The sequence below is a fragment of the Daphnia pulex genome, chromosome 2 (assembly GCF_021134715.1).
Source record: "Daphnia pulex isolate KAP4 chromosome 2, ASM2113471v1".
In the NCBI taxonomy this organism is placed as follows: Eukaryota; Metazoa; Arthropoda; class Branchiopoda; order Diplostraca; family Daphniidae; genus Daphnia; species Daphnia pulex.
This window is the reverse complement of record NC_060018.1, coordinates 3847299-4758593: the sequence shown is the minus strand read 5'-3', so window position 1 is coordinate 4758593 and position 911295 is coordinate 3847299. Positions and strand designations below refer to the sequence as shown.

The 911295-nt window shown below is 41.5% G+C and overlaps 136 protein-coding genes and 31 long non-coding RNA genes across 398 annotated transcripts; 84 read left to right on the top strand and 83 right to left on the bottom strand.

The window, feature by feature from the left end:
- Positions 1-4337: 4337 nt before the first annotated feature.
- LOC124210517 lies at positions 4338-30718 on the bottom strand. 2 transcript variants are annotated; one of them, XR_006881226.1, is made up of 4 exons: positions 30562-30718; positions 30274-30389; positions 29862-30074; positions 5279-5397 (listed from the first exon to the last, which is right to left on the bottom strand). It is a non-coding gene; the product is annotated as an uncharacterized LOC124210517 (long non-coding RNA). The 2 variants fall into 2 exon arrangements; XR_006881227.1 differs by lacking the exons at positions 5279-5397; positions 29862-30074 and adding an exon at positions 4338-5067 and having other exon boundaries at positions 30562-30714.
- A 1908-nt stretch (positions 30719-32626) lies between these two features.
- LOC124210506 (RING finger protein nhl-1-like) lies at positions 32627-37931 on the bottom strand. Of its 4 annotated transcripts, XM_046608613.1 has the most exons (12): positions 37794-37931; positions 36793-37037; positions 36368-36679; positions 36183-36302; positions 35894-36103; positions 35448-35806; positions 34895-35114; positions 34616-34715; positions 33896-34059; positions 33451-33564; positions 33192-33348; positions 32627-33129 (listed from the first exon to the last, which is right to left on the bottom strand). In XM_046608613.1, the coding sequence occupies exons 2-12, from the start codon at positions 37000-37002 to the stop codon at positions 32939-32941; spliced, it is 2157 nt and encodes a 718-aa protein (XP_046464569.1). In that variant the 5' UTR covers positions 37003-37037; positions 37794-37931; the 3' UTR covers positions 32627-32938. The 4 variants fall into 4 exon arrangements, with proteins under 4 accessions (XP_046464569.1, XP_046464565.1, XP_046464567.1 ...); XM_046608609.1 differs by having other exon boundaries at positions 33192-33564; XM_046608611.1 differs by lacking the exon at positions 37794-37931 and having other exon boundaries at positions 33415-33564; positions 36793-37761.
- An 82-nt stretch (positions 37932-38013) lies between these two features.
- On the bottom strand, positions 38014-41602 carry LOC124210510 (RNA-binding protein 45-like). 2 transcript variants are annotated; one of them, XM_046608618.1, is made up of 7 exons: positions 41315-41601; positions 40505-41118; positions 40236-40434; positions 39668-40154; positions 39442-39598; positions 39258-39371; positions 38014-39009 (listed from the first exon to the last, which is right to left on the bottom strand). In XM_046608618.1, the coding sequence occupies exons 1-6, from the start codon at positions 41517-41519 to the stop codon at positions 39258-39260; spliced, it is 1776 nt and encodes a 591-aa protein (XP_046464574.1). In that variant the 5' UTR covers positions 41520-41601; the 3' UTR covers positions 38014-39009. The 2 variants fall into 2 exon arrangements, with proteins under 2 accessions (XP_046464574.1, XP_046464576.1); XM_046608620.1 differs by having other exon boundaries at positions 38865-39099; positions 41315-41602.
- A 462-nt stretch (positions 41603-42064) lies between these two features.
- Positions 42065-44771, top strand: LOC124210513 (S-methyl-5'-thioadenosine phosphorylase-like). 2 transcript variants are annotated; one of them, XM_046608627.1, is made up of 7 exons: positions 42065-42195; positions 42274-42419; positions 42506-42673; positions 42803-43058; positions 43505-43592; positions 43663-43784; positions 43841-43994. In XM_046608627.1, the coding sequence occupies exons 1-7, from the start codon at positions 42181-42183 to the stop codon at positions 43868-43870; spliced, it is 825 nt and encodes a 274-aa protein (XP_046464583.1). In that variant the 5' UTR covers positions 42065-42180; the 3' UTR covers positions 43871-43994. The 2 variants fall into 2 exon arrangements, with proteins under 2 accessions (XP_046464583.1, XP_046464582.1); XM_046608626.1 differs by lacking the exon at positions 43841-43994 and adding an exon at positions 44531-44771 and having other exon boundaries at positions 42077-42195.
- Positions 43989-46004, bottom strand: LOC124210512 (V-type proton ATPase subunit C-like). Its single transcript, XM_046608625.1, has 9 exons — positions 45877-46004; positions 45516-45819; positions 45261-45447; positions 45088-45186; positions 44866-45027; positions 44708-44801; positions 44549-44646; positions 44357-44486; positions 43989-44284 (listed from the first exon to the last, which is right to left on the bottom strand). Exons 2-9 carry the CDS (start codon positions 45799-45801, stop codon positions 44183-44185), a joined length of 1158 nt encoding a protein of 385 aa, XP_046464581.1. The 5' UTR covers positions 45802-45819; positions 45877-46004; the 3' UTR covers positions 43989-44182.
- A 492-nt stretch (positions 46005-46496) lies between these two features.
- Positions 46497-50423, bottom strand: LOC124210505 (protein toll-like). Its single transcript, XM_046608608.1, has 3 exons — positions 47453-50423; positions 47277-47382; positions 46497-47204 (listed from the first exon to the last, which is right to left on the bottom strand). Exons 1-3 carry the CDS (start codon positions 50200-50202, stop codon positions 46776-46778), a joined length of 3285 nt encoding a protein of 1094 aa, XP_046464564.1. The 5' UTR covers positions 50203-50423; the 3' UTR covers positions 46497-46775.
- Positions 50424-51334: 911 nt separating this feature from the next.
- On the top strand, positions 51335-52302 carry LOC124210516 (histone deacetylase complex subunit SAP18-like). Its single transcript, XM_046608631.1, has 4 exons — positions 51335-51560; positions 51623-51729; positions 51818-51908; positions 52008-52302. Exons 1-4 carry the CDS (start codon positions 51477-51479, stop codon positions 52200-52202), a joined length of 477 nt encoding a protein of 158 aa, XP_046464587.1. The 5' UTR covers positions 51335-51476; the 3' UTR covers positions 52203-52302.
- On the bottom strand, positions 52285-54609 carry LOC124210509. Its single transcript, XM_046608617.1, has 5 exons — positions 53468-54609; positions 53323-53398; positions 53068-53259; positions 52735-53012; positions 52285-52673 (listed from the first exon to the last, which is right to left on the bottom strand). Exons 1-5 carry the CDS (start codon positions 54403-54405, stop codon positions 52325-52327), a joined length of 1833 nt encoding a protein of 610 aa, XP_046464573.1. The 5' UTR covers positions 54406-54609; the 3' UTR covers positions 52285-52324.
- Positions 54610-54746: 137 nt separating this feature from the next.
- On the top strand, positions 54747-57884 carry LOC124210515 (chloride intracellular channel exc-4-like). The gene is made up of 6 exons (XM_046608630.1): positions 54747-54939; positions 56439-56744; positions 56806-56980; positions 57050-57141; positions 57216-57263; positions 57325-57884. Exons 1-6 carry the CDS (start codon positions 54877-54879, stop codon positions 57400-57402), a joined length of 762 nt encoding a protein of 253 aa, XP_046464586.1. The 5' UTR covers positions 54747-54876; the 3' UTR covers positions 57403-57884.
- Positions 57885-58604: 720 nt separating this feature from the next.
- Positions 58605-61968, top strand: LOC124210508 (dnaJ homolog dnj-5-like). Of its 2 annotated transcripts, none has more exons than XM_046608615.1 (7): positions 58605-59003; positions 59274-60395; positions 60489-60520; positions 60587-60912; positions 60972-61315; positions 61376-61507; positions 61595-61968. In XM_046608615.1, exons 2-7 carry the CDS (start codon positions 59298-59300, stop codon positions 61697-61699), a joined length of 2037 nt encoding a protein of 678 aa, XP_046464571.1. In that variant the 5' UTR covers positions 58605-59003; positions 59274-59297; the 3' UTR covers positions 61700-61968. The 2 variants fall into 2 exon arrangements, with proteins under 2 accessions (XP_046464571.1, XP_046464572.1); XM_046608616.1 differs by lacking the exon at positions 58605-59003 and adding an exon at positions 59089-59174.
- A 503-nt stretch (positions 61969-62471) lies between these two features.
- On the top strand, positions 62472-63759 carry LOC124210514 (derlin-1-like). The gene is made up of 5 exons (XM_046608629.1): positions 62472-62740; positions 62806-63009; positions 63095-63243; positions 63301-63411; positions 63471-63759. The coding sequence occupies exons 1-5, from the start codon at positions 62588-62590 to the stop codon at positions 63616-63618; spliced, it is 765 nt and encodes a 254-aa protein (XP_046464585.1). The 5' UTR covers positions 62472-62587; the 3' UTR covers positions 63619-63759.
- Positions 63760-63761: 2 nt separating this feature from the next.
- On the bottom strand, positions 63762-66331 carry LOC124210511 (MPN domain-containing protein-like). Of its 4 annotated transcripts, none has more exons than XM_046608623.1 (9): positions 66193-66329; positions 65734-65895; positions 65515-65664; positions 65289-65435; positions 64993-65216; positions 64747-64916; positions 64432-64683; positions 64199-64368; positions 63762-64129 (listed from the first exon to the last, which is right to left on the bottom strand). In XM_046608623.1, the coding sequence occupies exons 2-9, from the start codon at positions 65884-65886 to the stop codon at positions 63863-63865; spliced, it is 1533 nt and encodes a 510-aa protein (XP_046464579.1). In that variant the 5' UTR covers positions 65887-65895; positions 66193-66329; the 3' UTR covers positions 63762-63862. The 4 variants fall into 4 exon arrangements, with proteins under 4 accessions (XP_046464579.1, XP_046464580.1, XP_046464577.1 ...); XM_046608624.1 differs by having other exon boundaries at positions 66099-66297; XM_046608621.1 differs by having other exon boundaries at positions 64199-64683; positions 66193-66331.
- A 20-nt stretch (positions 66332-66351) lies between these two features.
- LOC124210504 (cell division cycle protein 27 homolog) lies at positions 66352-70451 on the top strand. Its single transcript, XM_046608607.1, has 12 exons — positions 66352-66574; positions 66709-66784; positions 66846-66993; positions 67051-67491; positions 67582-67761; positions 67818-67944; positions 68019-68161; positions 68230-68676; positions 68744-69097; positions 69159-69480; positions 69545-69737; positions 69803-70451. Exons 1-12 carry the CDS (start codon positions 66551-66553, stop codon positions 69919-69921), a joined length of 2574 nt encoding a protein of 857 aa, XP_046464563.1. The 5' UTR covers positions 66352-66550; the 3' UTR covers positions 69922-70451.
- On the bottom strand, positions 70440-73638 carry LOC124210507 (conserved oligomeric Golgi complex subunit 4-like). Its single transcript, XM_046608614.1, has 13 exons — positions 73502-73638; positions 73239-73436; positions 72996-73173; positions 72735-72928; positions 72527-72680; positions 72300-72438; positions 72109-72226; positions 71792-72042; positions 71505-71733; positions 71169-71438; positions 70920-71105; positions 70571-70791; positions 70440-70511 (listed from the first exon to the last, which is right to left on the bottom strand). The coding sequence occupies exons 1-13, from the start codon at positions 73553-73555 to the stop codon at positions 70469-70471; spliced, it is 2235 nt and encodes a 744-aa protein (XP_046464570.1). The 5' UTR covers positions 73556-73638; the 3' UTR covers positions 70440-70468.
- A 97-nt stretch (positions 73639-73735) lies between these two features.
- LOC124210499 (dermonecrotic toxin SpeSicTox-betaIB1b-like) lies at positions 73736-80265 on the top strand. Of its 5 annotated transcripts, none has more exons than XM_046608600.1 (8): positions 73736-73945; positions 74017-74179; positions 74688-75412; positions 75488-75605; positions 75689-75869; positions 75995-76148; positions 76214-77360; positions 79204-80265. In XM_046608600.1, exons 7-8 carry the CDS (start codon positions 76462-76464, stop codon positions 79445-79447), a joined length of 1143 nt encoding a protein of 380 aa, XP_046464556.1. In that variant the 5' UTR covers positions 73736-73945; positions 74017-74179; positions 74688-75412; positions 75488-75605; positions 75689-75869; positions 75995-76148; positions 76214-76461; the 3' UTR covers positions 79448-80265. The 5 variants fall into 5 exon arrangements, with proteins under 5 accessions (XP_046464556.1, XP_046464555.1, XP_046464558.1 ...); XM_046608599.1 differs by having other exon boundaries at positions 73736-73950; XM_046608602.1 differs by lacking the exons at positions 73736-73945; positions 74017-74179 and adding an exon at positions 74421-74599 and having other exon boundaries at positions 76023-76148.
- LOC124210501 lies at positions 77365-77892 on the top strand. The gene is made up of 2 exons (XR_006881224.1): positions 77365-77536; positions 77634-77892. It is a non-coding gene; the product is annotated as an uncharacterized LOC124210501 (long non-coding RNA).
- Positions 80266-82064: 1799 nt separating the features above from the next.
- On the top strand, positions 82065-88221 carry LOC124210498 (activated Cdc42 kinase-like). Of its 6 annotated transcripts, none has more exons than XM_046608594.1 (16): positions 82065-82311; positions 82427-82539; positions 82606-82743; positions 82865-83065; positions 83128-83277; positions 83346-83494; positions 83558-83975; positions 84053-84165; positions 84247-84389; positions 84586-84722; positions 84787-85021; positions 85113-85486; positions 85553-85840; positions 86397-86627; positions 86707-87411; positions 87469-88221. In XM_046608594.1, exons 1-16 carry the CDS (start codon positions 82236-82238, stop codon positions 87730-87732), a joined length of 3735 nt encoding a protein of 1244 aa, XP_046464550.1. In that variant the 5' UTR covers positions 82065-82235; the 3' UTR covers positions 87733-88221. The 6 variants fall into 6 exon arrangements, with proteins under 6 accessions (XP_046464550.1, XP_046464547.1, XP_046464552.1 ...); XM_046608591.1 differs by having other exon boundaries at positions 84778-85021; XM_046608596.1 differs by having other exon boundaries at positions 82065-82358; positions 84778-85021.
- A 43-nt stretch (positions 88222-88264) lies between these two features.
- On the bottom strand, positions 88265-90162 carry LOC124210500 (cobalamin trafficking protein CblD-like). Of its 3 annotated transcripts, none has more exons than XM_046608605.1 (7): positions 90006-90162; positions 89705-89858; positions 89315-89644; positions 89111-89247; positions 88825-89044; positions 88634-88730; positions 88265-88528 (listed from the first exon to the last, which is right to left on the bottom strand). In XM_046608605.1, the coding sequence occupies exons 1-6, from the start codon at positions 90015-90017 to the stop codon at positions 88654-88656; spliced, it is 930 nt and encodes a 309-aa protein (XP_046464561.1). In that variant the 5' UTR covers positions 90018-90162; the 3' UTR covers positions 88265-88528; positions 88634-88653. The 3 variants fall into 3 exon arrangements, with proteins under 3 accessions (XP_046464561.1, XP_046464562.1, XP_046464560.1); XM_046608606.1 differs by having other exon boundaries at positions 88630-88730; positions 89315-89639; positions 89703-89858; positions 90006-90156; XM_046608604.1 differs by having other exon boundaries at positions 88630-88730; positions 90006-90155.
- A 12-nt stretch (positions 90163-90174) lies between these two features.
- On the top strand, positions 90175-91084 carry LOC124210502. The gene is made up of 3 exons (XR_006881225.1): positions 90175-90687; positions 90833-90966; positions 91042-91084. It is a non-coding gene; the product is annotated as an uncharacterized LOC124210502 (long non-coding RNA).
- A 267-nt stretch (positions 91085-91351) lies between these two features.
- Positions 91352-94878, top strand: LOC124210497. 3 transcript variants are annotated; one of them, XR_006881222.1, is made up of 9 exons: positions 91352-91404; positions 91469-91548; positions 91656-91819; positions 91917-92366; positions 92445-92594; positions 92800-93045; positions 93110-93255; positions 93401-93583; positions 93681-94878. It is a non-coding gene; the product is annotated as an uncharacterized LOC124210497 (long non-coding RNA). The 3 variants fall into 3 exon arrangements; XR_006881223.1 differs by having other exon boundaries at positions 91364-91404; positions 91476-91548; XR_006881221.1 differs by lacking the exon at positions 91352-91404 and having other exon boundaries at positions 91411-91548.
- A 237-nt stretch (positions 94879-95115) lies between these two features.
- On the bottom strand, positions 95116-96297 carry LOC124210496. The gene is made up of 2 exons (XR_006881220.1): positions 96166-96297; positions 95116-95358 (listed from the first exon to the last, which is right to left on the bottom strand). It is a non-coding gene; the product is annotated as an uncharacterized LOC124210496 (long non-coding RNA).
- Positions 96298-97943: 1646 nt separating this feature from the next.
- Positions 97944-99168, top strand: LOC124210494. The gene is made up of 2 exons (XR_006881219.1): positions 97944-98118; positions 98926-99168. It is a non-coding gene; the product is annotated as an uncharacterized LOC124210494 (long non-coding RNA).
- Positions 99169-99405: 237 nt separating this feature from the next.
- On the bottom strand, positions 99406-102852 carry LOC124210493. 3 transcript variants are annotated; one of them, XR_006881216.1, is made up of 8 exons: positions 102736-102852; positions 102465-102628; positions 101918-102367; positions 101690-101839; positions 101239-101484; positions 101029-101174; positions 100701-100883; positions 99406-100603 (listed from the first exon to the last, which is right to left on the bottom strand). It is a non-coding gene; the product is annotated as an uncharacterized LOC124210493 (long non-coding RNA). The 3 variants fall into 3 exon arrangements; XR_006881217.1 differs by having other exon boundaries at positions 102465-102812; XR_006881218.1 differs by having other exon boundaries at positions 100501-100559; positions 102465-102812.
- Positions 102853-103228: 376 nt separating this feature from the next.
- On the bottom strand, positions 103229-105441 carry LOC124210492. Its single transcript, XR_006881215.1, has 5 exons — positions 105185-105441; positions 104901-105119; positions 104740-104841; positions 104452-104683; positions 103229-103473 (listed from the first exon to the last, which is right to left on the bottom strand). It is a non-coding gene; the product is annotated as an uncharacterized LOC124210492 (long non-coding RNA).
- Positions 105442-105490: 49 nt separating this feature from the next.
- On the top strand, positions 105491-108207 carry LOC124210490. 2 transcript variants are annotated; one of them, XM_046608588.1, is made up of 4 exons: positions 105491-106121; positions 106186-106365; positions 106444-106640; positions 106729-108207. In XM_046608588.1, the coding sequence occupies exons 1-4, from the start codon at positions 105573-105575 to the stop codon at positions 108125-108127; spliced, it is 2325 nt and encodes a 774-aa protein (XP_046464544.1). In that variant the 5' UTR covers positions 105491-105572; the 3' UTR covers positions 108128-108207. The 2 variants fall into 2 exon arrangements, with proteins under 2 accessions (XP_046464544.1, XP_046464543.1); XM_046608587.1 differs by having other exon boundaries at positions 105492-106121; positions 106726-108207.
- LOC124210491 (SUZ domain-containing protein 1-like) lies at positions 108201-109574 on the bottom strand. Of its 2 annotated transcripts, none has more exons than XM_046608590.1 (6): positions 109331-109574; positions 109164-109267; positions 109038-109090; positions 108694-108898; positions 108542-108621; positions 108201-108468 (listed from the first exon to the last, which is right to left on the bottom strand). In XM_046608590.1, the coding sequence occupies exons 2-6, from the start codon at positions 109248-109250 to the stop codon at positions 108360-108362; spliced, it is 534 nt and encodes a 177-aa protein (XP_046464546.1). In that variant the 5' UTR covers positions 109251-109267; positions 109331-109574; the 3' UTR covers positions 108201-108359. The 2 variants fall into 2 exon arrangements, with proteins under 2 accessions (XP_046464546.1, XP_046464545.1); XM_046608589.1 differs by having other exon boundaries at positions 109364-109571.
- Positions 109575-109892: 318 nt separating this feature from the next.
- LOC124210484 (serine-rich adhesin for platelets-like) lies at positions 109893-141500 on the bottom strand. 4 transcript variants are annotated; one of them, XM_046608577.1, is made up of 13 exons: positions 141236-141500; positions 137060-137235; positions 122338-122529; positions 115363-115546; positions 113815-113997; positions 112902-113720; positions 112529-112829; positions 112340-112454; positions 111932-112242; positions 111002-111832; positions 110754-110929; positions 110422-110645; positions 109893-110341 (listed from the first exon to the last, which is right to left on the bottom strand). In XM_046608577.1, exons 2-13 carry the CDS (start codon positions 137110-137112, stop codon positions 110170-110172), a joined length of 3561 nt encoding a protein of 1186 aa, XP_046464533.1. In that variant the 5' UTR covers positions 137113-137235; positions 141236-141500; the 3' UTR covers positions 109893-110169. The 4 variants fall into 4 exon arrangements, with proteins under 4 accessions (XP_046464533.1, XP_046464531.1, XP_046464532.1 ...); XM_046608575.1 differs by lacking the exons at positions 137060-137235; positions 141236-141500 and adding an exon at positions 125158-126109; XM_046608576.1 differs by lacking the exons at positions 137060-137235; positions 141236-141500 and adding an exon at positions 122644-123111.
- On the top strand, positions 123279-124775 carry LOC124210489. Of its 2 annotated transcripts, none has more exons than XR_006881213.1 (3): positions 123279-123589; positions 123650-123705; positions 123766-124775. It is a non-coding gene; the product is annotated as an uncharacterized LOC124210489 (long non-coding RNA). The 2 variants fall into 2 exon arrangements; XR_006881212.1 differs by having other exon boundaries at positions 123640-123705.
- On the bottom strand, positions 127980-130659 carry LOC124210488. Its single transcript, XM_046608586.1, has 2 exons — positions 129758-130659; positions 127980-128257 (listed from the first exon to the last, which is right to left on the bottom strand). Exons 1-2 carry the CDS (start codon positions 130492-130494, stop codon positions 128170-128172), a joined length of 825 nt encoding a protein of 274 aa, XP_046464542.1. The 5' UTR covers positions 130495-130659; the 3' UTR covers positions 127980-128169.
- LOC124210486 (alpha,alpha-trehalose-phosphate synthase [UDP-forming]-like) lies at positions 139841-144438 on the top strand. Its single transcript, XM_046608584.1, has 9 exons — positions 139841-140117; positions 140214-140484; positions 140544-140711; positions 140774-140891; positions 141804-141997; positions 142090-142365; positions 142441-143092; positions 143169-143239; positions 143324-144438. The coding sequence occupies exons 1-9, from the start codon at positions 139975-139977 to the stop codon at positions 144041-144043; spliced, it is 2613 nt and encodes an 870-aa protein (XP_046464540.1). The 5' UTR covers positions 139841-139974; the 3' UTR covers positions 144044-144438.
- Positions 144439-144470: 32 nt separating this feature from the next.
- LOC124210485 (endothelin-converting enzyme 1-like) lies at positions 144471-157404 on the bottom strand. 5 transcript variants are annotated; one of them, XM_046608581.1, is made up of 24 exons: positions 157204-157404; positions 156330-156601; positions 154063-156235; positions 153764-153979; positions 152696-153673; positions 152496-152608; positions 151176-151430; positions 150979-151068; positions 150379-150608; positions 150093-150127; positions 149538-149697; positions 148748-148912; positions 147616-147770; positions 147373-147507; positions 147167-147263; positions 146986-147084; positions 146780-146857; positions 146570-146673; positions 146425-146486; positions 146267-146318; positions 146116-146183; positions 145890-146020; positions 145341-145517; positions 144471-145268 (listed from the first exon to the last, which is right to left on the bottom strand). In XM_046608581.1, exons 5-24 carry the CDS (start codon positions 153118-153120, stop codon positions 145092-145094), a joined length of 2808 nt encoding a protein of 935 aa, XP_046464537.1. In that variant the 5' UTR covers positions 153121-153673; positions 153764-153979; positions 154063-156235; positions 156330-156601; positions 157204-157404; the 3' UTR covers positions 144471-145091. The 5 variants fall into 5 exon arrangements, with proteins under 5 accessions (XP_046464537.1, XP_046464539.1, XP_046464538.1 ...); XM_046608583.1 differs by having other exon boundaries at positions 152696-153171; positions 153255-153673; positions 154063-157404; XM_046608582.1 differs by having other exon boundaries at positions 154063-156601; positions 156893-157404.
- A 563-nt stretch (positions 157405-157967) lies between these two features.
- LOC124210487 (ATP synthase subunit beta, mitochondrial) lies at positions 157968-160753 on the bottom strand. Its single transcript, XM_046608585.1, has 8 exons — positions 160534-160753; positions 160064-160270; positions 159861-159995; positions 159510-159671; positions 159269-159453; positions 158919-159200; positions 158468-158860; positions 157968-158402 (listed from the first exon to the last, which is right to left on the bottom strand). Exons 1-8 carry the CDS (start codon positions 160649-160651, stop codon positions 158283-158285), a joined length of 1602 nt encoding a protein of 533 aa, XP_046464541.1. The 5' UTR covers positions 160652-160753; the 3' UTR covers positions 157968-158282.
- Positions 160754-160959: 206 nt separating this feature from the next.
- LOC124210483 (lethal(2)neighbour of tid protein-like) lies at positions 160960-163110 on the top strand. Its single transcript, XM_046608574.1, has 8 exons — positions 160960-161071; positions 161268-161506; positions 161577-161824; positions 161887-162047; positions 162108-162228; positions 162299-162501; positions 162567-162758; positions 162831-163110. The coding sequence occupies exons 2-8, from the start codon at positions 161302-161304 to the stop codon at positions 162991-162993; spliced, it is 1293 nt and encodes a 430-aa protein (XP_046464530.1). The 5' UTR covers positions 160960-161071; positions 161268-161301; the 3' UTR covers positions 162994-163110.
- A 1352-nt stretch (positions 163111-164462) lies between these two features.
- Positions 164463-167896, top strand: LOC124210482. Its single transcript, XM_046608573.1, has 10 exons — positions 164463-165150; positions 165803-165851; positions 165931-166131; positions 166253-166320; positions 166441-166613; positions 166723-166824; positions 166904-166945; positions 167256-167305; positions 167393-167487; positions 167555-167896. Exons 1-10 carry the CDS (start codon positions 164817-164819, stop codon positions 167728-167730), a joined length of 1290 nt encoding a protein of 429 aa, XP_046464529.1. The 5' UTR covers positions 164463-164816; the 3' UTR covers positions 167731-167896.
- A 2147-nt stretch (positions 167897-170043) lies between these two features.
- LOC124210481 (short neuropeptide F-like) lies at positions 170044-171223 on the bottom strand. The gene is made up of 4 exons (XM_046608572.1): positions 171082-171223; positions 170812-170964; positions 170552-170681; positions 170044-170467 (listed from the first exon to the last, which is right to left on the bottom strand). The coding sequence occupies exons 2-4, from the start codon at positions 170960-170962 to the stop codon at positions 170401-170403; spliced, it is 348 nt and encodes a 115-aa protein (XP_046464528.1). The 5' UTR covers positions 170963-170964; positions 171082-171223; the 3' UTR covers positions 170044-170400.
- An 8664-nt stretch (positions 171224-179887) lies between these two features.
- Positions 179888-183423, bottom strand: LOC124210468 (mitochondrial proton/calcium exchanger protein-like). The gene is made up of 4 exons (XM_046608539.1): positions 182819-183423; positions 181341-182748; positions 180705-181234; positions 179888-180619 (listed from the first exon to the last, which is right to left on the bottom strand). Exons 1-4 carry the CDS (start codon positions 182858-182860, stop codon positions 180299-180301), a joined length of 2301 nt encoding a protein of 766 aa, XP_046464495.1. The 5' UTR covers positions 182861-183423; the 3' UTR covers positions 179888-180298.
- Positions 183424-183578: 155 nt separating this feature from the next.
- LOC124210480 lies at positions 183579-184117 on the top strand. The gene is made up of 2 exons (XR_006881207.1): positions 183579-183751; positions 183836-184117. It is a non-coding gene; the product is annotated as an uncharacterized LOC124210480 (long non-coding RNA).
- A 186-nt stretch (positions 184118-184303) lies between these two features.
- Positions 184304-186488, bottom strand: LOC124210478 (maternal protein exuperantia-like). Of its 2 annotated transcripts, none has more exons than XM_046608570.1 (6): positions 186337-186488; positions 185935-186182; positions 185219-185781; positions 185077-185160; positions 184651-185014; positions 184304-184593 (listed from the first exon to the last, which is right to left on the bottom strand). In XM_046608570.1, the coding sequence occupies exons 3-5, from the start codon at positions 185462-185464 to the stop codon at positions 184850-184852; spliced, it is 495 nt and encodes a 164-aa protein (XP_046464526.1). In that variant the 5' UTR covers positions 185465-185781; positions 185935-186182; positions 186337-186488; the 3' UTR covers positions 184304-184593; positions 184651-184849. The 2 variants fall into 2 exon arrangements, with proteins under 2 accessions (XP_046464526.1, XP_046464527.1); XM_046608571.1 differs by having other exon boundaries at positions 185219-185796; positions 186337-186474.
- Positions 186489-187236: 748 nt separating this feature from the next.
- LOC124210467 lies at positions 187237-195466 on the bottom strand. Of its 6 annotated transcripts, none has more exons than XM_046608535.1 (14): positions 195298-195466; positions 193285-194934; positions 193029-193185; positions 192746-192955; positions 192448-192678; positions 192079-192306; positions 190536-190658; positions 190268-190437; positions 190015-190180; positions 189493-189620; positions 189179-189420; positions 188555-189117; positions 188310-188490; positions 187237-188247 (listed from the first exon to the last, which is right to left on the bottom strand). In XM_046608535.1, the coding sequence occupies exons 1-14, from the start codon at positions 195321-195323 to the stop codon at positions 188006-188008; spliced, it is 4317 nt and encodes a 1438-aa protein (XP_046464491.1). In that variant the 5' UTR covers positions 195324-195466; the 3' UTR covers positions 187237-188005. The 6 variants fall into 6 exon arrangements, with proteins under 6 accessions (XP_046464491.1, XP_046464494.1, XP_046464490.1 ...); XM_046608538.1 differs by having other exon boundaries at positions 190045-190180; XM_046608534.1 differs by having other exon boundaries at positions 188555-189114; positions 190268-190440; positions 195298-195464.
- A 2131-nt stretch (positions 195467-197597) lies between these two features.
- Positions 197598-198684, top strand: LOC124210479. Its single transcript, XR_006881205.1, has 3 exons — positions 197598-198086; positions 198167-198261; positions 198329-198684. It is a non-coding gene; the product is annotated as an uncharacterized LOC124210479 (long non-coding RNA).
- A 1139-nt stretch (positions 198685-199823) lies between these two features.
- On the top strand, positions 199824-205395 carry LOC124210471 (PI-PLC X domain-containing protein 1-like). 2 transcript variants are annotated; one of them, XM_046608553.1, is made up of 8 exons: positions 199824-200497; positions 201018-201127; positions 203291-203696; positions 203761-203858; positions 203948-204004; positions 204071-204199; positions 204277-204533; positions 204594-205395. In XM_046608553.1, exons 2-8 carry the CDS (start codon positions 201037-201039, stop codon positions 205161-205163), a joined length of 1608 nt encoding a protein of 535 aa, XP_046464509.1. In that variant the 5' UTR covers positions 199824-200497; positions 201018-201036; the 3' UTR covers positions 205164-205395. The 2 variants fall into 2 exon arrangements, with proteins under 2 accessions (XP_046464509.1, XP_046464510.1); XM_046608554.1 differs by lacking the exons at positions 203291-203696; positions 203761-203858; positions 203948-204004; ... (1 more) ...; positions 204277-204533; positions 204594-205395 and adding exons at positions 201337-201899; positions 202037-202655; positions 202767-203090 and having other exon boundaries at positions 199865-200497.
- Positions 205396-207078: 1683 nt separating this feature from the next.
- LOC124210469 (aryl hydrocarbon receptor nuclear translocator homolog) lies at positions 207079-212342 on the bottom strand. Of its 13 annotated transcripts, none has more exons than XM_046608546.1 (11): positions 212058-212342; positions 210720-211071; positions 210575-210652; positions 210291-210451; positions 209903-210223; positions 209740-209832; positions 209134-209683; positions 208704-209048; positions 208566-208645; positions 208423-208500; positions 207079-208362 (listed from the first exon to the last, which is right to left on the bottom strand). In XM_046608546.1, exons 2-11 carry the CDS (start codon positions 210722-210724, stop codon positions 208133-208135), a joined length of 1941 nt encoding a protein of 646 aa, XP_046464502.1. In that variant the 5' UTR covers positions 210725-211071; positions 212058-212342; the 3' UTR covers positions 207079-208132. The 13 variants fall into 13 exon arrangements, with proteins under 13 accessions (XP_046464502.1, XP_046464503.1, XP_046464504.1 ...); XM_046608547.1 differs by having other exon boundaries at positions 210291-210448; XM_046608548.1 differs by having other exon boundaries at positions 210827-211071.
- Positions 212343-212529: 187 nt separating this feature from the next.
- LOC124210474 (NF-kappa-B inhibitor-like protein 1) lies at positions 212530-213862 on the top strand. The gene is made up of 2 exons (XM_046608565.1): positions 212530-212956; positions 213016-213862. Exons 1-2 carry the CDS (start codon positions 212647-212649, stop codon positions 213798-213800), a joined length of 1095 nt encoding a protein of 364 aa, XP_046464521.1. The 5' UTR covers positions 212530-212646; the 3' UTR covers positions 213801-213862.
- A 217-nt stretch (positions 213863-214079) lies between these two features.
- Positions 214080-218041, top strand: LOC124210476 (mitogen-activated protein kinase p38b-like). 3 transcript variants are annotated; one of them, XM_046608566.1, is made up of 10 exons: positions 214080-214566; positions 214636-214819; positions 214888-215034; positions 215103-215215; positions 215289-215372; positions 215448-215485; positions 215697-215776; positions 216941-217019; positions 217095-217268; positions 217488-218041. In XM_046608566.1, the coding sequence occupies exons 1-10, from the start codon at positions 214460-214462 to the stop codon at positions 217565-217567; spliced, it is 1086 nt and encodes a 361-aa protein (XP_046464522.1). In that variant the 5' UTR covers positions 214080-214459; the 3' UTR covers positions 217568-218041. The 3 variants fall into 3 exon arrangements, with proteins under 3 accessions (XP_046464522.1, XP_046464523.1, XP_046464524.1); XM_046608567.1 differs by lacking the exon at positions 215697-215776 and adding an exon at positions 216444-216523 and having other exon boundaries at positions 214139-214566; XM_046608568.1 differs by lacking the exon at positions 215697-215776 and adding an exon at positions 216126-216205 and having other exon boundaries at positions 214262-214566.
- A 164-nt stretch (positions 218042-218205) lies between these two features.
- Positions 218206-223096, top strand: LOC124210472 (hippocampus abundant transcript 1 protein-like). 8 transcript variants are annotated; one of them, XM_046608563.1, is made up of 14 exons: positions 218230-218713; positions 218785-219030; positions 219156-219474; positions 219608-219703; positions 219762-219824; positions 220423-220665; positions 220723-220941; positions 221021-221134; positions 221422-221506; positions 221579-221678; positions 221779-221887; positions 221955-222125; positions 222188-222311; positions 222427-223096. In XM_046608563.1, exons 3-14 carry the CDS (start codon positions 219364-219366, stop codon positions 222489-222491), a joined length of 1500 nt encoding a protein of 499 aa, XP_046464519.1. In that variant the 5' UTR covers positions 218230-218713; positions 218785-219030; positions 219156-219363; the 3' UTR covers positions 222492-223096. The 8 variants fall into 8 exon arrangements, with proteins under 8 accessions (XP_046464516.1, XP_046464518.1, XP_046464514.1 ...); XM_046608561.1 differs by having other exon boundaries at positions 218232-218713; positions 222394-222800; XM_046608557.1 differs by having other exon boundaries at positions 221422-221678; positions 222394-222800.
- A 145-nt stretch (positions 223097-223241) lies between these two features.
- Positions 223242-224984, top strand: LOC124210473 (probable G-protein coupled receptor). Its single transcript, XM_046608564.1, has 3 exons — positions 223242-224338; positions 224416-224515; positions 224611-224984. The coding sequence occupies exons 1-2, from the start codon at positions 223242-223244 to the stop codon at positions 224453-224455; spliced, it is 1137 nt and encodes a 378-aa protein (XP_046464520.1). The 3' UTR covers positions 224456-224515; positions 224611-224984.
- Positions 224507-225763, bottom strand: LOC124210477 (armadillo repeat-containing protein 7-like). Its single transcript, XM_046608569.1, has 3 exons — positions 225557-225763; positions 225184-225489; positions 224507-225117 (listed from the first exon to the last, which is right to left on the bottom strand). The coding sequence occupies exons 1-3, from the start codon at positions 225663-225665 to the stop codon at positions 224999-225001; spliced, it is 534 nt and encodes a 177-aa protein (XP_046464525.1). The 5' UTR covers positions 225666-225763; the 3' UTR covers positions 224507-224998.
- A 219-nt stretch (positions 225764-225982) lies between these two features.
- Positions 225983-227943, top strand: LOC124210466. The gene is made up of 8 exons (XR_006881200.1): positions 225983-226100; positions 226160-226353; positions 226415-226502; positions 226566-226670; positions 226738-227031; positions 227104-227230; positions 227292-227461; positions 227537-227943. It is a non-coding gene; the product is annotated as an uncharacterized LOC124210466 (long non-coding RNA).
- A 355-nt stretch (positions 227944-228298) lies between these two features.
- LOC124210464 (regulator of MON1-CCZ1 complex-like) lies at positions 228299-230946 on the top strand. Its single transcript, XM_046608531.1, has 5 exons — positions 228299-229579; positions 229646-230236; positions 230308-230447; positions 230517-230695; positions 230761-230946. The coding sequence occupies exons 1-5, from the start codon at positions 228506-228508 to the stop codon at positions 230829-230831; spliced, it is 2055 nt and encodes a 684-aa protein (XP_046464487.1). The 5' UTR covers positions 228299-228505; the 3' UTR covers positions 230832-230946.
- On the bottom strand, positions 230876-234495 carry LOC124210465 (E3 ubiquitin-protein ligase znrf2-like). The gene is made up of 6 exons (XM_046608532.1): positions 234439-234495; positions 234078-234355; positions 233051-233954; positions 231918-232013; positions 231747-231852; positions 230876-231652 (listed from the first exon to the last, which is right to left on the bottom strand). The coding sequence occupies exons 3-6, from the start codon at positions 233916-233918 to the stop codon at positions 231595-231597; spliced, it is 1128 nt and encodes a 375-aa protein (XP_046464488.1). The 5' UTR covers positions 233919-233954; positions 234078-234355; positions 234439-234495; the 3' UTR covers positions 230876-231594.
- Positions 234496-238619: 4124 nt separating this feature from the next.
- On the top strand, positions 238620-259566 carry LOC124210461 (nuclear hormone receptor E75-like). Of its 4 annotated transcripts, none has more exons than XM_046608521.1 (7): positions 238620-239599; positions 251727-251815; positions 253416-253560; positions 254677-254915; positions 255586-255804; positions 255885-256059; positions 256129-259566. In XM_046608521.1, the coding sequence occupies exons 1-7, from the start codon at positions 238882-238884 to the stop codon at positions 257850-257852; spliced, it is 3309 nt and encodes a 1102-aa protein (XP_046464477.1). In that variant the 5' UTR covers positions 238620-238881; the 3' UTR covers positions 257853-259566. The 4 variants fall into 4 exon arrangements, with proteins under 4 accessions (XP_046464477.1, XP_046464480.1, XP_046464479.1 ...); XM_046608524.1 differs by lacking the exon at positions 238620-239599 and adding an exon at positions 243574-244103; XM_046608523.1 differs by lacking the exon at positions 238620-239599 and adding an exon at positions 246139-246577.
- Positions 259567-259576: 10 nt separating this feature from the next.
- Positions 259577-265753, top strand: LOC124210462 (histone-lysine N-methyltransferase EZH2-like). Of its 5 annotated transcripts, XM_046608525.1 has the most exons (16): positions 260046-260395; positions 260759-261568; positions 262093-262234; positions 262306-262523; positions 262587-262978; positions 263039-263202; positions 263318-263344; positions 263436-263536; positions 263594-263795; positions 263856-264027; positions 264092-264299; positions 264377-264638; positions 264704-264874; positions 264937-265119; positions 265184-265349; positions 265416-265753. In XM_046608525.1, the coding sequence occupies exons 2-16, from the start codon at positions 260960-260962 to the stop codon at positions 265474-265476; spliced, it is 3078 nt and encodes a 1025-aa protein (XP_046464481.1). In that variant the 5' UTR covers positions 260046-260395; positions 260759-260959; the 3' UTR covers positions 265477-265753. The 5 variants fall into 5 exon arrangements, with proteins under 5 accessions (XP_046464482.1, XP_046464481.1, XP_046464483.1 ...); XM_046608526.1 differs by having other exon boundaries at positions 259577-261562; positions 262090-262234; XM_046608527.1 differs by lacking the exon at positions 263318-263344.
- A 471-nt stretch (positions 265754-266224) lies between these two features.
- Positions 266225-268541, top strand: LOC124210459 (endoplasmic reticulum-Golgi intermediate compartment protein 2-like). The gene is made up of 8 exons (XM_046608517.1): positions 266225-266437; positions 266501-266543; positions 266621-266776; positions 266838-267054; positions 267120-267370; positions 267433-267607; positions 267676-267782; positions 268323-268541. The coding sequence occupies exons 1-8, from the start codon at positions 266378-266380 to the stop codon at positions 268421-268423; spliced, it is 1110 nt and encodes a 369-aa protein (XP_046464473.1). The 5' UTR covers positions 266225-266377; the 3' UTR covers positions 268424-268541.
- Positions 268542-268669: 128 nt separating this feature from the next.
- LOC124210458 (serine/threonine-protein kinase SIK2-like) lies at positions 268670-277576 on the top strand. The gene is made up of 7 exons (XM_046608516.1): positions 268670-270313; positions 271872-271988; positions 272139-272202; positions 275061-275176; positions 275277-275447; positions 275592-275715; positions 275790-277576. Exons 1-7 carry the CDS (start codon positions 270140-270142, stop codon positions 277004-277006), a joined length of 1983 nt encoding a protein of 660 aa, XP_046464472.1. The 5' UTR covers positions 268670-270139; the 3' UTR covers positions 277007-277576.
- On the bottom strand, positions 277495-278403 carry LOC124210460 (39S ribosomal protein L41, mitochondrial-like). Of its 2 annotated transcripts, XM_046608520.1 has the most exons (4): positions 278369-278403; positions 278019-278256; positions 277849-277949; positions 277495-277787 (listed from the first exon to the last, which is right to left on the bottom strand). In XM_046608520.1, the coding sequence occupies exons 2-4, from the start codon at positions 278191-278193 to the stop codon at positions 277569-277571; spliced, it is 495 nt and encodes a 164-aa protein (XP_046464476.1). In that variant the 5' UTR covers positions 278194-278256; positions 278369-278403; the 3' UTR covers positions 277495-277568. The 2 variants fall into 2 exon arrangements, with proteins under 2 accessions (XP_046464476.1, XP_046464474.1); XM_046608518.1 differs by lacking the exon at positions 278369-278403 and having other exon boundaries at positions 278019-278262.
- Positions 278404-278696: 293 nt separating this feature from the next.
- On the top strand, positions 278697-282119 carry LOC124210450 (V-type proton ATPase catalytic subunit A). The gene is made up of 12 exons (XM_046608509.1): positions 278697-278910; positions 278984-279077; positions 279331-279443; positions 279513-279740; positions 279802-279996; positions 280062-280156; positions 280227-280498; positions 280575-280701; positions 280773-281021; positions 281089-281295; positions 281362-281551; positions 281616-282119. Exons 1-12 carry the CDS (start codon positions 278908-278910, stop codon positions 281706-281708), a joined length of 1866 nt encoding a protein of 621 aa, XP_046464465.1. The 5' UTR covers positions 278697-278907; the 3' UTR covers positions 281709-282119.
- A 3459-nt stretch (positions 282120-285578) lies between these two features.
- Positions 285579-287638, top strand: LOC124210452 (presenilin-1-like). Its single transcript, XM_046608510.1, has 7 exons — positions 285579-286104; positions 286168-286377; positions 286434-286654; positions 286727-286825; positions 286898-287149; positions 287209-287321; positions 287384-287638. Exons 1-7 carry the CDS (start codon positions 285809-285811, stop codon positions 287537-287539), a joined length of 1347 nt encoding a protein of 448 aa, XP_046464466.1. The 5' UTR covers positions 285579-285808; the 3' UTR covers positions 287540-287638.
- On the bottom strand, positions 287635-292202 carry LOC124210455. Its single transcript, XM_046608515.1, has 3 exons — positions 292009-292202; positions 291878-291946; positions 287635-287704 (listed from the first exon to the last, which is right to left on the bottom strand). Exons 1-3 carry the CDS (start codon positions 292160-292162, stop codon positions 287700-287702), a joined length of 228 nt encoding a protein of 75 aa, XP_046464471.1. The 5' UTR covers positions 292163-292202; the 3' UTR covers positions 287635-287699.
- Positions 292203-292335: 133 nt separating this feature from the next.
- Positions 292336-304409, top strand: LOC124210447 (thyroid receptor-interacting protein 11-like). Of its 2 annotated transcripts, XM_046608505.1 has the most exons (13): positions 292336-292504; positions 292691-292770; positions 292842-292931; positions 297724-297786; positions 298969-299044; positions 299110-299189; positions 299662-299841; positions 299914-301713; positions 301777-302350; positions 303639-303720; positions 303781-304012; positions 304072-304149; positions 304216-304409. In XM_046608505.1, exons 1-13 carry the CDS (start codon positions 292411-292413, stop codon positions 304324-304326), a joined length of 3540 nt encoding a protein of 1179 aa, XP_046464461.1. In that variant the 5' UTR covers positions 292336-292410; the 3' UTR covers positions 304327-304409. The 2 variants fall into 2 exon arrangements, with proteins under 2 accessions (XP_046464461.1, XP_046464462.1); XM_046608506.1 differs by lacking the exons at positions 292336-292504; positions 292691-292770; positions 292842-292931 and adding an exon at positions 295762-296243.
- Positions 292376-292844, bottom strand: LOC124210457. The gene is made up of 2 exons (XR_006881198.1): positions 292669-292844; positions 292376-292604 (listed from the first exon to the last, which is right to left on the bottom strand). It is a non-coding gene; the product is annotated as an uncharacterized LOC124210457 (long non-coding RNA).
- Positions 304410-304842: 433 nt separating the features above from the next.
- Positions 304843-307783, top strand: LOC124210449 (transcription factor TFIIIB component B'' homolog). Its single transcript, XM_046608508.1, has 6 exons — positions 304843-304923; positions 304988-305733; positions 305804-306086; positions 306151-306286; positions 306342-306539; positions 306604-307783. Exons 2-6 carry the CDS (start codon positions 305006-305008, stop codon positions 307677-307679), a joined length of 2421 nt encoding a protein of 806 aa, XP_046464464.1. The 5' UTR covers positions 304843-304923; positions 304988-305005; the 3' UTR covers positions 307680-307783.
- Positions 307784-307799: 16 nt separating this feature from the next.
- On the bottom strand, positions 307800-309913 carry LOC124210454 (RING finger and CHY zinc finger domain-containing protein 1-like). 2 transcript variants are annotated; one of them, XM_046608514.1, is made up of 8 exons: positions 309744-309913; positions 309375-309536; positions 309240-309306; positions 309079-309167; positions 308811-308993; positions 308655-308750; positions 308491-308590; positions 307800-308419 (listed from the first exon to the last, which is right to left on the bottom strand). In XM_046608514.1, exons 1-8 carry the CDS (start codon positions 309801-309803, stop codon positions 308391-308393), a joined length of 786 nt encoding a protein of 261 aa, XP_046464470.1. In that variant the 5' UTR covers positions 309804-309913; the 3' UTR covers positions 307800-308390. The 2 variants fall into 2 exon arrangements, with proteins under 2 accessions (XP_046464470.1, XP_046464469.1); XM_046608513.1 differs by having other exon boundaries at positions 307800-308422; positions 309744-309905.
- Positions 309914-310240: 327 nt separating this feature from the next.
- Positions 310241-357425, top strand: LOC124210453 (zwei Ig domain protein zig-8-like). 2 transcript variants are annotated; one of them, XM_046608511.1, is made up of 9 exons: positions 310241-310635; positions 319032-319123; positions 337285-337613; positions 350285-350574; positions 350695-350737; positions 350881-351041; positions 353473-353607; positions 355062-355275; positions 356237-357425. In XM_046608511.1, the coding sequence occupies exons 3-9, from the start codon at positions 337493-337495 to the stop codon at positions 356380-356382; spliced, it is 1110 nt and encodes a 369-aa protein (XP_046464467.1). In that variant the 5' UTR covers positions 310241-310635; positions 319032-319123; positions 337285-337492; the 3' UTR covers positions 356383-357425. The 2 variants fall into 2 exon arrangements, with proteins under 2 accessions (XP_046464467.1, XP_046464468.1); XM_046608512.1 differs by lacking the exons at positions 310241-310635; positions 319032-319123 and adding an exon at positions 319859-320393.
- LOC124210448 (protein KRI1 homolog) lies at positions 311073-314736 on the bottom strand. The gene is made up of 14 exons (XM_046608507.1): positions 314514-314736; positions 314353-314450; positions 313943-314290; positions 313722-313882; positions 313505-313661; positions 313225-313437; positions 313033-313168; positions 312863-312969; positions 312653-312789; positions 312454-312583; positions 312236-312396; positions 312067-312165; positions 311855-311989; positions 311073-311788 (listed from the first exon to the last, which is right to left on the bottom strand). Exons 1-14 carry the CDS (start codon positions 314623-314625, stop codon positions 311173-311175), a joined length of 2610 nt encoding a protein of 869 aa, XP_046464463.1. The 5' UTR covers positions 314626-314736; the 3' UTR covers positions 311073-311172.
- Positions 357426-361933: 4508 nt separating the features above from the next.
- Positions 361934-362562, bottom strand: LOC124210444. The gene is made up of 4 exons (XR_006881192.1): positions 362431-362562; positions 362292-362347; positions 362126-362210; positions 361934-362037 (listed from the first exon to the last, which is right to left on the bottom strand). It is a non-coding gene; the product is annotated as an uncharacterized LOC124210444 (long non-coding RNA).
- A 60-nt stretch (positions 362563-362622) lies between these two features.
- On the top strand, positions 362623-365232 carry LOC124210440. The gene is made up of 6 exons (XM_046608500.1): positions 362623-363352; positions 363424-363609; positions 363679-363756; positions 363818-364016; positions 364104-364275; positions 364339-365232. The coding sequence occupies exons 1-6, from the start codon at positions 362868-362870 to the stop codon at positions 364842-364844; spliced, it is 1626 nt and encodes a 541-aa protein (XP_046464456.1). The 5' UTR covers positions 362623-362867; the 3' UTR covers positions 364845-365232.
- On the bottom strand, positions 365162-367333 carry LOC124210445. 2 transcript variants are annotated; one of them, XR_006881193.1, is made up of 3 exons: positions 367200-367333; positions 366163-366516; positions 365162-366092 (listed from the first exon to the last, which is right to left on the bottom strand). It is a non-coding gene; the product is annotated as an uncharacterized LOC124210445 (long non-coding RNA). The 2 variants fall into 2 exon arrangements; XR_006881194.1 differs by lacking the exon at positions 367200-367333 and adding an exon at positions 366630-366762.
- LOC124210441 (secreted frizzled-related protein 5-like) lies at positions 366398-374730 on the top strand. 3 transcript variants are annotated; one of them, XM_046608502.1, is made up of 8 exons: positions 366398-366531; positions 370250-370412; positions 370913-371712; positions 371790-371971; positions 373149-373223; positions 373292-373578; positions 373694-373793; positions 373867-374730. In XM_046608502.1, exons 3-8 carry the CDS (start codon positions 371351-371353, stop codon positions 374052-374054), a joined length of 1194 nt encoding a protein of 397 aa, XP_046464458.1. In that variant the 5' UTR covers positions 366398-366531; positions 370250-370412; positions 370913-371350; the 3' UTR covers positions 374055-374730. The 3 variants fall into 3 exon arrangements, with proteins under 3 accessions (XP_046464458.1, XP_046464459.1, XP_046464457.1); XM_046608503.1 differs by lacking the exon at positions 366398-366531 and adding an exon at positions 367252-367388; XM_046608501.1 differs by lacking the exon at positions 366398-366531 and adding an exon at positions 367365-367503.
- A 105-nt stretch (positions 374731-374835) lies between these two features.
- Positions 374836-378575, top strand: LOC124210438 (cytosolic carboxypeptidase 6-like). 2 transcript variants are annotated; one of them, XM_046608498.1, is made up of 13 exons: positions 374836-374977; positions 375833-375922; positions 375990-376022; positions 376092-376216; positions 376284-376378; positions 376443-376659; positions 376720-376861; positions 376927-377041; positions 377120-377231; positions 377315-377406; positions 377477-377587; positions 377665-377777; positions 377853-378575. In XM_046608498.1, the coding sequence occupies exons 1-13, from the start codon at positions 374959-374961 to the stop codon at positions 378359-378361; spliced, it is 1773 nt and encodes a 590-aa protein (XP_046464454.1). In that variant the 5' UTR covers positions 374836-374958; the 3' UTR covers positions 378362-378575. The 2 variants fall into 2 exon arrangements, with proteins under 2 accessions (XP_046464454.1, XP_046464453.1); XM_046608497.1 differs by having other exon boundaries at positions 374843-375730.
- LOC124210442 (mitochondrial GTPase 1-like) lies at positions 378481-379909 on the bottom strand. Its single transcript, XM_046608504.1, has 5 exons — positions 379668-379909; positions 379347-379609; positions 378982-379288; positions 378721-378909; positions 378481-378656 (listed from the first exon to the last, which is right to left on the bottom strand). The coding sequence occupies exons 1-5, from the start codon at positions 379783-379785 to the stop codon at positions 378529-378531; spliced, it is 1005 nt and encodes a 334-aa protein (XP_046464460.1). The 5' UTR covers positions 379786-379909; the 3' UTR covers positions 378481-378528.
- A 7-nt stretch (positions 379910-379916) lies between these two features.
- On the top strand, positions 379917-382437 carry LOC124210439. The gene is made up of 6 exons (XM_046608499.1): positions 379917-380153; positions 380318-381056; positions 381131-381306; positions 381383-381772; positions 381875-381961; positions 382029-382437. The coding sequence occupies exons 1-6, from the start codon at positions 380025-380027 to the stop codon at positions 382305-382307; spliced, it is 1800 nt and encodes a 599-aa protein (XP_046464455.1). The 5' UTR covers positions 379917-380024; the 3' UTR covers positions 382308-382437.
- A 631-nt stretch (positions 382438-383068) lies between these two features.
- Positions 383069-389979, top strand: LOC124210446. The gene is made up of 17 exons (XR_006881195.1): positions 383069-383512; positions 383601-383830; positions 383901-384128; positions 384181-384349; positions 384453-384778; positions 384837-384963; positions 385398-385568; positions 385818-385830; positions 385916-386957; positions 387072-387792; positions 387862-387998; positions 388105-388423; positions 388523-388637; positions 388696-389283; positions 389365-389469; positions 389548-389723; positions 389871-389979. It is a non-coding gene; the product is annotated as an uncharacterized LOC124210446 (long non-coding RNA).
- Positions 389980-392382: 2403 nt separating this feature from the next.
- LOC124188348 lies at positions 392383-394985 on the bottom strand. 2 transcript variants are annotated; one of them, XR_006872317.1, is made up of 8 exons: positions 394766-394985; positions 394352-394684; positions 394125-394272; positions 393565-393982; positions 393362-393462; positions 393117-393287; positions 392739-392898; positions 392383-392580 (listed from the first exon to the last, which is right to left on the bottom strand). It is a non-coding gene; the product is annotated as an uncharacterized LOC124188348 (long non-coding RNA). The 2 variants fall into 2 exon arrangements; XR_006872316.1 differs by having other exon boundaries at positions 393370-393462.
- Positions 394986-395081: 96 nt separating this feature from the next.
- On the bottom strand, positions 395082-397935 carry LOC124188347. The gene is made up of 6 exons (XR_006872314.1): positions 397773-397935; positions 396700-397026; positions 395947-396597; positions 395751-395866; positions 395550-395691; positions 395082-395421 (listed from the first exon to the last, which is right to left on the bottom strand). It is a non-coding gene; the product is annotated as an uncharacterized LOC124188347 (long non-coding RNA).
- A 686-nt stretch (positions 397936-398621) lies between these two features.
- LOC124188341 (apolipoprotein D-like) lies at positions 398622-401308 on the bottom strand. Of its 2 annotated transcripts, XM_046580906.1 has the most exons (6): positions 401201-401308; positions 400895-401023; positions 399330-399400; positions 399127-399257; positions 398866-399065; positions 398622-398786 (listed from the first exon to the last, which is right to left on the bottom strand). In XM_046580906.1, the coding sequence occupies exons 2-6, from the start codon at positions 400899-400901 to the stop codon at positions 398641-398643; spliced, it is 555 nt and encodes a 184-aa protein (XP_046436862.1). In that variant the 5' UTR covers positions 400902-401023; positions 401201-401308; the 3' UTR covers positions 398622-398640. The 2 variants fall into 2 exon arrangements, with proteins under 2 accessions (XP_046436862.1, XP_046436861.1); XM_046580905.1 differs by having other exon boundaries at positions 399330-401023.
- A 286-nt stretch (positions 401309-401594) lies between these two features.
- On the top strand, positions 401595-403934 carry LOC124188327 (alpha-(1,3)-fucosyltransferase C-like). Its single transcript, XM_046580885.1, has 3 exons — positions 401595-401909; positions 401972-402600; positions 402658-403934. The coding sequence occupies exons 1-3, from the start codon at positions 401595-401597 to the stop codon at positions 403001-403003; spliced, it is 1290 nt and encodes a 429-aa protein (XP_046436841.1). The 3' UTR covers positions 403004-403934.
- On the bottom strand, positions 403596-413050 carry LOC124188314 (influenza virus NS1A-binding protein homolog). Of its 7 annotated transcripts, XM_046580863.1 has the most exons (17): positions 412976-413029; positions 412616-412853; positions 412319-412432; positions 408540-408716; positions 408254-408375; positions 407537-407721; positions 407133-407331; positions 406860-407048; positions 406631-406765; positions 406495-406550; positions 406245-406421; positions 406023-406180; positions 405712-405957; positions 405506-405631; positions 405263-405436; positions 405029-405199; positions 403596-404958 (listed from the first exon to the last, which is right to left on the bottom strand). In XM_046580863.1, exons 3-17 carry the CDS (start codon positions 412335-412337, stop codon positions 404732-404734), a joined length of 2361 nt encoding a protein of 786 aa, XP_046436819.1. In that variant the 5' UTR covers positions 412338-412432; positions 412616-412853; positions 412976-413029; the 3' UTR covers positions 403596-404731. The 7 variants fall into 7 exon arrangements, with proteins under 7 accessions (XP_046436819.1, XP_046436820.1, XP_046436818.1 ...); XM_046580864.1 differs by lacking the exon at positions 412616-412853 and having other exon boundaries at positions 412976-413050; XM_046580862.1 differs by having other exon boundaries at positions 412616-412999.
- Positions 413051-414207: 1157 nt separating this feature from the next.
- On the top strand, positions 414208-420535 carry LOC124188330. Its single transcript, XM_046580888.1, has 10 exons — positions 414208-414463; positions 414596-414757; positions 415466-415580; positions 415694-415776; positions 415917-416120; positions 416226-416412; positions 416544-416614; positions 416702-416864; positions 416940-417541; positions 419359-420535. The coding sequence occupies exons 1-9, from the start codon at positions 414280-414282 to the stop codon at positions 416983-416985; spliced, it is 1215 nt and encodes a 404-aa protein (XP_046436844.1). The 5' UTR covers positions 414208-414279; the 3' UTR covers positions 416986-417541; positions 419359-420535.
- Positions 420536-421147: 612 nt separating this feature from the next.
- Positions 421148-425787, top strand: LOC124188332. The gene is made up of 4 exons (XM_046580890.1): positions 421148-421933; positions 424481-424647; positions 424792-424899; positions 425295-425787. Exons 1-4 carry the CDS (start codon positions 421450-421452, stop codon positions 425697-425699), a joined length of 1164 nt encoding a protein of 387 aa, XP_046436846.1. The 5' UTR covers positions 421148-421449; the 3' UTR covers positions 425700-425787.
- Positions 425661-429271, bottom strand: LOC124188317 (probable peroxisomal acyl-coenzyme A oxidase 1). Its single transcript, XM_046580870.1, has 15 exons — positions 428901-429271; positions 428639-428795; positions 428264-428456; positions 428072-428181; positions 427992-428005; positions 427801-427920; positions 427605-427729; positions 427455-427532; positions 427307-427389; positions 427062-427224; positions 426895-426994; positions 426743-426833; positions 426539-426676; positions 426223-426475; positions 425661-426152 (listed from the first exon to the last, which is right to left on the bottom strand). Exons 1-15 carry the CDS (start codon positions 429025-429027, stop codon positions 425889-425891), a joined length of 2016 nt encoding a protein of 671 aa, XP_046436826.1. The 5' UTR covers positions 429028-429271; the 3' UTR covers positions 425661-425888.
- Positions 429272-429529: 258 nt separating this feature from the next.
- LOC124188318 (probable peroxisomal acyl-coenzyme A oxidase 1) lies at positions 429530-432991 on the bottom strand. Its single transcript, XM_046580871.1, has 15 exons — positions 432683-432991; positions 432410-432542; positions 432112-432301; positions 431937-432046; positions 431854-431867; positions 431672-431791; positions 431487-431611; positions 431340-431417; positions 431192-431274; positions 430964-431126; positions 430775-430874; positions 430617-430707; positions 430420-430557; positions 430103-430355; positions 429530-430037 (listed from the first exon to the last, which is right to left on the bottom strand). Exons 1-15 carry the CDS (start codon positions 432807-432809, stop codon positions 429774-429776), a joined length of 1989 nt encoding a protein of 662 aa, XP_046436827.1. The 5' UTR covers positions 432810-432991; the 3' UTR covers positions 429530-429773.
- A 147-nt stretch (positions 432992-433138) lies between these two features.
- LOC124188323 (alpha-protein kinase 1-like) lies at positions 433139-437097 on the bottom strand. Of its 4 annotated transcripts, none has more exons than XM_046580879.1 (11): positions 436893-437097; positions 435630-435726; positions 435451-435548; positions 435068-435392; positions 434946-435009; positions 434557-434871; positions 434304-434473; positions 434151-434241; positions 433912-434066; positions 433688-433832; positions 433139-433619 (listed from the first exon to the last, which is right to left on the bottom strand). In XM_046580879.1, exons 2-11 carry the CDS (start codon positions 435645-435647, stop codon positions 433453-433455), a joined length of 1548 nt encoding a protein of 515 aa, XP_046436835.1. In that variant the 5' UTR covers positions 435648-435726; positions 436893-437097; the 3' UTR covers positions 433139-433452. The 4 variants fall into 4 exon arrangements, 3 of the variants coding, with proteins under 3 accessions (XP_046436835.1, XP_046436837.1, XP_046436836.1); XM_046580881.1 differs by having other exon boundaries at positions 433921-434066; XM_046580880.1 differs by having other exon boundaries at positions 433921-434066; positions 435630-437097.
- A 616-nt stretch (positions 437098-437713) lies between these two features.
- On the bottom strand, positions 437714-446482 carry LOC124188304. 6 transcript variants are annotated; one of them, XM_046580847.1, is made up of 20 exons: positions 446211-446482; positions 445396-445443; positions 444291-444385; positions 444109-444228; positions 443895-444053; positions 443714-443810; positions 443614-443655; positions 443423-443539; positions 443264-443350; positions 441828-443194; positions 441171-441768; positions 440852-441108; positions 440012-440789; positions 439772-439945; positions 439507-439709; positions 439218-439447; positions 439005-439155; positions 438699-438913; positions 438399-438602; positions 437714-438320 (listed from the first exon to the last, which is right to left on the bottom strand). In XM_046580847.1, exons 2-20 carry the CDS (start codon positions 445430-445432, stop codon positions 437993-437995), a joined length of 5259 nt encoding a protein of 1752 aa, XP_046436803.1. In that variant the 5' UTR covers positions 445433-445443; positions 446211-446482; the 3' UTR covers positions 437714-437992. The 6 variants fall into 6 exon arrangements, with proteins under 6 accessions (XP_046436803.1, XP_046436802.1, XP_046436801.1 ...); XM_046580846.1 differs by having other exon boundaries at positions 443264-443362; positions 446211-446480; XM_046580845.1 differs by lacking the exon at positions 446211-446482 and adding an exon at positions 446149-446167 and having other exon boundaries at positions 440852-441109; positions 441169-441768; positions 443264-443362.
- A 504-nt stretch (positions 446483-446986) lies between these two features.
- LOC124188343 (coiled-coil-helix-coiled-coil-helix domain-containing protein 7-like) lies at positions 446987-454677 on the bottom strand. 13 transcript variants are annotated; one of them, XR_006872299.1, is made up of 8 exons: positions 454534-454677; positions 454367-454441; positions 454132-454280; positions 453666-453926; positions 452614-453021; positions 452099-452556; positions 449774-452031; positions 447614-447630 (listed from the first exon to the last, which is right to left on the bottom strand). XR_006872299.1 is itself a non-coding variant. In XM_046580908.1 (5 exons), the coding sequence occupies exons 2-5, from the start codon at positions 448012-448014 to the stop codon at positions 447114-447116; spliced, it is 378 nt and encodes a 125-aa protein (XP_046436864.1). In that variant the 5' UTR covers positions 448015-448088; positions 448175-448272; the 3' UTR covers positions 446987-447113. The 13 variants fall into 13 exon arrangements, 1 of the variants encoding a protein (XP_046436864.1); XR_006872298.1 differs by lacking the exon at positions 452614-453021 and having other exon boundaries at positions 452099-452158; XR_006872309.1 differs by having other exon boundaries at positions 452099-453021; positions 454417-454441.
- LOC124188321 lies at positions 448290-454641 on the top strand. 6 transcript variants are annotated; one of them, XM_046580875.1, is made up of 9 exons: positions 452582-452721; positions 452794-453012; positions 453081-453268; positions 453353-453494; positions 453574-453633; positions 453693-453780; positions 453841-454079; positions 454156-454394; positions 454460-454641. In XM_046580875.1, exons 1-9 carry the CDS (start codon positions 452680-452682, stop codon positions 454584-454586), a joined length of 1344 nt encoding a protein of 447 aa, XP_046436831.1. In that variant the 5' UTR covers positions 452582-452679; the 3' UTR covers positions 454587-454641. The 6 variants fall into 6 exon arrangements, 1 of the variants encoding a protein (XP_046436831.1); XR_006872288.1 differs by lacking the exons at positions 453081-453268; positions 453353-453494; positions 453574-453633; ... (2 more) ...; positions 454156-454394; positions 454460-454641 and adding exons at positions 448290-448854; positions 449024-449069; positions 450129-451213; positions 451285-451564; positions 451628-451752 and having other exon boundaries at positions 451824-452721; XR_006872284.1 differs by lacking the exons at positions 453081-453268; positions 453353-453494; positions 453574-453633; ... (2 more) ...; positions 454156-454394; positions 454460-454641 and adding exons at positions 448290-448854; positions 449024-449069; positions 449418-449503; positions 450129-451213; positions 451285-451564 and having other exon boundaries at positions 451628-452721.
- A 65-nt stretch (positions 454678-454742) lies between the features above and the next one.
- LOC124188335 (enoyl-CoA delta isomerase 2-like) lies at positions 454743-456563 on the top strand. Of its 3 annotated transcripts, none has more exons than XM_046580894.1 (6): positions 454743-454962; positions 455280-455398; positions 455464-455642; positions 455711-455831; positions 455927-456160; positions 456237-456563. In XM_046580894.1, the coding sequence occupies exons 2-6, from the start codon at positions 455282-455284 to the stop codon at positions 456390-456392; spliced, it is 807 nt and encodes a 268-aa protein (XP_046436850.1). In that variant the 5' UTR covers positions 454743-454962; positions 455280-455281; the 3' UTR covers positions 456393-456563. The 3 variants fall into 3 exon arrangements, with proteins under 3 accessions (XP_046436850.1, XP_046436851.1, XP_046436852.1); XM_046580895.1 differs by having other exon boundaries at positions 454757-454954; XM_046580896.1 differs by having other exon boundaries at positions 454787-454954; positions 455274-455398.
- Positions 456564-456591: 28 nt separating this feature from the next.
- LOC124188320 (SUMO-activating enzyme subunit 2-like) lies at positions 456592-459834 on the bottom strand. The gene is made up of 13 exons (XM_046580874.1): positions 459673-459834; positions 459284-459438; positions 458847-459202; positions 458524-458736; positions 458349-458461; positions 458105-458237; positions 458009-458032; positions 457855-457943; positions 457687-457788; positions 457445-457618; positions 457300-457382; positions 457093-457232; positions 456592-457021 (listed from the first exon to the last, which is right to left on the bottom strand). Exons 1-13 carry the CDS (start codon positions 459802-459804, stop codon positions 456846-456848), a joined length of 1890 nt encoding a protein of 629 aa, XP_046436830.1. The 5' UTR covers positions 459805-459834; the 3' UTR covers positions 456592-456845.
- Positions 459835-459960: 126 nt separating this feature from the next.
- Positions 459961-462813, bottom strand: LOC124188319. 2 transcript variants are annotated; one of them, XM_046580873.1, is made up of 4 exons: positions 462680-462813; positions 461072-462409; positions 460818-461002; positions 459961-460743 (listed from the first exon to the last, which is right to left on the bottom strand). In XM_046580873.1, exons 1-4 carry the CDS (start codon positions 462681-462683, stop codon positions 460366-460368), a joined length of 1905 nt encoding a protein of 634 aa, XP_046436829.1. In that variant the 5' UTR covers positions 462684-462813; the 3' UTR covers positions 459961-460365. The 2 variants fall into 2 exon arrangements, with proteins under 2 accessions (XP_046436829.1, XP_046436828.1); XM_046580872.1 differs by having other exon boundaries at positions 462715-462804.
- Positions 462814-462994: 181 nt separating this feature from the next.
- On the top strand, positions 462995-464245 carry LOC124188340 (MICOS complex subunit Mic19-like). The gene is made up of 5 exons (XM_046580904.1): positions 462995-463132; positions 463200-463304; positions 463369-463468; positions 463535-463800; positions 463925-464245. The coding sequence occupies exons 2-5, from the start codon at positions 463239-463241 to the stop codon at positions 464156-464158; spliced, it is 666 nt and encodes a 221-aa protein (XP_046436860.1). The 5' UTR covers positions 462995-463132; positions 463200-463238; the 3' UTR covers positions 464159-464245.
- Positions 464230-467796, bottom strand: LOC124188308 (lysine-specific demethylase RSBN1L-like). The gene is made up of 7 exons (XM_046580854.1): positions 467036-467796; positions 466777-466965; positions 466401-466709; positions 466152-466325; positions 465783-466089; positions 464617-465717; positions 464230-464545 (listed from the first exon to the last, which is right to left on the bottom strand). Exons 1-7 carry the CDS (start codon positions 467762-467764, stop codon positions 464394-464396), a joined length of 2961 nt encoding a protein of 986 aa, XP_046436810.1. The 5' UTR covers positions 467765-467796; the 3' UTR covers positions 464230-464393.
- A 660-nt stretch (positions 467797-468456) lies between these two features.
- Positions 468457-470948, top strand: LOC124188328. The gene is made up of 6 exons (XM_046580886.1): positions 468457-468685; positions 468856-468949; positions 469015-469211; positions 469273-469451; positions 469513-470047; positions 470116-470948. Exons 2-6 carry the CDS (start codon positions 468865-468867, stop codon positions 470404-470406), a joined length of 1287 nt encoding a protein of 428 aa, XP_046436842.1. The 5' UTR covers positions 468457-468685; positions 468856-468864; the 3' UTR covers positions 470407-470948.
- A 236-nt stretch (positions 470949-471184) lies between these two features.
- LOC124188334 lies at positions 471185-472880 on the top strand. The gene is made up of 6 exons (XM_046580892.1): positions 471185-471511; positions 471582-471704; positions 471775-471994; positions 472060-472189; positions 472265-472430; positions 472502-472880. The coding sequence occupies exons 1-6, from the start codon at positions 471409-471411 to the stop codon at positions 472714-472716; spliced, it is 957 nt and encodes a 318-aa protein (XP_046436848.1). The 5' UTR covers positions 471185-471408; the 3' UTR covers positions 472717-472880.
- Positions 472524-474084, bottom strand: LOC124188346. The gene is made up of 2 exons (XR_006872313.1): positions 473759-474084; positions 472524-473684 (listed from the first exon to the last, which is right to left on the bottom strand). It is a non-coding gene; the product is annotated as an uncharacterized LOC124188346 (long non-coding RNA).
- Positions 474085-474516: 432 nt separating this feature from the next.
- LOC124188333 lies at positions 474517-476971 on the top strand. The gene is made up of 7 exons (XM_046580891.1): positions 474517-474773; positions 474858-475108; positions 475197-475319; positions 475386-475602; positions 475673-475802; positions 475877-476039; positions 476106-476971. Exons 2-7 carry the CDS (start codon positions 475003-475005, stop codon positions 476348-476350), a joined length of 984 nt encoding a protein of 327 aa, XP_046436847.1. The 5' UTR covers positions 474517-474773; positions 474858-475002; the 3' UTR covers positions 476351-476971.
- Positions 476972-478146: 1175 nt separating this feature from the next.
- LOC124188322 lies at positions 478147-481982 on the top strand. Of its 3 annotated transcripts, none has more exons than XM_046580877.1 (7): positions 478147-478350; positions 478639-478767; positions 479480-479610; positions 479687-479886; positions 479960-480141; positions 480200-481043; positions 481583-481982. In XM_046580877.1, exons 2-7 carry the CDS (start codon positions 478733-478735, stop codon positions 481859-481861), a joined length of 1671 nt encoding a protein of 556 aa, XP_046436833.1. In that variant the 5' UTR covers positions 478147-478350; positions 478639-478732; the 3' UTR covers positions 481862-481982. The 3 variants fall into 3 exon arrangements, with proteins under 3 accessions (XP_046436833.1, XP_046436832.1, XP_046436834.1); XM_046580876.1 differs by having other exon boundaries at positions 478406-478767; XM_046580878.1 differs by lacking the exons at positions 478147-478350; positions 478639-478767 and adding an exon at positions 478843-479052.
- Positions 481983-483249: 1267 nt separating this feature from the next.
- LOC124188336 (twist-related protein-like) lies at positions 483250-484691 on the top strand. Its single transcript, XM_046580897.1, has 4 exons — positions 483250-483397; positions 483516-483774; positions 483832-484177; positions 484287-484691. Exons 2-4 carry the CDS (start codon positions 483622-483624, stop codon positions 484550-484552), a joined length of 765 nt encoding a protein of 254 aa, XP_046436853.1. The 5' UTR covers positions 483250-483397; positions 483516-483621; the 3' UTR covers positions 484553-484691.
- Positions 484680-489128, bottom strand: LOC124188306 (zinc finger protein 761-like). Its single transcript, XM_046580853.1, has 9 exons — positions 488219-489128; positions 487983-488145; positions 486384-487911; positions 486186-486317; positions 485902-486119; positions 485529-485828; positions 485272-485466; positions 485020-485200; positions 484680-484957 (listed from the first exon to the last, which is right to left on the bottom strand). The coding sequence occupies exons 1-9, from the start codon at positions 488395-488397 to the stop codon at positions 484764-484766; spliced, it is 3090 nt and encodes a 1029-aa protein (XP_046436809.1). The 5' UTR covers positions 488398-489128; the 3' UTR covers positions 484680-484763.
- On the top strand, positions 488818-491487 carry LOC124188325 (TBC1 domain family member 22B-like). Its single transcript, XM_046580883.1, has 10 exons — positions 488818-488926; positions 488996-489070; positions 489446-489582; positions 489645-489830; positions 489889-490022; positions 490090-490281; positions 490347-490470; positions 490536-490718; positions 490779-491002; positions 491069-491487. Exons 2-10 carry the CDS (start codon positions 489012-489014, stop codon positions 491210-491212), a joined length of 1383 nt encoding a protein of 460 aa, XP_046436839.1. The 5' UTR covers positions 488818-488926; positions 488996-489011; the 3' UTR covers positions 491213-491487.
- LOC124188338 (cyanocobalamin reductase / alkylcobalamin dealkylase-like) lies at positions 491389-492835 on the bottom strand. The gene is made up of 6 exons (XM_046580901.1): positions 492584-492835; positions 492298-492492; positions 492145-492232; positions 491995-492065; positions 491808-491930; positions 491389-491738 (listed from the first exon to the last, which is right to left on the bottom strand). Exons 1-6 carry the CDS (start codon positions 492659-492661, stop codon positions 491568-491570), a joined length of 726 nt encoding a protein of 241 aa, XP_046436857.1. The 5' UTR covers positions 492662-492835; the 3' UTR covers positions 491389-491567.
- A 61-nt stretch (positions 492836-492896) lies between these two features.
- LOC124188329 (peptide chain release factor 1-like, mitochondrial) lies at positions 492897-494625 on the top strand. The gene is made up of 6 exons (XM_046580887.1): positions 492897-493366; positions 493422-493504; positions 493563-493785; positions 493846-493994; positions 494066-494167; positions 494233-494625. Exons 1-6 carry the CDS (start codon positions 493009-493011, stop codon positions 494563-494565), a joined length of 1248 nt encoding a protein of 415 aa, XP_046436843.1. The 5' UTR covers positions 492897-493008; the 3' UTR covers positions 494566-494625.
- Positions 494598-496413, bottom strand: LOC124188331 (S-phase kinase-associated protein 2-like). The gene is made up of 5 exons (XM_046580889.1): positions 495669-496413; positions 495499-495601; positions 495130-495438; positions 494903-495065; positions 494598-494837 (listed from the first exon to the last, which is right to left on the bottom strand). The coding sequence occupies exons 1-5, from the start codon at positions 496182-496184 to the stop codon at positions 494654-494656; spliced, it is 1275 nt and encodes a 424-aa protein (XP_046436845.1). The 5' UTR covers positions 496185-496413; the 3' UTR covers positions 494598-494653.
- Positions 496414-497018: 605 nt separating this feature from the next.
- On the bottom strand, positions 497019-504434 carry LOC124188344 (ubiquitin-associated protein 1-like). Its single transcript, XM_046580909.1, is given in 11 exon segments — positions 497019-497875; positions 497956-498447; positions 498506-498624; positions 500340-500487; positions 501916-502071; positions 502139-502198; positions 502435-503163; positions 503228-503393; positions 503460-503606; positions 503712-503926; positions 503995-504434. Coding segments are annotated over 7 exon segments (1731 nt in total). The 5' UTR covers positions 502504-503163; positions 503228-503393; positions 503460-503606; positions 503712-503926; positions 503995-504434; the 3' UTR covers positions 497019-497188.
- On the top strand, positions 503492-505006 carry LOC124188345. Its single transcript, XR_006872312.1, has 2 exons — positions 503492-503633; positions 503698-505006. It is a non-coding gene; the product is annotated as an uncharacterized LOC124188345 (long non-coding RNA).
- LOC124188311 (wolframin-like) lies at positions 504872-508739 on the bottom strand. Its single transcript, XM_046580859.1, has 11 exons — positions 508301-508739; positions 508084-508237; positions 507905-508021; positions 507605-507827; positions 506619-507524; positions 506491-506562; positions 506268-506398; positions 506009-506204; positions 505799-505933; positions 505490-505726; positions 504872-505430 (listed from the first exon to the last, which is right to left on the bottom strand). Exons 1-11 carry the CDS (start codon positions 508419-508421, stop codon positions 505044-505046), a joined length of 2679 nt encoding a protein of 892 aa, XP_046436815.1. The 5' UTR covers positions 508422-508739; the 3' UTR covers positions 504872-505043.
- A 19-nt stretch (positions 508740-508758) lies between these two features.
- On the top strand, positions 508759-515445 carry LOC124188309 (cold shock domain-containing protein E1-like). 3 transcript variants are annotated; one of them, XM_046580855.1, is made up of 14 exons: positions 508759-508859; positions 509270-510603; positions 510674-510853; positions 510913-511097; positions 511166-511376; positions 511452-511684; positions 511788-512049; positions 512125-512274; positions 512335-512460; positions 512520-512770; positions 512834-513072; positions 513144-513359; positions 513417-513546; positions 513616-515445. In XM_046580855.1, exons 2-14 carry the CDS (start codon positions 510151-510153, stop codon positions 513821-513823), a joined length of 2844 nt encoding a protein of 947 aa, XP_046436811.1. In that variant the 5' UTR covers positions 508759-508859; positions 509270-510150; the 3' UTR covers positions 513824-515445. The 3 variants fall into 3 exon arrangements, with proteins under 3 accessions (XP_046436811.1, XP_046436812.1, XP_046436814.1); XM_046580856.1 differs by having other exon boundaries at positions 508842-509166; XM_046580858.1 differs by having other exon boundaries at positions 508842-509198.
- On the bottom strand, positions 515375-522173 carry LOC124188337 (outer dense fiber protein 3-like). 3 transcript variants are annotated; one of them, XM_046580898.1, is made up of 8 exons: positions 521820-522173; positions 520144-520320; positions 518078-518135; positions 517895-517965; positions 517435-517508; positions 517257-517359; positions 516695-516936; positions 515375-516454 (listed from the first exon to the last, which is right to left on the bottom strand). In XM_046580898.1, the coding sequence occupies exons 2-8, from the start codon at positions 520277-520279 to the stop codon at positions 516377-516379; spliced, it is 762 nt and encodes a 253-aa protein (XP_046436854.1). In that variant the 5' UTR covers positions 520280-520320; positions 521820-522173; the 3' UTR covers positions 515375-516376. The 3 variants fall into 3 exon arrangements, with proteins under 3 accessions (XP_046436854.1, XP_046436856.1, XP_046436855.1); XM_046580900.1 differs by having other exon boundaries at positions 516695-516828; XM_046580899.1 differs by lacking the exon at positions 521820-522173 and having other exon boundaries at positions 520144-520338.
- Positions 522174-525800: 3627 nt separating this feature from the next.
- On the bottom strand, positions 525801-529981 carry LOC124188312 (von Willebrand factor A domain-containing protein 5A-like). Its single transcript, XM_046580860.1, has 17 exons — positions 529615-529981; positions 529338-529538; positions 529121-529275; positions 528848-529029; positions 528662-528773; positions 528465-528572; positions 528248-528394; positions 528142-528174; positions 527956-528055; positions 527771-527883; positions 527643-527712; positions 527373-527516; positions 527127-527305; positions 526893-527059; positions 526732-526823; positions 526158-526670; positions 525801-526082 (listed from the first exon to the last, which is right to left on the bottom strand). The coding sequence occupies exons 2-17, from the start codon at positions 529516-529518 to the stop codon at positions 525877-525879; spliced, it is 2502 nt and encodes an 833-aa protein (XP_046436816.1). The 5' UTR covers positions 529519-529538; positions 529615-529981; the 3' UTR covers positions 525801-525876.
- A 235-nt stretch (positions 529982-530216) lies between these two features.
- Positions 530217-533960, bottom strand: LOC124188313 (von Willebrand factor A domain-containing protein 5A-like). The gene is made up of 16 exons (XM_046580861.1): positions 533683-533960; positions 533462-533616; positions 533202-533383; positions 533026-533137; positions 532856-532963; positions 532640-532786; positions 532551-532583; positions 532370-532469; positions 532187-532299; positions 532053-532122; positions 531840-531983; positions 531605-531783; positions 531357-531523; positions 531172-531263; positions 530679-531116; positions 530217-530602 (listed from the first exon to the last, which is right to left on the bottom strand). Exons 1-16 carry the CDS (start codon positions 533861-533863, stop codon positions 530385-530387), a joined length of 2439 nt encoding a protein of 812 aa, XP_046436817.1. The 5' UTR covers positions 533864-533960; the 3' UTR covers positions 530217-530384.
- A 229-nt stretch (positions 533961-534189) lies between these two features.
- On the bottom strand, positions 534190-536360 carry LOC124188339. Of its 2 annotated transcripts, none has more exons than XM_046580902.1 (6): positions 535594-536360; positions 535367-535473; positions 535179-535297; positions 535022-535100; positions 534910-534955; positions 534190-534843 (listed from the first exon to the last, which is right to left on the bottom strand). In XM_046580902.1, exons 1-6 carry the CDS (start codon positions 535754-535756, stop codon positions 534671-534673), a joined length of 687 nt encoding a protein of 228 aa, XP_046436858.1. In that variant the 5' UTR covers positions 535757-536360; the 3' UTR covers positions 534190-534670. The 2 variants fall into 2 exon arrangements, with proteins under 2 accessions (XP_046436858.1, XP_046436859.1); XM_046580903.1 differs by having other exon boundaries at positions 535179-535291.
- A 126-nt stretch (positions 536361-536486) lies between these two features.
- LOC124188316 (cyclic nucleotide-gated cation channel subunit A-like) lies at positions 536487-539878 on the bottom strand. The gene is made up of 10 exons (XM_046580869.1): positions 539660-539878; positions 539333-539527; positions 539060-539269; positions 538823-538985; positions 538682-538764; positions 538434-538616; positions 537790-538371; positions 537313-537718; positions 537026-537242; positions 536487-536864 (listed from the first exon to the last, which is right to left on the bottom strand). Exons 2-10 carry the CDS (start codon positions 539465-539467, stop codon positions 536705-536707), a joined length of 2139 nt encoding a protein of 712 aa, XP_046436825.1. The 5' UTR covers positions 539468-539527; positions 539660-539878; the 3' UTR covers positions 536487-536704.
- Positions 539879-540569: 691 nt separating this feature from the next.
- Positions 540570-541463, top strand: LOC124188342 (acyl carrier protein, mitochondrial-like). The gene is made up of 4 exons (XM_046580907.1): positions 540570-540806; positions 540963-541076; positions 541134-541221; positions 541301-541463. Exons 1-4 carry the CDS (start codon positions 540651-540653, stop codon positions 541390-541392), a joined length of 450 nt encoding a protein of 149 aa, XP_046436863.1. The 5' UTR covers positions 540570-540650; the 3' UTR covers positions 541393-541463.
- A 25-nt stretch (positions 541464-541488) lies between these two features.
- Positions 541489-543578, bottom strand: LOC124188326 (vacuolar fusion protein CCZ1 homolog). Its single transcript, XM_046580884.1, has 9 exons — positions 543401-543578; positions 543246-543343; positions 543082-543175; positions 542828-543022; positions 542587-542762; positions 542423-542515; positions 541947-542355; positions 541727-541883; positions 541489-541666 (listed from the first exon to the last, which is right to left on the bottom strand). The coding sequence occupies exons 1-9, from the start codon at positions 543482-543484 to the stop codon at positions 541611-541613; spliced, it is 1362 nt and encodes a 453-aa protein (XP_046436840.1). The 5' UTR covers positions 543485-543578; the 3' UTR covers positions 541489-541610.
- A 69-nt stretch (positions 543579-543647) lies between these two features.
- Positions 543648-545925, bottom strand: LOC124188324. The gene is made up of 4 exons (XM_046580882.1): positions 545101-545925; positions 544856-545042; positions 544517-544779; positions 543648-544456 (listed from the first exon to the last, which is right to left on the bottom strand). The coding sequence occupies exons 1-4, from the start codon at positions 545648-545650 to the stop codon at positions 543708-543710; spliced, it is 1749 nt and encodes a 582-aa protein (XP_046436838.1). The 5' UTR covers positions 545651-545925; the 3' UTR covers positions 543648-543707.
- Positions 545926-545950: 25 nt separating this feature from the next.
- Positions 545951-553312, top strand: LOC124188305 (E3 ubiquitin-protein ligase RBBP6-like). Of its 2 annotated transcripts, none has more exons than XM_046580851.1 (19): positions 545951-546067; positions 546211-546397; positions 546456-546546; positions 546694-546757; positions 547542-547637; positions 547718-547806; positions 547871-547979; positions 548048-548169; positions 548235-548404; positions 548469-548716; positions 548782-549097; positions 549162-549486; positions 549564-549668; positions 549739-549918; positions 550164-550328; positions 550404-551473; positions 551555-552387; positions 552467-552671; positions 552762-553312. In XM_046580851.1, exons 2-19 carry the CDS (start codon positions 546232-546234, stop codon positions 553037-553039), a joined length of 4632 nt encoding a protein of 1543 aa, XP_046436807.1. In that variant the 5' UTR covers positions 545951-546067; positions 546211-546231; the 3' UTR covers positions 553040-553312. The 2 variants fall into 2 exon arrangements, with proteins under 2 accessions (XP_046436807.1, XP_046436808.1); XM_046580852.1 differs by having other exon boundaries at positions 546008-546141.
- A 2196-nt stretch (positions 553313-555508) lies between these two features.
- LOC124188954 (protein sidekick-like) lies at positions 555509-570297 on the top strand. 4 transcript variants are annotated; one of them, XM_046581892.1, is made up of 33 exons: positions 555509-556135; positions 558717-558815; positions 559708-559884; positions 559974-560190; positions 560456-560632; positions 560721-560929; positions 561165-561315; positions 561425-561552; positions 561876-561977; positions 562374-562493; positions 562593-562748; positions 562851-562977; positions 563045-563526; positions 563606-563787; positions 563865-563991; positions 564073-564204; positions 564287-564472; positions 564541-564737; positions 564818-565027; positions 565108-565362; positions 565432-565663; positions 565739-566038; positions 566138-566534; positions 566611-566743; positions 566809-567046; positions 567117-567284; positions 567364-567682; positions 567756-568147; positions 568448-568468; positions 568691-568848; positions 568938-569103; positions 569196-569524; positions 569586-570297. In XM_046581892.1, exons 1-33 carry the CDS (start codon positions 556057-556059, stop codon positions 569826-569828), a joined length of 6609 nt encoding a protein of 2202 aa, XP_046437848.1. In that variant the 5' UTR covers positions 555509-556056; the 3' UTR covers positions 569829-570297. The 4 variants fall into 4 exon arrangements, with proteins under 4 accessions (XP_046437848.1, XP_046437850.1, XP_046437849.1 ...); XM_046581894.1 differs by lacking the exon at positions 561876-561977; XM_046581893.1 differs by lacking the exon at positions 568448-568468.
- Positions 570298-573210: 2913 nt separating this feature from the next.
- On the bottom strand, positions 573211-589876 carry LOC124188998 (tyrosine-protein phosphatase non-receptor type 9-like). Of its 4 annotated transcripts, none has more exons than XM_046581945.1 (15): positions 589763-589876; positions 583321-583554; positions 582643-582732; positions 582317-582457; positions 581209-581343; positions 580251-580580; positions 579572-579915; positions 579089-579482; positions 578763-578970; positions 578613-578678; positions 576861-578545; positions 574670-574840; positions 574106-574217; positions 573570-573806; positions 573211-573505 (listed from the first exon to the last, which is right to left on the bottom strand). In XM_046581945.1, exons 2-11 carry the CDS (start codon positions 583462-583464, stop codon positions 578379-578381), a joined length of 2019 nt encoding a protein of 672 aa, XP_046437901.1. In that variant the 5' UTR covers positions 583465-583554; positions 589763-589876; the 3' UTR covers positions 573211-573505; positions 573570-573806; positions 574106-574217; positions 574670-574840; positions 576861-578378. The 4 variants fall into 4 exon arrangements, with proteins under 4 accessions (XP_046437901.1, XP_046437898.1, XP_046437900.1 ...); XM_046581942.1 differs by lacking the exon at positions 589763-589876 and adding an exon at positions 587298-587441; XM_046581944.1 differs by lacking the exon at positions 589763-589876 and adding an exon at positions 586927-587125.
- LOC124189005 (peptidyl-prolyl cis-trans isomerase B-like) lies at positions 588979-589971 on the top strand. Its single transcript, XM_046581954.1, has 3 exons — positions 588979-589238; positions 589319-589711; positions 589784-589971. Exons 1-3 carry the CDS (start codon positions 589131-589133, stop codon positions 589916-589918), a joined length of 636 nt encoding a protein of 211 aa, XP_046437910.1. The 5' UTR covers positions 588979-589130; the 3' UTR covers positions 589919-589971.
- A 173-nt stretch (positions 589972-590144) lies between these two features.
- LOC124189001 (pentatricopeptide repeat-containing protein 2, mitochondrial-like) lies at positions 590145-591981 on the bottom strand. Its single transcript, XM_046581948.1, has 6 exons — positions 591807-591981; positions 591388-591625; positions 591026-591323; positions 590653-590961; positions 590473-590580; positions 590145-590407 (listed from the first exon to the last, which is right to left on the bottom strand). Exons 1-6 carry the CDS (start codon positions 591877-591879, stop codon positions 590216-590218), a joined length of 1218 nt encoding a protein of 405 aa, XP_046437904.1. The 5' UTR covers positions 591880-591981; the 3' UTR covers positions 590145-590215.
- A 243-nt stretch (positions 591982-592224) lies between these two features.
- LOC124188996 (A disintegrin and metalloproteinase with thrombospondin motifs 7-like) lies at positions 592225-619553 on the bottom strand. 2 transcript variants are annotated; one of them, XM_046581937.1, is made up of 24 exons: positions 618390-619553; positions 613964-614340; positions 602331-602526; positions 600860-601068; positions 599498-599587; positions 598834-598958; positions 598564-598607; positions 598327-598432; positions 597921-598212; positions 597737-597829; positions 596617-596826; positions 596390-596495; positions 596161-596288; positions 595789-596036; positions 595561-595678; positions 595353-595490; positions 595139-595257; positions 594679-594901; positions 594448-594594; positions 593780-594376; positions 593548-593676; positions 593299-593470; positions 593008-593202; positions 592225-592937 (listed from the first exon to the last, which is right to left on the bottom strand). In XM_046581937.1, exons 1-24 carry the CDS (start codon positions 618484-618486, stop codon positions 592798-592800), a joined length of 4299 nt encoding a protein of 1432 aa, XP_046437893.1. In that variant the 5' UTR covers positions 618487-619553; the 3' UTR covers positions 592225-592797. The 2 variants fall into 2 exon arrangements, with proteins under 2 accessions (XP_046437893.1, XP_046437894.1); XM_046581938.1 differs by lacking the exon at positions 618390-619553 and adding an exon at positions 616742-616849.
- Positions 619554-625279: 5726 nt separating this feature from the next.
- On the bottom strand, positions 625280-638266 carry LOC124189000 (homer protein homolog 2-like). Of its 2 annotated transcripts, none has more exons than XM_046581946.1 (8): positions 638086-638266; positions 633240-633396; positions 632440-632571; positions 631342-631603; positions 630901-631001; positions 630122-630342; positions 629686-630031; positions 625280-627756 (listed from the first exon to the last, which is right to left on the bottom strand). In XM_046581946.1, exons 1-8 carry the CDS (start codon positions 638088-638090, stop codon positions 627571-627573), a joined length of 1410 nt encoding a protein of 469 aa, XP_046437902.1. In that variant the 5' UTR covers positions 638091-638266; the 3' UTR covers positions 625280-627570. The 2 variants fall into 2 exon arrangements, with proteins under 2 accessions (XP_046437902.1, XP_046437903.1); XM_046581947.1 differs by having other exon boundaries at positions 625280-626276; positions 638086-638236.
- Positions 638267-638301: 35 nt separating this feature from the next.
- Positions 638302-639299, bottom strand: LOC124189003 (vesicle transport through interaction with t-SNAREs homolog 1B-like). Its single transcript, XM_046581952.1, has 2 exons — positions 638962-639299; positions 638302-638874 (listed from the first exon to the last, which is right to left on the bottom strand). The coding sequence occupies exons 1-2, from the start codon at positions 639183-639185 to the stop codon at positions 638412-638414; spliced, it is 687 nt and encodes a 228-aa protein (XP_046437908.1). The 5' UTR covers positions 639186-639299; the 3' UTR covers positions 638302-638411.
- Positions 639300-639390: 91 nt separating this feature from the next.
- Positions 639391-652804, bottom strand: LOC124189006. The gene is made up of 22 exons (XM_046581955.1): positions 652344-652804; positions 652055-652278; positions 651788-651987; positions 647996-648109; positions 647775-647908; positions 647404-647711; positions 646460-646959; positions 645789-646017; positions 645398-645719; positions 645202-645317; positions 644995-645134; positions 644807-644935; positions 644542-644741; positions 644361-644463; positions 644218-644296; positions 642958-642989; positions 641857-642034; positions 641404-641649; positions 641112-641236; positions 640579-640949; positions 640252-640411; positions 639391-639963 (listed from the first exon to the last, which is right to left on the bottom strand). Exons 1-22 carry the CDS (start codon positions 652505-652507, stop codon positions 639463-639465), a joined length of 4575 nt encoding a protein of 1524 aa, XP_046437911.1. The 5' UTR covers positions 652508-652804; the 3' UTR covers positions 639391-639462.
- On the top strand, positions 642714-643986 carry LOC124189004 (pre-mRNA-splicing factor SPF27-like). The gene is made up of 6 exons (XM_046581953.1): positions 642714-642774; positions 642845-643001; positions 643193-643285; positions 643354-643526; positions 643592-643702; positions 643764-643986. Exons 2-6 carry the CDS (start codon positions 642897-642899, stop codon positions 643927-643929), a joined length of 648 nt encoding a protein of 215 aa, XP_046437909.1. The 5' UTR covers positions 642714-642774; positions 642845-642896; the 3' UTR covers positions 643930-643986.
- Positions 652805-653377: 573 nt separating the features above from the next.
- On the bottom strand, positions 653378-657677 carry LOC124189002 (hemicentin-2-like). 2 transcript variants are annotated; one of them, XM_046581951.1, is made up of 7 exons: positions 657137-657677; positions 654904-655058; positions 654701-654762; positions 654573-654627; positions 654103-654196; positions 653801-654032; positions 653378-653733 (listed from the first exon to the last, which is right to left on the bottom strand). In XM_046581951.1, exons 1-7 carry the CDS (start codon positions 657228-657230, stop codon positions 653454-653456), a joined length of 972 nt encoding a protein of 323 aa, XP_046437907.1. In that variant the 5' UTR covers positions 657231-657677; the 3' UTR covers positions 653378-653453. The 2 variants fall into 2 exon arrangements, with proteins under 2 accessions (XP_046437907.1, XP_046437906.1); XM_046581950.1 differs by lacking the exon at positions 657137-657677 and adding an exon at positions 655193-655901.
- Positions 657678-657687: 10 nt separating this feature from the next.
- LOC124188997 (tetratricopeptide repeat protein 37-like) lies at positions 657688-662363 on the bottom strand. 3 transcript variants are annotated; one of them, XM_046581939.1, is made up of 7 exons: positions 662240-662363; positions 662081-662173; positions 661740-662011; positions 661469-661655; positions 660108-661404; positions 658854-660038; positions 657688-658783 (listed from the first exon to the last, which is right to left on the bottom strand). In XM_046581939.1, exons 2-7 carry the CDS (start codon positions 662165-662167, stop codon positions 657729-657731), a joined length of 4083 nt encoding a protein of 1360 aa, XP_046437895.1. In that variant the 5' UTR covers positions 662168-662173; positions 662240-662363; the 3' UTR covers positions 657688-657728. The 3 variants fall into 3 exon arrangements, with proteins under 3 accessions (XP_046437895.1, XP_046437896.1, XP_046437897.1); XM_046581940.1 differs by having other exon boundaries at positions 662296-662320; XM_046581941.1 differs by lacking the exons at positions 662081-662173; positions 662240-662363 and having other exon boundaries at positions 661469-661674; positions 661740-661936.
- A 4046-nt stretch (positions 662364-666409) lies between these two features.
- On the bottom strand, positions 666410-681200 carry LOC124189023. The gene is made up of 5 exons (XM_046581979.1): positions 680430-681200; positions 673101-674149; positions 672820-672932; positions 672405-672571; positions 666410-668788 (listed from the first exon to the last, which is right to left on the bottom strand). Exons 2-5 carry the CDS (start codon positions 674091-674093, stop codon positions 667284-667286), a joined length of 2778 nt encoding a protein of 925 aa, XP_046437935.1. The 5' UTR covers positions 674094-674149; positions 680430-681200; the 3' UTR covers positions 666410-667283.
- A 13764-nt stretch (positions 681201-694964) lies between these two features.
- On the top strand, positions 694965-698602 carry LOC124209040. Of its 9 annotated transcripts, none has more exons than XR_006880759.1 (7): positions 694965-696279; positions 696344-696480; positions 696550-696697; positions 696941-697100; positions 697431-697726; positions 697793-698399; positions 698471-698600. It is a non-coding gene; the product is annotated as an uncharacterized LOC124209040 (long non-coding RNA). The 9 variants fall into 9 exon arrangements; XR_006880755.1 differs by having other exon boundaries at positions 698466-698600; XR_006880754.1 differs by having other exon boundaries at positions 694968-696279; positions 697793-698225; positions 698290-698600.
- A 3279-nt stretch (positions 698603-701881) lies between these two features.
- LOC124188559 lies at positions 701882-702641 on the bottom strand. Its single transcript, XR_006872411.1, has 3 exons — positions 702481-702641; positions 702273-702412; positions 701882-702092 (listed from the first exon to the last, which is right to left on the bottom strand). It is a non-coding gene; the product is annotated as an uncharacterized LOC124188559 (long non-coding RNA).
- A 183-nt stretch (positions 702642-702824) lies between these two features.
- Positions 702825-703586, top strand: LOC124188558. 2 transcript variants are annotated; one of them, XR_006872410.1, is made up of 3 exons: positions 702825-703095; positions 703156-703305; positions 703368-703586. It is a non-coding gene; the product is annotated as an uncharacterized LOC124188558 (long non-coding RNA). The 2 variants fall into 2 exon arrangements; XR_006872409.1 differs by having other exon boundaries at positions 702836-703089.
- Positions 703587-703895: 309 nt separating this feature from the next.
- On the top strand, positions 703896-704474 carry LOC124188557. The gene is made up of 3 exons (XR_006872408.1): positions 703896-703921; positions 703990-704129; positions 704310-704474. It is a non-coding gene; the product is annotated as an uncharacterized LOC124188557 (long non-coding RNA).
- Positions 704475-707805: 3331 nt separating this feature from the next.
- On the bottom strand, positions 707806-711451 carry LOC124188556. 7 transcript variants are annotated; one of them, XR_006872405.1, is made up of 8 exons: positions 711179-711451; positions 710128-710323; positions 709927-710063; positions 709710-709857; positions 709307-709466; positions 708681-708976; positions 708182-708614; positions 707806-708117 (listed from the first exon to the last, which is right to left on the bottom strand). It is a non-coding gene; the product is annotated as an uncharacterized LOC124188556 (long non-coding RNA). The 7 variants fall into 7 exon arrangements; XR_006872404.1 differs by having other exon boundaries at positions 707809-707941; positions 708008-708117; positions 710128-711450; XR_006872406.1 differs by having other exon boundaries at positions 707809-707936; positions 708008-708117; positions 710128-711450.
- Positions 711452-712288: 837 nt separating this feature from the next.
- LOC124188555 (peptidyl-prolyl cis-trans isomerase-like 3) lies at positions 712289-713319 on the top strand. Its single transcript, XM_046581275.1, has 6 exons — positions 712289-712447; positions 712517-712552; positions 712615-712653; positions 712721-713001; positions 713070-713115; positions 713178-713319. The coding sequence occupies exons 1-6, from the start codon at positions 712445-712447 to the stop codon at positions 713256-713258; spliced, it is 486 nt and encodes a 161-aa protein (XP_046437231.1). The 5' UTR covers positions 712289-712444; the 3' UTR covers positions 713259-713319.
- LOC124188554 lies at positions 713317-717125 on the bottom strand. Of its 7 annotated transcripts, none has more exons than XM_046581267.1 (13): positions 716981-717125; positions 716655-716849; positions 716539-716603; positions 716395-716457; positions 715686-716146; positions 715111-715240; positions 714939-715040; positions 714645-714875; positions 714466-714567; positions 714264-714402; positions 713987-714201; positions 713780-713923; positions 713317-713717 (listed from the first exon to the last, which is right to left on the bottom strand). In XM_046581267.1, the coding sequence occupies exons 2-13, from the start codon at positions 716845-716847 to the stop codon at positions 713598-713600; spliced, it is 1965 nt and encodes a 654-aa protein (XP_046437223.1). In that variant the 5' UTR covers positions 716848-716849; positions 716981-717125; the 3' UTR covers positions 713317-713597. The 7 variants fall into 7 exon arrangements, with proteins under 7 accessions (XP_046437223.1, XP_046437225.1, XP_046437226.1 ...); XM_046581269.1 differs by having other exon boundaries at positions 716539-716591; XM_046581270.1 differs by having other exon boundaries at positions 716539-716591; positions 716655-716852; positions 716981-717098.
- A 1033-nt stretch (positions 717126-718158) lies between these two features.
- LOC124188553 lies at positions 718159-720152 on the top strand. The gene is made up of 3 exons (XM_046581266.1): positions 718159-718181; positions 718265-718483; positions 718547-720152. The coding sequence occupies exons 1-3, from the start codon at positions 718176-718178 to the stop codon at positions 720053-720055; spliced, it is 1734 nt and encodes a 577-aa protein (XP_046437222.1). The 5' UTR covers positions 718159-718175; the 3' UTR covers positions 720056-720152.
- A 3651-nt stretch (positions 720153-723803) lies between these two features.
- On the top strand, positions 723804-728566 carry LOC124188552 (carboxypeptidase D-like). Of its 3 annotated transcripts, none has more exons than XM_046581265.1 (9): positions 723805-724593; positions 724711-724844; positions 725716-725852; positions 725942-726129; positions 726343-726519; positions 726634-726752; positions 726936-727115; positions 727340-727432; positions 728177-728566. In XM_046581265.1, exons 1-9 carry the CDS (start codon positions 724284-724286, stop codon positions 728285-728287), a joined length of 1449 nt encoding a protein of 482 aa, XP_046437221.1. In that variant the 5' UTR covers positions 723805-724283; the 3' UTR covers positions 728288-728566. The 3 variants fall into 3 exon arrangements, with proteins under 3 accessions (XP_046437218.1, XP_046437221.1, XP_046437219.1); XM_046581263.1 differs by having other exon boundaries at positions 728153-728566; XM_046581262.1 differs by having other exon boundaries at positions 723804-724593; positions 727340-728566.
- Positions 728567-733726: 5160 nt separating this feature from the next.
- LOC124188550 lies at positions 733727-736477 on the top strand. 3 transcript variants are annotated; one of them, XM_046581260.1, is made up of 8 exons: positions 733727-734106; positions 734282-734409; positions 734640-734823; positions 734925-734976; positions 735060-735195; positions 735278-735458; positions 735552-735691; positions 735769-736477. In XM_046581260.1, exons 1-8 carry the CDS (start codon positions 734091-734093, stop codon positions 735973-735975), a joined length of 1044 nt encoding a protein of 347 aa, XP_046437216.1. In that variant the 5' UTR covers positions 733727-734090; the 3' UTR covers positions 735976-736477. The 3 variants fall into 3 exon arrangements, with proteins under 3 accessions (XP_046437216.1, XP_046437217.1, XP_046437215.1); XM_046581261.1 differs by having other exon boundaries at positions 733752-734106; positions 734279-734409; positions 735772-736477; XM_046581259.1 differs by having other exon boundaries at positions 733754-734106; positions 734279-734409.
- A 4704-nt stretch (positions 736478-741181) lies between these two features.
- On the bottom strand, positions 741182-745583 carry LOC124188548 (G-protein-signaling modulator 2-like). Of its 5 annotated transcripts, XM_046581253.1 has the most exons (14): positions 745465-745576; positions 745051-745382; positions 744767-744922; positions 744549-744684; positions 744334-744476; positions 744120-744243; positions 743814-743929; positions 743516-743682; positions 743282-743379; positions 742988-743191; positions 742623-742745; positions 742283-742436; positions 741936-742147; positions 741182-741833 (listed from the first exon to the last, which is right to left on the bottom strand). In XM_046581253.1, the coding sequence occupies exons 2-14, from the start codon at positions 745125-745127 to the stop codon at positions 741642-741644; spliced, it is 1902 nt and encodes a 633-aa protein (XP_046437209.1). In that variant the 5' UTR covers positions 745128-745382; positions 745465-745576; the 3' UTR covers positions 741182-741641. The 5 variants fall into 5 exon arrangements, with proteins under 5 accessions (XP_046437209.1, XP_046437213.1, XP_046437211.1 ...); XM_046581257.1 differs by lacking the exon at positions 742623-742745 and having other exon boundaries at positions 743030-743191; positions 745465-745583; XM_046581255.1 differs by lacking the exon at positions 742623-742745 and having other exon boundaries at positions 745465-745578.
- Positions 745584-745674: 91 nt separating this feature from the next.
- On the top strand, positions 745675-747847 carry LOC124188549 (ubiquinone biosynthesis protein COQ4 homolog, mitochondrial-like). Its single transcript, XM_046581258.1, has 7 exons — positions 745675-745969; positions 746045-746179; positions 746245-746341; positions 746404-746506; positions 746584-746713; positions 746802-746895; positions 747303-747847. The coding sequence occupies exons 1-7, from the start codon at positions 745873-745875 to the stop codon at positions 747457-747459; spliced, it is 813 nt and encodes a 270-aa protein (XP_046437214.1). The 5' UTR covers positions 745675-745872; the 3' UTR covers positions 747460-747847.
- A 12426-nt stretch (positions 747848-760273) lies between these two features.
- Positions 760274-762515, top strand: LOC124188546 (ERI1 exoribonuclease 2-like). Of its 5 annotated transcripts, none has more exons than XR_006872400.1 (6): positions 760278-760493; positions 760562-760881; positions 760943-761090; positions 761193-761345; positions 761452-762257; positions 762418-762515. XR_006872400.1 is itself a non-coding variant. In XM_046581243.1 (6 exons), exons 1-5 carry the CDS (start codon positions 760491-760493, stop codon positions 762097-762099), a joined length of 1272 nt encoding a protein of 423 aa, XP_046437199.1. In that variant the 5' UTR covers positions 760278-760490; the 3' UTR covers position 762100; positions 762164-762338. The 5 variants fall into 5 exon arrangements, 4 of the variants coding, with proteins under 4 accessions (XP_046437200.1, XP_046437199.1, XP_046437197.1 ...); XM_046581243.1 differs by lacking the exon at positions 762418-762515 and having other exon boundaries at positions 761452-762100; positions 762164-762338; XM_046581241.1 differs by lacking the exon at positions 762418-762515 and having other exon boundaries at positions 761452-762338.
- LOC124188547 (RAB6-interacting golgin-like) lies at positions 762450-765340 on the top strand. Of its 7 annotated transcripts, none has more exons than XM_046581247.1 (9): positions 762450-762609; positions 762672-762844; positions 762932-763251; positions 763327-763467; positions 763548-763752; positions 763823-764192; positions 764273-764376; positions 764587-764848; positions 764919-765340. In XM_046581247.1, exons 1-6 carry the CDS (start codon positions 762531-762533, stop codon positions 763853-763855), a joined length of 951 nt encoding a protein of 316 aa, XP_046437203.1. In that variant the 5' UTR covers positions 762450-762530; the 3' UTR covers positions 763856-764192; positions 764273-764376; positions 764587-764848; positions 764919-765340. The 7 variants fall into 7 exon arrangements, with proteins under 7 accessions (XP_046437203.1, XP_046437205.1, XP_046437202.1 ...); XM_046581249.1 differs by having other exon boundaries at positions 764451-764848; XM_046581246.1 differs by having other exon boundaries at positions 764446-764848.
- Positions 765341-766799: 1459 nt separating this feature from the next.
- LOC124188545 lies at positions 766800-768442 on the top strand. 3 transcript variants are annotated; one of them, XR_006872399.1, is made up of 6 exons: positions 766806-766916; positions 767409-767420; positions 767489-767505; positions 767585-767659; positions 767814-767919; positions 768256-768442. It is a non-coding gene; the product is annotated as an uncharacterized LOC124188545 (long non-coding RNA). The 3 variants fall into 3 exon arrangements; XR_006872398.1 differs by lacking the exon at positions 767409-767420; XR_006872397.1 differs by lacking the exons at positions 767409-767420; positions 767489-767505; positions 767585-767659 and having other exon boundaries at positions 766800-766916.
- A 454-nt stretch (positions 768443-768896) lies between these two features.
- Positions 768897-769574, top strand: LOC124188544. The gene is made up of 3 exons (XR_006872396.1): positions 768897-769029; positions 769094-769203; positions 769277-769574. It is a non-coding gene; the product is annotated as an uncharacterized LOC124188544 (long non-coding RNA).
- A 1807-nt stretch (positions 769575-771381) lies between these two features.
- LOC124188543 lies at positions 771382-772111 on the top strand. The gene is made up of 2 exons (XR_006872395.1): positions 771382-771567; positions 771629-772111. It is a non-coding gene; the product is annotated as an uncharacterized LOC124188543 (long non-coding RNA).
- Positions 772112-772801: 690 nt separating this feature from the next.
- Positions 772802-773321, bottom strand: LOC124188542. Its single transcript, XR_006872394.1, has 3 exons — positions 773292-773321; positions 773082-773221; positions 772802-772901 (listed from the first exon to the last, which is right to left on the bottom strand). It is a non-coding gene; the product is annotated as an uncharacterized LOC124188542 (long non-coding RNA).
- Positions 773322-773646: 325 nt separating this feature from the next.
- LOC124188540 lies at positions 773647-778433 on the bottom strand. Of its 8 annotated transcripts, XR_006872392.1 has the most exons (13): positions 778318-778433; positions 778041-778101; positions 777267-777444; positions 777037-777179; positions 776818-776874; positions 776484-776757; positions 776235-776410; positions 775889-776170; positions 775679-775808; positions 775434-775585; positions 774474-775163; positions 773917-774386; positions 773648-773854 (listed from the first exon to the last, which is right to left on the bottom strand). It is a non-coding gene; the product is annotated as an uncharacterized LOC124188540 (long non-coding RNA). The 8 variants fall into 8 exon arrangements; XR_006872388.1 differs by having other exon boundaries at positions 773647-773854; positions 775655-775808; positions 776818-777179; XR_006872386.1 differs by having other exon boundaries at positions 776818-777179.
- Positions 778434-779564: 1131 nt separating this feature from the next.
- On the bottom strand, positions 779565-782401 carry LOC124188535 (ileal sodium/bile acid cotransporter-like). 2 transcript variants are annotated; one of them, XM_046581236.1, is made up of 7 exons: positions 781913-782401; positions 781047-781840; positions 780841-780976; positions 780597-780768; positions 780320-780540; positions 779791-780254; positions 779565-779718 (listed from the first exon to the last, which is right to left on the bottom strand). In XM_046581236.1, the coding sequence occupies exons 2-6, from the start codon at positions 781586-781588 to the stop codon at positions 779820-779822; spliced, it is 1506 nt and encodes a 501-aa protein (XP_046437192.1). In that variant the 5' UTR covers positions 781589-781840; positions 781913-782401; the 3' UTR covers positions 779565-779718; positions 779791-779819. The 2 variants fall into 2 exon arrangements, with proteins under 2 accessions (XP_046437192.1, XP_046437191.1); XM_046581235.1 differs by having other exon boundaries at positions 779565-780254.
- A 1261-nt stretch (positions 782402-783662) lies between these two features.
- Positions 783663-785243, top strand: LOC124188537 (serine/threonine-protein kinase Nek1-like). The gene is made up of 2 exons (XM_046581237.1): positions 783663-784962; positions 785029-785243. Exons 1-2 carry the CDS (start codon positions 783663-783665, stop codon positions 785178-785180), a joined length of 1452 nt encoding a protein of 483 aa, XP_046437193.1. The 3' UTR covers positions 785181-785243.
- Positions 785244-785996: 753 nt separating this feature from the next.
- LOC124188538 (ubiquitin-conjugating enzyme E2 variant 2-like) lies at positions 785997-787192 on the bottom strand. Its single transcript, XM_046581238.1, has 4 exons — positions 787058-787192; positions 786569-786717; positions 786384-786509; positions 785997-786312 (listed from the first exon to the last, which is right to left on the bottom strand). Exons 1-4 carry the CDS (start codon positions 787083-787085, stop codon positions 786172-786174), a joined length of 444 nt encoding a protein of 147 aa, XP_046437194.1. The 5' UTR covers positions 787086-787192; the 3' UTR covers positions 785997-786171.
- A 54-nt stretch (positions 787193-787246) lies between these two features.
- LOC124188534 (diacylglycerol O-acyltransferase 1-like) lies at positions 787247-790099 on the bottom strand. Of its 2 annotated transcripts, none has more exons than XM_046581234.1 (12): positions 789960-790099; positions 789597-789839; positions 789406-789534; positions 789212-789309; positions 789069-789121; positions 788888-788996; positions 788684-788824; positions 788345-788601; positions 788231-788275; positions 787978-788156; positions 787765-787915; positions 787247-787710 (listed from the first exon to the last, which is right to left on the bottom strand). In XM_046581234.1, the coding sequence occupies exons 2-12, from the start codon at positions 789827-789829 to the stop codon at positions 787531-787533; spliced, it is 1575 nt and encodes a 524-aa protein (XP_046437190.1). In that variant the 5' UTR covers positions 789830-789839; positions 789960-790099; the 3' UTR covers positions 787247-787530. The 2 variants fall into 2 exon arrangements, with proteins under 2 accessions (XP_046437190.1, XP_046437189.1); XM_046581233.1 differs by having other exon boundaries at positions 789921-790061.
- On the top strand, positions 788689-790162 carry LOC124188539. Its single transcript, XR_006872385.1, has 3 exons — positions 788689-788814; positions 788910-789141; positions 789222-790162. It is a non-coding gene; the product is annotated as an uncharacterized LOC124188539 (long non-coding RNA).
- A 358-nt stretch (positions 790163-790520) lies between these two features.
- LOC124188533 (zinc finger protein 501-like) lies at positions 790521-794147 on the bottom strand. Of its 3 annotated transcripts, none has more exons than XM_046581230.1 (7): positions 793727-794147; positions 792536-793042; positions 792297-792465; positions 792088-792222; positions 791736-792017; positions 791502-791668; positions 790521-791434 (listed from the first exon to the last, which is right to left on the bottom strand). In XM_046581230.1, exons 2-7 carry the CDS (start codon positions 792850-792852, stop codon positions 790873-790875), a joined length of 1632 nt encoding a protein of 543 aa, XP_046437186.1. In that variant the 5' UTR covers positions 792853-793042; positions 793727-794147; the 3' UTR covers positions 790521-790872. The 3 variants fall into 3 exon arrangements, with proteins under 3 accessions (XP_046437186.1, XP_046437188.1, XP_046437187.1); XM_046581232.1 differs by having other exon boundaries at positions 792536-792826; XM_046581231.1 differs by having other exon boundaries at positions 792536-792874; positions 793727-794145.
- A 15-nt stretch (positions 794148-794162) lies between these two features.
- On the bottom strand, positions 794163-796898 carry LOC124188532 (threonylcarbamoyladenosine tRNA methylthiotransferase-like). Of its 5 annotated transcripts, none has more exons than XM_046581228.1 (10): positions 796772-796898; positions 796416-796685; positions 796282-796353; positions 796093-796221; positions 795932-796033; positions 795474-795868; positions 795269-795414; positions 795019-795199; positions 794799-794945; positions 794163-794734 (listed from the first exon to the last, which is right to left on the bottom strand). In XM_046581228.1, exons 2-10 carry the CDS (start codon positions 796633-796635, stop codon positions 794444-794446), a joined length of 1683 nt encoding a protein of 560 aa, XP_046437184.1. In that variant the 5' UTR covers positions 796636-796685; positions 796772-796898; the 3' UTR covers positions 794163-794443. The 5 variants fall into 5 exon arrangements, with proteins under 5 accessions (XP_046437184.1, XP_046437183.1, XP_046437181.1 ...); XM_046581227.1 differs by having other exon boundaries at positions 796416-796709; positions 796772-796883; XM_046581225.1 differs by having other exon boundaries at positions 796416-796656; positions 796772-796874.
- Positions 796899-797097: 199 nt separating this feature from the next.
- Positions 797098-803282, bottom strand: LOC124188531. 2 transcript variants are annotated; one of them, XM_046581223.1, is made up of 6 exons: positions 802863-803282; positions 801523-802299; positions 800099-800923; positions 799751-800034; positions 798882-798928; positions 797098-798815 (listed from the first exon to the last, which is right to left on the bottom strand). In XM_046581223.1, the coding sequence occupies exons 2-6, from the start codon at positions 802273-802275 to the stop codon at positions 797602-797604; spliced, it is 3123 nt and encodes a 1040-aa protein (XP_046437179.1). In that variant the 5' UTR covers positions 802276-802299; positions 802863-803282; the 3' UTR covers positions 797098-797601. The 2 variants fall into 2 exon arrangements, with proteins under 2 accessions (XP_046437179.1, XP_046437178.1); XM_046581222.1 differs by having other exon boundaries at positions 797098-798818; positions 802863-803279.
- Positions 803283-803849: 567 nt separating this feature from the next.
- On the top strand, positions 803850-805199 carry LOC124188527 (probable tRNA(His) guanylyltransferase). Of its 3 annotated transcripts, none has more exons than XM_046581217.1 (5): positions 803850-804076; positions 804177-804277; positions 804338-804518; positions 804575-804848; positions 804917-805199. In XM_046581217.1, exons 1-5 carry the CDS (start codon positions 804006-804008, stop codon positions 805163-805165), a joined length of 876 nt encoding a protein of 291 aa, XP_046437173.1. In that variant the 5' UTR covers positions 803850-804005; the 3' UTR covers positions 805166-805199. The 3 variants fall into 3 exon arrangements, with proteins under 3 accessions (XP_046437173.1, XP_046437171.1, XP_046437172.1); XM_046581215.1 differs by having other exon boundaries at positions 803860-804112; XM_046581216.1 differs by having other exon boundaries at positions 803861-804076; positions 804171-804277.
- LOC124188524 (V-type proton ATPase subunit d 1) lies at positions 805190-807542 on the bottom strand. Its single transcript, XM_046581213.1, has 6 exons — positions 806667-807542; positions 806431-806602; positions 806017-806353; positions 805775-805951; positions 805641-805718; positions 805190-805580 (listed from the first exon to the last, which is right to left on the bottom strand). The coding sequence occupies exons 1-6, from the start codon at positions 806785-806787 to the stop codon at positions 805419-805421; spliced, it is 1047 nt and encodes a 348-aa protein (XP_046437169.1). The 5' UTR covers positions 806788-807542; the 3' UTR covers positions 805190-805418.
- A 291-nt stretch (positions 807543-807833) lies between these two features.
- On the top strand, positions 807834-809849 carry LOC124188523 (adenosylhomocysteinase-like). Its single transcript, XM_046581212.1, has 8 exons — positions 807834-807979; positions 808050-808240; positions 808299-808451; positions 808518-808626; positions 808692-808771; positions 808836-809249; positions 809322-809516; positions 809586-809849. The coding sequence occupies exons 1-8, from the start codon at positions 807955-807957 to the stop codon at positions 809715-809717; spliced, it is 1299 nt and encodes a 432-aa protein (XP_046437168.1). The 5' UTR covers positions 807834-807954; the 3' UTR covers positions 809718-809849.
- Positions 809850-809939: 90 nt separating this feature from the next.
- On the top strand, positions 809940-810736 carry LOC124188530 (peptidyl-prolyl cis-trans isomerase FKBP2-like). Its single transcript, XM_046581221.1, has 3 exons — positions 809940-810223; positions 810284-810447; positions 810545-810736. Exons 1-3 carry the CDS (start codon positions 810048-810050, stop codon positions 810592-810594), a joined length of 390 nt encoding a protein of 129 aa, XP_046437177.1. The 5' UTR covers positions 809940-810047; the 3' UTR covers positions 810595-810736.
- Positions 810737-810816: 80 nt separating this feature from the next.
- Positions 810817-813717, top strand: LOC124188522 (chitooligosaccharidolytic beta-N-acetylglucosaminidase-like). 2 transcript variants are annotated; one of them, XM_046581210.1, is made up of 10 exons: positions 810817-810950; positions 811123-811242; positions 811308-811530; positions 811606-812236; positions 812300-812535; positions 812601-812741; positions 812819-813033; positions 813130-813280; positions 813352-813476; positions 813553-813717. In XM_046581210.1, exons 2-10 carry the CDS (start codon positions 811148-811150, stop codon positions 813629-813631), a joined length of 1896 nt encoding a protein of 631 aa, XP_046437166.1. In that variant the 5' UTR covers positions 810817-810950; positions 811123-811147; the 3' UTR covers positions 813632-813717. The 2 variants fall into 2 exon arrangements, with proteins under 2 accessions (XP_046437166.1, XP_046437167.1); XM_046581211.1 differs by having other exon boundaries at positions 810824-810950; positions 811139-811242.
- Positions 813718-813953: 236 nt separating this feature from the next.
- On the bottom strand, positions 813954-816281 carry LOC124188529 (putative hydroxypyruvate isomerase). The gene is made up of 6 exons (XM_046581220.1): positions 815073-816281; positions 814940-814988; positions 814762-814873; positions 814498-814676; positions 814318-814437; positions 813954-814250 (listed from the first exon to the last, which is right to left on the bottom strand). The coding sequence occupies exons 1-6, from the start codon at positions 815220-815222 to the stop codon at positions 814063-814065; spliced, it is 798 nt and encodes a 265-aa protein (XP_046437176.1). The 5' UTR covers positions 815223-816281; the 3' UTR covers positions 813954-814062.
- Positions 816282-816763: 482 nt separating this feature from the next.
- Positions 816764-820398, top strand: LOC124188521 (transient receptor potential channel pyrexia-like). The gene is made up of 4 exons (XM_046581209.1): positions 816764-817866; positions 817934-818530; positions 818594-819168; positions 819234-820398. The coding sequence occupies exons 1-4, from the start codon at positions 816764-816766 to the stop codon at positions 820124-820126; spliced, it is 3168 nt and encodes a 1055-aa protein (XP_046437165.1). The 3' UTR covers positions 820127-820398.
- Positions 820399-820580: 182 nt separating this feature from the next.
- LOC124188526 (short-chain dehydrogenase TIC 32 B, chloroplastic-like) lies at positions 820581-822093 on the top strand. Its single transcript, XM_046581214.1, has 6 exons — positions 820581-820850; positions 820910-821017; positions 821090-821263; positions 821327-821537; positions 821602-821803; positions 821868-822093. Exons 1-6 carry the CDS (start codon positions 820739-820741, stop codon positions 822069-822071), a joined length of 1011 nt encoding a protein of 336 aa, XP_046437170.1. The 5' UTR covers positions 820581-820738; the 3' UTR covers positions 822072-822093.
- A 51-nt stretch (positions 822094-822144) lies between these two features.
- On the bottom strand, positions 822145-823601 carry LOC124188528 (60S ribosomal protein L5-like). Its single transcript, XM_046581219.1, has 5 exons — positions 823462-823601; positions 823132-823317; positions 822921-823055; positions 822477-822857; positions 822145-822410 (listed from the first exon to the last, which is right to left on the bottom strand). Exons 1-5 carry the CDS (start codon positions 823462-823464, stop codon positions 822207-822209), a joined length of 909 nt encoding a protein of 302 aa, XP_046437175.1. The 5' UTR covers positions 823465-823601; the 3' UTR covers positions 822145-822206.
- A 172-nt stretch (positions 823602-823773) lies between these two features.
- On the top strand, positions 823774-826960 carry LOC124188520 (fatty acid amide hydrolase 1-like). Its single transcript, XM_046581208.1, has 15 exons — positions 823774-824022; positions 824112-824315; positions 824384-824440; positions 824516-824603; positions 824675-824810; positions 824883-825001; positions 825075-825162; positions 825223-825263; positions 825323-825453; positions 825529-825749; positions 825820-825862; positions 825921-826008; positions 826071-826244; positions 826326-826471; positions 826538-826960. Exons 1-15 carry the CDS (start codon positions 823909-823911, stop codon positions 826649-826651), a joined length of 1764 nt encoding a protein of 587 aa, XP_046437164.1. The 5' UTR covers positions 823774-823908; the 3' UTR covers positions 826652-826960.
- A 2559-nt stretch (positions 826961-829519) lies between these two features.
- LOC124188513 (SET and MYND domain-containing protein 4-like) lies at positions 829520-833097 on the top strand. Its single transcript, XM_046581197.1, has 8 exons — positions 829520-829797; positions 830137-830401; positions 830480-831065; positions 831458-831555; positions 831623-832031; positions 832111-832174; positions 832288-832331; positions 832404-833097. The coding sequence occupies exons 1-8, from the start codon at positions 829705-829707 to the stop codon at positions 832966-832968; spliced, it is 2124 nt and encodes a 707-aa protein (XP_046437153.1). The 5' UTR covers positions 829520-829704; the 3' UTR covers positions 832969-833097.
- LOC124188514 (formimidoyltransferase-cyclodeaminase-like) lies at positions 833004-836549 on the bottom strand. Its single transcript, XM_046581199.1, has 10 exons — positions 836147-836549; positions 835956-836042; positions 835696-835792; positions 835090-835142; positions 834829-834996; positions 834170-834666; positions 833936-834077; positions 833714-833875; positions 833418-833585; positions 833004-833301 (listed from the first exon to the last, which is right to left on the bottom strand). The coding sequence occupies exons 1-10, from the start codon at positions 836198-836200 to the stop codon at positions 833122-833124; spliced, it is 1608 nt and encodes a 535-aa protein (XP_046437155.1). The 5' UTR covers positions 836201-836549; the 3' UTR covers positions 833004-833121.
- Positions 836550-837904: 1355 nt separating this feature from the next.
- Positions 837905-898675, top strand: LOC124188508 (basement membrane-specific heparan sulfate proteoglycan core protein-like). 39 transcript variants are annotated; one of them, XM_046581156.1, is made up of 59 exons: positions 837905-838085; positions 838689-839356; positions 858342-858915; positions 858974-859136; positions 859208-859371; positions 859457-859603; positions 860509-860838; positions 861851-861964; positions 865686-865799; positions 866267-866413; positions 866890-867009; positions 867482-867592; positions 869801-870022; positions 872074-872205; positions 872738-872845; positions 873931-874062; positions 874236-874343; positions 875190-875297; positions 875370-875486; positions 875741-875857; positions 876514-876573; positions 876794-877021; positions 877164-877292; positions 877530-877667; positions 877733-877864; positions 877933-878049; positions 878118-878356; positions 878424-879236; positions 879328-879400; positions 879583-879708; positions 879786-879905; positions 880042-880152; positions 880359-880478; positions 880780-880896; positions 881017-881133; positions 881317-881430; positions 881666-881727; positions 882372-882512; positions 882581-882721; positions 882795-883138; positions 883207-883615; positions 883681-884001; positions 884057-884639; positions 885103-885450; positions 885867-886184; positions 886575-886714; positions 886775-888368; positions 888681-888844; positions 888911-889007; positions 889470-889742; positions 890559-890708; positions 891969-892137; positions 892211-892308; positions 892648-892775; positions 892847-893793; positions 893851-894557; positions 894687-894887; positions 894959-895322; positions 895509-898675. In XM_046581156.1, exons 2-59 carry the CDS (start codon positions 839273-839275, stop codon positions 895855-895857), a joined length of 13914 nt encoding a protein of 4637 aa, XP_046437112.1. In that variant the 5' UTR covers positions 837905-838085; positions 838689-839272; the 3' UTR covers positions 895858-898675. The 39 variants fall into 39 exon arrangements, with proteins under 39 accessions (XP_046437112.1, XP_046437125.1, XP_046437111.1 ...); XM_046581169.1 differs by having other exon boundaries at positions 892612-892775; positions 896497-898675; XM_046581155.1 differs by having other exon boundaries at positions 892612-892775.
- Positions 898676-902312: 3637 nt separating this feature from the next.
- LOC124188515 (PDF receptor-like) lies at positions 902313-909805 on the bottom strand. The gene is made up of 10 exons (XM_046581200.1): positions 908950-909805; positions 906611-906779; positions 906331-906453; positions 905489-905697; positions 904922-905025; positions 904554-904746; positions 904143-904363; positions 903900-904055; positions 903636-903819; positions 902313-903423 (listed from the first exon to the last, which is right to left on the bottom strand). Exons 2-10 carry the CDS (start codon positions 906657-906659, stop codon positions 903106-903108), a joined length of 1557 nt encoding a protein of 518 aa, XP_046437156.1. The 5' UTR covers positions 906660-906779; positions 908950-909805; the 3' UTR covers positions 902313-903105.
- Positions 909806-911295: the final 1490 nt, after the last annotated feature.

The window sequence follows — 911295 nt, the reverse complement described above, 5'->3', positions numbered from 1 at the left end:
ACTCCAATTTTGGGTTTGTTTCCTCCCTTTCATGATATGGTCCATGGAATATAAATAGACACACAGAGAGGCAAGAATATCTACGGACCACTCGGCCGGGACCTTTCTAATACAGAGACATACACATAAGCCCATGTGCTCTCTCCTTCTCATTCTATCCGTGTACTGTATATAGTCGTTCTATATTACGATAGATATAAGAAGCTAGAGCAATGCTGGGGTTTCCGTCCGTTCAAGCCGACGCCACCGCAACTCTCGGCGGCAGCAGCGCCGGCCCGAATTGTCCGTATACTATACACACACTCGCCGGCCCGTATATTAAATATAGAATTTAGTACGTATGTAGAAGCCGGAAATTTTCTTTTTCTTTTCCGTTGGCAGCCAGGCGTTGCCGTGATGGGTGTGCCCTTCTCCTTCTGTTTCGCTTTTATAGTCGTTGACCCCTGGATGGCAGCAGCAGAAGAAGACGAAGAAGAAAAGGAGCTAGTAGAGGCCCATCATTACAGCCGCCACTTTCATATTGAGCGAACATAAGCCCAAAGCTCGGCGTCCGTTTTTATTTATATAGATACTTACTGTATACATATATATACAGTGCTGGGGCTGTGTGTGCTGCTGGATCTATAGAGGACTATATAGGCCGGGCTTTTCAGACATCTCCGTGTGTATTGGTATAAAGAGAGAGAGAGATGGCGCCGGCGTTTATGTATGCAATCGAAAAGAGACGGACCCAAAAAAGAAGAAGAAGAAGCTGGGCATTCAACCTCTGACTGCTCAGAGAGAGGAGGAAATCCCGTGGATTATTGGCCGCCAACCATTTCGATAGGAGAAGAGCAAAGAAAAAGAAAGAAGATATTCCCAGACATCAATCAATGGCGGGTGTAGTACAAATATAGACGAGCGTCGCGATAAATATTAGACATGTCAAGCCAATCGATTGAAAGCTGCCGTCCAAAATCCCAGCCCGCCAGAACCTGCCCACACTCTCAACTAGATCGGGTGTCGATCCAGCTCAACTTCTCTCGGATCCTTAGATTCCAGCATTTGGACTCGGGACCCAATGGAATTCACCGGCAACCTCCCACTCCTACCCCCCCTTTTTTGGGAAAATATAACACGCGAGCGACGTTAATATGAAACACTCCTGACTGTGCTGCAGTAAGGAGCGCATTTCTGCATTTACCCGGGCATATTTACCTAGCCGACTGTTGGCCGGACTGTTTAGTCTCTATAGAGGATAAAAAGGAGCCCCCCTAACAGGGCGGGCTCTCGCCCAGCTATTTGAACGTGATCGATCTAGACACATCAAACATGGCGGAGGAGGACCCAGGGACGAGTGAGAAACGGACCAAACGGCCGCAAAGAGAAAAGCGCCTGGCACCGAGCGCATGAAATCAGCAGCAGAGGCCCAAAAATTGATCCCCCATGTTTTTCTCAACTCTCTACGTAGCTCAAAACTCAAAAGGCTTCTATCTATGTACTTGGGGGTAGGTGGCCAACAATGCCGGCGTTCGTCATCAATGGCCTGTTGTGTAGAGCTGCCGGCCGGCATTGATTTCCCATCAAAGGGAGAGAACTTGCGACGATAGCCGCTAGGTTCTCAGGCTAGTACCCAAAATCCAGCTGCTGGAAACTCTCCGCACCCAGGAGTGGCCTAGTGCCAAAGCAAAGAAATGTGACACACACAAGGAGGATCCCGATGACTCTGATGTGTCTCACACAAAACTCCCGACCCGTTTGTTTTCCCATTTCTGAGATTTATCATTGCTGCGACCCCCTCCGTTTTCTCTCTCTCTCGGCTGCGGCTGTTTGCTGCTGGTCGGCCGCCTCCGCCTTGTGTGCTCTACACACACACCCAACGCTTTGGCAGAGAGAGAGAGAGAGGCCTCTAAGCAACTCCCTGGGCATGGCGCAGGGATTACAGAATTCACCTCGCTCGACACGTTTTCAATTCGTCACCAATCCTCTTTGGATTTTTACCGAAAATAAAACCGAATTTCCCGCCTTCCCGACTATTTAAAAAAATAAGACTTTTCCGCCTTTGAAGCATCACCTACATATATATAACAATAACCCAGGAATTGATTTTCTTTATTCACCTAAATGCGTTTTGTCTCCGTGTTCTAAATTCAATTGGAAAATTGAAACATGGCGCAAAAGCACTTGACTAGTGTCGATGGAAAAAGAAGAGAAGAAGAAGAAGAACGACGAGTCCCAGGGCGTCCTGGGCGGATGAAAACGGGTCTTGGGAGATTCAGCAGCTCGATCTCTCCTTTAGCTGCTGTGCAACTCGATGACGGGCAAGTATAGTGGGAATGTGTGGTCGGTTGCTGGGGTGGGGTTTGGGGGCTGCTGCTGCCGCGGGATCATGCATCACGCTCCTTGCTCCCGACTGGCAGCAGATGATGGAGAGGGCAAGAGGGTCTACTTTACTTTGGCTGTCGCCTACTACCCCCCCACCGAAAAAGCGACCCCTCCTTTGTCATCAATCTGCTGCTGCTGCTGCTGCCTTCGTAGAAACGTATATTACATCAAGAAGAAGAAGGAACTTACTATTTCCCCCCTACTATAAGCAAAGTGCATTAGAAAAATGAATCGAGACCCATCCGCAGAGCGAGCTGCTCTGCTGGATCCAGTTGCGCTTGTCCAGCAGCCAGGACAAAAGAGCGACATGAACGAGGAAAGACAGTTGGTTGGAAATATCCAAAAACTTACAAGATCACGTCATCAGTCTCAGTTTTGATGCGACGTGAATAAGACAAAAAGAAAAAGGGAGAGAGAGAGAGCGTGTCGGATACATTAATTCAAACTGTCATCAAATTTGAGCCGACGAAATGATATTGAATGCGATCGATGTATAAATCACCCGCTTTCTTGTACCTAATACATACCCCCGCCCTTTCCTCCCCCCCACTCCCACACAGCCAGCGTCTCTCGGCGTCTCTCATTGTTATGGCCACGTCTGTTGAGATACGATACGATTTTTATTCCCCAACATTTACGTCTCCATTTGAACGTGAAATCATCAATCAAACAGTCGATAAATTTTGCGCCCCGGCACCAGCCCAAAGGGAAACTTTTACGACCGTATATATAGCACCAGTGCACAGTCGTGTAGGCCTATAAAAGGCAGAGAGCAAAAATCATATAAAAAGATAACGACATCAAAGCCCATCCAGCAGCCAGGAGCAACACAAGAGTTTCTTCCGTTCTCTTTGCTGTTGAGCGCATCTCTCTCTCTTCTCTCTTCTACACGATAATAATAATAATAGTAATATACACTATATATAGCGCACATCAAATGCGTATTATACACGGCCTTCCCCCCCAAAAGTCATTATAATCTGCCAATCAGTTCCGTGCCGGTTGCGTGTGTATAAGACGTCAGCACACAACTGCCTACGAACTGATAAATGAACAACCCAAAAATATTAAAAAAAAGGAGAAGAAATTGGAACGAAAAAGAAAAAAAGGGGGAAATATATAATGTGAAGCACCGGTTAAATTTGACGGATGAAGGCAAACAACTCTTTTATGTGATGGCGAACGCTCCCGCTATATACCGCTCACGAGGAAATATAGTATATATTCCGGCTGATAATAGAAAAGTTCAGCCGGTTCGCCATTTTCATTTTGTTACCCACCCAAAAAATAAATCGTTGAGCTGAATAAGGGAGAAAAAGGTTATGACTTGATTATGCTGCAGTAAGTGTGTTTTCCCTGGGCGCCCACACACTGTTTCGTGGCAGATTTTTTTTTCCCGGAGGAAAATTTCCATCCGAAAATTGTGCGGGGAACAAATACACAGGGGCCATAACTGGCTGGACTATAAGAAGGAGAACCAAAACAAAACAAAAAAAGAGATGCCATGGTAATGTATGTTATAAGGACCAACAGCTAAAAGAATTAGCCACTATAGAAAGCGATATAGCCGGTGCGGGAGTTATCGCGGGACTGCGGACGAGTGGGGGGACTCGGTTTTTTCCTTGGCCCGGCCTAACAGTCTAACGCTATATAGGGCTTAAGTCTATACACACACATACATACATGATCTACCTCCACATGAATCCACACGCACCCCGGCCAGCAACAGCAGCCACCCCTCCAAACAGAAAAAAAAGAATGCTTGCAGCTCTCAGAGTATGTACAGCCCATACAGACGGCCGAGAAACACGCCAAGGAGCTGCTGGGCGCCAGTATCGACCCGCTATGGAGTTTCTGGCATCACGCTCGGTCCCTCTCTATTCTTTCTCTGTGTAGTAATACATACAACTATTTTCTCTTTCTGTGTGTGTGTGTGTAGGCACACGGAGAGAATGGAGAAGGATATGGGTCGCAGTAATAGGCCTATTATTCCGTTATATTTTTGGGCTGCACCCGGCGCAAGAAATGACTGGTCGCTCGGCTCTGAATAACGATGGAGGTGTATGAGTCTATAACAAAGTGCGTACATTTGCGCTTACACAGCAGTAGCAGCAGCAGCAGCCGGGTCGTTATTATTCCTCTAACGAGGAGGTGTGGTGGCAGGTCCCTCTCGATCATAACATTTTCTAGTTTCACTTTGCTTGAAGTGTTTCAAGTTCAATATTTTTCAGTAATTTCAAAAATTTAATACCACAGACAAAGTGGTAAGGTACAAAACAAGCCTGACCTCAAGTCTTTCTGCAAATGAGTTATTCAATGAACCCTGACTCAGTCAACAAAAACGACAAGAGAAAACAGTTGCACAGTCAAACGCCTAGCTCAGGAATAAATCGTACACCGTACTGTGACACGATTTATAATCAACATCACCAGCAGATAGTCATCAAGGGAAGAATAAAGAAACATTTGTCCTACCTTTAAGCCTGGGAAATACGGCCAGGCAGGCATCCACAAGTGCTCCATTCGCAGAAAATAAGTCGAATCCACCAGGCGAGATAGGGAATGGGTCCGAGGTCCTCGTGAATACACCCACATTCACATGGGCAGACTGCAGACACGAGGACATTTCAAGAAAAGGGAAGAAGAGCTCAGTTAACTCGGCCGACATCGGTAGTTTCTCCAATCAAGAGTGATGCTGTTTATCTAAATGAAAAAAAATAAAAAAATGGGTTACGAACAAATATTGACAGAAACAACAAGTAATAAAGAAAAGTTGAAAATGACACAGTGGGTAAACCCTAATTGTTAATAAACAGAAGAATTTAAGGTTTCCAAAATACTATGAAGGTATGCAAGTCATGCCCCATTCAAATATCTAGCAGGTCACAGGTATAATAAAAGGTAACGAAAATCATTACCCAAGTGATGATGCTGAGATTGTTGTTGATGACACTTCCATCCCAGCACGAGCAAAACTTGCATATATAGTTTTGTTATGTTGTCTTCTCTGGTTGGCTTGCTTGGGCCTCAAATCTGCACAAAGGAAAAAAAGTTACTTAGTGCAGACAAACTGCCAGCATCGACAGCTATAAGGGCCTTACATGATGAATGCTATATAGTTAGGATCTTACATTTCACAAATTTGTAACACATTTCTCTTCCATGTAAGCTCCCATAATCATTGCATTTGTATTAGCTTCGTTTTATTTACCTGCCAAACAGCTTGGAGGCATAGAGAGCCACGACACCAGAGTTCACAAGACTGTCAAGAGTATCAAGACATCATATTTTTGTAATTTGATTTGTTGTGCCATTTGTCGTGCACCACGTATGTTTCCAAAGACGTGATTTTTCCCTTTTCTTTGTATGTTATACTTTATCGAAAGTCGAAACTGTGAAATGAAACGAATCCGAAAGCAGACGACACTATAATATTCTAAATTAGTTGTGATTAAAATATCGATACAAATTAAAAATCGACCCCTCGAAAACCGCTCCAAAAACGAAAAAAGGTATAGTTTGATTCATCCACGCTCGACATCCGCTGAACGGATTGGGTTTTATTTTAGTATCTAACAGTGCGTTCCACCAAGTTAGAAATTGAGCCCCCCCCCCCCCCTCCCAACAGTAGATAAAATAAAAAATGGTGCACGAAATCCCACCACAATGACAGCCCCCCTTGGAAGCCAATAAGGTGGAATCAGAATATCCTTCTCTAGCGTTTGGGCGGCAGCTGGCCCCACCTTGTATAGGAATGGAGGTTATATTACCTTTGACTGGTCCGTCATCAGACTTGTTTATAGAGATGGTCTCTGCTGTTGTACCGGTATACAGTCGATAATCAATAATTCAATAGTGTAGCTAGCTATAGTATAGACTGTGTGCTACTGCTGCTGCTGCTGTTGCTGATGCGTATATACAACATCAAACAACTACACGGCCAATGCGGGCGAGCCAAGAGGCTGCTGCTGCTGCTGCCACATATTGCTTGGCTGACTTGGATGACGGTTGTATCTATTTGTTGTTCACAAATATAATACACGACTTTCTTCATCGGGGCACAACACAAGTATATACAAACACAGAGAGAAAAAGAGAGAGAGCTCACCAGGAGCAATGATATACAAAAGTCACAAGTTTAAACTTTTGAACTTTGCGGGAGAGCTCCTCCTTATTCCGATGATTTGCCTGCCTGCGTTATTTCCTGGAACCTGAATTCATCTTACATATGTATATATATATATTAATAGTCTAAACGAATAACCTCAATTCATCCATCAATTCGTGGAACTTTCATTGGTTAGAATATGCAGTCCCCACACATCGGATGTTATTATTCCATCGGCAGCAGCAGCCCAAACCACCGTGTCCACATGCTATTGATAGACTTGCATTACATAACATAACGTCGAGCTATAAAGCTAAACGCTCGACTAACACGAAGTGAAAACACGCAGCGATAGAACAATAAATATTTATTAGCCTTGTCAGTTGTCAGTCAATATTCTCGACTGTACTCGTGTGTCTAGTCGTCATGTCCAATTGCCAGGCTATTTCTATACAGACGCCGGCCATCTATACAGCAGCTAGTCTATAGTCGATTGAGTTCCTATACTACCAAGGACCATCATCACCACCAGCCCTTTACACTATTCCATCTAAGCATTCAGTGTGTGTGTGTATATACACACACATTCATAGAGACATTCGAGTGAAGGCACTTGAATGTCTGTGAATGCAGAATAAAGGCCTGGCTATTCCTTTTGGGTCTTATTGAGTCGCCATCGTCGACGTCGTCTGGCGAGAGAGAGGATGAACTAATCGACTCGGCCAACCAATCATGACAAAAAGGATGGGTGGAATAGAAAGGCGGCAGGATAGTCGGTGATGAACGAAAGAGAGCAAAGAGAGAAGGGGGAGGGAAAGAGAGAAATTCGGCACGAGTTAATCGAATGAACCCGAAATGATGACGACCAACAGCAGTTGCCTCGTCGGCAGCAGCCAGCGGCCAGCAGCCGCTCCAGAGGCAATTGCCAAAAGAGTTATAAGGGAAAAGAAAAAAAGAAGAAATAGAAGAGCTAGGGGAGATGATGATGATGATGGTCCACCTTCTATATATATATATTAGACTTGGCCAAAAAGGTTAGGACGAATGACGATTCTGTATACACATACATAGTACAGAGTTTCGGCGGAAACCTGAGCGCAAGCTGCTGCTGGCCGAGAGAGAGAAAACACTGCAAACGATTTCCTATATGGCGACTACTTGGGTTACGAGCTAAAGCGGACCATTACGTTTGGCCCGAAGACGACGCGCGCGTCCATTAGCGTCGGCAATCAACGGAGCGGCCCTTCTGTTTACTCTCTCTGCTCTCTGCTGCTGCTCTCGTCGGTCCTTATATTTTCACCCGACGCTTTCATTTTCTCCGTCAAAAACGAACCGGGCTGTTGCTGCAACCCGCTCCATCGATCCTGCAGCAGTAGCCGAAACAAGGGGGGCGGCGGCCATGGTTTACTTTCTCTCACCTCATCTAACCGTTTTCACGGGTCTATATTATTCAAAGCGCATTTTTGACACAATCAATTATACAAACAGTCGAGAATCAAGCGGCAATTATTATTAGATTTCAGAGTCCGCATTCAATTTGATTGATTCACCCCCTTCCTGCGCAGGATTTAAATGATGTACCGTGACGCGCAAAGATGCGCATTTTTTCTTTCTTATTATTTCGACCTTTATTCTTTTTTTCTTTTCTTTTTTCTTTTCATTTAATAATAACTTTACTTGCATGGCGACCGCCTGTGTGTATATATATAGAAGGAAGGAACTCGTAACCTTCCCGCTGCTGCTGCTGTGAACGGTCGTCGTCGTCTCCCTCATCCAATTTCATCGCGGCCGGCCGGAGCGACGAGGCGGAGAACATTCCCGGGGAATTGATCCACTGATTGCTCCGCCGAGTTTGCTAAAGGGTGATGGAGAATATAACTCAGACAGGAGCAGGAGCAGGAGCAGCAGCAGAGAATTGAAGCCTGTTATTTTACTCATATGAAGTGTTATATATATAAAGGGGAGCAGCAGCAGTAGCAGCTCTGCAATGGCCCGTCTTGAACCCCATAGTGACCGCGCCCGGCCCCATCCAGTCCTTTGCACAGCATATTGATATTAGCCCCAGACGACTTGATAACCCCCCACCCCAAAAAAGTTTTTGTTTCTTTTCTTTTTTTTTGGTCTTTTTCCCCTTTTGGTCAGCAGCAGTTGTGATGGTCTAGCCCCATCTGGCGTCGTGTGATGATAGGGTGGCGTCCAACCGCCGGGCCGCCGGGCTCCATTTTCTCCTCCGCCCGCGCGCTCGGTTTTCTTTTTTCTTTTTCCCGACCCCGACAGGCCAACATGGAACACAGTAGACGGTCTGGCATCCGCCGGGGTCTGTAGCCAGTACGTGCACATCTATCCTTTATGCACTTGGTTGGGCCTGCTGCTGGTTTTGCATTGGACGTTGGCTGTGCCGACCGCGATCGATTGACGCCGCCGACGAACGAGCAAGCCGGGAGCGATGGCGTCTCTCTCTCGGATGTTGCTGGCAGCAGCAGCAGCCAGCCAGCCCGGCAGTCGTCCTAGTAGCGATACAGCAGCAGTTTGCAAAGTTCCCGCTGCACTGATGAGTGGCCAATCCAATAAAAGCATCTTCGCCATTAATGTGACTGGCCATCGCAACAGACTGGAGCAGCAGAGTCAAGCAGAGGCAAAGTTATAGTCGTTTAGACGTACATCTATATAGGCAGTAGTGTACATGTACGACGTATTGATTTGCGGCCAAGAATATCCAGTTGACGTGGGGGGGGGGAGAGAATTTCGTCCATTCAATGCACTTGCACGTCGGAGCGGCCAAGTGCTGTTCCACTTGAGCTAACTTTCTCACAATTGACTCTTCTTCGATCCCCTGCAGTGAAAACGATCAAAGTTGGCCGATAAAAAATCAATTTCAATTTCAAAGATTTCGATATCAATTATCTAGTCCCAATTATAGAATCTGCAATGAAAGACGTTTGATTATTAGCCCACCCAATTACGTCAATGCACATGGCATTGCGCCGTGTGTTTAAAAACCAAGTAAAGAAGGACCCTGATTCCGCATCAATAATTCATCGGGTTGTTCATTAATAAAAGAGCAGCTCAATTTTGAACAGGTAATCATTACAAATCGTGTGAATCAAGTGAGTTAGAGCTCAGCGAAAATATATTCTGAGAATCTCGGCCATCCATTTTTGACAAAACACTTTGAAACCTAAATGCGCCACATCATCATCTTATGGTGAATTAAATTCACCCAACTTTTAATAAAAAAGCATCGGCTTTGCGTACATCAAATTGACTTGGGGGCTACCGCTACCCTTTCAAAAAGCTTTGTCGAATATTTTGTTTGTTTTCCAGTTTTACATAGTAGGGTGGCAGTTATTTGGGTTTTTCTCCCCTGACGGCGATATGGAAAGACTTTGCCAGAGTCTCGTTGAATATGCCGTTGATTTCCCACCGCATCTTCTTCTTTAGTTGACACACACGGTAATCCACACAAGAAAAAGCTGCCGACCCGCCCCTCCGGCCTTTGCTAATATCCTCTGCTGGCCCCATGAATATCGGCGACCCGCCCCCATCTCTCTACAAAAGAAAATGGAGTACATAATACTCTCTGTGCTCACCCCAACAGGGCCAATGTTCTTCAATATCATTTTCCATTCTTTTCTTGATTTTATTTTCCATATCGCCCACCACCATATTCTGCCAATTCGATAGATAGACTTGCAATGCACACCCACACAGCCCATGGTGAACTGGTTTTTCTCCCCGCTGCTCTTCTGCGTCCCTCCATTCTATTTCGTCCTGCTCCTTTTCGTCCCTCACAACCGCACCACCCTCCTTTTCCAGCTGCTTTTATGTAAGCATCTGCGGTGGGTCCAAGTGGTGTGCACTTGTCAGCGACACCTGCAACCACTCTCATCATTCGATTAAACACGTCGGCCCCCCCCCTTTTCAACTCTTTTTTCCCTTTTTTCTCTCTATACACTTACAGCAATATACACACACACACACACACACACACGAAAACTGGAACTCATATGCTGCTGCATATTTATTCTATTCATTCTAGTTACACGAGCGACCGATGGGGTTGCATGTTTCTTCTAAATACATTATGGAACGTGCATATATATTTATTATAGACCTTGTTGTATGCACTGGCCAGCCTCATTCGATCCAGTCCATTGGTTAGAGTGGACGACGGAACAAGTTCCTGTAATTCGCCACCTGCTGCGAAAAACTCTCTTTCGATCGCCCGTGTTCCCGATAAAAGTGGATGTCCAGCACTTATATATAGATCTTTGTGTGTGTGTGCGTATATACATAGACACAATGGGGATGGTTGTTTTATATAGTAGCTCAGGGCCAATCGAGAAAGGGAAAAAATATATCATCTGAAATACATATAAGAATTTGAATAATATAAGGTCGCGTCGCTCATTAGTCGCTCTCATTCCTCCCCTCTCTCCACTTGGCATTAGTAACTTTTAAATAAGGCGAAATAGCCTGGGAAAAGAAAACAAAAATGATTGAAAGCTTATTATAGAGTATGCACCTAATAGGGCCGGGAGGTTATACAGTGTACTAATCCAACAATGACCCTCATTTGCATTTAATTTAATGGCGGATGACGCCGGCTTAGCGCGCCCTGGAGTGGTGTACTATACACCGGCAGAGGGAGAAAGAGCGCAGAGTATAATAAACAAACGTGTCGTTTTACCATTCAAATTGGATAATACACGTCAACTGCCTTCAAGTTAACATTATTAGAGACCAAACGTGTAATCTCCGGCAATTGCCTGGCGCCTAAATAATAAATTTTCCTTATTCGCAAAAAATTAATGGCCAATAAAATTTTTCTCAAGACCAATAAATGTGCTGATGGCGCATTTAGCCATTTCTAAAATTGATTTCATTTTGCCCTATAGGCTCGCTTTATATTTGGAAGCGAAAAAAACGACGTGAATGCAAATGAAAGCCAATCGCTTGATATGAGAAATTTTATAGATAACTTTTTGTTTTGTTTTACGACTCGCTTCTTCGTGATGGTTTGTGAGAAATGGGTGCCGACTATTTCCGGATGAACGGTTTCTTTTTGATCTGAATTAATCGCGAGTTAACTTGTATGTAAGACATTCGCTACATCACCGTCAATTGCCAAAGGAAAAGTAAAAAGCGTTATTGGGCAAGCAGCAATAAATGATTCCCGCGAAATAATATATATTATCGGCGGAGAAATGCGATACATTATATAGCCTGTACTGTTGTTTCTCAAATGTTTTCCAAGGAAATGTGTCTGCGCCGTCTTTTGCGTTGCCCCGCTAATAACCCATGAATAATTGGACTCTGATGCGCACGCCCAAATCAAAGTCTAAAGAAATCAGGCTTTTGATATTGCTGCTCACGAGACCCCCAAAAATCCCGCGCGCGCTAGGAAATAACAATAATCAAATCCGCCACATTTGAATAATGAGGAAAGAAAACGGTTCGCCATAGCCTCATCTTTCTCTGCAGCTGATAAATATATATAAGCCAATGCGATCATGCTGGCTGCTGCTGTTGTATATAGCGATAGCTGCTGCTGCTGCTGTGCACACAGTATTGACGAGAGGTACGGCCGGGAGTCACGTCGGCGCCTGATGCGTCTGCTGTGTGCTGGCCGTGGTGGTGGCGAAACAGCACAACGACGCGCCCCGCGTGATTCGATCGATTTTGTCTTTTCTTTGTTCACGAGGAAAAGCTGGTCGTCGTCGTCGTCGGCGGACTTGGCCGTCTCTCTCGGACTAGCAGCTCTCGGACGTGTAATAATAATGGCCGTGCTGGCCAGCAGCAGCACGTCCAAACACTTATTCCCCTCCGCTAAGACATTGAGACACTCTCGTTTGTTCCAGTTTGCACCTGTCGCTCTGTGTGTGTGTGCACACATCACTGCCGTCGGCTTCAGATTATCTCTCCGTATGGTCCCACCACCATCACGAATCAAAAACCCCCCAAAACCACCAAAAAATAAGGACCTGGCGACAACCGGGAATCAATTTCACGAGATAATGGTCTTTCTCGTGGTGTAACTTTTTCCCCCTACTCCATCCATCCACTCCCGCATCAACGATTCATCATCAGCCAGTGGCCAATCAGCGGCTCTCGTCATCAATGAACATCGCTGCTGCCTCGGCACACGTGTGCTACACACTGCCAAAGGTTTTCGATGCTCATCTCCCATCTCATTTCCTAATTCATATTTCGACCTTTTGGGGGAAATCATGACAGAAAATAATCGGGAGAAAGAGCAGCCCCAGAACGTGACTTGACCAAACTATTCAAACAAGAAAACCAAATCAAGATCGAACAAGAATCGACAAGAACTTTCTTCTAGTTTAATACCTTTTCTTTAAATTCCTAATAATAGTAATCCATAGGCGCTCAAATCGCCAGCGTTACACGCCATCCGTGATCAATATGTATCGCCCTATTTGACCGCGCCGCGTGGTCTATATATGAAAAGTTTGATAATATCAAGATCAAACAATTCGGCGAGTTCATTAAACCCACCGCTATACTCTACCCCCTCCAACCCAATGCTAAGTTAGAGCTCTCCATAGTCTAATATACAACGCGTTGCCTGCATTTCCTTGCAAATGGCAAGTTTCTTTTTTCTTTTTTCTCTTCTGTCTGTGTGTGTGTATGCGGCTGACGTGGCAGATATCCACTCTTGTTATTCAGCCGCAGCCAGCAGTCTCGTTAGCAACATATGGAGCCGTGTGTGCACAAGGCTGTTTCTTGATAGGGCCGTCGCCCATTTCGATCTGCCGTATACCTTGAGACCCAATAAAAAGCCCATAGCCGCCCGTCGCGACCGAGTTGCCGGTAATGCAGTAGACGTGTTCAGTCCTAGACTGTACACATATCAAATGTAGTAGGTTGCCGCTGCACATCTACAACAGACGCCAGGGTCCACCGGATGATCCGCCAAAGGGCGTCATCTTCAATCCATAACAATACATCAGAGACTTGAGAAAAGAAATGGGTTAGACTCGGAGTGTAGGTGCATGGCCGGGCCCTGTATTATAGATCTATTCCGCTGACGTGGCTTTTATAATACCTCTAACTATAGAGATAGCCGTGTTGCAGCTATATTCCCGCGTTACACGTTATACAGAGAGAGATGGGGGGAGAGAGAGAGATTTATGGCTGCTGGAATCATTTGGTATTCAAGGGCCAGCAGACGACGGGACAAGTCACATAATGTCTAGAGAGAGTCTCATGGAATAAGGGAGGTGCCAATAAGCCAGTCAACTGGCTGCCCTTCTGGTTTTCGACAGGATATGGCGAAATTGGCTAGTGGTGGTGGTGGTGGTGGTGGTGCGGCCAGGATATGGTAGACGTGATCCCCTGCTGGACCTGGGCGCGGGGGATCGACTGTGAGATGTGGCAACTGCATCCACCAGAGAGAGAGAGAATATCTTAGTAGAGTTGGCCAAGGAGTCTAATATATACTACCTAATACTCTGCAGGAAGGGAGAGCTGGCGGGGCAGGCCAGCAATTGACCATCACGTCAGATGCAGATGGTTATCTATCAGGCACCCGCCGGGAGCTGTGTATATTCTCAACTGTCGCTGGGCTGACTGCTGCTGCTGCTGCTGCTGCCACAGCGCAAGGGTAGAAACATTAGAGTGACCAAGTTTGGTCGCCCTTGTATGCAAATCAAATCGCTCTCCTTTCCTTTTTTCTTTCTTCCGTACAACTCCCTTGATACTTTTTCTCTCTCTCTCTCCTTTAGAGTGGAGAGCAAACAACCCCCCCACTCACGCCGGCGCGCCCACCTATATATGCGTATTATGCCGCTACCACCGACGCCGCCACCCGCCCGCCTAACAATCAAATTATGCTAATCGGCTCTAACGTGCGTCCAATTTTGTGTCAAAAACCCAACGTCAAATCGCATCAATTTATATCGTCAAAGCGCGGCGGCAGAGCGCGTCGAATAAATTTATTCGATGTCGAGCGGCGGCGGTGGCGCTGCTCGACAGGACCCAGTGGACCCACCCAACCAAACATTTCTCTCGATTCAGTCCCGCGCGTTACGCAACGATCCAAAGTCCCCCCCCCCTCATTCACGCTTTATTTACACACACCACTATCTTCTGGTGCCTCATGCAGAACATTCGTTTAGACGAAACACAAAAAAATCAAATCAAATAAAATAGAAAATCGAATGAAATAATTTAAAAAAAAATCAAAAAAAAAAGATCTTCTTTGCCAAATATTTGCGTTCGTCGTGCGGCTATTCCCCATACGACAAAATAAGAAAAAAAAACAAATAAGAAATTCAATCTGAAAAGCGGCGCGGACTTCGGATGGATGGATTTGTTTTTGCTCCTCTACAAATGCCGGGGAAAATCTGGTAAGGATAACTTTGCTCGGTGGATCTCTCGCGAGGGATATCATTCGTGAGTAGTAGTGCTGCTGTCTATGTGTGTGTGTTCTTTTCTGTTTTGTCTTCACTCGAACGAACGCGACTATGGATGGCACACAGACAAACACGTGCAATGCTTCCCCGGCGCATTATAGCCCGGGTCGCTTTTCCTTGTCTAAATCGCCCCCCGTTCCCCACCTCGTTTGATGCATTCCGTTGATTAGTGATTACATTATCGTCTCGGCGAATATATGTATACAACTACTCACTGTGTGCGACTGGCTCTTTCACTATCGTAAACATCTCCCATGTCGGATTTAAACATTCCCGGCAAATTTGCGTCTGCTTTGCGCCCTTTAGGGACTCCCGCAATGTTGCGGGGGCGCTTTTGGGTTAAGGAATTCAAATTAACCGCGCCCACACACACATCCATCCATCCATTTCCTATCGCGTTTCATTCTCGCGCCTCAAATTGGTTCTCGAAAGAATCATTTGCGCGATCCTCTCCTACATCAATTTCTATCGAAAGAAAAGAAAAGAGAAATTTCTTTTTTAAAAGATGGAAGGTCATGAATCAGCCACGTCTTATTATTTCCTCTGTTGTGTTTTTCTTTTTCTTTTCTTTTTTAACGATTGCGCAGCCCATCGCAAATCGCTGTGGGGCTTCACATCAACGAAACACGATTGCCATCAGCCAGATACATCCACACACAGCAGTCAATGCTGCTGCTGCGCATGTTCCACAGCTACTGTGTTTATAAATACATAAATGATTCGTTTTGACACAAAAGCCCTCCAGGCTGACACGAAAGGGGGGAGTTGGGTTGAATAAAAAAACCTCGAAAAAAACACAATTCCAAATTCAAACCATCGAAAAGTTCATCTGAATTTTCAGAAACGACGACTATACATGCCTAATACGTCATGCAAGAAAAATGTCGATATGAACCGAGAGTTCATGTATTTATAGGCAGACATCGTCTTATTTGATTCTTGATATAGTCTGTAATGCTATTGTGCGGAATGAATTAAGACAGAGGGGGGCGGGTCTAAACCTACTAATACAAGGAGCGTCCTATATGGTAGAGAGTAGACACTGCAAATAACCTGATACCGTCACATATGTTACTCGCTCACGGACACCCGCTGCTGCAGTTCCCATACGGATGTAATGCCAAGTCAAACAACAACTTTGAGGGGGGCGGGAAGCCCAAAAAATCATTGAAAAGAGAATAAAAAGAAAAAAGAAAAATAGAGAGTCTATCATAAACTGGGGAGTTTGCGCTCGGTATTATATTGGGTGGGTGTGTGCTGTGGGTGGGTTATATATACACTCCTCTTCTATCCCCCCCCCCTCTTTCGTATTACAGAGCGACACAACAACACCAACAACACACCAGCCGAGAGAGTCGGAATAAATAACAATCCACACACACACACACATATACCCAAACGAGAGAACAAAAAAACAAAACAATATGGCGTGTAATAATATAAGAAGACGTTTTTGGGACTTTTATCCCCGAGTCTTTAAAAAAAACAAAAAAAAACAAAACAAAAATGGACGGATGTAATAGCATCAAAAAGACTTTTCTATTAGACGGCCGGACTATAGCTAGAGACTGCTGAGCGTTCTCGATCAAAAGTTTACACACGAGTCAACACACCCACACACACACACACGCACTGGCACGTTTTCCCCCTCACTCCCGCTCCCGTATCTCTTCAATTTCCGTGTCATGTTAGCCCGGGCTGGACTACTTTTTTGTTTTGTTTTTGTTTTTGGGCATAGAAGAACCGCTTGAAAGTTTGATATCAAAGTAAAACGACACTGTTGTTGGACTGTGTGTACATCCTACTACACTTTGTCCGCCATCTATGGGCGCCTGGAGCGACAGTCTTCCGGTTTGCCGCCCGTCCCTGTCCGCTAATGTAACGGATGGAATATCTAATCCGTCAGATTTCCAACCTCCGTGTGTGTTTGTCTATCCATTTGCTTTCGTCGATAAATCTGGCGACGACTGTTTCTACAAATATATATACTACTTCCTCTTTTTCGTACATGTACAAGACTTCCTTCCTGTTTTTGGGCCCCCCTCCCCCCTGAAAAGCTCAGCTCCTCCTCGGGTTCTCGTCGTCGGGTTGCGAACATTTACATATTGCCGCAACACACACGACTGTCACCATCCGTCAAGATAAACGAACCATTTCCTTGGTTTTATACCAAGCCAAGCAGAGCACAGCCCGAAAAACTTTGTCTCCGTGTCTTTAACCGACCGAATTCGTCCGCAACGACACGTTTCCTCCTAGACTAGATATTTATTCCGGTCGGATCGCGCAGTTCAACAACCCTGCCCCAGAAGAAGAAGAAAAAGAAAAAGAGCGGGCGAAATCTGACTTTCAAATCTCTTCTCTTATTCTTTCTCTCTTTCTCTCTCTCCAGTAGAGATTGTCATAATAGTATTTGTAAGCTATGCCTCATTTCTCGCTAGTCGTTTTGCACGGGACCACCATCTACAACATGTCCGTCTATTATAATATGTATCGGTTCTCGGATTTCTTGTGCTAGACGCGGATGGCTGTTGGTAGGACTCTACTGTTATATAATATGGTATTGTTGTTATTTTCTTTTTTTTTGTGTCGTTCTATGCAGTTGGACTTTGTGTATTTGAAGGGTCTTACATTCAGTCCTTTTTTTACTTATTTTGATACTCTCTCTTTGTGCTCTGGATGTTGTAGACCCATTAATTCTTTATGCGCTATACATATATAGTCTGTTGTACTGTGCCCTATTCAAGCAACAAACCGGACAGAGTAGAGTCTATATATTTCTATCAGTCGAGATAATATCATCTCTTTTTCATCTCTTATTTATTTTTTAAAAGAGAATACTACATACAAAGAAGACCATGAAGACGGACGATCTGGGTCCTCTTCTCCTCTCTGTCCTCTGTCGTAATGAGTCATATGATTCCCGGACGCCATATATCAATCTCTCTCCGGCTAATCAGGATCATGTCAGATTCTATACGCTCCTCATACACTGCACCATCAGCAGGGTATAGGGTAGCTGGCAGTAGCATGTGTATACATGTGTGCACGCACTGCATTATTACTCTAATAACGGCAACTGATGAACGACGACGAGCACTGGACACACACACACACGCCGGAGAGAAAAAGGAAAAAAAAAGATGTCATTTATATGTTGAACCCCAATCACGTTCATTCCCCCCTTCCGTTGTCCCGGCTGCTTCTTCTTCTTCTTCTTGTTGGATCGACAAGAGTGGCGTTGTGCAGACTCTAATGGGCCTAAATTGACGCCCGGCCGTGAGCAACTATTATCAGAACTCTTCTCGGAATCGTCCCGTCGTTGAATCTTCTTCAACGTCTACCTATGTTACAGCCGGGACCTGTGTGCTGCTATAGTCGGAGAAATAGATGCGACCCATTTCCTCTCTCGCCCCGTTCGGTCCCAAATAGAAGGTCCCCCCCCCCCCCGCAAATTGATGTCGACGGATGTTGTTGACACACGAGCCCGCACTGTTAGCGGATACGTGGGGGCGTCTTTTCTTTTCCCGTCTACGTGTATACGTCCGACGGCCTGGAAATTCGATGACTACACGCCGCATATACATATACACATGCACGCATACAACTGTCGGGATTATGTGGACGTTATATTGGCCGTCAAAGCGCAGCCCAGCCAATAATTAAAAGTAACAAACAACAACATCAAATCCCCCCCACAACAACAACAACACACGCCCCATTTTTCTTATTCTCTGGGAGGAGACCAAGAGGGGGGAGAAATTGTACCGCAGTACCGCCCGCGTTCCATGGGGCGTCCAACGGCGTATCCTGTTATTTTTCCTTCCGCTCCCCAAAAAAAAACGAAATTGATACACAGCATCAAGCGAAAAGTTTTTCCATTTCTAATAGTCGGTGCTTGTGTTCGTTATGTAGGCCGAATACAAGAGAGAGAGTCAGAACTCAGCCAAATTGTAGAGATATTTATATGTGTGTGTGCGCACATGAATAATATCCGCCCGCAACCGGAGACTCGTCGACTTTTCTTTTTCTTTTTCTCTCGTTTTATTTCCTCTCTCACAAACTATTGGAAAGACAAGACGCGTGTTGTTGTTGTATTATTCGACCCCGATTTTGTCTTCTTCTCCCAACGCAGTCGGAATTCCAATTTCATCCGTTAAGGGGTGGAAATCCGTGAAAGTGGGGGAGAGAGAGAGAGAAAGAAAAAAGTCTCGCACGCACGTGCGGGACCCGAAAATATCAACAAACAAAAAGAAACACACCAAAAAAAAAGAAAAAAAAGTTTTCCCTTTGGCTACTTGTCGATATGCAAAACTCTTTTGAACGCCACACCGCGGGATAAAAAGACTCACGGTGGTAAATGTATTTGACCGGAAGTTTTATTCTTTTTCCACCCCAACTCTTCGCCGGATGAGATATCGGCTATTTCCTATCGGCTTTGAATACCTCGGGGTTATTTTTTACCATCAACTGAGCTTCTAACGCAAATCTGTACGCGTCGACGTCTTCCTGTGTGTCTAATCTTTCCACAGCCCGCAGACATTAGAACGTCAATTCAAAAACGTCCCCCCGCGTTTGGAAATCTCCATCGCCATCAACCGTCAGGCTCTTTGACCTTTTACGACGCGTCAAATGCTGCGGGACAAGACGAAAGATGAAGAGAAGCTGCTGGCGGTCCGAACAGCACCGACCGCAACTATTGAACCGCATCGTCAAGTCCGCCTTGGATGTACATCTACTAGAAATAAAGATCGCAAAACATTTATAACAATTCGTTAGATATCCCACCACTGACTGCTGCGTCTCCACTCGAAATAGCTCGTCTGGCGGTGTTTTTCGTGATGACGCAATCAGATTGTCGTCGATATCGAACGAGAGGCGCTGGCGGTTGCAAAGCAAATCGACACTCAAAGATTTGAATTTTAAATTTCTGTTGAAATCGTTTCCTTTTTTATCCGAGAAACTTGTAAGTTTATACCTTATCAAATCAAAAGGAATGAAATGAACGCCGGATAAACAGCAGTTATTTCGGAACCTTCATGTCTTTCTGAAATTCAAAGTGGCTCATTTCATAGTCAATTGCTTCAATTAGGAGAGGTATTATAGCGGCGTTTAGCGGGCGACTGATGGGCTTCCCAGACAACGATAACATCAAACCACACGGCTGTTGTTGTTGTTGTAACATACAAAGAAGATGAATAGAGCGACTCATCTATGATTGTCTATTATTATTTTATCCAAATGGATATGGTCTGCGGTGATTTGACCGCGGCTGTAAAAACAAATTCACCGAGTCGCATCTCTTATGCCATACGATCCGACTATAATTAACCTTCATTGTTTCTGCTGACGACATCAAGAGGTCATTTTTCACGCTCTTTTCTTTCGTGAACTGCATCCATCCGCATTCTAAAAATCCGTCGAGATCCAACGACCATTAAAAAACAACAACAGGCCCGAAACAATAATTTTAAAAAAGCTAAAATATAAAAATAGGTATCTCAAAAAAAGAACCGTGGAGAATTAGGGCCAGCATCTCATGCGGTCAGATTCTCAGGTGGCTAATCATCATTGGAAGACGGACTCGTACGGATGATTAGTTCATTAGAGCTCCGTGTGTGTGTGTGTGACGAGAGTGAGCTGTTCGTGCGTCGGACCAGTTTGATGAGTTCCCGCACACAGAAAACAAGAAAAGGAGGAAAATAAAAAAGGACCTTATATAATATGTTCTTTTTAAGCGCTAAAGGAAAAAGAGTCCTTTTATTTTTGGTGGGGGGGGGGGGAGGTCTCTTGTCTAGCTCTAGCGTGAGCCGCCGTATAGAACAGACACCATTTCCATCATCATCTCGTTTTTTTCGCTAGAGACGAGCGTGTGGCACCGCCACTCCACCCGGCCGGTTTCGGTCGCTGCTCTTTTGCTTAGACGAGTTCACCATGATGAATGGAAAGGGATCAGCGTGATGAATGAGCCCCGCCGCTCGGCCCACGACCCAATCAAAAGCAGCGCAGCGCCCAGCCCTGTCGAGCTGCTGCTCCTTCTCCCGCACAGCTCTTGAGTTGGCCGCCACTGCTTTGCACGCTCACGCCATGTGCCTGGAACGCCATAAATATATGTGCTGCCACACTGCTGAACTGCGCCCAACCGGGCAGCAGCAGCAGCAGCAGTGGCAACATTCATATTTTGATTAGAAATATTGTATAACATATACACATCCGAGTGTGTGTGTGTGTGTATAGTTATTATAACAGCATAGATGGGCTTATATTGTAAATATCAACATCTTTTATTGGAATAGATCAAAATATGGGAAATAACCGGATGGCGCTGGCCAGATCGGCAGAGATTAATCAACGGCCAGTTGCTGTGTCCAGTTGTAAGGTCATCGCTTACATATAAAATATCTCCGCAAGTTCAACTGATCAAAAAACGAACAAAAAAGAGGAGCCTGGAGGTTATAAGATGGAATATAAGTGAAAACGGTCGCTAGGGGGGTGCAACATCTATTATTCTCGGCCAGCGACAGCGCGGACAACTTTCAATTGCGTAGGGGGACGAACCCAACGGAAAATATGTTGTATAATATATTACAATCCTCAAAGCGGTCTTATAATATACACACACACACACATATGGACATTTTTCTCTCCCCCCTTTTCTTCTTGTGGCTCTGGCGGTTTTTGAACGATGGCGCGCAGCCCTGGATCGGATCTATATAGTCGCCAGCTTCTTTTGACATTCCTTCACGCCAATATACTCGACACACTTTGTGTGCACTGCCCTGGAGCAGAGGCTTATACATGCTCCGCCTTTTTATGTCGGGCGATCGATTGGAGCGATCGATAAAATTCAGAGAATAAGAAAGAAAAAGAAAAAGGCAAAAAAGTTCATCGTATCGAATCCCGCTAATGATTTCCCCGCTAAAAAATACGCGCGGCTGTGCTGGGCAGGGGCGCCGGATGAAAAGCCAAATGTCGTCGATCGATGTCGTCGTCGTCGTCGACCGAGAAGAAGTTTTCTGGTGCCCATTCCTCTGCGCGCGCGCACTTTGAATATTATTAGGAGACCCGCGCGCGCGGGTCTCATTGGCTTTTAATCCACACAAAAGACGCGCTGGATATGTGCGGAGGGGGGTATCATTTTCCCTACGTAATAATATGAGAACTGCTTCTGCTTGGATTCATATTACATTGGCTTCAGCAGCAGCAGCCCTTTTTTCCATCCGGCCCACATTCCTCCTCCTTCTTCTTCTCCCTCGGGGAGAGAATGCGCTCGACTAAAAGAATTTTCTGCACGCGGAGACACACAAGAGCATCTCTTTTTTTTCTTGAAAATAAAAAAGAATTAAAATAAAAGGCGCGGGCTATTCAAATCGACCCAACCCGAGTATGGATTTCTTCACGCAGTGCTGCATGTCTATGCAAGAGTATTGAACGATTTTTACTTCAGGGCGAAGAAGGGAGTAGGAGGTTGGACGAAAAAAGTTGCGCTGGCTTTTCTTTTTATTTCTCTTTCTCTCTCTTGCTGCAGCAGCAGCAGCAGCACTGGATTAGATTGAATCGATGTCCTCGACCGGTTGGGGCTTCGTTGAGGGAGCCGGCTGTATATTTTCCTTCTTCTTGTTGTTCATCTTCTTCTTCTTTCCCTTTTTTCTTTCTTATTTCGGGGTAGAGAAGCATGCATTTTCAGTCTGCCCAGCAGCCCCCAAGCAGTATACAGTGTGCACACTATATATATATAGAGAGAGAGAGGAGAGAGAGTCAGCAGAGCCCGGGCTGTTCCCTTATGGTCTTTCTCGATTGCTGCTGCTCGAGCTCTTTATCTCTCTGGCTTCCATGCCGGAGCAGTTCAGACTTCCAGCAAATTTCCGGCACCCAAAAATCCATCCAACATCCTTCCCCCCCATCTCCTCCTCCACTCAGTATGTGCCCTGTATATAGCCGCCAGCAAGACCTTTAAAAATAAAATAAAAAAACGAGTATTCCTATTCCTTATTTTCTTGTTGGAAAAATTCCCTTTTTTTTTGTTTCGTACAAACTTTGATTCGACAAAAATCGGATCGATCCACGCCAGTGTGTGTGTGTGATGCCCGGAGGTTTTAACCTTTTAGATTTCGGCAAACAAGATTTATCTGACTACATGTATAAATGGTACTGTACAGCCTGTGGGGTTTCAGTCAAATGTAATCATCCAATGAAAAAAAGGAAAAAAAGCACCGGAAACGTATTTTTTTGGGAGGGTGAGGGGGTTGGGAGGAAAATTTCCAGCATCCGCATAGTACATCTCTTGCGTCATCTATCGCGCCACCACTGACGTAATAACTAAATACGTGAAGCGCGTAACAGATTCAACTTCTTCTCTTTTCATGAGATAAAATATTGATTGAGCTCGTCGTCGAACCTCAGTGCGTAAACAGAATTGATGTCCTTCTTGCGTCATTGAAAAGATTTGCCCGTGAATAAATCAATTAATCAATCAAAAGAATATAAAAAATCCCAACACGGAGAGAGAGAGAGAGAGAGAGAGAGAGAGAGAGAGAGAGAACTTGTTCAGATTGGTCGCCAAGTGGCCGCTGAGTGGCCCCCTTTTCCGCCAGCAGTATAGACACACGCATTTAAGTAGCGTTGACAATGAGTGGGACCACGAAGAAACTGCGTTGGCCAGCGCTTTCCAACATGAGCGCACGGACGACATTGTAATGTAAAAGCGGAACGGATGTGCAGATCGCCCAGCAGCTAATTCTTCCATCTGATGCGCAGTTTCCCTGGAAATTCTATTCCCGTTGGATGCTGAACGCGGCGAAAATTGGACGTGTGCCCCCCCCTTCCCTCCCGATATATATTGTGTAACTTGTATAATGAACGATGAGCGGATGTGACGGGATATTCGCTTTGCGGTTCTCCATTTCAACTGCAATCGAAATTGCCGAATGTTTCGAGTCTTCCAGCAGTCGCTTTCGAACTCGAAAGTTTTCGGGCTACTACAACTACAACCGATGTCACGAAGTTTCCATGTCGGCGGGGGCCACCATTGTCTAATCTCGATCAACACTCACACAGCAGAAAAGAGCCGGGCCCGGCCCAGCTCTCCCAGCAACGAATGAACAGGGCCGTCCGACGATCGACTTGTAATACGCGCGCACGTCAAAGTGACTGAACAACCCAAAAAATAATGGAACAAGAATATAAAAAGAATCAAAGGCAATTCAGTCCGATAGACAAACAGAGAAAGAGAAAGATGTACCGACAGGATATCGTCTCTTCGTCATTGTCTCTCTTATCTTTTATATTGCCTTCATCTTTATATTATATCTGCACTCGGCGGCTGCATAGCGTCGGGCTCGCCTCTCTCTCTCTATATTGTCTCCGAGATTATGTTGAGCTATACAGCAGACGAGCGATGATCGAAAAGCGCAGCCCGCACCACACACAGATCATACCAAGACAAACATCCATTCTTCTCGTATTTCCGTTTTTTTATTTGTTTTCTCCCTTCTTCTTCTTTTCGTTTTTCAGGATTTTGTTTTTGGGTTATTCCGCCCCCACAACTGCATACAGGCGAAGCGTCTATACAGTATATCCACACGATGTCGTGATTTTTCATGCGCTTCGGCCGAATAATAAGAATCCGATCCATGAACAAAAAACGTTTTTTTCAGCGCGCCCAATTTTTGTTCTCGGAAATCAAAAAGTCACGATATTGTCGTCATCTCAGAGAAGAAACAGGAACATCAAGGCGCGGCTGTGGGAATTCGACAGAGATGGAACGTGTACAATTCTGATATCATACTACCATCTAAAGACAATCAGCGGCTGGTGGTTACACACAGAAAGAGAGAATAAGATTCCTCGCCATGAGCATTTCATCAATGGAAGAAGATCATGGCGGTGATTTTCTTTTTCCCTATCAAATACAAATAAAGTCGTCGGCTCTGGTCGCTGATGGCGTGTGACTCGATTCGTCTATGCGGAATTATATAGACGCAGTCCACCCACACGTAACAGACGCGTCATCTTGGCCGAGCTCCATTCGCGTTGTGCGAATCAGGATCCCCTTTTTTCTTTTCCTTGTGCGTCTGTCGACGCGCATTGATCGATCCCCCAGCAAAGATAGCACTACAGACACTCTAGTCCTTGTTAACTCAACAGAAGCTCATCACTTTCTTGTATTTATGATGATTATTATTAAACGTTGGTCACTCCCCGTGATTGGCTGGATGTTGTATTCGCGTCGAGATCCCGCGCTTCACGATAGGCTTCCATTTCCGGTTGGACATTATTTCAATCTGAAATGATAAGCGGAGCTCTACTGTGTGCGTCGGGATTGAAAGTCTGGCAATCAAAGCACGATCGATAATGTCTGGTTCATAATGATGTAGTAATTCCCGCTTTTAACTCCATGGGAATTCCTGGGTTTGCTGAACAATTCGATTATATAAAGCGGGGTGGGGGTGGGTGAATGCCAGAGACGCGATACGATCATCGGATGAGCTATCGGGATCGTGATAAAGTGAACAAAGGCGATGCAGCAGCAGAGCGGCCAGCCAAACGGAGAGGAAAGTCATCGTGACGACGCCGACGCATCGGAACCAAAATACTAAGCGGCGCCGGAAACTTATCGTCGGCCACAAAATGGGATAGAGATAGCGAGGAAAAAACGAAAAAAACGATCATGCGGCAAAAGAGTCTCGTGACGCAATTTAATAATGAATCGCATCGACGAAAAAGTCTGAAAAACGCGAGAGGCAAATAGACAACAACATTTCCATCTAACGGCAACCCGAACCGAACACAATTTCTAAAAAAATTGCCAAATATCAAATTTTTGGCGAATGATTTCGATCAAATTCAAGATTCTCGCACCAGAGAGCTGATACATGATACACGACACATGTATTCACGTCTTATTATTATTTTGATGATGATGATTATTTGTTGGCTGTCACTTAATAATCTTGAATGATTGGATCCCAAGCAAAGAACCCAAAGCAAGACCAAAGTCAACGGGTACGCAAGGAGGAGGAGGACTGTCACGTATAGGACACGACGGAGTTTGGAATTACCGTGAGATGACAACGGCATTAACTGGGCGACCCCTGGACGCGGTCAGTCTGGCGGCATATCGACCCGCCCCAAGAGAAGATTGCATTCGAGATTTATTCCCACTGGATATAATGTAAGACTTAAATATTTGTTAGGACACAAAGAGAGAGAGGGGGGGTCAAGTCCTTTTATTACGGGAAAGCGGCTGAATGTCACGCGATAGACGATGAAGCAAAAAAATAAAGTCCCTCCTTTGAAAATCAAGTCAGATGCTGTGCTGCTCCTGCTCCTGCTGCTGGGGGTCTATTATTACATCTAGGGAGAGAAGCCCAGGGTCTATCCAACAGTCTGCTACACAAAGTTCTATATTGCTATCATTATAAAAGACAAAGGCAGCCAGAAAGACGATCCTGGCTGCCCTCGCTCCTTCAAACGCACCGTGAATCCGACGGCTCCCGTTTACACATAAAGGGGACCCCCGAGCTATATAAGGTTACTCTCGTGATATTTGCACATACGGTACCCGGGCACCGGCAAAGCCCAAAAGTCTCTCTCAGCTGGATGGTGAGCGCTGCTGTGTGTGTGTGTGTGTCTTTGGCAGGCGAACAAAACAGGCGGAGGAGACACACACACGGTTTATGTATGTAACGACCGTATAAACAAATGAAAGCGACACACACCCACCCACCCATCCCATACAAAAATATCTATCGGCGCGGTAGATAGGGTTAGACACAAAGAAGAGAATTGAAGAAGATTCCATCATCTATCAAACGAGAAACTGCTGCTGCTGCTGCCGGCTAAAAAAGAGAGGAGCTGCACGCTGCAACGCTGGTCGTCTCTTGAGCGGTGTTTACGTATCAGCAACAGCCATCGGGTTATTTATACGTTCTTCTCCGGACGATCAAAGGGGGAAAATAACGGCAGTTGAATTTTTGGGGAAAAAAGGGGCAGGAATCATCGAGCACCATTTTTTTATCTTTCCCTTTTTCTTTTTATTGGTGGCTCCTACACACGACTGATGAGATGAACGGAGAAGAAAAAACAGCTGGTGGAGAGTAGTAGTACACTAAGAGGGGGGCTGCAGGGCTGCTATAGTACCACCGATGGTAAAATCAGCCAACAAACAGTTTTAAGAGGGGCCGCTTAACAACAAATGTTCCGGCAGTTAACCGGGTCTAACATCATTCATCGCGGCCAGGAGCCGATGCAGGAGATAGAAAGGTACATATAAAAAAGGATACGACGTCGAGACGTCTCTCACCACACCCGCTTTTCCCATTAAGAAGAACTGGGCGACAGGTTGAGGAGAGTCATCCATTCATTTTCCAATATCTTTTTCTCTCTCGACTTCCGCCACACCCCAAAAATTGCTCACATCCCCCGTTGTACAGACAAGGCTAATCTGTAAACTACAAAAATAGACGCCGAGCACAATTGCCATTCGATACTGGCGCATGTTGTTATTTGCATACACATACGATAAAAGGTTCTCTGGGTGAAGAAGACGTAGTGTATCTGCGTTGGATGCGTGTGTTACACCCGCATATGGGTTGTTATTGCAGTTGATCATACGGGATCATTCCATGTACACATCCATCCACAGTGCATACACAACAAATCGTCTCTTATATATGGTCTATAGTCCTGCTGAGAGAGAAATGCCGGCGCTCTTCGACGGATATAAATTTCATTCGAAGAAGGAAAAGAAAAACGAACGTACCAGCAACCAGCAACCAAAATATAAAAAAATATGCGCCAAAGGGAAACAGAAGACGAGGCGAAGCAATTTGATCACGCTCGCGCTGCCAGCGCTCTCCCGAATTATTCAAATGATATGTTATCGCGTGGAGGCCCATAAGTGAATATTTCAATCGCATTTCCCTATATATTTTTTTGTTATTATTATTTTTTTTTGTTTTTTTTTTTACTTTCGTCTCATCTTTCGCCGGGTTCTTTGCTCATTCTTTTTGATCCAGGTGCCGTTTACAGAGCCCATGCCAGACCATAAATTTTTCACGCGACGGCGACGAGTCGTGTCGGTTGGCAATAACTATAAAATAAGGAGCGCCCAACACACACACACACAACTTTTTTTTTTGTTTTGATTTCTTATTCATCCCGCCCCTTTTGTTTCCCCTTGCATAACCTCGCAGGATCACAGAACTCTCTCCCTCACGTCTCTCCTACTTAGACCAAATGTCTTTCGGGAGCGTTTTGCACATTATGTAGCGAAACAAATGGATGTCGCCCCCCTCCATTTTTTTATAATTTTATCCGAGCCGGAAATGTAATGCGAAAAGGAAACATTCATCATCCTGTTTTTATATAGGAAGAAACTTTCAAGTGCTTCTTTTTCCAGGGACTGTGAAATTATTCAAAGAAAAAAAAATCCTGATGAATATCTTGTACGAGACACTAATTCAGTTAACAACCATCTCCTTAAATCTGCATTATAAGCTCTCGTCGTGCAGGATTCGGGAGTCGTGAAGCGCAATAGGCATCCGGACAGGGCATTTGTATCAAAGAAGCGAATGCCATTTGATGTCGCAAAAAATAAAAAATGAGCATTTTTTTGAAAATGCCAAATCGGCAACTGATGTTTGGCTTGATTGAGGCCTTTTTCATCGTCGGAGCATGGGCGATTGGGGCGGTGAGAATCCCGAGTGTAGTGATGAGAGAGAGAGAAAAAAGAGGAGAGCGAAGTGGGGCGGAGGCAACCATGAACAAGACGATGGGTTGACTGGGTTGTGTCAAAAGATTTGCTCGTCTAGCACTTCTCTCCTAGTCTCTTTTTCCTGTCAAATGTTTAAAAAAGATCTTATTTCCCCCCACACACGCATCGTCTATGCGATTGAAATCTTTCGTCCATCTCAGCCAGTTTTGAAGCGCTTCAGTCATCGAGTGTGTTGAAATCTCAGACATTTTTATTTGATATAATCCCTCCCCCCTCTCTCTCTCTGAGTTTCTTTGGCTATTCACTTGAGACTCACGAGATATTCCCCTCTCCCGTTGAAATTTCTTCTCCCTAGACCCAAACAAACCGAGGACGGATCGACTCTTTTTAAAACACCAAACTAAATAAAAATAGATGAATACATCCCTTTATTGAGCGCTTGAAGACACTGGAATAGTGCCGCAAAGTAATCCGCATTGTTCCTCTCAGTTCATTATGACAAAGGGATACGGGCCACAAACAAAAAAGTCGACACAATCTAAAAATGCGGACGCGATTTTAGAAACAAAAACAATGCGCTAAATCAACCAGCGATTGGCGCAGCAAAAGGCCAGAATCGCACGCCATTGTTATTCCGTAGAAAATCCGGCACCTATTAATTGTTCTGACTGATGAAGCGCTTTTATAACAAACAGTTTCTCCCAAATGGAATAGCGCACATCTCGGCAACACGACATGAAAGCTGTTCGAGAGAAAAGCGACTTGCGCCGTTTTCATTTTGATCCATTTCGGGAATACATAAGATATAAATTTCCTTTTCGTTTCTCTATACCCCCCTCAACAAAGTGCGTACATTTGCGCTTGCACAGCAACAACAGCAACAGGAGCCGGGTCGTTATTATTCCTCTAACGAGGAGGGGCAGGTCCCTACTTGGTCAGAACATTTTCTAGTTTCACTTTGCTTGAAGTGTTTCAAGTTCAAATATTTTTCAATAATTTCAAATATCTAATACCACAGACAAAGTGGTGACGTACAAAACAAGCCTGATCTCAAGTTTTTCTGACAATGAGTTATTAAACGAATCCTGACTGAGTCAACAAAAACGACAAGAGAAAACAGTTGCACAGTCAAAACGCCTAGCTCAGGAATAATCGTACACCGTAATGTGACACGATTTATAATCAGCATCACCAGCAGATAGTCATCAAGGGAAGAATAGAGAATCATTTGTCCTACCTTTAAGCCTGGGAAATACGGCCAGGCATCCACAAGTGCTCCATTCGCAGAAAATAAGTCGAATCCACCAGGCGGGATAGGGAATTGGAGGTCCTCGTGAATACACCCACATTCATATGGGCGTACACGAGGACATTTCAAGAAAAGGGAAGAAGAGCTCCGTTAACTCGGCCGACATCGGTAGTTTCTCCAATCAAGAGGGATGCTGTTTATCTAAATGAAAAAAAATAAAAAATGGGTTACGAACAAATATTGACAGAAACAACAAGCAAAGAAAAGTTGAAAATGACACAAAGGGTAAACCCTAATTGTTAATAAACAGAAGAATTTAAGGTTTCCATGAAATACTCTGAAGGTATGCAAGTCATGCATCAGGTCATCAGGTATAATAAAAGGTAACGAAAATCATTACCCAAGTGATGATGCTGAGATTGTTGCTGATGACACTTCTATCCCAGCACGAGCAAAACTTGCATATAGTTTTGTTATGTTGGCTTCTGGTTGGCTTGCTTGGGCCTCAAATCTGCACTGTAAAGGAAAAAAGTTACATAGTGCAAACTGCAAACAAACTGCCAGCATCGACAGGGGCCTTACATGATGAATGCTATATAGTTAGGATCTTACATTTCACAAATTTGTAACACATTTCACTTCTATGTAAGCTCCCATGATCATCATTGGTATTCTTCATAGTTCATACCTGCCAAACAGCATGGAGGCGTGGAGACTGGAGAGCAGCGAGACCATAGTTCAAAAGACGATCACATTTTTGTAATTTGATCTGTTGACCCTCGTTTGATCTATGTTGTTTTCGTGCACGTGCACTTACGTTTCAAAAAAAAAAGGGATCGTTCTCTTTTTTTTTAAATTTTCGTCTTTTTTTCGAAAGTCAAAAGTCGAAACTCACACTGTGAAAAAAAACTAAAGCAGACGACACTAATCTTCTAATTAGTCGTGATTAAGATATCGATAGAAATTAAATATCGACCCCCTTAAAATTAAACCGCTCAAAAAACGAAAAAGGCGGTTTTTTACCCGCGCTTGACATCCGCTGAAGGAATCGGGTTTATTTTAGCATGTATAATAACTGTTCGTGTCATCAATTCATCATCATTTATTTATTCTGAACTCCCACCAATGTCGTTTTGGTTTTGAGGACTTTTTTTTTGCTTGTGGCTTATCTGCTTGTGGTTGGAATCTTTGAGCATTTTCTGTTTTGCTGCAAATCTTTCTCCCACCTCCTTTCACTTTTCCGTGCAACATAGTAGTAGACTCTGCAATATCAATTGGCCGCCACCTACACTCCCATCGATCCCGGCAAATATGAGTCTCTTTATTCGTCAAACCAGACGTCTCCGATGGGGCTATTCTTACTTAGATAAGATGTCGTCAGTTTCCCATTCTTGCTATTCGTGTAGTTAAAAAAAAATAAATAAAATATCCCCCCCCCCCAAGCTGAAAAGTCGATAAATATCAGCAAATGTCTAAACGAAAGAAACGTCAGTGACGTTGGGAGGGTTGCTGCGCCGCGCTGCACCGGGCTAACATGGCTCCTGATAACATTGGCTGTCGTTGGAAGCGCAGCAGTGCGATAAGGCAGCAGCACCAGGAGTCATCACACACAGTCAACGTGAATCGCTAGATTATTATTCAACCGGCCGCCAGAGTTTCGTGATTTCCCGCTTATCTGTTCCGCCTGGCGGGATTTTGACGACGAGCTTCAGGAGGGGTCGGCGGCGCTTTATTGCTCGATCCTGCACAGGAAAGGAGGGGAGGAGGACGGTCTAGAGGAAAGGAAGTGAGACTAAGTTATGAAGACCGGCGAGGCTCATTGTGCAACCCTCCCTTTTACATTGCATATTCAGCGGTATAAATAAAGTCGGGAGTCGGCGGAACTGGCAAGAGACCGGCGGGCACATCCACTCGAGTCTCCGGTACACACACACACAGCTCCTGTACCCCATAATGCGTAAGCACACAGAGTCCCATTCCTATACGTATATGTACTATGCCGGGCTTTCTCTCTCCACACGGTTACTATGCCTAGTGAGGGGGACGTGTATGAGAGTCCTACGATGTAGATAAGGATTGGGTCAATCCTACGAGAGAGATAGATTATCTGGTCCCGTTGCTAGGCGTTGCTTCCCGCCTCCTTGCTGCTTCTATGTGTGTGTACGATAATTCCAGTCCTCTGGCAGGCTCTAGGACGACACGTGACTCACGCTTCCCAGGAGAGACGTGGGTGGGTGGTGGTGTTACAAGAGAATGGGGACGAAAAACTGGCAAGAGAAAGAAGAAGTGAAAGATGAACTAGACTCTCCAGTTGCCTGACCCCATAGTACCAATCCTGCAACACATGTAATGGCCCCGACAAAAGGAAGAACCTCACCAATCAACAATTCTTCCATTGAACACACAGACATAGAAAAAAGGAAAAGAATCAAAGGCCATATAGGAGAAAGACGGAAGGAAAGTTAGAGACGACAGCAAAGAACGGGCAGAGACAAAGACTGGCAGAAAAGAATTGTGTGGTCTGCTCTAGTGTTGATGACGTCGGCTAGATATATTTTCTTTTCTCTCTCTTTCTTGGCTGAGTCCGATCCCCTCTAGTATTCTTTTAAAAACTAGTCGAAAGAGTAGTAGATGAAAGGCTGTGATTGCTTGGCTCAGATTTTTCTCTCGATCGATTGGCAGATCCATCCGTCTCTAAACGTTGCCATGGTTTGGGTTGAGCATCCTGTTAAAACGCCAATAAAATCACGAGCGAGAGTGAATTCAATTGTAATTTCATTTGAGCAGTACACTTCAGTACGTTCGTATACATTGGTTATGTAAAAAGGCAAGAAGCTGTTCAGGGATGGGTAGGGGGGGGGATGCGTAACGAGCCCTTTTACAAGGATGTGACATTGTAACGACTACATAAGAGCAGAAGGATTTTAAACTGGGGGGAGGGTTTGTGCTTCATTGAATCCTTGAATATTCCTCTATCCGCCGTTCCTTTGTGATCCTCTAACGAATTGAAGAGCTGCTCCCCTAGTACATAGTATAGGCGAGAGAAGTGGTCGCTTGGGAACCAATTAAAAGATCTGTATGCAGTGGTTCTTAAAATCGGTGGCAATGATATCCCTGTCTTTGGAAAGGGTCAGTCCGGAGATCCAATTAAATTGTCCCGGACCCGATCCTTTGCTCCCGAGAGAGCGAACGAAGTTGCCGTTGGGACGGAAAATTTGAATCCGCCCGTTGCCATTGTCGCCGACTAGAATGAACCCTGAAAGTAACAAGACAATAGAAGATAATTCAATTAAATTCAAAATTTAAAAGGAAACGAACCTTGGTCATCGACGACCAGACATTCCGGGTGTTGAAATTGACCCCGCTGAGTTCCCCGGAAACCGAAAACGACCAACAGTTCGCCATTGGAGCCAAATACTTTGATCCTGCAATTACCAAAATCGCAGACGGCTATTCGCGATCCATCCGGCGAGACCTTTAAAAAAATACACCAACCGCCAAACAAATGATTATAATATTTTTTCTGTTGAAAAATGTCAACCTCATTCAACTTCCGGTTGCGAAGCCAACCTCTTACCGCCACTCCAGTGGGCTCGCTGAATTCCCTTTTTTGGTAGAGCTTCCCACCGGGAAGGGTCATTGGCGAGACGACGCCCAATTCGCGGAAATAGACGCCATTTCGATCAAGAACCTTGTTACCAGAGCAGCAGCAGCAGCAGCAGCAGCACCATCGAAGCCCCATCGACATGAAAAAGGAAGACACAATCGTTAGATGGTGAAGGGAGGGGGTTTTGTCTCTCTCTCGGCTTTGGCTTAAGGCTTAGTTAGGTGTGTAGGACGGCTGCCGCAGTTGCTAGCCCAATCGATAAAATACTAGATTGCCTCTTATTTCTTTTTTTTCCTTTGTCGGTCTGAGAGGCACGCCCTTCTCCCCCCCCCCCTCCCTCTCGAAAATTCAACGCAAAATACATCAACTGAAATGGAATAGCAGCCAGAGCATGAAATGAAATTCAAATGCACACCTGGACTCGGTCGTTGCACGTGTCGCAGACGTAAATGTTTCCTTTGAAGTCGACGGCGATGCCTTCGGGTGAGCGGAAATGGCCCGGAGACGTCCCTTTGACACCGATCTGACGTACGTAGACACCCTCTTTGTTGAAGACTTGAATACAATTGAGCCACTTGTCTAGATCAGGTACAGAAGAAGAAGAAGAAAAGAGGATCAGAGCGGAAATGAGAAAACGACAAAAAAAGAAGAAAAAACAATGTCAATATAAGAATTCATTCAACAACAAAATAAATACGTGATTCGTTTAGACAACCGAAAATGGAGGAACGAATCACGTCACGCTTCATCAAGTCAGTTAACGAAATTGGTATACACAGCAGTCTCTCGTCTGGCTCAGACTTAATCCTGCTGATTCCTTCATATCCGGTCAATCTACTGCTGGGCTAGGCAGCAGCCAATCAACTATTGTTTTAATTTTCAATGCGATCATCATCAAAGCTATACGAGGTTCAAAAAAAGAACGACGACGACGTTTGATTGTTTCTCGAATCGCACCCCTCTTCAAATTGCGCTATCGCATCGCGGAGGAAGTTTCAATTAATTATCGGAGCTGCTCTTCTTGTTGGAAGAGCGGACGTCGGGACGTCGGCAAAAGATTCCCACCCTCTTTGTTCTTTGTGCCAGACGTCGTCGTCGTCGTTTTCATCAGCCGTTGCTCATTTGTGTCTCCTACCTGTGACGTAAATCTCTTCGGCCACCGTCGAGAAGGCTATGCCGAACGGGCAAAGAAAGGTCCCGCAATTAGCATTCGACGCAGACGTCGTTGTCGCTCCCTGAACAAAAGAAGAAAAAGAAATAAACGTAACTTTAGCCGTCAGGTCACGCCAAAGCGGAAGAAGAAAGTGATTAACAAAGAAAGAGAGCGACGACAGACATTACGAAATGAGATACATCTATTCTAAAAATAAATTTCACAAAGGAAAAGGTCATTAGTTATCGCGTTGACACTTACGTTAGTGAAGGTGTCAGCAGTGCCGCCACCTAGGCGATCGTTCGATCGATATGGACTTCCCAAGGATTTTACTATTTTGCCACTTTTATCGATGACGTAAACGCGATGGCTATCAGTGGCCGCCACATACGTTTCGCCTGTCCACGGAGAAACGGCCACACCGGCTGGGCGTTGTAAAAGTGTCGACGTGATGCGATGGCGCAGATGACCGGACAGCGACCTGAACAATCAAACATTCTACATTTATCTCGCTGTCATTTGAGACTATAATTATAACACATTGACGTGTCGACTGTGCCAGACCACCTTTTCTCTCCATCACACACACACACGTGTGGTTCGAAACGGGCCCACACTGTAGACACCCATAGACTTGGTGAATGATTTATTTCTACTTCCCCCCTATCCCGCATCCTGAAAACATCACTCACAGGGCTACAACTCCCGTTTTACGTCGCCTTGCTCCTCCTTTGCCCTTTCCACTTTTAGCTCTCAACTTTTCAGCCACAAACTCCATCCACGGTGCATATGCTGAGCGGGCGTGTCTAATTACCTATAATAGAGCGACCTCTCATCAGCCGTTGACAGAAATTCGGTGGGCTTTTTGGATTCGGTGGGTGAATCCAAGTGAGGAGGAGTCGGATGGACAGACTCGACGCCGGGCTCGACGAACAGCACTCGTCGGCTCTTTCGACGGCCGTGGGCCGATGACTCGTTGTGAATGGTCGAAGCGTGAAGTGCTGCAGCAGAAGCTGAGGATGAGGATGGGGCTGCGTTGCATGCGCCTACTCCACCGTCCATCTCGGTCGATTGACAAGTCAGCGACAGCTCTTCACTATCGAACATCAACCGGGTCGTGCCGCACTGCCGCGCCGTCTGCAGGATGGCTTCCGACCGCTTCAGCACGTTCGTCTACAATTTCAAGAGAAAAGGCATAACGTTGGCAATCGATGCATCGGCAGATATTTAAAAAAAAAATTCTTCTTTGATTTGACTCACTTCGGGTATTGGCTCCTCGTCAGAAGAGCCGATGGTCGGCGTTTGATCCAGAACTTGATCACAAAGCTGTTCGACTTGAGTGAACTTGGTCGCTTCGTTCTCGCTCCACGTTTTCAACTCGGCGAGCAATTGATCCTGCTTCTCCGATAATTGTTGCACTTGAATAGCGACGGTGGCTCGGATGTTGTTGCGGAGTTTCTTGCAGCGCACCTGGCAGACAAATTCAATTAACAATCGGGATCACCAAAGGAAGCAAATCAAATCAATGCGTCCCGATTGCGGAACTTACCCTAAACTCTTCTTTGATCATGGAGATGCGCTGCTTTTCGGCAAACAAGTCATCAATTACGTTTGACCAATCCTTTCTGAGTTCGGCAACGTGCAGTAGGTGGCAGCTCTTGCAAAAGAGCTGCAAATAGATAAAATAATTTAAAAATGAAAGCCAACCAACTGAATAATTCCCATTCAACTCACTTGATTACAGTGCGGACATGTTGAATCGTGCGGAGAGCTGCCATAGCAACGGACGCAAACAGCAGTGCTTGTTTTACTAGCCGTCCGGGATGAAGTGTCATCTCTCGACAGGTTGTCGCTTCCGCCATTAGCGGAGCCTGTTGTTGCAATCGACTCGAGGAAAGCCTGCAGGAGGATGTTGGTCGGCAAGGCACTGATGCCCTCCAACGGAAGAGTCACCTCGAGCCGACAGGTAGGGCAGCCGATGACTGTCGGTTTCTTGCGGGCGTAGATCTTCAGACAGGCCAAGCAGAAAGTGTGTTGACACGGCAACTACTTGTTCATAAAAGCAGAAAAACGAAACATGAAAGAGCATTTCTTTATCTTATCAGCTAGAGAGAATTTTACGACATTATTAACAACTTGAGAAGGAACAATAATTATACCATGGTTGGACGGATGAGTTGTTCCAGGCAAATGGCGCAACGGACCAAATCTTCCAACGATTGGCTGGCATGACGGGGATGCGGTTTCGAACGTTCTTTGGTCGGAAGCTTTTCTTCATTGAGGGTGCGAGAGCGACGAACGAATTTATTCAAGACGCCGCCACGATTTTTGTGTTTGGCCGCTTCTTTGTCGGTCACGACTAGAGGCATTCTGACGAAGCTGGGAGTCTTTTCCTTGGCGTTTTCTGGTTTGAACGCGCACAAATAGGGAATTAATTGTTACAGCAAGAGAATTAGACACTGGTACACACGGAACCCAACCACCATATAACGAAAACAGAGTAGGAAACACACCAACTCGAAGTAAATAATAGCGACTCACGACGAGAAAATCTAATTTATCTCATGCGAAGTCAGCTTGGGTAACATGCAGATAAGATGGATATCACGACGATCAAAAGGTCCCTTATCATTACCGTTTCACGTCGCTAAGGCGTACACCTGTCGGATGACCTCACGTCGTGCGTAGATTTATTACTTAAGAATGCGCAAGTATGTTGAGCAAGACCATCCAAATGTCAAACAAAAGTCTTCCGAATTAAAATTTCTTAACTAGCGGATTAAAAACACGTAGTACATAGAAAAAAAACCCCTTCCAAAGCCAATTAAGTGTGGTAATGTCTTGCGAATAGGAGCACAATGCTTTTAGACGTACAACTTACAAGCCTTAAAAGTTGGTTGCTTAGTCTCTCTAGTTTAGACGCTATTGTGTCGAAATGTGCAATGCATTTTTTAAAGCCTTGGAGATACTAAAGGAAGAAAAACATGTCGTGAACAAAAGGACAGTGCTAACTGTACGTTCATTCATACCGTCTGCAATTCTTAAACAATTGTCGATAGTCCTCCATTATTTAAAAAAAGAGGCGAAAACAAAGAAAATTAAAGAGTCAAAAACGAACATTTGACATCAAAAGCGATGACAAGTGATGCATTCAAGTTACCTGAAATGGGGTGGTCACGTGTCGTGGAGCGTTACGTAAATTTTTTGATCACAAAGTTTCACACAGCGTCACGTCGCGTCGTCCCGATATCTTCCCGTCGCGAACGAAGTCACCTCGTCACACGTGCCTCTTAGCATTACACAAGGACTGGGGGGAGGGGAGGGGGTGTCGGGAGGGCAGACAATCAATTGAAATATATTGGCGTCGATTGTATTGGTTGTTACTTGTAAACATTGTAAGTAGTGTATTCATCACCCGGGAAAAAAAAAGTATGAAAGAGAACGATATTATATCAACGATTCGTAAATAACGTTTCTTAATAAATTCCCCACACAAAAGAAAAGAGAAAAAAAATATTTGGGAGAGGGAAAAAAAAATTTCTAGTGAGAGTATCTGAATCAGACCAACGGAGTGCGGTAGCGATACCGCCAAATTCAATAATAATAATAATATTTTACATTTTCAATGAAAGGAAATGCGTTTTCTGTGTTCCGAGAACCACGAGATGAACGGACGGCATGTAACATCGAATACTTATTAGTTTTTCTGATTTTTTTTTGTTTTGAATCGCGAGTGTAGCTGCGTCTACTTAAAAACAACCGGCTTCGAGGAATAGCGAGAAAGAGCAGGAGAAGTGAAAAAAAAGGCTTTGGGCGTACACGGACACGCAATTACACACACACACACACACACACATATTGACAAACAAGCTGCGGCTACGAAATTATTTTAGATCAACTTTCAACTTCTTCTTTACCCTTCTGCTTTTACCCCCGTCCCGCTTTGAAAATTTCCCACTCGCAACGAGTCAATCAGGGAAGTACGAAGTGATGAGAAGGGGAACCGGGAGGAGCTCACAAAATAAACTACGACACAAAAATTATCTCCCATGCTAAGTCAAGGAAATTATTCGTTCCCAACTATCCCATTACGTGATCGAGGAAGGTTATCAGTATACTACGACCCGATCTCGCAAATTTGTTCGTCGTAAGGGGAACACAGGTCGGATCAACGCTAAAGAGCTTTCGCTGTTGGCAGAAATTCGTCCCATCGTATCAAAACAGTACAGTATTTTCTTTTATACTACGTTGATTCAGTTTTTTTTTTAACGGAAATTAATTCTAACGAGTGCAGTTGTTTGTTAACTAGAGTATAAGCCGCAGTCGTAGTCGGGTCGTCCAAGGTCCGTCAACACAACGGTCGGTCGGGGAGTTTGCTGGCATGAGGAAAACAAATGTCAATCGTGAAAACCAATCCAAACTTAGTGAACGGAAAACAAATACACAAATCAAGACTCCTTACTTTGCTGGTTTTAATCGTAATTTTTTTGAGCCAATTAAATAAAAAAATAAATAAAATAAAATAAAAAAAATAATAAAAAAATAAAAACCCAGCGTGGAAAATTTTGCTGATAGTAGTAAAGATAGTGTTTGCGCAGTGCAAAAGCAAAAGATGAAATCTTACCTATTGCTCTTCGATGCGGATTCGTTTACGGAGAGTATCGTTGTTGGTCGCGTTGGGAGGTTCGGCAGTCATCACTTTTAATCGGGAACCACAGACTTCTTGCCCGTGCAAAGTCTGTCATAAGCCATAAGCTTGCGTCATGCAGAGAATAAAATGAGACGAGCGACTAATTGCTTGTTTGTACCATTAACGCTCTGTCGGCGGAGTCCTTATCGGCATACTTGGCGTACCCACACGATCTGCCACCCAACATGTAGACGTCAATGAGGTGACCGAAACGGCCAAAAATATCCTTCAGTACATAGATCGGAGGCGGCGTAGGCTGGCAAACTATAAATAACCTAGATAAAGCACAAGGAAAAGAATGAATGCGTCATCCGTGTCATGACAACACAAAGAAGATAGGTTACCTCTCTCCAACAGGAGAATCCATTGGGGCTAGAGGCTGAGGAGTAGGAAGTTTGACAGAACAATAAGAAGGGTCATAGGTTTCACCCTGATAATTATTATTAGTTGGTGCCTGGTTAGGCGACAGTGGGATCCCTTGAGTAGACAGAGCTCCCAACATTTCCAAATGGCCCATCAATTCATTCCGCTCGTCTGTGCCGTTTACCGCATGTTTCGTTGGAGATTGGAGGAAACCTTGCCCTAATCCGGCAGCTTGGATCAACGACGTTGCCTGTGCAATCGTTTCGGCTAACGTAGCTAAATTATTGTGGAGTGCTGCTGTACGAGCAGCATTATTTGGCGCTATCAATCCGTGATAAGGCGCGCCAACTGGCGATGGATTCGTTGTAGGTACAGGCTGAACGTTATTTTCCATCCCTCCTTGTCCTTGCAGCCCAGATAAAAATGGTAACCTAGCACCAGATCCAACTGGGGTCAAGCAATTTACCCCTGTGGCAGATAAAGTGGAAAAAAGAGAAATGCATTTAAAAGACGTAAATAAAACATACGCATACACAATAGAAAGCTTACCTGCGTATTGAACGGAGGATTGAACTGTAGTTGTAGGAAGTGTACCTGATGAAGTACTACGAGTTGGTTCTGAACTGATGTAATCAAATTTAACGATTAATCTTTGTCCAGGTGGATATTCAAAGCCGTGAAGCTTTTCTTTCGCGTAAGACGCTGCTTGAGCATTATTGTACACGGCAGTGTACTGACACCTTCCTTGCTGTAAAATTAGAAAATACGTTTAGATTCAAAATGCGTTCAAATTTACTCAAATTCCCATCCGATTTTACCTGGCGATTCTTCGTTTCTCTCTTTTCACAATAATCCAAACCGGGAATAATATCAAACAATTTCCATAGTTGATCTTGATTTACAGATGAAGACGCGACTACAGCGAGGCGAGAAAACCCTTCAGTACTTGCAGCGGTATGATTTTCGTAGGGGAACACATCGTAGTTGCTCGTTGTTGAAGAAGCACTGCCAATATTGGACTGTGAGCTATCTGCGTGCATTGGCTTAGGGGGTCTGGGATCAGCAAACACGGGTTTGAATGATCGTTCACAACACTCAAAGGCTTTGGCAGTGTGTGAGACACGATGATACTTTACATACGCGAATCCTTTGCTTTCTTTGGTGTTTTTGTCTTTAACAATTGAAACATAGTCTATGTCACCAAACTGAGCAAAGTGATCTCTTAACTCTGAATCATTCATGGACTTGGGAACAACAACAAATAATCGCAACAATCTTTCTTCTTCATTTGAATCTCTTCTTGATCCTTGCTCACGACTGTGAGCAATCAAAACTTTTAGTGGCCTGGGATGGCATCCTATGCAGCGGCCATTCATTTCTTCCATTGCTGTTGCAGCTTCAGATGTCTTAGAAAATTTTATGTAAGCCACACCTAGATAAAAAAGAATGTGTGTGTCAACATGATGAATGAGAATTTCAAAACACATTAATAGCCCATATAGTAGATATTTTGAGGGCTGTTGTTTACAATTCTCTTATCATTCCGAGCACAAGCACAATAGTAGAGAGAAAGGCTATCTAGATAAGATAAAGTTCTCGGAAACGAATATTTAGAGAAAGTTGAATACCTTTGGGCTCCCCTGTTGTTCGATCCTTGACCATCCAAATTTCTTCAATAGTTCCGTATTTGTGAAAGGCTTCGCGAAAATCATCTTCTGTCACTGATTTACCACATACGATAAAAAGTCTTGAGTTTGGGGGTTCGTCTTGTTTGCTCTCTTTTAATGAAGGATGGGAATCTCGATCCAATACACTTGGCTTTCTATCAGCCATTTTTCACCCTTTACACTTTCTTCTTCTCTTCCCCAAAAGTTTTGGGAGTCTACGTCATCGATAAAGATTGCGGTCGTCTGCTATAACATACTAAACAACACCCTCGAAAGCGCCTATTTTCAAAACAAGGTACTGCACTAGCTGCTGTGACTGTGAGATGTGAGTCTGTCCTGATCGATATGAGATTCTGCATCTTTGATTTATATCTTGGATAGTTATCGCCGTAATATAATTTTTATTTCAGAGAATTAGTTTACGGGTTCCTTTCGTAAGCTGGATAAGAAAATTCAAGCTTATCACAGAAATGAAATTTTTATATTTTTCTGTTGTTCTCTCGCGTACAAATGAAACGTAGTGACGTAGTGTTCACAATTGTACGGGTTTATTTCATATTAAAACTTACAAATAAATCAAATTATTTAAGGCCATTTATAATTTATAATTTATAAATCTTTTCTATTTTCGATGAAGCCGCTGGCATCTTTCGGAGAAAATCAAAACTTCATTATCAATAAATTGTCATCGATTTAAATTTCGTCGACTGCTCCAGTCGATCTGCTCCAGTCCAGTCCCCCCAGTGTATCTCGTAATCTTCCCATCTTCTGCTGTGTCCATTCGAGATTACACGGATCACACACGTGGTTGCTTTCCCATTCTTAACATGTCAAAAGTGAAGGTGAGAAATGAAAATAATATTGAAGTAGTCACGAATTAAGGAGGAATTGTTTTGAATCTGTAATTACGATACACATAGATTGGTATCATCGGTGGGTCCGGTTTCTATTCATTGGATGCGTTGATTGATCCTGTTGAAAAGTCTGTGACTACTCCTTTCGGTGAACCTTCAGATAATCTCGTTTGCGGGAAAATTTCTGGGGTTGACTGTGTTGTATTAGCCAGGTGATGAACATAACATTTATTACCAATAAGTATTTAAAATAAATTGCTTCATGACTAACTGTGTAATTTTTGTAATTTTTTCTCAGACACAATCGTAAACATGGAATAATGCCCACCAATATCAATTACCGAGCCAATATTTGGGCATTGAAAGAAGAAGGATGTACCCATGTTATTGTTTCAACTGCCTGTGGCTCCTTGCAGGAAGAAATAGCTCCTGGTGATCTTGTAATTCTCGATCAATTCATAGACAGGTGAAACATAACAATTTATTTACAGCCTCCAGTAGCCTAACAGCTTCTTGTTAGGGCTTCTTTATTAAAGACTAATAAAATTCACCCTTTCTCTTAAAATCCAAATTCTTTTTTCCCCACAAAAAACAGAACTACTAAAAGAGCTCAAACATTTTATGATGGAACATGTGAAAAGCTGAGTGGTGTTTGTCATTTGCCAGTAGATGAACCCTTTTGTGGACTTACTCGCTCTTGCTTGAAACAAGCTGCAGAAGAATCCAACATACCTGTACACGCTACAGGTACTTGCATCACTATTGAAGGGCCAAGGTTCTCATCCAAGGCAGAAAGCTTTCTATTCAAATCTTGGGGTGGTCATGTAATAAACATGACAACTGTTCCAGAGGTAATTTTAGTTGAAACATTAAAAAATTCTTTATCATCCTAGGAAGTTCTTAAATTTATCCAAAGGGGCTGCCCATAAACGATGTCGCACATTTAAGGGAGGGAGGGGGTAGCGCGGCCACTTGTAACGGTTGAAGATGAAGGGGGGGCTACTTAGAAATTGGATGTCAGAACTTGCAGTATAGAAAACTAAATTATTTATGTAGAGAGAAATTTCAAAAGAAAAGAAAATTAAACTGTTTTAATATGGGAAAGGGGAAGGGTCTAAAAAATTACGTCGTTTTGTTGGGGGGGGGGGGGTAACTTATTTTTACTATCGTGACACGCAGGGGAATGGATGGGATAAAAAATAATGACAACAAATTACGTGACGTCGTCTATGGACAGCCCCGTGAAAATCTGTTGAAGTAATAATTTGTTTGTTTTTTTGGTTTGGTACTACTTTAGTGTGTTTTGGCTAAAGAAGCTGGGCTTTGCTATGCTGCCATAGCTATGGCTACTGATTACGACTGTTGGCATCCGCATAATGAAAAAGGTGGATATTTATTGCATCATCAAGTTTATTTATATATTTTTTTTTAACTTAAATTTGTTTTCGTTAACAGTCAATGTAGAGCTTGCATTGAAAACGTTCCGTGAAAATGTTGGAAAAGTTACTCAACTTTTGTGTGCTGCAGTTCCAATTATTGCGAAAGTCGACTGGTCTGTTACTATTCAGGAACTTAAGGTAAAGAGGTTAAACAAATTCGATAAGAAAAACTATACTTACATTTCCTTTTATAGGAAACGATTAAAAATAGCGTTATGGCTTGACTATTATTATCCGTCAATCCTCCATAACGTTTCTGCCATAACTGTGCAAAACTTAACGTAGAATTTTAATCAATGTTGTGTAATATGACAATAACCAACGGATTACATTGAGAACGTAAACGTTTTTCGGGATTTATTACTGGTTGACTATACACATGCACAACTGGAAACACCTTTATCAGTATAGAACACCATTTTTTAAAGGAGTGAAAGAGGAATGTTAGCTAAGACATAAATTCATCTGAAAAAGAAATCTGAAAAGAGAGAAAGCGCTAAATAACCTCCACTTTACAATTGGCTTAAGCAGATGGTTTAAATTTTTCCCGGTATATCTATCATGTCAATGTTTATTTTGTAGTAAACATACGGATAATATTCCGATTGACCGAAAACCAAACCGGGAATGTCGACGTTCTGTGAAATGAAAATAACCGAATAGAGTTTAATTACGATAAGATATTTTCAAAAAGCTGCTATTTTACTTACATCGTGAGCGCTTTGAAGGGCAGAGTTATCCAGGTGTATGTACAACTGGCTAAGCACTTCTCGTAAACGTTTAGTTGATTTCTTGTTAGGTTGCAATAGCATTGCTTGGAAGTTTACGGGTAGCCCATAACTAGAAAATAATTAATTATTCTAATTCTATTGGTCTATTGATAGGATTTCAATCAATTTTACCGGAGTACAGATTCAACGAAGACTCTAAGAGCTTTCACGTGAACCCAAGCCGTGAATCCCTCGCTAAAATTCACCTTCAACCACCTCACCAATGGGCCCTATTAAATGGTATTTTATTTTTAAATGTGTGATCTATTTCAACTAAATAAGTATACGCACGAATTGCTTCTTTTTATCAGTAGCCAGCTTGGTAATCTCGTTCTTTCCAGCGGCCAACTCTTCTTCGTTATAGGTAAAATCACGAACGACAAACCTTTAAATAAATAATAGCTTATGATAATTTATTTAATAATAAAACATACTTTTGTCTGAATTACTTATGTTCGCGAGCATGGTGTTTAAACTCATCTACAACTTTGCGGAAAAGAGTGACGGTAACCAGAGCATTTTCACCATCTTGGGTGACCAACTGCGATGAGCGTGGAACCACCATCGGGGTAAGTTTTTCATACTTGTCCCACCAATCTTGGATTGTTGCCCTATTCCCCATAGGTTTAACTTCTGTACCAATTGGTATGTTTTAAAACATTTTTCCTTACTTGGGGATAATGACCAATAGAGTAACTAGATACTCAGAATCCAGGACAAAGTGCTCCTTCTTTACCAATTCTCCAAGGTTACGAGTAACCAAACTTCCACTGATAACCGAAATGAAATCAGGAGGCAAATGTCAAATAGATGGTAGATCAGTAAAATTCTTAAGATTGCTTACACTTGTTTTTTCTCCAAGCTTTGCAAGTTGCCCTTCAAGTTATTGTATGCAGATGATTTGGATTTCAGATCTGTTTCAATCTGTCCTACTTGCTTGCTTATTATATCAGCAATGTTGCGAAGGGATTGTTTGATTGGATACTTGGCCATATCCCATTGAAATCTAGTTAGATAGGTTACCAAATCAACTAGAAAGGAAGAGTAAATGTTGTAAAACACTGCCACTAAGTACTATTCATTACTTAATAGTAAATACCTCCATTGGCAAGTAAGTTCTCAGCCAGCTTGTCTCTTTGATCTTCCAAAACTTCACCCAGATAGAGAGCAATTTTCCTACTTACTTGTTCAACATAGATATCAAGCTTACCCAAATCATCAGAGAGACCTACCAATTGATCAAGAGTGCCCACTTTCAAATCAGGAACAGCGAATTTCCAATTTGCAGACAAATTGTTTTGATGGTGAAGTACATCGTTCAATTTGTCAAAAGTTTGCTGGCAGGTTTTATCGCCAGGAGCGGAAATCAACCAAAATTCAGTCATCCTGATTTGTTGGTGGTACTGTACACGAAAAAGATTTAGAATTTAGAAGAATAACAGTCAAAACATCGCGGTTACCTCTTCACTTCTCTTCGTCAAGTCAGGAGACTGTCATGTGATCTAAGGTTTCCTACTTATAAAAAGGCCGGACCAAGTTTTGTCATACCAAGTTGGGCTGCGCTAAAATTTAGCTGCTTCTCGCAGCGCCACAAGCGGAATAGATTGAAATTCGAGATGGCTGTATTATTTATACATCTTATTTCTGGAAAAAAAATCTCTTGTATCGAACAATCTAAAGCTTTCTGTCATACTTTGAGTAAATGACTTGTGCAACCAAGTATGGATATAAAACATTTTAAATCGGATAATAGCTGGCGCTAAGGCTAAGGGTTTCAAGCGATTTTTTTCCCTTGACCGTTTCATTGCTGTCGGGCCTATTACACATGATTTTGTATCTTTCATTATTGGCTCATATTTTGATCGATTATTAGCCAGCTTTTTCTCATTTAACTGTTGAAGTATTTTAAAAAACAAACGAAAAGTTTTAACGAAAACTTATTCGTCATAGTCTTCAGGAACGATTTAAAAAAATAACAGTATGACAAATGCGGACAAGACGAGTAAAAAAAATGTGGGGTAAAAAAAGTATTGGTTTCTTTGTTAAATGACGATGATTTATAAAACAAAATTTTTCCGAATACACAACATACAAATCAATTTCAAAATGTCTTCATAGCAATTACACAATGCGAAAGAAAGCGCGATAGAAATACAAGTCACCAAAAAGAATTACAAACATTAGCCGCATTAATATTGTTTCCCATAGTGTGAGTTAGCGCTAAAAAGATGTTACATCTACGAACTTTGTACCAAATAAACTAGATTGCACTTCAAGACACGTTATAAGGCAAAACAAGCACATACATATATGCTTCATAAGCGACACATTCATATCCAAAAATTCAAACTCGATCGCCTCACTTCGGAGAATGAGGGAAAAAGGGGGCCGTTGAACTTGCTGAACTGGTCGGTGTCAGAGACATTTCGATATCAGGAGGCAACATCACATGTATCTTTTGTTTTTCACGATCAGTGAGAAATGGCAAGGATGGAAGATGATTGGGCTTAAGTCCGTTTGCTTGATCTTTGCCGACCGAGTCACTATGCTGGATAATCGCTTGCGTTATTCTTGAACCAGGCTCAATAGTGTTTTTCTTGTGGGGTAAGGCGTATCGTAGTCGCTCCATGAAAAACGGATCATCATATTTCAGATATGTGTTCAAGGAAAGGTAAGTTTGAAGCTCTGTATCCATTTTGTCTCTCGGAGGAAGTTCTCCTTTTACGATAACAATAAGTCGCATGCGTTTATCCTTAAGCACCTGTTGATAAGCAGTTCGGAATTCCAGCTGGAAAAAGTAAAACAAAAAATCATATTACAAAGATAAATTCTGATATTTAAACAATTCTGGTGTGTTTACCTTTCCCCAAAAACTGTCCAAGAAATTTTCGGTCAAGATTACAACCGTTCTTTTAGAAGAAGCCACCGAGCGAACAATTTGATCAGGAATCCATTCACCTGCCAACCTGTAATATTTATAATTTTGCGTTTAACGCATTGGGTTATTAATAAAACATAATGAAAAATTTTATTTACCAATCGCGATGATGAAGACAAAGTTGGTAATTGGGCAAACCAACTGGAGGTCGCTCCAGTTGGGCCACAAGCTCATCGACAAATTTCTCGTCATTGTGAGAGAAGCTGATAAAAGCGTCATAAATTCGATCGTCATTTTCTTCTTCTTCTTGAACAACGCACCATAAGCAAAATTGGTGGTTGTAAAGCCAGGCACGTATTACTCGTCGAGAACGGTAAAATATCGTGCATATACAAAATACCAGCAAAGCTAAAACTGGCATCGCTACAGTCAAATATTTCGACACGGCATTCAGCGAAGGGCATAATTTTTCAACAGACAATTCAGAAATAAATAGTCCGTTATCACACCTCATCTGGTTGAAATCTTCCACGCGTTTCCATGAACCATATATGAATTTCAGTAGCGCCAGGTTTGTACAGTCGCATCTCCAAGGGTTTCCACTTAAACTGTAAGTTAAATTGCGCGTTCCATTCCACGCATCAATAACTCCATTAGGAATCGAATTGAAATTGTTATAAGTAAGGTCTAGTCGATTGAGACTAGGGAAACGGAGGAGTAGATTTGGAGCCCAATTGAGAGTATCAAACACTGAAGACTCCATTCCGTTTCTGCTCAAGTCTAGCGTGGTCACATCTGTGCAACAGTTTAACGAGTTTGGGTTCACTTGTCCGATATTAATCGAATTGGACGAAAGATTCATTTGAACCTTGTAGCCGGCAAGTTGGGGTAAGCGAGTAGGGATTTCCTTTAGGTTCTTGTGTTGACAGTTAAACAACACTGTTCTATCCACTGGTCGTAGGTAACATTCGCAGGGCCAATTATTTTCAGGGTGTGCAGGGCAATTGCAAAGAAACTGAGAAGGATTAACTTCAGTAGGCGCGATGCCGGAAAGTGAGGCTGGCTGCTCACAGGTTAGCTTGGGTGCGATTATCTTCCAAGAATGCCTTACGGCCGGCATTGATCGGTTCATGTACTGTGCCATAAAGTATGCACCACAATCGCATAACAGGGGATTATCATCAAGAAACACTATCTTTTTCGCGATAGGATCTTCAGTTTTTCCATCATCCGATCGTCCGTCAACTTCTTCGGCCGATTGGAAATATACTTGTGTGATTTGATTGTTACGAAGATCCAAAATAAAGTCTCGTGTCGGAGATAATCTTGATATGTCGGAGATGGCAAAACTTGTCATTTGATTGTGGCTCAAGATGAGGCGAGTCAACGATTTCATCAAACCCCAGTCGGAATATAGATCAGCGATTTGGTTTTCAGACAGATCGATTAATTCTAATTTTAAGTTGTACTGTAGCGGAGATTGTCTCCAGCCGTCGAGAGGACTGACAAGACCTTCATCGAATTTCAGGCGATTGCGTGCTAAATTAATAGTAGTTAATTCTTTCAAATATTCCATGGCTGCTGGTTGAATAACTTCAATTTGATTATCTTCAAGATATAGGCTTTTCAAGGCTCGAATGCCTCGGAAAACGTTGGCTTCAATTAGAACAAGGGTATTTCCATTGAGCTTGAGAGTACTCAAAAGTCCCAAGTTACTAAACATATTATCCTCGATGCTTGAAATCGAATTCCACGACAAATCCAAATCGGTCAAATTGGTAAGTCCAATGAACCAATCTGAATGCAATCCATTTAGCTTATTTCGTGACAGATTAAGTTTGGCAAGTTTGGTTAAATTTGAAAAAGCATGTTTGTTGAAAGACGACTGGTTGAAGGAACAATAACTCAAATCTAGGACTATCAAAGACTCTAGATTTTCGAAGACACCACGATGAACAGTAGAGAGCTTGGTGTTTAATTGTAAAGATATCTTTTCCAGCATTTTGTTATTACGGAATACTCCTTCTGGCAGTACTTCTAGCGAGTTATTTCGCAAAAAAAGTTCAATCAATTGTGTGTTGAACTGGAAAGCATCCTTGTCCAAACTTGTTAGCTTATTATTACTCAGATCTAGATATTTTAAATTTGCCAGGGATTGTAGAACATCAGAAGGAAGTATATCAAGTTGATTGTTTTGGAGGTTCAATTGAAACAAGTTTGGGAGATTACTGAAGGCACCGATTTCTAATTGTTTTATTACATTTGAGCCCAATTGTAGGGAAATTAGTTGAGGAATATTTTTGAATATTTTGCCACTTATTTTTTGAAGTTTGTTACTGTCTAGCCAAAGTGTCTTCAAGTTTAATTGATCATCGAATAAATCATCTGGAAAATTTTCAAGTTGATTGTTCTGTAAATTTAGAATTTCAAGTTGTGGCATGTTCCGAAATGAATCATGATGAAGAGTTTGAACAGGAGAGCATGAACGAAGTGCAATTCTCTGAATGAAGCTGAGATTCATATGCCTCCCTAAGAATGTGGACAAACTATCCTTTGGAAGCGGACAGAAATTGAATTTCAGAAATGAAATATTGCTAGTTGGAATTCCTTTAACATATTTGTAAACAGATTCTGTGAGAAGGTTTGTTTCATCACATGAACACTGAATTTCAAATGAACTGTCACCATTGTCTTTAAGAGCTTTATAATCTGCTGAAATAGAACCCTCACCAACTGAACATTGTAAGTTGAAATCGCCATTTGTCTTCGGAAAGCATTGACATTCAGGATTTTCACGTTGAGAACATTTCCAAAAACTTTCTGGATGCTGGTCGATAGCAGCACTTAGTTCTTGACTGACAACAATGGTTTGAAAGAGAACACAACACAACACAAAACGGTAGGACATTTCTAAACTGTTACATACTTTTTCTTTAAGAGTAAACGTATTTCATTAGTCAACACTCAACAGGCGATACGAGATTCATGACCTTGACGTTTACAATGTGACGTTCCCATTTCCCGATTCTACGAACTTTCTAACATAGCAACATCACAAAGTGAGCAAAGGCCTGAGTTGGCAAGGGGGGTTGCAGTCTATTGTGATCATTGTTCGCGCCTGCCACCTATATTCTAGATTGTTTAGATTCTATTTACCCAGCATGAATCACAATGAACGTGAACGAAGTTTCACGATGTTTTCAGCCATAGATGTCTCTCTCTGATATCCGTAGATTGTGACATTACGTGATACCCCGATCAAACAGGCCTTGCAATGTATTTCCTTTCGTATTATGAATTTATTGCACGTAAACAGAGCCGAGGGAAAGTTAAAATGTGGTTAAGCTTTCACAACTCAGAACGAAATGAAAAACATAATTTTTAGACAACATATTTGCTTGAAAAGACTTCTCCGTTGATAGAATGCCATACGTTATTAATGTTAAAACATAGTTTTCTCTAATTAAAACATGATTAAAAGTTCCGATTGTGATTCGAATTCTGAATGATTAATCCTTAGTTTGAAATTAAAAATAAACACCAATCCAATCTTCTCTTCAATTAAATTGCAGCTAATTATTTGAAGTGGTTAGTATTTAGTACGCGTAGATGCGGACTATTACATTAAATAAGAAATGCGTAAGGCAAGGCCAGAGCAATAGATCCCTGGTCGGTTCACGGCTGTGTTGGCTTCCCCATCTCGATTTTAGGGTAAACGTAAGCCGATTTGGAAACTTTAAAAAGCGCCTCTAGTGAGTGTGTCAGCTACAACGTCCAGCTACTTTTGAGAGCCTAGATGGCTCTTTTTAAAGTTTCCACTTCACAATTCTGACAGGCCCCGCCCTAAAACCCCCTGAAAATCGGCTTACGTTTACCCTAAAATCGAGATGGGGAAGCCAACACAGCCGTGAACCGACCAGGGATCTATTGCTCTGGTAAGGCCGTAATTCATTTTCGATCGCTGGCCCGCCTGGCCGTCCCGCACTCCGCAGACATTATTCACATGATGGCAATGTGGCAAAATTACAAATTGCCACTATCAGCCGGTTGAGGCGCTGTCTCATCAGAAGTTGTTCGCGTCCATGAAACAGAATAATCTTGTTTCTCCCGGCTCTTCTAACTCAATCATTAAAACTATTCAAGAACCTTGTGAAAAGTAATTTGAAGTTAAAACCATACAGAATGGCTACGGGAACTGTAGAATCTGCTGTGGCCGTTCGAGTAGAAGAAAATAGAGAAACTGAAAAATCTGTTGACAGAGAAAAGGTAGACTAACATTTTTTGCATTTTCTAATCTAAAATATGACTGAACTGAGTTTTCTTTGCAGACATGCCCATTGTTACTTCGTGTTTTCTGTGCCATGGGAAGACACCATAGTCTTGGTGATTATGCAAGAGGTAGTGTGCCAGCAAGTGAGCTTCAAATTTATACATGGTAAGGAAATCCCAAGAAAAAGTGATATTTACGGCTAAAGTTATGTGTAATCGTAGAATTCATGAAATTTTGCATTTTGCATTTATAGGATGGATGCCACTCTTCAAGAAATTACTGGATTGGTGAGAGAAGTTAATTATGAAGCCAGACGCCGTGGAACACGCTTTTCCTTTGCTCAGGTACATTCTAGTTCATACAGTACTTTAAAGTAAAGAGGAACTGCTGTGTTTGTTTGTTAGTTCATCATTATACATCATTCTTTTCTTCTGTCTGCTTAGGTATTCCCCGACCGAAGCACACTAAGCATGTCTCGACGTGAAATAGGTTCCACAATCTCAGGAGAACGCGGGCCAGATGATATGAAGACCCTCAAACAGTGCCGTTTTACCATTGGAGACTATATTGACATCGCCATCACTCCACCCAGCAGAAATATGAATAATCAAAGCAACAGGAGATTCAGGCCATACTAACTTTTTTTTTGTTTATCGACACGGCATTCTTGTTTTTTTTTTCCAGCAATTTTTCCAAGTCATTTTCATAATTGACAGTAAAAAATTTTCACATAGAAAATGTATTTCTCAGTTGCATTTTTTTATGGAAGGCTAAACGCTGCATAAGAATCCCGTATTAAGTAATTAAGGGTTAAGTCATCCGAATGTTCCAGAATTGTCGCAATCAGTTCCTCTTGCTCTTGATGAGAATCAGACGGAATTGGAATTTCTTTTTGTGCTCCCAGTTTACATGTAAATTTATGATAGAATTCTAGCATTTGACAATTCATAGAAATGCCATATTGAAAGGACAGCCTTAGTTGGTGATGTGCGTCTTTCAAATTTCCAATTTCATCGAATAATTGCGACAGTTTAAAACATAATTGGGATCTGATCACATCTTTCGTTCCACTCACAGCAAAGGTTATAGAATTCAGTTGCAAAATTGATCTAGAAAATAACGTTTGGTTTTTAATAGTTACGCTTTATATTCATGAACTAATTATAATACCTATTGATGAGCTGGATAGCTTTCTTGTATTGCTTGAAATGTGCGCAGATTTGAGCATGAAGGTACAAGGTAAACAAATCTTCTTCTAGGGATGAATCAATCGCATCCAAAGCTTTCTGGTAGCTATTTGACAAAACGAGCGCCAGGATACGCTCGTGTAAAACAATAGTTTCAGATGGAGAAACAAGCTTGAAAACTGAAGAAAAAGGTTCCGATTTAGGTTGGAAGTGAGTCTCAGATGACAGCTTTTCATATTCTTCTGCGGCTTCTTGATATCGCTAAGATTTTTCGTTGGTAAGTTTTTTTAAATTCAAGATAATATTATATCGTTACTTGGTTTTTCAGAAAAATTCGAGCCAATTGGTATCTCAAGACTGATACTTCAGGAAGGCTGAATAATTTCATCTGTCCAAGAAGAAATCCAGGAAGTTCAGTATGAATGGAACATTGAAAAACTGGGCTTTTTAGTAATGATTCCTCTGCTATTTTCAATGCTTCAATTTCGAAATTGGTTTGATCCAAAACCTAAAGTTAAATAATTAAAAACTAGTAAATTTTTAGTTGGTTGCAGATACAGGTTTGACATACTTTAAATTGAGTGGCAGCGTAAGCCATCACGATTGAACAGGCTTGCGTTTGGGCTAATTCTCCTGCTCCAGCAAAACTACAATTCAAACGACAATTACTTTATTAATTTTGCACATTGAAAATCAGTATCATCAAGTAGCATTACTTTAAATACTTTAATGCAATGACTGGTTTCTTTAGTAAAGCAAATTTTGCTGCGTTGATTAGACACCTAGCGAAGTATAGATAACTATTCCTTTCGTTGAAATATTCTTCAATCTTCTCATCACTTGAAGGATTAGCTAAGTGAAGACTTGCATACATTTTAAAAATTTCAAAAATTTCAGACATTTTTGTGTTTTGTGGACTTTTGACTGCAAGTGCTTCAGACCAAGACAAGTTGGTACAGTAAAACATGGAAAGAAAAAGTCTTGAAAAATCACAAATGATTGAACAGTAACTTCCAGTAGATTGTAGTGACATTTCAAGTGGAGAAAGCAGAAATATGTGAGTAGAGTTTACATCTGGTGATTCATTCTTTAGGCTGCATTCTAAAATATCTAGAACGCTCTTAACCAGTTCAACAAACCTTAGATCAAGTTTGATTAAACAAGTGAGTATACAGCAGTACAGTAGAAGTGAAAGCTCATCTGACTTGAGCTTTTTACACTGAAGTAATTGATGCACCAAGCCAATAAATTTGTCAACAATTGAGTGTTGTTCTTGATAGTAGAATATTTGATGGTTGCAAAGCACTTTTTCAAAAGCCCCATTTCCAATCTGGACTGCTTTGACACCATTTTCTTCACAACATTGATAATTCAGCAGTGAATAAATAGCATTGGTAGTGCAACATAAAGTCAAAAAGGTATACTCTTTTTCATGTGGAAGTGCTAACAGCTTAGCCTGCAATTGAAAAAGCTCCTCGGAAACAGTTTTTCTAAGCAAATCATCTCCTGGCACGAAAGATGTTTGAAATTTGGATACTAAAACATTATTCTCCACCACACATTTCTCAAATAGTGAGTGAGTTGGTAAATCAGACAAAATTGTTATACACTTTCGGTAGTGGCCTTCTTCGTAATGTTTCGAAATTATATCCATTCCGTAATAAAACTACTTCAACTAAGACTAACTATTGCAATTACAAATCACAAAGAGAAATTCAGACGACGATTGTGTATTTCAAAATTGTAAACAGGACAAAGTTGCCAGCTGCCAGTGATAGCGTTATGATTCTAGCTTTTTACAACGGTATTTTAGAATAATCATTACAGTCGAAAAAAGTTTCTTGTGTAAAGAAGTACTTATTCTTATATTAATTAGGAGCACTCAAGTGACCAAAAATTAACAGTGAAAAATGTTGAAATATTCAAAAGGTAATCGATTCTTAAAGAAAACTCGATTACAAAATAATACAACATTGCCAGTTCTCTCTTTATGTATTCCTGTCAGGGCGTGAATAGAGTTGGACGTTAGAAAAAACCAGACGTCAGTTGCCCATTGCCCGTCGACCGTTTACTTATTTGTTGACAAGTCTGTTCATTCTCGACGCCCACATTTACCTTCATTAAAATGTCCGACAGCGCCAACGGGAATAGCCAAGGAGACATCCCCGAAATCGAGCTCATCATCAAAGTGAGTAATGGTGTAAACTGATTGAATGACGCGAATCTCACTGTATAGTAACCAAGTCGCGTCCCAAATAATTTCGGCATTAGGCCAGCAAGCTTCACGCCCAAATCGTGCAAACATTCCGTGATATGTTCTTGGGTGGATTTGCCTGCTATGTTACTGTCACAACAGCAATTTGTCAGGATTGTCTCCCAAAATTGTTGTGAATTTCGTCAAACAAGGAAAGAAGTTGTTCCCAACATTTGATAAGTCTTATTGTGTGCTAAACCTAAAACTCTTCTCTGACGTACGTGTTTTTTCGTTTGTCGAAGATTAGGCGAGTATTCTCTTATCATCCTTTTGGTTGGTGCCATAACATTTCGAAATGTTAGTTGGGCGCGTACAATGTTGTGTAGTAAAAGACGGTTCGTTTCTTACAAATATTTGCTGTAGGATCGTAAGCAGGGCCTCGGTATTACCGATATAAAGCCAGGAATTTACAACTGGCTCTCGACCTCTAGTCAAACTAGGTTTCCGGTACCTACAGCATTTCCCCTTTCCACTCCCCTGTGCCCTAAAGTAACAACAACAACATAGAGCCTGACGATGCATTTTGATCAGTAATTTTTCTGCAGCTTGAAAATAGGAACATTTCGGTACTAGTAAAGAAAATTTTTTACACCTGCCATGTGATGAGGGCTGTATAGAAGTAAAAAATAAAAGGAAACGGGACGCTTTGTGGATTGCATTGACGTTGTGTGTGTGTGATGCTGACCTCATAGAGGATGGCCTATTTTTACATATTCTTGCTGCCGTGGGCGCTGTTTGTTATGCAGTTCAACCAACCCTCGCATAGGCTTGACTGTTTGCTCATAAAATCAAAGTTTTGTTTGCTATGACAGTGTGTTTAGGACGTTAAAAAAGTTCTTCTAAAATTCACAAACCAAATTATTATTTAGTTGTTGATTTGTGTGGTTCTCATAGCAACTAATACCTTTGTTATATCTAACAGGGGTTGATTGCACTTAGCGAGTTCCGTAGACCCTAGTTTTTATTTTTCTGACCGATAACATTTACTTGTCAGTGGCATGTCTTTCCCCTCATGTGTCCTCATTTAATGAGTCCTGCGCTAAGTTAACACAGTATTACTTCTGTAGCTGACGAATCCCTATAATCGTCGTTCGCCTACTGTATATATCTGAATTCCTAGCATAAAATGTGCACTCGTCATTGTGATTCAGTACAGAACAAGAATTCTCTTCGTGACATTGCGTGGGTCAACTTTTTTAGTTGGCCAATTGCAGTGCGTCATGTTATCCGGAAGTAGCAGTCAAAGTGGAGGCGAGGCGCTATTCGTGGAATTTCCCGGGGTAGATGTAAATAGGAAACAAATACTCAAATAGAAATGAGAAATGTACACAAATAAGTGTGATATTGAAAGGTCCTGATGACGTCAACTGTCATTTCACTATTCATAAAGCCGTCCTACTGTACTAAATTTGTTTATTTATGACACCATACAGGCCTCCACAATAGACGGTCGCCGCAAAGGAGCTTGCTTGTTTTGCCAGGAATATTTCATGGACTTGTATTTACTGGCAGAACTTAAAACTATCAGCTTAAAAGTAACAACGGTTGATATGCTGAAGCCCCCACCCGACTTCCGAACCAACTTTGAAGCCACACCACCACCAATCTTGATAGATAACGGACTTGCTGTCCTTGAGAATGAGAAGATTGAACGACACATCATGAAAAATGTTCCAGGCGGTCACAATCTCTTTGTTCAAGATAAAGACGTAGCTACCCGTATTGAAAACGTTTACAGCGTAAGGTTTTACCCCTAATGTTGAAATCGATACAAATCAAATCAAATTTTGTGTTAAATAGAAATTCAAGTTGATGTTGCTGAAGAAAGAGGAAGCGTCGAAGAACGCCCTTTTGTCTCAATTGAGTAAAATTGATGAGCATTTGGGTAAGCGGGGGAACCGGTTCCTAACAGGAGACACTCTTTGTTGCTTTGATTGTGAATTAATGCCTCGTTTGCAACATATTCGAGTAGCAGGTTAGTAGAACATTGCACTGCTTGAAAATTTTTTTTACTGCTTGATGACATTGTTTATCGTATTATTAGGAAAGTACTTTATGGAGTTTGATATTCCAACGGACTTGGCTAATTTGTGGCGCTACATGCATCACATGTATCATTTGGATGCGTTCACCCAGGTACGTGATTTTTAAAAGGTTTCTCAACATTTCGTAATTTTTCATGAAATTTCATTTATTAATTTAAATTTCAGTCTTGTCCTGCCGACCAGGATATCATCAACCACTACAAGCTGCAACAGGTATGCTCCAAAAGTCTGTTCAATTGCAACTGGCTTAAAATATTATTGATTTGTTTCCTAGGGAACGAAAATGAAGAAACATGAGGAATTGGAGACACCGACTTACACTACGTCGATCCCTGATAACATCCGGCCGTGATTCTGAAAATGACGCAAACGTTTATGTTAGGCGAAACTAAACGATGGAAACCCTAAAAAAAAGAGTAAAAAATATGTGTCTATAACTTAATCTCTTTCATGGGACAAGTTAGATATGTATACCAACCAGTGTTTTCAAAACTACCAGATTTCACACTCTTCATGTGCCTTTATTTTCCTTAATCTTTATTTTTTGGGCCTTAATGTAGTTCTTCAAAAATATTAGATAAAACTCCGCTGGGATCTTTAATTCCAAATACTTTTTTTTTCATATTTGTTTGGGTTCTTATTTATTTTCTTGTTTTTTTTTTCCGTTTCATTCCTTCTGTAAGGTTGTTCTTCTGCTGAAAAGTCTCCAAATGTGGTACATGATTGTGTAACAAAACATTACAATACGCACTAACAAAGTCACCAATGCCTTTATAAAAAAAAAATACCACTTTCGCTGCGCTGAAAAGGATAAAAGTGTTCAGTTTCGTTCTACGTGAGTTTGTTATTTTGTATTTTTTGGTTTACTTTTTTCCCAGTCTCTTTATTGAAATTGGGGCTAAAGCAACATGTTTTATGGCATTCTTTTATACCTGCCATTATATACGCCATTAAACAATTCAAGAAATTCTATTTTTAATATTAGCGTATCGTTTATACGGTTACCAAAATGGCCCTATAGATATTTTGTGGCGTCCCGTCCTTATTGTAATAAAAGGCGTTACCTACTTCAGCTCTCTGTCAATACAGCCCTTAATTCCTAAATTATTAAAAATTCCTTAGAGGTTCGAAACTTCTACTATGCAATTGCTGATTCAACTCTATACTTGGCATATGTTAATCTACTATGGGTGCTTAATCAGGTTATTTAAAGAAATTAATTTTAAAATGTAATTTGAATTCGTTAAATATTTGCGTCATCTGATTCCTGATTGCCTTGCTTGAGAGTGTAAAAGCACACTTTCTTGTTTGTTTATTAAGGTCGCGGCATTGTTTTTGTTTAGGGGGGCGGGTAGGTGAGTCGGATAAGGCGTCTCTTGGTGATCGGGGGGCACCGGAGACCTGAGTTCGACTCTCCTGGTGAGCATAGTTGCTCCCATACCCGGGCACTACCACTACACATACAATACAGATCTCTTCCTACACAGGGCACTAGTTAGTAAAAATCGTACACAATGATGGTACTTCCATCCCCCTCCTTGGGGCTCCTTCCACACAATACAACACTTACACTGCTCACGCCATCGAACAAAAAACCATAGCAATCTACTATCGCCGGTGCGTAAGGTCATCTAGATTAGAAGACCAGTCTGTGAATAAAGCAGACGGCACCAAAAAATACCAATACCAATACCAATTGTTTTTGTTTACATAAATTTACATAAATTCGAATGAATTTACACTAGCCTTCCACCTCAAATTAAATGTTCACTTTAGGCATTTTTATAAATAACATCCGTTGATGGTGCTGCACTCAAAGAACTTGTCTTGTTGAAAATGACGTCAATACTTGCCCTCTAGGCAAATTTAATTAAAGAAGGAAAAAAAAATGCAGACAATCAAGTGCCCTTCTCTTCCTGGACCTCGTGTTTAAAACGAAAGACTAAATAAACGGTACGTAGTTTTTTGTATTGAAATTCAATGCAATAATAGATGTAATTTCTTTTTATATTAACCTCCAAATAATCACGTAGCTTATTGGATGATTTGTAGCCTACTGACAACAGCGCTAACCACCATAATGCAAAATTAGTCGAGTTTCGAGTAGACAACGCTTTCGATAAAGTAAACAAAAAAAGTTGGCATTGTTAGCAGTCAAGAACTAAATAAAAGAAAGGAATCCAAATGAGAAAAAATCAGTTAACTTTTGTTTGCTTATTTTAGGTCCTTTACATCAAGTCATCAACCATGTCTCATCAAAAGGATGAAAACCTGGAGTATGATTACGCGCAACCAGTGCAAGATTCTGACAGTTATGTTTATTACTCACCAGAATCTGCCTTCAATCATCCCTATGCTGCTGAAGGAACCCAAACTAATTACTCACATTATGGAAGTTATCAAAGCCCATTTCAGAAAGTGGATCATCAATATTCAGTCCCACGAAACATGTATACAAGTGACTTTGAATCAGGACCAAAAGGATATTCAAGAACTTTCAGTGGCAATGATTTATTGGCTGATAATACAGCAGCATCTGGAAGATGTTTAAGAAGATTCAATTCTGATATACCCTCTTACTGTGACTTTGGAACTTACAACCCATTTCAAGGTAGCCCCCTAGAAATTGCCAACTTGAGCCTTCTAGAAACTCGACCCGTGTTGGAAGAGCAAGTTCAACATATTACTGAACCAACATACGAGTCTGAACTGCTGCAGGAAGAACCTGCTGAAGTAGTTCAAAGTAAACGCACTTATAAAGATGTTCTCACTTTCGCAACAAGAAGTGAAAGCCCTGGCAATGTGAGTGAAGAGCTGTCCAAGAAATCAAAAGTGGAAAATGAAATTCGCAAAGAAACTTATAAAGAAAAGTTATTGAGTCCAAAACAAGAAACACCATCCAGTTTTACTAAAGCAACACCACCCCCAGTGAAACCTGGTTTAAACAATCACAGAAGCCAAGTCAATACTAACCAGAAGAGACCATTGAAAATAAACAACAATTTGGCATCTGGAAATAATACGAAAGGCAATGCCAAAAGCCCGAGCGAGAAAAATTGGCATTCTGTGAATGAATCGGTACGCAGTGTCCGGTCTCAAACAGATCTAGGTGGAATTAAAAAAAAGAACCGACCGTCTTTGATTGATAGTCCTTCTTTTGAGCTACCACCATCGGACGATGAATCCGTTACTCCAGTGGAAGTTCGCACGAAAGATCTAAAGAAGAATGAAAGGATTAAAATCAAAGTAAAAGAAAAGGACAGTGAAAAAACTAATCGACGCCAAACCAAAAGAAACCCACCTCCCAGCACCAGTGCAACACTTGCGCGTGCCTATTTCCCTAAGGTGGGTTTCTATCAATAAGGATATTCCTCCTACATTTGGCATTGCCTTCATTCATAAAATTCACAAATTCTTCTTTTACTTTTAAAATTACAGCTTGCTCGTTTCTGTGGATGGTTCTTCTTGTGGTAATATCCGTATTTATTTATATCTTGTTTGAATTTGATGTTAATTGACACCTCTCTTTTCATCAGGTTGTACAACTTGTGCGCTGACGTTATTCAGATGAGTTGCAATTTGATTTGGGTGGGACTTCAGCAATGCCGCACGGTTTTGTGGGAGAAAAGTTTCTTGGTCACTGAATGGATATCATTTCAGACACGGACTTGCCGTCAATATGTTACAACTAATTGGTTGCCGTCCATTCGTGAATTTTTCCGATTTTTTCAACGCAAATCAGCTGACGAAGGAAGCAGCACATTAGGTGGTTTAAATGCCAATATCCCTTTACCTGCTACCGGAGAAGAAGCTATGCATCGTTTATTGGCTTGCAAAGGAAGAGATCCATACAGCATCCTGGGTAATTGGATGTAGACTTCACATTTAATTGACATTTTCGCTATAGATTTTATTTCTCAGGTGTTCGACGAGATTGCTCCGACGAAGAGATTCGACGTTACTACAAGCGACAAGCTGTTTTAGTTCACCCAGATAAAAATCGACAACGGGGAGCTGAAGAGGCCTTCAAAATCTTAGCGCATGCCTTTGAATTGGTTGGTCAGCCAGAGCGACGCAGCCACTACGACCAATTAGTACAAGAAGCAGACGAGATGGAATCTGCTTGGGCCGAGCTCAACGAGCTACTCTCACGGTTGCATGCCAAAATGGACGAGGCCGCAAACACGATTCGGTGCACCAATTGTGCCAAGCGTCACAGAAGAGTGAAAACTAATCGGCCTTGCTATGCTGCTCGATATTGTCAGGTACATGTAAAGTGCGAAAATAAAAAATTTCCTTTTTTCATTCATTTTGTTTTTTAATAGGATTGCAAAATTCATCATTCCGCCCGCGAAGGGGACCTATGGGCTGAATCACGATACATGGGCTTTCGTTCTAAATACTACGCTTGCATGGAAGGTGCCGTTTATGATATCACAGAATGGGCAAATTGTCAGGTATTTTACTTCGTTTGTTCTATGTCTTGATTGTTGATTAAATTAGTATTAGGTCTTGTCTAAATGGAATAAATTTTTTAAATTTAGGCTGGACATCTTCGTCATTTGCAATCTAATTCTCATCGCGTTCAGTACCGTATAGTTCCCGGCCAAGGGCAACCGAGCAGTGGAGGTGGCCGTAAATCAAGTTGATTCTAATAAACGCCTTATTGTCTTCAAAATTATGACATTGATCATTTTTGTTGTTGTTGATTTCTATTGCTAAAGTGTCCTATCGGGTGATTTGTAACTAATACCTTTGGTGCCTTTTTTTTTCAAACAATTTTGCTTTGTCTGGTATTTGGAAATTTTCTTTTGTCGTAGAATCTCGTAACGAGGTCCCCCCCCCCCTCCCCAATGATTTGTTCCTTCCTTCCCAGTTTAATACACATGGTAACTTATCTGTGTTGCCATCAGATTAAGCATGTGTTGAGAATTTGTACAGTTTAATAAGGAAAGTTTTTGTCGACAACCCGGTATCATACGATTCCTTTGCGTGGTAAAATAGTTATTCTTCTTTTTTTCCCTTTAAAATTAATATGATTAGTTTTTATTCGACTCGTTGCAGGATGCATTTCGAATCTGGAATCTGTCTTCTACCACACATTTGCTTTCCTGCCTTTAGAAACACAAATTATGAGGAAAAACAGTCATACTCATAACGCTAATCGTTTTAAGGATTTTCTTTATCGTTGGTAGTGTATTAACTGTTTCGGTTCAACTGCGCCGAGCACTAAGGTCTTGGCGAATTAATTTTATTGAATAGAAATCAATAGTCCTATCATCATTCTAATTATACTAACCTTTTTTTTTTATTTTTATTTTATTCTTTTCCATTGGTGATTCATAGATGGCATTGGAGGGGATGACTGTGCGATTTGATTTTGGGTTTTGGCCTTGTTTTGTATTTATCCTCTAATGACACGTAAGTGTTCGTCTGCTTCGATTTGATCTTGACTTGAATTCGATTGAGATACACATTGTTCTTTGATACATTTCCTTTCAGATAATTTGGAAAAGTGGCTTGAAACCTTTTTAAAGATGAGTGAGCTAAGCAGCTGGTTCAAAAATTTGCCTATTTTCACAAGGCATTGGTTCGGACTAACTATTGCGTTGTCACTAGTTGGCAGATTTGCCATTTTGAGTCCAAAATATCTTATCTTGGATTACCATTCTATATTTGAATCATTCCATGTAATATGTTGTAGTTGAATATTTTAGAAAACATCATTCTTATTCTTAAATTGATTGTTCAATAGATATGGAGACCAGCAACAGCATTATTTTATTATCCAATAACACCAAAAACAGGATTTCACTTTCTCATCAACTTGTATTTCTTGTATAACTATTCTCTTCAACTTGAAACTGGACTGTTCAATGGGCGACAAGCTGACTACTTTTTCATGTTGCTATTCAACTGGATTTGCTGTGTCATAATTGGACTCCTAGCTGATTTTCCTGTAAGTATTTGGTTTCCTGATTCCGACTACATGTTGCTTCCTAAAAGACCTCATAATAACTACAATAACAATAATTTTTTTCTAGTATTTGATGGATCCAATGGTACTGAGTGTACTGTATGTTTGGTGTCAGCTAAATAAGGACACAATTGTCAATTTCTGGTTTGGAACACAGTTCAAGGCAATGTATCTTCCTTGGGTCTTGCTTGGATTTAACTTGATCATTGCTGGAGGGTAAAGAAACTGCAAATAATGTAATTTGTGATATACTAAATTCTTTTACTACAATAGTGGAGTCATGGAACTTGTTGGAATTGTCGTGGGACATTTATACTTTTTCCTCACGATGCAGTATCCTCAAGAATTTGGTGGTCCTTTGCTCTTAACTACTCCGCAATTCCTGTAACACGCCATTTTATTTATTTAACTTTAGCAAATATGTTAAATACTTCGTCTTTCAGATACAAATATTTTCCGAATCAACGAAGCGGAGTACAAGGATTCGGCGCGGCACCTCAACCTAGGGCTGAGTTTAGAGCAGCTGCACAGGATGCAGGTCCTCGACGCTATGACTGGGGACGTGGAAATGTTTTGGGTGGCCAAAACTAGCCTCACAATGGCCAAAATTAAACCCCGATTCTAATGTTTTGATGTGTTTATGTTAAAGAAACGATTATCGTCCCTCCTCCCATCAATTTCTGGAAAATGTATCCCTTTAATCTTAAGAGAAATTTAAATTTACTAAATTTGTCTCACTCTTTTATTCATATGTATTATTTGTACGCATGATTCCCAGATGGCTGGAATTTTGCAAAGAAAAACCTCGATTCATAGATTTCGCGATTTTCTTGTCTCACATACACGAGATTTCTTTTAGGTTGTTTTGGGGTTCAGGGTCTATAGGTTCTGCAGGAGATTTTACGTCGGTGAGATCTGTTTTCGTTTTCACTTTGGTCATGTTGCTGAGTGTGTCAACCAAATCGATAATCACATCATCTTCGCTTTGTAAGCTGGACTTCAAAGTCGCTTTCAACTTATCCAGAATCGTGAGTTCATCAGACCAGTTTTCGTCAAAATTTGTGCGGTCAGGAGAATCACGGTAAAATTTAAGGCAAGCTTCCTAATTTAGCAAAATGTTAAATAAAGATTGGTTGTAATGTCATTAGAGAACTAGTAAAGTTTGCCTTACCAATTTAGGGACTACGTCATCTTTGACGGTGGCGTCATACACAACGTTGTATTGCATGGCCATAGGACGTCCAAGTTCAAGTGGTCGAGATTCGGTAGGAGGAGACACCCAGTAGCACGTCAAGTGAGTGGTCGACGTTGATTGGCTAGGTTCCGCGTGATGGAACGGTGCTGAATAAAAAAGTAAAGTGAACAGGTAATGATAACATATAATAGTAAGGAATATTTCATTACATGAAATCATCGCTACGCAAGGTCGGTAACCTTGATCACCAGTTCCTTTGAGTTTTAATTGATACTCGAGTTGTGAATCAATATCTTGCACAGTTGGAGTGGGCGGTGATAAAGGGTGGCTATGATACCATCCTACCAAGCAAAGTCCAGCACTCTCTATTGATTGAGCGATTTTGATTTCGGTAGCTTGGCCTCGTTTATCATCAGTCGTAACTCGATTTAAACAAGGGAACGCTTGTTTAATCGTGAGTGCTAAAATGAATCACACAAATTATTGTGGGTATGTGTTTTCTAAACATATCAGTTAGCACTCACTGTTCGTGTTAATGTCCCATTGGCCTGCTAAATATCCAACAACTTCTGAACGCGTTAGAGAGCAATGAACGTCCATTACAACAAGAGCAGTCGTGTTTAACGATATTAGAAAAGGTTGAAGTTTCCCTATATTTGCGAACGATATGGCTTCAACTAACAAATTTGGATCCCTGGTAACGAAACGACAATAAGAAATAGAAACTAGAAACAAACTCCAAACTTAAAATAATTGTTTTGTCTACTTACTCGATACTTGTCCTGTTTCCTAGCGTTTCGTGCTTTATAATTTGTCGATCACCGACAGTTTGTTTCATACTCATTTGAATTACTGGTTCAGGTTCCAGCAGTACAGGCTCATTAGTGGACAAATTACAATCATCAGGAGTCGAGTTGTCGCTAACCTGTTCTAAACGTCGTTTACGCATCCATTGGTTTTTATATACATCCAAAGGCCTGCCACAATATCGTACCTACATCATTTAAAAATCTGAACTAAATTTACTGAACTTGATAACGAGAATTTAAACATATTTTATGCTTACTGATGACCAACCACAACCATATTTCTGTTCGGGATTAACAATTTTTTTGCAGCGCAAGGCCCACGCCGAGGGTGAACTAAAGACTTCTTGAACTTCAGCAGAAAAAATTTTTCCATCTGCCAGTAAGTCCCCATTAAATTTTTGTCCCTAAATAAATTCACATAGGGAATAGAAGTTTTAAACTTGGAAGATAAGAAATCTAAAAGAAATATCGTATAATGTTTACCATGTACTCTAGTGACATAGCACCTTCTTTTGGTTGAAGGATGTTATCTTCAAGTAACATTTGCAATGTGACTCCTCTACCAGTAAATCCACCAGCAGTTTTGGACTTTTTCTCATTCAGTTCTTCATCTTCATTGCCATCCATGTTATCCTGTAATTTTTGTCATAAAATTGTTATTCATTGGAATTTTAATAGCACAAAGTATTATTAATTAATTACCTCTCCTTCCATTTCAGGATCTAATGTTGCATTGTGGGTTTCAGACATGTTACATTGCTCATTTGTGTGTTCAACACTAACTGATGTGATCTTTTGTTGTTCTTGAGGATCTGCTTGATCACTAATACTTGAGTCTTCTGATGCTTCAATCATGCTTATGCCCTGTATTAAGAACACAGCTTTAATATTGCTAAACAAAAGGTTTACAACTAAAAAGAATTAAATTTGAAAAATATTTGTTTATTTGAAGTAGATTAATTGAAAAAAGGACTATTAGAAGAACTAAAAAACACTTAACTAAAAATTCATATTTTAGAATTACGCGCCTTTTTTATTAATTGTTATTAAAAAAACGTCTGATTTACCTATTCCAGTACCATAATTACAATTACAACCACGTTATTTCGAACAATCTAGGCCAAATGACAGTAGTTAATACATTGCAACACTTAAATTTACCTGAATAAATAACTTGTTGACAATTTCGAAAGCAAATTGTCCAAGTGCGGTTTAATAATAAGATTGATAAAACTGACCGTTGAAATGTCAAAAAATGTCAAAACTGAAGCATCACGATTTGAATCAATTCATCGAATATCGTAGATTGATCGATACTTAGTGAAGGCGATACAGCGATACTCGAAACGGTTTGGTTAAAAAGAGGAAGGGGCAAAAAAAACTTTGTGTTACATTAAAACGTAAGCTCCGACGGCAATTTGGTGGAATTATTTTGACTTAAATTGATTTCCGTCCATGGGAATTCAAACTTGATTGTATATCTTCATAGATTTCATATGTTAACTCATTACTAGTCAACATGTTGGTACAAGAACCTGTCCAGGTTAGTAACATGTTAATCAATGATGTTTAGTGATCTAAAAATTGCATATATTTAGGGTGTACAATGAAGGGGGTTTCTTTGTATGCCAGTTTTTGGTTCATTTTCAATAATGGTTAAATTTTTCTAAAATGCAGGCGGCTATCTGGCATTGTCTTAATCACTACAACTATTGGAATGCTACTTTTCTTGCTGAGAAACTTCAGGATGAAAGTATTATGTGTATACTTAATTTGTAAAGGTTATTTTTCCATAAATCTTATGTTTCTTTCAGTTAATAATGAGGAAAGCTTGTATCTTCTGGCCACTTGCTACTATCGGTCAGGAAAAGCGAATCAAGCAAGAAGTTTACTGCAATCAAAAGGAACTCAGTCGCCACAATGTCAATATCTGTTAGCCAAATGTTGTTTAGATCTGAATAAGTATGTGGTTATTCTCATTGAAAATAATTAAAATCTAAAGAATGTGTTTTTTTTTAGGCTTGCTGAAGCAGAAGGAACATTGATGGGTGGAAATATTTTCAAACAAAAATCTTTGGATGATGTTGTGACTGAATTTGGAGATGCTGCTGCTTTTGCCCTAGTTTTGTTGGGTCAAGTTTACATGCAGACAGAACGAAAGTTCAAAGCTATAGAAGTACTCAACAGAGCTCTTAAGCTTAATCCATTCCTGTGGGCTGCTTTTGAGCTTCTTTGTCGGCTTGGTGAAAAACCAGATGCAGAAGATGTCTTTCAGTTAGAGGGATTGGATAATTTCTCTCATTGTCATGGAACAAACCCAATAGCTTCATTGATCACTGCTCAGATCAATCAATCACATGATGCAACCACTAAAGTACATCCTCATGAACCAATGTCTGTTGACCAAATCTCCACTCCTATACTTCAAGTCCCTGCAGCTGATGTTATAGTAAACACAAGGTAAACATGGCATATTATTTAAAACACAAATTATTTTGAGATTTAATCACCATTTCTTTACACAACTTGTGTATTTTACTATATTTCTAGCACTCCCCTACCATGTGTGCCTCTTATTCATCACAATATACCTAATTTGACACCAGATGATCAAATGATTCCCTCTATACCGTTGACGAGTACCATGGCTCCAACACGTTCCAGAGCACGGTCGTTCCGGCTTCGATCAGTCTTTAAAGCCGGTCAAGCGCTGTCTCCCATGTCCCCCAAGTATAATTTAAGTTTCCATTCACTTGATGACACTTTATTTAATTTACGTAATTTAGTTTTGGCATCATACCTTTGGATATGTCTTCAGCAAGCGATGCTTCTCAAAGTTCGATGGTCTATTTGTGTCCCTCGCTAGCCCCACCGGTCTCTGAAACAAAAGAAGCAAAGATAATGCCTAAACGGGTATGATTTTTTTCCTTTTAAACAAATAATATAGAGTGTTTCATAATCTCTCCAAATGCTTATGCTGTTTTTAGTTGGGTGGTCGTCGTGAAGCAGCTAGCACTGCTCCAAGCGCGCCTTCACGTATGGGAGTTTTCTGCCAATCCGGAAATACAGCTACACCGACATTGTCTTCACCCCCAGCCGCTAACGTGAGGAGAAGTACACGACTTTACAGGTTTCAGTAACATTTGTGTATATATAAATTCGTATATTATTAATTAACGTATTCTATTTTGATCACAGTTCGAACAATTCCGTTAAGGAGAATAACAAAAGTAGCTCTCGTTTTGTTGTGCCCAAGTTGCCACTGAAGCGTAGCAAATCCAAACTTACTAAAGGTGATACCCCGGAAAGCGGATTAGCACCTATTAGCGATTTTCCAGAGCTAGTAGGAAAAATGGATAGAGAGGATGAGAAACAAGCTACCCTACCTACTCATTTAACTTCGGTGCAGACTCCACCATCAAATTTGATTCAAGAGGCAGTCCAAATGCAAAAGCAGTCAGCTGAAGGACTTATGTCTCTTCTTCGGATTGTAGGCAAAGCATTTTCACACCTGACTTCATATGAGTCTCGTCAAGCGATTGACACAATAGAATGGCTCTCCGCACGCCACAAAAGATCAAGCTGGGTCCTCTCTCTTATGGCTAAAGCTTACTTTGAACTGGCAGACTACAAGCAAGCTACTAGGTTAGTTTTACTTTTATCTTGTGTAACAGTTTGACAGGAAATTGACAGATATTTTTTAATTATTAAGGTTGTTTCAAGAAGTGCGTGAAATGGAGCCATATCGCACTGATCTGATGGAGTATTATAGTACTGCTCTCTGGCATCTGCAGCAAGAAGTGTCACTCTCGGCATTAGCACAAGACATGCTGGAACAAGACAAAATGTCAGCTGCGACTTGGTGTTGTGCCGGAAATTGCTTGGATTTGCAGAAAGATCGCGAACAAGCTCTAAAGTTTTTCCAACGAGCAATCCAAGTTGATCCTAAATTTGCTTATGCATACACTCTTTTGGGTCATCAGTATCTTGCCCTCGAAGAAACGGAGAAAGCCATGGATTGCTTTAAAAATGCTGTGAGAGTTGATCCTATTCATTATAACGGATGGTAAACCTTCTTTAACAAAGCAGCATTAATTGATTTGTTCTAACTTTTTGTTTGTGAAAAGGTACGGTATGGGAATAATTTACTACAAACAAGAGCGCTATTCGATGGCAGAATTTTACTTCAAGAAGGCACTGGATATCAATAAAAACAGTCCAGTGCTAAAATGCCACGTCGCCATTGTGGAACATGCGCTTCAAAGGACCGATAAGGCACTTCAAATGCTCAATTCAGCACTTCTAGTAGAAGAACGCAATCCCCTCTGCAAATTTCACCGTGCTTCTATTTACTTCGCCTGTGATCGACTCGATGAAGCATTGGCAGAATTGCACGAGTTAAAAGAAATTGCTCCGCGAGAAGCTCTCGTTTATTACCTTATGGGAAATGTATGACCAAACTAACGTCTTTTTAGTCTTTTTGTCGTATTTCATGTTACTCTTTGCTTCTTAGGTTTATAAGAAAAGAAACGAAACACATTTGGCGCTAACTTACTTTAGTTGGGCAAATGATTTGGATCCAAAAGGAGCAAGTGGAGCAAGACGTCACATCAAAGAGGTAATTGACCCCACTTCCTGTCTGAGCCTTGTTCCAGTAAGTGGAGTGTCTCAAGAACCACTTCAAGCCTCTATCAGCAACGATCAAGGTAACAATTAAAAAAAAAATCACTGCAGTTTTTCTGTTTTCAATGTTATCACAATTTTTACGCAGATGAGGGAAGCACCGTGGAAGGAGGCAATCACTCAGGAGCTAGTAACAATTTATCCAACGAGTCTCTGGAAATGCCCCCTTTGCCCACGATGGACAGCGGTGATGGTGATAATTTCTAATACAATTGAGTAGCTAGTTCTAATATGTTGATTTGTTTACTAGCATGTAAGCGTCAAATTGTCGAGCAGTGAAGTTCTAACAGAATTTAAGATTTTTTTTATTGCGGATTACAAGCTTGAACGAATAATATAGTTTAGAATCGCGATTGAAATTGTCTAATGGCCATTCAATGTAATATGAGCCTAACTTTGTTTTCCGCGTGAACACGGTACATTGGTTCAGAAACATGGATTCGATTCGAGCGGGTCACTTGCCAGCTTTGTTAAGTGTTTGACGTATTCAGTGTTTTTTTTCTTCTTTTTCTTATGCATACTCTCTTGGGATAAATAGTCTGAGCTTGCTCTAAGAAGTTAAATTGTTTCGGCTCGCCCAGCTTTAGGTTCTGTTACAAATAAGTTTGGAATCTTATTCGTTTTTCTCGCGCTTCTTTTTTCTGAACTCGTGTGCACGAACAAAATTATGGATACCACTATGTAAATTTGGAAACATTATTTAGCTCGAAATATAAAAGACGTTGTTCCAACTTCAACCATAACATTTATTGCTTTACAGCTTTAGGCGTTTTATTTCATCAGCACGAAAATCGGTCCTGAAACAGACAACACAGTTTATTTTAATTTCCCTTAGCTTGTCAATCACGTAAGTTACCTGAGCATCAAAATCTGTCGTACTTCTTGCGGTGTTAGTCTCCATGTTATTGAGCCGGCATTGGGGCCCCAATATTCAGCTAATTCTGTCAAATTCTCCAAGTTTAACAGGGTGACTATTTGCGTTAGTCGGGTGAGTCGATCGCGAATGGTCCATGTTGTTGCTGTGCTTAAGTAAGTTACTAATGCTCTTACTTCCTTGTCTAGCTGTAAGGCGCCTAACTAAAAGTTTGATTAAAACAGAAGCACCTTCAATAAGGCTTACAGAGTACATAAGTACGATAGTTTGTTTTAGCTTGAGTAGAACAAGTAAGATATTTACTTGCTTGTCTTTGCGTAGTGTAACTTACCCTGTTAAAATTGGTTTTCAAAATAACCTTCTCAAATTGTTGAGCCACTTGTGACGTAAGAGTTCCGATTAATGTTTGATAATTGTTCATGGTTAACGAATCCTTGAACCCACTCATGAATCCGTCTAAATGGAGATTGAGCTCTTGGATAAACGGATCCTGGGCTTCATAGCAGCTGAATTCCTCCTACTCGTATCAGCCATCCATTTAAAGTAAAATTAAAATTAAAACGAACTAAAAGTACTTTACCTCATCAATTACGTGGTTGACTGAAAGAAGCTGATCAACCCATGGTTTTATGCGTGGTTTAATAGCCGACGACTTCAGCTGCTCGTGACCAAAATCTAGTAACTGACGGAATTTGCTGATCGTTGATTTAAATCCAGTAAGACAGGACTTAATTTTTTCTTGATCACGATTTGTCATCGTACTTCCAAGATTTACTTGAATTTCCTGCGAAACATTTTTATCCAGTGTTTCAATGTACTCTATACTCGTCTCGATGTTATTGAGTGCTGTCTAAATAAAAGTAAAGAAATAAGAAACAGCATTCATATTACGCAGTACGAGTGATTAAGCCATTACCAAGAAATTAGCTTTAGTTTTTTCCGTATCAGATGATTGCAGTCTAATTGATCCTTGTTGGAGTGAGCTCTGTATGGCATTGTAAGCCTGTGTTAGATCCAAATAGCCAGATGGAAATCCCTGCTTACACTGCTGTTGAAATACCAAAGCATAGTCCTCTTCCAAAAGAGTGCAGGCATTATTAATAACAGCACAAATGCTGTCTACACTGCAGCTAGTGAGACTCCGCCTAAAACTCGATTGTGATTATGGTGAAAAAATGTACTTTACACTAAAAAATCTAATACCTAATGGATTTCTTGACTAAAAAGAAGACATCGTCTACTACACTAGACGTTAAAGAGCCTTCAACAGCAGTATCCATTGCAACGGCTTTTGAGACACTCTCTGAAAGAAAATACCGCTCCAACATAATGTAGTGGCCAAGAAGCTCTTGCACTGCACGATTAATCCCAATTTTACTTTGCAGAAGTTTTTCAAATTCATTCATTCGTAACTGTCGAGAATTTTCGTCAGGAATTCCAACTTCGAGATCACTCTATAGAAAGAAAAATGTGCAGATAAGCTACTACATTCAAGAACGCGAAAACAAAAAATCAAATACCGCTATTCTTCGGCGTAAAAAACGTAGGTAAAGCTCTGTTCGAGAACTGAGCAGAGTAAGTTCGGCGAGAACGGCATCCAATATCCGTGGATCACATTTCTCATGTAATACTTTTCCTCTATAAAAAAAAGAGAGTATTGAGTCACTAATTTAGTTAAATTTTGTAACTCATCAATAAGCAAGGTCACTACCCAGTCGATAATACTTCTGATACAAGACGGATTTGCTTGTCAAGCTGTCGAGAACGACGAAATTCTGTCAATATCTGGCCCGCTTGTTTGTCGCACTCCGGTTGTAAGTGTTCTACTACTTGAAGAAGACGTCCAGGACCTACGAAGTTTATGACATCAATACGAAGTTCTCATACAATTACATCAAACAGGGTTCCGCAAGTATTTTACATATAGAATTTTTATACCATAATAAGTTTCCACTAAAGGCTGGTGAATTTCAACAATACGGGCGACACTTTCCAACAGAACAGTTAGAGTGTCGGCAAAATAAACATTTGCTCTGATATTGTTGGAATCTCCGTCAGTTGGCCTCAGAGTTTTAGGCGTCTTATCTCTCAACTAGAAAATAAATGTGTTTAATACTCACTGGAAGAATCAGTAATTCGATCTTACCTGTCCAGCAAGATAATTTCCAAACTTTGAAATTCCTTCTTCATGCATATTAAGAAGTGGAAATATCTTAAAAAATCTCTCAACAGATGCAGCATCAGCATCTCTTACAGCTTCATCAAACTTTTGTTGAAGGACTCTGCAAAGCTGAGCTTGGGCTTCATGTAGCAGCACTAAAGAACTATCCACAGTTGGACCTGTTAAAATAATATATCACAAGTAAGCACCAAATCACAACAATAGCTACGGCATTCTTTTCTGTACCCTGAGCAACATCTCCAGCTGTTAACTTGAGAGTAGTTTCATCAATGGATAAAAATCTGTGTACATGAGCAGCAGCTTTTTCAAAGTCTTCACTTTTCATGGCTGATATCACACCTTCCCGACAAAGCTGCAAGTCTAGCAGATCATTCACTCTCTGTTGGCATTCAGAAACTCTCCCCTGTTAAGAGAAATCACTCAGCTGTGTAAATAATACAGTTTTGGAAGCATTCATTTTAAAATTACCTTGGCAATGTCAAGTTCTCTCACTTTGGCACTCACATTTTCTGCAAGAGTGCAAGTAAAATGAATCATTTCTGACAAGTGCTTTGCATCACTTTTAACAGTATTCAAGCGTGGAACCAGTAAGGATACATTTCTAAGTTTAGCTTCAATTTGACATTGCTGACTCAACAGTAAATCTAGCTTCTCTGTAACTTTAACCTAAGGAGACATGAGTGTGATTAATTTACAATGAAACTGCAGAATACTCTTTGCTGAGAAAATACCTCTTCCAAACTCAATCTTTTATACTCTTCTTGAATCTCAGACAGAGAGTTCATCGTTCACAATATTTCTTGACGACAGTTTAATTCTATAGTGTCCACGTCGACTTTGTTTGTTGTTTCTCATCGGAACGCCATCTATCCTTAAATTTTAACACTACATCTACATGTACACCACGAGTCCACGAGGTAGCGTTGGCCAATCGTTTGCAAAAAATTGGTAACTCCTGCCATGCTCCTGTTTATTCATTTAAAGAAGATTGAAAGCTATAAAATCAAATATTTTTTGTGTGGTGCATTTACAGATAACCAGCAGATAACATAGTCTACAATTTATTCCTGGCAATTCCATCTGATCGTGTGGTCTGAAACTGCTGCTGTTTCCCAAAATGTCGTCTCTTGCTGCACGTACCGGCTGTACGTTTCGTCACATGTAGAAATACTTCAGTACAGTAAAAGTTTATTTATTTGATGGCCTTTTTCTGATAATAAACAAGCTTTTATTTTTATATTAACAGTATGGTGAAGTTTGAGCTTCTTCTTCATTGCATTCCAATGCGTTGTACAGTGTGATTTGTTGGAGATGGCTGGTGAAGAACTGAAGATGTTCCTCTTGCAGGCTTGCTACCTTTACCGGTTGTAGCTTTTGTCACATGCAGAAGCACTTTAGAACAATTTAAGGTAATTAAGTTGACCAACTTTGTTACAGTAAGGCTACACATTAAATTTGTTGATGACTAGCTCTTTGCTTTATATCTGTTGACTTTTCAGTCAAAATGCTTGCCAACTGTTGATTCCTTTGTAATGTTAGCAAGATAATTCTTAGAGATTGCTTAGTTTAACTATTCTTCTGTTATTTTCTTATGTTACATGCAACTTTGTTTTCTGATAGTAGAGTTTTTTTCCCCCAAGTAGGATTAACAGCTTCTTGAGTTGAGCCTCTTTGTTTCTGACTTGCTGTTCAATGTGTTTTGTGTAGCCAGCTGGTGAACGGTGTCGTGAGCTGTTGCACGCAGACTATAGTGCTGGTTTCGTTCGTTCATTTAACTATGTACCGTTCAGTCGTTCGTTTATCGTAAGAAATCTGTCACTTGTCGCTAGGTGTGTAAATTTGAGTTGTGAATTAACTCTCCTTTTTTTATTATATGCCAGTTATTGGATAATTCTGTTCAAATTTTTTATTGTCTAGTAAACATTGCTTGCTGCTGTTGATTGTTGTCCTCAAGTACTTCACCACCGAGGTTCCAGAAAATTTCACTACAATTTTTGCTGCCCCGAGCTGCATCACCAAAGAGCCTGAGTACTACACCATGGCTTCCAAGTACTACACCACCAAGGCACCGAAGTTATATACGACTACGTATGCTGCCCTAACCTGCAACTGCCAAACCGTGACTCCCAAGTAATACTGTGCTTCAGTTACTACACCGAGGCTGCAACTTACACCACCAAAGCTGCTGAATACTTTAACGAAGCACCCAAGTACTACACCTTCAAGACTATAGAATATTACACCATAAGTTATGCTGTCTCGAGCTACTACACCGCAGCCCCTAAGTATTTTTCTGCTCCGAGCCCGAGTACTTCACCAAGGCCCTGGAGTACTACACTACCACTTACGTTGCCCCAGATCATTACACCACCGAATCACCTGAGTACTACACGACTACGTGTGCTGCCTCATCCTACTACACCGAGACTCCCAAGTGCCCGGAGCTACACAACCACAACGTAAGCGGTGGAGTACTTCGTAGCCCCAAATCACTACACAGCTACTCCTTCGTACTACGTTAAACTAAAATACTACAACGAGACTCCAGTCTACTACATCACAACCTACGCTACATCTAACTACTACACCGAAAAAATCGAATATTACACAACCACGTACGCTGCTCCAGTTTACTACACCAAGTAACTAAGTATTTTCCAAGCTTCTATGTTCCTGAATTTCACACTAACGAAAATCCGAATTATATATTGTCTTAGAAGGAGAGAGAAAGGCAATCGAAAATCAGTCGAATGATTATCTCCGACACAACAAATGCAGTGCACTATTTGTCATCAACTGCAATTTTCTTCGTATCATTAGTATATTAATCATTGGGTAAATATTTTGTTTTTTTCATAGAATTATGTAAAAATACCAGGTGTTATTGCATATTTATGTTCAGATTATTTATTTTCTAGTAAATTATGGCGTAATGCTGCTGTTGGATGTTGCATCGTTGATGGCTGGGTCAACAACTGGTGTAACGGTATCTTCTGGGTATGGCGGATATTAAATCACAACATTTCCTTCTTGTTACTGTTCTTCTTGTTACAATATCAACCAACGCATCTCTAGCTTACTACCGATTTGCAATCACGGGTAATATTTCTGTTTTCTCCATGGAATTATGAATCAACTCTCCCTTTTTCAATTATATGCTATATAATTATATTCTATATAATTATTTTTTAACTAAACTTAATTGTTGGAATTAAAAAAAAAAGATACACCAATGCACCTGACTCATCATAGGAAATGTGATATTATCCTGGGCTCCTGGCTAGTGATTGGCGAGCTGTTGAGAAAACCCATTGTCGTGTTTCGTGATTCGGGAAGTGGCGGAAATACAGGTGTATAACCTCGCACAAAGGACTATTGGTAATACACACAGCCGTGACGTCACATGCCCTTGAAAACAGATTCATTGTAACATTGTTTCATAGTTGTTAACGATTTCAGGAAAGTACATTCCAAGTTCCGGCATCGCCCTCTTTCGGTTTCGTTCAAAGTAGCTCATCCCTCTCTAGCAAAACAGTCGCGGGTAATATCAGTGTCTTATTCGAACCCCCCGAACAGAAACGTTACCGTGTGTTTGACATTAAACATTCAAAAACATGTTTTTCGTGATATGAGTTTTAAAGTAGGTACCTAAAGGCTTGAAACCTGCTTTTATTGTGTGGTATACAACAACATGAATCGTGTATTGTCATTCTTTGTATCGGTGCTTATTGTGATACCTGCCGTGATTGGGTATGGTAATGGGATGGCCTCACCCAAAGTTAGCGTGATCGCGCATATGATCAACACACCCAACGCTGTTCGTTGGGCATTGAACCAAGGTGCAAATGGAATCGAGATTGATTTGAAGTTTGAAGGTACTCGGCCCAGTGTATTTTACCATGGTTTTCCCTGCGATTGCACCTGCTTACTCCAGTTCTTAACAAATCGACATAACAGATGCGGCGCCCTAGGAGAAGGCTGCTCTGCTTCCACCAACGTGACAGAAATGACAAACTTCTTGGGAAGTTCTGAAATTATTTCATCTAAACTTGCATTGATTTATATCGACGCCAAACTTGACAAGTCGGTGCGAAATTACGCTGAAGCAGGAGCCAATGTCGTTCGATTGTTCAACGAGCAAGTTCTTGCACGAGGCTTTCGTGGCCAGATTCTTCTTGGATGTCTAACAATTTTATATTCAGATTACCTGCGAGGTGCTTTACGAGAAGCCGCCAGATCTAATTACACCGATCGCTATTTCTACACTATCGACAACGAAGGAGATCACGCCTTCAAAGTATTGGACGATTCACTTCAACTCGGGACAAATAATCTCGTCTACGCGACTGGAATCACCGCTTGTTTACCTGTCACTTTTCACGATGCCATTCAGTACAGCCTTGAGAAAAAGACGTATGCTGCTGTTGGCATTTGGACAATTGATCAAGAATATTCCATGAGAAGTTACCTGGATATTTGTGTCGACTTCATTTTGACTAACAGGCCCAAAAGAGCTGCTGAACTGATCGGCCTTGACAACATCCCGTTACCTGGTTCAGCTCTAAAGGCTAAATCGCGGGACAGGGTCATGATTTCGTAGGGTGTCCCTAAACTATGGACTTGGACAGTCCATTTTGGACTACTAAACTATGGACTTCGATCGAAAACTATGGACTTCACCAGATGGCGCTGCCTGTCAAAGTCCATATTTTAGAACCTGAACGCTCCACCAATGGCCATACTAAACTATGGACTTTTCCTGAAAAGTATGGACTTTATCCAAATTCAACGTAAAACATAAACTACGAATCGTTCTATCATTTTTTTTTTTATATATTTAACGTCCGTTCAATAAACTACAAGAAGCCACGAGCTTTCTAGAGCTGGCGGGACACTTACTTTTTTAAAGCAAAAATTTGTTTGGTTCATAGTTTTTTATTATAATAATAGTATCAAATGCCAGAACACTGCTTGGTAGAATTCCGTAGGCGGTAGGATATATTTTTGTAAAATATTCTATTTTTTTGTTAATTTCTTCTAAAGTATTATTTTTTATTAATTCGCTGTCTTGCTTTATCCGATCTATAAAACGGTTTAAATACAAGATGTTTTTCCGTGTTAATTAAAGGCCAAATCTCTTATATATCTTTAAGCTTCTATTTGCGAATTTAACTAATATTCCTTCCTCCTATATCCACATTACTCTCACTAAGTTTACCCGGTTCTAAAGATAAAATTGAAAATTCGGGTTGTCCAAGTAAAGCAAAGACTGCAAGAGAAGCATGAGCTACATATCTTTTTTGCTTAATTAATAGGTTTAAGCTTTCTATCAGATGATGAGCTATGCTTTTTATATCTTTGATTCATACTTAAGATCTCATTTTTTTAAATTAAATTTTGCTTTTATATAAAACAACGTATAGGGCAAGAACAGTCTTTAGAGACATAAGCGGTTCTGCAGCACATTTAAAATTAATTCCCTCTTTTGAGAAATGTGTTCATACTGTGTACCTAAAAGATCAATAGCTCCATTATTAACAAAACCACTACCATATCTTAAAAAAATAAAGGGATAAAAATAATGGGTATAATGGGTAATGCGAAAGCCAAAAAGAAAGCGGAAGTTGCGGATTATATGCCATCGCATTTGCGACAGCCTTGGCATTTTCATTTAATCCATCTGAATTGAGGTTTGATGGGTCACAAATGCGCTGCCATCTAATGAAATGCATTTCCGACGGCGCCATCATTCCTTTTCCAACCGAAGGACTCCGAACGCGTTCAAATTGGAGACCAAAGAAACGAATTTCCATTCCCCTCTTCTGTGTGTGTCGGATGCCCGACTTTGGATTTCATAAACTCCTTCCTAAAAAATTTCACGCTATGGTACAGTGCAACATTTGCAAAGAATATTTCCATCAGGAATGCGAGAACATACCCGAATCTGCCATCAAGTGCAAAAAAATGCCCTGATATTGCTCATCTTGCATTTAAACGTTAAATGACTTTGTTTTATTTCTTTTCTCAAATGTCAAATCAAGAATAATAAAACCTTTTTTGAAATGTTCAAAATGTACCTTGTAAATCGTGTATTAATATTCGCAATACACCATTCAGAATGAATTTGTGGTTTGCTTAAATTTAATTAAAAGATATATTCATATAACCGTTTAAAACTTAAGCGAAAATATTCGGATCTAAAAGCCAAGTTTATACATTTAAAGTCCATACTTTAGACGCCAAGTCCAGTGTTTCGGATATAACGCCATCTGATGGAGTCCATAGTTTCTGCAGGTTAAAGTCCATATTTTAGGTCCCTAAGTCCATAGTTTCGGACAGGCAGCGCCATCTGGGGAAGTCCATAGTTTTCGATCGAAGTCCATAGTTTAGTAGTCCAAAATGGACTGTCCAAGTCCATAGTTTAGGGACACCCGATTTCGTATGCACCTTTTTGGGAATGCGACTGCAGTTATTTTTATCGATTCATAGGTGGCGGTTGTGCTATAACGAAGATGGCTCCACCAAATCACGCGTGTGAGTGCTTTTATGTGGGTGCTTGGAGCTGTAGTGGTCAAACGATTAAGTGTCCCGATCTAAACGACCGTTTCTGCCAATCACCGGACACTTCAGAAGCCTCTTGTTTGTTTGGTGGTGGAGACTGTAACGGATACTTTTAGTTGTTGTTTTATTTTCTTCAGAACTGGCCAAATGTTGGTCGTAAGAAAGATTTCTCAGACATGAAATACTATTTAAAGTCCAAGTGTGTGGGACAAATGATCTTTTCATGTCCATGAAATAATTCAAAATAACCAACTTAGCATATACAACCACCCATGCAGACCTCGGGAAAACCCACGCACCGTCAGCAACACTCTGGACGAAGAAATTTGGGATAATGCATTTATGATTGTTCTTTTATGCTCACGCTACTCCAGTAAATATGCGTGAATAAAATAACACATAAAATTTTTTTTAAATAATTTATATTAAAAGTTGATCTGTTTTCATTTCCATTTTAACCCGCATGCACAGTATATGTATTCATAGGCAAATTAGGGACATAAAAAGGCGCATTTGTAATAAATTACATAAGGGTGAATGCTTATTAAAGCCGGCATGGATGATCAAATTACGGAAAAGGAAGGGTGGATCCATCGCTGATTAATATTTCAAAGCTCGTGTAGCGTTAAAACATCTCTGCAATGTAGAAAACTCGTCGATTGATCCTTTAAACTCTTGAAAAATGTACATTAATCTGGATATGGTATATCATGTTGTTGAATGATGGCCAGAAAAATCGCACAATATTTGGAAGGAAACTAAATTTCCAGGAACCTTCCTCCGCCTTTCGCCACAGGGCTCTATAATAAGTCAAAAAATTGCTTTGAAATTTAAGCCGAGTGCGTATGGGTGCAGTCACGCTCGTTCCTGCTCTCGACCGTCTCGCCACATATATACGGCTCATACAAATATACCGTTCAAGGCCACTGGCATGCTCCATTCACACAGCGAACCGAAAATCTTTGCTAATCAAACCCAAAACAATTTTTTTGAAAATACGCCAAGGCTTTTCACATCAGTCAGAATACTTGATTGTAATTTCAAATCAGATGTCTTTATACAACCAGCATGTTGTAGTGTTTGAAAGAAGAATGATGTATTGAAGCTAGCTAGAAGTTGTCTTGCGCCTATATAGTAAGCGGCATTCCAGTCGTTGGGGGTATATAGTGTGTCGTTTGTGTGAGTAATACGCGTGCACACAAATGAAATACCAGATACACGCACACACACGCAGCATAGACCGCAAAGAACGATTTTGCCCTCGAGGGATCTGTGTGTGTGTATAATGTGTCAAGCTATAAGAAAATGTTTATTTTTTTAAAAAAAGAAAAAAATAATAATAATAATAAAATGATGGAGGAAGGATCGTGAGAGTGCATTTGAGTGACCACACGCCGAGAATGATGCCTAATCTTTCTATTTCTTTGTTGAGACTGGCTGGCCTTTTTCTGCTACGCACGTAATCTAACGTAATAACCAGCCAGTCGGAACGCGCCGTCTTTCCAAGCCGTCGCCTATGGCCTCTCTTAAAATTAAATGATGCAGTTTTTATACTCCTTTGTGAAAATGCCGAACGTTGTCTTTTTACAATCAAACGAGAATTCACTGTATTCAAGTGGGTACTATGTAGCTTTAATATTTCGCTTGCACGAAAAAATCTTTTAAAAGATCTGGTATGACCTCACCGTTATTATTACCTAGTTCGTTCCTTGTATTTCCAACCCCATTGGATTGGTTTGTTAACAAAAATATATGCAAACCGAAATTTGCATGGGAAATTGCAGAGCGGCAATATGTTGGCCCACGATATATTTATAAACATGACTCTAGGCGAGTGATTAGGGACGCTTGAGGATTATCTTGTCGCGTTCCTTGAAGGCTAATGTGGATGTATCGAGGAAAAATATTTTGGGAAAAACAGGGCGTGGTTCCGTCAATAATATGCAGCGAAAAAGGAACCGGAGTTGTGATCCGACGATCAGCTTACCATTGCGGAAGCTCATCAAGTGTTGGCTTGCAGCTTGAACCAGATGGTGTCTACTTTCTGTTTTCAGAAAAAAAAAAAATCAAAATCTTACCTTCGACGTTTTCCCCTCTTCCTTTTGGCTTTTCCCCCTTTGGAAACCAGCTAAAATGTGGAAAGGCGATGACACGTTTCCGTAGCTCTAAAATTAGGTCTATTCCGGTATGCATATATGTAGTACTGACGTGAGCGACGAGGAAAGAGGGAAGAAGTCTGCTGGATGGTTATAGCTTTTGAAATAAGTCTTGTTTTCTCAGGCACGCCAATGGCCAAGTTCATGTCTATAATACACACACGACCTCCTTTGCTCCATTTCCCTCCCCCCCTTCGTGCTTTTAAGCAAAACGCTGGTATATACAACACCAGCTATTATTATAACGATGAACTAATTAAACGTTATTTAATGTGAGAAGGGTCATAACGCCTTGATCTTTACAGTTTAGCTACACACGTACACCATGAATGAACCAAAAGTATTTTTCAAAAACTGCTGCATTGTATTAATTAAAACTGTGGGAATGGAGCTTTGATCTACTTTGCAATCGAAATTCGGTTGCGAAAATAAAATTGTTATCGTTGTTATTAAGAATTTGAAAAATAAAAACATGTTTTTTGGGGGTATTTTCCTGGACATTTTTCTGATTGGGTGTCGTATATACTATGCCTCCCCTCCCCCCGGAAATTTGGGAAAGCTGGTATTGTACATGCAGACGGACGGGAGACCAAATTTTTAATAAGCTATGGGCTGTGGCCTTCGACTGACGTGTGTGTTTCTGTGAATGATGAATTTTTGTGAACGATGAAGAAGTAGTTAGAATTTCTCTTCATCAACTAAAGATTGTTCAGTGGCATTCTGTTTTCCATCCTACTTTTCGTATTAAATGCTCGAAACCAAGTGTCAAGCAGATTTTGGGACCAAATTCTATCAGGCTCATATTACCAAATCGTTCGTCAATGGTTTGTTATAACACTGTATTTTGAGAAACAACGATATATTTTTACATGTAAGACGAAGAATGAGTTTGTTTTATACAGTTAAACTCCTGATATGAGACTATTTTTATATTGACAGGTTTTGTCACAATGCCTCATTCTGCCATGTTAAAATCTGGACCCGGTCTTTATGAATTTCTGATAGAAGCAGAGCTACAGCAATATTATAGTACTATTAAAAATGATTTGAAGGTATGTTGTAGAATTATAACATTTTACTCTAAATCACACCACCAATTGCACTGCTATCACTTGAAGGTCAATAATGTGCATCAACTAAAATATGCTACCGATGAGGATTTTTTGCAAGTTGGTCTGTCAAGACCAGAAGTTCGGAGACTCAGGAAGATATTTCACAAGCACTGCCCACAAAATTACCTGTACAAATTCAAAAATGTAAGCATAAATCTTGAAAACAATGACTCATTAGCAAGTTTCGATAGCTACAAAAACATTACTTTGAATCAGAGATATACTTACAATACTGCCATTAAATTATTTCCCTGATTTCTTTTAGATTATCAAGGCCAAGAAAGAAGATGGGGCTTCAATGGCTATCCTCTTACCAGATGATGGAAGTAAAGACAGATCGTACCAGCTGAAGGTACCCAGCAAACACATAATTCCTGCAGAGGCAATTATTGTTAATAAAGAACTGGGTGTTGGAGAGTTCGGGATTGTTCAGCAAGGAGTGTGGACCAATGAAGATGGGGATAGAGTATGTTAAGTTTTTACAGTGAATCTTTAAGAAAAAAAAAGTTCACATGATTTATTTTTCAGATTCAAGTTGCGATCAAATGCCTTAGCAAAGAACGAATGCAAAATAATCCTATGGAGTTCCTTAAAGAAGCAGCTATAATGCATACTATTGATCATGAACATATAGTTCGACTGTACGGCGTTGTTTTGGATACAAATTCCCTAATGCTGGTAAGTAGCCCTCTACTGTAATGCAGCATCATTTTCCCGTCTAAATTCTACGGAATTCCATCTCTTAGGTAACAGAGTTGGCTCCACTACGTTCATTGTTGGAGTGTCTAAAAGAACCAGCCCTCAGACCAAGTTTTCCTGTGCCTTCTTTGTGCGATTTTTCTATTCAAATATGTGATGGAATGCAGTATTTGGAATCAAAGAGACTTATTCATAGGTATGTGACGTTTATTTAGGTTTAGTAATGACAGATTATTTTTAACTTCTTTGGCATCTTCAGGGACCTAGCTGCCAGAAATATTCTTGTGTTTACCAAGAATAAGATTAAAATTTCTGACTTTGGTCTCTCGCGGGCCCTTGGTGTAGGGAAAGACTATTATCAGACCAATTTCAACGTTAATCTGAAGTTGCCTATTGCTTGGTGTGCTCCGGAATGCATCAACTATTTGAAGTTTACTTCAGCGTCGGACGTCTGGGCATTTGGTGTTACTCTGTGGGAAATGTTCAGCTATGGCTTCCAGCCTTGGGCCGCTCTCACTGGTCAGCAAATTCTCGAAGCCATCGACGAACCAAACTATCAACGATTGGAACCTCCTGAATCGTGCCCAAAGGATTATTACAGCATCATGCTCAAATGTTGGCAGCATGAACCCCATAATCGACCCAGGTTCATTGATCTTATGAGCCTCCTTCCCGATGTAAGTTTGACAAGTTTGATACAGTAGCTGAGTGAATTGGGCTAACAATTGATTTGTCAATTGGTTTTCCTTTGTAGTGCAAACCAGAACAAGTCCAAGCCATCCAAGATAGCCTAGAGGATGTCTCGAAACCACGACGGGACCAACTGCAATTCAGAATCGGGGATGTTTTGACGGTGCTGGATAAAAAGTAAGTTCTCAGACAGGAAAGGGAATTTCTTTTGCTTTCAATGACACTTTGTGTTAATTTATCCGTCAATTACTTTTCAAGGCCTATGCCAGAAGTCGCCAATTCTTGGAAGGGCGTCCTCAACAACGGGAAAACGGGTTTGTTCAACCCTGCCCATACGGTTTCGTACTTGGGCAACATTTTGCCTTCAATCAAACCCCAATTTTCAAGAGGAGGTACTTACAGTATGGACAATTTCTTTGTTATAAATGCTGTTGTCGCTTTTTTTAACTTTCCTTTAAATCTAAAACTCACTAACCAAACCGATAATAATGAATAGTACATATTTTTTTCTATCCACATGACACCATTTATAACAAGCGTAGCCGCAGTTTTTATCGTGGAACCCAGATTACTAATTGGCTTTCATTAATTATGCAGATGGAAAGAATGCTTATTCATCCAAACGAAGACTAAGGACCGACATGATCAGTTCCCCACAAGGCGATCTGAAGCACACGGGTCACGTAGGATTAGACGGAGCATATTTTGGTGACGTCGCTTTCCTTGGGGATAAAGTATCTACATTTTTATCATTGGTATTTTATAAAGCAAAATTTAAATGTAATTTAGTATCACCAGTTACCGAAGCAAGTAGTCAGTCCCTACAAACCTCAAGATGATATCCAAAATGTGTCCAGCAATGGGAACAACCATGGGGGAACAGATGTGCCGTTAACGCCATCACCTGGCCCTGCGTCACCAATGTGTGGCCCTCCGTCAGCCTTTTCTATAAACAGTGCGTCATCAGATCTGTCTGATAGAGCGCCATTGCTTGCAAGGTTTGGTGATCGCGGAAGAGCCGGACCAGCAGCGGGTAATTTATTGATTGTGTACTTACACTAGTTCCTAGAAATTAATTTCCAATTTTTTTTTTTTTTTTTTTTTTTTTTTTTTTTTTTTTTAAGATCACAATTGGTCCGATACTGCCAGTGAAAAAGACGGTAATTCGGCACCTCCTACGCCTGGCTTCCTTGCTGTGGCTAACCAGAAAGCCTTGCAGGGCATTAATCAGGTCCCGGTTGACGCTTTTCCTGGACCACACGAATACCACGAGATCAGTGATGAAGAAGTAACTGATAGCCCGGGCTTCGACCTCGGTCCCAGTCTGATGGACGAAGTTTTGCGTGCGCTAGGTGGTGGTAGCGCTTCACACATGACCCACTCACCTTACACGGACAGACATTTTGATTGGAAAGAAGATCAAAGTAGTTTACCGGGTAGTCAACCGGAGAGTAAACGTGGGACACTTAGAGATACGTTGCGCAAAAAACAAGCCCACGTAATTACATCTTTGTAATCAATTCGCTGCAATTGACTAAAGTAGTTTTCGTGATTTTGATTGTAGGTCAAACCCATTTCAGCCTCTGATCAGAGGACCCTAGATCAAGCCATTGCCATGGCTAACGAGCTTGCTACACGTTCCATGCTGGAGTTGGATGCAAAATCTAGCAGCGCTTATGATGCTGTAGATCACTCTGTCTCAGGGCACATGGCAACTATGTCTTTGGATTCGCCCCGCACGCCTTCATCGCCAAGCAAGCGCAAGTTTTCCTTCAAATTTAGTGGGAAAACTAGCCCAAAACATGAGCGTCGCAATTTCGCTCAGGAAGCTGCATCTATCGCTGATCTTCAGGTATATTCATAGCCTCTGAAATTGTTTTCGTATTCTAGTATTTCAAATTAAGTTATAATAATTCATAATTGGTCATGTTTAACCAAAGTTTCTAGCTCAATAATTATTTTTAAACAAAGAACCGCGTTTAGTTGATACAATTTCGTCCCGTCAGATTATCGCTCACAACTAATCTATTTTTCAATTTAACTTTTCGTTTACTCTATTTGCCCGAAACGTATTTTATTTACATCTATTTTATTTATGTGTAGAATTCTGACTCTCGTGAATCATTTAGTCTACATAGATCATTTTCATTAGCTCTCTCTTCTGCCAACTCTTCTCTCGACGAAGAAGAATATCCAGAATTTACCCGCGAATTTTTGAGCGTTTAGATTTTTCTGTTCTTCACTTATTTTTGATTTATTTGATTTGTTTTTTATTACTACGTATTAGAAAAAAAGTAGCCAACTAAAATTTTTATTATTTCCTTTTTAACTTATTCTTATTTCTTTTTTTTTGTTTGCTTGTATTCTTTCGCCTTCTTCTATTTCGTTCTACTTCTTGCGTTTCACAGTCGATTTTAACGGAAGAATCCAAATCGGCATACAATATCCTGATTGAAAAACCGGTTGCGGATAGCCCTGTCATCAGCCAACATCTCCCTGCAGCTCCTACCCCTCCTAGCGAGCCGGAAGATTCTAATCCACTTCGAATGTTACGTTCCGGTGGGTTGACGGTTGTAAGACCTAAAATACGAGGAAACAAACATCACTCGCAATCATCACGAGATAGTCGTGAGTTAAAGGTAAATAAGCGTTGTTTTTTTTTTGTTTTTTTTCTTTACGAAGTAAATTTATTTAAAAGAACTTTGTTGTTTCCTCCAGGATACCATGGAAAGTATCGCGTTTGCAAGCCTCGCCCGGGTTGACCGTGGAAAATTAGGACCGCCTCCAGTTTCTCCAAAACCTCGTCTCAACAAACCGGCGCCTTTGGTAATTGAAAATTCCAATTTCAACAATTTCAACCATTACCGTCCTCCCGGATATGAAGAATCTATGGCGCAGCCAAGTAACTCTTGGCTACGTGAACAAGCGAGTGTGAAAGAAGAAGAGGGAGAAGATGGGGATAATAATCCTTTGCCTTTGCCTCCGCGTGATCGCACTCGTCCGACAGTCCCCACTAAGCCGAGACATCAACGAAAACATCCCCTTATTTATCCAACGAATTTACCCAATCCTAACCGATGGGGCGTGAGTAGTGAAGGGAATTCTAATCCGGATTCGCCATTATCCCCTCCGTTGACGGGTAACATGAGCCTACCACCGACAGAAGTAAACTTATCTTCATTGCCGCCTGCCAAACCTCCTAGAGCTGCGTGCAACCTAGATGACAGTTACGATAGTCAGATTGCCTCAGAATTGGAGGCACTTGATGATATGGAAGAAGAGACGAACCAATCAGTTACGTCATCGTCGTCCTTGTATCAAAGCAAGGATCATGTTTCATGTGAAGACTTGTTGGATTTTGCGTGCGACCGACCTAATTCTAAACGAACTCGTGGCCCTGCCCAAGGAACAGATTCCGATGAGGTAATTTACGGCCTTTTCTAGTGTAATACAATTTTAACATTTTTTTTCCTCGTTTAGGTTCGAATTATGCAAAAGGTTTTGGGAAAAGAGAAAACCTCGCCTGATGAATGCCTTTCAGCATTGGATGAAACCGAGTGGGATGTCCACAAAGCTATTAAATTGATAAAATTGTGTTCCTTACTGTCGATGACACATCCGCATTTGACGAGTCATAGCCGGCTTCTCAAAGAATCTCTCAATCATAATTGCTGGGATGTTGCACGGGCTGCTGCTCATCTAATTTCACAGGCAGCCAACAGAGAAGATTGCACTCGTGTTTAAGCACATATACAGCAGCTAGCCAGCACTTAATGCAGCTCTCATATTCCTACAATATCTCAATATTAACTTTTTGTTTAATTGGAAAATGGCCAAACATAATTCTTGTACATACATCTGTAGAAAAGTGTTTGGTGAGTTACCAGTACGCAAGCCCTAATGTACTCATTCGAGTGCCTTCAATCTTTAGTCGGTAATGGTTTCCTTCGTATTTCACAGTATACAATTTATACATCGCTCGCTTGGCCTAATAATTAAGATTGAATCTCTGTATTTCCTGCTTTTGCTTGGCTTTTCTAGTCTTTTCTCACGTATCATATGAACAGAGTTCTCTCAAAATCTTTTCTAGAGCCTCTCATTGGGATAGAAAATTCCTTCCCATGATTGATATTAAGTTCAGTGCATTTTCATGATCTGAATTCTGAAATATTAATTAATCCTTCGTTGCAGATAAGTAGAGGTAGACGATTGCCAATACACACGTTACTATGACTGCATTAGCCAATTCCTAATTAACTGTTTCAGAAGTCAGAACGAGGTTTTTTTTTCAATTGTTTGTTTCTCCAAGAGATGAATGTCGTAAAACAATAAGGAAGTAGAGGCGAATCATACAACAATATTCAATTCACTTCAACTTTGCAACAGATTATCAGCTACTAACGTGGTGACAGGAAAGCAATTAAACCGGTAAAGAAAGATGATCCTTTTTTTTTAACATAACTCATATTTTGCAGTTTAATGTCGCGTCGTCGTTCATCCTGTCGTCCGGCAATCAATCAGCTAGCCAATAAATTCTTGACTGGTAAGAAGTACAAGAAATAAATTAGATTGGAGTATGTTATAAGAAAAATTTTAATATCTTCCCCCACGTAAAAAAATATTGTTAATTTCGAAGATTACCTACACAGATTGCATTAATTTGACCTAATTTTTCAAACGATGACTACGAAGAACGTCTTGCAGCGCATCGCCGTCAAAAGGAGCATTGGTAAAAATACATCCTGAAAATATTAATCGTATTCTTGTTATTGTAAGAATTTTGATATGCATTCTCAAATTTTATCAAAATTAAAAAGGTCGTATGTTCAATCTTACCGACAAACGCATGAGTTCCCCATGTACCGTGACGAATGATTTTACAGCATCCGAGATCTTCTATGGAAAATCCTAAATGACGATAACGTTCATCTGTTTCGAACAACGTGGCATTCGTATAGCTTCCCAAATACGGTCGACCAGAAGAAGGATCGATAAAATCAGACCAATAGCCGTCATTCTGCAGTTGTTCGCAAATTTCTTTGGCAGCGTCGACAAACTAAACAAAAGTGTAAATTAATGAAACAAACTTAAATTGAAAATAAAAATTGCTAGAACAACGTACACAGGCGACGAGCTCTTCCCTTTCGTATTCTACAACTTCACTCCATGAGCTCATATCGCTTTTGGTTTTCTGAGCCAATGTTACTACAGTCAAGGGGCCGAATGTGACATCACGACTGGGGAAAAGATCAGCAAAATCTAAAGTAATCAAGCTGCAGTTTAGGCAAATTTTGCGGTTTTCAATGTGACAACTGTTTGTTTTTACCTTTTCGAACGAGTTTAGGACAGTCTTGAGCAACACATTCAAGGACATCTGATGGCTGAGGTAGGTCCAATAAAAGTTCTTCTATTTCTGTTGAATTAAGTTCATCAAGATCTTCTTGAGCTGACTGTTTTACAACTTGATACTGCCTCTCGTAATTAGTTAATGTGGAAAACAGTTCTGTATCCTGCCATGTCTTTTTTGTGCTTTGGACAGTAGCTGGTGATACAGAAGGAGAAATACGATGAGAAAATCCAACATTACCAGGCAAGGGCATTCTCAAATCTTTTGGACCTAGTAATCCTAAACTTGGATCTGGCCACACTGTTGTACCTATCATTAGAAAAAAAAATAGCTGCAATATCTGGAAGAAAAGATCAGCTTTAAACTTACCATCAGCATTTTCATCTAGAAGTACAATTGCATGTGGATGGCGTTTATCACCACTTCCTTGGGATGAAAAATGTTTCCCATGAGGCTGATGCAGAGCTTTGGCATAAGATTTCAAATCTTTTCCAGAGATGATGAAATAACGTCGGGACAGTAGCTTAAGAATTTTAAAAAATGTTTTTATTAATATGTGGAAAGGGCAGTGTATAAGTATAAGTAGCCATCCAACAAATTCTAGCATATAGCGATAAACTGAAGAAAAACCAATTGGTTTTAATCGTCAAAATCAAAGTTTTATACTTACTCTCGAAGCCATGTTGGTAATTAATTTGGTATGTGTAATTTTACTTTCGAAACAAACAAATTTTTTTGTACAAAATTGTTTTCGTTCAATAAGCACAACAATACGTAGCACAGCTGATAAAGTTTTTTTGCTTAACGCTTATTTTGGTGATTCACGCCATCTGTTAGTAGAAAAATAATCCGTTACATTTTCGTTAATAATTATTTGTCTGCTTTTTCGTATCAACTCGCCGAAATCTTTTATCGCCCAATTAATCACTAAAAATAATCTGTAGTATATGTTTAGTTCAATTTCAGACTTGAGTAATTGACTAATTGACTACTCTTTTAATCCCTTGCTGCGCGAGCGAGTTTTTCTTCAGGACCCGACCTTCTTTAAACATTTACGGTATCCTGTTGGTTCCGTTTTATAGGGAAGGGTTTACTCAAAGCAACCTATGTCATTTAACTGTTGCGATCCTCCAGACATTGCTCAATTTCAACTGTCATGTCAGTTCTCAATACTAGGGATTCGAAAAGGATGAGGCTTCGAAATGTGATGTTGCGTCTGGAGTTCTTACAAGGATTTTTTCAGTGTTTTCGTCTCTTCTAGAAGGAATAATACAGCACAATTAATTCCAATCATGGCATGCATTCTACGAGACCAATTAAAAGCTTCTGTTTTTTAAAGATATTTGTTAAAGGTGAGTAGGCAGAGTAGCTGCTGACTTGATTTCTCTTTGGTCTGATCAGAACCAGATATGTTGAATCTATGTGAAAAGGAAGTGGTCATGGTCAACTGATCATCAGTGAAGGTTCAAGTTCAAATCTTTTCTTTTTTTTTCATAGATTAACTTCATGTTGAGTTTCGTTAAACATAGCATTGGTAAGTGCTGGAATATAACTGTCCTTCAAACGGTTCGAAATGAAAGATTTATTCATTCACCGAAGAAACGAGTCAAATGACTCAAATGTCAAATGTGGTATTTTTAAAGTGACTAAAATTTAAGCCATTATCATTTATGATTTGATATTTATTTTGATATTGGTTTTTGTAGACCCATCCCCAGCAACGTCAACCTGCAGAAAGAAAAAGGCCGGTTTCTATGACCTTGACGCTCGAAGGTCACGGAGATCATTACGTAAAACGTGTCATGCAGTGGTAGAGGTTGGGTGAGACTGAGAAACGAGAATGACACGTGTTGCTTCATTATCAAAAAGGTACAATAGCCGCAAGTGTAAGCTATTTGGTATTCATTTTGATATTGGTTATTGTAGACCCATCCCCGGCAAAGTCACCTGCAGAAAGAAAGGCCAGTTTGCATTTCAATCGAAGGTCATGGATATCATTACGTAAAAGGTGTCAGGCATTGGTGTAGAGGTTGGGTGAGAACGGGACGTTTTGCTTCATTATCAAAAAGGTAAAATAGCCATTAGGCTTAAGAGGAGGGGTGAGAAAAAATTGTATAAAAGGCGAGAGAAAAGTTGACAGGGATCAGTCGAGTGAGCATCTCCGACACGGTAACAACTCCATATTTCGTCGTAATATCAGTTCGCAATCATGGGTAAATGTTCATTTTTATTTCGAGTCGTAAATCTATTCTATCTTGTTATTAGTTGTTGATACGACTAGTTACCTTCGAAAAATAATTTCCTATTGTTTATTGCATAGTTAATTATGGCATTGTGTTGCTGTTGGGTGTTGTATCGTTGATGTCGACCACGAGAGAAAATCTTTCAAAAGGAAAGAGAAAAGGCAACAGAAGTCCATCGAGTGAGCATCTCCGACCCGGCAACAACTGCATTCTTCGTCGTATTACCAGGTCGCAATCACGGGTAAAAAATCTGTATTTCTACATGGAATTTTGTATCAATTTCCATTTTTTCTATTTGATAATATGTCCGTTAATGTTGAATATTTAATATTGTCTAGTTAACTATGCCGTCATGCTGCTATTGGTTGTTGTATCGTCGATGTCTGGGTCGACCACTGGTGTACCGACGTCTCCTGGATAAGGCGGATACCAAACCGAAACGCCACCACCTTATTACTCAACAACATACGCAACGACCAGATACTACACCGAGGTTGCACTGTTGGGTTTACAGTTAAATCAAAACGGATCGAGATTATTACACCACAACTTGTGCTGCTCCTCGAGCTACACTACCAAAGCGCTAGAGTACTACACCGAGGCACCTACTGAGACTACGCAACTACGTATGCTGCCCCAACCTACGACACCGAGGCTCCAGCTTATTACATTACCAAAGCTGTCGAATTCTACACTGGATCGCCCAAGTACGACAGAAATCACCAACACGGCAGCCCCGAAGTTTCGAATAAACTTCGTTTCAAACAGTATAACGGCAAAGAGTGAAGGTGAGTTCTCTATTATTGTAATTTTGTGCAACTTGTACTAATGACTTGTTTTCCTTCCTTGTCTGTCTATCGAACAAGACAAATTCGACTGCAATCGCGTCGAATTCAATAGCAAAGATAACACATTCGTACGTGTACACCGCGCCGTTAAACTTGACATTGTCGGTCGGCAAGCCGCACTTGACGATGGCCGTACCATCACCTACGACAAGTGCTTTATTGTCACAGGTAAACAGTTTATGCCAAACGAAATTTGTCTTTAAAAGTCTCAATGATTACACCTTTTGAATGTTGAATAACTTTGATAATCTTCCTGCTCGATAGTGTCTTAAGAGCCTATTTAAACTGCTAACAATTTATTTCTGTGAATTAGTTCTACGAATAGAATTAGTTCTACGAATTCCTCTAAAAATGGCCTTTATTTTCTTGTTAGGTGTTAAACGAAAATCTTTTCCAATCCCTGAGCGGTGCCCTTAAAGATGCCCACGAGCACGTAGCGCTGTTCCGCAACATCGATGGCGGTAACATAGGTCGAGTTCTCCGTTCTCCTAAATATTTGAGCCAATGGACAACCGAGAAGGGGAAAGTGGAAAGTGTTAATGTGTTGCCCAAAGCCAATGTTGAGGGTGCAATTTTGGAAGATTACAAGGTCGCATTGACCTTGAACAATTGTCAAAAGGTAAACAGTTATTTCTGTACATGTTTTGGCGATGTTAATTAAAATCTAAAAATTATTTCACCAGATTTAAACTGACCATGTCGTCGCTGCATGTCGGTTGGGACGCAAACACGGATTTGTCTGTTGCTTTTGGTTTGGAAATAGAGGAGAGGAGATTTTGGTGGTTATCGAGTCAATACCGAGCTTGAAGCACGATCGAACGTTTGGTTGGTAAGAATCCTTGAACATTTTATTTCATATTAATTGTACTATTGTGACTACAACTTGACCAACATTGACTGCTCTGATGTTGTTGTTAGATAGTATATGAAGTTCTTGTTAAATTAGATTCTAATTATTGGGTTCGGACTTTTAGGCTGGAGATGTTACGTTCTTTTGTGATATCAAATTGGGTCGCTGTTGTGTGGAACATTATCACCATGCTGTTGTATCAGGGCGATTAGCTGGAGAGAACAATACTGGCAAAGAAACATGGATGAAAAACTGCAGTGCACTGTTACCAAGTGCATTCTTCGTCGTATTATCAGTACGCAATCGGGTAAATATTCTGTTTCACGGAGCTTGTATAAATTATTTGTTTTTTATCTGTTTGTGTAACATATTGAATATTAATGTTCAAATTATTTACCGCATAGTTGATTGTGATGTCGTGATGTTACCGTTTGCCGTATCGTGGAAGGCTGGGTCGATCACTGGTGTACCGATGTCTCCTGGGTATGGCGGATACCTAAGCACCACGCCGCCACCTTACTACACAACGACAACATTCGCAAGAACCGGTTACTACACCGAGGCACACAATTACTACACCACCAAGGCTCCAGAGTATTACACCGCAGCTGATGCTGCCCCGAGTTACATCATCAAACGTACTACACCGAGGCTCCAACTTATTACACCACCAAAGCGGCTGAATACTACACCGAGCCGCCCAAGTACTACACCAACAAGGCTCCAGAGTATTACACCACAACTTGTGCTTCCCCGAGCCGCTACACCGAAGCCCCGAAGTATTACTCTGCCCTAAGCTACACAACTACAACTGAGGCGACCAAGTACTACGCAGCCCCAAATTACTACACAGCGGCTGCTCCTTCGTACTACGTTGAATTGGAATACTACACCTAGGCTTCAGTTTACTACACCACAACCTACGCTACACCTAGATACTACACCGAGGCCCTTATGTACTACACTACCAAGGCACCTGAGTATTATAACACTACTTACGCTGCTCCGACCAACTACACCGAAGCTCCGAAGTATTACTCTATCCCGAGTTACAACACCACTAAGGCACCTGAATATTACACCACACCTTCCGCTTCTCCAACTTACTACAGGGACGTTCCTAAATATTATAACTATGTTCAGATTTGTCGGTCATATCTTAATAGTTACTAGTCACTGGGAATTGTTGAACTTTAATAGGGAAATCAATTTTTTTTTAACCTGGGTGATCATTGTGTACGACTTCTCTTGCCACCTAAAAGCCCTAAGACATTGCGACGTTTTCTTGTATTTTTTGGATCTTTCCTATTTCGCATGTTGGAGGTGACCTATTGCTCTAATCGCTCTGTATTCCGACATATTCTAGTGTTTGAAAAAACTTCATTTACAGGGCAAGTAACGAAAGAGACATACTGTGGTGTTTACTAAAAATTGTTGATGTTACCAGCTCTGTTTTTAACATTAATTGGTGTAACAAATGAGTTGCAGATAGTGTATGGTTTATCACATAAGTTTATTTGAAGGGTCTGGAGTTGATCAGTCTATTGCCTATAACTTATGTAAAACTTTAAAGTTGTAAAAAATATACAAATCTGAACTAAACATTTTTTTATTATATAACTTATAAGACACAGCAAACAAAAACATTAAAAGGAATTGCTTTATTGTCCCACCTCCACCCACAATTCCACCACATTTTACAATCACATACATATATACACCTAAGTTAACCCGTTGGCTGCCACGCCATACAACCCGTAGGTTGCTCTCTACTTACTCTACGCGCCACGTCTGAAGGATCCGTGACCAAAGTGGGACTTGCCATTGCTGACAAGTCCGGGCTGACACGGTGACAGGAGAATCCATCACCGCATCGACAAGGGGGAACTTGGTGCATTGCCAAACAGGCGCCTTTCGGCGCGGCCCATGCTAAGGAGCGGGGAGAACAAAGGCGTGGCAGACAACGGGTTAACTAACACAAACACAAACATATTACCAACAACAAATGATGATCCGCGCTGACACTTTGGAGATACCGGCGACGTTATGGTGTCCATCTTCTCGAAATTTCCTCTGCATTACCTGAATAAAGAGAAATTCAATTCTTAATTACTGACAGGCCAATAAAAGTTACATAAGAAACAATAATCAGGTTTTTTAGCTCAAAGATTTAAATATGCAATTTTTTAAAGTTTAAATCAAGCTTGCAATGTTGAGAACTGTTAACAGAACAAAGCTCACTTGCTAGTCTTTAAAAAAAAATTCCGGAAGTATACCGGAAGTAACCACAGCGCCTCAACCATTGAGCTGTCGTCAAAATAAACCACATATTCGTGATCCCCATGAAATTTGGGGTCGATTAGGTGTGATTTAAACGAAATCCAAAATTTGGCCAAAATCGAGAATTTTCCTGAACTATAGTTCAGGAAAATTTTCGAAACCGGAAGTACGAATACGTAAAAAACATAACATGAACTTTACCACAAATTTGACGAGGATCACGAATATGTGGTTCTTTCGTACGTCAGATGAATATTTACTAAACTACAGACTGAAATGAGTAAACCGGAAGTAGAAATAAAAAATCAAATATCGAAAACCTAACAAGTGAGCTTTGTTGGGGGAATAGTTATCGTTAGTTATCACTAAATTCTTCAACAAAATAACTGCCAATAAATGTTTAAAAAGATGTGCAAAGTAATGAAACTGACTGTTTTGACAGCTGCACATTTTCAAAAAGCCATCTAGCGTTAGAAATAAGAAACGTCCAAGTAAAACTTTGTTTGCGCGCAAAAAGGGCCTGATTTTGGAATTATTACACAGACACAGAGTTTAACGCAACTAGACTATTGGTAGATAACCTAAGAAAATAAGTCAATTGTCCGGTACCTGCCCATAATCCCGAGGTAAGTAACTGCAGGTGTGTAACAGCAAAGGGTAGCGACCACGGAAGTGTTCCAACTCGTCGGTGAAGTAAGACAAGTTGTAGCAGCAAAAGCAGTGAAGCTAGATGAGCGTACGTTTGGAAGATGAGGATGGAGCAGAACGTTGCTGGATGTCCCTCTTCCTTCATGGACAAAGGTCAGCATTGGCTTAAGGATCTAGTATGTGCTCTGTAAAAAAATGTATTGCATTAATGAAATGAAAATATAACAGTTAATAAAGCATTTCAATCTTTACCTATACTTAGAAGCACACTGAAGATTTTCATGATAAAAAACCGCAAAAATGGAAATCACAGCAACCAACAGCCTTACTCCTTAGGTTGAGGTAAGTTTCCTGATGCTAAAGAAAGTGTCATGAAGTATTGCAGTAGCGTAGTGATAGGTTATATTGATGCTTACCTTTATCATGAATGGTGCTGAATTTAGTAAGGCATTTGATGTGGTGTGGTTGGTGTGGTAGCAGTAATGGGGAAATACCTTGTCTCCACACATTTGTATTCCACGATATGTGTGCTTCACACATGAGATTCAGGCTTTTGACAACATGATGGGTCTGTTGGAGGGAATTAAGTGACTGAGCGCTAAGTCAACTTTTTGGAATGACTGACAGTTTATGCATCTAAAATTTGAAGAAATAAGTTGGTACAGTATAAAAATAAGGAAATTAGGTCAAGATAAACCTACATATGATACGAAGTTCAATTTGGTATATGAAATCACACGAATATAAGTATTAATTAGGGTCTAGCATCCAATTGTTTCGCCCATTTTGCCTCGTTTCACGATGTAACAACAACAAGGGCGACACTTGCGACATCTAGTAACCAGTTTTTAATTCTAAGTTGGTTGCACAGTCAAAGCTCATTATTTATTGGAGTTCTATTGTCGTGTTTGGAGTTCTACTGTCGAGCACTGGAGTTCTATTGTCGGGTATTTTAAATAAAATATTGGGGTTCTATACTTCTATTGACGGGTATTTTTAATAATATTGCAACCAACTTAGGATTCAAAACTCGTTACTAGATGTCGCTAGTGTCGCCTTTGTTGTTGTTACATCGTGAAACAAGGCAAAATGGGTGAAACAATTAGATGCTAATTAATACTTATATTCCTGTGATTTCATATACCAAATTGAACTTCGTATCATATGTAGGTTTATCTTGACCTAATTTCCTTATTTTTATGCTGTACTAACTTATTTCTTCAAATTTTAGATGCATACTGTCAGTCATTCCAAAAAGCTGACTTAGCGCTCAGTCACTTTCCCTCCAATAGACCCATCATGTTGTAAAAGCCTAAAACTCATGTGTGAAGCTCACATATCGTGGAATACAAATGTGTGGAGACAAGGTATTTCCCCATTACTGCTACAACACCAACCACACCACATCAAATGCCATAATCAATTCAGCACCATTCACCCATATGATAAAGGTAAGCATCAATATAACCTATCACCACGCTACTGCAATACTTCATGACACTTTCATTAGCATCAGGAAATTTACCTCAACCTAAGGAGTAAGGCTGTTGGTTGCTGTGATTCCATTTTTGCGGTTTTTAACATGAAAATCTCAGTGTGCTTCTTAGTATAGGTAAAGATTGAAATGCTTTATTAACTGTTATATTTTCAATTCATTAATGCAATACATTTTTTTACAGAGCATGTAATAGATCCTTAAGCCAATGCTGACCTTAGTCCATGAAGGAAGAGGGACATCCAGCAACGTTCTGCTCCATCCTTATCTTCCCGTCGTACACTCATCTAGCTTCACTGCTTTTGCTGCTACAACTTCACCGACGAGTGTCTTACTTCACCGACGAGTTGGAACACTTCAGTGGTCGCTACCCTTTGCTGATACACACCTACAGTTACTCACCACGGGATTATGCCCAGGTACCCGACAATTGACTTACTTTCGTAGATTATCTACTAATAATATAGTTGCGTAAAACTCTGTGTCTGTGTAATAATTCCAAAATCAGGCCCTTCTTGCGCGCAAACAAAGTTTTACTTGGAAGTTTCTTTTTTCTAACGCTAGATGGCTTTTTGAAAATGTGCAGCTGTCAAAACAGTCAGTTTCATTACTTTGCACATCTTTTTAAACATTTATTGGCAGTTATTTTGTTAAAATATTTAGTGATAACTAACGATAACTATTCCCCCAACAAAGCTCACTTGTTAGGTTTTCGATATTTGATTTTTTATTTCTACTTCCGGTTTACTCATTTCAGTCTGTAGTTTAGTAAATATTCATCTGACGTACGAAAGAACCACATATTCGTGATCCTCGTCAAATTTGTGGTAAAGTTCATGTTATGTTTTTTACGTATTCGTACTTCCGGTTTCGAAAATTTTCCTGAACTATAGTTCAGGAAAATTCTCGATTTTGGCCAAATTTTGGATTTCGTTTAAATCACACCTAATCGACCCCAAATTTCATGGGGATTACGAATATGTGGTTTATTTTGACGACAGCTCAATGGTTGAGGCGCTGTGGTTACTTCCGGTATACTTCCGGAATTTTTTTTTAAAGACTAGCAAGTGAGCTTTGTTCTGTTAACAGTTCTCAACATTGCAAGCTTGATTTAAACTTTAAAAAATTGCATATTTAAATCTTTGAGCTAAAAAACCTGATTATTGTTTCTTATGTAACTTTTATTGGCCTGTCAGTAATTAAGAATTGAATTTCTCTTTATTCAGGTAATGCAGAGGAAATTTCGAGAAGATGGACACCATAACGTCGCCGGTATCTCCAAAGTGTCAGCGCGGATCATCATTTGTTGTTGGTAATATGTTTGTGTTTGTGTTAGTTAACCCGTTGTCTGCCACGCCTTTGTTCTCCCCGCTCCTTAGCATGGGCCGCGCCGAAAGGCGCCTGTTTGGCAATGCACCAAGTTCCCCCTTGTCGATGCGGTGATGGATTCTCCTGTCACCGTGTCAGCCCGGACTTGTCAGCAATGGCAAGTCCCACTTTGGTCACGGATCCTTCAGACGTGGCGCGTAGAGTAAGTAGAGAGCAACCTACGGGTTGTATGGCGTGGCAGCCAACGGGTTAACTTAGGTGTATGTATGTATGTGATTGTAAAATGTGGTGGAATTGTGGGTGGAGGTGGGACAATAAAGCAATTCCTTTTAATGTTTTTGTTTGCTGTGTCTTATAAGTTATATAATAAAAAAATGTTTAGTTCAGATTTGTATATTTTTTACAACTTTAAAGTTTTACATAAGTTATAGGCAATAGACTGATCAACTCCAGACCCTTCAAATAAACTTATGTGATAAACCATACACTATCTGCAACTCATTTGTTACACCAATTAATGTTAAAAACAGAGCTGGTAACATCAACAATTTTTAGTAAACACCACAGTATGTCTCTTTCGTTACTTGCCCTGTAAATGAAGTTTTTTCAAACACTAGAATATGTCGGAATACAGAGCGATTAGAGCAATAGGTCACCTCCAACATGCGAAATAGGAAAGATCCAAAAAATACAAGAAAACGTCGCAATGTCTTAGGGCTTTTAGGTGGCAAGAGAAGTCGTACACAATGATCACCCAGGTTAAAAAAAAATTGATTTCCCTATTAAAGTTCAACAATTCCCAGTGACTAGTAACTATTAAGATATGACCGACAAATCTGAACATAGTTATAATATTTAGGAACGTCCCTGTAGTAAGTTGGAGAAGCGGAAGGTGTGGTGTAATATTCAGGTGCCTTAGTGGTGTTGTAACTCGGGATAGAGTAATACTTCGGAGCTTCGGTGTAGTTGGTCGGAGCAGCGTAAGTAGTGTTATAATACTCAGGTGCCTTGGTAGTGTAGTACATAAGGGCCTCGGTGTAGTATCTAGGTGTAGCGTAGGTTGTGGTGTAGTAAACTGAAGCCTAGGTGTAGTATTCCAATTCAACGTAGTACGAAGGAGCAGCCGCTGTGTAGTAATTTGGGGCTGCGTAGTACTTGGTCGCCTCAGTTGTAGTTGTGTAGCTTAGGGCAGAGTAATACTTCGGGGCTTCGGTGTAGCGGCTCGGGGAAGCACAAGTTGTGGTGTAATACTCTGGAGCCTTGTTGGTGTAGTACTTGGGCGGCTCGGTGTAGTATTCAGCCGCTTTGGTGGTGTAATAAGTTGGAGCCTCGGTGTAGTACGTTTGATGATGTAACTCGGGGCAGCATCAGCTGCGGTGTAATACTCTGGAGCCTTGGTGGTGTAGTAATTGTGTGCCTCGGTGTAGTAACCGGTTCTTGCGAATGTTGTCGTTGTGTAGTAAGGTGGCGGCGTGGTGCTTAGGTATCCGCCATACCCAGGAGACATCGGTACACCAGTGATCGACCCAGCCTTCCACGATACGGCAAACGGTAACATCACGACATCACAATCAACTATGCGGTAAATAATTTGAACATTAATATTCAATATGTTACACAAACAGATAAAAAACAAATAATTTATACAAGCTCCGTGAAACAGAATATTTACCCGATTGCGTACTGATAATACGACGAAGAATGCACTTGGTAACAGTGCACTGCAGTTTTTCATCCATGTTTCTTTGCCAGTATTGTTCTCTCCAGCTAATCGCCCTGATACAACAGCATGGTGATAATGTTCCACACAACAGCGACCCAATTTGATATCACAAAAGAACGTAACATCTCCAGCCTAAAAGTCCGAACCCAATAATTAGAATCTAATTTAACAAGAACTTCATATACTATCTAACAACAACATCAGAGCAGTCAATGTTGGTCAAGTTGTAGTCACAATAGTACAATTAATATGAAATAAAATGTTCAAGGATTCTTACCAACCAAACGTTCGATCGTGCTTCAAGCTCGGTATTGACTCGATAACCACCAAAATCTCCTCTCCTCTATTTCCAAACCAAAAGCAACAGACAAATCCGTGTTTGCGTCCCAACCGACATGCAGCGACGACATGGTCAGTTTAAATCTGGTGAAATAATTTTTAGATTTTAATTAACATCGCCAAAACATGTACAGAAATAACTGTTTACCTTTTGACAATTGTTCAAGGTCAATGCGACCTTGTAATCTTCCAAAATTGCACCCTCAACATTGGCTTTGGGCAACACATTAACACTTTCCACTTTCCCCTTCTCGGTTGTCCATTGGCTCAAATATTTAGGAGAACGGAGAACTCGACCTATGTTACCGCCATCGATGTTGCGGAACAGCGCTACGTGCTCGTGGGCATCTTTAAGGGCACCGCTCAGGGATTGGAAAAGATTTTCGTTTAACACCTAACAAGAAAATAAAGGCCATTTTTAGAGGAATTCGTAGAACTAATTCTATTCGTAGAACTAATTCACAGAAATAAATTGTTAGCAGTTTAAATAGGCTCTTAAGACACTATCGAGCAGGAAGATTATCAAAGTTATTCAACATTCAAAAGGTGTAATCATTGAGACTTTTAAAGACAAATTTCGTTTGGCATAAACTGTTTACCTGTGACAATAAAGCACTTGTCGTAGGTGATGGTACGGCCATCGTCAAGTGCGGCTTGCCGACCGACAATGTCAAGTTTAACGGCGCGGTGTACACGTACGAATGTGTTATCTTTGCTATTGAATTCGACGCGATTGCAGTCGAATTTGTCTTGTTCGATAGACAGACAAGGAAGGAAAACAAGTCATTAGTACATGTTGCACAAAATTACAATAATAGAGAACTCACCTTCACTCTTTGCCGTTATACTGTTTGAAACGAAGTTTATTCGAAACTTCGGGGCTGCCGTGTTGGTGATTTCTGTCGTACTTGGGCGATCCAGTGTAGAATTCGACAGCTTTGGTAATGTAATAAGCTGGAGCCTCGGTGTCGTAGGTTGGGGCAGCATACGTAGTTGCGTAGTCTCAGTAGGTGCCTCGGTGTAGTACTCTAGCGCTTTGGTAGTGTAGCTCGAGGAGCAGCACAAGTTGTGGTGTAATAATCTCGATCCGTTTTGATTTAACTGTAAACCCAACAGTGCAACCTCGGTGTAGTATCTGGTCGTTGCGTATGTTGTTGAGTAATAAGGTGGTGGCGTTTCGGTTTGGTATCCGCCTTATCCAGGAGACGTCGGTACACCAGTGGTCGACCCAGACATCGACGATACAACAACCAATAGCAGCATGACGGCATAGTTAACTAGACAATATTAAATATTCAACATTAACGGACATATTATCAAATAGAAAAAATGGAAATTGATACAAAATTCCATGTAGAAATACAGATTTTTTACCCGTGATTGCGACCTGGTAATACGACGAAGAATGCAGTTGTTGCCGGGTCGGAGATGCTCACTCGATGGACTTCTGTTGCCTTTTCTCTTTCCTTTTGAAAGATTTTCTCTCGTGGTCGACATCAACGATACAACACCCAACAGCAACACAATGCCATAATTAACTATGCAATAAACAATAGGAAATTATTTTTCGAAGGTAACTAGTCGTATCAACAACTAATAACAAGATAGAATAGATTTACGACTCGAAATAAAAATGAACATTTACCCATGATTGCGAACTGATATTACGACGAAATATGGAGTTGTTACCGTGTCGGAGATGCTCACCCGACTGATCCCTGTCAACTTTTCTCTCGCCTTTTATACAATTTTTTCTCACCCCTCCTCTTAAGCCTAATGGCTATTTTACCTTTTTGATAATGAAGCAAAACGTCCCGTTCTCACCCAACCTCTACACCAATGCCTGACACCTTTTACGTAATGATATCCATGACCTTCGATTGAAATGCAAACTGGCCTTTCTTTCTGCAGGTGACTTTGCCGGGGATGGGTCTACAATAACCAATATCAAAATGAATACCAAATAGCTTACACTTGCGGCTATTGTACCTTTTTGATAATGAAGCAACACGTGTCATTCTCGTTTCTCACCCAACCTCTACCACTGCATGACACGTTTTACGTAATGATCTCCGTGACCTTCGAGCGTCAAGGTCATAGAAACCGGCCTTTTTCTTTCTGCAGGTTACGTTGCTGGGGATGGGTCTACAAAAACCAATATCAAAATAAATATCAAATCATAAATGATAATGTCTTAAATTTTAGTCACTTTAAAAATACCACATTTGACATTTGAGTCATTTGACTCGTTTCTTCGGTGAATGAATAAATCTTCCATTTCGAACCGTTTGAAGGACAGTCGGTTTTTTTAAATATTCTACTGCAAACTTTTCTAAGTTTCAAACACATAATAATCCTTGCACCTGCGGTCGGAGAAGAAAATCTAAAAAAAGAAAAACGATAAAAAAAGGTAAATTATTTATATAAAAAAGTACAAATCAAAGCTTCTCATAAAACGGTTGAATAAAATCAATAAAATAAGAAATTAGACGCAATTGCAAAAGCTCGATAGACTGTCAGAGTTCGTCCGCTACGTTTACAACGCACAACTCAAAAATGAACTTAAATGATCCTAAGTATCCATCCAGGAGAAGCGGGGTGAATCGTATTTCCATAACTGATTTAGGGGTATCTAAAATGCAAATCAAATGATTGATTGACAATACCTGAACTCTAGAGCTATGGATTTTGTAACCGCAAATCAACAATGAGATCCTGCTAGCAGCTATTTAACATAAATGAATAACATTTACAGGAGCTACCCTTACCCTGTCTTTTACATTGACAGGTCTACCATCTTGAATAGTTGATTACCGCCAGAATCTATCGCGTGTCGTTTGATGCTGCATGAACAAAAGGGAAAACAAATTTCACCCTGTTACATATATGGATATACATGGAAAATTTTTGAAACCGGAAGTGCGCGTACGTAAAAAACAGAACATGAACTTTACCACAAATTTTACGAGGATCACGAATATGTGGTTCTTTTGTGCGTCAGATCAATATTTACTAAACTACTAACAGAAATGAGAAAACCGGAAGTAGAAAAAAAACACATTATTAAAAAATCTAACAATTGAGCTGTGTTGGTGGAATAGTTATCATCAGTTTTCACTAAAAAATTTCCACACAACAGCTGCCGATAAATGTTTAAAGAGATTTGAAAGTAACTTAAACTGACTATTTTGACAGCTGATAATTATCGAAAAGCCATCTAGCGTTAGAAAAAAGAAACGTCTAAGTAACACTTCTTTTGCGCGCAAGAAGGGCCTGATTTTGGAATTATTACACAGACAGAGAGTTTAACGCAAATAGATTACTAGTAGATAATCTACGAAATAAGTCAATTGTCCGGTACCTGGCCATAATCCCGTGGTGAGTGACTGCAGGTGTGTCACAGACTGAAGTGATCCAACTCGCCAGTGAAGCAAGAAAAGTTGTTAAGCAGCATAAGAAGCACTGAAGTAGTGAAGCTGGATGAGCGTAAGTCTTGAAGATAAGGATGGAGCAGAACGTTGGTGGAAGTCCCTATTCTGTCATGGACAAAATCAACCATTGGCTCAAGGATGTCCGTGGGGATCTTGCATGCTCTGTAAAACAAATGTATTACATAAATGAAAATATTAAAAAGCACATCAATCTTTACCTTTTCTAAGAAGCACACTGAAATGTTCATGATGAAAAACCGTAATAATGGAATTACAGCAACAAACTGCATTACTCTTCAGGTGGGATAAATTTCCTGACGCTAAAGAAAGTGTTATGAAGTATTGCAATAGTGTGGTGAAAGGTGATATTGATGCTTACCTTTATCTTATGGGTGATGATTTAGTAAGACATCTGACGTAGTGTGGTTGATGTGGTAGCAGTAATGGGAAAATACCTTATCTGCGCACATTTGCATTCCACTATATGTGTGCATCAAACATGAGTTTTAGGCTTTTGACAGCATGAGGATCTAATGGATGGAAAGTGACTGAGCGCTAAGTCAACTTGTTGGGATGGCTGACAGAAGCTATGCTGCATCTGAAATTTGAAGAAATAAGTTGGTATAATATGAAAATTAAGAAAGTAGGTCAAGATAAACCTACATAAGATACGAAGTTCAATTTGGTATTTGAAATCACAGGAATATAAGTATAATTAGCATGGCCATGATAATTAGCAACAATTTGTTTCGCCCATTTCGCCTCGATTCATGACATGGGGAACGTAGGAACACAAAGAAATCTTATGTTAGTTGCACAATCACAGTCGCAGCATACATGACATTGACATTACACGTCTAACACGAATGACGAATCGAAGATCGAAGATCGAACAGACAATCCGCCACCTGACAGTTACAATTTTTAGCCACCTAGTGACAAGCGACAGATTCTTTATCATACACCAAGGCTGACCAAGGAGTTCAAATGCGGAAATTCCCAAAGCAAGTTAGTATCCTTTGCCAGAAGCACTGCTTACCTGCTTGCTACCATGACTGATGAAACAGATAGTATAATTCATGGCAATCTTGTGAATAATGAAGGTTTTCAAAATGTCAGCAATTGTGATAAAGATAATGAAAGTCAGCAATTAGGAGAGAGTTGGTTTTCACCACCAATTACATCAACTCAAATAGTGTCATTTGATTTGATAAGTTCTGATGGAGATTTTTCACAAGATGAACTGCTCTTAGGCAATGAGAAGCATTCAGCAGATGGGACAATTTCATCGGATGAGATTATGCTATTCACAGATCCTGCTTACTTACTAGCTCTTTCACCTCTCTGTGACCAGACCAATGTTTCTGAAACTCCCCCTCCACAAGGGGAATCCCTAAATTGGGAAAACAGAAATGTTACAGATTATCTGTTTAATAGCAGTAATTTAATAACCGTTGAGTCTTCAAATAATATTTCAATCCAAACTATTAGAGCGCCTTCAAAAAGAATGTTCCTTCAAGAAAAAAGCAAGAAATCAGCTAAGATAAAGAAACCAAAAGTAGAAGGTTACAGTTGCAAGCTGAATGGAACAATGTATCAAGTATATAATTAATACTTTATTCTATAATTTTATGCCATCTTATATAACTGCTCTTTTATTACAGGTTTTTAGTAGGGATTTGGATGTACTTGAAGCCATTGAAAGAGGACTTAAAGTAATACAAGAGAAGATTCGTCAACAGGGAATGTGTAATGTGAGGCCTCTTTGTCTACAACTAAATCAAATTGAAACGATGATGGGTATTCTTGATAATGAACAGCTTGAACTAGGGATGCCTCTTGAGGTATGTGTTCTATCTCAATTACATACTATGCTTGTAGGTCAATTTTTCAAATTTCAAAGTTATAATCTTCTACTGAAGGTATGGAAGGAAATGATGGCACTTACCAAAGCTATGTTTAATGAAACTCTACATGAAGTTAATCTATGCAAAAAAAAAAGATTTGAACTTGAAACCTTCACTGATGAGTTGACCACTTCCTTTTCACATAGCTTCAACATATCTGGTTCTGAGCAGACCAAAGAGAAATCAAGTCAGCAGCCACTCACCTTTAACAAGTATCTTTACAAAAATAAGGCTTTAAACAGTCTCATAGAATGTATGCCATGATTGCAATTAATTTTGTTTTATTATTCCTTCTAGAAGAGATGAAAACACTGAAAAAATCCTTGTTAGAACTCCAGACGCAACAGCATCACATTTCGAATCCCAAGTATTGAGAAATGACATGACAGTTGAAATTGAGCAAGAAGAGAATGGTATCCAATTGTCTGGAGTATCGCAGCAGTTAAACGACACAATTACGCAAGAATCCGCTAATGAAATCCCCAAGAAGACGCCAACCCAAACAACTTTAAGAAAGCAACGATCATTGAGAAGCTTAAAGAAAAAATCCTCCAAGAAATCTTATGCACCCAATACAAGCGGAACATGTGAGGAAAGCCATAAATCAACTTTACCTCGAAAAAATGTTCTCCGAATGGATACCTCGACAGACGGTTTCCGGCGTCCTGATGAAGTTGATTTGAACCTTCCGTTAGCTGAAGATTCCATCCACGAAAGAAACCCTTTACAGACACTTGCAATGCCATCGACTGACACCACCATACCGATCAGCGGAAACTACTTGGAAATCTGTCGAAATTCCTTCAGTTCCACCCTCAATGCAAATGAATCGCTGTTATCTCAAAAAAAATTGCAGGTTAATGACTCACAATTGAATCCTGTTCGCGTCACCATCAGCAACGGTTTCAATTCATCACAGCAAATGGAAGAAATTGTTATCGCAGAGAACGTAAATGCTACCAACTACCAAGATGAATCCTTTATTGTTGAAGCCTCACAGAATTCGACGCTCTCTTTGTTCAGTGGAAACCGGAAATGTTTACCCAAAATAGTGATGATGAGTTTCAACCTGCATCCATTTGTCCTTAAAGGAGTTTTATCCCCTGGCAAAAATAACATGAAAATGAACATTAACAATCGCATATACATAGGATCTCTAACACCTGATGGGACAATTGAAATGAACGGTTTCAGTTTCCCGACAATAGGAAATTGGATAAAGTCCGTTGAAGGGAAAAGGTTTGGATGTTTAAGTCGTACAGTTCAGAAAACTTTGGAACTGCAGTACAATGGCAAACCTCTAGTAGAAGTGCTTGACGAAGGAGGGAAATTAAACAAATCACTTTTGAAGGACAACGTCGAAATTTCTCCGAGCAATTTCACTCAATATCCCACATTACAACCTCCAAAAGCAGATAGCAATCTTCCACCGAAAACAGCTCCAGTTATCCCTGTTCAAAACCCGCCTTCACATCCACAAACCACAGACGAAGTTGGCCAGAAAAACGCAAAATCGAATAATGATTTGAATACTAAAGAAGATCTGCAACTAGTTCCCGACGAGATGACACGTCACATCAAAACCATTTTTCTTCACGCTCCAGATGAGTATTTTCCCATTTGTCAGTGCGTTGAACAGTACTGGTGCGGTGCACAACCCTTTCCAAAACACCTTTTAGACGAAGTCGATTCTTGGTAGTTTAGTCGGTCTTAATCTATTTTCTTGTGAATTTTCGTTCGAAAATAAAATGCTGTTCAATAAACACATCGTATTGACTGATTAATAGCTCAGTAGTTGTACTGTACACGCACACGCCCCCCTCAAGAAAAAAAAAGGAAAAACAATTTGTGGAAAGAAAACAGAGTGGGAGAAATTATAGATTTAAAATTAAAGAAAAGGTGTCGCAGTTTAAGTAAAGCAAAAGGAAGTCTTAATTTTGTTGGTTGAAACCTCTTGTTCCGTCAGGACCCTTTGGCAGGCGGACGAGACAAGATTCCTCTGTTCGTAGATTTTCCATTCGATTTTGTAATTTACTTATACTAAAAAAAAAATAACATAATAAACTTACTAATTATATTCTGGTTGTTCTAAGTTAGAATTCCAGATACTTACCCAAGGTCTGGCAAAGGTATGTTGGCTGGAGCAGCTTCGCCTAGAATTCGTAGTCGTGCTTCAGCATACTCTGCTTCTTTCTACATTAAGAAATCATATCTTTAGTTAAACCCAATCACTTACAAATTCAATTTTAATAATAATGGAAATACCTGTTGGAGTGTTTTAACCAGGGGCTTGGGTTTAGCTTGGCCATTCGATGAAGCAAAAGCACCCTGTTGGTGAGCATGAGCTGATCCATTATGCTGAGGTCGCTTAAGAATTTTAATCTGAGGAGGCGGTCCAAGAACATTAGGTTTCACACTACCATCTCCATTGAACAAAAAGTGAGTTTGCTGTTGAATTTCATCAGGATTCCTAATCAAGACACAAATTGAAAATTAAAAGGCTGACTACACTCAAGAAGGAATTAAGGGAACTCAACACTAATGCAATTTCCCGAACTAAAATCTGTCATTACGAAAATGAATGGGATAATAAGTAAAATTTAGCATACCTCACTTCTTCTGGTATTCTGGTCTTCAAACTTTGAAGTTTTTTATCAAGAAGCTAAAATATGTAAAGATGACTTACTATTATGAATATGACGGTAGCAAAAGACTTCAAGAAATATTCGACTTACACCAGAATCAGCCATCTGTTCCCAATCATCAAGAATCTCACCATCAGACGGAGGGCTTTTCATTTGGAAAGAAGACATGTAGGCCATTCACTGTTTCGTTTAAACTGAAATGAGTAGTAGCAATTAATCACAATTGATACACGCCAACATTTTTTCGTCTCACGTACAGCATGTGTGCAGATTTTAAATGGTTAACCTACCTATAGAAACTGAATAAAAGTTTTTGCAGTTGATGAAGTTAATGAATCATAGTTCTTTAGATAGTCGGTTCGAAACGAACAAAACAAAGGGAAAACTGTAGATGGTAGAAATTATTCCTTTATCCCTGATCACCGACTCAGATTTCGACGACGGACATGTTCCATTGAAGAGCCATTTACTTTCTTAAATGTATACAGCTTTTGCTGTTGCCAGATTGAATCATTAGGCGTCTCTCGCATACGGTACTCAGGAATGCGCCAATGCGCCTTCGTGGAATGCCGAATGCAGCAGGCTAGCAGCTGATTGAACTGCAGATAGTATTTTGATAATTTCCCATTTACAGTTCTTTATATTTGATAAAAATCAAACAGTATTTTATACTATTTTATTTCACTATTTTTATTAAACCAAACGAAACGTCAGTTGGTTGTTAAGAATTCAAATTCATTCGATGTTAGTGTTAACACCTTTTCTCTGGGTAACACTGAATGTGATGTTTCCGAATTTCAGAAAATTTCAAAGAATAAATATTGGAACCAATTTAGATAATATATTTCTCCGTTAACAACAACAAAAGAATCATCCCAAGATATGGGTTCTCAAAAGCAGATTTTTTTTCCTTAATTATTTACATAAGGCCACACAAAAATCAAAAAAAGCATTTGAAAATGTAAAACCAACAACCCAGTGGGAAAAAAAAATTAGATAAAATTGAAACAAGCAAATTTCGACGGTAAAATAACGAGAAAAAAATCTATAATATCACGTTTCATAAAAAAAAAAAAAACTCATGATGTTTCTCTTTTTAGCGTGCTGCTGGTTTCTTAAGATTCATTCGCCAAGGTGAAATGATAACGCCCACTCCAGCTGATTCAGCGGGGCGAGGCGACGTAGACACTGGGTGATTACCTACCGACGACGAAACTGATGCGGCTTCCGCTTTCACCTCTTCAGAAGGATGGCTTCTATTTTGCGATCTTGACAATAAAACCACAAAAGATTGAGAGTTTATTACCGTGATGCCAAATTATTAATTAACATTTATAAGAAAACTAACTGTTTGACATCCTCAACTTCCTTCCGATCGGACGAAGTTGCTGTAGTTGTAGTGCGCTGTAGGAGTTGGCGCTTCCATGCCGGCATGGATTGTTGCCTCTTCTCCTCGAGCTCACGCTGACGCTGTTCCTCGGCTTCCTTTTTGGCCTTTTCAGCTGCTTTGCGAGCAAGCATCTGCCGCTTCCATTCGGGAATCACAGCTCCCGTTACGTCCTTGTCCGGTACCTTATTCAACAATCAAAAACATTTATAGATGCTACGACGTTTCTTTTCAAAAGAAAAAACAAAACAAAACAAACATAAGTATTCAAAAACATATTAAGGATAGAATACCTTCTCCAAAAAGTTGTCATATGTAAACTGTTTCTCAAACTCCTTGGCCTGAGTTTGTTCTTGCTGAACTTCCTCTTTGGCGCGTTCAACTCTTAGTTTCTTAATACCAACTACAGAGATATCTTTGCAGGTTTTAAGTTCAGCGATCAGATCAAGCTGAACGGGAATTACTTCGGCTGGAAACAAAAAATTGTCAACTTTTATAATAAATCTAAAATCAGGATGCAATGTATGTACACAGCAAATACCAATTGGGAGAGGAGCAGCAGCTCTCGATGGTGCCGATACGGTTTTCGCTAGTTTATTTTCAGTTTTGCGCAACTGGACACTCTGAAGGTCAAGAATGCTGATGGACGACAGAGGCTGCGATAGCGAATTCGTCGGTGCCAATGGTGCGTGATGTGGTTGCGACTGTTGTTGCTGATGATTGTTGACACTTTGAGTAGTTGTCAAAGGCTTGTGGTACGAAACATAAGAGTCATCTTCCGGAATGACCGGTAGCGGGGGTGGAGGAGGTGCTGACATAGACGCATTGCTGAGCAGTGCCACTACAGGACTTTTAGTCGTCTCATTATTGACTGCGGGAGCAATTGGCACGGTTTCATTGGTTTCCGCTTCTTCTTCCTCATTATCCGGCAGTGATTGGACTTCTTCATATACATTCTCTGTGTCGACGTCATTCAACTCTCCTTGGTCTAGTTCCACTCGTTTTTCTTCCTGTTCCTTGACGCTCTCAAACGCAGGCAGAGGCACTGAAGAATAGACGATTGGAGCAGGTGCGTGTCGCTGATTGTGCATGGGAGGAGGTCGGATGGACCTGTTTGACGGTTGAGCCATATTGATAGACTTCAGGTATTCCGACGGCTTGATCAACGTGTCAGTCTCGGATGGTGACGGAAATTTCGGAGGGATGAAGGGTAGGGCCATTTGCTTGCTCAGCAAGATGTGTTTGTTGCTACTTGGACCGCCGTTTACCGGATTGGCAGCCTGTTGCTGGTCGGCATGCAAACGCAAGGACTCCATTAGTGCGTCACCCATGTCCGCTGGTAGCGACATCGGCCGATTCAAGCAGGTATGACCTGTTTGTGTGACAAGTAGAGAACAAGATATATCAGACCTAGATTTCACTAAACTGGCATTTATCAAACAATTTCTTCGTCAACTCGTTGCATACTGACCTGATTCATTGCGGATGCCCTTCCTGGTGTTGCGAAGGAACGAGGGTTTCATCGTCGGGTCATCGGTGTTTCTTGTAGCGTAGAATTGCCTAGTGGCTTCGGCTAGAGTAAGGTTGATTGGACCTCCTACACTGCTGCTGTCGTCGTCGTTACTCCTATCGGAATCTTCAGCTCCCGAATCCGAAGTCAGTGACGAGGAGACGGAAGAACTTTCCACGTCGGCCAGATTTCCTTCTTCCCTCGAGTCCTCGGCTCGGAACGGCGGAGGAGGAGGAGGTGGTGGCGGCAGTGTGTTGCACGAACTCGGTTGCCTGTCCGAAACATGAAATCCCGTTGGAATTATTTAACATAAAAAAAAATGAAAATAAAAAAAAAAAAAAAAAAAAAAAACGGGAGGCAACACGGTACCGGTGTTCCATTCCCATCGACGGAGAAATGGCTGTACGGGTGAACGAATCGTCGGCTTGTCGACTATGAAAATGCGGCAAGTCATTGGAAACATCAGACGGCGATCCGCAAAATTCTGAAAAAGATAAAACCAAAGTTAATACAAACTAATGGACTGCGGTTAATGTAATTTTCAGGAGCGACACTTACCCGGAGGCGGAGGGATGGAAATGATGTCATCTTCATCCTCATCAGAAGACGTATCATTCCGTAGAGCGTTCGGATTTTCGTAAACGCTTCGAGCACTGGAATTCGGCACGGAGTAAATCTCCTCGTACTCATTTTCCGGTCCTCGAGCGGAAGATCTCGACGAGGAGGAAGATGAGGGAGAAGAAGAAGAAGAAGAGGAAGAGGAAGAGGAAGAAGAAGATGAGGAGGAGGAGGAAGAGGTCGGTGTTGACGGCGAAGACAATTCTGACGATGAAACCGAAGACGAGTGACTGCTGGATGCCTATAAAAATAAATCGTAAATGAAATCGAATAATCCCCTAGTTAATCACTAAAATGATGGGACAATACATACGTGGAACTCTTCCGATTGCGCAGATTGAATCAGATTGTTGTTATTGTCTTCGTCGTTTGTTAAACTGGCAGAATCCGAACCGTCGCATTCCGAGGAAGCTGACTCCGTCGTTGCCATTTTCGAGCTGCCAGAGTGAGACCGGCACGACTCGGAATCCTTCAAACCGCAGAAGCCGGCTCCAGCAAAGTTTGTTGGACGTTTTTTGTCGATTATTTCTTTGCCAGCGACAAACAGTTCCTTGACACGCGTGTAGACGATGGAATCTGGATCGTGCAGATAAAATGGTTTTTGCTGGGGGTCCGTATGTTGGTTCTCATGATGGTGATGATGATGAGTATGACGGTGGTGGTGGTGGTGACGATGGCCGGAGCTCAAATTTTGGTTTTTGCGGTTCTCCAGCTGGTCAGACGGATTGAGAAAGAAACTTGTCTGGTTGGGAATGGTTCTCGACAGTGCTGCCAAGTCAACCTCTTTGCGGGGGTGCAGATAGAAGGGCTTTCGGTTTTGTCCGGGTTCATCTTTCTTGGATTCGGTACGCTTCCTGTCGAGAGTCGGTTCGGATTCGGTGACGGGCGAGTGACAAGTCGAGCTGCTCGAATGCAGGCAATCGCAGCTGGGCGAACAAGAGAAATCCGCGTCATCTTCGTCCTCGACTTCCTCAGACACTTCGTCCAACGTGCTGCAATTGCTTTGAGCGGAACGCTGTTTGGAACAGATGCAGCTTTGCGATTGGCTGCTGCTCCCGTCGTCCGACTGCAGCATCATCAGATCCGATTCGTAGTCTGGGTCGGTTCCATTTTGGACCAGCAGAGTCAAGCACTGCAACGTGAAATCAATGTTTTAACATGTGAAAAATTTCAAATTTCATTCGAGGAACAACACAAACAACAGAGGAAACGTAACGTCGACCCACTTCGAGTTGTTCATTTTCGGCGGCATCGTTGAGCGGCGAACGGCCGAATTTATCCAGGGTGACTTTGGCCCCTTTGGCCAACAGCCAGCGCACGACGTCGACGTGTCCACGGCTGGCGGCGAAATGCAACGGCGTAGCTCCGTCACCGTCCTTGGAGTTGATGTCCACGGCTTTGGAAGAGACCTGCATGGTCACAGGAAAAAGTGTCGAATGATTCAATTGGTCATCGCAAATGTAATTAACAAATTAACAAACGGACGAACAGAACGAAACAAGTTGCCAACGTATTGACCGGCAGGTAATCGGGCCCAAACTGGCAAACGGAATCGTTCGATTGCACGACAGACCACACAATCTTAGCGATCGTAACGGGACATCATCAGCTGCTTGGCCGATCGAGGGCGGGAGAAAAGCACGGGAAGAATAACATGAAAACTCGCTAACTGGGGTAATATTAGGCGGGCGCCGTAACAGCTGGCTACGTTGGCGTTCCATCTGCTAGCACCAGTGATTCCTTCCTTTGCACGGCCTTACCCCTTCTTGTATACGAACACAACGGCCGGTGCTGGGGTAACACAATGGAAATAAACCTTAAGTATCATCTCCGCTTAGGGAAAATAGAAATTCAAAAAATACTCAAAGATCTGGTGGCCGACGTGCATAATGGCGAGTCTCCCGAAAAAGGCTCACGGATGACGAAGCACAGGCCATCGCCACTTAACGGATTTTTGACGAAGAATATCGGATGCTGGATGGGTTAAAATAGCTGCCATGGACGAATGAGCGCGCCTTTTTCGGTGGCTTTTTAAAAAACACCCATTAACACCATGTCGGGACAATGTTGCACGCGGCGACTAGGATTCACTTGATTGGGAAACGTAAACGCACAAATTCTCCACAAAATCCTGAATGACATTGGACAGACAATTTGACACCGGTTTGACTGTTGGTCTATTGCCCTTGCGGTGATTTGCGATATGATCGAAGCCATCAAAGCGACTAGTAGATCCGTTAGTCTATTTCTAGACTGATGGAGCTAGTGGCTATATTTTTATATTGATCGAGATGAGAAGGCATACACACGTTCGATAACATCGACATGTTATCAACGACATTGGACGAAAAGAAGAAGAAATAAACAGGTAACTATATAGTCATCGTCACGCATCACAACGCCGGTAGTTCTTTCTTCTCGAAATGTCATGTCGGATTGTCTTTTAATGGCTCCCTGAGGAGGAAATTGCCGCCGTGAGAACTGGCTCAACCCATCTGCCCTTTAGGGGAGAAAATCCACTCAAACTGAACGTCATCTCCAAACATAACTGTTGGGACTGCTGTGGCTGCAGGACTAGACATATTAGGCAATTACCGCACACACTCAAACGGTGGCATTTCTGGACTAAATCTCCCGTCACTCCCATCAGACAGACCTATTCTTTCCGCTTCATTTTGTATTCCGATCTAACGGACGGCTGATAGGAATAATGCCCATGATCGTTGGATTTGGCGATGGACTGAAACTTGGCACGTTTTAATCACAGTACTCACCATCCATTGAAGGCAGGACAGACAACCCATTTGGGCAGCGGCGTGAATAGGAGCCATTCCGTCTTGAGCGCGCATGTTCAACGAACCGCCGGCATCGGTAACCAAATACTTGAGCACATCCAGATGACCTTCTTGGGCCGCCAGGTACACTGGCGTCACGTCGTTTTCCATTTGCATGTCAGCACTGCCAAAAATAAAAACACAAAACAATATTAGACAAAATTAAAAGTAATTCGTGTAAGACATGAAAAAAAACAAAAAGAACAAGAATAAATCGAGTGAAAAAAATACACGGAAACGATCAAAATAAGGTCACGAAAAGGCCCAGTTAGGCTAACTCGCTCTTAGCATTAGCAATAATAACAACCGAAACGTAGTTCGATTAGATGTGTTGAATGATCAAATAGATAGCCACTTTTTATATTTGAAATGATAAGTAGGAAAAAAAACTGGTTTCCAAATGAAGAAATACAGGAAATAAAAATAAAAAATGGGGGCGCATCACTCAAGTCGATGCACCTTTACTCGGGGTGACGAGTAATTAGCCCAAAAGCAAAATTAAATTTAAGGGGTTTTGAACCGTGACTGGTTGCTAGAAGGAACCCAGGAAGCGCTCACTTATGTAACTTGGAATATGAAATGCAGGACGGCAGCTACTAAAGGAAAGAAATATTTCTAGGTGGTGTTGATCTTGTTCATGAAAAAGATGGCCTTTCTCTTGAAACTTTTCTTTTACCACCAGCTGACGTTGCATAACCCGAGACCATGAAAATGCACAATGGCACGAGACTGAGAGTCGATTGACAAAATAAACATCATAGTGGTTACAGCCTTACAGGCAATCTTGTTGTGAGTTCCCAGTCGAGGTCTGTGGCCTCGTCGGTCATCTCGGGAATTATTTATGATATCATCGCAGTAAACGCGTCATTTTTGGCTTCTGGCCTCGAATCAAAACGTCTAACGTGAAGAATACATCCTCCTTGTTTATCTTTTTGCAGCGTTTCTGTTTGCCAGTTAATTTCTTGTTTGCTTAGCCCCCCCTCCAAAAAGAATTCATTTCAGGAGGTCGCATCCGTAGTTTCTCCAGAAAATTGATTGGACAAAAAAATTTTCGAATGTGTTGCATTCAAACAAGTTCTACCAGGAGAAAACGACACGAAAACGTATGAAACAGGAAGTCGCTGGTAGTCTGTGACCTAAACTGTCTCTCCGACAGGACACAGGTATAACAAAAAAAACCTGCACCTTTACTCTGTGACATCAACAACTTGGAATCCGGAATGAGGGCAAAAGTCAATTGACAGATGACATATTTGAAAAGTGGGAACACGTCAAAATAGGATTCCAGTTCATCTCCTCCTTTGGTCAAATTTAGGATAATAAAATCGTCGACGATATATAAATGGAATGAACTGGTTAGATCTTCAGAATCAGTGATGTAATCACACCGATTTGATTGTTTGGCTGGGCTTCCTAGAAGAAAAGAAGTCGTAATCGGGGTCAAGTAAAAGAACCACCAATCTTAAATCCAGGAACTCAAATTATTTCCAAGCAAATGATAGACGCGAAATTATGATGACGGCCCTCTAGAGGCGTTTGTTATAATCGAAAAATAAAAATGCTAATAATATAAAAAAATAATATCAAATAATAACGAAGCCACATAATGGTCGACGCTGATCATTGCACGGAGGAGGACGAAGGGTTGAAGATGGAGAGCAGCCCCAATTAGGTCCATCGCTATTATCATTTAATTCTTAACTGAATTGGTGTGGACGTCAGTCACTACCAGATGTAATTGAATGAAAGAACGTGGAGGGCGTCGAAACAGAGTCAGAGATTTCATCATCATCAACTTTGTCCAGCATTACAAAAGCTTCTTTCCAAAGTTTTGAAATATTACATTGGAACACCTGGCTGTTGAAACTTGAAAGATAGGCTGTGCTGGAGAAAAAAAAACCATCAGCAGTTGCAATATTTTTTTGTTTTTCCAAATGTTTACATCAGCATGGCGGGAACTTTTAAAACGATTTGGTAATGGTTTGTCGCTCAACTTTTGTCAATAAAAGAGTTGTTTCCCCCTTTGTATATGCTGATGCTTCTGCATTGTTGGTGGTCATTGACCGGGTTGTCCAAACGACGGTTGATGATGGCCCAAAGGATGATGCTAAGTTGCGGATGTGCTTCCAAGGTGCACTTTAATGTCGACGAATTACCGGGAATTCCATGGTGAAGTCGATTAAAAAAAAAAAAAAAATTGGAAGAACAGATTGGACGTTCAGACAATTTCTTAGTTCAGTGATGTTGGTTGTGCTCCAGCAACGTGACAGTTTAAAACAACTAATAGCTAGCTAGCTACACGATTGATTTGCCCAATTGAATGCTGTCCTCGGGCTTTTTAAAATTTCGTTTCGCTCTACTATCCGTTGGCGACACGGACGGTCAGAGACGAGTAATAAGAGGTGGTCAAAGTGTTATACCCTGTTCAAAAAAAAAACCCGACACAATGGGCAAATAGTTTCGCGGCCGTGCGCTTCTCATCGCATGGAATCCGCCGAGTGGCTCTCCTCTTATTCGACTAATATGCCGTGTCGACGCTCACAAACTTTGTGTGCCGGCGAACAAAACTGAACAAAAGCTCTGGTATCATTCACCGTGACCGAGGCAAGGTGAACCCAGCTCAATGGACGTTAAGTTTCATTACATAACAAGCATAAAAAAAGAGGAAAAATCGAATAAAAACTACAGAAACATAATGTGCCTTCTGTGCTTTGGACGTTGACAAAATGGAACAACCAGGAGGCCAGCAAAATATCACGAATGAGATGATGCAACCTGTTGGGTGGGCTGGAGGACTGGAAGTGCATAGCATCCAACAACATGATGCGCCCTGGAATTAAGACGTTTTCTGCCTTGATATCCTACGACGAGTGTCGACCCAGAAAAATGACACAGTCATGTTTATTCTCACAGAAAACGACAATTGACGAGTTCCGGAGAACAATGGATAAAGACGGTGGGAATGTGGATCTTTATTTACCAGTTTCGCGGTGAGTTGCGCAGGGTAGACGACGAGGATCCACTGCACACTGAGCCCATCAACAGATCAAAATACCGGCTACGGTAATATTAGGCCTTTGGCGTCGTCGTCGTCCAATTCTTGCCCTCCTTCCTTTTTTAAAAAATTTTATAACCACCACATCTCAATCCGCCGACCGACTTCCCACACGTGAAGGTTAGGTTAAATGATCAATCAACTCGACACAAGAGTCTCTGTTCACGGTAACAAGGACAAAATCATTCAAGTCCGAAGGAAACGACGACACTTGTGACTGGTCAAAACAACCAAACAAACGTGTGTAAACCGAAATGCGACTAGTCCGCCGACTGTCGGCACGAACACTGAACGCATGAACCGGTGGAAGGCAAAGGCAAGCTTCTGGCTGCTGGCCCTGCCTCCAAACCGGAGCAACGGGAATTGTGGCTCCCTCTTCTTCTTCTTCTTCTTCTTCCTCCTTCTATTGCACCTTGCGGGTATTAAAAAGAGGGTTGCGGAGAAACATTTTTAAATGAGCGACAAAGCGGAACGTTCGTTTTTCTCAACTTTTGTGGTATATAGCCGCCCGTGAAACTTTTTCAGCGGAGAAAAGTAAAGCAAAAAAGGGAAAAAGATATTCATTCCTCCGTCACTTCGATATATATACTTTGGTTTGGCTGCAACATCCGCCAGGGAAATTGCGCACGCGGAACTACTTGGACTCTCATTGTTAGTTCACCATAATTTCCTTTCACGCCATTTTTTGTCGACATTCACCCGCCTTTTCCATGTCTCTGGGCCGTGTGGATTTTTCTTTGAAAATTGAAACGACAAAATAAACAAACAAAGTCCCACCCAAAAAAATGCAAATTCCCGCGATCTTTCGGTAAAGAAGCCATCAGATTTTGTCATCTGCTTCCTCGAGCATATCCCAAGCTAGACACATTCGAATGCGTCTGAATCGATTCGTTTTTTCTTTCGCCATTTGCGACCGAAAATGGCGAGAAAACAGTTCACACTTTTGGCTCCCAAGTTTGTTTCGTCCGCACTTTCTTGATTGATTGGCGTGTCGTATTGACCCCCGTTCGCGTTGCTCTGCTTTATTAAACTGTCGCCAAAAGCGCAGCAAGGGAGAGAGACAACTAATGTGTTAACTGTACAGTTTGAACACGGCCGAAACAAGAGTTGCGGAGCATGGCAGAAGTAAAGAATCGAAGAAATGGAGTGAAAAACATCTGCGACCGACCGTGAAGTCGTGAACAGACTGAATAGGTCTCTCTCTCGACTAGACACAAATGCCCTCTCGTATCAGTTGTTACCGTTCTGAACACGATTTTCGTCCGACTGAGATTTCATCTCACTTAAGCTGCTCCGGCGCTCACCACAATCTTCTCATTCTCTTTTACGCCATCTCCAAAGAATAAATATGCGATGAAAAACATGATGATGATTCACATTGGAAAAGAAAGAAAGAAAAATGGCACGAAACGAAGATGACGGGCCAAAGAAAAAAGAGATCACAACAATTCCAGAAAAGGTAGAAGCGGATGATTATGTTTGGGAACCTTCCGCCTCTTTTTTGCGGTGCGTTCCAAAACATCAACAAACGCAAGGCATAAAAGCGAGAGACAACAACAACAAAGGGGAAATAATAATATTCACTGACTGGCGCACACGCTCGCTTCTATCCACGTGAAAAAAAAAATAAGAATTCAACCAGCTGAGCCTTTGGGGTCTTAACTTTTCATGTATGGAAAAACGAACAGGTAAATCCAGTCGTAAAAAAGTCGAGTCGAGCCTTGCCGGCGGCTCCGTTTCGCAAAAAAACCACTTGCATTACTTAGCCAAAGATAAACGATGAGCAGAAACTCCCAAGAAGGCTAACACACACACACAGTGACAACGAATATCAACTCGTGTGAAATAAAAAAAAGGGGAAACGAAACGTTAAGCAAAAGGAGGGACAGAAGAAAATAAAGGAGCGAATGGAAAGAAGAAGAAACCGTTTCTGGATGATGGTCCAAAGTTCAATAGCCCTCTGTCTCTCGGCGTTAGCTGGTGGCGTGCGGGAGCTGCTAGCAAACAACAGGTGTCAGGCCGTGTCTGCTCGCTTTTGCCTTGATGGAACCGCACGAACGCACCGCATGAGAGAGTGGGGTATATAAAAAAATAGAGGGGGGGGGGGGGAGGGAGCTTTCGTCTTCCGTGAACTGACCCGAGTCGATGCCGTTATGTATGTAGAACAACTGATAGGTGCGCAGCATTACGTGCTGGAGCGGCAGCAACACGGTCCCGGCCAGCCAACCGACCGACCGGTGGCCCGTGGCGTTGGCTATATACCTCACTGTTGATGGTTACTCCAATTTGGCCACTGGCAGAGAGATTTCTCACTCTCAAGACACGGACAAAGAGAAAGAAGAATGGACAGCGAAACAATATAACGCAGTTGTCGACGTGACGTCACGGCAAGTATTTTTTTTTTTTCCTTTTTCCATATGACTCAACGCGAAAGTCTCAAAACTCTTCTGATTGGTCTTTGTTGTAACCCGTGGGATACGCCACTGATTTCGACGTCAAACCCCCCTGTTTTTTAAGCGTTACATTATTTAGATTGGGTTAATGAACTGATGGCTTTGGGATAATGTCGTGTCCGCCATAAACGGTCGTCACGCTCTCGCCGAAAATTTGAATTGCATATAAACGGAAGACCGCTTTTGGTGTGATACCGGGATATCTCGCCAAAATCGGACAGCCAAACAAACAAACAAAAAAATAACGTGATTTTATAATTACATTAAACATATACACCAGTTCAGGTTTGCATCAACGCTTCTTCACATTAATTAGGATGCCATTCAGGAACCATTCGTGGCCGAATTTTCTAAAATACGGATACGAGTGAGATTGATTGTGTCGTGAATGGCATCAAGTATTGATCAGGTTGCAAGACAATTGAGATTTGACGCCGGAAACTAGCCGAAGATCAACAACCGTATCACCGTTCAGCGCTTGTTTAGATCCTTCACTTAAAATATGTAGAGCGACTGGGCAAAGACATAAAAACAATTCTTTCTTCGACTTTCAGGCAAGGGCGTCCTGTTATTTTTGTGCGAACACTATAAACGACGGTCGAGACTACATTGTTAAAGGTCTGCACAGCCCCCCGTATATATCGAACAATAGTTCGCACGAACGGCCGGGAGTGTCTACTGGACCCTGAAGCCGAACGCTGGAATTTGTCCGGAATATACCGGAGCACAGCTTCAGACTTGAATCATCAAATGACAATGACGAAACGTAACAATCTAGCATCGTTATAAAAAAGCGACGGTGCTGTCACGAAGAGAATGTAATAATAACCGACAGATGCGGGAGATCTTAAAACGCGCCATTCATCGTCTCACCACTTTTCCTTGTCTCTCTTCTTCTTTTGAATAAAACCCGTAACGCCTCTTTTATTTGTGTTTTGACTCGGCAGGCTGGTCAAGTGACTGACGTTGACGGAAGCGAAAGCCTCGCCAAGACAATGTATTTATCCAGACTGTAAAAGAAACCGTAAATCTGATTCCCGGGCTTTTAAAAAAAAAATCGAGAAGGGGAAATCTGGACGCTTCCAGATGTCCGGTTCTTCCACCACCACCAACACCAACAAACCCCCCTCTAGAGAGAAAAATAGACTAGCTGGGCTTTCCCCTCTACTCGCCTACCCTATTTTCCCCTGGTTTTCCTGGAACGACTCACGCTCCAGTGGACTCGCACGGCACACCAGGAGAAGAGCAAACGCGCTCAGCGTTTTCTCCTCATTCCCACTGAGATGCGGAAGCGGACTCGCAACTCGCGTTACAAGTTTTCTAAATTTTTTTGTTGTCGCCGTTGTTGTTGTTGACGTCAACTTTTTTGGGACCAGAGCTAAAAAACAAACAAAACTACTCTCTTACCTGAAATCCAGAGTAGGTGACTCGATTAGCATTTTGACGCAATCTAGACAACCCCGAGCAGCGGCATAGTGAAGCGCTAACGTTCCAGTCTCCACGACGCCGGATGGCATCTCACCCGTTGCTGCTGCTGCGGCGACGGCGGCTTGGTCGGCTTCCGTCAACAGCCAACGTAAAACGTTCGTCCGGCCGTATCTGTAACCCAATGAATAAAAATAAATCCCATCAGTTATTGAAACGAAAAAACAAAACAAAATTGAACTAAAATGCAATGGAAATAGCCATGAAAAAATTATGTGGATCGGGGACCTATTTTCGTAGAAGTACACTTGGGTGCAAAGGTGGTCGTCAAAGCCCGTGTACGAACTGTACGCCGATTGATTGGGAATCGAAATCGTGCCGTTGTCGAACGACCTCGGCTTCGAAATACCCTGGGCGCTGTTGGGTCTCTTGGTGCTGCTTCGATTACTACTTTGGTTGGCTCCGACACTCCTAGAGGATCTGGTGGACGCTCGTCTCAATTTCTGTAGCCACACCATTTTCGGTGTTTGTCGAGGAAGTTAAATCTCTTGTTTGAGCAACGATTAAAAATTCAGTCCGGTTCACTTTGTATTCGCCGAGAATTCAATGCGCCGGAAGAAGAAGAAGAAAAAACAAGGACGCAGTCAGCCAACGATGGAGAAACACAAAAAGCTGGAAGATCGCACTGCTAATAATATCGACTGCATTGAGCCACTTGTTGTTGACTAATGAAGCTCGTATCGGCTTTCACGACCGCTTTTGAAGATGAAGACTCTCTCTTCTTCTTCTTCTTTTTTTTTTCCTCGTCCCTCCCGCTCCAATACTTCTTCGTTTGTTTCCTCCGCTCCCGCCTTACTACCCTACTACACTCTATAGGTAGTTTTGTTGTTGCGCTCTTGTTGTATTACCAGTCGTAATCTGGCAGCTTAGTAGGTGGGTCTTAGGCATTTTTTCGCGTTTTGTTCCCTCCTTCCTCCTTCCCATCAGATATTGGAAAGCTGTTGAGTTTGTTTAGTTGCTACAACTGCTTTTTCTGTCGTCCTACTTTCCCTTATTCAACTCCGTTCAGCAGCAGCGGCAGCAGCCGAGCTCGCCCACCGCGGGCTGGGCTGGATACAAGGATGGCCACAGCGCCGGAACGACGGGTGGCCTCAAGTACTCAACCTCCAACTGAAAAACTATACCTAAAGAAGCAGCGGGATATCGACGAGCCGGCATACAGAAACAAAAGGAGGTAAAAAATAACAAAATAAAGAAAAAACAAAATATGAGGAAATAAATTAGAGTAAAATAGGTAAACGTCCAGCAGAACGTCCAGCACTGCCGGGGGAAGGAATAAATAGGCAGCGGGTAACGTCCGAAACAGAAGGAAAAAGGAGAAATTACTAATTGGGATTTTTCTTCCAACAGCGATGCGTCTCTGCTCTTCATTGTTGTTTACGCTCAACCTTAATTTTTTCCCTCTTACTAATTCGTCTCACCTTACATTTTTTTCCTCCTTTTGGCACCTATTGATTATTGCCATGGATATACTAGTTTAGTCTCCCCCCAAATGGCAAGAGGAGCGTGACACTACGCTAATAACAAAAAAACGCAGAGGTTGTTGTATCTTTCCTATTGTTATCCAATTGCATTCAATTGTGGAATCGCACTCTCAGCTGACGGATCTAAAGCATCTGTTCCACCACCTTCGTCTAGCGCCAACTTTCCCCTGCAATAATGGATTCGTTACGATATTCAAGATGATGCGAGATGGACCAAGAGTCAGCATTTCACACAGAGCTCGAGCTGGGAAACGCTGCTCATGTGTCACAAGTCAATAATACTGTATTGATATGGCCAATCGTCGTGAAGAAAGTAAACGAAACAAGAGATGGTGGATTTCTCTCCTCTCTCTCTCTCTCTTTGCCCGGCATGATCACGATAAATCATCAAAAAAAGAATAGCACCGCTTCCTATGACAAAGTTCCGCGTTATTCGGCGTGATGGAAAGTTCTGGGGCTGGCGTTGTCGCTCTCCAATTCATCGGCCCGCACGGCAGGCACGGCTTATCGGTTGAGAAGACGTTACGCCACCATGGCAGCCAGCCCAGCATAACAACAAACAGGTCCCCAGGTGAAACGACCAGAGTGCCTTGGCTAAGATATAACAACCAGCCAGAGCCTAGACCACTTTCCCGTCCTTTTTTATTAAAAAAAAGATCATCTTTTATAGTTTTCAGGTATTTTCTGCAAAGGTAAAAAAAGGAAAACAAAAAGAACGGTTCCGATCCATCTCAGATTCGCCGTGCTCCACTTGTGTTTCAACAACGATTTGTTGTTGTTCCGCGATTTGATTTTCTTTAAGAGTGCCAGAGAGAACTTTCGGTCATCGAGCGTCGTTTTTCGCCATTCCACGTTACTTTTCGCGCAAAATGATTATGGCTATTAAAATACAAGCAATAAGCAAAGAGAAGGAAAGATGGGAGGGGGGGGGGAAACAGAAGGAAAGAAAAAAGGATTACGTGTCGTGTCAATGAAAACAAAAGGTACGGAAGACAGGTGGTCCCGCTTTCACCATATTTTGATATTTACGTTGGTTGGATAAACGCATCGTTTCGGTTATCAAATAGGGTGGGTGGGGAGGGGGGAGCGGTCTGGAGAGCGAGAGAGAGAGTCTATTTTGAAATGATATGTGAGGCACATCAATTCACGGATGGTTGTGCTTTCTCCAAAAAATTGCCAAACACAGAAACCAAATGCCTAAAACACACACGCACGCACACAACACAGCGGCAGGTTGAATGGAATGTAATGGATATACCTTTGATTAGGTACTTTAGTGATAATCAACGGTCCGTCCGAAGCGGGACCGTGGGAGCTGAAACGGTGACCCATTTCGTGTACACTACTGTGATGGTCATCAGACGAGCCGTTCCATGATTTGCAATCCGAAGAGCAGGACGGCGTCAGAGTGTGCGAGTGGCCATATTCGGGCGTTTCCGTCCACCGACTCGTGCTCCGTGAAACCTCACGCTGCCGACGGTTGTCCAGACAGCAGCTGAAGATGGCCAACATGTTGCAATCGCTGCCCGCCGCTGGCCGCTGTTTGGGATGGCCGTTCAGCTGATGGTATTGGAACGGACGCTGGCGAACGCTGGCCGTCGTGCTTTGACTACTGCTAGTAGTATCACTACTATCGCCCGTGTAAACGCTACTGCTGCTCCGGCTCGATTGGTTAGTGGTGGTGCCATCACTCCGGCTCCAGCAGCTACTACTCTCTCCGCTTTCACATGACGACAATGTCGAAGTCGTTTGGTGCTGGCTGCCGCCCAGCCTTTGATACTCCCGCCGCTGTTTCCACGATGGCACAGCGGGGAGAGCAGAGCGAGACGTGTCCGATGACATTTCGTCTCGATCCAGCGAGTCCAGCGACTTGGCCTGATGAAGCGATAATGAGCGGCCATTGCTGGAGCTGCTGAATGACGACGACGTCGACGACGAAATGCTCTCACTACGTCGCCTGCCCTTCATTGCCGAAACTTAGAAACGAACTTTGTTTTGTTTTTTTCGAAAAGGAGAGAGAGTGGTGATGGAAGATAGAACAGAATCTCAGTCGGTAGGTGAATCACTAATCAGTGAACTCGATTCACTTCCATTCAACTCACTTGCACATCAACGAGTGAAACAAACCAAACCCAAAAACGAATAACAAATGAATGGGGCCTCCTGAGGTGGAGCGGTCTTGACAGCTCGGACGACACTGAAACCATTGGCTATCGTTGCTCAAAAAAGATGGGGGACTCACGGTACATCGGACCCGTTGTACGGAAGTGACACACGGCAGGCCAGCATCAACCGCAGCTCAGGTTGGTATCCATGGCAAAGGCAACCCACACGCGCAATCCACACGCCGAAATGGACAGGAGGTAGCCGAACGCGGCGGAGAAAAAACAAAACAACAAAATATACAGTAAACCAACGAGGCTCGAGGAACTCACACACAAGGGCTGGCCGAAGATGTGGATTGAAGTACCGCTAGGTCGAGAGTTTAACAATTTATTCTGGATTTATTTCGTTTTTTCCCCGTACGGAATCATACAACGCCGGACTCGCATGCAAGCTCCCCCCAAACAGTTCTATGCAACAGCTGTCCATTAATCGCTAGCCCGTAACAGCCCGCACATAAGCGTCAATGGCATGCTTCTTCATTACTTTTTTTTCTTTTAAAACAACAAAAAATAAACCCTCTAAACATTGCGTGTTTTAAGCCATGCAGAGCAGCGCTCAGAGTGCCAGGGGAAATTCCAGTACGCATCCTCAAAAATCCCTTGCAGCTCTTTGGCTCACTTCAATGACCAAGAGATTGCATCGGAATGCAAGTGGAATAAAGAATAAGTCATGGCGAATCAAGTAGATTGCTAGACTAGACTGGGCAAGTGCTACAGACGGACGGCGATCTAATCACCAAGTGAATACTAATAGGCACCTTCGTTTCTCATTTTGATTCGGGTCTTCAAAAGAAAGAAAAAAAAAAACCCAAAAAAGAGATGACACATTTCGTCATGAAAATGTTCTGCTCATTAACAAGCTTCCAGTCTTCTTTTCTTTTCGGGACCATCTCTTTGCCTTCCTGTTGTTCAACTCCAGCGTCGCTTTCACTTATTTCAGGTTGACCGAGTCGTCCGGCCATGATTAGTCCTTCATTCTACCTCATTCTGTCACGTCTCATTGAACAGCGATAAGCGTGGCGAAATGAAAAAAAAACAGGTGACGAGCATTTCTTTCGTCGACGAGTTCCTTTTTGACCCACTAATGGCACCTTTTTTATTTCGCAATTCAGGCACACTGTTAACAAAGGTGGGAATGACCAAGTCTTGGCTCTCACTAGAGCAACAACTTCCTAATGGACGGGTGGGCGTGGCGCACAACAATTGGCCATTCGTGGTCAGCAATTCGCGTGCGATTTCTTCACGTTCACGACGATTAACAAGTGCAGAAGGAAAAAAAAACTCACGACAAATACCCAGAGGAAAATAATATTCCTTTTTTTTTTAAATAAGAATGTCATTACGGGGCGAAATACAATTGTGCGTTCCGCTATAAGATAACCTTGACTGGAGGAGCATGTTTCAATTTAGATTTTAATTAGTTGCGTTCGATGCCAGCCGACGCCTTAAATTGGTGCGCGGGGGGTGACGACGTGAGTTTCCGTCTCTCCCCCCATCGTCCAGCACTCGACAACTCTTCACGCACTCTCACGAATAGGCCGACCACATGGCGGTTCACGTTCGAATTTCCTTCTCTTACCGTTGCGGCCGAAAATTCAGAATACGAAATTGTCGTTGTCGCAAACGAAAAATAATAAAAAGAAATAATTAAAATAAGGACGAGGAAAACTGAACGACGAAAAACAAAACTCGAACCGTGGAGACAATTAGAGTTTCGATAACCAGATAAACAGGAAAGGAGAATTAGAATAAAAAGAAGAAGAAATAGAAAAAAAAAGGGAATAACAAAAGAGAATTCGGTCGCATTATCTCACGAAATTGGTGTGGCTTTCACTTGCCACAATTTGTAAATTGTTCGAGCGAGCTTTAGCTCGCGATGAGCAATTTGGATTGTTGGGGGAATGGAGTGAAGACATTGACTGTGTGCGACCTCTATATTTCAGCTGCTTCTCAGCAAACAAAAGAACAACAAAAACGGGGGATAGGTGAGAGATGGCGCTCAGGTGGGCGGACCTTTCCCTTAGACACATCAGAATTGGAAGCAAAAACAAACTGTGGATCTGGCTTAACGGAAAATGTGTAAGGTGATCCATGGTTCAAATGGCCTATTTGTTGTTGTTGTTCTGATCGCCTTTATTGGCGGGATTGGGTGAGCCACGGTCGAAATTGGATCTGCGGCTATCATTGTTGTATCTAGCAAAAAGATAGAAGGAAAGAGGAATTAGTGGGCCGTCAATAATCGGATGCTGCACCTAATTCAAGTTAAATAACATAATGATAACGGGAATGAAGTGGGCGGGATGGGTGGTTAGAAGACAGTCAATGTCTTCACTCCATTCCCCCAACAATCCAAATTGCTCATCGCGAGCTAAAGCTCGCTCGAACAATTTACAAATTGTCGGTAAATTCGTTCGACATTGACTGTGTCTTTAAAGCAAGATATAATCAGATATAATAAGATATAAGATAAGACCCCCTGATGGTCGACAGTTACCAACGCCTGAAAATTGGAGCTCGTGGGAGCCCTGCTGGACTGTGTAACATGGATGCGCCACCAAATCGGCATTTCGTCTAAAAAAGGCGTCAATACTCTTTCATACGAATAGTTGTCGGAGGGTTCCTTCCCACCGTGCTGCAGCTCTTGCTGGAACGAAAATTAACAAGGAAAAGCTAATACCTCCTTGACGCCAGACAACAGAGAGTTGTGGTTCCGTTGCTTACACCAACTGCTCCAAGCGACCTCAGCGGACTGGTATGCAGGGTGCGTATTCGATCGAATTGCTCCCAGTATGAGCTCGATAATTTCCTTCGGAAAGGTTCGTTCTTCCAGACAACTCCGGAGAACCACCGAGCGATAAAACAGATGGATTCGTTCCTGTCAATGGATGACCCTCCCCCAACGGGGAGATCAGCCTACTTGGATGGGAAGAGAAGGAGCGGAATTTCCGTTGCTAGCTCTATCAGGGACGAGAGGTCAGTGGTGTTGCTAGGGCAATCTCGGCTAGTTTCCTAGTCCTTATTCGTTTCATACTGCCCCCCTCCCTTCTTTAAAAAGGATGCATCCGACGCCCTGGACAAATCCGTCGTCGGGAAAAATGAGCGGACGGCCAGATGTAAAATCTGCCTTTGAAACCACCCAAGAAGGACTTCTACGAGCCTCTTGTAAACGTGCCGAAAGCGTAAATTGCTCTCTTGACCTGATCAGATGATCATCCGGTTTGGAATCTAAGGGGATCCGAAGAGCACGGAAGTGTGCTGGGGCACTGCTATACCCGTGCGCCAAGATTAAAATCTCATCCCAATAAAGTTCGAGGCGAAGGTCGTTCTTCCGCAGGAAGGTTACCACTCCCCTTACTAGTCTGGTGAACGCCCATCACATTGAGTTTAAAACGAAGGAGGGGGGGCACGAATTCGAAGAAAACGCCCCCATTTAAACTGAAGGAATTTCAAAAGGCCTTCAAAAATAGGAAAAAATTTGAGACCGACAAGTATGAGTCAATCAAGTTCAACTTGGTGAGCCAACCCGCTCCCAAATAATTGGACGGGATCACAAATAGAATTTAGTTGTAGATATGGGGCCACCGTTGACAAATTCCACCGATCGAAAGCCGGTCTTGACAATTTAACATAAAAACGCGCTATGCGTCCAAGAGAAAAAACCCATAAAAGGAAAGGAGACTAGATTGGACATACCGAGATCCTTTAAAATTGGAATAGCGACCGCCTGAAGATGAAGGGGGGTGGCTGAAATCGCGATTCGATTGGCGTTGATCATGACCACCTTTAGATCCGGGCGCGCGAGGGGCTCCCGCGTTTTCGAGAGCGTTCAGAGTTTTCACTTGCTCGACCAGGGCCTGGGTGAACTTCGGACCGAAGAGGTGTTCTCCACCCGTTGGCAGGACAGCTTTGTCGTCTAGCAGTCCAATATTCTGCGGGTAGATTTGGGCCAGAATGTTGCGGCGTCGCGCGTTCGTGATGTCGTGGTACACCACCGCCCAGAGCTTCAGAGCTGTTTTGACCGCCTTGGCGTCGGCTCGGGATTTCTTCTTTTTCTTGAGCCGACTTGCTAGAAACATGATGGGCTTGACTAAGTCAAGGATCTTGAAGGTTTGGTTCCTGTAGATTTTCTCGATTGGGTCGATGTTGACCTTGGCTGCCGAAGATGACTTAACTGCCTTCAGCCGGATGTAGAATGCATCATCTAGATTGGGGTTGATCAGCAGGTCGGCGTTCTTCTTTAGTTTGGGTCTAAAGGCCTCTCTAGCACTTTTCGCTCGAGTGTCATCTAAACCCGATACGACCCAGTCGGCCAAACTAGCTGACTTTTCACTTGAGAGACGAAATTTCTTTACGCCTCCTCTTCTTGATGAGTCGGAGCCTGAACTACTAGAATTTGAGCTAGAATCGCTTGACTGTTCGGGATCCGACATGATGTTTGCACAACGAGAGCGAAAAGAGATCTGATGTGTCTAAGGGAAAGGTCCGCCCACCTGAGCGCCATCTCTCACCTATCCCCCGTTTTTGTTGTTCTTTTGTTTGCTGAGAAGCAGCTGAAATATAGAGGTCGCACACAGTCAATGTCGAACGAATTTACCGACAATTTCCCTTTGGTTTTGGGTTTTTCAGTTTTTTTTTTTGGGCTACGTTTCTCGCTTTTTTTCAAAAACTCCGCCTTCGTCTTTTTTTTAGATTTTTCATTGCGATGTTCGGAATCACATTCGACTTGGCCGCGTATTACGGTGCTGCTTTTTTTCGCCTGCTGTCGGATTCTCGGAAGTCACTCAGCTGGATATCCGGCAATGTCATTAACACCGACCCGCTACCATCGTCAACGTCTTCCTCCTCGTCAACACGGGCGACAATAGTCGTCATGTCATTTCTCTCATCAACTCGCCATCGAAATTTCGTCGTTTTCATTGTCACGGAAATAGGACGGCCGTCGCCCCTGTCGTGACACTGTCATTTCGTTTCCCGATAAACGCCGGGACTCCGATCGCCGGGCGTATCGTCGATACGCCCACCACCACCACCACCCCACTTGATTCTATGCATCGATTGGAAAAACAGCACTGGATTGGTAACCTCAAAAGCACAAGACATTAGCCATCCACGCGGATGAGACATGTCCAAGATCCGATTATCAATCTCGAGAAATTACATCACTGGTTGACGCCCGACAACATTCAAAACGACAGCGAACCGGGAAAAAAAACAAAACAAAAAACACTCGGAGAATATTTCGTTTTGTTACAACTCACCGAAAGCGGTGCGTGAACCAGGTCCAGCAGTCCAGGTCAGTATTATCAGATGCAATCGCTGCTGCCAAAGTTATAACTCGAAGAGATTTCCAAGTGCGCGGATCTGCTTCCCACTGGTAACTGACACATAACAATCGGTCGTAGTCGAATTTGAGGTCTTCAGAGATACGGAATGCCAGAAGATTCTGACAGAGAAATACTTGACAAACTAGAAAAATAAAGAGAAATAAAAAGAAATATGATTTGTTTGTTTTTCTTTCGAATAATAAAACCGGACTCTGCAACAGCAAAATAAGGTCAGCAGGTATAATTTCAAACAGCGGGAAAAAAAAAACGTCCTTCGTGTTCGTGATTAGAAAAGAAAAGATTTAAAAAATAAACTAACAAATAGTAAGCCAAAGTTTTGTGTCGCGAAGCAGAAAAATACCGGAATAACTACTTAGAGAAATCATTTGCGAATTTATTTTATTGGAAAAAAATTCGTCGCAGTAGGTGCGGGGAACCCGCCAATGAAAAGGCCAAAATTGTTTTCGCCATTGGCGCCACATCAGCGGCTTGATTTAGAATAGATTGAGGCCTTTGCCTCAAAGTATTTGTCGCCCTTTGGCTCTGCCCAATACGAAATTGGCATGCCATTCCGTACCGCAGCTTCGATTTTTTTGTTGGTTGGTTCTAAAGTTATCCGAGCTACATCTTCAGGGTTGCGTGTTTTATATCAATAAACTTAAGGCCTTTGCCTTTCCAGCAACTGTTGATGGGCCGCCCTAAATAAGCAAAATAGGGGAATCATCTGCGTGTCCGGTGGCATTGGTTTTTACACATTCGACTCGAAAAGAAACGGTGGATTAGTCTCACCACCCTATTCAAAAATGTGAGATGATGATCAAAATATAGATACGTTGGATGATGGCGAGCATCTACTATTTTTTAAGAGCAAAGACAACACGAAAAAAGGTTTAGCTCGCCGATGCACGAATCCCGCGGGATGAGAGAAGTAACGCAAGTAAAAAACAAAAAATAGATACGTACAGTATAAAAATGTTGACAAGATACAATCAACTAGAAGCCGTCCTTTTTTCTCCGGTTCACTCATCATCATCTGAATTTACTCCGCGTTTTTTTTGTCTATGCAGGTAATAATTTCTTAAGATGATGAGTACACCCACGATCCACCGGCGGCCATTTCTATTATTTTTCCGGAAAAAAAAGAACAATCCAACTTTGTTTTTGGTGGGAGGAGGATATAGTAGGAAGACAATGTTAGTTCTTTTTTTCTTTAAATAAACGAGGTGAATCGCCTATTAATTTGAGACAATTTCCCGTATAAGATTCAGAGAGGAACACTGAGCATCCAAGATATGCCAGCATATGTGTATACCCGAGAACCGGACTAAGTATCAAAAGAGAAAGGCGAAGCACAAGATTACCATCGACCGACAGATGTGGATAATTGATGGATAGAAGATGAAATTTAGTGGAGCCGTTCTATCCATAAAACATTCCAAAGATTTATTAATATCACGATCCGTCCGTGTTTCGGATAGCCTATTTTGATGCTTGTTGGACAATGACGATTACGGCCAGCATGATATTTTTGCTAATCATCGGGATTAAGAGGCTCCCGCATTGTTCGATTTGTATTGCCACCTTCGCCATTAACATGACGGAAGAGTTCTGCCCCCGCTGCTTTTAACGCACCCAAAGCAGTGGTTTTTATGAGATCTTCATCGGCGTGATTTCCACCTCAAAACACGCTCTTTTTCTATTACTTCATTTATTTATTTATTTGAGAATTGATAGCGACGAAGAACCCAAATCTCCAGCTGTGTTCTTTCCCTGTGGGATTGGCCTCTGAAACCAACGTCGTTTACGCAACATCATCGAACGTATAGCGAGGAGAAACCGACCGACGTGGGGCTACGACGTGTTCGCCGCAGCGTTAAAGACTCGCACGACGACGGTGAAATGAATTTGTTTCTTCTTTTTCTCCCCCTCGCTCCCCTAAGATGCCTCTCTCTTTCAACACATTCCTTTCCCCCTCGAGTGGCAGAAGATTTGAAGAAACAACTTTCTCTTTACGTCGAATGTCATAGATCAGCGATTTCCCCATATGCTGCTGGCCAAGAAATTGCCCGAATTCGAACACATCGACATCGAGGAAGGAAAAAAGAATAAGCCGATATGAAGGAGCCGCTGGCCAGGTTCTTCTGAATTCCATTATTAGAGTGCGAGAGGGTTATTCCTTGCGCGCAAGAGTCTATAATAACCGACATGACAGGATCATGCTCGGCTGGGCCCCGCGTCGAGGGAGAAAGTAGAGACGGGCAATAATGCGCAGGGCCGGAATTGAAAACGCAGCCGAGGAGAAAGAAACGAAAAGAGTGTTCAAACAGCTGGCTGGCTCCTTTCTTTTCCCTTTTGAACCTGGCATTGGTGTGTGGTGCATAGGGCGACAGCCGTCAAATAGCTTCGAGCTTCATCGTAGAGACTCTCTCATAAATAACTAATAAGACGATCTCCCAGTGATCGGACAGCGCTTTCTTTCCCAACAACAACAATGGACTCTTTTGTTTTCCCAGGTGAAAATGCTGCACAGAGAATGATAATAAGTAGTGATCCTCCTCTGGCGTATCCCAAATTGTCAGGCATTCGTTTCGCACGGCTATAAATTGTGGGGGGACGATCTATTCGTTTTCACTTTGTCTAGCTGGAAACGGTAGACACACATGATTTGCATGGATATAACCAAGAGCGGAGATATCAAGGAAAAGTATTGAATAAAAGATGTCACAGAATAGCACGGAGATCAAAAGAAGACAATGTAATAAATTCCCCGGTCGCTGAACTAGTCTGCGGATACCACGTTGTTTACACCAGCCGAAAGAGATACTAGAAAATGTTGTTTGTGATTTGGCAAAGCAACGGAATAACTCTGGCGCGCTCGTATACCGCAAGAAAGTTGTTTTTGGCATTCGCTTTTAAAAAAAAAGGACATCAAATGTTACGACAAACGACGTCGTGAAACACCAACTTAAACCCTTACATGTCAGCTCTATTCCTCAAGCTGGAAGCTCAGAAATATATCACAACAATTTGGCCATTAAAAAAGAAAAAAAGGTCTAGTTCTTCTTTTTCTTTCTCTCTTTCTCTTCTGAAATTCCAACGATATATGTGTCTTTTTTTTTTCTTTCCACAAGGTTTAAATCGTTTGAAACAAACCGCAATCATCTTCGTGATGAATCGTTTCTGGACCGAAAAGCCGACAGCGGTCGTTTTTTTTGCCTCCTCGTAAGTGGCGGATGAGCGCTCGTTATATATCCTCCGCTGATTACACTAATTTCTGGCGTAAAAAAAGGGGAATTGAAAGCACTTCGCAGAAGAGCACAAAGAGGCCTGGATTTTGTAACAACAAAAAAAAGAGAACATTGTAGCAACTTTGATTTGTTTTTGTAGGAGAGATTCAAAGAAGAGTAAAATTTTTTAAGAGAGTTCCACAAAAGAGTCATTGTGCGATTTGTCACGAGCCCCAGCGCAAGGCTCCGTACTATTTCAATCCAACAGAATAAAAAAAGATGAAGCTCGATTAATACGTTTTGCCAAGGAGAAATAATGGGCCTGCATCTGGGGGCTTTTTGGTCGTCCCCTCCAGTAAATCGTCAATCGTTGCCATCTTCGTGTTTATTTCGTACGTTAACGGTCCGTTGCATTATTGCGCTGTGGAACGACATTCGACCCGTCCTAGTAACCTTAATCATAAGCAAATAACGCTGACGATCACGACAGAACCCTTCTGGGTAGGCGGTAGGCTTCTTCCCGCGAATAGCCGTTGCCGTTTGCCATTTACTTGAACCGCGCTATAAAAGGACAACGCGGATATGTTGCGATTTATCTACAATAACTTGCCGAGCATCCGCGTCAGATGGCCGTAAGTGATTTGTAAATTCATCAGTTGACCTACATGTCAAAAAATGGCGATGGAGTGACGCAAAACGAGGAAGTCCCCTTCCATATTTGTTAAATCAGTTCAGATGACGACTCATTTTTTTGGCATGAATTTTGATTTATCAAATGTGTTCATCGCCCATTGGTTTCCATCTCAAATCGCATCTCACACACAAAGGCGTTCGTCTTACTAACCCTCGCACGGATGTTGCCAACTCACTCAGCAGTCCGTGTTAGTCTGACAAAAGACACGATGAAGTCTCGAGGGCCCCGTTCGGCGAAAAACGTTTATGCAGTGTGTCAGATTTCACAAGATGATTTCGGTGGCAGCTTTCCCCCGCCAAAGTACCGCGTGTTCTCACCTATATTGAACACAATAGCGTTCCCACATAGTCATCGCTTCTGATATGCTGGAACGGATTCGTGTTCCAAAAACAGCCATCATCGGTACCCAAAATCACGGCATTCGTTGACCAAAAGAACGCGAACCACTGACAAATAACGACGAGCGTTGAACCAACCGCTTATTACGATATCAGAATACTGGTAAACACGTTAGCAACAACATAAACCGGCGTCGTACTTCGTTTCAAAGTGTAATTAGCTTTCTCGAATGCGGCGGAACGACTGATCGGACAGAACGGAAGGTAATTAAGGTACACCACTAATGGACTTCACGCTATTACGTAGAAGGAAAATGTAGGGAGATAAACAAATAGAGGCCAATCCTGTATCAATGGTACGTGGGATATTTAGCCATTTGTACGAATTAAAAAAAATGTATCTTCACCGACTAAGCAGAAGCCACAATATTGCTTTGTTTTTGGTTCACTAACGATTACGCTGGAGCCTACGTGCTGGTCATTGAGAACACGGGAAGTACAAGGCTTTGTGGGTTCATGGGAAATCTGTTATCACGAAAGAAGTAAAAATTGCCGAAGCGAATGCAATTAAAAAAGATTTTTTCACGCGATAACATTTGTAGACGACGATTCAAACGATTGAAATCGAATACATTCAACTTTTACTTGCGTAATGCAATTCCGATGACGCAGCCAGCCTCCTCAATATGCTAATAATTAAACGAATGTGGCATTTTCATTTATTCGGTGTTCCAGCGAGCTACATCAATACTTTCTGACTGATCGATTGTTAAAAACCCACTTCCCAATTTTTTTTTTCTTGTATTGCCTTCTAGCCTAGAGTGAGAAAGCTTGGGATCACCGAAAAAAATATTTATTGCCAACCACCATCCTGTCAGGATGCCGTCCTAACATGGATAAGAAAATGTTTCGTTCAGTAATCAATCATATCTATAAGGTGAAAGCAAAAAAAAAAATCCTGATATTCATCTCCCTTTTTACAACAAGCGAGGAAAATATAGAGTTCTATTTATATATCGATCCCCACATACGCTATCCCAAAAAAGGTGATCCTACGATTAGCTCGCTACGTCGCTACGTCTAATTCTGAGAATACTGCCGTATGAGCCACTTGAACTAGTTTTCCCCCAACAACTGTAATCAGTCGGCAGGTCTCTTTGAGTGCTCAATTAATAGAACAATTCGGAGAACATCCAGCCTTTGAAAAAAACAAAAACACCCTTTTCTATTTTCAGTCGTTTGGTGCAACCATTTGTAGTGATGATTTAAAAAAATAAAATAAAACAGAGCTGGAATAGTTCCAATCTTTATGTAGAACGCAATCTTTCGTCGGTTCAAAAAAAAACGGACGAAGATTATAAAGATAAACTAACTTTCACGAAAAGGACATTGAATAACCAAAATAAACTTACTTTGATTTGTAGAATAGTTGTGGTATTTTGGAGTGCATCGATTCCGTATTCATGCAGCGGAATTTAATAATAACATGCCATGGACACGGCCGCAAACCGTTCCTCTCTGCGCTGATTCTCTGCCGCCGATAAGCTGGAAGAACGACGAGAGCTCATTTCTTTCCATTTTTTCGTTTCTGTGTGGAAAAGTTAAGAATATATTACTGTGAGTTATGCATTGAGAAACGCGACGACGGAGACGAAATGATAACATTTCCATTTATTTTAGTTTGCATGTTTCATTCATCAATGATCGATTTGACGTCTTAGATAACGCTGAATAATGTCCCTTAAAACTTTTAAATTTTCACACTAAACGGACTTTGTTATGTAAATGACTACTTAGTAACCACCTACCCCAAGATGGGAATACTTGGCTACGTGATCATTTCACTTCTGAACTTTCCTGAATTTTAGCATTTCACGAAGACTAATCATTAACTAACAGTAAGTTAAGGCTGTTGGGAATGGAGAGAGAAATTGAAATGACCTCAGGAGAAAATAATCAATTACTTTCATTCGGAATAAAGGTTGAAAACGGCAGGTTATGCCTCGGGTTATGAATATGAAAGTGAAAAAGATGTTGAAAGCCTGTCTGAAAAACGAAAACTGCACTTCTTGCGCAATTCTTGGCAACCCATCCAGGAGCATTTATCACTACAAACATAATTTTCATTAATTAAAAAAATAACATGTGCCGCGGTAGTACATGTAATGATTTGTATCATCCAACCAAAGTCCAAATTGTTACAACAACCCGGTTGAACGTCTTGACAAAATTAGAAATCATATCCAGCTTATTTATCATGGCTCATGGCTGCGCGTCATCTCAAACCTGCCGCAATGCACAAAATTCCGCTTCAAACCGGAATCGAAGACTGGCGTCACATAGACTCTAGAAATTTCTGTTTCCGTGTGAGCGAAATGATAGAGAAAACAAAAGGAGGAGGCTGCTGGCAAGATAAGTGGTCAGAAAAGATCTCGTGCGAGAGGGCCATGGAGAGAACGAGGTGTCTGCGTGCTCTATAGTTCTCTCCCACAAATGACAAGGGTTCATGTTTATCGCCGTTCTTCTTCGTCTACCGTTTCTTGACCCCCCTTACAATGAAAGAAATAAGAGCAGCGACCTTGGTCCCGATTCTGCTCTTCCGAAGTCCACCGCTTGTTTTGATCCCCAATTGACAGCTAGTCGGTTCTTCTTTCTCCGTCTCTCCTTTGACTCCGTGCGCAAGTCAATTTTCCGACTGAATCTTAGTAAAAAAAATACCTGCAACTCTTGTTATGAGGGGAAAACAAAAGTGAAATCTCAATAGATTGAAGGACGACAACAAAGTGAATTCAGGTCACCTAGCACACGTTAGGTGTGGTATACAACTTGCTCCAGTGATTTCAACCACCGGAAGGAACGATTGTTTGGCCGTCATTCAGACTGGGATTATCTATCAAGTACAGTAACCAAAGAACTCAAAAGAAGGTCAGCTTCGTCAGCTCATGCTTTTTCCTGTACGTGACTGCTTATGGGAGATAAAAGAAACTTTAAGGAAAATGTGCAAAGGAGAAAATGGCAATTGGCAAACAAAATGGACTGAAGAAGAATAACTGACTAAAAAGACGAAAAAATTTAGTTACCTCTATTTGATATTTAATGTTGATGTCTGCTAATCATTAAAAGTTTATGTATCAAAAATTGAACTGTCACCTCTTTTCTTTTTCTTTCTTGACGTACGGTAGTATTAAAGGCAGCAAAGTACTTTCTCTTTTTTACAATCGCGTGTCCTTTGACCTCTTAAAGTTGACCTCAATCCTCCTGGCTACCAACTGGCTAGTTACCAATATTAAGGTTTATTGACACGAACCCGCGTGAATTTAAATAAGCGATTTCAAATGCACCCCGATCCAATTGAGTAACTGGGAATGTTACAATTGGGGAATGTAAAAATAGTTATTTAATTCAACACGCATAAAAAACAATGCATTTAAGTGGGGTTCAGATCTTGGGAACCAACAACAAAGGCTGGAAAAACCGACAGTGCCAGGTACGAAAGGCCTACACACTGATTGAGATGGTGCGATGTTTTGATACTGATCCTCCAATCGCATATGGAGGAAAAGTACAGGTCAGGTAGGTCATCTTGGGTTTTTCCTTCCCTGGGGGTATTGGAAAAACCCTCGATTACTACTGAGAGCGACAATATAAGGACAAGTCAACAAAGGTGAGCATCGACCTGATAATACCAGACTGTGCCATGGTACGCATAGGCCTACTCACCAAACAAACCAAGATTTTTTTTATTCCATCTTTATCTTCCTTTTTTTCTTCTTAGCGCTTTCTCCGAAGTAAAATTAAAGAAAATCCTCTGTGACCCTTGGACCAAATTCTACATGGCAACCGGGCGTCTCCAGATGACGGTTTTAGACGTTTGAGTAGAAATTCTGGCAATTTCTAGCGTCTCGAACGTTGTTATCACGATTGAATGAAATTTCTCAGCAATCTACAAAGATTGCCATTTGCCCCCCAAAAATCAAAAATTTTTAGTTTACCCAAAAATTTTAAAACGTTGATCGAATGTTGGCTATCTTTAGAAAAAGGAAGCACTACTCATAAAAAGAGAAGGAAGTTGGCGCTGATTGACCACCCCACCAATCGTTCTTGCCCTTATTCCCTTTAACCCTCAACATCTCTGACCAGTGCCCTCCCTCTTTAACCCCCCCCCCCCACTCCTTCCAGAAAACTCTTTAAATAGTCGGTGGATCTGTTGTACCGTCGACATTCTCCATCATCACTCCCAACATTCGATTTCCACCACAGTCGATCCTACAGTCGATCTAAATAACATTATAGTGAACGTCCACCGACAACCAACCAACATCATCAGATGTCATCGCACCAGAATGGCACGAACGGACTCGACGTTGGAACGGGAGAATCAGCCGGATCAGCTCCGTTGATTGTCGTTTCCAATCGGCTCCCATTTGTCCTTACACGTGACAAAATTGGAAAATTACGGCGATCACACAGGTACGTGGCTTTTCTTTTGTTTCGTAAGAATAAAATGGAAAAAAGAAAAAAACAAACGGTATAGTGTAAAAATTTGACTACTGCTTATTCCCTTAGTGCGGGCGGGTTAGTGACAGCATTGGGTCCGGTAGTGATGAAGTGTGGAGGGTTGTGGATAGGCTGGCCAGGATCGCATGACATGCGACCGCTGGATGAAATACCTGAGCCGGACACTCCGAATAGTGGGCTAAAATCACAGCAGGTGAAGGCAGTCTTAGTCCGTCAAGAATTGTTCGACTCATTCTATAACGGCTGCTGCAACGGAACCTTTTGGCCGCTATTCCATTCGATGCCTGATCGGGCCATCTTTAGCTCCGACACTTGGAAAGTAAATATAAAATCAAAGTGTTTCACCAAAAGCCCAGTATACCAATTATGTATGCACAGGCTTATCAAGAAGTCAACGAAGAATTTGCACTCAAGACTATCGACGCCTTGCGACAAGTTCACAGCCGTTTGTTAAAAGAATACCAAAACAACGAGGATGCCATGCCTATCCCAGTTGTCTGGATTCACGATTATCAACTTATGCTGGCCGCTGCCATGATTCGCCAGGTAAGGATCAAACTTTATTAGCTAATCGAGAGATTTCATCTAAAAATTATTCAAACGCAAAGGTGGCCATTGAAGAGAACCTCACTTGCAAACTTGGCTTCTTCCTCCACATTCCATTTCCATCGTGGGACATAATGAGACTCTTCCCCTGGGACGACCAGATTTTGGAAGGCATTCTAGGTACAGTAACTTTTACAAAATCGTGGTGTCTTTGTTATGGCGAAAACAGACCACGGTTGCTTAGTGACAATTATTTTGGCTAGTGTCACGACGAAACTTTCGTTATTGTTTAGGGAAAAGACAGCTGCTGGGTTACAAGTGGCAAAACACAATAGCAAAATGACTTTTCAACAAAATGTCAATTGGGGAAAACCGCAATTCAAAATAATATTCGATAAACAAAACAAGCCCTGAATTCTTTTGAAAACGTTGGGTAAAAATGTCGACTGCTACTTTGTGCAAAAATGAAATCTATGCTCGACCCTTGGCAAAAAAGCAAATAACACGTTAAATTAGTAACTTACTTCTCATGGATGGTTTTCCTTGCAAGCCTTAAAGATTTCCAGTTTTTCCTCGAGGTCACTTTTGTTGGTGAACGTTCACTTGAAAAAGAAATCGTTATTTTATGCATATCACTGGTTGAGGAAAATAGTACCACATGTTGCCATCGCGTGTTTTTATTTCAATGCACTAAAAAAAAAGTAACGGTGGATTGCAGCTTTGCAAAATTGGTTTTTCAACGCCAATGCTCGTGCCTCGTGGACAACTGGCCAAAAAACATTACTAACAATACCAGCAGGAAGACACCAAATAATGTGGTGTTCTGCTGCCTCACTTTGGCAATTAGCCGGCGTTGCAATTTTCCATAACTTTTTCAAAATACAGTATACACATAACATAATTTTTAAATTGCACCTTATCAGTGTTTTATAGGTGCTGATAGTTATTTTTCAAGAACGTAAACAAATAATACCGTTAAAAAAAATGATTATAGTTGTAAAAACATTTGGGCAATTCTACTCTCTCATGCTGTGTGCAAACTGAATGGGCCATTTCAAAATTGAAACATTTTTCTTTTTTTATTGCAAATAGCTTGTGACATGGTTGGCTTCCACATCGATGACTACTGCACCAATTTCATCGAATGTTGCCAACGCCGTTTGGGATGTCGGGTCGATCACGCCAATGGCAACGTGGAATACGACAATCGCACCGTTCACGTTCGGCCTCTTCCTATTGGAATTCCTTTCAATCATTTCCAGCAGCTGGCCTTTAAAGCACCTCGAGTAAGTATTGTCGCATTGGACAGCAGCAGATGTGCATTTCCTGCTTCAAACGATAACCAATGTGTCACTTGATATAAATGATAAAAAAAAAGGTGATGAAAGACGAACGAGTCGTGTTGGGAGTGGATCGACTCGACTACACAAAAGGATTGGTCCAACGCATCAAAGCGTTCGAAAGGCTGCTGGAGCGTCATCCGGAGCATTTGGAACGTGTCGTTCTGATGCAAATCGCCGTCCCGTCGCGCACGGACGTCAGGGAGTACAAAGCACTGAAAGAGGAGATTGATCAATTGGTTGGCCGCATTAATGGCCGTTTCTCCACCGCTGACTGGTCACCCATTCGATACATTTACGGCTGCATCTCGCAGGTACCTACTTGGGTCTCTTTTGTGATGTCGTTAACAAATTTGAGCTAACGGGATCGTTTCGGAAAATATTAACAGGACAACTTGGCCGCTTTTTATCGCGATTCGGCCGTTGCGTTGGTCACGCCGTTACGCGACGGAATGAATTTGGTGGCTAAAGAGTTTGTCGCCTGCCAAATTAACGAAACGGGTGTGTTGATCCTCTCGCCTTTCGCTGGAGCCGGTGGCACCATGCGTGAAGCTCTGCTGGTCAATCCCTACGAGGTGGATATGGTGTCGGAAATGATCCACAAGGCCTTGATTATGGACGTAGATGAACGGCAGCGTCGAATGAAACTTTTACGTTCACGCGAATCCTCCATGGATGTCGACTACTGGATGGCGAGCTTCTTGAAAGAAATGCAGCTAGTCGAGTGTGCCATTACGGGACCTCCTTCGTCGATCCCCGTCGACTACGGCTACCAATCTTATCTGACAGAATACATTGAAGATTCCACTAAACTCAATCTCCTTTTGGACTATGACGGAACATTAGCACCCATTGTTAGTCATCCGGATCTGGCGATAATGTCGACCGAGACCCGACGCGTTTTGACTCACCTTTCACAAATGCCGTCCGTTTCCGTCTGCGTCATGTCAGGGCGATCGCTCGACAATCTCCGCAAAATGGTGGCCATCGATGGAATCACCTATGCAGGCTCCCAAGGATTGGAAATCCTTCATCCTGATGGTATTGGCTAAATAAAAGAAAAAAGTCATTTTGTGATGGCAGAGTGTTGGAAACATATTTGTCTTTGTCTCTACAGGATCGCGCTTCATCCATCCAGTTCCCACGGACCATCAAATCCGATTGCAAAATCTTCTTCCGGCCCTAGAGGTTGGTGGTGTCCTTTGCAATTGATTTTTTCTGCTTCTTTCCATTAGTTTTGGTTGGTTGCCGATTAAAAATTCATTTGGTTAGATGGAAGTCTGCACTAATGGAGCCTGGGTGGAAAACAAGGGCGCCCTGTTAACATACCATTATCGAGCGGTGTCGTCTCCCGAGCGCCGCGACTCGCTGGTGCAGAGGGCCGTCCAGTTATTCCGCGAGCACGGATTCTATCCGCATCACACGCAGATGGCCATTGAAGCTCGTCCTCCCGTTCCGTGGGACAAAGGCCGGGCTTCTCTCTACATTATGCGAACCACGTACGGCGTCGACTGGCCACAACGGGTCGGTGGGCCGGAACGAGTTCGAATTCTCTACGCCGGTGACGACGACACCGACGAAGAAGTCATGGAGGCCTTGAGTGGCCTCGCCTGTACCTTCCGCGTGTCCAGGGTGCCCGTTTACAAGTCGGCAGCCAATTACCGACTGACCGATCCTGAAGCCGTCCAGTCGTTGCTACACTGGATCGAAGATAAGCTCGACCAACGAGCGGTGGTTCCATCTCCTTTGGTGGGATTCACTGCCAGCTTTCTCATCACCTGCATTCACGAATCGGAAAACGCCTCCTCTGACGAGGAGCAGACGGATCTCGTCGATACGACCCTCGTGAGCAAGCGGCGGCGGCGCAATTCCAGAAATTCGAATTTTGTTTTGAGCAAAGCCGCCGCTGCTGGACTACTTCGCAGCAGTAACAATTTCAAAGCTGCCTTGTGTCACCATTCTCAGGACTCCATCACTGTAATCGGACATTAGCCCTTGCGAGATTGTATCCCCTCCCCTCCTTTTTCTTAATACGTCGTTGACAACTGAACATCCATTTCAATTCAAGCCCAGTGTCAAACATTTTGGAAACTTCATTGTAGTTAAAATTAGTGCCATCACCGCGGAAAAAAAACAAAGGGCGCAATCTTTCATCACCCGTTACTCTTCCTGTCGACAACTACTTGGACGTTTCAACTCTTTTCCCACTATTTTCTTTACCCCGCATATTATTACAACTGCGACATTGATTGTTGTTTTTCGTATTTCTTCTTCGTAGACCTCCGAAAAGTTCCGACGATTGTCTTTTTCTTTTTGCTCATCGAATTCGTTATTTGCACCCTTGACACGCACATCTGAAATCTACAATATACCGTTTATAATTGAGAGTTTACGTTTCGTTTTGGTTTAAAGTCCGAGATATGTGAGACGGTTATTATATTTCACGAAATTCAAAAACTAAGAGGATAAAATACCATGACAGAGACAACTTGCGACTAATGCAATACTTAAACACATTTAGGGTTTTCGCTTTTAGAATTTCACCAAGAAACCAAACCAAACCAAAAAATAGACCGATAATGTCAGCCATGGAGTGACGAAGGAGAAATTGCGGCATTTCACGGTTTTAGAAATATAATTACACACTATATATTTTTTTATATGATAAAAATCAAACTAACATGAGGATTGCGAAGTATTAGAATTGAAGATTATAAAGAGAGCAAGAAGAAAATACTTGAGAGTAGCATGACACTTTGTGCGCATTGAAAACTTTCTGACTGGTTTGTCTTCCGAGACAAGAAAGTGACATTTGGGTGACCGACGTCGTATACATATGATTGAAAATATGTCGCATGATACAAAAAATTTGAACTTGATTTTAGTTGATTAGGATCGACTATACAGGAAAGAATGATAATAATCTATGATTTTCGACAACCATTTCTAGACCCGACAGACGAGCAAGAGTATTTAAAAATTAAAAAAAAAAAGCCTTTGTTCTGATGTCAACGACCTGGAAGGTTTGTGACTTGCGTCATTAGCTCCAGAGTTGGCACTTGTTGGCTGGATTCATCGGGCTGTCGAGTGGACAATTGAAAACTTGAGAGAAAGTAGGACTGTTCTGAAGGACGCCGTTTGCACGATATTTCCCCGGACTGTGAGCCTCTTTTGTGTACTTCTCGTAGCCGTCACCATTCAGCACCTCGCACCAGATCTATTGTAAATCCAGACACAAAAGACGGTATCAAATACAAAGTAGTGAGAAAAAGAAAGTCGCCGTAGAAACCTGTCCGTAAGTGATGAAAAAAAGCTGATCGTCGGTGTAGTTGACACCCGGCAGTCGATATTCTGGGCTGCGGATCTCTTCACCTCCAGACTTTGAATTTGATTTATAAGCGGTCCAGGCGTGGGCAAGTCCGCCGCTGTCGCAAACGTTTTCGCCTAATGTTCTGTTTCCGTCAATCTTTGACGACAGAAATTACCGGAATTTTATTCATATATAATGTGATGTGCTACTTTTCGTCATAAAAAGCCTCGTTTCCTTAATGACGCTCACGAAATCCAGTCAAACGCCAAGCATGCATTTCACGACACTCAAAATCTCGCTTGGAATCAAAAGTTAAATTAGTTGGGATGCTTTCAAGATAATCAAATAACTCGGGCCGGAAGCCCTTCCCTCCTAAATAAACGAAACTATTCCGTCACTTCCACCCGCCGCTTCCCGACTTGCGCAAACTCATCGACGTATATCAAGATCGCAGGCGCAATTTCAGACAACAAAGAAGAGTAGGAGCGATTGATCAGAATGCGTATACTGTATAGGGAGGACACTAACCGGTTTATCGATGTGGTCAATCGTGAAGGCGGCATACTGCTGGATGAAACAGTCAGCCCGCTGACTGAACTCGCGCATCAAGGACTCGCTCCACCATTGAGTCATGTTGCCATGTCGATCGTATCTCCGTCCTTTTCATTAAAAGCAACGAACAAGACAGAAATTCAATCAGATTTCAATCAGTCAGAAACTGCGACAGAGAGAGAGAGAGATTTGATGGACATACCGTTGACGTCGAATCCGTGAACAATTTCATGGCCGATCACGACGCCCAGATTGCCGTATGTCATATATCTTGGAATTGACAAGTGAATAAAGCTCATTATTACTTCATTAACAGGATATTAGTTGCTGCTGCGAATCGTGATGAAATTTACCTTGGTAGGTCTAGGTTGAAGAAAGGCTCGCGAAGGATTCCTAACGGGAAAACTAATTCGACGAAAACGAGACAAGAGAAAAAGGATTTGAGAAATGAGACGAGAAATGTGTGCGTGCGAATATTATTTCAAAAAAGGAGGGGGGAATCATTATTAACTGATCTCGTTGGTCGACGGATTGTGAAAGGCGTTGACGACCAGTGGTTGAACTAGCCATTCCCTGGAAATTTAATCAAGCACATTTTAGCAGCATAAGCAGTCAGACACAAAATGAAGGCTTGGCTATTGTTATACAATACGTACTTCTCTTCGGGCGGTGGCTGGAAGACTTTTTGAATTTCGCGCCAGACTTCGTGACGCCTTATGCGCATAACGTTGAAGAAAATGTGTCCATTGTCAATGTGCAGCTAAAGAAAAAAGGGCGATTTTCCAGTTTAAAGTAAAAATATGAAACAAAAGTCAATCAATCTGTTTCCTAGCTGCCATAATAATTTTCCAGGAATATGCCCATACCTCGTGATAATCGAGATCCAATTGAGTCAAGTTGAGAATTTTGTTAGGATAGCCAATCTTGGAGCCCATTGCCTCCAACTAGAAAAAACACGGGGACCGGAAAAGATTCATCATCACGCTCACTGCCTTCTCATTACCAGCGCTATCTCGTGGGATATTACAAAATGGCAAAAAAGCAGTCAATAATAAATTTGAAACTAGTTTACTTTCTCCAGCAGACGCAGCGTCATCTCCTCTTCGATCCACTTTTGGCGGGCGATGCTTGCGCCGAAAGCTTCTTTCAGTTCGTCGATCAGCTGCAATATCTACAGTTTGTTTAGCAAGCACTTTGAAGATCGAATACCAAACAACACACATTTTTTTTGTCTTTTCCAAATGAATAAATACCCAGGTATTCGTCCAATTTGAGGCCATTTTGGTTACGTAAAGATGTGCGGCTACTAATCCGAAACCTTCGTTCACCAGCGCGACGCACTGCTTCCACCTATAAGTCAAGCCAGCCAGACACATTAGGGACGATCATCATCGACTTCCGCATTTGGCTGAGAGCTCATTTGGGAATTTTTAAAAAAAGAAAGAAAAAAGATACGAACCTCGTGAGATAAATGCGCTCTTCACCCAAATTGGGCACGCTTTGTTTAAAGTTGGTCCACATTTTCTGGAAACGGGTGGTAATAAGAGGCATCGATTTGAAGACGAATCGCCATATCAAATAATTGGTTACGGTCCTTTTAAATTGTGAAATTACAAAAAAAGATAGAAACCAAATAAAAAGAAAAGAATTGTGAAAGTTACACGGTTGGGTATTGAGAAACTATTAACAACTACGCTGCTACCTGGTCGGTGTAGTGCTGAGAAGCGTGCTTAGCTCGGGTAGAAAATCACGACACTGCAGACTGACTGGCATGTCGGACAACAGGAGAGCCGACCGATCCTGCTCGTTTAATCCGGTGGCTCGGAGAAGTGTCTCCACGGCTGCTGTCCAGTTAATCTGTTTTTCACGAATCCAATCAGTAAGTTTCGCCTGGACATAACACGCACAGCTCTTCTTTCGCCTAGTCTGCCAGACGGGAAGCGGATTGCGACGAGACATATAAATTCGTCCCATAAACTCCTCTCTGATACACAGCCCATTGAATATTTTGTTGCAGCATGACATTTTCTCTGATCGCGTAAGCCTCAAAACTGGTCTTAAGAATTAGGTGGAGATGGAGCCAGCTCGTTGCAGTGTGTGTGTTTGTTAAAAAATAAAAATAAATAAAAAAGTCAAAAGAGTTCATCAAGCAGGTTTTGTCCAAGTTTTCTAAAGATAGCCACGAAGCGACGCGTCGGCGCCGGATCTTTGTAACTGTGCATGCTGCATAGTGTCGTTAACGACGAAGGAGGACGGTCGGTTCCGTGTACGGCTGACGCCGCTGGGTTCGCCTATACGGGCACTAATTAATGACAAAGTTACCGGATGGAAGAAAAATATGCGAGAAAATAAATCAATCAATAGAGATAAAGAAGGCAGGAATGAAGATAAGAATCAGCCGAGCCCAACGAAAAAGGTCGCCCTACTTGGCAAGGACGCAACCGCTTCTTTTACCCGAGTTAACTCCAGTATTCAATTCAGTTTCATCAAAATTGAAGGTGATTCAATCGAGAATTTCGTGTTGAGACATTTCCAGCCCAGAAAAAAAAAAAAGATTGGATACATTCACAAGGTGACGTCGAAAGCAGATCGATAAAAGAAAATTGAAATCAAGCATTCAATTTCCCTCTATGTTTACATATCTATAGATAAAGAGAGAGACACCAAGAATCAAATGTGAAAAATAAGCCAGGGTAGACAGCAGTCTCGACTGTCTGGCCAAAACTGTCACCCGAAACGAAACCACACGCTCTAAAAGTTGATCATACAACAACAAAGATTTCTGATAAGGGAAAAAAGGCAAACCCCGTCTGAACATTGTTTTGCTTATTTACCGCAGGAAATTGGGCATCCATGTCATGGAGGCTCAAGCGGTGATCGACGACGACGTCCTGATGAAAGGCGGAGTTCTCTAGATCTTCGCTGCTGGTGCCGGTGCGGTTCGAATCGCTCGTCGGATCTAACATGAAGTCACCATCGGCGCAGAAATTGCTGGAAATCTATAATCAAACCAAAACCAAAATTGACTCTCTCTTTCTCAAATAAAAGAGGGGAAACGAGAGAGGGAAACAAAAGACAGCGATATAAAAAAGAAATGAAATAAGAAGACAGCTGACGACATCGTAGAGTCGCATTTTCCGGACTCTTGGTTTACTACTACGATCATGGTGAGAATTTGGCTGGAACAGAAAAAGGCAAGGACCGAAAAAACAACACTCCTGCATCTAGTTATCTGCAAAGTTTTCGCTCTGTTATTCTATTCTTTTTGACTGCATAAACCCCGGTGTAAAATGAGAATGGAAAATGAGAGGGTAAGAAAAAAGGGGAAATAAAGAGGGGGAATTGAAGTTGCGCAAACAACGAACTCTCCGAGATAAAAAGAAGATCGATTCCACGATATGAATGTACATATTCAAATCCGTCATGCCAGAGAGACACGGACTGCAGCCTCGTCCTTTCAATGAAAACCCAAATCCCTCTTTATTTCCAAACTTTGAAGTTACAAACTATTCAAAAGTGGGATTATCGCGGCATCAAGTTCAAACATTGGAAATCTAGTCGGAATGCGACTAAAATAGATGACAACAATTGAATTAGACAAACAAGGAAAGGATAGAGAGTTACTTTGGCAAAGCGCGCCTCAAAGGCCAGCATATCGTCGAGTTCGTCAAGTGGCTCACGCCGACCGCCGCTCAGCAGAAGAATAGTCTCCTCCATGAGATTGCGATAGGAGCGGAGGCAGCGTGAATGTCTGGCCACCGTTTCGTTCTTGCTCACGTCATACCTAAAATTGTAGGTATATTACCTAAAATTTTTTATTGGCCGTCAGGCCGTTGTTGAGGCCGTCAGGCTGTTCTTGTGGCCGTCAGGCCCACTATGCCGTCAGGCTAGGTTAGGACCACTCTGTTGTCATATATAGCAAAGTGCTGTCAGGACCGCTTTGCTTATATATAGTAAAGCGGTCCCAACTCTCAACAGCTTTGCTATATATGACAGCAGAGTGGTCCCAACCTAGCCTGACGGCATAGCGGGCCTGAAGGCCTCAAGAACGGCCTAACGGCCTCAAGAACGGCCTGACGGCCTCAAGAACGGCCTAACGGCCTCAAGAACGGCCTGACGGCCTCAAGAACGGCCTAACGGCCTCAAGTATATTGATATGAATTCTTGCTCACGTCATACCAGTCTTTCTCCATCAGCGGTTCACCTTTGTAAAACTGTTCAAACACAAAGAGATTTAGAAGAATAAATTTAATTAAAAAAAAAAAAAAACTTTTGCGCAATCCCCCGACCGAGTCATAAGGGTGGGGGTACAACTTTTTCATAAACTCTTGCGGAAAATTCGTGCGAATGTACGTCGCACTATATTTGACAAGGACTAAAATAAATAGTGAAAACGAAAGTGGGACGACCCTGCACATAAATTTCTTTACGCACAGGGACTTTTAATATATACCTAATACTATACCTGGAGGATGTACTGGGACGAGTTTCGTTCGTCTTGCGTGACGTAAATGTCGACGAAACTGTGAACTTGGAGGGCGGCCAGGGTCCCGATCAGGTGCTCGAGTGACGCATGATCGTGCGGACGGTCGCCGGGCTCGAGCATCAGCAAAGGCCAAGCGCCTAATTCACCCGGCTGTAGAAAAGCAAACAGTGGCAAGTCCCTGACGTCGCCAAAATCCGCATCGTCCAAATCTGCCATCAGTCATCATCAGCCAGCCGGCAATGTTGACCATCCAGCGGAAAGTCGGAAAACAAGAAAGAGTCCATCATGCAGCCGGCACGACAAATACAAAACAGTACAACATCATAATACATAACATGCACATCACACAATTCATCATTTAACCAAATGCAAATGCCAGGAGGGACCCATGCAGCTTCCTTCACTCGACTTAGTTTCAAAGAAGTCAGTTTCACTGACTTGTCGCTCGCCTCAAACCAGCGACGAGGAACAAAAAAGAAGGAAGGATTGAAAATGGAATTCTTTTTCGGGAATGTCAAACGACAACTGATTGTTTGAAAGAAAGATAAGAGAAGAAAGGCGAGCTGAGGTTGGACTTACGCGGACTCATACACGAAGCGTAGAAATCTTTGATTTTCCGAACCGATCCGTTGACGTTAGCATCGCCATCGTGCGGCTGTTCCAACACTTCTGCACACACACACAAAGATTCAGACATGCAATCATCAAATCATAAAGCGGATCGTGAATTTTTTAAAAAGGACAATAATCCAAGGTTTGGATGGTTATCAACCGACTTCGAGTATTAAGTAGCATTTCGTCCTGCATTTCTTGTAGAGTTGAAAGCTGATTAGAGTCATCGGGAACGCTGTACGTTTCCAGGAAGCGGCCGCAAGAGAATCGGTAGAAATCGGTACAGGGATCAACCGACGGATCGAGACGGGCCAGAAGACGCGCTGCCGCTCTCACACAGGCCGGAGTCGTGCACAGCTCGCCCTGATGCTGGTCTTCCGGCAATGCGGCGCTCGCATCTTCATAATTGCCAAACAATCCTGCAGTTTTGAATTTTTCACAAATAAGAAAGGTTTCACTCAGTCACATGAAGGCATCAGTTTTATTTTTCAAAACAAAATATCAAAAGTCACAAAGTTTTACGATCAGAGATAAATATTTCAGCTCTAGATTTTTATTTGACTTGTTTCCGAGTCGCGATTTCTTTTGCTAATGCCAATGGAACCGACACGGTTCTAATGGCCCAACCTATACTCGCTTTGGCAAGGCTTCCTCGCAAACTGCGAGACGTGGGCCATAAATCAACAGCGATGCCCCGCTAAACAAGAAGTATAACGACTTCAAAAAGAAAAAGAAGATCCTCTTGCCCTCCCCCTATTCAACGGCTAAGCAGTCCAGTATATTCATACATGTATATATAGATAGTCAGAATTAGAGCTGGTCGTGCGTGCTCTATTGTTTGACTGGGCTAGGTTGCCAACTGAAGAGAGAGGGGGGAAAAAACACATGCGACATTTGTCGGGTTTTGCCCATTAGATTGAGACGTTGTTCCGAAGTTTGTCAACAACACGCTCGACGAGAAAACATACAAACGGGGAGGGGTAGGATATACATATCGCTTCTAACGGAATGAAAATTAACGACAAATAAATTGAAATCAACGACTAGTCGAACGGGTGCAACTTTGACGGGGAGTAATAGGTTAATGAATTATCGACTTTGGTTCAAACGAAAATCACAAGTGACGAGAGCGGAAGGCCTCTCGTCTTCATCGCAAACTGCCAAATAATGGCCCCGTTGTAATATACTGTATGGACAATGTCGGAGTCTGGAGTTTTGCAAGAGAGAGAGAGAAGCCGACAGAGCGAATGGGGCCGACACGACACCCCTGATCCCATTAGTCTGCTGGGCGGACAGTCAACTAGCTTATTTTGGAGTGCTTCGTTTCTTTATGCAATAGGTTGCAGAAGAAAGATCGGCTATAGGCAAACTGACAATTAGGTTACGCGTGCTCCAGTTATCACTTTGGCACGTCGTTCACGCCAATTGCGAATATTGGGCAACATTCAATTAGAAAAAAGGAAAAATAGTGTTTAGATAGTGACCATAAGGTTGCCAGAACCAGAAGACGGCAGATGCAACGATGATTGAGGTGATGACGGTGAACGGGATCCACCACCAACAGCGACTGCAGCTCCTACCGCGGTACTCCACGTACCTGTGCGGCAGTGCGGTAGATCATTAATGACACATGAATTTGAATTCAATGAATTAGCCAAAAGATGAGCCATTTTTTTGTTTTTACCTTTCGGGCATGGAGAAATGTTCTTCGTCGGTCCCGCTGTTGAGACTGGACGCGCTGGGCGGCGGTTGGCGTAAGAGTGAGATCCGCGAGCTTTGACTACGCACAACCGGTCGGTGACGGCCGACTTTGGAGAGTCCGACGAGTCCGTTGCGGGACGACGGAGCGGCGGAAGAGGCCTGCCGGACCTGCGGAGGCGAAGAAGCCGGCGACGATGAAGACATGTTGAACGTCCCCAGTGAGATGTGCGGCAACGAATGTTTGGCGGAATTGGTATTTAAAAACGGATCCGACTTGATTGAAGAACTGAAGGCATTCAGGTCGACGCAGCGGAGAGATGGAGACGGTGTTCTTTGTTGAGCTGTTGATTGTCCGGCGTGTATCGAGTTCAAATGAGATTCGTCCTCCATCGACTCGATGGATTGCATTCCTTACCACTGGCGGCGGATATTCGATCTGAAACTTGTCCGACAGGGCACCTTGTCACCCATCGACCAGTACCAATCAATTGGGCGACTATTTCGCGTGATTGGCAAAACACACATCCACACAGTTTTCTTACCCCGAAGTAGGCGGTGGGTAGCCAAGGACTAGACTGGCTCACGTGAAGCGACCTACTGCAGAGCCTGAGTCTCGGACGGAAAACCATGTCCCTCTTCGGTACAATCAACCAGCCCAGCAGCAAGCACATCACGCATGCTCTCAGCCGACCGGTCCCAGCAGCGCCAGAGCCAAGAAAGCCTCTCTAGCTGGGCTTCCGATGTCTTGATGGGCGAGAGATAGAGGCGTGTGTATAGCCAACGGGGTTGACAAAGAGCACGTTTGCTCCATATCAGGGTTCCTTATTCGTCACCATCGAGTGCTGTTGAACGCATCTTTTTATTTGTCTATCGTCCTTCTTCTTCTTTTATTTTTGCGGATGTCGGAAGCAGCTGCCGCCTTCGCTTTCCAACAGGAAGACCACCATCGACGGCGCCCCTTCTTCACGCGCCGGAGGTTCACGTACAGTGTTAAAAAGCCCCGGTGTTAAAAATATCTCCTTTATGATTACCATAATACTAATAAGGCCACCTTCTGTTCTCGTTCGTGGGTTCTTCTCGCCCAGGCCTTGTGTGATGGTCATGATTTCCTCCGACAGGTAAACAAACAAACACAACCGGGACATGCGGCGGCCGATGTGTGTGGGTGTTTGTCTATATTATGCCCTCTCAAGTGTCGCGTAACCCGACAGATGACGCCAACCGATGTGGAGGTAATAATGAAGATGCTGCTGCTGCTGTCCTGCAACTAAGAATAGATCAGCCGAAATTAATTAAGGCAGACAATGAGAGTCCATTGAAAAGGGGGCGAAAAAAACAAATTCTCATTACCTTCCGTTCGCCGGGTTGAATAAGATGGATTCGGTCGTGTTCCGGCCCAGTTTAAGGATGGCCGACTTTTAATTCAATCACGCTTAGTCGAGCGAGGCGAAGAAATTGTTTCAATAATGTACGACATCGTTGGCAGGCCCTATCTTGACGACTGGTCTTCCCCAGATGGATGTACTGCTGCTGCTGCTACCTCCCTCTTCTTCTTCTTCTTCCGACCATGTCGTTTCGTTCCGTCGAGTTATTTCAAAAGCGGCGTGACACCGCAGCTTCGCTACCCCCTCTTCGACGTGCGTGCATGAACCAAGATAAATCCTCCCGAGTCGAGATCCCTCAATACCCTCGTATATTTGGCTGGAAATTGCTGTCTTTTAAAACCATTTCGGCCCCATCTTCAGCGGTTTGGGGCTTGCCCTTTCTCGCTTTTATGAGAGGCAGCGGCAGCCAGCCTTTTCGTCCGGGTTTCTATTTACATATCGATTCTATATCGCGTCGCGTCCGGATTTCGATTTCGGTTTTACGATTCCAATGTAGACATAAAGTTGCTCCATCCGCCCACACGACGACTTAAGGGCGATCGATCACATTTACTGCGTGCTCACTCTTAAGAATCGGCGACAAAACGATTTGAAATTGGGCGCCCATGTTTGCATCAAATACAGTCGTAGTTGGAGAAAGATTTTGGAATAAAAGTTTAAGCGCCTATCGCGTATTTGAAAAGGACAGCGGTGAGTACAATCGTGTTTCCAGACACACGTTTGCGTCGTGAAGGCGCCTTCTACTATGCATGTCGGGAAGAATGAGATTGGTTTTTTCGTGCTAAATAACTGAGGGTTCCTACGACGAAATTAAAGACAACAGTTTTTTGTTTGTTTGGTTTTTTGGGCTTTTAAATAGAAAAACAAAAAAACAACAGCCAATAAGGCAGCGAATCAAAGAGAAGGAGAAATAAACAAATGAACTAATCTCATTGGAAGAAGGTGGTGCGTGATAAAGAGTTCATGGTTCGGTGTCTGCTGACGACATCAATTGAGGTCGTCACGATTCAATTCGGTCGCCTTCTAAACTTAGCGCAACAACTTCGGATTCAAAGAAAGTAAATGACCATTTTCGTTTGGCATTCAGCAAACATATTGGTAGTACTACGTGCGCCTCAGCTATTCATCCGGCAACGTAAACAACAAGAAGGCTAATACAAATATCAAGGGCAATAACGACCGAAAAAAAAAGAAAAACCCAGCATTAAAGATTGCTACTTTATGAAGGAGCCAAGGAGGGAAGACCTTGGCATCCTGAAAGAAAATGAAAAAGAAACTAATCAATAAATCAAAATCTACATTTTTTAAATCGTGTTCCGTTTGAATTATTAAAACTTTAAACCCGAGTTAGACTTTATAAAATCTCGCCAAGTTCCCCTACTACGTCCCATTACAGATTAATTGTCGGATGGACAGAGAATTAATATGGAAATTACCAGTTTAAAATTAGCGCATCTGCTGTCCTTCAGCATTTGCATGCATTAGGCTGTTGCGTGTGGGCGCTGATAATATTACTCGGTAAATTAATTACCCGAGATTTATTTTTATTGCTTGCTAACGTCCACGTGCTTTTAAAAAACTTGAAAAATGAAAAACAACTTCCTCCAAAAAACTAGTAGAAATTGCAAATTGTCACTTAACCACTTTAGGAATCGTACTCGAGTAAGGAATTAGTGATAAGTTGCGTTATTTTAATAAGAAAAGTAGGAACTAGACAATTACATAGACGACGAATTTCAGTATAAAATGTTTGCCTAATGTAGCTTTAATAATTCAATTCAAAAAATTAGGGACGGTTTTTTTTTAAATTGAGGGTTATGTGATTACCGCTGAACGACTGAGAATATTTTCCCATTAACTTCGTAAACAGCATAGACGAGAGAGCACTAACAGTGAGAATTCATTCACCTCGCAAGCCAAAATCGTTGATTATTTGTTACATCCGTCTTCCTTTCGGATGCGAGAGGAAACAGAAATAGAGCAAAACAAAAATCTCGTTTCGTACCCTCCCCGTTCTTCCGGCTCCGGTCCCAAGTTTCCTACTTCCGTTGTTGATTTTTTTCTTTTTCTTCTTACCATTTCGCTGGATTTGTTTGGATTCGTTCAACCCAGTTTCCCCTTTCCTGATCCTCGATTTTCTTTGCAACAAACAAAACAAAAAGAAACCAATAAAAGCCAAACAAAAGCTCAAATCATCAAACTCAAACACAGAAATAAGAAAGAAAACGTTACGAGTTGGTGGTGCCGCCGAAAGTCAAGTTTTTTCCCCCTTTTTCGTCTTGGAAACTTTGTTTTCTTTTTTGTTTTTTGTTATTTTCACACGCGCCACTGGAAGGAAAACTATATTTACAACGTCCGAATCACTGACGAGATTCGCTGTTGTTTCTCTTTAGTGTTTTATGGTTGCACACATGTGCTCTTTTTTCGACACAGAAGAGCAAATGACCGCTGTCAAAGTTGTTTTCCCTTTTGTTCCGCCGAGTCGGACACACACTTTTCACTCGCTAGAGCAAACACGATCCACGAAAGCGAAAGAAAAAACGAGCATAAATCGTTTAGGCAAGTGAAAACAAAAAGAAAAATAACTTTCACTTTAGAGATTAAACTTCTTTCCCCCTCTCCCCAAAATGCTCGGTCTCTACGACAACTAGTGAAGACGGTACAATAAAATAACAGCTGATGTGACATCCACCATGAACCTATTTGTTTGATGTTCTGATTTCCGGAAGACCTTCGTTTACTAGTGTATACTCTGGGAAACAGCCCAACAGTCGGTAAATATGATAGCAACGTACTGATACTTATAAAAGGATCGGAGATCTTCAACAACTTGACCAAATAAGATGAAAAAAAACCACGTGAGATCAGATCGAATTCGATATTCAGAGGTTCTCCAAATAGTGGCAAGCAGATAGATCGACTGATTGTGTTACAGCCTCTTTTTTTCCGAATTTCTTTAGGAACAGATCATCATAAACTATGGCACTCTTCAGTCAGTCGATCTGCTAGAGTGTGTAAACAATGTTACACTACTGCAAAACCAACGTACGCAGCTACAAGAAAAATCCTTTCAAAACATGGAAACATTTTAGGATGTCTGACTTACCCCAGCAACGGCTTCGTAGAACGGACAGGCCATATTATGGAATCATTAGTCTTCCGTACTATTAGGTTACGCTGATGTTTCGCAACAAAATATTGCCACCGTGACACCGTAGAATACGTAGTAGTCGTAAACCATGGAGAATTCATGTCAATAATAAGCATGATATAGTGATACACTGAACAGATGATACGGTTACTCGACAGAGGACGTTGTAGACGAAAAAATAAATAATGCGGTGGCAGCACTTGCTTCCGGGATCCAATGTTACATTGCACTGTTCACGTTCACGTTCCAATGTCCCATTCCACGTCTGAAGCTAAATATCAAAATCAGATATCACAGCACACCAGATTGAAGCATGTCTCTACACATTTTAGTATAATAATCAACTGATTAATATTTCTTACCGTTCCTTAGGGTTTCTATTTAAGTTTCTCTCGACATCTGACACTGTATATTTTCAAAGTCATCCCTACTTGCTATGTGCTAATTAAAAACCTAATCCCTTTTTTCCTCCTTATGAAATATGCTAGTAACAATATCGTACTTCATTAGATTTACCCGTCTCACCTTAGTTTATCGACTTAACATCAAAACGGGAACCATAATTGAAACGTATACCCTTCAGAAATAAATGGATGGGAAACTTTATTAGTTTATAAGCCCAGGGGACATTTTGTCCAATCTATTCATGCATAGCTAGTGTTAAATTGATGAGTAATCCAATGCCCAATTCACCTTCTATTTTATCCAACGACGAGACATTCGTTTTTGAAGAGTTATATTTCCACTAACTTTTGGGGACCATTTTTTTTTTGTTCATATGGATTCAGCACTGTCAAGTACGACCATACTGGAATTGGTGTTTGAATAAAAGAAAGAAGTTTAGATAAACGGTTTCCATCTTTACTTTGTACAAAGGAATCCGGAACATCTACACAACGCTATTAGAACTGCAGAGACGGTGGAACTCGCTCGTTAGACTGGATGTAACCATGTGGTGAAAGATTGACATGTATTTTCTTCATTTGCGACTTCCAAATCTACAGCTGAGGGATGGGTCTATTCCGTCAGGCGACTTATGCTTGCGATTCAGCAAGTTTCTCTGCCTTGGCAACAACTTCTTCGATCGGGCCAACCATGTAGAAGGCGGCCTCGGGCAGGTGATCGAGTTCACCGTTCAAGATCATCTTGAATCCCTGTTACGCCAATGAAGAAAATTAGCTCAATTCACGATCAGAAATCACAGCCATGATTCATTTACCTTGATGGTTTCGGCAATGGGGACCAACTTTCCGGCGTGACCAGTGAAAACCTCAGCGACTTGGAAGGGCTGAGACAAGAATCTCTGGATCTTACGGGCGCGGGCGACGGTCAATTTGTCGTCTTCAGACAACTCATCCATACCCAAAATAGCGATAATGTCCTGGAGTGACTTGTAATCCTGGAGGATCTTCTGGACACCACGAGCGGCGTTGTAGTGGACATCACCGATGATGTTGGGGTCCATCATACGGGAGGTGGAATCGAGGGGATCGACAGCGGGGTAAATACCCAACTCAGCAATGGCGCGGGACAACACAGTGGTGGCGTCCAAGTGAGCAAAGGTAGTGGCAGGGGCGGGATCAGTCAAATCGTCAGCAGGCACGTAGATAGCCTAGAAATAAAATAAAATGAGCATTCTGACCCAGCAAATTTAGGTTAGTTTCGATTACCTGCACTGAAGTAATGGAACCTTTCTTGGTGGTGGTAATTCGCTCCTGCATGGAACCCATGTCAGTGGCCAAAGTTGGCTGGTAACCGACAGCAGACGGGATACGACCCAACAAAGCAGACACCTCAGAACCAGCTTGTGTGAAACGGAAAATGTTGTCAATGAAGAGCAACACATCCTGGCCTTCCTGGTCACGGAAATATTCAGCGACAGTCAAACCAGTCAAAGCGACACGGGCGCGAGCGCCGGGGGGCTCGTTCATCTGACCGTACACCAAAGCTACCTGTAATTCAATGAAAAAAAAGGGTTAATATATACCTAAGGATATTACTCAACATTAGAAGTATTCACCTTGGAGGTCTTGTCCTTCAGGGAAATGACACCGGATTCAATCATCTCGTGGTAAAGATCGTTACCCTCGCGAGTACGTTCACCGACACCGGCAAACACGGAGTAACCACCATGGGCCTTAGCGACGTTGTTAATCAGTTCCATAATCAATACAGTTTTACCGACACCAGCACCACCGAAGAGACCTAGACGAGTTGAATGTTAACTTAAGCTCGAATTCTATTCTTAAATTTTAATTTACCAATTTTGCCTCCCTTGGCGTAAGGAGCAAGCAAGTCGACGACCTTGATACCAGTAATCAAAATTTCTTGGGCGACGTTCATCTCAACGAATTCAGGAGCCTCAGCGTGGATGGCAGCGAATTTATCGGTGACGATGGGACCCCTCTCATCGATGGGCTCACCTGTAAATCAACGAAGAAATAAGTTATTGAAAATAGCAATGTATGATACCATCCAGGAATTTGGAGCATGAATTACTCAAAAAATTATAGACAGCACCAGAATAATGTATCTCCAGAAAATTTCCAGAAAAATCACTAGGATTTTGACTGGGGTAAGCAAGGAGAAAATGTTCAAATGAGCACACTCACCAATAACATTCATGATACGACCAAGAGTTTCAGGTCCAACTGGGATCCTGATGGGTGATCCAGTGTCCAAAACAGGCTGGCCACGAATCAAACCCTCAGTACCGTCCATGGCAATGGTACGGACAGTGTTCTCACCTAATTAACAGAAACACATTTAAGGTTACAATGCACTACTAAATAGCAACGATAAAGAAAGATTATACCCAAATGCTGGGCAACCTCAAGAATCAGCCTTGGGCTACGGTTGGAGACTTCGAGGGCATTGAGGATGGGTGGGAGCTGATCTTCAAACTGGACATCGACGACGGCACCGATGACTGCGACAATCTTTCCGTTAGCAATAGCTGCAGCTGGAGCAGCAGCTTTGGCAGCAGCTCCGGCGCTCACCAGCTTTGAAGTGTAGAAGCTTCCTGTAAATTAATCCACACAGTTTTTAACAAGAAAAACATGATGTAAATGAAAAAATCTAGGAATTGAGAAATAAGAACAAATACTATACAGAACTTCAACCCTAGGCAACACCCTAGGAATGAATTAAGTAGATAAGGAATAAATTAAAATTCTCTACACATACACGAAGACATGGCGGCCATATTGGTGTCGTGCAGCGTTACGTGACGACCGGCCGGCACATAGTTTTTAAGTACATTTAATGAGGAAAATTAGCACTTACGTTTCGAGAGAAGAGCCGGCAGGACCTTGGATTGTCCATTCTGGATGTGGCTAAGAGAAACAGTCGGTTGGACTGTTCTCAAAATTCCCGAAGAAGCTCGAGCGACGGCGTTCAACATTGCTGCGATGGCTGGCGAAGACAGAGACAGAGGTTTTTGGGCAAGAAATACCTGGTCACATGACCAAGGGCCCTTCCGCCCCGTTGACAGATCGCTAACTAAATTTCCGCATTAAATCGCGGAAAAACTAAAAAATATAATAATTGTGATTTTCTCTATTGGCAATAACTTTTGTCATAGATTTTTGCAATTGTATGAGAAAAAAATATATTAAATAACAATCGAAAGCAAATTTGAAATATCGCTCACACAAACAAAAAAACTTTTTTGGCTTGGCGCTTGGGTAGAATCTTGAGCCTCTATGCATTACTAAAAATAGAATGGAAAGAAATAGATTTCTATTACAATGCAAATTGTATACGGAATGTACATAAATGTACCTGTTGTACTGCCTTGTACTAAACATTCCACATTAAATGGGTAATTTTTTTTTTTTTTTGGGTTATATATGTTGACACTTTAATTGGCCTTATGTTCTAAGCATTGTATATTTTTATTTTCTCAAGTTATAAAAAAAAGTTGGAATTGTAAAAAGATTTTTTGTCACATAGCTATGAGACGTTTCAGCTGAACTGTTTATAGAATTTATTTCTCAAGTTATTTTATTTTCCGTCAGACATCGTGCAGTCGCGCACTGAAACTCAAACAGTATGGCGCCTCCCGGTAAACGTCACCGTGCGCCAAGCACGAAAATTCAAGTGATTAAAGGAAGACTTTTAAAGTTTCAAGCGAAATATCTAACTACTGACTTTGCGAAACGATTAGTCCTTGATCCCAGTTTGCTATGGGTTTCCGCTATTCTTCTACTCGTCGGCGAGTTGTTTGTGAATGTTCTAGTCATTCAGCGAGTTCCATGTATGTAAACAGAAATTTGTAAAATATTAACTATAATAATAATATGTTGATACTTTCTTCTTTGATGCAGATACAGAGATAGATTGGATAGCTTATATGCAAGAAGTTGAAGGAGTAGTGAATGGAACATGGGACTACTCCAAACTGAAGGGGGATACAGGACCTCTAGTCTATCCAGCTGGATTTGTTTACATTTTTACTATCCTCTACTACATCACCAACTATGGAAGAAATATTAGATTTGCTCAGTACATATTTTGTGGATTTTATCTTGTGACTGTGGCCTTGGTCTTCAGGATCTACTCAAAGTCATGTAAAGTAAGTTATGGATATGTATGAAGTAAATCAGAATACCTCTACTATTTTGGTTTCTTTCACAGATCCCTCCGTACATGCTGATATTCATCTGCTGTACTTCATACAGGGTTCATTCTATCTATGTCCTAAGACTGTTCAATGACCCAGTTGCTATGATGTTCTTGTATTTATCAGTAAACCTATTCATGGATGGCTATTGGACATTGGGCAGTACATTTTTCAGGTATTTTAGACTAATGAACAGTTTTCATTATTGTATTTACATTTTGAAATTCCTTTATAGTCTGGCAGTTTCCATTAAAATGAATATTCTGCTATTTGCGCCAGCCTTATTGCTGGCGTACATTGCTTCTCAAGGATTCTACGGGACCATTAAGCAACTCAGTATATGTGCCGGAATTCAAGTATTTTCTACAGCATCCGCGTATTGTCGCTTTCGTCAAATTAAAGATTTTTCTGTTATTTATTTTTCAGCTTCTTTTAGGAGCCCCTTTTCTTTTAACCAATCCTGTTGCCTACATGGTTGGATCGTTCAATTTGGGACGCGTTTTCTTATTTGAATGGACGGTTAATTGGCGATTTCTTTCTGAAGAACTATTCGTCCATCCTGGCTTCCACATATCTCTTTTACTTCTTCACGTGGGACTTTTAGCCATTTTCGCAAAACCATGGTTCAGGTGATCTGCGAATAATTGTATATTTTATTCTGCATCTTTAAGTCAAATTTTTATTTCATATTCAGATACATGAAAAGCTTCGCCAAGTTGCAGCCAACTGGAGTGGGAATAGTGTCACAACTTCTTCTCTTGCCTCTGTTCACTGCCAATTTGATTGGAGTGGCGTTCAGCCGTTCGTTACATTACCAATTCTATGTCTGGTACTTTCACACTCTGCCTTATCTCCTCTGGTCGACCCCATACTCGATATGGCTCAGGTATTGTATAGCTGCTCGTTTGACTAGTCAGAGCTTTGCGCATTGCTTTCATTTCCCCATTTTACAATGCAGGTTATGTATCTTGGGCTTGATTGAAATGAGTTGGAACACTTTTCCGTCGACGAATGTGAGCAGTGCCATGTTGCACGTGTGCCACCTTCTGATTATTTACGGAATTTTCTCGAAACGTAACCCACCCAAGGACATGGATATCAACATTAATAAGAACAAATGATGATTTAATAAATCAACGGTTCACCTTTTGTTTTCCTTTTGAGTTTGAAGTGTGCTGCCCCTGCATGCTTGAGATAATTGTATTTGTGTGATCAATACAATATTTCTCGCTGCCAAATCCAAATTTTTCTCATACTGGATAACAAGCTTTAAAAAAAATTTATTGTTCATGTTCTAGATCTTTTCCATCAGATTACAAAAATAGGAGGCTTCCTGTAAAACTAAAAATCTAGTTTTTAATAAAAGATCAAAGCAGAGCATGAACCAGCGCACGGGACTAGTTTCCAATTTTAATGGCAATCTTTTCTCGCCGAGCCATTCGCATAAAATATGAGCTGCGACCTTACATGGTTTGGAAACGAGGACTTGTTCGACCGGTTTCAAACGTGATCTGTTTGGTAACATTAATCTCCTACCGCCTGCCTGTCAATCGATGAATTGGCTTGCTCTCGTCTATCCAGGAATTGAACAGCAACAAAATATGGCAAGCCAAACGGGAAGAAAAACTGGATGTGATGTGCCATCAGGCTTTGGGGGTCGATAATTTGATTTTGAAAATAGATTGCCCATATTTCGTTTAATCCTCCCTCACTTTTTGTTGATGGCCAAAAGAAGAACTAACATGGAAGTTTTGTGTCAAGTAGCCAAATAGATCGTCCAGTTTGTCCGTCAGTTGGCCATAAAAGTGTATTATTTACGTAACAATGTATATATTATGTGCATGTAACACGGAAAACATCAAAACGGTTACTTCGATGACGGTCCCGATTGTGTGCATCGCCATCTCTTTAAGGAGTCACGCGGTCATAACGAAAATCGGTCACCGTTTATTTCCCGAAACGATCGTGCTGCCATATTCTATTTTAGTATATTCTATTATAGTACGATCGTGTACACACGGTTTTCATTTCACATATTAGGAAATAGGCATTTGATTTGCGATGTTGTTTGCTCCTGCAAAATTCAACTTTGAGTCACTTCTTCATTTTGAATCTAACCGCCCATGTTTGTCACGGGACCACACACACCCCCACTTCGCTTGTTTGTCGTATGCTCCATTTTTGTTTGCGTATAATTGGCAAGTTGCTGAAGTGGATAGAACATGATAATAGGACATTGCGTCGTAAAATACTAAGAAACTCGTTTGTCGTCCAGGTGACAGTCGTTTCGTCACTATATTCCCCTTTGTTTTTGTTTTTTTAAGGATAGCGTGCACCGGTGGCCGTCAGAACAACAGAAGCTGGAAAAAGCGACGTGTCCGTGATAGCACGGAGAGGCTGGAAAAGTTGATATTCACATCGATTGCTTTTTAGCTTGCCCAGCACGGGAGACGGGGACTAGGTATGGGCTGTATATATGTACCCGGGAGTAGTCTCGACCCATTCGACCCCCTCTTTGAGTTCGCTCTCTCACGAGTAACTAGTGAGCCAGAGCAAGTATATAGCATGTATATAGGGAGCTCATAGGTAGCCCATCAGTTGTGCTTTCATTTCCGGCCAGTCAAGTCGCTTCTAACCGACACAGCTGTCAAAAAGTCCCGACTGACCCTTTTCTCTCTTTCTCCCACTATCCATCACATCACAACCCCCAAGTGGTGTTTCGCATGGTAGCACTAGTCCGATTCCGAGTTATATTATTACACCAAGTTAGGTTCGATGCGCCACATTGTTTAATGACGCCAACTCTCTCCTGGCCGGCCGCCGCTCTCCATGAAAAATCGGACCGCTATCGTCTGTAACACTGTGCACGCACTCGACGGTGGAGGTGCTTGAACGATAGCAAAAAGCTCGAGAGATTAAAGTAGACGTATACTACTTGGCGAAAATGTGCTGGTGGTTCCCTGTGGTCATTACAATTGTTTCCGCTCTGTGCGGATGTAGCCGGGCGGCTTTCCTTCTGGGCTACACGGCCGAATCGTGCGACGACCTCCGACCTCATCGGATCCCTTTCGCTCAAGATCTGATGGGCCAGTCGGGCGGATTCCAACCCGGTCTCGGCTCGAACGGTCTGCCCATTAATGCTCCCGGTTTCAATAGACCCAATCCGAACGGACCGGCTGCGGACGGTGTCAACATCCAGCCGGTTCTGATGACGACCGTGACTCCCTACAGGATTTTGACTGCAGATAGCCGCTACAAAAAAGGACGCGCTATTGAAGGTTTGTGAAATGTTGTTTCAGTTTGAACATATCGGATGAACAGCTAGAGTGCCCTATTTCAGAGTGGAAATGTAATGAGACATCCTTTTAATCAATTTAGCTTTTCTCTTGACATTATTCTTTTTCTTTGGTAACTTGAACTCGCTGGAAGGGGACGCATTAACAATATTGGTACCGCGTAATTCCTTAGAATCTCATCGACTATCGATCGGGGCGAATCTATTCAGCTGAGCTGATCTTTCACGTCATCTGATATATCTTTTGACGTTGAGCGCAACCACAGTATTGTATAAATAAGTCAAAGATCCAGTCTGGCGTTACCTTGGCTACGCGAGTTCAACACAAAGACGCAGCGCGCATTCATCGCGTGTGCTGTGTATGCTGGGCTTGCTGGATGGGACGTCATTGAATATGAATGATGTTTCGGAGCACCGATATAGTGGCGTCAGTATATAGACGACGCCAACTTTAGGTTAATTTTCTCTTTGTTTGAACAACAAAAAGTCCGTGAAACCTACCACAATTTATGCAACGACAATGTTTCTCCACGACTTTTTAACCAACAACATTTTTTTTTTATTGCGCTGAAAGTTTTTTGATTACGATGTTCGTTTTTATTTGTTTGTTTGCCGCTTTCGGGCTGTTGTTTTAGTGAGACTGGAGGGTCGTGAATATTTCGAAGCGTTCGTCATGGAGGCTAGGTTCGTAAAAACTTTGTTTTATCCCTTGTACGTATAATAGGAGTCGGATTAACATATGAATTGGCATGACAATTAACAGAGCACTCGGCGGAGGACCAACCAACAAGTTACCGCAAGCGGGTGTCGGTCGTTTCGTCGGAGCTCCGAAAACGGCCATGTTTCTGAGCTGTAGAGATCGGTCGTCGTCGGCCGTCGTCAACGCCCCCAATCCCGTCCGCATGAACAACTTGACATTCACCTGGGAAGCGCCATTCCAAGATGTCGGCGACATTTATTTCATGTAACACGAGATATACTAGCCTATACAATGTTTTTTTTTTTTCTCCTGGCTGATATACGTCATCATTGCGGGATTTCCCTCAATTTGGGTTTTCTTTTTGTCTGATTTGATGTTCACGCAGAGCCAGCGTCCTATTGGGCGATCGCTATTGGGTCTTCACGTCGGAGAGATTACTCAGCAATCCGTTTCGTGAGTGACATAACCCACTAATCGCTAAATAATAATTGTTCTATGTTATATAGTACCTTACTGGTAGTATCGAGACTCTCCCCTTTTTGTTTTCCCCTCTGATGGCCTTTGTTTTTATAGCGGGGGAGTTGGTGGGCTGCGGCATCCGGCGTACCTGCGTCAGACTCTGCGGCTATTACCAGTCGAGTCCAATTTGTTCGCTGGACGAAGCCGAATACGTTTTGATTATCGAGATCGACCCGTCGTTGCGCGAAGCTCAAATCACGATCGGCGGATTCATTCGGGATCCGCAGGTATCAAAATGAATTGCGACTTTTTATTCCTTCGCATATAGGATAACAAAGATGGGTTATCCACCATCAATCACGATTAACCTTTGAATTGCCTTGCGTATATTGGTAGACTTACGTCGCCTTCGGGATGGCTTACAGCGACTTTTCGTTAACGGACATGGACATGAGCGTCTGCATGTTGGACCGCGGTCGTGTCACCCTCGGTCACTACGTAATCATTATGACTATCGAATTATTACAATTTTGATTGCGCTATTGTTTCATCTATTTCTTATTTATTGTATTTGCAGTACGTCAAACAGGAGATTTTCCCTCCGTTCCCTCACGCTGGTGTAAGTCAAATTTGTTGTTGTTGTTGTTGTCCTTGTGCTGCTTGCTTACCGGTCCGACCCTTTTCTTGTCGGCAACGGCTACATCATTATTGTTATTATTATCATCGTCCTCTTGCGAAATGATTGCGTGACGAATAACCTCCCTCTGTGACACGATAGCCGCGCCATCAATCTCCATGACGTTATGGCAATGTTCTAACTACAAATTTATGATCAGAAACTGACTGGAATTGTTGTTGTTATTCGTTCAGACTACTGGTTCTTTCAAGGCAATGATTGATCCTCTTTTGTGACTCACAATTTTAAACAGATTATCGTCCCCGATTTGACGGATCTAGATAACAATCGATTATGGTGCAGGTAAGTTATCCTGGTGTACATCAGGGTTTAAACTAAAATCTATCTTTAAATCTATTTGAGATTTATAATGTGACATAACTTGTGTAGGTTTAGGCGGCCTCTACTACCTTACGGCCCGACCAGCATCAACCCCACCCGTTCCATGTATCATTACTACTTCAAAGGTCCCAAGAATGATTCAGGTATTAAATGTCATCGCTGTTGTTCTTTTGTACATTTTCACGTCTCATTATAAATGACTTTGATTAGGAATTTATTTACCGGAAAACATTTACAAGATGAACATTTCTCCGCGTCAGTACAACATCACGGAATTCTACACGGACGTACAAATCAGCAACAGAGCGTTTCTTCCGGTTGCCAGCAGGCATTTATTGGTCGTCATCTTTCTACTTTTAGTCGGACTTCATTCAAGAGCAACTTAATTACATTTTTCAAAAATTCCTATATCACAAAATTCACAATTCAAAACGATACTCATGATGTTACAGCATATATTTTTTGCCCTCCTTTTATTCAAGATACGCACCTGCACGATTTCTATTCAATGTTTGATTTTACCGCCAACTATTTAGTCAGCGGGAAAATACATTTAAAAAAAACGTTCGTCTTCAATTACATAATAATGGCGCGTTTTCATTTCAGTTTTTAAAGCCTCCCAAAAAGAAACGACGCAGAATCAAATCAACTGTTGAGAATTGGTAGCATGCCAATATGCCAATGAATGGCCGGGATATATCAATATAACGGAAGGAATCGAAATAATGCATGCCGTGAATCTCAACTTTCTGCTGTTCAGTTCAGATCAGAGTCCGGAATTCACCCCGAAGACGTTGATTGCGTCATTCATTTTGTTACCCAATTTTATTTTCAAATATTCTAGAGGTGAGAAATTTTCCCTAAGGAACGCCGAAAGGGTAAAAAAAATTAGAAAAAAAAAGTTTCGCCACATGTCATCTAGCGGTCAAATGTAGAACTGCATGGGAAAATTCCCTTTTCTTGCCCTAAAACGCGGAAATTTTCTTCGTTTACTCTAGAGTAAACAAACTAAGCTAAAGCGAGAATTAGTAGCTAGGCATGTTAGGTGTAAAATCAAGAAAGACGGACTATATGAGAATCAAGAATGTTGCTTAATGGTGTAGACGCGACGAGATGAACAACTTAAGAAAACTTTACATTTGGATCACGTAGCGCGTATTGCGTAGCAGTATTTTTCATTATTGAAACTCATGTTTAATTGGACTCTCGTACAAAAGTCTGCAATTATGTGCAATTACCGCAGCGCAGCAGTAATTGCGAATTAACGTACAACACACAAAGGCTGCAATTGTTGTACCGTTTACAAATAATATGGAGTACTAACTTTTAGAATCTAACGTTGGGACACAGCAGTTCCGTTACAGAACAGACTTGTTGTTTTAAGAAAAAAATAGAACCTTGGCCATATAAAGTTGCTGTAAAATTGTATGTAGAAGAAAATCGATAAAAGAAGAGGACGCATCAAGAAAGTAATTGACTTTTAGTACCTCGGACGGATAGTGGCATAGTGCTATCCTGTGTCAACCCATCATTCGAGACGAATGATACAAGCGAATAAATTCTGTAGTTACTTCATTAGTTACATTTTCAGTTGTATGCTGACCGAAAAATAGAATTCGGCTTATTTATTCCTTTCATTTGAAAAAAAATGTGTCTTATTTATCACGACGGGATCTGAAGGATCTCACGCTGATGCAAAAACCGGCAAAAACAATATGTTTGCTGTTGCATGATGTAATATAATTTTTTTTTCATAAATAAAAAAACAGTAAGCAATGTTCGATTACGACCTCCTTTATTGGAACGTTTACGATTGTTAATATTTATAGCACGCAATTTTCAATATTGTATTGTTCATTCTATATGGATATTTTCGCCTGATGTATAAAAAATAAAATAATATTGAATACGCTGAACGATTTCTATAATATTTGAATGCTCGTCCGGATTAAAATAGGCAGTCATGCAGTCATAGAGCTAAGATTACATTGATAAGGTTCGAATAGCGATGTATTGTCGATAGCGATTGGCCTATCTTCCCGAATGCTTTTTAATGGTAGAAAACAGAGAGAAATAGAAACTGAGCCATTTAAATAGATAGATAATACCGGTGTAGAGCATATCGACCAAATTTATACCGTTGCTGCAGTACTACTTGTATTCCTAGACCCCAGCCATTTCAACGCAATTTGCAATCAAGTCTTTCCTTTTTTAATATATTACGTATATTATATTCGTTCTTTTCGACAATGCTGTGCTGCTTGAAATTTATCAGTGGAACACTAGTATAAGAAAAGGTACCGTACGTATTCTTTTATTATATTTCCTTTAGAACGACGGTACATACTGTCGCACTTGTCACATAAAAAAGGCTGCGGGCATTTTCACCTAGTAATAAAGGACTGAGTCTGTCCTCATTTTGAATTAATGTTAAGTATGTAGAACTAATACTGTAGGAGACGGATAGTAAATGTCTATACGAATTTGGTGCAGAACATTCGTGTCATTCATTCGTATTGTAAAAAGCTGCTGCCCTTATCCATAGTCTCATCTATATTTGATCAGAAGTAATGGCTATAAACTGCAAAATTATAAGCCAAGCATGCGGGCTGCGTGCTGAACTCCTGATCCACTTACCAATATCCAATAGCACAAATGAAAATAGAGTGGTTAAATGAATAAAACGCAAGTAAGTGATGGCGTGTTTACATTGTTTGTTTTATTATTATTATTATTTTGTATTGGAAATCAAAACGGTCAAGTTAATAATTCTGCGCAATAATAGGGTGGTGACATCGAATAAATAAGATTTGATACGGGTTTTAGAATGCGATTCAGTTGTTCTTCGGTACCAAAAAGCACTCGTCAATCATATGATAAAATACAAAAGCATCCTGCATGGAAAGGAATTACATCTTGCGATCAGGTTTGACAATCGAGTTGATACCGTCTTCGTATGATGAATTTACTGTATTACATCATGCAATTAAAGAAGAAATTGATTTAACATGTATTTTGTTTTGCTCTTTGTGTTTTTTGTATAATCATCCACTTCTTCAGTCGTGCTGGCTGGCAGCACTAACGCGAGGGACGTCAGGATCGGCTCGTCGACCAAAACGGAGTCTTTCATGAATAACACAAGTCAAAATTAAATATTCAAAATGGACTTTATAATTATCGCTGAGGAAAAAAAGACGAGATGATTACCGGAGAGATGGCGAACGGTCAGACTTGCGTACGATTAAATGGCCACGACCTTCTGATTCCAATTTGTCGGCCAACATTTCACGCTGAAGCAATAATTCGTAGAGGCTTGGCTGCTCACCATTAAGACGATCTACATCGCGCAGCAAAATATACACATGGGCAGCAGCTTTTATAATTATCAATCGCTCAAAGTGGCATATCAATATACCATATACATCAAAAGAAAGTTGAGAAAGAAATGAATGCAACGAACTTTATACCTTCTGAATAATCTTCAAAGCCGCTGAGTAATGGGGTGGGAGATGCGCTAGCGATATTCTGCTGATTGTCTTGATGTATTATGAAGACCACAAAGGTCACTAGAAGAACGGTGCGTGTAGTCCAGCAGTTGATCCTTGGGCAAAGCTCCATTTCTTCAAAACATTTGACAAGACATTTGACATAAAAGAGCCGCAAAATATATAAGGTTGCTGATCGACACAAACTAATCTTACCGACTAATTGCCATATTTGGGATAAAAGAAACGAACCTGATATGTTTTAAATAGATGTACGGTTTGCTCGCCAGTAATGGAACTGATCAAATCCGTAGCTAAAGCAGATCTGAGCTTACTCTCTCAATCAACCGTAGTAGATATAGCGCGTCGCAGCGGCCCTATATACCAGCCAGCGGGAGCGGGCGCGAGCCAGCGCTGTGACGTGTGTTGCGTTGAGAGTTTTGAGACGCACATCGAGCGGGAGTGGGGGGCGCGCAAGTTCAGCCCCAAAAGCAGCTCTCAGCACGCCTGCTCATCTCCGATCGGGCAAGAATTCTATCTCCATTCCATTTGCCACTTCCGACAAATCCAACCTCTTCCCAACCGTTGGCAATGTCAATATAAAAGAAACAACTTGAACCAACAACAAAAATAAAAATAATAATATGTTTGGACGAACCATTTTTCGTTCTATTGTGGTTCGGTATAAGAAAGTGGAAAGTACTGTATTATTGTATAGTCCTTGAGACGGAAGTGCGGCAAGTCACCAGAAACTTTCCGGATGCGGGAATATATCATTTTAAAATATCGCACCCTATACAGCATGAAATGCCTCGAGTTTCTTTTATTTGAAATTTGAGAAACCCATCCAGTATAAAGTGTTTATTCGTTTGATGTCAGGCTTCCATTATTTGAGTCTTCTATATATAGGCTATCTCCCCGGTAACACAACGGTAATATGTCCAACTATACGTATAAAATTCATGCCAATGTTGTAACCGCATATGAAGCCACTTTTTATAGGTAGACTTTATACATGTAGTCACGCGGGAAAACTTTTATCCAATGCGGGTATTTTTCATAGTTATATGTACTTTATATCGCAATAATATAAGAGCAATGTCACACGGTCATTGTCAAAATTTCACTATAACAAGAACACAGGGAATAAACTAAACTATTATTCCAAACAAGCGAAATAAGATTATTATTTTAAGGAGTTACCATTTATATGGGCTGCAGCAGTAGCAGCACTCATGCAGTTCCGGTTTTAAGCTATTAGGCTATATACGGTCGTTTGCTTCCGACTGATTTTCGGAGTCGAATTCAATTGATGTTATTTCTTTAGGTTTATCAAGTATGGGGGGGGGGCATTATTTAAGAATGATATAATGACGTCATAACAAGTTTGTTGACGGAATACATCTATATTTTTATTGTTATGCGACACCCTATTTGTTATGGACACCTGCGACTAACGAGATATGGGCTAACTATATAGTTACCTTAGAAAAGAGTCTCCATTTCGGTTGATCGAAAATTGCTGGATACCAATTGGTCGCAACTAATGGATATACCGACTATTTGGCGCAAGAGACATTTGTGTGCTATGAGCCCACATGTTTCCGTTTCGTATTATTCGCTCGTTGGGAGGACAGGGCTCGTCGAGGCTCGTTTTTCTGATCCCCTGGGTGAGGTGCACTTCCACTCTCATTTAATAGGTATGAATATAGTACACATTTCAGACAGAGTCCACGGTTTTTACTTTTTACCTAATCGTTTCACATGAAAGTATTTATAAAAGCTAAAGCTCATTATCAGATGGAGCATACGGTAGGCTACCGTTTCTTCAATTCGTTACAATTAGTAGCTGTCCATATAGACGTATTTTAGTCTAAATGTTTCATTGACTTTTACACTGTCTGACTCAGTCGTCATCATTCGTACAGTGGGTTCAATTCTGGGAATTTCGACTTTATCGCGTTTTTGGAGTAGAAGATTATCTCACATTAATTAAATAGATCAAAATTTAATAAGCTATTAGCCTTTTTTTTTAGAAAATTATAATTGCAAATTTCTCTATTCCGAAGTAGATTTCTGCTTCTGGTTGATGAAAGAAGGGACAGCTTAACACTATCAAGGGTAGCGAAGCCTACACCGCAAGACAAAAACAATTAATTTGTGTTTGTATTTGCAGTATAATATTACTGCAAAAAAAATTTAATTTGAAACGGGCTTGAGGGAAATCACGGGGAAATCAAAAGGGCATATGCTTTATTTTAAGCGGTATAGCAAAAATAAAAGTCGCTTTGTTATTGAAACTAAACAAAGGTTAGGCCTACGCTATATGATATGCGATCGTCATGCTAATACAAAGAAAAACAAACAGTTCGAGCTCTTGTTTTGACTAAAAAATCATGTTTTCCATATATGAAATACTTTAATTGAATCTTAAAATAGATTACCTATGACGGAGCGACCTACAAGATTTCATGTGTTCTTTAAAGAAAACCTTGCAAACGTCAATCATACGCGGATTTATAGTCCCTTTGTCCCTTCAAAAGGTCGTTACGGCTGCTTTACTACAGCCACAGACTAAGAGTCTGTGCTACAGCCATCAAGAAAGCTGAAATAAACGAATGGGATTTCAGTCAACACATTTTGTATGATCTGGCCAATGCCAAGCTGATTGCTGCGAACCCCAATTTCCGGCGAACATAAGCCTTGTATAAACAGTAATTAAATGTCTTGCTTGTGAACCTCGCCAACTTTAGAAAATTTAATGAAAACAAAACAAGAATTAGATCACACATGCTGAAATTGTATTGTGTCAAGGCATTATACTTTAACCTATTAAGTTTCCCTAATGAATTTCATTTAACAGATTTTTTTCAACTTAAAAAAAATCCAATTTGCCACATCACATCTGGAATTCACTGGCGCGAGTCTATTATTCGACAGTCCCTTACTTCTCCGTAATTGAATTAAGCCATCGCAAGAGATTTTCTTTCGGACGGCGCAGCTCGAGCCAAAGTGACACAACGTTGGTGCATCTGCTGCATTGAGAACAGGCAGACACCATCGCCAAGGCATGAAATTGCTTTAAAGGATGTCTCATCCAGTGTATATTTTTCTTCAGTTGTTATGTTAGGCGATAGTTTTGGCAATCACTCTTCCCTATATGCGCTCATGGGCCTTGCCAGGCAATTGCAAATTATATTTTTTAGTTTTCTGAACCCAGTTTGCACTATAAAAGTTGAGTACAGAATTCGAAACACGCAAGAAGTTCATAATAGCTCTCACGTGATTTTTAATGTTTTAATAGTTATACGGCTATACGCTCATACCTACTACGCTTGACATGCTGCAAATTTAAATTCTTTTATTTCGCCATTAATTTCGAAATATTTATTGTAAAAGAGTCTACAAAAAATTGAAAACAATGTTTCAACAATTGAAACCGCAGATTCAAATGTAGAGGAATAGTATAGATACGCCTCTGAATCAAAATAAGTAAGTCCATCCTGCATGGTTTTACTCTTTTATGGTGATTTATTCCAGAGAAATGGTTAATACAGAAAAAAAAAACTTTGGACTTAAAGTTCAACACCGACAACTGCACTGCAACTGCATAGTATATGGCCATGCAGGCCTATAAATATATACAGTGAGCGCGCTCATCCACAGCTTATGCTAACGTTCATCGTTGATATACAGCAGCGTCGTAGGTATGAGCTACCGGCGCGTGTACTTAGCTCGCGAGCTGCGACACCGAGAAAGCAATCTTATAACCAAATCCAAATATCAGCCAAACTTTAATAACTTTCTGGTGTACGCGAGAGTTGAAACGACGGAATGTTGTTCTACGCACTGAAGGTACAGTGCAAAAAGGCTTATTGAATACTTAAACAGGCCTAGATCTAGGCCTTTATATACCATATAGAAGGATTATTAAAATCCAAACGAATTTATTCTTGTGATGAACGATAGTAAATCGTTGTAAATTCAATTTATCTTCGGCAATCGTGTTGACTGAATGAAAGAATCCAAAACTGTTAAAGGGTGAATTTTGGCATGAATAAAACAAACAATAAGGGATCACGCGGTCACGATGTGTACTGCGCGACCCTCTGACGTCATATAGTTGTATCCGATTACATCTGATTTAGCATAAACGCGTATTATAGATCTCGTGTACAGAAAAAATATATAGAACCCAGTTACAACTACCCCACTGAAACCGATCCCTTCTGAATTCCTGTCGGTTGCAATCAGTAGCCAAGCGGATTATGGCAGGAGAAACGATTAACAGCAGACCTATTGATTTTCTAGTAAATGTCAACAGTTTGGTAAAGTGATGGCCACCATTAGCGCGGAGTAGAACAGAGAAGAAGAAACTAAAGCCGAGACTAACGCCAAAGTAGGCGGATGGAGAAACAGTTAAACTCGTATCGAGGATTTAAAAATTCTAAATTTGAACCGCCGCCGCCGCGCAGTTTGTGTTTGCGATCCTTGATCAAATAAACATGTAATAAGAGAAAATATTAAGAACTTGATGGAATGCGTTCAGTTTCAGTATGTATCACCATTTTGTGGGGAAATAAACTATTCTGAATACGGTGTCCATTTTGATCAAACCTATATCGATCCGTAGTGCCAGCATAAGCTTTCGACCGACTACTATTTCGAAAACAAGATGGTCAATTCAACCGCGAATGAAAGAGTATTGACGGTTCATTCGTACATGCGTATATACACAACGGAGAAGCTGTATAGTATACACAGGCAATAGCCATCCGAATGGCTGACAACCATCAGGATTTTTTTTTTGCCTAGCCACAGCATACAGTGTCCATCTAAACTATATTCGTATATAAGCTGCAGGCGGCTGCCGGCTGTCGCCGCCGACAATAAGCACAGATAGTAAAAAGTTTGGATTGTGGTCCTATTCCAGCGTATACGACAAGGTACATGTATGGTGCACAATTCTAAATAAGTAAAATATAGGCCTGCACCTTCTCCTGCTGTACAGACGCTCTATACCATCGAAAACACAAAGCCGTATAAGTCCCCCCAACTCTTTTGTAAATTTAGTGTACTTCCTACTTGTTGTCAGTGGAAAGAAAGATGAAAGAAATTTGCAAGACTTTCCGAGACTTGGTGATGCAAAAGTTTAAAATGAATTGATGCATCAGTGACACTTAAATCAACTTTTTCTCCCGCTTTTCTTCATTCATTGATTGGTTACGCTTTCCAGCGTTAGCCTACGAACCTGATGCGCAATTGACTTGATGTGCTCACTGCTCAGAGAGGAGGAAAGCAATCAGATAACTCAACAGACTCTTTACTAGCGCTGACTTACTAGTGCTAGTGCTCCTAGAGTGCTGACTATTCGTGCGGTGTACTCGATGAATCACCCACTCGAGTTGACACTTAAGCTAAGTAAAAACAATTGTATCGACAGCGGACTGACTACTGGATTGGAAGCAACTTACATTTCTTTCCAATGCAAGGGGGTTATACAACAGTTTCTCGGAAACTCAAGTTCCGGGTTCCCGGAGGCTATAGTTTTAGAACGAGTTTTCGAAGTTCCGAACGCTGTACCGCATCGCCAGAATCTGCCAACACCTTTCCAAAGACGCGCATGCTGTTGGGGCAATAATTATCTGCCCGCATAGCAAGTAAACAGACCGCTTGTCGTCCAAGTGTAAACCCGATGGGACCGGACCAACCTTGAGAGTGACAAGCGCGCAATTCTATTCCGACGATTTGGCTGGCGATTGGCTATATACACACCCCAGTTCTACCGACTTTCCGCACCAATAAGCAATAAAACGTTACCAAACTTTAATCAGCATAAAAATAATTCGCCAATAATCTTTGTTTTTTTTTATTTTCCCGCCATCCGAATTTCCCGATAGCTCGTAAATGTAACAAGTTTACTACTCGCTGAAACTAACAACAATCAGTCTTGACTCCTCAAGTCAAGACCACTTCATCTTAGCAAGTGGCAGTTAGTGACAGCCAAGTGGCACAAGTCATTCAATTTGCTACTGCCAAATGAAGAGGTGCTGATGATATAATTTCTCTATGTAATAAAAGGAGCGGCTTATAATGTAGATTTCATTTGTAAATAAAAGAACGAGAATTTCTCGACATCCTTGACACATGCTGCACAAGCACCGTACCCTACGAACGCGGTGCCATCAAAATATCAAGTGCAGTTTGTTATCTCTTTAGCTCATTATTTCGCCACTGCGCCAGCTGTCCATTGTGCTAGTTTAATACGGTTTCTAACTGGCACTACAAAAGAAATAGACAATTAGTATAATCATTTCTCTAACTCGTCGACTGGATATTCCAAGTTCCAACGACATAAACAGTTGCGACGCATTAAAATGGCAACATATGCAGAACTTGCAGGAGGAAAAACAACAAATGGAATAATAGTGATAAATTATCGGACTTCAGAAACCATTACAGTAGCCTAAGTCTAAAATATTACCTCATATACCTAGTGTGAGTATGTACAATGTAACATACACGCGTACATGCACGATAATTTGTAGTAGACTGTATATTTTAAGGTCTGGGATCGATTCTCTAACTTTTTACGAGAGGTTATTACTTATTATTTCTTTTATTAAAATCATTCCTCCGGAAAATCTTGTCCAAAAATGTCATTTGTGACGTTCAGCGGGGAGAAACAGTGACGCGAATATAACAAGCAAGTCGGCTAGCAAACAATTTGAAAACTGATAGTATGTAATTATGTATGGCCTAGCTAGAACACGATAGCAAACAACCGAACAGCCTTCTGCTAATTAGATGACACACTGCAATGCGGTGAATGCAGGATATTGTTGACTGTGGACTGGCATAGAATTAGCAAAGGTCTTCATTAAGTCATTCGTGCTACATTTCTATTTCTAGACCTGCGTGAATTATAATAATATTTTGCAAAGATAAATCCTAAGTATACAGTCTATTGTCCTTTTTGTGCGCAATTTCTGATCCTGTTCCTACCTGATATATACTCTAGTCATGATGTGTTCATGTGTAAAAAGTACATAACCCCAAAACAAATGTTCGATGATTTATAGTTACCATAACAGCATACATTTCAACGTGCGCAATAAGAGATCTTGTTGGTGGAATATTGTTCGTCATCTCATTTTATGTATCCGCATCATTGTTTTAGATCGTTAACGGCTGTTGCGCACAGGCTCGTTGCAAATATTAGTCGCTCTGGTTGATCGCCGACTCAGTCAGTCCCTTATTAAGTGACCTTATAACAAGGCATCATGTTTTTGGCGTGACCGCATAACTTTTCGAGACCTTTCGGGTCTGCTGTTTTCATTTCCAGATGGGCATGACTACCCAATTAGCAGTGGACTGTGCAGATGTATGGGGGGTATGTACTCGATCAGGCGTCAAGACAATGACGGATGCGACTGCTGCTATCGTCGCGTGTTAACAGTCCTTTCACTCCGCAAGATGGGCTTCTGCACGTCTGCTTTCAAATGAATAAATCAATCAAGAATAACATAATCAAACCGTCGCTAAGGACTAGCAGAGTAGACAAACAAGTTATTCTGCGCAACTGGGAACGAATGTACTATTTCAACAAATGCCGCCCAACATTTTAAAAGATTAGAGGTTGCACGTGCGGAGGAAGATTTCCAAACTAAACTTACATGGGACGGAACAGCAGGCCACAGAGCACTGATCGATGTAGCGTGGGCAGTGGGGATAAAAGGGAAGAGATATAAATTGATGATTTAGCCGTAGCCATTCGTGCGAGGTGGAAGAAAAGATTGCGCTTTTGAGGCTAACATAATGGATTTGTCTCTGCTGATAGATGCAGCTGAGGGCTAGAGGTTATTCGCTCGAGAAAGTGTGTGAATGCACGGTTTGCTACTACAGAGTTTCGTACCAGTTGGCTGAGCTGCTGCGACAGGTATTGATCTAGCCCATCGCCTTCGGCATACGCACGCTTCCATTTTGACTGGCCCAAGATGTCCGGGCTCCCAATAGTGGCCGGTAACTCTCCCGACACCTCCACCTCGATTCATGTTTCAATATCCGGGTGGCAGATGGAAAAGAAAAATCACCGCGCCGTTTCCTTGGAATATTCGAAAGTTCCCTGCTAGCGCCCCACGGCTTCTTTCAACCCGCGAAATAAAGTAAAGCTGTATGGAATCAAAAGGTATAGAAATGAAGTTAGCGGTGTCAATCGAAAGGCAGTGGCTTGCATCATCCATTCACTTGTGACTCGTAGCGCAAATTGTTTTGGACATATTTTGATTAAAAATCTATTTTTGAAAAGACTTCTCGAAATTGATTAATATCACTGTATACTGTATGTACCCAGCTAGTGGACTCTAATAGAAATGACGACAATTGCAATTTATTATCAAAGTGGTATTAAATATTGCTAATAGTTTCTCAAGAGGTAAGCAAAGTATAAGACATTAGCTTAAAATATGCAATTATAAGTGAAGCTAACATAGCGTTTTGCATACGGTACGCATTTACGCAAAACTCTCGCTTGATTTTCATAAACATTTTCTGGGATAAAAACTCAGAATATAAAAATTGGCCAAACGCGCAGCTAAACAGCAACGATTTTACTTGGAAAATAAATAACACAATTTAAAGGTTATAAATGGAAAACATTGTTCGAGCTGTAAAAGTTTTGCATAAAATTCGCCACAGACTCCGTGAGAAAATCTAAATCAAATTTTATAATGTTCTTATTGTCCCTAAATTAATTAACTACAAAAAAGCATGTAAATGAAATTTAAGTTTTTCAAATTTACGATTTTGGTTTACCTCGTGACGGAAGAGGATATTTCGCAGTTTCCCGCAGTAGCAGTACGGTAACAGTAGTACAGTGTACGGCAGATCAGCTTGAATGATTGGATGCCATCTCTTGAACGAAAAAGAAAATTTTATTATCAGTTAACCCCAAATAAAAAAAACCCTGCTATTTCGAAACTCTGACGAAATGATGAATCAACAAAAGACTCCACGTATACACAAAAATGGAAGACACGTAATGATAATACGCAAAGAATTGACGATGCTAAACCTTTGCTTTATTTCCCATAATTTGGACTTATGCTGACGAACAGTTGCGCTCCAAATCACCGTTACAAAACAGTCCATTAAATCACTAAACAACGGTTCAAACGAAAGAATTTAACATTTTGTTTTGCCGTTACGATTTGTTACGAATTGCCCGTGGAATAACATCAAGCAAGCGCAAAAAAGGGAATTAGGGACACATGCCGCATCAAAATGCCGTAGTGGCGGCCAGTTACTGGGCGACACATAAAACAAATTTTTTTACATAAACCAGTTTGTAATGATAAAATTTACAAAAAAAAAAAAGAAAACATGTGGCGTTTTTCTGACATTGACATATAGAATTATGCCAATATCAACCCGAAATTGAACTAAAATGTATGTGAAGCCAGTCAGCACATCAAGCACTGCCTGATTGATTTCCAGAGGCTTTTTTCCTCTCCTCTTCAGTGTTGTTTTTATTATCCTCTTCAGTCATTTTGGGTTTCTTCACATCTTCATCCATGGGAATTTTCTCGACAGAAATTGCTTGTGGATCAACTCTAAGTGCGACGTTGACCGCAGCAGCCGCCGCGTGAGCTGCAGCTATTTTCGCCTGACCGAGAGCCTTTTCGACTTTCCCTTCCATTTCAAGAATTTCTTCTTTGTTAACCAAATTTAGGATTTCTGTCATTTGCTTCGAGCTCATCTGGATCTTTTCATCACTCAATAGTTCAATCACCTAGAAAAAAATTGAAAAATTAAAAAAACAAAAACAAACTGTGAAGTATTATGAAAGAAAATGGTATATCAAAATCAGCAAATACCTTCACGAGATCATCAACTTTGACGACTCCATCACAATCTTGATCAATCTGACCAAGGAGTTGGACAATTTGCTGAAGCTTCGCCGAATTCTCCACGGCCTGCAGTCTTCGGATAGAGGCAATTAATTCTTCAATAGAGACAATCTCTTCAACTTCAGCCACTTTTTCTCCACTATCATCCGTTTTGCGCTCGACTCTTCCTTCGAGACGATCGACTGTACCGTCAAGTTGATGGATCATGCGGTTAACAGAGAGGAAAAGGCGTCGGGCTGCCTTTGATTCCCGAAGAACCAAGCGTCTACGTTCTGGTGCCTGTTGGGTAGCAGAAGAATCCAAAAAGTCCTTCAATTCCTCAATATCTTCTTGATATTCAGCCATTTCTTCTTTGAGCTCTGTCAGTTCTTCTTTCTCAATTAAGAGTCGCTTGCGCTGGACACCGATGCTTTCGAGTGCGTTTTCCAAGGCGGCGACATCAGCTGAAGTCAATTGGTCATCAGTAGCCGAAGCTGGTGTCAACACCTTAGCTTTATCTAAATAAGGAAATTCGTTAATGTTAGTCAGATTTAAACTTTGATAAAAAATAATCATCACTTTGATCTATAATAATATTTGAAGGATAAATAATAACAAAATCACCTTGAATCACTGGAGCTAAATCTGCTAGCAACTCGGAGGCTGACGCTGGTGACAGAGCAGCTGGGACTGGAACTGGTTTGGCAATACTTTCTTTGCGCTCTTCTTCAATCATAGCTTCTTCTAATTTCACAGCCAGAATACGCGCTTCGTTGTCGATCTTACCACGACGTTGACTGATTGCGTCGCGTGTTTGCGCAACTACGGATTCTGGAAGAGAGGCAATTGTTGCCTTGAGCTGATCAGAGGTAACATCGCTATCCGGTAAGTAGAGTGCACGAGAGAGAAGCATTAATGAAGGAGGAACTTTTTCGTTCAAACTCAGATCAAGCCATTGGAGCAATTGAGACTTGAGACGGATTTCGCTAATTCCTAATGCTCTCATGCCGCGAGCTCGACAAGCTGCTTGTAGTTCACTGACGGTCAGAGAGTCGATGCCTTCCTTTTGAATCACTTTGTCGTCAGCCGCCAAGCTTCGAAGCCTCATCCTCAACTGAAAACGAAGAAGGCTGTTGGGTCCAAGTGTTGCGATCTCTAGCACACGACACAGAGCTAATAGTTGGGGCCGTGACAAAGAATCCAGAGTTATTTCATCTTCGAAGAGCTTAGAGAAACGCAGAATGTCTTCGTTGGACGCTTGCTGTCCCGAACTACGAATTTTGACACAAAATTCTGCAAACTCTTTAGCCGTGTAGCTCTGATGGCCACTTCCCACGGCTCGTTTTAAAGCCATTTCATCCAATGTTTGCTGTAAAAACTTGGCCATTTCCAGTTTAACCTTTAATGATGTCTTCATTTTTGCTTCTTTTTCATTGGCCGTTTGGAAAGTGGATGGCAACATATTGGGGAAAAGTTTCAGGAAGATGGGTAGAGTAAATTCCATAAAGGGAACGATAATGAAGACGGAGAAAGGCACTAGACGGAACACGTCGGCTGATGTTTTCACGAGTTGTTTCTTCTCCCTACGTGAAAGCGATTCTCCTCTCAATAAGCGCCAAAGAAGATTCCACGATATTTTTACATCGATAAATAGCAGACGAAAACCATGATAATAGTGTTTTAGTTCATCCATGATTCTTTTGCCAATAGATGGTTTCGCTACTGCAGTTGTCATCAATGGCTGGGTGGCAGTTGACTTCTTTTCTTGTTCTTTTTTCAGATCCTCTTTGAAAGCCAGGACTGACTCTTCAACCCTTGACGAGGGCTTGAGGGGGTCATTGTCCCATTTGGAATTTGTTGTCTGTAAGCTACGACATTGCACAACTAAAAAATCTGATTTAACGTTAACAAAATTCTTGTGGACACTGAATGGATATGCTCCCTTGTAAGCAACATTACTGTAGGGTAAGTGAAATCGTAGACTCTGTCCCATAGCACACTGGACACGGGGTAACCCATTGTGAGTGGTGGCCTGTAATAATTGTTTTTTTTTGTTAACTATCTAGTGGCTAGAAAAAAAAATTATTTAAAATTTGTGTTACTTGAAGGCCTCGAAGGAAACTGGAGGCACTCAGTATGAGCATTCCAGTAGGAATATTCGTCTTAGGCAATTTTATTTTTCTCTGACAATTTGGTGAATTGTGATTGTGAAAAAGACGGAACTCCAACAAAATTACACAAGTGACGAATATTTCATCATCAACTTCGTCTGCTAGTTTGTGGTTTCTGCAGCAGTGCCAAATAATAAAAGCGGAAAAAATCAAGTTATATAATAGAACAGCTGAACAGTAAATAACAACTGAAAATCTAACTTAAGTCCTAAAACTGATTTAATAATAACTCTTTTTTTTTCTTGGCTGTCCGCTGTTTGTGTAAATAAGGGGAAATTGAACATATTTTCCCCTGATTTTCCCTTGGTCTTGTAGCTTTCAGGGGGGGAGAGGCCTAATGTGCAGTGAGACTAAGGAAGAAGCAACCATTGGCTGAAGTCTGTGTCATAGAGTCCACCAGAGCCGTCCCTAGCTATACACTGCACTGTTGTAAAAAATAGTGGCCTGATCTACACTGCACAAATAACTCCGCCCACCATTCTCTTTTGTATATGCCGATCCCTTGCTGCGCGCGCGAGTTTCCCGATAGGAGTGGTCCAACAATTAGAAAATAGTTTTCCTCAAGTCTATATTTTGATTTTCCGATTTTCCCTTTATCCTTTATGGTAAAATTTATTGCACTCCGGAGCACTCTAGTGTCAAAAGAGGCTGTTGGTTTATATTACAGATGAATCTGTAATCAAGTACAACCATTTGAGGAAAATGGTTACTTGGTTAGAATAGATTTAAATCCTACAGTTCCTCATTGTTCACTTGCCAGCCTTATTGGCCTCTGCCTGAGAGGCAAGATTCAGAAAAATGTGGTGGAAAGGATCAAATTGGACATAGTTATTGCAGAGGGTAAACACAGCACAGAAGAAGAGAGTAAGTCCTAATACCATATTTAAATGTTCAAAAAAGCTTTCATAAAATATTCTTTTACTTTATAATAAACAAATCAACGATAAGGAAAGACTAAGAGTCGCCGCCGCCTAAGAGAATCTTAACTTAAAAGAAATGTTCAATAGTTGCATAAGAGATAAAGAATAAGAATTTTTTTGAGAAGAAAAAAAAATAAAAGACAATAAATTTCGTCAGAGTATTTTGTATTCCATTCCATGAGATCAACTCACAAGTATGAAAGGCACTGCAGAGACAATTTCATCGCACATATCGATTGATTTTAGTAGAAGACTAGAACAATTACCAAAAAGCTCCCTGGTATATTTATAAATTTTGCAAGTGTTATCTCTGGTTAGAAGAAAAGCATAACCAAAAGCGACAAGCAAGTTTGTTTCGTGAAAGACTTGTAAACTTAAAAAAAGATCAAAATTTCTCAAAAACGAGACAAGTTAAGTGAAAAACAAAAGGGAAGTGGGGCGGGAGGCAGTAAGTACTAAGTAATTTCAGGTGAGTCGAGAAGAGAGGGACTTTTAAAACTTCGGACAGGACCGCAGGAGTGCTGGGAATAACATCCATAATCACTTTGACAGGGTCGTTGTTGTTTTCCTCGGGCTCGATCTTGGACGCAGGCTGCTGCTTCTCCAAGTCCGTGGCGGTGCAAAGGGAACGAGTGCGGGGTGCTCGACGGCCGCTACCGCGTCGGACGGGCTTGTCTGGCTGCGCAAGGTGTTGATTCAGCAGCTTGATGACTTCCTCCACGTCGGCTTCATTCTTGCCTTTATGTTCTCTTTGATGACCTCGACCACACCGTCATCTTTCTTGTCCTGCAAAAGAAATTTCAATTATCCGGTTAAGAATTGAAAATAAGAAAGCAAACCCACCTTGAATGTTTCCGTAAGGCCTGCATAGGTGATGCCCGACTCAACGAGCATATGGCGGAGGAATCCAGCTCGCCGGCGAGGCTTGATACCTTGACGAAACATGTCAGCGAATACAGGTCTCCATTGAGCCTCCTAAGTCAATTCTTCTTTGATCTTCTTGACTTGTTCGAGCAAATGATCGCAACTGATGACGGTCTCCTTAAGTACCCCAGTGTTGATGCGGCCGCCATGCACCTTGCGAAGGATCTTGTGAAGTGCTTGATTGAGCACGTTGAACAGCGCTCTCCAAAGGTGTGTCGACTCCAAGGTGGTGATCAGCCAAAGCTTTAAGGACCATGCGATGTTCATCCTTCAAATCATGCACCTGTTTTCGATTGAAACGTTAGAAAATCTAACCAATTCACGTGTTACTATTTCATTTGTTACCTGTTGACGGAGCAGATCCCAGCCATTAACACATCCAAGCAAAATCTTGTTGACATCATCAAGAAGACGGTAACGTTCCAAAGCCTAAAACAAACTGAAAGTTAGAAACGAGTCTAAAAATAGAAACTAAATGGCGATATACCTGGAAGAGCTGAAGGATCTTGGAGTGGCGTGGTTCAAAGAAGACTAAGACAATTTTCTTGTCGGTGAAATTATCTTTTTGGAGCTTGATGAGCCACGAGGCGAAATCGTTGCAGGCGGCCACCTCGCTCTTGGACTTGAGCATTCTGTTGTTGCGGATCTCCTTGAGCATGCGGTAACGACCCGTGTCAACGATGCGAAGATTGTAGTTGCGAATTACATTCAGCGGTAGCTTGCCATACGGCATGACGTACTCGTTGAAATCGTGCCCTTCTGCTTTCTCTTACTGTGCCACGTAGAATGATCCCAGGTTGACCATCTCGTCGATGAGGCGTCGACCAGTAACGGTGGCTTCCCACATGACCACAGCAATGCTGTCATCGTGTTCAGGCATTGGCTGTGCTGGCTGAGTGGTGATCACAGCGGGGGGAGCATCAGATTCAACCTTGGCCTCTGGAGTTGGTGGCTGAATTACCACCTCTATGATGGTCTCCTCTATGATAGTCTCCCGGAAGATGAGGTCTGTTGTTCTTCACTGTTGTTGGTCATTTCTGTAATTTTATTCTGCAACACAAAATACTATCGATAAATCAAACAGCATTCAACAACAGTGTAGATGGTAAAAAAAAATGCGAGCAAAGAGAATATGAAGGCAGGCTTCAAGAACAGTTCCCCTTTTCTTTAACCAATGTGGTATTGAATTAGTTAATTAATTACCTGAGGATCTACCATTGATGGCCACTGGTTGATGGAACCAGTAACGGTGGCTTCCCACATGACCACAGCAATGCTGTCATCGTGTTCAGGCATTGGCTGGGCTAGCTGAGTGGTGATCACAGCGGGGGGAGCATCAGATTCAACCTTGGCCTCTGGAGTTGGTGGCTGAATTACCACCTCTATGATGGTCTCCCGGAAGATGAGGTCTGTTGTTCTTCACTGTTGTTGGTCATTTCTGTAATTTTATTCTGCAACACAAAACACTATCGATAAATCAAACAGCATTCAACAACAGTGTAGATGGTTAAAAAAAAATGCGAGCAAAGAGAATACGAAGGCAGGCTTCAAGAACAGTTCCCCTTTTCTTTAACCAATGTGGTATTGAATTAGTTAATTAATTACCTGAGGATCTACCATTGGATCTACCATTGTGTCTACCATTGTGTCTACCATTGTGGCCGCTGGTTGATGGAAGAAAATATTCATTTACTTTCGAATGAAGATTGAAGACTGCAATTTTGCAAATGGAAAACAGTAGAGTAGACGGAGTTGACTAGATAATAGGCTGTGTTTATATAGCACGGCCTTATAGCAATGCGTCAGAACTCAGAACCATCTAGCGGCAGTTTAATAAAACACGAAAACACAAATTCGAGTTTATAATTATGATTTCGTCGCAATATAAAAATCTAAATGCGACGGCTCCATGTAAAACCTTGTCTTGCACAAGATGATCATAATTTCCTAATTCTTTAACTCTAATAAGAAAAAAAACGTATAAGACATTAATGAAATAAACAACTTTCCTATCTCACTGAGAGGAACAACGCCATCTGTTGGTCTGGGTTGGGTTGGGTTGGGTCAGGAAACAGGTCTTTGGCGATAGAATCCCTATCGGGAAATTATTCTGCATGGTTTCGAGTTTCAGATTGTAATTTGTAGTGGCCGTAGTGGCGATTAAATTTCACGTCACCCGTATGATTTAGACGCTGATAGTTACAACCCGGAAAGACAAAAGTGGTCTGCATTATCTAAAAAATATAGTAGCTATCAGCTTACTTGGATTTTGATTAAGCTTGCAATAAATAAAAGACAAATAAAAAGATTACAAAATAAATGAATATGTGAGATCATGGGTTATTTTTAAATTCGACTTCGACTGTTATAAGGGAAGTCCGGGAGCGGTGCGGTTATTTATTTGGTCCATTGTTTTCCACTATTTTTTGGAGTAACGTGGTAGTAATTGACCAATTTTGCATGAAATCGCACCGAAATGATTGGATTGAAAAGTGTGAGGGGTCATTGAGTGGGGCGAACTTTGCTGTATTGGAGTTCCTTAAAAATGAAATACCATTTCACATTTCCGTTTTTAACAGCGTTTACATTTTTTTTAAAATTTATTGATAAAACAATCTATACCGGGAATGTGTGGGTGTGTCTTTTATGTGTGGGCAGGAAGAGAATAAAAGGGTAGAAGAAAAGAAAGTCATACGAAAAGGATCAAAGCATTTTTCAATAATAATAAACTGCGTGTCACACCTCAATATTACACATAGACACACAGCAATAGTCTATAATTTTAATTCTTCACTTAAATACAAAAAAATTGTTACCCTTTCCTTTTAATTATAATTTCTCACTTTATCTTGACAAGCTATTCGTCATTAGCACAAACAGTTTAATAACATTAAGATAACAATAATTTGTGTGGACAGAAAAGGGAAGGCATTCACGAAATCAAAGAAGCAGGAAACGCCTTTCTCACAAACGGAAATCTTTCCGTCATCTCATATTATACAATCAGATTTCGAATACGGTATACAAGATGGCGGCCATGATACTTCCTATAACTGTTCAATAATAGACATAGATTTAAGGCAGCAGTTTGAAAGAATGGGTATATGTGTGTGTGCATGTAACATTTACAGTGGCCAACTTCTGGCCATAATTGGCATCTAAGCCACAAGAGAAAGAGACGATTTTCCTTTATTTTGCTATCCAGTTAATTTCATCCAATCAGACCCAAGTGTTTAGTCCTGTGTGCGGAAGGACCGATCCATGGACTCAGGAATCACCTGTTGAATATATTGTGGTAGTTGTTGAGCAACGCTTCAACAACCAGGTTTTGTTGCATCATGTCCAACGCCAGGTTGTTGGAGACAGTTGCAGCCCACATCAGAGTCGGTCCAAAAACGATGGCCAAATTGGAGATGTGCATTCGGTTGTGCTCGCGGTATTCCGTGATTTTTAGCAAATGCTGCAACAGATACTGCAACGTGTCATAGTTCTCTGTCGGCAATGACTCGACGATATCTACGTTCATAAAAAATGAATTAGTTTATGAAATTAAAAAAACTTTATTCAAATTGACGTACCTCGATATCGACGTATTCGTTCCGGATTGGGTCCCTGATAATTGGTGGCCTGCAGGGCTTTCTCAAAAAGTGGGCAAGGAATAAGTGGTTCTTTAAGTTCGCGAAAAAAGAGCTTCAGGCAACCCGTCAATACATGAACGTCGTCTTCGATTTCCAAAATGGCCCAATTGTACTGATCCACCTATTTCCAACAAGAAAATCGTTATTCTCCATTCTTTCACAAGACAGTAAAAATGATTAATTACCTGACAACGAATCTTTTGAATTTGCGAGAGATTGCCGCTGGCTCGATAGATTCCATCCGCTTTCATGTTCTCCTGTTTGCTCTCAATCAGCTGGATCACTTGCTGTACAAATTTGGGCACCGTCGACCCGTCGAAGTGGCATAGGGCGGACAAATGGCAACCAAAAACAGGCTCATCCTTCCAGATGCCTTTCTTGACGAGCGAATCGACAGTTGGGCGGCGGACGAAGAATTTCCGCAGCTTGTCTCTCAAATTATCTTGTCTTTCTCGATTTGATCCTGGTGCAACCGCAGTCAAATCCTCCGTACTGCCAAGGAAAGGCACTTTGGTGGATTTGGTCCGTCCCAATTTGTTTTTCCTGCTGCCTTGCTTCATCAGACTGCTGCTATTGCTGAAGCTCACTGGCGAGTCGGGCGAAGGAGGACTTAAGTATTGTGTTAGCGAATCGTTGCGTTTGTGCCTCGATTCCACCGGTGAGAAACTCTTTTCCAACGACAATTTCTTGGGTTTCGAACCAATCGAAGGCGACGAATGTGGTGAAGTGTAGTGATGGGAGGTCTCTACTAATATCAGAATCGTCGGTTGAAAAGTGTCACATGAGAAACTCGATAAATATATTGCTACCTTTTGTCCCACAAGGCAATCGCTGAATGGCTCGTTTAATCTCATTGAACCATACGACAGCGTTGGTTTCATCCTCGTCTTGCAACAAGAGCTGGACGCCAAGGAGCGTCGACACTTGGAAAACGCCTTTGCGACTGGATTTGACGGCCGCCCACTCGATCGTCGCCCCGTTCAAATCCACGCATAATTCCGGCTTGTTGGTTCCTGTGGACGATCCAGCGGCTGTGGTAGACATTTTCGCCCTACATTGTCGCGTTAATGGAAATTGAATTGGAATAATAAAGTATTTAAAGAAGCACAATCTAATATATTACGAGGATTCTTTGAAGAGAAAAAGGAACAAATCCGTCAGGACCACCCAAGAGGAAGTCCAATTTTTACGGATTTTCTTGCCGTTCTCAGTCAGTTTGGTTTTGTGTAGAAAACCCTGTTGCAGAACTCGCTAATATATAAATGAAAGAATTAGTCAAATGATTCACATTTACTTTGAAAACATCAGCTAAAACAAGCAAATGACGTGATTAGTGGCAAATCAAAGCAAATTGGTGAATAAACAGAATAGGTGAAACACAAAAGCCAATGGAAAGCGCGGCCCCCAAATTCAAGTGCAATCAGTTGTGGTTTATTATTTGTTGGAAAAGCCAAAAAAAGCCAATTATTATTTTTTGTTTGATTGACTGCAGAACTTTACATTACCGTGGACGGTCTGGACCCAAACACAATTCCTCTCTATTTGCCTCCCCCAAACCCACAGAGCCCAAAACATTTAAAAATAACGGCAGTTCAACAACAAAAATTAAAGCGAAAAGGGAGAGGAAAGACGAGGGGAAACTTACGATATCAAGATTTTTCAGGTAATCACTTACGATGCTACCCCCTTGCAAATTTGGCCATTGTGGCTGAATATTGCGAGGTAGTGAGGCCGTCTTGGCCGGGGCTAATAACGTTACACGACTGGACTCTCCACTTACATTCTCGACTGCAATGTCCTCGACACAGCCACTAATTGATTCCAATTAAAGAAAAAGAAAAATAAAATAGAAAGGTATGACGTTAATGAATACAAGTCGTTTGTTCATTTTATTTTACCTGAAGTTAGTCAAGACCATTGATCGAGTTTTGCTGTTGCGATCGGCTTTCGACGTCCTTTGACGGACCATATCCCATTTGGATGTAGACACGGGGACGACTGTCATTTGTTCGTTCATTTTGGGACTGAGTTTACTGCCTTCCGGATAATAAACGCCTTGCTGAATACCCTGCTGTTTGTTCGATTGATTGATTGACGGTAGAAAAAAGGACGAGTGCAATTAAAATTCACAATCAATCATTAAATTGTAAAGAATTATTCAATTACCGGTTCACTCTCTGTTAACGTCAAAGCGGGAACGATTGTGACTTGAGGAAGGGACCACAGAGACTCGGTGCTATCCTCTTCGTAGAAATAGACGCGGCCCTCGTTGTCAAGTGAGGTGTACCACTGCAAATGACCCATTAAAATTGGTGAAAAAAGAAAATAAACGAGATTAATAATAGAATTCAATTTAGAAAACTCGTTTCTCTTAAATTATGCGCGGAAAAGAAAAGAGCCAAATTATTTGGTGGTTGTGGGTCAAATGCATCGATTGTTTTTCAGGACACCTGAGCTAGATCATTGGGATGAGATAGTCGATTTTGCAGAACAAGTGCGTCGTTCCAGGAAAACGCCTCAGAGGCATTGGCGCATGTGAGGACACGCTGCGGCTCCAGCGTCTGCGATTGGCTGTTGTGCAACAGGATGCGGGCAACGGGATTCTTTTCTCCTGTTACTTCTTCTTCGTTTCTTTCGACTGAAAGGAAAACACTTGACTTGCAGAGCCACTGGCAACGGGAACGACAGCGCCGCGTCGTCACGACGGTGGGCCTAGAATGTCGCTGATGCTGCCTAGATCTAGCGTCCTCTATTAACGGCGACACCGCATCATCTCCACCAAAGTTCCAAATATAGCCGAGGGCGTCTATCCGTGCTGGGTGTCGGTGGCTGGTGGCAGAAATCCATCTCGAAACATTGGGAGAAATGAATCCAAGTCTGTCGAGAAAATTTCAAATCTTCTTCAACCACTTGACAGCTGTCGGTGGCTTCAGAAATGCGGGGCAGATTCGTCTGACGGACAATAAGTCTCTTTCTCGTCTGCACCACCACTTCTGGCTGAACAATGACAAATTCCTCTTCGATTTCTCGACTAAAATCGGCAGCGCCAGGTGATTCAGAAGCGACTTGATCACGGCCAGGCGAAACGTGACGAGGAGGGTCCTCGATCGAGAAGATGCAGCGTTCACCCTTTGGAAGGTTTAAACTACTTGCAGTACTTAACTGGTTTGTCAACAAAATCAAACGTTGATCCCGTTCTTCGGTCAGGGCATTGGAATCGCGGAAACATGGGCAAAGTGAGCGTATCCAGGTTCTACTCATGTCATCGTAAACCCCGATGGATTAAATGATTTCACCCTTGATCAAATCTCGTACTCGCATCGAATGAGCAACAGTATCTTCACTGGCCGTTTGGTAACGGATGGAGCGCAGCAATTGAAGGACGGGGCGCGTCGGCTCTTTAACACAGGCAAACTCCTCGGCGAAAGTCCATTCTCCAAGAGAGTGAACCAAGACTAACTACACTTTTAATCGCTGCAATGGAGCCTTGACAAAAATCCAAACGAATTCTTTTTTTATCGGTAAACCACAAAATTCTAAACTTCCTTTTAAGGGTAAGAAAAATCGACATAAACCGGAATTCCTTTTGTGATAAGTTCATCCTGGCAAAATGTTCGTGTGGTCTGGTGATGTTGGGCTGCAAATTGGGTTCCATTGTCACCAGGAAACCCGCGAGAGAAACTTATAGAAAACCAAACGGAAAATATACCTTTGCTCCAGTATGGCTGTTGGTGTAGAAGACTTCGTCCGTGGACGGATCTACAGATTCAATCCATCCACGTGGCACGCTCAATAACGTGTGGTTTTTGGCATGGGCCTCCTTGATCGCCTCTGACACGAGACGTGATTGATGGTTCGTGGTGGACGAGTTATGAGAGTCGACACTACTCGACAATTGATCACCGTCATTGAATTTCTCTTCTTCGATGGAAATGCCCTACAATAACAACAAAAAGAAAACGTTATCCATCCAAAAAAAAAGAGAAAACGTACCAAAACAATAGCAAAGAAGAAAGGACAGATTTGGTTAATTTATGGATGAGATCCAGAAATAATTAAAGAAGAAAAAAAATCTCACTCGTGTGATGGGACTGGTTCCTATTCTTCTGGGTGGTTTCCAACTCTTGGCCCGATTCTCGCTATTTAAATAAAAAGGTCGCCCAGTTGTCTGATCCACATATTCGAACCAATTTTCAAACAGTTCTCGTCTTGGGCGTTGGCGCGGACCAGGAGAGTCAGGTGGAGGTTTCGTAAGACTACCCGTGTTGTTGTTGTTGTTGTGATTCATTTGCGATCTCGAATGATCGCTCTGGAATTTAATAATACAACAAATGTATTTTTTTTTTTAATAATTCCCAAATGAATTGAAATGTTACCTTGACTGAGGGAATGGAGTTAAGCGAGTCCTTGGAACTCAAAATGTCTTCACAGGACGAGGCGTAATTGGCTTCCAGTTCGCTACCCGACAAGTTCGACTCGGATCCACGCAACGTCTTGACTGCTTTCAAACTGATGGCGTCGTCGATTGAACTCTCGAGATCAACACTTGAACCCAATTGCTCTTGAGAACCTTTATCTTGTCCGTCCTTACAAATATATATGTAAAAATAAATGAACGTATTGAACTGAGGGTTAAACAAAGAGCCGTTAATTAAATACCTCCTTCTCATTGAAAAGCGGATTATTAAAACTCATGTTGATGCCGGATTCGTCGCTTTGAATGTCGTCCAACGTATCGACCATGGTCAACGGTCTCATCAAATTGACGTAATTATCCTTGACCTCCTTTTTAGAATTCGATTCAGAATTGCTCAATCTAAAAAGTGGGAAGGAAAGAAAGAAGTCAGGGTCATGTGGGATTTAAAAAAAAACTGTCAAATCTTGATCGTGACACGATTGCGTGATTATTTTATACTTTTGTATTGATATCTGTGGTTGTTGTTGTTTAGGAGTAGCTGTAGGTGTTGGAGGTTTGGCCGCTGGGAGTTTGGCGTTTTTTGGTGGCAATCTTGGCGGTGACGAGGAACTGGCGGACTGGCCCATAGCTCCAGCCGACCGTTCCATGGACTCGGATGATGAACGACGTGGCGGAGGAATAGGGTGGGGATAGGAGAGGGGCGTCTGAATCTGTTGAGCCAACTTCTCCAGAGATTCCGATAAGGCGCGATTGTGACTCACAAGAAAAGTGGACGGCGACTGCGGGGATGAGTTGTTGTTGTTGTTGGCTGTTGTTACACTGGGAGTAATTCCTTTCGACACAGCACTGCTACTACTATTATTATTGTTAATATGGGGCGATCCAGGAGAAGGAGCAGAAGATCGCAAGGGTATCACTCGAGAATAATTGTCCACTTTGGGCAGTCGAACTGGAGGCGACGCACTTGCATCTACGCCTTGATTGGGATTCTTTTTGGGTGGGAGCGCCGGCGCCTTATCAGCGTGGCTGTTCTTATCACTGGATCCACTATCGGTCTCATCGACATTACATTCACGTCGGCTAACTGTCGCCGTCGTCTTATCACGCAACACTCGTCCGAGACTCGATTGGTTTTCCTGCTGAACCGATAGACGTGGTGGCAGCGGCGGAGCGGCCAACAGTGACTGCATCGATCGTCGATGACGTTTGACAGAATTAATATTGGCCGTCTCCTCTTCTTTGACAGGATGGCGGCGGCCCATCAAATATACTGGAGGGGGAGGAGTCGACTCTTCAACAGCCCAAGATTTCCGCCTCTCCCACAAATCTTTGGATATGCGCGGCTTCTTGAATCTGTCTACCAGCGACTCGCTCTTCAACTGGCGGCCGATGCTGCTGCTGCTCCTGTTGTGTGGGCTATCGTCCACTCCGTACTTGTTGTTGTGGCTTCTTTCTTTGCCACTTCTTTTGTTTACATCGCCACTGGCTCCGCCTCCTCCTGGCATGTCTTTGATTTCGTTCTCCAAAAGCTCTAGGAACATGATGGCGTCCATAGAGGTAGATCGCTGTTTTCGAAGCTCGGAATTGGCAACTTGCCGGATGGACCATTTGCTGCCTCCACCGGAAGCAGACTTCATGTCAGGTTGCCGGGCAGTTATGGGCGAATGCAGGCAATCGTCACTGCGACTCGTCTCGTTTAAGTGGGCGATTGAAGAGGAAGTTGACGATGAAACGCCAATGTGACGTCGATTGGCATTGGATTTGTTGTGACCAGACGGATTGACGGCCATGTGGCCGGATTTCGAACCCAGAAACGATCCAGTGGTGGACGAAGGGGAGGACGGAATGGCTTTTTTGGCCTTGCTGATTCCATCTTCCTGTAAGTAGTTGGCTGGAGCGTAAAAGGGTTGACTCTTGTCCCCTGGCCTACGCACCTGCCACCAGTCCGTGTTGCTCTTTTCCAATAGAATCAGTCGTTCTCCCTCCCGCATAGACACTTCGTTCCCACCATCGTTACTACCGCTGTTGTTGGTACTTGAATTAGCCACTGGATAAGAGTAGCTGTAAAGGACTGTCACTGTGCTCTTCTTCCTCCAGCCTTGAGACTCCATGGGTGCCATCGGACCTGGCTCTCTGGCAGCACTGCACCTAGTGGTGATGAAACAACAAATAAAAATTTCTTAGCTCAGTGAGTAACATTGATGGCAATTGATGGCAACATGGAAACACAGACAACAGGACTGTCCAAAATTGCATCAACAAGGGGGGTTATTAAACATTCAAAATGATAAGCTTTATCTGGGAAATGCAAAGGGATAAACTGATTTCTCAAAAGGATAAACAAAAATAAGATTAAGCAAGCATTGTTTACAAAATGCTCGAAGAACATGGTCTTAATGTAACTCAAACAATGTCACAATTGACGTATGATAGTTGTTGAAACAAGCTAACTATGCTGCACGCTGCATTGTGACACTGTTGCACTTGATGGAACAAGTGGTGCAGTAATACCAGCGAATAGATTCCACACTGATCATGGTATTTCGACAAGGTGAATCCCACACATTGAATCAAAGAGCTCTAGCCAACTACTGACTATGCACAGTTTTCGTCTGAATAACAAAGCCACATCGTACAATACTACAGAGCGATGGCTGTGTGTGTGCAACAACCGTTGTTCCACATAACACCCGTTCAGTTAGGTGGTTTCTAGCGGCCATATGAACAGAATGGAAAAATGATAGGAGACTCACCTCTCTCATCATTGGATGCGGGCAGAAAAAAAACACATGCGCCAAAAACTGAGTAGAATAGTGCCTGATACGGGATTGAAGGGGGCGTGAATGAAAAGGGAAAAAGTTGGAAAAAATTCCCACCAAACACACGACAGAGCAGCGAAATAAACAACACATAAAGGAAATGTAGTGGAATGTGACTGCGTTTTCCAGTTGCCTCCCCTCTCAGTACAGACGATTAGACGAACCCCTGTGGGGTTTTTGGGGAGAGATCGGGTTAAGCAACTTGTTGCTTGAACACACCTCTTCTTTTGATATCACGCGCTATTTCTATGAAACTCTTTTATCGTTCCAAATAAATATTTAAAATGTTTCATCAAATAATACGCCCCTCAGCAGCACACTTGATACTTAATTTTTGTTTCAACGAAAGAAAAGAAACGGGTTTGACTGCAAACGAATTCAAATTTAGTGAAAAACGCAAGGGCAATTTAACGGGTTGGTGGTGATATGAATCTATCGAAACAGCTGACAAGGATGGTATCACGCCATATGGTCATTTTCGCTTTTGAAGAGACTCAAAATACGTATTAATAAAAGAGGAAGAAAAAAAATAAGCTAGTGGCGAGTTTTAGATCATTACTACTACGGCTATAACGGGTCTTTCTCGTCGCCAGGTCGATACGGAGCATGTGATGGATATAACGGAGCAAGTCATGTGACACACACTAGGCGAACAAAACACAACAACAACAGTAATGCTACTTGCAAACGTTATTTAGCACCAAAACAATTTCCTTTGAGGATGATGTCACTCCACTCGGCCATCACCAGGAAGAGAGAACAAAAACAACGGCTCGGATTATTGAGCCTTGTCCAAATTCTCCAAAATTCTTATTATAAAGAAAAATGTTTAAAAATACGAATTGATATGGGGAGCTCACAGAGAAAGTGACCAAAACAAGTCTTATATTATAACAATGGGTACGGGGCTCTCCCCTCGGCTCTCTTTTCAAGCCTTTCATACCTTCAGGAGCTTTTTTTTCTGTTTGTTAGTTACCTGGCGCTGCTACATTAGCGGGCGCGACGGATCGAGGTCATAGTCGCTTCGGGCTTCCATGAAGCACTGGCACACTGATGATATGCAAAGAGGCGATCGACAATTTTTCAACTCGTTGGAGACGGAGGTATTGATGATCTACTAATCAAGTAGAGTGCAAAGACGACGCCACAAGGAACAAAAAGTCCGAAAAAAAGTCTTTGTGGATTCGGTTCGTGTTCATTAGTACGTATGTCCTTAACTGCAACTCGGTTATAAAAAAAACCACACAGACACTAACTGTTAGGCAGCTTCACAGATGGACAAACACAACACGAATGAACTGGCTCCGTGTATGATCGCCGTATGCGAATGGAGCGGATGCATTATTGTCGACTAGAAAGAAATAGGTTGAGGAACCAGCTGACAGCTTCTGAAGGAACATAGATGTTTGTTTTTTTATCACTAGATGTCTCATCATCTAGCGAGAATAAAAACAACTAGGTTAAAAAAACATCGAAGCAATCAGAATAGAGCAAACCAATGACGCGTGTCGCGTACCCCACGCCATAGCAACCTCGCGGCGGCCATATTATGTGAAAATTCACTTTGGGCCAGTCTTGCAACGAGCGGCTCAAAGTTTGTGCGGCGCACCTCCCAAGCTCAAATTTTTGAATGGCACACAAGGGTACAACAGAGTACAACACACTCCACAGCTCAACTAAGTTTGACCGTGGGAGGTGCGCCGCAAAAAAAGTTTGAGCTGTGAATGCTCAATCTTCCGCTCAAACGTATCAGCCAATCGCAATCAGAAAGCGCGACCATGCCTCTCCCCCTCTCTACCGTGTTGCCTACAACCCTCTTTTGCCCTACGGGCCTAAATGGGGAACACGAAAAGGGTGATTTCGATGAAGGTCACGTCGTCCACCAAAAATGGAGTGGGGTGCGTTTTTAAGTGGGGGGGGGGGGGAGTTTATCTCAACTATGAAGAGAGATTACTTGGGGAAATAATAATTTTAAAAATAAAATAAAAATACTGTGAGAATCAGCGTGAAAAACTGATTCGATTAATATTGATTTCCACCCGATCCCTTATGATATGCAAAACCCTATTCTGTCATTTCACCAAGAGGTGTAAAATTTCAGCGCTAGATGTCATGGCAAAATAAGCAGTTCAATGAGAGTTTGAGCTGTGCGCCGCAGAGTTTGAGTGAACGGCAAGACTGCTTTGGGCGATGAGGAGTTCTTACGGGTTTTGGGCCTTAGATTTTATTCCTCTTGCGAAATGATTGCGTGACAAATGACCTCTCTCTGTGACACGATAGCCGCGCCATCAATCTCCATGACGATATGGCAATGTTCTAACTACAAATTTATGATCAGAAACTGACTGGAATTGTTGTTGTTATCCGTTCAGACTACTGGTTCTTTCAAGGCAATGATTGATCCTCTTTTGTGACTCACAATTTTAAACAGATTATCGTCCCCAATTTGACGGATCTGGATAACAATCGATTATGGTGCAGGTAAGTTATCCTGGTGTACAGGGTTTAACCTAAAATTTTTTAATCTATTTGAGATTTATAATGTGACGTAACTTGTGTAGGTTTAGGCGGCCTCTACTACCTTACGGCCCGACCAGCATCAACCCCACCCGTTCCATGTATCATTACTACTTCAAAGGTCCCAAGAATGATTCAGGTATTAAATGTCATCGCTGTTGTTCTTTTGTACATTTTCACGTCTCATTATAAATTACTGTGATTAGGAATTTATTTACCGGAAAACATTTACAAGATGAACATTTCTCCGCGTCAGTACAACATCACGGAATTCTACACGGACGTACAAATCAGCAACAGAGCGTTTCTTCCGGTTGCCAGCAGGCATTTATTGGTCGTCATCTTTCTACTTTTAGTCGGACTTCATTCAAGAGCAATTTAATTAGATTTTTCAAAAATTCCTATATCACAATTCAAAACGATACTCATGATGTTACAGCAAATATTGTTTTCCCTCCTTTTATTCAAGATACGCACCTGCACGATTTCTATTCAATGTTTGATTTTACCGCCAACTATTTAGTCAGCGGGAAAATACATTTAAAAAAACGTTCGTCTTCAATTACGTAATAATGGCGCGTTTTCATTTCATTTTGACTGTAAAAGCCTCCCAAAAAGAAACGACGCAGAATCAAATTACATGTATATAGTGTGTATGGTCAAAAATGATTACTCAACATGAGCCATCAGCTGTTCACCCCCATTTATTATTCTATTTAGAGCGAATCCTCCCGCAGGTGGATTCATCAGCCAATTGACAGGAGAAAGCTAAAAGAGTGAGCTGGGAAAGAGCCCCGAATGACAGCCGGAATTAGATCATGGTTATTCTGCTGTAATAGTCGAAAATTGACCTAGTCACTTCGGATGCCTCGCTGATGGCTTTTTCCCCTAGTGAGTATGTATACAGTGAACCAGACAATAGTTTAAAATGCTCTTAGCCTCAAAAACCCAATCCGCCCTAGATTCACACGTCTGAATTCCAGAGCTTCTTGCTGCTGCATATTCTTATAACCCGATGAAGAGAAAAAGGCGAGCAAGATCAACCGCACACGCACCCAATGCAGCAGCAAGCACAGCCTGGCTTTTCTGCCCCGTGCTCAGGTGTTTAGCTGCAGGGAAATCGGCGCGCAGATGCAGGTAATATTGTACTATACCCTTACAGATTGGTAGAATATGACGACGCAGACAACTTCTTCTTCAACTGTTGAGAATTGGTAGCATGCCAATATGCCAATGAATGGCCGGAATATAACGGAAGGAATCGAAATAATGCATGCCGTAAGTCTCAACTTTCTGCTGTTCAGTTCAGATCAGAGTCCGGAATTCACCCCGAGGACGTTGATTGCGTCATTCATTTTGTTACCCAATTTTATTTTACAATATTCTAGAGGTGAGAAATTTTCCCGGTAGATTTTCCCCCAAAATAAATTCCGATACTTATCAGACCATACCAGGTCACGGCGAAATTCTTTTAGCATTTGCTGTCGTCCATACGGGCTTCGGTCAAATCTTATCGGAAAAAACTTATCTCCTGTCTATGCACTAAAAACCTCCACACCAAACAACATGCACGAGAAAAGATGGACTGGCGTAGATGGAATTAAGAAGGTAGAGAGACCTGCAAAAGTGCTGGCCAATAGTTTTCTCCTTTTTCGTATTCCTCCTCCGAGTATATATCTATACCAGACAGCTACCAGCAGCAGGAGAACTATACAATGTTGAACCGTAGCTCTGGCTTCGTCAGTGCCGTGATTCGAGGAGCGGCAGACGGATCTCTCGCCAACCGGTGGTTTATATTTCTACACGGCATAAAAATTGCGCTTCTTTTAAATGGGCATCTGAGGAAATTAGAGAAGCAAGCATCATCTCTCATCTCCTTGATTACTTTGCGTAATGACGTTGTGTTGGCGTGTTCTAGTGCGCAGTGGGGGCGTGTAGGGGTGTGTTTGTTTCTTTTCGTCTTAAGCGCAGCCAACATCTCTTGAACAATTCAAGTGCAGAGCAGCTGTAATCTCTCTCTACGTCAAGGAGATAATTAGGAAACTTAGACAGAAAGAGACTGGCCGTCTTTTCGTTATCGCAGTCTCGGAGGAGGGCGGCTCTTTGCGCAGCCGCATCGACTCTCCTCACGGTTTGCGTGTCTTGTCTCGTCGGCCAAATTTACCCTCCATCGCCCCTACTATACTGACTCTGTTCCTTCTGCCGTTCAATACGACGGGTGTTGTGTGTGTGTGCGCTTCTCGTCGCAACAGTTCCACTTCCGAAAGGCGACCAGCAGCCAAACCCATCGAAGCGTTTATTTTTTTTGTTGTCTCCATCGATTTCTTCATCTCGGAAACTTCACAACCCGGAAGGGCAACCGTCACACTCGTCAAGTGAGTTTTAACTTTTTTAGTTTTCTTTTTCTTTTTTTTTAGAGCAGTCGATTTTCTGACGATTGAAGTTTTTCTTTTTCTTTTCCGTACATCGTTATATATACGCTTTGTTGATACTCTTATTCGGACTGGTTATGGCTATCGGGGTGATGGGAAGCTGCTGCTAAAAAGTCGTTGTGGTCTTGTTTTGTTGTGATGCGTCTCGAGTGCGCACGCTCCTTTTTGGATGGATGGATGGATGGGGAATACTATAGTACAACAGAGACGGAACGAATTTTATTGTTTCTGGAGTTATGAATTTCTTCTGTCCCATTTACTACCATATCAATCACATTCCAGTTGGGAGAACATTAAGAACCTTGTTTCCAACGGGATATTCTGTCAACCGAAAAGAGAATAAATAATAAGAAAAACCAACAAGGGCGTCACGCATTTCAGATCGATAATATCAGACCTACCCAATAGATCACCGACTTGAGCTTTAACTTGTTGTCTTTTGTTTTCTCCTTGGCTTTATAAGGAAAAAACATCCGTCGGAAATGTCCGAAAATCGGTCTGCATTGATTGCGTCTTTGCTGTTATTCGGCTGCGTCATATCGTCCGCCCTACCAGCAGCTCCAGGAGGAACAGGTATACATAACAAATGATTTCCTGCTATACTGGAAACTGCGTCACAGCACGGGTCCTATTCGCTTTTCTTTTGCGAGTTTTCCTAAATTCATTCCTTCTTTATTTTTTATGATTTTCTTCCTGATTTCTTTTTTGATTTTCTCATTTTTATGGTTTTTGGTTTCATTCGCTTTCCCATAACTCTAACCGATGGGCGCACAATAAATAAGGTGGTGGATATCGAACGCTCAAACAATCCCGAGCGTCATCTAATAGCAAAGCAAACATAATGCCAAATCTGTCGGTTGGGGTCGGCTCTTTGGCTCGGGTTGTTGACGGGCAAATCCAGGAGAGGCAACTCGAGATTTCCTGGTGGTCCATTGATGGAGGATATCAAGAGGGGGATCAAATAGTCCTCTACCAGTATGTTTCCGAGACATCTTTCTGCCAATCGATGGGCTCTGCGGTGATTGAGCAAACGACGATTGACGCCGAGATGGCCAACGCCTCCTGGGTCCGTCTCAACTCCAACATGCCTCATTGGGTAGCTGGAGATCTGATTGATGAGCGCTGTCAATATTATTGGGCGGCTTATGTCCGCCTGGACGGCCAAATTGTCGCTTGTAATTGCCTCCGAGCCCGTCCCAATTGGATGGCCGACCTCAAAGACACCGGGATTAGCGCCGCCAAATTGAGGGAGCTCTATTTGCCCGGCACTCACGATGCGGCCGCCTACGAACGATATGCCGGACTAAGCTCAGACCAAATTGATACCAAATATGCTATTACTCAGGCAAGTTTTATTATCCGTACTCCGTAGACGAATAATTAGTTGATGAATTTAAAAAAGGTCTCTCCGGCTGAAAACAATCGAAACTTTTGGCCAAAGACATTTTTAAATCATTTAAAAACTTATACGCCCCCACCCAGGATGAAGATCTCTTTCATCAGCTTTCGTTCGGTGTCCGTTATTTGGACATGAGAATCATTTTCTCGCCCAACCTACCCAACGGCGCGGATGTCCGTTTCTACACTCACCACGGATCCTACATTTTGCGCCCACTGGTCAACGACACGGCGCTCGTCCGTGAATTCATCAGCCGAACGGAGGAGATTGTCATTTTTGACATCCACGGCGTGGATAATTTGGACCAAGAACCGGGAGCCCACCAGGAACTGCAAGATCTCCTTTATCAGGAATTCGGCCAGTGGATGGCCCCGGCCGACATGACCTGGGAGGCGACTCTGAACGATTTCTGGTCATCGGGTAAACGATTGATCGTGACTTACAACGATCCCAATCATGTTGGCGCGCCGTACTTTTGGCCAGCCGTTAAACATCAGTGGGGCAACGTCAATACCGTGGAAGACTTGGAGTCTTATCTGACTGGCGTGATGGAAGACGCTGCTCAAGGGCAATTCGCCTGCAGGCAAATTCCAATTGCCAATTGCAGACCATGGTCTGCAATGTCGGAACTCACGCCCAACTCGCTCGACGTCATGACCGATCGGCTCGACGGTTTACGCAACGCAGCGGACCTCGTCAATCGTGTGATATATGATTTCATTCCCATTATTTATATATAACTGCCAATGATCAAATGGCAACTGGAACGTGTTATTATTATTCATCTCAAAATGTCTATTCGATAATATTCAGGTAACGTAACCAACTGGTTCCGTGATCGCTGGTCAGAGTTGGCCAACATTGTGTCGTTGGACTTCTTCTTGGGTGGGAACATCGTCGATTTGGCTATCGCCGAGAATCAGCGTCGCTACCCTTAATCAAGAAGAGTTCAGAGATTCAAATTCCTTATAGTGTCGACCCGTCGTGCCGCTTATCTTCCATTTTTATTATACACTACCACGACCGCAGCTCGTCGGGAAAGGTGGTGGTGGTTGACTTATTGCTGGTGTTTGCTTCAGATTTCCTTGACATTTTAACAAACAAAATAATAATAAAAAAAGAAATTGATACCAAAAATATTATTGACACGGGAATAAACCAAACAAACATGTGAACCGTAATGATAAGGTTACGGTGGTTGTTGCACGGATGACGCGCGTCCGTCAGATAAACGGCTTTACTGGGTTCGCGATTGACAGGTTGATCAACAGTATTGACGTGGTTATCAATTGGACGTCAACATATCTATGTGTGCTCTGCATGTAATTTTCTTTCAGAGGAATGCTGGACAAGTCCGCTCTATCCGCCCGCCGAGAGTCCCAGGGTATTCCTAACACTATCGCCGCTGGCCAAGAGTTTGCCCGGTGGTAACAGCCAGCAGAGGCAAATCGAACTCAACTGGCACGGCAATGGAGCGGCCTCTCAACCCGGCGACTGGATTGGTCTCTATGAGCACGACCCTACAAACAACCCGACGCTTCCGCTCCGCCAGATCGCTGTGGCAACAGGAAAGAACAGCGGCTACCACAAAACCGACGTTCAGTTCGGATTCCCCGCCGTCGACCGACATCTTTTCACTGGAGATTCGTCCTGCCTCGGCTTCTGGATCGGCTACGTCCGCAACGGAGTTACCGTCAGCAGTAATTGCATCAAACTTCGTCCTTCGTGGATGTGGCAAAATAGGTAATTTCGATTGGGTTTCAGTCATTTCCCGTTACTTCACACATTATGGTTACACTTGGGACAGGGAAAAACTCGGTTCTGTGCCTCTTTACCAACTATTCCTTCCGGGTACACACAATTCCGGAAGCTATCGTCCGTACAACGGCCATTCAAGCGATACAGGTATATAGGCCTAGCAGTTTTAATATCGATCAATTAGTTTTTTATGCTGGATTTTGAAAATGACCTCGTTTTCCATTTATTCCCTGGAGTTTTCATGCGATATCTAATCTGCCAAGATGAAGACATTTTCCACTCGCTATCCTACGGCAAGGAGCATTTTCTATTGAATTCAACCGACCTTATATAACAAAAATGTTGGCCTATTATAATAGGAATCCGATATCTCGATGTTCGTGTCGGCTATTACCCAGAAAGGGATGACAAATTTTGGTTGAATCACAACTACGCCCGAGTCAATCCTCTCCGTTTCCTAATTGAAGATTTGAAAAATTTCTTGGAAGGTTCTCGAATCTTTTAATAATTTCAAACCAACTCACTTAAAAATATCTAATCAGTTTTGGGTTATTTTCTGAAACAGTGACACGCGAAATCGTCATTCTCGATTTCCACCGTTTCCCAGTGGGCTTCAGTCAAAACACACTGCGCAACAGAGAAACTCACGACCGATTGGTTAAATTGTTGTCGGATAAGCTGGGCGATTACATGGTGCCGTCCAGCTTCGGCCCCATGACGACGATGAATGATCTGTGGGCAATCAATCGAACTCTTATCATTGTCTATGCGGATGATTGGACCCGCTCATCTCATCCTTTCCTTTGGCCATCCATTCCTCAGGTTCGTTTAATTTTATTTATTTCTGTTTAATTGTGAATAACATTTAGACTTTGCGCCCAGGAATGGGGTGACAAAAGAAACGTCGACGATCTCTACAGATATTTGTCGGTTATTGATCACAAGCGATTCGATTCCGATTACTTTTGGGCTGCCATGGCAGAATTGACTCCATCAACAATGGACGTTTTGTTTCGTCCTAATGACGGGCTCAGAAAATTGGCGGATAATGTGGCCAGGAACGTGACGACTTGGTATCGTGATCTCTGGTGGAAGACGACCAGTATCGCCGCTGTCGACTTTTTCCATTCTACCGATATCATCGACGTGGCTATCGACGCCAGTCTCAAACGTGCTCGTTGCTCCAGCGTAGTTCCCACTACCCTTTCGAGTGCCACGACAATCCAGCAAACGGCAGCGGAAGAACGGTCGACAGCAACCGATAGACGGAGATTTTATCTAGGGCCTCGTAACCTCGACTTTGCTGAATCGACTTCGGAAACGACCCCTATAAGTCTAGACACGACCAGTCCCTCACCGAGAATAACTGCACGCAGACGAAGGCCCAAGAATAACACGACAGCAATCGTAGCGCCAAATTTACCGGTTATTACCACTACGAATTTAAACTGAACATGCAATTATTTTAATCTATACCCCGGTGATGATGACTATATCGAACCCAGTTTTAAGCAAACCCACTACACGACACGTTTGATTGTATTTATTAGTGTTATTGCTTGTATTGTTTGTCATGATTTAGCTAATATTAATAACCGATTCAGGCTATTTTCTGTTCGTGTTGTTTCCGTACCTACAATTTTTAACACGCAAAAACTCGAATAAATCCACCAAATAAAATTTAGAACATGTTGCCAATTTCCTTAAGTGATGGGGTATATAAGGATGTGCATATCATTTGTAGGTGAAAACACTTTTTTAACCATTTAATTACAGATGTGACTGGCAGGATTGACAGTCAGTGCAAGGAGTGAAAAATTTGTCTTTGAAGGACATTTCTATTAAACTCAACAATATTAGAACACTTTAACTTATTGAAATCATAAATTAAAAATCACAGGAACAGTAATCAATCAGAAAACCATATACACATTCATTAACAATGCAAAAAGTCTTCGTACATTAAACCACCAAAACAATGACTCGGTTATCCATAAATAACAAATTTGAGATTTTATTGAATTATAATATAGACTCGGATGGTAAAATTTAGTTTCTAAGGGATGTCTTCGCCGGAAGCTCCGGAATCGTCAGGAGTACAGGTACAGCCCATCGCGACGCCAGTGGAGACAACATTTTCCATCAGTCCGGTAACAGTGTTGTTGAGATTGATTTCCAGCAGCGTCATAATTTGCTTGCAACTGCGGCCAGCGTTGCAATGCTTACACGATCCCCGGCAAACGATTTCGGTGTACTCGATGACAAAGTTTCCTAGGTGATGATCCATTTCCAACGTTCTATTTTCCACGCGGAAAGGACACAGAGTTTCCGAATGATTACCCAGGTCCTCGACTTCAGTGGAGATGGAAACAGTCGGAAACAGTTGAACTGCATCGACATTTCTTTGCGATGATTGCGCTCCTTGAATGCGGAGACTTTCGTTGTGCTGTACAGACTCCAACAACGGTATGGCAAAGCAGTAAGGTACCAAAACGCAAACAGTAGGCAAAAGAGCAATGCAAATGCTTAAAAACTTCATGATTGTTGGACTGGAACGAAACAGGGAGCGGCGAAACAAAAACTAAGTGGGATTAAGTGTCGTTCCCAATGAAGAAAACCGTTCTGATGGATCGACGGCTCGTACCGCATCTTATATATTCTTGAATCGGTTAGCAATCAAGCCTCCGAATGGAATGGAGCGAGCATGTAGGAAATCCGTGTCAGTGTAGCATAGGTGGAAGCGGAACGGGTCCCGCGAGTGAAAACTGTACAACAACCAAAGTGCGCGTCCATTCTTTTGGCAAACGGGAAAGTATGTACGCATGCCGCGCAGTCGGGCATTATTACATCCTATTTCAATTTCCCAGCTAAAAGACGTGATTTTGTACGTCATTCGGCATACGTAAGAAATTGTTAACCTATCTCATTTTCGCTAATCTTGGCTAGCATGTTCGTACAATGTGGTCGTTTATTTACCACGGGATTTCCTTTCAGCGTCTTAGATACGGGGACAAAATCCCACCAATCTCTTTCCAAAAACCACAAAAACCAGAATCGTTTTCAAAATTAGGATGGAGGAGTTGTAGAAGGATAACCAAAATTTCTACTGCTTTGCAAATCGCACCATTCTTTGACGTGTGATTCTTTATCCTGCAGGTGTGACAAATGGAAGCTAAAATGTCAGATGGGAATGTAGTCCACTGTTTACGTCAATACACTACGCCCGGATAACAAAACTGCGTAAAACGTTTTTTCGCGTTATTCCCTCCGAAGGACGCATTGCATATACAGTTGTGGTTTAGCCACCTCGTTAAGATTCGTTTGGTTTCGCCATGTAGGAAATTAAGAAAACAACACCGAGGAAAAGTCATAGACAACATCATTCATTCAAGTTCATAAAATATATAATTGCATGTTTCGAGTCTACGATATTACGACGGTACTAGATCAAGATTGTGCAGCTCACAATAGGAATGGGTTCACGTATTGTCTATCTGTTAAAAGAGACGGAGAGGGAAAATGGAGAAAGTAAAAAAAAAAATGGTTGAGGGTAGTACATGTGGTGGGTAGATAAGTGAAGTTAGGTATTTTGATCTTTACGAAAATGAAAAACAGAGAGGTGATATGATGGCATGATGTTTCGACGAGATCGTAAAACAAGCCAACTCAAACTTTTCTTCCCACTTTCACGACTTGACAGTTTTACAAATTACTGAGAAGAAATTAGGGTTATTGAGGGAGAAGGTGAGTGTGTAAACGGAACGCCACAGGTGACGATTGTCTCGACAAGAAGGAAGGTTATCCCATTCGCCTTCACATTCAAGAAGCTGCTCAATTTCAATCATGAGCACAAGGGGTTGGTTATCAATACGTGATGAAACAGAAAGAAAGAAAAAAGATTAACATTCATACATATTAAAAAAAAAACTTGCACTATTCCATTTAGAAATAAAAAAGCTACCAAACTAAATCAATTTTGAAAGAAAATTGACAAAACATGAAACAGCATTAATTCTCTCTTTAGAAAAGAAATGCAAATTGGATCGTGGTGGGCCAGCTCTTGAACTATAAAACATTCGGGTGCTGCTGATTTCTTATTGGTCAAGAATTTGAGACCCACTTACTGACGTTATTCGTTAAAATAAAGAACTGGAAAAGTAAAGCCCTTGTTTACAATGCTCAATGCATAATAAAACAAATTTAATTTTTAAAGAGGAAAAAAAAATGCACTCATATGGCATGCCGCTCCGATGCTGATGGGTGTGGGGAGGGACATATGGGTAAAAACAAATACGCTCGGAGTGCACGGCAACAGTTCTCAAGGATGGAGATGAATGACCTCAACAATACAACATGTAGTAGGAGCACAAAAGATGCAACTATTTTTTTAAGGGGGAGGGAGAGGGGGGAGGGGTTTAACGTTACTCAAAGTTTGACGAAAACATGTTCAGATCTTCGAAACCTGACGCACCAGAGTGATCCAACATCTGAAGCATGTCCGTCACTAATTCAGATCCTTGAGGAGGATGACTGGCCGATGATGTAGTTGGCACACCAACTCCACCACCTGCAACCCCTCCGCCAGTGGGACCTCCGTTATTCGGGCTAGATTCCGCGGGAGGAACTACGGGTGATTGCCAGTGCCAAAGTCCTGTTTAAATTACCATTTAATATAAGCTTTCAAAATAATTAACCAAATAAATCAATTTACCTGAACTTTGGTGGTATCCAGCTCGGCCAGTTGTTGCAGAGCTGCCTAGCTGCGTGTAAGTTGGACCAGAACTTCCTCCTGCCATTCATTATAAAATAACATTAAGAATAGTACAATATTTTTCATTTGTCAGGGGAAAATACCTGGAGATCTTGATGGGCTTATTCCTTCGTAAGCGGAGTAGCCACCCGGTGCAGTAGCGTGTGTTGACCAGGCAGTACTTCTAAGGAGAGAAATTGTTTAATAAGAACAAGACAAATTGAATGAAGCATCTATCATACCCTGCCGAGGCGGTAGGGCTTGGCGACTGTTTCGTACTGCTACCCGAGGGTATTCGGTTCAACACAGAATTGGATGAACCTTCGACAGACTGTGCTGACGCTGTTTCGTACTGTGACGAGGCAGCAGCTGAAGGATTATACATGGTCTGATTACTATTCGGGCGTCCTTGACCTTCAGACAGCGACTGTGCATGATAAACTTCACGTGCGCTTCGTCCGTAATCTTGGCTGGCGTGACCGTAGGCAGACACCAACCCACTACTTGTCGCCCCAACAGCTGTGGGATCGACTACTGTTCCTGAAACTTCTCCAGAAACAGTCGCATCACCAGTATGGTGCAAAGATCTAACAAGGAAAACAAACAAACAAACAAATTCAGTCTAGATGAACAGAAAAGAAAAATATCATAACTGAAAACAAGTGGACTTACTTGGCCGACGTATTGGTGCAGACGATATATTCAACTTCATCAGTGTACGGGTTCAAAAAAGCAAACGCAGATGTTCGAAGCCAGATCCAGTCACGCGACTTTGATCGGAATCGGTACATGACCGACATCACCTGGCCTTTCAGTTTGAGAACTTGCTCAAAACTTTCTTTCATATGGCTGACATCTTCCGGGTGGAATAAATCGAAGCAGATTTTGCCTAGCAGTTCAGGAGGAGAATAGCCGAGCAAATTGAGTGCACGCTGGTCAACAAAAGTGAATTTGCCATCAGCCGAATGACGTGAGATGAACTCTGCGGCGGAATTGGATCCAACTAGGTCAGAAGTATTTGGAGTAGAAGTGACCTGAAGGCGACCAATGGCCACTAGACAGCAGTGAGATCCAGAGTGAGAATCATCATCAACTCCTCGATCCATCGGTACGCCACTAGGCGGCCAATTTTTGATGTATCCTGTGCAATGAACGACGGCATAATGATGGCCATCGCGCGAGGGACCTAAGGCGGAACGTTGGCGTAGTCGATGTAGAGGGCCTGAAGATAAATGGTGTCAACAGAATTCACAAAGTTGTTCAACAATACACTACTACCTGGTGGTGATGTAAGAGGATCTGGTGACACTTGCCCCAACCTCATTCGGCAGATGAACCCTCGGCGCGAACCCATACATAACCGCATAGATGCTACGATTGAAATATAAATGAAGTGGTTAAAAAAAGAAATCAATGAAATTTCATGGTAAAAAATGTTTACATTGATGCCCCTCTTTTTTGACCGTTCCTGTTTTTAGGTCGAGAATACGACCGGCATTAGGAGGCTCCTGGGTAGACAGTTGCTCACGGACTTTCTCCACGTCGTCCGGATGCAAGTGGTCGTACAGACAAGAGCCGAACCAGTCACTTTGACCTTGGTGGAGGACTGGAGTCACACTATCGGAAACGTAAATCAAACGGCCAGTGTCACAAGCCGACACAAAAAGAAAGCCGTCGGCTGCTTCAAGAATCAAGTGCTTCAATTCTTGATCCGTGAGAAAGGAAGGTTTGTAGGTCCCATCGGCGCTTGTATTTCCCGTTCCTGTTGAACGAAAACAAGAAAGAAATGTAATGAACAAGTCCGTGATTGGCAATGTAGAAAATCAGACCTCGGAGAGCTTTCATGTGGGCTACAGCCATTCGAAGAATCGTCAGCTTGTCTGGTTTGCGGGCCAGTGCTGAACAAGTGGGCACCATATCAGACAGCTCCGTGATGTAAGCCGTCATTTTGTTGCGCCTTCGGCGCTCGATTTCGCAATGGTTCTCCCTACATAAAAAATAAAAGGGCGGCGGACAACATCTGCAGACTTTTCGACACTTACAAACTAATCGGACCCTTTCCTAATAGGAACAGACGTCTCACAATTGTGTACAACTAGGTGCTAATTCTTACCTGGCAAACCGCTCCTTGTCTTGCATATTGTCGTCCTCCATCCTGCCGAATTTGCTGGTACTTCCTTCGTCGTCCGAACTGATCAAAGTGAAGAAAATGAGAAAACGTTTAACACTCAAACATTTTTAAATAAGTAAAACACTACTGCATTAGATCACAGACAAAAGTTTGTGAATCACAAATGGGCAACACTCGCGCAAGTCGGATGCGGATGCCTTCAGTACTTCTATAAAGAATTCTTTAAATGTTGACCTCGAAGTTCGAACGCTTCTATCTCGAATCGTGACTGAATATTTGTACGGGAAGAGGCCGGTAGGAGGAGAATGTCTTTGTCTGATCTTTACTATTTAGGAAAATGGCTTTTTTTTCGGTTCCGGCTGAGCAACAACAATCGACTCTGATGGTGATCAATCTTCCTGTGTTGGGTAGTGGGTAGAATGTGCGCTAGAGGACTTACCCAAGAGAATCGGGTTGCCTTTTTTGCCGACAGTCTGATCCTGTGAGAAATACAAGCAAACAACAGAAGACATTACGTCAGTTCATTTTCATAAATTACCATCTAGCAAACGTGCGCACCATGGAACCAACCAGACAATAAAGAAGAAAAAAAAAGGGAGGTTGGACAACTTAATGAGCGGATGAACGCGGGATACTGGAATCCACGGGTGAAGAGTACGAAAACGTGAAAAGAATTTTCAAGTCTAAGTCTCATGGAAACGAGATAAAACTGACGGGAGAAGAGAGGAAATTTTGCCTCAGGCGATAGATCCATGCCCCAAGAAGACTGTTGACCCTCAGCAGCTGAAAGCAAGCTTTCCTTTTTCTCTCCCGCAACTAACGTTCAAGCTAACATTTTCCCACGCAACTGATAACTTAGAAATCGATAACATCGCAAATCATCCAACCCAGTTTATTAAAGCGGATATGAAAACAAAACCTTTTTTTTTGTACGAAACTATTTGTCCTTTGCATCAGCGAAAAGGAGACGTTTTATACACGATCTGAAACAAAGAAACAATCAGGGGAAGATAAGGGAAGCTGCTTTTGCTTTGTTGCCTAATGACATAATAGATGTGGGAATGAGGGGAAAAAGGTGCCTGACCTGCTGAATAAATTCTTTTGCACACTGAACTCTTGAACCCATTATAAAGAAATTAACTTGAGCTACATTAAACACAACTAGGGTTATTGCGGGAAACCCATCTGAGGTAGTAGTAAACACAATGTTACAGTATAATCATTTGATAATTGAAAAAATAAGAAAATTTAGATATGTTTCCTGTACACTAGTAAGAAAATCTCTATTCTGCTTTACATTCAATCACTTAAGTGGTTGGTTATAATGGTATAATGCACTTTAGCTTTTCCCCTGGCTTTACGCCCAATATAAAATTGGGTACATAGTAAAACATCTTAAGCGTGATAAAAACAGATTTTTAAGATATACAATTTCTTGATAACAAATAAACCTAAAGGCAATTACCAGACAGTTGATGAAGTCCTGCTAAATGGATGTCCATGAAGGAAAAAGGAACAAAGCTGTCAAAAATGTCCCTCAACCTTAGATTCCTCCCAATACTCCGAATTAGACCTTCTCCGATCAAGTCTTCACAGTTTAAACGTGTTGTACACAAACTATTTGTAGTTTTGCTTTATCTGTGCAAATAAACTTTAAAAATGTCAGTTTTCACTGCGTAGAGCTAGAAACCAACTTCTTCGCGTCACAATACGCCTAGCGCCATGTTTTCTCTGAACGTGGCAACATGGAATACGAAGAGGGAGAGAACTTTTTGATTCTTTTCCAAATCGAACTTTGGACCGGTAAAACTTTATTTTAAAAACTGATATAAATTTTTCAAAGTATCAAATTTCAATAAATATTTTTTTGTGATAGGTTCTGAAAAATTATTGGACTGTCAACGAAACTTTAATCCGCAACTTAACAAATGGCAACACTAACAAATAGCAGACGAATTAAAACAAAAATAAAAATGTAGAAAAGCTCGAGTTCCTTTACTTCCGTAATCTTTACATTGTAACTTAGACAACTTGGTTTTTATTTATGTTTTCCGATGTCATCGAAAACGAAGAAGCGGTTTGACAGGCTGATCAGTTGCGTTAAATCCAATAATGTTGAACAACTGAAACATTACGCAAGAAGAAGGAAGTATGCTAAACTCCACCTGGACGAGATAGGTGTCAACAAAAAAGGAGAAACATTGTTACATCTGGCGTGTCGACAAGGAAAACATGAGATTGTTGCGTTCTTGTTGGAAAATTCTCTTGGAGACCCAACTTCAATGGATTGCAAGGGCAACACACCACTTCACCTGGCATTGAAAGCTATCATGAAAATTGACGGGAGAAATGAATATTTAACTGGTAAGTTATTTTTCGAAATCTATAGTAAATAAAGAAACTAGTACATTCAAATATTTTAGCTTACAGGAAAATGATACTTGCTCATCTTAAAGAAATGGCTGTTTCATTAACACAACCTAATCTGGAAGGCCAAACTGCCAAAGATCTTTTGGATCTTGCTGATTCTGTCTATGAGTATCATTTAGGAGGAAATGAAAAAAAGACAGAGTTTTCTCAACAGAAAGATGAAAAAGAATGGCAGAAGAAACTTTCAGCAGAACTAGATGATGAATATGGAAGTCACTGGGGAAAATATGAAGAAGATTTTGTTCAAGAGGATGTAAATGAAACAGAATCTTATGACTCCTGGGCCAAAAGAATGATTGATGAGCATAAGAAAAAAATGTCATATCAAAAGTTTCATATTACACCACCATCCCCACCAAAATTGAAGCCATCCTGGTCTACGGAAGATCAACAGCAATTCTTGCGGGATGAAGAAATGCGGAATGAATTTCGAAAAAAGGCTAAAGCTACTCAAAAGCTTACTACATTCCTTACCAAACTTAGTTTGTTGATTCAAACTGAAGATCAAATTGAAATATCAGACCTCCCATTTAAGCCCACAGATGATGTTGAATCGATTGGACAACTTATATTGGCGCACGTCAAGGATTTGGTAGATCCTGACGCCAAGAGGAAGGCATTGCGCGAGCTGCAGCGACTTTGGCATCCAGATAAATTTTCTCAGAAATTTGGCGTGCGTTTAAAAGAAGAAATACGTGAAAATGTTATGAAAAAAGTTACTGAAATTTCTCAATATTTGAATGCATTTAACTGCGTTTCTACAGTCACTAACAAGTGAAAGTGACAAAATTCTTGTGCTGTGTAAATAAAAAAAAACATTAAATATTTTCCAGAAAGTAATATTTTAAAAACCATCAAATTCAATTTTTATTTTAACAAGCGTTCGAAGCACAGTAGATTAGATAAACCGGAATTCGGAGCCTTCGTTGAAAACCTGTTTCTTGTTTTTAGATTTTAATAGAAAGAAAAAACGAAATTTTCTTGAAAAACCCCGCAAGACAGTTTCCGAAGGTTTCAGCAACTTACCAAGTAACGCTTTGCTTAAACCGTGCAACGTTGTACGATTCCCCTATATTGTTCACCTAATCAATTCTTAATCATTTTTTTTTTCAATGATTAATGAAAAGGAAAACTAATGAATACGTGATATGAGACTTAAATCGAAAATTTAAACAATTATATGTACGGGTTATCTTGGAAAAGTAATGCGTTTATTATACCCACGGGAATAATTGATCGCAAAAAGTAGATATGGATTCTCAATATAACAGATGGAGCGATTAGTCGTCTGTTAATTGGCTGAGTAGAAGTTATAATTTCCTGTTCATTCTTGTGAGGTTTTGATTGTTTTGATTTCGCCTTTGTTCGATCAAACTCCTTGTTTCCTTTGTTTACTTCTGTTTTGATGTTTTTTTGAAAATCATAAAAAACAGCAAAATGAGAACAGGATTTTATAAGATTGATTTAAATAAAACAGAATGGGAAGTCCCAGACAGCTATCAAATGCTATCACCTGTAGGCTCAGGTGCTTATGGACAAGTGTGGTAAGATTTAAAGTTTAAACTATGTAACACTGATTATTTGTATTGTATAAATCTTTTTTGTATACCCAGCTCGGCAGTTGACTCAAGAACAGAGAACAAAGTAGCTATAAAAAAACTTGCTCGTCCTTTCCAATCTGCTATTCATGCCAAAAGAACATACAGAGAACTAAGGTTATTAAAACACATGAACCATGAGAATGTGATTGGACTCTTGGATGTCTTCACTCCTGCTTCATCACTGAGTGATTTTCAGGTAATTTCCATGTTTTCTGTCTTTTACAAGAGATTTGTGAATTTTTGAGCTATTATTTCACATGATAGGATGTTTACATGGTCACTCATTTGATGGGAGCTGACTTGAACAACATAGTAAAAACCCAAAAACTATCAGATGATCATGTTCAATTTTTGGTCTATCAAATCTTGCGTGGACTAAAGTACATTCACTCTGCTGGAATTATTCATAGAGTAGGATTCTTGACTAATGTAATTTCTAAATCAACACAAACTAATTCAATGATTTTGAACCACTGAAGGATTTAAAGCCTTCCAACATAGCAGTCAATGAAGACTGTGAACTCAAAATTTTAGATTTTGGTTTGGCTCGACCGACAGAAACCGAGATGACTGGTTACGTGGCGACACGCTGGTATCAATTTTTGCGAATTGCAATTTGTTTTTCAAATAGTGGTAATAATTGTGCGCATTTGATTTTCAATTAGGTACCGAGCTCCAGAGATTATGTTGAACTGGATGCGTTATTCTCAAACAGTTGATATTTGGTCCGTTGGATGCATCATGGCAGAGTAATAATAATAATATCAGTTTATTTTATTTATTTTATTATATAATTTTATTACACTTTATTTTATTTCATCCAGATTACTTACATCCAGAACACTTTTTCCAGGAACTGACCGTATCCTTTTAAAAAATACTAAATGATAAGTCGTAATTACATGTGTTAGTACCTAGTAAATATTCAAGAAGTTGAGGTAAGGAAAGATAATTGCACATTTGATGATTGCATGGATAGCTTAGTTATGATCAGGTTTGAAAATGCGTTTTTGAGCTTTTATTAAACCTTGACCCAACGTTCCCTTCTCCTCCTCTTCGCCGCACTATCATAGACATTCAACAACTGAACCTAATCATGGAACTTTTGGGTAAACCATCAGAAGAATTTATGGACAAAATCAGCAGTGATTCGGTAATTATTAGTTTCTTCCGGCTTCACACTCACGCTTATATTTTCCGCTTGATGTATGGGCTGCACGTAAATGTAACGTTTTTTCCTCTGTAGTTCGTAGTTTGCATAGTTGTAGTTTTTGTATTGCGTTCGTCTTTTGTAATGCGATAGTCTTTTCTAGTCCTCGCAAATGTGCGCTTCTGTTGTCATATCGTTGACATTAAGCTTGCCTTCAGTCGGCTTGAACTTCATCGCGTTTGGAATTTTTCTTCTGAAACTTCCTTACGTTTCTTTCACTATTGGGACTTGGTTTCTTTTCCCTATTATTTTCTGTTGACTTTTACCTATCCTTCTTGATTGGAACCCATAGACATCGATCAACTGATGCGTATCATGGCACTAACGGGGACGCCAAATGTTGAGCTGTTGGTTAAGCTGGGCAGTGAAGAGGTATCTCAGGTTCTATTACTCTGATAAATGTAATTCCCGAATTAACCTATTTTGCACCGAGTGAACTAATCTTACAGCTGCATGACCAGGGCACGTACAGAAAAAAATAGAATATCGGGGGAAGAGTTAGATAGCTTTTGATAAAGATGGCCATGTTTTGATCGGTGTGTGCATTAAGACATTGACGATCCTTATTTGACATTTCAAGAACACCTTGACTCACGCATTATTGAAATAGACATCGACCAGCTAACCCGCATCCTCTGGCTATGTGGCAAACCCGACGACGAGTTTCTTTCAAAAATCTCTAGTGAGGAAGTAAGTCGGCAAGCCATTTTCTACTCAGTCTTTTTCTTTTTTTTCTTTTTTTTTTCAATTTTATTTTCACGCCTTCTGCGTTACACGATGGGAATCTTCATTTCAGTGTGAATGCACTTAAATCTGTAAACCAGGTCGCTTGCTTGAAAGCATTAAAGGCGATTCCAAAATTTTTTAGCATTTCTTCTCCGGCCGTTTTAAGCTGTTAATGTGAATGAATGCTTTTCTAACGTATCAACATACGTATGATCCTCATTGTCGAATGTCGATACTTGCTTTTTGTTGTGCTAATTTACGTTCTTGATTAAGCTTTTGTTATTGCCAAGTCAAGACGTACATGTCGCTCATTTTTTCGCCAGTTTCTTTCTACGTGATAATTAGATTTCTTCAATTGTAAAATGTTTTATCCTGATACAGGCAAGAAACTACATCCGCTCACTTCCACCGATGAAAAGGAAAGATTTTAAACAAGTTTTCAAAGGCGCCAGCCCTTTAGGTAATCGTTTGTGGCGTGATCGTGTTATATCTCACGTTCTGATTTAAAATTTTGTTTGATCATTTCTTGAAATAGCGATTGATTTATTGGAGAAAACTCTTGAGCTTGATGCAGACAAGCGAATTAACGCCGAAGAAGCTTTGGCACATCCATATTTGGCTCAATACGCCGATCCAAGTGATGAGCCCACGTCCCATCCTTACGACCAGTCGTTTGAAGACATGGACCTCACAGTTGAAGAATGGAAAGGTATGGTTCATTTTTTAATGAAATCACTTTTGAAAAAACTTGGAACACTTTTGTCATCTATTAATGAAATGGCAGTAGTTCTTTAGTCCATGTAAAGTAAATTTGCAACATTAGAATAGTAATAGAAAAGGTCGTATTTAAATTTAAAAAATCTGCATATAGACAATTCAAGTTTGATGCGCTATCAATCTGTATTCATATGTGTCTTCTCTTGAACAGAACTCGTTTACAAGGAAGTCATAAGCTTTGTTGAATCGATGGCAGTCGCTGGTTCCTCAGAAGTGATCGGTACCGAGTGAAAATCTTCCTGAATCACGCTTTTGACCGTTTTTTTCTTAATTTTTATCGTGTTGCTTTAGATTTTAAAACTTTAATTGACTTGCTACCGCATTTGAAATTTGTTGACTCCTTTGAATCCTGTGCGCCTTTTATAACTAGCAATAAAATGTTAAGGGCGGTTTGTGAAGTGCTTAAAAATACCTTCGAACTGTGTGATGCTATTTGATGATAGACTGTAATCTGTATCCATCCGGTTAAAGATATTGCAAATGTTTATTTCCCTGAGACCCATCTGTTATTTCCCTCATGCCTTCCGTCGATAGTTTGTATTGGGGCTTCCTTCATATCCTTCATATATCCCAAACAATTCGAAAAAAAGCAAGTACTGGAAGCCGATGCAATAATCCGACTTTTAATTATTTGTAGTGTGTATGTGACTGCTGGGTCGACGTGTTGCCAGAAAAAAAAAAACAATAAACTTAGATTGCAACCCATCTATCAAACAGACATGCTTACCATCTTGTGCTCAGTCAAGATCATTTACACGGCAACATGTCATTGACGCAGTGAGAATATGACGTCACAGTTCACGCACTTGGAAGGCATCGTGGACAGTATAATCAATCGCCTACTGGAATCTAAACTGTAGCGCCAGTATTGTTTGAACTTCCAGCTGTGTTAGTTCGTCGTCTTTTTTTTTCGCCAAGGTCCTGTCTTACATACTTTGAAGTGCTCGTGCACTCAGTGTGATAGGAACATAGCGCAGAGATGGGCTGTTTGTCAGCGGGATACTGCATGTGGATGTCCCGGCGCCAATGATCTATCAAGATTGCGACCCTGTTGCTGAGGGGCATCTGTCTATTAATAGTTGAGTTGGGTCTGGCTGTCGGTATACAACGGCTTGGCTCCAAAAAATTCTTGCTACCATTCAGCTGATGGCTTGCGGCGGCAGTTGAGATTTCTCGTGTTGTTGGCAGTTCGTGCGGGAGCCGTTCAGTGACGTCCGTATGTGCGTCCGTATGGTGATTTTCTCTTACCATCTAACTTAACGTAGTTAAGTTTTTGTTTAACACGAAATGGATGTTATTGAAACCGTGGAATCTTCTGCTCCAGAAAGACAACAACAAACAACTGATAAGAAAAGTGAACGTCCTTACTCACTCATGGTAAATCTTCCGATCTTGTATTTCGTATTGCGATGTCAGTTTAATAATGCGATGTTAATTACTAATTCAAGTTGTGAAAATTCCTTGCACATTTTGGGCCAGCCCGGTTTCATCATCATTATTTCAAACGGTGGGCGAACGTGCCTTAATGCATTTAATTTATAAATTGCATTATATTGACGAGAGGTCATTCACTTCATTGTGCATATCCGATAACAAGCAGACCAAGCTGGAAGTGTCAGCATGTTTTCCTTTCTTTACGTGTCATTCTTGGGTGTCTCCATAAACGTGAACGGGTCTTCCATGCATGTCAAAAGGTGACATTTAAGAAAGGCCGCAAACAATTCTTTAATAACTGACAAAGAAATTACTTTTTCCGGTTCTTTTTGGTGGTTGGTCGGCCCTTACGTGCTATTATAATGTTTACAACAAACAAACATAGGAAAGAGAAAGAAAAATGGACTGGCAACGTTGTTGCCAAGGCTGAACAAGAACAAGACTGAGAGAATGGTCTAGCCTGTAGTTAGCAGCAGTTGCTTCATTCCAAAAAAGTTGGACTGTCATGGATTGTAGAGTTCCAATCTAAAAGGCCCCCTTTTTTGTTATTCTGTATAGTTTTAGTTACGTTGTCAATTATATGTCAGAGCTGGATGATTAAAATTGAGCGTAATCGTACTAAAATGCCCGGAAGGAGCTCAAAAAAAGTTTCTTCTATGCTCACAAGGGGCCGGAAAAACTTTTTCAAGGACGGCCTCATCACTGTAAGTTGCTATTGCTGTTTATCAATTCTCTCTTGAACAACTTGTGGCCCTGTCACCTTTAATTAAGATTTTGTTTCTGTTATTGACATATGTGTCTGGCTGGACTGTAACAAATGTTATGTTCTCTTTAAAGGGTTCTGGTATAGGGGAACCAAGTCTTTATCATGCATTGGTGGTCATCTTCCTGGAGTTTTTCGCTTGGGGTTTACTTACCACTCCAATGATCACAGTAAGTTAAAGTTCTTCCACCATTAAAAGGCTTTGTCTCATTTTCATCGTTTTCATAGGTTTTAAATGAAACTTTCCCTGATCACACATTTCTGATGAATGGACTAATTGTTGGAATCAAGGTATGCAAATTTCAAAATATATCAAGTGAAGCGCATTAAGCTAGTGCCTTTAAGTATTTTGCTCCACTTACCCCTTAACCTATATGGGAGAAAATAGTGAAAGCTTAGATTGAAGCTCTGGCAGGGAACACAACCCACTTAAGCCTTTTGCCTGAGGCCACTTTCTCTTGTTTTGTGTTTACTATCTCTAGCAAGTTTATATACCTGTCATCCTCTGAAAGTGTCTCTGCACATATGTATTCCTGTAGGCCACACATCTTAATGCAAAAAAAAAAAAAAAAAAATATTCAATCTTTTTTTTTTATTATTTTCACGAATCGTAGGTAAGGTTCGATAACATGTCGTGCACTCGTGCAGGCTGCTTGTAAATTTGTTTACTTCCTGATACGTGAAAGTTCTACCACGGAATTAGTTGACTCTGATTACCAAGCAGCTTTTTTCTAAGAAAACGCATTGAACTTGTCTTAAAGCAACTCGTGATTTGTTTTGCTGTGTTAATATTAAATTAATTCATAATAACATAATTAATTCTTAGCATATTTTATAGTGAAATTTATTTCCTTTTTCACTTCCAACTTCTTTTTTAAATTTAAAATAGGGATTGCTTTCCTTTCTAAGTGCACCACTTGTCGGTGCCTTGTCGGACGTATGGGGCAGAAAATTCTTCCTTGTCGTGACAGTGTTCTTCACTTGCGCTCCTATTCCTTTAATCCATATAAACACATGGTGGTACTTCGCCATGATTTCCATAAGTGGCGTATTTGCTGTAACGTTTTCCGTCGTATTTGCGTACGTGGCTGATGTCACCGATGAAAGCGAACGTAGTGCAGCATACGGACTGGTAAGTTTCATTATTCCGTATTAGGCAAACACTCATTTATAACTCTTTCCCTTTCAGGTGTCCGCAACATTTGCTGCGTCGTTGGTAACATCACCAGCATTGGGAGCTTATCTTGGCCGTGTATACAGCGAAACTTTAGTAGTAGCGATTGCAACTGCCGTTGCTCTTCTCGACGTATTTTTCATTTTAGTTGCTGTTCCCGAGTCATTGCCTGAGAAAGTTCGCCCCTCATCGTGGGGAGCACCAATTTCCTGGGAACAGGCGGATCCCTTTGCTGTACAGTTTTACCCTCTTTCTTAATTAAAGAGAAAAGAAATCAGGATTAAAAAAAAAAAAAAACATTTTCTTCCCTTAGGCATTGAAAAAAGTCGGCAAAGATAACACGATTTTGATGCTATGCGTCACTGTCTTTCTTTCTTATTTACCCGAAGCTGGCCAATACTCCTGTTTTTTCGTCTACCTGAAACTGGTGAGTTCTACTATGCTATGGAATTTATCTTATAGCATCATACTTGCTTGCGACGTGATGATGCATAGTTTTTCTCAAGACTGAAGTTTCCTATTCTATCGAGAGAAAGGAAGGTATTTGAGAAATTAAGAAATTGATAAATGGTTGAGGTCTCGAATTTATTTCACATCTATCGCATTGGGAAATGGAAATCAATATCGATCCTTTGTTTCAGAATTGTCTTAATCAATATTCTTTCATTTTAAATAAGAACATAACGACAAATTTTTTCTTTTTGACATTTACAGGTTATGGGATTCTCAGCTGAAGCTGTTGCAACCTTCATTGCCGTAGTAGGGGTACTGTCAGTTTTCGCCCAGACGGCAGTTCTTGGTTCGTTCTATATAATATTTCTATCAGTATTTATTTTTTTCCGTCGGTCTTACCTATTACTTGAACTTTCAGGACTGCTTATGAGAACTGTTGGAGCCAAAGCAACGATTTTAATTGGATTAGTTTTTGAGATGCTGCAGTTGGCTTGGTACGGCTTTGGTTCACAAATGTGGTAAGAAATTGATTTATTTTATCCTATTATTTTAGATTTACAGAAAGAAGACCATAAACTACTTTAAGTTGTTTATGTTAAATGAATGTTTTCTTGTTAGGATGATGTGGTCTGCTGGTGTTTTAGCTGCTATCTCGAGTATTTCGTATCCAGCTATTTCTGCGTTTGTGTCTATGCACGCGGATGCCGACAAGCAAGGGCTTGTGCAAGTAAGTTAAACCCTTTTGTCTCTTTCTCATTTCTGTCGGATGAAAACTTATTTTTTGTTTGTTTCAGGGAATGATCACAGGAGTTCGTGGTCTTTGTAACGGATTGGGTCCAGCCCTTTATGGACTCATTTTCTACCTCTTTAATGTCAATCTGAACGACAAGGATGCCGTTAAACTTTCGCATTCTGGTTCGCACACTAATGAAACGACACACATAGAAGATATTTCAGTGATTCGGGTTAGTTTACCAAAGAGTTTGTAATTGTATTTGTGCATTTATGCATTTGGAATCTTCAATAGGCTCTTCCTGGTCCACCCTTCGTATTTGGGTCGTTCTTAGTGGTTTGCGCTTTGTTAGTCGCCTTCTTCATCCCAGAAGGCCCACTGGGTTCAACATTGAAGTCAAATGCTCGGAGGTCATCAGGTTCGTTGATTCATATTTGACTTTGCGGAGCTTAGCTCGGCTCCACTTTTCTCTAAAGTTAACAGATGGGTTGCAATGTCAGGACCAACCGAAACACCTGTCGATGGAAATGTAGGAGGTCCAACATCAGTGCCGCTGATGCATCCATTGTCGTTGGAAGAGGAGATTGCGGCCTTGTAAATAGCACACACACATTATGACGAGAAGTTAAGCTAAATCGGGCTTACGCGATCTGAAAAGCTTCTCTTCTCTTTTTGTTATTTTGATGGCTTTCGCAGTTGTCCGGACGGTTGAATCTTGACAACTTTAATCGTTGATATGTATTTTGTTGCTGTCGAGTCAAATGTTGCGGAGTCGAGAAGCTTTAGCAGTTCGCGTTTAGCGCTTCTCTTGATTGAGTAAGATGTGCCGACTGTGACGGGTTTGGGGTAGCACCACATTATTTGATTCGATGTCCTAAAAATTGTGTAATAAATGCAATGCATGCGACTCATTGGCAAACCGGATTTCTATTACTGCCGACCAGTGTGTGCATGTATATAACGATATAATTGTGTAATTCGATGGATTTCACCGTGTAACTAAAAAAAAAAAATCATCATTTCCCCCTTAAACACAACAACAACATAAAAAAATGACGGAATACATTCTAATTGGATATTCATTCCTAACTCTTCGAATCTTTTACCCCCCCGGACGTTATATAGCTTGGTATCTTCCGCAAACCCAACTCGTCTATCGATCGAAGTATGTATATCTCGGTTAATAAAATTTATGTTCATTGCATATGTTTCTAATTGAAGATAGTTGCTAGGTACAGACCACCGACCATCAATATCTCTTTCAACATGCAGTTTAGACAGTATCTATGTGATAAGGAAGAACTACGGCGATGGTTCTAGACTGATGCGGAACACTTAAGTCTCCACGATGGCCTCCACCGACAGCTATTGGATGATTGGGTTTGCAATTATGTGTATAGTAACAATTATTGGTTGTATCGCTCACATTGCTATTCTCTTAGTAGTATTATCGATTCAAAATTTACGAAAAAATCCATCCAATTCGTTCATCGTTACACTTTCCCTAACTGGACTTTTGGCGACGTCAATTGTATTCCCTTCGGCCATCGTTATTTACGATGATGTGAAATCTGGTTCAAAAAAGTGGGTGGTAGCAGGTTCAAATTGTTCGAATGACCATACTGACGACATTCCTTGGGGTATGTGTACCGCCTTGCAGGTACTACATAATTTTTCAATTTACAATTCCGCTTGGTTGGTTTCTGCTATTGCAATTGAAAGAAACGTGTCCATCACTCGCCCATTTTATGCGGCTTCGGCATTAAAATATGCGTTGTTGAACGCAATCGTGACAGCGGGCAGCATACTTTTTGCTTTAATTCCAATTTTCCAATTACCTGATCAAACTTGTTATGCGCCATACGCCTATCGTTTTCAGGATCCAATTTTCCGTTGGTTGCAATTTTTGGCAGTCTATGTACTTCCAATCATTATTATCGTAGTAATGTATTTAAACATTTACCGAGTTGCACAGAATGTGCAAAGAACAATTCAGCCGACCCCTTCTCTGTTTCCTCCAATTAATGAAACGACTCCAAGAATATGGACTGTAAATCCAGTTGTCGTTTCGCAAACAGAATCAAGTATGGTCTCTAATAAGAAACGTAATAAAGCAATCAAGACGTTAGTGCTTACAATCGGTTCCTACATTGTACTGTGGTCGCCCTATTGGGTATTGAACGTGATCCCCATTGTTCATCACGAAGATTTTCTGTGTGACGCAGTTCCTGGGTACGTTACAAACAATGGCTCTATAACGGTGACGTGGCTTATGTATGCATCAATCAGCATTAATCCACTGTTATACGGTCTCTTGAATCGTGCCATCCGAATAGAAATCAAAGGCAAAATGCAAATGACAAAGCATTTTTTGTTTTGTAAGAATACGCAAACAGAATCAGCAAATCGAGAAGAGCATGGAGCTAATGCGGCAGAAAATTTCTGGTAAATTTTAATTTAATCCCTATAATTTATTAGTTATGTATTTACATTCACCCATTACACTTTGAAAAACTGTCTAGGGAGTTCTTGGAACGGACTAACAGTCCTCTTCCTGCTTGAAGTTAAACGTAGATCAGCTGAAGAGACGCGCCGAGAAATAAACGCATAGGCTACATGGATGTAGGTTTTATTTTAATCCTTTAAATTTCAATAATTTAGCGGTACCTTGATGAACAACACATTGCTGATTAATACTTGTGCACACGTATTTACAGACAACAATTTTTCTGGCTTCTACGACTTCTACTAGAATTTCTACATCATCACCAACTCGACAGGGATTTGGAAAAGTCATTGATTGTTCATAAACAACATAACCAGGCCCAGGTAACTGGGTGCCAAGAACAGCACTGACAAAGCCATTAAGCAAAACCCCATGAACTATAGCTTCCCCACCAAAATGAACTGAATTTAAGTCACCTGTCAACTTGGAAAAACTTTCCACATCTGCATAAGTTACTTTTTTAAGTTCTACTACTGTGGAGCCTTTCTGAATGAATGATTGAAGAAATCTTTTGTTTATCCCTTCAGCAAGATTCATCTTCATGTTGGTGCTCTTCTGGAGTATACACTTTATTCTCTTGATGAACATTTCCTTTCAAGTTAGCCTGAACTGATGCCAGATGACTCTTCTAAGAAAATGGTAGCCAAGTTCTTTATGTTTTGATTTTCACTATGTTTTAACAGTTGAATCTGGGCAATCAAGTCGGAAGTGGCAACATCTGTTGATAAACATAGATGAGAAATTAAAATCATAAAATGGTGTTACTTTTATTAGATCTTACTACCTGATGGAATTGCTGATGAAAGTAGAAAAATCAAAGTAGTAAGTCCGTGTTTCACTAAATCAGGGTTTTCAGACTTTACAAATTCTTTAATATGATTGAGTCCATTGTGTTTGAATATTATATCTTGGTTCAGGGGATCATTGGACAAATTACAAATACCCTTCAAACAGTATTCAACAAAGAATGGATTTCTGCTTTGCAGTCCGTTTAAGAACAATTCAATTATTTTGAGTTCTCTGATATAATCATAGTTCAAGGGATCATACGCAAAATTGGCCAAATTAGCTAAAACTTGTTCTTGGCTTTCTAAAATAATTGAAACAAATTATTTAGTAGTAATTTTTTAAAATTTGTTTTTAAAGATGAAACATACCAAGAGAATTCGATTGATAGAATTCATTAACCAACTCTTGAAGGAATTCGAAGCGATCTACTCCCTTTTTACCCGATTTTCGATAAAGTTGTTTACGAGTAGTAAACATTATCCCTGAGGGTAGTACTTGTACTACCAGAAGGCATTAAAGTAAATGCGGGTGTCTGGGTGTGTAGGAGGGGGAGGGATGTGGGGGGAGTGTACGGTGTTCTGGGCCAGGCTTCCAGAACCTTTAATTCAGAATCAGAATAAATTTATAGAAATCTAAACTACTGCATCGATTTTCTTCAAACTTTTTGTGTAAACTTACAGTAATTTATCTCAGCGGATAGGTAAGTTTCGATTCATTTGGTAATACTAAATTTTATTTCATTTTATGCGGATTTAGTCATTAGCTTTTTGTGACTTAGGACAACCACAAAAACCATTAGGTTGTCTGTTGACAGTCTGTTGATGTCTTGTTCAGTAAAAATAAATTTCGTCAACAGTTTTGTTATTGTTACAGGATATTGTTCCTCTTTTAGAGAAGTTCAGTGGAACAAAGGTATATTGGTGTGTGCTATTCCATTTAAGAAATGTACGTAAATTCATCAATTATGCTAGGCAATATTTTGGGATGAACAACTCACTGGCCCCATTGGTTTGGTGGCAGAATACAGTTTTCTTAAGGAACTAGATGTTGTAAAAATGTTCCAGTTAAAACCTGGGTGCTTGCCTTCCATATCTGTTAAAAATATACTGTTCATCACAAGACCTGAAGTTGAGCTGATGGATTGTATTGCCGATAACTTGCACAGGTATGAATAATCTACATATTTTAACTTTAAATAGTCAACAATAAGTTAATTTACATTTCAGCGAAGAAAGCCAAGGACATTCTGCTAGTAAGGAATATCAGTTAATTTTTATCTCCCGATGAAGTGCAGTATGTGAACAGCGGCTCAAGGTTGGTTAAAGTTACTTAAATCAGCGAAGAAGAAATTGTTGACAAAATTATTACTTCATTTAGGACAAAGGAGTGTATGGAACTCTTACTTCTATTGATGAACTGCCTGTTGATTTTTTCCCACTAGATAGTGATGTCATTTCAATGGAACTCGATAATGTTTTCAAGGTATTTATTTATGAGCCAAACTTTGAAAGGGATTGCTTGTCATCAATTTCTTCAAATTTATTCTCAGGATTTATATGTTGACAATGAAATCAGCTCCTTACACCAAATTGCTCATGGGTTAATGTCCCTCCAAAGTTTATATGGCATTTTCCCCAACGTTGTGGGTAAGGGGCGCCATGCCCGTAACGTATTCGAATTGATGACTCGAATGCGAGTGATATTGGGGTAGACTGTGATCCCCCCATATCTCCGTTGTTCGACACTCTTATGATCATTGATAGGACTGTATATTTGATAACTCCTGTTGTCACTCAGTTGACCTATGAGGGTCTTATCGACGAATTCTATGGAATAAAACATAGTAAGAAAGTATTGTTAGCTTCTGAGTAAAACAATTATTTTACTTGCATTTTGTGGTTTCATTGTTATTTAGATACAGTCAAGCTTCCAGGAGAAAATTTTCAAGCCTCATCACATGCGGGCCAGTCACCTCGCTCTGATGGTAGCTCTGTTAAATCTGTTGTTCTAAACTCGGCCGAAGAGCTTTACGCTGATTTGAGGTGAAATTTTGAATCAGACAAATTTTGATTCCGACAGTTTTAAAGTTATTTATTTTCGCAGGGACAAGAACTTTTCAGCCGTGGGTACTGCACTCAGTCGCAAAGCTAAAGCTATTTCAGCTCAGTAGCCTGGATAACGCCATTGTTGCATTTGGAGGTGTTAAGGTTTCTGCATTCGCACGCGATAGTGGAGAAATATTCCTAGACTCCTTCGATGATTCGGTAATCATGGTAAGTTTAAACTCAATAATATTTCTCCAGCAGTTTTTTTCATCGGGATTTTTTTTTCTTGTGTATTCTCTTTAGATCAACCCGGATATACCTGATGAAAGGGAGCTGAGGGAGTGGCTTAAAGACAATCAGTAAACAAATCCTTTTTTACTGACTGTCTGAAGATCTTAATTACTTGACGTCCTTAAACATCGACTGCAGCTAATTGCCTCCATCTTTTCGCGAATTGTTGCCTCCATCTGTTTCCCTGAATTGTTGCCTTGCCTCAAACTTTTTTCCTAAAATATGGCTTCGATCTTGTAACCTGAACTGTTGCCTCGATGTTGTACCCTGAACTGTTGCCTTTTTACCTCAGCCCTTGTGATGGAGAAATTGGACCACTGTCTGAGTTTAACTCAAGAATTTACATTGTTTATTATTTTATTTCGTAAATGATACAGAAAAAAAATCCAGGAAATTACAATAAACAAAATCTTACGAAATTCCTACATTTTAATTTTTGAAAATATAAGCAAAAGCTTTTAACTGATATCTTGCCCGTTAATACCCGAGGGCGAACCTGGAAGGGTCTTGTCTTTTTTTAAGAACATTGTTTTTGTAAAAATTTTGCCAAAACTGTGAAGGCTGGCAGACGCTCGAAATCAAGTATTGGCGCTTTGTTTACAAATATTTAAAAATAATGAATAATATTGAATGTGAGATTTGTTTTGTATAGCTATCAATTATGAGCTACACACATTTATTTTTAAATTAATTTAATAATTATTATTTAAATTATATTATTTTTTAAAGATAAATGAAATTATGCAAACTTGCACAACGAGGGGGGACTGACTTCATAATAGCCTAGCAGACGACATAATCGTGTTGTGATTTTTATCGTGAAATCGAAAGTTGGTGGGGAGAAATTGTAGATGAATTCGCAGTAGAAAAAGTTAATCATTCGATAGCCGGATTTTATATGTTGTGATATTTAAGGCCCAGTTATTTGTTCAAACATTTTCTTCAAATCCACGAGGTATATCAGAAAGTGAAAGAAGAAAAATGTCTCGCACCACAATCGAAACTACCGAAGCGAGTTTTTTACTCCAATTAAGTCAAACTGCAATTCACTTTGAACCTGTTACAAAAATCACAAATGTTTTCTACGATGAAGTGACTCGCCAGGTCTTCACAGTTCGATCCGGGGGAGCAACAGGAGTAAACGTCAAAGGCCCAAGGATGAAAAATCCTATAAATTTCCGAGTTGAAGATAAAGGAGCAGTACTTTCTATTAAATTCTCACCTGATCAACAGATCTTAGCAATTCAGAGAACTTCAAAATCAGTTGAATTTCAAAATTTTTCAAATCAAGTGCCTGATGGTGTAGAATACTCTCAACCCTGTAGAGGAAGTTCAACTGTTATTGTTGGATTTGTTTGGGTTTCAAACACAGACTTTATTCTGATAACTAATCAGGGAATAGAGCACTATCAAGTTGTGCCTGAAAAAAGATGCCTGAGAGCTGTGAAAAACCACAGTATTCAAAGCAACTGGTTTGTATATTGTCCCCTGTCTGGACTTTTATTGGTATCATCTGGCCCACTTGGTACTAGTCTTCAGCCCTATCTCTTCAAAAACCATCAGCTTCTACGTCTTACCAAATTTGAAGTCGACATTCCAAATCCTCCACAACCTGCACGTCTTTGCCTAGTCGAGAGAGACGTCACACCAACCATGCTTTACAATCAAATGGTAGTACTCGTCCTTAAGCATCCAATTAAACCAAATTCTACGGTCGGACGAGAGACCCCAGCATCAGGAAATTCGGAAATTGTCGTTTACACTTTGTGCAAAGACGCCCCTCCCCGGAAAACTCACGTACTTCAATTGGAAACCAGTGGCAAACTAGCTGTAAGCATCTTGGACAACTTGATTATTGTCCACCATCAAGCCTCTAAGACGTCATCCATTTTTGACATAAACTTGACGGGTGAATCAGACGGTCGAGTGATGACGTTGCATCCGTTCCTAGCATCCGTTACTATTCGCCCATACTTCCTCAACATCCCCGCTTCAGCCGCTATGCTGAACCACGAACCTTCTCAGATGAGTTGTGAGCTATATTCTCCAAACTGGGTAAATTCATTTGTGCTGTAAATATATGTACGTTTAATGTTTATTCGTTTGCTTTATTAAAAACAGGTATTTTTTCAATCCAACATCATTATCGACGCTCTATTAGGATGCCTTTGGAGTCTGGAACTAGTCCTAACTCCTTTGATTGATATGGTTGACAATCCTTGTGAATTGTTTGACTTCCTCCTGCAGAGAACGGAATCCAAATCGACTGTGATGGCACTCTTGAGTCGATTAATGTGCTATTCTCATTCAGTGGGAGCCGATGTGCCTGTCCTTGGCCGAGTATTCGATAAACTCAACGAAGCATACCGTAACCATTTGGACATTGAGATTCAGAGTCAGATCGCCATGCCAGCTGGTGCGTTTCAGTTGAGTACCGGATCTTCTTCACGACGACCCAATGTGGTTATTGACCAGACTGATGTCTACTCTCGTATCTTGTCACCCATGACGGAAAGCAAGCCAATGGATGAGACGCATGACCGTTTTATTGTGGCTGTCGTCAACGAGTACATTCGATCCCTCGTCCAATATCACATTCCAGTACAGCACTTTATTTATGAAGTACTCATCGAAGCTTTTGCACGTTTGGGACAGTTCTACCAGCTTCACCAGCTCTTCCAGTACCACGCAGTAGCTGATTCGAAACCTTTGGTATAAATACGCAAAATTGACTGTCATAATATAACCGCGGAAATACGCTTATTATATACGTTTCACTTCAGGCGTGCCTCCTGCTTTCGTTAGAAAGTGTATATCCAGCGGCGTATCAGCTCGCAGTCGACATGCTTAAGCGGATTTCAAATGCCAATGAAGAAATTGTAGAAATCCTGCTGTCCAAGAACAAAGTCCTGTCGGCATTAAGGTACTTTTGGCAGCCACATAAAGAGTTGTTTTGCCCTCAAGTCCATTAATGAACATTCATCTGCAACAGGTTCGCTCGGGATACAATTCCGGTTGAAAGCATATCAGCTCGCAAATTTCTCGAAGCGGCTCAAAACTCTCAGGATCCCTCCGTTTTTTATGGTGTCTACCAGTACTTTCAACAACGCAACCGGCGCGTTCGTGGAAGTTTAGCATTTTTGAAAGGAGAACACTGCGAAGTGTATATCCGTAAGTCGAAATCATTAGTTTAGTGTACTACAAGTATTTTTTTAAAGTTATTTTTCTTTTTATAGGTCATTTTAAGTTACTTTTCGGCGATGGTGATTGCAGTACTAGTCTAACCGATTCGCTATCAATGGGATAGCAAAGGAAAAAATAAAACACGTGACGGAGCCCATAGGACGAAACTGATAGCAAAGACTAGTTGTATTTTTCACGTCTCATTCTTTCATGTGATTATACATATATATATATATATATAGATTTTGAGTTCCATAGTTGCGAGGGACTCGGCGGCGATGGCAAAAGGATTTTTAGTATGTTTTAAGGAGAATCTATTGCACTCCAAAACAAGTACGTTAAATCAAATTATTCCTTTTGTTCTCTCGCTCATACTTAACATGTAAAGAGAAGGTCATTCTAAAAAGCTAATTGGGGGGGGGGAGGTGCATGGGACATTTTTAAAAACTATGACATAGCACGTTCGTCTTTCAGACTTTCAAAATTGCCCATGACAATAGGGGAATACAAATTTGGCAAATTTCCAATCGATTTTACGAGTCAAAGAAATTAAAGTAAGAATTGTAAGAGCGCGGAGAACAAAAGGAAGGCTGGTCGACGTTAAGTGTTGATCCCCGGAAAAAAATATTAGCCATTAAAAATCATTCATGCGTTAATTCACATACATTCACAGATTCACATTTGGTTATTGCGCTCAGCGGTGGCGCATTCCAGTGCAATTCTTTTTTTTTCTTCTTCTTCGTCGTGTACATTTAGAAAGGGAAATCACAGTCAGCCACCAAAAAAGAGAAAAACCAAAGAAGCTAATTCCATAGTCGACAACGTAAATATTTTTTTTGAAGCTTCCTCATTCAAAAAAGGGATTTAAAAATCCAAAGCCGAGACGTTCAATCAGATGGATGCTCGGGACAACTTCTGTTCACGTCAAACCACTGGTCGATGCAGCTAAGAAAATCGATAAAAGGACATTGGAGACGGAAAGGTAAACTCATGACGTGTTTTGTTGATATAGTTTGTAGTAGGTGAAAGACGAAAATACCTTTTGTGGTAAACGCAGAGGCAAGGTAGACGGGCTATGACGTGACCTTTGAGCAAGTCCTCCAAGCAGATGACGCACTCGCCTTTTTCGTCAGTCAGAATGTCCTCTGCAAATCAATCGGATATAATTAGCAGCAACCCCGGATAGCATGACTTTTAGTTGATCCAATACCGTTGTAATTCAATCTGGGCTTGGTCAGACACATGACGAGATGACACTCGATGTCGTCAGGCATCACAAACTTGGAGCAGACCGGGCATTTGATGCCTATGGATGAAACGGAAAGAGGGGGTTAATATTGAAGGATCGATTTGGATCCGATCCACGACATTGGGTTCAGTTAAAAAAGGGTAGAAGGACTCATGCCAAGTGTCTTTGCCAAAAGAGGAAAAGGGGGACGATAAAGAGAGAATTGGCCCTGGTGAACAAAACTGACCATGGACGACCCTCCTTGTTTGATGTCCTCTTGTGTGATGGCTGGGTCCATGGATATAAGCGTACGGAACAGGACTCGAAAGTGCCCTTGGCGTTCGATGTTGATGGTAGTCGGTGGATGGAAAACTTCCCGGTCCTACCATCAACATCCTGAGAGATTCTCTTCTATCAGAATAGTCGATATTGTTGTTGCGACCAACTAGGGGATTTATTGGACTGTTGATGTTAGCGGCGCTCGTCTCCTTAGCCATACACGACCCTATCACGATTCCCATTGGGCCTCTCATCCACACTTGCACCGTCGACTGAACATCCGCAGCATTCGAAATTGGTTAGCTGTCAAGACGCTGTTAGCAACGTCAAATACAAGCGAAGGAATCAACCCAACCTGGTCACTATGGAAACCCCCGAGTCACCTGTTAACGGCGCCGCCTTTGTCTGGCGCTCGCACGCAATCTTTCGGATGGATGAAAGGCGGAAACTAAGGGCACACTATCTAAATTACAACTGTCATCTCGGCAGGATGTAGTACTACTAACGGGATTAACGTGACAATATCAAATGTGCGGCTAGAGTGAATTCAGTTGCCTGAGAAAGCCGCAAACTATGCGATCAATGAACAGGTCCCTTGTGAGCTACGCAGTTGCGATACGATTTCTGAATAAAGTTGGAGACCCACAGGCACACGACGCAGGCGCATTTATCCATTGGCGTTCGTGCAAGATCGGGATTCCCATCCAAGACATTGACACACCCAAGAATTTGCTTCGCCAAAAACAAAATCTACCGTGACTTGCTTACATTCCAAGAACAACACGGAAAAATTTTGCAAGACTCATGAATACAAATGAAAAGAAACGAGAGATTACCATTAACTGCCCACATGTGACTGGGTAGTGAGTGAGTTACGTAGACGCGGCCTAATCCTAGTCCGTTAAGCGTGGCTTCGGCTAGGAACTCTTGGGCAGCGGCGAAGGTCAAATCTCGCACCGAAAAGGCTCCTGAATTGTCCCGTCGCTGATGATGACCACTGCTGCTTTCAGCAATAGTGGCAGATGAAGGATTGTTGGCGGAGCTGCTGGTTGAACGGCTTTCTCTGGAAGTGAGAAGTCTTGTCAGGGCCGCTCTAGGATTCGATAAGGACGAAGGTTCTTCCGTTTCATAATGAGAGCGACTAGGAGGATCCCCACCCTGATTTGTGGTGGATGACTGGTTAAGTAGAGCTGGATCAGGCATGTGGGAGAGAGATTGGGCTCTCTGACGGTCAGAAGAACTGGGTCCAGATGCTCTCCACAAATTGAAATTGCTAAGAAAGTGTCCCAAACCGGTATTGCTGCTGATACTGCTGCCAGTGCTGTCACTCTGCTGCCCTACTGCCACACCGGCACCACTGCTACCGATGCTGTAACTCCTGCTACTAGTAGTGGTTGGTATAGAACTGGGTCTGACTGGTTGATGTGCTGGTGTTTCAAGTGAGGAGCCCAGCCTGTCATGTGTAGCTGCAGTGTGTTGTCCATTGGTGTGACTGGATCGTTGTATGTCGACACTCGAAGTGTTGGTAGAGTATATGAAATTTTGGATTGAGCTTTCAGCTCTCTCCATGAAACTTCTCTCTTGCCTAGCTTGCCTGGAAGATTGCTCATAGTCAGACACCCTTTCAGCTCGTGAATAGATTTGTCTGGTTGGAGATGAGTCGTCACTCACTGGTGAAGCTGGAGTACTGGCCTTGCTACCCATCTTCTGCTAGACAAGTCGCTGTCGACAGCAATCCACCTGATCCACGAGGGCGAGGGCCGAAAAAAAGAAGAGAAAGATGGCGAACGTCATTATCATATACACATCGCACGTAACAAGGACATGAATTATAGAGGTAAGTAACACACCCAATTAACGTACCTGAATATGTACAAAATAAGATTTGGTGGATTAAAAAGAACGCAACATCTAAGAACAATGCCTTAGATTGCGTTATAGTCGATGTAGACGAGAGAGAGACGGCGGCAACGAAGGAACGAAGCTTTTCTTTGAGTTCTTTCGTTGATCTGTTTTGGTTGTCTACAGCGCTCGGCCATCGGGTGGCGTTGCGCCGAAACACACAATAGAAACACACAACAGTGTCTTGTGACGTCATAAAGAACAAGTCACGTTCTTCACGTTCAAAAATCCGGTTTAACCTAAAAACGATCAGTATCGTTCAAACTCAAGATTTTTTCACTGGGGAAAAACAGAAAATCTGGGGTGTTATTATCATTCCTACCGGTAAGGTTCTATCCGGTTGAAAGGAGAACAACGATCCCCCCAATTGCTGGAATGTAAGTTACGAACTTTCTAAAATCTATTGAATAGCTGCCGTAAGACGTAAACAACAACAACAACCCTCGATACAATTAAAAGGTAAACAAATGTGTTGTTGTGTATAGGAAACGGTTGTGACCTCCTTCCACTTGGTTTGGTCAGAAATCGTCACATACTTCGAATACTCCTACTCATTCTTCTCGACAAAAATAAACCATTTCGCTTGATTTTTCCCTAAACATTTGAGCCATCTCCTTTGAAAAAATCTGACGTGAATAATGTTTTATCTTTCTCCGGTCGAATTGAGTCTCCAAATGTTTTATTCATGTTTAAATCTTTCGAAAGTCGGTCATTTTCCTTTTCGAAAGTGAGTGACACCCCAATCGAAAGTGAAGTCATGTTTCTAAGTCTGCCGCTAGATGTCTCTTGGCGATTCATTTCATTTTCTAAACAACAAAAATGTCGTCGAGTTGGCAGTCGATCCAACTAAAAAAACCCAAACTGCTTAAAAACTCTCCATGGCCACTCGGAAACAGTAACACATTTTTATGCACGCACATCTGTATAGACCGGTTTTACCAGTTGTGGTGCATCACTCTCGGTCCAATAAAAAGTAATATAACGTATAGTATATATAACAAGTCGACAAGGACGACATGCCCGTTTACGGTGGAAATAAATAAAAGAGAGATGGTGTATCCTTGGGATGAGGTCATTGGATTGGCTTAGTATAATTATTACACTACCACCGAGAAATAAATGCAAGTAGCGTGAAAGAACGTGTTCACAAAGACGACCGTGGCAATCCATCCAAGGCAACATGTAGAGCTAGCTAGAGAGAGAGAACTGATGGAAGCATACAAACATCAAAGTTGTTAGAAAGCTATACGATCACGGAAGACGGAAACCTTGCAACAAGGCCAAACGGGTCCTAGTTGGGGGACATCCTTGAGATATTTGAACGCGGATCCTTTTTGTTTCTTTCCTCCTACCCTTTTGTGTGTGTATACATTTTTCACGACTATTGTCGGGAGGCCGTGATAAAACATTTAAACGAGCCCAGATTTGAGCCGTTTAGTATATGGTCACGGGTAATCGACCTTCACCTCAACACACACAGTAGTCACGAAATTTGTTTGGATATATACTTTCAATGGTTGTGAGCTGCTGTGTGTTTTCCGACATTCAGCAGAGCTCGTTTGGCCTTTTGTGCGCTCACAACCTTGAGTCGATCGATCCAATATCATCTGCCAGTCCCGCGGGAAAATGAGCAGGGCAATGTCTATACAGACGTTTCCAAGGTATACTAAAATGATAAGACTGTTTTTTTTTAAATACTTTTCCTTTGAAAAGTGAAAATTACATTTTTATTTTTATTTATATTTCATTCAGTTCGACTTACAAGTTCAACGTGTACGAATTTTCCATATATTTTATATTGGTTAGAATGAAAAAATAGTTTCGTACCGACCAACCCACACAGGACAAGTCGTCTGAGCAGTTCAAGGGCAGTCGGCCATGTTGGCGTGATTTTCTTTTCATGCGGCTGCTTTTATCTCAAGGTCAGTTGCCCGTTGCGCTCCCGATGCAGACAACATATTACATTCCGGGGGGATGATGACGACGACGACGACGGCGTTCATTTTTCACTCACGGCCAATTCACCGTCAGACATATTTTTTTGTTTTTTTGTTTTCGGCTGTAAAATGTCGACCGACACGAATTTTATCATTTCGCAGCCCTTGGAATCAGATTCAATTCTGTCCAGGTTATTTAACCCTCGTCCAAGGTTAATGTGTCTTTGCAGTTCCCGCTCACGAAATATTGTTCAACATGTTGTCCATATAATCAGACGATCCCCCTTGGCGTCAAGGACGTCTATCATTAGTTGAGGTACCCGTGAGGATTTGTCTGCCGTTCCTTTTTGGCATTGGCCGATCAATGACGCCAAGGTGACGGATATGAGCCAAAATAACTTGTCATCATCAAAAACTTGCGCTCGTCCGAGTCTTGCATGAAAGATAACGTGTAATTGTTTATTATCTGGGCGATTATTACGAGACAAAAGGAGACGAATAGAACAATTTTTGGGTGGTAAAATCTGGAGCAATGTCATTGACATTCGTCTACAAAAGAGCGCAGGATGTGCTGCAGGCACTTTTCTTTTTTCTCTTCCTAACATGTTTAAAAGTTGTGCTGATGTCAGTATACCATTTTATACCGGGACCGACCTTGGGAGACTATAGTCCCGCCTCCCGCCACTCTCGGGCGGGAGCTATTTGGCGTGCGGTATCAAAGCCAAGGCCAACAACTTCTTCTTTTCTGACTTCTTTTTTATTTTCCTTGTATTCCGCATCATCTAATATAAGAAAATCAAGTTTTCTCTATTGTTTTTTTATTTATTCTACCTTTTGAGAATGTTCATTTGACTTGCTGCAACACTTTGACAAAATTTATCGAGTACGACTGCTGTTGTTGCCGACCATATTCGGGAATTATTTCAAGGGCGGTTGAATTAATAGCCCGTAAAAAGTAACTACAAGAAAATGAGAGAGTTGACTGAACCGCCCTTTTTTTTTGCCTGTAGAAATGGCCACAGAGCTAAAACGAAAGCCATAATACCTGTTCAGGTGAATAAACTTACTCGACAGCGCAGGTGCGTGTTGGTGTGGAACGTTTAAATTTAGCGGGGCAAACAAAAAAATGGAGGCAATTTTATTTGTCAGGGTCTGGTTATTTATTTATTTTTTTTTTGCGTGGGAAATAATTTCAATTGGTTTTATTTATTTCATGGGGATATCATCAATTCCAGGAACATTTCAGGCTACGAAAACATTTCACTCTTCTTCTTATTAAAAATGTGTTGGTTGTTTATTTTGTTTTCGGCCATTTGCGGAATCGGATTTCAGAAAGAAAAATTGTAATGGTAAAGTTGTGTTGGAATATGTTTTTTAATGAGCTTCTTAATTTATTTATTCGTCAAGCGAAACTGTAAGTGAACCGAAAAAAAGAAACGATGACCTTTCGAACCGGAAAATCCTTTTATCAATTTAATATAAAATGTGCACCAACTACACCATCCAGTGGATTCATATAAAAATAAGACGAATGAAGAAGACCAAAGGTGAGTATGATTTTCCACAAAAGGTGAGAATAAAAGATAATGATTTCATCCAGCGTTAAAACGCCGGAAGAAAAACGACGTTATTAAATCGAGAGCTTTTATATAATACTACATAATATAGGGTTACACAATGTGGGCTCGATGATGGCGTAGGGAGAAAAAACAGAGGGGTGAGAGAGTGAAAGTGCCGTGGGGAGCAGATGGCGGATGGCGGAACACATGGATACCAGAAGCGGACACACCTTCCTTACCCGTAAGTTTTTGGTGTACACAGGAAGAAGGGAGGGGGGAATTGTCCGTTGACAATGACCTACTTTTGATTATTTCTTTACCCTAACGCATTTCTATGGGTTTTTTATGAGGTCATCTGATCCATCGCGCAGTTTTTGCGTGACCTACTTCAATGGCATTCATTCCGGAAAGAAGACAAATAAAATGGCGCGATCCTTGAGAAAATTTAAACGAGAATTTGACCGGACATAAAAGGAATTGAAAACAATATCATCCATTCCGCCAGCCACAAGGTTATTATTTGCCAACATTTCCTTGTATATATCTCTTGTGTGTCTTTATTCAGTTCCTCATTTGTCGGTCACGAATTCAGTTCCGGTATCCTTGCGTCAGTGCGGTTTTTATTCACGACACGCTGCGCCTTGTAGGGTTTTCCCACCCCCAAGCTAAGTTATACTCTATTAATTGAGTGTTAACCTTCCAAGTAGGTGGTAGTAACAAGGCTAACGTTGAATTATATTTTGATTATTCCAGAAGCGCGATCATCTTTTTTTAAATTTGGTCAACTGACGTGACGAATGGCGCCGATAGGTGGCCCTGAGGCGGTTCGCCCTTGAAAATCGTTGTGTGTGTAATCTATCGACAAACCAAAAAAGAAACTGAAAGTTTTGTTTCACACACACATAGGTGCACACACACACATAGAGAAGTGTGTCGGCGGAGGGGAAGTGTGTGTGTTGGTAACCTTCACTGTGAACGCCACACACACACACACAGTACACACCGAGCCAAAAAGGCCTTGAACATTGGGCTCTCCGGAATAAAGGGGGCGGGTTTTCTTTTCCCTCCCTCTCCAGTCCCAGTCCACCCTACTAGCCGACTGCACGGCCACACTCACTGTTCAGACGTTGCCCATCGTTCTTGACGTGCGTTTCTCACCTCTCTCTCTCTCTCACATTTATAACTCTGATTTAATTTCTCTCTCTGTTGCTCTATTCCGTTTGCGTAGATGACTCAGACTAGTTGTTATTTTACCTATTTAATAGTATAATGGCTGTCGAGACAACTGTGGCTGATAGTAGTGAAACAGTAGTGATGAACCGTGATCCAGTTGAAGGTAATTCTAGCAGTTCCAGTTGCAATAGTCTTAGTGAACAAGCCTCGCCGGATAGTTCCTGTGTCATGATGGATGAACAAATTCAAACGACGGATCAACAGGAGACTACCAACGGTGCTGCGATGGACACGCCACCGAGGAGACAGAGTAGTGTTATCCGACTCATCCGCCCGGAATTGTTGATGAAAGAAGAACACGTGTTGAGTGCGACCGACTTGTCTGCTCCCAGGATCGATGTCATTGTCAATCCGCACCAATTTCAACCGGAATTCCGGCCCATGATGATGCAGCAGCAGCAACGTCGTGCAGTTAAACGTCCATCGCTTCCGCACAATGGCAACGCTTCCGCCGTTGTCTCGTCGTCTACCAGCCCAGGTCCTTCGAGCCACACTCCGCCTCCACCTCAACAACCGGTACAACAACAACAACGTTCAAACAACAACAATATCGTCATGGGGCCACCTCCACCACCTCCGCCGGCTCTTCTATCTTCACCTCCGGCTGTTGCTCTTCCCAAAAATGGAGGTCCTGTAGCCAAATCGCCACCCACCGGCGGTCGCATCCGCAAATCCACTGCCGGCACCCATCGTCGTCATTTGGCATCATCGCTGGATCACGCCGAAGAGCCTTCCAGTTCCATTCCCGAAATTGGTAAGTCCTGTCAATGAGACTAATCCTCCCGAAAATCTAATTTTGTTCACCCAGTCTGGGGCGAAAAAAAAGAGGGGTTTTAATTGAATTACGTAAATGTCTGGATGTGACGAAACACGTAAGGACATTTTTTAACGTTTGCACTTGAACGACTTCCGTTGCCGTAGGCGGACGGCAGACCGTGAAACCCGTGATTGATTCCCGCGTGGCCTTGAGGTTCAAATAATGATTTGGGTCATGACCAGCAGTCCCCATATTGTATTGTGTGCATGTATTCCGGGAGTCTCTCTTTTGTGTTTCCGGAAGAAATCGTTGCTAGTCATTGTTCTTTTGAAATCGACGTCAATGATGGCCTTGGGCACCAACGAAAAAGATCAATAACTTTTCACCCGCCATTTATTCATTTTTTCAAAATGGCGAAATTTTTATTTAAATTTGGTCAAGGTCATTTCAAAGCTCTTCTTCTCCCTCCAATTAGCATAAAATGGTTTCCCTTTTTATTTTTTGGTTTAAATTTGAATATTCAAACTCATTTTATTTCAAATCGCCACGTGTATTCAAGCGAAAAGATTTCAGATCAGGAAATCCACTCAAGGGCATCGTTACCATATTTCTACTGGGCGGGAATAACAAGATGCGGGGCGTGACAAGGCCAGCAGTCTTGTAAATGTATATCCGTCGTTCGTTCGTTCCCAAGGATTTTTCATATCAAGTAATTGTAAAAATTTTCGTACCATCTTTTTTTATTTTTTCGATGTGACCCCCAAGGTCTTCTCCTACCGATGAGGCCGTGAGAAATCGTGAGTCTTCGTGACTGGCCAACGTCCAAACTTTTTTACCGTCAAGGCCAAGACACACGGGTCCGCTGCTGACAAAAAGAAGGTCAAGGCCAAATTGTTTTTCTTTCCCCCCCGTCTTTATAGGGGTTGGTGTGGGGGTGGGTGGGTAAATAGAAGGAAATATTATCAACGCCCCATCCGGAAGATTTCAAGGTTTTCTCTCGGTATCTGACGTCACACGTGTGCGCTTCCATAACGAATCATCTTCGGCCGATTTCCAAGGTGACTTGGCGCGAATCTCATCGATCCAAACCAACCAGTATCGATCCCGGCAACTTTTTTTCGTTTCTTTTGCTATTTCATTTTCAAGGTCGACAGCATCGCGCAGCTGCACACGGACGTCAACACCCCGTTCAAGGTCGCAATGTCAACCGTCCGATAGGGAGCGCGCATTATTCATTTGCCAGAGAGGGTGTACGGTAGACAGCGCCACCATACTTACGATTGAGGTCATACTTTTTTCGGGCAGACATTTTTCGCTCGAGTGAAAGCGCATTTTCTATTCTACATGTAATAATGTTACGTTTATATTTTTTCCTCCCCTACACTACGGGGGGGGGGAATTTTGACCTCAATATCCTTAAAATGTGTGTGTTGTCCTAAAAGCGAAAAAACGAGACTCTTATTTGAGGGTGGAATTGGGGTCATGACGAGAAAGTAGTTCACTATTTCCGAAAAAGATGTTAGATCATAGGCAGGAGAAAGCGAGTTCTACTTTCTCTTTCGGGGGAGGCCTATTTTTCTTCTGGGTATAACACACTTAAAAAAATAACATGAAGAGACATGTATTTTTTAGCGTTACCCGGATACCAGCAGACCGCAAAAAAGAGCGCGGGAGCCAGTGACCGGCTCCAAGGTTACCTACCTCTCTCTCTCTCTCTTTTCACGGAAATTTGGTGGTATTTATGGAGGCGAAGAAGAAGATTTTTATTACAAGGTCGATGTTCGCTCCGGTCGTTTACATAGTTCCTCCTCAGCACCTCCTCCCATCATAATAATTTTTTGAATAAATAAAAAGCCCGCCGGTTTTTGATTCAAAATGCGCTGCATTTATGCAAATCTTTCTGGTTGTCGAGGTCACACAGACAGCTGCTGCCAGAGCATTGCACCCACATCCCCCTTTTGTTACATCTCTCGAAATAATAACGAACCGTTTCAATTTTTACGGAACGAAGCGAATCGAAAGAAAAAAGGAAAAAAGTCATTTTTCCCAAACTGAACAGCTGTTGACCTTGACGAATTAGCTTCATTCGAGTTGTAGATTCGGCCGCTAGATGGCAGCGCAGCGCTGAACGATTTAAAAATACATCCAAGGTCACATTTTCTTTTCTTATTAAAAACGTCGAGTTGATGAACTTGCAACCTCCAATTGCATCAGTCGACGATTTGAGTCAATTAAATTATTTTTTTGGTAATCAATATGTAAATGAGATAGAGACTCTTGTGTGATCTATTTTCACTTTTTGGGCGATGCGAGCTGCCATCTGTGTGTGATGTCGATGATTAAGATGACCGATGCTCTCATTCGAGTCCGATGATCCTGCCGAAATGAGGACGTGTTGTTCGCTGGGCGAAAGAAGGAGAGCCTGAATTTTTGTAGATCAAAAGAGTCGCAAGCGAGAGAGAGAGCGTTGGCCTAATAATTAAATGAAAGCGACATCTTTGGGAGAAAACGTTTGGTTGGGCAGAAGAAGAAGTCCATTTAAAAAAAAAAGGGAAAATGAGGACAGAATGGAAAGGGGCGCGATTGTTTGTTTTTTCTTTTTCCTTTCCTTGTCTTGTTTGGTACAATATCCAATTTTTTACTTAAGCAATTTTAATCGCTCTCTCTTTCGTTTATTTATTTATTTTTTTTAAATAATTCTTAAACGGTGTTTGTTGCCTCACTAGGAAATCGTTTCAACCGCACAATCAATTTATCAATTAAGTATTTTTTTTTTATTTTTAATAAAGTGCGCAAAACGACTTCCGTTAATGAAACCTCATTAAGCCGACCGTGTACGAGAAGGGACAAGAGGGTTCGTTTTTCCACGATTGTGTGTGGAGTACATGGGTTTTTTATATGACCGAGTTTTCATTTTCAAATTTGGGAGAGAAAAAATAAAAATTTAGGATTTTTGCTTTAGGTTGCGGCCGCTAGAGCTGCGCTGCTTCAAGTACACATAGGGCTCCCCCATCGTCCGTCACATGGGCGAGAGAATTTCATCAACTCTCTTCGACCTAGTGACACGATTTTCCGTCTTTTCCATTTGGTTGTTTGGGGCCAACGAACTTGCACTTTCGATAGGCATGGTGGGTCCATTTTTTTCTCTGTTTTTGGCACGTTTCACTGCCTCTCTGGTCAAGGAATAACACCTTGCGATGAAAGTGTTTTCTAATTGTTTTATCGGATAATCTGAATCTTGCATCCACACACAATCGATTGCACTTTTTAAATTGTCGACAAATTTCGGTTGTTCTCAATTTCTCTCCTTTTCAAGGAGGGTTTCTCGCGTGAGAAAAACTTTTCCCTTCATATTGGAAAAAAAAAAAAAACTTTCTTTCTCTTTTCGATCAGGAAATTGGACTATGACTGTAATTATATTTGCGCTGGATGTTTGATGGATCGAGTCTTAAAAAAAAACCTGTCCGCCAAAAATGGAATTTTCGGGGACAATTATAATTGAGGTCGAGTGTGAATTTAATTCTTAGTGACTGCCTTTTGATTCTAAATGGGTGACAGAGATATTGTGTAAGGATTGGGTTTCGATTCTGCGGATTTCGGAGTAAAAGTGATGTTGATGACCGCTTGGCCCACAATCGGGGCTGTTAGTAGGTCACCGTGCTACTAGTCATTCTTTATAGTACTACAACAGTTGTAGTAGTAATAGTAGTAGTGGGGGGATATACATAGCACTAACCTACACCTTACCAAACCATACCTGTGTGTAGCCGCACAGAAGGGAGAGTTTATTTCTGAAGAAAAAAGAAAAAAGCAGAGCCGGGCGAAAGTTTTTTCGATATAAGAAAACGGGGAGGAGCGAATCTGAAGAGAAGAAGAGAGAAAAGCCGAAGGAGGACGGGCGAAAGTTTTTTTCTTTCTTTATTTTTATATTTTTTCCCCTCCGCTAGCTCCCGCGTTTGGACCTTCACATATTCAAAAGCGGTCCCGCGCGCGCATATCCACGCTGATACTAGGTCGCACCTCCTACTCTCTCGACTACTAGCCCTCCTCCCTAGTGTGGTGGTGTTTCTTTTTTCGGTGCAAGTGGAGAGCAAAGTGAAAATGAACGAAAGTCAGTCTTGAACCGTGCAGCACCCACTGTTGATCCAGCAGCCGATCGATCCGGCTCTCTTGATACAAATCTCTCTCGTGTTGTTGTTTCTACTTCACAAGTTTTCCTTCTTTTATCTTATGAACAAAAGTGTGTGTTTGCTCATATCCAATCGAGTAAACTGAGATCCCGCAAAGTCAAAAAAAGTGATTGAACGAAACAAGTTTGAAATTGAAAAAACAATTTTGAAATTCCTCGGTGAGTTTAAGGAGATGACGGTTGAGGATTATTTTACCGACGAACTGATTTATTCCGAAAGGATGTGCGTTGCCGATCGCAAAGAGATTCCATCCATGGCGTCGTCGAATGTCAACGACAGCGACACTGAATTATTGGGACGCGTCCTTGCAGGTAAAAAAACCAAAAACTTAAATTTTAAAAAATTGATTTAAAAGATGGAGGGAACAAGTCGCCATTTTATTGAAGGGAAATTTCCAAATAGCGAATCTTTTAAAATAAAAAAAGAAGAAGAAAAGCGATAGTGGACGAGATTGAAATAGGTAGCGCAAACACATAGAACTCTTGTGTGTGTGTATAGAGAGTAGGGGAGGGGAAAGGGGGGCGGCGTGAGTGACCGGGAATGAGGGCAGTGAACGACCGGGGCCGATGCCCCGGCGTCCTCGTTTCGCTCCCTCTTGCTGCCTCCCCCCCCCCCCTTCTTGTGCCAACTTTCATTTTTACCTCTGGCTTCTAACAAAAAGCAAAAACTTTTGTTCATTTATTTCCGAAAAATCCCGAAAAATGTCTCAAACTTGAAATGCGGACAGAGTTGATGATTTGAACTTGATTGCGTCACCAATCATTTTTTAAATTGAAAAAGAAACAACCAAATTTGAGATGACTCAAATCAGTCAAGGTCCTTATAGAATCTGAACGCCGAGATTAGGCAACTCTGAAAAAGAGCTGCGCGTGTAGGAGTTGGTGTGTGTGTGAGTGGGCACACATATCTTTCGTTTAAAAAACTCCTTGAAAAATTCAGTGCTATACACGCACAGCACACACACATATGTGTGGGGTGGTGGTGGGGGTTGCCATGACGACCCGCTCGAGTTCATCGCTCTGGCCTCGAAGAAAGTAGGTTAAGGCGAGTCTGAAATACACAGGCAACTCACGAAATCAAAATGAAGAAAAACGGATCCAGATGCCTGTTTGTTTTTTTGGCCTGTTGTGATTTGCACGAATCGGCATCTACGTGATTCCCGCCATCCCCTATTATTTTATCCCCTTTTTTCATTTGATTATTTGTGAATCGTGCTAGTCAAATATCTTCGATTGAATGAATGACATGGTAAATATGATCTAGAACATTTTGGGGTTTTTCGTCTGTGATGATTATGCATACGTAACTGTTCGATTGAGAGGTGCGTGTTGTGTGTGTTTGGAGATAGCGGCGGTTCGTGACCGACTTGGCGGCCACTGCTCTCGGGACTTTTGGAACACACAAACAGCACTGGATGAAAAAATAAAAAAAGACGCGACAGTGGAGAGGTTAGGTAGGTGGTGGTAGGGCGCCGATTGCGGTTGACGGTGTGACGTTTTTTTTTCTGAGGGAGTGAAAGTGGGTGGTGGTGGTGGTGTGTAGGGAGTGGATGAAGGCATAAAAGAGAGAGTGCAACGGACTAGTCTCCGTGCAGGGTGGATGACCTAGATTAATCTCTCTCCCCATCTTGCTGCTGCAGCCTGTCTTTTGTCTTTCATCCATCTTATTTTCTTTTGACACTCTCACTGGCCCACAATGGGGTTGGGCCAGCCGACGACAGATGGCGCTGCTGATGGGGCACTGGCAGGATCCCTGAAAATAGACAAATGTGAATGTGTAAATTATAAATAAATCACCCAAAAAGAAGAAGAACAAGAGGAGAAAATGAACGAATGTTGAGCACGCGACAAGGGCCGTTCGGGTTGCACACACACATGTTACGCGCGCGGTAAAATGATTCCTCCTCTTTTCAATTGCGCTTGCGCCAGCGCGATCCTTGGACGGCTTCGTCCTTGGCACGCTTTTTCGTTCAGCGTCGGTCGTTCAACCCCTGCGTCGTTCCAATTGTTTATTATTCACCCTGTTGGGTTTTGTCGACCAACTTTTCCCATCATTCATTAATCATCGCCCTAATTTTTAACAATGATTAACTTGATGATTCCCTAATAAGCTGAAACTAAAAGGTGCATGTCGTAATGTGGCCATAATCAGCTGAGATTAGTTGCACATGCAGCGGGAATTGGACTTTTGCACCTTTTGAGAAATAATAAAAAAATAAAATCAGCCCGGCGAATGAGGGTGGGGGGGATGTTGATTGGAACGCAGGCGCGCAAAGTGGGGGGAGGTGGTGGGGGTCCGGCGCCCACCGCCGACTTGTGTGCGTATATGCCACAGAGAGTTTAGTGAGTTGTAGAGTGCATTGGCCTGTGCGTTGAACGTCGTCGCAACTCACTTGCTCCTGTAATCTCGTGGGTGATAGAAGCACAGACGTAAATCAGCACAACAACAACCAATTAGCAATTAGTGTTCTGTGTGACAGTTGTGTGAAAAACATTTTTAATTCAATTTAAAAAAAAAAAAAACAGAAGAGAGAGAAAAAGTTTTGCGATGAAAGTGCAAAATCGTAATCCTGTCAAAAATGAGGTGACGGAGGAGAAAGGGAGAAAGTCTGCGGAGAAAGTCTTTAACACGACTCTACTGGTAGACGGCCGGCTGTTGGAAAGTGAACCGTCATCTCCGGTTTCTCTTTCACCTCTTCCCTTGCTGGCCACCGCTGCCACCACCACCATGGGCCAATTTTTCTGGTCCAGTCAACCGACACACTCTCACCTCATCTTCTCCGAAGGTATCATCGCTTAAACTCATTCCCGTTTTGTCCTACTTAACGGGAAAATCTTGAAAAAACATTTTCTCTGTCGAAATTTTACTTTTCATTTTTTATTTCAATCGGTCATCGAACTGAGGTGATTAAAAAGAGTCCTGATAAAGGAACGAAAAAGTGTGTCTGTGTCTGTGAGTTGCCAAACAGCTTTATTTTAAAGCTGCGACTCACAGATGTGGCCGTCAGTCGGTTGTTACCCAATCATATAGTCGGTATCAGTCGTGTGCATTTGTATTTTGCCCTATTTTTCACGGCCTCGGGGTGACTGCCCGCTCGTTCCCTGACGTCACTATCTGCGACAGCGCAATCTGCTTTTATTTATCATCATCTTACCGATCAGCGACACATTTTCGGTCTGTTCCTTTATTGGAACTGAAACACGCACAGAGTTTTGTCCAGTCCGTTTATTATGAATTCCAGATTCGGGCAAAACAGGCGATTGGATGAAAGTCTTTTTTTTTTTGGTTCCCTTTTATTATTTTGTCGGAACAAATAAATACAACTTATGTCAGGGCTGTTTGAGAGAGGGGTTCGATGTAGGTCACTTTCGCTATAAGCGCACTCGCCTGGTTCATCGAACTCTTGGCCACCCGATGACGTCAAAGCGACCCCCCAACCCCACTCTGTTTGGTTTGCCGATCTTTTTTCGCGAACCAGTTTATCGATCGACCGCTAGATGGCATCACTTCCCATTTCTAAAAAAGAATCCCCCCCAATGGGTGGGAACGTGCACGAGGTGAATGGACACATTTGTGTGTGACTGGGGAGTCTAGCCACCGCCTCCTCCTTTTTTTAAAAAAGAAACTGGGGGGAAAGGCGGAGCCAACTCACAGGGGTACTGGATCGATTCGGAGGTCGTCGCCCGACAAGTAGGTCACGGCCAGCTCCCTCCGGGGCAATGGTCTCCCCCCAAGTAGCGCACGAGGCTATCGCAGTGCACTGCACTCTCTCCTCTTTCCTTTTTTTTTCCAGCTTGGCTTCGACCGACCGACGAGAGGGGGGGATGAATTCTAAAAACAGGAATTTTTTTTTCCTTTTTCCTGTCTTGTGTTTTTGTCGGCCTCGTACGTACATAGGGGGGAGAATCTAGTTCAATCCTCCCCCTCAAACAAGGGAAAGTTACGTTAGGGTAACAACCGAAAATTTAGGGGCTCCTAAAAATATTCCAAATTCTTTTCGAGAGAAAGTTGTTGCAACCCCCCCACTTGTCTACGTAAAAATAACCCACACACATGGCAAATATAATTTCGTGCTAAAGAACTTTATCGATGACACGTTTATACACGTGTTTTTTCGGGGGAAAAAAAGGAAAACCGAAAGTTTTTCGTTCAAAATGTTCTTCGACTCGTATTGAACAAGGAGTCGTTTTAAGCAAAGCTTTTCCAGTGTGTTTGGGGGGGGGGGATTGTTTTTCCTTCTTTTCTGGATGTGTCAAAAGTCAGTAGTTCACTAGGTTCAAGGATAAAAGTAGAAATGTTTTGGGCAAGTTGTGATTAACAGGATTATTCCGGAACAGAGAGACTGAAAAAGCTGGGCCATGAGAAAAACTTTCTGGGGAGGATATAAGTCAAAATCAAAAACACAACAATTTTATCCGTCGAGGTCAGGCGGTCATTGGCCCATTCTTGTTAGTCCCCCCCAACCGTATCGATACCCTTTTTGTGTGTGTCTGTCCTCGATGAATATTCAAATAAGATAAGAAGTGAACGACATCTGACCGAGGCTAAAAGAAAGGGAAATAAGAAACAAAATAAATCCAAGTCAAAAGGAAATAAAAGAACAGTTTTGTTTGTTTGTCTGTTTTTTGAAGTAAAAAGTTGACAATAGAAATGGAAAAAAAGAAAAAAAAAAAGATGCGAACGACCGTGACTGAACTCGAGTGAACCAGGTAGTTGTGTGTGTGTGTGGAGTTTGCGGGACTTGAGCGCCGCCGCTGCCACCCGGCGGGAACGACCGCAATCAACCCCGCACACACACACACACACACACACACTAGCCCAAAAGTTATTTAGTATCAACTCTTTTTCTTTATTCTCCACTCTCTCGGCCATGCACGCGTTCTCGAAACCAAAAACCGTAAAACGTATTGTCCCAATGTTATACACTGCCTCCATTGAAAATGGATGTTTTCTTTCGGCACAGTACCGTTTCAGCTTTTGATTATTGCAAATAAGTTTAAATCCTACGATTTTTGCGATGATGCTACAAGTTGATTCAAAGATTAACTTCTATCAACTGTAAACCGAATTACAAAATAGCTTGTTTTCTGTAAATGAGTTTCAACTTACTCAGAGCAATTCATTTGGTCCGAGTTTGTTAATCATATCAAAGTAGATGAATCCAGAAAAATGAGAAGTTGATAGGTGGAAATGGTGGCAAGTTGGTGGATTGGTGTAAGTAGACTATGGAGATCAATAAAAAGTTGGTCAAAGACTTTCGGTCAGAGACTTGACCGGTAAAAAGAGAGTGCAACGTCCAAACGATGAAAGGGAAAAGCGCAGGTGTGTGTCGGTCACCCTCCCGGAGAAGAAAAAACCGTTACATGTACGACGGGATTTATCGTCCAGCTGCGGGAAAAAATATAAAGAATTTTCCCCAAAAAAAGTTTTGCTAACCAAGCCCGCCCCAAAGTCGTAAAGAAGAAAAAAACACCTTTCCTCTACCACCTAAAGAGTTGTGTGTGTGTGTGTATAATCATAACAACGGCCGGCAACGTGAGCAGAGGACGTTCGGCCAAGGTGGTGCGTTGACCTCCTTCTCCTTTCCTCTTAGTACACATTTCTTATAGAGATGTTGATTCTTGTTATCTGAATTGTTTTTTGGTTTGGTTTTTTCTTCTTTTATTTCTTCATTGGGTATTCCAAACGCCAAGTTGACAAAATCCGGGGAATAACGAAAGAACTGTCGCCAACGGTTGGTTTGTTTTAATTTGGTAGTGTCAACACACTCCCGAATTCAACTCCCGACAGAAGATAAAAGAAAACAATACGCAGACACTGGGGATGTAATTTATTTTTTACGGGAGCGTAACGCGCTACCAGGCAGATAACCCGTTACTTGTTGTTTTTCCCCTCATTTCTTGGAACAACAGCGAAAAGGCAAAGCAGTTACACATCTTAAATTTAGAAAAAAAGAAATATAAAAGATTTGATGGGAAATTATTGGCTAATACACAATTCCTTTGAATCCGGCCAATGACCAAGTGCAACAACCCCTTTTGGCTTCTAGTTGTTGTTGTTGACATTTGCTTCCATTCATCCGAAATTGTTTTGTTGTTTTTTAGTTCAATCAACCTGCTGATTAACCCTCCTGTGATTCTGTCGACCTTGATTTGAAACAAGGTCACGAGAACCCCCCCATTTAACTCTCGCTGGAAGCTCCTGGAAAGAAAAGACCAATGAACCCGATTCACCTTTTCTCATGGCCTTAATTTCGAACGAAACCATCAACGAGTTTGACATTTCCTACGTGATGGTACACACGAGCAGACGAAGAAGAAAAACATTTCAAGGCCAGAAAATGGGTTTTTTGTTGTGTTAAAAAAAAAGAGTCTTTTGGGTATCCGGAGAGTGAAGGACACACTAGTGGCCTCTTGTTTGATTTATCTCTTTTTTCTTCCTACCCATGGACAGCAGCTCCCTTTTACCTGTTCTCACGACTTTTTAGACAAGGCTCCTTCTTAAATGATAATCACGATTCGACTGCTGCTGCTGCTGCGTGCTGCGGCACAACTCCCCAAGTTCAACGCCCGGCACGCAGGAGCATTGGCACCGGCGGCTGAACGCCGAGTCTACCAGCCAGAGAGACTTAAAAAAACAAAAACCTTCTATTTCCTTTTATGAATTTTTATTAATTCAACTGCTGCGCACCTTGACATTGCAACAACGGAAACAAACTTTTTGAGTCAATTTTCCTTGAAATTGAAACTTGAATTTTTCAGACGACAAAATTTTTATTTTAATTCTTCTCTACCGTAAGTCGGAGAGAAATGGACGAAAAGCGCAAAGTCGGCGTCGTGAGCGTGAAGCAGTTCAAGGTAGATAACCTCTTGGAAACGGCGGCGGTTATAGAACCCACCTCCTCGTCGTTTCCTTATGGCCACCTCCTCCCTCCTCCTCCTGCTTCTTCTTCATTCCCTTTGGGCAAGTGGGGGGGGGCGACTTTAGGGGCCGGTACTTTCACTCTCATCTTTTAGTCGCTAGATGTTCGCCTCTGCGCACACACTACTACACTCTCCCCCCTCCCCAACAAGAAAAGAGAGGACCACTCTATTCGTATTAAGGTGGATTTTTGGAAACACTTTCTTTCAGTGTCTTGTTCATCGCCGTCGTGTGCGAAAGTGATCGAATTCGGTGCCTTTTTATATTTTGAATTTTGAAATTTTGACAAAAGGGAATTTGATTATTTTTTATCCAAACCAAAAATGAGAAGTGAAATTGTTGTGGGCGGTGAGAATGGCAAAGAGCCTACTGAACCTTCAGTTTTAATGTTGCAAAATATGGCGGTACATCATCATCATCATCAGGATCCTTGCTCGCGATCCGTCATCATCCATCCGCCGTCGCATCATCAAGTTGTTCAGCAACAAATGGTGAACGATGTCGTTCATCCGCCAGTTTCAACAATGTTTGCACCTCCTTTGCCCATTCAGAATGAGAGGAGAGAATTTCGTGAGCCTGAACTCGATATAGGTTCGTTTTTCTTAAATTTAAATTTAAATTGAATTCAGTAAATTGTGAAATGGAGGAAGTCATTCGTCGGACAAGGTCAGGGCGGATAAAAACCAGACAGTTTTTTCGTTATTTGAATGATTTTTGGCGGCCATGTTGACGTATTGAGTCGGTCAGTGACCGAATTGAAGGACTTTTTCTCCTTTTTTTTCCTTCTGCTAACAGCTGAGTCTCTTATTTTCCTTTTCGAATGAGCTCCTCCCACCAACCGGTTGGTGCTCCTCCCACTTCCACTCGATTTGAAGGTCAACCTGTGTGTGTGACGCACGAGACTTTCAATCGTTGCGCTCTTTAAAACCCAAACGGAATTTTCACTTGTTTGATTGTCTATTCACGCACAAAACAAATTGTAACGTTTCTTGTTTTAATTGGAAATTTTGCAGAATTTGACGGAACGACTGTCCTGTGCCGCGTTTGCGGAGATAAAGCTTCCGGCTTCCATTATGGCGTCCATTCGTGTGAAGGCTGCAAGGTAAGCAAAAATGTTTGGTTTAAAATCATTTGTAGATTAAGAGAGAAGAAAAAAAAATTTTAATTTGGGAAGTTGTTACCCAATCATCAAATCGGTCGTTCACCTGTGGGTCACTGTCACTTTCTGTGGATATTGGTAGTCTCGGTCCATCCGTTTGAAATTCTGCCGGCGGCTAAATTACCGTCTGCGCCTGGAAAAAAAAATAAAAATAGGCGGCGCTAGCGTCGCCGGCGCAGAGGTTAGTGGCCCGTAAAGCGACCGTTTCCCCGCACACACCGAAAAATAACCAAGCCGCCCGAAGCGGAACAACAAACAACTTCCCACCAACCAAAGCGCAACTTAATATTATTACGCATTTCTAGTCCCTTTTGCAATCCACAACATGACCACAATAGCCCCCGCCAATGTGTAATACCTAACGGAAACAAACAAAAGTTACCATTTTTATTTTATTTTATCGAGGAAAAAAGTCAACGAACTGCCGGCCAGATTTTTATTCAATTCTTTAAAAATCGGCGACATTCGATCCGACTATTGGAAATAGGTACACTCGCACATGTACATGTAGATCTATTTACCGACGCCCAGTAAAAGTTCATCATCACTCTCCAGTATCTCTTGCACACTTATCAATTTACATCAAACAGCTCGAGTGACCCAGAGTTTATCGAATCCTTTGACCTCATTTCTAATTTTCTGGGTGGGGGAAGAAAATAAAATAAAATAAAACCCTTTTTGTTAAAGGTCATTGACCGAAGTGACGAATTCACGTGGGGGTAGTAGTTGTACAGTAGTAGTAGTATGACCCACATAAAATAGGTTGTTGCTCATCCACGAGGCCTAAATGAAATTTGTTAACAACAACACGAGGGGGGCTGGCGATCCATTTTGTTGTTGGTATCCGTCCGTATACCAGAGAGTTTTGTACAGTGTGTGTAGAGCCTTCGCTCCGGGGCAAGGTGTGTGTGTGTGTGTGAGCAGCTGCTTACAGGTGAACGACCGCCAATGACCTGTCTCTTACCTTCATCTCGATACCCTCATTTCAATCAACCACCTTTTTGCTCTCAAATGAAACAACCGACAGTTGAGCAAGTTGTAAAATGTTGTTGAGTCATCAGGATCTAGTATACATTTTTCTGATTACAGGCCGAATGAAACTGAATAAAAAATGTAGGGGATTGTGAAACGAATTCGTCATTGGGAAAAATAAAACACACAATCCCAACAACTCTCGATTTCGGTGGTAGGTCGACGACCGCGTGTGCGCGCGCGTTCACGGGGTTCGGCGACCGTTAAGTAGGGCACGGCCACAGACGTTGCACGAGCTGGAAACGCGCTTCCAAGATGCTGATTGCGTCAACTGTGTGTGTGTGAATGACGAAGGGAGGGGAAGGGTGGGTTATTCCTCCCGCTTCTACACCAGTTTACTATACTATCGTAGTAGTTGTGTACTATATATTTTGAGCGAGTATGACCAATGCACAAATGGGAAGGGAAGTCCGGCTTCCGGTAGCCCCCTTTTTATATTTAATAGATTTGGTCGAGTTCATTCAACTTTCAAATGTTGACATGTTTCATCATTTGGTTTTTGATTTTCCAGGGTTTCTTCAGACGGAGCATTCAACAAAAGATCCAGTATCGGCCGTGCACCAAGAATCAGCAGTGCTCCATTCTGCGCATCAATCGCAATCGATGCCAATACTGTCGACTCAAAAAGTGCATCGCTGTCGGAATGAGCCGTGATGGTGAGTTGTTGTTCTTTCTCTTGTATATTATTTTCCATGTCAACTAAAGTGGGGGGGGGTCAAACGTTCAGCATCCAGGAGCTATATAGTAGGAGCCAAATCATAGGAGGTCAAATTGGTGATACACTAGCAAAGCTACAATATGGGTCTTTGACCTCATTGGGAGCGAACATTTTTCTCCCGAGTTCTCGATTGTGAAATGAACTCGTGGAAAACACATACCATTTCGTCAATACTTTGGTGTAGTAGTAATAGTAGAAGAGTACCGTTGGAAACTCCGCCTACTCCATCCTGGGTCCGAGCCGGGCCGGGGCTCAATCACCACCATCTCTTCGGTGTGTAGTGTATATCCATGGCCCCAGTGAACTAGATTCTCGTTAGTCGACTAGCTCACCTCCTACCAGCCGCACGTGTGTGTCTGTTGTTCTTGCGAGTTACTTTTTCTTGTACGTTTTCCTATCAAAAGAGAGAAAGGATTATTTTCTAAAAAGTGAATGATGTGTCAAGAGTATAACGTGGCGTCCAACACGGCCGTTTTAATGTCGGCACGTCCAATGACGTGGGCTCAAAGGCGCCAATGTCGAATGGATAACAATTCCGTTCAAGGTACTTTTTCTATTATTATTATTTCCCCATACACATTTCCGATTGCTTAGATTAGAAAAGACAATTTATCCACCTTTCATGGAATGGCCAAGGTTCCTAGTTGTGGGTGGAGAGTGTTGTTGTTGTTGTTGCTGCATCCTATTTGCGTTCTAGAGATAGTTGGAAATGGGCGCCAAGGTTTCTCAGCTTCGCGTAACGACCGCTACAAGTCCCCCCTGTCGTCTATTTCCTCCCCCACCGAACCCATAACCGAACCTTAGTTGATTGTCGAAGACCATCACGAAAGCACTTGTCCACCACACTGTTCGGTTGCTTCGAGTTTTATTTAATTGAATTAGTAGAGAAATAGGAAAGTGTTTTAAGGAATGAAAGATGGATCGTTGCGGAGAAGAAGAATGGCCAATTTTAAAAAGACTTTTAATTGCAGGCCCTGATAATAATGGTGTGAATTGAAAAGTGATTTTGTGTGTGTGGATTTAATTTAATTTATTTTATTTTTATTTGTTATAGCTGTTCGATTTGGTCGTGTACCGAAGCGGGAAAAGGCCAAGATTTTGGCGGCCATGCAGTCGGTGAACGCCAGACTGGCTGAGCGTTCGCTTCCGGCCGAATTTGCTGATGAAGTTCAGTTGATGCAATCTGTCGTCCGTGCCCACATGGAGACGTGCGATTTCACCCGCGAAAAAGTCCAAATTTTGATGGCCGATGCCCATCGCCAGCCCAACTACACGGCCTGCCCACCCACTTTGGTAAGTGTAGCCGATCTTTCATCATCGAATTTTGCATTGCATAAATGTCCTGCCCTTGATGCCAATTTCCTGACGGCCACTGTCTGACTAACCGGTGGGTGACGGATAAGGTGAAGGGAAGGGCGTTAAAAGTCCCGACCTTGGGTCGTGACCATGAGAGAATTTTTTCGAACGTTCTGTTCAAGGTTGGGCGGGCGGGAGCCATTTTTCTGTTTACCAACTCAAAGTTTCCAAAGTGATTGGGATATTTCGTCATAGACCTTGAAAAAGTAAAATTGTGTTGACGTCAACAACAATTTGAAATTCCAACTGTCCCGAGTGGGGTGAGTTGGAGGTTGAAATGGAAAAATTCACGCAACTTTGGCGTGAATGTTGACGAAGCGGAAAGACAAACGGGAAGGCACTGCAGCTGTATTATATACCAAGGTCAAACATATGCCGCGTGCCATGTTTGCCAGTGCTGGGCCATTTGTTTGTTTCCACCGAAAAAATAATAAAAAATGGCCGCTCTCCCCCCCTCAAGGACGAATCTTTTTCGACATCCCGATAATAATCCTCCGCGTGCGTGCGTGTGTGCGCAGCTGTTTTTGTCCGGGGGAATAAATATCATATAATTGCGTTTTTTCATGATTGGGTGTCTAACGGTTTTTTCTGTGTTGTTATTCCACAGGCTTGCCCGTTGAATCCGACGCCAGCGCCTTCCAACGGCCAACAGCAATTGCTGCAGGATTTCTCCGAGCGCTTCCTTCCGGCCATCCGCGATGTGGTGGAATTCGCCAAACGTTTGCCCGGCTTCACCCTATTGGCCGAAGACGATAAAGTCACGCTCTTGAAACCCGGAGTCTTTGAAGTACTTCTCGTTCGATTGGCCGCCATGTTTGACTCACAGGTAAATAAGAAGAAAACGAAAAGAAAATTCGACTGGGAAATGTTTGATATTCATTTTGATTTAAATTGTTTTCATTACAGAGCAACACCATGCTGTGCTTGAACGGCCAACTACTAAGAAGGGACGCCCTTCACAATTCGTCCAACGCCCGATTTTTAATGGATTCCATGTTTGAATTTGCCGAGAGACTCAACAGCCTGGCACTTAATGACTCTGAATTGGGTCTCTTTTGCGCCGTTGTCGTCATCGCTGCCGGTAAGTTTCTTTAAACTAAAATGTTAATTTGCGACATTGAATTAATGAGATGAAATTGAAATTCTTCAGATCGACCCGGATTGAGGAATGTGGAATTGGTGGAGCGGATGCAATCGAAATTGCGATCCGTCTTGGAGAATGTTTTGAATCAAGCCCATCCTGACAAGGCTGGACTCTTTTTGGAATTGTTGCGCAAGATTCCCGACCTGCGCACGCTCAACACCCTTCACTCTGAAAAATTGCTGGCCTTCAAGATGACTGAGCAACAACAACAACAGCAGCAACAACAACAACAACATTATAATCATCATGCGCAGCAGCAGACTCCTCCCCCGACTGCCAGTCCTTGGCACAATGACAGGGACAGCTACGACGAAGAAGGTGGCGCCAAGAGTCCGATGGGATCCGTGTCCAGCAGCGGCGCTGAATCGATTTGCTCCGGCGTCGAAGGCACCTCGTCGATGAGCGATTTGCCGCTATTGGCCGCTGTTGCCGGAAGCGCTGTGCCGCTCATGTCTGGCGGCTCACACCGACGCCGACTTCGCGGCCCGTCCGAGAACGGATCATCTTCCATGTCGAGCGACGGTGAAGAAATGGATTCCACCGGCCGTTCTCTGATGAGGATGGTTGAATCGCCTCCGCGGACCCACAGCGCTGGAGCCGGAAGCAATGCTGGCAGCAGCTGCCCTTATTCAAAGATGCGCAAATTGGATTCTCCGGATGATTCCGGAATCGAATCGGGTGTGGATCGCTACGAGAAAATGTCGACGGCTTCCCGGTCGACCAACACGTCCCTTTGCTCATCACCGCGCTCTTCACTGGAAGACAAAGTCAAGGAAGTGGATGAGATGCAACATCATCACCACCATCATCATCATCATGCGGCTCCATCGGCCGGTGGCCGTGTAGGCCAGTCGAGCGTCGACGACATGCCCGTCTTGAAGCGAGTCCTTCAGGCTCCGCCTCTTTTCGACACCAACTCTCTGATGGACGAGGCGTACAAACCGCACAAGAAATTCCGGGCTCTGACGCGTTGCGCCGGAAGCAAAGGCGAAGAATCGCCGATGCGAGTGCCGGCCGTTAGCTCGCCTCCTCGCAGCTCGCCGACCTCTTCCTCTTCATCGTCTACGTCGACCGTGAGCGTCTTGTCTGCGGCTCTCAGTTCCCCTCCGGGCACGTACTCTGCCCTGTGCAGTGCCTTGACGTCACCTCCGTCGACGTCGTCGTCTTCGTTGCTGGCGTCTTCGTTGTCTTCGGGCGTCGTCAGTTCGCTGACGTCGACCCACTCGACCCTGGCCCGTTCCCTGATGGAAGGTCCCAAAATGGTCAGCACCGAACAGCAGCGCCGCGCCGATCTCATCGTCGCCAACATTATGAAGGGCAACGTGACGGGCTCATCGCCCACACCTTCATCGTCCAGCCAAAACTATTGTCTGTCACCCCTTTCCAGCAGCAGCAGCAGCAGTAACGGACAACAACAACAACAAAGAACCGTTTTGACTTCCGGTCCACTTTACGCCGGCTCATCTTCGCCATCTAGCTGGAATTACCACCACCACCAGAGGTCGTCGCCAGTGTCTCCTCCACATCACCACTCTAGCCCAAGTCCCAGCAGCAGCCGAATTCCGCAACAACAACAACAACAGCAACAACAGCCGGAATCGGTTTCTTCAGTTGGAGGCGATTCACAACCGTTGAATTTGTCGCTCAAGTCGCCCTCGTCGTCGCCGGCCAGGCCAACGACGCCAGTCACGCAACACAACAACACTCACTATTTCCCCCTTCACGCCTAAAAATGATTGACGAAGAGTTTCTCTCACCGTACCTGTGGATTGTGTGTGTATGTGTGTGTGTGTGTGTGTGTTGGATGGGGTGAGGAGGAGGAGGCATGGGGGTGATGGGGCAACTATTAAGCGTAAGAGGATCCCATTTTTTGGTTGCATCGTCAGCCGTGTTTTTGATTCGATCCCTTTCAACAACTACAACAACAACAACAGCAGCAAACAACCAACACCCTTTAAAAAAAAAAATTCTTGTACAGAATAAGAAACTGTAAACTAGTTCTTCGTTATCACCAGCATCAGTGTCGATTATTCTACTCGGTCTTTATATAATTATCTATCCCCCCCCCCACACTCCCGACCGAATCTTATATATATATATATACATAGTATATACACTTGAGTTTGATGTTCTACATGATATGATCCATTTTCCTCGTTCAAATTGAAAGGAAAAACAAAAAAAAAACTCGAATCGCGGAATTTGCCTCGCTGTTAAACAGTCCCATTTCGAAATTGGCGCGCGCGCATTTCTTTTAAATTTTTCAAAAACTTTCTTTGCGGGAACATTATTTTTTCATTTGCTGTGTTTAGCCGGTGGCGTCCAAGACGCATTTTCTCTGTGCTGTATTTTTTATTTTGAATCCCGACAACAAGGAAAGAGAATGTTTGTTAAATTAAATCGCCCACTATTTCGACGAGGTTATTTCCTTCTTCGTAAAAATTTAGAGAGAAGCCCTCTATCAAGAAATTGTCCGTGTATCGTTTGTCGTCACACCTGCTCGACCTAAAAAAATTTGTTTAAAATATTTTCAATTTTTTTTTTCATTTAAAAATTAATTTCCCGTACAACTCCCGTACGAGCATGTGACGGTCGATCTCGACATGATTTTTTCTTTTTTCGTTTCATAATTTTAAATTTGTCCCCTTAAACAAACAAAAACAAAAAAAAAAAGAAAACAATTTCGTATGCTTTTGTGATTTTTACGACGGACAACCCATTTCCTGTGAACGACAGAGTGAGAGAGAGTGATGGAAGGGTTTGAAAACATTTGGGCAGGAGCTCCTTCCATGTTTACCGTGTGTGAGTGTGGCAATCGTATTGATGATTGTTTTATCCCAGTGGAAGACACACCTTTTTCTTCGTATGTTTTACACCCCCTATCTTTATATATATTATATATATATATATATATATATTATTACAACAAAAAAATCTAATAGTGTGTCAATTTTTGTGTTTCTGTCAACATTTCGGGGGTCTCTTTTTCGGATTGGTTGAGGGGAGGGCAAAAAAACAAAAACCGAGTGATGGATAAAACTTTTTTCTTTTGTCAAGTTTCCCTTTTTCTAAATTGTAACTTGTGTCCATGAGTTGCAATGCACTCGGAATTTCTGTACTTTTTTATTTCGGTTTTTGTGTTTTTCTGTGGGAATTATGGAAACAAAAGTGATTTTCTCTCTCTGTCGTTTACTTTCAAAATTCTGTTTTTCAATTGTTGCGTGTTTCGGTTTTCTATTTGCAAATTCTTTTTCTGTTGATCGAAAGAAATTGTCATCCTCCCTACCCTCCATATATAATTCTATAACGGAATGCCTGTGTAATGTGTGTGTATCTGCGGAAAAAATTTCAAAACTGTACGTGCCGTGTGTTCTCTAATGACCGGTTAATGTAGCGCATTTCACGTGCGCAATCTAGACATTACAATTATGCAAGAATGTCAAATCGAGTTTTTGTTTCATTTATTTTTATTTACAAAATGAATTCTATTATACACCCATCGTCGGTATACATTCCAACAAACGGTCAACGGTTATTTTCGAAATTTCAAAAATAAAAGTTTCAAATTTGACCGCTAGATGGCTGTCGTTGGAGCAACAACAACGATAAGGTACTTGGGTTTTCGTGACACACAAAATCAATCGCAATAAAAGGTGTTAATCGAAAGCCTCAACCAAAACAACCTTAACCCACATTGATCACTTTTGCACAACTAAATTTGTTTCCCGGTCCAAAAATCTCTCGATGGAATGGTACGAAAAAACTAGGACTCTATTGATGTACACGTAGGAGCAGCAGCACCTATTCAATGTCAAATAAAGTTATACATGTTACTATTCATTTGAAAAATTCCCCCCGATTACAAAAATAAAAACGGCACGTGTCTCGACTTTTCACCCCAGTTCCATCTGGGTAGTTAGTTACAACCAAACGGTCGTCCAGTCTGTACGGTTTAGAAAATCTTTCCTGGCCACCACCAGCTATATTATTTTTCCACTGGACTCGTGCGTTTTTGTTCAAGACCCGGTTATCTTATCTGACTAGAGAGAGTCAGTTAATAAACTACAAGCAAAAAGGCGCGGTAAAATAACTTGCAAGACGCACACAATCTACGGAGAGAGGAAATGCCAAAGGAAGGAAAACGGGCGGTGCAGCAGCAGCGGCCATTTCTCACGCTCACATCTTTGGAGAAACGCAACTCGTGTTGTTGAGAGATCCGTCTGCTGCCCAGGGTGACACGTCTACAACACACACACACCAAACGGCTGTGTGGGTAGGTTTTTGAAGGTCGTATAATAACTAACTCATTCTCCTACAACTCCCCAATTTCTCCGTATGTATCCTTTCTCTTCTTTCCACTCCTCCCCTTCCTTTTCCTTGAGGGGGTCGAAAATTACAACCCACCACCACCCGTACAACAGCAGCAGCCCAATCCCTAAGGCTTCTTTTAAAATATCTTTTCTTCCTTGGTTGGCGTGTGTATGTTGAAATGGCGTGCATAGTCGAAAAACGACTAGGGGGATAGAGTGTGTTATAAGAAACTTGTTGTCTATTCTACTTGTCGAGTTCTAATCTTGTGCCCGTCAACTTGTTGTGTTTTTTTTCGTTGCTCTTCATTTCTCCGTTTGGTCGCCAGGTTGTCGAGGTACATCGTCGAGTTGGCAAGTTTGTGAGCTGCTGCCAAGAATTTTTCAACGGCAAAAATGACAGTGTCGAAATTGTTTATTTCCTACACTTGAGCTTCACGAACAAAATTTATTTTGTTTTGTTTCAAAAAAGTGTCGGCCAAACGAAATTGTTTTGTTTTTCGTTGTTGTTGTTGTTGTTTGGCCGCATCATGGCGCCCCAAGAAGTGAAATTTATGGAGAATCGGTTGGGTGGTGTTGCACTGGTCATTGATGGATGCAAGTATCGAATCAATCGACGCTCAGGCAATACGGTTTATTGGCGGTGTTTCTATCGTTGGTGTCGGGCCAACGCCGTGGTGGAAGACGGAAAATTGAAATCGTCGTGCGGCAGTCACATTTGCTCGCAGCCGCACAACAACATCCAAAACGGCGGCGCCTCTGCCAAATCGGGACGCCACCGCCAGTCGTCGGATCATCAGCAGACGCCAACAGTCACTCAGCAGCAGACGGTTGCGGTTCATCAGCGACCGGCTACTTCTTCGTCTGTCCAGCCAGGCAGTCTCAGAGGAGCAGCTTCTCTCGCCTCAAAAATGGCCACGCGTGCAGCTCAAGGATCAACTACTCACACGTTAACACGAAATGCCAACAAGGGCAAAGTGGCACTCAGATCTCAGAAACCTCCGACCAACAATAACATGGTCATCCGAAGGAAATCCAAGGCCAATGAAGAGGATATCAAACCCACCAACGTTACAGTGCAACCGTCAACTACTACTGATTCGCCACAATGTGTTCCAGATTCGCCACCTAATAATCAGGTACGTTGATTGGAAAACGGTTTGATGTTTTGGTTGCTGATGGAATCATATTACCTATTTTTACATCATTAACGCGGGGCATTTTTTTCTTTTGGGAACAAAGAAATCCCGCGCTATTTCGTGGGAAATTTCTTTTTCACTTCCCTTTCGAAGCGGGGTTGCCATTTGAATTTTTGTTGTCAGACAAATAGTCATCCGGCTCTCGTTATTTTACGACAAAATGGTGTGATAACTAGTAATTTGGACGGAGATTGGTAATAAAGAATGTTCACCGACGATCTGTCGTTATTTCGGCCGTATATCGTTCACCGGAAAGTGGCAATGTTGTTCCAGCTGTCAACTATCTTCACGCGTGACAGTTGGGAAACAAGTGTTGACGAATCCCCCCATTTTATGTTATTTTATAATTGTTATTGATGGAAAACGTGACCACCGATACACCTGATTTTGCTATTCCCGTAACGTGATCTGGTTTCCTTAGACATCCGTTTCATACAAATTTAACATCTTGTTTATCTCCACAGAATGAAGCACCCAAGTACAAGATTTCGGCCGAATGGAAACGGCGTGTGAGATCCGAGTATATGCGAATTCGCCAGTCTCGGAGGTATAAACGAGCTGATGAGATTCGTGCTGTATGGTCCGAAAACAGAAAGAACGTTAATGGTATACATGGCATTTTCAAAGTTTGAGGTAGAACACATGTGTAATAAATCTTCCTTAATCCTTATACACAGAGAGGGTGGCTGCCAACCAAAAGAAATGGGAAGTGAGCAAAGCATTCTGGGCATGCAGCCAAGATTGGCCAGCGCACAGTCAGTGCATGAAGAAAGTCAAACCTGACCACTGCCTGGGTGTCAACACCGATCAGAAAGCAGTACCTGTTAAGATCATCAATGCAGTAGCACCTGTCCCCACCATGTATTCATGGGCTGGTCTCCAACAGAACTTTATGGTATGAAACTGAAATGTTCTTTTCCTATTGTTTTTATGGAAACTAGCATATACACATCTACAGGTGGAGGATGAAACAGTTCTACACAACATCCCTTACATGGGTGATGAAGTGTTGGACCAGGATGGTACGTTTATAGAAGAATTGATCAAGAACTACGATGGAAAAGTTCACGGAGATCGCGAAGGGGGCGTCATCGATGACGATATCTTTGTGGAACTAGTCACTGCCTTAGTCCCCTATTGTGATGAAGATGAAAGGTCTGATTTGGGTTCGAAATCCGTCAAAGCTGAGAAGCTGGACGAAGCAGCACGTGATGCCATGACAAGTATCAAAGACAAACCACCCAAGGACTCTGTCCAGCCCGTAGCGAAGGATCTACCCAACATCATTGCTTTTCAAGCAATCGCCTCTGTCTTCCTAGACAAAGGAACCCCAGAAGAATTGAGAGAAAGGTATATCCAGATAAACAAAAATACAAAGTAATGATAATAAAACAACATCTTTTCATACAGGTACATGGAATTGACGGAACGAGCTGATCCTGTCGCTCTGGGTAGCGAGTGCACTCCAAATATTGACGGCCCGAAGGCTCCCTCCGTCCAGAGGGAGCAAGCCATGCACTCATTTCACACCCTGTTTTGTCGCCGATGTTTTAAATACGACTGTTTTCTTCATCGTAAGTTTGCCTGCTTCGTTACAAGTAATATCCTTCATTAGATTTGAACGTTTCTTTACACGTTTTCTTTACTTAATTCTCACTCAACTTTCCGACGCTATCTTCTTCTCTAAAGAAACTCAAGGAGCGGTGCCTCGTCGAGGTAAATTGCTGTTTGTTTCACCACTTTTAGTTTGTCTTTTTTTTTTTAACTTGTCGTGAGAGAGAAATGACTGACCTGTTTTTAATTATAGGTCTACAATCATATCATCCTGGTCCCAACAGTCAAAAGAGAAAATGCAATGATCTCAAACTTCCCAAACAGCCTTGTGGGCCGCAATGCTACATGTACTTGGTAAGATACCGATCTTATACGTTTAACAGCAGTCTTTATTCAAATTCATTATTACAGGAAGGTCTGTTAGAGAGATTAGCACAAGCAGCGCAAGAAGGTGACGAAGCCGATGGGCAGCCTCTTAAAATCCGAAAAACGGTTTCGCTAGATTCGGGTAATGAAGCTTCATCCGAAGATAGCAACGACAGTAGCGTCAAAAATGGGAACGGGGATAACCAAAATCCGCCGGAATCTGTTAAAGACGACAAAGAAATCGAATGTAAAATTTAAAACGTGCTCTACTTGTGGCCGATGTTAACTGTTTTGTCGTTGTTTGCAGGTGCAATGGAGGTCGTCGTGGAAAGTCAGACTCCACCGGAATCTGTTGCTCCTAAAGTGAGCGAGCCCAGTAAAGATTCAACGCCACTCACGTCCAATGAAAATTCGAATAGTTCTTCGAGTTTGGTACCTGAACGCAAGAATAGCCTAAATGAAAAACCTGGACCTTCGAGGTATTACCGCATAAACAAATTCCAACTAAAGGAATATGCATTATTTGTTACACTCTACATGAAGGGAGAGCAAGTCCAATGAATCCGGTACCAGCACGCCCCTTGCGCAAGCTCCACCTGCCCATGAGTTGAATCCGTTAAAAGACATCGACCCCGACATGCAAACTGTGTGGACACCATCGGAACAAACTCTCTTCCGAGTAGTACATCCCATTTTCCTTAATAATTACTGTGCTATTGCGCAGACTATCCTCAGCAAGACTTGTAAACAGGTGGGTTGCATAGATAATTGAGTTACGAGTCATTGCTGGCAGTATAATACTTGATCGCATTTTTATTACTGTGCCAGGTGTATCGGTTTGCTCAACAAGAAGCCGCTGATCTGCCAACCCTGGAGACCGAGAAAGAAGCCACCCCACCGCGGAAGAAGAAAAAGAAACTACGACTCTGGTCCGTTCACTGCCGAAAGATCCAGCTAAAAAAAGATGCCTCATCGAATCACGTTCATAATTTTACGCCTTGCGATCACCCTGGCCAGCCTTGTGATTCCACCTGCCCTTGCGTTAATGCGCAAAATTTTTGTGAGAAATTCTGTCAGTGCAGTTCCGACTGTAAGTTTAAACATCTCTATTATCTATTAACGGTTTAATGACTAAGTACTAAATTTCTCTATCAGGTCAAAATCGATTTCCTGGTTGTCGATGCAAAGCTCAATGCAATACCAAACAGTGCCCCTGTTTCTTGGCCGTTCGCGAATGCGATCCTGATTTATGTGGGACATGCGGTGCGGATCATCATGATGTTTCCAAAATCACTTGCAAGAATGTCAGCGTTCAACGTGGATTACGTACGTCTGATCTAAGTGATTTAAATCGTTTTATTCTAAATCTGTGCTGTTGTGGTTTACAGGCAAGCATCTGCTTATGGCCCCTTCCGATGTTGCCGGTTGGGGAATATTTTTGAAAGAAACAGTACAGAAGAATGAATTCATTTCCGAATACTGTGGTGAAATAATCTCCCAGGACGAGGCTGATAGACGAGGAAAAGTTTACGACAAATATATGTGCTCCTTTTTGTTCAATCTTAACAATGGTGCGTAAGCTTCTGATGCCTCAATCTCTCGACCTTCACACTCATTTTGCTTGTCTCGTTTCAGACTTTGTGGTTGACGCCACCAGAAAGGGTAACAAGATTCGCTTTGCTAATCATTCGATCAACCCAAACTGTTATGCCAAAGTCATGATGGTGAACGGTGACCACAGAATCGGTATATTCGCTAAAAGGTTTATTCACTCTGGCGAAGAGCTGTTCTTTGATTACAGGTTAGAATTGCTTTGTTCATCAATAAGAATACGTGGTCTAAAACAATTTGTTTTCCTCGTTTTTAGATACGGCCCAACAGAGCAACTGAAATTTGTTGGCATTGAAAGAGAAGGGGAATTCCTGTAGAAATGTTGTTCGAGCAGTGCGTGGTTCTAAGCCTTTACGTGGTTCATCAGGTCCAGTACATTTTAGCTTATGAATAAAAAGGACCGCGACTAGATTAATTATAACTCTTTTTGTGCTTTTGTAAATCGTGGTGTTATATCATGCCTGTGTAATGTAGTGATTCGATTTTATCGTAAATAAGTTTAAAGTGAAGATTTCTTTTTCACGTTACTCGCGGCCGGTGCTTTAATCACCGACGAGCACTCTGGTTAATAAAAATAAACTATGTTCATAATCATTGTATTGATTTCCGAATTGTTTTTATTGGGTTGACACGAATTGACTAAGTCATTTTGTTGCGAGTTTGAAGAATTTTATTCTACGTTTCTGTTCGTATTATTTAATACCGTAGATCACATTTATCCCACCCTTCAAAATTATTATCAGTTGATAATTCCTCAAACGTAATAGAGCAGTTCCATTTTAGGCATTAAGTTAAGTTTATTTTTTACCCCAAATTTCATGGAAATATATGGTCGAATTATTAGTCAGCTCAAAAGCTGACGAGCTAGCTCGAAAGCTATCACTTTATGTCTTTATTCACTTATTTTCTGGGTAGTCCCGACTTCCGGAAAGAAATTTGAAGACAATGGTCGATTGCTACGCTAGATGGTTCTGGGGGGGGGGGGGCGCACTATAGACATCTAGTGAATGGCAACAGAAATTTAAACTCAAAACCGACTACCGGTGTGTTGATTATCCTCTGAATGTCTCTTATCGAGTATCGAGAACACAAATATTGAAACATATGTGTTCTACTCGGTTTAGTGTTTCTGTATCGTCCAGATATTCTGTGATGAAATTTACTAGATAAAAAAATTATTATAATTATTATACTCACTGATACATCACTTATTTTAAAATGCACCGACGAAGAAAAGACAAAATAAAGGCAGTAATCGAACTCGATGCATTCCCTAAGGTTGTTGACAAAAAGTTTGGCTAATCTTAAATCAGGTTTAAGTAATAATTTTATGAATATTAGGTTCCTGACACCTACAAGGAAAAAACCACATCAGGTGGAACCAGTATGTTGTCAACTTTGTACATTTTTATTTTAAATATTTTCTGATTTGTGTTTTCTTCTGTTTTGTGTTTTATTTAGTTTCCCTCATATGCATTTTCATCATCCTGTACTTGGTTTTTTCTGAAGTTAACGACTTTATACATTCCGGGGTGAAGTTTCATTTTGTTCCCGATGATGATCTTGACACCAGGATGGATTTAAATGTCGACATGACAGTAGCAATGCCTTGCAGATGTAAGATAAATTATTTTGTTTTCCCATGTTTAACTTTACTAAGGAATCTTCTTGTTATTAGATATTGGAGCAGATGTTTTAGATTCTACAGGGCAAAGTGTTGTTAGTTTTGGTCATCTCACAGAAGAAAATACCTGGTTCGAGTTAAGCCCCAGACAGAGGAACCATTTCGAGGCTGCTCAAAGGCTCAACAGCATTCTCAGAGATAAACCTCATGGGATCCAACAGCTGTTATGGAAATCTGGCTACCAAAATCTTTTTGGAGAAATGCCATCAAGGTTTGCAATTGAAAAGTTTCTGTTGGGTTGATGTTAAATTTCATAAACATTTTCTTAAAATGCAGAGAATTCGTGCCGAGCCAACCCTCTGACGCATGCCGGTTACACGGTACGCTACAGCTGACAAAGGTGGCTGGTAATTTTCACATAACAGCCGGTAAAGTTCTGCCTTTACCAATGCGCGCGCACGCCCACTTATCTCCAATGATGGACGACGAGCGATTTAATTATTCACACAGGATTGATAAATTTTCATTCGGACACAGTTCGACGTTAATACAGCCTCTTGAGGGTGATGAAGTCATCACCGACAAAGGTTTGGTTATTTTGCCGATTTTAAATGAATTCATTAAGACTCATATTCAATAATATATGCAGGAGCTATGTTATTCCAATATTTTGTTACCGCCGTGCCAACGGAAATCGAATCACTTGTTTCCGCTTCATCCGGAATTCATGGCTCAATGAAGACGTGGCAATATTCAGTTCGAAACCAATCGAGAATCATTGGCCATCAAAAAGGATCTCATGGGATTCCAGGGATTTATTTCAAGTAAAAAGATAAACGAAATCAATCTTCAACGACTGGGCTAAATAATGACTCTTGGATCATTTCATCAGATACGATGTGGCTCCACTAAGAGTCCGAGTTGTTCCAGACGCACCGCCTCTCTTGCGCTTTGTTCTCCGCCTTTGTGCCATCGTAGGAGGCGTGTATACGTCAGCAGGTAAACAAGCTCACGCTTTTACTCCCCTTTCAGTATGTCTTTGATGGCGAGAGATGACGAGCCAACTGAATTTGAAGAAGGGCCGTGCAGCAAGGTTCTTCGTTGCGCTCCTCGGTGGGCAACTATCCAAACTTGAGCCGTCTCGAAACGTACTGTGTATTCTTTGTTGCATTGACGTCAGAACGCCAATACGACTGATTGGTCAACGGGTTGCCTGCGCGTCACGACGCGTTTGACACACCAATAAAACTGTGCATGGGCTCCCTTTGTCGAAGACTTAATCGAAGATGCGTTGCGCTCTTTCGGTTCTTACACGTCAGCTCCTCGCCATGATGAAAAGCACGGCTCCCACTCGAAATCTGTCTCACGCACACACTCACCAGTACTCACATAAAGGGAGAATTTCTTGGGTCTCATCATTTCCCGCCCACTTTGCCCGTATCTATTCCACACCAGATCGATACACAGTCAGAAGAAATGAAAGGGCGGCGTTTTTTTAATCTCTTATTTTCGTCTTATTTTTCGTGCTCGTTTTTCTAGGTATTGTCCACAAGGTTATTCAAGGTGTTTACTGGTTGATTCGTTCCTGTTATGCTACTTGCAGTGGACGGGCTCAGAGCTACACTCAGGTTTCGTCATGATCTGCTTACACCTTGGAAGTCATCATCTATCAATATGTCTGTCCGTAACATTATGAAATATTCAGTCGCGTTATCTTTTTCTATGACCTACAGCATATACAGTTTGTATAAATTTTTACTTTACGTTGCACTCTGCAGGTTCACAAACATATTGAATAGGTAATTGCCTTTGCGTTTCACATATTTCGAATAAGGAAAATCGGTATGGGTTATGTAGGAGCTGACACACGTCGCAGAGTGGGCCAAAGGCGATATGAATCCTTTTCTTAGTGTTACGAGCGATTGCATATCCAACGAAAGACATGACGGATCGATGGCCAGCTGCTTTTCCTTTTGATTGGTGCGAAGAAATGAGTCGGGAGTAGTTCGTCGACAACATAGACCGACTTGCCAACTAATAAAAGAATGCTGCGCGCTCGAAGTTAATCGAATGTGATGGATGTGAGAGCTATAGGTAGAGTGTGGGTCCTCCGTTCAAAGCCGATTAGAACCATGTCGTTAGAACATCTTAGCTATACCTTTCCTTTTCCTCTACTTCCAATGGTTTTCTAGAGTAAATAGTCGATGGCGTTTTATAATATCGATGGGAACGGATGGGAGAAAACAGCCACAGTGGAAGGGAATGGCGTACATATCCAATCGATAAAAGCCGCAGCGGAGACGGTAACCGACGTCACGCGATTGACGTCATTGCTGACGCAAGCTCCCTTCCTCCCACTTCCACCCTCCCTTTTCGGTTTTCTTCTCTTCACAACAGGAGAGGAGGAGCATTCGTCTCTTCCACCATCCACCTGCCTTTTGGTGGGATGTCAACTCACAAATATCCCCGCTTCTCCTTTCTCGCTCCTGGCTCGCGGAAGCAAAGTCTAGAAAACACAGTCGACGCCTGTCAGTCGTCTTGAAAACATTGCCTCGCACAAGCCTGTCTGACATTCTCTTTGCCACCGTCTGTTGTTCTGTGACTTCCCGAGCGCGACCTGTCGGCTCATAATCTCTCGTCGTCGTCTTCGGGGGTTTCTTTTTTTTTCTTCTTCTCCCTTTCGAATTTTGGCGCCTTCTTTTCGAACGAACCGTGTAGTGCGCTTGTTTGTGTACGTGTGCCAGGAATGAAAAGGATCGTTCAGTCTGCACAGGCGATCATTGGATTCAGATGGAAGTTGAAGCAATTGTAGGAGCTGTTTACCATCATTTGGGGCCGATCGCTATCGCCTGCTATTGTTTTAATCCGACAGCGGAAAGTGTGGTTGACTTGCGGCCACTGGCCGCGATCGTCTCGCCTCTGTTTTCGTATTCATTTTCGTGACGGTTTTGTTCCATTTCTTTTCAAGAGTCCAGTGCTTCTAGCCTTTGCTCCAAACACATTGCTTGGCAACGGATCTCATTAGTGCATAGCGACTACAACGACTAGCCAAATACCTCGACAACAACAGCCCCGTAGCTTCCAACAAAAATATTGCGAAGAAAACGAAAAACAAGAAAACTGAAAGAAGAAGTAAAAATAAAAAAAACGAGGGGAAACTGCGACGAATGAGCCACAGAATCCACTTTCTAGTCTACAGGGACCAAGCGCTTGGAATGAGCTGACTGAAATTGTAGGTCTTGCACTGAGCTCTGCTGCAACAGATTGCAGGCAACACACATTCTACGGGTTCAATAGGCGTGTCTGGTCATATTGGTGACCTGATCTACTCGAACTTCGATGAAGGACGTATTAAGATGGTGAAGATGGAACAAGTAGGTAGATGTGGTAGCAATGGAAGCGACGGAGGAAGCGCGACCGGCAACAAAACAAATCATATCCGAGTGGGTTTCTACGACATCGAACGAACTATTGGACGAGGAAATTTCGCTGTTGTCAAACTGGCTAAGCATCGCATCACCAAAACAGAGGTAAGTCAAAGTGGACTCAGTTAGTAATCGATCGACGTGTTTTCCTAAGTCCTCACCCACTTTCCATGCGTTAGCAATGTTGTCCTACACTTTGGATAATATTTACGAATCAGAGACTGAAATGTTTTAAAGAAATGAAGTTAAAGCTGTTGTCATTTTCCCTGGAACTGGATACGTAGTTTATAGGACAAGTGCAATCTGCAAAAACACTATAGTATCTATCAACATCTTCAGAAACCAACCTAGTGGATGTAACAAATCGTTCTTGATGTATCGATGCGCAAGTCTCGTATAGATTTCAACCATGAGTTTCTGTAGGACTGTTTTACTTCCAAGTGGGTTGCTGAGGTGCACCATGGATATGACATTTGTTATTTTTACCTACACGGCTACATCTCTTGCGACATTTATTTTTATCTTTTTCCAAACTTTTTATTTCTGTTTTCCTTCTATTGGCTTTCCAGAATGTCCTTATGTCAATTTCCCCTAAATCACTTTTAATCAATTTTGTTCAGACTGGGAACCATTTAAATTTACTCTAGCTCGTAGTATTGCTTTGGTTGGCACCAATCACAAAATCTCACGAGGCGTGCAATCGAATGCATGTAGTACAACTATCGAGATTGATCTTTTTTTCTCAGGTTGGTTCAGGGAGACTGGGCAAGTTCAACACTATTACGACTCCTTTCAATAAGTTTCTCTCCATCTTAAGGTCGCACGTTCTTTGCGAACTGTCTTTCTTCGCTTGCATTTCCTTTGTTCCCTTTTTCTGTTTTTTAGTTTTGTTTAGTATAACGCGAACATGTCAGCTGAATGTTTCAAAATCGATAAAGTGACGAATGGCGGCTAGTTCGATCAGTTCGACCAGTTCCTGATAATAACCATAGAAAACTGAGATAATCTTTTTTTTTTATTTTTTTATTGGTAGCTATTGGACATTCTCCGAAGAGTTCGAATCAAATAGTATAGCGAATCTACAGTATTTCCTAAAAATTTCACCATCTCGATCAATTTGCTTGGGATGCCAATAAATCGATAAGAAGTTGAGCGGTAAAAGTCTCCTCGTATTGAAACCGAGAGCAGTTTTGAAAGGTCATCTCACAATTCTGATCAACCAAGTTCTAATGTAACCAGCATTATGCTGACGTCAAAAGAACAATGGTGGTAAACTATAACAAACTTCACACGGTACACGGACCCAAAAAAGTGTAATGACCTTTTCCTAAAATTCAATAGTTCATTGTAACTGTTTTCAAAGAAACACGAAAGAAAAAAATACCTACCGGAAGAAAAACTTGCCGTTGCCAAAATAGTCTAAAAAAAATCTTGAACGTTATTCTGCCAGGAATCAAAATAAAATATATAAATATAAAAAAGAAGCCAGCAAGTTTTTATTGTCTGGTGTGTATGACGAGGCACGGCGCCGCTTTTATGGGCTCGCTCACACAGAACGCGACTGTGACGCTATTGGCACTTTTTAGTGAAAACATCCGAGAGACATCATGATTGCGAACAGCTTGTTTTATACCCATTTGATTGCATGTTTAAATGTTTATAGGTGGCGATCAAGATTGTGGACAAGAGCCAATTGGACGAAAGCAACCTGCGTAAACTCTACCGTGAAGTCCAAATATTGAAAATGCTCCGACACGACAACATCATCCGCCTTTACCAGGTAATTTTTCCGCTCGCGGAGAACATAAAAATCCAATTGCCGCGTTCTTATCCTCACTCCATTGATAGTATAGAAAATCCAATAAAACATGACAACGGACACGCGTGATGAACCTTATTATTGATGTATTTTCTTTTTGGTTTAACATAGGTGATGGAGACGAATGATATGCTTTACCTGGTTTCCGAATACGCCAGACAGGGGGAAATATTCGGTAAGTCTTAAAAAATAATGCATTTAGGCTTCTATACTATGCGTGCGTGTTTATTTTCCCCGTGTGATTTTCTTCGTTATGTAACGTCCCGTCCCTAATGAAATGAGAAGATCGTGTCCGGGTCCGTCACGTCCGTCGTTTATTATCCACTAAAAACGATACTTTTTCAAGTTAGACCAATACCGATAGTTATAGTAGTTGATCTGCTTTTAATGATTAATGAATGTAATGCCACCGTCCGATAGATGTGGATGACGTTTGCGAAAAACCATTCTCCGACAGACTAAAGTTTGATTAATAACATTTCTGGGAAACTGATTTATTGCCGCGTTCGGGTGAACTGACGGGACTTCGATTGTCCCCTTTTGTGCGATTCTTTATTTGCCCATTATTATGGAGATTTCTGTTGTGTGAAAAAAAAAAAACAAGCAAAGAAAAAGGTCAAGGCACTCACGTCAGTGGTAGCCGAATGACGTCAAACGTTCCTCATGATTGTCCCGAATTTTCTGTTTGGAACTGATTGTTAAAAGGGACACGGCGCCCCAAAGTGGATAACCCAGTACCGTGATAACCCACTTATTGATCTGTTGACTTGACGAATTTGGACATTTTTCTTTTCCTGTGCTCTTTCCCCCTTTTTGAGGTTGTCACTTAAATAAGTACAGCAGTGACGTCGTTTAAATATGAGACCCGCGAGTTAAACTGACCTGACGAACACAGCATCGATTGAAACAACAACAGTTGAGTCCCCTCGTCCCATATACGTACCGGACAAATCTCCCATGTTTTTTCCTCGTCCTGCACGGGGAAGAGATTATTCTAATTGGACAGCGTCGCAGGATTTCTGACGTTGTGATACGCATCGCTACTTGGAGCAAGGAATGGATGAGGAATCCTTTGAAAGCGGAACTTTTGAATGACGTCAAACGAACACGTCAAACTTTGTTGGAGACGGTTTTAGAGCTCCCTGGCGTGTGTTGTGTCCCCAGTGCCTGATTCTTCTTGACCTCCTCGAATCTGAATCCATCCGTCGACTCAGTCGTAATCTCATATTGACATATTGTGCAACGAGGAAACGGAATTTGAGCCAGATTGCTGGATGCACGGCGGCGGTGCGGAGAGGCCGCGGTATAGAAAATCCAGTAAAGAGAGAAAGTCTGGATCCACCATGATGGATTTGAAGAGTGATTCAAAGCGGCCTTTGAACTATAAGACTGAATCTTTCATGAATTGATTTCGATCGACCTGAGGGAGAGACTTGAATCGCCGGGGCGGGAGTTGTAAATCACGATGCGAAACTTTTTTTGCTTGACGCTCCAATCTCCAGCTCGCTAGGATCTGGTGAGTGTGTATTCGGTGACATCGATCCGAACGTATTCTCCTGTCGTGAGTTGGATGCCTCCTACATGGAGTCCTTCCCACTCCACTGTGCCAGACATCCATAAATAAACGAGCCCTCGTTCCCTCGATTCGAAAACAAACATAACCATCCGGCGCAACGAGTGCGCCGCAGATGCGGACTGAATCGAATAAGAATCTACGCCAAAGACATGCCATATTATTATGCAGGAGATTCGTCACAATAGAGAATAATGGCTGTTGTTGACACAACTCTTTGAAATGTCAAAGCCTCATAAGAAATAGCAAATCTAATCAGCCGCACCGTCAAACTGTTCAATGGAAAGTGGAGCCAAACAGCGGCAGCAGATGAAAATGGCAAAAGTGATCATGACAGCCCTTTTTTCCAGGGTTTAGACATTGTTTTCTATTTGTTGTTTTTCTTATTTGCCATTTGCATTTACTTCTGAATGGTAGCCAGCACCTTTCCCTCTCAGTCTACAGTATTCCATTTGGCGTTTTTTAAAAGAAAGTGTTTCCTCCAATTCCCGTCTGTCCGCTTTAGCTTCTTATACTCTTAGCTGCCTGCGTTCCTCTCGTAATGAAACGGGGGGAAAAATTTTAGAAATAGACTCGCACACAAAAAGAGGCGAAATGAAAATACCAAACAGAGCCTTAGTGTAAAGGGATGTGTGTAGAGTGGGTTTCTTGGACGTTGTTCACGTTGAAGAGAGACTGCTGGGACGTGAGCACGTGACGTTTGACGTCATTAGCAGAGTAACGAGGCCCCCTTCGCTTCGATCATGAGCTGAGAATAGAGCTAGATAGATTTGACTTTTTCTCTCTCTATTTCTTATCTCATGGCATTTAACATTTTGGGCTTATTCGACACTTCCCCCGACCACTTATTCTAGTTGCGATTCTTTTTATTCCTTTTTTTTTTTTCACTTTTTAAAACCAATGGAAACGGGGTTTGCCATCCGTGACCGCCACCACACTCGAGTGCTGGATTTGATAAGGGTAAAGTCGTTGCATACCATAATACTAGTTGGGTCTGAACTTAGGCTGCAGAGCTGTAGGCGGGAGATAAAGGTCAGCCCCCCTTCAAGTTGTTTTACGTCATTGTACCAGAGTATGACGACGTCGCCGTCGGAAAACCCACCCTTACGAATAAGGCCACGAAAAGGTCAAAGACTAACTATATCACGTTATGACCAGCCAGTCTTTTGTGGGGTGTTTGTTAGAGCGCTACCGACATGTCTAGCCCAGACTAACTGTATACGGGCTTCAACCAACGTCATCCGCCCTCCTATTCGAGTGTATGTCTATTGACCAAAGATTTTATGCGTGGGCGATGCCGGATTCTCCTCCCGGACGGATGGATCTTTTCTCTTTTGATGATTCCCCCTTCGTACGTCAATGCAGCTGTTGTCATATTCTGAGGGACGTCATCATCGATGGCGCTTTGTTGAACTTTTGGCTTGACTGGATTCTATTTTTGGTGTGATTTCGTGCAATAGAATATATTGCGCGGCAAGGGCGAATGTCGGAAACCGTGGCGCGACGCAAATTCTGGCAGATCATTTCGGCTGTTGAATATTGCCACCAGCGGCGCATCGTACACAGAGATTTAAAAGTATGTCATTCGCTACTTTACTTTTGTTTGTTTTTTCCAATTGTTTAGAGTGGGGAAGATTTCTTCTATCTCTCTTTTTGTATTTATTTATTTTTTAAAGGCCGAGAACTTGTTGCTAGACGCACAGGGTAATGTCAAGATCGCCGACTTTGGGTTCAGCAATTTTTGGTCTTCAGAACATCATTTGGACACTTGGTGCGGATCGCCTCCCTACGCTGCTCCCGAAGTCTTCCTCGGTCAGAAATACACCGGTCCCGAAGTTGACATCTGGGTATGTAGTTCACTCAATTGAGCTTTTATGACATTTGTCATCCACATCGATCGCCGCCTTCTTATCCTTTTAAGTTTTTCCACTCCGAGCTTACAACTTATAATTGATTTTTGTTTGTTTTGTTGTCTTTGCCGGATTATTCAGAGCTTGGGCGTGGTGCTTTATGTTCTAGTCTGTGGAGCCTTGCCGTTCGACGGCGCCACTTTACAAGCGCTCCGCGATCGGGTCCTGTCTGGTCGATTCCGCATTCCCTATTTCCTCTCAGCAGGTGAGCCATCCATTATTGTCCCCTCGATGAATTTCATGAATGATTCAATAATGACTCAATTATTCAATGTATAGATTGTGAGTCGCTTATCCGGAAAATGCTGGTTGTCGATCCTGTCAAGCGCTGTGGTCTCCAGCAAGTCAAAAGGCATCGCTGGATGCTAATAGAAGCTCCAGCCATTCAGGAGGAGTCGGTGATCATGGAAGGTGCGACCGGAAATGAACCGGACGAAGCCGTCAACGAACAAATCTTGCGATTAATGCAATCCCTTGGCGTCGATCCGGTGAAAACGAAAGAGTCGGTACTTCACCAACGATACGATCACCACGCCGCCATCTATTATCTGCTGCTGGAACGGCGGATTCACTTGTCGGCGACGGGAGAGCTACCACAGTCATCCCAATCCAAACAAAGAAGATCAATCGTTGAGACGACAGCTACGGCGCCGGACCAGCCTGTTCTACCCGTTGCTGGTGCCAGCCGGCGCCCGCCCTTGTGGACGCACAGTCCACCTCTTCGGGATTCGGCGTGTGGCGACAGCGTCGATTCGGAACGAGGATCCGTAGGGGGATCACTGCTTTCACCATTGATGGAATCAACTCCACCCATCTCAGTCAAGACAGTCAAAAGCAACACCTATTCCGTTGATGAAGGAGTCGAGGATTGGTCTGAATCGGGCCAATCTCCCATGGGTAGCGCAGGTTCTACTTTTGAAACTCTAATCGGGGATGGATTGGCGGTTGAATCTCATCAACAGCCCAACGAACAGCAGCAGCAGCAAAGGCTTCAAGGTCTAGAGCTCCCTGCTTTATTTCATGAAGGGCGGCGAGCATCGGACGGACTAATGTGTCAACAAGCGGGAGCCGTGCAAATGCCTGCCAGCCCACGGCGAACAACTGCGCCGGAAGGGTCGTCTAGCGGAGGTGGTGTAATCATGCTCTCAGAGACTCACCGGGAGCATAAGGCTCTTTGTCTGCAGTTCAGTCGAGACGAAGGATCAAAACTGATTCATAAGCAGCAGCAACAGCAGACACAGCAACGGGCTAGACCAGTATTGCGCCAAGTCTCCTACAAATTAGCCCAGCAACAGCCAGTGCAACTGGGCACACCCGTTTCGGCTCAATGTCATCCTATAGCCGAAGCCGAAGGTAGTTTGGAAGTCTCTCCCGATCATGATCCGGATGATCCTAAAATGACGGCTATGATGATGAAAACCACCTCCGAGTTGGATGAATGGTGCCGATTGCCGTCATCCCTTGCGGCCTGCGATCTAAGCCCCACGCCACCGTAAATAATAAATATATTCATAGCAAAAGGGAAACAGAAAATCCAGGAAGGATTTTGTGTACACTGTACCTCTCCCCGAATCATAAATTTAATTAACTAGGCGAACAATCACATCATTATGCAACCAGAGTTGTGTAAAGGGAAAAAAAAAGAACTATCCTTTGTTATTCCAGCATCTCAAGTGTGAATCATCTTCCCTTACCCAATTCATAGTTATATCATTTGTCTGGTAGATACGATTCGTCCAAGATATGGAAACAATGAAAGACACTCATAATGGCGAGATGATAATGTGGTGTCGATGCACCTTTTTACCAAGAATTGCAATGCTGTTATACTGACGATACATGAACTAAGTCACAACCTAGTCAAGCAATAACCTTCGACAAGTCCTTTCCTATATCAAATGTGTTAGCGACGAACCCTCTCCCATAATATCACATATATTATATAACATGAATGTTGTCAACACCCTCTATCAAAAAGATATGGTTGGATATCTATGTTGCTCTATGTATTCAAACTGATCCACAAGTGAAAAATTAATGAGAAATAAAGACATTTATTCATACAATGTCACTTCTAATTGATGAAACTTTTTCTTTTGCTTCTTCAGGTGTGAGTCTCTCTGCAGCACTGGGTTCTAAAGACTGGTTGTCTGGTCCCAGCTTTCCCGCTTTAAAGTCTTCAGTTATTTTCTTCACATAAACTGCACCAAACAATTCTTCTGGAGTTAGAGGTGGTTGCACAATGTCACTCGTACGGTATGATACATAGGGCTTCAGCTGAAACAGGAAAATATGTATCAATTTGATAAATCAATTACTTTATGGCAACTATTTCTACCTTGAAGCCAGTCAAGTCAGGAACAATGATTTCGGGAATCAATTCTTTGATTTCCACAAAAGCAGACCCATTTTTGTATCCAATGGGTCTGACTCCATAAGCTGTAAGATATGATAAATTGTAAACCTACTGTGTCTTATTAAATGCTTTAGTTAACGATTTGGGCCTACTGTGAATCGGGACATCTGGATGAGGATTTTTTGCCTGTTTTGCTTTAAAATCCCTCGTTCCGCGTTTGTTGTAGATAGGAAATTTCTTAAAGTTGCGTTTTCCACAAGCGCAAGCTGTAGTTGAAATACCACGAACAAACTGCTTTCCGAATGCTGTAAGCATGTTTAACTCCATAATAATTTCACGTTTTTACGGGATTCGGTGTTTCAGTAAAGCCGCAAACAAAACAAAGCTCGTCTGCTAAGACAGAAATTCCCGATCTTATTTTAAGTTTAAAAATTCTTTTAACTTAAACTTAGTAAAACATAAAAAAATTTTAAGGAAGAAATAAAATTTAATATATAGTTACACGGTGAAATAAATAACAATCAAAATACTTATTTCATTTTCATCTAAGCAGGTTTCTAGTTTTTCGCTTGACTCGTTTGGGGCGGTTAAGTCGGAGAAAAATAGATAGGACAGGAATGGTCATGTCAAGATTTTACGCCACCTAACGATGAAAGGCGACATTTTACGATGAAATGCCAAAAGATGAAAGATCCTGTTTGTGACCGTAAATAAAGATTTTTCATATGTGAAAAATTTGAATTCGGTCTTTTTTTTAAATATTAAAATGTGTACCATTGGTCCACAACCCCTCAAAATAGTTTATAATCGACGACAGAAATAGATGATTCTATCCGTTAGGTGGCGTTGAAAAATTGTAGTGTCAAATTTCTTATTCAGAGCGGCTCTCTTTTTTCTCTAAAGTCATGTGACTGCTCACTCAGCTGACTCTGACACCCGTGATCCCGTGAAAGAGGCTTCAAAGTACGATTCATTCGTATAGCATCGTCTTGTCATCAGCTTCCTCGTTTTAAAGCTCACTTGAAATAAATCTTCTGCAAAATGGTAGGAAAATGTTTTATTTGTACGTTTGAAGGATCAACATTGAATGTAAATCTAAACGTTTACTATTATGTAGGCAGGTGCTATGGATAGAGCGTCGAAGTTGCCCAAACTTGAAGATGAAGAAAAGGAATCAAATTATGGATACGTTTATGCTGTTTCCGGCCCTGGTATGATCATTTTCATCTATGAATGTCTTTATTGCTTGCTAAGATGTCTCTAAAATACTGACAATCAGTAGTAGCAATTTGCCTTGCTGTAACAGAAGAGTTTCATAGTTATCTTGACATATTTTGTTTTCTCCAATTTTAACCAATTAGATGGATTTCTTGTTGATGAGTGTTACAAACCGAGATGTTATTATCTTATTTCTGGGGATTTCAGCGATCTAAATGTTCTTTAAACAATTTGGGGTTATTTCAGTCGTTACTGCCCAGAAGATGTCTGGATCAGCTATGTACGAGTTGGTGCGAGTTGGCTATTCTGAGCTTGTAGGAGAAATTATTCGTCTTGAAGGAGACATGGCTACCATCCAGGTCAGTTGTATCTTGTATCAAACTATATGTTCATGTACAATTATTAAACTCAAATGTTTTGGTCAATAGGTTTATGAAGAAACCTCTGGTGTCACAGTAGGAGACCCCGTACTAAGAACGGGTAAGCCCTTGTCTGTGGAACTCGGTCCTGGTATCATGGAATCTATCTTTGACGGCATCCAACGTCCCCTGAAAGACATCAACGAACTTACCCAAAGTATCTACATTCCCCGCGGTGTTAACACTCCTGCTTTGAGTGTCACTGCAGAATGGGATTTCAAGCCCGCCAACATTAGGGTAACTAAACGCAATCATATTACTGTTACTTTAGAAAAAATAAATATATTTACTCTGATAGATTGGAAGTCACGTGACTGGAGGCGATATCTACGGAACGGTTTTCGAAAATAGGATGGTTAAACATAAAATGATGCTCCCTCCTCGTGCTAGGGGTACTGTCACCTGGGTCGCTTCTCCTGGACACTACCGCGTCACTGATAAAATTTTGCAGATTGAATTTGATGGCGAAAAAACCGACTATACCATGTTGCAGGTAAGATCTGATTTTGATGTGCAGTCTTTAAACGAATTACTACAGATATTTTGTTCTTTAAATAGGTATGGCCTGTCCGTCAGCCGCGTCCAGTTGTTGAAAAGCTTCCGGCCAATTATCCTCTTTTGACTGGACAGCGTGTGTTGGATGCCCTTTTCCCGTAAATAATTGTTGTATTACTTTTTTTAAATTATTATTATTAATCCTAAGCAATTTTTGTCGTTGCGCAGTTGCGTTCAAGGCGGAACAACTGCAATTCCGGGCGCTTTCGGTTGTGGCAAAACTGTCATTTCGCAGTCATTGTCCAAGTACTCTAACTCAGACGTCATTATCTACGTCGGTTGCGGTGAGCGTGGTAACGAAATGTCTGAGGTGTTGCGAGACTTCCCTGAGCTGACCTGTGAGGTTGATGGCATTACTGAATCCATCATGAAGCGTACTTCCCTAGTAGCCAACACCTCAAATATGCCTGTCGCTGCTCGTGAAGCTTCCATCTACACTGGTAACATAATCTTTAACAACTACTTCTCATTATTCGTTATTTTTTAATGTTCTCTTTTGGAATTGTTATCCGTTAGGTATCACCTTGTCTGAATATTTCCGTGACATGGGTTACAACGTCTCCATGATGGCTGATTCTACATCTCGTTGGGCCGAGGCTCTTCGTGAGATTTCTGGTCGTCTCGCTGAGATGCCTGCTGACAGGTTTGTTTTGTTACTCATCATGTTGACATGACGTTGTGATCTGCAATGTATTTGTTGGTGTGATTTAACAGTGGTTATCCTGCATACTTGGGAGCTCGTTTGGCTTCCTTCTACGAGCGTGCTGGTCGTGTCAAATGCCAAGGTAGTCCTGAACGTGAGGGCTCTGTCTCCATTGTCGGTGCCGTGTCCCCTCCTGGTGGTGACTTTTCCGATCCCGTCACCTCCGCAACACTGGGTATCGTACAGGTGTTTTGGGGTCTTGACAAGAAATTGGCCCAGCGTAAACACTTTCCTTCCGTCAACTGGCTTATCTCATACAGGTAAATCTTTTGCTATAGAATGAATAGAATTCTTTTTTTTTAAATCATTGATATGAATCGTTTGCAGTAAGTACATGCGTGCTCTGGATGACCACTACGAACGTCATTTCCCCGAGTTTGTACCTCTTCGTACTAAGGTCAAGGAGATTCTGCAAGAAGAAGAAGATCTTTCCGAAATCGTGCAACTTGTCGGCAAAGCTTCTCTTGCCGAAACCGATAAGATCACTCTTGAAGTTGCGAAATTGCTAAAGGATGATTTCCTTCAGCAAAACGGGTACGGAAACTGTTTATTCGCTGATTAACTTCTTAGCACTATTTTAACCTGCAACTCTCTTTACAGATACTCTGCTTACGATCGTTTCTGTCCTTTCTACAAAACCGTGGGCATGCTCCGAAACATGGTGGGTTTCTACGACATGGCTAGACATGCTGTCGAGTCAACTGCCCAATCAGATAACAAGATCACATGGGGAACGATTCGCGAGTCCATGGGCAATATCCTATATCAACTTTCTTCAATGAAATTCAAGGTGGGTTCTATTTTCTCGAGTTCGGCAAAAATATTTTAAATGCTGTTTTCTAATCTTGAAATAGGATCCGGTCAAGGACGGAGAAGCCAAAATCAAGCAAGACTACGACGAACTGCACGAGCAAATGCAACAGGCCTTTAGGAATTTGGAAGACTAAATTAGCACCCTACAAGTTAGAGTTTTTTTTTTTTCCCATCAGCAGATTAAACAAATAACATCCGTAGCTCATTCTACGTTTCTTAAAAAGTTGTTTCGCAGCCAAGGCAGGTCTCTGTCATTAGTTGATTCTTTTTTATTTTATCTACTTGTTTTCCTGTGTGTGCGTGTATATGATTTATTTGAATTTTTTTCCTGGGTCCTGGAACACAATAATTCCATTTTGTCATATGAAAGAGCCATCACCCAAATCCCGAACATTGTCGTTGCAAAGCATAACAAATCTAGGAGATTAATGCATGGAACATTCCTGATGGACAATTTGCGTCTTTTTTTTGGATCAACGTGTTAGAGAAAGTAATTTCTCTCTATTCGTATTTCTATGGGTGTTCAATAAATCTGCGAAATTAGATAGCCTGGGACTTCCATAGCACAAAAGTATTAATACGTTACAATTAAATTTTATGATGTGAAAAGATGAATTGTAAAGCAAGTCTTAATAGCAGGAACTAGTTATAACTAAACTGTTCTGAACTACTAAAACTAACTTTACTTTACTTTTTTTTTTTTTTTTGTGTTTTATGTTTGATTTTTAATTAATTACCATAAGGTTCCCGTGTTTTTTAAAAAGAGATTTGTGTGCGCATTACCGAGAAATATTGTCATTCAACTGAAGTTGGACATATTTTTCTAATATCGCGCCACACAATTGGCTGTTGCTCATGAGACTTAGCAAACTCACTAAGCAACTGTGAGCACGGCAAACTCTATTAGCTCTGTAATCAGACAATCTAATTCCGCAATCTGCCCCAACTTTGCTAGTAAGGGGCCGTCTATATTTGTGGTTAAATTTTTTGCGAATAAGGACAGTTTCTAGCGTAGACTAGAGTTTGTAGTATGGATAGCCCCAATTTTGCTACGCATGTATCTTTTTGAGGCAAATGTGAGTCCCCTTTCGTGCTAAAATGGGGCCATTAGTTAATTAGCAATAAGCGCCTTCGCTTACTGCTGGTTTCATACTTGCTTAACGTATTGCAAAAGGCACCAGAATTTCTTTAAAATTTGGATTATCAGCTGAAAAATAAGGAATTACTGCAGAAAGAGGAATAAGTTGAACCTTTTTATGCTTAAAAATGAAAAACAAAAACAAAAAACGGTTACCTTCGAAATTGAAATTTTAAATCCGGAAATGTTTAGCAACAACTGTAAGGTCACTTTAGCCTTACGATAACAAAAATCAATTACATGCACTTTGCGCATCACGTTGTGAAACGTTGACTTTGCAGTGTGTGCAGCATACTAATCTATCGTGTTGAACTGGTATTTTTTTTTTTTTTAAGAAATGGGATCTAAACGGATAGTTCTACAAATACATGCGCATAGCTCCGTTACGTTTGCCTGGAACAAAGTGAAAACTCCTAAAGTTACAGGCGCTGAGACAAAAAAATACTCTGGAACTTAACGATCGAATGTCAATGTAGTGATGTACAGTAAAGTAAATGAATCTTTCAAGTGAACAGAAAGTTGAAGAATTTGAAAACAGATAAAAATCTTATCTTCACTTCTATTTGGCCAGAGATGAGTAATAATTAGATTTTTAAAAGTTGTTGTATTGGTTGACCATCGGTCATTGTTATTTTAGCATTTCAGGCAGAACAAAGCAGATCAGAATCAGAACCCTTGAAAATGTGCAATGCCTGCGCTGCGATGTGCACATGCTGTGGTTAGAATTTTTCCGAATTTACTTTTTTTAAGTAGACCCATTATTTTCTAATTGTATCTTTACACGAATTCGAATTTTTTATTCTACTCGATTAATTATGTTTCAGGAAAATTGACGAAATGGATTGTCATTGGTTTAATTATTTTCGTTGTGGTCTCGATCGTAACGTCTTGCATTGTTTTATTGGGTCCTGATGACGAAACTAGTCCGACTTCGCCAAGTCCTGCTGTTGCCATGGGTAATTTTTTTTTTAGAAATAATTTTTTTTTTATTATTTCAATTACGCTAATTCAAGTGTAATGCTTTAATTCACCTTCAATAGACTTACTACAGAATTCAATAATTTTCAAAGCAATTGGAACCAGTGCTAAGCCTATGTCGACCTGAATGTTTCTCATCAAACCAAGCTTTCAGATTTCAGCTTATGATGGTTATCTTGAATTTTAAAGACGTGTGCTATTTTATAATCCTCATGTGGATTTATGCACTTAATAATGATTGATAAAAAAGAACATCTTTTCTATTTGAAAAATACAAACATAATGCATTTCGAAAAAAAAATGTTACATGTTATACAGAGACTTTTGAAAATCTGTATTGTTTACGTCAACGAGAGTTACGAGACGGGAAACAGAAACGGAATATTATAAAACTCTAGATAAAGAGAGATGACCTAAGAAATGTACTTAAGTGATATAAATGCTACCCACGACAGTCTGTTAAAAGAGTGGATTAAATTACTGGATTTTGACGAATCAAACATTATAGTCAAATCAGTATGTAGCGCTAGGATATAGAACACGATACGCTTATCTTACTTTACGTTTCGAAATACTTTCCGGTTTGTCCCGCTGGTGTTCAACAACGGAGGTAATTTCCCGTCCGTAATTTTCTGCCATAGATTTTCTGACGAAAGAAAGCTAAAATGAAATTCTCTTTCAGACCTATGCATTTGAGACGCAAGCATTCGATTACATTTGTATACATGTACACATAACCTCAAATGACTTCAATTCCCAATGAACTACCGACAAAAGCTGAAAGGAAAAGAGAGAATTATTTCTTCATGCAATCTTATCGGTATCGTGCAATGTTGACCAGCCATAGATAAAAGTTCGTGCGTCAAAACGACTACTAAAAAAATATACATATATCCCTTCATATTCAATGCCATTTAGCCACCAAAATCGATATTGATTTAGTGTTCTAGGTGAAGTAGAATCTGGAGGAACGCATCGATAAGTCATAAATTCACAATGTGCCTAGCTTGCTGTGCGGCGTGCATGTGTTGCGGTGATTATTAATATCTATTTGAGTTTAATTTTTGTTACATTTTTAACGATCATTTTCTTTTATAGGAAAATTGACAAAATGGATTGTCATTGGCATAATTATTTTCTTTGTCGTTACCGCTGTTGTCGTCCCTTGTGTTCTTTTGTTGGGTCCAGATGACCCCGAGATTTCGTCGACGACCGTAAATCCGGTTGAAATCACTGAAAAAGCAGGTAAAGTTATAAAAATAGTTATTTTTTCTTATTTTTTTAATTTTTTAATCCAAGTGTAAGAATACGAAGAGAGTCTAATTATGTTTCTATGTTTTCAGAATTTTTCATAAAAGATTCCATCATATTTAAAGCTATTGAAAACAATATAAAATCCGCGTCACGGTAGATCTTCTAATATCAAGTTGACAATTGACAACGTGTTTTTCCCCGGCGGCTTATTCATTCGTTCTATTGACAAAACAAATATACGTATTGTGACAATTTATTATAGTTTTTTATTTGCGAGAAATACGAATCAGTAAATAATGCATTGATTTAATTGTGTTTGGAAAAAATACAGTAAAAAATACGTTAAAACTGTGATTGTGTTGACTGTTCCCGAAATGATCTCAAATTTGGCAATTGTTTTAATTAAAAAAGAATTCAATATTAATTATAAGGTAGGTTTGCAATTGGCATAAATGGTTAAAGTAGCAGGGGTAAAAAATCTCTCTTCATTTTCAATTACGGCGTTAAAAAAGCTCTAAATTTAATAATGTGATTGTTGCGTAATTTGTATCAGTGTGCGGAGTTCGAGATACTATGAAAGCGGAACCTTATTTATTTATTTAGTTTCTGCGGAACGATTCCGTAGAAATGTTTTATTTTAAGCTGCGTTGCCGCCTGCCGGATGCCGCCCACAGTCAGACAGTGTGTGTGTTTGAGCCTTTGAGGTTTGACAGCTAAAAGTTTGACACACGGCATAACTAAAGTTGCATTAGATTACTGCAATTGCTAAATAGTAAATACCAATAATAATATTTGGGTTTTGACTTCTCCCGGATATGGTTGTTTGATTTTCATCATCAAGCCTATAAAATTGATATTATTGGAATGTCTAGTCCACGTTCATCAACTTCGTCGAATCCACCAGAGAACGGAGCTTCTCTTATTCCCAATGAACGTGTGCCTTCTCGATCAAATACTAACCCTGCTTTACAAGAGCGACAGCAAATACCCAGAGAACTAAGCCGAAATCCAGTTGATCAAGATGAGCTTGAAGATGAAGAAGAGTTAAAATATGGAGCAGCCCATGTAATTAAACTCTTTGTCCCTGTTTCGCTATGCATGATGGTTGTGGTGGCCACAATAAGCTCAGTCACATACTACACGCAAAAAGGAATTTATTTGTGAGTATTGTGTTTCTCAAGTTTGTAAATGTATGTGTTAATTTTTCATTGGCATTTTTGTAGAGTTTATACACCATTCCATGAAGATAGTCCTGACACTGGAACCAAAGTGTGGAATGCTGTTGCTAATGCAGCCATTCTTTTGGGTGTCATTGTAGTGATGACAGTTTTTTTAATTATGTTGTATAAATATCGCTGCTATAAAATTATTCATGGATGGTTGATAATGTCCTCGCTGATGCTGCTGTTCATATTTGCATACCTTTACCTAGGGTAAGTGAAATTTTTAAACATAAATTTTGTATACTCAACATTTTGTTTTTTTTCAGTGAGGTTTTGAGAACATACAATATTCCATTAGACTATATTTCACTACTCTTCATCATGTGGAATTTCGGAGTTGTTGGAATGATTGCAATTCATTGGAAAGCCCCTCTTCAATTACAACAAGCCTACTTGATCTTTGTTGCTGCGCTCATGGCATTAGTTTTTATCAAATATCTCCCTGAATGGACTACATGGGTTGTTCTGGGTGTGATTTCCATTTGGGGTAAATCTTGGCATTTTCCCTTGAATTTCAAAGATACTGTTGATTCCATGTTTTATATGTTATTGTTTTCAGACTTGGTAGCAGTTCTCTCCCCTCGTGGACCTTTACGGATTTTGGTGGAGACGGCACAGTCTAGGAATGAGCCACTTTTCCCTGCTCTTATTTATTCTTGTATGAAGTTTTATATAGATATTCTTATAGAATGGATGAATTTCAATTCATTTTTCTATTTAACTTATTTAGCTACGGTCGCATACATGGCTGTAATGGCCACAGACCAGTCATCAACAAGCAATTCCACTAGCAATAATGAAACTGCTGCCAATGGACCAAGGAGCCCTACAGACGGTGGCTTCACACCCGCCTGGAGTCAGGAGGCCGAGCAGAGAACTGAAGCAAGAAGACACAGAGTTCAAGCCGCGGCCGCAGAGGCTCCTAGAGCTGCACCTCAACCCCAACCAGTTACAGAAGAAATTGATGATGATGAGGAAGAAAGTAAGTTTTAAATTCTGTTTAAAATGTGGATTTCAACTCAAAGTGTGATTTTATTATAGGAGGCATAAAGCTTGGATTAGGTGATTTTATTTTCTACAGCGTCTTGGTTGGAAAGGCCTCTTCATATGGAGATTGGAACACAACAATTGCCTGCTTTGTTGCAATCCTGATTGTAAGAGTTAATGTATAATTTTAACATGATTTATTTTGACCTTCTGAATTTTCCTATTCTAGGGATTGTGTCTGACTTTGCTGCTACTGGCAATCTTCCGTAAAGCCCTTCCTGCTTTGCCTATTTCTATTACATTTGGGCTGGTGTTCTATTTCGCCACAAGTAAACTTGTAGCCCCATTTGCTGATTCACTTACTGCCCAACAGGTTTTTATTTAATCACTTGTATTTAAGCCTAAGTTTTTTTTGTCCAACAAATTGAACTCAATTAATTGTAATGTTTTAACTAACATGAAAAATAAAAAGATCTTGAATAAGTTTTATTGTTGGTATTCATTTACTATTTCCATATTCTTTACAACAGTGAAATTTCCACAAACTAGTTGTTGGAAATGGAACTCTTGTTGGCGGTGTCGACCGTTCAACTTCCAAGATTGAGATAAGAGATGACACCTTTGTTGTTGCTAGTTCGTCCTTATATTTCACACTGCCGTATAATACAGCATTTTGGTATTTCAATAGTTGGTTTAGGGTTGAGTAGGGTAGGGAACAATAGATTGAATGGGAAGAGAGGGTAAAATCGGGGCCCTCTGTTGAGGTCCCTACAAATTACACAGAATTAACAGTAGCAATAATGTCGATCACTGTTGGGATGCAATAAATTCCCAACACACTCCCCAGTAGAGCCCGTTCAATTGGCTCGACATCCTGATCGACTTGATATCCGTTGGATTGGAGATCTGAAAATGCGGTTGAAGATGGATGGCCTGGATTAAGAGGAGCTGTTTCGTTGACTGGCTACGGATTCAGTTAATTGTCCATTCCATTTGATTCCGATTGAGAGTTGGCTGACTCTTTGGAAGTTTGCCACCAGGATCCCATACCGATTGGTGTGTGTTGGAATCTTCTTCAATGTCCTTTAACACAAGAATATTTTTTAGTAGATGTGAAACGATTTTGTTTGGTACCTGGGTTAACGAATAAGAGAACAGCAACTGGTTGATGAGATGTTCTTCTATACTTGGTAACCTTGAGATGCGTTTAGGAGCTGGTTTTACTGGCTCCAAGCGCTTCCGTTTCATTGAGTTTTGTTGATTGGCCAATTCCGGAAGAATTGCTGCTTGACTGCACGGCGATCTGAACTTCGGAATGATTTCTTGGTTGCTTTCTACGTTTGTTGAATTGACAAATGCAGCGGCTTCTTGAGGATTTTCTTTCGAAGCTTCCTGGATTTCTGGCGACGATGATAAATTTCCAGAAGAAGAGAAGTTGGTTTGTTTAAGTTGACTCGGAAAAGAGTTAAGTGTTTCCAGCGATGCAGCTGGCCTTCCCGAGGGGAAAAAAAGAAAGGTAGGAATATCCTTTTCTTTGGAGCCGGCTGGCGGAATCCTAATAATTGAATCTTTAGTTTTTAGACAATTGAATGTGTCAGGAACTTCTGCTTGATAAGTAGGAGTTTCTTGATGACTAAGAGAGTGAGGAGCTTCTGCCGGATTGGCTGGAGCTTTTTGAAGATTGAGAGTACCAGGAGCTTCTGCCGGAGTAGCTGGAGCTTCTAGAATAATGAGAGGACGAGGAGCTTCTGCCGGAGTAGCTGGAGCTTCTTGAATAATGAGTGTGCAAGCAGTTTTTTCGTTGCTAGAGGAGCTCAAGAGATTTTTGGACTCCACTGCATCTACACCATCTAAGTTTGCAAATTTGAGGTTAGTTGCTTTCAGCTCGTCTTCAAACCTTTTTTCGTCTTTGTTTCCACTGGATTTGACCGGAATATCTGAGATTGATAGCCCTTTTTTTGGTCGTTGTTGGAGACTGGCTGTTCCAGGCTCCTTTTCCATCGGGACTTCTTTTGACTGGGCTGATTTGACGTTTTGGTCGCTGTAGCAACTTTTCGCGTTCGATGATGGGATTTTTTCTGCTCCTTCCAGATTTGCTGAGTTTTCTAACTTTGAAACAAAGGAATTATTTTCTTTTATTTCGTTCCTTTCAAACCTTTTTTTGTCGGGATATCCGTCTGGCCCATCCGGAGAATCCGAGAGTGAGTCTCCTTTTTTCGGTGGGTGAGGGAGACTGGCCGTTCCAGTCTCTTTTTCTTCCGTCTGGATATTTTCTTTTGACTGGTATGAAGGGGTGTTTTGAAAACTACAGCTTGTTGTCGTAAGCGACGACACTTCTAGTGGAGTTGGGTTTGGCACTAATACTGCTGCAAATTGAGATGTTGAGAGGGTTTTGAGAATTGACTCTATTACTGGATTTGTTTGAGAAGCTGGCTCCTGAGAAGCTGTTGGTGATAAGTTGACATCTCCTGGAGCGACGGGCACTGAAAAGGCTGTTGAGATGGCTGCGATCACCTGACTGATTATGTCCCGATTGAGTTGTGCTTGGGTTGCTGCCTGGTTTGCTGCCTGGGTTGCTGCCTGATGTTGGAGAATTTGGAGCATTCTTTCTCTGTCCTTCTCCCATTCTTCGTCATCTGCTTCCTTTTCGAGTTTGTCTAACCATTCTCTTCGTTTTTTCTTTAAGATGTGAATTTTGGCGACAATAACATCGTCCATTGTTTGGTACATGGTGTCGATGTCTGCATTGATCTCTTCTTGGTCTTCGCCTTCTTTGTACATTTCAGCCTGGACCCTTTTTGAGAATATCTCATAAGTTTTGTAGAATCCATCTAGCTTTTTTTCTAATTTTTCGACTTCGATAAACGCTTCCAACGTCATTTCTGTTGATTTGTACGTTTCGACGAGGTTAATGATACGGGTGATATGCTTTTTAATTAAAGTTCTTGCGTAATTTGGAGCCATTGTGAGTTGGAGGTGGCTCCTAAGGAGCTGCTGAGAGTACGAAAAGAAGATAATTAGTTTAAATTAATGTTTTGATTAAGTTGATTAGCCTTTTTGTTTGTTGTTCTGCTCGGTCTTCGGAGATTCGTGGTGCCGAATTAAATTCTGCTGTCTTTTCCACTTTCTTTGAATTCCTTTATGTGAAGATATCTGCAAAAACTGAATGATTTTGGAGCTAGGGTAATTTTCTAGCTCCTTACAATCCCACAAACGGCATAATAACAATTTTTAGGAAAGAGAATTTAAAGAGTTTTTGCCGCAAGACGGCGGTTTCTAATTCCCAATTTTGTGCTCAGAGGGCGCTTTGTGCCTTCTCAGAAAAAGAGAAAGATTTCCCTTTAAGCAAACAAAAAATGCAAGAGCGTAAGAGCGCGAGATTTGTTTCGAAATGGCGGAAGGCCTTTGTAAATAGAGAGAGAGAAAAAAAATTCAAGTTTTAATCACCCTAAGGCGCACACGAGGCGAACGCGTTGAAAGGGTAGAGAATTTTCCCGCGTTTTTTCCAGTTTAAAGGGGAAACCGGCCTAGCCCCCCAAAAAAGAGAATATTTTTCTGTCGTATTTAGAGAGATCGTTGTGCCTTCTGAGACAGAGAGAGATTTACCCAAATGATTGAATAACAAACAATGCAAATTAATTCAAAAAATGAGAGAGATTTGTTTTCGGGAAATGGTCTAAGGCCATAGCAAAGAGAGCGATAATTTATTTAAGTCTTTTCACCCTGGGGCTCACACGAGGCGAACTCATTGAAGGGTTAGAGAAGTTCCCGCGTTTTCCCAATCTAAGAGGTAGGGAAGCAAGCCCCCCCAAAAAAAAATTCTTGAAAGGAAAGAGATTCCCGCGTTATCCCATTTTTAAAGAACGGGCAGTGAACCCAATCAGCTGAGATTCGTTTTTACAATGCCGGGAGGCGTATCAAGAGATAGAGAGGGAATTTAACCTAAGGCTCACACGAGGTGAACACGTTAAAGAGGTAGGGAAGTTCCCAAGTTTGCCCAATCTTAGATATTGGAAAGCAATATCCCCCCAAAAAAAAAAAAATTTGTTGAAAGGGAAGAGAGAATAATCAACTTAGGCGATGATAATTTACGTGACAAAAAAAGAAATCCCCCTTCAAAAATGATTTAGGAATCCTATTTTAATTTTAAGAAACTTTGAGGAAATATTTTAGCTTTAATTCAAGAGAGAGAAGAAAAATAATTTACTGTTTAGAGGGATCTATTTGCTTACTAGACCCCTGAGAACAAGTTAAACTCAGAGAGAGAGAAAAAGATTCTAATAAATGACTGACCTGCCATAATTAAACACAATTTTCTTTGATAAATGGCGGCAATGATTAAGCAAAAGGAGATAACGAGAGAAAGATTTGAGTGTGATAGAGCGAAACTAACTTAACACTGGTTGGAGAAAACTCCGGTTCGAAGGACCATGTTGGAAATGGAACTCTTGTTGGCGGTGTCGACCGTTCAACTTCCAAGATTGAGATAAGAGATGACACCTTTGTTGTTGCTAGTTCGTCCTTATATTTCACACTGCCGTATAATACAGCATTTTGGTATTTCAATAGTTGGTTTAGGGTTGAGTAGGGTAGGGAACAATAGATTGAATGGGAAGAGAGGGTAAAATCGGGGCCCTCTGTTGAGGTCCCTACAAATTACACAGAATTAACAGTAGCAATAATGTCGATCACTGTTGGGATGCAATAAATTCCCAACACTAGTGTTCATGAAGCAAAGCAGCTTCCTTGGCCATCTGATCCTCGTACTTCTTGATATTTCCAGGTGAGTTAACTGAAAATAGAAACCAAGATGAATAAAAATGCAAAAAAAAATTACAAAAATTTCAAGAATACTTTTGCCATTCAACCACACAAAGATTGGAAAGGTTGTAAGAACTCCAACAGCGTAGTATTTGTAGATCCAGCTCTTGCTCATATGATGTTTAAACGGGAACATGCCAATTTTGGCCGTTAAAGTGTAAGGATATTTCATCATACGTCCAGACATTTTGTTAGGTTGATGTATCTACAGATATTTATACAAAACAAGACTAATTTCAGTATTTAAAACAGTTTCAATGTAAAACACGGCTACTTACCGATGTGCTGCCGATTGATGGAGAGAGAACACCAATATGGCCGATTTTTAGGCAGTGACGAACTAAACATTATAAATTCTGCCAATAGGTGGCCTCTGGCAGACGACGTTTTTTGTAAATAGTTGAATAATATTTGTGAAAACTCTTTTAATAGAAAATGTCCTGGTTTGGAGGAGGATTGAGTAATTTACAAGGCAAAATTTCCTCTTTCACAGCTCAAGTTCTTAATGAAGTAGCAGAAAGCGTTCAAGGTAGGTGTTATATGTAAAAAATTCACAAACAAACACATGACACGTCATCAGGCGATACGTGGTTTATTTTTGTTTCAACAGCTCATTTCAAAATGTCATTCTGTAAGATTGCGTAATTATATGTGGTGTAAATTCTAAATTCAGTAAAATGAAAACTCAATAACCTTGTTATTTTTAACTATACAGGTGATGATGATCAAGAAAGTCCAGAACATGTAGAGGAAGTTGCTGGTGCTACAGAAGATATTTTACAATTTAAAAAACAGGTAAGAACTGATAATATTATTATAAAATTAATAACTTTAAATAACTTTATTATAAATTATATTATTTACAGAATGAAGACTTGATCGTGATCAATCGTGAACTTGAATCACAGCTCTCAACACTTTCAAGACAATACCGCAACTTACTCAGCTCTTCCAAGGTAAAACCTTACATCAACATCTATTTGGGAAAAACAGCAATTTTTTAATTCTATGCCGTCCTAGAAAATAAGAAACTTTATCCAATTATCTTTAACCACTGATTTCAGTGAGTCGGTTACAGTGTCACATTGAGCTTAATTACTCTGATAAACTGTGTGATATGCCTTATCAGTTTAAGCAGGCTGTAGTGGGCAAGGTGGGGTTGTTTGCTCAAGCCATTGATATAGCGCGACGCACATACTCACTCGTAGAAGGGAGCGTATTTTAATATTTTTTAATAAGGGGGGGGGGGGGCCTTGTGCTCTCCGTTTTGTTATCTTGGAACGATAAGCTAGGCCAACAGTTGGTCATATACTCCGATTGCTTACTTGGTCTTTCATACGTGATGCTGTTGACCTTTCTGTGACAGCAAGGGGAGAAGTCAGAAGTGGGCGAGGGGAATAAGTAGGGAAGAGAAAGTGGGGTGCACACTGCACAGGATTATTCTACCTGGTCTCCGCGCTGCCACAAGCCGCTGCTTCATTAATTCTCCTCGTTATCTGTCGCTCGTTACTGCTTCCTTTGGTCTCTTCACGACTATACGTATCGCATACGGATGGCTTATTTCATCGAACGTAGCCCCACCGTCGTCCCTTCCCCTTACTAGTTGCTACCAACCGTAAAAACTACTGCGCCAGACTTTACTAGGACTCTAATGAGTCCATCATCCGGTGCCGATCATACGAAAATCACCTTTAACCTCTTGAAGGATTTATGGTAGAGAAAACTGAAATCGGAAGCGGAAAAAATGGAAGTTATCCCACACATGCTCCGTCTTTCCCCCTAAATTTCTTCTTGAATTTCTGAAAATCAGGTGTTCTTATTGGCCAATCTGACCACGTACGTGGCTAATCGCTTACCTGATCAGGCTGCTCAACTACCTATTGTTATGATTAATTTAGCTTTCTTACTGTTTTAAAAGTCGGCTTTCCAAAAAAAAAAACAACAAATCTAACATAGCTGACAACCGAATCTTGTGTAGATCAAATTTTTTACGACTATGCGAGTCCGAGGACGGAAAAAAGTTTTTAAAAAGGGGGAGGTAGACGAAGAGGAAAACTAAAGAATAAAACAAATAATGAGCAAACGGGATGAAATGTGATTCTTGTCGTCCAGGAAATGGCCTTTGAAAAAACATGTTTGGAATATCAGACAGAGAGAGAGAGAGAAAAAGAAAAGACAAATAAAGGTACAGTTCCAACAGGATTCTTTTGTATCGCTTTCTTTCCGCAGGCTATTTGTGCGTCGACAAACTCTGATGCGCGTCGCATCAACAAACCGAACGCCATTCGTGAATGTTGTCGAATAGCAGGGGGAATGGATCAAATCACGGAGCTGAACTAACAATCCCGTCTCAATTTTAGTCTCGTAAAGTTTTCTTTTCCAGTTAATTTTGGGTGTAATATTAGAAATTGAGTCACAATCTTGGAAACAAGTGATATCAGCCTCACTGTTCTTTTTTTCAGTTTTTTTTTCTGTTCTTTTTTTGTCAAACATCTGTTGTTCGCACCTGGCCATCATTCATAAACAGAAACGGTCTGCAGATAGGCCAATAAGTTTGTCGTTCCTCCCAGTTTGAAATGATGGCGCCCTCATCTCTTGTTCTAAGAGAAAAGGCCGGGAGGGCGGATGTAGCAGCCATTACACGGACGTTTTGTCATGCAAATCTATACCGAGTGTGTGTGTGTTTTACCCGCTATCGTTCTCTCACACAAGTGGGCATATATCCGCCAGACGGAAAGTATCAACAGTGTGGTACGTGTGGCATGGAGGAGGGGAGAGAGGAGGTTTTTTTTTCTCCCCAACTGTTAAACGGGTAATATGATTATGCTTCAACTGTGTTCGGTTGGGTCAGGTGTTATTCTCTGAATCAATAGATGTAGGGGAGAGTGCCGGTAATGTTTCCTCCCTCGCCCTATGTTACACAAACGATCCTTAAATGGAGAACAGAGGGTGGAGGCCAGATATGCCAGCCAAAAGGAAGACAGAGAGAGAGAGAGAGAGAAAAAGGAAAGACTGTATATGGGAGAAAGAAAAGGACAATCGCGAGCGTGACAATATCCGTTTCCGTCGAACGATATAGAAGAAAGAAAAGGGACACATACGCGGACGGTGGAACACGAAATGTGCCGCTTGTTATTGGTACAACAGGGCTATTCACCTTTAGAGCTTTCCCTTCCCTACCAACCTTGGTACAGGTCATTCGGGGTCGTCTACGATTCCGGACATTACGTCTCAACTTCAACCGAATTCACGAGAAAATCAGAATGACAAATTTAACTGTAAGTTTTTTTTTTTCAGATAAGACATGGGGGTAGACCCTCGTTTGTAATCTGTTGACGGATAGCTGTTCTGAGATCCGCACGGTGGTCCTAAAAGGAAGAAGGTTGCTAAACAATGTAAAAGGCTTGTCCGTACAACGACAATAGCGTTTGAAAACCGGAAAAGACTGTCAGCGTTTTCCTCCAAGTCCAAGTTACTTTACTCTCGTACGTTCATAACTTTTCTATTTTTATCAATCCAGATTGTAACTGAAAACTGATTCGCGTAGTTATTGTTGGACAACGACAGGGGTAGTTCCTACAGTAGCTCGTCGTTCAATTTAATGGGACTCACCGAAAGTCTTAACTATTCTGTTCGTTTCGTGTTGCACCCCTTCGAATTTCAATTCATTTTCGGTAAGGTGGATTTCGGTTGATAATAATAAGAAAGGTCGCTAATAAGGGCCGGGATTTATTTTTCACGAGTCATTGAGGTTGAGAGGAAGTGCTTTCCAGTTGAAACAGGTGAATGCCAGTCAAAACTTCACCGGCCAATAGACCCTCTGCGGCAACGCGGCTTTTAATGAAGCGCAAGATATGATGATCTGCCCTGATGATCGTCCCGTGTGTTTGTTTCTTTTTTTCTTCGCTTAATTGGGAGGGGGTCGCATGGAGTGTTTAAAAAGCGAGTGCTCAGGTCGAATTTCCAACAGTCTTCGGCGTTCAGGCAAGCGAAGAACAAGTCGGGCCCGGCATTTCAAACAGGGAAGAAAGGCTGGCAGCATGGCGTCCTTAATACCGTGCGCGGTGGCCATTGGTCCAACTTGTTCGGGCACTTTGGCTTGCAAAGCTCGGGTGGGAGGAGCTAGATGACGGTCGAAAGTTGACGAGCTACGGTGACTTATCCGTGTTGGTCGACGCTCAAGTCGCTACACTTTTCAACGAGAGGGAGTTGAGTTCGGTCCTGGCTCTGAAGTCCTTTCCATTCCTCGGCAACTCCCACCAAGTAAAGTAAGTCCTCGTTATCATTTCAGGGAGAATTTTGTCGATTTTCGGCTAGACACTATTTCTATGTTTGTTTTGCTATCTTTAAATATCTGGAAATTGAAAACGGTTTGCGGTTACCGAACGCATTCCAATTCCGCTCAGATAAGACAGAAAGAAAAAAAAACGTTGTAGTATCTGCCGAGACCAAGCGCGGTTGACGGTTTCATCCGGTTGGTTTTCAGTATCTTGCTGAATAATTTCGTTTTTCCCCTTCATTTCTCTTTTGTGTATTTTTCTTTAAATCTTTTTTTTTAAGATAGACTTTATAAGGAAGATAGCAATGTGAAAGGGTGGTAGTTTTAATGGTCAGACAGAAATGCATCGTGTCAGCATAGCAAATATTGTCCGTCTAGTTCCGGGGTCGAAAACAATCTAGCGCGCTCCACATCATCGAATATTGGGTTGACGTGCAATCAGTATTCAACGGCACGTTATAGCATTTCCTCCTCTTTTTTTCTTTTTTAATTTATTTTGAAAATAGAAGGAAGTTCCCCCTCCCCCCACTCCATCCTTCACCTCCTCCGTCCTGTCGTCCTCTATGTACCCGTGTCAATATCCATTTCCTGCCTACGCTATTTTACTTCGAGATTTGCCGCTCAGTAAGAAATTCAACTTGATTCCGTGAAAAAGAATTTTTCTTTAATGTTATTAATTTAATACGCTTAAATAACAAAAGCCAGGATAATAAAAGGAAAGGTGGGTTTTTATTGACCAGGTGACCCCACCCTTGTAAAATTCTCAGGAGATATCCTCCGTTCTAGTTGACAAATGTTATTCGACCCGCCCTTCCTTTTTGAACATCTTTTTTTATTTTATTATTTCCATTTTCTTTTCTTTTTTGTTGTTGGTGGAAATTGAAAAGTTATGCAACATTAATATTGATATTGTTGAGGAATATAAAAATGTCGTAGGCCAAGTGCCAAGTGATTGTTCTAGTCAAACGGACCGGACCAATCCGGTTGGTTCCTCCTTCTTTCTAATGAGAGGCTAGCCTCTGTTGTTTGCTAACCGTGAGTCTAGTTCTACATATCTTAGCTCTTTTTTTTCCGCCTCCTTTTTTTTCTTGGCTATTCTACCCGTGTCAAAACCACGGGGTCAGAACCGGTAGGAACCCGGTGTGCCTTCGCACATAAATTTGCTCATTAAAACAACAAAAAGAGAGAGTAGATGAAGAGAAAAACCCAAATATAACAACCTAAAAGCAGAATGTATACTTTGGAAGTCAAGCAATATAACACAACCGGTATGTATCGGTTTAAAACCCAGTGCCCCCATTCGTCTCAATTTTGTTCTCTATTACTGGCTACAAACCTTTTGCCAATCAACAAACACGGAAGGATTTCGTAATAGCTCACTCTTTGACGAGGTCTGCATTCGTAATGAACTGTTGTTTAATGACCATTTTCTATTTTTATTATTATTATTTTCTTTTTCCTTTTCACAGGGCAATCATGAGACGAACGCCGGTGCTAGTATTGGTGGAGGACAAGATGATCATCATTCACACGTACTACGTTGTGTATGAGCAAATAGTTTTTAGTCACAAAATGTTGATGCATAGAAAAGAGATGTACTCAAAAACGGGAATGAAAAAATGGCGTGAAATCAGACGAGGGGTTGCTAAAGAACGTTCTCTTCTCACATCGCACCTGCGTGTCAGCTAGCCAGATAAAAAAAAACAACGAATGAATCAACAGAGAGTCTGGAAAAAAATGAAAAAGGGTGAACGAAGGAGAGAGCGAAAGGGACTGTAGTGAGAGTGGGGAGAGAGTAGGAACATGACGACCATACGTTTCTAGGACCAGCTGTCGACATGAAAGGCGGGAGTGGCGAGACGCTGGCCGCGAGTGAGTCTGCTTCTCTGCATATGCAGGTACCTGGTCAGGTGTGGACTCAGCTGCGTAGCCTAGATTACGCTGGCGAACGCACACAAACGCGGCCGCGCATAGAATGCAACTCACTCTCCGATGATTCACCGTTCGTCTATGCCATATTTCGTGTCGACGGATTGGAATGAAGGCAGCTTAGATTACTTGCCTGCTCGCCAGAACGATAGGAGATGTATACAAGCGATAAGTTTTTATCCTCGATTATAGCCGCCCGTAAAAAAAAAAATCCTGGCTCTAAGCTATTTTCGTGTTAGTTTTGACTGTAAACGTCATCACCTGCGCACTTGAAATGATTTCAAACGGGTACCTACTTGCTAGGACTCGGATGCGGGCTAGTTTATGATGCCAAAGCCGGTCTTGCACCTTATATTATTGGACTCCATACTCTAACCGTTACGCCTCAAACATTGAAACCTGTTTTCGTGTGTCCCTCTTTGTTTTTCCTTTTTACTTTTCCTTTACTTTTCTCTTTTTGTGTATTTTTGTGCTTAAAGAGAAAAAAAAATGAATCTGTTTTCGTTTTTACTTGTAACCAACGCCCAAGCTACCCACCCTTGTTCAAGCATAGACTTTAGACAACAGTGGGCCCCGAGTTTGATTGACATGCGAGCCGAGTAGGCTCAAACCCATTTTTGTTGAAAGTTTGGAAAAATAACCACCGACCTTGTTATAGGGTCGAAAAGCGAACCCCTCTACACCCTTAAACGTTTTTGACATTCGAGACAGGAAGGGAGAAGAACTTGAGAAGTTGAAAATAGAGAAAGCAATGCTGAAAACATGTCGTGTGTTCTTTATCGCAGGTGGTCGAGTCCAAATGGCAGAAGGACGTCCAACAATGGTTGAAATCGCAAGGTCTAGAATTACCTCCATTTCTCAGTAAGTTCAAATTTTATTCCCTTTGTTTGAACGAGATATTGACACTCTCCTCCATTTCTCACTAGGAGACGATCGAGTGAAATCCAGCGAATTGAATGGAACAGAATCTGGCCAAGATCTCACCTGTCGCGTTGAAGCCCACCAGGTAAATACGTCGACATATTATTAAGTTTTTCATCATCAGCACTATAGCTCGTATAAATTGTATTGCCACCCAGAGAGTCACTTATCGCAATTTACTAACTGACCTAAGAAAATAGAAGTCAATTTACTATGAAAGAATGGCCTTTGTAAATTCAGTTGTTTGATAAGTGACAAGGGCTCTTTTGTGTGTTGGTGTTGTTGGCCCCCTTGGCATTCGTCTATTTGTTCACTTTCCTTCAGACTTTCCTTATTCTCAAGTTGCCGAGTTCCTCCATGAGTTGTTCCTCCTCTCCTTTTTGGGTTTACTAAAGATAAGATAGGCAGCGGTTTTGTTGTTGTCATTCGCCCTCCCAACTCGGCACCTTTTGAAGCGTACCTAGCTACTCGATAAAACTTAACCTAAAAGGATCATCAAGCGTCATGAAACCTATTTATTTTTTACAGCCACAGTAAAAATTTATTTCGGATTACAGGCGTACACAAACCTTGTTCAGAAGGTGGCCGCGCTCGAAGAACAGCTAGTAGATTTGGACCAACAGCACCAATCAAATCTTGAAGTAGCTATCAACAGCCGAGATCAACTCAAAGAAGAAAATCGACAGCTACAATTGCAGTTGGTGCAATTGATGAACGACAGACAGCAAGAGCAACAGGTTGGTTTAACTGCGCTTCTAAACTGAGTCTCGCTGCAGAAATATGAATTCCTTTTATTCTTATCGGAATAGACTAAAAGTGGACCCCTCTTTCCAATCGACGAGGAATCAGAAGAATTGGATGGCGACCAAACTTTGGCCCCGAGGCCAACAACAGAAGATAACTTTAGGAGACTTGAAAGCGATCAGCAATTTTTCCGCCAACAAATCCTTCAATTTAAACAACAGTTTGAGTCTATGAGCGAAAAGCTAATAGGTTTTGAATTGATCCGATCACAAAACGATGAACTCGAGAAAGAGGTAGCTACTTTACGGAAAACCGGCTCTCAATGGGAATCGGATTACCAAGCGAATGAATCGCGTATGAACGAGGAGAATACAGATTTGAAAGCGAAATTGGAAGCTTTGCAGAATCAGAATCAGATCCTTTCTTCCATGACGTCGGTCCTGGATCGAGTCACAAATGAAAATCGCCTCCTCGAATCTAATCTTGAATCGGCCAATCAAACTCTCCAGGTCAAACTTGATCTTATTGAGCAGCTCAAAGCTGAATTGCTCACCCTAGAAGCCAATCAACAAACGAGTTCTACCGTTGACACCGTCCAGATCGAAGCCAGTACAGAACCCCATTTAAATTGGCTAGACATAGAGAAGCAGATTGATGAAAATCGCCTGCTTCAAGCGCAGTTGGAAGAACTGAAAGCTCATCATAGATCATCGGAGACGAAGCAAGTTGAAGACCTGAGAAATGAAAACCAAATTCTGGGAGAGCAAATAATCCAAGTTCGCGAAGCTCTCGACAGCTGTCGAATCAAGATGGAAGAAGTTGATGCGAGCCGACTGAAATCTGAGGCCGATTTAACCAAGAATCACGAAGAGCTTATGTTATGTAAGTCCGAGTTCGAGAGAACCCAAGAAGAAAAACACCTTCTGGAATCAAATGTCCAATCTTTAAACCAAGATCTTAATGTCCATAAAGAGAAAATTGACTATTTAACAGTCGAACGACAGAATTTGATTGAAGAGATGGAGAAATTGCAAACACTTCGGGAAACTGACAAAGTAGAGGCCAGCACCGAGACGCATTCCGATGAGCAGGAAATTCAAGAAATGACTAACGTAAACCTTCGACTTCAGGCCCAGTTGGAAGAATTACGTAATCAGCACGAATATGAAAATGGTTTACTAAGGAACGCAAATGAAGAACTCAAGAAAAATTTAGCTAAAAACGACGAGATGTTGCAGAAATCTCAGATCCAGTTAGAAGAAACCGAAGGGCGTCGCCTGAATTTGGAATCGGAATTAGGTCAACTTGAAAAAGAACTCGAAACGGCAAGGAAACAATCTGAAGAGCTATCGGATAGCAAAGCTCGTCAGGATGAAGCAGTGTCTCGGCTGCAACCTGAACTGGAAGAATATCGTCTAACACTGTCTGAAACTCGCGAACTCTGCAAGAAGGAAAGCCTTCGGAACGAGGAACTTGTCCAACTTGTCGAGTTGAAATCGAAAGAAGCGCAGGAATTGCTGGAAGAAGTAGAAATTCTCCGTTCACGCCATCTTGTACTGGAAGAAGAAAAGTCCAATACTTCCTGTTTGGAGGAGCGAATGATCGTTCTGACTCGAGAGACTGAGGCCAGTCGCCAAGAAATTATCCAATTAGGAGAGCAACTGGAAAAGACGCGTCGAGAGAGAGATGAGCTTAACAACCAAGTATCGGAAACCAAGACGGAGAAAGAGTTGCTAAGAGAGACCCTTCAAGCGTTTCAACAACAGAGAGAACAGCTTGTACAAACCGTCCAACAGAAACATCAAGAGGCCGTCAATTACCATGCTGAGACGCTGCGCTTGGCCAAGATTTGCGAGGAACTCCAGGTATTTCACAAATCATTTTTAGAAAGTTGAACCTTGAAACTAAATTCACATTTTCTCTTGCAGATGAGATTGAACGAGCAAAACGAGCTGGAACAGGAAACGGTTCGATTGAGATCAGAAATCGAAAATTTCAAATCCACTCTTGCCCAAAAACAATCGGAGATCGAGCGCTTGAGAAGTCACCTCCTAAGTGTCGAAGAGACCTACACCCAAGAATTGCTCAAAAGCCAAACGAAGGAAAGGACTCTCAAAGAGTCGCTCCAGGCGGCCGAAGAGCGGGCAACTGAGCAATGGCGATTAGGAGACCAAATCAACGTTTGGCAAGACAAATACCGGCAATGCCTGGCCGAAAAAGAAAGATCGGAAAAGGACAAAGCGCATCAAGAGAAATCGTTGGATCGCCTTCAACATGCCTTACAGCAGCTAACTCGAGAAAGGGAACGAGACATCGTTTTGGCGCAGAAAGAATTGGCGCAGAAATTGGCGCAAGCCGAGAGTCTGCAAAATGAAAAAGACAGCGAGATGACGATGCTTCGTCGGAAACTTTCCGAGGCCCAGTTGGGATTGGAAGCGGCTGGGCGATTAACCCAGCAGTTAGACAAGACAACAGCCGCCCTCACAGCTTCAAAGGACGAAGGTACATTGTTCACAATTTTTATATTGCCACCATTATTCCATATCGATTTGTTTAGAATTGCAAGTGCTTGTTTTTAGTTGCTCTTTGAGTTTTCCGTGCTCTTTTGTTTTTCGAATTATTTTTTAAGACACTGCTGATGGCTTCTGATACGGCCAAATATCAGCAGGTAATTCTGGGCAGTTATTATCCTTGGACTTGATTTAAAATACAAGGAAGAACCCAGACTGCCGGCTGGTATCAGGCCGTGAGAATGCCCACATCCCCACACACACCACATCCACCTGGCACTCGATGTTTGATTTATTTTATTTTGAGTTAATTTTTTAAATTTTTTGTTATTTTATATTATGTTTGACTTTTCTCCTACCTCCTCCCTAAACCATCAGCATCGTTTTCCTGCTTATTTTTCTTATGCACCGGTGAACTGGTTCTTTTGGTTTGCTTGCACAGTACTTGGGATCAAATGTCATTATTATTTTCTTTTAACTTAAAAAAAAAAACAGCGCAGGAGTCATTACAGTACGATTTGCCCATGTCAGTTCTGAGAAAAGATTTTTTGTTTTTTACAATTAAAAATACGTTTACTTGATCCATGGCTTTCGCCTGGAAATCTCATACGGTAATTTGGAGAAAATTGGGAAAATTCCTTATAGGAGTTTTGGTTATTCGTGCGCTTGCTCGAGTCTCTCCATCCATGGCCCAGTATCCAAATTGCTGTTTGGGGTGGCCAGGCGATCACCCCAGTAGCTACTAACCCCTAATCAACAAGTTCAATTCAATGCCCCATCCATCGTGGTTACTATCCGCTTCTTTTCTCGATGTTCTCTGGACGTCTACAACTCAGCTATCATCTTTATTCGAGCATGGCAAATCAAATGAACCAGTCATAACTAACCGTTACTCACCATCTTTACCTACCCCGAAAACCTGCCCTCCATTTCTTCAGATTTAGTGTTCACATAATTTCTGTGCCTTAAACCTGATGCATGTGTGCATCATGCTGCCCAATTCCTGCATCGTGGTAAGGCACGTTTCGATGAATTATATGCTCGATTTTGTTGTTTCCGTCCGTGAGTATTACATCAGGTACTGGTTGTATGTGCATGATACCAGTACCATTGTAACACTCTCAACGGTCAACATTTCTGTCAACATTTCTCTGCCGTCTTATTCTTAAGTTGTATGCAGTTTGTATTTATCCATTGCAGCGTAATATGGAAGTGTTTTATTATTAAGTGTGAGAACTATTATGTAACCGAATTTCTTCTCTGTGTTATGCGGAATCTAGTACGGACCAAAGAAACTGAACTAGTTGCCGTTCGCCGTCAGATGGAGGAGATGCGAAGTGGAACTGATAGCAAAGTTGACAGGTATTCCTTCTGTTTGTCAATAATTTATCATTTTTACTTAATAATAAACTTTGGCTATAGATCTCTGGTTAAAAACCTTTTGATGGGATATTTCTCTGCCCCCTCGGCCAAAAATCGTCTTGAAATTTTGCGGATCATTGCGACTGTTATGGATTTTTCTAACGAAGAGCGACGAAAATCTGGGGTCGAGGAATCTTCTTCCGGATTGAGCGGATGGGCTACTGGGTTGTTGAAAATGACTGCAAGATCAAGGACATCCTCTGGGAACTCTAGTACTGGGGATGCAGAAAAGGTATATATTTTAAGCTGTTTGTTATCGTTATGTCTACTATAATTCTATTTTTCGTTAAGTCATTGTCGGAAGCCTTCATTAGCTTTATGGAAACGGAATCAACACGTCCAAGCCCGCCCAAACTACCTGCTCAGAAGGTGTTTCACTATTACTTTCACACATATATTTTGAAAATAATAACGATTTAAATTATTCGTCATTAGGTTGATGGTTCTCCAGCTTCAACGAAATCAAATAGCAGTATGACCGAATTCCAGCCAGGTCGAAATGAGCCAACCATTCTAAGAGACGTGCTCCGCGATACGGAAACTTGAACATTCGTGGCCCAAAAATTAATATTTTTTGTACATTGTTTGCTGATGATAACGAAATATGATTAAATATTAAAGATTCCAATTAAACTTATTTTTTCATCTTCTTAACTCGAGTTCCAACAGCGAAGCCAACAAATCTTTAACACTAGGTGGCTTGGCGAAGATAGCCAAACAAGTAGAAGTATGAATAGGCTGATAGACTCACAAGCCAAATAAATAAAAACAGTCAGAATGCCTTTAAAGTTTAAACATGGATATTTACCACCTAGTGCAGATTTCCGCAAAATAAAAAAAAAACCACTTTTGGTCTGATTGATTTCCATTGCTAAAATTTAGGAAGCTGCGTCAGCTATTTATAGGCTTGCCATGAAGATAATTTTTTGTTGGATTCTTTCCTCAAAATGAGTGTAGGTAGGGTAGGAGAATGGCCCGTTCAACTGGGTACCGTTCAACAAATTGCGACGTCAAACGAGTCGTTTAATTTTTTGTCCATAGGTGGCAGTAAGAATAACGTAACGCCCATTTCGTTCCCATGTGCTGAGTTTAAGCCCTGATTGCAGAAGCATTTGGATTTGGTATCATTCGTACACGAACTCAGTAACTCACTATTGAGATTTGACATTGCAATTTTTCTGTATTAGTTACGAATTTGCTATTGCAGTTTTTATCGAGTAGCAAGATGAGAAGGGCAAGGCCAAAGATAGCCCCCAATTTGGTGTCGGCTGCCCGTTCGTCTAAAGTTCCCATAGCAAAGGTGGAGGCTGACAAATCAAACGAAGACGTCGTAGCACCAGCATCAAATATTACTACAAATTTAACCCAAGAGTCATCTATTCTTCCTAGTTTGGAACCAAATGGTGAAGCTACCCGTTCTGAAGAGTCTACCCTGATCATAACCTTTCCTCAGCCTGAACCGGTTATACTTCCCGAAGTCTTGGAAATAACACCTTCTTCTGTAGACAAAGAAAATGTACTCACTGTTGTTTCTGATGAGCTTTCTAGAGATAGTCAAGCCAGTTGTTCAGTTGAGCCTGGTGTACCTTCCTTTTCCCGTTACAAGTCAAAAAACAAAGTTCGACCAGTCATTAGCAATGCACCTCATCGTATAAGGACATTCTCTAGTGCTAGTGAATCTGAAGATGATGCAGTTAAGAGACAATCAAGAAGACCACTCTCTCCAGTAAAAAAATCACCGGCCAAAAAAGATAATGTTGACACAACATCTCCATTGCCACCCAAGTCATCTACAGAGAAGGGTAAAAGAGGCAAAAAGAAGTCTGATGAAAAAACCCCACTCGAGATCAAAAAGGCAATCATGAAGAGAAAGTTGGCCAGTGGTGATGTTGATCGTTCCAAGTTGACCATGTTTGACTTGATCTACTACAATCCAGATGATGGAGAGAGACCGTAAGTTCAAAAGAGCAAATAACACAACATGATTGCCACCATTTTAAAATAATTTTTGTTTTGTTGACAGTCCAAATTCTTCAGAGAAACCGCAGATGAGGCTTAAACCTTTTGAGGTCCAAGAAATTGCAAAGGAAAGCCAAGTTGCAAATGTCGAAAGTACCGGGAATGCGATCTTGGATGATCAGCTCGCAGAAGAGGATGAAATGAGGATGATTGAAGAAAATGCTGAAAAAGAAGGAGAAAAACAGTCTGAAGAGGAAGATGCGGAAGAAGAGGATGCCATGCCGATGCCAGTGCCGCAAGTTCGCCTGGGTCCCGATGGAGAGATTATATTAGACGAGAAAAGTTTGGTAATAGTGTATTATTTAGTTTGTAAGAAAAAATTGTATAATTAATCAGTCATTTTTTTTATAGGTAATTGATACCAGTGAAACTAAACGTAACAAAAGCCAACTGGCGAACGCTCCGATTATTGTTGAAAATAATTCCACTCTGGTGAATTATGGTTCATGGCGTAAGAGGCGACGTGCTGGCCGATGGAGCATTAAAGGTTGCAAAATTTAACTTGTAGAATTACTCAATTCCTAACATATTTTCTCTATTAGAAACTGCTCGCTTCTATCGAGCGCTAAATATGCTTGGAACAAATTTTTCATTAATGGAACAGCTTTTTCCCGGCCGTGACCGTGTTGATTTGAAGCGAAAGTTCAAGTCAGAAGAGAAAACGAATCCAACCTTGGTTGACAAAAATATATCGAAACAGATACCCTTTGACATAACTCAGTTTATGGATGAAGCATCAGGTAATTTTTTTTCTTGTTATTGCATTTATAATGTCTTCATCATTAAATGTATATTTACAAATAGAAGAGGATTCAAGCGGCGTTGAAAACGAAATCAAAGATAAATCAAGAAAAGATGCCAGTAAATCTAAGACCACTGGCAAAGAGTCAAAGGGGAAGGCAAAGGGCAACAATAAAAAAGAAAAGGCTTTGAACAAAACAGTGAGCGTCCAACAACCTATTCCAAATGAGTCTGATTCGGATGAAGTTTCGATTACATCTATAAGGTCCATTTATAAGAAAACATCAAACGAAGAATCGGAAGAAGAAATGGCACCCCCTACGAAAAAATGCCGGAAAGGGAAAGCCACCGAATCTCGAGTGTCTACAAGAGGTCGAAAGACGGCTACTGGATCACGAACGCAAAAGAAGAAAGTTCAGCCTATTGATTCTGACAACGAACAACCAGAAAGTCAAGAAAAAGATGCTGTGGAACAAGCAAATAGTTCGAAGAATGCTAACCCTGCTGCTCCAATTTCAAATAATCCACTCCACTGTAAGAAAACAGTGAGCATCCAAGAACCAAATCCGAATGAGTCTGATTCGGATGTAGTTTCAATTGAATCTATCAGGTCGGATAAGAAAACAACAAACGAAGAATCTGGAGAAGAGATAGCACCCCCTGCGAAAAAAGGCCGGAAGGGGAAAGCCACTGAATCTCGAGTGTCTACAAGAGCTCGAAAGACGGCTATTGGATCCCGATCTGGTAAAATAACGCGACGAAAGAATGTAAAGCCTCTTGATTATGACGACGAACAACCAGCAAACCCAACTGAGAATGATGCTTTGGAACCAGCAAATTGTTCGAAGGATGCTAACCCTACTGCTCCAAATTCAAATATTCCACTCGACAGTTTGCTGAATTCTCCCCTTGGACAAATTGGTTTAGAACAAGGTGGGTTAACCGTCGTTGAAGTTCCTGGAACTCCTAACCAGGCTCCATCTTTTCTAGTCCCTCCAGCTCTTGCAGAAGCCAATCCCGCGTTTGCTCAAGCTGAACCCGGTAGTTTAGTGTTGGTGGCAGAACCCAATCCCGGAGATCCTAATAATCAATTGGTACATGTATACCGTATAGCCGAACCGTTTGAACCGGTCTCCTAATAAGATCCCCTACGCATTTTGCCCAATCCTTCACTGTTAATTTTTTTTTTGTGTGTGCGTGTGTATGTTGTTGCCATCCAGAATTAAATAACGATCTAATTACTGCTTAAGGCCAGTGAATAAGGTAACAACGTATATTTATACAGAATTGTTATTTGAAAATGTTCAGAAGGTACATTCCACATAGAATTGAAGAGAAGTGCTTAATCAATTGTAATAATATGACATGTAAAATTACAAGAAACTCACAAGCTGCACAGAAGAATCTTCATAATTTCGGATATGAACTTTTCTGGCAGTGTCCATTTTCAAACTACTCGAGGAGTCATTTCTAAATGTTACCCATTGTTTTTGTCTGATGTTTTTTTTTACTCACTACGGTGCATTACAATATGACGGCAATTTAGCCACTGCAACGAGGTAAGGGCAACAAAACAGGTATCAAACATCAGCAGGATGGCTGACGGGGTACGAGTAACTTGAACGATAAGAAAAAAATTCACAAAACCTTTCGATCCAATTTCACGAACAGGCTCCAGATGCCTACCGCCGAATAAGGTGGAAGATTCACGGATGAAAATTTAAAAGCCTTTAAAATACAAACTCGACCATTTAGTAGATGGCCAATAAAATTATTGCATGTCAACAGAATAAAACCGCCGTCCAAGTAAATGACAAACAACATCCTATTCCCTTGATAATCATGGCCATTTATTCCGAGTTAGGAGATTGTTCTCTGACTGCTTAAAAAAAAAGAGAAAAAGTTGATTTGTGGTACGCAGTTCCTCTAGATTAATAAAATTATAATTACCAGGTCTATTAACAGGACCACCGCTTCTGCACGTATTGTACGATCCACATGGTGCATTTTGGCACTTCGCTCCAAGGGGATGCATTGGAACTTCAGAAAACTGCAAAAAAATTGTTAATTATAATAACATTTTAAAAACTCTTTAGTGCCGAGAAATGACTAACCTGATGGCAGTCGTTACATAAAATCGTGACAAAAAAATTTTGATATTCCACTGGCATTGGGGTTGAGGCAATTTCATCGTCTAAAATGCGCCAGTACTAGAATGGAAACACAATTGGTAACGTTATAATTCGTTTTATAAATTTAAATTTTAGTACCGATTCCATCGGCATCATTGAACGTTGACAAACTGGGCAGGCATAGTGACCACGATGAATAAATGAATTGAAACATGTTCGGTGAATCAGATGACCACATGATGGGATGTGTGAAGGAATTCTTGATGTATGAATATCCTCCAAACAAATTGGGCAATTTGTTCGGCTCATCTTTTCAACGCACTGTAACAGAGCAAAAATAACTAATTGAATGAACTAAAAACCAAAATAATTTATGTATAAATTAGAATCCCACAAAAATGCTTACTCTATGCTGATTTTCAAGTTTTTTTGGTAAGCACATATCACATGTTTGGCAGTGGAAAAACTTGTCCCTTCCTCCGACTCTACATATTCCTGAAAAAGTAAGATATAGGAGTTGTCACCAAAGATTAAATATAATTGGTTTTAAAATGTAATAATAATTACCACATCCTTCACAGTGATACTGCTTTTTATCTTCATCATCAATCAACTTGCACTTTCCACAAAAATACTGCAAAACAAAATCAAGGTTTCTTTATTTTGAAAAAAAAAAGAAAAGAAAAAAGTCTGATACTTTACCTGTCCAAAGAGGATACCACAATTGGAACAGTTTTGTTGAACTGGTTGTTTTGTTTCACACAATGAACACATAATTTCATCCACATTTTTTCGGTTAAGGGTGTGTTCCTCCTTCTCATCATGACAAAAACGGCAAGTATAAACTTTGTCACAGCATGGTGTCTACAAAACAAAATTATTGTTTAGTAAAATAATAAATAATTAAGTATTTAACTTCTCAATACAACTTTAAACAGGATTACTATAAAACCGCATTATCTTCACGAGGAGATATCATGGTCATTTTTCAGACATTGTGCCCACAGTTATTTCCCGACCAACTTGAGTTACAACATTACTTGGTTAAGAACAAAGTGTCGAACTACTTACCACTAATTTGCATTTTCGTTTATAATGTTCGCAACCGTATTCGACATTCTCCTCAGCCATTTTATCTCCTCCACCTATTCCAACGAGTCAGTATCTGGCAGTGTGTGTACACAGTGTAAAAGAAAACACGAGTTTCGGCCAGTTAGTGTACAGCGTGTAGGTTTGGGCTTAGCCTAGCGGCATGAACATGAACTATGTTGGGTCGACTTCTTTCCGAAAATTCCTAACTTCCCACGTTTGTCTTGTTTGTGCAGCAATTTATTTAAAAACTAATTTCCCAATGGAATCCAGAGTAACCAGCAAGTTAATTTTCATCCAATTTTCTCATCTCTAATCTTTAATTGGTTAATCACGAACTTAAATTTGTTGTGACGAGATGTCGCTAGCTCCCTTCCTTGTCCTTTCTAAAAGCGGTTCTTCAAAATCAAAACACTCGAATGTTGCCATACTGTTTTATACAGTCTATCGGAGTGCATGTTTTGAAATATTAATGGACTTAAGGCCGGGGACCGGGGTAAGGTAGGAGAAAAGGAGGAAAGGAGAAAATCGAAGAAATTTTTTTTTACGTTCAAATTGAGAAAAATATGCAAATGACCCTACCTATTGAAAGGGCAGCAAGGTCCTTGAAAAACTTAGTTGTTCTCGTGCGGCCCACGAGGTCGGATGCTCAACAATTTGGCAGTAGAATTTGAAAGTGTGTATAGCGCGACTGTGAACTCTGACTGAATAATTATTGCCATAATCATTTCCTGTGATTGTGAATTGTGAATCATCGATCTCGTAAGCAGTTGAAAAGAACATTGCCGAACAATTGGGGACAAAACACCATAATCGACCAAACCGCCGACCCTCAACATGATAACATCAAATCCCACGTGTGACCATTACGAAGGTAGGAAAAAACACTTAAACGACTTTTTTTGCGAGGTTGTGCATACTCTGGTAATTTAATTTTCTATGAAATGTACGAAAGATTGTAAGCCAATGTGACCTGTTGCACATAAATAGCTGCGACAATTGAAGATTTTTTACTTATTCACGAAAACTTTTTTTAATGTCGACCTTGTCATCCCCTTTTCCTTCTCTCGCATGGAGATTATAGTAGCATTGCAAATTTTTAAGATTTTGTTGGGTAAATTTGTTTAGAAGGCCTTCAATTTCAATTCATGTGCGTTTTTTTATTCGACGAGAAAGATAAGTGACCCACGTGTTACAGACCGTTGGCTGTAGGTTATCAGATGAGGAGCGCAGCGTCATTATCGATCAATTTATACTCTCATTTTCTTTCTTTGGAAGACATTTTTATTTGAACCCGCAACTTTCAAAGAATTGGAACACGAGTCTTTTTATTGATAGAACGTTCGAAATATCCACTCAATCAAACCAAATACAATTACTGACAAAATCTGACTCCCAAGTCCCAACCCCGTTAGTCTTTTGATTTTTTCAAATTTCCGAATATAATGGCATTCTTGAATTTCTTGGGGTTTCGGATGCCGTACGCTTTGAGGCGATCGTCAGTTATGTCAAAACCACGAATGGTGGCCGATTTCTTATTAGCTGTTGTTTCAGTTGCGTTTTTGTTTTTCTTCTTCTTTTTCTTCTGTTTCTTTCCTTCATTAACAGAAGACGATCCGGCCTTCTGATCCTCCTCTTGTGCCAACAATTTCTTAGCTTGTTTCTTCTTTTTTTTCTTTTTGGGAGAGTTTTCTGTGCAAGTGACCTCACTCTTCTTTCCAGTTGAATCGATTTCCATTTTAAAATCCTTGCTTGGTGAAACTGCTTTCTCAGGGATGACAGGAGGATTCGAAACCGTAGCTACCGCCATTTCCGACAAGTTCTTCTTCTTCTTTTTCTTCTTCTTTTTTTCAGGATTCTCGTTGCCTTTGACCAGTTCGGTAGCTAAAGGAATTTCATTTTCCACTTGAGGTTTTTCAGCTTTTAACTTCTTTGGTTTGGGCTGTTCATGTTCTGAAGCCACTGAAACATTTCCAGCATCGTCGGTATTGTCTTTCCTCCTCTTGTGTGCGACTTCATTAGTTTTCCTACGTGAAAAGAAAAAAGAGCTATTGAAGAAGAGCTCTCAGTTTCAAGTGAAAATGTGTACTTACTTGGAATGATTTGGTTCAGTTATCTGAGAAAAATCATTCACTTGGGTAAACGGTTCATCTTTTCCCTTGTTTTTCCTCTTCTTTTTCTTTGGCACTGTTTCCTCTTGGATTTCTTGATGATCAATTTCAGGATATCTGTGTGAATCATTATTATAATTATTTTTATTAAAAGGGCTCAACAAAAAACGTATTCTAAAATCATTTTAACTTACGGAATGGGTTGGGATTCAGGATCTTCGTCTTTGCCTTGATTCCTTCTCCGCTTTTTTCGATCTTTTTCTTGATCGGCTACCATTAATGCCTCTGAATTTCTAAAGAATCGCAATGCGTTTTTAGAAATCATTTCAATTGTTCAAAACTAAACGAGAAACTTCAACTTACTCGGCGAAAACCGAAGGTAGAACTCGTTTCTTTAAAGAAACGTTTTTCTTTTTCGTGATGTATGTATAATAGTCATTCATTTCTTCTCTTTCAGTTCTGTACTGTGACATTTTTTTCACAGAACACCACTGATTAAGTTCTTTTTCTCTTGCAACGAGGATCTAAATTGTAAATTAATTCGTTATAACTGAATGTTGCACAAGTTTTTTTTTGAATACCTCTTCTACATCCAAACCAAAATCATTTTCGACAACTGTCCTGTATTTGAATCGAACAGGTTGGTCACCGATTATATCCTCGTAGTCCAGTTTGTAATATTCTTCTAAATATTCTTCATAGTTTGGGTGCCTAGAAGCAAAGAAATATTTATTAGAAAGAAAGATAGCATGACATTAATTTGACTTGGATCAAACTTACTGTTCAGGATCAAACACTGGTTTCTTCGTTTCCAGCTTTTGGGCGAAAATTGATTTTTTCCGACCTCTGTTACGTCGCGTCATCTCGATCATTTCCTTTTTAGATTCTTCTCTAGCCTCCTCATAATCGCAGTCCATCTGAAATTTCCCCATGCCAAAAGAAAAATTAAATGTGCTGACTTTTCAAGTTATCCCTTCCAATGTAATCTACATTAAAATCTGGATCCTCGCAGTGTGGCCCGTCATAGTCGTTATCGTTATAGTGATCATTGCTGGTAGAAGGGCCTGCTTCTTGACCTTTATAGTCATCCCAATTTTCTATAATTTAAAACGAAATGATGAAATCGTGCTGATTGTTATTCAACTCAATTGTTGTAATACCATCATCGATTTCAGGGTCGTAAGGAAATTCTGGCTTTTGATTTTCATTGTCGACATGGTAATAATCTTGATTAAAAATCTCGCCCATTTTCCTATCGTATTGATCAGGATCAAAGTCACCTTCGAGATCGTCGTCCTAAAATGCGAAATAGTAATTACAATGGATTTTGTTTGGGTAAAATGTCCTCATACTTGAAAAGGGAGTGATGCATTGCCAGTGATATTCTTAAGCTGTTCAAGCTTCTCTTGGATTTCTTTCAGTTTGTACTTTTTTAGCATTTTGAGATCTTCCTTTTTTTCTTCTTTTTCGCGTTTTTTGCGATCCTTCACTTCATCTCTCTTAGCTTTTCGGCTTGTGTCAGGTTTTCTCATTGAATCGGCAATAGTTCGGGGATATCTTTTGATCTGTTGAAATAACATACAATTAATTATTTGATTTTGGTAATTAAAAAGAAAGATAGCAAGAACTCACAAACTCGGGGTCAGGTTCTTCAAATCGGAAATTATACTTGTGTTCGAATTCCATCTGTTGCTCTAAAGCCTTTTCGTCTTCACTCAGATCGGCCTCTGATTCGTGAACAACTTCCTCGTACGTAGGAATGTAGTTCTTGTCTTCTGAACACTTGTACCTTTAAATTTGAAATATTATAAGAATACTGTTTGGAACAAAATGGTTGAGTACTTTTTACCTTTTGTTGAGGAAAAAATCTTTTAAAAATGCTTCGTTTTCATCCAACTTGGGGTTTGACCAATATTCTTTAAGAGGCTCCAGTTGTTTTTTTGTCTCTTCATTGGTGATATCTTCTTTTCTACCTTTCAGCCATTCTTTGTATTCTTCTTCTTCTTTTTCCTTTAGTGATCAAATGGTGTTAATTACAACTAGTACCATAGGTTTGGTGACATCTATTACCTTTTGGATTTCACTTTTGGGGCGAACTGTGAGAAGGTCCTCACTCTCCGAATCAGAATCTTGTAGGGCAGCCTTGAAGCCTATTTTCAGTTCCTCTTGCTCCTGTTGGAAAGTTCGTGGAGGTGGAGGAGCATCCTCGTCATCACTCATTTTTCCACCTTTTTCAACCATGATTTTTCTTTCATAATCCCTCAGAGTGAAAGCTTCTTCTTTTGTTGACTTCTTCGGAAGTGCAGATTGAGCAGCTTTGTCAAAGAATTTTTTTTCTGCATTATAAATGCTGGGATCTTTCTTCTTCAGTGACGCCAAAGTTTGAAAAAACTGCTTCTCTACTTCTGAATCCCAGGCCTGTTGAATAAAATAATTATAAATTGAATTTTATGTGATGAAAGAAAATCAAAACAAATCACTTCTCCATCCTCATCTTCAGTTTCTGAAGTACTTGAACTGTCTGCATCTCCTGTAACCAACATTTTCATGGCGCTATTTTCTCCATATTTATCTTTCACTGCAAATTTTTAATTTGGTTAGGTAAATTAAAACATTAAAGTCTCTTATGAAGTTGACTGACATTTTTGATATTCTTCTTTCTCGCGCCAATGGTTGTATTTTTCGGCGTAGTTTGAATTGATTTTCAAATTCCCCTCTTCATCCGAGCTTGCCTCATCAAAGAGAGTAGCCATGTCAAGCTATTAATTTTAGAAGTTTTATTTTGAAATTAATTGCTAGCCACTAAATAAGTCGCAACTCGAATGCTCACAACCACGTGTAGGAAATACCACAATAATCTGTCGTCGTCTGCTAACTTTAAGAATCGATCAGTGAACAGTTTTTGCAATCGATTTTTTACTTGAAATTGAAAGTTGTAGTACATTCTGTACGAACATTTTCAAAAAGCCATATCAAATTATTTCTATTTAAGAAATAGAAAAAAATCTTTGATTCTTGTCATGGTCGTTCTTAAAAAATGATTGATGATTGCCTCAGTTTTAATTTTTAACGTCTTTACTTGCGTCGCATGTGTGTTGCACAGGTGGTCCACCTGGTACACGGTAGATGGTTGAGAATGACAGTTTACGTATTGAATTGAATGTCTTTTAATTATTTTAGAATACCCTTAAGGCCATTCGTTATTCAGTTTTTTTTTTTTATTTCGATTTTTTTTTTGTTTTTGGTTTTTTGAGGTATTATGTTTTTAGGATCATGTTACGGGATCTTTGTAAGGAACACTGTGTAAACTGTGAAGAAAAGTATTGATTAACTCTTTCGTTGATTAAGTTTCTCGAACAAATTCTTCAGATTCGGTAAAGGATGAAAGGCGATTTTTCTTTTTTAAATATCTCGTTTTCAGAAAAGGTAAAGTTCTTTGCAAGTATGTTGAAAGAAAGTGATAGGTTGGGTTTTTCGCGAGGTCATATCCCCCAAAGTAGTCGAATAGATGATGAATTGCCAAAATGAACGGTTCTTCTTTCGACGATACGCGTATATATAACCCCAACTAATGATAACTCGACGTGTTTGATGAATAGAGAGCAGCGCATCCTTATTCCGTGATGACGGATGATATCGAGATGAAGCGTATCTTAACCGCGCACCGCCCTGTGACGTTGAAGAAGAGACGAAAACGAGAGAATCCGATCCCGCTGCTATTATTTTAGACGTGTGCGGTGGATGTAAATCCTTGCATATGCGTGATTCAATAAGGGAAGGTATACGACGGTCTTTGTTCTTTTGACGGAGAACTTTGTTAGACGGTCGGTGGCTGTTGTTGGAGCAACCCAACTCCAACCAGTCGTACAATTATATTGGCCAATCGAATCATAACGTTTTATCTTTCTCTTTCAGGGCGGAAAGAGACAGATGGGATAGACTAATTAATATAATGGGATCTGATTCATCATCATCGAATATATGGGGATAAGGATTCCGACTCACCTCGCAGTCAGGGTGTGTCCCAGCGCCAACGAAATTTCGAAGGATTTCAATAGGGTCAGAACACGCGAGAATAGTATATTTCGTTTACATGCCACTCTACTATGTGTAAAGGCTTGTGTGTGTTTTTTTTTCCCCTTTCTGTCTCCCAGTTGCCCCCTATTTGCCTGATGAAATTGAAAGTGTAAATTGCAGAGCCAGTTGCGTCTAGCCTAGCGTGTAAGACGCTGCTTCCCTTTTTCCGTACTTGTGCAGGATCGATATCCGGTGTATAGGTTTATTCCGTGTTGTGTCAATAAGAAAAAAGGGCCAAGCTCTAACCCGATTCTGCTTTTATCTCTTATTCTTTTCATTCTTTATACTATATCTGCGTGATGGCCTACCTTCCGGGCGTAAGAATATACTACGTACATCATTTCTGGGAAGATAAGTAAAATTTCGTGTAAATAGGAGAAAGAACAAGCATAGTACGTAGTATGTATTTCTGTAAAAGATGTAAACGGAAGAGAAGAAAACGGAAGAATGTTGCTGATTGGGGTAGCAGGTGCCTAGCTGTATTCAGTACCATACTGTGTACGTGTTTTTTTTTCTTCTGTCTTATTTCTTTTCCTTGCACGTAAGAAACTTTACGGCCGCAATGATTGGATACTTCTTCCTCTCGTTCTCGCTTGCAGCCGTGCCACAATGGCCCACAGACACATCTTCTCTCATTCGGAGAATGGCCTTTTACCGGCTAAGGGGCGACGATCAACCACACATTTTGGGGGTATATTGTGTTTGGTGATACCCAGGGTGTGCCTGCGTGGGAAGAAAGGCGGAACCTAGCCATCAATCGAATGGCTGGAAGCTTGTGCGGAGTAGATGAGGGTTTCGGGGTTTCCCTTGCACGACCTCTTGATAGTTGATATCCTTTTTCTCTCTCTCGTCTTTTTCATTCCGGCGAGCGAACTTGGCATTCTCTTATGACAGTCGCCCGTTATTGTCCAGGCGATGAGACCATAGTGTTGTTAGGGGAAACCGCTATGATGTTACACCCAGAATAGAAGAAGAGAAAAACACTTGGCTTTTTATAGAGGACGACTATGACGAAGAAACTACTGCGTTGTGTTATTTCCCGTGTTGCGCGTTGGTTTGCTATTGAAAACCTTCCAGATAAGACTTGAGTTTCCTCATTTTTCACTTCACTCACACAAGAAAATTGATATAAAGTAAACAGCCAAAACGAACGACGCCGTATAATAAAGCCTGCGCCGAGTGGTAAGTGCCTCTGAGGCATCATTTTGGTGTGTATCAAGTGCGTTGTGCCTAGGCCAGAAAGACGGAAGGCGTAGGTTATCATTAAATGCATAATGATGTTTTGCTTAAGCCTGGGAGTCTAGACATATTGGAGGGTGTGTTAACTAAATAGCGCTAACCTCTTTTCGTTTGTTTGGAATTCTCTCTTTTCCTTGCAGTTTTTTTCGGGTATACAACAGAGCTCAATTTAATGAAGTCGTGCTGTAAGTTGGATGGCTCTAGTCGAGTTATACATATATTCTGGTACTCTTGCAGAAACTTGGTTTCAGCCTCGAGCTGTCCGTTCCTTGTTGTCTAAAGACCCATTAATTTGGCGTGTATTCGGTAAACAGCCATATTTTGATAACTACTGTGCCTCTTGTTAATTTTGGTGCGTGTATAAGTTCGCTCAATCGTAGCCAGTACTATTTCTCAACTCTATCCCCCAAATGTTAAATGGATTGCCACGTCGTCACCCGAAACTTTCCTAAAGCCAACTGAAGGGCAACTTCTCCTCTCTTAGGTAAAAAGAGTTTTCTAGTGTACATGTCAAAACTGTGTGTACACTGTAACTCGGAAAAGTTGTCGGTTTTCATCTTGTCCCACCTTTACGTTTGTTAGTAACCACCGGAAAGGAAACCAGACGATTCCTGCCCACGCGGTTTTCTTTTTTGTCTCATTATCCCCCATAAATCGTTGCCCTGGATATACGTACACCCACCTGCACTCACCACGCACTCGACCATTCATCTTCTCGATTTTATGGATTTTAGATTTAATTTATTTGGATGATCAGATTTTTACTCATTGCACTCATTTCCCGCGGATATTGACCCAGCGACTGGGAAATGCTTTTACTTTTCTCATTGGGACATCCGGAATTACGCGACTTTGTGACACCACTCACACGCCGACCTCGCAGAACTGCTGTGGGGAACAATTTGCGTCACGTAAAAGCCCATTAGTCAAAAAGGAGAAGAATAGAAATAGGAAATAACGAAAAATCCTGTAGGTGTTTTTTCTTGGTCCTTTATACGAAACATTCCATTGTGTGCATCGGTGCAACTAAGGGGTCTTGGAAGATGGAGGTCTAGAAGGATCGTTATTATTTGCAATCTCGTCACACACTTCGTCACTGTTGGTGGAAATGTTTTGATTGGAAAAGGTATCAAAGGAAAAATACAAGAATGGCGGAGAAATCCATTTAGATTCTAGGACTTTTGTAGCCTACGTATTATTTAAAAAAGGAACGAGAGGATACAGGAAAAAACAAGAAAAACTCTCATCATCGCGACCTTTTTCTGCCTGTTTGCATTTTTCATTTTTTCCTTTGTTTCACGCCTCATAAGATGGAAACAACTCCTATACGTGAAAGTGTTTTGAACGAGGATCAATATTTCACGCTTGTAAAATGGAGTAAAATGATTACGGAATGGAGGGATTCTATTCTCAGAGAAAGGGGCATACACTGGGCCTCTAACACTAACAAAGCCAAACTAACAAAAAAGCATAGAACTTTGACTTTTGTGCCTGCTCTATTGTATACGGTCGCCCTGCTGAAATCAACCGTTTAGCTGGCAGCAAGTTCTGCCGTTTTTATTCATTCGCCATTGATTTTGCGAGCGTATATCGTCGTCGTCTTTTCTCGCATTTCGCCTTGCGGTCGCAAATATTGACGTTTGGCTCACGTATGGCAAAGATAAAATAAGACCTTATTATTCTGCCTTCCGTCAGCTATCTATTGAGAAAGAGAAAATGTTGGAACTAAAATGACGAAAATATCTGTTGAATTATTCATCGGACGAGTAAAAGAGAAAATGTAGCAACGATATTTCCTATATTTAATTCGCTTTTTCTTTTTTTTTTTTTTTTCTTATTTCAGATCCGGTCCTTTTCGTTTTCGTTGGGGCCCAGGCACGTAAAGACGTTGACGACATTGACAAGGAGCAGTCGCTGATTTTGATTATTCAATCGGTAAGTGGTGCACGCGCATCCGGAATGGATTGATGGGGTATAGCGGGCTAGGTTCAGGGGTTCATGCATGTATGAAATTTGCATAGCCAACTAACCCGGAACGCCTTTTCGCCCTTTTCGCTTGATTTTACCAAATTGCGAAGAACTTTTGATTTTTGCATTTTTAAAAAGGGTGAATATTTGCCTGAAGTTTTCTCGACTTTTAAATTTTTCTTTACGCTTTATTTCTTGCGCTATTCATTTTGGGCCCTCTTCAAGTGAATCGGACCAAAAAAGGAAGTTGAAAGACGTGAGATTATAGACATCAATCATGCCTCGTTAAAGGATGATTAGGACGTTAGAATGTCCATTACTGCTAATGCCTAAGAAATTGAGCAATAATAACGTTGAAGTCTGGGCGGCCTGTTCACGACTTTGTCCGTACCCCTAAATCTCCTTTTCCAGTTGCTGATCGGATTAGTTGGTATCAAGAAATCATGCAAAGTGACTGCCTCTTCTTCTTCTTTTCTTTGCTTTCCGATCATCACTCTCCTTTCTCTTGAAATTTTATCGAGAAAAAACGTCTTTTCTCTTGTCTGAAACACAGAAAGTAGGTACACTATGTGTGTGACTTGTCTCGACTGTTGTTCTCTCAGGCGAAAGGCTTGTCGAAATCGGATCCGCCGCGCGCTTGCGCCGCCGCTCCTTTCGACTCTAGTCGGCAGTGGGACCCACGTATCGGGTTGGTTGTGAATCGGTTCATCACACGGAACAGTTGGGGTGGTTTGCGTGCCCTGTCGGAAGCTCTTGTCCCATTATTCTCGCGTCAGCGGCCGTGTTCAGAGTGTGTCTGCCGTCCGTGCACTCGTCTTTCATCTTCTACTTTCATACAGTACTGTCCAGTCAAATTGGAATTCCTGTCTCGTTTTTTATTTTTCTTCATTTTCGCAAAAGTTATTTATTTGCTAGTGTCGGCTTTATTCAGTGTACTGCACACGAGTGTAGACTTGAGTGACCCCCCATTTCGACTTTTGACAGTCGCCCATAAAAGAGAGAGCGGCCGTCGTCGTCGTCGTTTTTCCAGTGAATTTTTGTTTTGTTACCGGAATTCTTTACCGTTGGCCACACTATGTTCAGAGTGGCTATTACCACCCGACCCGGCTCATTATTGCAGTCATCCGCTTTGCTGTTGCTTGTCGTGTTTATGCCACTAGGCAGTCTTCTGGTTACTAACGGACAGCGCTGAAGAAGAAAAAAGGACACACAACACAAGGAAAAAGAAGAGAAAGAAGTAAGCAGCTTTGCCATGAAATCAGTTTACGTTTAGTAATGCCGCGAATTTGGAGCAGGTCGCTCGGGCAAATCCCTCGGCAAGATAATAATGATTTCTGGGCGGAATTGCGGACGCAGGCACGTCGTCTTAAATAGTTGATTGGGCGTAGAAAGTTGCTTGCCGCTGTTAAGACACACACAGCAATTGCGTATACGGAGAGGCTCTTTACTGCACACTCGTCGGCCGGCGAGTATTCCCTGCCCGATTAGATTGGGTCCATCTATATTTAGGGAAACCTGAAGGGAGAGAGAGAGAAGGCATTTACTGTTTTAGTATTTATATTGCGCTATACTCTCTCTATCCCTTTGTAGTGTGGTTAAATATAGAGAGACTCGAGGATTACCCTGAGACTTTCATCGTTGTCATTGATATGCCAAGCAGTGACTGGAGATTGGCTTTATAAGCAGACAAAAAAAAAAGAGATAAACCCTTATATCGGATCACCTGGCTTTTATTATTCCTTGTTGAGCATGTCACGACAACCACATCATGTCCGCATAGTTTATCGCTGCTATGCACTCTTTTGCTTTTTTCAACCGCTTTCTTCTTTCTTTACGCGATTTCCCAGGAAATGATGGGATGAATAATGTCATCATCTTCTCAACCTGGTCCACGTGCGTGCATTTTATTCTTTTCTTTTCGTTTTCGGCTGGGTTGAAAGGATTCTCTGATGTAGAAATTTTTTTTTTTTTAAACCTCAAAGATACTTTGTGAGTCTGTACGATGTCAATTCATTCGGGATCAAAAAGAGCTTGTTTGTTATTCATTCAAGGCGAATAGACACTCTTGTCTGGCCCCCAAAAAATCTCGCATAAATCTACATCAATCAATATATCTTCTCTTAGATTATGCGCTCCGAGATTTTTTTTTCTTTTTCATAGGCCTTGCATTATCACATGATTGCTTGAGGGAAAACTGTGAGATTCTTTTCCGGGAAAAATGGAAATATTGGAAACTGTGACAAAGAAAAAAAAACGAAAAATGTTCAAAAGAAGAAGAGCATAGTTTTGAAAAAGGAAAAGAATGAGGAAAAAGGTTAATGTTCATCAAGGATATAGTAGTGGATAAAGGAGGGTCTTGGTGATGTTGGACTGATGAGTCGATGGGGCCTTGGTTCTTTCATCATCAGTCTTGTGCTGTGTGTGTGTGTATATTAGGCGTTTCGACGAGTGTCAAGGGAAAGCGGGTGACTGATCCGTGAAAAGATCAGACAAACCCCGTCATCAAAGAAATTTTCGCTGTTTATGATGAGAGAGGGTGGAGTAGCAGCAATCTGCTACCCCTACCCCTCACCGACTTAATATCCCCAGTGTGTGTCTGTTTGTTCTTTGCCTTCATTTGGCTGTTTTTTCGGGCCCTGGCTGCTACAACTTGTGCAGATGTTTCCGCTTGATTGATTTCTTTTCTTATTTCGTCTTCTTCTCCTCGAGCGATATTATATATTTAATACTTCATGTCACATCTATATCTCGGCTCCTGTGGTCTGTGTGTTCGAGTTGTCTGGCAGAAGAAACTTGCCACCTGGTTGCACATCTCCTATATGTTTGGTCTGACTACATCAGCATTCTTTGAGTGAGTTTGAGAAAGCCTCTGGACAAACAGACTGGCATCGATGCGAGAGACACGGAGAGAGAAAGAGAGAGAGAGAGACAAACTTATTTTCCCGAAAAGAGAAAGAAAAAAAGGGTCGGAGCTCTCGTTAGACGACACCGCGTATATTTAGTTGTGGGGAAACGCAATACTACCCGAGTACTACGATGACTGTGCGCTCGCATGACCGAGCCGTCAGCTTCACTCCTTCAACTCTCTGTCCGACTGGTCTTTCTGGGTGGGACATGAAAGTCCTACACTTTCTCTCTATCCACCACCAATAGCACCAAAAGATGGACGGTGACTGTCGGAGCAACCCGAGTTTTCGGTAGTGCTGCCCAGTAGTTTCAAGAGAGATTTATATCTCGCGTTCACCCGGCCAACATCCATATACACCTTCACATTCTGTCGCCCCCCTCCCTTTTTCGCTTGCCCTTGATAGTAGTATTGAGCATACGCAGTGTATACACAGGACGTCTAATCCTCTTTGAAGCTGAGGAGACTTGATATATTTACGACTCTACACCACCACCACCACTATACGTAATGTGTGTAGAATGTAGATCTTGGTACTCTGTAACGGCTCTTTTTACTTTTCCCACCCCCACCCCACTTATATATACCCTGGGACTCTCTATCTCTCTATGCTGCGTTTGGGTTACACATACTCTGCTGCATCAGACACACTTTCTCCTAGTGACACACCCTTAACTTATTTTGGGTAACAGCAGTCAGTGTGGGCGTTTGAATGTCCATATTATATACAGTTATCCACGCGTGGCTGGGCATCCAGACAGCCGGCTTTGATTATGCCCGCCAATGTTGGTTTTATCAGCCAATCTTGCGGGTTGGGTCTTAGTCATCCAACGTCCTTTTCGCAACAGGGGGGTGCGTTTGAAGACCGAACCAAATGAAACATTTGGCGTCAGCAGCAATAGACGACTTTTACTTATAGGGGCCCACCAACTTTTCTTTACTTCTTGAACCCAAGTCACATTTTAGACTTTCTTTTGTTTTTACTTTTTACTACACCCAAAACCGTGGGATGCAGAGACTTAAATCCGCTGGATAGAAAAGAGAGATTACAATTCGAATAAAAAAGGAGTAGTTGCAGAGTGTACACGGCTGTCGTGGCTAGACATGGAGATCCCCCGACAAACCTTTATATACCCAAAGGCCTACGACGTAAAGTACCAACACAGACTATGTAGGAGGGTACACACTTATACCAAGGAAGGAAAGAATCTGAGAGCGACAAAGGGGGAGACCCAACACGTATTGATATCGATTGATGTAATGAAGTGAGGCAGGAGGATTATTATAATGGAGAGAAAAAAGGGGAAGTGAGGAAATATGACCGTGATGCGGTATCTTTTTGAAGTAGGCTTTGACTACATTTTTTGGGTTGTTGTTGTTTTTTGTTCTTTCCCCCCACAAACACTCCTCGAATGAATAGGCAAACAACAACACGAAAGTAGCACGAACAAAAAAAATATATGCACCAGGGAGTTGCGTGTTGTATAGGATGCCAGTTGATGTGGAAGGGAGACTCAAATACCAACAACAAAAAAGGGAATAAATAAATTTGAAAGAAAAAGTAGGGAAAGTGAACCTGATGGGATCGCATTTATCATCGTCTGTCGCCCTCCCCGTACGTACATAAAAGAATAGCGTAGTCTACGAAGCAGTTGGTCGCATTTCCATTCTATTCGCGCTTGTGTTTTCTGGGTTTTTCACGTCTCTTCTCATGACGATTCATCATCACACACGACTAAAGAAGAAATGTTTCGTTTGTTTTTGTTTGTTTTCTCTCGCCTTTGGTGAACGACGCCCAACAGCCCCACATGCATCAACATTTCTGATGTATGAATTGTGGCCTCTTTACTTATTACCGTCCTCACCAGTCCTGTTTTATTATTTGGTTATTTTCCCTCTCTCGCTGCTGATTGCTTTTTTCTTTTGCCTGCGGATGTTGTTTCTTTTTCTGTAGTGCTAAAACTCGGCGTAATTCAACAGGAAAAAAAAATATAAATTAGACGATATTAATGGCGAGGTTGCCTTAATATTACAGGGAATCTTTTATGGGAAAGGAAAGAGAAGTTCGGGATGGCCCACAACATGTGGAGGGCCGACGGAAGCCTTTCACGTGAATGGCACAACGATTCTTTCCCATTGAAATCCTCATTCTGGCTCGATTTTTGTAATGAAGTTGGGCTTACTCGCAGGCCACATACTAATAGGATCTTTGTTGTTAGACACTGCAAAATAGATGCCAGTGACGTTCGACTCCACGTGTAACAGCTCGCTTATTATTGCGCTGGTGTCGGTGCTCGCAATAAGCCCCGACCGATGTACTACTTTATACGCTATACATCAAATGACACCGCGGGGGTAAAAGTATTTTTATCTGACACTGTCGAGCCCTTGATATTATCTTCGCGGTCACTTGTGTGTATACGTACGACGTTGCAAGGATCAACGAGTTGCCGGGTCTTGCCAACCCTTAACTTTGAACTTTGAGGCAACTTTCTTGTACGTTCGATCGTCAGAAAATGACGCATATTCTAATTGTAAGCTCTCGAGCGTCGGCGCGGGCCGGACGATTCGTAATTTGCACGATGACAATCTACGAGATCCCGACCTGACTTCAATAACCCTGATACATGTCTCTTACTGGGAATTTGACGTCTGTCGTCCCTAAATATTGTTGTATATTCGCATTTGACTGTGTTTACCATTGTGCCCGGGCAGCAAACAAGACGATGGCTTGTTAGCGTGCAGCTCCAATGCTAATACGTAACATTTCCCATGGCTCATTTGCAAAAGCATTGCTCCCGATTGCTTGGGCTATTAGTTTGATGATGATAAGGAATCGTAGAAGAAAAGCCGACCAATCCCCGTACGGACATGTATAGAGAGAGGGAATATTGTTTAACAAATATCTTGCGCTGCCCGTCTATATTGACTACTACCAAGGAAACAAATATACGCGGGACACACGCACGACGAGAGAAAAAGAGAGGCAAAGATTATTTGTGAGACGCAGCAGCAGCAGTAGCCAAGTCGGATCGATTTACAATAGTCTCCAGTGCCGAGTGCTGCGGTCTCTAACGGCTGTTGTTTCTCGTGTGCAATTTGGCCGTCGACGATGGCCACGTCTCACGCGATTCTATACAGCAGTTTACGACATATGGGCCCCATGTTTGTTTGGCTTCTCTATTTTTGATAGACCATAGTAAATGAAGGTTTCCCTTTGATTTTTTGCGCAATTGATTCCCTGTCACGTTCTTATTGGTTTTGTCTTTTGTTTGCGCAATCTGCAATCCTATTAAAAGTTGGCATCGATCGAATTTTACGACGAAGCGACTAAACATCTTTTATTGTTGGAAAATGTAATGAATCCGGTTGGTATAGTAAGGTGTGGTTTTGAGCGTGGGTGCCGTTGTCGTCAATGATTCAAACTTCAATTTACATTTACGGTGGATGTCTATCCAGTACTTGGAAGCGCTTTGTGCAAATCCGTATTATTCAATCCAGCATGTAACTGTCTATCTACGCATAGCACACCAAGTCTTGTGCGTAGGACAGCATAGTGTATTGTGTACACATCAATTAAGGGGGGAAAAAAAGAAAAAAACGAATGTGGAAACTTCGATCATTCCTAATGCAAGACACACAATAAAATGGCGGTGCTGGCGTATTGTGTGCGGTGCTGTTTTTCGTCGAACTAGTTAATAGGAAAACCCAGTCAAGCGGATTTCATTTATCGACTTGGTTTCGCGTTCCTCTAATATTCAACCGATTCCCTGGGATCTTTCTTGAAAAAAAAAATCAAATTGAAATTTGTTCGCTCAAAAATTAGTGCCCTATTATTATGCCAGTTTTTTTATTAAAATTCACTTCCCCCCCCCCTTCTTACGTAGTATAAATATAATGCGTAGCTCGCAATCCTATTAGTGTTTGTTGAAGCCTACCACATCATCATTGTTGTGTGCGTGTGGGTTCTGTACTTCTTCAGAAACGCGAAGAAAAGGAAACTCTTTCTTGTGCAAAATTGAATTGTCCCATCCAACAGCGGAATGATGAGGGCCAAAGGATTTTCCTTTTTTTTTCCTGTTTTCTTCTACAACTTTTTTTTTCTTTCGCTCACTTCTACTTGATTCTATCAAGGCTATTAGTCGGAGCAACCCTGTAACGGACTAATGCAATAGTTGAAGAGTTTTGAGAGCTAGCGGTTGAATCTGAGTCTGCAGTGAAAACCAGTAGAGCAGATTATTGCGTGCTGGTGTGATTCAGTAGGTTTACTAGTAGCAGCAGCAGTCACTGGTGTAATAACTTTGCTGGAGCTATACACTACTTGCGCCTTTCAAAAAAGAAGAATGAAAAAACAAAAAAGAGTCTAGTAGCATCGCCGGCTGTAAGGGCGTTATTATTGCAGCCTCTCGTCCCGTGAATGCGCGTGAAGCTGTCATTGAATCACGCAACTTACATATGGTTTGGATCCAATATGGTTTGAAATGATGACTATGGGGCATCGTCACAGAAACAACAACAGCCTTTTACACTCGTGTATGGACAATGTAGTAATGGACGCAATCGGCGGGGGAAGGCCTTTTGATGGACGTCTCCTTTAAGTGCTAGACCGTGCCCGGCCTCCGTGTCTGCTCGCCATTGTCTGCTCAATTAAACCCACGCAGAAATGATTATATTCTCTCCATCGCGCCTCCTCCCACCCTAGATTGTTTGTTTTTTTGCCGTCGAATGAGTTTCTGCAATCAACTTTGTCTATTCTGAGAATCGTTTTGTCTAAATGTGATGTAATATAGTCACAACTGTGAGACAAGTTTCTTTGGTGACCGTCTGGAAAACGGCCGACCGGTGCGGCTGCAAATTTGAACAGGGAAAGTAAGTCCCAGGTTCCCCAAAGTGGTTCTCGGCCTACCCCAGGTCCCTCAACGGCCCCAACGCCTCAGTGGACCGTTGCTGGAAGGGACAGTCTGTCCCTCCCACCAACATGTCTGTCGTCGATTCACTTTTTTTTTCTTTTTGTAGTTTGGACCTTGTTATGAGGTCCCGTATGTAACGTGTCACTTATGGCTCGTCCGACCCGCCTCCCATTTTGCTTTTGCTGGTTCCTGCTGGACTTATATAGTCCAGTCTTATATACCGTCAGACCCTTCACTCGTGGACTATTGTCTCTCGAAAATGGTCCTCGTTAGATGCGACTCGAAACACAATACGAACGGGGTTCGTGTAAACTCGGGATAGTCCATGAACGGCAATCTCTTTGACGTCAACAAGTACCAACTTGCCAAAGGTCAAGTTACGCTGTTGCAAATTAAGTTCACATTTTCCCCGTTGATTGACAGTCAATGGAAGAGCAGGAAACTTGTCGATTGCGATGAAAAAGTTTATTTTTTAACCTGCGCGGCAGCAATCGAACGATCGACTTTACGGACTGCGTGTTGTTGGACACCTCCCCCGCGAGTTATTTTCGTACATTTCCCCCCTCTTTCATTTTTATTTTTCGATGTGTATCCTTTTTTGTGATAAGATGAGTCTGATTGATGATGATCCCCTCAGCACTGCGCCCAATGCTCAGAGGCGTGTGTGTGTGTGGCGCTCCACGGTCTGTCGCTCTCACGTCGACGACGTGAGTTGTCGCTATACACGGCGGGCGACGACGCGCGCGGTCAGCTCTTCTTTCCCACTCTCCAAACTGTTCCAGTTTCCTTATTTGCTGCTGCGCCGTATTCCACCCTCCGAGCTTCTTATGCCCAGCAAGTCCGTACTTTTTCGAGCTGCTTATGAAACTCTCTTGTTTCCACTCGGGTGACGACGCGGCGGACGCCATCAACTTCTCCCTGGGCGACAACGACGAGTTGTTGCTCATCTTTCTCCCGTTTCTTTTTTCTTGGGGGGGGGCGGTTTGGTGATTTTAGTTTCTTTTTCGGAGAATTTTTCTATAAAGTTTCCAGTTTCAGTCGACAGAGTTGTACAGAATCGACAGACAGGGTGTCGTCGCAACTCAAATGACATTTTCAACTCGAATGGTCGTTGCCATGGCATTTTGCTTGTCCTTCATCTATTGGCACCTTTTTTTTCTTTTTCGAGGAGTCAATCCGCAGCGGAGCAACGACTTTCATTTGGACAGCGAATCAGTTTAGCTGCTGCTTTTAATAGTTTCGGGCGTGTGGATAGGTGTGTGTGTATGTGCGTAGTTTTCAGGAGCTATTTCATTAAGAATTAATCGCGTATTTTTCGGGCGCCTCTGGCTTTATCGATTGGCACTACCAGAAAGCTCTTTCCCAATTTTTTTTTTTTTTTATTAGGATAAAACCCCCCTTTGCCAGCAGGTTGTTTCTCCTTCTTGTAGATTCAACAGTCTTCTTTTAAAGAAATAATAGGGGCACCCAAAATATAACTGCGCCACACACAAGAAAATGTCGAATTCAAGGTGCCCTTAAAGGTTGTGATGATATTTAATGCTAAACAAAATTTTCTCTTGGCGAAAAGCAGCACTCTACTACACACGAGCAAAAAGCCAAAAAAAGGTCCACTGAGATAAACAAACCAAAACAGACGAGGAAATTGGAAAGAACGAAAAAGGAGTCTAGAAGAGAGTCGGGAGATGAGAATGGCGAGAATAATGGTCTAATTATTTGGCGTGATATGTGATATTTAGAGTGGTAAACTTGTACCAATTAGCTGTCGAGGTCTTTAAAAGATATTTTAGGCTAGGCTTTACGTTCGTTGTTTTGGCGTATATTTTTATACATAAAGCTACAAGTCAGATACATAGGGTTTGGGGCCTGGCCACGGCTTCTCATTAAGTTATAGAGAAGACCTCCAACAAGAACCTTGTGAAATTTTTGGCGGTTGTGTTGTACCGTTACACAACCTTTTTATTTTCGTAGCAAGTGTAGAAATAGAATTTCATTAAATCTTAAAAATATAAAAAATCATTAATATATTCAAAAAAAAAAAAAATACGCGAAGCCATTGAGTAGATTAAAAAGCTAATTGTGTAAGGGTTTTGGCTATTCTTTTTGTGGATTTCTCTTTTTTTTTGTGGGTGAGTTTAATGAAAAAATCTATTGAATGATCCCTTTTTCATTGAATCTTTGATGGATCTTGACTGATGTTGGTTCACGTAAGAGATAGGCTGCAAGTCCCTAAATGATCCCTCTACGTGGGTAGGCCCATCCTGGGGAGATTGAATAAAGCCAGGCCGGTAAGACGAAGAACTAACGTGAAGAAAAAAAAAAAAATAAATAAAAAGAAGAAGAAAAAAATGAGATCAAGAAAGTAACGAGAACAAGAGATGACGTCTTTGGTCTCGATATCAAGGGCGAAAATCCCGAGGAAAATTTGGTCGTCGTCCGGAAGACTTGACGGATCGATCTCATGCTTACAAAGCCTAGATAGGAGGAAGAAGAACTGTCTTATAATGTGTGTACATATATATATATATATATATAACCGAAAAAAAACCAGTAGTCGTGTAGTCTACGCCAAAAAGGGATTGGGTATAGTACACTCGAGAAATAAAAGGAAAAAGAAAAAAGAGACAATACAACTCGTAATGTATACCATCCACACACACACAGCCAGTGGTGTATATAATATGGCAATGGGAGAAACTCTCGGTCACATATTATAGACAAGAGACGCATCCGTCAGCCAGCGGATGGCTGCGAAGACGAAAGAAAAAGTCTCTCGGCGTTCAGCAGCAGCAAGAGAAAAAGAGTCGACGCTGTGCCCAACACAAGTCAATATTGAGCTGATGTCTGAACAGAATGAGAAATCCCAAAGAGAACGGGGGTTGGGGAATGAATAACAGTAGGGTGGGGGGGGATATAGGCTTTTATAGGACCCTGAAAAGTTGATGTGGCTACGACGACTCTATAGAAGAAGAAGCAACTCTGTCAAAAAGTGAAATAGTTGTCAAAAGTGGCCACACTTCCGTGATGGGATAATCTGGCTTATGCGTGTCGTCTTTCCCTATTCGCGACTTTTCATCTTTTTTCCCTTCTCTTCGTTTTGTTTGAATTCACGACGACGTTGCGTGACACGCATTTCGTCTTTTTTTGTTGCGTTGTTCCCCATTTGGATTTCGCGCCGTTTTGACGGAGGGGGGACTTATTGGCTCCCACTTTCTGCTTTGGTGGGAACTCGTCATCTAATCGAATGAGAATTCATTTGTCAAAAGTCGAATTTTCGTGAAAAGAGGGAGGACTTGCAGCTGAGAGTTTGACATCTTTAATGGTGGTTGAAAATTGTCGGAAGTCGACCATTTTCATCATCCAATCGATTGTTATTTTCAGTTCCCAGATCTTTTGGCAAATCATTGCTTATCGACGGCGCCCGTTTATTTTTCGATGAAGCTGGAAACGCCCAGGAGTTTCTGTATCGACACACACAGTTCACGACCTGATAGTCGACCTATTAATGGATTCCGTTATCGGTTAGCAGCCCAAGAGAAAACAACATTAGGTAGCCTTCACATCCACATTTATTCCGTCCCCTTGATGTTGATGTTTCCCTGTGCTTTTGCGAGTGTGTCGGTGACATATTGTCATCATTCGTCATCGACGGGATAGCCTACAGCCAAAGCGAAGGGATATTTTCTCTGTCACAAGGCACACACGACACGATAATAGACTAACAGCGAGAGACCCCCCCTCTTTTTGCTCTCTCTCTCTGTACGATGAAGTCAAAATGCCTGCCACCGACACGCAGAATTCTATATGAAAGCCATCCAGCAGTTTTCCGGATGGTTCAAAAGAAAACAACCAATAGCAAATACGGAAAATGTCGTAAAAGAATCTCGTCCGAGTTCTGTACATAAATATCGATGTGCGGAGGGGGGGTTTCTCGTCGCCAGCGATGGATGTCTCTTTTCTTTCTCTCTGTGTGTGTGTGTGCGGATACAATAACTGGACACGTGCCCAGCCTCCTTTACCAGCACAACCGCCCCTGTATTTGACGTTGACGATGAAGAGTTGTCGTGCTCATCCAGATCCCTCTTTTCTTTCCCTTTTTCATTCCGTTTATTTATACTCCTCGTGGCTGCAATTCTTACATATTTATTCATCCACATTTATACGACGACGGGTTATATGCAGTGGTCACTCGAGTTGGCCAACATTCGGATAAGTAATCCATCCGACTCTGTTTGTTTTTGGTTTGGTTTTTTCCTTCTCCCCATGGCCGAGTTGGACCACTGCACTAGACGACGACAGATCATGACATGTTAGTTTTGCTTTTGTTGCCTTAATTCGGCAACCAGGGAGGGGGACACACACAAGTTCAAAAAAATAATAAAATAAAAATAAAAGCCGAGCAATAAACAACACGTATATAACGTGATCTAGAGTTTTCACATATAGGAGAAAAAAGCAAAGTTTTTTTTTTGTTTTTCTTTCTTGAATGAACTTTGCTGGGGTACAGACGCAGTACACATACCATCTGGACGTGTATATCCCCGTGTGTTTTGGATTTTTTGAAAGGAGACGCTACCAAATCCTCTCCGGGTCTTTTTTTAAATGCGTTTTCTCTGCGATTGCCAACGTTCCCCATCCACCCATATCTTGTACATACATGCGTATATAGAGTAAAGTTTGTTTTTGTCATCGTCTTATAGAGGTTGCATGTTCGGCCGGTGGAAACTCGGTCCGTCACGTTCCCAGTAATCCGCGGGCATTATTGAACAGATCGTGACGTTACTTCACATGTGAATCACAAAAACGATCGATTTTTTTTTTGAAGGTGTCTTTTTCTGTCTCGTATACACGACGGCTGCAATATTAACAACGTAATTGGTCAACTTGAAATGTTCACGGGCTTGTCTTTACAGCTAAGCAGGTTTGCCAATCTTTTTCAAATATTCAGATGGCGGGAGAGAAATGCCATCGTTTCCTTAACAATGGTTGCAAGTTTGAGTTTATAATTTTAGTAATAGTCGATGGGAAACTTTTTTTTAGTGGGGGAGGTAGCTGCGGCGATCTATAGTAGTACCACCTCCTGCTCTTTCGTGTGAATACATAGACAGAGATCTACGTGATCGACCACCCCCGGTCCGTCCATCAGCAGCTGGGACCATTAAGGTTAAATGGCCCCTGGAAATGGCCCACTCGCCCTCGCTATTCTCGCCCTCCTTCACTGGATGTTGATAACGTTTGTTGATCCAAACGAAGGTTTCCATTGCTGCCCGTGTGTACACACACACACACGGGCAGCAACACATCCAACAGGAGTGAGAGCGTGGCGATCGATGAGCGTAACAAAAACAGCCAGGCGTCTTGTATCGTGCCTTATCTATCCTCTCACTTCCACAGCTATAACTAGCGGGGCACACTCGATCCCCATGCCGGATTGAGAGGTAGTGAAGTAAAACCCAAGTGAAATTGATCTTTTCGTAGAACAGTATCCATTCTTCTTCTTCTTCTTGTGCGCTCTCTCCACTCTATTCTCCGTTGGCTCCTAAAGTACAAAGGGAGGGGGAGATGCAAACGATTACGACGACGACCAAATGTGTTGAAAATGAGGCAGAAGGAAAAACGATCAAATTTCCCAACGACAAATAAATTGAATCGGGTTCCATAAATCTGATGGCTCAGACTTTTAGATGCTGGGCTGGAAGAAAACAACCAAAAACAAAAAAATAGCCGGACGTGAGAGTGAAATCAAGTTTTATCGCCGTCATCATCGCGATGGCGTAACGCGCTCTTGACGAATGGACGATGGTCTATAGTGAATTAGCGATCTAAAAGAGTCGAGCCAAAGTTTGTTGTTGACGTACGAAAAAAGAGACGGGTCATATCTCTCAGAATCTTGTAGAATAACTTTTCTCCATTTTGAAGGAAATCCATTTTTGTCCGCGTAGGATATTTGCAATGCAGAGCTCATGCTCATACAGAGACGCGCTTTATCGGCATTCTTGCGCAACTCAAAGGAGAGAGGGCAAAGGCTAATAATGCAAAGTTAACGGAAACGACTCGTCGTTTCAATGTCCGTCAAAATTCAATGATGGCCCCTGGCGTCTCCCGGCCACACGCGCGCACCATACAAAAGATCATGCATGGATGCCCAACAGAGAGCATATAGATTTCTATATAAAGTTGAGATGGCGATATGATTATTTTCGTGCAGCACACACACACACAATGATGTTGCGATGTATCTAAAGAAGGGGGGATGATGAGATGTCGTTCTCGTTGACTTTCGACGAAGACGCACAGTTTGCACAGATCAGACAAGACGCTGCAGTCTGCTGCTGTCAATTATCTCTAGTGGGGCCTAGCCAGTTTGGTGAAAATGATAAGACGACGACGACGACGGTAAGAGACGGCGGAGCGCCAAGATTGTCAGGACCAGTAGCGTGTGAAGTCTTTTTCTACCTCCTTCACCGTCATCATCTTCTTCAGTGCCTTATTATTCTGGCGTTTTTATTTTTTTTCGTTTGACTGGTTGCTCAAATGTTTTTTTTTTTATTTTATTTTATTTTTTTGGCAGGATATAATTTATTTTTGATTAAATTTATTCCGGGAAGAGAGAGCTGAGAGATTAAGTTGGGTTATGTGCAATACTGGATGTTTGACTGGTTGGGATTGATATATCGTGAAAAGGTTACGAAATGGTGGGGACCAATCAGTCGTTTACTGTTCGTGAGTGACGTCGGACTTTGCTCGGTCCCCCACCCCCTCCCAACGGGAAACTGGGAGGAGAAAAAGGGAGGGTGGTGACGGACCATCACGGAAACAGGTGCTGTCAATTCCGGCTACTCTCTCTAATGTGACTGAGCTGCTCGGTGAACGTCTTTTACCTATCGACCAGAGTATCCGCCTCGTCTCTTATTTATGTACGAGTGACACACAAACTCTGTCTGGCGTTTCCTTTTCGGTCGGTTGTGTGCCCAAGTCGTTTGAAAGCAACTTCCATATACCCCCGTGTGTGTGTTTGTGTGGAGTAGACACCGTCGTCCACGCAGAACGCGGGAGTGTACGGCAAATAGTATTCTAAATGTATATATAAATAAACACACACACACAAGCCTACGTCCGTTGGCGTCCTTATATACCATCTGGCCAATCGATCCGCTCCGAACCGAACAGCCGGTTCTCTATTTCGTTTATTTTTCTCTCTCTCTCTGGCGTGCGCGTCTTGGTTATGTATGGGACAGCTTTCGCGTCCAGCGTGATGGTTCATTCTCTCCTTCTCCTTCTTCTTCTTTTATTCTTTTATTTTCTTGTAACTTGTATTTATTTTGGCGTAGGCATATACAACAACAACACCACCCTGGGTCCCTTTTTCTTTTCTTTATTATTCCGCCTGTAAATTATCTCCAGCGGATCGGATGGAGAAGCTATTACTGCGCCCAGTACCTTTAATAGAGATGCTCTTATTATTTATCCGGCGACAGCTTCGCCCAATTTTCTCTTGATGATGGTAATTTTGACTAACTGGATTTCTCTTGCGACTATCGAATGTATTACTGTGTGTAGATGCATTCATACATTTCTTTTCGCCCTCTTATCTTCTTTTCTCTTTCGCTCGGCTCTTTTTTTTTACGTCCGTGAATGATGGCGTTGCCAAATTTCCCGCTCTTGACAGCCAATGATGTGTGTGGTTTCAAATGGGCCTGATCGCCATTTTTCATAGGGGCCATGAATGACTGACTTGTAAGATATAGTCATATAGAGGCGTAGAGAGAGAAAGAGATTTTTGTTGCCACTGTCAGCCGATATCATTTTTTGTCAAGTTTGGCCTTTTCTTTCTTTTTTTTTTGTGGTTCTATCTGTTTTATTGATTGACGAATGGGAAATAAGGGGGAGTCTACATTTTGGCTGACTGTCACCACGTCAGCGCGCCTTGTATTTCGCTCCGACGAAACAGTCGGCCAGCAGGACGCGGGTGTTGATTCCGCTCTTGTTTTATTTATATATTACTAGTTGGAGTAGTGCACATTGTCCGTGTGTGGACTGTTGACTAGACTTTAGTAGACTACTCGAACTCGGGATCAGCAGACTCTTTCTCTGCTTAGCGCCAATTCACAATGGCGGGTGCTGGACAAACTGGACCGGCTGCTGCTGCTGCTGCTGTTCTATTCACGTAATTAATTGAAACGCGGATTACCTCTCAATATGTTTAGGTTCGTGCTCTTTCTAGCTCTCTCCTACTATTTGTCAAGTTTTCTTTGAAGTCGTCTCCTCGTTGTTATTGAAAACTTGGGAGAGGAGAAAGTCCTTTGAGCCGGCCACCAGGGAGCTGCTGCTGTGCCGGCTAGAATTTAGTTATGCGTCAGACAAATAAACAAAACTCAAGGCAGGGATTTTTTTTTTCTTCTTTTTTTCACCGTGAAATACCGTGAATCTTCTCGCGCGCGCGTCTGTCTGTGTGTGTGTGTACGTCTTGTTAATTCCGAAGACGGTCTCTCTTTGGCAAATTCAATCTGAAAACAAAAAAACGTGCAGCCAGCGAATTATTTAGACGACAGAGGAGCTCCCCGCCCTCGTGAAAGGCGTGCACAGATTTCTTTAATACAACACAATTTGGCCAAATTGAGCTCTCTCAAGAAAGATAACAAAACAAAAGATGACACGAAAAAGCTAATTGCCAGCTAACGGGTGGTACCTCCACCCGTGTAGAGTGTGTACAACTTGAATAGTGCCGGGCAGTCAACGCAAGAAAGTTGTTGCTAGTTACCTGGCGACGACACACGAGCTTGTCTTTCAATCTCCATTCGAAATTCCCGCCAGGAAAAAAAGATGAAAAAAGTGTCAGCGGGCTTACTGTATAGGCTCGTTACGTCATTCCACGTCAGTCGCACTAAGGATCCGAAAAACTGGTCCTGGTATTGATTGTGTAGACCGTCTGATTATTCGTTTCTTACTTTTGGGGGTTGAAAAGTTCACAAGGCTCAAAGTGCAGTTGGGTAAGAAAAGAAGCACCCCCCCCCCCTCCTACCTACTAGTCTCTATATAATACCTGATGGCAGCACATTTGTATAAGTGGCTTAATGCAGTAAGCATGCGTCTACTCTGGCAACGTGTGATGATGCTGATGTGCCTTGATGCGGTCCATCCTCAAAAGTTTTCTCTGATGGCTTAATTAACGAGCTGCGCATAGCTGCTACCGACCCGCGCGTCTTGACGATCCTGCTTTACCAGCTGTAAAATCGCTTCTTCTTTTTCGGGGTTGGATTTTACTTTCTTATTCCCGTCTCTATCCACTTTTGAATCCAACGCTGAGCTCCACGTGTCTGCCAACCTCCATATTTGAAAGGGGAGGGGGGCAACTTATACCGACGATGTCAAACTTTTCTTCCAGCTGCTCTATATAGATCGTTTCTATCCAATCAGCACGCGTAATCAAATTGATGATTTCGTCCTGATCCCTGCTGTGCTGTGTGTTGGTTCCTCGTCGGAAAGTTTCTTCTTCTTCTCCCCCTGTCAAAAGCTTTGATAATGTTCTAATAATAATATATCTCTAGTTACCTGCTAGGTCGTTGACTCGAAGACACGCAGCGCTTGTTAATAGTGTGTGCTGGGTGGGGAAAAACAAAAATTCCTTCCGGGAATCCCGCGTTCACGTTTCACCTGCTCCACACCCCCCGTCTGGCAAAAGTGGAATGCACGGGAGAGTCGTCGTCGTCGTCGTCGTAAGAGTTGTTTGGCAGAATGTTTGTTATTCGACCAGCTTTTATTTGAGCCGAGACGCGCGAGCCACGGTTTCCGATGTTGGGATTTTTCCCATTGATTACTTTCACCCGAGCGAATATCTTTCATATATAACATTCTCCAACTGCGCCTGCAGCCTCGTCTCCGGTGTCGGGGATTTATACCAAATTGCGACGACGACGACACCCGCCGTAAACAGAGTCGGAATTGCGGAAAAAAGACAAGAGAGAACAGAAACGTGAGGTCATCAAACGCCGGTCGTAAAAGAAAAAAAAAAAAGGCGACGACGGCCAAAATAAGACGATGGCAACAATTGGAAACGTTTGCAACCCTCCCGCGGGCTCGTTTTTCTTCCTATAGTCGCGGTGGCTATGAGGAATCTTAAGGTTTTGACGACCCTAGTCTGTTATAGTATAAAATCTCTGACCCCCCCAACTTGTCTCATTTTGTATAGAGCCAGAGAAAGTGCCTGGCTGGCTGTTTGTGCAAGTCGTGTCACGTGATTTATTGTGCGACTTGTCGCTGGCGAAAAATAACTTGTTTATTTAACACATAATTTCTCCTTTGTGATTTGGCAGGAGGATTTATTTGCAGCTGGCCGACTTGTGACAAAATACTCAACGCCGGCCGAGTTAGCTGTGTGCTGCGGTTCCACCCCCTTTTTTTTGTGTGTGTTGTTGCTCTTGTTGATTATACGTGGGTGTACATCATCCAAATAAGGCCGGCGAATAATTTATCGTCCAGAGTGCGACAGTGGACAAAACCAGACGTGAACTGCAGACTGAAATGATGCACTGCTACGTTAGGAGAATGATCTTATTCCGCCATCCGGCCGCAACTTTCATGCTCTATTCAGGACTCCTACTCGTATTTTTCAGCATTGCGAGGGCCAACTCCAGCCAATCAGGTAAGCGCCTCCTCTTTTGCAATTTCTTACCCCCTTTTTTGTGGGGGGTTGTTTGATGGGGTGACGTGTATAAATAACGTTCAGCTGTTGACATGGTAACGCGGATCACTAAAGTACGCATATCAATCTTGTCGATTTTGTCAATGGAATTCTGTTAACAAGTTTGAAAGGCGCATCAAAGCCAAGGTGAAAATAGGAAAAAAAAGCCGCGAACGGTTAATCAGGGTGTGTATAAAGAAATCCATTTTCCCAGCTGGCTCTATATTGTTGACGGACATTTTCTCTTTAGACTTGTTTAGATTTCTCTCTTTTATTGACTTGTTCCACTTTCATTTTGTTCCATCTGCAGCAGCTCTTCATCTAGTTTTTCAGAAATTCCCAGTAGTCCTCCCGTGGCAGACTCAAATTCTCTTTTTATTTTTGCCACGCCGACACGACGCCAGAATCAACAAAACGACTGACGGAATTTAAAAGAAAAGAAACAAACAAGAAAAAAACTGTTTGATCAGTGTCTTGGATTCTCTTTTCTTTTTTGTTTTGAAAGAGTGAGGGACGAACGCGAGTCACGGATATTAAGTGCATCAATACTGTAGGCAAACGAGATGAGTTGAGCGCCTCCCCCCCCCCCGTGTTGTGTTGTATTATGCGTTAGGCCAACCGCGTAGGAATGCATTAGGTTTATAACCTTAATGGATTCTCCCGACGAGACCCTGTGATAACACCGTCGGAAAACTATAGTGCCAAGTCGAGTTGATGGAAAACGTATACACACTGGAACGACTCGAGCTGATTGTTGGCGTTTCAGCCGGCCGTATGTAGCCGAAAAGGAGCCGGCGGCCCAGCGTTTGTCTTGGTAGTGACGTGTGTAAGTGGTTGGGTAAAGCCGCAACCCCGAACAGCTGTGTCGTAGTCAAAACACGAAGCGGGGCGCAGTGCAGAGAGAGAGAGCTATATACTCCCTTTCGAGCTGATCTTTGTGTGTGTGTGTCACACAGGCTCGTTTACATAACGCGTGGGGGTAGTCCCACACAAAGGTCATTGAAAAAAAAAGAGCCGACATGAAAAGCCCCATTCATTTCTTTTGTATTTTCTCCTATCCCAGCCGGATTTTCTCCTACGTATTTTGGGAATTTCATTTCGGCGATTCGCTTTCGTTATTCTATGCTAATTTTTTTATTAGCTTTCCCCTTTTTTTCCTGCACCGGTATAAAGAGAGAGAGAGATCTGCCCGGGATGAATGAAACAAGAAACAATGGGCCAAAGATTTTCAAGTGGAATTGCAAAGAGGATTAAACGCAAAAAAGAGCTGATCATGGCTTTTTCTTTTTGAAACTCTTAGCCGCATTGTTTGTTGCTTTAGGTTTATTTAACTCGCCTTTGCTCTACGCCGAATAAGTCGGCATTTAATTGCTGCTGTGGATACATTTCGCGTATTGCGACTGCTAATGAACTGTAATGAATGCCCTTCTCCACTCCCCGCTGCTGCTGCTGCTGGGCTGTCTACAAATTCTGGGCTCGCAGAGATTGATGACGAAGTCTACTATTTGGTTTCCAATATAATCTGGCGATAATGATGGAGTTTTCGGGAGCAGATATTTAGCGTGCAGCGATTTTCTTTGGCGGTTTGTTTTGACATTCAGGCAATGGGCGGGCTGCGGTTGCCATTATAGAAAATTCGCCCACGAATGAACTTGTGTAATTTTCAAGTCTGAAATAACTGACGGCGCCGAGTAGAAGACCAAGTCATCAGGAAATTCAAACGCAACGTCATTAGTCACGAAAGTGCTACGGGTCGCCAATAATGCACACACAAGTATATACGTATGTGCTGTATACGCTTTAGCTGCTGCTGCTGCCTGCATGTAGACTGCTGCTCGTCCTCACCACAATCCAGTTGGGCTAAGGCAGGCAGAACTGCACATCTAATATACTCCGGCGGAGAGGGGGGGGGGGGGGGGCGACATGACACGACATGACAGTGCGCTGAATTATCGATCAATGCGGCGGCGTCGTCGTTCCCTATACATTATTATGCTGAAATATTCCGCACTTTTTTGTTTTTTTGCGGGTTATGTTTTATTATTAATTTGATGGCTGGAATGTTTTATTTGAGGAACCAATCGTCTTCGCTGGCTATATACACATTGGTGTGGCATTTTATAGGACCCCTCCGTCGTATAACTCGTTTTTTTGTTCTTTTCCTTTTTTGATTGCGTTAAAAGTCGTAGAATCGTTAACTGCGTGCATCATCAGCAATCCAGCTCCCGGCCGTGTGTTGTCATAGAAATCACGAGGTCGTCAGAGCGACATTATCATCGTGTGTGTGTGTTTAATGGACTTTTTCTCCTTCGTTTTTTTGGCGACCGCAGCACACGATCGGAATGGCTCTACATTTTTATTTGCTCGTATCATTAACTCACGAACCAACAGCAAATTTTCTCGACTTGATCTTTTTTGGCTGGCCCTTTTTCTTTCTTTTTCGCTTTTATGATTTTCTTGTTTTGCCTTGTAATGACCAATGCGTCCTATAAAAATGGCGCCCTGGAATCAAGTCAAAAGCCCAGTCGACTGTGTTATTATTATTATTTTTTTGTTTCCCTCTCCACGCAATATTTTGATAGCATAGACTACACCATATATAGACTGCATGGGTCATTTGATGCTTGTGCAGATACATTATATCCAGCGGGAAGTAACTCTATACATGTATTACTCTCTGCGCCGTGTTTATAGTACGTACTACATTTATTGTTTCTTGATTGTACTGATTTAGTGGTGGTGGTGGTGGGGGGCTGCTTCTTTTTCCTGCGCTAGATTCTTCGTCGGGGTTCGTGTGTAGACTGTGGAGGGGAATTAGATGACTCCTCTGAGAATTGGCGACCGTGTTAGTGTGGAGAGACACGAGAGGAAAAACACAGCCATCGTAGTACCTTCTCTCTCTTGGTAGTTTTTTTTTCTTTTTAGCTTCTTCTTCTACACTATACATGAGTCGGTACTACTCTTCGGTCATTCTCTTTGGTCACTCGATCGCTTTCTACCTTCTATACGTGGGGGCACTCTTTTTATTTATTTGCTTTCCCCCCTCTGCTCTCGACAAAGTGCACCGCGACTTTGATGTCACACGAGATCTTCTTATTTTTTTGTGTTTTTTACTACATCCAGCCCCAAATTTTCTTTAGCTTATTTTTATTTTTTTCGGTATATAGAGGGGTTGATTCTATTTCTTTGACTGGTTGGGGCGAGCTCCCATTCTTTGGGAGTCGCTGCCCCCAATGGACTCATCTGGGCGCGTGCCACGCACTTATTATTACACACAGGCGGTCTTTTTTTTTGTCTCTCTTTCTTTCTTTGGGTTGACAAGTACATCAGCTATTAGTTTACTAGCCGAGTTTAGTGTGTAGTCGATAACTAAAGCGTGAATGGTCCTTCCCACCGAAATAAAAGATGATGCAGTAGTAGTATTGAACGTTCCGCTTCTTGTTCGGATGTCTGGTGGAAGAGCAACAAACACGACAGGGAAAAAAAGATGTCATCGTTTTGTTTGGTTGTGGAGAGGGTGGCCGTGTTTTACGCTGGACTGGCCATCTCATGTGTACAACCAGCATCCCCATGTTTTGACAAATGGATGGATGGCAGTGACCAAGCCTCTGCTGCTGCTGCTGCTGATGTCACATTTCCCCTTTTTGTCTCTTTGCCTCTTTATTAGCGTCTGATTTATATTTCTGTCGTGCCCTTTTACGGCTGCCCGGTTATGACTGCCGTGTCCGTCATCAGCATTCTTCGGAAAAAGGGAAAAGAAATAAAAGAAGGACTCTAGGAAAGAATAGACGGACCGGTTGACGCATAGAGAATGAACCAAGGCGAGTTATTAGTGAACCAGACAATGTCTGGCCTTGGGAGCGGAAGAAGCAAATGGAATACAGATGATGTTATACCGTGTAAGAATTGAGTGAGGTTTGTATACTACATATCGATGCTGCCCTCCTAGTCAATTCGGGTTGCCTTACCACCACTACCACCCGTGCACCGGTGAATAACTTTAGATAACACTTTCATCAAATGTCAAGGTGTCGGGACTGAGCTAGATATATGGCCGGGGGGACCTTAAGATATTTATAGAGCCCACGCCCCGTTGGCTTGGTATAGTCGATGAACGCAGCACCAGCTGGCCTCGCCCGTTGCCCAATTTCGCAGCAATAAAAAGAGACTCGTCGTATAACCGGTCGCACACAACATTCCTCTGCATTGCTTTTTTTCTTATGCAACTTTGACTGTGAATCAAGTCACGGCGAGAATCCACCCGCGATCGTTGGACTTTAAGTCATTTATTTTCTTATATGGTCCACTTGTCTCGACGTGAGTCTAAATGGATTGACTGCTGCGCTCATTATACACCCCGCACTGCAGGCCAATAGCTTCAATCAGGGTCTTGTAAAATCCAGGGGAATTTCGATTTTGTTTCTAATCTGTTTGTGTCTCTGAGTGACGGGTATTACCTCGACTATGTTTGCTAATAATACCCTTAGATGGTTTGGGAGGGGGGGGGGACTAGAGAGCCTCTGTGTTTTGACTGGGAAGCGAATGTCAAAGCAGCTTTTCCTTATCTACGCATTACGATCCTTATGCGCTGTCCACTAATGTGACATGTTACGTACATTTTACAACGATCCACATCCAGTCTGAGGTATATTGTAATTTCGACGACCAGCTTGACACGCTATCCCTTGTTTGTGAGTGGGTGGACTGGCCGGCTCCTGTCCGGCACCAATCTAAAAGCAAAAAAAGGAGGGGGATCTATTCCGGTGACTGTAATTCCTAGCAGCGTGCTCACATTCAAATATTCCCGGTTTTTTCTTTTTGTTTTTCTCCCTTTTTTCTCCCTGGGTTTACATGGGGGCAGTATCCCCTCAACGACCGGCTAGCGTGTTGCATGACATCAGATGGTAACAAGCCAGCGGGGGACTAGGTAGAAGTATATTGGATGTTTGGCGTACATCCACGGGCACGAATAATCAAGCGGATCGAATAAAAATAAATGGATCTTGAGGGGTGAATATGTGGGCGGTTGAGTCCCACACACTCTCCACGCCCTGACCCCCCGAGTGCTATATATACTATGAGGTGTAGTGTAGTGTACACATACAGTAAATGTGGCACAGAAAATTCCGAATGCCCCCACAGCTATATAGCGCCACTACCCTGCGATTAGGACTGCGTCAAGGTATATATACAACATCAAGTATGTAGCCTTTATACAGTATAAATATATTTATTGCGTCGGCGACCGCAACGGAACCCCCTCCCCACGCCCTATCAATTGATTGAAGAGGGCGGGAGCATCGCGCCACGGTCCGGGTGTTTTTCCACCAACCACACACACAGGGCCACAGTAAAAACCTTGGCCTTTTTTTTCTTCTCGACAGACAGATAACTATGTTTGAGGATCAGAAGAAAAGAAAAAAGAAAAACTAGTCCGTGTCAATAAATAATCCTTGCGTGTCGCTTGCGGACATTATCAAAATTAATTTGCTATTTTTTGTTTTGTTATCAGCTGGTTTCTCATTTTTATTTGTTTGATTTGTTCATGGACGGGTTGGCCTTGGATCTGATATGCGCCCATCATCAAATTACGCTAAAATTTCGCGAATGTCCCTCAATGGTTTTATTGTTTTATTTTTACGGCAGTTCGGGGGGTTGGCTGCCGAACATTGCGGATGTGCTGTTAACAATTTATAGGCTAACTGGATTAAGATTGACGTTACTTTGGTTAGATATAGTACTCTTGGTACAACTGCTGACGGTGATGAGACGTTACTCTGGCTGCGCACTCGCCGCCGTTTTGTGGTTCTTATCCCGGCGAATCTTGATCTACCGGAGTGCATAGAGGATGCGTTTCACAACACAGTAATCCTCCTACTCAGCACCACTTTCTTGTATATAGCTCTTTTTTTTTTGTTGTTGTTGTCGTTGACTGCTGTCGACTTGCGGAACGCTGTCCGCTAGCTCTCCATTTGTAATGCCCGGGCTCGCCTTTCTCTCTCATTTCGATTCTTATTCGTGCGGGCTGTCTAAACGTCCCCACAGTCTCCGCCTCGTGACGGTTGGCCCGGTCACGTCGCCCCAGCTCTTACTCTCTCTCTCTCTCTCCTGATAATGAATAGTATATGCAGTCTAGTATATCTAGTATATATACGCAGAGGAGTCTAGTCTCGCCCGCTGGAATTTACGGCGGAAGTGTGCAACCAGGCGGATGCGCGTCTATTTTTTTTCTTCCCCCTTTTTTCTGAGCTTCGTTGCGTTGCTTGTGCGTAATGATATCACCACTACGAGGAATACAGAATACGTGCTATAGGACGATCTCTCTGGTATATACTGTTGGCTCCCCTTTTTTATTTTGGTCTCTGCCTCAGTGAAATCTGTAGAGCAAAGAAGGTAATACGCTTCATTAACTTGAACTTTTGAGTTTTCTCTCGAGGGGAAATCTCGCCAAATTGAACACAGTTGGCGGAGACGTTGTTGTGTATAGAGAACAATAATCCTCGAATAAATTGCCCCCCTTTCGATCGCTGGTTGGTACGAATCGCCTCTTATTACGCCCAGGAAAAAAAGAATTTAAATTTTTTCCCCGTCGAAATTTGTCATTCAATTAACTTTTAACATTTTGTCAATTTTTTTTATTATCCCACGGCGGGACGTTTGATCTGCGTTGGAACTTAATTTTGGCTGGCGGGCTGCAAAAAACCAATGGTCCTCGTGAATAGATTTGATGAATATGCACGACTAATAAATGTGTAGATATACACGATGGCTCCCGGTAATTCGCTTAGATGCCGAGCAAACGACAGCGAAAAATAACAAAAAGAAACGGGGGTTATATATCGTTCTTCCCAAAAAAAAAACAAAGCAACGGCGAAAAGAACAGATAATCATAATAATGGTATTATGTGAAGACGATGAGAGAAGAAGAAATGGAGCCGGAGAAAAGAATAATAAAAAAATCCCCCCTTGAGTGGGTGGGTTGAAGGGGGGGTTAGACTATATATGTACCGTGACGCGTCGTTCATCATCTTAGGGAGGAGGGGGGCCTTTAGAAGAGCCTGTTGTGTAGACTTTGGAGAGACGATTGATGTTGCGTGAGTCGTTGGACGAATAATAAGGTCGAGCTGCTGCTGCTGCTCTCCCCATTTGACGCCCTCCTCTGATGACGGTGGACTCTCTTTCTCCCGCTCTCTGTTATTTAAGAATTCTCGGGAGAGAGAGTGAGAGAGAGGCAAGGAAAACAGAAAGAAGATTATTGGACAAAGCCGTGCGGCTTTTAAATGACGTCCCATCCGGCACTCTCTCTCTCTCTCTCCTCTATGCAGGACTTCCTTTCTCTCCCCTCTCCTACTTTTTGTTGCCTGGATGCTGTAATCACGGTACCAAATCAAGTTGATGGTCGTGGAAAGGCGCAATCAGGTTTTCACTCGTCGAAAAAAAAGAAAAAGAAAGAAAGAAAGAAAATAGCCCGGGCTCATCAGCTGGGCGCACCGGCGCCATCCATTCTCGTGAAAGTGTTGGAGTGACCTGAGGCACGCGACCAACACTTTTCCCGTCGTAGTTTTTCTCTTTTTTTATTTTCTTGGACACGATTTCATCGATTTCTTTTCAAGACAAAACAAGATTGGCTCTCCCCCGTGCGTCAAGGAGGAGCTATCTTGAAACGAGAAACACACACACACACATTGTGAGTGTCTCTCTCTATCGCCAATTTTTCATCCGAATTGAATAAATAATTTGTAAAAAGAAAAATCAAAGGAAATGTCAAACTGCTCGAGCTTTAGACTCTTTTTTTTCTGTCGACACGGCTGAGTTCTCCAGGGTGGCGCCAGGCCACACAGATATCGAACGCAGATATATATATATAAATTCGTCGAATGCATCGTGAAAGGGAAGCGACAGATATCCCCTCTTTCAGTCCAGCCATGCAATCATCTAATCATCCAGCCCACGTTATACCCCAAGAGAGAGAGAGGCTGCACGATGATGGAACGGTTTGGGTGATGATGACGGGCCGTCGTGATTCTCTCCCGCGATTATACTCACGAAACACGCTCGTCAAAAAAGGACGCAAAGGGAGGCAAATAGAGCGAGAGGGAAATGACGACGACCAACAAGACGACCAAATTTATCTAATCCAGGCCAATCGATATAGTATATATAATATATAAGAGATGCCAGATAACTTTCAATGGATGCAGCAGTCAGAGTCAGTCTGGGGTTGGTATAATATTAGGACATGGTAATGTATTAGCCGCATCACAAATGGACTTAAAAGTGCCCAATATAAAAGAGAAAAGCCCTGGCTTTGAATCACTATCACAGCAGGACTCTGGTGCAATGGAACAGAAGCGATTGAGGGCCGAATTTGAGCGGTTAGACAAGAGGGGAGGGAGGGAGAAATGACGAAGGGTTAGCCTCTGGGATGTTTAACCATCCGTGTAATAAACAAGGCCCTCGAAGAAAGCGATGGGCGAATCGATTCTCCCATTCGATCGAGGTCGATCAGAATATCACGAGACGATAACTTTCTGCCCGCACACAAAGTTGAGACTTTCACGAGCTTGTTTGTCTGGAAAAGTGGGATGTTAGTGGCTAGCCAGAGCTTTAGTATAGAGGATCCAACTTTGTTTCTGATTTCGGGCTGCGCTTTGGCAAAATGGAAACGAATAACAGCCCACACGGGAAATACGACCGTCGTAATCAAGTGCGACTTTTTGCAGAAAATGAGACCTAGAAACCCACATAATCGCGTGTATTAAGACGCTGTGGCGTTAATCGAAGAGAAAAAGTGGGGCAACTGCGAACGAAGGCCAACAAGGTCGAAAGATCTCACTAGTGAAACCGAGATCTGTGTGTATAGTATCTCATAGATATCTATGCGTTCGGAATTAGGAACAGCAGTATGTGTTATTTGATTCGCCGAGGTCTCCCCTCCCCAGGGTCTTCCTTCTTCTTTTGAACCCAAATGCTGATGCGCGCCTTCATTCCATCTTTGATATACTGCAAGCAGCTACGTGCCAACTATTTTGGGGGGCTTACATGTTACTAGTCCCGCTCACAAGTCATTCGGTCCATTATATATTATTTGAACGCATGTTCTTTTTTTCGAAACATAACCAGCAAGGGACACAAGTGTACACGTATCCCATCCCACATAGTAACCGATTTATTTCTCTGGACGGTGAAAATTCCGCAACGTAGTTTTTGTTTAAACAAAAATTGGTTGGAGAATATATTCATAGGGAAAAGCCATTCGTCACTTTAGGCCGGCATGTATTTGAGTGGTTTTTGTCTGCCGCCCTTTTTGTATTGTATAGCCTCTCCTATCCACTTTAGCTCCCCCCCCATTTTTTGTTTTCTCTATTACATAATGCACCGATTGATGTATGTTTGGCGTTAAAAAATACGACCTGAATGGGCCAAAACAAGATCTCGTTTGGTACTGAGCATTTGCAATCGCTCGAAATGTGCACAGAACCATTTTTGACGGCATGAAACATTTCATGTGTCTAGCCGTCTTTTGTCTTTTGCCTATAGCTCTGTTGTTGTATTATGGCTGAGGACGCGTGTTTCAGAATGAAATTTCTGGCTGCGTATGGAATTGACACCGCCAGCGTTTTAGCGAATGCTCGGCGTGAGAGAGAGAGAGAGAAACAATAACAAAAGTCTGGGAGAAAGAAGATATGAATACGAAATTGCCAAAAGACGGGCAGCGCAGTAAAAAGGCCGTCTCCTTTTCTTTTATTTTTCATCTATAGGAAAAGCCAACAGAAGGAGAGAAAAAAGCAAAATAGAGCGAGAAAGTGTGTGGCAGCGATCATTTCGGTGCCGGGGTATTATTACTATCAGCGGGGTGGACTGAATAATTCAGGACGGCTGGAGCCAAGTCAGCGCTGACTGGATCATTTTTTTTCGTGTTATTGAAATGCGCGGTCGACACCCTTCCTTTTCCAAAAGTATATTCCCTTACACCAGTCGTAAAAAGCTCAGCAACAGTAGCCTATATCTCTTTATCTGTGCCAAAGGTTTTCCCTTCAACCAAATCTCTTTCTCACCATATAGTATCATCTATGCTATTTTTTCTCCGGCTAGATTGCTTTATGTTATCTAGTATCGTCTACCGAATGGAGAGTGTGTCCTATGAACTTCCGGCCACGCTGGAAATGGTTATACTCGTGACTAGCTCTGAATACCAAATTCAACCCCGCAGTGGCTATACTACATGCAGTCACGGAAACTGGTTGACCTGTGCATCTTTTATTTCCGGGTCTATCGTTTTCCAATCAGCTACTCGCCAGTGTTGTAACACATCTCTTTCCGTTCGTTTGATATGCTGCAGCAGCAATCTCAATCGGGCGTTTCATTAATTCCTGGATATGTGTACTAGAGTCTCTCACTTTCATATATCTCCTTTGTTCTCCTCTTTGATTGGGAATTCGACGCTCGCGATGAGAATAGAAAGAGATTGGTAGGGGGGGGAGAAGCGGCTTGCGACGACAAAAATCAAGGTGAAATGAAGCGCAAGATGACGTCGTCTCTCTCTCTCTCTCTTTCGGCCGTCCATAACTGGGATCTATGTAGGCTTTTGCCCAGGACAAAAAAAAAGGGAGAATGCAATATAGGAGGACCCCCCAACCATTCTTTTTCTTCAAATCTTTTGATCTCTCAGACAGAGAGAGAGGGGGGGCCTTCTGTTGATTTCCTTGTTCGCCGACTAAGAACCGACTGTTGGCAGCAGTGCACGCAAGTAAAGCCTCTTGCAACAGCATCGGATTGACCAAGTTTTGTTTCTAAAAACAGCCAGACCTTATAAACCCCCCACCACTGTACCTCCTCCTCTCTCTTCCTGGGCGAACGATATTGATCTGCTTCAGATTTTATTTTGTGGATTGTACACGTACGCCCCACTCCCTTTCATTTATCTACACAAACTGCAAAACACTGTGTTTGTTTCGCCAGTACAGTGTACAGCCAAATGAGATCTACTTTGTACGTATAGACCCACATTACGCAGCAATGTGGTTAAAGGTCCTTAACCCTTCGTGACTCGAACCCAATTCTCAATTATTTAGTGTCACGCATCAGTGATTCAAACTTGAGCAACTGTTATATATATCTATATATGTCCGAAGAACTCTTAACCGAATTTTCTCTCCGAGTTTGAATGTAACCTTTTGATCTGACGGTTGTACCGGGTGGCAGAATCTGTGCAGAAAAGAAAAGGGATGAATGGAATGAAAGGAAGAATGTGACGGGATTCCTGTTTGAAAAAAAATTTGATCATGATGCACCGTGCCGTCTTTTGATGCCTACTGAAATATTTGCGCAGTCTCGAGCACGTCTCTGTCTGCCTTAACACGACATGCCACACACTTTGTGTTGTCTTCGTCCAGGATATGTGTAGGCTACAGGGCGGATGAAGTGGAGACACACTTGACAGACTCTCTCCTTTCTGGATAGGCTGGATTGACGGAAGGAAGGAAAACGAGCGAAGCCAAATAGTGTTTGTATGGATAGCAAGGTTTGGCGTTTCTATACTGTGTGTAGAAACCAGCAGAAAAAATAAATATAGCCATAATGAAACAAACCCCAAAAAGGATAGTGACGTCGTTGCGCCGACTTGGTTAATAGCGGCCAAAAAAAGATAGACGGACGGTCTGGACACTGGCGAAATATCATCCAATAATCCTATTGGCGATGTAGTAATGACAGCGAGCCGATGCCCGGCTTTCCTTTTTTCTCTCTCGGCGGCACAAATTCGTTAATTCGTCGACGATATCAGAGAAGAGCTGGTCGAATCTATACAAGGGGCCAAATAACGTGGATGGGGGAAAGTGCTGCTGTCCTATCTGTCCCGAGACAGCGCGCCAGCGACAGATGGCACGGGTCGGACGGATGAGCTGAGACACACAAGTTGTTTGTTTGACTCTTGTGTAGGAAGAGCATTCTAGCTGCAGAGTCTTGATTACTTTGTTTATTACGCCGTTTTCGGTATTATTATTATTATTATTATTTACACTGCTGCGTTGCTTGTAACCTGGTGGCATTTCAGTTTGCGACGAGTCAACATAATAACAAGGGCGGTCTATTTCTCTGCTAGGAGGGGGGAAAGGAAAAATAAAAAAGTGAAACAGCGCCAACTATTTCACTGGGATTCGCAGAATCCGCATTCTTTGATCTTTGCTCGGAGAAGGTCTCTCAAAAGGGTTGCCTCGATTTGTTTGCCCTCGGTGATTCGCTCCGGCAACCGAACGAGATGAAAGTGTAGACAGCAGCGTATAGACACACTCAAAATCCAGGGATATATAGCATCTAGAAAGCAGCGCACCCAATGAAAATCACAATTTCTCCGACTGCCGGTGAAGAAATAAAAAGTTGCGGGAGATGAAGAGATATGACTTTGTAATATTTGCACCAGCAGTTTGCTTGAATCTATTTCTCTGTGTGAATCCGAACCCGGGTCGAAATTGAATGCTTGGCTCGCAACAATTCCTTGATCCTAATATGCACAGACTGAAAGGGCCAGAATTGTTTCTATTATTGCGTCTATTGTATAAAACAAAAAATAAAAAATCTCGTTTCTTTTTTTTTCTTTTTTTTGTATCGGCGATCTTTTTTTCACGATACAGATAGCAGCTGGCGAGATGATAAGCAACGACAGCTGCGGGATCATGGCCGCGAGCAGGAACAGCAGGACGAGGAGTACGGAGACGATTCGTCTTCGGCGGCAGCAGCCGAACAGCAACGGATCCAGGCCCAAGAGATGGCCGCCTATCACAAGCGGTTGGCATCGCTGTCCTTGCCCGAAGCCCAGCGACTCACGCAGATCGACCTCAAGCATAGCGACAGCCATGTGACGGCCCAAGTTGGACATCCAGCTTACTTGAAATGCGCCGTCAGCAATCAGGGCGATCAGCTGGTGAGTCGAATAATCCCCCATTCCCTATATACAAACAATTGAACTATAAACAGGCCTGAACTTAAGCTGTCGTTCAATTCAAGCTGAACATGTGACGTATGTTTTTGATTAATTCGGCAGGTTTCCTGGGCTAGAAGACGAGATTGGCACATTCTAACTTCAGGTAGGATCTCTCTCTCGTTGGTTTTCATTCCTTTAAATTTTCTGAATTTTCATTCCCCTAAAAAAATAAGAAATAATCCAAGTAAAATGACGGGTGGCGATGGTTGGCTGGCTTTTCGTTTGTCCTCTTGTGCTCTCTCTCAGGTCGGCATGTGTTCACGGCAGACGAGCGCTTTCAGATTCTAAAGCCGGTCGAAGATCACGAACAATCGCTGCGTCCGACTCTGCACCAGCCCAATCTAACCGAGTGGATTCTGCAGATTCAATTCGTCCAGCAACGAGACGGCGGCTTCTACATTTGCCAAGTATTTCTTGCTTTCCCCTTTTTCTCTCTTTCGTCTAGCTGGCTCTCCAAAGAGGAGACTGCTATTTGCAATTAAACCCAAAAGCATTCTCCCCTTTGCACTGCATTGCAGTTTGCCCTTTTTTTTCCCCCTTCTTTCTAAAGCTCCTTTGCTCTTTTGGCCAAACTATAGTCTCTATACCGTACATATACGCTCCATCTGCTTTTCTTATTTCAGAGCCAGCAGCGTATAGATAGAGATATATCAATCCTGTTTTTGGTTGGTGGTGTTGTTTTGTTTTCCTTCATCTCTTATTCCCTCCTTCCTTTCAGTCAGATGAGAGGGAAACAAACGGAAACGTTGGTGAGGGGGGGGGGGGGGGGCGAACCAACGTGAAATGAGAATAAGTTGAGCCACTAGCCCGGGAATTTTTTTTTTTTTTTTCATTTTTGCTCCTTTTTTCACGAGCGGGTTATATGGTTTCTAAGAAGAGAGAAGAGGAGCCGTACCGTGGGGTTAGTATAGTATAGTAGAGGGGGACGCTTGTCGGAATGGATCGCTCAGTGGATTTTGCGTTTTTGGTTCACTTGCCTCCCTTTGGCTCCGCCATTATGTATTGTCGAGTACGGAGGTTATTTTATTTTGTTTTTGGGGGGCCCCGTTTTCTTTACGATCGAAACGTCCCGCCCTCGAAACCATTTTCACTCTTTACTACAATGTCGTATGAATAAGAGACAATGCTGCCATGGTTAAAACGGGACGGGAGTAAAAAACTGGAAAAAGAAAGAAAGAAAAAGAAAAGAGAAGAGGACATAACTTTGGGCCCCCCCCTCGCTTTCCCAGTCTATATCTTATTGCAAATAAGATTTTCACATCGAATTTATAACGGCTGGAGAGACTCTTCTCTCTTTCCTCTCTTCCGTCGCTGTTTCCGTTTCATTTCCCGCCGCCCAGAACTCGTCTAGATCCTCGAAGGGAAAAAATTGTGATGTATAAATTCAGTGAATCTCCTAACAGTAGAGAAGTATAGAAGCACTGTGCTCTATCCTGAAGGGTCCGACCATCTCTTTATATTATTTCTTCTCCTCCTTTTGGATCCATCGTCTTTCCATCTTCCCGTTTTTCTTTTCTATCCCACTGTCCATCGTCACTGCCGATGTTCGTATACGGCCGGGATAAGGCTGCCGGCCAGCCCCCAAAAAGAAAGAAGAAGACGTTGGAGTCTAGATATGGACAAACGTACAAATCATCCGTCCAGCCGCACCAAAAGGAGCTGGAGGGCAAGGACGGTCAAGGATAGCCATCGAAATAGCCTCGCCTATCGGCCTCCCACCACCACCACTAGCGAGGCCTAAAGATGCGCCTCAAAAGAATCACCCCCCGAAACATCATATTTTTTAAAAAAGGAGAGAAAAGTTCATTTCTGTTTCGCTGTGCTCCCATCAATAGAATATAGTCTTTCTCTCTCTCTATATTTATATTGCGGATAGATAGCAAGTATTGATCAAACCAGAGAGACGATGCACGGTCGAGTGAAGAAGACAATAGGAGACGGGCGGAACCACCAGATGCTATACAACAGAAGAACCCTACAAAATATATATTATGTATTTGCCAACAGTTTGATGACCTTAATATTGAGCTTTGAGTTTTCCTATGTAGCAGCCCGAAAAAGCCGCCCGTCCTGCCCAGGGTCTGTCTTATAGACGCTGCAAAAGTCAATAAATCAGTCAATACGTTGGGTCTGAAGTGCATCTTGGCATGCGACGAGCGTTGAAAGGTTAAGGAGCCCAAAGACGTGCAGGGAACGATACGACTTGACTCGTGTGTGTCTGGTGGTGGCGTAGTAGACGGTTACAACAAGAAAAAACCTCAGCAACAAGAAAAGATATGTCGCAGAGTCTTTTCTAGGCAAGAACATCAAGATTGTGACACGAGAGACAAATCCTCCTTCCGGCCGCCGGCCAAACCAGGGTCTATTCAATCATTTATTTTAGCTTGTTTCTTTCTGCTTTCTTCCTTCCTTCCAGGCTTTTGCCCATTCCGCATATTACGCTTAAACTTCTTCTACTTCTGATGAACATGAAAAGAAATTCTAACGGCACTACACACGGGCCGTTGATCTTGTCAGCCTACTCCTGATATGACGTGATTCATCCGTGTCTCTGATCCCTTCAGGGTTCTTCGTCCGACATTTTGCCGATGGACCAAAGAGATCACTGGCCATCGTTTGAATGAATATCAATCGAGATGAAACTGATTGGTCACGATTCTGACGCACTATATGACTCCAGAAACCCCTCAAGACTTAAGATTCTCGATATTTTCTAGATGTACAGGCACCACCCACCATCTTCTTTTGATATATTTTTGGATATTTCTAGCAGCTGCCGTTGCTCCAACGACAAGTAACAACTTTGTCTTTTTTTTTGTGTGTGTCTGATTTTTGCAGGTGCCGACAGACTTGGGTCTGGTATCACATCAAGTCCAACTGGAAGTGCTCGTTCCGGACGTGTTCATCCTGGGGCCAAAAGATCTCATCGTCGACCGCGGAACGACCCTCAGTCTTGTCTGCATCGTCGAAAATGTAAGAAAATGATTTTTCATTTTTCATTTTTTTTTTACGTTGTAATTTTTAAAGAAAATGAAAAAAGAACGGGCTCAAAAGATAATAACTAGATGTCTGGAGAGCCGAGTTCGTAGGCTCCCAATTCTGTTAGTGATTGAACAAGGAGAGCGGCGGCGGCGGAGGAGGAGGCGGCCGCATATATCCGCCTTAATGAGACATCACTTGTCTATGATGGTCGTCTCTCCTGATAGAACCTCAGTTCGTTTCATCCTCGAGGCTCTGCTCATATATCTACAGCCTCTTTTGAAGGATGCCTGCCTGACTCATCCCCCTTGTTATATATTCACGCAAATCTATATAGCCTTCTTACCCTTCTCCCCCTCTCTCTCTTGTTTGCGCAAATCGATGAAAGTGCAGAGCGCCTCTGCCTACTCCATTTTTCTTTTTTTTCTCTTTCGCCAACGGGGAGATAAGAAAATGTCGGATGATGAAAATGATCGTATAATATTGAGGACATTACATAGTGGGTGCCAGCTCGGTGCAGTTTTCCCTTTAATGACTATTTTCATTCGCACTCGCTAGCTACTCTATTCAACTTGGATTCTCTCTGTCCATAGCCCACAGCACTATTCGTAACACCTTATATTCCTCGGTGCCGGTTATTACTTTTTAGACGAAAACTTGCCACTCTGTGAACGGACTCGTTCTCTCTTTGCCCAGCACTTTTCTTTCTCTCTCTCTCGTTAAACGATGTGGGCGTGTGTGTGCCATTCGTCGTATTATAGATTAGGTTTGGATTTGACAGCAGGTTTTCACGACCACTCAATGGCACATCCACTTGGGTCATGATGCGACTGCTGATGTGCAGAAACTCGTGTTTTTTCTCTCTCTTAATCTCGAGTGGATATTGGAAGTCATTACCGACATATCACTTGCATGGCTGTCTCATAATTTGCGATGAATAAGTCGTGTTTCCCAGAAAGGAAACCTTGAATAAGCGCGGGGTAGAAAACCAACCGTCGTCTTCTCCGTGACTTGTTATAATTCTCAGCTCCTTTATTTGTGGCTTTGACGCCAGCAGCGTTTCCAAGTTGGACGTCACGTCAGCTTCTTATCCCACCACCACCAACGTGACGTCCATTGAATAAGAATAGGTCAAATAAAAGAAAAGTGAGAAAAAACTTGACAGATGGCAACTTTTCTTAGCTATTTCTTTTTCTGCCGACTGCCCGGTTGTGTGTGTTTGGTTTGGCTTCTCGGAAGGGAGAAGGGGGCATTTTGACGCATTCGCCAAGTTGGGTGGACAAATCTGATTGTCGTCGACTTTTCTTTCCCCCTTTTTTCTATATTTGTCCGATATTCACGCACGCAAACACTGCTGGCCAAAATCGTGTTTGTTTGCTGCTATACACACTTACACAGCAGAGTCCGAGATGGTCCAGTATGTAATTATATTTTTTATACTTGCACAGAGTCCGATTCCGCCGGATTACGTCTTTTGGTTCCATAACGACATGCTGTTGAACTACCAACCGAAACGTGCCGGAGTCAAAGTCGAAACGGACAAGGGGAGCCGGACGCACAGTAAGCTGGAGATCAAGGACGCCAACGAGTCGGATACGGGCAACTACACCTGTAGCACGTCCAGCGGCAAGCCCTACTCCATCTACGTCCAAGTTTTGGCCGGTATTGTATCAACTAAAAGTCCATTTCTTTTTGATTAGGCTAAGACTCTGGTAATTCTATCTGTCGAATAATGCTATGCGCTATCTATACTCTCGTAGAGCTATGTGTATAAGCTCTTTATGCGGCCATTCAACCGAGTGAAGCGTTACACAAATGAGCAACAAACGGAATACAAGAAGCAGTAATAAGCAGCAGTATAGCGGAATTGAACGAAAGTGAATTAGCCGCAGCGGCAGGGACCTAATAATGGGATTATATTCAAGGGCATTTCGTAGGTTTCTCCGAGAGCTTAAACTTTACTTGTCCTCTGCAATATAATAGGACCTTAGACGGGGTGGGGGGGAATCGAAGAGTAAAATCAGAGAACCATTACTATACGTTTTAAAAAAATGTTAAGTCCTTTGTAGTCGTTGTTCGTTCAGATTTCGCGGAATCGATAAGAAACCCAAGAGTGAGTCCAGGATATGAAGAAAGAATCGGATGTATAGTATGTGAAGAATGCTGAATGAAAAAATTGAAATTGAACATGCATCTGTCATTCCATTCCAGTCGCTTTCTTTCCCTGGAGAGGGTTGAGGTACCAGTCGAAAATCCAGACGTGCTGGGAAGCCCGTCTTTCCATTATTTCCAAGTTTTCGGGATCACTGTGTGTTGCCCAGCGCATGCGGTATACTCCCCCCACCCAAGTTTTTATCTGGCATAAATAGGTCTACATAGAAATCCGGTTTTATTACCCTTCATATCTCGAGGGGCAAGGCGGGAGAAGAAAGTTTGTTTCTAAACTCAAATCAAAATGTTTTTAGTAGGCCCACCAGACATTAATAACATTTCTTCGCTCTTTCTCTGCCTCTGCAGCAGCAGAGACGTTAAACTAATAAGTAAAACTGATCAATGCAATTTCGAGATGGCTGTAGAGAATGCACTACAGTAAGGAACTTTCCGGTCTGTGTGTAATTGACAGGTGACCAAGCGGCTGCCATGTCACGGAAGAACAGCGCCCAAGGACACATATTTCTCCCTGGATGTGGAACTGGCAGCCAACTGACTTTGGCTCACCTATTGGCCGCATTACATCTCTGTCTGGCGCTAATTCACGTCGGCAGATAATTCGATAATTAACGAGCGACGTCCGCAAAGAAGAAGAAGCGAAAATAAAGGGAAAAACAGCTTTTCTGTCTGCATCAATGAAACTATGTAAAATTAGAAAATACCTGCACTTGGCAAAAATGGACCATCTAATAGAAGAAGAAATGATGAGCATCATAAAAGAATCATACAGCATTGACCATCACCATCCAGTTGAAATTGAATTACCTAGTCGAAAGAAAAGGCTGTTGGGTTGATGAACGAATTCCATCTCCTATATTGACTCATCGTCAAACGAAGAAAATGATGAACTACCACGATAACAATTCCCAGCGTGATTTAAACTTTCCTTCTTCCCCTTCTTTTTTTTTCTTTTGTGTCGTCTGTGTGACTTATCCGCTGGCATCATCCAATTACAGCTCCGTTTCTCTTCGTCGCAACCAATGAACGTGCTCACTGGTCGAGCTCCAAGAGTCGTCATTCCCCCTGTGTTATATTACTCTATACATATTTGCAATTCTTTCCAGGTCGAAAACAAATAATGAAAACGGGAATTCACGCTATCATACATTTCTCACCGTGTGCGTGCATGTGAGTGTATACAATGAGTGTGTGCCTCTTGTGCGTGTACAACAACAACAACAACAAAAAACAAAAAAAAAAACCCCAAAAAATAACGACGTGTAAAACTAGCCTACATCGTACAATTAAAATCTCGGCTCATGTGTTTCTCTCTCTCTCACTCCCCAAGTTTGTTCGATTTCCCCAATCGGTTGATGAATGACGTTTGACAACAATTCGGGCCGCACTTTTTCTTTTTCATCCGAGTCGAATTTCAATCAGAATCAAATCTTTAGTATATAATATACATACCCCCCCCCTTTCCACCGAATCGATACCTTGCAACAGTGCATCATTCGTATTTACATACTTAATATATATATGTATGCATACCACATGTATTTACTGTGTTGAGTATATACTATAACTGAATGTGTTTTTTTGCTTTTTCTTTATGTTTTTTTTTCCACTCAAATCCTAAGAAAAGTTTTCAAACCACAACAGAAAAAGAAGAAAAAACATCAATCGGTTTCTTATTGAAGAATGGAGCGGCGAATACATGAACATTTTTCTATTGTATGTTACAGTATTTCTTTTAACGAAAGTTACTTTGATTTTGTAGCTGCGATTTCACTAAATGTTTTGTTGGAAAGAGAGAGAGAGCTAACTTAATAGGTTTTTCCACCCCCTATAAGAAGAAGGAATGGATGGCAGATTGGGAGGAGCAAATAGATGGTGAGCCGATTTCCTGCTGGGTTAGGCACGGACGAACTGCGACGTCAAGAGAATAAAGTGAAGGTAATCCCGGGCTATATGTATAGATCAGGTTGGCATATATCCTTCCACCTCTCAATTCCGACTAGCGCTCTGGCTGTCAAAGTCAATGTGTCTCTATATATATACTCCTCCCCCACTTTTTCTTACTTAATGTGTATACTGTTTGTAGAAAATGATCTTTGTTGTCGAGAGAAAAGGAGATCCACGGCCTGTAGATAAGTCCTGACGCAATCACGGAGCAGCTTCTCTCTCTCTAGCCTACACAGTGGCTTTGAGAGTAGTATTGAAACCTCGGTTGAAGGAGCTCAAACGGTAATATCTACGCCGCTCTCAATCCGAGCCTTGCCATAGCTCTCACTCGATTGATCCACCACCACAAGTCAGCTCACAAACACGGAACTCTGGAGTGGCAACATCGTTTGAGTTACCATGGCGCTTTCCTCCATTCTTGACTCAAAAATTGAGGTAATTTCTTTTTTATTTATTTGAATACCTTCCTTTTCCTTCCTGTAGATTGTTTGTTACATCTCCGTCGTTTTTTTCCCCCTCCCTGTTGCTTGTATTGTTATGCATCAGAATACGTAAAGGGTGTGCAGGTTTTTTTAACAAGAAACACAATATGCAATTTCTGGCAAGTCTACCGTGAAAATCCCGCAGCACGCTTCCTAATTATATCTGCCATATGGGAAAGAAGGAAACGTGGAAGTGGTTTTTGAATGTCTGGCGAATCGTTCCAATTTGACGCAGAAAGAAAACTTGAAAAAGTAGCTCGGAAAAAAGATAAATTACCTTTGAGAAAAGTCGGAAAAAAGATGGGTTTCTCACTCAGGCAAGCGCTCGTAGTTGACATGGAAACGTTCAATAAGATCGAGTTTCTCTGCCCCGTCAAACAACACGAAACCCCAAGGTTGTGGCGACGCGCCACAACAAAGTCAACATACGGACCCGACGTCTCAACTCTGCTGGATGTCTGTGAAATATTTCATGCCTTTGCGAATCCTCACAACTATTCGGCTAAACATGGAAGAGCTCTTGAGGCTCTTCTTCCTTTACCGCCTTTATTTGTGTGCGAGCGCGTAGCACGTGTACTCAATCTATGACGACTTTTTTCCTCCTGACTTTTTCCTACTTTTTTTTCCCCTCCCCCGACTGTCAAAACTACGATTGTATATATACATACAATGAAGTGGGAGAGACAAGAAATATCAGATTGATCGAATCAAGTATCGACCCGCTAGCAAAATCTTGCCGTCGATTTTCCCTTCTTTTTACTTGGCTTCTATTTACTCGCATTGTGATTTGCTTTCATTTTCTTTTTTCCTTTGTCGCGTATTCTGACTGAACCCTAGGCACTTCTCTTTTTCTCCGTTTCGTTTATTTTCCACACAGTATACTTTTTTTAATAAAAGGAGGAAAGAAAAAGTAACTCGGTGGCAAACTGCTGGTGGATCCTTGAGCATCTGCCGACGCGAGGTGTTGGGTCGATAATCTGACTATCGTATCGTTCAAACTATTTTTTATATTAAAAGAATAATGAGCAACACGCTTGAAACAAAATAAAGATGTAGTTGGTGCAATTCTTATCGTTGCCATGGATTCGGTCAGATTCACAGGCTACACAAGTAGCATTGCTGGATAACAGGCATTATATACGAAGCCGACCAACTAGCTGCGATTTGGTAACTTACCATGGTTGAATGCATTTCCAATTTATGTGTCCTTGTGTTTGTTGATGTCAATAGTCGTACACCGAATGATTCGAACGATTTTTTTTTCTTCTGGTAAATATTCGTTCTAGCATGTAATTAACTGGCTCCCAGCAACAGTCATATCTCCCGCAACCAGAGTCTCCAATCGCTTTCATTTGGAGCTATACAAAAGATCGCAGAATGAATCAAACCGAAAAGGGTCAAGAGGATCCAGACAAGAACAAGTCGCAATCTTTCCAGCAAGTTATTCCGAGTTCGAGTACTGTTCCCTGGTTTCCTTTTCCCGACCTGAAACACATTGCACCGTACTGAGCAGAGTCAATACCGACCGAAACGATGGAAAGCCGACTCATCTCCGACGGAATCATGACACAAGGCGCAAAATATTGAATTAAATAATGTGTTTCATTAGCTCACAGCAAAGACTGAAAGTGAAAATGGAAAGCGGGAATGACAGATTGATCATTTGATTGCGCTAGCACTTTTGTCACTGCGGGTAATTACATTTTATTATTAGAAATCCATCGGCGGTCCTTGCCAAGTATGTAAAGTAAAGTTCATATACTTAGTCAGCTAAGGCCTTCCGATGAACAAGAATGCAATCTAAAATTGGTGATCGTTCGTCTGAATATCTATACAGCAGCTAAAACTCGTCCCTTGTCTTTGCCGTACTCAACCACGTCAGCGGAAACGACAGCATTAACTCGATCAAGTTGGTCTATACAGCACGGAGACTGGTATATCAAAGTCATTTCATTTTCCTCTCAGAGGTTCTTCCTGCCAAACCGTTTCCTCCATTCCGGAAACGACTGGGAATAGCAGCAAAGGTCGGAAATTGATGAAGCTTCCGGCTTTACGGACCTTCAAACTTGATTCCTGTTTCTCTTCTTGAAAGAGAAACGAAAGCGTTCACAAGTCACGGTAATGTAATTAACCTTGGCGGACAGGTCCAAACGACATTCAACAAGACGGTCAGTTTGCTCCTGCGTGGATCTGATTCATCGTACGATAAAGGAGTTCGAACCACTTTGTTGGAGCAATCGAGAGGAAGGTGCCATAACCATATGTTCGTATCGATTTACAGCTCGGGTAATTATTTACACAGACAGTTGTTCATTCTTTGGGCCAGGTAATAATTGCACACACGAAGTGCCAGCTAGTAGAGGTAGCAGTCACCAGTGCTGTCAGTGACAGATGCAAACTATTTTTAAACTTAACTGACAATTTCCCTTATTGAATTGCGTCGAGATGATCCGAAAGTTATAAAGAGCAAAGTTTAAAATGAAAAGAAATCTTGTCAAGAGTCAGAGTGATAGCATTTTGGGACTGAGCAAAGAGGTGGAAACGTTTAGCTATCAAATTGCAATGCAAAGCTCATTTGTCAATAAATCTTACCGATTGCATAGCCCCGCGTGTTGCCTAAACCAATTTTCAGAACATTCGAAAACTTTACAGCTGCTGCCAGGTGCTGTCCAACTTTTCCATTACGATACCTTAGTTGATAATTGAAAGTTGAAACTTATTTCTTATTTTTTTTTTCTCCGGGGCTCAGCAACTTTTACCATAAAAATGTAGAAAACTCTGAATGATTCTTGCTACTGTTGCCTCGCCCTATATGTGACACGTTCTAATCTTCACGCACGGTAGAAACATTTCGATATCTATAAGATGAAACTTATTGGCAACGTATTTCAAAGTTGTTTTTTTTTCTGCTTCCACTATATCGAAACTTATTCCATTATATTCTTTAGCTCGTGTCGTGTACCAACTGTGAATGTACTAATAGATTTTTTGTGTTTTTCTGCGAATGACTAAGATACCAGTTCACATTCGGTGTTACATCAAGTTGGTTTCTGGCTCTTCGCTAAGTAAACGCTCAGTTTGTCGCCGCAGTTTTGCAACAATAGTTCTCAGAAGATGAAAGGTTGTTTGTGTATTTTCTTACTCCGGCATTCACTGAATATTTCGTCGTGCAATCTCCATGATAAATCAACTGCCTTGTACTTCCCACTTGGATTTTAAATTTTCCCAATACCAAATTGGGTCAGAACGGCACGTTAAGTGAAATGGTATTTAACTATTTACTTTATTAACATAATAAACTTAACCTAAGTTCAAATGTTAACAAATATCAAAGAAACTGACCAACATATACCAGTACTAAAACTAGTTTCTCAGATTTATAAGAAAAGAGGTAGTAATATGAGTTAGAACAAAGAGTTTTAAAAACTTGCCTTCCTGAAATCGTTTAGTTCGGTGAGTTCTGGAAGCGGGTTCAGGACTTGTTACGCTTCAGAATAATTAACAATTTTGATTTAATACCATCAAAGCAGCCCTAGATCTTCACATTACACCTATTAATTGCTTCCTGTGATTTTTACTTTTTTGGCAATTTTGAGAACAGTTATATTGGAGTAACAAACAGCTTACTCATATGTCTGTAACAAAATAGGATTTATGTGGTGTATGCACATTGCAAACTTTTCAAATGAGAAAATAAAGTATTATGAATGAAGGTAATAATATTAAGAGAACAGATTGTATGCACTTGTATTCAAAAAATCTTTGTATCAATAGAAAAAGGTTCAGTATCATTACTTCTTTCCTGATTTCTTGATACCTCCACCTCCTGCAATGTAAGAAAAACATGTCTTGTCAGAAGTTTGATGCAACTGGTAGAGCTAGAAGTACAGTTAAGAAATGAAATTTCTGCTTACCCAATGGTCCCTTAGCGGCCTTAGCAGCCAATTCTTTCAATGCCTTCTCCTCTTCCCTCCGTTTCTGCAGGACAGCCTTATCATCCTGAAGAAATTATGAATTTTCAAGTTAGTAAAAATATTAAAAAAAATACAAAGCACAATATAAAACTAATTTTCATTTTACATCATCAAGCTCTTTGTTGTCCTTCTTGGGGGCCTTTAAGGGTTTCTTTTTACCTCCTAGAAATGAATCAAAAATATTAATTTACAGACATAAAAACAAATTCCCAAGTTGCTCAGGTATTAAATAGAAACATTAGTACCTTCTCTTCCTGACATTGTATAGTTCTATTTGTTAATTGCGACACTGAAATGACAGCAAATCAAAAAATGTCGAATACGTATGTGTAAGACTTGTGCCCTTGCTTGTCGAATGTCGAGTTCTTCCCTCGAGGCTGTGGCGTAACATTGCTGCCATATTAACTCATAATAAATGTTAAAAGTAAAATGGTAATGCTTTTTACAATTTATGTTTGTTACTAAATAGAAATATTTTAAAACGAATATTTTTTATTTAAAAATTGATCTAAACTAAATTTTCTTTCTTAAAGAAAAAGAAAAAGATTTGGGTACATTGCAGTTTGGCAACATGCTATTCTAGTATTTTTGAAAAAAAAATTTCAGTCGTCAATTTTAACCGTTTTTACTTAAGCAGTTTTAAGTGAAAAGTAATAAGTAATAAGCTACAACCAGAAGAAAAATGCGTTTCATATACTTCTTTGCTTTTATTTTGTCGGCCTTTCATTTGTTTTGTTTGGCTTTAGTGCACGGCAAAAGAAATGCTGAATACTCAGACCATAAAGAAAATTTTAGATATTCTGCACTGAAAGACGAAAAACAATTACAAGAGGGCCAGCTTAATTACAATTTGGTGGTACGTGATTCACAAATGCCCCGGTATGGTTCGTGCTGGAAAAACGCCTTAAAAGAACTAGAAACGGGTTGCAAACACCTGACAGATGATTTGCAAAGATGGCTGGCTCTCCAGTTTACAAATTGTTTTTTAGAAAAAGCTGGGCAAACTACATACCCATGTGACAACAATGACGATATTAGTGTATGCCTAAGCCAGATGAATAATAACGGCTTCACAGCATTTACAAACTTCTTCACTCATACCCAGAGTATGTGTTACTTTCTCCAGACACAAGTATGGCAAGAAGAAACAGAGAATACAGTTGCTAAGTAGGTTTACAAATTTTTAAGGTTATCATTGATTTTAGTTGTATTTACTATCATTATCCTTTCTTTTATAGGTTGACAGACAATTCAATGAAAGTTGTTCAGACACTGGAGGACACTAATGAATTACAAGATGCAATTTTGGAAGCTCAACGAAAATCCCTTTCTCAACAAGAACGTCTTCTAGAAAGTAGCTCTCAACTGGGCATTGCTCTTGACATGTCTAAAGATAATGTTAAAGATATGCTTGAAGAATTCAGGTTGGCTTATGTACATTTTTTTCCTTTTCAATTGGTCCAAATCATAATGTTTTTATTTTTAATCAACAGGTCATCAACCAGTGAACAGAGAAATATGATATTTGAAGTCTTTGACAGACTTTCAAAACTCCAGAATCTTGTATTAGGGTACTGTGTTATTTAAAGAAAACTTTAGTAAACAAAATTTCTAAAACATATCTATTTTCAGAGAGGTGTCAGGATTTTATAGTCTAATATTCTATCCAACGGCTTTACTGACGGTTTATTTATTGACATCCACTTCTCGTACTGCTGCGGCCCGCTTCTGGCTATTCGTCCTTTTCGGTTGTAGTTTGGCGTTGGAACGATGTATTGTCCATTGGACCGTTACTGATGAAAACGGATATTTGCCAGCCGATGAAGCCTCCGTAAGTCTTAGATGTCCATAAGAGAAAAAAAAGACAAGAAACAAAAAATCATATTGGCTATTATTTTTATTCTCATTACTTTTATAGAAAGAAATGTATTGGAGAATATGGCTCGTTCGCAAGGCTGCCATGACATTTTGCGTTCTATTGCTGTCCTACTTCGCTTACAGCTTTCAGGACTATAACCTTATAAACAACACTCTGTTAATGCAAATTCAGCGGCAAAACATGGAGCTCAAAGGTTTTTTTGAAAGCATCGGTGAGCTGTGTTTAATTTATTATTGGAATTTTTCGCTAAAGTTTATAAACATGATCGATACAGGTGGAGTTGGGAATGCAAAAATGATGTCATCTGATGAGATAGACTTTGAAAAGAAGAAATTATCGCTCGATTTTGAAGACAGCTCTGATAGCGAATTCTCTTACGACTCCGAGGCAAGCGATGGTACTTACATACCATCGGAGGATGACGATGCATTCATTACAGCCAAATCACGGGCGTCCAGTGTGGTTCCCAGTCCAGACATCCTGCACGTTTCTTTTGATGAAATTAAAAAGGAGATCAAGCCCGAACGGTCTGCATCACGTTCTAGCCGAAGCAGCCGTTGCAACACACCAGCCATTCAGTCTGCTTATAATCTCCGAAGTCGCTCAAGTCTTCGACCTCTTAACACATCTGCTGTGAGCAATGACATGAACAATGAAAGTCCAGAGCTGTTTGGTCGAAAGGTGAAAGAGATGGAGCGCATCGCACGAAACAATGCTCGACAGATGATTAAGTCAGTAAAGAAAAATACTCCCTCCTATTTTTCCTCTGATGATGAGTAGCTGTTACTTTTATTTATATTTTTTCTTTATTCAAAATTCTAATTACTAATTAACTCACATCTGTACCTTAACATCAAAGTTGAAACAAGCTTAAGCTCATTTTTCGCTCACGTTTCCCACTTTGTTCTCGTGTAACTGATTAGCGGGGAGAGTGTGACCGCGTTCTCTTAATGGCGTGCTTATTTCAAATCTCTGCTTAACATATCCTTTAACTTTCAGCGCAAATTTCATTTCAAATTCAAAATAACACCACATATTTCGAAATTTATCACCACATATTTCGATATTTTTTTTATCGCCGTCGAAGAAGTCGCTCATTCAATGATAATTTATATATTATTGTACATATTGGCTTACATTCCACTAAAAATAAATTAAATCGTTTTTTATAATTGCTTGAATTGACAATTATCGCTTTCACAGAATGAATGGAGGCTACAATATAAAAAAAGGTTTGTTTCACATTGGCATCATAGATGAATTTAATGACTTGTAAATTTTTTTCAAGCTCATCACAGTTCACAGGGAAACTAAGAAGAATAACTAAATTGTCTTGGGAGTTGTGATGTTTGACTGCTGGACATGAAATCATCAAATCATGCATTTGTACACAAGGCAAACTTAGAAATTTCATCCAATCCATCTATCAAATTCCAGACCCAAGGCAATTCATCAACAGCATCAACATAATCTTCCAGGAAATCAAAGAAGGGGTTAACAATTTCACCAATGAAATGATCATAAACTAACAAGATGCAATTTCTGAAGTCAACATCTATAATGATATCCCATAATAGCAATCCAAATATCATAGAACGGAAAACAAAAACAAAAAGAGGCATGAGAGAATCATCAGCAGTTGAGGAAGAATGAAGAAATGTGAATTCCCAGATTGTCAGAATGAAAACCACTAAACTACGAAGTACACAGTGTCTGTAGTCAAAAGATAAAGTGAGGCTGAGGCTACACATAATAAAATTTAACCACCATATAACTAAGAAATGATGGTAATAAACCATACATTTATCATAAAATTCTGTAGTTGTGTCTTCCATTCGGGAACAATCAGGAAGTAATGTGAAAGTGCCAAAATTAATGCAGCTTGATACAATTAACTGCTGCCCAAGCACTGATAGTTTAGACAACAATTTGATGACAGAATCTGTTGGTGGTAGTTTGTTCATGCCTGAAGTGCAAGATCAGTTAGGATTTATTCCATGGAAATGACACTTCAACAGCTGCTGCAATCTAAAGATTGAAAACAGAAACCAGCAGCATAGAATATACCATGAAGATAGAACGGTAAAATACTATTTACCGTATTTTCAGAATCGAAAATTCCAACTGTATCATTGAAGTGCATCACAAGAATTAAGGACTGAAGCATACTGTGTTTTTTTTTCAACAAAACAGTGTTAATTTTAAAATTGCTGCCAGTAAATTTGGAGCGATTTGTGGCGTTTGATGCACTTTGCAGACGACAAAAGCAGACGAAACACACGATCAATTGTTTTTCTTTTTTGAGCTGAGAGGTAGCTGTTACCCAAGTTTAAATGTGCTGTACATATTTAGTCTTTAGTGGAAACTTGAGAATTTGAGCTTGACATTGTCTCGTGAAAAAGGACAGGGATCAACACTGTGGATCCGAATTTTCTCTGCTGACTTGATGGATCTAGAAAATATGATGGTAAGTACACGATAAAATATTCAGCCCACGTGATTCCCCTGTATTTTTGTAAATGACATCTAGCGATTATGTTTTGGAACTCTGCTGTTTGCCATTACCTAGAATGACGGAAATTCCTGTCTTTCTTGGCAATAGTTGTTTTCCCGAAATGCGAAAAAGAACGAAGCCAAGTTATTTGAAATGTTGTAAGCTGCTGAAAACAATAGTCATATTTTAGTGGTAAACATTCTTGTCGAAGTTTGTCTGCAGCCCCTCTTTCAAGCCTCAAATAACGTGAGGCAGACGTAGTCAACCAGATTTTCGCTTCCCAGTTCGAGGCTATTTGTTTTCGATATTTTGATAAAACTTGTGAAATGGTGAATTTAAAACTATAGGCGTTCTCCATTGCTGATACTCTCCAACTAAAATCAATGTCTTTTCGACTGAAAGAAAGAATTGTACCAGAAAATTGCCCTTCGTGAGAAACACTAGTTAAGCTGCTGCTTTTTTCAGTTGCCGTCTAAAAGGTCTGACGTTCCTTGATGAAAACCAGAAAACTCAACCAGACGATCGTGACCTATCGCTGGCGTTTTAAAGTGCCTGAGTGCTTCATGTCGCAATAAATATAGTAACACAAAATCTTGACTGCAGACTAAGTTGCACTGTGTGCTACTTGACTAGTTTCTCACCTGAACATCGTCGAGGTCACTTGCTGAATATTTTTTACCCAGAAGTTAACGTCGTCGTGCTTGTAATTTTCCAGCGGGGATTAATATTCCAGGAATTCTATCGATTTCCGATGTTGTAACTGAAATGCTGTTTAATACTTGGGATTGAAGATACGCTGCTTTCATTCCTGCAACCATCTGAAACGAAAAGTATTTGCCGCGAGCCTTTTAAAGTTCTTTTTTGGCTTTGGTGGCTGGCTTGTCTAAATGTAAATGCGACTGCTGGTCTCCGGAGACGACGCTTGGGGTATTCATCAATTCAAACGTAATAGTCTCCAGTTTTATTTCCATAACCCACCCTCATCCATAATTTATTTGAACCGTAATATCATTCCATTACTGTTACTTGAATTCTACAATCCGGTAGAACTCAATCAGACCCAAGAATCATTGTTGTCATTTCCGTGGAGCTATCCGTTCCGCTTTTATAAACTCGCATTTCAAACATTTTCAATAATAATAGCCATAGTTAACCTTGGATCGACTTCCTCTTGGCGAAACGTCAAAAGGTCGTGCACGAGCAACCTGAATTTTTATTTTTTCCCGTCAGCTTTCTTTTTATTTTCATGCCACCGGTAAAAAAGAGTGCTTATAAACGAATTCCCGTTCCCAGTATTTATCTTCAAGTAGGATTTTTTCTTTGCCGTCGCTTAAAATAATTCAGTGAGTGGTCTGTCATTTCCAGAGAAAGAAAAAGGGACTATGTACAATTGCTCTTCTTGATTTCACTTTGAAAAGGCTCCGCGAATGGCAGTCGGTCGGTCTATCAAAAGAGAGAGAGAGAGAAATGGCGCTCAGATAAACGCATCTTCCATACGAAGTTGGCGTTGACGTGCGAAATTCCTTCAAGACTTTTTTTGTTTTATCACACACGGTTTATTTTCTGTTGCTTCAATCCAAGCTTTCACCCTCTTATTTCTCTCCCCTTTCTGCCACCCAAGTTCAAGTTCCTGGGAATAGAAAGCCCATCTTTTTTTTATTTCTCTTATTTCCCATGTGCCGGGAGTTGGACCCAACAGGTACTTCAAAACTGTATGAATATCTGTGTACAAACATATTTACGTGTATACCTGTCCATCCCAATGTCGAAAAGTAATAAGCAACAAAGGGCAACACAAAAATCCGTTAGTTTTTGCGTCCATTGAATTTCATTCCGTACATCTACATATCGTTCGCCCTCGAGCTTTGTGAATTTTCCCAGCTTATATAGCACAGGCTGGCGTGCTTCAAGATCTTTCGTTCGATCGCCAGCAAAGTTTATAGGTGGACATTATTTTTTGGTTAGTTTGCCGGGACTCGGGTTAGTCAATAACTGACTAAAGCACTCCATTTTGGGGCCTTTCTTTTTCGCGGTTGAAGGTGTTGCACATTGAAATAGAATTTGGCCAAACCAGAGAATGAAAAGAGCTATCCAAAAGTGGGGGATTACCAAGATGTACGATCGTGAGTACTAATTCGAAATGGCTTGTTTCATTAAAGTGGGACACGTCATGTTCTCATTGAATCGTGCATTGTTAGACGAAGAAAAAACTCTGGTGCTTCTTCGAATTCGAGCTATAGAGCTCAGCTCCTTTTTGGTAATCATTGACGGGCACCGGCTCCGGCGGCCAGCAGCACATCCCATTTCGTTTCAGGATCCTCTTTTTTTGATGCCGCTAATGGAGAGACAAGAGCCACCGGCCAAAAAAAGAGGAGTAACTTTTCAGTCTTCCCAGTGACTGAAATAATGAGTGCCTCACATATATGGGATTGTGCGATCTATTTCCAGTCGTCTCCACCATCAATCGCTTCAACGTGAGCAGAATCTTTGAATTGATTTATTCAAACGGGCGGAGGGGGGTCGGCGAATGAGGCAAGACGCAATTTATGCGTTAAATGGCCATTCTTTACGCCGTTTTTAGCAGCTTCTTGTGGTTCGTATCAGTCAATGTCACTCTCACAACGACTACAACGATTTTATTGATAACAAAGATAAAAACTAATCTAATCTCCGAAAATTTCTTTTTATCCCAAGCGAAATGATCTTACGTAATTCTTACTGCAATTCTTCTGCGAACCCTTCTCAATGTTTGCTTGTTATCGAGTTTCCCATCAAATGTGTTACCTTGTTAAAGTTGCTGTAAACCCGATCCGTGTACTAGTGAAAGCCGATAGCACTAACAAGTGTTAACTGCTTTCAATTTCACGGGTGTGAACGAAAATGGTTTGCGGTTAAATGGATTTAGATTATCTTGCGATAATTACTAGACACATATGGAACCGCAACTTGAACAACCCTCCTGTGGGATTAAGCCTTGTGCTGATCCACCTGCAAGTACACCTACGCCCCCGTTATATCCCACCCACCTCTTGTTTAACTTTTTTGTTTCCTCGCAATTAGCTCTTTGATTACCCATGATAATTCATGGGCAAAGAATGATGAAGACACTTTATTCAATCCGACAGCTGCAGTAAAAGGAAACCAAAAATATTTCTGGAGATTCTTCTGGGAAGTCAAAGCGAGAACGCTCCTTTCATGTCACTATATTCAAAAGGGGAGTGTTTCATCTCTCCCTGCTGCTGGAGATCTGTGGCTTAACGATGTGTCAGGTCTTTTCTCGAGATATCTCAAGTCTCGTGGGCATGTTCGATGGTCCGTTTGACTTGCCAAAAAAAAGGCCACTGCTATCATTGTTTATGTACGTTTTTGGCCCTTGATCTGCTATCTCCCAAACTCTTTTTTCTTTCTTGGAGTTCACAGCAACAATGTCTGTGTACAGTAAAAAAATAAAGAATAAGGAAAAGAAAAATCCACGTGCTATCCGCCCGGCACTCTGCTGGGTGTACCGTCCTACTACTACACTCAATGGGAGGTCGAAACAATTAACACTTTGGCTCTAAAATCTTCATCTCTCTCTCTTTATACACAACTTACAATATATCTATAGCTCGGTTGTTTTGTGACCGGAACTAATTGCAAGATTCTACTACTATATTCTTTGTTTTCTGTTTTATTTTTTTTAAATTTCCAGGTCAGAGGTCGGCCCTTCATTTCCCTGCAAAGTGTAGAGGATTCGTTTTGACAAGGTGGAGCAAGCCTTTTTTGATCTCCACCAACATTTGTTTGTTTTAAAATAAAATAAAACGGATGAGAGAGCAAACTCGGTCATCCGTTCTTCCTCCAGTTGACACAAGGTAATAGCTCTGCTAACCCAAAAAGTTATCCCTAAAAGTTGACATTTTCTCTCTTTTGACAAAGAGGTTGAAAGATTATAACAGTGTGATAGATTTAGATAGAGGGGCCACCTGGGCAATTTAATTCGCGTTCCAATCTCCTGGTGAATAGGAGTGGTGCTATCCAGGTGGGGAGCCAACCATCAGCAACGTACACAGACATGCCCCTTTTTTTTAGTATATACAAGTCAGCTGTATATATCAAATAGAATGAAATGTTTGCCCAACAAGAAAGTCAGAGACTGCATGAGAGCGAGGGAGAGAGAGAGAGAATGAAAGGGGAAGGGAAAGAGAGAGAGAGAGAGGAAGGGGAAGAGAAGGGGAGGAGAGTTTCTCCGTGTGTCTCATCCGCTCAGGCTCCTCAAATGTCAGCTGCTCAGCTCATGACTGGCTCAGTTCCATTCCAGTCGGGGTCGCAGAAAGACACGATCTTCTCACGATCCTCCTTTCTTAAACACCAGCAGGAACTATTGCAGCGAGAGAGTCAGCCGTGATTGTTGCGCGATCCAGTTGGTGTGTTTCCTCTCATCGGCGCCAATCATCTAGAACTGATCTGCCCGTCCGTGGTGTGCCCCGCCTACTTGTGACTGTTTTCGGAAAACAAAGGAGCGCCCGTCTATGCCAACCCAAACAGACTGAGCACTGTTGTAGTCGTAGTAGTGAGCTCAACCGACATCGACGCCTGGATGGTAATTTCGACGCCGTTTCTCGTCCCGGCACTGTTGGATGCGGGACCATCGTCCGACTATCGCATTTGATTCTCCCAAACAACATTGTGCGGTCGCCAACTAACCAACGGACGGCTATTGCGACGTTGGACGGAAAATCCCCTGAATTTGGTTGTTGAAGCCTGAAACTCTCTCTCTCTCGGTCCGATTGTTGTTTGCAGTTGATTCGCGATGGCCAGTTGGTTGCCTGTGAGTTGTCTCCTGGTTTACGTCTTTGTCAGCAGTTGCCATGGCAACGGCTCATCATTGAGCAGCATCGGAGGCGTCATCGGCGGTGGCGGCGGAGGCGCTGGAGGTGACACTTTCTTTCCCGATTGGGGTGTGGGTGGTGGCCGGGCTGCTCAGCCTACCTGCCTGGACATTCCGCGCAACTTGTCCCTCTGTCACGGCATTCGTTATTCCAAAATGCGATTGCCCAATCTCCTGGATCACGACTCGATGGCCGAAGTCATCCAACAGGCGGCCTCATGGGTCCCACTTCTCAACGTCCGCTGCCATGCCGACACCCAGCTCTTCCTCTGCTCTCTCTTTAGGTAAAGCATCCATTTTAATTATTTTATCTCTTTGGCGCTGCTGATGTTGACTTTTTTCTCTTTTCGTCTCCAAACAGTCCCGTGTGTCTCGATCGTCCCATCTATCCCTGTCGGGGCCTCTGCGAGCGTGTTCGACAGGGCTGCGAAGGACGCATGAAGACTTACGGCTATCCGTGGCCAGATATGCTCCGATGCGACAAATTCCCGCTGGATAACGACATGTGCATCGGACCTCTCTCTTCTGGCTCTTCATCTGAAGGTATACGCATAATCAACCAGCTCCACCATTCATGTGAAGTCCTGAATTATATTACGAAGAGAAAATAGAACGGGCAAGGGGCGACGGACGGACGAGGGAAGGAAACTTTGGAGAGAAACAGAAACCTTTAGTTTAACTGTCGTTTGTCAGGTTTTTTTCCTTTTTTTCTTGACTGGCGTGGTGGGCCTATGTGTGTTGTGTATGTGTGTGCTTTAACGTGTCTGACAGCTCCCAGACGCCCCCTGCTGCTTCACCTGATAGGCGATCGCACGGATGCTGTCTGTCCCCAACACACAGCTCGTAAACATGACCCCGAAAACCTCAACATTTACTTTTTTTTTCGACTTTTGGTCCTAGCTAAGAGTTACAACGGGAAGGGTTCACTAAAGAATCCAGCTGGGCTGGCTTCTTTTCTCCCTTTTTTTCCAGTTCGAGTCGATGGTTTTTAGTTGGAACTTTTGGAACAAGCGCCACCGTGAGCTGCTGCTGCTGCTGTAGAGACTGATGAATTGAATGTATACTAGGGTGGGTAGCGCCCTAAAGCCAAGCTGCTAGTTCCCTCAAACTGGCCTGCCTGCCTTGGATTGTCTTATCTTTAAGTGACGCGTTACGTGACCCACCGAATAGTGTATAGTAAATCGATCCGTCACTTGTGTGTCTAAAAATCCCTTCCACCCAAGCGTCTTTCCATTACATTTCTCATTATGAAGAGGGGAGGAGCCAGGAGCCTGACCGTGTTGAACAAACAAAAGAGCTGATGATGTTGATGATTACACGAAACAGTTTTGTTATTATATCATTTTGCAGTGGGGGGAGGTGGCTGCTTCCAAAGAAAAACAAACAACAACAAAAGAATGAAACAGAAGAAGAAGAAGGGAGAGAAAAGTCTTCCTGTTAATATTCGTATGTGTGTGTGTGTTTGTTCACGTTTGGCCCTCTGGCTATCTAAATGCAAATGAAGGAGATCACGATGGCTTGGGCTGCTCCCAGTCTCGTTTGCATATTATCAACATACACGTCTATCTCTCTCTCTCTCTCTCTCGCTCGCTGGCTTTGTGTGTCTTGGCGCAGGAAATGTGTGTATAGCCTTGGTTCGTCTGCACAGGATGGAAAAAAGGTCAATACCTTTTCTTACCTCAGATTTTTCATTCTTTTTCTTGTGTTTTTCTTCTTACAGCAAGTGATTGCCAGGCCTGCGAAGAAGTCGATACTTATGAAAATATCATGGACAATTATTGCCGCGCAGATTTCGGTGAGTTCAAATTGATTTCCAGGTGGATGAAGAAATTTCAACAATTTTGATTTATTTATTCTTTCCAGTTGCGCGGACTAAACTTCGACGCGTTCGACGCAACAAAGTTAGCGGCAAGAAATCCAAAATGTTGAAAATGTCAACTGAAATGCGCGAGGAATGGCGCCGCAACCAACGCCCCAATCTCATTATGGAACTGGGCGACGACTGCTGCACCGATCACTTCAATACGGTAGCGCTAAGCCGGACAGCGGCAGGCGGAAGCAACGGAGGCGATCGTTTCCTGGTAATGGGCGTCCAGCGCAACGGCCAATTGGTTCCCACTCTCATCCTACCTTGGACAAAAAGATCCAAAGTGAGTACACATACCAGTGAAACAAGTTTCTTTAAGCATCAACAACAACGAAAAAAAAAAAAAAAAACAGGTTTCTTAATGCCACAATCTATTTTCTTGGTTCTAATTGAAATAGGCAATTCGGAGTGCGGTCAAAGCTTTCAAACAATTCAACTGCTCGGATCCTAAAGCCGTTTTCGCATCCGAGACGGCGCCTTCGATTATCGAGGGCAACGGTAAATCCGAGAAAAATCATATCGTCTTGAGACGAAAAGGCAACTAATCGATTTGACATTTGCGCAACAACAGATCGCCAGCGGAGGGGTAAGCAAATGCGCGAGAGGACAACTACCAGCACTACAACAACAACAACAGCAGCCCCGACGACAGTCTCGACGACTCGGAAAGGCCGGGGACAAGGACAGAGGAGCCGAAACAGAGCAGATAATCACCATCTTCAAGGACAATCGGTGCGCCATCAACACCAACTTCAATAAAGAAAAATAAAAAGACAGACGACGACGACGACACCAACACAAAAAGAAATCCGCCGATGGAAATCCTAGTCCCCAGCGCATTGTTTTAAGGCCAGACGTGTCCACCCATGCCCAGAAGAACGGAAAGAATCAGCTTTGATTAGAAAGAATCTCCAGGTATATTCCTCGGCCGCAGTAAAAAAAAAAAAAATTAAAAGAAACAAAATCGGAGAACGAGTAGAAGAAAAAAACAAACAAACACAAAAAAAAAAATAATAATTTCACACAAAGCAGCTTTCGAACTTTTTCTCTTTTTAAAGTATATATTCTCAGTAATTCCATGGCTTGTCCCTTTCCTTTTTTATTTTCTCATTCGCTGCGTATCGTTGCAACAGTATTGTTTGGAGGAAGTGAGAATCAATTGCGTTGGCGGCCCACCGTAAGAATTTTCATTTCACTGAAAATTCTTTGGCCACTTGCTTTATATTTCCCCCCTTTTTTTAAAGCACTGTTTGTTGAAGTGTGCGCTTTTTTTTGAAAATATCGTGAACGTCTCTTATTTTCAATTGGCTATGGACCGGTTGGGGAGGAATGAGAGAGTGTAAGAACTCCCGTGTTTCGTCTCTCAATCTCACCTTCCGAGTTGGATCATATCAAGCTAATATTCAAAATAAAAATTTTTTAAGTTCCCACACGATAAGGATCTTACCTTACGTTTCTCCTCCGGGCAACTTATGCGTTGCCATGCGAAGTAACAAGTTTATTTGCTGTTTGATGGGCGTCACCTAGGCAACCATCGGTTTACTTACTGCGGGCTTTCGTCACAAGACTAAGGCCTTAGCTTAAGTTGGTCGAAGGAAAAAGTGATTAGCTCTGCACTCCATATTTGCTCAAGTAGACTAAATTACCCAACAGTCGTTCAGTTATGGCTACTAATCGTGCAGGTAAGCTGTTCATATCGCTCACTGTATTTGTAGAGACTGTTATTAGTAGTGTCGACTCTCATGCTCGACGATCGGTCATAGTCCACTGGTAACGTAATGACCATGGCAAGTGAAAACCCATCTGGCTCCACCTGCAGTAAATAGTAGCACTACCTACCACTTGCACCCCACCACCACCTTCGAACCCATTGGTTTTATATGTGTGAATTGGAGCATATGCTGCGCTATTCACATGTAGCTGAGCCTATACTTATTTCTGTTTGCTGTAACACATCATCAACCAAAGGCCGGATATCATTTGGTCCTTACCTACCGGTTGATTGATAGCGTGCTCAAGGTATGAACAGGTAGAGTTCTATTGATTCTCATGTCTCGGAATACTGCCGCACTTAATCCCCACGGAAAAGAAATAAAAATACTGGAACCCATTTGGTCACCGGCGTCGCCTACGGCCCCTTGGAAAAACGTGATGGGGACCTCTTAAATCAACAGCGCACGTCAGCAAGAGAAGAAAAAAGAAATATAAAAATTTACCAAACTACGGCGCTTGATCCCCCCCTGGTCGTGATGTGTGGTATTATATCGGATGGCGTTCGATATTTCACGAAAGAGGGACAAAATACCAGTTCCGACAGTCCTTCTCAACACGTTCGAGTGGCGAGCACAACGTCATTTACCAGACAAGATTTGCCATGGCCGGATGTTTGCTCCCGTACGATCCGCTGGAACATACCAACATGTTCTCCAAAGCTGGTCTCGTTTAGTTCTCTTTGCACAGGCTTTCGATTTTTATATTTCTGTTTTATTTTTTAAAATTTTTGATTGTTTCGACCCCATCACGTTTCTCCCCTACAGAAAGCGAGGAGAGCGACGAGGAAGACGGAACCGGCAACGTGACGCGAATGGTAATGAGACCTCCAGGGCATTCCGGAAAAGCCAAGAAAGGTTTGCTTGGACATCATTCAATTACAAATTGAATAATACCAATTTCATTTTTTCGACAAAATTTAAGGTCATCTTTGCCTCGACGCTTCCTTTGAAACTGGCAAGTGTTTATATTTCTATTATATTCTTTAAGTTGTCGGCTTATCACGTTTTCATGACTTATTTTTAGGAAATCTCGGTAGGGTTGACTACATCAGCGAGTTTGAATACGACCTCTATGTTCGCTCAGATTCTTGCAATCCCCGTCACCGCTTTTGGTTCAATTTTACCATCGACAATGTTCGCCTTGATCAGGTAAGAAACCCGAGTTTTCTTGTACAATTTTGCACAGGTTAATTCCGACATCTTGACTCCATTTTAGAGGGTTATTTTGAACATCATCAACTTTAGCAGAGAATCCACATTACTTAGCGCTGGGTTGACTCCGCTAATCAAATCCATCACTCGACCCCATTGGTAACTAGAATTTGTAAAATTTGCGCAAGATTTTATTTGATTGCCCAAATGTTGTTCGATCAAGGGAAAGAATGCCGACAACGCAAGTTTTCTATCACCAATCTCCGCATCATGGCGACCGATACATCCTGAGTTTGGCCCTCAACTTTGACGTTGAAGAAGATGTTTATCAAGTTGCTCTGACTTATCCGTACTCTTTCTCTAAACTGCAATTCTATTTGGATTTGATTGACGAACATTTCCCATCCATTATCCACCGTGAAATCATCGGCCACACCATTGTAATTTATTTTCTAATCGATTAACCAACTTTAAAATTGATTTTATTACTGTTTTATCAGCAAAACCGGCCTGTTGATTTACTGACTATCACCAACCAAGCAACGGAAAGCGACGAGGAAACGAAACCTCTCCGGAAGAAAACTGTTTTTATTATTTGTCGTTCGCATCCGGGCGAATCTCCTGCATCGATTGTTTGTCAAGGTAAAGTAATTCAGACTATGTGCTTTGCTGAATTTATTTTAAGATCTCAAAATAATTATACGCAGGGCTGATTGATTTTCTCGTGAGTTCTGAACCTATCGCCAGAGCTCTCCGGGAATTTATTGAATTCAAAATCATTCCTATGATTAATCCAGACGGCGTGTTTAACGGCAACGAAAGGTATTATTACACTTATACCGCCACAGTTGTTAGAAGGATATAGTGATTCAGCATTTAAATTTTTTCTTAAACGGATAGATCATCGATGGTGGGCGCAGACTTAAATAGGGTCTGGAATGATTATTCAGAATACTTCCATCCGACCGTCAAAGCAGCAATGGATGCTATTCGACACTTGGACGAACAACCGGTATGCCTGGTCAATATTTACAAAATATATTCTATATTACTGTATATCTTTATAAACTAATTGTTATTGGCAAATCTAAAAAGGATTCAAATTTGGAATTCATTTTGGATTTACATGCTCATCATTCCTTATTGGGAACCTTTCTATACGGCAATTCCTACGACGACTTCCTGAGGTTCACTTTCTCATCCAACACTTTTCATTGTATTCAATCTATTGTTATTAACTTTAGACTTCCGTTAAAGGTTCGAGCGGCATTTGTTGTTTGGAAAAATTTATTCCCAGACGGTTGAGGATTTCTGCATGGGAAACTGCATGTACAATAAGGACAACTTAAAGTCTGGCACGGCACGGAGGTAGTTTTTTGTTGTTGGCAATCGCTACATGTCAGAATTTCTAACCTGGAAACTAACCACCTTTTTATTATTACCAGGTTTTTGAGTCACACAGTGAAGGAACATGTAAACGTCTACAGCTTTTTCATATCAATGATGGGTTTCCAATTACCTAATTCATCCGATATTCTTCTCTATGACGAAGAAGGATGTAAGAGATATTTGATTGATTATAATTATGAAATTGATAAATTCCAATTTAAAAAATCCTGTTTGGAACACACAGATCAGCGTGCTGGAAGAAATATGGCTAGGGCATTATTCGAATATTATAAAATTGTGGGTCACATTCCAGCCAGTTACATCCAGTCTCTTCATCCGGCGCCTGGCCGGAAGAAAACCAAGTATGAAGTTCAGTCTACCTACCGCAACTTTCGATCTGAAGGGAAGCAACACGCGAGCCGGATCGACGGGAAAGAGGGCGAGGAAGGAGATGGTTCAGCTTTCGCTTCTTATCGTCGAGCTAATCGATTGATTCTTGAAATTGAACCTTGTTTCACCCAAAATCCTTCCTTCCGACCTTTCTTACGCAAACCTGTCACAATTCAGGTTAAAGACTCGATGGATTCAAGATCGACAACTCCACTTTCCAACGGTCAGTCGTCGTCTAGCGGAGGGAACTCAGATCCGAAAGTACCATCCATTCCAAGTCTATCCGTAATCGATTTCAGTAGCTTGACAATGAGTCGGAAAGAACTGCGCCAACTTCATAGGCGAAATTCTCCTTCTATTTAGTTCACTATTTTGTAATTGATGATGCATAAGCTTTATAGGTAGCAGTAATGGAGACTTAGAGCTCTGTCTGTATTCGACTACCGGTTAAGAAATTTCATTCTATAAGAGATTAAGAACAATTACCAGCATTATATTCTAGTTTATTTGCCGTTCTAATGTATATCCCATCAGCTAACGTTAACCGGACTGTCTAATAAATCTTTATCTAGCAGGATTTTACCAAAATTTGTCGATCGGAATTCAGATAAAAATCTTTGCGCTGCACTTTTGAAGTCCGGATATTCTTTGTAGGTTCCTAAAAATTAGAAGTATGTATTTAAATAACCACGGTACTTTGATGGGGAAAAAAAAAACATTACCATCAACGTGTCGTATTTTTCTCCGCAAATTCCTTTGTACACACATGTAGAATAATAATTCAGTTACATTATCAGTAGGGGCTTCCAATCCTAGCGAATCCACGTAGCCAAATTCTTCATTTTTGTTCAACCAAAACAACAAGTAGTCCACTACCGATTCTTCACCAACAAGATGGTCTTTAAATGAGGCTATAGTAAAACAAAAAAATTGTTGTAATAAATTAAATTCGTGATATTTAGTGTGGACGTTTCAAAACCGACCACACGAAGCAAGACGCATTCCAACATCCATCGTCGCTATCCTTGGATTCATAATGCCAGGTGTGTCGAAAAGGTAAACAGCCGGGCTGTTACAAACGCGAATTCGTTCATGAACATTCTTAGTCAGACCAGCTTCGGGAGCTACTTGTAGTACACGTTTCTTTCTCATGTGGACTCCACGAAGAGCATTGATTAAAGATGATTTCCCAACGTTTGGTACTCCAAACACCATCAGGTTATAGTCAACAGCATCACTTCTATTATACCTTTCAGTTTCAGTAATAAGTTGAGCAGCTCTCTTAGTAACCTAAAAAAAGAACAATAATGCAAACAGAAAGGATTGAACATTGTAAATAAAAGTATACCTCTTTTAGTCCAGGACATGTATCTAGCTTTGAGTTAGTAAATATTATGTGCTGGATATTTTCTCTTTCCTTTAATGCAGACATTATAGTAGACTGATATTCTGAAGGTATTAAATCACATTTATTTAAGACTAAGATGTATGGTTTTGCGGCCACAAAGCTATGGGTAAGATTTGGATTTCTTCCAGAAATTGGTATTCTTGCATCATGGACTTCCAACACACAATCAACTAATTTCAATTTTGCCTCCATCTGTTTCATACCTGTAATGATTTATTCATTGATTAGGAAAATTATTTTAAATTTACAGGATTTTTTTACCTCGATTCATGTGTCCGGGAAACCATTGTGTAGATTTTTTTTCTGGAAAGACAAACTCATTTCGGAATTTCTTTTTTAATTCAGGCAAGATTGCTTGCCACCGTACAGAATTCTTCATTGAGTTAACTTTAAACGAAACAAATTTTGCTTTTCTTCTATTTTTCCGTATCGACAGCGTATATTTTGAAACATGTAATTATTTTGTTTATGTCGTCTGCTCAGCAAAAGCAGACAGCTCGATGTATGTATCGTGATCGTTCTATCGATGTGTGGAGTTGTGACCAATAGGAGAAAACCGTCAAAATAATTTGACGTGTCAACAAAACTTGTTAAGAGTTTTAAGTTCCAACTAGTCGAATGGGAAATGTTATGGGAAATGCTTCACAGCTTGAAAAAGACGTGGAAAATGAAGAATGGCTGAAAGATTTACAAGAAAATCGAATTCTTGATTTCAGTCGAAAAGTAACACACAGCCAATTTCTTAAGGTACATCATGCATTGCATTTCTACTTTATCGTTATACCATAGACTACGAAATTTTACCAAGACCTTGTAGTCTATGGTTATACGCTCTGTCAAGAGTAACAATATGTTGCTTCTTAAAAATATATATTTACAGAAAATTTTTTAACTTTGAATATTTTCTCTAGCACATTCAACAAGAATACACTGAAGCATCCCTCAGTGATTTGCCGTGGTCCATTTTGGAAAATGTGAACTTATACCAACATGTCAATGGATCCTTTAACAACATTAGCCATTTATCTACAAACTTAGCTCTCAGGATTCCTCATTTGACGCATTTAAATTTTTCTTACAATTCACTTACAGAAATTCCCTCCAGTATTGCCTTATTATTTCATCTAAAAGAATTACTTTTAAGAGAGAATCAATTAATTTGTCTTCCAGAAGAGATGTGCCTTTTACCAAAACTTGAAATGCTAGATGTTTCATTCAATCAACTTCAAAGTCTCCCTAAAGGAATTGGGAAGTTACAAAGACTATCCAAATTGAATGTTTCCCACAACTATTTAAGTTCAATCCCTAGCTCGTTGGGCCTTAATCCCAATTTGTTTGTGCTAGTTGCTAGTAACAACATGTGTACAAATCCACCACAAGATGTTTGTAACAATAGCGACCAGCTACTGATGTACTTGCGTGAACACGCACCCGAAGTACTAACATTTAGGCAGCTTAACCATTTCCCTCGAATCCGTTCAAATGTGGCCCGTTCCCAGTTAGATGACGATGTCCGAACACAAAACGTAGCTTCGTATGTTCAGACATTGACACAAACATCAAAACCAGCTAGCAGAGCCAAAACACCACTTCTGTTCCCTTCACATGGCACAAAATGCAGTCCAGATGATTTAAGAGACAAGATCATTGGTAAAGTTTTATTTTTGTTACAGACATACTTATAATTTATTTAGCGATTTCATGTAAATGTTTCTCATTTTTAGGACTTATCTACGGTACTGTTCTTGGAGATACCCTTGGTGTTGCTACCGAGTACCTGATGACTGATGAAATAAATTTTTATTATGGCGGTGGAAGACTGGATCACCATTCCATCGTGCAGGATGAACATCGCTCTCACTTTCCACGAGGGAAAACAACTTGCGTTTCTGAGTTTGCGGCAAGCCATTTCTCGTTGTTCTAAAATGTTAATTGGGCATCAAATTATAATTCCCATTTATGTTCTTTGTTTTTAGCTATTGATATTCGATTCCATTCTTCGCTGGTCGGGCGTTCTGGATGAGCTAGAGCTTGCTCGCCGTTTGATTGACTACTCATCTAAGGGCCTTAAAGATCTTAACAGCGAACCGTTAATCACTTCTAGTGTCGTGAACCGGCTGCTTTGCCAAGAGCGTTTCTCCATTGATCCTCACGCGGTAGCGAGCGAAACAGCTAAACTTTTTGATGAAGCCATCTGCGAAGATCTTCACGCTTTACCAATGGCCATCATGTCCGGTCTTCCCCAATTTTACAATCTTACAGAAGTTCAATCTAATGCTACTCGCGTCTGCCGCACAACCCATAATCACGAACGTGTTATTAAGTCGACGTCACTGCTGGCTTCGATTATAGCTTTGATATTACAGGTAAGTTCTCTCTTATGACTACATTTTTTTTTCAAATCTTTAATTCAGTTTATAGGAAATTGGATGGGTCTTTTCCAAGATTGTGATGACTTTTTTTGTTAGGGTTGTGAAATGGATAATATTAAAGAAGCTGTCACTAACCAGAATCTTGTAGAGAGTGAGATTTACCACAGTGGCAACTTAGCCTATGTAAGCCAATTTTGAATAATTTTTAAATGTCTATGCTTAACATGTACGTCACATAATATTTGAATAGGAGGAGAATAACGAAATGAAGGATGAACTTGCCCATGTTCTTAGTGCTGCCCTTCACTGTTTAGAAGAGAAAGAGCCGCACTTTGAGACAAAACTAACGAATATCCTCTTCCTTGGTGGACAGAGTCGTATTTATGGAGCTGTTTGTGGTGGTATATTGGGATGTCGTTCTGGATATGCTCACATGCCAGCCAGATGGCTTGAAGGGATGCATCCCTCCGTTACTGAATGGCTCAATGAGCGATTAAACCATCTATTAGACATGATGGGTCTTCCCTAGATGTGTGTATTTGAAATCTTTTCATATTTTGTCAAAAACATTTCCTTTTTGCTGTTTCATCTATATTTAAAGTTTGATTTTTTAAAATTTATGAAAGTATATTATCAATAAAAGGAACACATTATTTTAATTCCAAACACAATCCAACCATAGCTTAAGCAAATTTTAATTTCAAACTGACAAATTGTGCTAAAGTGTAGGAGAGTGTGACCCACAGATAAAGACCACAAGATGATGGCCACCAGATAAAGATCGCTGGCCTCTGATGGCGCGCCAGTACGTTCCCTACCACACGTTCCTTTATTTGGTTACATTTGGGATTTTCACTAGCCCGGTCGAATTTTAGCTGCATAACGATCAAGAAAGTTTAAAACCTAAATCCCAAACAACTTATCTTTTATCCTGTCTCTTGGTTTGTGACTTTTTTTCTGCATAAAAAGTCAACATAAAAAAAACAGTCTACCTGAACCGGAGCATTAATAAAGGTAAAAACACTAAAAAGGTGTGCTTAAGTGTTTTGTTGATCATAGAGATTCTATGAACTTGTCAGTCGATCTCGGATCTGGAACGGGTTTTTCTTTATTCAAGATTCCAACGCAATTTTATTTTTAATTTAGTAGTTAAGCCCTGACGGTTATAATGCTGAACAGTGAACATTTTATATTCACATCTTTTGCCGCTTTGGCTCTTATTAGCAGCTCTTAGCAATTGCAGGGATGCCAGATGCGGACGTTTTTATTGCAAAACTGAAAATGGCAATGTTGCGCTTTGCGCATTATTTTCAAGATGGCTGCTGACATTCTGACAGCCTTGGTGATCTAAGTCAACTCAACCTCAACTTATTCCCTGACATTATTAATCATTAAAAAAAAATTGATTCCAATGCGCTGTGCAGTGCAATTTATTGGAGACAGCTGGTGAAAGGTGTTACTCTTGTAAGCTTGCTACCTGTACCGGCTTTTGTCACATGCAGAAACACTTTAGAACAATTTAAAGTAATTAAGTTGATCAACTTTTTTACAGTATGCTTACACATTTACAACAAGTGACATCTTATTTTGTGCTTCTAAATAAGTGCTTTTGTGGAAAGTACTTGTAAAGAGTTGTAAACTTTTGTCGATGAAACAACAGAAATTCCCTTGCTTATTAAAAACTTGAAATGAAATTTTGATGATCTGTGATCATCTTGATTTCTTTTTCTCTAGGTTAGTGTACATTTCAAGTAAATCATTATTGGTATCTCTTTCTCATTTCAAATTTTTATTGAATCATTTATTTTTTTTTCTTTTGTAGGTTTCCATGGCCAGTTTTATGTTTGAGCTTTTTATGGTGTTGCTGTTTGGTTTACCTTGCAGTCATTTTCCAGTTGAGAGATGCGCTGAAATGGAGCTTGTGCAGGCTTGCAGTTGAACATCATACTTAGATGTGTCATTTGCCTATGTTGGTGTCCATGCAGTATATGCTTATTTTATCGGCAGACTTTTGTCACTATGTCGTCTATTGCTACCTGTACCGCCGTTGAGGTAATGCTTGATGTGCTTGTACAGTCTCATTTTTATTGACTTTTAGTTAATATCTCCGTTTTCATTTCAGTTGATTCGTTGGCCGCCGTTCCTTAGACTTGATCCACCGGTGAGATTAATAAGGCTTTTCATGTGAGATTTTCATATGAATTTCAAGAAGCTTTTAATCGATAAAAAAATGTGTTCAAGGTTTGTCGTTTGTGTGAAAAAAAAGTAACATACTAAATTGCTTTCGTTTCGAGATACATAAAATGGAACTGTGTGGAATCAATATGGTAGCAATGTGCCGAGCAAAGAAGTATTGCAATAACAATAAAAAAGTTGAAAATCCATTCATTTATCTTATCTAGTAGCTCGATTCATCATCATGAAAATGTGGATTAGACTGAACTTGCGTCTTGCCGCCACTAGATGGATATTCGTAGTCTGTCTTTTAGCAGCTGTCAGTCTAGGTCAATGACTGGAAGCCGTTGTTTACTTTTATAATGGACCAAATTAATATCCACAAAATATTTGAAGGTAAATCTGTAACTTTCATTATCTGTAGAAATTAAATTTAGGTATATGTAACATGTTCAAACTGACGCAGTGTTTACTAATTATTTTTTAATTACCATTGTAGAGTTCAACCTGCAGACGGGTCGGGCAGTTTGCATGTCCTTCACGCTTGAAGGTCGCGGGGAACCTTACGTAAAACTTTCAATGCGGTGGTGTAGAGGTTGGGTGAGAATCATTATCAAGCAGGTACAATAGCCGCAAGGCTCAGCCATTTGATATTCATTTTGATATTGGTTGTTGTAGACCCATCCCCCGCAACGTCTATCTGTAGAAGGAAAGGACAGTTTGCATTTCCTTTCTCGAAGGTCACGGAGATCATTTCGTAAAACGTGTCATGCGACGGCGGAGAGGTTGGGTTAGGACGACACGTGTTGTATCATTATCAAGCAGGTACAATAGCCGCAAGGCTTAAGATGTGGATCAGGATGAGAAAAAAATCGTATAAAAGGAGAGAGAAAAGGCGACAGAAGTTAGTCGAGTGAGCATCTCTGACCCGGCAACAACCGTATAGCGCACTGTCTGTCTATCACCAAGTGCCTCCTTCATCTCATCGTACAACCAATTCGCAATCATGGGTAAATATTCAATGTTTTTTATGGAGTTTTATATTGTTACTACTTTTTACTAGTTGTTAATATGCTAGTTAATATTGAATATAGACATATCAATAACGTGATAAGACAATCAATAATGAAATACCTATGCGCATTAAGCAGCGATGCCTTCAAGTTAGTGACATCGTGTCATTGTCACCATTTGTGAAAACCACGTGTTTTTTCTTTTTGTTTTATAATCCTTTATTTATGGTCTTAAAGTTCATTATAGTATTCTGTTAGTTAAACAATTAGACGAGCACAAATTCTAAATGGATCTTTCGTGGAAATGTTTCGTTAATTACAATAATCGAACAGTATCATTTCCTATGAATTTTGTTGAAGACCATACGTAAAACTGTCATTCGATGGTGTAGAGGTTGGGTGAGAATAACACGTGATGCATCATTATCAAGCAGGTACAATAGCCGCAAGGCTTGAGAGGTGAGGGTGAGGAAAAATCGTATATAAGGAGAGAGAAAAGGCGTTTGAAATCAGTTGAGTGAGCATCTCCGACACGGCAACAACTGCAGTGAACTACTTGTATCAACTGGCTTCTTCATCGCATTACCAGCTCGCAACAATTGGTAAACATTCTGGTTCTCTACATAGTTTTGTATTATTTAGTCTACTATTGACTATGGGTTATTTTGCCAGTTCCCAGTTGCTATTAAATATTAATGTTTAAATATCTAATTTTTCTATTTAACTATGGCGTCGTGCTGCTGTTGGATTTTGTATCGGTTTTGTATCGTTGATGGCTGGGTCGACCACTGGTGTACCGACGTTTCCTTCACTAACCCCATCACCAACTGGATTGTTCATCGTTTAACCAGTTCGCAGTTATGGGTAATATTATGTTGAGTGTTTATCAATCCTTTTTTCTATTTGTTAATATGCCGGTTATTGAATATTAATTTTTTTAATGGTTTAGTCAACTTTAATGTCGTGCTGCTGTCGGATGTTGTATCGTTGATGCCTGGGTCCACCACTAGTGTACCAATGTCTTTTGGGTATCAAAACCGGATACCAAACCGCGACTTGCCGACGCCCTACTACACAACAGCAGCATACGCTTCCAGCTGGTTATTACATCAAGGCGCCAGGGAATTACACCACAACTTATGATGCCCCGATCTACTACACCAACCCCCTGAATTACAGATATCCTTCAGTTGCTGCGAGCAGTAAGTGTGTGTTTCTTTTTTATTCTCTATCGGTATCAGACCTCCAGCATTTTGTTTTAGTTGGCATGGGGTGAAGCCAGAAATGGAAACAAATATGGGCCCAACGGTGTTGCTTTAATCATCTCGTGTCTCTACACACAATGTCTGAAATACTTGAATAATTTTATGTGAGTGTTTGAAGGAGTAGAAAGGGCAGGGAAAATATTTTGGCTTAGGAAAAAAAGTGCTTTCGACTTATTTTAAGGGAAGTTCTACATAACAAGGCATTTAAACATGTGTGGTTTTGTATTGGAATGTGTGTGGGTTATGGGCTGCCAAATCTTTTCCAAGAATTCTCGTGAATAGTATAAACCATGAAGCGTTGCTACTTCACTAGCACATGACTTTGTGTAATGACTATTGAGTTTTTACATGTTAAGTCATTTTTTTAATCATTCTCATTTTTCTAATGTCAATTGCTGTTTATAAAGTGAGATTTAAGACAAAACCATTTGGTGTTAATTTTGATATTGGTTGTTGACTTGTTGACATATTCCAAAGTGCAAAAAGGCTTTCACATTCGGAAGTCACGGAAATCATTACGTAAAACGTGTCATGTAGTGGTGTAGGGGTTGGGTAAGAATGGGGCGTGTTTCATAATTATCAAAGAGGTACAAAAACCGCAAGTCTTAAGAGTTGAGTTAGGGTAAGAAAAAGTCGTATAAAAGGAGAGAGAAGAGGCGATATAGATCAGTCGAGTGAGCATCCCCGACTTGGCAACATCTGCACTCTTCCAATTCGCAATGATAGGTAAATATAATTTTTTAAAACTAGTGTTTTGTGACAATTCAAATTTTTCCTATTTGTTGGTGTGTCACTTTTAATTGAATATTGATGTTGATATTTTCAATGTTCATTGTCTAGTTTACTGGTTTCGTGCTGCTTTTGAATGTTGCTGTCTTACTACACAACATACGTAACGACCTGTTGCTACAACGGACTTCCAACTACTACACCGAAAAGGCTGAATATTACACAAGGACGTATGCTACCCCAGTTTACTACACCGACGAACCTAAGCATTACTCTGCTCTGAGCTACGACAGAGGTTTCTGTTTACTACACCACCATCACCCCCGAGTGTTACGCTGCCCCCAACCGCTACACTGAAGCTCCGAAGTACTACACCATCGAAGGAAAACCAATTCGCATTCGAGTAAAAATTCATTTATACATCGAGTCGTGAATTAAGAGATTGATGAGTTTTAATTCGAAGTCTATTTTTGAACTGTTAATTGTTTATGGTGTTGTGCTGCGGTGGTGTTGCTGGGTGTTGTATCGTGATGGCTGGGTCGACCATGGGTGTACCGATGTCTTCTGGGTATGGTGGTTTTCAAGTACTAGCAGCTATTCAATAGTACACCACGTTGCTGCCTTACTACTTAACAACGTCTACATAGGCAACACCTACTTACTACACTGATGTTCGTAAATACAGCACATCCAAGGTTCCTAGAGTACTACACGAATATCTACGCTGCTGCGAGCTAATGCACGGAAGTATTCAGTCTACCCCGAGTTACATCAACAAAACGTCTGAATACTACACCGAGGATCTCAAATACTACACCACCAAAGCTACTAAGTATTAGATTACAACCTACGCTGTTCTATCTTACTATACTGATGCTTCGAAATATTATTCTGATCATAGGTATTACACCGAGGCTGCTGCTTATTAAACCACGAAAGCGGTGGAGTACCGAGGGGTCCAAGTACTACACTTCAACCTACTGCAGAGCAGTATTTGTCAACAACTGCCATAATGGTATGAAATGTTCGCAATCGTGGGTAAATATTAATTTTTAATTTGAATCGTGAATCAATGCATTCGTTTCAAACTGTTAATATGAATAGTTAGAATTGTAGATTAAAATTCACATTGTTTATCGTATAGCTAACTATGGTGTTGTGCTGTTGGGTTTTGCATCGTTGATGGCTGGGTCGACAACTGGTGTACCGATGTCTCCTGGGTATGGCGTACATTAAAGCACAATTTCCGTCTTGTTACTCAAAATCACCAACGCTGCTTAGTTTACTACACCAGGGCTCCAAAGTACTTCACCACCAAGGTTCCAGAATATTACAAGCTGAATCGCAGGAGAGAAAAGGTGAAATGATCAGTGAGTGATTATCTCCAACGCGGCAACAACAACTGCTGTGCACTATTTGTCATCAACTGCTTTATTCATCGTATCACAAGTGTGCAATCACGGGTAAATTATCTGTTTTCTACATGGAGTTGTGAATTAACTCTCCTTTTTTTATTATGTGCAAGTTATGAAATATTTATGTTCAAATTTTTTATTTTCTAGTATACAATGGTGTTTTGCTGCTATTGATTGTTGTCCTCAAGTACTACACCACCAAGGCACCGAAGTTATACACATCTACGTATGCTGCCCTAACCTGCTAAAACGGGACTCCAAAGTAATACTCTTCTTCAGTTATTACACCGAGGCTCCAACTTACTGTACCACCAAAGCAGCTGAATACTATACCGAAGCGCCTAAATTCTACACCTCCAAGGCTACAGAATATTTCACCATACCTTATGCTGCCTCGAGCTACTTCACCGTCCTAAAGTATTATTCAGCACCGAGCCTGAGTACCTTCACCAAGGCCCTGGAATACTACACTACCACCTACGTTGCTCCAGCTCACTAAACCGTGATTCCTAAGTACTACACCACTGAACCACCTGAGTACTAAACGACTACGTATGCTGCCTTGCCTCAACCTACTACACCGAGACTCCAAAGTATTACTCTGCATCAGTTACTACACCGAGGTTCCTACTTATTTTACTACCTGAGATGTTGAGCATTACGACGAAGTTTCAGTATTACTCTTCCCCGAGCTACACAATCACAACGGAGGCGGTGGTGTACTTCGTAGCCCCAAACCACTACACAGCTGCTCCTTCCTACTAAGTTGAACTAAACTACTACACCGAGACTCCTGTTTACTACGCCAGAACCTACGCTACATCTAACTACTTTTCCGAAGCTCCCAAGTACTACACCGAAAAGGTGGATTACACAACCACGTACGCTGCAGCAGTTTACTACAACAAGTAATCCAAATAATTTCCAAGCTTCTATCAAGGTTTCTTGAGTTTGGCACTAACGAAAATCCAAATTATTTATTGTCTTAGAAGGAGAGTGAAAGGCGAAAGAAATCAATCGAATGATAATCTCCGACCCAATAAATCCAGTGAACTATTTGTCACCCACTGCAATCATCAGTTCACATTCATTGGGTAAATATTTTGTTTTTACATAAAATTAAATGAAAATGTTAAATGATCTTGTATATTTATGAACAATTTTTTTTCTAGTAAATTATGCTGATATGTTGTTTTTGGTTGTTGCAACATTGATGGATGGGTAAATAATTAATGGTCCGATGGCTCCTGGATATGGCGGATATTAAAGCACAACACATCCAACTTGTTAATCAGTATCAACCAACGCATCTCCAGCTTACTTATTCATCACCAGTTTGCAATCACAGGTAAATATTCTGTTTTCTCTATGTAATTATGAATTAACTCTCCCTTTTTAATTGTGTCCTCATTATTGTATATTAATGTACAAATTATTTATTATAAAATTGTGCCGATCATTTAATATCCATTTATTTTTTTGTTATCTATTATAGAGTTCTACTATTTTGATTATTGTCATCAAATTCTTCACCAACCAAATTCTACTGGCCCAATCGTAATTCTCCCAGCAACAAATACTTCCTAAGTGCCCCAATATTACATCATCAATGGTAAAAATAAATAATGTTGAGATTATGTTTAGAATGAAAAAAGATAGATAGAATGAAAAAAGATAGAATGAAAAAAGATAGAATGAAAAAAGATAGAATGAAAAAAGATAGAATGAAAAAAGATAGAATGAAAAAAGATAGAATGAAAAAAGATAGAATGAAAAAAGATAGAATGAAAAAAGATAGAATGAAAAAAGATAGAATGAAAAAAGATAGAATGAAAAAAGATAGAATGAAAAAAGATAGAATGAAAAAAGATAGAATGAAAAAAGATAGAATGAAAAAAGATAGAATGAAAAAAGATAGAATGAAAAAAGATAGAATGAAAAAAGATAGAATGAAAAAAGATAGAATGAAAAAAGATAGAATGAAAAAAGATAGAATGAAAAAAGATAGAATGAAAAAAGATAGAATGAAAAAAGATAGAATGAAAAAAGATAGAATGAAAAAAGATAGAATGAAAAAAGATAGAATGAAAAAAGATAGAATGAAAAAAGATAGAATGAAAAAAGATAGAATGAAAAAAGATAGAATGAAAAAAGATAGAATGAAAAAAGATAGAATGAAAAAAGATAGAATGAAAAAAGATAGAATGAAAAAAGATAGAATGAAAAAAGATAGAATGAAAAAAGATAGAATGAAAAAAGATAGAATGAAAAAAGATAGAATGAAAAAAGATAGAATGAAAAAAGATAGAATGAAAAAAGATAGAATGAAAAAAGATAGAATGAAAAAAGATAGAATGAAAAAAGATAGAATGAAAAAAGATAGAATGAAAAAAGATAGAATGAAAAAAGATAGAATGAAAAAAGATAGAATGAAAAAAGATAGAATGAAAAAAGATAGAATGAAAAAAGATAGAATGAAAAAAGATAGAATGAAAAAAGATAGAATGAAAAAAGATAGAATGAAAAAAGATAGAATGAAAAAAGATAGAATGAAAAAAGATAGAATGAAAAAAGATAGAATGAAAAAAGATAGAATGAAAAAAGATAGAATGAAAAAAGATAGAATGAAAAAAGATAGAATGAAAAAAGATAGAATGAAAAAAGATAGAATGAAAAAAGATAGAATGAAAAAAGATAGAATGAAAAAAGATAGAATGAAAAAAGATAGAATGAAAAAAGATAGAATGAAAAAAGATAGAATGAAAAAAGATAGAATGAAAAAAGATAGAATGAAAAAAGATAGAATGAAAAAAGATAGAATGAAAAAAGATAGAATGAAAAAAGATAGAATGAAAAAAGATAGAATGAAAAAAGATAGAATGAAAAAAGATAGAATGAAAAAAGATAGAATGAAAAAAGATAGAATGAAAAAAGATAGAATGAAAAAAGATAGAATGAAAAAAGATAGAATGAAAAAAGATAGAATGAAAAAAGATAGAATGAAAAAAGATAGAATGAAAAAAGATAGAATGAAAAAAGATAGAATGAAAAAAGATAGAATGAAAAAAGATAGAATGAAAAAAGATAGAATGAAAAAAGATAGAATGAAAAAAGATAGAATGAAAAAAGATAGAATGAAAAAAGATAGAATGAAAAAAGATAGAATGAAAAAAGATAGAATGAAAAAAGATAGAATGAAAAAAGATAGAATGAAAAAAGATAGAATGAAAAAAGATAGAATGAAAAAAGATAGAATGAAAAAAGATAGAATGAAAAAAGATAGAATGAAAAAAGATAGAATGAAAAAAGATAGAATGAAAAAAGATAGAATGAAAAAAGATAGAATGAAAAAAGATAGAATGAAAAAAGATAGAATGAAAAAAGATAGAATGAAAAAAGATAGAATGAAAAAAGATAGAATGAAAAAAGATAGAATGAAAAAAGATAGAATGAAAAAAGATAGAATGAAAAAAGATAGAATGAAAAAAGATAGAATGAAAAAAGATAGAATGAAAAAAGATAGAATGAAAAAAGATAGAATGAAAAAAGATAGAATGAAAAAAGATAGAATGAAAAAAGATAGAATGAAAAAAGATAGAATGAAAAAAGATAGAATGAAAAAAGATAGAATGAAAAAAGATAGAATGAAAAAAGATAGAATGAAAAAAGATAGAATGAAAAAAGATAGAATGAAAAAAGATAGAATGAAAAAAGATAGAATGAAAAAAGATAGAATGAAAAAAGATAGAATGAAAAAAGATAGAATGAAAAAAGATAGAATGAAAAAAGATAGAATGAAAAAAGATAGAATGAAAAAAGATAGAATGAAAAAAGATAGAATGAAAAAAGATAGAATGAAAAAAATGAAAACAGAAAAGATAAGAATGAAAACAGAAAAGATAAGAATGAAAAGAATTTAAAAAGAACAACATATAGAAACATGAAAAAAGAAAGAGTGTTTTGTCATACTAAATTACGATATACAATGAGAATGAAATAGAATTGAGTCACGATTTGAAATAGTTAATTTATTCATATTTACTCATGATTGCGTACTGATTTGTACGAAGAAGAATACAGTTGGTGACGAGTAGTAGTAGTAAGCTGTGGCAGCGTATGTTGCAGTGTGGCACTTAATTCAGTGTTGAAATTGCAGTATTCGACCGCTGGTGGTGGTGTAATAAGTTGAAGCCTCGGTGCAGTTCCTAAAAATTTAAAGTAGGTATACGTTAATATTCAATAATTGGCATAATAACAAATAAAACAAAAATAAATTTTTGAAAATTTCTAAAACAAAGTAGGAGATAGCAAATATATAAAAAGACACGACGAACGAGAATAAAAATAAACCTGAAATAATTACCGTTTTATACGATGAAGAAGACAGTTGGTGACTAGTGGTGGTAGTAGGAATGGTAGTAGTAGTAAGGTGGGGCAGCGTACTTGCATTGTAGCACATGGACTCTTCGGTGAAGTATTCGACTGCTTTAGTAGTGTAATAAGTTGAAGCCTCGGTGCAGTGCCTAAAAATTAAAAATATATACGTCAATATTCAACAACTCGCATGATAACAATTTAAACAAAAAAAATTTTAATAATTTGCAAAAGAAAGTAGGAGATAGTAAAATATATAACATAGCAAATATAAGACATGACGATGCAATAAATTATACAGTAAACAATTCGCGAACGATAAACGAGAGAATTGAATCACGACTAAAAATAAACATGAAATAATTACCAATGATAAAGGTCCGATCCAATACGACGAAGAAGACCGTTGGTGACAAGTGGTGGTAGTAGTAGTAAGCTAGGGCAGCGTACGTTGCATGCTGGTAGCACATGGATGGACGCTTCGGTGAAGTATTCGACTGCTTTAGTGGTGTTATAAGTTGAAACCTCGGTGCAGTACCTGGACGCAAAATAGTAATTGGGAGCATCAGTATAGTAAGTTTTAGCAGCATAGGTTGTAATGTAATAAAATACTCTGTTACTTTGGTGGTGTAGTATTTGGGAGCCTCAGTGTAGTACTTGGGCGCTTTGGTGATACAACTTAGGGCAGAGTAATAGTTTGACGCTATAGTTGACTAAACAATAAAAATATTTACATTAATAATCGATAGCTAGCATATTAACAAATAGAAAAAAGAAGGATTGATAAAACTGTATGTAATAAACATAATATTTACCCATAACTGCGAATTGGTTAAACGATAAACTACTCCTTTTACGCAGAGTAATACTTCGGGGAGCCGGTGTAGTAGCTCGGGGGAGCGTAAGTTGTAGTGAAGTATTTGGGCGGTTTGGTGTTGCTGTAATTAGGGACCTTGGTGTAGTAGGCAGGGGCAGCATACGTAGTTTTGTAGTATTCCGGTGCCTTAGTGGTGTAGTATTCCGGCTCTTTGGGTGATGTAGCTCGGTGGAGAGAATACTTGGAAGCTCGGTGTAGTATCTCGGGGCACCATAAGTTTCGGTGTAATATTCTGAAGCATTAGTGGAGTAGTAACCAGTTGTTGCGTATGTTGTTGTTGTGTAGTAAGGCGGTGGCGTTGTGGTTTGGTATCCGCCATATCCAGGAGACATTGGTACACCAGTGGTCGACCCAGCCTTAAACGATACAAAAAACCAACCATCAGTAAAACCGCCATCTTTTCAATTAAACAATAAACATTTTAAAAATTAACTGATCACATCAACAATCAGAAATGAGAGAATATATTCACAACTCGAAATGAAAATTTATATTTACCCATGATTAGGAACCCATTTAATACGATGAAGAAGGCAGTTGGTGGACAAATAGTGCGTTGCAGTAGGTTGCAGTGTAGTACTTGGACGCTTCGGTGTAGTATTCAACCGCTTTGGTGGTGTACTAAGTTAGAGCCTCGGTTTAGTAGCTGTGAACAGAACAGTAATTTGAAGCATCAGTATGTAAGCTGGAAAAGCGTAGATTTTAGTGTAACGTAAAGGTTGTACCTTAGTGCTTTGGTGGTGTAGAACTTGGAAGACTCAGTGTAGTAAGCAGGCGCTTACGTGATGTAACTCCATCGGGGCAGAGTAATACTTCGGTGTAGTAGCTCATGGGCAGCGTAAGTTTTCGTGTTCTACCTTGGAGCCTTGGTGGTGTAGTACTTAGGAGCCTCAGTGTAGTAGGTAGTGATGCGTATGTTGACGTTAGTGTGGCGCATGGTTCTGTTCTTTCGCTGCTGTTACTTGGTATCCACCATTCCCAGGAAACATCAGTACATGGTCAACCCAGCCATCAACAATACAACACCCGACAGCAGCAGCAGCACGAGCCATGGTTAACTAGACAATATATTTAAACCTTAATTAACCAAAAATCAATAGTAGACTTAACAATACAAAACTCCATGTAGAGATACGGACCCATTGTTGAGAACTGGTAACGCGATGAAGAAGGCAGTTGGTGGAGGTAGTGCACTGCAGTTGTTGCCGTGTCGGTGATGCTCACCCAACTGATGTCTGTATCCTTTTCTCTCTCCTTTTATACGATTTTTTTCTCACCCTCACCTCTAAAGCCTTGCGGGTGTTGTACCTGCTTGATAATGATGAATCACATCCCTTTCTCACCCAACCTCTTCACCACTGCATGACACGTTCTACGTAATGATCTCCGTGACCTTCGAGTTTGAATTTTGCCTTTTGCAGGTTGACGTTGCTGGGGATGGGAACACAACAACAAATTCTTCCTTTTTTCTAATTGTAGTAAGTTGGAGCCTCGGTGTAGTAACTGAAGCAGAGTAGTACTTGAGTCTCGATATAGTAGGTTGGGGCAGCACACACAGTTGTGTAATACTCAGTTGCCTTGGGGGTGTAATAGATGAGAGCTCCGGTGTGGTGAGCTGGGGCAACGTAGGATGTAATGTGTAGTACTCCAGGACCTCGGTGAAGTACTCGGGCTCGGGGCAGAATAATACTTCGGGGCTGCGGTGTAGTAGCTCGAGGCAGCATAAGGTGTGGTGTAACATTCTGTAGCCTTGGAGGTGTAGTATTTGAAAACAACAATCAAGAACAGAACGACTCTATAGTTTATAATAAAGAATTATACAAAAAATTTATAAATAGTCTGTACAACAATATGCAATAATTGGCATATAATTAAGAAAGGGAGAGTTGATTCATAATTCCATGGAGAAAATAGAAAATTTACCCGTGATTGCAAAGTGATGATGAATAGGTAAGCTGGAGATATCGAGGAGCGTTGGTTCATGTACACCAGTTGTTGACCCAGCCATCGATGATTCAACATCCAACAGCAGCATGACGCCATAATTTAGTAGACAATAAATAATCTAAACATAAAAAGGAGAGTTAATTCACAATTCTATGTAAAAAAAAACTATATATTTACCCATGATTTCGAACTGGTGGTACGAAGAAGATTGCAGTTGGAGACAAATGGTGCACCGCATTTGTTGTTGCCGTGTTGGAGATAACATTCGACTGATTATTTTTCGCCTCTTTCTCCTTTTAAAAACGAGACAATAAATAATTTGGATTTTCTTTAGTGTTATTCTCAGGAGCACTGGAAGAAGCTTGGAGAATACTTGGGTTACTTGGTGTAGTAAACTGGAGCAGCGTACGTGGTTGTGTAATTTTCGCCCTTTTCGGTGTAGTACTTCGTCGCTGCGGCGTAGTATTCACTATTCAGCCGCTTTAGTGGTGTAGTAAGTATGAACCTCGGTGTAGTAACTGAAGCAGAGTAATACTTGGGAGTACGTAGACGTATACTACTCAGGTGATTCGGTGTTGTAGTAATTGGGAGCCACGATGAAGTGAGCTGGGGCAACGTAGGTTGTAGTGTAGTACGCCAGGGCCTTGGTGAAAGTACTCGGGTTCGGGGCAGAATAATACTTCGGTGCCGCCTTGTAGTAGCTCGAGGCAGCATAAGGCGTGGCGCTTCGGTATAGTATTCAGCAGCTTTGGTGGCATAGTAAGTTGGAGCCTCGGTGTAGTAACTGAAGCAGAATATTACTTTGGAGTCACGGTTTAGCAGGTTGGGGCAGCATACGTAGTCGTGTATAACTTCGGTGCCTTGGTGGTATAGAACTTGGAAGCCACGGTGTACTCGGTGTAGTACTCAGGCTCTTTGGAACTGCAGTTCGGGGCAGCATAAATTGCAGTGAAATTTTCTGGAACCTCGGTGGTGAAGTACTTGAGGACAACAATCAACAGCAGTATAACGCCATAGTTTAGGCCTAGTAGAAAATAAAAATTTGAACATAAATATTCAATAACTGGCATTTAATAAACAAAAGTTGAGTTAATTCACAACTCCATGCAGAAAACAGAAAATTTACCCGTGATTGTATACTGGTGATACAACGAAGAATGCAGTTGACGACAAATAGTGCAAAGCCAAATAGTTGCTGTCGTGTTGGAGATTATCACTCGACTGATTATTTCACCTTTTCTCTCCTGCGATTCAACTTGTAATACTCTGGAACATTGGTGGTGAAGTACTTTGGAGCCTTGGTGTAGTAAATTGAAGCAGCGTCGGTGATGTTGAGTAATAAGACGGATATGCTGTGCTTCAATATTCACCATAGCCAGGAGACATCGGTACACCAGTTGTTGACCCAGCCATCAACGGGCAACATCCAACAGCAGCATTACGCCATAATTTACTAGAAAATAAATAAACTGAACATAAATATGCAATAACACCTGGCACTTTAATTCAATTCTATGAAAAAACTGGCATATTAAATTGAGAAAAAAAAAATAGAAATTGATACAAAAATACAAGAAAAAGAATATTTACTTAAGATTACGAACTAATTACACAATGGAGAATGCAGTTAGTGACAAATAGTGCACAGCAAATGTTGCCGTGTTGGAGATGCTCACTCAACTGATTCCAAACGCCTTTCCTCTCTCCTTATATACGACTTTTCCTCACCCCGATTCACCTCTCAAGCCTTGCGGCTATTGTACCTGCTTGATAATGCCGCATCGCGTGAAATTCTAACCCCACCTCTACACCATCGCTGGACAGTTTTACGTATGACCTTCAACCAAAATCATAGGAAATGATACTGTTCGATTATTTTAATTAACGAAACATTTCCAAGAAAGTTCGAATGTTTACCTAACAGAATACTATAATTAACTAAAGACCTTAAATAAAGGAAGATGAAAGAAAAAACACGTGGTTTTCACAAATGGTGACAAGAAACGATGTCACTCACTTAAAGTTAAAGGCAACGCTTCTTAATGGGCATAGGTATTTCATTATTGACTGTCTTATCAAGTTATTGATGTGTCTATATTCAAATTAACTAGCAAATTAACAAATAGTAAAAAGTAGCATAATTACAAAACTCCATATAAAACAACAAATAAAAACTCCATAAAAACATTGAATATTTACCCATGATTGCGAATTGGTTGTACGATGAGGTGACGGAGGCACTTGGAGACGGACAGTTACGGACAGCTACGGTTGTTGCCGTGTCAGAGATGCTCACTCGACTAACTTCTGTCGCCTTTTCTCTCTCCTTTTATACGATTTTTTTCTCATCCTGATCCACATCTTAAGCCTTGCGGATATTGTACCTGCTTGATAATGATGCAAAACGTGTCGTCCTCACCCAACCTCTCCGCCGTCGCATGACACGTTTTACGAAATGATCTCCGTGACCTTCGAGAAAGGAAATGCAAACTGTCCTTTCCTTCTACAGATAGACGTTGCGGGGGATGGGTCTACAACAACCAATATCAAAATGAATATCAAATGGCTGAGCCTTGCGGCTATTGTACCTGCTTGATAATGATTCAACACGTCCAATTCTCACCCAACCTCTACACCACCGCATTGACAGTTTTACACACTTGATACGTTTTGCGTAATGTTCCCCGCGACCTTCAAACGTGAAGGACATGCAAACTGGCCCGTCTGCAGGTTGAACTCTACAATTAGAATTAACTGTGGGCTCTGGCTCTCCTCTCAGAGGCCCGGAAAGAACCTGGCGAAGCACAATTTAAAAAAAAAAAAAAAAAACGTATAAACGTATCCGACATTGACATGAATAATAGGTGAACTATAGTGGCAAAAACGGGCTATTAAACAAAGTGTGCTTCCCTTAGCAAAATACATTTTGTCATGGCAGAGGAAAATCAAAACTGAATTGTTTTAAGTTTACATTTTTACAATTTCAGTGTTTTTGGCTGTAACGGACGTCTTAATGATTATCATATAATGAGTCAATAAAATCAATTATTTTCCAAGACAAACAAGTTTATTTTTCTGCTTTAGAAGGACAGTTAGTCTGATCGATGGGTTTGAGAAGTGTTCTGTCTAATCCCAGCGTTTCTATGCGATGATGCACGAAATTGAGACCCATCGTAAAAGGAAACCGCTCTCGACTCAAGTACGAAAGAAATTCTGTGTTATGAAAAAAATAGCTAAATTTAATGGATACAATTGTTTAATAAAGACAATTGACAGAACAGAGCCAACATACGAAAGCTTATGTTTGGTCCAATTGGAAGACACAAGAAAACGATAGCGTAATTCTTGTAATCCGTTTCGATGATCCAAAAATTACCGTCGGTTGACATTGACTCGGTAACAAATGAAGTGGGATATGTAACCAGAAGTTTGGCTCCCAAGCCAGGATTAACAAAACGAGCGCTTCCTTGGATACGCTCATGTGCTTTTGAACTAATCATTCCGCTGCTGTAGTTAATTAAGACGTTAGGAATAAATGAGAAAGGAAAAATACCTTGTATTGAACCAAGAACTCACGACCTGAAGAACACCGTCTGTTTGCACTGAGTAACTCAATGAAACACAGATGTCGAACTCATCAATCACGTCGGGATAAGATTCAATTTCAAACCATACACCGGAATACTTATGAAGCGAACATGACATCTTGATTAATGGAAAAATGTAAATAATGATAACTTTATTATTTCATAGTACCTTTTGCATATCAAAGTCCTGCACTATATTGACATTTGGACAAACTACATCAAAAGCAATTTGTGCTTTTACTTTAGCACCAGACCAACTAAGCAAGCCGTACATGTAAAATACAACAATCACCAAACCTAAATATTGCCTCATTCTTGAAATTGAGTTGAATTAATCTATAAATATTCTAAAATGTTGTATAAACAAACAAGAACACGGTACATGTTGACGGGCGATGCTTCGAATAAAGACTGCCGTAACATGCATCACTTTTCTCTTTTTATGAATCCATTTATAAATAGGAAGCAGGGGTGAAATCGAAAGCTATCCGTCCGTTCGCCTTACATTCGATTGAAAATTTCCATATGAAATACAGAGAAATCGCTTGAATGTTGGTTAAATATCTTTTGTACAACTCAAAACGCAAAACGAGACGGTAAGTGACTAATGGATTTCTACAGGACAATTTCTCTCCGTTATATTGTTGACGAACAATGAAACCTGACCGCATTATAAAAGTACTTTACTGTATTGCAATATCGTCAGTACTCTCATTAAAGAAGAATGCGAGACAGGAAATCTATTCGTCTTTATTCACAGAATGAAACGGATGGGTGACGTTCAGGCCAGTGACGTTCAGGCCAGCGACGTTCAGGCCAACGACGTTCAGGCCAGTGACGTTCAGGCCAGCAATGTTCACGCCAGTAAGGTAAAACTACCCAGAAACACGATAACCCTCTCTTCTAAAAAAAAAAAGCAGCGAATTTTATTGAAATAGTACAAGTGATTTTTAATGTAAACTGGTGTAGTAGCCTAGTTGAGAAAGCGGCGGAAAATGTGTAAGAGGGGACTTAAGTTCGCGAAATTTGACTTAATACTTAATTTGACTCTGAAATATGTAGGGAAACCCAATCAAGTTTTAAAACCCAACTTCCAAATATAGGGATCGAAACACGCGAAAACATGGGGAAATAGTTGTTCTAGACTTCTAGCGACACTGGCCTGAAAGGATTTGGACATTCAGGCCTGAATGTCGCTGGCCTGAAGGGACCCTGAACGCCTAGACGCAAAACTCGTGTGTGATGGCAATTGCTGTATACAATCACGTATTTTACAGCCAACCGTTTGTGGCTTTCAGTAAGAATTATCGAGGTTTAACTTAAGTACGTAAACAGTAACTTGGGAAATCCTAAAAAGTTGAAGATGAAAATAACCTTTCAATGAGTAAGTGCATCACAACAAACACTCTTATCAAACTAATCGAGTAGTTCCACAAACAAGAAACTATTATACGTAAAAACGAAACTTAAATGCTAATCACCTACGTAATCGTGTAACTGTGACAAAGTAACAATGTGTCCTGATTTCCAGAGGCATCTCAACAGCATCCTATTGTGAGATTAGCTCTTCCTAATTCTCTTACCGTTATAATAACGCTTGGAGGAAAATACTTTCGTAATTTCATTGTTTGAAATACAAGTACAAATTTACGAAGACAATAAATGGAATCAAGACAAGCCGAAGGCACTTTTTCCAAGAGAGCAGGCTTTTATAATGGGGAAAACGAATCCTACTTGACATGATTGCTCCAAGGCACGTACTGATCCGGCCATATCAATCCAGGTGGTACACCACGAAAATTACGTGCAAATTATCCACTTCCGTCCTTATGGGCATACTCAATACTTTTCATGACCTGCAATCTACACGAGTAAAAAAAAATATTATCAGTCAAATTAGTTTGCAATATGTTGCGGAAGCAGCAATTTGACTGCTTCCGTGGTTGGAGAAAGAAGGAAGTGATATGCAGCTTAATGATCGGGACTTCCTTTTTTCACACGAGTATTCACCCCGCCTTCGATTGTGTCTGAAATACTCACAGGAATACGTGGCAGGTACGTGGCAGGCGCTCGAACCAGATGGTCCCTGCCCATTTCGTGCGCGCAACAGTTGTCTCTCAGTTAAAACTAATAAAACCTCGAGGGTCTTTTCTATGGTACACTGGTATGAAGCGTCAAGCTCGGTTGCTCCGAGCAGCCACCAGTAGAGGCTCAACTATCGGGGGAACAACCCGCATACCTTCTTATTATCTCGACTAGAATTTTCGCCGGCAACTTTAGTTTACACTCTGATAGTGAGCACAACAGACATGAAATACACCAAACAATCAAGGTGGAGTCCTTAAGAGTGCCAATCATCGAAGCAGTTCAACGCGTGCGAACGTGATACGAGAATTGTGGTCTACATCAATCAGAAAACTGTGCAGGAGTGAACATGTTTAACATTCAGCGTCGCCAACGCGCTTTGATCCTGGTGGGATTCATGTTAGTAGCGGGGCAATGCTACTTTGTCATGCGGAAGCACAACATCCGACAACTAGCAATGGAGGAAATGTTATTAACAGAATCCCCAACAACGATTAATTTCAGTGCAACGGAAGAATCTAAAGCTGTAACCGAGAAGGAAGCGGGATCCGAAAAATCAATGCCAATCTCGATTAAAGAATATTACCAACTGATGGACATTTATGCGCAGGCTACACTGACGGATATCGACCCACCATTCAAGAAGATCTTGTTTTGGAATGAAGTAAGGACATCTTTTAAAAAAAAATTTTAAATCCCGCAAATTGTTAAGAATTGTTTAACTAGGCATACGGGAGCAAAAAGTACGGAGTGGGAATCGGTAAGGATGCGTTACGTAAATCTGGGTGCCCCGTTTGGCAATGCGAGACAAGCGACGACCGTCATAACGTGGAAGAGTACGACGCCATAGTCTTTCATCTTCGCAGTTGGACGCAAAAAGACTTGCCGGAACGACGTTCGCCTCAGCAGCGCTACGTGTTCTGGAGTATTGAGTCTGCGGCGTGGAGATTCGTTGACACGAAACCAATGACCAACTATTTCAACTGGACCATGACTTACCGCTGGGACTCGGATCTTGTTAGTCCTTATGGTTACATCAAACCCACTGGAAAGGTTCCGCTTCATCCCAGTCACGAGCAAATGAAGGACTACTTAACCAGTCGTTCCGTGGTTAATTACGCGGAAGGAAAGACGAAAATGGCCGCTTGGTTCGTCTCCAACTGCGCGTCCAAAAGCAGAAGGATGGAGTTGGTCAAAGAGCTTCAAAAGTACATTGACGTCGACGTTTATGGTGACTGTGGGACGATGAAGTGTCCAAGGAAACGGGAAGAGGACTGTCGACAAATGGCGGCGAACAAATACAAGTTTTACTTGTCACTGGAAAACTCAATATGCCAGGACTACGTCACAGAAAAGTAAGATTTAAAATAAGGTTTTTAATAAAATTATCTACTATACGATTACCTTTTTAGATTTTTCGGGATGATGCATCACCCCATACTGCCGGTCGTCATCGGCTTCCACGACCACCACGAAAGAATAGCGCCAACGCATTCCTTCATCAACATGGCATACTTTGAGAGCGTTGAAAGGCTTGCAGAATATATGATTATGCTCGACAAAAACGACACGCTATACAATCAATATTTTTGGTGGAAGCCATACTTTGAAGTGCGCAACAGCCAGGAAGACTTCAACAAAGGCATGTGCCATTTATGCGCCGCACTCCACAATAGAACATTACCACCTAAAATCTACAAAGACATGACGAGCTGGTGGGACAAAAACGCGACATGTCAAACTCCCAACATCGTATGACTTGCACGAAATAAAGTAATGACGCGGCTAAAACACTCAAGTGGGCCCTTCACCGCTACTTGGATGTAATTTTACGTAATTTAAATTGATTGTGATTTACTGAATCTACGTCAAGCTCTTTACTTCGTAGCATTGAACCCATCTCCCTCCCATAAAAGGCTTTTCTTTTTCGTAAAAGGATGTTCTAACGGAAAAAAATTGGTTAAGACTGTAACGTTTCCTTTCATACAATGTATGCAAATGAACTGTAATCTACTGCAATACCTATACTTAACGGCGAACTCGAGACAGCAGATGGTGCCAGCTTTTCTTTGACCTTCTCAATACATGATGTGAAAGTGGTTTTCTGCGTTAAGCCAAAAGGTTTTCTGTTGGAAAATCGGCCTTGAATGTGTTGCGAAGCTATGTCTCCCGGCCATGTGAAGAACAATCTAAAAAAGAAACGGGTCTCTCAAAGCTTATTAGACATTTTTAGCACAATGCAAGCCAAAGGCAAAGATTGATCGACACAAATTTCACGTTTGATTAAGCATGCACTGTACTACAATACTACACGAATTAAAATCAATAATAACATATCGGTGAAAAGTTATCGATTTCAACGACAGCAGTGTGTATTCGGTTTACGTAATGGCCAGATGTGAGGTGTAGTGTATACTCGAATGGGAAGTGTTGATATTAAAACGGAGAAATCAAAAAGGAGGAGAAAAATGTGGAGGGGAAAACTTGCAGAGGGAGAAATGCAAATTAAATGAATGCGCCAGGACTCTCAAACAAATTCATCTGCGAGCACCGGAGTGTTTTGTTTAACTAGTTACTTAGTCGGCCAATTGAAATCTACATTTCTCCGTCGCGAGCTATCACAGTAAAGTGTACTCTAATTTAATGGCAATTTAAAGATGAAAACAAAACTTAAAGAGGAGAAAGAAAAGGGGAAGAAAAATTCCATTGCGTTATTTGAAGCGATTCTCGCTACTCAGACGAATTCCACGTTCAAAAAATTTTGGGCAAAACAATTCCAAAGTAGTTTCCAAGTGGGGAACGAAAGAAACAATTCCAACAAAATTTGTGTGAAAATGTTGCACCGAAATTTTTTTATTCTTATAACGAGGATAGAAACGCCTAACGAGAGACTATCAGTGTACATGTATAAATTTTCTTTTTTTTTCTCCCCCCATTTAAAACATAATTATACCGACCGCAATGATTCCTACCATCAGCAGACGACACTTCCTTGGACAATTTCTAGCAAACTGCTGAACTTTTCAACTGGCACTTATTTGTTTTATCATCAAAAATAGTAGTTTTTTTTTTGTAAATTTTTCGCTCTATAGTCTGTCGGAGAGTCGAGCTAACGAAGAATAATTCAGTTTTTTAAGTCTTTTTGTTTTTAATTACCCATTCTACTTCTATTTAGAATCCAATTTATGTTTTAGTAAGTGAGCAATGGTCCCCGGTGAGAAAGAGAAAAAAAAAATATTTCATTTAGTAATCCCCGTATCTCTTTTTTTTTTGTAAAGAATTTGATTTAAAAAAAAAAAAAAGTGTGTTCCTGCTTCGTATCTTACTTTTCCTTTTTACCTTTCCGACTGTAAAAATGAATCAAACAAAACCGGACCAAACCTGGGGGGTTGGAGGAGATTGATAGAATGTCGATTGCGGATTTTAGAACATCATTTTCCCCTCTCTCTTTTATCGGAATGGCTGTTCTTTCTCTCTTCGCTTCATTTAGGATGAATGCTCATCAGATTCACACCCGCTAGAATCAGCTTGACTGCCAGGGATTTTCTCTTCCATGTTTTCTTCATCGACGGGAGGCAAGGTGATTTGCGACTCTCTTCGGCTGAAAGCGCTAGCCTCTGACCGCGTGTCTTCAGCTGAGGTTCGGTTGACGAAAGTCGTCCACTCCATAGACTCGGAGTCAAGGTATTCAACACTATTTAAAAAGACTTTGCCTGTGCACACAAAATCAAATTTAAAATTAACAATCCGACTCACTACACCCACTGTGGTTGAAAAACAGACCTGAAAATCCACCAACAGCAAAGAGTTTGCCATCGATGACTGTTACGCTGATGTTGGCACGACATGAAGTCATGGACGGTCCAGGCGACCAAGAATTGGTCTCGAAATCAAATACTTCTGTCGTACACAGGGACTGGGTACCATCCGAGCCACCAACGACGTACAACTTGTCTGTAGAATAAAACATTATAACAGCAAGTTAAAAACGACATTGTCAGTTGATTGAAGACTCACTCTGGTAAAGGGTAACGCCACAGCCTCGACGAGCCGTGTTCATGGGTGGCAAAAAGTCCCACATTCCAGTTGCAGGATCGTAAACTTCTACAGTGTTCAAGCAGTTCCAAGCGTCACATCCACCCACGGCATACAGTTTGCCCAATCTGGTGGTCACGGCAGCTTGATACCGGCCTAAATAGAGAAATGAACATTGAAAGTGACTCGCAATTAAATGTTAACAGCCACACAAATCTTTCTCACCATAATTAAGAGGTTCAATTTCTGTCCATTTCCCTTCGACAGGGTCAAATATATTGCACTGTTTCATGCCACACTGGCCATTCCATCCGCCAATTACGTACACCTTTCCAGCGAGATCGCAGACAGCTATAAAAATAAAAACACAGCAGGGATTAATTGTGACAAATGATTTTGATGCCAAAATAAAATTTATATTGCGGACTTACCAACATTAGAGCGAGCCAACTCCAGAGGTGGCAAAGCCGTCCATTTTGAGTTGTCACTGCTGTAGACTTCTGCCGTAGCTAATTCAGTAGTTCCATTGCAACCGCCGACAGCATAGACTTTACCCTCGATGACGGCGATATCAAAACGGCCGCGGGCCTCACGCATGGACGGTAATTGGCTCCATCGGTTAAGAGAAGGATCGTAGAGTTCGACGGTCCTCAAGCATTCGCCACGATCGTAGCCACCTAAAAGCGTTTTTGTTTCGTTCTTTATAACGTCCGTCGACGTATAATCAAGTCGAATCAATTACCGCAAACGAAAAGGGCGTTGTTCAAATTGGCACATCCAACAGCGCAACGAGGAGTGCTCATGTGAGGAATGGCGCTGAGAGATTCGGTGGATCTTTCAACACTGGGTGGTCTAGACTGTCCAGGTGTCGACAGAGGGGTCAACATACCGTCGATATTGCTAAAAAAGAAAGAAAAACATCAATCAATCTGCTATCAAATGTATCCAATAAATCGCGCGGTACCTAGCGCCGTTGGGGGCGGCGTTAAGTCTCTGTAGAACAGAAAGATTGGTCATGCGACCATTGATGACCGTCAACGCCATGATGCTCTTCTCGCCCATCTGCGTGGCGGCCACTACGCGCCATTCCAACTCTTCCGGAATGGTTTCCGAACCAGTCGCCACTTCCGAAATATTGCGGCTACATAAAAAGCAAGGCGACACTTGTGTTAAAAGCAGAGACGACCAAATCAATATATATAACAATATCGAACCTGTAAAGAGAGTGTCGAGGACGGGACGGTTGCTGTGACGACCCCCTGCGTTTATTCTGCAATCGATACCAAACGATTAGATATTAAGTCGTCCCCCAAAAATAGAAACGACAAATCCGATGGGAAATGATCCAACCTTGCTGCCAGGCTGGGAAAGACGAAGAGACATCTTCTTATAATCCTGGACAATGTCCGAATCAATGACGTCGCCGCTCTCAATGTCGACACAATCGTGCAGGGAATTGTCCAAGTTCAAGTAAAGCAAATGCGTCTGTTGATACACAACACAAAGAGAGGATAAAAGGTGAAGGACTAACAAAGAAGAAAAGGGTAAAAAGAAAAAAAAAAGTTTGTCGGGTTAATACTTTAGCCGTCAACTGATCGACATTGAGCTGAGCCGGCTCCCAATTGCGATGGATCCATTCCAAAACTAAATTGCAAAGGATGGTGACATTGGCATCGCGTAGAGCCATTTCCTCCCGTGAAGAGGCTAGGACTTCCACCTGGACCAGAGGGAGGTTGCGCAAGGCTTTTGTGGTGGCCACGCTCGTGATCTGGTAGATACAAAAAGAAACGATACGGAATGGAGTCGAAGAAAAGGGGTTGTTTGACTTGCCGCAAGATTTTCAACAAGCTACCTCTTCCGCCAGATAGGCATCGACTCGAGCCGCCAATTCAGAGTTGCGCTGGATACCGGGCAGGGAACGGATCTCGATGGCCGTGGCAGGATCCAGGTTGTCGACCAAGTACTGGGCGCAGTAGTTGACAACTCGCTCCATCTTGAGCCTTACGGCCGCCACGTAGACCGCCTTGACCTGACTGGCCGCCACTTCCATTCTGGCATTGTAGGAAATCATACGGGTGGATTCAGAGGTAGGATCGGAAGTTGTGTGGACAGGATAGAGGATGTTACGAGAATTTGGATCAAGAGTGAGGGGGAGGAAGGAAGATTGGGTAGGTGGCGGGGGGGAGGTTTGTAAAGACGACGGCAAATGAATGTGGAACCGGCGCACAACTCGGCACGGAAGGCAGTGGCGCTTACTTTCCCGTGTAGGCGTAGTTGATGAGTTGCTCGAACGAATCCTTCTCAAAGCCGCCGTTGAGCTTGTAGGTGATGATGTTCTCCTCGCTGCACTTGCCGCCGTCGTCCGTCGAAAACAGCTCAAACAGGTAAGGGCTGCAGCACGCCAGAATCACCCGGTGAGCCGGAATCTCCCACGTCCCCACCTGATAATTCACCAGAAAAAGACTCTGTCAACTTCCATGTCGGATAACACGTGAAAAAGATGCCCATTTCACATTTATGCCAAGACTTTCGCCATCTAACGCTTCACTAGTTTGGCACCAGTCTCGTTGGACTCTTTCCCGACATCAAGATGGGCAATACGCCATTTCTCGTCTTTCTTATCGATTCCCCCGTCTCCACTTTAAACGAATTTGGAAAAAAACAAAAACAAATTGGGACCGACAAAACAAAACAGGAATGTAATTATTTGTAGACTTCTTTTTTGCAACGTCAGCAGACTTGACGGCGTCTAAAAACAGAACGTACGCGAAGCACTCAGGGTATACTACACACGCATCCAGACGGGCCAAAATGCAACAGAATGGAGAAATGGCATAGCTTTTGTTATGTAAACAAATGCATGATTCATCGGGAGCGATGGGTGTTGGAGCATATCAACACGCCGTGAGCGCCAAAAAAAAACCCAACATGAAACAATAATCGGATGATAAATAATGAAATGATAGCACATACCTGCAGAATGACGTCGCAAAACTGTCGATTCTTGCGCAGCTTGGAGAGGCCCTGCAACGTGCTCGAATTAAATTCGGCATCGGTAAAGATCATAGAAGGCGTCCGCTCCATGATCGAGTCATCTGATCCAGAAATTGGGAAAACCATTTTAAGTATCACTTGATATTGATCATGTAAATGAACGTCATCCACGTTCACTTATGACACGAACGTGGGCAATGGCGGCCTGCCGGCCACAATCATCACAAGGGAAGTAATAATGGTAAGGCTAATCATCGGAGTTTACCATCGGGCACCTCGTCGTCATCCGAGGATCGAGACGAGTGCTGATGTTTGTGATGAAGACTGGCGCCGTTCTTCTTCTCATCTCCGCCATTAACGTACAGGCGACGGCCGGGGATGTCCACCGGTGTTGCGTCGCCATTCGTCGCCGTGGCAGCACCCATAGCCATAGTCTCGATCTCTACAAAAGTCACGCAAAAAAAGTATTGAGAAAAATTTAAATAAAACAAAACAACACACACAAAATAAAAGAAACGAAACAATTCAATTCGCCATATTAAATCGATTACGACCCTGCCGCACGCAATGAACCCATTTTTATTATTATTATTCTATGCCGTTTTCTTTTTGTCACGCCATGAAAAAAGCAGTCTTGTTTTTTCGCCATCTGTAATCATATTAAAAGATAAAAGATAAAACCTTTCCGTTGACCTGAATTCGGGATTGTTTGCTACGACAAAAACAACATTCTAAATTACACGCGTAGACTACGTGACTGAACACGTTCTTACATGACTATGACGAGAGTACATGGCAACAAAACCGAGATACGGACGGGAAATCCGACGAATCCCTCATTCGGTTTTTGGTTTGTTTTTTTTACTATTTTTTTAAACCTTTCTCCACCCACACAGTTGTGTTGCATCATTGGGACGACGACGCCATTGTCGATCGAACATCCGACGTCAATCATTAAACGAGCTACAAGTTAGCAACAATTAAATGGAAAATCAACACAAAAAGCACTGGGAATCAAAACAAAGAGCAACTGTATAGAAAGTTGTTGTCAATGACATAGAAACACATCAACTAGTTCCTTTTATAAAAGATTATCTTATTTACCAAGGGTGGAATAAAAAAACAAATGAAATAATCGGGTTATTTCTTGGACACGATCCCAACTACTGACGAAACCTATGAAGTGACTGGCAACCGACTAAAATTCCACCCCCCGTAAACTTCCTTCTTATCCTTCTTTTACCCTCTACAAATGTCAACAACCAAAGAACCTTGGGGGGAGACTTTCTAGAAAATGGATAGGAAAAACCCCCATATGTAAAATTTATAAAAAAACAAAAAAGTTACGTACAAGATTTTTGTTTTTTACCTGAGGGCTGTAGGGAAGGGCAAAGTAGAAATTGAAACCGAAGAAAAAAAATAAAATAAACGGAGGCAGGAAGGGCAAAGAAACCAGGTCTCTAAGGTCACGCCAGGTGTCGGCCCACCAAAACGCGAAGGGACGCCGGAGACACTACTACCTGCACCCGGAGAACTTTCAACACTACCCACTTTTTTGTGTCTTGGGAAACGAGCGGCATCTATCTTTACAACAGTCGAGAAAGCGCACGCTCTCCTTCTCAATTATTGATCGACGCGTTTCGGAAACAGAACCCCCACCAACTCTCAAGGCGCTTGCGCAAACATTGCCATCACGTGCTCTACCGTTTGATCAATGACGTATTAAGACTTTCAACTCATCACGTCCCATGGTTTTTTGTTTTCATACGAGAACAAATCCCGGCCCCTATCTAAAGCGAAAAACATGGAACAAAGAACGACCGTCGTCTCCAGGACGGCAGAAATTCAGTGCACGAAACAAAAGAATTTTACGAGTCACTGGGATTCGTAAAATTTTTGTTTTCTTTCTGTTACAATAAATATTTTTACGAAGCGATAGGCTGGAAACCTAACGCGCCTGTGACAGGTAGTGAGGACAGGCGTTCTCACGCGTGATTTGCGCCTCACGTGACGGTATGGCAAGAGTTGCATCAGCACCACCCCGGATTTGAAATAGAGCCTACCGGAATAGTCAAGAGAAGCCAAAAGAAGTTGCACAACTGCAGTAAATCTATTAACGATGGTAACCAATGGCAACGATATTTGAGACATGATTAAATTAGCCAACATTCGCACGACAATGCTGTTTTGGATCCAAAATATCAGCTCCCCCTTTCTCCTTCAACCAACTCCCCCCCCCTCCCATTTCACGCTTCGTTTCATTAACTGTCGTACCATCTTGAACCCAAACAACTTCCGTCTAATCCATATGACAACCAATGCATCGCCAAGCGGTTTTTTCTCGTTTCAAGATGTAAGAAATAACAAACACAGTAGCAGATAAGTATTAGCGTTATCAAAGTTGTTTGCTAACACGGGATGTGTTTCCAATGCAAACTTGTGGCTAGAACTAGTTTCTCGGTATTCACATGCCGCCCGTCTATCGCCCTGTGCTAATTCGACTCAGCGTAAACTCGTGACTGGGAAAACATCAACACTATCGTATTCATTTTTTTCAGAATACTTAATTTGTTGTTGTTGTTTTCCCGTTCAATTTGTGTCGTAATAATTCGCTCATTCACTTGTCTTTCGAGGCCGTAAATTTGGATCAACGAGATCCCGGGTTCTAAAAATATGTTGTCACAGAATGCGCCGTTTGATACGTCCCGAAAAAGTGACGGCCGCACGCACACACCCCCCGTTCTCGCTGGAACTACTACTATGCTCATCTAAAAATACGAAGAGTTAAAAACAAACCAAACATCGTGTGTGCGCCGACCTTTTCAAACACAAAAAATACCCTACTCGAAACGAACGCCGGAGCTTCCGTCTTTTTTTGTTGCCCCCATGAAGGTTTATTTTTACTAGTAGTGTCCAAGTAGACTGGGCGATTTGAGCTCTTCTTCTCATCTGAAAAACTAAGACGCCAGAGCAACGAGTCAGAGAAATGACGAGCCAGAAAATGAGCGATAAACGATAGCCCAACTGGCAACCTACCAGAAAGATATTGTCACGACGAAGACACGGCTCGAATACGTTTTCCTTCTTCTCCATTATTATATCGCGTTATTTATACAACGATGGATATCCTTGAAAAATGTGAGAAGAACAGGAAAAATAAAAGGGACGGCCAAGTCAGGTGCCCCACGTAGACAGCAAAAGAGGTGCTTCAGGTAAATAGTTTGGCTGGAGGGGTACTAGGCGCCACTACAAAATTAAAAGGGGGGTTTATGAAAACAAAATGGCCCAGACTATAATTGCCTACAGCGCCAAGCCAAATAAAAATGTTAAAACAACGCTCGGGGGCAGGTCATTGAGCGAAATTCGACTGTAGCTTGTCGGTAAAAGACGTTCGCATTGGAATATCAGCCGATGGCTATCGTGAATTTCGACACCAAACGGTTTTTTTTTTGGCGAGTGTTATGCTCAAGTGCATCATAAAGTCTGGGACGATGGGTAACCAAAAAATCGGCTTCACGAGTTCAATGCTCCGACAGGAAAAACAAACAAACACCCCTCGGTTGGACTTAAAAATAATATAGGTCAAGGTACGAGTGCATCTTCAACAACCCCATAAATGACGTTCAAAACACAACGAACCCTCCTGTGTTGCCTAGCAACTCGAAAGATAACATTGCCCTTCCCAACTTCCTCCTAGAGTTATAAAAGATTCATTTGGGTTTTAGTCAGCTATCTATCTAGTTTCCACGACAATCTGAAGGTCGTTGTCATGGGCAAGTTTTTAAAAATTCGGCCCCTTAGGTAGTATACAAGAATTTCGAGCGTCTACGATCGATGGCCGAGTGTACCACGTAAACCCCACAAAGGAAACTTTTTAAAAAAATCGGCCCAACAACAGCAACGAAAAATGGAAACCAGTTTCTCATTGGTGAACGTGTCTAAAAAGTCACACACAGAGAAAGCTGATTTCAGACAAATGGAACTAAACCACAGTGCCATCCACCATTGTTATAAAAGTTGAAACACAAAATTGAAATTTGATACCTCTTCCTTCGAGTTTCATGTTGATGAATAAAATCAAAAACTACGAGTGAGGTGCAGAATGAGACGGCGATGGACGTGCTGGGAGGGATGAAAATAACAAAACTCAAAAGCTCTCTGTGGAAAGAAACAAGAACAAATATGTGTCAATGAATATGAATCAATGCATGGATGACAAGGAAATTGCAATACAAATGAGCACGAACAAAATGACACGTGAAAGATATCTAACTCGAGTAATTAAACAACCCTCCATTAAGTTTTAAAACAAAACTCTAAAGAAGAAAATATAAAAAAGACCTTAAAGAACGCTGAGGAGCTCTGTCTACGGACACGACTGCTGTCTGAAGAGAAGCGAGATACGGCTAGACCGGCTTTTTAAATAGACTTTTTCTTCGCTTGGGGATTTTGGGCAGAGACAAGCTGACACAAAAGAGCTGCACCAACACCCAGCAGAGCCCTCCCGTTTGAAAAGCAGCAACAACCACGTGGTGAAGCCGTAAGCCACGTGATTTCTTGATTAAATACGGTTATCTTTCTTTAAAAAAATTTATACAAGTTGTCTTAAAATATCTATTTGCCCTGCTTTCAAACACGTATGCACTAGGTGACGGAATATTCGGTATAAAATTGGAATTAGAATCAATGATGGAAACTCACCAAATGGCGAAGGCTGCTCGAACTAGGACAGATCTAGGAAGGGGAAAGGGGGAGCAGGGATGACGTGCCAGAAAATGTGTAAGAAGGGGGGGTCCGTAAATAGCCAACGCCATCTATGAGTCAAAACGTCAACTCGAAATGTTTTCATTTTTGTTTTATTTTGCGCGAAAATGTATCGATTACAAGATTTGCTTTCGGAACAACTTAACGCCGCTATATCGCTGGTAAAGCTTCTATTGACCAATAGGGTTTCTCAATTTGATTTTTGAAATAGCTTTGACATAATCTTGTTTAAAAAATGGTTCGGCAACCCCAGTGCATAGCTAGGATCTACAGCTAAAAATTGGTATTAAAATGCACTGTTGCAGAATCCCTTTAGATAACGAAACGTAAGCGCATTATGCTCAGTGTCATACTCATTTCACGATAACTTAAAAATGTAAACTTGAGCAATTGGTTGGTTAATGGTTATTTTACAGCTGACGACCAAATAATATTTTGAGGATTTCCTGTAATTGACAACATTTTTTAAAAAGAAAGCGAAGACGCAGTTAAGAACTAAAAGGATGTCGACACAGAAAGAATTTACTGAATGTTTGTGATGAAATTATGAGCCGCACGAAAGCGGATAAGTAGACGGGGAAAGCTAGACAATACCGGTTGCAATCAAAGTCGACAAGGTCATCCAGAGATCACCAAAATCTCTCACGTAGGGCTAAACTAAAACTAAGAAAAGCGTCAAGTTTGGCATAATTTCAGCTACCCAGAGGGGGGCCTCTGTCGATATTCTTGGAAGTAGAACTTTAGTCTTTGCATTTCTCGAAAATGTAGACAGGATTTATAAAAATTCTGCTGTTTTCAGTAAAACGTTCTAAATTCTAAACCGTCGTTCCTAAAGGTCACGGCTTCTTTTTGTTTAAAAAAATAATTACGTAATTGCAGCGAAATACAATCCTAATGGGAGTGGCATGGGAAATTCTGTAGAACAAAGGCTAAACAACACGAAAGGTTGAATTATTTTTTTTCCAATTAAAGAAACGATTCGGTGCGTAAACACACACGAATGCTTTGACGCAATTCGTTGTCCCGCAACATTTTCCTTGACTTTTCTGTCGGGCGGGCTTATAACATGAAGCAACTGCGAAATGCCCCTCCCGTATCTGATCTCAACTGACACACGCGTATATCTAACACTGATAACACGGTTTGATAATGAAAGGTCGTATATCCTAAATATCTTGTAGATGTGAAACGAGCACTGAAGCGCACAAGTTATATAGTGACAAAAGAATATTGTGACAAAGATGAAGTATTTTTACCTGTTGTTTTTGTTTGCTGCCTCGTTAGAAGTGAGTTTTGGATGCCCTCTGGAATGCAGTCAAGTGACATGTGCACAGAGTTTCAATCCATTTGATTGCCCATCAAACACTCTGTACTCCAACACTGCTGCACTATGCGGTTGTTGCCCAGGATGTGTCCGGCTTAAAGGTAGTACCTTTCAGGATCATGAATTTAACATATTATACCTCAAAATTGATTGAAAGTTCAAACTTACACTGCTTCATCCTTCATAAGAGTCACGGCTTTTTTAGACAGAAATTTTTCCTGATTTCATTGCAGGACCCAATGAAGTGTGTCAAAGTAACACCAACTTAACCTTTGATGTGACAAACTTTTACACGGTAAAGGGATCAATTATCCTGAATGTAACTGATGTTCCACCTGTTGTGGCATCTCAAGAATGTGCTCCAGGATTAACCTGTGACAACAGCCGATGTTCTAGTAAGTTGCTGATGTCATCCAAGCTCTGACGTAATCTGAAATTCATAAATAAAAAACATAATTGTAATTGAACATAAAAGACTGAATTAGAATTTCAAAATCCACAAAACTCAAAGAGCATAAATTGAAAAGTTAAAAAAAAGTGAGAACATAAAAATGCCCACAAGGAATATAAGCCCAACAAGTTTCTCCTTGTAGATTATTGTTATTATATTATTATATAGATATGTGGGGGTTTCCTCTATGGCCCGAAGAACACGTAAAGCGTAAGATTTAACAGCTGAACCGAAGCTATAATTAGGATTTCCTTTCTGGCTTGAAATGACAAACCGAATTTGGCGTGCGTTGTGTCGTGAAAACGTGCCGAGATCGGCTGTTCCCGACTCAGCGTGCAGCGCCATCGTCTATCCGTCTATTCGAAAGCACCGTCATTTCATTTCCTTGGGCGTTCACCGTTCTCTTCTCGCCTTGTAATTTTACCTTGTTATTTTATACACATCCGACCAAGAGATAAAATGCAGATCATTGAATGCCAACTCGTCTCCAATTTCCTCCACGCAACCCGAGAAAGCCAAAAGCTTTCCCTTTTTTAGTTTTCCCCCAATTCTTTCTCAAGTTTCAGAGCTGTCAATTAGAATCGGTCACGGCACCGTGTCATTTGTCACGAAACCTATTAATTCTCTATGTGTATAATTTATGCGCGCCAAGATTCCAAATACACGTGCACCACGCCAGACATCAGCAACTCGAAATGGTCGCCCGAATGCGATATCGACGGATCCCACAAGGCGTTGCAATGCAAATCCAACGGAGCTGATCCTCGGTAATACACTTAACGCATCTACTAAATCCTTTTGCACTCAATTAAATGACGTCAATCGCGTCTTTTTTTCCAAATCTATTTTTACGTCATATTACGGTGGTGGACTTGAACAGCTGCTTCTGCTACAGCAAGGAAGGCAAACGCATTTTTGGCTCCGACTGGAACACGAAGGAAAAGCGCGACAAAATGAAATGCCGTACGTATTTTTCTTCTTTTTTTTTAAAATCATTCCAGCCAGGGGAATTATAGAGACGGGCAGACACGAATGGCAGTGTGTCGCCCCCCTATAAACACTAGCCGTCTAATAATAACTCTTTTTTAATTATTACGCGACAGAATGCGCCAGACTGGTTGATAACCTCACCAAGAACCAGGAGAAGGACGGCTATAAAAACAACGACCTCACCTATCACTGCTCATCCAACGGCAATTTTGAGCCCCTACAGTGCAACCGTGGAATGTGTTACTGTGCCAACACGCAAACGGGCCAGCCCGTCTCATTCGTCGTCAACGCTCAAATGTGGAAAACGCTGCCCTGCTGTGAGTTGCTATCCAGAACCAAAACTATAAATGAGCTTTTCAATCATTTACGCCATGGACAAAGAAGATTCGATAAAACAACTAAACGTCTAAATTGTTGTATAGATAACGCGACCACCATGGGATTCGATTACCTCAAGATTTGCGACAGTCAAGCCAACGCATTGGCTCTAATCAAGAAAGAGATGCGCTACCACGGAGGTAATCCAATCACGCTGGCAGCCCCGCAATGCGACCCCGACGGATCCTTCTACGCTAAGCAGTGCGACGGCAACCAGTGCTACTGCCGCTCGTAATGAACTCATTTATTATTATAGTCTCTAGAGCTAGCTAGCTAGCTGCTTTTGTGTATCTACGCAACCAGCAATTACTGTCTACGGATAATTGGCAGGTTATTTATTTATTTTTGTTTTTGTTTAAAAGACGTGCAAACGAAAATATCGGGACTTACTCCACGCAGCTCAACACGGACCCGGAGGTGACGCAAGAATGCCGTAAGTACACTTTAAAAAAAAAAGGGTGGGGGGATTAAGATTTAAAGTAATAAATTTTAATTTTTTTAAAAACATTTTTCGGGGTAGTTTGCGCTCGTGACAAAGTGATTTTTCAGGATGCCAATAAAGCGCACGAATACATTTGCAACAGCGGAGGCGATTACGAGCCCATGCAAACGATCGGAGGCTCCGCCTTTTGCATGGATCGCGACGGTTTCATCACCTCTGAATACGTGCCAGTCGCAAACAAGTGAGAAATCGATCGATTGAAAAACACAATCAAGAAAATCTAAACTAAATTTTTCATTTCCCTTTTCATTTTCAGGTGCACTCTACCGTGCAAAAATGACGTCATGTGTCCGGTTCGCTAGGAGAAAACCTTGATTGCCCATAACAAAATATATGTAATAATAATTTACGCAGTTTGTATAACGTCACACACAAATCGAAACAATAAATCTTGAAAAATAAAAGTCCCTAAAAACAAACTCGTTTTGGTGACCTTCTTCTTCAACGAACCTTTTGGGTGCTGAAGAAAGAAGAAAACAACCCAAAAAATGAACACCAGTCGAGTGTGCTGCCCACCGCCGGCAAACTTTCATCTCTTTTTTTATTTTCTTACTATAGTGCGAGAGAAAAAGTGTTTGTGTGACGTGTCCCACACGTGCCGGGAATAAACAAACACACACACACGGCGACTCTGCTGTCGACTCTTTGAATAGTTTACCAATTCCATCCCAAATAGGAGCCCCCCCTGAAAAACTAAACACACTATTAAAATTGGTAGAAGAAGAAGAAAAGTCGTACATGGACAGTTCAGAGTGGATCAGACGATGCCAGAAGTAAGGAGCGTCCAACAAGTTCGTAGAGTTTTGATTTTGGGCTCTTCCAATTCGGGACATCCGGTTGAAAAGACAAACAACAACAGTAAGTCGGTAGTTTTTTATTCTTTTATTTGGCAATTCTAGCCGTACTCAATGTCGTCCCTCCTTCCTATCCCAAAAGTCATGATGGGTCCTCCTCCTAGCGATCCATAAAAGTATAATTAATAATACGGCGGTGGCGGTGGTGCCAGAGAGAGGTGCACATTTTCTTCTTCTTTTGGCAGCTCGCAAACACGCGCCACTTGTTGTAAAATCATTCAAGCGCATAACTCACGCCGAGTAGCCAGCAGTTTCGGTCGAGAAGGAGGGGGGAGGTTGGGTCGGGCGGAAGAAATAACAAGGAGAGAGTAAGAGACTCTGACTCGCAATTATACCTTCTTGGTTGGTGTGACGGTCGTTTGTTTGGAGCAGGGTGCCACCCACTCCCGGAGTTTTGTTTCACACACACGGGCAAAGTAAATAGAAGAAATTGTAAGTTTCTTCATAAAAGAAGAAGAAGGAACCATCAAGGCCATCATACACACTTTCTCTTGTGTGAGAAGAAATTTTTTAAAGAAAAAGTACGGCTCATTTATTTGATGAATTCGGTTCGTCAAAGCTTGGCTTCACTAATAAAAACCTCCCAAAAATGGAAAGAAGAAGCTGCTGCTGCTCAATAAAAAAACAAGAATATCAAACAATAGAAGCGACCGCCTTCATCTTTTGAGTATTTCTACCGAAAAAGAAGAAGAATTCCCCAATGATAACAAATAGAAAAATATAACCCCTATTATGTAATGATAATACGCTGGTGGGTAGGTTAGACAATGGGGTTATAACGCTTTATTTTGGTTGAATAGTACGAGCGGTAACAGTAGCCGGAGCTACGGGTTTATTGTCGTATGTATGGCAGGTAAATGGACACTCGACTACCCTCGGGCTAGCAGTGAATGTAATTATTTCTTCTATATATACGTGATTATCTATCCCAATAGGAATTTTGAAATGAAACGAGACCAACATAAATCCAAATTAAAAACAAACAAAAAATGAAAACAACGGGAAAAACAAAAATGTAGGGCGCGCTCTGTAAATAACAAACAAATTTAATAAAAACTAAAAAGAGAGAGCCACTAGAAATTTTCTTTTTCTCAAGACAGTCAAGAGACCAGCCGTAAGAAAAATATTTAGTTGAAACGACGACGGACAGAAAGAAAAAGAAAGAGAAAAAAAGGTTCATTTCCAATTCGAAACACGTCCCGAGTGAATGTCCACACACGACAGTCTTCATTTCGGGAGGCTATTTCTCATTGGTGCGGGATGCATAATGCATGTGGCGCAACAGCACGGCTCCATCCAAAGAGAATAACCATTCAACTTGGGAAGAATGAAAAAAAAATAAATAATAATCATCTGGTTGCGGTGCGTCCAGCGCAAGAGCCGATGTGTTTCCGAGCGCGCGCGCGCAACTTCTTACAGATGTTTTTTAAAAAACAACTTGGAATAATCAACAAGAAAAAAACCCCCCTAAAAATAGTATTCCCGTTATTTGGGGGGGTGAGATAGGTTATAGATAGATTGCCTATTATACTAAAGAAGAAAAAAGCCTCTATGCTCAATTGATGGCGGCCAGCGAGCGCGTGATAGCGGGCGCTAGTGGGCGTTGTAGTGTGTGTGTGTTTCCCCTCCGATAGTTGATGATGATTGAAACCCTTGAACACCTGACTCTCTCTCTCTCTCTATCTGTTCTGGCTTAATAGGTGTATTTTACCTCCTATATCGCACGCATAGAGGCAACGCTATTTCATGACTCACTCCAGCACAGATAGACTCAAAATGTCTTGTCTTCTATCTCTCTCAAAGTTATTTTTTGTTGGTTAGATGGCGGCGATAAATGGGACGACTAGTGAGTCCTTAAACGAGATAAAAATGCACCGACAAGCCCAAGTTGGAGAGCGTTCCGTCGCTTTGATAAAATATAAAAGTTAAGGAAAAAAGAAGACAAAAAGAAACCGGAATGTGAAACCAAAAGAGATTGGGGGACGAACTAGACGACGTGAGTGAACGAGTCAAAGAGCCCAGCTCTTAACAGGACACTAGCGAGAACAATGGTCAACATCTTCTCTTCTTGAAAAGGAACGGACACCAAATAAAATCTAAGCGCAGGCACACAAAAGGCGAAAATGCAACAACAACAACAACAACAACAACAACAGTGGTGGTGACCGCCAGGGGGAGGAGTGGCCGCCCCTTTCGGCTGCCGTAAACGTAAATGCGGCGCTGCATACAGAGCGGCAGCGGTGGCGGGCAATGGAAACCTCCAGCTGCGTGCCAGTTGTGAACCGTCCGCGATCGTCTCTCCCCGCACTTGTGTGTGTCTCTTCCCCTCATCCCCGTCCATGTATAACTTGGTTTCTTTTTCTTTTTCTCTTCTCAAACATTTCTGACTTTGGGACGACGGTCGGGAGTCTTTCTTGGTCCTTGGGCGGGGAAACATCAACCGACCACAAGCTCTCCCCCCTTTAGCAATAAAAAAACGACCGCGGGAGGGACCGTTCAAGCCCCGCATCGACTCGTTTCCGTTTTGTCGAGAGCTCTCGAGTTTCGTCGTCTTTTCTTGATTCGTTTTCGGCATTGTTGATCGGCAGCTCGTGAGGGAATGTCGTGCGGGACGGCTCCGAAACAACAGTAGCGCCAAAAAAAGAAGAAAAAGAAAACCAACAAAGTTTCGTGTGATGGCGTTTTGGATAGATGAGTGGCACCTGCCTCGAAATCATCATCGTCGCTACTTACGCCTGTCATAAGTCAAACAGGAAGAAGAACAAGTCAAGGCATTTCTTGATTGCCCAACTGACAGACAGACAAGTGCAGCGGGGGTTTTTGTTCCACATTTGATTCAAGTCATCCTTTACGGACAAGGTTTATTTGATTTGAAAAAATATAACCGGCAACTTGTTATCTTATTCCCGTCCGTCGGGTTGCACAAGTGAACTTTCCCGCGCGAAATCTCATTGACCACCCGAACGATATGCAAATCATCTAGGACCCAGAAATTTCTCCCAAAAATTATTTCGTCTAAAAGTGATTCAGCTTCCCTTTTTCGATCGACTTTCACTGGATTTTCTTTTGAAAATTCCCGAAAAAATTCCCCGAAATTATAAGAAAGCTTTTTTCCTTTTGAACTTTAAATTTGGGAAATTCGGTTGAGGCCCGAGTGAAGTGTCCCGTCATATCCCTGGAGAGACCCACCGGGATCATCCATCATCGCGTGAACTAGTGCGCGTCTTTCAAATCTTCTAAAGGCGGGATCAAATTTGAGGTGTGAGAGGAACGTTTTAAGTTTCTCTCTCAAAGAAATTCTTTATTTAAAAATATTATAAGAAATTCGTGAACTAGGGCTGAGAAATATCTCCCGAGTTCTTTTAAAAATAAAAAGAAGAAGCAGACAAATTAAACCGCTGGATATTTCAACCGGGTCGGCACCAACCAAGTCCCGACTCCCGACTAGTTTATATTTTTCCTTTCTTTTTTTAAAACAAGGCAACAACAGGAAGCCCCAGATAAAAATAAATTGCTCTGTTTTTTTCCCCCTTCTTCTCTCCCCCCCCCTCTCCAAACTACTACTCATCTTCACTTCTTGTTTCGACTTTTGTGTGTTAAAACACACGAACGAAAAAGGGAAGAAAATCAAATAGCACAAGAGGTGAAATTTCACGGCTTTGGAACTCACATGTCAGAGGACCCTAGTCGACTTTTGACGTTTGGTGTGTGGGAAAACTCATAAAATATATGGGCATCATCTCGTGTTGAATTGTCAAGTCAAACTGGTGGTGGACGAAAAATTCCAGCACCGTGACAGACGACTGACATTAAACTGTGCGTCTCTCAAGGTAGTGGAGATCGGGAGAAAAAAAAAAAGGGCGGCGAGTGAGAGTTGTAATATCGTCACATTCCTACGTGATTCGCAACAGCATGGAGCCGGCGGCAAGTAGTGGTATGAGCGGGATTCGTGGCACGCAGCGACCGCGTAGCTTGTGCGACAGTAAATTATTGTCCGTGACTCCTCACGGTCTGCATCACCATCACTCGGTGCAACAACAATCTAGCGGAGACCAGCAGCAGCAGCAGCAGCAGCAGCTAGTGGTCAAACGGCCACCTCCTCCGCTCCCGCTGAGCCCGCCCCGTGCTGAGCCGTCAAAGTACCGAGGATCGTGGCCCAGCATGATCTACTACGGAGGCGGCCACGATCAACTGCAACAAGACGCCGACGCTTTCGTCCGGTTAGAACAGCAGAAAAGAGCGCCGAGCATGGCGGGACTGATGAACACGACAGTGCCACAGCGATTGGTAGTCCGGCCGCCCAGTCTCAGGAACTCGGGACCCCGTCACACGCCCACCCGCAATTCCTTGCGTCACAGTCGGATGATTTGCCTCAGCCAACAACAACAAGGAAAAGGTTTAAGACACACACACATTTTCTTTTGCTTTACTTTTTCGGGCTTTTTAAAAAACTAACACGCAATAGTCGCCCGAGAAGTCACATCACAAAAACTAGGATACAGCTGATTCAGCACCTGGTGACGTGATCGGGCAGGTATGTCGTCGCCAAAAACAGTTTTTTTGGGTTGCAGCATTAACTGCGGGAGCAGCACAGTGTGTCGCTGCTGGCGGAAGGCCACTCTCTCTCGTCTACTCTCTAGCCTCGATACAAGTTATTTTATCGCACGAAGAAGAGAAAGAGCCTCAGCAAAGCCATTTCTTCACATCCATTTTTTTTCGACGTCGCTCTATCGCGTCTAGTGGGCGTGACACGCGTGGCGGGAATCCTCTCTCTCGCCGCATTTCAGGTGGAAAAAGAAAAAGGAAAAAGGGAGCCGTGCCAAAAAGAAACCGACAAAGAGGACAAGGGCCATTATACACAATAAAATGTGTCGTGACTTGCGGGGAATGGAAGAACCTTTCAAGAGAAGGGCATGTATAGAAAGGGAGGCGGGTTCCGTTCCGCAACACCAACCGCTTTTTACTTTTCTACTAAACTATTGCCTGTTGTTTTCACTGATCTGCTAACAAACAAATAACGACCTTATAACTCTGCCGCCTGTCGATTATGATACACAACACAAAAACAGGAATTTTATACTTATTGAGGCCAGCTCGGCAACTGATTGCTGCTGCAACTACAAAACTTTTTCCACCAACACTCAGATGTTTCCCAACCAGCGGAAACTGCATGTAATTGTCATAGAAAAGAGTCTCTTTGTGTCGTACAGAGATAACGAGTGATGACATTCTCTTTTTTTTTTTAAATCAAAATTGTTATTCTATAGAGACGTTGACACACAGGATGACAGGAAAATAAAACTCATCACGTGTTTGTACTCTGCGGTTTTACAACAAATTGCTATGTAGAGTCAGTGGTACTAGAATTAGTTTGGACTCTACGACTTTTCTGGGGGCCCCAATCAAAGTAGGGACCAAAAAATAAAAAGGGCTCGGACTTGCATGAGTAATTTCCGGCCTCGGTGTATACGTAATAAGCAACCATTCCTCCTTTCTCACCTGAGGGCACCAATCACTTACAAATAAAACACTGAATACATGAGACGAAAAATAGTCGAGGGGAGACTTATGAATTAAAGATCGACTGTTTGTGCTGTGTGCTTGATGGGCTACAAAAAAAAAGACCGATAAACTTGGGTTAATGGACCGGCAAACTCGTCATGGTCACGTCATAGGATAATTTCAGTGGGGGTCAGAGTGAAAACAAAAAAAAAACCCTTGAAAACAAAGAAAAATCAATTATATATACTCTGCGGGGTACAAATATATTCTCTGCTGAAAAACTATTGAATTCTCTCGCGATTATCTACCGGTCATAAAAATTTGATCACATGAAACGAATTCCATTACAATGTTTTGAAATCCTATATACATTCTATTGATCAATCACCAATTGAGGTGTGTAAAGGTAAATCTCACACAACACACACAAGGCCGGGAAAAACGTGGTTGTTTTGCATACGAGGTGAAAGTCTAGACAACTCTGCACTTACTTGTTGAGTGATGCGAATTCCAGATATTGGCAAGACGAGATTCCTTTTTTCGACTGTGCACAGGGCTGTAATCAGATCTAAATAATAACAGTGCACAGTTGTTTGATGTTTTACAAAGACAAAAACCACATGGCCAATTCCTGGCACGTGGCAAATCGCCGACTGCACACATGTAACGTTTAAACACTTTGTGTCTGACGAAAAGTCAGCTGTTCATCTGTTCTACACATTCCGTTGATGCCAAATATTTAGCTTTTGGCTACAATAATAATAAAAACGATCTTTGTTAAACTTTTCGAATTTTCAGGCAGACAAAATTTACATTTATCCCTTCAAACGATTTAAAATTTTATTATCTATTCCATTTTTGTTTATATTTTCGACATCCAAAAATAAAAACCTCGACAGATTTACCCGATGATATTAAGATCGGACTTTTTTCGATCCAATTATGGGCGAGTCGTCTCAAGGAAGGAAATTGCATCTGATTGGCCAGAATAACAACCGTCTTTATCTTGGGCTTCAATCTTGTGTTACTACTATATATAAATGCTTGGGTTTCCTCTCATATGAGTGTGTGACTGTGTGTGAATGTATTTGCCCGGTTTCACCTGACCTCGATGGGGACGACTGATAACGCTAGACGAAATAATGTTCGAGAAACTCACACGTCCGTTGAAAATGTTGGAAAAACGAAATCAAAAGGAATCTATAATAAACTTACTAAAGTTCAGCCAAGCTAAAAAGCATTTCAATCAAATAAAAAAAGAAATGTCCTCCCACTCGCGGACGTTCTGGGTGATTTGTGTGAGGATGACGTGAATTCACGTGAGAGGCAGCAATCATTCTCTCTTTTTGTTCCAGCACGAACGCGAGATGAGATAATCAAATAAAAGTTTTGGAAAACAACTCAAGTTAAAAATTAATATGAAACCTGTTTTTCTTTGTAGTGCCTCGCAAGTACTTGCCTCCAGTAATACATCACTATCGGATGGGTTCCACTCTGGTGGTGATACAAGTTCTACTGGGATCCGTTTTACTCGCATTGGGTTTTCACCTGCTACATTGGTCGCCTCAGCTTAACATCAGAGACATCCCTCATTGGAGCGGCATTCCGGTATATAATCAAATTTCGATTTTTTTAAATTCTTTTCTTTTTTTTTCAAGTTTGCATATCGAGACATCTCGAATTCTTGACTGATGTCTTCATCTTCTTTTTCTATGTACTCTTCTCGTCTACCCTCTGGAAAATATATGACAGGTGATGTTATCCGGCATCTTTGGCCTATTTCTCTTGTGTTGCTGCCGGAAGCAATATCCAGGGATGCGTGGCGGCTGTTGCGTTTTCGTCGTCAGAGTCCAATACATTGTAAGTCATTTGATATATTTCTTTCTCCTGAGCTGCAACACAGCAAATATTTTTTAAAGAAAAAAGGATATCAAGTGGAGTGGAAAATAAAAAAAAGAGAAAGTTGGCAGCTACAGAAATAATATGTTGAGAAAAAGAGGCAAAAAGATCTCCCGAAAGGGTTTTCCAGCACCGCAGGAGACTCTCAACCAACGCGCAGTTATATTATTACCTTCACATGACAGCTGTATGTTTTAGATTTCATGCTCAACCTTTCCCCCCCCCCCACCCAACTTGCGAAATCTACTTACTACCTCTTCAGTATAAGGCTACTACTTTCTACTACTGATTGGATGATACTTAACTTATTTGTGATTAGATGAAACAATTTTCGTTTTCTTTCCTTCTCTGGGTAGATATGCAACGCGTGTTTAGCCATGGTGGCGACGGCGGCCTGCGTCTGCGCCTGTGTTTTCGCCAGCGTTCACGTCTCCCAGCTCGTGACGATGGAATGTCAATCGCCAACGGTGAACGCCACTCTTCTCGTGGGAACTGCAGAGTTTCAACTCAATTCGACCTGCCTCTGCATAGGTGGTGAACGACAGGACGAAGTTTTCACATACGATCCGCTCTCTTGCTCCGAAGTGTTGCAGGTTCTACCCATTTACCTCACGGCCTCGGCCGTCACCAACGGTCTGGCTGTGTTGGTTTCTAGCTGGTACATCGTTCTCCTGTGGAGCAATCGGTTTGCATACACTTACGCTGGTCTCAAGCTCTCGGAATTCAATGCTAATACGGCCATGCCAAGTTTATATCAGTAAGAAAATAATTAGTACATTTTGTCATTTGCCCAAAACTTGTCAACTTGTTATACTCTTGAACTCAATAATAAATGTTTTCCATGCTAAACTGGCTATATATAACTATTAACTATATGATAATTCAAAGCTGGAAGGCACTTTGTGAAAACGTCCCCAAAGGCAACCTTAAATGGTAATCATAAGGCAAATTTATAGATTTGATTGCATTAAAGGTTTCAAATATTTTTCAAATGACTCTCGATGGACAGTTGACTTGTTCAACGGACTTTTTGAGGCTTCGTCGAAGAGCCTCTGATAAGCATTACCGTCCCAGCATCCAAGAACTGAACCAAGTGCTTCATCTCGAATATCAAAGGCATCAACAAGGTTCACGGCATAAGTCCGAATGGTACCGAGTAACTCCATGTACTTGGATTGAAGCTCGATCAACTGTTGCGCTTTAAGCTCTGCAAACTGTACCAATTAAGAAAAAAAAATCAATTTCAGTATAGGAAAATGTTTGACCTAAAAATGTTGATCTTACCATGAAAAAGTCTCCACTGCGCTCAACGAGCCAATAGATAAGGAGGAATTCGCATAATTCATTCAAAATTGAACGAACCGGTCCAGAGAACTTTCCTTCTCTTACACAACGTACGAAGCAGTCAGCAACAAGATAACGGGCATGAGCTTGCGCTGCTTTGATTAATTGAACCGCTGATTGATTCCACGCATCATGGAGTGCCTTGCCTTGTCGACTGTACCCTTCAAGCTCCTTCATAGCCAGATCTACATAACTAAATATGGAGAATTTGCTTACTCACTAATCTAATTTATGAACTTGAAAATTTTAGACTTACCCTGAAGCAACTCTCTGAAACAGGTTGATAATACTGTCTAGACCAAGATCACCAGGTTTGTTGTCTGGCAATTTAGTATCAATCAAATAGGCTACGCTTTTTCCTCCTGCATTATCCATGCGCGTTTTGATTAGATATCTACATTAACATACAAATACAAATCTTAACATGGCCCTTTTTATGTAATATTCACTTAGTATTTACCTGGCAACTTGCAACCACAAAACAGTATTTTCTCCTTCGTACGTTTCAGAAGCTGTCGCTACTCCATACAGTCGAGGAAAGCCGCTACACACTAGGGAAATTAGATTGATGAAACCTGGACGCTTTTTAAATTTCAATAAGCATTTGAATACCCATGTAGCCATGACCACCGCATGACTGGCGCAGGGTTTCTACAAAGTTTGCCGTTTCACTGGTCGAAAGCGCTTTCATGGCGCAGGACATGCCATGGAGCTGAGTGAATTTAAAAAAAAATCAGTACACTTGATAGGATATTCAATGATTAACTGGTGTAGCTTACATCAGGCAACATCTGCAAATCTCCTTTGCCGATATTTTCTGTGGCAACATGATACAAATTCCAGAGGTTTTCCGCAGCAAAATGGAATGCGAAACTTGCAGCCAGTGCAGGGAACAGCTTGTTTTGTTGCGCTTTGTAGTCAAGAATTTGCGGTTCGGGTTCCCTAAATTTAAAAGAAAAGATCTTTTTAGATAAGTTACTGTGACCCTATAACCTTTTGTTCGAAAACTATGAAAATTCCTTACCCTGGTTTCAACTCGGATTGATGACGAACACAGCTGTATCGTGTAGCTATTGTGACCGCTCTTCGCAGCACTGACGCCATATCCTAGCGTACAAGACACGAGCGATAATGAATTCTCCGTCTTTATATAATGAAATAAAGTTTGATACCTGGACGATGAAGACGCGGACGTAAACCATTGTAGCGTAACCAAGTTTGGTATTTTTCGGTTTGACATATGTCCCATCCTGTAAATAGTCAAAGTCTGTAAATATAATTGAACAAAATATTCGTATCACCTCCTAGGTCTTTAATAATACCTCAAGGACTTGCGAGTGTTTCATTAAGAGCTGATCACGCGGAATTCGGACTTGATCGAAACCAAGATATCCATTGTCATTTGAATTCAAGCCAAGTTTTGGACCAATTTCACCCACAGAAATTCCTTGGAAGACAGAGACCCAAAAGTTCAGTTTTCAATCATTATTTAGGTCGGTCCTAATTAAAATAGCTGACCTGGCAGTGGTTCGTGAGTATTTTCATCACGTAGCTGAACTAGAAATGGATGGATCCCTTCACATTTCCCCTTGGTATACAGTTGCGCCATTACGACAGCATAATTAGCTGTCTTTCCCACTAAAAACAACAATTCGTTTTACGAGTTATTTACATTGAATTAAAAATAGAAACTATTTTATTGCACATACATCCTCCTGGCCACCTATAAAAGAATAACTCGACATTAATTTTTACTGTGCTGCGTAAAATAAAATATTAATTTTGTCACCATTTATAGGCCGACAACGACGGGGTCTCGAGTACAAATTCCTTAGTATCTGGGTCATAAGTTGCTTTAGTTTCAAGCCCACGAAGAAACGTTCCATGGCCAAGTTCCGTCTGTAATCACAACGGGAGAAATGAAAAAAAGATAGTGTTAATACAGAGAAAAACAAAACGATTGCGATATCTGATTTCAAACCTGAGCGTATGTTCCTATTAATTCCAGATTGAGAGCCCGTGGCAGCCACTTTTGTTGTTGCTCAACACTTGCTTGGCCCATTAAGGCAGGCATGAACATAACAAAATGAAGGCCCAACGCGTTGCCTTCCTTGAGGATGACAGCTGCTGGACCAACACCAATATCGAGTGGTTTGCCGTTTTTTTGTCTCTCCCTAAATCACCATGTAGAAAATGTGTGGTGGAATATATCGAAAAAGGACATGGTTAGAAATTATATTGACCTAATACACATAAATTCAACTGGTACATGTTATCATTGTATGATCAACAGCAGTTGTCAATAACTTAATTTATATCACAAATAAAATAAAAATTGCTTCAAACATCTTAATACCTAAGAGTTTCATAATTCCCAACTGAAGGCACAGGTTTCCTCATTTTTTGTACAAGCAAGCAAGCTTTCTTTAGCTCTGCACCATATCTTTCATAATGGCTCAAATATTCAATCGGCACAGGATCCTTCAAGTCTGGATCAGACAATATGTACTGCACTACAGGAAATATAATATGATTAATAAAAAAAACCTCTGGGATGAAGTCAGTACAACATTGATTTTGTAATACTAAACAAGAAAATAATGAGATGAATTTCTTACCAAGTTCACGTCGGTATTTTGTTTTTTCTACACCTCCATCAATCAAATAAGTAATTTCGTCTTTGTCAAAATGACAAGATTGTCTTTCTCTTTTCAAATCGGGGTTTTCGTAAAGGGATACTGCCATTTTATATGAAGTGTAAGCAAATAGCTTAAAATATTGCCAAACAGACTATGGGAAGTATCACAAATTCAATCACACTTAAATAACTCGGGGTTCAACAGTTACTGAAAAACTGTTCAGTGCATGCGAACCTTATTAATGAGCGTGATAAAAGAAACGTATACATACACGCAGAGTTCACTTATTTAGGACTATCACTATTTACATCCAATTTGTAATCTGTCACTTTTGGAACTCTTGGACTCGCTATCAGCTGTGTTGCCGTTATGAAAATAGGTGAAGTAAATCACGCATATAGCCGCATTCCCTTAATAAATTTAAATTTTTAAATTTTCCTATTACAAACAAATATAAAATTTATACGTTTGGCCGTGACGCCTGTATTAACGATTGCTAGAACTTTTAGAGCATGGAAACCAAATATTCAAGTAAACTTGGACCCACATTTATTTACTTGCACTGAAAGTACCGATAACGACGCAAAAAATTATCATATCCTTATAAAAAAAAAAAACAAATAGCAAGGATTTATTATTTATCAGTGTTATTTGACACGCGTTTACATCCGAGTGTGCCATTACGCGATCCATTTACAAACTTATAATCAGTTTAATGGTTTATTACATAATGCTGTTGCTTTTCAAAAGCCACATAGATTTCTAGATGAATTTCCCAAAGAATTTCAACTACTTAATGAATTTAACTACTTAATAAAGATTAATTGAGCGTTTTCAGCGAATATAAATACTTCAAAGATTTGATTTCATCAAAGGTTTCAAATATTTTTCAAATGACTCTCGATGGACAGTTGACTTGTTCAACGGACTTTTTGAGGCTTCGTCGAAGAGCCTCTGATAAGCATTACCGTCCCAGCATCCAAGAACTGAACCAAGTGCTTCATCTCGAATATCAAAGGCATCAACAAGGTTCACGGCGTAAGTCCGAATGGTACCGAGTAACTCCATGTACTTGGATTGAAGTTCAGTCAGCTGTTGCGCATTAAGCTCTGCAAACTGATTATATTCAAACGTCAGTCATAGATACGCATATTCAAACAGCATAAAATTTGTGGACTTACCATAAAAAAGTCTCCACTGCGTTCTATGAGCCAATAGATAAGGAGGAGCTCACATAACTGGTTAAGAATTGAGCGGACCGGAGCGGAGAATTTCCCCTCTTTGATTGAGCGTGCAAAGCAGTCGGCCACAAAATAACGGGCATGTGCTTGCGCTGCTTTGATTAAATGTATCGACGAATGATTCCATGCGTCATGGGAAGCCATGCCTCGCCGACTGTAACCTTCAAGCTCCTTCATAGCCAGATCTACATGACTGTAACGCAAAAATGAATTAGTAACAAATTTAAATATTAAGTTTTGAAGTATAAAATACTAACCCTGCAGCAACTCTTTTAAAGAGATTGGTAATACTGTCGATGCTGAGATCAGCAATCTTGTTGCTCATAAGATTAGGATCGATCAAGTAAGCTACGCTTTGGCCACCGGATTTATCCATGCGCGTCTTGATTAAATATCTACGAAATTTTGTTTTAATAAATATGTGTTGTAAGGGGTTGTAAGGATATGAGCTTACTTGGCAACTTGTAACCATAGCACTGTATTTTCTCCTTCATAAGTTTCTGCAGCAGTCACCAAACTATATATCCGCGGAAAATTACTACAGACTAAATAACCAAAAATAATTTATAGATAAAGCCATTGTTAACTACAGTAATGTTTCAATTGTCTCACCCATGTAGCCATGACCTCCACACGACTGCCGTAGAACTTCTACAAAATTACTAGCCTCACTTGAACTGAGCGCTTTCAGCGCACAGGATAGTCCATGAAGCTATTCAAAGTGAAAAGAAAATTTATTAACTGGTAAATTAAAATTGTGTTGTTGTTGTTATCCCCCTATTTAGATTCTATGGAACATACATCAGGCATAAGATGAAGATCTCCTTTGCCAATACCATCTCTTGCGGTGTTGTACAAATCCCATACATAATTTGCAGCGAAATGAAATCCAAATGTCGCAGCAAGTGGAGGAAATAATTTGTTTTGTTGGGCAACATAATCAAGGATCTGTGGTTCAGGATCTCTAAATTAAGGAAATTGATATCCGTATTATAGTTAGTTAATTGATGACTCGTGCTTGGCGTATACCCTGGTTTAAGTTCGGACTGATGACGAACACAACTATATCGAGTGGCAATTGTCACTGCTTTTCGCAGTTGAACGGCGACATCCTAATTTCAGACAAGAAAGGAAATAATAAAATGATTCAATTAAATTATTTTTATTGAAATAGTACCCGGATAACGAGGACGCGAACGAAAACCATAGCTCCGTAGCCAAGTTTAGTACTAGCTGGTTTTACATAGGTTCCGTCCTTAAAAAAAAAAACAGATGTTACTGTCTTTCGTAATAATAATTGAATGGTGTGTTGGAAAATAATTACTTCAAGGACTTGCGAATGCTTCATGAGCAGATGATCACGAGGTATCCGCACTTTTTCAAAACCAAGATATCCATTGTTAACAGTATTGAAACCTAATTTGGGTCCGATTTCTCCGACACTGATTCCTGTATGGTCAATTATGGTTGAAGCAGATATTCAAATGAAAACAGTATTCAAAATTAGACCTGGCAATGGTTCGTGAGTTTCTTCATCTCTTAATTGCACCAAAAATGGATGGATTCCTTCGCACTTTCCACGCGTGAAAAGCTGCGCCATAACAATAGCATAATTTGTGGTTTGTCCTACTGCAATTGGAAAGTGAGATCAATCGAACGTCGAGCATTTGATAAAGAAAACTTATACACACATCCACCAGGCCACCTGCAACATAAAAATAGAAAGCTATTTTACTCCCTTCAGTATAATACATGTTAAAAATAGAACCAATACCATTTGTACGCTGTCAAAGACGGTGTTTCCAAAATAAATTCCTTGGTCGCTGGATCATACGTTGCTATAGTTTCAAGTCCGCGGAGGAAAGTTCCATGACCCATCTCTGTCTAAAATTCACGGGAAAGCAGCAAATCAATCAATTGGTCGATAGAAATGGAAAATGCGAAATTACTTGAGCATAAGTTCCAATCATCTGGAGACTAGTGGCTTTGGGAAGCCATTTTTCCTGTTGTTCAGGAGTGCACATGCTCATCAATGTGGGCAAAAACATGATGTAATGAAGAGCCAAAGGGTTGCCTTCTTTAAGCGCAATCGCGCCGGCACCGGTGCTTAAAAGCGCTACGGTGGAAACGTCCTTTGGCCTTGATAAGAAAGAAGGAATGATGTCAAGTTTGCAATAGAATCTCGTAATGATGAACCGCTTACTCTGCTTTTTGTATCGTGTTTGATTCGTAGTTAAAAAAACTTACCCATTTGACGGATCAGAGAGCTTTTTGAACAGCAGACAAGCCTTTCTTAGTTCAGCTGAATATTTGTCTGCGTGACTAAGATATTCAATAGGAATCGAATCTTTCAGGTCTTCATCGCTCACAATAAACTCCTCTGAAAAGAAAAACATTACATGTAGATTATAACAGTTTTATGAACATTTACGTAATATAGTAACCACTAAAATATGCGTACACTAGCTATAGAAATTTTAAGATTAATAAAGCAAAAATAAAAATGAAATTTTATTTCACCTAGATCTCGACGTTCTTGCGTTTTTTCTTTGCCTCCATCAATCAGATTAGTGATTTCTTCTTTATCAAATGAGCAACGGGAACGTTCTCTCTTTAAATCCAAATTTTCGTAAACAACGCCAACCATTTTCCACTTTTTTTTTAACTTTACTTTTTTAAAAACCTTTGCTCACTGCAATTTTCTATAGAAAAGAGTGATTGACTGGACAAGGCAGCGAACAAAATAATATAATACAGCCAGAAGCGATAAAATTGTTGACCAAACTTTCATGCACCACTCTGACGGTCTGAACTCTATCGGGATTGAAAATGTTTTTTTGGACTTTGCGCTTTCACTTCAGACTTTCACTCTCTCCTTGGTTGCCAGACTGCATTCGTCGAGTTTTCATTACTAAAAAAACTTGCTAATTTTAGACGGTTGGGAAACCGTAACTATAACGCATTCGTGGCCAAATATTTTGCATAAAAACAATATATTTGAACAGCAAACCCTTGAGAGAAATGACAAATTTACTAATTCATTTCAAGGCGCAGCCATTTTTCCAATTAGTAAGGTACACAAGGTGTTTAACGATTAACAGCGATTATCTCCAACTGTAACATTTTTTTTTATACTCAGCTCTCTCAAGTCCCTGTAATTTAAATTGTTCCGTAAAATCGTTGAAGGCAATATGTTTTTTTTTTTTTTTTTTTTTTTTCCGATCTGGGTTTTCTCAGATTTAGCGCTATTATTTTCCTGCATCGATCCTGTACTTTTGATCCATCGGGCTTTACTGAATCTTTCCAGGGAAACCGGTTTGGTCAAACATGTGTTGCTTGAATTGTTTCGCGATGTTCCTTCCGGCATGAACGTTGAAAGCTTGGTCAAAGCCTTTGGACCCAGGTGCTTCGGGTCCCTGATTGCGGAAGTAGCTAAACGAGCTGACCACACCGACATCTGTTACGAGGAAAAAAAGAGTGTCAAGTAAAATTTTGAAGTTAAGTTTTTATCTTCATAGTCAATACCATCCCTAAGACCGTCATCAAAGTTATTCTGAACTGGCGATTGAGGATCGTTGGAAGGGCCCTTGAAAAGTCCAAAGGATCGGAACGATGGATCTGTTTTTATCGGTGGATATGGGAATTGGTTTCCCATATTATGAATATCTTTCTTCATGAAAAAATGAATAAAGGTAATGAGAAATGGCTAAATAAATAGTTGTTAAATAAAATAAAAAATTACTACTTACGCCACCTACATTTGCTTTAAGACTTTTTTCCGGTACTCCAAAAGTGGAATGAAGGTTAGATTTTAATTTTCCTTTGATCGACGGTTTGCTGGACTTGTATAAGGGTTGTTGTTGTTGTTGTTGTTTTTGTTGTTGTTGGATTGGTGGTTTATGATCTGCTCGAAGATCATATGAAATAGTACTGTTAGTGTTGTGCGGGGAAAGACAAGTTATTCACATTAAATGGAAGTCGAGTTTACCCACTGCTTCGGCGATAATTTGATTTATGTTTAAAGGATGCGGAGACTTGTATGTATGCTTAGTAAGTGGCTTCCTTACAGGAGCATAATTCTAAGTAAAAACATAAAATAACTGAGGGGAACAAATGAAATCATGAAGAGCAAGAATTCAACCTGAGGAGGAGAGACCACTTGACCATAGAGCGGCTCTTGCATTTCAGGATTTTTCAATCTAAACCCTGTTAAGAAGCTGGGATCACTGTGATTGTCAACCACATCATTAGTGTCATTAGAGGCGGTCGAGTCAATGGTTTTGCTTTCTTTTTCCTCTTTGTTCGAGTTTCCTACGTAGAAATCGATTGTTACTTAACATTTAAATTTTATGTTACCGTGCAACAGGTATAAAAAAATTATTAAATTGAATTACCATTATTAAACGTGAATGGGTCAAAATTATCAGCTGTATCTTCAAAGATTGGGCCGTTAGAGCTGGTTGGTCTACTGGTCGACAGTTGGGAATACGAAGTGGTAATTGGTGATCCGATGGGTTGAGAAATCGGAATCCAGTCATTACTTGCCGCATTTACTGTAGGGGTAGCACGAACGTTAGTGGGTCCTTGGAATGGCACCGCACGAGTAAAAGCCGCTTGATTGGCTGTGGTTTGGGGAGAGTGCTGAGGGGTTGGATGGCTTTTTAATGGTTGAATAGGTGCCGGTTGGTGGGAATGAAAGGGCGAAGGCTCTATAATTTGAAATGAATTAGTATGTTGTACAATGGTTATCAATATAATCTAGAATATACGGAATAAAATTCACCTGATTTTCCGCCAAGAGAATTGCCAGTTTGGATAACAGGACTAGCAGGTCGTTTATGGTTGAGCTTAAATAAAATTGCGTTAAAACTTGAACTCGACGAAATAATCCACAATCACAATTACCACAAACGATCCGTGAGAACTGCTTGAAATGGATCTGAAATCCGATTCTGGTCGTGAGCCTTCCACTACTGGCACCCCTTTCATGTTACCGTCGTTTTGACGATGTAAATTTCTGTTAAATGTTTCTGAATCTCGGATTACACTTACTCCGAATTTGGAATCATTTCCAGCAACCATGTTTGCGTTCTTTACAAACGTGCTATTAGCCCCCCAATCAGAGCTAACAGCGGGTGGTGGATTGAGTCCTTCAATTTTAACTGAAACAGCACCGGTACCTGTTGATCCTTGATCCTTATCGCTCACTAAATGCGACTGGATCTGGGAACTACCAAAAACAGAATTAATTTTCATTGAATCACTTTGAACGGTATTTTTGTGTTTACAAGAATGCTTTGAAAGCGGGTATATCCAATTGTCTACTCTTAATCCCAGCTGTTGACACAGTATTCATCATGAATTGCAAGGTGAGCAATAATCCAAGCTAACATGCAAATATAGAATACTATTAATGCTTCTTCATAAAATAACATATAATACTGATGTGTTTACTGATAAAGCTTACCAGTTTAATAACCGCCATCTCCTCGAGATCGATTTGTTATGATGAAATGGTCGAAGAAACTGAGAAAACTTAATTGAATTCGAAAACACGGAGGAAACTAAAAAGAAGTAGACGTTTCTCGAGTCGTCGTTGGAACTGTTTCAATAATCGCGTTTCCTATCTCCTATATATAGCTTTCTTTTGACTGAGCATCGACAACAAAGGTATGAAAGTCTTCACTTCCTACTTTGTATTATTTTCTGGTTACCAATGCACAATATTTAACTTTCGCAATAGTAGTGATTGTTGAAAGGAATTTGTGGTGACGGTAGTCGATTTCAAGTGAAAGAGATACCAACCTCATGGTATAATGTGAATCGTGGGAATACGTGTTCCCTTTTTTCCTCATTAAATTATAAGAAATACTATACAGGAAGAATTTCCTGTGGCCAGCTGACGCGCCTCCGAAGACAATTGGTCTTCGGCTGTCTGTACAGTAGCGCTGGTCAAAGTAGAAAGTATGCCAAGAATATTCTATACAACTTTTTTTCCCTTTAATTGCTGGTGCTGTATAGCTCCTAATGGACCAGTTTATAATAGTAAACCCATAGCAGCTGTTTTGACTTTTCTGTACAATAGCAATAACAGCAGTTGAACACGACGTTTTAACTGTTGAACATTTACTTTACATTTCTAAAGCTCGTCAATAAAATTCGGAAAAATAGATGCACGAATAGCGCGATGTGTTTGAAACGCAGGAATGAAAGAGAAAGACCCTAGAGCAAAAATTTAGCTTTCCACGAGATTACTTTTTTTTTTGTAAAATTTAGACATTATTCAAATGGCTTTCTCCCTAACCAAAATTCGTAACCACACGTTCGAGGCCACAGGGCGTGCACGAAAGAATATGATATTTAGAAGTCTGCAGTAAGAAGCTGATCAGTTTCCAACATTGTGTGTTTTTTTTTTGCATTTAATCAAAAGTACAACCACGAATACATATGTACGAATTCCTGTGGTAGTGAAAAGAATTCGCGAATTGGTATGAGTGATTTGATCATCAAACACATGTTTCACATTTCTCAAGATTTTTCCTTTTTGCTCTATCTCTGCTACAGAAACCAAAATATCTACACTATTTCCTGTTTTCTAGATGGCATATGTACGACATAATCGTTAGTTCGTTACGTAAAATAGTGGAACAAGGAGATCTCTTACATATTTCAAAGCTTATGTCTTATTTGACAGTTCAGAAAGAAAGGAAAAATTTAGCTTGATAAATACCTTCCTGCTGCAGAAATTTTTGAAGCACATTGTCTACTATTACTCCAATTTAGTCTCTATTTCTTTAATGGGGAAACGGAATTTTAGTTCGGTCTATTTTGCAAGCCCATACTTCACTTCAGCAGTGCTGACGATAAAAATATTGTTTTCGAATAATCAGCGTTGCCCTATTTCGTTAAACGGCCACCGTTAATTAAAAAAAGTAAAAGAAAAGAAGAAACAAGAAATACAGACTGACTGGGGCATGGGCATGGAGAGATCCTCTCCATACCCCTGACTGGGGGCAGATCCGAAATTCGGAAAGTGCCACCACTATATTCTACTCTCGTACCACTCCTAGAGCCACTACTCAACCAGAATAATGAATGAAAAGGGAAATTTTGGCCAGCCCCTCGTTCTGTCATTATTGTGTCTCAATTTGCATCATAAGATAAGAGTGTGTTCGGAAAAAAGGTAAAATAGTTTCTCCTTTTATATCGAAAGTCGCATACTAGGTTTTTTTAAGTTGAATACACCTGGTCTTCAACTACAGATGATATTTCAATTATAGGAAAGCATTTATGATACTTTACTGCTTGTTTAAACATATGGCAAGCTTTTATCACGCTACGTGGAGTGCCGGAAAAAGCAAACAAAAACGATAGCGTACACTGAAAATAACAGAGTGCGGAATACTTCTTCGGTTCTTCCTTACCAGCGTCGAAGAATATTGAAATTTAATGATGATAATTTTCCAAACAAGACGGGCCAATAAAAGTTACAGTTAACCCACTATACTTTTTTCTTTCTGTTTACCTACTTAGGGGATGAATTACAAGCTGTAAGGAGAAATCCTGCTTACAGGTCTTGTATTCTGAATTTTCAAATCAATATTTTAAAGGTAGGAAGATTAAATACAAAAATGATGAAATCTAATTTCACGCAACCGGTTAAGGTTAAATACAAAAAGATGAAATCTAATTTCGCGCAACCGGTTGCGAAGTAACAGTTTGTACAGATGACGATACATATGACTGGAAGTGATGGTTGAGAACGACTGGGAAATCACTTCCACAATATACATCTTAAGGAACGAATGTTTCAACGTTAAGCGCAGAGTATTACACATTGGGTACAGGACGAAAGAGTAAAGGGCCCAAGTTATCAGAAGTGTAGGTACTAGCAACAACATGCGCAACATCTCGACTCCTAGCATTGTTAATCAAATCCTGCCATGTCTCGTTCATTTGCAACGTTTGAAAATGCCCACAAACTATAAGCGACTCTTTGGCACGGGTCATGGCGACGTTCATTCTTTGCAACGAGCTAACAAAACCAATATCTCCGCCGAGATTTCTTACTTCCCGTGCTCTTACGCAAGAGACTATGACAATATCTTTCTCTCTTCCTTGGAAACTGTCGACGGTGTTCACCTCTACTCGGGATGCGCTGAAAAATATTTGAAATAAAATAAGTTTTACGGAATATTTATCGCCAAATTATCAAACCAATAGATGATGTACTTACTTTATACGGTTAACCTCTTCATTCATTTTTTTAACTATACATTGCTGTTGACTCCGGTAAAAGGTGATGACACCAACAGATTTCCCACGGGTCAACGGAGAGTTCACGATCAACGTTACAATTTTTGCCACCAAAGCGGCCTCGTTCTCGTTCTTGAAACTTTGATCTACAAGTTGTTCAAGTCCATCAATCACGTTTAACACCCTAAAAAATTGAGATTCATAATTATAATTCAAAATGGTTCGAAAACTGGATAAGGAATGGAGGTCACAGCGGTTAAAACGATTCACGAAAACGAACCTGTATTCGTAACAAGGTCCGTTCCTAATAAGACCTTCAGCTGTTACAAGTTTGCCACCGTAGAAGTACTTTGAAGGCCACTCGCATATAGAAGGGGCCATTCTATATTGCGTGTTCAACATCATGACGCCTTCCTCGTTCTCTCGGTTTGTAATCATTCTATTGGAGTAAAAACGATTGAAAAGCGACTGATCAAATCGATTTTTTGCGGCAACCTGAAAGGGACAAAAAAAAATAATAATAATTTTGAGTGTTCATGTAATAAACTAATAATGTGTGTGAATGGCATTTTTTTTTAAATTGTACCTGAGAAGTCACAGTTGCAGGCAGCTGATCTGGGTCCCCGATCAAAACAAGTTTGCTAATACCAAAAGCGAGCGGCGTAAGTGATTCGGGCTCCGTACACTGGGATGCTTCGTCAAGTATGCAACAAAGAAATGATTTGCTCGACCTTTCCCTAGGAAATAATAAAAAAAACATCAATTTTTACGAACATTTAGGAAAATTAAAGGTATTTACTCAATGAAGAGGGTCTCCATTTCTCTACTGCGGCAAGAATTCAGAGTTGTGCAGATAATTTGAGCACGAGAAATCAAATGTTTTTTCATCGCAAGACGCTCTTTGTCAGAATTAAAATATTTGGCATGAGTTTTATAGCATTCTTGATAGGACCTGTCCACTCCGTCAATTTGAATTTCTAACTGCTCTAATTTTCTCCCATGCATCCGGGCTTCATCCGATTGTCCTCTCTATGAAGCGAAAATAATTTTAACACAGGTTCAAAACTGGACTAAATTTTAAAATAAACCTTGTTGGCAGCATCAATTGAAGCTATTAAATTGGTCTTGTTTTTTCGGAGACTATGTAATTCTTCTGTTAAAGTTCGAAGTTTGCCACTTTCCGGGGAATCTTTTGTAGCTATAGTATCTCGTTGAAATTTTCTCGTTAATTCGTCAAGAGAAATTCTTGCCACGTTGGGATGCATGGACGCCAGAACTCCGATGCGCACAACTGTGGAAAACAAAAAAAATTATTAAGATTGCAGGTCATTGCTTCAGCTAAAATTTACTTACTGTTGTATCTACTCTTCTTCTCATCACGTGCAATCATAAGGCGGTTGGCTATTTCATCGATTGCATTGTTCGATGGTGCACAGACTAGTATACGTGGGAAGCTGCTGGTTTTTTCGTAATGCATAAACATCATGCGCGAAATCAATTCTACAATTACATGGGATTTTCCAGTACCTAAACGAAAAGCACATGTTAACATTTTAAATAAAACACAAAATAGGCGAGGACAAAATATCTAACCTGGGGGTCCCTGTAAAAGGGCAACTTTAGGTTCACGGTCCGATGCGCAAACCATCGTCCTTGTAATGGACTCGACAGCTTGATATTGACAAGGATTTAAAACTGGATGATTTTCTTCAATATCAACTGTGTCCAACTTGAATGCATCCACATAATCACTTGGGTGAAGGATTACGTCGCATAGAGGGTAACGAGCTAACTCGGCGTTGAGAATGAATTGTTTAACTACCGTGTTAAGTCGTGATATTTTAGTGACGGAAAAGATTTTGTCCAGTTCTTTGGGGACATTGGACATCTTAATCCATAAAACGAACGACATCCTGAAGTAAAGAACATTTTGGCGCTGACAGGTTTCCAACAGACGCGGATCAACGTCTTCCGCCCGCCAATTTCTGGTCACCACTTGTTCAGCAACACCAAAAAATTTCACAGGAGGTTTCTGAGGTGAAATATGGACAGTTAAGGTTACGAGTTCCATATCGATTATCCTTATTGGCGACAGAGCTTCACATTGAAGAAGAGCGAAACCATCGCAGAACTTGGGTTTTGAATAAATCAACGGTCTTATAGAATCATGTTGGCTTGTTTCCAAATCCTTGCAAAGGCTAGCCCATGTCTCGTGGAGCATAAGTGGGGTAAAAATGCTACAATAAGCTTCCAGACTGGCATAAGCTGACACAACTGGTAACAGCGAGAGCTCTGGAAGACTTCTACCATTTTCTCGTTGTAATGCATTAAGTAGCGGGGGCGGCACATCATTCTTTTGCTTCTTTTGTTCCTATTTTAAAAAATTTCAATTAGAATCAAAATTTCACACGTAAAATAAAATAAAAAAGTTACTTCAATCCAGTCATAACACCAGTTACATATTCTGTACAGAATGTCGTTCGTTAAAGCAACCCTATCCACAGGACGGACAGGAGTTTTAGTTGGAAGAGGTGGAGTTGGGGGTCTTGATTCAATTTCATGAATTTTGTTGTTCACCTCCACGATCGACACTTTCTTAGGACGGTACAAACCATTCTTCAAGCCTTGATATTTTAGAATACCACGCATACCATTGTCAGAAATCGGACGTGGACGCTGTATTTCATCATCTGCATAAAAAATTTAAATAAATAACAAAAAACAAATATTTTAATAAGTTCAACACACTTACCAGGGACGGGAAGTGGAATAGTTTCATCATTAGGATTTGATGGGGCCATTGGACTCGCATTGGAATGGGGAGGACCTGGGTGTTGATGTTGACCGGGAAGTGATGGCATTTCCCTTCCTTCTCGACGAACATTTCTTATTGAATTCGGTGGAACCCACTTCTTGTTTCTTCCAAGCGGTTGAGCCTCATCTCTTGATCTATCCTGATATCTGCTAGGATGTTTTGAATGTCCCGATGATGCTTCATTTTTATCGCCATCTTCAGAAACGCTAACTCTCCGTGCTACTCGGACGTGGGGTTTCTTGAAGGAATACGACACGGCAGGAGTCTCAGACGATTCCATGGAATCTGCTCCCATTGGTTCTGATTCATCGTCATCGCCGGGATATTTCCTCTTGTGTGCAGATGAACTTGCCGAATTCGAAGCATCTTGATCATTAGACACTCCTTCGGCATTGGACGTCTTCGGTAACCTTGGTATGCTGAAACCGGGTAATGAAGAACTTGTGGCTTTCTTAGTACCTTCCTTCGGTCCATTTTCTTCACCAACGAAATCTTTTAAAAATAAATCTCCGCGGGATTTCTTGGTTACTTTGGCCTATCAAAGAGAATTTTATAAACGAGATTTTGACAACCAAAATAATAAACTGATATTACCTTCACTGGAATTGGCGCAGATGACTTTGGCTCTTTGGGAACCTGGGTAGACGGTCGGGGGGTTAGAAATTTCTTAGTGGGATCAACACTAGTAGATGGTTGTTCGTTCAATCTTCTATCGCTCATCGGTCTATTTTTTGCCTTCTTCTTGCTTGCTTCGTTAACGGAAACACGATAACTTTCCATCCCGTGATCTTTACATAACTTTTCTCGAACTGAACCAATGCCATTCGCTGATTTTCTCTTGCGGCCGGTCTGTGGTTTAGGCGGTATTATTGGAATTCGTGGTGTAGCGATTTTTGATTGTAATTTTTTCCGTTGATCGTCTTCGGCTGACTGGTTATCCGTTTCCCTCCTAGAAGACTCACCAGCAGTTGCCAGGGAAAATCGCCCTCTAACAGGTGTATGCAAATTCTGGGGTTCGGTTTGAAGAGTTGTTTTTCCTTTTTGGTTAAAACGTCCGGACTTCACAAGTGAATTCAACTTATCCACGTCAGTTCCCTTCCTAGAGATTTTCTTGGATAAACTCGTTTCTTCTTCTTCCTCCTCTGCAATTTCTTTCAGAAATGCTTGCGAGAGTTCTGGAAAGAAGGGACTGTCTTCATCTGATGAACTTGAAGAGACCACTAACGGAGATTTGCCGTGATGATCGTCGGCATGCTTTCGAACTGGGCTATCCAAAGGCTCTTGTTTGAAGCGGGGTTGGGAAGAAAAAGTTTCCTCGTCACCGGAACTCAAAATAATGACGTCCTCATCAGATTCTGGGCAATGGTCGTTTCGTTTCCCACAAACAACATTCGCCTTCACAACTGCACAGTCGTCAGAGTCTTCTACCAAATTTTCAATTTGTGGTGCTGAAGCAGGCGCCATTCGACCACTGCAAGAAGGAATTCTTTGTTCAGACCCTGCTTCTCTGGAAAGTTTTTCTACGACGAATACCGACTTGGGAACTTTACAGACAGAAGCGGCATTAGATGAAAACAAGGCATCGTCATCACTGGAATCCTCTGAACTAGATGTGCGTTCGTTAAGATGAGTCACTTTTTTCAATGCTTTCCCTTTTGACTCCACTCCAGTAAGGGAATTCTTCGCGTGATGGTTGGCAATGTTTTTAGAACTGTCTTCATTATCGGAATCTGAATCCGAACTGTAGAGTAATAGACGTTTCTTGCCATTCAATCGCTTTTTTGTTGCTTTGGAGTGAGCAATGCCACCATTTAAATATTTTTTTGGAAGTCCTTCAATAACTACTTTACAGTCCAATTTTAACTTGGCGTCGTCCAGCGATGGTCGTACGGGTTTTGAGTTGGACAAAGTTGAAATCATTTTAGCATCGTCGTTACGAACTGGGGTCTTTTCCTGGGAGCCTAGAGGAATATCATACAGTATGGTGAAACTTAAGCTTGTGTTAAATAGAAAAAACCAACAAAGTATACGTTTTTGCTGATGCGAATTTGATGCAGTGGAAGATTCCTCGGCGGTACAAGCACGCGTTGTTTTTTCCTGCGAAACGCACGACTCACCTATGAATATTCCTATTAAACCACTTCAACGTCAATAGATTTTCAAATTTACTTCATCACACACAATGATACCTTGAATATCAGATTTCTCAGAAAATATTGGAGACGATGGAAGTATAACCTCTGGAAAATTTGGTATTTTAATGTGTTGGGAGTCACCTGAAGCTACATTTTGACCTCGTGGATTTTCTAGCAATTTCATTGAAAATTTGTTATATTAAAGTAAAATTACGACACCATTTGAAAATGACATGAGAAAAAACCTGATTTATCTGGGTCATCACTCGGTTTCCCTTTTTCAATATCTGTAAACAAAAATTGAAGCCATTACTCAAACCACACTTGCTTAAAATTTAGTAATACCATAAGATAAAGGATCTGTTCTGCATTCTGATTCCTCCAATGGATCACGGGCTGCAGAAACACCAGGTACTTCAACAATCATAAGGTCACCATCATTCTAAATTCGTCAATGCCTTGTATTAAATTAATGTAGTTTAACACAAAATTTCACATACATAAACTTTAATTTGGCTGAGTTTACCTCATTTTCATCTTTAACAGTATTTTTCAATACATTAAAAATATAGTAATCTGGCTCAGTTGCTTCAATTGCTCCCACACCCAATATATCTCTTTCACGAAGAATGGTTGGAGTATTTGCTGGAATTCTATTTCTATTCAGGAAAACTCCATTCATGCTCTAAAACAAAAAAATATCTAAGCAGTCTGTTTAAGTTTAATGATATAATATTTACCTTCAAATCTTCAATGCTCCAACAGTTGTCAACATATTTCAAAACACAGTGTTCTCTGGACACATTTTTCCCATTACACACAATATCTACAACACCTCCTGCTTTCCGCCCAATTGTAAGCTAATACAAAGAAACCATGTTAAAAAAATTGATAACAAATGTTTCCATTTACTTAATCTTACTTTCTCTCTTGGTCCCAGCAAGATATTTAAATGATGCCTTGAATTCTGATGACCAAGGCGTTCAAGATACCAGTCTTCCATTATGCAGATTACACCTACTCACCCAAAATTGAATAAGATTTTTTCATTAAACAAAATGCATAGTTTCAGTGATTTCTAAGTAATAAATTCATTCGAACAAAATCTAAATTCTCGATGAAACACTATTTTCTTATTCAAATGAAAGCGCAGCTCACTTTTACTCTACCGTCGTCCGCTACTTCCAGATAAAAGAAAATCGTCATTCTCGAAATGAATACCTGCCATCTAACGGGCTGAAAGTCCGATTACTTTCGCTTTTCAGCATATTTTTTAATTTGGTTTATGAAAAAGGCTTTAACTTTAAATGTGAAATAAATAGTAAAAATTTCCTATGAAAAATGCATCGAATTAGTATGTAAATTGACGGTTGTGCCAGGACATATTTAAATTTTTTTGCTTGATATGAGAATAAGAGTTTACATCTGCGAAAATTTGGCCCTGTAACTTAGGTTATCTCTTAATCAACAATTGTGTTATCCCTCACAATTATTAAGCTTTTTGTTGAGAAAAGCTAAATAAATTCATCTCCAATATCCACTCTTATTTGGGAATATTTTTAAATTACTATATCTCTTATAACTTATAAGCTAGTCGGTATCAAACTTACCTGATATTTTCTGTTAACAGAAACTTGATACCTTTAAAATGTCGAGCTTAGAAATGGACTTAATCATAGCTTAATAAATGGTTATAGCCGGTTGACTCACACTTTGGGTGAGCAGCCATTAAGTGTTACAGACCTGTAAGCCCGAGGCATTCTTAAAACCGAAGTCGGTGCAGGCGAAACACGAATCGACGAATGTTTGTAGCCCATAACCATTTATTAGGCTATCGTTTAAATTTTGCAGTTCCCATCACTCATTACATTTTGGGCTTGTAGATGTGTGTATCTTATATATGTGTATATACTTACCATCTTATAGTATACGCCAATTTCTTATGCTTAAATTTAGAGCTATAAACTAGATGTATATTCAAGTCTCATCTATTTTTTAATCACTAAAATAAGCAATTGTTATTTTACCTTTTATTTCGATAACGGAAATATCGACTGACAGCATTTACAATCCTCCTGAAATAAAATGTGTTCTACTTGTAATATGAAAAATGATATTGTCGATAAATTTAATGAACAAAACAGAAACTTTGTTAGCAAACAGCTGGCGTAGATTATTTATTAGCCAAAGTTTGGGGTGACATTTACGAAGCAACAAACACCCGCAAAATAGCTTTTGTAATCATTAAATTAACCATTTTCTATGAACATTAAATAGGGCAAATTAAATGAATTGGTTATAGCTTAAATGCATTAAATGAACATGGTATAGCACATATAATAATAATTTTTTTAGAAAGCGAAAACAATATTCACGAAACCAAGTACGAGAAAGTGCCACCTGTTAGGGACAGTTGACATTCCTCGTGACTAAGGAAGGGCAGAGTTATAGAATACTGGTAGCGCCACTGCCATGTTAACTCCTCCTCTAAGCTTTTTGGACTTTTACTTTTCACTACTTTCGTTTTTCTCCCGCCAATAAACAATAGATACCACAAGGACACGCTGTACTGTAAAATAATAATCTAGTGCTCAAGTGAAAAATGGTCTGAGGTATAACTAACTTTAGTCTGAATAGGTGAAATTGATAGTAACAATTTCGAGTATGTCTAATAACAGCGGCAGAAAACTAGATTTCAATTTTAAATATTTCTTTTCTCAGAAATTGAGGTTATTTACAAATGTTTTCAGAAATGCTATGATGGAAAAAAAATCAAATACCTATGTGGCCGTATGAAGCTACTAAGAAAATCATAGACCTTGACAAATTTTGTGGTACTTACGACTCAAAACAGATAGTTCAACGAGAGCACGCAAACCGTAATCGTCTACTCGACACTCATGCCTACTGACTAATAAACCATTTCCAATTGTTGTAGCCTTTTATACAATTTATTTAGCGCATCTCGTCACTCGTTTGTTTCCTTTGTTCTCATGCATTCAACGCCCTACAAGAAATAGTAAAAGGGGGTAAAAGCATGGTAAAAGGGAGTTTTCATTTCCCAATGATAGAATGGCATTCAGGGAAACAAATTTCCCCAAGGAATTATTATCCTCAGGCGAAATGCTTTATGACGATTTATTTACTGAAGTTGAATACAAAAATAAAAACCTATCTCATCTTAACCTGGTTTAATCACCTGAATATCTTTTCACAGCAAAAAATTGTTAACTGCTCTCAAGGGAGTATTTTCTTGATGAGCCTTCCACTTATATGTAATAAAGTAACTTTTCAGGACTCGCATTTTAATTTTTTCCCCTTGAAGCTAGAACCGATCAATTTCTTGATCTTCCATAATTATTTAACATTGCTTCCTCAACTTCCACGAAATTTATGCCTATGTAGAAGTCTAATTACTATGGTATTTCCTGTACCTAACAAATATTTGCACAGTTAAATTTTATTCAACTTCGTGTTAGCATATTGCAGTCCTTGAGAGGCAGATAACACCCATTTACAAAGGAAAACTAGACTACATTGAAATTAACTGCATTCTAAATATAAATTCAATAACAGATCCCTAATTACACAACCTGTAATATACACAAGAATCCTATACTCAGATATTTCACTTTTATTGTGAAAAATACTTATGTAGATGAAATGAAAGGTCTTTACCAATAAGATGTAAAGTATAATCTTTATCACAGAACTAAGACAGTAAAAGCAACACACTAAATATTGCTTACGACAGCTTTGCTTTACTTCTAGCATCTCTGAGAATTTGTTCCCTTTCTTCAGGTGGAGGTAACAGTGGACGAATTCTCTCTCGTCTTCTCTCAGCTTTAATATTTGTCTGAAAGAAATCATTTTAGTGTTAAAGAGTTGAATTTTTCAAAATATGAATTTATCCCAGCTTAAACAATACTACTTCACTTGCCCAAAATTCCATACAACTGCGATAGTTTGCAAAATATGCTTTGCACTTGTCCCGATCTTCAAAATGTTTGACAGAACATTCATTAGCCATTTTGTGTTCCTATGTAAAAACAAAATATATATATATTGCATACTCACATATTGGTGTAGCTTCTAACTTAAAACCCCAATTTTTTTAATTGTACAACCTTTGAACATGGATTGTTTATTTCATTGTTGAATTCGGTCGATTGTCGATTTTTAATCCTTCTTTGATTGCTGCGCTCTGCTTCACTTAATTGATTTGCTTCCATGATATGTGCACTAAACAACTGTTTACCAAACTGCAATAGTTAAATTATTCGTTATTAATCGTATTAATTCATCTATCAAAATTGAGCAAAGCAGACAATAAATTTTTTTTTCTGAAAATGGAAAACACGTCTCATTTATTATGCGTCTGCTTCTGTTACAATACGGCGATTCAAGATCTTTTTTTGAAATTAATTGTTTCAAAATTCAAACTTAGTCCATTACTAATTTCTAATGCATTTGAATAGAATACAGACTTTTTAATTTGGCACAATCAAAGGCACATATTATTGATTTAGTAAATAGTGAGTAAATATATTTTGAAATGTGTAAACAGAAAGCAATGTAAAAAAGTAAATATGATGAAATCACGGCTCCCCCACAAAAAGCTGAAGAAATATTATATTTGATCTCATATCACACTTGTTTAAAAACTTTGATAACGTATAATGTGAGGTTTCTTTTATTCAGTTCTTAGGCATCTTTTCATCTGCGACGGAAAATCACGGAATAAAAAGATAGAAACGGTCCTTTAATGTCGTTACTTTGTTAAATGTGGTAACAATTTCAACTTACGTATTATGAAAAATACAGCAAAAAGTTATGGAATGCCGTGAATAGATTAAATTGCATGGAATTATCTTAACTGTGTTCACATGTGCGCCTGACGTGTTAAAAAAAAGTCTATACAAGTTTACCATGAACGAATAAGGGCGCGTCAATGACAAAATTCCATGAAGGTCATCAAGCGTAGAAGAGAAACAAACCAAACGGCTGAAATATCACGTACAAAAAAAGTTTATATCCCAAGGCATCGCTCTGCCCAAGGCTGCGAGCGTATCCTGTTTCTAAGTTGCTTTTATCCTTTTTTTGTTCCCCCAGTGTGTTGACCCCGATCAAAACTCGCTGAAAAAGCAGCTGCAACAACAAAAAAATATCGTTTCCCTGGGACTGACTCATAAAAGAACTTTATGACAAAGGAAAATGTTCTCGAAACTTCTGAAACCGGAAATGGCTTTCTTTTTTCCTCGAAACTTCCCAAAAAAGGAAATGTTCCGTTCTGATTGGTCGGCTTTTTACCCTTCCCCAGATGCTGACTCGGAGACTCGCATAGACGCGTAGAAAGCGTGACGAACTTGCATAGGAACAGTGGACTGGGATGGAGTATAAAAAGGCCCCCCTGACGATGCTACAGTACTTCATTTTCTACAAGCAACCGTCGAGGCGAAAAGTGCTTCTAGAGTCTCCTATTTTTGGTAAGTTTTATTTCGACTTAATTGTAAATGTTCTACTATGTTAAGAAATGCTATTTGAGTTTGTTTGTTACTTCGTCAAAAAAATTGACTGATCAATTTATTGGTCAGTCATTTCAACTCCCAGATATTTTGAAGAATTTGTTGGTAATTTATGTTTTTTTTCTTTCAGAATCGCAACTTGTTCTTCGTGACTGCACATCGCTGCACATCGACAGGTTATTACTTGCAGTTGTTCTATATTTGAAAATATACCCGATAAAATGCAATCGAAAAGTTTCGTTACTATATTATAGCTATAGGTAACTTGTGTAATGAATAATTTTTGTCACTGTTGGAAATAATATTCAAAAAGGCATTGTGGTGATCAAGTATTTATACCATTCTAAATTATACAGCATTTATGTTGTAGAGCAGAACTTGGGACATTTACTAGATCATCTCAATGTTATCTGAACAAAATTTATCAACAGTGAAAAAATTTTAAAATTATGCTATGTTGAACTGCAAATATTACCCAAATCGCACATAAGTTTCATTGCCTTTGCTTTCTGTTAATATCTCAGCCCCGACGGTTCGTAAAAGCGTCACAACAGGTTTGTTGAAGAAGGAGAAACAAAAGGGTGTGGTTGAAATGGTAGGGCAACGCTAGGTAAGTAATATATCGATATTTAACTCGATACACTACGATTCTTCACAATCATCGCGCTATTCGTTTGAGAAATTTTTTTGGGAGGGAAATTGGTATGGCATACTTATGGGATACTTACTATATAGCTGTCGCTTGTCCTCTTACCAGAACCAAGTTGATGTACAATATTTTTTTTCCACAAATTAAAAAAAGTTAAAACAAAAATTATTTTTAAGTACGAAAAATATCCCTTCAAATCATAGCAAAATAAAATCCCCAGTAAACACAAACCTAATTTTGAAACTCCATTCCGTACACGCCACGCCATCTGGCGCTCCTTTAAACAATGACAGCTGTTGAAGCGGCATCTAGCGGTGGAATTAAGTAAATGATTTATTTATGTTAACAATTACTATCATTTAAAATGATGAATGTTATCCTCAAATTGGAGTTTATGAACATGAATTAACTTACAATTATTTAATTAGAGTTGAAACTAAATCAAATTCTGATAAGATAAATTTCTATAATTTAAAAATTTTTTATATCTCTTAATGAAAAGTGACATCTAGTGATACTTATTTAAGTCTATCGGTTAAATAATATACTGTTTTTTTTAACATTCAACATTTATCTGTAATTTCAGGAATGGACGGAGACTGTTTCATAAATTCTTGCTTTTCTTCGATGAGCAACTCGACTGCTGAACTCACAAACATTTCTGGAACAAACGCAGCTTCAAAAAAATACGCAGATCCTAAACTGAATGCGGTATGTAAAGTTATGATAGAGCGCCTTCGCCTTCCCATCGATTTCGAAAAATCATATACATATCGTTCAACGAAAAAACCGCGCGTTTTTACCATCTTTTCGGATTCTGAAGAAGAAATGGAGTCAAAAATGGTAAACTTGAAAAAAACCAAGGAAAAAGTGCCAATTAAAGGTACTAAACGACTCCTTCGGTTGTCTGATTCTGAAGATGAAGCAATAACCCACAAAGACAAAAAGAGGATCGCTCTAAACGATTTACGTTTAGAGCCATCGAAAATGTCTTCAGAATTTGTAACGGAGAAGTCGCTAAACACTCCAGAAGGATTACGTGTCATACGGCGAACAACTTCATCGAAAGACGAAGAAAATATAACATGCTTGACGCAATATCTACAAACAAAAATTGAAGAAATAACTCTTAGTTCCGACGAGGAAGATTCAGAACCGATACCACCAGTTTTGGTGCCATTTGAACCTGATTCCCCATCAGATACTGAATCAAGTGCCAGCTCTACAGATTGTGATATGCCATCGATATCGCTACACTCCAACATCACACCACCTGCTGTCGCAAGCCAAGAAGAAGAAAAAGAATTATCCGAATCAATTGAAACAAAGGAAGAAAAATTAAAAAATCTTCTTGCTTCTGGTAGGTTCAAATCAAAAGAAAAATCAACTAAACCAACAAGACCTCGGCCTTTTGTTAGCAGACGAGGGAAAAAATTTCGCCAAAACGAATCTACCAACTTCAAAAAGAAAAAGCCGTCAACGCTGAGACATAAAATTGAAGAAGATCAGGATCTAACAAGTTATAACAATTCTGTTAGACTGGCGCACCAAAAAAATGGATCTTCCACCACATCCGGTGTTAACTTTCAGCCTGTTACTACAATGGGGAAAAAATTGCATGAACCAATTCCAACTTACAAACCATTGATTCCACAACCGCGTCCAGTAAAGGTATACAAATTAAAAAAAAATTAAATAAAACATCTCGTTCGGTATTTTTTAATCGTGATGTCATTATTTAGGCAAAATCAACCGCCACATCTCGTAATGACAAGTTGGCTGCTGATTTGATGAAAAGCAAAAACCAATCCATTAAAGAAAAGAAAGAAACCCCCAACGCAGCATGGTCCTCAAATTATGTTATTCCTCGCAAAGCGACGAAAACCATAGATTCTGGGTCGAAGGCTGATTCGTCTAAAGGAAAACATCCGTCTGAAGACGCCGAACTACTCACAAATTCTGCAAGTGCATCAAACGACATTACTCCTTCCTTCAAGCCAGTGGTTAATCGAGTAGCTAGAGGTAATTTAAGACTATCTCATTTACGATAAAAAATAGCGGTCAATCAAATTTTCGCGTTTACAGGTACCGAGAAAGGAACTGAGAAACAACATACACGACAACCTACAGCCAGTGCTACAGCCAACCGAGCCTTAAATTCGATCTTAAATCTTGGTCGCTCACGTGATGGTTCTTACGGGAAGAAAAGGGTAAGATTTAGTGAAAGAGACAAAACTGTTTACATAGAAAGAAGACCTTACTCAAAAATATTTCCAAACAGTCCCTCTGCTTATAGATATGAGAAAGTAGGAGAGCACCAATTTAAACTTAAGAGCATAGATAGATCCTCTTAGTTTACAAATATGCAACGCAATAATTAACTGCAGAAAACTCAATTGGGATAACTGGCCAAAAGTAGGAGGGGCAACCCAAAAAAATTCCATTACCGAGAAACCATTACTTTTTTAAAATCCATTTTCCCATTATACCTAAATAATAATAATTAAAAAAAAAACGCAATGAACCGTTCTGTTGGTTAAAAAAAAAAATACTTACCTGCAATTATATGATTTCTTATGTGTCGCTCGTATGTTGTATTCCGTTGGATCCGCGATTCTATTTGAAAAATTCCACTTAAAAAGATATTATCAAGAACAGAGAAACAATGTTGGATAAAATGTTAATCGCATCAGTGCATTACATTATGTTTCGAACTTATGATTATTGTATTAGTTATGCCTTATTGAAAATAAACTCTGGATATGCTTAAAACAAAATCCCATTGCTACTGCTCCCTACTGCTATTGTGACATCAATATTTTCATAGCGAACAAAATCAAGGATTGAAATATGTGATCACTGAAGGACAGTTTAGCCTTTCCACTAAAATAACAATCCATTTCGAAATGAAGTAAAAATTTTCCTGTTCACGGCAGATATACGTATGCATTGTATGCAAGGTTAAACGCCTCATTTCATATCTTATCTCGCTTTTGGTGAAGTGATTGCGTTATCTGTGAAGAGTGAAGTAAATTGCTAAAGCCTGTTAGTGTGTATAGTATTCGTGTTACCTGTGAGTACAGATTTAAATGGTGGAAAATAAAAATCAGTTTCGTATATTGAGGTGAAACCATGAAATGGTCATTCTTTCTATTCTTGCGTTTGTCTGCGTAATCAAGGTCGTCGCAACACAATAATTTGTAAAAAAAATGCGTTTACTGATATTCTGTTCCTTCTTATTTGTTGTTTAGTTGGCAGGAGGCACACAGGTATTCTGGGAATTACCGAATTGTAACGCAATCGCTGAATATAACGGCCACACATTAAAAATAGAGAGGGCATGCGAACAAGCATCCTCGTTATATACTTTCCTCCTTTACCAAACAGTAGGGTTTAAAACGGAATGTCAATGGACCAGCTTTACTAGACAAAGTTTTTCTATCTGTGAGAGTTTAACAACATTGCCACAGGCAAGCCAGCTAAAGAAAGAAAAACATTGTTAATTTTATTTGATCAAATTCAGCTATTACTTATCCAGAAAAAAACTCGGACAGTTTTTGAACATATCTACAATGGAACCTATTGTTTGGCTGTTTACCATGGGGAATGGACAAGTAGCCTGCCTATATGTAATTCAGAAGTTCCTTTTTACTTAGAAACAAAATTGACGGAACTAGATGTCATCCAATGGAATCCCACATTAAACATCCAACAACATGGCTCTAAGTAATATTTAATTTTACAAATTAGAGAAGAGTCCATCTTCTAGGATGGACAGAAATTATTCTACCCCCTATTCTAACACTACAGCGATCTTTTCATCCGATTGGGGATAAATCAAAGCGATGGCTTTAACTTTAATACCTTTGACATTGAAGTGTATAATATCGAGGAAGATGTTACAAATTGCGACCTGCTAGCTATGCTGCCACCTAACTATTCTATTAAAGTAGTAGGTTGACTGAATGTGAATCACCCTTCACAATCGGCCAACATTTTACTTATATCAGCTAATTCTTTGTCGTTCGCAGAGGATTTCGAGAGATAGAATCATCTTAAGTAATTTAACAGAGGGATTCTACTGTTTCAAAGTGATTGAAAATGAGATAATTAAGAAACTTACTTTGACTCAAGTTTCCTCATACACCAGGTTACCCCAGTCGATCCAAGATGTATTCATCCTTTTTCTGTGACGTACCTTCCGTGTACCAGATCAAGTAACAGCACACGAATCATCTGTAAGGAACCGCAGTAAATCTTTAGTTTATAATTCAAATTACTTAATAAATATGATTAAGTTCCCATCGGTAGAAACGATCCCACAGTTATTGTTTTCGGAGCGATGTCTATTTTCCTTATTATTTGTGCGATAGCTGCAATATTTCTAAAAAAGAAAAAAAAGAAAAAGAATGGGAGAAGTGAATTTGACGAGCCATTGATGTCTTCAATATTTCTTCTGCACTCTAATGAGGAGAGGCATCAAGGCAATATTCAAATGCTAAAAAAAACACTGCGGGAAAGGCTATCATTGATTGAGGTAAGAATTTCACGTTATTCAAGTATAAATTGCAAGAATATGGAAAGTATACCTTGTAAAAGCTTATTTTTTGTAGATTGATGATTACACTGATGAGCATCAATGGATGAATGTGGCTGTAGAGGGAATCAGTTGGTTCCTATCTCGGTTAAATCAGAAGGGAAAATGTATCATAGTCATCGAACCAATTCTTGAAGAAGCCTTAGAATCTGATCACCAAAGTCAATTAGTTGAAAATAACTATTTTTTTATTGGAATGCAACAACTTCAGACTTTAGCTTCATCACCTGATTACAAAAGAGTTTTAACTGTCTGGTAACAAAAGACCAGTAATTACCATTTCAGCAATCATTTAATGAAATCTAATCAATTCAAAACAGGTTTCAAAATAGTTTTGAATCCACAAATGATCAACAAAAACAGTTTGGTAATCCATTCCAAAATTTTAAGTTACCATCAGAATTGGATCTTCTCATTCAGCAAATTGAGAATTTAGGGAGTGAATAAATCAGACTAGTTTAAATCCATTTTGCCCTGATTCCAATAAAACATTTTAATTTGACATCAAGCTTTTCTGACTCTCTCTCTCTTCCGCTCTTCCTTATTACACAGTTCCACGTCATCTGTCGAAACTTTCCAAAGTTTCTAAATCTCTTTCATAGGTGGCGTTTTGACATTTGTAGTCTGCACAAAATCTCATACAAAATAAACAACAACCTGTTAAAACAACAAGATGATTTCTTACATCGTATGCCAAAGTTCAGCTTAAGATAACAAGAGAGACGTATAGAGTTGTAGCCATTTTCGACGGTGCAACAAAAAAGTGTGAAAATTTTTAAATAACATTTTCCAAGGCACCAAACACATCCACACTGGTACACAAGTAGGCTTTAGAGAGGGCTAAAATGTGCATTACTTTTAAGGCATTTAGAATTTGTTTGATTTGTATCATAATTTCTTTATGAGGTATTACACTCTGTAATGTACAATCAAGTCAATCAGTTTGTCTACTGCACTAATATGTGATGCATCATGTATCAAGAGCCACAGAGCTCTTGTTGATTTTCATCGCCATTTTGTATAAATTTCATTTTTTCAACTAGATCCAGTAAAAAAAATGTCTGAATTCTTCCATTTCATCTATAAATTGTGAAAATATTCCCTTATTATCTTTTGGATCTTTTCCCATTTTATTTGCAGAAATGAACCAGGACAGCAGTAGTGTACAGTATCCAGGTGTAAATATCAAGACAGATGGAAAATTAGTTATCATTCAACTAAATGCTCCAAAGAGGAAAAATGCCTTAACTCCAGCTATGGTAAAAAGTTAAAAAAAATGCATACCTTAGAATTTTTGGTTTGATCTACCATGTCCCTATCAAAGTATGCTGGAATAACAGATGCTCTACAAGAAGCTTCAAATAATCCAAACATATCAATTGTTGCAATTACTGGAACAGGAGACTTTTATTCAAGTGGAAATGATTTTGGAGTACTCATGGGAAAACTTTCAGAGAGCTCCTCAACTGAAACAGATGCTAAAAAAGGTGTAATCATGGTGCAGTAAGTGAAATAAAAATAGTTGTTAATGTTGTCACAGATAACTTTATTATCTTTCCTTTTAATTTAAGGGAATTTATAGATACCCTAATAGATTTTCCTAAACCAATTGTTGCTGTTCTAAACGGCCCAGCTGTTGGGGTTGCTGTTACAACTCTAGCCTTGATGGACGCTGTTTACGCCAGCGATAAAGTTAGTTATGGTTCATAAAGTTTATGAAGTATTGTCATTTTTTCTATTATCGGCGATCTAAATGCTAAAATTTCGTTGGTATTTCATTTGTCCAGGCCTGGTTACACACTCCATTCACTCAGTTAGGTCTGGGTCCAGAAGGTTGCTCTTCTCTTACTTTCCCGCGCATTATGGGACCACTTAAAGCATCTGAACTATTATTGTTCGGGCAAAAAATTGCAGCCATTGAAGCCGAAAAATTGGGTTTGGTTACGAAAGTTTTTCCCGCTGCTGAACTAGATTCTCTGATATGGCCAAAATTGAAAGAAATATCTGATCTGCCGCCTACGGTAAGTCATTTCGGTTGTTTATTTTGTTTGACTTTAAACGTTACCCTTTCTCTATTGTAAACATTAAAAATTACAGTCCATGATTCACGGGAAAAAGTTGTGCCGTGATATCGATCGAGAGTTACTTCACAAGGTCAACGCTGCAGAGTGCGCAAGATTGGTTGCATGTCAAACTTCCGAGGAAACGGCAGAAGCCATGTTTAAATGGTTCACTCGTCGATCAAAGCTTTGAAGAATTAAAACTGTGTCACAAAATATTAAATGTAAACTTAGTTAAGGGTTAAGGGTATATCATAAATGATGAGTTCTATCAGTTAGTTTCTAGTACTGTTTTTTTAGTTCTATCAGTTAGTTTCTAGTACTGTTTTTCTTGTATATGGTAAAATCTAACGAATTACTTTAACTGCTGAAAATTTTAAATTATTTATGAGTTTGGGTTAACTGAGATGTATTTCTTAGTCGGTAAGAGGTTGTGCAGTTTGAAACCAAAATCAACTAGTACAAATTCTCTTAATACGCAATTACTTCAGCGATTATAGAATCTGACTAAATTGATTGTGTGGGGAAAAGAGAAAGCACATTCTTAGTTACACTAAAACCAATTACGCCAGATAACGAGACACATGTAACTTATTTCCTTTAAATATTGGTTATAACCGCCATCAACTGTTTGACCTTCAGCATCTCACAATTCAATAATATCGCTTTCAGTTTGGGACAACCGAGCCTTTTTTGAGGCGCTGCCAGTCTCAGCCTGGTCAGCAATGGAACGTTTTCTGTTAGACGATTCTTGAGGGCTTTGATCATTCTCAACTCCTTTTTGGAAAACAACGTCTAAATCGTCATCCATGTCAACTGATTCTGTAAACAAAAAATCTTGATTAAAAAAAAAAAATCGGCGAGGGAATTAAAAAAAAAAAACGAGTTCCCACCAGTTATGGGAGTGGATGAAGAAGGGACGGAAGAAGACGAGGTCGAAGGTTGTGGTCCACTGGATTCCATTGCCGCCTTTGGTTGAAGTTGGGCTGGATCGGCAATAATCGAAAACTCACGATTGTCTTCCAATTGATCTCTTAAAAGAAAATGTTTTGCATCAACACAAAGAAATGAACACAGAGAAATCAGACAGGTAAAGTTACCGATGAGCAATCGTGATATTTAAATCATATTCCTGGTGGAAATCTTCACAACGAAGTCTAGATCCATCAGAAACGTTGAAATCCTAAAGGAAAGGAAATGAGTTTAAATACCATACAAATTAGCGCATTTCATAACTAGACGCACTGAAAGGAGCTTCGTCATATTTTCTGTTGTTTCGCCTTCTTCTGATGATATGAGGACCGTTCCTTTCCCGTCGTCAACCATAACGTCAGGGGAGATCATGTGTAAAGCCCCACGAAGAACTTTCTCTTCAAAAGACTGTACAGTCATTTGAGTGACGTTCAGTAGAACGGTGACCTAGCAAAACAAAAATATTTATTAAATAAAAGTAACCTGGAAAATATAACTGTTATTCGGGATATTACTTCAGGTTGATGTGAGCAAACGTAGCATTTAGGATTCGCACTATCCAGTGAAGACGGGGCAATAACTTTGTTCAGAGCATTTGGTTTACTGTTAAGGTACACCTGTAACAATATAAGAAACGTCAAATAAGAAAACACGATTCGATTTGAATAACATTTCTAATTTACATGGCGACAATCCTCCCACTTGTCTTCAAGAATTTTAAAAGCTTCAAAAACAATGAGCCCTGCAATAACTGCGTTCGTAGTGGCAATAGCTAAGAAAATAAATAATAACCAATTACTCTCGCAAGTAAAGACGTAAGATATTTTTAGTATCTACCTGGGATAATGTTTCCGGCCATTGCTGAAAATATAAAAACGTTGAATTACTCATGTTTAAATTATCAAAACCAAACACACACAAAAATAAACTTACCTTTAACGTCAAATCGGCTCTTTCTCGGAATTGAGAACACACAAGCGCGCAAGTTTGCACAGGCTGTAACAAAATCCATTGAAGCTTCATCATCTTTATCCCAGACAAGAAAACTTCCTTCCCCTTTTAAATCCTAATAATAATGGATTTAATTGGACAAATAGTTTGTAAAGATCAATTCGGTAAAAATAAATGGAAAGTTTTAGCCGAACGATTGGCAACCCTTGATAATCAGTCAAATTACCTTGAATTGTTGATACAAGGTTTTGACCGATGCGGCCATAACCTCAGCACATTCAGACAGACTCCAAACACGTTGATCTTTTATGATTCCTTCCTGGTTACCGAAAGGTTCATCTGTAAAATTTTTAGAAAGTAAGAGATTTATCCAAACAATTATTTCAAGAAACACATATTACCGGAAAGCTGGTCCCATGACAGAGGGTTAGGAGGTGTTCGTTTCGCCCACAACTTATCCATTGATAGCAAATACTTTATGTCGTCACAGAAAAATTTCCCGAACAGTTTGCTTGGATCATATTCCGACTGCTGAGCCCACGCCCGAGTTGAGGTACGTGTTACATTTCCTGCATCATCTGATTTGCTTTCCAAAGCTACTGAACCAGCATCACCTTCACAAATAGGAGGATGATACTACAATTAGGATATTTCACATATAGGAGGAAAACATACTACATAATACAAAATAATACAACAGAATAAAACAGAATTTATGTCCTACCAGCTGCTTCAGGATCAGCAGTATCTGGTGAGACATCTTCATCAGGGTCAGCTTCTCCAAAAAGTTGATTAAAGAGATGCTTTGCCCACACAATGCAATGAATTGGCTCTGAAGGGGTGTTGCGGATAGTACATCCAGGAAATGACTTTTGGCCGGCTTTGGGATTGCAGTCATAGCATTCAGACAAACCCTTTTTTATGACAGTCACTTGGCCCAAATACCCAGCTGTACCACTTTCAATTAAAGGGACATTGGCAGCTAAACACATTCGGTTTACATGGCTTCTGGCAGCTCTATTGTCCAAAGCATTCATCACTATTGTGAATTGTTTGAAGAAGTTAACATTGTATTCAGAACTGAAAATACAAATGAGTAATAAGATTAAATATCCTTAAAATCAATAATTTAACAACACATCTATATTACGATAACCTTACCTCATAACACTGTCATGTTTGGCAATAATTGTGACATCTGGATTGAATCCCAAGGCACTTTCCCTCGCTACCACAGCTTTAGACTTCCCTACATGTTCTTTTTGAAAAAGAAACTGTCGATTGAGGTTGCTAACATCTATGGTGTCCAGATCAATCTAAAGCACAAATGTGTTATTGACAGTTATGGAAAGAGCCAATGCAGAATTATACAGGAATGCAGGACAAGAGAAAAAAAATGTTAAATTTATACTGTATTTGGCTTTTAGATCAATAATGCCGGTTCACTTGTAATGTTGTCAACTCAATGCTTCGTGTGTACAACAGGTACAGACCGGCTCGAGGTGACAATTCTTACAATGGGGTATATAAAATTAAGAATTATCACTTACCACAAGAATGTCATTAAAGCTTGAAAGAACAAGATTCTTTAGAAGCTCGCATCCAATACCACCAGCTCCAACTAGGAGAATTTTGGATTTTTTTATTAAATCGCCGAGATTGGATGGGGCCGCGTCCGCCATGTTTTTAACAAATTTTTGAAATGAATTTTGTTCTGCTGTGTTTTGCGATGTTGCGTTATTCCTTAATATGGGTTTTCTAGCATTTTAAAATTTCATTGTATTTTTGTATTCTATCTATTATAATTAATAATTAACGAAAGAATAAAAACTACCAACTTCTGAATTAGAGAATTTATTTGTGCATTGTGATGTTATTAGCTAATCAGATAATTGCGCCATAGCTCCAAGTCCTTCAACCTCCAAAGAGTTAAGCGAAAGTGAATCCAAATTCCAAAGAAAAATACAATATCTGCATACGAGAAACGAAATTCCATGAAAAGGCATTTATATGTATCAGATGAAGAAATAGTTTATGGTTCGGTGTTATGAGATATCGAGAGGCTTTGGAAATCGATAGAAAGGTGGAAGGGACTAGGACTCGTAAACTTATCAGCTCAAAGTAAAAAAAGAAAACACAGATCAAGAAATTTAGAAAACATAAGAACAACAGCAGAAATGTTATGCGTTATGTATAGCATATGCCTTGCATAAACAAAGAATATCACGGAGTGCACAACTGCATTAGTCAATTACTTTTAAATGATCGTAGGTTGTTCCAAGTGTCTGAAGCATAGCTAAATAAGGTGAATCGAACTCTCCTCTTTCAAGAAAAGTTTTTAGCATTTGTCCAGAAAAGCCAGAAACGAGTGCGACGTTCTTTTCATCTTTGGTAACTGGTTTAGAGCGCTTGCCATTTCCCCGAAGATTCCAAAATACAATGGCTGGAAGCGGATAACCAGCTTGCTCGAATTTTCGCTTGACGAATTGGTAGTCGGTCTCGTATTCGTTCCCTCCGCAATCATCAAACTCCATATCCGAGAAGATGAAAAGAGTTTTTACCATTTCTGTAGGTGGAAGTTTAACGCTGATTGCCAGTTCTAATATGAGGTCAAAGACTGCCTAAAGAACGTCAAGAACATATAAGGTAACGATCAATTAATTTAAGTTTCAGATTATTGTTGACAAATTTATACCTGCACGTTGGTACTCATTCCCCAATCCATTTCCAAGACCGATTCAATTCTTTTCGTAAGCGAGGGCTGGTCTATCTTCTGAAGGGAAGGAGTGGATGAAAAACTACATATGTAGCTGTTGAATGGCGGCTTTGATAATTCTGCTGTTAAGAGAGACAAAGCTATTGCGACTTCCATTGGGATTCCTAAAAAAAATTCAGGCTTCCTATGAAACTTGTCAAAATTTAAAAGAAAAGAAACGATGGTACTCTTACCACTCATAGATCCGGAAACATCGCACACAGACAAACAGCTTTCAAACAGTCCAGATTTCTTCAAATTCTCGACATAGCTTTTCCATTGAAGTTCTCCTACTGTCATCAATTCTTCAGGCAGAGAAGAAATGGGCGTCATGAACTGCTTAATAATTTCATGGGGGAGTAGAGCTCCGGACGCAATTTTCTTTATTCCTGACTTGACATCTTCGAGGTATTGACCAAATCGCTCGGCATCGTTCTTTAAAAATTGCTTCTTATTTCTTTTCATGCACACCGAAGGAACTCGTTGATAGTCTAGTTCAGTCCATTTCTTCATTGACATTGTTCGTTCCGGGACGTTGATTGAAGCTCTCAGTGGAGTCAGGAATTCTTTGCGGTAGTAAATGAAGGCTTTTGTGTCGTAATCTGAATCAGATTCTTTTGCGTCACGTTGATGTGTCGAAGAATACAACGAACGAGCAACATTTTTACCAAGCGAAGTAACCGAATCAATGGAACCTCCAATTGCAGGAGCCCATTTCCCCGCTAAAGCAGTCTTTGGCAAACTTTTTTCTTTTGCCAGAACTTCCTTGTCACGCTTTAGAGCAGATGAAAATAAGTTGACAACCTTGTCGTACACTGCAGGGAAATGTTGATGGAGGGTCTTGAAGTTCAAAAGTTTGACGGCTGAGACATCTTTAAGGGATTTTTTCTTCATCTTGGCTTCTCTGCTTCGTTCTAGATGAATAGCTTTCGATAACTCCTTGAATTTCAGTTGAGCATTTTTCCTTGATTCGTCATCGGGCAATTGCTTCAAGTAGCGTTTCCAGACAGCTTTCTTCACCATACCATCTACCCGTTTCTTGATAATATCTTCCAGGGAATATTTAACACTTGCTTGCTCATTGCTTGACTCTGAAGTTCTCAACCGTTTCTGACGTTCCTTAGTCATGGAAACATGGTCCTCAAGCAGAAATTTAACAAACCAAGAGAGATCTTTCCAGTAGCCATGTTTGGGAACATATTCAAGATTATAGAGCAATGTTTCGGGATGATTGTGAAATAGCCAAATGAGGCAGTGATGAAATTCAATTACCGCTCCCTTTCCCGAACGGACATCGCGTAACTGAAAAATTAACTTCAGAGAAACAAGTGGATCTTCATCCCATGACTTCTTCAGTGTCTCTACAATTTGATCATTCGGAGTTTGTTGCATCACTTCAAAGTAAAAATCAAGACAAGCACTTGTGGTAGAGCTGTATGTAAATGAGGCATTTTCAGTCAAGGTCATGTTTTCAGGAAAGGGCTTTTTTCCTCGTTCAATATTGTCAGCTGCATCCATCTCCATACAGGGATCTGTGAACAAAAATTTTGACTTATCGATTGTCCAAAAAAGATAACATGATTCTAGCCACTATAACCCCATATGCTATGTGACAATATGATATCTCATAACCTAATCAGTTGATTAATTTCTACCAGTATTGCTACTACTACATTTTTTCACTTTGAAATGTGAGTCGTTCAATTTGAACAAGACTATGCATACAGATGCCCCACCCAACTAAAATGTGATAGCATATATAGTATCAAATTGCAAAGAAATGATTGCACATTATATATTACCCATTTTGATTGATCAGTGTAGAACAGTTATTTACCAACTTGTAACTGGGCCATTAAAAATTGCTATCAAAGTTCAAAAGATCAACGTTTATCTTATTTGTTGTCAACGACCAATTGTCGTGTGTGCGGCGCACACACGACAGCGCACACTGTGCGCTGCTCAGGTGTGTGTGTCGAACTGTGTGTGTCATGTCTGCATGTCTGTGATTCACTTCAATAACACTTTTAAAATATGATGCCTAACTAACTTTTTATTGTAATTTTTAAATATCAAACAAAATAGTAAAATTATTTATCATCCTAAAATATATATTATTTTTAATAAGCTTACAAGTAAATCGTTAATCGTGAATCCAATTCGTCAACATTGGCAGTTTTGCAGTCGTCTGCTATATTGTAGATCAGTCTACGGTCTCTACGGATAGTCGGATCGGAATATTAACTGAATTTCAGGTTGATTCACTAATGACAATTCATTAATGTTTAGTGCAATGAATCATTTCTATTTGAGTTATTGCAGTTAACTAACCGGTGCTCAACGTAAGACAGCAGTCAGGAAATGGGTAATTCGCCAAGCAATCGGAAAATAGCAGTCGTTAATGATGAAGTTGCCGGAGTGATCAAGGTTCTGAAATAGCATTTAAAATTATGTAATTTCTTAAAAATATGTATTTACTTTAACATAACAGATCTCTGATTCTGTTGTGAGACGTTTGAAAGGAGAACTTGAGAGAGAAAAGGAGGCAAAAATTTCACACCAACCTGTTTCAGTTCAAACGAAGCCCCAAAGTCTGTGCCTTTATTCTTAAACTTATTTCAATAAGACCTATTTGATTGTTCACAATTCCTTAATAGATCAAGATGGGGATTCAGGGTTTGAAAAACCTACTGCCAGTGAAATGCCAAAACCAACTAATGGAATTCAGGTACCAAATAAGGAAGTAGTTGTACCAACCGCTTCTGCCTCAACTGGCAGTAAGCAATCAAAGGAGCCAAATCCTTATGAACACTTCATGGAAGAGGCTCACTTGACTGCTCTGAAAATTCGACAAGAGAAGGAGGCAGAGATTCAAAGAGTGCAGGAGCATTGGCGTACTCAGCTTCTGAATCTTACAGAACATGTAAGGAATTTATAGATTTTTGAAAGGGGAAATTTTATGGGACAAACATAGATATTTAAAAATTTATCAAAGTAAGCATAATGTGTGTCAAAATGAAGTTTCTTGACAAAATAATTGTGTTTAGTATTCAAAACTTGCCGATGAAACTGAAGCAGAATATCGTGCAGCTGTGGCGGACGTCGAGCGTTCTTTTTCTAAAGAAACATTCAACAACATCTGCAGCGAACAAAAAGAGCGTATACTGAAATGTTATAAGGAAAACAAGGATAAACCTTTGTACTGCGCAAATGAGGTAAAAGACTTTGCTTCATGTGTTGACAAGTTTCGCAGTGAAAGTTTTGATAAGTTGACGCGATGAACGCTCTATGTTTGACTATAGAAATGTATAATAGTGAAAAGAAATACATTAAGAACTGGATAAAAAAAAGCTCGAGTCGATTGATTTTATTTCTCATTAGGCCATAGGTATATTATAAAAATCAAACAATAAGGTGGCGTGTCGTCAGGTACTGAGATCCAACACCTTAAAAAGCTGTAACAGAAGCAATAAAAGGAAACAAAGACATTTCTCGGTAGATGAACGGCATTATAAATTAATCATTTTCTTCTTTCGCTTTTGTGACGGGTAACATAGAGGACATGATGGACCCCAAGAGGTCTCCAGAAGTAAAGAGGTCCTTTTTAACGGCCGCAAGCTTAGGCCATACTTTCGGGACGCAATAAAGTTTTGAGTCCGATGCTGGTGCTACAAAGACGATAAAATACTTTTTAATACGCGAATGGCAATTTTTGTGATGATAAAAGTGTTGCTATTACCATTTGGACTTCCATTCCGGGACTTTTGCTTTGCGCTCTCTATCGTATGATCAGATTTATTTTTCTTTGTTTCGACACCAGATGAAGATTCCTCATGTTCAGCTTTTCGTTTGTGCCTTTCTTCTTTGGAGGACTTATTAGTATGTTTGTGGTCGTGAATTTTGCTACTTCGATTATGTTCACTGCGATTGTGTGTAACAGATCTTGATTCGCCGTCTTTGGACTTTTCCTTTCGATGATCTCTACTTCGGTGGCCATTTTTATCTTCCTCCCTCTTTAGTTTGTGTTCCTTTTTAACGTCGCGATCTCTAGGCGATTCATTCTCGGGGGTCTTCCGGCGCTGTTTTTCGCTAACTTCTTGTTTGGAAACTGCTTCTTTCATTTCCTGGATTTCCTCACTGATTAAAGTGGGCTCTCCATCCCCCATGACACCGTTGCACTCTTCACTTTTCTTTTCAGGATCTTTGGAACGATCAGATTTCACGTCATCGCTGTTTCGTTCATGCTCTTTACTTTTCTGTTTTCCATCTTTTTTAGACTCGATGCCTTTATCATAACGATCACTTTTCACGGGCTTTTCGTCTCCATGTTTTAACTCTTTTCCTCCATCTTCAGGTTTTTTACTTCGGTCTTGCTTTTCATCCATTTTCTTGGAATCCTTGCTTGACTGTTCAGGTCGCTTGGTTTTCTCAAATTTCTCCTCGGACTTTTTATGTTCTTTGCTTGTTTTGCAATCAGTTTGTTGCTCTGCATCTTTTGCCTTTTCTCTGTCACTTGAGGACCGTGACTTGTCTGACTTTTCTTCTCGGAGTGCACTCTTAGCTTTGGAATCTTCAATATGATTGTCAGGTTTTACAACTTCCTTCTTGGTTTCTTTACTTCGATCTCCTTTCTTTCCTTCCTTGTCTTTTTCCTCGTGTCTCTTGACTTTATCCATTTTTATAGGTTCCTCTTCACTCTCATCTTCAGTTGTCCTTTCCTCCAGAACTCGTAGTTTAGAACGATGGTTTTCTAAATCACAGTTTTCACCCATAGCAGCCGAAGGAACGTAACGTTTCATTCCATGCCGTCTCAAATCGTCGTTAATTGCATTTGAACCACCTAGAATAATGATGAAAATTTTATTACGACCAACATTTTTATCATTTTGCTTCACTTTAAGATACCTTCTTCAGCTGCCATTCTTTTGTAAACCTTTACTAATTCCGGGTAGTACTGTCGCAAACGAACATGCCAAGCGATGCTGCTCACAGCAGATACTGTTCGGAACTGGTGAATAACATTTCGGGGAAGGAAGTAGATGTCATTGTCGTAGAGGGGTATTTTGGCATAACGAATGCCTTCACGATGTAGTTGGTTTAGTTTAGCGTCTTCCACCCATTGAACACACTGAGAAATGGGAGGTTCATACGTATCGAGTTGAAGTAGTGAGACCAAGTCGTTGAAATCACCGGCGTGGAAGGCCACAACATCCTGTAAGCAACATGAGATTTAGTCATTTACAAGTATATCCTAAATAATGAAACACAATATACTTTGGTTATGCGATTGATCTTGCTCTTGTCACCACAGCGAACTGCTTTCAGAATTCCAACTGCTGCTGTTGTCATACGATCTAGACCATGACCTACGTGATCAGCATGTGCACGCGTTCGATCTTCAAAAAGTACTTCTCGTGCCTCTAAAGACCGCGGTAAATATTGCAGATTCTAATGTTTTAAAAAGGATAAAGGTATTTATAACGTGAATACAATGTAATACGATAGTTATTTATAACTACTAACCCTGAGTTCATTAATTCCTGTTCTTTTCCGTTTGATTGGGGACCTATTTGCATTCAGCTCTGCTGTAGGAAGCATTTGCTCTCCGGGTCTAATCCAGAGAATAGGTCCGTCGTTAGACTCCAAAGGGTTCACCATGTTGACAATACTCGTCTCTCCCCAGGGCATGGTTAATTTAAGAAATATGTTTTTTTCCAACATCTCAAGGAACTTTGGGAAATATCCCCCAACTTCTTCTGTCACTGTTCCAACTAGCGAAATCTGGTGTAGAGGTCCTTGGCGAAAAGTGCCACCACTATATGTCTTGTAGACCTATTGTTTATATATTGTTTTTTTTTTGTCAAATCCATACTTTAAAGTTAGGCATGTAGCTACTCACCTGTTCTTTGAAACTGGCCATATTGGTGCTTTCTATATCAGAATTACGGCCTAGAACCCCATTTTTCACAGTAAGGTTGGGATAGTTTTCAGCCATGTGATCAAGGAGATCAGGCATGTAAGTGGCAGCATTATGCACAATGGACATGACATAATGAGCAAAGCCATTTTCATCTTCACTGAAAGAGAGCTACAGTATAATAAAAAAAAAGAAATAATTTAATAACCAATATTTAAATACAATTATAATTTAAGAAAACCTTTAAAAATTCATCAGCCAACTCTTTCAGCTCTCGTTCATTTAAGTTTAGACCATCTATTTCATCTTGACTCATGTGAAGAACACTAGCGTTTCCATTTGGGTAAGTTTCAAGTTTAATCAATGATGCATACTTGTGGTGTTCCCAATGTGGCACAGAAGTGGAGGAATATATAGACCTGGGAATATATGCTTGTAGAGCATTGCTCTTTGACAAATGCTTGTCAATTCTGCACTGAACACCAACATTGCACCGCTTTGTTTTTCTTCTTTCATTGCATTTCCTGCAATCTCTACTGGATTTATATCTTGAATGTCTATCTCTACTTCTCACATCAGATTTTTCTGACTTTGATGAGGTTTTTGGATGTTCGGGGAGCGTGGCTGGTGCAAATTCTTCTTTAATCGCTGAACTGTCACAATTTTCGGTTTTCACAGCACAAGTTAGTTCACTACTATCCTCAAGAGGCCCCGAGGCGGCATCACATGAAACAACATCATTAGTCGTCAACAAAGAATTGTTTGATGGTAAACCGGGCAAGTTCCGAATAAATTCACTCAACTTTACTTCAACACCATTTTCTTCATTGTTAACAGGGGAATTTTCACTTTCGAACCCTGTGAAATCCAGTTTTGACATTGTAGAGACGCTATCTCTACAGTCCCGCTCCGCCATTTTCAATTCAACAGCAGGACCAAAGCTATAGAATACTGGTAGCGCCACTGCCATGTTAACACCTCCTCTCGGAAATTGTCTCTGGAGATCTGAAGCCAAGTTTACGAATCGATAGTGAAAATCGGGCTAGATATCGATCTCGCCCCTTGCCATTCCTCCACTTTTCCCTCCTTTTCCATCCAACACACTCCTATTCCCCACTTCCCAACACACCCGCCGTGGCGCTTATAGCTAAGGAGCAGGGCAGGCAAGCAGGCTTCACTTCCAGAGAAAAAAGGAATGGAAGAGCTCGCCATATGAGTGGTGCTACCAGTATTCTATAGCTCTGGCAGGACATTTAGCGACATCTAGCGAAAATGCTAGACATTGAGAGAGAATTCGAAATTTTGTAAAACGGTTTTTGTTTTCGAATCTTTTCTGTGGAAATAAATAGTAAAAAAACACACGGCAAGCCAGCCAATATTTAAAAATTAAAACTGTAATAATGTGCAATCTAAAAATAATTTTTTTCCTGACAACTGATTAAAAGTGATTAGAAAGATAACACAGGAATGACCGGATCAATCATAATTTGGTAATTTGTTATCTTTTTCTTTCATGCCAATGCCAATTAATGGTACAGCAAACTGTTTTATCGTAATTATAATAGGTTTCCACGAAGACTTTCATAATAATGCACGAAGTAGGCTACCTATTATTCTTTTCTTTATCTTATTTTTGTGTTGCGCAAAATATTGCGTCATTCACTAGAGGATGTTGCAATGTTGCTCTCACACCCTTTTGTTTGTTTTGGTTAATGTTGATAAATGTTGATAAACAGACTGTAATTTGGAAATTGAATTCTCTGATATTGTTACGGTTTACGGATTATGTAGAAGTAGTTAGAGGACTCTCGATTCACATGTCAATTTTCGTATTTTCAAAGTTTCATCTTTCTGTTATGTTAGTTACCATTTTGGGTGTATTTTTTACCAGGTGCGTATAGTAAACGACTTAACAATTTTTAGTTATTTTATATTCCATTTTACTTTTAGGTAACTGTTTTTTAATTATCTTAAAATAAAGTGGGATTGAAGGATAAATCAAAGAAAGAGTCTTTTTGATTAAATAAAACATTCTTCACTTTTATTTTGTCATACATTCAGACTCAAAAAATGACCTCTTTTTCGGGAAACCAACAAACTTATGAATACCACACTGTTGACAACTTTGAAGTTGACAATTTTGGAGTTCGCCTGGGTTGGTTCTTTTTTTTTTTTTACTTATTTCATTACCTAAAGTATTTTATTTCTAATATGCATTAGAAAACCGGAGTTCTGGATGTTGGTCATCTTCATCTGTTAAACTAGTGCAACTCTGTTGTATAGGAATATTGCTTCCTATTGTGTGGATAATAATTCCCGTTTACGCAAGGTTTTTCTTGTATGCAAATTCAGCTGTACCATTAGCTTTTACACAGATGCGTGTATTAGACTCAAATTTCAACACTTTTTGGTGTCAAGTAGGTTTATAAAAATGCTAAATAATGTAGTAGATCTTTGCTAATGTTTCTTCTGATAAAGGGCCACTATCTTTACACCAACATATCCTTAATTGATTCCTATTTGATGGATAGAAATCCTATTGCTTCCTATCAAACTCAGAAAATGACTCATCACTTTGAATTGGACGATGATCTCAAGGAATTCTGGGGATTCTATTTACTCAAAGGCTCGAAACTAACGATTAGATCTTGTGCAAGGTTATTTTCACACCATTTCTTTCACCGTTAGTTCTTTATTTAATTTCATTGCATTTTACAGATATATGGGAGCCACCGTTATGCTAGTTAAAGGAAACAGTTCGCTGAATTTGCTATCTTGTCTGAAAGATGGCTTAAGCTCGAGTGAAGAAATATCTACGGAAGCCAAAGAGAACATTACCCTGCAGGCAACAGAAATTCTCTCTTCCCAGCATCCATCGAGTGAAAGGCACGCCCAAGATACTCAATTCGCGACGAACAATAACGTAACAATAAACGACAGGTCAACTACGCTTTCAAAATTAGATGAAGAGGTGGAAGAACTTGAAAATGGGGCTTTCGAAGTAAACGACGAAAACATTATCAAAGAAAAAGACATTTTTACCAACCCTTTGATCAGCGACGTATCTGAGTCGGATGAATCGCTGACCTCAAGCTCGGAAGAGGCATTGCTTGCTTGTGCCAGTCCTGTTATGAATCAGTTCGTGGTTCCCGCTGAAGACTGCAACTCAACTCGAACCAAATACAGCCTACTTGAATACACAGTTGAAAACGATGGATATTATTCCATAATATTTTCTAGCAACTTTGAACAAGTAAGAATTACCCCTTTTAAAGTTTTTTAAACATTAATTATCATGTTTTTGTTTGGTTTTTCATGTAGAAGGGGAAAGTAAAAAATCCTGTTTTAACAGAGTTTGATCTACTTCAAAATATCTACAATACTACGAACGCAATTGCTTCTTGCCACAACGCTACGGAGTGCCGTTTCTCTCTTAGCTTTGCGTCTACTCAACAAGTCGTAGTGGCACTTTCTGCTCCTCATTACGACGCTGAAGATCCTAGCTTAGACACGACTTTTTCCGTGGAATCCCAGTGTATTCCACGCACGTCGGTCTATCTTGCATTTGGATTGACTTTACCACTCGTCTTAATTCTTTGTGCCTTTCTATGACCAGATTTTCGCCAACTTTAAATTACTGTAGATTTATCACTCGTCAATTTTTAGATAGGTTAAGATAACTGCTCATCAGAAGTGATCCTCAAACTTGATTTATCATCAGGGAACAAAATTATCGCCTCCATTGATACATTATTAGATACCAAAGTTGGCAATGCTTTTAATATTTGCTTGCCAGGAAAGTCGCAGCGATCGAGATTTCCTGTTTTCTCAGCCTCTAAGTTGGGGTTGCCGTGACTACGCCACTACGGATACCACAGAAATTTACTACAGTGTAGAAGAAAGCAACTGCAATTCAGACACAGAGAGGGGGCAGTTGATGCCAGATGCGAAGTCTGTCAAGTGTCAACAATGCTCGTTGAAACCCACAACTCCAAAACCAAAACTCTTTTGTAATCTTTGTATCTCTTCAATGTTAAATTTATGGTGTACTCTTCCAATAACTCAAGTGATCTTGATCGTCGCCCTAATTCTGTAATTCAGATCAGTGTCGTCTTCTAGTATGGGATTCTACAATAAAGTAATTGACCACTAAATAGTTAATTCATCAAACCTCGTTCGAGGTTTAAGCAAGGTAGGCTACAGTTCTTCTGTTCACATTCAATCTTCTACTGACATTACAAATTTGACGCCGAGGAAATCTACACTACAGTAAGAACAACATTCAAGGACATTTAATAGAAATAGCTCGAGGGTCTATACAGAGTTGTCCTTGAGCAGCAACGCTTATAACACATGTCTATAGTTTCCAGCTTGCGCGAACGCACCCAACAGTCGTTGAAGCTCCGGCGTGACAAGCGTGCTACGTGATCCATCCACTTCCTAAAGAATATTTATTCTCAAGACAATTACACTTCAAGTTGTTACGCAATATTCACGTGAATCCTAAGGATCACATTCAATCGCTACAATCTACGTAATTACAAAAAATTTCAGTGAGTCTCTAGTTCAAGATTGATTCAATTCGTCTAGTTAAGTTTGTTTTTCTGAGTCATCATGGGAATGAATCAAAAGATATTAGCTGGTTTGGTGCATTTAATGGCTATTATGTTTGTTACGATGATTGTTATTAACGCCCTGGGTGGAGCCGGTTACAAAGGTATGTTCTTATTATGCCAAATCTTGTCGCTTAACGGATTTAATTAACCACCTCAAATTGTTTATCAAAGGTCTTTTTAATCAGAGCACAGGGCAGGTATCAGACAACTACAAAAGTTACATAACACCAGCAGGATATACTTTTAGTATATGGAGTGTCATTTACATATTTCTTGGAGCCGGTGCAATCTATAGTAATACGCCGTACTGTCAACCTTTTATTTATAGGATAAAATAATCAATTACATAATTAATTATGCATAGGTCTAGCAAGCGTTTACCGAAAGAGTGATGGCTCAAGTAACCGAGTCTACGTTCATCCCATTATTCTCAACTGGCTTTTTTACGTCGCTCTCTCAACAAATTTTTGCTTGAACGCGGTGTGGATGGTCTTGTGGGACAGAAAATTAATGGTCGTTGCAAGCATAGTTTTGTTGCTAATAGCGTGCACTGGATGGCTATCTTTCGCTGTCGCTGTCATCAGGTAATTTTTCGTTCATAAGATCTTAATATGAGTTGTGTTTCTCTCATCGTTACCCTTTCTATCAGAGGAAAACGTGCCATGGAGAAGAAAAGAGATGGACTGTCGAAAACAGTTGTTTTCAAGGAAGTGCGACTACAAAGAATCTTGATCCATAATGGCATTGCTCTATACACTACTTGGACAACAATCGCTTCTGTGAGTAATAAGACATTTAATTAAGATCTATAAATGACGGATGATATCACATTTCATTCTTATGTACCCACGAAGCTTTTGAATATTAACATCGCCTTCCAGTACTTTGGCAATACGGACGCAGAGACAACCAGTTTGGTTTGCTCGTCGATTCTTCTGATCATCATGCTAGGATGGTTTTTCTTTGAAAATACCTATTGGCTTGATCCATACGTTCGCTACACAGTAACACAATATCCTGGTTTGTCTATTCATTTATGGAGCCAGTCTACCAGCAAAGGAGTTTAATCTTTTTCTTTTCTTTATTTGCAGTGATTATTTTTGGTACCTTCGGAATCCTGAGTAAACAAGCCTATCCGAATCGTACAGACGGACCCGTTCCAGAGAGCGTACGAATTCTGACGTGGATCATTTTGGGAGTCGCCTCAATTCAGCTTGCGGTTCGATTGGCCATCGTTATTTACCGCTACCGCACTCGACCCCTCTTTGAAAGTGAACCTGTACCAACTGCAGTTCAGAACGAATAGTTTGGACTACAAATGTGAACAATCTACAAGGAAGAAGGAACCTTTGAAATTTCCCAGCTAAAATGTGACATAATTTCGATTGACATAATAACTTCACTATAACACTACACCAGAACAACAGTACAACTTTTGCGCATTAAAAATACATTTTCAGTAAAAAAGTATTTTTTTATAGATAATTAAATAAGTAATTATAGTCAAAAGAAGTTATTTCAAGCTACTGAGGGGAGCGTATCCTGTATCCTGAGAAAAGAAAAGTTTTCGCTACGTAATCCTATATAGGCAGGATGTTGAAAATCGCAGCTATGGGTGATGCTTTGTGGGAACACCGGATATTTGTAGTTGCGATTTCCTGCGACATTAGATCTTTCATTCGAAAATTTTGACAAGTTAATGATAAGAATCGAAGGAATTCGGAATTTCAACAGGAAATGCTGTGCTGATTACTCGTTCAAACAATTAAGATCCCGAATAGAAACAACCGATCTTGTGAAGGTAAAATGAAAAGTAACCATATCTCTTTTAAAATTCAATTCATAACCTAAATTTTAAACTCAACAAAAAAAAAAACACTAACAGTTGGTTATAAAAAAAAAATGAACACTCTCGTTCATTTTTGGCTTTCTCTCATAGTCAACGTATGCTGCTGACCTGCCCCAAATTGAAATCCTTGAAATGTGAAACTTCTGTACAGACCGAAGACCGAAGGCTACGATTGTTGTTATATAAGAAAATTTAATTAAAATTAAAAGAGAGAACGTTGGGATACCCCCCTTTTGTTCCTCTGACTTTATATCATGCCTGTAATATGGCATGATTCCGACGTTACATGGTTTCAGACTTGGGACACAGTGGAATCAATTTAGATTTCTCCGCTTCAGTAATGTATTTCTGTTTCTGTTGAAAGCATTCTTTGTCAAGAATAAAAAGCCAACCAGAGAAATGTGTGCGGATGAAACTAGAAAAAACTGGATAAAACTTGTTTTAATATATAAAAATAAACGATCAACAATATAGGCAAACCGAGCCAAACTAGGATTACCTGCGCATCGTCCCACATATTCTTCTGTCGGCCTATTCTTTGGAAATTATATAGCAACTTTTTTCCCTGAGTTTTTTTTAACGTCCTCCATTACTGTGCTTATATAACCAAAACCTTATCGCTATTACCGTCTAGAGAAGTTGCCGAAACCCATCAAAGGTTTGGAAATCGTTTGGGTTTCAACACAACGGCCACGCACTGAATGCGATTACGTAAATGCATTGCAGTCGGTCGGATTATATTCTTCAACAATAATGAATAATTGCTATGCAACAACATAGTAATTTGAAATCATGATTATTAGCAGTAAAATTGTTTAATAAGATCCGGCAACCCCGAGAAAAAGTTATATAACCAACAGGTTTATGTTGCGAAATTTCAAACAAAAATACAAAGCGATGCCTATTGTTTCAACTCACAAGTGTGTAAGGTGAATGTGACTATAGCTCTTTACCGTGCATCACAGTTTTTAATAAATGAAATTGATCACGTCAGCCTGGGTCATCCAACAGCTAGTAAGTGCCATAACTGCCAAGTTATAAGTTATATGCTAAACAAAGAATTGTTTCCCAAGGGGTACCGAGTACGAGTCGATTAAAATAGGTTAAGCAAAAAGTACCCAACACGGGAAAGTGGATGGTGAGTCGGGAAAAAACAACAACAACTAAATCTACCTCACAAAATAGCGGTATTTCTTGATGGACAGAACTCGCCCAAAGTTGAACGCACTTATTTGCATATGATAGGGACGGCAACATTTTTTATAAAGAAATGGAATCAAGCGCAAAGTACAGGTTTAGAATCCCCCCCCCCCCAAAAAAAATACTAGAGTGAACTTTCCCTTTATTCAGTCAATGGTGGCCTCAATATAGGCACAGCGGCGGAGGGAACCTCACTAGTTGCCGTCAAGCTTCTTGGTGCGGCTGCCCTTGAGTCAGGAAGAGGCAGCCTGTTGCACCCGCAGTTCGGTACGACTCGGCGTCAGTCGTAAAGCAGACAGTGTGCTTCGCGTCAGGTACGCATTTGTTTCAAACGTTTCACCAGTCACCAGCGCTCCACTTGAGTCCTTACGTAATGGAACTTTTACAAACACTTACAGAAAGTCGGGACTCTGTTATCTGAGAAACACCTAAAATAGTCACCGCTGAGTGTAGCAAATGATAATTCGCCCCGTGATTTTGTGTTAGTCTACTCGAACGATTCAACCCGCTTAGTTCAACAATTTGTGTAGTGTCAGTTTCATCATGGAGAATCACCATCTGGGATTGTTGAGTGGCTTAGTACATTTGAATGCCGCTATTTACATTGTGATGATCGTTTTCAACGCACTGGGTGGCATAGGATATGAAGGTAAATATTGTTAAAATTTATCACATGTCACCGATGCAAGTGAGAATCAATTAATCAAAATAACTACGTTTTACCTGTCAATTAAAAGGTGTTTTCAGCCAGAACACGGCACAAGTATCCGAAAAGTATACAGTTTACATAACACCTGCGGGTTTTACCTTCTCAATATGGGCGGTGATTTACATATTTCTCGGAGGCGCCGCTATTTACTGTAAATTTAACCTATACAAAAAAATTCCCTGACACCTTGGTAAAACAATCAATGACGTAACTGCAGGTGTGTCGAGCGTCTATAGAAAAAGTGGTTCAAACAGCAGAGTCTACGCTCAACCCATTATTCTCAATTGGCTTTTTTACGTCGCTCTTACAACCAATTACGGCCTAAACACGGCGTGGATATTTTTATGGGACCAGGAATTGATCGTCGCCGCCTGCATATTCCTGTTGTTCATTGCCTACACGGGATGGATATCTTTTGCAGTCGCCTGCACGAGGTGATCTCCAAATAACTAGTTATCAGCTCGATTCCTTTTTGTGATAACGAGTTTTTGTATTCCATAACAGGGGGAAAAGTGCCATGGAAAGGCAAAGAGACGGACTGATACAGACAGCTGTTTTCAAGGAAGTGCGACTACAAAGAATCTTGATCCACAATGGCATTGCTCTATACACTACTTGGACAACGATCGCTTCTGTAAGTAAAAAAACAAGTTAATTTTTTTAAAATCACCAAATGACTGACGATCTATTTGTGTTGGTCACGTGCAGCTTCTGAATATTAACATCGCCTTCCAGTATGTTGGTAAGTGCGATGCAGAGACAACCAGCATAGCTTGCACATCGGTTCTTCTCATCGTGCTAGTGGGATGGTTCGCCCTTGAAAACACTTGGCTCGATTCCTACGTTCGCTACACACTAACGCAATACCCTGGTTGGTTTTCATTTAACTTTGTATACAAAATCAGCAAAAAATGTAATCTCCTTTTTTCCTATCCAGTGGTGATATTTGCTACAAGTGGAATCCTGAGTAAACACGCCGATCCAAAACGTCCAGATGGACCTGTCCCCGAGAGCGTTCAAATTTTGACATGGATCATCCTCGGAGTGGCTTCGGTTCAATTTATTGCCCGACTGGTACTCGTCACTTACCGTTATCGCACGCAACCTTTATTCAAAATTATTCCAGAGTCATCAATTGCCTCACAAGACGAAACCAGCACCCATTCTAAACGTAGCATGTAAAAATGTAATTGTTGTTCTTCCCTTCGGTCAAACTAGAATTACCCAAAAAGTTAACGGCAATGTCTTTTCATCACAGTTAAAAAATATTTAAATTATATTTTAAAGAAATTGATTTGTCTTTTTCGCATTGGAACTACATTCATAGCATTTACGTAACTGTCTTAAACCACTATGGCATTCCAAAGGTTGTTATCTTCTAAATCAAAACAGATTTTATTACAAAAATGGTAACACGAAACTAGTATGTGTTACAAAGTGTTACTAAATCTATAAATGTCAGCAGCCTACGCCCTACAGTGTGTTTGAAATGCCAGTTTGAAGAAAGCACAAACGATGTGAAATTCAGCCAACAAAAATTGTTCTAACGTCGATTACATTGACGTTCACTAGTTGTGGTCCTATTTCATTATGGTCAATAAATTCATAAATGCGAGGGCTGTAAAATATTTAGTGGCTAGCTCCACCATTTTCTCTTCGATGATAACAAATGATGAAAAACAGCCTTTTATAATCAGTCAAGTGCTAAGGTCAAAAGATTGTAAAACCATAATTCTGAAGTTCAATAGGACGACGAAGCGCTTATCTATTTTTTAAGATCAATAAATCTGATGGGGCCTATTACCCGCTTAGTAACGCAAGTTCATTTGACCGCCCTACTTGAATTCACAAGTTACGTAACATCATTCAAAGCGACGAGTTTTAAAAAAATATTGGCACCTACAAAAAGACACACCCATTTTTTTTCTTTTACTCGAATCGATTTGATGGATCGGAAAATATCCTCCTATCAACAGGTTACAAATCGAAACAACTGCTATCGCCTGGTGATGACATCATCACTAACATGTTAACCGTTTAAGGGAATTAAATAAAACAAGTTGTTTCTACTACTCAAACCGCTTTCATTATGGTGTCCAATTGTATTTGCGTTTCATGAAGTGAGTCGCCGAACCGATTCGCGCATTTGCGACTAAAAGGGAAACAAACCTTGAACTCGCAACTCTCAAATCGAGACGACAAACAGTTTTATTGCGCATTAACACAGGCCGTCTAATCAATATTCTTTTTTTTTTAGCACAGCAACACCTCACGGATCTTGAGATAACGTTGTTTTTCAATGTGAGTAAACTGAGTATACTAAACACGTATCATCACGTACGAACGTATTAATCACTTATCGCATCAACGTATCGAATTTTACAAAAATCAGCGCTGCTCTTGGTTGCCTTTTTAAATAATATTTTGGAACTTGTAACTGCCATTGTTATTCAATATTTGCTCCTCATTAAAATAAAAGAAGGAAAACAGTTTACATTTCTAAAAGCTTTATAGCTAAGAAACCTTTGACGAAGGGCGTTTCCTTGATTGAAATTGAAAAGAAAAGTTGCAGAACCTTGAAAATCGGGAATCAGCAATGCCAATCAATCATGTCGTCAAGCTAGCTTGAATGTATATTTCCTTCATTAACGTTATCTACTTAGGCCCCAATGTTATTTATTTTTGAGCAGTGTTATTGCGCTTTTTCCAAAACATTTACTCAATTAATAAATAACCTGAAAATTGTGGAAGCGCAAAAAAATTTCACGGTGAAACTGTTGCTCTTTCACTTCTGGGTTGGTGACCTTAGACAAACAAAATCGTCTCTATTTTCACGCAGACTGTTTACCATATTAAACTTGTGTCCTTCGCAGACATAGGCGGATGCCATTCTGAATCGGGAGCTTGAACCAGTTTTCGCTTGATGGTTACTAGCCCCCCTGATGGTGCACCAATAAAAGAAGACTCCTATATCCAACAGCGGCCAGCTATATAGGATTTCGTCGCGTCCGACTACTTAAAAGCAGCCATTCCCTGCCGGATAAATATAGTTCACGCTGGACTCCAGCAGAGTTGCCCCTTTCAGTTAGCAAAAATCCACCTAAAACATATTGAGACCTTGATTGTTGGAGCTACTAGCTTTGGAACAACACCAGAAGCTGCTGCTGGAAACAAGAACGTTGGTAAACAATCCAGTTTATGAAATTGACAACTTTCTATTGTTACATTCCCAACTAGTAAGACTATAATACCCAATAAAATGGAGGTCTCCAGTCACGTGACAAATCTCGATATACTCTGTGGAACACACCCGATCAAGAGTGCTGTGGAATTCTTAAATTTCCCAAACATTGACGTCTTCGCCTCAGTCTATCTTCGAACTCAACAGTCGGCACTGACCTGGATTCTTTTAGCTGAGTGCTGCAGCATCGCTCCCGCGTTCAAACTCCATTTCTTATTTTTTTTTGCAGGTCGTGTCCCGTGGGACTATGCTATTGGCTCTTTTCTTGGCGATTGGATATAGTTGACAATTTTCCTTGAAATTGTTTTCCGACCGACCGAGAAATGGAGGAATCCACTTATTCAATTCCCGACGACAGGTAAATCCCGAATTTCATCTTTTGCTTGTTGAAAATGCGGAATATATATGCGGTATATTCAAATGAAAGTGAACGACGCGCCAATTTACTTGTTGAAAAGTTCGAGTCAACAAGGGAAATAGGCCAGAATGAAAAATATCTGAGATAAGAACGCGCTTGTTTTTCTACCAGCCTTGATCAGCTAGACGATAAATAAGTTCTGGCTACCCTTGAATCCATCAATAGTGCGCAAGCTGAACTAGTGTGAGCGAGTGTGAGTGTTTACCGTAGGCATGATCAGCCGATGTAAGTTATTAAACAACCATTTTAACCATATTCCTGTTAAGCTGTCAGCTGTAATAAGTAGCTCAAGAGTGTTTGATTATTTTGTTTTCTTTATCGCGTCGATTATTATGCATATGTCCGAGACCTAGAGGCAAGGTCAAATTGGGTTCGTTAGGGCATGGGTTTAAAATTCTCAAAGACTTGTTGCTATGGCGTCGGCAAATTATCTTCAGACAGTATAACATTGATTACTGCACTATTAAACACAACAACTAAAGCACGTAATCCTTATATATACAATGATTACAAGTCCACAAGATATCAGCCAACGTTAAAAAAAGAGAGAAGTCAAGTCAACACCTTTGTTTCACATTTGCCGATTACGAGGGAGGACAAGAGATCACGCCATATTCAAACGCAATTTTCTTTTGTTTCACAAATACCGCAGATTCAGTTATCAATCATCTGATGATTATAATTACAATTACCGACAATCGCTCAACATGTCGTTCACATTCGGAGATCATAACTTGGAATCGGGGAAATATCAGTACGACGCCCTTCCCGTCAACAACTCAGGTATATTAGCATAATTACATAATATCTTCTACTATTCCCAGCAAGTGACGTCGTGGTTATCAATTTGTTTGGACAGCTGGCGGTGCACGATGCTCCCTGTTTAACTCGACGGCAGCCAAAATCGTCCATCTGATCGTATTCGGGATCGCCCTGCCCACTCTGTTCATCGTCGTTCCTGTTTATGCAAAATACGTGCTCTACGCCGACACGGTCGTCACATTCGGCGCCTCCGACATGAGACTGATGGACGGGCATGTGTCTACAACTTGGTGCAAGGTATCTAAAGACAGTCGATCAAACATTTCCTCGGTACGTTTGACTAACCTGTTTTGTTTCAATGCCTGGACAGAGTCAACAAATTCAAATGAATAGTTCGTTTGACGCTTATTTAATGGCAAATCGTCCGACACTCACTCCGAAAGCGCAAATGTTAACTATGACCCGACATTTCGAATTGGACGACGATTTAAAAGAATTCTGGGGTTTCTATTTGCTTAAAGGTTCTGAAGTCACCGTCTCTACCTGCGCTCGGTATTATACAACTCCTTCAAATTAAAAAAAAAATAATGAATTAAAATATCTTTTTTAGATACCTCGGTGCCAACGTCATGCTTATAAAAGGAATCAACAGTTTGAAATTTTGCGCGTATGTTGGCCGAGAATCGAAAGAAGACGAATCAAACGAGATTTTAGGTCTGGAGAAACACAAATTAGCCGAGCAATATCAATTAGAGACGGATGACGACGGCGATTTCAGAGCCCCGGCTCCAGCTCTGTTCAAACAGCCAGCCAAAAAAGATAAGGACCGGATTTTACAACTCATCAAGTCGCACAACGATAAACGTCGCCTCATCAAATTATTAGAGAGGAAAAACATCAACTCGGATCGGAATGACACGCTCGTCCCAACCGAAGTCGTCGAGAAAGTGGAAAAAGCTCTTCAAAAAATCCTGCAACAAGAAATCGAGTCCTTGTATCAGGAAGTCAAAAGTATCATTGCGGCAAACAGCACAAAGCCGGCGAGCAATACCGACGCCACAAAACAAAAGGCAGCCAAAAATCGATGGCCGCTTAAGCCTCTGAACAACCAAGGAGCCAAACTGTCGGCCGTCATCAACGAAGAAGTCGATTCTGAGGAGGACGCTGCTTACGAGATGGACGAGTTGAGTCTAAACACGACTGCGGACGGCATTGCCGACGATCGAGGCACTATTGATCACAACCACTTCAACGACACTTCCCTGTCCAATGAAGAGTCTTCCTTCTCCAGCAGTGAGGAGGCCATGCTCCATTGTAAAGGAGTTATCCTCAGCCAGCCCCTTGTGCCCGAGAACCAATGTAGTAACGACGTTAGTCCTCGTTACAACAATATCAAATACACCATCGAAGAGGAGGGCTACTATTATTTTATATTCTCAAGCGCAAATGAAAAGGTGGGTCCAATGAAAAGGTAAAACTATACACAAATATACCTATTAGCTGTTATTACAGGAATAATAAACTAAGCCTAATCTGATTAGACGCCAAGAAACGTTAATACGCTGATCAAGCTTGAAAAAATCAATTTGGTTTATCACTTACTACTTTCGTCGTCTACGTCGTAATCTCGTAGAAATTCTTATTGGGACGCTCGAACAATCAAACACACTTCACTTATTGACAACTGTTTTGATTGGATCACAAGTTAAGTGAATAAGAAATTATAGCACTAAGAAAACGGACAGAAAAAAGCAACAACCTTCACAAATGCAAACTGGTTTTGAAAGGACTGCGATATAATAAGGGAAGGGTTCGACAAAAGGTATCTTGGAACTAAACTAATGATAGGTAGAAAAACTTAAGCCCTTCCCCTAAAAAATGTTTTCCTTCCCCCAACGATTAAGTTTCGCTCTAATAATAACGAATGAATAAGAATTTATGTAATAACCTAATACGATTGTAAATAATTGATTTTTTTTAACGTTTACTGAAGGTTCGAAACAAGTTGTCGGTGAAATTCGACCTGCTCAAAACTGTTTTCAACTTGACAGAGGCCACTGATGTCTGCCACAATTCGACTAGCTGCAATTTCCCCCTCAGTTTTTACTCATCGGAAAAAGTGGTCGTCTCGATTCCGGTTCCCAACAGCAGCGTCTCGCAGGAATGGGATCGCACATTTGTCGCCCGCGGTGTCTGCGAACCTCGGATGCCTCTCTATCTGACATTTGTCCTTCTCGTGCCACTCTTTCTTGTATTTTGTGCATTCCGCTAAACTCTCTAATTATATCGAGATACTTGCTCCATGGTATGTTCTTAAACGTTAAATGTGATGTCCTTTTAGACGGTCATGTCATAATATTGAAGCGCATTGGTCAATAAAATTACGGAAATGATTCAGGATTCGAGAGACAAATTGTAGCGTCCCCCCCAGATCGTGGGAGAGAGAGTTTGGCGATCCCATTCTGCCCTTTCTTTCTTCACATATAACATATTATGTTGTTGCTTTGTCAACGACGCCGCTTGCGACGCCCGACGACGTGCAGAGCAGCGTCTGCCAGCGCGAGATAAGACTGTGCCTTTAGCAGCGAAAGGGAAGTGAAAAGGGAGCTTAATAACGTATTTTGACAGCTTTGGGAACTCGTCACATGAAAAATCCCCGCACCCTCTTCTATTTTTTTTTTTAAGTATATAACAGCCCGAAAAAATCTATTAGGATTTCATAGGGGGGAATGAATAGCAATTTCGTAGCCACACACGGAATGATTATGAAGAGATAAAAATAAATAAAAGCAAAGTATGAGGTTGAATAAATTTGATTGGACCGGCGGTCGGTCGCGTGCCAATAGGGGCGATATTCGCGTTTGATCTCTTTTCAGTTTCAGTGAACACACACAGTCGATATTGCACACACTCGAAAATCACAGAATCGAAAAGCCATTCACATTGTATATACCTGAAATCTACCCCTGGGTTTGAGCCATCACGTGTCTCGATCTACTATATACTGCATATCCCATGTTACTGATATCGTTGCTAATTCATAGACCTTATGCCCTCCCATGGCTGAGCGGTAACATATTATCACGAAAATAGGGAAAAACAAACGAACACACAATTTTTGAGGCAGCAGTCAAGTGACGAGTGACACATGTCAAAGACAATTCAAGTTGACTTCAACGGTAGCATTGAGTATTGGTGGTCGCTTCTTATCGGTATCAGATGTCGCCTAATCTTTGTCTGTCCAGACTTTTTGAAAGAAAAAAAAAATGAGTCTCCTTGTTGTTTGTGCTTTGGTGAAAATCGGATACATTTAGGCATTTGTACACGGAGTTGCCACCGCTTTTCTCCCACGAGTTTCGAGGTTTTTTTTTTTAAAGCTGTCGATTTATGCCACGCACATTTATCGAGCTAATACGATCATTTTTTGTCGGCCCAGTTTCCCCTCATGAATAGAGCAACCCCTCTCTAAAGGGGAATGTGATACTCTATGCATTGTGCGCGAGAATAGAATAAGAGTAATATTTTTCAACAGGGTGTAGTAGAAGGGGAGGTCGGCAAAAGAGTCAAATCATAATGGGGAAATTCAAGAGGGCGGGGTCCCCATCGGCTTTCAATTGAGAACTCCGCCTCTCCGCTGGATTGGGCGCTTCGTTGCACCAAACAGTGTCGATGATGGTTGCGCGCATGACCCGCTTAAACTCCGGACCTTCAGGGGGGGCCAGATATAAAAGCCTTCCGTCCAGACGGAACAGATTGGTGACAAATTCAAGTAGAAGAAGAAAACGGTGCCGGATAAATAACACTTTGGGTAAATATTAGCTGTATATTGATTGGGAAATCTTGTTTGCCTACGGTGAACTCTGTCCTCGATCTGATAATAGCCCGACTTATACAATAACGCCCCCTTTTTCCTCTGTTTTCTCTAGCTACAACCATTTCCATTGAAGTCTTTCTTGGCTCAAGTCAACAAAGGCATCACTACTCACTAAAAATTTGAAAACAAAAAAAAAAAACTTACCCCCATAAGTGAAAATGCAGCGTGACAATCGAAGCCGAAGCAACAGCAGCATCCGAAGTATGGCATCCAATTCGAGTGATGTCGACACCTCAGAGTTCGAGGACAATTCGGAATTTTCACCCGATTCCGACGACAACGATACCTCACGGCACGACGATGATGTTCCAGTAAGTGAAATTCAGTTTTCCGATGTTAACAAATTTTTAAAGGAGTAAATCAAACAGGCAAAGAAAACGGTGGTGGTGAAGAAGGAGCCGACGTCATCTTCAGGACGTTCAAGCCACGAAGAATCGGAAGGAATCAAAGCAGAGAGTCCATCAACGGTGTCGGGAGGTACTTCATTACAATTCCGCAAACGGTTGAACCCTTCAAAGAATCGAGGACTTCAATCACAGTCAACATCACCACTGGGAGGTCGCCTGGCACAAAGATCGACGACGTCGGAAGAATCCGGCCGTCCGTTGATCGTCTTCCCACGCAAGACATTTAGCAACAGCCGCGAACGCTGGCGTCAACAAAATGTTAGCGGCGCGTTTTCCGAGTTGCGAAAACTAGTACCGACGTATCCAGGTAATAGGTTCTATTCAAATACTGTTAACTAAGAAATATCGTAAATTAAAAAACTGAAAATTACCTAAAAATTCAAAATTATTAACTATAAACGTACATTATTTATTAGAAACCAAAAAGTTGAGCAAGAACGAGATCCTTCGATTGGCCATCAAGTACATCAGACTCCTAAGTAACGTCTTGGAATGGCAAAAGCAGCAAGAAAATGTGATGCAAACTGTGAAACAGCAACAGCCGCCAGTTATTCGACGTTTGGCAAGTCGACACAATCAAATATCTACTAGTAGTGAGACGAACGACAACCCGGAACACTTCACCATTGACCCACGGGATTTGACCATTCTCATGGATCGTCATAACTCCTCACACATGTGAGTTAGCTATTAAATGGTTGACAATTATTACCCTTCGATTTTCCTCTCAATTATTTGTTATCTGTTGTATACTCGGTCGCGACGGATGTCCGTCAAGTTGTGCAAACCTAATTCAAGTACACAATCAATTCAAGCTCTTACAACTTGTATTTCCAGCTAATTCACCCCGAGCAAAATTGGGAGAAAGACAAAGAGGAAAGGTGCTCGCCTTTTTACTCAACAGACGATTCGTTGGTATTCAAATGGCAATTTTCTTCGTGGCGCATCAGTTGAGCCAAGCTCGGAAGAACTTTACGACAATGCGTGCACATCAGTCGCTTACCTGTATGGATACGCAGATGGGCGTATAAAGTAGTCTTGTGAGGAAAAGTCTTGTCGCAATGGTCACAGCTGAAAGGACGTTCACCTAAAATTAAAAATTTATACAACCCCTCTGGCTTTAAATTTAGACAATTTTGAAGTAGTTACCAGTGTGAACAACCAAGTGAGCCGTCAGGTGCTGTTGTTGTTTAAATGAACTTGGACATTGATCGCACTTGTAAGGCCTCTCACCCGTGTGTGTCCTCATGTGCTGCTCCAGCGACGGTTTGTGCGAAAAAGTTTTATCGCAATATTGACATTTAAGCGACTTGTCACCCAAATGAATTCCCTATAAATTAGTAAGAATAAATATTGAAGTAACTGAAACTGGGATCACTACTGAATAGAATAGAAACATACCTTGATATGATAATCCAAGGCGGATCGGTTCTTAAAGACTTTGTCGCAGAAATCACAAGTACATGGGCCAGTATCCACGGGATCAACTTTCGGGTATTTTTTCTTAACAGCATCAGGATTAGAATGTTTGTGAACATGGAAATCGAAATTGGCCTTGTTCGTGAATACTTTTGGGCAAATTTGACACGAATACACCTGTTCAAAAAGAAACATTTTAACTGCCAACTTGCAAAGAAATCTTGAGCTTTTGAAACTACCGTATCAGGATGCTGGCCTTTACGATGAAGAGTGAGCTCTTTGATAGATGGGAAAGTCTCTTTGCAGGTCGGGCAAGGCAATGCGGGAGTTTCCCCAGTATGTTTAGCTCTATGCAGCATCAAGAAAAGATCCAGCTTGAAGGTCATGGAACAAAAATCACATTTGAGCCGAGGAAGTTGTCCCAGTCCGGATCCTTCACCTCCCACCACACCAGCTTCTTGCCTCTTTTCGTGAACTTTGAGGTGAGTAGCGTAAGTTGTCCTCTGTCTGAAGCATCGTCCACAGACCGTGCACTTATACTGTGAAGAATATAAAAGAACATTTGTTATTAATCATATTTGAATCAATTGACAATAATTCAAATTAACATACCGGCTTCTCGCCCGTGTGGGTGCGAATGTGCTTGATCAGCACTGGTTTTAATCTAAAAGCTTTGTCACAAAATCGACAGACGTGGGGCTTCTCACTTGAATGTAATGACATGTGGCGATTCAGATAACGGGCGAATCGGAACGATCGACCACAATGTTCACAAAGGTGATTTCCAGGGACAGCCTTGTGCTGACGGAGTTGATGGGCTCGTAATTGAGCTGAAAATACAAAAAGGAACTTTTAGCTAAACAAAAGTATTGAAATCACTTGACTGTCGTTACTACCTTTAATTACAAAAGTACGACCGCATTCGTCGCACAGGTGGTTCCTTTCTTCCGAATGAAGGATCACCATGTGTTGTTTAAGCCAGCTCCTCTTAATCAGTTTATTGCACTCGGTGCAAGGAACTTTTTCATCTGTAAAAACAAGAATTAATAAATATTGTCAATGAATAGACATTAAATAATCGACATAATATTTACCCATATCATCGGCAGGATCGTTGTTTGATTGCTTGTTATGTACTTTCTTTTTGGCGGGTTTTTGGTATTCAGGATCCACTTCCACTTCGTGACCATCATGCATATTGCTACATATTTCAAGCAGCTCCACGGCTCGGCGCTTCAATGTAGAAATTTCTTTAGAGTAAGAATCAATGCGATGTTTCAATCTGTTTTTGCGACGTTGTTGATTGATCGCCAGTTGGATAGCGCTTTTGTAGTCTTCCAAATCGTTAGCCAATTCGTTGCGATTGGAGCATTCACTATCCGTAGGTAGTGGTGTCTCACCAAATGAATAATTGTGTTCCAGAGATAAGCGAGAGACCACTTGTTCCGGGTGGAGGTACGACAGTGGGTGGTCCTCAAATAGAGTCTCCGATGCTTGATTAACAACTGGTTCTCCCAAAGTGCAAATGTGAACTTTACCGTTGAATTGGTGAACCGCTTCGATCCTGAATCCTGAAAGGGAAATATTTGCTTGCGCTGGGCGGTGAGGCCTTGACGAAGGCCTTTCTTGGTAGGTTTGCGAGGGCTTTTTATCAAAGTATGACGGGACGAAGATGTGACTCTTGGGGAGTTCAAGAGGTTTAAAGAATGGCATTACGTCGATGTTTGGAGTTGGGCGTTCTCGATAAAAAGTGTAAATTCCAGGGACTTCGTACATTACGGATAGAATTTTTCGGTAATCAGCAGCTCTCGCCATTTCTTCTGTGACAGTAAAAACGTATCGGCCATTTTTCATGGTTGGAACGTCTAACCTAACCGGAGGAACAAAGACGCTGTCAGATTGAACGATTGCCTTTTCAGGGAAACTCTTGACTAATCCACGCTGAGTAAACGCAAGTGAAGGTGTCTCCAAAGTAGTTTGTTTCTTTGTAGAAACTTGCGCTTCTACGTTACGACTGAATATGCGAATCACATTCTGTTGAGCAGCAGTGGTCAGTTCAACTAGATTAATGTCTGGTTCTGTTAAAGATAGGTTAAAGTCTCTAGAATTGGTCTTAACATTTGTAGGCTTTTTAATTAATGGTTTCGTGATTTTAGAAACGGATTTGATTGCATTAGGCACTTTCGCAACCACATTCGTTGTGGCTGGATCTTCAGCAGCCTGCAAATCGTGTTGATTTGTCTTTTTCCTTGACCGAAGAATGTTTATTCGTGAAGAAATTGGTGTTTCTGCGCAACTTTTAGCGGCACGAGAGTTGGCTTTTGGAGCCAGCGAGCTTAACTTATTCGCGCGATACGTTTTAGTTGGCGGTTTAATCTGGACCTCATTTTCCAAGGAAACGGAGGATATAATCTGAATATCTCCTTCTTTCGCTTGCTCTTTTCTGGTTTCATTTTCAACTGCTAATCTGGTCTCTGCGATTGGCTCATGGGAAGGTTCCTCTGTGGGTTCAGTGATGAATTCTTCAGTTGTTACGTTAATTGACTCTTGTTGTTCCTTCGCGAAATTTTTTGTGTTCGGAATTGGGATGAGAAAATCCTTGAGCATTTCTCTGATTTGATCCTGTAAAATTGAAAAGGAAAACCAATTAGTACTTCCAGTTTTTTCACTTACTCGAACTTAATTTAAGCAACCTTGTCACGCTCAAAAAATTCGAGTGAACCAGTGTAAATATATTCAATAACGGAGCGGAGTGAAGTGTACGAAAAGCCAACAACCGAGATATGAACATCTTCTTCTACTATTGGATTATCGCGAAACATGGTGGCAAACACCGGACTTGCAGCAGCCAATACACTAAATCAATTGAGAAATGGTAACAGAAATTAATGAAATAAATTTTTCAATAAATCTATCAGTAATTATTTACCTCCGGTTTGCAGATATCTGGTGAGGTACAGCTGCATCCTTTAAATTATCAGGGTTACCAACACATGTCAGAATTACATCAACAAAGCTCTCTCGTCTGTACCACTCCAGCAATAACCTTTCAAAACAAGAAGAGTGTCCTTTACCCACAATTCTAACTCGTTTGATTTTGTTTTCCATGTTATGAGTCTTTTAACCTCTAGAAGCTAAAACCAACATAGGAAAATAGACACAAACACGCAGACACTCTTTTCTTATAAGTGAAATAAAAACAATATTGGTACTAGTGGTACTAGTAAACACAAGCAAATTGAAATTCAGACAGAAATTCTTCTGGTCTGCAGTTTGTAGATCAAGTTCTGCAACTTCTGCACTCGTGTTGACCGTTGTGTAGTTTTGTTCATTAAACGGATGTGTGACCCACAATTCGCACTCGTTTGATGATGTTTTCCATTTTGAATATACAGTATCAACAGCGCGGATACAGAGAAATACAAGATACGAACTAAATGTGCACACTTTTCATCCGCAAACTAGAGAGAAGTACCCTTTCGGAAGAAAAACGGCCATTAACGGGAGGTGCGCGCTATCTGGTGCTTCAGCTTCAAAACTGAGGCATCTAGCGGAGACAAACGTAAGTTTTTGAATTATTCAATGTTGTGAACTGGGCTGTCATTTCTGTTTTCCTCGTTACGCAGTTTGTGTTTCTGTAAGTTTTTTAAAATCTATTTATACTCCCTTTTTTATCGACTCTTAACTATATTTTTTTGAATGTTAGATTTCTCCAATATACAATGGAGGCTGCAAAGAACAAGTCTATCTTTTCACGAAGTGTACCAAAATTGCCGGGCAAGTAAGTACAATTCACGATTCCTAGCTTTAATTGTGATGTTGTGTATACGTGTGCACGCATCTGTAGGGCGATGTTCTTGCAGTTTCAAACTGTAGAAATTTGGCAAAGATTTTTGAAACATGTAAAGATAGGATGTAATTTTGTATCCTTATCTTTGTAAAGATCCACTCCTTAACAAACAGAGCACTGGAGTAAGATAAGGTGTCATGAGACTAGCTTTTTTTAAATACATGTGTAATGCTGATCACCATGGTCATTTTTCAATATGATGGATGATGAATACATAGGGAAACCCATTGAATTATCACAATTTGACTATGCATGGGATGAAGGATTTTTCTGGAGTGAATTGTCAACTTTGTTCTTTTCCTCCAGAGCTAGTTCAAGTCCTCGTAAGGAGATCACAGCTGGAGGTGCTCAGAGGAATACTCCTGCAACTTCATTTGATGATTTCCAAGAGAGTGTGAGTGATGCATGGGATCTTGGAGATGACGAGTTCTGTGTTATATCAGGTAACTCATATCAAAATAAATATTCATAACAATGTTTTTATGTATTTTGTTTTTTAATCCAGATGTTAAAATTTCAAAGAAAATGGCTCAATCAACAGCAGCCAGTGTTATCAACAGACACAGAACCCAGAGTGCAGATCACATGAACAACCATCAATCCCAGTCTATTCCCAAAAATGCCAACAGATCATTTCCTGGCCATCCTCATCCCTTTTTAGAATCTGCCCAGTCTAGGAAATTGAATGAAGGTTAGAAGACAAAAATTATCATGGTGTTGGACTAAATTGAAATTTCATCTTCATGTAGATTTACAAAGTGGGAAAATGGAAAAGTTTAATACCTTGTTAAATAGTGCCAATAGTAGTATGAAGGAATTAGAAGAATCTAGCTGGCATGGCATCCCACCTTCTGTAAGGGCTATAACTTGGCGACTCTTATCAGTAAGAAGAGAAAAAAAAAATTAAAAACAGATTAGCATTCTAGATGCTATAATGTCTCTTTTTTAAGGGGTACATTCCAATCAATCTCGACAAGCGTGGACCAACGCTGAAGCGGAAACGCGAAGAGTACTGGAATCTCGTCGAGCAGTACTACGAGACTCGTCATGAAGAAACACACCAAGATACCTTTCGACAGATACACATAGACATTCCTAGAATGAGTCCTTTAATCGCTCTCTTCCAACAAAGCATTGTTCAGGTATAGTGCTTAAAACTTTAAAACATTTTGGTCTGAAAAACGATAATTTTATCAAAAAATCTCAGGAGATGTTTGAGCGCATTTTGTACATTTGGGCAATGCGTCATCCGGCGTCTGGATATGTACAAGGAATCAACGACCTTGTTACCCCCTTTTTTGTTGTCTTCCTCCAAGAAATCATACCGCCAGGTATTTTATTTTTCAATGGTGTAGTTAGCATACGATAGATTGAGGATTTTGTTTTTGCTTGGCAGGTAGCGACTTAGATACGCATGATGTAAGCAAGTTGTCCGATGAGGATCGCAATAGTATTGAAGCAGACTCTTTCTGGTGTTTGTCAAAGCTTCTGGATGGTATTCAAGATAACTATACCTTTGCACAGCCTGGTATTCAGAATAGAGTCCGACAATTGAAAGAATTGATTGAGCGGGTCGACGGTACTTTGTGTATTATTAACCACAATGTTGCTATTTTTTAACACATTATTTTCGTTGCAGTTGAGTTGCACCAACACCTTGTGCGCCACGAAGTTGATTATTTGCAATTTTCTTTTCGTTGGATGAACAATTTATTGATGCGCGAACTACCACTTTTATGTACCGTCCGCCTTTGGGACACGTGTCTGGCTCAGTCTCATGGCTTTGCCGATTTTCATTTGTATACCTGTGCAGCATTCTTACTGAAATGGAGAAATCCTCTTCTTCGACAGACAGATTTTCAGGTGCACTTTTTCCTCATTTAAAAAAACTTCAAACATGATAATAATAAATCCCTCCTAAATTTTCAGGGATTGATGATGATGCTACAAAATTTGCCAACCCAATCTTGGTCTGATGAAGAAATTGGGGAAGTTGTAGCGGAAGCATATCAGCTTCACTACATGTTCTCGAGTGCACCAAATCATCTTCAAGGCTCAGTGAACAAGCCTTGAACTTCATCATATGAATCAGATCGCGATAAAATACTAGAAAAAAACGAACAAGCTGACAATTGATTCCATGGCAAGCAGAAAGTGAGTTATCACTTGTAAACAAAAAAAGTATAGCATCAACTTCTTGTTCATGGAATAGTGCTCAGTGCCTGCATCACCCAAGTGGCTCTCGAAAATTATCAATGGTGTCTACGTTTATTGATCTACCATGTTCATAGATTTTTCAGTTACATGTAAATACAGTTTGGCATATTTTCATGTCTCGAAACACTAAATATTCGTGTCATAAACTTACATAGGGAAAATGTGATCTTTATTCAGGTATATATTCTCTAGCATAAATAAAGCCCTAATTTTAATTTCTTTTAATTAACTCTATCAAATGACTTCGTTCAGAAGGTCGTGTACTTAAATACTTCTGCTGTAACTCCGAATAGCGTTCGGTTGGTTCCATAATGTCCCGAAAGCTCCAATCCTGCCAACTATTATTGTAGCGATTCAGTAGTTCAATTTTCTTGGTTTCATCCTTAAAAGTAATAGATACTCGTTAAATCGTACATTCTGAGGATACACAAGGATTAAAATAAAATAATACCATAAGAATATCTTTCGGTGGTTTATAGACTAAATCAGGGACCAAGACTTTCTGGAATATGATAACTGCTCTTAAGGCAAACCATCCCATATAGCTGGGATGTAGGCAAACACCATAAATTGGCTAAATGGATGCCAAAAACATTACAAATAATATAACATCAAGGTAATATTCACCCTTAGTTTACCTGGTCAGTTAGCCAGGGAGAATTGATCACATCTGTTTTCTGATAAAAATAAACAGCACCTGAGACGTGGCCTGTTTGAACAAGCAATGAATTGAATTTGAATAATAAGCATAATTGAATAATGGTATATAAGCAATAATTTGAACAAGCCTGCTGTTTGAACAAGAACTTTTGGTCTTCTTGTTCCTGGTCTCATCTCATAATCATGGAGAATACTAATATCATAGCCTGGAATTGACTACACAAAGATAATAGAGTGATAAACTAATAAATAAAAAACAATGTTATTTAATCAAATAAAACCTGAATTGCTGTTTTAAGACAAGAGCTTATGGCTTGATCAAGGTAATCCTGATTATTGCTTCCAGTATTGTTACGAACAAATGGTATAAAGCCTTTTTCGAAAAATGAAGGACTACTTATCACCACAAAACAAAGTGTGTCTTCATGGTGTTCTAATTGAAAGCCAGATTTCACTCGTTCATTGTACCATCCAACCTATAATAAAGAAATGCATTTAACTCTAATTAGAAGTTAAAAAAATATTGCATAAAATAATTACTACACAAAGAAGCAAAATAAAAATTACCTTGAATGGGTGGCATTCTAACCCAAAATCATGTAAACATTCTGTAAGCTTTGTGTTAACTTCGAATAACGTAGTCATTTTGTCGATTACTAACAGAGTGCCATAGAGATATTTGTGTGCGATGCATATACTAGCCTATAACGGGCAGAGGATATTTTTTTTATCTCCAACGTATGATCGGTTTAATTGTGTAAATCAATCCCGCGCACACGCATGTTTCACGAATTCACACTGCGTGAATCAAATTTCAAAACAACAACTCTTTAAACTCACCTTCAGGTTTTTCTAAACAGTTGACTCACCAATCAACAAGATTCCAGTGTCGTCTGCTACCGTCAAAAAGGATTCACTGCGATTCACTGTGATTTTGATTTTGAAGACGTTGAAAATATATTCAAATTACCATCAAAGTTTAGTCATTAAAAATGGTAACTTGGGGTATTTCCAGTAAAATAGTACGAGTTCTAAGTGCCTTACGACGACCGTGTTTCGCCAAAAGCTATGCTAATAATGTAATATCCATTCGCTGTTTGAATCAAACCATTTCACATAGGAGTTTAAATCTCAATCAAGTATCATTCGAAAATATATTTGACCCGAGACTTCGAATTTTCTTATTAAATATCAAGAAAAAGTTTGATGAATCAGGATTTCAAAACATTGAATCAAAGTCTGGAATAGGTGTAGTAAACAAACAACGCATCCAATCACTTGCTGGATTAGGGGAAAAACTATTACAGACTGAAAATGATCTACAAGAGCTTAAAGCTTTGAGTGCAGATGGTAGGTGTATCTAGTTATATTTATTTAAAAATCTATATTAAATAGTGTATCTTAGATGATAAAAATGGTGACCTTGCAAAAATGGTCAGTGAAGAATTTTCACAGTTAAAGGAAATCCTAGTCCAGATCCAAAATGAAGTATAAATTCAGAGTAATCAAGTTTAAATGATTGATAAGAACCCATTCATTGATTTAGGTGTTAGAACTCATTTTGCAGGAAGATAATCATCAAACTGAGGGAATAATCATGGAATTCTCTGCCGGAGTTGGTGGGCAAGAGTCCATGTTGTTTTGCAATGAAATATTACAAATGTACATCACATACTGTGAAAGTGAAGGATGGGACTATGAATTAACAGATATTGAAAAAAGTGATTTAGAAGGTATTAGGCATGCTGCAATTTGCATTAATAATTCAGGTATGTCTTTTCAAAAATTTAGTTTAATATATTAGATACAACTACCTACTTTTTTCTCAGACGCATATGATCGACTGCAGTTTGAAAGTGGAGTACACCGGGTCCAGCGGGTGCCCAAAACTGAAAAGGCCGGACGTGTTCATACCAGTACGGTAGCCGTTGCCATCCTTCCCCGCCCTTCGGAAGTTTCCGTGACCATTGAACAGAAAGTAAGTTTACTAATACTTAATTCTGTTTCCTTGAATGCATGACTAACATTTTTTTTCTTCTTTTTTTTAAGGATCTTAAAATCGAAACAAAAAGAGCAAGCGGCGCAGGTGGACAACATGTAAATACAACTGAATCAGCAGTGCGAATTGTCCATTTACCCTCAGGTGTAGTGGTAAGTTTACCGAACTAACTGAAGTATTTCTCATCAACAATTAAATGTTTTACATTTTTAATTAGGCGGAATGTCAGACACAAAGATCGCAAATGCAGAATCGTAAGGTTGCAATGGATAAAATCAGAGCTCGTCTTTTCCAAATGAAAATCGACCAACAGTTGGCAACTACTCGGTCAAGTCGTAAGCTGCAGGTAGGATCTAGCGGTCGCTCAGAAAAAATACGGACTTACAACTTCCCGCAAGATCGTATCACAGACCATCGAATAAATTTCACTAGTCATAACTTAGGGGAATTTTTACGAGGCGCAAGGCCATTTCATGTGCTCATAGGAAAACTAAAGGAAGAGTCATACAAGGAACGCGTATTTGAATTTTTAGAAAAAATTAAAGTTTAAGTCCGCTGAATGCCAATAAATTGTTTTACCAGTTTTGAATACATCAATATGTATTACTAATTTTTGCAATAAACATGACTTGAATTTTTCACTCTCTGACTTTCATCCCCCAAATTGAGGTACGTCGAATTCCGACTGTAGGTCTTGCTACACTAGAGAAATAAAACTTGTTGATTTCTATACTCGGAAGTTTGGCGCGAAGTGTTCCAAGCATAGTCTCCGTCAATAAACCAAAAATGTCAAGGTATAAAAGACCACTCTTTTGAAACACCCTAAAGGAAATAGAAATGATTAAAATATCTTTCAAATTTTGCTCTCTAACGCCAATGTTACTTACAAATACACGGAGAGAGGCACGTTGTAACATCGAGCCATCGCCAAATATTCCAGTCGCTTTAAATTATCATGAATATAGCTGACACAAATTGATGTCACTGCTGTGGAGTCGCTTATGTCTAATTCCACCAGCTTTGGACAACGTTGACACAAGGCCAGGACATCTAACATAAAATTCGGCATTCAACTTTAATGATCACAAATTTCCAGTCAACATTACAAACTTACGTTCGTCTTTAAGTGTCGTTCGACAACCACTGATATTTATGCGTTCTAAGGATTTTGGTGCAGATGTACTAATCAACTGAAGAGCTTCAGAATTCAAGTCTGTCCAAGCTAAATTCCAACTGTCAAGTTTCTTACATCCATTCACAATCCATTTAAGTTCACTAACTCCAACACCATAACACATGGACATATTCAGCACTTCAAGCTGCTCATTTTGACTTAGTGCCTTGCATGCTCTTTCATCAACAACACAATGTTCCATACTAAGTTTCTTCAGGTTTTTACAAGTATCAAATAAATCAAATAAACCTGCATAATATGTCCAAATTTGTACCCTTATTCCTATAAATTATGACTTGGTGAGATTACCTTGTGTTGAAATAGATGCCATGCTCAAATCCAAAAATTGCAAATTTCGATACCTTGGAAATTCTTGAAGTAGAGGACTTACTGGATATATTGGATCACAAATCTGTACATTGTTTAGAAAAATTAAATATTAGTAGTTGATAACAAAGAAACAAACAAAAGTTAATTACCTCAGTCTTAGCTAGCCTCAAGATGTGTGCTCCTCTTAAAAGAACACTACCTAGAATCGTAGGTTTTAGGCAGGTGCCACTAAGGTCCAACCTCCTCCATAAAACTTCATCATAACACAGTCGTTTCCAACGCTTTGACACCTGAGCACATTTGGCGATAGTTGATTTTGGAAGCCATTTAAATATGCTGAGAATGACTTCGTCTGAGAGGCGTGAGAATCCATCAATTCCTGGGGGACCATCCATCCTCATTCGTTTAGACAATAAAAAGCTATCACTAGATTGGTCATCTTCAGAAAAATCCATTACAGCTGACGGGACAGCAAAAGGTGAACATTCTTTTCGCTTTACAGCAGGTTCAGGAATATTGGAGATCACTACTTGTTTTACTGATGGATTGCTACAGGAGTTTGAATCATCGTCCATTGCAGATAATCCTAGATCTTCCATGACTTCTATCGATACGTCATGGCAATCAAGACTCCACCGTTTAAACCCGGTATTTAACTTAGCCATATTTTGTAGCAACGGGGCAAACGACGAAATCAACAAAGGGAGAGAATTAATAAAAATTTTGGTACATAAAAGCGTACTGGAAACAATTATTGAGCTGAAATGTTTAACCAAAAGGCACTTCAAACTAATTACTGCGTTTATATTGAAAACGTGTAAAAGAAAAATCTACAATCAGCAACGTCCAAACTCGTCACGTCGCGCGCTAAAAAGACACTGTCTGTGGAATCCGATGTTGACCGTTCAACAATTCATTTCGGAAATTTAAAAAATAATGTAAGCAAAAATCTTAAAATTTACCACAGATTTTAACCAAAGTTACTTTTAATACTAAAGTAACGAAATTATTTAGTAAGGAAAGAAAAATATTCAATTTAGAAAAAAATAAGTATGGCAAAGACGGCGGGAATTCAAATTTGCCTGTGTCAATGCGATGATGCCTGTTTGTAGAATATTTTAACTGATTATTATAACTTTAACATTAAGAATATTATTAAAACTTTAACATTAAGTTACTTAGGAAACTTTGAACAGAGTAATGACTAATGAGTAATAGAAATATTCTAATTACTTCTGCTTAGGATCCAGGAACCAGTTTAAGGGACCAGGGAGGAAGCGAATTTCAAAAAAGATTCAATACAAATACAACTGAGTGAACCGACAGAATGATCACAGATGTCTATAGCTACGGAATCAATAACTTTTAATTTATGCAATGACATCGATGTCGCCAACGTGTATATTTATTCATTAACCAAACCCCGAGTCGTTTCGCGCAAAAGTATTTGTTTGGTTGGTGTTTTATTAACCACACTTTGACAATTTGATTAGGTTGAATAATGTCATATGTCAATTTATTCCAGCAGAAAAAAGGTGAAGACTAAGTACAGAATCGTTGACATTTGGATTTTTATACTTATCGAAGAACAAAAAAATATTGATTGACTTGAGGACATAAGAACACGAAAAAAAAAAACTAAATAAACATCGTATGATTTTAATGTAATTTACTTTAACAAAAGAATATCCAAGGCTTTATCGCGATCGTGTCCAGCAGCAACAAGCGCAGAGCTAATCTTACCGTGTTCAAATCCTAAAGCAGACAACTGATCAACTAACACTAAATGATGTTCTAATTGCGTTGGTAATTCCTTACAGGGCTTAAGAACGTCTAAAGCCGTTTCTATTCTCTCAATGGAATGGCCCGATTCTTCCAGTTTCTGTATTAGTAAAAGCTGATCAACAACATCCTTTTCGTTGGCACCAAGTCGAGCAATAGCACGAACTGCATTTTCTCTCACAAATCCCATATCTTGTAGCTGCTGGACTAAACGTTTTTCGATTGCGTTCAGTTTCCTTTCATACGGAGATGCAACATCAAAGTTTGGTTTAGGCACTGGTCTTTTTATAGAATCTGATGTTAAACGAGGAGGGGGAGTGCGAGAACTGAGTCTTTTGTCCGTCACACCTGTAAATGGCGGTTTATTTATAGGGGTTTCTCCCGTCCCAAAACTTACGTCAGAGAGGTCTGGGACACTTTTAGCTTGACGTAAGTTTTTATGTGAGATTGCTTGATTTTGGAATTCTACAGGTATAGCGATGTTCCCATGAGATAGCTTGTCAACACTAAAGAATGAACTTTCATTGGGAATCCAATTTGCTGCAGCTTCATATTGACGCACAGGTTGATGTCTCTAAAATAAAAATTATATTTTATTTTCTTTAGTGAAAAATAAAAACTAAAATAAGAAAAATAATATAAAATAATATGTACATTTTCAGTCCAAGATGGAATTGTTGATGGGTTATAGTTCTGATACTGTAGTCCATAAGATGGCTGAGGGCTGGGTTGGAGCAACATGGCTAATTCTTCTTTGTCATTCAAGGTCTTTAATTCCATTTCCTCAAAAGGATTTGTTGAATAACTCTCAAATTCAGCTAGATTGATAGCAGACATGTTTTCTTTCTTCTTGATTTCCACAGTCGAGCTTTGAATTGGAGTAAGGACTTCCATGGAAGCCTGAGTATGTTGTAGCAATTGCCCATTCCTTGCTTGCAAGTTGAGAACACTTAGTGAGGGAATGTTGTTAGTAAGACTGTTCAAGGAAAGGTCTGAAGTGATCTCTTCAATTTCCTTCTCATCGACAGCAGCTTGACTCTCTAAAAATGCAGATACACTTTGCTTTCTTCTTGTAGTCTCCTGTGTATGTAGATCTCTCATTGAGGCTATCAGCTTCAATGCACTTACTTCATCAATGAGGTCAATCTAAAGAACAACACATAAGGTGATCTTTGATCATTTTTTAAATTGGATCAATTCATACATTATCAGAAAATAAATGAGGAGAAGGTTCGAAGCATAATCCAGGCGGAAGTGTGGGTCTACGAGGAGGTCGGTACTTTTCGCTAATCTTTACAGAGACCCCTCTGAGGTAACTGTTGGCTAATAAAAATAAAGAGTTCAGTATAATTTGGGCAAAAATTATGAAATTTTTTACCAGAAGTAACCCCAGAACGATCCATTATTATCACAGTAATCCAATAAAAATAATTCGAAGCATCAGAGTAGAAGAAACAGGAAAGTCACTACTTCATTTGTTGACAAAAAAGGTTTTCTGATGCCCTCTAGCGTACACTTGAGTACACATTCAAGGTTATGCAACTGTGAAATTGAGGTTTCTTACGGTTGCTTTAACCCATTTAACATCCATGCGTGACATGAGGTTCGAATTTTATCACGAACGCTATAATCATAGACAACAAAGTCGTCGTTGTGTATGCTATAATCAATCTTCTTCTGTATTGTATTCGTAATTATTAGATTCAAAATTATAGCTACTCTATAGATATATGTAAGAATAGTATCCATTTTTCTGAACATATAGGTTACGAGCTTTGGGTAGCTGTCAATTTTTTGTCTGATTTAAAATAGTAAAATTATGATTGGCTTGAAACCATCTTTAGTCTTGAAATTTCAATTTTATTTGTGTTTCTTCTTTTATTGACCACTATAGGATGAAATTTGGAGAATGCAAAGTTCATTTTTGGAAATTTTCTGGATTTTCATATTGGTTTCAGACATCAATCTTAGCTTTGCCAATGGTGACTGCTTTCATGGGAAATCTCAGCCATCAGTAAAAGAACCAGAAAATCTTTCTGAAGGTTCCTGTGCTGCAAATACTCATGAAGGAATGGTTATGGTGAGAGGTGGAGTATATGAAATTGGAACAGATGAACCAGTCTTTGTAGCTGATGGGGAGTCTCCTTCTCGTTCAGTCTATCTTGATGACTACTTCATTGATACTCATGTAGTCAGTAATCAAGACTTTGCAGATTTTGTAGAGATTTCTAATTTTGTAACTGAAGCTGAAAAATATGGGAGCTCTTTTGTTTTTGAAGGAATCCTTAGTGATGAAACAAAATCTGAAATCTCCAAAGTTGTGGCCTCTGCCCCATGGTGGATGCCTGTTGTAAATGCTTCCTGGAAATTCCCCGAAGGACCAAATTCTTCTATATCAGGTTTTGATTTTAAATTCTCTTATTAACACCTTTATCATCTAATTCTGAATCATGCAGACAAAATGAATCATCCAGCAATCCACATATCCTGGAATGATGCTGTCAGCTTTTGTGATTTTTATGGGAAAAGGCTACCGTCCGAAGCTGAGTGGGAGGTTGCTTGCCAGGGAGGACTTAAGCAGCGTCTTTATCCATGGGGGAACAAATTAAATCCTTACGGAAAACACTGGTAGTGTTTCAATGTCTACTTAAAAAAAAATGAGTTAGTAGTAAGCCTTTTTTTCACAACCAATCAGGACTAATATTTGGCAAGGTAAATTTCCTGGCGAAAACACTGCTGAAGATGGCTACGTAGGCACAGCACCCGTCGATGCTTTTCCCCCTAATAAATACGGGCTTTATCAAATGGTCGGTAACGTCTGGGAATGGACCATGGATTGGTGGCAAGTAGATCACAGCAGTGAACTCTTAAGGAATCCGGTACGAATTCGTTCACCGTAGTTCGATTTGCAATAATTAAGAGTACTGAAACGGATCTCAGTGAAATATTTATATTTTTCGTTGGACATTATAGATGGGCGCAAAGAAAGGAAAAGACAAAGTCAAGAAAGGTGGATCATACATGTGCCATCAATCCACTTGCTTCCGCTACCGATGTGCCGCACGGAGTCAAAATACTCCGGACAGGTACTAATATCCGCCACCGCACGCGCAAAAATCTTTATTGATAACATTCATTAATTTGCAGCTCTTCCAGTAATTTGGGATTTCGTTGCGCAATGTCTTCCTCTCCTCAAGTGAAAATACTCTAAGAAAGGAAAAAAAAATCCTTGAAATAAACCATGTACAGTATTTCTTCTCTATTTTTTAAGTCTAAGTACCGTTCTTCTTTATTTATTTTTTAATGCTTCGTGAGAACGACCTATTCATTTCCCCATTAACGTAGCTGTCGTTACGTTTGAATTGTTGGGGAGAATAGCCAAATCGATATGTTGGATTCCAAACGATGAAATTATAATGTTGATAACAGAAATAACAAAAATGAAGACTACCACCAAATCATTGAGAATCACTGCCGACCGATGGTTATCATCTTTATTGATGTTCACAGATCCAATCACTAGAAATAGGATACCGACCATGACCTGAATAGGAAAGGTAATTATAATTCTCAATCTCTTGGATTTAACTATCACTACACATGCAAAACACCGTTACGCTATGGGTCAGATTTACGATGTATGCTTAAATAACGGAACGTGGATTGTCTTGCCAAAGTCCAGTGAGCAGCCGGAACTATCGGGCCATATGTTTATTGATGCGTGGTAAAAGTACAATTTTGAGATCAATTTTTCGGCTCTGTAGTTTAAGAATGCGATCAAGCGTACTGTAGCATTGCGAAATAATTTGGGTCTGAGCGTTAATTAAGGCGTTGTGAGAGAACGAGATCTTGAGTTAACCGGCGATTGGATGAGAACTATCATTATATTTACTGTCTGCGGCGAAGGGCATTTTCAAGCAATCAAGTATTGCTATTCCAAGAGAGAAGGCCAATACCAGATAGTTGAGTTTAGAAGTCGACATCGATTTGCAGTTCAAAACGCCAATGGTTATGACGGTAACGCCCAGCATCACCTGTTTGTCACGTTTACATATGTAATAAATTCGCTTTCAACATCATTCAGGATTGGTTCGAACGGGGAATGAATTTTTAACATTTTATTATCCAAATTCGCTATGTAAACGCGTATACATTATTAGGTAAGCTATGTTGTTTCACAGCTAGCACGACTGTTTATCCCTTCTCTTTCTTCCCCCTCACTTTCTATTTGTATCTATTTGACATTCTACAGTACGACTGCCACTGGATCAAAAGCTGCAACCAAAATATTGAGGACAGTAATGACGAAGACGCTGCCCAAGTTGATGTAGTTCAGAGCCAAAGCCGAGATTCGATACTCTTGGATGTGAAGACGACAATCGCGCATCATGTTCAAGGTAAGGGCCAAAATTCCGACGATAATCTATAGATACGTTACACATTCAATGACATTGACAGAATCATGTTAGCATTGGAAACATTCTGATCCAATAATAATTGAATGCACGCTGAGTTTATGTGGCCTTCCCCCTTCTATAAAACCTGCTTTTCTCCTCGTTTGGGTGGGTTGATTACGCCAATAGAACTAGCTTTACTTCCCTTTTAATTTGAAACGAAAAAACCTTCTACAAGGAAAATTAGTTGAGTAGTCACCTGAAGAACGATCGAAGATGAGATGAGAGAAACCATGATGTAATAGAACTCGTGCCGATGTCCCAGCTGCAAAACGTATTTTAACTGAGAAGCGTTAGCAGTTAGCAGTGCAATGTCCTGGAAAAAAACCCATCAAAAGTTAACTTTTTTTAGTGCGATAGCGCTAGTTATTTTTATCCGTTACCAACATTCCCTGAGCGATAGTTTTCTTGGTAGCATATTTGTTGGCATCCAACGTCTTTCCCTGTAATAAAATAGTAGCATCAAATGCCTGTTTGAAAGGTTATGTAAACAAAAACCAATTTGGTTGCCTCTTCATCTTCCCTGTACATTTCCGTCATTGCATTTGCCACAACTAACAAATGATTTGTGATGGAGTAAAATCTCGGAGATATGTTTTATAGTGGACAGCGTTTCCATGGCGATGCAAGAACAACAAACGGAAGATTCGATCACTCGTCGAATATTTTTGAGACTTACCACTGTTACTATCTCCGCCTCACTCGATTGAAATTCCGTTCGACTTCCCCCGCCATTTCCGATTGTCATTTTGATCAACTAGTCCAGTACTCTAGACTTTCAAACATCGATTTGGATGAAACCAGTTTCCCGTTACAATATTTTCACCTATCCACTCAACGTTCGTACTAACGTCTGTCTGCAACAAAGCGTCGGTTGTTATTATATCCAACTGGCGACGCGCGTTAAATGTGGGCGGCCCGACGCACTGGGCCGTTCGTGCACTTGTATAAGAACAGTCGTGAAAGGGTTCTTGTACGGTATAAAAAAATAGGGGAGGGGATGTAGGTCATTTATTCTGTTCGTATTTCCTCCAAATATTGTTGTTGCATTCACAGTTATTCACTAAGGCTATGGGCGCACTCTATGTGTAAAACAGTGCAATCTAATGATTTATTATTGTTTCTTGGGGGGAAAAAAAGATTACAATTACAATCGGGCACATATAAAAATTGGCAGAAGGATTTGCTGATGGAGGGACGAAGAAAAACACGCCAGTGAAAAGGGTCAAAAAAGTTTAAAGTCAAAACAAAAAACTGAAACGGTCTCCCTACTCATCATCGACTACATCAGCTGTCGTCGCCGGCAGTTGGCGAGGCGGAGCCAAGCGGTTGATGAGTGTCTCGGACTGAGGGTAACGTGATATCAACGCTTCAGGTTGACCCACTTCGGCTTTTGAAGCGTCAAATCCTTTGAAAAAATGTAAATGTTTCAATCCTTCTTCGAACGAAAGTAAGAAATGACAAAATAGTACCTGGAGCTTGAACAACGCTAATCAGACAATAACTAAGTTTGTCTTCTAGTTCTGCCGCCACCCAAGATCCTACGGCGATGATGACTTGCGGACTCGCATCGGGATCCTGAATGGGGTCGCCCAATTTGACTTGCTGGACACTACCATCCGGCTTCAGTGTATGTAACTAGAATGGACGACAAAGATTTTTTAAAAGGGTAAGACAGATATTTAAACTAAAGATAATTTTTACTAATAAAGTTGTTCCGCGATGCCAGAAGTAAAGCTCGTCCGTGTTCTTAACCCTCCTCCACGTGCTGTAGTCTTTGCGCCGGAAAAGCAAATAGGCTGCTGAGACGGCTGGATAGCTCTTGGATTCGTCCTGTGGTCGAACACGTATCTACTCCAATGCAAATCATTGTTAAGTGTAGGTAAAAGAAAAGTATAACTTAAATTGAATAAAATAAAGAGTTGATTATTCTTTTTGACAGAACAACTAGTTAACCTGGGAATCAAAAATGTTTTTCATATTAGGGCCCCATGTTTCTCTCCTTTTGAGACCCAAGCTGACGACTAGTTCCTCCGATTCGTCTTGGCGTTCCTCAGCCGCGCGTGTTTGCAGTGCCGAAACAATGTCCCACAGGGCGCTCAGGTTAGCTTTGAGGAACTCGACTTCTTCTTTCAGTTTTAAGTTGGTGTTGCTGCTACCAGCAGTGCGCCCTACGTGTCAGTAATAATTGTGTTATTGTTTCTTCTTCTTCTTTTGTAAACAGACGAAGTAATTTTACCCTGTGCGTTGACGTAGTCGACGACTGTGAAGCACAAAATGACGATCAAGCAGAGTTTCACAACAGTGGACCAAGCCATCTTCATCAAAACTGAGCCAGCGGATCACTATTCGGCTCTAGTGTATCGCTTCGTTGACGTCTCTCTGAATGCTCTACAGAGATTCAACTGTTTGCTTGTTCCTTTTGAGCTCAAAACTGAGTCAAACACGACAGAAAAACCTACTGCCGACTGTTTGTTTTGACCTCTGCCAACCCGAGGGGTGATAACCTTCTCCCTAGCCTCAGTTACCGAAAGCCGTCTGTTCTTCGTTCCCAGCTAAGCAGTTCTTTCCGCTGCCAGATTGTTTACACTAACACAGTCTCCTTCTCCCTCCCTCGATGTCTGCTCCCTTTACCCCTCTTTCCCTCTACGACTTTTGGAAAAAATTTGGCTAATAGAAAATGGCAGAAGGTCGAATTTCAGTTGTGGTTTCTTCAGCTAGCAAAGATGCATATACACTCATACTGCTGAAAATTCAGGTCAATCTATCTCTCATTCTGTGAAGTACGATTATGGAATATTCCTTATCAAACAATGTTTATTAAGTGCTATCTACTATTGGACAAGAACGTGGCTCCCATCAGACATAGCAAGCGATGTCTTTTAAATAAAACGAAAAGCGTTTATTGCAATATATTTTGCATTTGTTTGCCTTAGCCTAGAAGTCTAGAACAGTCTGGTTTACTGCAACAGTATACCTTACTATATATAGTGCGGACCGAATATCAAGTCTCACAAAAAAACTGTTCCCACCAAAAGAGCATTTGATTTTAGTATGGCTGATATAGAAATGTTAACACCTGTGACCACCGCCAAATTTTCTTTCTGAAAAGCGTGTTAATGTTTTTAGGGTTTATTGATGTATTGTAAAATCTATCTTTAGAATTTTTATGACACTAACAGGGATCACTTATGGCACAACAAGATAATTGAATATGAAAATGCTGAACTGGTAATAAAGCTTAAACTTAATTTGTGAGAAGTTATCTGAATAATTTATGCGAAACAGTTAATCGGAACGAAGCAACTGCGTGACGTTAAGTCGTAAGAAATGTGGCAGGACGAAATCAACAGCTCCTTGCAATGCGCGATCGATGAAAATGGTTGCATCCGGCAAGTCGCCAACTGGTTGGTGAGAATTGGATTCCGCATGACTGTTGAATGTGCTATCCGGCTGACACGTCAAGCACTCTAACGAGTTTAGCACCAATTCTGGTTTCAATCCGCCAACTGACGGTGAAGACAGTGTACCATGGAAACGAATTTCTTGACCCGGTGATAATCGAAAGGCCAACTTTTGAAATCGTGGTCCGGCTAGTAATTCTACTGTGAGTGTTTTATCGTCATTATTATCACCAGACCACGAAGCCAGTTGAATCGGTATCTTCGATTCCACCTTCGAAAAAAAACAAATGTATCAGTTCAGTTCCAAAGGGCTATTTTATATGCATGTACCTCGAGACGGAGAGTGAATTTGGAAAAACGATCAACATGGCATAAGCTTCCGCGATCATGATTAAGCTTCCAAAATAAATTACACCGCCTCGAATCAAGTGACTGGGGCAACCCGTGGTCGTGATTATGACAGGGAGGCCACTTTTCTCCAATTCGACATTTCAGCCATTCAAACCATTTAGGCGGGAGCCATTGGAGTAGCGATTCTACAACATTATTTCGGCTTTCAACTGAGACCTGTTTTGACAAAAAATTACAATGATTGCACTGCAGATTGTCTTGTTATTTAAAGGGCAACGAAGTTCTTACCTGACGTACAACTCCCTCCCATTTCACAGTTAAACCACTCAGTGCGAAACACGCCATTTGAACAGAGGCGATAGAAGAACTAGAGTAGGAGCGAGGGGAATAGGAACAAAACTCGTGATAACGTTCCCAGTTGAGCTTTTTGTTTAAAAAAAAAGAGTGAATTATTTTAATGAAATTAAATAATGTACGTACAGCGATCAAATTAATTACCTCCATGGAATCGGAATTTAAATCAACATCATCTAAAGATCCATGGATCATACCACCTGTTCCTGATCGTATAGGAGTCGGAGGAACGGGGGTCGTCGTTGGTAAACCCAAGACGTCTTCGGGAAGTGTGTCGGGAGCTTTTAGGTATTCCAACAGGCGGTAGGTGAGTATGGCTAGGCATAGCACCATTAGTATGCTATAATCGAATTTTGAAAGTAAAAACAATCCAACATGTATTTAATATAAAAACAAGTACTACCTTTGATTCCTACGAGATAGGAACTTAGTCCTCATTTGAACTATGACGATGAGACAACCAACTACTCCTATACCTATCCAAGGGTTTAATCCGATGACAGATCCAGACGAATAGAAGGTAATGCAAATAAGCTGTTGAAGAGATGTTGATTTAATAGTCAATAACTTAAAAATAACCCAAAAACATGGAACGAAGATTTCAAGTTTCAAAACTTGTTACGTACCACATTGACTTTTGTTAACCAATTAGAACGAAGAAGTGCGGCAGCAGCAAGAAAACCCAGACCTCGTAAGATCTAAAAGAAAAGTTGAAGATAAAATGTAACAAACTTTAAAAAAAATTGAAAGTTACCCCATCATAGCCTGATAACTGGAACCAATCGATGGCTAGGAAAAGCCAGAAAAGACTGAGGAAATGCGGTAGTGACCAGGCTAATCGATGGCTGGCATAGTTTAACTGCCTCATTCGTTTGACGTAGAAATAAATCAGAACCAGGATTCCTGCGAATGTGACAACAGTTCCTAGGTGAAAACGAATACTCCAAGGGGAACGGTATAGTTGGATCCAACGCAGTGACATGCTTTCGTCATCATCCGAATAGAAACTCCAGGGGGTGAGATCAGCACGCCAAAGGATCCAGCAGGTCAGGCATAGGATGTCATAGAGTCCAACTCCAATGTGCGAATCGAGACAGGTAGAACATAGTAATGCAGCTAGGACACTTAGCTCACCAAACGGGATCCAAGAACCAGGATTGGGTAAAGTGGAGCGCACTAGATGAAGTGCGGGTTGGAGTGAAATACACAAAAGGGTTGCCAGTAAAAGTCGACCAAGATGATATGGGAATGTACCGTAGATATATAAATTTTCAGCCGTTGCTGGCTCAAGCAAGCGTTGGGCATGCTGAGTTAAAAGCAACGACCAACCATGGAAAATATTCCATTCTCGGACAGAGTGGCATGACTGAACTGTAAAGTATATAGCTGCTGCCAAGGCCAGAACCCAAGAGAGCAAAATTAAGGCAGAAGAAAGTTGCAAGTTAAGCAACACGATGGGGTTGCTGAGAGCAAAGGATACTATATAATAAACGATTACTAGCGTAAACATAAGATATAATGGAAGGGGATGAGTGTAGTCGATAAATTTGCTATGCTTCAGTCGATGATAGAGATAGCTAAGATTTTGTTTGGATCCTAGATTGAGCAACCGTAATAGGGGAGGGAAGTGACCGGATGCGTAAACAGAAGCTGCTGACATCTAAATATCATTTACAGAAAGAAGTAGAAATAGACTATCATTAGCGGATACAATTTGATGATTCGAGACCCTTTGCATACCATGTGTTGTTCACTGATAAGTTCTCCTCCCAAAACCAAAGAAGAAGAATCAGTAACTTGTTTTAGAGCTTCTCCATTCTCAAGCTGTGATTTTTGTTGAGTAGCAAATGATTCCTCTAACCACTGTTCCAGTTGTTTAGTAGTGATGAATTCATTTCCTTGAGCCATATTAGTAAACAATGTTTTGGCCCCTAATCTTGCTGCTCTCTCATGCTGTGACATACTGGAAAAAAGGTTTGCAATGGAAATGCATTAATAAACATTTACAACTAAGGGTCGTAGTGAATTTTGACAGCATACTCTAGGAAGGAACGAATTTTATGGCAATTGTTTTCTGTGATGCCCCTATTGGTTTCAAAACATGTCTTCAATAATTCTGCTCCTTCATAATGCCCCTGATCAGCTGCTTTCAACAACCTGAAGGTAAAATAACTATGTGAGGAATTTAAATTTCAAGCAATCAAATTTCATAACTTTACCAATGAATTGCCATTTGATCGCTTTCCCCACAATTCTCTGAAAGAAACTGTTTGGCTAGAGCCACTTGGCTGTGGCCACAACCTTCCTCTGCCATCCTTAGTCGAAGTCTCTGTAGTGATCCATGTGGACCCTCATGAAGAACCCATTGTTTCCCTGTTATTCAAATTAGCTATAATTATGTGATTAACTAAAATTTCACAACGTTCATGTAATTACGTTTCAGTCGACCGTTTGACGGGCCACTAATACTGGTGTTTGCTGGGGGACTTAGTCCGCTTTCGGACACACTATTGGTAGACCCGTTATTCAAGTCGGATTTTGAATTTGTTGCTGCCATTTCAAAAGACGTGACGAATAAAATACTACTCAGAAATAATTACAAACCGATATAGACATGATTTACAAATCCTTATCTTTTCACTTAACATCGAAACTCGAAAGCTCACCGCTCATAAAACCGAAATTTTCGTCTGCTAAAACGATATCAACCATCAAGGCATCAACAAAGTATTGATTAATTGAGATTGTATCACAAAATCAATGCCAATTTTATTAAAATTCTATAGTTAAATTCAATTTTTCATTAGATGTGTATTCCATTATTTAATGAATTCCTTACAAATCCACATGCTAATCAAAGATTAATATATTAAGATCAGTACCATCTAAGGCCACTATGGCGCTTTCGTCTTCGAAGTACTTTGTAACGCTACGCGGGGCGCTTTCGTCAAATAAGTTGTATCATGGCGGCTAGTCTGCTGTGCCGTTGCGTTGGGTAAAGAAATATTATTTTTGGATTTGTGTTAGTTCGTCAAATGTGATCGTATTTATAGTTATTTTGATATAATCCCTGTTGTCGATAAACGATAAAAGAATATTGAGGGAATTTATTTTATTTTATCACGACAACGTTTACTGTACGCTTATACCATAGCATTACGTGAACGCTTATTTTCCGGTGGCATGTTCAGTAACAAAAGTAGCCCAAAGGCTTTGATTTGACAAAAATCGTTGATATGACATGATCACTTTTTTTGTTGGATTTTGAATTAGTTTGGACTTTCTGTTTCACAACTTAAATTGTAATTTAGTTCCTTAATCTCTTGGCATTTATGTAAATTTTTATTTATTTTTATACCACGAACAATTGTTTCACTTTGTGACATTGTTTTTGTGTATTTTCAGATTACTGTAAGAACCCTACACCCAAAAGAGTTGGTCACCATCTTGAAATCGAAAATAACTTCTAGTTGAAGACTCAGCGTGCTTTCAGCAAACAATACAGCCACATTCATCATTAACATATTTAAGCCTCCCATCCATCTACAGTTCTTGAACATCAGCTCATTGTTTAGTGTTATTCCCCTCTCTCACATAAGAAAAACATAAATATCTCTGTCTCAAGCCAAAAGAAAACTTTCCTTAGATATTGTGTTCAGATCTATTGGCCTTTTGAATTTCACCTTCTTTGGAACTATTGTCATTCATATCTGTATCCCAAATTGGTGTGCCAGTGTAAGTGAGTGTGATTGTGTGGTTGTTTTTAAGGGTAAGGGAGTAATTGCTGGTAGGAATTATAGCCCTTAACAGCAACCCATCAAGGAAAAGGCTCAGGTGTTGATCCCACATCCCCTCATTGTGTTTGTTATCCCCATCCTTTTGTTTGCTGGTTATCCTCAACCATTGGTTGCAGTGACACTTTGAGTTCCAACTAAAGTCTTCTATAAAACCATTCAATTTCATTGTGTTACCAAAAGAGTGTTACAACCAGCTGTAACCAGAAACAATCTCTTGAGCTAGGAATTTACAAGCAATTTACCATCGTTGCCTTATCTGTGATATTGTTGTCGTACATTAAGAAAAGAAAAGAAAAAAAAAAGTTAAAAATAATTTACTCAAAAACAAAACAAACAAAAAAAAAAACGTATAGTGTGTGCCCAACATTTGAATTTCCTTCCTATTTTTGTGAGTGCTTAGTGTAAATCCTCTATTCTGAAATCATCCACCTAGTTCTGTTCCTGATCTTTCCCTTCGGCGACCTTCCGCTCTAAAAAGTGCGAAGAAAAATGTCGACGAATCCACAATGGAACTCATCTCTCTATTCTCCCAAGTCCGCTGCTCCGGCTTCGCTCCTCGGATTCGGCTACAACGGTGGCAGCAATAGCAGCAGTAACCTCTTGTCGTCTTCTGGAGCTGCAGTCAACGGGTTCAACAACTTTTCATCATTCGGGCGTTCAAACTCTGGCAGTGGAACATTTTTTGCCTCGCAGACGAACTCTACCAGCACTCAATTTTCGATCAACAACGGCCAAGGTGGTTCAATATCACCTACACTTGGATCTTCGTCTATCGGGCACTTTCCCATTGGCACATTCAATGCTAATTCGGCTTTTAGTGAGGATACCATCAAGACTTCGCCCGCTGTTCACGTGGGCAATGGAAACGTGCATCGTGACGGAGGTTCCAATTCTCCAAACAATCTCGGCAGTAGAGAAACGGGAATTATCGAGAAACTACTGGTATGAAACGTAATTTTATTTGTTTCCTGGTCAGTGTTATGTTATAATGATTTTATTTGTTTCGTCTTAGCATTCCTATGGATTCATTCAGTGTTGCGAACGCCAAGCTCGTCTCTTCTTTCATTTTAGTCAATTTGACGGCAATATTGAACACTTGAAGATAGGAGACCCTGTTGAATTTGAAGTGACTTACGATCGCAGGAACGGGAAACCGATTGCCAGCTCTGTTTCTAAAATCGCTCCTGAAGTGGTATGATTCATTTTCTTACTTTAGACAGCGCTGTTATTTTATTTTAATCGTCCTACCAGGTATTGAGTGAAGAGCGCGTAACTGGAACTGTCACTACCGAATTGGGAACTGGCCAACAAGGGCGCATAAGCTACGAGAATCGTGGCGAGTGCTTTTTCTTGCCATATGGAAAGGATGATGTGGAAGGAAACGTGACACTCTCTGTTGGTGATAAAGTCAGCTTCCAAATTGCCACTAGTCACAGGTATCTTTATGCTTTCGCGAAATGATAATGTTAATAGCCTTAACATTTCGTTCTCTGTTTTTCTAAAGCGGTAACCTGGGAGCTCGTTATATCCGCTTGGAAAACCCGGCTCATCCAGTTCGCTACCAGGGAGTGGTTTGTTCTCTGAAAGAGAGCTTTGGATTTATCGAACGTGGTGATGTCGTGCGCGAAATCTTCTTCCATTTCTCTGAAGCCAAAGGCATTGCTGACACGATGGAACTCGGTGACGACGTTGAGTTCACGATCCAAACCCGAAACGTGCGTTGCGTCTAGAGAAAAAAGAAAGAATTATGCGAGACCTCTAATTGAATTTTTGCTGTTTTATCTGTTTAGGGGAAAGAAGTGGCTTGCAGTATAATCAAGTTGCCTTCCGGAACTGTCGTCTTTGAAGACGTCAACCCTGAAACTCTGAAAGGCCAAGTATTGAAACCTTTGGAACGCGGTGCAAATGTTGCCGCTCTTAATACGGAGCCACTCTCTGGCAGACTTCGCTATCGTGGACGTGATCGTTCGGAGGTAGAAATTCCATTTGGTGATAAAGATCAAAAGGGCGAATATACACTCAGGTATATCGATAGATTTAGTTGGCCTCCATATGTTTTTTTCTTGCTCCTCCACTTTCAAGATGGATCAATAATGAAACTGAACTCATTGTTTATTATGCCCCAGACATGGAGATTGGGTCCAGTTCAATGTAGCGGTTGATCGCCGTGATAGACTGGAACGCGCCACCAATATTGAGTTGCAGGACGAATCATTTGTGGTCTCGGGTGAGAAACGTGAAACCGGTGTGGTAGCCGCTGTCAAGGAAGGTTATGGCTTCATCAAGTGCGCCGAGAGGGACGCTCGGGTCTTTTTCCATTTCTCTGAAGTAATTTCATTGGACGAGGATGTCGATCAAAATTCCGAAGTAGAATTTACGATGTCACAGGTAGCAAAATTCTTTTAGATAATCAGTGAATTGATCGGGAATTAATCGAGTGGAATTAATGTAATCTTGTTAAAGGATCAAACGCAACCCAACAAGCAAAGCGCAGTTCGTATAAAAGTGCTGCCCCCAGGAAGTGTGCAATTTGAAGTGATAACTCAGCGAAACATAGTTGGAACTGTTACCAGAGAACCGTCAAGCAGTTGGGCTCAACGCAGTCCTAGTCGGGTAAGATCGATTGCCTTATCTATTTTCTGGGAACAATTTCTATGATATATTGTTACTTAGGTGAATGGAGAGAGGTCAGCTGATGATATGGGGCTGGTATCCTACCAGCTGAACGGAATAATGGAGCATGTGCCCTTCCAGATGAGAGAATGTGATGTTCGTAATAGCCCGCGTCTGGGTGATGAGGTAAGCGCGTGCTTTAGAATTTCCTTGAATCGATATTTTTATCTTTATGTTCGTTTTAGGTTGAATTTGATTTGGCCCAAGTAAAACGCACGAAGGAACACATCGGTCTGAATATCCGTATAATACAGCGTGCCCAAGTTAGCAAATCCAGTAACAAGTTTTCGGAGAATGGAGAGAACAACAAGAACGATGCGCAACATACAAATGGAGACGCGAACAAAGTTCAAAAAGGATTCATTGCGTCGTTGAAGGATACATTCGGGTTCATCGAAAACCTCTCACACGATAAGGAGATATTCTTTCACTACAGGTTGGGTTTTTGTTTATTTTTATTTGTTAAGACATCTTTGACATATTCTATTTATTTTGGTAGTCATTTTGATGGGGATGCCGATTCTTTGGACCTGGGTCACGAGGTTCAGTATACTCTTACAGGTAAAACCCCTTCGTCGGGGAAAATATCTGCTGAAAACGTTAAGTTGTTGAAGAAAGGAACCATTGCCCGACACGCCATCGAGGAAGAGATTTTGGATGGTATTATCGTTCGCCCACTGAGAAACGTTAATCCCGACCAAGCTCAATATGCGGGACTAGTTAAACTAGGCGCTGACAGTAATGACTTTTTTTTGTTGTGATTGTTCAAAGTTCAATTTAAAAAAATAACCCAACATAATTTATTTTAGTGGATGCTGAAGAAGTGTCTTACGAATTTGGAATCACGAGCTTAGCTAATAAGAAAGACTTCCTCCAACGTGGCGATCAAGTTCAATTCCAAATCGAACGAACTGAGGACGGCAAAGAAAGAGCTACTCGTATACGTGTTGTTCGTAAAAAGCTTCGCTCTACAGTTGACGCTATCAAGGGCCAGTTTGGATTCCTGAATTATGAAATGGAAGATGGTATGCTTAGTTTAAAAATTAAACGTGAACTATCAATAATTCAATTTAAACTTGTAGGTAAGAAGCTTTTCTTTCATCTTTCTGAAGTGAAGGATAATGCAACTCTTCAACCCAACGATACCGTCGAATTTGTTCTCATTACCAACCAACGTACAGGGAAATCTTCGGCTTGCAATATTGTCAAAATGTAAGTGCACACAATTTTGCTAACCTTATTTCTTGTGCTCATCATTGGTTGTTGTTTTATCAAATACAGGGAAACCCAACGTCCAGATTGGTTGGCTGCTCGTCTACGTACCATGTCGGTTGACGAGAACGGACCCCGCTTCTATGTGCTTCGCCAACCTAAAGGTCCGGATGGTACTCGAGGATTCAAAATGGCACCTCGTTCATCGGTATCTAGCAATGGCGTATCGTCCTCCAAGACCAATGGCGACTCGTCTGAAGCTGTGGGCAATGCCTGAATGACATCGAATTGGTTAAGCTACAACTTTGCTGTTTCTCTTTAACACTTCCCTCACTCAACTATATCTTCGTCGCTGAACAAATAACGAAAGAAAGAAAAAAAAACCAAGCATGTGGGAGGAGTCATAATGAGGTTCTTTCCTTCCCCCCCCCCTTCCTATCGTTTGAGGTAAAAAAAAAATAACGTACAATTCACAAAAAAATATCAATATTTCTTCTCTTAACAAAAAAAAATCTACTGTAACGTGTTCGCATCGAGGAACCGACTGTGATGGGGTGGGACTTCAAGCGTGTTTTACAAAATTAAATAAGCAAAAAAAATCTAGTAGTGTGCGAACTTGGGTGTCGTGAATCTTTTTTTTATTATTATTATTATTCCTTTTTTTTTTCTTTTTTTTTCTTTTTAAATTGTGAATCAAAGCATCATTTGCCATATAATTATGTGGGATTCTCGAGAAAGTCAATTTCAAGTGCTACAAATAAGCAGGCAGGCAGGTTGTATTGAATTATCCGGACAAAATCGCGCGAACGTTCTTTAATTCCTATCATTGGGACGAAGGATTTGTCTGGTCGCAGTCGAAACCCGTCGAAGAATGTTTGGCGTCTAGTCGAGATGGGCTGACGAAAAAAGAATTTGAGTAACTGAGCTAGAGGGGCGAAGAAATATTTTATTACCACCGGCTTTTTCAGTTAACAGAATTATCTACGCCCTCTTTCAGGATATTACGTTGTGGCAGTATCCTCCACTGCTCCCTCCCTCTCCCTTACCTTCTTTATTTCTGGGTGACTCTTGTGAAACGTGGCTCTCGAATAACTTCAGCATGCAAAACATTTAATTTTTCTCGTTTCCCTCGAAATTAGGTCCAACTTTTTTTTTTCGATGAAATTCCGTTGTTCCTCTCCGATACCACTGAGTCGGGCGTCCAATAAAGTCCAACCCAAGTTTATGCAATTAAAAATAAAACGGTTATAACTTGGCGAATATCTTAATTCAAAAATTTCTTTCTTCCAAGGGAAAGGAGAAATTTCAATTTTTGTTTTCGTTTTCGCCTTTCTGTTCCCTCCCTCTTATTAATTTTTCCATTCAAATTGTGTGATGCTCACATTTTCTGCTGTTTCACTCCGCTTACATATATACCCCTCTTCTGAAAGACGTTCTTCACCATTTGTTTTGTCAGTTGCAAAAAAAAAGGAAGAGAAAATTCTGCTTTTCCGGCTTTCGTAAACCAAAATCACATACGCAGAAATTATAGTTGTGTAGTTTCGGTTCTAATTTCTCTTTTTATCACTCTCTCTTATTCGTTCTTCTTCAACTTGTGTTTGTTTTCCCTCTCCGTCACCAAACTTAGCCCTAGCGTGTTCTCTCCCGCGCTCCAAATTCTATCCCGAGTTTTCTGCGTTAGCTTTCGTTTCATAGCCAGACAACGACAAAAAAACAAACACAATTTCAATAAGAATCGTGTGCTAAAAATTATGTGAAAGAAACCATCGAAATGATTGATTGATCAAGGAAGTCTTGAGATAAAATGAAGAAAAAAAAGAGAGTGAAATTCCATGTCAACAACCTGCGAGTTTATTAATGTAGCGCAACATATGGCCAATACAAGTGAAATCATTTCAACTCGCAAGTTAAGAAAACTAATCACTCGATTTTTTTTTTTGCTGTTTTTTATTTTTATACGCAGTTACGTGTGTATGTCTTGGTGCGTGTCTTAAAAAAAACCGAAAAACATCCGACCTGCCGATTCCAAGGAAAAGTGAATCGTCGAAGGACATTATGAATGGCCGCAGATGTTTTATTTATTTTGAAAATCGAAATGGGTGGGCTCTGGTCGGTGAAAGGAAGAGAAGCGATAACTACCTCGCAGTATCACAGTAGAAAAAAAGAAATTGGAAAAAAAGGTAAAATAAAACGTTTGCAAAAATTGGTAAAGCGGCATTGACCTACTACCATCCCCAAGAAGAAAAGGAGCGAACTACAATGATGCAGAATAAGGAATCGTAAAAATCTACCAAAAGGCACAATGGCTATGTAACTATAAAGGGAAGGAAGAAGAGATGGGATCGAGTGTCAGAATTAGCATTTAACGTTGTTTCTTTTTTTATATGTTTACAAACTAACAAAAGGAAAAAAGGAAGATCTAGAGGAGGGAGAAAAAGACGATAAAAACTCGGTAGAGCATCTGCTGCAATCTACTAAAAAAAAAGTACCGCACGTCTAAAGCTTGGACCAAAGTCATCAAAGTTTCACATAACTTATGTTGGAATGTGCATTTCTGGCAAGGGGGAGCCATCAGTTGGGGGAATAAGCGCGAGGAAACGGAAAAATTTGTTTTTCAAAAGGGAGTTTCAATTTCAATTTTTGTTGAAGTAGATTCAAGTCGAAGGGAGAGGTTATGTCACGACGTTGAATTTGATATGCACGCACGTACACACCGGCTGCTGGAGACACAGTGTAGAAGAGAAGGGGGGAAAGATTGGCGTTGATTGAAGTCGAGTCATCCTCTTAAGAGTCGGCACGCCCCTCGACGGTTGGTGTTTCGCCTTTACCTTCACAACCCTTTCAGCTTGCCTAAGTAGGGCGAGTGCTTCATGCCAAAGGTGTGAGCGGGACTGGACTCCTGCTTTATCTGTATTTGATGGTACAGGTCAAATAAAACACAAAAAACACGGGAACAAGATGAGTTTGAGACCGTAAAAGTAAAAGTTGAATTACTTCAAGGAATTTGGCGGGGCAAAGTTCGTTAAAGACGAACGGATAAGGACGGATGGGTTTTTTAGTGGCAAAAAAAGGGGGGGTCCGGGTTGTGTGTAATTTACGGGATGAAAAAAGTTTGGGACAGGTGAAGTTTTTAAATAAAAAGTCTCACCTTTTCCGGCGAATGCGCCCCTGGGCCTGGCTTTTGAGTTTGGTCTGTCGGTATGTTGGTGCGGCTGGAGATGGAGTAGGACGGCGAACGGGCCTTGTACTTGTCCTGGTTGCCCGACTCGTAGGCACCTGGACCTGGGTTGAGAACGCGTTCATCGATTGGTGACTTGCCTCGTCCAGAAATGGAAAAAGCGGGAGCCAACCCGGTACCCAAGGCAGGCGGCAGAGAATAGGCATTTGGAGCTGTGCACGTTTTTTCAGCACAAGGATCAAAGTAGTAGTAGTAGGGAAGCACACGCAGGACGGCACGACACGAGTCACCAAAACACACAAAATGTATCAAGCCCAGACAAAGAAGAAGAGTTCAAAAGACGGAATCGATTTCGCCCCATAACGACTGTCATGGAACTCGTTTCGATTGCCAATGCGGCAATCGAAAATAGTTATATGTGTGTCGAAGCAACGGAAATACGGTATTGACGCATCAATTTTTGAATAAAAGCTGCACAGCACGTAATCGTGTTGTTATATACGACATTATGTGTATGTTAACATTGTCCTACCTGGAAGGTTGTCTTTGCGTTCGTCCTTCACTTTAGCCCCGAACGTGAAACTCGGCGACGATTCTCCGACAAACTTTCCTCCTTTCTCCGGATTGTAGTCTCCCTGTCAAGTCAATACAGTTTTAGAAATGGCAACTAAAAATAGATAGACAATAAGGAGAAAAAACCAAAAGGATACCGGTGCCGGCGTGATGTCGTGTCTACTCTCCTTCGGACGACCGCTGATGGAAGGAGCCGGACCGTCATCTTTACCTAAAATGATACGAGGAACACAGAGAAAAGAAAAAAGGAGAAGACCAATAAAGTATGACGAGAACGGAAGGACCAAGGCCAGATGTAATTTTATAAAAGGCAAGATCAAACAAACACACACACACACAGACAAAGCTAATAATCTACCACGATACAAAGTGAAACAAAAAGAACGTAGGAAAATAGAAGCCAGTCAAAATGAGTCTTGCACACTGTAACAGGTTGCAGTGCAAGTTGTAGTCTAATGAGGGCACTTACCAGATTAGGAGTCTTCGTCAGATTACATTGTATGCAGCGAATGAAATGGTTTTTGGGGGCTTTATATTTGTCAGACAATTTCGGCAAAAAGAAACGGAGGAGCAAAAATGTAAGATAATGACGGTTACCTTTGTGATGAAGTCGAGCGACGTTGTACTGGCCGGGACCGGGACCCAAGCTCGTCTTTCCCGGGTTGTGCCTTTATTAAAGAATTTAAAAAATTAAAAAAATTAAGTCTTAATCATCCTTTGATATGGTAGACATTCATTACTTTGCGTGAAAGAAAAGACTGGAAAATATTTTTTTACTACCTAATTCCAAAACTGAAAGCCGGTGCCCTTCCTTTAGTGGATTCGCTGGTGCTTTTACCTGTAATTTAAATTGAATGATGAGTTAGTTATTATTTCCTCGTATCCTTTTCTTTGTTTATGTCCACATCTCTTAAAAGTTTAATTTCGTTTTCTTTAGACGGGACGGCTACGAAATCCTTCAAAATATGATGAATGGTTGAAAGATGAGAAAGACTTCTTGCTGCTGGTGAAGCCTTATTAAACAAAATGCCAAGTGACAACGAGAAAACTAAAACGTGACCGTGGTGGCACGGGCTGTTGTGTACACCGAAGACTATTCGACGAATAAGGCAATTATACTAACAATGAAAGCACCACAAGCCTGTTTGACTAGATTAAATGTCTGCGTTGTCTTTTGACTTGAGTTTCATCTATTTCCCTTATGAGGTGTGATTTGGTTGGCTGTTTGTTTGTTTTTCTAATTTTTTCACGCTATGCAAGCAAAGAGACGGCGTCTCCAGTGGGCGAACTCTCTGACCATGACGTATCACTTTTGTACCCAGTTTCTCTCTCTCCCTGCATGAAAACGGTACACTGGATTCATCAAGGTGAAGAGACTCACCAAAGAAAATGCAGCCACACAAACAACAACAACAAAAAAGAACCGAGAGAGAAAGACCCAGACAGACCGAGTCGTTGCGTGACTCACCTGGCCACAACCCACACGCAGCAAATGAATACTCCCTTCTCCTTATTAGATTTACTACAAGCTGTGTTGTTTCTCCACTATTAAATCTTTGTTTCCTGATGTTTTTCTTTCTGTGTTTAGTTTTTTTTTTTAAACTTGTATATGTATTTTCTGCTTTGAAGATCGAGATGATAAAAAACAACAACCGATGCTACGTTGTCAACGAAATCTTAAGTGGCTTTGGGACTTGTCAAAAAAGAAAGTCACGATTAAATATTTGTTTTAATTGACCATGTTTCCGTGGGAATTTAAGAGTTTGGATTGCGGAACAATTAAAAGGCTTGTTATCTTGCTGTTCAAGTATAAATATTTTGTAAATTCCAGAAAAGATAACATTAAATACCCAGCAACGCTGTGTGAACAACGTGCTCGGGCCAGTTCTTTTAATCAGTTGCCCATTGTTTCTGATGACGTCGATGTTGTGAGAAATATAAAAAGAAAACGTGGTCTACATTTTTCTCTTCTACTTCCGAGTTGGTTGAACAAACAATTTTAATGGCAACAGATGAACTTTCAAGCCAGATGTTGTGGAAATCCAGGCCAATTGTGAAGATGACAAAACGGCTTTGTTATCGAACAACAACACCTCGTGTGTGTTTCCAAGTGTGTTTCAATCTGACCGCGTTTTTTTCCAGCAATAATAATAACCCAGTTGCCAAAAAGTAAACTTTTGTGCTGAAGGCGAAGGCGATTTGCTTTTTTATTATTTCCACGTGAGATTATCCTGGCGCCATTTTCGAATCACCCCATCACCGTTTATGGGCCACCACCAGTCGTCAAGTAGTAAGTCACTGTTTTCTTTTCTTTCTATATGTAATTTCACGACACCATTTTGGTCGTGCTATTTTCACGCATATTCATCGCTTGTGGGGAGTGCCACGTTTCTGTTGTTTCATCATGCGAATTGATATTTTTGTTTTTCATTTTGATCGATCTTGCTCATCTTTATTGCCCAATTGGTAATAGCCTCGAGGGGCCCAGCTATAAAAGTCCATGGGCCGAATCCGTAACGAGATTATACAGATTTTCGATGATGCACTTATACAGAAATAAATGGATGGTTTTAATTAGCGCGGAATGAGTGAAAGGTAAAGAAATGGCGGCGTGGTGGACCTATTCCTTTTTCAAAGTGTCTGATATCCACGTCCTCGATCAGTCCACGTCATGAATGGTCGAATAAGAAAGGGGGGGGGGGGGTCACTGCATCTAACGATACCGCATTTGTATTTCTAATACCCATGGCGTGTCGAGGTCTTATAGGCGAACAACAGCACAGCCCAAGATGAACGTGCATGATAATAGGAATTTATGTTATTTGTTGAATTGTTGTTGTTCTTACCGATGGTTGAGGGCAGGGCCACGGCTGCTGGTCCCGGTCCTTGGAACTCTGCGGCGATCGGTCCGCGCCTTAACGTCAAGGCTCCGGTCGATCCTCCTCCGCCTCCTCCGCTACCGTTGACCAAAGCCGGCGACATGTTGTTGTTGTTGTTGATACAGTCGATCTGTCAAATCCTCCCTGCGCCCGTCGTAATGGATAGCGTCCGATTTGAGAAAAAGAGAAACAAGAAACACGTACGTTAAAGATGGCGGGATGTATTATTCTACAGCGTGATGATGGAGTTGCTGCTGCACACACCACCCTCCTTTGAGAAAAAAAAACCCCTTCCTACACAATTTCCCATCACCTGGGAGCCTGACATTCTTTTGCATGTTGGCCAGGTATAGTCGTATACAGTTTGTTTTTTGTTCTCCGACTGCAGTTTGATCAATACGCACCGGGAGCCAACGGTACTTTTTTCGGGAGTAGGATTCGTGAGTCGGAGAAAAACATACAAAAGAATGACAAGAAAGGTGTTTTCTCTCCCCCCTCCCTTCTTCTTATTTTTGATGATATCAAAGCTCGGCTCATTTCTGCGTAAAGTTGAGAAACAAGTTGCATCGCATTCGACCCCATTGCAAATGTTTCGAATGTTTGATGAGAAACTTGTCTTGATGACATTCAAATGCTTCATGCCAAAGTCTTGTTTGACGACGGCCAAAGATCCATCGGAAAAGCATCAGTCGACTTTTGTTTCAAGTGTTTCGAACTCGGACGGGAAGTTGTCGGCTTTTGTCAACTGTTGACGAGTGTCGTTATCTCTGGCGACCATCGCTCGAGAAATTTATCGTTTTAGTTCCAACTGTCACATCTCGCAAAAATGAAACAAGTTGCGCAATGTGGATAACGTGGCTCTACATGCTATACGAAGGCTATGCTTTGATCAACCGAGCTGGAAGGGAAAATACTTACCATAAATGGATTACGGGAGGCGACCATTCTCTTTTTAATTTTATTTCCCCCTCAATTTCTTTCATTTTTTGTTGAATTTTTGACTTGTTTATTGATCTCGGCCGATGGCACTCTACCTGTCGTGTGTCACCTGATCGGGGCCTCACGTGTCTGGTCACGATAGACATTGGGTCGGATAATAGACGAAAATAAATTTAAGAAACCGTAGCAAATCTTGTTTAGAGAAACCTTTTTGAAGAAAGATGTTATGGTAAATCATGGAAAAGTCTGAAGGAGGGAGAGCTTATACGAAAAAAATAAAGCCTCGGGAGCCAGGAGTTGCTATTGCTGGAACACATCGGCCTTGGCCAGCCAACTTACAGCTAATCAAAAGCCCCTTTTTTTTCTAAAACCCCCAGCTTTAACACACACACAAATAACTGATAAGGTTGGCTGTAAATTTTCTTAAGTCTCGACACATTCTCTCAGCTGTTACGCACTTGTCGCACAGTCTCGCCGATCATTTTTCTACGCCCCTAGATTGGAGCTAACGCCCAAGAATAAAAACTGCCGAAAAATTTCCTTTGTATCCTTTTTTTTTTTTTTCGTGAAAAGAAAATAGGAAAAAAAGAAACAAGAAATATTACCGGTCAGGGTGAAACCGGTCACTCGACCACAATTATGGTATGATTGGTAATTTTTGTTGTTTTCTTTTAAATCTTTTTGTTTGAATATTTTTAACTTACGAATGAATTAAAAGAATGAGGTTATCTGTGGACGTCGATCGTCTGGGTTTCCGCGTTGGGACGGGATCGATGGCACCAGGAGTTTTATTTTAAATGGCGGTTGCGCGGACGAACAGTGTTGAATCAAAGAAGTGTGTTGTTATTGTTGTTTCGTTGGCAGGAAAGCAGAAAAAAAAATCCACAAGGCCAACGTGAAAAGAGATTTGAAGAAAGATGGGATTTCGATTGCGATGGAAAGAACGGGGAGGTCAAGATTGAAAAGGTGAAAGAGAGAAAGCTAGGAGCCGGTGCGCAAGTTGTATGTGTGTGCTCACTTGAGGACGACTCGATTGCAACTGAACCTGGCGCCAGTCCACTTGGTGGTTCTAAAACCTCTTGTGTCCATATAGAGAAATGCAGAGAAGGAAAAAAAAAAAAGGAGGAGAAGAGAGAGTGAGATAGACGAACAACGACTTACACACACACACACAACTTATTCTAGAAATTCCCGCAAGGCAGAAACTATCATGACGTCATCCCAGCTCGCCCTCCCGTCGCGGTCTCCCGGCCGTCCAACATAGCCATAAAGAGCAGATTAAAGAGAGCACAGTAGTGGGATAAGGAGGGAGGTTATACGGGAATGGAGGGAAGAGAAAAGAAATTCTTGTAAAAGATTTAAACATAAATGATCAAGACGTGGGGCCTTCTTCCTCATATTATAACTCTATATTGCCTAGCTGCAATAACGATCGATATCGTGTCATGTTATAGGCTTTTGATCTTTCTTTTCTTGGGGCTTGTCCGATGGAAATGGGAGATTACCCTTGTATAAATCTTTATAGAAAGGCTTTGGTACTATCGGAATTCGATTACCTGCAACAACAGTGGAGTCAGGTAGGGGGGGTAGAGATTGTATAGGTACAATCAAATGAATATAAAGCCCGCCGACATCGTTCAACTCCACCTCGGAGAAATGGTTGCCATCAAACATGGTGGTAAACCCGCCAGCCAACTCACATGCAGTTAATACCAGCTAGAAGGAAATAACTCTCAAACACACACACACACACACACAACAACAACAAAAAATCGAATAAATATTCATTATAATTTATTTTGTCTTCATCTTCGTCCCTCCGTTTGATTATTCTTGATTTTTTGTTGTTGTGTGTGTGTCCGCGTTCATCTTATTTTGACAGACAACTCGGTAACTAGAAAACAGGCGAGCCCCTCCTGTATATCCCTTCGTCTGGAAATTTCTTTCTCATTTCGTCGAAAAATCATTTTGAGTTATAATAAACTACCGTGTAATAAGAGAGAGCGCAGCCACCAGCAGCAGGGAGCTTGTCACAGCAATGGCCGAGTTATCTCGGGTGGTGAATCAGCCCCCATTCCCAAACGTTTCCTTAAAAGGGCATTCAAATTCTCTTATGCACGTGTGTGTGTGGGTAAGCGAGGTTTTCTTCACATCTCTTATAGATTGAAAACTTTCCTCAACCCCGCCTCGATGTGTATACGGCGATGGATGCCAAAAAGATACACCCACCTGCACACCGCCGCCGTATTGCCGTTCAATTCCTTTTTAAACCGACCGTTAAACAATCGAATCAAAATTAATGAAAGGAAACGAGACGAGCGTGTTAACAACACACGGGAGAGAAGGAACACCACCCTAGCGGGGCGTCGCGTCTAATGTTTTGTTTTTATAGCAATTTGATCATTCGTTTCAATTGGGAATTTCACTGTTTGATCGTCGTTGCGCAAACCCAAATAAAACCGACAGCTTATCTCAAATCGGGAGGGATTATTGTTCTATTTTATTTCGACATTTGAAAACAGCCAGCAAAGTTCTTTTTTTCGAAAGATGGATTATCGTCGGGTCGATCTAGATGTGTGCAATCGCTACAATCAACTAAGCAGCCGATAATCGTAAAAAAAAACACGTTCGACTATTTCGTCTTTATATGTTTGCTGCTGCGTCTGTCGATCGGTCCGTCCGTTTTTTGGCCATATTTAGACAGACACGTTGCTGCAACACCACCCCACTCTTTTTCTCAATAATATACAATCTATACGCTATTCTACGTTGATTTCCTTGGGCACGCGCTGCAAGGTTGCTGGCCAAGCCCCACGCGCACAGATTGATCTCGAAATGAATCAGTTTCTCGTTCATTTTCACCGAGTCATGTTAGTAGAGTTGGAGCCGTCCGTGTCGTGATGTAGTCACCACTTGTTTCACGCATGACCTCCAACGGGAATCCATTGTTTTTATTCAAAAAAGAGAGGGAAAAAAAAAGAATAACAAATATACATTTTCTTAAAGAAATAACAACAACAGCTAGCCGTCGTGTGTTCCAGTTCCTGCCTTTCTCGTTTAGCTATTCTGGTCCGTTTCTTGTCACGCAATGTGCAAATCAGCCAGCCAGTTTCTTCATTTTGAAGAGACAAGTCGCTCGCACTCTTGTTCTATTTTGCCGTGTCGAGTTTTTCTCGCCCGCCGCCGCCGTCTGCATTGATCCTCCCTTTTGTTTGAGAGGACCGCCGTGAATAATTTTTAACCGGCAGGAGATACGCCAGCTACCGGGCAAACTATGACGAAGTTTGAAGTGGTAGAAGTGGTGGGGGTCAGAGGTCGCCGTGTTAGACAAACGGAAATGAACCTGGAACTTTTTATCGTCTCGAAGGAGGTGAGAGATGTGGCACTTGGAAGCGTCACGACGATCTTGTGCATCGTGAGCTCGAGGTTGAGATGATGGTAACACATGATAATTATATCACGCAATAGAAGATGTGTGTCAATCACGTTCGTCGACGAGCACTCGGTCGGTTATTCAATTGAGATGGGCGTTTGATTGTTAAGGTCAAAGATTCAGATGGCCGGAAGCTGGAAACACCTGGGACAATTCACACCTCTGTCAATCTGTGTGTGTGTGTGTGTCAATTTCGTTTCGTTTTTTTGTGGCCCTTTCTAAATTAAATGGGTGGGGCTTTTACAATGTCATCTCGACACTTTTTCTCACTTGTTGCGTAAATTTCTCGACGCCAACAAAAAATATCTGGAATTATCTACACCCTTAATTATTCGCCCATTGCCTTGAGTCGCTAAACCTGTCAGAGGAGATTAAAAGTCTTTTAGCCAGTCGTAAACAACCTTTTTTTTTGCGTTCTAGCTCGTAAACTTTGATCAACAAGTTTTTAAAAACATCGATGCCAGTTTGAATCCATTTTTCTTCTTCTTCCTTTTAAGTAACAAACGAAACGTTAAACGATCTGGAGAAAAAAAGATGGCACATTCACGAGAGGGGGCCTGGAGTCACACTGAGTGAGATATCCTGGAAATCAAAAAATAACAAGCGTTCAGTATTCAGTGCCGAGGACGACGCAGAAACCGGCGTCCTTTTGAAAACAAAAACGAAAAGAAAAGTGATTTACGAGCGATGCCGTTGGCACACGTGTGTGTATGCCTTCTTTCCCCCCGCTTATGGTTGTTTTTGTTGTTGTTGCTCCTCAAAACAGTTTTGAATATGTATGTAGAATAACAAGCCAGGCTGTTTGTCTGCTCGAAACGACCGTTTTGTATTGGAGGCGTTCATATCTGTCTTCTCACGTCTCTGACGCACCGCAAAGAGAAAGGGACCGAGATGAAACACCCACCACCATCAGTTCTTTTTCTCTCTGTGTGGCTCTTGACGTCGCGACGTGCCGAGGTGAAGATTTTTCGGGTGGCGGGACGCCATCTGGCTCGACCGGAAGGAGTCACGCTACTCCCGAGACTGATGCCATCCAATCAAAAAAAAACGAGCTTTTCTTGTTGAGACATTTTCTTCGCTGTTCACAATTTGTCGTCTTAGAAAAAGGTGACTGATGTTGTTCGTTTTGTCGTTATCTAACGAGCTGGCAGCATCTGTTGCCTCATTCATTGCTTTCTTATAATATCAATCTTTATTCTCAATCAAGTTTATTATTTGTCAACGCACAAATAAATTTCAAACGCCATCTGAACATTGTTGATCAAATTTATTGAACGTGATTAGAATTTTGAATTGAATGTGGATTGAACACGATTTTTCGGTACATTTTACAAGTGCAATTTTGCTTTAACGTATTCTTGGGCTGCCATCTTGCAAGCGTCTTGGTCTGCCAAATGTTGGGACTGAAGCCATTTTTCGGCTTTCTTGGCCACCAACATCCAGGAGGTTTGCAGCTGAGCCAGAGCCAGGGTCATGTAAGCTAAAGCGATAGCAGTTACCCATACTTGATCAGGGTACGAACTCTTTTGTCCAGCTGCGTTCATTTTGCAAAGGGAATGTGTCAGTCAATATTGAATTTTATTGGCCAATGAAAAGTGGCTAAAAATACCTTGTGTGATGTCATCCGTCGTGGTATCCAAGAGCTGAGCGATGGAAGTTTCCAGTTTGAATGATCCGTCGAAATTTTGACTTGAGACAAGTTTCATCAACTTGTCGTCGTCCGTGTTTTCTTTCGGTTGGTTTCTGTCGTCCGTACTTGCGTCGAAAATCAGACTCTCAAAAGCGGGGACATCACGGCTTAGGCTCAATGACGGTAGAGACATTGGGTCATTCAGAGACTGTGGTTGTACAGATCTCTGCATTGATTTCATCATTGGAGCCCGATTTGACATCATTGGCATGGCCATTGGTGGAGGCGCTCCAAAAGACGTGCATGAATTTTCAACTGGATCATCCATACACATAGGCACAGGAGCCCCACGACGCATGCGTGAGCCACCACCCCAGCCGTGAGCTACTTGAACGGGAATGTCACGGGATTTCATCATCATCCAAGATTCTTTCAAATCTTTTTGTTCTTTCGGATCCACGGCGACATAGGAAGTGTATCTTGACGTCAAACCTAAATTGATTAGACTCGTTAGCGTCATGGTACTTGTAGATTTCTTGTTTAATTTGCTTACCATATCGACAGCCAAGTTGAATGATTTCTTTTTTAGCATTATCATTCTCCTCCCGATCTTGAAGAAGCTGAATCAATTTTCTTGCCGCTAGACTAGAACACCCCCAAATAAAATCTTGTTGAGCTATGATTTTGTTCATTGTATTACATCCTGGAACTTACCAGTGAACAAGTTGACCTTCTTCGGAATTTTGTTCGTTTAAATGGACTTTTAGCGATAGGGGACCTACAGGCGAAGCTGCAATTACTTCAGCCCATTTTGGCTGGTGGGCATCGTCCGCTAGAAGAGCATACACTATGAAATGTTTTCCATCAAAAACAGGAGGAATCTGTTTAATGAAATTCAATTTCAATGTTATCTGGCAGCGTAAACAAGGTCGAAATAATATAACCAACCATCTTGTCACAAGGCGCTTGACGTAATTTCATTTCTGGTTTCTCGGTCGGCGGAACGGACGCCTCGGGATCCACCAAGGGTTTACCGTAACCCATCAAAGTCTTTTCGGTTTGAACGGGTTGAGCAGGTGTAGTTGATTGCTCCGTTTCATCATAGCCTTCCCAGTTGATCTTGATATCTGTTGGTAATTACCTCCAGGGTAATTTGAATAATTAATTGCATATTTTTTGAAAAAGATTGCCTACCCGTAAGTGCCGGTTGCAGAGCGTCTTGGAGCTGTTGCATGACCTTCTTTTCCAGACGTTCTTCCAATGAGGCAAATAGGGCGGTTCCATTACCAGCACGGGCCATTCCTTCGACGAGATGATGGCTAGCGCTACTTCCCAAACCTGTTTGGGAAAACAATTTGCCGAGTTCCTTTAAAATACTTAAATTTACTTTATGCAATTAAAATATTTATTAACAAATGAAGCTTAAACGGTCAAATTTGATTGCGTGAATCTGCATTTACACACCCAAGGCGAATAATCGCGTTCGTCCGCTATGGCGACGGACTAAACCCAAAACCTGGTCTGCATTCGACACCTTTGTATAGAAAAATATTATTTCAAAATAATGTAACAGGTGAAATGTAGTTAATTGCCTCTCCATCTGTGAGAACGAAAACTTGTCTTAGATAGCCGTCGATTGGGGGTTTCTGAAATATTTGTTCTAATGGATTGAATATTTCTGTGCCCCCCAAATTCGCTTGTAGTTCTGCGGGTATGAGGAAATACAGGCGAATGATAACAATTGAAAAAATTTAACTGTTTTACATTTGTAACTTACGTTCAGCATAGGCTTTTGCATGGTTCAAAACAACTTCGTCGTATTTTCTGCTCGATGGGAAAAGTTCTTCGTACGAAAATCCAAAACCCGCAATGTTAACCTTTAAGTTAATTTTTTTTTTTCAATTGTAATTGAAGGATGAGTCAATATTGTTATTTCAAATAAAATTGCGAATGAATGACTTACATAACAATCCGTAGGCAACGAATGAAGGAATAGCTGTAAATTTAAAAAAAAAAAAACGAACGTTAAATTCTGCAAAATTTTTGTAATGCAATTTAGAAAATAATACCTTAAGCGCTTGTTTAGCCTGTTCAATCCCGGATCCTGCCATGGAACCGGAACGGTCCACAAGAAATATCAGTTCCGTTTTTTGTTCGGCCAATTTGAAGCTAGGAACTAAGCTTAACATCACTGCTGTACTTCCATTTGACGATTTCTAATTCAATAAATTAGAGTCAATCCTAACTTTCTTGTCATGTAATAAAATTTTGCTGTAAATTTTTTACCTCGTGAATTAGTCTTGGCTGATTGGGCTCGGCTACTTTAATGTAAACGACAAGATCTCGATCCATAGATGTCACTACGTCGTCCAGTTTGAGGGTTCCATCCATCGGCTAACGAATGAAGCATCAACAACAGTTCAAAATCAACCAATTTACAGTTAAAACAAGAACTGATTTTAGTTTGAAATATAGGGAATTACCTTGTTGACAGAATCGTGACTAACGGCGATTTTGTGCGTTGGGGATCGTATTTCTTTGATGGCAGATCCCATTCGAACTGTAGCATTAAAATCAACTCGGTAATGAGATTCCCTTTTCAGAAGAACGTTAATGTTTTAAAATACTATCTTGGGATTTGGATTGCGTGATAAAAAGCAATAACTAACTGTGTATAGTTGATGGAAGCCAAGTCTTTAGCAACGCTGGAATGATCGGTGGGAGGAACGTATCTAGGGGCGATGGTAGTCGGCAAATAAAATCGAATTTCACCTCCTTCTACTTTTAACTCTGTGACGTAAGTCAAGCGGATTTTCGCTCCCGATCCAGCGGCCAGATTACCAACTTTAGCCTTGCCAATTCGAGATTAGTTTTAAAATTAAAAATTTAATTAGCCTTGTTTGCTAAAGTTAGGAAATGAATGATCGCGGAAAATAAATTACCTTGAATACGTCTGGTAATTTCTCTTCAACCAAAAATGCGGAATGGCCACTTTGAATCGCTTGCTCATAATCGGTTTGTGCTTCTTCCGTTTTCTTGACGACACCTTCGATGCTCCGTCCGTCTACTTCTGCCGTGAATTTACACACTCCGGCTCCTATTGAAAATTGAAAATTTACTTGTTTCTATGTCACTCAATAGCTTCTCTCCTTTTAATACCTTCATCAAGCGGAAAGAGATAGACGGCTTCGATAGGTTGAGTTTCCCTGTTGACGTAACGTTGCTCAATTGTCACTTCGGCCACCAAATCAATGATACGCGCTTGGACAGAAACTCCTGTCAATGGAACTGGTGTGGGCTCACGACCGGGGCATTCAATGAGAAGTCCGCAAACATGCATTTTCTTTTTAATTGGATACTCTAGAGTGAAGACAATGCAAAATTTTGACCATAGATGAATTTTTCTTATGACTGAGCCATTAAGATTTCTGCTTGCCTTGATGAAATTTCCTTTAATCACTCTGATCTCGGTTCCGGATGTATATGTGAACTGTAGGAAATGCTTGACTTTGGAAGTTACGACAAGGTTGCAGGGATCGCCGAATAGTTATGCCAGGGAATGCCAAAGTGGAACTGATATTTGTCGTTCTGCGTTTCGCTAAACTTATAACAAGTTATCACGGTCTTTACTTCACCAATCTTTGATAAGGAGTGGCAACGAACTGAAAGTGTTGCGCTATTGTAGGCTGATAAATAGGTGTCGCAATGTGAACAAACTTATGATTGTGACACTAGAGATTGCTCACTAAAAATAAGGCACCTGGTAAAATGTTTTCGCATGTTTACTTCGTGACTCATAACAAACACTAGCGGCATCTTTTGAACTGATATGGATGTACGTTATCAGAGAAGTGCCGTGATATTCATTGGGTGGATGAAATTATTTTATTCATGGTAGTAAACGATATTCTTTCGGAAAGTTCTGGGCGAATTGTTTGTGTGTTATGTGTTATCACTTTTATCATAAAAGTGATGAAATTGAAACGTCAAATATGTTGCAACCGATGTTTCATTTTTTTATATTTGAAACTGAATATCTAAATTTAACCTTGATATTTTCAAATTCAAATTTGATTGACCAATTTTGTTATTACTAAAAATACAGAATTTGTAACCGATTTTAAACCACTGCCGAACACTAATGTTGCATCTGAATAAAGATAAGACATTGAGGTCTCAAAGTATCAACAGTAAATGTCGAAACTCTTAAAGAAACAATCTAGACCTAACAAACTGATATGCTTCTTCAATGCAAGATTTACGATGTTCACGATTGCTAAATCCTTCATGCGAGTCAATCCATTTCTCAGCTTTCTTGGCAGCTAGTTTCCAACTATCCTTTAGTTTAGGCAAAGCCAACGACAAATAGGCTAACGCGGTTGCTGTTGCCCAAACTGTCTCTGAATAACAGCATTTCTCTCCCGCTATTACGACAAAATTTACAAACGATTAATGCATTTATTAATTCAAAAAGATACAACAACGGAAGTTGGACCGTACCTTGTTTAATAATTTCCAATTTAGTATGCAGTAGCTGAGCGAGTTCATGTTCCATAGGGAACGATCCGTCATAATTTTGAGTGGAAATCAGCAATATGCACTTGTCGTCGTCACTGAGTAGCGCTGAATGGGGCAGCGTTTCAAAAGTATTTGTATGATGGCCAGTACTCACCGGTCGGCCCTCGAGAGGAGAGCTAAACGTCATGAATGTAGGCGACTCTGTTGAGCTTCCGTCGCCGAGCAAGAGACATCTTTCGACTCTCGGTTTCGTAATTAGGTTCGCCGAGTCTGTCATCATGAAATTTTGACTCAAACCACCCCAACCGTGAGCTACTTGAACGGGAATGTCTCGTGATTTCATTACCATCCACGAATCTTTCAATTCTTTTTGTTCTTTCGGATCCACGGCGACATAGGACGTGTATCTTGATGCCAATCCTAAAGTTATTAAACTTTAATGAATTGCACAATTGAGGATCTCCTTTTTGCTTACCGTATTGACAACCAAGTTGAATAATTTCATTTTTGTTTTTTAAATCGTCACCTCTTTCCTGTAAAACTTGGATCAGTTTTTTAGCGGCCAAACTGCATAAACACATTTAAAAATTAATTTGAAATTTCAGTAAAATCGCAGCTAACAGAATTTTCATTTCCCCAGTAATTAAAAAATCCCTTTACCGATGAATCAGTTGACTTTCCTCGAAATTTGGCTTGGTTCGATTGACTTTCAGTAATAAGGGACCAACAGGTGCGGATGCGACGACTTCGACCCACTCCGGAATGTGCGCACCTTGCGCTATAAGGGCATAGACTATGAAATGTCTGCCGTCAAACACTGGCGGAATCTTATATGAAGTAGAAAAACGGTTACGTCAAAAAATTCAAATTTTTTCCCCTCGTTTTCTCGGAATTGCCGCATAACAAACCATTTTATCGCTCGGAGCCTGACGCAGTTTCATTTCTGGATTCTCGGAAATGGCCGGAGTCACAGGTTTCTCGCGGGATTTGCCGTAACCCATCAAAGTCTTTTCGGTTTGAATGGGCGGATTAAAAGGGGGGGACAGCTGCTCCGTTTCGTCGTAACCTTGCCAGTTGATCCTGATATCTGTTATCATATTTTTCGTTTGATGATTGTAATAAGATTTGATTAAGTATGTCTACCCGTAAGTGCCGGTTGCAGAGCGTCTTGGAGCTGTTGCATGACCTTCTTCTCCAAACGTTCTTCCAGTGAGGCAAATAGGGCTGTTCCGTTGCCCGCACGTGCTATTCCTTCCACCAGATAATGACATGCGCTACTTCCCAGTCCTAATGCATAAGTCATAGTTTGTAGCACTACATTCACAACACTTTTCTCATGACTAAAGAATGAGTTACCTAGAGCGAAAACGCGAGCATTTCCTCTTTGACAGCGGACTAAAGAAATGACCTTATTAACATTCGAAACCTGAAAGCAATTATTGTGTTAAGACATTTGTTTTAAACGGGATCATTATCTCAAACACACACACCTCTCCGTCCGTAAGTACAAAAACTTGGCGGGAATATCCGTTAATCGTCGGTTGCTCAAATATCCATGCCAATGGGTCATAAATTTCCGTCCCGCCCAGGTCTGCTTCAAGAACTGTTTTTAAATCAAATAACAAAATACTTAATAACAGTGGGCGAGGGAGATTTTTTAAAATGCTGTCTACATTGTGCGCATTCTTTGGTAAGAGCCAGACATTCGTGGCCATACTTTCGACTTGAAGAGAAAAGGGGTTTGTAAGTAGAACCAAACCCAACGATATTAACCTTTTTAATCGATTTAGATTAAATTTCAAGCGGGTTAAAAAAAAATTTGAAAATTGTGTAACCGCCGTAAACGTTACTCACGCAGCAATCGATGGGCAAAGAGTGAAGGAACAGCTAGAGGGAAAATGTTGATCAGCAAATGGTAATAATTAAAGTGTAGCCGTATTTACCTTTAATGCCCGCTTAGCTTCCACAATTCCTGGACCTTGCATAGAACCCGATCGATCCACGACGAATATCGCTTCAATTTTCATTTCGTCTAGTTTGAAACTAGGAACCAGACTGAGCATCAGCGCCGAAGTTCCATTTTTGGATTTCTATATTTAAAAAAAATGATTTTTCCTGGTAAATTTCAAACAGTTTTCGATTAGCCAATAGGATCTCACTTCGTGAATAAGTCGCGGCTGATGCGGTTCAGCAACTTCAACGTAAATGACAAAATCGCGATCCATGCATGACACTTTTTCGAACAATTGCAATTTTGCCTTCATAGGCTAATTGAAAGCGGCACATTGTAAAATTAGAGAAACAATTTGTAAAATTTCGTTCAACATACATTATCACCGACATTGTGATTAACATCGATTTTGTGCGTTGGCGAATAAATCTTTTTAATGATGGATGCCGTTTGTACGGTAACGTTAATTTCGACTTGATATTGATTTGTCCTGATTTTATAAACACAAACGAGAAATTCTTTATCGAACTGGCAAGCAAAATGTTCAAACTAACTGTGTATAGTTGATTGAAGCCAGCTCTGCTGTAGCGCTGGAAAGATCGGTGGGAGGAACGTATCTAGGGGCGATGGTAGTCGGCAAATAAAATTGAATTTCATCTCCTTCTACTTTTAACTCTGTGACGTAAGTCAAGCGGATTTTCGCTCCCGATCCAGCGGCCAGATTGCCAACTTTTGCCTAACCAATTCGGAAAAGGTTTGAAAATTCATAAGTTTATAAAACTCTAAAATAACAAGAGTGGCAATTGTTTGTTACCTTGAAAACGTCCGGTAATTTCTCTTCTACCAAAAATGCGGAATGGCCACTTTGAATCGCTTGGTCGTAATCGTTTCGGGCTTCTTCTGTTTCCTTGACGACACCTTCTATGCTGCGTCCGTCTACTTCGGCCGTGAAGTGACACACTCCAGCCCCTAAAAGTTGACTGTAGTCGTTTAAGTTTGTCAATAATTGAATCTCGAGTTGGAATTGTTTCGTACCTTCGTCAACAGGGAAAAGATAAATGGCTTCTATAGGGTGGTTTTCTCTGTTGACGTAGCGTTGCTCAATTGAGACTTTAGCCACTAAATCGATTATTTCGGCTACGACGGAGACTCCCGTCAAAGGCAACTGTATGTGCTCACGATCAGCACATTCAATCAGTAGTCCGCACCGAGACATAGTTATGTAAACTGATACAACTTCCGGTGATAAAACCAAGAGTCTACTTGCTTCACTGATCTGGAACGATTGACAAAAGCTCCACGTTCCGTTAGCTTCGCTGTCTCAACGACTGGGGAACGATTTCACTCTGCTGAAGGAATTCGTATGTGACATTCCGTCTTTAAATAGCGAGCTTATCAGAAATCGCTTAGGAGATTCTCTAGGGATAATTCTTTGAAGCCGAAAGTAGGGGGGCTGTTGTTTTCCACCTACGCAGTCATTTGACTTTTTTTTTATTTGCTGGGTGGTATGTGGGATATACGCTTAGAAACCAGAGAAATCTCTTCGTTGATTGTATATGTTTATTCCTTAACTCAATTCAAATCAACAAATCATGATGAGGGGATATTATTGGAACTGATAGGGGTGTAAGTCGCGACCACCGTAAATGAGACCATCTAGAAATATCATTTGTATATAATAAGGAGAGCAGGGAACAAATCAATAATTCGCACATATACATGTACACGCACACTCACTCAAAACACGCAAACTATAACCGAATTCATATCCCACCAATAAACGTGTGTGTGTTGTGTAAACTGCAATGCTGATTTTGTTTTTCTTTTTAACTTACGGATATTTTTACAAAGAACGAGATTGGCAAATAACATCGAAAATATGAACACAAATGAAAGGGAATAATAAATGCTGTTGCCCATTTTCTTTTCACAGTGGGGGCTGTCAGCGGAGAAACATTGTTTGAAATTTTGTGTTTTTCATCACGGGGGGAGATTTAAAAATCAAATTGATATATACGTGCAATTAGGGAATGAATGGATTGACTCGAGGATAAATTCTGCAAGCGCAGTGGTGAGGTACAGCGACGTAACCCCACTGAGGTGCCAAACTGGTGTCGACTGTCGTTAATTTGACGTGTAACATGTTGGCCCAACCGGGCCGCATTTCACAGGTCGATTGTAGGTGCTCCGATATGCCTGCAAAGATCGATTCATATCATTTAATCGCGCACTCACACCTCTGGCTAAACATTTTAAATTTACCTGTACAATGCTCCCCCTCTCTGATGCACTCGTAAACGAAGGCAAACTGGAATAGAAAAATGTGCAATAATTACATTTTGATTCAAAATGTCACCAAAGTTATTGTGCACACCTGTCGATATTCTGAGCTGTGAACGATGCGCACTTCTTGTCCGTAAATATCTCGTGTGTCGTTGATTTGCTTCCAGTATCTTTGACGTGCGAAACGAAAAAAAAAAAACGAACTAATGTCGAAAATGAACTTTTTGCTACCCTATCAAATGAATTACCTGTTTGTTTTGCAAATCTCTTCAGATAAGGGCTCATTTCTTGATCGAACTAACCGGTGATTATGGTGTCCATTGCGTTTTGTAGGCTCGTTGATAAATGTGTCGTTCGTATTCTGTTCCTTTCGAAAGCAAATGAATAGCAAAGTAACGTCTGTTTACACGAGAAATAAAATTGTCGAGTTACACACCAAAAAGAACTCTTGATCGTTAGGCAGTGATGGCGGAAAATTTCCGACCCAAACTGGGGGTCCCATGCTGTTGACAGGATCACCAAAAGGCGATTTCATGATTTTGGCTGTGTGTTCAAATCCACAAGAAATTAATTGGCTAATCGACGACAGTGACAGAACAAAAATGGCGATGAACACGCCGGCCAAGATAACAGACCAAAATAATACCGACAGAGTTCACTAACCTTTGTATTTTTTCAGCATGGCGTGAACGATTTCGAGCCGTTCTGGATCTTTTAAAAGTTGAGTGATGGAGTCGTGGTGATGGAGTCGTTGGGCATTCACGGTGGCAATGATAAAAAATGTCGTGACGACGAGAGCAATCGAGACTAATCTCCACCGAGCCATGATGCAAACAAGCTCAAACACGCTCACACACACACTGCTAAAACGAGGAACAAACAGAGAGGAGAGGGGAGGTCGAGATCGGCCGACTGACAATGGAACAATGAGGCAACGGGCACCTGAATGACGTCTCACCCCGTTTTTCTCTCTTTTTTCCTTTTTCCCTTTTTCCTTCGTCTTTTGTTTCCCGATCAAGCTTTTCTTTTTTGGGGGGGCCTTTTTCTCTCAGATTCCAACCTGAGAAGAAGCGACGAGATGAAAGCACAACAGAAGCAAACTGCTGTGGGGCTAGTTTGCATGTGACTGACTGTGTCCAATAGGGATTTCCACCATCAAGCCGGCGTATACGATTGCTCGTGTGCATACCGAAACGGGACGAGCCTTTGAGTTCGGGTAGGCGGTAAAATGTGTTATACTTGAGACTTATGCGGCTATTTAGACGTCCTCCCACACGGTCTATATTTTTCACGAATCTTTATTATAATCATTTTTTTGTGTTGTCTTTCGATATGCCTTCGGTCCCTTGTTGGCCATCTTTTATCTGGAAGAGGAGGAGCGTATCTACTGCTGTGCCAGAAATATGAAGAACTAGAACTAATTGACTAGCAAAAGGAATGCAATCAAAAGAGAAACCCAATGACGTTTTTTCGAAGGCTGGAAGACCCATTCAGATCGGGGGGGAAAATAACACGGATAAAAATCTAATACGGATCAGTGATGCTGTAGACGTTACTAGAGGGGTTGAATTCTCTCTTTACTCTTGTGATAAAAATAGATCAAAAAAGCAGAATGGAAAAAGCTCGCGACTGAATTCAAAACACTCTTGGAATACACGTCACGTGCGCGGAGGAAAATAACTGTTTTTCGGCGGTTATCCGAGTTGGAACCTTGACTGAACAAACTTGATGTGTCTGTTGTCTTTAAAGGGAAGGTTCTTCTTCGCCCCGATTTTCATTGGTTATCGTCAGCGTTTTCAATCTGACGGCATTTTGAAACGGAAGATTCAGCCCCCCGGTCCGCGTCGAATCCGTTTTCTGTGAATGGAGCTGCTGCTGTCACGCAATCGACGTCGTCGCCGGTGGCATCATTGGGGCGTGACGTCGAATATTTCCTATGTGATGACGTCATTCATTTAATTTTTGTTAATGAAAATGTTACCCGGCTTGTTTCTATTCTCCTTATGGCTAGTATTCAATAGAAATACTTTACGTTCTTAGGGTTAATTGCCATTTGTGTTAATCTTAGTATTTGACGTCATATGTGCGCAATTACCTCGATGGAACGTCCAGTAAATTGCTACTCTTTCTTTTGGAATTGGGCGTCGAAGTAATAACGGCAGCCGTGACATTTTCCAGAGTTCCGTCTTCACCGCGAATGGAAGGCTGATGTTGTTCGACTCGACTGAGACGCTGTTTCATCGTCTGTTGACTACTTGTGTATTCGGCTAGAAGACGAGCGAAACGCGTTTGTAGCGTGTCCAGCGCCATTTCTGCATCGTAGAAAATTCAAACATTATAACTGATTAAAGCTTCAAAGTTTTCGGACCAAAGTTTACGTACCAAGTTTTTCTATTCTATCTTTAGCCGAGTCACTTTCATCCTGATGTCGTCTGTTGACTTCCTCGTCCAACAGTCCATCTTTGAGCAATAGCTGACGGCCTCGTTCCAGCAAAGTTTTTCGACCTTCCGGATATTCTTGCAGAGCGTTCCACAGGTCGCTTTTAGACAAACAAAACAGATCGGAATAGCCGACGCTACGGACGTTGGCTGTCCTTCTGTTTCCCGTTTTGTTTCCGGCAATGTTGAGGATACTCACTTCGCCAAAGACGCTCCCAGCTCCCAGTGTCACAAAAACCGTTTTGCCGTCGTCAGAACAGACACTCAACTTTCCTCTCTTGACGATGTACATTTCTTTACCCACGTCGCCCTTCCGGCAAATATAATCTCCAGGACTAAAGACTTGCAGCTAAAATTTGATAAAGAAATCATTTTTAACATTGATGTCCTTACGGAGAAAAAAATCTTTATCATTTGAACCTGAAGTTTAAGAACGAGTTCTGCCAGCAAACCTGGTTCACAATCTTGGAAGATTTTAACTTGTTTTAACGTATCCAGATGGACATGGATGGCGATCTCAGCTTTGAGTTTATCGGGAAGTGTGTCCATAACGCTTCCTTCATCCAGCGACTGTTTGTTGCTCCACATGTAATCGAACCACTGGATGACTCGTTCTTCCAACTCCTTGGAGACTTTGCGGAAAACCATGTATTGTTTAACAGCATCCATCCTTGTTTGGAACTCGGTCCGCGAAGCGTTCATGTTTGTAATCATTGAGCCGATGTTACCGACGATGGTGGCGAAAATGAGGATGCCAATCATGTACTCGACAATCACAAAGACAAATTCGACTTCTATCTCGGGTGGTGGCGTTTCACCGATCGTCGTCAACGTCAGCGTCGACCAATAAAACGTGAAAATGTATTGATAGGTTAGTGACAGGTTGGTGCCGTTTTCGACCAGCGTGACCACCCATCCGTCGGATCCAAAACCAATTGCGTTGCTGATTGCGAAATAGATACAACCGTTCCAGTGGATGATTACAAGTAGATAGATCATAACCTGTGCGACAACGTAAATAATTTTAGAATAAAGGTTTTTGATTTTTAACTTGTAGAATGAACCTTTGCTATTCTGAAAGCGTTTGGGAAATTAGTCTGATTTTCTGTTTTGTCAAAAAATGCCATCATTCTGGACAAGCGGAGAAGTCGGTTCATTCGAACAATGACGCCACACGGAACATGGGTGCACTCTGTCGGGCTACCCCAAACTAGGTAGAGCAAATCTGTTGGCAGTAAACTCAAAACCTGTCGAGTTACAATGCAGCTGCGTTAAATGCACAACAACTATTATGTCCACAATTGAAACCCACGTCCATTTTGGAATCCCAGTTTTGCCAATAGTGACTCCGCAATTTCTGTGGTTCCGTCACCATCAGACCTTGCTCCAAATATCCTGAATAATATTGATTATTTAACCATCGCTTTGTTTAGTGTTACATGGTAAAACACACCTTCGTGGGCGTGAACAATCATGTCGAGCATGTAGATCACGTCGCAAAGATAGTCGAGAACCAGCCAAACAATTGGACACATATTCTGCATGTCCCAAAATACTGCACGACCCACGATGAAAATGTAGTTGTACATGATGGCAATGCTCACAATGCCCAGCCACTTTTTAAAAAACAGAAACCACAATATAATGTAAATCTGCCATTGATTGTAGACCCCCTCTCCTGTATACTCACTCTGTAATGGCCTTTTTGAGTAGTATCCACCACTAATTGGCCGTGACAGTGTTGCCGACATAGGAAAGCATTCCAACCAACATCACTTCGGCCTTCCTCTTGATGATCTCCAGTGGCGTAACGTTCCAGAAAACCTGCGTCTGGGCCTGGATGAACATCTGACATCATTTGACGAGTGCGCCGGAATCGATGTATCCATCGCCCCATCCGCTTCAAATCAGAACATTTCAATTTACAGTACACGTACGGAGAAATATAGCAATAAAACGGTACCTGAGTGAAACTGGCCAAGTGAACAGCGTCATTTCCGTTGTAATTAGATTTTTCTTCCTCCATTTTCGTCCTCTGTTTACCTCCGCGGTTCTCGTCTGACGGATCGAAAGTGACCAAAGGCACAGTAACGGACATCCTTCCCAAGATTGTTGTTTTGTGTCACGTAGATTTGGTGCGTGCAGATGGAAAGCTGATCTGAAAGAATCGATCGATCGGTGCCTTAGTGGGTTTAATTGAATAGGTCGACTGGAGACGCAAAAGTTAGTCTAATCACTTGTGCTAGAACATTGTGACCCCACAGTCGTAGTGTTTGCTTAATTGATTTACAATTTACGTGAATAACGAATGGAAGACGTGGGAATTGAGTTGAAACAATGAAACTTGTAGAGTGAAGCGCGCCGAGACGATTGAGGATATCGATCTTGGTTCTTGCTCTTTTTGTTGAGAGAGGTGCGTGATCCGGGTCACACCAAACTTGATCGTATTGAAACTATTGACCTGTGACTAACTACCATACGGGTAACGAAAACAGCGACTACCAGCACCGAGTGGAACAGGGTAACTGGGGCACAGCCGTTCTCATATTTTCTTTTTGAAGTAAAGATGTCGAAAGTCGTCATAAGGCAACATCCCCCAACTTCCTTCGTTTACAATAACGTGTCGTGTTTCGTTGTGTTCATTTTGGGTGGGTTGTGTAGCAACAACGTCGTAGGGTGGCCCTGATCTGTGTACCAAAAGAGATTCTTCTTCTTTGCGCAACTGATGTTGGTAGGGTTAGACCGTTAGACCATAATAGATAGACCTAGTCTGATTAGCCGCTACTATATAGAGTCGGTCGTCTTGGCGACGGACAAGGAAAACACTAAAAGAAGGCAACTTGACACGTGATCTTCAAAACCCTTTTGTTCCTGGTTATCGTGTTCCCTTGCACGGCAGTATGATGTATAATGACATACTCGGTTTTCTCCATGAATTATAAATTAAAACGTGATCAAATGAATTATTTGAATTTCATGTCTTTCGTATCATTACGCGTCTGGCTTATTACTCGTCTGGCTCTCTTCTCTTTGTTACATTATTATTGCTTTATGAACTTACTGAGAAATGAGAATCATGTGAAGTGAAGCGCTTATTATCGTTAGGTTTGGTCCAATATGTCTGTAAGGCCCCTGGTAAGGCTTGAACAAAAAAGGATGCGTGGTAACTAGCGCCAAAGCGACGGTTCGCTCGTCGTTGAAGCAGTCGATAACGGGCCTGAAATTGTCTACCTCCTTCTGCTCATTGCTAGTTTTCTTGCTGGATTTTATAACCGAGTAAAATGGCGCTGTTCGTGAGGTCTTTGCGATCTGCTTTAAATGCCGGTGTGAGAATTGGCCAAAAATCATGGCCTCAGCCATTAGTTTTAGGTCTGCAAAATCAAATCGCCAATTATTCTGTTACCTCCCATCAAGCTCCTAGTCTCTTTGTGAACAAGGTACGCTAAACATTTGGTTCAGGCTTCATACACCCCACATGCTTAATATGTTTGGACAGAATCAATCTTTATCCTGGATCCATTTGTGTGTTTACATGTAATCAGATAATTCGGCGGAAGAAACTGATCGTTCTGTTTTGATTTGGAAATTCATAGGTCGCCATTAACACCAAAAGGAGGTTCAGTGATAAACCTCCCTTGTCCCTGACTATAATCCGAGACAGGGTATTGCTTGTTTTGAAACTTTACGACAAAATTGATGTTACAAAGGTATAAAAATATTTTATATAAATTTTTACATAAATCTAAGAGAATTTTCCACATTAGTTGACAGTGGAATCCCACTTTATGAATGACTTGGGACTTGATTCATTAGACCATGTAGAAGTTATAATGGCCATGGAAGATGAGTTTGGTAAGAAGAAAACCATTATGTTATAGCCATACAGTATTCAGTAGAATGTGTTTGATTAAATTCTACAAAATGATTTTAGGCTTTGAAATCCCAGATGGTGATGCAGAGAAATTGTTGAGACCAGCAGATATCATAAGGTATATTGGAGATAAGGAAGAAGTGTATGAATGAAAAACAGTAACAAGCATATAGATTATGAGAAGTGTAGAGGAAAAAGGAATACATTTGAAATGTTCTGTAAATTGATAGATTAAAAGATTCAAATGATTTTGCACTTCTGTAGTAGTTTATTTACAAGCATTAACAAGAAAAGTAAACATTTGATCACAATGCATAGATTAATACATCATGACTGTTTGACCAAAGGAAGTAATTGTATAACAAAGTTGTTACTCCAGTAACAGAATGTCTTTGAACAGTATATTCCTTAGCCGCCGAACTTCATCTGAAAGGAGTAACATTAAGTTACATTAAATTACTTATGGGAAAATTTTAATTATGTTACCACAAATATCAACTAGTTCGGCGTTTTTTCGTGTCACCACTACGTAAAGATGCCGTTTGTTAGATAACTTTCCTAAAACCCATGCGTCGCTTTTGGTTTTGACAACAATCTCACCATCGCCAAAACTAGAAAAATCTTCACACAAATCGGCACACGTCTAAAGAAAAATATTTGGTCAAAATTTAGCCAAGCTTATTGCCTATTACATTATAGTTGTTACCTTAATGACATCATTATTTGCCGATGGTTGACACTGTAAAACTCTACGATGGCCAGGTATGCTTTGATGCAGTGTAGATTTAAATGCCATATTCCATTGGTTGAAATAGAGAAAACGAATTGAATCTGTGCCCATATTTAGCGATGAAGCGGTTTTGCGCACAAGCGCTTGTTCGGCTACATCTGCAGAGAGGGCAACTATTCTCGGCCCAAGAGTTAAATCGAGTGATACAAAAAATTCATGGTCCAGTTCAATGGATGCTGATATAAACAGACACATAGTCACTCCTGCGACTCGGTAAACTATCAGCTGGCATTCATCCGGGACGGTTTGACTATGATTTAGGAAAACATGAGGAATGCGCATTTCCGAAGAGAGACCGTGTACATCTGCAGGCCCTGTCAAGAATCTGAAAAGAAATCCAGTTTTTTATTGTGTTCATTTAAGGTTCCGATTTTTTTAGTAGCCTTACTAACCTCGTTTCAGTATTAAGAGTTATTGACGCAGGAAATAGTTTTGTGGTGAGGTAGTTGTAAATAAGTTGGACATCATCTTGACAAAGTCCAGTCCTGATATGGTATAAAAATTTTAGTAATAAAGAGAAATAACAAAACAAAACAATTATTGTTGATGGACTAACCAAACAATTTGATCTTGATAAAGCACAGTTGTTGAAGTAATACAGGGGAAGGTCTGTTCAACATGACTAACCAGACTTCTGACTTTCAAAAAGGACAGTTTATCCATAGGTAGGAATTGAATTCCAAGGAATGCATCTGCAAGATCAGCATCTTCTAAAGGCATCATCTGCAAATGCTGTATTAATGTTTTAATTAAATATCAGCAAGATACAATTCTTGATTTGATGTAAAAGAAGAAACCTTTGAGTAAAAATATGCTGCTCTCAGTTTTAATTGCTCTAATTCTTCTTCAGGTTGGTCTGAAACCTTCAAAGCTGAAGTCATAGTACCCATGAAAAGGCGAAACATGTGGTAAGAGTGGACTAGTAGAGAGTTGAAAACCTTGTCATGTGTCTCTATATCATTATCAATAGGTACAGTTGGCAGTTTCACAGTCTGATACAATATTACTTTGTTAGATTTTATCTTTCTTTATTTTTTTTTAAGTTTATTACCATGGCCATGCAAAACCCAGGTTCTGGTTCATTGAAGTACTGTCTTGTTTTTCTTGTATGCAATGAATGACAGCTACCAGAAGTTCCAAAGGTTCTGAAGGAAAACAGAATTATTAGCTTAAACAGTTAAACATAGTATGCAACTAAAAAAACAGCTTAAGTACTGGCTAAATTTTAAAATTGCTGCTGTCCTTCCAATTTCTTTCATTTGGGAATCTTTAGAAGTGTCCTTCGGATAATAATAAACAATACTTTTGTATTCCTACCAAAAGAAAAACATTAGTGTCCAAATAACTTGTTTTGATTTCTATTTCCAAACCTCATCTTCTGGAAAATTGCGACTTGTATCGAAAACAAAAAAATTTACAAGAGAATAACTTTTTTCATCTTCACTACTTGTCATTTTGACTTTTCAATTTTGTTTTTTACTTTAGAGAACTTTGGCTATCAAATGCCAATTTCAGTATCACTGTAGAAAAAATCGTCTGCCTTCGTTTAATTGTGATTATTAACGCTTTTGTCGTCAGATGGCGTTTAAAGTTATTTGAAAAAGTTGACTCATTATGTTAAGGCCTTGCCGTATATATATTTACACAAATAATTACACAATGGAAAGATAATTTGATTTAACAATTGGCAGAGCTCATCACGGATGGTAAAGTTCTAATACTTTTAACACAAGTTCCAAAAATTGCGTCCAATTCCTCAGTTCTGTGGTGGATAGCTGACATCTCTTCAGGTAGAAGATCGTCCTGGCCATCGCCAACGGTCAGAGTGTTGCTGTATTCGATGTCAGGTAAAAGAGCAATTTCTTCCTGAGACGTCTGTATGTTGTCGACAACCGTGGAAAATAACTTTTTGTTGGTAGTTTGATTAAAAAGAAGCCATCGAGGCAAACGTATTCGACGTGGACTCCGGATTGATTGGATGTGTTGGCGCAAGAAACAATAGTCAAGGGGTATTTGGAAACGGGCCATAAACTTAAAAAATTTTGGTGTTAGTTCGATATCCGAGAAAGGGAGAACTAAAGTAAACATTTTATCGGAAGATGAAGCTTGGTTGTTCTTTAGTACATTTTCTAAATGGGATTCTAGGACGTTTAAACATAACTGGTAGGTTTTGTGATAAGGCGAACCTCGACGTTCGCAAGGCAGTATTTTCGGAGGGATCACAATAGCGACACAGTCAGCTTGTTCGATAGCCGCGATATTCCACTGATATGGAGATGTGTGCTCCGTAATTTTCATATCAACGACATCTACAATTACTTCAATGTCTAGAAGCTTACGAAGGAATATTCGCGTTGCCTTCACGTAATCGGTATGTTGAACACTTACTGCATCAAAAACGAGCAGCATTTTAAAATCACTTGGAACTGCAAAAAGAAATAGAATTACGAAACTTGAATACAGTAAAAGAAAAACAAACGCCATACTTGGCTCGAGTACTCTTCGTCGAAGATATAATACTGCGATGGCAAAGGTGAAGGATCCAATAATAAAAATCAAACCTATTAATATAGCTACATCAACCATGTCGAACTGATGATCAATATCGATTTCAAGAATTCTGCTTTGATTGCAGCAGTTAACATTAGATGATGTGCTATTTGGTAAGCGTTGGCATTCAATATACAGTTCATACTTTCCTTTCTTCAATGTCGCTTGGGATAGTTTATAAGTAATCAAATCAGCGTATCTAACGGGAAAAAAATTATTTTTCGGTTGAAAAAATTTAACTAAGATATAAAGCGATTCCTCGTAATTCTACAAACCTTTCAGAATAAGTAGAATCTATTGACAGATCCACTTTAAAAGTATGGGAACATTTGTTTTGCCCTTTAAAACATAATTTTATCATGTAATTGTCTATACCAACTAGAGCTTGGAAAGTAATAACAAGCTGATTTTCAATAGAGGTGTGAGTATAGAAAAATATTATTCTGTTACTCATATCCCTACCTAAAAAAAATATGGATTTAATAATGACACACAGGCCAATAATTGATAAGCAGCTTACCATACAAATTCCTAAATTTGTATTGCAATTTTTCTCCATTCATTAGAAACTTGATGGTTGTGTATGAATCACTTGTCATGAGAGAACTTGCAGAATCTCTGACATAACAATCATAGTTCCCCATGACATCATCACACCCTGGTTTAACAATGTTTCTGATTAAAGTAAAACACTTGGCATTCTGAGGTTTGATAAAATCTTCAAGCATAAACCACATGGTCTTAAATAGTGGATCAGAAATGGTGATGTTCAATGCAAATCTCGGGAAACTTCCATTCCTATCATAAGCATCAAATGCATTTAAATGAAGACCAATGTTTCTTCCATATGGAGTGGTTGAATCATTCCATTGTAGTAATCCAGTTGTACAATTACTGTCAGCAATAACAGTGAAGCAGCCATCAGCAGAAGTAACTGATCCACTAATGTATGACCCATATTTTGAGCAAATATCCGACCTACTAGTCTGACGGACTAAACTTGGACAGAGGGTGAAGACACTTTTTGGCAGTGTAACTGCAACGAGAAACAAAATGCAATAAAACTGCATACTGGCAAATACTCCCGAAATAAGGCGCAAAAATAAGGTTGTAATTGAACACACACTATCGTTTTCGAATCAGGAATGTCACTGAAAGAATTCCGCAATTTCCAAATTTTTTGTTTTGATTCATGATTCTTGTTGCCATAGCCCCCAAACCACACCCTCACCAGCAACCGAATGACGTCGACAAATTTTCTTTGTGATTAATGAGAACAATTTTACGTTACATAAACAAACTTGGTAAACAAATTTTGTGACATATTCCATCTATCGGTCATTTTATTTGTTTTTGCCACTAACCGTTAGGTGGCGTTGGTGATTCCTCGCGAGATTAAAAAGAAACTACGATTGATGCCGAGTTGCCGATCCGACCTACTAATGAATACCCGGTTGTCGACGCTTACGTTTTTCTCCAGGAATATGGTGAGTAAATTTAGTTTACAATTTCAAGTTCATGCAGCAAATCCACGTTTAATCTCTGATGGCTGATTAGTTCTGTATGGTTTGCTGTCGTGATATGTGTATAGTTTATAATGTAATCGAGATTGGTTTATGTTTTTTCACAGTGAGCAAACTGTACCGGGAAAATGTCTATTCATTACAAGTTTAAATCGGCGATCGACTATGACACGATTACATTCGATGGCCTTCACATCTCAGTTTCTGACTTGAAAAAGGCAATTGTCCACCAGAAAAAACTGGGCAAGGCTACAGACTTTGACCTCATGATAACAAATGCGCAGACAAATGAAGGTAAGATGTAGCACACAAAACTTTATAGAATAACTCATTTGACATGTTGTTATTGTAGTTTACACAGATGAATCTGCATTGATTGCCAAAAATACTTCGTTAATTGTGGCACGAGTCCCTGTAGCTGGTGCCACCAACAAAAAATTCTGGTAAGATTTTGTTGTTCATTTTAACAAAACATTTTGCATGGCACTGAATTGGAGTGAGTTTGCCCAAGCATAACTTTCGTTTTTTGAAATGTAATGATTTTAGGAGTTTGTCGTTATGTTATTTAAACATTGTTTTACTCATTACAGGGATAGAGGCGAACCATCATTGATCGGAACAACATCGTCGTCGAATTCGTCGTCATCAAAGGGTGTATGTACCTGAAGTCTTCCTCCCTTCTCAGTGGATTAGTAACTCTTTTTAAAAAAGAACCCCAATTAAACCAATTTAAATTAAAGTCACTCACATTCAAAGCTAGTTTTTGCAAAGAATCATAAAATTGTCATGAGTAGTTTTGAAAGTCTTGGTAATTCAAACTTCACATTTCTTACAAAAAAGGACTTGGGACTGCTGACGCCGGCTACTGTGATATTCTCATAACATTTCAAGAAGTTTTTGTGTTGAATTTAAAGATTGATGAAAAATTGTTTTCTTAGAACTTTTAAATGTTGCAGCTTTTTGTTAGTGATAGGGTTTTCATGGCTGTGATAAATTTAATTCATTCGTTGGTGATATAATTTTTGTTTCAAAACGGATGTTAAAGCTTGTGTCACGCACGGAGTATTACCTTAAACCATCAATGTGCCCTGTCCACCTTTCCGCTATTTTTCCATCATGGGATTCGAACCCCTGCGGTGTATGTGATTCATGCACACTTTCTTTTTTCTCTATTGATTCGTTTGAAAGTCGAAAATCGGAAGTTCAGTGCTAATTTTTGCTCGACAAGTAATTAATTCACTAGCTGGAACTAGTTTTCAAATACATGAATGGTCCACTTTGCCGGAAGCCAAATGTCTGATGGTTGAGCGATACATCAATATTTGGCACGACACTTGATCTTCCTCCTTCTGCCCTCCTATTGTCGCATTTCAATTTGTCAATAGACAGTTTCGTTGAGAACATTCCTAGAAATATGAGTTATAATCGAAAATTTTAGGCTCCCCCCGGGACCAGAAATGAAAATGAAGTCACAGTTGCCATGGCGAACATCAATGCGGATTCAGCCGGTTCCGCGCTTGATAATCTTGCCCAGGTATTGATACCTTTGTCCCGCCAGTTCATTCTGTATGTAACCTCACGTCTGTTCTTTTTTTTTTTCAAATTTTTTCAAAGGCTACTGACCTGTTTCGAAGTGAGGCTTCCGAAGAGGACAAAATCAAGGCCATGATGACACAAAGTACTCAGGACTACGATCCATCTAAGTAAATATTTCAACCATCATCTTGCGTCGAAGTTATTATTTATATGTATATTATTCTTCATCAGATATATGAAAATTCGTGGTCAAGGTCAAGTAGGACCCGTTCCTGGTAACTATTGTTGTTTCAAATGCGGTATGCCTGGTCATTGGATCAAACAATGCCCCTTGAACTTGGTAAGACTCATTTCTCGAAGTCAAATTGTAACAGCATATTAACGAAATTTATTTGTTCACGATTTTAGACAATGGACATTAAGAAGAGTACCGGAATTCCAAGAAGTTTCATGGTACCTGTTGAAGGTCCAGAGGTTCCTGGAGCGATGATGACTCCATCGGGGCATTTTGCTGTCCCTGCAATTGACCAGTAAGTTTCTTTAGCTAATTTGAAGTTCAATAAGTGTAACACACTAAAAATGCTTTTCTTATTAGTGAGGCATATCGAGAGATCAAGAAAGAACGACCGCCTTTTCAGGCTGAATCGCCGACACCCGAGGTGGTAAAACCTGTCATTCCATCTGAATTACTGTGTTCTCTGTGCAAAGATCTATTGTCTGACGCAGTACTTATTCCCTGCTGTGGAGATTCCTTCTGTGATGACTGTAAGTTTTATTATTTTTATCACATTTTTATTCGGTTTTAACGGTTTTCTATGATTCCTCGAAGGCATACGAGCCCTACTTCTCGATTCAGAGGAGCAGGAATGTCCTCAGTGCCACACGAAAGCTGTTTCGCCTGACACACTGATACCAAATCGGTTTTTACGTACGGCTGTCACCAATTTTCGAAGCGAAACGGGATATACGAAAGCCGCTCCCGTTGTCGCCCCTGCTGCTGTTGTGGAACTTGTTGTTGTTCCTGAAGTCAAAGAAGATATTGAGGACGAGAAAGAAGAACCCGAACTGATTTTAGAGGTAAAATTGAAAGTTTATTTGTGATTGCGTTGATGGCATGATGTTATCATTCTTTATTTCAAAAGGATGAAGAATTCAAGGAAGAAATTGCAACTTCTCCGGTGGCCGAAGAAGAGTTTAATGAAGAACCGAGTGAACCACCTCCACCGGGCGGAGAAAGCCTCGAAGAAGTTAGAGTCCCTACGCCTACGGTCGATGAAAAGCCTCCTGCAACTCCGACTGCTAGTGCTGAGGGTACCCAGGCTGATGTGGTTAAACAGTCACCTACCGCACCTTCGAAAAGTACCCCACCGACAGTCAACAATTTGTCTATTTTAGCTCAGAAAGCTCCATTGATTGCACTTCAACAAGCTTTATTACAAGGAAATCCACTCTTGCTTGGTATGATCTATAATCTAGTTCCAGAAGAGATTGTTTCTCTAAGACGTTGTAAATATCGTTACAGGCTCACAGAATATACAACAGATTGCCCTAATTCAACAAGGGCTGATGGCGATGCAGCGTATTCCTCATTCTTCACAGTCAGCTCCTTTGTTGCCTACACCCACTCCAATACAGACTGCTCCGGTTTCGCAGACAATACCGCCGCAGAATTCTGTTCCGATTCAGCCACTCATGACTGCCCAACCTCCCACTCACATACCACCTCCGGGATTCCCTCGATCCATGCCGCCGCCTAGATTTCAGGGTCCATCGATCCCACCTCCCGGGGCTAGACCAATGATGCCCCCAGGAGGACCAAGAGGACTACCTCCAATGGGCTACCCAGGGTAAAATGAACATAGCAGAGTGACTTTTGAATTTAACAAGCAATTCTTAAAGCAAATTTTTCTTGTTTGCGTTATAGTGCTCCGCCGTTTCCTCCTAATGGCATGGGAATGCCTCCAGGCTACGGCAATCATGCTTCTAGTGCAGCCAGTCAACTGGCCAGCCACCCGATTTTACAGCAAGGGTATTTATAATAATTCAAATCCTTTTGTTTGAATCGCACTTAGAATGTGCCATTGAATAACGAATTTCAGTGTGATCGAAGACCCCTTGGCTGCCTTTGAGAAACTCTTAAAGGAGAAAGAAGAACGTGACAGAGCACGAAAAAAGCGAAGATCAATTTCGCGGTCAAGGAGTCGCTCTCGGTCTAGAACACGTCGATCTAAATCACCTAGGCAGCGGAGTCGATCGCGCAGTGGATCTCCTCCCCGAAGGCAATTATCGTTCTTTTCTATTTTGAAAATCCTTGCGTTATGTTTTGGTTACACTTACATTTTTTCATCCCTGAAGGAGACATTTTCTTTGATTTCCTTATCGTGTGCCAATTTATTTAAATTTTTTTTTATATTTTACATTTCGACACTTGACTCCTGTTTCCTTTTTGCCTTTCTTGTTTGTCACGGTACACGTATGTTGAAGAAGACGTTGACTAATCTCGTGTTGGTTGTGAATGGTTTAGACGTTCTCGATCTCATTCTCCCAGCCGACGGAGAAGAAGTCCAGCAGTACGTGCTCGCAGAGGTAGATCGCGATCGCGGTCTCAATCGGGTGGGAGATCTCCTAGTCCTCGGAGCGGACGTCATGGGTTTTACGACCGGTCACCGTCACATGGATCCCCTGGAAGGTAAAAAAACAAAAAATGATTTTTCTTCCTATAATTCAATAAAGTGTTTCAAATTTGTCTTTCTTTCCATTAAAGATACCCTCGAGAGTATCGTGAAGAGTTCCCTAATGCTGCATCGGCAAATTATTACCCACCATACGGTTATCCACCTATGGGTCCACAAGGCCTACCAATGAGAGGATACGGCGGTCCTCCAGGTCCAATGGGCCCGATCGGCAGAGGTGGCCCCATGGGTGGTTATGTACCACGAGGACCACACTTTGGAATCGGCATGCCTAGAGGAATGGGACCACGTGGACCCTACCCTCCTGGATACATGGGACCAAGAGGACCAATGGGAATCGTAGGTGCTCCTCCTTCTCTGCTCTCACTCGACCTGGGAAGAGGTCGTGGATATCGAGAAGAACGACGGACTGACTACGAGCGTGAATACTACAACCCCGAAGCAGACCGAACTCGCCGTTCACCTCCGCCACCTCCACCTGGAGAATTTGAATCAGACGCTCCTCTTATTTACACTAAACCACGTCGTCCAGATCAGCCCGAAAAAGGCCCAGAAAAGCCCAGAGAAAGAATCAAAGAGCGCGAACGTGAAAGAGATCACGGCCATATGAAGGATGGCCGAGAGCGGGAACGCGAAAGGGATCGGGAGCGAGGAGATCGAGACAAGGAAAGAGAACGCGATCGTGACCGTGATCGCGAGAGGGAGCGAGAACGCGAACGAGACAGAGAGAGAGATCGTGAGCGGGAAAAAGGCAGATCTCGACACGAAGTCCGGGATACTAAAGATACCAGTCGACGAACGGAAGCCATTTCGCGAGAACGGGATCGTGATCGAGCGGGATCTCCCAGTTCGGTCAGCAGCAAGTCCAGTACGACTACCAAGGAGAAATCCAAGGAGAAGGAAAAAGAAAGAGATCGTGAAAAGGAGAAGAAAAAGGAAAAGAAAGAAAAGGATGAAGAGGACAAGAAGAAGGACAAGAAACGCAAGAAGAAGAAGGAAAAAGAAAAGGAGAAAGACAAGGAGAAAGAAAAGAAGGACAAGAAAAAAAGCAAACACGACAAAAAGAAGAGCGCCGACAGCGAAGACCGCGAAGCTGAAGCTGTACGAACGCAAAACCAATTGGACCAGCCATCAATTCCTGGTAAATTTGTTTTGCCTTCAAAAAAATTGGTGTCATCAGTTTGGTAGTTTTATTGACAGTTTCCTATTTTGTATTTGACAGGCGATCGTAGCGGAGTGATGGATGATTCTGCCACAACAGGAGTCGACAGAGCGAAATTGGAGCATGCAAATCATCGAGAGAGCGATGACTTTCGAATTCCGACAGTTCCAGAGGAAGAAGCCGCCTTAGAAGATGTTCTTATCATAACCACTGACAAAAGCCTCGAATCACTCGTGGACGACATCCCACCTACAGAAGAAGATTCCGACAGTTCTAAAACAGTGAAAAAGGATAGAAGCAGGGAAAGAGAGAAGGACGATAAAGTGAAAGAAACCAAAGTTCTGCCACTTCCGCACTCGCGCTGGGAGGAAGATTCGGAAGAAGATGAAGGAATTGACTCCGTGAAGAACGTGACTGACGTTGGCGCTATTGGTGGAGACTCTGGTCAAGTCAAACGGCCAGATAATGCCATCTTTCGTCGGGCTATTAGTGCTATCAAGCCTAAAGTGATCGAAATTAAATTGCGACCCGAACGTCGAGTCTTGCTGGATTCAGCCCCAGAAAAGATCGGAGAAATTGAAATGGACGACAGCGGAAACGCAAGAGTGTCTCCGGATTCCTTATTGAATCTAAGAGTCGCCGCCTCCGCCGCCGCCCCGGCAGTGGTACCGAAATTCAATCCCGCCCTTGTCGATTTGAAACTCCTTGACGTTGACGAGAAGAAGAAATCGGTGCGCGACAGGTTGGGTGACAAAATTGAGCCGGAACAACCACCTGCTAGGAATCACGACAAGTCGGACGACACCAAGGACACCAAAGTTGATAAATCGAAAGAAAAGAAGGACGGTGGTAAAAAGGACAAGGAAAAACGTTCTAGTCCCGCCAAAGACAAGGTAATTAATTTAGTGCAAACAGATTTGATTCACAGCTTTGAGAAATAATGGGAACGTGTCCGATGTTTGTTTTATTCAGAAGGATCGCAAAGAAGATAAACGTGACAAAGACAAACGAAGTCGAGCTAAGGAGAAGGACAAGGATAAGAAACACAAACGTAAAGAAAAGGAAGAAAAGAAGAGCAAAGAAGACAAAGAAAAGAAGGATGAAATGAAGCCTTCCAACACTGACGTTCGCCACGGCGACAAAACGAAATCGAGCAAAAACGATGACAAGCAAATCGGTACAATCGTCTTTTCTTTTTTTTTCCCCTGTTTCGGCTGTCCTCCTCACGTCGTTTCTATTTTGAATAAATTTACATTCTGACTCGTAGACAAAGACAAGGAGAAATCTGAAAAGATCAAGAAGCGGAAGCGTTCCTGGTCGAGCAGTACTAGCAGCAGTAGTTCCAGCAGCACTTCAGACTCGGAAAGCAGCTCATCTGAATCGGGCGGTGGCGGAGGTGGTAAGCGCAAGAAGAAGAATCGTAAGAAGCGTCACGTTTCTTCCAGCAGTGATTCTTCCGACTCGAGTCGCGAGCCCAAGAAGAAGAAGAAAAAGTCCAAAAAGACTTCGTCGAAGCGGAAGCAGAAAAAGACTTCTTCGCAGTGAATATACAACGCGCTCATCCCTCCTGTAATACATTGGACTGTGGATAGCCTTCATCTCCCCTGATTTCTCCTTTATTATTTTTCTCTCCATTATTTCTTTTTGTTTTAGTTGTGACTTTTTTCCCCTCTTTTTTCAATTTTCCCAACTGGAATTTTTGTCGAGTCTTGCTTGCTCTGGGCTGACCTGATGGTTTCGCCAGAATCTGGCACATTGCTGTGTTTTTATATTATAAGGAAATGCCAGTGGCGATAGTAATACACTTTCAAGTACATATTTCTCATCGGACATTGAACTAGTTTCGCCATAATCTGATCTGGGTATGACCCTCATTTTTTCTCCTTCCCCCCTTTGGAAATGTGAACCGTGAGCCGGCGTTTTCACACGTTCCGAGTTCAAATGTTTACACTGCGGTTGAAAAGCGAAAGCTCAAGGCTGTAAACACACACTCACAGACACACACACAGGGGGTTTGTATATGTATACAGGAACAACACAACATGTGCCTGTATGTGTGTATACATCGGACAGGACTATTGAGTCTAGGACAAAAAAGGGAAGAAGACTCACACACGGCCGGCGGTGTTTTATAGTTTGCGTGCAGATACATCGGGACCATCTCACGATCGGTATCGACTGTGTAAGGTAAGGGTTTATCTTTCAGAGTCACGCATTTCTTTTACGGTCTAACGAATTTAAACACCCATGTGTGTGCAAGGTTATTTACACGTGGGCGGATCCGGTGCAAATGTTTATGGATGGAAACAGCGGTCGGTGCTGTATAGGACGACGCATCGAGTCGCTTCATGCAACACACGCGACGTCTCCTCATCCAGAAGCGGACGCCGCTCCCAGCAGCGCCTTGGCTCCTATATCGGTAAAACATTGGAGAAGAAATAACAAATAGTTTCATAAGGTCCAACATGAGAAGACGGATGTGCTGTCTGTGTGATGTAAACGAACGTTCGCGTGTCGACGGCGGAAATAATTCGATGGCTGGTGTCTTGGATAAGATGGGAACACGCGCATTGACAAATATTCACGCCAAGTTCATCCGAAATTCGTCTGATGATTATACAACTCTCTCGAATTGCAATTGGGCGGCTGCCGCCATTGACATCCGAAGAGACCTTTAACTGCAAGTAATGAGAGCCGCCCGTTTTCACGAAGATTGGATACAGCAGCAGCAGCGGAGGAGGAAGAGCTCACGCACTTTTCCTTCATTTCTTCTCCCGTGTAAAGTAAAGATGGAAGACGCGACAGCTGGCTCTGCTGCCGATAAAGACGGCCATGACGAGCTTGATCCTGTACAGCATTATTTCATTTCAACGGAAAAAAAAACAAGCAAGCAAGCAGCAGAGCTTCTTCCATCCTTCGTTGCAAAACATCGGGACGAGGAGATAATGGCCAGAACCGGTTGCTGCCCCGCTGCCCCGACTAGTCAATTATACACTCAGTCTTTCTCTCTCTCTCTCTTCAAGCCTATATACACACACTCTCTTGTGCACTGTGTTGTGTGTATACTATACAAGCGTCTCCCCCCCCCTTCTTCGAGACTAAAAAACTTGCTTCTAATACTGGTATTTACGAGTGTGTTTGAAGAGGTCCAGGGCTGGCAGAGTTCCCGCACGTGCTCTCCACTTGAGGCCACCCCCTAGACAAAAGCTATATGACTTGACTTTCAGTTTTTTCCCTCCCAATAGATGAGACACACACTGTGTCCTGTTTTCTGTTCAGAGTCTTGGGTTGTTAATGGTAAAAAACTATTCAACATTTTTTAAAGGTCTCGGCAAAGTAAAGAAAAGAAACGGTGAAGATAGAAATATCTCGGACCGACTTTTCGGTATGTGAGTCATTCCGGTGTGTGCGCTGGATGGCTCGCTGCCTCTTATCTCAACACCAACATAAAGACGCTCTGCCTATCTTAAGTCAATCTGTCACATAACATCTCGTTTCCTTTTTATTTTGAACGGAGGAAAAAAATTTTTTCTTTAACAACTTTCCTCACCCCTATAGCGAGAAAGATGTGCAATGAAAAATTCAGACAAATTTACACGCCCGCAGAGTCGAAAATTGGAATGCGGCTATTTTCACCATGGCATTAAAGATTTTATTCGCTTCATTTTCTTCCAAGAGCCTCTTTAAAAAACATATTGAAAGAAGTAGAGAATTGTTTTGTTTCAACATGGCCCGTCTGACTCCACGGTAGTTGCATTATCATCAAATGAAATGAGTCACATAAAGTATTCACCGATGAAAGCCACTTTGCCACTGCTATAAACCACCCCAGGCCAGATTCGTGTCTTCTCTATTTAGTTGGTTTAAAGAAAAAAAAAAAGAAAATTCCTTTTTGAATTTCTAGTTTCCGTTCCGCCCCCCTAGGCTGCATTCCATAAAAAAGGCAACGCTGTTAATTTTGTTCGTCTGCTTCACCAGGTGGCGCTGACGAAAGCTGGAAAACAGTCTGACGGCAGGGGCTCAGTTCGAGTTTGAGACGCGCGCGCATACTGTTGTGTTGTGTGTGTGCTCTTCTGCGGCCGTCTGGTGTTGCGGAATCTTCAATTATAGTCTAAGCGTGCTCACGATCGGGACTTGTTCAGTGTCAGCGTGACTCGAGTGTATGCAGGACGGTATTGGATGTCCGTGAAAATCCACGTTGGCCAGTGTGTGTGTGTGTGTGAAAGTGGTTGTTGAAGTCTCTTCGGCTCAAGTTCGCCCGTTCTATCGTTAGGGAAAGGAAGTTTGGATTTGGCCGCGGGCTACGGTCAGGTGTGACAGGGCCCCTCTTTCATTCGTACCACTACCACCACCCTCCTTTACCTTTGAGGGTTGTGAGAAAGACCGTGGGAAATGGTTTCTTTGTCGTCCGCAAGGCCGGAATGCTAACGTTTAGATGGAAGAAATGAAGCATTGGAATTGACTCGATTTACTTGATTGCATTATATTCCTATCGCCGAAGAGAGTGAGAGAAATCAAACAACAAGTTCGATCCAACAACAGGAGGAGAAACGACAACGAAAATGCCTGGCGTCAAGGCCCAACACCTGGGATTATTACCGAGTGTGTTGCTGCTGTTCCTTTGTCAACACATTTCGTCTGGTGAGGATTATTTCTGTTATTTTATTTTCCTAGTCTAGCTTTTTCCGAAATAACACGCATACTGTGTAGCCAAGAGTGAATGGAGAGCGTGTTCAAAAGCAGAGACGACATTCTTGTTAAGATTATTGTTGGTTTGGTACGTGTCTATTTCCAATGATGCATTGATTGGATTCATTCGAATTTATGGCCCTCGAGCCAAAATGGCGATCAAAAGAACTGGGCTTTTTTTCTCTCTCTCGTTCTCTAAAGGAAAAGCAGCAGCTATTCACATTTAGTGCTGTAAATCCGAATGTCGTGTCTCTTTGAATGCCAGCCCTCAATGCGGTGGGGTCCCCCAACGGTATACGGCTTCCGTTGTACACCAACCGCCCCCAGAAACTCTCTTCTCCATCCTTTTTTATACTAGAAAAATATATATAAATATATATATCTATCTATTTTTTTGAAGCTTTAGCCTTATCCTTCCACTTTTTGGTGAGCACCATGTTTTTCTTTCCCTTGAACGCGATATATACAAGGTCGGTCAAGTGGATCTTACACTTCAGACTCTGTCTGAATCATCTTTATCATTAACATTATCGACGCCGTTGTAAAAAGCTTCTTCTTCTTCTCCCTCAATCTCGACTACTTTCTCCGGATGCGCTTGCATTCCGCGTCGATAAGATGGATTACGGATGCAACCGTCACACGCAAGCAACACACAAGACACGAAAGTCTGTAGAAACAAAAACAACAAAAAATTGTTTTCTTCTTCTTTCCTGTGGGATTGGTTGATAGGCCGGTCTCACTCAGTTTTCTTCACGGGACCGGAGGAAGAAAGGACCAAGAAGGAAATGGAATGGCATTTCTGCCGGAATATACCGGAACGGTTATCAGGGATTTCTCTCTCTTATTTTTTTGTTTACGGCTGGATGGCGGAGTGAAGGGGAGAAACCATTGAGAAAACTTTGTTGTTTTCGGGTTTCCTAAAGCCCAATCATATAGAGAGAAACAAGTCACCACCTGGCCCTCGACCACAAGAAGAAACACACAACTGCATATAAAAATGGAGGGAAAAAAGAAAAAAGTTTGTGCGGTTTGAGCTTTGGCGTTCGTTCATCGTGAAGAGAAAGAGAGAAGGAGCAATATGCCGTGACCGAGTCAACTTTTTTGGGAGCCGTGATTTCTTCTAGGCAGCAGACTTGCTCTCCCTTTCGTCGACGTAGGTAGGAAGGAGATAATAACCTCAAAGATCGACGCCCTGAGGCCAAAGTCAAGGGCATTATTTGGATTCTTTTCGGGTTTCTCTTGACAAGCGAACGAATAAAAAAGAAACAACAACCAAGAAGAGGTAATGACGGGCCCCATGCAGCACTCACGGCTTCTTCCAATGGACAAGGTTAACGATTATACTTTTTCCCCCTTTATTTTCTTTTTGTTTTTTCTTTTTGAAAATCTTTATTTGTTTCGACTAAGAGACAAATCCAGCAAGGGCGGCAGCAGCATAAGTCGACCTGATTCTCTCCTCTTTATCGTTTTGTTTGTTGTCTATGGAGCGGAAATGGAACCACTTTCCCAGCCCACAAAAGAAGGAGCTGCTAGAGCCGAAAAAAGAAAATAGTGTCGGGTTACCAGGAGAGTAGCAGAGAGAGAGAGAGGGTGTTTTGGGGACGAAGGGAATTGAATCGGGTAGTAGAGAGATCCATGTTTGATTGTTTCCAGTCCAGCCCTTGTGTGGGCATTGGAGGGAAAGTTCTGTTGTTTTGTTTTCCTTTTATTTTAAACTCCCAAATGAATCGCTAATGAGCGGCAGTCAAATAAGATTATCATTCAGCCTAGCCTAGTAACGATCTCTTTTCGACTTTATATGGCCATCTGGAATCTAGTGGAACGAGATTGAATGTATAATGTAACTATAAAAAATAGAAGAAAAAATAGAGAAAAAAAGAGATGGATAGAGACTCGGGATTCGGACGGGTGGAGCCAGTCAAAATACTGCCCCGCTGAGTTTTCAAACTGCGCCTCCCCTTTCTCCTACTGCTCTAAAGTTCTTTCGACTTGTGGTGTGATTGATGGATCTCGACCATCTGTACATCAAGTTTTTGTTAACCGAGTGTGAACCAAGTTTTTAGACACTTTGAAAAAAATAAAAATAAAACGTCTAGCTCGTTATTCACGACCAGAAAAGACTTGCTTTAGATAGACTCACGCTCGGCACCAAAGCGCCTATAAGCTAAAAAGAGAGAGAGAGAGGAGAAAAAGTTGGGGCTTCTGGCGTTCCGGAAATAGGCTCTTGTTTTTATTTGTCGGCTCCTAAAAGGCTCCGGCGTCTTTTGTTTTTTCTTTTGACGAAAACCAGTACCCCCAGAGTTTTTGAAACATGCTAATCACATGTGTTGTTAGATACTTTTTAACGTTGAAAACGATAACCTTTAACAGTCATCGTGCTTACTGTGCATAGCTCTCCATGGCTGGGCTGATTGTGTTGCCTTTATCCGTATCGGTGTTGATGTACATTTTGATGTATCCTGTTACTCGCGTTCATTAAAGAAGTGTGTGTCTGAGAATTTGTATTTCTGATTTGTTTCCGTTTTCCCAACAGCGGACAACATGCAGTCGCCCCGTTTCGTCACTCAACCATCCGCTTCGGCGAGCATCGTCAGCGAAGGCCGGGCCAAATTCCTTCAGTGTCAAGCCGTTGGTGAGTTGCTGCTTTTTCTTTCTTTTTCTCAACTTCACCATTTCCCATTTGAACCGAAATGCACTGCACCAAAAAAGAGAGAGACTTTAGCACTAACTAATCCATTATGCTGGGCCCTGCCGGCCCTGGCCCCGTCTCCCATCATTAGTGTCTTTTACCCCTCGACGTAACACGACACCACAGCGTCTGCCTTGTCTCTCCCGCTGGCTGCTGAATGACGTTTTCGAACCTGGTTGATACAACTGGAAATGATATTTTCGGGGTCGAATATTTTTCCTTTCACTATATTTCCCTCGTCGGTCTTGTGTGTATTATTTTGGTTGGATTTCATATTTTTGGGGGAAATTGGAAAGGGGGGGCAATTTCACGCCCCGGTCGAAAAAGGCCATTCCCTCCCGGTTGTGTGTGTGTTGCATTGGTGCGTTATGCGATGGCCGTGCTATTCAGCAGACAATAGTCTCGGGAGGGGCTGACGAGGCAGAGCTTGACCAGAAGTCCAGAACGTTGCCCCGAGGGCAGCAGGGTGAGAGATTATGGATTCCACCCCATGTTTACCCTCCCAACTTCTTCTTCTTCTTTTTCCATTTGAAAAAGCGGAAGGATTTCCGTTACCATCGGCCATATGCTGCTGTCACTCCCACATCATTTCCGGCTTCCCTCTACTTTCTCCAGCCAGTAGTTGTAGTACTACGACTACTGGATTCTCAAATTTCGTGTAATATTGGTCTGTCGTCTGCATTCTTATTCTCTGCAACCCCTCCGCTGTTGACTCTTTTTTTTTATTATTTTTCTCCCCCGACCCCAACAATTGAAGTGGTGACGGATGATAAGCAAATTCACTTGTCTAATTCAATATGCGCTCGTTCTTTGCTTGTTCATTTTCCATCCCAAGGCTACCCGCAGCCGGAATACAGATGGATGAAAGATGGCTCCTTTCAGACGGAATTCTCATCGGAACCGGTTTACAAAATCCAGTCCATCCGACGCGAGGACGCTGGCGTTTACCAATGCGTAGCTCGTAACGCTGTCGGATCCATATTCAGCGAGCAAGTTCAAGTCCTTGTCGCCTGTACGTCACAACAATATCTCAGGATCGCGCAGACAACAATTGTCTTCATGAATTTGTTTTTCTCTTTTTCTTTCTCGTTGATGGAGTAGACATGAGTCCCTTTAGCGACCAGACGGAAACGTCGCTGACTATCCAGACAGGCGATGCCGCCGTCCTGGAAGTGCAGGCCCTAGAGTCTCAGCCCAAACCGGCCGTGACTTGGGAAGCTGAAGACGGAGCGCCGCTCTACGGACACAAATATGCCATCGGTCCTGATAACCAACTAGTTATCCTGTCGGCCTCTGAAAGCGACCAGAAACTTTACCGGTAAAAGGGCCAACAAACCCCCCAAAAAACTATTCATTTTTCTCTTATTTTGCTCTTCTTTGAATTGCTGTTGACATTGTGGGTCTTATCTTATCGTCGAGAGATTATCCCATGTTTACCCAGTTGGGTGATGGGAGTAAACTCTGGCTAATGGCACCCTCCCCTGGAAATCAATTGAAATGTACCATGTTTTATGATTCTGATGAGGCCTATGATGATTGATTGATCGATTGTGTGTGTGCGTCTTGATATTGAAATCACGCAGGGCTCACGTAACAAACACGCAGCTGGGTCAAGAAGAGCTGAGCGGAGGAGTTCGATTAGTGGTCCGCGGTAATAGCGAAACCGATGACGTGCCGGCCCGCATCGTCATCGCGCCCCGAGATACGGAAGTGGTTCGCGGCTCTCCCGTCACTGAACTTCATTGCATTGCCAATGCCAGGTATGTGTATAGTATAGAAATATGGCTGTGTGGGTGGTTTACGACCCCAAAACTTTAGGAAATCTAATTATTCCGAATGCTGAACTAGGTCGCTGTATCACTTGGAAACCCTGTGGTTTAAAGATGATGAGCCAATCGAAAACTCTGGAGTTGGGCACACATTCAACGATTTATGGAATCGAACTCTCTCCCTGCTCAACGCCGATCCCAGCCATTCCGGCCGCTATAGTTGCAGAGTTTCCACCAAATCGCTGCGATCCGAACCCGTCACGGCCGGCGCCAACGTCACCATTCTTGGTAAGACAACAATAAAATGTTGGTGGCTGCTGCTGCTGCTAGTGCAATTGTCTCGATTGTCTCGTCTTTTTTTCCCCCTTCTGGTAACGCCCCGAGCTTTGTTATTGTCATTCCCATTTTGGGCTACACGATTTGCCAGTTGTTTGTTTTTTTGTTTCATCGCCATTTTCTTTCCTACGCCCAGGCTGAAGGTTGTTGAATTCTACGTATATCTTTTGTTTCCTTCTTATTTTAGAAAAACCCGTTCTTTTGGAGAAGGTATCATTGGAGACGTTGGGCGATTTCGGTCGGATCTCTTCGCTACCCTGCCGTGCCCGCGGAGTGCCCACTCCATCCGTCAAGTGGTACAGGAATGTCGTCGACGTGACATCCTTACCGGGGAACAAGTAAAGCTCGGCCCTTTGTTTATTTGCTGTTTTTATCGCCTAACCAAACTGCCCTGCGTCCTTCGCCATTACTGACCCAACGTCTGACGTTTTCGAATAATATCACCAGGTATTTTGTGGCGGAAGATGGATCGCTCAAGATCCAGAAGCTCGCCATGGAGGATGGCGGCATGTTCCAGTGCGTCGCATCCAATAGCGCCGGTCAAGCTACGGCTTACACATGGCTCAAGGTTAAAAGTAAGTCTTAACGAAACAAACAAAAGAAACCGAGAAAAGTTGTTTTTCGAGTCGCTGGATCATCATCCATTGTTGTCTGTCTGTATTCTAGTCCCTTTGTTGTTTATTTTATTTATTTTTTGAAAAAAATTTATTAGCGGTCTTTAGCTGTAGCTCAGCGATTGTGTCGCGCCTCATTCCACAGAAAGAAAACAAGATGAAACCCCATAATTATTAACCCCTTTGTGTCTCCGACATTCTACTAACTCGTTTTCTCTCCTCTCTGGGGGCGGCGCTTGTTTGTTTTGTTTGTCCGTCCTTGGTGGATCCTATTGTGCTTGCAGAAGATGAACGCGATTCGTTCAAACTAATCAACGTTGTCCGGTTACGACCAAACGATTTACCTGACCGGAGCAAGGAATCTGGGGGCTCGTCTCTTTTCTTTGGTAAACTAATCGACAACTAACAAAACATTCTCGAAAATTATTTTCTTCCTCCTCCGACCTTCCCTCATAAAACTTTACTACGTACTTAACTTAGTTACTCTGCTACTAACTTCATTTAATTACCACATCTACTCTGCATTTATTTGACTCCTTTCCTGGTATTTTCTCTTTTTTTAAAAACATGACCGAATGAATCATGTCCTCCTAGTTAACGTTTTTCCGCGTCTGTCGTGTCCTCTTATGTCACATTTCGTTGGCTCAAACCGGAATTGGACGGATTTAATTGAGTTCGCCGTTCTCATTTGTTTTGTTGGTTTTCGTTTGTTTATTTATTTCCCATTTTTTTTGTTTTCCTCCCTCTTTTTTTCTGTTGCGGTCTCGTGTCACGTAACGTAGCCTCGGCTCCCGTCATGGAATCTCCGCCAGAAAACCGGACAGTCCGTGACGGCCGTGATGAAACATTTAGCTGCAAAGCAGGAGGAGCTCCCACTCCCAACATAACGTGGATCTTTAATGGTTAGTTTCTCTCGACATTGTCCACAAACGTATTCCAGCAATTCGTTAAATAGAATTTCCCCCACGTATGGCATAATTAACTTGAATTTTATCTCGCAGACACGACTGTCCTAGTACCCTCTGGCCGGGTTCAAATACTCGAGGACGGATCTTTGTTGATTGCCGCCGTGCGTGCCAACGATGCGGGAAAATACACTTGCATCAGAACAAACGAAGCCGGTAGTGTCGAGGATTCTGCCCTCCTCTCCGTCTTGGGTACGCATCAAGTGTGACAGTCGCGACCCCGCCCAGGATCGCATTCGGGAGGGAGGAAACGTTTTGATTTCTTTTGTTTTTTTTCTTTTATTCCCCCGGCAGTGCGCACGCAAATCGTCCAACCACCAGTGGATACTCGAGTGATTCTTGGTCACGTGGCCACTATGCAGTGCAGGGTGTCTGGTGACTCGTCCGTTTCCTACAGCGTTCAATGGCGACATGAAAATAAGTAAATGCGTTTTTATAGCTCAATTTGTGGTAATTCCATAGCTCTAACTGATCCGGTTTGTTTTCAGGGTTATCGATCCGCTTCGCAGTCAGCGGATTCAAGTCCTTGCCGATGGCACTCTGCAGATTGCCGAGGCTCGGGCCTCGGATGTGGGTACCTACGCTTGTCACGTGACATCAGCCGGCGGAGACGACTCGCGAATTGCCAAGCTCTACGTTATCGAACTGCCGTATCCTCCGAACGGAGTGGCCGCCTCACGATTGGGCAACGGCAAAATGGTCAACGTCTCGTGGATCGCGGGATTCGACGGCAACAGTCCAATCTCCAAGTTTATCATCCAAAAACGCGTCGTGCCCGTTACCGGCCCAATACCCGACACGGTTAACAGTTGGACAACGGAAATAGCCAACGTGTCGGCCGACGTTCGATGGATTGATTTACCCTCGCTCAAGGCCGCTGCTGCCTACCAATTCCGCGTCAGCGCCGTCAATAGCGTAGGGGAAGGCCAGCCGTCCGAACCGAGCAACAGAGTCACTCTACCGCAAGAAGGTATTTTGGAAAAATAATGGAAAAATTCATGTTTCGTGTTTCCTGATGGCTTTTTTTTTTGTTTTGACGAAATTGTCAGCTCCTTCCGGACCGCCGGTGGGACTAGTTGGCTCGGCTCGCTCGGCCTCCCAAATTATGATTCAATGGCAGCCGCCCGACGAGGAGCACCGCAATGGAATGATTACCGGCTACATGGTGCGTTATCGCCTGCACGGCTACGGTGACAACAGCCCCTGGTCTTACCGCAACATAACAAACGAAGTAAAAATTACAATAAAATTTTTTTTTTTAAATTTTACTCACATTTGTTTTTTTTTGTTTGTGTTTCGTTCCAACAGAATCAACGGAATTATTTGATCGAGGATTTAATCACTTGGAAAGATTACGAAATTCAAATGGCTGCATTTAATCGCATAGACGTTGGAAAGTTTAGCAAATCCATCACGGTCAAGACTCGAGAAGGAAGTATGAATCAGAAAACCGCTTAACTATTTTTCTCTTTATGTGCCCCCTGGCCCGCTGACTCATGTTTTTATTTATTGCTAGCCCCGGAAGCGGCTCCCACTCAAGTGCGAGCGGAAGCCGTCAATTCGACCACCATTCGAGTGTGGTGGAAACCACCCGATCCTCAGCTGATCAACGGCATTAATCAGGGCTACAAGCTTCAAGCCTGGAGAGGTACAGTATTGAGTTACATTCCATCTGTACAGTTTCCCATCCGTTGACTGAATTATTCACGAGCGGCTGATTTGTGGATTAGGTGATAATCAAGTGGCGGAGAAGACCGTCACAGTTCCACCCAGTCCGTTTGATCCATTGGCGGAGCAAACTGCTTTGGTGGATGGCGTCCAGAAATATACCGAATACCAGATAACGGTCCTCTGCTTCACATCGCCGGGCGACGGGCCACGCAGCGGTCACGTGACAGTCAAAACCGCCGAAGATGGTAACCGACCCTTGTGTAGCAGCTCTCTATTATAATCGAATCATCTTAACCGCTGAGTCTTGTTCTAGTTCCGGATGAGGTGTCTAGCCTCCGCTTCGACGAGATCAGCGATCGTTCCGTCCGCGTCTCTTGGTCTCCGCCCGAAAAAGATAACGGCAAGTTGACGGGTTACACTGTTCGCTGGTCTGTCAAAGACATGCCGCATACCCTCAAAGTGAAAAACGTCACCGGAGATGTTTCCAGCCTAGTCGTCAACAGCCTACAGGTAGACAGCTTGCCTTTTCCATTACCGAAATTTTGTTTTCTCTAATCATTTTTTAACTTTTCTCGTCAATAAAATAACAGCCAACGACACACTACACTTTCGAGGTAGCCGGTTGGACCAGCAGCGGCATGGGTGCTATTAAAACAGCTACAATTCAATCGGGTATCGAACCGGTTCTGCCAGGAGCTCCGACAAGACTAGCCGTTTCCAACATTGAAGCCTTCTCTGTCGTTCTCCAATTCACGCCGGGATTCGATGGCAATTCTTCGGTCACCAAGTGGACAGTTCAGGTAAAGATCCATTAGCAACGTCCTTGTTTTCCCCCTTCTGTTTTTATATTATTCCGTACTTCATTACTCGGGACCATTAGGCCCAGTCATTACGTAACAGCACGTGGGACACGATTTGGGAGGTGACCGATCCAGAGGCAACCACACTAACTGTTAGTAACTTGACGCCGTTCATGGAGTATGCCCTTCGGCTTGTGGCTAATAATGTAGTAGGCCCTTCGCCACCGTCGGAGCCCACTAAACGTTTCCAAACTATTCAAGCTCCTCCGTCGCACGCTCCATTTAACGTTACCGTACGGGCTGTCAGTGCTACTCAGCTGCGTGTCAGATGGACGGTAAGACTTAACTTATATCTCTTATATAACGAAATGGCATATGAAAGTCAACATCTTTTTCATGCGTAGCCTTTGCAACAAATTGAATGGTACGGCGTGCCCCGCGGTTATAACGTCTCGTACCGTCGGGCAAACGCCGATACGCCTCTCGACGCCGTCAGCATCGAAGACCATAACGCCAACTCCTTTGTTCTGGAAGATCTGGAGGAGTTTACCATTTATCAGGTTATCGTTCAGGCGTATAACGATGTTGGCACGTCACAACCCAGTCCGCCGGCTACCGAACGCACCCGAGAAGCCAGTAAGTGTTTTAGTGGCTCAATTTGATCTTTGACGGTCGTGAACTTTAACACCGATTTTCATTGTTCTCTTAAAGCTCCCAGTTCGGGACCGAAGACTGTTTCGGCTAACGAAACATCATCGACGACGATCGTGGTGCGCTGGAACGAAGTTGACCTCCTCCACCGCAACGGCATCATCGAGGGCTATAAAGTCTATTACGGAGCGCTCAACGTGCCCTTCCGCTACAAGAAGGTGCCGAGCAACGCCACTTTCACGACCACGCTAACGGAACTTCGCAAGTTCACCCAATACTCGATCCAAGTTTTGGCTTACACTCGCATTGGAGACGGAGTCCTTTCCGTTCCGCCGATCGTTGTTCAAACTATGGAGGATGGTAATAATTATCTCGTCGAATATTGATTTATTCCCCCCCCCCCCCACCACCACCAAAAGTCGAGTTGGTAATAAAGCTAAACTACTTGCTCTGTTCTAGTTCCTGGCGTGCCGTCAAATGTGTCGTTTCCCGACGTGTCCTTCTCGAGTGCCCGTGTCATTTGGGACGTTCCAGCCGAACCGAATGGCGAAATTCTTGCTTACCGGGTGACATATTTCATCGACTCGACTCAGGCGACAAATACGAGCAAAGAGTTTTCTCCGTCGGACCGAACTTACCGCGTCACCAATCTCGAAGCAGAGCAGTTTTATATGTTCCATATTGCGGCCAAGACGTCGCTGGGCTGGGGCCAAGCCGCCCGGGCGCTAGTCTACACGACCAACAGCCGCGATGCTCCTCAGCCTCCGTCAGCACCGCACGTCAGCCCCTCACAAATTCAAAGTCAACAAATCACGTTTAGTTGGGCTCCTGGAAGAGACGGCTTCGCTCCGTTGAGGTATTAATGTTGATGCAAGACTCGCTTTTTGGCCAGTGCTATTTTGAAGCTAAACATATTGGATTAATGTCTGTAGATATTACACTGTTCAATACCGAGGAGACTCCAGTGGGCCGTGGCAGACGGTTAATGAACGTGTAGAGCCCACCGTTACATCCTACACTGTACACGCGTTGAAACCATTTACTGCTTATCAATTCCGGATCCAGGTAAATTTATTTATTAACTTTTAAATGTTAATTTTCATCATTTCAAATTTATTTATGTTTTATAGGCTATCAATGATATCGGTCCGAGTGGATGGAGTTCAGAATCGGAAGTAGTTCGAACACTACCCGCCGCCCCAGCTTCCGGCGTTGCTTCCGTGAAGGTGATTCCGATTACCACAACGAGCGTGCGAATAGTGTGGCATCCGTTGAGTGAAGATGCCTGGAACGGTGACGCCCACACGGCAGCCTACCGAATCGATTACCGTCAAATCACCGATTTCCCCACACCTGCGCTCCTTCAAGGTTGTCGAGTTTGTGGTATTTTAATTAGGAAATCAAGACACTGACCGCTGTTTACTTTCAATCCCGACAGGTGGTGGTCAAAAGGAAGAAATCTATGATGGAAAGGCATCTCAGATGATATTGAACGACCTTGTCCGTGATAGGAATTACGAAATAATCGTCACTCCCTTCAACTCTCAAGGGCCGGGTCCTTCTTCTTCCCCAACGACCGTTTACGTAGGCGAGGCTGTACCAACCGGTATGTAAACAAATTTTCATAGGCGATTCATATTAAAGCGGAAAATTGACGAAACTAATCCATCTTTTTCTGGTTTCAGGTGAACCACGCGAAGTGGCTGCTATCGCTACGTCGCCTACGGAAGTGCGGTTGACGTGGGTGGCGCCTTTGGCCAGCCAGCAGAACGGCGATTTGCTTGGCTACAAGATCTTTTACTTGGCAACGAGTCAAACCATTGACAAAGAAGAGATGGAGGTTGTGCCGGCTTCTCACGTAGCACACTCGTTGCCGTTCATGGACATGTTCACTGAATACCGCATACAAATCGTGGCCTTCAATCCAGCAGGCGACGGTCCACGATCTGTTCCAGTTACTGTTCGCACCTTACAGGGAATTCCTGGGAGCCCTGGATCTTTAAAGTGAATATCTTGTTGCACTACCTTACTTGTTATACAGCGATAACTAATTTATAATCTCCACATTTTTCAACAGATTCAGCGACATTACGATGAACAGTTTGAAGGTGAGCTGGGAAGAACCCAAACAGCCCAATGGAGAAATCACTGGCTATGTAGTGACTTACGAAACGGCCCAACAAGATGAGACTTTCAGCAAGCAAGTCAAACAGAAAGTCACAACTACCTGGCTAGTGGTGGCCAATCTAGAAGAGGAGGTCACCTACTACTTTTCCGTTCGAGCATCCACCTTCGATTTGGGACCACCGGCCACTGGTAATGTAACTACTGGACCGCAAGAAGGCTCACCTGGACGGCCGAAAGATCTTTTAATCGCTCGAACTACTTCGTCCGTCAATTTGCAATGGGAAAATGGGCCAGCCGGTAAAGGCCCCATCGTTGGTTACTACATTGAAAGCCGAAAGAAAGGTAAAACCATTTTTTAAAACTCGACATTTTATAAATAAAGCTCTGGTGGTGGTGGAAGGTGGTGGTAGTAGTTGAACATGCTTCATATTTCTGAAATTCTAGCTTTGAATAACTCAACTACGAGTTGCACAAGGCTTGATGAGAATTCATATTCTACATAGAATCATAAACTTGGCTTCGTGATGTTCTTTATTCCAGTAGCAATCTATCCTTCTTTTCTTTTTATTTATGGTTTCCGTATTCCGTCCTCTATAAATCCCTACTCCTTGCCCATTTTCACTGTTGTCGTCAATGACGCAGTGGTGGCGGACTGGCAAATCAGTAAGTATTATTATGGATTTTTTTCTAATTGATTGTAGCGTCCACTGTGTCGTTAACGTTTGGCGGTTCTAACAATCTCCTTGTGGCACTTGTCCCTTTCATTTTATTTCCCTAACGATTGCTCTTGTAAACCGCATGCTAGCTTCAACACCTATTGAATGCTCGACTCTCTTCTTTTGATAAAAGATTCATTTAATTCAACGTGCTTTAATCAATTTACAGAAGAAGATCAGTGGCAAACGGTAGCACGCACTGATCAAGGCCCAATGCGAGAGTACAGCGTCTCTTATCAGAATCTGATGCCTTCGTCATCGTATACTTTCCGTATCGTAGCTTACAACAAATTTGGCATCTCCTATCCAGTCTACACTCACGATCCGGTAAGTCTTTGCTTTTTTTTTAAACAAACGTTTGTTCTTTTCAGTCGATTGAATTCTTTAAGTAATCCTAATTTTATTATCTTTCACAGTTTCTTACACCCAGCAAATTGTACTTGGAATACAGCTACAGTACCCACCAAAAGCCGTTTTATCACCAAACGTGGTTTTTGGTGACACTAGCTGCCGGCTCAGTAGTGATTATAACCTTGCTTGTGGCTGTTTTGTGCGTCAAGAGCAAAAGCTACAAATATAAACGTAATTTTTATAATCCTCGACACGCATATTGTGTAAATGTTTATCATCGATTTTTTCATTTAATTTATTATTTTAAAAAATTCTTATAACAGATGAAGCTCAAAAAACTTTAGAAGAATCGCTGACCAATGAAGAAATGGGTTTTGCTTTTGAAATGCGGCAGTCAAAACGAACGGGTACAATTGGAAGGAATACGCTTAGTCGTCGCTCGGTTGCTGGTTCCGTTGGAGTGCTCGGCGGCGGAACACTAGGCGGTGCTTCAGCCGGGCCGTCTGTGGTCGGTAAACCACCTCCGCGACCCGCACCCTCTTCTGTCGCATACAACAGTGACGACGAAAGCGCTCGAGGGGGTTACGATGAAAACCCTGACGATAGCAGTCTTACAGAAAAGCCATCGGAAATCAGTTCGACTGATTCTCAGGTATAATTATCATGTTAACAGACTTGTTTGAAAACCAACCATAAACACTGTCACATTTTAGGGATCTGAGAGTGAGCCAGAGAGCGAACGAGGTGAACCGCACTCATTCGTAAATCACTACGCCAATGTAAACGATACTTTGCGGCAATCATGGAAAAAGCAACGACCTGTCAAAAATTATACTTCGTTTACTGACTCTGAACAAGAGGGGTCTACTGTAGTCAGCCTCAATGGCGGACAAATCGTTATGAACAACAAAGCTAGAAGTAGAGCACCCTTACCAGGGTTCTCTTCTTTTGTGTAGTTTTTAAATTGATATTTTTTTAATGAAAAGTTTGACTTTGGACCTTTGATATAAAAATTGTACTGACTCAAAATGCGACGGATGTCGGAAGCACTCGAATTTTCAAGGTTTTTCTGTTTAACCGCATAGTAAAGTGCTTCTCGTCTCACCTCACAACTTCTCAGTCGAACACGAGCCGCAAACTTAACTTCTACATCACACAATTTAACGTGAGCTCCCACTTTATGGCGAATTGTGATCCAAGTGTCCGTATATTTTGTAAAAAGAAATTGTTTGTACCAAATCGTCCATCGATTTAGTGCCTCTATTTGTCTAGTATCAAACTGCCTTTTTGAATCGTTCAACATCATCCCTCATTTGAACTGTAATTCACTCCTGGGTGAACGGTTGTTTTTTTTTTCTTGTGTGTGCGCGTGGTGATTGTATGTCGATGATGTTGCAGCTAAATTATATGATCTCTTTGACTCAATCGTTTTATTATTTCATTAGACAAAGCAGACGAAATTTTCCTTCTGTTATTTACAGTATTTGATTGAGGTTCGCACTTCGCAGTTCACACTTCTCATGATCCGTATAATAACATCTTTTTGATTGTTGAAGATGCATAGTACGGCAAAAATTTTACATAATTTAACCCTCTAAACTTTAACTGTTCATTTTAACATTTTTGATACTTCTTAAACTGTAATATAGGTTTAGATAGATGGTCAAAAATGTGTCCACTTGGTGTGCGGAGTATCTGTTCGTGTGTGATGAAAATCAGCCATTTGTCGCTGCAAGTGCAACTGTAAGGCACTGGAGTTTAAAAAAAAGGATTTCTTATGTCTTTGGAGTTCTACTGTCGTTGGAGTTCTACGGTCGCCATACCGATCACACTAGTGGCGGTGAAAACACTTTTGGTATCCTATATATGTAATATTTTTAATGCAGAGCAGTAATGTTATTTAAGATCTAAAAATTCACTAGAATTCAAAAATTCAATGTTGTGTCTCCAAAAAACTAAATTGCGCTTTTGGGACTTGAAGTGTCGGAGGTGTCCAATAGATGACATGGTGTTCTTGTTTATCATGTGATCAGATGTGATGGTGGATTGTTGAATAGTTGTCAAAAGTTTTCCTATATTTTCCTATTTTTACCGATGAATTCATAAGTAAATTCAAGTTTTTTTCTGTGCAACTTGTTTGTGATGTGATTTATTCCGTATGTGTGTTGGATCACCTTACATATTTCTTATTATAACGTGTAGGAAGGAACGCGATGAAAGGCAACTGAAACTACTAGTAGCCTACCATCAGTTCTTTTATTAAAAATCGCTGTTCTGCTGAATGCATCATCCTGTTAATACAGGTAAAAAACCATAATACTTAATAGTCACAATTCATTGAATACCTCTTTTCATTTTTAGTTCATATTCTATTGGCGATCTGGAGTGTCTAATGATGTTGGTAGATCACTAACCCCAGTGTGGACAACACATGTTGTTTTTTCTGATCATGTTTTCTACAAATAATGCATTGACAGACAAGTATTATTCTTCCTTGAGAAATGAGAAATTTGTATCTTTTATTTCATATTATCTATTATTTGACATAATCTAGGCCATGGGTAATCTTCAGGTTAATTGCAGCAACTTGGGAGAAGTCCTGTGAAAAGATGCAGGGCACATGACCAGATTTGTATTTTTCTGAATGTTCTACTGTAGTAGTAGGTAACAACTAACTTTACCTTATTGCATGAATGCTGGAATATTTATTGACATATTTCCTTTAGATTCAACATGACTAATTGTTTGATGCCAAAGTTAGATGGAAACCTAACTCAAACACGGATAACACGTTGCTGCTGCCTTACAGCCACAGGCAGGAAAATTATTCTTTTCTTCAGAAAACTGTAAGTTTTATTTGTTGTCTTAAACCCCCCCCCCCCATACTTTTTGTTACTATTATAGATTTTTATGTTGAAAAAGTTACGGAAAATGATCGGAAATGGCCAAGTAAATAATTCGTGTGTTTTCTTATAGGGAAAGCTGCTCGAGTAATCTGGTATTCATCCTCACTTGATTCATTTCGTGCCAGGCTTCCAGCTAGTGAAAGGCGTGAAGAATTCAAGTTTAGCTGCTGCGTGCTGTCAGCAAGCAAGCATTCCAATTGGCTGTCGCTAGTGTCACAAATGAGGTCCACCAGGTGGCGCGAGTGTCGTCAAGGGCCAAAATTTGGCCATTTTGTTCTTCGACGCAGCAGAAATGGGAAGCCGGTCGTGACGTTTCCCAAAATGAAAAGGTATTTCTTGTCAATTAATTAGGTTAATGGAATGTAAAATCTTGATGTGTCAATTTACAGGTGATTGATCATACCACTTTGCCATCGGAATTGAAAATGCCTGTACATTTGCCGAAATGTCGTGCCTCGTGTGTCTCGCTGCCTGTACCCAGTCATACGTCTCGTCCCATGCAACAGCAAAAGTAATTATTTTCTTCAGATTTCCTACAACTATTTCCTCATATGACTAGAGATCAATTTGCTTTGCTACTGTGGAAATTTGAATACCTTGCCAACGGTAAATCTTCCTTTGTAAAATTTGAGATATCAAAGTTGTTCTGTTTACTCTTACTCCTGCTATTCTTTAGTCGTAATGAGTTCCTGTGTAATTCTGTACACACTTGTGTTTCCCGATGGTAATTTTTTTATTTTCTTCAATAGGTCTTACAACCACGCTTCTTGCTGCAGCCAGATGGTGAAAGGTGTGATGAAGACAACTTCAACCGTTGTTTGCAGGATGTGGTGCCAGTGTTACCCAGAAGTAGCTGTGCTGGAGTTATCCTGAAGCAGCTGTGCCAGAATTTTTCCAAATTGCTGACATGAAAATTTTAACTGTTTTTTGCTTTGCAAGTGGTATCTCGTGTTGCTGACTTTAAATATTTTTATCCGTTTCTATTTGTGGTTTTGCTCTGCCAGTGAGTTGCTTACTTGAATTGGTTTCATCTGTCGTCTTTTGCGTTTTTACTTGTGCAGTATGATTGTGGCAATCTGACCCTATGTCAGATTTGACATAGTCGACAACTGCTAGATTAAATTCCGGCTTTCTGCACCAACAAAATAATAACGGCACATGTTATTATCGCGGTTGGGAAAGTCACAGGCCCCCCCCTCCCTGGGGGCCATAAAATATATATGTTTGCGTTAAAATAAATAAAAATATTAAATAAATATAAAATATGGTATCATTGAACATCGCCAATTTTTTGCGAAAAAAACTTAGTAAAATAATAAATGGTGGTTGTTTTTAGCAAAATTTAAAAATTAATAAAATTTTGGGCTGGAAATTGTTCATATTTAAATGCGCAATTTGATATTAATAAATGTACAGCAGAAAGCAGTTTTGTTTTCAATATTTTATTGTTTTATAAGAGAAACATTTAAAGGGTTGTTAAGATGTGAGTAGAGTTAATTAGAGCATAAAAATCCCTGGTCTATCTAATTTCTCATACAAATCATGAAGTCTGATGGCAATTTTTTCACACAACTAACCACCGTCGGACATATTGTTTACTTAGGGAAAGGGAGAACAGATATGCAATTGTAAATTGTCAAACTCAAATAATTTTTCGGTCTTGCATTTCAGCAACTCATCTCGGCTTCACCAATGGATCAAGTCTAGAACGGCGGCGTACGATTAACCTGGAACGAGAACCGAGATTTAGGTCCAAGATATTATTAAATATAACTATTCATCCAACATTACCTCAATGTGGGTACAGGTAGCGAGAGAACACACCAACAAAATGCCAGACATCAGGCAACACCAATTATTTCACACAACAGTTCAACACTGCATGAACACCAACATGGTAAATTGAAGTATGATGTTGAACTGAAAGTATGTAGAAGATCCATTTCAGTGCACCTCTCAATGGGAAAATGACTGCCACACCAGACATCACCACCATTAACAGCTCAAACTATTTTTAACCAATGAAACCTACAAAGCAAAAGTACATTAATAAACCAATAACATTTTCAAAAATATTAAATAGGGAATTTTAGTTCTGTTCAATAAAAATTGTCAAAAGAAACAAATTGTAACTCTTCCCAAGCTGATCAAAATCTTTTCACATAGGATTCTTACTTGAAACAGGTTGTCAAATGGCATCTAAATCAAGAATTTTAGGCCTAACTCGAGTAAATTCTAAGCAAAGAACACATATGGACTAAAATTTAACAAAATGCTAACCCACTCAATTTGTCTTATTACAAGTAGATGTAACCATTTCAGATTACCCGTTTTCTGCATTTTCATCTCGCAACATAGTAGAGGCCTCAGCACGGAGGCTTGGCATCTTATCTCCTCTTGTTGACTTGGCACTGCACATCAATAACAATCTCCACCAACCTGTCACAAAATAAATTAGATTGGTAAAAAATACTTTTCAAATTATTATTAACTACAGTGCATGTCTTCGCAAGCCCTATTCAAGTGCATCTCTCAACTGAAAAAAATTCACACAATAAATCACAGAAAACATTTGCAAATGACTTGCAATTTTAGTTTACTAATCGCTCAGAATACTAATAAGCTCAATTTCTATCAATTAATTAATTACAGAATATTTATGTTGAAATGAAGTCTTAGGATTGTTAAGTTACTCAACATTATTACTTGTACTGTTCTTAAAGTACTTTAATTATGTGACGAAACGTGCAACATGCAGCAATAGACGACATTTTGAACAAGTGTACAACAGGCATGGCCGCATGTAATTGGCAAGTATAAATTTAAGGCCATGTTACCCGTAAATTAACCATACAAAAAGCATTTACATTAAGAATCAAAGCAGCAATTACCTTTCCTTATGAAGAACAATGTCAGGAAAGAAAGTACCCAGCAATGACTTGAGTATCCTTCTCGGCCAGCTTCTCGGAAGAAAAAGAATGGCAAACTGGTTTCTCGTCTCAAAACTATGGGAACCCTCACTCCTACATCCCTCAACACAATAGGGCTGAATAGTTCAATCCCTAAACACACTGAAATATTTAGAATTTAGCCACCTATGCACAGTATGTGATAGCCCTTAGCATACACGGACGATAGTGTGACGGAAAATAAACCGAAATATTCCGAAAAGTAACAAAATATTCGTCATCTTCGTGAAATAGATTTAGTAGAAAAAAAAAAAAAAACATTATTGAATAATTAACAAGTGAGCTTTGTTGGTGGAATAGTTATCGTTAATCGTCACCAAAAAGTTACCACACAATAACTACCGATACATTTTAACGATGTGCAAAGTAGCTGAAACTGACTAATTTGACAGCTGAAAATGATCAAAGGCTTAAAGCCATCGTTAGCCAAAAGAAACGTACAACTAACAGGCGACTCGCAAAAAGGGCCTGATTTAGAAATTATTACACAGACACCGAGTTTAAAGCTATTAGATTATTAGTTAATATAATCTACGAAAAGAAGTGAAACAATTTGATACAATTTTTAAAAAAATAGTTCCTTAAAAATATAGCCTAAAAATAAAAACCTAATCACCCACTCTATGTTTTTTAACAGAAATGCTGATTTTCTTTGAATTTCACAAGACGATTGGCATTAGGCTAACGATACGTCTTTCTTCTTCGGCGCCCTAACGACTAATGCGGCGGTTATGCGGACTGTATCCTGGTCCCTGGTGGAAATTTTTTTACACTTACTTTCGACAGTTGGGAACGCACCGCACACCCTCTAGAATCCATCACCGCATCGACAAGATGGAATGGAAGGAAGTCCCTATGGTGCCGTGCGTTGCCTTTCAGGGAATCTGGAGCTGGTACTAGTACCTGACCCGACGGCATTTAAACCATTAAATTGAATTTGATTGATAAAATGGTACTATCGGCAACGATTGACAGAGACCGGCAAAGATCAAACAACTGATTCTTTCGAAAGAAGAAAATAGTAAGTATTTAATTAAAGCTCCTCTTTTCTCGATGCTTTTGTTATACTGCTGTTCTTCGGGGAGGATGACGATAACCAAACAGCGATTAAGATGGCCTTGTAGCTAATTTTCCCCATCTCGTCCTAAAATCATTTTCCCATCTCGGACCATCTCGGCCCACATCCGTGGTGGGCAGCGTGGTTTTCAAACCTGTAAGATTAAGATCTTCAAGATACGTCCGATACGTCTACCAATAAAAATGGGACAGCACTTTCCTTTTTTACTTCACGTTAAAATAAAATTTATTCGTTCACCATCTCCTATGGACCAATCCCAAATAGAAATATATCCGACAATGGTAACAAACCTTACTCTCAAAATTCACGCTTCAAACTAACGGGGAACCAAGAAGAAGGTAGAGGCTAAACCTAAAGAGCCAACGCCTACGCCTACGTCTACTCCCATCAACTGAAGACAAATCTGGCCACAAGATGTCCTCAGCAATAAACATTAAAAAAAATTGTCAACGGCCAAATCCATCAGGAATTCATTAGTTTTACTAGGCCAATTTGGCAATTTGAGGGTTGGGCCGATTGGGAACCAAGCAAATGGCAAAACCTTATCATTCAAATTTGCACAAACTTATTTATTTATCCTGCTTGTTTATCGTGTACATCTCCCAATTTCTGATAAAAACCTCACGAAAAATCGGTTTCGTATTGCGTTTTATGGCGATGAAAATAATGAAAAAAATCAATATAATTCACATTACAAAAACCTACTTTGATATCATTTCCTAGCGTACACTGTTCAATATTCGAACATTTAAAGCAAGTGACAGTCTCGACAGATAAAGTGACAGCCTCCCAACTTCGAACACAAGACAACCTATTGAAGAAAGTCATTTCTCCGAACCCAAAACCCACAAAAACCCATTACGATCGTAAATTGCTTCTCTTTAACAAGCTTTTTTGAACGACAGGATATTTAATACCAAGAACGTTCATAAGATTCGCCACCTTTTTCTTTTTTGACATTTCGTCTCTTATAAAGTAATACTTCAAGGTAAGTTAACGATAACATTACAGAAAGTAAGAAATTTTAAATCCCACCTGTAATAGTCGATATTAGATCATTGTGACATCATTCATGTAGGAGTGGAGCTCTTTTTCCCTGTTGAACACCTTATATTGCGCATTCCGTTTGTTTTCGATGTAGAAAACGAATGCGACGAAGTCAAGGTCGCGAAATTATGTAAAACTGCTGGAAAAACCTGTATGGAAAAAAAATGCTATAAACTCGTTGCTAACAAGGACGTTTTATGGGACCTCTAATCCTCGAAAGACATCTTTTTTTGCTTCGTTTTGTAACATACCCTGTTTAAATAATTCAAGGTATACAACAACAAGCGAATTCTTCAACCTGTAAAAATGTATCATGAATGAAAGGGATGTTGTTTTCAGCTCAATTTTGATACACAAGTAGCGTTTACTTTGTCTCCGTTTTTCCAAGTCGAATGGACATTATTACTGTGCAATCGTTTATACATCCATAGATGAAGATGACGAGTTATGCAATGCACAAAACGTAAATGAACTAAAAAATCATTTGAATAAACAGGATATGAAGAAGAGAGGAAAGAGGGACAACTTTGCGATCGATTCCAAGTTTGTTAAAAAGCACGGCTAACTACGTTCAAGAGATGGGTGGTACTCGTCAAAGAGACATCGAACGACCGGCATCCATTAAGACCATCACAATTCATGCAGTTAAGATGAAAACAAAATCGCATCGATCGCTACTTTCCAACGCAAAGTTCCATCTTTTGCGTACGTCGTCTCAACTTGTCTTTTGAAATCCAATCAATCTAGTCAAAACATATTTACCCTTTTCAATCATCTATAGTAAATTCCCATCAGTTGTAAATGTCAAAACTCTTCGATACAGACGAATTTGTGTGTCATCCAAAGTCCTTTTTCAACGATTCGTTCGGTTATTGATATAGGAAAAAAGGTCAAAAGTAAGAATTAATCTTGGGCGCACAGTTTTTCAGTCAAAGAGTAAACGGAGTAGAAGATTTACAAAGTTAAGCACGCACACAAGAGTAGAAGGATAATCAAGAAAAGGAAAATACAAGTCTTTGGCGTAATGTACACTTAAAAAAGATGAGCCACGAAATGCACACACAATGAATGTAAAGAGAATAAGATGGGGGGGAAAATCATAATAAATGGGAAAGAATGGTTAGGAGTTAACTTTCATCCTTCCAAATAGAAATAGCCAGACAGAAGAAATAAATAAATGGTTGGTTAATGACAAAAAAAAAAAGAGTTAGCGTCAATTTCTTAACTTGTGCCTATACACAATTCATTCTGTTTAGTTTAGTTTTAGTCTTTTTTTTTTTGTTTTGTATGTTTTCTTTTACTTGGAATTTATCAGAAGTAGAAAAAATGTACAAGCGAATCGGCCTCGATGTGATCCTTCGAGCCGAACGAAGGGGGAAAGGAAAAATCAATGTCCTCTTGTTTTATCTCATTCCACCTCAAGGGGTCAGCAGCCCCCTGTCGGGTGTGTTGTTTTGTTTCTTTTTTTTTCTCTTAATATCTCCGTAGATAGACCCAGAAGAGAGCCTAACCGCCGTCGCTGCTGTCATCCTCGTCATCTAGGCAGGCCAGTTCGTCGCCTTGGAGGAGGCCGGCCGCCACGGCGCACTCTAAGATGGCAGTGTGACAGAAGAGGTATTGATCAGGCATCTGAATCGAGTGGGCACGCTGCGACCGGATTTTCTCAACCGTGCCTATCAAAAATCGATCCATTAAATCGTCTATCAAGAGCTTCACGAGTTCCTTTGTCCTCTCACTCACCTAAAACATCGATCGTACCGACGTCCTCTAGTCTCCTCAGACAAATATCGATCGTGCACAGCGAACCTACCGGAATAATTTGCCGACAAAAGTTGATTAGATCCGAGGTTAGAGGACTAATCATCTAATTATATGGATATATGTAAGTACCTGTGCGGCCAATGCCGGCTGAGCAGTGCACGACAATAGGAGGGCCAAGGGGATGACCGATCCACGTGTCGCCCATGGCCGCGACCAACCCGCTCTGCATGTCACGCATTCGCTGCAAGAACTCGAGCATGGCCGTGGCAGAGAGAGGCACTCCGTAGTCTGGCCACGAAGTGAACTGCATGTGCGCCACGGATCGAGTCTCGCGCGTCTGCCGAAACGCAAGGAGAAAACAAACGAAAAAGAAGAAAAGAGTCGTAATGAATATGAATGAGTTTAAACACATGTCCATAAACAGAACACGGGACGGGTGGACAGTGGACGGCTACCTTGAGGTTCGTCAGATGGAGCATGGAAATGGTGTAATCACTCTGTTGCTCCGTTGTCAGGTTGATGATTTCGAAATGGCCGTATTCGGCTGATTCTTCTTCTCCCAGAGGCCAATACTGACCGCACTTGGGTCTTCCTCTCTCCAGGCAACGCGTCGTCATGACGACCACGGCGCACTGCTGCTCCCAAATCATCCGCCAAAAGTCGCCGTACGTCTTTGGTAGCGGGCCCTGTGTCGAGATGAAAGCGTTCTTTTGTTTGTAGCCGTCGACGTAGTTGGCGTTGATGTAATCCGAGCAAGGGTCGTCGGAATCCTCCATCGACAAGACGACCCGGCTGTGATCGTAGCACAAAACGTCCGTGTAACGATTCTTGGCAGCGTTGCCTTTTAATCTGGAAGAAGCAAAGAAAGAAAAAACAAAAAAGTTCAAACGACCACTCCCACGTTATGCAGCAGCGGTAAAAACACGTAAACAACTCACCTGGAATTGTTAAAAGTGCCGTCCGTGCCTTTGGCTTTGATGTCGGCATACTCGAGGTAAAGACCCTGTTTGCTTTTGGCTTTGACGTGACCTGCAAACTCTTCAAGGGTCATACCCCTGCCGTCGTCAAAGTGCAGACTGTCGTCGTCCGAGAATCCGCTGCTGGCCGACGACGGCGGCGGCGGTGGAGAGGCGGACCTCTCTATGACCATATTATCCGAAACGTTGGCCACTGTTGGCTTGGGCGGTGGAAGCCCTTCCACCACCGAAGCAGTTTTGCACGAAACGGAAGCAAAGTTGTTGACGAACTCCTGAGAGGCTGGCGCCAGCGGTATCGGCTCCTGCTGTATAATTTATGCGGCACAAAACACATTCAATATTAAGCATCTTCATTGCACAGGCAGCACCAACCCTTTTCGCTACTGCCACTACTAGTCTGCGAATAAGCTGCAGCCATTGCTGAAAGGGAAACTTTTTATCAACTCGGCAAAATGCTCGTATTAATAGAAGGAATCGATCCGTCTGAGAGAGAGTGAAAGTCCCCCTTCTCTATTACCCTTCTCTTTCTTTCTCTCTCTCTCTCTTCTGGTATTGATTCTTCTTTTCCGCACCGCCAAACAATGACTATAATAGAGAAAGAAAAGCCAGGAATGTTGAAGACGTTTTCAAACTTATTTACCAGCCTGTGCGCAACAGACTCGACTTGCAGCGGGACGGGTTCTTCGATCTCCTCGACGTCGTCGTCGTCTTCATCAGACGAGACTTCGCTAATGGGTTCCTCCTCCTCCTCTTGGTCGTCCTCCCTGCCTTCGGGCCGATCATCCGCTTCAGAAGTGGTGGCCGTCTCAGAGGGCGGAAACAGTGGGTTGGGTCCAGTTGATATGTCGCACAAATCCCCGACGCGATTCGTCATCGATTTGAAGCAATAGCGAAGCCAAGCGCCGTGATCCACTTTAAGGTTGCCGCCCAGTTCGCTCGGCAACGAGTCGGCGGGTAAATGCAGCGTCAACTAAAGGAGATGGACAACAAGAAATGAAGAAAGAAAGAAAAACAAACAGCAAGCAATATACACTTTATTCTAATCGGCTCCTCGCTTTCCGTCTGTCACAGTGAACTCGGGCGAAATCAATACTCACGGCAGTCGCTCCCTTCCGCATTTAACAAAAAACAAAAATACAATTTCCATCCCTTCACTTTTTCACTCGGAACAACAGCCGGAACGAAGCATTTTTTCCTCTTCCCTGTACGACCAGCAAATGCTCGTTTGCGGTGTATTCGTGCGAGAGACCAACACACAGAGTCACACTAGCGTGAGTTCTTTTTTCGAGTTAACTGGCCGCTTCAACCGGAACCAAATGCGGTGCGAAGAAAATGTGCGTATGGAGGAAATAAAAAAACACAACACATTTCTTTTTTAAGGAGAAAAAAAGAAAAGAAAAAATTCACGCCATAAATTAGCGGATGCGCGAGCGTTCGTCCGCGCGCGCGCACGTTCTCTTCAACACCCACGGGCTATTGGCCTCGGCATATCTCTCTTCAGTTTGAAAAAACACAAATACACTCGCATAGGGTGACGTTAGTGTCAGTAGTGAATGAAAACAAAATTTCTTTTTCAGAAAAATATGCCAAATAAATACCTGAGGTAAGCTGACGGTGTAGACACGATCTCGCAGTTTTTCGCGGACAAACAGCCGCAAAATTTTGAATGGAGCTTTGAACCAGAGTGGCGCTGTCACTATCAACACTTTTCGCAGTCGGGCTGGATAAGCTCCCTGTAGGAAACGGGAAAACAAAAACAAAACAAAACACACAAACGTCAAAATCCGTAGACTATTTCAAAGTCCTCAATCTCCTGTTGTCTTGTTTTTGGTTTCTGCATTTTGCGCTTGGCAGCACCGGCAACAGGGAGCGACGAGGAAACAAAAGACGGAAGGCAACCAAGAGCGGACCGAGACGATTCAAAGTCACAGTTCAACTGGCAAACAATCGGAAACATACCGAATGGTTTCCGTCACACGCATCCCCCCCCTCCTCCTCCCGCCGGTACACACATATAAAAATAAAGGCAAGGGAAAAAAAGGAAGAAGAAACTGAAAATTCTTTTTGTTTTTCCTGAAAGGCAATGACTCGGATCAGTTTTTTCGGTCGCTAACTCCACTCCCGGTAATTTCAATCCTATTATTGGAACTGCTTCACAGCGTAGACAAGAGGCTTCCTGCCCGCGAACGACAATACACACGTAGACGAGAGAAGAAAAAGAAGAAGAGAAACGAAGAAAAAACAAAACAAAAGGAAAAGTTCGGCGTCCGATCACGACGACGACGACGCCCAACTGACAAGACCAAACACACACACACCGTCGCGGCCGAATCTTTCGACTACCGGGACTGAGCGATGATGGGCGAGTGGGTTGGTTTAGGTGAGCACGCGCAATCCCCCACGTAACTTCCCATGTAGCAAAAAGGTCAAGGTATTCAGGTATTACGTTAACGTGCACTAAGATACGCAGAGATATAAAAAGACAAGACGACTGTGGTCTAATCATATGTTGGTTGTCATGGTGACGCTGGCTGGCTCTCCCGTTACCAGACCGGGATTGCATACACAATTCAGAATAGGGGAAGGAAATGTAACATAATTAGTGTTGTCATGAATACCACGACGAGGAGATTGAATTCCCCAATTACTCCCAGATCCGAGACACAAAAAAGAATAAAAAGGGGGGGAAGTGAATGATGTAATCACCTTAAGTAATGTCAATATCTTTTGACTGAGGTCGTAGTCAAAGTTGGCATATTTCGAATCGCTCATGTCGTAGATGAACACGAGGCCGGAGCGTTGCGTGTCGACACTCTCCAGTGCCACGTCCAGTTGATAAACGACACCCTGAAATAAAACAAACAACCGAGAAAATTAATGATTCTTGAATGAGCAGAAGATGACAAGGTATTAAAATGAAAAATTCGAAAAGGGTGTGCCATGCAATTTTTTTTAACTCCTTAAAACAAAAACAAAAATAGGATGCATTTCAAAAAATAAAAGGGGTGAATCTATGGTAAACGAGCGGTTACCTGGAGTGTGACTTGGTGATTAGAGAGCTCAGGATAGTGTAGGCGAGCGGTAAAGACAGCTATGGCAGCACCACCTCCATCTCGAGTTGGCTAATTATAAACCGGTCGGGTTATTGTAGACAACACGTTTAGCAAAAATATTTTTCTTGTTGTTGTTGTTTTCTTATTTTTCAGAGAGGGTTGTTTTTTGTTTTCTACATTCTGACTCTTGTACAGACAAATTCAAAGCGGCTGAGCTAAAATTGCCTCACGAGCGTAGCGACGGTATTTATATCCGTATTTTCTTCTTCTTTTAAATCATAAAAATTAAAAGATGTCGAAAAGTACGAAAAAGAAGAAAACAACAACTGCACAGCGGAAACATCATCATTATCATTCCCTCACGTTGCCGTGAGGAAACGAGCATCAAAAGCGCATTCAATGTCGACAGCAACAAAACAAAAAAAAAAGAAAGAAAGAAGAAGAAGAAAAAAAGACAACATGCAATCCGCCAGTGACTTTAAAGCCCCTTTTTTGTTTCTACTATAAAGGCATTTTTCATTCGCCTGGAAATGCTATTCTTTTTGTTTTGTGTGTCGGGTTCTTTTTAATTTTACGACTATCATGGATGAAAAAGAAAAGAAGAAATAAATGAAGGTTAGTTGTGTGTGTTTCGTGACTCGGGGGATTTTTACTTACTAGCACGGTAAACTTTCCCGTCTCCAACTCGGCTCGAAGCGGTTCAGCGGCGGGCTCGAAGCGGACCAGTCCTTCTCGGATCCGCGTCGATTCGTGTTGCTCGTAGAGAGTCAGCCCTCGTCCGACGTCAAACTTGCGTGCCATCAAAAACTTGACGGCTGTCGCCCACGAGAGCGGTCCAGAGCCCCGTTGCTGACGGGCACGGTTGACGGCCGCAATGAATTCCTTGGCCGCCTGTGAAAAGAAGAATTAAAAATCAATACATCATCGTCGCAGCAGCACAAAGAAACGATTCATTTTTCGTGTGGGGCCACACAGGACGACTCTCTATCCGCAGCTGGTCTCTTCACCGAAAAAAAGACGAGGAGGAAAACGCCACTGGAGTTTATCATCACACAAGAGAGGCGACGTTAACGCCAACCGCTAAAACCCCCAAGATCTTTTTTCTCCCTCTAACAAACGCTGTAATAACAAACGGGTTTTGTGTTGGTGTGTGTGTCACACGCAGACGGACTTTCGGGTGATTGTTGTTCTGTTTTTTGTGTGTTCCCTCAGCTGAAATCCTTGGCTGATTGGTTTGAGGTTTTTTGTTTTTCTCCGGTGAATACAAAACCACCGCCGAGGAATTTTTTTTTCTCTTCTACCAAATTGAAAGAATAAAAACTGCTGCTGTTTTTCACCGACGTAATTGAAATAACTAGTAAAGAACGACCAAAAAAACGGGGCATCTATTCGAGGTTTCTAGATCACGTGACCATTTCCATCGTATGGTGTGGTCTGTGGCGATGATATTGATTTGAAAAGAGCGCTATATGCCTTGCACATATATATATATACGTCTGCCTTGTGTGTACAAAGAGGAACTCGTTGGGTCCAGGAGGGGGGTCGATGTCTGTAAACAAAAGAGAAAAGCGCTCCATCCGGAAGAGCTTCAAAACTTTTGGGTATTTCAGGGCAAACGGACGTTATATTAACAATAAACAATACAAGTAGAGTACCTCAATCTGGTCGTCGTTCAGGGTCGCAATGTTAAACGTTCCCCGGTTACTGCTTGCCTGCCGCATTTGCGAAAGTTTGGAACTTCTGTTCGAATCGTTTTTATTTCTTTTCTAATAAGGCTCGTCTCTCGCTCGCTCTTTCTGGGAAAAAACTAGAAACCGAACTGTGTTGATGTCGAACATACGAAGCAGCACATTTCCAAATTGAAAAGACGTCGAGGACAACCCACGCGCACGCAAACACACGACACTTTTTTCTTTTGATAGTCGAAAGTCGCGCGAATATTTTTGGTGTACAAGTCTCGGAACACGGAGGAGCACCGTGTCTCGTCAAAAGTGCAGTGGACCCTTGAGAGAGCGTCAGACGGGCCGTTTAATCAACGACTGACAATCCCTTGCTTCCGCTGGAACGCCTCGACCGGCAACTACTAAAGTTGGAAACCCAGCAAAAGAGAGTTGGGGGGGGGGGGGGGTTTTCTTTATTTCTTTATTTCTCTTTTTCCCCTTGGCAGCATATCTCTCTCTCTCTGCCTTCTGGTTGGTATACGCTCGGTTGGACCTGAAGAGTTGAACGCACTGGTCACGTGACGTAACAAAGCTGAAACAAGAGACCCGAGCGTCCAATAAGCAGGCGGCGGCGGCCTCCGTTTCTCTCGGCTACCACAAGGGCCTGACCAATTTCTCCCTGGGTCTACGAGATCTACATGATACATCGCCTAGAGGAGCGTAAATTCATTCAAATCCCACATGGCTCTAGAAAATAGTCAAGGGAGAGAAAATAACGTGGGATTTAGGATTTTCACCTGGTTATAATTATACACCCTGGACTTCTAGCTACGATATTCGATTTTTTGCGGATTGTTTCCTGGATTGAAACGATAGATAAACTGGGGCTCGTCAACAACTCAGAGGTCGACGTCATCTTCTCTAAAAACGGATTGTGCGTCGCACTATTGTTGACGAGATAAGGTTCCAAGCGTATGGCCCCGTCAACAAATAATAGAAAATCCTTCCTCCTTGCGACAGTGCCACCACCTGTCCGTGAGAATGAGAGATCCAGCCGTGACGAACGAACGAAAAGATAACGAGAGAGAGAAAACAACAAGAGATCAATACCGACACATACACACAATGTGAGAATAATACCAGAGACAAACAATATATACAGCTTGTTTGCAACGGCAACATTTCCTGTGCTGTTGATGAAAGACGTCTCGGAAACCGATCGGCCGATACTGTGAACGACCTGGAACACCCCCCACCTCCCCTCGAGGGTTTCCCACTTGAATACTGCAGCCATTTCAGAAAAAAAAGAAGAAAAATAATTTTGATATTTCGTGCCAGACGAAATGCAGATGGTCCCCATTTTCCTAGAAAATCAAAATCTGATGACGACAGAGGAATTTTGGCAGAGTCCCCACCCTGTCTTTGTTTGAATCAAACACAAAATATATAAAAAAGACACGACGGAAAAATAAGGAGAGAGACAGCCCGGATCTGCTCACAACCAGGACGGGTTTGAAACATGAATATTCATCAAACGAATATCCTAAACTACAAAGAGCCACAACAGCCATTTTCCTGTTGCTCCAACCAACACACACACACACTTGTTTTTCCTCATCTTGTCGACTCGCTACGCCCGTCAAGTGGTGATTCTTCCAGCTAGGAAAAAGAAATGCACGGATGGTGTTGTGTGTGCGTGCAACTAAGCAATTTCTGTATCCCCCAATCATTTTTCCTTTTTTTTTGCTGTTGGCATCGGCGCCAAAAATACATTCCCTGGGTCTTTTGCCAATGTCCAATCCGCAAGAAATCAATAAACATCCGCCGGTTTTTCCCTTAGCCTCCTTCTTTTTTTTATTAATATAAGCATCCGCAGGAGCAACACGTGTTTTGCACATGCGCCGCAAATTGAGGCCAGAAATACGACGACAACAGCAGGAGAGAGGGAGAGATTTGTTTCCCCTCGCTCTAATTTTCCTTCCTTTCTCTTTCCCAACTTCCGGCCAAAAAGTCGGTTAGTTGCCTATGCATACGAAATGAGCGCCTTCAAAATTTCAAGACATTTCACACCCTTTGCTAAACTGTTTCCGGTCATTTCCTCTTCGCAATAAAAAATTCAGTGGTATCTCTCTCTAGCTGCACTTCAGACACTGGACATTTCAACGCACAAAAGTATCCGATTGCTTCACGGATGCAAGTGATGAGGTAACCACTAGACTGGCAACACAAAAAGGAGAATAAACGAATATTCTTGGGTTTCTCCCTTTTGGTCAGTTCTTTTCACTGCCTCTTTTGAATAAGAAACAAAAATTTGCTCAGGGCGGAAATCCGTCCCTGACAATCACAGCAGACGAAAATTCCCATTTTTAATGCACAAAACAGCCTCCCTATTATTAATGATTATCGGTTCAAGATGTTTCAAGGTCCCACGAAAATGACGTATGCAATGTGCTTGGAAAACAACGGTAAACATTCGAAAAGAAATTTCGTAGAAAAACTGAAATGGGCAAAAATGAATTTTGGGCGTTGTACGCACACAAGGGTCAAAAGAAGAAGATTTCTTCCAGGAATTGAAAATGAACACACACACCACGTTTGATACCTTAACGAGTGGGAAATCGCGAAAATGTGGGTGTGGAGTAGATTCTCCCAAAAAGACACGAACATACACAAACACACTAGGGGAAAAACGCACTGTGGAGGCGTCTGCCCAACACACACTATAATACCACGGGCGGCTTTCCCAATGCGCCGCGGTAGCACACACCGATCAAGGGGTGCTCCCTCCCCGATTCTTTTCTAGCAACTACTCAACAATGAAAACGAAATGATTTCTTTTTTTTTTTTACAGGTGATTGGCAGCGACCACGTGTTGACAGGAGACGTTTGAACGTGACGCAACAAAACGAGTTGAGTGTAACCAGTACGGGTGAGGGAAGAGGATTATGAAGCAAAAAAAATGTATTGGCTTACCAATTCCTCTTGGGCCGACAGTGTCGTGTCAGCCATTTTGAATACGACTGAATTGTGGGGGGATAGCGACTCTAGTGTTTCTAGCCACCACTTGAAAAAGCGCCACCAACACAGCTGCCCTTCAACTGCATTGGTCATTACAGTAGCGACGTTTTGTTGGTTCTCTGCGCCATCTAGGGTACGTTTTCTTCACTTCATTCAACTAAACTAACCATTTATTGCACGGCGGAAGAGGAATATGGTCATATGGACACAACAAAATCAAAAAATAGAATTTAACAATGGTAAAAAAAAAACTTAAGAAGGAAATAAATCATAATTGCTCAACAAATGTGAAATGAATGGTATGCCAGCACTTGCTTCTCAACGCCCATGTTTCTCGGAATGATGTAGTCGACTTTCTGAGAAGTCCGTCATCTGACTAGTCTACTCTTAATGGTAGATTAGTAGGTAATCGATTGTTCGAACTAGCTCATATTGCCTTTTTTTTATCAGGTCTCGCCCTGTAGAACGGCGTGATAAAAGCTTCAAAAAAGAAGCTGTCGGGTAAAATCAATCAGGACATTGTAGATCTGGTGTTGGAGAGGAAGCAACCAGAGACGTTGGGTAGTAGTGGATGAAATTAATATGAATAAACAAAGATGGGAATAAATATGACTAGACAGACCTTTCCACGCACACACGGAAATGGTACAGTTAAACTCCCAGGCTCATGTTTCTCGCCCTCTTCTTATATGCGCACCCCTTATTTCTCTCCCTTGAAACTGACGAGAAGTAGAACTTGTGATAAGTTTCCAGATTTCTTGGAGAGCAAAAATGTGGCCAAGTGAAAAACCAGACCGGCAATATCATAAGACAGTGTTACAAAAAGAAAAAGACACGACAGAAAATGAAAAGGGGACTGTTTTGTAATCTTGGTGCAGTTCCCACTCAAAAGTTTCTGGAGATAACGAGATAGAAAACTTTTCAGCGCGTCGTAAAAGTCTCTCACACGCAATCTAAACGCAGATGCAGCATTCTTGTCTATACTTTTACGCCTTTTACACCACTTTCACAATATCCGCATCAGCGATCTTCCTCTTCGTGCATGCACGCATCATGTATCTTCTTGCTAGATGAATGATTTGCATCCGACAGGCGACAGATCGATAACGATCAACTTTATTACTGTCTGAACGATTTTAAATTAGACAATTTGTATTCTTGTCATCCAGCGCCATTCTTTATTGATAGCAATAAAAATAAAGCAGACTAGCATAAACCACTTTTATCAAACTAGCATCTTTTGAGTTCGCACGCGAATTCGGTTTTCCAACCAATAATGCAGCCATACTCTCTCAGAGCCCATCAACTGACTTCTCCTTGGCCCTGGTTGCTTGACCGCTTTTGTATACGTATGCACATTCATCACTTGTAACAAATGTAGGCTAATTCTCTAAAACAAGGAAGCGTATATCTTTATTTTGTTAGGAGTTAAGACCGTAATGTTGCGTGATTAACTTCGATGCCAATGGATTATGAGTAAAATCTACTATCATTTAGGACAACAAATATAAATTGTTCATCTATTAGCTAGTTGTTTTAAAATTTGTTTTAAAATATTTTTTTTTTAAATCGTGCTGTCAGAACCAGTATCAAAGCGAACCCAAGCGACCATACTTGCAACTAAATCTGACAGACAGAAAGAAATGTGATAACCAATAGAAAAATACCACATCACCGACTTGAAAACTGGCAAGTCTTGCACACGCTAGCCTAACCTAGCTCAGTCAACGCTCGTGTCATTGTAATTTAGTTTGATTGACCATCTTGTCGGCAAACGTTCCTCACAAAATGCGTCCTCTTAGGCTTACTGCCTCCGTTCTATATGCCTGCTGTCTAATTTTTGCTGTCGCAAAGGCCGATGACAAGACAACAAAGGGTCCAAAAGTAACAGACAAGGTAATGACATTTTGCTACTTTGATTATGTCTTTTGTCTTAAACAATCAAAAACTTTTATTGACTAATAACTTGAATTCAGGTATGGTTTGACGTTGAAATTGGTGGTGAAGCTATTGGGCGAATTGAGATTGGTCTGTTCGGCAAAACAGTTCCTAAAACTGTGAAAAACTTTGTTGAATTGGCCAAAAAACCAGTTGGGGAAGGCTATAAAGGCTCCATCTTCCACCGAATCATCAAAGACTTTATGATTCAAGGAGGAGATTTCACCAACAAGGATGGAACTGGAGGTCGCAGCATCTATGGTGACCGATTCCCTGATGAGAACTTCAAGTTGAAGCATTATGGTGTTGGCTGGCTATCGATGGCTAATGCTGGAAAAGATACTAATGGCTCCCAGTTTTTCCTGACAACCAAGAAAACCTCATGGCTGGATGGTCGTCACGTCGTTTTTGGAAAAGTCATCAAGGGCATGGTAATGGACCTTTTCTAAATTTTACTCAAGTAGTCAATGCTGTTAACTCACCGTAATATTGCGCTGTTTCAGGACGTCGTTCGGAAGATGGAGAGCACTAAAACAGATGGTCGTGATAAGCCTGCTAAGGATGTAGTAATTGCGGACTGTGGTGCTGAAGTTATCGCAGAACCTTTCGCTGTATCAAAAGACGATGCTACGGATTAATCGATGTATGCGTATTGATTAATTGATTAAATAAACTGATAAGTTTTGACTTACAACTTATTTTACTTACAATATTAATCTGTGCGAAGATAAACTTCCCTAAAATTTAAACGCATATCACAATGCATTTCAATACGTAATATCACTGCAATCCATTATTTTCTACTTGACAAGTAATCTCGACTTTTTTTTAAATAAAACAATTACCAAAAAATGTACTATAAAATAACTAGAACGGATTATCTATTTTCATCATTCAGACGATTAGTACACATTTCCTACATGGCTAGAAAAGAATTATTCCATTTCGTTCAATCCAGGTCTTCGTGGAGGATATAATGGGCGAGCGTTTCTTTCATATTGGTTGTCCTTGTTGAAGTTCCTTTTGACCATCCCGCGATCGACAAAGCTACGATCGTTGCTGCCCCAGTTATCACGTTCTCGTGGATCCACTCTGTCGATGGGGTGATCTAGAATCGAATCTAATATCTGAAAGCATCATGCGTATAGCATTAATACATTTACATGGACCAACCAGAAATATTTTAAATTACCTGATCTTCAATCATGTCTCTGTCTCTTAAGGTCTTAACAACACGGTCATACTCGAGCTGTACGTCTTTACTGGCAGTTCCCTTTATCTCTTGATCGATCGTGTCAATCTGAACCATAACAAGAAAACATTTAAGACTGAACCAAAAGAAGAAATCAAATGTTATGGAATTATCACTTACAACGTCTTTAAAGAAGTTTCGTTTGCGGAATTCTACTCCAGCTGGCCTGTCGTATTCCAAAGCTGCTCTTAAAACTGCAACACAATCGTCAAATCGATCCAGTTTGGCCAAGGCCACTGCTTTCAAATTGCGAACTGTGACATAGTTTTGTTGTTTGCATTCTGCGAGCAGTTCCATACAAAATTTAGGATCATTTTGCTTCAACGCCAAGGACGCCGCGTATGTTAAGGCTCTTCTCATTGGAATATGGCCGAAACTACTAGCTTTGGTTAAAAGTGTTTTCATTTCTTGGTAGCTTTCTGGCGTATTCTAAATGGGTAGACATAATTAGTACAATTCTAAAATAATTTTTTCAACATCAAAATTATCGTACCTGTCTACAAAGAGCTGCCATAACAATAATGAAGCAGTTTTTAGGATACTGGTTATCCTGGATATTGCGTTTTTGGGCAATATCAAATACTTCCAGTACTTCTTTGTACATTTTATTCTCCAATAGTAGATCCATAGCTATTTGATAGCTTATAAATTGGTCAAACAATGTAACAGTTTTAGGATTCCTCAATAATGACAATAGTGCCTTTGTCTCATTAATTGAATAAAGGAATCTCATAATGACTGGGCCAAAGACAAATGTTCCAAACCTTAAACCAGTGCTCTGAGAATGAAACCTTTGAATAAATTAAGAGTTAATATTAATTTGAGTATTAATAATAAAGGTTTAAGCTTAAATACTTTTCAATCATTTGTTCGAGTAATTTAATGTCTTCTGGGGTATTTTCTGCCAAATTAACCATGGTTTTCAAATCATCAGTGAAAATAAGGTTGGATGAACTGGAACCAACAAACTCTTGCATTCGTGTACGAAATTTTTCTTTCATCTGGGTACCATGAAAATTCACTGCAGTCTTGCTTCTGGATGTTGCATATCCATCCAAACCTAGCGCTTCAGCAGTGTACAATGAGCGAAGACCTATAATGTAAAAATAATTACAATATGATATTACTGCTATATTGAATTTATAAGAGATCAAACGAAAATCGTTGTTACATAATGTTTAGAAAGCAAGGAATTAAATTCAACGTAAAACCACAGTAAAGGGTGTGTTCTTAGTCACTTCTCTTTTCACAAAACAATCACACATTTCACATACCTTGAAATCTCAGCTGGGTGAAGGTTGATTGAGACGAAGCTCGAACCAGGTAACTAGTAATATTTTGCATCATTTTAAACTGGAATTGAAAATATTACAGAAGAAATGTGAGACCGGCGAATTGCACGTGTGTGACAAGATCCGTGAGTCTACAATGAACAGACGAATTGTTAGCCCACGTTGCCAAGTTGTTACTAATGTATTTATCCTGTTTTATGTATTTTTTTTTTTATTATTTTGCTTTTTTAGGCTTGTTTATTTGGCCAGAGAGTTTCTATTTTGTGTGTATTCATTGTTTGTTTTTTTAATACACTTTCATTGGTTTCAGCTTTTCACTAACTAACGCTAGTTTTGCCAGCAGGTGGGCGGCTGTTTTAAGCTACGGAAAATGTACGAAGCACGAAACATAAGAGGAAAATTGCGAGACCGTCAACAAACGAAATGTATTATCTTCCTTGCATACATTAGACTCTTTCAATGAGGATTTATGAACGTAAGCCGACAAGAACAATAAGCAGTTTATAGACAACCCGTCGTTGGTGGATGACGAAGATGATATGGGAAAACATACAATTTCGGGGTCTCGGTGGGGGCCTGGGGGAGGGGGGGGGGATTTATTCCATAGGATGTTGATTAACAACACAATAAATGTGTGTTTACCCAAATAATAGGAGAAGTCAACAGAAAGGCAGTAGAAATAATATATTTTGTTAGAAAAAGGGAAACTGGGCGCGAGGGCAGAATGATCGAATAAGTCAGAAGCGTTTATCATTTGAGACGGAATGAATAACAGCAAACGATCCATGATGGCTTATAAGCATGTAATAATAAACTTGTAATCAAGCAGCTCAAGAGAATTTGGTTACATTCCCATGATGGAGATGTGGTGACTCGTCAACGACAGACCCATTCTATGCGACAAAAAGTGGCGTTTTTCGTCACAACTTTTTTCAAAAAGAATGACAATCTTGGAATTGCGTTAACCCATCAGTCAGTGGGACTGATGCGCGCTGGTGTACTTCCGGCAGGTACGGCAACATTTGCTGACTTTGAAGTAATAAATTCCACACATGTGCTTCAGCGAAGCGCACAACTTTGAGTCCAACTTGTCCTGGCAAGCCCGCTGCCTCTCTAATTAAAGACCGCAAGACACAATTAGTGAAACAATATCAATTGGCCAACCCAAAGTTCTGATGCCTACCTTTAACCTCGTGCTGTATACTGTGCTGACTATGATGAGAGCGTGAGCAAGGATCGTTGGCGCAGCGCTGCCTTTGTCTCGGCTTTTCGAGGGCGTCGCATCCTTCAGTTGGCGATGAAGTGCGCCGATCCATGCACTGGGCCGCACGAAATTGATGCCCTCCGCCGCACGTCGCACTGCAAGAGCTCCACGGTCCTAGACAAATCATTATATTCGGTTAGCCGCCAACCAAACTCTTAAGGCTTGACGGATCACGATGAGTTCCGTCATTGGATTGCGCCGCGCTACTACCTGGGACCCAGTCGACACACGGCCGTTCGGTGCAATTCATTGATTCGTTTGGCCTCGAATCCGGATTACACATGTCTTGCTCCGGGCATTTGACGTCTCGTTTTTTGATCCCCGATCCGCATGTAGAGGAACAAGGCGACCACGGAGTTAATACCCACTCCATGCACGGATTCTGTTGGCATTCAAGTAAGCGGATAAAATCCGGCTCTCGGCGCATTTATCATCTAATTAGTTAGATGGGTACCATACCTCATTACAGGATTCAACGTCATCTGGTTTAAAGTCAGTGCAGAGAGCGTCGTCAACCAAAGTAGAGGTGGTCGTCTCGTAGCAACTAACATCGCGCACTCGGGTCCCGCCGTCGCACCGAACGGAACACTTGACCAGAAAACAAAACAAAAAAAATATCATTTTCATCATCTCTGCGAGTAACTTAACTTACTTAAGTCTGTTTTAATTGAGTCTATTCCCGTCCAATTACCCGAGTCCAGAGTCCAATTTTCCATTTGAAAGTGGGCTTGATCTTGGAGACGTCGATGGAAGCTTTAGATTCGTCCGGTTGATCCGACTGCACTTGAATCTTGGCCAAGAAGAGGGCGGCGTCGTCGCCGATGTGGATGGACATTTTCTTGTAGCTGTGGCCGCCCTGGAAGGCTTCGTCGGCCAGTTCGACATCGTTTGTATCCAATTCCGGTCTTGCCGATCCCAGAGGATCAGCCGTTACTATCTGCATCTCCATCACCTTGAGGTTCTCGGGCTGAATCTTATCTTCGACGTAGAAATCCGGCCGTCGATCATTGGCCACCCCGACGGTGCTGGGCAAAGCCGAAGGGATGAGAAGGTTCAGCATATCGTTGTTAATATCCGGCTCCATTAAATGGGGGCTGGCGCCCAAAAGGGGATCGATGCTTCGATTATTTTCTAATGTGCCATTGAGAGCGTCGCCACTCAATTCGGCGTTAAGGCATAGTCCGCGGCACTTCTGAATCGATTCCGGTTCGAGGAGATCGCGGCATTTCAATCCCCCATCGCAAAATACTCGTCGGAATTGGACTCCGTCGCCGCACGAAGAAGAACACTACATCAATCAAACGGTAAAACAATTAGGCAAATAAAGTCAAACTCAATTTTTGAAATCGAATCGCGAACCTCGGACCAAGTTCCAACTGTCCAATTTCCACAAATGATATTGCCGCATTGACGCTCTTCGACCGGCTTGAGGGCCTGAACGCAAGCGCCTCCCACGACGCTGCAAAGGACTTCTCTTCTCTGAATGTCGCACGGATCTTCGCTGCACTGTACGACGGAAATGTTCATCATTTATTTTGTATAGAAAGTTTGAGTCGAGTTGATTTGACAATAGACTAATCAATATAGTACCTTGGACCAAGTTCCGGTTTCCCAGCTGGCTTCACCTGGACACGGTGCCAAAGGCTCGCAGGCATCTTCTTCTGTCGGCCTATCGGTGACCGGACAGTCGGCGTCGTGAAGGGCCATCTGCTCGTCATCCGAAAGAGAACGAACACAAATGACCGTCCGTTTCCTGAGTCCACGGCCTTTGCCGCACGTGATGGAACAGTGCTGCCAAGGGCCAACCCACCATCTGAAATCAAAAGACATCAACGAGATTGTTCTAGGAATTTCAACCAACTTTTCATTTTCCAACTAGGAGAAGTTCGTTTTTTTTTTTCATTTCGTCGAGTGTTGTACAATCAACAAAGTGCAGTCTGAGTGCCAAAGAAATTGTGCTAGCTAGGCATTGGCCATTGCGTGACTTTCATTCATTTGTTAATGGATCCGACTTTTTGGATTTGATGAAGAAGAATGTATGTAGGTATACCTGGGCGGACACGATTGTTTGTTGCAACTCCGCGATTTCTCTTCCGGTTTGGCTAGTGCAGCGCAGTAAGTTTCCTCGACCAGTCCGGCTTCCTTCTCCATGCACTTGGGCTGGGACACCTGTTGGGCGGACGGTGCAACAACAAAACAATCGCGTGTCAAATTTCAGTTTTGGACGATATTTTTGATATTTCATCTGGCCAGAAGTACGGTACCTGTGTTCCACCCCCACAGGTGGCCGTGCAGACGGACCAGTCCATGTACTCCCAACGGAATTCCGGCGTCCGGGTAATGTTCTCATTGGCAACCGTGTATTCGTAACTCACGCCTGGATTGGGCACTCGGTACAACAGCTACGCATAGCGCATAAATAAAACCCGGAATTGATTAACTGGAATCATCATGTCTGAAATGAGCTCTTACCAAGAATCGGAGGTCTTCCATTGAAGGTCCGGGAATGTGAATCTCATCCAGCTCTTCCTCACGTCGATAATAAATGAGAGTGACCCCGGCTCGGTATTCACCCGACCATTGAACCGTCCTGTGAAGTAAATTAAATCAAACCAAGAATAGATCAAATAATTTATTTAAAAAAAAAAAAAAAAAAAGGAATAGCTAAAACAATCAGGATTGGTAAGAGACTCGGTATACCACTGGCCGTTGAGGTAATATTCGTTGGTCTCGACCGACTGAATGGCGATATAGTTGGCGGCTTCATCGGCTTCAACGAAGCGAATGTTTCGAGCTCCTTTGGGGATGACCACCATCTCGATGTAATCGATGCCATCGGGCTCGGTGTAGTTACCGCGGATGGTGTTGCACTGGGTGCCGTCGCCATGGCAAACTCCGCAACGATCTTCCTGAGCTTTCGAGTCGATTCCCCAGTCACAGGCGACGCGCTGCCACACACGAAATGAATGGAAAAGGAAATCGCAAGAAAAAACAAAAAAACAAAAAAAGGTAAAATACTATTCAAGCTATTTCTGTCTGATAAGAAAGAGGAGCTTGTCATTTCATTCGTACCCGACACACCCCATTGATGCACATATCACGCGTGCCGGGATTGCACGGCGTGCCGTCCACCACACTGTCCGAAAGCATGACAGAGAAGAATTGACCTTCTGGTTTGCAGTGCAATTGACACGGAGCACCTACACACACAGTGCAGAAAGTGCAAAAGGAGAAGGAGCGTTTAAAAAAAAATAGATCCGGGATCCGCGCAAATAAAATAAAAACAAGAAAAGTTTCGTACTTTTCATTTGGACGGGCAGCCATGTGTGGTTTTCTCCTTTGTAAGGTGTCGCATCAAACGCCGAGCACTGCACGGCTCGATAACTGGGGCCGTCAGCCGGGCAAGGCTGCGAGCGGGGTGACAATGACAAAACGTTAAGCATTATTTGATGGATCACGGCCGGGGGGGAAGAAAAAAGAAAAGTGAATTCTTTATTTTTCTACTATAGAAAATAGAAAGAGACTGACGTCTAAATTGCAGACTCGGTAACGTCGTCGTTCGCCCACGCAGTACTTGCCGCCATGAGCCGGGGCTGGATTATCACAAAGTCGTGCGGATGAAGCCAGACCGGCTCCGCATGTTCGGGTGCAGTCGGACCAGGGCCCCCATTCACCCCATTCGCCGTCAATCACCTGAGGTCTGTCACCCATTTGAACGCAGTGACCGTTACTGCACCACTATACAAAAAAGAAAAGAACAAATATATGCATGTAAATTAGAATTAATTTGATTGTTCTAAATTATTAGCGTCTACTAATTTGAATAATACCAGTTCTACTCCCCCCCCCACCAGCTTTTCCCTTGAGAGGCAGTGACAAAATCGTGAAATTTAAGACATTCTCAATTCAATGACGCGATTTCACCAAGTGGACGTAATCAGATCATGTGGGCGAGGGTTTTTTTTTTTTGTTTCAGTCCAACTCACTTGCACAAAGTCTCCCCGCTCCTTATTCTCTTTCTTTTCCGGCTGGGTCGTACCCCCACGTTTAAACAAGACTCGGGTTCTTATTAGATTAGTGTCTCATATCTCAAAGTCAGTGACAGAAACGAGCTCCGACAAGCCGCTGGGCGAATAAAAGTTGAAGGAGAAAGAAGAGAAAAATCCCAATAGAGGAAACGTACCAAGTAAATAAAAGACGACGACGACGTGGGGGAAGTGAGAGAGGGCAAACGAAAAAACAAACGCCGAGCGTATCTTTTCGTGTGTCGTAAACAGAAATTAAACACGAGACGCGTTGTGATAGTTCAACCGGGCATATGAACCCGGGCAGACTTTTGAGCTCACAGTTTTCTAGATATGTACCCTCCCCTCGTCTTATTTAGTGTTTTTTCCTTTCTTTCTGGCTTACAGTACTGTTTTGGGAGGGCTGGTCTTTTACTGCACACTGAGTGAAACTGAACATGTGTCCCCCATGTCGTCTTTGATGATAAACTGATAGTAGTAGTAGCCTCGGTAATATAACAAGTTTGTTGCCTGCTTCAACACCAAACGGGGGGGTCGCACACATAAAAGAACTGGGTCAACTCTACAACAAATCGGCGGTGAACCGATAAAAAAAATGAGAAACAAGTTTGACGTGTGTGTACTTTATGTTTGGCGCAGGACGTTCCAGGAGCAGCCGGTTCCAGTCGGCTGACGCATCGATTATCTGGCAGCTTGCACCAAAGAGTTTGACACACCTGCGATTTTACACATTCATTAAATGTTTCAAAGTCCTTGGCAAATGTCATGAAAGGAATTGGCATTTGTTGTTTCGTTTGTTTTTCACACCTCGTCCATTCCGGCGCAGTGCATGGTTTCGGGTCCGTATTGGAGCCGGCACTGGTGATCGATGTTGTACATGGCGCCCGGAGGCAGTTCCGGATAGTGAAACTCGTGATCAGACGGCGAATCTTCCAGGCAAGTTCCCCAATTGCGATCGAGAAATCGGGTGATGTCCTTGCGCGAGCAATTGGACCAGACCAGAGGTCCGGCGTCTGAGCTGAGCTGTGGCGACATGACATGCTGATCCCCGGACAAGGGTTCACACCCGTTGGTCGGTCCGTCGTGATGGGCTCCGAAGCTATAAAACATTCATGTCGGGTCACATTTTAATGAAACTCTCACAACTCGCAGAAATCAAAAAGACGAAAACAAAAATAAAAGACATGAAAGCATCCGGCAAATGGCTACTGACTTGTGTCCGAGTTCGTGAGCCACGGTGTAGGCCAATGACAAGCCAGTGTCCTCGTTGACGCTGCACGACCGATAGGACTGGCACATGCCAGCTACTTCAGCCAGACCTGAGGAAAGAAAAAAAAAGAAAAAGATACAAGACCGTCAACGAGTACCGTAGTAGCATTCAATTTGCATTCGAAAAATGCCTTCGCCTTTCTGCCGTTCGGCAAACGACCGGAATATTAAGGATAAATACCTAATGTGCTGCACGGTTCGTTGACGCGGGTGCAAATGTTGTACCTGCCGGGTGTAGACAAAAGGCCAATGTTAAAAGAAAATAAAACAGTCAGAAAGAAAGAAAGAAATGCAAAGTAGTGGCAGCACGTAGACGCGCCAAATAAACGGCCAAGACCCTGGCGACATCAAAGCGGCCAACGTATAACGACGCCAGCCCCACGAGCGACATGCTGGGAATTGCGAAAACAGGAAAGAAGAAGAAGATGCTGCTGGCGAGAATAATAAAAACCTGGTAAGAAGAATGGCCACGTCGTGATGGTTGGGATGGTCGTCCGTCTCGGGATTGATGGTCGCTTGCCACTTGCAAAAGCTCTTGAGCGTGTTGTCGGCGTGATGGCTAATGTCGAGACCCTCCTACGACACATACCCCCCATCCAAGTGTCATCAAAGCAGGAAAAAAACAACCCGAAAAGACAATATATGAGTCGACGTCATAAATGAGAAATTGAACAACCGCCGAATCAACGGGATCAGAAAATAAGGAGGGGGGAGGTCCGGGGGACAAAAACAAAAAAATGTTATCGGCATTCCTCTCACGACAAGCCAATAAATAAGAGTGGGAGATAATAGACGTTACACTACTGCTGCCAGTGCATTATGAGGGGTGAATGTCGTTCGTGACAACTCCCGCGTTCGCTATATAACCAAAAAGCTTTGCGCAGCAGTAGTTTACATCCGTGTACCCAAAAATACATAATAATAATAATACTACTTACAAGGATATGACATACTATATCTAACTCATGTTTTTCTGCTGTATATTGTTATATGTGCGGATAGACATAAGGCAGACTATGCGCATACTTATTTTGTTTCGACTCGTTGTTGGCCTGTTTCTTTTCTTTTCTTTTCTTTCTTTTGGTGAGGGACTTATTTTGGATTTTTTGGCTTACCTCCAGAGCTTCATTCTCGAGTAACATGAGCCGGACCATGACGATATTGATGGCGTTCCCGATGCTGGCGTCGCGGTACAAAGCTGAAACCTGTCGATTTAGAAAAAAAGAAAAAAACAAAAAACAATTTTTCATTTAGATTTTCGTAAAATACAATATTATGTCCAGGGGGGAACCCAGGACCCTATACGTTTAAGGTACAACAGTCTCAACTATCGGGAGAAAATCACGTTGCCATTATTTGGGTATTACCGGGCCCGTTGGTGATCCAAACAAAGATTTGCCCTCTACAACCTTGGTGGTTGTGTGTATAACCTACAAAACTACGCCGGAGCAACTCGAGAAGACGGAATTTTTTTCATTTTATTTTATTTTTTCAAAAATCCTTCGGTGAGATCGCCAACTGGACGGGGCATGGAATGTTGGCATTTGCATGCCAGAAAGAACAACAAACCAGGATAAACAGGCGTGCATATTTCAAACGTACGCCCATAGCAAAACAAGGCTATACGGGGCTTCTGGCTCAGGTCACCCGACACCCGTCACTTGAACTAGACTTATTTATTATTGGCAGGACCCGATGGAAATAAAAACGAAACATTTCCTATGCAGGATATTTCGGTAAGGCATATAACGCGTTCAAGTGTGATTATCAAATGTTTTTCAAATTGTGTTTCCGCTATGTGTCGTGCAAAATAATGAAACAAACTGGGAGGAAATCTATACACTGAAGAGTGTTTTGAACGTGTAAACAGTTGCGCAAAGATGAGGATTACAGTTGATTGACTGGGAGATGAAAATGTATACGGCCGAGATCAAACGGAAGAATCAGGCAAGCGCGTCGCACTCACCACGCCTACAAATGATGCGCAATTGGAGAGTTTCAGTTAGCCTAGAGCACACACACACAGAGCGTGTGCGATATAAAATGCTGCTGCTGCTGGTGCTGTGTAATATAGACACACCGAGCTGTATGGGACTACCATATGGGAAGGATAAAGTCTGCTGGGCGGAAGCTTTTCAGGCATTCCTGTTCCGTCGCCTTCCAGCGTCAAAATGATCAAAGCAATGACGGCCAAAGTGGAAAGTTTAGCAGATCCACGAGAATCCCATTAATGCGATTCCGACGGACATAAACTCCAAAGAGTCCATTAGCTTGCCACCCGACCAGATAAACCGGCAGAAGGGTCCGGGAAACGGAAATGGGAGAAACAAAAAAAAAGGAAAAAATTACAAACGGACTCTTTTTCCTGGCGTTGGTGGATCAAAAAGTTTTTCGGTTAATCCCCAGACACAAATGTGTACGATCCTGTCAAACGACAGAGAAAGAGAGAGAGAGAGAGAGTAGGAGTGCGTACGAACCATGTTCATGACGGTGAGAATGTAGGTCTCGATGTCTTCGTTGCTGTAGAATTCCGTCATTTTCTGGTCAGCTACGACCAGAGTCTCGACGTTGCGCTCCAAGCTGACGGATCGCTTGCGGATGGAATGCCGCTGACCCCTTTCTCCGGCCAGCTCCGATTGCGTTTCCTGCCACTTTTCTCGCTGGCGGATTGCCATTTCCACGGAATCTGCTCAACCAGACGTAAAGAAATACAAAAAAAGACAAAATGATATAGTAGCATTTTGAATTCTATACCAGTAAGCTATAAGACTAAAAAAAAGATAAAAATATCTCTCAGACTGAAAGTCTAGGACTACTAGGACGGGAGACAAAAGGTGTTGTGAGTGAATCCCGTTCACGGATCGATCCGCTGAAAATTGGATTGCGATTCAACGGGGATTGATTCGCCAACCGGCTGACTCCCAAAGTTTCAATGCGTCTTTCTCTTTTATTGCCGTGTAACGCCATCATCGTTACAGATAAAAGTCTATCTAAGATATACCCTGGCGTACCCTGGGCACCGTTGGCGAACGGCGACGCTATTATCAATAAATGTACGATGCATAAAACAAGGCGGCCATCAGCGAAGAAGTGCGGTGAGTTATTCCGGCGCGAGTCGTCGTCGTCTTCAGTGGTGGTCTTATTTCTTTATTTTTTAACCATCGAGGTTTGCATTAACTAACATTCTATGCCACCTCATTCAATTCAAGGAAGGAATCTAATATTCAGAAGAAACGCTGCCCGTCGGCTAGCCGAACAGCTGGCCCGCCATTTCAGCTTTCAACCCGGGTTTGCTTTTCAACTTGGCAATCATCAAACTTTCAGGAGGGAAATTTCGGTGGGGGCTTCAAACTTCGAACGAACCGGTGCAGATCGAAAATAGAAAAGAAGGACATAACGATCTCATTTATTACGATGCGGGTGTGTGTGTGTGTGTCTACTCTGCACACACACATGTCTGTACGTCGTGTGGTGTGATGAGTAAGACCCTCCGGGCCGCCCAGCCCTTTGGCTATCGGCAATGACCGGACGGCTGTTGACGTTGCAATATGTATAGCCCCGACTGTTGTAGATTGGAGGATGACGGCGATCACACGCGATCGTCAAAATGGGAGAAAAAAAACCAACTTCTTACAGCATGCAGGTCGTAAAATATCCCAAGCCGGCCCAAAAAAAGAAACAAGGCGAAATCAAATATTGTGGCGATATATTTCCTCCTTGGAGTGTCTCCCAGCACCAGCGGAAAAAGGAGGAAAAAATAAAAGGGGGAATCCATTACTGACTTTGATTACATCGTCGCTATCGAGTCCGGAGATGAATAGAAACTCTCCCAGGGGCCGGCCGGCCCCATTCTATATTATTGCGATATTTTTTGTTACGCTCTAGGAACTAAACAAAATCTACGCAGTCACCGATGACGAGGAAAGAAGAAGATAAAAGACAAGTTACCGTCATTGCCGCAAGTGCCGTGTCCGTCGTCGTGGCCGTGGCTGGCCTCCTCTTCGTCGTTGGCCGCGCTCAGGGCCGATCTCTTGTAAATCAAGTGCGGATGCTCTCGTTGCTGCTGCTGGTCGGCGCTGGCGTTCGGATGTCCTTTGATCGGCTCGATGATGTACTCCTCGCCGCCGATGGCCACATAGCCCGTCTGACAATGTCCAGCAAAGTGGCGAACATAAACAAAAGGGGGGAAAACAAAAACAGATCGAGGCAATTAGACCATCATCATTCGTTTAAGGGGAAAACAAAAAGTTTTTGTTTCTTTTTAATTGTTTCCCTTCTCGGCCGGCAACAAAAGAACCTCGATCGGCCAGTCGGCCAGCCCAAAAGGAGAAAGAAGAATTACGAATCCATTAGACTACGTAGTTATACTACCACCTAATGACTTGCCAGCTTGACTTGCCAACTTCTTTTGTCTCAATTATTCGACCGTATTCGACCGGAGACTTTCCGAGTCGCCTCCATCCGGGCGAAACGGCCCGCACACACAATTACGCCAGCCAAGAGCCCGCAAACAGTTAAGAGACAATTACCGTCAAAGCCATAAATAAAACGGGGGGCCAGTCAAGTCCAAATGGGAAGGAGAAGAAGATTGAACGGGACAATTTTAAAAAAAAGCATAAAAACAATAATTTGTTGTGGACTTGATGCGCCATGCAGTCGCACTAATTTCCTCGCCCTATCGTCACTGACGTTCGTGTTGTTTTCGCAGCCGATGCAATTGCATTTCCCAGTCCGGGGGGCCGGGCAACACACACACAGTCAACTTGATTAACTCAATTGACGACGACGAATAAGACGACGGCATGTGTGTGTGTATAATATGTGTAAGCTGATGTCATTATTCTTTCCGTAGAAGCAAGTCTGCCACGTTCTTATTGCAGCAGCTATGTCTCATTTTCATCCCTAATTTTCGTTTCTCTTTTTTCTTCTTCTTCGTTCCTTTCGATTGACGTTCTGTTTGTCTTTCTTATTTCCCTAGTTGGCATGCGGCTCTGGTTTCAGGCTCTCTCAAACTTTGATTTTTCTTCTTCCACCCACCCACGCACACATTCTCGTCGCCCAATTCACGTGACACGCCAAGCGAAGCGGCAACTTACAAAGTCACGTTCCACGGCTACCGCCAGAGTCTCATCTCAAGACATTTAGACTTGTTCTTTTTTATCCTATGTCAATGCGGCGTGTCGTAAAGTGAACTATATTCCCTGGATTGTGGCGGTGAAGTGTGCCGACACCGACGCCTGCCTCCTCCTGGGTTGCCGCCCGGCCCACGCAAATTGATTATTCCGTCACACGACACGTCTTCTTCTTCTTCTTCTTTCAGTCCGCCAAGCTTCCAACGGCCCCAGGTTTCGTCTAGCTCTAATTTGATTTCAAAGTCATTTCAGCCCCCCAACACGTCTCACATTACCTGACGGCGATGGGTGCAATTTTGATGGGAGATTTTTAAGTTGATTGCGCGCTATGTGCATTGAGCTAATGCAATATTCATCGAATATCGAGTCGAGTCGGCTAGATGTGAGACGGTGAAATACGAAATGTCACGGTGAACTTCTTTGAGTTTTGTTTTTTCCCTTTTTGGTGTAAAATAAAACAGTTCCCAGGGAACGTTTTCCATTTTGAGAAGGGGACGAAGCCAAATGTTGACCCAACAACAACCGGAATGAAAGAAAATCTAAAGCAGATAGCTGGAAATAAAGCCCCGCTGTCTCTTTTAGAAAAGAAATCAGAGCGCCCAGTTTGTCCATTTGGCCAAATGCTAATTTTCTCATGTTGACGACCTTGTTGACGCGATTCGGTAAAATTTTTAAACAAATGGGGGAGAATGTCAACTCGAAAAATCAAAGCGATGAGAAAGAGAAAGTTCCCGAATCAAAAAACCAACATGACGGAAACGCCGCCGAACAAGACAGCGGCGGCGGTGGCGGCAGCAGCTCTGGGATTTCCTTTATTTGGGCTAAAAATGTTGCCTATATAGTACGACGGCCTTCAACTGTCTGCGCCACTCTCGATCGTTTGTGATGTCCATCAGCGAGCCTGGCGCATTGGCAGTAGCCAAAAGTGGAATGAAGACGGCGGCGGCGTCTCAGAGTTGAATGGGGCCGGCCGCCGGCCCGTGATTAGACGTACAACCCCGAACCGCGAATAAGAGAAGCTCTGTGTATGCTGGACACAGTTGCGCTTGTTTTCCTCTCCTCTCTTTCTTATATAAGGGAAAGAAAAACTAGAAAAATAGAAAGAAAAAGTTGAATTCAAACTGCAGTTTGAGAAGGACATGAATAAAAGAAGAAGAAAACTCGGACACAGAGACGCGTCGGTAAATTTTTGATGTCTAATGGACGCTAAAAATAGTCATAAATAAATCAGATAAAAATAAAATGCCAAGCGTAGAACTGTGTAGAACTGTGTAGAAATGTATAGAAAAGAAAAAGAAAAAGAAAAGAGAGAAATCAAACTCAGCAGGTAGATTATTGCGATGCCGCCCGGCTGCGCGGACTGCATCGCAATGAGCCGCTTATTCACGTCACGGCGGCGGCCAACGGGAGAGCGACGATTTCGTTCCGCTCTCAAAGTTGGTTGGACAAAATAAAATGAAATATAAGAAAAGAAAAGAATCACGATCACGAAAAAAAGAAGAAAAAAAAACTTTATCCATTGCACATTTTAAAAAAAATAAAAGCCGATCGGATTTGTACACGTTATCCGAGATGGTTTCCTCATTTCGTCTCTTATCCTGGCGTGAATTTTTAAGAAACGATCGGGAGGAATAACTAGACAAACACATCTGCCCCCCCCCCTCCCGCACCTGTTTGTTGAAACGTGACGCGCCAAATAAATTTCCAACGCAGCCCAGCGTCGCCGCAAGAATAAAATTTAAAATAAAATAAAATAAAGGCGAGTGAAAGAGAATCAGCGGCCGGAGATATCGACTAAGATTTCGCATTGTGTGTGCGGCTGCGGCGCGGCTACTAGCCAAACACACGCGGCGGCAAAGTGATCTGGCCATTAACCGACAAAGCTCAACTGAGCTGCCTTTGCCAGCAGCTCGGCGATTAAGTGGTGCCTTTATGCAGACAAGCGCATTTCATCCCCACCCAATCGATATGGTTCTAACCAACGCACACAAGAGAAAGAAAAAGAAGATGCGTGCTGGTGACTAAGGAGTATCAGCATAAAATTAAAACGAAACAAAAAAAAAAGAAAATAGATTCGTATTTTTTGTTTTCCCCCTCTAAAACTAAAAAGAAGAAAAAAGACAAACAAAAACATTCAATCTCCTATGCTGGTGGTTTCACCAAGACTGTCTCTTTTTCTCTTTTTGACTCTCCAGTCAGTTCACGGGGGTCTTTTTTCTTATAGACACTCCCGAAACCTTTTTTTTTTTCCTTCTAGAATCCTTTTGTTTTGATTGTCTACCTCCTGCGTCTCTCAGCCTTGTCGTGGGATAATACACGCAAACACACTATGTTATGCAAGTGGCATGCAAATGAGGATGACAACGGCGACCCTCCAACTCTTTTAAGGACACACTGGCAAAGGAAAAAGGGAAAAGAAACGTGTGGAAAAAAGAGAGATGATGCAAATCTCTCAGGCCTATTTCGCCCCCACCAAAATAACTTTTGTTTCTCCTCTTCTTTTTTTGCTCACAACTTTTGTGAATAGTGCCGGGTCTTGAGGTACGAATAAGGAGAGAAACGGGCTCGGATTCAACTGGTTGCTAAAGGGACCTTCAAACGGGACTCGATGTCTATACACAAAGAAGGTAAAAAAAGAACGACCTACGAAATCCCGGGGTTTAAAAAAACAAAACAAAAAAAATCCACAACGTGAAACGGATGTGACATGATCCGATGTAGTCGCATAATTCCATGCTACTTCTTTCTGTCGAACGCTCGGGTGTCACGCGGACGGAGGAGATGAGAGATAGAGAAGTAGAAAAATAAGGAAGAAAAATGATCTGAAGGTGGGCGACCAAAGCCAGACCATCTGCTGCCTTCTCATCATAGCCGACCATAGTATACCGTAGTCCGTAGTTATATACTACAGTATATCTATATATATACACTCGGTGCGGAGACTGGGCATTATACACACTTGCTGGATTTAATATAGAAGAGAAAAACAACTTTTCCGTTAGCCTCGCCAACGGAATATCTGGCTATATTTTTCCCGCTTTCATTACTGGACAAAAACAAAAATAAAAAAAGAATCAATACAATAGTAGTATGGGTATTACTTTGATCGACTAGACTCGCCAGAGATGAACTTCGGGTCGGTGCTATTGGCATGAGGAATGATATAAAAAAACATCTCTCGCCAGCGACGATAATCGAACATGTTTTTCGGCTTCTCGAAGGCGGGCAAGTCCGGCAAGTTGTTATTGTATGCCAAGAGTAGACCGAGCGAGAGAGAGAGAAAGAGACTCAGTCCGATTGTTTTCAATTCGAATGTGATTGCATTACACCGCCGTCGAATGTTGCCAAGTTACCAAGGACTCCGAGATTGAACAAAAAGGAGAGAGAGAGAGACTGACGGCAATTTTCCGGCCGTATAGACCAACCGCCCGCTTGAATTACGTACAGATTAAAAAAGAAAGGCCGAATCAAAAACATCTTTTCAGGAGGGGAGGGGTGGGCGGTATCCCTCAGAAAAACTACACTGTAAGGGAAACCCGGGATAAATTGGAAAAGAAAAGAATCGCCGTATGTACAATATATATTTAGTTGATATTGTTTTATGGGCGAATAAGAAAAACTTTTAGGTAGGAAGAAAACTGTCGAGAGTGGCCATGTTCTCCCGCTGTGCCTCTGACATAAAGTGACTTGATGGATACTCGGAAGCCAAAATATTTAAACGTAATAAAATCGCAGCTTGAGACTGTCTCTCTCTCCCTCTTCTTCTCCTCTATATATCGCGTCTGGCACTATGATGGGTTCTATAAACATCGAGGCGAAAAACAAAAAGAAGAAGAAGGAAAACCAACAACCAGGGGAGGGGGGGACGCCATTCCAATTTTTTAAAAGAAAACAAAAAGGAGTCGAATAAAGTGAAAGAATTCACACACACACACACACCGAGGATGTTGTCGCGCAGAGTTTTGAAGGGGCTCTACAGTGCACACAAGACATTCCGTAAACCGCAGCAGTGTCACTAATTCACTATGCAGACACGCAGAGTGTGTATACACACACACACACACTCATACACGCATGCACGCTAAGGTGATGGAATGGAAATTGCTGGTCAAATATGTAAACAAGATACGGTCGGTGGTGGAAAATTTATTATTTTTTTCTCGGCTGGCTGGATGGCTGGATGGAGCTTCTTATTTAACGAATAGATGGGATAGAGACTCATTGATAATTAAGAGTGCTGAAAAGAGAGACTCAACTCGTTTTGGCTTATTTTTTTTTTCAAAGATGTTTTCTGATAATATTTCAGTGTGTGTGTGTGTGGGGGATGACCTCGCATCCTTAACAGCGATTCATTGATATTCCGGAATTTTCTCTCTCTCTCTCTTTACCCTGGTTTTTTTGGCTGTGACTGGATATTCCCTTTCTCTCCGGTTCTTATCTCATTTGCAAGTCATGCTATGCACGTTTAGGAATCCCCCCCCCCTCTTCCCTCCACCCGAAATAATAAAGCCCCGTCTCTTTTCTCACTCGAGTCCTCATCCTCACAAATCACAAATCAAAGCGGAAGAAAAGAAAACAACAACAACAAATCTAGTCGTCGCTTTCGTTGTCTGCCAAGCGACGTATATAAATCAACACTGATTTATATAACGTAGGTGATGAAATCCCCAGCACAACACCGTTTGCTGCGTGCGCCCGTAGTTACTAAATAAGAGTCAGCTCGACTCTAACTCCCCCTACGGGGGGAACGCATATATGAAACAAACAAACACAGCGGTAGGCCTCAACTAATGACCGGCTTACACACACACATACACAAAGTCCGGCTGACTGTTACACAAAAGAATCTCGAATGGAGAGTGTGGAGGGGGGGGGAATAAATAAGATAACGGGGACGTATATAATAATAACAACACACGAGAAACAAGTATCTACGTGTTTATGATAGCGATGAAGCGTGTGGTAAGCCGGTGATTGTTTTCAAAGCCGTGAAACATGTTCTTAAAAAATCCTGACGCGATTAATTCGAAACTGAAAATTCGGTACGGACGAGAAAGGAGCGCATTGAAAAACGAAATAAAACATCGTCTTAATAGAGCTTTATAGCGGCCAAAGAAGCGGCCGATGATGGATCGTCGACAGTTGGCGCATACTGAAAAATAAGAACCGAAAGGGCCGGCAACCTAGAGAGAGAGAGAAGGGCCGGTATCATCCTCTAGTACCCAATTTGGCTGGGTGCGTGGAAATATGACATCATCGGACATCATTGGATCTGCCGTTTATGGTATGGCTGAAAAGAAGAAGAAGAAGAAGAAAATAAAGAGGAATTACAAAAAGGGAAAGAAGAAAAAACCTTGGGGAAAACAAAACAAAAAAAAAAAACGATTTTCGCTAAAATTGATGGTCGGCCGCTCGATGCCACGAGAAGAAAATGTGAACGAACAAATGAGCCAACCACGTACCGGCTATGTGCGTGTAATATCCAAGCGGGAAAGCATTCCCCAGCGTCCGCCAGCAGCCCTGCTTTGCGCACGATATACTGTATACACACACAACAACTACCACTACTAGTAGCCTTAACAACTAGTGAACCGCATCTTGGCTCTTGATTAATCATCCGTGATGGCCATCTGACTGCTGCAGCGCTATAAGAACATCAGGACGGGCGGCGGATGATAAATAATCATCTCTTTTTTTCTCTTCTTATTAATAGAAAAAAAGAAGAAGAAGGTAAAGACAAGAGAAAAATCTTTTAAGAAGAAATAAGAGAAGGCCGGCCTGTCAAATCGTTCATCTACGTCCATTATGTAACTCCATCCATTTTTATTTAGTTTTATCTTTTATATTTAACCCTGCTGGCTTGTTGTTTCATCCTGCCTTATTAAGTCTTAGAAGTGACCTGAACACACGAAAAGGATATTAAGGGCGTGGCAGTGACCTGGCTCTATTCCACCTTGTCTATTATCTCTCTCTCTCTCTTTTTTCGTTTCTCCCCTTTTCGTGTTATTCTTTCACCTCCCGTGTAGCGTCGACGTAGGTTTTGTCGCCGTGGCGTGGTAAATCACGGGGATGAAACAGACGAAATAATGAAACTAAATGCCGGCCACCGTTCAGAGTAAAAAAATAAATATGGGGGGAGAAAAAGATAATTTCGAGTCAAACAATACGACAGGAACGCAAACAAACAGCTGTCGCAGTGAATCATCCTTTTTTGTTTTGTTTTGTTTTTCTTTTCATATCATTCCTTCCCATGTCTATTTCTTAAGCTGTTACGTCAGTCTTGACCGCTCACCAGTTCTGGTGTCGCCCTTTTGCTTCTCGAAAGGAAAATGACTTTGAATCAAAACTGATTTGGGAAAATGGAGAAACAAAAAAGAAAGAAAACGACGATTGATTCAATCAGGTTAATAATTAATTGGTATAGGATTGATATAGGCAGGCAATATTTCGCTTTCCTATGAGGGTTTCGAGTTCTTGGCCGCGATTTTTTATTTATCTCTCCGCAATGGCCGGCCTTCGGTTCTTCGCATCGATTGAATCGGAGCCGGTCGATTTCAGGGCCGGCTTCTTTGATAGTTAATCGAGCGCGGGTGGCGGGACCCACAAATATCCCGACTGAGTGAAAAACACACACGGGGGAAAAGTTGCGACAATTTGAGCTGATAGCAGCCATTAGGAGCTTTCAATCAGCTGGCCGTCGCGTTGAAATGAATTCAAAATATTCGGCAGAATAAAAATGCCGAGATTTTTTACAATTGCGAAAATCTTGGTCATTTCAATGCGATAGCGATAGTCGAGATATTAAGAAAACCCGTTCATTTTACAAATGTTTTTCTTTTCCTTTTAATTTATTTTAATTGAAAAGACAAAAACTTGTTAGCCTTACCCTTCGGGCCAGTTCAGCCCTTATAGTTTACGTGTGTACAACGATAATGAGAAATTTCAATTGAAAACCAAAAAATACGTTCAACCTGCGATGGAGGTTCTTACTGATTGCCTAACATCAACCCTGAATATTTAAAACAATCCACTCTCCTTTTAGTTTTGTTTCAAGCCAAACAAGGAGGGAATAAATCCCCGAAGGAAATAAAAACTTTGGTGAACAAAAAACTTAAAAAATCGTCTGACAGGCAAACAAGCGCGAATTTCTCCCAGCTGATCTGTGTGTACGCTATACACGCATTTGTATAATTTCGTGTGTATATCAGTTTCGCTCGAGGCTCGCGATTATTTACAACATTCACCGAATTTCTTTTCTTTTTTTTTCGCTCGGTCATTATGCTGCTGCTGTGTTCCAGCATTGGCGAGATATAGAGAGAGAACCCGGGTGAATGAAGTGGGCGACGGGGCGGATGGGCCTGCGGCGGCGGAAGCACAATCACAAATGAATTGCTCAAGGAATAACCCAATTACGGCGGCGCCGTGAATCACGCCAAACAAGCTGGGCGATGGTCTACTATAATCTAACCTTTGGCATTTTTACGACTCCACTAAGGAAAAAATAAAATCAAATAAACAGTTGCGGCCATTGTTTTGTTTGGAGTGATTCGAATTCGACGAGTCGTGTATGTATAATACACATTCGGGAAAATAGAAATCCAAACCCCACCGAAGAAAAAAAAGAAAACAAAACTCGAAACTCAAACTCAAATAAAAATAAATAAAATAAGAAGAATGTCGACGACAAGTCTGAATAAAAAGGGAAAGCTGAGATATCCATGAATGGAGCACACAGAATAATAATACGACGGAAAATGATTTAAGAAACAAAAAACAAAAATAGAAGCAGAATGAAATCGGACATTCCCAGCAGCTCGTTGGTTTTATTCTTTATGTTGCCCTTATTTCTTTCTTTCTTTTTCCTCCCCTTCTGCTTTCTTTCTTTTTCTTTTTTTTTTCCCGTGTGATAGATATGCACATGACGACAACGTCTAGATTGATGGATGTGGTATTGAGTTGAGAAACGAGACCCGGACTCCCGAGACTGGCAGAGAGAGAACGAACGAACGACGAAGGAAAGAAAGAAAAAAACTTCTTTTTCGGGCACCAGCGATTCAGACATAAGAAGGGCTCTCCTCGACGACCCAAGTTTTGCATAGGACATGTTACGAAAAAGCAGCCCAGCTCTCGCTTCTCCTGTTCGTCATTATTGTGATGCAAAGTAGTCGGAAGGAGGAACCAAACCAAAAGGAAATACCCCCCCCCCCCACCAACTTTTAAAAAATAAAAAATAAAAAGTCTCAGCTTTCTTTTGCTGAAAATCCTAACGGAAATATGAACAACGATAGCCCCCCAGTTTATATTTTAAAAAAAGAAAAAGAAGAAAAAAAAAAACAAATGCTTGTCAATAGAGGCGATACACTAGACTCGTAGCTCTCTGTGTAGTTATACTACACAGTACATACAATGATCCCGCCTTTTGAAATTGCTGCTTTGCGACACACGAAGCACAAAGGGCAACGGAAGAATGGGGAGCTCAAGTCGCCGACTTGAGCGACTCGTCGTCGTCGTCGCTGCCCCATTTTTTTATATAGTCCCGCTATCGATTTCCTATGTGTCTGCCTGCCAGCCTGCATACATGCAATGCGAGCAGCACATATGTCAGGCGCGGGACAAATGGAAACCGGGGGACCAGCAGGCTTCTCTACTTCTTCTTATTCTTCTTCTTCTTCTTAGTCTTCTGCCGTTTGATCTTGGCAAATCCCTTGAAATATGAACGAGCAAATAAATACAAGTCTGCAAGGGAGATTTTGTGTGTGTGTATGCGCCACCATTGTCTTTGCTTGATGAGCTCTCATTTGATAATTTAAACGTCGTGACGTTATTAATCATTTTGCTTGCTCGCCCGGCCCCATCTTTCTACTAGTCAAAGTCTCCGGCCTCTACGACAAGGTCCTCCTCTGGGCTACCATAATTAGTTATTCACTAATCGAGGTAGGAGACACGTAAGACAGACGCAGGGACAGCAGAGGATGACTCAGGAGGGAAAGTAATTGCTTCGTCCGGCATGCCAGAGAACTTTGCCATTTTCTTGTCTTTCCTCTTTTCAATTTGATTCGTCTTTGTTTTTCTTTCTTTTCGAGCGTGTGAGAAGATCTGCCGGAGCAGTCGTGACAAAGAGTAGCGGATTGCAGCGGCGCCCCGTGCAATATGTACATACATACACACATGCCCCAGTGTTTATTCCTTCTCTCTCTCTCTCAACGCCACGCAGCAGAGGACCCCCCTGGCACGTCAGACTGGGTGTATCAACATTGGAATATGCGTACAACACACTATATTTAGATATAATATATATATCAAATGGAAATGGAATACAACCCATCTCTCTCTCGTTTCTCCAGACGGACTGATTCTTTTTTGTCTTTGTCCACTTTCTCTCCTTTTTGTTTTGCCGCCTACTCTTCTGCTTCGTCTCTCTTTCTCTCCCGCTCCTGAATCAGGAGCGAGGAAAATATCTACGTACGAGCTTCTTTCCTCTCTCTCTCGGGTCTAGGGGCGCCTTCTGTTTCCGTTCTCTCGGGTCGCAGTGCAGCTGCCGTTTTGGCCGAAAAACCATTTTTCGTTTTTTCACTCCCGCCGTTTTTCCGTGTGCCAACTCGACAAAGTAGGACCGAAAAAAAGGTGGAAGTATAATAATATTCAATAAAACCATAAACGAATCAGAGGGGGGGGGGGGCTATTTTCTTTCCTTGTTGTCATAGAGCGGGCGATTGGGACAGGAGAAGTCCTCCAAGCGAAATGAACGAAAAAAGAAAAATTGGCTTGCGCAGGCAGAGAGCGGCTCTGATTTATTTTGATTTGACTGTGCCAACGGTGAAAGGAGAAGGGGAAAAAAATCGTTGGCCGTCGATCGTTTTATTGCCATTTCCTCCTTTTCACGAACGAACGAAACCCGACGGGATATTGTGTGTCGTAGTGAAACCGTAAGCAGTCCCGCCCTATATCCGATTCGTGCCGGGATGCATTTGACCATCGATGAACCACCCACTCTCCCTCCTCCCACTCGAAAGGTCGTCGTCTCTGATCAAAAAGAAAAAAATCCGACAACCGCCGCTCGACAACTTTCATTTGATTCCGCCCTAAATGTTTTATTTCAACCCCACCGCTCCATTTCTCCGTAAATTCGATAAAGATTTTGAAGAAAAAGAAGAAGGGAAAGAAAGAAAGTGGGATGGAAGAAGCGATGGAAATCCATCACGACGGACAAGTTCACTTGACCGGAACGGTGCCGACGCTTGATTGGATTGGCCAGTCCACCCGGAGTCTATACGGTGTAAGGAGGAGTTGACGAATCGAGTCAATTTGATTGCCAGCGATCCAGTGTGTGTGTGTCTTATTTACTTTCTCTACTTTTGCGCACCCATAGAGGACCTCTCGTGTGTTTTCAGATGACGACGACGACGGCGGATTGTATTTTGAGCGAAAGAAATCGAGTTTGCCACTTACCAATCCGTTGCAGGTGGAGACGGCCACGGTCGACTCGGGATGTCCTTTGACTCGGCCGATGTAGTGGCATTGTTTGTGCCTGGCCGGCGCTAGTCGGTGATTGGTGACGTTGCGTCCTTGGCGTCGCTCGACGACAAAGGCCGACGCCAGAAGTCGATCGTTGGGTTTCAAATGAAGTTGCCTCTCACGGCCGGACAGATCCAGTCGATAGTGAACGTCGTCGCCGTCACCGTCATCCACTTGGCGTCGACGTCGCCGCTGCCTGCGAGACGCCCCGTCGTAATGGTGTGTCAGGTGGTGACTCAGCAGTTGCCCTTGCTCCGACACTTTCCTGGGCACCACCACTTCGTAGTCAGCCAGACGTTTCACCAAATCAGCTAGACACGAAATAAAAAAAAAAATGAAAAGATAAAAAGAGAGAGAAAAAAAGGATCAAATTCCGATTCGAAATTGAATTCCATCCATCAGTTCAATACGGCAGTCGACATTTTCAAGTCATCAACACACGGTGGGTGGGTCGTTGGGGGGGAGGAGGAGGAGGCAAAGTTCGTCTACATCCATCCCGTCATCTCAGTGGGGCATCAATAACGCTTGATTGCCATTCCTTTCCCTGATTGGTTAGACCGAATTCTTTTTGCTCATTTCCCTCCCTGCCCGCCCACACACGACTAAACGAGATTAATTATGCGCTAGCGCATCACCCCCCCTGACAGATTCTCCAGCGCAATAGAATTCCGATTGGGAATTTCATTTATCGCAACTCATTATGTGAAATTCTTGCAAGATCCCCGGTAATTTCCCCCATCCGCACTTCATCCGCACGGTTAAAAAGAAGCCGATTCCCCTGCTGCATTCATTCCAGTGACACAAGCGGTGGCGCCATTATCAAATTATCAATTGATCAGGAATGAAAAAGAAAAGAAAAAAAGGACGGTAAAAAGAAACCAGACGGTTTGTAATTGAAAACGTTCCGCAAAAAACGGGATCCATCTTCATCTGATTTCGTCTCATTGGCGTCCAACAAATCAAATTGAAATCCTATCGGAAGAGATTTTTCAATTTCATTTTGATTCGACGAGAAAAATCAAGAAGATGATGAACAGAAATATAATCCCCTTGACTTTGTATTCCGCCGAACCCCATCAACGTCTCCCCCCAAAATTTTTGTGGCACACGGCAAAAAGAAAGAAAGAAAAGGGCCAACAACGAAAACCTTCTTCTTCCTTTTTCCCCCCTTTGTGTGTGTAGCGTCGAGACCACAACAACAACTTATACGACTTGACAAAAGGTTGATTCGCGCACGTAAGGGCCGCGCCCATCTCTCCGTTGTCATTTTGTCGTGTCTCTGCTGACCAGGGGAGGCTCGTGTCAACTCGGCGGTGTTTTACTGTGGTTGCACGTCACAAAGAAATGTTGTAAATAACCGATGGCATCCGACGGAGGAGGAGGGCTCTTATATTTTTTCTTTTCTTTCTCCCCGGATATTAATGATCGTGCCGATTGCCCGGCTCGCTGTTGAAATGGGGTGATAACGCGGGAAATAATGGTGGGACGAAAAGAAAAAAAAGAATAAGAAGAAATAATTCAACTTTTCTTTCCTATTTTTTTCCTGAAACTTTAAAAAAAATTGAGTTGCCCACGAGGAAAATGTTCCCATAGAAAAAGGTCGTCGTTCCCTGCTGGGACATCGTCCAGCAGTGAGAAAGAGAGAGAGAAAAAAAGGTGAGGTATTACACGTATCGTCTATCTCTAATCTTGGCGTGATCAATTGGTCGGCCAATCACATTCACACCTACACGTAAGCGCTGCAGCTTGGCATGATTGTAACCATGTTACCGGCTACGCAGGATCTCTTCCTGATGGGATCCTGGCCCTAGACGATGCGTCAATATCCCCCAATCAAATGCGAACGCAAATCTCTTTCCGTTTATAACACTCGGCGATTTATCGGAAGAAGCAAAGTTTTCGACATTTTCTTGTCGACAGAAATGATCAAATCCCCTTTCCTTATTTGCTTAATCATTTTTTACTTCCCTAAATAGAGTTTTTCTCTCGGGTGTGTGTGTTGTCTCTGAGGGGAAAAAAATAAATGAAAAGGGCAAGATTTTTCGATGTTGTTGTTCAGATATTTTACATGCACGCGAAGAACTCCGGGCTGGATGAGAACAAGATTTGGAAGAACTCTGTGTGTACATAAACCTACACACACACACATACACAGAGAAAGACCCCACCCACATCTAACCAATACGCTCACGCAAGGTATATTACGATAAAGAAAACTGGAAATCATCCGAGTTAAAAAAGGGATTTTTGCTTATCTCTGCTTGCATTCGACAAATGAAGAAAATAATCTACTAGCGTGGCACATGTAGTTTTTAAAAAAATAATTAAACTAAATTTATGATTTATCGAAAAACGTAAAAATGAAATAAATATTAGTTTTTTGGCTTTAAAAAGACAATAAACTAGATAATATTTCATTTATTATTCAACTTTACCTGTAGTTTCAAAACTAAATAAATTGTTAGTCGTATAAGTAGCTTCACCAACGAGAACCACAAAGTGACTTGTTCACATGAATCATGTTGGACAACAAAACTGAGATGGCTCAATTGATGCCTTTATCTGTGTTCTTCTAATTCGGCCATGTGCATGCTCAGTATGGCCTCTGACAAGAAAGAAGCTCTAATGTCCAATTGTCTATGTCTGCCTCTGCCAGCTTTTAACATTATAACATAATTGACACTTACATTTACGAAATTAAGACATACATACCTGCCAGAATAGTAAAACGTCAGTTTTGAATTGCACAAACCATTTCCTTAGAGATTTTATCGATAATTTCTAGTATTTTCTCACACTTTCAGCGTTTCCCTCCAAAAAAGACGTTTCATGTGTCGTTTGCTAAATTGTAGTCTGCAATCTGGGATGCATTTGCCAAATTGCCAAAATAAGTCGAAAACTGACAGAAAAGTTTTTTTTTTTTTTAAATAATTAGTGAATTTTTCCGTTATAAAAATTATTGGGTAAAACACTAAATTAAATAAAACTTATAAAAACAAAATTAATCGAATGATTACCAAATAATACGACCAAATACGATATTGGTAAAACTAAATTTGCAAAACGAATCAACGTTCGAATATTACTTTCTGAGTTATGCACTTATGCCCGACCTCCTCTTTTCGCTGGACATGATCTTTTTTTGTTGGCAACATCCACAGAATAAAGAAAAAGTTGATGAAGAGTTAAGGAGTGTTAAATAATGACCCCGAGAGGTGTACGCAACTCCCCGTGTGTGTTATTAAACCTCTTGGGTTTTCTTTCTCAATAGCGCAAGGACGTAAATCAAAAAAAGAGTAAAGAAAGAAAGGGGAAAAATAAAATAAAATAAAATAAAGCGAAAGAGATGAAAAAATAAGACGAGAAAAAAAAAGATGCGCGTGAACGATAACGTGCTGCACGCGTCAGCGGCACGCAGAGGGTGGCAGGCGATCCCGCCCATTCACCGTGCAACAGTCTGCTCCTCTCTCGTTAGACGCTCGACACACACCGTCTCTTGTCGTCGTCTCTCGTCGAAAAATCCCTACCCGTCGGGGGGGAACACACACACACACACACACACCATTTTTCTCATCTAATGCGATGAATCATCATCATCGCCATCCTCTTTTGCGCTGAGCTTTTCCTTTTTTCTTTCGTTCTCCCGTTTCTGTTTCATGTCCTATAAGGACATGATGACACCAGTCCCGACTCTGTTTAGGAAGGAGAGTTCTCTCTTTAAAAAGACCATCAGCCACAGTCTGTAGTATGTGGTGCCTAATACATCGGATCAATCCCATGATGGATTACAAACTTACGTCATCGCTACATCGTTTTCTCACTCATCGTATGGGCAACTCTATATCCCAATGACAAGGAAATTACTGGAACCAACATACAGCTAGAAATGGGGGGAAAAAACCTCAATGATGACATTCGTTCCCCCATTTTTGGGTAACTTGTATCATATTTATTTTATCTTTTCCGTCTCTATAACTTCTAAATATCCTTTCCCTTTTTCTTCCTTTTTTTCCCTCAAAAAATCCGGAAGGCCGCTCCGGCTGATGATGGATAAGATACAGTCGGGGCAAAGTCGGAAACCTTGGAATGGCTGATGCATATTGCAAATATATAAATGTGGCCATACACTATAAAACTGCTATCAGCAAACGCATAAATGCATAAAATGCATAAAGAGTGAAATCAACCCAAAAAATCAGACAGAAAAAAAGGCCAACTAAAATATTAAAAAAAAAAGGAATATTACATGGCGAAGAGATTTTTGCATTGGCGTGAATTGTTAGTGGGTTGTTGTTGTAGCCTTTAGTGTATACATAATAGTCTGAGAGTTTATATAGATATATAATAGCACAGCACTGACCTTGATGAACATCGTCGAATGAAAATGGCACAACCGGAATGGCCGCGATGACCGACACGAAGCAAACGGCGAACGACAGAAACACTGCGGACCTCATTTTTTTTCCTTTTTCCGTTATATTTATTTTTCTCTCTTCTGTTGTTTGGGTTTGCAAGTTGAGTTTCGTTATCGTTGCAACGGTTCTTGATGACAAGTCTGATGATAAATATATAAATTTCTCCGCTTGGCAAAAATAAAAAAAGAACTTCTTTTTCTTCTTCTTCTTCTTCGTGTCTCGTTCAAAAAAAAGGGAAAAACTGACGGCGATCGAATTACATCACTGCACTGTTCGAGGGCGTTTGATCGACTGCAATCAGCCAAAAGTTAACAACCGACTGCCCCCTTCTTGACCGATAATGAGTCACTTCAATCACGAAGCCGAGAAGACGGGCGAGAAAACGGGACTAGGTTAAAGCCACTCACCACAGAGCGCGCGGGATAGGCGGGGGCCCAGCGCACGCAAAAAAAAGAACGAAAAAATAAAACAAGACGGGCCGATAACAAACAACAATGAAGGAACGAAAATTTGATTTAAAAACCAAAAAATTGATGAAGAGAGAAACTGATGGAGAGGATCGAAACCGATTGATGGCGTATTTTGTGTGTGTGTGTTGTTGTTGTTGTTGTTTAGAGCGTGTTTGTGTATTCGTTCGCCTCGTTGTTGTTGTTACAGGCAATGACGGACGACTCCCGACGATCACTCTTCACTGACGGGATGCGAGACGGTCAGAAATGGAAGGCGATTACAAAACAAACGAAAAGTTCAATCAACCTTTTTCGGCCTGGGAAAACCAAATTTGTATGAAATCTGGCCGACGATGGAGAGAATGAAAACGACAAATTGGCTTTATCCGAAATGAAGAAAAATCAACGACGTGGATATAATTGCGTCTGTGTGTTTTGGCGTCTGCTTATGTGGTGGTGGTGGTGGAGGAGGAAGAAATAACAAACTTGTTTGGCGATTTTCGGTTCCGAAATGAATAAGATTACAAGGGTCGGCAGTGAGAGACGAGAGAGAATAGCGTCTAGAGCGAAGGACAGAGCAAGTCCAACTGGAGAGCCATTCACGAAGCGCGCGGGATTATATACCTCCCGTCCGTGTGTGTGTGCGTGTGTGTGTATATCTAGACAGAACGGCGGTGGCTGCTATTACAAGCGCGCGCGCATAGTGGTGGTGGCGAAGAAAAAAAAGTAAAACGGACCAGCGCTAACAAGTGATCGCCCCCCTTTTGTTTCTTCTTGAAAAAAAATCAACAATAGAAGGGTAATTTTGATAGCTGAGCCTCCAAATTTGCCTTTTTCATTTCCAAATAACCAAAACAAAAATAAAAAGAAATAAAACAAAACAAAAGAAGAAGCTAGCATCTCAACCACGTGTTACGATGCGCTGGGTATATAGATTGCCCCAGAAAACTTTCTCGGGGGGGGGGGTATATTACGACTTTAAGAGCTCTGCTATGTAATCCCCTCCTAGTCTGATGATGAGGGGGATATAATAAATGCTGCTGCTACACCACTAGCCATGATCAGGGAGGGAACGAGGTCGAACTGGTAGTAGATTGGCTTTTGAATATATTAGTAATAGAAAGAGAGATGAATCTCGTCCATCACAACAGTATACACGCCTGACATTAGTTTGGGTTGATGGCCGCGGCTATAAGGGGGCCCTAGACCAGCCCCAGTCTCGGCTACTGAGTGCAGTTGGGCGTCAGACGATAGAGAGAGAGAGAAATGGTGGGGGCTGCTGCTGCCGATCGATCCAATGTGTGTGTGGGGCTCTTTCACGATCAGCCTCATTGCTCTCGCATTTGAATGCTAATCGCCCGTCTAGGGACACACCACGATCTGTGGGAGGCAAACGCCGAGGACGACCCGGCCGCCGCCCGCGCGGCTACGGACCACTGAGCTTTATGAGGAGTTGTCGGACCCACGGTTATTTCTTCCTTCTTCTCAGAAATGGTGGAGGGGGGAAAAATAAGGAGATGGCAAGAAAAGATACTAAAAACTCGAAAGATATTTTCTTGGGTTGGAATTGGTGGTGGAAACATTTTGGCTCTTTTTTCGGCTGTGAATCGATCATCGTAGAGATCGTGTCCGATCAATAAGACGAGATATAGTTGGGCTCGGTGTTGGGCGACAAGTCTTGGATTTCAAGCGAAGGTTGAATCAATGAAATTCCGTCCGTTCGCATTCGCTTTTCCGATTGATTGGCCGTCGTTGAGGTTGTCCTCGTCTCGTCTAGTCATTTCTATCCTTTACAACGCGATCCGCTGGCTGGAACGGACCAAACTTTGAGCCGCTGCTGCTGCTGAGGTCAACTCCTCCTATTTTGGATCTCCCCGTGAAGCCCCCGATACACAGCACTACACGTAACCAGCAAATAGATCAACAAGACGGAACGAGGAAAACGTTGCCGTACGGAGACCCCCTGTTATCTACAGGGGTAAAAATGTAGTCCATCTTATTTTTTTTTTCTCAAGACAAACTCCCGATGACGTCTGGCGCATTACAGAGAAGAAAAGAAATGAGCTGAAGCCAATTTCAAGGACTATGGACACCCGGCGATCAGGTTGTAGTAGGACTTATTCACTACGGAAAATTATCATCCATCATCTAAGCTATTGCGTTATTGCGTGGCTCATATATACGGAAGGGGACTGCTGACGCGCGCGTACTGCTGGAAGCCGGAAGCAGAGGTCATTTCCGTCGTTATTCCACAAGACATCTCCTTCACCTAGATCGTAGGGTTGCGAGAGAAAGAGAGAGAGAGAGAAGATACTAGACGATTGTTGTTTGCTCCTTTATTTACGACGCTCATGTTCTAACTCTCTCTCTCTTTCCAGTTTTCTATTCTCCACTCTATAGCGAGAGCGAGATATTAATGTGTTTCGCTTCGGCGACTTCCAGCAGGACATTCTTGCCGGTTACATCGTTTCGCTTCTTAAAAGAATTCGAATATTAAAACAGCCAGAAGAAAAGAAATGAAAAAGAAGAAGAAGAAGAAGATAAACGAGAATCACGTGAAATATAAAATGAGAAGAGAGAAAGACGTGGAAAAGGGGCGTAAAAGAACGTCTGGGAGGTCCCGCAAGATGGATGTTAAAGACTAAAGCCAATACTGAGCGCAATTCGATTGGCCTATGAGAGCATTTCGTTTTTCTATATACCATTTCTTTTCTTCTTCTTCTTCTTCGGATTGTAGCAGCAGCTAACTCTCCATTTCTATCAGTTCTATCCACCTCTTTCTTCCCTTGTTCTCCTATTCTTGTTCCATTTTTACGATGGTCCTCCTAACAACTCGGCGCGAGCAATTAAGGCCATTTTTGATCAAAGGCTAGAAGATTGTCGATAAAACCGGCTGCTCCCAGTTTTATTATGTTCGGCGTAAATCAAAGTTGAAGAAGGCCAAAAAGAATGGAAACGATATAGTTCCAAAATGGAAGAACAAGAAGAAGAAGAAGCTGCAGACGAAAACAAAAATGAAAAGTCAGAAAAGGAGCCATCAAAGCCTTTTTTTTTCTTTTTCTTTCGAGGCGTCAAAGAAGATTTCGATACACTCAAAACGTCAGGACTGGAATGATAAGCCATACTACTCTTCTTCTTCTTCTTCTTTCCATATTCTTTTGTTTTCAGTTCTCTTCACGTGTGGTATACACAGTCAAAAGTAGGAATGTTTAGCTCAGCTCCTTTTTCCCTTTTGAGGAGCATTTGGGTTCTTTTTTTCTTGCCCTCCGTACACACAGCATAATGGATCGAGGTGTGCTGCAGCACTTCTGCACGATCACTTCTACGATAAACTTCAATTTCCCCTTTCTTTTTTCTTCTTCTTCTTCTTCTTCTTCTTCTTCTGGGTTTTTGCATACGCATGTTGTTTATATGATGTGGCTGTTGAGACTCTGGCAGAGAGAGAGAGAGACTGGCCATTTTATGGCGCATAACGACAGCGTAATCAAATTATCTCAAAAAGCGTTTCTTCGTCTCCGTTTCCCAGGGTTTTTTGACAATTTTCTCGGAGAAAATAAGACTCTCTCTCTCTCCGGGCCAACCAATGACTCGGGTCGGGTTGGCTGGCCTCTATACACACATTTAAATGGAATGTAACATGTTACATAAGAAATTCAGAAATCTCTCTACTCTCTCCCATCTCGTTCGTCATGTCGCCAAGAACGTCCAAGAATTTTTCTTCTTCCCTCTTCTCTCCAAAATGGCTTGTCTTATAATATCCTTTTCTGTTTTTAATTCAAACGTCGCCGTGAATATTTTCTCTCTTCCTGGGCTTCTTTTTTCAACACATCCCCATTAAAGTCTCGGGGAAAGGAAAAAAAAACGGAAGGGACGCAATCAGGTACTGGCATCACACTCGAAATCGTCATTTGCCACTGGACCCCACCCACGACACAGATACATCTACTGTACATGTTGGTTTTTTTTGTGTGTCTTAAAGTTAGAAATACTGTGTATGTGTGTATACACTATCTCGTGTGTACAGACAGTCTATATGTGTGTATACATTTTGGGTCCGCAAAGGCGATGGCGTCAATCTTGACTCACTCCTTCATCTGTGCCTCCACCTCATTTTGTTTACGCGACTCTTTTCATCCCGCCGTGAGAAATATTTATCGGTTTTGAAAACGACTAGACACGCGCGCTTTTTTGATTGCCTTCGTTAACTCTTCCTGGCCAATTTACGAGGTGTTGAAACACTGTTCGCTACATGTGCGTACAACAACCATCGGTTGCGCTTAAAAAAAAATGGAGACCACCGCAACAACAAAAAAACAACTTAAGATTTCAAAAATAAAAAAACCGAAATGAAAGGGAACAATTGAAGAAGGAAAGAAAGAACTAAGAAAATGCGCCCGCGGTATTTTCGACGATAAAAAAAAAAGTAAAATAAAGTAAAATAAAAAAAAAACCAACAGACAGACAGACAACACGGATAGAAAAATAGTGTGTCTGTTTTCGGCTACATGTGATCGCTTCGCTCTCTCATTCTGTATATGGCGGGATCGCGTCCCTGACGATGGCGCACGTTCCGAATCCCTGCCGCGTGAGTCTTTTTCGGTTGCGTCAACTCTTGAACAACCCAAAAAAAAAAAATATCAAGAGCCAAATGAAATCACTTTTGAAACAAAGGAAACGGACAAACTCGACAACAAAGTCAGTGGGGTGTTGAATTTTCTGGTAGATAAAAAGCAAAGACAAAAAAACAACAGAATCAAATAAAACTAATCGATTTGGTAAAATAACGACGTTTTTTTCTTTCCAAGAAAATAAAATGAAATAAAAATAATAAAAAAAAAGGACCGAGCTGACACACTAAACTATGTCCTTTCTCCCTCTCACCTTCATCGAGTCCTTCTCTCTTTCTCTCTCCGTGAACTGGAAAAAACTAAAAATTTTGGTATTATTGAATCGGTATCAAACGCAAAACGTCGGCGGATAAAACGCACGGCAAACCAGACGCAATCAGCCGGAGAAAGAAAAAGGCGGCGGCGGCGGCGACGACACGGCGAGATCCAGCTCTCTTGGACGGGCACGGCTTCGTCGTAGACGCCGAGTATCTAAAAAGTAAAGCTAGAAGCCAGTCAGAAAAAAAAAACCTTGGCCCCAATCAGATCAGAAAAGGATCGGATTCCGTCCGGCCACCACCGACGAAACGTCAAGTGCTAAGGTGAAATTGGCCGCGACGCATCAAGACAACAAAAATAAACCGCCCCTCATCCAAAAACAGAGAGATAAACGAGAAACGAAAAGGAAAAACAAGGATAAATATAAATAAATAAATAATCGCCTTCCAAACATTGGCGAATTCGGGACGTCATCGACGACAGATTAGAATGTATTCATCCATTTGTTTACTTTCTCATCCGGCCCAAAGCCCATTTCGTGTGTCATGGAAGCTGTTGCAAGAGAAGTAGCCGAAAGCCCGGAGTAAAGAGAAAATAATTCCTGGTCGAGGACGAAAGGTAGACGCAGACGAAGGTCCCTGATTGGATCAGGACGGTGCAGAAGCCCCGGCAGAAGCAATCCGATACCTTCGGCTTCACCTGATACCACACGATCGCACCGGCACGCACCATAATGGATGGTTATCCCCTTTGGATCTATAGACCAGCAGCGACAACCAATGCATCACGTCTGGTTAAGGACGGACCAAAAAATCCTGAAATAATTCCTTGGCTAAACCCGAACGAAAAGAAAAAAAATTACCGGGAAACGGCAGGTTTCCATGAAAACCGCAGCTGGGGCTCACGTCCAGCAGGATCTACGAATGCGATCAAATTGCTGTTTGCAGCCGAGGCCCTGGCCCAGACCTTTCCTGATCGCTTTCATTTAGAACTTGGCACAGAAACGAGAAGCCAAATAAACGACGGCAGGCCTAGAGGGGCTCCGCCGTGCCGCCCGCTGCGTCTTTTCACGTCTGTGCGGAACGTCCATAACCTTTCCTTAACGTCACTCGGGTACCGTCGTTCCTCCTCATCATCAGAGGGCATCCAGCGACAGTCACGCACCCACTGCACACACACACACACAGATCGATGGGAACCTTTTTAGCTCTTCCTTTTTTTCCTACCTATTTTCTTTTCTCTTTGCTCTGCTGTGCGGCAATCAACGATTTAGCCCCCGCTGCAGGGGGAGAGAGAGGTCGACGGTCGAGCGCCCAAAGGATCGAGGACAATTTACGTCCTATATAATCTCATTTTCGGTAATTGTGCAAACGCAAATAAAAGGAGAAGACCAAAATAAAAAAAGGAAACTGGCTCGGTGGAAACGAACGTCACGTCTCGTTTGGTTTTCCCCCTGCTGATAAATATTTAAGCATCAAATCAGGAGAAACGAAAATCAAATTACCGCTGTTTGCAATTCTCTTTGTTTTTAGCAACTGTCGTGGCTTTGCATCGTACAAAAACACTTAGCACACGAACGTTTATAGTACACACACAATGGCACAAAATTGAATCGCTGGAAAATATGTTGCACTTCGTCGACATTCTGACGGTGATTATTTTTCGCTCTGGCTGGTGGTTTGTCATTGCACATGATTCATTTACGATTTCACGCACGACTTCTTTCTGAAGGATTGTTAGCCATGGGAGAAAATAGGACGAAATTGAGACGACGGTGGCAACAAGAGTGAAAGGCGAAAAGAAAAGTAAGGAAAGAAAAAACCTGGAGTTAGCCGAGTAAAATGTTTTGCTTCTCTTCTTCTGCACTTTGTATGGATCCGGTCCCCGCCCGTCTCCCAGCCAAGCGCAAGATCCCCACGACAAATGAAGAAAAAAGAGACTATATATTAGACTAGAATCCTAGAGCAAGAGGCAAAAACTGCGAGGCCAATCTACGCGAGCGCTTGTTTGCGAGAGAGAAAAAGAAGAAAAAGAAGAGTTAAGCAGCGTCATTGTCAAATAAAGAACAAGATGGAAGTAGATGTGGTGGAGTGTCCACAGAAGCGTGTAGCAAAAAGACCCAAGCATGAGACATAGCATCCACCACACAAGAGGAAGAAGACATCGTTATGTCGTGATTAATAATCCTTGGAAAACAACAACAACGACAACATCATCATCATCATCATCATCATCATGCTCTATGCCTGTCGAGAAGATGACAAAAAGGGGGAAAGAAAAAACTGTTTCATGGACCACTTGCCTCGTTTCACACCATTCCGCTCGACTATTGTTTCGGTTAGTTGTTTGGTTGTTTAGTTTATTTTTTTTATTTTGTTTAAATCATTATAATAATTTCCATGGAGTTGGCATCGAATTTCCGCTGGGAAGCCACACAGAGCCACCTAGCGGTAGGTCTCGAGAGAATGATAGCGGTCCCGAGGCCGACAACGAAAAACTAAAAAAAAAAGGTACAACACAGTATAATAATGAATTAATTAATATAAAGCATATTGAGGGGGAGGGGATTAGGATGACACGGAGCTGCAGGAACGAATGCAATCGACACATTTTTTGGGAGGGCAGGGAAATTTTGGGTGGTGGAGTTTGCACTAACGAACACGCACGAATCAACAGTAGATGGAAGAGGATCAGTGACGAAAAAGCAAAAGGAAGAAGAATGGAGGTAATACAAAAGCAAAGGGCAATTTGCCGAGGATATCTAAACGAATAGAATCCAAAGACCATTCTTTTTTTCAATGAAAATCCTACGTGATGGTTTATTGAGAGTTATTGTCCTTAATCGAAAGGTTCCCTACAATGTCCACTAAGAATTTCTATAAATTTGCTTTCACCGCAAAGCCCAAGCGTTTGATTTTGTTTTTTTAATCAGGAAGGTCAATAAATTAATCGATTGAAGGTCAATCAAAAGTAAAAGTAGATGCTGGAGAGAGGGAATGTGTGAGAGCTGTTACGTTGTTGAGCAATGCCCGATTGAACATGCCAATAAAACACGTCGCCGTTTCTCTACAAAACGGCGCTTCGACAGAAACACGAGTCACTAGGAAGAGGAAGGAAGAACAGCAAAGAGAACACAGACAGAGTATGGAAATGATTTAAGTCATCCTTACATTCACACACACACAAGATACAAAAAGAAAAAAGGAACCATCAAAATTGAGGGCTGTTAATTGTAGAAAATCCAACTAATTATGTACGGGGGAAAAGTAGGAAAAATTGGCAAACGTACTGGGAATAAATCATTGGCCATTTTCGGCAACGCCGATCAAAGGGGTTTGGAATTAATGGAGTGGAGGACATGATTTGAAAAAAAAAATGCGATTAACCCGGATTAACCAAAAAATTAAAAATAGTTGCCTTTTCAAGCTGCCTAGAGTTGAAAGTTAAATAAAAGAAAAAAAAAGGACGAACACGCACGAAAAAATAGAAGCGAAATGAAAAATAAACCCCCTATATGTAAATTGAAAGGAACGCCAGTTAAAATAGTTGCCAAAAAAATAAATTGGATTAAACAATAGACGATTAATTCAAAATGTCATTTCGTTTCGAGGACCCGGCAGTTCTGCGACAGTTTCGTCGAGTTCTTCGGCCCACACTAGCGGTTTAAGATTGGAAAACGCTTCAATGCCGGTGAGATCTGAGATGAGAGCGGCCATTTGGCCGTCAACGTCATCTTCATTGCCTCCGCCATCGTCGAGCAGAGGCACGAGCGGGCCGTCGGGTCAACTTGGTCAGGTTTCCAGTGCCGTTTGGATCTCGCGGTGGATGTGTGTCAAGTCGTTCACTTTGACGACGAGCTGGGCGTTGAGTGATTCCAAGATGCGCCGTTGGGTGTCGTGCGCTGCGTTCATGGCATCCAGTTGGCTCCGCACCGATTCGCCGTTCGCTTCCAGCCGAGAGCTTTCCTCTTCGAGAATCTACACCAAACACACAAGCACGAATCAATCAAAAACTGCTGCTTCCACACATTGATGCCCACTCATTACGCCAACCGCATCGTCAATCTATCAACTCCATCTCTCTCTCTATCCCCCCTCTATCTAGGCTGGTCGTCTTCGACAGCCTCACAAGAGTGAAAGGCAATGTAGAGATGATAAGCTGCGCCAGCCAAAACGCTCCATCGGCCTTGGCACAACTGACAATTCATCCTGAAAGAGAGGGAGGGAGTAGGTGGAGACGTAAACCGGATCCATCATCAATGTTGGGTCTAATTCGACTGATTGATGCATTTCCTTCTTTTTTTCGTATACATGTACAGTATATCTCCGTTTTCTTCCTCTTGGTTACCATTTGCTATGTTTGCATTGATCTTGTCGGCGGGGATATAAAGAAAAAACCAACAAACAAAAACGCTCGGTCGGTTGATCACGTAAACAATTCCAAATGGTGCAAATTGGAATAACGGGGTAAACGAAGGGCACACAACTTTGATGTCGTGACGCCTGGCCGTCGTATTCTACTAACTCACAGAGTAAATAAATAATAAAAAATAAAATAAAATAAAATAAAATAAAGAAAAAAAAATATCCCTGTCCATACTAAACAGAATGTTGTGTACAACAACAACAACAACAACAACATAGTGTGTCGTAACTAGTAAACTGCTGTTTTCTTGTTTGTATCCATCTCTCATTGTCTGGCCAGACGGGTTTGGCCGTCTTGTTCCATGATAGATTGAGACGCATCCGTGACTTTCAAGGCTCTTCTGTCATTGCGACGCGCATAAGCGTCAAAACGCAGCCGAAGCGAGAGAGAGAGAGAGAGAGAAAAACGCCAAAAGAAAATGAAAACCTTTCAGAAAGTTTATCAAGTCTGTCAAGCAGGAAGTCAAAGGGCTTGAAAAAGCTGGAATTCATCCAGCTTATTGTGGAGGCAACAAATCGGCGAAGGGAAAAGAAAAGGGAACAACACAAAAGCCCCCCTTTTTTTGCCATTAAACACAGGACGGCGATGGAGCACAGCACAGTCGGCACCCCGCGTGCACAGAGACAGTCGCATAACAATGGGACCGGCGGTCAAACAACAACGCGGAGCCGCCGCGCAAAATAGGCGAAAAAGAACAAAAATAAAAAAAAAAGATTCATTCGACTTTTTGACTCTCGCCGGAATTCACGGGGAAATAATGCGGCGATGAAATGCCGCGTGACACATTTTCGTCTCGAGCGGCGCCGAAATGAAAATCTTTCATTTCGAAAGTACCCAGCGTCTAACAATGCAGAGGCAGCAGCAGTAACTCTCGTCCTCCACACACACACACACACACAGCGGATGATAGCGTTAACACAATTTCTCAAGAGGGAATGAGTGGCAGCCTCCGTGTACCGGCCAGAGTGCTGCTGATAAAGCTGTCATCGATCGTTTATCATAGCCTTTTCTTTTTCCAGCTACAAAAGAGAAAGAAAAAGTCGTACGCCAGACAGAAACGAATTGTGGGCATTTTTGTGTGTTGAGTTTAAAAAGAAAAGACTGTTGTGTGTGTGTGTCTGTGTGTATCTATTGTAGAGAACAGGAATCTAATGGATGGCGTAGCCCCAACACACGCAATCCCAACGAGTTGGAGGAAGATGAAGGAAAAGAAAAAGAGAAAAAATGGGGGGGCCTCTATAAGTCGGCCGTTCCCTCGATACCTTACTGTCTCCCTTTCGATGAGAAACAGTCGAGGCACTCTGAGCGATTAACTGGCAGCGCTTGTAAAAAATGCCAAGGGAAAATGCAATAAATTTTCACATTAGGCATTTTTGCAGGCGAGCAAAAATTGGGGCGGCTGCGAAATTGCCAGAGCTTCTTCGTTTTGAAAGAAATAAAACCAACACTGCGTAAAACGATATTTGAAATGGCGGTGGTACCTTGACTCGATCGGCGGACATGCTCATCTCCCGCATCTCGTTACTCAGCCGGCGGATTTCGTCGTCCTTGGCCCGCAATTCCGTCTCCAGAGAATCAATCTTCAATCGCAATGTGGCCACCTCTCGCTTCAAATCGTTGCCGCCTTCGCCGGTGATGGGCGGGCCTCGTCCGGCCTCCAGTTCGACAATCTTGGATTTCACGCGCTGATTTTCGTCCTTGTAGGCCTGCAGTTGTCGTTTCCATTCTTCGACGTTGGCCGTCGACTCTTGTAAAGCGCTGGTTAGACGGGCATTGTTGTTTTTCAGCGTGGCCAGCTCCACTTCCCATTTCTTGGCATTTGCCGAACTGTCACATTAAATGCGAAACGCGAAAATATGAGAGGGGAAAGTTGGGAGGAAATGCCCGAAGCGGCGAGCGCGCAATAGATATGTTTACCTTTGGGCTAGCGCGAGCTTGAGACGGTCGTTTTCGTATTTCAGCTGGGCTTCGACCGATCCCAAAGGGAGGTGGGATCCCTGGGACGGTAGGGTCGCGCTACTGCCCACTCCGCTCAGTGATGCTGCAACTGCGACTCCTCCGACTGCGGCGCCGTTGTTGCTGGACCCCGGAGAGTTTTTATCGATCTTCTGCTGGTGTTTTGGGCTATCAGCTGGAGGCTGGACGGGATGAAAATCAGCCAGTGGAATAAGGATGTGTTTTCGCCATCACCACCATCACCACCACCGCCGCCATGTCGGGAACAGGAACAGCAGCATCAGTGGAAGAGAAGGCACGAATCAAAGAATTGAATGGCGAACCCAAGGAGATGAAGAACAATACAAAAGACGAAGCAGGAACAGCAGAAAAAGGAGAACAAAAAAAATAAAAAAAAGTTCATTAGTTTCCTGTATTATCAGAGCGTAGCGTAGAGAGACGGGAGGAGCAAGCGAGCGAGCAAGCCTTGTGTCTTGTGTGTGTGTGTCTGTGCAGCTCGATCGATCCTTCCGTCCAATCTTGCAAGTAACCCAAGTATTAGACTCTCTCTCTCTCTGCTCCCTTTATGTTGTGAGCGTACGTTTTTACTTTCTACAATGTTCTCGTTTGTCGTTTGCTGACCCCGGTGTACACACACAATAATAAAAAAAGGAGATAATAAAGTTGGGAGGGCAGGGCCCGGCAGGCTGAGAGAGAGAAACAGACAGACAGAGAAGAGCAAACAGAAGGATTCAAGTTACCTGGAGGCCGGATAAGCTCTGCGAGCGCTGGTGGGTCACTAGGGCTGACTTGAGGAGAGCTGGCGATACGGAGCCGGGCGATGTACTCCCATCCGTCTGATCTACAAGGAATAATAACAAGTTGCAGTTAAATAATCCCCAAGAGATTCATAAGTTCCACACTTGACCCGGACAATCAAGGTGGGTCCCGCTATCATTTTCTTTTAATGGAAATAGAATGAAAGAGATAAAAATAGCGGCAGCAATTTAGTCTATCTTTTCCCTTCTTTCTTTTTCTTTTTGCTCACTCCATTGCGTCTCAAGGGTCGAGACCAGGTCGAGACGGACATTGCAAAAGCAATATAGCAAGAGAGCCTAATCCATTCGCTCCCGCTGCTGGATGGTAATGGGCAAAAAAAAATAATAAAAAAATAACGGAGCGAGGATATTGTTGACACTCACATTCTTGTTTGACGGTCATCGGCTCCTTATCGTCGTTAGTAAAGGCGGTAGGAGTGGCTCCACTGCCCAGTCCCACAGTGGCCATGGCCGAGCGGCTGTTGACGGGCGAGGCATTGGCGCTGGCCGAGGTCGAGTTGGTCATACTAGTCGGCGCCGCTGGTGTCGGCGTCGAGCCGTTGGTAGCGCTGGTAGACGACTTGCCCGGCGACGTGCCGCTGATGTTCTTCGTCGCTTCCTTCACTTCTTGGAATTTCTCAATGAACTATTTCAATCAACAAAATATTTCCAAAAGTTTGAAAAAAATAATAATAATCATGCGTCATTCATTCGGATAGCTCAACACATATATTAAGGCATCAAAACATATTAGGAAGTATTTTTATAAATTCTAAAAAAAAGGGATTATTATTTTAGATTCTATTTTAATCGGCCGTACGTATGGGGGGAAAAAAAATTCGTGATCTTATGAACCTAGTCCTCGCGGGATCGTGGACGATATTTGAAGCGCATGGCGACGCCTGGAGGACGCCAGACACGATCGATCAGCACTCGAATACGAGTAGAGCAGAGAGAAAGTAGTCTACCTCGCTTTTTCTTCTCTTTCTTCCTGCCTCTATTTTTCTTTTTTAAATATCCGTAGCAGCATGAATGCCAAGTTTTCGACAGGAGGCGAGGGAAAAGGGGCAACGAGAAAATGCATCAAAGAAAGGGAGTCAGTCCCTCATAAACAATTCAATGCCTGCATTTTGACTGGCACTTTATGTTATAGACCTATTCACTGAAATTGTTTGCATTTATATTTCTTTATACTTTTTTTTGTTTTATTTTATTCATTTTTGTTTCTTTCTAAGTTTGCGTGGGCGTCACCGTCGGGGACGATTTGCATCCATCCTCGACTTACGGCTATTAGTAGCCCGGGGATGGCGACCAAAGAGATGGAGAAAGTTACGACAGCTCAACTTAGAAAAAAAAGGAGTGAACAGATCTTGAGAAAAAAGAGAGGAAACGAGTTAAAAGAAAAAGTTACTCGTAATGTTTTCCTTTTTGAAAGAGAATCTGAAAGAAAAAGAAGCCATGTCCTTAAAAATAATTGCTTACCTTGTTGAGTTCGGCTTCTGAAGGGAATCCGAGTCCGTAGACGGTGTTGGCCCGGACGTCCGACCACTGGCCAAACTTCTGTGACGTTTTCGTAAACGTCATGTTGGGTGTGATGGTGCTATTGATCACAGCCTGAGAATAAACGAGAGAGCAAACATGTTTCTCGTTAATTGATGTTGCAACGAGAGAGGGAAATCTACAATTTTTGGACGAGTGACTAGCGTAGTTAAGGGTAGTGTAGTAATGCGTCCGATAACGATGGCTCATCCAGCGCCCAATCCAAGCCAAGATCAAGAGCTGAGCCATTTAAGAGTCGGCTGACAATCGATCCGTAAACCCTTTCAGTTCCCATTAACAGCTCAAACCGTGTTCTTCAAACCGTGATGCATCCATCCATCTAACCCGCAGCTGAAAATGGGGAAGAAAGAAAGAAAAAAACGGCCCAACTTTTCTAGGGCACCAGAGATGACGCAAAATCAATAGACACAAAACCCTGAAAGATGAAGAGGGAGAAAGAATAAAAAAACAAACAAAAAAGGGATCGACATACTAAGTCGTGTCGAAAAGAATCGGGAACAAGGAAAGGCACTCTAAGCCTGAACGCCGGTAGGACGACGGCGCCAACTTGTTGACGTTCAACAACTTGTGCTTGGCTTTTTTCTCCGTAGGGCAGCAGAAGAAGCATTGCCCTTTTGAGTATTTATTACCAGCCGGTTCACGTTAAAGACAGGTGAGCATGGCATTTGAAAAAGTGGAGAAAAAGAAACTTTGAATCTTGAATGGAGAAGAGTGTTGCTTACTTTAGTGCCTTCGACGCTGATGATTCGGTACAGGGATCGTGTCGAGTCGTAGAAAAAGGAGACGTTGATGGCGGACGACGAGGCCGGGATCCACGAACGTTTCGTCTTCGGGTCGATGTGGAACACGTGAGCCTTGCACGTGAAAATTGGCTGTTCCCTAACGGACAGCAAAAGAAACGATTAAGCTAAAGAAATTGGATTTGCAAACTACTATAAACAAGACATTCGGCTCGATTCTCTAGGGTACGCTTTCTTTATTCTGTGGCAAGTCTCTTAAAGTCTAAGGCGAAAATGATCAATTCGAGAGGGTAAAAGCAAATAGGATTATATCGATTTTTGAGCGTACACAAAAGGAATATAGTGCCAGAGAAAGGGAGTACAGAAAGGGACAAAAAATGCGGGCAGATGTTCACTCTTTCTTTCTCCTCTTCTTCTTCTTTTTCTGCTCAAGCTATCTAACCACCGTGCGCACATGCGGGCACGTTCGCCCCATTTCAGCACGACAAAGTCCCAAGATGGACGGGGTCGTTGGGCTGCTGTTGGTTAGAACGGAGAAGGATCGGGGGCCATACAGACTGCGTACACTGGAGCAGGCCGCAAATAACTTGATATCACGAAAGGACCTTCCAGCGTCACTGAATAGAAACAGTTGGGAAGAAAACGTAGCGCGCGCGAGAGAGAGAGGGTGCGCCGAGCGGATCGATATGTCATTTCTCTATTGGATTACAATTGGGCTGGCTGGCGGCCTAGTCTTTGAGCCAAGTCCAACTGGATAAAATTAACGAGCCGCATGGAAACTTCAGGGCGTCAAAGAACTCATTATTGTTTACGCTAGAATCAATATGGCGCACTCTTCGCAACGGAATGCATTCCAGCGATGGCGCAGGCCCACATAAATAAATGAACGAGGAGCAAAAAGTATACGCGTATAAGGATTCAGAACCAACATTCTTGTCCAGCTCAGTTGCCCGCTCTTGCAACGACGATCAGGTCGGGCGGATAAAGGCCAGGGCTTCGTAAAATCACGTAAAATATTGTTTGAAGCAACTTTTCTTCAAGTAAGCCGGCAGACTAAACGGCGAACAGCTCACAAAAACCCCAACATTCCAAGCGTTAAAAATGCAGAGCGTCACGAGATTTCTTCGGAAATGTCACGTACACAATTTCTATCATGGCATTTCGGGCAATATGCGGGGGGAGAAAAAAGTCAATTAATGCGGAACCCACGGAGGGAGAGATAATGAGCCATCCCAGTAAGATAACACGAACGCTGATAATTTGAATTCGTGAAACGGGCGGAAACGGGATGGATCCGACGCACTTACAAGCCAGCCACTACCAAATGTAACAGTTTCAAACTCATTAGGGGTGAGGTGGAATGCATTCGACGAGTAGAGGCGTGGCGCGATGGGATAAGGAAAAAAGTAAACTGTGACCACCACGACTACTATACACCCAGACAAACTTGTGATTAAAGCAAAACGATTCGTACGCATCGTGTGTGTGTGATGAAGGGCCACACAACTCAATCACTTTTGGCGCCTTGATTATGACGTGCGGTTGGGAGTGGGGGGCCATAATCAGCCAACCCCTCCTCCTGCTTACCCACCGTTCTCCCTGAGCTCTGTTCTCTGGGCAAACAGTTCCAACCGACCAAAAGTGAGATAGAGATAGAGAGAGAGAGAGAGAAGCAACGAATCAATACCTCTCGACACGAAAAGGAAGCTAGAGAAACCAACAAAACAACCTTGCTGTTGCTGGTTTTGATCCATTCTACCTATCCAGAGAAATTCTATTCACACACACAGGGATTAGAGTGGGAGAGATACACTTCAATATAGGCTGGGACGGTAGACGCAAACTGGATACTAGTCTATATAACATACTTATATGAGCGCGATAAATATTCACTGAAAATGACACATCCTGCAGAGGCAATATGGCGTACATAATAACAGCGGGGGGCAATGAATTCTGAAGGCGACAAAATAAAAATCTCGTAGCTGACATTGCCGGAATATAAAAGAGGTAGTCGCACGACATGGCAACGAACAAATACAAGAACGACGCCATTCGACTCCCCGGCTGTCTGTCCACAATGTAAAATGACGCTAGACGAAATAGAAGCGAAGAAAGAAAAATTCAACGTTATCCGTTATAATAATAATAATAAAAAAAGTGTCGTCATTCCTTCAAGGGGCTAGGACGACAGGCTCAACGTATACAATATAAATCGGATTGGGACCTAATACGATTTCTTGTTTCCCGCCAGTCCCTCACTATTTTCTCTCTGTGTAACTCGCAGATTCAAACGTCATCGAGACCAACTGTGGACATCAATCTGGCTTTCTACTTTCCTATCTTTTGGGGCTTAGTTTCGACCGTGTTCAATACACTCTTGTCAGGGGAAGTATGCAGCAGCTGTTGGTCTGACTTCCAGGAGGAGTTCCTCGGTGTGTTATCGAATCCATACGACGGCGATTGTTCGATAGACCATTGGGTGCGAGATCCATCGATACGAGATGAAGTCTAACAGGATTGAGCCTGATCGCAATCGAGTAGATAGGATCAAAGAAGCCGAATTCCAGTTGAACGATCAAGACACCATTACCTATCCATTCATGTAATGGGTTTACAGTTCACAGAACACAATAGAGTAAAAAAGAAAAAAAGAACAGGAGATCGTGCAAATAACCAAGGAAAATTCGTTGAACTAAAACAACTTTTTCTTCTGTTTGGTAATGTTGAGCTTCTATAGCTCTAGTTCATGTAGGATATCTGTAAATATTACTAGGTGACTTGTGAGGATAAATAGAGCACTGAGTAATAAAGTCATTAGCCGCTCGAAAATCCCGAGAGAGTCAGCGAGAGAAGAAACACGGAGAGAACGTCGCCTTGGTGAACGCAGCCCAATCATGGCAGGCACTCATTAGCCATCCATGGCAACCTCATAAAATCTTAGGATTAACAATAAGATTTCGGGAACTATAGATCGAATGGCGAGGACCTAAAGGCTTAAAGAGACACGTCTGATTGAGGTATCATCGAGATTCATCCTTAAGATTAGACAAGGGTTGTCGACGTGATTCCATCTTTTCACTGGCGCCTTGCAAATAGCTCGCCCTCTCCAAAAGAGACAGACACGACATGGCATCATATCCGGGAACTGCTTTCTTGGCCCTGACACAGGCGCACAACCAAGATGCAATCCCCCCCCCCCCCTAAACCTCGGCAACCGCTTCCTACGCCTTAAATATTTGAGCAAGCTGAAAGAATATTGAACTTAAGCCACAGTTTTTACGAATTCAACTAGTTCCCGACTGCGGAACAGATTGAAAAAATAAAGTTCCAATGGGATAGTCTCCGGGTCGAAATCCTCACACAAATTCGGGCGATTAGAGTTCAATGATAAGTGTACGGGTTATTCAGTCACGAAAAGAGTGTCGAAACGAAATTGCCGAATCGACAGATTTGTCGATACGGCATGCACAGTCACGCGTGCTAAATGGTGATGGAGTGTGCCACAACCGAGGAGGATGCCAAGTTACAGAAAGAAAAAAGGAAATGAAACATTAAAAGTTTCCGGCTAGATCTAGCAATCCCGTCATTGCGACTCTGGCACGCACACGTAAACACGGGCAAGTATACAAGCGATTTTTTTTCCCCATTGCAAACACACACACATACACAAAAACGGAAATAAACAAATACCCCCATCCCCTCGCAAACCAACTCTTATGGAAGATTGAATAAATATACTTTGATGCCATTCATTTTTGATGAGATGAGCCTGTTTTCAACCGATTGTTATCCGAAGGATGATTTTAGTTATTTTTTTTTCCCCTGCCTTTTTTTAAATTAATTTTTACTTTATTTTAAAGTAAAGGTGGGGCTTCTCAGACGGGTTTATATCTAGCGTCCAACCTAGGAGACGCCGGCGATAGAAGCCTCCAAAAGAAGCAGTGAAATGAAATGAAACTCGACACGCGATATCTTACGTTGTAGTGAGCAAACGAAAAAAAAGGAGAATACTGTAGGTACGGATGAAAGTTAACATGACGAGAATAGCATTAACTAATAAATACCATGAAAAATAAGGGAAAGGGTTCGAAGTAGCCATCTAGGAATTAGACACAGGACACGCAGCATCGATTTCTTACAACTGAATACACAAAGTCCACAAATTTCTATTTCCCATTATCATTGTTGAATGTTTGTGCTTTTGGAATTGTCTGAATGGGGCTTGCATGTTTCAAAGTAAATCAATATTGTGTGACTAAAATCCCACTAACAGTGGGCCTAGCATCCTAGCAATATCAAGAGTTTTCTGGCTGGATGAAATATTACTTTGATGTATCACCTAAAGCAACAATCTATTGCTTGAGTTGAGAATAACATTTCGCAACAATCCTTCTGGGCTGTAGCTAGAGGCACAAGTCATTCAGCTTCGAAGTTTAGCTCAATACAACTTTAGAATTTAGTACAGGTTGAAAACTTGGATGCAGCTTAGCTTATTAGTTTGAAAATATGAATGCTATATTTACAGCCAAGATATTAATAAAATCTTTTTTAACATTTGAATGACGGGACACTTCAGTGAGTCTGTGACTTCAATATTGATTTACACTTTAGCTTAATGGTATTTATACACCCTAATGGAAAATTCTTATTTGTCTAATTCCATAGTCCAAAATACAAATATTTGAAACATATACCCTTTTAATTACAGTAAATTTGAATTCAGACTTGACAGTGGTGCTCAGCATCCAGCTGTTGCTACGTGGATATATGGTACGAATCGATTTTTCATTTAAGACTATACAGAATCAATAAATGCACAACTTACCCCATTTTAACTGTCGATGTCGAAGCACGAACAACTTAGAAAAATCTCAGATTTCGTTGGCAAACGCAAAAACTTTAAATACACGTATAGCACGCCATGACACAGGAAGAGCTTCTGTCAAATGGAACTGAAAGCCAGAGGTTGGGTTCGTAACTCCGTCTGCGTACGAAGGCCGCTAGGAAATCCTTTGCGCACGCAAGGGGAAAAAAATACTGGTCGCTATGCGCATGATTATATTTTTGTATCGGCTTTTACACAAATTCAAGGCACTAACACTATTAGTTACATTTTTGATGAGGTATGTTAAGAATTTGAGGACAATAATTTCAAGAAAAAAATTTATAATAAACTAAACCTGTCAAAATGCATATCTCCAACAGAATGATGACAATTAGGACAAGCTTATTAGTCATAGCAACACGAGACATTGACTTAAGGATTCTTCTACTTCTTCCCAGCTCTGCATCCGTTTCAGTCAATCTATCTCTTGTACGAACAAGCACTTCTCTTTGTTGACTTAATTCTTGAATAACTCCAGTGCCAATCTCTTCACTTTCTAAAGCAACCTGAGTAGTTCTGTAGAGGCTCTGTGATGTTCTTTCCAGAACTGCAGTTCCTTGGCGAACAGTTGTTTGAAGAGCATTATCAATGCCCCGGTTTTGGCTAAATGCAGCAGTGGATTGGTTTTCCAACAGTTTTCCTCTTGATGAGGCCAGAGACATTTCTGATTGCTTGGAAGAATTGATCAATAGAGCAAGTTTGGAACAGGTGTCCTGATGTCTTCGTACTCTGAAGTTGGATGATAAAAAAAACATTAGTTGAAATTTTACTACATGTATTGTTTGCTGTGTAAACTTAAGACATTCACATTTTTACCTGCCAATCATGTCCATCCTAAAAGAGCCAGGAGCTGCTCTAGCTTCAGCTTCCATTTCAAATATTGCTTGTTTAGCTTCATCTAGTCCTCTTTCGACATCGGCAATAACTTGCTTTTTTTCTTCGCCAAAACATTGTTCTAGCTTACCGGAACACTTTCTTTGCAGAATTTCGAACAAAACTTGTACATCTTCATCCAGAGTTTCAAATTTCTCTGAGCTCATTTCTGTTTCTTGTAGCACAATTCTGAACCTATTTGAGCACTACATACGATACCTTGCTATCAGGACGAAGACAAGGAATGTATTGTAGACTTGACGTATAAAACACCATCTGACAAAACATTGAAGACAGCGCCACAAACGGCGAGAATTAGCATTTCCATGACATTTACATTTAATAGCTAATTATTAAGATAAATTAAACACATTTCAGCCTGCAGAAGGTTTATTCAGATGTCACAGAAAAAACGTCATACAGGCACAGGTTCAATGATGTCACTCATTCCTTCTTATTTTTCTTCCCCTTTGCTTTCTTGGCTTTCGATCCCTTATCAGCAGCTGATTCGGGAACAGAAGCTTCTTCTAATGGGATAGCTTCAACGGGAGCAGCAAGAACCTTTTCCAACGGCTTCACTTCCGGGACAGCAATCGGTGTTGGGGCAGGAACGACTGGTGGCGATTTTCCTTTTACAGGAGTAGCGACTGGTGTTACCACCTTAACTACAGGTTCAGGGATGGTAACGATTGGCGGAGATGGTTCCTTAGCTGGAGCTAGGGCAGTCTTCACCTCAACAACGGACGCGGGTGTTACATCCATCGGTTCTACTTGCAAATCCTTTGCAGCCGTCTTGGATTTCTTGCTTTTCTTTGTTTCTGGTGGTGTTGGCTTAGGGGTTTCAACAGGAGGAGGTTGAGTTGGTTTGACATCTTGGACCGGTGCTTGAACGGGCGCTTCTTCTTTCGGCTTTTCAACAGGTAAATTTGGTACGGGTACTACTGACTGTAGAATGGATATACAAATTAGAACTTGGACTATTTTCCAAATCAGATTCTCACTACGATGGACAACTCACCAAAAACATCTGTTGATTAGCTCAATAAACCATGCTGTGTGCGCTCACTCGCAGGCTAGGCAGCTACCTTCTTGGTAGCACTCGCCTGTACATGTTAAACAATGTGGCATGCATTAAGTTACGTTCACATGCGGTAATACAATTTTAACAATTCAAACAGAAATCAAACGAAAAACTATCTAAGACATACAAACATTCACAGAAAACAAAATTACCTCGCGCTTCTTCTCGAGCAAAGCAGTCTTGCTCTTCTTCCGGGCCTCAGCAACAGCAGCGGCAGACTTCTTAATCACGGCGGAGTACGGGTTCAACTTCATCAATGCTCTCATGTTGGTAAGAGGATTGCGCTTAACAGATGCACGACGGATCATCTTCCTGTAATTTAAATTGTATCGATTAGTCATCTTTGCACCAGACAGTATCACTTGAATGATAAACTGCGTTCAGATTAATTTGCTAATCACAAAGATTCATAACCCAATGCTCTAAATGTGGTTTTCATCATTAATTAATCAATAATAAAGATTAAAAAGAAAGCTTGCCTTGGTCGTCTGATAACCTTCTGGATTTCATCAGACTTCAACAAACGAGACAAATCTGTTCCGGTCATGATGGGCTGAGGCAAGTTGTAGTTGCTCTTCAGCTTAGACTTCTGACGCCAAGTACCGTAGAGGGCGTTCAAGCGTTGGAAAGCAGACTCGGTCCAGATGCAGAAACGGCCAACATGACCACCAGGAGCAAGCTTCATGAGGTTCAGTTTGTTTACTGAAATCATAGAAACTCCGGGGATGTTACGGAAAGCCTTGGTCAAACCCTGATCTCTGCCATAGATGACCAGTGGACCCAATTTGCTGGTACGGCGACGGTTGCGCATCTTACCCTTACCTGCGCGGAAACGCCTGGTCTTGTAAACCTGTAAGAAATCAGATTAATTAGACGGTGTTCACACATAAAATCATTCATGACTCAGATTTTGTTCAGAGCTCTAAGGTGAAATCATTTACTCATAAACACAGACCAAGAAGCAACTCATCATTTTCCCGTGATAATTATACATAAATATCTAGAAACAAACCTTCTGGACATCAGTCCATGCGCGAAGACGGCGCAACAACACGACGGCCTGTTTGGTTTTTTTGTATTCTTGAACCTTGTCCGACACAACCAAAGGCATCTCCGGGACATCATTGATCAAGTGACCTGAATGTAAAAACATTTTAGTTCTAATTCAATATGACCTTATTTACTACTATCATTGTATGGATCAGGGACTCATGGTATGACTTCATGCTTGTCAGAAACACAGGAAACACATATTCATCATGCTAGTATGGAACCGTGCAATGATGATCTTGGCTCATATTTACCTTTGGACATCACCAAAGACGGAATACCCGAAGCAGCGACGGCCGAGCACAATGCAAAACGTTTCTGGTTAACGTTGATCTTGCGATGCCAACGGCGCCAGATCTTGGTGGGGGCAAACATACGTCCACCACGACACATGTTACCATAGGCACCCTGACCGGAGCGATGGGTACCACCTCCTCGGACACGGGGAATACGAGCCACAGCACGACCAGTACCCCATGATTCAGCACTTGTCTGATGACCTGTAATAGGAAAGAAGAAGATTAACAATCACACCATTACATGTGTGTATGAAGTTTGTCCGGTTGCCCAACCCCTCACTTTAAGAAAACAAAGCGAGAAAGGCCTCAGGGACTCGCTTTAGTGTTGCACACTGCACAAGAAGAGTCTGACGTACAATTACTCCTACATTTCAATGCTGTGTGCCATATAATTGGCATACAAGTTACCTGCTTTCTCGCTGACACAATAAGGGTGACGACGATTCATTGACATTTGTTGTTGAACAAAGCTGACAATGTCTGGCCTAATGGGAGCCCTGAAGATTGCAGGGAGCTGGATGCTGGTTCCAGAGGCCTCAGCCTTCTCATTGTAAACGGTAATCAACGGCCTCGCGACCACCTTACTCTGTAAAACAAAATGGATAAACAAATTAGATTTAAGATTTTCAAGAGACAACACTTGAATTTACACAAACTTTGAACTAGATGTACCAATTAACCAAAACATAACAATAAACCAAGAACGACGTTGAATTAACATAGAAAAACAGCAAGAGCCCATTTGACACGAGGACGAAACCACGCTGTGGGTAACATTTTACTCCCAAACTTTCGCCATAGATTAACAAGAAAATGGCTTAGAAAAATATACGCACGCAAGAATTTTCTTAAAACACGTTTCTCCCGTTAACCTTTTTACTTACTATTCGTAAATTAATGTATGTAAAAACTAGTAAAATGTTTGGAGAACCTCATGCTTACCATCTTGGTAGATAGTCCTGACCGGGTAAAAAGGCGAATGAAAGAGACCCACAGTAATGGCGACAAAGAGGAAGTCTACAATGTTGCCGGCATACTTTGAGAATTGCCGCCCTCTACGTTCCGTTTTTTACTTGATTATTTACTTGAAAAATTACAGATTATTCACTGAACTGATCCACTGTTTAATAACAAAAATTATGGAGTTTCAATTGATGATTTCAAACATTTTAATGGAGTGATTAGTTATAAAATTTTTAATATTGTTTTATTTGTTTCACAATGCAACGGTGTCCAAAATATTATTGAATAAAATTTAATATACCAATTTATTTTCATATTTTATTCATTTAAAGGAAGTTAATGATCTTTATTCATTATCAAAAAGTAAGTTTATGAATAATTAGACATAATGAAAATCAATTACTAAAACTGTGGCTCATATTTATTAATCCAGCAGAAAATCTGACAATCTTGCTGACAACAGACAGTTTGACACAAATCACAAAATGCCGATTCCGTCAACAAACATTTCCACGCCGAACGAAAGGATTTTGGTTGACGATTTACCATACGTTGACCAAGAATATGGAGATCCAACTCTACGAGAAGCGGTAAGCAAAACTTATACATTGCAAACTTTGAAATATTTGAATCGCTTCGAATTGAGGCTTGGAGATTCTTGTGTTAGCCTAGTCATCTCTAACATCAATACATTATTGTACTAGACCATAGTACTGTATGTTGCTGAGAACTCTCGCTCTTGTCCAATAGTTGTTTAATGAGAGTAATTTCTTTCTATCAGGCACTTGCATTGGTTGATGAAGAGACACGAAGATATAGACCAACCAAAAACTACCTAGAACATCTTCCTCCACTTGAGCTGTCAGCATTTGAAGTAAGAACTGTCTGCATGGAAGTAATGATAGGAGTGTGTAATAATTATGGAAATTATCATGTTCATAGACTCCTTTGATGAAGACTGAATTTGAGCGACTGTCTCAAAAGAAACCAATGGATGTTTTGAGCATGAAACGATATGAACTCCCACCCCCATCTGCTGGTCGTCTAAATGATCTTCAAGCATGGATAGAGTGTGTTGATAATTCAATGGCTCAATTAGAACATCAAACAACAAGGTTTGTTTTCTAAAAAAAAATTTTACAGCAACCATAAATTTAAAAAAATTTCAATTAAAAAACAGGATTTTGAACTTGGAATTAATGTCAGAGTATGGTTGTGAATCATGGAGAATTTATAACACTGTATTGTCCCAGATGATCCAACAATCTCAGAAGCATCTTCAGGAATTTAAGTATGATTTCAGTAAAGTAGACACCATATTGCAAAATACACTATTATATTTTTCTTTACAGGAAACAAATCCAAGATGTCAATTGGGCTAGAAAAAAAGATCAGACAGAGGTTGGAGACAAAATGAAACATTTGGAAGCCACTTGGTTTGGTTTGATCACTAAAAACTACGAAATCGAACTCGCGTGTGCTGAAATTGAGAGACAGTTAGCTTCACTTAATGAATGAAATTCAATGTAAACCTACTTTATCGAATTCGGATAATACACTGCAACAGGAAATTGATTCATCCGAGATTTTCAGTAAGTGACAACCAAAAAGATTTGGTTGTAAGGGAACAAAACAAAAAAATAGTATAAAGTCATGCACTTTCAGATTAGCTTGTCTTATAAATGGTAAGTAGCACGTTCTGATTTTATATATCACACAATTGAAAACGAGAAGAAGCGTATGAGTACAGCAAAGCGTAATTCAGAGAAGGGTAAAAAAAAGGGTAAGATCATAGGGAAGTCTCACTTGGGGCTGAACTTAAAGGTAAAGGGCGGACGGAAGACTCATCTTCCAGCACCATAACTCGTTGCTTTAGGACGCGAACCTGATAATCACATGACATTTTTATGTCGGTCACACTTGATAACTCGTAATTTTTCTCTATATACCTGCATTGCATGTCTTTCCGACATGTTGACCATTTGCTGCTCTAGTCTTTTTAATCGAGATTGGTACTTTTTCTTAGTCCTCTCAAGAAGTTGGACCAACGTCCTGAAAATTAGTTTACGGATATTACATATTTGTTGAAAACGTAACATATTGTAAGTTAAGCATTTAAAGATATCTTACGCGTTGGCTTTCTTGACATCGCTAACTAGTTCAGCCGACTGCTGACTACGGATTTCTGCACTTGAAGTGACGCGTTCAAGGGCTCCCGTCAACTCTTGGATTTTCAATTGGAGTCGCTTTTCTCGAACTGTTAATTCGTCTCCATCAGCTCCTTCAATTGAGGACAGAGGCTTTTCGCCTGATGCATCTGTGTTAGATCCCTATCAGTGAAAAGTGCGTTTAAGTAACCTAAATCATTCTCCATTTCAATATCCAAAAAACCTACGCCTGTGTTAAGACTTCGAAGTTGAGCGGCAGTTGCTTGTTGTTGGGCTTCATGAGTAGCCCGCTCTTTTTCAAGAATATAAACCTGAGTTCGAAGTCGTGAACGTTCTTCTCTCATGGCCATCAATTCCTAGAGAAACGATAGGATTAAATCTATTTTTACTCATTTATACAAAAGCAGATGTTCACCTGCATGATGACGGCCATCTCTAGATCAATTTTCCGAGCTTCAGCCAAAGGTAAGACTTCTTTAGGCAAAGGATCAACCAAAACTGACTCCAGGGGAAGCGAAACTTGTTGAACTGTGTTTTCCAAGCTTGATCTATCACCTACAAAAGATAATGAGAAAATGATTAAGTAATTTGCTTAAGTAAGCCTGGGCACAAAATATGTTACCTTTCAACCGGCCGATTATATCTCGTACTTTCCTTTCTGTGGGCTCCAGAGTACAAGCTGGATTGGATCCCGATCCTGAACCACTCTCCGCTCCACTTGAGGTAGAGCTTGTTGTACTACAAGATAGACGAGAAACAAATGGAATAAGAAAATTATAAGTCCTGAAGACCGACAATTTTTTTATTTTTTGAAGTACTTTGTGTGTCTTCCCGTGTCCTCCCAATTGTCTCGTTCACGATCGTATTTTGACAAGAGGGATCGAGCAAGATTCTCAGCCGAACGCCTGCGCTCTGTAGCGCGTTTCCAAAGCACACTAAGATCTTTACTATTGCCACCTGATTCCGTTTCCCAAGCGGTTCCACTACGGCCAGTCAACCCTAGTCCTGCCACTTGGCAGTTGGCCAATAGAAGAGACATTTCGCTTTCTACTAAGGCAGCTAGAACTTCAAATGCTTCTGAAACTCTATCGGCTCTTTCAAGTGCCATGCGTAACGCCATGCAATTTGATTCGTATTTGCCTGCATGAATAAACAAAAATAAAAAATAGAAAAATCTATTTCAGCATTTCTTTTATCGAATATGAATACCGAGCAGCACTGCGAGACGTTCGCCCAAAGCTCGAGACTCGGCAAGTGTCATCGAAAGCACGTCATTTTGAGCTCGCAAATGCTCAGAGCGGCTAGCCAACCGTTCCACTTCCAGCTCCAATTCATTGACACGTACAGACTCGGCTCCGGATGCGTGATGTGCCTCGCCTTGAACAGAATCTTGGTGAACGGAGCAAACCAACTGCTCAGCCACTCGAGCATCGCGTATCTAGAAATTATAAACAATAAAGACAAAGGCTTTACGTAATGGAGAGAGAGAACCACGTAAAGCTTCGAAACAAACAAAAAAAATATGATAAAGGCGGAAACTCTTTTAAGGGTGCAAAGTTATAGCCTTCATGGAAGCGGATTGTCTATCTTTTAAGGGAAGAAACTTATGATAAACTTTGTGCGATAGTTGAAAGGTAAACAGGTCCAAAGAAAAGCCTCGTGAATTAAGAATAGAGAAAAAATGTTGTTGGCTTCCAATACTGGACATGGCCTCTGGCAGACAAACAATGGGAGTGCCTGTGACTTTCGCACTAAAGAAGATTACGAAATGGCAAGATCCGGAATGTGGGCAGTCTCGAACTCGAAGCAGTGGGCTTTCTCCTTATTCTCACCTGAATTTACTGACACATCAATCACAAACACAGACAGAGATGTCTTACCCCAAAACTGGCGATTTGAGATCCGGTCAAGAGTTTTTCCCGGCCGTCTAGTCGTCTAATGCGCACCCGTTCAGCAACCTTGCAAACTGGACCTTCTTCCACAACAACGGGACTGGATACGCGACTTGATACCAACCGCTGGTGGATGGGGCTGCCTTGGAGGCTAGAGAGAGCTCCCATACTCGCTGCCGCCGAAAGAGGTAGAGGCCGAGGTTGTTGGCTCATTTCCAGCTGTCGCCTTAGTTCATCACGCTCCATGCGCAGGGCGTCCACAATTCCGTGAGCCTGGTTCAAATCTTGGCCGAGTCGTAGAATTTCCACTTTCAGTTCTTTGTTTTCTGAGCTGAAAGCGGTCAAAGGATCAGCGATCGGAGCGGAAGCTTCTTTGGCAGCGGAAGAAAGGAATTGATCAAGATTCTCTCCGGCCTGAACTGCTTTCGCGTCAAGATCATCTTCGCCCGCCTGGTTCGCTTCACCTGCTGGCCCGGCGCCATCTTCATCTGCATGAAAGAATGCGAATATTATAGGAGAGTACAAAGAAACACGCTCGTTCGTCGTCACGTCAGGCACTTCTTGTTAAATGTGTCATTTCTTCTACTTGATTGTTTGACAACTCGCCAAGTGCCTCTTCCGAAGAAGTGTAACACTGAATCACTAATCAGCGACATTTAAGCTGTTGCCCAGATCCAATCTCGCTTTCATTGCGGGCGATCTTCATTTGATCTCAAATTAAGCATTCTTGGCCAGAACTACAGGACTTAATTGTGGCGTTGATTGCGGAATTCAGACATCTGAAAGGCGGAATCTTATTGGTTACTAGTGCCAAGTCTCATCCCCCCCTCCACCCCCGCCGACAGTTTTTACAGAGTAGACGAAACCCCCTTTCATGTTTCGATCAATAAGTCATTTCTAAGACTAGCTCTTCATTATGTTATGATCCATACCGGAAGAGCTGGCACCAAAAGAGAGGTCGCTACTGCAGCTGCTGGATGCAGCAGCTTCTGGTTCTTCTTCAGTTACATCTTGTCCATCCCTGAGCAAGCTATAGCCAACTTCTTCTGCCCGCTTGTTCCGATTAGTTGCCTCAGGCTTGACATCAGTCGGGCGTTCGACAGAGCCTTTGACTTCTGGATCGGACCTTTTCATTTTACTTTCCTCCTCGCCGTCATTGTCGACGTCATCATCTTCCTCTGCTTCTTCTTCATCTTCGTCGTCTTCCGTTTCCTCTTCTTCTCCTTCTTCCTTGATGACGCTGTAATTCAACAACGGAACAAATGATTGATGACATCTCAGCAGAAAATACCATTCTTCTTACTTGTACTGCTGTCGGTTTAATTTCCGCGTCAGCTCGGCGATAACGCTGTGCAATTCCGTCAGCCTTTCTTCGTACTGCGTCGATTGACGTTCCAACCGTTCCTCGCTCTCCTGCACCAATCGCAATCGCTCCAACTGAAAGAAGCCGAAATAAGAACATGAACAACATGATAGAATTCGCTTTGGCAGCGACAAAGGGAAAACAAGGGGGCACGATAATACCTGTGTTTTGGCCAGGGCTTGTTCGAGCGTATCTCGATCTTGAGCGGCCCTTTGGAGTCGGGCGTGCAGTTCCGATATCTCTCCACGGAGTGAACCTAGTGCGGCCAGGTGTAGCTAAAAGAAAAAAAGTACATCAACAAACCATCCATCAGGGGACGAACCGTCAAAGACCAAGCAACATTCCACTGAAGTAACGCGACGTGAAATCTAGCTCACGATGGCAAAACTGAAAACTCAAAGGCGCAAGGGCGTTTACAGATTTCCCTTTCTCGTGACTGTGTTTCTCCCGAGCTCAATAGCCCCGTCCACACGTCGAGTACATCAAGGAGATAAGTTTTATAAATAGAGAGAGAGAAGGGAGAAAACTTTTGACGCGTTACACGCGCGGTCATGAAAACACCACGGAAACTATTTAGGAAAAAAAGGGGGGATTTTCCGTACATCTCAGCAAATGATGTCGATGCAAGGTTTAACAAAATTTACTTCCCAATTGGCAACTGCTTGCAAGTCACCTGTTTCGAACGAAACAAATCCTACACTTCCCCGTTATTTTAGGGGAAAGAAATAAAATGTTTTATTGTTTGCCTTCCCGAACGACGAACGGATGCTGGAACAAATGCTAAAAAACCACGTCACCGTTTCGTGTCGTTTCCAAAGCCAGACAGCTCAGAAACATGCATTAAATCGGAAGCCCGCCAGCTGAGTCAACATGACTTCTCTCTCTGGCATACAAGAGATAGGAAATTTGTTTTCAATTTGAGTTGCCTTCCGGCATAGGGGAAGGCGGTAATCGGGTACGCTTGCGCTGAAGAGGCACGGCCGCAATCTCATAACTGACTGCATAGAAACTAGATTGATGATCAAGCAAAGGAAACTGAACCCACAGATAATTCAGATATGATTACTATTTATTCTGAAATCAAAGCTTGAAGCTGTCAACAAACAGTTATATACTCTTATACTTGAAACTAACATTCCGAATTCTTCTTCATTCGTCATTCTATCAGTCGGTTTAAGCGTTTGTCATGTTTTTAAAAACAAAACAAAATGAGAGCACGCACTCCAAGAAGCAAAAAGCACTTAAGAACTGTTTGTAATAATCAGCTGCCAGTTTACTTTCCTATTCGGTGGCGACTGAAAGTTCGTCGCACTCACCCCAGTTGGAGAAACTAAAATGAGTCGATCAGGGGGAAGGAAATATACACCATCTGGAACATATAGCTCGTGTTGTCACGTCGCTTCACGCGTTTTCTCTAGTCTAATAACCGCCAGGTTCTCTCTAAATGACTCTCCACGGAGTTTCTTTCAACTGTCAGGCGATCGAAAGAAATAATGAGGCCAATCAACGAATGCCCCAGCGAGATGAACCAGCTGGCGTGGAATTGAGAGAGAGACGAGGAAAAGAAAAAAAAAAAAAAAAAAAACAGACTGTAAATCTAATAAAACCTAGTAGTTAAATGAATTAACGGCTGAGAAACCTCGACTTCACTTCTGAGAAAACGACCGGATATTGGAAGAGCGTGTCCTACATAATATCTATCGTCGGTAGAAGTTGGGTTTCTTTATTCTTCGTAATGCATTTCACTTTGTACTGTAGAAAGGGAACCGCTGACGGATTCTTTTTCGAATGTTTACCTATTTTTAAAACACTCTTTTGGGGTACTATTCTATTCCCAAAATAAATAGTAAACAAGAAATAAAAACGAATAAGAAGGAAATAGGAAAAAAAAAGAAGATTTGCTCGCCATCGATCGTTGTTGACGCCGGTTTCTGGCCTGTGTATACCTATCGATCCAGTTCATTCAAAAGCGCATACATCCCAACATCCGCCCACACACACAGAGCTCCTCCCAGGGCTGAAAACATTTTTGCACTCGTGCAAGTCGATAATCCGCACAGCGGTCTATGGCGGAATAGAACGCATCCGAATGATGACGAACACACTGCGGTAGCCTTTTTTCTTGCCTACGTTGTAAATGGGCGTTACATGTCGCATCTGGGAAACCACGCGGAAAAAGTAAGAAAAAAAACATGGATCAGGAGGATGACATTCCACTCAAGTCACGGTCGAGCTGGCTTGAAATCGACTTCTCAACGAGGGAGGACAAAATCTAATCTGGGCAGAATCCTCCTTCTACGAAAGAAAAGCTTACGGAGCACGGAGGTGTGATTTTATCGATAGCTGCTGCCAAAAACAGTCAATATTTATACGCTTCCAGTGTAAGTCAACTGTCCATCTCTCCATCAGGTGAAAACATAAATACAGGGTCTATTTCGAGTCGGGATGCATTTTTAAGCCCACAACTTTGAATTTCTCCTCCAACAGTAAAGAGACAACAATGCCACACATTCTGAAAGACTTTTTTCTTTTTCGTGTGGAGGTCGCCTAGAAATAGAACCCGACGACAAACGATGCAAGATAGTTATGTCGTCTTTTTTCGGGGTTCGGTTCCCCCTCATTTCACTGCAAAGGAAAACCTCCCGAATATCAACGCGAGTGATTTGATTGATTCAATTGTTTATCTCCAAATGTTTCTGGAATTGCGTCTACTGAGTTTGGAAGAATTTGGATCAATAAGGTCGACACTGCAATGCGATAGTCGGACAGTTTCAAAATTTTTTTTTCCCGGCATGAAAAGCCGTCCGAACGGATTTTATTCAAGGGAACTCAATCTCTTTCCATCTGCGAGATGAATCGGCCATGTTTGTTTGTTTGGTTTTCCCTTTTTTTTTGCCGTGGTGATGAATACAACTCTAAGAAGTGCTGGTCAACAACATCGTGAATTATTTTTGCGCCGAGTCGAGCGTGAATAGCATGTCCGATGAATGCTCTAGATTGTATCCTCAATTGGCATATGGAAAAAAGAAAAACGACTACGAGCGCACACTTTTATACGAATAGTTTTCAAAGATCTTGCCATTGGCATCCATTGTATGCGATCAATCGTCAGATAAGTGACTCCTTTTTTTTTGCTAAAAGGCACGAGGGTACGAACGATAACAAAAAATCAATAGCACGAGTCTCCCAAACCCAAAAGTGTCAATTCAATACAATCAGATGTATTGCAAAAGTGAAAGCTATCTCATTCCCAGTTCTCCCCCCCCCTCCCAAAAAAAAGCCTCATCCTTCCACTTTGATTCATGTCGACGTTTTTAAGTGTTAATCGAACAGCATTAACGATCCCAGCGCATCCCCCTCCTCAGTGCAAAATGTCTTCTCAATTAGCTAGAGTGGTTCTGATCGATCCGCCGAGTAGTGGTGAAAACACGCATTTTCATCTCATGTAGACTTGCATTTTACAATTAATTAAAATACTTACATTGCATGGTACTAAGTCGCTGACGTTTTTTAATTTTGGATGTCTCGACATTTTTCCCAAAAAAAGTTGAAATTTTTTTGCGGTAATTTAACAGTTTGCATCACGGAAATGGCAATAGTGGAAGATCCATTTTCCGGCAAATCATCGGAAAAAAAACTGAGTAGATCCAAAAACCGGAAATGGTAACAAACGTGACACTTTCAGTTTCCAGTTGGAAGAGAAAAAGAAAACACCCTGCGTTCACAACATATGTAGAAACTAGATACAGTAGGATGACGGGAGGGAATTTGTGTGAACAGGCTGGGCGTTTCGCTCACGACAGACTGAGTAACCTGGTACTCCTCGGGAAAACACCTCGTCCAGTACGGAATAACTCCCCCTCCTATTTTACCCAGCTCGGTAACACGAAATTCAGTGGCGACAAGGGAGCCAGCGACAGCTATCGGAGTTCCCAGTAAACAACATCGCTTACCTTGTTAGCTATTTCCAATATCTGGCTAGGATTGGCAGTGAGGGAAACTCCTGCCGCTTCAATCAGCTTGTAAAGAGCATTTGGTTCTGGGCTCAAGTCTCGAGCCCCACTGTCGAATTCCCAGCTTTCGTGTCGAAGCGAAGTAGCACCTAAGCTGTGCTCACTGCTGGTAGGCAAATGAATGTCTGCACTGTACAAACCTATTTAATGAATAAAATAAATCAACCATTCAAAAACACAAAAACTTTAAAACATTTGAATAACTACCAGATAGATCATTTGCATTAATCCAACCACCAGGCGGAGGGAGGTTTGCATCTCCACTGTGAACCCTCAAGGCTTCAATTTCTGTTCTGTGGGACAAACGGCATTGAAGAAACTGTTCATATGAAACTTTTCCTTGGGTATCGGCACCCATCTGTTGCATAAGGTCACTAACATTGATGGCACCCTCCAAACCCAATTCTTGCAGGGCACTAATTAAATCTTGACTATAGTAAGATAAAAGCTGGTTAGATCTGGTTCCCAAATATTAACAGAATAATTAAAACTATACCTGTCTATATAGCCATCGCCATCAGCATCACACACTGCAAATAACCTTCTCACTCTCTCTTCCTCACTTATTGATTCAGCTTCACTATTGGTGTCTCCACAGTTCGAGCCCATGTCAAAAGCGTTCTGATTCCGAACTTGTTCTGTCGCTTTATCGTGATCCATAATATGTTGAGTTCACGACTCTCAAGGACCCGTGCGCCCACTTGAACAACGAGCCAGTAATAAACAAGCTAGCCTACGATAATGAACTAGCATAATAAGCTCGAGGCAAAGGACGATTTTCTAATCAAAGCCGCAAGGAGTCCACATTCCAGGCTATGACGATAGAAGCACAATGAACGGCGTGTTCCAATTAAAACAAGGGCCACAGGAGTACACCATACACTTTCAATTATTGTCAAAATAATAATAACGAGAAAAAAAAATGCTGTTTGGTTTTCTCTTTAGCTGGTTGTTGCATTTGCAGGCGTTGCCGCAGTTTAAAAATAAGATTTCATATAACTCGAAATTGAACTTTAATTCAAATGTTAATTAAATATCAATTTGAAAGCATAATTTTATACCCATCAAGTTAGTTCGGATTTTGAAATAAATTGTAATTAATATAATCCTTTTTTTATATGTTGATGTTGTTTGAGTCTAGCAGACGAAAAAGATTCTCGTAATTTCTGGATTCGTGTGTCTTTACACAAGTTTTCATCGTTTTATTTTAAAGTACTATAAAACTATAGAAAATGGGTTTATTCGGTATTGGATGCCAGCTTCTTTCTGGCCTGTCTAGGTTAGTTTCATTGTATGTAATACGTTGCTAATACTGATCTTATTTGATTTCTTATAATAGATTGGCAATTCAACCTGCATGTGGAGTAGCAGCGGTTTTTAACCAGACCAGATCAATCAGCCTTACCACAGCTCTTTGTAATGTACGATGCCATTTTCCTCGCCCAAGTGAAATCAAGCGAATTAAGAGGCACGGTTGGAAAACACGCCTCTCAACCCTTGATGGTCGCAAAACTTTAATGAGACGAATCCTTAAAGGCAGACATGTATTAAGTCATTAAAAATGTTTGAAGTAGTACACAATTTAAACAGAAATAAACCGATTTATTTACAAAAACATAACAGTAGAGCATGCGATTAATATTAGGTTTACAGATGGTGGCATAAAGAGGTAAGCAATGTTTTCTGTGTGTTTTCTAACTACGTTTAATGTTACAAAAGACTCTTTTAGGAAATATGTTTTGATTGTCTCCTGCTGGAAATTTTTCGGCTCAACTCTGCAATAATATGTCCCTGCATCAGAAAGCTTCACAAAACCAATATTCAGTTCTGCTTTGATCTCTGTTGTTCCCTCAGCTTGACTGCTGATGACTTGTGATCCAGCGGTTCTGTTGAGATATATTTTGAATTGTTCTTTTATTTTATAATTTATAAATAATCGTTGTTGTTGCATACTTGGAGTTAAATTTCAAGTTTCCGCGCCACCAAGTCAGATCAATATTCTTTCCATGTAGCCCATCCTCATGAAGGATGACTGAACATGTTAAAACCAGATTACTTCCTTCGATGGCCGTCCGTTCTTGATTGTTGCCAGCAATCTTCAGTGACATTTTAGGTATCCTTCCAGTACTTGCAGTTGTCGACACGGGTAATGAAGGTACGCTAGGCGAGTCTTTCAAATCTTGTTCTTCATAAAAAAATAAAAGAACAATTACATGTCACATAGTTTCAAATTAAAACAGATTAATAATATTTACCCAAAACTACAAGAACAACCGTGTGACTCTGTTTTGGCTCTGTGTTCACTTGGCATTGATAGAAACCCTCATCGGAAGATCGGACAGGTGAAATCTGTAATGTAAAGCATAGCTTAGCCGTTATCAGATCTTGCTACGCGTTGATGAATCTAAAGAATCTTCGCATTCGTAAAGAAATACCACCGCGACACTTTTTTTCAAAAGAACTCAGCCTTTCCTTTCATACAAATGCCCAATGCGTCATGTCTTGCACAATTTCATTGACGCTGGAATTCCACACGCAATTCTAAATCGGTGTTGCGTGACGCAATCCGATTTCATTTAATATTTTACAATCAACTGCTAGAATGGAAAAGTTGAGTGTCGAGGGTTCGCCTTCTATGCTTAAAATTCACATTGAATGTCCATGATATTTTTAGAACTAATAAGTCTTTAAAACAAGCAGCAAAAATGCTCGTACAATACATTACTTGCAATCCCCATAGGGCCGAAGACGAAGGATGGAGAGATGCCACTCTCGTGTCGCTGTTGTAAAACGACACAACAATTTTGTTATGACGAGGACGGAAGCTTGCGTTTATTTTTGGAAATCAAATACCTTGTGTAAACGTGATCACCGGAAATGAGAATGGCCAAATCTTTTTGTCTTATCCACGAAACCTGGAAAAAAAGAAGAATAAGAAACTGGTTACAGCAAGAAACAGGAATCTTCATTAGAGAACTAATGACTAACAAGTGCGCATCTTTCATGCCTGTCATTGTTTACGGTTCGCTATTCGTATGACTAAGACTAGACTCAACTGTTTTATCTCCTAAATGTGGAGCAATGCAAGGCATCACAGCTTTATCCCCTTCACGAACAGTGACGTTCAATGCTGGACCTAGCACAAGTTGCGTTCGCGTGTACAAACTGGGCATCGGTGAAGGGATGGAGTCGACGGCAGCGGCTGAAATTTCTGTCGATAAAAATATAGGAGAAAAAGAACGTTGAGTTTTGAAAACAAATAAACGGATCCGAATCGTTCCCGTACAAACATCTCGTTAAGATCAACATCCGCAGCGGCCCACACAACAGTGGAAACACTTTTACCGCTTGTTGTTGACGCGTTTCTGATTGAGTTGGCCAGCAAAACTAACCTCGTCAATTTCTCGAAATAGAAAATGCCGTGAATCACGTTAGTACGATGAACGATCCCATTATGCGACTCCTTTAGGTTTCCTTCCCCTATAGTCTGAATCCGTCTTGCCTTTGTTACGCGGATTAATTCCAAACGGCTCACTCGCCACTTCATGATTGGAGAACTGCGCCATTGAATTTATTTAGTTGGACAGTGAGATAATAAACCCCTGAAGTCTTTTCTTTCGCAGTTCTTACATTTTAGTGTTGCCAACAACGTGGTCAGGGATGTTTATTGTCGAGGGTCGTGTCCTCCCACAAGACCGTTAAGCGCGATCGAATGACTCCCGTGAAGTTCTTAGAAAGTTTCTTTGAACGTCGAAAAGGATCCGCTTTGTTATTGCCATGAGACTGTTGCTTTGGCGTCGGGGAAATCAACGAGTGGCGCTAGCGACGCCTAAAAATAGAGAGCTAGCCACGCTAGTGATGCTTATCGCGTCCCCTAATCAAAAGGGAAGACGAACAATCGGACTGAAATAGAGAAAGAGACAGAGCGAATAGTGGCTTCTTTGACAATGGCAGGAAGGAAGGAAGGAATCCCATAAATATTCCTCGCTTCTCCAAGAGAGATGATGTCTATACAGTAGTGTCAAAACGTAGAAATAAGTGAACCCGCTCGTCCGCGTCGCCTTGACAGGGAGACGCGTGAACTCGAGCGAGACCATTACGGGTATCAACAACGTTGGCCGGGACTTGCGCGCAAGAGACAGTATTAGATGAAGGAAGACAAGCTGAAAATAAAACCCGCTCGCTGCACATTATCCCTCCCTACAACACACACAGAGAAAGCAGGTTTCTCGGTCAACGAGCTTCTTTAGCTGAGAGAGAATCTATGACTTTTAGGCACCCAATTACCCGAACAAATTTGCCCAATACGTTGGCCTCCACCACCACCACCAGCAGCCGACCACCGTGCCCTGTAGTTTGTTTGCTCAAGTTCCAACAACATTTCCTAACCCGTCGGGAGGGGATTTGACGTACATTGTGTATATGATGATGTTAGTATAATGACAAGACTTGTTTATTTTTGAAACGTTTTTGTTCTTTCGTTTTCCGAGAATGCATCTAAACAAAAGGTTCTGTATAGGTCTATATCCAAACTTCCGAATCCTGTCGGGAGTTTGATAACATACCAAAGTCATAAGTCAAACCAAATTAGCGAAGCGGACATAAAAACGTCTAACCAAACTGTGCCCCCAATAATTACTACGTCCCGCTTAATTTTGGAACTGCGGATTCTTCGAGTTTCATCAGTTTATTTTATTAAAACGTCTAAAAAATGTTATCCAAGCAACACTCGTGACACCAAAAATTAAAAATTAGTTAGACCCGTCGCTTGCGTGTTCAACAACAAGGGGTAACAGGAAAGATTAAGAAAAAATCTCTTAGTCACTCAACACCCTGAAGGTCGGTATGAAAATGTTTGGATTTCGCTTCGAGCCTGACAATGATGTCTAACTTGGCAGTCACGCTTAAAAGCGTGCGGAGAAGTGGGAGAGGCTCGGCGCGACGTTGAATTATTATCAACACCTTAAGGCACCAAGTTTCTTTTTACAGAACAAAATTTCGCACCCTTGTGCGATGCAGTGGCGCAAACAAAAAAAATGGTCCAGTTCCAAGGCACGGTCTTGTCACGCAAGACATAATATATGCAGGAGCGGTTGATACATTAGTGGAGAAACCAAGAAGAAACGCTAGCTAAATCTGATCCAATTAAATTTTATCGGTAAGCTTTTCCTTTTGATTTCTGGGTTCTAACTTACAATCCTTTTAAAAATGCAAATAACCACTGTCCATTCCGCAATCGCTTATTTAATACAATCGGACACTAATCAACTGAATGAAAAATTCACTTACCATCATTGTGAAGTGAATTCCGTGTCGAAGAAGCGGCGACCATCCCGATCCATAACGAAACCAGCGGGGTGAGTAATTTTATGATCGGCGTCATTAGCGGAACTTCAAGTACATGGTGATTCAAGTCGATTTCACCGAACCTAACCACTGGAGGAAATATTAATGCGTCAGTCACAAGTCACAACATCCAAGTCCTCGTTGAAGTGTGCTCTAGTGGATTAGTAAGGGACTGTCTGGATCGCCTTGGAGATGCAGAAGAACCGTCGTCCGCGTAGTCAACCGAGTGGGGAGGATAAGAAATGGGCGAGCAGACCGACCTGTGTAGAGACGTGTAGCACAAATGAAGAAAACATTTTAAAACCGTCGCCAAGGCCGTGCTCGCCGTATAATTGGCAGAAGGAGGTGCTAGGAAATGGGCGGTGCGTCACCTAGGCCAACAATCCTGCCAAAAATTCCGTCTTATTTTTTAAATAATACTTACCAATAACCCTTCAACAAAATTGAACGAGACTTTTCACACCAAGTCTTTGCGTATCGCAACGCATTACATATTTAATTCATCAGCTTTATTGGAATCGGTAATTGAAATACATCAAGCTTTGCTCAATAATGAGACTAATCGTCGTTCGTAATGGCCAAGCCAAGGAGTTAACCGAGAATAAGCGGTCACATCGCATTTCCGACGCAAATGTTCGATTAATTTCTTTAACCAACTTAACCGGTGAAGTTGTTCATCACCAGCGGCCGACCCTCCCCAAGAAGGGAGAGCAGCTGCGAGTAAGACGGACCACGAAGCGGCCGAATGTGGGTTGCAGTGGACAGCCTTCTGTGCCGTTATGAGACTTGTAGATCCTTGCCCCGCAAGCAGGTAGCCCAAACTGATGAGTGAAATGACTTGTGACAAATCAATGGGTTGAAAGACATGGTCCACGGCCGAATCGCTCTGGCGACGCGCATCGAATGCAATCTCCGCCCAACGAGCCACTTGCAATCCATCCGATGATAGGGGATGAGATGCCTGAACTGTAAGTGAAGCTTTGAAGGAGGCCAGCAATGTCCACAGCTCGGCAACATTGGGCAGCATATGAATATTGCGAACAATCTCACGCTGTCCCTGCAGTTCGTTTCCAATGACCGATTGCTGATAGGCCGATAATCGACTAATATCTGCAACGTAACGTGGCTCTGTTTGATAGGGAAGCAATTCCTGAAAAGCGGCTGTCGTTAAAGTCTCGTCGTCTGTTAGCAGTCCAAGTGCTCCGAGGGCCAGCAGACCGTAGACTGATGGTGGTTGCAATTGCGAGCTTTCGTAGAGAAGCAATTTGGCAGCTTCTGCGTCAGGGAAATCGCGCCGGAATGCAGCCATAGCCATGGCCACTAACAAGTGAGAACGTTTCTCGTCATCCGAGGCCAACCAATGCAAGGCTGCTTCGTAAGTAACGTAAGCCTCGGCATGTCTGTTGGCTTTGAAATGAGCCAAAGCGATTCCACAGGCAGAACTAAGCTCTGATTCCTGTAGGGATCCGTACAGCTCAGTGGCGTCGTCACAACGGTCCATGGACGTGTAAAGTCTGGCCAGATTAGCTTTCATCTTATCGATGCGGGTCCTATTGATTGTAGTATCATCCAGACTTAGATGTTGGATTCCTGTAGAGCGAAAAAAACAAATGAACAAATGGTAACAACTAACTACGCTAATACACAGAAAATGTTATACCTTTCAAAAATGCTTCTTCGGCTTTCGTGAACAATCCCTGGCGTTCATAAAGGAGTCCAAGTAAATTGAGCGCGCAGCTATCATCAGGATAGAGAGCTACATATTTGACTAGGCTATCTATGGCTGACGGTACAGCGTGCATCTGTACAATGCTGTAGCGATAGTGTGCCGTCTGTTTAGCCAAGGGGTCGGCTAAGGTGTTCATAACCCACTGAGCGTACGACGGACTTCCTTCACACTGACCGGGACTACCGCTACCGATGGTTGAAGTATGGCGGAAAAGATCCATGGCTTCGGCTGGGCTCAATTGTTCGGCAATAATTCCCTGTCCAATCCAGGCGGAAACATGGAACGGGTCAATGTTTTGAGATTGCTTGAAGCATTCATGAGCCAGATGGAGATCTCCATTTTCCATGTACAATGCTCCAAGATGAGTCCAGGTGGCAGCAGTTCTCGGTGCATTTGGACTTAGTTCCAGAGCTCGGATAAACGCGTGTTGCCGGATGGCTGGTTTTTCAGCGATTAGACCAAGCAGATCCCAGTGTGACGAATCCTTTGGCTCCAAAGTAATGGCTTTTTTTATAGCCGCCAACGCAGAGGATTTGTGTGCTATGGTTTCGTCAACCATCCAGCAAGACTGATACGACAAAGCCAAATTGTGCCACAGCGCAGCTGAATCGGGCAACAATCTCAGAGCAGACAAAAAGAATTTCGGACCCATCTCCATTAATAGTTTTTTAGCGACAGGCGAATTTTCGTCTGAAAGGAGCACTGGCGGAACGTCCAGCAGCGTAAAATCGTCCTCCGGAATAGATCGAAGTAGCAAACAGACGTGGCCCAATAGAGACCAGACGCAAGCTAAATGTGAATTGAGTCGACTCGCCTTTACGAGCAGATCAAGAGCTTTGGAGCAGCAATCCACCAATCTGCCGGTGAATCCATCGGTTAAATACTCGGCTGCCTGGTTTAGAAGAGTTTCCGCAAGTCCTTTCAGAGCAGGCACGTAATCCGGGGTTTGCTTGAGGAGCTCTTCGAATGCGGTTACGGCTTCGGCATTTTCTCCCATGATTTGTTTAATAGATGCGATTTGGTACGATGAATAAGTGGATTGGGGATTCAGTTCAGACGCACGCTGGAACGCTTTCAATGCCGCAGTGTAAGATCCTCGAGCAATATATGCTTCACCTTAAAAATTGAATAAAAATGGATCAGCTGTAATTTAACCACAAATTTGATTCTAAAATATTCACATACCCAGAGCTTCCCAGCCCGAACTGTCATTGGAATCGATAGCCATTGCGTTTTGCAAGCAAGTAATAGCCAATCCGGCTTCTTTTTCTTTATCTGAAACTTGTTTCACTTTCTGGAACATTTTCAAGTGGAGGAGACCTTTTTGCAGCCAAGCCCATCGTCGATTTTTAGCATTAGAGCGAACGACAACATCCAAAAGTTTAAGAGCGCTTGTAATGTCATCAATCAAACGGTAGAGTTCCAGCAGCTTCTCAGAGGTTCTAGTTTGATACGGATCCAGCTGGAAGGCTTTCTCCAGACAACGCACGGCACGCTGCATGCTGGAAGGGTTGTGTCGCTGCTCGCCGTAAAAGGTTCCCAACAAAATGTAGGGTTCAGCAATGTCTCGATTGATCTTGATGACATTAAGCATAATAGTGACGCTCTTCTCACGTTGATCAGATCTCTTCCATAACATTTTGGCCGCGTTCAGGAGTAAAGCGACATTCTGGGGGTGGTTTTCACAAGCACGATCTAGCAACTCAACGGCTTCAATATCCTTTACAGTCTTTTGCAAATATTCAGCTTTCATGAGTAGCACTTGTTCCATATTGTCCATATTCTCCATACTTGTCCATATTGTTGCCGGTTGTTGTTCTTCCAACAGGTCGAGATTATTTTTACACTTTTCGAGTTGGTCGGTACGCAACAAAATTAAAGTTTCCAATAATCGGAACGTTACGGATGATTTTGCTTCATCTCGAACAGTCTCTAAAATGACTGACGCTTCATTAAGGCGATCAACTCCGTCCTCTTCAATCAAACTCTTGATCAATCTTAATCTCCAGGAAAGTCTGTCTGACTCGGTCGAGGATTCTAAGCCGGCGCGACAAACATTTTCCATTTTGCTCCACTGATGCAACTGTTGGTACGCGTCACACAGGAAAAGTTGCGATTTTCGCGTTGCTTCTTTGGTATTAATCAGCTCCAATAACTGTTTGGCTTCCATTGATTTTTCTTTCAAGAGTAACCATCTCGCTTTAGCCAACATCCCATGATCATTTTTGTTCACTGACAACAACGCATCAATGATTTCGCCAATTCTGTCCAGCGAAATGTCAATTTTCTCTTCTTCGATAAACGCAAGGCAAATGGCCTCCAGACATCGAACATTTTGGGGGTCCGAACTCAGTATTCCGGACGCAACATTGACCGCTTTCAAATATTGCTTCTGCTGCAACAAAATCAAAAGATATTGTTCTCTGAAGAACTGATCTAATTCTTCATCAGTGTTGATTATTTCACTGAGGGAATCTCCCAACTGCAATAGAGATGTGTAGTAATAGTGAGATTACAATTATTATAAAAATGATGATATTACTTACAATTTGAAGGAGTTGATGATCTAGATGAGACAATACTGGAGACAATACTTTTGCAACAAACTTGATAACTTCCTTGTCATTCTTTTTCAAGAGTATATTTGCCCTTTCAGTGTAGTTTTCCAGTTGTCCTAATAAAGTGTATAGTTCACACTGTTTCTTTAAGATATTTGATTGTTTTATAGGATCACTAGATAGCAAAATCAGAACTATAAGTATAGTTTAGTTACAGCAGCAAATTGGTCACTGGATATAAATGTTTAAAATATTCAACCTTTCAAAAAGGCACTCAAGTTTTCTGTAAACAGCACAAAGCTTTTCTGAAAGATCATTTGCCTGTTGACCACCGTCAGTAGTAATCACTATTTTGTTTCTTTCTTGTTCTAAGAAAGCTGCTAGACCTTGCCAGGCAGTGAGCTGGTCCGGTTGGAGTTCTGTTGCTTTGACAAATGCTGTCAATGCTTTATCACTTTGGCCGAGTTCTTGAAAAGAGACAGCACTCAAAACCCAAGAAAGGTAGTTGCTCTTATCATGTTTTAATATGCCCTTCAAACATAAAATCATTCATAATTATTGATTTATAATTTTTGAAAACAGCGTAGTTATTCACTTCACCTTGCAGGTGTCCAAGGCTGAAGTGTACTCCTTGTTTTTAATAAACTCTTTTGCGTCTTTTAAAGCCTTCTTTACGTCGTATTCCATCTTTGACTGTGATGGAAACAAAAATGTTGCAACATTTAAAAAACCAAATAGACATTATTTTACAAAGGGTACCTGAGAATGCTAAAATCAGTTGAAAGAACAGAACAGCAGTTAATAACAAATACCACCTTATCAAAATATCGAGATATCTAACACCGCGTATTTTCTTTTTTTTCTTTTGTGTCGTCGGCTGCAGGGATGAGGCTAAACAGTAACCTACTAATTTTTCGAACCCTTCCCGCTTTTATTTTAAAATCGATAAATCAGTAAAATTTCAACCAGCATCACTCTCATGTCTCTCAAGTCTCAACCCTGAGTGAAATATTTAATCGACAATAGAAAATATGTGAGTTAAAACTATCTTGTCATTTCTAATATTAAGAGATATGAATGTAATGAAAGTAAAGTAGTAAAGGTACAAAGAGAAACAATCGAAAAAATATTAATTAAAAAATTTATTTTTCTAAATAATCAATGCTATGGCTAGATATTAAAGTTTGAGTCGCTGAATCATGCTGGCAGCCTGGCACCGTCTGGAACTATAACATTATGAATCAATTTTGGTATTCCAAGCGTAAAGCCTCTTACAACTTAGGCGATTACCGCGTGCATTGTCAAGATTAGTTTTCCTTAATGATGCTTCAGCAATTTTGGTCTTATTTATAGTTATACTTGCACAATTATCACAAAGCACATATTGCAAACCAAACACTAGTGTTTGTCAGGGCGGTATAATTTTGGCAGTATATACAGCAGTCTCAGCAGCCGTCATGTGTATGCTCAACAGACATTATCCGTGCGGAATCTGTAAACACTAAATACAAACATTCTGTATAACAGACGTAACCAACCCAAAATGGGCTCCGGGATATAAAGGGCATAATCATTCGAAATGGCGAATGAGAGTTGAACAATCAAAGCCTTGTGTCGCGGTTGGTTGGAGGGCTTTGTGTACAAGTACACGTCTTTGGAATTACGTCGAAACGTGACTGTAATGAAGGTCGTACGGTCGCGTTTCTCCACATGGACAATTCGTCCGCGGGAGCAACTCCTCATCAAACAAAAGTATAATTTATTAGAGAAATCGCAATAAAAGATAATAATATAATAACGTATAGCATTTTGAATGTCGAGAGCTTCTCTCTCTCTCTCGGCGGTGAATTGCTGTCAGCTCAAAGGCACAATAGCCCATCATCAGGAGCTGGATTGAATAGTTGAAAGGCTCTGGCATATAGAACAGGTTAGTTAACTTTCGAGACAATGCGCACCTTATAGGCAGAACTTGTTCAAAAGTATATATACCCTTATAGAGTTGTAATGCTATATACAGTAGTAGTAGCTATTATACACGGTTGCAGCAAATGTGGAGCGATTCTTGCTTCATTTTACTTGGCTCGTGTCGTGAATCTTCAAGTCAGAATGAGAGAGAGGGGATCTTATCTGGCTAATGAGATGCAGAGTATCCGTTTACGGACTATAAGGCGGCGTGGTTTCGCCTTTCTTACTTGCCCTCAATCGACTCCAGTACTACAGCCGCCCACCCAAATGACCCCACAGGAATTTTTTACTCGGTCATCGACTCTTTATTCTTTAAAAAGTTCATTTGAATTCTGCCGGATTGAGGATAGAGTCGATAACTTAACTTTTATAATATGCGTACGTCTCTCGCCGGTAGAGTTGATGTTTCATTATATGAACGTCACACGACCGTTTCGTCTACTCTATAATAGATGTAAAACACGCATCAAATCCGGGCAGCTAGGCTATATAATATTGTGGGTACATGACGGGAAAGCCTCCATCTCAGACTGGCGGTTCAAGACCCTATTAAAGCCGGAACGCTAATCGGATCGATGGCGGAAACTGGCAGAGGAATCACAACAAGGGACTCTTGTCTGTATATAACAACTTATTTCTTCCTGAACCGACGACTTTCTCTTTGTGCAGAGAATTAGTATAGTTGCTCAAATGGCAAAAAGACGACTGTATAATAGATTTCTGGTGGATAACTTTTCTCTTCTTCTTTCCTCTTGGCTGCCCTTTTCTGATCTTTTTTCCGTTTGTTGCTTTTCATTAGCTTAGTCACGGAATGAACGTGGGAAAGTCCACCCGTAATCTATATCTCTCCGTTGTCTGTGATGAACAAAGAACGCAATATAATCCTGCAGTGCCTAATGGTCAGCAATTGTTCATCTTGTCCTAGTCCATTTTTTTGAAAAAAAGAAAAATAATAATAAGAGAGAGAGAGACGAGCATCCCCGGACATTATTATTCTTTCCGGTCGACGAGTTCCGTCTCAAAAAAATCCAACCGTCCGAGACACAACAAAAAAAGTCTTTTTTCTTTTTTCCAACAACAACAACAACGAGCAAAAAACAATTTCACGTTCCATAATTTTGTTTTAATTCATTCTTTCTTCCCAAAAAGAAACGATTCAAGAAAAACGGTACTATACATAACAGAGTGCGCATTATTATTTCCCATTGATGAAAACGGTGGAATAAACAAATTCATCAGCCGAAAGAGGGAAATCCAGAGCCCAGTGCTATTTCTTTGGAATGATGAGTTTGCTGGAACTTGTTGTCGTCCCTTTTTCTTTTTAGCTCCCGACTTTGCTCTTTTTTCTTTTCACGATTTTATGAATGATGAGCAGCGCTCGTGGGGGGACGACATTTACTATGTAGGAATGCGAGTGGCTTTTATGTTGTTGGTTGCACTGATATAAAACAAGATCTGCCTGTCGGGGACAAGCGCGTATATTACATAAGCTCACCCCCAAGAAATCCGGATGCTGCCGCCGCTGCTGCTGCTGTAACAGTGCCAGCGCGGTTTTTTTCAAAAGTCGTTATCGGACGGACGGATAATAGTCTGGCTGCTCCGCGCGCAGGAAATGAAATATATCTCTATTTATTCATCTCTCTCTGGCTGTCTCTACATATTCATGGGTGTTGTGCCTTTGTTGTCTTCCTCCATAGCCGCGCTCGACAGTGTTTTAGGAAACATCCAACGTTAATCAATACAAAGCGTCGACTAGTGTTACATTGGCGCGTGTGTATGTAGACTCTCTGGAGGATTCGGTGGCTAGACGGCTAACAAAAATTGAGCGACACATAGCGCAATGTACGAAATGAAATGAACATGAATGGAAAAAGAATTGGAGAAATGAATTGTCTTTTAGCCTTTGAGATGATCATCGACCGCAAGGAAAAAACGGACTGAGAAAGTTTGCCGAACGAACCGCGAATTCTTATTCTTTTTTCCGGGGGAGGATTTCGCTTCGGTCGTTCATCCGCCAACTGCTGGGAGACCTACATATAAGAAAGAAAAAGAAAGTTGAGTCAACTCTCTATGTCGTCCTTTTTCCTTGGACTGCTGAGCCCATCACAGTGTTTGATTAAGCCAATGCGCCGGGACGAAACGTGTGTGTCAACTTTGTTACTAGCTTTTTCTTTTCCTCCAGCAAATCCGTGACTCCTGGCCACCAGCTCGTCGGCCTTTTCTTTTTTTCTTTTAAATCCCTGGCCGCTTTATCGGGCAGAATGCGGCGCACATACTACTATAGAGACGTCCGTGTGCTGCTCCTTGTGTGCAACTGTAATTGAACGACGTGCTTCATGTGGTATAACGTTTGACTCTTGCTCGTGAGCGCAGCTTATTCATTGATCCACTCAAATTCTTGTTGGTTTTATTCGCGTTTCAATTCCGGCCCTCTCTAAAGGTACATACGCACACTCTTCTCTCGAATGGAAATTCAGAAAGAGGATCTTGTTATCTTCCTACCAGCTCAGTTAGCCCGTTCAACTGTGACGTAATCTCTTTTGGAAAGGACGTTTTGAATATATGACAATCAAATTTCGTCAATCCGCAGGGATGTTACTTGCATAACTGCATATGCAATATGCATGTAGCCGGGGGAGGGGGAAAAAAAGGCATCAAGTCTGGAAATATATCCGCCGGAATGCTGGAGGCCAACGATCTCAGCGACCTGCTGGATATACAAGAGGCGCGTTCCTTAAAGAAAAAATAGGATTTTTCGTTCATCTTTCTTTATGGCGTTACAACGAAGAAATTGAATTATTCTCCCCTTGATGACGAGACGACTAAATGTTCAAAGGACGGAGAAATAATCGAAACTCGTCAAGATGTTTGCCACTCTTATTTCTGTTCTTAACGAGGTGATATCTCGACGCTTTGATGTTCGCTGGAGCGTGAACGATTCGATTGCTGGAAACTCGAATGATATATAGGGATGTGTGTGTTGTCTTTATTCATGAGCTGTACTGTACAAGAGTGATCGTATATAATATGCACAACGTGATTTGTATAACAATAATAAGACAGGGAGATGATGAGGGGGAGACACACACACACACACACACACAGATCAGCAAATAACAGCTCCTGCGCAGGATTTCACATTTTTCGAAGAATCTCAGACTCTTTCCGCCAGCATTTCCAACCTTTTACACAACAATCAAATTAAGAAAGTTCGGCCAGCGTGAAAATTAGACGCCAAATTAAAAAAAAAAAAAGAAAAAAGTTCGTCGAGGATGATAAAAGATTAGAAATGGAGGGGGGGGGGAGAACAATATACCACGCAACTTCCCCAAAAAAGAGACGACGCGGATGAAAAATGAACCAACACAAAATTTTTATTAATAATACGACTCGGATAATCGATCCGATGACGCCAACGATTTTCACTTTCTTTTCTTTCCCCCCTCAATTGTTTAGTCGAGAAAATACATGTGCCAACTGTACAAAAGTTTTCTATGGTACAAATATTAGTGATTATTCCAATGGAGAGAGACACACACACACGAAATGACGCCAGAAAATATGCGCGGATCAAGCTCGACTTTGGCACTAAATTTAAAAAATCAAAAAATTTAAAATTAAAAATGACCGCGCTCGAGGGACTCGACGAAAAATGAAGAATGACACGTATAGATATCAAAGAGAAAAGATAGTATTATTATTATTATTATTAAAGCTTTTATTTGACGTAATAATATGTAGACGACGGTTCTGTCCCCCCCTGCGGGTCTTTTTCCATGTTTTAAATTTGATTCTTTTCTTTTTAAGGGTTGAGATGATGATGATGATGATGATGATATCAGACGTTAGTTGAAGTTTCCTCGCGGTGATCCGATCCGCTACTGCTGCAGGCCGAGTCGGTGAAATAGTCGTTCTCCGGGACGTATAAAATGTGTCGGCTGGTCGCCTTGGGAACCGACGAGCTCAAAGGATCCGACGACGAGCTGCACCAAAGCAGTTTACTCCGGCGGAAGAAGACCCGTCTGGCCAGGAGGTAAGTCAGCAGGAGCAAAGCGGCGGCGATCAGGACGAACACCACCGTCACGGCTATGACCACCAGCGTGTTCTCAACCGCCCAGATCCGGTTGGGCACTTTGGCCACGACGCAGTGCTCATATTGAACGACGCTCGACGAATTCACCGTGACCGACGACGACGGACTACCAAGAGACGAAATGGCGATGCTGCTGCTGCTGCTCCGCCCTTTGCTGGCCGTCAGGATGATGTCCCCATCCGCCTGGCGCTCACCATCCGGCGGCGGGAGGAATTGGCCCTGCTGGGCAAAAGTGGCGCACACTTGGTACTCCTCGATGGGGTAATCGATGGGGTTAGCCAAAGTGGCCTGCTGCAACGGGTTGCTGTCGCGACTCTCCGTCAGCTGGCCGAAAGTGAAGGACGTCGTGGAACAGTTGAGCCGCTTCAGGGCCAGCAGCCGCTGCTTCTCGAAAACGGCAACGGTGAACTGGCAGGCCGGAAGGGCGTCCGGAATCCTCATGTAAACCGAAACGGACTGGGGGGCGCTGACGTTGGCGTAAAAGGCCGTGATCTGCGTCGGCATTCCGGCAGACGAGACGTGATGGGCTTCCAGCAGGTAGCCGTCGTGACGGATCGAGTCGGAGTTGGCCGGCACTTCCTCCTCGTCACCGTCGTGATTCTGCTTCAGCGTTTGCCACGTCATCGAGTGCGAGCAGCCGGGCAGGAGCGAAGCTTCGTCGTCGTGTCCGCCTTCGAATAGGACGAGACACAGTCGATACTGGCCGTCCGTTTTCATGTTGTCGCTGAGTTTGACGGTCAGCTGGAGCTGCTTGTTGGGCCGCTCCTCCGAGTGGCAGCGGACCGGATAGGAATCCAGCAGCGCTTCGTGCTCCTCGTTGAGCTCGTAGACCAGAATGGCGTCGCATGTGTAAGGCAACGTCGCAGAATCCACCGTCCACATCGTGTGCAAGAGGGTGGAGCCTTCCAGCTCGGCCGAGCCGAATTGCACCTGGGCGGATGAGAGCCGGATGAAATCCTCGGTGGGTTGCGACGACAAGAAATTGTTGTTGCTCTCCTCGTCACCCTCGCCGTGCTGCTGGCCCTGGCCGTTGTTGTTGTTGTAAGGCGACGATTCACCGCCACTGGTCTGCTGGACGTCGCACGTCAACGCTTCCGCTTCCGCTTCAAACAGGAATCCGTTTTCCAGCGCTGGCGGAGTGGCGCAAACGGCCGATCTTCGGTTCAAATCATCCGCCGCTGGATTGCCGGTGGAATTGCGCAACCATCTGGCCAAATCGACCATGTGACAGTCGCAATTCAACGGGTTATCTGTTCAATTTGAATAAATCAAGAATAAAATAAAAAAATGAACATTTTGAATATTTGATTCACATATAACGAAATAAGACGAATCAAATGTCTAGAGTTTTCTGATGAGTCTAGAGAGAGAGCCGTCTGGAACGCGCCCCGAACTCTCCAGCACAGGCTCTCATTATTCGCTCATTAGCATAATGGTCGTGCGTGTTGAAGGGCCGTCTACAAGACCCCGGTGTAGTCTAAGTGCCATAAACATCCTCATCTTTCTCTAGTGGTGGTGCCAAGTCGCGGCAAAGACTCTGCTCAGCCATCGCGTGACTGTGAATTTTCCTTTTTTTTTTGTTTCGGCTGAAAAAGAAGAATGATGACTGCAAGGAAATCATCTTTTGTATTATACTAATATAAGCTCGGCCAGTATAGAAACCTAAAGGGAGAAGAAGAGAATTTGATGGCGTATCTTGCCAGTGCATTTTTTTTCCTGGTTGTACACAGAGAGAAGAAGAAAAAAGGAGTCGATCCCATTTTTGTGTGTGTGTGTGTTATCCCTGGGCGGATGTGGTGGTGGGATCTTTTCAATCAGTTGCCCAGAATCTCTCGGGGACCATTAAAGGGAAAACAACAATGAACACATCTCTTTTCAGCTGGGGGTTTGGCGGGTGGCAGAGAGAAATGTTAATATTGCATGATGGTCGTCGTCAAGTTGAAAAAAAAAATTTTCTTTTTTTATTTTTACAGCTTAAAAAAAAGGCGTGCAAGATAGATATATTTTTCCAGCAACGTCTAGAATAAGGCACACGTTTCTCTAGAGAATTTTAAAAGACGGACCTCCTCCACAAATCGTCGGATTAAAGTCATTAAAGATGCTGGGCTTATTTTTTTTTAGTCCCCCCCATCCTGGAAACTCTTTTGGGTTTGTAAAAGCCGGGCCGGGCCGGCCAGCAAACAGGAAATGATACCTGTTTTTTCTTTTTCATTTATGTCTACAAATGTGTTATATTCCTCTTTTTTTCCTCTGGTTGGCTGAGGGCCACATGAAGTAACGGCTTTGACGCGTCTTTTGTGTGCGTCGACCGTCCTTGGAGGGGGCTCTGCTCTTACACGTATCGTCATATAATCCTCCAAACTTTCGGGTTGGATCGTCTTTTTTTCTTGCCTTCATTTGTCACACCTTCTTTGCTGGTCTTTTTCATGCTTAGTTCCATTATTCATTCTCTCTTTCATTTCTATTTCCTCGTCGGATGCCAAAGTGGCCAAAATGTCTTTCCACTTTTTGATTTAAACTTCCCGCTCACTTATACGACGGCGGTTAAAAGACGAAATCTTTTCGGAGATTGGTCGCTGCTCATAGTCACGTTCACAAAAGGGCCAAACCATGAAACCGTGCTGCTGTTCTTCATTGGCGTTTTCATTCAATTTCCTAACAGAGTGTGTGCACACAGCATCTCGTCTGCCATTCGATCTTGTGTGTGTTTTTTCCTCCAGTTCAATTCGGCTCACGTCCAGCCATCCGACGACGGATTCTTTTCTTTTTTTATGTGCAAAGTGTAACCACACACAGCATCTCCTTCCTTCCCCCCCACCATAAGTCACGCAAGTTGCACGCGGCCCCTGATGGACACCGGCGCCATTTCGTTCGGTTTTTTTTTTTTTTTCGCCCCGGTTTTTATTTCTTTAACGATGTTCAAGCACGAGCATGAGCGAGCATGAAAAACTTGATTGCTTCTTGCTGGCTCCGCCGGCTATATAATATATCTCTCTCGTTGTTTCTCACAACCGATCCCGTCACTTGATTTATATATAAATCTTGGAATGAAACTGGGGGTCCACTGCGACTGCTGCTGCTGTTGGTTCAACTGTTTTGTTTGATGTTTGTTTCCGCTTTTGAAATAACACTGCTGCTGGCATGCTTAGTCGGCGGGAACAGCCGAGGCCAAACCAAGCGGATGCTGGAACGGAAGAAGAAGTATAGAACTACCATGCGTATATAGCTCTCGGTTGACGACGTCCTTTCTTTTTTTTCTCAAAGGTTCAGAGAACCAGCGCAGAACCCACCGCAAAAATTGTTGACACGGCGCTCGTGTGACCGACCCGTTGGCCTGTTTTTTCTTATTTGATCTTTTCTTTTCAGTTCACGACTTTTATGTGTTGCCACTGCAAGTGTAACTGAATTCACTGGAACATGGCCGAGACCGCGCGCGCGTGTGATGTTCAATTGCCAGAAGATTTCAAAGTCCGTCCGTTTCTTTCTTTCTTTTAACTTTTTTTTTTCCGCTTGTAAGAAAAAGAAATCTAAGGCGTGTAACTTTGGGTACAATCTCGCCGGACAGCTCGACAAAAGAACATCCAATAAAAAACTCTACAAGGAAGAGCGCGGACAAAAAAGTTGACGACCGGTGCACTTATTCCGCCACTGTTCGGATTCGATTTGTTTAAAATCAAAATTCGTCACGCGCCCAAAAATAAAATACAAATGAATAGAAGAAAATTTGACGGAATTCTCTCGGGCAAAATCTCTGGAAAATATTTCCCCGTCAACACATTGTACTTTTTCGTGCCCGGTGGGGGGAAAAAGAAAGAAGAAATCGCTGCTCTTTTATTATAAATCGGCCCATTCGATGAACTCGTCTGGGCTTCCCAGTTTTTTCGCATTCTCTCGATGATATGATCAATATACGCGAATGCAGTTTGTACTACGCGATTGAATTCCAACAAAAGGAATGAAAAAAGGTGAGGTCCCTTTCTTCCGGTTCTTTGAGAATTTTAAATGGGAAACTGGGTGGTGGATGTACAGAACATAAAAGCCTTTTGCCCATTTTGATGAAATCGTTTTCGGCACAATCGAATTGTCTGACGGGGCGGATGAAATTGACAGTTTCCCTTTCTACTTTCCCCCTGTCGTCCAGCCAGGGTTAAAAAGAAAGGTGAGAGCTGTGAAAAGAGCAAAGACCCATTGATTCCTGTGTGTATAGTAGGTGTCCAGCGGAGATGGGAAGCCAGCGGAGCGATGATGAGAAAGAGAATCTATAAGCCTGGCCCCCCTTCTTATTCTTATTCCTCAATTGAAAATGTGGCTTTGGCCAGTCTCAAATCGGAGCTGTGCTCTGAGCTCCCGTCTTCATTTCCAGCTTTTAAAAAGATGTGTGTAGTATTATTATAAGGAGCTTTCAGCGGCTTGATTCAGGAGCCCGCCGCCGCTGGATTGCTGAACTGCATCTGTTTAGACAGCAGAGAGAGAACTAGCCCGAAAGAGATGGGAATGTGTTTTGACACATCTGCCGCTTTTGCATGATGGAAACGAGGCCTGGCACAAAATAAAAAATAAGAAAAGAAAAGGGGGGCGAACCACCACTACACCGTTGGGAAAACAGATCCTGATGCCCAGCAAGCGAGAGAGAATCCTTCCGGCCTCCACACAAAAACAAGGGCCGAGTTGGGAGAGAGAAAGTTGCTTGCTGGGATATATATATGCTATTCCCTTTATTTGAAATGTTTATGATTGACGTCAGCCCAGCCGATGAAAATGACAGCCGACGAATGTCTTCTACCAACTCCCAGCCGTCCGGATGGATGGGATGAGGTGAGAATGCGGCGGAATATACTATAGCTAGCAAGTTGGCGATAGACTTACCAGTGAGTGACAGATGGATGAGCTTTGGCAGGTTGGTTAGCGCTCCGGACTCGACCAGGGAGATGTCGTTATCGGTGAGGTCGAGCGACTCGAGGCTGGGCAATCCGTCGACCAGGTCCGACGTCACCGCTCGTAAGTAGTTGTGGCTCAGATCCAACTGAGTCAAACTTTTGTTTTGATCCCAAATAGAAAATATATAAGATATAAGAATCAACTTTCATCCGTGAAATCCTTCCGCCTTTCGTCATAGATCCTTAAAATATCCACGAGATAATTCTATTTCCGTGTCTGTTTACGTCATGCTGGAAATAATGTATCGAGTTATATCTTTAGCTGAGAACTGCTGCAGCAGTTTATATAGACGGATGACAAATCACAAGTTATCTATGACAGCGATGAATAAGATGATACGTACTCGTTGAGATGAGAGAGGGACTGTCCGGAAATAGCGACGACTCCGTTGTGGCTCAAGTCCAGCGACGTCAGCGCGGCCAGCGAGAGGAAAGATTGATCTTCAATCACATCGATCTGATGGCCCAGAATGGGGGCAGCAGCAAAAGATAAAAGAGAGATCGATACATGTTTAAAAATGGATATGCAAGATAGATGTCAAAGTGATGACGCCATAACATCCATCACACGTTTTGCGTCATCCTTTTTCTTTATTTTATTTTATTTGTTATTTTGGGGTTTTACCTGGTTGCGGGCCAGCCGCAGAGTGCGGAGCCGCTTCAGTCCGCTGAGCATGCCGCGTTTGAGCAGCGTCAAGTTGTTGCCCGTCAGTTCCAGCGTCAGGAGATTGTCCAGACCTTGGAGGAAAGTGCTGGTCAGCCGGCCGCGCAGTCGGTTGTAGCCGAGATCGAGTTCCTGCAGTTTGACCAGGCCGCCCAGGGCTGGCGGAACCAGTTGAGAGGCTTCCAGGAGATTGGAGCGCAGCTGGAGACTCCGCAGGCCGGAAGGGGCGGCAAAGACTTGCGGGGCGATGGTCTCCAGGGCGTTGCCGCTGAGGTCGAGGAACCGGAGCCGGTCGAGTCCGGCGAACGGCTGGCCGCTGATGGATTGGATGCGGTTGTTGGACAGGTCCAGTCGCTCGAGATGGACGAGCGAGCCGAGCGCTTCCGACGGAACGCTGACCAATCGATTGTTGGGCAGACCCAGGGCCGTCAGCGACTGGGCCAGGCCGGCAAAGGCCTGCTGCGACACGTCCTGGATCTCACCCGACGATATGACCAGTCCGTGGAGCGTGACCCGCTCGAACAGGTACGGACTGAGGCGGCTGAAATTCTGGATGGACAGGTCCAGCAGGGAGACGGACTGCTCGAGCGGCAAGACCCTCAGAGCCCCGATGATGAACGAGACCTGATTCTCCGACTCGCTCTGCCCGGCAGCGCCCGAGCAGCGGAGCGTGTGCGGCAAATCGCATTGGCACGAGATGCCGGGCGAACGAGACGAATCGCTCACCTGCGGGCACGTCCACTCGGCTCTTCTCTGCCGTCCACTCACGGCACCAAGGCCGTCCGTCGCCGCCGCTGCTCCATTGTGCTGATGAAGATCGCCATTGTGCCGCCTCCGCCATGTCCTCTGGCCGTCGACGGCCGCTGCCGACGTCCAGCAGACGGAAAAGAAGAACGAGGCCAACAGGACTAACCCAACGGCGGCACTCCTTTGGCAATTTGAAAATGGCGCCATTTTCACGATTCTTCTTCTTTCTGCTTCTGTTGGTTATTTAATCGGTCACGGAGAATCTGTAGGAAGAAACAAAGAAAAGAAGCTGCAATGAATGAACTGACAGCTGGAATATGAATCTGCTCATCCGGCAGCTCCGACAACAACAACAACAACAACAACCACAACAACAAGTTGAAGGATATATGACGTGGGTGGAGTTCTTGTATCTAGTCAGATGGGCGGAGAATTCAGACGCGGTGACTAACCCGACAATTTGTTACGGCCGTCTCGGCAAGATGATGGAAGGCATTTCTGATACCCACTCGGCCATTTATCTCGTGAAAAGTCGTGATCGAGCGGAATGGGGGGGGGGGAGAAAAGAAAAAAATTGGAAATCAACAAACGAATTTCAAAGATTTTGACTTTTGGCTGATTTCTTTGAACCCCCCCAAGCCAAATTGCACCTCTCAAATTCGTGAATAACATGGAAAAGAAAAAAACGTGACGTATGCACCTGGACTCATCACCTGGAAAGTTTCTGGCAATTGTAAACGCCAAAAGTTTTGTTTTGTTGTAGAAATTTGCATCTTGCCACTTTGTTGCAAGAATAAACTCCTTGGGACAAAATGAATCAGCGAATCTATCTTGTCTTTTGATCCATCGATCGAATCTCATTTCCTATTCTGAATGCATCTAATTATGTTTTAGATGGAATATGTATATATAGATCCCTGGAAAAGGAGATGACAAAAAGTCGACAACGCCCCACTCGCTTGTTTTGCATATAGAATTTCGGTGGAAAAAAAGAAAAAATTGGTTTTTGTTCGATTCTTTATTTGGAGCTAATAGCCAGTTGTTCTGCTTTTTTTTCCTGGACGCATCGAGAATCTTGTATATGCAAGAGCGCTACAGGTATTAGAATAATGGAACGATTTGCATAAATTCGCCATCCCTGCTGCTGCTGCTGCAGGCCACGTCCCAATTTCCTTTTGATTCTTCGTCCGCTGCTGCGGGAGAAATTAAAATACCGAGAAATCACGAAAATATAAACGAACGGTAGAGAACAACTCGATGATGTTCGGTTCTCCAGGCGAAATATGATCGTTCTTTTCTCTCTATCCTAACATTCCACGGAATTAAGCCCACCGGCGTTATTATATATTATTCGACCAACTTCTTGGCTTCATCAGCCGAGAGACTTGATTCCTCAACCGTATTTTAACTCTCTACATCTTTGTTCGTCCTTTTGAATAGATACAGATATATAATAATGAACTGACAGCAGTAGTCTCAGGTCCAGTAGAAAATCTACCCAAACAGGATGGCCACTAGTTGGACTCTGGACCGGCTTCGACATCTTTTTTTTTCCGAGAAAGAAAACGTGAATAATGATGGTCGTCTCGGGACTTGTAGTATGTGTACGGTGGAGGGGGGGGGGACCTAGTCTGGAGACGTCAAACTCTATCGCCATGACGTTATTTATTGTCATTGGTAAAAAGAAAAAAAAAATAAAAAAAATTTCCACAAAAGCCGACGGGTGGTGCTATGGTGGGCCCGGGTTGCAGCCGAATGTCGTCGAGTCGCGTGAGAGGTCGTGATCGTAGTTAGCTAGCTAGCCCGCTGCTGCTGCATTTGGTCATGCGCCCGCTCCGTGCGCTCTGCGCGGCTCACCTTCTACGGAATGTCCAGGACAGGACACCACAGCACGAATATACATAATAATAAAGAGAGGCTATGACGTCATCCAGACAGTTTGGCCAGCCTTACGTGTTTAGTGGCCCTCCATTTCTGTTTTTTCTGTCGGGTGGATGAGAGTTAACACGCGAACGGCACACACAACTCGAATCAAAAAAGATGAGACTTGTCACTTTTTTTCGCCTTTCTATTTTGGTTTTGTCAGACGACGACTAAACTTTGTCTCGTGTCGATAGAGCCATAAAAATATACATACACTGATACACACTAGTCTCAGCATCGCATTTGAAAGATTTAAAAAGGTATTTCTTTATTTAATACTAGGCAGCATACAGAACTCTATAGCCAGCTGCTGCTGTATATAAGCTCGACACAAAAAAAAGAATCCAATGTATTTAAATAACTGAGAAGCTGTTGAATAATCAAATCAATACTCTGACGTGAAAAACTGGTCGTGGGGGATAGAAGAAGAAGAAGAAAAGATCTGACTTTTTGTGTTGACTTTTGTTTCTTCTGGCGTGTGTGTGTGTCTATATTTCTCCCTAAGAATATACCAACAGAGTTAGAGAAGCTATAGGATCTTATCTTTCTAGCCCTTCCATCTTTCGTCCTTGCCCTTTTCGCCTCTTATGGAGTTTGTTATCCAACAAGCATCTCATCATCATCAAGAGACGAAAAGGAGTTTCTCAACAAAAAAAGCCAAGAAAGAAAAATCTACTCGAGAAGAGGAGGAAAAGTGCTAAGGTGTACCTGTAAAGATCCCACCTTTTCTCTCCCCTGCTTTTGTGTGTCTATCCCCAATTCAAATTTCGTTTCTCTCTCCCCCCCAATCTTTTTTTTTTTGATTATTAGATAGACGATTAGATGTGGGATGGGCGCAACTTTTTTGATCCCTTTCATTTTACATATAGACTCTGGCATGGAAATTCCTTTTCGCTATACACACTTATAGGAAAAACTTTTTTTAAAAAATCTTCAACTGAAATATTTCGGTTCAATTGTTAGCGAGGCCCGCACGATCTTGGTGCTGCTGTGCCTCTATTATTCCAATTGTTGTGTAAGTTTTTCGTTTTGTTCCGGATTTCTTTTCATTTTCCCAGGCGCATCCATCCATCCAGCAGCCTTCGACGTGACCGTTTTGCCGTGTGCATATAATACCTCCTACACACAGACAGTACACACAGCAGAGAGAGAGGCCGTTATCTCTTCACGATTTGCTAGAAATAAAAATTTCTTTCTTCTCTCTCCCGGGCTGCTGCTGAGACTGTCGTTCATCCGAAAGGAATTTCCCTTCGTCATCTCTGCCTCCCCTACTCTATACTGTGAATACATGACACATATCATCCGGATGACATCACGCATAATACACACACACAGAGAGAGAGAGAGAGAGATGGGAATAAGAGTCTGAACGGAAATAATATGATGAAACCCGCCAGTCGGGAAATGTGCTGCCTGTCTGCGTAATAATGTTGGTGTTGCGCGCGCGGGAGTCGAATCCAACAGGCGTGACTATTGAAAACGCTTTTTTTTTCGTTCTATTATTATAATATAAAAATCCCTTCATATCTTGCCGAGTTAGTTAAATAGACGCCGGAGATATTATATAAGAGACTTACACCGCAGAAACGTTAGAAAATCGTGGTATATATTATCTAGTGTATATCGATTATAAAATGCGCAGCATATATTATTATTCTCTTTCGGGAGAAAGCTATATTGTATAAGCAAGTCGTCTGCACCCAACGTAATCGGGATAGGATGAACGCAACAACAACAACAACAAAAAAATGGAGAATGACGTCAAATCTCTTGTTATTGGATTTCCTTCTTCTTTTGTTTTCTTTTTTTTTTTTAAACCCGACGACTTTGGTGGTGTGCATCTTGCATATTAGACACAGACGCCGCTCTCTGTTGCCTGTACGAAATGTGATCCCCCCCCCCTCAAAAAAAAAGATGATACACACAATAAAATAATGTCTTTCTGCAACAACATGTAGATATAGTGTTTTTTGTCTTCTTTCTACCAGCATACATACGCATAATAGACACACACACACACATCTCCTTCCTCTTCATCATTTTCGTTTGTTACTTATATAATATCCAATTGCTCGGCTGCGCGTTTTGTCTGTGTGAACCGGAGCGAACCGCGTGTGTGTCTGTGTGTGTGTGGGACGAACGGGAGAGAGCCGTGCGCACTCGTGCCTGACGGATTCCACACAACACACGCATCTTTCCTCTCTTTTGAACGCGCCCTGCCAGCACAGCTAGCAGCAGCAGTGTCTATACTCGTGAAAGTACCTCTCTAGATTATAGAGTCCACCACCACCACCAACCACAAAAGAGGGGGGGGGGCGCTCCTTTTCATCCCTCACTCTCTACACGCTTCAATACTTCCACCAGGCAGTCGGTCGTCTATTGCGGCTATCGGCCGGAAGTATGGCCGGCTAACACGGAGAAATTTGGTTGTTATATTTTTTCTCTCGGGTTGTTGTTTCTTTCTTTCTTTTTAGTTCCAGCAGGTGTTTCCGGTTTCGGACGTTGCTGCTGGTTACGCGGTGTTGACTTTTTCTTTATACCCACACTATATAATAAGCAAAGGGAGAGAAAAAATTGTGTAAATATACGCGGCCGGCTCTTATTTTCCCTGTGTTCTTTTCCTCTTTTTTTCTTTTTTTTTTTAATGGTCCCCCCTTCCTTTGTTCACTTCCGTCCTGAGCGCCGGTCACCGGGAGCGACTCTGCTGCTGCTGGTCGCGGCTGGTCAGTTACGCGCGTCCGGCTTGCACGCGCGTGAAGGTGGACGTGGTAGTATAGAACGAGAGAGAGAGAGAAAGAGAGGATGTTATAAGTTGGGATAGAAAAGGTCCGGCGGGGGTGGATGTGGAATAGACAAGGAGAGCTGCTGCTGGTGGGGGAAACGACGACTAATAGTGCAGCGGATGGAATTAAAAAGGAGAAAAAGTTGATAATGACACGCGGGAAATAGGAAGAGGAGGAAAAATTAGACATCAAAAGAGAAAAGGGGGAATGAATGAATGAAACGACGTCGCTAGAACTTTGTCTAATATATAATCCGCTCGCCAATCAAAGTGACAAATGTTCCACGATTATTCACGGACGGATATTTCGTGAATGGCATCAACAATCAGCCAATGACAAAAAGCCAAGCGATTCGGAAAGAAATATCCACCGCGAGTGAATTGTTGTGAACGCGCGGACATTCTCCGGCTCCAACATCCGGTCGGAATATATAATAAGAAATAAGAATCAAAAAATCGTCGTGCTGGATAATGGGCAACACAATGACTGGGCGCTATAACAGCAGCAGCAGGTTCTATCTTTTAGTCTCTCGTTCGTTCACGGCGTAGTAGCACCTGCTGTTGACCAATAATGCTCATAGTGTACCTCTCGTTAAAGAATGTCCATTTCTTCTCCCCCTTTCATATTGTAGATATAAAGGAGATATTAGAACTGACTGGTTTGTTCTCGTTCTTATAAATTGCAGCGGCCGTTATATTTCGGCCGGAGCTCGTCGTCACAGTTGATTAGTAGTTCATTGCAGCACATACACGTTGGGGCGTCTTTATAAGACAGGAGAAAAGAGAGAGGATTGCAGTCTCGCAAGATTCTTCTTTGTCTGAACTGTCGTTTTTTGGCTGAACGCGAGCGTGTGTATGTGTTACTGGCTGGCCGTAATCAATGGAAACGGACTGTTCTGCTCCTGCTGCTGCCTGGGAATGAAAGCCCTGGAAATGGATTCCTTTGTTCTCTCCTCTCCGTTGATTTGCTGCGGGTCTCTCTTTAGACGCTTATATATACTATACTGTACCAAACGAGATATAATAGGGAACCAATCAGCTGATGTTCCGACACTTTCAATCAGTTTTCTTCTGGCTGCGCTGCCATCCACTAGCTCTTTCCATCGTTATATTGTACTGGCTATACCCTGTACCCCCCTCAAGTACACAAAGCATCGGGAGCGCTCCCGATGGCACGGGGGATCTTTTTTTTTGGAGCTGCTGCTGCTGCCATATAGACATGTTTGAACGACATCGAACTGTGTAGATACAAACACATCGAAGACGGGCAGAAGGCGAAAAAGTTTTTTTTTTTTTTTTTACCCGGCCGCGTCTTCTCCCGTCCGCTCTGGTCGATTAGATCCAGAAAAGGGCGAACAAGTTTCGTTTTAAGGGTCTCATCGTGAATTTATGTATAGATAATATATAGAGGTTCGCTTTGTGCTGCACAGCAGCAGCCGAGTCTATCTAGCGCTTGTTGGCATTAAATTCCACGCACGGTTGCACTTAGATATAACTAATAGCCCTTTTATGGAGACAAGAAACTCTGTGACTTTTATCCTTTTGGTCCGATCCTGCCTTGTTATTATTAATAGACATTAACTAGCGGGGATGTATGAAATAAGACATTCTCTGGACCCAGGAGCAGCAAATATATATATATCAGATCTCGTCAAAGATTAGGGGGCGAAAGAATTGGTTTTTTTCTTTTTTTTTGCTCGGCGATCGATTTGGCACGTGCCTGGCAGGAATGATGTGAGGGCCGAAAGGGAGCAAGGATTTCTATATCTCCCATACAGCACCGAATTGACTATAGACGTGAAGGATTTTTTGAAATATAAGAGAGCTAGAGGACTTACCGATTGATTCGCTAGTAGACAGACACCGAGGCGAATGGGTGACTATGGCACTCCTCTTTTTCTCTCTCCTCTCCCACCCGCAGGTTTTTGCTTCTTCTTCTACCGAGGGAAGATCAAGTGTTGAGCACGTCCCGATGACGACGACGACGAGCGTTGGGTTGATGAGATGTCAGCGGCAGGACCCACTTTGTCAGCTCAGCATGATGCACGTAATTCACTCGATGATGTTCTCCTCCTCCGTCTATAGGTACCGAGTTTGTCGCTTCTGATCTTCTTTTAACTCGTCGGTTAACAGTCAACTCTCTCTCGCCCCCAACAAGATTTGTTTAGACCAAAAAATGTTAGAAAACGACGTCCCACTTGGCCCCCCAAATGTTAAGCGGACGGTGAACGCGAATTAGTCGTCGTCGTCGAGTGATGCGTGTCCGGGGGAGATGTGCAGAAAAGGACCGAGTCTAATGAAGTCACTATCGAGTCCGCTCTTTCTCTTCTAGTCAAGCACAAATGCCCAGTGGGGGAGTAAAACGAGGGAACCAAGCAATAAAATTTCAAAACTCAAATAAAAGTTCAAAAAAAAAGAGAAATTCGATCGATGTTGTCGAGAAGTAAAATGTAAAACTAATACAAGTACATGTATAAAAGAGAATATGTATGTATGATTAGGAGGGTCTGCTGGAGATAGATAGAGAGAGATGGAGGGTATCGCTCTATCATCCAAGAGTTCTCCACTGTGACTGGCGACTGGCGGAGTTGAGAGTGGCCTCCTGGTCCTGGGCGAGCAACCTGGGCGAGCAGCAGCGGCTAGAACCGCCGCGCCACAGTACACTACGCGCCAAACGCCACTTGTACACTCTCTCTCCAATGCTGCAGCAGCAGCGATACCCAAACTCTGTCAACTGGAAAGTGTGGAAAAGCACAGGCAGGCAGGCGCGGGAAAGCCGAAAAACAACAACAACAACAACAACAACGCACAGGGAAAATAAAAAGAAAAAAAGGACGGACGACGTGCTCGGCATTTTTGGCATCGCCCGTCTCTTATAGTCGTGTGTACAGCTCAACGCGGCATAGTCGCATCTATAGCTCTCGACATAGTGACGGTTGGATGTTGATTATTGGAAATAATGTCATCACGCTTTTTGATGTCGTCCTGGCTACGTACTATACACTTGACTGCTCCCAGTCAAGGGACACCTCCACCCAAGGAAAATGGGAAGTTTCAAGTTACATTTGCGTCTCTCTCGCTGTAGACGCTGGAAACTGGCAGCCAGCAGTAGAATTCCCCCAAGAAGAAGATGATACAAGATTGACTTTTCCACACTTTTTATTTTTATTTTTAAAAGAATATATAACTAGAGGCTCTACATGAGAAATAAGAAGACTTAAAGTCTGAAATAATTTTTTTTTTCAAAAAAAGAAGAAATCTTAAACTTGAAACATATTTGTAGCCGGAGCGGAAATAAAGCTGCTTCCGCGCTCACGACTCTTGAGAATTTGACAACGAGTTTGCTCCGTCGCACTTCCAGCAACTCGCCCAGCTGATGGCAAAAGCGCTTCTTCTTCTTATTCTACTTTTTGACTTTCTTCGCTCTCTTACCCGCGTTTATTTTTTCCCGCGTGCAGTTGCTGTGGCGTTCACGCGGGCCAAGAAGAAGAAGAAAAAAGGATGCCGATCCTTGGCTGTGAACGCAAATGAAATTTACGCAAATTTATTGGACTTGTGTGTGTGTGTGTAGTATATCTAGCTATAGATATATCTACTCTTTGATGGCGTCACAGCCGCTTGAGAGAGCTCACTCGGACTCGGCAACCCGTGCAAATGCGTCTCGAGAGTCGTCAATAATTCAAAACGGGAAAGGAAAACAGAAATTTCGGTCGTGCTGTCTGTGTGTGCGCCGGGAGGGAAAACGTCGTCAACTTTGATGCGAGCCTAAAAATAGAAAATCAAATTTTTTTTAATAACGCTCGATGCAGTTTTGAGTTATTGATTGAGTGGTGAGTTGGTGACGAAATATTATTTCGTCGTATTTTTAGCACCCTAGAAACCTTTTTGGCTTTCAAGTGGGTCCTGGATGGTTTTATTGTGACGGTTAATAATTATCTGCCAGTTTCGTGCAAAACTGACAATTTGTTATTTTATCTTGACTGCTTAGTGTAACTTGATGAGACGTACTATTCGAAACTACCGCGGTTATCGTTTTTGAACGGTTCGGATTTAGGGGAGGGGGTCGATTTTTAATAATTTCTATCGATATCTTAAAATGGCGCCAATTAGAAGATTATCAGTGTCGTCTGCTTCGTTTTCTACTAGTTACGAACAAAGTGATGGTAATGGTGTGAAGTTCAAGATTTTAAAGATAATGGAACGATTTCTTTTTGGGAAACAAAAATAACATTTAAAAAAATAAAATTACAAAATGTGGCCGTCGTGTGAACTCTGGTGTCGTGTCTATAGAATGGCTGAATACACACTCCATGCTGTTAAGCAAGTAAATGACACTAAGAATCTAAATTGAATGATTATGGGAGCTTATAAAATAGAAACCTGTTCTGAATTTGTGAAATGTGGATTCCTGACTAGCATTTATCATGTGAGCCCCCTGTCGATGCATGGCACTTTGTTTACACTGTTTAACTTTTTCCTTTGTGCAGGTATGAGGCCAGAGCCAACCATCATAACCACAAGATATGACAGTTTTGCTTATGCTGGTATTGCATACCTATCACCAGTGCTGATGTAGAAGTGTCATCAGCAACAATCTCAGCATCATCGCTTGGGTAATGATTTTCCATTTTCGTTACTGTGATTCTCCTGTGACCTGCTAGATATTTTAATGATTCTGACTTGCATACATGTATTGTATTACATGGAAACCTTACATTTTCCTGTTTATTAAAAATAAGGGTTTACCCATAATCTCATTTTCAACTTTTCCTTCCTTGTTTGTTGTTTCTGTCAATGTTTGTTCGTAACCCATTTTTTATTTTTATTCATTTAGATAAACAGCATCCCTCTTGATTGGAGAAACTACCAATGCCGGCCGAATTAACGCAGCTCTTCTTCCCCTATCTTTAAAAGTCCTCGTGTACGCCCATGTGAGTGTGGGTGTATTCACGAGGACCCCCTTTTTACCCCATCTTGACTGGTGGATTCTGCGGATGGAACCCTTGAGAATGCCTGGCCGTATTTCCCAGGCTCAAAGGTAGGACAAATTCTTACCTATTCTTCTTTTCTGACTATCTGGTGATGTTGATCGTGACGTAGAACGGAGTATTCCCCAGTTATAGGCGGGGACTGTTTTCCCTTGCTCTTTCTATTGAATCAGCCAGGTTTATTTTTGAAATACGTAACTCATTTGAAAACGACTGCAGATCAGGCCTGTTTTTGTACTTCCCTACTTTGTCTGTGAGTGAAATCAATCAGATTCATTTGATGACGAAGAGGGACCTGCCGCCGCCACACCGACACCTCCTTCGTTATTATTTATGAGGAGAACGACGCGTTCGTGTAGATATAAAATATTAAAATGGCGTCGAAACGATTCTCTCCCCCTATTACGCGCTTTGTTGCCCTTGGAAATTTGAATAGACGGTGCGCAACAAAATCCACTTTGAGAATTGAACGATTGCGCCTCTATCCGAACGGAAAACGTGCTCGCAGACGTACCTCGTCGACTCGGGTATTGGTAGAGATATTGGGTAATAAAAAATGCGACTTAACAGGTTTCACCGGTGGGGTCCGGGGTTTATTGTTTGGAGACACATGCAAACCTAGATAGGAAGACCTGTATATTACATGTATAAAGGCGAAGCAATTCACGTCCTGATTACACACACACACAATGAGGAATCCTATTATTTAGGTTTAGGAAATCGATGCTGTGTGTGTAAGTCGTACAGGTAAAAGGAAGGGGGGGGGCTACCAACAGCACAGGGAGGAATATAAATCAGTCGGACGATCCGTAACCGAAAAGACAGAAAGAGATTGAATATACTGCACGTATCTGTTGAACACGGAAAAGGTAGGAACGAATATCAATGCGGAGCTTCTCCTGAAAGGATGGAGTGAGCAAGCGATTTGTTACGCATATACACACACACAGAGAGAGTCGTCCCTCGCCGGTGCCATAAAAATAGAAAAAAAAGTATCAAACTAAAAGAAAAATTCAAGTCAAAATAATAGACACAAAAGTGAGTCGAGAATAGGCAAACGGGTGCATGAATCTATGCGATGAATATTATTTTGTTTTCAAGAATAAAGAGAAAGAGAGGATTTGGCTTTTTTAAAAGATATATGTTTATAGCCATGGCGGTCGGCACGGTCAGTTCCTATTTTCTTCTGCCAGATAAAGAAAACACGAAAAAATGTGGAATAATTTTATTTATTTATTCTTGATATTTTGTCTAAATAAATAAAGAGAAAGAGAAAAATGGAAGCGGATGTCACAGTAGTCAGTCCCTTTGACTTATGCCAAAAAATAAAAATCAGAAACAGAGTTTTCCAGTCACGTCACGACAGTTGAATTCATTCACCAGGACCGTAAATCCCTCCTTTTCTTCTCTTCTTCTACCTAAACTCCGTCCTGTTGCTTCTTTTTTTTCTTCATAAAATAATATTCACACAATCTTTTTTTCTTTTACTTAAAGAAAAGAATCAAATAATCTTCTTCTTCTTTTCGCTTGGAGCTCTGTGCACCCTTTATAAGGTACATCCTCCTTATCTCTATATAAACGTTAGATCCCAGGAACTCGTCTCAAAAGGGTCTTCTCGGTTTTCTTCTCTCCCCCGCCACGCAACAAAGTCCGAGTCGAATTATTCCATTTTTTTTTCACAATGAAGAAACAGTTTGAACAACAAAAAGAGAGAATCTAATCGGCTTAGCAGTGTCTACTATTACACCCGCGCGTCTATTTTCTCTTTAACTTTTTTTTAAATTTTTATTAGTTTCCCCCTTTTCCTTTTTTATTCTCGGTCCAACAAAATAGACACAAGGAACAAACTCGACAAATGAAGGTTCATCTTTCAAAAGATTAAGGGTCGTGAATGATGAGGGGAGAAACATCACCTTATACGTACAGCGTGTACATACGTACGAACCCCAGCATTTTATTCCATCGTCATTCTCTATTTACCCCCCCCCCCCCCCTTGTCTATAGACCTAAAAAAATGTAATCATCCACCCTCCTCCACCGGCCTTAAACATACCAAAATGACGTGGAACCCCTAAATTTTTTGAATATTATTACAACTTCTAAAAAGAAAAAAGACAAATAACACACAAAAGAATAATGCAGGAAGAAGAAGAAGAGGCTGTGAAAACTTTCTCGCCGAGAAAGAAAAACAAAACTGGCAGCTCTCCACAAGTATCTAAAAGTTAATCAAACACATCGACGTAAGGCACTCACGATTTCTCTTCTTTGTCCGTTGTTGTTTTTTTGGTTTTTTTCCCCCTTTTAGCTGTCGAGTTCTGTTATTTCCCTCCCACACACGAAAATTTCCTTCTCCTTATTTCTTCGTCTTATTCCGTTTTGCTTTTATTTATTTTTCCCCTTTTCGGGCAGAGGTGATGTGCTGTCTGTGCGTAGTAAAGCGTTTGATGTGTGTTTTCTTATTTTTCCATTTGCTCGGTTTGAAAGTATCTTTTTTTCATTTTTCTTATATTTTTTCGGTTGTTGTTTGGGGCTGGCTGTTTTTTTTTGTTCGGGACTATCATTTTGATCGATGCGTGCGGGAGCCAACACATACGGGGGCCGTGCGCACCACAAACGGAATAGATGATGAGAGAGAGAGAGCGGACGACGGGCGACGTCCAGTCGGGAACTCTTCTATTCGCCACGCAGCAAAGAATGAGAGAGACGCCAGCTGAAACTCGCGCGCGTGCGTCTGTGTACATTCCTGAGCCGAAAAATAACAAAAAAAAAAGAAGAACATAACAGCAGAAAACAATAAGAGGATGACAGAGAAAGAGCTGGGCAAGAGTCAGCATATAGATTAGACCCCGCCTTTTTTAAAATATAAATCACGTAACGTAGATAATACGTAAATACAAAAGGCGATACTTATGCGGAACTCTCTGCGAAATGCCAGCTGTAAATACAGGAATGGCCAGCCAGTCCCCACTGCTGGCCAAATGATCCGTCCAACAAGGTCCCGGGACAGCAGCAGCAGCTATATAGGAGCGTGCCTTTAATGATGATGGCAAATCCAGCCTGGCCATGAATAATATTGCCCATATTAGTACGGAACACACTCTCTGCTGAAGCCCCCTTCAGTGGACGTTGTTTTCTTCTTCTTTTTCTTTTCGATACATAAATACCGGAGAAGAAAAACAAAATAATCATAAAAGGAATTGGGCAGCAGCAGCAGCACATGCTTAAACATCGCTTGTCAGCAAAACGAATGTGTACACGCTTGTCCGCATTCCGAGTGTTGTGTGTTGTTTCTTTTATCGCCTTTTTTTCTTCGTCTTCTTGTTTTTCCAAAGTCGAAACATTTTCGCTCCGTCAAGGTTTTCCGTTTTTCATCTCCATAATTTCACAGCGTTTCCCCCCAAAATAATTCTCCACGCATAGTTTTTTCAAACAAATTTTTTATTCTGCTCTTTTTATAGACGCGCGGGAATATTGTGCGCGTGTTAGAGGCCTAACACGCACGCCATATCGCACCCCGGCCTATCAGCAGCCAAGGGATATCTGTCGACAGCTATCAAATCGTCCTCGATCTATAAATGTACGTAAGATAGGCGCTATATAATATGTTGGGCTCGTTCTGCTCTGACGATATGATGGAACGTCGTCTTATATAAAAAGAACATGTATAGCGTCGGGGCGCCATTATTCAACAAGTCTATAAATCGCCAATGCTTCTCCATCATTTCGCTAGATGTGTAGACCGAAATCAGTCGATATAGTCTACTGCACAGATCGATGGGATATCCAAACTGAAGTTGAAGAAATGGGGGAAATTTCACTGGGGAATTTTGTAAAAGTGGAGAGACTGCTGCTGCTGCTGCTGCTGTAGCTCCCGCCGAGAGAGAGAGAGCGTGAGTCGTAAAATAGAAGTTGACGTATGGATATAGCTGCAGCACGGTGTTGTGCCAGAGGGTCACTTGAAGGTCAAGTTCGTATTACGTTGCAAAAGGACCTGGAAATGGAAATTTTCGTTTCTTTATTTTTCTTTCAAGCCGGGAGAGAGAGAGGTGATGCTGGACTATTGGCCGGCAACGAGACTTTTTTTTTTCCCGTTGGTGTTGCTGCTGCTGGCCCGTCACCGTGGCGTCGTTGCGTCGACCAACATAATAAACAACGTCGAAGCTTATCTCATTCCGGATGCCTTCGCATCTGTTTTCTCATGTTCGGTTCCTTCCTTTTTCTTATTTTTCGTCTTGTTTTTCTTCTGTGCCGTCGTGACGCCACGACGCCATGACGCCCGTCGCCGGCCCCCTGATCCAGCCTGTCAAAGCTATAAGCGCCAGCGCCAAAATGATGATGAAGAACAAGAGGGGCCCGTCGGAGGAGAGACGGCCCGGCGCCACGGCGGTAGTAGAACGGGACGGGCAGTTGGCAATCGGCCCGTCATCGGCAACACCTCGTCTACTATCTACTAATACACATTCTCATCTGCAGCTAACAACAACAACAACAACACGACAGCAGCAGCAGCAGCAGCACCAATGGAATCAAACGAGTTGGATTGCCCAGCATACCTCCTCTCTCACGGCTGCTATGAGCGTATAGCAACATTTCGGGAATGAAGCACGCTGACAGCTATCGTGCGTGCTGTTTACTTCCTATACATGTTTGATATTCCCACTCGAAATTTCATGATCAATTTCCCTCCTTTTTCTTCTTTTTTTCAAGCTGTTTTGAATATTTCAATATCGTTTACAACCCAAAGAGGAAATTGAATGTTTTAAAAGAAACAAATTCCCTGGCGTCGTAAATTATTTGGCGAATAAAAACCCCCCAAACAAAACAAAAACACATGGGAGGGAAATTCGAGTATGTATAATAAAAAAACCTCCAATAGTAAATCAATCTATTTGTTGCGCAGAACATTTAAACTGAGCTGGGCACATCACGCCATTTGCCGCATGCCAAGTTGGCAAGACTTGGAAAATCACGTTAAGAGATATTATCGTTTGTGTAAAACCTAATTCCTTTGTAGCAGAACTCAAAAAAAGAAAAAAAGGTTAAATGTGTAAGAAAAAGAAGAAATGACAGGTGATGTAGTACATTGTATGCAGCAGTTTTGTGTGTGTGAGCGTATTAGCGTGTTGTGCTCCATTTGTCTACCGCCCTGATTTCTTTTTAACTTTTTATTTCGACTCAATATTTCTTGCCTGGACATTTTTGGGGTTTGCGCTGGGGTCGCTGCTGCTGCAGTAGCCAAGGCGTGCGTGCCCGTGACTGAACAGCCAGCCCACTTCTATACTAAATAGTGTAGATAGCAGCAATGGGCGTTTTCACGGTTAGTTTGACAGCAGTCAATATATACCAGTCTCAGCGAGTGGTATAAAACATATCGGAAGAACAACTCGAGCTATAGACGTTAGCGTTCGCAGAAAAACCAACTCCACCCAGCTTTAGTCGACCGCTTTTTTGAAACATTCATACATACCCACAATCACCTCCCTTTCGGGTTTCTTCCATATCCTTTTCGACCCGAAAAGAAGAAAGAAAAAGCTTTTCTTATTTAACCATTTTTTATTTTTATTTTTACCTTTCGCTTTTCTTTTTCTTGTTGGGAGGGCTGCAACTTTACTTGTTGGTCAAGGAGGGGAAAAAAGAAGCCCCTTAAATCCCCTCCCCGTTTCCCCCTTATTTAAGCCGCCCCATTTTTCATAAATATTTTCGTTTGAAAATGGAAAATGTCTTGCCTTCTTTTTTTTCCGTTTCCTCTCTGCTGTAGCAGCCCACACAATAACATTAAAGAAAAACCCAGAAAATCCTTTCCTTCTTTTCCCTATATACCTGACTCAGCGGTTGCATTGTACCGCTCTCACGTCCGATCCAGCAATCGCCGGAAATGATGGTGCCAATTAAACCCCCCAATGCGCGCGCCGGACAACTCAGTTTCGACCGGAAAAAGCTCACAAGAATTTCGGGCTTTTTTTCTTTTTCTTCTGGGCCCCCTATTTATTTTATACATTAGTGCATATATATAAAACACGTGAGATATTTGGTTCTTTTTAAATATTTTTCAATGTGTCGTCGCCGTTTCCTCCTTTTTTGTCGACCAGAAGAACAGCGTCGATAACCAACTCAACTTTGTAGTTTTGTTTGCTTTGGCTACTGCTGGGGCTTCCGTGCTGGGCTACTCCCTCCGGGCGGATAGGCGTGGTTGTCCAACAAGATTTCACAAGAAGAAAAGAGAAGATCAAAGTGATGGGCGAAGGCCATGTAGCAGATCCAGAAATATGGTCTACTACTGCACATCTAATAATATCGAAAAATTCCCACTGGGGAAAATATATATAGCTAGCTTGAAACAAATTTATGTTTAGTACATTTTCTAGACGTGAGAGAGATATAGGATATATACAACATGTAGGCCCAGTTCAAAAGAAGAAGCCCTTTCACCACCTCACACCTTTTTATCTTTTTTATCCTTTTTTTCTATAACGATATTATTATATTATAGACTGGCCTTCTTGTATTTCTTCTGTGAAACCGGACACGCCCGTCGTTCAACTTGTAAAGAGACGCTCTCTGCTCTGGTCTCTCCAGAGGGCCAGCAGCAGCTCGAATCGTTTTCCTATCGGGCACACACAAATTGTTGAGACCCCTCTTTATTTTTCTCTCTCTCTGCTGCTGCTCCTTAATGGAGTTGCAAAAGGACATGGATGCCATTCAACTGAGCCGTAGGCCTCACAGCAGCTCTTTCCGCTTAACACAAAAGCATTTGGATAGATGTACTATCCTCTACACACATTCCGTCCCAACGTTAAATGTCCAAGTATTGTCTGTTCACTTTGTTGCTGGCCGTGTGGAGCCTCGCGGGACGTGCTGTTAAGGGCTCCCAGATAGGATCGCAGCAGCAGCGGCAGTCGAGAAGGGCTTACAATATCTTCTTATCGTTTCTCTTCTTCTCTCTATTCGTCCTTGCTGCTTCTTCAATAGAGTAGAGCGTATACACATATACCATCAGGTGCTTTGATCTTGTAGATAGTCTCAGCTCTCTTCCCGGCTGTATAAGTGCCCTGCACCGACCGCTGTGGGGCTCTCTCTCGCTACACGTTTGGTTGGAATAAATCTACGTAAATCCAAAAGATAAAAATCCGACAAATTTTCTTCCGCAGACAAGGGCCTGGATGACGACAAATGATGTTGATATACTCCGGCCTTTTTATATATAATCGAGGCTTGCTCCTGCCCACTTTGATTTGGAAAAATCCCTTTGCTTCTATAGTAGAAGTCCTCATTTATCTACCGCAGCATCCACAGTCTTTTTTCTAATCCGTCGACTGTAACAGCTCAACTTTCCATCAGTCCTCTCCCCGCAGACGACGGGATTCTTTCCATTCGATTGGACCCCGATGCCAATGCGGACCACCCCCCAGGAAAACTAAAAGTGTGGCAAATAAATGATGCCCGGCCAAATGGTTATTTAGATCCTCTCCGGGGACAAGTGGAGAATAAGCAGAATGTGAGGAAGGAGGGAAGGAGCCGGGAAAACATGGGCGACGTGGCGGGGGAACGACTTCATTAGGATGGAGCGCCCAGGGTGTCGGTGTGTAGACTGGCAACCAAGTTAAAGATATACACACGAGCTCTCTGCCCCAGCCTGGTAGTACCGCATTATACCAAGCACACACACACACACACACATGCACCACTCCGTGTCTAATATATACTATAGATATAAATGTCTAAAAGAGAAGAAGAAGAAGATCATTTAAGTCGCAAGTCATCAAATACAGTTCAGCTGACGGTGAGAGAGTGGGGGGAGAGCTGGACGGGTTTGTTTCTTAATGGGCAGACGGAACTAGGAAGGAGAGGGGGGGGGGAGTGATGCTCTAATCCGTTTTACTTTCAAGTTAGACTCTGGACGAGTCCTGTTTGAAGCAGTCACTCCTCGCGCTGCTGTTGACGGGCATTTATTATACAACCAAGGACGGCCAGCACGCCAAGCAGTTTCTTAAATATATATTTGTGACTCGTCATCAGCCAACCAACCAACACACACAGCCGCACACAGCACAGTCCGTGCTGCTGTTTGCCGATCGATGATTAGAGCGCGTGCAAAAACCCGACACAAAAGTTATAGACGCCAACTAGATTTATTATATAGACGGCCGCGCGGGTTCTGCGTGCTCCTTGTATTGTGCGGTACGTCACAGGAAGACGAGCGCCGAGTCTATTATATCACGCACGCCGGCTGATGTGTGACGATCGATTGGCCAAGTCGACGCGTGAGTTTGATATTATATAGGCGCCTATTATATGTATTATGACGAGTGCAATGTGTTGACCCAGCACCTGAACAAACTCTTTTTCAAGGGTCTACTCTCCGTGTGTGTATAGGCCAGACAGACAGACGGGGCCGGGGTGCTTGAAAGAGTTGCATGTCTCGACAAGTCAGCTCGTCGTTTGACAAAAGAAAATTCTTTTTTTTAAATTTTTATTTGTCTATCGATTTGTTGTTGAAATATCCTGACATAACGTGGAACAGATCAAATTGCATTAACCCGATAAGTTGCATAACGCGTAGTCCAAATCGATGCGTTTCTTCCGTCCTTGTTTTGTTTCGATATTTATCACGCAGACTCTTGGTCGTCGTCTACATAATGTGGTTTGAATGGGAAAAGGGCCGGCTGTTTCAGCGACGACGGCCGTTGAATGGAAATTAATGTGCTGGATCTTTTACGGCGAGCAACAAGTTTCAATGGCCAACACAAACACAAAAAGAAAAAAGGAGAGAGACAAAACAAAAGAGGCTTTTTTTTCTTACACCGTTACTTCCGTTCGTGCGCAGGCGGCCCAGCTATAAGGAAGAGAAAAGTCCGTCTTTTATGCATTGCATATATAAATGTGAATATCTATCTATCTATATAGTAGGCGGCGGCGCTATTGAATGGGCCACTTGATGAATAGAAGCTCCTCCGAGAAGGGGGCGACCAAATCATTTCTTCCACCATTTTTTGAGGAAAACAACATTTTCTTTTATTCAATCCCGCGCAGTGGCGATTCACAAGTGCCGAGTTTGTTGAAAAGGAAATCGTCTACCGCAGTACCGGTCTTGTCTTGTTTTTGTTTTGATTGTGTAAGAGAAAATGCGTGGCGTTGGTGAATCAAAATAGGCTTATAGGAAAATCCTCTATTTTTTCGAATCGACCTAGAAATAGTCTGAAAGATAACACGGAAACGAGAGCTCATCAGCAGTCATCAGTTGTTCATCGCACTGCACGACCAGATAAATTCCGAATCGTTTGGAGATTCAAACGAGAATGAATGTTGGGCGCCCAGCAGAATTCGCTACGGGCTGATGTCGGTGGATGGAATCCGCTCTCTTATTTATCATCCTTGCTGGCCAATGAAAATTTTGAGTAGCAGTAGTAGAGGCGTAATTGATTTATGGCGTGCTACTTGTTTCACGGATTCGCGCTCACGATATACCCGCGAGAGCCGCGTGTATGGCAGTTATTGTAATTACCGAGTCTGTGGCAGTGTGGCTATATATTTATCAAGCGAGAACAATGAGACAAACCTTCATCGATGCCAACGCCAACGGATAATTGACCAAACGGGGAGAAATGAGAAGGGGGCGAACAAAAAATATTTAAAAATAAAAAAGGCCCAACAATGGCAAGATGTGCCGTTATTTATACATTGATTTACTGTTTGGAAATGATGAATTGCCATTACCAAGAGTGATGCCGAGTAGCTGTTTATTATTCATAAACTATATAGCATATGCCGCCTAGTTTCTGAAAGTTTGATCAGATTGAGTACCTATCATATAATATATAGGATACATAAAAGTTGAAGCGGGTATATATTGAAGATGGCTACTGTTAAAGTGCCCAAGGCAGACCCAAAGTGCAAATGATATTCCTCCATCTGCTGTTGATTCGTGTACAAAGAATGAAATCCAAGAGAGAGAGAGAGAGAAACCAGTCGTCGGAGAGATCTATTGATTCGGAAGTGTATGGAGCGCTCCTGGTCATCGAGTGGACGTGTCTACGGCTCCATCACGTGCACGTCGTGTCCATTAATTTATTCCAGAATCTGGAAAGACGAACTCAATAAAAACAGAATCAATCCCGTGTAGTGAACACGGAAATTGAATTACTTTGATAGGCTTTCTGGGACTCGGGTGTGGAGAGAGTAGAGAGTATATATAACCTATAGACGAAGAAGGGTGTATATACAACAGTGGGGGTAGTATCATTTGCCATTGACGTCATTACTAATAAACTACGTGATGAGATCTATTGCGTAAAATCCTGTCAGTGTTTTGTTTTTTCACGGAGCCTACGTATAATACTTGGTTCTCATGCGGTTATGAAGTCTAAGTATAGAGAGAATAAGATTATAATAATCTTGAACTCTTTAAATGCATGAACGAACGTGAGCGCCATCAATAAGATCACGAAGCGCATTTCAATTATTGGAAAAGCAAGTCGACCGAGAAAACGTGAAAGTAGACTAATATGGAACTCGATTTACTTCGATTTTTGTCGACTTCAAATTGAAAGAATTCTTTTGTTCACGTCTTGTCTCGCGGGATCGTGAGAAAATTTCCTGCAATTTCAACAGATAACACATGATACAAAAAATAATACCAACAACAATGTTCACGTTATTTTAGTTTCTCTTTAGCATTTGGTGTTCCCGTATTCTTCCGTAGAGGATTTATAACTTTTTCAGACTTATTTTTTGGTGTCATTACGGAAGGAATTGCTGTTTTCTCCCAATACATGACGTCGGCTTTGGTATTGATAGCCCTCCCCAGATGGCTTCAAATTTTTGATGAACTGCGCGCCAAAAAAACAATTTTAATACTTTAATTTTTAATAGGTAAGTAAATGAGATTGGCACTGGATAACGATATCGTCTAGCTGCAACTCTCAGCGGACAGCGTTGGTTGGTTCTACTGATATAAGAACGTAGAACGGATCCATTCAACGTCCTTTTAGACGTTTATTCTGTAAATTACACACGAATGATGATTCCGTCGTTTACATCCATAGGAATAGGAATTTTACATGGTTTTTATGGTATTATAAATATTTCTAGTAGTTTTCTACATCAAACATTTAAGCGAAAAACAAAGTGCAACGTGGACACCATTTCTAGTAATAGCTGATAGCTCTGATTTTGATATTTGTAAAATATTTATAATTTCCATTCGATTTAATAGATATTTCATCTCACAATATTTGTGAATGATAGCTTTGCTATACTAACGAATTGCGTATAATTGAAAACGCTAATTGATTAAATGATTTAAATCGTGTTTGGGATAAAGTTTGTCCGCCAGGTGATGCGTTGAACAGTTGATGCGATTCCTAAGCACGAGCAGTCGAGCTCGAGCACGACTACGACACATGGCAGACATTGTTGTTGGATTTTCTGGTTAGTTTTCCATTCTTTATCGAATTACAAGTGTATTGCATCGGAATTTCTGATTGGATTAATCAGATTTAACAAGCTTCAAGTTAAGACTTAAGAAAGTTAACTTTACTGCCTGTCTCCACGTAATCGTTGCCGTATCATGAAAATGCCTCGATGTTGACAGGGTTTCTACTACAGCTACATTGACGACGAGAATGAGATGAAAACAGGAAATCTGAAATGGTAATAGTGTATGTAGTTGTAAGATAAATCAAGTGGTTTATCATTTAGTTTAAATTTTGTCCAGTGGTGTCCCATTTTACTTACACATTTTCATTGTTTATTTTACTTAAGTTCAACATCATTTTTATATGTTGAATATAAGTGACATACTGAACCACTTTTTCAGAATATTTGAAGTGGTTTTAGCACACAAGAAAACTGATATCCAAATTAAAACAAAATTATTTTTTTAAAATAGTACCAAGCAATAGTGTTTACTAACTAATGGTTGGTACTGACTGCTGGAGTTAAAGTTAATTGGCGACATCTCCAAGGTTTCACGTTTCATTCTTAAATAGTAGTTGTTGCCTGATTGGTAAGTTTAAATTAAATTAATTACAAGGCATGTCGATACCGAAAAGATCGCAACCTGGTCTCTGATGGCGCGCCAGTACGTTCCCTACCACACGTTCCTTTATTTGGTTACATTTGGGATTTTCACTAGCCCGGTCGAATTTTAGCTGCATAACGATCAAGAAAGTCTAAAACCTAAATCCCAAACAACTTATCTTTTATCCTGTCTCTTGGATTGTGATTTTTTTCTGCATAAAAAGTCAACATAAAAAAAACAGTCTACCGGAATTTGAGCATTAATAAAGGTAAGAAGGTGTGCTGAAGTGTTTTGTTAATCATAGAGATTCTTTAGATTTGTCAGTCGATCTCGGATCTGGAACGGGTTTTTTTAAATTAAAGATTCTAACACAATTTTATTTTTTAAAATTAGTCGTTAAGCCCAGCCGGTTATAATCCTGAACAGTGAACATTTTATATTCACATTTCACACTTCACAGTCGAATTTGCCGCTTTGGCTTTTAGCAATTGCAGGGATGCCAGATGCGGACTTTTAAATTGCAAAACTGAAAATATTGGCAATGTTGCGCCTTGCGCGTTACTTTCAAGATGGCTGCTTCAGTCTTACGCCAGCCTGTTCGGGTACTGCTACGACCTACGAGACATAATTCAACTCAACTTTCTCAACTTATTTTCCCTGGCATTATTCGCCATAAAAATGGTAACTCCTTCTTGTATTCATTTAAAGCTATTAAATGTAAATTTTTTGTCTGGTGCATAAACAGATAACAACATAGTCTGCAATTTATACTTGGCATTTGGCAATTTCATCTTATCATGTGGCCTGAAACTGCTGTTTCCCAAAATGTCGTCTCTAGCTGCACGTATCGGCTGTACGCTTCAGAACAGTAAATGTGATCATGTTTGTACATTTAGTTAGTTGATGAAATTGTTTCTGATAATAATTGTGTTTCTATTTTTCTATTAACAGCATGGTGAAGTTTGAGCTTCTTCATTGCAGTCCAAAGTGCTCATTGATTTGTTGAAGCCAGCTGGCCAAAGGTGTTGCGCTTACAGTCTTGCTACCTGTACCAGTTGGAGCTTTCGTCACACACTGAAACACTTCCAAACAATTTAAAGTAATTAGATTGATCAACTTTTTTGCAGTAAGGCTAAACATTAAATTTGTTGATGACTAGCTCTTTGCTTTATATCTGTTGACTTTTCAGTTAAGACTGTTTTAAAAGCTTGTTAACTGTGTATTCCTTTGTAGTGTTTGTAAAAGATTAGAGATTGCTTAGTTTAATTATGCTTCTGTTATTTTCTTATGTTGCACATGACTTTGTTTTCTTACAGTAATCGAGTTTTTTTTCCCCAAGTAGGATTAACAGTCGCTTGAAGTCTGAGCCTCTTTGTTGCAGTCCAATATGTACATGAATTTTGTGCAGCCAGTTGGAGAATGGTGTGGTGAGCCGTTGCATGCAGACTGGTGCTGGTGTCGTTCGTTCATTTAACTATGGACCGTTCAGTCGTTCGTTTATCGTAAGAAATCTGTTTCCTTGTCGCGTAAAATCGTGTCCACCAGGTGGCGAAGTTAGTAGGTTAGCATTTCGTTATTGATGTCGAAGACCATTGTGACATCTTAATTTGGGCTTCTAACTAAGTGCTTTTGTGGAAAATACTTGTTAAGAGTTGTAAACTTTTGTTGATGGAACATACCAGAAATTCCTTTGCTTATTAAAAACTTGAAATGATTTCTTTGATCATCTTATTGATTTCTTTTTCTCTAGTTTAGTGTACATTTCAAGTAAATCATTATTGGTATCTTTTTTCAAATTTGTTTTACTTCATTTATGTTCTTTTGTTTTGTAGGTTTCCATGGTCAGTTTTATGTTTGAGCTGTTTGTGACGTCGCTGTTTGGGGTACAGTGGTTTTGCAGTCATTTTCTAGTTGAGAGATGCGCTGAAATGGAGCTTGTGCGGACTTGCAGTTGAACATCATACTTTAATGTGTTATTTGCCTATGTCGGTGTCCATGCAGTCTATGTAGTGTTGAACTGCTGTGGCAAAATAATCGATATTGCCTGATGGCTGTCGGGCTTATTTTATCGGCAGCATTTTGTTGATATGTTGTCTCTTGCTACCTATACGGCTGTACCGCCATTGAGGTAATGCTTGATGTACAGTCTCATTTAATTATGGACTTCAAGTTAATATCTCCGTTTTCATTTCAGTTGATTCGTTTGCCGCCGTTCCCTAGACTTTAAACACCGGAGGGTCATAAGCTGGAAGCCTTCTATGACACACTGCTCTCATAATAACTGCTCCTCGGCTCTCTTCGCTCTTTTTCCGGTTTCTCTTAACCATGGCCGGGTAATCTCCCTGGTCGAGTCAGTCGGGCAGTGTCTCCCCCTGCTTGACTGGCTGCTGTTTGTACTGGACGGTTTGTTTAATAAATAAAACAAGTATAAAAAACCATATAATGTTTTCATTTTATAAATTGTTATTAATTAATTAAATATAAATAGGTAACAACTTGATTAACAAGCATATTTATGTAACGTTGTTTATTAAACAGACCGTCCGATACAAACTCTTAGTTAGTACTATTGCTCAAAAACTGATTCTCTTGAATCAGCAGACTCGAGTGTTTATAGCGCCGCCAAGGTAGATATTTCTGAATGGTACCCGTCTTGTCAACTGCTAATGATTCGTGTTCTTGGTTTGACAGAAGCTGTGTTGTGTGTGTTGATCGTCTCCACCATGCACGCGATAATCAAGACCAGCAACGTCTTGATCAAGGAGAAGCAAAGAACGACGATGTAACTACTAAATAGCGGGGTGGGTACCGCTAAATTCATTCTTAGTTGAATGTCGAATCGCTAATAGCATTGTTGGTTATGGTAGAACAGTTTTCCACACTGGTACGCTGTATGACGTCGAGCATTGCCAAAATGGAAGTGATCTTTGAAGAACTGAGCGTCTTCAAAGCCAGCAATGTTTCTTTTTTAAAATTACTGTGGTAATAATTCAAGATGATGAAGTCTAATTAGGTAGAAAACCTTTCTGAAAAGTTTAGGAGCCATTGTTAATTTCAATTGGTGTAAAGTGAGTTTTAAGCCATAATCATTTGGTATTAATTTTTATATGGGTTGTTGTAGACCCATTCCAATCCCCAGCAACGTAAACCTGCAGAAGGAAAGGCACGTAAAACTTGTCATGCAGTGGTGTAGAGGTTGGGTGAGAACGGGATGTAATACATAACCATTTGGTATTCATTTTGAATTTTGATATTGGTTGTTGTAGACCCACCCCCAGCAACGACAACCTGCAAAAGGAAAGGCACGTTAAACTTGTCAAAAAGAGGTTGGGTGAGAACGGGATGTCTTACTGTTACATAACCATTTTCATTTTGATATTGGTTGTTGTAGACCCATCCCCAGAAACTTCAACCTGCAAAAGGAAAAGGCAGTCCGCCTGTCCTTCACATTCGAAGGTCACGGAGATCATTGCATAAAACGTGTCATGCAGTGGTGTAGAGGTTGGGTGAGAACGGGACGTGTTTCATCATTTTCAAGCAGCTACAATAGCCGCAAGGCTTAAGAGGTGAGGGTGATCAAAAAATCGTATAAAAGGAGAGAGAAAAGGCGAAGGTAAATCAGTCGAGGGAGCATCTCCGACACGGCAACAACTGCAGCGCTCTGTCTGTCAGTTCGCATCCATGGGTAAATATTCTGTCTTTTACATAGAGTTTGGTATCAATCCTTCTTTTGATTATGTATGCCTGTTATTATGTAATATTTATGTTAAAATTTATAATTGTCTAGCAAACTATGGTGTAGTGCTGCTGTTGTGTGTTGAATCTTTGATGGCTGGGTCGACCACTGGTGTACCGATGTTTTCTTGGTATGGCGGATACCAAACCGCAACGCCGCCGCCTTACTACCCAAAAGCAACTTACGCAACGACCAGTTACTGCACCGAGGTCTTCAAGTACTACACCACTAAAACACCGGACTTTAATAGCACAACTTACGCTGCCCCGAGCCACTACACTGACGCCCTGAAGTATTAGTCTGCCCCGAGTTACTACACCACCAAGGCGACGGAGGATGACTACGCATGCTGCCCATCCTCCGAGGCTCATATACCGAGGCTCCTAAGTATTACTTTGTTCTCATCTACTTATTGCACCGATTTTCCTAAATACTACTCTGTTCCCAGCTGCTACACCGAGGCTCCCGCTGATTACTACACCGAAGCTTCAAAGTACTACTCTGCCCTGATCTACACAACCATAACTGAGGCGGCCAAGTATTACGCTGTCCCGACTTACTGCACAGAAGCTGTCTTTCGTACTACGTTGAACAGGAATACTACACTGATGCTCCAGTTCACTACACCACGACCTACGCTACATCGCAGCCCCCAAGTACTACACCGAAGAAGCCGCCTACAACAACGTATGCTGCCTAGTTTACTACACCGAGGCTCCCAAGTACTACATCACTAAGGCACCGGAATTCTACACGTCTATACATGCTGCCCCTGCCTACTACACCGAGGCCCCGCATTACTACAACACTGAAGCGCTCAAGTACTACACTACAACCTGCGCTTCCTCGAGCTTCTACACCTACGTCCCGAAGTATTAGTGCGTAAAAGGAGTCTTCAAAAAGAAAAGTGCCCGAACTGCAGTGCCTTATCTGTCACCAACTGCTTTCCTCGTAACCGATTCGCAATTATGGGTAAATATTCTTAGTTTTACATTGAGTTTTGTATCAATTATATTTTTTTCTGTTTGTTAATATGCCTGTTAATATTTAATTTTAATGTTTCAATTTATTTACTGTCTAGTCAACTATAGCGTCGTGCTCCTGTTGGGTGTTGTAGCTATCGTTGATGGCTGGGTCGACTGCTGGTGTAGCGATGTCTCCTTGGTATGGCGGAAACCAAACCGCAACGCCGCCGCCTTCCTACTCGACTTACGCAATGACCAGTTCCTGCACCGATGTCTTCAAGTACTACACCACCAAACCACGGGAGTTTTATACCACAACTTACGCTGCCCCGAGCCACTACACTGATGCCCTGAAGTATTACTCTGCCCTGAGTTACTACACCATCTAGGCGAGGGACGACACCACATGACTACGTATACTGCCTATCCTACTACACCGAGGCTTCTAGGTATTACTCTGTTCTCAGCTACTTATTGCACCGATTTTCCTAAATACTATTCTGTTCCCAGCTGCTATACCGAGGCTCCCGCTGATGTCTCCATCAAGACGGTCGAATACTACACTGAAGCGACAAAGTACTACTCTGCCCCGATCTACACAACCACAACTGAGGCGGCCAAGTATTACGCAGTCCCGACTTGTTACACCAAAGCTGCTCTTTCGTGCTGCGTCGAACAGAGATACTACACTGATGCTCCAGTCTACTACACCACGACCTACGCTACACCTAGCTACAACACCGCAGACCCCAAGTACTACACCGAAGAAGGCGTCCATACACAACTACGTACGCTGCCTAGCTTACTACATCGAGGAATTTAAGTATTACTCCTCCAAACTGCTACCAAAATGAGGTTCATATGTATTACATCAGCAATTCTTCCCACCTTGTCACCACTATTTACGCTACTCCGAGCTATATACCGAAGTTCTAAAGTATTTTTTGGATTTGTTGAAAGATTATTGAAATACAAGATTGATTCATAAATCACAATTGCATGTCTATTTTCTCTTAAGTACCTTTCCTCCTGCTGATTGTTGCATGATGTGAGAAAATATTTTTGAGTGCTATGTAAACTTACAAATAATGATCTTGCAAAATACAACAATGAAATTCAAACTCCTGTTTTACATTTCAAAATTTTCTATCATTAAAATTCGAAGACCAACAACACAATTATTTTTCTAAAAATTCAAAGACCATCTATTTTTCTGCTAAGTCCAGACTTTTGTTTTTGAAAAAAAAATTAAAAAAATCCCCCCTTACAAAGTTTTAAAAAAATTTTGCTAAAAAATTTGATACGAATTTTTATTGCATAAAAAATTTATTTTTATAATGAACACATACATTTATTTTTCCTGTGGCCCCCAGGGGGGGGGGCCTGTCGCTTTCTCTACCGCGATAATAACATGATGCAAGTTATATGCAAGTTATTATTTGTTTGGTGCAGAAAGCTTGTTTTATCTAGCAGTTCTCGACTGTTTCAAACCTGACATTGATCAGGTTGCCTCAGTCGTATACTGCATGATTGAATGAAAACTCAAGACAACAGATCAAACTTTTAACGCAGCAACACAAAATATTACTGGCAGAGCAATTTCGTATGGCATGGATGAAAACGACAACACAAAATTTTTGAAGTCAGGAACCCAGATGGAACAGCTCAGCTACAACAGCACAGCAACTTCTGGATTACACTGCAATCGCATTCAGCATACAACAGTTCAATCTGTCTTTGTCACACCTTTCACCATTTGGCTGCAACAAGGTAACCACCAGCATTTGTTTTACCTGTTTAAGAAAAGAAAATTATTTTCGAGAAACACAACTGTGTACACATTATAACAAAAGAATACAAAGAGTGACAGAAAACTACGCAGTCCAACAGAAAAACTTTGATATCCGATTCAAAGCTTCTATAGTAAACTAAATCTGTAGTACTTTTGCAAGACATTTGATCAAAATAATTACTTTTTACTGTTGAATGGGGTGAGACGTAAGCCAAAGAACAGGCAGCGAGACACACGAGGCACGCCATTTCGGAAATGTACAGGGACTTCCCAAGTCTGAGGTGAATGATTTGGCAAATTGGTTTCTACATGCTAAATCACCTGTAAATTTTCACATCAACATATCACATTCAATAACAATAGGAAATTAACAATAAATAATTAAATACCTTTTAATTTTCATCGTGAGAAACGTCACAACCAACAACCCATTTCTGCTGCGTCTTGGAACAAAATGGCCGCTAAGCTTCTCTGAAGACACTCACGCTACCTGGTGGACATCATTTCAGCCACTTATTCACAGCCACCTATTGACAGCCATTAGACTCCTGTTCCAAATCACTGAACGCAAGGCGCAACGGCTTTGAGTTCTACTGTCGTTTGAGTTCAATCAACTGTCGCATACAAAGACATTTTAAAAATTATTTAAAATATTTGTGGTTCTATTGTCGATGGAGTTCTTCTGTCTTTTGACTTTTGAGTTGTACGGTCGCCATACCAAAGTAAATTGCGTTATGGACTTGGGGTGTCAGAAGTGTCCAATAGATGACATAGGCGTCGTCGTTTTCATGTGATGGCGGATTGTTGTGTCAGTGGTTGTCAAAAGTTTTCCTATTTTTCCATGAAAATTACCGATGAATTCATCAGTAAATTCAAGTTCTTTTCTGTGCAACTTGTTTGCGATGTGATTTAAACTCAGTAGGTCACTACTGGGTCACTACCCCAGTGTGGACATGTTTGTTTTTCTGAACATGCTTTTCAACAAATAATTCATTGACGTACAAGTATTATTCTTCTTTCGGTTTGAAACTGTTATTTGATGTCATTTTTATTTTCTGTCATAGGGAAAGCTATGAAAAATATCATATCATCTAGGCCATGGGTAATCTTCAGGTTTATTGCAGCAGCTTAAGAGAAGAATGTGAACAAATGCAGGGCACTGGTCACATACCAACACGTGTTGTATTTTTCTGAATGTTAAACACGAGCAGCAGGTAGCCATTAACTTTAATTTATTTGAAGAATGTTGGAATATTTATTGACATATTTCCTTTAGATTCAACATGACTAACTGTTTGATGCCAAAGTTAGTTGGAACTCAACTCACTGTGCGTACTCTAAAAACACAGATAACTGGTGCTGTTGCCTTTCAGCCACCGGCAGGAAAATGATTCTTTTCTTCAGAAAATTGCAAGTTTAATTTTTTGTCTTGACCCCCAACACTTTCTGTTAATATTATAGATTTTTATGTTGAAAGAGTTACAAAGTTTGAAAAGCTAACTAAAAACTTTGTGTATTTGTGTCATAAGGAAAGCTGCTGGAGTAATTGGTGGTCATGCTCATTTGATTCATTTCGTGCCAGCTAGTGAAAGCCGAAAGGCCTGTCGAATTCAATTGAGCTGCTTCGTGCTGTCTCGAAGGAAGCAATCCAGCCGTTGCGTTCAGTGATTTGGAACAGGAGTCTAATGGCTGTCAATAGGTGGCTGTGAATAAGTGGCTGAACCACCAGGTAGCGTGAGTGTCTTCAGAGAATCTTAGCGGCCATTTTGTTCCAAGACGCAGCAGAAATGGGTCGTTGGTTGTGACGTTTCTCACGATGAAAATTAAAAGGTATTTATTGTTAATTTCCTATTGTTATTGAATGTGATATGTTGAATTGTTGATGTGAAAATTTATAGGTGATTTAGCATGTAGAAACCAATTTGCCAAATCATTCACCTCAGACTTGGGAAGTCCCTGTACATTTCCGAAATGGCGTGCCTCGTGTGTCTCGCTGCCTGTTCTTTGGCTTACGTCTCACCCCATTCAACAGTAAAAAGTAATTATTTTGATCAAATGTCTTGCAGAAGTACTACAGATTTAGTTTACTATAGAAGCTTTGAATCGGATATCAAAGTTTTTCTGTTGGACTGCGTAGTTTTCTGTCACTCTTTGTATTCTTTTGTTATAATGTGTACACAGTTGTGTTTCTCGAAAATAATTTTCTTTTCTTAAACAGGTAAAACAAATGCTGGTGGTTACCTTGTTGCAGCCAAATGGTGAAAGGTGTGACAAAGACAGATTGAACTGTTGTATGCTGAATGCGATTGCAGTGTAATCCAGAAGTTGCTGTGCTGTTGTAGCTGAGCTGTTCCATCTGGGTTCCTGACTTCAAAAATTTTGTGTTGTCGTTTTCATCCATGCCATACGAAATTGCTCTGCCAGTAATATTTTGTGTTGCTGCGTTAAAAGTTTGATCTGTTGTCTTGAGTTTTCATTCAATCATGCAGTATACGACTGAGGCAACCTGATCAATGTCAGGTTTGAAACAGTCGAGAACTGCTAGATAAAACAAGCTTTCTGCACCAAACAAATAATAACTTGCATATAACTTGCATCATGTTATTATCGCGGTAGAGAAAGCGACAGGCCCCCCCCCCCTGGGGGCCACAGGAAAAATAAATGTATGTGTTCATTATAAAAATAAATTTTTTATGCAATAAAAATTCGTATCAAATTTTTTAGCAAAATTTTTTTAAAACTTTGTAAGGGGGGATTTTTTTAATTTTTTTTTCAAAAACAAAAGTCTGGACTTAGCAGAAAAATAGATGGTCTTTGAATTTTTAGAAAAATAATTGTGTTGTTGGTCTTCGAATTTTAATGATAGAAAAAAATATTTTGAAATGTAAAACAGGAGTTTGAATTTCATTGTTGTATTTTGCAAGATCATTATTTGTAAGTTTACATAGCACTCAAAAATATTTTCTCACATCATGCAACAATCAGCAGGAGGAAACGTACTTAAGAGAAAATAGACATGCAATTGTGATTTATGAATCAATCTTGTATTTCAATAATCTTTCAACAAATCCAAAAAATACTTTAGAACTTCGGTATATAGCTCGGAGTAGCGTAAATAGTGGTGACAAGGTGGGAAGAATTGCTGATGTAATACATATGAACCTCATTTTGGTAGCAGTTTGGAGGAGTAATACTTAAATTCCTCGATGTAGTAAGCTAGGCAGCGTACGTAGTTGTGTATGGACGCCTTCTTCGGTGTAGTACTTGGGGTCTGCGGTGTTGTAGCTAGGTGTAGCGTAGGTCGTGGTGTAGTAGACTGGAGCATCAGTGTAGTATCTCTGTTCGACGCAGCACGAAAGAGCAGCTTCGGTGTAGCAAGTCGGGACTGTGTAATACTTGGCCGCCTCAGTTGTCGTTGTGTAGATCGGGGCAGAGTAGTACTTTGTCGCTTCAGTGTAGTATTCGACCGTCTTGATGGAGACATCAGCGGGAGCCTCGGTATAGCAGCTGGGAACAGAATAGTATTTAGGAAAATCGGTGCAATAAGTAGCTGAGAACAGAGTAATACCTAGAAGCCTCGGTGTAGTAGGATAGGCAGTATACGTAGTCATGTGGTGTCGTCCCTCGCCTAGATGGTGTAGTAACTCAGGGCAGAGTAATACTTCAGGGCATCAGTGTAGTGCTCGGGGCAGCGTAAGTTGTGGTATAAAACTCCCGTGGTTTGGTGGTGTAGTACTTGAAGACATCGGTGCAGGAACTGGTCATTGCGTAAGTCGAGTAGGAAGGCGGCGGCGTTGCGGTTTGGTTTCCGCCATACCAAGGAGACATCGCTACACCAGCAGTCGACCCAGCCATCAACGATAGCTACAACACCCAACAGGAGCACGACGCTATAGTTGACTAGACAGTAAATAAATTGAAACATTAAAATTAAATATTAACAGGCATATTAACAAACAGAAAAAAATATAATTGATACAAAACTCAATGTAAAACTAAGAATATTTACCCATAATTGCGAATCGGTTACGAGGAAAGCAGTTGGTGACAGATAAGGCACTGCAGTTCGGGCACTTTTCTTTTTGAAGACTCCTTTTACGCACTAATACTTCGGGACGTAGGTGTAGAAGCTCGAGGAAGCGCAGGTTGTAGTGTAGTACTTGAGCGCTTCAGTGTTGTAGTAATGCGGGGCCTCGGTGTAGTAGGCAGGGGCAGCATGTATCGACGTGTAGAATTCCGGTGCCTTAGTGATGTAGTACTTGGGAGCCTCGGTGTAGTAAACTAGGCAGCATACGTTGTTGTAGGCGGCTTCTTCGGTGTAGTACTTGGGGGCTGCGATGTAGCGTAGGTCGTGGTGTAGTGAACTGGAGCATCAGTGTAGTATTCCTGTTCAACGTAGTACGAACGACAGCTTCTGTGCAGTAAGTCGGGACAGCGTAATACTTGGCCGCCTCAGTTATGGTTGTGTAGATCAGGGCAGAGTAGTACTTTGAAGCTTCGGTGTAGTAATCAGCGGGAGCCTCGGTGTAGCAGCTGGGAACAGAGTAGTATTTAGGAAAATCGGTGCAATAAGTAGATGAGAACAAAGTAATACTTAGGAGCCTCGGTATATGAGCCTCGGAGGATGGGCAGCATGCGTAGTCATCCTCCGTCGCCTTGGTGGTGTAGTAACTCGGGGCAGACTAATACTTCAGGGCGTCAGTGTAGTGGCTCGGGGCAGCGTAAGTTGTGCTATTAAAGTCCGGTGTTTTAGTGGTGTAGTACTTGAAGACCTCGGTGCAGTAACTGGTCGTTGCGTAAGTTGCTTTTGGGTAGTAAGGCGGCGGCGTTGCGGTTTGGTATCCGCCATACCAAGAAAACATCGGTACACCAGTGGTCGACCCAGCCATCAAAGATTCAACACACAACAGCAGCACTACACCATAGTTTGCTAGACAATTATAAATTTTAACATAAATATTACATAATAACAGGCATACATAATCAAAAGAAGGATTGATACCAAACTCTATGTAAAAGACAGAATATTTACCCATGGATGCGAACTGACAGACAGAGCGCTGCAGTTGTTGCCGTGTCGGAGATGCTCCCTCGACTGATTTACCTTCGCCTTTTCTCTCTCCTTTTATACGATTTTTTGATCACCCTCACCTCTTAAGCCTTGCGGCTATTGTAGCTGCTTGAAAATGATGAAACACGTCCCGTTCTCACCCAACCTCTACACCACTGCATGACACGTTTTATGCAATGATCTCCGTGACCTTCGAATGTGAAGGACAGGCGGACTGCCTTTTCCTTTTGCAGGTTGAAGTTTCTGGGGATGGGTCTACAACAACCAATATCAAAATGAAAATGGTTATGTAACAGTAAGACATCCCGTTCTCACCCAACCTCTTTTTGACAAGTTTAACGTGCCTTTCCTTTTGCAGGTTGTCGTTGCTGGGGGTGGGTCTACAACAACCAATATCAAAATTCAAAATGAATACCAAATGGTTATGTATTACATCCCGTTCTCACCCAACCTCTACACCACTGCATGACAAGTTTTACGTGCCTTTCCTTCTGCAGGTTTACGTTGCTGGGGATTGGAATGGGTCTACAACAACCCATATAAAAATTAATACCAAATGATTATGGCTTAAAACTCACTTTACACCAATTGAAATTAACAATGGCTCCTAAACTTTTCAGAAAGGTTTTCTACCTAATTAGACTTCATCATCTTGAATTATTACCACAGTAATTTTAAAAAAGAAACATTGCTGGCTTTGAAGACGCTCAGTTCTTCAAAGATCACTTCCATTTTGGCAATGCTCGACGTCATACAGCGTACCAGTGTGGAAAACTGTTCTACCATAACCAACAATGCTATTAGCGATTCGACATTCAACTAAGAATGAATTTAGCGGTACCCACCCCGCTATTTAGTAGTTACATCGTCGTTCTTTGCTTCTCCTTGATCAAGACGTTGCTGGTCTTGATTATCGCGTGCATGGTGGAGACGATCAACACACACAACACAGCTTCTGTCAAACCAAGAACACGAATCATTAGCAGTTGACAAGACGGGTACCATTCAGAAATATCTACCTTGGCGGCGCTATAAACACTCGAGTCTGCTGATTCAAGAGAATCAGTTTTTGAGCAATAGTACTAACTAAGAGTTTGTATCGGACGGTCTGTTTAATAAACAACGTTACATAAATATGCTTGTTAATCAAGTTGTTACCTATTTATATTTAATTAATTAATAACAATTTATAAAATGAAAACATTATATGGTTTTTTATACTTGTTTTATTTATTAAACAAACCGTCCAGTACAAACAGCAGCCAGTCAAGCAGGGGGAGACACTGCCCGACTGACTCGACCAGGGAGATTACCCGGCCATGGTTAAGAGAAACCGGAAAAAGAGCGAAGAGAGCCGAGGAGCAGTTATTATGAGAGCAGTGTGTCATAGAAGGCTTCCAGCTTATGACCCTCCGGTGTTTAAAGTCTAGGGAACGGCGGCAAACGAATCAACTGAAATGAAAACGGAGATATTAACTTGAAGTCCATAATTAAATGAGACTGTACATCAAGCATTACCTCAATGGCGGTACAGCCGTATAGGTAGCAAGAGACAACATATCAACAAAATGCTGCCGATAAAATAAGCCCGACAGCCATCAGGCAATATCGATTATTTTGCCACAGCAGTTCAACACTACATAGACTGCATGGACACCGACATAGGCAAATAACACATTAAAGTATGATGTTCAACTGCAAGTCCGCACAAGCTCCATTTCAGCGCATCTCTCAACTAGAAAATGACTGCAAAACCACTGTACCCCAAACAGCGACGTCACAAACAGCTCAAACATAAAACTGACCATGGAAACCTACAAAACAAAAGAACATAAATGAAGTAAAACAAATTTGAAAAAAGATACCAATAATGATTTACTTGAAATGTACACTAAACTAGAGAAAAAGAAATCAATAAGATGATCAAAGAAATCATTTCAAGTTTTTAATAAGCAAAGGAATTTCTGGTATGTTCCATCAACAAAAGTTTACAACTCTTAACAAGTATTTTCCACAAAAGCACTTAGTTAGAAGCCCAAATTAAGATGTCACAATGGTCTTCGACATCAATAACGAAATGCTAACCTACTAACTTCGCCACCTGGTGGACACGATTTTACGCGACAAGGAAACAGATTTCTTACGATAAACGAACGACTGAACGGTCCATAGTTAAATGAACGAACGACACCAGCACCAGTCTGCATGCAACGGCTCACCACACCATTCTCCAACTGGCTGCACAAAATTCATGTACATATTGGACTGCAACAAAGAGGCTCAGACTTCAAGCGACTGTTAATCCTACTTGGGGAAAAAAAACTCGATTACTGTAAGAAAACAAAGTCATGTGCAACATAAGAAAATAACAGAAGCATAATTAAACTAAGCAATCTCTAATCTTTTACAAACACTACAAAGGAATACACAGTTAACAAGCTTTTAAAACAGTCTTAACTGAAAAGTCAACAGATATAAAGCAAAGAGCTAGTCATCAACAAATTTAATGTTTAGCCTTACTGCAAAAAAGTTGATCAATCTAATTACTTTAAATTGTTTGGAAGTGTTTCAGTGTGTGACGAAAGCTCCAACTGGTACAGGTAGCAAGACTGTAAGCGCAACACCTTTGGCCAGCTGGCTTCAACAAATCAATGAGCACTTTGGACTGCAATGAAGAAGCTCAAACTTCACCATGCTGTTAATAGAAAAATAGAAACACAATTATTATCAGAAACAATTTCATCAACTAACTAAATGTACAAACATGATCACATTTACTGTTCTGAAGCGTACAGCCGATACGTGCAGCTAGAGACGACATTTTGGGAAACAGCAGTTTCAGGCCACATGATAAGATGAAATTGCCAAATGCCAAGTATAAATTGCAGACTATGTTGTTATCTGTTTATGCACCAGACAAAAAATTTACATTTAATAGCTTTAAATGAATACAAGAAGGAGTTACCATTTTTATGGCGAATAATGCCAGGGAAAATAAGTTGAGAAAGTTGAGTTGAATTATGTCTCGTAGGTCGTAGCAGTACCCGAACAGGCTGGCGTAAGACTGAAGCAGCCATCTTGAAAGTAACGCGCAAGGCGCAACATTGCCAATATTTTCAGTTTTGCAATTTAAAAGTCCGCATCTGGCATCCCTGCAATTGCTAAAAGCCAAAGCGGCAAATTCGACTGTGAAGTGTGAAATGTGAATATAAAATGTTCACTGTTCAGGATTATAACCGGCTGGGCTTAACGACTAATTTTAAAAAATAAAATTGTGTTAGAATCTTTAATTTAAAAAAACCCGTTCCAGATCCGAGATCGACTGACAAATCTAAAGAATCTCTATGATTAACAAAACACTTCAGCACACCTTCTTACCTTTATTAATGCTCAAATTCCGGTAGACTGTTTTTTTTATGTTGACTTTTTATGCAGAAAAAAATCACAATCCAAGAGACAGGATAAAAGATAAGTTGTTTGGGATTTAGGTTTTAGACTTTCTTGATCGTTATGCAGCTAAAATTCGACCGGGCTAGTGAAAATCCCAAATGTAACCAAATAAAGGAACGTGTGGTAGGGAACGTACTGGCGCGCCATCAGAGACCAGGTTGCGATCTTTTCGGTATCGACATGCCTTGTAATTAATTTAATTTAAACTTACCAATCAGGCAACAACTACTATTTAAGAATGAAACGTGAAACCTTGGAGATGTCGCCAATTAACTTTAACTCCAGCAGTCAGTACCAACCATTAGTTAGTAAACACTATTGCTTGGTACTATTTTAAAAAAATAATTTTGTTTTAATTTGGATATCAGTTTTCTTGTGTGCTAAAACCACTTCAAATATTCTGAAAAAGTGGTTCAGTATGTCACTTATATTCAACATATAAAAATGATGTTGAACTTAAGTAAAATAAACAATGAAAATGTGTAAGTAAAATGGGACACCACTGGACAAAATTTAAACTAAATGATAAACCACTTGATTTATCTTACAACTACATACACTATTACCATTTCAGATTTCCTGTTTTCATCTCATTCTCGTCGTCAATGTAGCTGTAGTAGAAACCCTGTCAACATCGAGGCATTTTCATGATACGGCAACGATTACGTGGAGACAGGCAGTAAAGTTAACTTTCTTAAGTCTTAACTTGAAGCTTGTTAAATCTGATTAATCCAATCAGAAATTCCGATGCAATACACTTGTAATTCGATAAAGAATGGAAAACTAACCAGAAAATCCAACAACAATGTCTGCCATGTGTCGTAGTCGTGCTCGAGCTCGACTGCTCGTGCTTAGGAATCGCATCAACTGTTCAACGCATCACCTGGCGGACAAACTTTATCCCAAACACGATTTAAATCATTTAATCAATTAGCGTTTTCAATTATACGCAATTCGTTAGTATAGCAAAGCTATCATTCACAAATATTGTGAGATGAAATATCTATTAAATCGAATGGAAATTATAAATATTTTACAAATATCAAAATCAGAGCTATCAGCTATTACTAGAAATGGTGTCCACGTTGCACTTTGTTTTTCGCTTAAATGTTTGATGTAGAAAACTACTAGAAATATTTATAATACCATAAAAACCATGTAAAATTCCTATTCCTATGGATGTAAACGACGGAATCATCATTCGTGTGTAATTTACAGAATAAACGTCTAAAAGGACGTTGAATGGATCCGTTCTACGTTCTTATATCAGTAGAACCAACCAACGCTGTCCGCTGAGAGTTGCAGCTAGACGATATCGTTATCCAGTGCCAATCTCATTTACTTACCTATTAAAGTATTAAAATTGTTTTTTTGGCGCGCAGTTCATCAAAAATTTGAAGCCATCTGGGGAGGGCTATCAATACCAAAGCCGACGTCATCTATTGGGAGAAAACAGCAACTTTCTGGTGACAGATTATTTTCTTTCAATAAAATATGTCGTTCGTTCCTAGATTCCTATAAAGTAACAACATAGATTTTGTCATTAATTATTTTATTTGTGCTTAATATCATACATTCTTTAAAAAAATTACACTTATGACGGATCGGAGTTAGATGGTTCTCATGATGTTGTGGAGGCCTGCTCCTTGCGGCCAATCCGCAACAATGATAACCAAGCAGACTACAAAGCTTTAAGCTTGACGTTTGAAAAGGAAACATTTTGAAAACCGATTCCAGTGTTCCACTTTTTCTACGCTTATTAGAAAAGCAAAAACGTTTTTAAGATTTGTTTTTTACCCTTACCCTTAACAGTAACAAAGAATCTGATTAAAATGGTTGGTATTTGAGTTGTGTATGTGTTTTTTTTCCAATTTTGTAATATTTTAAAATTTTAATTTTTCCAGTCTGTTACTCTCCACACTGATCTAGGCAATATTAAGGTATTTATTTTGTCAAATATTTCTTAATAAGATAAATCATATTCTTAATTATTTTCATTTAGATAGAGGTTTTCTGTGATGTAACACCAAGGGCTGCAGAGGTAATGTTAAGAATTTTATGAATTTTTTAAAATTATTTTCTGCACAAGTGTCTTATTATGTATCCAGAACTTTTTAGCACTTTGTGCCAGTAACTACTACAATGGATGCCTGTTTCATCGAAACATAAAGGGATTCATGGTGCAAACAGGAGATCCAGCAAACACAGGAAAAGGAGGCACATCTATTTGGGGAAGAAAATTTGAGGATGAGTTTACAGAGGAATTAAAACATAAAAATCGAGGGTATCTTTCAATGGCTAATTCTGGACCAAACACAAATGGCAGCCAATTTTTTATCACATATGGTCCGCAGCCTCATTTGGATTTGAAGTACACAATATTTGGAAAGTAAGTTATCTATTTTTTACAGCAATTAAAGCTCTTTTTTAAAACACAATTTTTTTTTTTATTTTTAGAGTTATTGATGGATTTGATGTGCTGGATGAATTGGAAAAACTACCAGTAAATAAAACTTCTCCATTATTATATGTATAACTAATGAGTTAACTAATCCTCGTTCATAGGTCAACCAGAAGAATCATCGACCGTTGAAAGATATACATTTAAACAGTGTGACTATTCATGCCAATCCACTTGCTCAGTGAAAGTTTGAACTGCTCCTTTGCTATGTATGAATGTGGGTGTTATACATCAAAACAGAAATTATTTTTGTTTCATTTAATATCATGTTCAAAGTACACCAATAGGTACACAATAGTTGACATGAAAAAGGGTCGAGCTGTGTGAATTTTAATATGCCATAAGTAAAAATCCACCAAGCTTCAATGCAGAAATTGTGAAAATCCATCGAAAATAAGTCGAAAAACAACCTTAATTCAGCGCACATTACGTGACGCCTTTACATTCTGTGTTCATCTTAAATGGGATAGGTCAATTTGGAGGTTAACAATTCATCTTCTGAACTCGTACTGATCCTTCCTTGGCTAATTGGTAGATAAATCATCCTTTTCGTAGTCATCCTCATTTGTAGTGATTTCAGTAGCTTCAGAATGTTCCTGGTTTTTTTCATCTGCTTCTTCAGCATTCCGGTTTTCTTCTCCTGACTGGAACAAGACATTAAACTTAAAGACATTTTCTTCTAAATCTAAAATTTTAATTTACATACAGCTTGACCGCCATACTCTTCTTCAGGAGTTTGATCATCATCACCTATCAAATCACATATTTCTCCAATATCTTTTTCCGCCTCAACCAGTAAAAGCTCTTGACTTTCTGAACGCTTCAGTTCTTTCTCTGTTCCGTCTTCATTCTATATTGGAGAATTCAAATAGATAAGTCATCAGCCAATCATAATTTTGTTATTTTTGACCACCTCTGCACAATTTTCAAATTCTTTGTGTCCGTTTTGGTGTTCTTCATAGGCGCGATGGTGCGAACGGGTACGGCAATGAAACTCGAGACCCTTTTCCAAAGGCTCGACTCGACTTAAATATCGTTGGCAAACGTCGCAAAAAAATGCTTCAACTTTCTTGACACACTCCTGACCGACAGCAGTTTCTTCTAAAGACACTCCATTTTCTGCGTCGCCTATTTATATAAAATGAAACATCACTAAAATCTAAAGCAACTTGATTTACAATTTTACATACCATCAACACTGCCAACGGCATCAAGCGTCATAAAGTTTTCGAGATCCAATACAAGTTCGTCCTTTTCAAAACCGTTCCTGTCGTGCTTGCGTTCCTCTTCACGACGGCGTTCATAGCTTTTTTCCATATTTACCTTGTTCTGTAAATATTAACATGCCAATCATTTGCATAAACCCATGCTAAATTGGTGAGCACAACTGACCTTGATATGCGTTAAAGTGGCAACGTGTTTCTCGTAAAGCATACGAGACTTGAAATTGACTCGACAGATTGGACAATATGGCATTAAAAAGTTCTTGATTATCTGAAGAAAAGTACAAAATTGATAACACAGCTTAGCTTTTTGATATAATTATGCAATATGATTAGTTGGCAAAATACCTTGTGAAGCTCAGTGGTTTCGTGGTTTGGACGACTCTCACTGTGACAGAGTTTACAGATGGCACAAAAGTTCATTTGAGCTCTGTGTGATGATCGAGATGTTTGAGCCTCAATCTGCGATTGCTCCTTACGCTGCCGCGTTCTCAATTTGGCAAGTGACATCCGATGTTGTAGCGAAATCTTTTCAAGCGATTTCGCATGACGTGGCGAAGAAAGATGGACAATATATTCCTTCAAATGTGAAAAATAATTATTTTACAATAACAAGAAGAAAAAAATATTACAAGATATTACTCTAAATGTAATCGATCGTTGATTACAGTGAGGGCATTGCAATCTGATGAAATGTTCGGGAAACTCTTTCACTGTTGTCTTCCTTTTCGGAGATCGCTCATTCTGTGGGAATTATACAAATAATTTAAAAATATACTCAAATAATATTCAAATAGATAGTTTTAGATTTTACCTCTGATTTCCTTCCAGTTTCTTCTGTTCTTGAGTGCTGGTCATCATCAGTTTTTACACTTTCGTCAGCAGTCGCATCTGGATCTTGTTTAATCTTAATTTCTCTCTCCTGACCATGATCCTTTTCTTCTCTGAAAGAGTAAACAAATTATTAGGAAAAATCGATTTAACATTAAAAAAAAAACAAGGGTTCAGCCAAGAGTAAAATTAATTTAGTTTCCCGAGTTGAAATCAATAATCTACAAGCTGATAATTGGAACTGCGGTAATAAAAACAACGCAGGTACATAAATCAACTACGGCTGGGGAAAGACAGAGATTGTGGAATAGATTCAGAACCCCGGATGGATTTCAGCTGTTCCATTGCGTCTGGTAGAGTTCAATTCCAAGACTTTGGTATGGCTTCTGTGCATGTTAATTCACAATTGTTTGTAATTTTAGAGTTATCATGTGATTTGATCCGGGCTAAAGTTTTTTTCCTTTTAGTTTTGATGAACTCGGTTCATGTTTGTAAGTTCATTTTTTTTTTATTTAATATTTTTTTTTTGTTCTTATATCATTTCTGCATTTGATTTACCTCGTTGATTTGTCGCTCTCCGAATGAACTGCGTCGATTTTGTCAGATGTTGCATCAACATTATTTTCTGGTGGTTGACGGCTAGGCGAAACCGAGGGAGCGTCGCTAGCACAAGCAGACTCTTCTGCTATAGACAACCGATTTGGGGATGAGGAATCCTCATTCTTTTCGCTCTGGTAATTTTTGTTTTTGGAATTCTGAGAACCAGCACCATGGTTTCTATTAGCTCCTCGTCCACGCCCTCTTCCACGGGATGAAATAAATCCTCCGTTTCCTCGGTGGCCTCCACTGGAGCTAGCACCACGCTGCTGATAACGACGATTGTCATTAAATCGTCTTTGAGAATTAGAATCATGGTCGTGACTGCTAGAACGGTTGTTTTCATAGGAGTAGTTGCGGCCCCGACTACTCGATGAGCTTTGCTCGTATTGCGGGCGGTGGTGAAGATGATTACTCCGACCCTACGGGTTAGGGAGCAAGAGTTTTTTTTGTTTAATACGTCATTTGAGAGTTGACAATGCTCATGAATCTCCTTCCTTGGTTCGGTTGACTCATCATGACTTTACAGGAATTGAATTTTTATTCATTGTGGGTTAAAATTAATTTTCCTAGATTAATGCCTTTTACATCACTTAAACTGTTAAACATCATATCATGCAGTACTACTAGCACCTACACACATTCAGTAGCAAAAGAATATTTCACTTACTTCAAAACTGTGGCTGCCATCAGACCGATGATATTTACGATAAGGGTCCTGGTTATGTGAATGCTAAAAGACCCAAATAAAGTAACTCATAAAATTGGATTTCAATCATGAGAAGAAATAATGAAGAAAAAATGAAACACTTACTTGATCGTAAGATTTTTTATGATCTCCTGATTGTTCATATCTTCTTTTGGTACCTATAATAAAAACTGTGTAAATATCAAATTTTGCAATTTCAACATTTTGAATTTATTAAATACCTCGTTCAGATGAAGAATATTTTTCATACTCTTTTGGTGCCGAATAAGGGTTTCTTTCGCCTGACCAGCCAAGACTGTCACCTTGGGTTCTACGATGCTGATTGTTATTATCAAAATTTCTTCCAGAATAATCTGAAGAAGAATAGTTTGATGACGAGGGATTCCGGTAACCAGACCCGCGGTGGCGATCCATGTCTACTTAAATTGAGGCAATAACACCATTCAAGTTTCTCGTCATTACATCACATTAGTAAAACACAAAAGATAGATTACAATCTAGGGAATCTGTGGAATAAAATTATTCATTTTGGATAGCTATATCTTACCAAAAACTATAAAAAAAAACAATCAAAATGTGTGATAAATTATAAGAACGAATACACTGAACACACAAACGCTTGATGCAGAAGAATGATGCATCGTCTAATCATCGACGTTGCAACGTTACCAAAATAAACTTGCCTCTGCGTGTGCCGTCTGCCCGTCTCTGTGTGCGAGATTGAGACTGCTGTGCCCTTTCTGTGTGATTGGGACATACTATTGACTCTGATTGCTCCCTGCTTGAATTTCAACTTAAATTTCAGACTAGTTCGTGGAATGCGTGCTTTTTTATTGTTAACCAACCTACACGTACCATTCAATAAATGCAATGCTCTCTGCAAACAATCAATAAAACAACATTTGCTGGCAGATCAATTTAAATGGCTCTATTTTATTTTTTTTATTTATTAAGTGGGAATTAAATATTTGACGTTGATGTAAATCGACCTGAAGTTGTAAATAGATCCCTTTTTCTACACGATCTTTAATTAGAATTGCTATAAGTTTACTTGATCGCTTGATCTGCATTAATAAGACCTTTCAATCATTTTATTCTTGAATACGTCTTTTGCTGGAGCAAAAAGAGAGTGCCTGATGACTTACTATTCACGATAAAACTTCGTGAACTAATGCTGTTAAAATTAAGCGTGCATGCCCTTCATGGTCTTTCGTGCGCATACGTAATACCCGTGTTGTTATTGAAACTTGAAAGTGCATGTTGTACAAGGACTTTTATCCACCGCTATCATCAGCCAAATGCTAACGATCAATAATGGATTCTTTTTTTTACACTAAGTTAATTGTTACACGCACAGATAAAGCAAACTGAAGACATATTCTTATTAGTCTATAAGCCCGGATGTGCTTAGAAACTGCAGAAATTATCACTTGAATTGAATTAGTACTGCATAACAAGTGTGCTGCTGGATTAGTATTTTAATTAAGTGATATTAATTGGCCATTAATTCTTTTGAAGAACTGACAGATAATTTTATTTTCAAATATAGGGAACATTCAGTATAAGCGGATAATATTAGTGATTAATATGGTCATTTCATGTCAGGATAATATTGGTTCTTGGAATCCGTTATCTTTGAATAAATTGTTAATCTTGAAGAGGGGACGGAATACGTACCCTACTATGGTATATAACTGCTCATCTCGCCAAGGCTCATTTAATTCACTGTCCAACATTCCAAGATGAAGGTAAGACATTTACTCTGTTACTGTTTAGTTAAAAAAAAAAGTCTAACTGTTTCTCTCTTTGTTAAATTTCTCAATTTATTCAGACCATCGGAGCAGCTATTTTTGTTGCTTTCTTAATAACCAGTAGCTCGACTTCTCCAACAATTTCGTTCGATCGACTTGACGAAGAATTGGATGCTTTCATGGATGCAATTGCTCTCGATTTGGTTCTATCGCCCATTGACGATTCATTTTCTGATGTTCTCATTCCCTCTGACTCTTCTGATTTCGAACCCCAAGAAGCGACAAGGATGGGTCCTTCGGTAAAATAATTAATTCACGTTTTCACACTATCGAGCAACTAATGAAATTTATTTTTCTTGCAGGATTTCCCAAATGTTGAAGATCGTGATAGTTCTGATTCCTCGAAAGAGCTCAGCCCAACTGTCTACAAAGAGCTGCCCCTCCCATATATTCCAAATTTTAGCGTTGTAGCTGCTCCGTTCAACACTCCAGGACATCAGATCCTTGGCCTCTTGCCAAAAAGTGAACAAATCACTTCGAAGATGCTGTGGGTAGACGATATTCAAATTCCCGAAGTCTTTCAACTCGTTCTGGCTCTCCATGATCAGCTTTTGTCAGAAGCTTTTCAACCCCTCGTTGTCATTTTCAAATCAGAGCCTCTACCAGCCAACGCCCGCATTCTCAGTTATACCTTTCCACGACTACGATCTCCAGGAGGTTTCTTTAACCCAATCAATTCCCATCTTTTAGCGATTCCATTTGACTACCATCAATTCGCATCGGCCTCGTACCTATGTTTAGGTCTCCTTAATAATTTCCACCCACTGGCTGATACCCTTGCCACTCAGAAACTCACTCCAGTTGCTATTTCCAATAGTCGGACGAGTAGTCAGCCTTCGTTACAAAGCCCAGTTATTGAACTGCCGCAGCAGCCTCGGCAGCAGCCTGTCCGTCCGGCCGCCCATTTGGTAGAACCCGCAGCTGTTGACTTCGTAACTCCGTCGTCACCGCTTCCTCTCGCTCGCTCCGACGAATCCATTCTATTCCGTTCGTTGGAACAGTTCATTGAAAGATATCCGAAGACGCCACTGTTTACGGCGCCGGAAAATTTCAAAATTTTAACCATGCTGCCTGAAGACTACTTGAATTCTCAACAAGAGAGTTATCCAGTCGGCCTAGTTCCAAAATCAATGGCACTTGAGCCGAATTTTCTTCCCATGTCAATTCCGTCGGATTATTACAACGCGCAAAATCCCTGGAACGAATTCCAAGTTGTTGCCGCGATGAATTTGTCGTTCCCCCGTTTCTTTCAACCTCTAATCTTAATGAAACCTCTTGACATTGATTTGTTCAACAACGGAGTCAAGTTGCCATTGTGGACCGTCGTGAACGAAAAGGGTAAAGGACAATCTTCCTATCAAGTTGTTCTGATTCGAAACATATACGAGCCAATGCCTGATAGTCCTTACTTGGTAACGTGCATCGTCCCGAGGATCCAGCCGGAAGCAATATCTTTATCCTTCATCGTCAAAACTCCTCGTCGGATGTCTAGCCCGGATGTTCTTGACAACCCAGCAATTCACCCGAGAGTTATTGCTGCCACCAGTACGTCTAAATCGTTGATTGCGAAGACAGCGAAGGCATCGATTCCCGCTGTTAAGATGTCGAAGCCATCAGACCGTGAGAGACGAATTGAAAATATTACTCAAATTGAAAGCCAATCAAACCAAGCCCAAGGCAAGTCTCTCCCATCAAAGAAATCTTGGAAAAACCGTCCATCTTATGAAATCGAACCATCGGTCAAAGTGGTTAAACGAGAACCTTCTAAGACTCAACGTTCCATCTGGTCGTACTTTGGCTTCAAATGTTGATATCATGTGTGATAATTTTGTAACTACTAATGCGCTTTTATTTATTGTTGTGTTCGAGGGTTCGAGGAGTGAATACACGCAAGTTCAATCACAAAAATGATGATAATTCACAACTATTATTGGTATTATGTAAGTAATATGGGCAATGACAAAGCCCATCCATCAGGAAAATTCCTGATGGAATTCAAATTATCGGATGGATTAGCGCATCTATGAGTTAACCATTTCTAGAAAATGGCGAAACAAGCGCGATTGGGAGAAACCCAAAATCTCCTCCCATTAACAAGAAAATGAATTTGTTAATAATGTGTGACTAATCCCCGGTGAGACAACTGCTTCCTTTTGATAAAGGGACTTGTCACGCCCACTTAATTCACCAACAACTCTTGGCAATTTTAGCTATCCAGACCGACCTCTGACCATATCAGATGTGACCGTTTGATATTGAAATCTAATTTTTGTGAAAGGTCGCAACCTTCAGTGTCTTTGACAAGTGTTTCGAATGGAAGTTTAATTTTTGGAACTATCATTCGCTAAATCTGCGATAAACCAGGAATGCGAGATTGGTATTCCACTTATCACACAAACCCCATAGCCTTTTGCCAAAAATGTTAAGTCGATAATGGAATCGGGGATGTGAAAGAAAATGCCTCACATCATATACAGTCCTAGTACATTATCTACCACGAAAACAATATGTTTACTACATAGTTGCTGGGCAGCAGTTGGAATCCGTGTGGATCATTTTTCCTCTCAATCTCACTTTATTATCATTTGTTTCTCCCCGCTGTCGTGGAGCAGCAAACTCCCAACAGCCCAAGACTAATCAATCCACACATCGATTTATCAATCGAGATTTGCTCTAACACAAAATAATGTCCTAACAAATTCTAGTCGATTCTAGACCAATGTATATATACACCGCAGATTGCTCTGGGGTTAACGAGGTTCGTGGTATACAAGCAAATGGGAAAACATGCACGACGACGACCGCATTCCGCGCACTCACGTTCTCCGCCGGTACTGATATAACACACGTTTCCTCATTCCCCAAACTCCTGTACATCCAGTCAAGACGTCAACACAACAACAACAACAATCGAATAAGCTAGCTTGCTCTTATCCGTCGACTGCACTCATTTTTCCTATTTTCGTCGTCATTTTTCTAAAAACATAATACATATAATATCAGCCCGGGCCAGATACTGGCATCCGTTTTTCTTTTGAGGCGGCCACACATTAGAGAGAGAGAGAGAGGAAGAACGCAAAAAAGCGTTTTTAGTGGCGCCATGGAAACAGAATATCCGTGGCTTGTTGACGCGCGGGTTGAGTTCGAGTGCACTAGGGCATCCATATGCATTATCTCTCTTTTCGGATCTCAGAGTCGGAATAAGACTGCTGGAAGAGCTGTGGGTTTTTATGTATTGTTCTTCTTCAGACCCAGCACATATGCAACTCTCCCGAGAGAAAAGAGAGAGAGAAAGACAAATTAAGGGCGCGCAATACAAATGTTCGACGCGTCGTTTTTTGTGTCTAGCACTCGCCGTCTTTGTGTCTCTCACGGATTTCATCTATTTCCAAAATGGATATGCGCGTTATTTTCTTTATCTTCTCTCGCCGACCCATTCATTTTGGCTTCTCGTCGTTTTTATAACTGGAGCGCCGACATGGCGCCCGAGAAATAAGAGAACCAAATGGCTTAGCTCTTCTCTCTGCCGGAATCCATTTGTTCCGCCTATTAATTATAGACGTCTTTGATATGCTGCCGTCGTCCCTTCTTTATCACGACGTGGGAGACATAGTTGGAAACGCAATGGACGTGCTGTCGCCGTATAGCGACTAAAAAAAAAGAGAGATTAAATCAGCCAAACCAATGCCGACACGATTCGCTAATGGCAAATCGGGAATTCTTTGCGCAAACATGCGGGTCCGTCATTTTCCAATAACATTGAACCCATTGATTTTTTCTTATTCCTTTTTTTAGGTGAATATCTATAGAGAGCTTCGAACTGATACTAGAGCAGTTGCGCATCCCAAAATTTATTAGGATGATGTGAAAAGAGTAGGTTAGTGCGGGCCCGTATGGCAGGAGCCAGCATACGATTGCAGCGGTTGAATCTAGGTGAAACGCCGCGCAATTCCCATCGTTAATGGCATTCTTCTTATCGTTCGAGGTCTCGTTATACTTTGACTTACCAAAGCCAGTCTGCTCTCTTTTATAGTGGGCTATCTGTATTTTCTCCAGACACACATACTCGACGTTCGCTTTTTCTTCTTTCCTTTCTCCCCCAAGACATTCACGTCGAAAACTTAGACCCTATGGCTGGGGGGAAACTGTACGGTACAACCATTAAAGCGGGGGCGAGGGACTGAAGAATAATAGGCATAGGACGTTCGATAGTTCGATCTAGACAATGTTGTACTAGGACCTGTATGTAGGAGATAAAATATTTATACTTAATGCAATCCGCTTTGCGCTTCGAGTTTGAGACGTTCCGTGTTATCCGCACGGTAGTGGATAATGTAGCGTAAAAAACAGAAGGCGCCCTCCTTCGTTATATTTTTCTTTTTCCTTTGGAGTTTTCCCCCCTTTAGCGTTTATAATGGATGCATATTTACATATACTCTCCTGGCGTGTTGAACCGAGCCGAGCATCCAGTTGGAAATTGTAATTTTTTTTTACAAATAGGCTAGAAAGAATAATAGTACATCTCTATATAGATAACTAACTTTTGACCCTGGAGCATGGCATGGCAGTATTTATGTGTTGGAAGAACGTGTCTAGAAAGAGTAAAAAGCGCATCCGAAGAATGCGCGTTTCTCAGTCGGCACTTTCGTTCAACGTTCAATATTGGAGGAGCAAGACGATATACTTGCGGCAGTAATGAAAAAGAGGAGAAAAAGATGGGCTACCACCCCATTTCGTTAGAAATAACGCAATAACTTCTTGTCATCTTTCGTCGAGTTTGACTTATTTGCGCCTGTTACCCAACACGGCATACACTGTAATAAGATAGACACTACGACCTCTAATAAAATGCCATATATTATACAAGACGTTCAGTCGTCGGCCCGCTCAAGGGTTCTTCAAGTGTCGGTCGGACGCCTGCACAAATATCAACACGGCCGCCCGACCGTTTTGCCGATGACAAGCCGATTACATATTTTAAGACCCACTGTCATGTCTGATGGCTATTTTAGAACGCTTGTTTGCCCTTCACTCAAACAAGGCGAAATAAACAACATTTCTATGCGACCATCTTCCAACCGAGATCCCCAAAACCTAGTTTATTTATAAAAGTTGAATCAATAAACACGAAAATGGATTATATTGGCGATTTTAGAACTATCCCACACAGGAGTAATGCGATTGTCAACGGGATGGCAAATTCCCATTTCGCATCTGCTCTGAAGGATGAAAATATCTTAAGTCTATTTAGAAATTCGCCGTAGAGCCGCATATAGGTGACATCATTGCCAGCATCAGACCCGCGCTGCGAGAGTGCGGAGCCAAGGAGAACCCACAAGAAGACGAGCGGCGATTTGGGGGGGGGGGGGGTGGAGTTGGTTGATAAGAGAAATGAGACGCACACACACAGCGACAGAAGAGCTCCGCCCATCCGTTTTTTTTCTCTCTCCCTTGTTTCTCTCCATTTAGCCGGCCCTTTTTTTTTCTCTATCAAAATAATTCTCTTATTTTGTCCTGGCACTAGGGCCAACACTTTGGATGTCGAACGGATCCTGTGGGCGCCTCAGTTTCCTCTCTGCGGTCGACAGCGCTTCCCGCCTCCTCCACCACCTCTGCTGCACAATCCCGCACCCGTGTTTTTCTCACTCGCCCGCGCCGCGTTGCGATCCGAATAACATCCAGCCGCTGGCTGTTTCTTAAGTCCCGCATCTGCGGCGATTATATACAGTTGCTGTGCTTTTGTGTTGTCTACAACATTATATAGTAGCGTGTCGTGTGTGAGAGCTGTTGGGGGAAGAAGAGAAAGAAAAAGAGCGCCGTTTTCAAAAAAGGGATTCGAATTTACAAAGAGCCAAAAAGGGAAAGTCGACGGCTTCCCGCTGAGATTCACGCTAGAACAAACTGAAGGCGACAGGAGGATCAAACCCGCAGTAGCTGATCAATCGTCGGGGCCAGCAGCCCAGATCCACCACCGCGGGTCTACACACACAAGAGTGGAATGTTTTAAAAAACAAACAAGACTATAGAATCTCGAGCGACATGTTATTTTGCAAACGATTCACGCGTTATTCATCGGGAGGAATGATGTTGGCCTTATTAGCGCTGTCGCTATTGGCCATCGGACACGAGGCCGCCTCAGTTTCGCCCATTTTGACGGATGAAGAGACATTCACCAGTTCCGAGTATTACAGCAGCGTGGAATCAGAGATCAACATCACTCCGCCGCCGCCGGCTGTTCCACTGGATTTCGTTTATCATAACTACACGGCGCTAACGGATTTCCTGCGAAATGTTTCCTACCATTACCCAGGATTGACGCATCTCTACTCCATCGGCCAATCTGTTCTGAGTAAGTCTCCGCGTATAATTAACAAATCAATTAGATCCAGCAGCAAGTCAGCTTGCCTGCCTGCAGCCCTAATATAATAGTGCGGATGTGATGATGTCTTTATTGCATGACCGACAGAAAAAGAATTATGGGTGTTGGCTGTGTCGTCTACGCCCGACCGACACGTTGCGGGTAAACCAGAGATGAAATACGTCGGCAACATTCACGGCAACGAACCCGTTAGCAAAGAGATCCTCTTACATCTCATCCTGGTAAGTTAAATCATCCGTCTCTCCACTCATCTCCTTTTCCTCTTCCATAATTTAAAAACGTGCGGTTAGATATATGAGAATACACGCTCAAACGCAGTGCACCATCCACAGCACCGATGATCATTCATCGCTGACCTTCATTCCCAGTTGGGCGCATCAACAAAAACCAACATTTTCTGGCCATTGCCATTTTTTCTTGTACGACGACGACGTAGGGCTGTCAAGAAAAGATTTTTGAATTCCCGCCGACCCTATATACATTTCTTTTTAGTACAAATAGTAAATAACCGCCGGGAGAAACTGCTGCGCCTTTTATTCCCTAGCGTCGAGACCGAAAGCAATAAAACGATTGTTGTATAAATCGTCTTGTTTTTGGCGCTGTACGCGATGAATAATTCTCCGAAAGTGACGATGACGCAATATCGAAACAATTTGCATAGAAATGGGCCCGGCATTCAGCGAAGGTTATATGTAGAGGCGTGATGATGGAGGAAATATATACTACACCCGGTAGTTTGTTTTTTCCTCTACGTTATTATTGTTATTGATTCGGGAAAACTGAAGTCGATGGTTATTTCACGACTTACTCAGTCAAACGGATTGCAGCCAGTTTTGACAATTTGATTACAAACTTTAAATAAGTTGGTTGAATATATTTGTAGTCTAGAAAGTCTATACGATTCTATTATATAACACGGGCGCTGCTGAGTTACACGACAGCCGATTTTATTTGTTCTGCCGACGGCCGTCTCTATTTGATCTTGTTACGATCGTGTTGTTGGTTTCGATCCTTTTCTTTCTTTCCCCCCCAAAATGCTTTAGCGTTCACCTTTTGTTTTGACAATCCCCCCTATACGTTGTATTTGATTAGCACTTGGTGTCGGGGTACGGTCACGATCCGGTGATCACGTTGCTGTTGGATCACTCCCGGATCCACTTTCTTGTCTCCATGAACCCGGACGGCTTTGAGAAATCCTCGGAAGGAACTTGCTCCAACGACAAAGGCAGGCAAGTTGCATTCCACAGCATTCGATTGATTTTACTGTTATTTAAAATCAAATCTCGCGCCACAAATGTATTTTTAATCTCATCACCAGGAAGAACCAGAAGGATTACGACTTGAATCGGAACTTCCCCGATCACTTCCAGCACAATCATTTCCCCCTGCAGCCGGAAACCAGAGCCGTAATTCAATGGATGTCGAAGGTTCCGTTCGTTTTATCGGCGGGCTTACACGGCGGGGCCCTGGTCGCTTCCTACCCCTACGAGAATCAAATCAGCCAACGTAATAATAACAACACATCACGCACACACCCACTCCACCATAAACAAGCGCTAAATCAGGCGATGAATCTAAATTGCCTCTAGCACCCACACACACATGTTATACAATATTTCCCGCTAACGAACTGCTATTCAATCTGCCCGTTTTTGTTTGTTTCTCTCATGTCGGATTCTATATGATGGTGATGAACTTTTTATTTTGTGCCCGGATCAGCCAATCACATGCTCGAACGAGAAGAGAACCCGACACCGGACGACGATGTGTTCCGCCACTTGGCCGCCGTCTACGCCAAGAATCACGCCACCATGTGGATGGGCAAGCCGTGCAAGCCCAAATCGGAGAGCTTCGTCGGCGGGATAGTTAACGGTGCCAAATGGTACACGTTCGTAGGTCAGTTCCGCGTTCCTTTTCGCTAAATGTCAGACACAATCAACTTCTATGGTTTGGCGGATTGCAAAAGTTAACTCTTATATAACGACACGCCAAAATTGTATCTCGTGACAGGCGGGATGCAGGATTACAATTACATATTCCACGGGACGATGGAGATCACGCTGGAAGTTTCCTGCTGCAAACATCCAATGGCCTCCACTCTGCGCCAACATTGGCTGGATAACCGAAAGGTAATATGTTATGCGGAGTGTAGCCGTATAGGATACGCGAGTACAATGAACTCGATATAAATTTTTGTCAACGTCAAAGTCAACAGACAAATTCGGACGGCGTGAAAATCCTATCCTACAGTACGTGATTCGACTATACATTGTTGAACTGACGAATGTCCTTTTCATTTTGGGCCATCGCAGGCTCTCATTCTTTACATGTACGAAGCACTTCGCGGTGTCAAAGGGTTCGTGATGGATGAAGAATCCGGATTGCCCGTCGGCGGAGCCCAGATGAGCGTCAAAGGGCGCCATCGGGAATTCAACACGACGGCAGACGGCGAATACTGGCGGATACTTCTCAATGGCTCCTACATTCTCCAGGTATATCTCTCAACGCTAGGTCCCTTTTATTGCGTGTTCGTTGCGCTTTATTTTTAGATTTGTGACGCAATTTGAACTAGTTCAAGTGGCGTTCCCAAATTACCTTGGGGAGATTCCTTGGGGATGTTCTAAATTATTATGAATTTCTTTGTTTATTTTAAATGAGAGAGATTATTGCGTATGGCTAATTCAATTTGGTTTGTTTTAAAATGATTTGGCCATAGGTTTCGGCTGAGGGTTACGAGTCTTACGAGGAGCCATTCGAGGTGATGGGAGACGAGGCGACGGTGCTGAACGTCACGCTGCGTCGTCTAGCGGTAAGTTTCTCAAGCACGTCATCCTCTCCCACTCTACTCCCGACGGGCACGGTGGAGGACGCGTCGGGCAGCACGAACGACACGACAAGCCCATCCGACCCTGACGAATTCTCCGGTGACGGTAGTCATAACACGCAGGATCCCAGCGGAATCCATTCTAATCCAAATAATAACAGCCTCACGACATCGGTGACGGTGGCGACGCTTGACGCCGTGACGTCCAATAATGAAACGACGCCCAATGATTTACCGACTAATCCCAATGCCACCGCCGCTACCACTAACAACAGCGGCAGCAATGAAGATGACGATGATGATGACGACGGAGACGACGACAATGTGCACCCATCTAACAATGCCGAAGGCCCCTGGGCCGGCGCCGTCATCAGTGCCGCTTCGATCCCGCTGGCTTTCGGTGGCGGAATCACGATGCGCTTATGTCTTACGCTGATCACTGCCTGCACGATTGTTTTTGTTCGAAAATGAAATAATTCAGAGAAAAGAAAGACTTGCTAAATCTATATAATTCGCTTACTTTCCCGTCTTTATGGTTGCTGTTTATTCGCTTTCTTATATTTTTCTAAACTAACTTTTCCGGCTCGATATCGTTGAAAATAACCTCTGCTCACTCGACTTCTTCTTCTTCTTCTTCCTGCCCAACTTCTTTTCAACTTCCATCCATACATCTTCTCTCCACGCGCTGTGGGCGTTTTGAATCAGGACTACCCGAGCTCTTTTTTCCAGCCGGCCGTCAACGTCGGAGCTCGAACGGCTCGAACCGGATCTTCTGGAATCTCACTTCATTTCCTTTTATCGGCTGGTCTGCTGCTCTGCTCGCTGCTGCTGCTCGTGTGATTCAATCGTTTTCTTTTTTCTTTTTCTTTTTTCGCAATGAAAAGAAGGCGCCAAGTTCAATATGGTTAAATCTAACAATGGAGTATGGCTTATGATATATATACTTTTCTCGGCCAACGGAGTTGTAGAAAAGTTTTGCGAGATCGCCGGCGCTATTCGGAAAAAAAATCGATTGATGCCCTCCTATATTCGCAGTCGTTTTATTCAAATCGAGTTTCGACTATATATCATACATTGTGTACAATCAAATCAATACATTATCAAGTCGACATCATCAAACATGACAAAAGAAGGAAAAAACAAACAAAGTTGTTTATGTATTATTGGCTGTGTATTTGGCAAAAATCGATCAGACTGTCAAGGAAATGGCGGAATTCTCGCTGGAACTAAATTATGCACAAGAGGGGCGTGTGCCAAAGTAAGTAGACGTGGGCTGGAATATTCGGTCCCTATTTACGAGTTCACGGAAGGATTTGACGTGCTCGAACAATCTGAATAAAGCTACGAAGCGGTTTCCATGGTTATGGTTCAATTCGACAGTAATTGGTTAAAGTAAACAAGTAAAAACATGGCATAAAATTCTATGGTAATACAACTTAACTTAATATCATAGACAATATAATCTTTTAGGCCCGGCACTAAAAACGGCGATGCAATCTCTGCCGTCGCCCCCATGACAGGCCTACAGAATGAAATAGTGCATAGATATGAGCATATGACCCGAAATATATTAGAGAACGTGATGCTGGTAGCCATTAAAAGAAGCAGCAGCCCATCCACAGCATCTATAAGGGGGGAAAGAAATGCTAGGAATCAAATAAAAACCGAAAGCCGTAATGAAGTGGTTGTCAGACGGATGGAATATAAGGTGGAAGAATCCGGAAGGAGAGAAAAGATTCCGACGCTCGAAGCCTTTGGAGATGAGATTGTCACGATAGATGTTGATCCGTGTCGTTATTCACTTTCATCTTCTATATGGCGTCCTATATTCTCATCCACTATACACCTACTCCATCCATATCCCATCAGCTGGGGTTGCTGTATCTCCGGCGCGATGCTGGGCGTCTCTCGGTCGACGGTGCTGAAAGAGAGAGATTATGTATATACACCTTATAGCCGTGCATAGAGACAGAGGAATCTAGTGTTTGCTTCCAAGATTTTTTTTTTCTCTTCTCTTCACCGCGAAGTTCACCGCTACATTCCTGTCAGGATTTATGGAAATGATGAACATTCCAGCAGGCAGCTCGCATGGAAGTCAGGACAGCATCATGTGCTATATGCTCTCTGCGCGCAGAGCATATAGACCTTTGGCTGCTGCCGAGTCGCTCAGACAGAATCAAGACGTTTGTTAGAGGAGAGCTATATAGCATTGACGTCACTCTTATTCTCTCCAAAAACTAACTCCCCCACTCTCTATGCCAAGCTTCCGCCGACTTGCTCTAAGGGCTAAAGTCAATCATGCCTAACAACATCAGAGAATAGCATAAAGCGAGGGAGCAGACAGCAGAAAGGCAAACCACAGCAACAACAACAAGCCGAAATGTTTTAGGAAAATACCAAAAGTTCGTCAGCAGAGATCCTTGATCAATAGTTTGGATTGCTCGCTCACTCTCTCTAGCAGCAGCTTAACGATTCCTCCTCCCTTTATTGTGAATCTTTGATGAGGACAAACGAGAGAAGAGCTTTAGAGATTTTGTACATGGTATCCATGTATCCAGCAGATTGGCTGGGCCAGCCTGCCCACACAAAGAGGCAGTAAACAAAATTGTCTGCTGGGGATTGTTATTTGGTCGATGTTAAACAAGCCTAGATGCCTTTATTATTATTACAAGATATTCTAAAATGTCTTTTTGATTTTGCCGTGTGATGGTTTTCAATCTCTTCCGCGGTTGGAATTTTGATCGCCCCCCTCCGGCGGTCGCTCAAGAGGCAGCACCGCAAACAAAACCGTCGAAGCAGTTGCTTTCCAATCCAATTAGGTAAAGTGAATGAGCAAACAATCACAACGTCCCTGTTATACACACGCCGGGGAGCAGCAGCAGCAGCAGCACGGCGTCCAATCAAGCGCTTTTCTTATTCTCATTTTGGAAAGCCCTCCAGGGTTACACCATGTCGTTGGCTGATGCCGGGAAATACGATCTATTTTTACAGCGCCTTATTAGGCACACACAGCCTTATCTTCTTCAGCCAACATGGTTGGGCTATTAGCGAAATAAAAGCAATCTCCCCATAATGCCACTCCAGAAAAGTAGACACACAGTATACCCACACGCGCGCGCTCCGATTAAATTGCCGAGATATAGTCTAAACAGAAGCTGTAGAAAAAGTCTATGAGGGACCAATTTCCCGCGTGACGCCAGCCGTAATCAAACGAAAAAAAGAAAAAAAAAACAATTTCTACCTTTAGAAATTGAAGGTGTACCTCTACCTACACAGTGCCAAACAACCGCCCGGTTTTCTTTTTTTAATCCGGCGAATTCGGTTCGGTGATTCGGCGCGGGAAATTTAAAATGGGAAAACTCTCTTTGGCTTTTGACTGAACAAGGGGGTGGGGTGGGGGGAAGGCCGAAAGCAAAGGACACACAATCGACTGAATAACATTGACACAAAGCGAGGGTTATATGTACATGCTGGTGTGTAGTAACTGGCGCTGTCGAACATCAAAAGAGCGAGAGCCGTTTGAATAATGCAAAAACGGTGAGGACCGCAATTGAATCAACGGCATCTCCCTGCTCTTATAGAATCGCCTGTTTGTGTCCATCCCCTCTCACTTTGACGTCAATAGTTTTCTCTCCCCCCCCCCCATCCTGTCTCATCCATCGACAACACAACACAGCTAGTGCACTTTCACTTTGCCGACGGGCACGTGTGTAGACGCGCTCTGTAATCGGCTTTTGACGGAAAAGCATCAAAGGAAATCACGGCACTATATATACAATGCACACACGCAGACACAAGCGAAAATGGGAAGAATGTGATTTATTTATTTAATGAAACGAGCTGAGGTTCGCTCTCTCTCTCGAAAGGTTGACTCTCTCGGTTCAAATATCCGCGCCAGACATTAAATCGCGCGCCCGTCGCACTCGATCCGCACGGAGGCGACACACACAACCAGCCGAAGAATTACGGAATAAAATTTATACGGGAAAACAGTCGGAGATTTATTTGGCACTGAATTTAGGATAATATACATTTTTTTTCAGCGGAGAGGGGCTATCAATATTTGTACGTTTCCATTTGTGCCGTAATAAATCCTTGTAAAGACATGGGGTGGATACTATCCGTGTTGGCTGTTTCTTTTGTTTATATTCATACGCTGCTGGATATACGTATCCAGAGTATTACATGGGGATTTGCATGGAAAAGCTCTTTGTTTAGAGCCCAATGCGGCCGCCGTTGTTCAAAGACAAAAAGAGAAGTAACATAGCGCTGGAAGAAGAAAAAAAAATCAAAGTTTCTAATCCGGAGTTGTTCTTTTTTTCAGCCGGAATAGGGGGAAAGAACGGAAACTTTTGATAATCTGATTGAGCCGAATATAACCTCCAGCCTCTGGGTTATAAGTCGCTTCTTCTTCTTCTCCTGGAACAAGATAGATATCAAAAAAGAAAAGTTGCTGATGCCAAATTAAAGAAAGAAAAACATAAGGCGGAATCAGAAAGTTGCCGGGCAAAGAATTTCTCATCAACGAGCCAAAGATCCAGCAGCGCATTGCAGTCCGGAAGGTTTCAGTTACTTCCTCTTTTTTTTCCAGCAGCGCATTTTGTGATATAGCCCCCTAAAGAGCCACGCCCACGTCGAGAGAGAGAGAAACTATATATAGGCCATTCAGTTGGTGTGTCTAAGGTATATTACACAATGCGCATAGCGGAAGTGTCCAGCCCTAAAAGGACCAGCAGGAGACGATATAAGATCACAGAGGGGGGAAACAAAAATCTAGAACACAATCAGGTATACTACACTGACGGTGCGCACTCTCTTTATATAATATAACTGGCGATAATAACAAAATGCAATGCGCTTTTTCTCCCGGTGGATTGTGGGGAAACCCCATTCAATCAATGAAAGTGAAGAGAAAAGGGGAACAAGGTTGTTGTGATCTAGCTGATCCCGTCTATATTATCCCGTCTATATTACTACACAGGATACATGAAAAGGAAACAAATATAGACAAAAAAAGGCCCTGTCAGTATATAGAACGGCCAGTCTTCAAGGCCCAGCATCTTATATCGACAGCCATCCAATAGAGAACATTCGGCCGCCATCAAATCATATCAGTGCTTATATATAGAATGGCAGTAGTATAGTGTATCTATGGGCTATCGGTGTTCTCTCTAATATGTTTGGCCCGATGGTCAGCCTGGCGTTTATTGATCAATCTCATTGCGGGACGGGCGGCCGCAGCAGCAGCTTTCTTGATTCTTCTTCTTCTTCCTTTCTTTCCTCAGAGATTTCTGGCTCTCTTCTTCATCTGTATTATTACGGCTTTCTTCCATTACGGCGTCACTCGATGGCAACCATCAGCACCATCGCTCCTTCTTTGCAGTTAGTCCTGCACGACCTACTTGTACTCCACCCCTACTTCATCTCAGCTCCTGCTGGCCGTTGGAAGCAAGCGATCCTTCATCTATAAAAGTTAGCGACCGTTGTTACCGCCAACAAACGGGAAATCCCTTTGAATTGCCGAGTCAACGCTTGCATCTGTTTCCATAACTCGTGCCACCTACACCCAAAAAACAAACACGCTGCTGCTCCTGCCGACCGAAAAATAAAAAAGAGAATAATACGTAAGTCTCTTATGATGGCATTGTTATTTATTCATACCGTTAGCTTTTTTTGGATTTTACGTCATGTGGGGGGAGACCGGTGGTACCCACCCACAATGTAACATTACAAAAGAAAGGACCGACTGCCGTTTTTATCCGACGCCTGTGAATCTGTGATGATGATGCGTGTGTTTGAATGTAACAGCTCAATCTGGTTATGATTGAATTGTACAAGTAAACGTCGTATCGATCGACAGGCCATTAATCTTCACTTTTTTTTCCCGAAAAAGGTTAGAAAGCTTTCTAGGCACGCAATAATGCAATCTCATGCATGATGGGCTCCCCTCTATGTCCACATAACATGCACTGATTTTCATCCCCCTCCCCCTCTCTCCACTACAACACTCCCCTAGTTTATCCGTAGGACTTTTTTTTTCCTCGTCGTCGGCTACAAAAACATCTATAGATGCATATAATATACTTTATAGACAGCGGTATATACGTAATATTGACCCGCTTGGTCTTTACGGGGGTAAAACCAGGGGAAGGGGGAAGGGGGGTGTTGGATGGGGGGAGGACCCGGAGGAAGGAAGACGACGAACGACCATAACATCCACGGCACGAGTCGCGTATCGGGATGGAAAGAGAGGGGGAGGCAGAAGAAGAAGAAGAAGTAAAAAGGGAAAGAGAGACGGAAGAGCGCGATGAGAGACGAGCTCAGTCAGTTGGCAGACGAGTCGCAAGCCGGATCGTCCTTTTGCCTTATGTGTTGTACAGGTGTTGAGAAAAAAGAATAAATTAAAAAAAAAAAAAAACCTTCCGTGTTGAACCCGGTGACAGTTACGCTGAAAACGTTGCACCAGTCTAGACTAATTGTCGGGTGGAACCAAAAAAGGAATAGGTTAGGTTCGATTTTGTGTAGCAACCCTACCTTTTTTTCAAGTGGCTAAAACAGAGGACTCGGCGACCTTTTTCCTGGCAATTTCTCATTCAGTTTCAAGTGGGCGTATCTGATCTGAAAGGAAAAGAGAATACCCAGGATGTCACGTGTCACAGGTATGCTGCACTAGAGCTCTTTTAATCATTCGTCACTTGATCCGAGAGTAAAGGCTCCTCGCATGCGGGAATGAATCGAGCGTCGTGATCACGTTCCTTCGATACAGTGGACTTGGAGCTCTATCGTTTTTCCGTTTGTTTTCTTTTGTTTTTGTGTTTTCTATGACATCAGCAGATCACAGCTCAACGTGGGTCCATTACACGGGCGAGCCGATTGGCCCGGTCGGCGCCAACCGCAGCGACGGCCATCGAGTCAAATTGTTTGAAGAGTCGGTGACTTTCATCGCCCAATTACATCCAGAGGTAATACTAAACGAAAGGATTACGATTGATTAGGCTTTCTTCGACTAGAACCCACTCAACCCGAGTCACACGCGACGTTCAAGCGACTACGTGACAAACAGCGACACAGAGAGCGGAGCGCGTCGTTACCCATTTCCCCACTTTTCTGGGGAATGTCGTCGTGTCGGGATCGTTCATTCGTTGCAGTGGAAAGATGAGAAAAGTTCAATATTGTGTGTACGTTTGATCAGGATCAAGACGGCATGGTTCCGCCACTGGATAGGACCTGGATGATTGGCATTTGGCCCGTCGACGTCTACCAGATTCCCATCATTATTGGGATCTCTTCAGGCGTACTTTTGTTATTGCTCTTCATTGCCGTGCTCGTCGCCTGGCGATGCTGTCACTTCCAGCGACTCCGGGAAAAAGCGTTCGGTACGAAACTAGTTTACATCTTCTTATCAACAGACTGGGCCAACTCACTTTGTTGATTGGATATCTTTAACTTTTCCGTTTTTTCTTCTTCTGCTGTCTAGCGATCAATGCAGAGGGCCGGACGCCTGTCATCCATTCGCCATCCACTGGCAGGTGAGGATCCCGTTTCAACTAATAACACAAATTAATAAAACTAATCGTGAAAATGTGTTGGAAATTTTTCAAATGTTTACCAGTTATCCATCAGTTCTGGCCATGTCAATGTCGCCTTCGAAACCAGCCAGTCCGTCGTTAACGGCCGCGCGCAACCAATTGGCATCGAATTCCTGCGAGTTGGTCCGCCTCACGACCGAGACCCCAACGACAACCATGGTTGGTATTTTTTTCCTTTGAACGACATTTGATTAAATCGCTATCGATTTGTGAAGCTTTTGGAATGCCTTTGATTGCGTAGAGTACATTGACGACGGCCAACAACGCGGTCGAAGGGGAAGACTCGCAGCATCAGACGACAATTGAGCGCCACAGTTGCGAGGACATGTCGCTGGTCGGCTGCGGCAACTACATCGCCTTCGACATCCCCAGCTTCTACGAAGAATCCTTAAATTCGTCTTCTTTAAGCACGTCAAGCAATGGTATTATATCAAAGGAAATCCCCCAACGGCGGCCACATTGGTCTTCTTCTTCTTTCGATATATTTTCTAATAATCGATCTTGATTTAACGCAGCTGTTTTGGATGGATCTTGGTCTAATTGTGATGGATCCCTCAACGAGCTCAAGACCCGTTCTTTGCCCTCCTGGGCCCGCAACAAGCCGCCCATTCGTTCTGCTCAGCAGCACAACAGCCGCCATGCCAATGCCGACCAGGTATGTTTTGGGCAACAACCGCTAGATTTGGTTTTTAACCAAAGACAACGTTATCTAAACAAGATTTGATTTGCCAGAAGAAAGATGGACGCTGCGCGGTGCCCATAATTGGATCGAAACGCTCTCATCACGGTCTACGTCACGACGCTGCCGCCATAATGGCCATCAACAAAACGGCCAAGACAACGGCGGTGCGGGACAATGGTGACAATCTGTCCGGCAGGGTTTCCCTGGTCGGCCACAACGATGCTGTGATCGTCTTCAACGAGCGGACCGCTCTCTAACAGGACTGACTGACTTGACCGACAAAAAAAAGTGAATAGTACAACACTCGTTGCCAAAATAACGCGCAGGGCCATTTGCAAGTTGGACCTGATGACTCCACTTGACACAGCACAGGGTGGAACATTGCACAACTACAACAACCATACGACATAACTAACTGAGAAATCAATTTTTTTTGTTTGTTTTTTAAAAAGAAACACGAACCGTTCGTCCCTTTCTTGGAATTCCTAATTAGGCTATCGATATTATATTCTTCTTCTTCTTCAAATCTACTGTTGAATATCATCACCTTACGAAAGTTAGTTGCCATTTTCCTATCTCTCATCTTTCACGAGCGTCATTCACGCTCAGTGTGTCTCGTCTTGTTTTTCTCTTTCCCAGTTGTTTTTCTCTTCCTTTGTCTCTCTCATTTCCGATCATGTTTTGTCACTGTTTTTACATCGTTTTATACAGATATGGATACACTTAATTGGATGGATAATAATAACGCGCTCGGCGCTGTTTGCCCCTTTTTTCCTTCCTTCTGAACGGACCGACACCGGAAGGGTGGGAGATGGATTCCCGTATGGAAATTTCATCATTCGGTGAATGAGAATAATGGCTCTAAAGTCGTGATGATATGAGAAAAAGGGTGTGGCTCTCATTTTATTCTTTTTTTAAAACCCCTACCCGTTCCTTCGGCAAACATGAAGGTGGCCAAGGTTTTGCCTCATAGGTGCGATTAGTTTATGAACGACTACACAATGCATATCATCAACATACTGTATAAATATGTATGATGCGAACCTTTTGTGACAATGACAAGAGTTGGCCCTTTATGACAGCCGTATAGACCGGAGGTACGCAGCTGGTGTTCATATATATACGCCTCCTATAAATGGATCTACGAGACGGCCGGATGTGTTTTTTTCTTTTCTTTTCTCTCCTTTCTCTATTATGCATGCGCATTTTTTTATTTTTGCTTGTTAGTGTCGGTTATTTTTTTTTACTACAAGGGAGCAACAAAAAATTTGGTCGATTCACGCAAACTCACGCCGCTCACGGTCTGAGACTTGTGGTTTGCCCGGCGACCGGTAGAAGTCGCGCGGTGAGCTTTGCGCTCTGATTATTATTTACTCGCGATAGTACACGTCACCTTCGGCGTGAATTGGCAACCGCAATTAGCAGCTTGATGGTATTGTGTTTTGCATTGCATTTACGATAAAATCTAAATGATCATCAAGGAGAAAGGAGGAATTAAGGAGTGCTTCATTTCAGACCAAGGCATGACTAGTATGTCCCGGTGGAAATTGTACTAGGAAATCTTTCAACAGTACGAGGATCGAAAAGTGAATTAATGGGAGTCGATTATGAATATTCCATGCAACCATCTACCATGGAATGATCAACTATTCAAGAGTTAGTCGAATTCTATGTAAGAGAGAGTTCCTTAAACTATACAAGCGGTATAGAGGGGGATAACAGCTCTCGTCTGTTGCCAGGCGGATGATGTAGGCTACATGGGTATATCCGGTTTTCCACTCTAAATTTCGTAACATAAACCTTCGCAGCGTATCCGTGTAAAAGGAAAGAATTCTATATAGGTAGGAAAAAAAAATCACTTTATTACGGCAACAATAATAAATACGGCCGGACTGTTGGCAGTTCAAGAATGGAGTGACCTTCTCCCGACCGGGGCAGTCATCCCCCTATCGACCGGCACCCATATGGGATATTAGGATAGCTCCCTAGAGTCTCCCAGAATTTTCGACTCGATGAGTTTGCATTATGGAAAGGATGCCGACGATATTGCTGATTTGTTATTGATTACTATCTGTATGCTCGAGTTGGGTAGACTCCATGGCCGGGCAGTGGACCGACGGTTAACTCGGCTCTCTCAAGACTCCTTGGCTTCCACACTCGCCCGGTTAACGATTTCAATTAGAATACAGGATCGACTAATTCGCCAAGTTCGCCGAGCGCAGGCTATATATAAGACATTCCATTATGGTTTCCTCGCTTGACTTCGCCTCCTTCTCTCCTTCTCGTTGACTGAATTGACTCTCATTAAGACCTGCTGGCCGGGGCACGAGGCAACCAGGACACGGCGCTACCTGATACTGCCAGCGCAGCGATGAGGGTCGCAACAGGATGGAGGATTGACTCGTCCCCCCCGTGTGTCTCGCCTGGGAAATAATAATGAGACTGGCCGGCAACTCGTTGCTCGGGAGACAGAATTTATCCCTCATTAACTCATTGGCTGCCCAAATTCTCGATTACCTCACGTGATTACAAATTGAGACCTAAAGGGATCCGATCCCTAGTCAAGATGAACAATAACAAAGCTCGCAGGATAAAGAAGAAGAAGAAGAAAAAGAAAAGGAGAGAGAAGCCAAACGGGAAGGCAAGTCGAAGTAATCTTGGAAATCAACAAAGTGCACTAACGAAAGTGCAACAAATCCGGCGAAGGGCTAGGACGTGGAATAAGACGAGATAAAACGAGGAAGGAAGGAAAAAAAGAAGAAGCCGGTGGACACTATAAACAAAATTAATGGAGAAATAAAAGGAAATAAAAAAGATCCTTTCTCAAAAGAAGATACGCAGACACACAAGAACATATACGTATACCTGGAAGATAAAGAACGGAGAGAGTATGGTAAGGTATAGGAGTGTATATATATACAACATTCAGGAGTCAAAAGAGTGAAAGGGGTGGATCGATCACGAACGGTGCCCATCTCCGGCACGGCCTCGACTACGTCTCAGAGTCTAAACTTGACCCAAGTGCGTCACATTAAAACAGAATCGGTGAGATCCATTTTTTTTCTGTCCAATAAGTCTTATGTCTCTAAGAAAAGCAAACAGGGAGAGAAGAAAAGAAAAATGGACCAACCCGAGGGGGGTGTAGAATGGATTGGATTCCAAGAATTGAGGGAAGAATACGTAAGGAAGAAGAAGTAAATCAAATCAAATCAAAGAAAAACGATGTCCAATATCGCCACGGTCAGCTATCCCCCCCAGAAAAAGAAAAATGGTCCAACAAATCAAAGAAAAGCAGAATACGACTACGCACTACACCAGGTTCGACGTTTCAAGTCGAGTGTGAACGAAATGGAAAAACCAAATAAACGCCAAAGCAAAGCAAAAAAGAATATTAGGAAGGCCGGGGGTGAGGGTCCGTGAAAAGTTCCGAGATCGATGGCAATCACGTAAAGATGCGCCAAATAAGGCGGACTCTCCTTGCCGATGACTCCCGCAGCAGTCCGAGAGATATATAAAAATAAAATAAAAGGTCGATGTCGAAAGAAACACGACAACAAAGTGGCGGGGGGAGAACCTGAGGAACCAGACCGAGACTGCTACATTCAGTCAGACAGTATTTGAGAAAGGAAACAAATAAAACGGAGAGAGAGAGAAAGGAAAAGCAAGTAGATCTAGTGAACTTTGCGAACCGAAGCGACGGACATGATTCTGCCATCGAATCATGGAGAATTTTACAAGGATAAAAAGAGGGAAATGTAAAAAGAATCACGCAATCGCTTTCTGTTTATTTTGTTTGTTTGCTCTAGTCGTCGACTCGCTTCAATCGGATTCGGAAAAAAAAAAGAAAAAAGTTTTTTAATAGAACCGGGCGACGTGTGCAAAAAGAAAAGACAGAAAACCGGATACCCATCTGCGCTGTATCGGTATCTTGATACCCCTCCTATCCGGCATTATACGGAACATCCAGCTCGTCTTTTGAATCGTAAGGCGATTTGTCAAATAAAATCAAGAGGGACGACCAAAATTGTACAAGGTCTAAGCGACTGGGACGTGACGGAAGCGCGCGGATGACGTCGGCAACCCATCGGGGGCTCGTTCCGCCTTCGACCAACGCCCAGACTGCAATAATTCATCTCGTCTTGGATCGTTAACAAACAGCCCAGCGACTCGTGGAGAAATTACACGCCATTTTCTTTACGACGCACCAAGTCACCGCAGTCGTCGACTGTCGAGTCGTCAAGGAACTTGAGAATGTCACGCCATCATTTCTCTTTGTGTCGGACGCCGTACCAATCTACTAATGGTTATGAGGACTGAAATGAAAGTCAAACCCAATTTTGAGCTCCATCATAATTTGTACATCATCGTTGACAGCAACGAAAAAAAAAAGAAAAATAAGAAAACATGTACGTTTTACAAGTGGGGGGGGGCACACGGAGGAGATGGAAAGAACGTTGGGGGAAGGATTGGTGCAGTCGCCACGGCAGTTTCATTTTATCGTGAAAACAGAAACTGTTGCACATACAAGACAAGAGCCGTTCAACCTAAAAAAGACTGGAGGAGTTTGTTCCGGGCAAGATGTGTAGCCTAAGAGAGGTGTGTATAAGAAAAGCAACGAGGCGGAGAGGGAGGTAAGACCTAAAATCGGCGCGATACACACACTGACATACACGTCCATTTAGGGAATATTATTATTATTATTTTTTTGTAACTTTTATCTTTATGTTCTTCTCGTAAAATGCCCACCTGGACCCAACAGTTGGAATCAAGACAATTGGGGCGAGAGAAATACAGAAGAGGAGGAAGAAAGAGAAGTTGGACTGAGAACGACGCAGCTGGTTTGGATTACACATGGCGGCACGTCTAAATGTTGTATCAACACAACAAAAAAGAAATGGGCAACAAGAATTCAAGTTGAACATTTCAATAAAGGAGGAGGGGTGGGCCTTGGAAGTTTGGGAGGGAACAGAATCGGTGCCGTGCAACAAGACAGACCCAAGAAAATAATAAAAGTTTGCGCACGCGTATGGAAGATGTTGAATATCAAACAGGATTCATTTTACTCGCGTGAAAAATAGAACAAAGTGCTCTCGTTCCAATCCCCTTTTGGCCCTCGCTTTTTATGTTGGGAGGAAACAAAAACACGACTCGTTTACCCCCCACCCCCATAGGCATCTGCATTTACATCTCTTTCACGTCAGTCCTCGACAAAAAAAGAAACATTTTCATTTCGCTACAATAATAAAACGAAAATATCCCGAAGGAAAGGAGCCCACCAAGCACCAAAGTGAAAAGATAACGAGAAATCGAATTTTGTTTTTTTCCCCTTCTTGCTCACACTGTCGCCAACTTAATCTCATCTCTAAAAACTTCCATGACAAACAATTTCGTTTTCACGACAACAATGATGACTTTCCACTGCAGATCCAAGAAAGAAAAAAAAAAGATGGGGACAAAAATAAATAAAACGAGGAATAGGCCTATTTATTGTCTTCTAACTGCCTTTCACGTTGGGAGTAGGAACAATGCTCTGCCAACGGAATAGAAAGAGAAGACAAGAACTGCCATGTTCGGAAAAAAAAAGGGACTCCTTTGAACTCGTGTGCAACCATGCGGGAACGGACAATCAACCCCCCCTTCCCCTTGTTTGTTCCCCAAAGGAGGAATGGTGAGATTTAATTTTCGCGATTTCTACTTCCAGGAGGAGGCAGAGAGCGAATGAAATGGATGTGAAGTTGGAAGAGTTTTTTTGGAAAAAAAAACTCGGTCAAAAGTAAAAGAAAAAGGGAATGGCTATTTTTTGAAACGAATAAAAATGGAGAGAGGGTATTGATAGAGACTGTCAACATACATTTCGATCATGGATGAGAGCTGATGGCGAGGAGGGGTAAAACATTCCGAGAGGTTAGGGATACCGTTCCGTCTAGGAGGAAGTGGCGGCAGCTCCGTTGGCAGCGATGAGAGGTGAAGGATCTTCGGCTCTTTGATCCTCGAGTCGACCCGATTGGAGTCGCATTATCAACGAGAAAAAGTCTTCGTCGGGCATGGTGGGCCCCCTGTGCCGCCGAGGCGATGTATCCGGCAAGGCGCTGCGCTGATCTTCCAGCCTCGTACCCTACACGATGAAAAAAATAAAAAGTAAAAAATCATTTTAAAAAGTCGTTCGTGAAAAAGAAACGAGTACAAATTCGGCCAAAAAGGTGGAAGAATATCTAACCTGACACCGCATCAACATTTCGAAGAAATTCTCATCGGGCAATGCGGCTGCATCCTCGCCGGCTGGCTCCACAGACAGCCGACGTAAAATGTCTGGATTGGCGTTGTTCAGGCCGGGTAGTCGCGGTAGTGAAGCTCTCTGCTCATCCATCCGGCGACTCTGCATGCCGGCGATCAGGTCCATTAAATCTTCCTTCAATCTCGACGGGCTCTCTATCGAAACAATATGCGAAAAAAGAGGAAAATAAAAACACACTCCCTCGTAGAAGCAGGCAAACGAAACAAAACTCGGGGCGACGCCAGGAGCGCGTATCCCCCCTCCCTGGTTTCCCTGGAAAAACAACTCACCGTGAATATTCGACGGGAGTGTACTTGCTTGTTGGTTCTCCTTGTTGTCTACGATTGCCAACGAGCAACGCTGATCGTCCATGCGTTTCGATTGGAATTGAGTGACCAAATTAAAAAAGGATTCCTCTTCATCCATGGCGTCGTCTCCGTTGGCCTATCGTATTGCAAAACGAAATGGATTCCGGTTAGCAACAGGGTAGTAACGGACAGAAATAGAGAGACAAAAACAACAAGCGAGACTATGAGATGTGACAGTTGTGATAGACTGGCAGCGAAAGAAGCAGACAGACGAACGAGCCATCCGATAGAGCCGGATCAAGAGAGGATTGTTGAAACTTACAAACGGGGGCAGCATATCACGTCTAACCAACGGGTGACCAGCGAGCGGTCTAGGCCACACAGGATCCATTTCATGCAGTTCCCGGCGTCCCTTGCTATGAAGTTGTTTCACATCCGGCGTCAGCTGGATTAATCACAGTGCAAGCAACCGAAATTGAAACGGACCAACGAAAACAATGATGACGGTAATAAAAATAATAATAAAATCGCCATGCTGCAGATTTTGCCAAGAGAAAAAATAGAAGTTTTGGAAGGTCTCCGGTAGATTTCCCACCTTCCCAAGTTTGAACGCGAGGGTGCGGTATGCGAGAAAATAGAAGCCAAGAATAATAACAAAGCGACAAAAGCGGACGAACACAAACAAACCTTGAGCAAATCCATGCGCTCCATGCTTAACCTGCGCCTTGCCTTGCTATCTGCTCCGTAGAGTCCGTCGTCGTCGGCCTCGGAAGCGTGACCTTTCGTTGAGTTTCCCATGCCGCCGCAACCACCGTCGCCGTCAACGCCCAATGTGCGTCTCAAGTCGGCCAAGTTCATCTGTGCTGTCGCCTCGCCGGTCGGATCGCCAATCTTAGAGATGGAGAAAAGAGGGTAACGGTCATTTTACGCCATAACCATTAGTCCATTAGTAGGTCGGTTGATTGGTTCGTGTTGGCTCACCTCGCGGGATATTTCAAGGTGCCGTTGTGCGTAGTGCAGGGCTTTCTCGTGATTTCCCATGGCAGCGTGTGCATTCCCCAAGCTCCAGCAAGCACGTCCTATTGGTGACGGTCACGAAACAAACCGGAACAATGTTAATGGCGATCACAGGGAAGAAAGATTTTCCAAATTTAAAAGAACAAACAAAAAACAACCCGAAAGAAAATGAGCACCGAGTTCTCAGCACCGACTAACCTTCTCCAACTTTATCCATTAGCTCTTCAGCAATACGCAAGTGCCGCAGATGGTAATCGATGGCTGTGGGATAATCGCGAAGCAGAGTATACGTATTTCCCAGGCTGTAACAGGCTTGCGCTTCGACGGCTCGATCTCCGAGATCCTGTGCAAGTAGGAGTGTTTTCCTGAGGGAGAGGGGGGTAAATTGAATTTGAATGGGATTTCTTTAAAGTTTAAAGACGCTCGACGATTCCGTCCTTTTCATACGCAAATTACGGAAACTTTCGATCAGTAAAAAGGAAGTCGCTGTATTTACTTGTAATGTTCTGCAGCCGTTTCGAACTCTCCGAGGAAGATGTGCGCATTTCCCAGGTTGCTGTGGGCTCTCCTTTCGGCTGCTTTGTCCCCAAATTCTCGAGCAATATTCAGTCGCTAGAAGCACAATTGAAAAAAGAAAGTGGGCGATGAAAGAAGATTTTTCGCTCACGTAAACCACGAATAATTTGTCCCGATTGTATCGATTTTAATCTCCCTAAGCCTTCCCTATTAAACCTTCGTTTTTTTTACAACCCATACACACGATATCATAAGATATACATTTTTTATAGCCAAAAACGCTCACCTCTTGATGATATTTTATGGCTTGCGTAAAGCTACCCAAGAGATAATGGGTATTGCCCAAGTTCCCGCATGCCCGACCTTGGGCAGCACGATCGGTTATTTCTCTCATGAGTTCAAGATTTTCTCTATTAAGACGAAAACCAAAAGATAATGTTAATCAGAACGGGTAAGTAAAATCCAATCTCAACTTCCTCTTGGAAAAAATAAAAACTCACTCGTAATAATTTACGGCTGTTAGCAGGCAGTTCCGCACGTCTTCGGGAAACTCGCCTGGATCTTGTTGACCCAGCCGGCCGAGATGTTTTCCTTTCGCATGAAAAACGTTCCCCAAGTTATACAACGCCCTTCCTTCTCCAACCTGGAAATGCGTGGGAGCCATGTTTACATTAGAGGCGACGAAAACGATATTAGGAGCTAAAAAAAACTGTACTTTATCGGTAAGCTCCCTGGAAATGTCGAGGTGTCTTTTGCAACAGAGAACAGCTTCATCGAATCTGCCCATTACTTTCAATGTGTTTCCAAGATTTCCACTGGCTTTGGCTTCACCTAGTCTGTCACCCATGGTTCTGTAAAATATGGCAGTTTAGAAAATAAAATTTAAATTTTTCCACAATTAGAACCAAACAAATATAGTGTGTGAACAATTACCTGGCTAGAGTAAGATCATGTTTGTGATACTGCATGGCTTTGGTGTATTCACCCAGGTAAAAATATGCATTTCCAAGTTGTGAGTAAATGGCGCTGAGGGTCCTCAAGTCATCGGTACCAGCTTGAATTGCTGCTTCGAAAAAGGCGACACCAGCTCTGTGAGAAAGCAAACACAAAGTTACTGACAAGTGTGTTTGATACTACGTATGAATCACAATAAGTTTTCCAACCGACAAGCTGATTTCCTCTAGGGCAAAACAACTTGGCACATGGAAAGTTTCTACCTGCAATCACCAGCTTTGCAAAGACGTTCTCCTTCTAACGCCAATTCAAGGCATGTGCTGTTATCCATGTCTGTCATTTTGTCAGGATGATTGTGTTTTGACTCAGCGAAGCTAAATGTTGACTAAGAAACACTAGTGTATAACTTTTCCCACTGTGTTGAGAAGTCGGTAAACCTAACGAATAACAAGACGAGCGTCTAGGAAAGCCTCGACTTCAGGAGACCAACTGAACGACTGAACTAAGGAACGTCCAGTTCAAATTCAAGAGACTCCCGACAGAGTATTGATTGTCGAGTTGCGCGCGGCTAGACTCACTGGTTGCGTTGCTTGCTCTTTTTCCACGAAGTAAAAATAAAAACATATGAATCAAATGCGTGTGACAGTAGGCTAGAATTCAAACCAGCATAGCATTACATCAGTCTTTAAAAAAACGTTGGCAAAACTTTTGAAAACTAAGACAGTACGTCTCGAATAAAACGAGACAATCGCAGAAACAAACCGCCCTTGTCTTTATTCCGCGCAACTTTTATTTCAATTCGACCAAACGACCGTTGGAGTGGATAGTTAGCATGTGGCGCCAAAAAACCAAGGCTAAAAGCCCCTGGCGGAAAAACAACTCACCACTAGATGGATCACGGACGAAAACGATTTTTGAAGCTATTTAGCAGACGAAGTCAAGTTGTTTCGTTAAAAGTGGTTTTACTTGTTTTCTTTTTTTTTTAAATTATTTCCGTGTTGTTATTCATGGATGATTACGTGAGAACCTACTTTCGGTGAAGGAAGAAATTGAACATTCACAGCTGCTGATTATTAAGGAACAAAATGTTTTTGAAGAGTTTGATTACTCGTCATAATCGAGTTGCTGTTCATGCTTTCATCGAGCGACAGTACACAACGACGACCCAAATTCCCTACATTTGTAAGTTAAAATTTGCCTTAACTCTCTTATGCACATAATTTAACTGGATGTTTGCCCTACATTGAATTTTCCAAGTGAAATGGATGAAGTCGGAAACAACAAAGAAAAGCGAACCTTTGTATGATGGGCACATTCCCATAAATTTGCTTCAAAGAGCTGTCCTTTCTGTGGGTTCTAGCATTGTGGCGCTGACAGATCCTGCAAGAGGAGGTGACGAGAGCTCAAAAAACTCAAAAGGCCTGAAAATAAGTTTCCTTTTGTTGATCCGAAATTAGACATGGTCGCTGTCAATGGTGAAAGTTCTGGCCACTCTGCTCTCAAAAAGATGCACAGAAAGATGCTGGAAAGTGAAGAAGGCCGACAAATTCTCATGTAAGCAATCTTTCCACAGTTAGTTATCAAGATTCTAATTTCTCATTATCATTGCCAACCAGGGGGAGGCCTAGAATAAACTCGAGCACAATAGACATTGAGAAGCTCAAATCTTACCCAGACGGAACTTTAGGAAGAGAATACACCAAGTTTCTCGAAGTCAATGTAAGTCACAAAGTTACAAAGCCGTCTCGCAATTCGTGAGCATAAATCTGACTAGATAAATGGGGCTGATTCAACAGAACGTCAGCCCGGATACGAGATTGCCTGTCCGCTTTGTTGACGACGCCGACTTGGCTTACGTGATGCAGCGCTACCGCGAAACCCACGACCTGGTCCACACTTTGCTGGGATGTCCCACCAACATGCTAGGTATAGTCGCATTCACGATTGACCGGCAAGTTTAGATTGCGCTGCCTTGGAAATGCTCCTGAAAAGCAAATTTCCTTTTTTTTAATAGGCGAAGTTGCAGTCAAGTGGGTTGAAGCCCTTCAGACGGAATTGCCCATGTGTATCGGTGGTGCTGTGTTTGGACCTATTCGCTTGAAACCAAAGTAAATAGACAATTCATTGCCTCCGTTTTTCCTTCACACTAGAACAACGAAAAAAGGACAACATTGGCAGCAAACGGTAGAACAAACAAAAGAGACTAACAAGTGGACAGATCGTTTCCAGCCAGTTAATTAAATCCAGCTGTGTGACAACAATAGGAAGCCCTTTTATAAATTTGAATTGAGTCAACTGATGTAATAAGAGCATCCTCTTTTTCGTTTTCCTTTTTTCGTTGGGTCTCCTCTCAATTTCTTTTCTCTGCGTCTCTCCCCCGTGTGCGGTTGTTGTCTCTCGTTCGGTCGAGTGTAGCACGCTGAGCCGCTTTTGTCTCCTCCCCAGGACTAATGAGCTTCTTCTTCTTTTTTGTTTTTCTTTGCCCGTCTTTTGTCAATTATTATGTTCGTGCAAGGAACCGGTCGACTTATCTGAGCAAGTACTTACCGTGGGCCATAGGCGTGGGCTCGAGGAGCAGCTTCTTAATGAACGTCTTCTACGAGCGACGCTGGGAACAAGATATCGCAGAATTGCGTGACGAATTGAAAATCGAAACTCCACCTGGGGTTTGATAGGTCCGCCGCCTTCCCATTGAGACCGACGTCTGCCGGATGCGGAGACACAACACTGAACCCCCCGCGAAGATGCGCCACCACCCTCACTCTCGCCAACAAATTTGGACCCTTTCAGTCTCTAATAATTGTTGTTTTCTTTTTCTTTCTTTCTTTCTTTCTTTCTTTCTTTCCCTCTTGTCGTTTTTATATATTTCCCTACTCTCTTGATTGGTACTTCTTCGTCCCATCCGAGTGTCTCTTCTCCCCTCCGCCAGCCGGGGGACCTGGCCTGATGGGCGCCCATCATTTTCATAGAGAAGAGAATAGAATTGGCCGACACAATGGACGGCTGATTGAATACATCCTCGCGCGTTGAAAGAATTGATGTCTGACGCGTGTGTTATTAAATAGATTTGTTTTTTATTTATTTATTTATTTATTGCAATGCATCCAGCCACAGCAACCGCACCCGGCAACTCGCGCTTAATTGAAATACCAAAGGGATCGACGGCCGGCCGGCCCTGCAAGTCATCATGGAACGAATTGCCATTGGAAAAAGTTGGGAACGGGAGCGCAACAGCCTAGAGAGAGAGCGGCGTCATTCACGCCGCCCGCTCTTTCGTCCCTGCATGCTGTACCAAGGACAAATGTGATCGACTACTCTACTAGCGACGAGCCTCAAACAGAAAATCAATAATATCTATCAAGTTGGTGACGACAGTCTTGCGAGTTCAACCTCTTTTTCTTCTTCCGATTTCTTTTTTTTTTCTTTTCGTGTCCCGCTCGGTGACGCGCCCCTTTTCTCTCGTTGACTTAAAGTTAATTCGCGTCAAATCAGATGAAAGTCTTGATGGCCCCGCCAACGCAACGGTCACTCAAGACCCCACGAGTGGCACTACTTGGTCAAGAAACTCAAGACGGACAAATTTTTTTCGGGAGAGCACGGATGTTTACTTCCTTCTTTTCGCCGGCCAAACCAACTGCAACCGGACGTACATTCTGGGTTTAACTCTATAACACAGTCAATTCGTTTACCTTGGATGAATTGTCGTTCCTCTTGAACGGATTCGGGCCAGAGCCGGCACCGACGACGTACATATATCCCGCGCCTTGTGTGTAGAAGAGGCAATGATTGTTCGTGCTGCTGGTCGCCCAACTTGCCCGGCTATACAAATTCACTTGACTGTACCGTACCAGCAAGATTCGTATTGAATATCACTCAGTGTGTGCCCAGTTTCGGGCCGTTCCGCTTCGTTATCGAATTGCCGGCCATGTGCAGTCAAGTGATGAGAGCTGCAGCACAACGGGCCTCCTCTCTAATTGAACCCGAAAAAATGGGGTCGAACGGGCCGATGAAAAATGTAATGGCGGATAAGATGAATCCCTATCCAACTTTTTTTTCTGGGTGGGGGGGGGGGGTGGCTCTGATCCTTATTGTCATCATTCAAAGCAGTGTCTCTTCTTCATTTTCGGCCGAGATTTCCAGTTTTTGAAGGAAGCCTAGCGCGCTATACACTGCCTTGATGCTCTCATTCAAAGTCAATCCGAATTGTTGCCTAATCTCGACTGCTGGGAATGGAATATTAATTAACGAAGTAAATCTTCTTTGTCCCTCGTCAACTACATTTTAGTGTGTACCGTTATAATGTCTTGGCATTGGGCTCTTGTCATCTTCTCGTGGAGACTACTGACAATGTCGGCATAAATATGCCATCGTCCGTATCGACTGGGTGTGTCCTCCGAGACTGTGCGGGTGAAACAAGTGAAGCTTCTACAACATAGAAATATCCATCCAGCAGCCTCACAATGACAAAAGCCTAGTACATCTTTTGTATGGTCGAGTCGCAGTTCAGAGAATGTATATAAAGGATGATTCCCCTTGACCCAGCGCACACTGGATTTCTCCACACTCGAAGGACAGCAGTTTCGTAAGAGAAAATGCTGGGCTCGCTCGTCATCGACAATGGCCCACCGCCCATCCTTCCACCGCATCTTTTTGGCCGGATGCCGACCGCTGGAGCGTTGCGCTGGAATCTCAAGGCGCACAAGATAACATGACTTCATTAACTGTCATCGATCCCACGCGGCTGCGGCTGCATGCGTCCGTCCCGTGTTGTCTATGATATGATGCCGATATGCAGCAGCAGCAGTAGCGCTGGTCTTCTTATTTATTATTTGACAAGAGGATATCGTAATGTTGAACCATTGCAGCTGCATCATACAGTTTCTCTTTTCTCTGCAGCTAGAAAGGAGAGCAACAGCGTCCTCCAGGGGAAAAGAGATGACTAACAGGATTGCATGAGAAGAACGAGCTGATGCAGCATAGTATAAACAACCCCGGCTGCTAGCTGCTAGCTGCTAGCTGCTAGCTGCTATAGCCTGGGTTTCCTGAAGAAGTAATGTGCCCGGCAGTTTTTGACGTCATCAGAGTCGTCGTTGAGAGACTGACCCCTTTGGAAAAGTCAACGACGTACACGTTGTACCGAGAAGAAGTCACGACTCGCAAATGTGCGCCACTCACGTTATTATTGCGACTTTCTCAGCGCGCGCGCGGGGGGCAAACTGATTTCGCCGTGATGGCGTTTCAATTCGACTCACGCTCCCAACTCGAAATAAATGACTCAGCTTGAACACACGAAGCCCTTCTTCTCTCGTCCCGCTTAACTTCATCAAGTGCCGTTTCGGCACAAAACAAAAAAGTGCCGTCTCTCTTTATCTCTCTCTCTTCTTTTCTATTTTCCATGGCTTCTTCTTTTTTCCCCATTTGGATTTTGCGGTCGTTGTCGTCGTCAGTTAAAATAAATTGAATCAAAAGAAAAAAAAATCAGAAGACAAATAAGTCGGAATGAACTGGCGTCAATTTCATTTTCTTTTAATTCTTATCAGCCCGAGTTCAATGTCGGACGGTGACACACGGACTGCTGAACGACGCTCGTCTCTAATCGACTCACAATTTCCGGTTGAGAGCCGACCGTTGACAGGCCCATCCAGCACTCCGCGCTTTCTTCTGCTGTGCGGGATTATATCTGACTGGCGTCGTGAGCGGAGAGAGAGAAAGAGAGAGAGCTATGGAGCACATTCTTTGTGAATGGCTGATGCGTGTGTGGCGTGTGGCGATTTCTTGTCTTTTGTCAGCACAAGTTGGTCGACGACGACGACACAACTTGGCATTATTCGTTTCTTCTTCTAGTCTACCGACTCCCGGTGTTGTATATGGCTGCTGGACAGCTCAGCTTTGTTTCTCATCATGCAACAGGAGATTAGGCAGCCGGGCGAGAACCTTCATTTCATCAAAAGTGTATATAGGGCCAAGCGGACCAAGCCTTTTTCTCTTTGAATGGGTTGGACCCCCTGACTGGCCCGCGGCAATCTCTTTGACACAAGAAACGGCCATGACAATACTACTCTCCAACAGAGTTGGGCTTCTATTATATCGCATCAAAACCCTTCACAATAATAAAAACTCCACCGAGAGATGATATTAGTAATAAGGCGACCGAGAAGCAGCACTTTCGTACGACATTTTGTAGATTTGACGTCCAGAATCCTCTTAGTAAATGAACTCCTTCCAAGGATCTTATATTTATTCAATCCCGTCATATTTCCCCGAATGGTGTAGAGACTATTATTAAATTTCCAGTAAATGGCCGAGTCAGAAGGAGATGATCACATAGTTCAACAGGGTCAACGGAAATGATTTACCGGACCAGACGAACTTGGATCTCGGCAAGTTCAAAAGCGGATTATGACAATTAGTAGTGCCCACAGAGCTCACAGACGTATAGAGGCATCAAACTTTCAAGGGCTCGACGCGGCTCGACGGCTAAAAAGCAGCAGCAGCAGTGGTTTATTAGCATATATCTATCGAGTGGGTAAAAGGAGTGTGACAAACAGGGTTTGTCCGCCCGCTCGGTCACCGATGAGCATTCGGCCGTCTCTTATATATTTCAATCCGAGTGTCACTTGCACACAACGCTCAGCCCAGCCCAGCCGCCGCTCCCGACTGAACATCTAGGCAAAGAGAAGAAGAAGAAATTGATGATGGCGTGACAAAACCTGATGCCAGGGAGTCACCGAGTCCACTATAGCTTCAAACAGCTTTTGACATTGACGGTCTTTACTTTTCATTTCTTTTTCTTTTCTTGGCTTCTGTGTGCTGGCCGTTTTGCCCGTGAGGAATAATCGGAACACACTCTGCAAGAGATGCCGCCCCCGGTTGATGGGTGATCATCCAATATTTGCCCAGGGTGTGGCAACTGTGATGTTGGCGAGAATGGCCTCTCCCGTTGATGTGTACACGGCGAAGCTAAACTAAGATACAGATGCATGTCTGGGCCGCGTCACATCCCGTCCATATTCTCTCGGATGGATTCGGGGTGGCGAGTCAAACCACCAAAATAAAAAAATATACAGGACGATTTGTAATCTCCGATGATGTTTCCACTTTCTTTTCTACCCTGGTTGTACACACAATACGTTTCTACTGTATAGCTCGCACACAATATGTACTCCTTTTCTACGCAGATGTAGTACTATCAAGAAAAAGATGTGGAAGTAGCTATAGTACACATAAGGATATGGGAAAAATCTTTGTACTACACATATAGATATGATATCCCTCGTCATTTTGTTTGCTATTTGTATGCCAGGCTGCACGCTCAATCCCGCGGAATGATATGAGAGCTATACGTCTAGTACTATACTCCATTTTTTGAAAGCTGCCGAATGAAAAACCTCTTATCGATTTCTCTAGAAATATTCGCGCTCTTATATTTCATCGAAAAATACCGTCGGGCGGAATGTACGTGGAGTAGTATACTCGGTGCGCTGCCACCCTCCGTTATATCATTCACAGCACCCAATATCTACAACACCGTCACTTTTATTTTGTATGCCATTAGAGAGTTAGTACGTATAGACACTTTGGCCGAGAAATATAAAGTGGAAGTCCCCTCCATCAAGCGATTATATGCAAGAATATATCACCTCTCTTTGAAATCCACTTCTGGCTCTCTCTCTCTCTTGACAGTGCATTGCCACATTTGTAAACGCTCAGTGAGAGGAGGAGCTATATAGACTATCTACACACACACGTGTAGTATAGGACGGCGATCAGGGGCTTTCTCGACGTTTTCATATACAGCTTTTATTACCATTTTGTCATTTGAATGTTAGTCTATAATGCCGGCTTATGTATACAGTCCCGCTCGTTTCTCTCTTCGTCTCTCGTCTCTCTTGTGTTGTGTATGTGCGCATCTGCGCACGCCGTGTCCCCCCCTCTGTGAAATTCATTGTGGTCGATATTCCCGACCCGAGAAAAAAAAATTCATAATATGCTAAACTCCTTGTGAATATGCGGCGGCTAAAACTCCGCTATACGTTTTGATGATTTGCCACATTGACGTCAACATTTCCCTTTTTTTTTATTTTTTAAAAAAAGGCGCCCTGCTGTGTAATATAGCGGCAAAGATAAATCCCGGGTGTATAATACATATTAATAACGAATGCCTTTGCTGCTGCTCTATAATAGGATATGATGTGAGAAATATATCCATCCCCAATAATAATCTGAAAGAATGTGATGGGGTATTTTCAAGCGGTTATTATTACAGCATACCGTATGCCGAGTAGTAGTATAGATCTCTATTCTATATATAAGACGCAAACAAAAGTAGAATTCTAATCACAAATCTAATGAAGAATTGATAGATTTATTCGGACTAACTAACTTTGTGGTGTATATACTATATAGTCGTGATAAGAAAAGTTGTCTGCGATTTCATGATGTTGACCGTTCCAGAATAGAACGCGCAGCACAGCAGTTCAATACATCACTGCTGGCTGCTGCTGTTGCGGGAAACTCGATCTCTCCTCCCGGCCGTCATCAATTTGATCCACATCGCCCCCGAAGCTATCATAGGCTATATGTATATAGAGCCCATACAAAAAAGGGGATTCAATTGTTGTACAACCATCGGCCGACTGATATGTGCCAAAGGAAAAAAGAAAGATGGAGCATATACACAATAGACCACCCCAGAAAGAAAAAAAGGAGTAGTACAGTAATACATCATCATTTCTTCTTATTATTATTATATGATTCCACAACCAGCAACTTTATAGTCGTGTTTTCTCCCCATCTCGAGAATTCGCCGGGACTGTCTTGACTATGTAACCACCTCCTCTTCTTCCGTTTACTCAGACATACATCAAACTGTCACGTATGGCTTACCCACAGCACACACACAAGAATAAAGGGAAATGGGTGGCACACGTAATATGTCCATATAGGCCTATATCTTTGTCGGCACGATATTACATTCCCCCCCGGCCATAGCACCGAGAGCAGAAATAATAATAATAAAAAGTCCAAACTCGTGCTGCTGCTGCTGCTCTCCTTTACGTCATATACATTTTTTGAATCGCATTTTACGTAATGGGCTGTTATTTTCGGGGCCACATATAAGAAAGTGCTGCACTGGACATGTACTGTGGCGTCTATTATAGTTTATCAAATCCAAACTATTAAAAAAAAAAAAGATAAGCGTCGGGAAAATGAGAAATACACACAAACACGAAAAAAAGGAAGAAGAATAAGAGGCTTTATACACGGAAAGATGAGACGATCCAGCTGGTGGTGCTGTGCTGAGGATTGGCGACTGCTGGAAGAAGAAGAAAAAACCCCTTCAATAGACGACGACGTAGGATATAAGAAGACTGCCGAATGAAAGGGGATACTCTGTGAAAGGAAAATGATGGGGCTGAACAGCCACCAAACAGCATGTATAAGAAACTCGCCGGCAAAAACCTTATTGATACGCCAACGTTCGGGAAAAAAAGGGGAAAAAGGAAAAAAAAAACCTTTGCGCTTTGAACGGGGAGAGCCTCGAATGTCAACATCAGAGTTATAGACCAGCCAACGCAGCAGCAGTGTCATTATTTTAGGATCTTTCTTGTACAAATAAAAAGAGCGAAATCGCTTTTTCTTGTGTATATGTATTATATATATGAAGAAAATGTGACGTTATTTTTTTCCTTTTCATGTCTATTCGGCTCTGTTATATATTCTTATTGGTTGGCTGGCTGGCGCTAGCCAGAGTCTCTGTGTATTGGCTGCTGCTGAGACTCTTATATATATTATAAGACAGTATTTCAGGTAACCAGCCAAAGGATTTGGCAGTATCCTCTTTTTGTAATTAGTGCGCATCACGTGTAAGTCTCGAATTAGGAGCTAGCAGAAAAAGGACGGCCACTTCTAGGAGAACTTTCTCTAACCCCCCCCGGCCCCCCGTCGTCGTCGTCCAATTCCGCCGTCTGCAAAATCAATTATCGAACGAGAGCTCCTGATGCGCTGCTGCCACCACTCTCTCCGCTCTTGTATGTTATCTAAATGGCGTGGATAAAGCGTCTATAACAAGACCAGCAACAGACTGAAGAAGAAGGGGAAAAAGGAGCTGTATGTACACGCCCTGTGACGACAATTTTCTGCACGACAGGAGCAGTACGTCATCACCCACTTTTCGTCACCCCCGCCAATGATCGAGTGTTTGAGAATGTGTTGAATCAATTCGTGGAATCAGAGCGGGAAAGCAAAAGATTTTCAAAACATGTAAATAGATCACTCTGCACAGCAGGATTTGAGTAAGTGTGTGTGATTAGCGCAGTGAATATATAAGGTCTAATAGAAAAAGGAAAACAAATGCGCAGTAGATATAAGAAATTTTCAATTAGACTAGAAAGTAAAGTTTCATTTTCATCGAGTCCCGAAAAAACTTACACGTCCGTGAATTCATAATCAAAAAGTTTGACGGGTAATACTACATGTACACGTATAAACACATCGTCCATTATTCTTTCGCCTGTTTAATCTAGCCAAAGTGTAATCTACACACCTTTTTCGCGCTCCCTATATATACGTTGTAGTCTAATATACATGTATCGTGAAATATACACAAATTCACGCCCGGTATATTATAATTCATCGAGCTGTTACGAGGAAATTCGATCGCGCACGGCGGGAGAAAAAGGGATTTCACATCCGGCGGGTGACGGATTGCCAACCAAAAATGGCGGGACCCAAAAGAGCGTCAAATATTTTCCCGCCGAACGGCCATAGCGCAGAGAGTACAGCGTACTGTGTGACCCACAAAATCTATACGAGTGCGCATATATATAGATATATTCACAGATTGAAATTCACTACGTAATACAGTGTTGTGTAGTAGGTGCACTTTGGCATCGAACTTGGCTCTGCTGCAGGGCAAATTCCCGTCGTGTGTTCTTTTCACGTCAAGAAATCGATCCATATATCCTAATATTGGACTGGCTGGCTGCTTGCTCTATACATCAGTCTCGTTTTACATCTCAAGAAAATCGAGTGTTCTATACTCCTCCTATATGTATATTGTATAATAGTTTCACATAGATTCTCTCTGCCGTTTTATAGGGAAATGGCGGATCCGGTTCTTTTTTTCTTCTTACAGCCGTTGCTGCTGCTGCTGTCTGTGCGCATGTGTGTAAACCTATTATATAGATACAGTGAGCGCGTGATGTTCGACAGCCAAAGTCTCCAGATCAAACGTTTTCACAAGTTTTGTTTCTTCCCCCTTTTTTTACTTTTTTTTTTTTTTTATTCTTCAAATAAGTTGAAGAGCTCCCGACAAAGTCAAGGATCACGTTTGAAGTCCGGTTGTCCCTTTTGGCTTTCCTTCCAGCAGCCAGCCAGCAGGAAACTATTTCCTCTTTTATCCTCATTTATTTCCACCAACTAATTCCTATCTCTGCCTATTTCTTTTTTAAGTCGGATCGAAACTATATACGTAAAAATAGAATCGCTGAATACGGCGTATATATTTCCCTACATCATATTATAAGACCAAATATACGAATCGAGATTCCCAATTGATGTGTGTGATGTTGCCACCGTCGAAACTTACCATCTACCGTATATAACATCAATTCCCTAGACGGCTGGGTTATAGTTGGAACGATTGCCCTTCTCTCTCAACTTGGCGGGCTAGGAATTCAAATTACGACAGCTCAGGATTAAATGGAATGCAATAGTTGCACTCGTTAAGTCGGATATGTATATATACCCTGCACCGCGCTCTCTGGCTCGCCCAATATCACTGCACCCGACCAACAGCACACATAACAATCTTTGTTTTTCCCTGGCAACACTAAAAACACAGACGCCTCTGTGTGTGTGTGTGTATACACTGTACGTATATTATATGTGCAGAAATATACTGCCGCTCGTAAAGTGCGCAGCATAGATACATATATATACGTATATTGGAATTGCAACTCGCATAGTGGATAATATTGTAATAGTGCCGGTCGGCTGCTGCTGCTGCACTCGAAACTTTCGGCTAGACATGTATACTCTATACCATACGCTACACGTGCACATACTTTTTTTTTTCGTGGGTTATTATCATTGCATCTGATGTATTATTCGTATATCTAACCAGCAGCGGGCATCATCAAAATCCGATAGAGAAAACATCAAAGGTTTCAGCAGCAGAGACTAAACTTGATTTCGTTTTGTTATTGTAATCTGTACGGTTGAAAAGGGATGAGTCGTATACTCCTCTGAGATTTGATTATTTTTCTCTCTCCCTCAACTTCCGTTTCTCGGCCTTTTTTTCTCTATTTTGGCCAGTTCCGGTGTCTTCTCCCCGCTTTATTTCCGTCTCGCAAACGTCAAATGTCAACGGCCTTTTCTGCATGATGATCATCTTTTTTTCTTGCTGCTATGCGCTTCAGAAATAATTCGATCGAGGCAGAGCAGAGCAGGTTCATACAAGATGTTGGAAGACGACTGGAACGTAAATGAAATCCTCGATCCGCCCGCTCTCCTATAAATTTCGAATGGTTCAACACGCTCGTTACAACAAGTGTCGGCCTATTGTGTGCGGCGCCCAATAATAAGCTTGCGACAACACTTCCACGATGGAACGAGAGCCGTTTTTCCTTGTTATATTGCGTACATGTCACAATCATGCGAATTCCACGCGTGTCTCAAGTTGCTTCTATACAAAACTATACACTCAACGAAATAGTACATGCCGTCGCGCAATACATAACCAGACGCACACGACAATTTCCCATTTATTTCAAATCACCCGCTCTTTTGATTCGAGTGTATGCCAATGTTCTCTCCTATAATACACGCTGAATAAAACACACACTGTGCGTAGGCTACTGTAGTACATGCGAGCGAATTTCAGCAACAATGAACTCTCGACTTTAGTCAGCGGCCAACTTTCTGGCAGGATTTTTTAAAATTTCGCTATGTGACAAACATTAAATGACGCCGGATAAAGTTGTACAGTTCGTAGAGTACGTCGTCGTCCTAGTCGTAATATGACGAATGCGGATGAAAGTCCTAGCCGTTATGTTATGTGCGTTATAGAAATAGAAAAGCTGATCATTCCATTTGGTTCCACCATACAGTCTGCCTAGTTTGTCTTTCCCCAAAGACTCTCGGCCCACAGGATCGTCACGCCGTTATCTGTTCTTTCCTGTTTGGGGCGCCGAGGTTGTATGCAGCAGGAGCTAAAGGCTTCCGCGAATGCTGCTGGTGATATATGTATTCCGTGTGTGTATCGTAGCTTATATAGCCCGACGAAGGGAGAGCGATAAACCCGTCAACACTCACCGAATATCAGTTAGAGCCGGGCCAGCAAAGAAACGGGAGCTGCTGCCGGTGACAGCTGGAAGGCGACTGAATATGCCTGAATTCACAACGGGATATATTGAATCATAGGTGATTTTTTCATTTTCTTTTCAGCGGATTTTTTCATCATCAACTGATAGAGCGGGGCCGTTATAGATTTCTAAAACGGTGATGACGAAAGTTGTATTGAAATTTTTTGATTTGTTTTCTTTTTCTTTCCCGGTCGCCTGTCTCATCATTTGAGAACTTTATAGGAGGAAAAAAGAAACGAAATTTATTTTAACGAAGCTGCCGCGCTGCTGTCGTCGTCGGCCTGCGAGAAACAAATTATTGATGAGGTTACATCAAATTCAGCAGCCATCAAGGTGCTGTGACGGGTTTGAATTCATCTGATCTGGTGTCTCGCCTATATGAATAATGAAACGTCAACAAAACCGTCCATTTCTTCTTTTCTGTCAGATAGACGTCATCTTCTGGAAATTCTTTGCTGCCAGACTCTGAGCGATTTTTCTATAGACGGAAAAAAGGATGTGACCATCACCATGTGGCGCACCACCCCCACAACCTACGCAACCGTTTTGATTATATTTTCCCCCAGCCGTTTCCATTTGCCAGTTGAAAAAAAAAAAATAGATCAGCCAATCATGGCAAAAGTTCATGTTATTGACCCGGCACCCGGCGGTTCACTGAAAACGGTTGGCGAAAAGTTTGATTTTTTTAAAAAACCCAATATCAATCCGTCTTCGTATATATTTTCCTAGTTTCTTTTTATATTGTCTGTTGTAGACATTCGTCGAGAGTTCATCCAACTAACGGCGAAAAACACTTGCTGTTGACAACATGTAAGGAAAAGAACACTCGAGGAACAAAAATAAAATAAGTGAAAAGTTGATAAAACATTGAAACCTCTGTGTGAAAATACAGTAGTTTGGTGTCCCCCCATCAGTACAGAGGGACTAACACACACACACGTTCCACGTGTGTATATCCGAGGCTGTCAACTTATGCAGAAATGAGTTGCCAAACGAAGCGCGACATGAAACTGCACGTAGTAATAGTAATTGTCTTTTGTCTTTGCACAGTAGACGAGAGCTATAGACGGAGTCGGCGCGTCCTATATATATCTAATACGTGAACAAAGGAAAACTTTCGGCCACAGCATCCGCCCGCTCACGGTCGATGCCGCAAAAGCAGCACGCTGGCAACGACGACGAGATCTATAAAATAATGAAACACACGGTGTGGCGATGTACTCGACAGAGACACTTGCTTCTGACCTTTCACATCACCAATTGCTGTCGGTTTCTATGATGTCTGCCATTCCAAAAGCGAAAAAACAAAACACCAAACGTTAATAATTTGGAAACACAAAGGAATTTATATGGTCGCCGGCTACTACCATACACCGTTCGCTCGTTTGTTAAAGTGGACCCCAAAACAACCCAAGCGGATTGAGAAAATTGTTTTCTTTATAGATATAATTTTTTGTTTTGTTCTTGCTGAACTGCTGAAACACATTGATGACATTCATATAAATAAAAATGAATAAAAATATTGGGCGCGTCGATAAATTGCACGTGCGACCAAGTGGCAAATGGCAGACTGTTGGTGTATCGTTGCTTTTGTAATATCATCTTAGAGACAGAAATGTGTGTGTGCTGTTGCTGTATGTGTTTTTAGGGATATAGCTTGTTATATTAATTACGTTCTGTCAACTGATTCTAAATTTAAGATAGGGCGTCGAATATCCATAAAGGAAATGGAACAGTTGGCGCGACAAAAGTGAATCTATCAGTGTCAAGTTCGCGCTGTAGCATCATCATTCACTACAATATCTAGGCATTTCATGCGGAACGACGAAATCAATTTCAAAAGTTAATAGGAGGTCTTCGGTGGCTGTTTTTCTTTCGTTGTTTGTTTTTTGAATGAAACCTTTTATTGGTTTTTATGTTATGTGTGCCGCAAAAGTAATCAACATTCCAAATTGGATTAAACAAATTGGATCCCATTTTAGAATAGCGTAATGAGGCGATGAAGGAAGAATTAATATTTAATTTTAATTAACATTTCTTATCTTAAATAGCCCATTTAAAAATGGGTAACTTTTAAATCTAAGTACCAAAAGCTTTGAATGTTCTCCGGTAGAAGGCTCTGATGATGAACAACATTGATGTGATTAAAATTTTGTTTTTATCTGACTTCCTACTAGTTAAATTTTGATTGCAAAATATCTTATATTCCTGTCTGAATATAAAGATGACCAATGTGATGGAAACACCATACGCAGCAGTGCACCCCATCTACTATCAAACCAAACCAATTCGTATCTAAATTGCTGTGAACTCGTGATGGTGTGCGATCAAATGTTATGGTCTGAATGCCTTTTTCAATTTCGTGATATACGTGTAATCTGGTTAGCTAAATTAATATTATACGCAGAACATGCAATCTTTGTCCAGTCAAGAATTCCAGGATGTCTATAAATGGGAAGAAAGAGAAGATGGAGAATTAACAGATTTCAGTACTGAAATGGAAGACGGGGAACTTTCAGATTCCAGTTTCACCAAACTGGACACAAGTCACACAACAGTGGGAAAAGAAGTCATGGAATATACTTGCTTAGTCCCAAAAATTCCCGAAAAGGAAGCAGTGGGTCACTTTATTGGCGGGAATAAAAACAAAGGACGACTGTTTGACTACTATGTTATAATTGACTTTGAAGGAACTTGTGGAGTTCTAAAAAACCCAAGACATATCAAGTAAATTTATAATTTTTTTTCCACCATTCAGAATTATCCACACCAAGTTTTTCTTTTTCAGAGGTGGAATACAAGAAATAATTGAATTCCCTGCCATTTTACTAAATGGTCACAATGGACTCATTGAAGATGAATTCCAATCCTTCTGCAGACCAGTTCTTAACCCTTCATTGACAAATTTTTGTAAAAAATTTACAGGAATCACACAGGTTCGTTATTTTGTAAATGTTCCATTTCCGGCATTTGGAGCCTACAACTGAACAGTTCGTGATTCAAATGTATATTCCATATTTATTTTTGTCCTTGTGTAGGATGCTGTTGACAAAGCTCCTTTATTCAATGAAGTATTTGTCTTATTTGAAGAATGGTTGCAGAAAAACCAAGTTATTGGTTCCAACTATTCATTCGCGGTTGTGACCGATGGACCTGACGACATTCGTCAATTTTTACAGAAGCAGTGTAAGGTGAGTTTTAGTGTAAGTACGATTACATCGTCGTCCTACAGTTAACCACTCACATTTCTTTCGTTTTTTTTTTTTCTTTTCGTTGCTGTTTTGTTGTTTTATTTAGATTTCAGCAATAGATTTTCCAACGTACTGTAAGAACTGGATAAATATTAAGAAAACTTTCGCTCGTTTCTACAAAAATGGCAATATGCAATGTCTGTCCCTAAAAAATATGATTCGGGATATTGGATGTGAATTTCAAGGAAGAGCTCATAGCGGCATAGATGATGCCCGAAATATTGCTTCAATTGTTCAACGTCTTTTGACGGACGGAGCGCGCGTTACGTTCAATGAAAAGTTAGTTGTCAATCGGGCCCAGAAACGTAAAATAAGGCAGAATTCTACAAATACCAACCCAACCACACAAGCTAACCCAGTTAAAAAAAGGAATTTGAAAGTTCAAACTGCCGTAAAGAAGGCAAAGACAAAAAATCCTGCCAAGAAGACGGTTCCTGCCTTAAAAGGTTCAATTACAAAAAATGATGTCAAACATGAGCAAATTAAATCCAAGAAGAACCGGAAAAGAAACGCAAAACGTCCAAACAAGAAGGAACAAGTACATGCCAAGGGTTTAAAAACTGCAGATAATTTAACAAATACCAAACAAATAAGGGAGAAATTAAAACTTGCTGCAAAAAATGTTAGAAATCTTAGGAAAAGGTTGAAATCTGCCCTACATCAGGAAAATATTTGCAGTCCCATTTTACCATAAGGTAACTAGGGCACGGAAATCCAAATAAATAAACATTCGGCTTTTCGCTTATTGTTTTGAACAGGAAAATCCAGATCCCAGCAACAACGAATTTCGTTTTACAAAACTACAGCGCTGCGGTGCGCTACTAACCAACAGGCAAAAGCAACATTTGAACAGTAAATTTTTAGCTATGGTTTCCGTTTTCCAAAAACTGTTCGACCACTTATTCATAAATACATATATAACTTTATATCTTACTTATATAACTTTACCCTTGAGTCCTTTCCTTTATTGCTGTGCAAGTTGATTAAAAATTCTGCATTTTCTTTTGTTGAGATATTGAGTTGGAGTAAAAGCTTTGCATGATCTCCGCTAGAAGGCTCCGATCATGATGTGTCACTCGGAAAAGGTAAATAAACTTTGAAGTAGCAAAACTGAATTATTAAAAAATGGCCACTCCGTGGTCTGGTTTTTCGCTTGAAGATCAGGCAAAAATCAAATCTGAATTGGATATTAAACGTGACGCAAGTAAGCACTTAATTTCTGAGAAATTTTGTATTGATTATATATGTAATGTAAATTGGCTGTAGAGAATGAAACAGACAGTGCCTTGCAGACTGCCGACGAGAACAAGGAAGCAAAATCGATAGTGATGCAGAAAAAAAACAAAGTCAACCCAAAGAAAACATCACATTCTACCATGTCTTCCTGTCACACAAATGATCTCCCTAATGAGGCTATGTTATCAGCTAAACCCAAACAGGTTAAATTTTAATATTTAAGATAAGCCTCAGCAAGCCTCATAGTATAGTATAGCACAAACTATAATTAAAACTAATGTGTTTTCTAGGAAAAGGTGCCTGAATCTCCAGTTCATGTTAAACTAAGAATTTCAGAAGATAAACCTACCTCATTTGAGATCATGGAAGCAGCACCTCTTGAAAATGGCATAATAAATGATCAAGGAAGCGATGAATCACAAAATGCCAGTGATGAAGGGCATGAATCAACTTGTTGCCAGCCTCCAAATTCCACACTCTCTGTGGATTTGCTTCAAAATGGGGGGAAAAAGGATCCTGTTAATCTGGATGAATTTGAAAAGAAACAAAAGCTCATTGAAGAACAAAATCGTCTAAAAAAGCAGATGCTGGCAAAAGCTTTGGCCCTTAGGTTTGTATTTTCAGTTTAAGATTTATATAAAATTATTTCCTTGGCTGATTTTCAGTTGTTTATGCAATATGACAGAAAAATGAAGACTCAAGCTGAAGCACTGAAGATACACCAAATTCAAGAAGAGCTTTCCAAACTTGATGCAAACTTGAGCAATGATGTTTGCATTTTGAGAAGCCATATTGAAATAGCAAGTGTGGAGCTGTCGGAAGCTGAGTAAAAGAATAAGTCGTTAAACACCCATCTACGGTACCGAATAAAACTGTTAGTTTTTTTTTTTTTTTTTTTTTAATCAGGAAACGCTATACGAAGGCTGAACGTGAATTCGTCGAAGCTAAGCAGTTACTCTTCAACAAAAGAGAACGCAAAGATCTATTAACTGAGCATCTCTGTACTATTATTGAGCAAAATGAGATGCGAAAAGCACATCGTCTCACTGACTTGATGATTCAATTAGACGACGAAGATCATCGAGCAGAAACACTACCTGCCGGTAACCGGGTAATGAAACTAGGCTACTATATGCGATTTGAAAACCATGAAGAAAGATTAATGGGTCAAACTTTTTTAGCTCATAGATCCAGTGACGATTGATGAAGTTTGAAATTACGAATCATGCAGCTTTAGGAATCTCTTCACTATGCGTGCCTTACTTAAATTGCCTTTTATTATGAATCATAATCATTCACTAATCATTTCACCTGAATGTTGTTGCTACTTTTTATGACTTTAGGATTTTATTTGATATTTTTAAATATTATTGATTATTGCACATCTCACTTAACCAAAAATACACAACGAACCATTTACAGTATTGGACTCTGAGGTTGAAGCACTCAGTTGTTATTCCAATGTTAAGGGAGAAAATATTGAAAAGAAAAATTCACAGTCTAGAATAAATGCGAGCTGTTTCATTGCAGATCTAGTTCGAGCTTTCCCAGGTATGCGTTATTTATGTATGACCAGTTAACGAGCATACCAAACCAAGTCCACTCATTATTTTATTTTCTCATTTGCGTAGGTACCTTTCTTGGAAACAAACTCAACTTTGAAGTTTAGAATAGTTGGAATGAGGAAATTTAATTCTTGGATGATGGGAATGGGATGCATCTTTAAAGCGTATGGGTATGTTACTTTACTGTTTATTTCTCTGATACCATGGTGACCGATCCTCACCCTGGTCTGGATGTTAAGCGCAGCGTTAGTAACCAAACATGGAAGGCCAAAGCTAATATTTAATTCAAAAGCTCATCGAATATGAAAGATACGATCAAATGGAATCATCGACTATCCTACCTAGTGGTCTTTGTTTTCGATTCTGTTGATGTCCACCAGCTGCTGTGTTTCCTGGGCAACCGACCGAGAATGAGCGGCTATTTAACGGCAGTGCGGGAGCGCAAATTCAACAATCTCGACCTGACGTCCTAGATAAACACACGCAACTAACCCAACTACGGTATTCATACTGCTTGAAATGGACCACAAAGATCATCACCACCAAACTGTAGCTCATGGAAAAAAGGGTCACGAACACACTGATTCGAAGCACCAGGCTGAAGAAAACCAAGCTCCGCGTGCTGGTTTCCAGCTTGGTCAGGTAGAAATGTGTTTTTGATTTTAGAAATTTTTTCCCTTCTTCTATTGAAAATGTTTGTTAAATTGAGTAGACGGCGGCCGGCTTTGGGACCAACAAAACTTCTGAGCTTTCGACTTTCGCCAATACGAAAGACTTCGAGGATTTGGAAGCTGAATCACGCAGCAACAGCGGACACGAGCATGAAGAGCACGGTGAGCACGACCACGAAGATGACAAAGAAGACCACCACGCTAAAAAATAAAACAAAGGCGACCAACTGGTGATCTTCGCAATCATCTTTTGAATCATTTTTGGCTGTATGTGCTAAAATTCATTGAATGTTTATAGTTTTCGAAAAAAATTTGTTTGCTTCTATATATCTCACTTATTTGCCGCTGCTTATTAATCAACCATTGATTTTGCTTATAGTTGTGTTTTAACTGGTCCTATTTAGAAGAATTGCACCCCTTGTTTCATTCATAATCGGAAAATAAATTGGGATTAACTCAGCAATTCCACAGACGAACATATTTATTATTGTCATTTAAGAAATCAAGAAAATGAAAAATTGAAATTGATAGTATCATTGTGGTTAACAATACTTTTCTGAAAAGAACTGGTGCCGTTGCAAGTTGCTTGAGGAAGTTGTGGTAGTTGTCCCTTGAACTGTCGGATTATTGGATCTGCAAATAAAGAAATTCTTCTTCTCTTTTGCTAAATTAAAACGGACAAAGTTCCAACAGCCATTGGTGCTGCCTTGCTTTGGGCCCCGCAAGCCATGGTTTCCGTATAGCTTTTCAATAAAATACGTTGTTTCAGCTTCGGAGTTTTGCTGATCTTTTGTCCATAAAGCTTGATTTTCTTCAAAGTTATCCTGTATGTCACATCCGTTTTCTTCAATGATTTTATTGGCTTTCAAAACAACAGCTTCTCTTGAATCGGAGAAAAACGAAGCCGGCCTTGCGTACATGAATGGCCCTCCAAAAAGAAAAGTCTCGTTTATCCAGATCGAAAGTTGCTGTTCCTCGGCGTTGTTTCTAGCGTTTAAATAGCAGTCAAGTTCCTTTTCTTCCTGATGGCTATCAAATACCAACAGCGAAGTGTTGTGATATTCACAGATTTTTTTAGCATCCTCGTATGTTTCCATTGTTTTATAGAAATGGTAACGATAGCCTTGCCAAAGGTAGTCAACAGTAAACGTGGTGTTCGGAGGATGGTAAGGTGTTGGTTTGAAATGCGTGATAAGACTTGTTTGAGTTACAATCAAAGCCGCTATGCAACCCGCAATAAGGCCAAATACTACGTTTGCTAGCAAAATACAAGTCCATGACCGATCGTCCAAACAACATGCACAAGGAGCATTTTCAATCATTTTGATTTCGGTACTATTCAAACTTGAACACCTATTAATTTTCAGTTCTCAGGGTGGCTTTTTCATAAGATGGATGACGTTGCTTGAAACTTATGTAACCTTGGTTGCCTTGTCTGTCGTTAGCAGTCGTCGGAGGCAACGGTTTTCATTGATTACTGGTTGTTTTGTTAATACCCCCAATAAATTGTTAATAAATTTAAGTGGGACCCATTAATTCACACATTATTCAACACAATATTTTAAACTTAAAATTAATTCAAACAGGTTCAACTAGTCTCATATAGTGTCGCGGTGTAAACCTCCTAATCTCCTATGTAGTCATACTGTCTGTACTCTGTACTTGGATTTAATGCCATTTTGGTTCACGAACTTTATGAAAATTAATTTTTTGGCCTTTGAACTATTTAACAAGTAACAACTTCTAAATAAAAAATAAGATCATTAGCAATGAAAATTCGACTTAATTTACCGCTCTTTATTTTTTTAAAAAAGTCGCATTGAGTATTGACTAACTTAGGCATTGCCACATTTAATATGAAAGATTCCAAGAAAAAGCAGACGATACCTGACGTCCTGACGATACTTCATTTTTTCACTTCTGTTTGCACGTGTCGGTAGCAACTAGCTTTCATGTGCAGTTGGTTGCCAAGAACCAAGAAGCATGGTCGACGAGACCGAATGAGACTACTAGATGAAGACCGCTAAAACGCTGAAAGGGTGAGAATAGTTTATTTGTTCCTTATTCATTTCTGAGGGTAGGTTTCATTTTGATTGCAAACACTACATGTATTAAGCTTGCAAGTGTTGTCAATTGTCATCCAGAAAGTTTACCTCCATTATTAGGGTTTTTGTGATGCAAGGGACCAAGGGTAAATTATGTGGTAGCACAGACTCACGAAGCACGAAATGGTGGAAGTATTGAAAAAAAAAATACATTTTTTAAATCTTGTTTCTACTGACATGTTGGTTTGGTACTGGACAGAGGAGCATCGCCTAGAAATTTCACTACCAAAAAGTTCTTAATCATAAAATCATAGTAGTGCCATGGAGAATGAAATTAAATGTCCCTGTCCAACAAGAATATTAGCTTTTAGGCTTTTAGGTGAGTCGTAAGCAAGAATTGTTCAATTGTTGATGACTGCTTTATGTTTAACTTTTTGTGGAACTATAAAGTCATTTGCTTAATTGATTTTTAATTAATTGTTTCAGAAAAGCTGAAAAGTTAAACAATAAAGTGTACCAAACAAATAATATAACTAACTAAACTATTATTTATAAAAAAAAACAAGATTCTAGTGACAGCAAGGTAAAAGTCCAAATTGCTGAGTTCTTAACTTCTCGCTTGATGCCACTGACATAAATTTATTTTGATTCATGCTGAAAAGAATTGAGTGGATCAAGCTTCATCACGGGTAACTTCTGAAAACAACTTCAGTCAGAGATTTTACAGCAAGGTTTTGGTATTATAATTAATATTTAATAGTATAGAAACAGCTCAATTTTGCTTAAGATTTGATCTAGTTAAACTTCCTTTCCTGACTTCCTTTACAAGTTTTCTTTTACATCTGGTACACAGTTTTATTTGGTCGTTAATAATTGCGCTTTTTTCCACAGGACTCAGTGGCAATATCAGTCAGCTGCACGCAGTTTATGGATCTGGTGTTTTCCTGAAATTTAGAAGCAAGACCTGATTTGGACTGCAAGAAGACTTCTTGAAATGGTAATTTGATTGAAATTATGTTGATTAATTTCCTTTAAAGAAAGCTATAGATTTAGTGATTGAAGACTAAAAAGAGTAAATTCCTTTGTTTTACTTTTATAGAATTTTAAGTGAAGTCTGTACAGTACATGAGATTTTACTTGAGTTCGTTTTAATCATTTACATTTTTTTCAGTAATTGGAATTCTAGTTTACTGTAGACTTCTTTGTAAAATTTCTTGTATCAAAATAATTGTGAGGAACTGCTTAATTCAACTTAACCCCTGTCAATCAGGCTGTCAATATGTTGCTACATTATAAATCTGTTCCACAATAGTAATTTCAGTTTATAAAATAGGTTTTACAGCCAGGTGAAATCTCTTCTTTATTGCTGTCTAACACAACACACATGGTTTTTGGTTGTGACCAGCTGGTGAAAGGTGTCATCAAATTAGGTTCAGTTGTTGCCTGGAGTCTGTGATGCCGGTGTTATCTTGGAGTGTGTTGGTGTTGAGACAGATATTGTTCTGCTTAATTGTTTATGAGTGTACTGACTGAAGTAGTCTATGATATGGACAAGTGCATATCTGGGCTCCCTTCTTTTCTGTGGCCCCGTTTCCCAAACAAACCACTAACCAACGCCCGCCGAACCACTCACTCACTGCGACAACCAGGAGGAAGGGAGATTTCTGATCGAACGGGGACTTGCAAGGCGCATGATTCGATGAAAACTTTTGTAGGGTTATGAGTTTAAGCCGGAAGCCTGCTATGATGCATTGCTCTCTTAAAAACTGCTCCTCAGCTCTCTTCGCTCTTTTTCCGGTTTCTCTTAACCATGGCCGGGTAATCTCCCTGGTCGAGTCAGTCGGGCAGTGTCTCCCCCTGCTTGACTGGCTGTTTGTACTGGACGGTTTGTTTAATAAATAAAACAAGTATAAAAAACCATATAATGTTTTCATTTTATAAATTGTTATTAATTAATTAAATAAATAGGTAACAACTTGATTAACAAGCATATTTATGTAACGTTGTTTATTAAACAGACCGTCCGATACAAACTCTTAGTTAGTACTATTGCTCAAAAACTGATTCTCTTGAATCAGCAGACTCGAGTGTTTATAGCGCCGCCAAGGTAGATATTTCTGAATGGTACCCGTCTTGTCAACTGCTAATGATTCGTGTTCTTGGTTTGACAGAAGCTGTGTTGTGTGTGTTGATCGTCTCCACCATGCACGCGATAATCAAGACCAGCAACGTCTTGATCAAGGAGAAGCAAAGAACGACGATGTAACTACTAAATAGCGGGGTGGGTACCGCTAAATTCATTCTTAGTTTAATGTCGAATCGCTAATACCTAATAGCATTGTTGGTTATGGTAGAACAGTTTTCCACACTGGTACGCTGTATGACGTCGAGCATTGCCAAAATGGAAGTGATCTTTGAAGAACTGAGCGTCTTCAAAGCCAGCAATGTTTCTTTTAATTACTGTGGTAATAATTCAAGATGATGAAGTCTGATTAGGTAGAAAACCTTTCTGAAAAGTTTAGGAGCCATTGTTAAATTCAATTGGTGTAAAGTGAGTTTTAAGCCATAATCATTTGGTATTAATTTTTATATGGGTTGTTGTAGACCCATTCCAATCCCCAGCAACGTAAACCTGCAGAAGGAAAGGCACGTAAAACTTGTCATGCAGTGGTGTAGAGGTTGGGTGAGGACGGGATGTGTTACATAACCATTTGGTATTCATTTTGAATTTTGATATTGGTTGTTGTAGACCCACCCCCAGCAACGACAACCTGCAAAAGGAAAGGCACGTAAAACTTGTCAAAAAGAGGTTGGGTGAGAACGGGATGTGTTACTGTTACATAACCATTTTCATTTTGATATTGGTTGTTGTAGACCCATCCCCAGAAACTTCAACCTGCAAAAGGAAAAGGCAGTCCGCCTGTCCTTCACATTCGAAGGTCACGGAGATCATTGCATAAAACGTGTCATGCAGTGGTGTAGAGGTTGGGTGAGAACGGGACGTGTTTCATCATTTTCAAGCAGCTACAATAGCCGCAAGGCTTAAGAGGTGAGGGTGATCAAAAAATCGTATAAAAGGAGAGAGAAAAGGCGAAGGTAAATCAGTCGAGGGAGCATCTCCGACACGGCAACAACTGCAGCGCTCTGTCTGTCAGTTCGCATCCATGGGTAAATATTCTGTCTTTTACATAGAGTTTGGTATCAATCCTTCTTTTGATTATGTATGCCTGTTATTATGTAATATTTATGTTAAAATTTATAATTGTCTAGCAAACTATGGCGTAGTGCTGCTGTTGTGTGTTGAATCTTTGATGGCTGGGTCGACCACTGGTGTACCGATGTTTTCTTGGTATGACGGATACCAAACCGCAACGTCGCCGCCTTACTACCCTAAAGCAACTTACGCAACGACGACCAGTTACTGCACCGAGGTCTTCAAGTACTACACCACTAAAGCAACGGACTTTAATAGCACAACTTACGCTGCCCCGAGCCACTACACTGACGCCCTGAAGTATTAGTCTGCCCCGAGTTACTACACCACCAAGGCGACGGAGGATGACTATTGACTACGCATGCTGCCCATCCTCCGAGGCTCATATACCGAGGCTCCTAAGTATTACTTTGTTCTCATCTACTTATTGCACCGTTTTTCCTAAATACCACTCTGTTCCCAGCTGCTACACCGAGGCTCCCGCTGATTACTACACCGAAGCTTCAAAGTACTACTCTGCCCTGATCTACACAACCATAACTGAGGCGGCCAAGTATTACGCTGTCCTGACTTGCTGCACATAAGCTGCTCTTTCGTACTACGTTGAACAGGAATACTACACTGATGCTCCAGTTCACTACACCACGACCTACGCTACACCGCAGCCCCCAAGTACTACACCGAAGAAGCCGCCTACAACAACGTATGCTGCCTAGTTTACTACACCGAGGCTCCCAAGTACTACATCACTAAGGCACAGGAATTCTACACGTCTATACATGCTGCCCCTGCCTACTACACCGAGGCCCCGCATTACTACAACACTGAAGCGCTCAAGTACTACACTACAACCTGCGCTTCCCCGAGCTACTACACCTACGTCGCGAAGTATTACTGTGCGTAAAAGTCTTCAAAAAAAAAGAAGTGCCCGAACTGCAGTGCCTTATCTGTCACCAACTGCTTTCCTCGTAACCGATTCGCAATTATGGGTAAATATTCTTATTTTTACATTGAGTTTTGTATCAATTATATTTTTTTCTATTTTTTAATATGCCTGTTAATATTTAATTTTAATGTTTCAATTTATTTACTGTCTAGTCAACTATGGCGTCGTGCTCCTGTTGGGTGTTGTAGCTATCGTTGATGGCTGGGTCGACTGCTGGTGTAGCGATGTCTCCTTGGTATGGCGGAAACCAAACCGCAACGCCGCCGCCTTCCTACTCAACTTACGCAACGACCAGTTCATGCACCGATGTCTTCAAGTACTACACCACCAAACCACGGGAGTTTTATACCACAACTTACGCTGCCCCGAGCCACTACACTGATGCCCTGAAGTATTACTCTGCCCTGAGTTACTACACCATCTAGGCGACGGATGACACCACATGACTACGTATACTGCCTATCCTACTACACCGAGGCTTCTAGGTATTACTCTGTTCTCAGATACTTATTGCACCGATTTTCCTAAATACTATTCTGTTCCCAGCTGCTATACCGAGGCTCCCGCTGATGTCTCCATCAAGACGGTCGAATACTACACTGAAGCGACAAAGTACTACTCTGCCCCGATCTACACAACCACAACTGAGGCGGCCAAGTATTACGCAGTCCCGACTTGCTACACCAAAGCTGCTCTTTCGTGCTGCGTCGAACAGATACTACACTGATGCTCCAGTCTACTACACCACGACCTACGCTACACCTAGCTACAACACCGCAGACCCCAAGTACTACACCGAAGAAGGCGTCCATACACAACTACGTACGCTGCCTAGCTTACTACATCGAGGAATTTAAGTATTACTCCTCCAAACTACTACCAAACTGAGGTTCATATGTATTACATCAGCAATTCTCTCCACCTTGTCACCACTATTTACGCTACTCCGAGCTATATACCGAAGTTCTAAAGTATTTTTTGGATGTGTTGAAAGATTGTTGAAATACAAGATTGATTCATAAATCACAATTGCATGTCTATTTTCTCTTAAGTACCTTTCCTCCTGCTGATCGTTGCATGATGTGAGAAAATATTTTTGAGTGCTATGTAAACTTACAAATAATGATCTTGCAAAATACAACAATGAAAATTCAAACCCTGTTTTACATTTCAAAATATTTTTTTCTATCATTAAAATTCAAAGACCAAAATATTCAAAGACCATGCTGCATTATTTTCTGCTAAGTCCAGACTTTTGTTTTTGAAAAAAAATTTAAAAAAATCCCCCCTTACAAAGTTTTTTAAAAATTTTGCTAAAAAATTTGATACGAATTTTTATTGCATAAAAAATTTATTTTCATAATGATCACATACATTTATTTATCCTGTGGCCCCCAGGGGGGGGGGGCCTGTCGCTTTCTCTACCGCGATAATAACATGATGCAAGTTATATGCAAGTTATTATTTGTTTGGTGCAGAAAGCTTGTTTTATCTAGCAGTTCTCGACTGTTTCAAACCTGACATTGATCAGGTTGCCTCAGTCGTATACTGCATGATTGAATGAAAACTCAAGACAACAGATCAAACTTTTAACGCAGCAACACAAAATATCACTGGCAGAGCAATTTCGTATGGCATGGATGAAAACGACAACACAAAATTTTTGAAGTCAGGAACCCAGATGGAACAGCTCAGCTACAACAGCACAGCAACTTCTGGATTACACTGCAATCGCATTCAGCATACAAGGGTTCAATCTGTCTTTGTCACACCTTTCACCATTTGGCTGCAACAAGGTAACCACCAGCATTTGTTTTACCTGTTTAAGAAAAGAAAATTATTTTCGAGAAACACAACTGTGTACACATTATAACAAAAGAATACAAAGAGTGACAGAAAACTACGCAGTCCAACAGAAAAACTTTGATATCCGATTCAAAGCTTCTATAATAAACTAAATCTGTAGTACTTTTGCAAGACATTTGATCAAAATAATTACTTTTTACTGTTGAATGGGGTGAGACGTAAGCTAAAGAACAGGCAGCGAGACACACGAGGCACGCCATTTCGGAAATGTACAGGCACTTCCCAAGTCTGAGTTGAATGATTTGGCAAATTGGTTTCTACATGCTAAATCACCTGTAAATTTTCACATCAACATTTTACATTCAATAACAATAGGAAATTTAACAATAAATACGGAAAATACCTTTTAATTTTCATCGTGAGAAACGTCACAACCAACAACCCACTTCTGCTGCGTCTTGGATCAAAATGGCCGCTAAGCGTCCCTGAAGACACTCGCGCTACCTGGTGGACATCATACAGCCACTTATTCACAGCCACCTATTGACAGTGCCATTAGATTCCTGTTCCAAATGACTGAACGCAACGGCTGGATTGCTTCCTTCGAGACAGCACGCAGCAGCTCAATTGAATTCGACATGCCTTTCGGCTTTCACTAGCTGGCACGAAATGAATCAAATGAGCATGACCACCAGATTACTCCAGCAGCTTTCCTTATGACACAAATACACAAAGTTTTTAGTTAGCTTTTCAAACTTTGTAACTCTTTCAACATAAAAATCTATAATATTAACAGAAAGTGTTGGGGGTCAAGACAAAAAATTAAACTTGCAATTTTCTGAAGAAAAGAATCATTTTCCTGCCGGTGGCTGAAAGGCAACAGCACCAGTTATCTGTATTTTTAGAGTACGCACAGTGAGTTGAGTTCCAACTAACTTTGGCATCAAACAGTTAGTCATGTTGAATCTAAAGGAAATATGTCAATTAATATTCCAACATTCTTCAAATAAATTAAAGTTAATGGCTACCTGCTGCTCGTGTTTAACATTCAGATAAAAAAAAAGTTCTAGGAGAATATTTCACTATTCCGATAGTTATAACCGTCGTCTTCAGCCACCATCGCAAACAAGTGTCACAGCAAATCGATGCGAGACGATGCCAAGAACGAATCAAAGGCGAAGAATCGTTTCCAGAAGAATAGACTCGTTGGTACGGATCACAAGAGTTGCTCGTTACACATCTTTTGTACGGGACAATCAGTGTCTTTTATTGGAATAGTTGCTCACTCGACTAGGATTATTTTCATGTTGGAACGTTGATATAGCCAATTATTTTCAATCCAGATCTTCGTCTGCGCGAATGACGACAGAGGAGAATAAAAGATGGCTAAGAATAGCAATTAGACGGTTGTCACGGCCAAGAGGGTTGATCACGCAGCAGCATGCACGCTCAAATGTGACAGCCATTGGAGTTGGAAACCGCAGCTCCATCCTACGCACTGAATTTCATTTGAGCTTTCGTTACGAGATTGCACACTTGTCTCTTCTTTTACAAGATAGAAGAAAAAAAAGAATATAAAACCTACTAAACAAGGGACAGCGTCTGGTTGAATAAGGATTCCGGCAGCTTGATAGATGGCACATCCGTTGCTACTCTCTCATTCTCGATACTCTCCTGTTTGTTTAGCCATCAAGGTGCACTCAAGATCGCATCGCCATCCAAAAAGCCGTTGAATTAATGACTTTCGCCGTCCAATCGCTTCGAGCTGAAAGCTTCTTTTTATGTACAATGGAACCATCGATCCCGATCGCTTTGATTATTATTCCATACTGCACAGCATTTCGCTTTGCTAATGCAATCCATTGAGATGAACTCAACCTAATTTCATCAATTTTGATTGTATTCTAAACATATATTGTAGCTATATACGCTATCGCTTCCCTCTTTTTCAAGATGAAAATGTACAGACATGCGCGCATCCGCCCTCTTTCCCTCCCTACTCTAGCCAAATGTATAAAAACCAGAGTTGGACCAAGCTCGGCACTCCCACTCCAAGTCTTTCTCCCCTTCACGACATCATCTTCACGACGTCTCGCGCCTGTATCTATTCGAATTTGAAATCAATTACAAGTTCTTTTTGTTTACTTGAAAACATGGATGCGCAACAGTTTCGCTCCGCTGCTCACGAGATGATTGACTTCATCATCGACTATCTGGAAAATATCCGCAGCAGGTTAGTCGCATTTTTGTTGATTAAAGGAATCACGCGGTCTCACTAGCAGAAAGAAGAAAGAAATCAGTATGAGATATGATATGGTGACTGTACATTTCTCAAGGGAAGCAAGTGTTATCACGTCGGTGGCAAAAGGAGTAGGGGAAGAGATCCGCCTTCCCTTATTATATTTTTTCATCTCCCCCTTTAGTCTGTTGATGAAACTAATGAAATGAGACAGTCTGATTCATTGTCCAATTAACTGGAGATCTCTTTTGGGCTGAATTATTGGCGAGCTTAATATGCAATAATGAAGTAGGAAAAGAATAATACGTGGGCTTGTGTCGTTGATGAAATGTTATCATGTAGGCGTGTCCTGCCGACGGTCCAACCCGGCTACATTCGGGATATGATACCCGCAACCGCACCGGAACAAGGGGAGCCATGGCAAGCAATTTTCCAAGATGTTGAACGAGTTATTATGCCTGGGGTAATTAATCACTGATTAAATTTACGTAGTAAGTAAGTTACGTAGTATAGATGGAGATTGTAACCTATTTTGTTTTTAGGTAACTCACTGGCACTCTCCTCATTTCCACGCTTATTTTCCTACTGGCAATTCTTGGCCGGCTATTTTAGCCGATATTTTGAGTGACGCTATTGGTTGCATTGGCTTTTCTTGGGTAAGCACCATACAATTCAATTTATCTGTTAATTATTCAAAATAAAAGTTTTAATGTAATACTGAAATAATGTGGGAACAGATTGCGAGTCCTGCTTGTACTGACCTAGAAGTTGTCATGATGGACTGGTTGGGACAACTACTCGGTCTTCCTTCTCAATTTCTCGCCTGTTCCGGAGGGACAGGAGGTGGCGTGATTCAAGTATCCTAGTTCCTTTTACTATAACTTTTAAGTTATTTAAAGTAATTGAATTTGTTCCAAAGGGAACGGCTAGTGAGGCAACCCTTGTGGCTCTCTTGGCAGCAAAAGCGAAGGCCATCAATCGTTTGAAAGCAATGGATCCAGAAGTCGATGAAAGCCAAATTGTCGGTCGATTGCTTGCTTACTCTTCAGGTATTCAAAATGTTTTTTTACTGTAGTTCAGTGTGATTTCTATCATTGCTAAACATACGTATCTTCTAGATCAATCGCATTCTTCGGTGGAAAGAGCTGGAATTCTGGCCGGCGTTCGGGTTCGTCTTCTTCAGAGTGACGAACTTTTCAGTCTGCGAGGAGAAACTCTAAAATTGGCAATGGAAGAAGATAGAGCTAAAGGATTCATCCCGTTCTTTGTATAATAGATTCAACCTAATGAAAATAATTAAATAAAAAACACAGAAATATGTGGAAACTTAGGTTACGGCAACTTTGGGTACAACACCTTCTTGCGCTTTCGACGACCTGTCCGAGATCGGCCCAGTCTGTCATCAATTTGAAAATATTTGGCTGCACGTTGACGCCGCCTATGCTGGTAAATATCTAAAAAAAAATCCGGTTTAATTCTCTTCAACATTTTTCTAACTGTACAGGCTCAGCTTTCATTTGCGATGAATACCGCCACCATTTGAATGGTCTAGAGTTGGCCGATTCGTTCAACTTCAACCCGCACAAATGGCTTTTAGTCAATTTTGACTGCTCTGCTATGTGGTAATAAACTGAAACAGAGTTCAAACGGAAATTTTACTAGACTACTATGACATAATATTGATTATTACCGATAGGTTGAAAAATGCAAATGATGTGGTAGATGCTTTCAACGTCGATCCTTTGTACTTGAAACACGATCGACAGGGACAAGCACCGGATTACCGGGTAGAGATTATATTAAATTGTATACAGTAGATTGAAAGAAACTTTACACTTTGCAGCATTGGCAAATTCCCCTGGGGAGGCGATTTCGCTCACTGAAACTCTGGTTTGTAATGCGTACTTACGGCGCGGAAGGACTGCGGGCTCACATTCGCCGTCAGATCAAACTGGCCTGTGAATTCCACCAACTGGTGGTCAACGACGATCGCTTTGAGGTTCCAGTTCCTCCTGCCTTGGGCCTTGTTTGCTTCCGGATGAAGGTATTGGACTTAACAAATATGGATTTCGACCAAAAATTGTTATTCAATTAATTATGTGCACTCAAAGGGAGAAAATAGTTTGAACGAAACATTACTGAAAAGAATCAACGATGCGGGAAGGATACACATGGTGCCGGCTAAGCTTCGCGGACAATTCGTTCTTCGACTGGCCGTCTGTTCTCGTTACACCGAATCACGCGATATTCTTTTTGCTTGGCAGGAACTTAGAAGTCACGCCGATGCTCTAACGGGTCAGCAGCAACTGTTGAAAAACTGAAGTTAAACATATTACTTAATGTTGTAACATTTCAGTGTATCGCTTAAAAACCCTACTGTAATCTGTTCTACTTATCACGTCACGAACAATACACGAATGAACATTACGAGAACGCCTGCCAAGATAGCTTGGCAAACACTTCATCTATATCAGTCACGTGTAACAAAATCTAAGTTTAAACACTTCTAAAAGATATCTGCAAAATTTCAATGTCATCCTCAATGAAGCTAGCTTATGAAACCCATATATTACTTCCCATCTCACTTTTACTTTAATCCCACTTCGATATTTCTATTATACGGTATTGTTGTCGGGTATAATTTATATCCGACATCAATTCATAAAGCGAAGTCATAGGTAAAGTGAATAAATAGAAACTTAGCCTTACGAAGTTTCTTTTCACACGGTTTCAACTCAGGTAACTAGGCTACTTCGAATTAAATACAGGTATGTTTTTTCCTCTTTCATCTTAACAAAACTCTTGAGGCATTTAGACACAATAAAACAAACAGGATAATCAAGAAAAAATGTATTTTTTTACATGTAAATAAATACACTTCTCAGGTATAATCCAGTATTTCACAATACTTACCATTTCATACATACAATGACTGAAGTACCCCAACACTTACCCTCCAGAGAATCTTCAAAACCTTAAGAGAAAATAAACAGTTAGTATCTTAGTTGCAGTAACTACTGGAATTTTCTATAAAATTCCAATTGAAAAAGTTTCTTGATACACAAAGACCACGTAACAGTCTGAATGCTAACGTGCCCACTCTTTATTTACTTTTACCTCTTAGAATTCCACCATTTCAAAGGAAAATGGCAGATTAGTTAGAGGTTATAAAACATATGAGAAAATATACCTTTCTAATGAAGAATGTGAATGTTGATGACCATCTCTTCATGCAAAAAAGATTCAGTTCAGTGAAATTCAGTCAGCTCATGGTTTATCAGCAATGGCTTTTCAATGGAAATGCACCTGTGAACAAACATCAAATTAATAAACATTTAATGAATAGACAATAGAAGATTATCACTGAAAGAGTATCTTGATACATCAAGACCAAATGACAGTCTAAATGCTAACGTGCCCACTCTTTGTACTTTTACCCCTTAAAATTCCACTACTCCATAAAGAAATAGCAGATTAGTTAGAGGTTACACTAAGGAATGATCATAATGAATATAACATGCCTTTTGGTTCACGACCAAATATGACTTGACATTTCAAGCCATCTTTTCAAGAATCCGACATCAACCATTGGATAATAACAGCAAGTGGACTCCTCACTGGAAACCTGTTGATGGCAACAACATAAGTATAATTAACCAAAATTACACAAGTAGAAGTTTCACGATTTTTGAAAGAGTTTCTTGATACACAAAGACCATGTAACAGTCTGAATGCTAACGTGCCCACTCATTTTACTTTTCCCTCTTATAACTCCAGCATTCCAAAGAGAAATGGCAGATTAGTAGGAGGATATAACAACGTTCAAATGGTATGCAAAATTTACCTTTCAAGCAAACATTCTCGACGGACGATGATCGGAAATTTATACATGTGACTTAAATTAATCTAAATTAAAGTATAAATCAACTAAGTAACATCCTAAATCAAACTCAGATTTTTCCAATTACAAAAAGACTTTTCTACTGGACAACTAAATCAAACTAGATATTTAACTTTTACAGTAACAAAAATTTTTTACAATGGCGACGTAGTATGAAATGTCACAGCACGTGTGAGCGAAGAAATAGAAGTGACCGAAATGTTCAGTACAAAAAGCTGACATTAACTCGTATCATAGAGCAGAGACATCTGGAGGACGAAACTATGTTTTTTACTGTCTCCTCCATCATCCGATAAGATGGCACTGTCCTCTCAGAGTGATAGGGAGACTGCACTAGACTGAAATTTGAAAATCGAAAGATTTGAAAATCGATTCCAAATATATTCCACAAATCAAAATTTCTTTTTTAAGATTAAACTAAATTTGTAAGGATTCAACGCAAGTGCTCCTATAGTCCTAGGGAAAAACTTGCGCCGCACATCAAGTTATCGGATTTTTTAATTTCGTAGTTATTCTTGTTCAAAGTTCAAACAATAAAAAATTCAAAAGTTTATTCGACAAATCACCAAGTACAATACAAAATTGGAAAGGAATGTTTGGCATTCTTATAAAGGTATTTTTATGTCACTTGGATAAAGTAATAAATTGTGCTTGTCTGAATAATGTAATCAAAACGTTCAATGACTCCCTCAGCATATCTGTATTCCTAAGACCGCAATATATCCCATATTGCTCTAGTCTATTATACTCGTTTGGGATTTTTAAAATATTTACAGTTGCAAGAGATTGGATTACAATGGATTTCCTACTGCAGTCGTTTCATCGGTGCAATATGCTTTGTTGCGATATCCACTGGAATTGTTTGTTTCTATTTCCTCTTTTTCTTTTTTGGGTTGTATGCAGTATTTCTGAGCGCATTTATACGTGGTATTGATTCCTAGAAAGAAAAACAATATAGAAGTTGTCATGATTATCTGAGCCACTGCCGGAAGTGCAGCAATATCGCTGTATGGAGTCGGTAAAGTTGTCTTCAGTAGGACGAAGGCAATATTGGCGTTTTGCATAGCCGTCTCTAACGACACGGCAATAATCTGTGGGCGACTGAGCCGCGCAACCCAAGCGAAAACAGCGCCAAACAGGAAACCCGACACTGTCACGGCTAATCCGGCAGCTAACAAAATCCAATCCATTAGAACGGTTATGTGCGACATGCTGTAAATTCCCAGCTAGAAAAAGAAATCAACTTGTTATGTCACAAGTCATGATGTTAGGTCGTAAATTATTGTTTTACTCCGATAATAAAGATGATGAAAAAGACGGAAAACTTTTTCAGAATTTTCCCAGTTAAAAATTCGGCGAGAGAAAATTTGAATCGACGAATCAAAATTCCGATTCCAAGTGGAAATGTCAATAAAATTAAAGATAGGGCCATGTTATCATAAGGCACTTTGACGGACGATCCTTTAGGTAAGAAGAACCCAGACAATAGCCAAAGCCACAATGGCATCATTCCTACGAATAGAAAATAATTATTTTCGTGCGCGGGGATTCTGAATGATAACGCTTACCCATGGCAGCAATGGATGAAACGAAGGTCATAGTTATACTCAGATTGACGTCACCGTCCAACAGCAACGTCCAAAAATTCGAGGCTATGCCACCGGGGCAAACGCCAATCACCAACAATCCAAAACCCATCAGAGGGTCCTGGATCATGAGCATAGCTACGCCAAATGAAAACTGTTCGCAAATGAAGAAACATATTGTTATTCATCACACAATCAGTTCACGCGTCTATATTTATCAACTTACCAATGGCATGAAAGTAAACTGGGAGATGAATCCAACGATTAATCCGACTGGACGGAGAATGTTTTGTTTTACGATAGCCAAGTCAAGTGCGCATCCCATATTAATTAAGTTAAGCACGGCCATTACAATCATAATACTGTCGAAATGAAATAAAGAACAAATTAAAGTTAATTGACTGATAGAATTTTTTAAGTAACATTACTTACATGGTGAATACGTTATCCAGCGTATCACTAGCCCGAACGACGGTCACCAAATAGCTGGATAAAATGGGGATCGTTTTCACAGGAACGGATGAATCGTTTGCAGGTAAAATGTCCAAAACAAAGTTGAGATCGACGTAACCAATTACTTGCCCGATAACTTCGATGGACTTGTTAGTTCCTTCAGTAATTTCGGCCCAAGTAAACTCGATTTTCTGGTTGTTATCCTGAATTGCCACAGTCTGTCGATTTGACATTGAGACTTTTACGACAAAACGAAAGGCTTCTGGTGTGGCTGCGTAAACCGGTGGCGAATCATCCTCACTTTTGGCATAACTCAAGGTTAGATTGATGGTATACGGAAATTTTTCCGTGATTTTTTCAAGTTTCAGTGGATCAGCAGTCAAGACCCATAGACCATCGGAGTTGTCGATGTTGGTTCGATTCACATATTGACCGTTACAACTGGTTGTTGTAATTACATTGATGATCAATAAACACGTCGCACGAAGTAAGGAATTCACCGACCACATTATGCACATCATGCCCAGGACACAGACACTGAGCTACTGTGGTGAAAACACTGCTGTTCAAATAATAACTAACAGTACTATATTCTGTAATAATAAAAACACGCGCAAGTTGGGGAGAATGTGGCTTAGTTGGCCGACTTTGATTCTTTTCTCTTTGTTAAAGCTCGTACTATATTATGCTCACGCAAACTCTGTCAAAAAAGGCTTTTGTACCTGCATTTCGTAACCGACAACTGCGTGATTGTGCATTAAACAAGCGGCTTCCTGTCAATCCAAATAACAAAAGGGAAAATTATTTTGCATTTCCTGAGTTTAATTTAAAATTGGCCAACTTACCCGCTGCACGACATCTGCAACAGTCGGTATCCTCTATATGACTGCGACTTAAAAAGAAAAAAAAAATATGTATATGTATATCCTGATTGCCTGTAGCACTGCGTTCAAGTCCCGGGGCAGTGTGGGCCTCTCACATAGCGTGAAAGTCTCTGCTGATGGTGAAAGTCTTGGACTTTCTCTTTATCTCGATACTATCGTTCCGGGGAATGGGCTCTTCAGAAACTTGTTTGGTTAAGGTGCTACCAAACAACACTTGTTTGAAAAATGTGAAAGAAGGGTTAAAATGAACTAGTAGAAATATTTTGGATGATGATTTCTGTTGAACTTCAACACTACACGGCTGATACGCACTTCGCACGGGTTTTCCCACCAATACTTTTTACTTCAGTTACCCACCAGTCGAGTGATATGTCCGGGTTGCCTTGGAGGAAGGTTGCACGGCAAGGTGAACTTCTTTTTTATTCTGAAATCACGCCCATCCGCCAACTCTACCCATTGTTGCATAAATTCAACTAAGCAGACAGCTGTGATTTGCAGTCTGTTGTCTGCTGTTGCTATGATGTAACAAGCGACATTTGGGGATGAAAATTTAAATTTATGCATAAATGCAGTCAAGAAAAGAAACTCGCAACCACAATTTTCACCTTTCAAAAGAAACGATAACGAAAAATAGAAAAGTAGAACATTTTTTGGTTTTCTCTCGTTCGTTCGCATCGAGAATAAATAAAGGAGCGTCGTGAACCCGCCGCTGGTCAACAACCAAATACTCATGACCGGTTACGTCTATTAAAACTCAATAAGGGAACCAGCACGTTGAAATGCACATCCAAAAGATTTCGAGAGAGTTCAACGATGGACAAACCAACCAACAAGAACTCGGTGACGTCACAAAAAGTTAACGGACCCCATTGTTTTGCATTTAAAAAAAATTGAAGAATTTCCGTGTGAATGAGCATTTGAAAAGGAAGTGTTAATAGATTTTTATTTTTTACGAATGGAAAATGTACCGTTAATACAAAGCAAATACGGCCGCCTACGTCTATAAAATAGAATTAGTGGTTAGATCGCTGTCAATTTTTTTCGTGATACAATCATATCGTTCGCCTTTCTATTCCACCGCTAACGTAAACCAAGTCATGCGAAGTCGTTGGAATTTTTTTCCCGCTCCCTCCTCAAAATGTCGAATATTTCGCAGTCGCTAATTAAGAGCGCACCGCAATCGTTTCTTTTAAAGTACCGAAAAATCGCATTGTTAAGACTTATTTAGTTTAATGACTAACGCTTAATGAGCTGAAACATTTTAAACAAATTTTGACATAAATAATTTTTATTTAGAGCCACAAATTACCGTACTTTTACTTTCACGTCACATTTTACTTGGGCTGTTTCAAGTTTCAAATAAAAGTCAGCACAGGAATAGTGAATGGATATGAACTGAGCAGGCGCAGTAGCGCCATAGTCAATTTGTTTTCTAAAAGTAAAATGCGCAGATGAATACCAACGTTATCCAAAGTCCGTAAATCTATTTCAACTTCTTATTATATTAGATTTTAGGTGGTATGATATAATCGACGTAAAAGCAAAAAGAAAGACAAATTATTCGAAGAAATATATACTAACTAGAACTAAATAGTTACGGTTGCCTAGGTGACGGAAAATAAGTAAACAAAGGGATATCACAGAAAGAGGGAGAGATCAATCGAGTGCGTACAGCTCACACGGCACAGAGCGGAAGAATAACAACAACAAAATGGCGTTGAATTACATCAAGGAACGAGTGCTCGGTCGTGGATCTTTTGGGACTGTTTTCTTGATACGAATGGCGACGGCTGAGGCGAAAGGAGCAAACGGGGTACGTAGCAATTGCAAAAGTCCTGAAAACGGAGCTTTGAATTACGTGCTGAAGGAAATCTGCATCCGAGATGAAAAACAACGCGATGCTGCCCGTCAGGAAGGCCGACTCTTGTCTCAGTTGAATCATTCGAATATCATTCGCTATTTCGACTCTTTTGAATCACCCGTCACCGGAAATTTATGTCTCGTGATGGAGTATTGCCCAGGAGGTGACGTCGCAGCTGTCATTCGTCAAAGACGAGGTGTTCCAATCCCAGAGACACAAATTCTCAATTGGTTTCAACAACTAGCCTCAGCCCTGGATTACCTTCACAAGCGGAAAATCCTACACAGAGATATCAAAACGGGCAACATTTTTGTGACGGCCAATCCTTCGGTACTGAAACTTGGCGATTTCGGTGTGGCCAAAGTGCTTGAACGGACTGGCCAAATGGCACGGACGTGCGTCGGTACGCCGGGATATTTGTCGCCTGAGATTTGCGGGAATCGCCAATACAACAGTAAAAGTGATATCTGGAGTTTGGGGTGTGTCTTGTACCAGTTAATGACCCTTCGGCCGCCATTCACGGGGCGTAACATGAACCAGTTGTTGATCGCCATAGTGCGCGGCCACTTCCCCCCGATGCCGGCCCGTTACAGCTACGAACTGCGACAGACTGTAGCAACAATGTTGCGAAAGAATCCCGAAGACCGACCATCAGCTGAAGCTCTCCTCAGGAAACGCCTTTTCTCAATCAAACAGACGCATCAGTCTGTTACCAAACGAAAGCTAGTTATCAGTTCCATCAACCGCAAATCACTCGGGTCTCTTTCGGTCTATGCTACCCCGCTAACACGGCCTGCAAAAGGAACATTCGTCAAAAGTAAGAGCCAAATTGTTAAGACTAAAAAAGATCCTCGTCGAAGGTGGAATCCACCAACGCAAACTTTGATCGGTGCTCTCAGCTCGTTAACACTGACGGACGCGACGTCTACTTACACTTTGACAAATGACCGATCATGGTCACTTGATCATCTCTCTGAGAATACTTACGATGAATCAGACGAGTCGCAGCAATCAGTTGATTCCGATATTCTCTGCTGCATCAACGACCGGAATACTATCGTGAGGACATCTGATGAAACGCAATATCACCGACTGGAACGTTGGATGGTCTCTCTTGAAGCAGTCCATGGCGTCAAACTACTGAAAGATGGTAGATAAAAAGTTTAATGTTTGCCTCGTGAATAATGTAATTAATTTATATGTCTTTTGTTTCAAGTTAGTGGGCGTCTGGTGAATGCAGCGATATCAGAAGTGGAATACGTCGTACGTGACATTTTGTTTAATAAAATTTCGGAATCATCCATCAACGAGCTGGTGGATTTTTTTACCTTTCAAAGACGTCTTTACCTCAGCAATTTTGGTGTTTAAATACTTTGATTTGTTATTTTTCTTTATGTGTGCAAAATAAAATGGGGTACCCTTTTATGTAAAGATTTAGCAACTTTTAATTGGCAATGACAACCCACCAAATTGGAAAGTGTTAATTTGAACAAACTTAGATTATTAGGAACTAGAAAAATTACCTATGAACCTTGAATAAGTCAATTTTGCATCAAGCTTCTGACGCAATTTCAATGTGAATATACGAGCAAGGTACATGCTGACAACTTGACAGTAGAGACACCTCAAGGCAGCTGTTTGTTAGAATATGGTCAATTTCATCAAAGGTAAGTACTATTAAGTATTAACATGTTACTATTTAGACACGAGTCCTGAGGGGAAAAAAGAGGAAAAACAACACGAATGTTTTCAAAAAAACAACTGTCACTTAAAAACGATGATTATAATTTCCTAAAGAATCCCTATAACGTTATGATAATCCAAAATTCAGCACAACCTTCCGGGAGAAATGTGCTGCTTCTATAATGAAAAACTAATCACGCGAGGTTTACACGACACGAAGAAAATACGAATGAAAACAAGAAAGTGTAAAAGGGGAGGAGTCGATGCCATGCTTACATTCTTACTTGGACATTCCCTGGATAGATGGCATGGTCAGTGTGGCGCCAGTAAATTCGTTCTTGATACTGCCGAATAGCCCAATACCACTCCTAATAGCTAATAGGAATTACAAATTTATATATTAAGGTGATGTAATAAAACGTGATAACGGATGAAAAAGAACACTGAAAATGTCTGTCCTTCTGTTTATTTGGTTGTGATATAAATCATAACCAAATCAAATATTTGACTTGCATGTGTATTGGCCTATATTCCAATGAAGCTATAAGATTTTACATCATTTTTGAGAAGGGGATTAGGCCAATAGGATGAACGTTCCGCAAAGAAAGAATGAAAGTTTCCTTTTATTATTTTCCACCATGACGACGACGACATCATTTTTTTCCGTAATAACAACTTAAAAATTGGTTCCCTCTGGTGGTTGGGGCAGCTTCATGTTTTCTTTAAGGGTCATCATCCTTCTTAACTCTTGCAATAGCGTTTTGATCGTATAGTTGCGCTGCCATTTGACCAAGATGCTCACCATTCGTTTGTCAACCTACCAACAATAGTTTGGTTAAATAAATGAAATCCATAAATATATAAAAACAATGTCAGATTATTATTTACCATTCCTGTTGTGTTGTGCACACCATTCATATTGATACGAGTTGTAAATCTGATCAGTGGGCACTCCTCTGGATATTTCATACCACACTCAATCTTCAAACTATACATTCTGTTCTCAAATGCAGTCTACAAAAAAGGCACAAAATAATTATCAAGTTATAAGGCGTGTTTAAATACAAGCTTACTCGAGGGGGGCCAATGATCATGCCTGTCCAGTGTGACAGGGTCATATCACTGTCATCCTCCAAACCCCAACTGATGGTTCCATCACCAACTCCTTTCTGTCCTTGTTCAAGTTCTTCCAATAATCGAAAGTTTCGTGGCACTACCACATCTAAGGTTACAATATCCACCATTTATACATTTGATAATATGGCTAGCCAATAATATGAAAATGAAATAAGCTTTAGAAAAATAATCTCTTTAAAGAGTTAGACCAATTAAATTTTTTTTTCTATTTTTTGACACAATCTGACAGCAAAAAATGGAGAAAAGGAAAACAACTAATCAGTCAGAAAACCGATACGATTTTAACCGAACCCTGGATATTGGCAATAATATGCCAAGTGATCCAAATGAAGTCAGACACGTAAAGTTTGATTGAATTTCATTAAATTTGTGTCAACCATACGAATTAAATAATTAAAAACCAAATTTAGAGACGTAAGAATTACCCGCTGATCCTACTCCTGTGGTTGCCATCTTGTATGAAGACAAACTTCTTACGCGCCGGGTTGCCAGATAGATTACACACCTCAAGCGTCGCAACGCAATGAGCCAATCAGCAAACGACAATGCAACATTGTTATCAACTGTATTTAAAATAAAAAAAAAAAAAAACAAAAAAACAAATTAAGACAAAATTTTGCTAATAATCCATGGTTTATTATTCATTGGACAACAAGGGGTATAAGTAACTAGAATAGGAATCCCAGGCAGATCACAAAGTAGTTGAGTACTATTTCATGTAACAAAAAAGGAGTATAAAAAAGAACTCGTGTGTGCGGAATGACAATATTTCAGAACTAAATAGACTCGAGACTAATTTCACCATTATTTTCATGAGGAACGTTTTTAGACCAGCATAGTTAACAGGAAAGTAATTGGTTGAAAAAACCCCACCGTGGCACTTTAGACAATGTGAATTCTATCGCATTTTGCTGAACTGTTCCATCAAGTCTTTACCAAAATGAGTAATTACATAGTCATGGTAGTACATCATGATGCAAAGAGGTTGACCGAGTATGAGCGACATCCACACCAAAACATTACCTAATCGCGGCCCAGCTTTTTTCTCGACAAAGTGAGACACGGCAGACAATGGTATCTGGGTAAAAGATTTAAGTTATTTAAAAATCGATTAAGGTGATAATTGTAATACCTGCAGCATCATGCCAGAGAACGCCCACAAATTAAACATTCGTAATGGGACACTGACCAAGTACTCGTGAAAAAACGCGCTGAGCAGGAAGACGGACACGGAACCGACAGTTTTACCATAGCCTCTTTCGATCAGTGGCATGTACAAGTGCCTAAATATCAAAATTGTATTTTTATATTACACGGATTAACCGATAATTAAGATAAAACATACCTAACGGCCCACCGGTGAATTGGCATGTTCCAAGAGCGCCAAAAAACATCGATATTAGTCGCGTTCCACCAGTCACCATAAAAATCGCGATCGGCGAATTTAAGAACCTCGCCCAACATGTTAAAATAGGAATGGAAGCAAAGATAGAACCAGATGAGCCATAGTAAGTGATTGGGAATCTGTGTAAAAATAGAAAACAGTTTAACAACAATCGTTTCATTAGAAAAATATGAATATCTTATTTGTAGCGCACCGCTAATTTCAATAATCTTTCGGTGGCAGGTACAGGTTCCATTTTCTGCATAAATAAATTACAAGAGTATGATTTATGATCGATGAATCAATGAATAAAGAAAAAAGGACAAACCGAGAATGTTTCGAGCGAGTTTTTAACGCTGGGAATTATCCATTGCTGGAAAAGACCCAGAACAACTTGCATTCCCACTAATACTTCGATGACTCGTTTGATCAAAAACCGCTTGCGGATACGGGAAGTACGTGGAAAATTGAGTTCGTAGCACAGCGTGGGGATTGCCATAAAAAAATACAAGTCATGGACAGTCAGATTATTTGGATAGGATACTACTTCGTTCATAGATTTGCCGTTGTCTACATCAGAAGGATCTAAACAAATACATAGTAAAAATCAGAAACCGGTTTAGAGGATAACTGGCCTTGAATGATAAGTTATATGGCTAGTACGCACGTGGCTGAACAACGGAGAATGCTCGGCGTCGCTGCTGTTGACTTTTACTCCGAACGAGACGGCACCAATAGTTGACGTGGATGTAAGACCACAATTTCAGGAATGTGATTGTGTAAACAGTGCAAAGCAATGTGAGTCCCACTGCATTTACAAATGTTCAGTTAAAAAATAAGAATAACAAACTAAATCTAAAGTGTGATTTACCAAGACCAAATTTGTTTTTTAGCGTCCAACTAGAAATTACTGGAATCATTATGATCAACGACAAATTACAGATATGAAGCAGCAACGCCTGATTCCATCTTATTCGTTCCTGAACGTTGAAAATGATTCAGTTGATGATTACAACAACAAATACAACATTTTCCTTAAATTTTTAATTTACCTTAGCCAAAAGCTTCTCAACCCAGAGAGTAAACAGTATGTGAACATTGATGTCTGATGTAAAACACAAAAAGGTAAATTAAATTTTACCAGTGTGTATATATATATATAAGATTTTTTAAAAAACTTAATGAAAATACTTACAAATAAAAAGATAAACAGATGGATTCTCAATACTGAACTCAGCCGTGCCGCCGTTAAGTACTATTATCCATTGAATGGGATCAATACGGATTCCATATCTAGATACAAATGAATAAATGATAATATATAACACCTGTTCTCATGACAACAAAAGTGTTCCAAGTAAAACAATGAGAAAGTTGTTTTCTTTATACTTGAGCAAATTTTCCAGAGAAAGTCTGAGTCCTCCCATAAACAGCAGTAAGAAACCCCAGTTGACAAGTCCTGTGAAGTCACGAAACTCTGAAGACCATGAAAACAATGAATCCCTAGGCTTGTGACATCTTTATAAAAAAAAACGTTATAATGATATTTAGCTATGAGAAAATGCATGATTATTAATTACGGTTTATCTGGTTGTGATTTCCTGACTTTTTCAGCTTCTTTGGTGATTTCTTCTGCTCTGGCTACAGATTTCGTTCTTCTCAGCCTCAGATTTTGCCTCCTGTCATCAACCAGGTAGGTGACAGATTTTTTTCCATCTATTTCATCTTTTGACAAACTGTTGACTGTTTGTGTTGGAATAGGTTCTGAGGGTTCTATCCTGGCTTCACCAGCACCCTCACTTGGAGGCAGCATTTTGAATTGCCTTGCAAAAAAAATCATTACATAATGAATTATACAGTTTACAGAAACAAAGTCTTAAATTATTTAAGGAATTGGGACCTACTTTTATTTTTTTATAAGAAAAAAAGTGATGTAACAGTACTTTGTTTAAATTCCGTTTTGCAACAGGGTGCCAACTGAATGGGTGGATGTTGAGCTGTTGGTTAATTGCGACGATTTCCACTGCTATTTCTGAGACGATGTGATGTCTATGACTAATCGCTTGTTGAGATCAATATGTTGGTGTTGACTCGTGTCCTCGTCGATCCATGGAGCTCGAAAGATAAGGCCGGTAGGATATGTAAATAGTAAACAAGGGGCAACTCAGTTTTCAAGATGACATTTCCAGGGTCGACAGCTTTACTTTAAACGATTTGAACTTTTTATTTCGTAGAATCTTAGTTATTATTTAAAATAGCTTAAAAAATCAATAATTAAAATTTCTGTTTTTCAAGTTATCATCAATTATTATACACTGTTAAAAACAAAAATACTTTTGTTTGTCATGTTTTGATAAGATACCGTAAATCCGTAATATGAAGCAATCCCAGCACAGCTACATTTTTGCCCAACATATTTTTCTTTCGGTTTGCGGTAGTTTTGGTGTTTTGGTGTATCAGATAAAGAACAAACACGTCAAAAGATAATTAAAGTAGCTCACACGTGCAATGGACAAAATTACTCTATTGACTTTGGTGAACAAACAAAACGAAATTATGAATAAACAAGACCATTGACCAAAATGACATTTCAATATTATGGCGCACAAAATAAAAATGAAAGGAAAATTAAAAAAAAAAGAGATACACATATGGTGTGAATGAAATTGAAGCACCAACGTTTTCTCTTGTCCGACTAGCAATTTTTGCACGCGTGTTCTATTGACAATATTAGGCAATAATTAAAATGGAAATTGCTGAATTTTATGGGGATGAAATCCTATCAGACAGACGGTTAAATAACGGCAACATCAAATACTCATGCCGGCAGACAGAAAAAAAACGAAAAAACGATAATTAAGACGTGAGTTCTTCCAGGATTTCTTCTACCGTCTTCTTCTCCTGACGAAAATGATCCATGTGTTCTCGCGGTATAGTCCAGTCGAGGAGGATCTCGATATTTCCCTTGAGCATGGATCTCGTGTCGAGTTCGGTTACCGATCCCGCCGTCACGTTATCGACTGGCTTGCGTCCCGAGCTCTCGATCGACTTGACCAGAACAATATCGATCAATTTGGATCCGTAGCCGAGACGTCGCAGTCGATTGGGCGTAGAAATGCGTTTCAAAAGAATAGCCAACAGCATCCGCATTCGCTCCAGGGACATCAGCTGACCGTTTTGAACGTTTTGCAATTCAATTTTAGTGCCGTTGGGCAGCTCGACCAATTGCGTCTTGTTGTTGGGTTGTTGATCGGTGGACGGTTCGTTGTTGGCGGATGAATTCTCTTCGTCATTGTCCGTCTCTTCTTGGTTCTCTTGATCTTCCGGATCCTTTTCTTTGGCGTTGTGCGAGGCCGTGTGCAACGTCAGTTCATTTTTCGTCTGGAAGAATTCGTTGCACGGCAGACAGACGTAGGGCCTGAATGAATAAAAGGTGTTGAGTGGGTCAGTCAAACGAATTATGAATTTGTGCACAGACGACTGACCGGTCTTGTTTGTGGATGCAGCGCATGTGTTTCTTGAGGTGAGGCAGTTGGAGGAAAGAGGAAGAACAGAGTTGACACTGGAAAGGCTTTTCGCCCGTGTGCAGTCGGATGTGCAACTTGAGTGCCGTCGAGTGGGAAAAGGCCTGTTTGCATATCTTGCACTTGTACTGCGCAATTTCAAATAAATTAATTTCCATATTTAAAATACATCCGAATGGAATCAAAACAAAGTACCGGTCGCTCGCCAGTGTGCGTTCGCATGTGGACTTTGAGTTGTGAACGCTGTGCAAAGCTGTGGCCACAAGTTTCGCAACTAAAGGGTTTTTCGTCCGTGTGAGTGCGCAAATGTTGGAGGAAATGCCCTTTGAAGGATCGCTGGCAGACTGGACACTGGAAGGGTTTCATGCCGCCGTGGTAGCAGCTCAAATGTTTGCGCAACCCGTCAGATCGGGCAAAAGCTTTGCCGCAAACCGGACACGGGTAATTCCTCTCTCCCGTGTGTCGTCTCAAATGCATCTGAAAACATTTGGAATATCGCATTACAGCAAGTTATTACAACAGTGTCAGATATTTGAACTGAACTCACTTTGAGGTTGGTAGAGCAGGTAAATCTCTGATCGCACTGGTCGCACTGATATGGCCGCTCGCCAGTGTGCGTTCGTTCGTGCTGCAGCAATTGACCGCCTCGTGCAAACTTCTTCCCACAATGGCTGCAAGCGTACTGTTTTAATATATAAATACGAAAACAACGGATGAAATGAATTGTAACCGAAAGAAGATGAAATCGAATCTTACGGGTTTCTCTCCCGAATGGACACGCAGGTGAACGATGAGTCGCTGTTTGACAGGGAAAGCTTTGCCACAAATTTCGCAACAAAAAGGTTTGAGTCCCGTGTGGCGAGCCAAATGGGCCTTGAAAGTGCCCACCTGAGTAAAGGCCTGTTGGCACACGTCGCATTTGAACCTGTGGTCAGATTTGGCAAACAAATGAATGATGAATAAATAAAGGAATAGAAACATGTTTTCAACAATACGGTCGTTCTCCAGTGTGGATGCGGATGTGTTTTTGGAGGTCGGATTTGGCACCGAATCCTTTGTGACACGTGGAGCAAATGTGTTTCTTTTTGCCGGTTTTCTTCGATCCTGTTTCTTCTTCTTCTTCGTCTTCCTCGTCCAATTCTTCTTCGTCACTGGAGACCATTTCTTCATCATCCTCCTCCTCATCTTCTTCTTCTTCTTCTTCCTCAGTCACTGGCTCGTCTTCTTCTTCTTTCACAATTTGTTGCTGTTGGTTTTGTTTCTTTTCTGGCTGTTGAACCGTGCGGCTGCGCAACCGTTTCGTCGATGCCATAACGAAATGGTTAGTCTTTTGGCTATTTTTGAATCGCCAAAGAGGAGATCCAACACCAACAACCACCACCACCAGAAAGAAGAAGAAGAATGTCAGAAAGAATTTCGTGTCGGAAATGGAAGCCGCCACCCCAAATAAAGAAGTGACGTCCGTTTAGTTTCAATTGAAACAAACGAGAGAAATGTTTGTTCTAATAAGGATTGAAGAGAAATAAATGAAGAGAACTAATTAATGAGGAATAATGTGAATAATTAAAATGAAAACAGGTCTGTAGGGAAAAAGAGATGTCGATGGGAGCCGCAGCCGCCAACCACCACTACCATCACCGAGAAAAAGCTGGCAAAGATAAAAACACCCACAAATTGGACGGACAGACCAACTGGACAAAACGACAGGGAGGCAGAACAACACATAAAAAGTGGGCGATGGAAAAAGAGAAAAAAGTCAAAGAAAAATTTGAAACCCGCCTGCCCCAGCCTGTCTATCGTACAGAATGAAACACATAGAAGGAAAACGAGTGTTGAATTTCGCTTCTATATAGTAAACGGCCCCACCAGCACAACACCACATGTGCGTTCGTTTCCCCTCCAAAACTCCCCTGCAACCAACCCACCCACCCACTCAATAACATTAGGGAGGTAGACCGGGGGGAGGGGGAGTTCATATCTGGAGCAGTAGAGGGAACACAGGCAGCACAGAGAATATTCCGATAACAGCCACACACACATACTGCACACGACCAACTCGAGTCAAAATAAAACGAACAAAACCTTTTTTTTTTTAAATCCAAAGATCCCGAAAACAATTTCCCGCAATGAAAAGAAAAACACACGAAACAAATGTTGGGTTCAATAAAATAAAATGTGAGACTTACACGGTGAATTGTGTGATGGAGTTGAAAGATCCACGGAGATGTGAACGTGCGGCTGACGCGGGCGACGGCGATGAACGACGACGACGGCCGCCATGAAATGAACGGCGTCTGCGCGGATTACACCTCCTCCTCTCCCTCCTCCCCCCTTCTCCACTTGAAAAAGAAAAACGGGGGAGCAGAATGCGACGCTTATGCGCATGAGCTTCCCTTCGTTACGCGCAGCAAGAAATTCAAAACAAAAAAATGTGTATAAAAATAGGACCCACCAAATATTCCGGACGACTTTTTTCTTTTCTTTTTCTCCTCCAATATCTTCTTCTAGCGGGTGGGTGAGGCCTTATCGCAACTGCAGTTCACTGCGATTATCTCTAACGGTATAAAGGACAAAAACAAAGTGGTCATTTCGACCATTGACCAAAGAGTAACACAGAGCAAATGAGGATGTGCCCGTGTATACTGTAAACGTCAAACACAGGCACGGCAGAAAAAGAAAGAGATAAGATTAAAGACTTTTGACACACTAAGTTGAGTTCATTTTGTTTCTTGTTGACCAGAAAGCAAAATTTAAAAAGAAAACATCCAAAGGGCAAAGAACCCTCCAGTGGCAAGGTCAGAAAGAGACTTAAACGCCACACAATTGCTGTACAAATAATAATAAGAATTTTGTATGAACCAGCAACGGAAAATGAGGAAATGGTGAAATTGCCGGTTGTTTCTTTATCGGCGTCCACGCCAGTAAAAAATCCAGGCCAATCTAAGACCAACGACGGCCGAAATGCCCAGAATAGGCCACAGTCTCCCACTCAAACTGCTGGATGCTACTGCACCAGGATTGCTACTGGTGTTGGAAGCTGCTAGTCCGGATATCTGGCCCTTTTCAAGGGCTTCTGGGACGTCTGGACGTTTAGGACTAGTCAGAGGTTCGCTCATTAACGAAAACTTGCTGGCAGAAGTTATGAGAACCTCTACCATTTTGCCCATGTAGTTTGGCTCCATCGGGACTAGCACCTTGATCCACGAATGAGTAAAATAATCAGTCATCGATAAGAAGAATGAGTTGGCATTTGTTTACCTGAACGTATTCCTTGTTGTGCCCAACGTAATAATTCTTATCGTGAGAGATGTCCGTAACCAGAACGGACTGCCGTTGACCAACTTGATTATCATATGGTTGATATGACTTGAATAATTCGCTAAGTCGTTTCGTTCGATTTTTCACCTGAACAATCATCAAATAAATAACATGATCTGTTAGTTGCATGACAAATTTAACTGCATGAGTAATTGCAAACCTGTTTAGTTGGAACGCGTTCCATGCGATAGGCGGGAGTGCCTACACGCGGGAAGAATTGATTAATGAATAAACTAGGGAAACGATGTTTGGAACAAAGTTCCATCGTCAAATCAAAATCTTGTTCCGTTTCGGTAGGGAATCCACAAATTATGTCGGTGGCGATTGAAATGCCTGGAACACTGTCGTAAAGAATTGTTTACATAAAGTTCGTTCATTCAAATCTAATAATTCAAATTTCAAAATGTTACCGCTCTCGAAGAAAATTTACGACCCTCTCAAAATCAGCTACGCAGTATTCTCGTTTCATGTCAGTGAGGACTGCATCACTGCCGGATTGAACGGGCAAGTGGAGGAAAGCGTAAACTCGGGGGTGGTTTAGAATTTCAGCGATCGCCTGCGCAACCAAATCATTAAAACTGCGCAAAGTATTTCAGGAAATTTAACGAGATTTACCTCAAGATGTTCAAGGATGTAAGGAGGATTGGTCATGCCTAACCGAAGCATGCATCCATCCGGAATAACTTGAACGAGTTGCCTCAAGAGTTCCGGCAATGAACTCCCAATGTCTCTTCCATAGGCGCCCGTGTCTTCGGATGTCAACCAAATCTCGCAAACACCTTCCTGGAAAGACTGGATAGCTCGGGCTACAATTTCTTCTGGTGGATAACTCCCCAATTCTCCGCGTGCGTGTTTGGTTTTACAATATGTGCACTGATTCAGACAGCCTGTGTTGATTGGGATGATTTCTATCAAAGGATTCTTTCGAATTTTTGGCAACAGCAACGAAGCTCCTCCAGTTTTTTTCTTCTCTGCGTCCTTTTTCGTGCCCAAAAGACGAACGGAATGGCCTAAGAATGGATTTACAATACAATTAGAATTACTGTTGCAAAGTGATTTCAAATGAACAAAACCTTTTAAAGTTTCCTCTACTACTTCAACTACTCTGTCTATTTGCTGAACCCCAATGATACTTAATCCTTGCAAGTAATTTGCTTTAGGTTGTCCCTGTGGAACTAAAAAACAATATCTTGATAAAGAGACCAAATAAAATTATGAGAATGACATAGCATACCACATCCAGCCACAACAACTGGAGTGCCTCTGGCTCTCCCATCATCAATTTCATTTTTGAAGTGGTCCTCTGCAGGTGTTTTAACAGTGCACGAATTGAGAAGCCACAAATCTGCCTCATATTTTTCATCTAAAAATTCAATGTTTATTATTTAGCATAAAACGATTTTTTTTTTACAATGTTATTTACCGGTTAATGAATATCCGTAAGCAGCCAGCTGTCCTGCCATGTACTCAGAATCAGAATTATTGTGAGCGCAGCCTGGACAGAAACCGAGGGAAATAAGTTAATAGGTTGTTTCACGAAATGATCAGTTCACTCACCCCATGTTTTAACCCAAATTTTTTGGGTGCCAGGAATAATGCTGCCATTCTCCTCCACTTTGGGGATAACTTTATTGGACTTGGCAGGATCTTTGTTGTTGGGAGTTTTTTTCACTCGTTTCCCAACAGCATTAGATCTTGCTACAGATCTTTCTAATGCAGTTAAATCTCCTTCTCCTACAATGTCTTCGATATCGTCCAAAACATCATCGGCTGACATGTTCGATGTTGAAAGGCTACACTGGATTGCAAAAGACCTCAAAGTAAAAACTAAAACCAAATGGATAAAGCTCTCTATTGCATGAAAATCAGATTTGAGTATAGCTTGCACACAAGTTTAACAAATTACTTTATACCTATAAGTGCTACAACTTAAAACAAAATTAATGCAAAATCTTTTGAATTAACAGATTTCGCTTCTGTTATTCGTTCCAAATTCTAAACGTGTAATTTTGAGCAGACGACCACGTGAGCTCATACTACTTCACGACAGAGAAATAAAGCCTCTTCTAGTCCCATTCGAAATCCTGTTTCATCTTTTTTAATTCTTAATTCTTTTTCTTATAAATCAATCAGAAATTCAGAAAGAAGTTTTTTTTACCGAGAATCAGTCTCACGCTTTCAAATGTTCATGGTTGTTTCCAACTGGGTTTCAAAACAATAGTAATTGAAAACAAGATCGTTTAGTTGCTTTTTGTATTGTGAATTTGCGACTTTTTGTATTCTAGAATCTACCCGAAATTTTGAATCGAGATGAGATGTTCTAGTAGACTGAAGAAAGAAGGGGAAAGATAGAGAGAAAAGTCCACCCAAAAACTTATTTTTAATGAGAGTTTAGTTGCATGTAAAAAAAGGGATAGGGAATATTAAAGTACTAATTTTAAATTTTTGAGTATCACCAAGACGCAGTTTAAAGGCGTGGCGGATGGAAAGGCAATCATACAAAACAATTACAATTTCAAAAAATAAACAACTCAAAAATAGAACAAAAAGAATTGACAAAAATTTTCAAAACGACCAAATTTTCTAACATTTGTCGAATGCCAATAATTCACTTCTAATAATTCACACTAAATATTATTTCCCTGAAATCCGAGATCCTTGATACATTTTGATTGTCGTTTTATTTCTTCTACTAAAATCTTTTTATTAATTTTCTATTGGCATTGTTTATTTACGCACTTCTTTATTTAAAGGTAATCATGTTGTTTGTATTCAGGTTGCTGGAATCCAAAACTTCTTGCTTGATCCACTCATTGGGAAATTCAGGATCATCCGATTTCATTTCGACTTCACTTCCCGTTCCCAACTTGGAACCCAAATTTTCTCGGTTGGTGGTGGAAATATGTTGCCAATCTTGACTTCGACGTTGATCTTTCGTGGGCGTACGTTCGTTCGTGAGACTCAAAAAAGCTGCTTCCTTGGCCAGTCGATAATCGTCAGGATTCTGATCTGCGGCATTGGGTTTACTACCACTGTTGTAGTAATGATGGTGATGATGGTGATGTTGCTGGATTGAAGGTTGAGGTGATGTTTGTTGTACTGCTGCAAGTGGTAATAGAGGTGACTGTCGTGCGACGGCGGAAGGCGAAGGCGTCAGAAGACGTCGATTCGAAAAAATTATGTTCCTATTGGGAAGTCCATCGGAAGACATGAAGTGGAATTCAGTTTTCTTCATTTCTGGTGAATCGATAACTGATTCTTCCATTATTGGATGAATACTCAAATTTAACGGTTCGTTGGTTAGAAGATTGTGCTGTTGTTGCTGCTGTTGTTGCCGATTGTGTTGTTCTTCTTGTTGTTGCGACGCTGCAGAAGGTTGCGAGAGACCATCTCGCGGCTGTTGTTGCTGAAGTCGGATAACGGATGAAGCGTGAATGCCGTCCAGAGGAGATTCCGGTCGATGAGGTTCGTACGGTTGTAAACAGGCGAAGCATTGAGTGGCTCCGGTTTTGGCATCAATTAATCGGGCGCAGTCGTAGGATCGATAGCGATAATCCGGCAAAGTGAAATAATTCTGCCCGGCCAATCCTTGCTCCAAGGCCTCCTTCGGATGGAATTGGTGGACACGTTTGAGAACGCTGCCACGTCCGTGGCAAACGGTGGCGCCTCCATTGAGAGAATCCAAAAGCGGCTTGACGAGACTCGGATCAATTCCACCGGAAGTGAGAGAGCGGAAAGTTCCAGAGCGTACACAGTGGCCCAATACTTCGAACCAATAGGATAAATGGCGATCGACGAGGAGTCGCATTAAATGCGTTCGATAACCAAATGATGGAACGCGGAAAGTAGCAAACGAAGGTGGTTTAATTTCCAACCAGATATCGCCTCGATCATCGGCGTATTCCAAACACGATAGGCCGCAGGATCGCACCATAGATAGCAAAGCACCAAACAGCCCTACTATTATATCATTATTATTCAATTAAGTCAGTTGGATGTGAATAGTGATTAAAATGTATTTACCTGCTGGGAAAAGTTCCAGTCCTGGTGCGGACGTCGACCGAGCCCTCCTTTTATTTTCCCGTTGCAAAATGATCGATCAATCGTTCAAGAACAACGCACACAATTTAGTTTTTTTTTTTGTTTTTTTGTTTTTTTTTTTGTTTGTGAACAGTTGGATAAACAGAATGAGACAAGGAGATAAAAATCCATAGAGAAAAAGAAAAAAAAAAGTAAATAAAAACAATTTAAATAAATTGAAGTAAAAAGAAAGGGGGATATGTATTAAAAAATTGTAAAAATAAAATAATTATCGTGTTCGACTGACGACAAAACCATTACTTTGAACGCTAACTCGATAATAGTAAAACAATGTCAAAAACGGACCCCAATTCGCTATTATCAGTACCCATCAAAAATAGAAGAAAAGAAGAAGATGAGGGATGGAAGAAGGATCGGTTCGTGGAGGGAAATGTTCCCGTGAATCCGTCACTGATGTAATCGTGTGTGTTTCTATTCAAGAAAAGGAGCGGTTCAGATCGAGATTGAGAGTTGAGCTCAGAAGATTGAGCCATTGACTAGGCATCGGACTGCCGCCGTTGCCCATTGCGGCTTCAAGCTCCATCATCCGATCATCACCCGGACTGTGTGAAGTTAATCAACAGGCCAAGTTTCAGTTTCAAAACCAATAAGAGAAAACAGACACAAAAGACATCATAGTAACGACTCCAATCCAGTGGATTCTTTTGTCTAACAAATTCTATCTCCATTCTTCCTCCGTTTATAAAGATCCTGATTTCTCAATTGCAAATCTAAAATACTATCCAAAATCGACCGTGTAGAATTTACGATAATCTTAAAATGAATGGAAAAATTGAAATTTCATGACTTACTCTTCGTTGATCAGCATCTGTTGCTGCTGTTGTTGTTGTTGCAGTTGTTGATTCTCCAAACTGGCAGCAGCGGCGGCCGCGGCAGCTGCAGTGACCGCATGAGTCGAAGTTAAAACTGAAGTTCGTCGCTGCTGCTGCTGTTGTTGAAGGGCCACATTACCACCACTCATAGAGCTTCCTCCATTTCCTCTAGCACGGCCATCCTGGATGATGGAGCGGGAAGGTTCTTGCGACTGAAATGTCGGGGCTGGAGTAAAATCATGTTCAAACAAACTGCTGGAAACCTGCGATTGAAAATAAAAATGTTTTTAAATTAGTAATCTCGAAAATGATTGAGAATTGAAATACCTGTTGGAATGAAGGGGAAATGAGATTTCCGCTAGGAACTCGACGACGATCAATTGGCGATACATCCGTGGAACGAGATCCGTTATTGTTGGATCGATGCCCCACGATGGATGACTGATTATGATGGCCTGGATGTCGCGAAGGGCTGTAGACTTCCGTAGGAGAAAAGGCCACGCTGTTGCTACTGCTGGACGAAAGTTGCCTATCATAAGGATCGGAATATCCTCCGCGATGACGGTGGAAATCGGAAGCGTCCACGGAGGATGATGACTGTGCTGGATGATAAGGTAAAGGACTAATAGACTGATGATGAGTGGACGGCCCTCCTGTGCTGTTGGACGAATCGTGAAAATTCGTCATGATGGCAAAGCTTCTGCCAAATTCCGTCTCTGGATGATGTATCGCTCCTTGATCCCGATTATGCGAATGGATAGTCGGAAGTGAAGGACGCGATGGATCAAATTCAATATCTTCGTTATCCCTTCTGGCTTCCTCTTCCTCTTCTTCATCATCATCTTCTTCGTCTTCTTCTTCAAGACGGATTTGCGGATGATGGTGGTAATAGCCGGAAGAATGCAATGGGTAACCGAAAGCTTCTAAAGGAGGAGGTGGTCGTTGACTAGTTGCGGGAAGAGGATCCCTACTGCTAGTCGGGAGTTGCGAAGATCCTGGGAATTCAATAGAAGACGAAGAAGAAGGCACCATCATGGAACCATATCCAGGACGAGGTTCCGGGGTGGTCGAACTTTGACCGCCTCCTGTCCCAGCAGCAGAAGTCGATGGATTTCCACTGCGACGATCCGCCATTCCTTTATTTTGCGGACCCTACATAAAAAGAAATAAAAAATAGCAAAGTTAGTGAGAAAAATAAGATATAATGAGAAGCCCTTTGTGATCCACGATTCTGATAACAGAAGACACTTTTGACAGGTAAGGAGCATTTTAACAGGTAAAAAAAAAGTCACTGTAAAAATTGTTAATGCAGGGCATTTCTTTTTTCCCACACGGAATAACCAATGGGCCATCTCGAAATCGCACTAATAGGGAAGGCGACATGTGTCCGGTCCACAATCGGGGGGGTTAACCGAAAAAATCCGAAAAAAGTTTCTATTTTTATCTACAATCATCCCTTAGCGTTCGGATAAACCCTGACCTGTGACAATCGAGAAAACATTTGGTAGGCCTATACACCAGTATTGGGAAATTGTCGGTCGGCTCGTTAAAATCGTACGTGACCGTCTGTCCCTTTTTAAAAATTTTGCTTTTGTGGTGGAAACGCCCCATAGCAACAACAGTACCTTCCGTCTCCTTTTGTTCCATTTTTGTTGGGAAAGGTCACATGAGGTCGTTTCAATTTTTTCAGGTCAACAGTGAAGGGAAAATGAGGCCACAAAAATCTAAAAAAAGAAAAGAAAAATACTCACGATGTTGTGAAGTCGTCGAAAACTGTCGAGCCATCCGTTGGAAGCGGCAAAATTGGGAATGTTCAAATTCCGGGCGATGGATCGAGCCTCTCGCTGGAGCATGGGACCAGTGACTCGTATGCCCATATTCTTCTGCCTGTTGTACCAGTCCCAAACTTTTTGATTCGTTTCTTCATTACCCGTTCTCCTAGAACGTCTTTTCCGGGCGCTAATGTGCGGATTAGATTCCGCCTGTTTGTCTTCCCACTCTTTTAAATAAGCATCACGTTGACCCAAAATGTTGAGGATTTGAGTCTTGCCGCATCCGAATTGCAGCGCCAATTGGCGCATACTTTTACCGGACGTTCGGGCCTGGATCACCTGAATCCGTTCGGCGAAACTTAATTCTTGTCGTTTATTCCTCGTGGCTGTAGTGGTCGTTGTTCCAGTCGTTCCAGTCGTGGCCGTAGTGGCCGATCCGGATGATCCAGCTCCCTTGGCGGATGAAGTTGATGATGGAGTAGACGTCGTAGTAGAAGCACCAGGTGAGATTTGATGAGTTGAAGTCGATGGTAATATTGGTGGCGTCACTGATCCTTCCATGACGACATCGTGATGATGATGTCGTTGTTGTTGCTCGATGGAAGAAGAAGAACTCGGCATTTCTTGTTGAATGGATGCTAGTGGAGGTGGTGGATTAGGTGGAGGTAACGGAGGAGGTGGTGGTGATGGAGGTGTCGGACTGCAGGATCCTCCAAGTGATTTTGACGTCATGATTTCTTAGTTATTCGCTGAGTTCTAAAAACAACAAACACCAACGGAAGATTTAAAATGTGCGACCACACGCAACCCCTCTCAACAAACGACTAAATGCGACACTGGGAATTTTTATTGCACTGAAGAGGACGTATGTAGACGTAATGTAAAGAGTCTACGTGGTCTAAATAAAAGGGAAACTATTAAATGAAAATTAAAAGAACCCGTGAAGACATGTCAGATTTCGGTGACGACCGGACAACGACTGAAAAGCTCATTGTCAGAATATGACCTCAAAAGTAATAGAAAAGAATTGAAGGATGAGAGAGTAAAAATATAAAAGAATACGAAATGGTCAGTTTTTCGGATGGGCAGAGAGGTCAAACGACGGACTCAACAGAGGTCAATAGACCTCGGGATATGCCGGGAACAAAAAATTGGGGCAGGAAAGAAAAATTTAATAATAAACCTTGTAAAACGAATGAATGAAATAACAATAATTTACGGGGGCAAAATCTAGTTTTCTCGAAAAATAATTTTGCATTTGTCAATTTTTTCCCTCGTTAAATTATTATTTTTTAAACAAAAAGAACAAATAAATTTACCTGGCAATATCAACTGGTTTGGCGGTCAATCTGCTTGTGGGCATGAATCCTGCCGGCGTGACGAGACATTAAACAGGACCAATCAAACGGTTTGAAAAGACGAGATTCCATATGTCATCTGCTGCCGAACAATTTCACATGCAAATATACATGTCTGGTAATAAGAAAAACCTTATTGCAAGGTTATTGTTTTGTTCAAGACATATAGTAGACACACAAAACACTTGAAGAAGATCACTGCTGTTCGTTTTTTTTAAATAAAAGTTGCGTCAATTAACCTGAGAGACTAAATAACCCACCACCCGTGTAGAGAGAGAGAGAGACAACAGGACCGGCTGCTGTGCTTCTTCTATCTAATCTGTGAGTCAGACACGAGGTGATTATTCCCTTTTGAATAAAAAAGGCCCTGTCGGCCGACGACCACCATCCCCCCACCACCACCAACACCCCCTTCTTTTTCGCCAAGTCACCCCCCCCTCCCCTTTTTGTGACTGACCTGTGGGTACAGACAGACACAGACAAACACAACGATACCCCGCGCAACAGGCTGGAGAAAGAGTGGGTATTATACCACCGACAGAGAGGATGGGAGAAAGTAGCACCTAGGGTAGCACCTAGACAACAAAAAAAAACCAGACTGGACGAAAAAATATTTCGACGTGTCGTCGTACGATCCGGTCTGGAGGCCGGATTTCTCAACCCCCTTTCAGCCCACTCCACCTGTGTATTCTCTTCCTCCCATTCCTAGACGTGTATCAGACCATTCATAAAGGTCTGTTACGCAACAAGCTGTGAATTGGTCGTAACCGGTTTTTTTTCCCAAGGCCGTTTAGCAACCCCAACGAGATGTTGCATAACAAAATGTTCATAAGCTTTACTTTTTTTCCATACCTTTTAAAGGTAAATCACATGGGAATTTCAAATCCCAAACCATTTTTAAAAAATATACTTTAATCGACGTCATGAAATATAGATAGTAGGCATCGCTGTTATAAAGAATTGTTTTCATACCTTCAAAATTATGTCTGCTTACAAAACGATGAGTCTATGTTCTATTTCAAATACGTCGTCTCCTTTTAATTAGCCCAATTAAATATATAGGAAACCAATATTCCCACGTCGATTTGGAATTCTTTGAAGCCAATGTTCATTGGTTTATGTTTGGGTCGGGTGATTCTGGAAACATTCCGTCCATCCAAGTCCTTTTTCGTCAGGTGGGAAGCTTTTCGAAGAAATATTTTAGGGCTTTGGTAAAAGTTGGCTAGTGATTGTAAATCTATACATTTCTCATTATTAAAAAATTAAAAAAAATAGGTCACATGCTAGAATTTTTCATCAATCTTCAACTATGGCAAAAAGCAAATTTGAGTATGTAAGGCTTTTTGAAACTGAAGACCGCTGCTTGCCAAATTCCTGTGAGTGAATATTTCTTTTTCAATTCGTTATTGGTTGTGAATACAATTTATTGGAATTAGGGATTGTTGTCCGTGTGGATGGAAAGGGATTTCACAAGTTCTCAACGGAACATGATTATGAGAAACCCAATGACATGAGAGCTCTATCTCTCATGAACAAAGCTGCAACATCGGTCATGGAAGAATTTAAAGACATATGTCTGGCATATGGACAGAGTGACGAGTACAGCTTTGTCTTCAGGTATTACCGTTAATGCTTTTACATTTATTCCTTAAATGCATTTAAATCTATTATAGGAAGGAGACTCAAGTTTACAGCAGAAGAAGTGCCAAATTATCTACAAATGTGTGCAGCCTCTTTACTTCTGCTTTTGTTTATTACTGGAGTGAACACTTTCCCTCTAGCAAACCGCTTTATCCACCTGTGTTTGACGGTCGAACTGTGCTTTATCCATCTAATCAGAATATCAGAGATTATCTCAGTTGGAGACAGGCAGATTGCCACATAAATAATCTTTACAACACGACATTCTGGGCCTTAATACTCAAGGCAGGTCTCACCGCGGTAGAGGTAATAAAGTTTTGATTTCTTACTTTTTTTCTATTTGCTTGATTGTTTAAACAATTGAAACTCTTTAGGCCGAACAGAAGCTGAAAGGGACACTTTCAGGAGATAAAAATGAAATCCTTTTTTCTCAGTTCTCTATAAATTACAACAAGGAGCCAGAAATGCTCCGTAAAGGAACGATTCTCGTTCGTCGGAAAGTTCCAGTTGCTCTACCTGATGGAAGTGGAACACGAGAAAAATCTCAAATCGTCCAGCTGCACACAGATGTTATTGGTGACGAATTTTGGAACGAAAATAATCATCTGTTGACCATTTCCTAAATGTGTTAGTGTTAATACAACAAATTTGAATTAACATATATTTACACACCGAATAAATCTACAGCCACATAGACGAATTACCAAATAGTGTTAAAAAGTAACCAAAAAAAGTAGGGAAGAGGAGTAGTCTAATATAATCTGATTTCAACGACAGGACAATGGTAATAAGATAAGCTATTGAACGTGGGAGAAGAAAAAAAATCATAAACAAAAGGTTCATTGGCTTAGATGGCTTGTGTTGGTGCATTTGTTCTTAGAAGATGGGAATGTAGTTATCGATCTTGGCGCGATGCTTTTGAGCGACGCACTCGGATATCCAAACAATGTTGCGACACTCTTGCTCTTTGAGCTTTAAATAAGAGTAAAATACGCCAAAGTGGAACTGTTGCATGAATCCGTACATGTTCAATTTCACCTGTTGATAAATTAGTTGTTAGGCTGCAATTTCAGTCGTCAGAAATAGGGTTTGACTTACTTCGTATTCGAAAAACTTGTCCTCGAGGGTCTTTTCACCGGGATTGTTACCAGAACCATCAAACAGCTCTTTATACTCCTATACAACCCGATAAATCGTAATCAAAATCATTTGGAAATAAAACTGTCAATTACCGCATAATATTCGGCAATCCCACGGACTTGCTCAAAATCGTCAGCGCGAGCCAAGGCCGCGAGACCGTCAGGATGAAGTCGGCCACATGTCGGATACAATTTAACTCGGTCGTCCTTGGAGAGTTCAGTGCCGAAAGAGTTGATAGTAATGATCAAAGCGCGGCGATCAGCTTCAAACTAAATTAGCAGTCGTAAAACTTAATAGAAATTCACAGGAATTGCACAATAAAATTTGAACTTACTGCTAAAATTTCACACATGACCTCAGCAGTGGTTCCTCCCAGTGTTTGGCAGTACTGGTAGAATGATTCAAGATATGCTTTGTACAGGGTGTTTCGAATGATCTCAATATTCATTTCATCCAAATCCTGCTCGCTGATGCAATCTACAAAGAAAGGAGCCAAGGGAGTGTCTACCAGCACAGCATTGTAAAGCTCAGCTGGAGTAGAAGCAACATGAATAGCTTCCATTTGCTCAAAACTTCCCAAAGGATGGCACTTGCTGATTAGCTCAGTGATGGGACGATGATGCAAAGTGCCTGTAATCAACAATATGATGTTGTCAATCATGTAGCTGTACCTGCAAACGTAAAAAAATAAAGAAGAATAATGACACTGCAGTGGAACGAATAGCGCCACAACTCTTATTCATCATACGTAATGTAATCCAAGAAGGTAGCCAGAGGTTCAACAGCATGATTTCTCATGTGCTGAAATTCAATGACTAGTTTTTCCCTCAGACGATCATCAATAACGGAAACAGCCAATGGACTAGGTTCATTAGCCAAGAATTGTCCATAATCGGTGCTCTGCAGATGCAGCTTCAAATCTAGAAACCAAGCAAATTAATGAAGAACATTACGCTAAATTGAGGAGTGTTCGGTAAACATTACCATCAAGTGTTTCGCACTGCACCAAGTTGATGTAATCCGCCTGTTTCAGGACTCCGTTCTTAAAACCACGGCAAAGCCCCTCCAAGTAGCCGTTGTCGATGTTGAATTCTTGAAATCTCATTTTACCACTTAAATATGTTCTAGCGACCTGTTTGGCTAAGTAAAAGCTAAGAGAAAATAATCAAAAATTGACCCGGATAGACCAATGTCACAAGACGACAGATCAGAATCACATGACACTTGGTACGGGGTTGCCGTTGAAGTTGATTGTTATTAAAATTAATTTGAAGTAAAATGTCAACCAATAAACTGTTTTAACTAAATTTATTATTTAGGAAGTAAATAAGGATATTATTTTGATTTATTGGCAAAACTTATTACTTTATTTTTCAAAATCATACAACAGAGCAAAATTGAGTCCGCTTTGATCCGCACATTTGAACCCAATATTGTTTTGACATGTTGATACTGAACTCTCTGTTGTTTCCAAAAGCAATAATTAAATTTGATTATACTGTTGGAAAAAATTGCATCTCACCGTAGATGTCTTTCGAAAATACAAACTACAGTCAACTTATTTTTTCTTATTTCAAATCTTAAATTTCGGCACACACTTTGCATTCGGATCTTTATATAAGTCACATCTGTTTTCCTTGATATTATGCAATCAGATCCCCAGGGCCAGTTAGAGTGCCTGGGCACTGGACAGTGAGGCACTGACTTTATTTTATTTTATTTTTTGTAACTACACGCCAGTACGCCACGTCAATTATGCAATCCTAATTCTTAAGCGATGGATAAAAAAAAAGTCACATTGCAATTCTCCCCCTATAATAAAAACAGTTAAGCTAATGATGCAAAACCCCCGGGAGTCGCCAATTGCCATGCCGGAACCGGGAATGGGATTGCCGGCGCCGTGGATCCCACGGAATCACTAGCAAGTACAGGCTTCAGTCTTAGCCATAAACTCTGTGGAGAATGGAAAACATTATATAATATAAATAAGGTGCAAGACAAAAAAAAAACAGATCGTTCGCTTTAATGACTAAAAAAAAACAAGCAAACAAATAAATTAGAAACACTGTACTTGTAGAATGCAACTGCGTTAAGGACTTAAGGTATCCTAAATTGTTTTTGTAGGCGTGTCAATTCAATTTTGCCGCCAGATGTCGTGACTCACCGATGGGTATAAAAAGTGGTGCAGACCACGTCGACGGTCTCTTTTTACTCCCGATCATCGTGCAAGTATTCTGTAAGCGTAGCTCCAAAGTCCCGAAAAAGTCGCATCATGAGCAAACCAGCGTACAAAGTTGGCAAGTGGAAATTATACCGTGTTTATTTATTTTTGAGTGTCATTACTTACGTATTGTTTATCATTAACAGCTGACATCTCCTTGGCTGATTTCGGTCGCAAAGAAATCATTTTGGCCGAAAATGAAATGCCCGGTTTAATGGCCATTCGTAAGAAGTACGGCCCATCTAAACCCCTGAAAGATGCGCGCATTGCGGGATGTTTGCATATGACTGTTCAGACTGCCGTTTTGATTGAAACTCTTATTGAGCTTGGTGCCAAGGTATATTGTTATTTTGAAACATGACATTCGGAAATGATATTTTTAAGTTTTTGTTCAGGTTACCTGGTCCAGCTGTAATATTTTTAGCACCCAAGACCACGCTGCTGCTGCCATTGCTGCTACTGGTGTCCCAGTCTATGCCTGGAAAGGAGAGACTGATGAGGAATACATCTGGTGTGTTGAACAAACCATCTACTTCCCTGATGGACAGGTAATGATAAATTAAATTTACTTATATTATTTTTTACTGAAGGTTGAATCTTATGTCTTTTTATAGCCTTTGAACATGATTCTTGATGATGGAGGTGACCTGACCAACTTGGTTCATGACAAATACCCTCAATTGTTGGAGGGCATCAAGGGTATTTCAGAGGAGACTACTACTGGTTAGTGAAACTTACTGCTGCTAAGATCTGACATATTGACAGTTTTGATAAATTACTTTTTGTAGGAGTTCTTAATCTTTACAAGAGGGTCAAGGATGGATCATTGAAAGTGCCCACATTCAATGTCAATGACTCTGTCACAAAGGTACAAATATTTAAATAATTTTACAATAGAATTCAACTTACACTGTTTGTTTGTTTTATCACAGAGCAAATTCGATAACTTGTACGGATGCCGCGAGTCTCTTACGGACGGTATCAAGCGAGCAACTGATGTTATGATTGCTGGAAAGACCTGTGTTGTTGCCGGATATGGTGATGTCGGCAAAGGATCTGCCCAGTCATTGAGAGCTTTTGGTGCTCGTGTTCTCATCACTGAAGTTGATCCCATCAACGCTCTTCAAGCATCGATGGAGGGTTACGAAGTAGTCACTATGGATGAGGCTGCCACAAAGGCACAAATCTTTGTCACTGCCACCGGTTGCAAGGACATCATCCGCCCCCAACACTTCAACGCCATGCGTGATGATTCCATCGTCTGCAACATTGGCCACTTCGATTGCGAGATCGACGTCAAGTGGCTCGAGGCCAACGCTGTAGAGAAGATCACCATCAAGCCTCAGGTATTTAAAAATAAAATGGCCTTGATCCTTGGGAAACACGATGGTATTGAACGTCTTATTTTAACATCTTAGGTCGACCGCTACCGTATGGCCAATGGTAATCACATCATTCTCTTGGCTGAGGGAAGACTGGTTAACCTTGGCTGTGCCATGGGACATCCTTCTTTTGTCATGAGTTGCTCCTTCTCCAACCAGGTTCTGGCTCAAATTGAATTGTGGACCAAGCCTGGCCAATACCCAATTGGTGTTCACATTCTACCCAAGAAGGTATCTTTTCCGTACAATCAGTCGATAAATTTCAATACTAATTGTCTTCCTATTTTTATAATGACTTAGTTGGATGAAGAAGTCGCTGCTCTGCACTTGGAGAAACTTGGTGTTAAGCTGACCGTTTTGGAACCGGAACAGGCCGGTTACTTGGGAATCCATCACGAGGGTCCCTACAAGCCAGACCACTACAGATATTAAAGCAATCTAAAATCTTGTTTTAATTAAAACATGTCCTTTTTTTGTTTAATTTTTGTTTATTTTTTACGGTTGCCAGCACGATCTGTTCCGTATATTACCGCGTATCAAAAATATAAACCAGTTTCTTTCGAAGTTTCCATGTACCTGTTTCGAATTTTGTAGTGCCCTAGGGCTTCTTTGTTTACCTTAGTCTCTAGTGGTCCCGTGGCTTGGCCTTCATTTTCCCAGTTCCTTGTTCTGAAAGTTCATTCTGTTGGCTTCTCTCTAGCTGTTCAGTTGTGGAAGAGAAGTTCTCTAGTTTGACTGTTACAAGACTTAATTTAAAAGAAAATGAAGATTACCATTGTACTCATTGCTTGCGCCATTGGGCTGATCGAGGCTCAAAATGGTTTGAAAGTTGATGTAGTTTCTCTTCCTAGTAATTGCCTGCAGAAATCACAAAACGGCGACTTTCTCTCAATGCATTACACTGGCACACTAACTGATGGCACAAAGTTTGATTCAAGGTAACGTGCATTATTAATTTCTCAATAGCATCAATGTTAAATTAAAGAATTTCTCAACAGCTTCGACAGGAACCAACCGTTTCGCTTCCGTCTTGGTTCTGGGCAGGTCATTAAAGGTTGGGATTTAGGTTTGACTGAAATGTGTCCAGGTGAAAAACGCAAGTTAACGATCCCAAGCGCGTTGGGTTACGGCCAGAGAGGAGCTGGTAACGTGATTCCAGGAGGTAAGCAATTATTTGATGATTTCTATAAAGCCAAGTCATTTTACATAGCTAAATCACTTCAAAATACTAATTCATTATACCTTGATGATAATATTAGGTGCTACTCTTCTGTTTGATGTGGAGCTTGTCAGCATCAGCAAGTCATAAATTCCGTGGCTTCATATCTTCAGCCAATAAGAGAGACGATAACGTAGGACGGATTCGTCACTCCAATCAAGTTCGCTTTTTCTTGTGATTTTTCAACCTACGTGGGAATAAACGCAATAAAAACATTTTTATCGTCATTAAACCCAAATGTACCGTTATTTACCTAGTGTGTTTTTACACTTGTGGCGTTGTTGTACGGGACTCCCCTTTACGACACATACCGCTGATTGCGTGTCGCAAGACTAAAAATGAAATGTCAAAGATAATATAATCGGGTGTGGCAAAGGTTTCTCCTATAAGAACACCAAACATACGTAATTACGTACACAGAGTGGTGCACTCGACAAGAGTTACAGGTAAGAAACATTTTTCTCTAACCAAGAAAGGAAACGTTAAATTTTAAAAAATGTGGAATACTTCTATTGGTACTGAATTGCATAGCTACATGCATTACAATCGGTTACAGTAAAGAAACCTTTAGTTCAATCCGTAATCCTTGCTAAACAGATCCTACGACTTTAATTATAGCTCTTTTTAAATCAAGTTTGAAACCATGACGGAATCTTCTAGACGAACCTACTGCCTTTTAAAATGGCTCTTTGTTCTCAACATTATTTGGCTGGCTAGTGCACAGAGCACCTTTTTCGAGTATGTAAATGTTTGAAGTTTATCTAAAAAAATAATATAACTTCCTGCTTTCGTATAAAATGCAGGATCTCGTCGCCATGGGTTTGGACCTGTAAAGAAAAAAAGTGCCTTCGGACAAGGGCATCTGAAACAACCCAAGGCCAGTCAAATGCCGTTTGCAAGTTAACTTGTTATGATTCAGCAACTTTATGGCCTTTGCCTACCGGTGAAACGAGTTTGTCTAAAGATGTTAGCGCCTTTTTCGCCAACAACGTTCGAATCGCCAAACTAACATCAAATTCGACAAAGGTATTTTTAAATTTTCCCACGAAATTCTAGACACAAATATTTACGTAAATGAACATTGCAATAAACGAAAACAAGACAGAGGACATGCTAAAAGAGGCTGCCGCCATTTTTTCGGAGCACATAAAACAAATGGAAAATAACGGACTTGGGGGTTCGACTCGCGATTGTTCAGTATCGGCCAATACCTGCGCCTCAGCTGCACCGTACAGCTCATCTGAACATTTATTTAATGTTGAAGTCATCGTCACTCAGAACATAGCACCATTGGCTCTTGATACAGACGAGTCGTACACACTGGACGTCAAAACGACCAATTCCGTTACAACGGCCTACATCGTAGCTGAAACTTTTTTCGGAGCCCGCCACGCCATGGAAACGCTGAGTCAACTCATCACCTGGGACGAACTGTCAAATAGTTTGGTAGTGATTCAAAACGCTCACATTGAAGATTCGCCCGTCTTCCCACACCGCGGCTTCGCTGTTGATACGGCACGCAATTACATGGAAATTTCGCTAATCAAGCGCATCATAGACGGCCTATCTTACAATAAACTCAATGTTCTTCATTGGCACATGTCCGACTCTAATTCCTTCCCTTTTGTCTCGACCCGAGAGCCCCTTATGGCCATTTACGGGGCCGCTTCTGCTCGTAAAGTCTATCGCCCAGCTGAAATTCAAGAATTGGTCCACTACGCTCAAGTCCGAGGTTAAAAGTTAAAACATATTCTAACACATGAAGTTCAAAATTAATCAAATTATATTACCACAGGAGTCAAAATTATTCCGGAATTGGACGCTCCAAGTCACGTAGGTGCTGGATGGGATTGGGGGCCTCTTTACGGGATGGGCGACTTGATTATTTGTCTCGACAAGCAGCCATGGGACGAGTATTGTGCGCAACCACCGTGCGGAATCTTCGATCCCACCAACGACAAAATCTATACCGTGTTGAAAAACATTTACAAAGATATGGATGACGTATTTCAAAGCGATATGTTTCATATGGTATGGTTTAATATAGTTAACCAGTTATATAATATAATTAATCATTTATATCCCTATTATTATAGGGCGGCGATGAAGTCAACATGAGATGCTGGAACGAGTCGGAAAATATCACAAAATGGCTAGCTGATAAAGGATGGGATAAAGATCCGAATCCTTATTTGAAATTATGGAGCTACTTTCAGAATCAATCTTTGGCTAAATTGGTAATTCAGAATTTGTCTAACACTTAATTTTTATCTCTGACCCCCCTCTATACATCGAATGATAAAAAACAAAACAGGACGAGGCTCACGGAAGGACTCAACCTGTAATAATTTGGAACAGCGATCTTACGGCCAAGGAACACGCAAAAGACTATTTAGACCCCAATCGCTACATCATTCAGTATTGGAATACATGGAACAACACGATTTTGAAAGATCTTTACGAAGGCGGTTACAAGCTGATTATATCCAACTATGACGCTCTTTATCTCGACTGTGGATACGGAAGTTGGTAAATATATAATTAACTGATAGTATAAACATAATCCATATATAATATTACAGTAAGGTTTTACAGACATTGGAATAAGTAATTATTATCTTATAGGGTTGGAAACGGGTTGAACAACTGGTGTCCTCAATACACTGGATGGAAACTGATTTACGAGAACAGCCCTAGAGTCATGATTCAAAACTTCAGTCTACCTTATAACAAAGATCAAATCTTGGGTGGCGAGGCAGCATTATGGGCTGAGCAGGTTGGATTAATTTGCTACATGTCTGTTTTCAGTTGACAAACAGATTAAATTAAAACTATTTTTTGGAACAGTCTCAAGGGGGTGCAATTGAAGGCAAAATATGGCCACGGTTATCTGCTCTAGCTGAACGGTTGTGGACCGATCCAGACACTAATTGGTTTGCTGCTGAAACCCGTCTGCACATTCAGCGTGAAAGGTGGAATACTTTACAGATTACACTAACAACATGTTTCATTCTTCCTTATTCTAACGAAATCTTTAAATAATAATAGAATGGTGGAGAGAGGCATTACCGCCGATGCATTACAGCCGGAATTTTGCGTGCAGAACGATGGTAGCTGCATACTTTAATGATTTACGCTATTTCACAATATCCTGTCACTTTAAATAACAATATATAGTTATTCCTCCAGTCACAAATAAACATACTTACTGCTCACTTGGTTTGATAATGTTTCTCAAAATTGTTTTGATGGTGTTTTTAAAAAACCAGCACTGCTGGAAATTTTAGTATTTCGTCTGCTACGTGTGGATATTTTGTTCTATTTCTATTTCTTGACATTGCCTGCCACCTATCCGCCGTTATCCAATCAAGAACAAACATCAATCACCGAAATTCAAAATTGATTTGACGTAACACGTAACGTCATCAGTCTCTTCATAATCACCAACATTAACCACGAAATAAATTTATTATTTTCCAAAAGTACAAAAACTTAATACCCCATAAAAATTCTAAATCAAGTTATTTACGATCATTTGCGTGTTCATAGATACTGACATCACAAAGAGTATCCCCACTCTTTAATCCATCCGATACTATCGGCACTTGCTTTAGTCGGTTTGTATTCCAACCCTATGAAACCCTCGTAGCCAAGATCTTCTAACAATTTCAAAATGTAGCGGTAGTTGATCTCTCCTTCGCTGTCAGGCGAATCACGAGTTGGCGCTTGAGAAATTTGAATATGGCCTGCAAATTGAGTTATAAGTGCGTTCAAAATTAATTGCGCAATACAGTTATCAAATCGAATAATTACCAATATATGGCAAAAGCTCCTTAATCCGGTTGGTCAAATTGCCTTCAATTAACTGCAAATGAAAAATATCTAGCTGAAGTTTTAGCGAGTCGCTGTTAATCTCTTTCACCAATTGCAAAGCTAAGAAAACAAAAAGTCGATAATAAAGTAAAATCCTATCACATCATATCCTAAACTCACCTTTACTGACAGAATTCATAAAGTAATGGGGAATCACAACTTCTGAAATAGGTTCAATTAAACCAACGAAACCTTTTTCTTTAAAAACTTTGGCGGCATACTCTAGATTGTCCTTGTAAACATCGTCCATTGCAGTGTCTACAATTCCGGAAAATTTCTTTCCAGCCATAATATGAATTCTGAAATAATTCAAAATATAGTATTATCTGGTACTTGTTCATGTGCTTTTAATGCCCAATTATTTAAAAAAAATCAATGTTTTACTTTTTGCAGTCTAATGCGGCTGCGTATTCCATAGTTTTCTCCAGACTTTCTCTAAATTCGTTCTGTCGTCCGCTCATGATAGCAAGGCCCAATTCACCACGTTCCAAATCACCTATGTGTATCGGCATCAATGATTATCACAAGGCGATGTCAATATTTTTATATTATATATTCTTACCAGGATAGGCATTGATTAAAATTTGATCCACGTTTGCAGCTGACTTTGCCTTGAATAACATATTCGGAAATTCAAAATTAATAATTAAATACACGGCAGTAATGTAAAAGCTCTGAATCGAACAAATATTTACCTTAACTACATCTTCGACGTTATACTGGTATGGAAAAGTGAATTCGACAGCTTTGAATCCGGCCTGTGAGGCTAGTTGGTACCTTTCCAATAAATTGTCCGTTTTCTCTGTAAACATGAAAGACAAATTGGCACAGAATTTGAGGACCATTTTCTTATGCTGAAGCTGAAAATTCGTTAAAGTTTGGACAAGATTTGGACAACTGCCGAAGGACGACTACGAGATTCTGTCGTTTAAGATGTTATTATCGCCTATCTCTTTCCCTTGACTATTCTCTACAGGCCCACATGAGAGCTGGGCAACCAGTACAGATATGAAGAAGACTTTTGGTAAAAACTCTAGCGTTGAATGTTCGAAGTACTAAATGCATAATGTAGAGAATAAAAGTTTGCTTGTTAACGCATTCTCTGCGTTAATATTAACTTTGAAAATCTAAAATTAGAGCGCTCAATTTTCTTGTTTAATTCCGTGCTTTGTTTTAACTTAAAACGGAAAACATTCACGCTGTTTTATGGACAGATGGCGTACAAGTACAAGGCCGTTTCAAGGGGAACTAAACGTTCATAAATATTCATAAAAAAGCTGCAACCTGCGAGAATTGTCTAGTCTTCAAAGCTCTAAAAATGTATGCAAATTTATGTCGCCGATATAAAAATTCAACCTTGATTGCTGAGATAATCGCCTTGTATATTTAATAACGATTTATACCTAAGTTTTAAAATGTAATCTATACCTACCGAATCATACGAAGAATGTTATGCGATTCACGCCATCGGACCAGAAGATCTACCGAATCTTAACGAAAAAACGTCCCAAGACCTTGAAAATTAATGACATTCTTCAAAAGAGTCGCAGTGCACATGAACCGAGACTCATCAGACAGTCTGATGAGTCTCGGTTCATCAATTCAAAACACGGAAACCATCTTTTGGATTGTAGCCCTGGGCTTCTGAGGACCTTGCGTCTTTATTTTAAGAAAAATTTTAAGGAAAAACGAAGCGACAAATAAAAGAGAAAAGAAAAATTAATTTTTGCTGAATGAAGCTGTTATGCACATACTGAAACGATACCAATTCACGGCCAAAGATTCTTTAAGGCCTTGATACGGTCACGCCTTTATTCTTGACTAGAGTTTCATTACATTTTTAATTTATTCCTCAATCTTTCTGACGTTGGAATGAATCGGAAAAGACGAATTTTCAAAGGAGGATTGCTTAACAGGTTCGTGATATCATGTGTTGCTGGGTCCCCTCCCACCGGTCTTGCTTGAAGGCAAACCGGATTGTTATGCTGAGGACATATATCAGAAGATCAACCTAAATAAAAGTCGAATCCTTTTGTGGGGATTTTTGTTGAGTGTTTAAAAGGAAGTATACGTATACGTTTCGCAACCAACTTTCACTATCCAACAAGCAGACAGCCTCCAAACTTCCTTTTCGAAACGGCACATAATGTTGCAGAGAAGAGAAAGGAGGCAAAAATGCCCGAAGGATTGTAACTTGTTGTGAGCAACACATGCCCCACAGGTGAGCCAAAAGTTCATTTTCCAGGGACTTCACATCATTCAAGGGACAATTGTACAGTTGCTTGGTCGTGCGTGAAAGTGGCCTGTGAAATACCGTTCAGCATTTTTGCCCCGTGATATCCTGTGATATTCACGTTGTTGATGTAGCCCCCAAAACAAAATCGAAATGTCTAATCGAAAATCGACTAAAAAAGACACGGGTGGATTAGAAGAATCTGGTGCATTCAGTAACGACGCCTTCGTTAAGGACGAGGGCCCACCAGTAGGCAACAGTGAACGAGAAATAGAAAAATATCGACGCTCGACCATCAAAAAGACAATCAGTGCTAACCGTTTTTTTAATAAACCCATCGAGGATGAAAACGAGGACGATGGCGTTGTGGAAGATCAGAGTAGACGCTTGAGCATGGATAAAAAGAAAAGGAAAGCTTACCATCGGCAGCATTGCGCAAAACGAAAATTCAGAGATTCCCAAAACCACAACGCTGCACCAACAAAGAAAAAACAATCGTCAAAGAAAAGAATGCCAAGGGACGAATATGGCCACCGATTGGAGCGAGCGTTCAGTATTTCCAGCGAATCAAATACCAGTCATACCGAGTTGCAAGGAATTGATCACCACGAGAATTTCTCTTCCATGCCTTGGTACAGCGGTTGCTCAATTTGGCTGCAGCAAATGTTGGCAGCGGCCGTTGAGGACTTGATCAACACCAAAGAGGCCTTCGTCATTCGCATGTGTAAATCTTTTCTTGACGATTCAGCCGACCAACCAGCTTGGGACACTTTGCCCAGTGATTGTCATAGTATTGGTGTTTTGGTCTCTGCTCTCAAAGGAAATATTGACATGTTGAAATATTTCCTTGGACTTGGAGGTGATGCCAATGCCATCGATTTGCTGAACAGGACGGCCCTACATTACGCGGCCAGTTCTTCTAGTTCAAACGCCCCCCAATGCATTGAAATATTAATCGAACACGGTGCAGCCGTTGACGTGTGGGATCGAAACGAAGAAGCGACTCCGCTCATTTGCGCCGCCGCTTCAGGTCGTATCGAATTGGTCGAAGTCCTTTTAAATGCCGGAGCAGAAGTCAATGCAGGGCTTTCCGATCCCAAACATTTGGACGGTAGTAGTCCTTTATTATGGGCCATAAGAGCTCGTTCGATAGTTTGCGCTACGCGTCTAATCAAGGCCGGTGCTGCTGTCAACAGTTTGCAAGTTTACACCGAGTCGCCGATTCATGTGGCGGCTGTCCAAGGCGACGTTCAATGGTATTATTATTATAATTATTATATAAATTAATAGTTAATAATAATAATAAATTAATTACTGGCTCAGTATGCAATTGCTGTTGGAAAATCAAGCAGACATCCGTGTGGTCTTCGGAGCCGAGAGGAGGAATGCTCTTCACTTGGCATCTTTCGAAGGCAACGTGGAATGCATTCGATTGCTTTTACAGACCAGCAAAGCGCAAATCAACACCAAGGATGCCCTAGGTCGGACACCTTTACATTTGGCGGCCCTTTCTCAATCAGTGGACTCGGTTAAAGAACTCTTGGAAAACGGAGCGGAAATTGACAATTGCGATGAAATGAAGGAGACGCCACTTCACGGGGCTGTAGTCAAATGTCGTCAGTCGACCGAGGTCGTCAAGTTGTTAATTTCCAAGGGAGCTAATGTCAATGCAAAGGATCAGTTTGGACAAACGCCACTTCACATAGCGGCGTTTAATGAAAATTCAAAATTGGCTATCCTTTTGATCCATTCGGGAGCCGATCTGTCAATTAAGAATCGAGCAAAAATTTCGGCTTTGGCCTCAGTCGTCCGACGAGTACCCGACGCCTTGACAGCCATTTCACGCAAATTAGATTCAGCTATTGACGTTGTCGACAACGAGCCAGCCGATCCTGATTGTCAATTGAAGTTGGATTTAAGGTTACTTGACTTTTATTTGTAATTATTAAACATTTTTTTTTTTTAATATAGTTTTTCCTTTAGAGTTTTAGTACCAGGGGGCAACCAGCAAAATGTTGGAGAAATGGGTTTCCTGACGTCGTTGGTGGCGGCCGAACAACGACACATTCTTCAGCATCCAATTATTGGGGCTTTTCTTCACTTGAAGTGGATGAAAATTCGCACCACTTTTGTAGTCTCGCTAATCTTTCAACTTTTATACGTTCTCGCCCTGACATCCAACATTTACTCCATTTATGTTGTTAAAATGAACACGAGAGTAAACGATACGCAAACAACGAACAATACGACGAACAACTCGACGTCATTCACTGATTGGCCAATGGAGTTGGATACCACATTGTGGTATTTGACAGTCTTATTGGGGGCGGCGACAGGTGTCAAGGAATTTTTCCAACTTTACTGCAATGCGCACGAATATGCGAGGGATATAGAGAACTATTTCCAACTCATTTCCATCTTTGGAATGATCCTTATCCTTTCCCCTCACCCAATGCACACAGGTGAGCCCGATAATGGTGATTGGCAACATCACGTTGCCGCCATCGTTATTATCGTGGCATGGATTAATCTCATGTTGCACGTCGGTCGATTTCCTGGTAATGTTCTGATTTATCTCTCCATTTTTAATAGACTCTAATTCATTGATTTTATTTTTCTTTAGTGTTTGGTCTGTACGTGCAAATGTTTACGACTGTCGCGTGGAACATTGGCAAACTGTTGGTGGCTTATATGAGTCTCATCGTGGGATTTTCTCTAGGATTCGCAGTTCTCTTTCCTTCGGAAAGTGTCTATAACAACATGCCCTACGCACTTTTGACGACGATCGTCATGATGACGGGCGAAATGAATTACGCCGACATGTATACCGAGGGAAAAATCAAATATCCCGGAACAACCCATTTCGTCTTCCTGGTTTTTCTTCTTTTCGTCGTCATCGTTCTGATGAATTTACTCGTCGGTTTGGCCGTCTCCGATATTCAAGGCTTGCAGAAATCGGCTGGTCTGGATCGCCTCGTTCGATTAACAAAACAAATTGCTCGCATGGAAAGTTTCGTTTTCTTTCCTTGGCCCATCCATTTTTCCAGTATCTGGTCAAAGGTTCCAAGACGTGAATTCATACGGCGAAATGTCCTGGTCGTCTCACCCAAAACCAGAAAAAATTACAACTTCCGACCCAACGATCCGCGTGATAAAAGCTTCCCACCCGAAATCAAAGAAAGCCTGTTGAAAATAATTGCTGTAAGGATAGCGAACAAGAAGAAAGGCGCACAACAAAAGTCGTCCCACGTACCAATCATTCGAACTGCAACGATACCTTTGGATTCAAATAACGGAGAGCTCTTTACGGAAGTGATGAACAGAGTTGACGAACTCTTCCATAATTACATGACACAAATCGTTACGATAAATTCGACGATAGAAGATCAACTCGCGCAGCTGACGGCCAAATACAACTACCCATCGACTCGATCACGACAGACAAGGCATTCTTGTGATTGTTCCATGATTAACGAAGAATCCTTCAGTGTTCCTGGAATGAGCTCACTGGCTTGATGATCCACCCACCCATTTTTAAAATCAGTATATAACCTTTTGCTCAATAACATATTCAATGGTCAATTCATTTCCATGAATTTCCACACTCGAGTCGATAACTAACACTAATTATTTAAAAAAAAATTATAATTACCAAATATCCGGGAAATGTGGTATGGATCCAGCTTTTGTAGAAGTGATATTATGTCTGAGCTTGTACAACTTGTAGCATAGCGTTTTGTTTGCTCCGTTTGGAGGACATCTACGAGATAAAATAAAAATGGTTACCGTAACGTGATGGGAAACAATTTTTGCTATTCCATAATCAAAGAATGAGAAGTTCATAATTTACATTTAATTGAATATCGTGAAATTTAAAGTTTCTTACGAAAAACATTTTTTAAAGTGTAAAAACTGAAAAAAGTTAGCATGTTCCATCAGCAGGATGTTGTAAAGCGCATGAGTGCATGACAACGGTAAGACCGTTAGGCAGTAAAAATGCCTTAGAGTGTTGTGTTGCCCAGGGCTCATGAACACAACCGTGTCAGTCTGTGCTTGTGTTTCTAACTTGATATCATTCGTTGGAAAATAACTTTCAGGGTGAAGCCGTCTCTAAATCTTCGTGTGACCATGGATGCCTTTCGAAGCTTTGTATACGAATTGTACATCATGGTTAAATTTATTTATCTCAGTGCAAAACAATTGTTCCAAGAAGCCTGCAGAACTGTGAAACCACTCAATGGTAAACAAAGAAATTATTTTCCATATTCGTGATTCAATATTTTACATTTCGTTCATCAGATCCTATCAATCGACGAGAAGAATATGCTATAATCACCGGTGGGAATCGAGGATTAGGTTTCTACACTCTTCTGGGCTTGCAGGCTTCTGGAATGAAAGTCATTGCAGGTACAAAACAGGTTTTCTTTTCAATCTACTGTCAAAATGGACGAAATTCTAAACACTGTTAACGTAATACAGGTTGCCGGGATGGAAGAAGTAAACAACAACTATTTGAGAATTTGGAAGAAGCTGGTATTCCAGCCGATTCAGTGGAATGGATAAATCTCGACTTGTCATCGTTAAATTCGATCAGAAATTTTGCAAAAGTTGTCACTGACAGAAACATCCCGATCAGTCTACTCATAAACAATGGTATTTTTTTTCTCGTGATTATTCAAGGCAAACATTTAAAGACAAATTTTGTTTTGATAACAGCCGCCGTTATGTTCACACCCTATGGCTTGACAACAGACGGTTTAGAGCAACAGTTTGCTGTCAACTACCTGGGACATTTTCTCTTAACTCATCTACTCTTACCTCGATTAATTGAAGCAGGAAAGCATCATCGTTATGCTTCACGAATCGTTAACGTTGCTTCAGATGTATCTTACCTCGGCTATCTAGAACTCAATGACTTAAACGCCAAGTATAATATTTCTAAGGGTCGTTAGTAAACAGCTAATAATTTCTTTTTACCCCACCCCTTAAAGGTCTTTTTACAACAGATTTGTGGCTTATTCCCAGTCCAAATTAGCACAGGTTTTATTTAACGAAATGCTCCATGATCGTTTGACACAAAATAACTATCCTGTCAAGTGCTACGCCATGCATCCGGGTGTTATTCAATCCAACTGGTACGCCAATGGAAGGTTTTTGAAAATCGGTTTTCGTATCGTTGGCTTCTTACTTAAGGTATAGTTATACGAGAAAAGAAAAAGTAAATAATGTTACTTTAATTTTTAAAAACTTTTGATAGAGAGAACCAGTTGCAGCCCAACGAGTTTTGTATACAGCATTTTCACCCGAATTGGAAAACTCCAGCGGTTGCTATTTATCAGATTGCAAAATAACAACACCCGCCACTAAATCAATCTGTCCAAGTATGCGATTAAAGCTGTGGGATGCAACACACAAATTACTTGATATTGAAGAATTTGGAAAAGTTAAAAGTTCCCAATAATAAAAAGCGTGTCAAACAAAAACGAAAGACCTCATTTTCTAGTTCCTAACTGAAAAAAAGTAAAAAAACATGATTCATGGCTGCAATCCATCGATTTATTGGATCGTAGAGCACAGACAAACGAAGTCGAATAATCTACTCGTCGTCGGCTTCGGCAGAAGCCTCCAGTTTGGAGAGGAATTCCCTCTTCTTGGTGGCAACACGAGCCTTGCGCTCTTCCAGGGTGAGCCTCTTGGCGTTCCAGCGCTTCTTCTTGATCTTGGATGGATCCTTGCTGGACTTCTGCTTCTCGGGGTCAGCTCGGATAGCTTCATGGGCCTTCTTGTACATGGTCTCGACCTGATGAATGATAATAGATAAAAACTACGTTTTTTTAATGCAAATCATATGAATAACTGAACTTACGGTATCGGCAACAATGCCATGCTTGATGAACTGAGAGAATTGCTTCTTGTAAGCTTCTTCATCTTCATCCACCAATTGACGCATGTAGTCAGCAACATGGGCACCCATGATGTGCTTACGGTGAACTTCGGCGTTGAAATCCTTGGATTCGGAATCGTAGCCGGGGAAACGCTTGGTGCTGTGGGGAACGTCAATTCCACCATCGACGGCTCCCTTCATGGCGCCGAAGATGCGAGCACCGGTGGTGGTGCGGGCCAAACCGACATCGAGGCAAGCGCGGAATGCACCTGGTCCATCGTCAACATCTTCAACATTGAAGACTCCTCCAGTAACTTCAGTGCAGCCTTGGTAGATGGTGTCCAACTTGAACTTCTTCAACAGCTACAGGAAAATGTTGACAGTTTAGTCATTGTACTGGTTTTTCAACAACACGGTCAAACTTACTCTTCTTGCGAGCAAAAGTCCAGTACAGTATGCAGCAGCATAGTTAGTCAACCCAACCTTGACACCGTAGTGAGGAAGTTCATGACTGTATGCAGCACAAACAATCACGTCTCCTTCAATACGAGCGTACGCTATCTGCAAGACAAGACACAAATAAATTGAAAGATCAAAACATGAAAAGACTGCAGTCAGTGGGTGATCCAAAAATTACCTGACAACAAATGTCTTTGTTGGTGAATCGAACAATCATGCGGTACTTGGGGGTGTTGTACTTGTTCTTGTCCTGAACTACAAGACGACGGCGGGCATAGTAATCGGTCTTTCCCTCACGACGCCTGCGGAACTTGACTTGAAACCGCTTGAAATAAGCCTTGTTCTTGATCACTTTAATAAATCCCTATAAAAAACAAACACGTTAAGCGGCATGACAAGTCATATTGAATCCAACGATATCACAACTTAAATACGACATCTATCGTTATGCAACTTTTAAATTTGGTTAGGGTGTTACTTGACACAAAGTTATACGTTAGAAACTTACCATGGTGGAGATATATTATTTGAATAGCTTCGGTTTAAGGGCGAAAAATGGCCGGACTGTGGCTTCGACTACTCGTCGAGGCCCTGCTTAACTGAGAAAGGTATGGTTGGCCTTAAAGCTGAAATCAACGTCTGTCAGTGTTGCCAAGTAGGAAATTTTTAGTCCGCTTTACTTGTTTATTATTATTTTTCATTTAATAATTGAATTTTTATACAAAAAAAAAATATTTTATAATTAATATAGATAGTATTAAGCTTCAATACATTCATAATTCATAGAAAATAACAAATGTCATTTTTCAATCTCTCAGCTGTTTTGCTGTTCTTATGTCAGCTGTGAGCTGTCAAAATTTGAAAATCGCAATATTAGCCTACTTGGGCCTAGGAAAATTGCTGTTTGCTGTTTACCTTAGTTCTCCTTGTTGTGTTGATTAATCTTGTGTTCTTCATGTATTTTGAAGACAGTGCAAAATGGTTAAAGGATTCCAATTTCCTTATGGTCTTGATTGGATTGGGATTAGTTTACATAACATTTAAAGTTCTAAAATACACAAACAAGAGGGTATGTAAGCATTGTGTGTTAGTACAGATATCAACGCGTGATTTTAAAATGATTTTTCTGTAATAATAATGTTTCTGGGATTATTCCAGGGGTTGCTGAAAGAAAGAATCAGGCGCAAACTGGGTCAGGTCAAAGAAAATCAAAATAAATTGGAACAACATCTTAAAAATCATGATGACCCAGTTATTGAAAAGCGTAAGGAGATAGTCCAGCTGGATATAGAAGAATTGCTAAAGAAGCTTCAAAATGGGGATTTGAGCTGTCTGGAAGTGCTGAGAGCATATCAAGCAAAGGTAATCACTATAGCAAGTCTTCAAGTGTTTTTACTGATAAAAATTAATCACTCTTTTTTTTCTTTTAGGCTCTGGATGTAACAAAAGAATTAAACTGTGTCACAGAATTCATCAAAGAAGCAGAGGTATTGTAAAAGTCTGAAATAATTTTTGTGTATATCCTTTGTATGTTAACGCAATTGCAATGCATATTTATTCAGAAATGGGCAGAAGAACTGGACGCTAGCACTGATACAAAAAAAACGCTCCATGGTCTTCCGTTTAGCGTCAAAGATAACGTCAGTGTCGGTACGGTATGCCGTTTTGCCGGCAGAATATTAAAATCAAGCATAATATTAAAACACTATGTTTGTTTTTAGTTGGCTATGATTGCACGGCGGGAATTTCGAAGTTTATTGATCAATCTGCAGTGGAAGATGCCGCTTTGGTCTCTGCACTCAGAGGCCTTGGGGCCATACCATTTTGCCGAACTAATGTCCCCCAAACATTGTTAAGGTATAGTTGCCAATGCAGTTTTGCGTTTAGCTAGAATGGTACGTTTAAATTCATTTTGTCTCCTACCAACAGTTTTGGATGTAGTAATCCGATATGGGGTTCTACGAAAAACCCCTTTTGTAAAGAGCGAACACCAGGCGGTTCCTCTGGTGGAGAAGCAACTTTAGTTGCTGCTGGAGGTTCCCTACTCGGTAAAATTCTTCGAATACATTAATATTATATTGAAATAAAGTTTAGAAAAAAATCGTGTATAACATTTACCAGGAATTGGTAGTGATATCGGGGGAAGTATTCGCATTCCGGCGGCTTTCTGTGGAGTTTTTTCAATTAAACCTACCAGTTTAAGACTCAGGTATTTCAATATTCTGGTTATTCACTTCCCTGAATTCGAAATATTTTTCTGTCTATCTAGCTACAAAGGATTTAGAAAATCGGCCGTTGGTTGCATTGGAAGTAAGGCAACAAACCTTCAAACCATTACATTCTTTTAATTTTGTAATCCAATTTTGTAGTTCCTTCTGTACCGGGAATCTTGGCGCGAGATTCAAAAACCGTGATAATGCTCTGCAAACTACTCCTTGACGATGGTTACATCCGGAGATACTTCGATCCAGATTTGCTTCCAATTCCTTGGAATGAACAAGTAAGAAATTATTAGTAAAAATATTTCTTTCCCATGAAAACGTTTGTAATATGTAAAATTATTAACGTAAAATAGATATTTGGCCTTTCTAACAAATTACGGATCGGTTACTACGAAGAATGCGACTACTTCCCCTGTACACCTGGTGTCCGACGAGCTGTTCGAGTGGCTAAGGAAAAGTTGGAGGCGTTAGGGCACGAACTCATTCCATTTGTTCCGCCACGCGTTGATTACGTTATCAGTTCTGTCATCAGCATGTTTTATGCGGATCAAGGCAGATACGTGTTGGAGGCTCTGTAAGTCATCGACTTTTCAATAGTTTAGTTGGAAAAGAATCTAATAATTTAATTTGATCTTCTCCTACAGCTCAGTTGATGACATTGATCCATTGTTAGTTTTACAAATCAAAGTAAGTTGAACTGTTTCAATTTTACTATAATAAGTTTTTTAAACGAATGTCTTCTTAGGTTGCACTGAAGCTACCGCACCTTGTAAAGCAAATTATTCGGCCATTGCTGGCTTTAATCGCACCTCGTCTCGAGCCATGTTTCATGGGTAAGTCGATAGTCTTCTAGCATAAAATGACGGCCTAAAATTTACTCCATTCGCCGAATTAGCTGCTGCCGGGCATCAGTATCGCCATTCTTACCAACTCTGGCATGGAATACTTAAGCAGAGCGAATATAAAGCGAATTTTCTAGCTGATTGGAGGAATCTTCGCTTGGATACATGCATCGGTCCGGGATTCGCTTGCCCTGCTCCTCTAGCCAAAGACACTGGCCGTGTAACACGTAAGTGGTGCACCGCTTGCAAACTTTATTTATGCCCGGATTAGCTAATGAAATAATTTTTTGGTTTCTTCCGACTAATAGCTGCATTTGCGTATGCGTGTCTCTACAATTTCCTTGACTTACCTGCTGGTATCGTTCCCGTCACCAAAGAAATGGAAGAAGACCAAAATATGCTTATGAATGGTGGCTATGATTTCAGAGATTTGGTCTGTAAACTTGTTAAAAAGGTAAGAAAAAAAAATCAATCATTTAGAGTTTTATTTAATCGTAACGTTTGATTCCTATTTGCCTAGACTACTCGGGGAGCTACTGGTTTGCCTATACCGGTCCAAGTTATTGGTCTTCCCTATCAAGAAGAAGTTGTGCTTCGCACTATGAGTATCCTGGATTCCGCCTTCCGAGTCTGAATTATCTCTTACGTAATCATTGCACTTTGCGCGGTACTAGTTTCTCCGTCCTTACGACAGTGTGCTACAAGAGCCACTTGGACCCTTAGAGGAAAGGTTATGGAACAATTAAAAGATTTTGAAATTAATAGTTATTGATATTATGGAAAGAGATTTTACAAATGTTAAATTTACTGTGATATTACAGTAATCAAAGCAGGTAGTTGTGTTAAGTATCGGGGATAAGAATTGATTTTAACATTCCATTACAGTTTATTATTGTAGCACAAAACAGTTGAAAATAAATGCGAAAATGTGTTTGCGTTCAAAAGCGATCATTTGATGTTTTCCCGAAAAGTTCAACAGGGAGGGATGTTTTACACGGCCTGACTTTTTGACCTGGAAAAATTTGAAAGGAAACCTGCAGTCGGCTTGTCGATTACCCAATCAGTCTGTGCTGCATCACGAGGTGTTCCGTAGACTTTGTCTACTTCTAATTTCGTTGCAATATAAGCCAATACGTCAAGGGATTCGAACCCTTCGACATGGAGAGAATGCGACTTCAAAGAAACCAAAAGACGCGGAAGAAAAAAATCGCATTTCACGTCCGTTTATTTCGCGCCAGCCATGAGAGCACGTCAAAGTGTACGGTTTAAAGAAACCCGACCCCTTGGAGCCCAAATCCAAATTGTGAAGCCTAAATGTTCTGAACGTTATCCCGTCAATCTATGCCGCCTTCAAAAATTGCAAAATTTCGCTTTAGCCGTTATACAGTGGATGCCGCCGGATGTCGAATCGATACTCTTCCGTAAATCGACTTTCAAAATATAATTCGAATTTTTTCGGCGGTCAAAGTTCCCACTCAACAGTTTCTAGACCCTGGCAAAGCAATTTCTGTTTGCAATCGGTGCTTGCGGCTATCTTGGATCGAGTGCGCGGGTGGACAGGAAGGACCGGAATGCTGCAGCAGAGAAAGAACACGCGAACAGCTGATAATGATGATGTCACACAAGAAAAGAGCCATCAACAGGAAGATAACGATCAGTTGCCGGATGACGAAAATGTGATCTCTTTTTCCCCCCCAGCAGGTGAATGGACCGAGCTCAGGGGGGCGTTGAACGAAGAATCCGTCAGGATGCGAATCAAGTTGACCGAGAGAGTCATCCATAACATCTTTGGTGACACAAGGGGCCGATACGATCGAAGACGAATGGAGATGTTGGCAAACAACAGAAAGTACAAGAATACTTTGTTGCAAACGTCCAGCATTCTGGATGGTCTGCTTGATATTGTAATTCCATCAACTTTTGATTTGCTTTCAGAGAAAATTAGTATCCGTCATTTTAGTGAATTTTCCTTCTTTTCAAATTGAACGCTTAAAATTGTTGGATATTTTCTTATTTGTTTAAACTCATAAAGTCACGGATACTCTAGGCGTGGCTTTCAAAATGGACAAAGTTAGGATTTGAGAACCCATATTCAATAAGTCTCAGACTCAGAATTACCGCACCCGTCTCATTTAGACGATATCGTTTTTCTCAATTTATGCGCTAGGGATAATGTGTTTATCAAAATACGATTAATTATGAGCTTTTAAAAAAGTATCTGAGAACGTCTTTATGAACCCTGAACTTGGGTGTTGGCTCGATTTTCTCCAGTTTTACGACATTATTAAAAGCCATCGCATCGGAATTTTTATGGGCTATGATCCTATGTCTATCGAAATCAATCATCCCATTGAAAAATGTGAATGTTTTAATTCAAGTCATCTGTTGGCACCAAATCGAACTGATCAATAAAACCACATACGTGTTTAGAATCTCGCGAACGAAAAACAAAATAACCCGTTCAGTAATCGTGAATGCTCCGACGGATTCTCTCCATAATAATAAAAAAAAAATGACACGGCCCGTGATAACTGATTTATCTCGATCTGTAAAAATCAAAAGAAAAGGGGAACGGCAGCCCTGCCGAGGAGAGCAGGTGTCTATGAGGATGACTCAGCGCGGTCCTTGTCGTCCGGTTGGGCCGCACCCCTTTTACATAACAGGAACAAAGCGACGGCCAGCTAAACTGGAGCAAATAATGATCAGCCGACTGTATATAGGCAGCATTCGTGTCGTTTAGTGACTTTCATGTTGAAAGAAAATCTGAAATCAACAGCCGAGTAATCAAAAATAAAAATGGTGATGTGCATAATAAGCAGAAACAAATGAATAAATGAATAAATAAAGAATACGTTTTGTTTTTTCTTCTTTTCTTTTTTTATTTACGTCCATCCATAAAAATCGCCCAAATTGGATCGGTCGTTCGTCTTGTTGCCCGTCTCGATACATTTGATCCGCGCACGTATATAAACCCAACCTCTTTTTAATTGGGTTCACGGTTACGAATTTCCCCCCCCCCCCCAAGTCGATGCGGCTATCAGATGAATCTTATAACAATAAATCGTCCGCTGTTGCTGTTGTTGTTGTTGTAGTATAGCATATCATTTCCTTCTCTCATCTCTCTATATGCGCGTAAAATGTCCGAGTGATGTATAACCATTCGGCCTGTTTGGCTAAACAATAAATAAAACCATTCGATCTCTCTCTAGTCTCTACAGCTTCTAAAAAGATGATGACTTTTCGCCTGAAAAGATATCATCAACTTCGAAAGCAACTAAAAAGTCATTCTCTGCCGGCCATGGCGGTAGTTAAAGCAAAAAAAGGGATTCTTTTTTTTAAAAATAGAGAAAGAACACGACGACATTAGGACAGCAGCAGCAAAAGGGGAGAAGGCTGTAGCGTTCGCCGTTCAGGAAGGAAAAAAGCGCAAAGTAGGTCTCTGGCGGGGTGAACTATTTTTAACTTGTGATGGGGAAAGAGAAGAGAAGACCTGCGTCCCGACCAGCAGAGTGTCGAAGATTACTTTAGCAGTCTCTCCCCCGACCGAAAGTTTTGCCAACGACAAGCTCTCGTGTGTGTTTGTGCTGCACGTCTCAGCTTTCTCTTTTGTATTCAACACACACTATTTGTGATTTGCATTTGCATTTCTTAGAAAGAAGTAAGGAAAAAGAAAAAAAAGAGAACGGTATGGATGAAATTGATGGACTCGGTCAACTCACGGATTACCGCCGACTGTGTAGTGATCTCACTCTCCAGACCAAAAAGGAAGGATTCTTTAAGGTATATAAATGGCTTGACAGATATAAGGAATATATATTTTTCTTTTTAAACTTTACTTTGTATACTTTTTCCCTGAGAAATGTTATTCGTATCTCATTCAAAATGGGCCGCAGCACTATATATTCTTTCAATGGGGTTTTATACAACTGATTGCAATAATCTCGACTCATTTAACTTTGACCCGCCATTAACAAATTCCAACCGGCACGGGATTTAAAAAAAACTAGCCAACAGCTACACTCAAACTATAAAGCGATAAATTCTAATAAAAGTTATACCAGAACGAATGCTGATAATTAGTCGGGAATATTTCTCATTTTCCTTTGATGAACATTACAGGATTATCTTTCGGCGATTGTTGAACAAGTCAGCGATGAGGAGTTTGAAGGATTCACCAAACAGCAAACGGATCGCGATCGCGTGGTTTACTGCTGGACACTTCCGGCCCTACACAAAACGATGAAGAGCTTCCGGCCGTCGTACCGTGGCAAATCGGCCGACGAGTCGATCAAACGACGTGAGCAAGGCAACGAAGCTTTCAGGGAGAAAGATTATCGCAAAGCCCTGGTCATGTACAATCAGAGCGTCGTCTACGCTCCTTACAGTATAATAAAACGATAAATAATAATTATTCATTCAGTATATAACTACAAAGATAATGAGGGAATTGTTTTGCTTGAAGGTTCGTTACTGGAGAAAACGACTCTGGCATTGGCGCTGGCCAATCGCTCGGCCGTTCTGGTTCACTTGAAGGAATTCGCATTGGCCATCCGGGACATCCAGTTGTCGCTGCAGTCCAACTACCCGGAGAAACAACGGTACAAGCTGTACGATCGAATGGGCTACTGCCACCAACAGCTGGGCGAGACGGCCAAAGCCCGGCTGGCCTTCACCATCGCCTTGGATTGTCTCGAGGAAAGCGATCTGGAGCCAGCGGCGCTGGACAACTGGCGCCAAACTGTGGAAAAGAGTCGAGCTAAATTACCATCCAATAATCCATCAAACAGCAACAACAACAACAACAACAGCAACCACTCCACAGCCAATGCAAATGCCACCAACGCCTTGCCCGAATTGGTGTCCGGGGCCAATTCAAATATCCCCAATGCATCAAAGAGTCTGGCCATGGAAGTGGACGACAATTCGGGCCGGTATTACGTGGCAGCCGACGATATCAAACCGGGTCAGACGCTCGTCTGCGAGAAACCCTACGCTGCTTGTCTCCTTCCTGGAAAGTTCACCAGCCACTGCCATCATTGTTTCGTCAGGTATATATATAATACAACCGTATATACATGAGAGAAATCCATATCAAATAGAATCGACCGGAATAGCGGGGTCAAGCGTGCCGTCGAATCTCAAATCTGAATAATCTCTTTCATTTTCTAACCCCTCGACGTGATAATGTTGGGCGTAACAATATGAGGAAGCGGGGGGGAATGAACAAATTCCATCGATATTTAGATAATGTTATTCCATCACTAAAAGCTGATTGAATTCACTGACGGATCTCTATATGTAATAACAAGGCCGGTGCATGTAACATCCGCCTATAGCCCTATACTTGGCTTTGGCTGTTGTTGTTGTATAATGTTGTTTGAACAGCTCGTGATCAACGCCGAATAAATGTGTTGCATTTTGTTTCTTTCCCGAACGACAGATTGATCGCTCCGCTGGGATGCCTCACTTGCCGGGGGGTTTTCTATTGCAGCGTCGAGTGTCGTGATGAAGCCGCTTCGACTTACCACCAATACGAATGTAATTCATTTGATTGAATCTTTTCTATTTTGGTTTCATTTATTTTTCATCCAATTGAATGTCGCAGGTGGGATCATCGATTATATGATCGCCTCGGGTTCTTCGATCCTGTCCTGGATCGCCTTGAGGATTTTGACGAAAGGGAAGATGGAAGATTTCCTGGAGGCTCGCGAGGAGCTGGAAAAAGACGGAGACGGCGGGCGACTGCTCGCTTCCGCCCGGAATCCGGACAGTTACAGCGGCATTTATCATTTGGCTACGCTGTCCCACCTGCGGTCGGACAAGGACTTTTTCGACCGCACTTTTATGGCGCTGTTCCTCTTCCAGTGTCTCAGAGCTTCCGGTTACCTGCAGACGCGCTTCCGCTACGAAGAAGATTCCCTCAACATCACCGAGGACGAGATTTACTTCGCTTCTTTGCTCCTGCGGCACTTGCAGTTGCTCCAGTTCAACGCTCACGAAATCCACGAATTCGTGTAAAAATGATGACTTTCAAAATCAGTTATACATGTTTATAATTTGCTGATAATCATTTGGATTTCGTAAACCCGACAGGCAATTGAACGAAAAGAATATGAGAAGCACGAAAACGGTTTACATTGGCGTGGGCATTTATCCGGTGCGTTATCTCGTAACATGATGACGTTATCTGCATGGAATTGTTGTCGAATGCAACCAACATTTAAAAATGTTTATGACCATCGGACTGATATAATCTTTGAATATTTACAGACGGTCGCCTTTTTTAATCACAGCTGTCGACCGGATGTTGCGAGGTGCGTCATTAATCATCGACTTGACCTTTTCAATTTCCTGTCCAAAGTTTATTTTAAATGTGTTTTGTTCAGGTACTTCCTGGGAACGACGATGGTGATCACATCGACCCGTTGCGTCAAACGCGGCCAAATGGTGGCCGAGAACTACGGGCCGATTTTCACGCACAAGCATCTGACGGACCGCCAGCAGAGTTTGCAGGGCCGTTATTGGTTCAACTGCCAATGTCTGGCCTGCCAAAACGACTGGCCCGTCTACGACGGGATGACTGATATGGAAACGATCCTGACCTGCTGCCCGCTGTGTCGCGGGACCGTTCAATCCGTCAACGACTCCTACGCCCGCTGCCTCAAGTGCAAGAAGCAATCGCTGTGGGAGGCCATCCGCCGGCCGGTGGCGGAGATCACGACGCTCTACCAGACGGCCATGCGATTGATGGACCTGGGCCAAGTGGAAAAAGCCATCCGGGTCCTCGGCGTCTACATAGAAATGATGGAGACGCTGGTGGCAGACGTTCCGGTCCGTGAACTCCTCCTGGCGCAGGAAGCCCTCCGCCTCTGCCTGGGCACTTACGGGACCAAATACTGCGCCACTACCCATTTGACGATGAAAGCCGTGACCAACAACACGACGAAATAAATTTTATAATGGACAAGAGTGTCCAGCAGCTGCTGTTGCCAGTCAAAACTTTATTTTATTTGTTGTGGTTCTACAACATTTTTTTTTAGTACTACCGTCATATAAAATGGAAGTTGGCATTCAATGCAATTGCCTGGAAATTGTTTTATTGGGTCATCCCCTTTTATCCAGGACGTCCAGCACCTGTCGGCATTGAGCGCGGGCCTTTTCCACCAGTCGATCGATCGTTTGACGCGTTTCCACTTTGTACGTTTCGTCTTTGATGTTCGACAAGTTAATGATGACGTTGTCGCCGGCCGACTGGACGGCCGTCTTCAAGCACCGGGCCGCCACCTAAAGAAAAAAGGAAACAACAAACCATCCATCACCGACCGTGTCATTACACAACCCGTTTCCAACCGTAACGAGGTCATAGATTCGCCCCGCTCTTTTGTTTTTTAAAAAAATACCTGCAGATCAGATTTACAGTTGATGTTGCCGACGGCGGCCATCTGGACCAGCGTGTCCCAGACAGTGTCGACATGTTTGGCCAAGTTGAGCGGGACGTTAATGGCCTGGCGCAATCCGGCATCCATGGCGGATTCCCTTCCAGCCTCCGGTGACAGTTTCATAGCGTTCTGTCCTCCCCGCCGAAAGGAATTTTCAAAATAATGGTTTCAACTTTTTGTTTTCTCTCCGAATTTGTCAGTGGCACCCGTTAATTTACTACGCCATTAAATCGAGTATAGACAAACAAAACACAGACCATGTAGTCGTTGAAAGCGTCCGTATCGGCGTCGATCATCGGAACCGAGTGAATCATGGCGTTGTACAGCGGCGGCAACAGCTGCCGGATCGTTTCATCCACATCCTCAAATTGGCGTTTGCCGTAAGTCATTTGGCCGACCATGGTCGACAAGCCGCAACCCTACAACAACAACTTTTTATTTTTAAAAAATAAAGATAGAAGTGAAAAATTAAAACATACCAGTCCAGCTAAAAGGGCGGCGACCGAACCTCCTCCGGGTGCCGAAGTCCGGGCTCCGACGCTCAGGACAAACTTTTCAACGGACAGCCGGGCAAGAGGACCGACATTGATGATGTCCATTCGATACTCGATGATCCTCTCCCTTATAAGGACAAATGGGCACGTGTGTATCTTATTTCCATCGTTAAAAAAGAAGAAAAAGGTAAAAATGAATTTAGACTGGGTCATTTATACTTTGGGTTGAAGGGATGAAGAGCGGCCAGACCGAGGCGGTCGATGGCTAGCCGGACTCGTTGCTCTTCTTCCAGGACCATCAACTTCTCTTTTTGGACGTAATAGTCGGCCGCTTGGAGGATGGCCTTGAGTGGGATGAGGCCGACAATCTCCGAGCCGGTGATGGCCACGTTGAGTTGGCCGGCGTCCTTGCGTGCCTCCTCATAGGCCGTGTGAATGGGCGTGACATCGTGATCGGTCAAGTTGAGAGATATTTGAGCGATCTGAGCCTCTTCCAGCCACCAGCCGATGCCCTGGACAGCCTTGAGACGGCCCGGCTCGTTAGGGCCTCTGCCCTGCTCACGCAAATTCAGAGCGATGCGATGAGCCTGCTCCTTGGTGCCCAGCACGTTGACGTTGAAGGCGATCAGGAATTTTCGGACGCCCGTCGCCGTGGCGCCCCAACGTGAAACGAATTCAGACGGGCCGAAATCCGGCATCCACTCTTCCTTGTTTATCTTTTTGTTTAACGGCGATAAATTATTCATTAGACGTGTGTACATAAGAGTTACAACCAATCCATCATCAATCACACACACAGACAAAATAAACTTGACTCACATGAAACTGAATAACATTAATAAATGGGGGAAATTTGTTTTGGGGGTTTTTCTATTTACTTTCTGGCTGATTGCCTCGTACTCGCCGGCCCGGATTTGAGGCAAAGTGACCCGATGAGCTCCTTTTTCGGCCGCCATTCCGTACAGGTAAACGGGCACCGAAAGTTCAGTGGCCAGACGACGTCCAAACTCCTTGGCGCACCGAATGCAATCCTCAACATCGACCCCCTGTTTAAGAAGAACACAGCCCCAAATTGTGTCAATGAATCTTCATTTAGTTACCAAACGGCCAACTAATAAAACAGATTTGATGGGTTTTACCTGGACGGGGATGAAAGGACAGACGTCTAGGGCTCCCATGCGAGGATGTTCACCTGTTGTTTTCACGAGTGAGTCAGATTAAATTGGTTTGCAAGTCGGTCACAGGCCAACTATTTTCTTTGCCTTTGACAACGACCGAAATAAAAGCCAAGAAGACGGGGAAACTCATTTCTAATAGTCTGAAAGGAGAGATGGTGAAAAAAAAGTCGAGACCCGCTATACGGCGTGAGCATTCGTCACGAATGACAGGCTCATTTATCAGCCCGCGTTCATGTCGCCCCCCTACAGAACCCCAACGTCTTCGACGTCCATTGGCGCCGGTCGTCCATGTGTTTGTCTTTTCAAACGTTTCAATCTTTATTAGTCAAACAATACAGCGTCGTTTTCTTTCTTATTTTTAAAAAGAACGAAAATGAAGAAGATACGGAAGTCGATTTCCCATTGAAAGAAAAAATATTTTTGACCTATGGGCAGCACAGATAAGAGAAATGGATGTGTATGAAAGATTGAAAGAAAAACGAGCCTGGCAGGTTTTGTACAGCCCTGCTATACTATCTCTATAGCCTACGTTTATAATATTCTATATTATTATATAGTTTGTGTTACCTTTGTGGCGAGCCATGTCGATCAATTGATAAGCGACACGACTGGCGGCCAAAGCGGCTTCAACCACGTCCGATGGCGAGCCCACGAACGTGTAAACCTGTAACCCACGTAAAACAAAAAAGAACAAATTCCCATTTTCTTTTGTTTTTTTCACTTGTCGGTAAAATATGAGTAAGTATACAGGTAATGCTATACACGATATTCGATCGAGTGGCAAGTAAATAATCAGCCGATAGTAACAAATCGATTAGAAAACAAACCGTCCGGTTGGTTGAAGTTCCAGGATCGACATCGAGCAGCGAGACGTTGGTTACCGAGCGAATGGCAGCCGATATGGCTTCGATGATCTGTGATTATTTACATGAAACGAGACAATTTTGGTTGGTAAAAAGAAAAAAAAAACCCAGCAAGATATTATTATTTTTGAGGCGAATATCTGATGCCAACTAACCTGCGGGTCACGACCCTCGGAGAAATTCGGGACGCACTCGACGATTTTCGACATGATGTTCTCTCGCAGCGACGACGACAAACAAGAACCAGAGAAATCAAATATTATCTCAGTGAGTAGAAACCCAATAATAATCAAGACGACGACTACCAAGCAGTCGAGTCAGCAAATACAACTGAACCGACTACGTCGTAAGCAACAACTTGACTGACCAAAGCTGGGTGGTTGTTTTTTTTCTTATTTTCTCTCCTTATTCTCGTCTCTTCATCCACATTTTCGCCATTTAAATGTTTTCCTTCGACTTTCTCTCGTTTCTTCTTCTTCTTCACTTGTGTATCGTCGAGAGATTTCTCTGTAAACTGCCGAAGAAGAATTCCCAGCATAATAAAAGAAGACAACTAAACGACCTTCAAGTTTTAATGGTCGCCCTAAGGCCTTGTTTTGCACCAGTAAAAACGCTTTTCTCTTTTTATTTTTTTCCCTTTTGGTAAACAACAACAACACAACGAAACGTTTTCTCTTTCGTCTAGCATGAGCCCAGACGAGGAAAGATCAAATATTTGTGCGAAAATGTTCCCGGCCCAGTGTTGTCGGCGTGAGTTGTTGTTGCCTCCTGGCGCCGATTTGGACATCGTCGTCGTCGGTCGTTGCACCGTTTTCACGCAAACAAACACACACGGGGCCGAAGATTTTGTGTGTTTTGTTGGGTTGGTGCTGCTGGACTGTTGCACCGATAGGTGGCGAAAGGTTTGTTGTTTTTCTTTTCCTTTCGTCCACTGAAAATTAAAATAAATTAGAAAAATCTTTTTTCTCATTTCAGAATCTCGTCGAAAGAGAAAAAACAAAAACAGTTGGGCTATCGATGAAAAACTGACGACGGGCGATGAAATTCCATCCGTGTGGTTTTTTTTTTTTCTTTTTTTGTTTGTTATCCCCAATGGTCCCGCGCCAATTCCAAAGACTCAACAAATCGTCACGACACGACCGACCCCGGACCATTTGAATCGCCATCAGGGCAAAGATGGACGACGTTCGTTTTCTCCTCCAACAGTTACCAGGAATTTGTTTATTTGGTTATATTTGATATTTCGTCTATTTAAAAAAAAAAAAATAAAATGTCGTAAAAATTAGGAGAAAATGAAGAAAAGTCGTTTTGTCGGTCGCCAAAAAGGTATACAGACTGTATACATGGGCGTTAAGCAAGTCGACGGTGGTGGTGGTGGCACGCCTAGTTGATTTGCACAAGCGAAAGAGAGAAAAGACGGAAAAAAGAGAACCAAGGACACGAGGTCTGGAATATACCGGAAGTGACGATAAGAGAACACCGGCGTGTACATGAACATGACGTCTTGCTTGACCCCCCTCTCGCCTTTGAAGACCATTTCTCTTTTGTGTTGAACCTGTGAGAGCAACTCCTCCATTACATCTCTCAAAAAGGTGAGTTGACTTTTGGTCAAAAGGACGACAGACGACACATTGACAAAGGCAAGAAAAACTGAAAAAGATGTTCGCGCCCATTTGTGGTGGGTGTCCATTTTCTGTGCCAAAACGCTCGAGAGAACATTTCTTCTTCTTCTGCTCTGAAAACTTCTCGAGGGCTGCTGCTGTATCTTATTCAAATGATTTTGTTAAGAATCAAGAAAAAGTAAAACCGATTTTTTAAGATGCGGATAGGCTCCTCCCCCTTTTTTGGGTCTTCCCTCTCACTTTTTCCCACTGATTATGGCGCCGCGTGTTGCCGAAGCCAAGTCCATCCGTTGGCCACTCGAGTTCAGTCGTTCGCCTCCCTTCGCTGCGTGAGGATTCGACGATCCACCCGTCGCCGTTTTCTTGTCTTCCCTCCCCCCTTCTTTTTTCGTTTTTATGTTTGAGACTTCACAAAATATTTAAATTTTCCGATTTTTGTCAACGTCACGTTTCGAGACCAGGAGATCCACCGGTGAGATTTGAACCTCAATATTCATAGACTCGTGTTAATGAGATTCTTTTTATTCAAATTATACCGGCCATCTTTTTTTGGAGGGAAAAATTGGTTCTTCTTCTTTGCATATTGTATTACTCTTGTGTGTGTTGGTTGGTTGGTTTCGTTTAAAGAAAAAAAGAGTTTTGGTCCAATAAAAGCAACCGGCTTTCACCCGCATCTTATGGTGAAATGAATCAATGTCATGATGCATCTACGTTTAGTAGTTTTCTGAGATTTTCAGGAGGAACTCGTGTCCGACCACTTGTTGTTGGCTACCGTCTTGGAAACGTTTCACGACATTTTCCAATTCCATTTTCTAAAATCTTGAAATTGTTTTCCTTTTGTTTTGATTTAAAAAGAAAAATTACTAAACGTATAGTAAACCGGTTGTTTGGGGGGAGACAAAACCACACGAAACGCGTGTGCGTCCAACAGACTGAAACGAAAACCATTTTAAAAACCGCTCGTACTTTTGTGTGTGTGTTCTTCACTTACCTATTTATATATATAAAACTGTGGTTGTCCCATTTTTTGGGTTGTAATGATTACATGATCATTTTTTGTTGCTCATCTGGACAGGTTCGTTGGTTGTGTTCAAGCCTTTGGACGGGAGGACCCCTCCTCGGCTGTGGGATCTTTTTCTATCCCCCCCACCGATTTGAATTTGTTGGGCAGAAGAAGAAAAAGGACAGACGGAGTGTGTATGTGTCGTGTGCCCAGTGGTGTCTCTTCTTGTATATGTGTGATTGTGTGTTGTGTGTGTGAGTGTCCAAGTGATTGATTGTCGGTGACACCTGAGGAGAAGAATCGAATCTTTCCCCTTCATCGCACCTTTTTCTTTGACATTTTTTCTTCCCCCCCTTATTTCTCGTGTGAGATTTTTTGGAACGGACCGAATTTTTTGAGACTTGAAAAACCCGTTCTCTGTGACTTTGTGTTGTGAAATTTTGGGGAACAAGTGGCTAAAAACGTCTCCGATTTCGTTCCCTTTTGAATTATCTCGACGTTTGACGTCGTGGTGCTAACACACACACACACACACGACCCAGGAGTGAACGGAAAACAATCAATTGGTGAGGGCGTGTTGGTTGGACCCACGTGTATCTGTGGTGGAGTCCATCCGCCTCCATTTTCTTCTGACCACTACAACGACCGATCCGAGGATGAAGAAATCAACTGCTATTGCCATCATCGGCGTGGGCCTTTTGGTTGGGATGATGGCCGCCATCGACGCTTCGAATCCACAGGTAAGTCCTTTTTTCCACTTAATATCGTGCGTGAGTTTGTCGACCGATTTTCAAAGGAAAACGGAAAATTGAAAAATGCTTTCACCGTTTTGAATAGTTATTTTTTTCTACCGGGCGTGAGATTAGACGCTCCAAAAAGGAGCGAAAAAGTAGTTTCATCATCACGTTGAGGAGGAGTTTTACCTATCAGGGACTCTAGTCAGTCGAATAAATGGGGATGAATCAAAGTCGTGGACGTAGCATTATTATTGTGTTGATGTTATTGTGCGTGTGTCTGTGATGGATGATGATGATGAACACTCTCGAAGCTCAAAAAGAAAAAAAGAGTTTCGTCCAGTGGAAACGGGTTTTTCTTATTATTTCGGGATTTCCACAGTTGAGTAAACCTCCTTCGCGTGTTTTTTACCTTTTTAATTTGACCCCGTTCGTCAATTTCTACCTGCATCACTGATGTCCGAGTCCTCAGTGTGACATCTCCGTGTATATCTTGTACACTTATCCGATTTTTGTTGGGACGGAATAACTTAAAATGGACGTTCGGGAGTGTGAAGAGATTCGACAGCAGCACAAGCCACACAGACACATTCTAGACTGAATTACCTTTTTCGGGGATCATTTCCATCTATTGCGACTACTCGACCATATACATCTACATACCCCAGGATCCCATATACTGAATAATATTAATATTTATTATTCAAGTGTAGCTATAGTTTAGTGTACTATACAGTTGCTTTGCTGTGGCCCAGGGTCTCCCCGTATTTGGTCATGTGTCATGGCTCGCTTCATGTGCTGCTGGTTCGACTACTCTCTCTTCTTCTTCGTGTCTGATGCCATCAACCTCCTTTTCTCCTCTTCTTCCCACTTTTTATCAGGCTCTTCTCTTTGCGCGTTGCCGCTCACCACCACAGACTCTTCAATATTATTTACTGGTGGTGGCCGTCGTCTAGAAAGTGGTTGAGTCATGTTTCACCAGTCTACTCTTTTACCTCGTTCTTCCTTCCTGATTGGATATTCCCATTTTATTTGAGAACTGCCATTTTTGTTTTTAAATTCTGAACTTTTGGGAGGACTATGGCAATCTCATCCGATTTCCTCGTCATCGCAAAAGAGTGCCATTTGATATAGCTTCACCTGTGGTGTCTGGAGGACTTTTTATTCCGGAGGGATTATTCAATCACGTAAAGGGCGGGTGGAGGTTAAACATAGGCGGAGGCGACGACAATACTTTTTTTCTTTTTCTTGTAATGTTTCGATGATGATTTCGTAATCCTTTTTATATTTGGGAAAACATTTGATGATGTATTGATGGGATGAAAGGAATCACAAAAGGAATTTTTTCTCTTTCCCGGCTCAAACGTCTTTGTGTATTGCGCCGGGAGTGAATTGAGATTTATGACTCGGTCGTCTGCATCACTGGCGGACCGAAAATAGACGATGGGCCATGAGGTAAAAGGTTATCGCGTTTAGGCTTGCGGCGGAGCTGCTCTCACCACTATATAGATTGAAGAAATCCTGTTTTTTTTTTAATTCGCAGACAAAAGAAGCGATGACGATTTCGTGTTTAAATTCGTCTTGTGATTCATATCGGAAGCGTTATCGTCCCTGGCCTCTTTTTTACCATTGGTTGATTCAATTATTTTTCGCCGCCGCTTCTTCTTCTTATCACCGTCTTATCTTTTTTATTTTTGAATTTTTCAGATATGAATTTAGAAAAAAAACAAATCTAAAATAAAAATAAGAATGTCTGTGCATGGCGCCTTTCGCTAAAGATATTCGTGAACGTGACTGAATGGGGGAACGAACGGAACGCTCTTGGGTCGTTTGTGTGTTCCTTGTCCCATTTCTTCGTTAACTTCTTTTGATATTTATTTTATTCTTTTTTCACGGTGACGATTGTTTGCAACCAACAAGTCGGAAATCGAATGAACGACGCCAGAAAGTATTAAAACAAAAAAATCACGTGGAAGAACCCATCAAAGTCTCCAAAAATGAAATGGGAATAAAATAAATTTCAAGTTGAACAACTGAAACGGAATGTAGACCGAAGGAACGAACGAACCAACGACCGATGGATGAGATGGATATTATTTATACTCCCACTGCCACTAGTGGCACTCTTGTATACAAGAATAGAATTAGGATTTTTTGTTTTCATTTTATTTTTGTTGTTGTTTTGGGGGTTTTATTTTTCTTACGAGTTCCGTGTCGGGAGAGAGAGAGAGGAAGAAGGGGCGTGGTCGGAATTTTGGTTGCAGAGCACGAAGTGTGTCTAGATGCGGAGGATGTGGACGAGACGACAGCCAGCGGTCACGGCTCCAATTAGCTGTCTTTGTGTAGAACAAAAGAGAATGAAATTGATTTCTGTAATTCTTTGAATGGGAATTTTTTCGAATGTCGGACATGTTGAAAACAGTGTCGTGTCTAATTGTCCAATAGAAAATAGTCTGGCGCTTTAATTGAATTGATGACGACTGACCCCCGGACATGACACGTCATTCAACAATGCCACCCATTCATTTCCCAGCCATTTCTTTTTCCGTTGTCCTGCCTGTCGTGACTGTTGGATGGACGGCTGAAAAAAAAGAACAAATATGAAAAGGACGGACAGGAGAGGGGGGAGAAATCGCAGTCGCATGGTAGAAATGGAGGATGGACACCATTTGGATGGGCCACAAAAGAAAAGAAAGGAGGACAGAAAGACAAAAAAAAAGAGGCAGATCTAAACAAATATTGTTCTAGCAGAGAGTCCGTCCCGTCCGTCGTCGTGTTTCTGTGGCTGTTAAAATGATGATGTAGGCCTAGGGACAGCAGTCGACTGTAAAAAAAGAAGACGAGAGAGAAAATAGAAAAGAAGAAGATGTAGATAAGGAAAGGTAAAAAGTTAGGAACACACACGGTAGAGAAATAAAAAGAAAAAGGGTTTGGTTATTTTCTTTTTTCTTTAGGATAGAAGGTACGACTGGGCTGGGCCAGCCCGTCATGATGAATATGAAAGAACCATCACCTTGAGGCCATTTTTTTCCCTTTTTTTGATTCAAAAATGGAGATAATTCACGCGTGAATAGTCAATGAGGCAAATGGGGTTTTCTAGTTAGATCCTACACGCGTGCATCTGGCGTCATCATGCCATCAACAACAACATTGGCACGGACCGGTCAAAGAAGTTGGTTTCGTCCCTTAAACGGTACAACAACAGCAGGTGATTTTTCACCTTTTTTTCCCCAATCGTTAACAGTTCCCCCCTAAAAAAATCAGAGATAAAACTAAGATTAGAGTGCCATCATCTCTTCGCCGTTGTTTCTTTTACTTTTTCGGTGAGTGTATCAGGTTTTAGCTTATAGGTAAGATCTTGTGTGTTACAAGAAGGGTAGAAAAAAAGGCCGTCACAAGTCCCCCCCCTCGTTTTTTCTCTTTTTCTTTTAAACGGCCCATAACTAACAACAATCGAGAAAGGTACAAGAGCTAGGAAAGAACGCCCCTCGGCTTATATATACATCCGAAAATATTCATTTTCCCTCCACACGAAAAAATAGAAAAAAAAAACGACTGGGAAATTCTCTTATAACGTGGAATGATGGCGAACGAACGAACGAAGAGCGCAAAAGAGTGTCAGATAACAACCTTATACAAGTTATTTCAATAGGGCAGAGCTCTCCCAAAGACATATGACGCGCTGGCCGGTCGATTATGTAAAAAACCAACTGGCCCCTTTTTTTGGGTGAAAATATAATGAATAGCATATTTCTCTCTTCTTTTGAGGTCTGAATCTCATCAAGGCGAAATTGAATTGAGCAATTTTATTTTTTGATGAAAGAAGGGATGAAATGTGTGTTGCCAGAGTTTGTTGGAGAGACTAAAAATATCCGATTTCAGACGCTCGCGTGTAAATAGGCGACGAGTGACTGATGATTATTGTTATAACTGTGTATACGTGGACGGCTTCTTCAGGTGGCGTCCTATTCACGTCGTGAATATTATTACCCTGCGCCATTTTGACACATTTAAAAAATATTCCCGTGTTTTTTTGGGTCTTGTTCAAATGTTTGAAACCTCAAGTAGTTTGCGAGTGCCGCAGAGAAATTTTTCGTCTTGTTTGGCTCATCAAACAGCAGCAAATTCCTACTGGCTGGATCTTCTCCTCTGTCTGTGCTTGTCTTTTGTTTGTTAAGACGGGAAGTTTTTTAAGTGTTGCAGTTGCCGAGAAACCGGGCGGGAATGGCCGGAGTGGAGGCCAATGTTTCGAGGTTATTCCTTTCCTTTTTTCTTTGAATTGGGTGTGTGTGTGTGTGTGTGTATGTCTGCATGTGTGTGCAATAAAGCAAAGAAACAAATGCGAAACATCGTCGCCAGCCCTGGCTATTTATTTGCATAGAGATAGCGCGTCGGTCTTCTTCTTGTTCTAAGTTCTAACCGCCGCCGCCGCCTGGTGTATACACACAACAGATATACAAGAGTTGTACAGCAAGACGGAGCAAGTCCCAGTTGTTGTATGTCGCCGTCTATTTTGGAAACAGAAGAGAAAAGAGTGACGCAATCCGTCCTCTTAGTTTCCTTGCCTTTTCTTTCTCTGCGTCTGAGCGCAACTGTCCGCGACTGATTCTGGCGCGACGGCCAATGATTCGTCATCCGATCAACAGCCCAGCCACGCAGAGTTAAGAGCCAAGTGTTTTTTTTTTTTTTTTGCGGCCGCAGATTCTGTGGCGGGGGGCTGTACACACTGTTTTGCATGTCCTGTTTAGTCATCACTTGATTATAGCCTCAAGTAGGCAGCAGTAAAAGAAAGAAAGAGGATAATAATAATCAAAAAAAGGGGAAAAGAAACTTTTTGACAGTCGCTCGATTATGTCTTAATTCCTTTTTTTCTTTTGCGTGTCTAATGTACCTACACGCATTAGCCCCCAGAAGGTATACTCGGTGTGTTGTAGGGTATGCGCCAACGTACTAGCTATAGGTGTACATTTCAGGACTGTAAGAAACTTGTTACAAAGAGAGAGAAAAAGAGGTTCATGCTGCGTTTTGGGTAACTTAATATTTTTCTACCGGATAGCGAGCAGCAGGTTCCTCTCGTCCCGCGGCTTTTGTTGTTTCCAAGACATAAATGCATCGAGTTGTGTGATTCCCAACCGGCGCCGTTGTCGTTCTTCCATATTTCATGGCGACATGTCCCGTTTTTCTTTTTGGGTGTCGACCATCCAGAATTTGGTTGAACAGCTCAGGCTGTTTTCTTAAAACATGTAAATTTTCTTATCTGGTGGCTAGAAAGCACACATTACAAGGCAGGATTGTTGTATGAAAATTTCCACACTCTGATGTATTACGTCAATCATTTGATGACCTGATTATGTGTCAGTGCATCAAACGGAGACGGGTGGGAGGGAGAGTGAAACTGGTTCCAGTTGTTCATTTTCTGGTGAAGTCTTTTTATTTATTTTTTCGTCTTCCATTTCAACCTGTAAAATGCAAATGAAGAGAAATAAGATGTAAGCGTCATTGAATGAGACTGCGCATAGCTGGAAGGTAGGAACCAAGTTGCGTGACCTTTCCCGTACGTGTAATAATCATAAACAATCTCTATAAACTGCCAGTCGATTTGTGTGTACGGATTGGCACAGCACGTGAACAAGAAATCCTTGGAAGGTGATATGACACCATCCTTCCTGTGAATATTAGATGCAACAGCTGGTTGGTGATTCATTTCCATTGTTGGAGTCCCGACCGTAAAAGATGCTGAATCTTTGTTAGAGCTTTTCGGCGCAAACAACAGGATACATTGGATATAAGTGTCGAGCTCTCTCTCTCCCCATTCTTTCCCAATCAATGAAATGGAGGAAAGGGAAATCAAAAGATAGAAAGATGATAGGCTAGGGTACTTTGTGTGGCCCATCATTTTCATATCACTAACCGCGGCACCTCTTTTTTCTCCATTTGAATATCTGTTTGGAAGGATTTTTTTAAATTTTATTATTTGGTGGGTTTGCAGCTGTGGTTTTGTGATTGACGCAGAATCAGTCAAATATTTAATTGATTTATCAGGAACCTTTGGTCGTTTCAACCTTTCCTCCGTCTCACATATTTGCCGCCGTTCGTGATGTTTATTTAAAAAAAGAAATAAACTCTAAAGTCTAAACCCGTTGGGTTGATTGAGCCTATCTCCAGGTTAAATATTAATAGAAAAGTGAGAAAACAGTAAAAGATTGTGGCCAGGGGCTGGTTACGGTTCAGCCAAGTGGCCGGTTTTATACGGCGCCAATGATGACTGTAGAGGGGGGACCATGTCACTCCCATTACAGGAATTTGATGTGCTCCTGTCGACAACAGCCGGATCTTTTTTTCTGATGTCTCTCGTTGCTTTCCTTTTGGTTGGAACGTATAATCATCCCAAATAGTCAATGAACGGCAGCGGTTTGTAGCTCTCTCTTTCACGCGTGATACTCAGTAAGGAGGGTGGAGTAGGAGGAGGGTATGTCTCCTTCTTTTAGAGTTCATCAGGAGCAACAGGAGGAGCTGGAAAACAACAAAAAAATCTCGTCTTTTTTTCTCCCCTTGAATTTTCCAGGAGTTTGTTTCGACATACCGCGGTGTTTTGTCTTTCACTTTCTGTGGGGATCCTCCTACACGAAGTGAATCTTGTACAGGAGGAGAGACGGACAGGCTATATAACGTTAACACACGAGGCGAAAAGAGACATGGAGCAATCAGACAAGCAGAGACGAGAGAGAGGTAAAGGCTCTTTTTTACTGTCTGTACTGGAGCGGCTTTCGGGACATCGGTGGGGTGTCTATTTTCAGCCGCCCCTGCTGCACGCTGGGACCAGTGAGATTTGAACTGGCCGTCGAGATGTTGGGCAGGGCAGGAGTCTATAGAGGGGGAGAGATTCTTCTTTTCAATTTTGACAGACGGCCGCGCGGCGGTCGATGACTTTCCATTCCGTTTCATTCCCATTCCATTCATATTTGTTGACTTTCTGGGACGGATGTGGGCTCTCTCTCCATTCAGAAAGGAAGGAAGGATCTAAACTTTTGGCTCCTAAATGTAGAGCAGTATTGGCGGTCATTTATTATAGGGTGGAGAAGACGTTAAATTACCTAAGAAATCGATACGATTCAAGAAAAGGAACGTGTAAAATCACATGCTGCCCTGATTTTAGTCGTGAGAAGGGGTCGGATGGAAATTCAAATTGGATTAAAAACATGAAATCGAAGAAGAAAATTTAGGAAAGTGGAAAAATAAAAAATACGAAACCATTTAGCTAAAGAGGTTCCACACCACCCACTGATCACAAGAATTACGTGGCCCATACAAGAACAGGCAAAAGTGTTTTAGCTTATTACATCTACAGTTTTCATTTCATTATTCACAGACGAGACAACCTTTTTTGAAAGGTGGGGTTTCCCTCTTTTCCGGACTTGATTTCCATCCAATTTGCCATTTTTTTTTTTCGTTTACCATTTGGACGAGGGGAAAATAGAGAAAGACTATCGTGGCGCGGATTACAGACCCTTCGTACTCACAAGGTATTGAAGTGGAACGGGGGGCCTTGGTCGATATCAACTGGGCCTGCAAAGATTTTTAAAAAAGGCAGCTGTTTTTGTTTTCATAATTTTATTTAAAAGTAAAAATTCTTTTCTTGATGGAAAAAAAGTTTTTTTTTTTTTCTTCTTCCTCCCGAGGTTGTTAGCGCTCTGGTCGTTTTTCTTTTCCGTTCGTGATGCGCTTTTCCGCGTTGCTATTTTCAGACGACTCGAATGGGGCTTCTTCCTTTTTTCCGATTTTCTTCCCTGCGAGAGATTTCCCCCTCAGAAGCGGAGAATTCACAGGATACGGTCAATATGAAATAGAGCCCATTCGTCTCGAATCGTTATGACTTAACCTGTTCCGCCCCTAGATAGACGCGTACACCCCGTCGGGTTCAAGGTATGGAGAGGCTCCTTGATAATAAAATGTGGAATGAAAATGGTCTATACTTTATGTAGACATAATTTTCACTTGTGGATATGAGTTAAGTGACGGCCGAAGCGGAAAAAATTTGGGAAGAAGGTGAAATGTGTTGGGTCGTTGTCACTTTCTCCGAGCGTGGCTAATCGCGGCCGAAATTGTGAGGCAGCTGTGAGCTCCTTGCATCATTGATGAATGACCTTTTCGTCCCATGTTGAGCCTTTGCTTCCCATTTGTCTCTTCTGTCCTCTCCTCTAATTTATGTAGGGAAAATAAAAGATGTTTCCCTATTTTTCTTTCCCAACTTCAACTTCCTTCTTTCCTATTTTCGGTGTATTTTCACTTTTGGACGTCGTCGACAAAATTCTTCAACGAAAACATCAACATACGCACAATCCCCTTGCCCTCAGAAACATCATCAACACTGGGCGCCCAACTAAATGGAAGCTCATCAACGAATGGGCCGAGGGAAGTAGAAAGATGCTGGACGATGACGGCCTTTTTGGCCTGTCAGTAAAGAAAATAACAAGAAAAAGAAAGGCTCCAACTATCTGAGACAAGTTTTAAAAAGAAAAGGCAAAAATGTAAAAGATTTGTTTAGGCATATTTTGGTATTTGTCCATCACATTCGACCGACACTCGAAAAATCTGGGAAATGGTTTCGAGTGGTCGATTGGAAATTGGATTATCATTTAAAGGAGGTGGAATATCGAAGCGACGACAGGGAGGACGAAGACACGATCACGTTAGGGCAAAAAGTCTAAAGGTGCATCTACGACGTACATGGCAAAATGTGGGCGAGACTCTGTTTCATGTTTAGTCGCTCGACACTTTGAAGGATTCACCTATCGCGTTACTTTAACACGACGAGTTCAAAGTCTTTTTCCAAATTTGTCTTTTCTTGGATTTCGGGATTCTTGAATTTTTTAATTCTTTCCCCCTTTTCTTTTGTCCGATTGTGAGGGTAGAATAGTTGCCCTGATTGCATCTGCTAACCCTATCTCTATAGTTAATATAATAAAATAGAAGGGTCATAACTATGGCATCCCTCGGCTCTAGCTTTGTGCTCTAGCAATTAGCTATTGCGCTGCGCAGAGAGACGGGGGCAACGCCCATCTGGCAGCCTACCACTTGAAAAAAGAGACGGCAGACCTCCTCCCAGTCGCGATCCTTTTCAACCCGAAAGAGAGAGAACAAAAAAAGATTAACTGTGCCAGGGTAGAAAACAACAGAAGACTGGGCACAACACAATAAGGTGATCTGAATAAGATAAAGAAGAATGTGGATTGTGTTGTGTTGTAGGTCCTATATATATATAACGAGTCATGGAAAGTCAAATTCCGGTAGATTATAGCGGTCGATATGGTAGAACTACGTGACACTCACCTCACCCTTTTTTACTTTTTACTTTTTCAAATATCTTATCGGTCATTTTGTGGTGGAAACAACTAAAATTTAATTAAATCCAGCGCCGTCTAAAAGCTTTAAAAGTGTTGACTTTCAACTTGGAAGAGGACGGCCTTTTTGACGATCGTCTATGGGTGAAATTGTGTTTTTATTAACTTTTACTTGTTTTTCTCTAAACTTCATGCGCGCGTGACGTGACTTGATTATTCATACAGGGATTTGTCTATCTCTCTACAACTGCGCCCCCTATCGGCTGGGTAGATCAGGAAATGGTGGAAATGTTGTGCGGGGTAACGATGTAGAGAAATAACACTAAAAAGGAGAACCGTCGTTCATTGTTGGTTCGTTGTTGTTGTTGTCGTCTTTTACACGGGCGCTTCGGCAGCGACAGGACGCCAAGAGCGCGCGTGCTCACGCTGACGTCGTATTCATTTCCATCTGATTTACACACGAAGAGTCCGGGCGAAATGGGAAGGAGAACAAGGTAGGGCCGGGCTAGCTAGAATAAGGAGCCGATTGAGAGAAAAAGTCTTCTTGTCTAGTCCTTACCTGATGGCCATGGGATGGGCGGTTGCTGCTGCTGCTGCTCTCACCTTAAACGAGCCAGACTTTTAGTGTGTAATAGACGAATGGGAATAGATACTTTCATCAGCATTCTCGCCCGTAGGTCATGCAACTTGTATCAAAATATCAAGAGGCTATAGACGATAAATTGACGCAAAGAAGGAAGGAATAATAAATTATACGTACCTATATGTACAATGGGCAGCAGGGCTCCAGGAGCCAGCCAGCCAGGAGGGCAAGAAGATGTTGTTTTTTTTAAAGAGAGAGTTTGGAGTTGCAGAGCCGAGGACGCGCTTCCAGCAGGTCTTTTTAAATAGTTTTTTTTAGACTACGGATGTATACACGTATTCATGCAAATGTTCTTCTTCTTCTTCTTTGGCGGGGTGACCGCCGGGATAGCGTTGAATCACCTTCGATGCGGTCACCAACCAAACAAAATAGTTAAACAAGATGAAGAAAGAAATACAACGGGAGGTTGTATACACGTCCCTTTCGGGGGTTCATTAAAACACGCTTTTCTTTTTTACTTTATTTTTGAGGGAAAATAAAAATGACATGGAAAAGAAAGATGCCAAACGACAAAGAAATGACCAGACGAAACTTGTTGAGTCTTTTTTTTTTTTCGTCTTCTGAATTTTTCTGGTGAAACAAATAACTGCCAGAAAAATCACTGGAATCCTTGAGAAAGAGATGGAGAGAGAGCTGGTTATGGTTATAAAAACTTGATTTGCATAGACACACACACATCAAAAACATGGGAATAGATGATAAAATATTGCTAGCCTTTTTTTTTAAAGTAGATACGGTAGAAAGAAAAAGAATACACAAAGTTCTAGAGAGAGCTTTGCAGGCTAGCAGACAGACCGGCTCTTTGATTCACAAACACTTGGCGACACAAATTTTTTTTCAGATTTTTTTTTTGTCTGTTTGAGCGGGGCTTTTGATTGTTTCGGACTGTCAACTCCGTTTTCGTCTTCAATCTCCTGTTCTCAATTTTTTTGTTGCTTTTTTATGATTCTTAATTTACAATGAGACTCTTGTAACTTTTTTTTTCGAGATTTTTGTCCGTGCCGAGAGATGACATTGAGATTCGTCACGGACGTCCATGGTCATGCTGGACTCTGGCTTCCTTATTCATTCATTTATTGTCTCTCTAAATGGCTCTAATAATTTCTCATTCGTTATTCATCACGTCGTCATCATAAGCGGAGAAACTTTTCATTTTTCCTACCGGATTTTTTCACTCAAGGACTAGATGTTGTTGTAGGATCCCGATCTCATGTGTTACATCCATGGAAAAAAATGTAGCGTGTGCTGGGGCAATGTTATTCCGTTTTTTCGTGACAAATGGCACCGACCGATGGCCAGCCAACAGCAGCAACCAGTCAGCATCGGGTTTCAAGTTGTTGTTTCGTTTGTCATTCATCATCAGCATTTTTCCACGTCGACTCGTTTTCTTTTCCCTTTTGTTTCGCTGAGATTTTCATTCAAGACCTTAAAAGGGTCGTCGATTCACATTCCCCTCTTGCTCGCATGTTTATTCTAATAACAATGTAATGCGTGTACTCTTTAACCGGTAGATTCATTTTTTGATGCATTGCTACTTGCTAGCCATTCCTGAATCACCAATCCAATCCTATACGGACTGTGTTGGTAGTGGATTCACGTTAGATTGTTACTGCGTTATTATTCGACTGTATAGTAATCTCAAAACGTGAGTAGACTATGGAAATGGCAATCGTAATAATGAGCCTGTGCGTACGGTCGAATGGATTATTGACATGTTCCATGTGGGAAATTTATGCCGGCCGCTGTTCCCGCGAGCCTCCGTGACATTTGCCGCAGCTGCTACAAGTCGCAAGTTATCGCGCGGCTTATTTGAAATACCTGCCGTGTATATATATACAAATGTTGTTGCGCAACGCTCCTGGAAATGTATTTCTTCTTCGAGAAAATGGGGAAAAGAAAAAAAAGATAAACAACAGTTGCCTGCATACCAGTTTGGCTCGTACAGCATATAGGGAACCTAAGGAAGAAAAAAGATCTCTCTCTCTGTGCGTCGCTTTTTAGTTGCTGATTATCTCTCCCTCTCTTGTCTGCCTTTTCTGTATAGAATTACCTTTTGAGACGTTTTTTTCTTTCTTCTTCTTCGACTAGTCACATAGTCCACAGTCGCTGAGCTATCAAATATGATGCTGGCAACTGTGTGCACGTGTCGCATCATTATCTCAGCAGCGCACCTGTGCCGAGAGAGAATAAGAGTTTGCCATGGATCTGGTCGAGTTTTTAAGCTGCTTTTTTTCATTTCTTATCTCGCCCACAACTAAAATTTTTGTTTTCTGGACGTCTGGCGCGGATGAAGGAACTGGCGACGAGTGTGTGGCTTGGCTTTCCGCTTTCTCATGCCAAGCCGAATGATAATCAACACAAGAGGTCGAATTAAAAACAAAATGTTGGGTTGCCGATTTTTCTTTTTACACCCAGTCATCTTGTCAATTGAGTGTTGACTGTGGCGTTTTGATTCTTTTCTTTCGCCTTTAGTGGCGTGTGAATTTTAATGACACATCAGAGCCAACAAGAGCAAACAGAATCTAAAGGAAGAAAGTCGTGGTCAGAAACATTCCTTTAAAAATTGTCGACTCATTTTTATGGACGCCGCGTGAAAATTGTGTTCCGTTGTAATCCCCGCGTCGTGACGGATTTATTGTCGTTTCCCACATTTCTCCGATTATTTACCCTGTAACGTCCAGTTTTAATTGTTCGTACGACGTTAAATCGGAAGAGATTTTAATAGTTGAAGGGTTTCCTTTTTTAAATTTTACCAACCAAAAACCAACTTCTAAAAGGCATTATCAACATGATCGCCATATAATTTCGTTAAGATTTTTTGGTACTGGCCACAAACAGAACAACAATCGGTGGGGTTTAGTGTGTTGTCCCCCTATTCAGTCACGTCCACCTTATTATTTCCCCCCCATCTTATCCGGATAGAGAGGCGAGCCTTTTTATAACTCTCCCTGGACTCTTGTGTTTGTATGCATGTATGCGTTATATTATACAGCCGCAACTACCACCCACAATTTGCTTTGGAGAGGAGGGCTGTTTGTTATTTGTCCACCCGACGTTATCGCCAGTCGTGGTCGTTTTTCGTCTCTTTTGGTCAGTCCGTGTCACTGGTCTAAAGGTATTTTTTTTTTTTTTTTTTTTTTTTTTTTTTTTACTGAGCGTTACCTCCTGCAGGAGTGTCGCTCGAATGTATTGTACAGTTTCATGGCAATATAGATACAACACATATATACAGGGAACATTGTGCATGGCGAAAACTAATACACGAATAAAACAACACGAATAAGACAACACGAAAAGGGAAACTGGGCCTATTTACACCACGCTGGGCGGGCGATCATCCGCGAGCTCTGCTTGGCTTTTTGGAGTCTACCCGGTTTGGTTGCACCTTCAAGACCATCAGCCGACGGCCACCGGTACAGCCTCCACCAAGCAGAGAGCGGTGAACACAGTTACAGCGGGAAAATCTCTGGCTAGCTTGAGGTTAGAGATTGGGCATAAGATCAATATGTACAATTAAATGCAAGGGCTCACACTCTCCTGACCAGCAGGGGAGCAGAGCCGCAATTTACACAAGATAAGAACCGCGAGATGACCTCCTGGGCAACCTAAGTAAATCTTAGGGCCAAGAGTGAACATCGAGAGCGGTAAGGTACAAGAATGGAGGAGAATAGAGACCAGAGCCAATATTCAAGCAATTACGGGTAACACCCTACACCTCTTTCCACATCAGGCGATTAGTTGAGCGTACAAACTGCCGAAAGGCTTCCCATAAAATGGGGTTCGATGGAATGGAATGCAATGACCTAGGCCAAGAACCATCAATAGAGATGCAAGTCGCAGCAAAAGGAAGACGTTGCTTGGAAAAGAGCGGACAGTGAAAAATAAAATGCTCCACTGACTCCGTAGGACTGCCACAGGTGCAGACCGGAGAGTTGGCAAATTTAAAGCGGAACTGATGTTCTTTAAGTAGAGAATGGCCGGTAAGGACTTGGGCGATCTGACGGCAGAGCTGGTGAGTTGGAATATGTCTGACGGACTCAATCGTTGGGAAAAATTCCCTAGGTCTAAAGGTATTCTACAGCAGACCACCATATATATATATATCTATGCCCGCATATTATTGCATTTTATTACATTATTATAGCTTTTAAAGCTTTTAACTTTTTCTTTTTCTTGTTTGCTCGGGGGTTGCGGCCCTCCTGCGGTGCTGCGATGTGTAATAACACACGCTCCTCATCTATACACTCGGCTGGTTATAGGTTGAGGTTTATGTACATGTCGGGGAGAGAGAAAAAAAGGGAAAGAAAAAAGAAAAAAAAAAGAATAAAGGAGTATCGGATTGATGACGGGGCAATAGCCAACGACCACCGCCAGTTTGTGCAGTACAACACCAAAAAGTTTCCTCTTGGCTTGAAAGAGGAGGCCGGGACAAATAGGTATAGACTTACGTCATTCCTTAAAAAGAAGAAATTGCTGCACAGCACGGAAACAACACACACACACACACAACAGTTGAAACCGGCGACCCAAAGGTCCAAAGGCCAGTCCCCCACAAAAAAAACCCACCCACCCAATCTCCCGTTAGAAATAAGGTGTATAGTGCTCGCCATTGTAGTCTAGTCCCTGTACAGACTATATGTACAATAATAAATACTCGAAACTCTTTTTTTAAGTGTGTGTTTGTCATGTCTTTTTAAAAGAGTCTACCACCCCCCTCATTGGTAGGGTTGGACCGAAAAGGCATCAAGCGACACATTCAACCCCTTACATTACACCCAAGAATAATCACGTAGTTTAGGAGGGTTTATTATATATTAGGGTGGAATACGTAGTACCTCTGTACGTTTTATCGCTCCGTTTGAAAAGCAAATTGAATGGGATCACAAGACATAAAGCACATGAAACATCTGCTGGAGGGTGACAGTCCACTTGTCCCTTGAGCAGGAAGTTACACAATGTACAGAAAAGACATTCCACTCCACATTCAAGTTTTATGTATGACGACTTTCTCTCTCTTAGGCACTTAAAGACCTCCCAAATTGCATTTTTTTTCCAGCCCTCAATGACGTCACCTGCTTATTCTTTTCCCTTCCATATCTGGAAATTTGAACGCAATTGCACAAAGATATATTCATTGGATTATTTTTCGTGTTTGGATTTGAGCTCGGAGCGACGTGGTGGTGGAAGGGAATTGATACCGTTTGCTATTGGAGTTGGTATTATTATAGTCTCGCCAAGGGCAAATTTTTGAGTGCATAGTGTTTTGTTTGTTTTTGGTGTTTTATTTTGAATTAGTATCGGGCAATCTTTAGCTCGAGCTAGCTGCTCGCCGGTATCGTACCGGGTGGTCCGTCGTCGTGTTGTTGTTGCCTAGCCGATTCGTTCAGGGTCGTTTTGACCGGCCGCTAGATGGTGTCGGTAGTCGGTCTCGGATTTTCTTCACCCCCGCCGCTGTAGATAATAAAATTCAAAAATTAGTCTCGGCTGCTCGACTTTTTTTTTTTTTATTCCATTCAAATGCGCAAACAAGCCACTGCAATTGGCCTTTTTGAGTATTTACTTTTCAATCTCATTTGAATGTCAGTGTCAATTCGTTTATTCGCAAAAAAGAAAAATGCGACGTTTTTTCAGAGGCAACTGTGAACAAGATTTGATATTTACGTTGACTCTACCACGTAAGCTGTACATTGTATACACAGGGACATGAGTAGCAAACTTTGTGTTATGTGTGTCATCGTTGCCAGAACACAGAGACGAAAGGAATTGAGCTAAAAGACTTGACGCAAACATTCTTTGCACACACTTGATGCCTTGATGGGCGCTGGCCTGTTTTGGGCTTATTCGTAGCTCAGCAACTACAAGTGGAGCGCATCAGACCCAACGTGCAAACAAAGAAATGCACTGTGTGTTAGTTTTACTAGAACTCTCTGGCTGGATCCCCCAATTTTGCAGTGTGTCAATAATCTCTTTGAAAACTCGAGAGTGTCAATATCAACTTCCTCTCTCTGTGTTTCCACCCACCCATTCCCAACTGTGAAACGTCATGGCCATTGCGAAACGGGGAAAATAATATCCAACGGAACAATGGCCATGTAATGAAATCACCTCTTTTTATTGCCGCCAGTCTCTGTGAATTAATAAGCCTACATTATAAATTCAGAAAAGTCTAGCAATTTTTAAAATGAAACACAATTATTCACATCAAATTGCTCCCCCCTCGCTCTGTTCATTTCATTTCTGTTGAATCTATTTTTGGTGGTGGTGACGTTAGTTTACTCTTGCGGCCGGTAAGGCGGTTACCGACTAACCTGCGAGTCAATATTGACGGGCATTCTTCCTTGAGTAACGTGCCTACAGGCGGAGGAGGCACATAGATTGTTGGGCAAAGGAGTCGGTCGAGGGCAAAAGGGCGGCGTTTTATTTCAAAGTGAAAACGAATTCAAAAGTAATATCGTCTTCCCAAAGCTACATGGATGACGCCATCACATCCTGTCGGACCAAATAACAAACAGGGTTTACCTTTACGTCACAATGGCAGTCAATAAATGCGGAGGAGGAGGTTTAGTGTCGACATGCCATTGTTGTTATTGTTGGGATTGAAACTTTGGTGGAGGGAGCGGCGACCTTTTGGTTATTGTCTATTCATCGTGTGTTGTATTCATTGCAGTCTTGGGTCTTGTTTATAAATAAAGTAGCTTGCCCTGGCCATTCGTGCGGCAGGAATTGTTGTTTCGGGACCTGCAGGGGTGGCATTTCGCAAACAGCTCTCAGTTGGTTGCCTCAAACCATTCGACTTTCCGGCATTTGATTCGCGTTGCTAGGCCATCCATTTCTGCTGTGTAGGATTCGTCTGATGTCGGATCCTTCACGGTCCATTTCGCCATCGTAGCTTTGAGCCTCAATACCAGTGGGGTGGTGGTGGTTGGGAGGGAGGGAACCTTAAGAACATAAGACGCTTTTGGCATTCAGACTGTCTGGCGCCCAAGAAACTCCACCCTCTGGTCTTGACGTCGACGGGCGAGGGAGTGAAGAGAATCCATCTTGTGCTTTTCTCTTTTTTGTCTCTCTATCTCTTATTTGATACGCTTTTGGTGCTATTGCAAACTAGCAGATCTATTGGACAGATCCTTCACCTCTCGCCGGAGACACACAGGAAATGATGGACAGACTTGAACTGGGCGCACACTTCGTCCATCTTTTTTTTTTCAATCCAGAAAGAAAGAAAAACGAATCGTCTTTTTATTGCCAACATCAAATGCGTCAGGCGATAAAAAGGCAAAATGGACTAATTGCTGGACGACGGCCAATTGATTGTTTGCTACGTCCCCCTTTTTTCGGGGGGCTAGCTGGAATCAAAGATTATAGGCAAACTTATTCCAGTTGATGTGATGATATAAACGTTGTATTTAGCGCATGTCCTAGCTGCAAGCTCGGCGGACGAGTGAGAGGATTGGGAATTGTGTTTACGTCTTTAACGCAGCGCCGCCTATAAATGTCGACTGGAAATATTGGAACTAGGCGCTGGATGAGCTATCTCTGGCAGGAGGAGTCTCTATAAAGCACTTTGAATAAATGAATAAAATCCAGTCAAGTAGATAGTGAATAGTCGGTATGCATATCGGTTCCATATTTCCGCTGTACCCGAAAGCCTCTTTCTTCACCCGGGCTTCTAGCTTCTTCTCTCTTGTGTCGTTGTGTTTGTGTTTTTATTGGCTCCTTTTCGTCACGAATCCCGCAGTATTTTTCTTTATTCTCTCCTCTCTCTCGGCCATTGCGCGTCACTTTGATGGATCGGCTCGTTTGTCGCCCCGAAGAGAAGCGCGACAGCAGCGCTTCTCTTGCTACTCAATGATGTAACCATGGCAGAAGAGAACATCTCAACTAAACAAATAGCACCGCTGCGTAGGTGGGAGTTTGGGAGAAAAGAAAATAGCTTTGAAAATAACAATTGATTAGATTCTTTCAAATCTTTATTTTTATTTTCCCCCCGGTGCGATCCAATCCGAGTAAAGTGGTGGCGGAGAATGGCGGAGAAATCCCATCGGTAGGGAATGGAATCTATCTAATAAATAGTCGCGTGGCCCCCCTAGTAAGTAGTACATCATCCAACACAACAGTTTCAGGATCTCGAAACCGCCATTTCCCGCCGCTATACACGATCCGCGTAGCGTGAAGAAAGTGTTGATTTGTTGGGTGCGGTCGGGTTCTGATGCTTATCGGCTGGGCTGCACAAAACTTGGCCCCCTCGCAGCATATCACTAAATGGATACTGGGTGGGGAGAGAGAGAGTGGACTAAGGAGACTCCATATTCCCGGATCGCGATTCGTGTCGATAAAATACATTCAATGGATCAAGCGGAAGAAGCGCTATGGCGAAGAAGGGAGAGTGAGCTATTGCGCAAAATGTGGGCGCCTCCTTTGGTCCATCTCGTTCTTCTCGACCGAGAGCGAAATGGAATTGGAATGTTCCAGCACTCGCGTATCCTCTCACTCCATCTTCGCCCTTTTTCTCCCTTCCGCTTCTTTCCGCCATCCTCCTTCTTTTTGACTTGTATGAAGTATACACACACACACACTCGTTGGCTCCTTCCTGCTTTCCTCCCGATCGATATCTCGGTCCCTCTTTTTCCTTTATCGGCCCATCTCCATCTTCCAGCAGCGAAACGAGCAGACTAACGTGGAACCTAAAAGAAAAGACTTTGCTCCTGAAAAAAATGTAGAAAAAGTGGAAAGAGGAAGTGAGGCGGAGGCAGAAAAAAAAATAAAGACGGGATTTTTTTTTTCTCTTTTTCTTGGCCGTCGACCAAAACGGGCCGACGACGACGATGGGATCAACAATCGAGACATTGTTGACTTCCATGTAGAACAACATCGATTGGGGAGTAAAAAAAAAAGGATCGCCTTGTCGCCTCGTTGTTGTTTTCTTTTTTTTTTATTGATTTGATTTTGAACGAAAAGAATGAAAAATCAATCCACTTAATTTGATTGGTTTATTTCTCTTTTGCAGGATGATAGCGACTTGGTTTTCGATGATGGATTCTTTGGGAATGACGAGGAGGTTTGGTCTTCTGTTGCGGGTGAAACGGCCAACAGCCGAGTGAAGCGCGAACCTCCTCCGTCGCTGGAGGAAGGAGAGCGCCGTGGTGGACGCCATCGACAGTTGGTCAATGGTGGCAGCAGTCACAGCACTAAATCGGCCTCTCTCGGTCACTGGGATCGCCACCAGCAAAAGACCAAGAAACAATTGCACCACCAAAAGCAACAACACGCCGAAACAGATGAGAAAAAAGACGCGAAACAACACCACGATCACCACAAAGCGACGGTTGCTCAAAAGAAGAGTCAAGTTGTTGCCAGAGCCAACTTGAAGCAACTGGAACCGAACCATAAGAAGCACAACAACAACAACAACAATCACAAGAGCAATCACAGCAAGAAAAACCACAAGAAAGTCCCGGTTGTGTTGAAAATTGACGACGATGATGAAGACTTGATGTTGGGCGATGGATCGGGATCAGGAGACGGTGAAATTATTCTTCCGTCGCCTCCTTCCCAAGGTGGATCTGGAATTGGCACACGAAGTAAAATACAATTTTTATTATTCCGAATGTGGGTTGAAAATAATGGCTTTGATTGCAGAGATGTACCGGTGCTCGTTGCTGGTCCAGGAACCGTACAATCAGGAGCTGGGCGACCGAGAAAGCAGCGATTTTAGTGAAATGGCGGATCGCTTCAACATTGCCGTTGATAATCTTTACCTGCGCGTATCCGGCACTCAGACGACCAATGTCCAAACATTCGAGTAAGTATTCAATTTGGCGTATACGTTTCTTTATTTTAGATTTAAAAAAAAATACTATTTCCCTTTTTAAGACGGACAAGTCAACGACAGTTGACCAAAGTCAATTTCGATATCGAATCGCAAGATTTTGACGATGTAAAAGTCATCGAGTCGACTCTCCGTTCAGCCGTGCAAAACGGCATAATTGGGTCATTCTACGTCGAGTCTGAGGGATTCACGTTCCGAGTCGTCGAAGGTAAATCGATCTGCAGCTGTATTCGTTTTGTCACTTGATTTGATTTGAATTTGATCTGTCGATCGGATGGGATATTCGTCTGTAGGTTCCGCCATTAGTCCACTTCCATCTCCTCCTGAGAATCCAGACGATTGTGAGATCCAATGCAAATCGGATGGCCAATGCATCACATTGGAGCAGCGTTGCAATGGCTACGACGACTGCGAAGATGGATCCGATGAGGAAGGATGCGGTAAGTCTTTGATTTCTAGCCTTTCTTATGCCTGTTTTTTTTCCTCTTCCAATTTTTTGTTTCGTGACCGGCCGACACACGCGTCCATAACAATGGTGGGCGTTGGAATGGCCTTTTTTAGGAAGAGGAGGATCTCTTCATCATTTCCCCCCTTTTTCCTCCCCTCGAAAATCTTTTTTCTTCTCTCTTCTGTTATTTTGTTTTATGCCTGGGTTTGATGGTAATCATCTCGAGTTTCATCACTCCATCACTCAACAAAGTCAATGGAACGTGCCCATGGACGGACATGTCCACGTGATCATAAACAGAACGCCAGGGATGAAAATAGATGGAAAGAATGAGAAAGAAAAAAAGGGGGATGATGAAAGATTATTAGAGGCGAGAAAGAGAGAGGGTCTCGCTATTAGGACGCCCTCGCTAGTCCATCAAGTCCCGGCAAACAAATCCCTGCCTCAGTCCATCCTCACATCCTTGATAATACAATAATGGACGACGGGATGGACAGACGGGTGTGTTGTATTTGTTTGTCTAGTTTTGTTACTATCACATAAAAACAACACCACCACCCGTTCGGTATTTGTGTTTGTTGTTCCAATCAATCGATCACACCTGAGTTGATGCAGCAGCAGCAGCAGCTTTTGTGTATCCATATGTAGCAAATTCAATCCAGCTGTCATCTCGATCCTTACAATCGGAATAAAAATTGATAAACAACAGACACTCGTATAAAGGGAAATGATAAAATAGACAAAGGTCGACTCCTCCTTAACTTCGATCTTTATATGGCCTGGTATCTCCAATAATTTTTCACCTTTCTCCACACAGTTGGTTTTGTTGTATTTCTCGGTTTTAATATTTCAATGGCATATTATAATATTGGATGATGGATGATTTTTTATTGGTAGCGCCCCCATCTCAACCGGACGGTTCTGAACCAGCACCGGAAGAGCTGGACTGCCGTGGAGACATCAAAACCAAATGTCGAGGACCCAATGGTTTATCTTATTGTGAGGAAGATCAGTGCGACGGAATCGTCAAGTGTCCAGAAGGCGACGACGAGGAGGGTTGCTCCGTTGCGGTGACCAGCACCAACGCTCCGGATCCGACGACGACAACAACCACAACAACTACCACCACCACCACGACTCCAGCACCGACGACGACAACAACCACCACCACAACAACTAAACCAACTACAACAACTACAACGACGACCCCAGAGCCACCACCCGTTGGTAATTGATTCAATTTCAACATCCTTTTATAGTTCTCAGCAGTTTCCTTCTGAATATTATTTCCAACTGGAATTTGAACGTGTCATAAGGATCCATGACGTCAAGGTCGGTTGTCACAGGGCGTGGAATGAGTGATTGAGCTAGGGGGGAGAAAAAATGACGCACCTCGTAATATGTAAATGCAAAATTCCGGCATCGTCGTTTTATTGTTTTGTATTTTTCAACTGACTGATTTACATCAATCAAACACCGTCGGCAAGGTCTGGTGACGCCACCGTCTGCAGGTTTGACATGTATTCATAAGGAAATGAATTTCCATTTGTCTGACTGCATTATTTGTCTGTATAATACTGTATCGACTCTCTTGGCCATGGGAGAAAGTGGAAGGAAAGGCTTTGGTTGCGAGAATGTTGTGCAAGTTCTGCTCCGGAAGGAGCTCAGACATGAATAGATGTTTGAGTGCCGACTGCTGAGGTCGTCAGATAGCCGTTTGGATTGGTGGCATGAATGATGGGAGCCTTTTTTTCTCTCTACTACATAAGCAACCAGCAGACATTCAAACAGGCATTCAGACAGCGGAGACAGACAAGACGGACAACAACAAAAGGGAGAAAGAAAGACTTAATATCTATCAGCTGATTTCCATGGGAGCTGGACGAGTGATGCGGGCATGAGTCTCGACTCTCCACCATCAAAACGTAATCATTTGTAAAACGATGATGGATGATGAGTGCGTATATGCAGTGTCTGTTGAGCCGGCCAGTTGGTTCTCGGCTACTCGTCCATTCCTCCCATGATTGCGGATCATGTCCGCCGCTATCTTTATACTGCTCGCCTTTATTATGTATATAAATGATCAGTGGGAGCTGATTGATTAGCCTTTAATGGTCGATTCAGGGCATTTGCTGATTATTATTCCTTTCATTTCTTTTTTTTTCTTTTATTTCGAATCATTTGTATAAATCGTTTGGATTTTTTCTTCATTTTTCTTCTTCCCTTTGCTCACGAGAAGGTTGCCAAGAGGACGAATTCAGTTGCGATGACCGGTGTCTGCCCTTTTCCGTTTTCTGCAACGGTCAGGCCGACTGTTCAGATGGAGAAGACGAAAGTAATTGCATCGTCACAGGTACACATCCAATCATTTTATTTTATTTTATTTTATTATTCTCTTCGCATCCATCATTCGCCTCGCCTTATTTTGCGTAAACATTTTTTAAGCGCGCTTTTTAAATATTCGGATAAAAGCTCGAAAATTTAAAAATCATCCACGCCTCGTAGGGTACAGTCAACAAGTTGAAATGTGTTGACACGATAGGAAATTCTTACTTACACAAGGAGGAATGTGCGTGAAAGAAAGGAAAAAGTATCGTGTGACCCGGCGTCCCATTGAATAACCAGTCGACTGAACGGCCGCTCGACCGCCCGCACGTCACCCGTCACCTGATCCCGTTCCAACGAAATATTTTAACTCTTTCATCACCACTTCATAACGTACATAGGCGGTCCATCGCCCTCCCTAATTCCGTGTAGCCATTAATGTCGTCAGCAACTGAAACATTTATTTCTCCTTCTTCCTTTTTTAATTTGGGCGTGAAAAAAGAAACGCTCCGCCCTGGTTTCCTCCTCGCGTTTCTCTCCGCAGAATCCCCCTGTATTTAACAACGTTCAAGATGACAATTGGTGTTGTTGTTGTGGGGGGTCAAAGGTGATGAGAGAGTTGTTTCCCGCTTTCTCTCTTTTTTTTCTCTTTGGGTAGATTTTCACTTGTCATAATGTTTCTTGTACCACCACCACCAGCACCACCACATTTGGGCTTAAATGTGGGTCGATGCCACTCGATGAATGGTGCCTGCTGGTGGAGAAAAGACAAGAGCATTGAAGTAAATTCCAGCAGTCACGGCCGAAAGTCACGAAATCAGGAAAATAGAAAAGAGACAAACACACGGGCGGAATGTTGACTGTTGTGGTCCTCCCGCATTGTCAAAGTTGGAGCGATGAGTAGGCAAATGAATGAATAGAATGAGAAAAGGGTTCGGCCGAACAGAAATGGGGTTACCCTTCTTGTATAGAGCCCTAGCGTATGTGTAATAGACGGCCTCACGTTGTAGAGTCGCTATAAAAGAGTCGGGGATAAGCCAAAGGTTGTGAACGTATGGGTTGGGCCAACGTCAATAGGTCGACATGTGAACAAGTGAATGTAAGTAATAGTACACAGCAGAAGAAGAAGCTAAGCTCCGAAGAAGGAGAAACGTCATTTTGGTGGTCCCCCCCCCCCATGTTATGATAACGACGTCACGGTTCACTTGGTTGTCAGTTTTTCTATACAAGCAGCTCGAGTCTAGGCCAACATCTTTTTGGTTCATCACCCGATTGAGTAGCTCAACTGTAGGCGGGTGATTTCTACCCATTCCAGTTGCTGCTTTTTCTTCGTCTGATGCCAAGTTTCGTCGGATCATTTTTTTATTTTTTATTTTTTCTTCCCCTCCCTCCCGCTGGCTCATCTTCTTTCTTTTGGGCACCTTTTTATATATATTACACGTGTGTGACGTACGTAGAAAACACAGCGGCTTCCAATGCCGAGTCATCATCCGAACAGAAGCCGAAAGGGCAGCGCTGAAAGAGAAGAAGAATAAAAAAAAACTGGGGGGGGGAAGCGGGAGAGAGAATCCCGCGTGAAGGAGGTCCCCGCCGGAGTAATGGAGTAGTACTTTCAGCAGCGACTGTGTAGACGGTAGTATAATATATATATATAGAGAGAGAAAGAAAGAATGGGATATTTGTAGGAGAGATGCGCAGCAGCCCAGGAAAAGCAAAAGGCGGGTTGCTGGTTGGATGGGCTCGCACTGCTGCGCTCCTTTCCTTCCATCATCTGAATCTTCTCTCATCAGTCTGACTCTGACCGTCCCGAGCTCCGGTTTGCTGCGCGCTCTCTTATCTTCTGTTCGTTTTTTTCGCACACTTCGCCATTCTTCTTTAACAAGTCGAGGAAAAACCTGTTCAGCTTCCATTGTCCAAATTTTACCCGGAAGAATCGCTACGAGCAATTTTTCCTTGATTACTCTCCAACGGGAACTTTTCGGGGGTGTTTTTTACCCCCCCGTTAGGTGCAATCATCGCCACCACAAAAGTGTTTGACCTCAATCCGTGTGTGTGCGTCCGTGTGCCGTAATCATTTGACGAACATTCGGGGCAAATTCTAAAAAAATTCATCTATGCGTAAAGTGCTGCGATTGATTTAACTCGACTTATTTTATTTTTCCCGCTTTCCAAATTCCCGCATCTTTCACGAACGAGGAAGAAAAAGAGGCAACAACGGCAAAGATGATGAATTATTGAATGATTATGATGATGATTCCCTGTTGATCGTGATTGTTGAACGCTAGGCTGCAAGCACAAATCACAAAGAGAAGAACAAAACAATATAAAAATAGGAGAAGAGAAAAACAAAAATCCCCAAAAAGATTCATTTTCCCCCCTCGGGGGAGAAATAAAGAAGAAAAGATTTTCATAGACGGTGCGTGTTGCGTGCGGCCGTACACTGGAGCGCATATAACCGCTGTTGTTGTTGTTGTTGTTGTTGTTGTTCTCTCCTCCTCCTCCTCCGAATCGGACGCAATTTAAGAGGGATATTGTGTGTGTGGCGCTGTGCTGCAGCTGCCCTGTCCGTGTGCTTTTATTCCCGGGATTCGTGATCGTTCGTGTTCGGGCGTTCGCCACCGGATCAACCCGCCTTTCTATAATAACTCGGGAGAAAGAAAGAAAAAAGGAAAGAAGAGAGTAATAGCATTTTGGGGGAATCACGCGTGATCCGGCCTTAATCTTTGGCGTCGGCCCGTCATCCTCCCGATCGTTTTTGTGGCTGGAGCCCCTGACTCGCATTTGACTCTTTAAAATAAACGAGAAAACACACATCGGAATTATTAGCAGGACCCATACAGCCAAAGTTGTTGTTGTTGTTGTTGTGGTTGTTCGGTGCTGCTGCCGTTCATAATTTTGTTTTCTTGTTGGGATTCCTTTTTCTTCTCTTCTCGCACACACCTCATTCCTTTTTTCTCTCTCGGTTCTTTTTCGTCGGAATCCATTTACATTTCGTTTGAACGAGACGAGCCGAAACGACGACGAGGAAGAAATTTAATTCCGCGCTCGCTGCTGCTGCTGCTGCTGTGTGTGTGTTGTGATCCAATCGAACAAGAATCCCCCAACCCCACCCCTCTTCCCTCTATCCCGTCCGGGTTCTGGTTCTCCTCGTCTGCCTTGAATTATTATTATATCAGTCGTGCAGTCGTGCAGTCCAGTGCCCTGTCCAGCAGCGGCCCAGTGGCGGTGTTAGTGTGCTGCAGCATTTTCCACAATCGAAATCAATTTGTAATCACCGGCACCTCGAAAAAATTCTTCTTTAAAAAAAAAAAAAAGAAAAAACCGGATCTGTCCGCTCGTGCCGCTATTTCATTTTTTTCTTCTGCGTGTACCGTTTTCCCGATTCAATCGGCTACGTTCTCCGTCGTTTCGTTTTCTTTTTCACTTGAGGACGGTTCAACGTCAACATGAAGCCCGTCGGCTCGTCGTTGTTCGTCTGGTTTTTTCTTTGCGTGATTTTAATGGCGTCATCAAGGTCGGCTCTGGCCCAAAAAGCAAAAGGCCACAGATCGGCCAAAGGTATATCGCATATATTTAATTGAATCATTAAATCAGTTAATTAGAAAAGAAGGTCGTAGCCGTACAGACTGCCTAATGATTGTTCTAGCCAATTTCTTTCGCGTCTTAAGGCTATGACAAACCTCAAGGGGATTTCCTTTTTCATTAATTATTAATTTCGGGTTTTTCACAAACATTTTTATGATCCTTAGAATGTCGAAGCGACGAGTTCAAGTGTAACAACAACCAGTGCATTGACAAAACCAGAACGTGCGACAGATACGACGACTGTCCCAATGGTGAAGACGAAGAAAATTGTATCTTTGGTAAGTTATTTCTTTCCATCTTTTTGTGTAGTTTTATTTCATCGAATCCGTTAATCGGTCGGACGAGCGATCATCCGCCATTTTGGCGTGACGGTTAATTGCGTGAAATCTGACCGCCGTCTTTAATTTGGCGTTAACTCAAACAACAACACATCACGTTTTTGATCGTGTGATTGTGTCCAAATTCTACGTGCCTTGTTTAGTTTGGCTATCCAAAAAAACAATGCGGAATTGCGGATGCATCCGCACCGGAAAAAAATGTCTTTGTCCTGTGATAATCGTCTGCTCGTGTGTTTTGTTTTATTTGTTGCTTGTCGTGTTTGTCTGTGTCGTGTCCTCAAAGTGTTGAATCAATTAACACCTCGTTTAATTAATAATAAATAAAAACCCGGAAATATGGCATGCTTGCATGGATGGATGGATTGCTGGCTGGATGCTGACAAAAAACAAAACAAAAAAAAATACAGAACCGCCGACAACACCGGCCGCTTGCCAAGGCTTTCAATGTAGTGACGGATTGACATGCCTGGATGATGCCTCTAGGCAGTGCGACGGACGGGCCGACTGTCCCGACTTCTCCGACGAGTTGAACTGCCCACAACCACCAACATCAGGTACGTTACCCGCTATTTTGGCATTGAAAAGACAAAAAGAACTAAAAGCTTATAAAAGCTCATCGAATGGTGAGCCCCGCATTTCCGTTTTGCATTTACGTGTTTCTGTCTAATATGGATGGGCTTGGCTTATGGTCGGCTGTCCTGATGCGACGCCGGCCTATCCCTCAGCCCCTTGATTGATCTGTATGTTTACATACAAGCTCCTGAACAACAACAACCAAGCATTTTTGTTGCTGAATGAGAATGCGCTCTGGCTGCTGTGTTTTTACACGTTTTATGTGTTTGTGCATGGGAGAGGCGCCAAAATTCAAACGGCCTCGGAATGTGACGCCGGACACCAGAATAAACGGAGAGAGTTAAAGAGTCTGTGAAGTGTGAGATCAAAAAGTTGTCAAGGATCATGCGACGATGATGATGATTCACTCTCTAATTTCACTTCGGAATTGAAAATGCGTCAACGTTGTACATTGCAGGACCTGAACCGTGCCAGGCCGGCGAGTTCCAGTGCAAGACCGATAAGACTTGCATCGTCATTGCTCAGCGCTGTGACGGCCGAGAGCACTGCCAAGACGGCAGCGACGAAATCGGATGCCGTAAGTGACAAACTTTTTTTTCTTTTTTACCCGAGCGGCAGTTTCTTATCAATTTAACTGATGCGCTCTTCCGCCTCGCTCCCGCTAACCAGCTCATTCCAGCGCTCCCGTAATAATTCCGACGGTGTAAATATAGAGAGAGGGAGGCTAGTACATAAATTTCAGCACTTTTTCCTTGACACTTTGAATCCACAGTCGGAATGTTTCCTCATTCAATCAGTCAAAAGAAAATTGAATTTATTACCAAAACAGAAAATGTCTAAAAGTTTCGTATTAATCCATCATTTGTGGCAACATTTCCCCATCTTATAATTGTTTCCCAGTAAACAGCTCCTTTTGCAAAGTGCTGCCAAATTGGATTTTCTATGCGTTACACCCATTTTTGGCCAGCGGTTCCTAGTTCACGCTCTCGTGCTAATGTGATTTTTTTCTATTTTTTAATTTCTCTCTGGATTAATGACTCGCCACCCAGTCTGTTCCAAGGATCAGTGGCAATGCGACTTTGGCTCCTGCATCGACGGCCGCATGCGATGCGATGGCAAAGTGGACTGCCCAACCGACCAGTCTGACGAGGCCAACTGCCGTAAGTCTTGCAATCAAACATCTTTCAAGCTCTTTTTCACTCATCGGTGCATGAAACATGTACCGTAGTTCAACATGCTAGTTCATCATTCTCATCATATTCGATGCTGCTTTTTTTTTTCTTTTTTCTCCATTTGCATGCTGCTACTTTTCTCTTTGCTGGCCCTTGTAACTAATTACGATCGTCATCATCACGATACGATCAACAAACGCAACCTAAAAAACCAAACACATCCTTGACTGCTGTACGTACCTAAAATGACATGGTGTATACCACAGCGGCTGCGACTTGTCCGAGCAATCAATTCAAGTGCCCTTCATCCGGCCGGCCCGTGCCAGGTTCCGGTGGCACTGGAAGTAGTACAAAGGTCCAGTGCATTCCGCAATGGCAAAAATGCGACTCGATCGACGATTGCATCGACGGCTCCGACGAAGTTGATTGCGGTATACATCGACTGTTAAACATTCTTTCTACTACCATCAGCTTAAATCATTCCTCATTATTCATTGAATTAACTGAGCTTTTTTTTTAAATATCATTTTCAACCTGATTCATTTGCATGATTATTTGATCTCATCTGCTTAACCTCGATGGCTTTCTCATTCATTCATCTGACCCCTGCTGCATGCCGACTACCACACCACGACCGACAGATAGAGACTGCTCTGACAATCGACCCGATCTGTTCAATTGCGGTAATGGGCTCTGCTTACCCGTTTCGGTCAGGTGTAACATGGTCACCGAGTGTCCCAATGGAGCCGACGAATACCTTTGCGAGGGTATTAACACAAACCGTTTTCTTTTTAAATATTTTCCACGTCGTCCTTCGCATCTCGTGCTATCCTCGGCTCTACTTTCTCTCCCGGCTCCTTAAATCTCCATAGGCTGATGAGACTTCACTCTTTTGGAGCCAAGTCATTCGAGTCTCAGTTAATTAGCATTATACGATCGACTTGGGCATGTGTAGCGTGTGTGATCGGCGTTTCATCTAAGAGAGTTAGTCACTAATTTATTCCCCCCTCGGAAAAGGCTAAAAGATGAGGAACGAAACGAGTAGGAAAAAAAAAGAAAAATCAGGAAGGGCCTTGCAAGGTAATTATGACGCCGTGTGCCAGCATCGCGTTATCAACTGATTTTTGAGCTGCCGTTAGATTGAATGGAAGGAGGAGCCAAAGTCTGGGGGTTGCAATCCAGCTGGGTCGAATTTCGAATGTATAGCGTCGTCGTCGTCATCTCTTTTTTTTTTAATACATCGGAAATCTTGACCTGAATTTCATGCCGTCGGTTGGGACGCTCAGCGTTCCCGGTGTGTCTGGAATCATCGGGTTACTTGATGCCATACCATATTCTACAGTTGAGACTGTATGGGGCCTCCTCTCGTATGTAAAGAGCGACTCAGAGAGCGAGGGGGTAGCGCCATAAGACACGGTTGGAGCGTGTGGATCTGACGGTTTCGATCGTCTAACCTATCGTCGCCTTTGTTGCAATTGACGCTCCTGTGCTCCTGCTGTTGCTGTTGTTTTTGAAGTTCCCTACTTCATTAAGTTTCCAAAGTTAACAATGCGCTCCAGGAAATCTTAAATTGTCGGTGCCGATCATCGACAGATGATTTTCAGGTTCCAGATGATAACAGTCTCTCTCTCCAGCGCATAATTTTTTGTTTTTATCATATATTCTTATTAGATATCCCACCGTTTCTCGAATCATTTCTTTTCATCGGGGTTGTTCCTAGTCGGGTTAAACACGAACATCGCACGTAATCGACGACCAGCTCTTTTGATTAGAGTCGAGACGGGTTTTTTCTACCTCCAGTGATGCGTGGAATCTTTGACCTCATTTACGAAAAGTCTATCGTAAACAGTTATTATATTCCCGGCGCCAGTCATTTAGTACTAGACTATAGTGGGTTACCAGGATTATTTTCAACATTCCAATCAGCCATGGAAACCGAGCCGTAACGTGCCACGCAAATTAATTACAATCCGAATCATTCCATCGCAATCTTAAGGCTCAATGGTGGAGGTTTCAGTGGTGGAAGTTTCTGTTCTGGTGACGGTGTAATGATTGTGTATATGCGTCTCAGCACGATCACTAACTTCTTTTCAATGTTTGTGTCTTTTGTTATGTCACTGTCTCGTTATCAAATCTGCTGCCCCTCAAAAATCATTTTTAAAAAACATCCAACTCCACCCGTGCCGATGAGTTTAGTTGTGACGGAATCGACGACGCCTTCCAATGTGGTGACGATTGAACCCACTCCCGGTCCCACAGCCGCTCCTCCAGTAGTCGATTCGTCTGCTGGAGGTGGAGGCTCATCTTCGAATTGTCGCTCGGACGAATTCCAGTGCGACGACGGTTCGTGTGTCGGGCGACATTTCCGTTGCGACAACGTGCCCGACTGCAGTGACGCAAGCGACGAGGACAACTGCAGTAGGTTTTCTGTTTGTTTTTTTCTTTCCACGATCCGCCTTCTTCTTTCCGCCCCTTCTTTTTAATTCGTAATCAACATCATCTGGTTGTGTCTACTTACATCTTTTCAATGGTTCAAATGAGGCCGGCGGTTCACAAGAACTAAATGGCCGCAACCAAACCTAAACCTACACTCGTTTAAATTCTTGGATTTCTCATTTGAGAAAAAAAGAAAGAAATGAACTGGGCTCGAATTACGCTAGTGGGCACCACAAGAGAAACAGACGTCCGTTTTTTGTTGTGGTAGTACATTGGAGAAGCCCATTTTATTTTTTTCCAGTGGGCCATATATCCGCTGATGGAATCATGTTTGCCCATTCAGCGAGCCATCGTCTCTCTCTCTCTACTTTTGCTCTCAGCGCTTAAATCTCGTTGGCCCTCCCTTTAGACGAGGCAGTATGCTCGGATATTGCTGAGACGGCCCGAATGCATGCAGACAGCTCGCCAGACTCTGCATGAGCAGTATAATATACTGTGGGCTTGGAGCAACTGCATTAGATTCAACCTTATATATATGTAGACCGTAGGACTAGATTACCATATCCGGAGGATAAGAATAGAGAGAACTGAAAATGTTCAGTCAACAAACGTATACATACTACAAGCTATATCCTGTGTGTGTGTGTGTGTGTGAGTATAGTCTAGTATATGGATATCATGGTTTATGCCGACTATACTCTACGCAGTAAAAGAGAATAGGAAGAAAGAAGATGGGATTGCTGTTCTTGCTAAATTTCTTGCTGCCCCCTTTTTTTGCGCAAACGAGTTAGAAACACTCGTAAGTCTTGTTCACTCTTTTCTCACTTGCCAGAGTCGCCTACATAATAATAGACTCGGACATTCAACCAACAAGAAAAGCTGCAAAATTCATTATGCCGGCACCATTGACCATAGGAGGCTTTACATAGTAAATTGACTTTGTTGCGGGAGGAAAAGAGGACAACAACCATCCCATATTGCCCTTTTCGCAAGTTCTTTTGCGCCTCGGTTATTTATTTTTTTGTTTCCTTTAAGACTTTCTGGTCTCTAATAAGAAGCCGGACTTTGGCTTCATCAAATCCCACTATATACGACTATACGTCGTTATATTTCCTTCATCTTCTTCCCGCCTCTACAAAACCTCACGGATTGATCCAGTGATCTTTTCCTTTTTTCTCTCTTTTTTTTCTCCCTGCTCTTCTTTCGGTAGTGTTCGCTGACCCGGAACTCAATAAAGAAGACAGGTTCTCTTGATCGAGCATTGATTTTCGGTAGGGGGGAGAGTAGAAGAGGGAATGGCTGCAAAGAAGAGCTTGGGAGGTTGAATCTTTCCAAATGAAAGTTGCTATAAAGAGATTGGTCTATAACGTTGGATGTGCCCGCCTTGGAGGTCCTTTTTTTTATTATTTTTATTTGCCTCCATCTCTTTTTCACTTTTGTTGGAACAATGCCAACCGGCAACGGAAGTCTACCGAGCGGCCGGGACTAGACGAGTGCTGGTTGTTGCTGAGGTTTTTTTCCCATCTTTTCCAGTCGCCAAAAATAAAAGCAGGAAGAAAATAAGGATCCAAAGTGACCCCGATCCCAAATTGACGACGAATTACCGGCGTAGGAGGCAAAAGAAAAACGAGCTCGAAGTATTAACAACATCAAACGATTACTTATTGATCCGTAAAGCCCTTTCAGAGCGCCAGTCTTGATTTAATACGGACGAGTTGTTAATAAATTGCGCGCTATTAGCAGCGGGAGAGAAATACGATTCTAGGATACAGACGGTATTTATCAAAGTGAATGAAGACGGTAATGACGTGCCAGTTTGTCGAGTACTGTTTCACATCATCGCTCAACTCCATTTGGTAGTCAATAGAATCCCGTTTTTCTTCTTCTCCTTTTTTTGATTGCCTTTCCCCAATTCATCGCCATTTCCTGCTGATATTTCCGCCTTTGTGTCCGTTGGCTTTTACTTGTGTGTGCTCAATGTTGTCTGTTGCTTTCCATATCGACTCCGCTACAACTTCTTGGTGACGCAAAAGGCTTGACCCCGCCGTGTCCGTGGTCCAATCCTTTCCGCTGCGGCGACGGCTCCTGCATCGACGCCAGCACTCAGCGGTGCAATGGCGTCGCCGAGTGCGCCGACTCCTCTGACGAAGCCGACTGCGTTATTCGTAAGGCCCACTTTCATTTTTCATCACCAATTTTATTGTGCCTTGTGTGGAATATAAATATATTTTTTCTATCTCCTTTTCACTCAGCACGAACGCCCTTTTTTCCCCTTTTGCTTTCATGTCCGTTTGTGTCGTCATTGTTTTTGTCTCTATGATTGTCGTGGGTTTCGGGGGATTTGTTATGGTTTCTTTCATCCCTTCTTTCTCTTTTATTGCCTTCGAATGCCAATCAAATTGACGAAATCATCTTCGTCCATCGATCGCCAAAAGAAAAGAGAAAGTTGGTAGGAAAAAAACAAAAATAAAAAGGAGAAAGAGTGATCACCGCCGCTGGTGGGGGTTGCATTGCATCTGCTGATTCGATTGTTCATCATCTGATTGATTGCATTTCGTCCCTGACATTTTTTTTTGTTTTTGTTTTGATCATTCCGAGTCGACTGTCCCTTGATCATCATCATCTCGTTTCACATACTCACTCATATTTTTTCTACTTGCTATTATGATTCTTTTTCGACCCGCGGTATCGCCAAAGAATGCCATAGCAACGAGTTCCGCTGTTCCGACGGAACTTGCATTGACATCCGGCGAAAGTGCGATGGATACGACGACTGCCCTGACCGATCCGACGAGATCAACTGCAGTAAGTGCATAACTTATTCTTAGCCATCATATTTTTTGTTTGGGCTTTTCTTTTTGCTTATCTCTTTTTGGGTTTCTCTGAGCCTTCCACACATGATACTGTGTTGTATACACAGCTGATGTCTTGTTGTAATCCTCAACCCAGTGTCAAGATGAATTGCTCATCACTCGAGCGAGCAAATTCTTGCGCTGTGTTTGCCCAAGGGTTTTCCAAGATCCGCTAGCCGTGCCTTTCGTGTCGTTGGGTCCGCCACTGTATTCCTGTATCCGTTATTTCTTTTCCTATCAATCATCTCATTCTCACACCCCTGGCATTCTTATTCCTTTCCTACGTTTCATTGTCCACTGCTGTGTCCTAGCTTTTCTCCAAGGCCCAACGCTTTTACTCTGATTGGTTATGTCAGTCTACGTGACCAGCAGTTATTGGGGATGTCTCTCAGTGGATTATTTCCTTTATAACGTCGATCCTTTATTATGCGACAGTCATCGCAGATGTCACCAGTAAGGGGGAATGGTTAGCTGTTTCTCATTTTCTTCTTCGTCATCTTTTATGGGGCTGACAATGTTTCTTTTATTCTTTAGCTTCTATACAGATAATGTTCAAGACAACTTTTGAAAATTGGATTTGTTGTTGATTGCTTTTTCCAGATATTATAGTCGGCCTCTTTTGGTTGGTACAATTTATAGTTGCCAAACGGAATCGAGATTCATAAAACCGAGCTTGCAAGGATATATAGATTCCCACCAAGGGTTATATTGTTCAGTCAAGTTATAGCGGTGATGACATAAGCTGATTTTTATTCAAATCAAGTGTAGGAGAGTGAAGAATTCAATATCATTCAGGATATTTTCCCCTATTTTGAGTTGAATTTGAGACCTTTATGCATTTTATCAAGGTTTAATTTTCTCGTGTTTGTTTCTTGGGTTCTCTGTTGCTTATGTCTTATGTGTTCTTTGTGGCCTTAATCATTTCTACATTATCCAGCATTTCTCTTATTCTTTGTTTGTGTTTTTATATTTTTTTCCCTTTTCTTACTTTCTATTTGCAATTTTTGTTTGTTTGCAATTCTCGTCCGTTCCGTGCAGCTTCTTGTTTGGCCAGTCAGTTCCGCTGTGCTACCAGTGGTTTTTGTATTCCGTCGGTTCAAAAATGTGACGGAATCGTCGATTGTCCGGATCGGGAAGACGAACTTGATTGTCCTACACCTCCCCCACCAGGTTTTCTTTATTTTTCAGATTTTATGTTATTTCTGCTTATTATTTGTTATTTGTTCATCTATCTGGATCTCATCCATGAAAATCAATGCAATTTAATTCATTGATCCAATCAAAACTAACTTAATCTTATTAGCTTAAAATTATACTAATTCATTTCGTTTTTCACGTGACAGTCTGCACCGAGTACCAATTCAAGTGCAGAGACGGAACTTGCCTGGACAATCGCCGACGCTGTGACTCCCGCAACGACTGCCCCGACGGCTCTGATGAAGAAGATTGTCGTAAGTCCTCATTACCTGTTCAATACAATTTAATGTTTCTCTCCATTAACGCTTCTATACAAAAAGACATGGCGACATTCTGTACAGACTACTAATAAGCACAAGCTAAGAGATTTCATTTGCCACTCTCAATGGAGGACGTAATTGAAAGAGGTTTGATGTGTCCTAATCGGCGTTAAATTGGTCCCATTGGAATGCGCCAACTCCCGACTTTCACGCTCATTTCTAACATTTGATTTGTACATTGACGGTGCTGATGGCTCCTGTGTTGTGTGTATATATACAAACAGGCTCATTTTCACCATCGCTAGACGACATGACGTTAGGTCGCCAGCGTTGCCAGCCGAACGAGTTCGCTTGCGATCTGGCCCGCTGCATTGAACCGGCCATGCGATGCGATAATTTCTACGATTGCATCGATCTCACAGACGAGTTGAATTGCACCGGTTCGAACACTAATAATCCCATATGAGTAGTAAATGATCGTCAGACTCGCCTTGTTAGAATTCCTGCTTGTTTCTCTAATTCGAGTAGCAGTCTTGATTTTACTTAGATATCCTAGTCTAGATTTATTTCCCTCCCGTCTCTTTTTAGTCAACAAAAAAAAGCTTCGCATGTGGCAGAGTAAATCACTGTCAATGGTGATGGTGGTCCGTTTTGATTTTCATCGGTTAAATTCGACTTTCTGTTTGAAATGTTCTCGTTTTGAATGATTTGAAGGCCGTTTCCAAGCGGTCGTCAGCACGTTTGGTTTCGTGATCGTTCAGTGTAATAAAGAATACATGATGAGACTCGGTTTTGATTTATTATTCTTTTGCCTCTTTTTTCCCTTCCGCCGACATCTAGAATGCCGGACGGATCAGTTCCGCTGCGGCAGCGGCCAATGTATCGAAGGCGACCGACGATGCGACCGAACCGTCGATTGCCCCGACCGAAGTGACGAGAGCAATTGTGGTAAGTTACCCGTTCGTGTTTGTACATTTGATTTTTGATTAATGGTATACCCAACATCTTGAATATGTGTAGGTGTTCAATGCAAGAGCGGTGAATTCAGCTGCGTTAGCGGCGACCAGTGCGTCCCTTACAGCCTAGTCTGTGACGGCCGTAGAGATTGCCAAGACTTTTCCGACGAAGCCGAATGCCGTAAGTGTTTTCCACCCGTTTTTTGTTATCTCTTTACCATCTCATCAAAAAAATATTTCATCCATCACACGGCCGTATTTTTAAAATTAGTTAACAATCTATATTTATTATAGTAGCACACTTAAGGTAATTAAATTAAGATTAAGAAACGTCCAATAATGTAATGAATAATTGGGTATACTGTATAATACTACTGTACATAACTTGGACTGCCATCAACCGTGTCATGTGTGTGTCATGGAACAATAATGAAGAATGGACCAAGTGTCCGGAGGGAGAGTTCTCGTGCGAGAACGGGCCATGCATTCCGATGGAGCGGCGATGCGACGGCCACATTGACTGCCCAGAATCCAGCGACGAATTCGACTGTCGTAAGTGCTCAACGTCGACTATCAACAACAAAAACAACAAAAACTAAAAACAAAAATAAATAAATGAGCCTCTGAAAATAAAGAAAGGCGCAGAGTTTTTTTGTGTGTGTGTTCGTGTGTGCAGTCAAGAGAGAAAGACAAATAACAGCGTGATCCCCATCTCATCTAGATATAACTCACTCCCATGTTTGCGTCTGATGCTGCTCCTTTTTCTTCTTCTTCTTTCCTTGTCTTGACTTGTCCCTTTTTCTTGTAGCTCCACCCCCGTTTGTTCTTTCCATTCCAAATATTTTTCTCTTCTTCTTTTTCCTCCTCCATTTTGGCTTCATCGATCCTCGGCAGCTCGTTGCCAACTCTTTGCCAACTTCTGAACAGGAGACGCCTTTATGTGTATGTATGTATAATCGGCCTCAAAGAACGGTGTTATCTACTACTCACTAAGAACTCTATGTTAGACATTGGCTAGTATGTTCCGTATGATTCATCATTTATCGATAACTTAATAATGTCTATAGAACCGTGCCCTGTCCAAGTGTCTAACTAACCTGAATGGTGACTAGCATCTTAAAACTCAAACCTAAAATCTTCACCAACCAACCATGAAATAAAAAGTTTCGTGATTTCTATTAACTATTCATCTTCTTTTGGTTTGACAGCTACCAAAAACGACGAATTGAACTTGAAAACATATCCCGCCGACCAGACCATCCTCCAAGGTAACATTTGAATCTCTTTGATTGCTATTGATTTTCTTGGAGTGATTTTGCAAATGTTGTGTCGTCATTATAACTGTGATCTATTTTCATTTACACGCTACTTTGAAAAAAAATCAAGGCGTGGTCGGTAAGGAATTTCCCAACGTCGTTTCCTTTCCCTCTTCCTTTTTTTGTCAGTTGGAAGAATTCATTTGATCTGAATTGAATGTAATTTGATTAGGTCGTGAGGTGGTATTCCAATGTCGAGATGAAGGACCGGCTCGAGCTCCAGTGCGATGGACCCGCGGTAGTGGAATGACTCTGCCTCCGTCCACTCGCGATAACAACGGACGCTTGGAAATGCCAAATATTCAGCCGGAACACACCGGAACATACATTTGCGAAGCTGTCGGTTATCCGTCAACGACTCCTGGTTCCCGAGTATCCGTCTACCTGAAAGTCGATCCTTGTAAGTTACATAGTTCCCTATGAACCCTTGAACTTGTTTTTCCTTCTTGTACTTTGCAAAGACTAACACGAAACTCGAGCCATTGCCCAATCTAACCAAACAAAAATTGCTTCACATCCACGTCCTTTCTCACGCAAACAAGCTCCTGCTGGATCTGCACGAACGGGTAATCGGTCCGTGTCTCACGGCTCCCGGTCCCAAATTCCGTTCAGTCACACAGTTCACAAGTTCCAGTCGGATGTGGATCGTTTCCTTTTCCCATCCGATCACGGTAAAATAGGAGCACCTAAACGTAGAAAAACAGAAATTCCTTTTTCGGAATTGCATGATGAAGCATGCTCAAACTCGGGCCATACTTTGCCCAATCACATTTTGTTCCTTTGTAGTTGTTTAGTTTAATTCGTTATTTCAATTCGCACCCGCATGAAAAAAAAAACCTCTTCAGCTTTGTCTGCTTTGTACTTGTATATCTCTTCAGATTTCTAATTTATTCGATTTGAATCGACAGTTGCCGAACCGACGACACGTCCTCCAACGGCTTGTGGAGTCAATGAGGCCACTTGCATGAACGGTGAATGTATCCCGAAGAACGCCGTCTGCGACGGAGACTTTGATTGTTCCGATCAGTCCGACGAAATGCGATGCAGTAAGAATAAAGCTTGTTTCAATAATCGTGACATTTTGTGATGTAAACGATCCTTGCTCGATTAGGTCTCTTGGGTTGCCAGCCGAACGAATATCAGTGCGCCAACAAACGGTGCGTTCTTAAGAACTGGAGATGCGATGGCGATGACGACTGCGGTGACAACTCGGACGAACTTTATTGCAAACCGAGTCCTCCAGGTTGAATACATTTTTATTGTTTTTCTCACGCCAAGTGGTTAACACTAAATTTTTATGGGGTATTTAAGGATCTCCATGCCGTCACGACGAATTCCAGTGCCAGTCGCTCAATCAGTGCATCCCGCGCTCTTTCCACTGCGACATGGAACTCGACTGTCAAGATCGAAGTGACGAAATCGGATGCTGTAAGTAGAATTTTTCAAACTTCTTATTTGAAATGAATAAATCTAACAAATGTTATTTTGAAACACAGCCAAACCGACGATTCTCATCCCCCCACCACCGATGATCAACATCAATATTGGCACGACGATAGTCATCAATTGCACGGCCGTCGGTGTTCCCACTCCCGAAGTCGTCTGGCGTCTCAACTGGGGTCATGTACCATCCAAATGCACTATGACGTCAGAGTCGGGATATGGTGTTTTGACTTGCAATGACGCACAGATCATAGACCAGGGCGCTTACAGCTGTGAAGCCATCAACGCCAAGGTCCGGCTCAATTAATCATCTCTTGCCCGTTTGGAATCGTTAGGAATAAGTAAATGTTTGTTCACAGGGTTCGACCTTTGCCGTGCCGGACTGCATCGTCGTTGTCAAACCCTCGGCGGACATTTGCATTGATGAGGAATTCAACTCGGCTGCTGTTTCGCCCGCCGATTGTCTGCCATGTTTCTGTTTCGACCACACCAAAGAGTGCAGTTCCAGCTCGCTTTACGTTAGCCAATTGCCACCTCCCAGCGACCAGTTCCAGCTCATCACCTTGCGCACAGACACCATCCGTAGCTCATCCAGCGCCCGCCTATTTTCATCGAGAGATGTCGGCTCTTCCGGTACCGCCAACCGTGCTTACCTGCGTTCGCCCAGTGCCAACGACGGAATCCAAGCCTACCGACGTGATTTCAACGCGAGGAGTGAGGTGGCCTTCTTCAACCTGCCGCCATCACACCGCGGATACCAACTCCTCTCTTACGGCGGCCAAATTAAATACCGACTGACTTATCGCGGTTCGGGTTCTTCCATCCGTGCACCGGACGTGATCCTTCGAGGCAACGGCATCACCCTGTACCACGAAAGCCGCACTCGACTGGAGCCCAACCAGCCGGTCGAAGTGATCATTCGCTTCCTGCCGGAAGACTGGAGCAAAGGCGCAGACTCTCGTGATTCAGCCAGACGTGAAGATTTGATGATGGTCCTCCAATCTATCGAGTACTTCTTAATCAGAGCGTCTTACGTGGAGAGCAGCGTCTTGGACACGACCATCACAAACATCCGGATGGATACAGCCATCGAACAAAACTACAACCTAGGACAAGCTGTTTTGGTCGAAGAGTGCCGTTGCCCACCTGGTTACATCGGCCTCTCTTGCGACGTAAAACATAATCCCATTCAAATTCAATTTTAAATTTTTATTTCTGATCAATTTGGCACCTCTTAATAATCGAATTTCTCGTCTATTCTAGTCCTGCGCACCCGGATATGTTCGTGAGGAGACCAGCTCAGGTCGCTATTTGGGTCGTTGCGTTGCTGAAACATGTAAGTCTGAATCATTCATTAGCTATTTCCTTGTTTCATTTTTCATTGACAGAAACACACGACTCCGGGGGATTTTTATTTTTGACGTTTGCTCTTCTATTTGCATGGCACATCTTTTCTTTAAATTTGCATGGCATTTATTTACGCATTTCGGCTGCTTGTATGAATTCGGCTGAAAATAGCTTGCGACTCGTCTTACCAATGGACTTGTCCTAGCGATGGCACCTGCATCGACAACAGGCGACGCTGCGACGGTCGGTTGGATTGTCGCGATAGTAGCGACGAAATTGACTGCCAACCAAATCGATGTACATAACTTCACATTAGGCTTGTAGTTGCATGCTATTAACACCCATAATAACTTAAAAAAAAACTCACACAACAGCATGCGATCCTAATTACGAATGGACTTGTCGCGACGGCAGCTGCATCGATGTCCGACGACGTTGCGACGGCCAGTTGGATTGCCGTGACCGCAGCGACGAATTCGAATGCCCAACAGAAAGTAAGAAAGTTTCAATTTTTTAAATAACACAATATTTTCGTATAGTGCTAAAAGTGGAGTGTTTATTTGAATTAATTCAACCTGATTAACCGCATGCTGCATTCGCACTACCACCTTCGAACCCGTGCTTGTTTAGATTGCGATCCTAGTAGCCAATGGCGCTGCGACGACCGATGCATCGATGCTAGTAAACGTTGCGATGGCTATCGCGATTGCTACGATTACACCGACGAACTCAACTGTCAAGGTTTTTATATAAATATGCGTAGTTCAATGGCTCTCTGTTATTATGTTCAGTAGGTATTTTAGATTTTGTAGGGTAGTAGTTGGATTATTATTTGGGTGTTCTAGTTTTTGGTGGTGCTAATGTTGGCTTTTGCATGATCGTTGGTGGATGATTCGTCCGGTGGTGATATGGTGACACAACACAAACAAATTAATTGACAAAAAAAGGCTGTGATGCCAGATTGGAATGGCGATGCGCTAATAGTCAATGCATCAACACTGCTCAATACTGCGATCGTAACGTAGACTGTGCTGACGGAACCGACGAAGTTTACTGCCCAATCCAAGGTCTCTACTTTATCATCAACTCATCACTCTTCATTCATATAGTCATAATTTCATTCGAATTAACAGTAGTCCTAGCTTCTTTTTTATTTATTTGGTCTTATTCAACTTGATTTCGTCTCATTTGCTTTGAGAAATTCTTTATTTAATTCGTTATCAAATTGAATTAGAATAACTTGATAAAATGTTAAACCTCTAATTTAGAAACATTTATTGAAAATGCTTGCTTTTATTTCTGGTTGAAATGCCTTCCCTTTCCTTGTATTTGGCTTTGAATTTATACCTTTCCTCGCCCTGTTGTAAGGGTGTGACCTGGCCACCAGGTTCCGCTGCGCTAATGGTCAACTCTGCCTAGACAAGTCGCTTCGTTGCGACGGTAAATTCGACTGCGAAGACCACAGCGATGAATGCAATTGCCCAGGTTTGTGTTAACAAAAACAAAAGAAGAACCGAGCCCAATTTCTAGAGTTAGAAACTTGGCTTGGTTTAGCTTATTGGCTTGTTGAGACTCTTTTTCACATGGGGTGATTGGATCATTAAGGATGCGGGTCGGATCGTCATTTCCGTTGCGCTGACAATACCTGCATCGATCTGTCAGAGCGATGTGACGGTCGGGTTGATTGCCGAGACGCCACCGACGAAATTGGTTGCACTTATAGTAAGTCCTTCTTCCTGCATGTCTTAATTACCTCTAGTCTATCTTTCCGTCTATCCACTTTTCTCTCTTTTATGAGGTCTAATCTCTAGTATTAGCATCACTACTACTCTATTTCTCTTCCATCTCTTATTTTCTTCTTCTACTTCATTCCTTTGCTGCATGCGCTATACTTAACAATCAAAGCGTGCGACCCCAATACTCACTGGACCTGTGGCGACGGTAGTTGCATAGGTGTACGACTCTTTAACGACGGTTTAGACGATTGTTACGATGGCAGTGACGAGTTCAGTTTCTCAGGTAAGTTCGTGTTCTCTTTCTCGGCTTCTCTTATTCTATCGCACCACTTATATACTTTGAAGCGTGTGGGGGAGGGAGTTGGACAATTATCACTTCAACAACACGACACTTAACACACAATCAACATTTGACACGACAATTTTGATTTTACGCCGAAAACACATGGAACGACATTCCCCATCTTGTACAAAAAAATTTCAATTAATGACATTTGATTTTGATTACCTCAACACAGCCCAATGTAACCAAGCTGGAATCGTCAATGGATCATCGACCAGTAGCGGATGCATCTGCAAGGTAATTAGCCATAATTTTCTCGATTTAAGAATAGCAAAAAAAAAAATAATAATAACAATAAAAAAAGGACCCTTGATTGGTTTACGAGTTACATTGTGCTTAAAATTAAATGTCTATTTTTCAATGCACCCCACTACTGTGGATTCATAATCAATTAAATGGTAGGTGTCGTTGAAGCTCTATTACGCGTTATTTGTTTATTCTTTGTTAATATTAAAACACAAAAGATGTGCAGTAGATTAGTTCGAACAGAATATATCAGGCTAGAAAGTCGAATCCGTAGAGTCGTACGCGCTTTGACGTAGAAATCGTTCTTTTAAATTCCGCCTTTTGCGAAACGCTTAAAAAGTTTTTCAATTGTTGATGAATTTGAATTCTTAAGAAATAAAGAAATAAGGAGCCGTTTGATTGTCTCGATTCGTTTTTTTCTTGCCTGATGTTTCGGTGACGACGGGTGACGATTGGGACAGCTCTATTCGTCTCCATTGTATCGTAATGCTAATAAAAACCTACCACAAATTGTGTGGTGGCCTCGATGTGATGGTGCAGTAGGATCCGTCGCCACTAATCAGCAAACATCATCAATCTCTCATACCCCATTCTGGATATTACTGATGCTAATGGAACACTTCTTGATTTTACAGGATCTGGTCACCGGTCCGCGATGCGATCAATGTAAACCCAATACTTTCCATTTGAATCCCGATAATCAGGACGGTTGCATCAACTGTTTCTGTATGGGCATCACCAAAACCTGCACTGCATCCACTTGGTTCCGTCAACAGGTAATTTCACTCATCTCTTATTTGTTGTCAAGGGAAATGTCATGATTGAGACTCGTTTTCCTCATTAGATAAAGACCGTCTTCACCACCGACATCCAAGGATTTGCTTTGACTGACAAAAACAGACGTGAAAATATTGTCGAACGCGTCACTGTCAATTCAGTCAGCCGCGAAATTGTTTACCGCGATTTCAACAGACTGTCAAATGAGGTAACTAAACTTAATTTCATCATTCATTGTTATTATTGGATATTAAATATTTGTTGATTTTGTTCAATCAAAGGTCCATTACTGGAAGCTGTCGTCCAAATTCATTGGCGATAAAGTGACATCTTATGGCGGTCACCTCAACTACACTGTGCGTTACGTTCCGCAACCGGGCGGGCGCAGCTCTCCCAACAGCGCTCCAGATGTAGACATTCGAGGAAACAACATTCGTCTGTTGCACTACCGTCGAGAACAGGTTGACGCTTCCAAGTCTGTGATGGTTTCCGTGCCGATCTCTGAACAATATTGGCAACGCGAAGATGGACGCCCAGCCGATCGTGAGCATTTGCTGATGGTCTTGGCCGACTTGGATTCAATCTTGATCAAAGCCACTTACACTACGCGCACATCTGAAGCCTCGTAAGTCAAATCTGGGGGTTAATTCATCACAAATCAATCCTAATAAAATTTTGTTACTTTTTTTTAAGATTGTCTGAAGTGTCGATGGACATTGCCGAAGAGCGTAACACCGGCCAGACTCGAGCCTTTGCTGTCGAGCAGTGCACATGTCCGCGCGGCTACAAGGGTCTTTCATGCGAAGACTGCGACACTGGATACACTCGTTCTGTCCAGGGTGTCTATTTGGGACTTTGCGAACCTTGTAACTGTAACGGCCATTCGAACGAATGTGACCCAGATTCTGGCGTTTGCATGAACTGCCGTGACCATACGACCGGTGAGGAATGCGAACTCTGCGAAGACGGATACACTGGTGATGCCACATTGGGTACCTCCAATGATTGCCGACCTGATGGTGGTCGCCCACCAACTTGTTCCTGCGATCCTCGTGGATCTCTCCGTCCCGACTGCCCCGACGGACGCTCTTGTTCTTGCAAGGTATACCTGAAACTATCAAAACTTGTGAATTTCTGTGTTTTATAATAACATTTATGAATGAATAGGCCAATTGTCAAGGAGATCGTTGTGACCAGTGCCGTGAAGGACATTTTGGTCTGACAGAGCAGAATCCACAAGGCTGTTTAAGTTGCTTCTGCTCAGGAGTGGCCCGAGACTGCAATTCCGCCAAGCTCTGGCGCTCTCAAATTATCCAGCAAGTGATTGACACCCAACACGGTTTCACGTTGAGCGAGAGGAATGGTGTTTCAGTGCCCAACTTGAGAATCAACATCGACCAAAACGAAATCAGCTACACATTCTCCTCGACACCTGCTAGATCGCCGAAACTTTACTGGTCTTTACCTCCCCAGTTTACTGGCAATAAGGTAAATTAGACATTTCCTTTTCGAATAGAGGCCAATAATGAACGATACTTTTCAGGTGACATCATACGGAGGCCAAATTTCCATCACACAACGCTACGACGAGCGTCAAGGTGCAGTTGGTCAACGTTTCATCGACAGCGACGTCATTTTGACAAGTGGAAGAATCTCATTGGCATTTGTCAACCCCAACCAAATCCAATCGGGTCAAACTGTGACGTACACGGTTCCTTTGAGAGAATCGGGTGGATGGCGTCGACTGGACACTGGATTGGCTGTCACTCGCGATGATATGATGCGTGTTTTATCCAACCTGCAGACAATTGAGATCCGTGCCACGTACAGCTACAGCATGGCTTACACCAGCATCAGCAACGTCTTAATGGACACGGCCGTCCCCAACAACAATGGCCAGGAACAACCCCGTGATGTTGAAGAATGTCGATGCCCAGAAGGCCACATCGGCACCTCCTGTGAGGAATGCGCTACAGGCTTCTACCGGGACCGATCGGCCGGACTTAGTGGCCAGTGCCGTCGCTGTCCGTGCAGCAGCAACGAAGAGAGCTGCGTCCAGCAATCAGACAATCGAGTCATCTGCAATTGTCGTCGAGGATTTAGCGGCCGCAACTGCGAGATTCAAGGTAAAACGAGACATTTGATTTCTGATTAGAACCAAGCATGATGGGAATCTCATTTAATTATTTCTCTTCTTCACTTCACTGACTATTGGTTCTGGGTTTTTGCTATTTCCTTGACTGCGGCTGTAACAACCAGCAATTTTCTATTCATTTTCTTCTTTTGCAAACTTTTTATTTCAAAATTTGCACTGTATTATTATTTTGATAAAGCTCCACCATTTATTGGTACAGTTAGTCACGGAAGCAGAAGCGATGATCTTGTCCATCGGTCGTGACACTTGTTTCAAGTGTTGTGGTCGGTAAATATTGTTCAGTTAAAAGGGGGGCGAATCAATTCCAATTTTAGTAGGCTAGTGCATGTTTATTTTTCTCACCAAATCTTGTGTGCATCCTCTTAAAAATGGACCCACTTGCATGTCGACTCTGCGCTGAAACATCGGACGGGATCAAAACAAAAAATAACCAGGTGGAATTCGAATGGAAATGGTTCCCATGAGGGTTCAAGCGGCTCCCGAACAAGTCGTCAATTTCGTCTGCGCTTACTTCAGCATGGAACGGCTCGAAATTGATCTCCAGCCCATCGGCCACAATCACATTGATGGAAAATTGCTTCCCAATTCTGCCCAGTACTCGCTGTCAAACACGTCGCTCATGCTCGGCCAACCTGTCCGTGACATTCTGGATCGTTTCGCGTGGGGCAGTCGACGCACACTTTCACTCCGCATCGACGCCGGTCACCGCCAAGTGAAATGCCGCGTCGTCAACGCCGACGGACTTATCCTCGGCGAACTGACGGCTCTTATCCAGCCAGCAGGTTCCCTGTCAATCACAAAAGCAAAATAAAACTATTTCAATCGCGCAATCCAACAAAAGCATAAAACAAAAATGAAAAACGAAATCGTCTGTCGTCCAAATCGTCCGTCGCAAACCGACAATGTTGCGCGCGCTTTTTTTGATCGTGTTTTTTTTTTCTCCGTTGCGCTCACGTTTCACGACACGTACATACAGACACGGATGAAACTCAATATAACATTAACCTCGATATCGCTTTGCCTCAATGTGTCGCTTGTCCGGTTGTCATTTACAAATTTCTGTCCGTCCGTGGCTTGATTTTTTAAAAGTTGTTGTTGATATTCGTGGCAAAAGTCTCGTTTGCTAACTCTAATGTTTTTAGAGAATTTGAAATCGCTAATCGACTGCTTTTACACTGTTTCCTCCATTGCACATTAGATGGCGATCAACGTCCTCCTGCTCCACCACCTCAAGCCAGTCCTACCATCATCCTAACGGTGACTGATCCTAGGATCCAGATCGCTGAAGTTGGCTCAACGGTGAGATTCCGTTGCAGCGGCCAATCCTTGGTCGGCCGACAAGTGCTTCTTCGTTGGGCTAAAGAAGACGGCTCACTTCCTTCCGGTCGTGCCCAAGACGATCGTCGTGGTGTTCTCATCATCACCGACATTCGGCACACTGACTCGGGCACATACGTCTGTAGCGGCCAGGACGGCATCAATGTCGTTACGGAAACGGTCGTTCTCAACGTCGGAGGTTTGTCTAATTCTTCGTGTTCTAATCTCGATCCGTTGGCCAACCATCCATTTGATCGGATGTGAATGAATGTTTTCCTCTACCTTCCTGTACCCAACACTAATTATTCTCATCGGCCAATTCACTTGTTTAATCCATTTTTTGTGTGGCACGATTGGCAGCTTTCTTTATGGATGTTGGCACAGTCACAGGTATATAATCTATCCTCACATTCCATCGCAGTTTGGGTTACTCCTTGCTGTTTCACAAACCTCTGTTCAAATCTTTTCCTTGAGTTTTTACTTGCATGTCGAATTTGGTGGTCGATTTTTATTGCAGCATGTTAGTTATAAAGAGCCTGAGTTCAGTAATTACAACGTCTAAAATGTTTGGCTTACTACGAACAATTAGGACAAAGCCCCAGTCCACCACTCGTCTCGGTTGAGCCTCGTTACATCGAAGCCACACTTGGACAGAGTATCGACGTCCGTTGCACCGCTCAAGGATTCCCGGTTCCCAGCATTCAATGGCTCTCTGCTCGCGAAATTTTCGTAATTATTTCAAAATTTTATATTCTTAATTTTTTCATTAAATGGATTCATTCAAATTAGGTACCCACAACGGACGGAGTACTCAAAATTGCATCGGTTCGCAAATCGGACGAAGGAGAATACACTTGCACTGCCACCAATCCTTCTGGAACAAGCACAGGACGAGTCAACATCTTTGTTCGAGCAGAAGCTGCTCCTCCACCACAAGAAAATCCCGTCCAGGTGGTGATCGCTCCTACCGACACGACCGCTCGACGCGGCGAAACGATCCGATTGACATGCCGAGCTGAGATTATTGGCGACCGAGTCGTTCCTGTAATCCGCTGGACCAGAGTTGAAGGCGCGTTACCTGTCAACGCCGGTCAGTCCGCTGGAGTGCTGACGATCCCAAGCGCTTCGCCATCTGATTCAGGCATTTACATCTGTACGGTGACAACCGTTTCCGGCTACGTTCAACAGTCACAGGCCCGCGTCACTGTTTTGGCATACAGAGGCCCACCTACTGTCCGCATCGAACCGGACAGACAGACCATTTCTCAAGGAACTTCGGCTGAACTCCGTTGTCTTGCCGTTGGAGACCCGTCACCCACCGTCCGCTGGACTAAAGTTGGAGAAGATTTCACCAGCAACATTTTGGTGACTGGACCTGTTCTCCGCATTGTTAACGCCATGGTCCGCGATCGAGGAATGTACATTTGTACGGCCGAGAATCCCGGCGGAGTTGCCCAGGCATCGGCTATCGTCGAGGTGGAACGAAGAGAACCGCCTGCAGTCGAACTTTACCCGCAAACCAAACAGACTGTGGTGCAAGGAGGCAGCGCATTGTTCCAATGCCGTGTGACGGCCGGAATCCCAACTCCTCGCGCCAGATGGGCCCGTGTCGACGGTCGACCTCTGCCCAATAACGTCGAAGAACTGGACGGCGGAGTGATCCGTTTCAACAGAGTCACAGGCAACGAGCAAGGCCAGTACGTCTGCACTGCCGAGAACGACGCCGGAAGCATTACTGGTGTAGCTACTTTGACTATCCAGTCGATCCCAGTCGTCAGCATCAGTCCCAATCCTACCAGCGGACCCATCCGTGTCAAGGAAGGTCAGCGTGTTAGACTCGAATGCCGAGCCCAAGGAGATCCTGCGCCATCAGTCTCCTGGAAGCGCCTCCGCACCGGATTCCTCTACGACGCCATTGATGCCAAGGAGACTCAGCAGATCGCCGTCTACGACATCACGCGCGTGACGCAATCCGATGAAGGAACCTACTCGTGTACTGGACGAAACGACGCCGGATTGACGGAAGAACGCATCCAGATCGTTGTCGAAGCATCCAGCGGTCGAGGCGACATTGAAGAGAATGAAATTGAAGCGGACGGCAGTAGCAACACTGGCGGAGGCAACGTCATCGGTGATGATGTCTTCCGAGTTCCTGTTGGAGGCACTGCCGAAATGCGGTGCGTCCTCACTGGATCGCAGCAAGGAATTTACCTGGATTGGGTGCGCAGTGACGGTGGTTCTCTTCCGGCCGACAAGGAGATTCGTGACGGTATCCTCTACATCCGCAACGTTCAACCAGACGCTGCTGGAGTTTACTCATGCGTCGGCATCAGTTCCCAGGGCACTCAAATCTTTAGTGCTGACAGACGTCTGGAAGTAGTCGGTAAGTTGATTGTTTCTTAAAAATTTAAATCTCCTTCTTTATCCATCGATCTTATCTTAATGCTTACCAATTTGGAAAATAGGAGATCCCTGTGATCTCATTAATAAAGGTACAAATCGATAGTTTAGAGTTGACTTTAACCAATTGTCGAATTGATAATTTATACTGTTTTATTATAATGCTTTACCTTCAGCTCGGAAGGGTAAGTTTATTCAACAGTTATAGTTATGTTTGTGTTTTAAACCTAAAGGGATTTAGTTGTCTTATTCATTTTTTATTATTACTCATCAAATTGGAATAATTTTGGTACAGCACCGCCACGCATCCGATTGGAGCCTCAGCGACAAGTTGTTCGACCAGGCGATCAGGTTGATATCCGCTGCGAGGCTTCCGGTGACCAGCCTATTACCATCAACTGGTTCAAAATGGACGGAGTTCTCCCACCAGCAGTTCTTGTCAACAATGGCCAACTACAGGTAAACTAAAATTAATCTCGTTGAAATTAATCTCGATTTTAATTCAACATCTTTTCTCTCATGAAGTTCCGTGGAATCGCCGTTTCTGATGCTGGACGCTACGTCTGCTCGGCTCGCAATTCCGTCGGTCAGGCTGAAGCCGTGGCTGAAGTCATCGTCAACGGTAAGTCTCCCCATTTCATTTAATATTTAAAATTAGATCAAATCAATCATTGAACATTTAGCCGCCTATCGAGTAACTTTTCAAAACCAAATGGAGAAAAAACATATGAATCGATTGCGTTTCTTCTTTTTTTTTCACCTTTTTTTTCAATTTGCTCCCAACAAACTGGAAAAAATGGACAGCGTCTGCTCCGATTCTGCCACGTCCTAATTGGATGTGGGAGTTTCGTGAGCAGCCACCTCGCAGAGGTTAGGATTGCAATCCTTCGGGAGTTTCAAACCTTTTACTGGATCGTTTATTTATTTGTTCCGCCTTTTTGGGTCGATTCGAGTCGTTGTGCATGTCTTGTTTTTATTTTTCGCTTTCGATGTTTCGATGTTTACATCAGTTGGATTGTTGATTATTATTCGCATGACACAAATATTCCTTGACCTATTCCGGAACAAACGATGGCAACCACAGAGGATCGAATCGTCAGCGGGACACAGGGAGGCAGTCGACAGACTGACGTCTACATCGGCAGCACAGTGGAGTTGAGCTGTAACTTGGCAGCCGGAACAACCGGCCGGATCCAATGGAGTCGCGATCGCGGCACTCTGCCACCCACCGCCTTCAAGACGGCTGACAACAAATTGGAGCTGACCAACGTGCAACCGAGCGACGCTGGACGCTACCAGTGCGAAGTGACTGGACGTCAAGGAACTTCGTCTGAATACATCCTTCTGAATGTCAAAAGTAAGCCGACCGTCAACAGGGCATGGGGGGCCCGGGGCCAATACCAGGAAGCCGTAGCCCGGCCTGCCGAGACCCGTAGAAGGCATCAGTCACGCCGCAATGAATAATACTGCCCAAAAAAAAGGAAAAAAAAAAAGAAATTAACCCAAATGAACCATAATAATGATAATAACTTTCTAAATTCCTATTAATGATAAGTGCCTATTTGATTTATCAATCAAATTCCCCGCCCTATTTACCCAGCACCTTTATGCCTACAGGACTCCTTACCCACTGCCCTTTTACTTAAAAAAGATTTCCCCAAATTCCAATTTGTAGATGCCAGTGTTGTCTCTCTATTTTTTTTGACGACTTGATTTAAGGATTTTACAGAGTCAACGCCGTCGTGGAACGTGTTGTGTCACCTTCCCACCTTTTTATGAAACCCTTTTTGACACCTTCTGGCTCTCTAAAACAACGGATGAATTCAAGTTTTTAGTTGAGAGAGGTCACCAGACGTATCCCGTTTTATCCTCACCCATTTTATTCCTCTAATTGTTGTTTTTTTTTGGCTTGCGGACATTTGTACGATCGGCAAACAATTTGAAATTTGCAGCCATTTCTCTTGTCTTCTTTATTCTTTTCAAATGCTCTTTTTTTTAAAATTAACATTCACTCTTTCACACTGTTCAACACTTAACAACAAAAAACAGATTCGATCGGTGAACTTTCCTCTTTCACTCTCTCTACAAAAACTTCTCTCAATTGATTGCACGATTGCACATCAGATTCTAAAACAAAATCGTTTTGATTGTCCATTGATCCATGTGTGTGTAGCCGAAAACGCAAAGTGCCCCGGTAAACAGTTCCAATGCAAGAGCGGCCAATGCCTGAAGATGTCGGCCCGATGCAATCGCAAAATTGATTGCGATGACAAGTCTGACGAGCTCAACTGTTTTAACGGATACCTAACTCGCAAGATACGCGGTTCGTTACGAATATCAAATCCTCTCTCCGTCCATTCTCGCCGCTCAATTAAACACACCAAAAAAGCTTTGATTGCTGGGAAACATAAACCCAAGCAAAACCAATGGGAGCTCCACAGCAGCCAATGTCGCAGTGTTTCGTCCACGTCTTATTTCCAATTTTTTAATAATTTCTTTTCAAATCTCGCGGGGGATACCACTCAAAACAAATTCAATCCAACTATCGCCTCCTTCTCTTCTGCCAGTGTGCCCACACACTGGTCATTTATTCTACTACTGGCTACGTGTATTGTGACCGCGTCGTGTCCAGCAGCTCACACAAACTCAAAACAATTCTGTCCACTCTTCATTTTTAACTGCCTCGCAAAGCCGCAAAAGGGGGACATTTTACACGCTCAAATGGTTCAATATTTACACGCACCCAATCACACCTCACCGTGAACGAGGCCGGTGTGAGAATATTTATCACATTCCCCTGCAAGGAAACACATGGCATTTTTTTATTGAACCGATTTCCGCTTCTTATTCACGCGTGGGGGTAAACAACTGGGGCTGCGCTCTTTTGATCCATTGTGTTTCCAGGTGGCAAAAATCGATCGAAGATGTGTTAGATTGTAAAATGCCTACAATCGGGAACGAACGGACCCTTAAAGGTTATATTGCATCCTTCGACCAGACACAGCGCTATAGGCATTTCTATTTCTTGAAAAAATTATAGCAGTTTTCTCAACTGTTGGAATGTTTGTCGTTGAAGGAAATAGCTTTGAAGCTTTGATTTTGCTTCGTCTTGTGTCCTCTCTATGTGTATCTCGTACAGAATGTTTGTCCTACGTCATCTATTACATGTCCTCATACTTTATTACTATTTTCGCTTCATCAGATCTCTTACCCATCATCATCCCCCCCGACCATGTTGTCTTTTGTGTTTGTTTGTTTGTCTGTTTGTTTTGTCTTTGCTTCTGGACTCGGTCAGTGTCTTTTTGTGTCTGATCGGGAGCATGAGCTTCACTGAATGATTCTAAACTTATTTAATTTAATATTTTGACTATTTGGGGGCTTGATTGTTGGTATTTCAGTCTCACCGTCACCGGTGAAATTGTGTCGCTTTTGGGGGTTTACATGTTGAGAGTCATTTTTGGTTCTCTGGTGTCTGATCGTTCCTTTTTCTTTTTTGTCGTTTTTTTTTTCTTTCTCTCTTCAATCCTTCGTCGATTGTTTGTGCTGTCGGTTCTTTCGGTTGGGATCTTTCCTACGTGTTCAGGAGCGCCCACCTTGGCTGTCAGCCTCACGCCCAACAAGGAGACGGTCCGTCGTGGCGACAATTTAGAAGTCCGCTGTGAAGTCACTGGCGATCCTTCGGCCTTGGTCTCGTGGCGCCGTATCGGTGGCTCCCTCTCACGTAACACTCAAGTCCTCGGCAATCTCCTCAGGTAACCACATTAATTGCTTGCCCATATCCTGTTACCAATAACTGTTCTAAATGTCGTGTTCTACTTCAAACAGGGTCACAGATGTTAAACCCGAGAACGGCGGAGTCTATCGTTGCCAGGTCCTCAGCACGGCAGGAACTTTTGAGGAGAATTACGTCCTCTCCATTCAAGGTATGCAGCTGTTTCTGTCGATAAATTGAAAATGCTCATCATTATATCTTTGATGTCATCACATGTGCGCACATTTCGTATTTGCTGTTCTCACTTAATTGATGTTGTAACTCTAACCTGTACGTGTCATTTTCTCCCCTATAACCTTTCTCTCTTTTAAATGGATGTTGAAAATACCTCGGTAAGTCAACCGACGGCTTTCACTTCACACTTGACTGCATTATCTCGTTGAAGAATTTAAATATCTGCAGTGATTCTTCGTTTTTAATGCAATATTCTTTTGTCGATTCTTTTGCTTGACAGCCGATAATGAAATGCCTCACAACGACGACATCGCAGTCGAGACGCGTACCGCTCCCGTTCAGTCCGTCGTCATGATGGAATGCAGAACGGATTTACGTCAGCCCGTCAAATACACCTGGTCACGACAAGGCGGCATTCTTCCCAAAACCGCCAGAGTCGAAGGCGTAAGAAATAGTTTTTGATTATTATTTAAATCATTCTGTTATTAATGTAACCAATTTCTGTCGTTTTCCAGTCAAAATTGTCGATCCCCGAAGTGAGAGCCGAAGACGCTGGAACTTATGTTTGCACGGCCCGTAACACGGAAGAAACGATGGATATCCCAACCGTTTTGGTGGTGACTGGTGTCGTGCCTTACTTCGCCCAGGCTCCGCTTTCCTACATGCAAATGCCCACGCTACCCAACGCCTACATGGAATTTGACATTGAGATCTCTTTCAAACCCGAGTCCCCCGACGGTCTGATCCTCTACAACGGACAACAGGCCGGCGGTAGTGGAGACTTTATTTCCTTCGGCATCAACAATGGATACCCTGAATTCCGTTTCGATATCGGCGCCGGCCCTGCCATCATCAAGTCAGACAAACCAATCGACATGGGCAAGTGGCACACTGTCAAGTTGACCCGCAATCGCAAAAACGGAACCATGACTGTCGACGAGGATGGCGGTACATTCCACGGATCGGTGACGGGTCGTTTCCTCGGCCTTGATCTCATCGAGCCCCTCTACATCGGTGGTGTACCGAATATTCGTTCCATCCACAAACTGGCCGGTTTCACACGCGGATTTGTCGGTTGCGTTGGCCGTTTGGTGGTTGGCTCTGCCGCTCACGAACTTGTCCGCGATGCCACCAACAGCCGTGGCATCACCACCTGTGAGACGTGCGCTCTAAATCCTTGCGAGAACGGCGGAGTCTGTCAAGAAGCCTACACCCAACAGGGATATTCTTGCATTTGTCCGTCGGGATTCTCTGGATTGAACTGCGACAAGATCGGTGAGACTTGCTATCCTGGTGCCTGCGGTATGGGTCGCTGTGTCAACATGGCCGGTGGATTCGACTGCCAGTGTCCTATGGGTAAATCGGGCATGAACTGCGAAAAGGACATTATCATCTACGAGCCCGCTTTCACGGAAGGATCCTTCATCGCTTATCCTACTCCGCCGAAGAACGCCCTCAGAAAGTAAGTTTTTTAAAGTAACTAATTCGCTCATTTCTAATTTTATTTTATTGTTTAAAGAATGAGAATGTCGATGAGGATCAAGCCTCGTCAAATCAAAGATTCCTTGTTGGCCTATTGCGCTCAAAGTGAGGACGGATCAGGTGATTTTTCATCGCTGGCCATCAAAGACAAGAGGGTCGAGTTCCGATTCGATTCCGGATCAGGACCAGCCATTTTAAGAAGCGATCGGGAAATCAGAGCAGGTGAATGGGTTCAAATCACGGCCGACCGCAGTTTCCGCGACGGCGTTTTGTTCGTCAACGACGGCTCTGAAGTTCGTGGAAAATCGCCCGGCTCGACACGAGGACTCAACCTCAATTCGCGTCTCTTTGTTGGCGGATGGGATCGTCAACACGTCCGTCTAAGTCCAGGCGTGAACGTGACCAGCTCATTCGACGGATGTTTGTCGCAGTTTGAAGTTCAAGGAATGGAATTAGACTTGGTCAATTCCGTCATCGATTCGGCCAACGTGGAGGATTGCGGAGGAGCCAGCGCTTGCGAGCGGAAGCCCTGCTCCAATGGCGGCCTGTGCACGGAGACTGGGGCTAGTTTAACCGACTACACGTGCCAGTGCGAAGAAGGTTTCAGCGGCAAGAACTGCGAGATCGAAGCCGATCTGTGCCAGGTGATCCGACCGTGCCAAAATGGCGGCAGTTGCATCGGTACTTACAACGCCTACAAATGCAATTGTCCCATGGGCTTTGGAGGCAGCAATTGTGAACGCAGTAAGTCCCTTTTTTTAGCCGATTTATTATCTTGTTGATGTCATTTGCTCGCCATTTTTCTTACGCCTACGTATATACGCCTCCGCATGTTTATTTTCGGTGGTCTGACTTATTTACTTGCTTCCGCAGAAGTCGATGTTGCGGAAGAGGCCTTCTTCCAGGGCGACAGCTACGTGGAAATAGACAAAGCTGTTTTCCCACACACATTGGCCAACACGGCCGAGACCATCACAGTCGAGTTTTCGACATTGGAGCCCAATGGCATTTTGCTGTGGCACGGACAGAAACCCGAATCGACTGGCCGCGGACAAGATTTTGTTTCACTAACAGGTAACTTCTATTATGGTATTTTAAATACCATGACGATGGGTGAAATAATTTTGTTGACGTTTGAAAAATAGTCGTGGACGGACGACTGGAGTTCAGCTACGAGTTGGGCTCCGGCCCAGTTCAGATTATTACGCCCGTTCGAGTTGATGACGGTAAACGGCACCGAGCCGTGGCCCGTCGCACGGCCCGCGACGGATCACTTGAATTGGATGGAGTGATCCTAGAGAATGGCCGCAGTCCGGAAGGACCTCATCAAGTCCTCAACACTAAGGGCAACATTTACGTCGGTGGATTACCGAACGCCGAAGCTATGACGACGGGTCGTTACATCCACGGCCTGAAAGGTTGCATCCATCATCTGGAGATCCAGGAATCGGGAGTCATTAACTTTCAACGGGCAGCCCTGTCGGCCATCAACGTCGTTCCTTGTTCAAGGTATCATGACACCTTCTTTTTAGTGTTCTTCTTCCTTCACACCTAATCCTTTAAGGATCGCCGATAATCTCAAACCAAATCGGTTTTAAACGTGATCACTCTCTTGTTCTTGTTCTCACCCCAAATCACGCTGCTCTGACTCGATGGAACACCTTCACTTGATTGGTAACGTGGTGGTGAGTATAGACGCATGTCCATGATGTCGTCTTCTTTGGTTCTCAGTCGAGGAGGAGCTGGCCATACGAATTCAAGTGTTTTGGAAATGGGTGGGAATGAACACCACCAGAGCTATTACACGGCAATCGGCGATCCGGACGAGTCCGGTCGCCGTTCTAAATCGTACAAGGGCGGTGGGAGTAGTAAGAACGGGAAAGTCCATCCCAACAGCAGTAATATTGGGCAGCGGGACGTGTTGAAGCCGAAATCTCGAACGGCCGCTTCCTCTTCCATTTGTCTGAGGCAACAGGATCCGCCGCTGTACAGGATAGGAGCCGCCCTGTTGCTTGCCGTCGTCAGTGCAAGACTCGTGAACTGAACCGTCATTTAATTATAGAGGCCCTTTGTGCGTAGAAAAGATTGCACAACCTGTTGTTGTATACGTGATGAACAACAAGAAGAAACATTGTCATAATTATTTTGGCCCTCTCTGCCTCGTCCGTCCACGCCCCGTCTCTCTATTGATCTCAGCGCGCGCGGCCCTTCTCTTTGCTGCACAGGCAGGCTGCTGCTAGTTGCCTGCCAAAAACTCTACTCTAAAATGAAATTGAACCTTTTAACAAACCGTTCCAGCTCCACTACGTATTAAAACTGAGGCTGGCAACTGTAATAGAGTTACAGAGGTCTTCTCTAATCGACTTTGCCGACTCGCTCGAGTGCCACTTCAAAAGGACGAGTGAGAGAGCTCTTGCCGCTCTAACGTTACCATGGCCACCACGCGTGCAGACGATGACGTCGCCCAAACTCGATTTACGACACGAAATTGCATTTGAAATCCTCTTTTCTTTGTCCGTAAAAAATATTCTTTAATATCTTTTTTTTTTCACCATCTTCGTGTTTCACATACATATATAATATATGCCTTGGTTCGGTTGATTGACTGTTTAGCGGCTCGATTTGTTTGTGTGTATTTGTTTTTCTGTTTCTTTCATTTCTTTTTGTTTTTGATCGGGTGCAGTGAAGAGCTGAAGTTGCTGATGGAAGACGACGCCGATGACGACTACGAACCGCCCGCTAATTAGTCTACTAATTAGTCTTCCACACCGATGAAAAAGAAGAGCCTCTCGTAATGAAAAAGAAGAAAAACTAAAATTTTAACTACAAACAGTTTGTCCAAAACATCAGTAACTTTCGAGGGACGTCTACTGCTGTCTACAACCGGTGCATGTAAAACTATGCCGCGTTTATTCGTCATCTCTAGCCGGCAAACAAAATCGAAGAATTTCGGGACGTCCATCGTTTATTGGCAAACACAAACTGTTGATACAAATATCAATAGAAAAAGGAAATACAAGAGAGAGATCAACTTTAAAAGATGAGGAAGAAGTGGCCGTTGATAGCCTGTGATAAGAGGCGCAGCGAGAAGAAGATTGGAAGATGTTTTACACAACAAACAAAAACAAATAATTAAAAAAAAAGATGCAATTTCTTTTGTCCTTTTTGTAGGATTTCTTCTCGGCTCTATAGAAAAAAGTTCATGATGTAATACCTTACCCCAAAATAACAAACGAGTTCTTTTTTTTTCTTGGAATTTCTTCTATTTCGTCACTGCCATTTTGTTGAACTCTTTTTGAAATATTCTTTGACAAGTTTTCCTTGTTTTTGTTTTTTTCATTTTTATTCCGTGACAAAGAGATTCTGATTAGCTCACCGAAACTTTTTAAAAACAAAATGTTTTCTTCCTTTGGTTGTTTTTTTTTTAGCTTCCCTCTTTTAACTATTATATATCCGCCTTCTCTCTCTCTCTCTCTCTCTCACCGGTTATATAATGCATGCAATGTAATATCAACTTGATGACGATTCGTTGTTTCTTTTATTATTCCTTTTTTCGAAAAAAAAAAATTATGGGTGGAAGCGCTACTACGCTAAAATAGCTTAAATATTGACTCTGCTGCTGTTGTTCATTTGTTATACGGTATATGCAACTACTAACCATCCAGAGCTACACACACACATACACACACATAAACACAAACACTTATATACACATACACTGAATAATATGATGCACTAGAGAATTTGCTGTTTTGCTTCTTAGAGATTAAATAATTCACCAAAAAAGAATAAATCTTTGAATAAAAAGAAAGAGTTTGAAATGTTAAAAAATGACGACCGACTCTCGAAGTTGACCTTGTTTTGTTATTCGATCAATAATTCAAAGAATTAAAATTTCATGATGAACGATTACGGTGATTGCTTCAAGCGAAAGGGGAAACCCATGAATGCGATGTAGCCAGTGCCTTTTTGTTTTGTTTTTCATTTGCGTCATTGCAAGTCAAACTTTTGATACGATTAAGGGAAATGATTCAACCCGTAACAAAAGAAGAAGTCCTTTATTACAAAACAAAAGAAGCAATCAAGAAAAGAGAGGATTATATTTAGTTTTGAAAAAGACAATCTACATGTATACCCGAGTAATCATCGTAATCATTAAATTACTGATGCTGTTTCGTTACCAGTGCCAGTGCTCTTTTCCTATATGTGTTTCTTCGTGTTGTTCTATTTGAAACTGCGAGAAGTGAACGCTTCGGAGAGTTGTGTAATATTTGATTCAAAATTAAAGAGGATTATTTGTTGGTAGGGTTCCAGAACAAGCACGCGCGCAAGTATCTACATGCACAGACACACACACAGATATACACACACAGGCAGGCTTATCACCGGTAGCGCTGAATTTATGAATCACGCTGGAGCCGGTATTTTCAGTTTTATTTTGTTGGTTTGAAACTACGCGCGTCTTTATTTGATTTTATGATTTGCATTTTATTATTATATCCACTCCTTTTTTTTATTATTTTGTGTCTCTTTGTGCTCCTTGCTGTGGGTGTTGTGTAATCCAACGTCTCCTTTTTGTCTCTCTTGTTTTTAGCTCATCAGTTTCGGTATTCTGTCAATGTCTTTCTCATCCCGTTACAACTATTAATAACCAGGGCGTTGCTATTTCTTGCAACTGCCCATGTAGATGATTCTATATCTAATATAAATATAATATTAATAATATGTGGACTGGGTAGCTTAACTTAACTTGAGCTTAATATACAATATTACTATATTATTATAATAACGTGACCCAATTTGTGCCAACTATATCCGTAAACAATGTTTTTATCAATACACAATACGCGTTCTTCCTTATACATCTGGAGTTTTTGTCGATGATTCCAGCTGACAAAGTTGAGAAAAATGAAGTGAAAAAATTTGCATATTTTTCGTTGAATTCAGAAAATTTGGCAATGTGTTGTTGCTGTCAGAAATTTTCGTTTCCAGGTCTATATTTGAAGTGAATTTCCATTTCCATTTTGTGAAACATCCGTGTGCTAAATAATACTTGTAAATACTGCGAATTTGTGAGAATTGTCAGGTGAAAGTGGAAAAAAAGAGAACCTTGAAACTCAATCGACCATATTGTCACGATCGCTCACGTGATGGAGACCAGCATGCAAATGCAATTTGTAGCCTTATGTATTTGAGATCAGTCCAGTCGCCGGCGTTATTAGATTTCGTTGACACTAAAAGATATGTGTCTTCCATCAAAGTCAATAATCTCACGTACAGTGCTTGACGTGCAACGAAACTCGATCCCAGGACCACACACTTCTCCCCTGGAGCATTTCAGGTTCTCCCATCTACAGCTTTTCCATGTATGTATAGCTTTTCATAAATCAAATGCAACAGCTGTTGCTTTGTGAGAATTCTCAGTGTTAATTTACTGCTAACTGTTGATTTTGTTTTAGGAATTGGACATTCATCAAGGTTGGCTAAACATCAATTCGAGATTCTCCAAGACCTCCCCTCATCACTTTTGCATTATTCTGCTACACTGCAAGTTTGCCAAGTAAGTTCAGCAACCATATAGACATATAAGTAAACCTTAAGTTAGTTTGAGGGAGTTTCAACTGCATTCTTTTCAATGCGAGTAAAAAAGGCTTGGCCCAAGGGTCTACACACCGACAAGTTTTCTCTGCTGCCCCAGGTGCTTTCCTCCACATGTGGATTAAGCAGTTTAAACTGAGTTGGCAAGGCAATTCAAATGCTTTGCTCAGTGCTCTTTTCAAATTTTATGGATTTACGTGGTTCACAGGAACGTACGTACCATTTCTTTTCATCGTTGACATTCTCATGTAAAAAGCCTTTTTCATGACTAAACAACGTTAAGGGAACCTCAGCTGGTTCAAACACAATAAGAAACGTCAAAGTTGTGTCTTTTTTCGTCTCCTGTTTTTCCTTGAGGGGGGTCACGACATTCTTCACGAAAAATTCCCTCACGCCGAGATTTTTTTCCCCCAACCCCCCGGGTTTATTATTTCTTGCAGCCAATAAGAGCATCCGCAATCAGCATCCGGCTTTAGCGACGCGCCATTTTAGAAACGTGACAGTCTCGACACAATAAAGTTTGTGAAACGAAGTGCTGCATGCGTTGCCGCTCCTAAACTAGAAATGTTTCTCGCTTCATTTGATTATTGTCGCCTGTTGATTTGTTGCACGTTTCTGTGTTTCACTCAACGCCAGTCTCTGCGTCTGTGTGTGTGTGTTGTTGTTAATTGCTACCTTGAAGACGTGAGAATAACTCACTGGAGAGTGAGGACAAGAATTCTTATGTTTGTCGTCGTCCCCACGGTCGCCCCGGCACACGCACATGAATCTGTCCCGAATTAGTCTGCAGGCGCTGGTCCCGCGCCAGCATTAAGCAGAATTTATTTTGTTTGTTTTTTTCCTCCCTGTTTGCCGTGTCGTCATTTGGCGCGGTTGCGTAATCCAAAGCAGAAAGTTTCGACTAAAGTTACACGGGCACTAAGCAAACGATCCTCCTCGACCATTTTGTTATAACGACGAACGACATTTGAATTGCCAGCAGGGAAACTCGAACCCATTAAAACTCATTTTACCAACTTTTATTTATTTTTCCTTTTTACCTACCCGTGGCTGTAATAGCCAAGTTTTCACATGAAAATGGAATAAAAATAAATTCTCTTTTTGTTACGGAAATAGTTTGTCATAGCCCAATGACACGCCCAATAACATCAGGTTGTTGGGGGCGACGCTCCAATTGGCATTGATAACGACGAGTTGAAGCGACGTAAGGCGCCGCTTCTACGGATGCTACAACTACTTTGTCAATGGACTAGGGATCATCCCTCCAACGTCCATTGACGATGTCAGTTTTGGTCTCTCTAAAGCCGTTTTGTTATTCATAAGAAAATCAAAAGTAGAAAGCCATGGAGATTTCAGTCAAGTGGAACAGATGGTGATGGCTCGAGTCCGATCTACCGGAACATTTCCGTATTTTTATTTATTTATTTATTTTTTTTTTTACTTTCTTTTTCGCTTTCGCTTCCGGTGAATCTCCCACTCACGTTTTTTATCGAGAAAGAAAGTGAAACCTTTTCCGTCTTTATCATGAATTTTGATCTTTTTTCAAAATCAGAAGAAAGGAGGAAAACTTTGGCCGTGCCCTTGGGCATGCCTGACATGTCGATACATATTTCAAGTGCCGAGCATCAGACTAAAACATCAGCACTCATCCTAAATGAAACAGGTTGGAGAGAAGCAACACAGGGGCGAATGCAGAGTGCCGACGGTTCTCGTTTTTTTTCGCTTTCGGGAGTTCTTTATAGACGAGTATATCCTGCTCCTCTGAGAGAGACTTTTCATCCATCTATTTTGCCCTTTCATGTCGTATATATAGGATATATAGGCGAGTCTTCAACAGCGCGTGCCCGTTTCACTTTCCTCCCTTCACTTCTTCCTCTATTTTATTTTACGGCAATCCAATTCTGAGAGACTTTTTTTTCTCTCTCAATTTTATTATTGGTGCGGGTCGATTGCGTAAACTCACAGTGATAGCAGATAAGAATACTCGGAAAAGTGCTGCCGTTCCTTTCTCCGGTATCGTGTCGACCTTATTATTTTTGTCTCAGTAATGCATGGGGAAAAAAAATGAGTTCTAGTGAAATTTATTTCACCTATACGTATAGTTTAGTGCCAAGTTGTTCATCTGCTTGCGAGGCTCTCCCGTGACCGATATATCTCTCTGTTATCATATTCTTCTTGTGTCTATCCATCTCCCTCGTCTCTTTACTTTGGAAACCCTCGAGTCGTGCACGACTGAATTCGAGTGATGAATCAAAACTGATTAATAATCAACCCCCCCTATCCTCTCTATTACTGTAGCCGACTGTCCCTCTTTCATACCATAACGGCATCTCTTCCATCTTTCCCCATTGTGCCAAGTTCGAATCGGGATAAGAGTCGGGGAGAAAGGGGCAATCATAATGGATCTCGTGCCGCGTCCGTCCATCATCCACTCCCGACTGACTGACGCAAATTGATTTCTCGTGAACTCGGTTTGTGGATTGTTTTAATAGCGGACGAGAAAGACCAATCACGAGCTTTGTTCTTGTTCCCGACTTTTTCACTTTTTATTATTTTTTGGCTCTTGGCTCTTTCCGGGTGCAAGTTCAACTTCTAACTGTGATCTATCTGTTTTCCACGCCATGTTGAACAATTCCGCGCCCTAATCTTCCCGAGGGCCCCACATTTTTTTTCTGGCTTCATCTGTTTGGTGAAATCCATTTGAACATACTTTTTAATGAAGGCAGAGAGAGGAATGAAAATAACTTTTAAGTCGCTGTTTGGTTATTCTGAAACAACAGACTCATTTGTAGGGCGGACTTGAGGCCATACTTTATGGTCAAAAGCGCACTAGCGTTATTGGTAGAACCATTGTGCAGCCGATGTGTTTATTCGATAGTAAAAAAAAGGCGAACGCAAGTGTCAGATGGGGGGAACGTATAACGTCTATTTGTCCGCGATATATTATAATATAATAGAGATATTTTATATTGCGTCGTATACAGCAGCAGGGCAGCGATATATATAGTGTGGGGTATAGTTTGGCGACGTGTCTGTGAGAGATGTACAGTACATAATAACACGGATGGAGCAGACGAGGGAAGAAAGATAAAGAGATGATGCCGTAAAAAAAGAGAGAGAGAAAAAGAGAAGTGTTAATCATAATATGACAACTAGGACGACCATGTACGTATTAGAAACAGATATTATATAACACAAAACACATCTTCGCACATCTTCTTCTTTTAGTGCGATGAACAGTCGCCAGTCACGTTTGCAATCATATCCTTTTTGACCTATGGCGTTGGAGACATTGGCGACTGTTGGACTGCTGCACGAATTATTCACGCACACGGGGGGCGAACGGGGGGGAAAAAAATTTGAACGACGAGCAAATAGGAGGAGCCGATGACGGGGAGTCCCTGTATGTGACACATAATAATGATCTGGGTTCGTCCTATTGAGAATTGTGTTGTTTGACGTTGATGGACCAGGATTTTTCTTTTAAACAGGCGGAGTGAGGCGGAGCTCTTTTTGTTTGATCCTATATCCAGTGCGTGACAAAATGAAAGGAAGAAAAGGAATTTGACGGCGCGTCAAAAAAGATTCCTCGGCTGAACGGCGTGTCGAGACAAGTATACTGCACGCCGCTGCTGTAGTGTGTGTTTTTTTCCCCGCCGTTCGTGCTGATGGCGGGCGTGACGAAAGAGACTCGTTAGACTAGCGTAGTGGTCATCATTTTGTTGATGGGCTCGAGACTGGTGTCCTGGTGCTGTTGGGCAGCAGCCGACAATGAGAAGGAAGCCCTTAGAAGGTGTCGTGGATGTTTCTCCGCCGTGGATCCCGGTTGCAACTGTTGCAGTTGCTGGTCGTCGAGCACCGTGCGAGCCTCACGCTCCGTCTCGACTTGAGTGGACGGGTTGGCGAATTGACTCATGAGGCGAGTGGAACCAGGACCGAAACCCAAAAAGGACGTGCCGAGTTGTCGGTCCGTCAGGTAGTTGCGCATTTTCTTGGCCAACGTCGAGCGAACCTTTTTTTTTATTTATTTTTACAAGTTTTAATTCAGTCACGTCAACGCATTAATAATATCCAGCGCCACGCGCATCACATTTTTTCAAGGAGAAATAAATGATGAAAGGTTGCGTGCCGCTTGTTTTCCATAGAAGTGTCACATGTCAGATAGCGCAAACAGGAAAGGGAAAAGAAAAGAAAAAAAGGAAACAAAGAGGTTGGACGACTTACCTCGCCGTTGAGGAAACAGTAGAGCAACGCGACAAAGAATCCCTGGAAAGAGGTGAGAAAATGGGAAGAATAGGACCACAGGGCGAATTCGACGACTGATCGATCCAGTGGCGCTTTGATCATCACCAATGCGTTGGTGATGCCCAGCAACGGGAGGAGAACCATCGCTGCTTTGACCGATTTTCTAATTAGAAGAAAGAGAGAGGTGATAGTGATGGTCGAGCGAGAAAATAATCTGAACGGTTACGATTGAAGATAGCGCACCTTAATTGTTCCGCTTCGCTGCATTGGCTGTTGCGGAGTTTAGTCACCAGCACACGCAGGATGTTGAGCAGATAAAGTAAATTGATGAAAATGATGGTTAGGCGAGGTCCTTCCAGGATCCAGTAGGACGGCGTCAAATTGTAACCCAACCAGCACCTAAATGCAGTGCCAATTGAGTCTCGTCATAATTTCTGTCGTCATTTTTGTTTTGTCTCGCACCGATGATTATTCTGGCCCACTTACGCGGAAGTTGTCTGATGAGTTGCGGTGAATGCGGCCCAAATGGCCGTCAAGATGATGGGAATACCCCAGCCGAGCGCCAGGTAGAGTTTGTGATAAGTATCCGGCCGGAAGACCATCACTGTGATGAGATTGTGGAGGAAAAGGCCCTCGATGAACATCCAGACGAACATTGTAGTGCGGGCGTATTCGAGGACGATGTAAAACCACTCACACAAAATCGGCTATTATTTATTTGGGGAGTCAGAGATGAATTGGAGATTTGCGTATGAAAAAGGGGGGAAAAAAATCGAAAAAGGATATTAATCATCAATCATGCTATGGCATGGCGTCATCATTAGAACTTGTAATCGCATTAATAATCAATAAGAAAGGAAAAGAACAAATTTTGGATGGCATCAGGAATTTATTTACGGTTTCGTGGATGCCTCTGGCTCCAGCGGCTGCTACCGTGCTGGAATCGATGAGCGTTTGATGGCTGCCGCCACCCACCATTTCAGAGACGAAAACGGCCTGGTCCAAGTAGAGCGTCATGCGGATGATGACCTGAATGCCGATAGCGGCAAACAGGTTTTTATGAATGCGGGTCCGGTGATTTTGTAAACTCCTTTTTTTTTTCATGTTGTTGTTGTTTGTGTGTAGCAATATGTAGTTGTTTGTATTGTTCGGTCGGACGTTTTTTTGTGCATTCCAAGCACGTGACGGCGGATCACAAAGAAAGAAAAGAGAGAGAGTGGCGTATTAATGATGATTGAAAGGGAGGGAGAGATGGAATAAATCACCTGAAGTAGGTGAAAATGAAGAGGGAAATCATCAAGGAGATGAGCGAGACAGTCAAGCCGGTCAGTTCCAGTACTCGGGTCGCTTGAGCCACAATCAGTTTGTTCTATTTCGTTGAGTAAAAAGAGAAGAGAGAGAGATCGAGATTTCCCGTTGTTAATTTATCCAAATAAATGTTCGCCGAATTTTCTTGAAGCTAGTGGTCCTCCCTAAATTCGATTCATTCCGGTTGGATTCAGATGAAAATTCTCATAGACTGAACAGACGTGAGTTTGTTTGGCGAGTAGAATAGACATCAGACAAAATGGTGGAGGCTGTCTGTGCCCAACAGCCTGTTGATTAACGGTTTATCTCCCTCTACACACATAATATCCGTCTGATGCAATCTAGCTTCTTTGATGTGTTGTCGGCTGTCAATTTCATGTGTTTAGCATTCACGACCTCGAGTCAGAGGACGTCAATTCTATTCTAGAAGCATCGGAGAATTTCTGCCGATAATCCGCCTAGAAATTCTAGGCTCTTTGGCCACCCTTTGGTCATACAGTAATAGATATACGTAAGTGAATCACCTCGGCGTCTTGACCGCTGCCGCTGTCCAATCTCTTCATCAAGTCTCGTATTTCGGGCAGGAAACATTGACTGTAATTTGTCCAGCCCTGCTGCTGCATGTCATCGGCGTCGTTCTGCAGGGCCACTGCCGCCGCTGCGGCGTCGCTGGCGTCCGAAGGCGGTGGGCCTTCCCATACTCCGCTGTCTAGGCATCGCCTTTCGGCCCATTCTGCAGCAAATAAGAACAGGGATCAGACTAGGCATTTCTTTTTGTTTTTACGGTGGTATTATGTAAAAAAATCAATGGCGTGATGCAAGAGTTGGCGGATAGTTCTTGCGTGTGCTGCAACAAAACGTATGCGTTACGCTAAATAAAAAGTACAGTGCCGAATTCACTAATCAATTTTCTCTTTAGCTGATGCGATTGGAGTGCTGCTGCTGCTCCTATTACTGGCTAGGGGGGCTGCAGGCTCACAGCAGCAGCTATACCCCTCTAGGGAAATCTTTTTTCTTTCTTTTTCCCTACATATATGGATAGGAAAAAGAAGTTACGAAGAACTGTTTCTTTCTTCTTCTTCTTCCTGGTGGTCGGCTAACGTGATGTTGTTATGGACTATGGTCTATTTTATTGAATTCTTTCTTCTCTATTCCGTTCCTTGTGGTCGCTCTACTATGAACCATGAGCACTTGAATTAACCTTACGCTTGTATATTCAATGCGTATTGTCTGCAATAATTGAAGTCTGCAATAATGCTCGCATTCTAGATTAGACGGTTCCGTACAGAACGCTAAAGGGTAGGAAAAAATTGGGTGGAACCGCCAAGTGACTGGAAAAGTAGAGAATTGAGTTTTTGATACGTACGAGTGGGATCGATGCCCTGGCGCGGTGGGCAGGGCAAGTGGACCGTTTCACCGGGTCTCGTCGGCGGCCAGCACAGGAGAGTATCCCACGTTACACGGCAAAAAACTTGAAATTGACTCGTCTCTGTTTAAAAAAAAAAAAAATTTTAAGTGGAAAATGCCGACTTCATTATATCATCTGAGACTAATGATGTGAATCTGACGTTTGGATCAGCCGCTAAAAGTATTCCGACCGGTCCATTTTTGTTATCGCCAGAACCAATCAATTAGGCGGCACTTACCTTCTAAGTCGCGTTGAGCTTCTTGGTAGAGTTGGCGACACTGTTCCATGATGAATCTAACCGGTGTGTGTGTGTGGGTGGACAAGACAATCAAACCAAAGCGAAACGTGAAAGTCTGCGAATCTGCTAACGAGGATGACGACCGTGTCAAGTGTCAGCCGCCGTTGATCTGTGAATAAAAGAATAATAGGAACGAATCAGAATGAAAAGGGATGAGACAAAATCAAAAAAGGAGTCGAGACGGAGGGAGCACTGGAGGAGGTATGAGGTAAGATGCAAATGGGAATATAACGAGAGAGAAATTTGGAAAAAGAGATTCATTTAATTCATGACGTGATCGCGTCATGAAGGATGCGCCTTCATTCCCCATACCGGGACGGTCCCAGCCGCAGGTGTTGCGTGCAGACCCGGCGACGGTGATGAATCACAGACACAACGCAAAACATGTTTGTTGTTTTTTTGTTTTTTTCTTTCCCTCCTTCGTCTTGGGGATGGATTTAAGCTGTTTTGGTGTGATATAACACACAGCCGGCAACTATACAACAACCGGTGATCGTGTCCTGTCTGCCTGCCGGCCAAGGGCGCAGATGGGAGAACTTGAGGAGACTGGATCGACTGTTCTCTTTCTCTAGAGACCACACGATGATTGAGATTCGTGCTGGACGGCCAGAGAGATTTCCATCACCGACAAGTTGGCCTTTTGTAGACTTTGTTTACTTTTGACCCTTATCCTCCAGCAGCATTCGCAACGTCGGCCTGGTGCCAACGCCCATGTTCCTCAATCCAGCACGCATCCAACGTCAGATGAAAGTGATACGTTCCGTCGCATCAGCTTGTTTTTTTTCTCCAGAGTTCAGAACAACCGAATTCAAATGGCTCTTTTGTTTGTTTAACTCGATCTTTCTCTCTCTGTGTTGGTAGAGCCAACGGGCGAAATTGTTCCACGGGCATATGTTATTATTAGTTTACCTTTTGCGCGTCGTCTACTGTCTGCGGGTTCGTCCAAGCGCTAACCTTGTCTCCCCTATTTCATTCGACGCGATTCTGTAACTCGACTTGTGTTCACCGACACAGACTCTTTCCTATACCCTTTATGTTTATTTAGACGCCCGACTGCTCTTCTCTTTTGTTAACTCCTAGCGGCGCTCCGACATCAAACAAACTAAAGAGTAACGTCTTTATGTAGATTGGATACTTTTTTTTCGAATCCTCCAGGATGTGAGGGCTGCTCTTTTGGACTCGTTTCACCTTTTCGCCGAGTCCTATTTTCCTTTCTACTCTTTTCGCTTTCGATGTTTGCTGCTGCCGTGGGTCTGCTGGGTCTAAAGGAAAAAGAATGGGCCTAAATAATCTTAGCGATTGTCTGCAATCACGTCCGCTGGCCACGCTTGGCTTAACATTTCTTCGTCTATAATCTCTCTGTCCTTTTTATTTTCTAGAGTTCGTGCACGTCGCCCGTATACAGAAATAGGAGAGAGAGTCGGACACAATGTCAAGTGTTTGTGCCCGTTTGCCAATCGGCCGAATGCGTGAAGGAAGATTGGTAGGGGATCGGATGACTGGGCTCAACTACTAGCGAGAGTCAGATGCCTGGGCTTGGACGAGTTTGCGGCACTAAATTAAAGCCATAAAGTCTACTATAAGGCCGCAGATAAAAAAGAGAACATGAAAATGGCAGAGTAGCGCGTGTTGTGTTTGTGTGTGGGCTTTTTTTTTTTTTGCCTCCCCTCTTGTTGCTGACGGGCTTGAAGTGCTGCTGCTGATGCCCAGTGGCTCTACGCTGCTCTTCTCTCCATCCAATGGTGTATTACTGTACTTCGGTGCGGTAGCTCTAAAGCGTAGCCTATGTAATTATCTTTCAATAGACCTCACGGGGCGAAAATCCATCATCTCTCTAACTAGAAAATGCAGCAACAGCACTGAGCTTTTGTCCAGTGACCAGCAACCAAATCGAATATTCCCCCCTTTCTTTTTTCAAGGAAATTCGACACTTCCGGCAAACTGTGGCTGTGTCAGTCTTCTTCATCTTCTATTTATTATTCCGAAAATGGATCAAGAGAAACGAACCGTAGAGGAATGCCAATCCACCTGCGAGCCAGGCTTTAAATATCATTATTGAGCGACTTCCTTGACTTGGACAGAATAAAACAGATGAGGTAGGGTCCCCTTAATTCTTAGAGCTAGGCGGATGTCGCCAACTGATTGGCGCGGGGAAAAAAATTTTGCGCCCAACTCTAAAACACTTTTCATTCGAAACGGGGCGACAACATGTGGAAACAAACGCTCATCAGGTAGTTGGGAAATTAAGTGAAGTTTCATTTCGCAGAAATCTCACTTACCTTCGTCGTTGGCGTCGTATAGAGTTTGAGCGTGTATTATTAAGATCCGCTAATGGGTGATTTCGCCATAGTTGATTCTTTCCACGCTGTTGTTGCACGGCACACCTGCACTTTTTTCTTGACTTTTGAAGCGAAAAAAATAAAAACTGAACTCCGAATTTTTTATTTGTATAAAAAAAAATGGGGGAAAGCCGTTTTTTTAATGGACAGTAACTTTTTTGAATGAGGAATAACGCGATGTCAGTCTGTTGCAGTAGACGTATCAATCAACGGCACTGTGCCTTTGCACAACTATAGACGGTGATGCACAGGTAAAAATAAGAAACAGGTAAATTCGTTTTGATGACCATCAGCAGCAAGTCAGCAACCAAAAAATGTTGTTGTTGAGTGAGTGGCGGTTGTGCTGATGTCTGTGGAACTGTACGACCGCTGGTCCGGCGGGTTTGGCACTCTGGCGCATACTAACGACTCCCGACCGACTCTGAGCTTTTTGACTTGTGCCGTGGACTTCTTATATATTGCCCGCTATTCCCGTTGGCCTGGCCGTCGCCAGCGTCGTTCGCCGTCGTTGTAGTCGCCGCTGATCAACTCGGCACACTATACACGGCAGAGTTTCACTCATCTTTGTCCATTTTTATAGACACACACGAACGGGATTGAAGAACAAAATGCAGCACGAAAAGCAAAGGGAGGAAAGAAATCAAAGAAGAGAGACGAGCGTGTTGGTGTTGCGCATGCTCCACTAAAAGTTGCCCACCCTCATTCCATCACCGCTGCCACCTTTTTTTTTTTCTTAGAGTCGTACAAACTCTCACAAACAACTCCAAAGCGAACCGACCGACCGACCGGCACTGCTGCTGAGGTCCGTGCGCGCGCTATCCTCCTCGTTCTGCTCCCGCCCACCTCACCTGCTCTTGTATAATTTTTGTTTTGCTTCTTCTTCTTCTTCTACGTCGTGATTCTCCCATTTCGCTTCCACTGAAATCATTTCCCGCCCATTAGAACCGTAATGATATATCTCGACAGTATCTTTTTACCCTCATCTTCTTCTACGTTTGACTTTCTTGTTTGGACATTTGATGTGTTTTTTTTCGATTTCTTTTCATTGACCAGAAAAGGGAATCTATTTCATGTCAACATTTGGATCGACCGTTTGGAAGCTTTTTGGACTCTCCTTTTCTCCTTGTCGTTGCTTTTTTATTTCTGGGTTTGTGAGAGGGGGGGTTGCAGAAGTATTCTAATGATGATATTCATGTAGTTGTAAAGTTTGTTGTTGTCGTTGTTGATCTGGATGGCCTTGCTTGGCGACCGATGGCAAAAGGACTGGATTTTGTTGCTTTGCCAATTAGAGGAGAGGACACGAAGGAGTTTCTCATCCGACACAACCGGTTCTATTATTCCATATCCTCTTGTGTTTGGCCTTTTCTCTATTTCTCTTTTTTCCTCTCTTTCTCCATTTCTAGGACTTGTGACTATTCCACGACTTTTGATAGCCGTGCGGAGAAAATCGTCTTTCCCTTTTTTTTGTTTTATTTTTCATCGGGGACGTTTGAAGGAATTTCAGTAGCAGCACGTGACTACTAGTACACACATAGCGTCGCCGCTTGGATGTATTTATGTACTCCACCTACCCACCTCTATCGTGCCTACTCGCGTACACACACACCCACTCACACACCGACATAAAAGTAGTAGGTAGGGGTATTTTTTGACTGCCGGATTGACAGACGAGTCCAATTATACACCCTGTCTTCTATCGAAGCTTGTTGTTGCCATTGCCTTGTGCTGCTTATGTATATCGTACTAGCAGCGGCAGCAATGTAATTGGCTTGAATTGGCTCGAATGAAATGAGGACAACTTCAGCTATCCGTGGTAATCGTTGTGGTCCTTTTTTTCCCCAGCTACTTAATTGAGTGATTTAGTGGCGTACTGTTGACCGTTTTGCTAAGCTGCTTGCTGGCTCTCTCTTTGTTAGTTGCGGTTAGTGAGTATAGATTCAGCGTGGAGAGTTACATCATTAGTTGGTGTGGTAAGACTGTATATAAGAGTCTTACTTAACGGCATCGCTGCTCAACCTATAACAGTTATCATCAGCGACTGCCACGGGACCGACTTGCGGTTGTCAGTCGGGATTTTTCGTTTTCTCCGTGAAAGCCGAAACTGGATATGTCTAGCACTTCTATCCAATATAGCTGTGAGCAATAATAAGTTTTTTCCGCTTCGACATGATTTGTGTTTTACCATCCTTCCTTCCAAGCTTATGAAAATTTGAAATTTCAGGGAATCGCTGCCCTGGGTCCCGTAAAACAGCCAGACCAAACATTGCCGACTGGGTATAGATCACG

What these genes read in the sequence shown, in the direction of transcription:
- LOC124188329 (XM_046580887.1), top strand. Translation starts at nt 493,009, where the DNA reads ATGGTAACTTGGGGTATTTCCAGTAAAATAGTACGAGTTCTAAGTGCC. An exon ending in TAGTCCAGATCCAAAATGAA is followed by an intron (nt 493,505 to 493,562) that starts GTATAAATTCAG and finishes TCATTGATTTAG; the next exon opens with GTGTTAGAACTCATTTTGCA. An exon ending in ATTTACCCTCAGGTGTAGTG is followed by an intron (nt 494,168 to 494,232) that starts GTAAGTTTACCG and finishes ATTTTTAATTAG; the next exon opens with GCGGAATGTCAGACACAAAG.
- LOC124188513 (XM_046581197.1), top strand. Translation starts at nt 829,705, where the DNA reads ATGGATGAAATTGATGGACTCGGTCAACTCACGGATTACCGCCGACTG. An exon ending in TTGGCGTGGGCATTTATCCG is followed by an intron (nt 832,175 to 832,287) that starts GTGCGTTATCTC and finishes GAATATTTACAG; the next exon opens with ACGGTCGCCTTTTTTAATCA. An exon ending in TGTCGACCGGATGTTGCGAG is followed by an intron (nt 832,332 to 832,403) that starts GTGCGTCATTAA and finishes TGTTTTGTTCAG; the next exon opens with GTACTTCCTGGGAACGACGA.
- LOC124188523 (XM_046581212.1), top strand. Translation starts at nt 807,955, where the DNA reads ATGAGCAAACCAGCGTACAAAGTTG. An exon ending in CAAACCAGCGTACAAAGTTG is followed by an intron (nt 807,980 to 808,049) that starts GCAAGTGGAAAT and finishes TATCATTAACAG; the next exon opens with CTGACATCTCCTTGGCTGAT. An exon ending in AGATCACCATCAAGCCTCAG is followed by an intron (nt 809,250 to 809,321) that starts GTATTTAAAAAT and finishes TTAACATCTTAG; the next exon opens with GTCGACCGCTACCGTATGGC.
- LOC124210506 (XM_046608609.1), bottom strand. Translation starts at nt 37,002, where the DNA reads ATGCCTCTAGTCGTGACCGACAAAGAAGCGGCCAAACACAAAAATCGT. An exon ending in AACTCATCCGTCCAACCATG is followed by an intron (nt 36,680 to 36,792) that starts GTATAATTATTG and finishes ATGAACAAGTAG; the next exon opens with TTGCCGTGTCAACACACTTT. An exon ending in TCTGGTCGTCGATGACCAAG is followed by an intron (nt 33,130 to 33,191) that starts GTTCGTTTCCTT and finishes TGTTACTTTCAG; the next exon opens with GGTTCATTCTAGTCGGCGAC.
- LOC124189023 (XM_046581979.1), bottom strand. Translation starts at nt 674,093, where the DNA reads ATGGCGCCATTTTCAAATTGCCAAAGGAGTGCCGCCGTTGGGTTAGTC. An exon ending in TCCCTCTCTCATCTCAACGA is followed by an intron (nt 672,572 to 672,819) that starts GTACGTATCATC and finishes TCAAAACAAAAG; the next exon opens with TTTGACTCAGTTGGATCTGA. An exon ending in CATCCATCTGTCACTCACTG is followed by an intron (nt 668,789 to 672,404) that starts GTAAGTCTATCG and finishes CAAATTGAACAG; the next exon opens with ATAACCCGTTGAATTGCGAC.
- LOC124188317 (XM_046580870.1), bottom strand. Translation starts at nt 429,027, where the DNA reads ATGGCAGTATCCCTTTACGAAAACCCCGATTTGAAAAGAGAAAGACAA. An exon ending in GGGAATTATGAAACTCTTAG is followed by an intron (nt 428,457 to 428,638) that starts GTATTAAGATGT and finishes ATGGTGATTTAG; the next exon opens with GGAGAGACAAAAAAACGGCA. An exon ending in TCCGCGTCTTCATCGTCCAG is followed by an intron (nt 427,390 to 427,454) that starts GTATCAAACTTT and finishes CTTGTACGCTAG; the next exon opens with GATATGGCGTCAGTGCTGCG.
- LOC124210453 (XM_046608511.1), top strand. Translation starts at nt 337,493, where the DNA reads ATGATGCACTGCTACGTTAGGAGAATGATCTTATTCCGCCATCCGGCC. An exon ending in GCGGCTTCTACATTTGCCAA is followed by an intron (nt 351,042 to 353,472) that starts GTATTTCTTGCT and finishes TGATTTTTGCAG; the next exon opens with GTGCCGACAGACTTGGGTCT. An exon ending in CTACGTCCAAGTTTTGGCCG is followed by an intron (nt 355,276 to 356,236) that starts GTATTGTATCAA and finishes TGTAATTGACAG; the next exon opens with GTGACCAAGCGGCTGCCATG.
- LOC124188538 (XM_046581238.1), bottom strand. Translation starts at nt 787,085, where the DNA reads ATGGCAACCACAGGAGTAGGATCAGCGG. An exon ending in CACAGGAGTAGGATCAGCGG is followed by an intron (nt 786,718 to 787,057) that starts GTAATTCTTACG and finishes TTGTAACCTTAG; the next exon opens with ATGTGGTAGTGCCACGAAAC. An exon ending in TGCACAACACAACAGGAATG is followed by an intron (nt 786,313 to 786,383) that starts GTAAATAATAAT and finishes TATTGTTGGTAG; the next exon opens with GTTGACAAACGAATGGTGAG.
- LOC124189000 (XM_046581946.1), bottom strand. An exon ending in CAGAAGCCGAACTCAACAAG is followed by an intron (nt 631,604 to 632,439) that starts GTAAGCAATTAT and finishes TGATTGAAATAG; the next exon opens with TTCATTGAGAAATTCCAAGA. An exon ending in AGAGCTTATCCGGCCTCCAG is followed by an intron (nt 630,343 to 630,900) that starts GTAACTTGAATC and finishes CATCCCGTCCAG; the next exon opens with CCTCCAGCTGATAGCCCAAA.
- LOC124188342 (XM_046580907.1), top strand. Translation starts at nt 540,651, where the DNA reads ATGGCGCTGTTCGTGAGGTCTTTGCGATCTGCTTTAAATGCCGGTGTG. An exon ending in ACAAAATTGATGTTACAAAG is followed by an intron (nt 541,077 to 541,133) that starts GTATAAAAATAT and finishes TTTCCACATTAG; the next exon opens with TTGACAGTGGAATCCCACTT. An exon ending in GGCCATGGAAGATGAGTTTG is followed by an intron (nt 541,222 to 541,300) that starts GTAAGAAGAAAA and finishes AAATGATTTTAG; the next exon opens with GCTTTGAAATCCCAGATGGT.
- LOC124189005 (XM_046581954.1), top strand. Translation starts at nt 589,131, where the DNA reads ATGCGTCCTCTTAGGCTTACTGCCTCCGTTCTATATGCCTGCTGTCTA. An exon ending in GTCCAAAAGTAACAGACAAG is followed by an intron (nt 589,239 to 589,318) that starts GTAATGACATTT and finishes ACTTGAATTCAG; the next exon opens with GTATGGTTTGACGTTGAAAT. An exon ending in GAAAAGTCATCAAGGGCATG is followed by an intron (nt 589,712 to 589,783) that starts GTAATGGACCTT and finishes GCGCTGTTTCAG; the next exon opens with GACGTCGTTCGGAAGATGGA.
- LOC124210477 (XM_046608569.1), bottom strand. Translation starts at nt 225,665, where the DNA reads ATGTTTACTACTCGTAAACAACTTTATCGAAAATCGGGTAAAAAGGGA. An exon ending in CTATCAATCGAATTCTCTTG is followed by an intron (nt 225,490 to 225,556) that starts GTATGTTTCATC and finishes CAATTATTTTAG; the next exon opens with AAAGCCAAGAACAAGTTTTA. An exon ending in TTCATCAGCAATTCCATCAG is followed by an intron (nt 225,118 to 225,183) that starts GTAGTAAGATCT and finishes GTTTATCAACAG; the next exon opens with ATGTTGCCACTTCCGACTTG.
- LOC124210452 (XM_046608510.1), top strand. Translation starts at nt 285,809, where the DNA reads ATGTCTAGTCCACGTTCATCAACTTCGTCGAATCCACCAGAGAACGGA. An exon ending in TTTGCATACCTTTACCTAGG is followed by an intron (nt 286,378 to 286,433) that starts GTAAGTGAAATT and finishes GTTTTTTTTCAG; the next exon opens with TGAGGTTTTGAGAACATACA. An exon ending in GCTTTGTTGCAATCCTGATT is followed by an intron (nt 287,322 to 287,383) that starts GTAAGAGTTAAT and finishes TTCCTATTCTAG; the next exon opens with GGATTGTGTCTGACTTTGCT.
- LOC124210473 (XM_046608564.1), top strand. Translation starts at nt 223,242, where the DNA reads ATGGCCTCCACCGACAGCTATTGGATGATTGGGTTTGCAATTATGTGT. An exon ending in AATGCGGCAGAAAATTTCTG is followed by an intron (nt 224,339 to 224,415) that starts GTAAATTTTAAT and finishes AAAACTGTCTAG; the next exon opens with GGAGTTCTTGGAACGGACTA.
- LOC124210498 (XM_046608591.1), top strand. Translation starts at nt 82,236, where the DNA reads ATGCTCGAAACCAAGTGTCAAGCAGATTTTGGGACCAAATTCTATCAG. An exon ending in CTATTAAAAATGATTTGAAG is followed by an intron (nt 82,540 to 82,605) that starts GTATGTTGTAGA and finishes TATCACTTGAAG; the next exon opens with GTCAATAATGTGCATCAACT. An exon ending in ACCTGTACAAATTCAAAAAT is followed by an intron (nt 82,744 to 82,864) that starts GTAAGCATAAAT and finishes GATTTCTTTTAG; the next exon opens with ATTATCAAGGCCAAGAAAGA.
- LOC124188319 (XM_046580872.1), bottom strand. An exon ending in TGTTTCCGGATCTATGAGTG is followed by an intron (nt 461,003 to 461,071) that starts GTAAGAGTACCA and finishes AATTTTTTTTAG; the next exon opens with GAATCCCAATGGAAGTCGCA. An exon ending in GAATGAGTACCAACGTGCAG is followed by an intron (nt 460,744 to 460,817) that starts GTATAAATTTGT and finishes GACGTTCTTTAG; the next exon opens with GCAGTCTTTGACCTCATATT.
- LOC124210441 (XM_046608502.1), top strand. Translation starts at nt 371,351, where the DNA reads ATGGCCAGTTGGTTGCCTGTGAGTTGTCTCCTGGTTTACGTCTTTGTC. An exon ending in TTCCTCTGCTCTCTCTTTAG is followed by an intron (nt 371,713 to 371,789) that starts GTAAAGCATCCA and finishes GTCTCCAAACAG; the next exon opens with TCCCGTGTGTCTCGATCGTC. An exon ending in CTTGGACAAAAAGATCCAAA is followed by an intron (nt 373,579 to 373,693) that starts GTGAGTACACAT and finishes TAATTGAAATAG; the next exon opens with GCAATTCGGAGTGCGGTCAA.
- LOC124210487 (XM_046608585.1), bottom strand. Translation starts at nt 160,651, where the DNA reads ATGTTGAACGCCGTCGCTCGAGCTTCTTCGGGAATTTTGAGAACAGTC. An exon ending in GCCGGCTCTTCTCTCGAAAC is followed by an intron (nt 160,271 to 160,533) that starts GTAAGTGCTAAT and finishes ATTAATTTACAG; the next exon opens with GAAGCTTCTACACTTCAAAG. An exon ending in TGAAGGACAAGACCTCCAAG is followed by an intron (nt 159,201 to 159,268) that starts GTGAATACTTCT and finishes ATTGAATTACAG; the next exon opens with GTAGCTTTGGTGTACGGTCA.
- LOC124188314 (XM_046580864.1), bottom strand. An exon ending in GCCGCCCCCAACGGCGCTAG is followed by an intron (nt 406,181 to 406,244) that starts GTACCGCGCGAT and finishes TTTCTTTTTTAG; the next exon opens with CAATATCGACGGTATGTTGA. An exon ending in AATTGAACCTCTTAATTATG is followed by an intron (nt 405,437 to 405,505) that starts GTGAGAAAGATT and finishes TTCTCTATTTAG; the next exon opens with GCCGGTATCAAGCTGCCGTG.
- LOC124188332 (XM_046580890.1), top strand. Translation starts at nt 421,450, where the DNA reads ATGGAGCCGGCGGCAAGTAGTGGTATGAGCGGGATTCGTGGCACGCAG. An exon ending in CCAACAACAACAAGGAAAAG is followed by an intron (nt 421,934 to 424,480) that starts GTTTAAGACACA and finishes TTTTCTTTGTAG; the next exon opens with TGCCTCGCAAGTACTTGCCT. An exon ending in TCGTCAGAGTCCAATACATT is followed by an intron (nt 424,900 to 425,294) that starts GTAAGTCATTTG and finishes TTCTCTGGGTAG; the next exon opens with ATATGCAACGCGTGTTTAGC.
- LOC124210469 (XM_046608540.1), bottom strand. Translation starts at nt 211,346, where the DNA reads ATGGATCTATCGCCTGAGGCAAAATTTCCTCTCTTCTCCCGTCAGTTT. An exon ending in ATTGTCTGGTTGGTTCCATG is followed by an intron (nt 211,072 to 211,150) that starts GTGCGCACGTTT and finishes TATTTCTCACAG; the next exon opens with GATCAGACTGTCGGCAAAAA. An exon ending in AGGCAACCCGATTCTCTTGG is followed by an intron (nt 210,653 to 211,031) that starts GTAAGTCCTCTA and finishes CACTTTGATCAG; the next exon opens with TTCGGACGACGAAGGAAGTA.
- LOC124188320 (XM_046580874.1), bottom strand. Translation starts at nt 459,804, where the DNA reads ATGGCGGACGCGGCCCCATCCAATCTCGGCGATTTAATAAAAAAATCC. An exon ending in GCTTTAATGACATTCTTGTG is followed by an intron (nt 459,439 to 459,672) that starts GTAAGTGATAAT and finishes TTTGTGCTTTAG; the next exon opens with ATTGATCTGGACACCATAGA. An exon ending in CCTTGTATCAACAATTCAAG is followed by an intron (nt 458,238 to 458,348) that starts GTAATTTGACTG and finishes CATTATTATTAG; the next exon opens with GATTTAAAAGGGGAAGGAAG.
- LOC124210458 (XM_046608516.1), top strand. Translation starts at nt 270,140, where the DNA reads ATGGTGAAGATGGAACAAGTAGGTAGATGTGGTAGCAATGGAAGCGAC. An exon ending in ACATCATCCGCCTTTACCAG is followed by an intron (nt 271,989 to 272,138) that starts GTAATTTTTCCG and finishes GGTTTAACATAG; the next exon opens with GTGATGGAGACGAATGATAT. An exon ending in TCCCTATTTCCTCTCAGCAG is followed by an intron (nt 275,716 to 275,789) that starts GTGAGCCATCCA and finishes TTCAATGTATAG; the next exon opens with ATTGTGAGTCGCTTATCCGG.
- LOC124210486 (XM_046608584.1), top strand. Translation starts at nt 139,975, where the DNA reads ATGTCATCGCACCAGAATGGCACGAACGGACTCGACGTTGGAACGGGA. An exon ending in TTAGCTCCGACACTTGGAAA is followed by an intron (nt 140,485 to 140,543) that starts GTAAATATAAAA and finishes ATGTATGCACAG; the next exon opens with GCTTATCAAGAAGTCAACGA. An exon ending in GATTTTGGAAGGCATTCTAG is followed by an intron (nt 140,892 to 141,803) that starts GTACAGTAACTT and finishes TATTGCAAATAG; the next exon opens with CTTGTGACATGGTTGGCTTC.
- LOC124188514 (XM_046581199.1), bottom strand. Translation starts at nt 836,200, where the DNA reads ATGTCGAAAATCGTCGAGTGCGTCCCGAATTTCTCCGAGGGTCGTGAC. An exon ending in CCGCCCTTTTAGCTGGACTG is followed by an intron (nt 833,876 to 833,935) that starts GTATGTTTTAAT and finishes TTGTTGTTGTAG; the next exon opens with GGTTGCGGCTTGTCGACCAT. An exon ending in ACGCTTTCAACGACTACATG is followed by an intron (nt 833,586 to 833,713) that starts GTCTGTGTTTTG and finishes CGGGGAGGACAG; the next exon opens with AACGCTATGAAACTGTCACC.
- LOC124188537 (XM_046581237.1), top strand. Translation starts at nt 783,663, where the DNA reads ATGGCGTTGAATTACATCAAGGAACGAGTGCTCGGTCGTGGATCTTTT. An exon ending in CGTCAAACTACTGAAAGATG is followed by an intron (nt 784,963 to 785,028) that starts GTAGATAAAAAG and finishes TTTTGTTTCAAG; the next exon opens with TTAGTGGGCGTCTGGTGAAT.
- LOC124210465 (XM_046608532.1), bottom strand. Translation starts at nt 233,918, where the DNA reads ATGGGTAGCAAGGCCAGTACTCCAGCTTCACCAGTGAGTGACGACTCA. An exon ending in TCACATGTGGGCAGTTAATG is followed by an intron (nt 232,014 to 233,050) that starts GTAATCTCTCGT and finishes TTTCATCCATAG; the next exon opens with GCATCAAATGCCCGGTCTGC. An exon ending in GCCCAGATTGAATTACAACG is followed by an intron (nt 231,853 to 231,917) that starts GTATTGGATCAA and finishes ATTGATTTGCAG; the next exon opens with AGGACATTCTGACTGACGAA.
- LOC124210490 (XM_046608587.1), top strand. Translation starts at nt 105,573, where the DNA reads ATGACTGATGAAACAGATAGTATAATTCATGGCAATCTTGTGAATAAT. An exon ending in TGAATGGAACAATGTATCAA is followed by an intron (nt 106,122 to 106,185) that starts GTATATAATTAA and finishes CTTTTATTACAG; the next exon opens with GTTTTTAGTAGGGATTTGGA. An exon ending in AACTAGGGATGCCTCTTGAG is followed by an intron (nt 106,366 to 106,443) that starts GTATGTGTTCTA and finishes CTTCTACTGAAG; the next exon opens with GTATGGAAGGAAATGATGGC.
- LOC124210440 (XM_046608500.1), top strand. Translation starts at nt 362,868, where the DNA reads ATGCGTTTCATATACTTCTTTGCTTTTATTTTGTCGGCCTTTCATTTG. An exon ending in ACAGAGAATACAGTTGCTAA is followed by an intron (nt 363,353 to 363,423) that starts GTAGGTTTACAA and finishes TTTCTTTTATAG; the next exon opens with GTTGACAGACAATTCAATGA. An exon ending in AGGTTTTTTTGAAAGCATCG is followed by an intron (nt 364,276 to 364,338) that starts GTGAGCTGTGTT and finishes TGATCGATACAG; the next exon opens with GTGGAGTTGGGAATGCAAAA.
- LOC124210483 (XM_046608574.1), top strand. Translation starts at nt 161,302, where the DNA reads ATGGCGCCTCCCGGTAAACGTCACCGTGCGCCAAGCACGAAAATTCAA. An exon ending in AGTCATTCAGCGAGTTCCAT is followed by an intron (nt 161,507 to 161,576) that starts GTATGTAAACAG and finishes TCTTTGATGCAG; the next exon opens with ATACAGAGATAGATTGGATA. An exon ending in TCTACTCAAAGTCATGTAAA is followed by an intron (nt 161,825 to 161,886) that starts GTAAGTTATGGA and finishes TTTCTTTCACAG; the next exon opens with ATCCCTCCGTACATGCTGAT.
- LOC124188527 (XM_046581215.1), top strand. Translation starts at nt 804,006, where the DNA reads ATGTTCATTGGTTTATGTTTGGGTCGGGTGATTCTGGAAACATTCCGT. An exon ending in AGAAATATTTTAGGGCTTTG is followed by an intron (nt 804,113 to 804,176) that starts GTAAAAGTTGGC and finishes TAAAAAAAATAG; the next exon opens with GTCACATGCTAGAATTTTTC. An exon ending in GAGTACAGCTTTGTCTTCAG is followed by an intron (nt 804,519 to 804,574) that starts GTATTACCGTTA and finishes AATCTATTATAG; the next exon opens with GAAGGAGACTCAAGTTTACA.
- LOC124189002 (XM_046581950.1), bottom strand. Translation starts at nt 655,394, where the DNA reads ATGAAGTGGCGAGTGAGCCGTTTGGAATTAATCCGCGTAACAAAGGCA. An exon ending in AAACGCGTCAACAACAAGCG is followed by an intron (nt 655,059 to 655,192) that starts GTAAAAGTGTTT and finishes TTTTATCGACAG; the next exon opens with AAATTTCAGCCGCTGCCGTC. An exon ending in CACATTTAGGAGATAAAACA is followed by an intron (nt 654,763 to 654,903) that starts GTTGAGTCTAGT and finishes CTTTTTTTCCAG; the next exon opens with GTTTCGTGGATAAGACAAAA.
- LOC124210515 (XM_046608630.1), top strand. Translation starts at nt 54,877, where the DNA reads ATGTCCGACAGCGCCAACGGGAATAGCCAAGGAGACATCCCCGAAATC. An exon ending in AAATCGAGCTCATCATCAAA is followed by an intron (nt 54,940 to 56,438) that starts GTGAGTAATGGT and finishes GACACCATACAG; the next exon opens with GCCTCCACAATAGACGGTCG. An exon ending in ATTTGGATGCGTTCACCCAG is followed by an intron (nt 57,142 to 57,215) that starts GTACGTGATTTT and finishes TTTAAATTTCAG; the next exon opens with TCTTGTCCTGCCGACCAGGA.
- LOC124188532 (XM_046581228.1), bottom strand. Translation starts at nt 796,635, where the DNA reads ATGTCAGCCGATGATGTTTTGGACGATATCGAAGACATTGTAGGAGAA. An exon ending in AGTAGAGGAAACTTTAAAAG is followed by an intron (nt 795,869 to 795,931) that starts GTTTTGTTCATT and finishes ATCCATTCTTAG; the next exon opens with GCCATTCCGTTCGTCTTTTG. An exon ending in ACATCCTTGAACATCTTGAG is followed by an intron (nt 795,415 to 795,473) that starts GTAAATCTCGTT and finishes TTGGTTGCGCAG; the next exon opens with GCGATCGCTGAAATTCTAAA.
- LOC124188340 (XM_046580904.1), top strand. Translation starts at nt 463,239, where the DNA reads ATGGGTAATTCGCCAAGCAATCGGAAAATAGCAGTCGTTAATGATGAA. An exon ending in AAGTTGCCGGAGTGATCAAG is followed by an intron (nt 463,305 to 463,368) that starts GTTCTGAAATAG and finishes TTAACATAACAG; the next exon opens with ATCTCTGATTCTGTTGTGAG. An exon ending in TTCTGAATCTTACAGAACAT is followed by an intron (nt 463,801 to 463,924) that starts GTAAGGAATTTA and finishes AATTGTGTTTAG; the next exon opens with TATTCAAAACTTGCCGATGA.
- LOC124188549 (XM_046581258.1), top strand. Translation starts at nt 745,873, where the DNA reads ATGTTTTTGAAGAGTTTGATTACTCGTCATAATCGAGTTGCTGTTCAT. An exon ending in GACAGATCCTGCAAGAGGAG is followed by an intron (nt 746,180 to 746,244) that starts GTGACGAGAGCT and finishes ATCCGAAATTAG; the next exon opens with ACATGGTCGCTGTCAATGGT. An exon ending in CCAAGTTTCTCGAAGTCAAT is followed by an intron (nt 746,507 to 746,583) that starts GTAAGTCACAAA and finishes CTGATTCAACAG; the next exon opens with AACGTCAGCCCGGATACGAG.
- LOC124188533 (XM_046581230.1), bottom strand. Translation starts at nt 792,852, where the DNA reads ATGGCATCGACGAAACGGTTGCGCAGCCGCACGGTTCAACAGCCAGAA. An exon ending in ATCCACACTGGAGAACGACC is followed by an intron (nt 792,466 to 792,535) that starts GTATTGTTGAAA and finishes ATCTGACCACAG; the next exon opens with GTTCAAATGCGACGTGTGCC. An exon ending in TGCATCCACAAACAAGACCG is followed by an intron (nt 791,435 to 791,501) that starts GTCAGTCGTCTG and finishes TTATTCATTCAG; the next exon opens with GCCCTACGTCTGTCTGCCGT.
- LOC124210514 (XM_046608629.1), top strand. Translation starts at nt 62,588, where the DNA reads ATGAGTGAGCTAAGCAGCTGGTTCAAAAATTTGCCTATTTTCACAAGG. An exon ending in CTATATTTGAATCATTCCAT is followed by an intron (nt 62,741 to 62,805) that starts GTAATATGTTGT and finishes ATTGTTCAATAG; the next exon opens with ATATGGAGACCAGCAACAGC. An exon ending in AACTTGATCATTGCTGGAGG is followed by an intron (nt 63,244 to 63,300) that starts GTAAAGAAACTG and finishes TTACTACAATAG; the next exon opens with TGGAGTCATGGAACTTGTTG.
- LOC124210499 (XM_046608600.1), top strand. Translation starts at nt 76,462, where the DNA reads ATGAATCGTGTATTGTCATTCTTTGTATCGGTGCTTATTGTGATACCT. An exon ending in AAATCGCGGGACAGGGTCAT is followed by an intron (nt 77,361 to 79,203) that starts GATTTCGTAGGG and finishes TTAGGGACACCC; the next exon opens with GATTTCGTATGCACCTTTTT.
- LOC124210481 (XM_046608572.1), bottom strand. Translation starts at nt 170,962, where the DNA reads ATGGAGCTTTGCCCAAGGATCAACTGCTGGACTACACGCACCGTTCTT. An exon ending in CTTTGAAGATTATTCAGAAG is followed by an intron (nt 170,682 to 170,811) that starts GTATAAAGTTCG and finishes TGCGCGATGTAG; the next exon opens with ATCGTCTTAATGGTGAGCAG. An exon ending in GACCGTTCGCCATCTCTCCG is followed by an intron (nt 170,468 to 170,551) that starts GTAATCATCTCG and finishes TATTCATGAAAG; the next exon opens with ACTCCGTTTTGGTCGACGAG.
- LOC124210511 (XM_046608621.1), bottom strand. Translation starts at nt 65,886, where the DNA reads ATGATTGAAGCATCAGAAGACTCAAGTATTAGTGATCAAGCAGATCCT. An exon ending in ATGGTTGTGGTTGGTCATCA is followed by an intron (nt 65,217 to 65,288) that starts GTAAGCATAAAA and finishes TAAATGATGTAG; the next exon opens with GTACGATATTGTGGCAGGCC. An exon ending in ATGGGACATTAACACGAACA is followed by an intron (nt 64,684 to 64,746) that starts GTGAGTGCTAAC and finishes GATTCATTTTAG; the next exon opens with CACTCACGATTAAACAAGCG.
- LOC124188343 (XM_046580908.1), bottom strand. Translation starts at nt 448,014, where the DNA reads ATGAGATCAAATATAATATTTCTTCAGCTTTTT. An exon ending in TAATATTTCTTCAGCTTTTT is followed by an intron (nt 447,631 to 447,981) that starts GTGGGGGAGCCG and finishes TAACTATTGCAG; the next exon opens with TTTGGTAAACAGTTGTTTAG. An exon ending in GCAGTTGTATGGAATTTTGG is followed by an intron (nt 447,225 to 447,308) that starts GCAAGTGAAGTA and finishes GATTTCTTTCAG; the next exon opens with ACAAATATTAAAGCTGAGAG.
- LOC124188321 (XM_046580875.1), top strand. Translation starts at nt 452,680, where the DNA reads ATGGTCATTCTTTCTATTCTTGCGTTTGTCTGCGTAATCAAG. An exon ending in CGTTTGTCTGCGTAATCAAG is followed by an intron (nt 452,722 to 452,793) that starts GTCGTCGCAACA and finishes TTTGTTGTTTAG; the next exon opens with TTGGCAGGAGGCACACAGGT. An exon ending in CTAACTATTCTATTAAAGTA is followed by an intron (nt 453,495 to 453,573) that starts GTAGGTTGACTG and finishes TGTCGTTCGCAG; the next exon opens with AGGATTTCGAGAGATAGAAT.
- LOC124210510 (XM_046608620.1), bottom strand. Translation starts at nt 41,519, where the DNA reads ATGGCTGATAGAAAGCCAAGTGTATTGGATCGAGATTCCCATCCTTCA. An exon ending in GAGAAACGAAGAATCGCCAG is followed by an intron (nt 40,435 to 40,504) that starts GTAAAATCGGAT and finishes CTAATTTTACAG; the next exon opens with CAAGGAAGGTGTCAGTACAC. An exon ending in GATTCTCCTGTTGGAGAGAG is followed by an intron (nt 39,599 to 39,667) that starts GTAACCTATCTT and finishes TGCTTTATCTAG; the next exon opens with GTTATTTATAGTTTGCCAGC.
- LOC124188547 (XM_046581247.1), top strand. Translation starts at nt 762,531, where the DNA reads ATGGCCACTCCGTGGTCTGGTTTTTCGCTTGAAGATCAGGCAAAAATC. An exon ending in GGATATTAAACGTGACGCAA is followed by an intron (nt 762,610 to 762,671) that starts GTAAGCACTTAA and finishes AATTGGCTGTAG; the next exon opens with AGAATGAAACAGACAGTGCC. An exon ending in GTGGAGCTGTCGGAAGCTGA is followed by an intron (nt 763,468 to 763,547) that starts GTAAAAGAATAA and finishes TTTTTTAATCAG; the next exon opens with GAAACGCTATACGAAGGCTG.
- LOC124189006 (XM_046581955.1), bottom strand. Translation starts at nt 652,507, where the DNA reads ATGGATCACGATAAAGCGACAGAACAAGTTCGGAATCAGAACGCTTTT. An exon ending in TAATGCAAATGATCTATCTG is followed by an intron (nt 651,988 to 652,054) that starts GTAGTTATTCAA and finishes TTCATTAAATAG; the next exon opens with GTTTGTACAGTGCAGACATT. An exon ending in CTCAAATCGCCAGTTTTGGG is followed by an intron (nt 646,018 to 646,459) that starts GTAAGACATCTC and finishes TATAATTTCTAG; the next exon opens with ATACGCGATGCTCGAGTGGC.
- LOC124210474 (XM_046608565.1), top strand. Translation starts at nt 212,647, where the DNA reads ATGTCATCGAAAACGAAGAAGCGGTTTGACAGGCTGATCAGTTGCGTT. An exon ending in GAGAAATGAATATTTAACTG is followed by an intron (nt 212,957 to 213,015) that starts GTAAGTTATTTT and finishes CAAATATTTTAG; the next exon opens with CTTACAGGAAAATGATACTT.
- LOC124188311 (XM_046580859.1), bottom strand. Translation starts at nt 508,421, where the DNA reads ATGGCAGCAACAAATTCAAAATCCGACTTGAATAACGGGTCTACCAAT. An exon ending in GTCAAACGGTCGACTGAAAC is followed by an intron (nt 508,238 to 508,300) that starts GTAATTACATGA and finishes TTTGAATAACAG; the next exon opens with GGAAACAATGGGTTCTTCAT. An exon ending in AGTTATCAGGCTATGATGGG is followed by an intron (nt 506,563 to 506,618) that starts GTAACTTTCAAT and finishes CTTTTCTTTTAG; the next exon opens with ATCTTACGAGGTCTGGGTTT.
- LOC124189003 (XM_046581952.1), bottom strand. Translation starts at nt 639,185, where the DNA reads ATGAGCTCAGAGAAATTTGAAACTCTGGATGAAGATGTACAAGTTTTG. An exon ending in AGGATGGACATGATTGGCAG is followed by an intron (nt 638,875 to 638,961) that starts GTAAAAATGTGA and finishes ATCCAACTTCAG; the next exon opens with AGTACGAAGACATCAGGACA.
- LOC124188529 (XM_046581220.1), bottom strand. Translation starts at nt 815,222, where the DNA reads ATGGTCCTCAAATTCTGTGCCAATTTGTCTTTCATGTTTACAGAGAAA. An exon ending in ACGTCGAAGATGTAGTTAAG is followed by an intron (nt 814,989 to 815,072) that starts GTAAATATTTGT and finishes ATGTTATTCAAG; the next exon opens with GCAAAGTCAGCTGCAAACGT. An exon ending in TATGAATTCTGTCAGTAAAG is followed by an intron (nt 814,438 to 814,497) that starts GTGAGTTTAGGA and finishes TTGTTTTCTTAG; the next exon opens with CTTTGCAATTGGTGAAAGAG.
- LOC124188520 (XM_046581208.1), top strand. Translation starts at nt 823,909, where the DNA reads ATGTATTTTGAAGACAGTGCAAAATGGTTAAAGGATTCCAATTTCCTT. An exon ending in TGCTGGAGGTTCCCTACTCG is followed by an intron (nt 825,002 to 825,074) that starts GTAAAATTCTTC and finishes AACATTTACCAG; the next exon opens with GAATTGGTAGTGATATCGGG. An exon ending in TGTTAGTTTTACAAATCAAA is followed by an intron (nt 825,863 to 825,920) that starts GTAAGTTGAACT and finishes ATGTCTTCTTAG; the next exon opens with GTTGCACTGAAGCTACCGCA.
- LOC124188553 (XM_046581266.1), top strand. An exon ending in CGACAAGGATGGGTCCTTCG is followed by an intron (nt 718,484 to 718,546) that starts GTAAAATAATTA and finishes TTTTTCTTGCAG; the next exon opens with GATTTCCCAAATGTTGAAGA.
- LOC124188306 (XM_046580853.1), bottom strand. Translation starts at nt 488,397, where the DNA reads ATGGAAAACAAAATCAAACGAGTTAGAATTGTGGGTAAAGGACACTCT. An exon ending in CGATCCTGCCGATGATATGG is followed by an intron (nt 486,318 to 486,383) that starts GTAAATATTATG and finishes TTGTTTTTACAG; the next exon opens with ATGAAAAAGTTCCTTGCACC. An exon ending in CCCACACGGGCGAGAAGCCG is followed by an intron (nt 485,829 to 485,901) that starts GTATGTTAATTT and finishes TATTCTTCACAG; the next exon opens with TATAAGTGCACGGTCTGTGG.
- LOC124210462 (XM_046608525.1), top strand. Translation starts at nt 260,960, where the DNA reads ATGGCGCCCCAAGAAGTGAAATTTATGGAGAATCGGTTGGGTGGTGTT. An exon ending in ATTCGCCACCTAATAATCAG is followed by an intron (nt 261,569 to 262,092) that starts GTACGTTGATTG and finishes TTATCTCCACAG; the next exon opens with AATGAAGCACCCAAGTACAA. An exon ending in GAAAAACCTGGACCTTCGAG is followed by an intron (nt 264,028 to 264,091) that starts GTATTACCGCAT and finishes CTCTACATGAAG; the next exon opens with GGAGAGCAAGTCCAATGAAT.
- LOC124189001 (XM_046581948.1), bottom strand. Translation starts at nt 591,879, where the DNA reads ATGATGCAAAATATTACTAGTTACCTGGTTCGAGCTTCGTCTCAATCA. An exon ending in CACCCAGCTGAGATTTCAAG is followed by an intron (nt 591,626 to 591,806) that starts GTATGTGAAATG and finishes TTTACATTATAG; the next exon opens with GTCTTCGCTCATTGTACACT. An exon ending in GAAACTTCTTTAAAGACGTT is followed by an intron (nt 590,581 to 590,652) that starts GTAAGTGATAAT and finishes GTTATGGTTCAG; the next exon opens with ATTGACACGATCGATCAAGA.
- LOC124210488 (XM_046608586.1), bottom strand. Translation starts at nt 130,494, where the DNA reads ATGTCGGATCCCGAACAGTCAAGCGATTCTAGCTCAAATTCTAGTAGT. An exon ending in TCCAATTTTAAAGGATCTCG is followed by an intron (nt 128,258 to 129,757) that starts GTATGTCCAATC and finishes TCTTTTTGCTAG; the next exon opens with ATACAACAATGATAGCCGCA.
- LOC124188330 (XM_046580888.1), top strand. Translation starts at nt 414,280, where the DNA reads ATGAAGTATTTTTACCTGTTGTTTTTGTTTGCTGCCTCGTTAGAAGTG. An exon ending in AGGATGTGTCCGGCTTAAAG is followed by an intron (nt 414,464 to 414,595) that starts GTAGTACCTTTC and finishes ATTTCATTGCAG; the next exon opens with GACCCAATGAAGTGTGTCAA. An exon ending in TCCAACGGAGCTGATCCTCG is followed by an intron (nt 415,581 to 415,693) that starts GTAATACACTTA and finishes GGACTTGAACAG; the next exon opens with CTGCTTCTGCTACAGCAAGG.
- LOC124189004 (XM_046581953.1), top strand. Translation starts at nt 642,897, where the DNA reads ATGCCGATTCCGTCAACAAACATTTCCACGCCGAACGAAAGGATTTTG. An exon ending in ATCCAACTCTACGAGAAGCG is followed by an intron (nt 643,002 to 643,192) that starts GTAAGCAAAACT and finishes TCTTTCTATCAG; the next exon opens with GCACTTGCATTGGTTGATGA. An exon ending in TTAGAACATCAAACAACAAG is followed by an intron (nt 643,527 to 643,591) that starts GTTTGTTTTCTA and finishes ATTAAAAAACAG; the next exon opens with GATTTTGAACTTGGAATTAA.
- LOC124188526 (XM_046581214.1), top strand. Translation starts at nt 820,739, where the DNA reads ATGGATGCCTTTCGAAGCTTTGTATACGAATTGTACATCATGGTTAAA. An exon ending in CAGTCTACTCATAAACAATG is followed by an intron (nt 821,264 to 821,326) that starts GTATTTTTTTTC and finishes TTTTGATAACAG; the next exon opens with CCGCCGTTATGTTCACACCC. An exon ending in CTCAATGACTTAAACGCCAA is followed by an intron (nt 821,538 to 821,601) that starts GTATAATATTTC and finishes CACCCCTTAAAG; the next exon opens with GTCTTTTTACAACAGATTTG.
- LOC124188508 (XM_046581155.1), top strand. Translation starts at nt 839,273, where the DNA reads ATGAAGAAATCAACTGCTATTGCCATCATCGGCGTGGGCCTTTTGGTT. An exon ending in TCGACGCTTCGAATCCACAG is followed by an intron (nt 839,357 to 858,341) that starts GTAAGTCCTTTT and finishes TCTCTTTTGCAG; the next exon opens with GATGATAGCGACTTGGTTTT. An exon ending in TCAACAGACTGTCAAATGAG is followed by an intron (nt 882,722 to 882,794) that starts GTAACTAAACTT and finishes GTTCAATCAAAG; the next exon opens with GTCCATTACTGGAAGCTGTC.
- LOC124188338 (XM_046580901.1), bottom strand. Translation starts at nt 492,661, where the DNA reads ATGACTACGTTATTCGAAGTTAACACAAAGCTTACAGAATGTTTACAT. An exon ending in GTCTTAAAACAGCAATTCAG is followed by an intron (nt 492,233 to 492,297) that starts GTTTTATTTGAT and finishes ATCTTTGTGTAG; the next exon opens with TCAATTCCAGGCTATGATAT. An exon ending in CTCCCTGGCTAACTGACCAG is followed by an intron (nt 491,931 to 491,994) that starts GTAAACTAAGGG and finishes GCATCCATTTAG; the next exon opens with CCAATTTATGGTGTTTGCCT.
- LOC124188334 (XM_046580892.1), top strand. Translation starts at nt 471,409, where the DNA reads ATGGGAATGAATCAAAAGATATTAGCTGGTTTGGTGCATTTAATGGCT. An exon ending in GGGTGGAGCCGGTTACAAAG is followed by an intron (nt 471,512 to 471,581) that starts GTATGTTCTTAT and finishes TGTTTATCAAAG; the next exon opens with GTCTTTTTAATCAGAGCACA. An exon ending in TGGAGCCGGTGCAATCTATA is followed by an intron (nt 471,705 to 471,774) that starts GTAATACGCCGT and finishes AATTATGCATAG; the next exon opens with GTCTAGCAAGCGTTTACCGA.
- LOC124210442 (XM_046608504.1), bottom strand. Translation starts at nt 379,785, where the DNA reads ATGAAGAATTCTGTACGGTGGCAAGCAATCTTGCCTGAATTAAAAAAG. An exon ending in CATGTCCTGGACTAAAAGAG is followed by an intron (nt 379,289 to 379,346) that starts GTATACTTTTAT and finishes TTCTTTTTTTAG; the next exon opens with GTTACTAAGAGAGCTGCTCA. An exon ending in AATGCGTCTTGCTTCGTGTG is followed by an intron (nt 378,910 to 378,981) that starts GTCGGTTTTGAA and finishes GTTTTACTATAG; the next exon opens with CCTCATTTAAAGACCATCTT.
- LOC124188325 (XM_046580883.1), top strand. Translation starts at nt 489,012, where the DNA reads ATGGAGGCTGCAAAGAACAAGTCTATCTTTTCACGAAGTGTACCAAAA. An exon ending in CGAGTTCTGTGTTATATCAG is followed by an intron (nt 489,583 to 489,644) that starts GTAACTCATATC and finishes TTTTTAATCCAG; the next exon opens with ATGTTAAAATTTCAAAGAAA. An exon ending in TTCGACAGACAGATTTTCAG is followed by an intron (nt 491,003 to 491,068) that starts GTGCACTTTTTC and finishes CTAAATTTTCAG; the next exon opens with GGATTGATGATGATGCTACA.
- LOC124210507 (XM_046608614.1), bottom strand. Translation starts at nt 73,555, where the DNA reads ATGAACTCTCTGTCTGAGATTCAAGAAGAGTATAAAAGATTGAGTTTG. An exon ending in AAAGATTGAGTTTGGAAGAG is followed by an intron (nt 73,437 to 73,501) that starts GTATTTTCTCAG and finishes ATGTCTCCTTAG; the next exon opens with GTTAAAGTTACAGAGAAGCT. An exon ending in AGCTGGAGATGTTGCTCAGG is followed by an intron (nt 72,929 to 72,995) that starts GTACAGAAAAGA and finishes TTATTTTAACAG; the next exon opens with GTCCAACTGTGGATAGTTCT.
- LOC124210449 (XM_046608508.1), top strand. Translation starts at nt 305,006, where the DNA reads ATGAGAAGGGCAAGGCCAAAGATAGCCCCCAATTTGGTGTCGGCTGCC. An exon ending in TGGCCGATGGAGCATTAAAG is followed by an intron (nt 306,287 to 306,341) that starts GTTGCAAAATTT and finishes TTTCTCTATTAG; the next exon opens with AAACTGCTCGCTTCTATCGA. An exon ending in GTTTATGGATGAAGCATCAG is followed by an intron (nt 306,540 to 306,603) that starts GTAATTTTTTTT and finishes ATTTACAAATAG; the next exon opens with AAGAGGATTCAAGCGGCGTT.
- LOC124210516 (XM_046608631.1), top strand. Translation starts at nt 51,477, where the DNA reads ATGGCTACGGGAACTGTAGAATCTGCTGTGGCCGTTCGAGTAGAAGAA. An exon ending in AATCTGTTGACAGAGAAAAG is followed by an intron (nt 51,561 to 51,622) that starts GTAGACTAACAT and finishes TTTTCTTTGCAG; the next exon opens with ACATGCCCATTGTTACTTCG. An exon ending in GAGCTTCAAATTTATACATG is followed by an intron (nt 51,730 to 51,817) that starts GTAAGGAAATCC and finishes TTGCATTTATAG; the next exon opens with GATGGATGCCACTCTTCAAG.
- LOC124210513 (XM_046608626.1), top strand. An exon ending in CTCGATCAATTCATAGACAG is followed by an intron (nt 42,674 to 42,802) that starts GTGAAACATAAC and finishes CACAAAAAACAG; the next exon opens with AACTACTAAAAGAGCTCAAA. An exon ending in ACATGACAACTGTTCCAGAG is followed by an intron (nt 43,059 to 43,504) that starts GTAATTTTAGTT and finishes GTACTACTTTAG; the next exon opens with TGTGTTTTGGCTAAAGAAGC.
- LOC124210512 (XM_046608625.1), bottom strand. Translation starts at nt 45,801, where the DNA reads ATGACTGAATTTTGGTTGATTTCCGCTCCTGGCGATAAAACCTGCCAG. An exon ending in CTGATAAAAAGAAGCAATTC is followed by an intron (nt 44,647 to 44,707) that starts GTGCGTATACTT and finishes ACCATTTAATAG; the next exon opens with GGCCCATTGGTGAGGTGGTT. An exon ending in CCCTTCAAAGCGCTCACGAT is followed by an intron (nt 44,285 to 44,356) that starts GTAAGTAAAATA and finishes TTCATTTCACAG; the next exon opens with AACGTCGACATTCCCGGTTT.
- LOC124210491 (XM_046608590.1), bottom strand. Translation starts at nt 109,250, where the DNA reads ATGGCCTACATGTCTTCTTTCCAAATGAAAAGCCCTCCGTCTGATGGT. An exon ending in TGGTTAAAACACTCCAACAG is followed by an intron (nt 108,622 to 108,693) that starts GTATTTCCATTA and finishes TTCTTAATGTAG; the next exon opens with AAAGAAGCAGAGTATGCTGA. An exon ending in ATACCTTTGCCAGACCTTGG is followed by an intron (nt 108,469 to 108,541) that starts GTAAGTATCTGG and finishes TTTTTTTTTTAG; the next exon opens with TATAAGTAAATTACAAAATC.
- LOC124188309 (XM_046580855.1), top strand. Translation starts at nt 510,151, where the DNA reads ATGTCGACGAATCCACAATGGAACTCATCTCTCTATTCTCCCAAGTCC. An exon ending in CAAATTGCCACTAGTCACAG is followed by an intron (nt 511,098 to 511,165) that starts GTATCTTTATGC and finishes GTTTTTCTAAAG; the next exon opens with CGGTAACCTGGGAGCTCGTT. An exon ending in GCTTGCAATATTGTCAAAAT is followed by an intron (nt 513,547 to 513,615) that starts GTAAGTGCACAC and finishes TATCAAATACAG; the next exon opens with GGAAACCCAACGTCCAGATT.
- LOC124188535 (XM_046581235.1), bottom strand. Translation starts at nt 781,588, where the DNA reads ATGATGTGCATAATGTGGTCGGTGAATTCCTTACTTCGTGCGACGTGT. An exon ending in AGTTTACTTTCATGCCATTG is followed by an intron (nt 780,769 to 780,840) that starts GTAAGTTGATAA and finishes ATTTGCGAACAG; the next exon opens with TTTTCATTTGGCGTAGCTAT. An exon ending in TTCATCCATTGCTGCCATGG is followed by an intron (nt 780,541 to 780,596) that starts GTAAGCGTTATC and finishes TTCTATTCGTAG; the next exon opens with GAATGATGCCATTGTGGCTT.
- LOC124188530 (XM_046581221.1), top strand. Translation starts at nt 810,048, where the DNA reads ATGAAGATTACCATTGTACTCATTGCTTGCGCCATTGGGCTGATCGAG. An exon ending in GGCACAAAGTTTGATTCAAG is followed by an intron (nt 810,224 to 810,283) that starts GTAACGTGCATT and finishes ATTTCTCAACAG; the next exon opens with CTTCGACAGGAACCAACCGT. An exon ending in TGGTAACGTGATTCCAGGAG is followed by an intron (nt 810,448 to 810,544) that starts GTAAGCAATTAT and finishes TGATAATATTAG; the next exon opens with GTGCTACTCTTCTGTTTGAT.
- LOC124210447 (XM_046608505.1), top strand. Translation starts at nt 292,411, where the DNA reads ATGTCCTGGTTTGGAGGAGGATTGAGTAATTTACAAGGCAAAATTTCC. An exon ending in ACTGATAGCAAAGTTGACAG is followed by an intron (nt 303,721 to 303,780) that starts GTATTCCTTCTG and finishes CTTTGGCTATAG; the next exon opens with ATCTCTGGTTAAAAACCTTT. An exon ending in GTACTGGGGATGCAGAAAAG is followed by an intron (nt 304,013 to 304,071) that starts GTATATATTTTA and finishes TTTTTCGTTAAG; the next exon opens with TCATTGTCGGAAGCCTTCAT.
- LOC124210468 (XM_046608539.1), bottom strand. Translation starts at nt 182,860, where the DNA reads ATGCTCATACTGAGTGCCTCCAGTTTCCTTCGAGGCCTTCAA. An exon ending in GTTTCCTTCGAGGCCTTCAA is followed by an intron (nt 182,749 to 182,818) that starts GTAACACAAATT and finishes CAATTATTACAG; the next exon opens with GCCACCACTCACAATGGGTT. An exon ending in TTTAGCTCCAGTGATTCAAG is followed by an intron (nt 181,235 to 181,340) that starts GTGATTTTGTTA and finishes TTCCTTATTTAG; the next exon opens with ATAAAGCTAAGGTGTTGACA.
- LOC124188326 (XM_046580884.1), bottom strand. Translation starts at nt 543,484, where the DNA reads ATGACAAGTAGTGAAGATGAAAAAAGTTATTCTCTTGTAAATTTTTTT. An exon ending in GCAATTTTAAAATTTAGCCA is followed by an intron (nt 543,176 to 543,245) that starts GTACTTAAGCTG and finishes GTTTTCCTTCAG; the next exon opens with AACCTTTGGAACTTCTGGTA. An exon ending in CAGCATATTTTTACTCAAAG is followed by an intron (nt 542,763 to 542,827) that starts GTTTCTTCTTTT and finishes ACATTAATACAG; the next exon opens with CATTTGCAGATGATGCCTTT.
- LOC124210476 (XM_046608566.1), top strand. Translation starts at nt 214,460, where the DNA reads ATGAGAACAGGATTTTATAAGATTGATTTAAATAAAACAGAATGGGAA. An exon ending in GGTGCTTATGGACAAGTGTG is followed by an intron (nt 214,567 to 214,635) that starts GTAAGATTTAAA and finishes TTGTATACCCAG; the next exon opens with CTCGGCAGTTGACTCAAGAA. An exon ending in CAAAGGCGCCAGCCCTTTAG is followed by an intron (nt 217,020 to 217,094) that starts GTAATCGTTTGT and finishes TTCTTGAAATAG; the next exon opens with CGATTGATTTATTGGAGAAA.
- LOC124210482 (XM_046608573.1), top strand. Translation starts at nt 164,817, where the DNA reads ATGTGCTGGTGGTTCCCTGTGGTCATTACAATTGTTTCCGCTCTGTGC. An exon ending in GCGTTCGTCATGGAGGCTAG is followed by an intron (nt 165,852 to 165,930) that starts GTTCGTAAAAAC and finishes GACAATTAACAG; the next exon opens with AGCACTCGGCGGAGGACCAA. An exon ending in CTCCGTTCCCTCACGCTGGT is followed by an intron (nt 166,946 to 167,255) that starts GTAAGTCAAATT and finishes AATTTTAAACAG; the next exon opens with ATTATCGTCCCCGATTTGAC.
- LOC124188954 (XM_046581892.1), top strand. Translation starts at nt 556,057, where the DNA reads ATGCCTGGCGTCAAGGCCCAACACCTGGGATTATTACCGAGTGTGTTG. An exon ending in AGCTGCGTGTCAGATGGACG is followed by an intron (nt 565,363 to 565,431) that starts GTAAGACTTAAC and finishes TTTCATGCGTAG; the next exon opens with CCTTTGCAACAAATTGAATG. An exon ending in CTTATCAATTCCGGATCCAG is followed by an intron (nt 566,744 to 566,808) that starts GTAAATTTATTT and finishes TATGTTTTATAG; the next exon opens with GCTATCAATGATATCGGTCC.
- LOC124188324 (XM_046580882.1), bottom strand. Translation starts at nt 545,650, where the DNA reads ATGCAGTTTTATTGCATTTTGTTTCTCGTTGCAGTTACACTGCCAAAA. An exon ending in GATTCTACTTATTCTGAAAG is followed by an intron (nt 544,780 to 544,855) that starts GTTTGTAGAATT and finishes TTTTCCCGTTAG; the next exon opens with ATACGCTGATTTGATTACTT. An exon ending in ACGAAGAGTACTCGAGCCAA is followed by an intron (nt 544,457 to 544,516) that starts GTATGGCGTTTG and finishes TTCTTTTTGCAG; the next exon opens with TTCCAAGTGATTTTAAAATG.
- LOC124188316 (XM_046580869.1), bottom strand. Translation starts at nt 539,467, where the DNA reads ATGTCCGTTACTGTGCCTTTGGTCACTTTCGATCCGTCAGACGAGAAC. An exon ending in ACTTGGCCAGTTTCACTCAG is followed by an intron (nt 539,270 to 539,332) that starts GTACCGTTTTAT and finishes TCTGATTTGAAG; the next exon opens with CGGATGGGGCGATGGATACA. An exon ending in ACGCTTTCAGAATAGCAAAG is followed by an intron (nt 538,372 to 538,433) that starts GTTCATTCTACA and finishes GTTGTCGCACAG; the next exon opens with GTTATGATCTATCTACTTGT.
- LOC124210508 (XM_046608615.1), top strand. Translation starts at nt 59,298, where the DNA reads ATGTCTCATCAAAAGGATGAAAACCTGGAGTATGATTACGCGCAACCA. An exon ending in CGCGTGCCTATTTCCCTAAG is followed by an intron (nt 60,396 to 60,488) that starts GTGGGTTTCTAT and finishes TTAAAATTACAG; the next exon opens with CTTGCTCGTTTCTGTGGATG. An exon ending in ATGCTGCTCGATATTGTCAG is followed by an intron (nt 61,316 to 61,375) that starts GTACATGTAAAG and finishes GTTTTTTAATAG; the next exon opens with GATTGCAAAATTCATCATTC.
- LOC124210484 (XM_046608575.1), bottom strand. Translation starts at nt 125,867, where the DNA reads ATGAAGGGCAGGCGACGTAGTGAGAGCATTTCGTCGTCGACGTCGTCG. An exon ending in CGCAATCGGAAGAGTTCCAC is followed by an intron (nt 112,830 to 112,901) that starts GTATGTATTGTC and finishes TTATTTTTATAG; the next exon opens with GCATCCAGCAGTCACTCGTC. An exon ending in ATGACAACTTTTTGGAGAAG is followed by an intron (nt 110,646 to 110,753) that starts GTATTCTATCCT and finishes TTGTTGAATAAG; the next exon opens with GTACCGGACAAGGACGTAAC.
- LOC124210472 (XM_046608557.1), top strand. Translation starts at nt 219,364, where the DNA reads ATGATTAAAATTGAGCGTAATCGTACTAAAATGCCCGGAAGGAGCTCA. An exon ending in GTAGTGCAGCATACGGACTG is followed by an intron (nt 220,666 to 220,722) that starts GTAAGTTTCATT and finishes TTTCCCTTTCAG; the next exon opens with GTGTCCGCAACATTTGCTGC. An exon ending in AACAGGCGGATCCCTTTGCT is followed by an intron (nt 220,942 to 221,020) that starts GTACAGTTTTAC and finishes TTCTTCCCTTAG; the next exon opens with GCATTGAAAAAAGTCGGCAA.
- LOC124188335 (XM_046580894.1), top strand. Translation starts at nt 455,282, where the DNA reads ATGAACCAGGACAGCAGTAGTGTACAGTATCCAGGTGTAAATATCAAG. An exon ending in ATGCCTTAACTCCAGCTATG is followed by an intron (nt 455,399 to 455,463) that starts GTAAAAAGTTAA and finishes TCCCTATCAAAG; the next exon opens with TATGCTGGAATAACAGATGC. An exon ending in AAAGGTGTAATCATGGTGCA is followed by an intron (nt 455,643 to 455,710) that starts GTAAGTGAAATA and finishes TTTTAATTTAAG; the next exon opens with GGAATTTATAGATACCCTAA.
- LOC124188534 (XM_046581234.1), bottom strand. Translation starts at nt 789,829, where the DNA reads ATGCTGCCTCCAAGTGAGGGTGCTGGTGAAGCCAGGATAGAACCCTCA. An exon ending in ATTCTCCGTTGTTCAGCCAC is followed by an intron (nt 788,602 to 788,683) that starts GTGCGTACTAGC and finishes GTATTTGTTTAG; the next exon opens with ATCCTTCTGATGTAGACAAC. An exon ending in ACTCGCTCGAAACATTCTCG is followed by an intron (nt 788,276 to 788,344) that starts GTTTGTCCTTTT and finishes TTATTTATGCAG; the next exon opens with AAAATGGAACCTGTACCTGC.
- LOC124188322 (XM_046580877.1), top strand. Translation starts at nt 478,733, where the DNA reads ATGGAGGAATCCACTTATTCAATTCCCGACGACAG. An exon ending in CCTTCCCGTCAACAACTCAG is followed by an intron (nt 479,611 to 479,686) that starts GTATATTAGCAT and finishes TTGTTTGGACAG; the next exon opens with CTGGCGGTGCACGATGCTCC. An exon ending in TCTCAAGCGCAAATGAAAAG is followed by an intron (nt 481,044 to 481,582) that starts GTGGGTCCAATG and finishes CGTTTACTGAAG; the next exon opens with GTTCGAAACAAGTTGTCGGT.
- LOC124210438 (XM_046608497.1), top strand. Translation starts at nt 375,670, where the DNA reads ATGGCCGGATGTTTGCTCCCGTACGATCCGCTGGAACATACCAACATG. An exon ending in ACAATGTTCGCCTTGATCAG is followed by an intron (nt 376,217 to 376,283) that starts GTAAGAAACCCG and finishes ACTCCATTTTAG; the next exon opens with AGGGTTATTTTGAACATCAT. An exon ending in GTGTTTAACGGCAACGAAAG is followed by an intron (nt 377,042 to 377,119) that starts GTATTATTACAC and finishes TTAAACGGATAG; the next exon opens with ATCATCGATGGTGGGCGCAG.
- LOC124210459 (XM_046608517.1), top strand. Translation starts at nt 266,378, where the DNA reads ATGCACCGACGAAGAAAAGACAAAATAAAGGCAGTAATCGAACTCGAT. An exon ending in AACTCGATGCATTCCCTAAG is followed by an intron (nt 266,438 to 266,500) that starts GTTGTTGACAAA and finishes TATGAATATTAG; the next exon opens with GTTCCTGACACCTACAAGGA. An exon ending in AACCACATCAGGTGGAACCA is followed by an intron (nt 266,544 to 266,620) that starts GTATGTTGTCAA and finishes TGTTTTATTTAG; the next exon opens with TTTCCCTCATATGCATTTTC.
- LOC124188552 (XM_046581262.1), top strand. Translation starts at nt 724,284, where the DNA reads ATGTTATTTTGCAAACGATTCACGCGTTATTCATCGGGAGGAATGATG. An exon ending in CATCGGCCAATCTGTTCTGA is followed by an intron (nt 724,594 to 724,710) that starts GTAAGTCTCCGC and finishes CATGACCGACAG; the next exon opens with AAAAAGAATTATGGGTGTTG. An exon ending in TCCTCTTACATCTCATCCTG is followed by an intron (nt 724,845 to 725,715) that starts GTAAGTTAAATC and finishes GTATTTGATTAG; the next exon opens with CACTTGGTGTCGGGGTACGG.
- LOC124210461 (XM_046608521.1), top strand. Translation starts at nt 238,882, where the DNA reads ATGGCTGTCGAGACAACTGTGGCTGATAGTAGTGAAACAGTAGTGATG. An exon ending in ATTCGTGTGAAGGCTGCAAG is followed by an intron (nt 251,816 to 253,415) that starts GTAAGCAAAAAT and finishes TTGATTTTCCAG; the next exon opens with GGTTTCTTCAGACGGAGCAT. An exon ending in CCGCCATGTTTGACTCACAG is followed by an intron (nt 255,805 to 255,884) that starts GTAAATAAGAAG and finishes TTTTCATTACAG; the next exon opens with AGCAACACCATGCTGTGCTT.
- LOC124188312 (XM_046580860.1), bottom strand. Translation starts at nt 529,518, where the DNA reads ATGCATGTTTGCGGACTTCTCATTGAATGCCCCGGTCGTGAGCCCACA. An exon ending in TCTCTTTCCGCTTGATGAAG is followed by an intron (nt 529,276 to 529,337) that starts GTATTAAAAGGA and finishes AATTTTCAATAG; the next exon opens with GAGCCGGAGTGTGTAAATTC. An exon ending in TCTGCAACCGGCACTTACGG is followed by an intron (nt 527,306 to 527,372) that starts GTAGGCAATCTT and finishes AATTACCAACAG; the next exon opens with ATATCAAGATCAACTGGGAA.
- LOC124210478 (XM_046608570.1), bottom strand. Translation starts at nt 185,464, where the DNA reads ATGCCGTATGGCAAGCTACCGCTGAATGTAATTCGCAACTACAATCTT. An exon ending in AGATCCTTCAGCTCTTCCAG is followed by an intron (nt 185,161 to 185,218) that starts GTATATCGCCAT and finishes AGTTTGTTTTAG; the next exon opens with GCTTTGGAACGTTACCGTCT. An exon ending in GGGATCTGCTCCGTCAACAG is followed by an intron (nt 185,015 to 185,076) that starts GTAACAAATGAA and finishes AATCGAAAACAG; the next exon opens with GTGCATGATTTGAAGGATGA.
- LOC124210454 (XM_046608513.1), bottom strand. Translation starts at nt 309,803, where the DNA reads ATGGCTGAGGAGAATGTCGAATACGGTTGCGAACATTATAAACGAAAA. An exon ending in TATGTAACGACTGCCATCAG is followed by an intron (nt 308,591 to 308,654) that starts GTTAGTCATTTC and finishes ATTTTTTTGCAG; the next exon opens with TTTTCTGAAGTTCCAATGCA. An exon ending in TGGTCCTGTTAATAGACCTG is followed by an intron (nt 308,423 to 308,490) that starts GTAATTATAATT and finishes TTTTTTTTTAAG; the next exon opens with CAGTCAGAGAACAATCTCCT.
- LOC124210509 (XM_046608617.1), bottom strand. Translation starts at nt 54,405, where the DNA reads ATGGATATAATTTCGAAACATTACGAAGAAGGCCACTACCGAAAGTGT. An exon ending in ACGCTGCCACTCAATTTAAA is followed by an intron (nt 53,260 to 53,322) that starts GTATGTCAAACC and finishes ATTTAACTTTAG; the next exon opens with GTTTTGGATCAAACCAATTT. An exon ending in GCTATCCAGCTCATCAATAG is followed by an intron (nt 52,674 to 52,734) that starts GTATTATAATTA and finishes GTTATTTTCTAG; the next exon opens with ATCAATTTTGCAACTGAATT.
- LOC124188341 (XM_046580905.1), bottom strand. Translation starts at nt 399,473, where the DNA reads ATGAGGCAATATTTAGGTTTGGTGATTGTTGTATTTTACATGTACGGC. An exon ending in AGGACTTTGATATGCAAAAG is followed by an intron (nt 399,258 to 399,329) that starts GTACTATGAAAT and finishes TCGCTTCATAAG; the next exon opens with TATTCCGGTGTATGGTTTGA. An exon ending in AGTTCTTGGTTCAATACAAG is followed by an intron (nt 399,066 to 399,126) that starts GTATTTTTCCTT and finishes CGGAATGATTAG; the next exon opens with TTCAAAAGCACATGAGCGTA.
- LOC124188328 (XM_046580886.1), top strand. Translation starts at nt 468,865, where the DNA reads ATGACCTCTTTTTCGGGAAACCAACAAACTTATGAATACCACACTGTT. An exon ending in CAATTTTGGAGTTCGCCTGG is followed by an intron (nt 468,950 to 469,014) that starts GTTGGTTCTTTT and finishes AATATGCATTAG; the next exon opens with AAAACCGGAGTTCTGGATGT. An exon ending in ACGATTAGATCTTGTGCAAG is followed by an intron (nt 469,452 to 469,512) that starts GTTATTTTCACA and finishes TGCATTTTACAG; the next exon opens with ATATATGGGAGCCACCGTTA.
- LOC124188313 (XM_046580861.1), bottom strand. Translation starts at nt 533,863, where the DNA reads ATGTCTCGGTGCGGACTACTGATTGAATGTGCTGATCGTGAGCACATA. An exon ending in TCTTTTCCCTGTTGACGAAG is followed by an intron (nt 533,617 to 533,682) that starts GTACGAAACAAT and finishes GTCAACTTTTAG; the next exon opens with GGGCTGGAGTGTGTCACTTC. An exon ending in GCTTCAATCAACTATACACA is followed by an intron (nt 533,138 to 533,201) that starts GTTAGTTTGAAC and finishes TTATAAAATCAG; the next exon opens with GACAAATCAATATCAAGTCG.
- LOC124188524 (XM_046581213.1), bottom strand. Translation starts at nt 806,787, where the DNA reads ATGAGATTTCAAGAATTCAACATCGACAACGGCTACTTGGAGGGGCTT. An exon ending in GCAGTGCGAAACACTTGATG is followed by an intron (nt 806,603 to 806,666) that starts GTAATGTTTACC and finishes CTTGGTTTCTAG; the next exon opens with ATTTGAAGCTGCATCTGCAG. An exon ending in TCATGTGTGAAATTTTAGCA is followed by an intron (nt 805,952 to 806,016) that starts GTAAGTTCAAAT and finishes CTGCTAATTTAG; the next exon opens with TTTGAAGCTGATCGCCGCGC.
- LOC124188333 (XM_046580891.1), top strand. Translation starts at nt 475,003, where the DNA reads ATGGAGAATCACCATCTGGGATTGTTGAGTGGCTTAGTACATTTGAAT. An exon ending in GGGTGGCATAGGATATGAAG is followed by an intron (nt 475,109 to 475,196) that starts GTAAATATTGTT and finishes GTCAATTAAAAG; the next exon opens with GTGTTTTCAGCCAGAACACG. An exon ending in CTTGGACAACGATCGCTTCT is followed by an intron (nt 475,803 to 475,876) that starts GTAAGTAAAAAA and finishes GGTCACGTGCAG; the next exon opens with CTTCTGAATATTAACATCGC.
- LOC124188531 (XM_046581222.1), bottom strand. Translation starts at nt 802,275, where the DNA reads ATGACGTCAAAATCACTTGGAGGATCCTGCAGTCCGACACCTCCATCA. An exon ending in TTTCCCCTTCATTCCAACAG is followed by an intron (nt 800,035 to 800,098) that starts GTATTTCAATTC and finishes TTTCAATCGCAG; the next exon opens with GTTTCCAGCAGTTTGTTTGA. An exon ending in ACTGGAACTTTTCCCAGCAG is followed by an intron (nt 798,819 to 798,881) that starts GTAAATACATTT and finishes ATGATATAATAG; the next exon opens with TAGGGCTGTTTGGTGCTTTG.
- LOC124188554 (XM_046581267.1), bottom strand. Translation starts at nt 716,847, where the DNA reads ATGGATCGCCACCGCGGGTCTGGTTACCGGAATCCCTCGTCATCAAAC. An exon ending in ATATTCTTCATCTGAACGAG is followed by an intron (nt 716,604 to 716,654) that starts GTATTTAATAAA and finishes ATATTTACACAG; the next exon opens with TTTTTATTATAGGTACCAAA. An exon ending in GAGAGCGACAAATCAACGAG is followed by an intron (nt 715,241 to 715,685) that starts GTAAATCAAATG and finishes TTACTCTTTCAG; the next exon opens with AGAAGAAAAGGATCATGGTC.
- LOC124188548 (XM_046581253.1), bottom strand. Translation starts at nt 745,127, where the DNA reads ATGACAGACATGGATAACAGCACATGCCTTGAATTGGCGTTAGAAGGA. An exon ending in ACAGCCGTAAATTATTACGA is followed by an intron (nt 744,244 to 744,333) that starts GTGAGTTTTTAT and finishes TCGTCTTAATAG; the next exon opens with AGAAAATCTTGAACTCATGA. An exon ending in AAATGTTGATGCGGTGTCAG is followed by an intron (nt 741,834 to 741,935) that starts GTTAGATATTCT and finishes TTCATCGTGTAG; the next exon opens with GGTACGAGGCTGGAAGATCA.
- LOC124188550 (XM_046581259.1), top strand. An exon ending in AGACCCCAACGACAACCATG is followed by an intron (nt 735,196 to 735,277) that starts GTTGGTATTTTT and finishes TTGATTGCGTAG; the next exon opens with AGTACATTGACGACGGCCAA. An exon ending in TTTAAGCACGTCAAGCAATG is followed by an intron (nt 735,459 to 735,551) that starts GTATTATATCAA and finishes GATTTAACGCAG; the next exon opens with CTGTTTTGGATGGATCTTGG.
- LOC124188521 (XM_046581209.1), top strand. Translation starts at nt 816,764, where the DNA reads ATGTCTAATCGAAAATCGACTAAAAAAGACACGGGTGGATTAGAAGAA. An exon ending in CAATTGAAGTTGGATTTAAG is followed by an intron (nt 818,531 to 818,593) that starts GTTACTTGACTT and finishes TTTTTCCTTTAG; the next exon opens with AGTTTTAGTACCAGGGGGCA. An exon ending in GCACGTCGGTCGATTTCCTG is followed by an intron (nt 819,169 to 819,233) that starts GTAATGTTCTGA and finishes ATTTTTCTTTAG; the next exon opens with TGTTTGGTCTGTACGTGCAA.
- LOC124188304 (XM_046580845.1), bottom strand. Translation starts at nt 445,432, where the DNA reads ATGCTGTCAGTCGATATTTCCGTTATCGAAATAAAAG. An exon ending in CTGCGCCAATTCCAGTGAAG is followed by an intron (nt 441,769 to 441,827) that starts GTAATATCAGTT and finishes TCTCTTTGATAG; the next exon opens with GCCAAAGTAACCAAGAAATC. An exon ending in GGACCTTGTTACGAATACAG is followed by an intron (nt 438,603 to 438,698) that starts GTTCGTTTTCGT and finishes TCAATTTTTTAG; the next exon opens with GGTGTTAAACGTGATTGATG.
- LOC124188336 (XM_046580897.1), top strand. Translation starts at nt 483,622, where the DNA reads ATGCAGCGTGACAATCGAAGCCGAAGCAACAGCAGCATCCGAAGTATG. An exon ending in GGCACGACGATGATGTTCCA is followed by an intron (nt 483,775 to 483,831) that starts GTAAGTGAAATT and finishes TAAATCAAACAG; the next exon opens with GCAAAGAAAACGGTGGTGGT. An exon ending in ACTAGTACCGACGTATCCAG is followed by an intron (nt 484,178 to 484,286) that starts GTAATAGGTTCT and finishes ATTATTTATTAG; the next exon opens with AAACCAAAAAGTTGAGCAAG.
- LOC124188546 (XM_046581243.1), top strand. An exon ending in AAAAACCCAAGACATATCAA is followed by an intron (nt 760,882 to 760,942) that starts GTAAATTTATAA and finishes TTTCTTTTTCAG; the next exon opens with AGGTGGAATACAAGAAATAA. An exon ending in AATTTACAGGAATCACACAG is followed by an intron (nt 761,091 to 761,192) that starts GTTCGTTATTTT and finishes GTCCTTGTGTAG; the next exon opens with GATGCTGTTGACAAAGCTCC.
- LOC124188998 (XM_046581942.1), bottom strand. Translation starts at nt 587,435, where the DNA reads ATGACCAATGCAGTTGAAGGGCAGCTGTGTTGGTGGCGCTTTTTCAAG. An exon ending in ATCACCAAGTCACACTCCAG is followed by an intron (nt 582,458 to 582,642) that starts GTAACCGCTCGT and finishes GTTTTATTTCAG; the next exon opens with GGTGTCGTTTATCAACTGGA. An exon ending in TCCATCTGACGAACCTCAAG is followed by an intron (nt 578,971 to 579,088) that starts GTAGCCGTCCAC and finishes GCGTTTCGGCAG; the next exon opens with ACGCGCGAGACTCGATCCGT.
- LOC124188331 (XM_046580889.1), bottom strand. Translation starts at nt 496,184, where the DNA reads ATGGCTAAGTTAAATACCGGGTTTAAACGGTGGAGTCTTGATTGCCAT. An exon ending in GGCATCTATTTCAACACAAG is followed by an intron (nt 495,439 to 495,498) that starts GTAATCTCACCA and finishes CATATTATGCAG; the next exon opens with GTTTATTTGATTTATTTGAT. An exon ending in GTGCCTCTCTCCGTGTATTT is followed by an intron (nt 494,838 to 494,902) that starts GTAAGTAACATT and finishes TATTTCCTTTAG; the next exon opens with GGTGTTTCAAAAGAGTGGTC.
- LOC124188339 (XM_046580902.1), bottom strand. Translation starts at nt 535,756, where the DNA reads ATGGCTCGGTGGAGATTAGTCTCGATTGCTCTCGTCGTCACGACATTT. An exon ending in GAGATTTGCAAAACAAACAG is followed by an intron (nt 535,101 to 535,178) that starts GTAATTCATTTG and finishes CGCACGTCAAAG; the next exon opens with ATACTGGAAGCAAATCAACG. An exon ending in AGAGGGGGAGCATTGTACAG is followed by an intron (nt 534,844 to 534,909) that starts GTAAATTTAAAA and finishes CGATCTTTGCAG; the next exon opens with GCATATCGGAGCACCTACAA.
- LOC124210455 (XM_046608515.1), bottom strand. Translation starts at nt 292,162, where the DNA reads ATGTCTGGACGTATGATGAAATATCCTTACACTTTAACGGCCAAAATT. An exon ending in TGTGTGGTTGAATGGCAAAA is followed by an intron (nt 291,947 to 292,008) that starts GTATTCTTGAAA and finishes TTCTATTTTCAG; the next exon opens with TTAACTCACCTGGAAATATC.
- LOC124210448 (XM_046608507.1), bottom strand. Translation starts at nt 314,625, where the DNA reads ATGGCTACTCTCTTTGATGAGGCAAGCTCGGATGAAGAGGGGAATTTG. An exon ending in GCGAGGATCCAGATTTTAAT is followed by an intron (nt 312,790 to 312,862) that starts GTAGATTACATT and finishes GGGAAATTTCAG; the next exon opens with ATGGACTGCGATTATGAGGA. An exon ending in ACTGAACCAAATCATTCCAA is followed by an intron (nt 311,789 to 311,854) that starts GTAAGTACACAT and finishes CTTTTCACGTAG; the next exon opens with GAAAACTAATGAAGTCGCAC.
- LOC124210467 (XM_046608533.1), bottom strand. Translation starts at nt 195,323, where the DNA reads ATGATCAGTGTGGAATCTATTCGCTG. An exon ending in CGCTTTTCAATGAGAAGGAG is followed by an intron (nt 192,956 to 193,028) that starts GTATTTAATTAA and finishes TATATTTGTAAG; the next exon opens with GACGGACAAGATAAAGGTTC. An exon ending in ACAGCCATACTGGAGCAAAG is followed by an intron (nt 190,659 to 192,078) that starts GTATATTTTCCG and finishes GGTCATTTGCAG; the next exon opens with TGGTACACCTCACTTGACAA.
- LOC124210505 (XM_046608608.1), bottom strand. Translation starts at nt 50,202, where the DNA reads ATGTCCTACCGTTTTGTGTTGTGTTGTGTTCTCTTTCAAACCATTGTT. An exon ending in TGTCTTCATCATCGCGATTG is followed by an intron (nt 47,383 to 47,452) that starts GTAAATAAAATT and finishes TAAATATTACAG; the next exon opens with GTTGGCAGGTGAATGGATTC. An exon ending in TGGACAGTTTTTGGGGAAAG is followed by an intron (nt 47,205 to 47,276) that starts GTAAACACACCA and finishes TACTTTTTCCAG; the next exon opens with CTGGAATTCCGAACTGCTTA.
- LOC124210485 (XM_046608579.1), bottom strand. Translation starts at nt 153,120, where the DNA reads ATGCAATCCATCGAGTCGATGGAGGACGAATCTCATTTGAACTCGATA. An exon ending in CATTTCTCCATGCCCGAAAG is followed by an intron (nt 152,609 to 152,695) that starts GTAAAAACAAAA and finishes ACTGCCGCACAG; the next exon opens with GTACGTGGAGTACCGCGGTA. An exon ending in TTGACCACATCGATAAACCG is followed by an intron (nt 145,518 to 145,889) that starts GTTAGTGTCCTC and finishes CTGTCGTCAAAG; the next exon opens with ATTGACGGAAACAGAACATT.
- LOC124188318 (XM_046580871.1), bottom strand. Translation starts at nt 432,809, where the DNA reads ATGGTTGGCGTTGTTTACGAAAATTTGGATTTAAAGAGAGAACGTTCC. An exon ending in ATCTTCATCTTATGCCTGAT is followed by an intron (nt 430,875 to 430,963) that starts GTATGTTCCATA and finishes CACTTTGAATAG; the next exon opens with CTTCATGGACTATCCTGTGC. An exon ending in TGGAGGTCATGGCTACATGG is followed by an intron (nt 430,708 to 430,774) that starts GTGAGACAATTG and finishes TTGGTTATTTAG; the next exon opens with TCTGTAGTAATTTTCCGCGG.
- LOC124188522 (XM_046581210.1), top strand. Translation starts at nt 811,148, where the DNA reads ATGACGGAATCTTCTAGACGAACCTACTGCCTTTTAAAATGGCTCTTT. An exon ending in TAACATCAAATTCGACAAAG is followed by an intron (nt 811,531 to 811,605) that starts GTATTTTTAAAT and finishes AACGAAAACAAG; the next exon opens with ACAGAGGACATGCTAAAAGA. An exon ending in GACTGTGGATACGGAAGTTG is followed by an intron (nt 813,034 to 813,129) that starts GTAAATATATAA and finishes ATTATCTTATAG; the next exon opens with GGTTGGAAACGGGTTGAACA.
- LOC124188323 (XM_046580879.1), bottom strand. An exon ending in TTAAAGCAAATGTAGGTGGC is followed by an intron (nt 433,833 to 433,911) that starts GTAAGTAGTAAT and finishes TTTTTCATGAAG; the next exon opens with AAAGATATTCATAATATGGG. An exon ending in TGATGACGGTCTTAGGGATG is followed by an intron (nt 433,620 to 433,687) that starts GTATTGACTATG and finishes TCCTCGTAACAG; the next exon opens with ATGTCGGTGTGGTCAGCTCG.
- LOC124210439 (XM_046608499.1), top strand. Translation starts at nt 380,025, where the DNA reads ATGGGAAATGTTATGGGAAATGCTTCACAGCTTGAAAAAGACGTGGAA. An exon ending in TTTAAGAGACAAGATCATTG is followed by an intron (nt 381,057 to 381,130) that starts GTAAAGTTTTAT and finishes TCTCATTTTTAG; the next exon opens with GACTTATCTACGGTACTGTT. An exon ending in CTTGCGTTTCTGAGTTTGCG is followed by an intron (nt 381,307 to 381,382) that starts GCAAGCCATTTC and finishes CTTTGTTTTTAG; the next exon opens with CTATTGATATTCGATTCCAT.
- LOC124210450 (XM_046608509.1), top strand. An exon ending in CCGACTATACCATGTTGCAG is followed by an intron (nt 279,997 to 280,061) that starts GTAAGATCTGAT and finishes TTCTTTAAATAG; the next exon opens with GTATGGCCTGTCCGTCAGCC. An exon ending in GCTGAGATGCCTGCTGACAG is followed by an intron (nt 280,702 to 280,772) that starts GTTTGTTTTGTT and finishes GTGATTTAACAG; the next exon opens with TGGTTATCCTGCATACTTGG.
- LOC124188337 (XM_046580898.1), bottom strand. Translation starts at nt 520,279, where the DNA reads ATGTCGCCGGCTTTGGTCAACGGTAGCGGAGGAGGCGGAGGAGGATCG. An exon ending in ACGCAAAGACAACCTTCCAG is followed by an intron (nt 516,937 to 517,256) that starts GTAGGACAATGT and finishes AAACGTGCACAG; the next exon opens with CTCCAAATGCCTATTCTCTG. An exon ending in GGGCGCATTCGCCGGAAAAG is followed by an intron (nt 516,455 to 516,694) that starts GTGAGACTTTTT and finishes CATCAAATACAG; the next exon opens with ATAAAGCAGGAGTCCAGTCC.
- LOC124210464 (XM_046608531.1), top strand. Translation starts at nt 228,506, where the DNA reads ATGTCTCGCACCACAATCGAAACTACCGAAGCGAGTTTTTTACTCCAA. An exon ending in TAGCTGATTCGAAACCTTTG is followed by an intron (nt 230,237 to 230,307) that starts GTATAAATACGC and finishes GTTTCACTTCAG; the next exon opens with GCGTGCCTCCTGCTTTCGTT. An exon ending in ACACTGCGAAGTGTATATCC is followed by an intron (nt 230,696 to 230,760) that starts GTAAGTCGAAAT and finishes TTCTTTTTATAG; the next exon opens with GTCATTTTAAGTTACTTTTC.
- LOC124210471 (XM_046608553.1), top strand. Translation starts at nt 201,037, where the DNA reads ATGTCCGAAAATCGGTCTGCATTGATTGCGTCTTTGCTGTTATTCGGC. An exon ending in TCGTGGATGTGGCAAAATAG is followed by an intron (nt 203,697 to 203,760) that starts GTAATTTCGATT and finishes CACTTGGGACAG; the next exon opens with GGAAAAACTCGGTTCTGTGC. An exon ending in TTTGGCCATCCATTCCTCAG is followed by an intron (nt 204,534 to 204,593) that starts GTTCGTTTAATT and finishes CTTTGCGCCCAG; the next exon opens with GAATGGGGTGACAAAAGAAA.
- LOC124188997 (XM_046581939.1), bottom strand. Translation starts at nt 662,167, where the DNA reads ATGGAATACGACGTAAAGAAGGCTTTAAAAGACGCAAAAGAGTTTATT. An exon ending in ATCATCAACTCCTTCAAATT is followed by an intron (nt 661,405 to 661,468) that starts GTAAGTAATATC and finishes TCTCTATTGCAG; the next exon opens with TTGGGAGATTCCCTCAGTGA. An exon ending in TTCGGGCTGGGAAGCTCTGG is followed by an intron (nt 660,039 to 660,107) that starts GTATGTGAATAT and finishes TCAATTTTTAAG; the next exon opens with GTGAAGCATATATTGCTCGA.
- LOC124188528 (XM_046581219.1), bottom strand. An exon ending in GACTTTTGCTCGCAAGAAGA is followed by an intron (nt 822,858 to 822,920) that starts GTAAGTTTGACC and finishes ATTTTCCTGTAG; the next exon opens with CTGTTGAAGAAGTTCAAGTT. An exon ending in ATGGCATTGTTGCCGATACC is followed by an intron (nt 822,411 to 822,476) that starts GTAAGTTCAGTT and finishes ATCATTCATCAG; the next exon opens with GTCGAGACCATGTACAAGAA.
- LOC124210504 (XM_046608607.1), top strand. Translation starts at nt 66,551, where the DNA reads ATGTTGGTACAAGAACCTGTCCAG. An exon ending in TGGTACAAGAACCTGTCCAG is followed by an intron (nt 66,575 to 66,708) that starts GTTAGTAACATG and finishes TCTAAAATGCAG; the next exon opens with GCGGCTATCTGGCATTGTCT. An exon ending in TGAGAAACTTCAGGATGAAA is followed by an intron (nt 66,785 to 66,845) that starts GTATTATGTGTA and finishes TGTTTCTTTCAG; the next exon opens with TTAATAATGAGGAAAGCTTG.
- LOC124188327 (XM_046580885.1), top strand. Translation starts at nt 401,595, where the DNA reads ATGTTTAACATTCAGCGTCGCCAACGCGCTTTGATCCTGGTGGGATTC. An exon ending in AGATCTTGTTTTGGAATGAA is followed by an intron (nt 401,910 to 401,971) that starts GTAAGGACATCT and finishes TTGTTTAACTAG; the next exon opens with GCATACGGGAGCAAAAAGTA. An exon ending in CAGGACTACGTCACAGAAAA is followed by an intron (nt 402,601 to 402,657) that starts GTAAGATTTAAA and finishes TTACCTTTTTAG; the next exon opens with ATTTTTCGGGATGATGCATC.
- LOC124210500 (XM_046608605.1), bottom strand. An exon ending in GGGAAGAGCTCGTCGCCTGT is followed by an intron (nt 89,045 to 89,110) that starts GTACGTTGTTCT and finishes ACTTTTGTTTAG; the next exon opens with TTTGTCGACGCTGCCAAAGA. An exon ending in GGGAACTCATGCGTTTGTCG is followed by an intron (nt 88,731 to 88,824) that starts GTAAGATTGAAC and finishes TAATATTTTCAG; the next exon opens with GATGTATTTTTACCAATGCT.
- LOC124188555 (XM_046581275.1), top strand. An exon ending in CTGATCTAGGCAATATTAAG is followed by an intron (nt 712,553 to 712,614) that starts GTATTTATTTTG and finishes ATTTTCATTTAG; the next exon opens with ATAGAGGTTTTCTGTGATGT. An exon ending in AAGTACACAATATTTGGAAA is followed by an intron (nt 713,002 to 713,069) that starts GTAAGTTATCTA and finishes TTTTATTTTTAG; the next exon opens with AGTTATTGATGGATTTGATG.
- LOC124188308 (XM_046580854.1), bottom strand. Translation starts at nt 467,764, where the DNA reads ATGGCAGTGGCGCTACCAGTATTCTATAGCTTTGGTCCTGCTGTTGAA. An exon ending in AGATCAATCGCATAACCAAA is followed by an intron (nt 466,090 to 466,151) that starts GTATATTGTGTT and finishes TGTTGCTTACAG; the next exon opens with GATGTTGTGGCCTTCCACGC. An exon ending in AAGAATGGCAGCTGAAGAAG is followed by an intron (nt 465,718 to 465,782) that starts GTATCTTAAAGT and finishes TCATTATTCTAG; the next exon opens with GTGGTTCAAATGCAATTAAC.
- LOC124188305 (XM_046580851.1), top strand. Translation starts at nt 546,232, where the DNA reads ATGTCTATTCATTACAAGTTTAAATCGGCGATCGACTATGACACGATT. An exon ending in CAGGACTACGATCCATCTAA is followed by an intron (nt 547,807 to 547,870) that starts GTAAATATTTCA and finishes ATTCTTCATCAG; the next exon opens with ATATATGAAAATTCGTGGTC. An exon ending in CTAGTCCCGCCAAAGACAAG is followed by an intron (nt 552,388 to 552,466) that starts GTAATTAATTTA and finishes TGTTTTATTCAG; the next exon opens with AAGGATCGCAAAGAAGATAA.
- LOC124210460 (XM_046608520.1), bottom strand. Translation starts at nt 278,193, where the DNA reads ATGGAGTTAAACATGCTTACAGCATTCGGAAAGCAGTTTGTTCGTGGT. An exon ending in TCCAGATGTCCCGATTCACA is followed by an intron (nt 277,950 to 278,018) that starts GTAGGCCCAAAT and finishes CATATCTTACAG; the next exon opens with CTTATGGAGTCAGACCCATT. An exon ending in CTGACTTGACTGGCTTCAAG is followed by an intron (nt 277,788 to 277,848) that starts GTAGAAATAGTT and finishes TTCCTGTTTCAG; the next exon opens with CTGAAGCCCTATGTATCATA.
- LOC124188515 (XM_046581200.1), bottom strand. Translation starts at nt 906,659, where the DNA reads ATGGAACAGTGTCGCCAACTCTACCAAGAAGCTCAACGCGACTTAGAA. An exon ending in GCAGCGGTCAAGACGCCGAG is followed by an intron (nt 905,026 to 905,488) that starts GTGATTCACTTA and finishes TCAACGAAATAG; the next exon opens with AACAAACTGATTGTGGCTCA. An exon ending in ACTGTTTCCTCAACGGCGAG is followed by an intron (nt 903,424 to 903,635) that starts GTAAGTCGTCCA and finishes ATAAAAAAAAAG; the next exon opens with GTTCGCTCGACGTTGGCCAA.
- LOC124188996 (XM_046581937.1), bottom strand. Translation starts at nt 618,486, where the DNA reads ATGAGGTCCGCAGTGTTTCTGTCGTTCGCCGTTTGCTTCGTGTCGGTC. An exon ending in TCTCCACCTGCAACGGATTG is followed by an intron (nt 602,527 to 613,963) that starts GTAAGTGGCAAA and finishes GGACATTGTCAG; the next exon opens with ACGGGCTATGTGGCCATCGG. An exon ending in ACCGAGTCTGCAATTTAGAC is followed by an intron (nt 596,496 to 596,616) that starts GTCAGTCTCTTT and finishes CCCCGCTCGCAG; the next exon opens with CCTTGCCCGGCTGACGGCCC.